This window comes from Sorex araneus, chromosome 1, assembly GCF_027595985.1.
Source record: "Sorex araneus isolate mSorAra2 chromosome 1, mSorAra2.pri, whole genome shotgun sequence".
NCBI lineage: Eukaryota > Metazoa > Chordata > Mammalia > Eulipotyphla > Soricidae > Sorex > Sorex araneus.
Window position 1 is genome coordinate 169,930,034 of NC_073302.1, and position 1,003,960 is coordinate 170,933,993.

The following is a 1,003,960-nucleotide window of genomic DNA, read 5'->3' on the forward strand; positions in this document are numbered from 1 at the left end:
GCATTCATTTATCTTTTCATCAAGGGTGGCTTATGTGGTCTTTACTGACTTTGGTTTCTCATCATCATCGCAGATCAGCATCTGCATTGTGTGCACTTGTAACAGGGATAATGGATCTCACTTACAATACCTACAAACTCAGCTGAGAGCCGTGCAAAGCAAATGGCCATAAATGCACCCATCCTGGCCCAAGTCCTGATGAATAAAAATGAAGATCTTGTCAAATAATAAAGTGACAGGTTAATTTACAGCATGGAATAGTGTGAACGGGGAAAGCACTGCTTTTTCAATCTGTATGAACGGTGCCACCTATCTGCAGATTAGCAGAAAGCTTCAGAAACACTAATTCAGAAATCAGGATAAATACATGTGATGTTGCTTAGTTTTGTAAATATCACAGGAATGGAATTGATGATAAAGGCAAATGTAAGATTAGACACACACAGTTGCTTTCGAACCAAAAAACAAGATTCTCAACAAAGGGTTGCTGTATCAAACAGTAATAAAGAGCCTCCAGCAGTTGTCTGTGCTCACGCCAGTTTTCATGCTTTAATTCAGCTGCCCTGTGCTTCTTAGCTTTGACATTGAGATCTGCACGGCCACCAGAGATAATTATTTCAACCTTCAGGCCATCAGGCGCTCATTTTTGATCATGGATATGTAAGAGATGTTTTCTGCTTTCTAAGTCTTCCAAGAGGATATCAATAGTAGGGTAAAATAAGGAAAAGCAGGAAGCATTTGAAAAGAACTTAAACACTCTGCATCACAGAAATGTGAATTGCTTTACTACTTGTATAAATGCTCCACTTAACCTGATAGGTATTTTAAAAGTATTTTTATTTGTTCAAATTTTAGAATTACTGCCACTAGTATTCTAGAAAATTCGATGAAATATTTACACTAAAATTCACACTTAGAATATTTTAATGGAAATATAAAGGTATTCTAGCACAAAATCATACACTATTAAGAACAACTTTTAAAGTTAAATAGGTGCATCACATAGTTCACTTTTATGCTAAACTGCACTAGGGAACATACATCAGTCACTAAGTAATCAAATTTGCATTCACAGATATCATTGAAGAAATAAATATAAGAAATCTCTAAAACATGAAGAGATTACATTTTTCCTATATAAGATATGAGGAAACAATAGCTCCTGCAAAATCTGGCATAAAGTTAAATGATCCTTTTGACAATAAAAGTTAAAGTACATAAATAACACAATTTTAAAAAGATATATTTTATTTTTATGTAAAATGAATAGCAGTATTTTAATAGATAAGAAATCTACAGCTCACAATAAATAAACTGAAATGAGAATCAAAATATTTTTCTCAAAATCTTTTAAGAAAAATGTTTAAATATTTTAAAATATGCCATAATATTAATTATTATTTAAAAAGAAATATATGTCTAAAAAATTTACTGATGAGTAGAGAAGACAAGATTATAGACAGTTACTCGAAAACTTGTTGAGCCTGTGTTTAAAAACAAACCCCACTGTCGTAATTCTGGAGATGAAAGAGAAGAGATACTACCAGATTAGATGCTTACAGATGGTCCAATAAAAATCATAGCACTTTCAGAATAAGGCAACTCACAGTTAGGGAAAGGGAAACAAAAAATAACTACGATTTCGAAGTTTAAAATTTAACATTTCCCTCAAATATTAATAAAACCTGTTAAGAATATTCCATTCAAAATGTAAAGAAAGCTCAGAAGGTAATACCATGATCAGGTTTATGCAAGTACTGTAATATACTCAAGACCCCATACCCTATTTGAGTTGAACAAACCAGCAAGTGGTAAAAAAAACTTCCTCAGGAAATAGAAACTTCCAAATTGTACAGAACACCAAAATTTCAAGACTGGTTCAGGGTATCTGATCTTCTAGAACATGGAACATGCATAATTTAAAGTCTTTTCTATTGGATCGTGTGTCCAGAAGTTATAAGGCTGAGTATAAATTAGCACATAAATAGTAGGATCAGATATGTAAAAAACTGTCACATAGCTCACTGAATTCACTTGATTTTTCCCAAAATATCAATACAGAAGTGTCCACAGTACTCTGAATTGAAGTCAAATAAATTTTTGATTTATTAAAAGAAAACTGACCTCTATGGTACTGGCAATCCAGTCTCCCCCAAAGAAAAAGCTACTTTTCTGCAATATAAATACTTGTTTATAAATAAAGGCTCTTTTGTTATTAATGTATCCTAAACCTTTTTATAAGCAAGAGATTGGTCTTTCTAAAGTGTTACCTCAGTATTATGTAACATGTAAAGTTTGTATGAGAAAAGATCTAAAAACAAATGAAAGCATAGAAAGTCTCTGAAAATGCCACAGATCATACTTTGGATTCTACCATTTTCGCCTTCTTCTCTCTAAAGACAAAAAGTGACACGGCCAATAAACAGAAAGACCAGAGGCAACAAACAGCCATTTTGTAAAGTCACTGTCACTGTGTCGTCCATTGTTCATTGATTTGCTCTAGCGGGCACCAGTAACATCTCCATTGTGAGACTTGATACTATTTTTGGCATATGGAATATGCCAGGGGGAGCTTGCCAGGCTCTGCCGTGTGGGCGGTATATCTGGATAGCTTGCCGGGCTCTCCGAGAGGCATGAGAAAATCAAACCTGGGTCGACCATGTGCAAGGCAAAAGCCCTACCCACTGTGCTATTGCTCCAGTCCATTTTGTAAGGTACATTTTTAAATTTATTTTTTAATTGAATCGCTGTGAGATACTGTTACAAAGTTGTTCATGATTAGGTTTTGGTCACTCAATATTCCATTGTATATAAAGTACATTTATGCTGCACAATTTTATATGTAAATTATGAAAATTTCCTGAGATGATGGCAAACTAGGGTAGAAGAAAAAATAAGAGCAATTACATATTATAATGGAATATTAGCTTCCTAGTTTATTCAAAGAGATCACCAATTCTATAGAGCTCCTTTATTGAATTATTGCCAGATTCTCATGCTAAAAATATTTGGGGCAGAGACACTTGCTTTCCTGCATATTCAACCATGTTTCAGATTTGCTTACTACCACTGGGGATTCAAAAAATCTTAATTATAGAGTCAAGAAAAGACAATACAGCTGAAATGCATAAAACATACGACTGGCCTAAAGGAGGTTCAGTGGGTTGCCAGGGATATTTGAGCTCTCCAACCTTATAACTGGAAAGTGAGAGAAATTTCTCCTTCATATCCTGATCCTTTCCTATACCATACTTCCAGGTCAAAGTTAATTTGCAAGTCTGGGGTCATGGTAGTAGTTCAGGATGATAAAGTAGCTCTGTTTTAAAGAAGCAGGACCCATGTTTCCTAATGCTTAATACCCACCTTCTTTTCCACTCCCCAGGAACTGTTTTTTCAAGTCAGAGCAGTAGTGCTTTACACTCAGCTGGCCGGAGTTCCATCCCCAGCACCCCATACAGTTCCCTGCACCCCGCCAAGAGTGATACCTGAGAGCAGAGCCAGGAGTAAGCCTTGAGCACCTCTTGGTGTGGCCCCAAGACAAAACAAACAAAAGAACTGTTTTATCCTTATTACAATAAGAAATAAGAGTTCTTATCTGAGTATCATCTTACAGATATTTCTGTTCCGTTGTTATATTCTATGAATGCTCTTCATAGATTTTCTTTCTTATCCTTTTGTCTGTGGAAATTATTGGTTAAAAAAGTCTCAAAGTAAAAAAAAAATATTAAAGGCAGAATAATAAACAGTACTAGTTCCCTTAAACGCAGCTTAAGTGATATATATTTATGGTACTTGCTATTCCTCACAATGCATTATCTTTCTGTACCATCTTTTGCTTTATGTACTGACACACACAGAGTAAGGAAAGCTCTTAACCAACCAAATGGCAAAGGAAGATTTTTATTTGGTGATTTTCCATCTAAAGTCAATACAGAAATATTTCTCAAGTAATTTCAACCACACACACGGAATAACAATTACATAGTTATTAGAAAGTCTAATACAGGGTTCAAAATGAAAAAATTACAAATAAAAGTAACAGGAACATTTATTGCATGATTTCTATGTGATATATACATTAGGTAGTTCACATGCAATGTACTCACTGAATCATTTCTAAAACCCTGTGAGGTAGAGATATTAATGGTACTCACAGCTTATAGCTGTGAACATAGCACAACATGTGGTATAATTGGGACCACAGTTCATTCTGACTGTAAAACCCACAGTTAACTGATATACCATATGATATTTATTACTGCTAGCTTATGATAAGTGCTGTTTGATTTTACTTAGGATCGTTTGCTGCTTTTGGATTCCCAGGTGACAAATATCATGATTTTCTATAGCACACATAGATTGATGATACTTCTGGTACTAATTTTGTAATGACCATATATCACCCCAAGGGGGCAGATACATTTTAAAAGATGAAATTAGAAATATAGGCCATCCATGAGTTTTTTTTTTTAAAAAAAAACCTAAACATTCAATATAGAAAAAATATTAACTATAAAATTGTCACTTGGTTAAAATGTTGGCTTAAGGTTCAGATGTATAAGGTGTTTTAGATATTCTTCTAACAATCCTAAAATAAGAAAAACTTTTGAAATTCTCTTTGGCTCTGATAATAAAGTTTCCCTAAATGCTCACAAAAGAATAAAAGAGCAAATTCAAGTTTCTGCAAAAAAATATTTTGGTAATTCTGGTCCTTGTTTTACCTAGGTTGAATTTTAAAGTGGCTTACCGTTAGAGGCAAAACAGGAACCTTTACCTTCGGCATGCATTAGAAAAAGAAAGATGATAGGAGTTGGGCAACAGAAGGAAGGAGGGCCTCTGACCAACTTTAGTGAACTCTATAAAGTTACCTAAGAAATCAGGCTGCTTTTACAGTTGCACAGTGGCAACATAAAGTAATCTGAGTCCATACTGATGGCTGATTAGGATACTTTAATTGCATCACCGTTATTAGGTTTAACGCAAAAGTTCAGTTAAGAATCACTTAGATGATTTCACCAGTGTTAATACAATTAAGATTAATTACATTAATATAATTATTAAGTGGTCCTTATTGGCACCTCATGGAGTTCTAGCAAACAACTATTTTTGGGAAAAAGTAAATATTAGCAAAAACATTTTACCATATTAAACAAATACTATTTACATATACTAATTGGCTCTAGGAAAGAAACCATTCAAGTGAGAATAGAAGTATTGACAAAAGCATAATGTCATTACTTTAATGAATGCTAGACAGTTGATGAAATATATTTAGCGATTTAAAATATATGCCAATACAAACACCTCTTCCAGGAATCCATAAATCAATTAAGCAGTTCCTGAATAGGGCCTATGTGTGGGACATTGAAGGAAGTAAGCTAGAGGGTAATACAGTAAGAATTACTTTATCAAAAGTATTATTTTGAAAAAACTTTGTTCAATTTTACTTAATTTGTACATAGCACTTTCCTCAGAAACTATCTAATTCAATTAGTTATTGATGTAAATAAAAAAAGCAAACAGAAAAAAAATCAAATCTAAAGATTAGAAGGTAATACAGGGTCCCACTGAAATTTAATTGAATAGTACCTAATGGTTTTGAAGATAGATCACAAATTATGTTAAAATTGAGAGTGAATTAATTCTAAGAATTGAAAATATAAAGTTTAATAAAGTATGAACAATATTTTCTAAGATAATCAGCCATAGGCATAAATCATTTAAAAACAGAAACTGAAACAGTATTCAGAATGAAATTAATGTCTTTAATAGTTGGTCTCAATGAAACTCTGGGGCTTGCTGTCTTACTTTGAAAAGAAATACCACACAGGAATGGAAGAATTAGTCACATGAGTTGAACCTGGTTAGGTCAAATGCGATTACTCAACTGGCCTGAGAAGTACTCTTGGCTTATTTCATATTCCAAAGTCTCTGGCATTTTTTTGTGATTAACTTTGAGCTTTAACCTAAGGCTTCAGTAACTTATATTTTTCTCTATTCCTTCTCTCACAAATTGCCAGAGTGGGGCCTGCTTACTGATGGATAAAGGTCTAATAATGTTAGCCACCTTCTACAAGTTTCTAACTGCATTTGAAAACAGTCATTATTCCCTTTGAATCAAGTTTGAGTTCAATAGCACAGCAGATAGGGCATTTGCCTTGCACACAACCAACCTGGATTCGATTCTTCCATCCCTTTCAGGGAGCCCAACAAGCTACCGAGAGTATCCCGCCTGCACGGCAGAGCCTGGCAAGGTACCTGTGGCGTATTCGATATGCCAAAAACAGTAGCAAGAAGTCTCACAATGGAGACATTACTGGTGCCTGCTCGAACAAATTGATGAACAACAGGGCGACAGTGCTAGAGTGCACAGTCAAAAAAAAAGCTGAATTTTTAGAAACTGAGGATGACACAAGAATAGCCTACAATGCTTCCTGAAAGTGCTAAGGTGTGATCTTTGGTAGTAAAACCAGTACAGGGTGAAACAAAAAGGAAACCTATGAAAATAAGTATAGAATCTAATAAAGTCAATATATTCGTGGTTGTTAAGATTTCCCTTATTACTAAAGGATGTATTGCATATTCACAAGAATTTGCTAACAACTACCCTATACAACTGCAAATGCTTTAAGAGGCTTATAAAAAGCTTCGAATTGTAATAATCTTTCAGAAGCTCAAATTCCATAAACAGAAAGTTTTGAGTTCCTTTGTTACAAATTCAAATGTAAATATATAAAAATACATGTTTCGATTTTTACTTAGTGTGATTCTGGTAATGATAGAGATTCAGAAATTCAATGTCCTACCACCATAGTATCAGCATCACTCCACTAATGTCTCAAGGGACCCTCCCAGTCCACTCCCACCACCTTGGCAGACGACTCTGCAGTCCAATTCTCAGGATTGGCTAACGTTAAGAATAACAGTCAAGTTGACAGGCAGGGATAGGTTGGGGTTGGGATGAGGACAAAATATGAGTACATTGGTGGAGGAAGTTGACATTGGTTTTGAAATATTATATACTATCAATAACTTTGTAAATCACAGTTCCTTAAAAAGTGGTGAAAAAGAAAAATAAAGAATTAAGACTGGGGGACTGGAGTGATACAGAGGGTAGGGCATTTGCCTTGCAAGAGGCTGACCTGGGGTTGATTCCCAGTATCCCATATAGTCCTCTCAGTATTGTCAAGATTCCTGGGTGCAGAAACAGGAGCAATTGCTAAGCATCGCTGGGCATGGTAAGAAAGAAAGAAAAGGAAGAAAGACAAGAAGAAAGAAAGAAAAAGAAATAAAGGAAGGAAAGAAAGAAAGAAAGAAAGAAAGAAAGAAAGAAAGAAAGAAAGAAAGAAAGAAAGAAAGAAAGAAAGAAAGAAAGAAAGAAAGAAGAAAAGGAAGGAAGGAAGGAAGGAAGGAAGGAAGGAAGGAAGGAAGGAAGGAAGGAAGGAAGGAAGGAAGGAAGGAAGGAAGGAAGGAAGGAAGGAAGGAAGGAAGAAGGAGGAATGAAGCAGAGAAAGAAAAAGGAAGGAAGGCAGGCAGGAAGGAAGGAGGGAAGGAAGGAAGGAAGGAAGGAAGGAAGGAAGGAAGGAAGGAAGGAAGGAAGGAAGGAAGGAAGGAAGGAAGGAAGGAAGGAAGGAAGGAAGGGGAAGATGGAAAAAAGGAAAGAAGAGTCAGTTATTACTCTGCAAGATGAGTATAAGTTATGTGTAATTCTAATGTGACTAACAGAATCATGAATTATCTTAGGACCTCGGGTGACCAAAGGTATATTTCTCTAAAAAGTTGTTTTTGCTTAATAGTTTTGAGGGAGTTAGGAGTTCTGATGCTTGGATCAACACTGGAATGAACTTATGAAAGTTCACAGCTCTTGAAAGTTAAAGCAATGCTTGAATTAACAAAGAACATGGGAAATTAGTAAGTTCAGTTAAGAGTGCTTTAACTTATAATTTGCGTCAACCTCAAACATTTGTAAAAGCAGTTAGTCTAGAATTATTTAATAGGAAAGAAAGAAAGGCAGTGTAATGAATTTTAAATGTAGAAGAGAATAAATGTAAGAGACATGTCTATTCAATATTGTGATAACACAGTTGTTCAATGAAATGGTATTTATTTGGTTAATGGGTATTTCTATTTCATAAAGATAAAATATATAAATAAAAATATTCCTATAAACCATACACATAATAATTATGATAAAATAAGGTCACTTTGAGTATTATTCATCTTTTAAATCCAAATAAAGTCAGACTAGTAACACTTGTCTGGCTAAAAATATTATCTTTGTCAAGGAACAATGTTTTAGTCATATTTCCTATTTAACTGGGAATTGGGGTGAGGGGAAGTGAATAGTAAGTATGTAGATTATTTGTTCTACTCTATAAAGGGTAAATAAAGCATCCAGGGCTTGAGATAGGGTACAAAGAACGTTTCCATGGTTACATGCTTTTCCATATCAAATTAGAGCAGAATTTGTGTACAAGAGGTTTGTTGACAGCCTACATAGGCCATAAAAAGAATAGAAGGCTAGGAGTCTGAAATCTAAATATATTCTGCAAAGTCTGTTGAGAGAAAGTTGGGTGAAGAAAGCAGCATCAGGAGACTAGCAGATTAGTTAAGAGTATCAGATGCCATTTTGTGAAAAAAAGATTATTTTTCTTTCGGATGTGACTCATAAAATTCACTTCAAATGTACGATTAGTTACTCTTTCCTTCCTTTCCACACAGATACCTGAAGCTAGTGTCCACACAAGCACTTAAGAAGAACCATTATTTGGCCTGCGAACAGACAGAAGCATCAACTCCACCACCTGCCCAGTCGTGCAGATGTCATGCCGCCATATTCAGTCTCAACCATGGGCCTTCAAACAGAGTTAAAGGACTGTTTACACACAAATGCTGACCAAGCTAGAGCTTTGCCATACACCCGCTCCTATTCTTGTAGGCCACTGAGTTGGAGTGAATTCTTTAGCACATGTTGAGAGTTTCAGTTGGCTACAAAGCATCTTATAAATTATAACATGGTCAAAACACTGTCCAATAATTTGGAAATAGAGGATCATTCTCACATGCTTAAATTTTTCTTTATATACCAGCAAAAGTATATGGAATATCTGAATCAATCCTTACTTTGTTAACTGATCTACAAAAATCAAATCATGGTATTTGTGCTTACTATATTTTTACTAATACATATATATAAATATATATGTAATATGCACATATATGGAGAGAGATCACTGGAGGTCAGATTATTAAGTGATTACTAGGTAAAGAAAATGTTGTAACTAAAATTACAAACATTACTTAGAACTCTTTTTTGTAGAGGATTTAAAAATATTTAAGTACCCCAGTAGTTTAAAAGAACTTAAGTCTTATATCTACAAAGAAACAAGTTTACACATGACAGAAAACCAAATGACATATTCTTTCAAATGCACACCCTACTAAAATTAGCTAACTTCTACTTTTTCTACTATGCATCATTCAGTAATATGGAGGAGACAGCATTTCAGCTACTGGTTTTATTATAAAAATAGTATCAACAGAATAAGGACAAATTATGGTATGCAGTACAAATGATTTGAAGAGTACAATATAAAAATGAGCAAACTGATTATGAATCATTAAACTGACACTTCTGTATTTCAGTGCATATAAACACCCAAATGTCAGAGTTTTGAAGGCAATCCCTTGGTGTGAGTTAGTATGAAATTCAGTATCTTTGGTTAGTTTAGTGATTTTAGATTAACAAAGTGAAAACAAAAAATACTGAAGAACACTATGTCTTCCTCAAACTCAACTTGCACCTAATTTGATCAGTTATTACTATTCTGGTTGCTATTTAGCAAATGTTTTTAGATCGGATGGTTGGAAATTTGGGAGGCACAGACTTAAATTATTTTTTAAAAATTCTAATTTATGGAAGAGAATAAAATATTTATAAGGAAGGAAAGGGAAAAAAAGCAAATGTCAAACTACTGTTCAATCTTATAAACTAAAGGGTATAGAAGTTGCTAAACTTCATAGGCATTCGTGTTGGGCCGACAGCTAGCGGAACTTGCAGAGTTCTAAATCTCTGCATCTCTACCATGTAAGAAACAACTACACTCCAAAAAATATGGCCTGAAAGGAAACACAGTTTCAGTTAATTACACTAAATAGCTTGAAAAGACAAATTTTAAGGATCCAGAATTTGATTTCAGAGAAGCTTAATTCTTTAGTTCTAATAAAATTTAAGAAAATGGTTTCTTTTTCCTCATTGACGTTCATTATTGTAAAAATCTGGGAAGTTCTGAGCAGTGTTTTAGAGTGATTCCCACTAATTCATGTGGAAAATATAGAGTTAAGAAATATTCTAAAATGCCTGAATTTTTGAGACTTGAAAATGATATTGCTTACATTAAAAATTTTATCCCTACATGACTAAAAGCCTTATTTTTTACTCATAAGTCTCAAAAAAAATCATGGATTCTATGTATAATGTATGCATTTACAAATATATTGCATACTGTAGACATTTACCAAAACGATTTCAGTGGACAAGAAAGCAATCTAATCTTCAAATTTATCTTTTATCTCAAGCGCATTTAGAAATAAGAAATTTGAGGTCATAAAATATAACAACTTTGTCTTAGATGACTTAAAAATAAAATTCAAAATTGCTGAATGCCAAGAGAATCATCTCATTTATTTTTATCTACATTAAAACACCGTACTTTTTATTTTTCGGATGTCCCCAAATCCCAACACATTTTATAGTAAAAATCCAAGTCTTAAATGAGTGAGGCTGGTATAAACTTGAACAAAACTTAAAAGAACTAAGTATACCCAGTAAAAGAATAAAGAATTTGTGAAACTAAACAGCTTTGACTCAAAGCAATTTAATGACATTTTGTACTTTTTGTTCTGAAATCTTCATATTATGTTCTACTGCTACTCTCTGTCCTAATTCTATGTAAGACAAACATCGTATGGGCAGTTTAAATCAAGTATTTATTTTGAAGTGAAAAGACATGAGAATATGGCAGAAAGCCTCTTTTACTTTTCAACTTTGTTGTATTATATGTGCCACAGGCTCTGTATGTACAAAATTCAGATAGGAATCAGAAGACAGCATGGAAAATGACTTAAGAGTTGAAAAAAGTACTATTAAGTAGGTAAATACATAAATTATTATGATTCCCAGCCTTCATTCAAGCGTTGTATTGTGAGTATAAAGACAAATTGACAAATATATTAACATTTCTTGCACTTCTTGCATAATAGAGATTGTCTAGAGACAATCTCTTATTAAATGCAAGTGAAAAGTGGAAAAAATGTGATAACTAAAAAGAATAACTCTTCTTTAAAAATCTAAATGCAATTTAAATAAAGTTCTTCTAGAGTACATACGTATGATATTTGAAGACTTAAGGATCATCAATTGAGCTGACTCAACTAGACCATAAAGTTTAGAGAAAGATATTTTAATAATCATGGGTTCTAGATCAGCTGATAATAGTACTAGGGATTATCTTCCATTCCTTCTCAAATTCAGTTACTGTGTTATATTTTAAATTTAAATCTCTTGAACTAATAGTACCTGAAATCAGTAACATTACCTCTTTAAGTTATCCTGATCATGCAACACTTCCTTTTAAATTTCTACAAAATCACTGGTTGTCTTCTTCAAAATCAAGATCAAATATACCACAGATACTCTTAAAAAGTATATATTAACACTTTTATTTTGCAAAACATTTCAGAGCAAAAATGTAGTTTTTTAATATTAAAATTTTGCCACATGCTGTACTTCTTGATTGTATATCAGTTCTTGCATTGAAAGTTTTTTTACAATAAAAATGTTTCAATATTACATTAGCTATATAAAAAGTAAATAATTCTAGGATAAGTTAATATGTAAGTTTTCTGTTTTACAGTTTACATATTCTGTATTAAATGACAGTTATGTCTGCTACTAGAACTACAAAGGCAGACTATAAAATCAAAGCTAAAACAAAGTATCTCTCTTGGCTTTCTATAAAAATTTTGTATTTCTTTTTCTCCGTCAGATTTTGAACCAACAAACCACCAATCACTTCTTTTAAATTATCAACATAGAGAAGAGAGAATACCAGAGAGTTGAAATGCATGAACAAAATTTGAACTTAGAGGATTTGGTTTCTACTTTTTTCTTGGCCTTTCACTTCTTGTGGTTTATGGGGCAAATTCCTTCGCTCTAGTCTACCCTCAATTTCCACATCTGCAAAATGGGAATAATGGCAAGCACTGCATTCTCTGTCTCACATAAAATTTTCAAATGCAGAAAAGCAATTCACAAAAATGTCAAATGCCATGAAAGACCTGATTTTATCCTATTAAAACGCAAAATTATAACAAAATGTTTTTTAGCATGCCACAATGCTAAGCTAAAAATAAATGCCTTAAAATTTTTACATCTTTAGTCTATTAAGGATTTAATTCTCTGAAGTTGAATGACTAAAAAGATGATCTAGTATCTGACTTTCTGGGCAACCCAGAAAGGCTCTGCTAAGTTTGTTTATTGGTGATATAAAGCATTTTTTAGCAAACTAGGAACCTTAACATACACCAGATATATTCAAGGAAAATGGATCTTCACTATACAAGCAACAGAGTTTAATGAGATCACCTACTCGTTATTTCAAACATTTGGCTAGATATATTTCCTTGGCTGCCTTTGTTAACTATTAGCAAATACTATTATTTTAGACCCCCTCCCCCAGCAGTGCGAGGGGTCAAGGGCTGCTCAACTGATTTGGAGCACTCATTTTTTAAATATCTTTATTAAGGTTAATGACAAATGTGAGTATACACACATACACACCCACACTTACACATACTGACATATCTAAGTGTAGTCCCAAAGTGTCTGCTTTGGAATGCTACTGTGTAGACTGAAGGCACAGAAATTTTCCTGGGAAAATTTAGTTAGTAATAAGTTAGTTAGTAAATAAGTAAATAAGTAGTTAGTTAGTAATTAATAAGTAGTTAGTAAAAATAAGTAGTTAGTTAGTAAAAATAGTAAATAAGTAAATAAGTTAGTTAGTAATAAGTTAGTTAGTTAGTAAAAAGTTAGTAATAAGGAGTAGGTGATCCTCAAGCCCCGGGAGATGCCTGCTGTGAAAGTGCTTTTAGTCCGATATACACCAGCCAATGACTGATTTTGATTCTGTCATATAGAATGTGGCAATAAAAGACAAGAAACTAAAGATTTTAAAAAGTCTTTTGAGCAAAGGAAAACAAAAACATCATTTTAATACAGTATGCTCAAGGATTCTTGTTTCCAGATGTGAATGTTTATTTTCAGAGCATCGTTTTCTTCCAGGATTCTCAAACCTTCCAGGCTACAGGCAGTAGTTATAATTTCTTAAAAGACTAATTTTATATTTTAAGACCATCACACCTGATAGGATAACAGTTACATCTGGGATTTGGAGTTCACAAAGATGAAGTTCAAACTTCTATAATTATAAATCTATATGAGTAAATTAACTAATATTCTCCAAATCAAAGACTGTTACTTACACAACAATATTATTTTTTGTTTGAACAACAAATTCCCAGTCACTTAAAAGTAAAAACTGCGTTATATAGTTAAGAAAAAAAATTCCTTTCCATTTTTTTTGCAAATAACATAACCCTAGCGATTGTATTGTAAGAAAAATATGTAATTTACTTTTTTCAACAATGTAAAATTTCTTCTGAATAAAATGCAAAAAATAAACATATCTGCTTGCTCTTAAATACATGCTGCAATGTGTTGTATTTCCATACTGTATTGAAAATTAAAACAAAACATTTTAAACATTACATCACTAGAAGAAACTGTTGAGTATTGAAAAATAAGAAACTGGCAGGTACTAATTTATCATACAAGTAAAGTAAATCATACCAATCTTCTAGCAATACTATATTTTGCCAGCACCTAAAAATTCGTCACTCATTTTTATATGAAGCAACTTTTAAGACTTATGTGGATTCTAAAAGAATTCTATTAATAGAATAAACATTCAAGAAATATATTTATAAATACAAATTAATAAAAAACTTAGAGAATTTAAATATTGTATAAGACAACAGATTGAGAATCAGATAACTGCCTGATTATTAGTCCCATTTTTATAGTTTTTCTAATAAGCATAATAAATTATAGTGTAAATAGGAGTAAATAACTTCAAATAAAATGTTAAATGATATGTATAAAATACACTGGGCTTATTAAAGGCGTGAAATATAAATCGCTGCTTAAGAAAATGCAACAGTTGATATCTTAATGTTCTCTGAAATATAAGAATTTTGTTCTCATTGACCCCTAAAGTGAATTAAACATTTTCTTACATTTACTACTTTGAGATGTCTCTTTAAAAATATCATTAAAATTATGACTGTGATACTATCTTACTACAAGTCATACTGCCAGAATTGAATTATAGAACCCTTAACATCAGTTTTATATGAAGTTCTAAACAGATATTTTCTATTCCACATGAAATAGGTGGATGTATATAACATAGTAAGTTCTGATTTGGCTGAGTTAGTAAAACTCCTAAACATCCTAAACAACATCTTTGTATCTATTAAAATAACGTTTCTGAGGACCAGGTCTTCTGTACAATCACAAAACTTAACTTCTTTACTTCCCCATGACCACCTCTGCCCCCTGCTGCCCACAAATTAGCTATAGCCTGGTCTAATATTTTTAAATCAATTGATTAAAAACTCTAGGAGGTAGAACACAAAAAGAATAAATTTACCATTTTCAAAGGTTTAAAATAACCCTACTAATTGAAGATATTTAAGGTTTCTTTTTCCTCCAAATATTTACTGCCTTTGCCCACTCCCCATCCTGCCTGAAATAAACAATTAAAATAGGACAGGGTGACTACGCCAATCAAATTAAATCAAAATTAAGAACAAAATTTTAAAATTAATTATTTTTTTTAACTAGACTGCAAAAAATGACATATGGAACATTTTTCAGCCCTAAGGTATTTAAATTTTTACATTTAGATTAAATTACAGTAACAAATGACTAAAGATTATCTATATAGATCTACCGTGATGAGAAATTGTAATATTTGAGAAATTGAGAGATATAACAATTTCTCATCATAGTAGATCTGCATAGATAATATTCTATAACAAGAATATTAGACATGTGAATGATCAGAAAATAGGACTTGATGCTTATAAATATTCAAATATTCATAACTACATTGGTAATCTGTTAGTAATATTTACACTTATTATATAATTTAAAATATTTATAGACTTTGTCCATTTATTAAATACTTATCTCCAATTGGATTAAAAAACAAACAAAATACAACAGCTTAAAAGGAACATGAGGCAGGAAAATGAATGGACATAATTGGGCTTATTACAGAAAAGTTATCCTATTATTCATTTTGCACTAAAATGTATTTTTCAGGGCTTGCAATCATGTAAAATATAGTATTTTATTGTCCTTAAAAATGCTTCTGATACAAATGATTATAAGGATAAAGCCAAGATGCTGCCAATAAAAGTACATATGAATCTTTTAATGACAAATATATGATCTTTACAATATGATTCTAAAAATGTTCCCACAAATTACTAATTAAGATGATAAAGCTAAAATATATAAAAATATGTTATTGGGCAGATTACTTAGTCAAAATTAAGCATTTTTCAAGGTTGTTTTTTAAAAAAGAGGACAAAAACTTAAAGCCACAAATGTTTTAAAAACAAAAGATCTTAACAATACATATTATCCTATTGTACTTTTTCACTAGACATATCTAATCTGATCAGAAATAGAACATTATAAAAACTGATCAGATATAATGTACTTGGTATTGTGACATATAACAAGTACAAAAGCTATTCTTTAATCAAGCAATCATAATTGTCAAGGCATATGCAAAGAATGAGACCTAAAATACAAGTTAACATTTTAAACTACAGGGAGAAAACACATTATTTCATATGCTATGCACTCAAGAAGACATTTCTAGTGCAATTTTCTTACTGCTATTGTGACAGGGGGAGAAATTCTAATAGCTTTAGAATCGTATGTATTCAGCTTTTTTTTTAACATCTATAAAACATAAAAACAGTTTAATGTTCATTTCCTACAAGAATCCACATTTAGAAGACAGTCATCAAAATTTACTACATGTGAGATAAGTAAAACTGACAGAGTTCTCTAGATTCACATTTCCTCTGAATCTTCTCATTGCTTGCCATTACTACCCAGTGGAAGAGCGCTTTTTTGTTGTTTTGTCTTAGTGTGCAGACTTACAGCAATGGTAAGTTCTCTGTAGCAATACAGAAAACTTCTCAAAGAAGTCTGATACACAGAATCTGCATTATGGAAATGAATAATCCACAGTAATAATGAAAGGTTCGGGAACTACCTAATTTGAAGGTAAGAAGACCCATAATACTACCAATTTAAATTCGACCCTTTCAAATCTTTTCTGTTGTAAGAATATATCTGAATACATTTTTAAAGAATTTCTTTAATCCAAAGGGGAAAAAAAAGAAAAAAAATCTACTATTATCTCGCTTGGATTATTCTCTTGAGATATTTGTATATGTTATTGTGGTATTGGCCTCATGGAAGAAAGAAACTGAACAACTAGAAAAAGAGCTTCAAAGAAAAGCTTCTTTGGAAGTCTTAAAGAACTACACAGAATTACTGACTTAAAGCAAAATGATCAATTGAATGCTTAATGCATCCTGAAACATTTATATGTATGAAGTAGATGAGACAAAACAGGTTGGAATAAGGAAAAGATCCACCTTTCTACAGTGATGCTGTATGCTGAATGAGTTGCCACACACAGAAATATACATTTCATTTCCATCTGAATCTGAGATCTGCGTTATTGTATGCAGCTCGTCTCTCTTTGATCTTCCTTAGCACTCAGCTCAGTGCTAACTGTCCTGGGTGGTCTCCCATCAGGGCTCAGTGAGCAGTATCCCTCTCTATTGGCTGCCTTGGAGGGATTCCTCTCCGCTGGATTCTTACATGCAAGTGACAACTTTATTAGCTCACTTGGATTGTGCTTCAGACCATCTACACAGCACACATACCCTTTCTCAAACAATCCCACTTTTGTAGTTGACTTAGAACAAATAATTATATGAACACTTCAGCTGTTATACTCAATAATAAAGTCGAAATGAAGAGAAATTTCACATTATGTATAAGTCAGAGCTTAGTGTTCATGTTCAGACTAAAAAAAATCAATTCCAGATTGATTTTTGTGTATATATCGTTATTGTCAGAGGATTAATTGATGAATTTTTCATTTGATGAGTCAGGTGGAATAGGCTTGAGGCACTTAGTGAGCAGAATTCTAATTTGCCCTGACTCTTCATACTCTGCAGTGAATCTTCAACTTTGATATTTCATCATATTTCACATTCATCATACCTGCTTCCAAAATGTTCAGAATAGGTCCCAAAGAGAAATTAAGGATATTTAGGTCTATAAATATACATTTTTGCTTATATATTATATGATTAACAGGACCTGGGTTTTGGGAAATGGATTTATACTTTTGAAAGATACCAAACTCCTATCTGATTTAATCTTTCCACTTTGACCTTTGACTTTTTATTTCAATCTCTATTATATAGCTAGCTCTAGTTGCCACCTTATCCCTAAAAATTCCACAAAACAAATACAGTAAGGCTAAAAAATACATCACTTTTAACTAGACTGTATGAAACTACAGATAAAAATTATGGAAGTTTTATTTTGGTTTGAAAAAGGCATATTCCTATGATAACCAAAAGGGCTAAAATCTGAAATGAAATATTTTACAGAAAAATGTGATGCCTCTATTCATCAAACATCACATTGCTTCTACATAATTATTTATATTTCATGATGAGCTCAAATGCTTCACAGAACAGGGAGAAAAAGAAAATTCTTCACTTTTCTCATTCAACACAACACACTGTAGACTCTAGCTATATCTTCCAAAGGTAATGTGTGTGTTTTTCATGTAAAACAAGGTCGTTTTTATTTCAGTTTTTGATTCTGGAACACAGCCTACTGTGCACAAGGGCTACTCCCCACCAAGTGCTCAGGTCACTCCCAGCAGCACTGGGGGGACAATGCAGTCCTAGGGAAGAAGTCTGGCCACGCAAAGCATCACTCAGCCTACTAAGTGATCTCTCCACCATGCAAGCAAGGCAGTTTTTAAAACAGAGACTTATATAAACACATTAGTTCTGAATATAGCCAAAGCCTCCTAACTAATGAAGTTCTTTCAAAGCTACCTTTCTTTTCCCTCTGGGTGTTTCTCCGTAACATCTTTTTACATTTATTATTTTCTCTATATATCCACTTACATCTCACCATACCCACGTGCCACACACACACACACACACACACACACACACACACACACACACACACACACACACACACACACACACACCCCTTCTTTTGTTCCTTAAAGCTAAGTCATTATTTAATTCCAAGGCTGGTAAGAACAAATGAGAGATACTGACTCCTCACTCTTCCTAAAAGAAGATGTAATAGATATAGCATCTATGGTCAAAAAGGCTGGAATAGCTCCTTTCCGAGTTTAAGCTCATCAATGTGATTTTCAGGCAGTCAGTAAGTTAGTTATGATGCTCTTAAGTCTCTCTGCACTGTGGACTGTCTTCATAGAGCTATCAGCATCAAGGATGGAGAGCAAGAGGTCATGTTCAACTAAGACTAATATAACCTCCTACTTATCTATTCTTGAAAGTTTCTCCTTTTCTACTTCGATGACCTTGTCACTTTCCTTCATTACTTTGTCCTTGGTTACTAGAGGCAATAATGAAAGCATCTGCACAAGAGATTGGCTTGGCACGTCAGCTGAATGAAACTGATTCCATTGCCAGTGGGGCTGTTTGACTGCAAAATTTTAAAAGGTTTACTGCATACCTCCATAGAAATGAATAAAAAAGAACCTGAATTATCTGGTACTCTTTGCTTTAGGGTCAACATGGTCTCTCAAAAATGGTCTTTCAGATATGCATATTAGTTACAGCACAAAGCTATGATAACATTTTCAGATAATACATCTTCTCTATTTATTCCAAACGAATTTTTGATGAACTCATTCATTTCTTAATATTCACTTTGGGGGAAGGGTAGTAGAGATCGAACCCAGAACCTCCTAGCTGTGGAGTATATTCTACTACTGAGCAACATAACATTCCAGTTAAGTGTACACAGCAAACTACAATTTATGGCTACCCATACAACCTCTACAAATATATCAAAGCCTAGTATGAGGGAGCAATATTCCTTAAAATGACTGAAATAAATGGATTATTACAACATTGAATGATTTTAGTCTATTAATTTAGAGAAAATCTATTTTAATTAATATTCTTTAACACTGCAAGAAGTTTTGGGTTTAGAGTTAGAATAAATACAAAACTACAGTCTCAAGAACAACTGACGTAAAATACCACCCTCTCTCTAAGCAAGACCATTCTTCCAAGTAGATTCATATTAGAACACTGATAATCTCACTTACAAAGACAACTCATATTACTTGTCCAACTGGAGATGTCAAAGGAATTTAAAGCAGATACACTAATATCTAATAAATCTGCTACCTCTTGCCAGTTGTGATTAAAGGTATAAATTGTTGTCTAAAATTTCAGAATCTGGGGTTATTACTTACTAGCTTCACTTTAATTTCCATTAGCATGGCTAATAAAGAACTATGAGAACTTGCCAAGAAAATAACATTGTGGAAGTTAGCAGAAGAACTAAAAAATAAGATGGTGATTTTATTCTGAAGTCATAATAATCTATGATACACTGAAAATAATTTTACGGTTTAACAGTGTTGAACAAACTAGGAATTCATATTTCCTCTTATTATGTGCAATTACATTTCTAATGTAGAAGAATTATCAATTATAGTTCCTTTAATCTCTGGAATGCTCGATTTATACACCCAGATCTTACATGAACAGAATTACCTATTTTTACTTAAAGTTATATATTAGACGAACTCATTGAAAGAGACACAATTCTAAATAACTGAAGGCTAACCTTTGGAATCCAAACTTTCATCTTAACTTGTGAATATGTTTCTAACTGTGATAACCTCCCTCCCCCATAGTAAATTAGATAATCTACTGCTGGTTCAATAACTGGGGTCATCATTGTGGACAGTATGTCATTAACTGTTATTTCTATTCTACAAACATGAATGATGTGAAATTAGGTGCCATGTGAAGGCAAAGGACATCTTAAAAAAATTGTCTTCTTGATATCTGCTACCTTCTCTTAAAAGTATAAAGTAGAAGAAAAGGGAAGAGATTATAATAAGCCATGCTAAATGTTTTTACTTAATCATCTAATGACTAACCAACTTTCTCTTCAGATGTTCTCTTGCCTTCAACAACACTGTCTTCCATATTTTATCAATGGCCATGAGCTTTTCTCTTGCTTCAGAAGCTTCCTTAAATATTGGAAACCAAGCAACCATGCTCTTCACTAGCTTATTTACCATTATGAAGTATTACTGCCATCTTGTGGGCTTAAAAATATTCCTGGTAAAGAACACCAAAGGCAAGTTGCATTTTCCTAACTACAGGCATAAACAGGTATTATTTCTGAGTATAATGTGGCTGGGGACTCTTGAGCAAGAAACATAAACAAGATTTTAGTTTACAATGAGCATAGAATTTTTACCTCATTGCAAAACTGACCTATTAATGATAAAGCTCTTGGTTGCATCAGGTAATTGAACATAAATTTATAATGTTTTAAAGAAGCTTTCTTGGTTTTATGAGGGTCATGAACAAATGAGAAAATAATCTGATGACTTTCATAGAAACTTGAAAAAATTCAAACATCTGAAAACTACCATTATATGTAACACACATCAGCTTTAAAATAAACCCTATTTTATGACTCATTTACTCCATCCACAGGTCCTCTTCTAATATGTGTAATGTGTACCAAATATGAATTTTAAAAAGAATGAGGTAACATTAAGGAAAAATGCTTTGAACTGGGTTGTAAGATCATGGTAGGATTGAATATGAGAAGCATCCCAGAGGGAAGATTTAGGAAGCAGTATGATGAAAATGAGTTCTACTGTGACTGAATTAGATTTTATTTGATATCTGTGCTATACATGTTGTTTTATTTTCAGCATTTGCAAAGTTCTTAAGTCAAGGAATATGCTGCATACTTCAAATGCCACAAAAAAGCTTGAGCAGAGCTGTTATACTTATTAACAGACAAGAAACTATTCAGCAGCCTTTACTGTAGGTAGTAAATATACTATTAAAATATGCTATTTTACTATTAAAATAATTTGGCATTAAATGTTGTATGACCACATTTTCCATCATTGAAGTTGGGAGAAAAACAGATACTGCTTATGCATACAAACCAGGCAGAAGCAGGCTTTTCCATTCTGCAGAATTATATTTTCTCCCCTCCCTCTTCCCCCATACCTGCACACCCCCTCACCTCCATGTTTATCAGTATTGTATAAGTAAATGTTTAAGAGTGTTTTATTTCACTAAGAAACAATCAAGCAGGGATCTTGAGTGGTAGTGCAATGGGTAAGATGTTTATCTTGCATGCAGTTGACCCTGGTTCAATCCCAGCACTCCAATGGTCCCCTGAACCTGCCAGGAATAATCCCTGAGTGTAGAGCCAAGATGATAACTGAGAAACAGAAACTAAGAAATACTCTCTAAATGCACTTTAGCATTTAGTTATATGTAAAATAAAAATCAAAGCTGACATCATCCAGTATAAATTTAAATCTAACAAGTATGAAATAAATATGTATAAGATATTATAACAGTGACTAATATATATTATCCATGCTCTACCAAATTTAATAAGGCAATTTTCAGCCAATGGCACCTGTGCTTTGAAAAAAAGAATATGGCTTGCTTCAAGTGTAGCAGAAGCAAAAATCAGAAACACACTGGGTTAATATTAAAAGTTACATTTTGCTCTGTTATAATTCCAAGAAACCATCTAGATTTCCCTGTTCTGTATGTCATATAGTCTGCAAAAATGAGGGATTTACACCCAAAGCCCCTTCACGGCTCTACATTCTTGCCTTCACTTAGCCATGCTAAGTAGATCCTTGAAAGGACATTAAATTCAAGGAATTTTTTTACTGACTCTTCTAAATACTCAAGGGAAATGTCTTGCAAAACATGTTGGTGGCACAAAAAGAAGCAGTGCAAGTATATGGAGTTTTACAAAGAAAATCATGGCAGGGTGGTGGAATATAGGAAGGTCAAAAGTAAAAGACAGTATTTGGACTATTGCTTTTCTGGCATGGAATGATCAGGTCATAACGAATGAACCATTTTCTTATTAAGTTCATTCTATCCATTCTTTCACCTAAGTATTTACTAAACTCAGTCCACATGCCAGAGTCGGGTATAGAGAGAAAGATTAGGGGTAATTGGTAGGTTAAGAGTCCATGTCCATACAGCACAGAAAGAAAGAAAGAAAGAAAGAAAGAAAGAAAGAAAGAAAGAAAGAAAGAAAGAAAGAAAGAAAGAAAGAAAGAAAGAAAGAAAGAAAGAAAGAAAGAAAGAAAGAAAGAAAGAAAGAAAAAGAAAGAAAGAAAAAGAAAGAAAGGAAGGAAGGAAGGAAGGAAGGAAGGAAGGAAGGAAGGAAGGAAGGAAGGAAGGAAGGAAGGAAGGAAGGAAGGAAGGAAGGAAGGAAGAAAGATGAGATGAACGTAACTGTAAAAACTGCTTCAAAGGAAAAATAAGCTTTCCACTAAAACATAAAACATGCCTTAACTTAGCGAGGGGGTAGTGGAAGGAAGAAGGGGATATTTCCCTACAGAAATGATATTTGAACTGAGACCTTAGGTTGGACAGATTATGAGAGGAGAAAGATAGTACAGCTTAAGAGAGGCATAAAGACTCTGGCAACCATTCCACATAAGAACAATAAATAAACAACTGAGGCTTAAAGGTGGAAAGTGACACGGTCAAACATACATGTTCAAAGATCATTCTGTTTACTGAGTGAAGCTGAAGTGAAAAGAAGTGAAAGTGGATGTGGGCGAATACAGCAATCCACATGAGATGGTGGTGACTTTGATTATGGTGTGAGAATAAAAATAGGAATTAAATAGTCATAGACATTCCATGTAGGATACAGTGAAAAAGATAGTTATAAATATTTAACACCAATCATATTACATTATATAAATGTATCAAAGTAACATTTATACCATGTCATACAGTTGAACATATCTAATCTAAAATATAAAAAGACACTTAAGAAGTGTAAATAAATTTAGTAACTTCACTAGGACGTAGGAAGTAGAATTTAGTAATAAGTGGGGAGTGAGCGACTAGAATATGCTTAGATTTCTGGCAGGGGCAGTGGCAGGGATGTTGAGCTACGTACAGAGAAAGGAGCATATGAGTCTATAAAGAAAGAGAACCGTGTGTTCACCCTCAGTTCTGTCAGTTAAAAGAAGCCAAGGGTGGATCAAAGGAGACACGTTGGATTTTGGGTTTATGGGTCTACAGTCCAGAAAAATTGGGGGTATAGATTCACATTTGAGATTTAGAGATCTCAAATTTAGAGAATCAATGATAACTGAAGCCCCAAACTGAAGGTCATTATGTTGAAGAGAACATGGAGGAAGGAAAAGATCTACAACCATACACTGAAAATGTCCAATGTTTTGAAAGCAAACAGAAGAGACTGAGAAAAGTGACAATTTGCTGTGAATCAGAACATTTTGTTGAAGGTGTCATATGTATGTCCAAAAAAGTTTCAGATATTAAGGAACTAGACACACATTATCATTAAAAAAGGGCAGAACAATAGAAAAATGGTATAAGCTACAGGTTTTTTTTATTAATGAATCACCATGGGGGTACAGATACAGGTTTACATATTCTCGTGCTTGTGTTTCAGTCATATACAGCTTGAGTATCTATCCCTCCACCAGTACCCGTTCTCCACTGATGACCCCATCATCCCTCCCACCCCTCCACCTCATTCCCCTCCCCACCCCGCCTTATTGGCAGAGCATTCTCCTCAGTTCCCTCTCTTCCTCTGGGCATTGTGGTTAGTAATGGAGGTCTTGGGTGGCCAATGTGTTCGGTCTATAGTCTGCTCTGAGGACGCCTCTTCCATCCCAGACGGGTCCTCCCACCACATTTTTGCTTGGTATTCCCTTCTCTATCTGAGCTGCCCTTTCCCCCAGCATGTGAGGCTGGTCTCCAAGCCATGGAGCAAATCTGGTACTTATTTCTGTTATTCTTGGGTGTTAGGCCTCCATTCTGTTGTTTTATATTCCACAGATGAGTGCAATTCTTCTATGTCTGTCTTTCTCTTTCTGACTCATTTCACTTAGCATGATACTTTCCATGTTGATCCACTTGTATGCAAAGTTCATGACTTCATCTTTTCTGACAGCTGCATAGTATTCCATTGTGTAGATGTACCAAAGTTTCTTTAGCCAGTCATCTGTTCTTGGGCATTCGGGTTTTTTCCAGATTTTGGCTATCGTAAATAGTGCTGCAATGAACATACATGTGCAGATGTCACTTTGGCTATATCTTTTTGCCTCTCCGGAGTATATTCCCAGAAGTGGTATTGCTGGGTCAATTGGGAAAAGCTACAGTTTTGAACTGTAAATTTTGAATGGCCATCTTAACATAAACTGAAATTGCTATATTATTACTGAATATATATCAGTGGACATCATTATATAGCAATTATTCGATAGTAAAACATGAATAACCCATAGTGGTTTGCGGCCACACCAAACACTTAAGGGTTACTCCTGGCTCTGAACTCAGGGATCACCGTTAGTGCTCAGGAGACCACATGGGGTGCTGGTGAACCTGGTCACTGTGTGCGAGGCAGGCGCTGTGCCCGTGTACTATCGATCTGGCCCTGTGTCATCCCTACTTTCTACTTGGAAGGGATGCTAAGCAACCTGCCCTAGGCCCAACAGCAAGGGGAAGTGAATTTGGGATTGGCCAGTTCCAACTTTGAACTCTCACACAGACTTCCCCACTACACTGCATGACAATTCTATAGCATGTTATAGTTTCACATGCATCACCTCATTTAATCTGCTGAACATCTCAGTGACAAAGCTCAATGCCTCTCTTACACACAAGGAAATGGAATGAGAAAGATTAAGTTATAAAAATTTATCTTGTTAGTAGGAGACAGAGGAAATGGAAAGTCAGATTATTTTGAATTCAGTGCTTCCCCCCGTGTCACTCCACACATAGGGTTGTGTTCTAAAAAGTAAACAAAAACACCCTATATTTTCTTGTTTCATGTACTAATTCAACAAATGTATGAAATTCTGTGTAGTAAATGATAAGTGTAAAATTTTTTTATCTAATTTTTGCTTTTTATTTTTGTCAAAATAAAACATACTTCCTTTTGTCATTTCACTTCTGTCTCAATTCCCTCCACTGACCCTGAAATGAATTCTCTCCTAAAGAACCAGCGTGCAGATGTCCGTTCTCCATCTTCTCTTTGCTGAATGTATGGTTCTTTCTAACTTGTTCATTTTTGAATCCCAATCAATCTGGATCAATTTTACAACTGAGCATGACTTCCTTATGCTTAAAGGCTTATAGGTAATCTCTTTTTAGGTTTTCTGTTTCCTCAAATTAAGTCAATCAACAACCAAACTTGTCAGTGTAGATTTAAGGCAATAAACTGCTTTTCAACGTATTGTCTTGCATGTAGCTGAGCTAGGATTGATCCCTGGCATCCCATATGGTCTTCTGAGCATAGCCAGAAGTGGATCCAAAACCAAAAAATAAATAAGTCAACAAATAGTAGGATGAGAGAAAGAAAAGAGTAGAGAGAAATTTTGTGTGTGCCTGTATGTAGAAAGGAGTGGAAATGGTATGTTTATCAGATGTGTGACATCAAGCAAGGCATTTAAATTTATACCCATGAAACGAGGACATTAACTTGCTTCCAAATGTAAAACTAAGCTTTTTATTTTCCCTCTGCTTCCGATATGCAGTCACTAAGCATTAGTTGTTTTTTTTTTTTTCTTTTGAAACTTCTCTGAATTCCTTCGTGATACTCAAAATCATTGGTTCCTTACACTGGTTGGAAATTGTCATCACCTAAGATGTTTTACAATACATTGATACCCAGTAACCATCCTTTCTCCTGGATTCTGATGTAATTACAATGCCATGTGGCTTGGGCTGAGGGCAACATTGCAAACTTTGCTACATAGTAAACCACCAGGAAAACATTGAACACTTAGAATTAAGTCACACTGTCTAGGGATGGCTATGGAGTGGTGGTATTTTTCTTTCTTTCTTATCAATGTATTTTAGGCACTAAGATTAAAGTGATGATAAATTTGTTTTGCCATACAAGATTACTGTAAGTACCCAAGAAGCTCCATCACTGTACATCACTTATACTCCCCCTCCTTGCCCTACTGCTTACTGATTTCAGTTCTGTGCTCAAAAGACAGGGTTTTGTTCAATTTGATGTCATTTATTCACTTGTTCTGGTTCCCCAGATATCACATATGAGTGACATCATCTGGTACCGGTCCTCTCTCTAACTTATTTCATTAATATAATGTCTTCCACTTCCACCCAAATTGCAGAGAACCACACGATTTCATCTGTTCTTATAGTAGTATATTTCATTGTGTATATCTGCCACTGGGTATTTGGGTTGTTTCCATATCCGGGCTGTAGAATTTGATGCTGCCATGAACAAGGGTGTGTATACATACTTTGTTTGATTAATATTTTTTGTTCCAGATGCAGATGTAAAGAAGTGGGCTCATGAGATTACATGGAAGCACTATTCTTAATGTTTTGAGAGTCTCTATACTGCTTCTCATAGAGGCTGAATTAAAGAACATTTCCATTGATAGTGAAGAGAGGTTCCTTTTACACTGTATCTTTACCAACATTCCAGTCTTCTATATATGCTATACTCAAATGTGTGAGGTACTAACTTATTGTTATTTTTATTTGCATTTCGCTGTTGATAATAAATATCAATGAACACTTTTTTATATGCCTATTAGCCATCTATCTGTTTTCATTAGATTGCATTCATTTGTTCATCTCTTCCCCCTATTTTTGATGGGTCTAATGTTTTTGCTGTTAAGCATGTGCAAATACTTTCTCCCATTCAGTGCAGGGCGTTTTTATATTAGCACAAGTTTATTTAGCCACAATATTAGTATTTTTCAAAAATTACCCAGGCAATTCAAAGTCAGCAAAGTATGAGAGAAAACAAAATCTGGAGAAGCAGTCAAGTTTGAAATATTATCTAAGAAGCTAGAGAAATAGTACAGCGGGGAAGGCACTTGCTTTGCAAGCACCACCTAATCTGGGTTCGATCCCTGTATCACATATGGTCTACCCAAGCTCATATAAGGAGTAATCCCTGAGGACAGGGATAGGAATAAGCCCAGAGCACCAAGTGAGGCCCCCAAAACTGAACAAATAACAATATTTAGTCTGAATAAGAATTTAATCTCACAAATGCATAGATTTTTGTAGAATGGGAACAGGATAGTTGAATTTAGGATTTCAAGGACTTTTAAACACTTACATAAGGATTTTAAAATTTTTCATTAAGAATATTATTATTATTAATTTTTTTGCCTTATCTGTAAATGACACTAAAAAATCTACTGGCTACTGGCAAATTTGTAGATGAGAGAAGACAGGCATCTTCAAAAATATTATTTAGTATATTTTGTAAAGATCGTTTATTATATGGTAAAGATTTTTCTTTAAGAATGATTTATAAAGGGGCTGGAGCAATAGTACAGTGGGTAGCACACTTGCTTTGCACACGGCCCACCAGGTTCGACCCCCCAGCAGCCCATATGGTCCCTTGAGCACTGCCAGGAATAATTCCTGAGTGAGAAACCAGGAATACCCCCTGTGTATCACCAGGTGTGACCCGAAGAGCCAAAAAATTTTTTTTAAAAAAAGAATGACTTATCAGGGCCTGGAAAAATAACCCAGAGGCTTAGCACATGCCTTGAAAATTCTTGAGTTCATATTGCTGAAAGGGGTCCTGCCAACTCTCCTGTAAGTATGGTGGCTATAACATCTGTGGTCCCAGCACTACAGTGATTTCTGCCACACAGCAATCTGCCACCCAGTATGTAAGCAGCACCAAGCAGGGTGTGATCCCCAGTGAGCACCACAACTGAAAATATGTACAAGTACCTTGGCAAGCAAGGGGGACCTCGGGAGAGCACTGTGGGAACAACTGCAGTGAGCCCTGGTGATCACCACAACTAGCATGTGTGTGTCTCAACTGAGAGTGTGCACCCTGGTGAGCATGTGTACGAGCCTAGAAATTAAGATGTGCAAACCTTGGCCAAATTCACTGAGGCCGAGGGTGCAAGGAGTGCCAGCTGCTGTGAGACTTCCGGTGAGCACCCCGCTCAGTCACATGCAAGCCCTGATGGATGCAACAACAGCGTGGGTGAGGAAGTGGAGAGGGGAAGGAATGATTATTTTTTATTCATCTTTTAAAATGTCCATTGATGTTATCATCTGTTTACAGTAGTAGAGGGTCTCCAGGGCTGGGCCTCACCTCTCAATGTGTGTATCATATCCAGCATATCTTTGACCAGAGTCGGTGTGCTCCCAGCATCAGACACACCACGGCCCAATTCCTCACAGCGCTCTCCTTCTGCTCGTCATCACAGCTGTCATCAGCCTACTTTTAGTTTGCATTTATTCCAGTTCCTTTGCTTTAGTTGTTCATATTCTACATTAATGAATGAAAGCACCTGACAATTGTTTATTTCTTTATTTCACCTCTATAATTCCCTTAAAAACTATTCATTTTGTCCTAAAAGGCAGGGCTTCATAATTTTCATGGCTGAGTAATATTCCTATTTTTGTGTGGCAATCTACCAAAAAATAAAGTAGATTCCATCTTCTGATTATCATGAATAAGCTACTATAAATATGAAGGTGAAAATATTGTTTTTCACATGAATTTCCATACCCTTTCTCAAAGAGGCTGTACATCAACAATGTATCGAGGTTCTTTTTTTTTCTCTAAATCTTTGCTAACACCTAATGTATGTATATATATATGTATATATATATATTTAAAATTGGAACATTCTCATCTGTATGAGAAGGGTCATCTTATTGGGATTTTGGTTTGTATTTACCTAATGATAAGTGACTGACAATATTTTCTCACATGTTTATATATATTTTTTTCATATTCCTGTGAACCGTCTGTCTTTTCTGAGACCACTTATTCAAATCTTCTGGCTTTTTCTTTTACTGTGTTGCTGAGTATTTTATGTATTTTGGTTATGAAACCTTTCTTGTAAGTTTATGTACAAAATCTCTTCTATAATTGCTAGGGTTACTTTTTTTTTTTTTTTTGGCTTCTTGGGTCACACCCAGTGATGCACAGGGGTTACGCCTGGCTCTGCACTCAGGAATTATACCTGGTGGTGCTCAGGGGACCATATGGGATGCTGGGAATCAAACCCGGGCCAGTCGCTTGCAAGGCAAACACCTTACCTGCTGTACTACCGCTCCAGCCCCCTTTATTTATTTATTTTTTTTTTGTTTTGATTTGCATCTCCCTGATGACCCCTTTATTTTTTTTATAATTTTATTAAGTCATCATTTAGTTACAGACATTCCACATTCTAACACCAATCTCACCACCATTGCAGCTAGAGTACTTTTATATTTCTGTGAAATTATTATTTCATTGTGAAAAGACTATTTAATTTGATGTCTCATTTGTCTATTCCTGCTTTTGCTTTCCTTGTCAAGGTAGTTAAATCTCCAAATGCACCTCTGATATTGAGATTCTCTAATGCATTACATATCTATTCTTCTATGTACTTTACAGTATCAGGTCAAATATCTAAATATTTATTTCATTTTGACTTACGTTTAATAGCTTATTCTTCCGATTATCACACTGTCTTGGGAAGCTTAATCAACTATGGATAAGTAACTGTCTGTCATCCCATCGTTCATCAATTTGCTTGAGCGGGCACCAGTAACGTCTCCATTGTGAGACTTGTTACTGTTTTTGACATATTGAATACACCACGGGTAGCTTGCCAGGCTCTGCCGTGTGGGCGGGGTACTCTTGGTAGCTTGCTGGGCTCTCTGAGAAGGACAAAGGAATTGAACCTGGGTCGTACATTAAAAAATTGAGCATGTCTTCATAGGGTATAGAATAAAAATATTCCAAGAAATTCTTCAGAAGTGAGGTGAAAAAACAAAAATGGCAGAAGAAGCTACTCAGAAACCCATGAAATGAAGAAATAAGTAAATGACAGTGAGTAGATTTATCAAACACTACAGTCTTCAAAGCTCTACTCTATCTAGAGATGAAGTTTGGGAGAAGAAAGATGAGGATGCTACACACTGAAATATTAAATCATACAGGCTTCTTGGAAGCCCTGTTTTGTTTTGTTTTTCCAGTCCATTTTAGTTTGCTGAGATAAATCACTTAATCTTCACACATGCACACAGTCTAGCCTATGTCTTCAAATAGTGTAAAATGAATGTAGGCCTTAGAAGTTGTCAAATGGAAAATGGGTCTGAATGTTTGTCCTAAATTTTTGTTTGTTTTGAGGCCATACCCGGCGATGCTTAGGGATTCTTCCTGGCAGTGTTCGGGGGACTGTATGGGATGCCAGGGACAGAACCTAGATTGGTCATGTGCAAGGCAAGAGCTATACCCGCTGTACTTTCTCTCCAGCCCCCATGTTTCTCCTCAGTCTTCAACTATCACTAGGTTAGGTGCTCAACCTTATGTTAGTAACTACTGAAAAAAAAAAGTCCAGTTTCCAAGAACTATAGCAATTTAAAATAAACAAATATGCTTCTATGGCATTTTTCTCCATAGAATAATAAATTTTAGGTGAAGCAATAGCACAGCAGATAGGCCCTTGCATGCGGCCAACCCGGGTTTGATTCCTCCGTGCCTCTCGGAGATCCCGGCAAGCTACTGAGAGTATCTCGCCCTCACAGCAGAGCCTGGCAAGCTACCTCTGGCATATTTGATATGCCAAAAACAGTAACAACAAGTCTCACAGGGAGATGTTACTGGTGCCCACTCGAGCAAACTGATGAGCAATGGGATGACAGTGATAGTGACAGAATAATAAATTTTAGGTTGCTATAAATTGTATGGTCTTCTTTATTTTGCACCTATAATTTACAAAGAATACAATTAGGCAACAAGCAGATATCTGATATTAAGAAGAAAACCAGCAATGACATAATGATCTGACACATTGATAGCATAAATACATAGGACTGTAGTGGACTGTTATGGCACAAAATATCTTTGAAATCCTGGTAAATAGAAAATTAATATTCTTATAGTTTCCAAATTGAAGATGCAATAAATAAAACATGTCAAAATGAATCATTAGCTTGGGCAAACAATGACCAGCATAGAAATCTTACAAAATGTGTACATGGTTATTCACACTCCTTACGACATGCTAACGCAGATTAGTTTGGGGCTCCTGGGCTCTCCTCAGTCGGGGCCATCTGTGCCATATTACAACTGACCACCAAACCTAAGATTCTAGTTCTCTCTTTAATCCAGACTGGCCTGGTCCTTCTACGGATTTGGCCAACAGAGAGTGTGATTAAAGTGAAACTAAGGAGCACCGTAAGTAAAACACAATGTTGTCCGTACGTACTACTGTAAACTATGAAATCTCAATTTTTAAAAACCAATTAAAATAAACAAACAGGGGGTGCAGAAAAAGTACAGTGGGTAGGGCCCTTGTTCAATCCCCAACATTTCATATGATCCCCAGAGCACTGCCAGGAGTGATTCTTGAGTGCAGAGTCAGGAGTAAGCCCTGAGCATTGCCAGGCGTGGCCCAAACTAAGTTAAAAAATAAATAAATTAAACAATACTAAGCCAGTTTCTGGCCTAACTTTTAAGAGAACCATAAGTTTCCGACCTGCCCGAGAAGAGGGGAGTACTGTCTCCACCCCGCTTGGAACTTCCTGGCTCAGCTAAGGTCCCTGAGAACTAAGAAAGAGGCCAGGCAGGTGAGACATCATGTCAGGGGTTTCTGGAGTAAACTCAGACACACCATTTGTGCTAGCCAGCGGGGAGGGAGCCCGGCCCCTCTCCACTCCAATTCACTCCAATTCACTCCAATTCACTTGGTGGTGGGGCCTTTCTCCATCTCTCCATAACACATCCTGTGTCAGAAGTTCCTGTGTCCTTGACATTGAGCCATAACTTAAGAAGTCTGAGTACTTAGATGCTGTCTTGCCTGAGATATTAAAACACCAGCATTATTACTTAGGTAACCCGTTTCCTGTTTATTAATTATGTCATACTTAAAGCATTTCTAGCTCTCATAACACTTTGGCACAATTAAAAGCTCCAGGTGAGCGGGAACGTTTGCCTAATCACTTACCTAGAATGGAGCCTCTTTGTTAAAGAATCTTTCTATTTTTTTTGTTTGTTTGTTTGTTTGCTTGTTTGTTTTTAACTTAGGCAGTGCTGATTTATAGAGCTCGTAACTGCAGGGTTTCAGTACACAGTGTCCCAATTCCACATCTACCAGTGCACTTCTTCATTCTCCCCCTGAACTCGCTCTCATCCTTGGCATCCTCGTGTCCGGAATCCAGAGCCAAGGGTTTGTCTACAGTTAACACTATCCATTCCTTTGTCATGTTACTCTCTAGGGCACAAAAAGAACATCTGGAACGTGTCCTCTTTTCCTCTGCCTTATTTTACTTAAAATGATTCTCTCTAGCTACATCTGAGTTGCAGCAAACTGCATGATTTCATCTTTTCTTGTGGCTGCATAGTATCCTATTATGTATACACACACCGCAACTTTGTAGCCACTCATGTGCCATTGAACATTTGTGAAATTTTACATGACCTCAGTTGTATAAGCATATAAAAGTTATGAAAATCAAACATTTAACTAATATGTCATAAAGAAATTTATTTAAAAATATTCATTTAAAATATTACCTTAAAAAATTACTCAAGCCCACGGTTGTTTCAGCTTCCAGTTTAGGCATCTGTGCTTATAACTAGATCAATGCCTCATATACAGTAATGCCATATCATATATATCAGATGTTCAATAATTATTGCTAAATGAATCAATATTTAGTTAGATATTCACTGTCACTGTCACTGTCATCCCGTTGCTCATTGATTTGCTCCAGCGGGCACCAATAACGTCTCCATGGTGAGACTTCTTGTTACTGCTTTTGGCATATCGAATACGACATGGGTATCTTCCCAGGCTCTGCCGTGCGGGTGAGAGTCTTGGTAGCTTGCCAGTTAGATATTTAAAAAATAAATAATGTACAATTGAACAAGCAAGCAGAAAAAAAGTGTCTCCAATACATTTGGCTGGAAAAACAACATCAAGTCAAGACAAAACAAACTTTGAAAGAAGCCCTTATACAGGAGCTAAGGCTCTTTTCTTGATTGCAGCTTGCAAGGGTCAACACCCTGCGGCCATGCTGATGGCCTCCACAGAGAGCCAGGGAAGCTTCTGAGCATGCTCAATGTGGCCCGAAAACAAAAAGAAAAGAAAGGATAAGAAGGAAAGCAGCCCTAATCTATTTTATCGGAGGGTAGTTCATTATTAAATCAGTTTTTCTGATTTTCCAAGTGTCTTTACCCCCCCACACACACCCCTTCTGTTATAGTTTCATGGTTACTTTCGTGGCAACATCAATATGCTGAATAAACACAGTTTATGGTCATAAATTTTAGATCACAGCAAACATACCAAATGTAATACACTGAATATACTTTCCATTTGCCAATCTATGACCCGATGGATAGTAAGCAAGAAGAAGAAAGACCAACATAGGATGATCTCACGTACCTGTGGTATACAGAATACAGGGTAACGAAATGTACTGTAGCAAAAGGGGAATACCTAGATTACCCTTGATTCCAGTGTTCAGAGAGGAGATGGACAGAGAGGAAAGAAACTGGGAAGCAATGGGTGAACGGGCCTCAGGGCTTCAGTTGTACCAGTGGTATGCGTGAGGGCTATAAACATCCAAAATACAGATTCAATGAAAACAAAACATGAGACCTAAGCACAACCACTGAAGCTTTTTACTGTGCCTTTCATGCTGATAGGCAGGGGAGGATCGGGGTTGAAGGGGGGAGGGAATCAGGGAACAAGGTAGAGGGACTGGTGCTGATACATTGTACGTCTAAAACAAACTATCAGTAACTCTCTAAATCATGGCTATTTAATGTAACTTTTGAAAATTTTAAATTTATTTTTTTTATTTTGGGGCCATACCTGGCGATGCTCAGGGGTTACTCCTGGCTCGGCACTCAAGAATTACTTCTGGTGGTGCTCGGAGGACCATGTGGGATGCCGGAGATTGAACCTGGGTCAGCCGTGTACAAGACAAACAGCCTCCCCACTGTACTACCACTCCGGCCTTAAATAAATATTATTTTAAAAGATTTTTTTCCTGCCTCAAAAACTCAATTCCCCTGATACTGAGATAGAATTTTAATATACTTATGCTCTGACAAATACTACATTTTAACTTTCATCCTAAAATAAATACATCTTTTTTTTTTCTCATTCTTGCATATTTATCTAGATGTCTTATATAGAAAAATCCTCTAAGTAAAGTTCACAGTGGTGCTACTGATTTTTCCAGATGGGCAAGGTGGTGAGATGAAATATAAGTTTCTTTCTCTTTTTTTAATTAATTAGTTAATTTATTTTTAGAAAAGTGTTTTTTTAATAAATCACCATGAGATACAGTTACAGACCTATAAACTTTCATGATTACATTTCAGTCATAATGATCAAGTACCCATCCCTCCACCAGTGCCCATTCTCCACCACCAATGTTCCCAGTATTCCTCCCGCCTCCCCATCCCCTCCCACCCCCTGCCTCTGTGGCAGGCACATTCCCTCTTATTTTCTCCCTTTGGGTGCTATAGTTTGCAATACAGGTACTAAGCGGCCATCATGTTTGGTTCATAGACCACTTTTCAGCAATCATCTCCCATTCCGAGCAAGTCCTCCAACCATCATTTACTTACTGGTCCCTTCTCTATCCTAGCTGACCTTCCCCCCATCATGTGAGACCATTCCAAGCCGTGGAGCGATCCTCCTGGCCCGTATCTCTACTATCCTTAGGTATTAGTCTCCTATTACATTACTTCATATTCCACAAATGAGTGCAGTCATTCTATGTCTGTCCCTCTCTTTCTGTCTCACTTCACTGAGCATGATACTCTCCGTGTCCATCCACTTATTTCATGATTTCATCTTTTCTAACAGCTGCATAGTATTCCATTGTGTAGATATACCAAAGTTTCTTCAGTGCTAATGATCTTTAAGAAAGAAGTTGGCTTTAGGTGGACCAAATAAAGATATTCACATATAGTTTGAATTTTTGAAAAATATAATAAGCTTGTGGGACAAATGAATTCATTTAGCCAAGGTAGGCATGTGTCAGGTCAGGGCAGCTGTACAACAGGATAAATATAAAAGTCCTCACCCTGCCCCATTCCTCAAAGAATCTGCATCCCCAAGAAACAGATAAATTTAAAGAAGAAGAAAGAAAATCATCATATGTTGACAGGAAGTAAAAATACATGGAAACAGAAAGGAGCAAAGAGTCCAGACTCATAAAAGAGACAATAAAACACGATTGTGCTCCCGGGCATATTTTGTAAGTGCTATTTTTCGGACAGGGTAGTGAGGGGATGTTTTGGACTGATACCTAAATTTTAGAGCAGGGCTTCACTATTTCAGAGAAGAAATTTTTACTTACTAACTTGACAAGGACTAACAATTCTCACTTTGCTTCCCCCCACCCCCACCATCCTGTCTGCCCCAGAACAGGGCAGGCCCCTGTGACTGGCGAACAGCTGCTGGAGCCTCTACCTCTTCCTCCCACCTGGGCTGCCAGCTGCCCACGGACACTGGCTTTCTTCCCGTCACTGAGGGTCATAGCTTCCCAGGGTGAGGCTGGAGGGGAAATTGGCAGAACTCCGTCCAGAAACCTATCAGCTCTCTAATTTGGCAAGTAGACCTAACCTATGTCTCCAATTTATTATTTTTTAAAATTTAGTTACTTTTAGTGTTTTATATTTCCAATCTATTAGTTATCAGTTCTGAAGATTATACATTGATCTCTAGATCTGATTCTTTTCCTCCCCACCAGTTAAAAATTTGGGTGATGAAAAAGACATCTAGTCTCAATTTTAAAAGTGTTAAACTATAAAGAAAACGTGCACTTTGGAATCGACACAATAGAGTAACTGATACTGTAGTATAATCACTTGTTAAGGAAGGAGAGGGAGGGGAAGAGAAGAAAGAGGAGGAAAGGAATGGAGACAAAGATCACCAATATTCAGCTGCCTTAGCCAACTACAAACTTGCTACACACACAAATCCTTAAAATCTCCAGACTCCAAAGTTCTGCCCTGAGTTATAATTCTGACATGGACAGTACTGATATCCTCCTTTTCCATAGAGTTATACAACTTTTAATCCAATAGGAACTGCACACAGCTGTGGCTATCTATTCACCTAGGTCTAGAGGACGGGGAAACTTGGTAAACTAACACCCGAAGTTATTTTTCTACAACTCTGGATGAACTGCTGAGATTGGTCTTTTGCATTGATCTCACTATAATGTTATTTATCCAAAATATGAATTTTTTAAATGAAAGAACTGTTTAAGGAAGAACAGAAGTGATTTTATAGTTTGATTTTCATACTGAGACTTCATTACTTTTATGTGTTTGCTATGAATACCCTGAATATACAATGAACCCTTCGAATTTTAAATTTACATTTATACATTAAAAAAAGGAGATTTAGATCTTTATTCCTATTATCAATTCTTACCTTCCTTATAATATGGTAGCTAAGAATTTTCCCACTAATAAGATACTGAATCTTATAACACTATTTATGTGTAAAGTGCTTTTCTGAAAAGCCTAATATATTTTACAAGTAAAATTATATTGACATAGTACAAATTATATGGCCATTAAACATAGACAAAGAGATCTACATGAATATATATTAATTTTTAACTTTTCGTTATAATAGCTAATTAGCTTAATTTTAATATTTTGTGCAATCATTATGTTAATATGAACATAAAGGACCGGGAAACTGGATTTAAAATAGTTATTTATGAACGCTTAAAATATAGATAAGGAAACTTTAAATTAGTTTTTTCAAAAAAGGCAGAACAGACAAAAAGTATTGATGAAACACATAAGAAAAATGCTGACATGTACTAGGATATATTACAGTTGAAATGATATAGAACCCATCTACCTATTTTCTGCATAAAAATAGGCATTTTATAAGTTCTTCAACACAAAGTCAACCAGTAGTCCTCAAAGTATAAAGAGAAATCTTTTTTGTAATAATCCTCAAGTAAAAAAATTACCTTGAAGTGACATAATTGTACTGTTAAAATTAATTTTTCTATTATTATATAAATATCTGTAATCAAGCTTCTAATCATGCTACAACTCTACAACTCCCAAACACTATGAAATAATTTTGTTCTTTTCATATCAATGCATTTTCATTTTCACTAGAACTAATTACCTTTAAATAAATGATTCGGAGATGTCAAAAGTGACTCTCAGGGAATGTTTCAAGGGGTCCCAGTTTCCTGAATTATAGCCTAGAACATCTGCTTAGCAATCTGGCAAGTAGTATGAAGCCAAAACAGAGCATCTCATATATAGTAGTTGTATCTGACCTCAAGAATCTGACAGCTGGCTATTTGCCTATAACCTTTTTACTGTAAAATCTAAAATTTTGTATTCAAGGGAGGCTAGTAAAATCAGAGTGCCAATACCAGAAGTATGAGTTTAAAAGGGAAATGAGTTGCTTTAGGAAAGTAGAATTGTTGTCGGCTTAATGTCAAAAGAAGTAGAAAAATATTGTTAAAAGAACTTTATATATTAAAAAGTGCATAATAATGAGACTTTTTCCCTTGAAACTTAGAAAAATAAAGTCAAATCCATATGTAAAGTCATACCTATTCTAAGAATGGGAAAACAATAAATTAAAATTTAAAGGCCTGAAAATAACTGTCTTGTATGCGGCCAATGCTGGCTCAATCCCTGGCTCTGCATATGGTCCCCTGAGTTCTGCCAGAAGTGATTCTTAAGCACAGACCAGGAGTAAGCCCCCCAAGCAAGCTGGGTGCTGCCCTTAATTAAAAAAACAAAAACTAAACAAAACAAAAAACCACTTAAATGAAAGCCAGAAATGAAGCAGAATTATCAGAAGCATTATAAGAAAGATTCAATTAACAAAGAAATGAGCTTACCAACTATATAAGTACAAATTGTTTCGAAATAGCAGACAGCACAAATGAGTCATTTAAAAGAAACTTCAACCCAAACATAAACATACTATTCAGAGGGGGTCCAGAAATCACCAAGATTGTGGCACTTCTATAACCAGACAGGAGATAACAAATGGTCCAGCACAATCTAGATTCAAATAGGTCTTGGGATTTTTAAAGTAGTCTTATTCTTTATTAGATCATAGCTCAATGACATGAGTAACATTTATTGTAAAAAAAAAATAAACAGAACCAGAATTATGCATTTATCTACAAAATCGTAGTGGAAAAGGAAGTTAGAACTTCCTGCTATCATATTTTCCACATACTTGATAATGTGTAGACAGATGACAAAGCATTTTATGAAAGCCAATACTGGATGGTTCCAATGAAGACAACAGAAATAACTGACAAAGTATAATATCTCTAAGTGTTATTTAAGGAAGTAGTAATAGCCTCAATAGTAATGTTACACTTTACTCTTATCCAGAAACCAGACTCAGAGCACTCTCAATCAGCTCTAATTCCTAACCCTCACCCCCTGCCACCAATGTCTAAAGCTGTTAACACAGATCTTCAAATTATACGATAAAAATCAGGAATACTGCTATTTACCACTAAGTGGAAGTGATTCTTACCTCAAACAATCCAAGAATGACTTACACAAGAATTTTATGAAAACCAAAAAAGTAAGAACTTAGAAAGGAGGCATCAGATAAAGGAAAAGTGAGAGCCCCGGTTATGTAACAAGTTCACAAATTGAATCAGTGTGCTTGCAGTGCTACAAGCACCGCGTGGGCAAGCACTAAGGACTGCATGGGGCAATCCACACCCGGAACAATTCTCTCTCCAAATGCCAACCTGAAGCTGAGAACACCTGCATAAACCTCAGTGATCCACACATTTGGCCTACTTCCCCTGGTCAAGGAGAAGAAACCATGAGTTTGGCATTTCTGCCCTCCAACCCTGCCATTAAGGCCTGGAAATCTACCTTCTTTAATGAACAAATGAATACAGGAGACTTAGTATGTCCCTCACCTGGATCATTCTGGTAAACAATTACCCCAGGGAGCAGCAGCATCCACTCTGGGAATCAGTGTCCTAACCAATTCCATGAAAAATACATATTCCTTGTTGTGGGGTGGGGGATGCAAGAAGCAAGTGAAAATGGAGTGTTCTAGGTCTGCATCGCTGTGCTGATAAATAACTCAATGCATATGCTATATGCTTAATTATGTTCAAGAAATCTGGATGAAGTCAAATAAAAAGCAACAATGCTACCAAAATAATCAAATATTATAATAGTTTACATCTCATTTGAGACAAATTCATTTAATTTTATATATAAAAAAAACCTAAAAGAATCTGAACTCAAAATTATTTTTTTACTTGAAAAAGTTTCGGGGGGCTGGAGAGACAGTACAGTGAATAAGGTGCTTGTCTTGCACAAAGTCCACCCAATTTCCATCCCGGCACCCCTCAGTCCCTCCCCCTCCCCAGAACTCTCAGAAATGATTCCTGAGCACAGAACTAGGAATAAGCCTTGAGCTCAGCTGGGTGGGACCCATCCCACCTCCCCCAAAACATTTTATGCTTTTAATTTTTCCTAAAAGCCTGCTTTCCATGGTACCCAGGGCTTAAGTTTTGGGCACATATACAAGGTTTGGCATTTCTGCCCTCCAACCCTGCCATTAAACTACAATGCCTCAAGTGCAGTTCCCAGGCCCCTGAGCATTGGCTGGGAGCATCCCTACCAAGCCAAATATATGCTTACAGGGCAAGAGAGATACTTAATGGGCCGAAGTCCCAGAGTCTGATCATTGCCTTACCCACCCCCAACCGCCCAACCCCCCACTTGCGTCCAACATGGCCAGGTATATAGCCCGGGAGTCCACAAGTACCACTGGGGTGGCTCTGAGCACTGCTGGGTGTGAACTGCACTACAACAGCCCCAAGCACTGAACACATGTGAGGTTCACACACACACAGGTCAAGCATTGATGAGAGTGGTCCCCAGATTAGGGCCCTGAGCACTGCTTAGGAAGCCAAAAACGGATTCATCTGAGGATTAAAATAAATCTTCAAATAAGCATATTCAAATAGTCAAGCGGCATCTCTGACAAACACATTAATTTAGTCCTAGCATACTAAACCCATCCTTTTTATGTGAAAGGGGAATTTTAGAACTTCAAAATCTCTTTAAGGGTAAAGGAGAACTTAGAGAAATGACTGAGTAAATATGCTTAATTTTAATAAAGCATTCCATATACTAAGATATATACTTTTTTCTTTTGCATTTCTTTTTTAAAATTGACCAAGGTTTCACTTATAAATGCACAGCTGTAAGTGCTTCCTACACAACCTTCTTTTTTTTCTTCTTCTAAAATGGACAGTAGCAAATTGCCTTGGATAAGGAATAATGAAAGAGTAACACTATTTATTAATTTTGTATAAGTTTTCCTCCAGCCCTGAGATTCCTTGGAGAGGAAGAGCAAGTGAAATTTTACAAACATCCAGTGCCACAGGCAGAAAGTGGGAGGAAGTAAACCAAAGCCTGGCGGGGGAGTGGGGGGAGAAAATGCCCGAGGCAGCAGATGACCTACTCCAAACCTCTCCTGCAGGCTCTGATGGGATCATTTGTTAATTTCTGGGAAAAAAGGACAATTACTTTTGATTGTTCTGATAGAAGAATTTAACTCGTTTAAGGTTTTGATCACAACACACAATGTTCAAAGAAGAGTACATTTTCTAACCATTAACAATTCTAAGTAAACAGGCATGAAAAGACCCTTCCTTACCACCAGAAAATGCAAATGAGGAGTACTTAAGGTTAACCTTAAAAAGTTTTAAAATGTTCTCACATGTGTGTCTCTGGGTAAATCTTCTGTAAAATATTTCCAAGACCACTTCATTGCAAAAAAAGGAAATTTATTAAAATATGCAGCTCACAGTATGAATAAGTAAGTACTCGCCTCCCAACAGAACCGACGAGCTTTCCAAATGATGTAGTTTTTTTCATATTTTTATTGGATTAGCAATTTTGGAATTTCAACACACACACAGATATTTCTAACATATGCAGATATGTGTTTACGTACATGGTATAATCAGGACTACATTCCAAAACATACCTATTTTTCATAAGAATTAAGAAATCCTTGTTAGTGATTTATTACAAAGCAGTTTATTTTTAATTTACGCTGTATCAAAATATTTAACTGTACACACATACTGAATTGCTTCCCTTAGTTTCAATCAAGTTTCCAAAGCTGAATGTGATAATAAGTAACAATCAATATGGGGGAGAACCCAGACAGGTGCCTTAATCCAAATACGGTATCTCCAGTCCCAATAATGAATGATCTGTGAGAATACTTTGAAGATTAGCATAAAGGTAAGTCAATAAAGATTTTAGATTCTTTAGTCATACTATTGAATGTGGGGAAACTGAAAATTATAGCCAAAGTGATGTTCTTTGTAATCAGCAGGAAAAGCAAACTAGGATTCCTTCCAGTAGTTCCCTAATTTAAACAATATGTTTCTCCCGCTCCATACAGTACAGATGGAAGTCCTTGCCCGCACAGGACTGATCCTGCCACAGCGCTGAAAACAGTCCCTGAGCACCACCAGTAGTGAGCACTGAGCAGAGCTGGGTATGGCCCAAAGCCCAAAATAAAATAAAGTTAAATGAAAAGCGATTTTCTTTGGGAAACATAATAATTATTGACCATAATCAGTATTAGAAAAATAAAAGGTCAAATTCTGGCAAATATTGAATTTTTCTGGTGAGGTAACTTTATTTTGTAACTTTCAATTTATAAAATAATTTTAAATAACTTATTTTTGTTCATAAATAAAGTATGCATGTTAACTGTAATTTTAAATGTAGGCAAGAACAAAAAATAGCAATATGCTATTTTAGCCATTTCTGCATGGCATCCTGAACCTAATGTGGCTTAAATCCCAGTGATTTTATAAAACCAAATGTGAATGACCCTAAAATTACATTCATCTTTATAAAAATTACAGGATGTATACTTAATAGACTACTACTTATATTTTAATTTTTTTTATTAATATTAGCTGGGTCATTCCCAGACCCAGGTTTCAAACTTCATGAGACATACCCTCTACCTTGACTTTATAAGCACAGTACCATCTTCTTTTCAATAGATTATAATCACAAAGCAATGACAAATATTCTAAGATGGTTGACATCTGAATGAAGGAGACTACTGATTATATTTACATTTGAAGTAAACTGACAATAGCTTAAAACACAATGCTGTGTGATTCTAACTATTCAGATTATTCCAAAGCACTTCATCTAACTTTTATATCTCAGTATAAATTTTTAAATAGTGGTTTATTTTATGTCTAGGTAAACAAGACTGGATATTATTTTGTTCTTGTTGGTTCTGGGGTCAATCTAACAGGGGCTTCTCCCTTCTGTGCTGGGGGTCAGTCCCCACCAGAACTCAGGGGAATAGAACCCAGGATTCTGCTCGGCAAAGCATAGACTCGGCCTATACAGTTTCCCCCTGGATCAGGACTATATGTTCTATGAAAAACTAGATTATATTATGGTCTATTCCCATCAAAATTACTCTTGAATCCACTCAATTTAAAGAAATTGTACTTTATACTACAAATAATTAATAGATGTCTTTCATGCTAATGCTAAATTTATAACATTTAAGCATTAAGTTAAAATTTCCAATATCATTTATTGAAATGGGCAATTTATCTAGAACTTAACACTTTAAAAACATCTTTTATTTATGTCATTTAAAAAGTTTGAGTAAAATCATCAGAAACATGAAATGCTACAAAAACATCAGAAGCATAAAATGCTACAAAACAACTCCCAAAGAGACTTATAAGTATTTATCCTGAAGTTAGCTTGTGTATATTATTTTCTTTAAACTATTTTATTTTTTTGATTGTGTAAATATATTTTATCTAAATCTACGTGACAAAGTGCAAACTACATGTTCATGAACAAATGACATACTTGTATAGTTCTTTGAAGTAAAAATGGAATTGTTTCCTATTACCAAGAGATAACACTTTATCTTATCTTCAAATTAAGAAACTAGGGGGATAAAGTGATGAATTCTGGAAATAATTTGTTTTAAACCATGCATGAAAGATAGGGCAGAAATGATAGTACAGCAGACAGGGCTTGTCTAGGATATGCTTGCGCTTCATGCGGCCCACATGGATTTGGTCTCTTCACGTAGAACCAGGAATAAGCCCCGAGCACTGCCAGGTGTGGCCCCAAAACAAAGGAAGTAAATAAATAAACAAAATAAAATTATAAAAGATAAAGTGAAAAAGGCTGAAAATAAAAAAAAACAAAAGTACAGTGAGATGTGCATAGCTGGTTTATTTATAACCTTATAACCTTTTGTTGTTAAATTAAGGCTATTCAATAATTTCCCACTAATTATTCCATTGTATTGATAGTTTTTCTCTAGGGAAGTTACTGTGTAAGTTAAATACAAAGCAAGTCATGGCTTTTCAAATCTCCGCATATATCAAGAGAACTAATTATAACTGCAGAAGTTACCTTCTACCCAGAGAACCTCATCCAGCATAATCTTACACATGTTCTCACTCCAAAATTCAGCTTTGATTCAACACATCAAACTGTTTCAGCTGACACTAAAGGAGGGACCACAGAAAAGGGGCCTGCAGTTGAAATGAAATAAGGCCAGAGAAATAGTAGAGCAGGTGAGGTGCTTGGGTTGTATGTGGCTGACTAGGGCTTGATCCAAAATAGATAAATAAAACCAGGAAAAGGGGATCTAGATTAGATACAGCAGCACTCAAGAGTAACGCAGATTTGACAAAGACACCAGAGTGACCCAGAAGAAAACATGACAGAAATTAACCAAGACTCGAATGTCTGCTGTCTGTGCACTAAGATTTACCTCAACGGCCAAAGAAAGTCTGATAAGATACAAAATCCAAGACGTTTGTCATACTTTCAAAAAGCCTGCACCTATTCTAAGTCTCTTAGCATTCATGTCCACGTCTTAGGTGAGCAAGAGGAAAAATAGTCCTCAAACTATGTATATAGTTGAGAAATAGACCAAAGCATAGCAAAATTATAAACAATATTTCAGTGCAAAAAGTGCTTATTTAAAAATCAAGTAAATTTTTTTCTCTTTCATTTCTGGAAAAAGTCTAAGGTTTACATTAAAAATTATTTGACGTCAACTATAGACACAGTTTTAAAAAACAGGCATTAGGGGCCAGGGATATAGCGCAAGGCACATGCCAGATGCAGGTTCAATCCTTGGCACCACCTGTCCAGCCACCAGCCACCACTCACCACATTGTTGGACACAGCATTCAACCATCTAGGAGGGTTGCCAGAGAACCAATGGGTGTAGCTCCTAGCTGCCCTGATCACAGGTTGGGGCAATAGAATACCACCATCAAGAAATAGGTACTAGGTGTAAGAAGATTTGTAATACATTTTATGGGATGATGCCAGAATATGTCCTATGCTATTATCGTTCTGTACTTGGCTATCAAAGAAACCTTAAATGTAAAGTTTAATCACTTTCTCTCTAAAGAACAATCTGGATACAAAGAGCTATCACACAATGCTTTGTTCACATCTCAGAACAATGGCCAAAATTCTAGAACAGTAATCAGATTTTCAAAACGGAGAGTATCCCACCCCCAATTCAGTCCTGACAGGGCCAGAGGTAATGGGATACCTGCTATGATGCGTCTAACAGACCTGTCTGCTGTCAGGGGCTGAAATCATAAGGGAATAAGCTGCCGTTAACAACCTCTCTCTTTTCATGTTAGGAGAACTGTCATTTTATTGTTTGGGTTTGTCTGTTTGTTTTTCTTTAGTTTATTTTGTTGCATGCTGGTCTCATATGTCTTGTCTCTTCAGTAATACCTAAGTCTTTAACCTTTCCTGGAACTCTCAACTTGAACAACTGCATTTAGTTGACAGTGTCATAGTTTTTTTGCTTAATTAATAGAATATCTCAAGGTTTACTTTTCAAATTTGGAATTAGAGCTCTTGGTTTCAATATATACTTTAGCAATCCACATTTCAAGTAAGAAAAAAAAGCAGCTGCATTCAGCTTAGAGAGGTTTGAAATACAAATATCAGAGGTCTAAATTAGTTACTAAGGACAAAAACCAACAATTATTTGAAGGAAGTACCGATTTTATTTTACACTCAAACATTTAAATTCGTAGAAATAATTAAATTAGTAACTACAATATTACCATCTATTTCATGAATATTTTATTTAATTTTTTTAATTTGAAATGTACCTTTTTTAAATTATAAAAGAAACACCTGCATCAGGTAAGAAAAGAATCAAATATAAAAACTAAAACTGAAAGGTTAAAAAAAAAAAACCTTATGGTTCCAGTCATAAAGTTCCAAGAACATTAATGTACATCCATGTATGTGTGCCTGTGAGTACATGGATATACATACATATATAAATGTACCATTTATTTTGGGTCCTTCACCACTGTATTTTTGTTACTTTTAGTCCACCTCTTTACTTCTCTGAACCGTCCCCCCCATAAAAGTGTACTTCTAAACAAACATCTTTCATGTGTTTTCATGTGATAAGTCTTAAGATGTATGAATGAACATAAACACAGATATACATATAAAACTTGTTCTAAATAATTGCATAGCTTCCCAAACATGAATATATGCTCATTTAATAAAAATACAGCTCACTGCTAGTGGATATTTAGGTGATGGTAGGTTTTGTTGCTTTTAAAACTGTCGTGATAAGCATTCTTATGTGTATACTTTATACACCACTCATGTGGAATAAAACAAATATTTTAGATGCTAATCAGGGATGATATTGTTGAGTCTGAAAATGGAAGCAGTTATTTATGTCAGCTGTGATTAAAACCAAACAGACCATGGACAATATAGTGGCTCCCAACCTCTACAAACTATGAACACCTTTTGTTAACTGCAATTTCAGAAAAAAAGTCCAGAAAATAAAGAAAGCAGAAAAAAAATCTGATTTAAAAGCAAGGATGAGGCAAATTCTTTCTCCTTGTTAGCATTCTTCAACCTGCTTCCAAAAATATCAATATTCCCCTCACCTTTCCTGACCCTCAGCACCCAGACACAGGCAGATCCCCCAAGAACTTCAGAGAAACCCCATCACCCCCACAGGACCCTACGGGGATTTGGATACCATCCGAATCCTTCAGATTCGGATGGTTCTTCAGAGAAAACCTACGAAAAGATTAAGGCTCAAATTATGCAACTGCATCATCCACATAAAAGAGATATTTCTATTTAAAATGTTCATCATGTAGAAAATTATCATGATATTCATTTTTTATAAAGAGAATAAAGTAAATGAACTAAAATCCTCAAAGTACCTCCATCCCTCTCGAAGAGCCCGGCAAATTACCGAGAGTATCTTATGCACACGGCAGAGCCTGGCAAGCTACCCATGGCGTAGTCGATATGCCAAAAACAGTAACAAGTCTCACAATGGAGACGTTACTGGTGCCTGCTCAAGCAAATTAATGAATAACCAGATGACAGTGTTACAGTGCTACACTACATAGTGACTACTAAAGATACTAAAGTACTTATAACATAGCTGCTTCTTTTCAAGGAACTTGAATTGCTATGAGTGAGAAAAACAGAAAAAAGTCAAGGCATTGAAGTATTATTATCTCCTGATGCTATTCCTACATTATAAGAACAAAATGACTGACTATTTTAATGTTACTGGCAAACTTCCTCCCTCCTGTTTGCGATATCAACAAACAGATTGTTCCGAGATGTTAAGCATGGCTTCCCACATACTCTTTCACCTCAAAAAATCTCACACAGAAATAGAATATTTAAGAATGGGAAAGGCTTAGTTAATCTAGTAACGGATACATTTTAATTACATAAAATATTTCACTCTGAGCACTCACATGTACAAATATCTGTTATTCTTTACTAAATTACATTCATTGAATTGTGGTCACAATTTGCATGTAATGCAAACTTTCAATGGCATCACCCAGATCTGTTCTAACCACAAACCCACACGCAGAAAGTTCATTTTCTTACTCATAATCTCAAATATGAAAGTTTAAATAATGCATTATTTTACATGAGCTACTTCCTTATAAACTTTCTTTTAGGTATTTCAAATGGACTACTAAGGTTAGCAGCTGGCCAGCGAAAATAACGCCTTTAAATTCTTTAGATAATTCATGAAGAGTGAAAAAAAGTACACAAGCTACAAATGTCTACTTACAGCATTTTACAAAGTCAACGAATAAAAATAATCGCAAAGAGCTGGCCTGACATTACCCTGTCAGGGTCAAGAGAACAGGGAACATATTCCATTTTAGTGAGGCAGTGCTCGGGGGATAGGGCCAGCTATGGACAAGGCAAGCGTCTTAACCTCTCCAGCCCCAGAAACATTATCTGTGGCCTTTGGAATCATTGGTGTGACTCTTTCAATTTTAATTACAAAAAAAATAAAATGTAGCATAAAGGATACACACACAAATATATTCCTGAATTTTATACAAGTTGCCACTTAATTTTTTTCTGAAGAAAAACTTTCTACTCATATGTGAAAGGAAACTGTACCTTGCCACCATTTCATTATTCATTATAGCACTTAAAATGATGGAACTGGAGCAATAATGCATAGGAGGTAAGGAGCTTGCCTGGCACGTAGCCAGCCCAGGTTTGATCCCCAAGTCCCTCTATGGTTCCGGAAGCCCTGCCAAGAGTGATCCCTGAGCACAAAGCCAGGAGTGATCTCTGAGCATTTTTGGGTGTCGACCCAAAACAAAACAAAACAAAATGAAACAGGAAAAAAAAGCAACCAAACATTCAGATGTCACAGGCTAAAAGAAAAAAACTATCTTATTAATGCAGGGAAGAAAACCTTGAACAGATTTCGGGGGTAAAGAGGGATACTGGAATGGAACTCGGGGCCTCATATATGGAAAGTATGTGCTTTTTTCACTCAGCTACATATCAGGCCTTGAAAACCGATTTACAATTTCAATTTATGAAAAGTTTGAATTCAAATGATAATTATATTGAAATCATTTTGTATGTCTGTCTTATGCATAAAGTATTTTGTAGTCTCTAAAGAGATTTTTGAAGAATAAGAAAAACAGTTATTTCCACTATTCTTTTAAGGAATAAGAGATTGGTTTAAGTATCAAATTTCCTTTAATGTATTATGTCACTAGATTAGCTAGACAAAGGTATACATACAATAACAGTCACGTTATTTTTTTTCTAAAATATTTTCAAGGACATTAGTCGTTGACACTTAAGTCAGCGGTAGGGAACCATTTTGCTGTCAAGAGCCATTTGGGTATTTATATCATGCATGGGCTGTGCAATAGTGGCAGATGGCCACAGGCAGTCAATGAGATGCATACCTGTCTGTCCCATCATGTACGAGGGCCAAACCACATGATTTCACAGGCTTCTCACAGCCTATGTCAAACATTCCCCATCTCTGCTCATTTTGTTTCTGGTCACACCCAGTAGTGCTCAGGGTCTACTTCAGGCTGTGCAGACCATAAGGGGTGCTGGGGATTGAATTTGGGTTGGCTGCATGCAAGGCAAGTGCCCTACCTGCTGTACTATCTCTCCTTATCCCCTCTTTGAAGGGATATTTCATTTAATGAAAAGCAAACATATTTTATTCTTTTTTGGGGGGGAGTGTGCTACACCCCGCAGTCTTTGGGACTTACTTCTGGTTAGGTGCTTAGGGATATCCTTTGGAAGTATTCTGAGGATAAACTGCAGTGCTAGGTATTGAACTGGGGTCAGTAGCATGCAAGTACTATATAACCATGTACTGAATAACCCCTCTCTGGTCCCAATCAAAAATATATGAAAAATATTTAAGGGATCTGGGAGTGTGTAGAGCAAATTCCTTGCATGCTGGAGGAATTTCATTTCAGAGCCATCTAATTTTTTGCTCACTTAAGATACCATTTTGTTCCTTGTTGAAAGTATAAAATAACGTATAAGTCTTTAATTTAAATAAATAATAATGAGAAAGTCACGATTATGGTAAGATTAGTTTAAGAACATACCTTTGAAATAACATGATAAAATAGTTTATAATATAGCTATAAAACACAATATAAAATAAGATATAAAAATTGAACTTACATCCATAGCTCTCTTAATAAAAGGTATCTGTGTGCCACTGTCCAGATCTTCATTTATAATGAGTCTTCTAGCCCACTGACCTGCCCTGACAACGCCACTACCATGAATTAGAACCATCAGTTTCTCTGGGTTTGTCAAAGCATCATCACTCATAAAGATGAAGCTCTTTGGTTCACTTTCAGTGGCATCCACCTGTATTAAAAAGAAAAATAGTAAAACTAAAAAAAACAATAATAGTGAATAACAGTTAAAAGAACAGTAAATGGTCTCATAAGATGTAGACACATGTGAAACAACTAGAGGTCAGTTTAAGTTAGAGAATGGCAATTAAGAAATAGAGTAGCTTAAAATTATTCATAAAGAGGCTAACATGTACATGGTGACTGAGCAAAGACTAGTAATTCAATAATAAGCACGTTCCCCTACACTAAACCCTAATTAACATTTTATTATTTCAGATAAGAATAACTAATTTAGTGCTAAGTCCCAGAGACTATGCTAAATTAAAAAAAAATCTCAATCACCATTCCACATTAGTATACTCATTTATAAATAATTGAGGGATACAGATTAAATAATTTTCCCAATATCAGCTATTAAGTCAATAATTTAGATCAGACGTAAACTCCACCTGTAATACAGAAAATAGAATAATACAATTGTAAAGGATAATTATTGAAAAATAATATTAGGAATATTACTAAATTTTTTTAAATGAGAAAATGATTTAAAAATTTATATGAGGGGCTGGAATGATAGTACAGTGGGTAGGGCATTTGCCTTGCACACGGACAACCTGGGTTCGACTCCCAGCATCCCATATGGTCCCCTGAGCACTTCCAGGAGTAATTCCTGAGTGCAGAGCCAGGAGTAACCCCTGTGCATCACCGGGTTTGACCCAAAAAGCAAAAGAAAAAAATCACGAATCACGAAATCCCGTTGATCATTGATTTCTCTTGCGGGCTCAGTAACCTCTCCATTTGTCCTATCCCTGAGATTTTAGAAGTCTCTCTCCACTCGGCCTTCCCAATGATGCCGCATTGGAGGCTCTTTCAGGGTCAGGGGAATGAGATCCAGCTTGTTAACTGGCTTTGGTATATGAATACACCATGGGAAGCTTGTGAGTCTCTCCCATATGGGCAGGAAACTCTCCGTAGCTTGCCAGTTTCTCCCAGAGGAAGAAGTAGGTTAAAAGATATAAAGATATAAAAATAAAGAAAGAAAGAAAATTTATATGAAATGCACAGCTACCTGAGCTACCTCACCTCACCACCACCAAAGTATCTAAGTCCCTACTCCCCTCCCCATCTCACCTCACCATCTCATTCACACACACCTGGGTACACAAAAATCACTAAAAACACATTACCTTAACTGCAATAATTTTTTTAAAATTTACACTGTCTGTATAAATAGAATTTAAAATTTCACTTGGTGTGTGAACACAGGATTCTACCATGATTATTTTAGGAAGCAATATTTATTCATGAACTCCAATAACCACAATTTACGCATTAGCTATTTAGCAGGGTAAAAATTTCATTTTAATTAATTTTGATTGTATATACATATATATTATATTTGTTTGATTTTTTTTTGTTTGTTTGGGGGCCAACTCGGCTGTGTTCAGGCTTACTCCTGGCTTTGCACTCGGGGCTCAGTCCTGACGGGCTTGGGAACTACATGGGTGCTGGGTCAGCTGAGTCCCCTGCCACTATACTATCATTCCGGGCACTGTATATTAGTTTTGAATGAAAAAAGTGTATAATTATATTTGGAAAATAAAACCACTTTTAGAAAAGGATAACTTTACAGTCTTTCATTACATAGGCCATGGCACACGGTGCTTCATATCGGCAGTGACCTGGGATTGGAAAGCTTTCAGTGACTTAAAGCTAATGTCTTGATGACTGGTAATTTACATATTGTCTAGTAATATAGAACACATGAAACAAATGTACACATACCACACAAACATGTATATGATGTCTAGACACACAAATATAAAAATAAGAAATATCCCTTTGTGAAATCTGAATGACAGTTGAGCAGAGTAAAGGACTTTAAGTTGAAGGTTTTCTTCATTAAGTATGTTAAATATTTTTACATTCCTTTTTTTCGGTGGGGGGTGGGGGGCACTCCCAGCAGTGCTCAGTAACTTCCAGCTATCACTTGTGATGGGACTAGGGGACCATGTGGGTTTCCAAGGAATCAAATCCAGGAAGGCTGCATACAAGGCACATGTCCTACCCCCTGTACCCCCACCTCCAGCCCATCCATTCCCTTCTTGCCTGCAGGGAGAAAGCTCTAGTAAATTTTATGCTGTGCCCTTTGTATTCGAGGTTTTGCTTCTCTCTTGTGGCTTTAAGTAATTATTTCTGTCTGTGTTTCTTGCCATTTTGAAGACAATGTGTCTTGGTGGTGGTGTTTATTTATTTCATTTTTTTCACACCTCGTGGACTACCTGGACTTGAGCACTTGCCTTCCCTCCAGTCAAATAAAGGATGAAGACATTTGTTGCATCAAATCCTACCCAGAGAAACACTGATTGGCCGCCTGTAAAATGCTACTATCCCAGACCAGAGGTCAAAGGTCAAAGGCACACACTCTACATGGAGCAGGCCAGAATTCAGTCACCTGCACAGGATGGCCCCTCAAGCACCACTGGGACAGACCCCAGAACACTATACTGGGAGCTGTCCCTAAGCAGCAACAGGAGTGATCCAAATGCAGCAAAGAAAAATTGCTTTCATCTCAGAGATCTATACTTCTTCAGCTTCTCCCCATTGTTTTCTGATATCAGGGAAGGCAGCAGTGTTTTCTCAAATGATGCTGCCATTTTGGTGGCTAGTGATGACGAACATGGACACAACCCATTTTACCATCAGATTACATCAGTACACCGTGATAAATATTTCTGTCTCATATAAGCTAAAAAAAATATTGTCAATATACACAAATAGGTATATATGAGTGAATATGACAGATGGGTATATTCATGCATATAAACAAACTGTTAAATCTGATGTTGGAATACATGAGACCATGCATAAAAAATTTAAATATAGTAAGCCTATTAAAACAGTAAAAGAGTAAAAAAGTAAGTACTATATTAATCTTTGGGTCCTAGACCTTACTCAATCACTTATTTATACAAGGTTATTTGGTACAATCTTAGTCTGAATATAAATACTTAGAGTTAGTGGCAATTTTAATTCTATCTTGGTGCCTTGTTTCTTAAATTAATGCATTGAGTATTGCTTTTATTATAATAGTTGGAATTTTTTTATTCATAGTTGCTTTTTGTCAGATTGAAGATTATTCATTCTTCATAAATTGTTAAGTTTGCAACCTTAGTTAAATCTTCTTAAAGGAGCTTTTTTTACAAGCTAAAATTATTCTATCAGGGATGAATGATGTGGACAGACACTTCACATTACTATAATAGGATCATTTTGTCTTGAGTTATACAGAGATAACAATGCAAACAAAGGTTTGCATTGCAAGTTCAAAAGCAGTAAGATATAATTTTCTCTTTTTATATTGTTTTTGTGATTTTTAAACTTACTAGTTCCATACTTTATACTGGCATCAAAAATAAATTACAGGGGCCAGACGGATAGTACAGTGGGTAGTGCATTTGCTTCACACACGGCCAACACGAGTTCAACCCCTGGCATCCCATATGGTCTCTAATGCACCACAAGGAGAAATTCCTAAGAGCAGAGCCAGGAGTAACCCCTGAGCATCACTGGGTGTGACCCAAAAAAGCAAAAATAAATATATAAATAAATAAATTATGATATACACAAAAGTGATTAAACACCCTCCCCCAAATATCCACCTGAAATGCATTGGATATAAAAATAAAAAATATCCTAGGATACTTTTAATGTTTTTTAGGTTTGGTACTTCTAAAAGAGTTAGTTTGCTGCAGTAATAAATGATTAACCATATTTTTAAGCAGCACAAAGGACAATCATTTTAGCAAGAGGAACACAGTAAAAAGGACTTGAGAGAAATCAGTATCTGCATGGAGAAGGTATTACTAATGACCCACCCCTCAAAATTAACTAATTCCTTTCTCTCCGTTTTTGTAATGACATAGTATATCTCAAAATCTAATTATATACTGTATGGTCTACTTTATATTGTTTGTATTTCTGTACAGTTACAGAAAAAGAAATATTTTACAGCTGTGCAAAATATATGATGAGAATTTAAGAAGATAAATTACTTTTTACTGTTTTTATTTTTCATTGATAAAACTAGAAACTCTTTATCAACCATAAAGGGACATGACATACAGGTCTCATAATAGAAAGCTCTTGTGTTTATTAGGCTTTATAACCTAAATTTTAATAAGATTGTTATAACACCTATAAAACAAAGTCCTCCTAATCTCCATCTCAGTGTTTCTAGAAAGAAGATTAATAAAACTTAATCACAGAGAATAACGTTTCTTAAACATTTTCCACCAGGGCCCCAATGCCCTTGTTTTCTTCCTGTGGGCTCGTCACTCATACTACAATGGCATCCTAATCTTGTCCCATGGTCCAAGAAACTCATTTTTGTGATTTTTCTTTAACCTGCAGCCCACTCAAATATCCTGAAGACATAGGTGATATGTCCCTCAATTAAGAAACACTGGTATAGAATCACCTATGGGGCCAATTAACTGTGGCTTATTTTGGAAATCCATAGGTTGAAGTGAGTTTAAAAGTTCTATGATCTAGAAGTACTAAAGATCATCGTAACAAAGACTTAATTCACAGCTCTTAAGAACCATGCTCTTTAAATAAAATTGGGGCCCAGAGGTAGGTGAGTAGGTAGGACGCTTGTTGTATGAAGCCTATTGTGTTCAACCCCTGACATCACATATGGCCCTGTGAGCCCTGCCCGGAATGATCCTGAGTTAGCCCTGAGTTCCTTCGAGGTGTGACCCCCTCAAATAAAAACAAAAGCTAAGTGGAATAAAATCAATGAAAAAGGTAACCAGACAAGTAAAAAAATTCTATCATGACTTTCCAGAGAATCAAATAAAATATTTAGAGAGTACACCTAAACCTAGTGTAGTGGTAGTCCTAAGACTAAAGTGATATAATCTAAAAAACTCAAAATATTCACTTCCCAAAAGATAACAAAATCTTGGTTTTCATGCATTTCTTGTAAAAAAACTTTCCAAATAAGTAAAAATCAGCTAGAGTTTCCAAATAAATCAAGGTTGACCTAGATGTTTTAGAAGAGCTGGAGTTCTCTAAAAGTTTTTAAGAATTCACAAGATAAGCAACACAGTCCTAGACTCTTGTACCTAGGAGACAACTGACTTACTGTTTTCATTTCTATACTTGTAATTGGTCTATTCAAACAAATTCTTCTTGGTTCTGTCTTAGAAAGTTATATGTACTCATTCTAGAAATAAGCCTCCTTTATTCGATGTTGTCCAATTTATATGCATGTGGATGTTTCCAGTAATTTCAGGATTCTTTCCATTTCTGCGGCATTAGTTGAATTTTATCCTTTTCATTTATCATTCTTTTTAATCAGAATTTTCTCTCATTTGTCCTTTGTGACCCTAGCAAGAAGTTGGTCAATTACACCGATTCTTGTCAAGCACCAGTTTTCAGTTTTACTGATCTTGGTTTCTATTTACTTCTACTTCATTTTGTATTATTTCCTCCCTTCACCTTCCTTTTATTCAGTTCCCTCCAGCGCAATGTTAGATCACTTGAGATTTTTTCTTCTTTCTGTGGTTCATATTGTAAGGAACTTCCCTTAGTACTGCATGGAACCTATCCTTGTCAAAGGTCTACATCATTAGAGAAACGTGTATATTTGCTTGGGGGGGGGTAAAAGTTTCCATACAAATCTATTTAGTCCATCTCATTGATTATTTCATTTAGCCTCAAGATTTCCTTCTAAATTTTCCACCTGCATTTTCTGTCCAGTTCTGTAAGTATTGATGTATATCTTGGATATTTATATATAAGTATATGTGGGTTTTGTATATAACCAATGTTTATTGACTAAAAATCATTTTGTATACTTGGATACTCCCATATGCTATGGGCATATGTTAATAGTAATGCTAAAGGTTAAAAATAAAAGCATCACTGTCTTTTATTAGCTTTTCTTTGGTTGAATGCCTACTGAATCAGCTATGGGAACCGCAATTCCTGTTCTTTTCTATGATTACTGGCTTGAGCACTTCATGCCTTCCATTCATTCGGATATCTGCTTTTACTACTCATGTGAGACTTCTTTAGGCACAGTTTAGAAGATTCTGCTTTCTGGCCATCTTGTCACTTTGTGTGAACTGGTGAGTTCGGAGCATTCACATCTATAGTGATATCAATATATGGGTTTAATTACTACTTAGCCATCTTTTGATTTTTTTTTATTTCTGTGCTATTTTGTCCATATTTATCTTTACTATCTTTTTTATGTAGATGGCTTACGATGGCTATTCTCTCCATTCCACCGTTTGTTGTTGCTGTTTTTTATTAAATATCTCTGCCCCAAACTGCTGTTTTGTGCTTACTATGAGGACTATACCAGTCTCTGTATCTGTTTTCTTTGAAGGGTGTGTGCTGATATTGGATGGTCATCTTTAGCTTAAACAGATTCCATCTGATCCTTCCTCCTCTTTGATGTTTTGCTGTTATCATCTTATTCTTGTTTATATTTCTGACTCTGTGTTACTCCTGTCACTATGCTTGAGGGTTGATGTTATTTTTCTTTCCCTGTGAAAGGATTCAACATTTTTTTTTTTAAGTGCAGATTTGGTGGTGAAAACTCTATTAGCTTTTGTTTATCTGGAAAAGCTTTTATTTCTCCTTTGTAACTGAATGTTAGTCCTTCAGGGTGAAGTTTTTTGGCTAGAAATTTGTATTTTTTGAACTGCAAATATGTTATTTTATTCTCTACTGTCCTGAGAGTTTCTGCCGAGAAATATGATAATGGCTTAGTACCATTTTTTTACAATTTTTTCCATGTTATTACCTTTTATTTATCATTAACTTTTTTATTCAGAAACTAGAATCTTTCCCCCTTCAGTTTTCTGATTAATCTTTTCCTTATATTTTTGATATTTTCAACTATCATTTATTTAAAAAGGCATTCTTCCTCTTCTTTCTTTTCACCTTATGTTATCCCAGTACTCTAATACTTCCTTTTCTAATGAGTTTATATATCTTGAAAGGTGACTTCAATTTTCTTAAATCATGTTTCTCCACTAATTAACTAGTGAATTTGTTTATTCTCTGTGTCAATGTGAATTTAATGTATAGCAGTGATGTTATTCATAACAATTATTTTAAGTTGTGTATAAGACTCCTAAGTTTTGTGATCCTGAAAATGATTTTGGAAGGATTCACACTGTCACTAGATTTAACATTTTGGGACATTTGTTTTGCTTTCCACTAGGAGGCACTACAGTTCTTGACTTGAAAATTTACTGCTTCCTTCTAAGATCAGCCAGATTCTGCTCATCAGGGCCTACACTACTGAGTTGAATTATGTAGTCTAGGTTTGGATGACTGCCAAGTCTTGCCAGAAGGGGCTTGGGAGAGAGGGCTCCTTTAGCAGACTAGGTCTACCCCAGCCAGCAGGCTCCGTGGCTGCACCAGCGCGTCTCTTCTTCAAGGAGTCTGCCAGTGCCTTGACAACACCTGCCCGACCTCAATGTCCAGGCACCTTCCCTGCTTTAAAAACCAACGGGTGGAAGGTCAGGGAGACTGATCTGAAGACCCCCCCTCTGCTGGAATCGAGTATGTAGAACAAGGGTCTAACCTGGCAGTTAGCACAAATGATGGGAGGAGTTGCTGCCGTACTGGGGGCTCTTTCAGTGTCAGGTGAATGAGGTCCATTGTTGTTACTTGACGACTGGAATGGGAAGGAATGGGAGTGAAGACAGACAGTTGGCAACTACACCACCTCCGCTTCACTGATGACATCGTTCCCATAACACCGAACATTAGCCAAGCAGCACAAATGCTGGCTGGAAAGGTCGTGGACTGCACCTGAACCTCAACAAGACGATGCTCAAAGAAAAACGAACTAGTCCCTGACACTCCATTTGCTCTCAATGGAATGAACATGTCCGAATGCAGCAGCTATGTGTACCTGGGTCAAAAAATCAACATGAAGAACGACTTGGCACCAGAACTGTGCAGGAGGAAGAGAGCAGTGGGGAACGCCTTCAGGAGCATTGAAGAAGTGGTTAAGAGGACGAAGGACCTACAACTCCGGGCACATCTTTTCGATTCCACCATTCTTCCTGCACTAGTGTACGCCTCAGAGACCTGGGCCCTACGCAAACAGGATGAGAACACTATTTGTGTATCCCAAAGAGGAATCAAAAGAGCTATGCTAGGAGTATCACATCTCACTCAAGTGAGAGAAGGAATCCCAAGTTCTGACCTCTGTCGATGATCAAGAATCAGAGACGCTGTCTTGTTTGCCAAGACATCAAAAATCAGATGGGTCGGACATGTAATGCGATTCAGAGATGACTGCTGGACTAGAGCTGTTACTGACTGGATTCCACGGGATGTCAAAAGACCGCGTAGCCGCCCACCAATGAGATGGTCAGACTTCTTTGTTGAAACCCTGAATGAACGGTTTGAGGCTCTTCCTGTTCCTGGAGCGAGCAGCTATCACAGGGCTACACTAGCATGCGACAGGGACAAATGGAGAGTTACTGGCGCCCGCTCGAGCAAATAGAAGATGAATGGGATGACAAGTGATACAAGTGATACAAGTGATGGGAGGAGTGGGCTTCTTCCTGCAACACTCTGTCACCCTAACCAGCCAGTCCCGGGCCAATCATGCAGACAGTACCAAATGGTGAAAGGAACCAGTGCCTCCCCAGGGCCCCAGTGTTGTTCTGGAACACTCGTGCCCTCCCAGCCCCACCCTGCCCTGCCTGGTTGGCCTGTGACTTCCACTGCCCAGGCAGCAGCACCAGCTCTGAAGCACTCGCCCCCACAGTCCGGACTAATGGACCTGAAGTACTTTGGTGATAAACTGGACAAATTACAGAAGACACATATTTGATCTCTAGATTTTATTTTTAAATGGATTTTCCCCCTACTGAAGTCTATGCCTCTATTTCTGTGTGTGTGATCAAAAATTCTCCCAGATTCAACATCTAATAAAATCAATCTGTCAATCACAGCCAATATAGTCTACTACCTTTTGACAAATGCTTCATTCAAAAACTTAACATTTCAAGGGATGGGTGTTCGAGCATTGTATAACTGAGACTTAAACATGAAAACTTTGTAACTTTCCACATGGTGACTCAATAAAAAAATTTAAAAAAAAACAACATTTCGACTTTTATATTACATACTAAGAAAGAGTATTGTTTGACAATTTGAGTAGAATAAGTCTCATATTTTTTAACTCAAAAACTAAAGTCAGAAAATTTTCAAAAATGTTTGCCCAAATGAGAAAGTGTTACAAAACAGTAAACATGAGAAAAATCTACGAATATATTGTTACAAACATTTTATTCAAAAAATAAAATATGCTAAATATACATGGTTTACAACCAAAAATATTTTTAAATAGCAATTAAATGAGAAAGGTTTACAACCAAAAATATTTTTAAATAGCAATTAAATGAGAAAGGATAGTTTTACTAACTACTATCACTTAATTTTCTTTTTAAAAACTGGAAATTAATATTTTCTTAACACTAATGAGTATTATATTTTAAGTACTACTATATGAAAGGAGATGGTAGATACTGATGGGTATTTAATTATCAATGTCAAAACAAGAAAAACACAATATTATATTTTTGTTTAAGTGACATTTCACCTAAGCAACATAAAATAAGTGTCGTAAATTATTTTGCTTAGAAATATAAATATTAAAAAAACTGGACTTACTGGAATGGAGATTTTTTTCAAATTACAATCCTTTTCCAAAAGCTCATAGACATATTTTGTGATGATCTAGGCAGGAAGGAAAACAAAACACATTAAGATACAATGTCACCTATTACTACGTTTCATGTAAATTATTAAGCAGTTGTTCTGAATTGGTATTTATCTTGAATTGCTTTGCTATTAAATTAAAAGATTCTTTATTAATTATCTATAATAGCTTACTGCTACTCTACGAATAACTGTGGACCTTCATTAAGAATTAATATTAAGAAACTCACAAATCTCGAAAGGGAGTAAAACGCTGCAGAGATATTCCCTTACCCCATGCCAGGCTGACTTCATCTGAGAGCCTTGAAGTGGGGCAGGTGTGACTCCGCCTGCCCCAAAGAATCCCAGCAGCTCAAACCTTCGGAACGCAATTGCTGCCATGCTCACAGTGGACCTTTAAAGGCTCGTCCTGAGCCCCCCACACATAAGAATGAATCCGATGAAAAACCCAAGTATGCTGGACTTGTGCTGAAACTTGTGCTGAAACCTACAGGATTCCTGGACCTGGGAATGAGCCCCCTCTTCCCATCTCCCTGTGCATCCTGGTCCCTGGCAGTCACACTCAAGAACTTCCTCTGGAGGAAGCTATGAATGAGGCCTAAACACATGCAGTTGTGCCCACCTCCCAGACCCTCCCAAAAAATAAACTCATTAACAACCACGTTTCAGAGACTCACAAATAAATCTCAGAAGAGAGCAACACACTCCAAAGATACCTCCAGACCTCAAAATCAACACCCAGTTAAAAATCTAACTCCACGCCTAGAACCTTGATTAAAATTTTAGAATTCCTGCTACTGATATACTGAGTAGCATACCACATTTGCTGGGGTGTAAGGTAGAAGGCAATCAATCTTAATTAAAATATTCATAACAAGCAATACAAAGTAAATGCCCCTTTGGGGCAGGCTTGAGTGGTGGTGAAAAAATTCGAAACAATGGTTATGGGAAGGTGAAATGGTGGTGGTGGGATTGGTGTTGAAATATTGAATGTAATAAATTATTGTGAACAACTTTATGAAAATAAAATTTAAACAAAAATATTAATATTAGTTAATGGAATTACACACACACACACACACACACACACACACACACACTTTGGTTTCTCAAAACAATGCTTTAAGGCACTTTTCCAAATTTCCAGAATTGTTTTCCCCTGATTTTGGAAGAAGTATTCTGGTACTGGCCATTGGAATATTTATTCACTCAGTCAAGAATAAAATGTCATGGGAACCAAAAATATGGCTCCCCAAAAAAATTCACATCATAATTCCTAAAACCTGTGAATACGTTACCTAGTATAAGCAATATAATTGCAGATATAACGGAGATTAAGGAACTGATCCAATCTAATCATAAAAATCTTTAGAAGCAGACTGTTATTAAAAAAAGATGAGATGTCCCCAAGATAATCAGGTCACCCTCCACAGCTTATAGTCAGTAAGAAGACCAAGGACCTACAATTGGAAATAAGTGAATTCTGCCAACAACTCAAGCAAGCAGTAAATGGGTCTTCTCTACAGCCTCAGTGCAAAGCTAGGATGAATAAGGCCTAAACATATCCAGTTGTGCCCCACCTCCCAGCCCCTCCCACAAAAAAGAATCAGATTAGGGATGGGTTTGGGTAATTTGCTGGAGGTACACTAAGACCATAAATGTCTCCACCATTACAAAAAAAATTCTTGGGTGTGGAGATTTATATTAGAATTGTTAGAAATCAGTTATGTCAAAAAAAAAGGGTAGAATGAAATGTTCAAAGTGTTAGGGAAAAAAACAAAAACACCTATCAATCTAGAGCTCTGTATCCAGTGAAATTATCCTTCCACACTGAAAGCCAAGAATGCTCCGAAAAATAAACATTGGATTTTTTTCCTCCACATAGGTCTGCTTTGAAGAAATTGTTAAAAGAAATTTATAGAGAAGTAAAATTATATAAGTGAAATATTTGTATAAATACTGTTTGTGGAGGGTAAAGAAATATTATGATTTTCTTAAATTTAATGGATCTAAGAATTAACATTTTGTGCAAAATAACAATAGCAATAAAGTACCAGGTAATTATATCTTAATGACAAATAACACAGATGACAGAAAAGTTTACAAACTAGGGGTAGGAGAAGCTGACAATACTCTAAAATACACTTACCCTTGAGGAAGTATAGCATTACTAAAAGCACTAGAAAAAGTTTAAAAAAAAAAGCTGTATCTGATAACTTTCTTGGATTTCTTTTGATTTTTAGCAGGCAATCGACATAGTAGCCATAATTAATATAAAATTAAATAAATCTATAAAGGAGGAGAAAGGAAGTAATTTGAGATAACAGACTCTTAAACTAGGTCCCTTGACTATTAATAGAAAGAAGCTCTCTAAGGAATTAAGAGTCTAACTAGATTTTTCCTATTTCAAGATTTTCTATGTAGGAATAAAAGAAAATTTTAAAATGAACCATAGAAAGAAGGAAAATAAAATCTGATATTTCTAGAATTTTCAAAACATAAGATGTTCACCCTGAAATGAACTGACTCATGACTTACTGAGTGCTTCCTCCATGCTTATAATATACTACACACATCTTAGCATTATTTCTGGTCTTCGAATTGAATAAAAAGTGAAGATGATAACTTTCTTTCTTTCTTTCTTTCTTTCTTTCTTTCTTTCTTTCTTTCTTTCTTTCTTTCTTTCTTTCTTTCTTTACTTAGTGAATCATCGTGAGGGTACAGTTACAGATTTATATATTTTTGTGCTCATGTTTCCCTCATACAAAGTTCACCAGTGCCCATTCTCCACCACCAGTAAACCCAGCATCCCTCCCCCCCCCATCTCCCCCCCACCCCACCCTGCCACTGTGGCAGGGCATTCCCTTTTGTTCTCTCTCTCTAATTAGGTGTTGTGGTTTGCAATAAAGGTGTTGTGGTTTGCAATAAAGGTGTTGAGTGGTCACTGTGTTCAGTCTCTAGTCTACATTCAGCCTGCATCACCCTTCCCCTGCATGGCTTTTGACTGCATTATACTTGATGATCCCTTCTCTGAGTTGCCCTCTCCCCAGAATGTGAGGCCAGCCTCCAAACCATGGAGTCAACCTCCTGGTAGTTATTTCTACTATTCTTCTATTCTTGGGAACACGGTAAGTTCTACCCTTACAAAGTTACTACATTTATATTAGAAGATCCTAATATAGAGGGGAGATTGTACATCCATATGGCAGGGGTGATGCTAAGAACCTTCCCAAGAGATATTTCGGGTCCTTTTGAGGCTGTATTTAAGAAACAAAGTGGGATAGAGGTCAAAGCGGTAGTAGAGGGGGTAGGGCGCTTGCCTTCCGGGTAGCAAACTTGGGTGGCATCCCCAGCACCACATCTGGTCCCCCAAGCACTATCAGGAATGATTCCTGATTACAGAGCCAGGAATAAGTCCTGGGCAAAGTCAGGTATGGCCTGAAAACAAACCAAAAATGCAGGTTCCTTTCTTGGCATCCACTAGTCACAAATCTGACTCAATAGACTACCTACTGAATTAGTAAAACATGAATTCTCCAACGTTTAAAAATAAATAACAATAAAAAGTTGGTCTAGTGAATTGTTACAGATATCTAGTTGTAATCTGACAGAATAAAATTAAAGGATGGGTAATTAGTAAAATATACTGCATTTTCTCTCAGTTTTCCTCTGCTTCGAACAATTATGAATATGATGTTTGTATTAACTAGATACATATAAAAGAGCTGAATAAACAGTTTCACTTTACCCAGATCTCTCATTCTAACATTATTCATATATTATGTAGGAAATTTAATATTTTGGGACACATTTGCTTTTAACACAATCTTTATTAAGATTATACTGGAGGGGATATGGGGGTAGAGATAGCTCAAGGAGCTGAGTGCTTGCATTGCATGCAGGTGGCCAGGGTTTGGCTGTAAGCACGGCCCCGGCCCCCAGCACAGTGGGGAGCAAGCCCCACCCAGCAGCCCCAGCCCCAGCAGGAAGCAGAGCAGCTCCTGAGCTTGACTAGACACGAAAGGAAAAAGTAAAAAAAAAAAAATCCTATCTACTTGGTGCTACTCAGTTCCACTTTGCTTAATGATAAAAATAGCATTTTAAAAACTCTGTGGCTTTTAAGAAATCAATCTTATTCATTTCATCTCTAAACAGGCAAAGTACAACTCACAGGAGATTTTTAGCTCAGAGCAATGAGTTGATTTTGAACATGTTTATCCCCAAAGCAGTATGTATGTTAGGAACATTCGCATAGTGCGATTTTTACCTTCAGGGCTGAGCAGTTTATGCTTCAACAAAACCATATTGAGCTCGATTCCAACAGGACACAACAATCCTGTAGTGTTTCTATGAGTATTAAAAGTCAGTAAATAAAACTAATTTTCACACTAATATTAAACTATGTTTTCACTTTCAGACATAATGGGGGAAATCTGAATTGTTATGTTTTAGTAAAACAATGGATACCGATGTACATCTATTAAACCAGTCTTGGAAATTATCTATTTTTAAAAATGTGTGTGCATAATTAGGTTTACCTTCTATTTTTCTCACTCATATTTTAGCAATTATTTCATAAATGACACATGAAATTTTTACTTTTTTACTATTTTCAATTCAGACTGATGCTCCACTAAAGGTCAATTTTTAACCTATTTAATGTGCTTAAATCTAAACTAAATTTAGATTTTGTATTCATTGTATTATGTATCTTTCCTTAGCCTGATTTTTCTGTTCTTGAGGATGGTCCCTAGTGATGTTCAAGAAATCATAGAGTGGCAGGTACTGAACCCTTTACACCAACTCTCCGACCTCTTTTCCTAAAGTTTCATAGACTAAGATTTTCTTTATTCCTGTCTTTCTAGTATACAATTCTATTTCTCTGGTGACCAAAAAATATTAGTAACTTTATGAAATTCAATATCAATACTCTTGATGTCATATATTGAGTAATTTCATATATGGATACTTCTGTATACAAAAATACATTACAGAAATCTAATCACAAGAATACAAATAACAGATTCAAATTAAGAATCATTCTACAAATGTCCTGTACTTAAAAAAAAAAAAAGCCAACTCCAAGAAAAACAAGCAAAAGCTAATGAGTAGTTTCGGATGAAAGGAGAATAGTGATAATTAAACTTGTAAACTTGGATCGGATCCTGGACTTGAGGATTATAAAGCTACTAAATACATTCGTAACATTGAACATGGCTTATAGATGTAAATTGTGTGTCAATACAGTATTTCTTAATTCTAATCACTGTACTGTAGCTATGAAATGCTTTTGTTCTTAGGCAATGCATAATATGTAACAACGGTAAGGAACGTGTTTTCAACTCACACTCAAATGGTTCAAGTGGCATGTAAATGACTCCCTAGAATCACTCAAGTTTTCTTTAAGTGTGAAATTACATCAAAGCAAAAGGGATTTTTCTCTCTCTTTTTACTGGGAAGACGTGCATTTGCTACCACAGGCTCTCTGTGTGGGGAGCCTGGGTTGGCAACAGACAAATCTTTCTCTCGAACCCAAACCTAAGTGAACAAGAATAGATGAATGGGTAAAGAAATAGATGAGTGCATCTGCACTCTAGCACTGTCATCTCGTTGTTCCATCGATTTGCTCGAGCTGGCACCAGTAATGTCTCAATTGCAAGACTTGTTGGTACTGCTTTTGGCATATCAAATATGCCACAGGTAGCTTGCCAGGCTCTGCCGTACAGGTGGGATACTCTCAGTTTGCCGGGCTCTCAGAGAGGGACGGAGGAATTGAACCCAGGTCAGCCGCATGCAAGGCAAACGCCCTACCGGCTGTGCTCTCACTCCAGCCCTATGCAGTGTAATAATATGCAGCTGTTAGAAAATAAAGTCATGATATTTGTCTCTACTTGGATGGACATGAGAGTATTATGCTGACAAAAATGGATCACAGGAAGAGGAACAGAGAGAATAACAGCACTCATATACAGTATATATATATATATATATATATATATATATATATATAAGTATGAGCATAATACCCAAAGACAATAGAAATGAGGGCCAGGAGGACTGGTTCATGGTAGGAAGCTTGCCCAAAAAAACAGTAAGAGGACAATTTTGAGTGCAGTTAGGATAGGGAAGGGGCCACTATGATGATAGTGAGAACTGATCATTCTGGATGAGATCTGGGTGCTGAACAAAGGTAAAGTGATAAACATGATAACCTTTCAGTACCTGTATTGCAAACTACCGTGCCTAAAAGGGGAAAAAAGTGTCCTTCATAGAGACAGGAAAGAGGGGGCGTGGGGTGGGGGCAGTAGGAAACTGGAGATATTGGTGGTGGGACATGTACACTGAGGAAGGGATGATGCTGGAATATCGTATGATTTAAACTCAGTCCTTAACTTTGTAGCTATGTGTCTCACAGTGGTTCCGTTTTTAAAAAATTCTAAACCATTTATATTCTAGTTCAGGTTCTACTAACAGTGCATGTATTTCCATAAATATTTCAATGGAAATGTGACAAATGACAAAGAGGGTGACAATAATATCCTTGCAACAAAGATATTAATTTTTTTAAACATTATACAAATCATAACTATACCTGAGGATAATTTTCAGTCATTCTTGCTTGTCAAAACTAAGATCGTGATTATATCTAATAGTTTACTGTTGCTGTCTATGTTCATTCTCCCAAATTCAACTTTAGCACTTCAGCTTACATTAAAGTTTAACTGAATTTGCTAGCAAACTCTAGGCCTTGTCTATTACACTTAGCATCCTGTCATGATCACCTCCCATCCTCACAAACCCCCTCAATGGGTAACTTAAAAATAAGCATATTCAACATGGTAACATCAATCATATAACATATGCACAATGAAAGAATAAAAAAAACTCAGTACTTACAAGTGTGACATTAAAAAAAAACTCTAAGTTTTACTAGAAGCAAAACTTTTAAAAGAAAAGCAGTATTGAAAAGGCTGATTTTCTTCAAGTTGGAAATAGACTTACAAAAGTTAAAAATGAAAACAATATAAGGATAATCACCACCATCCTTCTCCACTATATTCTTCCTCCTAATGTTCTCCACAGATAATCTTATCTATTATATTCTCCTGCATTCTCCTAGTGTTTCTTAGGATCAATAAAGCAAATAAATGTACATTCATTCTTTTTTCCAAAGTTAAACTATTAAAAAACTTGTAGTTTAGATAGCATGGTTACATACTACAGTAGCAATAGCATTTACGATTTTATGTAGGAAACAGTAACACTAGACACACAGGGCTGTACATTACAGCCTTTCTTCAGAGAACTAAATACAATGTGCTGTTTAGTATCTCAATACATATCCTCATGATCTGTTTTCTCAGTAATAGTTTCTCACTCATTTTTATTAGTCACAGAATTCTACTGTGTGGATATACCATGGTCTTGCCAATCATGAACGCATCTCAAATATATCCATTAAGATCAAGGGGTGGAAAGATAGTGTCTTGCACACAGCTGACCCTAGTTCCATTCCCACATGTTCCCCAAAGTGCTTCCAAGAGTGATCCCTGAGCATCACTGGATGTGACCCACCTCCCAATACAACCTTAAGCTTTTACAAATTAAATATAACAAATTACCATAAGACTGAGAAGCACTTAAAGATCCTGTAGTTACCTATGCTAAAATAAGATAGAGAACCACCTTTTCTACTTACTGCCCAGTTTACCTGGACTATATTCTATACTAATTCCTGCTGAGAAAGAGAGAAAAAAAAAGGAGAAGCAATAAGGTGAGGAAGGGACCAAAAGATAAAATCTCTTAATAACTAAAGTTTAATATTATTCAAAAAATGTCAGTTTGGCTAAACCTAAAACGACTCCTCTAGCATCTTAACAGTAAAGAGACTGATATGAATGGCAATGAGTTGTCTAATTAGAAGTAAAGCACATTTACCCTGGGTGCATGTCCTCTTAAGTCAGAATTACATCTTAGATTTCACTAAAATTATCCCCATCTCATCCCTATATTTTTCCCCTTAAAACTTTTTATACTTTATTCTCAGTAGGTACATGCTAGCTTTTAAAGTCTTTTGAAGTAACTGCTTTTTCAGCATATCTTTGAAATAAAATTCATTCCTCCAACTTTACATTAGCATTCCCTCGAGTACTACTCTCTATCTCTGGCTATCCTTCATTTAGATCCACTTCAGATCAGCTGTTGCCACATTTTCCTTCCACCCCGCTAGATGAGTCTTCCTCATTCTGTCATCCTTTCTTCTTGATATCATAAATGGAGCCAGGAAAAAGGGAGGGAATAGAAAATCAAGATGATCTGATTGGTTATTTTAAATCTCTCTTACCTGGTATGTAACCAATCAGCAGGAATTGCTAATGGTAGTGAGCACTAAGGAAATACAGAGAGACAAACAATAAGAACAGCAAGTAGTTGAACAGGGGACCTAAAAGCAGCCAGGAGTCAGCCAAGGGTGAGCAGCTGCTGGGGTCCACTGTCCCAGATGTGGAAGTTCCTGTTTCTGGGGTTGCTACAGTCCACAGAGCTGTTATCTACCTACACTGTTAAATAAAGTTAGTTGTAATACTATGGGGGCTGGAGCGTGGGTAGGGTGTTTGCCTTGCACTCGGCTGACCCGGGTTCAATTCCTCCGTCCCTCTCCCAGAGACCGGCAAGCTACTGAGAGTATCCTGCCCGCATGGCAGAACCTGGCAAGCTACCCGTGGCATATTCGATATGCCAGAAACAGTAACAACAAATCTCACAATGGAGTCATTACTGGTGCCAGCTCGAGCAAATTGACGAACAATGGGATGATAGTGCTACAGTGCAACAGTAATACTATGGAAGAGATCTGGTGGTTGGCACCTATTCTTTTACTGTTTTTTGGGCCACCCCCAGTAGTGCTCAGGGCTTCTTCCTGGCCTTGTGCTTGGGAATCAGCCCTGACAGGGGACCATATGGTATGTGGTGTAGGGATGGAACCTGGCTCAGATGGGAGCAAGGCAAGCACCTGCCCTCTGCACTACTTCTGACCGGGAGTGCTACTTCTCCAGGCTGACCCCAAAGACCATGGTTAACCTGCTCTACCCTGACTAGTAATGCTGCTTTATTTTTCTTTTAAACTTTTCCCTACTATATTTTTCTGGAAACATGATTTATAATAGTGTTAATGCTTATGCCAGAGGCATGAGTGTTACTGGATCACACTCACCACTGAAGTGCCAGACTGTCTTAAAGTTGCTTCCTGTCTGACCCTCCCTCGGAAAGCTCCATCCCTCTGCCACATGCCCTGCTTAGTAACCTCAGTTCTACTGTGAGGTTTGTTTCTAGTGGCCATTGTCTATTCCCTCACTTCCTTCCTATGTAACTCAGACTTCCACAGGAATAAATAAGTGATTACACTTCTCTCTACTTCTGGCCTATGGCATCCTCTAGTTCTAGCCATGCTGTAGAAAAACACAAAATAGCATCTGTCCTAAAGCCAAATAACACTCCCTTGTGTATATATCACAATTTTTTAACCACCACTTGTTCAATAACCAGACTCTTAACACTTAAAAGAGGAATATAACTACTGCTATATTCCAGTGATTCCTCAGACACCTCAAACTCTATACGCTCAAACTGAAACCACCTTTCCATGTCCAAACATTTTTCCTTTAATGTGTTTGCTGACTCCATAAATGGCATTACCAACCTAGTCAGAAGCCACCGTGTCTTAGTCTTTGCCTAAAACCTTAAAAATGCCCATCAAGATCAAGTTGATATAACACAACTTTGGCATATCTCCATCTGCTAGCAGTAATTGTAATAGAAAATAAATAATATAATTTAAATAAAATAATAACAAATACTGCAATAAATGCTATGTGATATTGGTGTCTCAAGATGTCTTACAATATAAAATATTTTTAGACCAGGTTAAACTGAAACCATGGAAAGTGAAACCTCAGATAAAAGGGAACAACTATACCATAAGTCAAGCATAAAAACAAAAGAGAATTTTTAAAGTGGTCTAGATTTCAGAGGTGGTGAAATATGAAGAGAAAATTTAATATCTTAAGCAAGGCATTCTTAGTTTGTGAGTCATATTTCTCCTGGCTGTGTAATAAAGCCAGTAGACTCTTTCTAAATAGTGAAAATCACTAATAAAATTTACAAGATAACAACAAAAACCCTATTATATAGGAGTAAAGTTGAAAAAATTTTTCGAAATACCAAATTTGTGAGATATTGGAATTTATGTTTTTCCTTAAATAAATGAAGTCATCTATCAGAAGCCCCCCTACAAAGACGGCTTAAGCCCCCATTTCAAGGCCTGTCAGGCCAAGACCCTCCTTGCTAAGAGAATCAGCTGTGCTAGGAGCCCCCCCCCCCCCACACACACACACACAATGCACCACCCTGCCCCACAGCTCCTAGAACGGGCCATGGCTCCTCTGCCTATCAATCTGGCCCACAGGACAGATAAGACACCCATCCTGTGCCTCTGGCCCCAATTCCTGGAACTGACTTCCTTCTCAGGATAGGCTTACAGTATTTATGCATATTTTATTACCTTTATATAAATAGCCCAGACCATTTCACGGTTGATCCAAATTACTATACGTATTTCTTATATTTTTATGTGACTGGCTTTGAATATTTTAGTCTACAATTTATATGCTCCCCTCAATTGGGTCCATGTCTCTCTTGCTTGCCCCCTTCTGGGACTAATCTATAGAAAACTTCAGTTTTCTATAGATTAGTATCACATAAAGTAGCCCAGAAATACACTATAAAAGTGTCCCCTTTTTTGGGGGGCTGGAGCAATAGCACAGCGGGTAGGGCGTTTGCCTTGCACGTGGCTGACCTGGGTTCGATTCCCAGCATCCCATATGGTCCCCTGAGCACCGCCAGGGGTAATTCCTGACTGCAGAGCCAGGAGTGTCCCCTGTGCATGGCCGGGTGTGACCCAAAAAGAAAAAAAAAAAAAAGTGTCCCCTTTTGTGGTGGGAAATGGACATTGGTGGGAGGATGAGAATTGGATCATTGTATGACTGAAACCTGATTATGAACAGCTTTGTAACTGTGTATCTCACGGTGACCCAATAAAAATAATAAATAATTTTAATAAATAAATAAATAAATAAAATTTTAAATGATTGAATAAACAAATAAATAAAGTGTTGTCCCCTAAGATTGCTAGATGGTCTCTTTCTCTGGAGGTCTCTGATCTGTCAATCTGACAGTGAACATGCTTCCAGAAAACTAACTTTGCTCCTGCCTAAGCTGTCTCACTTTCAACGTCAATTCTTGCCACCTGTCCAAGCACTAACAGGCCAGCACTGCTGGGCCCTATCCTCAACACAGATGAGCATGACCTTTAGAGGAAGAGAATCATGGAAAAAACAGACTACTCCGGACAAATAAAAATCAAGATATCAATTGCAGCAGATACAAGAGATATAATAATTCTTTATGCTAAAGAAAATTATTCGAGATGGAAGCCCAGTTATAGGGAAATATGCAAGTCGGTGTTATGTATGAGGCTCCAATTTAATGTGAGACATTACAATTTACCTGATGATAAATTGTGCAAATTAAAGATGCCTCTGTAAACCCTATGGTAATCATATTAGTAAATTAAAACAAAGAGGCATAGTTAGTAAGCCAGAAACCTGCCCTTACATCTACATCTATAAAATGGAAAACTAAAAACATATAGAATAAAGATAAATTTACTACTTTCAAGAAGATTTGCTTAATGGGTGAAACAATGAACTTCTACTTGAACTTGTAATATACATACTATTTGTCATTTTTTTGTTTGGGGGGACAAATATTAGTCACATGTCTTTCCAAGTTTAAAAACTATAGAATCTCATCATTTCTAGACAGACATTCTAAAAATTCAACAAGCACCATTGTACTAAAGAATTCCTATTTAGGTAAAATATAGATAAATCTTCATAAAGTTATAGGATAATTTTTATCAGATTGATCCGACAACATAAGAAAACCGAACTGACAAATAAATATCAAAAGAATGGGAAAACCCAAAATTTAATTAAGCTTCAGATTTAATTAAGCTTCAAATTTAATCTTTCTTCAGAGTGTAAAAACATAACCATCATTTCTAATACAATCAAGAGATTTTAGGAACTAAACTACATTCAAAAAAAACTTAATTTGTAAAGATGTTTATACTTCTGAAACCCAAACAAGAAACCTTTTCCAGTGATCTTATACAATTTCAAAAAGTAAATCCTCAAATCTTATGTATTAAATGATTACATGCTAAAGAGATTAGCCATCAATATAATACAAAACTTCTTTTAAAAAAGAACTATATTGAAGAATATTTGAGTATTTTTAGTATTAGGATTGATGAAAGCAAACTGAAAAAAAAACACCTTGAATACATAATACACAACTTCAATGTTATCTAAAAGCTATTTTATCATATAAAATATTTTGCTTTGGAGAGCTTCACCAGCTGGTACCATTTGCCCAGAGAGACAGACGTTTTTAAGATTCCCTATCTCACCACTGTGATTTTTTTTAGAATTTCCAACTGTCAATTCTAACAGTATGCAATCCCATAGTGACAGAATACTTTAAAAGAAATGGCTCATTAACTGTGAATCTATGAAGTCCATTCTCTTCAGTGAATTCAAATTAAACCCACAGATTCACTAGCACATGAGAGAATTCCCCACACATTTTTTTGTTGTTCTTTTGCACTGCAGACTCAAAGTAAAATATTCATGCCATCTACTAAAAAAATCTTCTGCAAAGTCCTGTAAATGCACTGACAAAAATGTTAAAAGAGTTCTTCAAAAATTATGAATCACAGAGCTATTTTAGCAAAATAGGGAGCTTTCTAATTCCCTTACAATGAAGCTAAATTCGCAAAAACTAATTTGGACAATCAAGTAGAAATGGAAAATGTACAACTGATTTTTTAAAAATTCCCAGTAACAATTCTAAGAGAATGGTTATGCAGAACTGTATGAATCAGGTGAAATAATGCACATAAAAAGCATCAAAAACAGAAATGTTTTTTAAGTGCAAAGTATTTTTCACTATCAGTATAAGTAAACACATCTTTACAAATTACTTGGAAAAAATAATAACAAAGTAAGCATGGGTCATCCAAGGTCCAAGAAATACATGTTGGACCTCAACCTATGAAGACCAAGATATATGAACAATATATGAACACCAAAATATATGAATATATGAACACAAACACCAAAAACATGTTGAATATATGAACACCAATTACTGGATAATAATCATAGCAATTTAAGAAATTAGAGACCTCATCTGCTAATGTATTTCACTTTATCACTGTTACTGTCATCAGTTGCTCATCGATTTGCTCGAGAGGGCACCAGTAATGTCTCTATTGTGAGACTTGTTGTTACTGTTTTTTTTGGCATATCGAATACACCAGGGGTACCTTGCCAGGTTCTGCCGCGCAGATCTATTAGCTTTCCGAGAGAGGGGCTAATGTATTTATGAGTAAATATTCAAAAGAATAAAATTCAGGCTCTTTGAGGTAGCTGTATGTTCACATTCGATGCACAATATTCACAATATTTAAGATACAGAAGTAACCCAATTGTCCCCAAGTGGACAAATGGATGGAGAAAATGTGGTTGATACATACAACGGAATTTTATTGAACCTACTGAAAGAAAATTCTCCATACACAACAGGGATAAACCTGAGTATATTATGCTAAGTGAACTAAGTCACTCATTAAAAAACAAATAGGACATAAACCTACTTATATGAGGTATCAAAAATAGTCAATCTCAGAAAAAGAGTGAAATGAAATTTGTCAGAGGCTTTATGTAAGGAAAAATAGGAAGTTGTTATTTAATAGGAATATACAGCTTGAGTTATGCAAGAATAATCAGTCCTAGAGATCTGCTATGCAACATCATACCCATGGTTATCAACACTCTGCATTTTAAAATCTGTTAAAAGGGTAATGATTATATTAAGTAGTCTCAGCAAGATTATATGTTAATATATGTATATATAAATTCTTCATCCTCTGTCATATTATCATAAATAAAACTGACATTGAAATAAGCTTTGTAAAAAGTACTATGCTGGTGGCTGGAGATACAATACAGCCTTGCACACAACCAACACTGGTTTGATGGCCACGCCACGTGAAGATCATCTCCTGAACATTACCAGGTGTGGTCCCGAAGCACAGAGCCACGAATAGGCCCTGAGCACAGAAAGGTGTGAACCCAAAATGAACCAAAAACGTAGCCCGTTGAACATGTGGTTCTTTGGATGCAAAATCATAGAAACTATGACTCCCTGATTTCTCGCAAATTCTTTTCTCTAAATAGAAGATCAGTACTTAAAGAATGATCACTGTGTGAGGGTTGATCTCTTCTTCAGGGGCTTCTCCTGACCTACTGCAGGCAATAGGAATTTTTCTTCCCAAGACTGTCAGTCTATATCACTTTTGAAATTATTCATAAATAATCATTAGTCAAAATTTTTAATCTAATGACAGGTTATCTCTTTCCCTACATCTCTAGCTACTTATCTATACAAGCACCTATACTGTATATGCATTATATAAGTGTCACTAGAAAAAAAAATCCTTTTTCACCATTATACATCACTTTTTAAAAATAATATAATGTGGGCAAATGTATTTATAAAATCATTAGCTCAATAAACTTTTTAAACTTCATAAGCAGTGCGCTGTTTAAGAGAATGCAGACAGCTAGTAGCAGCGGGTGGTCTTGCTCAAGGCACTCAGGTGTCCCAAATACACTCTCTTGGGTTGACTAATGAAGGTTAAACTCTCACACTGCCCCTACAATATCTCCCACAAAACCCATCTTCTGTTCTTACATGTGTATAAACTCTTCTGATCTCATGGATTTTTAGCAATACGCACATCAAGGCCCTGCAAAGAAAGGGCTCTGTGAGGCTGGGAGACAGGTCCACAGCTACAGGTCTCCAGCTGGGCCAGGCAGTGGCCCGTCACTGCTGGGTGCTGCTGGGCTGTTGCGGGACAGCCAGCACCGTAGCACCCAAGAGCTGTCTCTGGCTAAGGCCAGGATGATTGGCAGAGACTCCCGGTAGGACATTCGAGCCAAGTGAGAGCCACTTGGGCCAGGCCCCCATTCCTGTGCTCAAGTAAATCACTGTATCACTGTCATCCTGTTGTTCAACAATTTGCTTGAGCGGGCACCAGGAACGTCTCCATTCGTCCCTGTCACATGTTAGTGTAGACTGATGGCGTATTGGGGGCTCTTTCAGGATCAGGGGAATGAGGACCATCTTTGTTACTGATTTTGGCACACTGAGTATGCCATGGGTAGGTAGCTTGCCAGGCTCTGCCATGCAGGTGGGATACTCTCGGTAGCTTGCCGGGTTCTCCAAGAGGAAAGAGGGAGGGAGGTAGGGGGTGTTATATTCTTATCTGTTTCCATTCTGTAGACAGAGAGCAAGATGGTGAGTTCGGGTCATTTATCTGGCAGGTACCCCAAGAATCCAGAACGAAGAAGCTGGGAAAATTAGTAAAGCATTATCACAATCCTGCCAGGCTGGAAGCCTTTCTCTCCTCTTCAAACTGCACGCTCTTCCTAGCTGACCTAGCTGCATTTCTCCTGACTGAAGAAGCCCAACAGAGGAACTGCCAACAGGAGGTGGTGGAGCTAGAAAATAGAGAGGCACAAGCTCCTTCCTCTTGCTTCTAGTTGAGCTAAGGACTCCTGACATAAGGGACCCTGTCTTTATCCCTGCAGCCTGTCACCAGGAAGGGCACTCTTGTCCACTACCCCAAGGGTTGGGTGTAACCTATTAACAAGTACAGTCTATGAACAAACTGTTCAGTGCCCAGAATCACCACCCCCATCATGATCGTCCCCATAACCTCAAACCAACTGTTCCCCAGGACCATAAACCAGCTTAACCATATCTCACTAATTTTGCTTCTGTAACTGGCTTTGCTGGTCATGGCTCCACAGCACATAACCCACTGTACCCACTGTCTGACTAGGATGTGGATTTTTTGCCTTTATAAACTCCCCCTGACTGTCCTCAGGCTAGGAGTTCTTTGGGACCCAAGTCAGCTCAGGTCTCCTGCTTCTCTAATAGGCTCCGACTGGCCTCTCTGAGCAGCGCCCATCTAAAGGAAGGCTGAAGAAAATGATGAAATTTTGGCCCTAAAAGAAAATGCTTTCCTAAAATTAGATGGCTTCATTTCACAAATTTTTTTATTGTAGGCTGGGGAGTAGGGTTGGGGGGGAGGGTAGGAGCGGGGCTTTGAAGGGAGCAGAGGGCTATACCTGACAGTGCTTAGGGGCTTCTCCTGACCTACTCAGTAACTGCTCGTAGTGGTGCTTGGGGGATCATGTGGGATGCTGAGGATCAAATCCAGGCTGGCTGCTTACAAGGTTAATATTTTTATTCAAGCACTTGATGCCTATAAATGCCCCTCATCTACAACAGTACAAATTTGTAAACTCCTAAGAAACAATGGTGATCAGGGATAGTAAAACTCCTAAGAAACAATGATTATCAGGGATAGTAATAAAGCTAAAATTCAATAAAAATAAGTGTTTATTATAGTTTGCATTATAATGTTGCTTACAACAGCGCTGGCCTTTTTGGTCTTGGTGCATATAACGACCTTGCCTCACCACAACCAAAGAGCCCAAGAACTCCCAAACATGCACTCTGTCACCCCTAGTACTCAATACCTCCTCCAAATCTGGTGCTGACCTGTTTGTACTCCAGTACCGAGAGTTTGTCATAAATTGCTATTGTCTATCCTCTTAACAAAAATAATTCAGGACCTTTTACAGTACAAAACACATGGTATTACATAGTGTATGTTATGTCAGGCATTTTACTCTATCTGATACAGACCAGTCACTGGGCTAGGCACGAGGGACAAGGCAAGAAGGTTGGTATCCGCTTCAGGACAGGCAATAAAACATAAACAAATAAACTGAACAGTTCTTTATTACTTCATACGTTACGTTCTGATGGCACCTTTCACCTCTAGTTATGGCCTGCCCAGATGGATCTGCGAACCGTTTTCACTTTCCAATTGCAAATACCTATAGTATTTTCTTTAGCATGCCTACCAAATCAACTATCATTAAATATAAATTGTATCAACAACTTGTTGCCAGGCTGCAAAGAAGTAAAAAAAACAAACTGATTCTCATATACTAGTTATATCCCTCGGTTGATATAAACAGCAGCCCCAAAAATGAAGACAACCGCACTAAGAGGAGAAATTTTAATTAAAGTTAAAAAACTTTTAATCCTGCATCCAGCAAAACACTGGGAACTATAAGCAAGGCTAAAGCATATACATATTTCCACATAATGTCATCTATATACTTAGCAAATAAAACCTAATTAGAATCCGAAGAGGAAGAAGAAGGAGGAGGAAGAGAAGGGAGAAAGAAAAATTATAAAGGTCCTGAAGGGACATAATATAGTGGTAAGCTGCTTGCAACCAGCATTCAATCCCCAATATCCCCCAGCACAGCATCCCGATGGTTCCCTGGGCTCTCAGGAGCTATCCCTGAGCCCCACGTAAGTCCTGATCACTGATGCTATGCCCCACCCACCCCCTAAAAAAAAAAGAAAGAGAATGCTCTTAACATATATTACTTTTTAATCTCAAGATTTAATAACATCGCATAATCAACCTCTGTCTTAAAGACTATTCCACATGTGAAAATAAGGCAAACGAAACTTTCTGTACAGTATAACATTTAAAAACCACCTAGAAGTCAATGGCTTGGACTAGTATTCAATATCACTTTGAATGCTATTTGTATCTCTGCCAATAAACTGAATAAGTTACAGAATCCTAAATTCCTTTTTGCGCTACAAAATAAAACCCCTCTGATCTGATCAAACAGTTCACAAATGCCCCAAAGGAGATTCCTAATAGCATATCTGTGTAAACACACACACACACACACACACACACACACACACACACACACACCCCACGAATATCTGAGTATGGCCATGGGTAGTATGCCTATGATAATCCTCAAAGGAAAAGTGGTTTACGGAATAATTTGTGCAGTCTTAAAAAAAAAAGTCTGACAATTTCATGAAGAGAAATAAAACAGTGTAATGAGAAGTTCCATCTGCCTGTGACATAATAGCCAAGCATGATTTTTCAGAATTACTTCCCTTTAATTTAATAAAATGTTAAGATCTTAGGACCTATAGAATATTAAGGTGGCCTTGAGAGGTTATCAATTAGCATACACTTTGGAAGTCAAATCTAGTTCATTTTATTGGTGGCAGTAGTGTTTAGTCTATTTTCTGTTTCAATTATTTATAAAATCTTCATCAATCTTGAGGAAAAGTAAGAAAATATGTACATATGTCAAGTATATTCATCCTTTTTTGGCTCATGCAAGATATATTTGTAAAATATTTGTATGTAAAAACAAACTATATATATTGGAAACTACATATCCAGTAAAATATGCATTGCATTAAATATCTACCTGAATACAGATATTTTTCTCCAGAGCACAGAAAGATAAAGCTTTAGTACCAAAGGACATTGGCTCAGAACAACACACCAGATGAACATAAAAGGTTAATTTTAATAATCAAATTCATAATTCATCTAATCTAGAAAATGCCAAGAATAGTTTAAAGAGATATTCCATTTAACAGGAACTAATGCACCAACTGTCAGTAACAGTGAAGATGACTAAATGATTCTGAAATACAATATGCTTATGTTTAATGACATCAATAGACATGTAAGAAATTCACAATAGATTATTTGCTGTGATGTTTGTAAAACCCTTACTAAGCTACAAATCTTACTCTACTTTTAAAATTGCCCATGATCCAACAAAACAAAAAAAAATGACATAAACGTATTATTCTTAGACAGGTACATTTCAGTGAAAATACACTTTTAAGAATGTTATGCTTTTGCTTCTGGCACAGAAAAACATCTCTAAGCATTATTCATATTATTTCTTTCCCCTAAAGTTAACATACTTTAATGCCATATGGGCACAAATTTACTTCTGTTCATTTAAACTTGCAATTAAACTTTATAACATAGAAAACTGCTAAAGTAAAATAATCCCATTCCACTGAAAGGCTTTTTTTGCTTTTTTTTTTTTTTTCTAAAATAACATGGCTGATGTGCCAAATGGCTAGGATGGGAGCTCATTATACCTTCAGAGAGAATCCAAGTTTGAGGCTTATCTTGGGTTCTCACACATAGAGGCAAAACCTGTAAGTACTACTCTGGGTTAGCAAGGGAAGATCAAATGACTGAACTGAGTGACTACATTCAGAGAGCACTGGTTGTTCAAGTAATCTAATGAGGGGTGCATTAGTAATCTATTCATCAATGCATTTGGTTGAAACTTCATTAAATAAAAGTTCTTTGTATCTAAAATATTCAAACCATTTCACAGAAAGAAGCCCTTATACTGCCCAGAAAGTGTTCCTCTTTCATCTACATCAACTCTTAAACCATAAAATTCCATTTAGTGATTGAAAGAAATAACTCATAAAATTCCAATTTCTAGGGAATCAGTGAACTAATATACTCTTAAAGAAGTAAACAGCAGGATCTGGTCCAGCATATCATTAATCCTAAGTTCATAAAGTGAAGAGAGGAGAACACAGGCATAATTAGGGGCTACGCCTGCCATTCAGACATGAGAAGGAGAGTTTGATCCCTGGCAACAACACAGGTTGACTACAACCCTGGTGGCACCAGCATTTGTGATCTCTGGCAGCACAATAAAGCATGTGATCTCTGACGCACAGCAATCAAGTGTGTGTGCGTACTACACTTATAAAGCTGTGAGCTCCACGATCAAGTGTGTGTGCAGCTCAGTACAGTAATAATAATGACACAGGGACAGAGAGGGAACTAAAAAGACATACTCAATCATGATAGGAAGGCCAAAGACAGTTTCTATGAAACAAAGCAGTGCTCTGGGTGTGTGGGAAGGCTGAAGGACACCTGGACACATAAAGCGACATTCTCTATACAGTCTTTAGTGACAACAGTGGCCCCTTTCCACTTGTTTGGACGAGCTCACACATGAAAGAACCAATGAGGAACCCAGGTGTGCAGGACCCGGGGCTGAGATCTCCAAGCCTACTCCGATCGGGACTGGGCCTTTTCCACTCAGATCCCCCATTTTTCAGTAGCTAGGCAGTCACACCCAGAAACTGCCCCCCAGCCCGTGTAATCCCATCAATGGCCAATATCCAGAGACTATAAAAGCAAGCTCCCGAAAGTGACATCTTATAGCCTAGTTTTCCCTCTCATAGAACTGGGCAAGCTACCAAGAGTTTTCCTGCCCGCACAGGAGAGCCTGGCAAGCTCCCGGTGGCATATTTGTATGCCAAAACCAGTAACAATGATGGGTCCCATTCTCCTGACCCTGAAAGAGCCTCTAAGGAGGCACCATTGGGAAGGATGAGTAAAGAGAGGCTGCTAAAATTTCAGAGCTAGGACAAATGGAGACATTACCAGGCGTGCTCGAACAAATCGAGGATCAATGGGATAACGCGATAGTGGAAGTGATAGTGATGTATTTGAAAATGAGCTTGAAAAACATTGCTGGGAGTTATTGACATCACGTCAAATAAGCAAAAAAACAGGATCAACTTCAAAAATGAAAATAAAAACAATTTCCTAAAGTTGAAATGCAATTTTGTATATTTAATTGATAAAGAGAGTCTACAAAAAGCAATCACAACAACAAAATATAGCTAACTGGTAGTTTCTAAGGTTGGGAATAAGAAAATACTTCAACACTCAACTGAACACAGTGCAATAAAGTTATGGCAGCTGCAATTCAACAAAAAGACACAGAACGCATACAAATCAAGTAGAAAAAAATAAATTTGAGCCTTTAGTGTACAGAGAAAATCCCAAAGAGGCTCATCCCATCCAGGTATCGGTCCCTGTCAAGGCTCCTTGCTGGAGCCGTGATTCTAACCAGACCCCAGGGTGGCCGGTTATTATCCTTGATCTCTGGGGGACAGGAATTGAGGTACACCATGTGCGCACCCCAAGCTGCAACATTCTGGGCACCCTCTGTGCACCCCATCCAGGTATCGGCCTGTGTCAGGTCTCCTTCCTGGAGCCATGGCTGCTAACGTGGCCACAAGTTATTCTTACCCCTCCATATCCCATAGGAACCATAAGTTACCCTCTTAGTTGGAACTTTCACTAGGTTAGCTTAACCACCAGAAACACATTAGCCAATAATTTGTTAAGCCCACCTCAATTAATACTGCATCATAAGCAGAATAGTAATAGTGAGCATGAAAAGCTAAACCGCATAGGTCACAAGATAAAGGAACGCAGTACCCCACCAAGCTTATTTATTGAACAGGCTAGCCCAGAAGACCCCAACAGCAATGAAGTGCTAGATAATCTCTCTGACAAGGAATTTAGAAGGGAGCTACCGAGGATGGTTAGAGCTAAAAGAAACAATGGAAAGCAATGCCAATAAACTACAAGAGGATTTGAAGGTAGAAATGCGGAAAATGCAAACAAAATTACAAACGGAAATGTCATAACTGAAAAACCTGGTACGCCAATTAAAAAACTCAATGGAAGATCTCAGCAGCAGAGCAACAGCTGCTGAGGACAGAGTCAGTGAGCTCGAAGATGAAGTCCAGAGACTCTCTAGAAAAGAACAGAAGATGGAAAAGAGACTGACAATCCGGGAACAGATGGCAAGAGAAGATCATGATAAAGCCAAGAGCAATAATATAAGAATTATTGGCATCCCAGAGGGACAGGAAGAAAACCCTGATGAAGAAGACACAGTCAAAGACATCATTGCTATGATGTTCCCAGAGCTGAAGAAAATATGCGACCACATTCAGGAGGCCCGAAGGGTACCAGCTAGAAGAAAACCAAATAAAAATACCCCAAGACACATCCTGATCAAAATGACCAAAACCTTAGATAGAGACAAAATCCCGAAAGCAGCAAGATCAAAGAAAGAAATTGCCTATAAAGGAGCAAAATTCTTAAGATTCACAAAACAGCTGACTTGGCTGATGAAACCCTCAGTGGCCTGAAAACAGTGGTGGAATATACTGAAAAAAACTCAATGAAATAAATGCCTCACCAAAAATACTTTACCCGGTTAGACTCTCATTCATAACAGAAGAAACAACACACAGTTTCACAGATAAACAACAGTTCAGGAACTTCACAGACTCAAAACCATCGTTACAAGAATAACTGAGTGGATTACTTTAAGACAAGACAGACCCCTCAAATACAACAAATTTCAGAAGAAAAATGGGACACAATCCTATAACAATAATCTCTCTCAATGTCAATGGGCTAAAAGCACCAATTAAAAGACATAAGAGTGGCAGGGTGGATGAGAAAATTGAACCCAACATTCTGCTGCCTATAAGAAACACATCTCAACGATCAGAGCAAACACAGGCTCAAAGTCAAAGGCTGGAAAACAATCCTACAGGCAAAAAAACTCCCCTAAAAAAGCTGGGGTAGCCATTCTAGTATCTGACCACAGTGATTTCAGATGGGAGAAAGTGACAAGAGACAGTGAAGATCATTTCTTATTGGTAAAGAGATCTGTACAACAGGAAGAACTTACAATACTAGATGTATATGCATCTAATGAGGGACCAGCAAAGTACTTAAAACAAGTACTCATAGACTCAAAGAAAGACATCTATAGCAACACAATACTAGTTGGAGACTTCAACACTGCTTTATCTGGTTGATAGAACAACCAGACTCAAGCTTAGCAAGGACATACTTTATCTGAGGAAAGAAATGTAAGAAAGGGACTTAGTAGATATATACAGGACACTTCATCTGCAAAAAGCTGAATACACATTCTTATCAGGTGTGCATGGAAAATTCTCCAGGATGGACCACATGCTGAGCCACAAAAAATATTTCCATAAAATTAAGAAGATAGAGATTATATCAACGATCTTCTCAGACCATGATGCACTGAAATTAGAAATAAATGACACACACAAACAGAAAAATTAAATCAAACATCTGGAAATTAAAGAACTCACTATTGGACAATGGGTGGCTTAGAAAGGAAATCAAAGAGGAAATCAAAAGATTCCTGGAAACGAACGGAAATGAAGACACGAGTTACCAAAACTTATGGGACACAGCAAAAACTGTGTTAAGAGGAAAGTTTATAGCTCTACAAGCATACCTCAGGAAGGAGGAGCGAGTCCACATATCTAACCTCACCGCTGAAGAGCTTGGAAAATGACCAACAAAAGAAGCCCAATCAGAACAGGAGGAAGGAAATAATAAAACTCAGAGAAGAAATTAACGAGATGGAAACCCAAAATACAATTCGAAAGATCAATGAAACCAAGAGATGGTTCTTTGAGAAAATAAACAAGATCGATAAAGTTCTAGCAAGACTCACAAAAAAAGGGAAAGAGAAAACCCTAATAAACCAAATCACAAATGAAAAGGGGGACATTACAACAGAAACTACAGAAATTCAAAGGATCCTCAGAGATTACTCTAAGAATCTTTATGCCACAAAACACGAAAACCTCAAGGAAATGGATAAATTCCTAGATTCTTATAGCCTCCAAAGGCTAAACCAAGAACACCTGAAATACCTGAACAGACCTAATCACTATCAAGGAAATTGAAATGATAATAAAAAGTCTCCCCAAGCACAAAAGTCCTGGCCCAGATGGATTCACTAGTGAATCCTTCCAAACCTTTAAAGAGGACTTACTCCCAACCCTCTTTAAGCTTTTCCAGGAAATTGAAGTATCAAAAACACTTCCAACAGTTTCTATGAAGCAAATATCACCCTGATACCAAAAGCAGACAAAGATACCACAAAGAAAGAGAATTAAAGGCCGATATCCCTGATGAACACAGACGCAAAGATCCTCAACAAAATATTAGCAAATAGAATCCAACGACACATAAAATAGTTCATACAACATGACCAAGTAGGATTCATACCAGGGATGCAAGGATGGTTTAACGTTTGCAAGTAAATCAACAAAATTCATCATATCAATAAAAGAAATAATAAAAATCATATGATCTATCATTAGATGCAGAGAAAGCATTTGACAAGACCCAGCACCCATTTATGATGAAAACTCTTGGCAAAATGGGCATCGAAGGAACTTTTCTCAATATAGTCAAAGCCATCTACCAAAAGCCCATGGCAAGTATCATTCTCAATGGGGAAAAAATAAAAGCCTTCCCTCTAAGATCGGGCACAAGACAAGGTTGCCCCTTTCGCCACTCCTATTCAATATAGTACTGGAAATCCTGGCCATAGCAGTTAGACAAGAAAAAGAAATCAAGGGCATACAGATAGGAAAGGAAGAGGTCAAGTTATGACTATTTGCAGATGATATGATACTATACTTAGAAAACCCTAAGGACTCTACAGAAGAGTTCCTAGAAACAATAGGTCGATATAGTAAAGTAGCAGGATACAAAATTAACACCCAAAAAGTCCATGGCTTTCTTATATACAAACAATGAAAGAGAAGAAAGAGACATTAAAAAAAAATCCCGTTCACAATAGTACCTCACAAAATCAAGTACCTTGGAATCATCCTAACCAAAGAGGTGAAGGACCTATACAAGAAAAATTACAAAACACTACTTCAAGAAATAAAAAGAGGACACTAGGAAATGAAGACACATCCCCTGCTCATGGATAAGGAAAATTAACATTATCAAAATGGCAATACTGCCCAAAGCACTATACAAATTTAATGCGGTTTCTATCAGGATACCCATGACATTTTTCAAAGAAATAGACAAAACACTCCTGAAATTCATATGGAACAATCAACCCCCACAAATAGCTAAGCAATCCTTGGAAAAACGAAGATGGGTGGCATCACCTTCCTCATCTTCAAACTCTACCACAAAGCAGTAGTAATTAAAACAACATGGTATTAGACTAGAGACAGAGCTGCAGACCAATGGAACAGCACTGAATAACATGTCACAGACCCCCAAATATGGCCACTTAATCTTTGACAAAGGAGCAAGAAATGTGAAGTGGAACAAGAAAAGCCTCTTCAACAAGCGGTGCTGGGAAAACTGAATAGCTACCTGCAAAAAAATGAACTCTGACCTCTGTCTAATGCCAGGCACAAAAGTCAGATCAAAATGGATTAAAGACCTCAATATCAGACATGAATCTCTACAGTACATAAAGAAAAATGTAGGCAGAACTCTCCAAGACATTGAAGCTAAAAGCATCTTTAAGGATGAAACAGTACTGACCATGAAAGTGGAAGCAAACATAAACAAATGGGACTACATCAAACTAAGAAGCTTCTGCACTTCAAAAGAAACAGTGACCAAAATACAGAAAGAGCTCACAGAATGGGAAAGAATATTTACCCAATACCTATCTGATAAGGGATTAATATCCAGGATATACAAGACACTAGTAGAATTGTATAAGAAAAAAAACTCCAACCCCATCATAAATTGGAGAGAATAAATGAACAGAAGTTTCCTCAAAAAATATATATATATAAATGGCCAAAAGGCACATGAAAAAATGCTCCACATCACTAGTCATCAGGGAGATGCAAATCAAAACAACAATGAGATATCATGTCATACCACAGAGACTGGCACACATTCAAAAGAACAAAAGCAACCAGTGCTGGCGTGGATGTGGGGAAAAAGGGACACTCTTTCACTGTTGGTGGGAATTTCGACTGGTCCAGCCTTTTTGGAAACAATATGGACAGTCCTTCAAAAACTAGAAATCGAGCTTCCATATGACCCCGCAATACCCCTCCTGGGAATATATCCCAGGGATGCAAAAAAAAGTACAGTAGAAATGACAACTGTACCTATATGTACATTGCAGCACTGTTCACAATAGCCAAAATCTGGAAACAACCCAAGTGCCCTAGAACAGATCACTGGTTAAAGAAACTTTGGTACAGCTACACAATGAAATACTATGCAGTTGTTAGGAGAGATGAGGTCATGAAATTTGCTTATGAATGGATAGACATGGAGAGTATCATGCTAAGTGAAATGAGTCAGAAAGAGAGGGACAGACATAGAAGGACTGTACTCATTTGTAGAGTATAGAATAACATCACATGAGGCTGACACCCAAGGACAGTAGATACAAGGTTCCGGAGGATTGCCCCATAGCTGGAAGTTTACTTCTTGAGTGGAGGGGAGAAGGCAGATGGAATAGAAAAGGGATCATTAAGAAAATGATGGCTGGAGGAATCAGTAGGGATGGGAGATGTGTGCTGAAAGTGAATAACGGACCAAACATGATGACCTCTCAGTGTCTGTATTGCAAGCCATAATGCCCAAAAGTAGAGAGAGAGTATGGGGAATATTGTGTGCCATGGAGGCAGGGGTAGGGTGGGAAAGGGGGTGTATACCGGAGATATTGGTGGTGGGGAATGTGCACTGGTGGAGGGATGGGTGTTTGATCATTGTGTGATTGTAACCCAAACACAAAAGCTTGTAACTATCTCACAGTATTTCAATAAAATTTTAGAAAAAGGAAAGAAAAGAAAATTCCAAAGAATCAATTAGGAAAAAAGAAAAAAAAACTTCTAGAAAAATAAGTGAAAGAATTAAAGGATCCTGAATATAAGATAAACAAAGAATCCAAATAGAAAATGGTCAGAGGCATTTCTCTGAAGAAGATATACAGATATCAACTAAACACAAGAAAAGATATTCAAAATAATTAGCCAATAAGAAAATGCATATTAAAACCACATATCTTTGACAATAGCTAAAAAGTGAAAATAGCTAAAGTGAAAAATAGTGACCGTCACTGAATTTTGGAGAAGATGAAGAGGAACTGGATGATATATGCCTGGTGGCAACAACATGATACATACACTCTAGAAAAGTTTGGCTGTTTCTTCAACAACTGGAACAGTAATAACCACACATGCCACCAACTACTCCTGGGCATTTATCCCAGAGAAATATGTACTTTCCCTGACAGAAAACCATGCACACAATGTTTACAGCATAAGTGTTTACAGCAGCTTCATTCATAATAGTCCCAAACTCAAAATGACCCCAGTGGCTGTCAGCAGGGGAATGATCAAACAAATTGTGATATATCTACATGGTAGAATAATGTTCAGCAGAAAGATTTTTGGGTACCTGCAACAATCAAATTTAATTTCTAGAGAATTATGCTGTATGACAAGACAATCCCAACTCTGCAATTCTGTTTAAGTCAAATTAAAGTGACAAAATTACAGACATGAAGGAAAAACAATAACCAGTGGCTAAGAGGAAGGATGAGAAGCCAGGAAGATGTCTGAAACGGCTTAATATGTTATGCACAAAGGAGCTCCAGATTCAATTCCTGGTACCACACAAGAGGCTGAGCACCACTGTGTATGTGGTGAGGCTGATGCAGGAAGCTCTCATAACTTTAAAAAGAAAATACAAGATAAATTTATTGTGCTGGGTATGTCCTTTATCTTAACTATATTAATTTCATCATCATCATCATCATCATCATCATCATCATCATCATCATCATCATCATTCCATTAATCGTCAAATTTCTCGAGCAATCTCAGTAACGTCTCCATTCGTCCTAGCCCTGAGATTTTAGAAGCCTCTCTTTACTCGTCCTTCCCAACAATGCCACACTGGAGGCTCTTTCAGGGTCAGGGGAATGAGACCCATCATTGTTACTGGTTTTGGCATATGAACACACCATGGGGAGTTTGCAAGGCTCTCCCATGTGGGCAGGAAACTCTCGGTAGCTTGAAATATTCTAATTATAATAGTGTACTAATGTTCTGCAAAGGTTAGCATTGGAGGAGATGGGGTAAAGTCCTTCCAAATTTCTTTGAATATTTTTTAAAATTACATATGAATCTGTAATTATTTTGGAATTAACTGGATGTTCTACAACAGATGACTGGATTGTGAAGAAAGATGTGGTATATATATATATATATATATATATATATATATATATATATATATATAAAACAGAAACTATGCAATCGGAGGGAATGATGAAATCATGCAGTTTGATGCAACATGGATGCAACGGGAAGATATCATGTTAAATGAAGTAAACCAGAAAAAGAAGGACAGGCATAGGATGATATCACTTATATGTGGTAGTTAGAGTAACTGGATGAGGAAATGGCAATGTTTTGAAGAGGGGATTTGTAGAAAGGCCAGACAATAGAGTCCCACAAGAACTTAATCTGATGGTTTATTGTTTTTACTCAAAATTTTAATGTGTACATTAACCAGCTGTAAATAGTATTAAAATATGGGATTTGATTCAATGGGTCTGAACAGAGGATAGGAATTAGACATTTCTAATATGCTACCTTATCAGAAATACCTCAGAGATACTGCCCACTCTGCACTTTGATCAGCAGACTTAGCCGACTTCTACTGACTGTCAAACTACTATCTATGCAAAAACTGCAGTACACTACACTATAAATTTACTCAACAGATAAAATATTCCATCCAGAAAAAAAGATCATGTTACTTTTAGTATATTGCATTTAAGCTGCAGATAATAATAATTAATTTTTTTTTACTTTCCAGTAATGTCAATTCATCTGATTATATGTTCTATATCTCTGTGTGCTTTTCTACATACAAAAATATTTGGAGCATATTGGTCCTCAAGATTATCCTAATGTAGTACTAAATTATCTTCTGCTATATGATCTATGTATAAAGGTAGTATTGATTCCAACTTCAATTAACCAATTTAGCTCACAATGTGCTCTTCCTGCTGCTAGTATTAAGAATAAACCTAAATATATGATTCAATTCTTGGCACCTTTTAAAAGGTCTTTTGATAACATTTTAGCAATATGTAGGTTTCTGTACAAGTTCAGAGAATAAACTCAATTTTAACAGGGTTGTGAAAACTTACATGTTGAGAATAAACTAATTTGATTTTTGGAAAGAAATGTCAGGAACATGTATTAGTATTATGCCTCTCAAAATCTGATTTAAAAACCTGAAACCCAAGAAACACAATTCTTTTAGAGAATAATGACAAATACATTTAAAAAGTTACTACTACTTACCAATTAGTTATTAATAAGAAATAAGATTCATAATATATATAAAACAGTGTAATATTTACAAGTATGGTCACACAAAGGCGTTTATTTGAAAGAGATCCTTTCTGTTTTCACTGAATGGATTCATATCAAAAATACATCATCATCTTTATAAATTCTTTCTGTAATTTTGCTAACTCAAAACTAATCAACTTAAGAAAAATCTGCATAAAACTCTGAGAACTTATAAAATAAGAAACATCACACAATAATCAGACTTTCTATTAAAAGTGCAAAGAGCTAATAAACATATATGTGTGCATATATATCTACCTCAGTATGTGTGTATATCTATGATGTATATGTATATACATATACATATACATAGCCTGACAATAAAACTAATACAAAGCCATTCCGAAAATGATCTCCCTGATTTGGTCAAAATGCCTAGACTGAGAAGCTGAGAAACATTAAAACACCCAAGACAAGCAAGCAAATATTCCTTTTTGTTTTGCCTTCATATTTAATTTGCAGGAGTGGGTTTGGCCCTCCAAGCAGTGCTCTTGTGGGTTTGGGAGTGGCTGTTGGTGATTTGCTGATACTAAGTTAACCAGGATGGGTTGTTCCAAAACTGTTACCCAGGCCCTGCAGGGTCACATCCAGCTGTGCTCAGGGGGTCAAATGGTGCTGGAGTCCAGATTCTAATCTGGGACATGCAAAGCATGCACCGTGATGGCCAGACTCTCTTCCCAGGTACAACTTTCATAATTATACTAAAATCTTTTCTTGGGGGCTGTGGCCTTAAGGGGCATGCTCAGGCTTCAAACTCAAGGCTTCAAACACATTAGTTGGGGGCAGGAATGTGACTCCATGGTAAAGTGCCTGCCCTAGACGGATGAGGGTACAAGTCTAATCCCCAACAGCATTCCAGATCCAGAGCATGATCTGATTCTGGCAGCTCTGCCCTTTGGGCTCCCGAACATTGCAATGATATGTGCAATCCCCACTTAGCATCACAATTAAAACATGTGAGTACTGCACCCAACTCTGTGACTGCTGGTGAGTTACTGCAACTGAAAACAAAGTGCATGGGCATACAGCAAGTTTGCGGTCCCCATCATTAAAACAAAAACAAAGGCAAGAGAAGGGTGAATAAGATTTATTTATTGGACTGGGGGCCACATCCAGTGATATTCAGGGCTTCTTCCTGGGGGACTCAAGGAACAAAAGAATCTAACCCAGATCAAGGGAAGCACCCCACTGACTTCACTGTCTCTCTGGCGCCAGGGGAATAAGGTTTTTAGACAATACAACATCTTTTCTCATATTAAAAACCAGTGCCCACTTATAGAGGCTAGTATCTACATTAACAAAACCCAAATTTATTTACGTGGCCTTATAAATAAAAGCACTGCACTGTATCACTGTCATCCTGTTCATCGATTTGCTCAATCGGGCACCAGTAACATCTCCATTGTGAGACTTGTTGTTACTGTTTTTGGTATACTGAATACACAATGGGTAACTTGTCAGATATAATTCACTAATGCCCTGACATCTTGGGAGCCTGTTGTTTTCTCTGAGAAGGAAATGAGGGTGGGGTGGCAAACCAGGCAGTGCTCAGGGGTCACTCTCAGTTTAGTGTGTGTGTGGTGGGGGTGGTGCTAGGAGTGAACCAGACACTCCGCATGAAAAACATGTGTTCTAGCCCACTGACCTGTCTCTCCTGACAAGAATAAAAATTTTAACTACACAGAGATCTGGTAAATTTAACTAGAAAGATACATCAGAAATAGATAACCAATATACAGTATCTTTCTAACACTGTGTAGTTTTATTTAAAAGGATTTAGTCTATATCATCTAAGCTGCTGATTACCAGAAAATTATTCACATCATTTATTTCCACCCTTTTAACATCTGTACAACATATAATGACAACTAAAACTACTCGTTAGTCTTCTGATTAGGGCATTATCAACTTTACTGATAACATCAAAGAATGAGCTTTTATTTATTTATTTTTTGCTGCAACTGGCAGTGCTCAGGTATTACTCTTGGCTGCTCACTCCGGGATCCCTGCTGGCAGGGCTCAGGGGACCACATGTGGTGCCTGGGACTAAACCTGTATCACCATATGCAAGGCAAGAGCCCTGTCCACTGCACCTATCCAGCCCCCATGTTTTTATTTCTGTCTTTTGCATATTTATTTATTTTTGTCTTGAGCACCTGCTGGAGCTCAGGGCTTACTCCTGGTTTTTTGCTCAGGCGTAACACATATTCTGTGCTCAGAAGACCATATATGCTGTTGAGTAGTGAATCATGGTCAACCATATGCAAGGCAAACACTTTTTTGCTACAGTTACAATGCTTTCATGCTTTGAGTTTCAGTCATACAAAATACCCATCCCTCCACCAGTATACATTTTCCACCACCAATATCCCCAGTATCCCCTGACTCCATCCCATACTTTCCAGGCCTCTATGACAGACAATTTCCCCAATACTATCTCTCTTCTTTGGGGAATTATGCTGCCCAATACAGATACTGAGAGGCTATCATGTTTGGTCCTTTATCTACTTTCAGCACACACCTCCCATCCAGAACTATCCCTCCAACCATCACTGAGTGATCCCGTCTCTATTCCAGCTAAGGCAAACACCTGAGTCCCTATACGTGCTCTCAGGCTCCATTGCTACATTTAGTTTCTTTAAAGTATGTTTTATCGATAACATGGACTATTTTTATTTTTTATTGGGTACAATCATTTCCAATATTCTTTAATAATATATGCTTGAAATAATTATTAACATTACTAAATTTAAGTCTTACTGTTTCCTCATGTACTCATTGTTCCCTATTTGCTCTTTTCCAGTCCTCTTTTATAGTAGTTGTCAACCATATCATTTTCGTTCCCTTATTGGCTAAATCTTTCCTTTTCTTTTCTTTAAGGTAAACAGGGGCTAGTGTATATATTTTAAAGATATTTGAGTATACCTTTATGTTATTAAACTTCATATATAGAAGAAAATTATACTTCAATTTCTCCCTCCCTAGTCTTTGTGTTATTGTCAGATGTTTTATAAAAATATATAATTTTTAACTTATACAATATTGTTATTTTAAACTATCAATTATCTTTCACTACAAATTTTGAGACAAAAATCCATAGCAAAATCTACCATTTTTATTGTGCAATTCAGTCTTACTGTTATTGATTTTTATATCAAGAATTCTTTACATATTTGATAAAAGACCCTGGTCAGACTGATTTCTATGGTTTGCCTTTTTATTTTCTCAAGTGTCTTTCATGTAACTGAATTTTACATTTTCATTTTTCATTTCTGTAGCCTGTGTCCTAATAAAATTCTCTAGTCCATTTAGAAAAAGTGCAATCCACAGAACTGTGATCACTACTAAGTTAAGAACATTTTCATCAATTCTCAATGTCTATACTCAATCCCCAATATCCTCTGCAACTAAACTTCTCAATGACTACCCTACTTGGTTTCTACATTTGCCTATTCTATATTTCATACACGGAAACCATTCAATATGTGTCAATTTTTATTAGCTTCTTTCATTTGCACAATACTCTTAAGACTCACCTTGATCTAGCAGGTATCAATAATTTGTTATCTTTTATTGCCTAAAAATACTTGGCTATGTGGATATATTGCATTTTGTTTTTCTGTTCATAGCACATGCACTTTGGACTGTTATGAACAAAACTGTAATGAACACTTGAGTATGAGTTTTTGTGTGTACAGATTTTAATATCCTTAAATATATACTCAGGATTGCAATCTCTGGATCATATAGTAACTCGAAGCTCATAAGGTTTGACACATTGAGTAACATTGGCAAACAAATTTCCAATGTGGCTTTGACATTTCATAATCTCATTAACAATATATAAGGGATACGTTGTTTCCAGTATCTTTACCAACACTTACTACCTTTCTTTAAAGAACTTGGATAACCAGTTTGCATTTTCCTAATGGTCAATGATATTGAGCATATTTCCATGCTTATTGGTTGTTTGAAAACCTTCTATTAGAAATGACACTCTAGGGGCTGGAGCAATAGCACAGCAGGTAGGGCGTTTGCCTTGCACTCAGCCAACCCGGGTTTGATTCCCAGCATCCCATATGGTCCCCTGAGCACTGCCAGGAGTAATTCCTGAATGCAGAGCCTGGAGTAATCCTTGTGCATCACCAGGTGTGACCCAAAAAGCAAAAAAAAAAGAAAAAAAGAAATGGCACTATTTTTCCCACTTTCAATTGTGTTACCGTTTTATTAAAGAGAATTTCTTTTAAAAAATTACATTTTTTCAGACATTTAATACTTTCTATACTTATCCTTTTGTGTAGATCCAAACTTCCATCATTAGCATTTTTATTCTGCTAGGACATTATCATTTCAGTAGTATTAAATTATCTGATGCTGTCAGTTCAGCTTTTAAATGCCTGGGAAGTCCTTTACTTTTCCTTCAGTTTCCAACAATATTTTTTCTACGTTTAGAACTCATGGGTTGGCTTGTCCATTCTTGCAGAACTTTAAAGCTATCATTCTACTCTTTTCTGGTTTGTGTTATTTCTGATGAGAAACTGACTGTCATTATTCCTAGTCTAAATGTAAGATGTTTATTTTCTTCTATCTGTTTTTATTTGGTGTGGGGGGGAATTGGGGGGGATTAAAACCAGGGCCTCATACATGCTCTACCACTGAGCTACATCATGGGCTCCCCAACCTGCTTTTAAAAGTACCTCTTTGAAGTCAAAGATATACAAAACATTATCCACTGCCCCTGCCTTCCAGGATGATTATTTACATCACAGTGAAAACTGCCCCTCAGCTAGCATGAGAGCATATCTGCAAACCAAGCTGGCAAAAAACGGCAGCTGAGGGGCCATCAGGGCAGGGCAGCCCGGGAGCTGCCAGATTGAGATCCAGCCACAGGCCAGCAGGGTAGAAAGGTGTATGCCCTGCGGAATTTGGCACTCTCCACGGAGAAGAGGAAGGAAGGAGATGCTGGTGAAGGCACAGCATAGGGCTTAGTTTAACATGGTATGGAAGGGGGGGTGGGGATGGGAGGGCACAGAGGGCAAGAAAGAATGTGAGCAGAGCCCCGTGGCTGCCCTAGAGTCAAGAGTAAATACATGGTGTGTGTCCATGTGTGTCCGAAATGAACAAGAGCTCTCTTCCCTGTGTAAGGTTCTAAGAGAAAGCCTGAATGAATGTCCTAGAGGGAACACATCCTTGAGAGACTAAGACAGAGGCAGACAGAGAGGGGAGAGAAGATTCCTTCTATCTACAAGGCTTCGGATGAAATAATAAGGAACATTGCCTTACAACTCCCCAAATGCTGTAGGCCTGGTGATTCTGGCCAAAGGAAGCTTTAGCTAAAGTGCGAATAAAACATCATTAAGATGTCAAATGGGGGGCCGGAGCGATAGCACAGCGGGTAGGGCGTTTGCCTTGCACGCGGCCGACCCGGGTTCGATCCCCAGCATCCCATATGGTCCCCCAAGCACCGCCAGGAGTAATTCCTGAGTGCAGAGCCAGGAGTAACCCCTGAGCATCGCTGGGTGTGACCCAAAAAGAAAAAAAAAAGATGTCAAATGGGAGGGGGGGCTCGTTCTTAGTAACTTGTTTCAGGGTCACAGGCACTGGTGCACAGGGGAGTGTGTGGTGCTAGGAATAGAAGCCAGACTTCCCACTCGTGAAGCAGTCCACAAGCCCTTTGAGTCCCCACTTATTTTATTTTCTGTCTTCGTGTGATTTTCTTATTGTTCCCTCTATTTGCCATTCACTGAGCTTTTGAGTTCTGGTTTCATATTTTTATATAATAATTTCAGTAATAATTTCTTCAAATGTTTCTTGTCAGCTTTTAAGACTCCAGCTACAGGTATCAAAACCACTTCATATTGTCCTACAGCTGTTTTTCTTTTATTTGTTCCATTTCAGGTCACTTCCATTGCTATGCTTTAAATCCACATGTTTATTTGTTTTGCGGTGGCAAGACTGCAATTAATCCCATCCAGTGTACTTCTAAAAGCATGAACCGTTATTTTCAACATTAGGAGTTCAATCTAGATCTTCATCACATTTTCTGTTCTCCTCCCGGCCATGTGCATGTATTTATCTGCTTATACTAAAGTTAATTTATATTAGATATTTTGATGATCTTATCTATCAAGCCTATTCTATGCATCATTTCAGATTTGTTGCTATTAATTTTATTCTTTTTCCGGATTTCAGCAGATCACCCTTTTTGTGTACATGCTTGGTAATTTTTATGAGATGCCAGATACTGGAAATTTTATGTTAGTAGCTTGGCTTTACTCTAATTCCTTAAAGTATTCTCAGGCATTATTCTGGGATTTGGAATATAGTACGGACCCTGGAAGGATGATTTCAAGCTTTACTATAGCATTTCCTGAATAGCCTTTACTCCTGAGCTCATCTGATTCTAGCACTATGAAAAAGACTCTCCGTAGGAAAAGCCAGAGCATTTCACTCTCGCTGACGGAAACACAAACTATTCTCAGCCTCCTGAAAGTTCCAATAACTATTCTGCCTGCTCCTTCCCAGTGATGTACTATCTGACTTTTAAAGATTACTAAAGCTAAAACAAGCATTTTGGCACAATTACAAATATGTATTGATCCATGTACTGTCAGAAATTCAAGGTAACCTCCCCCCCCCCCCACACACACACACAAAGATATCAACAGCATTCTTTCTTTTTGTCGCTGTCTCTATCTTTTTTGCAGTATCTCTACTACCCCACAAATGTTGATCAAGCCTTGGCCTTCTCAAATTCTCAAATTCTGAATTATTTCTGTGAGTGGATTCTTTCTTCTTAATTGATTCTGTGATACCTCCCTGAACTGCAGCACGGAGCCTCACCACACACTCCTGTCACATGTATTTTTCTCTGCATTTTTTTCTTCCAAATTTATTTAAGACAGAGGACAAAGTTACCTCACCCCCTGTTGCCCTATATTTTAACTAAGTGTGGAAGACTAAAACACTTTTAAGAATATATTATTATTCATTCATTCATCAATCTCTCAGAGAAGCTAATCTTTAAAGTCTTATTAGACTGACTGGAATCCTGAAACGTTTTACTTTCTTACATATGTCATACCTATTTTTCACCATTTATGATATCTAGTTTACTTCCTTAAAAGTAAATTGAACATACTTAAAACCTTATAAAGTGGTAAGCAAAAATTCTATTTTTCTAGATTTTATATCTTCTAACAGAGATGTTAAGACCATTTCTTCCCTACCCAGTCTTTTATAGTTGCTACTTTCACATCTAATTTGACAGCAATTTCTTTCAGCACTTGGCTTTATCCAATATTTTCAAGTTATTCAACTGTAAAAATAAAGGTTGTTTTACTTTTCCCTTCACCTTCCTTCACTGGTTTTGCATATTATAGTAAAAAATATACCTGGAGTGGGGCTGGAGTGATAGCACAGCGGGTAGGGCGTTTGCCTTGCACGCGGCCGACCCGGGTTCGAATCCCAGCATCCCATATGGTCCCCTGAGCACCGCCAGGGGTGATTCCTGAGTGCATGAGCCAGGAGTGACCCCTGTGCATCGCCGGGTGTGACCCAAAAAGCAAAAAAAAAAAAAAAAAAAAAAACCTGGAGTAAAGAAATTTAGAAATAGACTCAGTCGAGGAAAAAGAAACAACTACTACAGATGTTGTCCTATTCAAGACTATGCTTTCAGTGTGAACTAATCATTCACTAAGTTAGTACAAACCCAGTTAGAAGTTTACCAATAGAGCTTCTACACATAACCAAGTTGTGACAGCTAATTTAGTATCTAAAAACTTTTAGTCAAGTACTTAGGAGAAAAAAAATCTGTTAAGCAAAGAAAGTTAAGTCTTATAATATGGAAAATAAAGAAATATAGACACCAGGGAGATTGTGTTAGGGAGTCTCATAACCTTTCCCATTACAAAAGTCATGTGTAACTAATAAATACACCCCTGACAGGAAATCTTAAAGAAAGGTACAACATGCAATTTGTGAGACAGGATAAGGAGCAAGCTCATGCAAAACATGGTATAGATAAATGTCTCAAATACCAATAAGCAATGATCACAGTGTGGCAAACAGCTTAAAGTGGCAGAGAGCATGTCAATAGATGAATTTATACCAACAAGTCCATTATTTTCACATAATAGAAGATGACATATTACCTGTATAATTTTAAAATGAAAAACCAGCTTTTAATAATAAATTATTAAAAATCGATAGAATTGCCAATTCCATAAAACCTAAATTATCCTTTAATAAGCTACAAAATGGATTTACTAAAAATTATAAAAAAAAATAGTGATGACCTTCCTGAATCCTCATCTTCTTAGAATTTACCATGTTCAAAATGTTGATTTTAGTATATTATAAAAAATAGGTTGGCTGAAATTATTTTAAAAATAAACTCTATAGAAAATAAAAATTGTACATAAGACTGTCACAATACTAGTGATAAGACACAAATTTCTCATAAATACACCATGGGTCAAATTTTCCAATATACCAGACTGCAAAGTAGTGTGAATGAGAACTAATAATAGGAATCTAATAATAACTCACTAAATGTGCTTATAATCATTTTACCTTTCGCTTGCTCATTTATTCATATCTGAAATTTGTACAGGAAACTTTAAAAGCCATGCTGGGCAGGATATATTCTGAAAGTAAATGAAGTATGATCAGTTCTTCAGAATATCAAAAGAGAAAGCAGTACTACCCTAAGGCTACAGCTAATTATTTCTTGAATTGGGTATCTTCAAAATTCATTGCTTACTTTGAAGGCTGTTCCATTGTTCATCAGTTCTCTTGGTGTATAAGCAAAGAACTCTTTTTTTTTTTTTTCTGAATCTCTGGCTTAAACTTTACTCTCCTTGGCTTTATTTATTTTATCTTATTTGAGATTCTCGAGGCCACATGCAGTGGGGCTCAGAGGGTACTCTAAGTTCTGTGCGTGTGAGTCAACCCAGTGGTGTGTAAAGGCCCGGGCTGAGCCAGGGATGCCAGGCCTCCTAAGCAGACACGCAGCTCTCTGAGCTCTCTCCTGCCCAACTTCCCTCAGCTTTACACAAATGCTGCTTTCTCACAATCTCTAAGGAATAAAATAATCATTTTCCTTAATTTATAATATTTCCTTGAAAGGATCTATGAACTATGATTATGTTCTCTGACATTTCAACTTTTCTAGTCTATACAAATGTAGAAATGTATACATTACACTTACCTCTCCATATCACATTCTTGAACTTGTGGATTTGTATATCAGATACATATTTGAGAAAAGTGAATTTATAAATACTTAATACATTAATGCCAAGACCTCCACATTTTCATAAACTATATATTCATATATAATATTTAAAATAAAGTAAAATATATATTAGTTATATATATATATACATCAGTAACCACAACAGAAAAAAAATGCTTCAAATTCCCTTAATTTTGAATAGAAATGTCAAATTGTCATCCTTTTTCAACATTAAATTTAAAAAATGTTATTGAGTACCAGTGCTACGTGAGGCTCTGTATAGCACCAAATGTGTTGTAATCCAAAGCAAAAAAGCCTCTGACTCCACTTATAGTTTACAGAAAAAGAGGTATCTAAGAGGTATCTAAGACAGACATTATATCAAGAAAACACAAAGTGTAAAATTAGTTATGATAAACACCGTAATCTTGACCAGAATTTTGAGACTCAAACTTTATCTTGAACCAGAGAAGTTTCAACTAGTGAAGGAAGTCCAAACTAAGGCTGTAAAATTTTAATAACAACTTCAAAAAATTCATGAGTTCATTATAACATGAATGTAGAAGATGACAAAGAAAATGAATTTACACAGGTCAGTTCGGACCTTGTCCACTATATGAAGTTGTTTGAAATTTATCATCAAGTTATTGAGAAGCAGAAAATAAGTAGTCAGGGAGATGAAACCAGGAAAGTCCCAAGCACAAAGCCTTCACTGATCTCTACATGCCTGAATCGCCAAATCATACTTCTCCATGATACATATTCTTTAGATGGTTTTAAGGAAATCAGAGTCCAGTCCAAGCTTTATCCTTCTTCAATGACATGTGATCTTTCCAAACCCCAATAATTATTCCCTTTCTGGGGTTTGGGGCCACACCCAACAATGCTCAGGGATTCCTCCTGGCTCTAAACTCAGTGATTACTCCTGGCAGTGCTAGGGATGCAGGGGGCTGGGCCTGGGTTGGACGCATGCAAGGCAAGCATCTTACCTGCAGTATTATAGCTCGAGCCCCTTCCCCACTTTCTTAATACTGTGATACTCCTCAACCCTCTGTATATGTCCCTCTTGTTATTCAACTCATCCTAACCCAGGGTTTTTATTTTTCTTTCCCCAAAGCACTATCATCAACTAAATACTGTATGTTTCCTTGTTTTATGACCTATTTCTCCCTGGCCCACAAGAAAACACTCTTCAAACATGTTAACCATGCTAGAATATTACTTGGCATAGAGTCAGCAGTCAGCAAATGCATGCTACATTAATGACTAACTGAATGAAAGAATATATAATGAATAAATATATTAAGCCTAGTATATGATGAACTAAAAATAAATGGAGGGTCAGAAAGATAGTATAGTGGATAGGGTGCTTGCCTTGCATAAGGCTAACTTGGGTTCAATCCTAGGTACCCCAGAAGGTCCTCCACACCCCACTTGGAGTGATCCCTGAATACAGAGTCAGAAATAAGTACTAAACATTGCCAGGTGTGACCCCCAAGTCAAAAAATAAATACATAAGTGGAGAATATCTGAAGAGCATTCATAAGCAAACCAGAAAGACTATTAAGGTCTACAAATTTAGAGAAAGGAGAAACTCAAGTCTAAATCTTCTATAATTGATCCTAGTGACCTAATACATTAGTGACGTAGATTATTAGTAACAACAGATGTTGGTAAATCTACTTCTGTATATCTCATATACCTCTGATATTATCTCTGCAATGTTTGACTCTAAGTAGTAAATAAAAAAGAAACTAAGCCAAAAAAATTTTATTTCCCACAGAAATATTCATATGCACATTATATATTATTTTAAAACCTATATTTCATTATGATTGTATATCTCTGTGACAATTAAACAAAAGCATTTAAACATACAAACAATATCTGCTCATCATTGCAGCTTTCAGTATCCAATATACACAGCCTTTTCCATCACATTTAGATGGAGCAACCTAAAAGGTATCAAAGGTCAGAGCAAACATAAGACTAATACTGACTTATACTTCTGCCTAGTATAGGTAAATGCTCACGCATGAAAGGTTAGCTCCTTAATATCTATGTATAAATAAAATTTTATATGTATGCTTTTCAAAGATAACTTTTAGTAACATGGGGGGAAATCACAGCCCAAATACAAAGCAAATTACAATGCACTGGAGCAATACACCATCAACTCATTTGTTCCCTTTTAAATATTCATGGAAAGTAGCAACTTGAGCCCTGCACTCTCACAAAGCACTTTCCTCTAGCAGGCGATCTTGAATCTCTGGGTGTGGAGGAGTGGCCGCCCACTTCGGTAGGCAGGGGCCTTGTGTCTCCAGTCTGTTGCTCTATGCCACACACATATGGCGTTAGTAGGAAGTGGTAACAGTTTGAGCAAACGTCTGCCACAGAATCAGTTACCTGTCACAGCCAAGCAGGGCTACGGCTACTAACCAAGATACCACCACAGGCTGGGCTGGGCCTCTCGACAACCATGCCAAAACACGGTGACTGCTTTATTTGAGAAGGGTTCTCGGGGGCCGGCGAGATAGCTCAACAGGCTGTGCACATACCTTGCATGCAAGAGGCTCCAAATCTATGTCCAGCACTAGAAGGAGATTCCCTGAACACCAAGCTGAGTGACTCCAAGGTCTAAGGCCAAAGTAACCAACAACTACCAAAGAGTGTGGGCCCCAAACAAAAAGGAAAGGAAGAAAGTTACTCTTTCACAAAGCTTTTAAACAATGTTTTCATTTGAGGGTAACAGCCAATAGTAGTTGGGGGCTACTCTTGGACACATTCAGGAGACTGCGGGGAATTAAGCCCATGACTCCCACATACAAAATATTGGTCAGTACACTGAGCTCTCTCAGCCCTAAATAATGAGTTTTATCAATCCTCACAAAAATCTTTCATTACATGATCATGATTACATATCTTTATTTTACAAAGTATATAAGAATATGTGTAAGGAGAGAGAGAGAGAGAGAGAGAGAGAGAGAGAGAGAGAGAGAGAGAGAGAGAGAGAATAGTTACCATCAGCTACTTGTATGGCCAATTTACTTACAAATTATCAACTTGTAATTAAATAAACTAACATTGTCATATTATTCTCACTGATCATTTAACAACTACTTTACTTTCCATCTTAGTTATTAAATGTTCTAGCATTTTGAGTTATTAATCTTATTTGCTCTATCAAACTAACCAGGATCATGAGAATATATATGTGTGTGTATGTATATATATTCTTATATTACCCTGTCTTTTACAAGTCAAAAAAGACATTATTCTATATATTCTTCAATGTTAAGTGCATCCCCTTTTAATCCTATCAACAAATTAAAAGAAATGAGATACAGGAATTAAATAAGATACAGGAATATACTTGGTTAATGCAGAAACCACAGTGACAACCAAACAGGAGGGAAGATTATAAATAAGCTTTATAAGTCATGATGGGTGATTAGGTAAGACTTATTCACTGTTTCTAAAACATTTTATTTTCATGTTAGAATTTAAAGAAATTAAGATAAAAGCATGAAAGCAATGTATAAATAGAAATGTTTATAAAAAGAATGTATAAAAAGAAATTAAGTGATGCAATTATGCCTCTTTTACCAGAACTTATTACTTAAATGGATATTTTATCTGATGGAAAACACATCATCTATCTGGTATTATAAAACAAAATATACTTACTTTTAACCTTCAATTTAAAAAAAAAAAACTTTTAACCTTCAATTTGTATTAACTGGATGTGCTAATAAATAGGTATCTATAGAATTGCCCTAATCTACACAAACTGAAACCATATAGTATATCAGCTGGACAAAAAGAGATCACAGCTTGAATCAGTGACAAGCTAGAAACTGAAGTACAGATATGACTAATTCACTGTGCAATAGAGCTGCGTGACATATAAAACAGTAGAAGGTGCTACAGAATGGTGGTTGGGAGATACAGATGGTCAGGGGGTGGGGTAAGTAAGGGAAGGCGACCAAAAGGTACAGAATGGTGAGTGGAGGAAACAATAATACTATATTGTGCATCAGGAGGTTGTGAAAAGAATTGATTTTAAGAGTTATCATTAAAAAAAATACTGCAATGCTGTACATCATGGATGGTACTTAAGCATACTGTGGTGATCACTTCATAACCTATACAATTATAAAATCGTTATGGCATTCCTCTTGAATGAAAGCAATGTTAAGCACTTTGATTTTTTTTTTAAAGTAGGTCAGCATGGTGAACAGGACTTTCACAAGGGTTGATCACACTAAATAGGAAGGGTACCAAAGGATGCTCCCCACAAGACATTTTTGTTGGTTTGTTTGTGAGGGGTCAGAGAAAGGGGGGCTTAAGGAGAATGCGGATATGATGACATGATTTTCCTCCATAGCAATATAAAGCTTGCTTCCTTCCTCATAAATGAGTTCCAGGGTCAGATTTGAACTACTGGTATTAGAAAAAGGGATAATCACGGAGTATCAAACTATAATTATAGTTTTATAATTCTGTGACTAAAGGCCTTGAGAGTCTGATGAGACAGATTATGCCTTCACTCCAGCTGGACAAACTCAAATTGACATCAATTGCAACTTCATTGCCTAGTGGCCCAACTATTCTACTAGCTTTATATTTGCATCACTCTGTGCATGTCATGTGAATGTGAATATACTGCAGGGGCACTTGCTAGACTCACAATGGAGCCAACAACTGGGCCATGACAGTAGATTAATCTGAGGTTCCTCCCAAAGGTGAAATGGTTTGGGTTAAAGTCAGTAACAGAAGGACTGGTAGCTGAAGGGAAGGGAATGAATGGGTAGGCAATTAAAGAAAAACATGGCACTAGTGCTTTTTAGACAGGCTCAAAGCAAGAGAATAATGTTGTGCCTTAGAACAACTATATCACATACCCAGAGGGTAAGGTCGTATGTCTGCCAAGACAGCCTCTGCTTTGGAACCCGACAAGGTCTAAACTGAGAAACATGTACTGGAGATATTTTGGTCATATGCCATCATGAGGAATAGGAACAATTTTGGATGAATGAATCAACCCTAGTAATACATCAATATCTTTTGTTTATTTTCTTTTTTTTTTCTCAGGTTACATCTATTACAAAGAATATCATGTGGGAAAGAATTTCCAGGAGCTGCTCCCTGCTGGAACATCAAATTGTGCAATATATAACTCTAGCACACCGATCACTATGTAACTGCAAACTTAATGACTGAAAGCTTAGAAACAGAAGGATCCTGGCTATAATACACAAAATAGAGCATCTGCGTGTCTTTTATGCCACAGAGTGCTATATACAACTTGCTTCTGTGGGTCAAAATTATTAAACAAGTCAGAAAGAAACAGTGGGGCTTCTGGCAAAAATAAAGATGCAGAATATCACGTGATGAGTCTATCCCCTCACTGGGAAGGCCTGAACTTGAAGGAAGGGTAGATGAGGATTTATGTCACAGTCAGAATAAGTTACAGATAGGTGTGATCGACTATCTGTGATAATAAGTTTATGTGTCAGCTACATCATGTGGTCACATATACGGTCAAACATATTAGCTGTTTCTGTGAGAATGTCTTCGGATGGGTTTGACATTAAAATACTAGATTCTGTGTAAAGCAGATTGACCTTCACAATATAGGAATTTTGGCCCATTTCCAGGGATTAAAAGGAATGAGGACTGATGTCCCTGTAAGCAAGAGGGAATTCTGACTGCAGACTGTCCTCACACTGCAGCTCTTCCGAAGTTCTCAAATCTCCAGTGCTCCCCCTCATAATTTGGACTTACAGCCTCCACAATCACATACTCCAACTTTTTGGAATAATTGGTATATACAACCTCGTATTTCTGTTTCTTGGGAGACTCCTGATTATCCAGTTGGCCTTACTTGAGCCCTTAGAGCTTATGATGAAGACTGAATTATATACTAAGCTGTCACTGTCACTGTCATCCCGTAGCTCATCGATTTGCTCAAGCGGGCACCAGTAACATCTCCATTGTGCAATTTGTTACTGTTTTTGGCATATTGAATACACCATGGGTAGCTTGCCAGGCTCTGCCATGTGGGCAAGATGCTCTCGGTGAGGGGCAGAGGAATCAAACCCGGGTCGGCCATGTGCAAGGCAAAGGCCCTACCACTGTGCTATCACTCCAGCCCATATATTAAACACTAAGTGAAATAATCTATTATACAGGATTATTAAAAGAATGATTTTAAAAACACAAAATGGAAGGGGTACAGTCTGCCATACATAAAACAGAGAAATCTTCCTAGAGGTTGATCTAAGCTTGAAAGATCCACAGACAGATACAGGGTAGGGAGTGAAGCTAAATTCCTAGAACAAATGATCCCAGCACTCGCAATATACAACAGCAGGGCACGTTAGATAACTGCAAGTAGGTTTATATAGCTCAAGTGGGAAGAGTAGGAGCTGGGGCAGAGAGACAGATGATAAAGCAAGAAAAATATAGAAGGGCCAACTCATGAAAGGTCTGGTATGACAGTCAAGCAATTTGTATTTCATCTTCTAGAGAAATATAAAAAGGTTCTAAAAACAGGAAAGCAATCACATTTTCCATTTTAAACAGATTCTCTGGGAGCTGTTGAGAATAGTCTTGATGGTGGAATAGTAAAAAGAGAGCAGAAATGAACAGATCCCAATGGAAGGAAATATCTTAGCCTGGTTGAGTTGCCGTAAGAAAGTGCTTTGGAAGGGCAGCTTCTGCAAGAGATGGGAATCTTGTGGGACCTCTTAAGAATAAAAGCTACCATGGATGTCAAATAATAATTTTTCTGTCTCATATGCTGTATTCTTCCTCAGCTACAAATAATTCATCACTAAAAGCTGTTTCCTTCCCTTTGATTGTGAGTTTACAGAAAATTTTTATCAGGTGATAAACTATCACCTACATTTCCTATCTTATATTGCCTATATGGACTGGAGCGATTGCACAGCGGGTAGGGCATTTGCCTTGCACGTGGCCGACCCGGGTTCGATTCCTCCATCCCTCTACCAAGAGTATCCTGCCCGCAAAGCAGAGCCTGGTAAGCTACCCGTGGCATATTCGATATGCCAAAAACAGTAACAGGTTTCACAATGGAGACGTTACTGGTGCCCGCTCGAGCAAACCGATAAGCAATGGGATGACAGTGCTATATTGCCTATATATGCTCTGGGTCATCCTCTGGGTCTCCTGGGGTAGTGCCTTCAATGCTTGGGAAACCACATGGTACTCTGAATCAAATCTTGATAATATGCATGCAAACATGTACCCAAATCCCTACACTATCTCCCTGGCCAATGGTACGCCATCACAAAAACATGAAATACTTAACCTGGTCCAAAATCAAAACTATACAAACTCCATGGGAGATTACACAATGCTTTCCCCTTTATCTCATTCTTCCACATTCACCACAAACAGTGTGAATTTTGAGTTAACCTTTCCATTGCTTTTTAAAAATGAAAATAAACAACACATATAATTCATTTCCATCTTTTTACCTATAAAAGAAAAAAACACACCTGTAATTTTGTAAAATACAGGAATGTCCCCCAAAAGAGATTGTACTGTTTTATATTTCCACCAGTAATGTATGAGAGAAATATTTCCTCCTGTCTCACATAATGAATATGCCATCAAGTGTATAGATAGCTATCAAACTGCAGGTGAGAAGCTGTAGGTCAGTGTCACTAACATCTCTTATTTTGAGTCTGGTCAAACATGTTTCAATGTTTATAGGTCCTTTTTTTTTTTTTCAGTTAACAGCTTACTTATGCCTATTACCGATTAGCAGATTTCTTGAGTGTGCACTATTTTTTGACCTTTTCATTTTTAAGTGCAAGAAAAATTAATAATCTTTGGCAATGCCTTTGTTATTATGACAAGGCTCATGTCATTTATTTTTTGATCCGGACTGAAATCAGACATTTCTCCACAAAACTCACAATGTTTTAATAGGAAGCATTAGCTCACAGTTCACATGTAGTGAGTTAGTATATCATGACTACAATCAGTGGTACTGGGCTCACAGGATTCTTTCACTGCTTGCACATGGATATCTGACCCTGGTGGAGTTTACTTTGGTATACACTGTGATGGATAGTCAGATTTTATATTCTTAGGGATAATTATCACATGCACGGTCATTTCCTTCCCAGGGATTAACAACGAGATATATCAGAAAGTATTTTTATGTGTATTTGGATTTCCGATGTATTTCTGAACTTTGTGTTCCGTTCACTTGGTTCTTGTGTCTATTAATAAAGTAATGTCACATTATTTTTAAGAGTAGTGCAGTTTTTTCTATTGGGTTTTCTAACATGAACCATAAAAAGAAAATATCATTTGATTTTCTTCAATTCTATGATGCCTCATCACTAATATCCTAGATACAGCATCTCACACTGTGGGAGTAGAGGTTAAAGAGAAATAGGTTAAAGTCACATGAGCCTGCTAACCAGCTCTATCTCTGATTTTACATATAGGCTAATGATTTTACCTCTCTATAAAAAACAAAATCCCATAACATTAGCCACTAGTCCAATGAAAGGGCTTGAGGGTACAGTGTTGCTTGGGTCCTACTGTACAAGGGATAACTTGAGGTACCCTGGTGGTGCTTGGAGGCCACTGGAGCCACAGCTAGTGGTTTTCAGGGGTCTCCAGGATTGTAAGACATAATGCTTGGGGAGAACCAGGTGGTATCAGGGATCAAACTGGGGTTGGCCACTTTTCAGGAATGTGTCTTAACCCCCATATTATTTAGCTGGCCCCAATTTTAATTTCCCAATAAAAGATATTCCCATTATGAGATTCAGGAATATATAATATATATATAAATAATGTGTGTATACACTTACAATCAGGATACATATATATTATTACTTACAAAAACAACTACTGTCACTGTCGTCCCGTTGTTCATCGATTTGCTCGAGCGGGCACCAGTAAAGTCTCCATTGTGAGACTTGTTGTCACTGTATATATATTCTTTTGTTACTGTAACAAAATATATCTTTTGTTACTGCAACAAAAACAACTAAGAATATATATACGTCTTTATATATATAAGCATCATATATACTAGTTGGATATACATATATCAACATATATGGATCTGTCACGTCACTGTCATTCCATTGCTTATCGATTTCCTCGAGTGGGCACCAGTAATGTCTCTCATTGTGAGACTTATTGTTACTGTTTTTGGCATATCCAACACACCACAGGTAGTTTGCCAGGCTCTGCCGTGCAGTCTCGATACTCTCGGTAGCTTGCCAGGCTCTCTGAGAGGGGCAGAGGAATCGAACACAGTCGGCCACGTGAAAGGCGAATGCCCTACTGCTGTGCTATCACTCCAGCCCTATACATATGGATATATATATATATATATATATATATATATATATATCCTTAGCTATTTTTCTAAGTGTAGTAATTGTTGATATTCTCCTATTAGGCAGATTCATAATGTTACTTCTTAATTAGGTAATCAAGATAAATATCAAAGGAAAAGATCCAGATAAGGTAAGAAAATAAAATCTCTCATCAATTCGGCTGGATTACAAATGCTCTATTTGATAATGACTCAATATTGACATGAAAAAGAAAGTTCAGGGGCTAGAGTGATAGTACAGCGGGTAGGGCATTTGCCTTGCACATGGCCAACCTGGGTTCCATTCTTGACATCCCATATGGTCCCTCAAGCACTGCCAGGCGTAATTCCTGAATGCAGAGCCAGGAGTAACCCTTAAGCATCGCTGGATGTGACCCAAAAAGCAAAAAAAATTAAAAACTTAAAAAAAAAAGAAAGTTCAAAAATTTCATGCTACATTCTGTATCTGCCATCTTATTAACTACTTAACATGTTTAGTGCATTTAGTCAATCTGATTGAGACTACCAAAACAGTCTTTGGCACTCAATTCATCTAGCTAGCTGGATAGATACACATACAACTTTCTATTCCTAAAATTACCTTTCACACCATTCTCTACTTTTTAAATTGATAGTATCTTTCTAAATTTAAAGAAATTATCCAAATTTATTAAGGCTATGTGTCTTTATCAACTAAAAACAATAAAATGTATATTATATTGACTATATGCTAGCAAAAGAACTTGTTTGACAATAAAATGCATCTATGTAAATACGGAGTATTCTTTTGTGTGGTTATGGCACTGCATTTTAAAATCAAACTGACAGCTCAGTTTATTTTACTTACACAATAAGTTTAATTTACATAGAAATGATAGAGCATTTCAAGAGCAAGTCTTAGGAACAATTTCTGCTGAATGACTGCTATAATAATCTCCTTAAGCCAGAAATAAACAAACTAAAACAGCAGTTGTGAAACATATACAGTACTTGCTGAAGACAAAACTCAATATTCAGTACAGAAATACTTAAAAAAAAGGGGGGGCTAGCTTAGATTGCTGACTGAATTAAATCTGTTTCCTTAAAACTTTAATCTTAGGCATATCAAGAAGTTAGTTATTAAGACAGGCTCCCAAACAACAAACTCAAATTTGTCCTATCTTTTGAATTACCATCTCTTTCAGTGCTTCATTGTCTGACACATGGTAAGATAAGTTTCAGAGGTTCTCATTTAATAGAATTAGGCATCTTATTGGTAATATGAACTACTTAATTGCTTCCAGAATTTAAATATGAAGGATTACTTGATTTGTAGAAATTGCAGCAGACCCTGGCAAGCTATCTGTGGTGTATTCAATATGCCAAAAACAGTAACAAGAAGTCTCACAATGGAGACGTTACTCGAGAAAATCAATGTGCCCAGTCGAGAAAATCAATGAGTAACGGGATGACAGTGATACAGTGATATAGTGATAGAAACTATAGACAGCTACATAAAATATATATTTGGGGTTTAGTGAAGTAGTTCTAAAGTTTGATTATGAGTTAAACATTTCTAAAAAAGGGCTAGAGATGTAGCTTACAATGGAGTAGTTGCCTGGCATATATGAGCCCTGGGTTTCATACCCAGTTTCATAACCAAATCCCCCCCCCCAAAAAAAAAAAACCAACTGCTTTTTTCCCCAAAGAAAATACAGTCTTTTTAACCAAACAATTTTAGTGACAATTTAATAGTTTGAAACTTTTGAATTTTAATGGAACAAAACCAGTCAAATGTTTAGTATTATAATCAGAAAAATTATCAACAGATCATTTATATTTTTGCCAATAAAGTATAACTTGATACTTAAATTCCTAACAGTAAAAGATACGTAAAATGCAGATATCCTGAATTTATACTAAAGTTTACATATTTATATCACACTCATCTATTATTCAAATTATTATAATACTAAAAATCATTGAGACACATTTTTTTAAATATGTGTAAAGATCTGCATTATCAACATGCTACACAGGGGACCAATGAGATGGTTACAGTTGCCTTGTATGTGGGCTAACTGAGATCCAATCCCCAGCGCCATATACAGTCTCCCAGTCCCCACCAGGAGTGATTCCTCAGCATTAAGTCAGGAATAAGTTCTGAGTGCTGGCAGGTGTGGACCTAAAACAAACAACCAAAACAAAAATGCTACACAGAGAGTGGTACCATAAAAGAAAGAAATAAAGCTACTCTGGGAAGTCGGGGACGGGAAAGATGAAAGAAAGCCAAGTCGTGCTTCGGTTTAGTTTACCAACTTAATTTTCTTTTTTAAATGCTCTTAATTATTTTTATTTCATTTTTAATCATGCTAAGTGGACCTAAAACAAACAAACACCATAAATGCTATATAGAGAGAAGTACCCTAACAAATACAGTTACTCAAAGAAGTGTGTGTGTGGGGAAGCCAACTCATTCTTGGTTACTTTACCAAATTAACTTTCTTCTTAAAATTATTTAATTATTTTTATTTCATTTTAGATCTTGCTAAGTGGAATTCATCTTTAAATCCACTTTAGTTGTTTTTGGAAGAAGGCAAGATAGAAAGAAAAATAGATAGAAAAAAACAAAGAAAGAAAAATAGGGTTTGAGAAAAGACTATCAAGGGGAGAAAAAAAGACTGAAGAAGAGGGAAGGAAAAAGAATGGGAAATTGATGAGCAAAGAGAGAAAATAGGAAGAGACAAAAATGTAAAATATTAATGAATAATAAACTGGCTAGGTCTAACTTTAAGGCATAGCTTCTTAACAAAAATTATGGAATATGCATGGATGAAAAGACAATCCACATGTGCATTAAGTTCCACTAAAATGAACCCCTAAAAATTCAATACACTAAAAATTATATCATCACTGGAATATAACTTAGGAGATGTACAATTCATTCCTAAGATGTAGGAAATAAAATTCAACATATAGTCAAGCTACAAAGGAAAAATTTTCAGTAAAAACAAGTATTCTGAATAAGACACGAGAAGCAGTCGTATGGGAAAAATTGCTAAAGCAGGTTTTCTGCCTCTAGCCTTTGGTTTTTTTTTTTTGTGCTATATTTTATACTAGAAAGTAATGTTTCATTTTTATCCTCATACCAGACATATTGAAGAATGAAAGGGATTGGTATTTAGGGCAGATAGGAAATGAGTCTAAATTTGAAGAAAACTGCATTAAAAGTAAAATTTTATCATTTGAAGAAGCCCTTTGGGGTAACTTGATGAAGAGCACAAATATAATAATACAGGATTTATCAGCTGGGCTATATGGCCTCCACTGTGGGGCCCCAGTAGATTCCAGAGGGACACAGGTGAAAATCACATAAGTGGGTGAACATGGAACAAGACTGAGACACCAACAGTTCGTATGGTCATCGGAACTCCACATATTTTGATTAATCTGCAAGGTCTACCAGAAACAAATTGGTAACCATCATTATCTCCAAAGAACTATGCAGAGGTCTGACAGGAGACATTTATACATAAAATTATCTAGTAAGATACATTAGCCATATTTTGATATATATTATGTTGGATATAAGTTTAAAGTAAAGAAGCTACCAAAAGGACAAGGCATGCTTAGAGAATAGGACCTGTCCAAATAAAAAAAGTACATGAGTCTCATGAAAAAAAAGTAAAAATGGAAGCCTTATCCAAAAATAAATAAACAATCCTGGTCCTTCCCTAATGCCACAGAGTATAAATAGTCTATAATTAAAATTTTATCACTTTAAAGCACATAATTAATTTAAGTAGAAATGGGCAAACTTTCCTTGTCAGCAGTAGAAATTATTCAGAGCATTATATATTCTTAAATTATAAATGTTGGAGCAAAATGTCAAAAACTGTGAAGGTCTAGAATTTTATTTTGCTCGCAAGCTAACAAGCTGTCCTGCTAGAGTTTCGTGCTGCCAGAAGACACTCAACTCCTGGATCAGAGACAAAAGTCTTTAACTGGGAATAGGACTTGTTAAACTTTTCCCACTTGTGCCTACTTTTTGCCAGAGAAACTTTTACACAAGCCCAGTAAACAGGTATATAGAAATAGATACAGAAGTAAAACATCTTCAGATAACATGTCATAATTATTTTATTCTTAAAAAGCTTTGTGACTCTTCTATGGGGTTGAAGCCTCCTAGTCTAAAACCCTAGTACTTAGAAAACAGTTGACAAGCTGAGTTTCATGTTTTCATCTTTCTCTCTCCTGCTGAAATCTCTGAGAGGCACTGGGGTGGGTAGGCTACGGGTAGAGGCTGGACACAGCAGGCCTATATCACAGTTGAGGAATGTCATGAAGCCCAAACTCTGGATGCTGCTAACAAATCTTTGTCACTTATGGCTGAAGAGAAGAATATTGTTCTTAGTACCTTGGACAGCAAATAAGTTTGCTTTCTGCCTTGAAGAAATAAGAATACAATCCTTATTTTCCAAAGATGACTCTGAGGCAAACATTCTGGAAAATCTAGTCCCTAACAAAAGCTGTCAATGCTTTTGTTCAGAGCCATGAAACTACACGACATCCAAGAAATATTGTCTCCCAGCAAACACAAACTATGTCTCATACATATTTCTTTGCTATTGTTGAATCAAGTCATTCATGTTGACTATTTCATTAAATACCAAAAAAGAATGTAGAAATGTCAGTTTTTATTTAAAGAAGTAAAGCAATTTTCTGCTTATCACACTAAACCAGCAGTATCATGTGAGATACCGAACGTTTGACTTTATCGAGTCAAAGCTAAGCAGTTTATATCTAATTGGCTAACTAAATACTAATTTCTTCAAACAGATAAGCACTTTAAAAAACTGGTAAAAAATAATTGGAAAAATATATATGTAAAGTTTGCAATATGATTATTTGATATACACTGCAAAATGAGTATCAAGATAATTAAACTATCCATCAATTACACAGTAAACACAGGTTAACCCTTCTTTTTTTATTTCTGGATAAGTACTAAAAAAGAACATTTATTTCTCCTGGATTAGCAGGGGATTAGTCTTTTTAGGACAGTTTTAAAAAATATTATTTGCCTTACATGTTTGAGGCCTTGGCTTTGGTCCCTGGCTTCCTTAGACATCATACCACTGCCGGGTGACAGCCTGGCCCCTAAACACTGCCAACAATTTTGACATGTTAAAAAATGAGTCATATGTGAAAACTCACTGTGAACTGTAAAGGTCACTGGAAGGATATGCTCATGTAAAAAACATACCTCTATTTATTGTAATTTATTTTTAAACTACAATGAATAGGTTTTACTGTAGGTTAGGTAATGTGGTAGCAACAGAATTACTGTTTAGGGATTGGAGCAACAGTACAGAAGGTAGGGTGCTTGCCCTGCGTGTGGCTGACCCAGGTTTTATGCCCAGCATCCCATATGGCCCCCCGACCCCATCAGGTGCGATCCCTGAATGCAGAGACAGGAGTAAATCCTGAGCCACAACAACGAAAGAATTCATGTTTAAGGTGTTGGAGTACCGAGTTACAGCACCTTCATCACTACCACAACACCCAAGGCCTTCTTGAGTCACCTTAGTCTTCCTCTCTGCTTCCCCCAATGATAAGTCCCTGGCGCCCGCTGCTCTGCAAACTCAGTCTGACACTCAAAGTCCAAGGTTTGTCATGAGTCAATACTCTAAAAGCATCAACTTCTAAGCTGATAATATGTTTCTGAATGTAGCCATTAAAAATAATCAAACAGGGGCTGAGGAGATGGCTGCAGGGCTGGAGAGCATCCCTGAGGTGCTCAGGGCTCTGAGTTCAATCCCTGACCGCTGCACTGTCTCCAAGCACCTGCAGATGCAGCCTGAGTGGCCTCCGAGCACTGCTGGTGGCGGCCCCGACAGCCCTAACACTGAGGGGCCCTGGGACCTGTATCACGTGTCGCAGTATTAAACCATCTGGCCAGAACAGAGGGGCTGCGCATTGCTGGGAATGGCCCACAAGGCTCTCTGAGCAATGCTTGTGAACCCCCTCCCCACAAACAATCAAATAGTGGCCTGGGGAACAGCATAAGATGCTGCAGTTCAGGCTTCACATGCCGCAGCCAATCCAAGAGGCCCCACAATACCAGGAGGGGCTTCCAAGCACAAAGCCCCACTGAAGCACCACTGGGTGCACCGCCCCCCCAAACCAAACCAAAGAACCAAATCAAAAATGAGAAATCCTTTTTTAAACCAATTATTTTAAAGAAGCTATGAACTATTTCAGATTCAAAACCTTTATTCTATTCAAAATTAGAAAATAAAGATGAAAGGAGAATAGATGACCGACCGTACCTCTCCCAGAGCTTCGTATCTTTTCTGGTTCCATCTGTGCAAGTCTTCCCGGTAGTTAAAAACAAAGGGCTCCCCAGTTTTTATGTGTCTTAACTGCCCCTCTAGAAAATAAAAACAATATTAGTATGATTGAGAAGACACAATAGAAAAAGAACAATATACAATGTGATCATAAATTTAAAATAACTTTCAGCCAATCGCCTCTTTCTTCAGTACTTATTTTTTTTATATAATAGCAATATGATACAAGCATAGGAACAGTATTTTTTTAAAAAAAAACTAACTCCTTAAATGCTATGCTTTCTATCCTAATTGCTCTACTATAAAGTAAATTAACACTATTTGAGCATCTATAATGACTAAGGATCTTTGCTACTTCTAGTCATAAACATGGTCCCAAACTCTTAAACTTAAAAGGCTACCTGTGAAGTAAAAGGCCCTGGAAAGTTGTTAAGCAACCTTTCAAGAAGTTAAGCAACTACGTGAACAATCTAAAACTGCCTCGGGCAATTCATGTAGAGAATAAAGTCTAAAGTGAGTTTGGAAACACAAGGCCAAAAAGGGCTAAGAAGTCATCAGTGAGGTTGCTGGAGCTGCTTAAATTCTGAGTCAGACTTTAGGTGGAAATTAAAGACCGTGAGCTAAGTCAAATTTGAACTGTCAAGTATAAATAACTCGATTTAAGAGGTTTTCCTGATGAAGAATAATCTGCTTAACAATTTCAAGGGCAGGGAGAAATGCAGATCCTCCCTCAGACCTTTCCTCTTAACGGACAACACTCCACAGACAGACTAGAATAAAGGTATTCTAGTTAGACAGACTAAGAATAAAGGTATCCCACACACATATAATATTACAAGTGTATAAGACTATACACATGTAGCTTTATTAGGAAATATGAAGGAGGAGAGAAACAGAGAGGCATTCAAGAGAGAACACAGGCATTTATAGGAGGGAGAGAACCAAAGTAATACCTCAAGTAAAAGTATGGCATTCCATCTCCCAAGACGATGTGCAACTGGACCAAGAATGAGGATGAGCCCACTGCTTTGATGTGCTATCCAGAGAACATGCCACACCCTTTCAGATTCTCACTATGATTGCCATCGCAATGCCAAAGCAGTCGCCCTGCCCAATGCATCCCACAGATAGACTCTCTTCATGCAAACAGTCTGTATTTATCAAAACAACAAACGAGCAGGGGTAGCATGAGAGGCCAATGGACCGAGTGGGTGCTCAGATGCCAGCAGGCCTGGATTCCATTCCCAGCACTGCCGTCTCCCTCACACCACTGGGGTGAGGAACAACAGTTTCAGCCAGGAATAGTCCCCCAAAATCACTGTAATCACTGTCATCCCATTGCTCATCGATTTGTTCAAGCAGGCACCAGTAACATCTCTCATTGAGAGACTTATTGTTACTGTTTTTGGCATATCCAATATGCACGGATAGCTTGCCAGGCTCTGCCGCTCGGGCTCGATACTCTCGGTAGCTTGCCGGGCTCTCCGAGAGGGGAGGAGGAATCGAACTCGGGTCGGCCGCGTGAAAGGCGAATGCCCAACCACTGTGCTATCACTCCAGCACAGTCCCCCAAAATAAGTAAGTTAAATTTAAACTGCAAAAATTAAGATGAATGATAGGAACCTATTTTTTTAATGTAAAGAATAAATAGCATATTTACTTGCAGAAGAAAAAAAAAATGGAACACCCATCTTTCTTCCCTGGGTAATTATTCCTTAGGTAATCAGGAGAGAGAATTAGACCATATACCAATGCTTTAACAGGCCCACACTTTGCAACATAAAACAGAATTATAAAACTTTTACAAAGTTGAAGTAACTGTTAACCCAATTTAACAACAATAAAAAAAGCTCACTAAGAGCCACCCTCTAAGACCCCTACACCAGGAGGTAGGACTTTCTTTAGTGACGTAGCCTGTAGGTGATCCTGGGAGGGGAGGTGTTCCCGGCGCGCCTTCCGCCCAGAGATGAACCAAGAGCCGCGGCACGAGAAGCAGAGCCTCCCGCCTACTGACTGTGATCCTGAGGTCTCCTAACCCATTTTGGCACCAGAGCAGATTCTTGCAGCCATCCATTTTGACTGTGAACTGAGCTAAAGTATTAGAAACCCAAAACCGCGCGGCCGCTATCGCGGCCGCGCGGGCTCAAAGTCTTCACTTTTACCAAGGAAGAGAAATTATTAGATGATGCTTATTCAGCAGGCCTGATTGTTGGGGAAAATTTCCAATCAACAATAGTGAGTTCTGTATGGAAATATGAAATGTACTCAATATATAGAGAGAATAATGGGAATATCATCAACTACTTAGATGGGGGTGGGGTGGGAGGGGGGTGTATTGGGGTTCTTGGTGGTGGAACGGGTGCACTGGTGAAGGGATGGTCGTTTAATCAGTATTTGACTGTGACTTAAACCTGAAAGCTTTGTATTTTTTTTTTGTTTTCACGGTGGTTCAATAAAATATTTCTTTAAAAAAAAAAAAAAAAAAGCTCACTAAGTCAAACAGTATAAACAAGAAACACTAAAATTAAGAAAAATGCTGAATTCTTTTTCAACTTAGGATAAACGCACAGTTATTCAGATATGCAACCTGAAGAAAGGATTTAGGGTCAGACGCAGAACATGACTGAAATAAATGGAATTAATATTTGATTCCTATCCAATATAGACAAGCAGAAGTGGAGAAAGAACTCAAAAGAAAATTGTGGCACTAAACATTAACCCAGAAAATATACTAATCAAATGAAACTTCACTACTTTTAAATAAATGTTATCACATATAAAATAGATGTTTTTAACATTAAAATAAGGGCTATTCTTCCTCAAGTGCCCAATACTCTCAACATAAAATTTCTTCTGGATTGCTGTAACATTTTTAAGTTTAGAGGAAGCCATATAAATTATAAGGTGCATCCCTATTTTTCTATCTAGGAAAAAGAAATTCCCATTTTAGATACCAGTACAAGTATAGTAAGAGCATCGGCAAATCTAATAGAAGTTTGACTAATGTAACTTTAAAGGCAGAAGACATATAACAACACTATGCAATATCACTATAGTTGAAATTTAAAATGTATTTTCTATAAGACCGTAGTGTGAAAGAAGATTGATTAAACTAGTGAGTTTAATTAAGCACTTGTATCTATATCCCGGGGGGGGAGGGGTGGTAGTGGTGGTGGTGGTGGGGTGTGTGTGTGTGTGTGTGTGTGTGTGTGTGCGTGTGTGTGTGTGTGTGTGTGTGTGTGTGTGTGTGTGTAGAGGGGTTTAGCTCTACTTTTCATTTTGAACATAAGAATTCTCTTTAACGGTTAGAGATTTTGTTTCCTTGGAGGAAAATTAACTCTTCCAAAACATTCAATTATTAGCACTAGAGTTATGAGTGAAAAAGAAAGTGAAACTTCTTATCTACATACAATACCTAATATTATAGCTGTATTTGAATATTTTGCATTTCTTTTCTTTGTGTTTTTTTTTTTTTAGTTTTGTTTTTAACACATATCTGGCTATGCTCAGGGGTTACTCCTGACTCTGCACTCAGGAATTACTTTCTGCAGTTCTCCGGGGATAATATGGAATTCCAGGGACCAAACCTAGGTTGGATGCTTGCAAGACAAATGCCCAACCCCCTGTAATGTCCAATTTTTCCAACATTATTTGCTGAAGAGGTATCATTTTTCCGCTTAAAACTTTTTCCTCCTCTATCATAGATAGTATGTCCATATACCTTAGGGTATGTCTTTGGATACATTGGCATTTTAAATACAAAGAATGGTTTAAAAGGCACAAGGAAATAACAAGGTTATCAGTTTAAATCAGGTAAAAAAAAAATCTCTTTGCGGGAAGGGAACTTGCCTTGCACACAGCTAACCTGGGTTCAATCCCCAGCATCTCCCATGTTCCCCAGGAGTAATTCCTGCGCACAGGGCCAGAAGTAACCTTGGTACATTCCTGGGAATAGCCCCAAAGCAAAAATCGATTCTTCATCTTTGCTGCAGAATTCTTTTCTCAGTGCAAATTTTGTATCTCTAATTTTGTACCCAACTTCAGAAAACATTAGCATTTTCTCCATTCTCCAATCAGGTAATGAAAAGTTTCTCTATAAAATTTTCCTAAGAGTTTTTGTCATTGTAAAACTGAAAAAGAAATTCTGAAGAGAGAAAATCAGAGTTGCCTTCCTAGGGTTTGCTATGGAGACTCAGATTCCTGCTTTCCAATCTTCACTTCTCTGAAATTCTCACCAATCCAGAATTAAAAGGTGAACTCTACAGTGCTGGAAATAACAGCCTTAGAAGTGACATTTTTTTTCTTGAAATAGCAGTATCGGGGCTGGAGTGATAGTACAGCGGGTAGAGCAGTTGCCTTGCACATGGCCAACCTGAATTCAATCCCCAGTATTCCCACCAAGTACCGCCAGGAGTAATACCTGAGTGCAGAGCCAGGAGTAACACATTGCTGGGTGTGACCCAAAACGCAAAAAAATAGAAAAAAAAAACAATATCTTTGTCTCATACTGCTAGTATGAATTTAATGAGGACAATGTCTAGTATGTTTCAAAAACAAGCGGTGCACAGGTATGGGGGTATTAAAAGTTGTGACCACAGATCACATGTTGCATGGAAGTATAAATGTGTGTCAAGAGTGTATGTGTATGTGGTATGTGCATGTTTGTGCATGTGTGTAGGCGTGTGTGCGCACGCACGCGTGTCTAAGAGAGAAATTGGCCAAGAAAGGGAGAGATTAAAAAAAAAGTGTGTGTCATGGACTGGAAGGAGGCAGAGAGCTAGAACAGTGGGCAAGGTACTTGCCTTATAAAATGATGACTTGAGGTCAATCCCCTGACACCCCATATGTTCTCCTGAGCACAACCAGGAGTGATCCCTGAGCGCAATGCAATGAGTAAGCCATGCATAGCCAAGTGTGGCCCCGAAAACAAAACAAAACTGTATGTGTGTGAGTATGATTATGTATGTGGTGAAGTACGAGGGTAAGAGAAAGAAAGAAAGAAAGAAAGAAAGAAAGAAAGAAAGAAAGAAAGAAAGAAAGAAAGAAAGAAAGAAAGAAAGAAAGAAGGAAGGAAGGAAGGAAGGAAGGAAGGAAGGAAGGAAGGAAGGAAGGAAGGAAGGAAGGAAGGAAGGGAGAGGAAAAGAGAGAAAGAGAGAGAGAGAAAGAGAGAGAGAGAGATTGAATAAGAAACAGAGAAATGAAAACTGCTTAACTAGGGGGCCAGAGCAATAGAACAGTGGGTAGGGTTCTTGTCTCTAATGCGGCCAACCTGGGTTTGATCCTTAACATCCCATGTTGACCCCTGAGCCTTCCCAGGAGTGACTCCTGAGCACAGAACCAGGAGTAAGCTCTGAGCACAGCCATGTATGTGCCCCCAAAACAAAATAAATAAATAAAAATATTTTACATTTTTAGTTTTACTCACTTTTTTTCTTTTTTTTTGGGGGGGGGTCACACCCGGAGATGCACAGGGGTTACTCATACTCTGCGCTCAGGAATCACTCCTGGTGGTGTTCAGGGGACCATATGGGATGCTGGGAATTGAACCTGGGTCAGCCGCGTGCAAGGCAAACACCCTACCCGCTGTGCTAGGGATGTGAGTTATTGTTAAACTGATTAACATTTATTCACTTTTTAAGAGGCAAAAACAGACTTCAAAGAAAAGAGATGTCCTATATCCAAAAAGCAAATGTACATTTATGATTTATCCACACTACTAACACACTCCCAGCTCTCTTCTGAAAGCAGCTAAGAATTATTCTAAATGGAACAAAAACAATGCCTCAGGATTAATTTAATTCTGTTCATTGAAACGTAAGAAAAATTTTAAATGACAAAATATTACTAGTCATTCAGATTTTACAAAAAAGAAACTATAAGAACTAAATCAGAAAAACAAGTAAAGTTCCTACTAACTTCTTTTTAAACTTAGATTTTAGTACATGGAGACTGTCATTAGTACTTACAATTAATATTGTACAGGAATATTATCTAATACAATGAGGATGATCACTAATTTTTTTATGCAGAGCAACAACTCAAATGTTACCTAATCTTTAAAATATTATCTTTCAATTATATTATTAATCCAGTGGCTCCTAATATTTTGCTCCAGAAAAATTATTACAAGCTATAGTATATTCATCCAAATCCCAAGTGCAAACTTTATTATATTCAGTTCTTAACCAGTAAATTTTAAAAGAGGGTCGTTGCTTAGAAGATTATGGAAAATTGAGTATTACACTATAAAATCCTGCCATAGATAATTATTGCCAGTCAGTTCCTTTTAAAAAACACATGAAACAGTTGCATATTTCTATATAATTTAATTGGGAGTTCTGATTTTATACCAGAGAATTAAATACTCAAGATTAATATATATGTATGTTTGCATATATATGTATACATACACACATACACACACACACACAACCAAATGAAATTCATGCCCATTAGTTTACGTGTCCTGAAAACTATGAAAAACTATAACGTGATTTTTTTACTTCCATGTAGAATTTCACCATGAAAGTCATTATATCTTAAAAACATTCTAGGGGCAAACACAAGTAGCAAACAATGTGTCTAATTTTTCTATTAGCTGTATTAAATAAATCTTGCAAGTGACATATGACTTACTTTCATTAAAAGCATATTCAAATCCTTCCAGGGTATCAGGAAAATCAAGAGGCGGTTCATCTTTTTTCATTAGTTCATCCAAATCTATCCTAGACAATAAATCTAGAAAAGAAACGATAGCAAATTTACTTATACTCATTTATAGAGAATAACAAAGATTTTATTTCAAATTATTGAGTTCTTCGGTTCTAATTTTTGTTGCCTTAACTTTTAAAGCTCTTAATATGTAAGTTCTCAAAATACTATTATACAATGATGATGTACAATATCAACATAAGCATTTTTAAGATCATTTCCTTAAAACAATCACAATTTCAACCCTATAATTAACTTCTTGACTTCAAAATACGCAGCTTATTAATGTTTCTCTATAAAGGCTTCAGACTGCCTTTATGGTGGCGCATGCAGGGGTAGGGGCCTTCCATGCGGCACTCAAAGGCCACGCCCACAACTCTTGCCGAATCAGGTTAAAAGCTGAATGCAAAGGTCTGAGGGTACAGAGCTGCCCCAACCGGCCCCAATATTAATGTCTTTTATAGCACAGCGGGTAGGGTGTTTGCCTTGTATGCTGCGGACCCGGGTTTCATTCCTCCATCCCTCCCGGAGAGCCTCGCAAGCTACCCAGAGTATCCCACCGGCACGGCAAGGCCTGGCAAGCTCCCCGTAGCATATTCAATATGCAAAAAAACAGTAACAACAAGTCTCACAATGGAGACGTTACTGGTGCCCGCTCGAGCAAATCGATGAACAACAGGATGACAGTGCTGTAACATGTTGTTAAATATAAATGATACTGCTGTTTGAGTAAAGGAACCTATTTCAGTGCTACTATAACATATAATTCCATTCTGGAGGGAACTGATGAATGAAAAGCAGTTCCCCCCCATCTGAGTCCATGTAATTAAAATTTTAAAAGTATTTTATATTATAATTTTATTTTGGAAACACTTTAGATTTACTGAGCAGTTGAACGGAATGTGGAATGTGAAAGGTAAAGTGTCTGTACACACTTTACCCAATTTCCTGTAACATTGACATCCTGCATTCATCCTGGTCACTGTCACTGTCACTGTCATCCCGTTGCTCATCGATTTGTTCGAGCAGGCACCAGTAACGTCTCTCATTGAGAGACTTATTGTTATTGTTTGTGGCATATCCAATACGCACGGGTAGCTTGCCAGGCTGGTAAACTTGCCAAAATGAAGAAAACTACATTGGTATACAACTGCTAATCAATTCGAGATATTTCTTTTTCCACTAGTGTCCATTTCTGTTTCAGAATACATCGGGCTACCACACTGCATACTCTCACCATATTTATCCATTGTCCTTTGGTTGAAGACAGTTTCCAGTCACCACTTCTTTTCTATGATCTTACTGCTGCAAGGAAGACTGGTCTTTTGTATTTTTCAGAATGCCCTAAATGTACATTTGTCTGGTACAGTTTTCTTTTGTTTGAATCAGAGCTACACATTTTTAGAATGATTACCTATAGAACACCTCCAGGAGAACACTGAGAATATTCACCTTCATAAGCTAGCTAAGAGAGCGTTGATCAGACTTTTCTATTTAAAAAAGCTACTTTCTATAATCTACTGTTTGCTACTGACCAAATCTAGTTCACTCTATCTCCTGGAACAGAAGACATATATTACTAATAATTCCCCTGGATTAAAGAGGTATTTCTTCCTTTATTTACATATGTATTCAATCACTTATGTATACTGCTATGAATGAATATTTATTTTATACTGTGGATTATAACCCAATGCTATATGATATATTTTATGTCTCAAATTGCTATAACTTTGAATATGACAATTTCTTTTAGCTGGCTCCTGTATCCCTTTGACATGTTCTCTTTGTATTTTGAGCATTTCCTAATTTCTGCTTCTTCAAGATGCCCATTTTCAGTCTCAGTCTTAGAATCAGTCTGTCAGCAAGTATTTAATAACGTATCATGAACTCACATTGGAGGATGAGACAAAGATTTCATTATGTGTCATCATAATCGTATCAAAACAGAAAACAAACTCCAAATGTATTTATCACCCCCTATAAAATGTAAATGCACTGTTGAGCAAGAAAAGAAAAATAGGTCTTAAGTATTTCATTCTAAATAAAGTTCCTAAAGAGAGATTCAAATTCCTGAAGACAAACCATTCTTATGAAATGCAACAAAGCAAACTAGCCCATCTGTAATACTTTGATATCTGTTTTGCAATTCCAGTGATATAATATATTCATCAGTATGGATCATATCTCTAATCTCTTTTTTAGCTCACAAAGATCACTGTTTCACTGTCACTGTCATCCCATTGCTCATCTATTTGATCAAGCAGGCACCAGTAACGTCTACATCGTGAGACTTGTTGGTACTGTGTTTGACATATCGAATATGCCATGGGTAGCTTGCCAGGCTCTGCCATGCGAGCAAGATACTCTGAGTTGCTTGCCGGGCTCTCCAAGAGGGACAGAAGAAACAAACCCGGGTCAGCCGTGTGCAAGGCAAACGCCCTACTCACTGTGCTATCGCTCTACGGTGCAATGAATAGCGCATTGAACTTCTAGTGATGAGAACTCACAAAGATAGCCAACCAAATTGTTCTTCAAAAGAAAACAAATCATCCCAAACATTGCAAGTTTGGGTGGCAGAGCAAATACCTAGCTTGCATAAGGCCCTGAGTTTGATCCGTGGTATCACATGGTCCCTTGAATACTTTGAGGTACAGCCTTTGTGGTCCCCAGGCACCATCAGGTTCAAGCAGTGACCCTCCATGACTAGACCTCTGGGCCTAGCATCACGGGAGGAGGCATCAGGCACTTCACCCCACTTTCACCCACCCCCTCCCATAGACAACACCTGTAGATGTGCCCCATTTAAAACAAGAACACTGTTTAGAAATCTTCAAACTGCTCCATCAATCCTCAATTCACATTTAAAAATATCATCTTCAAAACATGAAAAAAAATAGAATTGTAACAATTTTCAAACTCTCCAGTAAAACAGAAATATGACATAACAGGCATGTGGGGCAAGAAAGGGGCTTATGCTGACAAACCTGCAGCTCATTAGCAAAGTTCTGAAGACCATGAAAACCTTTGCAAAATAGAATTTTTTAATACTAAAAAGTGGCTTGATGTGTCTAGGAGATTCTCCTTTTCTCTTTCCAATGAATTGAAATTCTAGAGAAAACTGTGATACCTTTACTCACAGTCATTTTCTGTGGTTGAAAATTTAGAAACCTTTTAAATCAGACACACAGAAAGCATCCAATATGTACGCAGACATATTACGTCTAATAGCCATTTTCCCTATCACCTGAGTTAATAAAATGCCACTAACACCAACATATCAAGATAAAGATGTCACATACTCTGCCTTATTTGATCATTACAACCCTATGAAATAGTAGCAAGTATTATTATCTTCTCTGTCTTTCAGCAAGGAAATTAGCTTAGAAAAGTAAAATGGCTCGTCCAAAATTATACCTTAATAGTAAAGTGGGATTAATGAAATAAAAAGATTCCATATACCCAATTCAGTACTCTTTCAAAATCGCCATAGTTGCTCTATATGTCATATCTGTCCCTTTCCTTCACCTTGTAAAGAATAAACATTGATACAGAAATATGCTTTTGGTTTACACAGGACATTTCACTGACAAAATGATCAACGGAATAGAAATTTCTCAACCTTCTCTGTAAACTAGAGGCCTATAGTTTTTTTTTATCTCCTTAGCTTTGAAGAAATACGTAGAAAGACTCATTAGGAATTATTTTTCTGCTTTGTAAAAAGAAAACAAAACTATATGGTTGCATTTTACAAAGAGTTTTAAGGGCATCGGATTAACCAAAAATCAAATATAATCAAGTGTTTCCACTCTTTAATTACTGATAATTACAAACTGAATCCACATAACAAAATATGCATCAGATGTGACACAATTTTTTTTCCTCTAAAATCCACTTCTGGGAGGCTGGAGCAATAGCACAGCGGGTAGGGCATTTGCCTTGCACACGGCCGACCCGGGTTCAATTCCCAGCATCCCATATGGTCCCCTGAGCAACACCAGGAGTGGTTCCTGCATGCAGAGCCAGGAGTAGCCCCTGTGCATTGCCAAGTGGGACCTCCCCCCCCCCCAAAAAAAAAGCAAAAAAAATAATAATAATAAAATCCACCTCTGGTGACTAAATTAATTTGGCAAAAGAATTATGAACTTCAAATAACCAAACAGAGTCACTGTCACTGTCATCCCGTTGCTCATCGATTTGTTCGAGTGGGCACCAGTAACGTCTCTCATTGAGAAACTTATTGTTACTGTCTTTGGAATATCCAATATGCACGGATAGCTTGCCAGGCTCTGCTGTGTGGGCTCGATACTCTCGGTAGCTTGCCAGGCTCTCCGAGATGGGAAGAGGAATCGAACTCAGATCGGCCATGTGAAAGGCGAACGCCCAACCGTTATGCTATCGCTCCAGCCCTTCAATAGCTCAGCTGGTAGAGCGGAGGACTGTAGACTGTGTAGTCATACTAAACAGAGTAAATGTATAAAAATTTCTGAAACCCAAAATAATTAAAAAGAAATTCAAATGCATTCTTTAACTATTTATTACCCAAGGGCAGTAGCAATAAGGGTCAGGAGGATTGGTCCACAGTTGGAAGACTGCCATGAGTAGGGCAGGGGGGAGGTGAGGAGGGCAGTTGGGATAGAGAAGAAGGGACCACTAGGACAATGATAGTTGGAGATGATCATTGATCATTCTGGACAAGAACTGAGTGCTGAAAGGAGATAAAGGGACAAACATGATAACCTTTCAGTACCTGTACTGAAAACCATAATGCAAAGAGGGGGAGGGGGGAGGGAGGGAGAGAGAGAGAGAGAGAGCTACCTGCCATAGGGGCGAGCTGGGGGCAGAGGAGTGGTAGGGGGGAAACTGGGTCCGTGGTGGGAAATGTATACTGGTAAATAGACAGGTGTTGGAACGTTGCATGACTGAATCATAAACAACTGTGTATATCCCAGGAAGGAGAGAGAAAGCTCTTTATATGAACACCAAAGTTCTTCATAGCATGATTCTCAATAGCCAAAGCTGTTCTCCACCAGTGTTCATGCACAGAGGAATGCTGTCCTGGTTAACTTTGTGCATCAACCCAACAGGACTATGGTGTGCCCAGAAATATGAGTAAGCATTAACCAGAAAGAAAAATTCAGCTGGCTAAGAAGAAAGGCCCACACTCTGTCTTCGGGCTATAGCATCAGTCTTCTCCCACCTTCAGACTCAAACTTGACAAAAATTTATATCTTTGCTTCACCTTAGTCTTGAGCCTTCATACCTGAACTGGACTCTCCAAACTATTGGTCTTTCCAGGTTGCCAGTTACAAATCTCAAAGCTTCTCAACCACCACACAGAAGACAATTCCTCGAGAAACTTTCTAAATAAAGATCCTAAATTAATAAAAGCAGGTCTAGAGGAAGAGAATGTTAGCGATGGGTTTTCCTGATTAGCTCTTCGGACTCTGTTCTAATCATCTAGGTTCTCCTTGAACAAAGATACCAACGACTCCATATCTAGTACTAAGGAGAGCACTGACGGTCGTGGTGATACGCAACTACCTCCACCATATCTCCAGTAAACACATGTAAGAGAAGCATTGGGGAAGGCATCCATTTTGACTTTACGTGATAACTCACAAAAAATTGGAAAAGTAACAAACATAATGATTAGCTAGCTACTCTACATGCCCCGGAATGTGGTGAAAGAAATGAATAAACTTGAGGCTGGAGAGATAGTACAGCAGGTAGGAAGCTTGCTTTGTACAAAGTTGACCCAGGTTCGATCCCAGGCACCAGAAACCCAGGTTCGATCCCTGCCAACCAAGCCTGCCATGCATGATTCTGAAGCACAGAGCCAGTAGTAAGCTCTGAGCACCACTAGGTGTGGCACAAATAAAAAACAAAAGAAAAGGGGGGTGGGGGGGAGGATAAACTCAGGGAGCTTGAGCGATACTACAGCAGGTAGGGAACTTGCCTTGCATACAGCCAACCAGGTTCGTTTCCTGGCACTACATATGTGCCCCAAGCTCACTAGGCATGATCCCTGAGTAAAGAGCCGGGAGTGAGCTCTGAGCACTGCCAGGTGTGGCCCCCCAAAACAAAACAGATAAACTCAGTAATTAGGTCATTAATATTATCAAATCATCAAGTACAGCATTCATGACCTGAGGTTTCTAGATGCACCTGAAGGAGGCCCTTCTCTCCCACAGGGCTGAGATGGCTGAAAATAAAACAGTCTCATTTTGCATCTGGCTGAATTCAAGCTGATCTACCAGTCAACAGGTGTCTACTGTGAAGATATTGAATGGGCAAAAAAGGCTCGTTTTTTGTTTTTATTTTTTTTTGTTTGGGGGTCACACCCGGCAATGCTCAGGGGTTATTCCTGGCACTATACTCAGGAACTACTTCTGGCAGTACTGAGGGGACAATAGTAGGATGCCAGACATTGAACCCGGGATGGCCGCAGGCAAAGCATGCCCCTACCCACTGTACTATCTCACTAACCCCTTCTTTCACTCGAAATGGAGACACATGAGAAGTTTTTGATGAAGCCGGGGAGATAAGTTTCTAAGTTACAATGTTTCTTTGCCAGAGGGGAAACAAATCTCCCTATGTGGTGATAGCTCTCTACACTCTGGAAGGAAATGACTCCTGCACTACCTGAGAAAATCAAAGAAAAGACAAAGCTGACTCTCCTTCAACCCTTCTTTGCTTTTAGATTTCCACATAAATGTAAGCCCCAGCAGGTCTCTCAAGGTGAGGTATCAAGTGTGAGTTATGAGAACATGTACAACACGCATTCTAATTTATACACACGTTACCAGTACTATGCGTAGGAATCAATAGTAAAGGTGTGGGATAACAGTGTAAGGAGCAATCAGTCTCGTTTATTCAAACAGGCTCACTAGATGGAGATTCTGCAATTTTCACGAAGCTCAGAGCCAGGAAGAGCTCTGACAGTTTGCCTGGTGATACAGCTAAAATATAAAATACAAAAGGTGTCCCAGAGTGAGTAAATTCCAAATGCCAGTTCTGGGGAACAGAGTGCTGGGACAGGGGGTTAGGACACTTGCCTTGCATGGGGCCAACCAGGGTTTGATTCTCAATGTCTTGTACTGCCCCCCAAGCTCCTCCAGGAGTGACATTTGGGTACAGAGCCAAGAGTAAGACCTGATGACTGCCAGGTGTGGCCCCAAAACAAAACCAAGAAACAAATGGCAGATCCGCTTGGCTTCATATCTAATTAATACAGAAAAAAAGATTCCAAGGACTATGAAGAATGTACTGTTGGACTAGATTTGCCATTGAAAGCTAGTCCGCACAATGGAATAATCTAGAACATAGTACAACTATGATGAAAAACAATTTTTTAAGCAGAATGCTAACATCCATGAAGGGCTCTGTGACCACGTTTGTCTTATGCTAGACAATCCATTGGAAACCAAAGTCACTGAACTGTGATACCCAAATGCCTTAGGAATCATCAGACCCCACAGTGGTGGCAGTAGCGGAGAGGCAGCATTTGCATACCAAAGTCAAGGTGACTCTGGTCCCCATCAAAACTAGCAGAGAGAAAGGAGCCAAAGGAATAGTGTGACTCCCACAGACCTATGGCACTGGCTATAGCACAAACCTAAGCACTGACCATAGAGTTTGTAGAACTGAAATGAACATGACTAATTTCATACACGACATGTATAAGCAAGAAAGTATTAGGTCAAATGAACAAAAATCTGGCCTAAATAATTAAAAAGAGCCCAGTTCATCCCTAGATATAATCCTATTAACAGACCTGGAAATCCTTAGGAGACAGGAAGGCCAGCACTCTTCCCTTAAGGAAGAATCCTAGTATTAAGTCAAAAATTATGCAATTAATCTTTCTCCACTATCCCTGTACCGCCACCTCCCCCTCCCCACCAAAAGAAAAAAACAGCCTTTTACTAAGTTAACTGCATCCAGGAAAGTGAAATAATCAGATCTTTCAGGGAATCACAGTTGCTCTGAACTGACATTGATTGCAGGGAGCACCCAAAAGTCACTGTGGTTCATCAGAGCATGGGAGATCAGGTGATGAGTGGAGCTTTACTTGATACTCATCTCACCTGGGGCCACAGGGTTCCTGAGCTCATCCCATATAGTCTTCAGTTTTAGAGTGCATCAGTAGGAAAGACACGCCATAATTCCCACATTTGTTTCCTACCCTACAGAATGAAGACTATTATGGGAAAGACTGAGAGAAAGACACAAGAAGACTTGACCTTAGAATAATAATAATATAATAATAATAATAATAATAATACAGATCAAAGAGATAGCTCAGTGGGTATGATGCTTGCCTTGCATGGAGCTGACCTGGGTTCAATCCCCGGTACCACATATGGTCCCCTGAGCACCACCAGGGGTGATCTCTGAGCACAGAGCCTTGAGCACCACTGGGTATCACCTCCAAAGTGAAAAAGTATAAAACAAAAGTGAAAAACCCCATTCCTAGAAGTATTCATGATCAGGATCATGAAATTCCATTAATCACTGATTTCTCGGGTGGGCTCAGTAACATCTCATTTCGTCCTTTCCCTGAGATCTTAGAAGTTTACTCAGCCTGCCTAACGATGTTGCTCTGGGGGCTCTTCAGGGTCAGGGGAATGAGATCCAGCTTGTTACTGGATTTTGCATATGAATACACCATGGGAAGCTTGCAAGGATGTCCCATGTGGGCAGGAAACTCTCAGAAGATTGCCCATTTCTCCCAGAGGGAGAAGTAGACTAAAGATATCGCTTCTGAGAGCTTGCTTTTAAGTCTCTCTCTGGATGTTGGCCGTTGATGGGATTACACACACCTGGGTTCCTCTGCCGGTACCTTCATGCATGAGGCCTGTCTGAACGTGAGGAGAGGGGCCTCCAGCATGGCTGTAGCTAGGTTCCGATGGTCTTTGGCCGCCGGGAGCTCTGCTCGGGGTGGGGAGGGAAGCTGGAGCCCATCCCCTCCGAGGGGCCCTGGGAAAGACAGCCAGGCGTGCAGGCAAGAGACTCTCTAGAAGTATTACAAAGATTAATCAAAGGCCTAAAAGATGATCCCACCATTTCCATGCAGACTATTCAGAGACAGAACTTCAGAAAACGACAGTAGGTTACTGTTAAGCTGAACCAGGTGGTAACTTCAAATGCAACTGTTGTGCCAGATGTGTTTTCACTGTTTGAGCAAATTAATACATCCCCTGGTACCTGGATTACAACTACTGATCTACCAAATGCCTTTTCCTCCATCAATGTCATTAAAACGCACCAGAAGCAGTGGGTTCCAGTCGCTTTTATCTTCACTGCCCTACCTCAGAGGTAGTCCTTCACTCCAATCCTGTGTCATACTTTAGTCCACATGGTTCTTTCTCTTCATAAAGTATTACTCTGCCTACTATATTAATGACATTACACTGCTGGGACCTAGTGAGCCAGAAGCAAAAACTCCTCTAAACAGACTGGTAAGATAATTTGTGTCTTGGAAGGTGTGAAATAAATCTATTTATTTACTCGGTTACCTCAAAAGTTGCTGGTTTTGCTTGGTGCAAGAGTAAGAGAGGATTCTGCACCAGATCCAGGCTGCTGTGTAAGCTGTTCTTTGCTTTATAATAGTGGTTGTTGTTTGCTAAGGTAACATATTTTCAGTACTGTTAACATGTATAGTCTTGATGCAGTTAGCACACCTTCCACCACCAAATGCCGAGTTCTTTCTACCCCAGTACTCTCCACCAATACGCTTATACCACTAGTCCACCTCTTCGTTATCTCCTGCATTTCCTCCAGCTGGGAATTTCTGCTTTGTAATCTAGGGTCAAGGGTTTTTCATCACTTGAAACCATCTATTTAACTGTTTTATTTCTCCATAGATGAGTGAGATCATCTGGTATAAAACTTTTGCCTTCTGTCTCATGTCACTTAATGTGATACGTTCCAGATTCATCCATGTTGCACCGACCTTAGAATTTCATCCTTTCTTAAAGCTGCATAGTATTTTGTTGTGTATAGAAGCCACACTTTCTTCATCCATTCACTTCATTAGACATGTGTGCTGCGTCCACATCCTGACTACTGTACCATAAGCACAGCATTGAACACAGGTGTGTATACAACTTTCAGAATTAATGTTTCTTGGGCAAAGGACAAGAAATGGCATTGCTGAGTCATGTGGAAGCTGTCTTCTTAGTTTGTAAATAAGTCTCTATATTGTTTTTCATAAAGGCTGAACCAGACAATGTTCTCACCAATAGTGAAAAGGGGTTATTTTTATTTTAACTGAATCCCCACCAACACTGTTTCCAGTTTTTCTGCTTGGCATTTCCCTTATAAGAAGTGATGATGAACACGTTCTCATATGCCTACTGTCTATTCAAATGACTTCTTTGGGAAGTGCCCGTTCATCACCTCTCCCCACTTTTCTGATGGTGTCACTGGTTTTTAGCTGCTGAGCTTTGTGAGTGCCTTATGTATCCTAAATATCAGTCCTCTTGTCTATTGCATTGCATGCAAATATTTTCTCCCGCTAATTGAGTGCCTTTTTATTTTAGCCCATGTTTCTTTGGCCAAGATATTTAATGCAGTCTATTTATTTATTTATTTATCTCTGCCAATAAAACAAATCATTGAAGATACCTCTGAGGTCCATGTCCTAAAGAGTCCAGCCTGTTTCCCTCAGTGTCTTTTATGGATTCTGGCCTAATCTAGAGGTTATTAATATACTTTGAATTAGTTTTTGTGTACTGTGAGAGGTGTAGACTCAGTCTCTTTTTTTGTATGTACCTGTCAGTTTTCTCAACACTATTTGTTCAACATGCTTTCCTGGCTCCTCTTTCTATACCCACAACTTGTTCCTGGGTTGATGGCCCAGCACATCTAAAGACATCAGAAAGAACACTGTTTGGAATCTTTGGCAGATAGGTCCCTGAGTCAGAGTGCAAGACCTTATGATTTTGTAGCAAAGGCCAAACATCAATGGCAAATAACTACACTTTTTTTGAGAAACAACTTTGTCCTGCTACTGAACCTTAGTAGAAATTGAGGTTGAGGGGGCTGGAGCTGATAGCACAGCAGGTAGGGCATTTGCCTTGCACGCGGCCAACCCGGGTTCGAATCCCAGCATCCCATATGGTCCCCTGAGCACTGCTAAGTGTAATTCCTGAGTGCAGAGCCAGGAGTAACCCCTGTGCATTGCTGGGTATGACCCAAAAAGCAAAAAAAATTTTTTTTAATTAATTAAAAAAAAAGAAATTGAGGTTGAATCACGAACTAACAAGATTTTACGTCATCTGAGCAACCCATCATTAACTAGATGTAGGATAACATGGGATTGTGTTTCTAGCCTTGCTGCAGGGAATTTGGTTTACCTTAACTCAATGTTCTTTCTGTATGGACACAGGAAGACAGTTAATATGCTTTGTAACTTGGGAGCTGACTCCAATAATATTTACTCCTGGGCATCTGCTTTCTCAACTCAGTTGTCCTTAGTTCCTAGCACCCCAAAAGGAGGGTCCCAACGAGGGATGGAATGAACCCAGGGCAAGCTGTGAGCTACCCTGGCATCTACATGGGCAGGCCAAAGCGCCACAATACTCAACTATAAGTTGAGAGCATGGTCATAGACAAATGCTGTCATGATCCAAAAGTAACGACAAGACTAGGACCCTGCTGGGGTTAGGAAGACTAACCTGACCTGAGAACTGTGGTCTGGAATATATAGTGAATATCCTCAGGAAGAAGCAAACTTTAAGTCTGATATATTTCTTACTGTGCTCATACTGAATGACATTGCTAGAAATATTAGAAATAAATTTACTATAACTATTTAAGCGGATTACTAGCTGAGGAAGGAAGAAAGGGACACACCCTGACACACCCTTATTTGGACCCCACCCTTGACCGGATCTCCCAGTAATCTCCTTAGATGAGATATTGTTACTCTCCTAGAGAAATGGTCTTACTCTTCTTTGTTGATTTGTTACTATTCAACCCACTTTTGTGTTACCGCCCTATGTAATTGCTATATAAACTAAGACTGTAAGAGACAGGGGGAAGACACACCAAGAGAGGACATGGGAGAAGAACAGAGAAGACATAAAAGCAGGGCAGGAGACAGAAAAGAGACAGAAGAAGACACAGAAGAGGACACATGGGAAGACACGGAAGCAAAGGAGACAGCAGAGACAGAAGAAGACACAGCAAGGAGAGGACAGAGACAGAGCAGAGTTAGAGAGACAGACAGAAGAGAGCACTGCGGTACACATAGAAGCAGAGCACAAGAAGGAGCCATCCCAATCTGGTCCACACACGGCGGCTTGAGAACACTGAATGTGAGCGGCACATGTGAAGGAGAGAGAGAGAGAGAGAGAGAGAGAGAGAGAGAGAGAGAGAGAGAGAGAGAGAGAGAGAGAGCTGCCCCGAGAGCCTGGGGACAACAGAAAAACACTTATCTATTGTCTCCCCCTCTCGCATGCGCCACCTTTGTAATTTTTTACAACTGAATGTCATCTGATCTACAAGTCATAAGGGTGAGTATATACGTGAAATATGGCGACTGGACCAAACAGGCTCCAAAGCTGTAAGCTATGAGGACATGAACTACGGTCTCCATCCCTGCTACCCTGCCTTTAGTTTATCAGTCTGCACCTAAAAATCTCACAAGGAGCTTTTACAATCAGCTGCTAGAGAAAGAGATGGGTCTGGTATATAAATGGCTCTGGATAACATTCAGGCATTACCCCAGCTGGAAAACTGCAACCTTAGAGCCCCTTTCTCAGTCTTGACAATGATAGGCGGAAGTTAAAATAGCAGTCCTGGTTGCTGAGTCTGCTTGGTATGAAATATGAAAGAAATGTGGCCAGCAGGGTATGTGTATGTGCGTGTGTGTGTGTATGTGTGTATTTAAATTTTTTACTTAGGCACCATGGTTTATAATGGTGTTAATAACAGCACTTCTGGCATAGGATATTCTGATTCTGAATGCACCACAGCCCATGTCAATCAGTGTCAACCCAACAATAGCCCGAGATTTACTACCAACACCTACCCTTTCGCCTTAACTTTTTTTAAAAAATTTAACTACTATATCTTGGGACACATGTTTGCTACAGTATTCGTTTTTACTGTTTTGATGTATACAGTTACCTCACCTCTGGACCACTAAAGTGCCCAAGCCCCTAACCAATGTTCCTACGTTATCTCCAGTCTGCCTCTTCTTTTTCCCCTGCCCCACACCCCTTCTTCTTTGGCATTTTCTCATTTTTCTAATTCAGGGCCAAGGATTTGCCCACACTGATGCCTATTAATCCCTCGTCTTGCTACTACTTAAATGATTTTATGTATTTATACACAGGTTCTGGTATTTGCCCTTCTCTCTCTAGCGTACTTCATTTAACATGGCATCTGACAGATCCACCCAGTTGCAGTGAAATGTAGGATTTCATCCTTCTTTCTGGTTGCATTGTATTCCACTATGTGAAATACCATGACTTTATTATCTAGTAATTTGAAGTACAGCTAAACATATGGTTATGAAAGAATTTATGGTATTTGGTCAGTAGTTCAGCCAGAATGGTCAGGGACTTGGGAGGAACATGACTGGAAAATTAGTTAGAAGGAAATTGAGAGAAGTGTGTGGAGAGACAAATGAGAGGGCAAAATACGTGACTACATTTGTAGCCCAAGATAGTATGTATTAAAGTGTGACCTCAAGAGAGAAGAATTTTAATAATCAGGCAGATAAGGTGAGCTGTTCTATAGACATTTGTTAGACTATTTTTTTCCAGAGACCCCTTGTCGTTTCCCAACTATGACTACTGAACTATGAACAAACTGGTCATGGTGATGAGGATGAAGATTACACAGGGGCTCAGCCAAAAGGCCTTCACTCAACAACAGAGCCTAAATGGCTCCTGGCATTGCTGCCAGCAACCTCTCAGGGGAGCAGGCCCCCACTCTGCAATCAGTATGCCACCATAGCCCAGAGTCCCGCCAGCCTCCCACAGGCAGCTTGATTCCACCCACTCACTCCCATCACGAAAGGCACAGCACTTGGTTCCTATAGGAACAGACACTTCCCCAGGATATAGATTTGCCTTTCCTACATGCAATGCTTCTGCATAATATATACCACCTGTGGAGTTACACAACACTTTAATATTGCCATGGTGTATAATACAAGCGTAACTTCTCATTGTGAAACATTTCACAGCAAAAGAAATGTAGCAATGGGCCAGGGTCATATTATTCACTGATCTGGCCCTGTTCTCAGCAGCCCACAGCAGCCCATCTGACCGCATGGTGAATGCCCTTTTTATAGGCTCACGTACAGTGAGCTTGCAGATCAAGTAGCAGCTTGTTGGACGGGGCTAGATTTTTTTCAGATGTTCAGATGTACTATTACACTGGTGTCCAATGCACAGCACTGTTTCTCCCATAAATAGGATTCACAGATCGAAAATGAAGGGTAAAAATGACAATGACACCACTTCACTACTATCCATAGTTAAAAAATATATCTATTGGGATTTTTTATTTTAAATGTTTATATAGAAGAACTGGGCTGGAGCGATGGCACAGCAGTAGGGCGTTTGCCTTGCATGCAGCTGACCCGGGTTCAATTCCTCCACCCCTCTCAGTGAGTCCGGCAAGCTACCAAGAGTATCTCTCCCGCACAGCAGAGCCTGGCAAGCTCCCCACTGTGTACTCAATATGCCAAATATAGTAACAAATAAGTCTCACGATGGAGATATTACTGATGCCCGCTTGAGCAAATTGCTGAGCAACGGGATGACCGTGACAGTGACAGTTTTCACAAATATACAAGGCCGCACTCAGCAGTGAAGAATTCTGGCCAGAAGGTACACAACACCAGAGAATGTTCTGGACCCCAGACTGAGCCGATAACACCAGGGTACCCCAGATGGAGCAGGTGCAGTATCCCCACCTTCTCCAGATGGAATGCCAGTGACCATGAGTTTCTACAAACATCGCTCCAGTATGTGGGGACCAGGACTATTTCTCCTGATATACAAAAAAATGCTCAGGAATGGCTCTTCCGCCCCTGAGCGGCCATGATCCCAGAGGCACACAGACCAGTCTCGGAAATGCAGCAGGTGCTGGCAGAAATGCTCCTGGACTGTGAACTATGGTCCCGTGCTGCCCCAGGAGAGGAAGGGTTTTTGTCCTCGGCCTTTTCCCCTTTGTGGCAGCATGGCGACTGCCACCTTTCAGAGCCAAATGAACAGAGAGGTAGGAGCTTGCAGTGATGCGGCGTGTGGGAAATCTCTTGATGGGGGGGGGCACAGAACCGGCCCTGCTCCCCGCCCAGACGAGACACCAAGCAGCTGCCCACGAACGGCTCCTCCAATCCTGAATGGCCATGATCATAGAAGCACACAAACCAATCTCGAAACACAGTGGCTGCTGGCAGAAATACCTCTGGACTTAATTACTAAAATACCAAAATTCCAAAACCATGCAGCCGCTGTTGCAGCTGTGCGACATCATATGGTCTTCATTATCAGCAATAGAAAACAAATTATCTAATGATGCCTTTTCAGCAGGTCTGATTGTTGGGGGAAAATTCCAAATAATAATAGTGGGTTTTCTGTTGAAAACTGAATGGAATCAAAGAAAAGAGGGAGTAAAGTGAAATTATCTGTCACACAGGCAGAGTGGGGTTGGGAGGGGGGTTATACTGGGGTTCTCGGTGGTGGAACATGTGCACTGGTGAAGAGATGAGTGTTTGATCATTGTATGTGAGACTTAAACCTGAAAGCTTTGTAACTGTTTTCACAGTGGTTCAATAAAAAAAAAAAAGTTTATATACAAATGAACTGGAGCCATAGCACTTTGGGTAGGGTGTTTGCTTTGCATGTGTTGCATGCGGCCAAACCGGGTGATTCCTCTGTCCCTCTCGGAGAGCCTGGCAAGCTACCACGAGTATCCCAACCACACAGCAGAGCCTGGCTAGCTACCCATGGTGTATTCGATACGCCAAAACCAGTAACAACAAGTCTCACAATGGAGACATTACTGGTGCTTGAGCAAATCGACGAACAATGGGGCGATAATGCTACAGTACTATATATAAATAATATACATTTAAAAAATGTTTATTAGGCACTGTGGTGATGAGTGAGGTATGGTAACAATATATTCCTAAAACATATAAAAACTTCAACTTCTAGGAACCAATTTTATCTTAATAAAAAGAAATTTTACAAACAGTGATTATTTGACCTGATGAAAGTGTTAATAAGGATTAGGTTTATTCAACTCAACACATTATATATTTTAAATATAAACAATGCTACACATTAATTATAAATCAAAGCTTGAGGAAGGTAAAAATGTACATTATCATTTGAACATTTGACAATATCCACCGTTCTTTTTCGTTCGTTTTGTTTTGGGCAGAGTCTCTGGCCCGAGCGCCTGGCTGTCTTCCCCAGGGCCCCTCGGAGGGGGTGGGCTCCAGCTTCCCTCCCCACCCTGACCAGAGCTCCCGCAGCTGAAGACCTCTACATCCTTAGCCACAGACATGTTCAAGGCCCCTCTCCACACGTTCGGACGAGCCTCACACATGAAGGTACCGGCAGAGGAACCCACGTGTGTGGGACCCAGGGCTGAGACCTCCAAGCCTACTCGGATCAGGACTGGGCCTCTTCCGACCAATTTCCCATTTTCCAGTAGCTAGGTGGTCACACCCAGGGACTGCCCCCAGTGCCCTGCAATCCCATAAATGGCCAACATTCAGAGACTTAAAACCAAGCTCTCGGAAGCACTCAGCCTCAAAGTGACTGCGCAACATCTTATAGCCTATTTCTCCCTCTGGGAGAACCAGCAGGTTACCGAGAGTTTCCTGCCCACATGGGAGAGCCTTGCAAACTCCCCATGGCGTATTAATATGCCAAAACCAGTAACAATGCTGGGTCTCATTTCCCTGACCCTGAAAGAGCCTCCAATGCAGCATTGTTGGGAAGGATGAGTAACGAGAGACTTCTAAAATCTCAGGGCTAGGACGAATGGAGATGTTACTAAGACCACTCAAAAAATTCGATGATCGACAGGATAATGATGATGATGATGATGATGATGATGATGTTTTGGGCTACACCTGGTGATACTCAGGGGCTACTCTCTGCAGAGTCACTGCATAGAGCTCAAGGAACGAAGGATTGCTGGGGTCAACAATGGACTTCAGCCCTTCAAATTATCTTCCTGGTCCCATCTTCCACTGCTCAACATAGGTTTAGTCAGCACCAAAAAAGCAGTAAAGGGAAGAAGGCATACAGACTGGATAAGAAGAAATAAAACTTGTCATTGCAATCACATGAGGTGTAGACAGAATACTCCAAAGAATGTATCAAAAACCCTTGGAAATGAGCAATTTCAGCAAAGTCATAGGATAAAAATTCAATACACAAAATGTGATTACATCTCGATAAACTCAGTAAACAACCGCAACTGAAATTTAAAACATAGTATCATTTAAACACAATACTTAATAAGACTTAAGTATAAACCTAATAATAACTGAGTAAGATGAGTATAAATTATAAAATGCTGAAGAAACAAATCAAAGATCTAAATAAATGAGATATTATACCATATTCAATGACCAAAATACTCAATAAGGTTGTCAATTGTCACTATATTTATCTGTATATTTAAACACTAGTCTAAAAACTGATTTAAGTACTAACAGCTTAAATATAGGTCAAACTAAACAAATATACATTGCTACATAAATAGAAAAGGGTTAAGATAAAAGCAAACTTCTCTCAAAACAAAATTTAGATGGTGGCTGCAAAATAAAAATACAAAATGTTTAAAGGATTGCAAAAGCCAGTAGCAAATACCAACCAAAATTAAATTTGGAATACCTGTATTAATACCAGAAAGAGTCCACTTTAGAAAACAATAACTCATAGGAAAAGAGAGAAAATTCATAATGACAAGGAGGATTAAAAAATCCTAGTGTTTCTGCACCAAATAAAAATATTTTTAAAAACAGAAACAAAAACTGATAGAACTTCATAGAAATCCAAAATTATGGCTGAAGACTGACACTTTTCACAATAATTGACAGACTAAATGCAAAGACAATAATGACATAAATGACCTGAAAAGCTATCAACTCAACTAACAGTTATACAACATTCTACCAAACAGCAATTGTACACTGTTAAGGCACAAATGACCTTCACCAACATACTTTATTCTGAGCCTACAAACAAGACTTGCGTAAATTTAAAAGGATTGAAATTGCAAAAGTAAACACAAAAGAATTTATATAGAAGTAAATGAGAGTAGGTTCAAAAACTTTCCAAGAACCATTAAGCAAACTAACATCTTCCAAGGTAAACCTGCAAAGTAATATGGAAATATTTTCAGAAATGTAAGGACTTCCCTATAAGGCAGTTTACATGGTCATCTCCAAAAGATCTAATAAGTGCCTGGTACATAAAATGTTTTATTTTAGTGGAAACTCATAAGTGTATTCTTTACCAAATGTTATCACCATTATTATAAAAAGTTAGTTCAAACTATTTTTTTCAAAATGCACTTTATACCTATTCATCTTAAGTTTCATTTGCAGAATAGTTCAGTATTTTTCCAACCATTCATGCCATTTTAGTAATATAAAGCACATTTTTAAAGCACATTTCATTAATTAAAATTAAGTAATCTTCAAGTATGTGTATCTTGCAATGTATACCTAACACCCCCTATTGAAGAGGTGCAAGGAATAATCATTAGCTTATTATTTAGTGTATCATAATACAGTTCTGAAAAAAATAGAACTGCATTCTCATTTTAAAAATAGCTTATTTTGATTTTTCTATTTGTTCTAAAACTTATTAGACTCTATATTTGTCATTTCATTGTCTAAAATATTTTCTATTTGAATCAATCACCCATTAATCATTGTAAATTCATGTGTACTAAGCGTTCTTATTCCTTTGTAGTGATGAAAAAAGATCCAAATGTTCAATAACTTGTTCATGGTAAATGAAAAAGACAGTGTTCAAATACAGAGTGTTCTATCTTTAGACCCTATCCATATTTTTTTAACATCACAGCACTACTTCTAAATTCAAAGAAAATATAATCTGAACTCCTATATAGATTATTGAGTGTAAATATCAAACAAAAAATATTGGTAGGTCATTTTCATTTTATCAAGTAACTTTGAAGATTCAGACTCCATCTAGGAGAGCCAGGAAGTCTATTTATCTGCAAACTCACACATATGCCTTATCCTGTATCCTAAACTAGCCATTCTTCTGAGTGTGCTGGGCATCCCTACTAACAGCAAACAGACATGCAGTAACGTCTTCACAGGACTGCCTACAGCCACCTCTAATTCCTCTCTTCTTATTCTCTGCTGAGCTTCTCCAATCAGGTTTTCATTTCCATCAATTCATTGAGATTGCTCTTTCATCAATAAGTTCCACACCGTCAGATACAAAAGTAAAATCCCCAGTCCTTGTCTAACCTGATTCATTATCAGCATATGACTTAAATTAATCATTCTCATTTTTTTCATTTGATGTTCAATATTTCTCTCTTGCTCCTGGCACTCAGCCTATTTTACTAGAAATTCCATCTTAGTCATTTCACCACTTCCCTCTCACCTTCCTGACCATATAGTTAGTATACCCCAGAGCTCAGCCGGCAGACCTCTTTCACAAGTAGCCACACACACATCTCAGGTGATCCAACATAGTCAGTCTATGGTAAGGATTCCCAAAATACTTTTCTAGAATTTTTATTTTTGGGGGGGTCATACCTGGTGACAACCAGAAGACACTCCCAGCTCAATGCTCAGAGATTGCTCTGGAAATGCTTCAGCAATGTTAAGAAGACCATGTGACCAAACCTACACTTCGCACACATAGCATGTGCCTAATACATAGTTATTGTTCTAGAGTCCCTCCAATGCTCACCTTTAACCCAAATTCCTTCAATCTAATATGAATAAAATACATCTCTTATAAAATGACTACAACCCACTTTTTTTTCTTTGGTATTCTTATTCAAATTAAATGCCCCTATATAGAGACATTTAAGTAAAAACCTTCACAATTATGTTAGTTTCTTCTCTAATATCTCATGTCTAATCCAACAGCAAACCAGGTCATCTCTTCCTTCAAAACATATCCAGCATCTACATATTCTGTATACTCCTCTCTGTTACCACCTCAATCTAAGACATCAACATCTCTCATTTAGAAAACATCATTGTGGGAAATGTGCACTGGTGAAGGGAAGGGAGTTGGAATACCCTATGACTGAGATCTAATCATGAACAACCTGTAACTTTACCTCACTAGGATTCAATAAAAAAAATTAAGAAACAAATAAACAAACAAACAAAAAAAAAAACATGGTCTGGAAACCCTGAAGAAAACAATGTTCTTAGTCATTTTCCTTTTTGAAAAGTTTTATTTATTTTTATAATTCATTACATTTAATAATCAAACACCAATCCCACCATTGCTGCCTTCCGACCACCACATTTCGAATGTTTCCACCCCAAATCCCAAATTGTACCCCTCAAAGCTTGGTACATCAGTGATGTAGAGTATGAGATGTCGCTCCAGGAATTCTAAAATTTAGAGTAAGATTATACAGCATTTTCACTCATGGGTTCTTTTTTAAAAAAATTTTTTCCTCTGTGGGCCACGTGTGGTGGTGCCCAGGGGTTACTTCTTGTTCTGTGTTCAGGAATTATTCTTGGCGCTGCTCGGGGTACTATATAGGATGCTGGGGATCGAACCCAGATCGGCCACATGCAAGGCAAAGCTACCAGCTGTACAAGTGCTCCACCCCATCTTCCATTTTTATAGCCAAGGGCTGATTATTCCACCTCCTTGAGAGATCACTCCCTCTGAAAGAAGGAAAAAGGTGAGGCCCACTGAGATAAGAATGTAGCTGCTTTATCTTACATATGTATGCATTAGGCTTTCACAAAGAGATGAAAGATGTAGTTGTTTATGCAGTCTTTCTAATCCAGTCTGACATAACAGGGTAGGGAAGAAGGGATTCAAGATGCAATCTTACCTAAAACGGCACAGGTAGAGAGTACATCTCCTGAAAAGCACCTTGGAAACCTGATAGACACTACACTATGAATCAAGAAAAGGGAGTCCTGTAATCTGGCACCCAACAGTGAACCAATACAACATTTTTCCAGGGTCAGAAGAGTACAGCAGCTTAAAGTCCATGGTTTCAAGTGGCCAACCCCAGTTCAATCTCTGGTACTGCATACAGTTCCCGAGCACCACCAGCAATAATCCCTGAGCACAGCTGTGTATAGCCCAGCAAAACCTCCCCACCCTTCTCAAAAGGACACATTTCCAGCATCCAAGAAAGTCACCATGAGATCTTCACAGGTTACTCTCTTGTATAATCTGATCATGGACAAATCAATAGATTGAAATATGAGAATGAAGCTTAAGCTCAATAAAGGATACCGCTTTCAGAGTAAAATAATTCTTAGATAGCAGGTTTGTTTTACCTTAGACTCTTACCAGATGTCTGGAAGTCTGAGGCAGATTCCTCCTGAGGTATTAACATGGAGGGACTCTCATAAGTATGCCTTGTCCCAATGCTACACAGATAGAATCCAAGACTAAGTAGACTTATCCTAACCTTGGATGACATTCTAATCAACCAAAATATGGTAAGAGCACTAGTCCTGAGTCAAGAAACCTGTTACGTTAGTTTTGCCATTAATTGTAGGACCTTGAATAGGAAAAGCATTATGAATTCTTACAGCTATAAATTGCATGATTCTGTGATTTATTTACTGTGTACATACTATTTCTCAGTCACTGAGTTGCCGTGAGTTATATGAATAATTTTTAAAAGTTTATACACTGATACTTTAGAATTTAAATAAACAGAAGACAACCTAAATATTCCTACATCTTCATTAGTCACAGAGAAGATAGCCTGAAAAAGCAAATTAAGTATGTACCTTTCAGTGCTGTAGTCTTTTCTTTTTCATCTGGACCTCCCTGCTGGATGTGTGCCATGCTTTTCCAAATTGGCAACAAAATTAAAGAGTTCAAGGAAATAGACATCAATCTTCAGAAGACAGTCTAGAATGAATGAAAGCAATAAATTAAGCTCTACTCAATCCTACCTACTCCATGAGAACTTCCTAGATCCTCCCTGTTGGAATTAATCTCTCTGCCCTGATTTCCAACTGTACTTTGTTGATACTCCTATCACAGTACTTATCACAGCCTGCCTTGCATTATTGTTATTTATGTATTTGTCTGAGTCAGCTAACAGATTACAAGACCCAGGACAGAGGAATCAAGTTTTTGTCATCTTTATTTATGTCTTTCACATCAACAAACACAATATCTAATACATAAAGATACCTTATGTTGCTAAATTTAATTTTACGAAATGTACATTATTTAGGCTTTATTTTCTATTATTTCATGTTTCAAAACTCTCTCCAAGTGGTTTTAAAATCTTGATTTTTAAAAAAATTAACTGTAAGCTTTTGGTATTCATAAGGGTCCAATGTCTTTTTTTCCTGAACAAGCAATCAGAAGAAAAAAATATGCAAATATACAAATGGCTTTAAACTACCACTAGTATAATTTAAAATATAACTCTAAGAAAGAAATAAGACTTATAAAAATAAAACTATGCTCAATTTAGTGTCTATAAACCATACTCCATAAATGGCACTCATGTAGACAATCATAAAAGTGTAATTAAAATATAATTTTCGCTACTTGGGTCAAAGAGAGGTATTAAAAATATAGATGGTTCTTCCCAGGGTACCCACAAACAGGAAAAAATACCACTCCCAAAGCTTGAGAAAAAAATATGTGTGTGTATACATACACACACACACAAACACACACACACAGAGGAATAAACCAATTCTGACAATCCATAACTATTAATAAAATTATATATAAAAATTACATGCATGACAACAATAAGATTGACTATTCCTCTTATTGAGGAACTCAATTTGCTGCCCACAAAGAAACGCCTCTTTCCATTCAAAAGCACACTTGAAATATCCCTAAAAATCAAAGCATTTCATAGTAAAGAAAAATGTGCATAAAATACTTTCTAAAAATACAGGAAATAAATATTTTTAATTATAAATGTTTCAAATGGTTATAAATTAATGCTGCTCTTATCTCCACTCTCACTGTGGTTGGGAGGAGTCAGGAAGGGTCCTCTGGCCCTTGACAAAATATTAAACCTCACTGCATCATTTTCTACACTATAGAATGGAAAAGATAATCATGCTTTCCTTGTAACATTACAGTGAGTAGAACATTTAGCATAGTGTCTGATGTGTTATTGGGTGCTCAATATATACTGTCTTCTATATTTAACTGTAAATACAGCCTGGTTTCACCATTTTCACAACTGTGTGGCCACGAACAAGTCATTTATCATCCAAAATCTTCAGTTTACTCATTTATGAAATGCAGCTCAGATAACAGTGGTTGAGAATTAAATAGTACAGAAGGTATGAATAGTGGTTGCTGCTGTTACTAGGAGTATAACTGCTTTGCAGTTGTATGAGATTTCAGCATAAGACTAGAGGGGCCTACAAGGTAGGACAGGGGTAAGGTGCTGGCCCTGCATACTGCTGACCCTGGTTCAAGAGACCCAGCACCTTATGGTTTCCTAAGCACCACCACCAGCACTGAGTTAGGAGTGGTCCCTGAGCACTGTCCGGTATGGACCCAAAATAAAATAAAAGAATGATAAGAATGTGTGAGTACTTTTGATTGGGAAGTCATTTTCACATATTATGAAAAGTGGCTGTTACTTTTCTTCTATGAACTGGTAACTTAAAATCCTCTAAATTCTACTTATATTTGCCTATTTGAGTCTCTAGTCTTTAAGGAAGCATATGCTAGTCAATAGGGCAGTGAAGTGCAGGACACCTGGGATTAATTGTTGAGAAGCAGATACAGTCATTGTTCGTGTAAGGACTCACTCCTGCTATCAAAGCAAACTGCTACGCAGTCACAAATAAAATATATATGATCCAACTGAACATTATAATGCTGGTATACAATGTAGTCTTCAATGGCCAGAGCAATAATGCAGCAGACAGGGTGCTTGCCTTATACGTGGTTGACCTGAGTTTGATCCTGGCATCCCATACGGTCCCCCAAGCACTGCCAGGAATAATTCCCAAGTGCAGAGCCCAGAGTAACCCCTGAGCATGCTGGGTATGGTTCCCAAACAACAATAACAACAGAACACAGTCTTCATAAGGCTTATCTATTTATAACCAAGAATGAGTCTAATTTGTCCCACGTTTATGCACATTTCACCAGCAACTCCTTATTATACATCACACTGCCACAAAAATTGAGAAATGTTCATGAGAGATTCCATGCAGTTTGCAAACCACTCCACAACTCATTGAACTACCTACCTGCATTTTTAATCTAGCCCTCTTGCATTTTTAATCTATCCCTCTACTTCTTCAAAATGTCTTCGAAATTATGATTTCTAAAAATAGAGCAATTCATATGATCATTTTACTGTGACCTTAATAAAGATAAAATTACACACATTTTTGATGGTAAACCCTGGTTTCCGTTACTGGCCTGCATACACACACACACACACACACACACACAAAACTAGGATCTAACATAGTCTACAGTCCAGATGACAGTAAACAATACTGTATTATGTACTTGGAAAAGGCTGAAAGTAGAGCTTAAAAGTGTTCACCATACACACCTAAGTAACTACTTTCATGATATAAACACATATCAAATAATCACATTGTTCACCTTAAATTTATACACTCTCAGATGTCAATTATATCTCAATAAAATCGAGAGAGAAAAAAAAAAAACCTCTGAGTAATCTACATCTCTACTGTTTAAAAACTCACCCCCAAGGCCAGACATTGTGTCTACGCCTATCACTCTGACATGACTGGAATTCAACAGATATGAATAGAAGACAAAAGACATATGAATCATGTTTTAAAGAATAATTTTCAAGATTTTCAACATTAAATAATAATTAATAATCATTTTCATTTGATATGAGACAACCTAAAAATACATGCAGCAATTTACCAAAGGGATAATATGTAAGTAATGATGATATATATGAGACAACTAATTACTATCTGTGACTCTAAGCCTTACAGTAGCAGATGCAAAGCCAGTAAGCATAAAGCAAAAGCAATTTGTCTGTTGCTCTCTTATTCACTGAGTTAGATTTTTACCCTCTCAAGTTATTTTCCATGACTGTGGCACAGCTGGTGAAGGTAAATCAGGAACATTATAAATTCCCAATTTAGTTTCTCCTAATAAAAATTCAGAGTTATAACCTGCATGACCACAGATAAACACCACTGAAAATACAGCTAGCAAGCCATTTGGTACATTTGATATATATTAATATGTGCACTCGACATAGTTTATTTAGTATTATCTGATGGAGGTGAGGTTATAGGGAATAAAGTGGTAGAAGGTTTTACTGATGTGAACTGGGACACGGTTGACATGCTGTATACTTCATGATAACTACTGCTGTTTAAATATGGTTTCCGAGAAACGGTTACAGTATAAACTAGATTCAAAACATCTCAGTTTGCGATTTCATTCTGTGAACTACACAAAGCAATTATCATATCTTCTTCCCTTCTATGATTCTAACAGAGAATCCACTATGTATAAATAAGGCTATAAATAACTTGTCGTGTGCAATCTTTATCCAGTCAGCAGTAAAATATGAAACAGTAGTTGAACTGTTTGCTTAAAATATGGTATGAACACATAATTATACAGAAAATACAGGAAAATCTTAACTTTATGTTTTTAGACAGGTATCAAATAGAACTTTGTATCTATGATTCTGCATCAGATGCCTTTTCTACCTCACTGTCCGAATGCAAGGATAACAATACAAAATATATTAAATTTAAAACTGGATTAATTCTCTGGTACCCTTAAAACAAATCTGATCCCACGGAATCTATGTTCATTAATCCAACATATGAAAAGACACCTCAAAATTGCCCACTGGAAATCAGAAGTACAGTAAGCAAACTGGCACTAGATTTTCTAGAGATCCACCAAATTAGTTAGATGCTGCTAACCTGTAACCGTTGCTTATCTGTTCGGCTTACAGTTTTGAAGCACCAGACAAAAAAATTAAAAGAAGAATGAGGAAGTTGAAGCCCCAGGTTAAAATTTTAAATTACCATAGTAGTTAACAGTGGTTATTCATTTTATTCAACAAATAATACATACAATTCATGCCTTACAAAGTCAGCAAGGAATTTTTTAAAGCAGCAAAATTCTCTTATCCCAAAAACAATCATAAAGCTTTGAACTTCCAGGTCTCTACAAAATATTTTCCCTCACAACAGACAACCATCATTAAGCCACGCTATCAATTACAGAAAATAAACTGTGACCCTGAATTGGTCAGCACAGGACATTTTGTACACTGCAATAAGCCTCTTCTGGGTTAGGCCTAGGCCTAAGTAGAATATTCTAAAACTTTCTCCTTAACCATTGTCCACAGGGACATAAAAAGGTAGAGACTCTTCCTATGAGCAAGGGACTCAAAAACTTTACTTCTCAGGATCAGGAGACAGTACAGCACCTAGGGTGCTGTATGACTCAGACTCAGTCCCTGGCACCAGAAAGTACTCAAGCATTCCCAGGTGTGATTCTGGAGCACCCAGGTGATCCCTGCATCACAGGGAGTGAACTGCACATGCTCAAGCCCCAACATTGAACTGCCAGCCCAGCTGGCCCAAGATCCCTGGGAGGGGCCCCAGAGACTACTGCACACCAGTTGGGAGTGTTCCTTCCCTGTCACCCTGCAACGCGCACACCTCACCCCAACCCCTGTCCTTTTGTAACAAATTTTATTGGTAGAGCTCCTTTACTACAGTATAGTAAACTCACGGAGAAGCCCTTCTCTTGAAAATGAACTCAGAAAATAACATTAATCAGCATTTATCATCAGCCAAATTAATAAAAACGAAAGAAAATCAGGGTCAGAGAGAGAGCACAGAGGTTAAGGCGCTTGCCTTGCTCTGAGTCGTCTCCTGGCCTGACCCTGGCATGGCATACCAGGATACAGCAGGGTTAGCCCGGAGCACTGCCAGCAGCGATCTCTGAGCACCGCTCTGTGTGATGCAGCCTCCCACCCCACAGAAAGAAAGAAAATCAAAATAATCTAGTATCTGCAGAAACAGTATTTGATAAAATATTTTAAAAGAGAAAAGCCATCGCAAACTAGTAATAGAAAGAAATATCCTTAACAAGACAGACTGGTTCAAAAACAAAGTTCAAAGAGTCAAATTAGTTTTCATGGTAATATATTACAGTTTTCGTCAAGTTCAGGTGCCTGAAAGGAATGTTTATTATTACCACTTTACTATACTCACTTATATTGTCCAAGTTTTCCAAAGATGCTAGCAAATATGGGAAGATATGGAAAAATAGAATGTATAGGGATTCAAAATAGGAAAATAAAATTATCAATATTTGTATATAAAACAACAGTGACAAACAGTATTAAGAAACAATTTTATAGAATAAAAACAAAAGAAGAATCTAGTTATTAGGAGTAAAAAGAAAATTTCACAAGATGATTTGCTATAAAAATTATACAAAGTATATTTTGGGCTGGAACGACAGCACAGCGGGTAGGGCGTTTGCCTTGCACGAGGCCGACCTAGGTTCGATTCCCAGCATCCCATATGGTCCCCCAAGCACCGCCAAGAGTAATTCCTGAGTGCAGAGCTAGGAGTAACCCCTGAGCATCACTGGATGTGGCCCACACAAAGTATATTTACAAATATCAGGAAGAACAAACTTGAAGTTTAGTAAAGGCATTATCAAAATATAAAATTAAAATCAGTTGTAAAAATAAAAGCCTTGTGAATCCTACATATAGAAAAGAATATTATGAATTGACTATTACTAAATGAGATTAAGTAAAACTGCAATACATGGATATATAGAAAGAAGAGTCACTACTATGAAAATATCCACTGTCCTTTAACTGACTAATAGATTAAATTATATTTCATTCTAATCCGTAATGCTTCCTACAAAATTTAGAAATGTAACTTCAAAAGTCTATGGAAGGATAGATAATAGCTGAAACTCTCCAAAAAATAAAAATAAGCTAAGAAATTATCATCCCAGGTACCACACTAGTTAAGACAGTATTTTACTAGTATTGAAACAAATGCATTTAACCGATAGAATGGCTCTCCAAAATAGGTTGGCATAATACTCATGTGATACAAAGAACAGTGCCATAGCACGGGGAAAGGAAGGACTAGCCAGTATGAAAATTAATTTAAAAAGAAAAATGAAATTAAAGATCTGCCTCATGCTATTCACCAATTTTGAATAGATTATGGACCAAAAAAAGCACAATTTTAGATATTTAAAATTTTGATGTAGCAACGAGGAATATGCCCATGGTGAAATACTAATTGCACTAACTAGAAGAAATTAGAAAATCTAATTCCAAAGCTAAAAAGAATATGGTGGTGATTTTTATTCATAATCAACATACTGATTAGTATACTACTTTGGAAAAAAATACATGAAATTTCAAGTAAAATGTTCTCATCATATTCAATCCAGCAATCTCCTGTATGATCCATTAACTGGCGAGAAAACAGACATGACAAATTTCCCCAAATATTCACATCATCGAAAGAAACATTTCATTTATTATCTTTGGTTGCATAATAACCTCCAAATATAGTGCCCCTCCCACAAGCAAAGACCATTTACAATCTCCTACAGTTTCTATGGATCAAAACTTGGGATCAAGTCCAAAAGGAAGTTCTGGCTCAGGTTCATGAGGTTTCAATTAAGATATATTGGCAAGGTCTGTGGTCCTCTACTGGGGTTAGAAATGGCTTGCTCATACATATGAATAATTGGTTCTGGTTGTTGCTAGAATCCTAGGTACCCTCCCACACAAGCTTCTCCGACACAAGTCTGCTTGATTATCACCATAATACAGCTGCTTTCTTTCTCCACAGGGATGGCTCTAGGAGAGCAAGGGAAAACACCAAAAAATCTCACCATTGCTTCCTTGATAGGGCAACTGGCAGAGACAGCAACCTTCTCCAAGGTAGAAAATGTTCACACAAAGGCATGGCTATCAAGAAGCAAGGAGCAATGAGAGCATTTTTTTCTTTTAGTGAGTCACAGTGAGGGTACAGTTACAGATTCACACCTTTTCGTGATTGTTTTGCCCTCCCAGTATGAACCCAGATTCCCTCCCCCCCACCCCCCCATCCCATCCTCCCCACCCCACCCCGCCTCTGTGGCCAGGGCATTCCAATTTGTTCTCTCTCTCTCCTTTTGGGTGTTGTGGTTTGCAATAGGGGCATTGAGTGACCATCGTGTTCAGTCTCTAGTCTACTTTCAGCACGCATCTCCCTCCCTGCACAGGATCTCCAATCACATTTTACTTGGTGTTCCCTTCGCTATCTGGGATGACTTTCCACCAACATGTGAGGCCCGCTTCCAAGCTATGGAGCCAACCTCCTGGCATTATATACTACTATTCTTGGATGTAAGTCTCCTACTATGTTATTTTATATTCCATAGATGAGTGCAATCTTTCTATGCCTGTCACAATGGGAGCATTTTTAATCTGGCCAACTAGGAAGGAAAAATCTGTTCTCCAATTAATACTGTGTATAGTTCTTACATCACTAGCAGTCTAAGAACTGCAAGATTAGGTGATACTGGCACTGTACAGACACTACAGTATAACTAAAAAACAGCCTACACACAGCTTAGGCTGTCACACTTAGGGAACCTGCTAGACTACCATCATATGGGCAGCTCGTATCTGATGAACTGCATCATCTGAACAAAGAAGTAAGTGATGTTCGACTGTATTAATGGAGATAACAAATAAGAGATGGAAGTGAATAACCATAACTATACTGGAAAACATAGGTAAACTTTCCACTTTGTATAACTCTTAAAACAAAGCTAAAAGAAGCATTTATTTGGTATCATAATTTAGCTGATAAATCTGTAAAAACAAAAACTATATCAAGTGACAAAGGTTGTGGTGGGGTTGGTGATAAGAGTATAGCAGCCTCCCAAATTAAAAAGGGTTTAAATGGCCTGAGAAATTTGGAGTAAAATTAAAAAACACACCTTACTAAGAAAAATATTTGCATACTAAACATCAGATAAAGGGCTACAATCCAAAATAAATAAAGCACTAAAAAAGCTTAGCAACCACAATGACAACAAAATCAAAAAATAACCCCGTCAAAAAATGGTGAAGAGGATATGAAGAGACACTTTTCTGGAGAAAACAAGGGATGGCCAGTAGACATATGAAAATGTGTCCAGTATCACTTATTATCAGAGAAATGCAAATCAGAGACACAATGAGGTACCATCTCACACAAGGAAGAATGGCACACATCGCACACTGGAAACAGTATTGGAGGGATGGGGGATATGGTCAAAAGGAACCCCCATCTGGTTCAGTCTCTCCAGAAATCAGTGTGGCAATTCTTAAAAAAATAGTATTAGAACTTTCACATGACCAGCGATTCCACTGTTGGCATCTACCCCCAAAACACACAAAAAATAATTAATTCATATTCACCTCTATGTTCACTGAAGCACTAAATACTATAGCCAGTGAACATCAACAACCCCAAGAGCCCAATGACATAAAGTCATTTAGTTTAAGGGCTGGAGCGATAGCACAGCAGGTAGGGCATTTGCCTTGCATGCAGCCGAACCGGGTTCGATTCCTCCATCCTTCTCGGAAAGGGCAGCAAGCTACCGATAATATCCCGTCCGCACAGCAGAACCTGGCAAGCTACCCGTGGTATATTCGATATGCCAAAAACAGTAACAAGTCTCACAATGGAGACGTTACTGGTGCCCATGTGAGCAAATCGATGAACAACTGAGGACAGTGCTACAGACAGTGCATTGTCATTTATGAATAAAGACTGCAACTACACAGAGGAATCTTACGGTATGCTATTTGCTGCAATGTGAATGGAACTGAAGGGTATCAGGTTAAGTGAAGTAAGTCAAAGGGAGAAAGACAAACATCAGATGATCTCACTATCTGAGGTAGGAACAAAGCTATGAAAAAGACAATATCTAACAATGGCTATAAATCTCGGATTACTAAAATTAATGGGAGTAAAACAAAGAGGTGGACTAGAGGTAACAAGGTCATTGGTCCTGGGCACTTTGGCAGTTGTGAGGTATAGTAACTTTGTACATCAAAACCATAAACGTTACCTCTAATGCAACCATGTCACCTAAACAAAAAAGTAATACCAGTTTTTAATTAAAAAAAAAAAGACCATAATTCCTCACAGTAGCTCCTCTGGAAAAGAGAGAAAGGCAAGATGTGGGAAAAAATTAGATGCCAAGAAAATCACTAAGATTATTTTGAGGCTTGGAGTGGTAAACTTATTCATTATAATAGCTAATAACTTGTTTGAACATTTCATATACAGTACCACTTTCAAATCAGTATGCAACATTTATATAATCACAAAGTTGTGATGGTAAGCATATAAATTTTTTAACCAACAATGTATTTTAATGTAAGCAATAATGCTAGAACTAATCTTTAGTAGCACTTACATATTTTAATTTGTTATTTGGGGCATTTTTCTTCAAACATTGTGTTAAGAATTTAATCTTTATATTTAGTCAGAAATTTGGAAAAAGAGTAAAGAATAAACTTCAAAGCAGTGATATATCAAAAAATATTATATTACTATAACAGATTCTTTGCCTGGTTTGAAGTAAAACGAGTATTTTAAATGAGAATTCATGTTACCCCAAAAAGCTTTGAACCAACCATATTTTTAAAAATCCTAAGTATTTTTGAAACCTCTATTAAAGTAATATCCCAACTTTAAAGCGAAAATGTTATGAAATACAACTACAAATTTCTGAAAATGTCAATTGTCAGTTATGTTTTTGTTCTTTCTTGGAAGCATTGCAAGTCAAATCTGCCTTGGAGGATATACAAATGATTAAATATTTTAAATGCTGGCATCAGGGCAGCGTAAGCAATTTGAAAATGAAGGAGGACTAAGAATTCAATTCAGAATAATGGGTCCCCTCAGCTTCTAAAGGATGGGCTCATCTAGTCACAATTATAATATTTCCCACAGAGGATCATCTGCCAGTCTTTCAACATGACACAAAAATAGATTTTAATTCTGAGGGAAAAAAATAACTTTTCTTGTTTTTCCAAAATAAGGTATAAAAGGAAAATGCTGTAACAGCAGCCACTGGAGAGGGTGGGGGAGGCTTGATGTTAAAATGAGAGTAAAACAAGCATAAAACATATCTGCTGCGTTTTCTAAACATTAACATTTTCTTAAACGAATTTCTATTTGTTTAAAAGACAAATGCTGAAAACACTGCTTTTTTTTTTCTGCATGAGCTAAACTTCCCTTCATTGAAAAATGAATGTTGATGCAACTCCCTTCTATTGGTACAGGAATCAGCTCCCCGGAAATTATGAAGCTGCCTAGTCTAACAAAGAACTAGCACCAATGCCTAGTGACATATATATTTAAAGGTCTACACGGGGCTATAAATAACACCATATTCTGTTTGAAATATCTGTGGTAGGGCATTCCTGGCAGAGCTCTCGCCTGGCAGTGCTTAGGGACCCCTAGGATACACCCAGAAGTGTCTGGGGGATGGGGACTAGCATTATAAGAGATCTTAAAGGATCAAACTAAGGGTCTCACACATACATGCAAGGCATGTGTTCTCATTTCAGTCACACAACCAACCGGGAATGTCTTTTCATTGATATATTGTTTACATTATACATGTTGTTAAATGTTCAGGCTTAGACCTCTTCAAATGTCACTCAATTATACAAAAATTTAGCTACAGAACCTTAAGTGTTAATCTAGTCCCTAAGTAACTATTTGAAATGTGACTACAGATCTGGGGGCCAAAATCATATTCCAATAGGTAGGGCACTGGCCTTGCACACAGCTGAGCCAGGTTTGATCCCCATCATCCCATTTGGTCCCCAAAGCAACACCAGGAGTAATTCCTGAGTGCAGAGCCAGGAATAACAGGAGGAAGAGGAGGAGGAGGAAGAGGAGAAGGAGGAGGAAGAGAAGAGGATAAAGAGGTGTAGAAGAAGAAGAGGAAGAGGAGGGGGAGGAGGAATTAGATTTGGAGGTCTGGAGAGATAAAATGAGTAGGATATTTGCCTTGCACCAGATCAACCAAGTTCAATCTGTGGCATCCCACATGGTCCCTCTATATCACCGCCAGGAGTGATTCCTGAGCACAGAACCAAGAGTAAGCCCTGAGTGCTGCTAGGTTTGGCATTATATCAATACCTCTTAAATAATAGATATTAGGATTAAATGAAGTGAGGTATGTGCTTAGAGAAGAACTTTGTCACATAGAACGTTTGCTTCTCCTCATGCTGTTACAGTCTGAGAATGTAGTTGAGTGTGGCACTTCCTTCCATAAATAAAAATTTTAAGTCCTTGGGGCTGGAGAGATAGCACAGTGGGTAGGGCGTTTGCCTTGCACGCGGCCGACCCGGGTTCAAATCCCAGCATCCCATATGGTCCCCTGAGCATGGCCAGGGGTGATTCCTGAGTGCAGAGCCAGGAGTAACCCCTGTGCATTGCCAGGTGTGACCCAAAAAGCAAAAAAAAAAAAAAAAAAAAAAATTTAAGTCCTAAAAACTGAAGAACAGGATCAAGTGAGAAAGGACACTAAACTGCAAGAACTAAAAAGTAATGCTTAATGACATGTGAAAGGCATCATTTCCTTCTTTCCAATCTCTAACACAGTTTTCTGATCTTAAGTCCCCATGGATTTCCATTTTCTAACTAGACTATTAGAGCATCCTTGTAAACCTCTTAGAAAATTCTGGAGCCAGAGCAATAATATAGCAAGTAAGGTGCTTGGCTTGCATGTGGACAATCCAGGTTTGATCCCCAGCATCCCGTATGGTCCCCTGAGCTAGCCAGGAGTGATCCCTAAGTGCAGAGTGAGGAGTAGCCCTGAGCACTACTAGGTGTGCCCTTATCTTCCAAAACTTAATCCCTGAACCTCACGGTAACCATCCCTACCACCATCACCATCACTACTGCCTGTTCCTACTTCATATTCCTTCAGTATCATTTCACACTCTAGAATTTATTCCCACACATATTGCCATAAAGTCAGTAAATATAAAGGGATATAAAAAACCCTCTTCCTCCTTTAGATGTTTCCAAAGTTATTTGGCTTGCTGCCTCCTAAGAAAAATACAAAATAAAACAAAAACCTCAGTACCTCCTTGAAAAGTTACCTTAATTAAGTGAACAAACAAAAAAGTGACCCAAAGTGCACCCATGGCTACTAGCACCCCTTTGGGATCATTCAGTTCCCCCTCAACCACCAGGAGAGAGGTATCATCCAGGCTAGAAAACACTTTCTAAAAGCAATGGAAAAATAGACTAAAAAGAACTAGAGGAGGATCGGCAGTGTATGAAAAAATCGACTGAAAAGAGGCTGCTGATACTGGATACTGATTCTTTAAGTCAAGGAGACTTACCTCCTGTAGTAAGTTCAATGCAAGTTAGAGATTCAAGATTCATCAGAATTTGCCCGTATGTACCGATCGCAATTGTCGATTCTGCCCTCATGACTGCAAATTCAATAGCTCTATTATAATTCAGTTACACACCTAACCTGTTTTACAGATACCTTACGACTACAACTAGAGAAGACAAAATTTCTTTTTGGCTACAGACAGATGTAAATTTTATACCCAGAGTGCTGCTACACCAAAAATCCAAATTGTAAGAGTCATTTTGGAAGTGAGTGTGCCACTCTGAGGAAAGTTAGAGGAAAATAAAAATATCCTGAAGAACCTTATTAGTAGAAGCCCCCTCGACTTGAATAAGACTCCAGACTAGGATTGCAGGAAAGCACAGAGGCTGTTTTTGGAAACTTGAGGAAGGAATCACCTTTTATGCAATAGCATAAATTTTAGCAGCACTATTCCATGGAATTGGGCAGAAAGTTGAAAACGTCCCCAATAAAGTGGCTGTTGAAGCTAAGGAGATTTCCAATTAGAGTACAATGCTAAATGTGTCAGTTTGTTTATTTTGCTACTTAGAGTAAAAAGTGAGAAATGAGAGGTAAAATAATCAAAGGATTTGTTGAACAAAAATGAGCCAAGACTTGCTCTACAAAAGATACTGTCAAGAGAAAGACAAGCCACAGACTAAGAGAAAATATTTGCAAAGGACATATCTGATAAAGGTATTTTATCTAAAATATGCAAGGCATTCTTGAAACTCAGTAAGAAAATAACCCTGTGAAAAATGGGCAATAGATCTAGACAGCTCACGAAGAAGATACACAGATGGTAATAAGCTTATGAAAAGATGCTCAAAATCATGCCATTAGGCAATTATAAATTAAAACAAAAAATGGAATACAACTATATACATAATAGAATGTTCAAAATCCTAAACATAGACAGCACCAAACGCTAAAGAGGATATGGAGTAACACAAACTCTTACTCATTGTTGGTTAAGATGCAATATGGCATGGCCATGCTGGAAGATAATTTGGCAGCTTCTTACAAAATTAAACACATTCAAAGCAAACGATCCATGAATCACACTCCTAGGCATTTACCCAAATGAGCTGAAAACTTGTGTCCACATATACCTACACATGGAAACGTCACTGTCACTGTCACTGTCATCCCATTGCTCATCGATTTGCTCAAGCCGGCACCAGTAACGTCTCCATTGTGAGACTTTTTACTGTTTTTGGCATATCGAATACGCCACGGGTAGCTTGCCAGGCTCTGCCTTGCGGGCGGGATACTCTCAGTAGCTTGCCAGGCTCTCCAAGAGGGGCAGAGGAATCAAACCCAGGTTTGATATGTGCAAGGCAAATGCCCTACCCGCTGTGCTATCGCTCCAGTCCTGAAAATAATACAGTAGCTTTTTTCACTTCAGCCAAACCAAGATATTCTACAGTGGGCAAATAAATAAATAAAATGTCTAATACACACAATGAAGCATTATTTAGCCTACACATACATAAGAAAACTAATAAATCATGAATAGTTGGTAAGAAACATAAATATATATTTACAAATAAAAAAAGCTAACCTAGAAAGTCTATAAATTGTATAGTTCTAACTATATGTCATTCTAGAAGAGGAAAAACTTTAAAAACAGTGAAATTACCAGGGGTTGCCAGAGGTAGGGGAGAAGGAAGGATGAACAGTCAATGTAACTATTTTAGGGCAACAAAATGATTCTGTATGATATTATGATCATAGAAATCTGTCAGTATATATTTGTCCTAATAAAGAGAATGTTCAACACCAGGACTGAACCCAAACATGAGCTATGAACTCTGGGTAGTAATATCCCAATGTTATTTAACGAACTGTAACAATGTACCACTTCCATACATAACGTTGGGGGGTGAGAGTATTACATAAGTCTAGGATTCTATGGAAAAGCTTTGAACAGAACATTCTACTCAATTTTTTCTGTCAATCTACAGTTTTTTTTAATTCTCTCTAGAATGCAAATGATGTTAAAATTAAAATTTGTCTTCTGTATAAAGTTCACCCGAGCAGGAACCAGAGGCAGCTATAAGACTTGGGGTTCCGGCGAGTGCTTGCAACCATGTATGCGGACTGTGAACTAAGCTTTTGCCCCACGCCGGCTAACGGAGGAAATATCCTTCTCCCTTGGTCTCCTCTTCCCTCCCGGGGCAGAAGGCGTGGTGTCCGACATTTTATGGGTCCTTTGAGCAGGTATGAACTTTGTGGCTCGGAAAAAAAAAAAGTGTGCTTTGAACTTGAAACCGGAAGACCTGGGCAGGCTCGGGCCGGGGCCAGAGCTCGGGCTCCGGCCGAGATTCAACCCGGGTGGCCATGCCTCTGCACAGCTGCGGGAATGCCGAATGAGCAGGAACCAGAGGCAGCTATAAGACTTGGGGTTCCAGAGAGTGCTTGCAACCATGTATCCAGACTGTGAACTAAGCTTTTGCTCCATGCTGCTCCAGGAAGGGAAATGATTCAATTTCCAACTTTAATCTCCCTGGGTTTAATTACTAAAATACAGAAATTGTAAACGGCCGCACGACTTTTTTATCTCTTCACTCTCATCAGTGGAAAACTCAATATCAAATATTTCCTTGTCAATAGGGCTGTATTCTTGGGGGATAAATTCCAACAAAAATAGTGAGTCTGTGTTGAAACTCCAACAACAATAGTGAGTTTTGTGTTGAAATATGGAATGTAATCAAGGTAAAGAGAAGAGTGAAATTTATCAGTTACCCAGGCGGGAGTGGGGTGGAGGGGAGGCATACTGGGGTTTTTGGTGGTGGAATATGGGCACTAGTGAAGGGACGGGTGTTTGAACATTGTATAACTGAGACATAAGCCTGAGAACTTTGTAACTTTTCACATGTGATTCAATAAAATAAATTAAAAAAAAAAAAGTTCACCTCCTAACCCATGCTGGTAAAAATGTAAGCTGATCTAACCTCTATGGAAAACACTATGGAGTTTTCTGAAATACCACAACTAGACCACCATTTTATCCAGCAATTCCACTCCTAAGTTTCTATTCAAAGAATATAAAAACCCACAGCACATCTATGTTCATCAAAGCACTACTTCCAATAACCAATATCTGGAAACAACCAAGTACCCTGATGAGTGTACAAAGATATATCATATATAACATTATATATGATATTTATAGTATGTCTAGTTCTCCCTCTTGGAGAGCCCAGCAAGATACCGAGAGTATCCTGCCCACACGGCAGAGCTGGACAAACTTCCCATAGCGTATTTGATATGCCAAAAACAGTAACAATGATGGGTCTCATTCCCCTGACCCTGAAATAGCCTCCAATGCAGCACCATTGGGAAGGACAAGTAAAGAGAGGCTGCTAAAATCTCAGGCTAGGACAAATCGAGACATTACTGGTGCCCGCTCGAGCAAATTGATGAACAACGGGATGACAGTGATGATGACAGTGATATACACACACAATGGGATACTACTCAGAAGCAAAAAAAGAAATCTTGCCATTTACAAGAAGGATGGAAATGGCCTGGAGGAACATGCTGAGATAACTGAAATAAGTCAAAAGGAAGACGACAAATAACAGGTAATTTCACTGATCTGTGAGACATAAAGAAACAAATGAGGAAACTAAACCAAACAAGCTCTCAGACTCTGACAAAGGAGCTGAAGTTACCAGAGCTATGTGCTATGGAAGGTGCTAGAAAGGTCCTGGTGTGTGGCACTGTAGAGTATGGTCAAATATACTGTAAAAGGTGTGAACTTGCACTACTACAACATACGCAGTGCCGTAAGCCAATATGACCTACAAAAATAACTCAAAAAAGAAAATCAAAAAGAAAAGAAAAAACACATCGAAGGTGAAGCAGAAGGTAGAAAAATCTTTTGGTTAAAATAATTCAAACAGAGCTTGCAGCAACGGGATGCACGAGGGATCTCGTGACGGGAGTGGTACGGGCGCAGCTCTCCGCCGAGATGTGACCCGAGTGGCCGCACGTTGCTGGATGACCATGATTCCAGAGGCCAGCTAAATTATTTTTGGGACCAGCAGTTCCTTTGCAGAAATGTCTCTAGACTGTGAACTAAGCTGTGGCCTCATGCCGCCCCAGGAGGGGAAAGGTTTTTCTCTCTCCACTTGTCCTTTGAGGGGGGTGTAGGAGGGAAGGCCTGTTGACCGCCATCTTATAGGGACCACTAACGAGAGGTACAAGCTTGCAATGATGCAATTTCTGGCAGAAATTTCCCTGGACTTAGTTACTAAAATACTAAAATACAGAAACCCAAAACCTCATATCTCTTCATTTTCAGCAATGGAAAACAAATTATCAAATGCTTCCTTTTCAGCAGGTCTGATTTTGGGGGGGAAACTCCAAACAATAATAGTGAGTTTTTTGTCGAAAGATTGAATGTAATCAAAGTAAAGAGAAAGTAAAATGAAAATTATCAGCTACACAGGTGGGGGGTGGAAGGGGAGGTATACTGGGGTTCTTGGTGGTGGAATATGTGCAACTGGTGAAGGGATGGGTGTTCAACCATTGTATAACTGAAACTTAAGCCTGAATGCTTTGTAATTTTCCACATGGTGATTCAATAAAAAATAAAATAATTCAAACATAGGGCTAGAGCGAAAGTACAGGGGGTAGGGAGCACTCCTTGCATGCATCTGGTGGGGTTGGATCCCTGGCACCCCAAACGGTCCCTGGAGCACCACCAGGAGTCAGCTGAGAGCACTGAGAGCAGAGGATTCAGCCCTGAGCACTACCAGGAATGGCTCAAAACTGTAGCACTGTAGCACTGTCATCCCATTGTTCATCGATTTGCTTGAGCGGGAACCAGTAACATCTCCACTGTAAGACTTGTTGTTACTCCAACCACACCCACACCTGGGCTTAGATATGACAGAGAGGCGCAGTGAGACATTTGAGAGCTGTAGGAAACAGATAAATCATCAGGGGCTAAAGGACAGAGTGGTCACAGCTAATGTCCTACTTTGAGGTGTTCACATCTATTGGTTCTCCAGCCACACTGTACCCCGATTAATTAATACAATCAGTACTATGGTACTGTACTGGAGAGTATGTTAAGAGAGCCTCAGCTTCCCTCTGTGGTGCTCTCCTGCCCTCTTACTTTTTCTGATCTTTCTCTCTAGGGATGCCATGCCGTGAGCAGTCCTATGGAGAGGTCCAGGTAGTGAGGGAAGCTTCCTGCCATTAGTCCCATGAATGAGTTTACAAGTGGATCCTCCAGATCCAGACAAGCTACAGATAGCTGGAAGCCTGCGGATATTGTAACTGCAATCTCAGAAAGATGTTAAACCAGAAAGAACCTCCAAGCTAAACTCCTGGCCCTAATAAGCCTTGTCAGATAAACATTTTCATTCTCAGTTGCACATTAAGAAAATTGGTTGCACAGCAATATATTACTATGTATGTGTGTGTGTCTGTGTCTGTGTGTATACACATAGCACTGTGGCACTGTAGCACAGTTGCCCCATTGTTCATCAATTTGCTTCAGAGGGCACCAGTAACATCTCTATTGTGAGACTTGTTACTGTTTTTGGCATATCAAATATGCCACGGGTAGCTTGCCAGGCTCTCCTGTGCCGGCGGAATACTCTTGGTAGCTTGCCAGGCTCCCCGAGAGGGGTGGAGGAATCAAACCCGGATCAGCCGCGTGCAAGGCAAACGCCCTACCAGCTGTGTTACCGCTCCAGTCCACACAAATAAATTCCCAATGAACTAGTGGAGTTTAATAGCACAAGTTCCCAGATTCATTCACTGTCCTCATCACTGAACTGTCCCAATCCAACAAATTTTCACTTTCAATGTAAGAAAGGTGCTTCCTTTGAATGCAACAAAAACAAAGTGTTTTTTTTGTAACTGTTGTTGAATTTAAAAATACTGGAAAATTAGCCTACATAACTCAATATTTTCAGTATTTTAAAAGATGATCTGGCTTTTCTTTCTTCAACAAGAAAAAGAAAACCCTTACATTTTTAATTAGAACATTTTAAAAAACAAACACATATGCTTATTTGGATAAAATAGTTATACATGTTTCTTACTGTGGAAAAACATTCTGAAAAAATAAAGTTGTTTTAAATAGTTCATATTCAATAATAAAATAAAATATCTAGTAATACTCCCAATATAAATAAATTTTTCACCGTTAAAATCACACATAATTTTAAAACAAAATACTACCTAAAATAATAATAAAATATTTTATTCATAATTACCTGCCAAACACTTTAACACAATTAATTTTTCATATTAGTTGCCAAGAAAAAGTAGGCAAAGATGCTAAAGAAACAAAATACAAATCAAAATGCTTTGATGCTGGAGGGGAGAGATCCAAATGGTCTCCAGGGAAACCAACTTTGTCAGATCCTACAATCAAACCTAGAGCTTGTTTAAAATTTAGGCCAGAATCCAGCCTACAAAAATTTACTACTACCTTGACAGTGGCTTAAGGGAAATTACTGTGACACAATGTGCCCTCCCCCGGCCCCTTCCCACTATTTTAATCGATCTTAAAAATCACATAAACCTGACTCAGGTTCAATCCCCAGGATCCCATGTGGTCCCCTGAGCTACACCAGAAGTGATCCTGAGTGCAGAGCCAGGAGAAAGCGCTGAGCACTGCTGGATGTGGCCCCAAAACAAAAACAACAACAACAACAAAATCACAATTTCCTCAACTTCACTATTCTTTGAAACACTAGAGGAAAGTTAGGTTCTGAAAGCATATATACACTACCTGATCGTTAATTCCATTTTTTTTTCAGCTTTTTTGGGGTCATACCCGGAGATGCTCAGGGGTTACTCCTGGCTCTGCACTCAGGAATTACTCCCGGCAGTGCTCGGGGGACCACATGGGATGCTGGGAATCGAACCCGGGTCAGCCTTGTGCAATGCCCTAACCATTGTGCTATCGCTCCAACCCCTTAATTCCATTTTTTCCCTCCTCCCTTTCTTCTATTGTCATGTACCTTCTTGGTTTTTTTAATCAATTCAGATGATACATAATTCTACAAGTTCTCAATGAGTCATTTCTAATCATTTTCTTCTTTCAAGTATTTTCAGTTTCAGATGACTCATACAGAGGGTCCTGACAAACCGGGTTTATCAAACTAAATATCTCACTACTGAAGCAGGAAAAATCCAATCAATGCTTTAAAAAATAAAACATCAGCTAATAACTGGCATACTAATCTCGTCAGGCTGCCAATAATAAAGTGCCAAAGACCGGTGGCTTAAAAGGAAGTTTATTTTCTTGCCATTCCAGAGGCTGAAAATCCTAGTTCAAGGCTTGAGTTCTGGCGTGAACTCTCTCCCTAGCTTGCTGCTGCGTCTTCACAAGATGAAGAGAACGATCAAAAGAGATCTCTGGTATTGCTCCTTAAAATTACACTTGTCCTTTCAAATCGAGGTCCTACCCTTGAAACTTCATGAAACCTTAATGCCTTTCTTGGAAGTTAAGATTTTGACCTATGAATCTGACTATGGGAACACTGTCAATCCACAGTAATTAAAAGGGATTGTATCATTTTAAAGATCTCAGGCTATAATGTTCTTGAGACGCTAGAGAATATCCTCTAATCTTACAAGTTATTTTACCATCATCAGTTCAGGTGGTCCAGCTTTCAAAGGTTGGAAGGAGCAGAGAGGGATGAGAAAAGCTTTGAACTACAGAATTAGAGGGCACACAATCCATGCAAGGGATGACCCCCACTTTTAACCCCAATTTCAAGTTGAAAAGATAGAGTTCTTTAGTTTGCTAGACAGATGCATGAAATGCACTGAGAACTCATCCTCCTGGGCCAGCATTTTAGAGAGAAAGGATACAGATCAACTTAGGGAAGAAAGGAAGCACAAAGGGGCAGAGTTCGGCATGTAGACCGAACAGGGAGCTTCTGATGATCTAGACCATTCCTGTGGAGTCACACACATGCTGTTCGGTGCATCTATGTCTCATGACATGCACAGCTGATCCAGGAAACCTCAGAGGCGTGGTGGAGTTTTACTGGGGCCATAGAATAGCACGGCTAACTTATTGACTGACCTTCCAGTCTAGGCCAGTTTTCCAGTAAACTGATACCATGTGACCCAAAGTCTCTACCCCAAATCACGTGAGTCATTCTGGAAGCCCCACTCTGAGACTATCTGTGAGCAGCGAGCCCCCACTCTAAGTCGTACTATCAGAGAATGTAGAAGAGTGTCCCCCTAACAAAAAGCCACCCCCAAAGTCAGAATAGTTCCCTGACCAAAACAGAGGAGATCTTAGAATATAGACGCAAGTCTTGGACTATGCACAGGGGGCAAAAATGCACCCAGGAAAGACTAGAAAAAAAGAGTTTAGAGTCTTGTGGAGGTCTTACTTTACACATATAGTAAAGAGGGAAACAGGAAAACTAGAATAGGGAACTGTCATGACTTTGTATGTTAAGACTGCCAGCTGACTAACTATGTGAACTATCCCAGTCTCTACCCTGATATGCTACCGAACTGGATGTGCTTATCAACTGTCTTTAATGTCTCTGCCAACTTAAACAATAACTCACGTGCTGAGAACCAGTAAGGGAACAATATTTCAATGAATAAATGGCCAGCCTGTGTGCTCACTTATGACCGACTACTCAGGCAACCCTAAAGCTCAGACAATTCATGCATATGTCTCCTTATCTATTAGTCCCATTGTCTGTGACTGCATCCCTGGACTGAGATCAAAGGTGCCCATCTGACTGCCTTTAAACAGGAGACGGTGATCCAAGGCTCCTGGGCAAAACAGGTACTCGACACTGCCACCCAGAAGCAAGTGCACAGGCCAGAACCCCTGGGACAAGGCTCACCAGAAACCATTCAGACCTGACTACTGCTGACAGCCAGCACGGGTGCCTTGAGGAATACATATGCCTTCTCTCTCCCCATATCGTTTTTGCTTGTTTTACATTTTGGTGGTTTTGTTTTTGTTTTTGGCTCTTGGGCCACATCCAGCGATGCTTAGGGCTTACTCCTGGCTCTGAACTCAGGAATCAATTCTGCACTCGGGGAACCATATGGGGTCCTCGAAGGACCATACTGGGTGTCAGATCTTCCACACCCCGGTTGGCTGTGTCCAAGGCAAGCATCTTACCTACTTAATATCATTCCGGCTCCTCTTCCCATATCTCACACCAGCCTCCACCATTATGATATGACTCCTAACTCCTTCTCCAAATACACTTTTAATTATAAATTAAACTTCCTGCTTTTGCAATTCCAAAGTCCTTTCATTTTTAGAATTCTTTATTAACTCTACAATGCCTTTCCATTTTATTTCTAAGACTTGCCTTTAAGTTCTTAATTCAAGCATCATTTTCTTTTTCTATTTTTCGTTTTGCTTTTTGGGTCACACCCACTGATGCACAGGGGTTACTCCTGGCATTGTACTCAGGAATTACTCCTGGCAGTGCTCAAGGGACCACATGGGATGCTGGGAATCAAACCCAGATCGGCTGTGTGCAAGCAAATAAATGCCCTACCTACTGTGCTACCACTCCATCCCCACAAGCAACATTTTCTTCAGAAAACCCTAGGCAAGGAGTTGAGCCTCCCCCATAGCATCACATACAAATTTCTATCATTATCAGTATCTCTTTATAGAGGACACCCAAACAATATACAAAACCCTCAAATATGGGCTTTTCCCCAAACTGCACTGGAAGCTCTCTTTTCACAGATTTAAATAACTAAGACTCAGACTAACTCTTCCTCTTATTTGCTTCTTCACCCTTCATTTCATCTAGATCTTGGGCCTTTCTCTATTCCTTTGTTCCCTCATCATCATCATTTGAGACTAGAGTCCTTTCCCTATTTAGCTAATGCCTGTTTAAATACTCTCTATTAAAGGATGCTTAACCAAATGATTAATTTCTACATTGTCTAAGTTAGTACCAGAATCATTTTCACTAGTAAAGACAAGATGATATCCAGAATATGGTAATTCGAGTCAAGACAGCATCTCTCTTATACATTTATTCAAATTTTTCAAATGCCTCACCCTGACTTATAATCTGGGTCATAGCTGTAGCTTGTTCTGCATTCTAAATAAGACACATAAAAGTAATCTATGCTTTCCGAGATGAAAGGGCATCATTCACACTTCTGTACTACCTTAGTTACTCTGAACTTTTTAAAAAAAGATTTATTAAGTACATTAAGCTAAATATGATATATCTCACGCTGCTTATTTTAAATCCAAACACATATAGCAAAGTGGTTAGCTGGAGATAAGAACATTAGTCACACCCTATTATAGTTACATTGTTACTACATAGTTAATAGTCACACCCTTAGGGATTTATTGTGATCATTTCTGTAGATTAAAGGGTCTGAAAAGGGCCCATATCTACAATCTTAATTGGGAGGTTTTCTCCCTTGTGATACCAGGGATTAAACCTAGATCCTCTATAAGCTGTTGAGCTCACCTTTTTAGTCTTTTTTTTCTATTTTGTTTTTTGTTGTTGGTGGTGGTATTTTGTTTTGTTTTATTTTGGAGACATATCCAGTGGCACTCAGTGGCTCTATAATTAGGGGTCACTCTTGGTGGGATTCGGGGGAACATATGTAGTACCAGGGATAGAATCCAGGTTAGCCACATGCAAAGCAAATGCTCTAGCCACTGTCTTCACCTCAGCCCCAATCTTAGTCTTATGGATTCTCTAACCTCCAGCAAATCAACCTTAAGTTTGTTATCAACTTCCCTGTGCCTAAATTTAAATATGCAGTCTTCTTTAAACAGAGGGCACGTGCATGGGAACTACTGGCCCATTTGGGCAGCAACTGCCAGGATGGAACCAAAGGCCTCCTGAGCACTAGTTGGGAGACCCAAAATAAAAACATTAAATGAAATTTTAACAATGCTGAAAAGTCATAAATATTTTTACATTCATTACTCAATAAATTACATTTACAATAAGTTACATACACTCATTACTCATAAATCAACAAATTACACTCAATAAACCATATTACTCTTTGGGTAAAAATATGTTATATGATGTGAACAATTTAGTTAATTCCTATAAGAATATGCACTGCTTATCTCCCAACTCCTTGAAACAAACATATTGATGTACAGAAGTCCTTACTGAATTACTCAAGGCCTTCAGAGCTATCTGCCGAGATAATGGTAAGCAATTTGTGCTCTCTCCTTATCCCCCCATTCCATTCCTATCCACAAAGCTATATTGCTTTCATTTTGTCTCTGGGTACTCGCCTCTCTTCTCTGGTATCAGTTCTGGTGTTATCATCTATTGCTGTTTACTGATAGCCTTTGCCTCTTTGTCTAACCACATCCAACTGCTATACAGCTAGCCAACACTTGTGCTTAAATTTCTCTTCAGTTTTATCTCTTCTTTTTCCTGCTCTTCTCAGCTCCCAGACAAAAAGAAATATACTTCAGAGGTATAGTCTACCAATCAATATACTCCTTTCCTTCTAAATTAAAAAGAAAAAAAAAAAATCAAAGTGAATCGGGTTGATCTTTGGCTTCTCTAAACAGCTTTCATCACAAACTGAGACTCTAAGTTTCATTCACTGTTATTAAAGATACTTTATTGTATCTTTTAATTTCCAAGTCTTGCAGGTACTTAGTACACAAACAACTGGAGTTTTATAAGTATAGTATTTTAGGACCAAAAAAAGCAATAGATTACAAAAAAAATTAACTTGAGAGACATACGGCCAACTATGTTCACTGTAGCACTTTTTACAATAGTCAAGATCTAGAAACAGTCCAAATAGCCAATGATAGATAAATAGATAAAGAAGTTGTGGTGTATATGTACAGGATAGTATACTACTCAAAGTTATAAGAAAATATGAACTCTTGCCTTTTGCTACAACTTGGACAAAACTAGAGGGTGACATCTGAGTCAGAGGAAAAGGACAGATGATCTCACATATATATTTATTTATTTGGCTTTTGGGGTCACACCCAGCAATGCTCAGGGGTTACTCCTGACTCTGCACTCAAGAATTACTCCTGGCGGTATTCAAGGTACCATATGGGATATTGAGAATCAAACCTGGGTCCACCCCGTGCAAGGTGAATGTCCTACCCATTGTATCATCGCCTTAACCCCCAACATATATCTGATATACAAAGAAAGCAAACAAGCAAAGAATAGGGCAATATCCAGTGAAAACCATTCCTTGGACTTTGACCACAGAAATGAGGTTATCAAGTTTGGGGTGCTGGAACAAATCAAGTCTATAGAATGGGGAAGGATGTAGCAGACTAGAAGCAACTTAAGGACAGTGGTGGAAGGTCTTTGGCATTCTGGCGTGTGGAGAGTGGGGAGGAGGGGCAGGCAGCAACTTTGTACACCAAAATAATTAAGATTAACTCTACTATAACCATGCTATCTCAACAAAAATAAAATACTTTTAAACAAATAGAAGATGGTGGATGGCTTTCTTAGTTCCTAAAAGATTCACCAGAAAAAAACTTTTCTACTGGGGCTGGAGCAATAGCACAGTGGGTAGGGCATTTGCCTTGCACGCAGCCGACCCGGGTTCAATTCCCAGCATCCCATATGGTTCCCTGAGCACCGCCCAGGGAGTAATTTCTGAGTGCAGAGCCAGGAGTAACCCCTGTGCATCGCAGGGTGTGACCCAAAAAGCAAAAAAAAAAAAAAAATTTCTACTAAAATCAGATTTTTTTTTTAAAAAGTACTCCCAGGGCACTAAACTTATGATCTAGAAGCATGTGAAATGATATAAATGCGAATCATTAGCAAGAACTACAGAAGGTACTACTTCAGAGTGATTAAGATGGCTTTTATTTTTAAAATGTTATTAGGGAGGATATCAAGAAATGATGGAAAGGAGAAAGAAAGCTTAAGTCTCTGTGCATTATTTGCGGAGTGTGAAACAGCATAGCCACTGTGGATAAGAGTATGGTGATCCCCAAAGCTTTAAATAGAGAAACAGCAAAAATCTAGCCAGGCCATTTCTGGGTATACACCCAAAAGAAACAAATATGTTACTGCAACACCCACCACCCACCCCATACATCTGAAGAGACATTCTCAAATTTTATCCACATCTCTACTTAAAAGCCCCCTTTATTAGAGAGGCTGAGCTGGGGTACTCTGTCTAAATTAGCACACTGCATCATTTTCTCTCCCCTTAATAAGCGCTATATTTTCCTCTATAAAGAGCTCTTACCACGACAATAGTCCTTCACCCACTACAATGTAAACTTCAGAAGCCACAAGTACTTTGTCTATTTTGCTCACTACTGTATGCCCAGCACATCCAGGCTCAACAAACTGGGCAAATGAATATTTGTTGAATGAATGGTTATATATTCAATAGCTTCTCAGACCAAATTGTCCTCTAGACCATGGTACTATCCCATTTACTAGGGAAACAGCAGCAACTGCACTGAAGCTACCCAGAGTATCCCTAGCTAAGTGAAAAGATCATCTAGGCCAGACAGAGTACTCCTACTTCAATTATAAGTACCCTACATATGGCACAAATGGGGGATAAAGATGAGGTTTAATATGCCCAACATTGCTTTAAAAAAAAAAATACTAAGCATTGCTTAACACACCATCTGCCCTTAGGTTAAGGCAGCTGGAATAAGGAACAAATGCAGCAACACCGCTTGTCAATAAATATAGCCAAAGCAGCTGTTTATTTGGCGCCAAAGTAGCACAGGCTGATGCACTAGAAAAGTAAGTCAAAACCTCTAGATGAGAAAGACATGACTGTTTCCAACATTTACTTAACTTTGAAGCCATCCAGGTGGACATCCATTCAGTAAAAATGTCCCACCACCCTCCCTCATGCACCTTACAAGTTGTGAGACTCCAGTTTACAGTGTACATCGCTCCTGGCAAAGATCTGGCAGTAGATGACAATTTCTGTTTTTAAAAAATACAACGAAATAAAAGTTTTCCCAACCAGTGGAAAAACATACCTCCCCCCTCCGAAGGAAAGTAAGAGGGCCCATGATCGACTCCACAGTCTATGGGGCTCCCAGAACCCCGAGTCCTGACTAAGAGAGACGTGCCAGGGGCACATGTGTCCTGCCCCGCCTCGGAAGTGGACCTGGCAGGTGAAACCTGTCCCTCGCGGGTGCTGGACACGGGACAGAGCAGTCGGCAGCAGCCGCTGATGGCCCCGGGCGGTGTCTGGCCCCGCGGGAGACCAGGCCAGCCCCTTCCCCGGATTTTGGCCCGGGCCTGCCCCCCAGAGCTCACGTCCCCGCGACCGCAGGTCCTACCTGAGCTCTGCCCCCAGCTACAGGGCTGCGGGGGGAGGCGGGAGGAGGCGTGGCCGTCCAGCTCGCCCGGCGAACTCCCTCGTGCGGCGGTTCTGACTTTCCCTCTCGGGACGCGCGTCCCGACCAAGTTCGACTTGCACTTCCGGGGTCTGCGAGCGCCGTGACGTCACTGCGTACGCGACGGCGCTGGCGGCGACGATCCGGAAATGGGAGGGGCGTGGCCGTGGGGTTCCTGCGGCGCCGGCTGGGGCGCGGGGGACCGCGCGGATGCAGGGATGGGGATGCGTGCCCGGAGGGCCGTCTCATCTGGGCGCGGGGATTTACCCGACCTCCCAGGAGCTTGTCTATGCAGCTGATTGTCAGCTCTCCCACAGGACCTTGTCTATGCAGCTGATTGTCAACTCGCCCACAGGACCTTGTCGATGCAGCTGATTGTGAACTCTCCCACAGGACCTTGTCTATGCAGCTGGTTGTCAACTCTCCTACTCTTGACTTATCCGGTTTCAGGGTCCCTTCAACTCCATTCAAAAGCGGATTTGGAAAGTTTGTATTTAGAGAACTAAACGTAAATGATAACGTATGTAAAATAAATTGGACTCCCTGACTTAGCTCTTGCCTAGCCTCTGGATTCAAATAGGATAGGTTGTAAAGGGCTCTGAATAAGTATCACCTCCCTACCAGGGGCTTAGTTCGAAGCTTAGCTTCTATGGCAACAAAGAAAGTGATTTTATATATATATATATATATATATATATATATATATATATATCTCCATGAAAATGGCCCACAGCCTCCATAAGCAGAACGTTAACCATGAATGCTATATCTTTAATTCTTAAGCACACTTCAACATGTGACTTACAAGCTAGTTTAAAGATTAGAGTGAAATACCACAGAGACTGGCACACATCCAAAAGAACAAAAGCAAGTGCTGTTGCCATGGATGTGGGGAGAAACGGACTCTCCTACACTGCTGATGGGAATGTCAACTGGTTCAGCCCTTTTGGAAAACAGTATGGAAAATTCTCAAAAATTAGAAATTGAGCTCCCATTTGACCCAGCAATACCACTCCTGGGAATATATCCCAGAGAGGCAAAAAAGTACAGTCGATTGCTTGCTTGCTTGCTCGCTGGCAGCACTGTTTACAATAGCCAGAATCTGGAAAAAACCCGAATGCCCCAGAACGGATGACTGGTTGAGGAAACTTTGGTACATCTATACAATGGAATACTATGCAGCTTTTAGAAAAAAGGAGGTCAAGAATTTTGTAGTCAAGTGGATGGGCATGAAAAGTTTCATGCTGAGTGAAATGAGTCAGAAAGAGAGAGACAGACATAGAAAGATTGCACTCATCTATGGTATATAGAGTAACAGAGTGGGAGACTAACACCCAAGAACTGTAGAAATAAGTACCAGGAGGTTGACTCCATGGCTTCGAGGCTGGCCTCACGTTCCGGGGAAAGGTCAACTCAGAGAAGCGATCACCAACTACATTGTAGTCGAAGGCCATGTGGGGGAAGGGAGTTGCGGGCTGAATGAGGGCTAGAGACTGAGCACAGCGGCCACTCAACACCTTTATTGCAAACCACAACAGCTAATTAGAGAGAGAAAACAGAAGGGAATGCCTTGCCACAGTGGTAGGGTGGGGTGGGGGGGAGATGGGATTGGGGAGGGTGGGAGGGACACTGGGTTTACGGGTGGTGGAGAATGGGCACTGGTGAAGGGATGGGTTCCAAACTTTGTATGAGGGAAGTATAAGCACAAAAGTGTATAAATCTGTAACTGTACCCTCACGGTGATTCTCTAATTAAAAATAAATAAATTAAAAAAAATAAAAAGTACAGTCGAAATGACATCTGCACTCGAATGTTCATTGCAGCACTGTTTACAATAGCCAGAATCTAGAAAAAAACCAAGTGCACAAAAACTGATGAATGGTTAAAGAAACTTTGGTACATCTACACAATGGAATACTATGCTACTGTTAGAAAAGATGAAGTCATGACCTTTGCATATAAGTGGATCAACATGGAAAGTATCGTGCTAAGTGAAATGAGTCAAAAAGAGAGAGACAGATATAGAAGATTGCACTCATCTGTGGAATATATAGTAACAGGGTGGGAAACTAGCACCCAAGAATAGTAGAGATAAGTATCAGAGGTTGGCTCCACGGCTTGGAAGCTGGCCTCACATGCTGGAGGAAAAGGCAGCTCAGATAGAGAAGGGAACACCAGGTAAAGTGTGGTTCGAGGACCCGCTGGCGGTGGGAGATGCGCACTGAAAGTAGACTATAGACAAAACACGATGGCCACCCTATACCTCTATTGCAAACCACAACACCCAAAAGGAGAGAGAGAACAAAAGGGAATGCTCTGCCACAGAGGTGGGGAGGAATGGGGTGGGGGGGTAGGAGGAATACTGGGATCATTGGTGGTGGGGAATGGGCACTGGTGGAGGGATGGGTACTTGAGCATTGTATGACTGAAACACAAGCATGAAAAGTTGTAAGTGTAAAAAAAATAAAAACAAAAAACATTTAAAAAACCCATTAGAGTGAAAGAGTTTATATCATCTAAACACTCTTAATAAATCCAAAACTCTTTGGCTTCAGATTCTTCAACCATTAAGCAAGATTTGACAGTTGATCATATGTTCCTTAAAATTTGGAATATTTCATCCCACATCATGAAATGCCAGTGTTTCTTTGTTCTCTGTTGCTAGATTCCTGATTTCTAAATGCTGTGTGCCTCAGAACTCTTAACCTCTTTATAAACATTCTCCTTCCCTAAATTATATACGACCAACCTAAAGTATGAAAAACGAAACTTAGTAAACAACAACAACAACCAAATAAAAAACTAAAAATCAACTCTTCCCAGCAGGTAACTAAAGTCACAGGCAAAATTACTGACAAGCAAAACTGGAAGGACAGACAATAAAAGAAGGGCACAACTTACTGGGAGTAGAAACCTTGAAAGAGGCATGAAAGAGCACCTTCAATGTAACTGATGAATTGCTAGCAGTTTAGTATAAACTGATGTGAAGTTTAAACAAGCAAATTTGAAAGTGGGTGCAGAAAAGGTGACCACCATGTTTTTGTGAGTTTCACCTCCATTATCTCAAGTTCTCATTGTGAAAACTGGAATTTCCTCTTTTGGCAATGAAATCACTGCATCAGTGATGTCCAGTTGCTCCTTGATTTGCTCAAGAGTGGGCCAGTAACATCTCATTCATCCTTGTCATGTTCAGGGTCAGGGGAATGAAGTCCATTATTGTTACTGTTTTTGGCATATGGAATCAGCCACAGGTAGCTTGCCAGGCTCTTCCGTGTTGGCAATGAAAAAGAAAAATGAATATAAATATGTTTTAGCTTTCTTTTTTGTTTTTTTTGTTTTGTTTTGTTTTTTTACAAAGCCTGTCACTAAGGGAAACTACTTTCAGATCTTAAACAACGTGGGGAACGAACATACCCAACTTTAACCCAGGCTAGACTTTGAAGTTGTTTTTGGGGGGGAGGGGCAGTGTTAAAGAATGGCTATACAGGGTACGAATAGTAAGAACTGGAGGGTACTTTAAGCAGCTAAATGGCATTGAAGTAAACATTAGATTTGTAAAACACTAATAGAAGTGATAGAAATATTTTATACATTATTTTTCTGTTTGTAGTTCACACTCAGTGGTGCTAAGAGGTACTCTCAATTCATCCCAAATCTCTTCATGCTCCTACCCTTTGAGCTACCTTCCCCACGCAGTGAAGGGTTCTTTAAAAAACTAAACACAGCCAAGGAAAGAGTCTAGTTTGAGACTATGTTGATAAAAACTGAACCACAGAGATAGTACAGGAGTAAGGTACTTGCTTTGCATCTGGCCAACCCAGGTTCCAATTCCAGCTTCAGTACCTATTCTGTCTCCACACATGGTCTCCCTAGAGCCCCCAGAAATGATTTTTGAGAATCAGGAGGAGGGAGGAAGATTGGGAGGGAAGGAAGGAAGGAAGGAAGGAAGGAAGGAAGGAAGGAAGGAAGGAAGGAAGGAAGGAAGGAAGGAAGGAAGGAAGGAAGGAAGGAAGGAAGGAAGGAAGGAAGGAAGGAAGGAAGGAAGGAAGGATGGGAGGAAGGAAGGAAGGAGGGAGGGAGGGAGGGAGGGAGGGAGGGAGGACAGATGAAAATATTGAGATTTACAGAAAAACAGAAAATGATAAAAGGTGTGACATAATAGAAATACTACAAAGAGACCAGAGAAAGGAACAACAGAACCTTCTAAAATAATTATGACAGAAATTTCCAAAATTAATGATAGTCCAAAACTCACAGACTTAGGAAATCTACAGAAATTCAAGTTAGGATAAATGCTTAAAATATTTATACCTGGACATATACATTCAAACAGCAGAAAATGGACAGAGGAAAATCTTGAAGTTATAAAGAATTACTATGTTTGTCCATAAATTTTAAAGGATAAGATTACATTGCACTTCTCTGAAGCAATGAAAAATATAGTTAGACATTAAAAATCTTGAAAAAAAATAAACTTATGATTCTGTATCTGGTGAAATTATTCTCAAACCTAGAGGAAAAATATAACTACTCAGAAAAGCAAAAATGAGAGAAATTGTTGCCTATAGGAGCTTTTTTTTTTTTCACCTGCAAAGAACTTTAAAAGGAGTTCTTCAAAGAAAAGAAACTTCTCTTAGTTCAAGAACTTTGTTCTGACTTTTAAAAGGATTTTTGGGAAAGAGACAAATGATGTCAAAATAAAATAGTCTGAGCTGGAGTGATAGTAGAGAAGGTAGCACATCTCTCTGGCATCTCATATGGTCCCCCAAGCATTGCCAGGAGTAATTCCTAAGTGCAGAGCCAGGAGTAAACCCCAAGCATCACCAGGTGTGAACCCAAAAGAGTCCCCCCCAAAAAAGTTCAATTTGTTTGTACTCTAACAAGATGTAATAAATTGAAATAATAGAACTGTATTCTGTGCTCATAGCTTATGTAAAATTGAAACAAATAACAACAATATTGTTACATCAAGGAGGAATTGGGGATACATTGAATTTCACAACCTACAAACTGATATCATAAATTTACAGTAAAGAGTTTAGATACATTGGAAATGTATACTGCAGACCTGAAGACAATTATTTTTAAAAAAGCCAAATTGATATACTAAAAGAAGAGAAACTGAATATGAAAACCAGTGATGGGGAAAAGAACTAACAAATCACGTTTCTATTGCAGAAGTAAAATTAGAGTTTTGCTTACATGTACTCAAATAAATACTTCAATTCTATATATATATTAAATGTTACATACTTGTATACAGACAAATATACATACATGTATAACATAAATAATAAAGCTTAGCAATTATTTCAAATAATTATACAAAAATCATGCTTTCAAGTTTGGAATGGCACTTGGTTCTCATTGATCTGTTAGAGTTGAGGAGCTCTTCAATCCTGTACTTTTCCTCATTTATTAGCTTTCCCTGCTAAAATTTACATTCAGATATCAGCTTCTCTCTTCCAGTTCTCTTTAATTACCTCTATCACTTGTAGTCCCCTTGATCTTCTATTTGCTCGAGGGGGCGTCATTTGTCCCTGTCTCGAGCTAGTGCAGCCCAATGATACCTGCTTGCTCCAGGCACAGGAAGAGCCTCAAATGGTTCATTCAGAAATTTGACGAAGAAATCTGACCATCTAGTTGGTGGGCGGCCAAAAGGTCTTCTGACGTCCCGTGGAAACCAGTCTGTAACAGCTCTAGTCCTGCGGTCGTCTCTAAATCACATTACATGACTGGCCCATCTGATTTTTGATGCCTTGGCAAACGAGACAGCATCCCTGATTTTTGACCGTCGATGGAGGTTAGAACTCTGGATTCCTTCTCTCACTTGAGTGAGACATGATATTCCCAGCATAGCTTTTTCGATTCCTCTTTGGCATACCCTAATAGCATTCTCATCCTGTTTGCATAGGGCCCAGGTCTCTGAGGCATATGTTAGTGCAGGAAGAACGGTGGAATCGAAAAGATGTGCCCGGAGTCGAGGTTCTTCATTCTCTTAACCACTTCTTCGACGCTCTTGAATGCATTCCACGCTGCTCTCTTCCTACTGCGCAGTTCTGGCGCCAAGTCGTTCCTCATGTTGATTTCTCGACCCAGGTACACACAGCTGCTGCATTCAGAGATGTTCGTTCCATTGAGAGCAAATGGAGCTTCAGAGACCAGTTTGTTTTTCATGATCATCGTCTTGTTGAGATTCAGCTGCAATCCAACCTTTCCACACTCGTGGTCGAAGTCGGTCAGCATTTGTGCTGCTTGGCTAATGTTTGATGCTATGAGAACAATGTCATCAGCGAAGCGGAGGTGGTGTAATTGCCGACCGCCTATCTTCACTCCCATTCCTTCCCATTCCAATCGTCTCATGATGTTCTCAAGGGCTGCACTGAAGAGTTTCAGTGAAATGGTATCACCCTGTCGCACCTTTCTCTTTACATCAATGATCGCTTCCTTGTAGAATGGTGAGATCCTGGTGGTGAATCCACAATACAGCTCGAGGAGAATTTTGATATATTGCATTTGAACGCCCTGTTTGGCCAGGGCTTTGATGACCACCTCAGTCTCAACAGAATCGAAGGCTTTCTTTAAGTTGATGAACATTAGACAGAGCGGCATTTTGAACTCTCGAAAAACTTCAATGAGTTTGGTCACTGTGTGGATATGGTCTATCATGCTGAATCCCCTTCGGAACCCAGCTTTCTCACATGGTTGTCCTTCGTCTAGTGTTTTGCCTATTCTATTCAGGATGACACGAGTGAACACTTGTAGACAACAGACAGCAGGCAGATTGGGCGATAGTTGCCGATGTTGTGGATGTCTCCCTTCTTGTACAACAGAACGGTCCTACTGGTTTTCCACTGAGATGGAACCTTGCATTCAGACAGGTAGCATGTGAAGAGTTGGGCCAGTGTATTGATGAGTACTGGCAGCAGATTCTTCTGGTGTTCAGGTCTGACCTTGTCCAAACCAGGTGCTGTTCGTGTCTTTACCAGCGAAAAGGCTTGTCGGACTTCAGAAGGGAGAACGTTGGGAACGACATATCCATCCTGCAGAATTTGGTATGTGGGCAGGTGGACATGGCTGTCAAAGAGATCCAAGTAGAAGTCATGAATAATCCTCTCCATTGCCTTTTTGGAGGATGTGATAGATCCATCGGGACGTCGGAGGGCAGTCATCTTGGTCTTGTAGTTGGCGAAGGACAGGCGAGCATTGCGAATACTTTTACTGGCTTCTGCTGCACTGGCCAACACTGCTGATCTTCTCTCTTTGAGGTTCTCCTTTATCGCATCTTTGCACAGTTTTGTGAACTCGGACATTAGCTTGTGGTTGCCTGAGGCTCGTGCCAAACCACGTTGGCGAATGAGCTCGAGAGTTTCCGAAGACAGGTGTCTGTTTGTGGCTTTCTCACTCTCGGCATTCTTCGCACAGACATGGAGGTGCTGAACCAGTCGATCATATTCCTTGTCGATGTTGTCAAGGATGGCATCTTCCCATGTTGCTGTAATAGTGCCAAAGAGCTCCCAGTTGGTGGTCATTCTGGGAGTTGTCTTCTTAGACTTTAATTTTGCAGACTTTTCTCCCCGCTCTCTGAAGTAGATTTTTGCACGAAGGAGAAGGTGGTCTTATCCCATTTGGAATTCTGGGACAACAGTGACATCGGTAGGCAAAACCTTTGATTGAATATGATGTGGTCAATTTCACTGTGGAACTGTCCACCGGGAGACTCCCATGCCCAGCATTTAGATTCGGCCTTCTGGAACTGTGAGTTTCCATGGATGGTCTTGGTCGACATGATGAATTCAGACAGTCTCTCACCCTGATCGTTCCATTCTAGGCCATGTGTCCCAATGTGGAGTTCTTCGGGCAACCTTCTCGGACCTATCTTGGCATTAAAATCACCAACAATGATCTTGTAGAAGGTGTGGTCTTCTTTATAGAACTTCTCCAGTTCCATGTAGAACCTCTCAATTTCTTCTTCATTGTAGTTGGAAGTTGGTGCGTAGATGATGAAGATAGAAACTTCAGGCAGTGAGCCACATCTATTCAAGCGTAATTATCCAATTCGGGTTGTTAGGCATTTGAATGAATCGATGCTCATGGTCAAGTTCGTGTTGACAAGGATACCAATGCCATCAACGCCTCTGTTGTCGCATGTTCCGAGGAACAATTCTTCTCCAGTGTTGAAAATGGCATAATGTGATTGATGTCTCCTCATTTCAGTCAGACCAATGATGTCGTACTTGATCTTCTGCACTTGCACCATCAGGTCCTAAATGGATGCTTCTGATGCCAGTGTACGTGCATTGAAAGTACAGACAATCATTTTAGTCTTTCTTCGTTTTGGCAGTCTAGTTCGTCCCCCAAATTTTTTCAGCCTCTCTTTGCTCATCTTTCTTAATGCTCCCACATTGGGGGCTCTTTCGGTGACAGGTGAATGAAGCCAATTGTTGTTACTGTTCTTGGCATATCGAATACGAGACGGGTAGCTTGCTAGACTCTGCCGTGCGGGCGAGATTCTCTTGGTAGCTTGCCAGGCTCTCCGAGAGGGATGGAGGCTTTTAGGGCGGCCTCCAATCGCCCATAGAAATTACCTCTATAACCACTACATATACTTATTCATCTCGATTCTAGCCTCTTTTAAGTAAAGTATGTATATTGTGAGCAGTCTGCTTATTCTCAGATAGTCTGAGAAATATACTCTAGCCCTGGAATTTACTGAAACTAGATATTACTGTGTTGAATATGGCCAATCAGCTGTTTCATTCATAGCAGAAGGGCTCTAACACAGCACTCAGTCAGCCCAGGGATCACTCCCAGCACTACTCTACAAATTGGCAGAAATTTCATCAGAGCTGAGGACCAGCAATGCTCTACTCAGGCCCAGGCACTTAGAGCTCCATCTAATGCCAGGGTTGGAAGTTAATTCACAGGCACGCCAGACATGTACTCTGACCAGTGAACTATTTCACCAATCCAATCACTTAGCTTTTAAAATACATTGCTGCAAAAAACTAAAGCTCGCCGAGGGGTGTGAGCACTCGCAGGCTCTCCAGGCGGCTCTGTCTCACCACCCACGTTCGGTGCCCCGGAACCACTGTGTGTGCTGTCGGTCAAGGGCAGGCGACGGAAGGAAGAAGTCCAGACTGGTTGCTCGATCAGTTTATTTCATCCTCTCTCTCCGCTTCTCTCCCGCTCTCGGTCTCTCTCAGGATCTCTGGATCTGGCCCCCGTGGATCTCGCTCCCGTGGATCTGGCCCCTGTGAATCTGGCCCCCCAACCCACTCTTACAGCCTAGTTAAATCTCCACAGCATGAGGGGGTTGGGGCATACACATAGGTGTGGTCCCCATCAATGGGGTAAGGTTCCTTTCCCTTAGGGGATGCTTCTCCTAGGACTTAATTCTCTTTCAGCAGGAGTATCCACCCAAGGGCGGAGTCCCATGAATGTGTTTCTCTTCTCCTCAGCCAGCAAACATATAAGAATTCATAATATTAATTATTTTGTATGGACACAATAGAGATGCATTAAAGCTTATAGAATTGCTTTCCTGGGGCCATCTCAATCTCAGACTACAGTGCTCAGGCCAGATCAGTCTTTCCTATCTCTGGCAGGGTCCTAGTCTCATAATTACTATTGGATCATGACAGCATTTGTCTATGATCAAGCTCTTAACTTATAGTTAAGAATTAGGCACTTTGGCCAGGCCCATCTCGATGCCAGGGTAGCACATAACTCACCGATTGCCCTGGATCCTTCCTGTCCCACGTGGGGGACCCTGCTTTGGGGTGCTAGGAACTGAGGGCAACTGAGGCTTAAGTGGAGAAAGCAGATGCCCGGGAGGGAATAATATTTGAGGCCAATTAATTCCCAAGTTATAAAAACATAGTATTGTCTTCTTGTGTCTATACAAAACAGACATAGCTTTAAAGTAAATTATTCAAAAGGCACAAGAAGAGGAGAAAGGCAATATTAACTTATATAATATAAATTCAGTATCCTAGGAAGGTCTGACCTTGCAAATTAGCAGAGTCAGATTAAGGGAAAGCCTCGGATTAACTCTTTTGGGGAAGAGAGCATGGAGAAGTGATTATAGCTAAACAAAGGGATGGGAGAGATTCGGGAACACCTTGATGGGTGTGACTGGGGTAAGCCTAAACTCCGGGGAAAACCGGGACAAGCTACTTGTGGCAAGGAGGGAAAGGACAAAGTAATGTCATCCTACGCATTGCAATATCTCTACATTTGCATGCCGTAGCACTGTAGTACTCTCATAGCACTGTTGTCCCATTGTTCATTGATTTGCTCGAGCGGGCACCAGTAACGTCTCCATTATGAGATTGTTGTTACTGTTTTTGGCATATTGAATATGCCACAGGTAGCTTGCTAGGTTCTGCCGTGCAGGCAGGATACTCTTAGTAGCTTGCCAGTCTCCCTGAGAGGGGCGGAGGAATCAAACCCGGGTCAGCCGCGTGCAAGACAAAGGCCCTGCCTGCTGTGCTATCACTCCAGACATTGCCATGCTACATAGAATTAATGAATCTTAGCTATGGATACAACTGTATGAGTCCTGAGAATTCTTGCAGTTTATCTCTGAAACACTGTGCAGGATTGATCTCGGAGCATCCTTAATGCACTTACCTTGACTCAAGAAAAAAATATAACCAACAAATATCATCAGAAAATGACTCAATGCTGGAATCATCAAGCAGTACTTTAAAGAAAAGTAAATTTATAGTGAATAGAAATGTAGTAAATCTCAGCTAAGACATAAAGAATTGGAAAACTATAATACAACGTGAAAGACATAATAAGCCTAAGACAAATAGAAATTGTACTGCAGAAAAATAAAGTGTCTAGGGGCTGGAGTGATAGCACAGTGGGTAGAGTGTTTGCCTTGCACGCGGCTGACCTGGGTTCGATTCCCAGCATCCCATATGGTCCCCTGAGCATTGCCAAGGGTGATTCCTGAGAGCAGGGCCAGGAGTAACCCCTGTGCATCACTGGGTGTGACCCAAAAACAAAATAAATTTAAAAATTAATAAAGTGTCTAAATAAATTAAGTACAGTGAACGGCTTAACAGTGGAGTATAGATTGTTAAGAGAACGTGAACTCTGAGTTAAATAAACAACAGTGATGCACAATATAGTCAAACTGTTCAGAACCAACAGGAAGAAGGAAACCATGAAAGCAGCCAGAATCAAATGACACATTTGTGCAGGAAAACAATGATCACCATCTTCTCATCAGAGGCAATAGAGGCCAGAAGAATGATTTTGTGCTAAAAGAAAGAGGCAGTTAATTCACTATTCTATAGATGGTGAAATTTCCTTCAAGAATGGTGGAATAACATTTTCAGGTAAAAGCAAAATGAGAAGCTTCATCATGAGCACAGAATGAAAATATTGCCAGATGTTATTCATATAGCCAGGAAGAAACAGCCCTCAAACAGAAAATACATCAGTATATATAGCTAATTGTTTTTTCTTCTTTACTTTACTAAAGTACATATAACTGTTAATGAATATTGAAACATCACATGATGAAGTTTAGTTTATTTGGGAATGTATGCTGCATATGTTGATATAATATAATATGATATTATATATCCTATATATATTACATATGATGCTATATAGGGAGATATATGTGATATAATATGTGAGTAATCTGCCTACATGATATAACATATATGATAGTTGATATATATTGTGTTATATAGGGAGAATGATGTATTTTTTAGTATCAAGAGAAATTGCTAAAAAAAGAAAAGAAAGCCAATAGATAAAATTTAAGATGTTCACAGTCTTTTAAATTTTTTATTTAATTAAAGAACCTTTATTTACAAAGTTATTCATAGTTGATGTTTTAGATATACAATGTCCTAGCACCAATCCGTGGTAATTTCCTTCCACCAATGTTCCCAAGTCCCCCCCACTTCCCCACCCCCCCAGCCTGTCACCTTGACAGACACATTTATTTTTTCTTTTTGGATTACACCCAGCGATGCTCAGGGGTTACTCCTGGCTCTGCATTCAGGAATTACTCCTGGCAGTGCTTGGGGGACCATATGGGATGCTGGGAATCAAACCTCGGTTGGCTGCGTGCGAGGCAAATGCCCTACCCGCTGTACCCGCTGTGCTATCACTTCAGCCCCGACAGACACACTTTAAAGTTTGTTGGTTATAGTTAGAATCTCATGTTTTCAGTGTTGTTGAGCCTGTGGTTTGGATATAGAGCTCTACCATTCCCCCCCCCCCCATTACAGTACATTGATGTACTGAGGGCCCTGGCTTCTTCTGGGCCCATGTTATTTCCCTTTCTCATATTCTTCCTCCCTCCATTGATTTCTTTTCTTCTCTGTTCTATTCCCTATACTCTGGAATCAAGGGTGATCTAGGCATCTCCTCTTTACTGTACATAATTCTGTCATCAAGTTTTTCTATATTCCACACTTTCCTGTTTGTCCTTCTGATTTACTTCACACAACATGATATATCCCAGTTCCATCCAGATTGTTGCATGATTTTATCATCCCATGAAGATGCTGATACCAGTCTTATTCATAATTTCACAAACTATTAATATTCCAGCTGGCCTCAATATGTGGGCATAGAGGGTTGAAGCCTTGGAAATACTCATGTAATATAGCATGCTATTTAACAATTAAAGGGACAATCCATAGATAGATGTCACAGCATGAGAAAAAAATCACACTGTGCTAAGTGAACTCCCCCGCCACCTGGCAATACAGTCACACAAAAACATGTGCCATATAATTTCATTGATATAAGAACAGATCAAAACTAATCTCTGGTGGAAGTAACCAGAGCAAATGTATTAAGTTTTATATGTAGAACTGTCATCTCGTTCTTCATTGATTTGCTCGAGCTGACAACAGTAACTTATCCATTAAGAGACTTGTTGTTACTGTTTTTGGCATATTGAATAAGCCACGGGGAGATTGCCAAGCTCTGCAGTGAGGGTGGGCGGGATACTCTTGGTAGCTTGTCGGGCTCTCCAAGAGGGACGGAAGAATCTAACCTGGGTTGGCCACATGCAAGGCAAATGCCCTACCTGCTGTGCTATCGCTCCAGCCCAAGTTTCCTGGCAAGGGAGATACCATGATCACGCAGGTGGTTTTCCCAGGGCGAGGTTCATCCATTGCACTTGGAATGTGCTGGTCTCTGCGATTTCCCCAAATGTGGGAAACTTGATTACATAATTTGTGAAGTTTGATATGTACTTGAAATATTCTAAGTGGCCTCAAGAGACTGCTGAGCTACAGGGAAAAGAGCAAACAAGAATAGCATAAGAGGTTAAGATGGAGACTAGATTTGGTGGGCTGTTGTTAACATATTACTCTGATTAAAATAGAATCACTAACCTTTCAGTTCCTGTATTGCAAACAAAATGCACAAAAGGAAAGAGAAAGAGAACAAGAGAAAGAAGAAAAGTGCCTGACATATGGGGCTGGAGGGAGTTGAAGGAAGAAAACTAGGGACATTGGTGGTGGGAAATATACACTGATGAAGGAATGGGAGTTGGAACATTGTATGACTGAAACCCAATCATTAAATTTGTAACAGTGTATCTCACGATGATATAATTAAAGACAAAATTTAATAAGGAATTATTGGAGACCTTTGATTAGAGAATAAATACATTATGATTTTATAACATCCCTATGTTTCTCAAAGAGTTGATTGTAATGAATCAGTATAGAAGTAGGCAGACCACTCAGGAGCCTATTGTATTTATTCTGAATAGCAATGATAGTGGTTTGGGATTAGGAAGAATTTAGAAATACAGTAGTAAATAAGTTTTCACTACATTATTTAATAATTTTCAGATTCTAAATTTACAAGAAAAATTAAATGTGATTCTCATACCATACTTTTAATTTTTAAGAAATGTTTATTTTCATATTGCATGTTTTTCTTGTAATGGTGTTCTTTTATGTCTGCATTATCTTCAGGGAGCTTTCTTCTATTTTTTGCACTATCATTCTGTAATTTGGTTACTCCATTTATCATGACCATTTTCTTTAAAATTATTGGTTTATTTAAAGTGTCTGGTGATCTCCTATCTTGAGTTTTACAATAAAAATCCAAAAGCTCACAGGACTGCATTTGTGGCTGTGTGACATCTCAAAATCTACATCACTGATAAACCAGAAGTAGCACACCACTTTGGATGGGATGTAAAGTAGAAGTCAACCGATCATGATTAACAAAATATAACGTGTAAAGCTTAATCTATAACAACATTTTAGTAATCCCTTATGACAAGAGTTTAATGGCTTCATGGTGAGATACAACCTTAACACACTTTAAGAGAACATTTTTTTATCATTTTTCAGAAATTATTATTAACAATCAATATCACTTGTATCATTTGTCATCCCATTGATTTTCAATTTGCTCAAGCAGGTGTCAGTAAAATCTCCATTCATCCCTGTTGCATGGCAGTGTAGCCCAATGGTATCTGCTCGCTCCAGGAATATGAAAAATGTGCCCGGAGCTGGAGGTTCTTTGTCCTCTTAACAACTTCTTTGACACTCTTGAAGGTGTTCCATGCTGCTCTCTTTTTCCTGCACAGTTCTGGCGCCAAGTCGTTCCTCATGTTGACTTCTTGACCCAGCTACCTGGTCAATACGCATAGCTGCGGCATTCAGAGATGTTTGTTCCATTGAGAGCAAATGGAACATCAGGGACTAGTTCATTTTTCATGAACATTGTCTTGGTGAGATTCAGCTGCAGTCTGACCTTCCCACACTCATGGTGCCACCATTGTGCCACTTGACTAATGTTTGGTATTATTAGAATGATGTCATCAGCAAAGTGGAGGTGGTGTAGTTGCCAACCATCTATCTTCACTCCCATTCCTTCCCATTCCAGTCATCACATGACGTTCTCCAGGGTGGCACTGAAGAGTTTTGGTGAAATGGTATCACCCTGCCTAACCCCTATCTTTACATCAATGATTACTTTCTTGTAGAATGGTGAGATCCTGGTGGTGAATCCGTAATATAGATTGTGGAGGATCCTGATGTACTGAATTTGAACACCTTATTTGGCTAGGGCTTCGATTACTGCTTCAGTCTCAACAGAATGAAAGGCCTTCTTTAAATCGATGAACGTTAGATAGAGTGGCATCTTGAACTCTCGTGAAACCTCAATGAGCTTGGTCACTGTGTGGATATGGTCAATCGTGCTGAATCCTTTTCAGAACCTGGCTTGCTTGCACGGTTGTCCTTCGTCTAGTGTTTTGCCTATTCTACTCAGGATGACTCGAGTGAACAATTTGTAGACGATGGACAACAGGCAGATTGGGCGATAGTTGCCGATGTTGTGGATATCTCCCTTCTTGTACAACGGAACAGTCCTGCTGGTTTTCCATTGGGACGGAACCTTGCATTTGGACAGGTAGCATGTGAAGAGCCAAGCCAGTGTATCAACGAGTACTGGTGGCAGATTCTTCAGGTGTTCGGGTCTGACCTTCTCTGGACTGGATTTTGTACGCATCTTTACCGACAAAATGGTGTGTCAGATTTCAGAAGGGAGAACATTGGGAACGACATATTCATTCTTCGGAATTTGGTATGTGGGCAGGTGGACATGGCTATCAAAGAGATCCAAGTAGAAGTCATGAATAATCCTCTCTATTGCCCTTCTGGAAGATGTGATAGATCCATCAGGATGTCAGAGGGCAGTCATCTTGCTCTTGTAGCTGGCAAAGGACAGGCGAGCGTTGCAAATACTTTTACTGGCTTCTGCTGCACTGGCCAACACTGCTGCTCTTCTCTTTTTGAGGTCTCCCTTTATTGCTTCTCTGCACAGCTTTGCAAGTTTGGGCATTAGCTTGTGATTGCCTGAGGCTCGTGCCAAACCACGTTGGCGAATGAGCTTGAGAGTTTCCGAAGACAGGCATCTGTTTGTGGCTTTCCCACTCGGCATTGTTCATGCAGTCATGGAGGTGCTGAACCAGTCGATCATATTCCTCATTTTTGTCAATGATGGCATCTTCCCACGTTGCCAAAATAGTGCCCAAGAGCTCCCAGTGGTGGTCATTCTGGGAGTTCTCTTCTTAAACTTAAACTTTGAAGTCCTTTCTCCCTGCTCTGTGAAGTAGAATTTTGCATGAAAGAGACAGTGGTCTGATCCCGTTTGGAATTTTGGGACAATAGCGACACCGTCCAGGTGAAACCTTCAATTGAATATGATGTGGTCAATTTTGCTGTGGAACTGTCCATTGCCATGCTCCAGGCTGCTTTCCAGACACAGCATAGAACACTTAATACCCTGTCTGTTGATCGTCAAATTTCTCAAGTGGTTTCAGTAATGTCTCCATTCGTCCTAGCCCTGAGATGTTAGAAGCCTTTCTTTACTCTTCCTTCCCAACGATACCACATTGGAGGCTCTTTCAGGGTCAGGGGAATGAGAACCAGAATTCTTACTGGATTTGGCATATGAATACACCATGGAGAATTTGCAAAGCTCTCCCGTGTGGGAAACTCTCGTAGCTTGCCAGGTTCTCCCAGAGAAAGAACTAGGCTATAGGATGTCATGCAGCTGCTTTGTGGCCACGCACTTCCTGGAGCTTGATTTTATAGTCTCTAGATGTTGGCCGTTGGTGGAATTATATGGCGTCGGGGGCAGTCCCTGGGTGCGACTGCCTAGCTACTGGAAAATGGAAAATCTGGGCAGAAAAGGCCCAGTCCCAATCCGAGCAGGCTTGGAGGTCTCAGCCCTGGGTCCCACACACCTGGGTTCCTCTGCCGGTACCTTCATGTGTGAGGCTCATCCAAACATGTAGAGAGGGGCCTTGAGTATGGCTGTGGCTAGGCTCCAGAGATCTTCAGCCACAGGAGCTCTGCTCCTGGTGGGGAGGGAAGCTGGAGCCCAACCCCTCCGAGGAGCCCCTGGGGAAGACAGCCAGGCGCTCGGGCGAGAGACTCTTTGCTGGAGCAATAGTACAATGAGCAGGGCTGTGTTTGCCTTGCATGCAGCTGGCCCGGATCCAATTCCCAACATCCCATATGGTCCCCTGAGCACTTCCAGGAGTAATTTCTGAGTGCATGAGGCAGGAGTAACCCCTATGCATCGCCAGGTGTGACCCAAAAGAAAAAAAATACTTAAGGGCCGGAGCGATAGCACAACGGGTAGGGCGTTTGCCTTGCACGCGGCCGACCCGGGTTCGATCCCCGGCATCCCATATGGTCCCCCAAGCACCGCCAGGAGTAATTCCTGAGTGCAAAGCCAGGAGTAACCCTTGAGCATCGCTGGGTGTGACCCAAAAAAGCAAAAAAAAAAAAAATACTTAATACCCATTTTCCATAATTTTTGCACCATATTTGATGGGCTTCAAATATGGTATGAACCATGGGTATACCTATAAGGTCAGTTGGAGGCTGCACGAAAAGCCACCATCCCTCTTGGAGAGCCTGGCAAGCTACCAAGAGTCCCTGCCCTCACAGCAGAGCCTGGCAAGCTACCCGTGGTGTATATACAGATATACATGTATATATACATATATGTATATATGTAAGTTCATGAGCTATATATGCCTATTGCAAAAAAAATTCATAAGAGTACAGAAAGCTTAAAGAATAGTGCAATGATCATTATGAATTTTACAGATATTAAAGCAATAATAAAGATGCATTACAAGAATATTTGACCTTGACTTAAATTAACCTGAAATTTAACTTAGATGAAAAGTTATTTTGAAGCATGAGATCATAAAGCACAGCATTTTGGTCTTTTGGACATTTTAAGCTGGAGGAAGTTGATAAAACACTAGACCAAAGATCACTCTGTTCCCCCCACCCACTCCCACCCTTCTCCCAAGTGAAGGTCATAAACCCTCATGTGAAACATACCTTCCTTATAGTTGGAGAAAAATATAATCCTTATCTTTGAAAACAAAGATATACAAGGAAGAATCTGAACAGATTTTTTGAAATCTCTCCCAGTTTACTACACTTAACTCATTCTTCTATTTACTGCATAGACTTCATCAAAGCTAATATAAAACATATTCTCCATTCTGACTGTTTGGGGAGTCTGTAATTCCTTTGGGAGGTTATAGATTTTTCTCAATGATTTTCTAAGTGCAGTGGAGCAGCTTTAGGAATGTTTTAGGAGCATATATATATATATGTATATATATATATATGCTCAATCTTGATATCTATTTTACATGTTGGGTTTCTTTGAATAAGAGTTCACCTTAGAAAGCACTTCTCTCTGGAAGTTTGAAAGCTTTTTCACTTGCTTCTGCAGACAGCAAACACACTCTAGCTGGCAGCTGTCAGAATGACTCCGACCCTTTGTATGCACGACTAGGCCCACCAAGGCCTCAAGGGAGCAGTTCAACCGAAATGACCCATCAACTCCACTCCTGTTCTTATTCTTAAAACTTTCTGGCACAGCACCAGACACTTGCACAAAGGAAATTTTTCCTCAGATTTAATTATCTATTTGGCTTCAAAATAACTAATTCAAGCTTGTAAATTTTTATTGCCTGAGGTAAAGTATCTAAGGCACTTATCTATGCCAGTGACCATTGGATCCTAGCTAAATACAATTCAGATGTGTAGGAACTATTTTCTATAACTGACCTCATACTGTTCTATAACTCTCATTTATCCTAAGGTTGGTTTTTTATTTTTCAAATAAAACACACACCATTTCATTGGGGGGAAGGGGTGAGAATTAATTTTTTTAACTTCATTAAAGAACCATGATTTTCAAAATTATTGTTAGTTGAGTTTTTTTTTTTTTTTTTTTTTTTTTTGCTTTTTGGGTCACATGCTCAGGGGTGACTCCTGGCTCTGCACTCAGGATTTACCCCTGGTGATGCTCAGGGGACCATATGGGATGCTGGGAATCGAACCCGGGTTGGCCGTGTGCAAGGCAAACGCCCTACCCGCTGTGCTATTTCTCCAGCCCATGTTAGTTGAGATTTAGGCATACAATATTTCAACACCAATCACACCACCAGTGTCAACTTCCCTCCACCAATGCAGTGTTCTCATACTCCACCTTCTACCCTGCCTGCAAACTGGACAGGAACATCATTGAGTTCAGTGGTTACAGCTTAGATTTCATGGTTTTAGTGTTGCTGAGTCTGTGGTTTGGCTATACAACTCGCCCACATCCTCAGTATAACCAAAACCCCCAACTCTGCTCCTCATTACTTACTTTTCTCTTCCTTTCCCTTTGATTTCCTTCCTTCTCTGTCCTTATACTCTCTAAGCTCTGGGGTCACTGGTGATCTAGGAACACTCTCTTTTATACATTATGTTTCTTCATCCAGTTATTCTGTGTAGGATAACATTGATTTGTCCTTTCTGCCTTGCCACAGGGAGCTTAGGTTTATTGGGTTACTCCTATCACAGTGCTCCCATTCCTCTGTGTTTATTTGTAACGTCTTTCTTTGTGCTCTATTGACTTATAGATATTGTTTTTCTCTTCTCCTAACTCCTTGGCATAAGTTAATTCAGAGCAATGACCTTTTTGTATGGACACAAGAAGACAGCTAATGCTATGCTTTTGTAACTTGGGAGTTAATTGACTCTGAATGATATTTACCTCTGGGACATCTGTTCTCTCAACTTAAGCCTCAGTTGCCCTTACTTCCTAGCACCCCAAAATTAGGGTCCCGACAAGGGACTGGGTGGACCCAGAGCAAGTTGTGAGCTATGTGCTACCCTGGCATCGAAATGGGTTTGATCAAAGTGCCATAATACTTAACTATAAGTTAAGAGCATGGTAATGGACAAATTCTGTCATGATCCAAAAAGTAATAACTAGATTTGGACCCTGCTAGGGTTACGAAAGATTAATCCGGCCTGAGCACTGTAGTCTGAATCTCTGGCGAGATGTTCCCAGGACAGCCACCCTACAAGCTCAATCTATCTTCTACTGTGTCCATACAAAATAACTAATATTAAGAAGTAGAATTTAGATATTAATTAAGATGTTAATTAAGTTATTGGATTATGGAGAAGAGGAATACCTCTAGGTGGTGTTTCCACCCTTGAGCCTGATGGGCGGTTAGGAAGGGCTTTCTTATGTTGATTTTGCTACCAGACTGGGTGTAGTGTTTAGCCCCAGTGCTGGGGGGTTGGAGAGAGATGAGAGAGAGAGAGAAGGGCAGCAAGATGGAGTGCGGAGAGACTAGCAAGAGGAACAGACAGAAGAATGTAGAAGAATAATACAGGAGCAGACACATGGAGAGAGAGAGAGTCTAGGGCAGAGTGATGAGTGGGAGAGACAGGAGGAGATGGGAATGAGGGGCAGTGTGAAACTAGAATGGGGGGCTCAGAGAGACTGGTGCATGGGGAGAATGGAATAAACGGCAACTGATCAATCAACCGGCTTGGCCCTTGTTTTCTCCTTCCTCCGCCCCATGGCCTGGGTGGGGGAGTGGCCAGAGGCCACCGATGGGAAGACAGTGCTACAGTGCTACTTGAGAAGCATTTCTCTTTAGAATTTATCACATATTTTTTATACAATTATCTGTCAGTGAGCCCTTTGATTCCTTTCATATGTTAGCTGATATTAAAAATCTGCTGAAATCAATATTGAGACAGCAGCAATTCTTATGTTAATGTTTTTCTGTTCTTTAGGTAGATTCCCACAGTAGGATTCCTGGAGAATGTGAGGGTCTCTCTTTAATGTTTTTAGGAACTTCTATACTGTGTTCCAAAATGATTGTACCAATATGTATTCTCAATAGGGTTCTTTTTTTCACCACAATTTCTTGAGCACTTGTCATGGTTCCTTCTGATATAAATAATTTTCACACATGTAATGCAGTACCTTGTGGCTTCAACTTGAATTTATTTGGTAATTAACGATCATGAGTCAGTTAGTTTCTCTTAGAAAATTTCTTGGTTGTCTTCTTTCTTTGTTTTTGGTCTAGTAATACTAGACCAACTCTCAGGAAATAGTTCAAAAGGCTGGTGAATTTGCTTTGTATACAGGTGATCTGGGTTTGCTCCCTGGTACTACACGGTTCTCTGATCACTGTTGGGAGAAACCCCTGAGAAATACATAGGGAGAAGACCCTGAGCATTTCCTGTGAAGGGATCCAAAACCAAACAAAATTAAAACTCTGGGGAAAGTGGTGTATGTATTCTTATTAATCCTTTGTCAGATGAGTGATGTATAAATATCTTCTCCCATTCAGTAGGTTGTCTTTTTTCTGTTCTAAATATAATTTTTGCTGTGCCAAAGTGACTTTTGTTTCTACATTTTTCATTAGTTTACAACATTATGTAACTTCACAGGTATAGATAAATACCTCTGTATGTATGCAAGACTCACCGTGGCTACCCTTGCAGTTTCAGTGCAATTCAAACAGCAAAAACACCCTTAATCCATTCCTTTCAACCATCCACCTTTCACTTATGTAGCTGCCTTAATTTCATTGAGTCTGGAAATTAATTTTTTGTGTGTCTTCACAGTTATGTTGCATTAGTTATTTATATTCCATGACTGAAACATCTAGTAATTGTCTTTTGCTACTATTTAATGTGATCTAATTAGCTTAATTTTCATGCAATTTTGTTCCAAATGGCATGATTTCATCCTTTATAATTGCAGAAAATACTGTTGAATGTATGACATATGCATACGCATACTTATATATCAGATTCTTTATAAGGACACTTATCAATAGAAACATTGGTTAAACACATGCTTGGGCTTTTGTGAAAATGTTACTTAATTACCTAGTTTATTTTTGTGGTAATCTTTTATGATCTTTAATATCTTGTGCTTTCTATTGTTACATGTCCCCTTTATTTTCTGATCATTTTTTTTATTTTTTAAAAAAGTTTTATTAGTGAATCACGGTGAGGTACAGTTACAAACTTATGAACTTTTGTGTTTGCATTTCAGTCATACAATGATCACTTACCCATCCCTCCACCAGTGCCCATTCTCCTCCACCAATGTTCCCAGTATCGCTCCCATCACCCCCACCCCACCCCACCCCCCGCCACCCTGCCCTGCCTGAGGCAGGGCATTCCCTTTTGTTCTCTCTCCTTTCAATTTTATTTTAGAAATATTTTTTAAATTTTATTCGTGAATCACTGTGAGGTACAGTTACAGACTTACAAACTTTCGTGCTTGCATTTCAGTCACACAATGGTCGAGTGCCCATCCCTCCACCAGTGCCCATTTTCCACCACCAATGGTCCCACAATCCCTCCCACCAACCCCACCCCGTCCTCTCCTCACCCCACCCCAATTTTTTAAGTGGCGCATCTCTTTGTGAGTTTATCTAAGTGTTAATATTATCTAAGTGTCAATATTATTTATTCTTACAAAGACACCACTCTTGGTTTCATTATCTTTTGAATTATTTTTCTATTTCTATATTGCTGGCTTCTGTTCTAATTTTATTTTCATTCCTTCTACTTTGGCTTTATTTTTTCTTTTCTTTTTTTTTTTTTTTTTTGCTTTTTGGGTCACACTGGTGATGGACAGGGGTTACTCTTGGCTCGTGCACTCAGAAATTACTCCTGGCAGTGCTCAGGGGACCATATGGATGCTGGGAATCGAAGCTGAGTCAGCCGCATGCAAGGTAAATGCCCTACCTGCTGTTCTATCACTCCAGCCCCCTTACTAGTTTTGTAAGATGTGAAATTATGTCATTTTTGTATAGCTCAACCATTTTTTGTTTCATGGTGAAATTATATAGTTATAAACATGCCTCTTAGTATTGCTTTTGCTGTGCCCCATATGTTCAGGTAGCTTGTATCTCCATTCTTTGTCATTTACAAGAATTTGTTGTCTTATCCAACAATTTCCTTGTCTTATTCCTTTAGACCCACTGGTAGTTCAGTAGTATGTGTTTAATCTCATCAGTGTTTGAGTATTTCCAGGATTTCTCTTTCTGCTTGGTTTCTACCTTTCTAGCATTGTAGAATGAACAGAGATGTCCTTTTTTTTTCATTACTTGTTTTGGATAAGTGACCACTTGTTTTGTGTCTTAGCATTTAGTCTATCCTTGAAAATGCTGCAGATACAGTGAAAACAATTGTGTATTTGGCTTTTGTGTGTGTGGCATGGGGGGGGTGGTGGGAGTAAAGAGCTCTGTACATGTCTATTAATCTCAATTCTTTGGATTTTTATTAGGGCTGTTGTTTTCTTATTGATTTCCTACCTGGGTGACATGCGCGGCAATGAGATTAGCATCATACTACTATGAAAGTCTTCTGCCACTGTTGTGTTGCTACTATTAATGTGTCTCCTCAGGTCTTTAAACCTTTGTTCTGTATATGTTGATACAATTAAGTGCTCTTGATGTGTTAATCTCTCAATCAATATATAATGCCTATCAGTATTTCTTCCTAAATTATAACTTTGTTTTATCTGGTAGAAGTATGCATGCTTTTAAAACTGCCATTTGCCTTGATGTGTCAGCATATCCCTAGATCAGGCAGGTCAGTGCTATGTTCCGGAGAACACAATTTCAGATATCTCATAATGGTTGTGGTGTCCAGGTGCTCATCAGGCTGGGACTGTAACTGAAGTTCATGATCATGAGCACTCAATAGCAGGAGTAGCATGAAGCAGCCCTAGAATTAATATATTTGAGTTTGCTGGTGCCTGGCACTCCGCACTACCAGGCTCAAAGTAACCTGAGTCCCACCCTAAGGTTGACCAGATCTCGGATAAATATGAGCACAGCAGGAAAACATCATCTAGACAGGAGGCTGCTTATCCTTATGTAGTCTTTCATTCCATTGCTTACAATCTGATAGCTGGGGTGCTGGGTGAAGTGTTGGTTGGTTTATTCTGACTGGTGAAGGTTGATTTCTTTCATTCCACTATTCCACCCACCCTCATATTAAGATGGTAGAATCTGCCCTCAGGGTGATTCCTGTTCTGCGAGGGCTCAAGGCTCTCTGCTGGTTTGCAGGGCTACTGAGAGCACTCATATCATGCCTGCTTTAAATATTATCCCAAGCTTAAATTTCATAAGAGTGATTTTAATACTGGAGTACTGGTTTTTTCAGATCTTCTATCCTTTTTTCCCAGGACTAAGTTCTAATCTTTCATCCATCCCTTTCCCATACAGCTGCACTCTCCAGGTTTGAAATCAGCTCAACTCTATGCTCAACAGAAGAGAATCTACTGCACATGGCATTTGGATTCTTTAATGAGTTTTCTCAACTGTACTCCATGAAAGTTATTTTTATTTAATTTCATATGATGTGTTTTCTTTTTTACTATTGTAGGTATACTCTCAAATTGCTCCCATTTTTGTTTTCTTGGCACTATCTTCTCTAGTGTTTGGTCTATTAAAAACATAGTTATGCAGATTCCATGAGCAGACTATAATTGAAAAAATTAAGCAAACTCATTTTTATGTTGTTATAGTGATTTTTAATAGATAAGGTTAGGTGGAAAGTTCAATTCTCATGATTGTTCCATATACATATATTTATTTATTCTTATGATGGTTCAAATATATATATGTATGTATATGTATTTATTTATATATACACAGCTGGCAGTGGTCAGGGATTATTCTTAACTCTGTGTTCAGGGATCACTCCTGGAAGGGCTCAGGGAACCATATAGGGTGTCAGGGATCAAACTCTGCTCAGCAAGGCATGCAAGCACCCTAACACTACACTATCCTTCCAGCCCAGTTCCTTATGTTATAAAAAATAATATTCAGAGAAATTTTAGAAAATCCATACATTTATTAAAACACCCATTTTAAAAATTATACTGGATAACTAAAGCACATTTTTTAAAAATAAAAATAAAAATTGCTACTCGGCAAGGATATAGCTACGTGACCAAGAATATGCTTTTATTTTAAGAAATAACATAAGATATTTTCTAAGGTGTTCTCTTAAGTTTCTACTTTTTGAAAAATGCACTAGTCTTTTCCTTTGAAAATCATACAGTCTATAGATATTTTCCATAATCTATAAAATGTAGGGATAGTTGTCATGTGATAACAACAAAACCATTATTTGAGGCCGCAGGGTCTAAAATAGTTCATGATATAAAGCTTCTCCAAAATCCAATGTAGATTTTCAGTAGTCTTTAGTGTCTTTAATATCTTCTTTTTTGCCACCATTTGAAAACTACTGCTTAACTGCCCGTAGATGAATCTCTGTAGAAGGCTTTTGGGAGATTACTGCTATAAGGTAAACTTTATACTACAAGGCCTTCAAGGCCTTTATAACCTAATGCAAGGCATCGACAGAAAGATAGAGTAAATATAACTTTATTGTGCATAGAACATACTAGAACATGCTCCGTGTCTTAGTATGCATGTCTATTAACTTAATGGAAATAAAAGAAGTAAAAGAAATTATGGACAGGAATTTGTGGACTAGAAATTGTTGGAATTGTTAACATGAGCTCTGAGACATATGGTTTCTGGTTGGGAAAAAATGGCAAAGTTGTGACTTGAACCAAGAAGATGGTAAACAGTTGGTCAACATGAAGACATTGGACACAGGATCTGAAAGCATAGAAAGCAGATAAGAGAGCATGTACAAGAGCATATAAGTTTGAATTTGATATAAAAAATCTCTTAATAGAGATATAACTAGTCATTCATTGGAATATTTTTTATGGCAATGACTGGCAATAGTTGTTTCAAAATTAAATTTTTTTCAAATGACCCTCCAGGGAATATATGATTCTATCCAACATAACATCTAAGTGTTGTATTTTTAAAATCCCTGGAGAAAATATTTTTCAAACATTTTGTCTGTTGTCATAGATACTTCAAGACTAGATGAGAAAATCGGAAAGACTTTGAGACTTTCAAGACTGAGAGGGAAAAAATAATTCAAAGAGAACACGAGATGGCAGCAGTTATATCATATGAAGACAAAGATTAAGGAAAGAAAAACATTTGAAATTATTTTTAAGGTTAAAAGTATTTAGCTATTTTTTCTTTATGTGCTTTAAATTCCTTTTCAGTTCAGAGATTACTCAGTCATTGGCTTCAAGCTTCACAGCACATCTGAGATTCATTCTGAATGTAGTAAAAATCTTACTCCATTACATGCGATTATTTCCTAAAATAAATCTGTTACTGTTTTCTGCATATTACTGTGTCTCTGTGTTATCTGAAGCAGAAGAGTTTTGGATGGTGCAAATTTGTTTTAAATGTTCCAGCATTTCTTTTTCTTTCTCTTCTAGTCTTTCGTCCTTCAATTCCCACCTAAAATAAAAAATCACATCTTAGTATTTTTGTAGTTTCCAAACTATAGTCATCATTCAGTTACTCAAGGTTTGAATATATCTAGTCACTGGTTTACTGAGATATTTGTTTTGCTTTGTTCATTCTTTTCCTGATTGCCTTTTGGCAACACAATTCAACACAATTCACCTCTACAGAGACAGTCTGTAGAATGAGAGAGGAAAAGAAGAGTGCAGCACTTCAGGTTAGAGGTTTTTAAGTATTGTTTGAAATAAAGTTACTACATTTCTAGATTTTCAAATTGTATATGGCTTATCAAGGTATATATGCAAAGAAACAAAATCTATGATCAGTAATTAGAAGGTATTTTTTCATAACATTTTTACCTCACTGATCAACGTATCAATTTTTTTAAGCTTTTCAGAAAGACTTGGGGAGTAAAAGGACCACTACGCTAAATAAAATATACCTTAGAGGCAGGTGGGACTGGAGCAATAGCACAGCAGGTAGGACGTTTTCCTTGCACACAGCTGACCCGAGTTCAAATCCTCCACCCATCTCGGAGAGCCCGGCAAGCTACCAAGAGTATTCCGCCTGCACAGAAGAGCCTGGCAAGCTACCCATGGCGTATTCGATATGCCAAAAACAGTAACAACAAGTCTCACAACAGAGACGTTACTGGTGCCCCCTCGAGCAAATCGATGAGCAAGGGGATGCCAGTGATACTGTGATACAGAGGTAGGTTATCCTTTCCCAAGAAATAATATCAAGTTTGAAGTAACCAAGTTAAACTGCTTTTGGAAAAAATTCAGCAAAGTACTACAACTTTCTAGAGAGTATTTGCTTTAAAAATATGTGTTTGGAGGCTGGGTAAGTGGAAAAGAGAAATTAAAATCTGCATTTGTACTAATTGAGGGATAAAACTAAATGTTAGAATATAGATAATATTGCAAAGTACTTATCACAATAATCTGGACATAGTTAATCCTTCTTTCTCTTTCCCTCTCATATATTCAACCTTCCCAGGACTGCCAGGGCATGTAACACAAAACTCCCAACAAGGAATTTTCTGCATAGATTCTACCCCCAACCCCCACTAATTCTTATTTTACCATCCACCATGATCTGCTGTCATATAAAGATTTTAAAACTAAGGTTGATACATCTCAAAAGACATTCAGTTGATAGAAGTATCTCTGGGTTTCTAACAAAGAAGCAGCTGGTCTATTGATGGCTTCTGGAAGTCACCTACCACAAACACCAGGAAAGCACACTCAGAATGGAGTGGGATTTTTCTCAGTTTGAATAGTCAAAGGAAAGCAAGGGCATTACATGTTCCTTAGGTGCTTCCTAATACAATTCTTTTCCCATTCCGAAATTTTATTAGGAAGTACCTGTGGAATATAGGTGGATCCCTGGAACCCCTGTGGGGTTGCTGGGCTCAGAGTGCTTTGGGAGGTGAGAAAAGGGTAGAGGGAAAGAAAGGGGGAGTATAATCTAACAGATTAAATGTTCTTTAATTTATATCTTTTCTTCATCCTCTGCTTGGAATTCTCTCATCTCATAGCCCAAACTTTGGCTGGAAATAAACACTTCTATTTCTGGATGTCAGAGTTATGTCATTGGTTCTGTAGATTTTTTTTTCTTTTTGGGTCACACCTAGCGATGCACAGGGGTCACTCCTGGCTCTGCACTCAGGAGTTACCCCTGGCGATGCTCAGGGGACCATATGGGATGCTAGGAATTGAACCCGGGTTGGCCGCATGCAAGGCAAACACCCTACCCGCTCTGCTATCACTCCAGCCCCGGTTCTATAGATTTTAATAGTGAAAGATATCCCACCACTACACTGTTTAAAGTCAGTAGGGGGTAATTTTTCTAAAATCAGAATTTTGGGATTTCTAATTTATGCCAAAATATCACCTCGTACTGCTTTCATGGTATTTAAAGATAAAAACGATCACAATCCATTTTAGTATTATTTGGTTTGGGGGCCACACCCAGCTGTGCCTACAGCTTACTTTGGTTTTCTGTTAAGGGATAACATATGTGAAGGAATAAATTCTGGCAGAATTTGGGGGATCATATGTGGTGCTGGGGATTAAACTAGTTTCGGCCCTGTGCAAGCAAGTACCTTACCCACTGTACTACGGCTAAAGTTCCATTACAAAACCCATTTTATGTAGGTGAATTTGGGCACCATTATTTTCTAAGCAGAAAATATTTAACAAAAAATGATTTAGGTAGCACTAAGTATATGTTGGGCATTGTTTTATATACTTGACATATCACTCTAAATAGCATATGTAAAATGTTATTCCCATTCTACAGGAGTAAGCTAAAGCACAGAATGCTAAATGTCATTTACCCAAATATATTTGGATTAAACTCAAGGCATTAATCTTAAGACTCTATGCTTTTATGCTTACAAATTAAATCATAGTTTGAAAACCATTTAATAGTTATCATTAATTACCATTCAAAGCAGTTTAAATATTTTGCTTGCTGTATTTGAGCTAGATATATAAAGAACTATCTAAAATTATTGCAAAAAAAAGAAATCCTAAAGAAATCAAAACATAAAAATTAAATTTTTCATTTTTTCTTCCATGTAAAAGGTACTAATATTGTCTTATTTAAATGAATTATTTCATGAATATCAACAGAACAAAATATGTAATGTGCATATAAATATTTTGATCACTGTCTCCACTTGTGAAAACTGAAAGCACAATCTTTGCTTCATTAAAAATCTGTATAATTAATGTAATTTAAATGAATTGTATACATAATAGAATCCAAGATGAGAATTTCTGAAGCTTCATGACAATAGATTCCTCACAGTATGATTAAGCTGTTACTAATTAATGATATTAGGCATAGTTATTTACCTACCACAACCATCTTATATTTTCTCTGTGCCTTTTAGGAATAAATCATTTTGTGAGAGACTAAGAAATTATGACAATGATGGGAGAAAAACTGCTACACATCCCTAATAATTTTACTTTATTTAAGTAAAAGCATTAGGAATTGAAAATACACATTTTATTTACCACAATCATTATTATATCTCACTTCCATAGATTAGGTTACTGGGTTCTATTTTTGGGGAAGTGTCTATACACAGTGATGCTCAAGGGTCATGGCTTGTTGGCTCAGGGCACCATGTGGTACAGGGCCTTGAACCCAGCCCTCCTGCTCATTGAACTACTTCTCAGTCCATCATGTCTAAAAATTCTTAAGACAAGAAATATGTAACGCTATCCTCATTTTATGTTTTATTAATACAGCAAAATTGAGTCAATTCTATTAAAAAAGAAAAAGAAAAAGACTGGAAGAAAAAAACAATTTATAAATTTGCTGAACACCATTGAGTGGCAAATCTTTCCTTTCGGTGGGGAGGGGCAGTACACCCTGCAGTGCTCAGGCCTTACTCTTGGCTCTAAGCTGAGGGATCATTTCCTGAGGGCTCGGGGGGACCATGTAAGACGCATGAAATTGAACCTAGGTCAGTCATGTGTAAGGCAAATGCCCTACCAATCTGTTTAAAGGGTCAATCCCTAGTTTCCTATAAAATATTTAATTCCTGTAGTAGAGCATGTCTCTTTAAAAATCAAAAAATGTTCAAACCAATGTACTCTAATTTTCCTAAAAATGGTTAATGGAGTGATTATAGTTTTTGTTTTTCCTGACTAGGCAACCAAGTATTTTCAAGTATTTCTAAATCTCCCACCTTCACACTCTGAAAAAACAAAGCAAAACAAAACAAAAAACAGTCCAAACTCACCCCAAGTGTCTGGAGTAAGCCCTGAGATCTGCCAGGTGTGGCTTCAAAATCACACACACATAATAATAATAATAATAATAATAATAATAATAACAACAATAATTGTAATAATCATGATAGAGTTTGCTAAGGAGGTGGGTTAGGTAGAGCAAGAGAACTTGGGTGGAGGTGACATTGGTGGTGGCCTTGAAGTTCAAATATTGAATGCCCAAAAATATATTATGAACAGCTTTGTAAACCAGAAAAAAGGAAAGGGACACGGAAGAAGAAATAGGAAGAAAGAATTTCATCTTTCAAAAAACAAATTATGTCAGTGTTAAAAATAAGAAGGACTAGGTCTTTAAGAAAGCATGGTGAGCGGGAAATCCAAATCAAGATGGCAGTGAGATACCAACTCACACCAGTGAGAATGGCTGTCACTGTCACCCCATTGTTCATTGATTTGCTCGAGTGGGCACCAGTAACGTCTCCATTGTGAGACCTGTTACTGTCTTTGGAATATCGTATATGCCACGGGTAGCTTGCCAGGCTCTGCCATGTGGGTGATACTCTCGGTAGCTTGCCAGCTCTCCAAGAGGGACAGAAGAATCAAACCTGGGTTGGCCACGTGCAAGGCAAACGCCCTACCCACTGTGCCATCGCTCTGCCCAGGCATAGCAATTTTCTAAATTTCTGCTTAAAATCTCATGACGATTAAAAAAATCGTTGAATCACTGTGAATTACAAAGTTATTCCTGATTGGGTTGCAGATGTACAACACCAATCCCTTCACTAGTGACCACTTCCCTCCACCAATATTCCCTGTTTCCCTCCTGCCTCAATCTTCCTCTATGCAGGTACTTTTTCCTTTTTCCTTTCTCCAGTCTTTTAGGCACTGTGGTTTGCAATGCTGTTATGGACAGATATCTGTATATCAGTTTACTTCCTTTCAGCACCTAGTTTTTGTCCAAAGTGACCACTTCTCTCTATCATTATCAAAGTGTTCCCTTCCCTGACCCATCCCCCTTCCCCACAGTACTAAACTTCCTACTAAGAACCTATTAAAATCCTTTAAAGATCATGTAAAATCACTGGCACTGTTATCCTGTTGTTCATCAATTTGCTTGAGCAGGTGCCAGTAACATTTCAATTTGTTCTAGCCCTGAGATTTTAGCAGCCTCTCTACTTATTTTTCCCAACGGTGCTGTGTTGGAGGCTTTTTCAGGTCAGGGGAATGAGACCCATCACTGTTATTGTTTTTGGCATATAGAATACGCCATGGGGAGCTTGCTAAGCTCTGCCATGCTGGCAGGATACTCTTGGTAGCTTGCTGGGTTCTCCAAGAGGGAGAACTAGACAATAGGAAGTCGTGCTTCCAGGAGCTTTGTTTTATAGTCTCTGGATCTTGGCCATTGATGAGATTACACAGTGTGTGAGGGAGGGAGGAGGGCAGTTTGTGGGTGTGACTGCCTAGCTACTGGTAAATGGGGGATCTGGGTGAAGTGGACCCAGTCCCGATCCAAGAAGGCTCGGAGATCTCAGACCCGAGTCCCCCACACCTGGGTTCCTCTGCTGTTTTCTTCAGGTGTGAGTCTCTTCAGAGCATGTGGAGAGTGGCCTTGAGCATGACTGTTTCTAGGTTCTGGAGGTCTTTGGCTGCCCGGGGCTCTGCTCAGGGCAGGGAGGGAAACTCAACCTGCCCCCCTCCAAGGGGCCCCAGATGAAGACAGCCAGGCTTGGGGGCAGGAGACTCTGCCGTAGAGCAGGTAAAGCACTTATATACTGCTGATCTGGGTTCCATCCCAGGCATTTCATACCACCCCCAAACAGGAGTCAGCCCTGAGCACCTCCCAGTGTGGCAAAAAGAAAAGAAAAGAAATAAGTACTTTATATCAATGTAACTATTAAAACAGAATCAAAAATAGATAAAAAGTCCTGGATCAGAAGGCTTTTCTGAAAAATTTGACCAAATCTTCTAAGATGATCCCAGGTGCATCCTCATAAGACTCAAAAAGCTGGAAGGAATACTACACACATTTTGAGATTAACATTATACTGATACTAAAATCAGTCAAAGATATTACATGCAAAAAATAAAACTACAAACTAATATCCTTGATAAACACAAATGTAAAAATTCTCAATAAATTCTTGACAATGCATTAAAAAGATCAGATATATGGGTCCAGAGCAATAGAACAGTGGATACGTGTTTACCTTGCATGCAGCTGACCCAGATTCAATTCCTGGCACCTCAAACAGTCCTGCAAAACCTGCCAGGAGAGATCTCTGAGTGCAGAGCCAGGAGTAAGCCCTGAGCATCACTGGGTGTGGCCCTCTCCAAAATAAAAAAGATCAAATATAGGGCTTGAGAGACCATACAGTGTGTAGGGCACTTGCCTTGCACACAGACAATCCTGGTTCAATTTCCAGCATTCCATACGGTCCCCTGATCACAATCACCAGAAGCATCACCAGGTGTACCATGCCCCCCAAATCAAATGTCATCACCAAATGGGTTTTATTTGAGGCACACAAAGACAGTTCTAATAGATGTTAATGTAATACCATATTGTGGTGATCATGCTGTATCAATAAAAAGAAGAACTAAGGGGCCAGAGACACAGTACAGCAGATAAGTCCCTTGTCTTGCACGTGGCCAACCCAAGTGCGATCCCTGGCACTCCATATAGTGCCTTGAGTACTACCAGGAGTGATTTCTGAGGGCAGAGTCTGGAGTAACACCTGAGCATCGCCAGTGGGAACCAAAAACAACAACAAATCATATAATATCAAAGGGTGCTGGACTATTCTTTAAATTCATATAGGAAATAAATTCAAAATGGATTAAAGTCAGTATAAGATCAGAGAGATAAAGCAAAGGTTAAGGTGCTTGCCTGCGTGGCTAGCACACAGTCACTCAGGTTCCACCTCCAGCCCCACAGATGATCCCAGGGTCTCACCAGGGCATAAATCCAGGAGTTAAGCCCTGAGCACAGCTGGGTGTGGTGCCAAAACCAAATTTAAAAAATTTAAAATTAATATAAGTGAATTGTTCCATGATATTAGCATTAGGGACTCAATCCCAACAGCAAGGAAAATGAGAGTAAACATAAATAGGGAGTAAAGTCAATTAAAAAGCTTTGTAAAGGAAAAGATAACCAGGGAGAAAAGGCTCAATGAGCTGAGCTCACGCTTGGTATGCAGAAAGGTCTGGGTCCAGTTCCTGGGCCTCCAAGCACCACCAGGAGGGACCCCAAACACAGAGATGGGTACACACAGCACTAGGTACTCCCTCAAACAAATAATACAAAAGCAAAAAGTCTAATAAATGAGATAAGTTATTTTCATATCAAACTTCTGACACTGGTTACTACCAAGGGTACAGGGGCCAGAGTGAGAGTATAGTGGGTAGGGTGATTGTCTTACACTTGGTCAACCCAGGATTAATTCCTGTCAACACATATGGTCCCCCAACCCCCGTCAGCAGTAACCCCTGAGCATCACTGGGTGTGACCCAAAAACAAAAAATACTTAAGATATGGCCCCTGAGCATAACCAGGTATGGCCCAAAATCCAATACATAAATACATAAATAAATAAAACTTAGTGCTTAAATAAATAAAACCTTTTAAAAATATTTTATTTTATTTTAATTTATTTTTTGTGTCACACCTGGCAATGCACAGGGGATACTCCTGGCTCTGCATTCAGGAATTACTCTGGTGGTGCTCGGGGGACCATAGGGATGCTGGGTATCGAACCCAGGTTGGCCGCATGCCAGGCAAATGCCAAACCCACTGTGCTATCACTCCAGTCCCTAAAAGATATTTTAAGATGACTTTTTTGTTGTTCTTGAGCCACACCTGTAGGATATCATTGGTTTGTCCTTCCTCCCTTACCACAAAGAGTTTGGGCATATCTGGTAATAATCTCTAAACAATTCTAGACTACATTGGTATCTCCTGTGCCCCTTGCCACTAGGAGCTTAGGTATATCAGTCACGCCCATCAAGGTGCTCCCGAGTCACTCCCATTCCGTAATCACCTCTATACTCTCTTCCCCAACTAGTTAATCAGCCTTTCCCCTAATCAGACTCTGTTAATTTGTAAGGTCAGACCTTCTAGGACAGTGAACTTGTATCGTAAGTTAATATTGCCTTGCTCCTCTCCTTATGTCTTTTGAATAGTTTACTTTAAAGCAATGTCCTTTTTGTATGGACAAAGAAAGACAGTTGTTAATATGCTTTGGTAACGTGGGATTTCATTGGCTTCGAATATTATTCACTCCTGGGCATCTGCTTTCTTGACTTAAGCCTCAGCTGTCCTTACTTCCTAGCACCCCCAAAAACAGGGTCCCGACAAGGGACGGGACGGACCCAGGGCAAGTGGTGAGTTATGTGCTACCCTGGCATCGAGATGGGCCTGGCCAAAGCGCCTAATGCTTAACTATATGTTAAGAGCTTGGTCATGGACATGTCATGTCATGATCCAAAAGCAATGACAAGACCAGGACCCTGCTAGGGATAGGAAAGACTAATCTGGCCTAAGCACTGTAGTCTGAGATCGAGATGACCCCAGGAGAGCAATTCTATAAGCTTAATGCATCTCTTGCTATATCCATACAAAATGATTAATATTATGAATACTTATATTTTAGTTGGACAAGGAGAGGAGAAACACACCCATGGGATTCCACTCTTGGGTGGGTGTCCTGCTGAAAGAGTATCTGTCCTAGAAGAAGCATCCCCTGAGGGAAAGAACTTTACCCCTATTGATTGTGACCACACCTATGTGTAAGCCCCAACCCCTCATGCTTGGGGATTTAATTAGGCTGTAAGAGTGGGCTGGGGCCAGTCCCAGGGCCAGATCTGGAGAAGCTAGATCGAGATCCGGATCCAGAGTGAGAAGGAGAATGAAGTAGCATAGGGGAGGAAGAAGCAGGAGGAGAATCAGAGGAGAATGGAGATGGGAATGGAATAAACTGCAACTGAGACCAACCAGCCTGGTCTCGCTCCTTCCTTCGCCTGCCCCATCATCGCCATCAACCTCCCCAGGGTGGGGGAAGCAGCTGGAGACTACCGAACTCTGGCAGTGGGAGAAATAGAGCACTGTTGCCCTGTGCCCAGTGCGGTGCCCCTACACACACACCCAGTAGTGCTTAGGGCTTATTCCTGGCTCTGGGCTCAGGGATCACTCCCGGTAGGCTGAGGGACTGGCTGTATGTGTAGCTGGGGATTGAACCCGGTCTGCAGAGTGCCAGGCAAGCACCTTCCCTGCTGTACTGTATCTCTGGCCCCTCTGACAACTTGGGAAAGTTGTGCTAACATCACCCTTATGTTTCCTTGCCCCCTCGGCAGCAGAAACTTAGTTCTTGTTCACATTCTTTGCCAGTGGTTCTTTTCTGAATCTTGAACTCAGGGCCACCATTTGGGACTGCTATTCTCACACCCAGAGTTGCGGGAGCTCCAGGTCTTTCCACTTTCTCCTTTAAACAGGGGACTCCAGGACCATGACTCCAGGAGGTGGAGAGAGCTGCTTTGTCTCTTTGATGGGGAAGGGTTGAATCAGTACTTGAGGACAGTGCTTCACACACTGCGGCCCTGCTATTCTCGCCCCTACCCCCCACCCCTCAGTCAGGCCACTGGAGTCAGCTTCCATTCTTTTTCTCTGCTGGCTCTAGCTTTTTGATACTCTGGGATGACCATCATTATCTTGGTCCAGGTGCTGCTAACTGCCTCCAAATTCATCCTCCCTGGGTCTTCAGGTTCTCTGGCCAAGCAGGGAAGACCTATCTTGTCCCTTTTGTGTCAACACTGCCCGGACTGTCTGTCTGGAGACTTTGTTTTGTTTTCAGTCACACCCGTTCTCAGGTCTTACTCCAGGCTCTGTGCTTAGTGTTCTGAGGGAACCATGTGTGGTTCTGGAAATCGTACCCAGGTTGGCTGCATGTAATGCAAGCACCTTACATACTGTATGATCTCTCTAAACTTTAGTGACTTTTTTTGGGGGGGGGGGTGAAACAAGATCTTTTTTGTTTTGTTTAGGGGCCACACATGGTGGTGCTCAGGGCTTACTCCTGATCTGTGTACAGGGCTTACTTCTGCTGTGCTAACTGTGCTCAATGATCATTCCTGGAGGGTTCAAAGGACCCTATGGGAGGCCAGGGATAGACCCTGGGTTGAAGATGTGCAAGGCAATCCCTATGTAAGAATGCTCAGGGACCACTCCCGGAGGGGCTCGGGGACCATATAGTGTGCAGGGACCAAACCCAAGTCGGCTGCATGCAAGGCAAGCAGGCTACCTGCTGGACTATCTCTCCAGCCCCAGAGAAAGATCGTTTCATTGAAACTTACTTAGATGTGAGGGGAGAGAAAGGAAGTACTAATTCAAGGGCTTGAAGAGTGAGCCAGTAGACATGTTATTAGAGTATTGAGATGAGTAGAGATGGGTAGATTTGAGAAGGGCCATCCCAGAAAGTTTGGGCACATTCTTTGCCTCTTGTAATGGCTTCCAATTCCCATAGCCTGTCATCTTTTGCTTTTCTGAATATAAACTCACTTACTCCAATAGATCTACTTTGTTGTTGTTTTTTGATCTTTACTTTTTGCTTCCTGCAATGTTATTTAATTTTTGCATAGTTGACATACTCAGAGTCAGAAAGTTCAGAGGTGTGCTGTTTTCTGTCTAGTAGTCTGGTATGCTGCAGGCCCCCACCATATCTCTTTCTATAGACACTTGGTAACTGTGAGCAAAGGTATGTTCTTTTTTCTTACAGTGTTTTTGAGTTTATGCGCCCTGCTATTTTATAATAAATAGGGGTGTGGGTAGGCGGAGAGGATGGTAGAGCAGGGTGGGAACTTGCCTTGCACATCTTCAACCCAGGGTCTATCCCTGGCCCCCCATAGGATCCTTTGAACCCTCCAGGAGTGATCATTGAGCACAGCGCCAGGAATAGGCTCTGAGCACTGTTGGGTGCGGCCCCCAGACCAAAAGTTACAAAACCCTAAATGTTTAGGAACCTAAGGACATTTTATTTACCATTTTTAAAGTTAATTTTTATTTAAAACACTGATTTACTAAGTTGTCCATTATCAGTTGTTTCAAGCATTTAGTGTTCCAACGCCACCAGTGTGCTCTTCCCACCACCAATATTCCCAGTTTCCTCCCAGTCCCAATCTGCCCCCTTCGGCACATAACAAATGTAGTTTATATTACTTATTACAATAAAGCTTTAAGAAATGGCAAATAGAATGATGAGAAAATAAATCAGTAAGGACCAATTTGTGTTACTATATGATTTTGACCTGTGTAAATAAGAAAATTAAAAGCATTTAATACAATATAATAAAACACTTAATTTAGTTTTTTTTTTTTTTTTTTGACCACTCCAGCTGGTGCTCAGGCTACACTCTTGTCTGCTCTCAGGAATCACTACTGGTGGGTGGAGTTTGGAGCACTGTATGTGGTGCAGGGTATCAAGCCCCAATGGGCTGTGTGCAAGATAAGCACCCTACCCACTGGATTATCACTGGCCTGTCTCTCAGTTTTTAAATATTATAAAATATTTCAGTCTAAGCATGCAATGTAGCTGTTTATTAGGCACCCATGAATTTCTTTAGGCTTTATTTTAGTAGTTGTGACAAAGGTGTAATTCAAACATTTCTTTCTTTTTAAAAAAATTTGTGAAGGAAGTTGGTTTTTACTGAAACTTAAAAATATGTGAGAGGGAGGGCTGGAGAGATAGTGCAGTGGGTGGGGCACTTGCCTTGTGCACGGCTGATCTGGATTTGATCCCCAGCATCCCATATGGTCCTCTGAGCACCACAAGGAGTAATTCCTGAGTGCAGAACCAGGACTAACCCCTGAGCATTGGCAGTGTGAACAAAAAACCAAAATAATTAACTAACTAACTAAATAAATAAATAAAAGGAAAAGAAAAAGATAGAACAACTGGCCTCAGAGATGCCTCCAAACCATGCGCCAGGCTATCTCTTCCAGGGCAACCCAGAAAGGGGCGAATGAGTTTCCCTTTCCGCCCCAACAGAGCCTTGCAGTTGAAAAACTACAGAACTCAATTGCCGCCATACTCATGGCCATTCTCCACAGTCTCGGATGAGCCTCACCCATGAGTAAATCTGCTGTATAATTGTATTCTAAACTTTAGAATTCCTGGAGCAACATCTCATACTTTACACCACTACTGGTGAACCAAGAGTAGCACACAACATTTGATGGGGTTTAAAGTAGAAGGCAACCAATCTCATGGGGAAAAATATATGCATATTTTTAAGCTCCCCGTGGTTCATTCGATATGCCAAAAACAGTAACAACAAGTCTCACAATGGAGATGTTACTGGTGCCTGCTCAAGCAAATTGATGAACAACGGGATGACAGTGCTACAGTGTTATTTATATATAAATATAATTCATGTTTTATATTTATATATAAATAAATCATACAAGCCTCAACCTTTAATAAACATATTAGTAATCTCTTATACAAGGTTTAATGGCTCTAGGGTGAAACACAACAATCTTCACACACTTTCCTCTAAGGAAACTTTATTGAACCATTTTTCAGCGGATTATTCATAACAAGCAATAGAAAATTAAATGTTTCAGTTATTTGGGGTACAGTTTGGGATTTGGTGAAAACATTCGAAATATGGTGGTGGGAAGGTGCAATGGTGATGGCACTGGTGTTCAAATATTAAATGTCATGAATTATTGTGAACAACTTTATAAAAATTAAATTAAATTTAAAAAAAAGAAGAAAGAAAAAAATATGTAAGGGAATAGAGAGGAGCATTTATCGAAGAGAGAACAGGAGCTTCTCCAGAGTGAAATAAGCAAGCAGAGAGATAGAGGCAGGCAAGTGAGACGCATGTTCAAGGGAGAACAAGGGCTTGGAGTGGAAGCCCCAAATGACTCCAAGAGAAGAAGCATTTGTTTCTTGAACCATGAAGAAATCTGCTTAGGGAATAATTCATATCCTTCTCACTCACTGCAAAGGCATAATTAATGGCAGAGGCATACTTTTTAGAAGTAAGCCATTATCAAATCTTAAGGTAAATTGAAAAAACTATAGAATTTGATGCTCTACTTTTACAGACATTTCTATAAGAAGGTGATTCTGAATAGCACTTAGTCCCAAAGGACAAACTTTAGGGGAGTGAAAGAGAAGGCTATCATACATTAGAGAATAAATTCTTAAGTATTGTGATTCATGAATAGTTAGGGAAAATCTATTATGACTCAGAAAATAAGCTTTTCATGTGATCACCTTGAATATTAAAAAGCATCATTTTTTAGTAGCTCTTTGTTCCCATATAGAACCACAGGTTTAGAATTAGTCGCTTTCCTTGGAGACATGTCTTCACAATAATAAAGTTAACAGATGAGATCAACCCTTTTTCTACATGATACAAGTTCAAAACCACTTTCCTCATTTTAAGAAACAAAAACAGTTTCACTTCATCTCCTTTAGCATACATTTATTATTTATTTATTTTAATTTATCATCTTTTTCACTCACACAGATTATTTTTTTATTGTCTTAGGTCAGATCATTCTTGGAAAATCTGCAGTGTTTAATCCCAGAACAATGAATGTGTCACACAATCAACTTTGTATATAACCATTTTCACTTTGACAAATTTGCCATCTATTAGTTTCTATTAGTTTCTTAGTGGAAGTATTGCTCTTACATAACATGGATTATTTATTGCTTAGTTTAATCATCTCTAAAATAAAATATAATAGTTAAAACCTTTGGGGCTGGAGCAATAGCACAGTGGGTAGGGCATTTGCCTTGCACGCGACTGACCCAGGTTCAATTCCGAGCATCCCATATGGTCCCCTGAGCACCGCCAGGAGTAATTCCTGAGTGCAAAGACAGGAGTAACCCCTGTGCATCTCCAGGTGTGACCCAAAAAGAAAAAAAATCTTTTCTTATAGACTGTAAATTTTATTTATTTATTTCAGTTTTATTGAATCACAGTGAGATACATAGTTACAAAATTGTTCATGAGTGGGCTTCAGTCATACAATGTTTCAGCAATTCTCTCCTCACCAGTATACATTGTCCACCATCAGTGTCCCCACTTTCCCACCGCCACAACCTGGTCCCTCAAGTCTGCCTCCACAGCAGGTACTTTCAAAATTTAGTTGTAATTTTTCACACTTAAAAGTTTTAAAATTTTCCTTTGAACTTTGCATTGAATCTCCAGAGTAATGTAATACTAGAGGTCCCTCACAGAAGTTCCAGATTTATACTGTAATCTCAGATTTATACTTAATCCAGATTTATACTGTAATCTCACTTTATCAGGGTGAGACACCACCTACAAACTTATTTCTAGCTTAATTTAGTTAATCCCTCAAGCTAATTAGGGTGTGCTACTTTGAAAAGAACTCAATAGAAAAAAAATTAAATGTATAAAGGTCAAAAACTGTTAAGAATTTAATTGTAAGTTTTCTTCCAAATAAAAAGAGTGAAAATTTCCTTTTCAAATTATATATGATACATAATACATTAAGATGTGTAAACAAATAGACATAAAAATAGCTCTTATCTATATACTTCAATCTCAATAGTATTCAGTGCCATCATAAATTAACAGTTTGGTTGCTTGTGGCAGTCAAAAATTTATTACATGACTATGGTAACTAGGTATATATTAAGTTTATCCTGCTACTTATGCAAAAATTCAAATGATTATTCTTTGGTAAGACAGTTGATTTCTTTTACTACTACTAGTGCAATAAAAGGGATCTTCCTAAGATCAGACACAAGAAGCAAGCCCTTAATTTGAATTTATAGCCTTGAGAGACAATCTGCAAAATAACATAACTGCCCAAGCAATTTATTTTAATTAATATGATTTGTTATAAATATATGTGTGTGTATGTAGCGATGTTATATAGGAAAGGTGTCTTCCAACAAATGGCACAACTAAGAATGCTAACAGTAACATTTTAAATAGTTATGCCTCAGGGAAAACATAATGGAAGCATAGCCATCAGTAGTAATGGAAGCTGAACTTTTCCTTTATCAGTAAATCATCCATATCTCCATTGAGACTTCATTTCGCAAGTGCATTTTTAAAGATTATAAGATATTAGTTAGAAGGCTAAGGTCATGATATTTGACCAGCTTTTAGAGATAATGTAGAAGAAATGCTCTTTGCTAAGAGAAGTGTCGGTACTATATATACTATCAGAGTCACACTGCACATTTTCCCTGATAAATGTATAATTTAATGAATCCCACCAAATGTCTTTTTTCCTAGTCAAATGTGATAATATCTGTAGATTTTTGTGCTCTATAAATATGCTCTATAAACATATGATGTCTATGTCATTTAACTATTACATAAAAAGGTTCTTAGACTATGTCACACAATACTATTCTAAAAATGATAAAAAAAAAGAAAGTACTCTCATGGAGTTCATGCCCAATTCAATCAGCTTAATCAATGGCTGAATAAATAGCAATATTCCTACATTATTAAAAAAAAGAAAGTATCTCTCCATCAAGGACAGTTCTAAATTTTCCAAATATTGAGTGCGTTTTTACTGGCTTGTATGAAGCTGATGTAGCATAGGCATCACAGGTTATTTTGGCATAACAAACTGGCATAATGCTATTGGTTGCACAACTACATCTGGGATAAGTATCTTGAGAAAATCACTATTTAGATGAATGTGGACCATCACTGTTAATCAAATTAATAGTAACATATGTAATTTAAAAATATTTAAAATTTAGACCTGACTTAGATTTTTTTTACTTTTGTAAGAATTAAGAAAGTGAAATGGGGGCCCAGAGACAAATATAGTGGGTATGGCACTTGCCTTCCATGAGGTCAGCCAGGGTTCGATCTCAATATCCCATAAGGCCCACCAGGTGTAATCCTGAGCATAAAGCCCTGAGCACAAAGATGTAAGCCCTGAGCACTGCCAGACAAAACCCAACAAAAAGGAGAGATAAAGAGTGAGTGAAATGAATGAATGAAAAGGAATCCTACCAAACGAAGGTATTTGCTATACACACAAAATGGACACCCATAAGGATCGCACAATTTGAAAAAAAGGTTGAACAGGTATCTCAAAAGAGACAATATGTTATTCATAGAACTAATAAGTCAAGACTACATGCTATAAACTGTAATCTACTGAACAAAATATATAGCGGGGAGAATGGCAAACAAAGATACAAAAGGAACTTAAACTCTTCATCCAGTCTAGCAAATATAAGTTAAAACCAAACCACAAAAGCCATGCATTCATGTTAATAGAGCCAAAAATGTAAAACTGGTAACATCAAGTATCAAAGAAGGTAAGAACAACTATAACTCTCATACACCACTAGTAGGAATAAACATGCTACAACAACTTTGGAAGTAATTTTGACACTATCGTACAGCCACCACTGGTATACATAACGTATAATCTAAGAATTTCATTCCAAGATATAAACCCCACAGAATTACATATGTAAGTATGAATATAATATTCACTAAAATACAGGTACATAAAATTCACAGCAGCATTATCAGTAGCTTTAAGAAAAATTACTCAAGCAATATCCATGGTGGAGAAATTGATAGCTGTAGCATAGAAACACATCAAGATACTACCCAGCAAATTCATAACTTCAAACTCACAAATTCATTACTGCCAGGCATTCAAGAACTCATGCAAAATTTTCTTTAGAGATGACACGAATATTTTGTGCTAGATAGAAGTGGTAGTTGTGCAACAATGAGAATGTATTTATGCTACTGAGTTATACATTTAAAATGTAATGTTCGAGGGGCCAGAAAACTAGTACGAAGTTAAAACACTTGCCTTACACATGGCCTGCCCCAGTTGGATCGGAGGAACTGGATTTGGTCCCCTGAGCACCACCAAGAGAAACACCTGAGGACAGAGCCAAGAGTAAGCCCTGAGCACTACCAGGTGTGGCACAAAAACCGAAATTTAAAAAAAAAACATAGAAAGATCTATTTGTCTCTGGGCCCCCATTTCACTCTCTGAATAGGATGATTAGATGAAAGTTTCATGGGTTCTGCTGAAATCTAGTTTATCTTTTACTTTATTTGCTCTGCTTTTCTGGAGGGGGAGGGACAATCCTACCCTGCAGTGCTCAGGAATCATACCCAGGACCTGATATGGAACTAGGGGTAGAACCAGGGTCTGCGTTATGCAAGGCAAGTGCTTATCACTCTGCTATAAGTGCTATAACTCTGCTCTCTAGCTTGTTTTTTGTTTCATTTTATTTGGGGGGGACATACCTGATTGTGCTCAGTGCTTATCCTGTTTCTGCAATCAGGGATAACAACAGTGGGGCTTGGATATGGGGTGCTGCAGAGCAAAACCCGGTTGGCCTCACGCAAGCCAAACACCCTGCCTGCTGTACTATCTCTTTGACCTTAATTCTGTTAAGAAATCTTTTTGTGCCTCAAGATCATGAAGATATACTCATTTTCTTCTTGAAATTTTGTTTTGTGTGATTTCATATTTATATATAAAATATACTGACACTTAGTTTTTATAAGTGATATGATGTGTTAAGATGTTTTGGTTAATTTTTATCCTGTATGGATAGCCAGTTGACCGGCATTATATACTGAATGAAGTTTCTATTCTGCAATATACTTCAGTGAATCTTTTTTTTTTGAAATCTTTTAAAAAAATAAAACTTATTTTAATGTCCATACTATTCACATATTTAAAGAAATCCTGGCAATATTTCAGTGACATTTTTAACAAAATAAAACAGAAAAATAGTCAAAAATTTATATGGATTCATTTGCCCTATGAATAACCAGGTGATATGCAAGAAAGATAAACCAGGCTTGAAGTCTCATACACTTTTCTGAGTTAGAAATATGTTACAAAGACAGGGTAATGAAAACAGTATGGTACTGACATAAGAGTGTGTGTGTATATATATATATGTGTGTGTGTGTGTGTGTGTGTGTGTGTGTGTGTGTGTGTGTGTGTGTATACCAAAGGAATAGAATAATATACCTTGAATAAAATATATATGATTTTATATATATGAAATATATATTTCACACCCACAAACTGCCCCAGGTGCCGAGTAATCCCACCTATGGCCAATATCCAGAGACTATAAGACCAAGCTCCCTCTTGGAGAACCTGACAAGCTACCAAGAGTCTATTGCCCACACAGGAGAGCCTTGCAAGTTCCCCATGCCGTATTCATATCTCAAATACAGTAAAAGATATATACATACCTCTGAGAGAGCCCAGCAAGCTACCGAGAGTATCCCGCCCACACGCAGAGCCTGACAAGCTACCCATGGCGTATTCGATATGCCAAAAACAGTAATGATAGGTCTCATTCTCCTGACCCTGAAAGAGCCTCCAATCATTGGGAAAGATGAATAAGGAGAGGCTGTTAAAATCTCAGGGCTGTTAAGTGAAATGAGTCAGAAAGAGAGAGACAGACATAGAAAGATTGCACTCATCTGTGGAATATAGAATAATAGACTATAAGACTAACACCCAAGAATAGTAGAAATAAGTACCAGGAGATTGTTTCCATGGCTTGGAGGCTGGTCTCTCATTCTGGGTAACTCAGGGAAGGGACCACCAAGCAAAATGTGGTTGGAGGTCATGTGGGGGAAGGGTGAGGCGGGCGGAATACAGACTAGAGTCTGAACACAATGGCCACTCAACACCTCTTTTGCAAACCACAACACCTAATCAGAGAGAGAGAACAAAAGGGAATTCCCTGCCATAGTGGCAGGGTGGGGTGGGGGGAGACGGGTCTGGGGAGGGGGGGAGGGATGTTGGGTTTACGGGTGGTGGAGAATGGGCACTGGTGAAGGGATGGGTTATTGAACTTTGTATGGGGGAAGCATGAGCATAAAGATGTATGGATCTGTAACTGTACCCTCACGATGACTCTCTAATTAAAAATAAACTAATAAAATTAAAAAAAAAAATCTCAGGGCTGAGAGATTTTACTGGTGCCCGCGTGAGTAAATCAATAAACAATGGGATGACAGTGATACAGTGATATATTATATATATATATGCATATATATATATATCGAATACACCACGGGAGCTTGCCAGGCTTTGCTGTGCGGGCAGTGACAGATGTGTGTGTGTGTGTGTGTGTGTGTGTGTGTGTGTGTGTAGTTCAGTGATTTTTTTTATCACCATGAGATACACAGTTTCAAAGTTGCTCATGATTAAGTTTCAGTCTTACAATGTTCCAATTGCAGTCCCTTCCACGGGTGTATGCAGTATATCTTTGTCCACCTATCAAGCGGAAGCATTTTGTGGGTCTGTTTCTGAACTTTTCACTATTTAACACAGAAATGTTTGTCTTTTCTTACTCCATATCTCAGAACATAAAGATTTCTAAATACTGGTCTTCTATTGACTTTAGTGGTGGGGTCACATCTGGCAATTTACAGGGGTCATGAGATTAAGTGTGTGCTACTCAGAGAACAGCAGGTAGGGCGTTTGCCTTGCATGCGGCTGACCCAGATTCGATTCCTCTGTCCATCTCGGGGAGCACGGCAAGCTACTGAGTGTATCCTGCCTGCACGGCAGAGCCTAGCAAGCTACACGTGGCATATTTGATATGCCAAAAAACAGTAACAAGAGGTCTCACAATGGAGACATTACTGGTGCCCGCTCGAACAAATCGATGAACAATGGGATGACAGTGCTACAGTGCAAGAATTAAGAAAGACTAAGCCTGCCTAAAAACTGGAAGAAAATAGTGACACTACATGATTTATGGGGCACTACTTCTCACTGAGTTACTATATGTTCAAATTGACTTTGGTACCAATTTCTTTCATTCATTTAGTAATCAAAGTATTACTAAGTCCCTGCTATGTTTGGGGTAGGTACTAACAATCCTTATGTAGTAGTTTCAATGTTCTATGGACTGTTCTACTTGGCAATCTTGTCACATTTAGCCCTCACTGCAACTTTATGAGGATGGGTTAACCTGCTATTAATGTTAAAGACCAGAAGTTATTCAAAGTTATTCAACTGGTCAGTGGTAGAGTCAACCTATTCACTTGCATCCATGGCGTATGCTCTTAGGCACGATAGTACATCTACTACAACCTATGATTTTAGTGTCTCTCTGTGTAATAACAGTAAACACTAAATGAAATGTGATCTACTCTCTCTCTCTTTTTTTTTTTTTTTGCTTTTTGGGTCACACCCGGCAATGGACAGGGGTTACTCCTGGCTCTGAACTCAGAAATTACTCCTGGCAGTGCTCAGGGGACCATATGGGATGCTGGGAATCGAACCCAGGTCGGCTGCGTGCAAGGCAAATGCCCTACCCACTGTGCTATCGCTCCAGCCCTGATGATCTACTCTCTTGAAGCTCTTTCTGTGCATATTTCATGTGTCAGGCCAGGACTAGAGAAACTAGTCTATTTCAGAACCATACGAGTTGTGACACCCTCAGTTTGACAGCTGAGGCAGAATAGGAACCTCTCAAAGCCACTGTCATTGTCTCGTTTTTTTTTTGGGTCTGATGAGATCACTTCCTCCTTTCCTTCCTTCAGCTCTGGGGAGCTAGTAAGAAGTACTGCTTCCTTTAACTGTGCTGGCATCTCAGAGACACTAAGCTATTGAGAGGAATGATATCATATTTAAACTCATTGACCTTACAATGTGAAGGGGTAGTCAATGTTATTTCAAGAGAAAATTCTTTATGTTATGGTTCTTCAGTGAGCTATGGTACTCTCTTCAACAGCTGTAGAAAAAGACAAATACCACATCTGTTCAGACTTGGTTAGCCTTTCCAAGGTTCTTGACATGATCTCTTCTTGCCTTTTTGTAAAAACAGTATATTTGAATATAAATTCACCACTGCAATATGGGACTTATTGAGATTAATTTAACTTTTAATATTTTGTCATTTTAACCTTGAGAGTAGCTGTCCCTACATTAAAAAAAAAAAAGAAACCAAATAAGGCCAATACTTCTACAATGCAGGTCCAAGCTTCAGCAAAATGCATAAAAATAACACCAACGCTAAGACAAACTGAAACTCTAAGCACATTTTGCTTGTATTCCTGCATTCCTTCCTTGTTTCTAATTTAATAAATGTTTCCCAGAATGGAGTTTGCAAATCAAAGTAAATATATATATATGTACATATATATATTTAAAATGCTTACTTATTCCCTTTTGGGTTCTGTGTCAATTGTGTACATTTCATAAATATAAACATAAGACATATTTGCTAAGGAATTACATTTGTTGATGTGGCAGCCTCGTGGCTTAAAGCATAAAAAATTTATACCTTGTCAATTATGAATTGCATTTCCCCCATTTGTATACCATAGAATATGGAACTTGTTTGAGTACTAGCTAAGAGTGTACGTGATACTATTTCAGATGTGAGTATTGCTTAAGAAAATCAACCTCACCTGCCGTAAGAGGTCAAACAACACCTGAAAACCATACTCCCAATCCATAATAAAAATACCTGTGCTTTGCTCACTTCTTCAGCCTTTTTCTTACTATGTTCCATTACAAACCCTATCATTCGATTTCCTCTTATTTTTTAGTTCAATGAGTGTCATAATGGGAAGGCAGCATGAATATCCTTAGGTACTTATGAACTTTTCTCTTTCAAATCAGAACATCTTCCTTGCTAAGCAGAATTTATGCACTGACTAATTCCCACAGCTATCACTCCAGAATCTCTTTTCCTATTTCATTACCATTTTGTGGCTGAACACATCATTGGTGTGGTATTTATCTTGATAGATAGTGAAGGAAGTCTTGCCCCCAAAGCTCTGGCATGTTTATGAAGCATCTTTCAGCAGTACTCTCGCTGCAAAGATGCATGCATTAAATGTTGCCCCAACTCAGATTATTGATATTTTCCCCAAGTACAATCCTATCTATGCTGTCAGCTTAATTAGAAACTGGCCTTTTGCTCAATCTTCCCAATTATCTCACCCATTACTTCTCATACTCCTAAAATTGCATCATTGTTCAGAGAATAGGTTATTTCTCTAAACATCGTTGTCTCATTACTTCCAGATAAGTGCCTATTATGCTTTATTTACCTTCAACTGTGTTGGTTATTTTAACGTCTATCATCACAGTACAAAGTGTCATTATGTCTAATAATATTTTGCTATTGTAGTAGGTATATCACAGTCATCACCATATACAGAAAATTCTGATGGACATTTTCAGAGGTTTTAGACATCAGATTAAACAAAGTACTTAGTTTCTTTCCTCCATGGTTACCAGATAAAGGAAAATCCCATGACTAATCCATATCTTGAGAGAAACCCTTACCACGTAGAGACATTTCTTCCTTATCTTGATTTTCTTACAACACTGTCTTTTTTCTTTCTTATGAGTTAATCTTCCTATTTATGTTGAAAATACATCAGTTAGATGACATTAAAGTTAACTCCAAGGAATAACATACAGAAACTCCAAGTTCAGTTTTGATACTGTATGGTTCCCTGAGCACGTCTGGGTCCAGCTCTGATGAACTCTTGCATCTCTTGGCCTAAGCAACACCATATTATCAATCTGAGCATTTAGCCTTCATGCTTTCATAACTGGGCCAAAGACTGCCAGAGTGGTCCCTGGTCCCCTGGTCCCTGAGTATTATAGGTGCTGCTTTGGAGAGACCTGCCCCCAGCAGAGTTAATTCCAAAAGGAGTACACCTCATTGGTAAATTTCATCACTTTAATCTAACTTTACAAATACAAAGCTGAGTAACTATTTTAAGGAAAACTACTAGGAAACATTACAAGTATTTGATAGTCAGACAGTAAAAACAATAATTCACGGCTATTTTTGTATTTTCTCAGCTGTCCTATTCGCCATAATAATGACTCTATCCCAATTGCAGGAAATATTCAATTGTAGGTAGATGAACTTCAAAGGTTGTTGTTCTTATTGATGTCTACATTTTTGTTATATGTTCTTACCACTGTGTTAATGTGCTGATCTCCAGGACAAATTTATTAAATTTTCTTCACTGTTAAAGTCCATCACTAGTTCAGTAGTATGCAATGAAACCAATAATGGCTATTGATGTTTCATGCACCTAACTTTGTCTTTAAATTAGTATGAAAAACAAATCTTTTCCCACCCTTTTATTTAAGGATACTAGGTCATATTCAAAAGGAGATTATCAATTTAGAATTATCATTAAAAAATGTACAAAGCTTGGAATGAGCCAATTCTTTTTGTAAACATTAACTTGAAGATGAACTTTACCCAAAAAAGTACTTTGGGAATACAGTCCACTAATGACCTAATGGGATAAACATTTGATATCTGGAAAACAGAGTTTGAAAAATTGCTTTTACTTTACTTAACCTTGATTTATACAACATAAACAGATTCATTACTGTTGAAAAATGCTGAATATCCAATTTTATTTTCATAAAACTTCAACACACTTCCACAGAATCCAGATTAGTTCTCTCTATAAATAGTTATGACTATGAGAGTAGCATTATTAGTGTTCATAGGAGGTTCTTATTTAAAAGCATAACAGGGATATTATGACACAGTGCACCCACCACTATGAAACACATCAAAACAATATACATACATACCCGTATGTAGATATATTCCCATGTACAATAAAATGTGGATACATATATATAATAGGACTGGAGCGATAGCACAGTGGGTAGGGCGTCCCTTTCAGAGAGCCCACCAAGCCACCGAGAGTATCCCACCTGCATGGCAGAGCCTGGCAAGCTACCCATGGTGTATTTGATATGCCAAAAATAGTAACAACAAGTCTCACAATGGAGATGTTACTGGTGCTGCTCAAGCAAATCGATGAACAACCGGACGACAGTGCTATATATATGTGTATATATATATATATATATATCAGAAAATGCAATATTTTCAGCTGTGGTTTATATATTCAACTGTGGTTCATACAAATTTTGTCAAATAGTTATGATATAATTGAGTTAGTTTTTCTATTTTTATCATGACATTTTATCATGACATTATTCAATAGATTATTCAATAGATATTATAAAGGATAAAGCTTCCCAAGATGTTCGCTTTCTTAAATTATTTTTTTTTGTAGTCTCTTCCAAGATATTTCTGGTTTGGGAGAATACTGATGTTAAGCATGATATTCTTGACTTTCTGTACTTCAGAGTCAAAAAACAAAAGATGAATCAATAGTTTATGATTCAGAGAATAATTAAAGCAAGGGACTTAAAATTGCTTCATTAAAAAAAAATAGAAGTTAGATAGTGGCCCAAAAAACTAGTGAAGCCGATTGAAAATGAATATTTAAAAGCCTCTCTGATTTCATGTGCTCTTGTTTCCATTCCCTTTATTCTTTACAAAGACAAAGAGCCCTCTGTAAATATTGCTTTAAGGATTATCAGGCTTCAATTTTCAGATTCATCCAAAGGCCATAATTTAAACCACAATATTGGCTTTCAAATGTAAACAGTCATTGAGTCACTTTCCTTTAGCTAATAGAAATGCCAATGAAATTAGAGTCAATTAAATAATTTCTTTATTAGCCTAATGTATTATTGCTATAAGACTTTCTGTTGCTCATCTAGCCAAGGGGTTATCTAGAGGGGGATAAAACTACATCAAGATCAAGAGCCCAGAGATCAGCAGATTATGAAAACTTGATCCAAAGAGAAGATAAAATGCTTATTGGAAGTTTGATGCTTCAGCTTCTTAATAATTTAACTATGAATAAATATGGAAAAACTCTAAGAGATTTTAAATTTGAACATTTGATTCTGATGATAGTCGTGTGTGACAAATTATGCCTTTAGATTAGCTTTAACTTGATTTCTCTCATTGCTCTTCCTTCTGGACACCAGCTGCATGGAACTGCCCTCAGCTGTAGCCTTTACTTGCACCCCCTTTGGGTTTTGAGTCACATTCAGCAGTGGCCCATGAATAGCTCGGAGGCTATTCATATTTCTGTACTCAGAAGTGACCTGTAGTGGTGCTCAGGCGACCTTATTAGTACCAAATATCAAACTGGGGTGACTTGATGGAAGGCAAACATCTTTCCTCTGTATTTTCTCACCCTTTAGTTGCATCTCTTTAATAGCTCATCAGTGAGTCACCATTGCCAATGGATGCTTAAATTTTTATCAACTATACATATTCCATTACGATTTGATTCCTCTTCTTTTCTGATCCCTATCTCAGAAAGAGTATTGTTTTCTTGTTTTACATCATATGCCCTTTTCTATACTTATACCTTATATCTCCTGTCCCCTCACCTGGCTGTCTTCACTGGGGCCCCTCGGAGGGGGGCAGGTTGAGTTTCCCTCCCTGCTCCGAGCAGAGCCCTGGCAGCTGAAGACCTCAAGAACACAGCCACAGCCTTGCTGAAGGCTACTCTCCACACTCTCAGACAAGCCTCACGCATGAAGGAACTGGCAGAGGAACCCAGGGGTGTGGGACCCAGGGCTGAAACCTCCAAGCCTGCTCGGATCGGGACAGGGCCTCCTCCACCCAGATCCCCCTTTTTCCAGGGACTAGGCAGTCATACCCACAAACTGCCCCCGGCGCTACTTAATCCCATCACTGGTCAAGATCCAGAGACTATAAAACAAAGCTCCCAAAAGCGCGCAGCTCCCTCTTGGAGAATCCAGCAAGCTACCAAGAGTATCCTGCCCACACGGTAGTGTCTGGCAAGCTCCCCATGGCATTATTCAATATGCCAAAAACAGTAACAATGATGGGTCTCATTCTCCTGACCCTGAAAGAGCCTCCAATGTGGCACTGTTGGGAAGGACGAGTAAAGAGAGGCTGCTAAAATGTCAGGGCGAGGATGAATGGAGATGTTACTGGCACCCGCTTGAGAAAATCCATGAACAACGGGATGACAGTGACGATGATGATGACAGCAATACCTTAAACAAATGGTTTAATCGATTTTAGGAATATGTTACAAGAATTATGATTTAGGAATTCATCACTAGATGAATGGAAAAAGAAAATCTGGCATAGACACATAAACAACAATATATTTCATCCTTAAAAGGAGGAAATTCTGCCCCTTGAAATATGGATATACCTTGAGAGTATGATGGTAAGCAATAATTTCATCATATACTGAAGAAGTTTAGATGCTGCTTTAGTTCTCGAGTCTCTTGTGAAGGTAACAGCACTTCAGAACTTGAAAACAGACATTACATCTCTTGTTAACTAGTTTCATGTGTTTGTATACTTAAGATGAAACTACCTAATTTAGTAGTTTTTACTACTTGAGAAATCAAGTTAAAGCTAATCTAAAGGCATTTACTACCTAATTTGCTAACTGGCTCAAGAAAAGTTGGAGGAGTTTGTTTTTTAAGAATTAAATATATATAGGAAACAAAACAAGCATCTAACAGTTATATAGAGATTTTCTATGTCACAATCATTAATGTAGTAAAACTATCATCTGCATACTGATTTTTCTTAGTTCCAAAGTTTTAAATATGCTCAATTTTATTCATGATGATCATAATTAGTTCAGAAAATATAGTATCAAAGCTAAATTAATGTGTTAAGGAGACACCTTATGAAAAAATGAATGGAAACTAAAAAGAAGCAAATTAGTCATTTGTACAACCATGTAACCATATTGAAAAGGCAAGATTTTAGTTTAAATTTGCATTTACAATTTCTGTCTTTATAATACTTGATTTCTGTTAGTATTATTATCAGTTTCATAATAGATTGAGTAAATTGACCTCTAAGACTATGGAATTGAGTAAAAGGATTTAAGGTGGTGCAAAAAAAAGCAGAACAGTAAGAACAAACTTTTAATGATTCATAATGACAAAAACACTTCTGAAGCTCACATTTTTTCATTTTAAACATTTAATTTATTAAGGAATCATGATTTACAAAATAATTGATAGTTAAGTTTTAGACATATAATGTTATAGCACCAGTTCCACCACCAGTGTCAACTTCCCTTCACTGATGTTCCAGTTTCCTTCTGCACCCCCTTGACACTATTTTATAATTTTTAAAAATTTATTTATTTTTGGAGTTAATTTTATCAAACATTTATTATTTTTTAAATTTTAAAAGATTGAATCAATGATATACACATTTACAAAGTTGTTCATGATTGAAGTTCAGTTATATAATGTTCCAATATCTGTCCCTTCACTAGTGTACTTTTCCCACCAACATTGGTCCCATTTTCCCTTCTGCCCTCCCACCCCATCCCACTGCCTGCCACTATGGCAGGCACTTGTCATCGTCATGGTCTTCTTCTTCTTTTCTCCTCCTCCTCCTCCTCCTCCTTCTTCTCTCTCTCTCCCCCTCTCTCTTTCCCTCCCTCTCCCCCTCTCTCTCTCTCTCTCTCTCTCTCTCTCTCTCTCGTTCCTTTAGGACCTTATAGTTTGCAATACAGATAATAAAATGCTATCAGGTATATCACTTTAAGTGTCCTTCACTCCCCACAGACACATGAGACACATTCCCTGCACTATTTTTTTAAATAGAAGTTTTCATTTGGATAATAACCTGTTCTAAGCTTATTATTTTATATACACATATATATGTTTATGTATATGATGTCCAGGGTGAAAGAAAGTTTTGCCTAACCAAGCGAAGATTTCCTCTCCTAGGTCTCTTTTAGAAGTTCATTTAGTTTTTAACAAATGCCCTGGCCCAGGTGGATTCAATAATGAATTCTTCCAAACCTTTAAAAAGGACCTACTCCCAGTCCTGTTAAAGTTTTTTAAGAAAATTGAAAAAGCTGAAACACTTCCAAACAGTTTCTATGAAGCAAATATCACCCTCATACCAAAAGCAGAGAGAGACACCAGGAAAAAAGAGAACTACAGGCTGAAATCCCTGAAAAACACAGATGCAAAGATCCTCAACAAAATACTAGCAAATAGAATCTAACAATTCACCAAAAATATCATGCACCACAGCCACATAAAATTCATCCTGGGGATGAAAGGATGGTTTAACCCTTGCAAATCAATCAACATAATCACCATATCAATAAAAGGAAAGATAAAACCATATGAGCACATCAGTAGATGCAGAGAAGGCATTTGACAAGATCCAGCAATTATTTATGATAAAAAACAAACAAACAACAAAACGGGAGTCAAAGGAAGTTCCCTCAATATAGTCAAAGCCATCTACCAGGAGCCTACAGCAAGCATTATTCTCAATGAAATCAAAACTAGAGCCGTTTCTCTAAGAGCATGGACAAGACAAGGTTGCCCACTCTTACCACTTCTATTCACTATAATACTGGAAATACTTGCCATAGCAATAAGGCAAGAAAAAGATATCAAGGGCATCCAGATAAGAAAGAAGAAGTCAAGCAAGCACTATTTTTCAGATGACATGATACTAAGAAAATACTAAACACTCTACAAATAAGTTTCTAGAAATAATAGGTTGGTGTAGTAAAGTGGCAGGTTGTGAAATCAATGCCCAAAAGTCCATGGCTTTTCTATATATATATAATGAAAGAGAAGAAAGAGATGTTTAAAAAAAATACCATTCACAATAGTGTCTCAGAAAATCAAGTAGCTTATAATAACCTTAACTAAAGTGGTGAAGGACCTATAAAAAGAAAACTACAAAACACTACTTCAAGAAGTAAAAGAGGTCACTAGAAAACAGACACACCCCATGTTCTTAGATAGGAATGATTAAATTTGTCAAAATGACAATATTCCCCAAAGCATTATACAGATTCCATGTGGTCCTACAGAATGGTAAAAATTATTTACCAAATACCCATCAGTTAAGGGGTTAATATCCAGGATATACAAGACATTGGTAAAACTTTACATGAAATAAACCCTCCAACCCCATCCAAAAATGAAAAGGAGAAATGGACAGAAAATTTTTCAAAAAAGAAATACAAATGGCCAAAAGGCACATAAAAAATGCTCTACATTGCTAATCATCAGGGAAATGCAAATCAAAACAACAATGAAACTCGTACACATCAAAAAGAATAAGAACACCCAGCACTGGTGTGGATACTGTGGAAAAAGGGACTCTCATTCATTGTTAGTGGGAATGCTGGCTGATCTAGCCTTTTTTGGAAAACAATATGAATATTCCTCAAAAAAATAGAAATTGAGCTTCCATATGACCCAGTAATACAACTCCTGGGAATATATCCCAGAGGTGCAAAAAACAGTAGAAATGACATCTGCATTTGTATGTCTCTTGCAGCCTCATTCACAATAGCCAGAATCCGGAAACAACCTGAGGGCCTGGGGACAGATGACTGGTTAAAGAAATTTTGGTACATCTACCCAGTGGAATACTATGCAGCTATTAGATAATATTAGCTCATGAAATTTTCCTACAAGTGGTTGGACACAGAGAGTATCATGCTAAGTGAAATGAGTCAGAAAGAGAGGGACAGACATAGAATGAGTGCACTCATCTGTGGAATATAGCACTGTTGCACTGTCATTCCATTGTTCATCCATTTGCTAGAGCAGGCACCAGTAATGTCTCCATTGTGAGACTTGTAACTGTTTATGGCATATCAAATACACCACAGGTAGCTTGCCAGGCTCTGTAGTGTGGGTGGAATACTCTCGGTAGCTTGCTGGGCTTTTCGAGGGGGACACAGGAATAGAACCCGGGTCAGCTGCATGCAAGGCAAACACACTACCCGCTGTGCTATCGCTCTAGTCCAGATAACATAATATGAGACTAACACCCAAGGACAATAGAGACAAGGGTCAGGAAGATTGCTCTCCATGGTTGGAAGCCTGCCTCATGTGCTGCGGAAGAAGGCAGTTGGGATGGAGAAGGAACCACTAAGGAACCACTAAGTCAATGATGATTGGAGGGATCGCTCTGGATGGGAGATGTGTGCTAAAAGTAGAATCACGAATCATGAATCACGAAATTCTGTTGATTGTCAATTTCTTGAGCGGGGTCCTATCCCTGAGATTTTAGAAGCCTCTCTCCATTCGGTGATGCCGCATTGGAGGCTCTCTCAGGGTCAGGGGAATGAGATCCAGCTTGTTACTGGCTTTAGCATATGAATACACCATGGGAAGCTTGCAAGGCTGTCCCATGTGGGCAGAAAACTCTCAGTAGCTTGCTAGTTTCTCCCAGAGGGAGAAGTAGGTTATAAGATATCGCTTCTGGGAGCTTGCTTTTAAGTCTTTGGATGTTGGCCATTGATGGTATTACACATACCTGCGTTTCTCTGCTGGTACCTTCATGTGTGAGGTTTGTCCGAACCTGTGGAGAGGGGCCTTGACCATGGCTGTAGCTAGGTTCCGGTGGTCTTTGGCCACCAGGAACTCTGCTCAAGATGGGGAGGGAAGCTGGAGCCCATCCCCTCCGAGGGGCCCCAGGGAAGACAGCCAGGTGTTCAGGCAAGAGACTCTCGGCTACCCCTGCCTGTCGCTAAAAGTAGACTAGGGAGGAAACATGATGGTTTCTCAGTATCTGTTTTGCAAGCCCAAAGAGGGTAAAAAGGAAAATGCCTGCCACAGAGGCATGAGGTAGTATGGGGTGGGGATGGTGGGAGGGATACTGGGGATACTGTTGGTGGAAATGAGCACTGGTGGAGTGGTGGGTGTTTGATCATTGCATGACTGAAACTCAAACATGAAAGCTTTGTAAGTGTACCCCATGGTGATTGAATTTAAAAAAAATGTTCATTTAGCTTTTTAGAGTCTTATATTTAAATTTAAGATTAATTTAGAGTGAGCCTGTGTAGAAGGTAAGCATCACAGTCAATTCTTTTTCTATGTAGATATCGAGTTTTAGTTTTGTTTGTTGAAAAGACTATTTTTTTCTAGAATTAAATTGGTACTTTTTTTCAAAACTTAATTGATCATGTAAGTATAGATTTGTTTGGACTTTCCCTGTCCTTGTGCTAATTTTATTCTGTCTTGATTTGCAACTTTATAATATGTCTTCAAATCAGATATTGTAACTCCACCAATATGGTCTTTCTTTTTTAAAGAAAAGTTTGAGCTATTGTTTGATGTAAAATTTAAAATTGTTCTATCAATATTTTCAGAGAATATTATTGGATTTCAAATGGCATCACATGGAATTCATAGACCAGTTTGGAAAGGATTGTCATTTAAAATATACTGAGTCCATGAACATAGTATATTTCTTCATGTACTTAGTTCTCAACTTTCTCTTTGCAGTGTTTTGTGCAACTTTCTCTTGAAGTGTTTAGGTTTGGTTTATCTGAGTATTTTTAAATACAGGTTTAAAATTTTTTCATTGTCAATTGCTTGTTGATAGTTTACACATATGTTAGTTTTGACACTGACTTTAATTGAAAATATTCATTTCTAGCTGTTGACAATGGATTAAAAAGTTTATAACTCAGTATTATTTCATTTAAAAAGTATTCATTTGCCCCAAGGCACATCTTTCTGCAGAATTAACATTTGTTTTCCTAAATTTATTCATAGATTTTGCAGCTAATTTGTGAGTTCCTTCGGGTATTCTATTTCACAATTGTGTCATCTACAAGTCTAAATGTGGTCAACAAAAGATTTTACCTTTCCAGGAGTGGGAAAATAGTAGAGTAGGTAGAGTGTACCTTGCATGTGGCAGACAACTTGGTTTGATCCCTGGCATGCCATGTGGTTCCCTAAGCACCACCAGGAGTGATCCCTGAGTGCAGAGCCAGGAATAAGCCCTGAGTACTACAGAGTGTGGCACAAAACAAAAATAAAACAATAATGTTACCTTCCCCAGATGAATAGCTTTTGCTGTTTGGAAATAATTATCTTGAGAACTTTTGAGAAAGCTTGAGACTCTAGATATCTGTTTCACTAACTTAATGAAGGCAGAATCTCGCTCAGCAGAGTCTGGTAAGCGACAGGTGGCATATTTGATATGCCAAAACAGTAACAATAATCCCCTGACCCGGCACTCAACAGGGACAAATGAGACGTTACTGGTGCCTGCTCGAGCAAATCGATGAGCAACGGGACAACAGTGGTACAGTGATACAAGTAAACAGTTTCCATTCTCCCTTAACCATTTGTGAGCCTTTTATTTCACTTGATTACCTTATTGCACTGAGTAGGACCATTATTAAATGTTAAATAAAAGACAACTGAGTACAACGCTAGCTGTATATTTTTTAACAGAGGCTTAGTATCTTTGTTCTAATTTCTAGATTTCTGTAAGTTATTTTTATTTAATCACGAAATGGTTTCTTTGATGTTTTTCTCTCCTGATTTTTGATAAGAGCTTCCTCCAGCAGTGTTTGGTTGGGCTCAAGAGGCCATGTCCTGAGGCCAGGCAGTGTGTGTTTGAAGATTCAGTGCCCAGGCATGGTGATGTGGGTGCTCATGTTTATGGGACACCAAGTCCACCCATGCAATGTTTGATGTTTGGGGGCCACCAGGAACACACCCAGAAGTACTAAGAGGTTTATGCAGTAACTGGAATTGAACTCAGGTCCTTGCATGTGCAACACATGTGTTCCACTGCTTTGGCCCCTCCTATATTTATTTGTTTATTGACTTATTTAAAGCACTTGGGGCATACCCTGCAGTGTCCAGAGCTTTCTCCTGGCTCTGTATTCAGGAAGCACTTCTCAAATTGCACAGGAGACCATATGTATTACCAGGGCTCAAATCAATGTCAACCACATGAAAATGACACACCTTAAGTTCAGCCTATGTCTCTGGCCTTCTATAGTCTTTAGATGTATTAAACTGCACTGATTTCCAGGCATATGTACATAATTTGACCAAAGCTGAATGTAAATGATAAAACCTAGAAGGACAGAATTCAATATAGCATCATTAAAATAAGAAACAAAATGTATTGTAAGATTACTTGACATGCATATTTTAAAGCAGCGAAAAAATATCAGGTGTCATTTATTTGATTTAGTATATTTTGAAATGGGACATATTCAAAGGGGATAAAATAATACTTTTCCTATTTAAAAGTCTTCAAAAGTTTCTTTCTTTTCTTTCCTTTTTTTTTTTTTTACTTTGCTTTGCTTGTGGTTGACCTGGGTTTGATCCTTGGCACTCCACAGACCCACCAGGAGTGATCCTGAGTGCAGAGCCAGCAGTAAGCCTTGAGCACCACAGGTGTGCCCCCAAAACAAGCCAATTAAAAAAGGGATTTTGAAATAAAAATTTGACATCTTGGGGCTGGAGCAATAGCACAGCAGGTAGGGCATTTGCCTTGCACGCAGCCAACCCGGGTTCAAATCCCAGCATCCCATATGGTCCCCTGAGCACTGCCGGGAGTAATTTCTGAGTGCCTAGCCAGGAGTAACCCCTGTGCATCACGGGTGTGACCCAAAAAGCAAAAAATACATAAATAAAAATAATTTCACAACTCTATATGGTATTTTATCAAAAAGTTTCAAATCACTTGCCTATAAATGACATTTTTTCCCTTGTAAAGTTAGAGCTTATTTTTGCATAACTTACTTGTAACTGACTACTTTGGAAAATTAACCCTCCATTAAAAGTTTTAGCAGTGATTCCATCACTATAACACAAAGATATTTCTGTAATTACATTTAACTATAGCATTAGGCTACTGCCTGATGCTTTTGATTCCAAGAAAGTTTAACTTCATTCTGTAGAGAAAACATTTGGATGATTAGGGATTGGACTAACTACCCATCCACATGAAAACTGAGCATACAATGAAACAATTCATCATGCAAAAAATAGCCACCATAAAAAAAAAAGTTTCCTGAAAGGTAAATTATAAAAGTATGCATTTACCCAATCATTTTAAATACCATAATTATACAGGCTGCTCATCAAAAGACTTTTAAGACTCATTAAAATCATAAAACAATTCTAATTAAATCCATATTTAAATTAAGTTTCTACAACTAACCTACATGGTACTTTAAATCAAACCAAAAAACGTTGTATAAAAGATCCAATTAATTGTAAGTTTTTGTAAGAATTAAAGCCTAATTACTCTATGATTAAGTTTCCCCAAATGTAATCATCAATGGCTCTATTCAGAAGAATTAGCCTTCTGTACCCCAGATGCCAGCAGAGCACTGCAGCCTGTGCTTCACACCAGCAACCCTATTCATGGGAAATCAGCATGACTGTGGAAACTCTCCCCCCACCCACACTGGGGAGCCAAGTGGCAACATCCAACAAAGCTGCATATTTTAGACAGATAAATACCTTCCTATCTTGCGAAGAACCCTGTCAGATTTAATGGATCCCTGTTTATCAGCAAATCAAAAATTCCATTGTCAGAAGCAGGCTTTAGAAACAACAGTCATTTCCAAGATTCCCAAGTTGATGGGAAAAGATGCACAAGAAAAAAAAAAGATTTTCAGCAGCGGAGAAAGAGAACGCGGCCTTCTAATGGGACGGCGCTGAAGCATTTCCTTCCAACTCTATGCAACTCTTCTTTCTTACTTAGCTACTTGAAATGTTTTTCATTTTTATTAGCCCAACTTCCCACGGGAAAGAAAATAAAAAAGCTCTGTGACATCGCTGCCTCTTGTGTGTTCTCCAAAACTAATTAACCCTATAAAGTTATTAGGGCAGCATCAATTTTTTTTCTATGACATCACACAAGGTGAAGGTTACTTCTATAATATTCTTGGCTTCATTCATGTGGTGCCTACCTCACAAATATAATTTATTATAATTTCCCTAGTGCCCTGATAGCCGAGTGATTAGTTATTATGGTACATAAAGAGTTCAGACATATCACACATGATTTATAGCCTCTATTTCTGATAATCTAATTTTCTTTTATGGTAAAAATAAATTTGCTATTTATGTTTTATAGATTGTTATTTTGAGAAAAATGACTAAAGTATCTTCCTATGGGTGCTGGCAAAAAAAAAAAAACAACTGGAAGCTAAAAATTCAAAAGTTTGGGCTATAAGGTCAGATTTTTTGCCTAGTAGACAAGAAATTTTTCTAAGTTACCCTTGTTTGTGCGGGTGACCATTTAAACAAGGCTGGTGCTACCGGCCGAATCACCCTCAGATGTCACTATTAGAAATGGTGGTTCTCGACAGCTGGGACTGAGTTCAGGATTTAACAGCAAGACTTTCTTCTTCCAGTTCCATTGTCCCAGACATAAACAGTACCCAACACTAGCCAGAAAAAAAAAACTATTTTCAGACATTTTTGTTGTTGTTTTTTTGAACTGCAGGTTTGCTGACATGTGTTTGCTTTAAAGAAAAGGAAATGTTTAGTATAATAATTCTTAAATTCTTAAATTTCCTAACAAAGACACCATTTCCCTCTTCTCTTTATTATTTATTTTTACTATACTATCCAGTGGTACTCAAGACTTCCTCTGGGATTTGGGCTCAGGGATCACTCAAGCCAGGGCTAGGGGAATCATTTGGGTGCTGGGGATCGAACCTGATTCAGTCATGTGCACGGCAAGTGCCTTACCTGCAGTATTCTCTCTGGCCCCACTCTTCTCTTTATTAGCTTCCTTTTTATTCTGCTGATGTTATTTATGTGAATGATAAATTCAGGGGTTATATAGAAACAGTTTTTTTTTTCTGTTCATATATTTTATTATAACATTTTTTTTTAAATTTATTTATTTTTAATTAGAGAATCACCGTGAGGGTACAGTTACAGATTTATACACTTTTGTGCTTATACTTCCCTCATACAAAGTTTGGAACCCATCCCTTCACCAGTGCCCATTCTCCACCACCCGTAAACCCAGTGTCCCTCCCACCCTCCCCAATCCCATCTCTCCCCCACCCCACCCTGCCACTGTGGCAAGGCATTCCCTTCTGTTTTCTCTCTCTAATTAGCTGTTGTGGTTTGCAATAAAGGTGTTGAGTGGCCGCTGTGCTCAGTCTCTAGCCCTCATTCAGCCCGCAACTCCCTTCCCCCACATGGCCTTCGACTACAATGTAGTTGGTGATCGCTTCTCTGAGTTGACCTTTCCCCGGAACGTGAGGCCAGCCTCGAAGCCATGGAGTCAACCTCCTGGTACTTATTTCTACAGTTCTTGGGTGTTAGTCTCCCACTCTGTTATTCTATATACCATAGATGAGTGCAATCTTTCTATGTCTGTCTCTCTCTTTCTGACTCATTTCACTCAGCATGAAACTTTTCATGCCCATCCACTTGACTACAAAATTCTTGACCTCCTTTTTTCTAACAGCTGCATAGTATTCCATTGTATAGATGTACCAAAGTTTCCTCAACCAGTCATCCGTTCTGGGGCATTCGGGTTTTTTCCAGATTCTGGCTATTGTAAACAGTGCTGCGATGAACATACATGTGCAGATGTTGTTTCGATTGTACTTTTTTGCCTCTCTGGGATATATTCCCAGCAGTGGTATTGCTGGGTCAAATGGGAATTCAATATCTAATTTTTTGAGAGTCGTCCAAATTGTTTTCCAGAAGGGCTGAACCAGTCGGCATTCCCACCAGCAGTGAAGAAGGGTCCCTTTCTCCCCACATCCTCTCCAACAGCGGTTGCTTTTGTTCTTTTGGATGTGTGCTAGTCTCTGTGGTGTGAGGTGGTATCTCAAAGTTGTTTTGATCTGCATCTCTCTGATGATTAGTGATGCAGAGCACTTTTTCATGTGCCTTTTGGCCATTCGTATTTCTTCCTTGGTAAAGTTTCTGTTCATTTCTTCGCCCCATTTTTTGATGGGATTGGATGTTTTCTTCTTGTAGAGTTCAACCAGTGCTTTATATACCATTGATATCAACCCCTTATCTGATGGGTATTGTGTAAATATCCTTTCCCATTCTGTGGATAGTCTTTGTATTCTGGTCACTGTATCTCTTGCGGTGCAGAAGCTTTTTAGTTTAATGTAGTCCCATTTGTTGATCTCTGTTTTTACTAGATTGCTTAGTTCCGTGTCACCTTTGAAGATACCTTTATCTTCAATATCGTGGAGGGTTTCGCCGACCTTGTCTTCAATGTACCTTATGGTTTGTGGTCTAATGTTGAGGTCTTTAATCCATTTTGATCTGACTTTTGTGCATGGTGTCAGGTCAAGGTCTAAATCCATTTTTTTGCATGTGGTTGTCCAGTTGTGCCAGCACCATTTGTTAAAGAGGCTTTCCTTGCTCCACTTCACATCTCTTGCTCCCTTATCAAAGATTAGATGGTTATACATTTGGGGTTGTGTGTAGGGATATTCCACCCTGTTCCATTGGTCTACGGCTCTGCCTTTGTTCCAGTACCATGCTGTTTTAATTGTTACTGCTTTGTAGTAAAGTTTGAGGTTGGGGATGGTGATGCCTCCCATCATCTTTTTCCCAAGAATTGTTTTAGCTATCCTTGGACGTTTATTATTCCATATGAATTTTAGGATTGCTTGATCCATTTCTTTGAAGAATGTCATGGGTATACTTATAGGGATCGCATTGAATCTGTATAATGCTTTAGGGAGTATTGCCATTTTGACAACATTGATTCTCCCTATCCACGAGCAGGGTATATGTTTCCATTTCCTCATGTCCTCTTTTATTTCATGGAGTAGCGTTATGTAGTTTTCTTTGTAAAGGTCTTTTACTTCCTTGGTTAAGCTGATTCCGAGGTACCTGATTTTCTGGGGCACGATTGTGAATGGGATTGCTTTTTTCATGTCCCTTTCCTCTGCCTCATTGTTTGCATATATGAAGGTCATGGATTTTTGGGTATTGATTTTGTAGCCTGCAACTTTACTGTATAAGTCTATTGTTTCTAAGAGTTTCTTAGTAGAGGTTTTAGGCTTCTCTAGATATAGTATCATGTCGTCTGCAAATAGTGAGAGTTTGATTTCTTCCCTTCCTATCTGGATGCCCTTAATCTCTTTTTCTTGTCTAATAGCTATCGCAAGTACTTCCAGTACTATATTGAAGAGGAGTGGTGAGAGTGGGCATCCTTGTCTTGTGCCTGATCTCAGAGGAAAGGCCCTTAGTTTTTCCCCGTTGAGGATAATGCTTGCCGTAGGCTTGTGATAGATGGCTTCGACTATCTTGAGGAAAGTTCCTCCAAACCCCATTTTGGCGAGGGTTTTCATCATGAAAGGATGTTGGATCTTGTCAAATGCTTTCTCTGCATCTATTGATATGATCATATGGTTTTTATCTTTACTTTTGTTGATATGCTGGATTATGTTGATTGATTTCCGAATGTTAAACCATCCTTGCATCCCTGGGATGAATCCCACTTGGTCGTGATGTATGATCTTTTTGATGAGTTGTTGGATCCTATTTGCTAGTATTTTGTTGAGGATCTTCGCATCGGTGTTCATCAGGGAAATTGGTCTGTAATTTTCTTTCTTAGTGGTGTCTTTGTTTGCTTTTGGTATTAGGGAGATATGTGCTTCATAGAAACTGTTTGGGAGAGTTCCTGTTTTTTCAATTTCCTGGAAAAGTTTGAGGAAAACAGGCAATAGGTCTTCTTTAAATGTTTGGAAGAATTCGCCAGTGAAACCATCTGGGCCTGGGCTTTTGTTTTTGGGGAGGTTTTTGATTACCGTTTCAATTTCCTTAACATTGATGGGTCTATTCAGGTATTCCAGGTCTTCTTTCTTCAGTGTTGGGAGATTATAGGAATCAAGGAATCCATCCATTTCTTTTAGGTTCTCCTTTTTTGTGGCGTAAAGACTTTCAAAGTAGTCTCTAATGATCTTTTGAATCTCACTGGTTTCTGTTATGATGTCCCCCTTTTCATTTCTGATTCGATTTATTAGAGTTTTCTCTCTTTCTTTCTTTGTGAGACTTGCTAGCAGTTTATCAATCTTATTTATTTTCTCAAAGAACCAACTCTTTGTTTCATTGATCTTTCGGATTGTTTTTTTGGTTTCGATGTCATTAATTTCTGCTCTAATTTTTATTATTTCTTTCCTTCGGTCTGGTTTGGGGTCCTTTCTCTGGTCCTTTTCTAGGGTCTTGAGTCGTGAAGTCAAGCTATCTATGTGGATCCTTTCTTCCTTCCTGAGGAATGCTTGGAGAGCTATAAATTTTCCCCTTAACACGGCTTTAGCTGCGTCCCATAGGTTTTGGTAGCTCGTGTCTTCATTCTCATTTGTTTCTAAGTATCTTTTGATTTCTTCCTTGATTTCCTTCTTGACCCACTCATTGTTCAACATGGAATTGTTTAATTTCCAGGTGTTTGATTTGATTTTCCGTATTTGTGGGTGGTTAGCTTCTATCTTCAGCGCATCGTGGTCTGAAAAGATGGTTGATACAATTTCTATTTTTCCGATTCTATTGAGGTATGTTCTGGGGCCCAGTACATGGTCTATTTTTGAAAATGTTCCATGTGCACTGGAAAAGAATGTGTATTCTTTCTTTTTGGGGTGTAAGGCCCTGTATAGGTCTATTAGGCCTCTCTCTTCAATTTCTTCATTCAGAGTTAGTGTTTCCTTGTTGAGTTTTGTTCTTGTGGATCTATCTAGAGGTGATAAGGCCATATTGAAGTCTCCGACTACAATTGTGCTGTTAGTGATGTCCTCTTTGAAGTCTGTTAGGAGTCGTTTTAAATATTTAGCCGGTCGTTTGTTAGGAGCATATACGTTTAAGAGTGTGATTTCTTCCTGTTGTACATATCCCTTGATAAACAGAAAATGACCTTCGCTGTCCCTTTTGATCTTTTTCATCCTGAAATCTATGTTGTCGGATACCAGGATGGCCACTCCAGCTTTTTTAAGGGGGTTGTTTGCTTGGAGGATTGTTTTCCATCCTTTGACTTTGAGTCTATGTTTACTCTGTTTGTTCAGGTGTGTTTCTTGCAGGCAACAGAATGTTGGGTTTAATTTCCGGATCCATTTAGCCACTCTGTGTCTTTTGATAGGTGCATTTAGGCCATTGACATTGAGAGAGATTATTGTGATGTGGTTTTGTGTCATCTTTCTGTGGGATTTGTTGTTCTTATGGGGCTCCTCCTTGTCTTACAGTAGCCCCTTTAGACCTTCTTTCAAGATTGGTTTTGAGTCTATGAAGTTCCTGAGCTGTTGTTTATCCGAGAAATAGTGTATGGTTCCTTCGAGTTTGAGTGAGAGTTTAGCTGGATAAAGTATTCTTGGTGAGGCATTCATTTCGTTGAGTTTTTTCACTATGTCCCACCATTGTCTTCGGGCTCGGAGGGTTTCTTCTGACAGATCGGCCGTAAATCTGAGGGGTGCTCCTTTGTATGTGATTTCCCTCTTTGACCTTGCTACTTGTAGAATTGTGTCTCTATCTACAGCATCCGCCATTCTGACTATGATATGCCTTGGAGTCTTTTTATTTGGGTCTCTTTTTGCTGGCACTCTTCGGACTTCTTGTATCTGGACGCCTGCCTTCTCCAGCTCTGGGAATTTCTTAGTGATGATGTCTTTGACTATGTTTTTTTCATTGGGGTTACTTCCCTGTGGTTCTGGTACTCCAATGATTCTTATGTTGTTCCTCTTGAAATCATCCCCCAGGGCTCTGATTCGCTCTATAGCCATTTTGAGGTCTTTGGCCATTATTTGTTGCTGTCTGTAAGCTTTCTGCAGCTCATCCTCAAGCTCGCTGATTCTGTCTTCGGCTGTAGTCATTCTGCTGTTGAGGGCATCTAGTGAGATTTTTATTTCATCTACCGATTGCTTTATTTGTGAGACTTCGGTTCGAAGGTTTGAAATTTCTGCTCTCATTTCTGCTCTCATTTGTTCCTGTATTTTCTTGGTAGACCGTTCCAGCGCTTGATTCATCTCCTCCCTTAATTTATTGGATGTCTGTTCCATAGTTGCTTGGAGTAGGTCGACTCTCCTCCATATTTCCTCTCTGAATTGTTTATCTGAGAGGTCGTAGATGTTGGGAGACTCTTTTGAGGTTTCTAGTATCTTTTCTTCTCCCTCTCTTCGTGGAGGGGATTTTCGCTGTTTCTTCATATTGTCACGGAAGTGCAGAGTTGGAACCTTGTAGTTATTTATTCCTCTTCCTTTTTGTGGGAAGAAGGGGCTCCGATTGTGCTAAACTTCCCTTATTCACTGATAGCTTTTATACTGTCAGCCTAAGCTAATGGCTAATTTGCGTAAATGTTTGAGATCGCAAAAGTGAGTTTTCAAAGGAATACACAGTACGGATTGAGCTGAGGTAGCAAAGAATAACTGCGGCCGCGTTAGCGTTGGCCGCTCTGAGAGGAGGCCACGCCCACTTTAGACAACGCCCACTAAGACACAGATAGAATGAATTCTATCAATTGTGGCCAAAGGAGAAGGCATGGAATGGTAAAAAAAAAAATAACTGCGGCCGCGTTAGCGTTGGCCGCTCCGGAAAGAGGCCACGCCCACTTTTTAGGCCACGCCCCCTGAGATGAGGACACGCCCCTAAGCAGCAGAATGGGGATTGGTCAGGATCAGACGGCGGCGGCGGAAAGGTGCCAGGCAGGGGCTTCAGGAGAAGCCCCGAGCCGCGGCGGGCAGGGGGCGGGGAGGGGGCTTCTCCGCGCTGAGGCAGGCTCTCCAAGGGATTGCCTGTTTACCTGCAGGATGGAGATTGGTCAGGATCAGACGGCGGCGGCGGAAAGGTGCCAGGCAGGGGCTTCAGGAGAAGCCCCGAGCCGCGGCCTATAGAAACAGTTTTTACTCTAAGAGAAAACTTCACCAGTGAAGCTCATCTAATAACTGATGGCTATGGAAAAGTGTAGAACTCAGGAAGGCAGATCTTAAGAGGGTGAATGACAGAACATTCCATTAATCCAGCCCATGACTTGAGAGGTGAGGACATGAAAGAAGTGTATCTGGGAGGTCTCTCTTTTTCCGTATCAGATATAAAATATCCCTGCACAAGTGATCAGCTATACAACAGAACAGTGGCCTGATAAGCCATACAACACATAATAATGGTTCCTTGCCATTTAGGGCTGGAGCGATAGCACAGCGGTTGGGCGTTTGCCTTTCACGTGGCCGACCCGAGTTCGATTCCTCTGCCCCTCTCGGAGAGCCTGGCAAGCTACCCGTGCGTATTGGATATGCCAAAAACAGTAACAATAAGTCTCTCAAGGAGACACGTTACTGGTGCCCACTCGAACAAATCGATCAACAATGGGATGACAGTGCCATTCAGGGCTTTTGAATCTCTTTGTATCTATTGACTCTTTCAATCTTCACTATTATGAATTAATAATTCATGTAAATTACATGATTTCACATTTTATAGACTAAGAAACTGAGACCCAGAGTGGCTCAGTGATTTGCCCTAAGTCTCACAGCAGTAAAGCAGGACTGGGATTCTTTTTTGATTTTGGTTTGTTTAGTTTGTTGTTAGGTGCCAGGAAATCAATTCCAGAATTTCACACAGGCAAAGGCAAATGCCTGGCCACTGAGATACATCTGACATGTGTTTGTTCTTTATACCAAATGCATAACGCTCTTTCCCTCTTCTCTGTTCTGTATTTATTTAGGAGAGAATACTTAATCTCACATAAAAAATGGATCAGTAGTCATCTAAGAACTTTATATATCTTAATACATTTGGTTCTCACAACCACCCTATGAGATATGTACTATCACATGTTATTATTTCCATTTTTCAGATTACAAAGTCAAGGAATTGAAAATTTGCATAGCTTATAACTGTTATGAAACTTCTGAAGGGAGAAGTGAAATAGAAATGTGAATTGGAAATGAAGCAAGGTGAATCTGTTCCTGGATTTCCTGTTTCATACACCCTCCTTTTTTGATTCTTCTTCCATTTAACTAAGTGGTTGTGAAGGGGCTGGAGTGATAGCACAGCAGGTAGGGCATTTGCTTTGCACTCGGCCGACCCGGGTTCGATTCCCAGTATCCCATATGGTGCCCAAAGCACTGCCAGGAGTAATTCTTGAGTGCATGAGCCAGGAGTAACCCCTGTGCATTACCGGGTATGACCCAAAAAGCAAAAAAACAAAAAACCTAAGTGGATGTGGAGACCTTCCTAAACCTAGCCTACAGGGGCAAATGGCAAGTAATTAAAATCATATGGTATTAAAATAAAAATAGAAAAACTGATAAATGAAGCAAAATTGAAAGCCAAGGAATAAAAGAATGCATATATGGACAACTAATTTATGACAAAGGAACCAAGAGCCAACAATACGGTAAAGAAAGGCTCATCAACAAATTTGTTGCTTAGTAAAATTAGAATGAGCCATTATGGAACCATACTTTGGCTGACTTTCCTCTTCTGGATATATCAACTTTGCTGAGAGTCTGTCACTCTTGATGACTTCGTCTCACAGCCTTTTGTTTTAGATGGGCCCTTTAGTTCAGAGCACTAATGTAGAGCAGTGCTTTGCAGTATCATTTCTATGGTACAACTATGCTGTTTTCACTGATCAGTCCCCGTAGTAGCCCTCACTGAGCTAAGGCCCTAGCTTTAATGATGGCATTCATGTGCACACTAGAGAGAGACATGCAAAGAGTTCATTATTCCTAATGGAACTACAGAAACTTAGAGAAATAAAGTATTACCTGCTGTTTTCATGTTTAACACTTGCAATAGAGTGCATAAATGCTTCAGTTTACAGAAATAGCTAGACCTTCCCAAACCCTCCCGGTGATTAATTAGAAAGCCTGTCTTACAGATTTTTCTCTCAGGTGTAGTAACCTTGTAGCCCTTACCATTAAGAACTAATAAATAAATGCTTGGTTAAGCATAAACAGGGTGATAGGCAGTGAAAGAATGATGATCTTGGTTTTTATGCAATATGCTCACTTTGTCATTTTACCTTGGAGGACAAAATAATATACAAAACTGAAAGTTGGAAAAGCAACCATAGTGAGAAATTTGTTATCCAGTAAAAAAGTATTAACAGTTTTCAGTGTGAATGATCATTTTTGTAATTATATCATAATTAATATTAATATATAAAACTCATGAGTTTATGGATGCATTTCATTTCTACAGAGAAGTGAAGGACATATACTGAGTAAAGATATCCTGGAGGGACAAAGTTTAAATTTACTCTAGAAATAAAAATTATACCACAAAAAGCATATTCAGCTTCAAATGGAAGTAAGTCCACTTAAAATATACTTTAGGATATAATTTGTACAACTATTATAAATTTCCTATCATATTAAATACATTTCCTCATCTTCTTCCCATATATTTTTACGATAATAAACTTAGTAATTGCTGATTCTTTATATTATCCTATCTTTTAAAATAAGCATTAAGAAATAATACGTCAAGCTGGGAACTTTTATAATCATGCAGTGATATAATAATCTTCAAAATTTTAGCTCCTATCATGAACTGATAAAAGTAAATTTAGCTATGTAATCCCACAAACATGACAGCATTTTTTTTTTTTACAAAAGATCAAACTAGACGGTTGTCAACAAAACATTTGCTTAACTAGCCAAATCTGTGAACAATTGAACTGATATCAACTTAAAAGAATCTTTAGCATGACAAACTATTTTACAAAATCTAAGCCATAGTATGTGAGCCAAATCATTCACTTTCATTATTGGGTCAATGTGGATTACGCAAATATGAAAAATATTTACTTCTTTGATAATTGCCAATTCAGTAAATGATTTTCTTTAAGCCAAAATAGTGACTTGAGAAATAGACTACATCATATTCTTAGGATAATAATAAAAATTAATTTGAATCGACCCTTTCTCTTTAAAGCCACATTGGAGTAGCTCCAAAAGATGTCACTTTATTCCTTTAATAATTTAAAAATAAAAATTCACCAACTTACCTGGATAAGAGAGCTGTGAATTATGAGTGAGTACAGCATAAGAGATCTAAAAATATCACAGTTTGGTACCTTGCAAATCAATTTCTGGTTATACAAATTTACCATCATATTCACACTACAAAAAAAAAAAAACCCTTAAAAATATTTAGTTAAATTGGAAGCTTTTTATAAAAAAGTCACTTTTCTTTAGCTTCCTTTGTAATTCCTGAAGATTAACATTCTGCCACTGGGAATACACTGCAGAAATTAATTGAATGGTTCTTTACTTCACCAATTTTTTAGGAAGAAATGAAAAGGAGGTATCTATAAAAGTATCAGCACTCGTTTTCTGATGTATATTTTTTAATGTATATCTATTTTTTTGATATTTAAAATTATTCATTCACAGAGCTATTTATTGATATACTTGTATGCATGGAGGGCAGTTAATAATCACTCAAGATCCAACATCTAGCATGACTTCAATATTTGATAAATGTCTCTCTAGGTACCTATGTGCAAAGACAAAGAGATGAAAATCTTTTTTAAATTGAGTGTCTATAAAGCCAATTTTAATATCAAATAATAAATCAAAGGGAAAAATGAGTGGGAGAGAAAAATGGTTGGACTGCAGAAAAAATATTCTTCATTGGATTATAGAATTTCCTAAATTACTTTAAATTTAAGAAAACAGATAGCAAGAGAATATGACCAAAGTCCACAATTAAACTAGTCGATTATAAAGATATAGAGATGATTCTTCCTATCACTTGTATTTTCCTTCTTATTCTGAAGTTCATATACATGCAAGCACATGTATGTTTATAATCTTTACATATTCAAGATAGAGAACATTTAACCATACAATAGTTCCATGATTTTTTTTTTACATATTTTGCAGTGTTTAACTTTGATTCATCTTTTACTGCTAATTATTATGGGTGTTATAATATTTAAATTCTTACCTGTTTCAGAATGTTTTCTTTAAATTTGAAAGATAACTTGCTTGTGAAAGAAATACTTATATCATATTTTCTTGTCTTGTAACCTTATAGCCATAGCTGCATTGATCTCCATTATTAAGTTTACTTTGAAAAAGTTGAAGGCATAACTAATTCCCCTCTTTCACATGTCTGACTTTCCTGGCTAGAATGTACATATAATTTTATCCTCAAATATCAGAAATTATATTAGCATATGCTTTGCTTTTGGTTATTTTGTGTGTTACTCTTGGATTAAAAGTTTTCTTACAATAGAGATAAAAATCATTCTTTCTCCAATTTTCTTTTATACTCGATCACTTTTAATTCCATCTATTGTTATTTTTTCAAAACTAGTAATTTTGTGATTATTGGCTCTCCTTTGTCTGTTAGCCATAATCATTTTATTCTCTATAATGATTTCTACAATGTTCTTTTGTCCTAATTTTGTTTGTGAGATTTATCTTTTGTGTTTTATTTCTCACTGCTGACCTCCTTGACTTTGTTTTTCACATGTCTGTAGGCTAATTATCATTCACTCTAATGGGAATTTCATGTCTATAATCATTCCTAAATTTTATTTCATTTCTTTCTTGAGTTTTCCAAGGTCATATTCATAATGTATTATTTCATTGTTTTTTAATTTAAATTCCATTTTTTTCAAGAGATTTTGTCTTTAGTTTCATTAAGATTCTAGAACTTCTCTGGGCTATTCCTCTTCAACTATATACTTTATATCATTTTTGGACCTGTCCCCTCTGTTTTTCCAGGTTTTATGCTCTGATCATAGCTGGTTTCTATCTGCTCACGGAACAGGTAGGGTATCTTCTCAAGGACACACTGTTTTTGTTTAGTTGTGCTTTGTGGCTATTGAAAGTCTCCCTAAAATATTTACTCTTCTTATCTTGTTCAAGAGTTCTTGTAAGAGTGACATTACAAATATCATGAAGACCAGATTAAGGACATTTTGGTCCAATATTTATTATACATCAAAGGTTTCCTGAAACCCTAACCTTGAGTTGCTGCCTCTCATCTCCTTCCTGTATTCAGAGTTATTTATCACACAACTCAGGCTCCCTTATAAAGTCTCATCAAGTCTTCATCAACCACTCATGGACTACCTTTTACTCCAGTGTCTCCAAGTGAAATGTGATATACAGAAACAGTCTTAAGGAACCATATTCCTCTGGAATGAAGGTATTCACAGAAAATAAAACAGTTGCTGTTTTATTTTTTGCTTGGAAATATTCCACATTGCTGTTCTTTTTTGCTTGAAGAAGCAGAGGACAGAATCATTATTTATTTGAAATGGTTTCATATTTTTGTTTATAATCTGGGATTACTGTGTTCCTTTTACTCACCAATTCAAAAAATTGAATCAGCAATGTTCTCTGTCCTAATTAGGTTTAGGGGATCCCTTGGTGCCCATGGCCAAGAAATCCGCTATAAATAAAAATGATTTATCATCCTCTATTCTAGTATAATTACCAACGGGGTTGAATCAACACCCACTGAGATAGCCACAAACTGTGATAGAAACTTCATGAAAATATGTGGTCCCAGAAAACACTTTTCAAGCCAGTCCTAAAAAACCCAAGGTATCAGAAAGAGGTAAACTTACATATCACCTTCTTTTAAAAAGCAGACCTCTCAGACCTTCAAAATTTTCCCAAGCCGTTCTATCCTATCTCCAGTCTGCCCTAATTATCTTTGGCACTGAAGGAAAATAAAACACACCTCCTTAGTTTCTGCTTCTCATCTAGTACATTTGTAACTGAAGACTGGGGCAGATAATGGAGTATTCTTCTAAGTTTGGTTCAAATTTCCTTGAATTAGTTTGTTTCCTCAGGTGTATTATTGTACAGTAACTTGCAAACATTCTTTCCCTGTGATTCAGTGATACCGGTAGACAGAGCAATGACACAGATTAAAAGGGAATTGATTTTTTTTTATGTTTTGAGGTCACACCTGGCAGTGCTTAGGAGCTACTCCCTGCTCTGTGCTCAGAGGGTTCCACCTGGAAGTGCTCAGGGCACCATATGATGCTAGGGCTTGGACCCAGACTCCCTGCATGCAAAGATTCTTTCAGCTCACTAAGTTCTCTCTCCAGGCTGAGAGACCTTAAAAACACTTATCATATGAACTAGGGAGACATACTATTCTGACAATAATAGAACTAGTAACATTTGTATATTTCTCTTCCTTCTCTTTGGCATTTTTCTTCTAATATTTCTTGTACCACAATGTCAACATTAGGCAAAACATTTTGTTGCCTTACAATCAGGCTAAACATATTCCTTAGGGATATGTTTAAAAATTCAAAACATGGCTTCCCTGTTTTATGCTATTAAATGGCATACAATACTAGTGTTAAATAAAATTAGATGTGGTGAAACAATTGTAGCCATCAATTATTAATTACCATTCCAATATTTAAGACTATATGGTTTCTGATAAAAGTGAATATTTGAAATACTTACAGAATTGGCACACTATAATGCAATTCATTTCCTGGCATAATTAATATATTTTTATTTATCTTTTTCAGAACAGGGTTTATAGTATTACTAAGTATTATTTCAGGGATGATACCATTATGGCAAATGTAGAAAATCTGAAATAAAAGAGAAGAATATAGACAAGCTGAAGCTAAGTAAAACAGACAAAATAATAGGCCTTGTATATTTTTGCTTACGGGGCAAATCACTCCAAGATTCTAGTAAGAAACCTGAATACATCATGAAAGAGAATACTTATTTCTGTGAATAACTATAAAGTATGAATCTTGGGTTGGAACAAATTAACATCCATTATTCAACATTTCACTTCTACATAGATTTGCTGTACAGATGCCAAAAGTCAATGAGTTGGGAGGCAAGAGGCATAGAAATATGACATGACCTCTTATATAACCTCTTGAAGGGTGAACAAGCTTGTAACTAAGAGAAAAATGCATGTATACAGGCAACTTCAGCATGAGGCAGGAGATGCCAGGATCTCCACATCTAGTTGAAAGCAATAAAGAAGACTTCTTGTAGGAAGCAGGTATTGGAACTAAATCTCAGAGGATGAAAAACAAATTTAGGATGTATGAAGGGTATATAGCATGATCATAGTGGGATGATATTAAAGTAATTATGTTTGTGAACCAATTGAGCACAACTTTTATAAGGAGGAGATATGTTATTAATGGAAATAAGCAATTGTTTATAACTTGAAAATGGTTTGGGGCTTATTCATAAAGCAAAAAGTAATATTATAATCAGTGTACTTTCCGCATTACCCTGGGGATCCTGCGAACACTCCAGCTCCTACACCCACTGCAGAGACTTGTCCACAGTAGACTGGGGTCTGTTGATGGAAATACAGTTTTACTGAACATTCTAGACCTTTCTATTGTGTCTGGCCCCACTTGGTGGGTTTTAGAAATAACTCTTCAGGATTTAGATGGTTTGTCCAGGTGACAGAATCTTGGCATGTTTTGTAAAAACAATTTGGCAAAACAAAAACTCTCGTTGTTTAGATTTGTGTTGGGCATTAAGATTCCTTTTCATGTAAAAAACAGATGAGTTCTTAAAAGAATATTGATAAAATTTAATCACAGACAACACCCACAGATGTGTGAACAGTATTCCCTTCTGAATGCTAGAAATCTTTCTTCTGGCAAAAAGTGTTCAGAAAATAAGCCATGCAAGTCCAAGAATTTTTCAGTTTGAAGTGTCTGTATTCAGAAGCAGCATGAGACATCAAATGCTCTGCACATCAGTAGATTTGAGTAGAAAAGAAATTTAAATAAGAAATGAACTATACTGTAGGGAGGTAAGGAGAACTTATATGTAATCTGACCTGTCAGTGTTAACTTGAAAAGTGGAGAGCTTATGCTTATGTATATCTTTCTGCTATTTTTTTTACAAATTAATGAAAATTTTACACAAGCGTAATGCCTCTGTCTGTGTCTGTCCCTTTATAATTCATTTTCCTCTAAGTTATATTTTTTTCTTTAATAGTGGTTAGAATTCTGTAGTAGGAGTTACATTCTTGACTTTTTCTTTTCTTCTTTTTTTTTTTTTTTTTTTGACAGCATTGCCACAGCTTCATCCTTTTGGTGTTTCTTAATTTCAGACTCTGCATTTTGACAGCTCAACCTTGTTGATTAATGCCTTGTAGGAACCCCTATATGGCCTGCCTGTTAGCAATCTAATTTTGTGCTGGAATGCCTGGGCCGGTATGTTGAACCGATTCACCACCCAGGTGGCTACATTTGGACTAAATGAGCTGTGAAGGGTTTCATCTTTGCCCATCACAGTTTTCCTTAGTGGAGCCCCACAGTACGCAGCCCCTGCTTCAACGTGATTTGTCACAACCCATCAATAGAAAATAAATTATTGCCATTCTCACTTGTCAATGGGCTTGTCTTCACTTCAGCTGGCCTAATGATTGGAAGCTCAAAGGGAACATTTCCCATCTTTGTGGAGCATGATTATGACCGAATGCACGGTTCCCCTATGCATCTTGGCTAGTAAAAACACGTAGGGAAAGCAAATTAATTGGCTGTTTTGCGCCAGTGATTAGAACATTACACTTGAAGTCTGCAGAAACTGATATTAGGCAAGCAAGATTAGGTCGGTTCTGACTTTTATTTGCTTAGTGCAACATGATTAGCAACTGCTTCGTTCAAGGTTAGTGCACTTGCTGTGGCAGAAGAAAATCTTAATAACATAATGATGCTGTCTACCTTTAAGCTGATAAGCATGTTCTAGGCAGAAATCAAAAATCTCTTTGGGAAGGAAGCAAATGAGGGGATGTAGCAGAAAACTCGTCAAATGGCTTTGGAGTCATTCTTATGTCAGGCACTTTTGAAAATTATATTCCTAGAAAACCATGCTGCAAACTATATTTTCAGAATGTGGAGATGGTAATTGTATCAGCTCAAGAGACAAAGAATAAAAGGACCCAAGGAGCAATACCAAGCAGAAGGTGACACCTTTCAATGAACTAAAATGAGCTTATGATTAAAAATAAAAAAATGTATGCATGTATATATATGCACACACACACACACAAACTACAGAAAGAGCAAGAAGATAAAAAGCTACAATGACAGGATATCGAATAAGATCTCATAATTAAATTCAGAAATTAAGTAGATTAAAGAGGAAATTGTTTATTAAAAAAAATATCCGCCTGGGGTGTGGATTTGAACTTTCCTGTTAACAGTTTTGCTGGGTTATAATGACAGAAGGCTTCACTGAACAGACAAATAAACAGGGAAAAGAATGGGGAGCCCCTTAGTTACTTAAAACATGGTGTTAAAGGTTTGCTTTGCACTGCTGGGAGAGAGCACCAAGGAGAGCCAGTGTGAGCCCTGAGCACTGCTAAGGTGGGATCGCAACCTCCCTTCCCGTCCAATAAAATTATGATAGTGTTTTAGATTTTGACCATGACTCCCAGACTAAGCACCTAGTATTTCCACATCTGGTCTATCACTATCTAGGAGTAAGAAATAGAAAGGGGCTGTCAATAAAGATCAGACTCTGAGTCCCCAAATTCTACTCTCTGATCACCTTAGTGGATCTTTTCCATTCCAGTGGCTGAATTATAACCCAGAGTACAACTATATGGTTTAATGAAGTAGGGTACAGAAATACTGTTGGTACAATTTTATGTTTACTTTCTTTATCTTGGTTTTACCTGGGTTTTAAGGACACCAGACTACCTCTGCTTGGTACCAGTGATTCTGACACATGGAAGATTTTCTCCATTTCATAGATAGTTTCGTTTAGCTAAGTAAGTTCTGCTTTCTGGCATTGTTGATACAAGGTTCTTGGGGTCCGGGTCAGCTCTGCAGCCTCTGGATTAAGCGTCCATGTCATTGTGTAGATTGCACTCATGGTGGTAGTCTTCCAAGAAGTCTTGCCTTTCTCTCCACTCATAACTATACTTTCAGCTTCTTCTATTAAAGCACACGGAATCTTCTCCTCTTAGTCTATTTTTAATTTGGATTATTTCAATAAGATTTATGTTCTGCATATTTTGCCTGATATCTTGGATCCTATTTCCTGTTCTTGCTTTGCATTTTGTCTCTTAATCTTTTTTTTTTTTTTTTTAGGTTTCCAAGTACTGGGTCTCTCCAGCAGGAGAGCAATGCTTGAAGTGAACAATATTCTTTTAAACTCATAAATCGCATTTCTGTCTAGTCATACTACCCAGAAGATGCCAGATCTTTTTTTTGTTTTCTTTTTTTGGGTCACACCCGGCGATGCACAGGGGTTACTACTGGCTCATGCACTCAGGAATTACTCCTGGTGGTGCTCAGGGAACCATATGGGATGCTGGGAATTGAACCCGGGTTGGCCGCATGCAAGGCAAACATCCTACCCGCTGTGCTATCACCCCAGCCCCAAGATGCCAGATCTTGTTCAGAATGATCCTACTTATTTTTTATTTAAAAAAATAAAAAGCTCTTAGGGGCTGGAGCAATAGTACAGTGGGTAGGGCGTTTGCCTTGCACGCAGCTAACCCGGGTTCGATTCTCAGCACCCCATCTGATCCCCTGAGCACCGCCAGGGGTAATTCCTGAGTGCAGAGCCAGGAGTAACCCCTGTGCATTGCCAGGTGTGATCCAAAAAGAAAATAAATGAATAAATAAATAAATAAATAAATAAATAAAAAGCTCAAACCAGGAACTGGGGATGTGGCCCAGTGATGAGCACTTGGTTGCATGCCTGAGTTTCTAGACCTATCCAAGTATTGCATGATACCCAAGCCTGTTGAGAGCATTCTGAGATAACTAGGTGTTTTCTACACACACACACACACACACACACACACACACACACACACACACACATTGGTGTATCTTTAGAAATGATGTGTCACATAATCACATGTGGACAAACACATGGATGTGAGATAAGAGATGACCTTGTATGTAAATAACTTCCCAACTGTTATTATGCATTGTGAGTAGGTGGTGTTTGTCAGCTAATAACTGACTTGGTCTATGTAATCTTTTCAACAACTTATACAAACAATAAAAATATTTTGTATGATTTCTTTTATACTTGAGGTATTTAACATGTATATAATATGGATTTGTCCTCTATAGATGCATAACTGCAAGGAGAAAAATTAAGCACAAACAATTTGTGTTCTCAAACTTCCAAATGAGCCAAAGACGGAATTTCTCACAATTAAATTGAAACTTGTTATTATATATGTTTCTGTTTATATATTGTTATAATTACCATTATTGAACGTATCCAAATGTCAGGATTGGTAAACAGCATTTTACAAAACATCTGCATTCATACATCACACTATATAAGTTTATGCTTAAGAGACAACTTTATCCAGAAAAATTAAGTCTGAGATTTTCAGTTTCATGACAGAAGGCCAAAGACCTTAGTCATTCAAGCTACCTTGGGTAATACCAGTCTAGTGTATACGCTGGGTACCTTCAATGCTCAAGTCCCAGGGGGTGATGCAAAGTGGTCCACTCTTTTACACAAGACTGGGCTGAATAACCTCAAACTTAGGAAATCAAACCTTATAAAGAGATACTAGGAAGTCTGTCCAATGAGGAAGTCAATATCTTTACTATGCTGGTAAAGAATCAAATTTATTCTTTCCCTTGAAAGAATCACAAATTCTATATCCTTAGGCTGTTTATCCTTTTTTCTGGTCACACCTAGAAGTGCTCATGGCTTCTCCTGGCACTATGCTTGGGATCACTTCTGGCAGGACTCAGGGTGACCATATGGGATGTTAGGGCTTTAACCTGGGTTGGCCACATGCAAGGCAAGCATCCTACCTGCTGTACTATGTCTCCAGCCTCTTTAGTCTGTTTCTTATACAGAAATTCTTGAGGTGATACTCTGGGAAGAAAGCTAGCTATCACATGACTTAGAGACTTCAGTAGAAATGCAGTGAAAAATTACCACCAGGTTTTAAATGATATTTATTATTTAGATTTCATCTATGGTTCTGGGTAAGGAAGATTAGTATTTATATATGACAGCAGACTGGGGTATTGCTCTCTTCAATCCCCAAATTGAACCAAAAAGTGTCTATTTTATATATCATTTAATTATATCAATAGTTCTATGGAATAGTTAGTTTTCCTCAACTCACAGATAATAAAATTGAAATATACCAAGACAAAGTACTTAACTAAGTAGTTAATTTGCTATAATGTATAGTCAAAGCAGAGCCTTGACAGTTGAAGACCTCCAGAACCCAGCCACAGCCTTACTCAAGGCCACTCTCCACACGTTCGGACAAACCTCAAGCATGAAGGGACCAGCAGAGGAACCCAGGTGTGTGGGACCCAGGGCTGAGATCTCCAAGCCTGCTCGGATTGGGACTGGGCCTTCTTCACCCAGACCCCCCCATTTTCCAGTAGCCTGGCAGCCACACCCACAAACTGCCCCCGGTACAGTGTAATCCCACCAACGGCCAACATCCAGAGACTATAAGACCAAGCTCCCAGAAGCGAGTAGAGCGGCCACTCAACATCTAATAGCCTTGTTCTCTCTCTTGCAGAACCTGACAAGCTAGCAAGAGTCTATTGCCAACACAGGAGAGCCTTGCAAGCTCCCCATGGCATATTCATACCTCAAATACAGTAAAAAATATGTATACCTCTCAGAGAGCCCAGCAAGCTACCAAGAATATCCCACCTGCACGGCTGAGCCTGGCAAGCTATCTGTGGTGTATTCAATATGCCAAAGCAGTAACGATAGGTCTAATTCCCTTGACCCCGAAAGAGCCTCCAATGGTTGGGAAAGATGAGTAAGAAGAGGCTGCTAAGATCTCAGGGCTGAGTGTAATAGAGACCTTACTGGTGCCTGCTCTAGTAAATCAATGAACAAAAGGATGACAGTGATACAGTGATACATGGGAAAATATTCTCACAAAAAAATAAACAACTCAAAACCAGATTTTGATACGTACATTTCAGAAAGGCATAAAAATGACGCTTCTAAAGGATTATGAAAAGAAGTCTAGAGATAACTAGCTTTAACTGATGTTAATCACTTGTACTTTGCATTTTTCATGAGGTTTTATAGGTATTTTTTTCATGCATTCAGAAGTTATTATCTACCATAGACAAAGCATAATGCTGGGCTCTAATGGCCAGACATAATGTTAATGTCTTCATTGGATTTACAGTTTATCCAGGAAGACAGATACTAGCTGTTCAATTATAATTGTGCACTCTTTAAATATAGGAGTGATTATTTTCTTCCAAATTCAGTTGCCATTTTTATGCAATGAACTCCTAGAGCTCTAACTCTAGTTTCTGCCTGTGACCTTCATATTTTTTTATCTGAAATCTTATAAGGCATTGCAGGCATTTCACAGGTATTCTTCCTCTAAAGACCTTTTTCTCTGGTGTTCTCTCAATAAATTACACCACCTTTCATTTAGCGGCCAAATCAGATAACTAGATATTTGTGGTTTTCTTCTCTCTTTGGTCCAGCAAACTACCTACCTACTAAATAGTTCTTGAATTTATTCCCCTAATAATTTAGGACACTGGTATCTCTGGCTAACATTGCTACCATTGTGACTCAAAATTGGTAATACATCTTTTTTTTTTCCCATTCCTTTAATACTATCTCCACTTTTCAGCTAGAACCAACCTCTGTTAAGCAAATCCAGTTGAAGTTTTCCTACGCTACAACTTTTAAATGCATGTATGGGTTCAGGGACATAGCTCAAATGGTTTGAGGGCAAACTAGGCTCTAAACTTGATCCTGGATACTGCATGGCCCATGAGTGCTCCTGGAGTGGCTCTGGCAGCCCCTAGGATGACTGAGCCCAAGCAACACCATTATCACCAGCCCCAGCACTGAACCACTGGACCCACAGAGCTGGTCTATTAACAAGAATGGTCCCAGGGCCGTTGCACACTATTGAACAAAGCATAGCAGAGCGGGTAGGGTGGCTGACCCAGGTTCGACTCCTCCATCCCTCTCAGAGCCCGGCAAGCTACTGAGAGTATCCTGCCCGCATGGCAGAGCCTGGCAGAGCCATTCAATATGCCAAAAACAGTAAGAACAAGTCTAACAATGGAGACGTTACTAGTGCCCGCTCAATGAACATCAATGAACAACCAGACGACAGTACTGCAGAACATAGCGCTGAGCACTATTTGAGAAGATACTCCTGACAGAAATTAAAAAACTAAAAACCTTTCCATGATTTCCCCAAACTGCTAAGGATCGACATGAATCCTTATACCACACATGAAAAGACGTTATGATGGTGACCCAGACTCATCTTTAATATTCAACTCAGCTTCAACTCTGCTTCAGACTCTCCAAATCTGCTTTTCCATAATTGACATTGTTCACATGAGTGAAAGTTCAATGCTCTTTTTCGGCTTCATGATCAAGCACTGTACCCAAATTTCCAGACTTATGCCTGTTTGCCTTCTCTTACCTACTCAACTCCTATCCCTTAAGTTTTAAAATGTTATTGCTGCCATGGGTTGGAGCGATAGCACAGTGGGTAGGGCGTTTGCTTTGCATGAGGCCAACCCAGGTTCAATTCCTCCGCCCCTCTCGGAGAGCACGGCAAGCTACCAAGAGTATCCCGTCCACACGGCAGAGCCTGGCAAGCTACCCATGGCGTATTCTATATGCCAAAAACAGTAACAAGAAGTTTCACAATGGAGACATTACTGGTGCCCGCTCGAGTAAATCGATGAACAAAGGGATGACAGTGCTACACTGCTACACATACTGTGAATTCCAGGAGAAGCAAGAATGGGTTTGTCTTGTTTTCCATTCTACATCAAGTGCTGAAATACACTGATCACATCACAACTGTAAAGGAATATTCTTTAATGAATGAATGAGTATAGATAAATGAGTATATGGGCAAATAAACAAACCAAGAACTGAATAAATTAACTAACAAAATAATTAAACTATTTTCTCTGCATCTAAAGAGATATGAGTTCTATAAATGTTCAGTCCTTCCTCCCATTATCAGAAAAATATTTGAAGATTAATCTTCAAAATAAAAAGAAAATCCTTAAAAACACTGAGTCATTGAGGCAAATCTAGGATGTAAGAGAAGTTCATTTTTATTTTGACCTTGTCTCACTTCAGCATCCCTTCCTGATTAGCATCATGCTCCTTCCCCCTAATTAGATACCCAAGTCTTCCTGCTGAGCTTAGCTGCTTAGAGCCTTCCCTCCCAGTGGCCCCGGGGCGTGCACTCAGGGCAAATCCCCTGCTCCTGGGCCATCTTGACTTTTGACTTAATCAAACCTTGTTTTTTTTTTGCTTTCCTTTGCAAACATAACACTAGCTGATGTCCTAATGATTCCTAAATGACTTAAGGAAATCTTTTCCCATTCTAGGAGTTTAAATATCAAAATATATTGGAAAGATAGCACCAAGTTTCAATTCTAACAAGATACTGACATTCTTCAAATAATTTTCTTTAGGCAACCCAATTCTTTTCTCTATGTTTATATGGATCTGTAGGTTTTGCTTTCAAATATAGGACTTTAACTTTTCATTATTATCATGTTAACTGTTGTATAAGTTAACAACAGGCGATAGGGAAAAATTTTGGACTCATCTCTTTTCATAAGGAATATCAGTAATCAATTTTTAAGGAAAATTTAGTTCAGGTAGCCTGATTACAACAGTGTCAACATTTCTGGTTTTGCACCTTTACCACCATCAAAGCACTTGGGGTTGGGGGGGGGCATATCTGGTGCCAGGAATTTGAATTGTAAATTGTAGTAGCTTAAGGCAAGCACTTTAACCCCTGTGCTATCTCTCCAGAGCCTGAAGGAGGAACATTTGTGGAAAAGATAAGAGAAACTTATGGAAACAATTCTATTCAACTGAATTAGATCAATTTGATTTATTGTTTTCTTGCTTTTGACATTAGTGAAGAGGAATAACTTCAGATTTTTAGTAACAGGGGACAAAAGGAAGAGATAATCTGGTTCCGAAAGACTCTGGGCCAGGACACTCCTGGTTTTTTTGTTGTTGTTGTTGTTTAAAACATTTAGTGTAAGCAACTGTAACAAAGGTCATATTTGGAGGAGTGAACCATTTTTCTCCACTTTTTTACTTTCTTAATTCACATGGATTGTCTACAAGAACTTCTCATACCAGAATCTTAGGTTAGACAAACACAAGTGAATTGAAATTAGTTTAGTGATTTTTCTTTCATATGTATCTAATTCTCTTCTGTTGCTCTTCATTGGTGCATAGTTAAAAGTACTAAAACTTTAGAAACAGATTAGATTAAAATCCATATATTACTTCTAGTTGCCAAATTTTCATGAATCTATGTTAATTAAATAATTCAAATCCGCCATTCATTTACACATTTACTCCTTAATTATTGTGATTATCTTCACTTTTAAAACTCTGCATCAACTGGAAATGAGTCCCATAAAACAAAAAATATTGTGACATATTAATGTTGACATAAGAGAGAAATATGAACATTTCAAAGGCTTTTTCTGCTCTCTCACTCTTTATACATGGAGAAGTTGAATATGAGGTAATTATTCAAACATTTCAGAGCTCAAATATCTCGATAACTGAAGTAAACATTTCAAGAATAAATTATTCACATCTTTTTTAATTTTACATTTTGTTTGGTGAGTATAGACACAGTTTCAAATAATTTATATGTCATTTTTATTATCTTAAAATGAAAATGAAAAGCATAATCAAAGAAGTTAGCAAGTGAATTAAAGGCTTTCATCTTATAAGGGGCCTTCTCAGTGGTATCTGACTTTCTATCTTTTGCACATACAAGTACTTTCAATTATAGCTGAAGAGAGCTGCAGAAATGAGGAGTCAGGAAGACTAGCTTCAACGAAAGCTAGTACTGAGTCACACTTTGAGCTACAAATGCTATTTAGATTCTCAGGGCCATCATGGACTAAACCAGTATCCAATAAAGAGCATATTTGTGGTATGTAGCCAAACTGTAGATAGGTCTGTTTCAGGTGGAGGGGATATGGACTGCATCTGATGATGTTCAGGGTCTCTATCTGCCTCTGTGCTCAAAAGTGACCCCTGAGCCCATACATGGTATCAGGCTCTGTAACCAGTGTCACCCACATACAAAGCAGGCACCTTAACACCTGTACTATCTCTCCAATCCCCCAAAATCTATATTTTATGTTTAAAAATTATAGTCTTGATTTACATTTTCAGTTGATCATGAAACAACAGTGGCTTGAACTATACAGGATTCACTTATATGTAAGATTTTTGTAAATAGATTATTTAAATAGTATTAGCAGTATGATAAGTAGAGTACTATAAAAGCATTTTCTCTTCCCTTTGATTATTTTTTTTTTGGGTGGAGAGGGAGGGTGTCTTGGGCCACACCCAGTAGTGCTTCAGGGCTATTCCTGGATCTGTGCTCAAGAGTGAGCTCTGGTGGTGCTTGGAGGAACATCTGTGGTTCAAGGGATGAAACCAAGGTCAGCTAGATGCAAAGGAAGAGCCTTACCTCTTGTATTATCTCTCTGACCATCCTTATAATTTTCTTTAGAACAGCAGGTTTTTCTAGCTTACTTTGTATAAGAATACAGTAAATAGTATATGCAATATACAAAATATGTATTAATCAAATGTATGTTATTAGTAAGGCAAATGATTATCATCAGACTATTAATAGTTAAATTCTGGGGCATTAAAAGTTATAGATTTTCAACTGTGAGGGAATTAAGTTTAAGGCCCTTGGTTTTTTCATTGTCAAGCATCAATTGTATTTTTAAAAACATATTTCACAGATGGAGCAAGGTGGACAAGACACAACTATTGTGATGGTAGGACACCGGACACTTTTGTTCTCATATGTATGTGTGTGTGTGTCTGTCTGTCTGTTTGCATAAGTATATATACCATTAATAACATATATACCATTAATAACTCTGGAGTCTTTAGATTAAAAAAACGTGGGCCTACTGTGGAATCCATGGAATCAATTAAATGACCTATAACTTGGTTCTTCATTCCACCTACCCCCTATGGATTGAACGCCTTTGTTTCTTTTCTGTCTTTGTTTTGTTTTGACCTTCTCACGTAGACCAAATTCTAACCATCTTGTTTTTAGAAATCCTTTACTAATTCCACAGGTTATGCCGGGGGTTCTCTCCATAGAAGAAAATTCTGAGCCTATCTTCTAATACTTGAAAAGCCTGGTCACGCACTTCCAGAGTCAAGAGAGGGCAGGCTGCTCACCTGCCCCACTGGTCATGCAATACTGAATGTTTCAGAGCATGGATCCCAGGTGGAAAAGCCAGAGAGCTGTCTGGCCATATGGCTGTAGGGTGGTAAGTCCACCTCTCCTCCCCACTCATGTCCCTGCCTGTACTTGTAGCTATTGATATCTACTGCCATCCATGGAGAAATGGCTCCACCTAGGCAGGAGGGTGGAGAAGTCTGCACAGAAGCAGGGGACATACAGTCAGTGCAAATTCAGGTGCCATCAAGTCAGAGGGGGAGAGTCATCATTCAGCCCAGGACTGAGAAGCTGAGAGTTGCCTAACAACTGTAGATTTACAGGCAACACAACCAGCAACAGCTGCCTTCTTCTATTAACATCAGACAGTCAAGTACAAACTGTTCCTCATTGAACTATTGAATATTTGGCGAGGGACTAGACCCAGTCAGATGAGGGAATGTACAGTCGCAAGCCCTATCTAGCTTGTCTAGTACCCAAGCTGGGCACAGCAAAATGCAAGTACTCTGATGGTTTTAGAAGATTTAGTAAATCGAGACAGCAAACACCTAGTACCCCTTTTGCTGGGATTAATCAGTAAATGGGAACCATATGCTGCCATCGAGGTTTGCACAAAAATAAAGCCTCACCACTACCATCCACATAGCACAAGACAGAACGAAGAAGTGTAGAAATTTATTTGCATACGTAGACAATGAGAAAGTTTGGGAATATCCTAAGCAGACAAGAGATATCTAACCTCCCCTTATGAGGACTTAGAAACAACAATGGTTAGACTGTTCACTGAATTAAAGAAAACAATAGGCAAGAGTTCCATAGCCAACAGTATATTCAATGTGGAAAATCTGAATTACTTTATAATAACATCATACACAAAACAATGATATGTACTTCCACCACTAATATTACTGATACTATCGAAAGTCTTAGCCATAGCATTATGCAAGAAGGAAAAAATTAAAGGGATTCAAATTGGTAAAAAAGTCAAATTATCACTATTTAAACTCTATTTTCTGTATCTAGAAAACCCTGTAGATTCAACACAAAGTCTATATAAACAACAAATCTCCACAGTTAGCAGGTTAGAAAACTGATGTTCATATATACATAAAGAAAGGTAAACAACACTGCAGAACAGAAAGATGTTTTGAATTTTATTTATTATCATATTCCCCAAAACTCAAGTAGTTAGGAATCAACAAAGCAGGTTAATGATCTATTAAGTAAAAATGACAAATCACTTCTAAAAGAAATAAAGTACGTAGCAAAATGGCAAGTTTCCTTACTCATTAACTGGATGGATTAATATAATTAAAATGACCATTCTATTGAAAATAACTTATGGATTAAATGCAACTCCCATCAAAATTCCCATGGTATTCTTTAAATATTCAGAACAAAATTGTTTTTATTTTATTTTTTGTTTTTAATTAATTTATTCTTTTATTGAATCACCATGTGGAAAATTACAAAGCTTTCAGGTTTAAGTCTCAGTCATACAAAATTGGTTTTTAATGGCAGCACAAAACTTCCAGAACTGTCAAAGAAACTTGAGAAAAAAATGAAAGTCCTGACTAAACTATATCACAAAACCATAATAAGCAATATTGCAAGACAGAGAATTGGCAACATACTGTCATATCAATGGAATAGAACTGAGAACCCAGAGATAAATCATTGGATGTATTAACAGTAAAATTGCCAAAGAGAGTAGCTGCAATGAAGTAGAGCCAAAAAAAAACCTAAACCAAACCAAACCAAAACAAAACAAAACCAAACCCTTTTAAACAAATGGTCCTGGGAAAACTAGATACCATTTGCAAAAAATGAAATAAAATAAAATTTCCTCAAAGACATGACAATGGCAAAAAGACATATGAAAGTGTTTATTGTCGTGGCTTATCAGGGAAATGCAAATCAAAATAACAATAAGATCTTTCCTCACACTAGTGAGAATAATCTATCAAAAAGAACAGAAACAGTAAGTGTTGGCAGGGATGCAATGAAAAGGGTCCCTCACTCACTGTTGGTGTGACTGCTGTCTGGTTCAGCCTGTACGGAAAATGGGTAAAAACTCCTCTAAAAATAAAAACAGAAGTTCTATGTGATCTAGAAATTCTATTCCAGACCATCTGCTCAAAAAAAAAACCACTGAAATATTAATTTACATGGATATTCAACACCTATGTTAGTTGTAACATTATTTACAATAACTGAGATGTGTAAGCAACTCAAGTGCCCAACAATGGATATAAGGATAATGAAATTCTCTCTCTCTCTCTCTCTCTCTCTCTCTTTCTCTTTCTCTTTCTCTCTCTTTCTTTCTCTCTCACACACACATACACACATTGGAATATTAAGTAGCTATGACAAAGGGGGAAGCTATAAAATGGATGCAACTGGAGGGTATCATGCTAAGTGAAATGAATCAGAAGAGAAAAAGACAAATACAAGATAATCTTGCTAATATGTGGAGTATAAAGAAATCAAGGGACTAGACTATTCCCAATTTAAACAAACCTGTTACAGAGCCAACAGGACAGTGAACTGAGACTGCAAAGGCATACGTGTAAAAGAACAGACTTAGGAACAATGGTATGTTACTGATAGTCTGTCTGGTGGTGAGGGAGTGAAGTAGCACTACAAACAAAAAAAAAATAAGGAAACATATAAAGTACATTCCCTGTATCACTGTATCACTGTCATCACATGAAGTTTGGCCAAAATCAAAAAACAAAAAAATCAAACAAACAAAAAAACATGCAAGGCAAGGTGTCTTAAGCCCTCACTATTTCTTTGTCCCAACCACCATCATTTTAGTGATGATTTATGCACCCTTTTGAATTAAATTTTTCCACTCATTTTACAATGGAAAAGATTCAAATAAGGTTATTGGAAATATTACTCTTCATTTTTTCTCAATATTATTCTAGAGAAGAATGTTGGGCTAAATTCCACCAATGTTTATAATGGCTATAACAACTACTTTTCTACTAAATAAAATGTATTGCAGAGGGCCCACTCTTGAATGCAATTAACCTAGGGTGTGGATGGGAGATTGCCACGATTTCAGAATGAATTAGAGTGTACACTAAGTTTTCCATTTACTGACCTTTTAAGAATCAAAATCTACCTTTCACAGGCCTCCTCTATATGTCACCTTCTAACAAATTATTCCCATACAACTCACATATTTATTAAGGAAACAAAAATCACAAGGGCAACTGTTATGCCATGCACAAAATGACTGTTTTCTAAGTGAAATGAATAGTTAAGATCTGCACACAGTTTTGTAAGCATTCCTACAATGTACAAATATGCTGAGTCTAAGGTTGTTCTGATCAGAAAGTGCTATGAAAGGAACACATGAAGCTATATTTTCTCTCTTAGGAAACATTAAAGATGTCTTTTTTAATTATTACACTACAGATTATCTAACCAACAACATATGCTTGATAATAATTTTGTCTTGTAGAAATATGAATGTTTTCTAATGGGAGGCATTTAAAATGCCTTAGTTGAGGATTGATTCAAAGAAAAGCCTTCCTTTGGATTCATCTCAACATCTATCAGATGGCATTATTTTTCCAATAGTCTTTTACTCCATCCTTAGCATTGAAAAGAACTTATGTCCAACCTATAATTATTTCTTCTAATTAGAGTAATTCATGGTTAATTATTCAAAATGATTCCTCTTCAAAATCAAATCTATTTCTTGTCATGACATTAAAAGAGATACAAATAAAATATGATCTGAATGTAAATTTTTCAGAAGGGAACACTTTTAAAAATTTTTCTCTAAATACCATTAAAATTGTTGTCTGCCAGAAAGGCCTTATGATTCTCTATTAAATTGATGTGGCCTGATGAAGAGCAATTGAACTATAAAGAGATTCTTATTGATATTTCTGACAATTACTAAAATTAATGCTAGCTTGGGACTCTGAGATTCTGAAGATGTACTCTGCATGGACAGTGAGTCTCTGTGGACTGGTCTGAGCCCTGCCAGTGGCAAGTACTCCCATTCCTGGGATAACTTGGTCTAACTCCTTCCCCATATTGTTTCCTAGGGAGACCCTGGACTCCCTCTGGCCCGAAGATAGGATCATGTCTTGTTTGCATTCTGTCCCTTTCCCCACTCTGACCTCCCTCTCTTCTACTCTGACCTATGAGAATCAATGATTGTTCATTTGATCTAAAAGGAAAAGCTTCATCATTTAAACAATTAGCTGAACAGTATGCTATATTGTACCACATCTTCAATCATCTATCAATGGGCACTTCAGTAGTTTCCATATTTTAACTGTGAAGAATCACACTGTAATAAAACCTGAGATGAAAGTAAATTTTGTCTTTTAGCATTTTCTTGGGCCGGAGCGATAGCACAGCGGTTGGGCGTTCGCCTTTCACACGGCCAACCCGAGTTTGATTCCTCCGTCTCTCTCGGAGAGCCCAGCAAGCTACCGAGAGTATCGAGCCCTCGCGGCAGAGCCTGGCAAGCTACCCGTGTGTACTGGATATGCCAAAAGCAGTAACAATAAGTCTCTCAATGAGAGACGCTACTGGTGCTCGCTCAAACAAATTGATGAGCAACGGGATGACAGTGACAGTGACAACGTTTTCTTGTCCTTTAGACAGATACCCCGAAATGGGATTGCTAGATCATATGGTAACTCTATCTGTTGCTTAAAGAAGGTTCCAGGACCCTCTGCTCCTAAAGACTATGATCCAAGAGTTCTTCTAACCCATTTTGGCACCCAGAGCGACTTCTTACAGAAATGCATCTAGACTGTGAACTGAGCTAAAATATCAAAAATCCAAAACCACTCATAGAGTCTTCATTCTCAGCAATGAAAAGAAATTATTAAATAATGCCCTTTCAGCAGGCCTGATTGTTGGGGGAAAATTCCAGACAATAATAGTGAGTTCTCTATTGAAATATTGAATGTATTCAAAGTATAGAGAGAATAAAGTGAAGATAATTAGCTACTTAGGTGAGGGGTGTGTCGGAGGGGGCTATATTTGGGTTCTTGGTGATGGAATATGTGCACTGGTGAAGGGATGGGGGTTTAATCATTATATGACTGAGACTTAAACCTGAAAACTTTGTATTTTTTTCACGGTGATTCAATAAAATAAAAATAGAAAAAAAAGAAGGTTCCAGAGTGTTTTCTAAAATGTAGCAACAATTTATATAACCTTCAACAGTGCACCAGAGTTTCTTTTTACTCCATACTCCGGCCAATACTTGTTGTGTTCTTGCTGTTTTTGAGGTAAGCCATTCTTACAGGTGTGAGGAAGTGTCTCATTATAATCTAAATTTACATTCCTCTATGATCAGTGATGATGAGAATTTTTCATTTCGTTGTATGTATGTCCTTCTTGGAGAAGTGTCTACTCAAATCTTCTGCTTATTAATTAAGCGTTTTTTGTGCTCTAAGTTCCTTATATACCTTGGATATTAACCCTTTCTCAGCTATACAATCTGAAATTTATTCTCCATTTCAGTAGGCTGTCATTTTTCCTATTAATATATTTTCTTATACAAGATATTTTCAATTCAATATAGTCCCAATTGCTGTCATAAATTGTTATTATATATGAGACTAACACCCAAGGACAGTAGAGACAAGGGCCAGGACAATTGCTCCATGGATTGGAAGCCTGCCTCAGGTGCTGGGAGAGAAGGGACCACTAAGTCAATGATGGTTGGAGAGATTGCCTGGGAATGGAGATGTATGCTGAAAGTAGACTAAGGACCAAACATGGTGGCCTCTCAGTATCTGTATTGCAAACCACGATGCCCAAAAGTAGCGAGTAAGAAAGAAGGTGCCTGCCACAGAGGCATGGGGTGGGAAGGGGTGAGGGTGGCAGAAGGGATACGGGGGACATTGTGATGGAAAATGCAAACTGGTGGAGGGATGGGTGTTCGATCATTGTATGACTGAAACTCAATCATAAAAGCTTTGTAACTATATCCTACGGTGATTCAATTAAAAAATTTAAATTGTTATTATAGTCAAGTCCCTAAAAGCACCTCTAATGTAATATTATGTGATGTTTTACTTTAGTTCTAGGTCTTTAATCATTTTGAATTTATTTTTGTATTGGTGGTAGGGAATAATCTAGTTTTATTCTTTTGAATTGGGTTATACAGTTTCCCCAGCACCATTTGTTGAAAAGACATTCCTTTATCTATTGTCTGATCTGACATTCAAATTACACATTGATAAATGTTGGGTTTATTTATAGACTTTCAATTCTATCCTATTAACCTACAGGCTTATTTTTATTCCAATACCCGCTGGTTTTATATACCATTGCTCTGTTAAACCTTCATTATCTTACACTGTAATGATTTGTAGATAATTTGGTTCTGCAGAATATCCTAGCTTAATCAAATTCCACTAGTTCTATGCTTTTGACACACTTCAATGCTATAGTGTCTTTTTGGTCTGGTTCCTTTAATGACTTGAAATTTATTTTTTTTAAATTACCCCCCTTCTTCATTTAAACCCCAGAGTGAACAAAGTTGTTCATGATACATTTGTCACAGGCATTCAATATTCCAACACAATCCCACCACCAATGTCACCTTCCATCCACCATTGTCCACATTTTTCCAACTAGCCCCCAAACCTGCCCCTTAACAGGCACAAAATAATTTATATTATATTGCTTGTTGGGACTAAATGGCTAATGGAATTATAAAAAAATACTTCAGTAAATGAAAATTTGTGAAAATTGTTATATCTTACCGTGGGGTAATTAAGTCCTTGTCTGAGGGTTGACTAAGATGTTTGTTGCTAATTGAACCTTTTGTGTTATTGTTTTTGTTTATTGGCTGAGTAAGACAACTTAAAATTTATCAAAGTTGTGCATGCATGTAACTTTAAAGTGAACTTTTACATAATTCATTATTCACTCATAATAATTTCATTCTAAATAATACAGAATGGAAAACAGGTCATTTTTCACTTCCAAATCCCAAGCCCCAGAAGCAACATTATGCTCAGAGCTGTTTATACTGGCACATATCTGTGTCTAAATAGTACCCTGAGAATGCTATTTCTTGATTTACCAACTACATATTGACCATTGACTTCTTGTTACATGCGTGTCAGTCTGCTTCCTACCTCCACCCACTGTGGTGATGTATAATATTTTGTTGCAACAGCATTTATTTTCCACATTACTATGACCAAATAAATATTTTCACAGTTGATTCAGATAATATACAATGATTGTTTCCTTGTTTTGATATAAATTCTTTGTTCTGACATTAGTAAATTACTTTTTTTGTTTATTGACCAACTTTCTATGTATCTTTATAAGTTCAGATTAATTTGGCTATTAGTAGCAGGAATTCTGAAAACATAGGAGTTAATTTACTCAGACCTTTTTACTATGAAGTCAGTAACTTCCCATATTATTCAAAGATTAACTGTAACTGCTTTCCCGGGCTCTAAAATTATATGTTCATGTAACTTAGTAGTATCTACCATTAGAACAATGGAGTTTGGGAAAATGAGTATTTCTACTACCCAGTCTCTACACTAATGAACTCAAAGGAAAATGGGAGTTGTGGAGAGCTTTTAGGGACGCTGTGCCATGCCTACTACATTAACCATCATTATAACCATCATAACCAGAGAATTAACATTTTCTTATGCTCTTTTGAGCATGCCCTGACTCTGTACTCGGTGATCCCTCTTGGTAGGGATTGAACTGGGTTGGCTGTGTGCAAAACAAGTAACTTACTCGCTGTACTATTTCTATAAACCTGTTTTACTTTTTTTTTGAATTACTTTAGATTGCTGCTGGGCTGGAGTGATAGCACAGTGGTAGGGCATTCGCCTTTCATGCGGCCAACCCGTGTTCGATTCCTCCGCCCCTCTCGGAGAGCCCGGCAAGCTACCGAGAGTATCGCACCCGCACGCCAGAGCCTGGGAAGCTACCCATTGCGTATTGGACATGCCAAAAACAGTAACAATAAGTCTCTCACTGAGAGACATTACTGGTGCCCGCTCGAACAAATCGGTGAGCAACGGGATGACAGTGACTTTAGATTGCTACAAGTTCCAGACTGATATTGATACCACAAAGTCAGGTGTGTTAATTTATCTGATTTTCTAGATGCTTCAGGATATCAAAATTATCTTTTCTATAGGACAGTTTGCTTTGTCTTAAAAAGAATCTCTGGGGCTGGAGAGATAGCACAGCGGGTAGGGCGTTTGCCTTGCACGCGGCCGACCCGGGTTCAAATCCCAGCATCCCATATGGTCCCCTGAGCACGGCCAGGGGTAATTCCTGAGTGCAGAGCCAGGAGTAACCCCTGTGCATCGCCAGGTGTGACCCAAAAAGCAAAAAAAAAAAAAAAAAAAAAAAAAAAAGAATCTCTGACCTGGGCGTGGTAAATGACTGGTAGATGCCATGAAGATCAGGAAGGTGAGGCATTCACATCAGCTTTTCTCAGCTGTTTAGGTCACCTCTATCTTTAGAGGAAAAAACATGCATCTCTTATGAAAGACGGAACTGTGTACTCAGAACCATCTGGTTTCCACCATTATTATTCTCCTAAGATGCCCTATGCCCCTGAACCCTAGAGTTCTAGTGCGTGAATTACCGCTGTCAGAGAACACTCCTTTGCAGTCACCTACATTTTCACATCTAATCATTGATATCTTTTGAATTTTGAAAACTGCTGAAATCTATTCAACACTGCTGTCTTCTTTCTCATTTCTTATGTATTGATGGGCTTATATTAGGGGGAGGCAGGGGCTTACAAGGGTCCTGAAACACTAGGACTCAAACCTCACATAAGCAAGACAGTTGGTTCATGTGCTCTACACATCCTTGAATGGTGGACTTAAAATAAAAAACCAGCAAACAAACACCTTCACTCTCAATCTTGTGAGGATTTTGTTTGTTTTTCTATTGTTGTTTTGGGGCCACACCCGGTGATGCTCAGAACTTACTTATAGCTCTGTGCTCAGGGATCATTCCTGGTGGGCTCAGGGAAACTGGGTACTGGGGGATCGAATAAGCAAGACAAGCATCTTACCCCTAAACCATGTCTCCAGCGCTTCACTTCTGGCGAGGATTTAAAGATGGAATCTACCATGTCTTTTGGTCTACTACATGTAACAAACAGTTCTGGATGAACTTTTATTATTCAAATAAAGGCAAATATACATATGTATTCCCTAACATTTATTTTGAGGTCATGTAAATATACTGAGGTCAATAAAACATTTAGAAAACATTAAAAAGGGACAAGACTCTTATAAACAAACTATTCATCAAATCCTTTCTAATTTTTTTTTTATACAAACATAGAAAACAGCTGTGCTTTACTCTTGTTTTATTTTTTGTTTGTTCGGTTTTTGGGTTACAACTGGTTGTACTCAGGGCTTAGCCCTGACTCTCTACTCGGTGGTCCCTCTTGGTAGGGATTGAACTGGGTTGGCTGTGTGTAAAACAAGCAATATACTCGCTGTGCTATTTCTATAACTCTGTTTTGCTTTTTTTGAATTACTTTAGACTGCTACAAGTTCCAGACTGATAATTATACCACAAAGTCAGTAATATAGAAAGAAACAGAGATACAAAAAGGGCCAATGGAAACACACTGACAGTGTTTCTACAGGAATAAATTAGAAAATAAAGTTTCATTATACAACTTTTGTTTGTTTGGGGGCCACACTCCTGGAAGGCTTGGGGACCATCTGGGATGTTCAGGGAATTAATTTGGGTCAGTTATGTGAAAGGCATGTGCCCTATCTTCTGTACTCTATCTCTGCCCTGACCCTAAAATAATTTTTATATAATAATTTTTATTATGAAAAATTCTCAAAATTTTTCACTCAGGGTCTGGAGAACCTGATGTTAAGAAGAGAAGCTGCATATATAAAGTTTTACTGTCTTAAAAATATCTTTAAAATGTTTTAACATATTTGGGAGTTAGCATAAGAGAATACATAAAATTTACTAATAATATATTTCTTAAACTAACCAAACAATGTAACCAAACATTTTCTAAAAATGTTAATTTTCCCTCTGTTTATTGGATAAACAAGAAGCAGAAAGACTGAAGATAATAATAAGATATTTTAAAATATAATAATCTGCAAAATTGCTTTGCTATTTTACTCTTTGAAATATCTTATTGATCATTTATTTGGGGAAATTTTTACCTTTTGATATTAGTCTCCTGGTATATTTTTTTCTCACATTTCTTTTGTTTTACCCCCACCCAAAAAATTCATTTGAATCATGAATTTTTTGGTAACTATTTAATATGATAATGGTTTAAATTAACTTTCAGATAGAATGTTCTTTTATCCACTTCTGTTTTGTACGCACACCCACCAGGGCTCAGGGATCACTCCTGGCATTGCTCATGGGATCACATGTGGTGCCGTGGAACAAACTGAGATTGGCAAGGCAATCACCTTAACCCTGCACTATCTCTCTGGACCCAAGCGAAATATTTTAATACTCGGTAATAAGTTTAGAAATGTGAAGACTTGTAGCTGACATGCTAGAACTGTGTTTGTTTGGAAGTCTATGCTGCAGCTTGGTTGTAAAAATTTGAGCACATCCTTTGAATTTTGTGCACGCAAGCATGAGTATCTTTAGGGAAATATATCAGTAACTATCATGAAAAGAATACTTTAATAATTTGACAAAGAATATATTAATGATTTGTCAAGAAATAAAGGATAAAGACAAAAAATCAGTAGACTGCCAACTCTTGGAAGCTACATAGTGTTGTCCTCATTAACTTAAGGTACATTGGATAGGACAAATGGTGAAAGAAATATAGCACTAGAATGAAAATGAGAGGGCATCAATTGTCTAAAAGCAAAGATCTATTAAACTTGAGTGCAGTTATGTTTCATATATATCTTTTTGAGGCCATATTTTCTTAAGTATAACTCTACCTGGAATTTGTTTATGCTTTCTTTTGTTATTTTAAGGAAATTAGAGTCAGCTGATGTATTTTTCTTTTTCACACTTGAATCTGTAGATTCAAGTAGAACAATTCCCAGTGAAAGTTCATGCAGAACTTCATTTTAGTTGTATTTATAATAAAGTCTTATTTATATTAACTTCTGAGGCAGCATAGCATTCCCTATCTGATAAACTACTCGAGTTTACTTTTTTATGGAGAGATTTTAATTTAATACGATAGATTCGACTATTGTCTTTTAGGTTTTATATGCATGCCCGGAAGCCTTTTAATAACTTGTAATAACAAACAAAATGAATGTGACTTTTAGGGTAGGTACTCTTGCCATTGTTATTTTTACCAACACTAGGTGTTTATTTATTTTACCCCAAAGTAAAGATCATTCTTTTCATCCATGAGGAATAAAGAGTAATGGGTTTGTGATTTATTTAAAGATGTGAGATTCTGTAGTTTATAATGAAAAAGATTCATATGTATATACATATATGTATCTTTTTTCTTACTTTCGATATGATCTTATATTACTCACCAAAAGTAAAAGGTTTTTTTTTAATCTTAATAAATTCATTAGTCTTTCTGCTAATATTTGGGGAGGGGGCAGGTCACACCCAGAAGTGCTCAGGGTTTACTCCTGGCTCTCTGCTTAGGGGTCACTCCTGGCAGTGTTCTGGTGATCATAAATAGTACCTGGGATCAAACCAGGGTTGGCCATGTTCAAGAGAAGTGCCTTAGCCTTTGAACTATCTCTCCAGCCTACAATGAACTATTTTAAAAACAGTATCAGCAGTTCATAGGAAAGGTATGTTTGGATTTATATGTTGCAAAAGGAATTACATTATTTTAATTTTCAAAGTTACATTATTTCCAACTCTGAAGAATGGAATTTTTGACACAGAAATGACTGATAAATGACAGAATATTGCCCAAGTTCATGGTGAAGATAGAGCCAGGAATATAAATAGGGAATTTATAAATTAGGTGTTATGATAATCATTTTTATAGCATTTAAGTATATCTTTGCAAAGAACCAAAGTCCTGGCAGCTTAAACTTTTTTTTCTTCTGTACCCAAGTACCATGTACTATAATTCAAATTAACATGATTTCTGGAGAAATATTGAAAAATTCTTATGCAGTCATGAGGTGTATCTGAACAATGTTTTGGGGTGACAAACTAATAAAAATTTGAGATGGGAATGGCCTTTGCAAAGGGGTAGTTCACACCAATGAAAACACAAAACAGGGATTTAAGTTTGTCTCATTCCGTGAATTGAAGTTCTTCAAGTGTTTGTACATTAGTCAGCTTGACACCTCAAGGATTCCTAATTTTTATAAAGATGTCAGCAGGCAGGTAACATTTTTGAAAAGGCCATTAAAAAATCTCTGTATCTTACCTGTCCCAAAATTGGATATAATTTGTCATGATTGTTATAGGGCTGCTGTACCAAGAATGGTTTGTGGAAGGGATAAAACAGCGAAAAGGTGAAAAGACAAAATGAATTTTATAAGAAATTCAACAATGTGTGGCTATACCTCACTTTTCAAGAAACAAAAGCAATAGATTTATTAAGTTGCACTTAGTAGATTATTTTCTAAGGCGAGGCACATGGGGTGGCACTCAGGTTTTATTCCTGGCTCTGTGCTCAGGGATTATTCCTGGTCATCATGGATATCTGATGCTGGGAGCCGAACCAAGAGTCAGTCACATGTAAGGCAACTAGTTTAATCTCTGTATTCTCTGAACCCTAGGAATTTCTCAGTAAACTCAGTTTTTTTTTATATCTGAGGGCAATATACACCTCACAGACTACTATATGGATGAAATTATATAATAGACACAAAGGCACCAAATTATTCAAAAGTCTTTGAGATTTAAAACCCATAAATGTCATTTCATCAACTGAAGACCATTGAAAAGTCTTACAAAAGCTTTTAACCTGTAGATATACTCTTGATGTGGTGGACATAAATAGGGAAAAATGTATCACTACAAAGGAGGCAAGATTGAAGAAAGACTGCCTAATACAGATGTCCTCTGTGTCACGGGGTGTTTCTAAAAGTTCCATGCATTGCAAACCTATACCATCACAAGTGCTCTGACCCATTACAAGCTGTTGCCACAGTCAGTGATATTTCTTATCACAAATATTTTCAAATTCAGGTCTCAGAGTAAATAACTCACAAACAATAAAATATATATAGTTACTCGAATAGAAAAAAACAATTGATTTTTTTGGGGAGAGCCACAGCCAATGGTGCTCAGGACTTACTCAGGACTCTGTGCTTCAGAATCACTCCTGCCAGACTCAGAAACCATCTGAGGTGCTGGGGATCGAACTCAGCTTGGTGTATACAAATCAAATACCCCACCTCTGTACTATCACTCTGGCCCATGCAGTCTTTTTCTGATCTCATTTATTTAGTAAATTTACATAGATTATTTACGCATTTAGTATTCTTGTCGAAACATTTTGAGGCTTGTAAAATTTTTCTGCCTGTTTATAGTGCTAAAATAAACATATAATAATTCATTCCTCTCAGTCACCTATATATAAACGTGTGATCTATATTACAGGAAGAGTTTGTTACCAGTAATGGTCTCTTTCCCTTGCATTTCTTTCTATCCCTGTAGTTTCTAGCTTTATATCCTGATGTTTTCTTGGATTCTCATCTTTCTACCCACACATTTATGTACAATGTTTTATCCAGTATTATTTATGCTTCTCTACTCTTAACCACAAAGCCAACAATTCTGGGACCTGGCTACAATAATCAGACTAAAAATATACCAGTTGGGGCCATAGTGCAGAGGGTAAGGCACTTGCTTTGCATGCAGCAAACCCGGGTTCAATCCTTGGCATCCCATTTGATCCTCAAAGCCCACCAGGAATGATTCATAAACACAGAGACAGGACTCAGCCCTGAACACCACCAGGTGTCACCTGAAAACCAGAGGTGGCTGGGGGTGGGGGAGGGGGAGAAAGACAGTTAAGGTGGACTGGAGCGTGGGAGGGAATCTGCTTCCTCTGGGCCCATTTCAGCTGGAAAATGTTTGATATTAGTGGACAATTTAAGTTTTTAAAGGTGTCAATGAACATGAGAAATGGACTTAGAGCTGTGTGTAAACGACGAGGTTGCTTGCATTTTAAGGCAGTTGTACAGGAACATGTTGAGAGCTCTGGCATTCTTAAAAAATGAGCATATGTCATATCAATATTCCTAGTACAGAGTATTTTGTTACTGTTTCTGTGCTCTAAATAGCCCTTTGCAAAGGCGCATCATTGAACCAAAACATATGGAGGGGGCTATTCAGTTATGCTGAGCTATGCTGCAATATCAATTTGCTACTACCTTACTCACCTTTTTCTACACATTGGCCAGTGGAATTTTCTGCTCTAAAAATTATACTATAGCTAAGAAAGGGGTGTGTACATGAGGGCATAATCCATTTTTCAAGACATATCAATGTGAATCCATGCTATTGTCTGTTTCAGAGACTGCTGAATTACTAAAATATATGCACCTATGCCTTAAGGAGGCAGTAACTCTTTAAATTGCCCTTTATATTTACAATTACTTAATTACCTTATTTTGCCCAAAATAAAGGTCATTAAAATCATCTTGAAGCTTGACTTAAATTTCAAAACTAGCCTGCAAGTTGTGTAGTCTTTAACTATGTTCCATTTAACACATTTAATAGACGTAAAAGCTCACAAGTGATGATATAAAGGATAATTTACGCTTGCAATGCATTTTTGTCCAATTAATAGATTGCCTGTGTGTTGCATATTTTGCATGACAAAAGAGCAGAATATTAAACTGCCATTCATAATGAAAATGCACTTTGCAAATTAAAAGTGCCGAAACAGAAATTTTTCACCCTGTTTAGGAAATAAACAGTCCTTAACCAATTAAACTGCATTGTAATAATTCTATGATTTATTGCAAGTTGTTTAACTTTCAAAACTCGGCTAACCCATATTAAGGTCACAATCCATCATGTCTTGCTTGGAAAGCCAGCAAATAATGGCTGTTGTATTAGCTGCTTTTGATGATAGTATGAAAGAAGTATTAGCACTTGTCAACAAAACTGCTTACAACATAACATTAGCATGCATGGGCTGCTGTACCTATTTATTATTCTGGCAGCTTCACACATATTGTTACAAGCTTATAAAACATTTTGTCGGGTGGAAACCGAATGTACACTGTTTGGTTTTCTGATAGACTGGCAGCATAAATGTCTGGGCTGACTTAGTTTAGTTTAAGTGTAAATAGAGACACAAATTCTTCAACCTGTTCTCTTATTGATACTGAAAAGTGCTGAATTATTCAGCATCCAACTCTTCTGTTTGTGTCTATCACAGTTATCAATTACCCATCAGTCTTCTTGTCAAAACAGAATGGATTAATCTGGCTGAAAATAAGACAAATAAATGGATACTATAACAGGGTGTGGGGTTGCCAGACTGTCAAAGGGAAATCCAGGCAGTGACATTTGCCGTCAAAAATGGGATCTCTGGCTTAAGTGAGCAAATGATTCCCCTTTGCGAGCCAAGAATGCACTTAGCTCACCGTAAGTAAATTAATCTGCCTTCTTTGACTGCTAATGCATTAGCACTGAAGTAATGGTTCCATGGCTGAAATTCCTTTATTTTTAAATAATTCTGGTCATCCTTGTTATTGCTCACAGGAAATGCAGATACATTCAGATGCTTTATCGTGGCAAATAGAGGGTTGCCTGGTAAATAAATGGGCCCTGTTAACAACGAAGTGATTGCTGATAGTTTTGAGCCACTCCATTGATCTCAGCTGATGTGATACCAAGTAAGTCTTTGCACAGATGGCTGGTGGAACCCATCCAACATCTGCAAAGTCCATCCCTGTTTTCTTTCCCAAACATTTTATTTGGAAATCTTGTTTGGCAAACTTCCTGAGATTCTGCCTTGCTGTTCAAAGTACATATTTCCAATCTATCTCATTTGGCCCTTCTATAAAAAAGGAGCCAGTAAAATGCCTTCTTATTTGGCACAAAACTTGCAGCACAGACTGAAGTAAATTTTAGGTTCTTGGCCAAAATTTTCCAATAATTTTATCTTAGATGCTTCCATACTGGACTGTTTTACATAGTCATGATTAGCACTGGAAGCCTTCACAACATGACAGAATTAAAGTCCTGAAATCATATCAACAGATATATTAGCTTTGCTAAAAGTTCCACTTACTCTTATTTTCCTAGGCATTTGTAACTAACTAGTGTGGACACTCTACTTAGTTATATCATGGAATATGTAATTGTTTAAAGAGAGACACCTACCTACTAGAAAACGGTTTTATCTACTTGATAAATATACAGATTAACTTTAAATAGTCATTTCCCCTCCCAGCAGATTGTGTAAAGAATCTTAAGCACTTTCTTTTTTAAATCCAACAAAACTTTTCTACCTTTGGGGAGCTCTAAAAAGAACTAATAATTAGAGCTATAATGTCCACAATTTTTTTAAAGGCTTTAACAGACTGGAAATTTCAGTCATACATTCCCAGAACATGACCTCAAATTTCTCCTCAATGTAAATCAGTTTCCCAGAATCTCAACATTAAAAGGAAATGAACTAATTGGCTTGGTCGCAACTCATCTTTGCTAAATCTCATCCTACCGGTGAAAAACTGCAAGACTACTTCATGAAAGATGGCTGGCTACCTAAATGTGTAAAAACCCTTCTCTTCAAATGAAACCTTTTTTTTGTTACCACACTGTTTTACTTTGACTTTCTCTTTTAAGACAAATAGCTCATATATGGAAAGGTAATGTTGTATAAAACTTCATGACTGGACTGTTTGAATCATTTTGTTCTCTTTTGGTTTGGGGGGGTGGGAAGTAGGGACACACCAGGCAGTGCTCAGGTCTTACTCTTGGCTCTGTGTTCAGAGACCACATGCAGTGCTGGGGATTGAACCGGCCTGATCATGCCCAAGGCAAATGCCCTACCCACCGTTGTATTATTGCTCTGGACCCTGTTTTTATCACTATAATTAGTTTTTCTAAAATAATTCTTAGTCGGGGCCGGAGTGATAGCACAGCGGGTAGGGCGTTTGCCTTGCACGCGGCCGACCCAGGTTCGATCCCCGGCATCCCATATGGTCCCCTGAGCACCGCCAGGAGTGATTCCTGAGTGCAAAGCCAGGAGTAACCCCTGAGCATCGCTGGGTGTGACCCAAAAAGCAAATAAAATAAAATAAAATAAAATAATTCTTAGTCATACTAGAAATTAATTGACATTTATAAATAATGAACTTTAAAAAATTACCAGATGTTTGTCCGTACTTTAAGGTACATTTCACTGTATATCCCTACCATTTCAAATCTCATTTATCCAACTTTTTGCATTCTCACCCACTGGTTATTTTTTTGCCATAATCCTAACAAATTGTTAAATACTACAGAACCTGACTTTACAATGTCCCTTCTGTTATTCTCCTTCCAATTATGATTGTCATCATGCTTTTGGAACTCCCAATAATTCATTCATACATTTGTGTAGGCACCGGTTCATTTAGTCAATAACTTTCTGAGTAGCCCAACACGAGTGGTTGCTACTTCTCATCTTCTTAGCATCCCTCCCACTCTGGCCCTCTGCCCACAGCTTAAAATTCCCCCTGGCAACCTATCCATCTTTTAGATTTCTGTTCAATTGCAGCCTCATAGTACATTGTTCTATTCCTTTACCCACATGTCATCTCTTACTTCTTTATACCTCCTGAGCGTTTTCCACTTTCCTTATTACAATGTGACAGAAATCCTATCTGTTGCTTACCAGCAGCAAGATTGTTGGCAAGCAATATAACCAGTTGCTGTCTCATTTTCTCCTCTAAAATCAGGGATACTGTTCCTCCTTATTAAAAGGTTAAATATGGTAAAGGGTTAAATAACATGATGCATATCAAGTAACTTAGCTTTCTGCCAGTGAACACTGTACAAAACCTTACAAATATGTTTTAACATTTGAATTTTTAAGAGACTATGAGAGACTGGAGGGGGGGAGAGAGAAAGAAAGAGAAAGAGAGAGAAAGGAGAACATAGTTCTAATAAATTGAAATATTAGATGTAGTAGAGTACCTATAACTTGAAATTATGAGTTCCGAAAATTTTCTGAAATAGTGTCACATCCTTCTTAAGGCTTTATGACTAACATTTTCTCCAGCATCAGTCTACCTTGTTATCTCCTGTACTGCCTAAGCACTAAGAAATAATGTTTTCCTTCATTACTCCCCAAGGAAGATAAGAAGTGGGAGGCTCTACATTCTTCATTTACCAGAAGATATCAAACCCTTTTCCCAACTCTCAGATTGGTTCCTACTTATATCCCCTCCCCTGAAAGATTTTATCTTATTTTGTCCTAAAATATGCCATTTCCCACTAACACTTCAATTATAGTCCTTTGGGGTCTACAACGCTCTCAGAGTCCATGCCATCTTCCTTGGCCCAGTATCTTCCCTCATCTTGATCACTTCTTCCCTGCCACACAAATCATGGAATTACTCATGCATGCCATCTTTCTTCAGTCTAAGAGGCTGACCTGTGATCAACTAACTTTGCCTGCAAAGATCTGTCAACCAGGCAGGAGAGAGACTACAGTGGTTAAGGCACTTGCCTTGCATGTGGCTGACCCAGGTTTGATCTCCTGAGCATTTTCAGAAGTGATTCCTTTGCATAGCCAGATGTAAGTCCCCCCCAAACAAAAAAAATCTTTCATTCATTCAAAGTTTGAAGCATTTAGAGGTTTTATTACACAATTGAGCTATTCATTACAAATGGTCTTGAACCATTAGCTTTTTGCTTGTCTCTTCAGAGATTATTTCATTTTCTTTTTGGCACCTTCTCTCTTCTCTCTTATGCTCTCCTACCCTGCCCCATGCCTTCCAGCCCCACCTCATTCAAGCTGCAGAGTCTATGAATTACCAACCTTCCTTATTTGGCACTGTGATCAGGCCACCTGTCCACCAGGTCTTAGTATTGATCACAACTGTTTTGGTACATGAGGAAGAATTTTCCTTCCAGCCTGCATTTCTGTCACTTTTTCAAGCACACAGTATCTTTACAGGACAGCCTCACCTATCTGATTGACACAGCACTATATGGTGTGGCGGAAGCTTGAATTAGAATTACAATTAAAATAGTAAGCATTAGAATTATGAACTTCAATATTGTTTTTTCCCTTATTATGTGACCTTAAATTGAATTACTTTTCTGAAACTCCATTTTTATATTTTCCAAAATGCTAATTTATATTTTCCAATGCTAGTATCTAGTTCAAAGGACAGATATTAAAATGATAGGAGATAAGTACCACAGAGAGCCTTACAGATTAGAGGGAGTACAATTTAGGAATTTTACCCTTCAATTAATGTAAAATCATGTTAAAAATACAGTCTATGCTCATTTTATTTACACAGCAGTATAGTCATGATTATTCTACCTATGGATTTATGTTTGAGTATTTATGGATCCATAAATGTCCTTCATCAAATAATCAATGCTTTACAAGTAGTGTATATACCTGTATGTTCATTGCAGCACTGTTCATAATAGCCAGAATCTGGAAACAATCTGAGTATCCAAGAACAGACGACTGGTTAAAAAAACTTTGCTACATCTACACAATGGAATACTATGCAACTGTTAGAAAGAGGAAGTCATGAAATTTGCTTATAAGTGGATGGTCATGGAGAGTATCATGCTAAGTGAAATGAGTCAGCAAAAGAAAAAGACATAAAATGACTGCATCATTGTGGAATATAAAATATCATAATATGAGACTAATAGCCAAGGACAGTAGAGACAAGGGCCAGGAACATTGCTCCAAGTTGGAATCCTGCCTTGTGAGCTGGGAAAGGCAGCTGGGATAGAGAAGGGATCACTAAGTCAAGGATCCCTCGGGATGAAAGATGTGTGCTGAAAGTAGATAAAGGACCAAACATGATTGCCTCTCACTATCTGTATTGCAAACCACAATACCCATAAGTAGAGAGAGGGAGAGAGTAAGAGGGAAATTGTCTGCCACAGTGGCTCGGGGAAGGATGGGACAGGAGGAAGGAGGGATTCTGGGGACATTGGTGGTGGAAAATGTAAACTGGTGGAGGGACAGGTATTTATCATTGTATAACTGAAACTCAAACATGAAAGTTTTGCAAAAAAAAAAAAAAAAACAAAAAAGCTTTAACTGTGACCAATCATAAAATTTGAAAAAAAAAACACATTACTTTCAAATTACATAATTAAAATGGTTAATTTTGATTACTACTAAAAAAAAAGAGTAGTGCATATTCTAATCTTAGTATTTGTAAACCTAACTGCTTTACCATGAAATCTGTAAAGCCACAATTTACTATTCAGGGCTGATTATCATTGAAAATTATCTTTCAAATGATTAGCTGCACTCTTTTCTTATCCACATTTGATGAAATTCAATGCCATAATGCCATAGTCTAAAATCTCCCTCAGTTAAAGATGAATTCCAAACTTGAAACTACCATGCACAAGTCCTGTATTACAGGTTTTGAAATCTAGAAATGTATTTCAAGGTAGTGAGAGAGTTTTCATATTTTATAACATATATAATAAAAATTTATTCAAGAATAGTCATAATCCACGACAGGAAATATGAATAAAGAATAAAAATGAGGGGGCAGGGAGATAATACAGGGTTTTAAGATACTTGCCTCGCATGCAGCTAATACTAGTTCAATCCCTGTTATCATATATTGTCTCTTGAGCACTGCCAGGAAATACACCTGATCAGAGAGTTAAGAGTAAGCCCAGAACATTCCTGGGTGTACCCAACATCCTCCCGACAAATTGAACCATTTAAGTTTGAGTTAGACCAAAACATAGTTGGCAAGCTATTGATGCCAACTGAGCATGTGCCCTGAGCACCTGAGCATGGCAAGTGGTATACTCAGCTACATACGGACATGTCATGTTCACCTCCATAAAGAAAGGAAATGAAGCAGGCCCACAGAGGAAAAAAATGAAATTTAAATTCAACAATCCCTGCTTGACTAGCTCTTCACATACGTTGCATATTGTGGCACCACTCAGAAGTTGACTGACTCACAACCTAATCTGCATCACCAATCTTAGAGAGAATATCCTGCCCATTGTCAGTGCAGCAGCCTGCTCATGCCCCCCCAACAGACAGCACAATTCAAATACATCTTGTGTCCTTATTTTCTGGGCTGCAGCATGAAGCACTTAAGGTCCTAAGACCTCATTTTTGTTTCAGCTGGAACTTTTGGTTCCTTGTTTAATGTTATCAGTTCCAAATGAATTTCATAACTGAAATTACTTGTGCTTTTATTAAAAATATTTTAAAATATCCTTCAATACACTCTTCTCTGGTTGGGCATATCCAGACTTTGGCTGAGAAAACATCGGTTATGTGTTCCAAATAGAGAGACCTGAGCTCCAGATCCCCAGCTCCAGATATCAGAGCTCCACGAGGAGTGATCCCTGAGCAGAGTCAGGAGGCAGCCCTGAGCACAGTCAGGTGTGATGCAAAAACAAAGAAAAACAAAACAAAACAAAACAAAACAAAACAAAACAGAGAAGTGTTTTAAGTAGAGACCTCACAATAAAATAATAAAGTTAAAACAAGAGGCCAATTTGAACTTTGCTTCTTCTGAGGACAGTGTAGAGTGTATTCCTGGATGAACTGATTTACTGATGAGTTTGCTTCTAGCTACAAATATCTTTATTTTCCCAGGGAACAATCCAACCTTCTGAGACAGAGTTAGCATGTAAGGACTATTGCTTCTGTAGGGCAGAATGCAGAGACAGGAAATGCAATTAATATGACGAATATAGGACTGTCATGACAGTCTATCTCATTTGCTGGTCAAAGCAGTTACTACCCTCAAGGAGTTTTCTTTTGAGTAAAAAAGGATGTTGAGAAGCCACATTTTCTCAGGGGCTATTCCAGGATTTGTGCTCGGGAACAACCCCTGGTGATGCTCTAGGGACTGAACTATGGTGGCAGGATGCAAGGCAAAATCTTTAATCCCTAGACTATCTCTTCAAGGTGCAACCACAATTGTCACTCTTGTCTTAAGGGAGAAACAGGAGGGTGGAGTATTTTACTTATTCTTGTCTAAATTCTTATTAGAAGACTACTGAGAAGTTCTGACTCAGCTGTTTTTAAATTACGCAATCATTTTAAAAGTTTTAAATGTGACCTCAACTCTGCACAACACAAATTCATAATCATCCTTCTGTTTGAAAAGCCTAAGTTTTCAGAGTAAACAATGTGATCATAATGAGATTTTCTCATATATATGTATATACATCTATGTATATATATATATATACTCAGAATAATTTTCAGGAGCAGTTTATTGTTTTGAAGAGACAATAAAATATGAGGCTATCATATTAGCAACGAGTTCCTTTTCTCCTTCTGGCAGGTAAACGTACAGCAAAATACTTCCTAAGTGGCAAAATGTACAGGAGCTTCTCTCTGTGCTGTGTAGAGTATCTAGTTGTAAAATTGGCATTCTTCGAACAGAAGTTTCCACAACATGTAATGAAAGAGGCTAAAAATAATGTTTTGTGAATAGAATGGTACTGACCAGCTTAATATAGGGCAAAGTGTCTTCTACCCCCTCTCTTGGGTCTCTCTAAAATATCACATCTCAATAGGATTTGGTGAAGGAGGGTTGCACAAGGTAGGGTGGTATAAACTAAATAAGCAAATGAGACTCTAAAGGAATTCTCTTGCCATGAGAACTATTCCATAATTATTATTTTCACCATCAATGTCCCAATGATTCCTACATTTGCATGATCATACACAAATGGTTCTAGTACAGCACTGTCATTATGATGCTTACCTCATTATAACATATACACATGGAATATGGCAATTATGGCATGTGTTTTATATAATACCTTTTGTTCTGAAGTACTAATGTTTTTATATTTTAATTAAACTGAGATTCAGAGGGGTTAAATGATTTGGCCCAGGTGAACAAGTAACAGAACCAAGTTTCAAACTCAAAACTTGATAACATCATAGACCAAGTTCCTTTCACACCATGTCAGAGGCTTTCAGTTGGAATTATGTCACTTATTCTTAGGTGGCAGAAGAACTGTGCTGAGGGTGTCTGACAATTTCCTCTTGTTCATATTCCTGCTTCCTTCCTATTCCTCTTTATTGTCATCATCACTATTTCCCCCCATTTTCAGAACAAAACAAGAACAGCACTTAAAGTAGAAGATGAGAGCAAACGTGGGGTTTCCTACTAACTGAAATATGGGGAAGTGTTCATCTGCCATGGCTACTAGGATTCCCACTGTTTGAGAGTTAGTTCCTTGAGATATACTTTGTCTCTAAAAGTTTTCTTTGAACAGAGCAGTTTACCATGCTGTCTACAACTTTTCTCAATATATATGTACCCTCTTAATCACAAAAGAAGAATTCCTTTTTTTATTTTTTATTTTTTGGCAATACCCAGAAATGCTCAGGGGTAACTTCTGGCTCTTCACTCAAGAATTTCTCCTGGCAGTGGTTGGGGAACCATATGGGATTCCAGGGATTTAACCCGGGTCAGCCATGTGCAAGGCAATCACCCTATCCACTGTACTATCTCTCCGGCCTATAAAACAAGGATTCTTATTTTTTTAAAAAAAGACAGCATGAAACATCCAAACACGTTCTTAATAGCGAAAGCAGACCAAGTTTTGGAAAAGGGTGCTTGAAGCCAGGAAAGGTCATAGTACTCTGTGAAAAGTAATTATAAAGCACAGAAGCCTTTATTCAGTACTGCATGAATACAGGGGCAAATGCGGCATGGATTAGATTTTTTCTTATTTCAGTTTAGCTGATAGAAAGTCTTCTCAGGCTCCCCCAAACCAGGTTATGAATTCCTACTATTCATATTTGAATGTACTTGTATTTCCCTTGACCAAAAGTACATCTTACTTTGCTATCAATCCGTCTAATTCTTTCACCAGAACATATACTGGGAAGAGTATAATTCCCTTAACATGTTGAATAGGTAACAGGCCACCCTTCAGTAGATTATCAGGAACTGTAAGGGCTATATATACATATGTGCATATATATATATGTATAATGTAGAGAGTTAATACACTTAAGAAATAGTTTTGAGAAAATAAAACTTCTTATGGACTTTTCTTTTGTGAGAGATTATCAAAAACATACTTCATAATCTTACTCCTGACTCAAAAAAGGTACATAGATTATAAAAGGTGATCAAACTATAGTTCAAAGTATGGGAGAAACCTAAAAAAATAAGAAAAGGCAAAAATGGAAGTTCCAAGTAAGAGAACCATACACTAGTAGATTTCAGTATTTGCCAGGTAAGAAGTTACTTGATGGTGATTATTTATTATAAATAATTCATGCAAAAGAAAATTTAAAAGGCAAATGACAAAGGCCCCTTATACAAAATATAGTTTTGAGAACTGACAGATAATTATCTTGCTTGAAGTATATTAAATTAAATAATAAAATCTCTGTCTTGACCAGCGAAATCCTGATATGACATAAAACCCTGCTGGATAGATTCTTACACATGACTTCATAATGTCACTATACTTAGTAGTCACTGGGTAAATCATCATGGCCATCAACAAATGGAAACAGATTTGCCTAAAGGAAAGGTCACCAGTGAATAATGGTATGGATCAAGCCCTGTAGCCTGTTGTAACTCGAAACTATGGACAGCCTGAACTTGAGTCACTGGCATAGAAATTCCTGGCAATTTACCACTCACTGTAACAGAGTATAGTAGAAAGTACCCATCAGTCTATACACTCCAATATTGGGGGTGGAGGATGGTTGCCAGCTGACATAAAGGCCTTGATGTGACATGGGTTTTGCTCTAAGGGGTCTGCCCACACTGCTCAGCGTGTAGACTAATAGATAGCCCCGTGCTTGCTTCTTTCTGAACTGTTAACTTGACTTTGGAGGTGTTGCAAACCTGCTTATAAGATTTCTATTTTACGTTCTTAGATAAACTTGCGGACTGGAGTGACAGCATAATGGGTAGGGCATTTACTGGGTTCAATTCCTCCATCCCTCTTGGAGAGTACGGCAAGCTACCAAGAGTATACCACCCGCAAGGCAAAGCCTGGCAAAGTACCCGTGGCATATTGGATATGTCAAAAAAGGTAACAAGTCTCACAATGGAGACATTTACTGGTGCCTTGCTCGAGCAAATTGATGAACAACAGGACAACAGTGCTATAACGACATAAACCTGCAGTTTCAATATGCTATGAACGCTTGAAATCACCATTTTTCTTTGGTCAAAAAAAATGGTTGACTATTGGCAAATTCAACATATTTTTTTACCTGTTAAATGGTCACATACATCTGGTACTAAAGTTGAGTGTGGGAAGAAAGAAAACAAGAATTCAGAGGTGAACACTAAATGCCTTCATCTTTTTTTCCAAGGAGGCCCTATAGGGTTAAAAGAGAATGCAAATTCCTTTTAGCTGCAATTAGTGTTTGTGGAATATCTAATCACACAGTGCTGTGAAGTGTACACAATACACAGAAGAGACCAATACTACCCTTGAGGAATTCATCATCTGTATGTGAGAATTTTAACTAAATATAGAACAAAAACAGTGCTTCCATTCCTACGCGGAGGAGAAAACGGACTATATTACACAGCGTAGCTGATCTTCCACAACTACACTGATGCCGGGACCCAACATATCCAGAAATATCATTTTCTAAACTTGCTTTTGTATAAACCCACCCTCTCCAAAACACATGTGTGCCCATAACACGCAGAAATAATGTGAGTTTTTTGTTTAAAACGTATTAATTTCAAGCTGGCACTAAGAAAGCATCATGCTCGGCCCCTTGGAAATGTGGACTCCTATGAGCACGAGGATGGAGGCCAGGAAGCCAGTCCTTTCTGCTTCTCTTATCTGCCTGGTTTATTCTGCCACAGGTTATTGGCACTTGCTATATTGTCTTTACATGTTCCTTTATTTATTTTTGGTTTGGGTGCTATACTTGGCTATGACCAGGACTTACTCTCAGTTCTGTGCTTAGGGATCACTCCTGGCAGGCTTAGGGAACAAAATGTGGTGCCAGGGATTGTACCCAGATCAGCTGTATACAGCTACTCACTGTACTACCTCTCCACTCTCTCCCAAGTGCCTTCCTTTTTAATTAGATTACTTATTTTACATTGACTGAGGTTCTGTGATTTACAGTCACTGTCACTGTCATCCCGTTGCTCATTGATTTGTTCGAGTGGGCACCAGTAACGTCGTCTCTCATTGTGAGACTTATTGTTATTGTTTTTGGCATATCCAATATGCCACGGGTAGCTTGCCAGGCTCTGCCTTGTGGGCGGGATACTCTCAGTAGCTTGCCGGGCTCTCCGAGAGGGGCTAAGGAATCGAACAGGGGTCGGCCACATGAAAGGCGAATGCCCTACTGCTGTGCTATCACTCCAGCCCGTGATTTACAGTACTGTAAATAATGGCTTCCCATGTGCATAATTTCAACACCACACCCATCATCAGCATACCCACCTCCTTTCCACATGGTCCCCAATGACCCTCCCTTTCAACCCACACTTCCTCCATCCCCCTACCACCTTGTTGCTACCTTGCTTTGTATCTTTAAGTCCCACATATGAGAAGGATCACTCTGTATCTAGCCTTTTTATTTCACTCAGCATGATATCCTCTGGTTCTAGTCATGTCACAAGCAAATTGCATAATTTTCTTCTTAGATCTGCACAGTATTCCACTATATGTAAATGCCACAACTTCTTGATCCACTCATCAATTGTTGGGATTTGGGTTGTTTCCATATCGTGGCTACTATACTAAGCACTAATTAGGATATAGGTGGCTTGCAACGTTTTTGTGACTAAGCAGAGTTTCCCAAACTTATCTTCCCTGCTTCCTATTTTCAGAAAAGAAATTTACCTAACACCTCCTCTGGAAACCTTTGCTAGGTGAACAAACATAAAGTGTGCCCTGACCATTAAGGCAGAGAGGTCACTATCACCCTTAGGGGAGCACTGAGTAAAAACCTCAGCAAACCTCCCCCAAATCTTTCTTCTTCCTTTGTAGCCATGTCTAAAGATACTCTTTTTTAGGGGGTTACTCTCTGCTCTCTGGATACTGTTTTATTTTCTTTATAACACTTTACTCTGTTATCTTATCCATAATTTATTAGTCATTTTTTCTCTTTCTCTTCACAGTATTACAAAGTCCAAATCATAAGTGATTTTTTCTCATTTAAGTTCTCATTTGCAAATAGCAAATGCTCCTAAACAGTATTTATTTTTATACATAACAGGCATCCACTAAATAAGTTGCATTTTTCTATGGTTGGGGAGAGGTGTTGCACCACTACATCTAGTTATGCTCAGGGATAATTCCTGGCAGTACTTAGGATACCACATAGGGCCCTAGGGATCAAACCTGGGCAGGAAACATACAAGGCCTTACCCACTGTAATCCTCTCTCTCTGACTATACTAAGTTTTTGATGAATAAATTAATAAGATAGCATATTTACAAACCACTTAAAGTATATGTGCTGCCACATCGAGTACTATAATACACTTCTAAATAATAAAAATTAAATATCTGCATTGGTCTTTGGGGTTTGGAGTACAGGGTTGTGTGGGTGGAGAGGGTGTGACTCCCAAGTGGTATTCAGAGGGTCTATTCCACTGTGCCATATCTAGTAATATTTGGCCAATTTGGGCCAGGGACCCAAATGCTAGGGCCTAGAAAGCGGTGCTGCTAGAGCCCCGTAGTGCTGGAGACCACCAGAGCCACCTCACAGTATTCACGGAGCTTCTGAGCTACATGGGTGATACCTAAGAGGAATTGTGGTGCTGGGGATTGACCCGGGCCAGACTCATGCTATCTCCAGGCACCTCTACACTGATCTTGACATTTCTGTGTGTTGCAACCAACTTAGCTGACACACACGAATGTATCCAAACATACAAATGAACCAATGGATGGAATTCAAAACTTCAGCCAGTGCCATACATCAGAAGTAAAACGTTCATTCAACTGTGATTACTAAATGGTTTGTCTCCAGTAATTGTACTGCTTTCTAAAGGTCAACTAGTTTTTAAGAGTTAATTCTGCTATGATGCCAAAAACTTAAAAAATTTAAAGCAAAAGTTGATATATATTAAAATACTGACAGAAAATATCTCATAAAAAAATCCCAAAGAAAGCATAGTAATTTTATTGCAATTGTGCCTACTAAAAATATATTATAATTAAGACACAAAGCACTCTGAAAACTGGATGCAACTACAACTTTTTCATAAAGCTAATATTCGCTTACGGTTAAATTTTCAAAGTCAAATTAATTATAGAGTTGGACTTTGACACCTTGCAAGTATTTCTAGCATGAAAATAACTTTTGTTGAATTAATCTGAAGCTTATGTGAGACTACAAAGCCTTCTCAATATACTTACTTAAGTCTTTAGAATTTGAGTCAGAAATAATGGTCCCCTAAGTCTTGACTTTGCTTTTTACATCCCAGTTGGTTCAGGTTAGAGAGTGGATACTGCATGCAAATCATACATTTTGGTGATTTCATCGAGTATAGCTACAACTAGAAATTAACAAAACAAGTTCCAAGCACTGACTGTTAGAGATATTTCTACACATCTAACGAGATATGCGATGCAAACTAAATAGGAGAACATTTGCAATTTAAAATATAATTTTCCATAATGAAAATGTAAAGCAGTAGTTCTGTTTTATTCAGCATGGCAGGTTAAGAATCCCTGTGAAGCTACATTGAAGCAAAGAGTAGATTAATAATTTAATTTGGTTTAGAACTATGCAATGGGGCACCACAACCTTTTATTCTCTAACCAGCTGCTGACCCTAATATGGATGAACCAATTAGACATCTCTATTTAATTGTTGGGTGACCCATCTAAAACTCGCTAGGAATTTTCATCTTAAACAACACTCAATGGTCTGAAAGAATCCTAGTTATCCCCCTGGTGGATGTGGTTGATTTGATAGAAGCACACAAAGGAGTTCACCAAAGGGGGGGGGGGCTGCAAGATCATTTTAGACTGTGTTCTGTAAAAGAACATCTTAATATAATGAGCTTTTTTCAGTCTCCCTTGGCGAAACATCAGCCCTCTAAGATAACCCCACACAAAGCAAATACCATTCGTCTGAAGTTACATTTGCTCCTTGTTATCACAACTTATGCCACTTAATTCATTATTCAACGAATTCACTTTCTTGTTTATTAGATGCAAGGTAGCCGCTTATCCCTAAAGGCCATGTATGCAAAAGACTGCTTGTAATCCTGTCACTTCAAACCTCTCTAGGCTTTTACATTGCTTCAGGAATTAGAAGGAAAGAAGCAAACAATTTAGATTTATTCCTGATGATATTAAATCTGTACATGATGAAAGAAATAAGAAAGAAATGCTAAGCTGAAATTTTTTTGATTGGGAGAATGCCTTCAGATGCTATCTTTACCTGTAAAAGTTAGAATGTGCTATGTACATTCATTTGATTTCCATAATAAACACAGGGAATTATTCTTCCTGCATTAAAGAGGAATAAATTAAATGCATTTCCTTTATCCCACAGGTTGTTTACAAAAAAAGGTATGATATCTCATCAACTGCATTTCAAAGATGCAGGCCAACGTGACAATTTAAGTCTGAAAACAGATATTAAACACATATTAAAAATTGATATCTGATGTGTTAATGCTTTGGGGCACCATTTTTAATATTTTATGCTGAAATAATAAATGCATAAAATGTTTTTTAATTTATCCATTATAAGTATTTCAGAATTCTTTCTGGTGTCAACAATAAGATTTTACAAATATATTTTAGAATAATATAACATAATGTAACTATTTGAACTTTTCACACGACATATAGCATAATGGTCAGAGATATTTCAACTTGATTGGGTAATATTATGCTATTAAAATCATTAAAATGTAAATGAACTGCTGAATCAAACAACTTTCACTGCACTCTTAGCACAATTAATATTGTATAAAATTATCAGCATAATTATACACAGTATGTTTACACAAAACATCCAGGAAAAAGCTACAGATCAGAGGCTGAGTATAAAACATTTTAAACTGTACTAGAGTCTTCTAAATATGGATATATGAGTAGCTGCTTTAGTATTGTTACTTCCTGTAACTACTGACAATCCCAAATTTCAGGCTTAACTGTATTAAATGCTAAATACTATATTTAAAAATAAAAATCATATACAGGAAATGTTTTAAATGTATGTATTATTCACAAAATGAAGAGGCATTAATTTTTTTCAATTAACTTATATTACGAGCAAAGTATTTGAGATTCAGCATTAGTTCATTAACAAAAGCTTTAGAGAACATTTTAATGCAGCATAACATATACAGATATGCCTAGGACAAAAGACTTGACATCTTGAGAAAATAGTAACCATTTAGAGGGAACATCAATTTTTGACTAGAGTTGTGACTAATAAAACAATGTGTACAGAATTAAGTGCAACTATTCTAAGGAAGGATATACATTTGAAAACTTACATTGCTAGTAACTGTGGGTATTGTAATTGTTGCCATTCTTTCAAAGCATCACTCATGTTAATACAGTGATGAACAAATTGATTCACCTAAACAATTAACCTTTACTATAGCATAACTACCTTAGGTACAGATTAATGTTTTCTATTCAGAGTAAGACACAAACCTACCAGAGAAATCACACTCATTAAAAAGGCTGAAAAAAATCAATTGTTTCCTGCCGGTATGAGGAACTAAAACTAACAATTAAGTTGTGTCGTATTTTTAAAAGCTCATATTGTTCTATTGGTGTCAATGGAATAAAAAACTGCAAAATAGGGCAAAATGAAATTAACAAAGAGTGCTAATAAAAACACAACTTTTCTGTTGATATCTTAGACATATAACTTTATTCATTTATTGTACAACTCTTGGTTTTTTACATGTGGGAGATTTAAAAAGTCACCCAGTGATTTTTATAGTGCAACCGTATGCTAGATAAAGATATTTAAGCTGTCAGTATAAACTGCTTCTGTTTTCATTTTGCATTTAATTTCAATGCCAGACTCAAGGCATAAATTTTTCATCACCTGCAATGCTATGAATAAAAGATTAAAAAAAGAACTGAGAAGAAATTCTAACACATGCAGCGCATGCACTGCATTGTGCAGACGCAGTGTTCATAACTAGATGTTTAATTTCCATCCTTTCTTTTTACGTCAGGAACATTATTATTTGAGTTAATACATCATGGAGTTAATTTTCAGTAATTCAGCTGGGTGAAACTCAGGCTTACATAGTTTTGGCCAAATAAGCCATTCATACATACCACTTCAAATCTGAAGTATATGCCCTCAGATTTACATGCTACTTTGTTCGCACTGCAGGGTTCTATTACTCTCATATTTCTTGAAAGGGAATATTTCAACATCATATAGTTTTGTTTCATTCCATGAAATAGCAGGCACATTAACCTTGCCTCAAAGTTCAAAAAACTAAGAATTACACAAATGATGCCACCTAATATCAGTTCCTCATTAAGTCTTGCTTCATGTTCTCAGCTGAGAGATACGATAATAAATCCCAATGAGTACAACGTGGATGCATTTCTCAGTGTGTCGGACTGTTTTCTTCAGTACAGTGTATCTTCACTCTCACTTTATTAATGCGCACAGGACTTACAGAGCAGAACAATTCTAATTCTTAACAATAACCTCCTAGTGAGCAAGAGATACACAAGAGCTCTTTCGACTCACCTTAACGTGCCTTAGGTTACTAGCCTTGTTATTCTTAAACTGTATCACTGTATCACTGTCATCCTGTTGTTTGTCTATTTATTTGAGTGGGCACCAGTAATGTCTCAAATATAGTTTATTTTTAAACTATGCTTTTTATTTGTTTGTTTGTTTCCTGTTTCCTTTTGGACCATACCCAATGATGCTCAGAGGTTACTGCTGACTCTGCACTCAGAAATAGTCCTGGCTGGCTCTGAGGTCCATATAGGATGCCAGGGATCAAAACCAGGTCACCACGTGTAAGGCAAGCCTCCTACCCGCTGTACATTCACTCCAGTCCCATACACTTTCTGAGGACAGTCTAGGGGTAGCTTTGGGGAAAAAATCCAAAACATTTTCTGATATATTATTATCAATGTGAAGTGGCTTAGCAGATAGTACTAATGAGACCTAGGCCATTGGTTCAACTCCAACTTCATTTTGTGATTACAGATGGATACCTCATTTTAAATAGCAAATGAAGGAATAGAAACATAATCAGCACAAATCCATCCCTATATTTTGGCTCTAGGCGGCACTGATATCATCTTATGCTAGCAATACAAAAATTAGTATTTTCATATAAAATCTTTTTTTGGCTATTGTTTTTGACTGTAAAACAAGCATATTTTATCTTCAAAACATATAGTAGCTTTTAATTAGCCAGATTTCATAACATCTCTATGATGCTGGCAAGTTTAATTAAGCTTACTTTACAGATGACAAAGCTCAGAAGTGAGGGGCTAAGTCTCTTGTCAGAGGTCACATGAAATGTGACGGGCACTTCTCAGAATAGAATTCTTGTCTTCTATATCTCATTCCATCGCGGTGCCCATGAGACTGCTGCCTCTATGGAAACAGCCTGAAGTCACAGTAATATGTCACTATATTATCACATTATTTTTCATTATGCTAGAAGACACAAGCTTAGTGAAAAGGCAGAGTGAGTAAGGATTATAGATGTACATCCCTTTAAGCAGCATAAACGTATGGAAATTTAGATCTTTTGAAGAGATAAATTAGGGGATGTTATATATCATTTAGTCTATGTTACCTCATGCTGTTATTAATCACGCTTTTTACATGCCCTAACTTCCAAACAATACAGCATGCACAGGAAGTAAACCATGTCTTTTATCACTTTGAATCTATAGTATTTTATTAATAAATATTCATGGTAATAGCATTTGATTGGAGGAAAATGGAATATAAGGCTTTATGCCCTATGGGAATGAAAAACCTAGGGATGAGGAAAGCATAATAGTAGGCAGGAGTAAGTTTCTATCGAGAAACAATTCTTGTTTCGTGTTATGTAAATGTTTTATTAGAATATATAACAGGACACCATGAACTAAGAGGACCTAAAGAGATTATATGCACTGAAGGAAGAATTTCACAGAGTAAGACTCAAACAGTAAGGTAGAAGAGGCAATTGGTGTAGCTATAGAAAGTGGAGATGTGGCTGTTTAACACAATAGCACCTGTCAACCGGGAAATGGTGTTGTCCAGTATTAGAGAAGAAACATAATGGCAAGGTGAGAGAAGATAAGTAAGCATTTTTCATTTTGTAAATGATTTGTCATATTTTTAAGCTGTGTGCTTTTCTTGTGCCTACATCAATCGTATTCATAATAAAATTGATCGAGCTAAAATGTTTCAGAAATGTGACAATTTTATGTCCATAACGATTGTTATTTTTGGTTAATTGGATTGAATTTAATTCTCTTAGTAAATGATCAAGTGAAAAACTATTGGGATTGCTTTGTTAAAGAGAAGAGCTGTTTTGGAAACAGAGCTTAACTCTTTGTGATCCAGAAAGGAAAATGGCAGAATCAGCAGCAAATTCAGGTATGATGTGGAAACTTCCCAGAAAGAAGCCAACCCAAGTTTTCACATTTCAGTTCAGTCATTTCCTCCCTTTTCATGTATCTTCACCTTAAATCCCTGGGTATTTGGATGTTTCAAAGGTAATTTTCTGAAATCGAGGAAAATTAGGCCTTATCGCCCTTATAATGGTGAAGGATAACCGTTTTTATTTTTATATATAAGAATATTCTCTATAGAATTATTAGAAATATAAAATTTGTTGTTTAACTTTGACAAAATTATAAGCAATTAAAATTATGAGGCCGGAGTTACAGTATAGGTGGTAGGTGCTTGCCTTACATGTGGCTGACCTGGGTTTAATCTCTGGTGCCCTACTAGGAGTGATTCCTGAGCAGAGCTAGATGTGGCCCAAATACCAAAACACAAAACCAAAATAAAACATTAAACACTGAGGATTTGTGCTCAAAGATTACTCCGGTGGTGTTTGAGGAACCAAAGAAGATGTTGGGGATCCAACCTATACCAGCCTCGTACAAGGCAAATGCTGTACTACTGTACACTGTACTACTGCTATAACCCCCAATGCTGTTATTCTAGGTGAAATACAGAAACTATTTTCAAGCTACACAGATTTATAGTATAATTACATGGCCAATATAGTTCTATTTTCATCTTTTAATTTTTAAAATAAAATAATGAGTCAGTACTTCATATGGGCTGGAGTGATAGCACAGTGGATGGGCGTTTGCCTTGCATGTGGCCGACAGGGCTTGATTCCTCTGTCCTCTCAGAGAGCCCGGCAAGCTATTGAGAGTATCCTGTCCACACAGCAGAGCCTGGCAAGCTACCCATGGCGTATTTGATATGCCCAAAACAGTAACAATAAGTCTCACTTGGAGATATTACTGGTGCCCGCTTGAGCAAATCGATGAACAACTGGACAGCAGTGCTACAGTGCTATCATTTAAGCATAGATGCTATTTTGCCTTCTTAAATATATAAGAAAATATACCAAAAAAATCACTATTTCAGAAATGTCTTATTTCCCCCAGATTACTGTTTATTAATCTAGGAAGCTTCCAGAATCAATTAATCTAATAAAAGCTATGCAGATTTCAAAAGTACATGCTTGTTTGAAGATACATGTTGCATGGTTCTTGGCAGAGGGTTTTTCTTAGCACATCGAGGAAGATCCCATTTCCAAAAAAGTGGATATAAGCCACTACTCTGGGTCATCAGCTTGCAAAGTCTTATAAGAAATTAGCATTTATATTTATGAATTAAAGTTATATGTGTGTATACATATTCAGCTTAATTATTTTATGCATGAGTAGGATGCTCAAGTGAAAAATTGCTGTATCATGGTTCTAATAAGGGAAAAGGAAAGACACAATTGAAACAAAAAATCTATATACTAATTATCTATATATGTATAGAGAGAGATTGAGAAGAGTGGTTAAAGAAGTAGAAATTTTCTTGAACACCTTTGTTTTCCTTTATATTTGAGGTAACAATGAAGCCTCTCTCTAAGAGATATTAGGCGTGAATCCTAGGGAACACTTCGCTAGATTCTTATAATCTCTTTACTGTGTCCATTTATGTCATGTAAAATAACCTATTTTTGGAGGAGGGACCGCACTGCTCTAGGCTTACTTCTGACTTTGCACTCCAGGATCACTCTCTGTGGATTCAGAATACCATATGGGATGTCAAGTTTCAAATCTATGTTGGCCTCATGCAAGGCCCTATCTGCTGTATTATTGCGCCGGCCCCTAAAATAACTTTTTATCCACTGTTGGACACAGCACTTCAGAAACATACCATGCTCTGCTATCATGTCTTTTAAAAATGAATCCTGTTTTGTGCCAAACTAACCCAATTGCACACAGAGACAGAAGGATGAGAGGATGCAGAATAGCATTCTGTTACAGCCCGCTAGCAAGTCACTAAGCACAGTGATCTTGTCTCAAACCCTTGAAGTACACTTTCTAATCCCAATTACTCCAAATGGCTTAAATGTAAGAGAGGTTGCCTTTTTAAAAATGCAAATGTTTTTCAACATGCTTAAAATAATAATAAAATGACAAATTTTCATTCCAATCAGAGGTTTCTGAAGGGAACTGCTCTAAAAGGGCCATAGGAAATGTATAGTATAATAAGGGATCTGAGAGACTCATGATCAGTGAAGTTGGTGAAATCAGGAAGGATATATATATATATACATATATATACATCTATGTATCTATGTATGTATCTATGTATCAATCTATGTATCTATGTATGTATGTATGTATGTATGTATGTATGTATCTATCTATCTATCTATCTATCTATCTATCTATCTATCTATCTATCTATCTATCTATCTATCTTCCTCTCGAAGAACCAAGCAAGCTACCGAGAGTATCTCGCCACACGGAAGAGCCTGGCAAGCTCCCCATGGCATATTCGATATGCCAAAACCAGTAACAATAACAGGTCTCATTCCTCTGACCCTGAAAGATCCACCAATCATCGGGAAAGACAAGTAAGGAGAAGGTGCTAAAATCTCAGGGCTGGGACAAATGGAAACATTACTGGCGCCTGCTCGAGTAAATCGATGAACAATGGAATGACAGTGATACAGTGATATATATGTTGAGGGCACACCTGGAAATGCTCAGGGATTGTACCTGACTCTGCACTCAGGAATTATTCCTGGCTGTGCTCAGGGGACCACGTGGAATGCTGGGGAACAAACTCAAGTTGGTCATGTGCAAGGAAAATGCTCTACCTGTTGTGCTATCTCTCTGATCCAGAGGAAGAATATAATATTCTTAGTCCCCTAAGAATTTTTCGATTTGGGGTCATTGGTATGTGCTTCTTTTCTTCTGAATATTCAACACATTATAGAAATCTCTCAAACAAACTTTACTTGAAGGCTGGAAAGAACTTTTCCAAATATGTAATGAGTTGGTAAGTAAGCAACATAGCATTCAAAGAGTTAATTAAAAATTCTAGTGTCAGAAATACATGATGCAATAGAAACATGTGTGTGATATTAAAAATAAAAGCTTTTCTATCCTTTAAAAATCAGCACATATTTCAAAAGGCATAGATAAGCACAGGGTCAGCATAATTTTTCAGTTATACTCTTGAGAAAACATTTATTTAATATGATCTTGTAGACAATTGGTTCTATTTGAATCTCACAAAGAAAGCTTTTAATTCAAAAGGAGAAGGGCAGGGCATGGGCAGAAAATTGTAAATGGTTTATGAGGGAATTTTTATGAACAAAATTGAGAACCAAGATACCTTCTGTTTCTAATCACGTTTCTATAAAGTTGAATTTTTTTTCCTACCTGAAAGTGTGGAGTGAAATCTTATACTTTGTACTATGGCAACGTTTGCCATTATAATAATGCAATCACATCTGGCTCCTTAGAGAACAGAGCTATGATCAAAAAATTAACAAGGGCATTTTTACTTAGGCTCTGCTAAGGTTTTTCCCAACTTTATAATACAGCAAATTTTACATAACATAGCCTATATGTAAAGAAATAAAATAGAGATGTAGTAGATAATGACAGTTCATTGACAAATACCAGTGTTTTCCAATCAGTAATCTGAGATATTGGATTTACATCACTGAAAAGTGATTGCAACTGAGCTACAGCAATATCAAAAATTTGAACAGTGCCAACACTGAGAAGATGACTACTGATATTTCTGGAAGTTCATTTTAACAATACTAATAATGTATTTATAAATGTCTCTAGGTTAGAAATGATACATAATGGTTGTTATTGCTTAACATGCTGTTGCAGTATAAATAGGTCATATAGTCCTTTGTGGTATAATCTCTCACTACTCAACTGGTAGCTCCATGCTTATCTGTGTAATTTGGTTCAATGGATATAATTTGAGTAAATGTTGAATTGCTAATATAAACTCACTTGTCCCTTTCTGTAAAGTATGCAGATTTACTCTTTCTATTTGGTGGAATACCCAAAATAACTAAAATTTTGTTTGGTAGTTAAATGATTTTCACTTGGAGAATACGTAAACATCTTTTGTTTGTTTCTTGGCCACATCAGAGATCTCAGTAAGATCTCAGGACTTACTCCTGCCTCTCCGTGCAGAGATCACTGCTGGCAGGACGCAGGGCACTATATGAAGTCTTAGGGGTAGAACCCAGGTCCTCCATGTGCAAAGCAAATGCCCACCCACTGTATGATATCTCCAGTCCCTATGTGCACATTTATTTTTAGAGAATTCCTACAGGTATAGAATTATAACATGAAGTTTCTTCTATGTCAGCTTATTTAAACGATTAAGAACAACTTTTATCTAAAACATGTATGCTTGGCTCTACTATTTCCTCACAATAATTTTGTTACATCCTAAATTCAAAAAGCATACTTTTATTGAAACAAGCACCTCAGTTAATTTTTGTAAGTATTAGTAAGGTAAATTATGTAATTTCCTTTGTAAGAATGCAAAGCCACTCATTGAATACATAGCATATTTTGTAACATTATTATTAAAAAATCACTAAAGTTTCAAAACAGTCTAAAGTGTTTTTCCATGTGCTCTTTATTAATTTCTAGTAGTATTTCCATCTATGATATATTTGCATACTGCTGACTCAATGTATTACATTACTGAAAAAGAATTTTTAAGTTTCTATATCATAAAATATTTCTATTATGTCATAAGCATACTTTCAGGTAATGTGTTTATTTAAATGTCCCCTAAAACTATATGAAAGATTAAATTAAGGAAAAGTTTTATATCAGTTTCATTTTCAATAGTTTTCTGGTATCTTTCTTCTATTAGTGATATAACTTACATTATATTTAAAATATATCATATAAATATATTACTGCAAATAATTATTCTAAAGCATTAGCATTACTATTAGTTTTTATTTATATTTGTTCCCTTTAAGTCAATTATATGCTATTAATGGGCCATACAGTTAGATATGATATGCTAATTTGTTCTTGTAACTTATAATTGGTTTAAACAGAAGTTCAGTACAAAGCATTTTGAAGTTTATAAAAATTATTTTGTGTTACATGCCTGTCCATAGATATATAATTCAAAGATTTTCTTTCTTTCATAATATACTATAATATGGTTACAAGTGCATTGAAATTCATCTTGTTAGAATGGTAGTAATATATCCCACCAGGACTACTGTTCCTAGTAGCAATTTAAAATAATTATTGTGAGACTTGATGCTAGACATCAGGTTTGCAATAGAATTACAATGAGGGAAGTGTATTAGAGACAAAACATTGCTGGAAGAAAACTTCATAATGGCGCAATTTGGAACTAAGCCTCAATTTTACAGTAATAGATTCTCTTTATGATGGCACAAAGGAGTGAATGCACTTAGCAAATTTAAATCTATTATTAGTCACACTTTGTGGATTGCAGTGCAAAAAGGAGAAAAGAAATTAGCTTTTTAAGTATCTTCTTATATAAAACAGGTTCTAGTAAGAGCAGCCTTATCTAAAATTCTGCTTGTTATAGTTCAGAAGCACCTTCGTCCATCTTTGCAATAGTAGGGATTTGTCCAGGTTTAAAAGTCCTTCCAAAATAGTTCTGGAGATTTCTAATTCAAATTATAAGTTTCTAAAGTCAGGATATATTTAATATCAGTACATTTCTTATTTACGGAAAAATGGTATGGAACAGAAAGACAATTAATTCAGTCTCTGCTGCAGACTGTGACCCCACTCCTTGAATGAAGATGTGTTTGTAGCTCACATCGGTACTATACCTGCCTTTAATGTGGTTCTACTACAATGAAAGAGCCCAACAGCATTAAGCTGGTGTGATTTGGCTCTCATATGTGTAAAAGGAGTTTCACTGGCAACTTTGCAAAGGATACCACAGTAAGAATTCAGTAGCCATTTTTAGTATAAAGTCAAAACAGTAAAAATTCAAGTTTCCATTTTAAGTGAAGTAAAGTATATTTCACTTTAATTGTGGTTCCCTTTTTTCTACCATCATATTGATTATAATACTTGATAATGGAAAAACTTAGTTATAAACTAATATAACATTTCCATAATGCTATTGACTAGATACATACGGAAGCAACTGTAATTCTTTTTTAAAAAATTAAATTAAGTTCTTATCTCAGGAGTTTCATCTAAATATTTCTGAAAAGAAGTGGAATTGCCTACTTGAATTGGGAAAAGTTAACTATAGGTACAAAAAGTGTTGATAAATCGAAGTGATAAGGAAGCAGGGGCAGAGAATTGTCACCTGTAAAATAAAATTCCATGCAGCCTAAACAGGACAGATAAAATAGTCTAAGGGGATTATTTTTTAAAAATCATTTTTTCTTATGGTATCCATATACACTGCTCCTATTAACACTTCATACTGCTTTCATATGACTTTTTGTTGCTTCTCTAGGTGCCTTTTAAAAATACTTTGGGTAGGTTTTTATCCTGTTGGGTTCAGCTTAGCAGTTCAGGCCAGCTCTGCCACCATGCAATACATATCAAAGATACTAATTTCCCTTCACTACAAAGACATTTTTCTCTTCCATTTTTTCCTCCCATTTCTCAAGTTTTAGTGAGTGATAAGATCTCTGCAGTATGGTTTCTTTTTCCATGGAAAGAATTCTTCCTCATTCAATTATTCTCATTCATTTTCATGGTTTTAGTAAGTATCTATGTACGGATGACTCAAGGCTGTCTCACTGTTAAACTTCAGACCTAGAGAACCAACTACTTTTCATCTATCCCTCAGACACTCCAATTATCTCAAATTTAGTATGTCCCAAACTGAATTTGACTTCCTCTTTCTCCTAATACTAAAAATACTTTTCCAGATGTTCTCCATCTTTGTGAACCTTCCCTGAATCATATAGCTTCCTTTCTCCATGTCTAACCAACTTCCAAGTTAAGATTCCCTTAATCGATATTCAGGCGTTTGCCTTGCACGTGGTCGACCCAGGTTCCATTCCTCCGCCCCTCTTGGAGAGCCTTGCAAGCTACCGAGAGTATCTCACCCGCACAGCAGAGCCTGGCAAGCTACCCGTGGAGTATTCGATATGCCAAAAACCATAACAACAAGTCTCACAAAGGAGATGTTACTGGTGCCCGCTCGAGCAAACCAATGAGCAACGGGATGACAGTGATATTTCACAAACATTTGTCTCTATTTCCCCCACCACTGATCTAATTCAGGACACATCATTTTGTTAGAATACTCCTTTCATTAGTTTTCTGATTGGTTTTTATTAATCCACAAATATGATAAATTAACAAAGGAAGATTCCACAAAATAATTTTTTTAAAAATGAGAAAAGATTGATAAATAAGAATATACAAATTTAAACAGGCATCATCCTAAAAAGAAATCCCAATAAAATGAAGAGATAAATTATAAACTGGGGAAAAAATATCGGCAATATCTGTAGCAAAGTTGCCAATCAAAAAAGAATACATGAATTAGTATCTAAAATAAATGCAGGGTTGGGAGATGGACCAAATGACTAGACTGCATGCTTTGCATGTAGGAGACCTGGGTTTGAGCCGAGACACCCCCAAAACCATCCTGGTCTTCCTGACAGCACTGCTGGGAGCAATTCCTGAACACTGAGCCAGGTAGCCCCTGAGCACTGCACAGTGTGAACAAAAGCAAAATATATGTGAACAAAAACAAAATATATGACTACAAATAAAAGAAATATAGGCAAGAGATATAACCAGTTTACACCAAAATAAAGAGGTTTGAAAAATCTGAAAAGATGCAGTACTTACTAATTTTAAAGGGAATAGAAACTAAAATTGAGAAAAATAAAAAAACTTGGGTATGGGAGGAAAATTAACCCTATCCAAGACTATCACTGAATATGTAAATTAATATATTCCTACAAATGGAAATTTAAAATTATATTTTAAAATTTCAGTGTTTCTTTTTAGTAAAAATTTTAATATTTTTACCTTTAATCAGACTTTTCTATTAGATACACATCTTTTACAAATATAGCTTATCTACATAAAGATAAACATATGCTTACTGAGGCAATATTTTGCATCAAGAATTGGAGATAATGTAAAGCTTAATCAATTGGGATTTTAATAATTTATGAAAATGATATCATGCAATGTTAGGCTATATTTTATTATTTTTAAATTTTTTAAAAATTTTATTGAATCACCATGAGATAGTTACAAGCTTTCATGTTGGGTTACAATCTCACAATGATCAAACACCCATCCCTCCACCAGTGCACATTCCCCACTACCAATATCCTAGGTAAACTTCCCCTTTCCCACCCTCCCCCTGCCTCTATGGCAGACAATATTCCCCATACTCTCTATTTTTGGCCATTATGGCTTGCAACACAGACACTGAGAGGTCATCATGTTTGGTCAATTATCTACTTTCAGCATGCATCTCCCATCCCAACTGGTTCCTCCAGCCATCATTTTTTTTAGTGATCCCTTCTCTATTCAATCTGCCTTCTCCCCTCCCCTCATGAAGCAGTCTTCCAGCTATGGGGCAATCCCCCTGGCCATTGTATCTACCATCCTTGGGTGTCAGCCTCATGTGATGCTATGAGTGCAGTCCTTCTATGTCTATCCCTTCTTTCTGACTCTTTTCACTTAGCATGATACTCTCCATGTTTATCCATTTATAGGCAAATTTCATGACTTCATCTCTCCTAACAGCTGCATAGTATTCCATTGTGTAGATGTACCAAAGTTTCTTTAACCAGTCATCTGTTTTAGGGCACTCGGGTTGTTTCCATATTTTTGCTATTGTGAACAGTGCTGCAATGAATATATAGGTACAGATGTCATTTCTACTGTGCTTTTTTGCATCCTTGGGATATATTCCCAGAAGTGGTATTGTGGGATCATATGGAAGCTCAATTTCTAGTTTTTGAAGGACTGTCCATATTGTTTTCCAGAAAGGTTGGACTAGTCGGCATTCCCACCAACAGTGAAGGAGTGTCCCTTTTTTCCCACATCCACACCAACACTGGTTGCTTTTGTTCCTTTGAATGTGTGCCAGTCTCTGTGGTGTGAGATGATATCTCATTGTTGTTTTGATTTGCACCTCCCTGGTGACTAGCGATGTAGAGCAATTTTCATGTGCCTTTTGGCCATTTGTATTTCTTTTTTGAGGAAACTTCTGTTCATTTCTTCTCCCCATTTTTTGATGGGGTTGGAGGTTTTTTTCTTATACAATTCTACTAGTGGCTTGTATATTTAGGCTATATTTTTAAAAAAGAATGTAATAGTTCTTTGTAAGATAATATGGAAAAATCTTCCTGTTGTATTAGCAAGTGGAAACAGTAAGATACAGAGCAGTTTTCACAATATTTTCTTATCTGTGTAAACACTAATAAACATTTCATATATGCATGTATATGCATTTATAAAATTTTTCAGAATTTTCATGAAAAAAGTATATCATAAATGTTTGAGCCCATTTATACTGGGACACATTCCACTTTTCAATAAATACAGCTAGCTATGAGAATTATAAATGATACCATGCCATTTTCACCTCTAAAAACCATCAATGACTTTTCATTATAATGTCACTAATTCTACTAGTACACATTGAATTTTTCACAGCCATGAACTTGAATTTGGGGAGGGTATACTAGGAAGTGCTCACAGAACTCCAGGGCCAAGTAGGCTGGTAATGGGCCTGAGAAATAGTACAGAGAGTAGGGCACTTGCCTTGTATATTGCTGATCTAGGTCTGATCCCCGGTACCCCCTGAGCCCTGCCAGGAATGAGCCCTAAGTGAATAGGTAGGTGTAAACCATGAACACTGCCAGGTGTGTCCCCAAAAGCAAGTGGACAGGTGGTTTCAATCGAAGGCCCAGGATGCAGTACCGCTTGAGCCCTGCAGGGTATGATGGCCAACATCACCGCTGAACAAACTGTGCTGCTGCATGCACAGTGCATGCTTAACCACTGTACAATCTTTTTATCCCTTGAAAGTGCATTGAAAAAAACTAGGTATGACTCAGGATTGCCTAAATTTATCATCATAATCATCGTCATCATCGTCATCATCATCATTTTGCTTTGGGGTCCACACCTGGTGATGCTCAAGGCTCACTACTGGCTCTGCACTCAAAAGTTACTCCTTGAAGTGCTCAGTGGAGTATATGGGATGCTGGAGATTCAACCCGGGTCAGCTGGTTCCGGCAAGAGCTCTACCTGCTGTACTATCACTTTAATTCCTCAGGGATGTCTTCAATAAAAATAATTATACTAAATTTTTACCTTTAAATAAATTTTAAATATCTGAGATTAAGGTAATAATAATCTCCCTGCCAAAGAAGCCCAGAGAGCTATTACATCAGGTGAAGAACTTGGTGCCGTTGAGATAGTACAGCAGACAAGGTGCTTGCTTGCATGCCAGGTTCATTGCCTGGTATCCCATATGGTCCCTGGGTCCACCAGGAGTGATTCCTGAGTGCAGAGTCAGGAGTAAGCTCTGTGCCCAGCTCCCATTGGTCTCCCTGGCACCACATAGGATCCCTGAGCCCTGCCAGCAGTGACTCCTGAGTGTAGAGCCAGGAGTAAGCCTTAACATTAAACTGTTCCAGGTGCCCAATTCCCCATCCCACCCCCAAAAGCAAAAAAAGTAATGGTAAGGACTTCCACTGAACACTAAAGCATGCGTGTGGCTAAAGTGTTGGTTAAACTAGCCACTCTTGGCACAGAATGCCATTTTTTATTTGAAAGAACAACTAACTAGCTTCATAATAACGATTGTTCCGATTACAGCAGTAGTATAATTAATAATGATAATGTTTTGATATTACCTAATATGATGTATCAACAGTCAAAGATTTATATTACTCAGTGAGCCAATATTTCTCAACTGGATAATGCATAAAATTGCTGTTACATGGTAAATGATCCACTTGAAGATAGGGTTTCAGATTCCACACCGCAATTAACCTGTAAGAAGCTTTTTACGCAGCTTTAAAGTATACTGATAATTATCTAAGTGGTAATAGGGATAATCTTATACATCTGTGTGAGGTGATACTTTTTCCTATGTATTTCAAGTAAGGCTGCATATAAAAAGATTTAATGCAGAAGAAACTTTCTTAAGATAGACATTGAAGAGATTTGTGAATGGAAATCAATGCAACTCATCACTAATTTCTTTTGTTGTGGAAAAGAATTATTTTTCTTAAATTGTTTTAGTATGTAATTTTCGTACTGTTTTAAAAAACACTTCAAATTTCTCATTTAAATTTTCTGATAAATATCAATAGAAATGATACACACAAGCAGATGTCTTGGGGGTCCTCAATAACTTTTAAAAGTATAAAATGCTCTTGAGACCAAAAAGTCTGGGAAACAGGGCAGCGGATGCTCAATGCATATAAATCGGTGAATAAATGATACAATACAAGGAAAGAGGAGGGCCGGATTATAATAAATCTACTTAAGTAATTGAGGGCTCACTTTTGTGGGCTGCCTTAAACATTTGGCTGTAAACATCCCCATCATCATATTGAGAATTGAAGAAGGAGTAAATCCTACTGAGTTTCAGAAAGACGTGAGACACCATTAGAGACAACACCAACTGAGGCTCAGTTTTAAAGGAGAAAGGGGCCCGAGAGATAGCACAGTGGGTAAGGTCCACTTTACATGCACTGCCAGGAGTAACTCCTGAGCACGAGAGAGAGAGAGAGAGAGAGAGAGAGAGAGAGAGAGAGAGAGAGAGAGAGAGAGAGAGGAGAGAGGAGAGAGAGATACACACTCACACACAGATTGAAAGAGTGAGAGAGAGAGAAAGAGAGAGACAGACAGACAGCCTTCCTCACCTTGTACTGGTTCCAAGTATCAGACAAGATTTTTTAAGAACAACGCTCGGGCTTCCCTCAAATTGCTTTAGAAAATGTGAGTTAGGACGACTACTACACAGTATGTTTCCCGGGATGCTGGATCACCAACTGCACAATGCTGGCGAGTAGCCAGCCCACCAGCCTCGAAGCCCTACTGTCACAACACAACTTCTCTGGGCAGGACGGGTGTGGGGAAGGGATGGCAGCTGAGTACTCGAGCAGCTGCCGCCTGGGGAAGTGAAGTGGGGCAACCACAAGGGGAGGGGGCAGGGACGACACTTCAAAGGAGCATTGAATCACAATGTCAGAAACATGTGGCAAAGTTGTTGACTGCTGAGAACCCACAGCAGCACACAAACTGGTCTACTTGGCCATAAATAGAAATGGGGGAGCTCTTTCTGAGCTAAGGCAGTGGGCCAAGTGAGACTAAGAGGGAAGAGCAGCTGCAGCCCCATATCAAAGGAGAATCTTGATAATATATTCTATGGGAAAAGAACTCTTGGTCATGCTCTGCCTATGGATTCGTCCACACCTGCACAGAAAGAAACTAGGAGCCAGTCTTTAAGAACGGGCCTCTCTGCCTCCCTCCCCCCAACTTTCTTTTCACCCTTTATTAATATTTCATATGGCATACATTTTTTCAGCCTAGCATTTTAGTAAAACTGGACATTGTTGATTCTTTCATATCTAATGTAAATTTAGTGATGACCACTCTTTTACCCTCCCCAAATCCATAGTACGCTGGTGTGTATACTTCATGGACTGGAGCGATAGCGCAGTGGGAAGGGCATTTGCTTTGCATGTGACCGACCCGAGTTCAATTCCTCCATCCCTCTCAGGGAGCCTGGCAAGCTACCAAGAGTATCTTGCCCACTTGGCAGACCCTGGCAAGCTCCCCGTAGCGTATTCTATATGCCAAAAACAGTGACAAGTCTCACAATGAAGACGTTACTGGTACCCGCTCAAGCAAATCGATGAGCAATGGGATGACAGTGCTACAGTGTGTACTTCGTAGGTGCTCAATAGATATTCGTTGAATAAATAACATCAAACTTAGCAAAACAGCCACATTGATATGAGAATGGACCCCAGGGGGATAGCTGAAAGGGTGGGGAGCACATGTCTTGCATATAGAGGACCTATCCCTCACACCATCTGCCCCTCGTCCTGCACCACCAGGTGTGGTCTGATAGCACCCAAGTGACAGCAGTTGTGGGCCTGATGGTACTGCCAAGTTTAAGTGCACCATGTCTTTGGGTAGAGCGAATCATCGGGCCCACATGGCTGGAAGGAGTGTCACTGGGACTGACCCCTGGGTTTCTGACCAGTGCTCAGGGTACTTAAAATAAATTGGGCATCTGGCGGCGGCAGCAACATCACGTGGTGAGAGCCACCCTCTAAGACTCCCAACCCAGAGGTATGAATTTTGCAGTTTTGTGGCTCATAGGCGATCATGGGAAGCAGGAGTTACTGGCACGCCCTCAGCCCAGATAAGATCTGGAGCTGCCGAATGCAAAACGGACCCTCTGCTCCTAAAGACTATGATTCCAGAGGTCTTCTAACCCATTTTGGCATCCAGAGCGGCTTCTTACAGAAATGCATCTAGACTGTGAACTGAGCTAAAATATCAGAAATCCAAAACACAGGGCCGTGACAGAGTTCATAGAGTCTTCATTTTCAGCAATGAAAAGAAATTATTAAATGATGCCTTATCAGCAGGCCTGATTGTTGGGGGAAAATTCCAAAAAATAATAGTGAGTTCTCTATTGAAATATTAAATGTATTCAAAGTATAGAGAGAATAAAGTGAAGATCATTAGCTACTTAGGTGGGGGTGGGTGGGAGGGGGTATTTTGGGGTTCTTGGTGGTGGAACATGTGCACTAGTGAAGGGATGGGGGTTCAATCATTATATGACTGAGACTTAAACCTGAAAGCTTTGTATTTTTTTCACGGTGATTCAATAAAATAAAAACTTTTTAAAAAATGGGCATAAAATGTCAAAATTTAAAAGACTTATTATCACATACTGATTTATCTTCTTGCTCATCCAACATTTATTGAGCCCCTATCACATGTACTGAATATGCTGTGATACTGGTTTTTTTAAGGTGAAAGTACACATTGTAGCAGAGAGATGGCACTGCTCGTAAGGCACCTGGCCTCTGACACTGCATGTGGTCTCCTGAGTGCCTGGAAGTGCCCTCTGAGCACAGAGCTAGGAGTAAGCCCTGAGCACACCTGGGTGTGCACTCCCTGCACCCCGCAAAGAAATACATAAATAATTCTCCCAAAGACTGCATTGTTCAAGAACCTAGAGTAGTCTTTTTACTGACTAAATAAGAACATGAAAAAACTTTTTTTGGGGAGGTGGGGAACTAATCTTTATTATTAGCACCTAAGGGAAATGAAGAAAAAAATTTTTTAAAGGATCAAATTCATCCAAGGTATATGAAAGGAGGGAGGAAAAAACGAGGCTGGCTTTGCCAAACTGAAAGGATAACTAAGATGTTTTCCTGAAGTAATCACAATGGGAAAAGCATGAAAATTGATATTCCTTGCTGTAACTCAATAATCTACTAATTGATCTTCAATTAAATCAATCAGGTTGAAAACGAGCCTGACTTGGGAGCAAAATGTTGAACTCCACTTTAATGTACAGTCTTACCAAGCTCACAAATAACCTGTTGCCTGAATTAGGTTATATGAACAATATTTGCTTGTATTGCTTATGTGGACAAGCACTATATCTTGGAGTTGTACTGTTTTGGGGTCAAACCATGTTTCCATAATTTACCAGCCTAGGCTTTAGTTATGTAACATCCCTGATTTAGTTTCTGCATCTGTATAATGGAGGAAATAACCAACTTGTCTCACACATTTGTCATAAGTATTTACATTGTTTGGGCTCTAGGATCTAACTTTCCCTCCCCACTTCCAGGAAAGAATTCCAAGAGGAGATGTACAGTGAAGTAAAACATGGTTGCGTGGGAAATAATGGGAGAGAAAGAGAAAGATATGAGCCCAAAAGATAACAGAGACTTCTCTAGACTTCACCTACACCCTAAATTCTTATGTGGGATGCAATTCCATATGGGACTGTGTAGCTGAATGTGGTGGAAAAGGGTTATAAAAATCATTTTAAAATACATGAATGATGAATCATCAGTATGATTTGTAATTTTATATAACTTTTATATACCTAGGATTGTGTGACTATTTCCCAGGTGAAAAGGGTTTGTGAGTGGAAAAATATTTGGAAGTCTGTCTAAGGACTAACAAAGAGGTATATTAGAATATAACGTGTAATATAATGTCTTTTGCTCACTGCAGCTTATATAGAACAAAGTACCTAATTTAGGATAAACACCTATAGCATATTTGTTAAATAACACACATAGAATTAATTTATGATGCAAATCATTAAATATTCTCCTATATGGACAAGTAATATGTATTGGAGTTGTACTGTTTTGGGGTCAAATCATGGCTCCATAATTACCAGCCTTGCCTTCGGTTATTTAATTTCTCTGCTTTAGTTTCTGCATCTGTATGATGAAGGTAATAATAGCACTTGTCTTACACATTTGTCATAAGTATTAAATGAGCTAATACTCATAAGTTCTTATTACTGTTGCACATAATGCCTTCACATAGTAAGGGCTCAACTTTATTACATATATTTGTGTGAGTATGTTTATGGAGAAATGTTTGTTATTATTAACCTATATCAACTGAGGAATATAAAATATTAAGCATACTTCTGGATGGTATGTAACATGTAAAATATTTAAATATCTATCAAAACCATAAACCCTTTGTGTTTCTATGTGTCCTATAGCTTAGCAAATTACTTAAAAGTTATCAGTATTAAAATTCCTTATTCATCTTTTTATTCTGAAAATTAAGATAGAATCATTTATTCATTATTGTGAGGATTTACATCACTAGAAACTAAAACATGTTCCTCAAGTGTTAATTATTATTTAAATCACAAGCTTCACCATTATGAAAAATAGTGATAGGAAAAAATTATAATTAAATTCACAAAACACATATACAAGGGGAAAAAAGTTAGACTTACTTTGCCATAACTATAAGGATTTATAGGATAGTTTGTTTCCATGGAACAAAAAATGATGTGCCAGAGAAACAGTTTGCCCATTTGTTGGGCAATTTGTGTTCATACCTAGAAGCAATATAACTCAACAGAACAAAAGCTTATTATGAAATTGAAAAGAATTCACAATCTTTACATGCCAATTTATAGGTAGTAAAAGTACTTGACACTGGCATACATAAAAGGAACTTGTGGAATTTACCTCTCAAGGTTTTTAAAGAATGAGTCTGATTATCAGAATAAGATGGTTGAACTAATTCTCTCATCCTGTGAAACTGTTGGACAGTCTTTCAGTACCCTTTCAATTACAAAAATTGGTGAAAAAGAAAGCCAAAGGGTCACTACGAGCACTCAGCACACTGTGTCAATTCAATCAGTCTTAAGTATGATGCCCCTAAAATTAAGTTTTTGTATTGTGACATGATCACCCGGATTTATAATTGCTCTTTCATTTCAACAAAATGAGTATTCAGTGCACCTTTTTTCCAGACACTGTACCAGTCAAAATGTCACTAGATAAAGAGGCAATATCAACATCCTTAAGAGAGATTATAGAATAGGGAATGTCCACATAAACAAATGATTCCAGCATTAAATGACAATTATAATGAGGATTGCTAGGTATAGATGGTTCTTTTGCATAAGAAAATAGGAAGTCCAACTCAAACCATTTAAGTAGAGATTATTGGCTAAGATAAAAAGAGAAGTAGTAGAATCTTGAAGAATAGTTTTTTATTTCCTTTTAGCTAGTTTTGGTTCCATTTTTAAAAGACTATTATCACCTTGTAGAAGAAAAGAACTAATCATGTCTTGCATTATTTTATGTACAACAACAGAGAAAATTTTAGACTTATCCTTGACCCTGATTGGGCTGGAGTAGATCATATGTATATGTTGAAACCAGTCACAGAAGCAAGGGGGTGGGAAGTGGCTCACTCTCAAGCTCATTCACCTTTACCTTAATCACATTGAAATGATTCTCCAGACCATAGACAGGGTATTGCCCCCAAAAGAGAAAACATTGTTAGTCTATTACAGCTATCATGGTCCACTTCTAATGAATATACAAGTTTGATAATATATTCAGGAAATTGTCTTTGAGGACAATCTATAGCTGATGCCCTGGCTTACACATTTTTAAAGATTAAAAGACATTGACAAGAAGATAGACTTATGATGGATAATACTGAGCAGCATATTGTCAAAGTATAACATGATAAGCCTAAAACCAAGATGATGCTACAGACCAACGTTACTTGAATAAAAAGACTTTTTTGTTTGTTTGTGGGGTGATACCCAATGGTGCTCAAGTATCACTCCTGGTGCTTGAGGGACCATGAGGAGTTCCAGGAACTGAACCCAGGTCAACCCATTGTGTAAGGCAAGCACCATGCCTGCAGTACTATCCCTCCAGCTCCTTGGATATATTTTTTAAGATGTTGGTAAAAGGTTTATAATAGAAAGGATGGAGAGGGAGATAAAATGCAGATCTGCTTTCTACTTTGGAGAGTGGTTAGATTAGGGTTCATTCCCCGCTGTTAAAAGCAGGAAAGCTTTCCAGAAATAGATCTGCCCACTTGCCCTAATACAATCACGTCCTGACCTAAATAAAAAAATGTGTCCTGCTTTGGGATATGACCTTTAAATATACTTCATAATCTGCTCCTATAGCTCCTAGAAGCCGCAGACATCTCCAATTGCTGTAATTGGCAGGTAGACGATGCCATTAATAAACTCGCCTGCTTTAAACTCAACCTGGTACATGGCTGCAACTCAAAATATCTTGGTTGAATGAGTGGATGGATGAATGTCTGAATGAACAGAAACGATGGAAACATGTTATTGGGTAGATGAGATTCCTGTGGTCATATAATGTCAATTTAAAAGACATCACTAAACCTTGTCTATGACATGTTATTTCTCTCTGGGTTCACATGGAGACACCTTGCTCCCTTAGGTATCCTTCTGAGGCCCATCAGTAGCATCATTTACACAGCTCGCATTGTGTGTAATGAAATCCAACCTGGCATCTACCACACCTTCAGTCTTTCAGCATAAAACAAAGTGCAGCTTCCCCCACAGAGCATCCTGATTAAACAAATTAACTATGGCGCTGCCTGCAAATATACACACTGGAGTGCAGGAAATGAACAGATACAATGGCCAAGTCTGTATTTAATTTTAATTAAATTTCATTCTGTAGCTCAATTAATCCACATCTCCAAATGTCAGCAGGACTTAGGCAAATGGAATGGCATCTGTTGCACCGCACAGGACTATAAAACCTTCACTGCATGCAGGGTCTCTGGAAGCACACCAGGAAAAATGAAATATCTTTATTAAGTGTGTAGCAATGTATAGAAGTTTAACTCCAAGTCTAATGAAAGGACATAAAGTAGGAAAAATTAGACTAACAATATGAGTGGCTATAGGCACAGCAAATATGGTTCAATATCCTGCCTTGTGTTATTTATTGTTTTAAAGTGGCATTTGGCTTTATAGCAGTTTTCTTTAATATTTACCTAGTGGGATTTCCAAGTGCCCAGGTTGCTTTTCTTTTTTCCCCCTCTTTTATCTGACGTAGGTTTCTTTGCTGAGAAAATAGAATTGCTAGAGATGATCTTTCAAGGTAGATTATGAAGAGGTCACATTTGCTCTGTAAGGCCATTTATTATAGGAACCAGAGAGAGAGGGTGGCATTTGACAAGAACCAGATTAAAAATTTTGGTTTGCCACTTAAAATACAAGACTAGATGGTTTAAAAATATCAAACAAAACACCAATAACTGAGACATTATTAATTAGTGAGACTGTTCTCAGTTCAACAATGACTGATTTGGGGAAATGTATGTGTAATGTGCTTAGAAGATCTCAATGTGATCATTATTATTAGATAAGAAATAGATGAATCTTTAAAAAATCAATTTGCTTAAATGATGTGGCAGATACTTGTTAGATCTGAACACAATAAGATCTGGTCCCATCTCAGGATAAGGGAGAGGTCCTAGCAAAGAATACTCAGTAAAATGTGATAAATACTTATCAAAGAGAAATGCCAAAGTAATTACGGAAGAGCTTGAGAAAAGGTCATCACCTGGGATGGACATTTGTCTTCTTGGAATAGTTCTGAAGGTGAAGGATACAGCAGAAAAATAGCACAGACGTGAAAATGTAAAGAAAGTATAGGGAAACGTATCTTGCCTCCCCCACCTCTACCCCCAGTTTGAGAGGAGAGTTCCAAGCCTTGAAGGGAAGGTAAGCTAGGATATGAAAAAAGAAAGTTCATTTGGGGTCAGACTGACTAGCACTGCATGTACTCTAAAGCCTAGCTTCTTACACTGTGGGGTCACAGAACTCGATGTGGGGGGTTATGAAAGGTTCATTCAAAATTAACCATGTAATAAATATGGAGTATTTCTGACAGCACTTTCGTCAGGGGAAAAGACAAGAGGGGGTCTCCAGAAGAAAAGGTTAAAGAAGCTCTGCTCTATGTCCTGGGGGTATCATCCTGGACAATGAGGGACCTCTGAGGCCTTTGTGGGAGAGGGTGGCCAGATCTTCGGTGGACAGGGAAATGGGAAATATGTATTGGAGGGTGAAGGGTGCCAGAATCTAATACCTTCAAATGATGTCACTATGGCAGGAGTATAGACAGCCAGATTGGCAGGTACAGAAGGGCCTGAGCAGGACCACATCCCTGAACCCCAACACGGCAGTTGAACCCATTGTCCTTGGGACCCCTGAGCACATCTTGGGAGTCACTCCTTTAAGTCAATGCTAAAGACAGGATGATCATGAATAAAATAGAAAAAGATTTTTGGTCATTGTATGTAAACATTAGAGGGGCCATGTATTGTTATACATCATGTTCCTCTCCAATGTTCTTTTCTATTTCTCATAAATCCATCTCCTTTGTGGAGGCACTGAGTTGGAGCCACACCCCACAGTGCTCAGGGTTTTCTCTGGGAAGCTCTGCACTCGGAGATCACTCCTGGGACCATATGTGGTGTCAGAAATAGAACCCAGGTTGGCAACATACAATGCACGTGCCCTACTCACAGAACTAGTACTGAATTAGTACTCTAACCTCAGTCTTCTTTTATGTCTATCTAAAATTTTAATGATTTTCTAGTATTAGTCATTGATTTAAATCAGATGCCTACCCCAAATCATATAGTGCATTAGAAATGATCCAGCTATCTAATAAAATAGAAGGTATATTGAGTTAAATGGCTAAACTTTATTTATTATTAAAATTTTATAGATAACAAAATTACAAAACCTGATTCTGGAAAATTCAAGATAAAATTCTAGTTCTCCTAAGTTATAATATCAAATTTTAAAACCAACATATGAGGTGACACTGGAATTGTGTCTAATAAAAATGTACATGAAGTAACAATTAGCTTCTGACTATCTCATGATTCTTTCTAGTGAGACGCTGAATTGACATGTGGTTCCTAGCATATTAATGAATTTGAAACAAGAATCAATAATGCACCACTAATTTAACAAGGGTTAAGACCGGCTTTACTCCTGACAGAAAGACAATGAGACATATGTAAAAATGAAGAATTAAAGTTATTAAAAAGCCCAATTTTTTCAAATTGAGCTAACGAGCTAAATTGTCCCTGACACCAATCTAATAAATAATAAGAATTAAGTACATGTAAGTCTTTCTGGATGTAACATTTCATTGTTTGTAGTGAGTTATAAGGACTCCAAATAAACTGGAACTTAAAAACCCAGGTACTACTGAGTGATTCTTACATCTGTTCAATAACCAAGAAAAGATGATAGTATGAAGCTGTGATTCTACCAAGGATTTTATAAAAACTGATGTATACTAATAGCACTTTTATTTTTTTATTTTTTGGTTTTGGGTCACACCCGGCGATGCTCAGGGGTTACTCCTAGCTCATGCACTCAGGAATTACTCCTGGCGGTGCTCGGGGGACCATATGGGATGCTGGGATTCGAACCCGGGTCGGCCGCGCACAAGGCAAACGTCCTACCTGTTGTGCTATCACTCCAGCCACATTAACAGCACTTTTAGTTAAATTTTTTCTTAACTCAAGGATCCTGAGTTTAGTACACTATCCATACTACTTCTAGAATACCTTTGTAACTGATTACCGTATGGTGATTAAATTGCATCGCACTACACTGTAGCACTGTCATCCTATTGTTCATCAATTTGCTCGAGCAGGCATCAGTAATGTCTCCATTGTGAGATTTGTTGTTACTGTTTTTGGCATATCGAATATGCCACAGGTAGCTTGCCGGGCTCTACCATGCAGGCGGGATACTCTCGGTAGCTTGCCAGGCTCTCTGAGGGATGGAAGAATGGAACCCAGGTCGGTGATTAAATTAAAAAAAAAACACCACTACTTACAGCACTGAGGGTAGCAAGGTAGGTAAGCTACACTTAGGATGGTTTACCATTGATTCTCTTTTGAGCATTGTTTCTTTAATCAACTTTGTGATTGTAAATGAAGTTAAACTGTACTTTTTCAGTTACTGAACATCAGATATGCATAGTCAGATGATAATTCCAGTTCCCTTCTATTCTTTGAAGAATTTTGTCAATTTTAAATTTGATCACACGTATGTGAATCACTAAATGGGAAGTCATTTATATAAATTATAAATGTGCCTATATCTTACCCTTAAATTTTATTTTATACAACAATGTCCACATAACATATATCAGTTATTTCAGTATAATTTTCTTATTCATATAAAAATAAAGTTCTGTCCTGTCACAATTTTACATATTAATCAAGTCTGATGAAGTATAAATTTTATAAAGTATTTATATTACAAATAATAAATCATCATAAAAATTAGCTAGTAAAAGATTTGAAAAAAGTTGTCAAATTTCTTAGAAACTTGTATTCCTAACTATCAGTTATACATTAATGGTATAATATCTGTCAACTACTTAGAAGATATCAAGAGACTAATATAACTATAAAATCTCAATATAGGGGACTGGAGAAATAATACTGTGGGTAATGTGCTTGCCTTACATGCAGCCAACATGGTTTTAATATCCAGCACCCCATATATTTCCTGAGTCTCTCCAGGTGTGATCTCTGAGTGTAGAGCTAGGAGTAAGCCCTATGCACAACCTGGTGTGACCCAAAAACCAAAATTAATAATAATAATAATACATTTTTAAAAATCTCAAAATAAGATGATCAACATTTAGTGAGAAAAGCAAAATTTAGACAGGTTTAGAAGTGTACTTCTTGGTCTTAATTTTGGCCTTCCTATTAGAGACTCACTCAAATCCACATAATAGTGTAAAGGTGAATATGGCATCATTTTGAAAATAGCATGGAAAGTGTACTATAATGGTACAGTCACAGGCATTTAAAATGGGATAGAGCTTAGAAATCATCACTAACTATATTAATCCATCATCACAACCCAACTCCTTTCCGTCCCGCTTTTCTTATTCTAGTCTACTTATCTCTCCTTACTTTATCATGTCATTTTCCTTCTTTAATTTCTTATATTTCTCCTTCATTTCTATATTGTTTCATACTGAATGTCCTATCTTTTATTTATTTTTAAAATTCAATTATAGTATAGGACACATATTTACAAGAGCATTAATACTTATGGTTTTGATATATAGTTATCACACCTGCCACCACCAAAATGTAAGACCCTTCACCAGTTATGGTATATTCTCATCTGTATCCCAGGGCAAAGGATTTGTTCTCATTTGATACTGTCTGTTCCTTTATGCTGTTTCATTATATTCCATAGATGAGTGAGATCATGTAGCATTTGCCCTCTCCCTCAGGCTTATTTTGCTTAACATGATACCACCCGGTTCCATCCAAGTTGCAGCAAACCGCGTGATTTCATTTTTTCCTTATGGCTATATAGTAACTGAATGCCAATTCTTTGCTAGGCTTCATGATAGTACCTAATTATGATCTGTTGTATGTCTTCAAAGAGCGCATCACCACCTTTATACAAGGCTCAGGTTTCTAAACAAAACAGTCACTCAGCATAATAATTGATGTGAAGGGACTGTCTTAGGGAGAACATGTAAAAGCAGCTGGTTACCAGATAAGGTGAACCCTAAATTGCATTTTAAAGTAATTAAGGACTACTAGAGAAAAAAAAAATGAATGGAGGCACAGCGTTCAGGCAGAAAGAACAATGTAAGGGAAACCCAGTAAAGAGAGGCTCAGATGGCATCTATGCAAGAATCTTAATCTAATCATCTACTTTTGGTCTCAGTGACAGAGTCAGTTTTACATTTTAGAAGTTTCACACTGTACAATCTTAATACTGCTACAGAATTAAAGGTAGATTCATGAGTAACACAACTAGAGTTTAGAAGATCTGTTGGATGCAATTTTTCCTGGATTCCAAGTGAGAGATGATTAATGCCTGGTGAACATTAAATAAAGTACTAAAATCATGCCAGAATCAATTTCCAGGTTTTTCTAGTTCAAGTCCACAACATGGATAGAAGTCTTTTCTGGATATAGTCTTTTCATGTATGGTATCTCAGGATGGGTTTTTCCGATACCCAAATATCTGCTTCATCAGACCTACCCACTACTAGTGGCCCTACAGCATTTCAGGTAGTGAGGTAAGGGGCACATGAGAGGATCTTATGTACCAGGAAGAGAAAAATTAATTTTCAGTGCTAAAAAGATGAGACTGCTGGTACAGACGGTGACTAGCCACCACCAGCTGCTCCATAGATTTGGAATTTGGAAAAGAGAGCCCATTTCAAAATCAATAACATAACTTTAGGACATGAGAAACCAAATTGCTTCAGCGTTTTGAGCAAGGGGAAATTGTCCAAATCAGATTAAATAGCTGGATAATTTGAAAAAAGTACTGATAATTCAGTTTGTACTCACATTAGACTTCGAAATATCTCAACATAGAAAATCAAAAGTGACAAAATATGGTGTCAGTTTAATAGGATCATAGACTGAAAATATGCATCTATGGGATTTATTTGCAAGTTTTATATCTCAAAATATTTTCCTGTATTTTGTGTGCTTAATTTATTTGTGTTTTTTTTGTTGTTGTTCTGGGTCACACCCGGAAGTGCTCAGGGTTTACTCCTAGTTCTGTGCTCAGGATCATTCATGGAGGTGCCTGGTGTTGAAATAGGGTTGGCTACATGTAAGGCAAATGTTTTAAACCCTTGTAATATCTCTCCAGTCCCACTTGTATTATTTAAACCAGACATGATTTTAAAAAAACTGACAGAAATGAGGAATATAAAAATACTCTTTAAATCTAATTTTCTCTCCTTCTTAGCTTCATGAATCAGAGTAGCAGTGCTCAATATATTGGCTGCACAATGGAATCATTCGGGATGCTTTAGAACAGCTGATTCTCAAGGCCCTAATCTGGATCAATGAAGTCAGAATGTTAAGGGATAAATTCTGACTTCATTGGTAGTTTTTCAAATTTCCCAGGTGATTCCATGCACTGGTAGTTTTTTAACTTTCCCAGGTGATCCTAATGAGTATCTGGGGTTAAAAGTCATTTATTCTGCTGGATTTTTTAAATCTTGGCAATATTGACATTTTAGGCCAGATAAGCCTTTATTGTGGCAGCTGGCTTGTGTACTGCAGAATACTTAGCAGTTTTACAGACCTTAATTCACAGTATGCTAATAGCAGCCTCTCCTTTCCCAGTTGTGACAGGCAAAAATGTCTCCAAACATTGACAATCATTTCCTGGAATGGAGTGGAGAGAGAAAAATTGGCCCTTTTTAAGAACCACTGTTTTGATGGGAATAGTGTGTGGGTAATTACCATTATTCCTTTCCTGACTGACTCCCGGCAGTTGCTGTGGGGAGCTTACCATGGTCTCCACAACTTGTCATTTTGCGAAACTGCTTAACTGCTTACCCATGTTCCATCTTCCAAACCAGACCTAACTGCGTATTAACCCAAGAAAGCTTCACCAATGAACCCAAGCATCCTGGCTTTCTGTTCTTTACATCACTTCAGTGTGCCTGCCACCAGAATGTCAGCAGTTTGCTTCACAAATATTCTTTTCTCTTTTATTGCAAGATGTTTTATTAGACTATAGTCACACTGAAAGAATGAAAATGTTATCTCTTGCTTATTTCAGAATCAGTGTTTTCATAGAAATGGTTTAAAATATTATTTTATTGCACTTCTTTATTTTATGATGCAATGTGTAACATGATGTCATATGTTGCTGCATATAATATCAGTGCTCTCCATTAAAATTCCAATTTGGACATTTTTGACTTTAATTCATTTATTTTTTTAAATCGGAAATTTTTATTGAGAAACTATGACTTACAGTTGTTCATAATAGTTGTTTCAAAATACAACATTCCCACACCAATCCCACCACCAATGTCCCCTTCCCTCCACCAATACCCCCAGGCCCCCTCTCAACCCCCAGTCTAACCCCTTAGCAGGTATATAACAAATTTGTTTCATATTGCTTGATTCAATAAAACATAAAAGAATGGCAAAGAGAATTATCAGAAAATAAATCAATAAAAGTCAATTTGTGATGATGAATTGCTATACGTTTTAACCTTTTGTAGTTTAGTAGAGGATAGCCATATGCATCATTAGTGAATACCATACTCAATGCCACATGATGGAACATTTCTCCTGTTCTTTTTTTTTCTTTTTAATTAGAGAGTCATCGTGAGGGTACAGTTACAGATTTATACATTTTTGTGCTCATGTTTCCCCCATACAAAGTTCGATAACCCATCCCTTCACCAGTGCCCATTCTCCACCACCAGTAAACCCAACATCCCTACCCCCCTCCCCAGTCCCGTCTCCCCCCACCCCACACTGCCACTATGGCAGGGTATTCCCTTTTGTTCTCTCTCTCTGATTAGGTGTTGTGGTTTGCAATAAAGGTGTTGAGTGGCCATTGTGTTCAGTCTCTAGTCTGTATTCGGCCCGCATCACCCTTCCCCCTCATGACCTCCGACCACATTTTACTTGGTGGTCCCTTCCCTGAGTTACCCAGAATGAGAGACCAGCCTCCAAGCCATGGAGACAACCTCCTGGTACTTATTTCTACTATTCTTGGGCGTTAGTCTTATAGTCTATTATTCTATATTCCACAGATGAGTGCAATCTTTCTATGTCTGTCTCTCTCTTTCTGACTCATTTCACTTATCATGATACTTTCCATGCTGATCCACTTATATGCAAACGTCATGACCTCATTTTTTCTAACAGCTGCATAGTATTCCATTGTATAGATGTACCAGAGTTTCTTCAACCAGTCATCTGTTCTAGGGCACTCGGGTTTTTTCCAGATTCTGGCTATTGTAAACAGTGCTGCGGTGAACATATAAGTGCATATGTCACTTCGACTATACTTTTTGGCTTTTCTGGGATATATTCCCAGCAGTGGTATTGCTGGGTCAAATGGGAGCTCAACCTCTAGTTTTTTGAGAATCGTCCATATTGTTTTCCAAAAGGGCTGAACTAGCTGGCATTCCCACCAGCAGTGTAGAAGGGTCCCTTTCTCCCCACATCCTCTCCAACAGCGGTTGCTTTTGTTCTTTTGGATTTGTGCTAGTCTCTGTGGTGTGAGGTGGTATCTCGTGGTTGTTTTGATCTGCATCTCTCTGATGATTAGTGATGTAGAGCACTTTTTCATGTGCCTTTTGGCCATTCGTATCTCTTCCTTGGTAAAGTTTCTGTTCATTTCTTCGCCCCATTTTTTGATGGGGTTGGATGTTTTCTTCTTGTAGAGTTCAACCAGTACTTTATATACCATTGATATTAACCCCTTATCTGATGGGTATTGTGTAAATATCCTTTCCCATTCTGTAGATAGTCTTTGTATTCTGGTCACTGTATCTTTTGCGGTGCAGAAGCTTTTTAGTTTAATGTAGTCCCATTTGTTGATCTCTGTTTTTACTAGATTGCTTAGTTCCATGTCATCTTTGAAGATACCTTTATCTTCAATATCGTGGAGGGTTTTGCCGACCTTGTCTTCAATGTACCTTATGGTTTGTGGTCTGATGTTGAGGTCTTTAATCCATTTTGATCTGACTTTTGTGCATGGTGTCAGGTCGAGTTCTAAGCCCATTTTTTTGCATGTGGTTTAGTTGTGCCAGCACCATTTGTTAAAGAGGCTTTCCTTGCTCCACTTCACATCTCTTGCTCCTTTATCAAAGATTAGATGATCATACATTTGTGGTTGTGTGTGGGGATATTCCACTCTGTTCCATTGGTCTGCAGCTCTGCCTTTGTTCCAGTACCATGCTGTTTTAATTGTTACCGCTTTGTAGTAGAGTTTAAGGTTGGGTTTTCCCAAGAATTGTTTTAGCTATCCGTGGGCGTTTATTGTTCCATATAAATTTCAGGATTGCTTGCTCCGTTTCTTTGAAGAATGCCATGGGTATCCCTATAGGGATCGCGTTAAATCTGTATAATGCTTTTGGGAGTATTGCCATTTTGACAATGTTTATTCTCCCTATCCATGAGCAGGGGATATGTTTCCATTTCCTCATGTCCTCTTTTATTTCATGGAGTAGCGTTTTATAGTTTTCTTTGTAGAGGTCCTTTACTTCTTTAGTTAAGCTGATTCCAAGGTATTTGATTTTCTGGGGCACAATTGTGAATGGGATTGCTTTTTTCATGTCCCTTTCCTCTGTCTCATTGTTTGCATATAGGAAGGCCATGGATTTTTGGGTATTGATTTTATAGCCTGCGACTTTACTGTATAGGTCAATTGTTTCTAAGAGTTTCTTACTAGAGCTTTTAGGTTTCTCTAGGTATAGCATCATATTGTCTGCGAATAGTGAGAGCTTGATTTCTTCCTTTCCGATCTGAATCCCCTTAATATCTTTCTCTTGCCTAATGGCTATTGATAATACGTCCAATACTATATTAAAGAGAAGTGGTGAAAGTGGGCATCCTTGTCTTTTCCCCGATCTTAGAGGAAAAGCCCTTAGTTTTTCTCCATTGATGATAATGCTTGCCATAGGTTCGTGGTAGATGGCTTTGACTATCTTGAGAAAAGTTCCTCCAAAACCCATTTTGGTGAGAGTTTTTATCATGAATGGGTGTTGGATTTTGTCAAATGCTTTCTCTGCATCTATTGATATGATCATATGGTTTTTATCTTTACTTTTGTTGATGTGATGGATTATGTTGATTGATTTCCGAATGTTAAACCATCCTTGCATCCCCGGGATGAATCCTACTTGGTCATGGTGTATGATCTTTTTGATGAGTTGTTGGATTCTATTTGCTAGTATTTTGTTGAAGATCTTTGCATCGGTGTTCATCAAGGATATTGGTCTATAGTTTTCTTTGTTAATGGTTTCTTTGTTTGCTTTTGGTATTAGGGAGATATGTGCCTTGTAGAAACTGTTTGGAAGGGTTCCTGTCTTTTCAATTTCCTGGAAAAGTTTGAGGAGAACTGGCAACAAGTCTTCTTTAAATGTTTGGAAGAATTCGCCAGTGAATCTGTCTGGACCTGGGCTTTTGTTTTTGGGGAGACTTTTGATTACAGTTTCAATTTCCTTGATATTTATGGGCCTATTGAGGTATTTCACATCTTCTTGGCTCAGTCTTGGGAGATTGTAGGAGTCAAGGAATTCGTCCATTTCTTTTAGGTTCTCTTGTTTCGTGCCATACAGACTTTCAAAGTAGTCTCTGATGATCCTCGGAAAGGTGCCAGGCGGGGGCTTCAGGACAAGCCCCAATCCGAGGCGGGCAGGAGGCGGGGAGGGGGCTTCTCCCTCTCCTGTTATTTAAAGGAGCATTTATAGCTCTTTTATTTTTCTGAGGGGGGTGCAGGGAGAGGGGCTTTTGGCCATACCTCACAGTACTCATGCTTACTCCTGGATTTTCATTCAGGGATCATTCCTGGCAGTTTTAGGGGACCGTATAGGGTACTGGGTATCACACCTGGTTCTGCCACATGCAAGGGAAATGCCCTACTTGCTGTACTATCTCTCTGGCTCCAAAAAGAGCTCGTCTAATGCTTCTTGAAAAACTAGTTTCAAAGCTATGCATTCCCAAAGCTGTTGCCTGTTCATGGGCTCTGTATCAGTCTTTCAAATCTGAATGATAAATCTTGGTCAGGTGTTCATTTTGTTGAGTTTTTGTACTGTATCATCCATATTCTTCTGGCTCATCGAGTCTCATTTCTTAGATCTGCTGTACATCTAGTGGTATATATCTATATATAAGCTTTCTTTGTATATAAGTTTCTTTTTTGATCATGCTGCATTCAATTTTCTGGATTTACCTTTGGATTTGGCCATTTTGAGTATAATATTCTTGGACTTTTCCTAATTGGTTCTATTTTTACTAGAACCTTTCAAGTCTTTGGATCTTAATGTAATCTTCAACTCTGGGATTTTTTTTTTTTTGCTTTTTGGGTCACACCTGGCGATGCACAGGGGTTACTCCTGGCTCTGCACTCAGGAATTACTCCTGGCGGTGCTCAGGGGACCATATGGGATGCTGGGATTTGAACTCGGGTCGGCCGCGTGCAAGGCAAACGCCCTACCCGCTATGCTATCACTCCAGCCCCAACTCTGGGATTTTCTTACTGAAGATTTCTTTAACTAATGCTTATTCAAAACATTTGCCTACCTGTTCTTCAGGGACTTCAGTGATTTTTATATTGTTCCATTTGAACTCACCCCTTTGCTCTCATATTTCTTTTCAGACTATTTTCTACCTTTTGTTGTTTCCTGGTGGTTCCCTTCTCATCTTGGAGCTCCATGATCCTTCGCTTAGCTTCTTTTATTCTGCTGTTCAGGCCTTTCATTGACCTTTTTATATAACCTATCATGTTCTTCATTTTCATCATTTCTGATTGCAGTAGGTCTTTTTTTTTTCATTTTGACTCTCATGCTTTCTTGTGTTATGCTGACTACACATGCTATCGGTTCTTTGAACTCACTGAACATCCTCATCACTGTGTCACTAAAGTCACCAGCTGAGGATTTACTGGCATTGTTGTCTTTAGTGATATTGTATTTGCTCATTGAGCTTAGTGGGCTTCCACATGTTTTCCCCATTGGTTTTCTAGTGTTCTTCCTGCCCTGCTGCTGTAGTCATAAACTGTCTCTCCCCCATCCCCCTCACTTGAAAGATACTGAGGGATTCAACTGGAGATTGCTCTCTGTCTTCTCTACGTGTCCTCACAGGATGACAGGAAGAATAACTGTGAGCAGCATGTAATTTGTTAAGTAAAGCTGTCCACTTCAGGACTTGTCATGTGGGCCCTTGATATGGTGTAGGTTGGGTGCAGAGGCCGCTGGGACCCACCCAGTAGGGAGGGGCTCTGCCTTTCACTCTGTTATAAGCCTTGTGACATCAGCCTTATGTAGGACAGTGGAGCAGGAAGCAGGAGTTCAGTCCAATTAGACTTTTTAGGGGATCAATATTACTTTAAAAGTCATGTGGAAGTATATAGTCAGATATCATTATACCTTTATAAAGAAGGACTTGCCCTGCCAGGCATTTATATATATAATAATGCCATAAAATAAAAGACTGAAATGACACAGGACAGAAAAACTGATGAATGGAACAAAACAGAAAACTTAGAGACAGGCCCATGAATCTATATGAGTTTAATAAATGAGTAAAGTAGCAACACAAATCAATTTTTAGGAATATGATCAACTATGAAAACATGTATGCTAATGTTTTTGAGATGAAATATTGAAACTCCCAGTATTTTTATTTTTTCATATAATTTTAACTCTTAATTTTTGTTCTGTCAGTTTCATCCTCCAAACCAAGTTGCTTTTTTGATGGTTGCTTAACAACTTATAACCTGCCTCTCTAATGTAAGAAATGTCTGTGGGAATGTGTAGTGACAAGCAAATAACTTTGCTTTAATTTCCAAATGGGTGGAACATCAATTTCAAGATAAACCAACTGCTACAATAGTAAATTATTGTCCATATAGATGCAAGTAAGATTATGGGAACATTTTCAAAAGAAAATATAAGAAGTACAAAGCGGGGCCGAAGCAATAGTACAGCTGGTAGAGTGCTTGCCTTGAATACCATGAAGCTGGGTTTGATCCCTGGTACCCCACAAAGCCCCCTGAGCCAATGCACCACCAGATGTGGACTGCCTCCCCACCCCAATACCTTTAAATTGAAAAAAAATTTTCAAAGTGGAGAAGAGACACAGGTATGTAAGTTTGGAGGTGGAGAGGGGTGCAAAAAGATGAAGAAAGCATTTATAACAGAAGCTAAGGGAAGCTACAAAATAAAGTGAATCTTAACACAGCAGAAGAATGTGATAATTACTTCGGGAGGTTTGAGGCTTGAATGAAATAATATAAACATTCAAAACTAAAAGGCAGGAATAGGAAGGAAATCTAACTTCAGAGATTCTATTTTGAAAGCTGAGCAGAAAGCTGAATGATTCCTACATTTTTTGTTTTGGTTTTGGTGCCACACCCATAGTCCCTGGACTTACTCCAGCTCTGAAATTCTGGTGAGCTAGTGGGTGGTGGGGCTGGGGTGGGGGTGGGGGTTGGGCAAGCCACAAATGGGATGCTGGAGATTGAACTCAGGTGAGCTATGTATATGACAGGCACTCTACCTGCTGAACTATTGCTCTGAGCCCCTGGTTCCTATATTGTGTATATATATATTTATTTTTAAAATCTATTGTTACATTTTGGATATGTAATACTCCTACTATTGATTCATTAAACATCTGCATGCCAGTATTTCAAAGTGCTTTGCAAATGTCTTATATGTTTCTTTTTAATAGATAGAGAATTGAAGTTATGTAAAGCTTAAATGACGTGTTCGTTGTTGCCGTTAATCGGTGGTAATATTGAAAAAGGAATTCGAAGCTCTCTGCTATTTAGGGCAGGGACTATTTGCTGCCTCTTATTCAATGACCCATAGTTGACTTACTACAGAAATAAAGTAGTTCATTAGGAAATAATTATGAAAGTCATACCTTGGTCAAGAGTCATGCTTATGGGCCAGGGTGATATAGTACAGTGTGTAGGGCACTTGTTTTGGATGTGGTCAACCCAACATTCAATCCCTGGCATTTCACAGGATCTTCCGAGCTACACCAGAAGTGATTCCTGAGCACAGAGTGAGGAGAAAGCCCTGAGCACAGCTGAGTGTGGCTCAAAAATAAAAAACAAAAAATTTAGAAATAAATTTAAAAAGATTCTTGTTGTATCAGTAATAAAAGTGTAAAAAGTACTCAAATACATCACTATTACTTGGAGGGAAAAAGTACCTCATTTGAATAAGACAAGTATATAGACAAAGCAGTATTTCAATAGCAAACAGAAAGCTAGGGAGGTAATTTTTAACTTTAAAAAGTAATTTATGGGTGGGGGACTGGAGAGATGGTACAAAAGTGAGGTGCTTGCTTAGTATGCAGCTGTGGCAGCGTCAATGGTTTGGATCCTGGCACTGCATATGGTTCCTGAAGCATCACTAGGTTTGGCCCTTGAGCACAGTGTGGTCCCAGTGCACCACTGGGTGTGGCTTCAAAACCAAAAACAATAGAAAACAACAAAAGCAAAAAACAATGTAATCTGCAGGGCTGGTGAGAGAGTACCGGGACTCAGATACTTGCTTTGCATGCAGCTGACTCTGGTTCAATTCCTGGTTCTGTATATGGACCCCTAAGCCTAACTAGGGTTGATCCCTAAACACAAAGGCAGGAGTAAGCCCTAAACACTGCCGAGTGTGCCCCCCACCCTAAAAATGTAACCTCTCTGCCATTTCCTGGTATTTAACTGACTTCTAACTGGGTATTAACTGGCTCAATGATCATTTTATGTACAGTTTATGAACTTTGAAGCTCACCATATCTATTCCATATTAAGTACCTATATAAGAGTTTGGTTATGAATTAAACACAGACAGGTTTGCTGAATATTTATATTGGCACCATTGATATAGTCTACTGACTTTCTAAGAGTTTTGATATATTTTAAAGTGAGGAATAGAAGTCATTTGATTATTTGCTGAGTACATATAAATGATCATTTATTGATTGTACAATCTAGTTGTGCTTAATTCATGAATTCTGATAACATCAACAGAAAATAGTGACGTTTAAAATGCCTTCTTCCAGACAAATTTACATTATAAATTTATACAAAAATTCTATATTTAGGCAGAATTCCACAGCTCTGATGAATGAATACAGCATGAATCACCAGTTATTTTCCCACTTGATAATTTTCTTTCCTCAGACTTTTTCACTCTGCTTCCCAATATTTAATTATAACTTCTGTTTTCCCTTTCAAAATAAAGGTGTCACCTTGACAGAATTATGTCCTAGAAGTATTGGAAGAAGCTGACATTCTTGAGAAAGTCCACAGACAACCGTGCCTGTGTCATATGTCATCTTACTGTGAATTGGTCCAAATAATACTTAATTATACCTAAAGATGGGATGCAGGAAAGCTGCCATGGAATAATTCTTTGTGTTCTAAGTGCCACAGCATGTTGTTTTAGCCCAGACCAATCGTCATGCAGACAACATATTAGTTTAACCCTTCAGACACATTATACTTAAAACCATTTCTACAGCAAGGTTCATTAGTGCTCTTCCCCGTCTCCACTCAGCCCATTTTTTCTAGTGAGGAAGGTATCTGGACCTTGTCATTCAATTCTCTCCATAATATGAAATTTAAAAAAAAACAACACTTTCCAGTACTAATGTGTCACTGAAGTTGTGCTATTTTGCAATTCTTTAAATACATCTTGGCCTTTTTTCTTTACCTTTTGCTAACAAAACTGTCTGCCATTAATTAACCTTATCCTAAAACAGTCCACGTTAAATGTTACTTTTTCTGTGCTTCATCTTTTGATAATCCCATTCATCTCTGTAGCTTATCAATTTCCCTTAGTTTCTTAATTTAGCAGACAGAATGACTTTTGCCAAATCACGTATTAATTTCCCCATGGGTCTTTTTGCGCAGGTCTGTTTTTCTTACTGAATTATACGCTTCCTGATGGTGGCCCTCCATCCTACATATTTGCTGGTATTTCACACCAGTATTTGCTCAGTACATATTTTTTTTAAATAAATATAGACAATAAAATAATTAGAGGCATTATGTAAGACTGCCAAATTGGCAAAATAAAACCCAAAGTTGTATGTATTGCTATTAATTTGAGGGGACCTTCCTTGCAGTACTTGGGGGGCTCAGAGTGCTGTTCCTGGTGATGCTCAGCCTTATAGAACTAGAGTAACCCCGGCAGAGATGCTGGACTGCTCTAGCTCTGCTGTGCCAGGGGTCCTTAGGGCCACATCCAACATGCTGGGCGTGGGGTAAGGAGGGATCAAACTCAGAGCCTCACACATGCAAGGCTTCTGTTTTAGCCCTCTGTACTATCTCCCTGGTCCTGAAATCTACATATTTAAATTACACATACTTACAGTCTGTCCTGGGTATTGAAATAGTTACTTAATTCTCCTAGGAGAAGATGCCTCTAGAATATAAATTATCTGAAGCAAAAATTTTTAAAATTTGTCTTTTTTTTCAATGATGTATTCAAAGCACTTAAAACAGCATCAGGCACATAGTAAGCATTTAATAAATATTCATCGAATTAAATTAATAGCAAAGTTTTAAATATGCTCTTTTTTTAAATGTTCTTAGATTTTTTTTAATAGGCCTATAATTTCCTAGCATCCCAGTTAAAGAACCCCAGTCCAATATTATTCTCTTTAATATACCTGGCTATGTGTAGAAAGAATTTTTTTAAAATTCCAGGCATTATTATTTATAATATTGTTAATGATAGAGTTGCATGCATACAATATTCCAATACCATACCCCACTGCAGAGTTGTTCCCCTTCAAATGACATCCCCCATCCTCAACCCTGATTCTGTGGACCAGATCTCGGGCTCTAAACATAGATATTTAGAAAAATACAAAACTACCCACACCAAACACAAGTTTTGCACACCAAAAGGCTTCACTACAGAGAGAGGCCATTGAACTTTCTGGAATAGATCATATATTTTCAGGTTGTCAGTGATGCAGAGTACAATTATTCACATATAACCCTTATGAAGGGATTTAACTCAAGTTTTTCAGCAGTTTTTAACTTATCTAGTCACTGCCCAAGTTTGCCTAGGCTGAGAAAGTTCTGAAGACTGAAGAGTCCATTAGGTAATGACTAGGCACGCCAGAGTTGATGGTATCACTTTGATCTATTCCTCACAGCTCTTAGATAAAACAACCCTATAATCATAGGCTTAGTTTTAAACACAGCACACAGAGCTACGATCAGAAAGAGGGAAGAAACCCAGACTCTGGCACTGAGGTGGGGGTTAGCACATCCCACTCATTCTCAGGGAAACTTTTCCAGATCAAAAACTGCAAAGGTCATATAGCATCCAATGCCAGAGAAAACCCACAGCAATTCAGAAAGCAAAGATGAAAACTATAATCAAATTCTGCTACCTGAGCAGCACATTGCCTAATGCACTGCTAACAAAACAGAAACCCCTAATCAAGAAGTCAGCATGTCTTCTGGGACAAGAGTAGATCAAACATAGTGTCAACATGACTTCAAAGTCAAACCAAGTGACATATCAAGTGCTGAAAACCTTCTCTTATTTCTTGTCTTTCTTATTAGTTGACTCGGATGAGTTGGCATCATGAAGGGTATGCACATATGTATTTATATGTATGTGTACACTATTTGATGTGCCTGCATTTAACAACAGTAAGATAAGATCAATTAATTACTGATTGCCGTTTCCACTTCATACATAGCTCTGATTCTTGACATGCTTATAATGACCAAATGCCATAAAGAATTAAGATTTGTTGATGTGTTAGTCTTCCCCTTGGTCTATAGGCTCTGTGAAGGTGGAAACCTCTGATATTTATCTGTGTAGCCTATATAGAGGCATCGTCTGTACCCAGACAATGCTTTGTTGAAAGTCTAGCTTCCTTTGGTAGTTTCATGCTATGGTCATGATTCAGGGAGATCACCGCTTAACCATCTGTGACACTTCTCTGTTAGGTTTAAACCTCAGCACTAGTAGGCCAGTGCCTTTTCTCTGATCTTCAGTTTCCCATATGTTTAATGGGAATAACAACACATATCAAATGACTGTCAAGAGATGATGTGAGATAATCTACATAGTAAGTACTGAACAAAGGGAAGCTATCATTAAACCACCTCTCAAACATGCCTCTAGCTCTGAATAATATGTGGACTGATCTTCATGTATCACTTGTCATCGATTTGCTGGAGCGGGCACCAGTAATGTCTCCATTCGTTCCTGTTGTGTGCTAGTGTAGCCCAATGGCGTCTGCTTACTCCAGGAGCACAAAGAGCCTCAAACCATTCGTTCAGGGTCTTTACGAAGTAGTCTGACCATCTCGTAGGTGGGTGGTCACACGTTCTCTTGATGTCCTGTGGAATCTAGTTGGTAACAGCTCTAGTCCAGTGGTTGTCTGTCTCTGAATCGCATTACGTGTCCGGCCCATCTGATTTTTGATGGCTTGGCAAACGAGACAGCGTCCCTGATCCTCGATCATTGATGGAGGTTGGAACTCCAGATTCCTTCTCTCACTTGAGTGAAATGTGATATTCCAAATATAGCTCTTTTGATTCCTCTTTGGGAGACCCAAATAAAGTTCTCATCCTGTTTTCATAGGGCCCAGGTCTCTGAGGCGTATGTTAGTGCAGGAAGAATGGTGGAGTTGAAAAGATGTGCAACTATTTGCTGGAATTGCAATATACATTAGCCCCTGTAGAAAGATCTTAACTCAAATCTTCAATGTTATCTTGAATTATAAGAAAATCAACGCTTTACTAAGGTGCTTTAAAGCAAGCAAGCATTCTTTCCTGAATCCAAATACATGCCAGATTTTGTACCTTCATTCATTATCAATTTATGAATAAAAATGGGCAAGAAATTCAAATACTGTGTCTTCCTTCTGTTTGGAAAACAGCATAATTTTTCTGAGACACTGAGATATAGTCTAGACTGCTATTTGTCAAATCAGTAGTTTAAAACCATTATAACATTCATACAAGAATCCTTTATATTGCTCATGTTAAAATTCCAAATGCCTGAGAAGTGATGAACTAAAATAAGTTCCCTTTCTCTTAAAAAATATATTTAGAAACAAAGGACAACTTCACTCGGAGCATCTTTAAAATAAATGGGGAGTATCATTTTCCCATTCACTGAATTTTTAGAGGTGTGTGTTAAATTGAACACTCTGTAGTCATTACTAAACTGAATTGCTAAAATATTCTCACTGGTGATATCAGGCTACATCATGAGGTCAAATGGTAACTCAGCCTGTCATCCTTATCCCTGGAGGTACTGCTACAGAAATCCATCAGTCATCAGTTAAGATACACTGGACACTGCAAGAAGTCTCCTGAGAACAAAGCTAGTTTCTCATAAGGTGAAGCCCCTCTCAATTTGAACCAAGATCATGGAGAAGAAGGCTTAAAGGGCATGACTAGGCCTAGTTCTCCTTCAACCTCATAAAGGGTGTCTTTTAGGGGGAAAATGACTCAAAGGCCCTTCAGTTACCCCAATATTGCTTTCAACCAATGTTTTCAACATTTCAACCATCATCACCTAAAATCATGAAAACTGATGGAGCTACAAGAAGGAAATGAATTGATGAGCACTGAGCTGGGTGAGTTTATCTCCCAGTCATGCTTCCCTTAATGATGCTTCAGTCAAAGATGCACTGCATTTGTTATGGTGGTACGTGATACCACATAGCTCAGCTATGTGAGATAGTGAGACTATCCCGTCTAAGTTTAAGTGTACTTTATGATGTTTCTAGCATTTCTTACAATATATCCCTGCAACATTCCTCTAAGTCATTAATTGCTGAGCATTTTAAGAACACAAAACATCAACCTGGTTGTTTTTTCTCCCTACTTGAACATATCCTAATAAAAGATAGACATGTAAAAAAATAGGATTAGGGCTGTTTCCTAGGGAAATAAATCTATGAAATAGAAATTAAACTCTTAACAAGTTCAACTTCAAATAGAGATTCAGACGTACTCACAGCATGAGTGTAATAAAGGGATCAGAGTGAAGAATATAGATACTGGAAGAAAATTTCAAGTGCAGGAATCAGGAGGTCCATTTAGCTAATCTGAACAGAAATCATATTTGTAACTCTTATTGTGAGATGCCTTAACACACACCTCTTTGGGTAAAAATTTAGCATAAAACCTGGGATGCTTTCCTATTTTCATTTTAATTTTATCTGTCCATAAACAAACACACATACGTTTGAAATGTGAAAAAAAATAAAAATTCTGTAGCAGCTTTTGCAAAAATAGTGGAACCTTTTGTAAAAACAGCTTTAAACACCCTGTTTGCCAAGTTAAACAATGTGCCAATTCTGTGAAAGCTGCCACAGGTTTTGTACTTGTCGAGAGTTGTGGAACCTGGACTGTTCTGACAGTCACCAGAGATTATTTAAATATAAGAATAATTACAATTTACATCAGCGACTTCTGATAGACTAAAGTCTCTGAACGAAGGGCCTAACACAAATGTGAGCTGCATGTGGAAACTGAACATACTTACAGTGTGCACTGCCCCCCCCTCTAATTATGGGTATGAGGCTGACCAAGCCTTCTTTCTTGACTTAAATAGGGAACTTTACTGTTGCAGATGGACTTGAAGGGTATGCCCCTCTCCTTTTTTTTTTTTTATTTTTCAATTACCCATTTAGGGTAAGTATGTCCGAAAAAGGCCATCAGACAGAATTACTCATAGCAGAGTTATTTTCTGTAACTAGCCTGTCTTCTGTAGCAAGCAACTTCAAGTTTCTCTAACTACATAGTTTCTGCCCATCTTTACAGACACTCTTTCAGTGGATACATACAATACTATAGAAGGGAGAATAATTTTCATTAGACAACCCTAATAATGTAAATGTGCTTTGAGGAAGGAAGAAAAAAAATCAGTGTTTTTACATGTGATGATATTCCTAACACTTATGAGTAAGTAATAAATAAAACAAAATCCAAAACCATTTAAATATCTGTTGAAATATACAAATATACAAAAAACTAGTTACATTATATTCATAAGTAGTCAACAGAATATTGGAACTTAATGCTGTACAGAGAAATAAAAGCCATCATTCTACTTGACTTTGTCATTTTATTGATTTAAAACAACAAAATAAGGGCAAGGGTGCATGCCCAAGTGGCAGGTTGCAAGCCTAGCATGCAAGAGGCTCTGAGTCTGATCTTAAATACCACCAGATCTAGCCCAGTGACCAATGAGCACCACCTGGCGGAAGAGTATTCCAACAGTGACTCAGAGTGCTGCAATGCCTGGCCAAAAATCAGCAAGAGTGGCCCCGGTTCCCCCAAGTTCTGCTTGGGATGGCCCTTATTGAAAACTGAAAAGAAGATAGAAGTAGGTAGATAAACTAAAAAAATATTCTATATGAAAGAATGAACTAGGATGGTCGTAGTGAATTCAATGTATAGGCAAATGTTGATTTATGATGAGTTATACCTGAAATTTACATTCTGTTACAATGCAGTTGGGAAAGGAGATGAACAGACACTTCTACAAAAAGGACATTTGGATAGTCGAAAAGCATATGAAAGAAAGAACGTTAGTTGTCACTTATTAAGAAGGAAATCAAAATCTAAATGATAATGAAGGATCATTACACCAGTGAAAATGGCATATATTAGTAACACAAGGTAGCAAAGAGTGCTCTTTCAATCCCTCTCACTCATTCAATGTTATCTGGGTCAACCCTAATGGAAAACAGTGTTGGGATTCCTCAAAAAGCAAAGTATATATTTTATTAATGGAATTACTGGGTCCCTGTGAACCAATGATTCTACTTTTTTTCTTTTTTGTTTGTTTTAGGGCCAAACACAGTGATGCTCAAGGGTTACTCCTGGCTCTGCACTCAGGAATCACTCCGGGTAATTACTCCATATGTTCAGGGGACCCTAAGGGATGCCATTGATTGAACTGGGTCAGCTGCATTCAAGGCAAGTGCCTTACCCACTATACTATTGCTCCACCCCAGAGATTCCACTTCTTAGTATATACTTCCCAAACACAAAAACACTCATCAAAAAATTAAGCACATTGCAGCACTTTGTACAATAGCCAGGACATGGAAACAATGCAAATGTTCAATGGCAGACAAATGGATAAATGAATTCATCATCATCATCATCATCATCCTGTTGATCGTTGAATTTCTCGAGCAGTCTCAGTAACGTCTCCATTTGTCCTAGCCCAGAGACTTTAGAAGCCTCACTTTACTCGTCCTTCCAAATGGTGCCGCATTGGAGGCTCTTTCAGGGTCAGGGGAATGAGACCCAGCATTGTTACTGTTTTTGGCATATGAATACGCCATGGAGAGTTTGCAAGGCTCTCCCATGTGGGCAGGAAACTCTCGGTAGCTTGCCAGGTTCTCCCAGAGGGAGAACTAGGCCATAAGATGTCACACGGCCGTGAAGCAGCCACGCTCTTCCGGGAGCATGGTTTTAAGTCTCTGGGTGTTGACCATTGGTGGGATTACATGGCACTTGGGGCAGTCCCTGGTGTGACTGCCAAGCTACTGAAAATGGGAAATCTGGGCAGAAGAGGCCCAGTCCCGATCCGAGCAAGCTTGGAAGTCTCAGCCCCGGGTCTCACACACCTGGATTCCTCTGCCAGTACCTTCATGCATGAGGCTCGTCCAAATGTGTGGAGAGGGGCCTTGAGCATGGCTGTGGCTAGGCTCCGGAGGGCTTTGGCCTCAGGTGCTCTGCTCAGGGCGGGGAGGGAAGCTGGAGCCCATCCCTTCCGAGGGGCCCCAGGGAAGACAGCCAGGTGTGCAGGGAAGAGACTCTCTACTGGAGAACTTTCACAACTATGACTCTCTTAAGGATAAATGAATTATGTTATGTAAATAATGGAGTACTATGAAGCTACAAAAATATGAAATCATAGTTTGCTACAACTTGATTGGAATTGGAGGACCTCATGCTAAGCAAAATAAGCCAGAGAGATTATTTCATTTGTCTGAGGTGTATAGGGAAACAAAACATGGGAATAGATAATACTGACTGATAACAAACTCTGGATTCTGGAGCAAGGAATAAGAGAAGCATATTAGGGGAGAAGTGGGCTGAAGGTGACAAGGGCATGAGTGGAGTATTGTGGGTATTCTGATGATGGTGGGTTGAGCTAGGTGTGCACACCAAGACAAAGAATGTCAACATTATTGTCAACAAATAACCTCAACTATAGTTTTAAAAAAAGTTTTAAGAGTCAGAGGGACGAAGAAGAGGCAGATGGAGAGTAACACGGGGCAGAGGTCAGGGCTTTGGGTAAATCAATGATTTAGAGGAGTTGTATAGCTATATCCAGACCACAGGGTAAACAACACTGGAAGCAGGAGATCTAAACTACAACCACCAAACTAAAAATGTTTCTGTCAAGTAGGCAGGCTGAGGGCTGGGGCAGGGGAGGGGTGAAGAAAGGGGAGCTGGGGGACACTGTGGGAATAAAGTTGACACTGGTGGTGGGATTGGTGCTAGAACAATGTGTGCCTGAAACTCAAGCATGAATAACCATAAGTATAAATCACGGTGCCTTAATAATTTTTAAAAAGAAGTACTGGCTTATAGGTCACAGACCAACCAAGATGACAAGTTCCAGCCTCTCTAATCTCAATGGTATCATTTTCTCTCCATCCCAATTTCCAGGTCAGGGTTTTGATTGGCTTTTGTTGTTGTCAGTTTAATCCTACTTGCTGCACAACTTGGCAACTTTTTCATCCTATTTCTCATCTGCAAAATGGGGATCCTAACTGACTTGTGAATATTTGGTGAGTCTGTGCAAAACTCTTAAGGCAATATTAGCAGATAGAAAGACTTGGTTTCTGTGATTTGTCATTGTCCACGTCACTGTTACCTCTCATGTTTCTCTCCCTTCTTTGGAAATTCTGCTACTTTCTGTTGCCCCTACCCTTCTCTCCTCTTTCATCCAGAGATGGTTTTCAACCACTAAAACACTTGCCTTCCTAATCTTTATTTAGTTCCATTGATTTTGTTCTCTTATTCTCTAGAAATATTTGAAAATAAAATGTAATTCAAAAATAGAAACCCATGACTGGGGGGAAAAACACCCACAAATCAATGGCACACCAAAAAAAAAAGAAAAACGTTGACCTCAAGATAAGACAATAATGTGACTTTTGGGGGACTAGAGAGATAATACAGTGGGCAGGGCATTTGCCTTGCACATGGCCATCCTGGGTTTAATCCCCAACTTGGGAAACCATATACTGACCTTCTGAGCCCTGAGCCAGTAGTAAGTGATCCTTGAGCACAGAGCCAGTTGTAAGTCCTAAACACCACTGCATATGGCTCAAAGAGCAAAACAACACAGCAAAGTAACAACTAAAAGATGATAGTGTTTCAGTAGAGAATTTACAAACAGTAATAATACTCACAAAAGTGTGGGTTTTGTTTTTGTTTATGTTGTTTATTATCACCAGGTAATGGCAATTCTAAATAATAGTAATACAAAATCATTTCCTTAAAAAATTTTCTCAGTCTAAGTTCTAAATAGCTGCTGTGGTAAAGTTAATTTTAATATTCTATGCAACTGTCAAAACAGCATACTATTATTAGTGTCATTTTTTAAGAATGATGTTATTCTACATGGAAATTCGGAGGGCTTAGTATTAGATTGTTGATTTAGACACATGGAAACTCAGTTCAAAGTGGTCATTGCAAAGTAAGAACCAAAAGTAAGATTTTAATTACTCTGAATTGTTCAACCTGGCTTCAAGCGCTACTAGAAGCACTCAGTACTCTCTGAGTCCTATACCATGACTTATTCCTATGTTTAAGTAGTAGAGTTAAAATAACTGATAAAAAACATAAAATAACTGATAATGGCACACCAAGATAAAGAAATCAAATTTCAGCTTCTTCAAACTGTCCTATATGATGACCTGAAGTTCTTATTTGCTGTGAAAATTTTTTAATGTAAGGATTCCCCCTGCTCCAAAAGATATCAATGTAATTATTAATCAGTTGCATTTTCCTTTTTCTTACATTAAAATATTTACCTTTTGCTTCATCGCTTCTATTAACATTTCTATATGGTCAGAGTTCGTTTTTTTTTAAATTTCCCCCTCCCCCAGACTTCAATCCAGTTATTATTTGCTTTGCTTTATGATTATTGATGAAAATCATTTTATTGAATAGAATGAGGGTGTGTTAAGAATGATGTGCTGCAGGTATCAATGTGCTCAGTATGCCACTGGCTTAAATCAGAGCTTTGTGTAATGTACTGATGTCATTAGTTTTTTTTTTTCTTCCATGATAGTTATGATAAAAAGGCACAAAATAAGACTGGTGGAAATTGCTGCTCTCCTCAAGTTACCATCAACGCAGAGGAAACCAAGATAAAGAATGCCTAGAATACTGAAGGTAATACTGAACTGTGTGGAATTCAAAAATTCTTTAATTTGGAACTGAAAGAATTCACTTGAATTACCATGGGGAATTTTTAATTTTATTGTTGGGATTACAAATTGTTTGATTTACACCCTTTGTTACTGCTTATTTCTTTCCTCCTCTTTTCTTCCATGCCACATCTATTGTGCCTTACACAACAGAAGGAAGTTAGAAGGTAAACTACAGAGATTTGGGGGTTGGAGAGATAGCACAACAGGTAGGGCATTTGCCTTGTACGCGATAGACCGGGTTCGATTCCCAGCATCCCATATGGTCCCATGAGCACCGCCAGGAATAATTCCTGAGTGCAGAGCGAGGAGTAACCCCTGTGCATCTCGGGGTATTACCCAAACCCCCACCCCAAAAAAAAATACAGAGATGCCCAAATCAGACCCTTTTGAGTCTTTTAGTTTTTGAACGAGTGATATGCCTCCTTCTAGAAAATGTCAGCAGTAAAGCAGTAATATTCCTTTAAATATGTTCATCTTGTATTTAAACAGCTGGAGAATCAGCTGACAAGGTAATAAGTGCGTTGTAAAGATATAAAAATGTCCCACCACATAGAAAAATCTGAACTGACCCAAGCTCTCCTTTTTTATTATCTGTGCAGAGACATAACAGGATAAGGTAGTCCCCAAATCACACCACATGAATGAGCAATAAGCAAGTAACTCAGTTGAATAAAGGAATGACTTTTTCTTTAGCATATTACACATCACCTACAAAGCAAAAGCTTTTATTTTTGATTCTGTTCAAGAGTGTTGTCCTTTATTTCCTATGTAATTGATTCAATTCCATATATGCTAAATATAACATTTTCTAAGGATTGGACACAGGCTGGAAAAATCTGAACTCAATTTTATGCATAATGTGGATATGTGTACATCTTGCTTGTTTCAGGGTTGTATTTAGCAGAACTCAATTTCACATCTATTAAACTAAGGTGAGTTCTACTTTCCTTCATAATTTGGAATTTCTAATGTGAGTTTTATTTTAACAGTTTAATTTTGAAGGCAGAGGTATGGTGTTAATAATAATTATGAAGTTTAAATGGCTTTGGGGAGCTTAAGTAAAGGAAATAATCTATTTTTGAAATTTATTAGAACAAGGAACAGGATGTCAGCAATCATGAGTTCCATAATCAGAGCCATTAACTATTTCAGTTTGTCTTGGCAAAAATTATTAACATTTGTATCTGTTTCTCACCTGGAAAATGATGGCATGTATGTAAAACAGCACTTAATTTTTTTTAAATGGACAATTGGCCTAGAAAAAATGTTTTTAAAAATCTAGACTGTCTAATTTATATACTTCCCTTAAGATTCCTTATTATATTTTGCTAAAGAAAAAGACACATTATTAGAAATGTGACAATGTTGGCTTCATAATATGATATATATATGATTTTGCCATGTATATGTAGGATAACACCATGTAAAATATTTTAACCAGCTACTTATATTGGGAATACATCAGAATACTTAGTATACATACATAATACTTAGTATGATTATTTCAAATTACTTAAGAGTTAAGATAAAATATTTTGTAAACTAAGGTTGCATAAACTCTGCCTTTCTTCTCAAAATTAAATCCCAATCACTTTGTAAACGTTTACATACTCAACCTTTGTTTAAAGTATGTTAGAAACATGAAAAAATCTATAGCTGCTCATTTTTATATTACAAGAAATATACTAATAAATAAAAATCAGCTGCAATGTATATATATTTTAAGTTATATTTGATCTAATTGAATTGTCCTATTTCTAATATACATTTAAATTTATATTTATTGAATATCAAAGTTTTTAGAAAATTCAGCAAGACATGCAAAAAAGTTGCAAATCAATTACCAAAGACGTCAGCCGATGTTTGTTATTTTTTAAAGGCAATGGACACACATATACTTCTGTTAAACCTATACTACTCTAATAATTTTTTGGTTGTTCTTTGCTTGCAGAGACAGGGATTGAACTCAGGGCCTTAAACATTCATAGACTAAAACTACTCTAAATAGGACAGAGCAACAGTTTGTCATAAATTCACACAAATAAAAATTATATAATTTTCCAAAATATGAAAAGAATGAGAAAGATCTTTTTACATTTGCTATTATAAAAAATGAAGCTCAGAGATGATGGCTAAGCAAAATTATGACTATATTTTTTAAGAGAACCTTTAAATTTCCTAAATGTTCTTCCCAAACATTTTTGCCTTACATGGCAAGAAAAGGAGCAATTTTCCTTTATAACTAAGAAAGAAAACAATAGTCTCAAGGCAGCTCAGTCTAGCAAAGGGAGGAAGAAGAACAGAAGAAGACAGGATAAAGAGTGTGAGGCATCACTACTTCCTACGCTGATGGATTGGGTTCATGCAACTCAGCTGCCATGGACTGTGTTGAAATTTACTGATCTTCTACCCAGATAGGTTTTTACTTTTTATGGAGGATTAATAGGCAGATAGGAAATGCATAGGAACCATAGCATGGCTAGACCTAATACTGAATTTCAGAGTTTTTCTGACTCCATCAACAACAATTTCGCACAGTCTATTCCACTTCTGAACCACTCCCTTAGGACTTTGAGTTTGAGTTAATGCTACTTCCTGCTGAATTTCCAATAAGTAGGGAAGAGGATTTATGGATATGAAGGAGTGTAAATTCTATATATGTATTAGTGGAAACCGTTCATATTCAGTTTTATCCCAAGCTTTGCAGCCATGTGCAGCTGAGTTTCCATGTGTCTGAGTTGACATATAATATCAAGTTCTCTGTATTAATTTCCATGTAGAATAAAATGTTTATTGTCAAACATTTAATAGGTTTTGCAAAACTAGTAAGCACAATGTTGGTTGATTAGCTAAAAAGAGATGAGTGTGAGGATGTGAAAGTATTACACATATATCTACTTTCAGACTCAAATTGTTTACTCAGCTAACACTGCTGAGTGCCTTTTATACAGGTGGTTTTTCCTAGCACTTCAGTCAATACACAAAATGAACCTAAGATTTATGGTCTTCACAGACTGGATTAGATAATAGTTTACATATATGACAAAACAGACAGAACTACAGAACAAAGAACAGTTATAGGGCTACACACTCATTTTGAGAAGTACTTTGTGAAGGGAGTGATTTCTTCCAGCAGAAGTTATCAAGATAAATTTCAAGAAAAGTAACATGTGCGTGGGTTAAAGCCCACTTAGCTTCTAATATACAAAAATCATAAGGATTTTAGTGAAATAGTCAAATAACATCAAATATTACAAAACACATTATGACCAAATCACGCTGATTGCATTTAATAGGTTTTCACAAGAAATGCCGAATAAAAAACAGGTTTAGATGCTTATCTTCCTTTAAAAACTGAGCTTTAAAATGAGCTGGTCTCATTTTAGATCTTAATTATGAGAACACTACTCAAACTTTGTAACATGAATGACATTTGTGAACCTTAACTCTGAACACTGTATTTCATGGAATGCATCTGCAACTGTAAGGCATAAAAGGTGATTGTTCATTTTATCTTATTAGAAGCTTCCCTGGCCTCCATAGCAGTGCTCAACTGGCCCCCACTTCATGCTCGAGTCATGCAGATTGGAGTTGACTCTCAATTACACCAAGTCTTTCTCCAAAGATGACAGTCCAAATACAGTAGAGATAAAATACATCAAGGTTTAAAATAGGCCCGTTCAGCCCCAGTGCCGCTTCATCATGAAATGATATAATTCACTGATGCTGCTGCCTAGCCTAACATATGTTCTATTCACAGCTCGCGTCACTCTTCATTTGTAATTATTTCCCTTTTTTCCCCCCTTACCCCATCTTGTAATACTTTGCTTGGTTGAAGACAAATACTGAAAGGCAAAGAGTATTATCGTATGATGACCTGTTCCAGGGTGTTAAACCCCTGTCAAGGTTTGATTTTAACATGGGGTCTTGATGACAGTACATCAATTCAGGCATCATGTCCTGAATTAGACTATATTAATTATCACTTGAGTGCAATATGCATGAAAATGCTGTTTCATTGACTAAAAGGATCTGACTGAATAAAAATCCATTTCTCATCTGGTTGCTTATGGATAAAGACATTTTTTTCTCTTTGCCTTGGATTGTTTTTTATTAAATATGATTTTTATGTGATTGTATGAATAAATTGTCTTACTCAACAACAAAACTGGATAGTTTTAAACAAAGGAAATTTAATGGGTTGTCTACTTTTGGCACATCTCTAACGACATATTTACAGTTAATAATTTAGGCAGATTATTTATAACAATATTGCCCCCAAAGTTCTTATTTTCTGCATTGATGAGGAAAAGATATTTCAAACGGTTGCTGCCTTCATTTCAAAGAAATTGTTAGAACATAATTATTTTCAGATGATGAAAGATCAGAAGAGCAAGAAGCTCTGTCAGGAAACAACTATAGCTTAAAAGAAAAACTAACGTTATTCTTCACTTCTGAAAAGACAACATTTACATGTAGTGTTTCAGTAGTGGAAAAAGTTAAAATTACTCCTAACTTCAACTAACCCTAATTGTAAGGGTGCATATATGCTGGAGAGACAACCTGATAATGGCAAGGAAAAAAAGGATAAAAACTGAAAACTAATTTTTATCAAACATCTCTAGGTGCCTTCATTTTATATTTAGATTTAAAAGATGTAACATGTTTGAGGCCAGAGTGATAGTACAGTGAATCTGACACTTGCTTTACATACAGCTGCCCAAGTTTAATCCCTAGCACCTGATATGGCCCCCCGAGGCTGCCAGATGTGATCCCTGAGAGCCAGGAGCAAGCTCTAAGCACTGCCAGGTGTGCTATTCTCCTGTCCCCAACAAGGGGGGGGAGTGAAAGAAATAACATGTTGTCTAAAAAATAGGAATTTTCTAGGGCCAGAGAGATAGTACATGGGGTAAGTAGCTTGCCTTGCCTGCAATGACTTCTTAGCATTACTTCTTTAAGTAATAAATACTTTGAATACTGCAACCAAAATTAGATCAAGACCAGAAAACAGGGCCCAAATGATGCAGATCTGTTTGAACTATATGACACTCAATACCTCAACTTCACTTTAAGTTAAAAATTACTTGCACTCATTTGTGGAATATAAAATAACATAATATGAAACTGACACTCAAGGATAGTAGACACAAGAACAAGAAATATTGCCCTGTAGTTGGAAGCCTGTCTGACAAGCTGGAGGAGAAGGCAGCTGGAAAAGAAAAGGGATCACTAAGTCAATGATGGTTGGAGGAATCGAATCGTTCGGGATGGGAGATGTGTGCTGAAAGTAGATAAAGGACCAAACTTGATAACCTCTCAGTATCTATATTGCAAACCATAATGCCCAAAAGTAGAGAGAGAGTATGGGCAAGTTGTCTGCCATAGAGGCAGAGGGAGAGTTGGAAAGGGGAGGGAGGTTGCACTAGGGACATTGGTGGTGGAGAATGTGCACTGGTGGAGGGATGGATATTCGATCATTTCATGACTGAATCTCGAACATGAAAGCTTTGCAACTGTATCTCACGGTTATTCAATAAATTTTTAAGAAATTAAGACTCCATAAAAATCTATAGTGTGGAAAGAAATCTGAATATATCTATGGGGCAAATACATCATGTGAAAATTACTTTTTATAAGCCATGGCATGGTTCTACTTCTTACAAGTTACCTGAACCAAGACAAGCTATAAAAAGTAAGGCCCACCTTCCAGTAGATAAACTGATTATAAGCGAAGGGACCATGAGGGGAAGACATTACCTGTTGCAGCAGGATCCTGGTCTTGTAAGAGAAGGAAGCACATTAGATATGAAACATGTCAGCTAGAGAAGAAATAACTAGAAAATACTGACCTAATTGGCCAACGTATTTATTTTTACTTATTTACTTATTTATTTTTGTTTTGGGGGTCCCAAGTGGTTGTTCTCAGGACTTACTCCTGGCTCTGTGCTCAAGGATCACTCCTGGAAGCTCTCAGGGACCCAATGATGTGGTGCTGGGGAAAAAACCCAGGTCAGCTACATGGAAGGCAAGTGTCTATTTGCTGTACTGTCTCTCTAGCCCATGACTGATGTCTTTAATAAAAATGTTCATCAGCCTATAAAACCTGCTGGATCTCATTTAACTATGTTATTATTATATATCTATAATAATTGTAAACCAGAGTTTACAATTTCCACTTTTGCCTTCTTTGTGTTTTGGATCAGATAGTAATACAGTTAGCCAGGTTATGAACTCTCTGACAACAGCACACACACACACACACACACACACACACACACACCTGCATATGTACACATGTCCCACAAAAGTTATATTTTTAAACTTTTCAAAATGGAAAATACTCTACTCAACATTTATCATTTTTCTGAATTCATCATTCTACATTATCACCTGAATTTATGTTACTCTTTTTTACCATAAGTCACCGAACTATTACCTTTAATAACCAATCTTACCTGATTCATATACACAAATCAAAAGAATTCATTTCTTCTTTTTCTCTGTATCCATATCTGTCTGTCTCTGTCTCTCTCATACGTACACACACACACACACACACATCTTTTCTTTAGAATTATAAAAAAACTTCAAGCCCAGCTACTGAAACGGCCTATCATATGACTATGATACCATCAAAATGCAGTGTTTCACAGACACCACAATGTAGAATTGACATATGACATTTATAAAATGTCAGAATCCCTCCCCCGAATTTTATAGCCTATTCCCCAGTTAGGTTTCATGATGTAAAATGAACTAAAGGCAACAGTGTGCTCATTAGAGGTGCCACTTCTAATGGCATTACATCGATTGACAATGAACCACTGTGATATGAAAGTGAAGGTGTAAAAAATAATAAGGCAACTGCTTGTGTAACAAAATCTCACTAAATGAGAATGTGTAATAAATATGCAAGGAGGCTATTATTTTCCTCATTGAAAATGTGGCATGGTACATCAAATATAAACATGAGAAAGGTTTTGACATGCCAAGCTCACTTCAAAGTTGTTTTTATGACTATCAACAGACTTGGTAACTTATATATGAATGTACAAGGGAATTATGTAAGTACCAATGATACTAAAAGATCCACATAGTCCTGGGGGGATGGAGTGATAGCACAGTGAGTAGGGCGTGGCCAACCTGGGTTCGATTCCCAGCATCCCATATGACCCCTTGAGCACTGCCAGGGGTAATTCCTGAGTGCAGAGCCAGGAGTAACCCCCTGTGCATCGCTGGGTATGACCCAAAAAGCAAAAAAAAAAAATCCACGTAGTCCTGGAAGTAGAACTAACTTATAACACTGAAATCAGCTCCTATAAGTGATAGAAAATGGTCATAATGAAAATTATTTTAGTATACATAAAACCTGCTTTAGACGCCTCCTAACAGAAAAAGATATAGATGAATAGCTCCCCATGAATCATTATCTACCTTCCCAAAGGTCCCAGAATCTTAATGCTTTAAAAAAAATACCCTGGCAGTAGGCCAAAGAGAAAGTACAGTAGGTTAGGCACTTGTTTTACATGTGGCTGATCTAAGTTTAATCTTGAGTATGAAGTATGGTCCCTGAGCACCACAAGGAGTGATCCATGATCATAGAGACAGGCGCAAGTCCTGAATATAGCTGGGTATGGCCCCAAACAAAACAATAAAACCCTTAAAGGATCCAGAATGAGAGTACAGCATCTAAGGTACTTGCCTGACACGTGGTTATCTCACATTTGATTCCCAGGCATCCCTAGCATCTTCCAAACCCTTCCAGAAGTGATCCCTGAGCACAGAGCTAGGAGTAAGACTTGAGCACCATTGGGTGTAATCATAAAACAATAACAAAAACCTAAACATGAAAATTTTAAATACTTAATGGGACAAAATAGTATGAGTAATTTTGATAGTGTATATAGTATCTAAATCACTATTTGATTAATTTTAGAGATAAAACACAGAAATGCCAGATTCAATTGAGTTTCATTTCTTATTACATGTATAACATATGCTTATATGTTCAATGATACTGCGAATTAGTTATATCACATAATATATAATTATGGATTTTTTCCCAAATACTGCATGGCTTCTAACAAGTTGTCTGGTTTTTACAGTTGTAACTACTGAATTCAGAAAATGATAGCACTGTAGCACTGTCCTTCCGTTTTCATCGATTTGCTTGAGCGGGCACCAGTAACATCTCCATTGTGAAACTTGTTGTTACTGATTTTGGCATATGGAATATGCCATGGGTAGCTTGCCAGGCTCTGCCACGCAGGTGGATACTCTCAGTAGCTTGCCAGGCTCTCCAAGAGAGACAGAGGAATCGAACCCGGGTCAGCCATGTGCAAGTAAAATGCCCTACCTGCTGTGCCATTGCTCCAGTCCAGAAAATGATAAATATATTAGAAAAGAGTTTATTTAGTTTTGATGTACATATATCATCTAAAGAGTTTAAAAATGATGCCATGTAAAAAAAAGTTTGTAAAAAAAAATCTTCTAAAGAAGTATAACAAGAGAATAATAATTGGCCAAAAGCAACAGAACCTGAGAATCAATCTACAGAACTGAGATAGGATGGTGGGGTGGGGGTGGGGGTGTAGGAGCTTAAATGGCAACCCTGAGACAATGGTGGAGGGAAACGGACACTGGTGAGATGTGGAGGTGTAGAGTTGGAACATGGTAACCATGAAAGCCTATCCTTGACAGGACTGTGAATCACTATTTAAAATAAAATTGGAAAAAATAATGAAATTCCAGAACTGTACTTAAAAGTTATAAGCACTGTAGCTCTGTCATCAGGTTGTTCATCAATTCACTCAAGCGGGCACCAGTAATGTCTACATTGTGAGACTTGTTGTTACTGTTTTTGGCATATCAAATACGCCATGGGGGAGCTTGCCAGGCTCTGCCGTGCGGGCAGGATACTCTTGGTAGCTTTGCTGGGCTCTCTGGGAGGGATGGAGGAATCAAACCCAGGTCCGCTGCGTGCAAGGCAAATGCCCTACCTGCTGTGCTATAGCTCCAGTCCAAATGTTATTAAATGAGATATATTATTTTCCTCTTTAATAGCTATGAGGGAAATGGCGATGAAGACTTTAATAAACATGAACTTTTTTTTTTAATCTTTCACAGGATTCTAAACACCCTGGCCAGATAGGACAGTTTACCACTAAAGTATATCAGGTACTAGGTAGAACCTTAATTCTTCTGTTTCTTCTGAGTAATTGTCATGGATCATTTTGAGAAAATACAAGAATTTAAGGGGAATTAGCAAGGACATTGTTAGTAAGACTTACATCAATAATCTTTTTTCTTATTTAATAGCAGCCACTCCCAGCAATGATTGGGGGACCCAGAAACCACACCAATTCTCAGCAGTGCTAGAATCATTCACCCCCTATTCTAGGGTTCTAACCCTAGAATCTTTAGGTTCTAGTACTAGTGAACTTTTAGGGTTCAGTGGAGTTGGGGTTGAGGAGAAATGGTACCACAGAGAAGATAGGCTTGGTACATTCTAGGCATGTCTTTACCACTGAGCTCTCTTCCTGACAGCCTGATCCCAATCTTTAATTACAGATATTGTAGTCATCACTTCTTAATCATGAGAAGTGTGGGGGGGGGGAAAGCACAATAGAAATAACGCTGTTTTGTTTTGTTTGGGGGCCACACCTGGCTTTGCTCAGGACTCACTGCAGGCTCTGAACTCAGGATCACTCGAGGCAAGGTTCAGGGGACCATGGGGGTGGAGGAGATGGGAATTAAACCTGGGTCAACTTTTGCAAGACCAAAAGTCTTATTCACTGTCCTCAAAATATTATTTACTCAGTGACTATCCCGTAAGCCCAAAGAATCAAAGGGATATTCCTTGCTGTGAAAGATAAAGCCACACTATGTCCAGGTTACATACAATCTTCCCAACACAGCTTCCTTCTACACATCAAGTGATTTGCTCATGAAAATGCCTCACGTGTTTCAGTCTTTGGTTCTTCATATCATTTAGTTTTTGCTAATGATCATTTCTGTAAATCTTCACATATCTGAGCTAGATTTTATCTTCCAGCTCCAGATTAAATTCCAGTTCTTCCTAAACTACAACTACTCATTCCAGATGTGAGAGAGAGAGAGAGAAAGAGAGAGAGAGACTACTTTCCTCTGAAACCTCATAGAATCTTCAACCATTTGGGAGTTAATACAGAATATATCATATTTCCATTACCTTAAGTCTTCTTTTTCTGACCAGTATGGTTGTATTAAAAGCAAAATCCTGGGTAGTTTGAGAAGGAGGACATTGAAAAAATGGGAAAGAAGAGGGACTAGTGAAGTTTGTGGGTTGGAACATTGTATGCATAAAATTCTATTTCTAATAGTCATGAAAATCACAGTGCATAAAATAAAAGAAAAATATATAAAATTAGACCCCCATACATACTTTAAATTTTCATTAAGTTCTATTTGAAAAACAACAAGTGCTGAGTCATTTCTTTTACAAGATGCAAAATAATCACATTCTGTAGGTAGACACAAAGTCAAAGGACCATAAAATGAAAGATCAAAGAGCACCATTTTAATCCACTGAAGATAAACATAGCTTTAATAGTTGTAGCAAAGTGAAAGGATATTTTAAAGGATTTTTCTACACTGAATCTTTCAGAATCACTGCAACACAGAAAAATTCAGGTGTTATACAAGGGTAAGTAAAATTAAACTTAGTAAACATTTATCAAGTGACTGTGCAAGGCAGTTTGACCACGGGCACCCTGGGGTCAGTCATTCCATGACCCCTCTAAATATGGCAGTGATTTCTATCTACTACATTCAAAATTTATTTTCTATTCTAAAACTAATGTAAGTGCCTGTGAAAGAGAAAACAATTAGGTACAGGTTCTCTCTGAGAGCTTTGAATCTGCTATTGGTTTAAAAGATCAAGCGGTAACTTCATTACTGAGTTTAAGGTAAAGGACAGTCATTAAAAGTCAAAGGAAAAAATAGTATCTTAAGCATAACACTATGTATATTCGTACAGAGAAACAAATACAGTTGAACAGTCTAGATTTTCTACAAACAAAGCAAAAATTTCTATGCCAAATATATATTATATATACGTATATATATATACATATATATATAACCCTGTTGTTTTACAGTGGGATTATTTTGATTTGTTTAGTCCATAAATATCTGAATGAGTACCTGTATTTACCTATTGTTTCTTTCATTCACCAAATAAATCAGCTCTGGCTTCACACAAAATGTTTTCTTCCATTTGACCCGAGACAGGCCTGAAGCTTAAGCAGTCTTCCTGCTGTTCCTTCTATTGGAGTGATGCTATCAGATAAAAATCCTTTCTATTCCATCTCTACTCTTATTCTGAGAGAGAAGAGGCTTTGCCTTGGATCATGCCATTAAAACTGGATTTAAAGGCAACACACACCAATTACTGAGTTTCCAAATGATAGCTTGAAACTGACTCTCTCCATTCTTAGACACAATTCACTCTCCTCCAGTCATGTTCTTGCATCATTTACATTCATTACTGTCTAGCCCACTGTACTTTATATTAATTTTTTACTTAAACAGTGATACTTTATATTGTATCATCCTTGGAAATCAGCATAGCACTTAGTATCAAGATTTTCAATTAAAGTTAATTATGCTACTAAAAAACTTAGTTGAAAAACATGGTTCTAAGTACAGTTCTTGTGACAATGATTGTCTCAGATATACTGAAAACATACTTACATTTCTTAGGATTTACATTCTAGATGATTTTTCAATAACTAATACTCAAAGAACTCATGCTCATTATAATTCAAACAAATAAAGAAGTCGTAAGAATCATAGGACTGGTACAACAGAGGTGCTATGAGTTTTCAGAGGAGAAATGATGACTTAGATCTGTTCAGTTTGAGTGCTCTGCCCAGGACAGAATTTAAGACAGAAGACACAAAACTTACTGCAATTGCATTTGCAAAGTCACAATGAGCTGAAACAAAATACACAGTTTGTAGTTAAAAAAAAAAAAAAAAAGGATTCTCCTCTCTGAAACTCAGAACTAGGGAGTCAGTGATACACTGTTTGTGAAAGAGTTATATATGTGCAAAAGTGTTTGGGAAAGGTTTCAAGGAGACAGACAACTTGGAGCCTTCAACAGTGGGTGGAATGACCAGATTAAAGGGGGTTATTTTAAGACAGAGGATGTAACACTATTGAGGCTTTAGAAGGCAAAACGTGGAGTTGTCACATGGTGGTTTCTCTTGGTAACAACCGACATTGAAGTGTGGCTCATCAATTCCCTCCAACAACTTCTATATAGTGAAAGGTGCGCTGTTGAAAACCCATGCTTCAGCCATAGCAGAGAGGCACTGAGTGGATCTGGAGTGGACAGGTATTCCTGGAGCTTTAGGCTTTGTCTCAGGAACATGATGGTGTGCCCTCTGCAACCTCAACATTACTACTTCATATGAATCTGTTCAAGCTCCCTTCTGTGTTTCAATTCACTCCTGACCTCTCGCCCTTATGCCAGATAATTGACATATTTATTATATTAAATATTTATGAAACTGGATAGAAGTATCCTTTTAATGAACAATTAAAACATGGCATAAAATTGTGAAAAAGAAAATTGGCTAAATACCTAAGATAATATACATTAGGAAATATTTATATTCTGATCTCAGCTTAAGGACTTCTTGATAAAACAAATTTTTCCCCTCTAAAATCTTCATTCTCTGCTTGTTATAGCTCCCACAGATGAACCCTGACATTTTTGGAACACTCTTTGTACTGAAATGGAATCAGACACTTATCCATCTATCTTGAGCTCCTGTGTTGATTGTCTTCTAAGTACAGGCTAAACGTTTTTATCCCGTCATAATTTTATGTTTTGTCATTGATATATTGCAAAATGAGAGCTCTTATTGAGTTTAGTAATTTTGTACATACAGTTCTTACTTATATGTACTTCTTTTAAAGTGATACAATTTATAGTAAAGCCACTTCTTATGTTTATCTTGAGTGACATCAGACATTAAAGCAATGTGGTGAAAAAATAGTAAAACATTGTCAGTTACTAAGCATTCTACAACAAATTATGTGAAAAAAATCATACCAACCATAGTATTAATAGAGTAAAGTTATCCCCCCAAAAAGATATGGTAAAAAAAATCTTTCTTGAATTAAGACATGCATAAGAACTCTACTCTAGAATTCTGGTTTAAACAATTGGAAGACTTTTCTAAATCTACTATGTATAACATGGTGATGGCTTCTAGCTTCATTTTGAAATGCTTGTCATTTGATTATTTCATCAGAAAAATCAGACAACCATAGATTTTATAATGGATTGATTAATTGCACTTAAGATGACTAACTATACTTGAAAGACACATAATACCCATGTATTTATATCAAAATATCATGAAAAGTGTGGTGAATTTTAAAAGTATGCAAGATCTACTTTTGTTTTGTAAAATCGTAGAAAATTTGTAAATAGCAAGGGTGACCTCCAGTGTGCAATAGGTTTATTCCAATGCATTTTTGCAGTAACAGAGACTGTGCATTGGTCTACTGCAATTCTCAGAGTGCTAAAGATAAGGAGAAGGGAAATATTCCGCGTCAAAATGAGTCTGCAAGTTCAAAGCAATTGTATTGTTTTCTTTGAAGCTTATGATACGTGTGTGGAACCTAAAAACACAAAAGCACTAAACCATGGGAAAAGGATCTGTAACTAGCAAAAGTTAGAAAATTATTTTTCTTATGTGATCTGATTAGTACTTACTAAAGCTTTGAAGAATAAACCGAATCTACCTTTTTTTTCAAATTAACATTCAAAAGGAGTATTCGTTAAATGTGACATACTGACATGCAAACAGTGAAAATACCTATACTGATACTGACACTTACACCAAATAAAAAAACTAAAACCACCAAAATCAAACTTAAAAGACTTATTTTAGAGAGTCATCAAGATCAAAAGCTTTTCACTAGAGATAAAATTTCTTTTTATGAGAAGCTAATGGCTTGCCACATTGTATAATATAATTTCTATTTGTCTCTAATCTCAACACAATAAAAACTATTCACATGAAAAGAAAAAAGCATGATGCTGTCTTACAAGCCAATCCAACATCCCTCATTTCATCTCTTACATGGCAGATAATACAAATCATCTAAACTATTAGGGAATTTTTCTTTGCAGATTGCATTATTGCATTTTCATTTCTTCACTTGGTAAACCTAAACTTTGGGGAAATGAGGTTTCTTTCCAAAGGATTTTGTTAGTGAAACATCAAGTCCTGCCTTAGCTAACCAGACCACACAAAAGATCTAATTATATGGGTGCCCACCAGAGCTCCTGCCTGTCACAGTGTCACTCAAACACTGTCACTCTTTCCATTAGGCATATCTACTTTCAAAGGTCTAGGCCGTGGACGTTCAAATTTTGCTCCAGGCTGACTCTTGGCATAAAAGGTGTAAGACTGAGAATGAATTGCTTTTTATGAATATTCATAATGATAGTTGTGAACTTTTTTGAGTTCCTAGGCAGATTAAGGTATAAATAACTGCATATTACTGGCTTTCTTTATGCAATTTATAGCATACTGGTATATATATGTGGTATACTTGCATAAAGTATTTATTAGTACTAATGGAATAAGATTAGTGAATTGTTTTAAATTCGTACTAGTAATAATATGCTCTCATTTTAGTAAACTACAATATTCCCAAGTATGGTAAAATTTAAAAAACAACAATTATTTCTTGAAATTTGTCATGCTCTATTATGTCATAAGCAAGCATGTTACCTGCTAAGAAACGCTTGAGTAAGCCCTGACAAGTTGGACTCTAATAGTCCTTTAGACCATTATTATCTATTGTGTCAATATTTTGCATGCTCAAGAGGAATGAGAAGGTTTAAACCAAACTTTTGTATATCAGACAGTAATGATGACTCAATCTATTATGTCAATAATAGGAATTAAAAAGTCATTCTCTTGAATGTTTCCAGTTACATTTTTAGGCATGTATGTCAATGATCTGCTTATGTTATGCTATGTTATGTTATTAGAAAAAGCATCTTTCAAATGCTACTGGAATTACTTCTTTTTTAATTCTAAAAATTTGGTTTTGAATATTATTTTAAATGTGGCAAATTAATACAAAAAAATGTCTGGGTAAAAAATTAAGTTCAGCCGAGAAAATTATCTTTATAAATTCTTCTGAAGTCAAGTTACAGCCTACCAGTTAGATTCCTATCAAAACATATTAGATAACTTTGTCAATAAAGGAGATAACTTTCATATTTCTTCATAAAATGAGGTGTATAAAAATTACCAAATGCAGCTTTGTTTTTACTTCACAGCAATATATCAATACTATAAGGGACTTGGCACTTAAAATATGTAAGTACCCATTATATTCTATACTTTCTAATTAGAAGTAAAAATAATGGTCATTTATCTGAGACTAAGCTCACTTTGAAATAAATAAATTATTTTACATTTGGAATAAATCCTTTATTTAAATGTATTAGGATTCTATTTTATTTGAGTTGTCAATTTTGGGATGTTGATTGTATCTTTAAGGAGTGACTTTTATGTCTTGCTTAAAAATATAGACTCTGTAAAATAATATGTAAGCAGGAAAAAGCATAGTGTAGAAAATGAAAGTACAATCTAACTTCTTTTCAAATTATGTTTTAAAACAATAGAGAAGAAACTTTGATAGGTTCATATTAATCAATAAACATATTATTGATAAGTTTATAACTTACTTATTTAATATGCACAACTGGTTAGGCACCAGGTATATTAATACACCAAGTTGAAAAGCAAAAGGTGTCTAATTCTTTACAATTAAAATAGGAATTCTAGCACAAAGTGTCCTTTTGGAATTTGATAACCATGGATTGAGTATCATAAAAAAGCAGATCCAGTGCTTTTGTGTATTGATTTTTAAGAAATTCTTTTTCAGGTGTGTCAGACATGCCTAGATTTTTGAGAAAGAAAGGTTTTTTTTCTTTTTTTAATCTTGACTCTGTTCTTATAAAGCAATGTTTTGGCAAAGTCGGCAAGTCCTTAAATGAAGATCTCCCCCCCACCCCCCCGGGTATCAGGAGACCATTTTAATTCACTCACCAGCTAAATTCTCAAAGGGACTGGTATATATGGTAACATAGGAGCCAATATCCTAGCTATCAGTTTTCATACAGCCTCACTGGACCTTTGCATTACGGCTGCCCCACATTTATTGTTCCTTCATTGCATCTGTCAGCATTTCCTGACAGCGCATTATGGAGCACATGGCTACAAAGTCAGTATCAATCAGCCCACGATCATGCAGATATAAGTAGCAGACTATTGATAATGGGCCTTAAATCAGATCATCATGGTTTAAGCATAAGATTCTTAAAAGGCAGCAATCTCATGGGATCTTCCACTTGCCTGCACCTGTTACAAACCCTGTGAGCTTGTTTCTACTTCTTACACCTACAACTTCTCTGAAGGAGAAAAAAATCTATTAAACACTCTTAAACACACGTAGGCCATAATATACTTCATCATGCAAAGTGCACATGAAAGCAAAGGTGGCAATTAACACAACTTCTGTTCAGCTCTTTAAAACACACAGAGTAATTTACAATATTTCTTTTTATAGCCCTGAGCCCCCAGCCTCCCAGGCCCACATACACCTCACATTGATACGACAGCAGTTTTGTTGTGTTTTGGAAATGTCTTACTTCAAAGCATTTCAAGTTGCTGTGGACATTGAATAAGAACAGTGAGAGAATTCAGAGTTTCGAGGTATGCTACCCCAAACTTAAGACTCCACGTTCAAAACAAAGGCATCTAATTTTTCCAGACATAAATAATAAAACATAACAAGAGTTGCATGCAAATTTAGTAACATAAAATTTAAGGTGATAAACAGAATGGAGGCTGGCTTCTTGTTTAGTATTCCTTAGTTATCACCATAATTGCTGCGTGTCTGTCATCACTAGCAAAAGAAAAAAAGTGTCTTTCTCAGCTGCTCCCCTGCTTGTTTTGTTCGCTGTATTCTTGTAAAGTGGGAGAAAATAAGTGTCATTTAATGAATAGTGCTATTCTTTGTCTGACAGCTTCATATCTGTTAGGTGTAGGAGGCCTAGTACTTTCTTTTTCTGATAATGTTTTTGACAGTGTGCTAAATTCCTCCCCCCAAAGGCCGGCATGTATATTCTGCTAAAAGGGGCTTCATCTATCCTGAATGGGTGCCCTCTTTTAACCCCCTTCAGCTTCTGTTCTTACATTAATTGAGCTGATCAGATTGAGCATATGAATTTGTCTTTGATGTATTCGTATGTTTAGTTGACGTTGCTCTCTCTCTCACTGGCAGCGGACAGAGCTCTCAGACAAATAGGACTGTTGCCATGGTAACAGTAGCAATAGCTAGGGATCTCTTGAAAAATATTTTTATTTCAAAATTCAAACTGGAAAATTCTCACTGGATATGGTTCTCAGTTCTAAACGTGTCATATCTAATGATGAATGCAATTAGGAATCCCACCAGTGCTTTAAATAATAAATTAGCCTAATTTTCTAGGCCTGGCATGATGACATACAAATACTAAAAAGGCGTCTTCTTTTTTAAAATCCATGACAAAGGACTTATTAATGACTTTTGTTCTTAGGATTTCAAATTAAAACGGATGGTAGGCTAATGATAGTGCTTTCTATCTGCTGAGAACCAAAGGCCTAGAGGTAAACTTACTATATTTTTTTCGAAAACACTTCAAGCTGCTCTGATATTTGGTTATTTTATATATAAAAAAAGCAGGTGTAGAAATCCTTCTATAAATGTTGAAAGCTATAGCAGTTGGTAAATCTCAACGGATAAAAAATGCCCATAGCCATTTTTAATTACTGAGCAAGAAAAAGGGGAGGGATAGTAAACATAAGTTTTATAGATCGCTATCATCTTACAATGGTGGCATTTTCGAAGTCTTCCTACTTGATTTAAAATACAAAGAAAATAGAAAAAATACTTTAATACAAGATGCACATTGCAGTTATTGTTCAAACTTAATTTATTCATAATTATGCAATTCCAGTTATATTAATTATTGTTTCCCTTAATGTGAGGCTTTGAGAACAATGAAAATCATGGTATAGTTGGATGGTTTTGACGATCTGACATAATGTGTAATCACAATATAAAGAGAGCTATAAAAAAAGTTTTCTCTTCCTTAAATTCTATATTTTAGCACTGTTCAATTCTTTGTTGTATTTATTTACCACATTATGTGTCAAAATGTAGGATAAGGTTTTTCTTTTTAATTTTAGTTATCGATAGTACTTCTTCCCTTTAGATTTGCTTTAAAATAGTCAATATAAGAATATGAAGAACACCTATGTGCACTTTGGGTTTTTCTGAAGGAAAAATATTTGCTCAAACTTTAGAACATTAGTGCAAAAAAATGGCAAAGAGGTTAAGTTAAATTCAAGTGGTAATAAGTATCTGTGACATACAAGTCTTTCCAAATGTCTGACTTCACATCTTTACACAAAGAAAAAGCAAAAAACAGAAAACACTGACCCAAGATAGATAGTTTTTACTTATTAATTTCTACATAATAATTGTGCTATAATGGGCTATTATATTATTATTATATTATATTATGTCACCAAAATAACACATGACAATTAGAAGTGTTAGGCTAGGTGCTACAATTAAACCACTCTGAAAATTTTTTTTCAAAAATAGAAGTATCTAACTTTTAAAAATATCAGAACAAGACAATTCACTATATGGAAAGCTTCAAGTGACCCACAAAGGACAGCTCGCTTTCTACTGGAGTGCAAACATTTCTTCCTCTATCTGATGTTTCTTTCTTTAAAAAATCTGTTAAATACAATACATTCAAATCAACTTCAGAGTTCACATGCATCTCTCCTGCCTCCAGAAGCTGTCCTGGAGGGTAAGCATATTTCTGGGTGGGCCAAGTATGCACTTTATCCCTGGCTGGCCTGAGGGTCACCAGAAATCAGTGTACTCAGGGGGAAAGGTGACACTAATTCTCCTTCAACAAGGCTTGATTTTGTTTTTTAAGTTGGAAGGTATGCCTTTGCCCTCTCTCAGGATGATTTCAAGTTATTAATAAATTTCCTGTATTGTTTCTTAAATTACAAAGGTATTTCAGAAATTCAGATTAGCGAACCAAAGTAACACACACACAGAAAGAGAGAGAGAGAGAGAGAGAGAGAGAGAGAGAGAGAGAGACAGACAGACAGACAGACCCCTTGAAAGTTCTCTTAATCCTGAAAGCTAACCACTCCACCTCAGAAAGAATCCCCACCCTAAAGTCAATTAGTTATCCATCTTTCAGACCTCTTTATTTTAAACTTTTTTTGAAAGTCCTGTGATTCCTTCACCCTCTACCTTATGACACATGACAGGAAGAGGAATAAAAAAGGGAAAAGAGAGCAAGAGAGTTTTTGTTTCTTTTTTCACCAGCTAAATGGTACACTAAAAGGCAGTTTCCAAGCCTACAGAGATAGGATAGTGGATAAGGTGCTTGCCTTGCAGGTAGGCAGGCAACTTGGGTCTAATCCCCAGCAGCGCTAGAGCAAGCCCTGGGAACAGCCAGATGTGGCCCCAAAATAAACAGAAAGTAAAGCAGTTTCCTTTCCTAGTGATCCAACAGCCATAATCCTGGAGGGGGATGTGAAGTCAGTTGCATTCCATTCTCAACACTGTGAAACCCCTGTAAGATCCTGGAAGCCACAATCTCAAATACCATTGCAGACTTCCATGGTCTGTGAGCCACTCCCTTGATGTGACTATCTATAAGTGATAGCACATACTCATCCAAGTGCCATATTGCGGTATTGGGTTGCAAACAGAAAGTTCCACCTTTGAGTGTTTCAATATTTTGAAAATACAAAGGATGATGATGCCAGCTTCTATTGCTCAGCAATGCACAGATCCCATCCAACTACCTAGTAGCTCATTGACTTTGGCGTTCAAGATGTAAATGAGCTTCCTAGGCATCCAGCAAACCTAAATGAAAGCTGAACATGATGTTACTGAAACCTGTGCTGCATCCTACAGTTCCAGGAGTAGAACTCAAAGACAATTTACCCCCAAAATGTAAGGCAGCAAAGAGCAGTAGAAAGACACTTAGATTTGGAATCAGAACTATAAGGTCAGGCATTTCATTTCTCTCTGACACTCAGACTTCCCAAGCCCTAAGTCTTCATCTATAAAGTAGGGATCATGATATCAACCCTCCTCCTATGGTTATTGTGCAGTGGAAATGGAGTAACACATAAAAATGTCTTTTTAAAAAAGAGTGATTGCAATGAAGTCCAATATTCCCTATGTTTTAAAATCAGATTCAAGCATATTGACCTTGTTATGTAAGCTGCATTTCTCTATTAGTTTTAACATGCACAATAATTAAATAACTAATTCCATCTTTTAATGCACACATCAAAATAAAAAACTTTAATATTTAAAATATTGCCTTCTTATTTAAAATGATGTTTCATAAAATGTCATTAAAGTGTCTAATTTTTCTACAACATTTTTTCTGTAAAGGTAAAAGCTTTTACTTCATTGAGTAGAAAGAAATTAAACAGACCCTGTCAAAGGCAAAAAATAAAATGTTTTATGATGCAATACATTTTAATTAAAAGTAAAAGCAGCAAGGTTTATGTTGATACCAAATTTCTAGTTTGCATATTTCAAAAATTGTAGGCTCAACATGAGTAATTATGCCTCATAGATGATACACAAAAATGTATGATATACCTATGTTATATAAAAGATAGAGAATTAGGAAAGATGGCTATGCAAACATAAAATATTCTCCCACTCGAAACAGATTATATTATGGGGGCTTATTAGTAAGTCACTTATTACACACTTAGATATATTTTCTTGAGGATGATTACTCCAGGAAGTTCATATAAAATTGACTTGACACATAGAGATACATAGACATAAAAAAGAATCTACTGCCAAAATCACATACCTGCTCTTTCTGGTGACCAATGTTTTTTCACCAATTACTGAGGAGTGGAAAGGGGGGGATGACACACAAACTGAGCTGTGAGAGTAGGGAAAACATTTATAAATGGATTCACTTTCAGAAGGAAAATCAGACTCAGAAAATCCAGCAGTGCAATAAAGAGTGGAGTCAGTGACTATGCTATTTGAGACACCATTCTGTCCCAAAAGGGTTAATAATTATTAGCCATAATAAAACTGAAGAACTTAGCAAACAGGATCTGTAGGAAGTAAGAAGTGATTGTGGAATTAGCACAAAATGGGAATGCTGGCACAGAACAGTAGCTGCTGGGGAAAAGGGAGGAAAACTTTAAGAGGAATGTTTTCTTTCTAATACTAATTAATACACTTTGCTTGTTCCCACAAACTTTTCCCTGGTGTAGTCTTAAAGTAACCTAAGATGAATGTGAGGAGTAGTAACACAAGAAAACTTAGAGAGAAAAAGTATGTTTCTGAATCACCACTAGAATGGAAGAAGAGAACCAAGCTCAACTTGTGGCGATTAAAAAGGAGACAGACATCCAACACTCTGGGGTTATCTATAAACATTTGTGATCTGACTGACCAAAGTGATTCGAGAAAGACGGATTCCTCTTCTGAGGACCTCACCTCATCCTTAGTATACCACCCCCTCCTACTTTTTGCACCTCTTCATTTCAGACCTACTCCAGAGGTTGTTCATTCTCACTCTCTCCATTGGGTCTTCCTTTTCCCAGATATTAGAATACCCTGGGTTTCATATTCCAACTATTCTGTACTAAATAAATTCCATCATGGCACAAAAATATAGCTGAACTCTGACCATTGACATGGCTCCAGTCTCTCCTGGTCGTGACATATTACTGTGTTGGCTTTTGACTATTCCTCGGTACCTTCAAGCCATGAGAAGTATAATATGTCCAAAATAGAATTCCTGATTTTCCTTTTTATCTAACTCCATGCATTCCCAGGTTTCCTCATCTCTATAAATCACTATAACTCACATCTTCATTTCCTCAGTTGCTCAGGTCCATAGCATAAGAGACTCCTTGATGTTGATATTTTGGCCACACCTCACATTAACTGCATCAGCAATGTGTTTCAATTCAGTTTCATCATGACAGAATCTAAGCCCAATCATTTATCTCCAACTGCATCAATCCAGTTTTTACCTGGACCCTGTTGTTGCTGCCTTCTCTCTTGACTTCCACTCTTTTTACCTTAGTTCATTCTCTTCATAGCAGTCTGAACTATGCTTTAAGGGCAAGAGTCAGATTATATTCCTTTCAAGATTAATACCCCATAAAAACTTAGCATGTGAAAATCAAAGTCTGACTGCAATCTGACCACAGGTCATCTCTTTGAATTCCTTCTCTTCTTTTCCCTCATTCATTTTGTTCCAGTTGAGTTGGGATTCATATCCTTCCTGAATTATGCGCTGCTTTTTGTCTCTGTAGAGAATGACTGGATGTTCTTCCACAGAAATCACAAGCATTTGGGTTAGAAAGATAGTATATTCGGTAGGAAATTTGTTTTGCATGGGATTAACACAAGTTCAATCCCTAGCACAACAAATGGTCCCCTTGAGCACCACCTGGAGTGATCCCTCAAAGCAGAGTCAGGAGCCACCCCAAGTATCACCAGGTTTGGTCCCCACACAAACAAAAACAGAAACAAAAAAAGAAATCATCTGAGTTTACTCCCTCACATCACACAAATGTTACATATTTCTTTCCTGGTTATACTTTCTACCCCAAAAGCCACCTATCCTGCCACTCTTTCATGCTTAATTTTATATCATAATCTGCACTACTACCTGGCATTGATCTGTGATCTGTGATCCCATTGCTCGATTTGCCGAGTGGGCACCAATAATGTCTCTCATTGTGAGACTTCTTGTTACTGTTTTTGGCATATCCAATATGCCATGGGTAGCTTGCCAGGCTCTGCCACGGGGGCGTGATACTCTCGGTAGCTTGGCCCGGCTCCCCGAGAGGGGCGGAGGAATCAAACACAGGTCGGCCGTGTAAAAGGCAAACGCCCTACCCCTGTACTATCACGCCAGCCCTGTTACATAATTATTTCAAAGTTTATTGTAGTGTCTATTAATAGAGTGTAAATGTATGATGGCGAATACTTTGTCCGAATAACCATCCTGCCCCTCCCCCAACTGACCCAGGATCTTTTCGGCATGTGTGTATTTGGCATATGTATGTTAACTCCTCATGCTGATGCCCCAAATCTTTTGTTTTACAATGGAAAAATATCACTAACTCATATTGACACAGGAAAACAGTGGTTTTCAGAGGAAAATGTTTTGTAACATAGTCCTTAATCCATTTTCTGGAAAATAATTTTCAAGATTTATGTAGTGATTTTCAAAACCAGTTGGATTTTTGAAAAGCAGTTAAGACTTTTAAAAAATACTTTCCAGAATTACACTGAGGGAGAGAAAAAAATGAGAAGGCTGACAAATTCTTTACTCATATTTTTTCAAATATGCTCAAACGTTTAAGGAGTAGTTATGTAACTCTTCCTACTGAGATTTTGTTAAATAATTTATTATTTGACAGTTTGTGTCACACTTTTCCCCACTATATTTGGAGTTATGAATGAAACTAAAAATGGCCTTCTACTATACCTAAAAGTAGACACTCCAAGGGTAAGAAAAAGTAGAAATCCCAAAAGTATATAATTTATTTTTAATGAGTTAAATACTGTAAAGTTATTGACAGCCTGAAATATTTCAAGCACCTGCTAGAACCTTTCAACAGTTTAAAATTCTTACATCCTATTTACTTATTACATGTACCAAAAGTTAGAGGAATGAGTGTTACTATTTAAAATAACTAACACTTGTAAAAGGCTTATTTTTTCAGTGTACTACGTGTAGTCTTATTGAATAAATTCACCTAGTGCTTGAAATGACTTTAAAAAGTGGCTCCATTTTACAGGTGAAAACTGAAAGCATTCAAAATTGGGCTGAATTCACATAGTGAGAAGGTGGTAGAGCTGAGATTTGAACCTAAACAATTTGGCTCAAGAGTCCATAAACTTAACTGCCATGAAATTACACCACATGCAGTTTGTTTTATTATTCTTCCAGCTAAATGTATTGAATTTGTAAAATGATTTTATATGTAAGAAATTATAAATTATGGGAAATTATTTACTTACACTTGCTTATAAATTAACCTATTTTTCTCTGAAAGTGTTGGTGAAAATAAACATTTTACTAACTTTGCACATCTTATATTTGTCTTCATTCCTTTGAACATATTTAAATCATGGTTAACAGAAACTTTTAGTCAAGAATAGGTAAGTCCTAGTAAAAAGTTCTAAATGATTATATTACAAATAATTTCTAACAAACTTTAATCATTAAACTAATTTCCTACTTTATAGTCCAAACAAATTGTGCAGCTTACCAACACTCATATTATTTTTAGTTAACGTATCATTTGTACAGGTCAAAGATCACACAAGAAATTCAAGAGGAATGCTAATGATAAATCTTACTTTTCTTAAGAAACTATAATTGTTTACTTTCCCCGCTGTTTTCTAATGATGTTAAGATTATTCTCCTCAGAGAGGCAAACCCACAGATAAATAAATATTATGTCTGGATAGCTTTCAACCTAAAATATGTATCAGGTCACAATACATATCTATTTTTCAACCACTTGTTTTTAGTGTCTTAAATTTCTGTGCCATTAATACTCTCTCCTTTAAGAAAATAGATAACTGAAAAATTTTCCCCAAATAATAAGTTGCAATAATTTAAAGGGTATCCAATTTACCAGAGCTAATCAAGGTTACCCGGATTCAACCACTTGTCAAATAAGAATATCTGCTGTCATTCATTATATCTGAGCTAAGAACTTTAAAAATCACTAAAACTTCCTATAAGTTGGATTGTTCAACACTCCGCATTCTACAGGCAGGCTTTGCTCTCCAGCTGTAGCAGTAAAATTACTGAAACTGTAATTCTCTTAATATTTAAATAATATATTAAAATTTAATTTTCAGCACCTGGAAGAATCTGTTTGCGTGCCAGCAAATGAGGTAGCTGGGCCTGGAGCTCCTATACATATGGGACTCAAAAACAACCTATCACAAATAATTACTAAGCTAGAGCAGCTGTAGTCACCACGGCAGTCATTTAAAAATCAGGTCAAAGTTGCTTGAATTCTTTTCCATTTTCAAGACACCATGTGCATACATTCTGCAACGTTTCCCTTTTTTATTTTCCACATTTTGTAAATTATTTATCTCCACTGATACTTGTAGATTGGGAAGGAAAGGGGATTTAGGGGATGTTCCAGGGTTTTTGTTTCTTTTTAACTTGGGCAGATTAAAAAAAAAAAAACTCCTGGTTTTTCCATTCTTTAAATGGTTTGCATGTATGTGTTGATCCCAAAGCATATGGATTTGTTAAATTTGTTTGCAAAAGTATGATATAGTCTGTGAATAAACAAAAACCTAAAGGATATTTACTGCTGTGTACACGGCTTTCCACAGAGTGTGTATGAGTCTAAATATAGTTACACACATACGTCACTAATAAGATATTCTTCATGTATCCTATTTCTTCAAATCATGATGCCATCTGGTACATGCACTAAACAAAAAAAAATTTTTTAAGTTTTTCACTTATTATTTTTAAACAACTTATGGGAAGGGGACGAGTAAATTAAAGAATATATTTTATATGCTCTTATTGAGACTGAAGAAGACAAAAATGCCCTTAAAAATGTCTTAGACACAATTCCTCAGTTCACAGAGGTATTCGGAATTAGGTGTCACATCTCCCCTTTGACTTGCTTCTCTCTGCACTCCTCATGTACTAAGGAAAGCAGAATAGAGGGCTTTTATTCCCCATCCCTTGGTAGATTCACATTGCTAGCAAAAGCCTAGATGAAAAGAAAAGAAAATTTAATAGTATACTTAAAGGATGGCAATGTCAATAAAGTCCTGTAAAATAAAAATTTTAATTGTTCTGAGGTATTTTTAGATTTGCAGTCAGATTCCTGGATCTAGGGGAAAAAAGACTAAATGTCTGAAGTATTGAGTGACAACTACACCTGATATTTAGAAAGAAAATAAAGATTTGTTTTTTGGTAAAAGGGGAAAAATAGGGATTAGGAGGTAAGAAAAATGTACCAAGAATTTATACACTATTACCTTCAATCATTTTGATGCAAGTCATTCATACCACCACCATGCTAATAAGACATCCAATTTACTAAACAATGAATACTGAAAATACATTTAAAAGGTACAAATGACTGTCCAAAGAATGACACTGAAAAATATTAAGTAACAGCTCTACCTCAAGATAAGCCTCACCATTAAAGAGTTTTAATGAAGAGAGCCTTCAAAGGCCAAATCAGGAGGCATTGATTAGATTGCCTCTAACTTTGTGTTTTGACACCTTCGTCTTTCGTGGCATTATATTGTCTCTGTGCATCTTACAAAGGAAGCATTTTACTAGGCCCACACAAGAACAGGAGACAGCAATGCTTATAAAAGAGACTGTCAAGGGTGTGAGCCAAAATGGGTCTCATTTGGATTTCAAGTGAAGAAAACTCCTAATGCATTTCATTACAATGTATGCGAACCTCTGAAAAGAAGGATGGATTGGGATTCTCATCCCTATTAATTTATTGAAATGGATTCAGTTTTTTTTCTTGTATATCAAGAGAGACCATGTGTTTCAAGCAAGGTAACAATATTATAGTCCCAATAACCAAATATGCTATGATTCAGTATGCCTTTCTGCGAGATAAAGGGATGCAATTTTCTTGATAATTGGGATTTGAGTTTAAAAATAGATCCTACAATAGCTTGGCAACAAATAAATATTCTTTGTTACTATCAGTTTTAAAGATATGATCAAGCTGCTATACAACACAGGGATTGATTCGGTCTTTGTTACCGAAGCAGGCTTTTTACCATTTGAAATCCCATTTTTCTCTTTATTCCTGTCATTCACATATTGACTTTTTATTTCATTGAGGAATTGTGTGCATGATGTAATTAGGATAACACCAATAAAAGTCATATTTTATTAAAAGATAGTGAAAAGAGAGTAAGACAAAGTAACAGCATTTTTGCCGTTATTGTATTACAGTCTATATATAATTCTCTTCATAAGACTATTTTAGTTTATCAAGGTGCCTATTAGTTAATTCAGCATGGATTATACTTATATTTAAAACACTCATATTTGGCCGATTGCCCATCGATTAGAATAATACCCTCAGTTCAGAACTATTTAATCCCTAATCACAGAGAAATGCCACAATCTAATGCTCTTAGACAACCTAAATGATTTCATGAATCCACAGGATTACAAATATAAGACATATGCTCTCATTGCTCCTTAACACCATTAACATTTAGAGATGATTGATTATGTTATACCAATAACATTCAGTGAATTCAAAGCTGATCTATTTTTTATGTAAATCATACAACCTGCTAGTCAAATTAAAGGTTAAATATACATAAAGTCTTAGAATAAAATACAGATAATCTTTCACATAGAACATGGACTCAAGATCTACCTCTTTAAATATAGTAACAACCACTGATTCACAGGTTGCTTACTAATTAAATCCAGAAAAACAGTGGGAGCAGGTCCTCCTTATGCTGTAATACATTTCATCCCAAATGGAAATAATACATCTACATCTAAGTAAAATTACAAAATATCACTAGAAAACACAATTGGAAATAAAGACACATTTACAAAGTTGGAAAAAAAATTATCATCCATCACTTAAAATGTTCCATGGTTGTGCTTAGAAATAGGTGTGGTAGGGGTCCCTATAAACCAAATATTTAGCACCTCTACACACATGCCTGATTTGTGTGTACATGTATAGATTCTTTAAGCAATAGAAAATCACATCTAAAAACTAAATATAATGGCAAATCTCAATCAACTCTAGTGTATGGATATTTTGATAAGCGCATACACATATCTTCCTGTAATACCTACAGTAGAGGAATTTTTGATAAATTATAATTAAATTAGGATGATGCATGTTTCTTATTTTAATCTTGACAGTTCTAGTATTCTCAAGCAGAGCCTATTACACACAAATATACAGCAGGTTACTTGTTGAATAATGTATTTCAACTACTTGAAATTACCGGGGAGTTGCCTAAAATCTACCTTGTGAATACATATTTGGCTTTAATTCCCATCATTGCGTTTTTTCAACTGAATATATTTTATAATCTACTTACAAAGCAGTTAATATCAGAGTTGGTTTTTTTTCAGGATTTAACAAAGGTAATAATACCATCTTTGTAATATAAACTTTATGACATTCTGAATAAAACTGACAAGTATAAAATTTGATCCATAAAATATGTGATATACTTATGTTAATTCACCTTTTAAAAGATATTGTGTGTTGCTACACTTTTTTTGACAAGGCTTCCATTCATACTGGAGACATGTTGAAAAACACTATATTTTCTCTCAATAAGGAAAATCACTTTACCCACTATCATGCTTGTTCTGTCTCAATAAAAAATCAATCATCAAATGCTTGCTTCCAAGTTTTGCTTGTTAAACTGCCAATTTATGCATACAGTTTGGCTCAGCAGAATTTCACTCAGCACCATTTCTTTCATTATTATAATTTTGTACATCTCATAAAATGCTTGAAACCTAGAGGGCAGGAGAAATTCCATAATCTTCTATGTGCCTCTATGTAACATTTAAGAGTATAGTTAAAAGTGATAGGATATAGTTCCAAACCATCATTTTTAAAGAAAAAGAACAACTATATATCTCTCTCTGTGGTTTTTCAAAGTAATAAAGGCCTGATTGATCCCACTGACTAAGGCAATTGAATCGGTTGTCTAAATGGTGGTAACGTCAATGTCAGATATGTGGTTATCTTTTCATCTGGGCCCATTCTTGAATGTAAAAATCAGATGTTTGAAGGACATTTCACTGACCTGCTATGGCCTCTATGACTCTCAAACACAATACTAAGTATTCCTTATATAAGTGCCACATTTTGGATAAAAACTGTTTCATCAATGATGCCTTTGCGACATCTGGCGGTCCTTAGGATATATAAAAATTACTTTTTGTTTTTCCAAATCTATCAGTACTTGAAATTCCAGTCCAAAAGCCTTTGATACCCCCTAGCGGGGGCACAAAAGCACTCTGGCCTGTAAGCCAGGAAGTGGACTACCATGAATCCATATGGTGCAAAAGGTCACAAATCTTGAGATGTGGTGACATCATGACAATAGGACACTTTCTAGACAGAAGCTGACCCATTTTGAATATAAAAAGGACCCCGATCACATGTTCCCACACATTTAGAAGTATAGAGAAAAAGGGAAAATGCTAAGCACAGAAACTGAACACTGGTGTTTGAGGGTACCTAGAATTCTCACACTCAAGGAATAACTATCCGGGTTTGATTGCCAGCAAGATCGCTTTACAAGATACGAGAGTGCTGTATTTTTATGTTACTAGTTGATGCACAACACATGATAATGTGGGATTGGGAGTGCAGAGAAGTGGTTTAATCACTTATTTTTAAAAGGAACCAAAGGGTGCATATTTCTATGTCCTCTCTGGTTCCTTTTAAAATTATTAACTTGGCTACACTGAAGTTTCTGCATACTTCTGCTTTTATGTGTATTTCCAGCAAAGCACAGAATTTGGCTATAGATTTATGTAGAAGAAAAAACTGCACTTTAGATTTTTATTCTTCTTGTAAAGCTAAATTCTGTAAGAGGACGGGGGAATTAACAATTTCTATCCCTTCGTAAAACTCTCTCCAGGTATACTTGTTATTCGCGTTGTAAAGTCATGTCTTTGCAACTTCACTCAGTAGGAGAAGCTTACATGTAACATACAGTTGGTATTTCATTCTGAGTCTTGGTGAAGTTTTATAATTGACAGTAATATTGTGTTCCATATTATGTTGATTTCTCTGTTTTGGAGATTTTTAAGTCTTTGTCTGAAAAATCTATATTATATTATATTGGAAACCAGTACATCAGAAACCAATGCATTCAAGATATTTTTCCAGAGAAAAGTCAATATACTTTCCAGATTTTCTTTTATGATCAATATTTAACAAATATCTCATTCTGATTTAAGTGGTTAATAGTTTATACAGAGCCTCTGTAACAGATGAGCAGATTCACTTCTCCTGATATAGTACTAAAATTTTGAGCATATATTACTGAGCTACAGCTAAATATTTTTCTTATAACTAAATTGATGCATTTTGTTATAAATAATATATACAAAGTACCCCTCCTGAAATAAGATTAACTTTGTAAATAGTTGCAAAAATGTTCATATAAATTTAAAAATTCTCAGGTGCCTTCTTTAAGTTACATACTGCTCTTAGGGCAATGAATTCCTTTGGTAGTTGTAGATTAAAATCTTAAATAGATATATTTCTTTGAAAATTATTCCATATTCTCTAATAATGTAGCATCATATAAAACAAAAAGTGATTGATATCACATTATCTTGTCACAGTTAAAATGATCTTTCTTAGTTCAGTAAAGGTATTATATGAAAATTTTCAATGTAAATTATTTTTAGAAATGACAATGAAGAAGGAAATATCACTATTATCGGCTGACATTTTAGACGGCAACAGATGGTTTGATAAAGTAAAAACTATAATGATTTCTATTAAGTAAAATACTGTCATTTAATAAACAGTACTCATTACTCCAAATGTACTTTTTATAATATAATCAATACCATATGAAAGCTAGAAAAAGTGGATATAGTTATACCTTTTAATAAGGCAAATCTTTTTCACTATTAAAGCAATAATTATGATCTAGATTAATACCAAAGGTATAATCTTCTAATATTTAATTACTTTCATAGCAAAACAGGTATAACTATAAAAGGAGGAAAGTCAAATTCTAAACTAAATCTTATTGCTTTCTGGAGTCCGCATTTTGATTTTAGTATATGTGCTGCCGAAGCGAGCACTGGAGTCCGCATTTTGAAAATAGATTTGTAAGATAATGTAGAGAAATTTCACTCTGTAATTTTCAGGGATTACATGAAGAACTGTCAAAATATATCTTAACAAAAACTATCAATATAATAATCAATAAAATATGTCTTGTGAATCTCATATTGGAAGTAGCAGAAAGTAAAAGATAAAGATTAAGAAAACTAAAAAAAAATAAAATGGGAATGAAGATAAAAGATGTTAGCTATAAAGGCATTGGGGTAGATACAACATAAGGATAAATTGTGTACCAACAGACAAGTGCTAAACAAATAAAATTAAAAAAAAAACCTATCTGAAGGTATAATTTAAGAAAATCCAGAAATAAAGTAGAATTTGAATTTACAAATTGAAAGGAAACATTTCCTTGGGAAAACTGACACCAAATGATAAACATCAAGTAAGAGATGCTGGTAAGAGAACTGATCTTCAAGGATAAAGAAATAGCTTGAGTACCACCTTGAGTGGACCAGGGCCCCTGAGATGAGCAGGGTATGGCAACCACAACAATTGGTATTGACAACAACAATAACAAAATAACTTACTAAAGGAAAAACAATAGCAGGCTCCAAAGCTATCTAAAGAAATGGTGGAATTTTGGAGATAGAAAGCATTACTCCATTAAGTATGTGCCCAAACTGTCACTCAAGAACAAAGACAACAGATAAAAATGACTTATATTTGTAATACTCAAGAGTGACTATTGTGACTAAGCCACTAAGACTGAACTTCAGCAAACTAAATGAGTGGAGAAACTGTAAGAAATTGACAAAGAGGACTGAATCCACTTGAGTATACAACTAAGATGGGAAGGGACAGAATTACTGGTAAGGTACAGAAGAGAAATTCTAAGTTCTGGGACCATTAACATCACACAATTTATAAATAAGATCAGAAAAATAGGAAAATAATATCAGAAAAGCAAGAACTGAGGGGAAAACTATCACATGGTGGATACATTAATTTCTTTATCTCATATGAATTGTCTTTGTGATAAGACAGTTGTCAACCATCGAGAATCAGGGACGCTGTCTGATTACAGACCGGATCAGCTGTTACCGACTGGATTCCATGGGATGTCAAAAGAACGCCTGGCCACCCACCTACAAGATGGTCAGATTTCTTCGTCAAGACCCTGAACAAAGGGTTTGAGGCTCTTGGTGTTCCTGGAGCAAGCAGACGCCTTTGGGCTACACTAGCACTCAACAGGGATGAGTGGAGACATTACTGGTGCCCGCTCCAGCAAATTGATGAGCAACAGGATGACAAGTGATACAAGTGATACAGGTGATTTCATATGAATGTGTGAAAGTATCCCTCTGATAAACAGTTTCTGATGCTGGGATAAATGAAAGAAGTACACTTGGCAGCCAGTCTCATAAAGTGATCACAGGAAATACTAGGCAATTAGGGAGAAAAATTAAAACTTGACTAAAGACCACTGTACTGTAAGTAAGTTTCCTATGCATTTTTGCCCATTCTTTGACCTTAAACTTGACTGAATCCATAACTCTGTAGCAGTAGCAATCAGCAAAAGCTCCTACACTAGTCATCCTTCGCACCAGAGAATTGGAGGGAAAGGTTCGTTGGGTTCTTTCCCTCCAAGAGTTGATTATATTCCTGCTTTTTAAAGTTCTCTCTTTTTTTTTTCTGCACTCAGCTAGAGTTGTAGCATGAGTACCTGGAAGATCTGGAAGGAAAAAAAACCTTTTTTTTTTTTTTCCTGTATAGAGGAGACGGGAAGAGATGTCTACCCTTGCAAGGGAGTTCCTGCTCTTCTCAGTCTTGCCACTTCAGCTCCAGGCTGAGAACGGCTAATGAATTGCTTTTAGGGAATCTCAACTTTTCCGGCCTATTTACAAGCAAAAGTGGTCCCTGGAGGCTAGAGACTATGGAGGTCACTGAATCCCAGAAAGCAAACAATAGGAATAGGAGATTTCTAGTTTTAGAAAAGAATTATTATAAATCTTAGGTCAATCAACAAACTGCTCCTAAACAAAGAAGCAGAACAGCAACCTCTACATCTGAACTACAACAGAAACAAGAACAAACCTAAGAGCAACTCCTGAATGACTCTTAGAAGGACAGAACTGAAAACAGAATTGACAAGGCAACTAACACTCACGCAAGGTGAGACAACTTGAGGCAAGAAACTAAGTGGGCTGATTACTTGTAAAAACAAACCAAAAAACACATTAGCATTTTTACGATCCTTTCAAGAATGTTAATTTATTTGATTTTTGCAAGTAATCAAAAGAATTTCTGGTCTCACCATAACATTAAAGTCCAAAATACAAATAGAATATTTCTCAAAAAAAAAAAAGGGCCAGGAAAACCTGACCAAATCATAACGACAACAAACACAGATGCCAAATCTTAGATGATTCATAATTAGCAATACTTTAAAGTGACTATCAAAATAATATCTCATGAAGTATAAACTACTATTGAAATAATTGAAAAAAATTAAAATTTCCTATAAATAAAAATTCTGCAGGAATGGCTCAATATTGTAATATCAATATTGTAATATTGAAAAGCAAAAGAAGAAATTAATAGATATGAAGGCAACTAGAGCAGGCTGAATAATGGTCTCAAAATGTAGGTCATGACCTTAGACCAGAACCTTGAGTGTCACTATGCATGACAAGAGAGACTGTGGATTTAGATTAAGCCAAGGAGTCTGAGGTAAAGTGGTTACTGGATTATGGTAAAGTGGATTATTGGAGGTGGGATGCAACAGCAGCAGCTCATCACAGGGGATGCAGAGCCAGGGAAGGAGCTGAAAGAGGCAAAGCGCAAGCCTGGCGGGTAGGAGGCCCTGAGTTTGATCCCTAGCACTGCATGGAGCCTGAAGTCACCCCCAGGATGGCCCTGCTGACCCGCCCAGCACTCCACACTAAGGATCACTAAACTTCTAGGCCAACCCATCTGGCGTACACTGCTAGGCCAAGCATTTGGTAGTGCTCCCAGACGCTCCCAGCACCACTGAATAAGTCACTGGTTAAAAAAAAAATTGGGTGTGTATGATAGGAGAGATAACTGTAGCACTGTTGCACTGTCCTTTCATTGTTCATCGATTTGCTTGAGCGGGCACCAGTAACATCTCCATTGTGAGACTTGTTGTTACGATTTTTGGCATATCCAATATGCCATGGGGAGCTTGCCAGGCTCTACCGTGCAGGTGGGATACTCTCAGTAGCTTGCCAGGTTCTCTGAGAGGGACGTAGGAATTGAACCCCGTTGGCCGCATGCAAGGCAAATGCCCTACCCGCTGTGCTATCACTCCAGTCCATGAGAGATAGCCTGATACTGAAAGAGGAAGCCTTGTCCCCCTTGGCCAGCTTCTGTAAGCAGCTCCATTTCAATCTCTGCAAAATAGTGGGGTCTTCTGGGAAAAAGGAGTTAGCAATTTCCTAAGGCCCTAAATTCTGCCCCAGAGTTTAGGCTCATCTGAGACTAAGAGATAATGGACAAACCTAAGGCAAAATGATTAGACAGATAACCCAGAAAGTCCTATACCAGCCACAACACCCTATATGTTCTTTGCATTTTCTGCAACATTCTTGTCATTTGACAAGTAACACAAAGACCCAGTTTTCCCATAAAATTCCCACACAATGAGCCATAGTTAATCCTATACTAAATTCTTCCTAGCATGAGGAGTTTCTCTGAGAAAATCATATCTTTCCAAGAAACTTTTCTATTTTCTAAGTCTGAGATCTTTTTTACTCAATATTTTCATTCATTAATCAAGACTTTTGTTCTTGAAAATACTGAAGAACCTCAGAACCATGGACCAACACAGAAACCTGTGGCCTCCAGGTTCTGCATCAAGAAGATACAAAGATTGGAGTTGTATGCTTTTAAGATGAAAGAATGGGCTACAAAGGGTCAAAGTAACAAGGTCATTCCCCCAGAAAAAAAGAAACACTGTAAATATAAATATTCCTAACAACTTAAACTCCTAAGAACCAAAATTCTTAAGGAAAAATATGGCAGAATTAAAAGGAAAAATATAGAATAAGTAATCAATATCAGCAACAATCTAGAAAATTTGAAAAATATCAACCAACATGAACTAAGTCTCATTTCTACTCAATATACTTATTATTATTGACAACGTAAGATGATTTTAAAGTTTAATAAAATTGATAAAATACTTTGACTCCCTGCTTCCACTGAGAAAGAAGAGAGAATACTGCTGTGTGAAAAATTAAAAGGAAAATATTACTACATACTCTGAAAGTATGAAAAGCATAATAAAAATATTACAAAAACCTGTATGCATGTCAATTCAATCATTTAGAGAAAGGAGATCAGCATTACCTTGATTATAATAACAAAGATGTCACTAAAATTACAAAAAATTAGAGTTTGAGAGATAGAATAAATACTTCTTAATTTTTATTAGACCATAAAAATCCCAGACCAGTTAAAGAAACCCTAAGAATAAAAAGGATGGGAGGCGTTGCATTTCCTGACTTTAAACTATACTATAAAATTACAGTAATGAAAACTGCATGGTGTAGGGCTAAAGACAGGTCCATGGGATAGAACTAGAGCCCCAACCTGCTGTTGTCTTAGATGAAAAGTTTAATACTATTTTTTTTTCAGATTTTGCACTAATGCTTCCCTTTTGTTAGTCTGTTGACATAGTCTTCCTTTTTTTCTCTCTCCCTAAATTTACTAGTAGAACCCAGAGGAAGTAGAATGACATTTAAAGCGCAGTGCTTACAGACCATCATTAGTCAATAATTCTATACACAGGAGAACTTCCCTTCAAAAACAAATGCTACACAGAGATTTCTAAATAAAGACATGCGATTTATTGTCAACATGCCTGTCTAAGAGTATATCCTAAGTGAGTCAATTGAGTTCCTAAAGGTTAAATGATTAATAGGAAATAGTCTGCAGGAGACATAGGGGTGCAGAAAAATGTAAACAGACAAATGAAAAACATAGAAAGACTGAGTGTGTAACCTTACTATTCTTTAATTTCTGTCTTCTTCAAGTTCTTTTCCCACCTTTTTCTTGGTTTGGAGCCACACCCAGCAGTGCTCAGGGCTTACTCCTGGTTCTGCACTCAGAGATCACTCCTAGTGAGTCTGGAGGGACCATATTTGGTGCCTGGGGATGAACCTGGTTCAGCCACATGCAAGTTCAGTGCTCTATCCAGTGTACTATTACTCTCATCCTTCTCTCTCTTTTTTTTAAAGGCATAATTTATAAAACGATAATTAAAACTATAGTCTTGAATCAATGACAGATTTTTTAAATGTATGGCAATGATTACACCAAAGAGGGAAAAAATGTAGTAAAGACAAAATTTCTGTATGATGCAAAATTAAGTTAGTACTAATCTTTGTATACTGTATAAAGGTATATATTCAATATCAAGGGCCTCCACTAAGAAAATAACAAAAAATATATAGTGAATTAAGTGAAGGGTTAAAATGTTATAGAACAAGTCTTGTTATATAGTATAATGGACTATAACAACTCTGCTTATTAGATTAAATATTGTTTTTTAATATAAAATTTATTCGCACACACAAAAGATGTCCTTTCAATTCTTTTTTTTTGGGGGTCACAGCCAGTGATGCTCAGGGGTTACTCTTGGCTTTGCACTCAGGAATTACTCCTGGCGGTGCTTGGGGGACCATATGGATGCCGGGAATCGAACCTGGGTTGGCCGCGTGCAACGCCCTACCCGCTGTGCTATTGCTCCGGCCCCTGTCCTTTCAATTCTTGAAAACTCTATTTGCTCTTGTCAGCTTTAGAGTCTGCACATGTGCTATATATATGACACTGAAAAATATTGTTGAGGTTTTCTTTCAAACTGTAAGGTAAATATGTGTAGAATTAAGATGTCGCACATTATAGTCTATACTTCAATAGTCATTTTATCAGAGTTGTTTATATAAAATGAGTAAAGATAAAGTTATTTTGGTTCACATTTAAAAATAATATGAACATTAATATTGTAGGAACACTTATATGTATTTTATATTTTAGTAGCTCAGGGTACCCAAGTATCTTTTCCTTAAGTTATTTTAAGTTTATGGAAACAGAAAATGATGAAAAAGTCTAAATGACTGAGTTATAATTTAATGTGGTAGAGTTGCAATAAAATAATACACTAACTTATTTGACATTTGGCTAAAAAAGTTTACAGTGGATAAGTATTACTAATTTTTAACTAGTCTAGTGCATTGAGCTATATCAGCCTAACATGGAATGTCAAACATAATTAAGCAGTTAAGCAACTACTTAGATTATAATAGAAAAAAAATAGTGCAATTGTATTTTTAAAATTTAAACTGTACAATTATTCACCAGTACAATGTATTATGTAATGCCAGTAGAATTTTTCGATTTATCAAGACAGGAAGGAGCAGTCAACATGTTTCTACATATTTACCTTCCCTTCTATTCTACTTTCCAAGCACATATGATCATATTGGTGTGATATTCATGTTACCAAAAATGTTTCTTTATATTGGTGAGGAAAAATCTTGTTAATGCTAGTGTACAATAGTAAGTTTTAAACAGAAAATGATAATACTTGTTTATAATAAAATGGAAAATGCCATTTTAATGACCAGATACAAATAGTGGTAATGGGGTGGGAGAACTTTGTTCATTAAACCTTAAAAACTAGGGACCAGAACACTAGTACAGTGAATGGGGCACTTACCTTGCGTAGGCAGATCCTTGATACCACCTAGGGTACCTTGAGCCCTGCCAAGAGAGATTCCCTGAGTGCAGAGTCAGAAATAAACCCTGAGCACAGCTGCGGAATGCCCCCGCCGCCACACACACACAAATACAAAAAAACCTAAACCCACATAAATGTTAAAACTATCAAACCATGTTACTTTAAATTATAATTTACTCAGATAAATTATAAATAAATAAACAGCTTGAAAAAAATTACACGAGAATGCATTATAGTGTTATTTGCTGGGATAATATTTGAGTGAGCTTAAAAAATAATATGAGAAAAGATCTGTGCAACTTAACCTTAGTTTAATGCTTCTCAAATGCATGTTTCTTTAATGTTCACATGAAGCAGTCAAAAATTTAAGCAACCAAATACTCATTCAGTTGCTCTCGTGTGGAAGTCAAAAGTTTTCTAATTTCTAATACCTCCTTCATGGAAAAAGTTTATAGTCGAGACCCCAAGGAATCCATGCAAATTATAATTGCTGTTAAATCTATTGCTCCTGTTCCACAAGTGCCAATTCAATGTTTATTTTAAAGTTAATAAATGAAACTTCAGTGAGAAAAAAACCCCAAATTATTTAGTGCTATATGTTAAGTTCCCTTTGTACAAAATAAGAAAAAAATTAAGCTGCGATAGGAGTTACAGAATAGATCTGAGAATGTCAGTCTTATTTAAAGCCATCATGTATATTTCATTGAATTTTATAGAAATCCCCATTCTAAACATATACACATATATGTATATAACATGTGCATAATGTATGTGCATATATAAATATATCTATTCATTTGAAAACTCACTCTCATTTTAAGACTCAACAAAACCATACATTGAACTTAAGGTTTAACTTCACTGCTTTAGTGATGAACTGATTTTTAAAAAACAAAGTAAAATAAAATCACAGTCATATTCTTAGGGAGAAAAAAGAGAAATTTTTTAAAAGTCAAGATGCTAACTTGTAGTATTTTATTTTTAAAAGGGAAGTTTACACAGCACTTCTGTTAAAACATATCTACGATGACTATGAATGAAGCTGAATGGCATAACTTCAGTAGTCATGCATGTTAAAAAGTGTATTTTTACGTTGATAAAGCTTTGACGCTGGTAAATTTCATCCTCTGTCCTTGTATGTACTAGGAGAGAAGAGCATCTTAAATAAAAGGAAGCACAAAAAAGCACTGGAATAAATAGAAACACACACATTTTTATGAAAGAAGAGAATGCCAGACTGGAGTCTTTCAATAAACTTGAACGTTATGAAATAAAACAAACAATGTTTCATAGAAAGCTCAGAGGAAATGCTAATCTCGCACATCACAGCTTTAAGACAAAAGAGGTGGAATTTTGCTGTGTTAAAATGTTTATGGATGGGTCTAGTTTGACAATTGAGCCTGTAAGATGTGACTTTCACAGTCTGTTGGCAGTTTGTAGGCAAGCCATCACACCTGTGACTCTGCAGTTGATTAATGAGTCTCTCAGCTCATTGCTACCATCTGAGAAAGGGCTCTGGCCTTTCTGAGCTTCATTGGTTTACACGCCCTAAACTGCCGTCCTGCTGAGGTATCTTCCATAAGAAAATCACACCTGGTTAAGGCTAATGAAAACCTCAATATGTCACTTTCTAGACAAGTCAAAAACATGTAAAACTAGACAAAAGATGTATTCAAGTAACACGAATGGAGTTTTGTCATAACCTGCCAATCCACAGAGTAACACACACACACAAAAAGCTTCCCTCAATGACATATTTCAGTGTCAACTCTTAGAGTGATAATTTCTGAATTCTCAGTGCTTTAACAGGACTTCTACAATGTCAGCTCTTCTGCAACATACAATATCTATTTTCACCAAAATTTGGATGATGAGCTAACCAATTAGTTTGGATTAACTATAAATGATGTGTCCAACGGAGAAAACTTTAGGCCTTGCTTCAAGTTTCCCTCCTTTCATTGGGCAGCCTGAAATAGATTCGCATTACTTTCTCCCAGGGTCATGGGGCAATTACTTTTTACTTTAGTTCTGCCTTTCAAAACAAAAATGCATTATTCCCTCTGTATCTTTTAAAAATAGAATGTGTAGTAGAGGAGGAGGGAAGGGGGAGAAAGGAAAAATGTTTGGGTGGAGGAGGAGGTAAGTGGAGAACAGAGTAGATAATGGGGTTCACATGGTATTAGGCAAAGTTGTGCGTAACTAAGGAACATGAATAAGAACATTTTTCCCTCTCAGACTTCATACTAGAGCACCATTTTAAAGTAGTATAAATTTCTAAAACATTAGTAATATTTTTTAACACTAAAATTAATCTTAAGGCATTTTTTTAGTTTTTTTTATCCTAGACCAATGTCTGGAATATGTCTATATATATGTAAATTTTAATATATATTTTATATAAATATATAGGGATTTTTAGTTCTCTTACTCTGGTTTATAAAAATAGACAACCATGAATCAGAAAAACTGAATTTGAGTCATTGCTCAGTTACCTAGTAACTAACACTTTCAGTAAAGTGTCTCAAGATAAAGACTTTCAACAACTATTAAAATGAGAAAAGTAAAGGGTCAAAGTAATAGTACAGTGGGTAAAACCTGGGTGAGCCTTGCATACAGCTGATCCAGGTTCTATCCTCAGTATCTCATATGCTCTTTCACTCTCTGCTGAGCCCCATTCAGAGTGATCCCTGAGCACAAAGTCAAGAGTCAACCCTGAGCACTGCTAGGTGTAGCCCCATATCAAACAAAAAAAGGATAAAATCAAGATATTTTTCCAACTTTCAAAGCATGTTCTCAAATAATTTTCAAGATAATATGTAAGATATCCTTCTTAAATGCTAGGCAGAGATCTTCGTTGATGTCTACTAAAGGTAGGACTCAGGTGAGGATATGTATCACTCCCAAGGGTGAACTACCTTTGCTCTGTCAAGCCATTGGATATTTATGAAATCATTCATGGACAACACAACATAGGCAGATATATGCCACAGGAAGCTCACAAGAAACTTAGAAGTTTGGCACATGTGCGGCCCCTCCGTTGCTGAATGCCCATGATTCCGGAGGCCATCTATCAACCTTCAGCACCAGCAGCTTTTTGTAGAAATGCCTCCAGACTGTGAACTGAGCCATGGCCCCATGCCACTCCAGGAGGGGAAAGGTTTTTCTCTCTTGGCTTTTCCTTTCTGTCGGGACAGCATGGCGACCACCATCTTATAAGGCTCACTAAACAGATACTAGCTTGCAATGATGAAACTTGTGGCAGAAATTTCCCTGGACTTAGCTACTAAAATACAGAAATCCATTTTAGTGGGGTGGGAGATATACTGGGGTTCTTGGTGGTGGAACATGGGCACTGGTGAAGGGATGGATGTTTGAGCATTGTATCACTGAGACTTAAGTCTGAAACCTTTGCAACTTTTCACATGGTGATTCGATAAAAAATTAAAAAAAAAACTTAGAAGTTTGTGCTATTATGTAGCAGAACCAGAATCAGACCACATGGTTTTGCTGGTCTTATACAGCCTCTGAGGTAATAATCAATTGCTATTATTGATAGTGCACGGCTAGGGTGATAGTGCAGCACTTGCCTTACAAGAGGCAGATATGGGTTTGACCCCAGACACCCCATCTGATACCCTCCATGAGTGATCCCTTGGAGCAGGACCAGGAGTAAGCCCTGAGCATGCTAGGTGTGCCCCCAAACAAAACCAAACAAAAAATCAATTGCTACTGGGTCAAAGCACTACAGAAGAAACCACTACTTCCCAGAAGCTTGTGCTCAAGATAGCCCGTTTTCTCTTTAGTAGTTGACCACTTAGTCATCATTGAAGGAGTTTAGGATAAAGTCCTCTAATGTCTACTGCTTTGCAGTTTCTCCCCAGGGCCTCTACTGTCATCAAATTCCTCTTGAAAAGTTTGATAGAGAAGGAGACTCTGGTTTTATTTTTTATTTAGGCACCACTGGTGGTTGACAATACTGTTCAAGGTAGCATTTTATGCATCAAACTGGTTAGGTAGTTTACAATGCCTGTTTAGGCACCACTGGTGGGCTTACAAGACTATTAATGGTGGGCTTTCATGCATAAAATATTCCAGCAGCAAGCCCCACCAGAGGGTCCACTTCCCGCCACTTTGTTCCAGGGCGTTCCCTCCCGCCAGCTTAACTCCCATTCAGGGTTAAACTTCAGCTTCCACCTTGGGTGGAGGACAGTTGGCAATCTCTGCTGTCTTTGGGCATCAAAACACTGCTTTTCCTCACAAAAAAGAGAATGACAGGCAACACCGCACCCAAGATAATTTGTCACTAAGTACCATACCTCCCATCTACTCAAAAACTGTGTTTATCTTTTTAAAAATTCATTTCCTCTTCTCTAAGTGACCTACATTCCTTGTTCCCATCCTCCCTTTAGATAAATTCCACTGTTTGGAAGATTTTCACATTTTTCCTCCTATAGTATCTTTGGGGCTAGAGAGATAGTACAGCGGGTAGTATCTTTGAGTATGTAATATTAAAACTGGTACACTTGTATAACTTTTTTGATATAGGGGACAAGAGCAAAATGGGCTGGGTGAAGTGACAAAGAATGGCTCTAAAGAAAGATTATAGGTAAGAATGTCCAAAGGATGGGCCCATCCTCATCTCACTTCCGTCTGACCACCTTACTTACCTTACACCCAACCCAAATGTTCACCCATGCTCCTAATTAAGAAGAGATAAAAGGAGAAGACTGCTTTTTTTCCACCTATACTGATAATCTTGTTTAAGGAGACTCACCTCATACCTCAAGAATTTTCTGGTCATTGGGGCCGGAGCGATAGCACAGCGGGTAGGGCGTTTGCCTTGCACGCGGCCGACCTGGGTTCGATTCCCGGCATCCCATATGGTCCCCCAAGCACCACCAGGAGTAATTCCTGAGTGCAAAGCCAGGAGTAACCCCTGAGCACTGCTGGGTGTGACCCAAAAAGCAAAAAAAAAAAAAAAGAATTTTCTGGTCATCTTCATTCTCTGAAATAAAATATCTTCTGAGCTTGGGCCTTTCCTCTCCAGTCTCTTACTTTCCATTTTACTTGCTGGAGTTTGCACACCCTGTCACATTTTCTCCTGTCAATCAGCCTGTTGTCACTTTATTTGGAGAGCAGAGGAAAGTGTTTCCTCGCCTATACTACTTAGAGGGACGATGTCACAGAAAAGTCATAAGGGGGCTGAAAGTGTCCAGAAAAAGTAAAAACTGCTTCTACGGTTCAGAAGCAATAACCCCAGGACGGACAGGTGGACGAGAGTCTAAGGACATGGAGGAGACGGGTGTATTCTCCTACTTGACAAACAAACCTCAGGTCATCTCTGAGTTCTGGCGTATTCATCTCAAGGGGGACATTGAGCAGACAGGCTTAAGTTGTATTTTTTACTATAAATTTGTTAAGTGGGGTTTTAACTTTGCAACAGTCTCTTGTAAGTCTGGTCACTTTTTTTCTATCTATATTTTCCTATATAAAATTCCCAAAGCCAGACCTTTAAAGCTGAAAACCCAGATCCTAAAACTTGGGTGGAAAAACCCACGAAATCATGTTCTGTCCAAGAGCTCATCCTCTAGCATTGTGGCACTCAGTGACGAGAAAAACTCACAAACAGAATTGAACTAATGCAAGCATATTCTCTCTCTTTAAAAAAACTGAATCACCATGAGATACATTACAAAGCTTTCATGCTTGAGTTTTAGTCCTACATAGATCGAACATGCATCCTTCCACCAGTGTATATTTTCCACCAACAACCAATGTCCCCATCAAGCATATACTTGATTAGCCATTTTCTTTTCTGAACTAAGAAAAATGAAGCTAAAAAAATGCCCAAACCCTACTGTTCTTCTAGTTCTCTACATGTTGAAAAATAACTTAGATAAATGTAGCAATAGTGCAGCCTTTTTGTATTAAAAATAGTTTCCACAAATGCAGCAATGGTGCAATTTGAGTAAGAGAGCCAATGCGTTTTGCGGGCAGGAGCCCCCTCTCACCCAGTCTCCCATACCATCACTCAGGAGAAATCCTGCAGCAAAAGACAGACTAGTCACACCATCTGCTGCCTCCAGGGAGATAAGTTGCACATTTCAAAGTATGGCAGCATTCCACTATAGCATAATGAAGAAAATGAAAAACATATTAGCAAACTGAACACTTTGGGGAAATTTCATTTTCAAATTGTATGCTGTTTTGCTTTTAAAGAAGTAAAATTATTAAATAAAATGTGTGAGAGGAAGCAAATATTCTTCCTCGTAGCAAAATTACAAATGCTTTTACTTTGCGAAAAATAACATAATTTCCAACGAGTGCAATAAAATCACACACATAATCCACATCCTCAGAGCAGTTGTGAACAAACATAGAGCTGACATGTATGTACTTCTGCTGGAATAAAATTTCAGTCCTAAAATTCCCCTTGGAGTGTTTGTTTCACTAGAACAAACAAACAATGAATCAAGAAATGGTTCCACTTAGTGTCTGCCCCTTGGTGGAACTGTAGGTTTGTAGATTGGGTCTGAGGCCAAGCCACATAAGCCGGGTCCGAGCTTCCCACCTGTACATTGACCTGGAAACACCACCATCTCTTACCCCTTGCTGGCATTCCTCCCTCTTGCTCTTGGCTACCTCTGGCTGTCCAAGGAGAGATGGACGCACTGGAAAACAAGCTACAGTACATTCAAGATTAAGGGCAAGACAAACCAGATGCACAGCTCATATTTGACCAAGGCCAGTGTGAAACCAGCACTTCTTGTCTGAAGAGCTATCAATCACCCGCCCACAATGCCCTCTGATGGTACAGCCCAGCTGAGCTGTATAAATATAAGGCAGACAGAATGTTAGTGACACTCTACAAGGCCATCTGATCTATGAATTTTACAAGCCCTGCAATTGCTCATGCATGCTAGGAAGCCTTCAGAGTCAGATGAGGCCAAAGAATCAGAAGAAAGAATCTACACTACTTTTCATGTTCTCCAGTTAGAGGCCTAAATAGCACAGCTGTTGCCTTTTCTGCACCCTCCCCCAACTATCTTGCACTAAATTTCAGCACCTGATTTGGTCCTAAGCAGCAGAATATTTTCTGTGCTCATATGGTATAGATAGAACTAATATTAAAGTGAAATAAATGTGGGTCCAGAAGACTAGCATGGAGACAAATTCCCACTTCACAAGAAACGGTCATGAGTTTAAACCCTCAGGGTCACCACATGTACTTAGCCCAAACCATTCTGCTGTTTGAACCTTGCATTATTGCTCTCTGTGATGCCCCCCACACAACACCACTACCAACAACAACTATTTTTGGATGTATGACAGGCACATGTGTGTAAGTACCACAAAGTGTGATCCTGGGGAGCAACACAGCTCAAAACGTGCACATATCCAGAGAGGCACGACCCCTGACAAATACTACAACCGTGACTCCTGGCCCTCAATCAAAAACGTGCAGACCCTTGTGAGCATGAACACCACAGCTAAAAATTGTCAACAACAGGAAGGGGGAGAGAAGTGGGGACAAAAGAACAAGGGAGTAAATGCAAAGGCAGAAAAGAAAACAAGAAGCCTTTCAAACATATCTTTAAGGAGGAAAATGCAGTGCAGAAAATATAACTGTAACCAAAGTAGCCTTGCTGTGACATGCTGTGTTACATTAAAACCTATGGCTAAACACCTCTCACCTTGGCTACCTGACTAACTCGTGTCCAACCATCAGCACACAGTAACAGGCTCCCTGGGTTTGTTTTGTGTTGTCTCTGTGACCTGCCACTGAGTACACTGTTCTTTAACGGTAGCTTACAGAAAACCTCTATTTTAGCTATAACCACTGATTTTGGGGGTCTGTCTCCTCCACTAGATCCCGAGTTTCCTGACAGCAGGAGCTCTGTCTGGCTCATTTCTTCATCTGCTGTGCCTAGTGACTGTTTGCAGGAAAGATGAATGAACAAACAGTTACAGATAAATTTACTTAACGTCTTGCTGTTCTGAATAATAGAAAAGAAGTATCCTCATAATGGACATCATGTGTTTGGTGGGTTATGTTATACTTGAAAAGTATTCCCCATATAGTATAAAATAAGAATCTGGATAGTCCATTTTACAATGTTATCTACTTCCAAGGAGTCCTAGTTCTCCTTAAATTTTGTAAGCATCCTGACTTGATGAAATGGACACATAGATATTCATCCAGGGCTCTCGGCTGACAGTTAGCCAAATATGGTGAAGATATATAAGCCTAAAAAGCTGTTGGCCATGTGAGACAGGCAAACCCCCAAACATTAATCAGGTTACTAGCAGCTTTCTATATCTAGCTAGCCAACACAAACGATTTTGTTTGGGACTCTATAATAGATTTCAACTCATTAACCTAAAATTATCAATTATTTAATAACAGAAGACCCGCCAGCTTTATTTTTTCAATTTTATTTTTAAATTTAACATTTTAAAGTTGCTCATAATAATGTATTACATTTAATATTTCAACACCAATCCTACCACCATTACAACTTCCCGCCACCATTATTTCAAATTTTCCCACCACCACCCCAGCCTGCCTCCAAAGCAGGTCCTAAATAATTTATTTTGTATTGCTTGTTATGAATACCCATGAAAAATGATCCAAAAAAGTTTCCTTAGAGAAAGTATGTGAAGATTGTTGCATCTCACCCTGGAGCCATTAAGCCCTTGTATGACCTCTTATACAGGTTGAGACTTTGTGTGCACACACACACACACACACACACATTTTGATAGGTAAGAGATGGTTGCCTGCTACTTTACACCCCATCAAATTTTGTGTGCTATTCTTGGTACATCAGGACTGGAGCAATAGCACAGAGGGTAGGGTGTTTGCATTGCACGCAGTCGACCTGGGTTTGATTCCACCGTCCCTCTCAGAGAGCCCTGCAAGCTACTGAGAGTATCCTGCCCGCATGACAGAGCCTGGCAAGCAACCCATGGCATTTTTGATATGTCAAAAACAGTAACAATAAGTATCTCAGCAGAGACGTTACTGGTGCCGGTTCCAGCAAATCGATTAACAATGGGATGACAGTGCTACAGTGCATTCTTGGTACATCAATGGTGCAGAGTATGAGATGTTGTGCTCCATATCATCTCTATCACCCTATTTAAAATTTTAAATAGGGTAGTACAGCTAAAGTTAAATTTTTTTTAATTTTATTTTTTTAAAAACTTTTTATTAAATCACCATGTGGAAAGTTACATAGTTCTCAGGTTTATATGTCAGTTATACAATATTCAAACACCCATCCCTTCACCAGTGCCCATATTCCACCACCAGAAACCCCAGTATACCCCCCGCCCCCACCCCCTACCCCCTATTGTATAACTAATGAATTTCACTTCATTTTTTCTTTACCTTGATTACATTCCATAATTCAACACAAAACTCACTATAGTTGTTGGCGTTTCCAACCAAGAGAGACAGACCTACTACATTTGATAATTAGTTTTTCATTGCTGGAAATGGAGAGATATGTAGCCCCACTGCTACAAGTACATAACTCTCTCTCTCTCTCTCTTTTTTTTTTCCTTTTTCCTTTTCCCTTTTTTTTTTCTTTTTCCCCCTCATCCCCCTTCCTGCGCCTCATAGTATGGTGTACGCCACGCCGCGTTGGCCAGCGTGGGGCTTTTGCTTAGTTCACAGTCCAGAGAGGTGGCTGCTACATTAAAAACCTTCAATATTTCAACAAAAACTTACTGTTATTATTTGGAGTCTCCCCCCCAAGTCAGACCTGTTCAAATGGAACCGTTTCACATTGCTGACAATTATAAATGTTAAGTCGCGCAGACGCGGCAGCGTCCGCGCGGTTTTGGATTTCTGTATAAAGTCCAGGGAAAATTCTGCCAGAAATTACATCGCCCAGCTCACAGTCCCAGTGCATTGCTGTAAGAAGTCTCTGAATTCAAAGTCTTTAGGCGCAGAGTGTCCGATTCGCGCTCAGCGGCTCCAGATTTATCTTTAATTTTTTAACTCTTTAAATTTTTAACTTGGATGACGGCTTTGGGGTCAGAGTCATCTCTGCAGCTTGTGGCTCTCTTCTGAGATTTTTTTGTGAGTCTATGGATCATGGTAATTGATGAGCTTATAGGGCTTCAGACGCAGTTTGTAGGCATGACTGCCAGGCCCCCAGGAGAACAGGGAGATGCTGGGGGGTGGGGGCAATGGGGGAAAGTTCACCAGCTTTAAAATGAACTACTAAAAAGCATATGTCTGTGGCTTTAGAAAACTTCTTTTTCTAGAAAATTTGAATGTTGTTTTTCTACCCATTATTTTTCTAAATCACATTTATCCTGTTAACTTTTTCTTTTCAAATTTATTGGTGACCAGAGAGATAAGACAGCAGGTAAGGTGCTTGCCTTGCACATGACTGAACCATATTTTATCTCTTGTACCACATGTAGGCTCCCCAGCACCACTAGGAATAATCCTTGAGCACAGAGCCAGGAGTAAACTGCTAGGTGTGTCCACCCCCCACAAATACACACACATACACACACTCACACAACTGAGAATGATGAAAGGATATTTCAGGGTTTAAGTGTATGGGTTGTCCTGTTGTGTAGCCTTAGGCCCTTCGTTGCTGCCTTGCTGTGTATCTTTAAGTGCCACATATGAGAGATCACTCTGTATCTACCCATTTCCTTCTGACTGACTTCATTCAGCAAGATATCCTCAAGTTCCATTCACACAGCAGAAAATTGAATGATTCTTTTCTTTCTTAGAGTATCAGTATTTAAAAATTAGAATCTGAGAGATGGGAGATAGTAAAATGGTTAGAGCTCAAGACAACATATGCCCAAGCCAGGCTTAGTCCCCAGAACTCCTAAGCATCATTGGGTATAGCCTTGGGTGCTTCTGAACATCATTGGATTTGGCCCCAGATGCCCCCAGCATAGTCAAAGTGGGCTGAGTCTCCCTGGTACCTCAGGGTCTGAGCAGTACCATATCTTCATATCATATCCTTGTATTGAGCCATGGATAGGGAACCACTGGCCTCCTGGGTACCACTTGGGAAATACCCTCCCAATAGAATCTGGAATCCAGGTGTGCACTCTCCACTCCTTTTTGTGTTGTATCTTGCCTTCATATACTTATATCATTCCAATCTCTGAAGAAATTTGACTTTGAAACCCAGGACAGTCTTCAAACCACAAAATTGAATTAATGGAAGTCCCAAAGAGAGGCAAAATGGATATAATATAGCAAGAAAGGGAGGAGTGAGAAGAAGGCTTCAGAAATATCCAAGGAAAGAATAAATTAGAGTATCTATCTTATAGAGGCAGATATAATTGGGAATGGGAGAGGCCATAGGGAATAATTGATTATGGGGGGGGCAGATATTGGATCATAGAAAAAAATCACAAGATCTCTGTGTCAAAAGAAACCAAAGACACAGCCTCTAAAAAAAAGGAAGTCATGATATTTGCTTATAAGTGGATGAGCATAGAGAATATAATGCTGAGGAAAATGAGTCAGAAGGAGAAGGACAGACATACAATAATTGCACTCATTTGTGGGATATGTGATATATAACATAGTATAAGCCTAATACCCGAGGACAGTGAAACGAGGGCCAGAAGGGCTGTTCCGTGGCTGGAAGCTGGCCTGAGTGGTGGGTGAGAGGATGGCAGTTAGACAGAAAAGGAACCAGTATGACAAGACAGTTGGAAATGATCAGTCTGGATAAGAACCGAGTGCTGAAGGAGGTAAAAGGATACACATAATAAATACACAGTAACCATTCCATACTATATTGCAAACCATAGTGCCCGAAAGGAATGAGAGAGAGAGAGAGGAGAGAGAGAGAAGGGAAAAAGAAAGAGAAGTCCCTGTCATACAGAGACAGGGGTGGGGAGGTTAAACTGGGGAGATTGGTGGTGGGAAATGTACACTGGTGATGGAACAGGTGCTGGAACATTGTGTGACTGAAACCCAGTCATGAATGACTTTGTAACTGTGTATCTCGTGGTGATTCCATTTTAAAAAGAAAGAAATCAAAGACTCACGGGGTCACCATCTCAATTTTTGAATGACTACGGTAGAAAGAAAATCATAGTGACTTACATAGTACAGGTCAAAAGCAATAGTTCTTTATAAAGTCAAACATACATACATGTGTCATTCAACACAGAAATCCACTCTTAGGTATTATCCCAGTGAAGCAAAAACCCGTGCTTAAGGATTAAAGACAGTAAAGGAGTTAAGTGCTTGCCTTATGTATTGCTGACCTCATTTTGTCCCCTGTACTACTTACAGTCCCCCAAGTGCACCCAGGAGTGAACCATGAGGATATAGAGCCAGGAGTAGCCCCTGAGCACCATAAGGTGACCCATGACCCATAAAAAAAAAGACCCATACTTATGTAACAATGTAAACAAATTTATTAGCACTGTTGTTCATCGATTTGCTCGAGCGGGCACCAGTAACATCTCCATGTGAGATTTGTTACTGTTTTTGGCATATGGAATATGCCATGGGTAGCTTGCCAGGCTCTGCTGTGCGGGCAAGATACTCTCGGTAGTTTGCTAGGCTCTCTGAGAGGGACAGAGCCGCATGCAAGGCAAATGCCCTACCCGCTGTGCTATGGCTCCAGTCCACCCAAAAAGCAAAAAAAAAAAAAAAAGATAGTACAGGGATTTAGGGGCATGCCTTGCATGTCACCAACCCTCATTAGATCCCTGGCACCACATATTGTCTCCCTAGAGTCACCAGGATGAACCCTGAGTGCAGTCAGGAGTATGCCCTGAGACAAGTGCACACCTCCCACCCACCAAAAAAGAAAAAAGTGGAGGCATTATTAGTAAAGAAATGTTTTAAGTTGGAAACATATCTAATCTAATCAGCACAGACTCAAACCCAGGAGTGTACACATGAAAGGAATAGGGTTCTAGCTTTATATCTGGCAGTGATGTCAGGTGAGGGTGATGTCATGGTTTATACATATTCAATGGTTTTGCAGGAAAATTCAAGCATATTTGTTAAGGTAATGGTGGTCATGCATGACTGAGGAATATACATGCAATGGACAAGCATCACATGCATAGGAAAATGGTTGAGAAACTTCATTAGTTGGTGTGGTTTTCAGTATGACCACGAGGAAAAGGGTGAATGTAGACTGGGGGGCCCATTGTGCAGTCCCTGCTGAGTACTGTCCAGTTGTAGTTCCTGGAGTCTTACTAGTACAAAAATAATCTTAGTGCTCTGTCTTGTCTCCCAACCAGATCCAAAAGAATGTAACAAGACAGCTTCTCCCAGGGAGAGGTCAACACACCACCCAAATGACAAGCCTCAGGTGTTTTACAGCTATCTTTATTGTGTGTATCTGGGGAGGAGGGGAGGGAGGTGGGGGCAGTGCTGGGACTCAAACCCAGGACCGCACACATGCAAGGCATGTGTTCTACTGCTGGGTCACACACTTGGTGTGTTACTGTGGTGGGGGTGGGGAGCATGCGCCACACCTGGTGGTGCTCAGGTGATCATATGTGGATCAAACCTGGATCAGCTATGTGCTACAGCTTTAATTTCAGAAAATCCTTCTACGTTTTTGAGGGGGAAAAAAGGAGAAAAAGCTCATATAGTTTTGTTTGTTCAATTATAAGAATCATTTGTGCATCTGATTCATTAAATTCGACATTTCAAGATGCCAGACAGCACAACTGTAAGCAAGGCCAGTCATATCTTCCCTCAGAGCTTTTAGTTGCTGGAAAAAGTAAACTTTTATGAATATAAGAATTACAAAATCAGGGGCTGGAGCGATAGTATAGCGGCTAAGGCATTTGCCTTGCATGTGGCCGACCTTGGTTCGATCCCCAGAATCCCATATGGTCCCCCAAGCACTGCCAGGAGTAATTCCAGAGTGCAAAGCCAAGAGTAGCCCCTGACCATTGTCGGGTTTGACCCAAAAAAGAAAAAAAAGAAAAAAAAAAGAATTCCAAAATCAAGGAAGCAAGGAACAAGAGCAATAGTACAGTGGGGTACAAGCATCACATGGCCAATCCGGATTTAATCCTCAGCACCCCATATGGTCACCCTACCCCATCAGGAGTGATCGCTGAGCACAGAGCCAGGAATAGGCTCTGAACACCGCCCAGGTGTGACCCAAAACTTTTAAAATAATTTTTTTTAAAAAATTGCAAATTCAGGGCTGGAGAGATAGTTCAAATGGTGGAACTCTAAGTTTAATTTCCAGCAGCTATATAGTTCATAAGCACTAGCAGTAATCCTAGTGGTCCCTGAGCACAGCTAGGGAGGTTTCCATTAAAAAAAAAAAAACACGAGTTGTAGGTGCCTAAGAATTAAAGGGGCTGAGTGCATATTTTGTAAACGCAAAGCCACGTTTAATCCCTGACACCACAGACCACTACAGGCACCACTGGAGCAAACTCTGAGCGAGAGGGTGTAGCTCCTGCATACCACCAGATGTAGAAGAAAAGAAAAAAAGAAAAGAAAAACATTGATTGTAGGGTGAGAGAGAAACCTCAACAGGCCCCAGCTGAATGCATGCTTTGGGTACAAGAAGACTAGATTCAATTCCTGGCACTCATGGACCTCTTAGATTATCCACCCATTTCTGTGTTTCTTATATTTGGTCTTTAAATTTATTATAGGGCTTTATTCACCAAATACTGGAAACAATCCAAATACCCTAATTTAGCAAGTGAATAGATCAACTAATAGGCTCCCGCACACAATAGACTACTTATAATACAGTAGGGATAAATAGGTAGAGGCATTTCAAAGACTTTATGCTGAGTAAAAACAACAGATTGAAGAGGTGATGCGTGATATAATTTTAGAGTGACGATATTCTTGAGAAAAGACAACTATGAGACAGAGACGAGATCAGGGCTGCCCGGGGTTGTGGTGGGAGGGAGAATGGACCACAAAGTGCTAACACACGGGACTGTTTTTTGAGTGATGGAATGTCAATTTCATTATTTCATTATTAAACAACATTATGCATTTGTCATAACTCTGGACTGTATAACAAGTATGAAGTTTGCTACATGTAAAGTTAAAATAAAATAGAAAAAAAACCTTCACAAACTGATTTAAAAATAGATGCTATCACATACCACCTAAAGGTGATCAATAAAAACTAAATTATAAATGTAAAAAAATCAGAGCCTTAGGAATAGAGGAAGAAGGAAGTGGTGTGTTAATTCTGCTATTTTTCATCGCAAAAACCTAGGTTTTAATTTTACTGTCTTCAGTTGATAAATTAAAAAAAATAGTGGTTAGCATAACCCTTTGATTCAAAATAATTCAAAAATATTTTCAAAAATGAGTTTACTTGGTATGTGTGGTGTTTAGATACTGTAACTATTCAACAGTTTCAGTTCCATTTAAAATTTGCTTTTAAATGCTGTTTCCACCAAGTAAAAGATTTTTTATAAAATCATTCAAGTGGCTACAACTAGTGTGTGACTGTGGATTAAGAACAGGGAAGAGAAAGTTTTGTAATTCACATCTTCACGTGCCATTTGAAATAACATGTATGCTATTACTTACAGCTAACTCAAACTAATTTTGAAGGTTTATTAACATAAATATTCTGGACATAAAAACATCTTGGCTTTTTCTCACTAGGTCTCATATGATGGGAGGTAAAGAACCAGAAACAGCTATACCCATAAGATGCATAAAGGAAAAAAGTACAATCAGTCTCTTAACTAATTTAATATACATCACAAAGGTACTATAGTAATAGCAAATACTAATATATAAAGTAAATAACATTAGTTGTCCAATTCATTATATTTAACAGGCATTAAAATTCCTCTATAATTATGTTGTGGTAAAAGTGTCTTTCTCTGTTCTGATATAGAAGCAAACATGATATGCAATGATGCCCAGCAAGGCTGACAATAGTCTATTCTCTTTCTACCTTCAGCCTACTCAAATCAATGTGCCTAGAACAGTACAAAGGACTTTCTACTACAATTCTTTGTAGAAAAACATCACAGAGATTTTGGAATCTGAACAGCATTTGACAACGAAAAGACTTAAAGAATAGTTATTGCAAAAAAGAATGTACTCTATACAAGCAAGTTTTTAATAACTTTGATCCACCGCGAGAACCCCAAAGTGCCAGTATGTGAATACTTAATTAGGTAGGAGAAAACTCATTACAAAGTAAATTTTGGTCCAATTTGACAAGCAAAAAATTCCCCATTGCTGCTTTTGAGAAAATTATTATACCTTCCTTTCATCAAAAATGTTGCTAATTCTGCTTTTCTGTCAATAGTATTTAACATATTTATTTAGCTTGTTGGACTTTTACCTCACTAATGTAATAGAGACCTCTATTTAAATCACATCACTATTAATTTATAACACATACACACAGTCTTTCAATGCAGAAGAAATTTGTTCTTTCCACCTCTACTTGTGGTAATCATGGAAAATGCACAGCTCACATCTCCTGTGCTGATTGGCATATGTAACTAATGGTCATCCCTGGTCATTCTTCATATGTGCCAATATGGCAATGATCTTCAGGTCACATTTCTCCCAGGCTGATCCCATGATAGAGAAATTAGTGCCCACCCTGATATGTAGAACATGAGAATGGGTGTGTAACTCACATTTAAATAGTCTCTATTAGCCTTGCCAAAACTCTGCTACTCTCTGAAACCCTTCATACCAGGACTCTGCCCCCCTTCTCCTTTTGCAAGTGTTAGATCAGCAACATGGTCTGAGTTCACCCACAACTCCTCTTTATTCTTCCACTACGGTCCCCTGAGCCTGCAGGAGTGATGCTTGAGCGGAGAGCTGGGAGTAAGCCCTGAACACAGCCTGTTGTGGCCACCCCAATCACAAATAAGTATATTAAATAAGAGATAATAATAACATGAAGTTATGGAAGGATTTTGGTAATATTTAACCATATGTTGATATATTTATATATCACGTTATATGATATTTATGTGTATATCAATTCAACATATTGCATGTTTTAAATTTATGCAATATAATGTATGATACCTCAGCAAATCTGAGGGCACAGGAGAGAAGTTTGCGAAGAAACACTGTGGTACACAAAGTACCAGCTACTGAGTTAGAACCTTCACTTTGAATCCCAGATGCTATTTGGTATTTATGATTTGGGGCATATTGTTCATTTTGCAACCTCACTAGTACAGTCTCATATGGCATAGTTATAGTGAGAATCTGGGTGAACATACTCTACAGAATAGAAAGAATGACACAGAGAAGTCACAAAATGAGAAAAAGAAGACATGTATATACGTCTTTACTTGGTACATGTATCAAAGCCCTAGCCCATAGGTACTCAGAACATCTTAATTACACTATAATTTAGATCATCTTGGCAGCATCAAGAGGTGGCTATGGGGGTGAAGTTTGGGAGAGGACTCAGCTCCTATAAAAACAGTGATTGAAGCCAGGAAAATAGCAAAAAGGTTAAGGTGCTTGCTTACATTCCAGTAACCCTGGTTCAGTCCTAGGCATAACATATGGTTCCCTGAGCACTGCCAAGGGTTACTCCTAGGCCCAGAATCAGGTATAGTCACTTAGTCCTGCCAGGGATGACCCCGCCCCCCCATCCAAAATAAAATTAAAAAAACCTAAAACAAAATAAGGAGCTTCAGAAGGGCTTCAGAAGTACAAGGACTCTTGATGGAGTTAGGAAAAAAAGGTTTTCTAGGGGACCATAACCTGGAGGTGAGGGAGGGAAACTAAACCTGAATTTGAATGCCAAGGCAAATGTAATGTATGTAAATGGCTCAGAGGTGTGTGCTCATAAACTCAGCATCCCCTTTTCTTAAATCCACTTCTCCATAACCAGGCAGCCTGCTGCTGTGTCGAGAATTTACTGCTGTGAACAACTATAAACATTGTGCTAATGGCAGCCCTGCCTGAGAATGGTCATTGGAGAGTGTAGTGTGCGCAGTTAAAGGCCAGAGAGGATATTTTCTACAGTCTAAACCCCATAGGGCACACACACTATAATCTGAAACAGCATAAAGATACCTTAATAATTATTATTAATAAAAGCAAACAATCAACTCTACAGATCCAAGGCTCTTTGAAAACATGCTCTCTAGTCTGTGTTTCCTCTCAGATGTATGGTTATTGTCCACCTGGAAAGGCCCCAAAGTGATAGCCAGAAATCTGCCACCACCACCCCTTCTGCTGTTCCTGCCATCATATTTAATTGTGTTTGCTCAACTCGAAGCCAAACTCATATACAATATATTTAGATGGTTAAAATGGCATAGCATTCCACTGGATTCACAGATTACTGTCAACATCACAATTCTCAGGAATTAATCTGAATAAATAAGGTAAAAAAGAAAAGAAGCGACATAAATTTGTTCCAGAGACAAAGAAAACAGTATCAAAATGGCAATCTGGAGATTGGCCATGAACGAGGGAATCGAGTGTTCCTTCAGTGAACCCCCTGCAAAAGCAGTGACTGTTCACTCCCTCGTCAGTGTTTATTTTAAATGAGAAAGAAAACAGGCAAGAAATAGTAAGAAACAGGGAAAAAACACTTTTGTAATTTCAAAAGATCAATGTGCCATCACCCCACTTATTCTTAAATACTAAAAGGAAAAACGTATAGAACTGATCTATACGGTGATTTTCTGACCCTCTGAGGAATCTTTCTTTCCATTAGATTCTTTCTCATAGAAACTTTCTATGTTGAAAACCACGTATCATTAATGTGTTTTCAGACTCCCTTTTATGGGGGCTCCTCTACAAGATGTCTCTTCAAATGCCTTGTTAAAAGTCACATATAAATTATTTTACAAAGGCTAAGTTTGGATACTTTCCCTCATCTTGCACTTTCATTGTCATTTAGCAAATGCAAATTCTGTCACCCCCTGTTAACAGACTTTTGAACTGTTGAGTTAAAAAAAATGGCTTTGCTGATAAAGAGAACCTGAATTGGTTCAATTAGCTAAAAATAAAGACCAGTGTTTCATGGTTTTAATCTGAGACAAACCACATACTGATAAAAACAGGGCATTTTAACTACATAGAGATTAGTTATCCTGGGGCTGGAACAATAGCACAGCGGGTAGGGCATTTGCCTTGCAGCAGACGACCCAGGTTCGATTCCCAGCATCCTATACAGTCCCCCAAGCACTGTCAGGAGTAATTCCTGAGTGCATGAGCCAGGAGTAACCCCTGTGCATTGCTGGGTGTGACCCAAAAAGCAAAAAAAAAAAAAAAAAAAAAAAGAGAGAGAGAGAGATTAGTTATCCTGGGGCTGGAGAGATAGCACAGTGGGTAGGGCATTTGCCTTGCATGCGGCCGACCCAAGTTTGATTCCCAGCATCCCATATGGTCCCCTCAGCACCGCCAGGAGTAATTCCTGAGTTAAAAGCCAGGAGTAACCCCTGTGCATCAATAGGTGTGACCCAAAAAAGAAAAAAAAAGAGATTAGTTATCCTGATTTGAGATGAAAACGAATATCCGTGTAATTTCTACTGAAAATTTCCAAGTTATGTCTCTTATGTCAATATGGCTATTGATCAAATACTGCCTTTAGAGAGGTCTATTCCATGCTCATCTATTAGGAGTTGACTTTTCCCTGCATTCTCACTTCTTGGTTAAGAAAATTGTTGTTGTTGTTTTGGGGCCACACCTAATGGTGCTTCGGGCTTACTTCTGGCTCTGCTCTCAGGGATCACTCTGGGCATGGGGGAACCATGCTGGGAATCAAACCCAGGTCAGCCGCATGCAAGTCAAGTGCCCTGCCTGCTATACTCTGCCTCCAGTCTTATTCCTCACTTTTCTATTAATTCAATATACATCAGTAAATGACAGCTATGTATCCAGGGATATTGTGGGCACCAAAGACAATATTGGAATAAGGAAGCCAAGGTGCGTTCTCACAATTTCTGTTCCATGGTGGTGGTGGTAGTCAGGTAGGATTAAGAGTCAGCTAACAGAAACTACAATTTCTACTAGTGGTAATGCATTGAAAACATCTTAGAGCTTGTTAAAAGATTTTTGAACTGTTGAGTTTTGAAATGGCTTTGCTGCTAGAGAACCTGAATTGGTTCAATTAGAGCTCTTGGGTGATTTGGATGAGGGTCACTTCAAAGGAATGTTAAGGAAAGGCCTCTCTATCTAAGGAGGTAAATGTGTGGCCCAGATGGAACAAAGGTAGCAGCCATATGAATACAATGCCAAATAATTTTGATAACTTTCCTTAAGGTAAACAATAACGGAAAGGCCTGAAAGCTCAGGAATCCTATTTTCTCATCGCCATTGTGTTTGTGGGTATGAGGGAAGTATGGTTTAGGCCAGGCATTTGCATCTACGTCCACAGACTATGTATTATACTGAATTTGAATATCAGATATAAAAGACTTTGGGAGGTAAATAGAGAGGATTCTCATCTATTGAAATTTTCTCCGGGTATATTTGTGTTCACTCTTCTTCAATAGTTTATCTACTAAAGTTGAATTTATATCACTGTATCACTGTCATCCTGTTGTTCATCAATTTACTCAAGAGGGCATCACTAATGTCTCCATTTGTCCCAGCCATGAGATTTTAGCAGCCTGAATTTATATATATATATATTTTTATATATACATGTATGTATATAATACTATGCCAAAGTGTAAAATTAGTTTATACCAATTAAGTATCAATTAAATAATAATCATCATCTCTTAGCAATTAAAGAGAGAAAAGAGGGAGCAAGTGGTAAGCTGAGAAAAAAACAGCATACTTAACTGTTCAAAATTTTCTTCTCAGAGTCACTAAAACAGATCACAGTTTTAGTGGGAAGTTTCATGTTGCACATGGTGGATGTCACATGTCATTCTCATTCTAAAAACTCAATAGTCTATGGGCTCATATTGAGGCATGTATTTCAGATAACCATGTTGCAAATATTCAATGTACTATTTATTTTTTTAATCAATATTCTATGAAAAGCCAAAAGGAACTTTCCTGGAGAAAATAACAGAAACCACCTCTTTCCTTGTTCACAAGTAATCCAGTCTCATAAATAACATTCTTAAAATAATTGGAAATGTGCTGAAAGATTAAAAGTATCGTTCATACTTTCATACTTCTAAGGTATCTCAGTTAGGTTCATTATAGCTTGTGGTATGGGGTAGTTTGAATAGGATACCTTTGTTCCATTCCTTAAAAATCTAAGTTTCTTATTAAGATGAGATTCTTGCTGTTAATATTAAAAATTCATGATCCTTTTCCAAGAGAACTGTTTGACCTGTTATTTCGAGCTAAATTTGTGAGAGCTCTTTTATCCTATTTATTCCTGCAGATAATATCAAAGAAATAGACTATAATCACTACTGAACTAATTGAAGTACATATAATGCTGTTAAACAAAAATAACACTATTTAATTTTGGTTAAAACACAAATTTACTTAAAAGTGAATACTGTACAGAGCAAATGTAGTTAAGTTATGAAAGATATGTTCCCTCTAGAGTATTACTTAGTGAATTGGATGCAGCAATATTCAGCAAAGAAAAACGTATAGATAGATATAGAGAGATCAACTAAGCTATATAAAATAAACTCTAAACTTTCCAAATAGCAGGTGGGGGGGAAGAACTAGATTTTCTATTTTCTAATTTGCTTGCAGACAGACATTTAATAAAAAAACAGTGTGTACTCATAGGTGCCACAGAAAAATTGTCCTCTCTGCCAATTAATTCTACCTTCCTTCTCTCTAAAACATTTGACAAGGGAAGAGTGCCTCCTTGAACTTCTGCAACACGCAGTATATATTGTGCACAGCTGCCTGCAAAGGGGTACACGGACTGAGAGAAGGCTCTGCCCTGAATGGGAAAGCTTCTGGATTGCTTATTATGGTGCGTGAGCTTCATTCAGGGGCCATGCACTAGTAATACCAGTGTAGCCACAAACCTGAGCAAAAACTCCTACTAGCAGTAAAGAAGCTTAAAAACAAACAAATAAACTCTTTTGGGAAATGCTGTAATTTCTCCAGATTTCTTGTACATACCCAGATTTTTCAAGGTTGTTTTGACAATTCAACTATGTAATTGTTACTGCCTTTCATGAAAAATGATATTCAATATTTTGTAAATAGAAATATATTCTACAAGACAAAGATTACACAAAGATCAACTCTGGAGAAATATGACACTTGAACAATAAAAGAAGTATATTTCACATATACATCTTATGTGAAAATGTAGTAAGTGGCAGAGAAATCCAATTTTTTAAATGTATGTCTTACAGTTTTCACTGAAAACTTTAAAAAGAATTTTTAGAAACAATATTAATAATCCAAACTATAAAGAAAATGTTTATACTTTTGTGCAAAATAAACTATATCTCTATGTTCCTAGGCTGATAATACATGATCATTTTACTGAGTTGTTCTACGGTTTACGTATGTGTTTACAATTAATATACAATAAAGGCTAGGGCAAGACAGCTGAAGTAGCTGGTTAAAGCAAGAACTTCAGTCCTGACAGTTTTACTTATATGTGTTCCTTGGATTAGGTCAGTTGTTTGGTCTTGACATTCTGCATATGTTTCCTTACTTACTATAATACTTATAATACACAAAATCCAAACTATTTAAGGTTCAGACTAAGACCAGAGAGGTTAAGCTACCTTCTTATGGAGGCAGCCACACTAGTTTTAAATCCCAGCACCACATAAAATCAACTTAGCACAGATCCAGGTGTGGTACCTGGGCACAAAGTCAGCAGTGGCCCCTGTGTACCACCAGTGTGGTCCCAAAAATAAAATAAAATTCAGAGTAAGGCCAACTATTTTCATGCCAGGAAAATAAATTATCACCTTTGGCAAAGCCATACTATGAAAAAAATTAGAAAGTATATGCTTTATAAGATTTCAAATGCATATTTTTTCAAATACATATATTTTATCTAAAAAGAAATATATAAAGGTCTACAACAATTCCCCCCAGTATCATTACCTGTTTTTGAACAATACACTGAAGGTCATCTTATCCACTCCCAGATAATTTGGCAACAAGTTTGACCAATTCCAGTTCCATTTTGTGGTGGCTGACTGTTGATAAATGAGAAGACGCTATTGTTAGTTATTAATCAGAGTTAATATGATCAGTAAATTAAAGCTCCAGCTGTGATAGACTAACTAAGAAGGAGGGGGGTCCAGAACAAGGACTGAGACAGATAACATCAATCATGTCTATAGAAGAAGGTTTTTATTCCAATAAGACAGCAATTAATTTATAAATCCATTTGGGAATGTAGTCATTATTTATAAAAATATAAATCAATTTCTTGAGTCGTTATTCTTCCAAGTGTTAATGGCATTTGCCCAACAAGTTTCTCTGAGAGGGTGACTCTTTGAAAAGTAAACTAAAATCACTGGCAACTTTTCTCTGTCACAAATTTGTCAGCACCCAGAAGCCTGATTTAAAAAACAAACTGGAAAGTTGACTCAACTATAAAATATAGCTTAACACTAGTGTGATATTCATACTATTGTGTTTGTTAAGAAAAGACTCTAAAGGGGAGATTATGAGAAACTATAAAATAAATAATACTGCAAAATAAATAAACGATACTTTTATCTCATTTAATAGATAATTTTACAACAGTTTAATGAGAAAAAAATGGCTATGAAAGATAATCTCGTAATTTGGAACAAAATAAAGCATGCTGTTTATTGATGTGAAGTGAGGATAATTTAACAGCCACAGTGATTATTTATGGTCCGGAGCAATCTAACACAACACAGGAAAGCAACCAGTAAACTCAACCTCAGGCCATGTATTTGGTTTAAAAGTACTATAGAAGCTTATATTCTTTGCAATAAAGTAGTTTGGATAATAAGAGTCCAGGCTGATGTTTAAAATCCAACCAGAACTATGCCCTGTCACCTGCTGATTAATGGAGCCCTACAATGCCGTCATAGAGCAGGGGAGCGCTGCCCTGGGTTGTCAGCATTTGAAGGTCTTATTCTACTACAGTATTGATGAATGCAGACTGGAGCCAGAGCAGGCATGGTAAAAATATTATCTGCATCCCGAATTAGGCCATTGTTTTAATTCTTCCTTTTGTTAGAGCTCTAGGTCAAGCAATTCTTCTCTTCTGCCCTGTTAGTTCAAATACTCTGTCAAGAGGCTTCTGGGCAAAGCCCCTGAAAGAATGAACCCGGCAAAAGCAACTTTAGACTCCAAGTACTTTGGCATAAAGATGATCTTTTAAATGTAACTACTGAAATATGCAACTGAAACAATGGCATAATCTGACATTAAAAAATGTGTGGTATTTATCACGTTGACTTTGCTGCAAAAATCCTGACTTTAGTATCCGAGGCAAATTCATTTGAAATTCCAGAATGTGTGTAGGGTTACAAAGAGGCAGATTTACTCCATGTCATTTAAAATAGAAGTTCCATGTTATATCTACAATTAATCTTAAACTAGTTTATAATTTATCTGATAATTGGATCAAGCCATAAACATTGCAAGGTGTTTGGTGAGTTTAGAGATTGGGGGGTGGGAGTGACAGAAATTCCTGGTTGGGAAATGCTTCAGGCCTTCTGTAGACACAGTCCAACAGATGTTCCTTCTGCCCACGGTGAACTGACCTGGTCAAAAGTTAAGTTTTACAGACCAAACATATGAATCAATTTGACAAATAGAATGAAGGTAAAATAACTTTTTCAAAGTCAATTTGTGCAAAGCATGCAAGAACAAGGTCTTTTGCTTCCTTGCTACAAAACTGACAAATAAATATTCAAACACAAAGCATTAGTTTCTTCCTTGTGTAAGGGAAACCACACATCCAAATTAAATTTACCATTTAATTTCCACATACCTGGTCCAGCATGTTTTCACTAAACACCCTGTTCACATGAAAAGGGTTAAAGGCAGAAGGCTGATCGTCTCTGCTCCTCAAGGTTGTATTTAAAGGGCGAATGGGTAATGGCTTTTCCTCTGAACCATTCATAGAAAACAGCTGTTCTTTTAAATATTCCTTTAAGGAAAAAAAATTACAAGTCATGATGGTGGGAAGCATATATTCTCTTTAAAAATAAGCTGATCAATATCAAAACCTACCCTTTCAGCACATTTGCTACATTACAGTGTATTACTTGCCTTGGGATAGAATACATTTTCAGAAGAAACACAGCAGACTATTGCAATCAGCATTGCAATAAAGCCATCAAAAACAGGTTATCCTAATATATAGGATAGATTAGAAAACCATTTAATGAATCCTTACGTGGTTAATATATGCTTGACATATCAAAATCCTTTTAATAGGCATTATCTTGCCATGGGCTCATGTGCATGGTTACCAAAACTTAACTCAAGAGAATGATTACTCATGGTACGAGATTGCTCATTCATTAAGTAGAGTTGCTATGTACTCCACGCTCAGCAGAGCACTACACAGTTTTGCATTTCACTCTAAACAGTCTCACTTTGTGTAAAATTAATTATAACAGAAGTGTCTGAACTCTTTCTATCCTGTTAACAGAAAAATATCAAGGTTCAAACAAAGCTCAAAATATGTAACTCTAGTTCTCCAAATGCCGGTGGCAGCCTGAGCCAAAAAATAAAGTCATTTTCCATCTATAAATAAACAAGGAGAATGTTCCAAATCTTTTCAAAAGTTGCTTTCTGGAAGACAACAGTTAGAAATGACAAATTTTTCCCACAAACTATCAAATGCTCATTTATCAACTTAGCAAATTATTTTTTTCAAGCCAAATATAAATATCCCTCTGCCTTTTAGTATGTCACAATATAATATTTTCTTTAAGGTGAGGGTTAGGACTAAGATTAGAATATTAGAACTCAAAAGCACTTCAAAAGGGCTCTCTAGAAAGGCCTTACTTTAAACTCCATCAAATCAGAATCTGCGTGTTAAGAAAATTTCTCCCATACTCTTCCTAGGCCCTTAAACTCTTTCCACACATGACCCCTTTTCAATGGAGAAATTTTCACAGCCCTGGATACATAGGGTTGTAAAATAAGTAAACAAATAAAACACTTACTGATAATAAATCATTAAAAAATTAAAGATTTTAAGCTACATGGTCCAATCTGGTGTTGGAATCCACAGTTTAAAAAGCTAGATATTATTAGTCTCATACTATGTTTTTTTATGTCCCACAAATGAGAGCAGTCATTCTACTGGTCCCTCTCCTTCTGACTCATCTCAGTCAGCATGATACTCTCTATGTGCACCCATTTATAAGCAAATTTCATAACTTCATTTTTCCTAATAGCTGTGTAGTATTTCATTGTGTAGATTTACCATCAATCACTCTGGATAAGAATTTTATGCTGTTCTACCTCCAACCCCATCAAAAAATGGGAAGAAGAAATGAACAGAAGCTTCCTCTAAAAAAAAACACAAATGGCCAAAAGGCACATAAAAAATGCTTCACATCGCTAATCATCAGGGAGATGAAAATACAGGGGACATCGGCGATGGAGAATGTGCACTGGTGGAGGGATGGGTGTTTGATCATTGTATGACTGAAAATCAAGCATGAAAGCTTTGTAACTGAATCTCATGGTGATTCAATTTTTTAAAAAAGAATTGTATGCTGTTCTTCATCATTAATCATCAGGGAGATGCAAATCAAAACAACAATGAGATATCATCTCATACCACAGAGACTGGCACACATCCAAAAGAACAAGAGCAACCAATGCTGACTCGGGTGTGGGGAGAAAGGGACTCTCCTTCATTGTTGGTGGGAATGCCGACTGTTCCAGCTTTTTCGGAAAACAATATGGGCATTCCTCAAAAAACTAGCAATTGAGCTCCCCTTTGACCCCGCAATACCACTTTTGGGCCCACCCACTTTTCGGCCCCAAAACACACAGCAGAAATACCATCTGCACCCGTAATGTTCACTGCAGCACTATTCACCATAGTCAGAATCTGGAAACAACCCGAGTGCCCAAGAAGAGATGAATGGATAAAGAAACTATGGCACATCTACACAATGAAATACTATGCAGCTGTTGGGCAAAATGAAGTCATGAAATTTGCCTATGAATGGATGGAAATGGAGGGTATCATGCTGAGTGAAGTGAATCAGTAGGAGAGGGACAGATATAGAATGACCACATTCATTTGTGGTATATAAAAAATATTAGAAGACTAATATCCATGACCAGAGAAAACAGCAGCTAGGAAGACTGGCTAATGGTTGGAATCAACCACAAGTATTGACGGGGTGGGGGGGCAGGAGGGGTGGCGCAGAGGGTAGGTAAGATAGAGAAGGGACCAATATGACAATATTATCTGGGAATGACCATGCTGGACAAGAACTGAGTGTTCAAAGAAGGTAAAGGGATATTCCTGATGACCTTTCGGTATGAACATTGCAAACCACAATCCCAAAAGGAGAAAGGAGGTGGGGGAGAGAGAGAGAGAGTGAGAGAGAGAGAGAGAGAGAGAGAGAGAAAGAGAGAGAGAGAGAGAGAGAGCATGTGTTCAAGAGAAAAAGTGCCTGCCATAGAAGTAGAGGCAAGGTGGGGGGTGGCAGGAGGGAAACAACTTGGGGCACTGGTGGAGTGATAGGTGTTAGAACATTGTGTGACTGAAACCAGATCATGACTAGCTTTGTAACTATATTTATTGTATCTCATGGTGATTCAATAGAAATAAGGAAAAGAAAGAAAGAAAGAAAGAAAGAAAGAAAGAAAGAAAGAAAGAAAGAAAGAAAGAAAGAAAGAAAGAAAGAAAGAAAGAAAGAAAGAAAGGAAGGAAGGAAGGAAAGAGAAAGAGAAGGAAGAAAGGAAGGAAGGAAGGAAGGAAGGAAGGAAGGAAGGAAGGAAGGAAGGAAGGAAGGAAGGAACGAAGGAAGGAAGGAAGGAAGGGAGGGAGGGAGGGAGGAAAAGGAAGGAAGCCTAAATTTTAGGCTCATTGTGGCCTATGATTTAGAAACAGTATAAGACAAACCTTTGCAAAGTTTAATTCTGCAGCATCTGAGAGATGCATCTACACACACATACACACACACACACACTCACACACACCACCACCACCACCACCACCACCACCTCCTCAATACTTCTAGATTATGATAAAGCCATCAGAAAATAATCCATGCCTATATTTAGAGTTTTGAATAGAAAAACCCTTCTTCCCTTCCTTCCTTCCTTCCTTCCTTCCTTCCTTCCTTCCTTCCTTCCTTCCTTCCTTCCTTCCTTCCTTCCTTCCTTCCTTCCTTCCTTCCTTCCTTCTTCCCTTCCTTCCTTCCTTCCTTCCTTCCTTCCTTCCTCCCTCCCTCCCTCCCTGCCTGCCTCCCTCCCTCCCTCCCTCCTTTCCTTCCTTCCTTCCTTGTTTCCTTTCTTCTTTCCTCCCTCCCTCCCTCCCCACTTGGCAGTGCTCTGGGCTTTGTCACGGCTCTGCACTCTTAGATCACTCCTGGAGGTGCTAGGGATGGCACCTGGGTCCAACACAAACAAGGCAAATGACCTACCTGCTATACTATTGCTTTGTTCTCTGTATATCATGTTTTATTATAACTGCAATCTTTCTTACCAATTTCCCTTTATGTGGTGTTTTGTGTGTGTGTGTTATTGTTATTAGTTTATTTTCCACAATTCCACAGAGAAAGTGCCCCATTACAAGTTGTAAAACAGCAATATTTTATCCCTGGTTAAGAGAATTCTGACTGCTCCACTATACACTCACTACTTTCTTAAAACCTCATCTTTTCTGATATTGCTTTATCGGATTTGGAACTTAACTCCTATCTCGTACATTTCCTCAGAAGAAATAAATTCTTCCTTGAGCACTCTCCTCATGTAACTATCTCAAAACATGTTTCTTGCCCACTGTTTCTCTGTTTCTCTCCACTGCAGAGCGCTCCGCCTCTGCCCCATCCTGTGACCTCACCCACCACGTTTGCTGAGACCTGGACACTACAGTTCTTCCTCCCTCAACTTTATTCATCTGCCAGTTTACTCACTACCAGGTGAGTTTCTAGCTTTGGGCTTCTTTTATTCTTTCTCAAACACTTTAAAGTTCATTTTCTTTCATAACTTTTTTGTCTCTCAATTATATGCCATTACTTCACTCACCCACACCTGTACCCATAAGCACTTCTTTATGTATATTAAGTTTTCTTTTTTCTTTAGATTTCCGTGCCATACCAAGCGGTGCTCCGAGGTTGCTCCTGGCAATGTGCTCAGGAATAGGTCCTAGAGGAACTCAGGGGATGATATGGGGACCTGGGGGTTGAACCCAGGATGGATACACGCAAGGCAAATGCTGTACCTGCTATACTATCGCTTCCTGGGTCATTATTTTATATTTGCTCCTTGTGGCCCATAATTTGGAAATAGTAAAAGACAAACCTTTGCAAAGTTTAATTCTGTATGCAAGGCAAATGCTTTACCTGCTATACTATCACTCCAGCCCATCTACCAACTTTTGAAATAAGATAATTGACCTTAGAACAACTTGGGAGGTAGAAACATTTACCATTCACACAATTGAAAATTCACCTAAAATTTAAAATCAGATCTCCCTGTCTTCTAGTTCCAAAGTCAAACTTCAATCAACTAACTTTAAGGGATTGAATGAGTAAATGAGGAATTGGAGAGAGAAAATCATTTACATGCAAGTTGTCTGTCCTTATATATATAGAGTCAAATATTAGTTAGCTGCACACCAAAAGCACTAAAGACTTCATACTGGCACCAGAGCAACAGTACAGTGGGCAGGGTGCTAGCCTTGCATGAGACTGACCCAGGTCTGATCCCTGGCTCTCCATACTAGTCCCCTGAATCCTGACAGATGTGGTTAAAAAAAAAAAAGGCTTCACACTAGTCATCAGTTGAACCAATATAACAATACAATTCTATGATATCTTATAGCAAAAAAAATGTTGCTATAACTAGTATTAGTATTAAAAACAAAATTATTCTTTAATTGTCTGTGTTATTTTATAAGTCACAAGGGAAAGGTCCTTTTTTAAAATTTTTTTAAATTGTATTGAATCACCGTGAAATCATTACAAGCTTTCATGTTTGGGTTACAATCTCACAATGATCAAACACCCATCCCAACACCAGTGCACATTCCCCACCACCAATATGCCGGGTATACCCCCCTTTCCCACCCTCCCCATGCCTCTATGGCAGACAACATTCCCCATACTCTCTCTCTACTTTTGGGCAATATAGCTTGCAACACAGACACTGAGAGGTCATCATGTTTGGTCCATTATCTACTTTCGGCATGCATCTCCCATCCCAACTGGTTCCTCCAGCCATAATTTTCTTAGTGATCCCTTCTCTATTCCATCTGCCTTCTCCCCTCCCCTCATGAAGCAGTCTTCCAGCTATGGGCAATACCCCTGGCCCTTGTATCTACTGTCGTTGGGTGTCAGCCTCAGGTGATGCTACCCTACACTCCTACACTCCACACATGAGGGCAGTCACAAGGGAAAGGTCTTGCAGCTTATTTTGGTTGTAGCTTCATCTTCATTATCTCTCTTAATTTGAAATACTATGTGTCACTCAGTGCTCTCTCTCTCTCTCTCTCTCTCTCACACACACACACACACACACACCCCACAATGCGCGTGTGTGCACACACACACACACAACCCAAATTCTTAGCTAGACAGCTCTGCCTTCATGGTAAGTATATTTATTTCTCATGAAATAAATAAAAATCTTAGCTTTGAGTTTAAATGATCAAAATGCAGTGATACTCCAGTACAGGCTTGTCTGCATCTCAGGGCAGTGTTTAGAGCCATGGTTTCAGCATTTCACCAGTTCTACAAAGGAAAAAGAGGCACTGGATTTCCTGAATATAACAGGTAGATGAGAACCAGTAAATTGCCAATTTGTATTTGTTGATGTTGCTGTTGGTGATGATTAATCATATTTGTTTATGGACCTTTGAGAAGGAGGGCTCATCTATTACTTTAGCAATCTGTATCGGCCATTACTGTCCTCAGAAACATCCTAATACCATCCTACTGCAACATATCAGCTCCTCACTAATAATATTGGTGATTTCAACCAATTTAACATTGTGACCATGTTGACAAATCAGTGAATACCATAACTTTCCAGTGGAAATCTCTCCCTTCACCATGGTCATAAATTCCTACAAAGAATTCCTCCCTAAAGTGACTACAAAGGATCATCAGCAAGAGTGAGTGGGTTATGTTACTGTAACACATTTCTCACGGTTAAAATTTCTTACATCTTTCACAAGTTATCATTAAATAGTCTTATATAATCTGTTTATTAATTAGTTGACTAGCTCTATAAAATCCCAAAAACAACGATTTACTTGAGGTAACTTTAATTTTTCTTCTGGTATTTTTTGGGTCATGCCAGGGATTGAACCCAGGGCCTCACTCAAGCATGGCAAGTGTGCTGCAAGCAGAGGATCTATACTCCAGCCAATTGAGACAACTTTCCTATAAACAACTGTGAGGAAAAACATTTCTATAACTGAGCTATCAAATGCTATGCTAGAATGCTTTCCTTTTGAAGATATGGTCTTTAAGTTCTTTGAGGTAAAATACCACATATTCATATGATTGATACTATACAATTTTTACTACTCAAAAAAATGCATTCCTATATTTGCAAATATAAGTGTAGTACTAATTCACATTAGATGTCACATTTTATTTCTGATATTTATGATCAAATAAAATCCAGACTAATTTAGAAAACTTGCATTGTTTCCAGTAGGCAATTCATATGATCTGCTCATTACATTTTTGCTAAACTGCCTGAAAGGTCAAAGGCTGAACCCAGCAGGAAGGACAACATTGGTCCTACCCACTATCCATGCATTAGTTCATTTTCTTGTATTAATCTAGTGGCTCCCAAATGTCTTCCTAGATTCTTCTCAAGTTTTTCACTGTGTAAGAATCCCTGGCTTCATCAGCACAAATATGACATCCCTAGGAGAAGCGCCCACATCACCTGCAGAAAATTCTTCACTTCACAAACACCTGATTTTAACATCAACTTAATGGTCACAAACACACAATCCCCAAACTAAACCTTTCGTCTCTACAATTCAGAATGGATCTGAGTTTATGAGCCATATTATTGTTTAAACCATATAAATAAAACCGACATTGTTTTCAGCGAAGCTTTTGCTGTACAAATGCAGAACAGCCGGGGCTGAATAGATTCTATTAATAATGTGATATTGAGTTTGGTATTGACTTTAAGAAGTATTATCACCTCCTTGACTAACCCTTAGCTGCCAGCAGACGCTGCCTCAGGCCAGTACACACCTAATTGCTCGGTAAAAAGGCCTTTTCCCTACCTCATTGAGCCGCATGATGTGATAAATTTGCCTCAGGTACTCGCTGCCACCTGGTTTGTGGCAGATATCCAGGACCATCATGTTTATTTTCTGCTCAGTCAGTTCAAAAGCAATATTTCCTTCTTCTGAGGCTGTGCCTCTCTCTATTGTCATAAATGCACTAAATACAAAGAAAGCACATAAGTATCAGTGGTGAAGAATTGTCAAGATGGAAAATAATCAAAGAGATTGAGGTACTGAGTAGATGTAAATCTCATATTCAAAGCATCCATAAAGACTTTGCTCAAATAGGTAAGCCTTCCCAAACCACTGCTCCGTACATAAACAGCACCTTCGAATGAAGCACCTAAAAGCATTTCTAAAAATTGAATCACCTCTTTGAAAACATTTCTTTATTACATTTATACTCCCATCTATAAAACATTTCCCATCACTGCAATTGTTGAAATTGCTATAATCAAGGGATGAAAACAAAACACTCCTTTTTAAGAACCTGGAAGAAGTAATTTGTATTTTCTCTTTGAGGATAAAAAGTATCTTTGATGCTAGAAGTAGCTTTGGTTTTGAGTCTTTGGTAGATGCCTCTTCACAACTGTCTTAGAAGAAAATAAAAGTGAATTCAAATGTCAAGAGGGGACACCTATGCTGAGCACAGGGCAGGTGCCCTCTAAGGGTCTGTATACCATTGGATATTGTATACTGGCATTTTTTGGTTGGGCATATCCAGTGGTGGTCAGAGGTCACTCCTCAAGGTGCGTGGGGGATCATATGTGGGGCTAGGGATAGAACTGGTGCTGTTTGGATGCAAGACAAGTGCCTCAATTCCTGTACTAGCACTCTGACCCCTAAATGTGGCATTTTAACACTTGCTGCCTTTTTAAAGTATGCACCCTGTTTCATGTTTCTTTTCCTAAAAAACAGTAATTAATGAAAGTCACCACCCTGATTATTCTAGGGAAAATGTCTATTATCACATCAGGACTATGCAAGTTATATTTGTGGAACATTTCTCTCATGAGAACTCATGTTTATTTTTAAACATGATTTACATAGTAATAGTAGATAATGTAACTTTTTATAAATCTTAACTTATATCAGTGTATAAGAGAACTATGATATTCAACTTATATTTTATATATAAATATGTATTCCACAATAATTGTCTTATTGTAATTGCTATTAGGATAATGTCAGGCTTTGCAATCTAAGTATTAAGAAAAAGCATGGTTTTTCACCATTTCCCAGACTAAATGAAATTTACTGTGGTATAATCAGCTATCTACTGCACTTCATTACTGAGATTTTGCCATGATTATAAAATTAGTTCTGCTAAGAATCGGTGCCATTGACCTGAAGGCTGAACCAAATGATATCCAGCTGCTGGACATTAACTTTTATATTGCTTCCACATGTAACTTCAAAACATCCTAAAAAAAAGGAAAAAAAAAGAAAGACAGAAACTTATGGTCATATAAGTCTTGCTAGAAAAATAAAACAAATTCCACTCCTAGAGATATTATCAGCTGGATAATTTTTTTTAAAACACACAAAAAAAACTTGTTGCAAAATAAAAGGAAGTTTGCAAATATTTTTGGGAAGCTGCATACAGGTTGCAAAAATTTCATGTCAAGTTTTGTAGAGGCTGGCATTGAAAAAGTTGAGGCCCTCTGACAAAAGAGTATCTCAGTGTCAGCCCCTGAATTGTATCCTTTCCTGTCCATCACTGTGCAGGTGAAGCAAATGATTGGATTCAGTCAATGCTATGATTAATGAGTTCCTCTCTGGATTTGGGACTGCCTATCAATCATGTCATTAGGGAGAATGTGCCCTGAAAGAGGCAGACCTTAGCCAAGGAATAACTGCATTAATCTTAATCTGTATATGCACCCAGCCAGCCAAGCCAGGGTCACCATGATGAAAAACAATAATCTTCAACTCGACAAATTACTTTGCAAAGACAGACATTTCTTTACTTTTGGGGGGTTGTGTGTTCTCCAGAATCTAAGTTGACTGTTTACAGCTTGAGTGTTACTACAAAGTGAAGGTTATTTTAATGAATAGTAATGTTTTCAGGCAGAATGCAAGACAAGCAATGCTTACAGCTGCCACCTTTCCACTGCAGTTATTTTCACAATTTCCATAAAATCAAAGTTAAATCTGGATGCAAGTGAAAGAAATCCAGCTAAATGACATTGTGCAGTTCCCAGAGAATCTTCATGAGGAATTAAGATTTCATTTATCTTAACAGAAGAAATAGTTTAGCTTAAATACTTACATTCTCACACTTTAAAAAAAATTATGGCAAAGCCAAGGCAATCCTTCATCTATATACAGACGTTATAGTTTGAAATACATTTTAGCTCTATGAACAAAATTATCATAAATTTGTTAGAAATCTGGGTTGACGCTCACTTGCAAAAGCTAACTCATTTTGAAATTTAAGGCAAATACAAGTAGTCTTATCATGACCAAATTTTAAAAGGGACTGATTACTTAAAGTGAGTGAACAGGTCAGATTTAACCCTTTTTCAAATACATGCAATAACTTTTAAGTCTGCATTGTTGAATAACAGTATTATTTTAGAAATTGAGAAAGGCATGTGGCATGGTGCCAGTTAAAAAAAATTACATGGTATATATTTAGAGTCTTTGCATGTTTTAAAGCATTTCTATAATCAGCAATTCTTTATTTTGCATGCATGTTGTAACTGATAGCTAATCAGCCAATATTAGCAAAACAACTCCCCACTCTAGGAGATACCAGGTGTTGTAGTGTAGTTCGCAAAAGAAACTAAAATCAACTTCTAAGGAAACATTTCTTACCTAAGAATTCTTGTATGTGGCTCAAGGTATGATACTATGACATTGCTGAAACCATCCCCATTGATAGAGGAATTCCTAAATCAGCAGTATCATTAAATTTAAATTTGTGACTAGAATCAGATCCACTATTGTCACTCTTTTTTTCTTTTATAACCACTGCCATGGATAATGACATCTGGCTTTAATCTTTTAGTCATTGGATCTAAGTCAGTAAATTGGTATTGAATGCAAATGCAAAGATTAAGAAGGTCACTGTCAATGTTACTGAGCATTTGCCTGATTGTTATTGTAATTCATACCCAGGGGACCCCCAGAAGTAAGTATAACAAGACCGGGAAAATCATAATCACCTAATTCTTCCCACTTGGATTACCATTAGGTCTTATATTTTAATATAAGCCAACACAAAGCATTTATTACCATGACACTATACAGTGTATGCAACGTATTTTAATAGTTAATAAACAAAAAGTGTACTAGCTCTAAACTTAATGCTAAGAACTTTATGAATGTTATTTCATTGTTCAGCTTTATATCATCTCGAGAAACAAGGCTTTGAGAGATTCCATAATATGCACAAGACAGCTCATTTACAAGGGATTTGTATTTGTCTATCTGATTCCAAAGCATGAGCTCTTTATCACTACCATGAGCAGAAAAATTAACAACTTTTAGCTTTTTCAGACAGAGGGTTATAATGGTATCTGCTGGCAATATGAATATATTTTAAAAGAATGGGGAACAGTATACATGAGTGGTGTAGTAGGGCGGTGGGGCTGACAGGGGTCTGCAGACCATCTGAACTGCAATTTTTTTTATCAATATCTTACACTTTTATGCTGAAGACTATTTTAAGACAAAAGCACTCTATATACATATTTAAATTCATCAGGGACTCCTAAAAGTCTTTGCAGTACCACAAATCACCCAGCTCTTGGTGACAAACCTCTGAGAAGGTTGACATTTTCGTACAGAAACAGCTGGGTGTGTTTATAGCTTTAGTGTGATATGCCCCAGTTGCCCTCTGGGATTCTTACATTACCAGATGAAAAATGTGTACCTTTTTGACAATCAGGTACACAGAAAGCAATAAAAAGCCTTTTTATACCCATTAATTCCTTCTTAATTTAATCTCCATGCCCAATCCATTTCCAAAATGCTCCAGGCTAGCTACTAGATACCTGTTTTCACATCGAAAAGGAGTGAAACCAAATTCTCCTGGGTCTAATTACCACCCTTTTAATCAGAAACCTTAAGATGTTGACCAAACAAGTATAGCTTTCCAGTATATCAGCAGGGTTCAAGTTTTCATAAGACAAGGAAAGTCTAACAATCCATTTTTAATGGAACATTTATCCTTCTCTGTATTCATCCAAGTCTCCATTAGCATTGTAAGTTCGCACAAATGACCACGGCTGCCACCTAGACAATAGTTTGTTTATTGTTTATTGTTGACTTTGTTATTGTGACTATTTGATGAAAGAAAAACATTACCATTCCGTGCTTAGTTTCCTTGCTTGCAACAATTGGCATTCAATCCATTTGGGCTTTTGCTGCTCAATGCTCTGTATGACCTTTCGGGTCATTTGATTAGGGCTACTTGTCTGCACTCCCATGATGCTTTCCAAACACACACAGATTAAACCGAGTTTCTCTTTACTCCATCTGTCAAGGGAGGCACCTGTTAAGAATTCCACTGTGTTTCCATCCTCAAATATCCGACATATAATTACAATCAAGTTCCAGACAAGCAGGCCAGCTTTCTTCAATTCAACAAAGTTTTCTGACATTTTTCTCTCAGACAGAAAAAAGAAGTATTTAATTGGGGGAGGCAAACATGCAATCACCGTAGGTAACTTGCTGATTACAATAGAAACTGCCTGAGCAGCAAGCCTTGTGAAGCCTGGGAAAGAAAAGAGAGAAAAGGTATGATTAATATTAGCATTTGCGTTCCATCACTGTGTTGTTTGGAGTGTTGTGTGGGGATGTCTAATTTTTTGTAGAGAAAATTGTTGAGGAGAGCAAGTGCTTGACATATTCCAACAGAACTCCACTGAGGTCCCTAACAGTTCTGCTTCAAATCCTCCAAATCCCAAGCTTAATTTTTCTCTCACAATTAGAAAATTCAGAATTATATGTATATATATATATATGCATATATATATATAGTAATCTGCAGCCTTCAAGGGCCCAGATGTCCTTCTAATTAACAAATGCAAAAGGCGTCCTGCAGGACCTCTTCACCCCTTTGATACTTCTGATTCTCCCTTAGGACTTGTCTCTTCCTCCCTTGAAATTCATGAATCATCTCAACCCTTGTCAGAATGGATGCTCTTCTTTTAGTTCTACATGAAGTTCCTCCTCCCAGAACCTTTCTTACTATCCCTTCCAGATGTCCGTCACAGACTCTCTCGCATCAATAGAACCAGCTCGATGCCTTTATTATAGCACTTGCCAGCACACAACAATTATCTCCTCAATTTACTCTTTATCTATAACTCTTAATTAAACTGTAAGTTCTCCATATATCTTTGAACTTCAGATGAAATGGTCATTTGATAAATATTTGTTGCACGAATGAGTCAACAAGCAGATTCACAGGCATCTCTGTTACTTGCTTGTTTGGGTCCCATGTTAGTTCCATTTTCTACTAAGGCCTCTTAACTAAGGAAATTTATGGAAATGTCTTTAACCCATCACTCACAATTCCATATATTCTCCCTTACTAGGTGTTAATTCTCTGAACAACTTATTTATCTTTGTTTTCTCCATCAGGGCTTCTCAACTTTGCCACTCCTGACATCTTGGAATGAATACATTTTTTTGTGTAGTGAGGTGCTGCTCTTGCTTAGTCTGATGAGGATGAGCCTTGAGGATGAGCACTGTCGCTGATGCCAGTAATATCCCTTTCAGCTGGGACAACAAAAATGTTTAGAAGTACTGCTAAATGTCCCCATGTACAAAATCTTCCCTGGTTGAACCCTGTTGTTTTACATCTGGGCTTTTAATGTTTTCCAATTTGAGAACCACTTTTGCCCAGTAAATGCAGCAAGCGTGAATGTTGCTAGGAACATGTGGTAATTGGTTTAAATTAATTTTTGCTCATGGTGAATTCAGAACATTTTATTGCCACCAATTGCTTTGCTGCCCTCCACATTTAGTTACATTACCTTTGATATATAAGAAGCAACACTGTAGATCATAGGTTCATAGGTAGGTTGTTTAACCTACTGCCCTTTTTTTCAGAAAAAGAAAAATCACTCAGTGCCCCCCAAAAAACTACCATCTTTAAGTGAAAAAGGGGGACCCAGTGCACCTTGCTTACTACTCCCCCCACATCATTCCAAAATCCCCCTCCAGAAGGTGGTACTGTTGACTTTGTGAAACACTGTTCCGAATGATTACAAAGTCTTCATACTTGGTCTTTCTCTAAGGTAGCAATTCAACAATTTGAGTTCCTAATTAGGTATGTTTATTCACTATTAACTCAATAAACTGAAATTCATTTCATATGAAACTGGCTTTGCCTCCTTCCTCCATCTGTCCCTCCCTCCCACCCTTCTCTCCTCTTTTCCTCCTTCCCTTCTTTCCTCCCTTCCCTCTTGTGAAATGTTTTTGTCAGTTCTTCATCCCAAACCAAAAACCAAGTCCGTAAATCCTTCTGTTCCCTCATCTCATACTCCATATATGGATAATGACCACCAACATATTCAAGCCAACCCTCAAACCTGGAAGCTGGACAAAACACTGAATAAAACAATTAAATAATTGAATCAACGAGGAAATCAGGGAAAAGTTAAAAAAAGATACCTTGAAACTAATGATAATGAAGGTACAAGCTACTAGAATCAGTGGAATACAGCAAAAGCTGTTACTATGGGGGAAATTCATAGCAATGCAGGCTTACATTAAGAAAGAAGAAAAAAAACAAATCAAAAACTTAAACACACATTTCAAAAGTTGGGAGAAGAACAACAAACAGATACAAAAAGTAACAGGAAAGAAGTAACAGAAATTAGAGCAGAAATTAACAACATACAAATCAAGAAAGCAATTAAAAGAATCAATGAGACCAGGAGTTGGTCCTTTGAAAAAGATAAATAAGATAGATAGATAAACCTCTAGCTAGTCTCACAAGGGGGGAAAAAAGAAAAAATCTACATCATATCAGAGCTGAAAGGGGAGAAATTACAACAGATTTGTAAGAGATTCAAAATATAATTAAAGGCTATTATAAACAATTTTATGTTTTTTTAATTTATTCTTTCATTGAATCACCATGTGGAAAGTTACAAAGCTTTCAGGTTTAAGTCCCAGTTATACAACAATTTTATGTTCTTAAGCTGGAGAACCTAGATGAAATGGACATATTCTGAGTCATGTCATATCCCAAAGCTCAATGAGGCAGAAGCATAAAGCCTAAATAGGCCAATTACAGGAAGTAAATTAAAATAGTACTTAAGAATCTCCCCATGAACAAAAGTCCCAGTCCAGATAGGTTCACTGGTGAGTTCTATTAACCATTCAAAGAAGATTTATTGCCTATACTCCTTAAGCTGGAAGGGAAGGAATGGAAGTGAAGATAGACGGTCGACAACTACACCACCTCCGCTTCGATGATGACATTGTTCTCATAACACCAAACATTAGTCAAGCAGCACAAATGCTGCCCAACTTCAACCTCGAGTGTGGAAAGGTCGGACTGCAGCTGAACCTCAACAAGACAATGCTCATTAAAAACAAACTAGTCCCTGATGCTCCTTTTGCTCTCAATGGAATGAACATCTCCGAATGCAGCAGCTATGTGTACCTGGGTCGAGAAATCAACATGAGGAACAACTTGGCGCCAGAACTATGCAGGAGGAAGAGAGCAGCGTGGAACGCCTTCAAGAGCATCGAAGAAGTGGTTAAGAGGACAAAGGACCTCTGACTCCAGGCACATCTTTTTGATTCCACCATTCTTCCTGCACTAACGTATGCCTCAGAGACCTGAACCCTACGCAAATAGTATGAGAACACTATTTGGGTATCCCAAAGAGGAATCGAAAGAGCTATGCTAGGAGTATCACATCTCACTCAAGTGAGAGAAGGAATACGGAGTTCAGACCTCTGTCGACAATCAAGAATCAGGGATTCGTTTACCAAGACATCAAAAATCAGATGGGCCGGACATGTAATTCGATTCAGAGACGACCACTGGACTAGAGCTGTTACCGACTGGATTTCACAGGACATCAAAAGACCGCTTGCCTGCCCACCAACTAGATGGTCAGACTTCTTCATCAAAACCCTGAATTGGCTCTTCATGTTCCTGGAGCAAGCAATATCATTGGGCTTCCCTAGCACGCGGCAGGGACAAATGGAGACAATTACTGGCGCCCGCTCGAGCAAATCGAAGATCAACAGGAAGACAAGTGATACAAGAAGTGATACTCCTTAAGCTGGTGGGAATGCTGTCTGGTACAGCCTCTGTGGACAACAGTACAGCGAGTTCTCAGGAAACTTAGAATTGAACTGCCATATGACCCAGCAATTCCACTTTTGGGCATCTGTCCCAGGACATAACAACACTCTTTCAAAAGGACATATGCACACCATTGTTCATTGCTGCAGGCAGTACAATAGCAAAGATATGGAACCATCCTATGTGTCCAGTGACAGATGAATGGATTATGAAGATTTGGTATATATACACAATGGAATACTATGTGGCTGCAAGGAATGATGTCACTGTCACTGTCACTGTCATCCCATTGCTCATCAATTTACTCGAGCAGGCACCAGTAACGTCTCTATTGTGAGACTTGTTGTTACTGTTTTTGGCATATTGAATACTCCACAGGTAGCATGCCAGGCTCTGCCGTGGGGGCGGGATACTCTCAGTAGCTTTCTAGGCTCTCCGAGAGGGGCAGAAGAATAGAAACTGGATCGGCTGCATGTAAGGCAAACATCCTACCCATTGTGCTATCACTCCAGTCCAAGGAATGATGAAATCATGCAATTTGCTGCAACATGGCTGGAGCTGGAAGATACCATGCTGAGTGAAGTAAGTCAGAAGACAAACACAGGATGATCTCACTTATCTGTGAAGTATGGGCTCTTAGATAAGAAAATGTATTATAGTAAAAGGGGGAAGCTTAGATCATTCTTGATTCCCATGTTTAGAGAGGAGACAGACAGAGAAGGAAAGAAATCAAGGGGGGCAAGAAGAAAAGAAGCAATGGGTTAACAGGCATTGGGGCTTCAGTTTTACCAGCAGGGAGGGTTATAGCCGTATACTCAAAATACAGATTCAACAGAACTGAAAACATGAGATCTAAGCAGCAAATACTGGAACTTTGTAATGTGTTTGTCAAGCTAATAGGCGAGGTAAAGTGGGGTTGGGATGGGAAGGGAATCTGGGAACACTGGTAGAGGGATTGGTGTTGAATTATTGCATGCCTAAAATGCAACTACCAGTAACTTTATAATCATGGCTCTTTAATAGAAAATTTTAATGTATTTGTATTGTATTTCAAATATATACAGTAAAACTATAAAAATAAACAAAAAGTAAAAGAAATCATTCTGCTCAGAAGGAACACAAACTCCTAGAAAACATGTCTCTAATCTACAGATTCTTCAGAAATTCATCATAATTTAAGAACCATCTTCAAAATTAACTAGAATAGTTTTTGTAAGTTTTGTAATTAATGTATCCAGGGTATAATTGAATTACATCATAAGACTATTGTATTCGGACCAGAAAGAGTGAATGCATAGAGGAAAGGCACTTGACTTGCATACAGCCTACTCTCAGCCCTGCATGTTGTTCCCTGGGCACTGCCAGGAGCATGGAGCTACAGTGAACTGCTGTGTGTGTCCCCAAGCCCCCACCTTGCCCCCCTAAATAATAACAAAGGTAAAAGCACCTAGTTCAGTCCTTAGCTTAAAATGATTATTTAGGGGCCAAAGAGATAGTTTAGGAGATAGTTTGCAGACACCTCAGGAGTTTCTCAGAACAACATGGTCCCCCAAACACCACCAAGTGTAGTCCTGGAATTTTCTGAGCAGCCAAACGATGGCCCATGTAATTATGGTACCTCGGGGTTGGAGCGTGCTTTATTCTCAGGCCTTGAGTTGTACTGACAGTCCAGCTGGTCAAGAATCACAATGATTCTTGATTGCCGGTGCCCCACACACACCCTGCTCAAAAATATATATATTCTCTTTTCTTTTTTTTTATTTAATTTATTTATTTTTAATTAGTGAATCACCGTGAGGGTACAGTTACAGATTTATACACTTTTGTGCTTATACTTCACTCATACAAAGTTCGGGAACCCATCCCTTCACCAGTGCCCATTCTCCACCACCAGTAAACCCAGCATCCCTCCCACCCTCCCCAATCCCATCTCCCCCCACCCCACCCTGCCACTGTGGCAGGGCATTCCCTTCTGTTCTCTCTCTCTATTTAGCTGCTATGGCCCGCAATAAAGGTGTTGAGTGGCCACTGTGCTCAGTCTCTAGCCCTCATTCAGCCCGAAACTCCCTTCCCCAGCATGGCCTTTGACTACATTATAGTTGGTGATCCCTTCTCTGAGTTGCCCTTTCCCCAGAATGTGAGGCCAGCCTCCAAGCCATGGAGTCAACCTCCTGGTACTTATTTCTACAATTCTTGGGTGTTAGTCTCCCACTCTGTTATTCTATATACCATAGATGAGTGCAATCTTTCTATGTCTGTCTCTCTCTTTCTGACTCATTTCACTCAGCATGAAACTTTTCATGCCAATCCACTTAAATACAAAATTCATGACCTCCTTTTTTCTATTCTCTTTTTCTTGACTGGGGATTAGTTCAGTGGTAAAACATTTGCTTTACATGTGTAAGTAAGACCCTGGGTGCTTGCCCAGCACACACGCGTGCGCGCGCACACACACACACACATATACAAACACACATACATATTCTTAGCTATTTTATTTTTTCCTAATGAATATTTAGATAAGCTTAAAATATAAATAGTATAAATTCTAATACTCTTTTTTGATCATTCTTTGTGTTCTAAAGTTTTTTCAAATGCTTTACATCTTTGTAACACAGGCTTTTTAATTTACTCTTTGGTCTTTGACTCAAAAGATTGTACTCTAGGCTTGCAGGTGATTTAACTGCAGAGACTGAGTAAACATTTAACAATCTAAGTAGGTATTAGGTAAAGATTACCAATTCTTCTCACAACTGCGTTTCTTCTGGTATTAAATAAAATGTGAGGACTTCAACTACTGAAATTCCCAAATACTTCTTTAAAGCTTAAAGTAAATTCCAATCAGAACATTTAAGCTGATGGCAAAGTAATAAATCCATTCCAGTAAGCACTGAGGTCTGACTGTGATGATATTAACCAGACACCAGGGAATGATCTTTTAAGAATGTCACTCAGGGTCAGGAAGGTAGCTCAAAGAACTAGAACTCATTCTTTGCATGCCAGAGGCCTAGTTTGATCCTCACTGCTAGGAGTGAGGATCAAGCATGAGCTGGCAATTGTCCCCTGAGCATCACTGAAAGTGCTCCCTTAAATGAAGAATGTCACTCATTGACTATGTTGACATCTATCTAAGCCATATGTGTATATACATATGTTAATAATGTCCACTCAGGTATTCATATTTTCAATGAAAATAATTAATTCAATTTTCTCTGAAAGCATTCTTGATCAACCACGATAGCAATCGAATGCAGGAACCCAAGGGTGATGTGCTGCTTGGGCGATAGTACTGGGAATTACCAAGGCCACCCACGCAGTGCTGAGGGGCCCTGGGGGCCACACCCAGTCATGTACCTTAACCTTGGTGCCCTGTCCTCTCTCTGTCCCTGTACATCTATTCTTAGTTATGAGCACGTGAAGAAGATTAATAAGAAAAACCACAAGAAATGGTATCAATATTTTTTATAAATAAGCATTTTTTGGAACCAAGGTCCAAATGTTTTGAAATGTTTTTTGAAAGACTTCCCAAATTTTTTTTGGGGGGGGCTTGGGGGAGGCCACACCTGGCCATGCTCAGGGGTTATACCTGGTTCTGCACTCAGGACTTTGTCCTGATGGTGCTCAGGGGACATAGGAGATGCTGATGATGAACCCTGGTCAGTCATGTGCAAGGCAAGCATCTGACCTGCTGTACTATCACTCCAGCCTCCAAAATATTTTTGAAAGAAAATCTGTTCATGAATTGAAAGCCACCAGCCAAATAGTGCCATTCATATAACATGCTATGTTAACTATAGTTCATGCTCCTGAATTGCACAGAATTTCTGAAATATCCGAAAACTAAAATGAAAAAGTAATGGTAACAACTCAGACAGGAAGAACTTAAGTAATGAAAAGCTGACATTTTCCAATTTCAATTAAATGGCTTTACTAGAATCAAAGGCAGTTTAATAGGGCTTGGACAGAATTAAAGCATTACTATGAAAGGTCACAGATAGATAATTGATTTGAGTATGTAGCATAAGGTCGGCGGATAAGAGCCACATTATTTAGGAACTTCATGGAGAAGAATGAAAGAAAGGCTAGTTCCTTCAACTGACTTTAGTGGGTTCAGATGGAGTATTTTCTCGTTGAAATTTTCCTTAGAATTTAGTGAAAAAATATTCCTCTTCAAGGATGAATAAGAAGGAAATTGTTCTACTTCAAAAATCCCAAAGAAGATTCATGAAGACAGATGTGTAATATACATTCAAAGGAATCATGAAATTCTTAGAAAGTAGAAACATCTAAGCAGAAGAAAGGAATTGAAAAGAAGAGACTTAGTGTATAAAATAAATGAATAATATAAATAACAAATGATTCTTATTGCACTAATTAGATGCTATGTTCTGAATATGAACAAAGAACTTGAATTTAGAGCAATAGGTATAAGGGGGAAATACTCTGTCAGAAAAGTAAGTGTAGTTACTAAAGGGTGCTATTTTTGACCTAAAAATTACACATGTAGATGTGTTAACAAGAGAAAAAAGAGTAATAATTGGCAATTGCAGGGGGGGGGGGAACTTCAAGGAAGGTATAATTAAACTGAATATGAGAGCAATTTTCTTGAGAGTATGAAATTTAGATTACTCAATAGATCTGAAGGAAATTAGTCAAAGCATGGAAATAATAAGTGAATACTAACATGAACACAAAATATCTGAGAAAATTCCAAATAGATAATTAAGCCAAAAGGATGTCAGTTTGCCAGGGATGTGGGGCATATACCTCACATGTTTGATGTGTTTGATGCCCTAGTTCCTGAGGCATGGGGTCAGACTACTGAAGTCATTTCATTTATAGTTTGCTTGATTAAAAGTCTCCTATGAAAGAAAATTACAGGTCTAAAATATATGTGGTGAAAATTAGGCTAATATAGTTTATGAATCTTATGTTTAGAATTTTACTTGAGCTCAAATTTTATTGGATTCTTCAAAGTTGAATATATTTATATATCTCTACCTATGTTGGTTTCTGGGTCACACCCAGTGGTGCTCAGGGCTTACTCCTGGCTCTACACTCAGGGGTCACCGCTGGCAATGCATAGGAGACCATATGGGGTGCTGAGGATCAAACCCAGGTTGGCTTCAGGTAAGGCAAGCACCCTACCCACTCTACTATTGCTCCAGTCCCCAGAGATATTTATTTTTTATTATTATTTATTTTATTTTATTGAATCATCGTGAGTTCATTACAAGCTTCTATGTTTGGGTTACAATCACACAATGATCAAACACCCATCCCTCCACCAGTGCACATTCCCCACCACCAATATCCCCAGTATACCCCCTGTTTCCCACCCTCCCCCTGCCTCCATGTCGTACAATATCCCCCATACTTTCTCTCTACTTTTGGGCATTATGGTTTTGCAATACAGATACTGAGAGTCTATCATGTTTGGTCCATTATCTACTTTCAGCACACCTCTCCCATCCTGATCGATTCCTCCAGCCATCATTTTCTTAGAGATATTTCTTAAAAACAAACATACCTTTGCTTGAGTCTTTCCTTCTGGTTTCTTTTGGAGTATAATTCCATTCTTTTGGAATGCTCTCATGCACATGTTCAGGAATATGGTGCTTGTTTATGTTTCTTTCACAGTTCTTCCTAGAGTCCATCACCAAGATGATGTCCTGAACAATACCCTTGACAGCATCGGTCAGTGCCAATCTCAAGCAGCGGATAATCTCCGGCTCAGATCCCAGGCACTCTGAAACTTTAAAATAAGATAATGCGCTTGGCAAGTTGACAGGAGAGGATAGGGTGGAAGTTGGGATGGGGAGGGAATCTGAGGACACTGGTGAAGGGAAGTTGACACTGTTGATGAGATTGGTGTTGAAATATTATATGCCTAAAACTCAACCATCAATAGCTTTGTAAATCACAGTTCTTTAATTCAATAAATGAAAAATAATTTTAAAATAAAAATAACATAAGCATATTATAGGTAGCACAATCTGTTATTATTTTTGCACTGTTTAGAAGTTAATAATTGTTTTAAAGTCATAGAAAGGAGAGCTGGAGCATCTCCAGGTGTGGCTTTGAGGGTCCCCAGCTCTGTTGGGCCTAGGCACATTGCATCTTCAAGTTCTCATATGGAGTGATCCGGTCCTGTTTGCCAAGTGTTGCAGGGAGTGATCCTGGGACCCTGAGTGTTCCTTGGGACACCCTCCACAAAGAATAGTACATTTTTTAAAAAAACACTTGACTAGTAGTTTGACCATCTTTTTTTGAAAAAATGCATCCAAGTACCACAAACTAGTTTTTCAAATCTTACTAAATGATCAAAACATAATCTAGCAAAAATTAAATTTGTTTTTGAGTGATCACATCCTTCTAATTTTTTCCATTGGCATTACATAATTTTTCCCTCAACCTCCCCTCTCCTTGGTCCAAGTCTACTAAATTTGGACAGGAACAAGTTGCTAACGGTTTTCCAGAGATGTCTACAAACTGAAATATATATCAGCTGAGCCCCTACAGATGACAGATTCTGTGAAACTGCCTCAAATAAAGCTCTAGAAACCATATTTAAAGACATATCTTAGACTCTATAAAGTACTTTATTTGCAAGCAGTGAATTTTTTATACCTGGAATTTTGCATAAAGACTCCCACAGTTGTTCTTCTTCTATGTAGCTCACAAAAACATCTCCAAATGTTTGCGGAGAGAAATTGCAGTGGCACAACACTTTAAAGATGGCTTCCACCAAGCTGAATCCTTGGTTCGGGGGTTTTTCTTTATCAGAACTTTGTTCATAAAAGGTACATTCTTAAAAAGAGTAATAATAATTTAACAATGTAGGTATCAGTGAATGTTAGTAAATTCATTTCACTTACCCTAGATTGATATTCTAAGGGTGTATTTGATCGTTATTTACATAGTTACAGAAATGCCACATTCTTTAATATCATTGGTCTTTCAGCCTGATATTGTTTCTGAAGTACTCTTTCGGGAAAGTGTACGTTTGTGTGTGTGTGTGTGTGTGTGTGTGTGTGTGTGTGTGTGTGTGTGTGGTGTGCAGAATTATGAAAAGGACCTCAATGATACCACTTTAAAGGAACAATGCTGGTTTCCCTTTATGCATAGTCTTTATTTCTTATAAAAAATTTGTTTACTTATTTTCATTTAAAAGTAATATATGTTGGGCTGGAGAGATAGCACAGTGGGTAGGGCGTTTGCTTTGCACACGGCCGACCCGGGTTCGATTCCCAGCATCCCATATAGTTCCCTGAGCACTGCCAGGATTTAATTCCTGAGTACATGAGCCAGGAGTAACCCCTGTGCATCACCAGGTGTGACCCAGAAAGTAAAAAAAAAAAACAACTAATATATGTTAATTCTAAAAATTATAAAAATAATCCAGACTACCAACTGGTTATATAGCAGACTGTCATCACTATGTTTAATGCAGTCTTTCATTTACTTTAAATACATACATAAGTTAATATATGTATGTCTGACTTGAACACCAAACAAATATTCTATACACATTCTTCCCCCGCAAGCACCACAGTCTCGTGAGTACCATAACCAGACATGTGACCCTTGGTGAGCACCACAACAGCCAGCAAAAACAAACAACAGAGGAAAAGAAAGGAGGCAGTCAGAAACTTATACTTAAAAACAACAACAACAACTGGAAAAAAATTAAAATCCTTAAACAAATAGATTAGGAGAGCTTTGTATTTGGTGAACAAGTTCACACACTAGTAAGGCAGCAGCTCAGAGAAGACATGGAAACATGGAAGATCTCTCTCTCTCTCTGTCTCTCTCTTTGTCTCTCTCTCACACACACACACACACATACACACACACACACACACACACACACACACACACACACACACACACACACACCCCTACTTTTCCACTTGGCTGTCCCTGGATTGAGAAACAGTAAAAATAGATACTCGGGGCTGGAGCAATAGCACAGCGGGTAGGGCGTTTGCCTTGCATGCGGCTGACCCGAGTTTGATTCCCAGCATCCCATATGGTCCCCTGAGCACCGCCAGGAGTAATTCCTGAGTGCAGAGCCAGGAGTAAGCCCTGTTCATCGCCAGGTGTGACCCAAAGAGCAATAATAATAATAATAATAATAATAATAATTATAAAATTAAAAGATACTCATTTCTTGTTTCTTAAATTGGAGTAAGTGTGCCATAGTTGCTATTGTGTTATTGTGTATTGAAGAATAAAGAATAATGGAAATAAACTATTGAATACATACATATATATAATCTATTTAAAATTTGTCCAATCTTTCTCTCTTTGGGATTTTGTGTTCTGAAAATTAGTGTACCTTTATTTGGAATACTAATTTCATCAAAAATGTACAGAGTATATTTAGAAATTTAAAAGTTTTAAAATACTTTTAGAAATAAGCTATCAACTCAACAAACAAATTTGCAAATGTGGATCTTTCACAAGAGAATAAAAAGATTTACCAACTGGTTTCTCAATACAACTACATAAGGAACTCCCACAAAGACAGAAACATTGAATTACCCTTTTCAACCCACATTTGGGTCCATTTTTGTGTTCTCTAAAATCTATAACCAGATGTTCCTATGTTCATATATCATAGATTGACAGAAAGATAATCATTTCTATTTTATCTGGATAATTAGGACAATGTACTCTGTCATGTATGAAAATTATTTTTTGAATTAAAGATGATGATCCAATGTGCTATATCCTATTTTAAATACTTTGAGTAAATACAGCAGATTATTTTGGAATGAGTCATTTCTTCTTTTCTATACTTTCAGTGTGACTGATGTGGGTCGATGGAGGATGAAGGCAGTCACAGTGGCATAAATAAGCTAAAGTCCCAGGAATCATACAATCACAGAACAAAGAATGTGGGGTGTGTGGAATAGTTAATAACAAAAAATTATAATAATTATTATTACTCCTATTATTGGGCAGGAGCGATAGCACAGCAGCTAGGGCCTTTGCCTTGCACATGGTCGATCCAGGTTTAATTTCTCCGTCCCTCTCAGAGAGCCTGGCAAGCTACCGAGAGTATCCTGCCTGCACAGCAAAGCCTGGAAAGCTCCCCGTGGCATATTCGATATGCCAAAACCAGTAACAACAAGTCTCACGTTGGAGACATTACTGGTGCCCGCTCGAGCAAATCGAGGAACAACTGGACTACTATGACAGTACTACAATGCTACTCCTATTATTATCACACAAATGTGTCAGGTTTCTTTAATGTGTATTACTTTGATTTTATCTCTTTTTTTTCTCCTGCCCTGGAGTAAAATTGTGTACATTTTCACTTGCCTTAGGCATTTTTGCTACTTAGAAAGCACAAACAGGTGAAGTCATTTGTTTTCCTAGACTTTCAAAGAGGAAGAGAAGCTAAACCTCGTGTAGTTTATTAGTGCTACGTAGAAAGTCATTTTTGTATGACAGAAGAGGTCAAAAGTTGGGCAAGGAAGACAGATGAAAGGAGTGGAGTGCATGGGGCAGCCCAAAGTTCAATGCCGGGCACCAGGTGGCCTGTCCTCAAGCTCAGCCTAGAGTGAGTCTTCCCCGGGAGCACCTGTTCCCTGCTTACTGCTAGTGCTCAGGGAAGTCTGAGTGAGGCACTGACAGAAGCTGGGCCTGCAACCCAAACTCTTGATTCCATCCCAGGCTTCGGGCCTCACCCGGCTACGTTTGGGAAGACAGTCTGGCAAGGAAAAAGGCTCTCTCTGCTGTAACTAGGACAACCACAGAATTGACAAGGAATGCTCATGCTTCCAAGGGCCCTCTGTGCCAGGCGGAGGGCTGAGGGTGAGGCTCTGAGAATCACTGTTGCTTCAACGTTCTGCCAGCCAGTAGGCTGCACGCATGCAGCTCAGAATTTATACAGAATTGATTTGGAGACAGGAAGTGATTTTGACATTTCTTGCATAGCTGAGTTTCGAATTGAGATTTTTACCAGCTCCATAACAATCTGGTGACAATTCAGAAAGAATTGTCAGGCATCACGGGGCAACTTTACATTTCATTTCACCTACTGAAAACTGGTATGAGAGTCGCTTCAGTTTTATAGACAAACAACATAAAATTGAACAAAATTAGGGAGTGTGGCCCCAAATCACAAAATTAGTGCAAATTTGCCTGTATGGCTGACATTAGAATCTCAAATTTCCTTTAGGCTGCTTTGCCATAATTGGCAACTGTTACTGACAGCCTCTGGATGCAAACCTCTCAGTCCAAAGCAAGTACTTAGCAGGTGTTATTATGACCTTAACGCAAAAACACCTTTATTTCACCACCATTCTACTCTGCCACATCCATTATCTTTTTATTTTTATTTTTATTTTTTTTTTATTAGTTTATTTTTAATTAGAGAGTCATCGTGAGGGTACAGTTACAGATCCATACATTTTTGTGCTAATGCTTCCCCCATACAAAGTTCAATAACCCATCCCTTCACCAGTGCCCATTCTCCACCACTCGTAAACCCAACATCCCTCCCCCCCTCCCCAGACCCGTCTCCCCCCACCCCACCCTGCCACTATGGCAGGGAATTCCCTTTTGTTTTCTCTCTCTGATTAGGTGTTGTGGTTTGCAATAGAGGTGTTGAGTGCCACATCCATTATCTGAAACATCTCCAGCACAGTTTGATTCTGGGACTTCCTATGGATCTGTATCTCGTAATTAGATATTTTCCAGCAATCAACCAGTGTTACTGATTTAATGAATTGAAGAAGGAAGAAAGGAATGGAGAGAGGTGTAGATTTCCTGAGGGTGGCCCAGGCTATACTATGCTATTGAGGCCCAGGCTTATTGATCCTTTCCTCAAAGTCCTATCAGGCACCTGTTGGATTCCCTTAGGTCTACCATGAATATAACCATCACCATTTCTTTCTCTTATTTTTTTTATGCTTTTGGGGTCACATCCATAGATGATTAGGAGTTACTCCTGGCTCTGCACTCAGGAATTACTCCTGATGGTGCTGGCGGGAACATATGGAATGCTGAGGATAAAATCCAGGTTGGCCATGTGCAAGATAAACACCCTACCCACTGTACTATCGTTCTGGCCCTAACTGCTACTGTTTCATTTACAGTGACAGTCCTACTTATATATCCACCAGTCTTAGTTCTCTTCATGTATATCAGTCCTGCCTCCCTCCCCAGTGGTACACATGAATGATCCAACAGGCCATCCCTGACATTTAAGAATAACCCTTATCTATTTCTCACTGAGCTCCCCAAGACAGTTTTTCTGTTTCAGTGCACCTTTTGGGAAAATATCAAAACTAAGTTGTCTCCTTCCAACACCTAAATATTTATTTTTTTGTTGTTCTAACATTCAAAGATTTTCTCCCAAGTGTCATCCCCCCACGTGACCACTATGTCCTTTGTTTTTCACATACTCCTGGGAAGCTCCTTCTCTTGATTTCCCGGGGGCCATGTTTAGATTTAGGTGGCCTCACTGACGCTATCTTTTCAGCAGCTCTTCCTCCTTAATGACTTAGAATTAGAGGTAGAACACTTTGATTTTGTTTTGGACCATGCCTGGTTGTGCTCAGGGGACCAAACAGGGGCAGCAGGGTGCAAGACAGATATCTTACTTTCTCCCCAGCCGAGCTAACTTTTTTAGAAGGAACCAGATAATAAATACTTCAAATTTTGTAAGTCCTTTTGTCTCTGTATAAACTACTAAATTCTGCTCCAGAATCTTGGTGAAAACCAAAACCAATACCAGGTACTCATCTACAGATTTTTTTCTTTTCTTTTTTTTTTTTTTACAGATTTTTTTCTTAATGTCTAAGTTCTTATATTACTTGTGTGCCCTTAGGATTCCCTTTTAATACTTGGCTAGTTTTTATTATTTCAACCTAGCTCCTGCCCTTTCCTCCCACAAAAAAATCGAGCCCTTCCCCTTCTTTCCTTTTCCCTTCTGTACCAAACATTTGCTTAATTAGTCTAAAAATCTTTGATATTATTATTATGTAATATTATTAGTAAGACTTAAAAATATAACACAATACTAAATTTTAGATCTTCCTAAAGTACACAACAAAAGTCTCATGTTTTCAAACCGACATTACTCACTTTACGCTATTTTCCTGAATCAATAATTTTACCTAAGATGCATTTTCTAGTCAGACCTATATCTACCCCAGGCCCAGGCTCTGACTGGCCACCATTTAAACACGAGTGATATTTCTGCCCCTCCCCAACTATCATTCTAAAGAATTAGAGCGGAGGAACTCTCCTGAGTGGGCAGGCTGGGGGGAGGGACACAGAAATAGCCGCTGCTTGCTCAGCTGTAGCTCATTCAATCTCTGCTCAGTGTTGCATTTTGACTTGCTCTCTCCACTCTCCCATTTGTACATATTTTGTTGTTGTTTGGGGGGCCACACCTGGCAATGCTCAAGGGGTTACTCCTGGCTCTGTGCTCAGGACTTACCCCTGGTGGTGCTTGGGTTACCATATGGGATGCCCAGGATAGAATCCGATCGGCTGTGTGCAAGGCAAGCACCCTACCTGCTGTACTACTGCTCCAGCCCCCATTTCTGTCTATTAAGAAATACTATGTCCCTGCAAAAATTCCAGGGTTTTCAATTTTATAGGTGGTTCAGGGGAGAGGTGGAGGCTAAGGGGCTGGTAGGCTGAAGGGAACTGCTCCGTTCTGGAGAGTAGTATTGTCAAGATGCATGTTTCAAGGCAGTCTCTGACCCAGGTTTTACCAATAATAAAGCTGCTACTTGGGATTCCATCTGCCTAATCTTTTATCTATCAAAAGGTTTATACACAATATAAACAAATACAAGATTGGGAGGCAGATTGTCTTTTTAATCACACGCACGGGCCGTTTCTTACTACAGACACTATTTGAAACTCCCCTTGAGAGTTGAACTTGTTAGTGCTTCAAAGGAAGGGTGGTGTCAGGCAAGGCGGAGACCACCGACCCGCCAGGAAACTGTTGAGTGCTGGCAAAGATTCGCCCGTACACGGTGCACGGGTGCTGTGCTTTCCAAGGCTGCTTGAGTTTTACTTTCCACAAGAATGTTGTTAATGACAAGCTCCTGCTGAGTCACTAAAATGGATTTGGCAGCAATATTGTGGAAGAGTTGCCAGCAGCTCAGGGATGCTGAATTAACCAGGCTCTAATGGGCATCCCTAACCAAAGGGAGGAGGCTCAAAGACTCATTTTAGACATAGGTACTAGAAAATGCAAGAACAGAAAATGTGGCATTTAAATCAAGGACTCAACACCTAAAACAGGGGCTGGACTGGTAGTACAGTCGGGAGGTAGTACAATCTCTGCACTCAGCCGTCCTAGGTTCAAACTCTGGCACTTCATATAGTCCCCTGTTGTTCATGGATTTGCTCGAGTGGGCACCAGTAATGTCTCCATTGTGAGACTTGTCGTTTCTGTTTTTGGCATATCGAATAAGCCACGGGTACCTTGTCAGGATCTGCCGTGTGGGCGGGATACTCTCGGTAGCTTGCCAGGCTCTCCAAGACAGACGGAGGAATCAAACCCAGGTTGCCCATGTGCAAGGCAAACACCCTTCCCACTGTGCTATCCCTCCAGTCAAGGCCAAAAAAAGCATAAAAGACCTAAAGCACTTGGCCAATAAATTCACACACCAAGTAGGAATTGGGACTAGCATATAAAAATAGTTTTAGGAGTAACTAAATTTGAATATTACAGCCTAACTCAACATGAAATTAACAACAATAAATTGAAACCAGACTTAAAAATGTGTTTGGAAACTGTAGTAGTTTATTCATTCATTCATTCATTCATTTATGCACAAAGGGCTAGTAATAGAGAGGCCTGCCATGTATTTATAAGCTTTTTATTAAATATCACTTCACTTAATTTTTGTACTGTGCATTATTTTCATTTTGGCAAAATATGAAACTTTTAGCAGGTAGTCATGTGAAATAGAACTCATGTATACTAAGAAAAAAAATTCTTTGTTTTTAGGAATCCCCTTTAGGGAAAAAGCTTTTATCTGGGGAATTATTTTCTTGTTTTATGTTATAAAATGCTAGTATAAAATTGAACTTCAGAGATAACAATTTGTTCTATGTTGTTTTTCATTATACTCAAGTAAATACCAAACATCAGATTTATACCACTTTTAAATACAGTTACAAAATTCAGGACCATAATCATGGTGATATGGGGCAAAAGGTTGAGTTATCAGCAATATGGCAGATACTGTGCTAAGTATTTTACATACATTTTCCTGTTCATGATCCTCACAAGAAATTCTATGAATTGGATACTGTCTCTGCAGTTTTCTTAAATAAAAAAATTAAGTCTATAAGAGACTGTTATCTGATGAATAAGCAGAACAATACTCTATGATTCATTAAGAAAACAGCTAGTCAATAAATATTTATAATTGGGCAACTGATTTCAATTTCTTAAAAGCTGATCACCTGAAGGTTGGGCCAGAGCAATAGTAAAGCAGATAGGGCCCTTGTCTTGAACACGGCTGACCTGGGTTCAATTCCTGATACCCCATATTGTTCCCCAGGCACTGTCATGAGCAGTTCTTGAGTTCAGAGCCAGGACTAACCCCTGAGTATCACTGAGTGTGGCCCAAAAACAAACAATAAAAGCTTATCACCTGTAAAGGCAATTACGTTCGTTCAAAACTTATTTTGATTTATCTAAATATTTGTAAATTCCAAAAGGCAAACTTGTTTAAGATAGCTTTGATTGTATCTACCTATATGTACTAGGATTGTTCCTCGTGTTTCATATAAGGTAAAGATTTTCTACAGTTGATTTCATGAGATGTTAATGAGTAGCACATATGTTCTGCAACTGCTGGTTTTAACAATATTAAACACTTATGTTTTCTGCAGGATTTCTCAGAGCCTTCAATTATTCATGAGCCTTGTAATTCTCAAAAAATTTTTTTAGTATATAGTGTTTCTATGCCTTTTTTTTGTCCATGAAACCCCTCCCTAGTATTATATCCAGCAAGATTATTATTCCACAAAACTAAACCTAGACATCATGGCATCCATGCATCTAACATTTTAAAATAGACTCTTAAATTCACTCCAAGCTATTTAGGTTTTGCAAACGAAAGTGAGAAGTTTCAATTTAAAAGGAAGCAATATACCAGCAAAACAGACTTTTGTGCATTCAGAGATTGTTAACTGGGAAAGTTATGACTGTTAGAGACCAAAAATTGAGCTTAATTTTAATCTATCTGACCAAGGAGGGAGTTTTGCATCAGCATTAGGAAATGGGACAAATAACTAGCCAAAATAGGTCTTGAGTCCTAAATCACAGATTTATTCCAAGTGCTCTCTCTGGTTAAGAAACACTATGAGATATATGGCAATCATCCCTCTTACATGAAGGTCAGTAAATATCTGTCAAACAAATGAAAAAAATGAACTGTTGATAGGATGAATAAGAATTCTGGAGGCACAGATGACTGGTTAAAACTATGGCACACCTACGCAATGGAATACTATGCAGCTGTTAGGAAAGATGAAGTCATGAAATTTGCTTATAAGTAGATGGACATGGAGAGTATCATGCTAAGTGAAATGAGTCAGAAAGAGAAGAACAGACATAGAGGGATTTCACTCATTTGTGAAATATGAAATAACATAAGACTAATACCTAAGAACAGTAGAAACAAGGGCAGAAAGATTGCTCTCCATGGTTGGAAGCCTGCCTCATGAGCTCAGGGAGAAGGCAGCTGGGATAGAGAAGGGATCACTAAGTCAATGATGGTTGGACACATTGCATGGAATGGGAGATGTGTGCTGCAAGTAGATAAAGGACTATACATGATGGTCCCTCAATACCTGTACTGCGAACCATAATGCCCCAAAGTAGAGAAAGAAGAAAATTGTCTGCCATAGAGGCAGGGGGTGGGGTAGGGTGTTTGGCGGGAGGGATACTGGGGACATTGGAGGTGGAAAATGTACACTGGTGGAGGGATGGGTGATGGATCATTTTATGACTGAAATTCAATCATGAAAGCTTTGTAACTGTATCTCACAGTGATTCAATTAAAAAAAAAGAAAGAAAACAGAAATAATTCTGGAGGCATTTGAGTCAACAGTGATCTCTCCTTTTTTGACCACTTTCATTATTGGGTTATGCACTACCAGTCATGGCAGCCAGATCCTAGGACAGCTGTAGTTACCAACCAATTTTGCACTGAGAAGAAAAGATGACCATGTTATCAGACACCTAGGACTTGTTTCTTTACTAGATAAAGAAAAGAAAGAAATGGAAACAACTACAAATAATATAAAAGGCAAGAATCCAGGCTATGTGACTGACCCACTGTCATCCAAAATCCATCTCTTTCTAACTTTTATTTGTAGAATTGGGTCTCTCCTCTCTCCTCTCCTCCCTTCTCCTCCTCCCTCTCATCTCCTCTCACCTCCTCTCCTCTCTCCCCTCCTCTCCTTTCTCCCCTCCTCTTTCCTCCCTCCCCTTCCCTCCTCTTTCCCTTACTCTCTCCTCACTTCTCCCCTTCCCTACTCTCCCCTATGACTTTCCTTGCCCTCCGCTTTCTCTTTCCCTTCCTCCCTCCCTCCCTCCCTCCCTCCCTCCCTTTCCCTCCCTTCCTCCCTCCCTTCCTTCCTTCCTTCCTTCCTTCCTTCCTTCCTTCCTTCCTTCCTTCCTTCCTTCCTTCCTTCCTTCCTTCCTCCCTCCCTCCCTTTTCCTTCCTTCCTTCCTTCCTTCCTTCCTTCCTTCCTTCCTTCCTTCCTTCCTTCCTTCCTTCCTTCCTTCCTTCCTTCCTTCCCTCCCTCCTTCCTCCCTCCCTTTTCCTTCCTTCCTTCCTTCCTTCCCTCCCTCCCTTCCTTCCTTCCTTCCTTCCCTCCCTCCCTCCCTCCCTCCCTCCCTCGCTCCTTCCTTCCTTCCTTCCTTCCTTCCTTCCTTCCTTCCTTCCTTCCTTCCTTCCTTCCTTCCTTCCTTCCTTCCTTCCTTCCTTCCCTTTCTCCTTTCTTTTCTTTCTGATTTAAGATATTTGAAAAGAGTAATCATGCCTTCTCAGGCCTTTCTTCACCAAAGTAGATATATCTAGGTTACTTCAGGAAGGTGTAGCCTGGTTTCTACTTAACATTTTGGAGGGTCTTTTGTAAACAGAATTGGGGAAGGAGACAGAGACCATTCTATGATATTCAGTCAGCTAGCAGAACAATTCAATTCTGATCTCTGGGGGTGTGGCTGTGCTTGGACTATAAAATGCCCAGGACCACCAGGGCCATCCTAACAGTGCTAGGAGGTCTCCAGGGCCATGGCTGGTGTTCTGATTGGAGAAGGAAGGGACTGTGTAATGGCAGGGCTTGAACTCACTGATTAATGTCTCCTTTATTCAATATTCTATTACTTTTTCTCTGTGTTGACTCATAAATGGGCAGTATCCCTTTGAACAGACTAGGGGGGCCAGATATGGTCATGTTTGAGTGTTAGATAAACTAACTGCTCCTAATTCTGCAGCTGGCAGCCCTTGGAAGTTGGACATGTTTTGAGTTCCTGCTGTGTTTCCCAATCAACACAGTCCTTGGATGTCCATATAATCGGCAACTAACTTAAGGCTATTTCAGTGGGAATTTCTTCTGATACTTCTGATAATAGGAAGATACTCATCCTATCTCTCCAGTGGAAATGCCTAATCAGATCTTGGGAGAAAAGCTACAAGTGGTATGTTTTATGTGGTCTCCTCTGCAAGTGGCCACTATGCAGGAAATCATGGGAGTGTAGTTACCATACAATATTCTAGAAAAAACTGCCCAGGGGACAAATCCAGGCTGCAACCCTCTTTTGTAAAATCCTCATGAAGGAACTGTTTCTATATTTTTGTTTGTTTTTAGGTAACCCCAATGATGTTCAGGGGTAACTCCTGTCTCTGAACTCAGGAATTACTCCTGTTGGTGCTGAGGGAGACCATATGGGATGCCGGGGATTGAACCCAGTTCAGTCAAATGCAAGGCAAATGCCACTGTACTATCTCCTTAGCCAAAGTTTCTACATTTTTTAAAAGAGTGGTACTTGGGAGGCCAGCAGGCAATTCTCTGTGATATTCAGCTTGTAGTGTAGAGAGGACAATCTATGTTTGACCTACTGACACAATCTTGCTCAGAGTTTGTGGTTCTGGGGACAACCAGAGACAGATCAGGTGGTGTTGGCATGAGGACAAACAGTGTCAGGGATGGGAATCAGGAGCTTGTGTAAGTAAGGCATATGCTTCATCTTTTGAATGATCTCTGTGGCTGTGTTTGGACGTCTTTAAATGGTTGGAGAATGATACAAGTAGACTCTGTTTTGTACTTTCAAACAGGATGAGAAATTCATGGGGAATTTCCTCAAAATGTTCATGTCCCTGAACTTTCATAAGAATACTGGGGATAAGGTTCAGGATGTTCTACCCCATATATGGCACCTTGGCTTATTCAAGATTTTCAGCTAAAGAAGTCTGAGAAAACAGGAGGATGAAAGTAGTTCCCCACCACCCACCTCAGCAGTCTCTCTGGGAACAGGTGAGAAAGACCCCGTGGGAGAGATGCCCGGCCTCTGTGCAGGAGGAAGATACCCTTACCTCTGAAGTCAATGGGTCTGGTAGAACTCCACACAGGATCTCCTACTGCCCCCTAACTTTCTGCACAACTGCCTTTCTTCATGTGTGTGCAGCAGAGCAGAGCTCAGGCCATGACGCTAGCTCACCAGAATGCATCCAGCAGACTGGGTGGGTCTCTGTGGTGGCTGGAACTGAACTTAGGAACTTGTACATAGGCAGGTGCTCGATCTTTGAGCTGTCTCCCCAGCCCTAATGTATATTTTTTGCTTGGCTAACTTTTTCTTTGGGTATTCACCTGAAATCTGTCCTTATCAGTTTAATTTTTATACCCAGTTTAATTTTCATACCCAATTTAATTTTCATACTTGGAGAGTGGTGGAAAAAGTTTTCCTTCTCTGTGAGTTTCAAAAGAAAGGCATGGGCATGCTGTGGACTTGAGCAATCAATGGCCAAGAGCTGTCTCCCCAGGCTGGATGATGGGCGATGGATGGACGAAGGACCAGGATGGACCAAAAATCAGAACAAACTTGGCCTGGGCCCCAGACTGCTCATAGATGGTTTATTTCTCTCTCATCCTCAGCATAGTCCTATCTCTCCCCTTACGGCGCAATCAAAGTCATAGTTGGTCATAGTCCCAATCATCATAGTTCCATCTTTGTAGACCTCATAGTATTCTTCCTCATTATATCGTCTTCCTCATCTCATCATAGTCTCATAGTCCTCTACTTTCAGCCATCGTTGTCATCTAGTCCTCTTTTTGTCCCAAAGTCTCAAAGTCTCAGTTCTTATCCTCCTTCTATTCATTGACTTTCTAGTCCCCTTACAGTACAGTTATATAGAAATCATGAATGATGGGGATACACAAAGGTGGGATTGAACATTATCATAAAAACAAACAGAAAAAGCCAATCCTTTAGGACATTAACTCAAGGACAATGTCTCATCTGAGGGTTCAGCACTCTACCTTACTAGGAGATCCACTCAAGGGCGGGATTTCATCTAGGGTGTATTGCTTTATCTTCGCCTCAGCTAGTAACCTGTTTAACCAATCATAGTAAATTTACTTCATGTAATATTTCTAGCAATGTCATTTTGTATGAACACAGTAAGAGATATATTAGGTTGGCTCTTTCTGGGGACATCCCGCTATATATTCCAGACCACAGTCCTCAAGCAGATTAGTCTTCCTTAATACCAGCAGGGTCCTTATTCATTGCTTCTTTTTGGGTCATGACAGAGTTTGTTCTATGACCATGCTCTTAACTTATACTTACGGCACTTAGCTTCCCTCCTTTCAATGCCAGGGTAGCTTACAGCTTTCCCTGTGTCCATCCAGTCCCTTTTTCAGGACCCTGCTTTAGGGGTGCTAGGAAGCAAAGGCAACTGAGGTTTAAGTCAGGTAAATATGATGGATGCCCTGGAGTAAATATTATTTTGCAGTCAATAAACTCCCATGTTATTAAGCATAGCATGAACTTTCTTCCTGTGTCTCTAGAAAATGAACATTGCTAAACCATGCAAGTGACATAAAGGAAAAAAAAAGCGATATAGGATTATTAGAACTTGATGAAATTGGGTGTGCCTCAGGGGCACTGTTGTGGGAGTAGCTCAATAAACTTAAGCTCCCTGCCAGAGGAGCAAGGACCACCCAATGTTATCAAACACTCCTATACAGACCTATTTATTTACTCATGCAGAGTACTTTGGCTACTTATGATGATAGAATTCAGGGTCTGAATGATACAAACATCCTAAAGCATTGATTGTCTGGCCCTCAATAAAAAAATGAATGCTGACCCTTATCTGGAATGTTGAAAGTAAGCGTAGATATATTTTCAATATTCAATAGTACAGAAGGCCATCTTCCCTCTACCTCCAAATAACTTGTGGGTAAAAGTAGGTCTCAGTGCTTCATAATGGCTTCTCTTCAGTACGAAAAAAAAATCTGTTGATCCCTATATGTAACTGTTGTCCTTTTAAATTATTTTTCTGTGCTTTTGTTCTGTTTTAGTCACTTTGTATTCTCAATACCTGAACCAGTGCTTTGGACAAAGTAGTATCTTACAGACAGCAGCTGAAGCTGTAGACTGCAGAATTCTGAATGGGTGCAGGTGAGGAGGAAGGGAAAGAGAGAGTTGATTACTCGTGTGTTTAACCAATTTCTGTCTGTCTAGAATCTTTTCTCTCAGACAATCCAAGCAATCCTTCATTGCTTGCTGTGTCCCGAGACAATGAGAGGCGGCAAGAGGCACTCTTTTTAGAAAAGCACTTTGTAATACTTATTCCCAGGTGAACCTATCTAAATTTTGTATAATTTTACTTTATAAGATCTGTCCACCAAAAGAATGTTATATGATTATAATTGCATCCAGTTTATGTATGGATCTATTGTTAATATATACCCCATTGTACTGAGAGCAATGTCTTGTATCAAAGTAGATGCCTAATAAATAGTTGGCATAGGAAATATATTTCTGTTGATAACATATAATATCAAGTAACCGACATTTTTTAAATTTGATTCAGAACAGCATTTCTTAGTTCTAAGATAATCATTGACACAAGTCATGTGTTTTTATTTTAGAATTCATTGAAAAATAATAGATAAAGTTGTAGGAAGTGATGGTTCCTTTTTCTTCTCACAAAGACCACTTAAACATCAAGAGGGCAATTTATGCAATTTCTTTGCAATCTAAGTTTCTCATTTTCAAAATAGTCTTAATAATCCATGGATCACAAATGAAATAATATGTTAAATTATGTTGAACTGTTGGGGGAAAACCGCCACATAAATCCCTGATAAGAGTATCACTTGTAATCTAATGCCCAATTACCCTACATACTAACTCTAGAAGCACACTAACGACTAAATGTCTAACTATGTTAGACATTTTCTAGATGCCGGGAAGAGATAAAATAAAGGCTCTCAAGGGATATTCTAACACAGATAATTTATTTGAGAGTATTTATTTGATTTGATTCTAGTCTTCACATGCACGATAACATCTATGACAATATCTTCCCAGGCAAATGTGTGTTCAAGGGGAAACCTCACTTTCAACAACACATTAGATATATCCTTGGTTAAATGGGAGAGTTATAAAGCAGAAGAGGCAGAAACCTCTGCATGGAGAGCATAAGATGAGTCATCAGAGGAGAAATTACGCCAGGCATTTTCTTTAGGCATTCGTTCTCAAAGAAGGAAAGAATCTAATACAAACCACAAAGTGCCAACTGTCTTGTTTTTACTATTTACTTTTAGAACCTCAAAATAAGGACTGGAGCAAAATATAGTGGGTAGGTCATTTGCTTTGAATGTGGTTGACCTGGGTTTGATTCCTGCATCCTATGTGGTCCCCTGAGCACGTCCAGGAGTAATTCCCATGTGCAGAACCATTACTGACCCCTGAGCATCTCCAGGTATGCACCAACCCCTGCTAAAAAAACCCCTCCACCACCAAAAAAGAAAAACACCTCAAAATAAAGACAGTTTGGTCAAATTAGTATACTTATTTTTTTTATAAATGAGGACTGTATAGAGACCACAAAGCTAATAAAAAAAAGAACAGTTGTTATGAAAATTTAATTGGCCTCCACTCATGCATTCAATAAATGCTTTTGAAACACATTCTATGCTCTCCATCAGTCTGAAGTTTTGAAAATGGTGTCAAATATTGGGGATACAACACTGAACTGTCTTTTACTCCTGGCTCTGTGCTCAGGCTTCATTTCTGGTGAGGCTCGGGCTTCAGGGGATTGAAACTGGGTTGCAGTATACAAGGCAAGTATCCTACTGCTGTACTATCACTTAAGCCTAGAATAGCAAACTATCTTTGCGCTAAGAGAAATTTCATTGGGACAGACATTAAATATATGTCTCTCAACTTTTTACTTAAAATCATGACAAGTGTTACAAGAGGAATTCTTGTGGAACCTTATGGTCCAATCAATGATGAATTCCTAGGAAATAATATTCAAGTTGAAAAATAGCTAGCAGAATCCAGGAAAATAGAGAAGATTCTACACACACAAATGTACCCAAGTTTCTTTTGCAGGAAAAACTTGGCACATACGACAACTGAAAGATCATAGGTAGGAAAATCAATATCTCTCTCCTCAAGACACTTCTACATGTACTTTGCTGGTATAAGCATACCAATCTAGGATATACAGAAGAGTCCAGAAGACAGAGGAGTCTGTGTGGAGCATGCAAAACTTCAGAAAGAAGATGCTTAGATAAGTCTGTCATAGCCTGTTTTGGGCATTGTTCATCTCAAGGATCAGGGTCTTTATGCTGGATAATTAGCAAGTAGCCACCAACAGTTTTTGGCAGGGAAATAACATAATCCGAGCTGTCTCTAAATAAGAAGCTGTTTTCTGCCTGCTGGGAACTTCGTGCAAAAGTGGTTTAAACTTAATAAATATGTCTCTTGAAAACTGAAAACTAGATTCATTCTCAATTTCCTACAACAACAGGTCTTGTTGAGGCAAGAGATGAGCCTCAACAGATGCAGAAAGAGCAGCATCATTTTAGGTCTTGTTAAAAACACATAACCTCAGACCTCATCCAAGATCTAGTTAATCAGAATTTGCAGTTTGAAAATGATTCCAGTTGCATTTTCACGTCAAGAAGCATCATTTTAATAATTGTGCCCCATAAGCACCCCATATTCATGAAATGCAGCAGATCTTAGATGACAACTCTTTCTGAGTCTGTAATGACCCTGTGGAGCCCCCGTCTAGGCTCCTCTCTCATCCTTCTCAGATAAAATCCAGCCATTATTAGCAAAAACAGCCTGTGGCATTAGTATTAAGTGATCTAAGGGTATCAAGGATGCATTTTTCACTTTAGATCACCTCCTTTAATACAATGATAAAATGCCACTTTGGTCATACCATAAGATGAAACCACACACACACACACACACACACACACACCATTGCATAAAAAATCATCTACCTAGCTTCTGCCACAATATGCCTCTCATTACCCAAAAAGATCAGGAATACATTAACTGCAAAATAAGAGCTGGAAATAACTTGTTAGTTTAAAGTCAACCTCCCCACGGCAGTGGTCACAGCCTTTTAACTAGAATTTTCTGGAGAATGGAGCAATCCCAGTTCCTAGGAGCTCTCCTGCCTAGATGCTATATGGTATGATGAGGGAAAGCACAGTCTCTGCAGCCCAGAGTCTGGACCAAATCTTGCTTTGCGTTTATGAGATGTGTGAGCAGGACAAGTGACTTAATTTCTATTATGTCTTAATTTCCTCTGTTTGTAAAATAGAGCTGATAATGGTGCCTATCTCACAGTTGTTACAAAAATTCAGTGAGTGAATACATTTAAAACACTGAAAAATAATGTCTGGAACATGTTTAATATTATGTATTTGCCAATGTGTTGTTGTTATGCTATTACAAGTACATGTCACCAGGAGCCAAAAAGTTTCACTGGGAATCATTCTTGGGGCAATGGGCAAAGGAAAGAATGTTAGTCACACTTCATTCAAATGTCAGGAGCTGGAAAAGGCCACCTGCTAACAATTGGGAAATGGCCAGATATTGGCTTCTTTGAAACTGGTGGTCTCGACGAGCAAATGACCAGAACAATGGCCTGAGGGTTGAAATTTCAATCCAAACTACTGTCTTAAAATTTTTAACTCTTCTGCAGTATTTGTGGTATTTTTCTTTATAGTTCAAATGATTTAATTAAAAAGATAATAAAGAAATGGTACCATTTCAGTCAACAGAAATATACAAAAAGGTTTTAGCAATCACTCCCTTAACGTACTACATTTTTGTGTTTTGTTTTGGAGCACCCAGTGGTGCTCAAGTCTTACCCCTGGCTCTGTGCTCAGGGTTCTCTCCTGATGAGACTTAGCGGATCAGACGAAGTGACAAAGACCAAACCAGGGTCTGCCACGAGCAAGGCAAGTGGCCTGCCTTCTGAACAGTCACTCCAGCCTCCTAAAATACTACATATTTTTATGCCAGCGGAATTATTCATTGGTGACAAAAACATAGTTTCACTTCCTAGAAGTCTGTAGCCTTTTCAAGCTTTATACATCAATTTTTTTATTATCATATATTACATTTTATTATAGTTTGGCTGTCAGCCAAGTTGCATCTCATATCACAAAATGTTATTTTTATCTGTTCTCTGCTGATTCTTTTAAAAATGAATGGAAATTCTGCTATATCATTTTCATAGAACAAATTAAAAAATCGACAGATAACACTTAAACTATAGCTAAACTTATGTTTTAATCTTTATAGTAGTTGGTGGTCTATCAAGAAAAATTTTCTGCCAGCAGAACATAATCATTGCTTATTACAGAACTTTAATAAACTTTATTTTTAAAGTCTGTAGTAAGACTCAGTGGTAGAGAGCATTCTTCACATATATATGAGCCTGGGTTTGATTCCCAGCATCAAAAACCAAGTTAAATGTAAAACGCATAAAAAAAATGCACATAATGTTTTTTTATTCTTATTCCTGAACCAATTTTACATAAAGTCAAATTTTATCAATTTGGTGAAAAATACTGATAAAAACCTATAACTATATTACACAAAACACGTAACTAATCATATGCATGTATACATGTTTATATGTATATGTATGTATTTTAAGCTTATTTCATTCTTGAGGTTGGAGAGGTAGCACAGCAGGTAGGGTGCTTGCCTTGCCTGTGGCTGACTGGTATGCAATTCCCAGCACCTAAGATGGTCCTTTGAGCACCAACCGGAGTGGTTCTTGAGCACAGAGTCAGGGGTAAGCTCTGAGCATAGCAGGGTATGACCCCAAAACAAAAAATAAAATCATTTCACTCTATAATTTTGCTTTCCTGATCAAACAACCAAATTATCAAATGTTTTTCAGAAATACTCTGCAACTTCTAAGCAAATAAAAAAAGCTCTGCAAAAATAATTAAAATATTTCGTGTATATATTAATTTCCATGCTAGTTTAGTTAATGAGATTCAGTGGGTATACTGTTTTTAAATTAAAGTGACAAGACATCTACTGGAACTTAATAAGTTGGTCAATCAATTGATTAGTAAATTCTGCCACTTCATCTTTCCAGTGTTTGAAGTAGGTCATAAAATTCAATACAAGACAATACAAAGCAGCTATTATAATCTCATTCAAACAGTTAACAGCCCTTGATAAAAGTGATAGGTGTTTAAGCAGGTGGGATATATTTATTTCTGTACCCCATAATAACTGAAGGTAATAAAATGTATACATACATACCAGAAGGTATATGCAATATTTAGCTAAGTAAAATCAGGATGAAGTTGTAAGAACATGGTTAAACATAAGTACTCTTCCAGTACTCAATGGATATATCAGTAAAGACAAATCATTTGATCTCATTGATTTTCCAGGCTGTTCTACATAACTCTATTGATGAGGCCATTTCTCTTAGGAACTATGTCTATGGGTTTCAATGATTATATTAGACTAACTCCAGCTGTGTGAGCAACTATTCATGGCATGTGGCCACTGGACTGAAAGCTCAAGCAACAAAGTTTTGGGAAGCTCTGCATTTGAATCTCCTAACTGATCATGAGTGAACAATAATTGAACATATTTTTTAAAAAAATGTAGAAAGCACCTGTGTTAGCTTGAGTAGGAATAAATAAATCCATGATCAGGGGCTGGAGCAATAGCATAGCGGGTAGGACGTTTGCCTTGCACGCAGCAGACCTGGGTTTGATTCCCAGTGTCCCATTGGTCCCCTGAGCACCACCAGGAGTAATTCCTGAGTGTATGAGCCAGGAGTAACCCCTGTGCATTGCCAGGTGTGACCCAAAAAGCAAAAAGCGGAAAAAAAAAAAGAAATCTATGATCAGCTCTAACCACATAGCTGTGAAATTTCTCAGAAATGAGTAAATCTCTCCCCTATGTGTGTTCATCAGGATGCCATTCTTATTCTAACCTGAGTCAAATTACAGTTTTCACAGTCACCCTTGGCAGGATTAATCTATACTAGTATCTGTCACTGTCACTGTCATTCCGTTGTTTGTTGATTTACTTGAGCGGGCACCAGTGACATCTCTATTCCACCCAGCCCTGAGATTTTAGCAGTTTCTCCTTACTCGTCTTTCCCAATGATTGGAGACTCTCTCAGAGTCAGGGGAATGAGATTTTTCATTACATCACTTTTTTTGGTATATCCAATACGCCAACGGGTAGCTTGCCAGGCTCTGCCCGTGAGGACGGGACACTCTTCGTAGCTTGCCGGGCTCTCTGAGAGATATGTATGTATATATGTTACTCTCTATGAATTATTGCCTACTGTCTGAACTTCATCAAATATGGTGTGGTAATTATGGAAAATGGGTATGAAGTATCTTATAATATGTTGCACGGCCGCTGCGTGGCCTTGAGAGAGAGTGGCAGTGGTTGGGTAGTGGTTGGGCAGGGGAGGTCAGCTGCCGGGGCTCGGACAAAAGACAGAAAACTTGTGCTGGGATCAGAATCTGAGTCTAACCCACCATTTTTCAGTATGGGAAATAATATGTTAAATTTCAGTGTCATATATTCTAAAATGAGATTAACACTATACAACTTATAAGGTTGTAAGACTCAAATTCGATAATAGATGGGAAGTAACTGATATCTAGAAGTAAACAGTAAGTGCTACTCCTTGAGGAGTGCAGTCTTCAGTGCTAGAGTTGCCCCATTTGAGAGTGGAATTAAAATAAAAAAACTAAAAAAAAAATACTTTTAGGTGAGTGAACTGAGTATCCAACAGCACTGTTTGGTGGGGCAGAGGGGAGCTTGAAGTCAGATTCGGGAGCCGGGAGAGGGGTAATCTTGAACTTGCACTTGATGTTCCAGTTAGGCATGGAAAACTATAGTACTTTCTGGTACCACAAGGTTTTATGAATTTGAAAGTGCCAAGGGAGGAGCAATATTCTCTCAAGGAGCTCAGCAATAAGGAAGCAATGCAATGACCTTGGGCAAGGAAACATTGAGGTGAATGGGAGAAATGAATATGGGGAATTAAGAACTGATAGGAGAAACCAAAGGTTCTGAGAAATGATGACAGATTTTGAGAGGGGAATACTACGAAACTCCATTGAGCCTGGTGATACGTGCATCATTATTAAACAAAATATCAATATAAGCGAGGATGCTAAAGATAAATAACAAAACCCTCAACTACTGTGAAGTTCAAGTGAGGCAAAGATAAGTTTAAGCTCGATCTGGAAAATCAACTGGAACTCGCTGGCTGGTAGAAGTTGAGGTGGCTATGAAGGGCTTTTGAAGGAGGAAAAATGGGAACTGGGAAAATAGCTTGTAGACCCTGCCTGGCGGATGGATGCCTGAGGTTTCTGGTACCTCATGGTACCTCATGGTCCCCCCAGCACTGAGAGGGTGGCCTTCTGGGTCTGAGCAGCACCAGGGCTGACCAAATATCAACTGTGATACAATTATTAGGACTCCTGGAACCTTGAATATTGCTTGGGGGTACCCCAGGCCCCAAAAGAGGAGGAGGAAAAATGAATGAGGTGAGATACACAATCGACATAAAATTTGGGGTGCAATGACTGAAGTGAGGGAGTATTTGCAAGGAACTAGTAGGGACAAACGGTTAGAAATGAATCTGGAGTCATATTTAAGTAATTGGAGGACATGGATTTGCCCCTGTAGGGGATGGCACACCTGAGAAAAAGATTTTGATTCTGAAATACTTGTAGTGGTTGATCAAATTAAACTGGTTTCATAAGTACATCAAAGTAATGTGTACATGGTTAAAAAAATTCATAGATGATTCAAAATATAGTGGAATATAATATTAGATCAGCATAGTGTTACCACTAGCTATAGTGTTTGTGTGTGTGTGTGTGTGTGTGTGTGTGTGTGTGAGAGAGAGAGAGAGAGAGAGAGAGAGAGAGAGAGAGAGAGAGAGAGAGAGAGAGAGAGAGAGAGAGAGAGAGAGAGAGAGAAAACTTCTAGGGTAAAAATAAAAGAAAAAATCTAATTTAAAAAAAATATACTCTTGGGGCTGGAGAGGCAGCTCAAAGAACTGGAGAAGGCCCCAACTTTGATATTTGGAAACACACAGCTCCCCAGGCACTGCTGAATATGGTCCAGGGAGTCTCCCACAATGACGCTCTGAGCCTCCCTTCCATCACAGCCAGGCTGGGTATTCGGGGGAATGAATCTGGGCCCCTGAGCTCTGCTGGGGATGCCACCACAAAAAAAAAAAACAACCAAGAGAAACTCATAAGAAAATTTACATTCACAATTTTTTCATGGTTTCAAGTGTGGATTATTAGACACAAATTTTTTTGTCTAAATTATATAAATTCTCCCCATGACTTAGTGACATCTATGCTCTCTGTCTCTGTCCATCTCTCTCTCCCCACCCACACTCCATGACTTCCTATGTAGATAGAGAAATGTGTGCTCAATCATTTGTCAGGCATTTCAAAGCCTGCATATTCTATACATAATGAATGGTAGCTATAACAGAAGAGTGTAGAATGAAAAGGTTGTTTTCTCTCACTCACATTCCCTGAAAAAATAATTTCCAGTAGGTTTATATAGTGATTGAAAATTTTGTCCACTGCTGATGGTACTGACTATTGAGGCATGCAGTAGATTTCTACTCCTCTGCCACCATGCAAGTCATGGAAAAATTCCATTCAACCCAAGCAACGACTAAGTATTTTGAGGACATTCTTCAAACTACAAATACTCACTTGAGCTCTTCAGCATTATTCTCAGTAAAAGGGCATCATGATACAGCAGGGTTTCCAGAAGCAAGTTCCAGTTACAACCTGGCTGGGCTAAGAGCAGTTTCAATTGACCCCCAGGTGTCAGTCGTCCAGCTGATGGAGTCCTTTAAAAAAGCAAGATAAAGATGGGGTAATGAAGCTAGTTTATCTATGAAATTAATAGCCTTAAAGTACAGAAGTAATGCTAACTCCTTTAAATGTCAATTCCTCTCAGATTACCCTGAAAATGCTTTCATGCTTACTTACTTTAACTTGCTCAGAGAAGGAATTACATTCAATCTTACCTAGCTTGGAGTAAATTAACATTTGGTAGTCTGCCAATTTAAAACTGATACAAAATAACCATGCTTATATTTCTTAGAACTATGCTAATTTCACAGAGCAAATAGAAATAGCTTGTATACTTGTTTTGAATGCATATTTTCACTAACCAAATATATGAGTTCCAACTACTAGCTATTAATTCTTCTTTATTGATGGAAGAAAGTTACAGTGACTTTTGGTTATTTAGTAATTGGCCATTTACTGTGACTGCTGATAAAACTAAATGAAGTCAAATCTTCTGTCAAGGGTCAACAGTAATCTAATTTTTAACATGTAAAGCCTGAAACCAACATGCAATTATGAGAACTAAAACAGTCTAAAGTTAGTCACTTACTTGGTTAATCATCTCCTCAAAGAAAAATAATTCCAAGGCAAATAATCTCCTTGGACAATCATTAGTGTTTAACCAAAAATTAAAGTAAGGTCTCCTACATCACTCACCACATTAATTTACCAGTGAGTTAGCAAGAGATGAGAAGGTAGAAAATGAAAACTGATAACTCTTTCCTTGCAAAAATCTTCAAATTTAGATCAGCTACAGATCATAACATCTGACATCAGTTTGTTACTACACACACACACACACACACACACACACACACACACACACACACATACACACCAGACAGGAAGGGATCAAACTTGATTTGGTTGCAACCCTGAGGATTGTGTGAATAGGATGGCATAGGGAAGAAAAGATGTGATTGAATAATCTAAAGGTGTGAATGAGAGGACCATATGCCTCAGTATGGGGAGAAAAAAAAAATCACAGAGCAAAAGGTACTCACTGCCAAGAGAGAGAATTCACAGTGTCATTTCCAGATGAGATTTACTAAGTGGTGAACCATTATTCAGTTATCTATATAATATAGACTAGCAGTTTTTAAAACTAGGATTCAGAACCATCATACAACCATCATCACTCAGAACCAGCAGAATCATCACCTGAGAATATGTTAAAAATGCAAGCACCGGACTTCATTCCATCACAAATTCCTGGAGTGGGCCCCAGAAATCTGTTTTAACAAGCCCTCCTTGAGTGATTCTGATGCATGAGTCAGCTGGGGGAGGCAGGGCTTTCTGGAGAATAGGTAGGAAGGAAAGGATACGTCAGCTCCATCTTCCTGCCTCTGTGGTTTTGTATGCAGCCTACAGTTCGCCTCAACCACCACCATGCAATGGGGTTCCCATAACTCTTGCCTATCTTAATGCAACCTACCCTTCAACTTGCAGCAAAATATCACTCTCTCTGCAGAATCTTTATCAAACATTTCTCTCCATGGTGGTCTCTTTCACTCTGGATTAAAATATTTGTGGCCTGGTGAAGGGATGGGTGTTGGAACACTGTATGACTGAAACCTAACCATGAAGTTCTGTAAGGGTCTATCTCATAGTGATTCCAAATATAAAAAAATCTTTTAAAAAAGCCATTTGTGGAAAGTATAAATTAAACGCCTTCAAGTGAACTAAGCACATTTAAGAACTCAGCAAATGTTATCTCATTGACTCATATGCTCTTTAATAGGTGGGAAAACTTAAAAAGGAAAAAAAGAGGACATTTTGCCAATAGTCTGCTCTAAATAAAAGTGAGCAAATTCAAAGATTTTTTTTTTAAATGATGTTTCAAAGCACCTCCGTTTTGGCTTGGTTTGGCATTTGGAACATCTCACAGCTACATCATGCACAAAATCATTCAACCTGCACCAAAAGTTTAGATCAATTCAGGATTCCCATGTGAAGTTTTGACAACATAATTTGAAACAGAAACCGTTTGGACGATTAGTGGGACAGTGTCAGCTAGAAAAACTCTCATGTTGTTTGAAGGGAAAACTGGTGAGTTGTTTATCTGTCTGGTTAGAATAATCAAGTCAGCTAGCTCAGGAGGCCTGAATTGCTTTGGATATTCCCGGATGGATCTGGTTCTTGTAAGGAGTTCCAACTATGGGGCCAAAGAAAGAATCCACTACATGATCCCTTTAGGTTGATACCCAAAGGCATATCCTCACAATCACTGTCCCTATATCCATCCTAACCCTCAGATCTGACTAGTGGAAGTTAGCTTGAGATTCAGCAGGTGAAAGAACAGATCCCTGCTAGGAAATTGTGTAGTGAAATTGACTCAGTGTTTGAACATTGTATCTCTACATGTTTTGCTGAAGTTGAGGGCTGATTTAAGGATACATTTAATGGACTGAGAGATTCAGTTCAGTATGGCATATAGGTAAAAGGGGATCTTTGAAAGCCTATCTGAAGGAAGAGATAAGTCTGAACACGGAGGACCATATTGGCTAAGGTGGGATTTTGGAGTTTTTGAGAATTAAAGGCACGGCATGTACTGATCGGGCTGCAGCCTAGAGAATGGTCAGAGGGACTCCGTGTTTTTGTTCACCTCTTTAGACGTAAAAAAAAACAGAAAAATCTGAGTATCATTTCAGGTTAAATGTCAAACTGCTGTATCTGAATACCTGGGCATAAAGAAAATCTCTTATTTAGCAGGTGGGAAGCTGTTTTCCCAAAATTTGCCTCAATTTTTTTAGACCTTCAGTTTATCACAGGTTTTGAAATGTACAGTAGAATGACTTACTATGAAGAAAAAAATAATTTGTTACAAGCATTCTTCAATCATGGAGCTCTGAGTAAGAAACACGTTGAGGAGTCTGTGCTGGGCATATGGAGAAGCATATGTTCCCTCCTCCATTGAGCTGGGGGAGCTGTGAAAGTGAGATCAGCTTCACAAAAATGACAGAAAGGGAAATTTATATATACATATATATCGCAAATATGTACATGTTGAATTCTACTATAATACAAAGAAGAGGACAAAATGCTATAAATCTACTGGAACTCTGAAACTTTGTGCTAGGAAACATGGTAACTTTATGGTTGGGTTGCATTAGGCTTTTACTCTGATGGGTGCTACATTTCCATTTCTGGGGCATTGAATTGGCTCAAACAAATGTTCAGATACAGAGGGTGAAAAGTGATGTAATAGTGTAGTTCAGTATTATAGGTTTATAGAATACATTAATGACTTTGTTTGCGATTTTGGGCCCAACAGTGCTCAGGAGTTATTCCTGCCTCCACACTCAGGGATCACTCTGTTTTTTGTTTTTTGCTTTTTGCTTTTCGATGCACAGGGGTTACTCCTGGCTCTACACTCAGGAATTACTCTTGGTGGTGCTGGGGGACCATATGGGATGCTGGGAATTGAACTCGGGTCGGCTGTGTGCAAGGCAAACTCCCTACCCACTGTGCTATCACTCCAGCCCCACTCAGGGATCACTCTGGGTGGTGCTCAGGGAACCATATGGGTACCGGGGAATCGAACTCAGATCTACATATGCAAGTGCCTTGCCTGCTGTACTATCTCTTTGGCACACCCTAATGATTTTAATAGGCTCATTGTTTAAAATAGTAGCTGTATATGGGTTACGTTATGAAACTCAAGTTGTTCACTTGTAAGTGATGCAGTTTTTTTAAGTATGCTTAAATGCAATTGAATTTTACAAAATCTTAGCTATATTAGTAAACACTGGAACTGAATTCTAACTTTGATTGTGTGTGGGGTTCAGTGTAACAGAAGGCTATCTGGGAGGTTTGAGCTGCAACATGAGTAGCTTATCATTCAAGTACTGTGACCATGGGGTTCACTGGTCCTAACAAGTGTGAATCATGCAGAAACTATTAGACAAGTAGATCATTAGAATCAACTCTGAAATCACAACTGGAGACTAATGTTGGGACCCTGTACTTCAATACTTGATATTTATTTTGAACAAATAACTGTTTGGTGATACTGAGCTACAAACTACCTGGGTTCTTAGTAAATTTTGTCTTTAACAATCTTAGGATATCTGCTATTCATCACACCTAATCATTGCTTAATACAAGGTCATTTAGCTAATAAATATGAATGTGGGACTCTAAAGACAAATCTTTCTAGCTTCAAAACCCACGCTCAGACCACTACTCCATGTTTCTTTCCTCTTAAGCTGGTTGGTGCTTGGTGGGTAAGTTGGATTTTCCAACATTAGGATGTTTGCCTCAACTTTCTGATTGAGGATACCATGTTTTTGACCTAAAATCAAGTTTGTGGTCTCAAGGTTGATTCCCAAATTGAAGCCATGTTATTCAAGGTATCTGGGGACTGATTCCAACCAGATGGTTTCTGTCATGGATTACCAGGCCAAATTTATACCAGAGCCCATAAGTTACATGATTCAGAGAACAAAGGCAATGGCAAAACTAAAGAAAAGCTGAGAATAAAAGCAATAATGTGGGAAATGAAAGCAGAGAAGTCTCCATATTACTATATGATTCTTGGCTTTCCAAAACTGATTTTTAAAATCTTTAAAGGAATGTAAGTAAAGATAAACATTTAAAGAGATTTGTCTGCTTTTTGTGCCAAAGGAAAAAAGTTGAGGGGAAAAAATGTTATCACTTTAACAAATAGTAAACAATACATAGTTAAACCATGAAAATTTTGTTATCTATTTTAATCTTCATAATATGATAGTAAAATCTCTGTTGTCTTTAAAATTAAAGATGATTCAAAATAAGAAGTCACACAGGGTTCACCTATGTATTTATATACATACATTATTTGTTTTTATTCTTCTTTTTTTTTTTTTTTGCTTTTTGGGTCACACCTGGCAATGCACAGGGGTTACCTCCTGGCTTTGCACTCGGGCGTTACTCCTGACGGTGCTCAGGAGACCATATGGGATGCTGGGAATGGAACCCGGGTTGGCCGCGTGCAAGGCAAATGCCCTACCTGCTGTGCTATTGCTCCAGCCCCTGTTTTAATTCTTAATAATTTTTTTATTAGGATAGTTTAACATGCTTAAGGAAACTCATTTTTATTTTTAAAATTACTTTATTTTTAAATTTTTTTTATCACACCTGGTGCTCAGAAGTTACCCTTTGCCTCTGCACTCAGGAATTACTACTAGTAGGCTCAGGGAACCATATGAAATGCCAGGTATTGAACCTATGTTATCTACATGCAAGAGAGGTGCCCTACCAGCTAAACTATCACTCTGGCTCAGGAATCTATTTTTTTTAATGGTGATAACTACCCTAAGGTATAAATAGATACAACTTAAAGTTAGAAGTGAGTTTTCATCTATGAGGAAACCACCCAAAAATGTTAAAGCCCCAAATTTATGGAACTAGTTCCATACATCAGTTACATCAGTTATTACAGCTCATTTCTAAAAATACATATATGTCTCATTTTAATTTTTAAAATATTAACACATTTCCAGGTGTTTGAACATTGCATGACTGAAATCCAGTCATAAACAACTTTGTAACTGTGTATCTCAGAGTAATTCAATAAAATAATAATTTTTAGCGCATATATTATATTAGTTAATATTATTATTCTTTGCGCTAAATGTATTAGCATATTTCAGTCAGAAGTTTTGGACTCTCTGTAGTGTTAATCTACAGAGAGTAAACCCAAATCACCAGACACTACTGAATTTTAATTATACTTTTTGAGAATCAGAAGTTATCTCTTGGGGGCATTAATTATTATAGGTACCTGTCTACCCAATAGTAAAAGCCAGTCATATGGATCAAGAAAGATCTCTTGGCATCACAGGTGTGATAAGTGCAAAGACCCAACAAAAAGTATAATCAATATTGTTTCCACTTTATCATACTTGTAGGTCCTTGTAAAATTTTTAGATAATTAATAACATTAATGTACAACCTAATGCTTGTAGGTCCTTTTAATATGTTTAGATAATTGCCACTTTTGAAATGTGTTTACTAAAATTGAAGTGTTGAATGGCTGTGTGGAGAAATTGCATGTGAATTAAACATACACAAGTCAGTAAACTTCATCCTCATGACCACCATAAAAGGAACTCAGAAATTAAGAGATGTTTTAAGGAGTGGTCCCCAAACACTGAACCGAAGCAGTCATTGAGCAACATCAGGTGTGACCTCAAAGCAAAACAAACAAAGATGGAGGAGGAAATCAATGAAAAATAACAAACAAAAAATCCCCCAAAATATGGAATAGGTATAATCTGCTGTTTTCAAATAGATCCTTAAGATTTTACTACTTTGATGTTTCAACTTCCTTACCAAAATGTAAATTATTTTATATTCTGAAAACAGTGGTTTATATAGGTGAAATAACTAAAAACTACATAAGCCTACAAACTATGTTGGTCTAATATGTAGACCTATAGTTGTCTTCTGTCATCCCATTGCTAGTGCTATTGTTATATTTTTATTTATATCTTATTTTTGTTTGGGAACCATATCCAGCAGTGCTCAGGGCTTACTTCTGACTCTGAGCTCAGGGGTCACTCCTGACAGGGCTCAGAAGACCATATGGGGTACAGGAATTGAATTTGGGTTGGTCAAATACAACTCAAGCATGCTGCCTCCTGTATTATCACCCTGGCTCCAAAATTGCCTTCTTTCATTTTGTTTTGTTCTGGGTCACAAATGCCAGCACTCAGGGATCACTCCTGATGAGGCCTTGGGGACCAGATACAGTGCCATGGATTGAGCCTGGGTCAGCTGTGTGCAAGACAAGCCCCCACTCACTGTACTAATCACCCCAGCCCCCATTCCCCTTTGTTTGAAAAATGAATGATTACTGGGAATATTATTAAATATTCAATGCCTATTGTGAGGCCTTACTCATTAGCTTCTCCAAAGTGATCAAACTCAAAATATTAGCATAAAATACCAAGTTTTAAAATGAACTCCAAAACTGGTATAGAGAGCCTCTGAGACTCAGTATTTGGCTACTTAGACACAAGATGTAGTAAAGTTACCGGTTCCACTGAGCACAATATACAAATTAATTGTTGCATGAGGATAAAGAAAATTTTGCCATAAATTTAAAGTACTTCTAGTTTACAAAGAATTATCTGTAACTCTGTAAATCTTACTACAATTAAATTTGAACTTGGTGACTATTCTAAGCATCCTACTTACAAAACTAGCCCTTGCTCTTTGTTATGACTTTATTTTTTAATCCTCATTTTACTTGGAGAGGGCATACTCAGCTGTGTCCAGGGTTTACTCCTAGTTATGTGCTCAGGGGTCACTCTTGGGAGACAATATCAGTCTCAGGGATCAAACACAGGTCAGTCATGTGCAAGGCAAACACCTTATGCACTATACTATTTCTCAGGATTTGTTATGACTGTTTAATGACCATCGTGGAACTATTTAAATGACTCTTTAATAACTGTCAGTTGCCACTTTTAGTCAGAGGCAGATGAAAAGAGACGAGGCAAGTGCCCTACCTGCTGTACTATCACTGTGACCCCTATATCTCACCAATAAACCACAGTAGAGAAGAAAAATTACACCAAGCACCCCTGAGAGTTGCACCCTACCACCCATAAATACATGAAATAAATTTTTAAAAAGAAGTAACAGATGATATAAAGTTATAAATTATAAGATATCTAGGTGTATCAGATATGTTCATTCAACATTTTCACTTCTTTTAATAACCGCTCCATAGACATGTGACCATAGAAATGTTCAAAGATCCAGTTGCTTACAATCACTTTGTGTTCTAATGTTTAAAAAAATCCCACTACTCTCTCTTGGCTATTGGCTCCATATTAAAGGCTGGTACCTCATCAGAGAATTCGCTTTCTAAATATCCTTTTCTCAGTTGTGCAGAGCTGCCTGTTTGCAACAGTTGGGAGCTGAAAACTCTTTCTCTCCAATGTTTCTCCTAAGAATAACAAGCGCTTTCTCAGCAAGACCATGCTTCCCATACCTCACCTTTTCGACTTGGATGAACTGATTGAAATCATCTAAATGTACTATTAAATATAGCAAGATCTGATATAACACTACTTCAATTTTTCATTCATTTAATCCTTAATTAATATTTGTTGATTATTTTTTACTTATAGAGGTCATACTCAGTGGCCAACAGTGGCCACAGGGGGGCCAGGGTAGCCTGGACACTAAGGAGACACTTGGCAGTGCCGAGAGCCACCAGGACTACACAGGCTCATGCTTCGTGGAGGGCAAAGCAGTGTGGGGACTGAACTCACTTGACACATCTTCCCAGGAGTGGCTGATCTCTATGTGTGAGGACACAGAGACACAACAGTAAGCAAAAGACCCTTATGGAACCGAGTAGAAAACATAAACCTAGCTTAGATGATAGTAAGAATTGAGATAAAGTTAACTATGAAAACTCATTGAGGAAAAAAGCAAATAATATGGTGATTTAATAAAGTAAAATTTTTATTTAAAAAAAAGTAAATAATGGATTAATGGGAAATGCACTAGTGTTTGGGGGTTGAGGAACAGTTTTCCTACACAAGTCACATACTGACCGACATAGAAATATAACTTGGCATTAATTGATAGAAGGAGGAAGAGGACATTTCAGAGAAAGAAAAAGTTATGTACAAAGATTCTGTGGCATAAAGTAGCACACCAGGGTAAGGAAATATAAACAAAAGAATGTGTGGAAAGCAAATAACAGGACAGAGTGATATCAAAGTGGATGCAGAAATAAATAAATTACATCTGTATAGATTTTATAAATAATGCTAATTTTTATGTTTATATTTAGAAACAAAAGTTATGGAGAATTTTAACATGATAAAATTTGATTACAAGAAAGTTTTTATTATTATATAAAGTTAAAATAATATTTTGTGTCAACTTTATATCAATAAAATTTATACTCTCATTTCCAATTCCCTCATAATGGACTTAGGTTTAGGAAATTTCAGTTTGGAGAACACTGGAAATAGATTTCAATATACATATGGTATATACTGTAGGACACTGTAGAGGACAGTAAAGATATTTATAGAGGTTTGGAATAAGGCTAAGTTGGTGATTCAAAAAGCTGATATTAGGAATTAATGAGAGTAATATATCGTATATGATAGGAGAAATAGAGGGAGGTAATCAGTTTATGTTCTTGGTTTCTGGTTTGTACAATTTGATAGAGGTACTATTATTTTCTATAGGTTATAACAAAAGAGAATCAGTTTAGAGGGGACTATGCTAAGTTCAATTTTATCATGTTAATTTTGAGAAGTCTTTGTGATATCCAGGTATAAAGTTCAAGATGGCATTCCTGTTTGGTTGATGCCCAGGAGCCTACAAGTCCTGGCAGATATTATCTTGATAATACAATTTGGGGGATATATTGGAAGTACAAGAAGTCATAGGAAGAAATAATTTCACCAGGTCATGTTCTATGATAGAGTGCTCAAGATACTGGATATTTAATGGCCCAGTCAATGTGTATACTAGCAAAGGACACAAAAAATCAACGATAAGAAATAAAGGAGAAAATAAGAAAAACATCACAGAAGAAAATCTGGAGTATCAAAGTGAAAAGAAAACAGGGTATTACATGTCGTTCTCAAGAAGATCACTAATTAAGACTATATTTCTCATCAACATGTCACTGTTTTGATAGAGGACTTCATCTTAAATTTCATTATATTTATCTTCCTCTTGCTTTAACAACTACCACAATGCCTTACTTGAAATAAAGTTTGAAAAATGCCTTTATTCTATCCAAGGCATTTTTATATGATTATATAAACTAAATCATGGTAGGAACAAAAGCAGAGCAAAAAAAGAAATATTGACAGCTTAGAATGGACTAACCACAAATTAAAACATCATGTTGTTATCACAAAAGAAAATGCGCAGTAAAATTGGATGAACTGTTGACTCACACCAATTATGCTACTTGGATTTAGTATGATCTGCTCAGCTAAGGAAGACCTTAGAAATATTTGGAAATATTTTTCTGAGCTCCCATTTTATCCAGCAATATCACTCCTGGGAATATATCCCGGAGAAGCAAAAAATTATAGTCGAAATGACATCTGCACTTACATGTTCATCACAGCACTGTTTACAATAGCCAGAATCTGGAAAAATCCCGAGTGCCCAAGAACAGATGACTAGTTAAAGAAACTTTGGTACATCTATACAATGGAATACTATGCAGCTGTTTAAAAAGATGAAGTCATGAACTTTGCATATAAGTGGATCAACATGGAAAGCATGATGCTAAGTGAAATGAGTCAGAAAGAGAGAGATAGACATAGAAAGATTGCACTCATCTGTGGAATATAAAATAACAGAGTAGGAGACTAACACCCAAGAATAGTAGAAATAAGTACCAGGAGGTTGGCTCCATGGCTTGGAAGCTGGCCTCACATGCTGGGGGAAAAAGCAGCTCAGATAGAGAAGGGAACACCAAGTAAAATGTGGATGGAGATCCCGCTTGGGAAGGGAGATGCATGCTGAAAGTAGACTAGAGACTGAACACGATGGCCACTCAATACCCCTATTGCAAACCACAGCACCCAAAAGGAGAGAGAGAACAAAAGGGAATGCCCTACCACAGCGGGTAGGGGTGGGATGAGATTGGGGGGTGGGAGGGATACTGGGTTCACTGGTGGTGGAGAATGGACACTGGTGGAGGGATGGGTGCTTGAACATTGTATGAGGGAAACACAAGCATAAAAATGTGTAAATCTGTAACTGTACCCTCATGGTGATTCACTAATTTAAAAATTAATTAATTAAAAAAAATAAAATTTAAATAGAAATAAAGAAATATTCGGAAATATTTTAAAGAACATAAGAAGATGAAAGTTTTGGGAAACAATAAAAAGCATTACATTGCAACTTACTATAATTAACAGAGATTGTATTATTTCTCAAACATTTATATGAAAGAACAATATGGTGTCATAACCTTGAGCTTAATCTTCTCCACCTGCCTCAGTTTAATCAAGTATAAGACCTTTACAATCAATTCATATTGCTAGTCTATTTTACTACTAGAAACAACAAATAGAGCAGTACAGCACACTGTACTTACTGCTTTGAAAATATATTTATTTTATCTAAAACAAACTCTTCTAAATTCTATTACATGTGTTCTAGAAGAAGATGAAAATTTCTGTTTTTTCTAACAGATATTTCACAATTTTTCTAGTAATCCTATAGACAAATGTATGGTGTTTCCACTGTTCATGCATTTATAACATTTTTTTTGGGGGGGAGGACTAGGGGCACACTCATCAGTGCTCAGATGGCTCTGTCCTCAGGAATCACCTCTAGAGGGGCTCAAGAGAACATATGTGGTTCTGGGGAGCAAAACTGGTTTAGCCATAAGCAAGACAAGCACTATCTGTTGTACTATCTCTCCAGCCCCCACATCTGTAACTCAGTATCTCTCCTCACTCTGCCTCTTCCATTCCACCACTCTCAGTTAAATCTTAATGTGTTTAATACTATTAGAGTTCATGCAATTTTTTTAAACAACAAACAGGTACAGGCAGATAAACAGATGAATAAACTCCCATAATCTTCCTTAATATTAAATATCTCGGTCACCATCTCTCGATCTCAAAAGAAAAGCGTAATTCAATTTTTCTTGTCATAAGTCAGTTCATGAATTTCACTAAACAGTTCATTTTAGTTGCATTAAGTGAGGACTAAACTTTTAAAGGATAATTAATAAATGGGTGAAAGATACAACATTAGTTTATATTTGTGAATCAAATGTATGAGAAAGTGAAGACTTTTAAGATTATTTTATGGGGCTCTATGAAGCATTCTTATAATCATTTACAAAAATCACTAATTGGAACTATTTTGAAATTACTTTTTTTCTCGGGGTTCAATTGTCTCAAGCATGTTGGAGCACATCCTTGGATCAATTGAATATGTTGATCATATTTTTTCAAGCATATATGTGCATCTGTTTAGACTACTCATCAAAAGCTGGGCACTAAGTGTAGGGAGGGATTAATACAATACCTTGTATATAGACTTAGGCAAAGAAAAACCAAAGGCATTCCAGGAGAGAACACTACATGAATCAGACCCAAAGCTGAGAATAAGCAATAAATAACAGAAAACAGAAAAAATTCAGGGAATAACTATGTGTTAAGTATAAGTGAGGACTCTTACCACTTCTATTCAACATAGTACTGGAAGTACTTGCTATAGCAATTAGGCAAGAAAATATATCAAGGGCATCCAGATAAGAAAGGAAGAAGTAAAGTATGAATTGCAGGTGGCATATCATGTTTAGAAAATCCTAAAGACTCTACAGAAAATCTCCTAGAAACAATAAATTTACTTAGTAAAGTGGCACACTACAAAATTAATATGTAAAAGTCCATGCTTTTCCTATAAGCAAATGAAAAAGAAGAGAGATATTAAAAATAATAACAATTACATTCACAATGTAGGTACCTTGTGTATGTACTCACAGAAAAGCAGGTACCTTGGAATCAGCTTAACTAAAGAGATGAAAGTTCTATACAGTGAAAACTGCAATAAACTACTTCAAAGAATAAAAGAAAACATAGGGAAATAGGAACTTATCCCCTGCTCACGGATTGAGAGGGTTAATATCATTAAAATGTGTATACTCCCAAAAGCACTGTACAGATTCAATGTAGTCCGTATAAAAATATTGATGACATTTTCCAAAGAAATAGATCAAACACACCTGAAATTTCTAAGAAGCAATTATACTGCCCCACCCCCCAACCCACAGAATAACTAAAGCATCTTTGGGGAAAAGAAGATGGGAAGCTTTACTTTCCCCAACTTCAAACTGTACTACAAAGCAGTAGTAGTTAAAATATCATGGTACTAGAATAAAGATAGGCCCTCAAGTTAATGGAATAGAGTTGAATATTCTATCAGACCCTCATGCATATGATCAGTTAATCTTTGATAAAGAAGCAAAATATATGAAGTGGAGCAAGTAAACAATCTTGGACAAGTGGTACTTGGAAATGTGGTCAGCTATATGCAAAAAAAAAAAATGAACTTAGACCTCTTTCTAATGGCACACTCAAAAGTCAAGTCAAACCATTTTAACATAAAGACCTCAATATCAGACCTGAATCCATAAGGTACATAAGAGAAAATGTAGGCATAACTTTCTGTGACATTGAAGCAAAAGGCATCTTCAAGGATAAAACACTGCTGACCAATAAAGTGGAAGTAAAGATAAACAAATGGGATGATATCAAACTTAAAACTTCTGCACCTCAAAGGAAGTGATGACCCAAAATATAAAGACAGTCCATGGAAAGGGCGAAATTATTTTCTCAAAAACCATTTGATATGGAGTTAATATCAAAGGTATAAGGCACTGGCAAAATTTTACCCAAAAAAAATCCAGCTCAATCAAAAAATGGAGAGAAGAAAAGAACAGAAACTTCCTTAAGGAAGAAATCCAAATGGCTGAAAGGCACATGAAAAAAATCCAAACAATAATAAGATATCATCTCACACCACAGATACTGGCACACATCCAAAAGAACAAGAACTACCAGTGCTGATGGGATGTGGGGAGAAAGGAACACTCAGTAACTGATAATGGAAATGTTGACTGGTCTAGCTTTTCTGAAAACGATATGGACATTTCTAAGAAATCTAGGAATTGAACTTCCATTTGACCCAGCAACTCCACTTCTTGGAATATACCCCCACGGGCCCTAAAACAAAATAGAGAAAAGACATATGCACCCCTGTGTTCTTTGGAGCAGTAACCACAAGAGCCAAAACCTGAAAACAATCCAGGTGTCCAATAATAGATGACTCGATATAGAAACTATGGCAAATACACACAATGGAATACTACTCAGCCACAAGAAAAGATAAAGTGGTGTAATTTGCTGCTACACACAGGGACCTGAACAGGATCAGAGGGAGAGAGATCAACACAGAATGATCTCTCATATGCGGGCTATAAAGAAACATAATTGTGGAATAATTAATACACAAAGACAGTGGAAACCAAGAACGTAGAACTGGTATTCAGTAGGAAACATGTCACTTAAGGGGAGAGGAGGATAGGACAGGGAGGGACAATGTCCATTGTGGAAGGAAGTGTGCAACTGGCAGTAGGACATGGTGCTGAAAGGTGGTAAAGTGTTGTGTATGAAACCCTATCAGCAACAATACTGTAAACCACAAAACGTGTGTGTGTGTGTGTGTGTGTGTGTGTGTGTGTGTGGTGTATATAAGAAACTCTCATAGAAGCAGATAGGTGGGTTGGAGGAAATTGGGACTGTGGGGACAGTGGTAAAGGGAAGTGGACACTGATGAAGGGAGCAGTGTTGAAACAGTGTGTGCCTGAAACCAGATCATGAATAACTTTGTAATTTCATGATAGCTAAATAAAAAAATAAATAAAATAAACACAAGTGAGGAGAGTGACTACTGAAGCAGACAAGACTACCAGCTACATCAGAAATAAGTCAGGATAGACTGTGTGGGTGAAGGAAAATGAACATGAGAAAATACTAGGAACAGGTAAAGCAGCAGCTCAGCACTGAAATGATCATCAAAATCCTACTCGGGAAGTGTTCAAGAATGATGGCACTGCTAACAGAAAACACGTACCCAAGACAAGGAAAGAAGGCCCAGTTAGGCCCTCATACTAGGTTTCTAGTACTTTTGGCAGTTATTCAAGAAATATGAGCAGCTGGACATATGTAATACTGGGGTAAAGACAAGTGCTCAGAGTTAGAAGTTAAATCATATTACATAGAGGATACAAGGGAAGTCATGTGAACAAAAGATCAGTTTTTAATTGTGTCTTTTAAAATTAAAAAAAATCAAAAAAAAATTAAAAAAAAATTAAATTAAATTTAAAAAAATCTAATAAAGTAAAATTGTTTTCAATACATGAAATTTGGAAAATATAGGAAGCTTTATAGGGATTTTTATCATTTCAGATAAAAATTAAAAATACTTGTAGGCTGAAGAGGTAACATAGAAGAAAGGGTCTTGCCTTGCATGTCGCTAACCTGGTTCAAATCCCTGGCAATGCATATGGGCTCTTCAGACCACCAAGAATGACCTTTGAGTACAGAGACAGAAGTAAGCCCTGAGCACAGCCAGATGTGACTCTCCTAAATAAATAAATAAAATTGCTTGCAATGTTACAATATAAAGATAATAAATATATACTCATTGGATATATCTTTTTAATACACTTTCTTATACACACCTTTTAAATTTTTGTGTATGTGTGTACATTTTTTAAAAATGTTTGTTGTACCAGGAGTGGAACACTTGTCTTGTATGTGTAAGACTCTGGGTTTGACCCCAAGCACTGTAGAAAATAAGTACACAACTAAATAAATAAAATAAAAATAAATAAAACAAAACAAAAAAATATTTGTTGTAATCTAGGTAACATGGCTTTAATAGTGCTAATATTCATATTTCTGATGTATAAAGAGACTGCCAGTTCACCAAAACGAAGTGCCAAGGACTCTCCATCACTGTCCTTGTCACTTCTAGCCTGTCTCTTCCTCCTTTCCACCCGACTTCTTCCCACTGCTTCGTAATCTTAGGGGTTTGTTTAGGAAGGGAGGTGGTGTTGGGTCACACCTGGATGTACTCAGGTTTTACTCCTGCCTCTGTGCTCAGGGATCATTCCTAGCGGGGCTCAGGGATCCATAGGTAATTCCAGGGATCAAACTAGAGTCAGCTGTATGTAAAAAATACTGCCTTAACCCCTGTACAACCTCAGTTTTTTAATCAAAAGACAAGGGTTGATATATACTTTTTTTGATTCTCTGTATATAGTAGTTTGAATTATAGCTCACTTTCCATTAACTTGGGATCATACAGCAAGTTTGGGAAAAGCTACAGTAACGTGCCTTCCCAGAAGACACACCTTACTATGTATTATATTATACAATATCATAGAGGAATTCTCACAAGGCTGCAGTATAAAATGACTTTGCATAATGAATTATGGGTATGTTAGACTTTTCATGCACAAGTATCAGAGGGAGATACCATTATCCTGAACTGCTTTTCCTGTGAAAGGTGGGGGTGTAGTTGTCATGAGCTTGAGCTATGGAAAAGGGTGAGCCTGGCTTCAATGTCTGTTGGTCAGCTTTACTCTACTCTTGGGAAATTGCTACCTACATGTCATTTTACTCCATGAAAGAAACAAATGAATACTTACCTTAGAGATTGGTGCAAGGCTTCAGAGGCACACCAAGTACTCTGAATTTCCTCAGCACTCTACAAACTCAGCTAGCATTTACAATGTCATAATTACAAGTCTGTGTTTTCCCTCAACTACAAATCATAATTTTTTTTTGTCATTTAGTATGCCTCAAAATCAACTCTTTTATTTATTTATCTCTTTGTTTGTGCCACACCTAGCAGTGCTCAGGGCTTACTCCTGGTTCTGAGCTCAGAGATCACTCCTGGTGGGGTAAGTCCACAGTACTCTATTAGATGTCTCTGATTGTTTACTTCAAATCTGTGAGATTTTATTTCCTTTCTTTTCAAAAAATTTTACAAATAGGCTTCAATGAATATCTTACATATAAAACTGTTTTAAACAGCTCTGATTAATTCCTTAGGACTGCATCTCAGAGATATAATTGCTGGGTAAAAGGGACAAAAATATTTTTAAGAGTTTTTGATATATTTGAAATGGCCTTCCAGAGAACTTATACCAAATTGTATTTCCACTCTAGACTGCATAGTTAAATCCAGGTGATTTTCATGTTAAGATATTACAGAGAAAAAAAAGAAAAGTATTATGTGCTTGCTTTAGGTATAGAAGAGAAAGAACATAAATAGAAAAAATAGCTACCAGAAAAATAACTCTTTTCCACGGGGACTTTCCAAGTCTTTAGCTGGGCCGAACTAAGCCAGCCTGGAGAAGTAAAGTCTTATTTATAGAGCTTCACTGAAGTAGGAATAAGCCCACTAGATACCAAGTAAGATTAAAACTGGGTTAACAAAGGGGCCAGAAAAATAGTTCTGAGATAAGCACATGTTTGCAAACAGGAGGTCAGGGTTGGATCTCTGGCTCTGGTGGGGAATCCAACCCTAGCCCATGTTCTCCTGAGCAGCACCAGGAGCAGCACCTGAGCACTGAGCCAGGAGTACCATGACCACCTGGTCAGCACACCTGGCCCCCAGACCAAATCTAAACGACCACCACTAACAACAAAAAAAAGCCAAAGTAATAAAGCAGATCGAAGTGAATAATAATGACACAGAGAACAAATACTAGAAGTTTGGGAACTCATCAGAGTGACAGTCTAGATAACTCACACTGTAAAAAACCCCATTGTTCAACATGTTATTTTTATAATAGTGTTCATTAAAGACGTGCCTTTAAAGCTCTTCAATGACACAATAGCATTTATAAGCAAGCTAACAGGGTCTTATGATGACAAGTATTGAGAATAGTCTATCTCAAGAAATCAATTATAAGGAATGAATCACGGATACAGAAAAGTTTTATATACAAATGAACAAACTACACAAAGGTACTGACAGCAGGTACTATGCCTTATGATCTTAAATTCCCCATTAACTCTATGGGGAGGGGCACATATTTGGAAACATTAACTATTTGATGTGTCTATAGATACTGGCTTTTGTGGGCAGAATTGCTGTTCTTCAAGACTGATGCAGTAAGTCTATTTAGATGTTAAGTCACTGACTGTGCATTTCCAAGATGCATTAGGAAAGTATGAGGATTAACAAATCTCTACCAACTACATGTGATGTATCTATTCACAGAAAACAAGGGGAGTTATGTTCCAACGATATATTCAGCAAAGGATCAGACTGACATTCCACATAATGCCACAAAATGTCATCAGATTACTCTGAAAGTACATTTCATACTTTAAATGGTTTTTCTTATATTGAAATTCTGTTAATTAAATAATAAAAGTGAAAGACCCTGTTCATAATTTTAAAAGTTATTCCACGCTCTACTTTTACCTAAGGCTCCGAGTTAGTTACATGAATTATCCAGTTGGGCTATTTCTTTTGATAATTAATTGGAGAGCTGTCAAACCCCCAGTCATAGATCAATCTTTTAAATAGCTAGGCAATTAACTAAAATAAAACGGAACTTGACAAATTTACATTTATTCATTACATCTCTAAAGCTATGTTATTAGAATGATTATGAGGCATGTACCTTGAAATCTTCAGCTAAAAGTTAAAAAACAACAACAAAAAAGAAGAAAAATAATACTCTGTGCTTGCTTCTTGCCTGTGTTTTATAAAAAGCACTAGCTTCGTATAAGATATACTCAGCTTCATCTATAATAGTTTCTATAGGTGTTTGAGAAAAGTCTTATATTTATAGAGAGTATAGCATTTGAGAGTTCTCACCTGAGTAAAGAAGGGTAGAATCGTGAAAGGCATGAAAGCCAATGTAATGGTTGTTTGAAACATGGTTTTAAAGAATGTGAAGCAGAATTATCCAGGCCGTGCTGAAAAATCCTAAGGAAAATAAGGACAATGATTTTAAATATACAGAATGACCATCAAAACTTTTAACTTTTACTTAGTCTTTAAAGCTAACGGTTTTACAAAAAACGGTATGGTAGAATGGTGAATAAACTCACATCCACTTGAGATTCATGGTTAATAGGTGACTCGAAGGCCTCTCTATGCTAACTCTTACTCACTGGAAGAACTGAAAAAACCATTAGTACTTCATTTTTTAAAAAACTTATATTGGGTGCTGGAGATAGCTCCGAGGCTGGGGTCCATGCCCAAATGCCCTAGGTCTTACATTCTGTCCCTAGCACCACATGTCCCTACCCTGCTGTGTAAGGTGTAGCACTAGTACAGCACCATGAGTCTAAGCAACATCTCATCATATGGCCCAAGAAATAAGGGCTGCACATTGGGAGAGTTGCTGGGAGTGATTCATCGGTCCCCATAAGCACTTCTTGGGAAACAGGCAAAAAACAAAACAAAACAAAATCTACATACTGGTCTTAAAAAACTAAAGCTTGCCGTGGACAGCCGGTGAAGAATGAAGGACGAGGACCCAGCTGGTTGATGATTTGTTACTGTTTATTCAATCTTTAAACTTCTCCCTTACTCCCAGTTCCAGCCTCTGTTCCAGATCTACTCTACTCTTCCTCTAGTCTCTCCTTCTCCTTCCCCATGTCTCTCTCTCTCCCTCCCTCCCTCCCTCTCTCTTTCTCTCTCTCTCTCTCTCTTTCTCTCTCTCTTTCTCTCTCTCTCTCTCTCTCTTTCTCTCTCTCTCTCTCTCTCTCTCTCTCCCCCTTTTTGCTCATGGCGCAATACATTGACACCTTACAGGAAGAACACTGAGGCAAAATTATTCTCTTATATCTGCAGGCCAATAATTTAGGCCTCCAGAAAGAAGATACAAAACCAAAACCGAAGCCTTCCTTGGGCTGAAAACTGAAAAGCACTCGGATTTACATACCAAAGACTGGGCAGGGCTGCCACATGAAATCTACTTTGTCAATTACAAACTAGGCAGCATCTGAAATCTACATCCCAAACACTAGGCTGGGCCAGAGCCTGGAATCTACAATGTAACAATTCAAGCTTAAAAGGTTCAATAACAATAGCAGAACCCCTATTCTCTAGGACAAATACTTTTTCAGCAGAACCCATCAATGATGAAATCCCATGATTGTGTTTCTCCTCTCCTTGTCCAACAAACATATGAGCATTCATAATATGAATTGTTTCGTATGGGCATAGCAAGAGATGCATTAAACTTTTAGAATTGCTCTCCTGGGGCCATCTCAATCTCAGACTACAGTGCCTGGGCCAGATTAGTCTTTCCCATCCCTAGCAGGGTCCTAGTCTCCTCATTACTTTAAGATGCATGACAGCACTTGTCCATGATCAGACTCTTAACTTACAGTTAAGAATGAGGCACTTTGGCCAGGCCCATCTCTATGCCAGGGTAGCACATAACTTACCGCTTGCCCTGGGTCCGTCTCGTCCCCCAATGGGACCCTGTCTTTTAGAGGGCTAGGAACTGAGGGCAACCAAGGCTACAGTCAAGAAAGCAGATGCCCGGGAATTAATAATATTGAAAGCCAATTAAATCCCAATTGCAAAGGCATATTAATAAATGTCTTTCTTTGTCCATACAAAAAGGACTTGCTCTGAATAAACTATGCAAAGGACTCAAGGAGAAGAGAAAAACATTATTTACAAGTCAACAGAACACTAAGAAAGAAGCTACAAATAAACACAGGAATGGGAGCACTGTGACGGGAGCAACCCAATAAACCTAAACTACCTGAAGCTATGTAATCCTACACTGGTCCAAAATAACTGTAAAGTAATAGTACAGTAAATATTACCAATGGCTCCTTCTTCAATCTTGATTCAATACATGTCAATCTTTTATCATATTTACCTCATTTTAATGCAAATGTTAGCATAAAGGTAACCTCTTCCTTTCACTCTTTAAAGAGATTTACAAATTAGATTTACATGATTAGTAAGAATTTATAATTCAGTCTGTTTGGTCCTAAGAGACAATGGGAAGCTTTTAAAGAAGTTTCCTGTAGGTATAGGATTATTATTTCAAGTTTGGGACAATTTGTCAGAAAACTCAGATCTGCAACTACCACTGAAGAAGTGACTGCAACATTTTTCTAGGTTGGCCCAAGTTTAATATAACTTGAGGCAGACAAAAGGATTTGCTAGATTAAGTCTCTAATAACTATCTTAACTAACAAAAATTATATAGAAGCAGTGGACTTGCATGCATTTTTTATAGAGAGTTAGAAGTGACAATTGGGAACATTTTGGAAATGCAATGGAAATAGTACTATTTTCCTTCATACCCAGTACAAGGAAAATTTGTTCGAGTGGGCACCAGTAACATCTCTCATTGAGAGACTTACTGTTTCTGTTTTTGGCATATCCAATATGCACAGGTAGCTTGCCAGGCTCTGCCATGCGGGCTCCATACTCTCAGTAGCTTGCCAGGCTCTCTGAGAGGGGTGGAGGAATCGAACACGGGTTGGCCAAGTGAAAGGCGGAAGCCCAACCGCTGTGCTATCACTCCAGCCCACAAGGAAAATAGCATCTTTTAAATAATATGTTTGAAAGAAGAAATTTTACTTTGAACACTGTTCCGTCTTCATTCCACATCCTTCCCATACCTTCACATCTATTAAATTTGATTTGTCTCTGTTTGTATTATTGAATAGACCTTCTACTCATTAAATATGTCCAGACATTTTCCAGGCTATTAATATATCATATTCTGTTTGGAAACCATTTTTCTCACTAAGCTTCTGAATAAAACAATAGCTAGGATAACCAGATCTACTTTTCTAAGGATCCTGAACTTTGTACCAGCAATGAGGAACTACTTTACAGCATGGGAATAACATATCAGCAAATTTAGATTTATATATGGATATAACATCAGTAAATTTAGCACTGTAGCACTTTCATCCCATTGTTTGCTCCAGCGGGCACCAGTAACGTCTCCATTGTGAGACTTGTTGTTACTGCTTTTGGCATATCGAATACGCCAGGGGTAGCTTGCCAGGCTCTGCCCTGTGGGCGGGATACTCTTGCTAGCTTGCCAGGCTCTCCGAGAGGGACAGAGGAATCAAACCCAGGTCGGCTGCATGCAAGGCAAACGCCCTACCCACTGTGCTATCTCTCCAATAAATTTGGATTTTAGAAAGAAGAACTAGAGCACCAATAAGGATAGTAAATTAAAGAGTATCAAGACTGGAGAGATGAAACTGGATTGAAACCCACTAGCAGAAGAAAACAATGTATTAAGGTCAAAACCAGAGGAAATAGTAAAGAACACATATTTTTAAATTAATTAACTTAATAGTACTCATATTCAAACATCTCTAACCTCAAATGACATGAAGTTAGAGATCTTATGACGGGAAGAGTGAGAAGAGAGATGGGTTAAAGAAAAAGAAGTCAGGATGACACAAAAGTTTTTACTTAGTTTTCTATGTGCATATGTGTGTGTGTCTCTATTAAACTCAACATACGCATATAAAGGGAGCTGCAACTATTTGAAATACTTGCAAGGAAAAGCATCCAATAAAGATTTGGGTTTACTGAAGCTGGAGAGAGTACAGAGTACAGCACATAAGTCTCTTCCTTTGCATGCAGCTGACCTGGGTTCAATCCCTGGCATCCCATATATTCCTCTGATCTTCATCAGGAATAATCCCTAAGCATAGGGGCAGGAGTTATTCCTGAACACTGCTTAATGTGGCCCCAAAACAAAATAAAAATTTGGATTTACTGATCTAGCATGTGCAAGAGACATTTTGGTTGAAAATATTGATTTGGAAATCATTAGAACAACGGTGTATTAATAGGAATGGGTTAATTTCCTTTCATCCTCCAAATTTAAGCTGACAAGAGGATCAAGGAGAGAACTCTAGAACACTCATATAATAAAGATGAGGTGAGAAAAAAGAAGTGAATTAAGTCAGGAAAGAACAATCAAAAGTAAGCAAAGCGTTAGGAAAAAAAGTAACATTAGGGAAGCCAAGGACAGAGAAGTTGTCAATAGTGCCAAAAGTTGCAGTGCAAGTGAGTGGAGTGACAAAAATTATAATTATGGATTGGCTATGCAAGAATGACCTAATCCCTAATGTTTAGCTTGATGAAGCAGCAGCAGAGTATTGAGTGAATGGTAGGTATAAAGATGGAGGCAATGGGCACAGTTTATGCTTTAGGAGAGAAGTACAATAGTAAGGAAAAATTTTCATTTAATGTAGATGAGACAAGGATAGAATCCAAAGCAATAAAAAAAATATTTAAAAAACCGGAGTTGGAGCGATAGCACAGCGTGTAGGGCATTTGCCTTGCACGCGGCCGACCCGGGTTCGATTCCCAGCATTCCATATGGTCCCCTGAGCCCTGCCAGGGGTAATTCCTGAGTGAAGAACCAGGAGTGATCCCTGTGCATCACCAGGTGTGACCCAAAAAGAAAAAAAAATTAAAAAACCAAAGTCACAGAGTAAGAGGTAAATGTTATCAAGAGCTCAGATGAAAGATTTGCTTTGCCTGTGAAAAGATACAGTGACTACCAATAAAAATGTAGGGGTGACTAGGGATTAAAACAATTCTTGGAGGGAGGTGGAGTTTGGGCCACACCTGAAGGTGCCTTCTCAAACTATTCCTGGCTCTGTGCTCAGGAGTGGCCCCTAGTGATGCTCACGGGACCTGACCTGGTGCCAGGGATTGAACAGAGATTGGCAGCATGCAAGACAAGCACTTTATTTCCTGTACTATCTTCCCAGCCCTGGAACCAAGATAATTATTGAGAATGGAATGCGGGAAATGGAGCTCAAGGACCTGATATGTCAAAGAAAAAAAAAAAGAAAGGAAGAATGGAAGGAAGGAAGGAAGGAAGGAAGGAAGGAAGGAAGGAAGGGAGGGAGGGAGGGAGGGAGGGAGGGAGGGAGGAAGGAAGGGAGGGAGGGAGGGAGGGAGGGAGGGAGGGAGGGAGGAAGGAAGGAAGGGAGGGAGGGAGGGAGGGAGGGAGGGAGGAAGGAAGGAAGGGAGGGAGGGAGGGAGGGAGGAAGGAAGGAAGGAAGGGAGGGAGGGAGGGAGGGAGGGAGGGAGAGAGGGAAGGAAGGGAGGAAAAGAAAAATATTATTTAAAGTAAAGGGATGAGAAATGCATTCATGATAGTCAAGGGTTTTTACAGAGAATAATGGGCACAGAGGTTTGCTGACAAATAATGGGATAAAATGGAGGCTTGCACAATATGGAAAAAACCAGAGTGCCCGAAAACAGATGATTGGCTAAAGAAACTCTGGTATATTTACACAATGGAATACTACGTAGCTGTCAGAAAACATGAAGTCATGAAATTAGCATATAAGTGGATCAACATGGAAAGTATCATGCTGAGTGAAATGAGTCAGAAAGAAAGAGACAGACATAGAAAGATCACACTCATATGTGGAATATAAAGTAGCTGAGAGGTACAAGCTTACAATGTTGCGATTCCTGGCAGACATTTCTCTGGACTTAGTTACTAAAATACTAAAATACAGAAATCCAAAACTATGCTGCTGCTAGTGCAGCCTCCTGACCTCATATCTCTTCATTCTCAGCAATGGAAAACAAATTACCAAATGCTTTCTTTTCAGCAGATCGACTTTAGGAGGGAGAAACTCCAAATCAATAATAGTGATTTTTTTTTGTTTAAATATTGAATGTAATCAAAGTAAAGTGAAAGTAAAGTGAAATTTACCAGTTACACATGCGGAGTGGGGGGCTGGGGAGGTGGGGGGAAGGGGGGAGGTATATCGTGATTCTTGGTGGTGGAATATGTGCACTGGTGAAGGGATGGGTGTTTGAGCATTGTATAACTGAGACTTTAACCTGAACGCTTTGTAACTTTCCACATGGTGAATTAATAAAAGAATTTAAAAAAAAAAAGTGTTAGCTGGAATCAAAGGTGAATGAAAATCATTATCAACAGGCCTTCCCCTGACTATGTATCTTCAACACTTTCTTTGATAAAAATAAGGTGTCATTCCTTGCAAGTCTACAGAGGACAAACAGGCAAGACTGTGAGAGGTTAAAAAAAAAAAAAATGGAGGCTTGGCCTGAGTGGAAAAGGATAAAAGGGAGTTGTCCAGAAAACTGGAAAGTCAGAGGAAGCTGTATGAGCTTCTCCAAGAGTTTCCTGAGTCTAAGTAGAGAGACTAGAGGAGTAATTATGCCATGCAATAGGAAGCAAGCCAGGCAGAGGAAAAGGTGTTTAATATGAGGATACAGTAAGAATAATAGAGAAAGGCAATCTTAGAGGAAGTGAAAGACTTGGGGAGAAAGGATGGAACAATAGATGAAATCCTTTTTGTAAGGGGCATTGGGTTTGGAGGCCACAGCTGGTACTGCTCAGGGGCTACTCCTGACTCTTTGCTCAACAGTGACCCCTGGAGGTGCTTGGGCACCTATATGCAGTGCAAGAGATTGAACCAGGAAGGACCACATGCAAGGTGTCTTATCATCTGTACAAATAGATCCTTTGGCCCGAAGTTGTATGAACGTAGGTATGACTGCAGGCTGTTTTTCATTAACTAGAATCACTTTTCCACCTACTGCTTTTAGTTCTTTGCATGAATCCCTATTCAATCACTTCTGTGCAGCAACTTATTTCTCCAAGAATGAAAACTCTCTTTATAACAGAATGTCTTTGTCAAATTCAACTAGCTCCATCAACGGATGAATCTTACAACCTCCTCTAAAAGCCTTTATCTGACCACTCTGTCTAAAGTATGCTTCTTCTCATCACCTCATTTCTCTCTATTCTGCTTTAATTCTCCTCAGGACTTAAGTCTACCTTCCAACCCTTTTGCAATCTTGCTTATTTGCTGTCTGGTCCATGGCCCAAGGGGGAATCACTGAAAATCACTTATAGGCAGTAGTTCTGAAGCCAGGCAGGCTTGGTTTTTCTCTTATGTGTGCTTTTCATTTGATGTGTAATGTTCCCTGGCAATAAATCTAGCTTTATCTATTTTCATTTGTAAAATGGGATGATAATTATAATCACTGGAGTCAGACAGTATAGGAGACAAGGCATTTGCATTATATGCCACTATATCAACTGTGACCTGGTTTGAATCCCTGGCACCATATATGGTCCCCTGAGGACTACAAGGGGTCACTCAAATACTGAGTACAGAATAACCCCTGAGAGCAAGTGTGACACAAACCTCTACCTCCAAAGAATCAATAATAATAATAATAATAATAATAATAATAATAATAATAATAATAATAATAATAATAGGGGCTGGAGAGATAGCACAGCGGGTAGGGCGTTTGCCTTGCATGCGGCCGACCCAGGTTCAAATCCCAGCATCCCATATGGTCCCCTGAGCACGGCCAGGGGTAATTCCTGAGTGCAGAGCCAGGAGTAACCCCTGTGCATCGCCAGGTGTGACCCAAAAAGCAAAAATAATAATAATAATAATAATAATAATAATAATAATAATAATCACTTCACAAGGGCAGGGTATGGTTGAGATAATGTAGCCAAAGGACTTAATAGTATGCAAGGCATTAAAAATATAACAATGGCAAACACTTGTCTTAAATTCAAAACCAACATGGAATCTCTAATATTCTAAATGGTTGCCTAGTTTCAGTTTAATCCCCAATATTTGGAAAAAGTAATAGAGGATCTAATAATAACAAAATGTGCTTTCTTTCTTAGAGTACAAATTTCTTAGAGTACAAATCAATGGCAACACAACACTTCCCAGAACACTTCTGTGTGTACCTACATTCCCTCTCTCCACAGGCACTGATGCTGGTAATAGTAAGGTTATTTGGCTATAAGAAATGTTATGGCAGATGTTTATGGTCTCAGAGGGTGTGGGATCTGTACGAGCATTTAATTCCACAGCAAGATCCCAAATTAGTTTCATTATTCTGGAGAGTTTAACAGGGTGAAAATTGGCCCACAAACCTCAAAAGGGGAATGGAATGATGAGCTAGCTATTAGATAACCTCTAATGATGTTTTGATATACAGTTAAAAAAGAGGACACTCTAAATAATTCATTGGAGAGTGTAAAATACAATTCTAAGAGCCACAGAATTATATTTTCAAAATAATTTTGATATAGTGCATTTAAATAATCCTTTAAAAACAATTTCTTATAGATTGAAATAATATACTTCTTAATTCTCCAAAATTAGCAGACAGAAATAAAATGAGTCTGCTAAAGGAAAAAAAATGGTGAAATTTCTTGCCTTACTCAACATTAATTCATTCATACTCCTGTCCACATTCCCTACACTGATATTTAACTCTAGGTGGGGTCTCTATTGGTTCCTTATCTATAATCATGCTGCTCTCCTTTTTATCCATATCCAAATGAAAACAACTCAAATGTTAACAAGCGTCAACTAGGCCTTAGGCTTCTCCTGTGCCCTGTGCTTTAGACTGTCATCCCAGAGAAACCAAGTCCCAAAATAAGATGTGACTCATATAAACCTACATAATGGACTCAGGACAGACAACTCAAGGTCTAAGTTCCATGGTGATAGAGAAGTCAGGTCAGATGTCTTGTATCATCTATGCCTGTCATAGTGTCTGAGACATTGTAGGTGCTCAATGAGTAAAATACCAAGACAAGAACGATTTGGGAAAAAACTAGAATTAATTTGAAACTGAATGATTGAAATAACACTTGAGATAAGTCCCTTAAGTGGAATATTTACAAGAGCTGGCTAGATAGTACAGAATAAAAGGCAAGCATTTGCCTTATACTTGGAACATTTAATCCCCAGCACCACATAGGGTCATGGAGTGCCCTGGGACTGATCCCTGAGTACAGCGCCCGGAGTAAGCTCTGAATATTATTGGTTATGGCCTTAAACCTAAACCAAAACAAATGTTTACATTAAAGAAACAAAGGGAATAATTTATTTGGTTGGTTTGGTTTGGGAGTCACACTTTGGCTGTACTAAGTAGCTACTCCTGGCAATGCTTGGAGTACTGTGATATGTCAGAACTCAAACCCAGGGCCTTACACATAGAAGGATGAATGACATCTGCAGCCCTCATATAGGAAGTCATTTAATTTAAAAGAAATACCAAGACAAGTAGCTTCACTTTCTGGATAATTTGCTAGATACTCATTTCTCTTACATTTTAAATACTTATTCTCCTACAGTCTGATCATTGGTGGGAGGGGCGGGGGTAGGGCACCATCCAGTCATGTTCAGGGCTTGCTTCTGGTTCCGTGCAGAGGGATCAATGGATCGTATGCAGTGCCCAGTATCAAACTGGGGTCAGCAGTGTGCAAGGTAAGTGCCTCAATTCTGTACTACCTTTCTGGCCTCTCTTCATTTTTATAATAGCTTTACTGATATAATTCACAAATCATAAAATGTATCCATTTTCAAGTATGTAACCAGTTTCTACTACACTCAAACTTGTGTAAATACTATGCAATTTGAGACCATTTTCATAACCTCAAATGTTACCCATTAGCAGTACTGCCTAATTTTGCCTCTCTCATCCCCTGTAAATCACAATCTATTTTTTGTTTATATGGATTTGCCTATTCTGGACATTGCTAATAAAATCATGTCATGTGTGCTCTTCTATCTGTTTTTTTTTTTCGTTTAGCGTGATATTTTTGATATTTATCCCTGTTGTAACAACTATCAGTACTAATATTCCATTTTTACTGGTATCTAAATTTTACTATATAAGCATACATAACATTTTGTTTCTTTATTCATCAGCTGATAGAAATTTAGACTCTTTTTACTTTTGTGCTATTACGAAAAATGCTGCTTGTGGACATTTGTGCACATATTTTCACAAAGACGTGTGGTTTATTTGGGGCAGGAGGCCTTAGACCTGACAGTAAAATGGCTGCATCATTTGATCATATGTTTAAGACTTCACATAGAAGCAGTTTCTATGCTTAACATCTTAAGGAACTACCTTACTGTTTGTTTCCCAAAGTGCCAGACATTCTTTTTTTTTTTTTCTTTTTGGGTCACAACCCAGCGATGCTCGGGGGTTACTCCTGGCTTTACACTCAGGAATTACTCCTGGCGGTGCTTGGGGGACCATATGGGATGCCGGGGATCGAACCCGGTTCGGCCCCGTGCAAGGCAAACGCCCACCCGCTGTGCTATCGCTCCGGCCCCATTGCCAGACATTCTTGAGGTATGAAAGCAAAGTTTTAGTCTAAAATGTTGAGTTTATAAGGAGCAATGAAATCACTTTAAATTTAGAAAGCAAAACCACAACAGTCTATGAGAGAAACTTCAAAAGACGTCCAAGTAGTTTGCAACTGAATGACAGACACAGCAAGGAAATCCCTTGTAATGTTGTGATTCAAAAGTCATATCTGAGTGACACCAGGAAAACCCTAAGAAATATCTGCTTTTCTTGGTGTACTGACCAACATTCTCTTCTACTTCTGATGACTGCACCTCTCCCTGTAGTGTCAGCATTTGTAATGAAATTCCTTCCTCCATGTTGTTAAATGCTGTGAAAATGGAAACAGGGACAGCATTTCAAAAAGCACCTATGTCTAGGAGGCTTTATACGACCTCATAGCATTTTATCAGACGTTCTTCTAGTACTTGAGAAGAGATTTTTCATCTCACTGACGGCTATTTCCATTGTGTTTTCTTATACAGTATAGGTATGCACCATTTGCTGGAGTGAAACAAACTGCATTTACCTAAAATTCTATGAATTAATTTTTTACTTCTTTATGAGCAAATTAAAGCCAACACATCTATGCTAGTAAAATACAACTTTGAATTCATTGTGTGTGTGTGTGTGTGTGTGTGTGTGTATACATGTGTTGAGTCAGCATTGGAACATGCAGCTTAACCTCCTTTATGAAAGAAGTATAAGCTATAACCATTTTGAAAAATACACGGTGAATATTTTATGTGCCCGCAGAACTCTCCCTGGAGGACAAACCAAAAGTACCGCGTTTACAACATTCTAGCAGACATTTACAAAGAAGTTTTGGGGGTTTTTGCAAACTGGTTTCATTCTTCCTGAAAAGATTTTAAGATCATGTACTCCTGCCTTGGGATTTAGTGGTCCTTTGCTAAGCTTAAAAGAAAAATAGCTTCAGTTTATCTGTCAGAACTACCTGGAAAAAAAGGCAGTTAGCCTCTATAAAGGCATAACATATGGAGTGACAAATATCAGGTTTATTTGATAAAAAATCCAAAGCTACCAATAGCTGATTGTTACTGTTTAACCATTCCTTAAACACTCAGTTGAATTTTTTTTAAATGTGAGATAAACATACCCCTTCCTCTTTTTATTACTACTAATATAGCAACTCTTGTGAAATGAAGCTAAATATTCTGGGTGTGATCAGAAGCTAAATAAGTCAATAGTGTTCTTGCCACACCAAATGTTTATATTTTGCTTTTTTGATGTTTTTAACTCCCTAGTTGGAGAAGAGCACTGTCCTGTAGCACGGGTGGATATTTGTAAACATTTTAAAAAGCCTAGGAATATTTTTAAAGAATGAAAGTACAGAGGCTGGAGAGAGAGAGTATAGCAGGCAAGGTGCTTACTCTATGCAGCCAACCTGGGTTTAATCCCCTGAACACCATATTATCCCAAGCACAGCGAGGAGGGATCCCCGAGTACAGAGCCAGAGCACTGCCAGGTGTGAAAAAAAGGAAACAAAGCAAGTGTATCTAGATTTTTGTTCATGCTTCAAAGCAAGATAACAACTGTGTTTTATTGTGAAAAATAACAGGCAGTGTTAGTATAAAATATCTTCTGCAAATGCTGGTTGAAATTAGCAGTTTAAATTTGTTGAATGAGGTTACAGAGCAACATCTAAGTGCACAAATCACAGAAAGTTGAGTGTTTACATAGTTGTTAAAAACGTATCAAAAGGGCAGAGGTTAATAATAATGAATGTATGTTACATTATTATTATTTAAATATGCAAACTTTGATAATTATTTATTTTACAAATGCATTGGGGGGTTAAAATTTTTCTATTCATCTGTGACAAACCATGAAATTCAATATTGCTCACCATGACCAATCCATGAAATTTGTCAACTTTGTTCTTGATTTTCACAGGGCCTTCCTCTTAGATGAAATGACCCACTGAACTAAGAGCATAGCAAGATTTTTCATCTATGGTAAATCAGTTTAGTTTACTAGGATTTATTAAGGGCTTCAGACCTTGAGTTTTTTATGATTATGAACCATTGTGCATATAATCTCAAACTTATGGCAATTTTCTCTGTTTCATCCCCTTTCTGAAAGAATTCTCCATTTCTAAAATTAGTCTTCAACATAGGGTTGCCAGAAGGAATAACCTGTAAACAATGGATCTGTTTAAAGTCAAAAAGTGGGTGAAAATTATAGGGAAATTGCAAAGTTGTTAACTACTCTTAGAATTTCTAACACAAAGATCTCAAAATTTGCTGATAATCATGATTTATACATTGTCTTTTCAAGAATATTATAGGAAAAATACTTAACCTAATTTATCCTAAAAAAGAGAAATATATGCATATGTATATATGTATATAATTTGATATATATGTATATAATTTATACTACCCAAGAAACTATAAATGTGCCTAGTCTTTCAAGATGAAATTACTATTTTAGTGGAGAATTTTTTTATTTTTTATTTTTTTAATTGAATCACCATGAGATGCATAGTTACAAAGCTGTTTATGATCAGGTCTTAGTCATACAATGATCCAACACCATACTTGGTAGAGAATTTTTTTTAATTGTATTGTTTCATTCTAAAATCTATTCCAACCCCTTCTATAACAGTGATTAGAATCAAACATACCAGAAATAAACCAGAAAAAAATGGCCAAAAATGCTGAATTTGCCAAAATCTTATTTATTTAGATAAGTAAAATAATTTAATATTTAAAAATGTAATTGCTTATTCATATTTCCACTTATCTTTACTAGCTGAGATTTTAAAACCTAGAAGTGCAACTCTAGAGCAAATTAACAGTAAGAAAACCACTAGATCTCATCCAGTTTTGGACATATTTTAGTTTAGTTTCAATTTTAGTTTGTGTTAGAAGAATCACATTATATAAAATTTAGAACTAAAAGAAATTAAAGAGCAAAGAATCAGTAGGTATAATTTACTTTTTCATAGTTTCAAGCTAAGTCTGAAATAACAGATCCATTAGTGTAATTTGATCAATTTAGCACAAATAATAAAATATTCTTAATTTTCTTAGTACCTTAACTAAATAGGAGTAAGCAATAGGGAAGATATGACTTAGAATTTAATTGCTTTTGTTTGTTTGTTTTGTTTTGTTTCTTTTTTTTTGCTTTTTGGGTCACACCGGACGATGTTCAGGGGTTACTCCTGGCACTGCACTCAGGAAATATTCCTGGTGGTGCTCAGGGGACCGTTCGGGATGCCAGAGATCTAACCCGGGTAAGCCGCATGCACGGCAAATGCTATAGCAGTTGTACTATCGCTTGGGATGCAGTGTTTTATTTTTTATTTTTATTTTTTTTATGGCTCAACTTGTATTAAAATGCACTTGAAAAAAATTTAAATTTCTGCTTCTCACAATCCAGTAAGTGATATGAAAATAACTTTTAAAAATCACATTATTTCATGTCATAGTAACTGAAAAAGAAAAGATAGTTGGTACTTACTGATACAATTCAGTTAATGGTGAAGTTAAAATGACCAATGTGGTAGACAGATTATTACAATGGGTATGAATTTTAAAAATTTTATCATCTATGTACTCATGAGGATTCAAAAGTTTCTGTACAGATGTGCAAATTGACCATAACATATTCTCCGTGCAAATTAAAATAGTTGTGATATCAAGTCTATTAAAAAAAAAAAGGAAAACCATATTAAAACAAGTTTTTCTGCTTGCTACATACATCATCATCTATATTTCTTAGAATGAGCATATTAAAAAAAACAACTAGAAATCTCAGACCAGATACCAGAGCTAGGGAGCTAGAGTGCATCAAAAATAGATTTGTGCTTTCCAGATTTTAAATGACCCACACTACTATTGTCTTTAGGAATGAAGAAGGACTATAATAGTGAAACAAATTTTAAAAGAGTTGCATTAAAATACTGTTTATGAGCTCAAAACTTTCCTTGAAATTGCTTTCAGCAAAAGAAAAGTCAAATTATAAAAAAGTTTTGACATATATATGATAGGTGAAAAACTAATAGCAGAACAATTTTCATCCAGGTTATTAAAAAGAATAGTATGGTGGTGTTGTACCCCTAAGATATATGCACATTTTCCACCCTTACAGTCCAGTGTTACCATAATTTAAAAAGTTAAATTAAGAAAGCTACAAGATTTCTCAGTAAAATGAGAAAAAAAGTGCTACCAAAAGTACAGAAACTTAGAGTGTCCAATATTTTCAATATTAAATAAACTTGTGGAAAACAAGCTATATTACTTATCCTTAAAATAGTGTTTCCTTTTTATTTGGTATACAAATAATTCATAATTTGATTAATCTTTTGGTTGTTTCTTCTAAATTCAATGTTGAAAAAATAGAGGATAGAAACTGATGAGATAAGGAATCGAATAAATTTAAGTATCTTTACAAATGATATCTGTATATATAATGGATTTTATATACAATAATATGTATAACTTCTATGTGTACTTCATTATATGACAGTTGGATCTGCCACAGAATTAGTAATAACCTTTAACAAGTTTAATTGTTATTTGTATTCATTTACACTAAACAACTACAGATCTAAGGCATATGGATTCATAAACAAAACATACATGCACACTCATAATTTTATTTCCACAACACCAGTGATTAAGCATTAATCATTAAAATTAAAATATTTATTTACATAAAAAAACAAGAAATAATTTAAACTTTGCACAATGTTTTCATTTTGATGTGACTATATAAAAAATGAAAACTTGGTTTGTCAATGAATTAAATAAATTATGTACAGTCAATTAATTAAATATAATTTCTATTTCATGACAAATAGTAAAACTGATTTCCTAAACATCTCATAATAACTTGCCACCTCATCATCAAAAGTGATTTGCATCATTTAAGAAAAAGACTGAAGGTATCTTTTGCTCTCAAAACAAATTTTCCATCCATTGTTCAGGATATTTTTTTTAATGCTTGGTCAGTAATTCAAAACAGCCTGTTCAAAATGCCATGTTTATGAAACACTGAAGCAGGACCCAAATGCCCTTCAAATTCAACGTGTTTTACATGAACATGATCAGGAAATGACTCCTACTGCACCTCCCTGACCCACACACACAAGCCTCTGCTCTCTGTAGCCTCCTCCAAAAAGATACCTGAATGTGTATACCTAAAATTCTTCTGCATATCAGACAAAAGTTATTAAATTAATGCCTTCACCAATTATTGTCATGTAAAACACATTTTCTTTGTAGTTTCCAATTACCTCGATAGCTCACAGAATTGAACTAATATAAATAAGTATTTGAATTATAGTTTGGATATAGCCAGAGAGTGTTGGTCTTCATTTTCTGTGATTTCACATTTTGTTGAACTGGCTTTTAGTAAAACATAATGGAAGAAAAAAAAAGAGGAAAGAAGTAATTAGATTGTATATAAAGGAGAAAAAATGATTATACAAAGGAGTTTTTTTAATGAAGATTAATCACAGTATTTAAATGCTTAAAAAAAAAATCTGAACTAAATGCTATTGTTTGTTTGCCTGGACTCTCAAAGTCAAATGGACAAACTCATCATAGCACGGCTGATGCTTCTTCCACTGATAGAACTTCAATTTCATTTTGTGTCTTTGTGTCTCCATCTCATTAGCCCTTGTAAGCAGAGATATTATTAACATGTATATCACATATACACATATATTTCCTAAATTGTATTATATCTTGACTCTAAAAAGAAAAACAGTGGAATCTATATACAGTTTTTAAAAGAAATAAAAGCAAAGTTATTTTGATTCAAGTTTCAATATTGCCACTTAGATACCTCAGGAGAAATGAATGTGATTTCCTTTCAGATCACACACTGTGCAAGGAGTTATGTCATGAGGTTCAGAATGACATTCTGGTTTAAGCCAAGGAGTGAAAAAATTTCTTGAAAAGCAATGGTCTCTACTATTTGAATTACCTGATCTGAGGAGTTCTCTCACACCTGGGCTGGGCCCGAGTGTATCTGGAGGCGAGGAAACCCAAGGTCTTCTCCAGCACTTCTGCTAGAATCTCTTGGGCTAACTTAGGGGGCACAATTGTCCAGAGATCGTGACGAAGAGCGGAGAGGAAATAATGCCACATCTGGAGCGAGAAGGAGCATCGTTCCCCCTGGCAAAACCACCACACATTAAACAACGGAATCACATCTTCCAAAATGTCAGTTTATTTCCTAATTAGTTCATGCTGAAAGGAAATAACTGGCAAGTTTGACACACTAGATGACCAAGAAGGATTTCTGACAAGAAGTAACACATCCTTATGACAACAGAACATATGTCTTATTTCAATTAGGAGACAAGATATTTTTGTGCAAAAATAAGACCACAAGCATTTAAACAAGTAGATCTTCCATTTACCTATTCCTGGCTAGGATTCAAAATGAACTTTAAAAAAAAATGAACTTTTAAGCAATCAACTTTAGAGTTATGAAACTAGTAATGGATATGTGATTCCTATAAAATCAAGACTCAATGATTTAAATGAAGTATATATTTTTTTCTGAAATATGAAGAATATATATTTTCTGAAATAGCATCATTGAGACTATTTATACATGTTCCAAATGTCACATTATAATGAAATGACAGGAGCAAAAATAAACTTGAAGACTGTATGCTTATCAGCATGCACAGAACCAGTGGGGGGTGGGGGAACTATTTAAGATCACGACACTGACATACTTTATCCAGAGTGTTTTAATAACAATAGAAACAGATACTACCATAGCATGATTCCACGAGATTTTGTAAAGCCTAGGAAGATATTATCATCGTTGTTTCACTATCTCTACAGCACTTTGTACTTCCTATGGGCCAGATTCTCATTCCTTTCCATCTACTACAGATCTTCCTCTGTGCCAGATTCCCTGAGCTGAGACCATGGAGAGCCCAGACAGCAGCCAAGGCTAAGGGGAGCAGGCAAAATGAGAAGTAGCCTCAAGTGATTTACAAGCATTAATTAGTTAACATGCTTTGGGGGTGAGGGTGGGGTAATGATAGTACTTTGACCTCATTTTCTTCAAACCAGACCAAAGATGATTTGAAACAGGAAGAGTCGAATGTACTCTTCACACACTGTCCTGATAGTGTTGCTGTATTAGTAAAGCGTTAGTGTTAGTAAAGCGTTCCTTTTTATCTCTTTCACTGAAAATTGCTTACCCACTGTTTCTATTTCTGTAACAAATGTTAGATAAAGAAATAACTGCTGTTCTTTTTTACCAAACACTGTTGTTTCCAATGCAGATATTCCTGTTGATAGCTTCCCTACAAATGATTTTTTTTCTGGCAATTAAAAAATTTTGATTACCAATGGCCACTCAACACCTTTATTGCAAACCACAACACCTAATCAGAGAGAGAGATCAAAAGGGAATACCCTGCCATAGTGGCAGTGTGAGGTGAGGGGGTGATGGGACTGGGGAGGGTGGGAGAGATGCTGGGTTTACTGGTGGTAGAGAATGGGCACTGGTGAAGGGATGGGTTCTTGAACTTTGTATGGGGGAAACATGAGCACAATAATGTATAATTCATTTCAATTCTTAATGTAATTTTATTAGATCAATAAAGTCCAGATGAAAAAAATTTTTTTGATTACTAAATTCCTTGCCAGTGCCTGTAATAATAAAATTGTAATTATTATTTAGTAACTTTTGAATTGAGTTTGCAAATGAGTAGAACTGTTATACTTGTAGATGAAATTTAGGTGCCAAGTTGTTAAAGTTCACAGTGGGGGGTCCGAGATTGACCACTGATTTCTGTTTTCTGATGCACACCAAATGTGCATCAAAACTGCATAAGAAAAAAATTACAAAGTTTTAATGTGGAAGCAGCAAAATTGTCTTCCTCCACATTTGTTGGTTGTGTATTCTGTGGTTTAAAAACAAAACCTTTCATATAGTCAAAAAAGAAATTTTAAAGCTTTCCTCCTACTTTCTGTGCTGGATTAAAGCAAAACTGTCCCAGCTGACTAAATGACTTGACTGAATGGTCACACTAACTTTCTCCATGGCAACAGATAGATGCTTACAATAACAGGGTCAATGTGATTTCTTGTATTCTTCAAAAATGTTAAAAAAAATCCTTTTATGGTTAAATTTTTGACAATAAATGAGGAAATAAAATTGTTAAACACTTCTTAAGCGTTAGTGTGTTAAACGAATGTTTGCTCTAAAACATTTCAAACTGGTTATTATTCTCATAATTCTCTTCAAAATGTGCATAACCTCATTGTATGCAAGGGTTTTCATTAAACTAAATCTGATTCATTTATTTCCCTGACCTGTTTCCCCATTTGTTGTCATTTCAAAAGTATTCGGCTAGTAAACATCTGTTATTTTTGTAGGCCCACTATAATGTAAACAGATGTGAGCTTTTATTTAGATTATATATCAGGAAACAAGCAGCTGGGCTTTATTATATGAGCCACTCAATATTATCTTTGAACAGACAATTCTTTATTCTTTGACTATTGGAAAACATAAGTTGCTAAAAATTGAGCAGATGTCAACTACACTAAAATCTTAATTCTACACATATAATCTGAACACCCATTGTACCATCTGACCAGCACCACGCTGGAGAGATATCAAACTTTGAGTCTTGCAAGCTGACAGTTTAAGGAAAAGGAAATGATGTGTCTAGGGCTCGGCTGATATCATGCAACTCGAGCAAAGCTCCCATATCCTGCAACTCCTTCCCCGTTTCTTTTCCTCTTTCCGCACATGGAGATAGGTTCCCCTGAGATCTCCAGCCTCGGTGTTGCCTAAAGTCAGACAGATTGCATCTTTTCTCTCTCCAAACAGCCCGGTTAACTCCATGCTAGCCCTGTTTCACAAATCAGTGAGGACAATGGGGAGGGAGAGGAAGAGAAAGGGGCACAGTAAATGGGAGAAAACCGTGTCAGGTATCCCAGCTGTCAAAACAGTTTAAAATTTTTGCTATTTTTAGAGGAATCTTATTTTGGGTAACTAGAAAAGCAGTATCACTTTATTTTTTCTGAGCATAAATAACCACCACTAACTCTGCAATTAAATTGTAACTACTGACCATGTAAGTATATGGAAGCTACAGTACCGTGTAATCACAGGGTAACTATCTCGTTATTTCTGTCTTTGTAGCTAAAGCCTTGTCATAAGATCTAAGAGCTGTGTGTTACATGGTAATTTGTTGTGTCTGTGTGTGTATGTGTGTGTTTATGTGCATGTGTGTGATTGCGTGTGTTTAAATATCCAGTAACTTCAATAACAGGGTCTCAATGCATCCACTTATTATTTATACAGTACAATTTTTCTAGTTCCCAGTTTTCATATGAGGAACTAAAATACCTTGTTATCATACAGTGAGATGATACCTGTTTTTCAAGGAAAATATATTTTAAATTGCTCATTAGTACACTGACATATTGAAATAGTTTGAAATGTGAGATGGACTCATTTTCAAGCTCTCTGTTTACCTCAAGGCAAATAAGGAAGCTGTGAGGCTGCCAAGAGAGGCAAGACCAATACTTCCCTGCTTATCTCATGCTACCAGCTGCAACATCCCACCTTCTCCTCATTTTGCCCTTTGCAGCTTGAAGTATGTCAGGTTTGGGAACTCTTACTTGAATGCGCTTGCAGAAAAGAAAGAAAAAACTCACGAGGAAGGGCCTCTAAAAGCAAGATGAAATGACCTTAGAATCGTGGATCCTTTCTATGTGGTTATATTTGTAATGATAATAATTTAGGTATAAATGGAGCTACAGGAACACAGCCTCAGTGGCAGGAAGGTGACAAGAGTGACCCAGTTGAATAAAACTCCATTCTGCTTCGCTCACAGTTCCTTTGGTCACAGTTCCATTAAGACAAACAAGGAAAATGAAATGATAAACATCAGTCTGAAGGAAAGGGAAAATTGAAACCACTAGTGAAACTAGGCGGGTACGATTGATGAGCTTTTTATTTTTAAATTTTTGTTTTGTTTCGTTTTTGAACCACACCCTGTGATGCTCTGGGGTTACGCCTGGCTATGCACTCAGGAATTACTCCTGTAATTTGGTGGGCCATATAATATGCGAAGGATCAAATTTGGGTCAGTAGCGTGCAAGACAAGCACCCTACCAACTGTACTATCCCTCCAGCCCCTGATGTGCTTTTTAAACCCCTGGTTATTTTTAGTAAATATATTACAAATGTTGTGCCAGAGAGCTAGTGCAGGGGTAAGTCACTTCCGTTGCATATGATCAACCTCGGTTACATTCCCCAACACCACCTGCAGTCATTCCTTAGCACAAAGCCAGGACTAGTCCTTGAGCACCACCAGGTAATCCCAAAACAAAACAAAGAATATGTGTATGTATTTATATATATAATGTACATTATATATGAGCAAATATGTTTCCTTTAACAAAGTTATCATGTCCCACAAACCCTCTTTTTATCTTAAAAATTGTAGCTTTGTAGATGTCAGTTATATCATAAACTTTTAAAATAATCTAGAGAGATGAAATGATTTCTGGCACATTTTGTTTATAAATTCAAGGTTCACTCTGCCTTGAAATCAACTTCAGAACACATTTCAAATATTGTGTTTCATGCTGATCAATCTAGAATAAGAAAGATTTATATAGGTCAATGATGAATATTTTTAATTGATCTGGATTTGGTTACACTGGGATTTATTAGGCTTTAATTCAATAGAAATTTTGGGTTTCAAATTATAGGCTAAATGAAAATAGGTACGCTATAAATGATCACCTGGGTTTTATAGTGAATACATAAGAAAACCACCATCAGAAGGAAAAGCATAAAAATAGAGACTTAAAAGTTATCAAACAGATGTAAACATCACCCCCCAAAATACAAGGATACCTAAAATGGGTCCCTTTGGAAAGAATATGAAGTAGTAGCATATTTCATTGTTATTTCCTTGGGTTTTCATTGTATCCCACTATATTCCAATTACTATATAGCACAAGTACGACAACACTGCAGCTCAAATTGTTATTTTTTGCTTTTTAGCAGAAGGAGAATTCTGATGTCTAATTATTTTCATTTTTTAAAAAACAGTGTTTTTTCCTGAGTACAAATTCAATATTTAAAAAATATTATCCTAACAGCCTTCGTGTGTTAGTAACGCCAAGCTCATGTTTCTAATTAGCCAGAAAGCAGGTAGGCAGTAAAACATATTTGTGTAAAAAGGAGGGATAGTAAACTGAACTTCACACCTCATAAAAAGCTTTGTAGTCATCCCAGTGGTGGCTCTCAGCATCCTGTAAAATACTTGTAGCACAAACTCTGACGCAGTAGTCCGTAACCTGAAACTGGAGAGTGTTGATGAATTCCTGATATTGTTGGACAGGCACCAGGAATACGGGTCTGTTCAGAGGGAATGATCAAAGAAACAGATTTAAAGCCTGTGCAGTAGGAGGTAACAATCTCCAGTACTACAAATGGTTTTGATTATTAGATATCAATCATTCATTTCCTCCTAATACTGAAGTCTGCATCCACATTCACTTTCCAAAATGAAAAAAAAAAAAAGAAGGGCTGGTCTTTGTTTTACAAGTCCTTTGAAAACGTACATCTGCTGCTCTACAAATATGCACTTCAAGTGGAGACAAACTGCACTGTCAATACATCATTCAAAAATACTCTTTGTAAACCTATTATTAGAGATCAGTGCATTACTTAGGCATTTATTTAGGCATTAGTTTACCGCTATTATTGAGAACAACATGAATTTGTCAGAACAAACTTTTATGAAGCTATCACATGTCCCATGAACATTATTTTTATCTTAAAAATTATAATTTTGTAGATGTCAATTATCTCATAAACTTTTTAAAATAATCTATGGAGATGAAGTGATTTCTGGCATATTTTGTTTATAAATGCAAGTATGAATCACAAAATCTGACTAAGAATTAAAGAAATATAGTTATATCTATATCGAGCCATATTCTTATACCTTTATTTTTAGCTCCTTATGTGATGCTTTGTCTCATAACTGAGGGAGAGCACAGGCCGAGTGAGGAATATAGACTAGATCCCCGGGTTCAAACTGGATTATAAGGAATCATACTGTCTTCTGGAATGTAGATACTATGCACTGATACCTATGATTATTTTCTTCTCTATCTAATATAATATATAGCCAATTATATTCCTAGTTCATAAGAACTGACTTTCATACTCTTCAAGTATTATGGATAGCACAACGGGTAGGGTGTTTGCCTTACATGTGGCTGACCTGGATTTGATTCCTCTGACCCTCTCGGAGAGCCCGGCAAGCTACCAAGAGTATCCCGCCCGCACAGCAGAGCCTGGCAAGCTACCCATGGTGTATTTGATATGCCCAAAACAGTAACAAGTCTCACAATGGAGATGTTACTGGTGCCTGCTCAAGCAAAATCGATGAAGAATGGTTGTTCCAAAATGTGCTTACACTGGGGGCTAAAGCAATAGTACAGTGGGTAGGGCATTTGCCTTGCACGTGGTCGAACTGGGCTCGATTCCCAACATCCCATATGGTCCTCTGAGCATTGCCAGGGGTGATTCCTGAGTGCAGAGCCAGGAATAACCCCTGTGCATTGCCAGATGTGACCCAAAAAGCAAAACAAAAAACAAAAAAAAATTTGCTTACATTGGTTATTAGACTAAGAAACATTTATTCTCTATGTCAGTATTTAATAGTCTATATAGCTTGAGAACAAAAGAGTTGTATATCTCACAACTATGTGTATGTGGGGACAAAAACAGTCTTACAGGGGTTAGAGATGGGGTGAGATACTTTCACATGTCTGACTTGGATTCAATTCCCGGGACCGTATCTGGAGCCCCTAAGCACCACAAGGAATGATCCCTGAGCAGAGTCAAAGCCTGAAGAGCCTGGAGACTGCCAGGTGTGCCCCTCAAAACAAAACACCCCTTCCCCCCCACACACACAAGAAGCTCATTTTTGTCCCCAACATGACAATAAAGTGTGCCTTATAAAATAAAATGAGTTTGTTCAGTGTTGTTATAATGGCATAAAAAATAGTTGCTGCAGATTTTATTTCTTTTACAGGGGGTATTTATTAAACTAAATGCAGTTCATTAAGTTTTCTGAAGTGTTTCCTCATTTGTTAAGGGAAACATCTGGCAGTGCTTGGAGGGTCTGTGCTCAGGCCTTCACTTCATGTGCTCCCAGGGATGGAAATGGGGTTGGCCACAGCAAGACACGCACCTTACCTTTTACCTTGTACTCACTCTCTAACCACGAGTTGCTGTAGATTAAAGTAGAGAAAATGAATTTCAAGAGAAAACTCTTGAGTGAGACCTCAAAGGGAATTGCTGTCTTACTATCTATGTATCTGATTTTTTACCCCACGCCTCAGTGTCTTGATATTTCCCAGTCAAGACAAATAAAATGCATTTATCATATTTGTTATCATTTTCTTTTAGGTATCATCATAAAATTTCACTCCTGTGATATCGAAAGATTACATGTTACTTTGAGTATGACTGTTAATTTCAACAACACTCACTTCTTAGTAGTTTCTTTCATCAAATCATCATATTTTGTAAAATGCTGGAAGACATATACCGCTGTGGAGAGCAGAGTATGCAAGTTTTTCAGGGGTGCTTTTGAAGGAACCTCCTTGCCTCTCTCCTGTAGTCTCGCCAAGACAGCTGTTGCCACTTTACAACAGGCCTCCACAAAGTTTGCTCTAATTTCCTGAAAAGAATCATCTCTGCATGCCAGAGCCAGTGGAAGCATTGTGTCAAGTTTTTCCATGATGTCAGAGCAAAACTAGGGAGAAATAAATGTAGCACCGAGTTATTTGTATTCTGACAGCACCATGTAATTTATGAAAAAGGAGCCAAATTCCTAAATAATAAATCTGCCATTAGAGAGCTCTATAATGGCATTAACTTTATAATAATCAACTTATCAGATGTGGAAAGTGAAATGCTTTTTATTTAAATAAGGAAATAATAAAATGTTGCTTCTCTCTATATAGTCTTCAAACTTTGTGCTTAACAGTTAGACATTAAAAAAGTATATACTAGCTTTACTTTGACAATATTTTTATGTGTGGTTAATGGGACTGAGAAAATATGGCCTTGATATGAACATAACTATCATTGTAGAACCTGCTTTAATTTTCATTTGCTAAAATTTCATAAAAGGTTATTTAATCACCTCATTAGAATAAAGTAATATCTTTTTAACTGAAATAGTCCAGAACATTACAAATCTTAAGTAACATATTACTGATAAGGAGTAAGTAGCATCCAAAAATGTGTGTCTTTCAAATAGTTTTTCACTATTTGTTATGAGTCTTCTCCTCCTTAATGGCAAAGGAGATATTATAATGAGAAGACAAAATTTGCCTTCACTCCAAATCATCCCAAGGAGTTTCTGTGGAATATTCTGGAGCTGTGGTGTATAGACAGCATCCCCCACCCCTCCACCCCCCACCCCCGCCAAAAAAAAAAGGACAGCTTTAAGAAATTTCTTTTAAAAACATTTCAATCATAGATTCCTGAACATATTGCGGATTTAATACTAAGCAACTGTATTTGTCTATTTCCATAATTACTTCCTATTTTCTCGGTATGTTTTGTATTCGCAAACACACATAAAAATTTAAGACTGACACTAATGAAATAGAACACTCATTAAGGTGTGAATAAAGATTTAAAATTAGATGAACAATTCAGGGATTCCAAGAGAGTTGCTGGATAAAACGGAAGCCATCCGGCAAAGTTGGGGTTTCAGATAAATAATGGATAATTGTTTTAGACTATGTTGGGGGCTAAGCCGCATGTTCCAAAACTTCAAAGTTTAAAACCCTAAACCTAGAGACACAGCAGTGAATCCTGGAAGACAGCAGCTCGCCGGAGATCACGCCAGACCCTGTATGGAGCCAATCCACAGTGGCACCTCAGATGGAGCGGGCGCGCCCCACTCCACCCACCCCAGATGAAACCCTGGTGGCCACCAGCTTCTGGAAGCAAAACCCAGGTATTCGGGCTCAAGGACTAAGACTCCAGGCCACATGGTGGCACTGGAGACAAGCCTGCCATTCCCGTCTCCTCACCCACTGTGCACTCCTGGCCGTCAGGCCCACGAACTTCCTCCGGTGCTGAGATCAACAGCCTTGATCCAGAGACTCCCAAATTAATCTCAAAATGGATTAGCTTCCAACAGAGATGTCTCTGGAGCCCAACCATTTAAAATTTTAGAATTCCAGAAGCCGTGCGGCCTCTCATGATATTCGGAATAGCACTGTAGCACTGTCCTCCCGTTGTTCACGGATTTGCTCGATTGGGCACCAGTAACGTCTCCATCGTGAGACTTGTAAGGAATAGAAAATAAATAAATGATCTAGCATCTGACCCTGGCAGGCAGGCTTGAATAGCGGTGGGAAATTTTGAAATAACGGGGATGGGAAGGTGTAATGGTGGTGGGATTGGTGTTGAAATATCGAATGTATTCAATTAATGTGTACAACCTTATGAAAATAAAATTTTTTAAAAAAACATACTCTAAATGTCAGTACTTTCTCATGCGACTATTGAAGTATATGGCTAATAAAAAATATTAGTGTAAAGGAGATCTTATGGGTGGGCTGACTGGACTGGTAAGAACTGATAAGGAGAGGAAGTTTGGTCACAGACATATACACAGGAGGAAAGGCTGCAGAAGAAACCAACAAACCAACATCTTGTCTCAAATATCCAACTCCAGAACTACAAGAATGGACTTCTGTTGTTTGATCCCCTATGCCACCAAAAAAAAGTTTCACAAACTGATGAAATACTGTAACACTTTCAGTCTCCTCAGTTTCTCTTGCAGTCAGTCAGAGCTATAATTCAAACAAGTAATTCTCCCAATTCCCCAGGAATCACAGACACCCTCTTTCTCGTGGGCTCGTGGACTAACACTAACACTTAAATGCTGGAAGCAGGTTTAAGTGCTCGTCACCAGTAGTGGCCCAAGTGTTTGCAAGGAGACCGCCATATTTGACTGCTTTTTTTATAGGTTCCCTGTGCAATGACTTATATTTAAAAACCAAAACAAAATGAATTATGCCCATCCACAAACTGAAAGGATTTCACTGGTATTTGCCTTTGCAATTTTCTTTGGCTCATCCAAGTGGCTGTCTTGCCAAACTTGCTGGACGTTTTCAAGATGCATAATATAGCTCACAGGCAACGATCTCTCATTCTGTTCCTGTTGAAGAATTTTTGTGGAAAAGTCTTCAATCGCTGTTGTTATGGAATGTGCCATGGGAAGAGACACTTCTTTAAATGCACTTCTCCAGCCAAAATCTGGCAAGATAGCCTAAAATAAAAATTTATATTAACTGATATTAATCTTAGCTCAGCAACAAGTGCTTGTTTTGTTATAGAAAAAGTTATTACTTTCATTCAGGAGGTTCAATATAGGTACTCTTTGATAAACTGTAAAAGCCGTTCTTATAACTTGAAAAATATTACCTAGTGAATAAAGCAATATACAAAAAACATGTGCATTCTTTACACACAGTAAATACTGACATTTAATTTTAATTCATCAGTAGATTTAATCAAAAACTTTTTCAAAATGTAATTTCTTAAATATAGTTCAATAAAACCATCTTTATGAGAGCTGAGCATTACACTTACTATTTATCACATAAAGCAACCTTTGAATTCGATATATTTAATAAAGTCTAAATTAGATTTTTATAGTCTTTTTTATGGTTTATTGTTAACAAGTACTGCAACACAAAACAGCATTTAATATTCAATCTTTTATTTCTTTTTCATTCTCAGAAATAAGATAGGCCCCCAAAAAATAGCAATAAAAAGTAAATTTCTCAGAGAAAAATACACCACTACACCTTTCTAGATTTTTACTTGCTTAGAGTTTCATTTAATTTCTTCAACCACAAAGTGGTAAGCAACACTATTTTGGTTGCAGAAAATGAGGAATCAAAATAGTTTGCATTGTTCTGTGTGAGCGCATAGGAAAAGTTGGAATGAAGACAAAATAAAATAAAATAAAGTTGGAGCTTTATTTTTTTTAACTAGCATTTTGGCCAGTAGCTCATATAGCAATTTATTTATGAATGTAAACTTACCCCAGTTCTCTAATGTTCTCTAAAGCAGACTGAAATTATGCATATAATTAATTCCTGCTTTAATGTAATCTTATTTACAATAATAATTCACCTTTTCCAACTTCAGAAGACCCTACGTGCTCAATATCTCTGCCTGAACTAATATCTTTGCCTGAACTACTGTTTTTCTGGCTCATCTGTTTTTCTTGTTAGAAAAAATAACTTGGGGGCTGGAGAGATAATACAGTGGGTAAGGATCTTGCCTTACATGTGGCAGACCTGGGTTTGATCCCTGAGCACCTCCAGAAATGATTTCTGAGTGTAGAGCCAGGAGTATACTCTATGTATTGCCAAGATTAATATTCTATGATTATAATGCCGATATTCTATGATACTATAGTTACATATTATATAATATATAGAATATTTAAAATCTGAAATTATGATTATATTTTATGATTCTATGACTCCCATATCAGTAAAAGTGGCTTTCATTTTCTATTTTCATTGAGCTTATAATTAAACTTTCCTTTCTAAAATTTACTTAAACCTTTAGTATCAAAGGGCTGAGAAATACAATACCCATCTCATAGTTTGAAAGTAATCAATAACTGAATATACTCAGTTCATCTAAAAATCTTCTTTCTTTTAAGTAAAACTTCAGAAATATTTCCTTGGGGCATACTTAGGATAGAAATATAAAGACAAAACTAGCTTCATGAAAATTAAAAAGAACAACAACAACAACTATTACTACTACTACTACTATTTGTTCTTTCCATCAGGAGAATGTTTATTAATTAAAACCATTCATTCATTCACCACAGAAATATGTTCTGTGAAGACTGTCATTAATTGACATTGCTACAGTGACCATTAGAACATGTGTGTTTATGTGCAATAATGATTATCTTTGTGCTTGGTAACTTATACAATTATGTTATAATTGTATGTTATCTAATCAAATTTCTTTTAAAAATGCAGAAAGCCTAGCACATTAGTATCTCATCTAAAAAAAGAAAACTGTAATCTTTACTATCACCAGAGAAAAAGAACAGGAGGTAAGGTCATTGATTGCCTTGCACACGGCCAACCCTCATTCAATTCCTGGCACTGCATCTCATCTTTCTCTGAGAGCCCGGAGAAAGCCCTGAGCAACACCAGATGTAGCACAAAACAAAACAAAAGTCTACTCGTTCGCATGAAAAACCTTTCGCTTATTTCTACTCTCCTTTCTGATGTTTGGCATTATACATAGTCTAGGTAAACCAGAGAATACTTACTCTCTGATTCAGGGAGAGACTATCTTTTTGGTTCTTATCTCATATAGCAATTTATTTATGAATATATATTCACCCAAGTCCTCTACAAAAGCATTAAAACATTATGGTTTGCGGGCCAAAACTATACTTAGAATTAATTCCTGTTTTAATGTAATCTTGTTTACAATAATAATTCACCCCCTCCAACTTCAGAAGATCCTACGAGCTCCACAGAAGAAACACTGTGGCTTTCTGCTCTGCAACACAAAGTACATACCAATTCATTCTTTTTCCTTTTCTTTCTTTCTTTTTTTTTTTTTGTGTGAGAGGAACACGCCAGGTGTGTTCAGGTCTTACTCCTGGTTGTGTGCTCAGGGATCACTCAGGGATATCTTTTGGTCAAAGTATAATGTAGGCATTTTCTTTTTACTGGCTTTCTCTGTGAAAGCTTAGTTATCACACCCTGGTACGGTGTGACACTGGAGTCAGCCCAGGGCCTCACACATGACACATGCACTTTACCAATGAGACACATTCTTTACCCCAAAGCATTCTGTTGTGTGCCTTTAATTTTTTTTTACCTACTACATCAGTTAAGATTCACTGAAAAACAAAAAAAAAAACAAAAACCACTCCAGAGATTTCCAAAGGAAAAATTTCAGTGTAGATTGTTAGATACAAAGGTGATGGGGATCTGATGAGCCAACATGGGTTATAAAGCAGGACAGACAGTAGTTAGCGGGAAGCCGTTTCCACTCACAAGGCTGGGGAAATGCAGGGAAGGGAGCATGAGAGTTTAGTTCTTGGGGCCACCAAGGCAGACCTGTCAAATGGAAGCATGGGAGGAGGAACCTGTGCTGGGAGCAGTGCCCAGGCCTCAGCGAGGTACAGCTACCACTACATATGTTCCCTAAAACAGCAGGGTTAGATATACTTTAGTTTCTGTCCAACATCTCCTCTCCAGTCTTCCATCAGTGCATTTCACTGACCAAACCACTCCAGAATTCAGAAAGCAGAGAAGTCGGAAGACAAAACTCTCAAGAATATAGTGCAGAATAGGCGCATATGCTGCCTGAGCCCATGTGCTGCTTGTGCCCACGTGGCCGAGCACATGTGTCGCCCGCATCTCCCCTTTTGAGATGTGTACTTTCATGCTTTCATACTTTTGTGTCTAAAGCTCGGTTATGTGTAGGGGCTTCCTCCAGCCTTGGAGAAGCCCGCATTCTCTCTTGAACGCATTACTCTTATCTATCTCTCCCTTTCTTATCCCTTCCTCCTATCCTCAAAAGACTCTAAATAAAATCTGTTTACTTCAAAAAAAAAAAAAGAATATAGTGCAGAATAGGGGACGGATTCTAATGTACCTGAGCAAAAACACGTGCATGATGCACACTCTAAAAAATAAGATGCCAGTTCATAATGTTTCCTGTGGCTGGATAGTATAGGAAGTACTGCACTTGCATTATATCTGGCTCACCCAGATTTGATCCACATATGTTCCCCTGAGCACAGAGCAGCAGTAGACCCTAAACAGCACAGGGTGTGGTCCATATTCTTAAATTACAGACTCTAAGTTAGAATGAAAACAAATAATTCTTTATTCCTTGGGGCGGGGCGGGGGGGTGGGAGAGGTGGGGCATATCCAGCAGTACTTAGGGCTTATTCATGGCTCTCGCTTCAGGAATCACTTCTGCTGGGCTCAGGGAACCATCTGGAGAGCCTGGGATCAATCCCAGCTGGGCCACTTGCAAGGCAAGTGCCCTACTCACTGTGCATTGCTCCGGTCAGAAAACAAACAACTCTTGGCTCTCAGGTCCCTCCCCTTCCTGTAGTAGAGGTTGTGTGGAGAGCAGTGTCCCTACTAAATGAGTTTTCTGTCAAAAACACAAGTCAGTTTTCAAGCATTATTCTTCAGCAGCAAAAGGTAGTATTTTAATTCATAATGTGCTCACAGACATATGCTGATGCAACTAAGTAAATGAATAACCACCCTTTCTCCTTCACTTACCTCTTTTATGGGTAGCAGTTGCTCTGAAAAAATACTGGTTTTATTTTCTCTAAATTTCTCTGTTACAACTTCCCTATTGAATGTCCCCAAAATTCCTATGCAGAGGAAAAAGAAAACATGAACAAATTAAGAAAACAAACCATGCTAGATGTGATTAATAGGTTCAAGTTAAAATGATGTAAAACACCTCTATCCATCGTGTGTACACACCTATGCCAGGAAACAGAGACCACACTCAGTAAGATGTAGGGTGTTGGGGCTTTTTCCCATCATAATCAGGAAAAACTTAGAAAAGTCTTTTCTACATGTACAAATCAATAAAATCAAAGTCACTCATATTCCTATCTGATGTAATATATTTATGAACTCCAGATCCTTTTGTCATCAGCTTACTTCATATTGGTAGTTAGCATGTTAAGAAAGTAAACATTACCTTAATTTTTCATTTAAAAAGTTAAACTCTAAGGTACTATACTTATAAACAGAGATGTTCCTTAGCACGTTATTTCTTTTTAAAAACAAGAAAAAACAAAAGTACATAGATAGTCATGAACATATCAGAAAAAATATTGTACTCCTAATAAGTATATCAATAATTCATTGGAAAAGCACACTAACGTAATGTCTAGCTCTTGATAGAACTATATCCTCAAGTTTTTATTCATTAATTTTTCTAATTAAAGAACTCTTGATGATAGATGGAGAAACCTAAAAATATAATGAATAAATATGCCAAAAATAAATCTTTCTACTTTTTGAAAACAAAAGTTCTATTACTGATAATTTAATTTGATATGAATGATTTAGTATTTCTCTCTCCTTTTTATTTTTTTCTTAGGCTTGATGTGATAATGAATTATGTATGACATGCATTTTTGCTTTAAGTATGATAATGCAATTTTTCTTTCTATTTTAAGACTTTTAGGGGCTATTTTCTCCTTATGCCCTGGGAAGAGAAAAATTTCAAAATCTCATTAATTCTTCTCAGTAGGGTTCATTAACCTAATATGAGGTTTTAAATGTAGTTCTATGTGCTTAGTTATGAATGATGCCTAAGAACAAAATGCTATTTTGTTCTGATGTTAAAGTTAATTTCAAAATTCTAAATGAAATGTAAGTATCCAGTGAGGGACATAACCCATTTTGTAGGTGATGACAACATTCTTTTGGGACATTTTTGTTGTTTTTTGAGTTAACACCCAGCAGTGTCCAGGGCTTACTCCTGGCTCTGGCTCAGAGATGGCTCTTGGTGGTGCTCAGGGACAGTGCCAGGGATTGAACTGGGGTTGCCCACATGCAAGGCAATTGCTTAAACCTCTGCACTATCTCTCTGGCTCCCTTTTGGGAATATCATAATTTGTCTATTCTGTGGAAAAATTTTCCTCAATTGTGTTGCTGTTTTTGTTTTGTGAATAGTTCTGAGAACTTGATTAAAACAATAGGCCATCCATCCCAAATGTACAATGTGACAATGACAGCACATAGGTGCATGTGCAAACAATCTCCACATTCTCCTCCTTTGGTAAAAACTGTCCGTGAATTTCAAGACCCACAAAATGAAGCTTAACAATATAGCTTTAATTCTGAATATACATCACGATATAGAGTAGATTTTAGACTTCACATTCTACCACCTAACCCAAAATACTTTCTCATGTTTTGCATTTCATTATGCATTTTTAAGAAAGTGTCATAAATTAGTGTGTTTCATAAACTGAGATAAAAATTCAGTTTAATCAAAGAGTTTTAATAAAGAAAAATGAAACATAAGGAATTAAAAGAAAATAAATAATAATTTTCAAAAGGTCCGTTCTTTACTTTTCAGTAGGACACAAAATTTGGAAGACAAAACGATTCTGCAAAACAAAATATTGCTAACAGCCAAAATAAAGATGACAAATTGACTCAGTACTTCCTCATATTTTTTTGTATGTCCATTTTTTTGAAGTTAAATCAGCTTTAGTTTTTAGAATAATTTTTGGTAAGGAAAATTAAGCAGAAAACATAGAGAGGAGCCATATATTCCTCCCCTTTCCCTCAGTTTCCCCTATTGTTAACTCCTTGCATTTCTGAAATATAAAACTAATGATTCAATATTGAGATAGTTTTTAACTAAAGTCCCTTGTTTATATTTAAATTCATTCTTTGTGTTGTGCAGTTTGACTTAGCCAAATGTATAATGTCTCATATCCAGCATTACTGTAGTTTACAGAAAATTTTTAAAATCTCCTGTGCTTTACTTATTTCTCTTCTCCCCTTCACACACCTGGAAACTACTAATCTTTGTTACTAACTCTACTTTTTCTATTATTTTGTTTATTCCAGAATATCATTTAGATGGTATTATACAGTATATACTTTTGTAAATTGGCTTCTTTCACTTGCAATATGCATTTAATATATGCAATGTTTCTCTGTCTTTTCATGACTTGATATCTCATTTCATATTCTCATCAAATAATATACCACCACATTTATTGACATAACATAGTTTATTCTACCTACTGAAGGACTTCTTAGTTGTTTCCACATTATAATAAGGGTATTATAAACATTTGTGTGAAGCAGTTTACTGAAGTATAAGGGTTTCTTAACTTTTAAAAATTATTTATAAAACATGAACATGTTTTCCATTCATTTCATTAAAACATTTTTGGGAGAATAATTACTGGGGCCTATAAGACTATGCTTAGTTTTGTAAGATATTGTCAAACCATCTACCAAAAAGTCAATACTATCATGTATTCCAATAAGCATGTTCCATATGCTTGCCAGAATTTGGTGTTATTAACAGCTGTTTTAGACTGTAGCCACTCTAATCGATGTGTTGTTGTATCTCGTTTATTGGTTTGCATTTTTTTCCTGATGATGTATGAGCTTGAGTTAATTGAGCATATTTTTCCAGGCTCATTGAATATCTTCTCTTAGGCTTTACCATCTGTGTATCTGCTTTTGGTAAGGTGTCTTTCCAGGTTCTTTGTCCATTCTGAAAATTGCCTTTTTTCCTCTTGTTGTATTTGAAGTTTTTGTATATTTCAAAGACAAATATTTTATCAGATAACAGTTTTGCCAATACTTTTCCCTAGCCCATGGCTTTTCTTTGGATTTTCTTAATGATCATATCTCTTTGCTTGGCAATTCCACTTTTAAATTTTACTTCCTAGATGTACATAGAAGATCCAGCTCAAGGAAATTTGCTCTGCCATTTTTTTGTGTGTTTGGTCTTCTGTGTTTTTGTGGTGACAAACAAAGAGGGATAAAAGAACCTTAAGCACCCTTCAATACACAACTTGCTAAATGATGGGACATGTACCAAAGGAGAGTTATTTAGCAGTTATAAAGAATGAGGTAGCTCTACATGATTATTAGTGAAAATGAAGTCTACATAGGAATACAAGGTACATTGTGCTATTTTAACATGGATAAGTTTATATGAAAGTAGTCACCTATAGAAAGGAAAATTAGACAAAGGAAGTGGAAAAGACAATCTTCACCATACAACTTTTTTTCCTATCTCTCTCTCTCTCTCTCTCTCTCTCTCTCTCTCTATATATATATATATATATATATATATATATATATATATATTTCCTAAACGTTTTGCTTGTGATCAGTCCTATGGTAAAGCAAATTATTAAGCAAATGTAAAAATCTTCAAAATATAATCTTCCCTCAAATTTAAAGATTAAAAAGTATCTTGGACCTAAAAGAAAATTTACGGGATCATTTTTTAAGCAGATTAGAAAGAGAGTCTAGGCTATTAATTTTCATGGTTTTAATAAATGGTGGAATTTTTATATTTGTCCGTATGGTCAGTTTCAAATTTAGATGCTGTAAAAGTGTAAGCTCTGTTAACACTTTACACGTTATTTCACTTTTTAAAAATATATTAAAACTGTCGATAATTATTAGCATTATCTAGAGCAGATGGTCTCTTAGGCCCATCCCACTAAAAATGTAGTTACTGAGATGATGTCTCTTTAACCGTACACCCAGATGAAGGACCTAGGTAGAGTGCAAAGGGTCACAGTAATGCCAGCTGCCGAGCAGCCTCCCACTACAGAGCTCGCTGTGGTTCATTTTTCGCTTCTGGTTAGCTTCAACACTGCGGCTTTCTTTCATAGAGAGAGAGTAGAGGTTGGCAGTACTTCCCTGTGACATCCACTTTCACACCCAAATTGGTCTTCATAGGCTCCCATTGTGCGCACTACAAAGCAACTTGCCTTGTTGGCAGCTCTAAGTGGGAACTACAAGTCTTTCTTTTCTTCACTGCTCTGTACTGGCTCACAAGCAACCTCCCACCAAAAGCCGAATCTGTAGAAGAGACTACATCCAAGAGATAATACTATGAAAAAGTATGAAGAGAAGCCCAGGTGGCCACCTTGCAAATTTCCGATGTGGAAGCCTTCGACCTCTCTGCCCAAGAAACAGCTAAAGTCCTAGTGTAATGAGCTTTACAAACCCTAGGAGCCTCTTTACCTTAACTACATACGCCTCCCTAATACAATCCCTTAACCATCCAGCTAAGGAACTCTTAGAAGCCATTTGACCCCTCTTAAGACCCCCTAAGAGTACAAACAATCTTTCAGAAGATCTGAAATCTTTGATTCTTCTGAGACAAACCCTAAGTGTTCTTACATCCAATTGAAACAGCCATTGCTCTTTGTCATTGCTGGGGCTAAAGAAAAATGATGGCCAAGAAGCCTCTTGGTTTAGATAAATCTCAGATGCCACCTTTGGAAAGATTGAGGAACTGCCCCAAACAACTTTATTCTCAAGGTGTATTAGAAATGGCCCGTAAATCAAACCCAAGGGTCATCCATAAGATGTGATGACCTCAAACAAATACAGTAAGTCACTGCACCAGTCAAATAATGCCCTATCAATTTATGAAATAACCAAAATAGAAAACCATCAAATCACGGTCACACAATAACAAATAAAAATAATGAGCAAATTTTTTTTTCTCAAAAAAATTATTGTGTCTCTACAAAATCTGTTGGGTCACATTCAGATTTCTAAGAGCATAGCCAATTTGGCAAGCCTACAGTATAGGAGGTAAATATCAAAGGAAAAAGTGAAATATTTGGTTAATCATCCTCATTTTTTCTCTATGTGATGTTATGCACCTGGATATTTTTTTTTAAACATCTGGGCAATGGAAAAAAATCACTTTTTGTCACATTGTTTTGGTTACATAGACAGAGTAGGAAAATCCTTCCAAGATCTTTATTAGCAAAATGTGCCCTCAATCAAAAAAATACACAAGAAACCAAATGGTTTCCTCTATTTTCCCCATTCTCAGCCACAAAATGTTTCTAAGCAAAACGTTAACTATCTGGATAACTTACAATTAATTTGGTTTCTTTAATCATCCATTTCAAGGAAACTTTTCCTTCCTGCTTTAAGAAACCAATGCTTTTGATAAGAATGGATTGGCTTGGCTACACTAAATAAGACATTTAAGATTTTCTTGACAATTTCCCTCAACATCATTCTTTTCAGGGAGCCATTTACATAAAGTTATGTCAGATTAAATCAGTCTCGGCTTTGTTGCCAAAAAGTGAATTTCAGCAATGAAGAACACAAATATCACATGGGGATATTCTAGTTCTCAGACATTCTAAACCTGTCCTTCAAAGTGTCTTCGCATGCTATGTCTGATAATTCACAAAGACATTTCTATAAAACACTGTGATTAACGTGATGTTGAAGTTGGTTTTATCTGTCATGTTACTTATATAATAACAAATTTGGGACCTATTATATCAAAATTATGTGCTTTATCTGTAGATTTTATTCAATAACAGTAAATATTGCTCTCAAATATTTCAAATATATAGTCTACAAGACTCATGCTTGATCGTAATGTTAAAGAACTGTGTCTGCTTTTTTTTCTCCTTTCTTTCTGAAATCAGTGTGAAAACTTTGTTTCAAATCTTGATCATTTCATTTTTATACCTTTTACTATGTCTTTCTGACATAATTCTAATTTTGAACTCATGCTTTCTTTGGGTAGTGTAGAATTATTAGAATTGACCTAGTTTATCAAGAGCCAGGTCTAGGACAAATATAAGATGAATCCAAAGTGCAGGAATCTTCAGATTTGAAATTAGTCTGTGTCTTTATCTACTCCTCAAAAAAAGGGGTTTGAGTGAGAATGCCAAGTCTCAGCAATTACTAACATCAAATGTTAATTGCTCAATCAATGATTAGGATTCCATATTTCTCTATTCAGACCTCTCTTTGACCTAGTCATTCTATCTATAAGATCCTTCCAGGGCTCATGTCATCTGCTAATCTGATAATTAATTAAATCTACCTTTTCAATCTACTTTGTGGGTAGTAGAGGTAAATCGGACAAACCACAGGGGCTAGCCCTGCCTCTATGCTCAGTAGTGAACCCTGGTGGTGCTCAGGTAATATATGTGGTACCAGGGATTGGTGTCAGCATCATGCAAGACAAATTCCTTACTCCCTGTACTATCTTTTATGTCCCCATCTTCCCTTTAAATTTATAGGCATATTATGTTACATAATTTTTCTAGTATCATTAATTTTTATCAGCTTTACAATCTATATCCCACATTTTCTTCAAATTATTTTCAAATTTGGAAAAGTCATTCAAACATTTATTTTATAATTTAATGGCGCTATTAATACTTAATCTGAAATGTAGACTGATGAAGCATGCTTAACATAAAACCAACTCCAAGCTTATAATTTTCTAATTTTTTTACTGAAGAAAAATAAATAAATACATTAGTAAGCATATTAAACTAAATAAGAAATCCATTTGTGGGGTTAATTATTCTAATTTATTTTTAATCACTTTTTTCACTCACTTTGCTTAGCAAATGCAACTGTTATCATTAATAAAAAATAATATATGGCTATTTTCCCAAACAAACTCTCAACATATATGTGTGTGTATAAAATACGCATTCCTATATAGAGTACTATATGAGAGAACTCTGAATAGTTGGAAGTCATCTTAGATATGACATATAAAGCATATCTTAATCACAATGTCTTTGATTCTACCTTTAAATTTAGAAACATTTAATTATACATGATTTTGTTAAGATCAACTAAATGTAAACCATATTAAATATAGTTATTATTCTAACAGCTCATGTTTATTTTTGTTTCTGATGTTAGACATTTTCTTAAATGATTCCACTAAAGCATTTCACTCTTATAACCCTATACAAAAGAATTATAAAGTGTTGAATGTATTATGTAAAATTGTTTTGTTTTGTTTCAGAGCCATGCCGACAGTGCTCAGGGCTTTCTTCTGGCTCTGTGTTACAGGGATCAGCTCTGGGAATCAGTCCTGGGGGTATAGGAATGCACAGCGGTGCTGAGGTTTATAGGGAGCAGCCATGTAAGAAGCAAGCACCTAAGAAGCAAGCATTTATTTTTAAAAACTTTATATTTGGTTTTTTTTTTTATGAGGGAACTGCACCCAGCAGTTCCAGGGTGTACTCCTCTTTCTGCACTCAGCTATCACTCCTGGTATTACTGGTAGACCACTTGTAGGGCCAGGAATCAAACCTATGTTAGTTGCAGGCAGGCAAGGCAATGAAACTACTACAGTACTATCTCTCCAGCCCCACACCATATTTTCAAGATGAGAAAACTGAGGTCTAGAAAAATGACATTTTCTCAAATTTATCAGGCTACTATTGGAAGAAGAGAAGCTAACAGATCTTCCAGTTTTTCAGTTTTTTCCATATATGAGACTATTTCATTGATTTTAAAATAAACTGATCTGACATCAAGGAAAATGATGTAGAATTGATTTAACATGCTTGTAAATTAAAACGACTATGAAATTTTCCACATATAAGAAATAAAAATTGTCATTCCCTGGTGCACATATTTACTTCTTATTTAAATAATCACATCACATTTTAAAATAATAATAGTATAATAGCAGAAAGGAAGACCAGAAAGAATGCTTAGATTTATATTCACACACACACACATTTAAACATTTTTTTTGTTTTTGTTATGGGGTCACAACCAGTACTATTGAGGTTTATTCCTGGTGGTGATAGGGGAAAATATGTAGTGCTGGGGACTGAATCCCACTCAGCCATAGCAACGCATGATCCAAGTGCCTAACCACTGTTTTATCCCCTCTTGCTCCAATACATACAAACATATTACCTGAAGTATTCCTGGCTATCTTGAGTGAGAAAGATATTTCATCAAACAATTCTTGAACATCTTTTTCCATCTTCAAAAGGATTTTTATAAGATTCAATAAAAATTTTAGTTCATCTAAAGAGAGGAAGAAGTTTCTTTCTTTCTGTAGGCATTCAGGAATAACTGCGAAAAGAGAAGATGTACACTTCATTTTTTTTCTTAACCAGTATCAGAACAATCTATGTGATTCCATTACTAATATTCAACAAAGTGCTGAAAGTCCTAGCAACAGGAATTAAATTTAAAAAAAACACTAAATTGGAAAGGATATGGTAAAATCATCACTGTTTGAAGATGATATAATAATATGTAGAGAGTTTGCTCCCTCCGGCAGGTCAGTGAACCGGACCCGGGCCACCATTTCTCCTGTACCTGCACTCCTGTCTTCCCTTCGGATCCCGAGCTCCCACCCTGCCCAGGCACCACCACATCAGCCCCTTCATCACCCTCCAGCGCAGCACCGGGTTTGCTCCCTCCAGCAGGTCAGTGAACCTGACCGGGCTGCCTTCCCCCACACACCTCCCTCCACCCCCTCCTCACAAGGCACCCCACCCATATCGCTGTAGTGGCTGTGGCCTTGGCTTCTGCAGAAGTGGGCGTGGCCTATTTCGGTCGCAGTTATTTTCTCGGAAACAAGCAATCTGTTGTTACACCTCAGTCTTCATCACCAATGTCCCTGAGTAACATCCTAGCTATCCCCAAAGCAATAGGCTAATAGGCCACTAGTCTATTCCAATTTCACCAAAATACCAATGAATACAAGCAGCTGTACAAGCCGAATGTAAAGGAACATATTCACCGAAAAGCATCACTTGAGGCCACTTGTAAGGAATAGAGGAACATCTGAGACAAAGGACATGTTCTAGAGGGGGAAAATAAAAAGGTGACCGCCATTGACCGAGCCCAATCAGAATCCTTTTTCACAAGAGGGAACAGGAATAGTGAACTTAAAGGTCACTCCTCCATACCACCAAAACAATATGAAGAAACAGCGCAAATCCCTACCACAAGGAGAGGAAGAGGAATGCAGTCCATAAGCATCAACAGGCATTTCCCACAAAACTGAGTTTTCCGATAAAGAATTCAGAGATGAAATTCTGAAGATGTTCAATGATCTCAAAGTAAAGGTGGAACAGGTATCCATTAAATTAAAGAAGGACCTGAAAGAAACAGTGGAACAGACAGCCCAGAAATTACAGGAAGAAATGAGAGCAGAAATTTTAAAAAGCTACAAAAAGAAATATCACAAATAAAGGATTCAATAAATGAAATAAAAACCTCAACAATAGAACGGCTACAGCAGAAGACAGAATCAGTGAGCTTGAAGATGAGCTGCAGGAAGCCTACAGGCAACAACAAATAATGGGGAGAGACCTCAAAATGGCTCTAGGGTGAATCAGAGTCCTAGGAGATGATATCAAGAGGAACGTTAGAATCATCAGAGTACCAGAAGGACAGGGAAGCAACCCCAATGAAAAAGCCACAGTCAAAGAAATCATTGCTGAAAAGTTCCCAGAGCTGGAGAACACAGGCATCCAGATTCAAGGGCCTGAAGGGTGCCAGCTAAAAGAGACCCTAACAAAAAAACTCCAATAAATATCATAGTTAGAAAAATGGACGTGTCACAGATAGAGACAGAATACTGCAAGCAACAAAGTCAAAGAAGGAAATCACATAGAAAAGAGCACCCCTTAGATTCATGGCAGACCTATCAGAGGAAACCCTCCAAGTCCAAAGTCAATGGTGGGATATAGTGAAAAAACTCAATAAAATGAACGCTTCACCAAGAATACTTTATCTGGCTAAACTTTCATTCAAACTCAAAGGAACAAAATACACTATTTTGTGGAAAAACAAGAGCTTAGGAACTTCATAGACTCAAAAGCAAACCTAAAAGAAGGACTAAAGGGGCTATTGTAAGACAAGAAAAACCCCTACAAACACAAAAAACCCTTACAGAAAGATGGCACAAAACCCCATCACAATAATCTCTCTCAATGTCAATGGTCTAAATTGACCAATTAAGAGACACAGAGTGGCAAAATGGATTCAGAGACTGAACCCAACATTCTTCTGCCTACAACAAATACATCTGAACTGTCAGAATAAACACAGACTCAAAGTCAAAGGATGGAAAACAATCCTTCAAGCAAACAACTCCCTCAAAAAAGTTGGGGTGGCCTTACTTGTATTGGACAACATAGACTTCAGGTTAAAAAAGATTAGAAGGGACAGTGAAGCCCACTTTTTTTAAATCAGGAGATATGTACAGGAGGAAGAAATCACACTCCTAAACGTGTACACACCCAAGGCGGGGCTAGCTAAATACCTACAGTAACTGCTAACAGACCTTAAGAAGGGCATTGCGAGCAACACAGTGTAGTTGGAGACTTCAACACTGCCCTATCACCTCTGGATAGATCAAGAAGTTTAAAACTCAGCAAGGAAATATTGGTTTTCAAGGAAGAACTAGAAGAGGTCTAATAGATCTACAAAGGACTTTATATCCTCCCCTGCTCCCCACAAAAGTATACACATTCTTTTCCAGTGCACATGTAACATTTTCCAGAATAGACCATGTGCTGGGCCACACAACATACCTCAACAGAATCAGGAAGATAGACATTTTACCAGCTATCTTTTCAGACCATGATGCACTGAAGATAGAAGTTCATCATGTACAGAATCAGAAAACCAAATCAAACACCTGGAAATTAAACAACTCAATGTTGAACAATGAGTGGGTCAGGAGGAAATCAAGGAAGAAATCAAAAGGTACCTGGAAACTAATGAGAATGAAAAACGAGCTACCAGAACCTGTGGGATGCATCTAAAGCCGTGTTAAGGGGAAAATTTATAGCCCTCCAAGCATTTCTCAGGAAGGAAGAAAGGGCTCATATAAATAACTTGACGTCACAGCTCAATAACTGCTTTTAGAAAAGGACCAACTAAAGGAGCCCAAACCAGGCAGAAGGAAAGAGATAATAAAACTTAGAGCAGAAATCAACGACATGAAACCCAAAGACAATCCGAAAGATCAATGAAACCAAGAGCTGGTTCTTTGAGAAAATAAACAAGATTGATAAACCACTAGCAAGACTCACAAAGAAAGATATAGAGAGAACCCTAATAAACCAAATCAGAAATAAAAGGGGGACATCACAACAGAAACCAAAGGAATTCAAAAGATTATCAGAGACTACTTTGAAACTCTGTATGCTATGAAACAAGAGAACTTAAAAGAAATGAATAAATTCCTGGATTCCTATAATCTCCCAAGGCTGAATCAAGAAGACCTGGGATACCTGAATAGTCCTATTAATATCAAGGAAATTGAAACTGTAATCAAAAGTCTTCCCAAAAACAAAAGCCCAGGTCCAGATGGACTCATTAGCGAATTCTTCCAAACACTAAAAGAGAACCTATTGCCAGTTCTTCTCAAGCTTTTCCAGGAAATTGAAGAAACAGAAACTCTCCCAAACAGTTTTTATGAGGCACATATCTCCCTAATGCCAAAAGCAAATGAAGACAACACACAAAAAAAAGAAAACAACAGGCCGATATCCCTGATGAACATGGATGCAAAGATTCTCAAGAAAATATTAGTAAATAGAATTCAACAACTCATCAAAAAGATCATACACCACGACCAAGTGGGATTCATCCCAGGGATAGAAGGATGGTTTTACATTTGGAAATCAATCAACATAATCCATCATATCAATGAAAGAAAAGATAAAAACCATATGATCATATCAATAGATGCAGAGACAGCATTTGACAAGATCCAGCACCCATTTATGATGAAAACTCTCGCCAAAATGGGTATAGAAGGGACTTTCCTCAATATAGTCAAAGCCATATACTACAAACCTATGGCAAGCATCATCCTCAATAGGGAAAAACTAATGGCCTTCCCTCTAAGATCAGGGATGAGAGAAGAATGCCCATTCGCAGCACTTCTGTTCAATATAGTACTGGAAGTACTTGCAATAGCGGTTAGGCAAGAAAAAGGTATTAAGAACATTCAAGTAGGAAAGGAAGAAATCAAGCTCTCACTATTCACAGATGATATGATACTATACTTAAAGAACCCTAAAACCTCTACCAAGAAACTCCTAGAAACAATAGACTCACATAGTAAAGTTGCAGGCTATAAAATCAATACCCAAAAGTCCATGGCTTTCCTGTACGCAAATAATGAGAGAGAAGAAAGTGACATGAAAAAAGTAATCCCGTTCACAATCATGCCTCAGAAAATCAATTACCTGGAATCAGCTTAACTTAGGAGGTAAAGGACTTGTACAAAGAAAACTACAAAACGCTACTTCAAGAAATAAGAGGACAGAAGGAAATGAAAAGATATCCCCTGCTCATGGATTGGAAGAATTAATATTGTCAAAATGGCAATACTCCCCAAAGCATTGTACAAATTCAATATGACCCCAATACCCATGACATTCTTCAAAGACATGGAGCAAACACTCCTGAAATTCATATGGAACAATAAGTCCTCAGGAATAGCTAAAGCAATTCTTCAGAAAAAGAAGATGGGAGGAATCACCCTCCCCAACCTCAATCTCTACTACAAAGTGGTAATAATTAAAACAGCATGATACTGGAGCAAAGGCAGAGCCACAGACCAATCGAACAGGGTTGAATATCCTGACACACATCCTCAAACATATGATCATCTAATCTTTGATACAGAAGCAAGAAATGTCAAGTGGAGTAGGGAAAGCCTCTTTAACAAATGGTGCTGACAAAACTGGACAACTACATGCAAAACAAAAAAATGGGCTCAGATCTCTACCTAACACCATGTACAAAAGTCAGGTCAAAGTGAATTAAAGATCTCAACATCAGACCAGAATCTATAAGGTGCATGGAAGACAAGTTCGGCAAAACCCTCCACGACTTTGAAACTAAAGGTATTTTCAAAGATGACATACCACTGGCCTACCAAGTGAAAGAAGATGGAACTATCTTAAATGGGAACAAATGGGACTATATTAAACTAAGAAGCTTCTGCACCTCACAAGAAACAGTGACCAAAATACAATGACAGTCTATAGAATGCAAAAGGATATTCACCTAATACCTATCTGATAAGGAGTTGATATCAAGGATATACAAGACACTGGTCGAAGGCTACAAGAAGAAAACATCAAACCCCATTCAAAAAACGGGGGGGTGGAAATGAACAGAAACTTTCTCAAAGAAGAAATCCAAATGGGTAAAAGACACATGAGAAAATGCTCTACATCACTAATCATCAGGGAGATGTAGATTAAAACAACAATGAGATTTGGTGTTTTACACATTTCACACCACAGAGATTGGCCCACATTAAAAAGAACAAAAGCAACCGGTGTTGGCACGGATGTGGGGGAAAGGGACTCTCCTTCACTGCTGGTTGGAATGCCGAATGGTTCAGCCTTTTGGGAAAACAATATGGATGATTCTCAAAAAAATTAGAAATTGAGGTCCCATTTGATCCCACAATACCACTCCTGGGAATATATCCTGGAGAGGCAAAAAAGGTATAGTAGAAATGGCATCTGCATTTGTATGTTCATTGAATTTACAATAGCCAAAAAACCGGAGTACCCCAAAACAGATGAATGGTTAAAGAAACTTTGGTACATCTACACAATAAAATACTATGCAGCTGTTAGAAAAGATGAAGTCATGAAATTTCCGTATAAGTGTATCAACATGGAAAGTATCATGTTAAGTGAAATGAGTCAGAGAGAGACAGACACAGAAAGATCGCACTCATTTGTGGAATATAAAGTAACAGAATGGGAGACTAACACCAACAGTAGAAGAGATAAGGACTAGGAGGTCTGCCCCACAGCTTAGAAACTGACCTCACATGTAGGGGAAAAGGCAGATGAGATAGAGAAGGGAACACCAAGTAGAGGATGTTGAGAGGACCCATTCAGTTTGAAAGATGCATGCCGAAAGTAGACGATAGTCTAACATGATGGGCACTCAATATCACTGTTGCAAACTACAACACCCAAAAAGAGAGAGAGAACAAAAGGGAATGCCCTGCCGCAGAGGCAAGGTGGGCTGGTGGGAGATGGGGTGGGGGTGGTGGGAGGGATACTGGGAACATTGGTGGAGGAGAATGGGCACTGGTGGAGGGATGTAATCGATCACTGTATGACTGAAATGTAAACATGAAAGTTCATAAGTTTGTAACTGTACCTCACAGTGATTCACTAATAAAAATTTTAAAAAAATGTTTATAAACAAAATAGTAGCAGTGTAGCACAGCTGTCCTGCAGTTCATTGATTTGCTTGAGCGGGCACCAGAAACGTCTTCATTCTGAGAGTTGTTGTTATTGTTTTTGCATATAGAATACTCCACGGGTAGCTTGCCAGGCTCTGCCGTGCAGGTGGGATACTCTCGGTAGCCTGCCAGGCTCTTCGAGAGGGACAAAGGAATCGAACCCAGGTTGACTACATGCAAGGTAAACGCCCTACCTGCTGTGCTACTGATCCAGTCCATAAACAAGATACTCAAACAATTTAAGAATACCTTCTATTCTGTATTTTTAAAGGCCACTCTGTAGAGTTTGGCTTAAAATTAAACATTTAGGAAGGTTTCAGTAGTTTAATCATAAATCAGAGATAATGTACAAGGATATGGCTCAAGTGTTACATGCACTGCATGTTGCTAAACACTGGTTTTATCCCTGGCATAACCACCCCCTTCTCGGCTTAGCCACACCTCCACCCCCCGTTTCTGGCTGTCTAATAGGATCTCTACAATAATGAAAATAAACCAGCAAATTGGAAGTACTATAAGTGTTTTTAAAATAAGCAAGAAATACACTACCCCATTTCTAAAACATTGTGACCTTCAGAGTAGTGCTATTTGTTCAAAACCCATCTAGGGGCCTAAAGAGGCTATATGAAGCATCTTATTCTACCCCTCTGGATTGAGAGAGAACTCCCTTTCCAGAAGTAAAACAGTATTAAAAGGCAAATCATTTCAAATTAATGAATCTCTACAGTTTATTTAAGAAAGAGAACAGAATAATATGCATTACTCAAATATCATTTTTTGTCCCAAAGAAGTCATGGTTAAGGTAGAGGTCTATTAATTAGTAGTCCTATACCTATCACTATCATCTCAGTGTTATCCAAGGGGTATTGCCTCAGTTCTTAACTTATGAGGGAAACAATCCAGTGATAATTTAAATTTGTTAAAATCCAGTGGAAGAGGCAGGAGATACAGCACAGTGGTTATGATGCTTGCCATGTATTGGGCTTGCCAGGGTTGGTCCTGGGTACCACTAGGAGTGATTACTGGACACAGTCGGGAGTGAGCACTATGCACTGCCAAGGGTGGCCCCCAAACACACCAGCTAAAGAAAAATTAAACACAAAAGATAAAATAGCATTTTCTGAGTTTATTTATTTTATTTCCCCACAATATTTTACAACTATCTAAGAATCATACTTCTTATTTCTATTTACCTGAGAATATGTATTCTTCGGTCCTATAGACACTTCACTGGTAAGCAAATTATTAAGAATTCCCTTTAATTTTTATCTTAGTCAAATTAATATCTCTTTTCTTCTTCTCTTTTGTTTTGAAAAGAGATTTTGTTTGTTTCTTTTTCCCCAAGTTATTTCTCCAGAAAAACCTTACATGGAAATAATCCATCTGTGGTTTCCTTTCTCTACCAAAGTCAACCTCATCTTGATCTACTTAACTTTAATTACTATGAATTTTTTGCTTCAAAAAATTTCAGACATACAGCTTTACATGCATTTATATGTAATTGCCATCAAATTTTAAAGTGATCTTTTATCTGAAATAAATATTACTGAAATTGCTATCTGAAATAAATATTACTATATAATTTAGGATAAGCTCTGATTTCTAGGATATAAAAATTCTCTTTAGTCCCCAAATATTATAAAATAAAAAAATTGAATTTCCAGTCTAGATAAACTAATATCAACAAGCAATAAATCCATGTAGATATTAACTACATAATAGAGGATTTTTTCCTCTGAGTATAGTTTCAATAACATTTTTCTAAAATACGACATATAATTCTCAACTTTCCTATTATTAGAGTATTTAGAACACAAAATTTTTCTTCATGAGTTATGACATTTATTTTTATGTTACACCGAGGAACTGTCTCTCTGTTAAAATTCATTTCTTAAGTTGATGAATCATTTGAAAAGGATTCTATGAACAAATAGGTGTGGGAATTACTACACACTAAACACTCCTTAAAGTGTCTCATAATGCAAATCAGTACTTCAATATCTCTATTTGCCTTCATGTTAATATATACACATTTTAAACTTAGTTTCTCAAGATTTTTGACCAATAAATATTTAACAACATATCTATTAGCTTCTTGTATTTTCTGAAAAGTAATTGTCTAGGTTAAGCAAATTGCAAACCTATGGATTGCAATGATACTTGAGTATTTGTGCTGCTTAATCTTTCCTATCACTCAAGACCATTCACTGTTTGTTCTTATTGCTCTCTGTGAGACTGATTTACCAGTTCTCTCTCTCCCTCTCCCTCCCTCCCTCCCTCCCTCCTTCTTTCTTCCCCTCTTTTTTTATTTCTAAATCAATTTTTGCAAAAGCATCATGTTACCGCCAGGGTTAATTCCTGAGTGCAGAGCCAGGAGTGACCCCTGTGCATCGCCAGGTGTGACCCAAAAAGCAAATAATAATAATAATAATAATAATAATAATAATAATAATAATAATTTGGTTTTTTGGTTTTGTTTTGGGCCACACCCAGTGGTGCTCAGGGATCATTCCTTGTGGGCTTAGGGAACCATACCGAGTGCCAGGGATCAAACCAGGATTGGCAATGTGTAAAGCCTTACCCATTGTACTATCTCCCCAGTCCCCAAATAAAATATTTTTACATTTAAAAAAAAAAAAGCATCATGTTATCCTACAGACCACATTTGAGAAACTAATGATGGACTCCTACATCTTGATTTTCAACTGCTGAACTGGTGCCAATCCTAAGAGTAAAGTGGTTGGAAATAACTGCCCTACATACAACCTAGTAGATCCTCTTGTTGAAAGTAATCATGGAGTTATAATTTTAAGTACCTGGAGTACCTGAAGTATGTCCAGAGCACTTTAGTCGAGGACCTTTTAGTGTTCATAAAAGTGCAAATTCCTGGGTCATCCCCAGATCCTGTTAATTGAGTTTTCTGAGACTTTTCTGCACACTGGAACTTGAGACCATCCTAAGTGGTCCATAAGCTCTAGTTAAACCTCTTATCAAAAATTACACTCAAAGCAAGAGAAAACCTTAATTTTGGTCTTAGTAAGCCAACTAAAGAAGTACTAGTGTGTAAAATACCATAGCAAAATAATAATAATATATATACATATATATAGCTTCTAAATTTATTATTTTTCTTGTATGCCTGGAAGAAATATGGAACACCTGCAGGAAATTTCTAAGAGCATATCCATACATTTTCTCTATTTAAAAAAAAGCAGGGGGAGAGAGAACTGCTCCTAGAAAAGCACCTAAAATATAGTTGGAACTCTTCTGGTACATCCATCACAAATGTAAAAATTATTTCCATGAGTCCACAAACTATGCACTGTTTAGTCACCATAGTATCTTAGAACCCAGAATAACCCCTTAACCAAAATAGACACTAAAATATACAAAAATAAATACATAAAATCTAGGACCCTAAAAGTAGCAAGATTTAATCCAAAATAAAGAAAGGCTTTATGTCTTATCCTAAAATGTATTCTTCAAAAGATACTCATGCATTAAAGTTGATAAATGAATACAGAATTATATACTTAGTCTTTTTAGCATTTTTTTCTGATGAAATAGATTTAAAGTTCTTTTCTAATATGAAAATGTCTGCGAGGAAAATAAATATAAGATGATCTGGGAAGTTGACAGAGCATTTGATACAACTGACTCTAAAACATTTTTTGATAAAAAATAAAATTATACTTAAAAGAATTTTACCATGAAAGAATATGCACAGATACTCATTAAATACTTGCATTTAAATAAAAGTATTCCCTTCTTCATAAACACATATTTAAATCTATTTACATATAAAATTCATATTTAATACATGTAATGCATATCTAAAGAGATAATTCATAAAAAATAGATTATATACTTTGCAGGGTTTTTCACCTGATGACTCATGACTTATAGTTAAAATATTAGCTCCAATTTCTTGTACCAAATTAAGCACATTGAAAATAAATCTAGATGGACATTACTAGCTTCTCACATTCATCCACAACAAAGCAACACTTGGAATATATATCAAAGTCTAGCTAAATCAGACAAAACATAAAAATACAAGTAGTGGCTGAAAGTACATGTATTATTTTTCAAAACCATTAGCAACAGAATTCTTGTCAGTAATAGCATTAAGATACAGGAGAAAATGAGAAGCTAGAGAATCAGATAATCTCAAGCTTGTGGATCAGTATAATAGGATAAAAGGTGCACATTTTAGTTTTCCCAAGTAAAATGAACACTAGCCACCTATTATTGACTGTAAATGGATCCATTTTCAGTGAGGAAGTAATTCTCAGTGCCACCAGACAAGTGTGGTTTAAAAAAAAGAAAGAGGTGACACACAAAAGCTACTGAAAGTCTCATTATTTCAGATGAAATTCATGACATAATCCAAATGGAATATATTTGTTCAAGTAAAGAAAACTTTTTAACAGTACTACAATAAGAAGTCAGCAGGCACTGCATAGGAACCAATAATTAGTAGTTTTCTCAGTACCCAAGTCAGTTCCTGAGAACACGTGGGAAAGTGGATTGTGTCTTCCAGTGACCTAAAGATTCTCTGGGTCTTCAAACTCCAGCGACAAGGGAGCCACAGAACAAGAAAAGGAACGGCAAGATGCAGATACTGTGTTGGTAAGGAACCTCTCTGGCAGCTAAACCTGTAAAGTAGCTGGAAAATCCTGGAAGTCAGCGGGCTTTGTTTTTTGTCCTATATATTAAGACTTAGAATAAAAACTTATTTAAGAAAAACATTGAAACACACCTTATCCCTTATCTCTGTCTTTTGGTAACTTTTACTAATTTTTCAAATGTATATGACAAGAAGAGGTAAAAGGAAAACCACCTTGTTTTCAAAACTTATTATTTCTTATCTCTGTCGAAGAAGTCTCCATAGATGCCACCAATACAGACGGGTAAGGCTGTTATTCAAATAAGATGAGAAAATGAAGGCGAATATGCATCAACAATTAAAGGAGAAAACGATATTCTTTGACTGAGTGAAAATGCAAGTAAACACAAGCTGCAATACGTGAAAATTGAGATGTCCACGATTAGTATCAAAATACCTTTACAGAACAGCAAGAATGAATGAACAAGACACTAGAAGGAAATGCATCTGAATGTGAATTCAGGAAACATTTCATTCTTGATGTCTGGAATGTAACCCTGTCCTTACCCTTTCTACACTTCTTCCTGCGACAAAATTTCATCATGTGGCTTTCTGGTATCCTTCCATTGACAGTTATCACGGCCTGAAACAGTGATAGTCTGAGAGTGGAGCGAACTCATAAGATGATGAGCCAGAGAGTCAAGGATCAAATCCTAATACTAAGCCCCACTAATTGTGTGACTTGGGACAATTATTCTATGTCTCAGTGGTATCTGAGGTTCAAATGAGCTAATATATCAGAACTGGACCTGAGAGTAAGACTCTGTAAATATATTTCAATATTTTATGCATCTCTTCTGAGCAGTCTGCCCTCAGCCCAAGCCTGGTGTCCTATTCTTCACATTCTTCCCAATTCTGTCTCTCATATGCCTTTGTTTCAGCACTGTGTCACTTCATAATGGGTAGTTTGGGAGTTGTCAGCTGAAACCTGAATTTTTACCAAAGCAGAGATCTCCCGACATACACCCATTATTGCGTTTTTATAACTCATCATGATATCCATGTAAATGGATGACTTAAAAATGGTCCGTATTGCTTAGTGTCAGCTACAAGCCAACTACTTTCAACTAAATTTATTTGCTTTTTCTCTCTGTCACAAATATTTTTGGTAAAATATGCTAATACTAAGTGAGCTTAACTTGAATTACTGTATGTTCATTGTAACAAGACATATTTGGGGGGAGGGAGAAACAATTCTAAGAGATCTTTTTCACTGCAAGCTATTCTTCTTATCTAATGACTGTTAAATCTCCAAGCTTAAATATTCATGAAATTGAATGGAAATTACACCCTAGAAACTTTTACTGCTGTATTGCTGTATCAACATTTCAAAAATATTGCTTGTCTGTGTGGTCATCATAATTCTTAGCCTGATGTAGTAATGGCATCTATATTTACACAACAGTGGCCTGCAATCAATTATAGAGTGTTCACAGGTCCACTTTGGTCTTAGGATTCTATTAATTTTCTGGTGCGGTGCTTTGTCCTGGCTTACTTTTAGAGAAGTATGTCTTACTATCCAATATTAGACCTGGGGCTTTTATAAGTTTCTGCTTCTATTTGCAAGAAGAATATAACTCATCTAGCTTCTACCACAAAATTCCCTTTACAATTTTCTTTTTTGGCAGTATGTGGGGGCAGGGTGTATTGGTCATATACAGTGATACTTAGGAGCTATTCCTGGCTTGGTGCCCAAAAATAACCCCTAGCAAGGGCCAGAGCAATAGTACAGCATGTAGGACACTTGTCTTGCACATAGCCAACCCAGGTCTTATCTCTGGTACCCCATATGGTCCCCAGAGCCTGCTGAAGTTATACTAGAGCACACCTCAATTAGTAAGCCCTGAGGTCTGGCAGGTGTGGCCCAAAGAGGAGGGCGGGGTGAAGAATAACCCCTAGCTGTGCTCAGGGGTAGTTCTGGGGATCAATTGAGAGTCATGCCCCAAGCAGCTTTGCAAGGCCAGAAATTTACTTCCTATACCATCTCTCCAACTCCCCTGCTTCTACTGTCAGGTGATGAAATAAAAATTCTCATTGTTTATACAGAAAACTTTCTTGTATAACAAAACATATGCTTTGGGTAAGAAGAGGGGAAAAGTGAGGAATAATTAATGCCCCACGCTTATAAGAGACTTAGAGAAGGGACAGAGATGTAGCTCAGCAATAGAGCACTTGCTTTGCATGTGCGAGACCATGAATTCTCTCCCAGCACTGCATGAAGAGGGTAACATCAGCCATAGATTAAGGAAAAAAATAAATAAATATATCACACACACACACACATATATATATATGTACATATATATATATATATATATATATATATATATATATATATATATATATATGGCTTTTGGGTCATACCTGGCGATGCTCAGGGTTATTCCTGGCTCTTCACTCAGGAATTACTCCTGACAGTGGTCAGGGGACCATATGAAATACCAGGGAGAGAACCTGTGTTGGCCATGGGTAAGTCAAATGCCCTATCCGCTGTACTATGGCGCCGGCCCCAAATTAAGCATATAGGTTAATGCTAAACTGCCACTGCTCTGATAGTTGTAGATAAATGACAACTGGAAACTTCTACTAGCAAAAACTAAACTGGATTTGACTATGCTATATCTCCTTTTTTCTAATCTTCCTTCTTTGGTGGGTCTAGGTCAAGAAAGTGGTTATATATATTTTTTCCTTCCTTAAAAACAAAACAATCAGCACTTGTGATCTAATGACAGGTAGCCACATGGACAGAGAAGCAGTGGGTATGGAATAAATCTCACAGCCACGAAAGCCCCCACAGGAGAGGAGGCTTGCTTCTCCATCCTGAGAGGCCCACACCACAGGCATCTCTCGCTCCACATACCAGAGGGGGAAGATGGTCACTTTAAAGCTATTCTTCTGGGTCAATGAAAAAAGCAGAAAAGAAATTGCTTCTCTTCTTTCCTTTTTATGATTCCCAGGCCAAGCCTGGCTCCACTGGATGTTACCTAAACTTACTGCACAATGATAACAAAATTTTCCCACACTCAACTCCAGCTGCCCAGGTCAGAGCTGTCAGTATTACATTCACAAGGGATCAGACTTCTTGTTCATTTGCCAAGGGTACAATATTCACGTTCCTCTCTTGACTTTGTCTTTCTTATTTAGTTTTTTTGACTGAGAACCTGAGAGGGAAGAATCTGATTCCCACAGTGGTTACTGCTTATTAAAGATGATCATCAAATAATAGTTTATATCTCTCAAAACAGAGAAGCAGACCCAGGGAAAATTTCTGAATATTTTTTCAGCTGCCTTTTCTTTTGTTTTATGCTGACTTAACTTCTAGTTACAGTTAGGTATTACTGACCCTTTCAGTAAAATACATCTCTGATGTAATAAAATTGGTCTTAAATTCTAAGTACTATATGGAACGTTATTAAAGAAATATCTTTCTAATACCTCTTTCTTATCTCAAATTTTCCAGAGTTCAGTTATCTACAGCTCTTACCAGATGTGTTACTTGCTATTATCATGATTAAAAAATCAAACTGTAGGGAAAAAAAAACTTAAACTAAGTTAGCGATTCATTTTTACTATAGACTAGGGTTCTTTCTGAGTCTTGATTATTTCATTTCTCAAAGGAATACACCATGACAAAGATGCTACATTATAAGTTTTTAATATAATGTGCTAAAATTAGTTAAAAAACTTGTATCACTAACAAAAAAATGGTATCATCAAAAAAGTTGATATATGTTAAAATGCCTGCTGAGTAGCTTCCTAATGTACTATCTAATTGAATCATAACCTTTCAAAAGAGATTGAACATTTTTCCTCTTTTATACTAAAAAATAATGAGTAAGATTCCCTTTATACTTTTTATCATGTAGACAAAGTATAATGCCTGCCTCTGAATGTTTATTAAAATTAATATGAAAAGATATAACCATGGTGATAATAGCAATCTCCTTTACCCGACCGAAAAGTTGCTCATTATTTTAACCAAGAACAGGGTGGGCATTAAACATCGACAGGTCATCTGCTAGGTGTGATGGCACCTCATAGAGTAAATCTTTTACTTCATTTTACTGTTTTTCAGCTTTTCTCACTTAATAAAATCATTATTTGACCTTAAAAGAAGTTATATTTCCATCAAATGCCAAATACACCTTGGAAGAATTGTGAAAGCAGATGGTTTCTTATAACCCAGAATACCTAGATTCTGTGAATAGCATCGAGTTCGTTTCACTTGCTCATCCAGTGAAGATTTGCTTGTGCCTACAATGCACCAGGCACCAAATGATACACATCACTGTGATAATCGACATCCAGAAGGGAAAAGGAACAGAGTTCTTGTGACTTGACAGCAAGAGTGAAGGGGGTGAGTACAACATTAGAGCAAAATTCAGAGCTAATCAATGGTCCAGGGGTCAAAAAGCAAATTGAAGAAAATAACTGGAGTTGCTCATCATCCTATTTTGATATATATAAACAATGCTGAGCTCTGTTGCTCTGCTATGATTTATTTCACAGAAATATCTTTCTGAATTAGAAAAAGAAAACAGAAAATCTATGAAAATTAAACCACTGGACTTAGATTTTTAACTATATAAAATATAGGCACTTGACTTCATAGCAGAATGAAAATATATTTTTGGCAGACTTCTAGTGGTGCTTTGGCTCTGAACCCAGATCCACACTCAGAACCACTGTGTCCTGTCTATTACCTCTTTGTTCAGACAATTCTGATTAAAACTCACAGTAGAGGGTCAGGAAGAAAGCTCAAGAGGTTTGAGCATATGCTTTGCCTGTAGAAACCCTGTATTTGATCCTGTCATGGCACAGTACCCAAGCACCATGGGAATGGCCCCTGCCCCACAACAAAACAAAACAAAAAGGAAAAAGCAAAAATTTGAAAAATCTGCAGGAAGAAATAGTTTATTTCTAAATTTCATAGTATCCTTCCCCTAGTGAGGTAATCTTACATATATCATACAAGTCTTAGATTCTTTTCTTCTCCTCTCCTCTCCTTTCCTTCTTTTCTCGGGGGTGGGGGTGGGGTGGGGAGAGGGGCACATCCAGCAGTGCTCAGAGCTTACTCCTGGCTCTGTGCTCAGAGATTATTCCTGACTAGGTCCCTGATGCGATGCCAGGGGATCTAACTGAGGTTGGCTGCATGCAAGACAAACACCCTACCTGCTATACCTCCAGCCCGACAGGTCCTATTTCGTAAACCCTTCTTTAGTGTTACTTTCAGAGACTAGAGAGATTGTAGAGGGGTTAAGGCACTTGCCTGCCATGCCACCAACAGGTGCACTGGGCACGGCATATGGCATGAACACCCCATGGTTCCCCAGGATCAACCCCCTGAGCAGAGAACTAGGCATGGACTCCAATTGCTGCCAGGTGTGACTCCCTCTCCAACCCCCCCCCCACCACCACCACCAGCCCAACCAAAGTCTTTAATGGTAAGCATGTATAATTTAAACATCTAAAGACTGGTTTTTCAAACCTAACACAATCTGCATTCAGTCATCTATTCATCACAAAGCTAGTTTTTGTCTGCCCGGAAGAGAGAACTTTTTCTCCTTTTTTGGTCAATCAGCCTTCTATAAGCTTTCTGATCTAAGGTACCAGACACTGCTAGAAAGTGAGCAGGAAGCTGCCAGGGGCCACATACCAAAATGAGTAGAGAACTGCTCTGAGACCAAGGGCATTGCCCAGGGAGAAACTGAAACAGCAAATAAGAAATGTGGCTGGCAGCTAAGTTCCAGGTGTGGTCTCCTGAAATCTTTCCCTTCCTATTCTTGGGAGGTCTAACCTACTGTTTGAATTACCACATTCATCCTCACTGAATGTGAAGACCTGCTCCGCCCTCCTTTGCATAAGAAGCAAAGAAGGGGAAAGGAAAAGCAAAGGTGCCACTCGCAAGTTCAAAGTAGAGGCTCATGCCTTGGCTGAATGTATCTAGAAAAGCCCTGAAGGCCAATCATTCGCTACTTTCCAACAAGCCAGCCAATCTTCCCTGGACTGTGTGGAAGCTCTCTCATTCCCCTGCTAAGCAAGTTCTTCTCATCCTTTAACTCCAAAGTCAAGTCCAAATTCCTCATGAGGTCTTTCTAGCTTGCTCTTCCTTACTGGTTAAACCTTTCTTCCTTGAATTCCTAATAAACTTCAAGAATCTGGGGCCATAGCGATAGTGCAGCAGATAGGGCGCTGGCTTTGCAAGCAGCTGACCTGGGTTCCATCCCCAGCATCCCGTATGGTCCCCTAAGTAATGCCAGGAGTAATTCCTGGGTGCAGAGCCGGAAGTAACCCCTGAGCATTGCCAGATGTACCGTGCCCCACCCCCTCGAAAATATAAAAAGAATCTTATGCAAAGAACTTGGTAATTAATAATGATTTAGGGGAATGGGGGCTTGGCCACACCCAACAGTGCCTGTTCCTGCCTCTGTAATGGAACTACATGTGGTTCGGGGAACTGAGGTAGGGAGCACGAAAAGCCTTACCCCCTGGACTATCCAAACCGTGGTCATTAATTTTAAATGGTATTATCTGCATCTTCCACTCTCACATTACTTTGAAGTTCTCATTTTAACTTCTAGATTGGAAAGTACAGAAAACACCAGGTAAAATTACAGTTCAAAGTGATTGACTTCAGAAAACATTAAAGAGGGAAATAGCTGTTCTTGAAATATTATTAGTTGCTTCTGAGTTGAGAGAGTGGGACTAAGCTACAGAGTAAGCATCTTTATGGGAGAGTCTCTGCAAGAGACAAGCATCTTGCAGCAACTTTCAGGAGTGATGAAATGGCAGGAAGTGAGAGGGAGATGGCTGAAGGAATGCAGTGCGCACTTGGGTTTGATTCCTGGCATCCTATCGACTACTGATAGGATGTAACCCTTGATCTTCATCAGGCTTGGCCCCCTAAATCTTCATTAATCAATTTATTAATAAGTGATGAAATGGAAAAGGCCAGAAGACAAGGGAGATAAGTCTTAGATTTTTTTCCAATGTTCTTTCAAACAAACCAGCTAAATAATTACATAAAAAATATTTAATTGTAGCACTGTAGCACTGTCATCCCATTGTTCATAGATTTGCTTGAGTGGGTACCAGTAACGTCTCTATTCTGAGACTTGTTGTTACTGTTTCTGGCACATCGAATACACAACTGGTAGTTTGCCAGGCTCTGCAGTGTGGGTGAGATACTCTTGGTAGCTTGCCGGGCTCTGCGAGAAAGACGGAGGAACCTAACCTGGGTTGGTCACATGCAAGGCAAATGCTATCACTATCACTGTGCTATCATTTCAGTCCTAAAAATATTTAATTATTTAAAATATTTGAATTAATTTCTCACTGAAAAGTTCACTTTATCTTTAAAATGTTTTATGTGGGGCTGAAAAGAGAGTACAGTGTGAAGGATGCTTGCCCGGCACTCAGCTGACCCGGGCTCAAGCCCTGGCACAACCTATGATCCTCCCAAGGCTGCCAAGAGTGATCCACGGGTGCAGAGTCAAGAGTAAGCCTTGGCTACTTTCCCTTCACTTCCCTGTTGTAGGAAAGTGTTAGAAATTGAAAATTGTTGGGGCTGGAGTGATAGCACAGCGGGTAGGGCGTTTGCCTTGCACGCGGCCGACCCGGGTTCGAATCCCAGCATCCCATATGGCCCCCTGAGCACCGCCAGGGGTAATTCCTGAGTGCATGAGCCAGGAATGACCCCTGTGCCTCGCTGGGTGTGACCCAAAAAGCAAAAAAAAAAAAAATAAATTGAAAATTGTTGTTCCGCTCATCCTGTTTTCTGCTACTCCAGGTCCGTTCTCCCTGCAACCAACACAGTTCCCTTTCATCTTGATTACCCTGGAAAGCACAGAATCATTTGCTAAGAAGTCTGCAACTAACCGCTAGGCTGTATAACTCTCCGCAACTTTTCATATATTCTTATTTTAGTCCTTGATACGGAGAAGTAAGGATGTCACACTTTTGGGGATCTTCATTAATCTTAGCACTGTATTTTTAAAATACAGACACAGGAGAAATAAGGATATGATACTTTGGTGAAGCCCTAGTAATCTTAAAACTAATTTTTTTTTAAAATAGTAAAGACTCAATAATTGGATTTGTTGTCTTGTATGTTATACCTTCCAGATAATGATTTGTTTCAAGAAAACAATTCCATTAAAAAGCTCATTGCATGTCCATTGTATTTTAGGCAGTGGATTTGGGTAATGCGGAAATAAACAATACTTGCCCTTGAGGTGCTTAGAGTCCTTATGGGGAGGCAGACCACTAATGAAGTATTTTAATAGAATATGCTAAGAGCCTTGAGAAAGACACATGGATATGCTGTGGGAGCAGAGACCAGGAAGTCTGGCTCAAAGGAAGTTTCCTCGAAAATGTGACACATGGAGCTGCCATAAAGGAGAAAAAAAGGCATTAGCGCTTTTGGACCCGGCTGTGGAAGGAGCATGATGGAGGGGCCCGAGGGAGCGCCCTCGGACTCCAAGCAGCCCACTGAACTAATTCCGGCATGGGACCAGAGACCCCACGGCGTGCTGAAGCTGTGGGACCCGGGCATCCCCCAATTCTTTTAACCTGTCTCTCTCTCAACTCCTCCCTCCTGAGCACAGCGCAGGGGCCGCGGTTTTCCTGAGCGCAAAACGGAGACGCCGAGCCTCTCTCTAGGTTTCTCCATCTTATGAGCACCATAAAAGGGTAAAAGTTTGTAGTGATGTTATTTCTGGTTGTACTTTCCCTGGACTTTATACAGAAACCCAAAACCGCGCGGCCGCGGCAGCAGCCGCGCGACTTAATGTCATCTTAGTATGAGCAATATGTAATGGTTCCTTTCTAATGGGGCGGACTTTTGTGGGAGATCCTAATAGTAAGTCTGTTGCCGAAATATTGAAGGCAATCAAAGTGGTAGCCATCTCACTAGACTGAACTAAGCTATATCCCCACGCCGGCTGAGAAGAAATTTTCTTCTTTCTCGGGAAGAAACGCGGTGTGTCATCAACTACAGTGTGATGTCCATTAAGCAAACAGACCTGGTGGCGTGGGAATGGGATATAAGGGGAAAAATTATGTACAAGGAACAGCGGGACGCTGGTGGAATCTCGAGCCGGAGCCGATACCAGCGCAAGACCTTCGGTTCCAGAGACTGCTTGCAGATACTCTACAAGTCTATCAACTAAGCCAGAGCCCCACGCCTGCTGATGACGGGAAATAACCATCCTTTTCGGTTTTTTTTTCCCTTGTCAGGCAGCGTGGCGATTACTAAAACAGGCGTGAACTCGGTGGCGCGGGGCAAGGGGGAAAAAGAAAAACTATGTAACAAACAGCGGGACTTAATATCTCTATATTCTTAGCAATGGAGAACTATCAAATGCCTCCTTGGCAATAGGACTGCTTTTCTTTTTTGGGGGAAACCCCAACAACGGTAGTGAGTTGTGTGTTGAAACATGGAATGTAATCGAAATAAGGCGTAAACGAAGTGAAACATATCATGTGCAAGGGTTGGGACTGGGGAGGTGGGAGGGGGCGGCGGGTATACTGGGGGGGTTGGTGATGGAAGATGGGCACTGGTGAGGTGAAGGGTGTTTGAGAACTGTGTAACCGACATAATCCTGAGAACTATGTAGCCCTCCACATGGTGATTCAATAAAATTTAAAAAAAAAAAAAAAAAAAGGCATTAGCTCTAAAAATGAGAAACTTCAAAGTTTGGGGGACCAGTGCTTAAGCTCCATCAGGCATCAGGCATTCACATGATTGGTTATGAGAACAAACCAAAGTGATGCCTGGGTACATGTATTACTTTATTTTTTTTTTTTTTTGGATCACACCCGGCGATGCACAGGGCTTACTCCTGGCTCTTTACTCAGGAATTACCCCCTTAGTGCTCAGGGGAATATGGGATGCTGGGATTAGAACCCGGGTCGGCCGCATGCAAGGCAAACGCCCTACCCACTGTGCTATCGCTCCAGCCCCACATGTATTACTTTAATGTAATCTTATTTCTATTGTTTTTTTTTTAATGGAAAAAGTTATTACCACCAAAAACATTACATAAAGCATTTTACTTTATTATTATTTGGGGACCACACCTGGTGGTGCTCAGAGCTTCCTCCTGGTTCTGCACTCAGGGACCATTTCTAGAGGCCTTGGGGGATGCTGATATGTTGTGCCAGGAATTGAACCCAGGTCAGCCGAGAACAAGGCAAGTGCCCTATGCATCGCACATCTCTCAAACCTCAAAAGATACACTTTAAATATAAAATGAAGTCTTCAGTGAGAATTTGATTTAAAAACAAGAAATATGCAGCACCTTATCATAAAATATGAGAGCAAGTCACCTTATTAGTTTAACAATGTATGCTCAAGTATCACTATGTCACTGTCACTGTCATCCAGTTGCTCTTCGATTTGCTCGAGTGAGCACCAGTAACTTCTCCATTGTGAAACTTGCTGTTACTGTTTTTGGCATATTAAATACACCACAGGTAGCTTGCCAGGCTCTGCTGTGTGGGCAAGATACTCTCCGTAGTTTGCTAGGCTCTCCGAGAGAGGCAGAAGAATTGAACCCGGGTTGGCGGCATACAAGGCAAATGCCCTACCTGCTGTGCTATGGCTCCAGCCCATGCTCAAGTATATCACTGTAAATAATAACCAAGTGCTTAATTTGTGCCAGAACTGATCTATTTTAACACTTGAACAATTTTGCTATTATTATCTATAGCTTATCAGAGTTAAAAACCTGAACCTGGTACTCACATGAGATAAGCAACCTACTCAAGACCACAAAGCTGGAATGCAAATGACAACTGGCTCCAAAGTTTCTAACATAAAGCATTAAACTATAAGACACTCAGGGGCTGGAGTGATAGCACAGCGGTTAGGGTGTTTGCCTTGCATGCAAAGGACCTGGGTTCTATTTCCAACGTCCCATATGGTCCCCCAAACACCAACAGGAGTAATTTCTGAGCATAGAGCCAGGAGTAATCCCTGTGCATCGCCGGGTGTGACCCAAAAAGCAAAAAGAAAAAGAAAAAAGTATAAGACATTCAGCATTAAGTGCCCCCTTCTCAACCTGACACCTTTGCCCAGCCAGGTCTGTTTTATGTGACATGAAGACACAGTGGACAAAAAGCAATAGCTTTGATAACCCAGAGGGAGGCAGGTGAGCACAAGAATTTGAATATTTAAAAAAAAATAAAAGAATTAATGAATTAATGTTGAAATGAGTGCTACATCAATCCAGATAGTCATGTCTCTGAGTATTTGTAGTTAAAAACTCTGTGAAGATACTGTCTCTTGGAGAGCAATTTGCATTTACACATCAAAATTTAAATTGCCTACTCTTTAGCCCAGAAATCGGTCTTTTAGAAAGAAATTTCTCTTCTTAGAATAAAAGCTATTCACATGAATATCCAACATGAAGAATATAGGGAAGTCCTAATTATTGGCGCTGGACTGAGCTATCAGGGCGAGCCCATGTATACTGTACCGTACTACGGACAGGACCCATGAAAATGGGTGAGATTTCTCCTGTGTCATGACTGGTTTGGATGAAGCTGAACATTTTCCCCCTTCAAGCTGCCTTTAGAAAAATAATTTCAGTATATTGAAAAGAGCAGTTTTCCTTCTCTCACAGAAGCCTGGCTGGTCTTTGACATGCAGATGGTGTTAGCCAGGCCTGACCTCAGATATTGTAAATTGTAGGCTCTGGCCCAGCCTAGTCTTTGGGATGTAAATTTCAGGTGCAGGCCCAGTTTTGTCTTTGGGATGTAAATCCAAGTGCTTTTAGTCCAAGAAAGGTTTCAGTTTTGGTTTTGTATCTTACTGGCCTGCAGATGCAAGGAACTAATGCATATTCTACTGCCTCACTGTTCTTCCTGTAACTTCTTTTGATAACTTTGGTGACGTCACTGTATTGCACCCTTTAGAGGTACCATGATCAATAAAAGGAGATCACGGGGCTCTCTACCTTTGTCTAAGAGTCAGAGAGAACCTAGACCCTCCAAGAACATATTTCTTCCACGTTCCTTATCTCAGCGCCTCCGACCACAGGAACGTTCACGCAAGACCTAATATCAATCAATAGATTAGATGAAAAATGACAAAAATCACACAACAGATTGCAGCCTGAAAACACAAATAAGTGCACATCATTTAGATAGATAGATAGATAGATAGATAGATAGATAGATATTAACAAAATAGGTCCATGATATATGAGTAAATTAAAAATAAACGACAGAGGAATTTGTAGCAGTTTGTTTTTTGTATTTATCTATCCAGTACTGGCACATGTATACGTGCAGATGTGCTGGGCACTAGGTAACCCCAAATCACTAGCAGGAATCTCTTCAAAGTGGGTAGGATTAAGGGAAGAGAAGGTAAAAAAGACTTGACATTTTTCATTTTGTACACTTCAAATATAGAAATATACACATAGAGGTAAATACATATGTCATTTTATGTAACATCGGGCATGTATCGCTTTAGGGGAAAATTGTGATTTTTCTGAGCCCAATGTATAACAATCTGATGTTTCATTTAAATTTAGCCCATGCAAATAACTCAGGATACACTTATATTATAGAGTATCAGGCTGCTGCTCGGACCATGTCAAGCAGACTACATGGGCAGGGAAGGGCATAAAATATTAACAGAAGAAAGCACACTTCCGGGGCTCAGGAGATAGTACAGTGGGCTAGACGCTTGCCTTGCATGCAGCTGGCCTGGGTTCAATTCCCTGTATTGTCTCCTGAGCCCTGCCAAAAGAATTCCTTTGAGTGCCAGGAGTAAAGCCTGAGCAGCATTGGATATGGCCAAAAAACCAAAAAAAAAAACCAAAACCATCCTGCTACAGAACAGTATACTTAGCTTGATCCCATTTAAAATATATAATTATGCATATTCATTTTCTATGTGTGTAAGAAAACACCTAGAATCCAAAATGTGAATAACAATGGTAATCCTGGGAATCAGAACTCTAGAATGAGGAAAGGAAGTTGGATATTTGCCCTTAATATTTGATACTTTATTTTTTCTAATAAATATTACTCTGTTCTTTTTTCAAGTCATAAAAATGTTCCCTAACAAAATGCAGTTTATGCAGTAGCTCATTTTCTATCAGATCTTAAGTATTTGCTATCACAAAATTCTACGAATACATTGTAGGAAAAAATTCACATTCATTAGGTTTATAAAATAGAAAAATTTAGTACAACATTACAAAAAAGCAAAAGCTTTCTATTTTCAAGATGTTCTCCTCTTCCTTCCCATTCATTCCTATAGGGAACACCTAGGCCCTCCTCTCAGAACCTCCCGAGTCAGGAGTGCTCATTCCCTAACACTTGCACAGACAGTCACAACCCTCTCAGTGTCCTCATTTCTTTCCCTTGGCTAATATGAGCAAACAGATAAAGCTTTCATAAAGCTTTCATTTTCATAAATTTACCTCATTTCTAGAACAAATCAAAACAAACTCGAGTCCCAGACGTGCTTCTGGTGTTCACTGTGGCAGAGTAACCGCCTCAGCTCAGCTTCCTTCTTTTGTGCTACCTTGGGCGAGAATATCTGGGAGGTGCAATATCCCCCCAACTCACTACACCTCTCCCAAAACCAAAGTTAATGTTTAGAACTATGCACACATAATTTTAAAAAATTAATCTTGACCTTCAATCCTTTATGTTATGGAGATATCAACACAATATCTTAATGCCAACTTCTCAAATCAAATAGATATTATGACATAATGACAAATAAACCATATCATTATTCACCAAATAAATCACTAATTGTTTCTGAAACTGTTAAAACATGGCTAGCCAATTTTTTTAAATTATGAAAGCTAATTTTGTTCATATTCTTAAAAGGTCACATCTATTTATTTTTAAAATACATATTTAAAAAGATGAGAAAATAGGGGCTGGAGCTATAGGTGCAAAAGCATTAAGATTATCTCTACAGGGGCTGGAGTGATAGCAAAGTGGGTAGGGCATTTGCCTTGCACGTGGCTGACCCAGGTTCGATTCCCAGCACCCTATATGGTCCCCTGAGACACCACCAGGGGTAATTCCTGAGTGCAGAGCCAGGAGTGACCCCTGTGCATCACCGGGCGTGACCCAAAAAGCAAAAAAAAAAGAAAAGAAAAGAAAAGAAAAGAATAAATACGGGAAAATAATTGAATAGAAACCTTCAGTTATTTCTTTTCTTTCTTGTTTTTTATTTTGGGGCCCTACCTAATGGTGCTAAGAGTTAACTCCTTGATCAATGCTCAGGGGAAATTCCTGCGGTGCTTGGGAGACCAAATGGGTTACCATGGATTAAACCAAGGTCTGCCACATCCAAGGCAGTCACTTTAACTCTAATATTATTTCTCTGTCTCTAGAGACCTTCAATTCTTAAATAAAAGGGTCTATTTAATAAAATAAGCACATATGGTATAAATTCTAAAATATAAATTGACAGAATATTTGAAGTTGATTAAAACTTTTATTTTATTTAGTATTGAAACTTTCTATGATGTTGAGTAACTTTATGTCACTTAACATTACTTTGAAAAGTTTGAAAAGAGGTGAGTTCCCCTCCCTGCCCCAACGGAGCCCTGACAGCCAAAAACCTCCAAAACTCAACAGCCTCCATGCTGATGGCCTATCTCCACAGGTTCAACAAGCCTCATCCATGAGTGAATCTGCTGAAAAAAACAAACAAACAAACAAACAAAAAACAACAGCTATGCAGAACTTACAACTGAAATTTCCAGGCTCACATAAACTCGACCTTACCCCAATCTCCCTGTGCTTCTGGGAGCCTGGGAGTCACGCCCATGAACTGTCTCTGGCTCCATATAAGCTCAGTAATGGCCACGATCCAGAGACTCATAAATAAATCTCTTAGAAGAGAGAGACAGAGTGATAGGCCATAGAGATGCTTCTGGACCCCAAAATCATCATCCAGTTTTAAAAAAAATTAATTAACCTCAGCTACATCATCGTATTTAAAATTTTAGAATTTCTGGAGGGACATCTCATATCATACTGTACATCACTGATGCACCAAGAGTTACATACCACATTTGATGAGGTGCAAAGTAGAAGGCAACTGGTCTCGGAATAGAGGGAATATATATATATATTATAAATTATATATTATAAATTAGCTGATGATCCATAGATAATACCCACCCCCATATGAGTGTCTTACATATTCCATGAGAATTAAATATATATACATATATATACATATATATATATATAAATACACAAAAGCTGAACATTTAACACAGTAATAATAATTATTTATACAAAGTTTTAATGGCTCCAGGGTGACATACAACAATTCACACACTTTAAGAAAAAATTTTTGGATCACTTTTAGAGAGTTATTCGTAACAAGCAATACAAAATAAATTATTTAGGTCCTGCTTTGGGAGCAGGGTTTGGGGGTCAGATGAAAACATACAAAATATGGTGGTGGGAAGGTGTGATGGTGGTGGTATTATTTTTGGAATATTAAATGAAATAAAATATTGTGAACAACTTTAAAAAATCAAATTCAAAAAAGTTTGAAAAACTTTTGAATTCATTGAATCTACTGTTCTTCAACATTAACTACAGAGGAAGAGGGAGGTATTATATATGCTCTAACTACTATTCCACACCCCTTAACCTGCTAATTAGCCCTAATTTTCCATTTGCTGAAAGAATAATGACCACTGCTTTCAATAATAAATTTTAAATTAGCTGATGATCCATAGATAATACCCATCCCCATATGAGTGTCTTACATATTCCGAGAATTAAATAGCTATAACAATTTAAGTTGAATTTTAATAGACATGCAGGACAATCACTTTATTTTAGGAACAATAGAGCTTTGGGTATTTTGGCCTTTACTATGAAAATTCCTCACCACTAGCCAGTGGGTAGGGCGTCTGCCTTGCACACGGCTGACTGGGGTTCGACTCTTCCATCCGCTTGGAGAGGCTGGCAAGCTACCGAGAGTAACCCGCCTGCATGGCAGAGCCTGGCAAGCTACCCATGGCGAATTCAATATGCCAAAAATAGTCACAACAAGTCTCACAATGGAGACGTTACTGGTGCTGCTCAAGCAAATCGATGAGCAACTTGTCAACAGTGCTACAGTGCTATGAAAATTCAAATCAAAAGTTTTAAATTGTTATGTTGTTCTACACTCCACAAATGAGTGCAGTCTGTCTCTCTGACTCATTTCACTCAGCATGATACTCTCCATGTTTATCCATTTATAAGCAAATTTCATGACTTCTGTCTCTACTAATGGCTGCATAGTATTCCACTGTGTAGATATACCAAAGTTTCTTTAACCGGTCATCTGTTCTAGGCCACTTCTTGTTGCATGGAGGCAGGAGCAGGGTGGGAAAGGTGGGGGTATACCGGGGATATTGGTGGTGGGGAATGTGCATTGGTGAAGGGATGGGCATTTGATCATTGTATCATTGTAATCCAAACATGAAAGCTTGTAACTATCTCACGGAGATTCAATAAAATTTTTAAAAAGTTTTAAATTGTTAAATTGTTAAAACATGACTAGCTAGGCAATTTTTGAGAATAATGCTAAGTAATTCCTGAGTGTAAAGTCAGGCCCGGTGACCATTTTCCTACAGGCAAAAGAAACAATTACGAAAAAATGAAAATTGACTTCAAAATTTTGTCTATGATTCTAAAGTGAAGATTCAAATCTGGAGATAAAACCTCCTATTAAATGTTTTTTCTCTGTAATTATAGATCATGGCACATAATAGTGTCAAATGTCATTGCAATTTGACTAAGCATGCAAATACCATAATGTAGGTTCTCTAAAAATATAAAGTATACCGAGTAAAAGCAATTCTGGGGAACAAAAAAAATTTAAAAGGAAAAGGCAGCTCTCCTCAGGTTTCTAACCCTAAAGCCACTCTATAAGTGCATATTTATGAAATTTGGATTGTGATTCAGATGATGGAGAGAACACCAAAACCAAGGTATTCTATGTGATAACAACAAATTCACAATGAACTTGAAATTCACATGTATATTTCCATGTACGCAGTCCGGAAAACAAGTCAAAGGATTTCCTGATTTCAAGAAAAATATTAATATACAAATTTCCAAATAATTATTTCTAACAAAATGTATATAATAAAAACCAGATAAACTATCAAAAAATATGTTGGCCAAGATAATTTAGGTGAAACAGCAAGATGAGTGTTGAGTTGGTGAAAATTGGAAAATTTACCCAATCACTTGATCAAGATATATGAAAGACAAAAAGACAAGAGAATGTAAATCTTCACTAAGTGACACAAATTTTATTTATGGTTTACCATAATCCAGTGAAGTTTCCAAGAAGTTACACATTTGAGAAAAGTTAATGAAAAGATCTTGATTTAATGCTTATTTAGTAAGTAAAAACAGAAAAATTAGATTTGGGTTAAATCAGATATGAAGTAGTTTAATAAAGTGGAAACAAGGCAACTTAGTGATTGTGTATGGGGAAATTTTAAGGAGCAAATTTTCCAAGTAGAGCATAGGGATATGCATGCATAAATCCCATTAGTAATAATTCGTTCCTCTGATCTTGTGATATTCACTTTTAAGTATGCCATAACTATTGTAACATCCTGCGTATACGACAGCATTCATCTACTTGGTCCCTGAAGACGGAGAACTTAAAGTAGAGTTATTCTTACTTTTGCATTTACTAATGATATATTTCGTTTTATAAGCACTAGTCACAGATTGACCCTTTATGCCTCACCGTGGTGTATAATTTTTTTAATAACTGTATGTTTAAAATAATTAGTACTGCTGGATATAATCACTAATTTCCTAAAACTGCAAAAGGCAACTTAATATTTCTGCATAGCAGCTGTAATACACAATATTGTACAGAACTAAATTATTACAAACAGTGCCAGCAGTTTTCTATACACAGTACTTAAGATAATTATAAAAAATCATCTTCATTACTGCTTGCTAGCATTTTTTTAACAGTTTAATTTGGATAGGTTACAAAATACATTCAAATCACATAGATATAATTACTGTAAACCCAAGAAGCTATAAAATGTTCCCAACTAAATCCCTTTGACCCTGTTAATGTCTGTTCCTTGTTAATCTAAGGCAAACATTGTTTGTAGTGTGCATTTGTTATAGAATATAAAAAAAAGAGGGGGTGTGAGGAAATCCCTTAACAGTTGTTATTGATTCCAGCATTTACCGACTGAGAGTTAAGTGCTGTTTACAAAACAGAACAGATGCAGATGCTGACAAAAAGGTAAACAATTGTTGCATGGCTTCCTGCCAGATTCTGAACTGATATATTAAACTCCAAGTGAAGCACATTTCCCCTATGGATTGCACTTATTGCCACTTCATTTCCGATGTGCTCCATCTCTCCGCTGCTGTGCCTGGCACTAAGCTATTTCCAGTTCTCTGCTGACCCCTGAGGCCTGGTGCTACCACACACAGCCATTAGAGAAGGGAATTGCATGTGTCTGACACGGCCTGAAACCAATTATTTGATATTTTCTTCCGAATGATGCCCAACTCTGTTGGGAATGAGCAATCATGAAATAATTTACCTCCTGATTTAATTTTTTCCTGCACAAATTAGTTGTAGACCGAGCTGGCTATACACAGATGCCTGTGACATAGCTGTCTTATCAAGATGATACTTGAAACGGAGCAGGGAGGGTTTGACTTGAATAGGTTGGGGAATCCTGCTTTAAAGAGGCATTGACAAGTTTATCAGATATACTGATCACATGGAACTCTCTGTTGATTGAAAATGACAGAACCTTAAAGAACTATCAGGAAGGCAGAAAAAAACCACAAGGATGGCAACCTTATCGGGGTATTTAATATTTTTAAACATCTGTCTGACTTTGGTTTACTTTCTGTGGCCCAGAAGTCTTGGACCACAATTCAAATTAACCAAAATAAAATGCAAATAACTTACATGGGTTTGTGACTGCCACTGCCACTGAATATTAAATCATATAAACCAAGAAAAGATATATTTTCCTGTAACTCAAATCTCCAGGATTGTCTTTCACAAAAATACAAAGAACATGAGGTCTGTAGTTTGTTGTCTTTATGTCACGGCAAAATTACAAGATTATCACTTATCTATAAGCATTGAAGCTTGAATAATAATAATAATATCACATTTAATTAAATAATGAGATATTCAAGCCAAACATTAGAGAGATAGTGATAGTACAGGGTTTAAGGTGCTTGCTTGCCCTAGTCAATCCAAGTTTGATCCACGGTACCATATATGGTTCCCAATACACCACTAGAAGTGATTTCTGAGTATAGAACCAGCTCTGGGTCTGTACCAAAACACATACACACACACACACACACACACACACACACACACTAAAATAAACGTACCACAACTCTCTTTAGAGGGACTTACTGAACATAAACTGGGCATCGTTTCCCAACCAAAGCTGGGCAGCAGTATCCTTTTAAAAAAAATTTTTAATATGAGGGGAGAAAAAAAGAAATGTGTACTCAAGAGCTTGAGTAGTAGAGGTATGCCTGGCACGTGTGAGGCACTGCCTAAGATTGTTTTTTAAATTTTCATTATTTTATTGAATCACCATGGGCTACAGTTACAAAATTTTCATGTTTGAGTTTCAGTCATACAGTAATCCAACACCCATCCCTCCACCAGTGTATATTTTTCACCACCAATGTCCTCAGTATCCCTCCCCACCCCGCCTCCCCCGTCGCACCCCTCCCCCTATCTCCCTGGCAGACAACTTCCCTCTTACTCTCTCTCTACTTATGGGTATTATGGTTTGCAATACAGGTATTGACGGGCCATCATGTTTGATCCTCTATGTACTTCTGCACCCATCTCCCATCCCGAGTGATCCCTCCAACCATCATTGACTTACTGATCCTTTCTCTATCCCAGCTGCCTTCTTCTCCAGCTCATGAGGCAGGCTTCCAACCGTGGAGCAATCTTCCCGGCCCTTGTCTCTAACTGTCCTTAGGTGTTAGTCTCACATTATGTTATTTTATATTCCACAAATGAGTGCAGTCATGCCATGTCTGTCCCTCTCTTTCTGACCCATTTCACTTAGCATGATACTCTCCATGTCCATCCACTTATAAGCAAATTTCATGACTTCATCTTTCAGGCAGCAATGTCTTATCTACCAAGTCATGCGAGGATTTGTCTCACTTTTACATACTTATTCCCCATTAAATCTTATACAGGTTTTCGTTTTTGTATCTTCCTAGTTCTCTCCAGAATCTGCTAACTATACTAATAAGAATGGCCATGGGCTGAATCGATAACACAGCGGGGAAGGCGTTTGCCTTGCACGCAGTCGACCCGGGTTCAATTCCCTGCATCCCATATGGTCCCCCAAGCACCACCAGGAGTAATTCCTGAGGGCAGAGCCAGGAGTAACCCCTGAGCATCACCAGGTGTGACCCCGAAAAGAAAAAATAAGAACAGCCATAATTAATAAAAATTATAAGGAAAAAATGTCCATCAAAAGTATACCTTCTATATATAGATTAGAAACATCTTTTATGTGTCACAAAAAGAAAGTTAATAATAACAGTTATAAGCTGCTATAGCATAATTACAGACTGGAGTGATAGCACGGCAGGTAGGGCGTTTTCCTTGCATGCGGGTCAACCTGGAGTTCAATCCCCAGAAACTCATATGGGTCTCCTGAGCCCTCCAGGGGTGATCCCTAAGTATGGAGCCAAAAATAAGCCCTGAGCACAACCCACAAAAAAAATTACAGTATTACTTTATATGACAATAATCATCATAAAATTTGGAAACAATTTATCTTTTTCTCAGGACAGATTATTTGGCAAATCTGGGTGTCTACCCCAATGTCTACAATAAAGATGCTGTATATTTTTTGATAACAGAAATGCTAATGATAAATTTTCTTTAATTTTTTAATATATTTATTTATTTTGGTTTAGGGACCACACCTGGTGATGCTCAGAGGTTACTCCTGGCAGTGTCCAGGGGCCCATATGGGACAGCAGGGATCAAGCCCAGGTTGGCAGGGTAGGTGCAAGGCAAGTGCCTTCCCTGCTTTACTATCTCTCTGGTCCCTAACAATGAATTTTAAACTTAATCTTTTTTCCTGGAAGATAAACACAATGTGAATTGTTCTAAAGTTGACGAGCATGATCATGTTATAGAATTGTAGAATATCAAAACCTCAAATTACTCTTTTATATTTCATTGGCATAATTCCAAAGATCTTATTACAGTCTCATCTCTCAACTAGCACTTGCCTGCTAACTTTGTAGTTCCTATTATTCTATTAAGAACAGATTAATCTAGTAGTAGGATAAACTACACTTTTCTAAATAATAGACAAGGGTTTTCTGCTTTCACTCGATGCTGAAAAGAGGTTGAAAAAACAAGCATGCGTAGGCTTTTGCTTTTGATTGAAGAAATATACCACATCCTATTTCAAATAACTTTTCATTTTCTTACATGTGCAATTTTAACTCTCCATCTTGATAGTGCACCCACTGAAATTCTTACAAAAGTCTGGGAAGCAGGTAAATACATATTATATACAGATCTATTATATACTTATGTTAATATAAAATGTATAAATTATATTTATGTATAAATAACAAGGAATAGGAATTCAATTTTTAGCACTGAAAATAGAATTAATTTTTCAATTTTTTAATTTTTAAAATTTTTTTAATTTTTATTTTTTTATTGAGTCACCATGTGGAAAGTTACAAAGTTTTCAGGTTTAAGTCTCAGTTATACAATGCTCAAACACCCATCCCTTCACCAGTAAACATATTCCACCACCAAGAATCACAGTATACCTCCCCCCAACCCCCCACACCCTTAGCCCCCCCACCCCTAGCCCCCCAAGGAATTCAATTTTAAGAGTGACAGAGGCAAAATACAATAATTTCTGGTTGGAAATTAAGGATAAGTTTAAAACATTTTACCTAAAACTAAAGGTTACATTCTCACTCCCACATCTAGGGGACTAATTGGTTTAATAATCAAAGCCATTAGCAGTTTCTCCTATAAAAAGCCTCATGCAAAAATGTATCCATACTCAAAAAGCTACTTGTGACATAATAGTAAGAGTACCAGATACAAAAGACCAAAACACTTGGTGGAAATGTTTTAAAAAAAAAAAAAGAACTATTTTAAGGCAGAAAAATTTCATTATTTTGCTGTGGTTGTTGCTGTTTTAGGATGCAGAAAACTTTAATACCAAGTGTCTGACTTCTTAGTTGTAGCACTGAAAGTCACATAACATATTTTCATGTTCATATATACAGTGACAATGAAATAGTGCTATATCACAGAGCACATTTTCCAGGTTTATTTTCATAATAAGGAATACTGTGGTGCAAAGTCAACAAGAGTGTCCATCTCCTGGCTTGGAGCAGCAGGTAGAGCACTTGCCTTGCATGCAGCTGACCTGGATTCAATCCCTTACACCACAAAATGGTCCCCTGAGCCCTGCCAGGAATGATCCCTGAGTGCAAAGCCAGGAGGAAGCCCTAGGCAGGCACTGTTGGATGTAACCAAACTTAAACAAAAAACTCTTGATCTTATAAAAAAAAAAAGACTGAATTAAAAAAATGTTTTAATGGAACAGTAGGGGTGGTTTGAATAACAAATCGGAGGTGCTTGGTCTCTTCTTGAACCCTGGCAGAAACTGGGAAATCAAATGTAGTGCTAGATATTTGAACTGGGGTTGGCTTCATGCAAGGCAAGTGTCTCACCATTTTCACTCTTACCATCTCTGTAGTCGTGTCTCTAGGGCCTGCAAAATTCAAGTTTTAAAGGAAACTTGAATTGCTTGCTTATTAAAAGTTCCTTCTTGAATATTTATTTACAAAAATAAATATGGTGAGTACTAATAACTAATAGCATAATAACCCAAACTTACATATTACATTTTTGTAAACCTTGTTTACAAAATTATTTAATTATTTTGTAAATAATTAAACAATATTCAACATTTATAATAGTCCTTGGGAAATGACCATATGCTAAATAAGAACTTAGGGAGTAATGACCTATAAAGCTAAAAACCTGTAAATGTTATTATTAAGCAAGTGAGCTAATTATGCACATTTTTTATTAAGTTCATGAATCAAGATCTAGAATAACTAAATATTTTAGCAGGAAAAAAGCAGAAGTCAGAAATCAAGAACTGAAATTGCTATGCTGCCTCATTTCTCAGTGATGTAGCAAAGATAAGTCAAATTTAAAACATAAAATGTGGGAACATTTTGACAAAATACTTACTAATGGCATTGTTATTAATTGTAGGAAAGAATCTCAACCTTTTTAGTAATTACTTCAACCATTTCATTTAGTTACTTTTAGCTTAACTCTGACTCCTTAAAAATCCTAAATGTGGGGCTGGAACAATAGCACAGCAGGTAGGGAGTTCGCCTTGCACGTGGCCAACCTGGGTTCGATTCCCAGCATCCCATATGGTCCCCTGAGCATTGCCAGTAGGTAATTCCTGAGTGCAGACCCAGGAGTAACCCCTGTATATCAATGGGTGTGACCCAAAAAGAAAAAAAAAATCCTAAATGTAATCAGCTTACTTGCATTTAGAAATAAAATGAGATTCTTTACTTTAAAAAATATTAAGTAAAAATATCATTTTAATTTACATGTATTAATATTTAAAGCCTTAGTTTTTCTTTTCAAACCTTTTGCAAACAGAAAATCTAGTGATATAATATTGTATTGTATTACTATAATAGTTCTTTCCAAAATTCATTACATTTTAAATTTATAGACATAGAGACATGAATCTTACAACCGTGCTACACAAAAGTCTATGACTAAAATGGGGATTATTCTTCTATTATAAAAGTTTTTCTTTTAATATTACAACTGAATTTATTTAGCAATGGACAGCAAATCACAGTAATTATGACAATAGACTTGGTTACTGTATGCAAAAGTGGGTCTAAATCCTAGCCAATGTGTTGTCTAGGCAGTAAACTTTGGGCAAGATATAGTTACAAACAGTTTTGTATCTATAAAATAGGAAGGAAATTTAACTTTTCAGAAATTTTATAAGCATCAAAAGATAAGAATTGATTATTCATTTAATATAAGAATTACAGCAGGGGCTGGAGTGATAGCACAGCGGGTAGGGCGTTTGCCTTGCAGGCAGCCGACCCAGTTTCGAATCCTAGCATTCCATATGGTCCCCTGAGCACCGCCAGGAGTAATTCCTGAGTGCAGAGCCAGGAGTAACCCCTGTGCATGGCCGAGTGTGACCCAAAAACAAACAAACAAAAAAAAGAATTACAGCAAACAGTACACACAGAGGTTTGTAGGAACACACTAAAAATAATACACCTAGGAAACAGTATTATACAATTGACTATATATTTGCAAATAGATAGCAAAAATGATACAGCAGAAAAATATAAATAAAAAATAATATTGAATTAATGTTCTGCATAGCATTCTTTACAAAATGAATATTGAAGAATTCTCTGCAAAAATCCTGAGTAACTTGTGTCATTATCAAACCTTAAGAGCCAGAACAGCGCTGGGTCCCAAAGGCTTCCACATCAGACCATCTCTGTCATTTTCTCAGCAGACCCACTTCACATCTCCTGAGCCTTGGGTCAGCAGCTTTATCCACTACACCTCGCGCAGTTCACACTTATAACTCCCGTTACTGGTGGAAACAGAAGGAAAAGAACACCTAGCCCAACCCCTCAGAGGCTGGAAGCAGGGTTGATTACAAAGATTCACCCTCAGCACAGCAGAGGCATGTCAAATACAATAGGTAGATCCTTAGAATACCACTAAGGTTGATGAATGAAAATAACAAGGCAGCTCTACCAGTACCACTGTAGCACTGTAGCACTGTAGTAGCATTGTCATCTCGTCCCAATTTGCTCCAGTTGGCACCAGTAATGTCTCCATTGTGGGACTTGTTACTGTTTTTGGCATATAAAATACACCACGAGTAGCTTGCCAGGCTCTGCTGTGCAGGCGGGATATTCTCGGCAGCTTGATGGACTCTCTGAGAGGGACAGAGGAATCGAACCTGGGTAGGCCGCATGCAAGGCAAATGCCCTACCCGCTGTGCTATCGCTCCAGACCAATCTGCTCAATAATGCTGAGAATGACTTTAGTGACACCATGTCAAAGATGTTTAAAGAGCTCAAAGGAATGATGGCCCAAGTAGTCAGCAAAATATAAGGAAGTTTGAGAGTAGAAATGGAAAGCTACATTTATAAGTGACAGAAATGATAGGCATGGTAGATGATATATAAAAAACAAATAAACAACAGAAAATGGGAAAATTTTGAAAGGACAAAATAGCACATCAAAGAACTATGGAATGAGATGAAGAGGAAATTTGTAAGAACTGTCCAACTCCCAGAAGAATAATAAGGTAAATATGATGAATAACCTCTAAAGAAAGCATAGCTAAGAATTTCTAAGAGTTGAGTGCAGGAACTCAAATCCAAGAGAACTGAAATAATCCCAGAAAAAATAGATCCAAATGTAAAAACTCTAAGAGGGGCTGGAGAGTTAGTAAGTGAGTAGGGCATTTGCTTTGCATGAGGCCAACCAGGTAAGATCCCTGACATCCTTTATGTTCCCTCAAGCACTGCCAAAGAGTAATTCCTGAATGCAGAGCCAGGGGCAACCCCTCAGCATTGCTGGGTATGACCCAAAGACAAAAACAAAAACCCTAACATGCATAATCATAATGACAAAAATCAAAGACAAAGACAGAATATTGAAAGCAGCAAGATCAGAAAAGGAACTCACATACAAAGGAAAGCTCATAAGATTCACAGCAGATCTATCAAATGAGACTCTATCAGCCTGGAGAGAATGGAGGAATATAGTAAAAGACAAAACAAAACAAAAATAAAACTCAATGACATGAATACCTCACCAAGGATATTCTATTCTGTTAAATTAATATTCAGATTTGAAGGAATGAAAACAGCAACATTAGGGAATTCATAACCTTGAAACCAGTTTTGCTTTAAGAAGCCTTAAAAGAGCTTCCTTAAAAGGCTAGATGAAGTTCTTAGCACTTTGCCATTGATTATGGCATTCACTCAGGCACTCATGGATGTCCTCTATAAGGTTAAGAAAGGTGTGTTTATTCCTGGCTTGCTAAGAGGTCTTATGCTTTTTCCAATAATGAATTAATGTTTTATTAATATTGAATGTTCTGTCTATGAAATTGTTTTGCATCTAAAGAGATTTTTATTATAATCTTTTACTTAATAATGCAGATACTTAAGCATTATCTGTAATATATTTTTTACCATAAAGCCTAAATTCCACTTTATATAAAACACTTTATATTTTTATAGGCCTATTCAGATTTTCATTCTCTTCTTCTCACTCTTGCTAAACAGTGTAGCTGTACAATTTATTTATTTCATGTTAATTTAAAAATATATTAGCGGGGCTGGAGCGATAGCACAGCGGGTAGGGCGTTTGCCTTGCACGCGGCTGACCCGGGTTCAAATCCCAGCATCCCATATGGTCCCCTGAGCACGGCCAGGGGTAATTCCTGAGTGCAGAGCCAGGAGTAAACCCTGTGCATCGCCAGGTGTGACCCAAAAAGCAAAAAAAAATATATATATATATATATATTAGCATAGAATTATTCATGTTATTAATTTTTTAAATGTATATACTTACAAAAGACAGTTTTTGAAAAAAATCTGTATCAACTTACCAATTTACAATTTTGAGACATGTCAGGAGTTTAGTTTTAATCATCTATGTGTGTGTTTGTAAGTCTCTTACCCCCGCGCCTGGCTGTCTTAACTGGGGCTCCTTGGAGCAGGGCGGGTTGAGTTTGCCTCCTGACTCTGAGCAGAGCCCCGGCAGCTGAAGACCTCCGGAACCCAGCCACAGCCATGCTCAAGACCCCTCTCCACATGTTTGGATGAACCTCACGCATGAAGGAAATGGCAGAGGAACCCAGATGTGCAGGACCTGGAGCTGAGATCTCCAAGCCTGCTGGATGGGGACTGGGCCTCCTCCACCCAGACCCCCCATTTTCCAGTAGCTTGGCAGCCACACTCACAAACTGCCCCCAGGGCCATGTAATCCCATCAGTTACCAAGATCCAGAGACTATAAAACAACGCTCTCGGAAGAGAGCGGCAGCATTTGCAGCAACACGACCTCTTCTAGCCTAGTTTTCCCTCTCAGAGAACATGGCAAGATACAGAGAGCATCCTGCCCCACGGCAGAGCCTGGCAGCTCTCCATGGAATATTCAATATGCCAAATACAGTAACAATGACGGGTCTCGTTCCCCTTACCCTGACAAGAGCCTCCAATACAGCACTGCTGGGAAGAACAAGTAAAGAGAGGCTGCAACAATCTCAGGGCTAGAATGAATGGAGACATTACTGGTGCCTTCTTGCGCAAATCGTTGATCAATGGGATGAAAGTGATCATGATGAAAGTATGTATGTGTGTGTGACCATTTCCACGCTATTTTTTTTAAATGTCCCTCACATATGCAATATGAAGAAACACAATGAGAAAACAACAAATGGCTGAAGACGTTGGAACTGGAAGTTTTGTCTACAGAATTGAGCTTGCATGGAGAGGGTGGCTGAGAGGCACCCTGGGGACATTAGTGGAGGGAAGCAGAATGGTTGGGGTGGTGGAAGAATGAAGAGTATCAACAGAAATTCCGGCCCCTCAATACAAGTGGTAGAAAGAAAATCAGAATACTTAGAAATGCTTCTTAACACAGAAAACACAATCTTAAACAGAATGAAATATTTGTTCTATCTGCTTCCTATGTAAAGGATGTGCTAAAAAGGGAATCTGGGGAAAGCAGAAAGGCAGTGCAGTGGTTAATGCACATGCCTAGTGTGCTACAAACCCCAGTTTGATCTTAGGCACCACTGAAAAATTACTGTGTCTAGACAGGGAGAGTGCCCAGCACAACCCAGCACCAAAAGGTGAAGGCCCCAGCACCAGAGGGGGCCAGAAGGTGCCTAGCACCATGTGAAGGACTGGCCCAGGAATTCCAGGACAGGCCACAGGAATCTATTTAGCTTTCTTAAGATTCTTTTTTGCAGGAACCTGCACTGTAAAATAACTTGTCTATCTGTCCTTGAGCAAAGAATTTGGAACCAGGCATCCTGGGTTGCAAAAAGGGTGGTGGTCAGACCAGATAACCAGATGCATATCACAAGGCCCATATCACAAGATCCATGTCACAAGACTGCCCTCAGAACTGGGACATTCCTGAATATTGGCGCGGATACTGATCTCTAAAACCATAGGCTAAGGGGTGATGTCCTTTTAAATGCATTGGTTAAGAAAGTTTGCAATATTACAAATCTATTGGCTATGAAATGCGTGGGCTCTGCTGTAATGGCCGGGGAAGGCCTATATAAGATCTCCTTTGGAGAATATCGGGGTCTTGCCCAACCTGCTGGACCTGCGTGTCCACGTAGGCGGCTGGACCCTGGCCAGCCAGGTTTGCCATAAACCCTGCTTGCTGTTTGCAGTCTCTGGACTCTTTGTCGGTAAGGGAGATTTTGATCCGCGCCCTAACACACCACAGTCTGGATCAGCACACAGAGAATGTCTGGAGGGACCCTGATCCTCTGAGCACTGGTAGGGAGCCCCCTCCTCAAATCATTCTGGCTGTACCCTTAGCCTTAAGCATCACATTTTGCATTTGGTACAAAGAGAGTCAGAACATAGAAGAATCAAATACCACAGTCTAAGTCCTCCTGATTCGGATGGCGGGAAGACAAGTCCCCTTCTCTCTCTCTGATGCAAGGTTAGCAAGCTGGCATATTTTAGAAGCTTCATGGAGGCACAGAACATGGCTAGTAATAGAACTTGAGGAGGAAAGGCATTTGGATTAATTACGTCAAAACCAAAATCATTGGTTTGGTTTTCCATAGGTGTTGAAAAAACAGATCATAATTGTCTATAGAGGGTTAACATGTATGATTGTTTCTTTTCATTATGGCTCTTGAAATTCTTATCTACAGGAGTGTGAGTACAAGATCACTCCCATGCCTACTGTCTGAAATAAACTGGTTCTTCTCTGAGAAAAATAAAAAACAACCACATCATTATTAAATCCCTGCCTTGTCTGCATTAAAGACATCCCAGAAAAAAAGGCCATATGGATTTCTTTTCAATCAACTACACTGGGTAATAATTGCATTTCCAGCTCTTGCCTGTGATCTTAATTTCCAATTATCTGATTAAAAATGAACCTGAAAATAAATAATTAAAAATTGAAAGTAAAAGTAAAGCAAAACAAAAACACTTGGGGGAACCAAAGGGGATGCCCTGCCAAAGAATTACTAATACCTTCAGATGTATGCTTAGAAGGAAAGATATTTCCTGTAATTGCTTGATTATCCTCTTCCCTCTTTATCCTACTATCCTTATGAAAAATGCAACTACAGAAGGTGATCAGTTTTCATACAGTTGTTCTCAAACATTTTACTTAGAGAAGAAAAATCACAGATAAAGGTCTGCAGTGGTCTTTTGTATCAGTTAACGTGGCATGCAGTCACACATTTAGTCAGTTAATACAGATGGACTATCAATAAAGAAAACAAATATGGCATTTTCCACTAACAAATTGTCCATATAAACTCTGGTCTAGAATAATTCCTGTGTCACATAATGTCAGAAAAAAGTTTAGAATTAAAGGGCACCTTAGACTATTTATATAATGACTCATGTTTTCTCAATTACAAAAAGAAGATCATGAAAGTTAAATGATTCATCTAAAGTTATAAAACTGGGAAATGAAAATTTCAGACTCTCCACCCTGGCCTTCCAATATGTACACTTTTCGCTGTGAGGAAAATAATTGCAAAGAACGTAAAGCTTTTGTTTAAATATAGAAGTTACGATATAGCCATGGGCAATAGTAATGGGGAGTAACAGTTGTTTATCAAATACTAGTATTTACAACAATGCTTCAGACAAACACATGAAACTTTATCACTAATTTAAAGAAATCTGTGGGCAGAGAGACACTGCAGAGGGTAAGGCACTTGTCTTGCACGCAGTCGATCTGGGTTTGATCCCAGTACCACATATGATCTCGTGAGCACTGCCAGGAGTGATCCCGGAATAAGAGTCAAGAGTAAATTCTGGGCACAGCTGGGGTGCCCCCGACCCAAACCAAAATTTAAAAAAATGAGTGAATCTGTGACAACTGTCTTTTATAAGCTAGTCCCCTCCCCCCCGCCATATGCTATTTTACATTATTTGAAATTCCAGCTTCTGTGCCTAGGTGCACCCCTGGAAACCTTTCCTTCTACCTCAGGAGCACAGTACTATACAGAGACACTTCGGAGTCCTAGGAAGTTAAGTCTCTCCTAGTTTTTGTAGGTTTTAATTTTAGGGTTACACGAGCAATATGGTTGGGGGTCACTTTGGAGAACTTGGGGGACAGGCACGAGCTGTAGGGGCTCTGCTCCGGTCATTTAAACTACTCTCCTGCCCTTTTAGTCTCCTTTGTAACTACCCTCAGAATTAGTTAGCCATAAACAATCCTTTTCCAAGCACTGACAGAAGTAACCATGCCATTACTTAAATAAAAAAGAAAATAGTTCTAAAAATAATTTCATTGTAGCCACTTCAAACTATACCTAGAAAAAAATATTGTAAGAAAGACACTCTTCTAAAATGTAAATGACATCTGTACATACATAAATATGGGTCTTACTTCCCAAATAATGAAACTCAGGCTATCATCAAAATGCTAAACACAAATTTCAAGCTTTTGGAAAGCCATTTATTTTCACCTTATGGCATTATTAGTAAATAAAAAAAAGAAAAAGAAAATATCGTATTTGAAACTTTTATAGAATAACTGAAAATTACCTTCAGATTGTTAGAAAAACTATAATACCGGTTAACAAAATAAAAGTATTGGTTCTTACATCATTTTTAAAACTGTAAAAGAGTTTATTCCTATTCTTCTCAAGGATAAATCACCAAATCACAAAAATTCTATACCTATATTATTATGATTCCATTATTATCTTCAACTAACAGAACATACAAGGCATATACTTTTAAACATACTACGTATTAAACCAAGCATGCAGTCAAGAAAATTAAACACTCAAAATCATATAAACATTAAGAAGAAATGATACCACAGAGTGACAAAAAATAGAAATGAAGCCAAGAATAAAACTATTTATTAAGTGTCTGGTACTTTATTGCAGGAAAATAGAGAGGTAGTGACTAAATTTTAAGTATTTGTACAAGAAAGCCTGAATGAAACCCAGCTACATGGTGTTGGTGGAATTTTTTTAGGGAAGCCAGGTGATCATCACCAGACATGTCAGCTAGTAAAATAAAATGAAAAAGCATGAAAAATTGCTTCTAGTCAGTTTCTGAGTAAATAAACAAATACTGAGTCAGTAGTGCATGAATCTATGTCGATGAAAAGGAAAACCAAAACACTGACTGAGAGCAGAAGGTAGAAATGTTGAGATAAGAAAAGCAAAGGATAAGCCAGGGGTGTGGTATATGTGCAACTTTGGGTTCAGTTCCCAGCACTCATGGTTCCCTGAGCACTGTATTGTCTCCTGAGTGCTGCTGGGCATGTCCTCTAAAAAAAAAGCAAAGCAAAACAGAACCCAAAATATGAATGCTCCTGATAAATCATTTTGATACTAATATCAGATTTTTTCATGGGGTTCAGTGGCACAAGATAACATACCAAATAAATGCAAACACAAGAATCTATTTTCTATGGGTCAATACAAGTATTATAAGTGTGATCTTGTAATACTTCCCTCTATAAGTCTCAGTATTCTCATATTTAGAATATTGACATTCAAAAAGCTTGCTCAAAAAATAAAGTTTGTTCAGATTAAGTAGCACTGTCTTCTCGTTGTTCATCGATTTGCTGGATCGGGCAGCAGTAATGTCTCCATTGTGAGACTTGTTACTGTTTTTAGCATATAGAATATGCCACAGGTAGCCTGCCAGGCTCTGCCATGAGGGCAGGATACTCTCAGTAGCTTGCCGGGCTCTCCAAGAGGGATGGAGAAATCAAACCCAGGTCAGCCACATACAAGGCAAATGCCCTACCTGCTGTGCTATGGCTCACAAATATAAATCTTTATAGTTAATAAGCAATAATTGCTGCTTTTGATGCTAAATGTACTCTATTATGAATATAGATATAAGTATACATATGCTTGGATGCATATATTGATCATTTATAGATTATTCAGAGATGAACAATTCTCAATTAAAAAATAAAAAACAATATAAAAGATTTAATAGGGGCTGGAGCGATAGCACAGCGGGTAGGGCGTTTGCCTTGCACACAGCCGACCCAGGTTCAGTTCCCAGCATCCCATATGGTCCCCTGAGCACTGCCAGGAGTAATTCCTGAGTGCAGAGCCAGGAGTAACCCCTATGCATCGCCAGGTGTGACCCAAAAAGCAAAAAAAAAAAAAAAAAGATTTAATAGATCAACAGTGTCTTAGATAAACAAAACACTATGAGTATATACCTTAATAATCAGGACTCATCAAGACCAACAAGCAAGGGGCAGGAGGGATTGTACAGTAGGTAAGGCACTTGCTTGCATGTGATCCCACCCTAGTTGGGATCTCTGGAGCTTCGAATGGCCCCCAAGCACTATTAGGCATTACTCCTGGACACAGAGCCAAGAATAACCCCTAAGTATGGCTAGTTATAGCCCCAAACCTGCCTCCCCTGGAGGAAAAAAAAACACTTAAAAATTAAAAGGTATGCTTTGAAGGAAGAAAAATAGAAAATATTAACAAACTCATTTCAATACCACAATCATGTACCACAATCAAATAAAATTTATATCTGAGATGTAGGGAAGGATCAACACACAAGTCAATAAATGTGACATATAACAATAATTAACTGAAATATAAAATATTATCAAGGAAGTTATATAATCTCTATAGATGCAGGAAACACAATCTGTAAATTTGACATTGTTTCATGATAAAGAAAAACTCAACAAAATGTGTATAGAAGATACTACTCCAATATAAGTCATACATGTAAAAACATGGAAGAAAACTAAGTGCTTATGGATAAATAGATAAAGATGTAAGATCTAGTTCTATGTGTCTATATATCTATGTAAGCACCAGCATACATGCCTACCTGCCACCAACCTATGCATCTATCTACTGAATGTAAACTTCACAAGTGTATTAGAGATAATAATGATTTCTAGTTTACAGTGGTAAGAAAAGTTAAATGAAATAACGTATGTATCATACACTAAATGTGTGTTATTGTTTCCTAAGGAATTACAATAGTTTTTAAACAAAATATCAGACTTGATGTGCATAAAAACATAAATATATACTCAATATAACATATTATATAACCCATTAAAGTCAACCTACATTTTACTCAAGTAGTAACATAATTATAATTGTTACTCGCAATAATGACAATTTTGCTCATCTGTATTTCCTTACTAAATAAGATTTGGTCGTTAAGATTGAAAAATATGACTGATCCATATTAAAATATATTTCGCAGTTCTGTGGTAGGGCGTTTGCTTTGCACGCAGCTGACCCGGGTTCGATTCCTCTGCCCCTCTCGGAAAGCCCAACAAGCTACCAAGAGTATCTCGCCCAAACAGCAAAGCCTGGCAAGCTACCTGTGGCATATTCGACATGCCAAAAACAGTAACCACAAGTTTCACAATGGAGTCTTTATTGGTGCCCGCTCGAGCAAATCGATGAGCAATGGGATGACAGTGACAGTGACATATAATATTAGTAGCAGTTATTGTCTCTAGCTCAAAATGGTATCTGCTAAATATACCATTTATATACCACCTTGACTATTATAGGTGCCTAAAAAGCTGAACTGAATTGTTTTTCAGGCAGCCCACTGCACAGTGCTGTGTGAAATGTCTTTCCTTTACAGTTTCCAGTCGTGCACTTTGAGACTAGTGAACAGCATGGTGGTCGAGAACACAGTTTTTGGGAACCTAAAGACCTACACAAGAATTCTGACAATATGATCCAAGACAAGTTAAATTTCTTTCTTTGTTTAAGAAATTGGGATAATAATAGGAATGGGATGTACTTGGCACAGAGGTTAGCACATGAAAAACATCCATTTATGAAGTGATTTATACCAATGTTCTCATGTTGTCCCATGGGTGCAAAAAGGGAAGGAATGATGATTTAAATCAATAATGTAGTTCACATAAAGAAGTTTGAGAAAGACTAGTACATCTAGACTTGTAGACAATGTTTCAAATTTTGGTACTAAAGCTTGCACTGAGAGTTCTGTTCCATGAATGAAAAAAAATACCTCGGTAGTAACCCTTTAAGTCTCCATATCAACTTGTAAGAAGAAGGAAAATCTATTTGATTTGCACAAAACTGTAATGATCTTAGATTAACTGACTTTGTATTCTGTCATAAGCTAAACTTGACTGATCTATTTCTATTCTGCAATGTGATACAGCTTCCAGAGGAAAATCATTTTAAAGAAGCATTAAATCATTTGAAAATCATATTCAGAGTACTTTGTTATTCTGGTACTTGTTAAAAAGTAAGTAAAAATATAGTGAGCTATGGAAATTTTTATAAAGATATCATAAATTCAAAAATAGCAGTTCACCAACTAATTTTCAAATATTAAAATTATAGTCCATAAACTATATATACTCCAGAGTTTTATGAAAAAGCAAAACTAATCATAATTTTTAAAATAATTATTTTACCTTGAATTATTTTCCAACTGGTAGAAATGAAAGTGACATAAAAATTATTACATCACAGTCATTTATTTCCTTTTGAATAAAACAAGAAATTTCAAAATCATTTCTTATTTCAATATATTCCAGTAGAAATAAGCAGAACTCTGAAAATCATAAATCAGAACTCTGAAAAATCTGAAAATCAAAATTGTGAGGGGCCAAAGAGATAATACAGCAGCTAAGGTGCTTGCCTTACACGTGGCTGACTCAATCCTGGAAATATATATGGTCCCTTAAAACTCACCAAAAATGATCCCTGGCCACAGAACCAGGGATAAACCCTGGGACTTCTGGGTAGGCCCCCAAACAAACAAAATTCAGATATTGTAAAATTGTTCTGCATCACAACAAATTATATCATAAAATTTTATAATTCATACTTATCAGCATTAATAATATAATTTAACAAATATAATTTTACTAATTATATGTATATATACAGACATGCTTGACTATTATTTGAGCCAAGAGTATTCTTGGCTCTGTGCTTAAGAGTCACCATTGGTGGTGCTCCACTGGGTATTATGTGGTACCAGGGATAAAACTAAGATTGGCACATGTGTCCTAAAAAGGCAAGGTAAGCACCTTAACCTCTGTGCTATCTCTGTGCAGAGCACAGTACACTAAAATAGTACTCTAAAATAGACCCGTAAAATACTACACTTTGAAATTTCCAATTTAAGTTACTAAAAACTTTAACAAATTTCTAGCAACATTTTTAAAAATCTAATAATACTTGGCTTCAGAAGATATAATGTGTGAAAATTTATACTGCTATACTTTATGTACATATGTATAATTGGATATATATCAATATATATTTGTTTTATATATATAGTTGTTTGGATAAAAGTATATAATCAGATGAGATTATGATATATAGAAGTATACATATAAATTATGTCATATAATTTCACCAAAGCTTTGTGCAACAACAAGAAAAGCAACCCTTACTAGTAAATCTTCCAATTAAAATCTTTAAAATTTTAAATTCTAAGTGCTTTACTTTTGTCCTTACAGAAAAAAAATGCATAGAAGGAATATGTGCTGCAAAATTTCATATTTATTTTCAAGTTTGAAATGGGTTAAACCAAGGAGAAAAGTGTTGAAAAATTAAAGATATCAAAATGTGTAAGTTAAAGCAGAGAGAAATTTTGAAAATCACTAACCCAAAGCATGCACTGCTCCTCTCTGCCTGCTGCTGCTCTTGCTTGTTTTAATCACAGGGACAGCACTTTCTTTGAACCGCAGCTCACAGAAATTTGCAAGGAATTTTGCCATTTCTTCTGTAGCTGTATCCAGGTAAGTTTCCTCAATGAATTTCACTGTGGAGGCCGGAGCTAATATTTCACTCAGTATGGTAAAATCCTCTTTTATCATCGAATATAACTTACACATTGTTCTTTGGTATCCGTGGACCATTGTGTCTAAATTTGATTCCCTGCTGTAAGAAGGAAGGCAGTCTTGCAGAAGCTTAGCTAACAGTTTATTCTGTATGTTTTGGTACTTGATTATAACTTCTGATACTGGATAAAGAAACAAAAGCTGTTGCAGGCACTGAGTCTTCAACAATTTTTTTTGTTGTGAATAGTCTATTTCATTATGGCTTTGTAATTTGCTCACTAGAAAGCGTCGCAGATGGAGTCTTATATCGTCCCATATGGACTTCACATCCACGGAGGAATGATCTTCAACAGAATGAAGAGAGGTTCTAGAGAGGACATGGAAAGATGCTTCACTTAAGGTGGATGGGAATGAAATGCTGCTCTGGCAGGAGAGGTCCCAAAGTAAATCCAGCACCATTTCTTCTTGATGCTGTTCATTCTTCAATAGATTTTGCTAATAAAAAGTAAATCATAACATTAAAATTATGATTGCCAGAGTAACATAAAAAGTTCTTTTTCATAATACTTCACTGAAACTCAAAATTAATAGTTGGATGCTCTATTTTTGTTTCCTGCATTTGAAATTTAATTAAGTCATTTTGCGAGTTTAACTCTGGAGTCTATTAAATTTTGTAAAGTTCAGCTGATGAACTGTTTTTCATTACATTTCTACACATAAAGCTTTTAGCCCTCATTGTTACCAATCTCTGATACAAACTGAGCTATATGGAGCTGCTGCTTAAAAATTCTAAATAAAAACCTACAGTAAAACATCAATGAAAATGGATTTTTAAGACAAAATAAATTCCAGATCATGTCCCTAATTAATTCTGGGTAGATAATTTTCATGCCTGAATAAGTATACTTATTATTATAAACCCCAAATGGAGACCTTTAAATATAGTATGTGCCTTGGGGTTACTAATAGCTGCCATACTGAGAAATAAAACTGAATACATTAAAAGATTTTAACTTTCATTTAAATGAGTTTTTGAGGATGATGTTGAGAAAGGTTTTACTTGGAAATTAATCAGAATACTTCAGTTTTCTTTAAAGAAATAACTATCAAAAAATGATGGTGGGGGAAATTCTCTCAAATCAGTTCCAAAGGTGATATGAAATTATTTCTTTTTACTTTCTATAAAAGAAAACAGTGGTAGGTATAATAATGAGCCGTGAAAGGACAAAAAAATAATTTCCTTTTGGGCTTTGAATTACCTACACACATTCTTCTGACTTTCATAATTATGTCTACTTCAAGTAATGCTGAAATGAGTGCATATTTTCTGATGCAACAAGCTGATTATAAGAGAAATGGAGGAATCCAGAGGTAGCAGAAGGGGTAAAATGCTGGCATTGCAAACCAATGACCTTGTTTAGATTCCCAGCACCACCTAGGGTCCCCCAATTACTGCCAGGAATGATCTCTGAGCACAGAGCCAAGAGTGAGCTCAGAGAACCATGAGGTGTGGCCCTGAAACCCAAACCCTCCCTCACAAAGAGAGAGAGAGAGAGAGAGACAGACAGACAGACAGACAGACAGACAAACAGACAGACAGACAAACAGAGATAGAGACAGAGAGACAGAGAAAGAGAGGGTCAGAGAGACAGAAGCAGAGACAGAGAGAAATGAAATTGCGGTTCAAGTGTCAAAAAACCAAGCTGCTTTAAATATTTTATTGAAAGATACCACGGGTATTACATGTTACTCAGAATTATGAACATCTCTTAGTTTCCAGAAATTCTCTCTCAGTCATTCCAAGCACAGTAAGTCTGAGTTAATGTTCAATCTCTCATAAATTGTAATGCCATTATCTACATGATGTCTTATACAAAAAGCAGTTTCCAATATAGTCTCTGGCTTACTCATCAAGGAAACCCTGTGATACACAGCTAAAAACCCAACTAGGGATAAGGCCACTAAAGTGCAGCAACATGTTCAGAACAAAGCTTCATTCATAACCCAGAAATAGTGCCTTTGACTTCATTCTCTTCTACTACGTTCATTCTAGAGAGCCACACCGTGCATGGATCTTTCTGAAGCTTTACTCTTTTGCCTCTCCTCTATTTAGATCTTTTGATCTTCTGGAAAAGAAATATCCTCAGAGAGTCCAGAATGTCAGCATTACAGCAAATTTCATAACACAAATTTTATAAATCTTATAAAGTCACATTAGAGCCTCCAACTTGGGTTTCTTTCAATCACTCAGTAATGGTCAATAATTAAGTGGCAAATAATAGATCATAGAGATATAAAATGTGCTCAGTATGATTGTTTCAATTTTGAAAATACGTTCAAAATAACTGCCATGAGAGTTTCTATTTCATATTTCAACCGCTAGATCATTAATGAATAATTTTCTATCGAAAAATAGATGTATAAAAAATGCTGTCGACATCGACACTTTTAACATGTGAAAACTTGATAATAAGGCTGTTTGATGTGGGCTGTTTAATAATGTGGTTCTTTCCCCTACAATAATATGATCAATTATGTTGAAAAAAAACCCTAGGTCTGGAAAAAGCCTATCAGTCTAATGAATTTGAGCAAAACTAAGGCACCCTTTGCCCTGCAGTGAATAGAGAATGACTTATGTGTGACAGATTAAAAGATAATTAAAAGCTTTTGCTTTTAATTAAATGAGAAAGCATTATTACATCAATATTAATGAAATTCAATACACATGGCTCTTAATAGAAATTAAAGGAATAACTATATCCATATTCTTCAAGACTCCACCTTCAGGAGATAATGGGCGAGAGGATTTTCTTTAAATAATAAGGCTTCAGGGCATAAAGTCCTCCTTTCTCTTTTTATTACTTTGTAAACATTAAAGAGACATCTGCAATAATAACAACAGCCAAAAACTATTTTCATCTGATTCTGTCATCCTAAGCCATCTACAACCTCAAGATATTTTCCACATCTGCCTTAGTCAATGTTTGATGTTTTGACAAAAACAGTGCCATTTTTTTCCTCCAAATTAAAACCATAGCTACAGAAATACTGCTTTCTAACAATTGCATTGTTTCTCTGAGAAATTGTTTTTGTAAATTAACAAATTTGGGAGATATAGGTGTAATAAAGGAGCCAACTTTTTCTCTCTTTTATTTCTTCTTGGTTTGGGGGCTACACTAGGCATCGCTTGCAGGACCATGTGGTGACAGGAACTGTACTCCTTCACTCTAGCCCTTTAAGCTAGACCTCATAATAACTTCTTACTGAAGGCTATGAAAACTTCTCTAATCTAGAGGGTGGTGAGGAGATATCATATAAGTATCAGTCAGAATCATGAATTCCCTGGCAAGGAAACCCCTTAAAAGCCTGGAATACAGGCTCTGTAGGAATTCCAATTTGACCCCAGGTACCTCATGGTTTGCTGGGAGGAAACCCTCAAGTACTGGACTGGTAGTAGTAGGCCCTGAGCACTGTGCAGGGTGATCTCATTACAGTGAACACCCCCCAAAACTAGTCTTTACCCATCAACGGTGCTCTACATTGTTGCCATGACTAAAAATAACTGAATGTGTGGGGAATGGTGAAAAAATCCTTATGAGATACAATGTTATTATGCTCAATAATGAGCACAGAGAAAATAACCATTGTAAAGGAACACAAAGTGCAATAAATACAAACTTATGTCATACACAATTGTGGTAAACACCAATACACTCTGTGGTTTTGATATGCTACAGATCACACTACAAATCACCCAGGAACTATAATGTTTAATCTCCATTTATTTTTTTTAAACCTTCATTTTATTGATTAAAAATCGTGGTAAAAAATAAAAGTTGGCCAGAGACTAGTACAGCTGATACAGTTTTTGCCTTGCATGCAGCTGACTCAAGTTTGGTCCCCCACACGGCACAGGGTCCCCCAAGCTCTGCCAACAGTACCCACTGAGCACAGCTGCATGTGGTCCAAAGACAAAACAAAAGAAGCAAATGTCTCACTGCATTCTGCTGGGAATATAGAAACAAAATAAAACATAAACACAGAGATATGGTTGGCTAAGGATGATTTATAAAATTATCATTAACATTTAGAAGTGGAATTAATTATATTCCTTAGTTACCCACCCCATCCCACACAATAAAGGTTTTTTTCTTTTTACCAGTGTTTTGAGAAATTTTCTCAAATCTCCATGGGGGACAGAATGTGACTTTGTTGAATCATATTCATAGTGATTTAGCCATTCAATGCAGTCAGTTGTTGATTGCAGCTGCACATCTGGACATTGTTTGTTAACTTCGGACTGTATTTCTTTAATACAGTGTTCTATGCTATAAACAAAAAAGAGAATTATTTTTGTAGGAAAGAGAGAGTCCATTTTATACTAACACATGTCCTAGATGCTTAAAGTGGTACAATTTATGTTGAACACAACTCACAAATTTAAAAATCATAAATGACATAAAATAACTACAAAATGTATCTACCGACATAATTGAAAATTGGAAATTCAGGTTTTCCTAACACTTTCATTTCAAAGGCCATAGAGGAAATAGAAGGTACTACCTACTTGGGAATGAATAGAAATCATTTGTGGTACAACAAAAACCAAGCATAGATACAAGAGAAATAATAATCCTCTTAATAGGCAATTCATGGAAAATGGAGAAAATATTCAACATTATTCAAGGTCAGAAACACACTCAGTGACTATATAATATTATGAAAAGTTTGGTGGAATGCTGAGAAGTCACAGAGAAGTTACAAAGTTTGTGTAGTATTAAAAGTTGTGGGTCATAGTGGGGTTAGGTAATAGTATAAGGGTAAGATGCTTGGCCTTGCACATGGTGGACCCTGATTAGATCCCCAGCACCATGAATAGGCCTCCAGCTCTGGGTACCTGGAAGGGATCACTGAGTACTGAGTAAGAAGTAGCCTGAGCACTGCCGGTGTGGCCGCCCAGACAAAATGAAGTCATAAAAGATACAAGTTGTATATATAGTGTCACTGCTGCTAAATCCACTGAACTAACTCCAAAAGATTAAAACTAAAAAATGCATATGAAATATAGACAAATTAAAACAAAAGATTGGCAGTAAGTATTTATGTATGGTGAAATTATTTTAAATTTGCTTTCCCAACTTTTCTAGATTTTAGAAGCTATAATATGAAACCTTTCACTTACAATTAAATAAAAACATAAACTAAGGGCAGAGAAAACAAGCTCAATTGAAATTTATAATATACACCTGTTTTTAACATCCATTCAAAATTTTTAGCTTTAGCACTAAGCAGATATACTGTTACTTCGATTTTTATTTAAAGATCTGTTCATTTATGATAGGTGAGTCTCCGTGGGGTAAATGAGTGACCTTAAGCCGAATGTCATCTTTGGAGCCTCATGGATATGACATATTACTACCACCTGATGGCAGCATATTTAAACTGCAAGAAAGCCTAGAAATAGGAAAGATCTTTTGGGGCTGAATTCCCTTGTCCAACATGGAATTTTGTGTTTGTCTTTTCATAGTACTAGGGAATAGAATTCAGTGAAATGGTTGCTACCATTTTGAAAATATCATTGCATTATTTATTCAGCCCATGAAACAGAACAAAGCAGACCTTGGAAATCACCCTCTGACTATTGAAAATGATGCCATGACAGACTTCAAAATGCATCAGGTGTAAGTTGTCTATAAAACATATATTGCATGAGTCTAAAGAAGACTTTTTTGTGAAACTAAATTCATGCTGAATTCAAAGCCTAACTAAATTCAAACTAAATTACCTTGAAACAATACATGCTGAGAACTAAAGAGTCTTTTCATGAAAACAAAGAATTTCAAAAGGAAAAAAAAAATTCCTCTTCAGGGCACAGGCCACTCAAATTCCTGATAAAACAGCCTTGTCCAAGAATGCTTGTTTTAAAGTTTTTGTGACTATCATGTATTTTCTTTTTTTTTAAATTAATTAATTTATTTTTAATTAGTGAATCACCGTGAGGGCACATTTACAGATTTATACACTTTTGTGCTTATGCTTCCCTCATACAAAGTTCGGGAACCCATCCCTTCACCAGTGCCCATTCTCCACCACCAGTAAACCCAGCATCCCTCCCACCCTCCCCGATCCCATCTCCCCCCACCCCGCCCTGCCACTGTGGCAGGGTATTCCCTTCTGTTCTCTCTCTCTAATTAGCTGTTGTGGTTTGCAATAAAGGTGTTGAGTGGCCACTGTGCTCAGTCTCTAGCCCTCATTCAGCCCGCAACTCCCTTCCCCCACATGGCCTTCGACTACAATGTAGTTGGTGATCCCTTCTCTGAGTTGCCCTTTCCCCAGAATGTGAGGCCAGCCTCCAAGCCATGGAGTCAGCCTCCTACTACTTATTTCTACAATTCTTGGGTGTTAGTCTCCCACTCTGTTATTCTATATACCCTAGATGAGTGCAATCTTTCTATGTCTGTCTCTCTCTTTCTGACTCATTTCACTCAGCATGAAACTTTTCATGCCCATCCACTTAAATACAAAATTCACTATCATGTATTTTCTTAACTTACACAAGCACACCTATGCAATGAGAAACAAGGTATCCTAAGCAAACACCTTGTATCTAGAGACCCTTTTTTAAAGGAATTTTTTAAATTATAGCATCTTCACTAGATATGCCAAAAACAGTAACAACAAGTCTCACAATGGAGACGTTATTGGTGCCCGCTCGAGCAAATCGATGAACAATGGGACGACAGTGTTACAGAGCTACAGCATCTTCATATGTTTCCTTCAATGAAACCTAATAGATTGCAGCAATGTGAAGTGGAAAAGCCTCAGCAGTTAGTCTACTTAAATCTGTTTCAGTCAGGACTCAGCTTTCAGACTAATCTACAACATCTGAATCTGGGTAGAGGCTAATAACTACAACTTTTTAAACAGGATAAAGCCTTGAGGGGTCAGATATTTTAGTAATTTGTACGAACACTGATAAAGGGGTCGAGCAGTTGTATTTCAGATGACCTCCCTCACTGATACAAACTAAGACAGTTGCTTTTAAAATCACTTTGCCACATTTTTTAAATGCCAAAATTCATTATCTGCACATTACTATTGTATTTTGACTACTTTGTATGTTAATTCATCCTACTGTCTGTGGTGGGGGGAAGGTGGTCTATTTCCTTATATTTATATGATGCAAACTATAATCAAGGCTTTCAATAACATGGTACTTGGCCTTTGTTTTGATATGTGTTTCTGTAGCTTGTTTCAAAGTTCTTTAGAAATATGTCAGGAGCCAGGTAGACAGAACAGTGAGTAGGCTGCTTGCCTTACACGCTGTCCACCTGGATTTGGCTCAAAGCACCCCACAGGATCCCCTGAATACCACAGGAGTAAGACTTGAGCAGCACATGGTGTGTCCCAACCAACCTCTACCCGCCCCTCAAAGAAGAATAAAGTCATGAATAAAATAGCCAAGGTCACCCAGCAAACTGAATATCAATGAATACATTATTAGATTTCAAGCATTACATCAAAATGTAGAGAGCCTAAAACTAGATGTTCTTCTTTAAAACAGTTAAAATTTTACACTATTAGTTGTCCAAGCAAGAACTTTTACAGCTATCTTCTTAGCTTTGTGAAGCATCTTAATATTATTAAAAGCACCGAAAACATCCTGCATGTTCATCAATAAGAACATAGTTAAATAACATTTATTCAGTGGACTAGATCAGTGAAATTAAACAAAGCAGAAATGCAAATATCCGTATGGATAAACCTAACAAATAAAATGTGAGGTAAAGGGGAAAAAGTACATATAAAGCACACAGTATGACATTTTACACATAATAGTTAAAAAAATTACACAATACTGCATGTTATTTAGGATTACAGAGGTCGTGCAAGAATAAGGAAATGTGCTGAAACGAGCAACACCATAATAAAGCCGGGCAGAGAGTCTGAGCAGGATGAGAGCAGGAAGAGGTGTCCAGAGAGCTTTAGCTGTACTGGTCAGGTTTTATTCCTCAAACATGATGATAGCACATGAATGTTGATCATAGTCCTCTTATTTCTCATTAGTTGTCACTCCATTTCTTTCATCTGTTTGTTTTTGGGGCTGCTCCTGGCTCTGTGCTCAGGGCCTCTCCTGTGGTGCTGGAAATTGAACCTGGGTAGGTTGAATGCAAGGCAAACAGCTTACCTGTTGTACTATCTTTCTGACCCCGTCATGACATTTCTTAACAAATTTGAAGTTCAATGCATTTTAATAATAATGACAAGTATCCAAGTTAGTGATGTCTGCAAATTGATACATTACTAAGTGGTTGAGTATAAATCAATTTGTAACTTTTAAAATGCAATATGCAGTTTGCTTTTATAATGAATATCTGTGGTAACTTTCTCATACAAAATCCACCCCAAGTTGCCCTGAGTATAAAAATCACTTATTGGAGAGAGTAAAAGGGAATGCCCTGCCACAGAGGCAGGGAGTGGGGAGGATGAGGTGGGGGTGGCGGGAGGGATACTGGTGGTGGAGAATGGGCACTGGTGGAGGGATGGTACTCAATCATTGTATGACTGAAATGTAAGCACAAAAATTTGTAAGTCTGTAACTGTATCTCACAATTCATTTAAAATATTAAAATAAATAAATAAAATTTTAAAAATAAATATCACTTATTGAAGAAGGCATTACAATACTAGAAATACATTAGACAAAATCTGATCGTAGGGTAGACGCTGTGACACACATACTAAGGATCAGAACACAATTAAGACATGGTACTACACCTAAAAGTATTTCTGTCCCATGAGAAAGACATGAAATAACTAACAACAACCCAATAAGACCTGATTACAGGTGTGAACAACTTGCCAAGAGAGTACACAGGCAAGCCACGAAATTTGTCTATGAGAGGAACAGAAAAACCTTCTTATATACAAGATGATTACATCAAGAAGATTGATGCTTACAGCTTCACCGCACTTCAATCCCTGAGAACTCAGTGCTAATCATCTAATAACACTTCCATCCTACCTTAAAATACATATTTACTTTGATAATTTAAAATAAAATTTTATTTGCATGGCCACACTATATTTATTGAAGCACATAGGTGTATATGTGCACTCTATTACTTCTAAATGAATTGAGATGTAATCCAGTTAAACAGCATCCAATAAAAAACAGTCGCTCAAGTGCTGATTAATATCAGGGTGTAGTATGTTAAAGAGAAGGAGTAAATGGAGAAAAGAAGTAATTATAATGTCAAATCTTGAAATGCAAGCTTATTGTAAAAGCACTTAGTCTTTATTATAAGGAAAAACACAGTTCAAAGGGGGGTAAAAGGTAGAGTCCACTAGAAATACTTATGAAAATTTATTTGATATGAAACGTACGTATGTTTTCAATAAAGATTAGATTTTTTTAAGTTTTGAAAATCAGGATAGGTCACAGGACAGAGTTTAAAGTGCGGGCAATTTGAATATTCAGGTTTTTTAAATCCTTTATCTTTTTGATGCTCTTGTTTATACTTTTTGCCAACAGCACAAGATTATTCTAAGCAAAAGTCTTTTCTATTTTCTTTTTCTTTTTGGGTCACATCCAGCAGTGCACAGGGGTTACTCCTGGTTCTGCACTCAGGAATTACTCCTGGCTGTGCTCAGGGGACCATATGGGATGCTGGGATTTGAACCCGGGTTGGCTGCGTGAAAGGCAAACGCCCTACCCACTGTGCTATTGCTCCAGCCCCAAAGCAAAAAGTCTTTTCAATTAGCACTTAGAATTACGAGAGAATTAATAGGAAGAGAGCTGATGAACCAACACTGGTATGTATTCAAACTAAAAATCAGCCACAAAATAAACATTGATTTCCCTGATACACACATTTTTAGATATTTTGATAATATTATATCAACATTAACTCAGTTATATAAACATATAGTTAAATTAATATATTAAAAAGGATTCTTAAAACAGCAATTTCAATTCTTAAGGAAGTATAATAAATAAAATATTTATACTAAACTGTTTTCTATTTCCTACTTTTGATCATTACTATATCACTGTCATCCCATTTTTCATCAATTTACTCAAGCGGGCACCAGTAATGTCTATATCACTCAGCCCTGAGTTATTAGCAACCTCTCCTTACTCGTCTTTCCCAACGATTGGAGGCTTTTTCAGGGTCAGGGGAATGAGACCTATTGTTACTGTTTTTGGCATATCCAATATGCCATGGGCAGCTTGCCAGGCTCCGCCGTGTGGGCGGGATACTCTCGGTAGCTTGCCGGGCTCTCCAAGAGGTATGTATATATCTGTTACTGTATTTGGGATATGAATACATCATAGAGAGCTTGCCAGGCTCTCCTGAGCGGGAAATAGACTCTAGGTAGCTTGTAAGGTTCTCCAAAAGGGAGAACTAGGCTATTAGATGTCACGCAGCTGCATCGAGGCCATGCACTTCTGGGAGCTTGGTTTTATAGTCTTTGGATGTTGGCCATTGATGGGATTATATGGCACCGGGGGCAGTCTCTGGGTGTGACCGCCTAGCTAGTGGAAAATGGGGATCTGGGTGGAAGAAGCCCAGTCTCAATCATAGCACCCTTGGAGATCTCACACCCGGTCCCACACACCTGGGTTCCTCGATCGGCTTCCCCATGCGTGACACTCGTCCGAATGTGTGGAGAGTGGCCCTGACCATGGCCATGGCTGGGTTCCGGAGGTTCTCAACTGTAGAGGATCTGCTTGGGGCCGGGAGGGAAATGCAACCCATCCCCTCTGAGGGTATCTATCAACCGGAAATAGAGATCTCTCAAACGCTCTCAGTTGCCCTCTGCCCACTGACCACCAGGCTAACCAGTGCTCTGCATTATCTTATTTTAAAATGACCAGTCAATGTTTCTGAAATTATAGGCATCTCCCCTCCAGCTGAGAACATTGCCCTCGCTTGAGTTCCATTTTCACAAAGAAATAGTTTGCTTCCCAAGATGGTTTATGCCTGTTGTGCTTCCTGTAATTATAAAATCCAAGGAAATCATGTAGAAATCAAAAATGCATGAGTACCAAAAGACAGCATTTTCTATGAGGACTGTGTTAATTTTACTATAAAAATTAAGTCACTTGAATATGGCTATTGAGATCATATCAAAAAATTTATTCATTCAGGAAAAAGTATCCCCAATATCAAATTCTATTAACATTATTTCTTTGTATTTCTCAAATGCATCTTCCCATTTCCATTATTATCAAGATGTAATGCACTTCAGTTCTTATCATCTTTCTTCTGGACCATAGGAACTGCTGCTCCTCCAACTCCCCCAAGATTCTTATATAGATTCTTATATAGATCTAATGTATCTCTGAGGAACTTTCTTTCAAGGTATGTTGTTTTGGTTTTAAGGCCATAGGAATGGTGCTTAGGGCTGACTCCTAGCTGTGTACTCAGGGATCACTACTGACTGTGCTCAGAGGACCCTATAGGTGTCAGAGATGGAACCTGGGCTGGCTTCAAGCAAGGCAAGTACCCTACCCGCTGTACTATCTCTCCAGTACTGTGGAAGAACTCTCTTAATTCCAAAGACAATAAGCATACTGGAAAGAGGCCAGAAAGTGAGAAACTTCAAAGTGGCTGTAAGGGCCTTTTTCTGGACACTAGAATAAATGGGGAAGGCTTTCGGGTTCTCTCCACATGGCCTGATTTGATTCAGCAGGATAGATGAGATGGGCATTCTGTTCCCATGAAGAAACACAAACCTTAAGTACAAACACAGAAAATTTTAAAAGATATTAATTCACAACTTCTTATTATTCATAAAATAATATGTGAAAGTGAGTAATTTTGTTAAAATGGTTCAATTGATGATGTTGGATGCTGATAAACCATGTATCAAATATTCTGCCACCATATAAAGTTGATGTCCCCCTCACCTTTGCAGCTTGTGGATTAAGACATATTATTCATGATAGCACTTCCTGATCTGTCTTTAGGTTAGAAGAAAAAAAGGGGGTGGGGGGATTCTGCACCAGCACCAGGGAAGCTTATGCCCCGAGGTATGTGAAAATTGCTTATGATGTGAAAAGAGAAAGGTAAAATTAAGCTTACTGATACAGTATCAATACAACTGAACAGTCAGAGCAGAAAAATCATTCCGTGTCATATCGTGAGACCAATAGAGCTGTGATACCTTGATAGCCTTGTTAAATAAGTTCATTCAGCTCAAAAGCATACTGTGGTGCAAAACGTTGTTCTCATAGGCAGAACTGATCTTGTGAGCACCACATTCCTAGTATTCCTTGTTGGCAGGTTATTTACCCTCTTGTTAGCACCAATCTTGATATGTGTTAAAAGTAAATGATTCACCAACCATCACAGATTTCCACTGCCAGACCTATGAGTCACCTCTCACTGACTTGAATGGAAACGAGGATGTGAACGTGAAAATGGTCTGAGAGAATGACAGCCTCTCTTGAAGGGCAGGTGAAGGTTCAGTAACCTCTGGGCGCTCCAGTCTATTCTGGGGAATCACTGCTTGGGGGAAGCAAAAGACCCCTTGCCTCATAAAATCTGATGATATTAAGAAGAGAGAAGGAATTCATACATAGACGCCAGGTCACAGCTAGAAATACAACTTCTAAAATTCAGGGTGAGGAAAAATACCATATTTAAAAAATAAAATACTAATGTTTTATTTCTTTTTAACCATTAGGAAAACCTATATCATACAGATGTTGGTTACTTATTCAACGTACACTGTTGGGAGATAAATAGAACAGTTAGAATACAAAAATGCCAAGGGTAATTCAACTACTGCAGTGTAAGTGTGGCATAACTGATTCGTCATGACACACAATTTTCTAAAAGCTATTCTGTTAGAAGGCAATAAATGAGTGCATAAATGATTTACACTCTTCTGAACCATGGTTATTATTCAGTATTTTATTTTTAAAAATATATACACCCTATACTATTATGTTTATTCTCCAGAGTATAATAAAAACATAATTGAATTTGATGAAAAATAGACTTGATTCTAAATGTAGCATGCAGCACATATAGCTACTCCCTTATTTTATCCCTTGTGAAGATCAATGGTCACTTGAGGTGCTTCTGTTCTAGGTTCGTTTTAATATATGGGCAATAAAATATTTTTAATTTAAAAATGATGTCCTTATATCTTATATCATATTTTCTTTTTAAGACTGACAGCTGAGTTTTGACCTAAATAACAATTTATGAATACAGAACACAATATTTTAATCACTGTTTTACTTCTATAGATGATTTCTTATTTACCAGGTAGTAGAGCTGAAAATTATGTTCAGATGGCATAGCATATAAAATGAATTAGTCCATAACAAAAGCATCAGAATTCAGTGACTTGTTTTGATAGAGCCTAAGTGGCCCGATGAAAGCTACCTTTTAAAAAATATTTAAAATTATCCACTGCTGGAACTGAGCTAAGTGACACATTAATCTGTCTATCGCAGAGCTGAGGGGTTAGTCTTGGCTCTGTGCTCGGGGGCTACTCCCTGTGGTGCTCAGGGGTCCAGGTTGTGCTGAATACTGAACATGGGCCAGCTGCATGCAAGGCAAGCTCCTTGACTCCTATGCTAGCTCTCTAGTCACATTATCCTTTAAAACAAGTTTTATTTACTTTGTTTCTTTGTGGGGGTGATATCTGGGCCACATCTGGCTGTACTTAGGAGCGTTTCAGGCTCTGAGCTCAGTGAACCATATGTGGCCGTGGGGATTTAAACCAGGCCAGCGTGGTGCTAAGCAAGCTCCTTCACCCCTGGACTGTCCTTCTACACAAACCCCCAATATTTGTACTTAAGTTCCTTTGGGTTAGAAACAGTCATGCATAATACATGTGTGTATGACACAGAATTTATATAAATATAGTACACTAAATTTGAATAGCTATTTCAAATGACAAATGATGACAATTCTCTCTATAGCACATTCATATGTATATGCTAATCTGCTATATTTCAATTATATACTTTATATTATATAATATTTTTAGTTCATAGAATATTAAGATACAGAGCTTCTCCAGAATGAGTTTTCTACTCTTAATGTTCTTTTAAATATACATATGACAAGGGCTAATAAAAATGAAAATGTTTAATTTTTTTTCGGCAGAGCCTGGCAAGTTACCCGTGACATATTCAATATGCCAAAACCAGTAACAATGGACCTCATTCCCCTGATCCAATGGGGCAACGTTGGGAAGGACAAGTAAGGAAAGGCTGCTAAAATCTCAGGCTCTTCGTCTTCCTGTAGTGAGCAGACGCCATTGGGCTACACTAGCACAGGACAGGGATGAATGGAGACGTTACTGGTGCCCAGTCGAGCAAATTGATGAACGTGATGACAGTATACAGTGATACAGAATTCTTTTTGGTGAAAGTAAGAGGAGGGGATGGAGACATAGTATTGTGGTGTATACAGCTGACCCAGGGTTTGAATTCCTGCACGCCATATGGTCCTACCCACTGCAGCATCACCAGGAGGGATCCCTGGGCACAGAGCCAGGAGTGAGCAAAGCAGGTGTGGCCCGAGAACAAAAAAAAAAAAAAAAGGAAAACAAAACAAAAACGTGGGTGAAAGGATTTCTCTCTTTATCTTAAAGCATTTGCCTTAGAAACATAATTTTAAGTAATTTAGCGCCTTTGAAATACATCCCTTGAAAGAGTAGAGATAGGCCTTTTGCTAGTGTCCTCAGCTATGACCTTCCAACTCAAGAAGCATCTTTTAAAAATGCAAAAACCAGAGGATGGCTCTACCAACTCCAAGTTCCAGTGGAAGAACTAGAATTGAATTTCAGGGAGGATTTTGCATCCATTTGCAAAACCAACTCCTGTTTCTTCTCAGGACAAAGACAATGGAATATTATGATGCACGCTATGTGGTGGAAAGTGCTCAGAAGCCCTCTATTTAAAGCTCAGTTGTTGTTTATCTTAGAAAGAGGCATTTGGTTGTTTGTGGGCTACATAAAGTGTGAGATTCCTCTCCTTCTTCGCAAACTTAGCAGACTGTCCATGCTGTTCATGGATTCTGAAATTTACAGTGTTGAATAATAAAAGTGTTTTCTTTCTCCCTGCCTTTCTGGAAAGGATTTCTGAGATAAGAGATCTTGTTTTCAGTTATCATTTCCCATCAGTATGTTATATTTTTAATAAGTCATTTATGCTGACTTTTATGACGATGAAAATTACCTGTATTCTAATATAAAATACGATGGAAGAAAAAACATAGAAACAATATACTTGATTCCATTTCTTTAATAATTTAATGAAGCAATACCTTACTTTTAAAGAAGCAACTGCTATGTACTCATTAAATAACAGAAATTTTTATTGCAGTTTGCACATTTGTCATCCGCAAGAGATAAATTATTAGAACATTTATTAACCAAAAGGATTTAGGTATGTGTATTTAACTTAGAGTCAACACTATATATAGCACTATAGCACTGTCATCCCTTTGTTCATCGATTTGCTTGAGCAGGCACCAGTAACGTCTCCATTGTGAGACTTGTTATTACTGTTTTTGGCATATTGAATATGCACAGGTAGCTTGCCAGGCTCTGCCGTGAGGGCGGGATACTCTTGGTAGCGTGCCAGGATCTCCAAGAGGGGCGGAAGAATCGAAACGGGGTCAGCTGCATGCAAGGCAAATGCCCTACCTGCTGTGCTATTGCTCCAGCCCCCAATATATATGAATACAAAATACTTTTATCAAAGAACATGAAATTAGTGGGAAACTGCTTAGTTGTTTCTATTTCCCACCCTATTTGGTAACAATTACTTTTGGGTAGGTGATAATGAGGACTAATCTGGTAGATTGATTCTCTATGAAAATTCCAAGGAAGAGGACATGAAATTTGCAAATAACATTGCAAATGCTTTTGTTCACTTCTGATTTATTCATCAAACAAGAATGCTTACCTCTAAATTAAATTAATAAAAATCAAGCATCAGTATTGGAAAACTTCGAGAAATAATAGCAATTTGATAAGCTATCTATTTGAAGGCATTGCCTATATTTTTCAACCTAATCAAATAGTGACAATCATGCTGAATTCTGAAGGGAGGAATTCAATTAAATATTTTTTCTGAAGAGGTAAGAATAAAAACCAAATTCTAAGAGTAGGAAAAACTAAGACTAGACTAGATAAATGCTGTGAATATAAACCATAACACAAACTTACTTGAAATAATTATCAATATTTACCTTGCAGCATTTTGCTCTATCTTTTCATCAATGTCGCTGAGGATCTGCTTAAATTCCAACTCTCCAGGAAATGAATTCAACAAACAATGTAGGTCAAAAGAATTATGGGAATATTCATCTCCCAAATCCATTCTGTGGAACAAGAATAAAAAAATATATCAGAGCCCTCATGAAATAAAGAAGTGGGGAGAAAAAATCCCAACTCAAGTTGTGATACAAAACAAAAGACAGTGATTCCCAGCTACCGGCAAAATGAAATACAGCCCTAGGAGAATGAAAGTATCATTAAACCAGGTATAATGTTCCGTTATTTAAATTCCATGAGGTATGGCCTAATTTTCACACCTCTCCATGGTTTGAAAGCTGAACAAAACAGCACCCCTCAGAGAGTACTTTGGCATCTTCTCCCTGAAACCACGAGCTACAGAGGAAATCACAAACCCTCATAGACCACTGTGACCAAGGGCGGTCTTTGCAAGAATCAACACCTTCCCTCAGCTCCTGTCAACTAACTGGCCAGGAAATTATAGCTTGAAACCTATTTATGTGAAAGCAAGCTTCTTAAATTTCTCTAAATCCCGACAGCCTAAGTACTGATAACTACAGCTTAAATATTCTACTCCTATGAGAGATAAATGTATTTTCTCACTATCTATAAAAGCTTCGATTTTTAACCCAATGGATTCTTATATATTTATTAAATGTTTGGCACATAAAAAGCTCTGCTGTAAAAAACTGCAACGATTCATGGAGTTTTTATTCATGGAGTTTTTATTCTGTTGAAGAAAAAATGTTTTAAAAAACAGAGAGGTAGAGTGATAGAACAGTTGGTGGGGAGCTTGCCTTGTATGCAGTCGACCCTGGCTCAATCCCTGGCATTCTATATGGTCCCCCAAGGACCACCATGAGTAATTCTTGAGTTCAGAGCCAGGAGTAATCCCTGAGCATTACTGGGTGTGGTCCCCCAACCAAAAACCAACAAACCAAACAAAAAACACACAGATACATGTTTAAAAGATTACATCATAAAAATGTTATAAGGCTTAATAATAAAGCAGGACAATGAGATAAAATAAGAACGATGGAGCTGGGCACAGTATAAATGATTATATTAAGGGAGGTCAGAGAGGTGTCTTTTTATTTAATTATATTTGTTTGTGGGCCACACCTGGAGGTGTTCAGAACTTATTCCTGGCTCTATATTTAGAGTTCATTCCTGGAGGTGCTCTGGGTACCATAGGGGGTGCCAGGGAATCAAACCCAGGTCAGCTGTACGCAACATAAGCATACCTGCCGTGCTATTGGTTCAGCCCCAGAAAAGGTGTCTTATGAGTAGAAGGAAGAAAGTAAGCTAAGGTGAAATGATGGAAAAGATAAATTTGCTTCCTAATTACTTTAGTCAAAAAACTACTCTTATCATAAATGAAATTATTTGCCATATTTAAAAAACTTTGCATTCTCTTCATGTTTTATCATTATAAAAATTAGGGGGGGAGCTAAAATAATTATTTCTGCTTTTGGTAGATTTCTCATCTTTCATTTTATTATTTTCTATGTCTTCATTTGAAACAACTGGCAGCCTTAATATTTCTGCCAATCTATCAATAATTTCTTTCAACTTAAAATTTCAAATATAATCCACAAATGTTTCTTGACTATGAATGTACTTCATCCGATTTTTTTTTGTTTGTTTGTTTGCTTTTTGGTTCACACCCGGCAATGCACAGGGGTTACTCCTGGCTCTGCACTCAGGAATCAGGTCCCTAGCAGTGCTCAGGGACCATATGGGATGCTGGGAATCAAACCCAGGTCGGCCTCATGCAAGGCAAACGCCCTACCCGCTGTGCTATCTATCACTCCAGCCCCTCCATCAGACTTTTTGCAATACTTTGTGGTAACTGCGTGTTTTGGTGCTGCTAAGAATATCTGTTGTTTTATATTACAATGATACTGAATGTATCAAAGTTAATTCTTCATTAAAATCAGTTTGGGAATAAAAAATGCTGGACTGGAAAATGTTGACAATTCCAATGCATTTGGTGACAATGATTTTGAAGAATTTCTGGTTAATATAGTTGTATAATTTTTTTCTATGAAACTTCCATATGGATTCAATTGGTAAATATAATTTTTATGATAATCTTTCACTGATTAGAGCAGATACTGAAGCATAGTCTATATGATAATATTCTCTAGCATAAAGTCAATATCCCCTCTTAGGATAAAACATACTTTTATAGATCTATTCAGATTTCCCCTCAAAATCTTTCAAATTCTCCTCAACTCACTCTTACTAAATTGTATATTTGTAGGATTTATCTACTTCATAAAAATTAAAAATTTATGAGCTCCCATTTGACCCAGCAATACCACTGCTGGGAATATATCCCAGAGAGGCAAAAAAGTATAATCGAAATGGCATCTGCACATGTATGTTCATCGCAGCACTGTTTACAATAGCCAGAATCTGGAAAAAACCCGAATGCCCTAGAACGGATGACTGGTTGAGGAAACTTTGGTACATCTATACAATGGAATACTATGCAGCTGTTAGAAAAAAGGAGGTCACAAATTTTTATTTAAGTGGATCGGCATGAAAAGTTTCATGCTAAGTGAAATGAGTCAGAAAGAGAGAGACAGACATAGAAAGATTGCACTCATCTATGACATATAGAATAACAGAGTGGGAGACTAACACCCAAGAATTGTAGAAACAACTACCAGGAGGTTGACTCCATGGCTAGGAGGCTGGCCTCACATTCTGGGGAAAGGGCAACTCAGAGAAGGGATCACCAACTATAATGTAGTCGAAGGCCATGTGGGAGAAGGGAGTTGCGGGCTGAATGAGGGCTAGAGACTGAGCACAGTGGCCACTCAACACCTTTATTGCAAACCACAATAGCTAATTAGAGGGAGAGAGCAGAAGGGAATGCCCTGCCACAGTGACAGGGTGGGGTGGGGGGGAGATGGGATTGGGGAGGATGGGAGGGATGCTGAGTTTACTGGTGGTGGAATATGGGCACTGGTGAAGGGATGGGTTCCCGAACTTTGTATGGGGGAAGCATAAGCACAGATGTGTATAAATCCGTAACTGTACCCTCATGGTGATTCATTAATTAAAAATAAATAAATTTATTTTTAAAAAAAAATAAAAAAATAAAAAAAATAAAAAAAGAAAGAATTCACAGGATACTGAACAAGACAAAACCAAAATAAATCTGCTGCATAACAAAGTGGAAATACAAAATGACTTAAATGTCTATACACCATGTAGAATTCTTTTCCTGAAATAAAGTTTTCACTAAGTTAAAAAAAAAATTAAAAATTTATTAGCACAAAAGTATGTATTTTATTACTTTTAAATGTACATACCTGTTAAAAATAATTTGTTTGTTTGTTCATTTTGCTTTTTGGCTTTCTGGGTTACACCTGGCAATACTTCTGGCTCTGCACTACTGGTGCAGGAATTACTCCTGGTGGTGCTCAGACAACTATATGGGATACCAGGGATTGAACCCAGGATGTCTGTATGTGGGCAAACACCCTCCCTGCTGTACTATCACTTTGGCCCAAGACACAGTTTTCAAATAAAAAAAATATATCAACTTATCATTGATTTATAATTTTGAGGAATTTTAGAGGTTTAGTTTTGTTCATCTACATATGTGTAGGTGTCACTACCTCCACAATACATTTTTTTTTAAAAAGTAAAATCTCTCATAAGTGGAATATAAAGAAACATAGTAAGGGAGAAACAAATGACCCCAATCATCAGAAGTGAAGATTCTGTCAAGATAAATGAGCTTATGTGGAGAAGAGTGGCAGGGAGGGGCTCCCAAGGTACTGGTGGAGGGGGAAGGGTACTCTGGTGACGGTGTAGTATTGAAATGATATATGCAGGAAAGGTATAATTAGCAGTACTATAAATCCAAGTATGCTAATAAAAACAGCGAAGATTTTTAAAAAGAAAGTCAATCAATACAAAGAAGGCATTAAAGGACTGCCATTTGATGATGGTGATGATGATGGTATTAATAATAATGTGCAGTTTCCATGTGACCTGCATAGATCTCTGATGCTTCATGCCCATGATATGGGTTCAAGATGAATCAAGATGAGAAACAAGAGTCACCTTTATATTCAAAAGGCTACAAGTATGATCCATGACAGATAAGAAAAATGTGACCTCCCACAACCACTGCCATGTGAACTCATCCACCTACCCTGCTCTTCAGATTCACAGCCTAAATCTCAGAGGAGGTGGCAGCCAAGCAGCTAATATTATGGACATCATGGTCGACACCCACCACTCCCTCTGCTGAAACTCTGGGGTGCGCATGGGAGGGGGTCAGCTATGTCCTCGCGCTGCTGAAGCATTGGCAGCTGCACTCACACACACTCCTACATCAACAGCCTGTGGCCTAACTTCACAGCTTCACTCAGAATCTCTGCAGACCCACCCCAGTTCTACAGATCCTGAAGTTTCTGGACTGCGTGACACCTCCAAAACCCACAGGACTGTAATTCCAGTAGGAACACACCAAATTTGATGAGAAAGTTATGTTGAAGCCAACTCAACAAACAATAACAGTAAGACAGGAAGCTTAATTAGGAAAGAACAGCTCAGTACATCCTCAAAGACTTAACAATCTATGGTGAGATACAATATTTTTTACAATTTTTCTTTTACCGAAGTGTTTTTGATCATTCCTTTTGCCATTTGGTTGTAACAAGTAATATGGGACAAATTATTGTGTGCCTGCTAAAAGGGCAGGCTTGGGAAAACGGGGACAAAGGTGGAGGGGAGGTGGAGGGATTGGTGTTGGAACATCAGAAGTCCATAACAATTATAACTCTGTAAACCATGGCATTTAAATAAAGTAAAAATAAAATGTTTTAAAAAGAAAAAAACAGAATAAAAAGGTCAAGAAACCTAATCCAAGTGAATACAGGAAACATGAAAAATAAAAGGGGGAGTGTAAGTAGTAGGCTATGATAGCACTGTTGTACTGCTTGAGCAGGCACCAGGTCTCCATTGTGAGACTCGCTGGAACTGTTTTCAGCATAAAGAATATTCAACAGGTAGCTTGCCAGGCTCTGCCCTGCGGGCGGGATTCTCTCAGTAGCTTGCTGGACTCTCTGAGAGGGGCAGAGGAATTGAACCCAGGTGGGTCGCATGCAAGGCAAACGCCCTACATGCTGTGCTATCACTCCAGTCCACTAGACTAGTAGGTGATATTAAAGTTTAGATTTGTCACTTGTCACTTGTCATGCCATTGATCTTCGATTTGCTCGAGCGGGCACCAGTAATGTCTCCATTCGTCCCTGTCACGAGCTAGTGTAGCCCAATGATACCTGCTCGCTCCAGGAACAGGAAGAGCCTCAAACCGTTCATTCAGAGTTTTGACGAAGTCTGACCATCAAACCCAGATGACCCCCCTACTGGAGCCAGATAAATACCTCACCAGCAGACCTCCACTGCCTCCACTACCCAGCCGCTGCCATGCTCCAGGCCACTTTCCGGTCATTTGGGCTGAACGTTACGCATGAGTGAAGCCCCACAGACCCAGGTAAAGCAGAACTTTGCATACTTGGACTCCAGGCTCAACAAGACCTGGAAAAAACATCCTTTGTCTGCCTCCTCCAATCTCCGGTGCCCCACCCCAGAGATCAAATCCAGAACACCCACCCTACTGGAGTCTGATAAATACCTCACCGGCAGACCTCCACTGCCTCCACTACCCAGCCACCACCACGCTCCAGGCCGCTTTCCGGATACTTAGCATAGGACACTAAATACTCATTTTTCATAATTTTTGTACCATATTTTATGGGCTTCAAATACGGTGTGAACCATGGGAACACCTGTAAGGGCGATTGGAGGGTGCCCTAAAAGCCTCTATCCCTCTCGGAGAGCCCAGCAAGCTACTGAGAGTACCCCGCCCGCACGGCAGAGCCTGGCAAGCTACCCATGGAGTATTCGATATGTCAAAAACAGTAACAACAATGGGCCTCATTTGCCTGACACCAAAAGAGCCCCCAGTTAGGCAGCATTAAGAAAAAAAAAGTTTAGATTTAGTTTTCTTATTAGGAGAGTAGCAATCCCTGAAGGATTGTTATGAGAAAGGAATGGGCAGTAATTGGTGAGAGCATGGACATACACCAAGGGAGGGCTAAGGGTCTATAGTGGTGTGTGTGTGTGTGTGTGTGTGTGTGAGAGAAAGAGAGAGAGAGAGAGAGAGAGAGGAGACAGAGACAGAAAGAGTCAGATGAGGGAGTAGGCAGCAGAGAGGCAGGAGCAAAAATGGTCTCTTCTCTCAAAGCACAGACACAAGAAGAGGAATAACATCACCTAGAGGGGGCAATGGAAGGACTACTGTTGGAAAAGACAAGTAAATTCCTGGGGTCCAATTTAGTTCGAAATACTTCAGTGGTGTTCAGAAAGGCAGTACTACCTTTAAACATTTTAGGGGGAAAATAAAGAGGTTGTAATGCTGTGGAACATGGCACAGCTTTAAATTATGTTAATGTTCCTATAGTGTGACAATATGTTCCAGCTACTGTCATCAGGGAGATGATAATTTGACAAAATGAATAAAGCCTTAACAATACATGGTCAATAAAAAAAGTAAGATAACTTTTAGGAGTACAGTAACTGTTTTTAAAATTGTTTCAAAAATTGTCATTCCATGATACTGTTTTAAAATGTTTATTGCAATGTTTCTGAAAATTGTTGTATATGATTTTAAGTGTTATAATATCATAAATGAGTACTAACAACCAATCTAATTTGTTATTGCCTTTTAAATATAATCTATGTTTAAAATTCTCATCTAAGTCAAACATCAGTAGATCAAGTTTCAGCTGTAGGCACTTATAACAGTTATAAATTCCTTAGAACAGTGACTATAATAAAATATGAACATATTAAAAGCAGTTCCAGGAAACATTCCAATAAAGCAATAAAAAAAATCATACCTTATGTGATCAAAAGAAAGTCCACATAAATAATTTTGAATTGTCACTCATCCTTTAACATATTTTAAAACGATAACACTCGACTCCATGATACATCTTTTCCTTCTTTTGAACACATACAATGACTAAAGCCCTATCTTTTTTCTCTTTCTTCAATAATAAAAACTCAAAAAGCCATTCTTTTTATGGCCAATATATGCTTAAAAAGGAGTTAAAGATGACAGAAAAACCAACCACTGGGCGGAAATCTACATGGAAACTGAGCTAGTATATGGAAAACATTAGATCTATGTGATTTGTCCTATGTGGAAAAGTCCAGTGAGGAGAATCACACACCTGTTTAAATTTATGAACTGAACGGAATTTGTATGTCTACCAACAAATGACCTTCTTCTGTTGTTTGAAAAAGAACAGAAAAAAAGGGACAAGGAAGTTGTGGTATACATATACACAATAGAACATGATGCAATTATATGAAAAGATGAGATCTAATGGATAGACTTGGAGAGTATCATGCTGAGTGAAATGAGTCAAAGGAGGGGAATAGACATAGAATGACTGCATTCACCTGTAGGATGTTAAAAAAAAAAAAAAACTATGAAACTAATATTGAAGGCCAGGGAAAATAGGCCAGGAGAATTGGCCAATCGTTGGTCAATAGTGTGGGATATGGAGGGTAGTTAAGATAAAGGAGGGTCCATTGTGACATGGGTCACTGTCATCCCGTTGCTCATCGATTTGTTCAAGCGGGCACCAGTAACGTCTCTCATTGAGAGACTTATTGTTACTGTTTTTGGCATATCCAATACGCACGGGTAGCTTGCCAGGCTCTGCCTCACGGGCTCGATACTCTTGGTAGCTTGCCGTGCTCTCGAGAGGGGCGAAGGAATCGAACTCTGGTCGGCCGCGTGAAAGGCGAACACCCAACTGCTGTGCAACCCATTGTGACAATACTAGTTGGACATGATCACTCTGAACAAGAACTGAGTGATGAAAGCAGGTAAAGGGATATTCATGATAACCTTTCAGTATCTATATCACAAACCGTAATGCCTAAAATGAGAGAAAGAGAAAGAGAGCGCGAGAAGAGAGGTGCCTACCATAAAGGCACGCTGTAGGGAAACTGGGGACACCGATGCAGAGAAATTACACTGGTGGAGGGATGGGTGTTGGAATACTGTATGAGAAATGCAATAATGAACAATTTTGCAATGCTTTACTTCATGGTGGTTCAATAAAAAAGACAAATAAATAAAACCTGGACTTCTCATTTAAAAAAAAAAATTAAGATGAGATCTTGCAGTTTGCTATGATCTGGTTGGAGCTGGAAGACATCATGTTAAGTGAAACGACTCAGACCGAATGACATGCCAGATGACCTCCCTCATCTGTGATATAAAAAGAAAACAAAATAAGGGAATGAACCATATCAAACACATTCTTGGCCTGTGGTTACAAAGCTGAGATTGCCAAGCAATGGGGACAGTGGGTGACAGGGAGAAAGGAGAGCTAGAAGTGGCAGGAGGACACTAGCGCAGGCTCACAGGCATTTGTGTGTGAGGGAAGTGCATAACTGTGTATCAAAACCACAAACATCAACACTATCATAACCATGTTACCTAAACTACATTAAAAAAACTATTAACTTATTCCTTTTTTTTTCTTTTGGTGTTTGAGCCACACCTGGCAGTATTCAGGGTTTACTTCTGGCTCTCCACTGAGAGATAATTGCTGGTGGGACTCATATGGGCTGGTGGGGATGCAAAGCAGGTGGGCTGTATGACTGCACTATCTCTCTAACCCCAACCTGCTCAAATAAAAGCATTAATAGAACATATTTAACTCTTAAGCATCATTAAAACAAAAATCAATGAAGTTGAGTTCATATTCTGGTTCTACTAATGTCCGTGTGACTGGGTAAATCACTCAATCTCTCAAGAGGAACGGAGTGCACATTCCTCATTTATAAAATGAGGTGAAAAGATTCCTTTTGTTTTACATTTCTTCTAGCTATACATTTGTTATATCCCCTAAGGTATGGTAGGAGAAGGACATACGTCCAAAGCTCCAGAATATAGCTTCCAATGAGCTATTTCATTTATCAATACTATTATTTCCCTGATAGTGTGGACTCTCAGAGTCAGTTCTAACTTTCCTTTCCTCAAGAGGGGTCAGCCTTGACATATGAGTAGTGTCTGCTTTGCATGCTGCCAACCCAGGTTCAATTCCTGTCCCTGCATATGGTCCCGTGAGTCCCACCAGGAGTGATCCCTGAGCATAATAAAGCCAGGGATAAGCTGTGAACACAGCCATGTGTAGCCCAGAAACAAAATTTTTAAGACAATTATATGAGGGGCCAGAGAGATAGCACAGCAGATAAAAAGATTGCCTTGCATGAAGCTGACAAAAGTTCAACCTCTGGCACTCCATATGTATCCCAAAGTCCCAACAACAGTGGAATAATATAGCATTTGTATGGTATAAATGCATTTTTTTTGAAGAACTTTATATATAAGCTCATTTGCTTTTCTTTCTTTTTTTTGAGGGGGTGGGATGTCTTCAGGGCTATGAGCTCAGGGATCACTCCTGGTGGTGCTCGGGAAACCATAAGGGGATGGAACCCAGGTATGATGCATACAAGGCAAGAACCCTGCCCACTGTACTGTCTCTCTGGTGACTCACTTGCTTCTTAACATAACCCTGTAGAAGGGCATTATTATAACCTTCAGAGTAAAGGAAAGAAAACTGAGGCTTTGCATGATTCATGACTTGTTCAAGATCAACAACACAGAAAGTGGCAAAGCTGGAATTCAGAAAGCTTTAAAGGGCACCACTAATCACAATGCTATAAATAGTCTCTGTTTAGACTTAAAATTAAAAAAATAACACCTTATATTTGTCTGTATACTGCCATAGATAATATAATAGTTTTCCCAAGAATACTATCATTTTTTTCATTAAGAAAACTATATAATTTCAAAGAATATTTATATTTTTTAAGGCTAACTCTCTTCCCCTGTGATATTTTAGAGTTGCCATAAATTTATGTCTCTATGTCAACTGCTGAGGATTGGAACTTTAATGTTTGAGTCTCCCCCAAAGACGAAGAAAGAAATGAAATGGATCTCAATTTGTTGACAGACATTTAAAATATCCTACATATTAAAGTCTGATATTAGGAAAAAAAGAACTTGTTAATTTATTCCATTTATTTTCTCAACTCATACATATATTTGGTTTCCCCTCATAGACTGCTATGCTTTGTACTAATAATTGTTAAGTTCTGATTATTTCATAGGCTAGAAAAATCAATATATAATGCTAAAGCTCAATAAGCATACAAATTAACATATTCCAGGTATTAAAATCTCCTGTGACAAAATATAAAACACTTCAGTGTAACTCCTCTATTAGTAATTTATATATGTGAATGTATGAAGCAGGAATTGACAGTGTCAGCCAGAATACAGCACTGTAGCTTGACAAGAAAACAGAATTAATTGTCATATGTTTTACTTACCATAACTGACACTGCTTGCTTTATTTTTCAATGCACTTCTCTTTCTAGAAAATATTTTCATTTCATTAACTCTTTATAAAATCAATATGCAATCCTTGTCATATCTTGCACTAATACATTAAAACCAAGATAATTTGAAAGTGAATTTAACCTTTTATAGACTGTCACTTATATTTCCTATGATTTAAAAGTCATAGATTTAGATTTTGAATTAGAACTAAATAATGTCACATACCATTGGGGTTAATGATTAACAAATATTCAAATTCAGTGAAAGCTTAATTTGGAGAGTAGTGCATTTATGATAATAAAAATTCAACTTATGGAACACTTTCAAATTTTTTTATGAACTATGTGTTAACAGGGAATAATCAGTTTAGGAGGTATTAATTACATCTAGTAATTATATAAGAATGCTTGAACTTAGCATGACATTTTAAATTTTATTTATTTATTTATTTATTTATTTATTTATTTATTTATTTATTTATTGAGCATACAGGACTACACACAGTTGTATTGAGCGGGGGGTCTTCAGGATGGCACCTGGGAATACTCAGGGGTCCATTTGGTACCAAGGATGAAATGAGAATCTGCCACACGCAAGTAATGTGCCTTATTCCCTGATACAACCTTTCTGGCTTCAGCATGATCTTTGTAGTAAACAAGTGATACTAAAGGACTACTTTTTCCCTTCCCTTTCCTTTTTCTTTCTTTTATTTTTATTTTTTAATTATTATTATTTTTTTTTTAGTGCAGTGGGATGGAGAGGTACTTGCACCACACCCAGCAGTGCTGAGACTCTTGCTCTATGCTCAGGAGTGGCCCCTGGTGGTACTCAGGAGAACACAGCTCATCCTCAGGTGACAGGATCTAACTGCGAGGGGAATCACCTGCAAGGCAAGTTCCTTAACCCTAACATTACCTCTCTAGCAATATTTTTTGGCCACACTCAGCTGTGCTCAGGGACTACTCCTGACTCTGAGCTTAAAGGTCAATCCCAGCAGTGCTTGGGGAAATATAGGGGGCGCAGGGGACTGAATCAGGGTCCGCAGCATGCTATGATGCTAGGCTAGCACAACCCCTATGCTAGCTCTCTGCCCTGGGATTTGGAGTAGTTAAAATTCCTCCTTAAGGCTGGAAACATAGCTCATAGTGTTGGAACACGTATCTTGCATACACAAGGCCCCTAGTTCGATCTTCAGCAGTGCATTCTGCCATAGCATAGTGGGTAGGGCGTTTGCCTTGCATGCGGCCCACCTGGGTTCAATTCCTCCGTCCCTCTCGGAGAGCCCGGCAAGCTACCAAGAGTATCCCGCCCTCATGGCAGAGCCTGGCAAGATCCGTGGTGTATTCAATATGCCAAAAACAGTAACAAGTCTCACAATGGAGATGTTACTAGTCAAGCAAATCGATGAACAGTGCGACAGTGCTACAGTATGGGTCCCATTCAGCAATGTTCAGGGTTACTCCTGGCTCTGCACTCAGGAATTACTCTGGGTGGTGCTTGGGGACCATATGGGGTGCCAGAGACTAAACACAGAGTGGGTCACATGCAAGGCAAGTCCCCTACCTGCTGTGTTATCTCTCCAGCCCTGAACTATCTTTTGTTGTTGCTGTTCGATTTTGTGCCATACCTGACAGTGCTCAGGGCTTACTTCTGTTGCTGTATTCAGTGACCATCCCTCAAGAGACTACATGAGGTATCTGGAAGTCAACTGATTATTGTTTTCAAGGTAAGAGCTTTAGCCTTGTATGATCTCCACAGCTCCTATTTAAAAAATTTATTTTAAAAACCTACTACTCCATTTTTAAGAATATTGTGGAAAGTTAAGAAAACACATTTAGAGTTAGAAATTAGAATTTAACATGTAAGTTATCAAGTAAAATTTAATGTGATCACTTAAAACTCTAGCTCCTATCTACAAAAATGGTATTTAAAATAAAAATGGCCATTTAGAACCCATCTCAATTCTTTTAATTTAATCATGTGGTCTATTTCATTGATATTTAATCTTGTGATATTGTCATTGCTGTATACTTTTGCATTCCAGAGTTTAAATAACAGGATAATTTGCTGTTGGTTAAAACAAATTCACATGAAATGATCTGAAAAATCTATTTAAAAAGCAATCAGTGAAAGTAAATATTGGGTTTCTTCAAGTTAAATCTGAAAATCCATCACTATACTTGCCTCTTACTTTATTTGCTGCTTAACATATCTCAACAGTAAGTGTATCATATCAACATAGTCATCATGATCCAAGCTGCAAATAATAGAGAGTGTCAGTGTCAATTTTGCTTTCTCACACTTGCTTCCCTTCACTTCATCTGATTTTAATAATCCCTGTCAAACCACAAACAGTCCAAATTACCTTCATGACACAGAAGCTTTCAAGGAGCAGACAGAATCTCAACTTTCATTTAGCAACTACAAAAGAAAGCTGTCCAGCTGGACAAATATTATTTCCATACTTGACAATCTCCACGGTTGAGCATGCATTATAATTTTAACTCAACCTGCCAGGAGTTTGATATGAGCTTCTTGTTTTGTGTAGATTGACTCACAGGATTATCAGACCAATGACCGTAATTGTGATGAAAGAAGCCAGTATTTTCCTATTAGAAGACAAATCATAGACCAAAACTGAGGAATTAAGTGTACATACAAGAGAAAACATGGAGGCATAAATTAGAGAAGGAAAACCACCTGAGGCAGGTGCTCTAATTACTAACTTAAGTCAAAACATAAAGACTACATTCTTGATGGAAGTTAAAAAAGCAACAGCTAAGAAGAAAAAGTAAGGCTATAGAGTATAGACCAAACAAGATGGCCACGTAGTGCCTCTGTTGCAAACGACAACACCCAAAAGGAGAGAGAGAAGAAAAGGGAATGCCCTGCCACAGAGGTGGGGTGGGGTGGGGGGGATGCGGAGGGAGGGTGGGAGGGATACTGGGAACATTGGTGGAGGGGACTGGGCACTGGTGGTAGGATATAAACAATATGCAAACATGAAAGTTCATAAGTTTGTAACTTTAACTCACGGTGATTCACTAATAAAAAAATAATAAATAAAAAACACCAAAAAATTAAAATAAAATATTTGAAGCAGAAATGCAAAGAGAAGGAGAGACAAAATTACAAAAAAGAAAAAGAAAAACTAAGGCTTAAAACTGTATGTAGAGAGGGGCGGGGAGAGATAGATCAGGGTTTAAGGTGTGTGACTTGCGTGTGACTAATTTGATCACACATGATCCCTCAAGCACTGCCAGAAGCCATCCTTTAGCACAGAACCCAGGAGTCAGCTTTGAGCACAGTTGTGTGTGGGCCACCCAAAAAACACAAAAATTGTTTATTAATCTAGAGATACCACTGAGAAATAAGTTGAATGTAATCCAGAGCATTTTCAATTACTTTGGATCGGTTCAACTTTAAGGTCAAACAGTTCTTTGTGTCAAAATATAACTGATGTTCTTGACAAGATATTAATAAGTACACTCTACACTAATCAATGTAACCTTCATTTACATTGTGAAGCTTCAAAATCATCAAAGTGAAAATGAACAATGATAATAAGCTTCTAAATTACTGTTAGAATAAAAGCTACAGAGGAAAATGTTGGAGTTCAACATAAATTTAAAAGTTTTAAAAGACAGTATTTCTGGGAACACATATCTTTAAAACTAAGCCTGAAGATAGTTATTACAAAGATGCTACTGCAAATGTCAGAATTCTTCCCGCCAGCCTGCTACACTGTAAAGCAACCCCAAGCTTCTCCGTCAAGGACCATGTACTGGCAATATAGAGCACTGCTCCTTCTTCAACTATAGTTTGGATACCATGACTCAGTTGTCCTTACCTGTGCATTTCCTATCTCTTTCCCTTGGTCCTCCAGAGAATTTTATCCACACCCATGACTTCCTCGGCCACCTGGGCGCTGGAGCTCCTATTCTGACTATTCACCTCATGCTGCGTTATCTACCTGCATGTCCCACACAAGCCTCACACTCAGCAGGACCCCAAACAATCTACTACCTTCTCACAAAACGCCTTACTTCTCTTTAGTTCCCTGGGAGAGTAAAGAGCACCTTTGTCAAACTGAGTACTAATGTCAGAAATGAGAGAGTCTTCCAGCACATTCCAGCATTCTCTTAGCCCAACTGCAACCCAGTGATCAGTCTGTCCTTACATTTGCACAGGAGCCTTCTGTCTCCTCTTGTCGCTTTTGTGTAGGTTCAAACTCCATCATATGAATTGGTGCAGCAGTAAATGAGATAATACCCTAATACCAGAAAGACATTTATAAAACAGAAAGAAATCTGTGCCATTCTTGGTGGTGGAACATGTGCACTGGTGAAGGGATGGGCGTTTGATCATTGTATGACTGAGACTTAAGCCTGAAAGCTTTGTAACTTTTCATATGGTGATTCAATAAAAAATTTTAAAAAAAATATGTGCCAATAAAAAACATTTTAAGTCTAAGTGACAAGAGAAAAATATTAATTAAGAGAAAAGAAAGAATAATCACAAGAGGGGGTCAGTTTAAGAAGTTAGTTTATAAGGACAAATAATGCATTTGAAGTATAGAATTATAGTTATGCATGAGTCTAGTATAATTCATTGGAGGAGAGAAATGGAATTTGGGAAGGGTAGGATAAAGGATGATTAATTTATCATACAATCCAAGATGTTCTGAATCAGAGTAAAAGACTAATGAAAGTAATTCCAATTTTTGAAATGTAAATCTGCAAACTATAAAGAGATATTATTTTATCTGTGTGCCTAAATAACAATTATATTTAAAAGCTACTTTCAAAAATATTCTTTAAAAAATTATATCTGTGCTCAACATAGTAAAACCTTTATATTACTTGGGTACTAAAAGTATATAAACTTGATTCTTGACACATTTTAAAATTATTCATTAATTTTCTCAGTTGAACCAATGTTCATGGATTTTCCTGAAGAATGTATTTTTCAGATATGATTGTGCTATTTTTTTCAAACTGGGTGTAAATAAAATTTAAATTGCTGACATTTTCATTTGACTCTCCTATATACTCTTCCTTAGCTGGTAATCTATCTGGTAACCTTAGTATATAGCATATTCTTCTAGTAGACAACATTTTCAAGTAGAATTGTAAACAATAAATTACATAAATGTTTTTGCACAAAAATCTTCACGTTTTTTGCTCAAGAATTTTAAACAAAAAATCTCTTTAAATTAACATTATTATTTAGAGCACTGCATTAAATTTTGATACTGCAAAGTTACTTTCCTAGTATAACTTCCTGACCACCATATAAATGTATCCATTAAAAAAGAAGTTGCCTCCACAAAACTCATCAGATAAGGGGTTGATATCAATGGTATATAAAGCACTGGTTGAACTCTACAAGAAGAAAACATCCAACCCCATCAGAAAATGGGGTGAAGAAATGAACAGAAACTTTACCAAGGAAGAGATACGAATGGTCAAAAGGCACATGAAAAAGTGCTCTGCATCACTAATCATCAGGGAGATGCAGATCAAAACAACCATGAGATACCACCTCACACCGCAGAGACTAGCACACATCCAAAAGAACAAAAGCAACCGCTGTTGGAGAGGATGTGGGGAGAAAGGGACCCTTCTACACTGCTGGTGGGAATGCCGACTGGTTCAGCCCTTTTGGAAAACAATATGGACTATTCTCAAAAAATTAGATATTGAGCTCCCATTTGACCCAGCAATACCACTGCTGGGAATATATCCCAGAGAAGCAAAAAAGTATAGTCGAAATAACATCTGCACTTACATGTTCATTGCAGCACTGTTTACAATAGCCAGAATCTGGAAAAAACCTGAGTGCCCTAGAACAGATGACTGGTTGAAGAAACTTTGATACATCTATACAATGGAATACTATGCAGCTGTTAGAAAAAAGGAGGTCATCAAATTTGCGTATAAGTGGTTCGGCATGGAAAGTATCATGCTAAGTGAAATGAGTCAGAAAGAGAAAGACAGACATAGAAAGATTGTACTCATCTGTGGAATATAGAATAACAGAGTAGGAGACTAACACCCAAGAATAGAAGAATAGTAGAAATAAGTACCAGGAGGTTGACTGCATGGCTTGGAAGCTGGCCTCACATTCTGGGGAGATGGCAACTCAGAGAAGGGATCACCAAGTATAATGAGGTTGGAGGCCATGCGGGGGAAGGGTGATGCAGTCTGAATGTGGTCTAGAGACTGAACACAGTGGTCACTCAACACCTCTATTGCGAACCACAACACCTAATGAGAGAGAGAGAACAAAAGGAAATGCCCTGCCACAGTGGCAGGGTGGGGTGAGGGGGAGACGGGATTGGGGAGGGCAGGAGGGATGTTGGGTGTACCGGTGGTGGAGAATGGGCACTGGTGAAGGGATGGGTTCTCAAACTTTGTATGGGGGTAACATGAGCACAAAAATGTATAAATCTGTAACTGTACCCTCATGGTGATCCACTAATTAAAAATAAATAAATTTTAAAAAAATTAAAAAAGAGTTGCCTCAAGAGATTTTCCCTGAAATCCAGATGACTAAAAAAAAAAAAAAAAAAAAAAAGGAATATCACAGTTCAAATATATACATGTGAGATCTCCTTATTTAACTTATTGTTTCCTTTCTGATATCACATGGATACACTTCAATGTCTTACTATCCATAAGCTTTGTTTTGGATCATTGAAATTCCCTCAAAGCTATTTGTCTTCCAATTGTTGAACACTTTTGTTGGTGTTGTTTTGTTCTTGGGCCATACCCTGCCATGCTCAGGGCTTACTCCTGGCTCTGTGCTCAGGGTTTACTCCTGGCTCTGTGCTCAGGGCTTACTCCTGGCTTTGTGCTCAGGGCTTACTCCTGGCTCTGTGATCAGGGATTAGTCCTGGTTATGTGCTCAGGAATCACTCCTTTTTTTGTGCTCAGGGAATCACTCCCGGGAGACCATACTCTGCTCCTGGGATGGAACAACTGCTGGTTGCAAACGAAACATATGTCTTAACCCCTATACTTTGAATAAAGACAAAGATAGATTTTAAAAAATTGCCACATTGTCAGATTTAAAGAAAAGTTAGAGGACATTTTGACATGAATATTTAGTACAATGGGAGGGCATTTATGTCAACTTGCAAGGTAAATCCTCAGCCTCAAACTTTAAGAGTACTTTTTCATTAAGTCATTGTGATGTACATAGCTATTCATAGTTGAGTTTAAGGCACAAAATGTTCCAGCACCAATCCCACCACCAGTGTCAGCTTCCCGCCACCAGTGTCTCCAGGCTTCCTCCTACCTCCCAGCCTGCCTCCTTAACAGGCACATTTTTAAGCTTGGTGGTTGTAGTTTGGGTCTCCTGCTTTCAGTGTAGGCGATTTGATTCTGTGGTTTGGATATAGAGCATCTCTCTACACCAATGATATATTCAAGGCCCTGGACACCTCTGCCCCATGATTTCCTCCTGGTCACCTCTTCTCATGACTCCCCTGGACTTCTTTCCTTCCCTGTCCTTTTCCTTAGATGCTCAAACACTTTTAAAATCCAAAAGAAAAAGCATATGCTACTATGTTTAAGTCAGTTTGGCTTACTAAGTATCAGTCTAATCATAAAATTATGGATTACTTATTGTGTAGACATAAAACAAATTTTTACTTTTGGAAACTTCATCTCCTATTTAGATTAGAAGAATTTGCATATACTTTGGATACAAATATAAATCACCATATATATCACAAAATATTCTAAAGGTTCTAAATTTATTAAAAATGTTTATGATCTTACATTCCACAACACTTCCTTTCTTCCCTTCCTTTCCCTCCCCTCCCCTCCCCTCCCCTTTCCTTCCCTTCCCTCACCTCCCCACCCCTCCACTCCCCTCCCCTCCACTCTCCTCCCCTCCCCTCTCCTCTCCTCTCTTTTCTCTCTTTTCCTTTCCTTTTTTTGAGACAAGCAGGGCTCCCTAGTAATGTGAACTTGACAGTGCAGAGTCAGGCCCGGCAATTCAGGAACACAGGAGCAATGCTTGGGGTACTAATACCAAATGATTTTACCACTAATGTTGAAATTTGTAACTCCATCTACAATTATATTCACAACAACGTCAAATGTTCTATGGAATGAACTTCTAAATGCTTTATTTTGAGTTAATGAATTAGATAGGAAACTTTTGGAATTGTTTTTTAAAATTATTGATTATAATTATCAATTGATCAATTGTTAGAATTAATTTTTTATAGTTATTCAATGATGCTTAGGAAAAATCTTCACTGTTTTGCTATTGAAGTGCTTCTAATGGAGCCAACATATATCTCAGCTATTATTTCACCTTTCATACATGCATAAGAATACCTGAAACTGAAAATGAGAAATTAAGTGAAAAGTCTTGCTTTACACATTGGTATGTACTAAGTAATAAAATGTAATATTTTCGGGCACTGTGCATTAATGTGTTAATTACATACTACTGCTAATATTCATTGATGCATTGTTGCTTTTTAAAAATCACTGCCCACAAAAAGCTATTACAGAATAAAAAACTGTCTCAACAAAATAGTAAATAAGCAGTTGTTGATTTACACATGGCAAAACACTTGAATCCATATAATCCAGACTATATTCACCTGACAGCAAATTTAATAAAGGTTGGAAAACAGGTTGGAGCCACAGTGCAGTGGGGAAGGCGCTTGCCTTGCACATGGCCAACCTGGGTTGGATTCCTCGGCATTCCATATGGTGCCCAAATATCTCCAGGGGTAATTCTTGAGCGCAGAGCCAGGAGGAAGCCTTGAGCATCGCCAGGTGTGGCCCCAAACCAAAAACAAAAACAATACAATGTTTTTAAAAAAGGTTGGGAAACATTGTGCAATGTGTGGGCAGAACCTGGGCCTGGCACAATGGGCTGGAATAGCAAGTGGTCAGCAGAGGTCCAGCACTGGATTCTGCTGACCCCACAGTCTCCAATGCCTACACACATTAGCTGTACCTAACTGCTCATGCCAGAGTACATTATCAGCAAGCACCTTGATACATGTGCTGTGCATTCATGCTTTCCTTGAAAAAGATGTGTTAGTTTGTATTACTTCTGGAAAAGAGAAATGGGTAACCGCCAATTTAACCATATGCTAAAGTGAGAATTCTGTTCACTACAACTGGCATCTCACATAGCAGATAATGTCAAAATGTAGAAGTACAAATTGTAGGTCTACCTAAAGCTTCTGGTTTATTTATGTAAATAATTATTGAATTATATGACTTAATATTAAATGACTTAAATCCTATTAAGTCATCATTCAAAAATGAAAATTCTGAGACAAACTATACATAAATTACTACAATGAGCATATCTCAATACTAATAAGATAAAGGACATAAACTGGGACTATCCTGGGAAAAATGGACATATGATATGATGCTATTTAAGTGGTAACTTAAATAATGATACATAGGGCCAGAGATACATCATGGGGTTATGGTACTTGCCTTGCATGTGGCTAAAACCAAAACAGTGGTTTGCATTCTGGCACAACACTGGCTCCTCAAGCACTGATGAGAGTTGACCTCACAACATATATATGTATATGACATGATTTTCTATAAAAATTATAATCTAGTTCTTTATGGTATAACATGTAAATATTTCTAAAATATTCTTGTTTAATTTTAAAGAGTTAAGCTGTAGAGTATATTAACCTTTGTTACCTTTGGAAAAAAACAAACTCAAACCAACCATCCCCAAACTGAGGAATGATAAGCAGCAAATTATTAAAAGTGTCAACCTATGGGTGATAGAAAAGAAACAGGATAGGAAAAGGGAACTTATGCTGTTACAATCTTCTGTTTTTGTTTGAACTCATCATAATCGAACAAGCTCTATTATTCATGCATAGCCAAAATAAAACATCTCTTTATTTAAGTAGTATAAGGTATTAGCTAATTGAATATTACTGGAGAGCAGTGGACAACTAACTACTGGACTCGCCCTTCGGCTTTCTACTGCTTGAGTTATACAATAGGTCACAGCAGAAAATAAGACTCTGGGGAAGTTTATGCAGTAAGAGCAAAATTATTACAAAAGAAATTTTAATCTGAATGACAATTTATGAAAATATTTTTAACATTAGAAATTGAGCTTCCGTTTGATCCAGCAATACCACTTCTGGGAATATATCCCAGAGAGGCAAAAAAGTATAGTCCAAATGACATCTGCACTTGTATGTTCATCGCAGCACTGTTTACAATAGCCAGAATCTGGAAAAAACCCGAATGCCTGAGAACAGATAATTGGATAAAGAAACTTTGGTACATATACACAATGGAATACTATGCAGTTGTTAGAAAAGATGAAGTCACAAACTTTGCATATAAGTGGATCAACACGGAAAGTATCATGCTAAGTGAAATGAGCCAGAAAGAGAGACAGGCATAAAAAGATTGCACTCATCTGTGGAATATAAAATAACAGAATGGAGACTAACACCCAAGAATAGTAGAAATCAGTACTAGGAGGTTTGTTCCACGGCTTGAAAGCTGGCCTCACCCTGGGGGAAAAGGAAGCTCAGATAGAGAAGGGAACACCAAGTAAAGTGTGGTTGGAGGACCTGCTCAGGATGGGAGATATGTGCTGAAAGTAGATTGTAGATCGAACACGAAGGCCACTCAATACCCCAATTGCAAACCACAACACCCAAAAGGAGAGAGAGAACAAAAGGGAATGCCCTGCCACAGAGGCAGGGTAGGGTGGAGTGGGGGATGGGATGGGGGGATGGGAGGGATACTGGGATCATCTGAGGTGAAGAAAGGGCTGGTGGAGCGATGGGTACTCGAGCATTGTATGACTGAAACACAAGCATGAAAAAATGTAAATCTGTAACTGTACCCTCACGGTGATTCATTAATAAAGAAATAATAAATTAAAAAATAGTAAAATAGTAAAAAAAATGTTCTATTTGGTGGAGGAGTTTCTTAGAACAGATGTCTTCAAAACTTCGTATTTCCTGTCAGTGCATTTTGAAATACTCAAAAATGTTTATAGGAGATCTTATACTTAAGAATTAAAGACTTTGGGGCTGGAGTGATAGCACATTGGATAGGGCATTTGCCTGGCATGCGGTCGACCCAGGTTAGATTCCCAATATCCCATATGGTCCCCTGAGCACTACCAGGAGTAATTCCTGAGTGTAAAGCCAGGAGTAACCTTTGTACATTGCCAGGTGTGACCCAAAAAGAAAAAAATAATTAAAGACTTTAAAATATTTGTAAAATTAAAAAACAAAAAGAAAAATGATAGGAAGGAGGTAGGGCAAATTTTGTTTTAGACATTATGATTTTGAATGATTATACCCAAAAAAGTCCGGAAGAAATTGTGAATATATATAAGGGGAGTATGTGAAGACATATTTACATATAGTGTTATTTATACAGATCAGGATGCTAAAATTTTGGATCTTTTTCACTTTTTAGACTATTAATTCACAGTAGAAAGAAATGCTTCACATCAAATGTGTATGTGTGTATACAAAAGTGTCATGAAACATCGTCTACCTAACAAGGAGTTTTAAATGTTCTATCTATTCTAAACAATTCCTGTTCCTTTTCTTCTTTATTTTTTTGAAAGTTTTCCACAGCTTACAAATTGACTTGCATTTTGACTTACAGATTTCAGATTTAAAAAGAGATTTTTGTGTATCACTGTATCACTATCACTGTCATCCCGTTCATCGATTTACTTGAGCAGGTGCCAATAACGTCTCCATTCATCCCAGCCCTGAGATTTTAGCAGCCTCTCCTTAGTCGTCTTTACCAATGATTGGACGCTCTTTCAGGGTGAGGGGAATGATAATTGTTATTGTTACTGGTTTTGGCATATCGAATATGCCACGGGGTGCTTGCCAGGCTCTGCTGTGCAGGCAGGATACTCTCGGTAGCTTGCCAGGCTCTCCAATATATATCCCTCTATGATGATGTGTCATGTGGCTGCTTTGAAGCCTCACATTCCAGGAATATGCTCACTCACGTGTGAGGCTCGGCCTGAGTGTGTGGAAAGTGGCATGGAGCGTGGCGGCAGTTGGGTAGTGGAGGCCGGCTGCCAGGGCTGGGCCCCTTAGGGCAGAAAGGGCTCTCATTCAACCCCCTCTGGGGTGCCCTGAATGGAAACAACCTGGCGCAGAGTCCGGTGGCAATGTTATGGGACATGGTTATGGGACATGGTTAGTTGCGAGTATAGTTTGTGAGCAACTATAATTGATAAACCACAAGAAAGGTCTATGAGAAAGGGTCAGAAAGGGAAAAAGGCTGAAAATTAAGGACTTACTGGGAGACCAGGAAGATGAAGTAACTGGAAGGAGAAGACAGAAAAATAATGTCAAAGAGGACAATTTTGCAAAAAAAGGAATGAGTAGACAACAAAAGCTTTCAAATTCAAGTCTTAGCCTCCATTACTGTATTTCTCAAATTGTAACACAAGACGAATTCAGGCAGAATTTAATAGAATTTTGTTAAAAACTCAAACATCTGGCCTTATTCCAGACTTAGCAAATGAAACTCAGTTGGTGTGGGCCCTGGAACTAGCAATTTAAAAATTTCTCAGGGCATTCTTTTCACCAAGTATTTTTTATCTCAGTGCCTTTCACATATCAGCTTTAAAATGGTACTTTCCAGGAACATGCAATCTCACTTCACACATTAGCTGTATCCTTGAATAGTTGTTAAATAAGTACTTGCACACCAAACTTTAATTCCCTAAAGACTACTGTGATTAATTTCAGAATTATGTTCACCCAGAAGGAAAGAAACCTACTTCTGGGACACTTAATCTTTAAACAAACATTCTTTACCCATGTAATTTTTCTATATTATTTATGAAGCTAGTTGGTAAACAGGCTTACAATTCTCATTATCTTTATTCAGTTTTAAATCACATATATTTAAAAATTCAATATACTGTTATTACTTTTCCTTTTGACTTTGATCTGACCAATTGAACTTAACTTGTTAAGTGCCACAATCAGGTGACATGTGGTAGAACTCACAAATAAAAAATATAACAGGGAGATAGATCGTTCTTAGAAAATTTTTAAAAAGTGATTTATGATTTCACTAACAGGAAGGACAGCCTTCTATGCATTGAGCTCTGCTAACAAAACGTGGCAAATTATTGCTAATTTATAAACAAGAACTATGAGATAGGACTCTATTTTTTAAATGCTTCCTGACTGATATTCACTATATGATGAGGATATTTTTTCTTGCTATTTTTACTGCTGCATTATCATTATCTACAACTGATAATGATAGCTTAAGCATATATAACTCATATGAATCTATATTTTTCAAGATGGTAATCATAGCTAACAGCAACAACTGTAGTAGACTGTAGCACTGTCATCCCGTTGTTCATCAATTTGCTCGAGCAGGCACCAGTAACGTCTCCATTGTGAGACTTGTTGTTACTGTTTTGGGCATATCATATACACTTGCCAGGCTCTGCCATGTGGGTGGGATACTCTCGGTAGCTTGCTGGGCTCTCCAAGACAGACTGAGGAATTGACCCGGGTAGGCCACGTGCAAGGCCTACCCACTGTGCTATCATTCCAGTCCAAAAACCATAGTAGGTAACATTAATTCACCTGCTTCATATCAGGACCTGCTCTAAATCCCTTGCATCAATTAAGTCCTTTCATACTCATAACAATCCTGCAAAGTGCCATTTGGGGGAACCGAACCTGGCTGAGCTGGGATGAAGGGGAACAAGAGGTACTTGGCCCTGGAGAATCATACCTAGCCTATGCTCAAACTCTTTGAGCCTTCTCCAAGGCCCTGACATATCACTTCAGTTCTTATTTACCAGAAGATGAAGCAGAGGCACAGAGAGGTGAATAATTTTCCTGAGCTCCAATGGCTAGAAATAAGAGCCTATGATTCAAATCCAGACAGCAGCCTCTAGAGGTTGTACCTGAAGGCAACCTCCTATGTACTGTAGTAGTAACAGTTTCAGATGCTTAAGTAGTTGGTGCTGCTATAGAAAGATCTGTTGTTAAAGTCATTTTTTAGATAGATATGGTTTCAATATAATTTGGGTCTACATTGTATCTCTCATCATTTTCAGTTTTATACTTTATTATAATTGTTTAATATTAGCCCTGTTTTAGGCTTCATCAGTGAACTGCCCCTTTTCCTTCCCCCAGAGACAGTGCTCTTACAAGCACTCCTAATCCCCTGAGTTTATCTTAAACCTTTCCTTTGTGCTTTACCTCTCCTTCTGTTACCTAGTAATTTCCCCAAGTCAGACTTGGTTACTTACAAAGTCAAACCTTCTGTGACTCTGGACTTCGTATCTGCAGTGAATTATTTGCTTTTCTCTTTCCCTTTTAACCTTTTCATATCTTACTATAGAGCAATGTCCTTTACTTCAACACAGAGCAAAGTTCTTTGCTTAAGGACACAAGAGCACAGCATATCGTGTGCCCAGCTCCTGGTGCTGCTGGCTGGGGTTTTCTCTCCTCCGCTTCTTGAGGCTGAGTAGGCAGGCGGGGGTGGGGGAGGGCAAGTCAGGGTGGTGGGAGCATTGCTGCAAGGGGGATTCAGTGCTGAGGCCCTCTGGATGTGAAGAAAAACTTTGAGCCATGGAGTTGGTGTTTACAAGAACTTTTCTGAGCACATATCTATGCTCTGCTTCTAATATTTGGGAGTTAATTCACTCAAATATACCTATTCCTGGGCATGCATCATAATTACTTGACTCGGACTTCAGTGGCTATAGTTCCTAAAACCACAAAAGGTGGGTCTCAAAGTGGGTCTCGCCAAGGGAGGGACTTGGATGGACCCAGAGCAACCAGCAAAGCTACCACGATATCAATGGGACAGATGAGGTCTTGATGCAAACCTGTGTGACTTAAGAGACATGACCCCATGGGGTAGAAAAACTAGTCTGAGATTTATGATAAAAGCCTAGCTGGCTTTTAACCCTTGCTTGCACTCGGAACCCAGAGAATCAAGTTTTGGAATCTGTATCTCTTACTGTGTTTATCCAAATAACTGCAAGTATTAATGAGACGTAAACTTAATTGTTAAATGCGTACTAACAGCAAGGGAAAGAGAAAAGCAATATAGATGCCCCTGGGAGACAGAGAATCTCCTTGAGTTAATCTCCCCATGAGAATCGCCTCCATTGAAATGCTTCAGCTCTGTAAACGATCAATCACACTTACTCGTAGTACTGTACCTGGAACCCCCTCAGATTGTCTTTATAAGTTACTGAGCTCTGGAATTAAATGGGCCATTTTGGTCATCTATCTGTGAGTTCCCATCTCTTTGTTCCTCTGCTGGGGAGGCCTAGAAAGGCAGTTCTCGGCCACCGAGAGTGTCGCACACTGAATTCACAATAATGATAGAAATATCCCAAAAAACAGTACGATGGAGATTAAATATCACATCAGACACAGAAAAAGAAATCTAGCTAACAGATAATAAATCTAGATAATTTAATTTGGCACACAAGGGCAGAATAGCATAGCAGCTTAGATCTCTGTTTCTTAAATGTTAATGAATACCAATAACTGGGAGTCTTGCTTAAAAATGCAGATTTTTAGTAGGCAGAGCCTGAGATTCTGCATCGCTAACCACTTCATAGGTTATAGTAATACTGTTACCGGACAAGGGGGCACATTTTGAGTACTGAGAGCTTAGTGTGAGCTCTGAAGTCAAATGCTAGTATTTGATCCCAGCTTCATGCCTATACTAGTTGCATAACTTTCAAGTATGCTCTACCATATCTATAAAATAGTGCGATCATTAGAGGGTTGTTATGAGGATTACATGACATAATCCATGGATAGTACTTTGAACAGTTGCTGGCATCTAGGAAGCACTCAATAAATACTATCTCTTAATATCACAGAAACTATTAAAAGCATATATTGTACCCCATTAGAAAGCCATTTATAGAACTGACTGATGGAAAAGAGCATCACTGTACATTGAAGGACATTAAATACGTAAGTTAGATCCACTAGCCAGCTTTATTAAATTCATAAATCTGAAGTGCTATACATGAATTTGCATAAAGCTGGGTTGGCCTATAATATTGAAAAATAATATTCTGTCTCACTACAAAAAATGTTTTATACTTTAAGTATCTGAGTTCTAATTAATTTACATAGCTGACTCTGAATTTAGAAATAGTTTTGAGTAAAAATTTTCATTTTTATTAAATACAAATCAGAACTAGTATTAATATGAGCCATAATAATGATAAAAATATCTGTTCAAACAAGGGCACTAGTGCAGTTTAAGTAAATTTGGAGGATTTCCCCAAAAGTTTCACAGATATTTCCAAACTACTACATAATACTGCATAAATTCCCACTTGTTGTTGAGCACTGGAACATAGAAAAAATATTAGTTGTAGGAACTGCAATGTTTTAATGATGATGCCATGAAGGAATGAGTAGAAAGGTAGTTAGAGCAAGGAAAGATAAGAAATCACTCCAAGTGCTACATGCTCTGCATGCAGGAGGTCTGGGTTCAATAGCTGCCTCCACCTGGATGTCTGAGGGATGGTGAAAGCAATCCATGAACACTGTGCAGGATGTAGCCCTTGGGAACCACCAATGAGGCCCCATAACCAAAAAAGCAGAAACAGAACCAGGAATGAAGATGAAATTTTATAACATCTTACTTTCAAAATAAAAGTTATTATTGATCATGTTCAACATGTGGTTTGGGGAGGCAGCTAAATGGCAGAGCACTTGCCTCGGTTGTTTAAGGAACTGGAATGGATTCTGAGCAGCACAAAACAAAAATTCAACATTGCTTGAAAAAAGAGTTAGAGTACACTCACTGTATCACTGTATCACTGTCATCAATTTGCTGGATCAGGCACCAGTAACATCTCCATTGTGAGACTTGTTGTTGCTGTTTTTGGCATATCAAATATGGCATGGGGAGCATGCCAGGCTCTGCTGTGCAGGCAATATACTCTTGACATCTTGCCAGGTTCTCTGAGAGGGATGGAGGAATAGACCCGGGTCGGCAGCATGTAAGGCAAACGCCCTACCCGAAAGAAAGATCATTGTTCTTCCAGTCACTGATACAAGGATGTTTAGTGGTTCAATCAAGAAGGAGATGAGAGCTACCAGTGCTTATTAATGGCTAGCTAGAGGATTAGTAGTTATGAATCACCAAAAATAAAAAGATCAAAAAATTGTTTGCCCTTTTTCTCACTTTTATCTCTACTCAACACAGGGGATGGGAAAGATAACTGTTAGTAGATTTTAACATGTTTATTTTTATATATTAAAACTAGACTCAGCATAGACAATATAAACATACCTTATGAGATCATGACAGAAAAAATATACAGAAGTATATATATATCATGTCCTTTCATATTATTGATTTCACATTCTTCAGATAGATACCTAGGAGTAAAATTTCTGGATTGTATGGTGAGTCTATTTTTAGCATCTTGAGAAACCTCCTTAATGATTTCCAAAGAAGCTGGGTTAGTTTGCAGTCCCGCCAATAATGTATGAAGGTTTTTGTTTATCTCTGCAAGATTGTCAAGACTTGTATTTAGTCTATCCCATTCTACAGGAGCCTTTCCTTGAAACTGATGATGAGCTTTTCCCCCACCATCTGTCTATTGGCTATTAATATTCAGTCCCTAAGTCCATAATACTAGAAGAATAGGTAAAGAATATGTGTTCTATATACACAATGAAACACTATTCAGTTACAGGATGGAATGTTGCCACTTGTTAAAAAAATAAGTGAGAGGCCAGAGCAATAGTACAGAGGGTAGGGAATTTGCCTTGCATGTAGCCAACTCATGTTTGATCTCTGGCAATCCTATATGGTACCTCCAAGCACATCAGGAATAATTCCTGAGCACAGAGTAAGGTAGGATAGGTCCTGGGCACTTCTAAATATGACCTCACCCCAAACAATTGAAGACAAAGGGTGTAATGCTATGTGAAATAAGTCAGAAAGAGAAAGACAAATATCTCTCTCTCATATGTGATATTATAAAGAAACAAAGCAAGGGGACAGACAAAACTCTCAGTGGATTCAGACTTCAGGACTGAAGCTGAGAGGGGGTGGGGGAGGGGTCACAAAAGTGAAAGAGGTGCAATAGATGCAGTAATTTCTGCATTTTGGAAGCAAGCCTGGTGTGACAAATTATACCTGGGAGAAGGGAGGAGGATTTGGGTAATATCCAGTGGTACACAGGAGCTATTCCTAGCTCTGTGCTCAGTGGTCACTCCTAAAGGTGCTCTGTGCACAATATTCAATTCTGGGAATGAAACCAGGTTGGCATGCAAATGTGCCTTAACCTCCATGCTATTTCTCCAGCCCAAATTTCTTTTGAACTATGAAAAGGCACTCCTTGAACATACACTAATGTAAATCAACATTGGTGTAAATCAATTAAAAATTTTAAAATAAAAACAAACAAGGAAAATGAAGAAATTCAAGTGAGCAAATTATTTTTCTTCTCGGCCATTTTTTTCTTTCTGTGCAGATCTAGATAAGCAATGCTTCTGGCTGATCCCTTAATATGTAATATGATAATATAATTTTTATTACAACAAATTGAACTCATTTTACATTGTGCTTTGTATAATAAGTGTTACTTTAAAGGAGAGGTGGGGGGGCTGGAGTGATAGAACAGTGGGTGGGGCGTTTGCCTTGCACGCAGGAGACCCAGGTTTGACTCCCAACATCCCATATGGTCCTCTGAGCACCACCAGGAGTAATTCCTGAGTGCAGAGCCAGGAGTAACCCCTGTGCATCGCTGGGTGTGACCCAAAAAGCAAAAAACTATAAATAAGTAAGTAAATAAATAAATAAATGGGAGGTGGGGATTTTACTCCCCCACCACCAAGCCTGCATTAAAAATGCATAAAAGATAGGCATGTGGGAGATTTTAGTGCAATTTTTACCTATATTCACAGTAAATAAAAGTTTTTCATTGAGATCACTGTCAGATTTTTAACATGTACTTACGAGGAAAACAACCGTAGAAAATGTGAGAATTGTGATTTTACCCTCTAAGAAAGATAAAATGATCAATTCATTAGGAATATATATATAAAGATACATATATGTATATATATAATAAAGAGTGTGAACATAACATAATTATATCAACATCACACCTCATTCTTTGGGTTTACATTGGTCTAAATCAATTTCCTTATTTAACAAGAATTTATCAAAATGACTGTGCTTTCTTTTTCAATGTAAATAGCAAGGATTAGCTGTCTTTGAACCCCAAAAAAGACAAATTCCACTTCAGGTGTGACCGATTTATGCCTCTGAGATGTTTCTTATGCATTGTTTAATGACCCCAACAAACAGAAATGTAGAAACCTACTCGAAAAGTTGTTATTAAGGTTGTGCCACCAATCAAACCAACAAGACAATTTAAAGTCAAATTGACACACAACCCCAGAGCAGTCTGTTCCATTCTAAATTAAAAAAAGAGATCGAGAGATACAAGGTGAAATAGTGATGGTATGTCAGCATCCCCTTTGAAACTCCTGAATTTTGTCACTTGGTATTTGTGTCACAACCTTAATATTATTTAAATATAGGTTTATATCTATTATTTAAAAATATCTTGAATTGGAGGCTCTTTTACGCTTTGAAGAAGCCAGTCTCAAAGCTCTGCAGTCCTAGTTTGCCACTTTTATTAGAAGTGCTGCATAAAACATTGGCTGTTGACAAATCTAACTCATTAAAAGGTGAGATGGATGCATTTTAAAATAACTGCTGTGCATCATTATCCACAGCACCTTTTATAAATTATTCGTCTTTTTCCTTTTGACTGAACTTGTCACAGTTTCCTTTCAGAGTCTGAGTGTTATGCCTTAGAGTCAATGCTTTCAACATGTTTAGACAAGTCATAAGTTAAACAAGCAGTGGTGCTTTATTTTCCAGAAATGAGAAAGGGTAGCAGAAAAACTTAGATTATTTCATACAATTCATTGATTTTTAACTAAAGACAAGGAAAGTCAGTTAGCAGTGATTTCAACTTACACAAAGGATTTAAAAATAAAGCTATACCGTTCGGGTAGCAGGGAGAATTCCAGAGAAAGGAACATAAAGAGAGATGTTGGCAGCTCCGCTGAACTGTTGTGCAAGAGATTTAGTTTAAAATTGAATTGTGCTTCCCCTGACAGGTGAGATCAGGTGTATCATAAGGCTGACAGCTGGCTGGCACACATACTTCCCAAAGAAAAACGCTAACCGTCTTTCTCTGAGAGGCCAAAGGAATAGAATTATAGAAGCATTCAAGGAAACTGAGTAGGCAGAGTACAAATTATTCAAAGTATGAAGGAAAAACATTTCTTACCTAATTTTGTTTCGGAAGACTTAGAATGAGCTGGTGCTTGAATCCTACATAGGTGGAAAATCTTTTCCTTAGAAGGTATGTTGCCGGCAGAACTGTCCCTTTCTTTATTATTTTCAGCAGTCTCTGAAACATACCTGTAACATAATTAATTAGACATAGTTTTAAGACTGCTATGAAGCAGTGAGTTGGGTATATTTACCACGTGAGGTGATTCTACTGGTAGTAATAATACTACTGTCATTAACAGGCTGAGCCAAAAGATGAGGGAAATTCATAAAGGCATCCTTTATCAATGCTGAAACACTGAAGAAAAGAATAGTAAAAGGAGGAAACTGGGGCCAGAGCTATAATAGCTCAGCCGCAAAGCACGTGGCTTACGTGTGTGAGGTCCAGGGTTCCTTCCCCAGCTCGCAAAGCAAAGAGAAAACTAGCAGGAAGGTTCATATTAGAGGCACAGTGAGGACAGAGGGACTTCAGAAACTTATACTCAAAATACTTCTTTCACATTCACTTTTATTTTTCAAATGTTCCTTAAAGATAGATTATACAGAATAAAGGCTAGTTGAATTATGAAAACAAAAAAATGCCTTTTAACACAATTGCCTTTTTTTCCCCTGTGAGTGGAATTGTCTAAAACTGTTTATTGATGCCATTTCCCCCTTCTTTTGAGCTATCGTGTTAAAGATTTGGGTTCGAATGATCAGGAGCAGGGGCCTGAGATGGTCTATTTCTAGCAAGCTTCCGAGCCGTGCCACTTCCAAGCAGTGATGAGCAATCCTTTCACTCACAAAGTTCTGCCACCTACTGGCTTTTCCTTTTGCCAGAGGACACTGCCGTCCTGCACTTTGTCTTTCCACACAGCATCTGGCAGAGTAGGCAGGGGTCTCCTGAACTGTGCTCGGGGGCTGGTGGGCCACGCTGGAAACATTCAGCCAGGCTGTGTGGGCCTGACGCGTGCTTGGAGTGGCGGTGCCACCGGCAGAGGGACAGCAGAGCCACCGCTCGAGGTGCTCAGGAGCCACTGGTGCTCCCATGGTACGCACTGCAGTCCTTGCGGGAACTCCTATTAAGTAAAACTTACTAGCTAACCTCTTTTTCTTTTAGCTAGCCAAAAATAAAGAAATTAAAAAGTAGAGTTGGGGAATGAAAGACATGACAAAAGGGGTTCTCCCTGTGTTCATGAGTGATTCCCGCCGGTGCTGGGGAAGTCATGCTCGTGTTGTCAGGGGTCTGAACTGGGGTCTATGGGATGCAAGGGAAACACTTAAAACATGTTCTAGCTCTCTGGCCCAGAAAAACCAACATTTTTTTACACTTTGTTTTTAATTGAATCACAGTGACAGACCATTACAAAGCTGTTCATAATTGGATTTCAGTCATACAGTATTCCAACAGCCATCCCTCCACCAGTGTACATTTCCCAGCACCAATGTCCCCAGGTTCCCTCCCATCACCCTCCACCCCCCACCCCCACCCCTTGCCTAACTCTGTGGCTGGTGGAAAAGCCAACATTTGAAAGAAGTCCAGTTTGCCCAAAGCAATAGAAAAGATCATTATGTTAGGTTATCAGTCAACTGATCTCTTGGTTACATGTAAGTTAACTTGAAAATTGATAGTAAAGAAGCATCCAAATGTTTCTCTAGTTATTTACTGAATATGCTCACACATCAGGTCTTTTTGGTGTGGCTGGTGTATGAGTGTTCCCAGGTAACTATTACGGCAGGAGTGAAGGGCTGAGGCTGCCCAGTAAACTAGTTCATTCCAGTGGTCATTTTAAATCTTACCCATAGAAAACATGTTCAGTCCAAAACAGATAATAGGATAGCTGGAGGTGGGAAATGGGCATGAAGGGAACCCCCAGCTAGACAATTCCTTCTTTGACCCCTACACTTGCACCTGAGCAGGCTGAAGTGCTGCAGGATGCTGGCGTTGGCTGACGAACAGAGAAAAGCTGAGGGCATGGGGAGCCCCTGGCCATGGGAAGAGAGGAAGACCATGCAGCACCAGCGACACTCTACAGAGCGCCCGTGACAGAACAGTGAGACCAGCATAGACTTGGAGGGACGAAATAACACCGCAGGTAGCAGCATAGAACCAGCATGAACCAGAATGACACCAGGACATAGAACACAGGGAATCCAAAGCAGCCTTCTTACATTGTTAAAGAACTGTAACTGCATAAGTACATGGAGTTCTATATGCAAATATTTCAATTAGTCAGGAATAAATCCTCTTTTATGGTGACATTAAAAACATGAAAGTGTTTAACTATCTCACAGTGATTCAACAAAATTTTAAAAAATAATAACGATAGCACAGCGGGTAGGGTGTTTGCCTTGCACTCGGCCCACCCGGGTTCGATTCTTCCATCCCTCTCTGAAAGCCCAGAAAGCTACCAAGAGTATCCCGCCCACACAGCAGAGCATGGCAAGCTACCTGTGTTGTACTCAATATGCCAAAAACAGTAACAACTAGTCTCACAATGGAGACATTACTGGTGCCTGCTCAAGCAAATCGATGAGCAACGGGATGACAGTGATACAGTGATGGTGACATTGCTAACATCCTGAGTTCCAGCTAATAATTCACCAGAAGCAGACAAAAACCCCCCATGAATGGACAACCTGGAGATTGGGTTCAAACAGTGAAAACGTAGGAATTAGGCTGAGGGAAATGGTTCAGTCCCTTCAAAGAGCTAAAGGAGAGATACAAAATCTAGGAAGCTATTACAGAGAAATGTCACCAGAGCTGAAGTCAGAAGATTCTTTAGACAATCCCTAAATAACTGGAATTGTTTTCTTATTGGCAATTCAGCTGGCTGCAGGACGAAGGGACCTTACTGATAACATTCAGTCGAGTGTTTGACTAAAGGAAAACTCTTAAGACTCACTATTAATGTTGTTAACATTAAATGCCTGAATAACAGCAGATATGCTTGATGGTGGAGTACAGGAAAGGGTAAAGAAAAGGGAGGCAGTAACTAAAATTATCACTGTACCACTGTCATCCCGTTGCTAATCGATTTGCTCGAGCGGACACCAGTGCCATCTCCATTGAGTGACTTGTTGTTACTGTTTTTGGCATATCGAATACGCCATGGATAGTTCCAGCCCAACTAAAATTATAAACACTATTGCCATCAAATTCCTTTGAAAATGTGTTCATGATATACTATAACCGCAATTATGAAGGAAGGTATGTAGAAAATTACTAAAAGAGGTAAAAATGGAATAAAAGAGAACATGTATATATCACGGTGCAACTATTTAAAACCATGAGCACAGACTTTAATAAAGAAGCTCACTGAGGGGCTGGAGCAATAGCACAGCGGGTACGGCATTTGCCTTGCACGCGGCCGACCCGGGTTCGATTCCCAGCATCCCATATCGTCCCCCGAGCACGGCCAGGAGTAATTCCTGAGTGTAGAGCCAGGAGTAACCCCTGTGCATAGCCAGGTGTGACCCAAAAAGAAAAAAAAAAAAGAAGCTCACTGAGCATTCCCCGCCTTTCCAGATACTCTTTTAATAAGGTGAAAAGTTGTGAATGCTGTTGCCAAAGGGTACTGACCTGAGCTTGAGTAGTGACTGATGCTTAAGTCACAAAGATCTTAAAGTAGGTAAGCAGAGAAAGCCAACTGCTCTATTAGTCCAAAGTCATGATTCTAGAGACCAGAGAGGAACAAAGCTAGCCACACCTTCCTGGTCCATCTTGAGGTTGAACCAACACTTGTACAGAGATATCATCACTTACATATGACATTGGAAGAATATCATAAATAAAAAGACAACCAGATTTGTGGTTACAGAGGTGTGCATTGTGAGGGTGATTAGATAAAAGAAGTCAAAGGTTCAAATTGCAAGTGATAAGAGAAACAAATATGAGCAATGTAATATAGAACATGGAAACTGTACTTAACACTACTGTGTGGTATGTTTGAAAGTTGTTGTTAAGAGCATAAGTCCTAAGAATTCTCATTGAAAAGGAAAATACTTTTTCTTTTCTTTTGGTTGTATCTATGTGAATTGATGGATGTTAAATAAACGTGTTGTGGTAGTTAAGCCACAAAGTATGTGATTCACATCATTAAGCTGTGTACCTAAAGCATAATTCAGGCTCAATGAGACCCAGAAACAAAGATCCTCTGCCTGCTAACACCAATCTCCGGTGACCCAGGGGTCACACCCATAAGACCCACCCTGCTGGTGCCAGATAAATTCCTCATCAGCCGAACTCTACTACCCAACTGCCTCCACGATCCAGGGCACCTTCTGGACTCCAACTCAAGGCCGCACTTTTTTGCATCAATACTGCACCATATTTGGTGGGGTTCAAATATGGTGTGAAGCATCAGAACATTTATAATGGTGCCTAAAGGCCGCCCTAAAAGCCTCCATCCCTCTCGGAGAGCCTGGCAAGCTACCGAGAGTATCCTGCCCACACGGCAGAGCCTTGAAAGCTACCCATGGCATATTCGATATGCCAAAAACAGTAACAACAATGGACCTCATTCCCCTGACCCTGGAAGATCCCCCAATATGGCAGTATTATGAAGGACGAACAAGGAGAGGCTAATAAAATTTCAGGGACAAACTAGGCTGCCAAACAAAGGACTAAAATGACTGTTCACGCTTTTAACACATGTATGCTGGCATTGGAAGCATCCATGGAGGACCTAATGGTGCAAATGCAGAAAACCAAGTATGACGTCATTGGATGGATGGAGAGGAGGTATTGAACAGATCACGCCATTTTCTATACTGAAGAACTGTTTGTTGGAACATGCGACAGTAGAGGCACTGGTGGTGTCAGTGTCCTTGTCAACATGAACTTGGCCATGAGCATTGATTCGTTTGCATTCCTAACAACTCGAATCGGATGTTTACGTTTGAATAGATGTAGCTCATTGCCGGCAGTTCCTATCTATCTTCGTTGTCTGTGCACCAACATCCAACTATGAAAAGAAGAAATTGAGAAATTCTACATAGAGCAGGACTGGAGAAATTCTATAAAGAAGACCACACCTTCTACAAGGTTATTGTCGGTGATTTTAATGCCAAGATACGACCTAGAAGGTCACCCGAAGAACTCCATATCGGGACCCACCACCTAGAATGGAATGAACAGGATGAGAGACTGTCTGAGTTCATCATGTCAACCAAGACCATCCATGCTAACTCACAGTTCCAGAAGGCCGAATCTGAATGTTGGACATGGGAGACTCCCAGTGGACACCTCCACAACAAAATTGACCACATTATATCCAATTGATGGTTTTGCCTGACCAATGTTGCTGTTGTCCCAAAATTCCAAACGAGATCAGACACCATCTCCTTCATAGCGCTGCAAAGTTGAAGAAGAGAACTCCAATAATGACCACCAACTGGAAGCTCTTCAGCACTACTGCAGCAATATGGGAAGATGCTATTGTTGACCACATCCATGAGGAATATGATTGGCTGATTCAGCACCTCCATGATTGTGTGAGGAATGCAGAGAGAGAGAAAGCCACAAAAAGTCACCTGTCTTCGGAAACTCTCGAGCTCATTTGCCAACATGGTCTGGCACGAGCCTCGGGAAATCACAAGCTAAATTCCGCTCTCACAAAGGTGTGCAGAGAAGCAATAAAGGAAGACCTCAAAGAAAGAAGAGTAGCAGTGTTTGCCGATGAGGCAGAAGCTTAAAAAAGTGTTCAAAACACCCGCCTGTCCTTCAACAACTATAAGACCAAGATGATTGCCCTCCAATGTCCTGATGGATCTATCACATCTTCCAGAAGGGCAATGGAAAAGGTTATCCATAACTTCTATTCAGATCTCTTTGATAGCCACATCCACCTGCCCACATACCAAATTCTGAAGGAAGGATATGTCGTTCCCAGCGTTTTCCCTTCCAAAATCTGACACACCATTTCATTGGTAAAGAAGCGTACAGCACCTAGTCCAGACAAGGTCAGACCTGAAAACCTAAAGAATCTGCCGCCAGTACTCATCAATACACTGGCTCGGCTCTTCACACGCTACCTGTCAGAATGCAAGTTTCTGTCCCAATGGAAAACCAGCAGGATCGTCCTGTTGTACAAGAAGGGAGACATCCACAACACAGGCAACTATCTCCCAATCTGCCAGTTGTCCATCTTCTACAAGTTATTCACTCAAGTCTTCCTGAATTGGATTGACAGAACACTAGACGAAGGACAACCATGCGAGCAAGCCAGGTTCTGAGAAGGACTCAGCATGGTTGATCATATCCACACATTGAACAAGCTCACTGAGGTCTCACAAGAGTTGAAGATGCCACTCTGTCTAATGTTCATTGATTTAAAGAAGGCCTTTAAATGGGTTTAGACCTTGACCTGACACCATGCACAAAAGTCAGATCAAAATGGATTAAAGACCTCAACATTAGACCACAAACCATAAGGTACATTGAAGACAAGGTCGGCGAAACCCTCCACGATATTGAAGATAAGGGTATCTTCAAAGGTGACACGGAACTAAGCAATCTAGTAAAAACAGAGATCAACAAATGGGACTACATTAAACTAAAAAGCTTCTGCACCGCAAGAGATACAGTGACCAGAGTACAAAGACTATCCACAGAATGGGAAAGGATATTTACACAATACCCATCAGATAAGGGGTTGATATCAATGGTATATAAAGCACTGGTTGAGCTCTACAAGAAGAAAACATCCAACCCCATCAAAAAATGGGGCAAAGAAATGAACAGAAACTTTACCAAGGAAGAAATACGAATGGCCAAAAGGCACATGAAAAAGTGCTCTACATCACTAATCATCAGAGAGATGCAGATCAAAACAACCATGAGATACCACCTCACACCACAGAGACTAGCACACATCCAAAAGAACAAAAGCAACCGCTGTTGGAGAGGATGTGGGGAGAAAGGGACCCTTCTTCACTGCTGGTGGGAATGCCGACTGGTTCAGCCCTTCTGGAAAACAATTTGGACGACTCTCAAAAAATTAGATATTGAATTCCCATTTGACCCAGCAATACCACTGCTGGGAATATATCCCAGAGAATCAAAAAAGTACAATCGAAACAACATCTGCACATGTATGTTCATCGCAGCACTGTTTACAATAGCCAGAATCTGGAAAAAACCCGAATGCCCCAGAACGGATGACTGGTTGAGGAAACTTTGGTACATCTATACAATGGAATACTATGCAGCTGTTAGAAAAAAGGAGGTCAAGAACTTTGTAGTTAAGTGGATGGGCATGAAAAGTTTCATGCTGAGTGAAATGAGTCAGAAAGAGAGAGACAGACATAGAAAGATTGCACTCATCTATGGTATATAGAATAACAGAGTGGGAGACTAACACCCAAGAACTGTAGAAATAAGTACCAGGAGGTTGACTCCATGGCTTCGAGGCTGGCCTCACGTTCCGGGGAAAGGTCAACTCAGAGAAGCGATCATCAACTACATTGCAGTCGAAGGCCATGTGGGGGAAGGGAGTTGCGGGCTGAATGAGGGCTACAGACTGAGCACAGCGGCCACTCAACACCTTTGTTGCAAACCACAACAGCTAATTAGAGAGAGAAAGCAGAAGGGAATGCCTTGCCACAGTGGCAGGGTGGGGTGGGGGGGAGATGGGATTGGGGAGGGTGGGAGGGACACTGGGTTTACGGGTGGTGGAGAATGGGCACTGGTGAAGGGATGGGTTCCCAAACTTTGTATGAGGGAAGTGTGAGCACAGAAGTGTATAAATCTGTAACTGTACCCTCACGGTGATTCTCTAATTAAAAATAAATAAATTAAAAAAAAATAAAAAAAAATAAATAAATAAAGAAGGCCTTTGATTCTGTTGAGACTGAGGCAGTCATCGAAATCTCGGCCAAACAGGGTGTTCAACCCAGCACATCAATATCCTCTGCAAGCTATACTGCGGATTCACCACTAGGATCTCACCATTCTACAAAGTGTTCATCGACATAAAGAGAGGGGTTCATCAGGACGACACCATTTCACGGAAACTCTTCAGTGCCACCCTAGAGAACATCATGCAATGACAGGAATGGGAAGGACTGGGAGTAAAGATAGACAGTCAGCAACTACACCACCTCTGCTTCGCTGATGACATCATTCTAATAAGACCAAACATTGGCCAAGCAGCACAAATGCTGGCCAACTTCGACCGAGAGTGTGGAAAGGTCAGACTGCAGCTGAGTTTTGTTTTTTTTTTTTTTTTGCTTTTTGGGTCATACCCAGCGACGCTCAGGGGTCACTCCAGGCTCTACACTCAGGAATTACTCCTGGCCGTGCTCAGGGGACCATATGGGATGCTGGGAATTGAACCCGGGTAGGCCATGTGCAAGGCAAACGCCCTATCCGCTGTGCTATCACTCCAGTCCCAGACTGCAGCTGAATTTCACCAAGACAATGTTCACGAAAAACAAACTAGTCCCTGACATTCCATTTGCTCTCAACGGAACAAACATCTCTGAATGCAGCAGCTATGTGTACCTGGGTCGAGAACTCAACATGAGGAAAGACTTGGCGCCAGAACTGCACAGGAGGAAGAGAGCAGCATGGGACGCCTTCAAAGGCATCAAAGAAGTTGTTAAGAGGAGGAAGAACCTCCGACTCCAGGCACATCTTTTCGACTCCACCATTCTTCCTGCACTAACATATGCCTCAGAGACCTGGGCCCTACGAAAACAGGATGCTATTTGGGTATCCCAAAGAGGACTCGAAAGAGCTATGCTAGGAGTGTCACGTCTCACTCAGGTGAGAGAAGGAATCCTGAGTTCTGACCTCTGTCAATGATTAAGAATCAGGGATGCTGTCTCGTTTGCCAGGACATCAAAAATCAGACGGGCCGGACATGTAATGCGATTCCGAGATGACCGCTGGACTAGAGCTGTTACCTACTGGATTCCACGGAAGGTCAAAAGACACGTGCCTGCCCACCTACAAAATGGTCAGACTTCTTCACCAAGACCCTAAATAAATGGTTTGAGGCTCTTTGTGGTGTTCCTGGAGTGAGCAGATGCCATTGTGCCACACTAGCATGCAATAGGGACAAATGGAGATGTTACTGGCACCCGCTCGAGCAAATCAATAAATAATGGGATGACAAGTGATGCAAATGATACCTAAACTATATATCATATTGAATTTTAATTGTAGCTCAGTAAGTCTGGAGGAAATAAAAAGCCAACGAAAAAATTTGGAGTCAAAGTATAATAAATCAAAGGAAAATTTGGGGCTGGAGCAATACCACTGCGGGTAGAGCGTTTGCCTTGCACGCGGCCGACCCGGGTTCAATTCCCAGCATCCCATATGGTCCCCTGAGCACCGCCAGGGGTAATTCCTGAGTGCAGAGCCAGGAGTAACCCCTGTGCATCGCCAGGTGTGATCCAAAGAGAAAAAAAAAAAATCAAAGGAAAATTCACTAGGCAGACTTGACAGAAGATTCAAGATGACTTAGAGAAATAATTAGTGATTTAAGATCGCACAATCTGTGAAACCAAGGAGTTTTTTTTTAAGTAACTGAAATTCAGAGAGCCATATCAGACAATCATTCCCATATCCAAACATATGCAATGCTTCCCAGAAGGAATGGAAATAAAGAAATAGGAAGAACAGTAGGGCTGGAGCAACAATACAATAGGTCAGGCATTTGCCTTGTATGCATCTGACTTGGTTTTAATCTCCTGCAGCAAATATGGTCCTCACTACATGGTATGGCCCCAAAACAAACAAAAGAAATACAAAAAACATATTAAGAAATAAAGGTCCTTGGAGGGTGGGTGGGAGGGGGTTATATTGGGGTTCTTGGTGGTGGAACATGTGCACTGGTGAAGGGATGGGGGTTTAATCAGTATATGACTGAGACTTAAACCTGAAAGCTTTGTAATTTTTATCACAGTGATTCAATAAAACAAAAAGTTAAAAAAAAGAAATAAGGGTCCAAAAATATACCAATTTTGATTAAACATATTAAAAACACTCAAAGAATCTCAACAGATCCCAAGTGCAAAAGCAATTAAAAAAACAAAACTTTCGAGCCACATCCAGCTGTGTTCAGGGCTTACTCCTGCCTATGCACTCAGGGATCAGTTATTCCTGGCAGTGCTTCAGAGACCATATGCAGTGCCAGGGAAGAAATTTGGGATGGTGGAATGTAAAGTAAGTGTCTTACCTGCTATAGTGTCTCTGGCCCCAAAAGAAAATCCTAAAAGCAACAAAAGAAATCTCATCACATGTAGGTAAGTATCAATGATAGAGCAGTTAGGTAGAATGAGAAATTCAAAGTACTGAAAGGAATAAAACTATCCATCAAATATTCTATAGTAGAAAAAAACTATAAATTAAAGGGAAAATAAAGTTAACCTCAGTTAAACCTGAGGTTGAAGTAAAAATTGAAAATTTGTTGTTAGTAAGCCTGTCTTAAGAGAATACCAAAGTTTTTAGGATGAAAGAATGACACTGCATGATAACATTAATTCAGAGAAAGAAATAAAGAGCTCCAAAAATAGTAAATATGTGGATTAATATAAAAGACTTTATAAAATGTTACTTTTGTTAATTTTTAAATATATAGGTAGCATAAAGAAATAACGATAAGAATGTTTTAAAATGTATTCTAACTTACAGTATGTAGATTTAATAAATGACAATAATGGCAGGAGGGAATAAAAGGAATAGAACAATGTTGAACAGCCTGTATATTTTATTAAAATTAAGTTGGTATTAACTTAAGTTGGTATAAGTTGTTAGTGGTAAACTAAGATACAAATTGTATTCTTAGAGGAAATGCTAAGGAATAAAAACTTCTTGAAGTGTAAGGTTAGCAGCTGGAGACACAGTTTAGGGCTGAAGGCACTTGCCTTCCATGCAGCTGTTTGAATCCCAGCATCATAGGGTCTCCCAAGCATTTCCATGGGCAGCCCAGGGAGCTCCTGGCTCTGCTGGGTTGCCCTGGGTAATCCCTCTCCCTCTCCTAGCAACAAGGCATCTTGGGTCCTGGCAATGAACCACTAGCATGGTAGACCAAGAATAGCTGGGAAGGTGTCTGGACCTCCTAAGCCGAGTTTGGGAGACCAACCCCACTCCTCCCCCCAAAGAGTAAGGTTACACTAGAAATGAAAATACACCTCTATTAAAAATATGCATTTAACACAAAGAATGAAGCCAAGGAACAACAACAAAAATACAAGTCAATAAAAAAAAGTTTGGGGAAATAGTTCAGGAGGTAAGGTGCTTGCCTAGCATGCAGCTGAACCAGTTCAAACCCTGATACCAAATATGGTCCCCCAAGCACTGTCACTCCTGAATACAAAATCAGAAATAGCTTCTGAACACTGCCAGGTGTAGTGCAATAGATAAGACAATATAAGTGAATGATCTAAAAACTAGAGAGTAAAGGGATTATGGTGCTTGTGCTGCATATGGCTGACCCCAGTTGGACCCCTCACCCCAAATATGATCCCCTGAGCACTTGCAGGAGTGATCTCTGAGTCAAGTGTAAGTCCTGAGCTTGGATACTTGTGGCCCAAAAACTTAAAAAGAAAAAAAAAGGAACAATTTCTATACCTCAAGCAAATTGTCACTGTCACTGTCATCCCGTTGCTCATCGATTTGCTTGAGCAGGTACCAGTAACGTCTCTTTTTTCTTTTTGAGACTTGTTACTGTTTTTGACATATTGAATACACCATGGGTAGCTTGCCAGGCTCTGCCTTGTGGGAGAAATACTCTCGGTAGCCTGCCGGGCTCTTGGAGAGGGGTGGAGGAATGGAACCCGGGTGGGCCATGTGCAAGACTAACGCCCTACCACTGTGCTATTGCTCCAGCCCCAATCAAATTGATAGATTAAAATAACAAGATACAATCATCAACCATGTGCCATTAAAAATAACCCACCCTACCTATAGTCAAAGATGAAAAAATAGGTTAGGGCTGGGAATGTAGCTCAATGGTAGAGTTTGCCTTGTGTGTGAAGTCCTGAGTTCAATCCCAGCAAACACACACACACACACACACACACACACACACACACACACACACACACACACAATCACTATTCTTCGAGGGCCAGAAAAATAATGCAGAAGATGTTAAGGCTCTTGCATAGCATGCACCCAACTGCAGTTCAATCCCCCTAGCACTGCACAGAATACGCCCCCAAGCACAGAGCCAGGACTAGTCCCTGAACACTATTTACAGGGTAGGGAGAGGGAGCCCAAAATAGAGCTGATATCAAGCAAAAAATGGGGTACTCAAAATGGTAAAAGGGCCAACACCTAAGAAAGATATAAAATTTGTAAACATATATGCACCTACATAAAGCATCAAAATAATGGATAAAAAATGAGAAGTGAAAAAGATTTAGATCCCTTTTTATCATTGATATTTTAATATTACACTATCATAATTAATGTAATAGAAAGTCAAACTATAGAAAATTTGAATACTGTCAACCAGTTAAACTTAACATATATATATATATAGATAGATAGATGTGTGTGTATATATACATATATATGTAGACTATTCCACTCAATAATGGCAGAATATTCTTTTTTAATGTCAAAAACATTTTACTGGGGCCGGAGCGATAGCACAGCGGGTAGGGCGTTTGCCTTGCACTCGGCCAACCCGGGTTCGATCCCCGGCATCCCATATGGTCCCCCAAGCACCGCCAGGAGTAATTCCTGAGTGCAAAGCCAGGAGTAACCCCTGAGCATCGCTGGGTGTGACCCAAAAAGCAAAAAAAAAAAAAAAACATTTTACCAAACAAACTATATTCTAGGTCACAAAAGAAATGTTGATACATTGAAAAAAAAAGAAATGTTGATATATTTAAAAACATCATTAAAAGTATATTCTATAAATACAACAGAATGAGAAATCAATACCAGAAAAAAATATGGGAAGCACTCAATATTTAGAAATTTAAAAACACATTTCTAAAGCAATTAAGTAAAAAAAGAAATCACAAGGGAGATCAAAAAAATTTTACATGCTATGTTTAGTGAAAACACAACATGTCACATTTAATGGGATGCAGAAAAAGCCATGTTTAGAAGGACATTTATCATTCTAAAAACATCAGAAAGTGAGAGGCCAGGAAGATAGTACAGCAGATAGGGAGCTTGCCTCGTATGCAGCCAACATGGGCTTGATCCCTAGCATTCCTATGGTTTCCCTGAGCGCCACCAGGAGTAATTCCTGATTTCAGAGCCAGGAGTAACCTCTGAGCATCATCAGGTATGCCCCCCAGCTCAAAAAAAAAAAAAAAAAAGAAAAAAAGAAAAGTATCAATTTAATAGCATAAGATCTGATCTTAGAACATGCAAAAATGATAACAACTCTCTAGCAAAATGTCAGTTAACACAAACGATTATAGCAGAAATAAATGCTGAGAGAAAAGCAAAGCAAAGGAGAACACAAAAATCATTTTTTTTCTTTTAAAACTGTACCAAAAATCACAAACTTTAGCTAGACTGATGAGGAAAAATGATATAAAATACAAAATAAAATTTAAAAGATATAACTACTGGTCATACTGAAATTGAAAGGATTATAAAACAACCAACAACTTATGCCAATGAATTATATACACAGGTGAAATGGGTAGACTCTTAGATATAATGATCAGTCCTGACTCAAAAAAAGTATGAAAACAAGAAAATAGTAATTTAATGACTTTCCAATAGAGAAAGCAACACACCAAAGTCTTCATTGGTGAATTCTATTAAAAAAATAAAAAGAAGTGGACCCAGAAAGATACAGTGAGTAAGGTACTTGATTTGTATATGGCTGACTAGGTTCAATATCTGGCACCCCATGTGGTCCCCAAAGTCCCACAAGAGAGATCCTGTAGGATAACATAGCCTCAGGTAGTTTAGGTTTATTGGGTTACTCCCATCACTGTGCTCCCTTTCCTCAATGTTTATTTGTAACTTCTTTCTTTGTGCTCTGCTGACTTGTAAATATTATTTTTCTCTTCTCCTTGAGTCCTTTACATAGTTTATTCACAGCAATGTCCTTTTGTATGGGCACAAGAAGATAGTAGTAAATGCTATGCTTTTGTAACTTGGGAGTCATTTGACTCTATAAGTTATTTTCCTCCTGGGCATCTGTTCTCTAGACCTAAGGCTCAGCTGCCTTTACTTCCTAACAACCCCAAAGGCAGGGTCCTGACAAGGGATGGGATGGACCCAGGGCAAGTGGTGAGTTATGTGCTACCCTGGCATCGAGATGGGCCTGGCCAAAGAGCCTAATGCTTAACTATAAGTTAGAGTTGGTCGTGGACAGATGTTGTCATGATCCAAAAAGGAATAACTAGATTCAGACCCTACTAGGGTTAGGAACGATTAATCTGGCCTGAGCGCTGTAGTCTGAGTCTGTGGCAAGATGTTTCCAGGAGAGCTGCCCTACAAGCTTCAATGTATCTCTTACAGTGTCCATACAAAAATAATTCGTATTAAGATATTGAGTTTTTGGACTAAGGAAATGAGAAAAACACCTTGAGAGGTACTTTGCCTGCGGCAGTCAGAAAGGGCTTTGGAATATCTGTAGGTGGTGTTTCCTTTGAACCTGGTGGGCCCTCAGGAAGAGCTTTCTTACCTTGATTTTGCTACCAGACTGTGTGTAGCCCAGAGAACAAGCTGGAGAGAGACAAGTAATGGGGAGAGACTAGGGAAGGAAAGGAGCAGAATCAAGAGAGCTGGGATCTCAGAATGAGGAGCTAGGAAGGAAGAGTGCTGGGGGAGAGAGATGAAAGAAGCTATCAGAGTCAGAATCCAGAGGTCAGAGTCGGAAGCAGAATCCAGAGAGATGAGAGAGAGCCCAGGCTGCTCGGAGTGTGGAGAGATGAGCGGGAGAGACAGGAGGAGAGGGGAATGAGGGGCAGTGTGAGACTAGAATGCGGAGCTCAGAGACTGGAACAGGTGTGTAGAGAGAATGGAAGAAACGGGAACTGATCAATCAACCGGCTTGGCCCTCATTTCCTCTTCCATCTGCCCCATGACCTGGGCCGCCCTGGTTGGGCGAATGGCCCTGGACCGACCCCCTGAACCCATCCCCCTGCCCCCCCCACAGATATTTTCTACAAGATCCCTGAGTGCAAGCCAGGAGATCCTTCCAGGTGTGGCTCCAAAACCCAAAATAGAAAATAAAATTATAAGGGCTAGAGAGGTAATAAAGAAATGAAGGCATGTGACCAACCCCTGTTGCATCTCTCATACTGTATATGGTCCCCCACCCACTGCTGGGAGTGATCCCTTAGCACAGAGCCAAGAGTGAGCCCTGAGTACTGCTGGGTATGGTACCAAAACAAACAAAAACCCTTATGTCCACGTCAGTGGATGCAAAGAAGTCTTTTGACAAGATTCAACACACATTTATGACAAAAAAAAAAAACTCAACAAAGTGGGAAAGAAGAACTTGCCACAATATAATAAAGGCCCTATGTAATAAACTCAAAGTTGACATCATACAGTCAATAAGGAAAATCTCAAAAGCCTTGTTGATGATCAGACACAAGACAAAAATGTACATTATCAATTATGTGACATAATATTGAAAAACTTAGCCACAGCAACCAGGCAAGGAAAATAAATTGCAAGAATACAAATTTGAAAAGAAGTAGAACAATCACTATCTGTAAATGACAGTATCATACATAGAAAATACAAAGAAACGATGGAAATTTCTACATAGGTCAAAAAGATAGTACAGGGGTTAAGGTACATGCTGACCTACTTCGATTCTAGCACTGTATGGTTCCCTGAGCATCCCCGGGCCCAGCCCTGGAGTCTCCTAGCATTACCAGATGTGGCCCTGGTCATGACCTTCCCCTCACCATCACCAGGTTGGCCCAGATAATTGCTGGCACCACAGCCCAGACAAAGTTACTTCCTCTGGTACTGGCATTGAAATGCTGGTTCAGTTGACGAAGAATCACAAAGAGGAGTCCCAATCACCAATGCAGCGGTTGGGAGTGACAAAAACTTTTAGAAATTATCACTGTATCACTGTCACCATCATCCTGTTGCTCATCGATTTGCTTGAGCGGGCACCAGTAGCGTCTCCACTGTGAGACTTGTTGTTACTGTTTCTGGCATATTGAATACGCCACGGGTAGCTTGCCAGGCTCTGCCGTGCAGGCGAGATACTCTCGGTAGTTGCCGGGCTCTCTGAGAGGGGTGGAAGAATCGAATTCGGGGTTTAGAAGTGATAAATCTATAAAATAAGTACAAAAATCCACAAAGATCTGTTGCATTTCTTATATACACACAATGAAGTAAAACAAAATGAAAACAATTTTTTCATTTATAACTACATTAAAAGTAAACAAGAACAGAAAGCTAAATACATAGGAACCAACTTAGTAAAGTAGGTCAAAGAGTCATACATGAAAATCTGGAAGCCACTATTAAAAGGAATAGAAGATGGGATGCGGCTTGGTGGTAAATTGCCTTCCTTGCATGCATAAAGTCTTAGATTTAATTAATTCCTAGTACCACAAAAAATTCAAAAAATAATAAAAGAACATTAAAAATTGGAACATTGGGGCTGGAGCAATAGCACAGCAGGGAGGGCGTTTGTCTTGCACTCGGCCTACCCGGGTTCGATTCTCAGCATCCTATATGGTCCCCCCGAGCACCGCCAGGAGTAATTACTGAGTGCATGAGCCAGGAGTCACTCCTGTGCATTGCAGGGTGTGACCCAAAAAGCAAAAAAAAAAAAAAAAAATTGGAACATTATAGAACTGAAACCCAATCACAAACTTGTAACTGTGCATCTCACTATGATTCAGTAATAATAATAATAAAAGAAATTGAAACTACAAAAAAATTAAAAAATATCCCCATGCTAATGAATCAGAAGTAATAACACTGTTAAAACAACCACCCCTACCCAAAACAATATTCATATTCAATGCAATCCCGATCAAATTCCTATGACATCTTTCAAGGACATAAAACAAATACTACAAACATTTGTATAGAAACATGAAGATTCTAAAATAGTCAAAGCATTGCTGAGAAAAGCAAAACATATCAGATGCACTGAATTCTGTCTGTATTTTACTTCACTTTTAAATTTGAACATTAATACATGTAAGTAATCATTAAAATCTTTTGGATGAAGCAGAGGCTGCAACAGCTGCCCTCTTGGGCATAGATCCCCATGCTGGACCTGTGGCATACAATTTTTATGGTCACTTTGTTAGACAGACCTGGGTGCTATTTTAATTCCTTGTCTTTAAACGGGAGTATAAAGTTTTAGTATTCAAAATAATGTTGTGCTGGAGTAAAGGCAGACTATCAGACCAATGGAACAGGATTAAGAGCCCAGAATAAAGCCATCAAATATAAGAAGTTGATATAATAATAAAGAAGATGCATGAAGTGAGGGCAGAAAGCCTTGTCAACAGTGTGGGAAAAACTGGTTAGTCATGTGTGCAAAAAGAATGGAAGTGGCGGGGGGAAGGAAAATGGAATTGGACTCCTACCCTACAGCATTGAGAAAACAATCCATATAGTACATCAAGCAAAAACATAGGCAAAGCTCTCCTTAATATATATGTCAGAGATATCCTCACTGATGTGACTCTATTGTCAAAGAAAGTAAGAACCAAAAACCAAAACAAAACATAAGGGACTGAGTTTACAAAGGGGGACCTTGGGAGTGGGAGGGAAGAGTATAAACTCGAGGACTTTGGACAGGGTGGAGGGACCTTGGCACTTCAGTGGTAGATGCATTGTAGTTAACATTGCATTTGAAGATATAAATGTGACTGCACTGGAAACCATGCTACCCTCTCCCCAGTTCTTAAAATCCACCTTGGATTTTCACTGGAATTAGAGTGGATTTATACATTTAGACTATATAATAAATCTTGCTATCAAAGGAAAATTTAAAAAGTGTCTTGGAGCCAGAGTGATAGTATAGTGGGTAGGACATTTGCCTTATACGTGGTCTACTTGGGTTCAACCTCTGGCATCTCCTATGTTCCTCTGAGCACTCAGTGATTCCTGAGGAGCCCCTGAGCACTGCCGGGTGTGGCCCAAAACCTTAAAAAGAAATAGGAGCATCTTTCTTCCTTACTTTATTTATTTGGCGTTTTGGGTCACACCCGGCATTGCACAAAGGTTACTCCTGGCTCTGCACTCAGGAATTACGCATGGTCATGTTCAGGGGACCATATAGGATGGTCATGTGCAAAACAAATCCCCTCCCCACTATACTATCACTCCAGCCCCCTTCCTTACTTTTACATAAGGATAGCTAGCCTCATGATGGACACATAGAAGGTACAAAAACAATTAAAGAATAAATATGAGTTGCTAAAAGTATTGTAGGAGATTACTATTACCACAGTACTAGAAATATTCTGACAGAGGGTTCGTAAGGTCAAAAGTACTTTCAAAATAAGAAATTCTATGTCGTTTGATTAAATTAACATTTGTAGAAAGACCAGTAATGATGATGGCCTATTGCAAATAACACTAGTATTTTTATTTAAAAAATACTATTTTTATAAAAGCAGGGTTGCTTTTCTCTCTCTAAAGTCTCTATGGAGATTTGTTTCTTCCATTTTCAGTTTTCAAGTTTGTGCTCATGGTTCATTGACCATTTGTTGGGGATGTGAGTTGAGTCCTTTTTACACTGTATCATACTGAATTCCTATTCTACTAGCCTACTTATACTTCTGAGAACCATTGTGATCATACTGGTTAATCCCAGTTCAATTTATATTTCTTTAATTTTTATTTTTATTGCCATGTCACTACATCATAATTTATAAGTTTCAGTTCTGTATCTTTAAAAACCAACATTGCATATGCTCACTTACTTCACAACAAAAGTATAATTCAATTCTTTCCTTCATGATTTAATTGTCTCCTTTATTTATTTATCTACCGTGGCAAAATAACAGTGCTTGTCTTTCTCCTCTGGCTTATTCACTAAGCATAATAGATTGTAGGTTCACTTTTGTTGATACAAATGGCAGAATTTATTTTTCATATTTATATTTAGAAAAATGATATCCTACTGTATATATCTATCACACCTTCTTTATCCAATTCACATATGGATGAAAATTCTTCACACTGAGGTTTGCTAGGGAAAACAAAACAAAAAAATAAAAATGAAAAACTTATAAAGATATTCCCATCAAAATTCCAGCAGATTTCTCAACAGAAACTCTATAGGTTAGGAAAAAATCAAATGATATATTCAAAATACTCAAAGATTAATACTGCCAGGCAATATTTTATCCTACAAGGCTCTCTTTCACATATGAAGGAGAAGTAAAGGCCTTTGCAAATAAATGGGAAAGGTGTTTACCAACCCTACTTTTATTCTTTTATATGTTTATAGGCCACAGATTCTCCTTTAAATTAAAAAATGTTTTCCTTTCCTCCACTTATTACTTATATATTTATAAAATTTATCTATTTTATATCAATTTTAAATGTATTAGGATACTCATACTATTAATATTTTAATTCATATACCTAGAAAAAAAGCAGTCTTTGAAAAAATATTCCTCAGCTTAGCTAATAGACTGTAGGTTCACTTTTGTTGATTTATAAATTTTTTTGAATTTCAGTTTAACTTTACTACATGTATGTAGGTGTTGCCACTGCCAAAATAATAAATGATAACTCATATGTGGGATATAGAAATATAGTAGGGGAATAAATGGTCCACGGCATCCAAATTGAAGATTTTGTCTAGAAAATTCTGAGCTTATCTGGGAAGACTGGGGGCAGGGGTAGGTGGGAGGGGTCCTTGTACATTGGTGGAGGGAAGAGAGCACTCTGGTAGTGGGTAGGGGGTTTGGAATAATGTATGCATGGCTACATTATTCATCATTACATGGCTACATCATTACATCATTAACTCCTGGCTCTGTGTGCAGGAATCATTTCTTGCTTCTTAAGGAACCTCTTGGGTACCAGGGATTGGGTCTGCCAGGTGCAACCCTACTCACTGTAGTATCATCACTCCAGCCCTGAGGCACTGAGTTTTATTATGATATCAAAGTAAAAATAATTATAATTTTAAAAATTCATCTTTTGAATAATTATACACATTCTCAAAATAGTAACATTATCTGTCTGAGGAAAAATAAGTATAATTTACTAATGATAAAATGTGAACTTTCAAAGCAAAGATGAAAATTTTGGAAAATTTATTCTCCGATGGACAGTATCAGGACATTTTAAGATTTTTTTTTTTTCTGGTGAGATGAGAAAATGGGATTTTTAGATACTGTAAAATAAAATGTATTAACATTTAGATCAGCATAGCGCAATGATTTTTAGTTGTAACAAAAGAATGTGTTCATAAAAGACTCATTCATAGTGCAAGATAGGCCAAGAGATTTTAAAATGAGAGGGTACAAAAAGATATTTCATTTTATTTTATTTTTTTACTTAGTTACCATGAATTACAAAACTATTCATGATTAGGTTTCAGGCATACAGTGTTGTAACACCAATCTCTTCACCAGAGGCCACTCCAAAAAGATCGTTAGTATGGTTTTAGGGTCAACACTATGATTAAGCTTTAAGAAACTCCTACTCGCTGGTTTTTGGCGTGGGATCAAAGGAAAAGACCAATTATCTGAAAAGACCATTATTTTCTTGTACACCTACATATAATATTTAGGTTTGTTCACTCCAAACAAAAACAAATGTTGAAGCACAATTGACAACTAAGCTCTCTTCTAAAAGCCAAACATTAAGGAGAGTCACAAAAATATAAAACACTATTCTTTCAATAACATTTCTTGTTTAGAAAGTATTTTAATGTAATTTATGTTAACATATAATGGCTTTATTATTGAATGAATTTATTTTTGCTCAATTTAAATTTATATTAGAAAAAATATTAATAGCATAAAAACTACTTTAAGTCAGTAAAAATTTTTGAGTATAAGATTCTAAACCAAACATTTGAGAATTGCAGCAAAGACTGAGAAAGCCTTCAGGGCACAGAGGAAATCATCCCTTTTGCTTCTTTAAGAGACTGGTAAGTGACGGAACAACATGAGGCCAATTGACAGAGATAATGTGAAAAAATAGTTTATTAACAATATGTATATCTTCTGTATTCATGGAAGAGACCCAACAAAGTGGAGTATCTCATATAGTTTCAGACATTAACTTAAAATTTTTAACTAACAGACATCACATATAGCACCCAAGCCAACCCCACCAGGAGTGATCCCTGACCACAGAGGTGGGAGTAAGCCTGAGCATAGAAGTCATCTTGTTTCCAAAACCAAGCAAGCAAGCAAGCAACCAACCAATCAACAACAAAGCCAAGTTCAATCCGGCATCCCATATGGTGTCCCCAAGCATGGTCAGGAGTGATACCTGAGCAAAGAGCCAGGAGAATGCCCTGAGTTCCATAGCTGGGTGTGACTCAAAAACTTTAAAAAGAAACAAAAAATATTTAGGGGTGGAGGGGGGGAAGGGGGGAAGTTGACCCTTACGAAGAGTTTACATGTTAAATTATCTGATTGTTTGGGGCTCCACTTGGCAGAGCCCAGGCATCATTTTTGGTGGTGCTCAAGACCATGAGGTGAGTGGAGCTGGGATTGAATGTAGGCTTCCAACATGCAAAGCACACACACTAGCCCTCTGAATGATCTAGCAGGCCAACAAGTAAATACTTAGTCAAAGGCAATCTCTGTTCTGTCTTCCAGGCCTCTTCTGATGAAATTAGCCTTTAGCCAAACGCGTATTTTGAGGAGGCAGATATTTTTGCTCTTCTAAAAAGCTCAGGCACAAAAGGACCAAACAAAAGAATGAGCACAGGCTGACTCAAGTATTCCTGAGTAAAGAAGGCAACAGAGAAATAGAGCCCCAAGGCCTCCTTTTACAAAAGCCTCATTCCCAAAAAATAAAGACCAATGGCCCCATTCCAAAACTCTTTCCCATTTCAAATTCAAACAGGGGCCCGAGCTCACCACTTTGACCTAATAGGACAACCGAGAAGCTTGATTACCTATAAGAATTTTCTGGGCAAGTATAGAGGCAGATCAACTTAAAATGATAGATTTAGGCTGGTTTCCCAATCATGCAAAAGGAAAGGTGAACTAGAGAGGTAATTTAACTCAGGACTTTCTACCTTTTTAAAATATTGTTTGGTTTGGTCTGGTTTGGTTTGGGGGCCACACTCAGTGGTACTCAGGCGTTAGTCCTGGCTTTGCAACTCAGGAATCACTTCTGGTGGCTTTGGGGGACCATAAAGGATAACACAGATAGAACCCGGGTCGGCCTCATGCAAGGCAAGGCCTTACCCATTGTACTATCACTCAGGGACCCAGGATTTTTTTCTTAATGTCTTTCTTGGGGATCTGACTCAACAGGGTAAAGAAACATGCTTTGGGTTCAATCTCCAGCACCACTTGGAGAATGAAATTGTTGTTGTTGTTGTTGTTTGAACACCTAGCAGTGCTCAGTGCTTACTCCTGGCTCTGCACTCAGGGATCACTCCGGACAGTGCTCAGGAGATCACATGATGCCAGGGATCAAACCCCAATTGGCCGCATGCAAGGCAAACACCCTACCCTCAATACTATTGCTCCTCCCTGAGAATGAACATTTTTTTAATTGTAAAGGAATACATTATCATGTAGTTAAACACAAGCTTGCATTTTAAAAATAAATAGTACTTGATGAGCTAAAGGCTATAAAAGCAAGTAAGGATGGGTAAAGATATCATCATCACAATAATGGAAAATATTCATGGTATTTTAAAAATGAAGACATTAGAGGTCTGAAATAGTACAGCCGGTCAGCACTTGCCTTGCATATGGCTAACCTGGGTTCAATTCCCAGTATCCCATATGACCCTTGTAGCACCACCATCAGTGATTCCTGAGCATAGAGCTAGGAATAACCCTGAGGGTTGCCAGGTGTGGACAAAAACAAGAAAAAAAAAATGGAGGACATTATTAAGATGCTCCTCAAAATAAAATACGTAAACTCCAAACTCATGTATTAGCTATGTTCTCCAAACGAGAAAATGTGCAATAAATTCAGTTGAGGCAGCTAGAAACAGTTGCAGTTCTATTTTCAGTAAATCCCAGCAAACAAATAATAAAAGGGACAGAAAAGGTTGATCATATTATCAACTAGAAAACAGAGTAATTGTGTGTCCTAAAAACATTAAGTCTTTTCCTGGAGTACAAAAACAAGAATCCTACATTTGGTTCTTTAAGTACAGTGTAGCTTCTGGTTCAAGTCACAGGTCTCCTGATGTAGCTGGGCAAGTTAAAGCACCTTTGAGTCCTTCTTTCCTCATGTAACATGTTATTTTAAATACGTAATTTTCAAAATGAACTAAAATTTATGTCATGTCCAAATCTCTAGTTAACACATATTTGGAAAAAAATCAAAATATATAATTGTTTATTAAAAACAAACTGAAATTTCTGGCAGGGGCACACAGGGTGGTAGGTTACTCTTGCCCAGGGGTCAAGTTCTACAGTGTTCACTAGCCATTCCCTACAGTGCACAAAGAAGTGTCAAGAGACTGAACTGGAACTTTTGCATGCAAAACACAAGCTCCAGCCTGTTAACAATCCCTGGTCCCAATGTTATCTTTAGCCTTTTGACCATAAGCATATCTTTGGTTAAAAGGGAAATGGATTTTAAGTTTCAGTTAATATTCAAACTATGGATACTATCATCAGTTAACTATTTATATTGGTTCAATGTTTTGACTAACTGAATTTAGAAATTCATACCTCTATATAGATCTCTATTTAAATAGATCACTCCAAAAGTCTGTCTCCAATAATCAGTATCTCCAATATTAGCACTTGAGGTTGGGAAGCATTATTTTCTTCTCACTGAAGCTTTTAAATCTAAATAAGTTGATTTCTGCCTTTCTCTCCTGACCAGCTTCAGTTTACTTCATCACTCAAAAACTTCCCTTGGCCAATCATTGGCTGAGGTGAGTCAGAATTATCACTTTCAATGACCAAACCAGAGAGAAGAAACAGCCTAGCAGCAGTAAGCATTAGATTGCGAGAGGGAAAGATATTGAACAGTCTGGAAGCAAAGCAGCACAGTATGGTATGAAAACACTAGCAGGTGGAATCTTTTTGTTGTTTTGGGAGTGGTCAGGACTTACTCCAGACTCTGCGTTCAAGGATCACTCCTGATGGACTCAGAGGACTATCTGGGTGCTGGAGGTCGAACCCAGATCAGATGCCTGTAGGGCAAGTGCCCAACCCACTGCCCTATCACTCTAGCCCCAGGGGTAATCTGGTTTGTATTATTTTTTGATAGAGAAGCATACAGGAAAAATCAAAACAAAAAAGTATGATCTTGAAGGACCTAGAGGCATGTAGTTCAGAAGGGGAGACACGCCTGGGGCTGGTCTCACCGCCGGGAAAGGGTTCCATACTGTACACCTGGAGAATGCTAGAGCTTTGCCCAGTCTGTCACTTCAGCTGAGGAAACCTGCTCAGAGTTGCAGAAGTGGTTCCACAATATCACAGATGCCAGACGGGCCAGAAGCAATGGGGAAAAGCAAGAACAGGAGAAAGAGCTCATGGTTCCATTGCCCTGGAGAAACTGCTGCTATGAACAGTGCTCTCATAGCTGGTGCCCTCCAGAAAGAGTGCTCACAAACCAGCTCCCTGTGACTTCATCAATCCTCAAGGTGCTAAACAGTCCTAGGAGCCGTGCTTCTGGGCTGGTCTGAGCCCCAGAAACAGCAATAGTAGGGTTTAGGAGATGAATAGGGGGTGCTCATCCACCAGGAAAGAACTAAGCTTGGAAAATGGGGGTCAGTACACAGGTTCTTAACTTTTTTGTTAGTTCTTGTAAAAAATAGGTAGTTTCATGGCAAGGAAAAGAAATGCCAACTGGTTCTACCTTCTATCCCATCCCAGGTACTACAAGTCATTGCTTACAGTAGATCTTTTATTTTGTTTTGTTTGGGGGCCACATCCGGAGGTGCTCAGGGTTTACTCCTAATTTTGCTCTCCTGAATCACTCCTGGCAAGCTCGGGGACCATATGAGATGCCAGGGATTGAACCATGTCAGTCATGTGCAAGGCAAGCACGCTGCCCATTGTACTATCTCTCCAGCTCCAACAGATCCTTTTTAAAGATAGTTGTCATTTATTTTATTTGGGGATGAGGCTTCCCAAGTGATGCTCAGGTGGACTAGGATCACTCCGGGGAATACTTGATCTAACTGTGCAGGTCTGAAGTAATTAGCTGAGCAATGCGATGCAACCAGGGTCTGACGGTGCTGGACGTCTCTAGGCCTACACCAGGCTGCATGGTACTGCGGAATGGAACATGGGGTTTCTGCAGGCAAGACAAGGACTCCATCTTCGAAGCACATAAAGCAAGTCCTTGAGTAATATTGTTTCAAACAACAATGTTTGGAGATAACATTGATGAGAGAAAGAAAATCAGTTGATGTTGAACAAACTGATTTGCTTTCATTACATTTTGACTTTGTTTTGTTTCTGGGCCATGCTCAGTGGTACACAGAGATTATGTGTTGAGATCAAAGTCAAGGTTTAGCAAGGTCCTTTAAAACCACCAAATAAAGACTTACTGAAAACCCTAACATTTTTTACATTGCTTTCAGCTTGCTAATGTCTTCATATCTCATTGTTCTGTTGTAAGGTACCACGTTGTCTTTTTTTTTTTTTTTGCTTTTTTTTGGGTAACACCCAACAATGCACAGGGGTCACTCCTGGCTCATGCACTCAAGAATTACTCTTGACGGTGCTCGGGGGACCGTACGGGATGCTGGGAATCGAAAATTGGGTGGGCTGAGTATGAGGAAAACGCCGTACCTAGTGTGCTATCGCTCCAGCCCCACCACATTGTTTTTTATTGGTGAATGTGTGTATATGCAGGAGCAGGTAGGAACGCATTACATTTCAGGGTCAAAGGAGGAGGAACATTACATTTCAAGGTCAAAGTAAGTACTGATTACTATGTGTACACACATTTATGTGCTAGTTCCAGTTTTAAAACAACACAATTACTCATCTGTGGATAATTAATTTGAAACAGGAATCATGATTTCAATCTTTCAGTAAATGTTTATTGAGCCCCTACTATATGCCAGGCACATGCACAGTAATATATGTGTATGTACATGTTTGTATGAAAAAGCAGAGAGCTGATACTCTGTAACAGTCACTAAGGTACGATATACTGATAATATCTAGATAGCTTTGAGTTCAGATAATAAAACTGGCCAAGGATTAATGCAAAATAGATTAATTCATGTCCAAATTAATTTATGGTAGCTCAAAAAATCTCAAACACAGAAGACAACTTTCTTAATTCATCATATAGTAATATAAGTAGCTAATTCCTTAACACAGTCCTTAAATTCATTTTGCTACTTTTGACTTCTGAATGTGATGCACTGTCCAATTTTACCTGTGTGAACGGAATACTTCTGATTATTTATGAAATTCAAAACACAGTGGCAGAAAAAAAGAGAAAAGCTTAGACTCAAGTAGACTGAAGCCAAATCTCAATGATGCATTAGTACTGTACCACTGTCCCCACTGTTCATCAATTTGCTCGAGCAGGCACCAGTACTGTCTCCATTGTGAAACTTGTTGTTACTGTTTTTGGCATATCGAATATGCCATGGGTAGTTTGCCAGGCTCTGCCGTGCGGGCGGGATACTCTCAGAAACTTGCCGGGCTCTTTGAGAGGGACAGAGGAATTGAACCCAGGTCGGCTGCGTGCAAGGCAAACACCCTACCCATTGTGCTACCATTCCAGCCCAACTGGCTACATTAATTTGTGGGACCATCTTTGAGTGCTAATCATGATATCTTTGAGTCTTAGTAGATAATTTTGTGAAACAGGGATGATATTGTTTTTGTAGAAAAAGTTGAAATAAAATAGTGAATAAAAAGTGCCAGGCAAACACTAGCCCTTGGTGATCAGTATTAGTGGCCGACTAATGACAAAGAATTTTAAAAAGTCATAGACTGTCTAAACAATAGTTGTTATACATACACATATATATGCATATAGTGCATATATACATATACATAGATATCCTGATTTTTTAGTAACTGCTACAACTGGAAATTTTAAAAACACATGCTTTCATAAAAATTGGGGGCAAGGATGTTTAAATGTTTGTTGAATTATCAACATGGAGAAAACAAAATCAAATGCACTAAGCATTCTCAAAAGGTACCTGGGGCAGAGAGAGAATTGAACACCGGCTGAAGCACATGCTTTGCATGCAAGGAGGTAGGATCCTCCTGATTTTCCAGCACAGTCAGAAACACCAATGAGTGTGTCCACTCACTTCCACCTTCCCACACCCCATCCTACACCTAACAGGTACCAAGTTACTTTCCTGATGAATCAGGAGCCTTGAATTGAATAGAATGCATTTTTGTTATCTCTAGTTATCTCTAGCAGTCCCCTTGGAACTGGTTGCTTTAAAAAAAAAAAAAAGCAATCTGTTGCCTTTTGTTGGGGGAGAGGAGTGTGATTTAAATACAAGGTGGTGAGTGAAAACTACTTGATTCAAGGAATCATATTCTTAAAAGGGAGAAGTAGTTAACTTTCCTTACACCCCATCTTTCAAATTGTGAACTGCACATGCATCTTTTTGCATATTTCTTCATTTCTCTTTCTGTTGTTCTCTTTATTCTACCTTAGATACTCATACAGAATTTGCCTATGTTATAAGCACTGAAGGGAGCAAGCAAGCTTTTCTAACGGCACACCTGCTTACCTAGCACTGGTTTCCACAGGAAACGTTCCTCTAAAGCCCCAGCAGTCAACACACTGAAAGCAGAAGATCCAAAGAGCAACAACCAGACTTTAAAAGGTTCCTGTAGATGGGACAAAGTGACAGTAGGGGGCGGGGCCCTTGCCTTGCATGCGACCCACCCTTGAGTTGAGTTCCATCCTTGGCATCCCATAAGGTCCTCTGAACACCAAGAGGAGCCAGAAATAATCCCCAGCATCGCCGGGTGTGGCCCAAAAACAAACCCCCAAAATGGTGTGTGTAGAGGCGGCCAACTGGGAGGTGAGGTGGAGGTGGAAGGAACCTGGGGACACTGGTGGAGAGAAGCTGACACTGGTGATGGGGCTGTTGCTGGAACCGAGTATGCCTAAAACTCAAGTATGAATTACTTTGGAAATCATGGTGTCTTCGTTTTTTTTAAAAAAAACTTTTTTTTAAACCCACAGAAGCTCAGGTCTCATTTGCTCTTACCAGCCAGGAAGAGAAGTTCTTCTTAACTCTTTCGCTCAGGGCAGTTAGGAAAATAAAGAGCTAAATTCAAAACTGCAGCGCCAACACTGACTTGATTCTAAAGCCCGAACGACCCGCTCTTCCTGCTTCCAAATATTCACTTCTGCCGGCTGGCTGCCGCTCGGGGCACGGACTAAACCTCAAGGCCAGGGGGCCGGTTTGCAGGAAAAGGCTGGGAAAGCAGTTCTGGAGAACGCAGCGTGCCCAAACCTTGTGAGGCGAGACCAGGGACGCTCCGGAAGGTTAGCGGAGCACAAGGAATCGGGGGGGAATCGCGGTACTAGGTGTCATGAACCGCATCGGAGGACACTCGGGGGCGCGACTGGGTTTCAAACGGGAAACAGGTCATGCAAGTGCAGTGAAAAGGCTAAGCGGGGTCCCAGGGCCTTCTCCGGTTGCACCGGGGGCCGAGCGCCGCGGCGTTGCTGCGAGGGGACGGCGGGCTCACCCCTCTCCGCCGACGCCTACGGTCCACCCAGAGGCTGCGGGAGCTGCAGCCCGCCGGAAAGAGGCGCGGGACGCAATCCCGGAAAGTCACTTACCGATCTCCCACCTCCGGGGCTGTGGGCCCGCCCGCCAGAACTGAACCCGGCCACTGCTCAGCCCACCCTGACGACGGCCGGAGAGCGTCACTGGCAACCACCCGGAAGTGGAACCTTCGCTTCCGGGGTCGCCGAGCGCGCGGCGGGAAATTATTTCCCAGCTCCCGGACTAGTGAGGCGGCGAGTGCGGCCGCGGCTGCCGTCTTCCCCTGCCACCGCCGCCACCCGACGGAAGCAGCCCAGACTCTCCGGCCGGGAAGGTAAAGGGCTTCAGCTCAGAAGACACAGTAGACCCTGACTCGGGGGATTGGTGGCTTCCGGCCCCCCGGAGTTTGTGCCGCTGGCCGCCGTGAGGCTGCGAAGGGGCCGGGGCGGGCGGGCGGCGCCGCTGCCTGTCCTCCTCTCGCGCTTTCCGAGGCCGCCGCTCGCCCCCACTCGCGTCCTGGCCGCGCCGGGCGCCCGCGTCGGTGGGCTGCAGCCGCACGCCTCGGCCCGGCCCGCCCGGCCCGGCCCGGCCCAGCCCAGCCCAGCCCAGCCCGGCCCGGCCGCCGACCTCAGCTCCGCAGGCAGCTCGGGCGCTAGGCCACCCGCGTCTGCCGTTGCCATAGGACCCACGGGGACGCCTCTCCCTGGCCAGTCCCAGGTTCTTGGCTGCTTTCCGTCGTGTAATGTCAGTTGCAGGTGACCGCGACCCCCGCCCCCCCAGCCCACCTTCCCGCGTCACTGTCCCCCTCTCCGGAGTGGGATTTCTCCCCAGACATGCCCAGTGGTCACGGTCAGATGGCCGCAGCGCCCCAAGGCCTTCACGCTCACACTCGCGTCCACGCACACGCACTGTCCCCAGAGTGCGGGGATCGGAACCAAACCGGGTCCCACGGGTAGCGCGAGATTTCTTCCCCTCCCGAGGTCTCTGATTGAATATTGACCGACCGGAGATCAGCCCCCAGGAACCCCCTTCCGATTAGGCTTGATTTGATCCCGAAATTAGATGGACCTGGATTTGGAAAGTGCCAAGCTGTCCAAATTATTTTATTTTTAACAAAAAGGAAAAAAGGGAAAGCTACTTGGTTGAGACAAGAAGCAGTAAAATTGTAAGCAATCTAATAATGTAGGTGCCCCGGTGCACACACTGTCTCGTGACCTTTTGCGTTCTGTGATTACGTTCTGCCTCAGTTCCTCCCAGTCTTGCTCTGCACGTTGTTCCCTTTTCAGGAAAGTTTGATTAACCTGTGTTGCAGGTATTTGGGACTTAAATTAGGATTTTTATTTATTTTTTTAGCATGGGAGTTATTTTATGTCTCAGTTAACACAAGAGTATTCATAAATGAACTACAATGCTCAAAGTCTTGAATAGTATAAAAAAGATGGATTAGCCTGCAGCAATACTAATAAGCACTAGCAAGGTCTGTTTTTATCAATCCATAATATTCTGTTACCTTTAGACTTAAGTGAAGATCATTTATGTATTTTGATATAGCAGAAAGCTTGAATCATGTGGCACGGCTTTTGCAAGATTGGTTAGTCTTCATGATCAAAATGAAACATAAAGCATGTCATGAAATTAGGATTTTATGATAGGTAGTCACAATTTTCATTAACATCCAGAATGTTGTTACTTTTTAAAAAAACAGCCATACTTACAGCTTTTTTCCTGGTTAGTTATTTTGAAATAGCATTGTGTCTATTTAAAACATTTTACAGTGAAATAAACAATTCTTTATTGGCTTTGAAAAATAAAGCTGAACAAGTGAAGGACACTCTGCTCTTGTAACTGAGTCTTTACATCTCCTAATTGGAAATAAATGCTCTAAACTGAACTATGTATTGTTTCTTATCTTCTAAAGACATTATTGCTTAAAAAGTGAACTTTTAAGAAGTTTGCTTAGTTTTTACTTTTAAAATATCAACATGATTTTGAAATATGAAATAGTTTTTTGTTATTTTTGAAGCAAAGTTTATATAAATTAGTTTTATGACTAATGCCAAATCTGCTTTGAAAAGAAATCCGCGAAATTTTCTCCTTTTCATGAGAAAAAAAATAATTCACAGCTTTGTAATGGTCTATGTCAAGGATATTAAATAAAAAAAATTTAAAAATGTAACATTGAGTTCATCCCCACTTCAGTCAACTTCTCAGTGGCTGAAAAATTAGCAGTATTTCTACATTAAGAAAAAGAAAGAAAATAGTTTGCTTCTGTTTATTTCTCGAAATGTTTGTCACTTTGTTACTTCTAACATATCCCCCCCCCCCTTTGAATCTTTTCAGTGGTATTGCAGGTCAGCATCCCTGCTCATTGCTTTTCATGAAATGTAATTTCTTCAGCACTACCAGAAACAGACTTTTTTAAAATAGAAAGTAATTAAGAGTGTAAGAAAGTGCCAAGGTGAGAGCTCAAGTGATAGAACCCAGGTCTAGCATGCTTGAGACTGAACTTGTTCCTCTGCCCCCACGGGCACTGGAGATCCTGAAGGCCCAGGCTGCTGGGCCCAGTATGCAGGCAGCGACCCTGCATCCCCACTACCTAGGACAACCCCGAGCATTTAGACACAGTTTTGAAATCTTCATCAAAGGGGATTGTCAAAAAGATGTCAGTTTTAGAGGCAAAAAGCTTTGTACCTGATTTTACCATTTCCTAACTAAGTGACCCTGGTCATTTCATACTCTCAGAGCCTGTCTTGCCCTCATCTTTAAAAGAAGGGTAAACAGTACTTAATATGCCAATAAAGGACGCTAGAGAACCCAGGAAATGTATAGGTAGTAGCTCCTCAAGTCTCAGTAAAAATAAAACTGTTAAACCTTAGACCTTTGTGCTCCTACTAATTAGTACAGTTATTAGGATACAAAAGTAGGATTGACTTCATTTCCCTTGATCAACTGTACAGCTCTTTTGCCCCCTGAACACCCTGAATCTGCTCCTGCCTGCCCACTGTGCTCATCCTTTATCCCCGAAAACTGGCATTATCAGTCCAGTCTGGGCCTTCGCATTGGACATCTTTAGGACTTCACTTAGGCTCTTCTTTCTTCCTCACAACAGTTTGTCCAATTTTGTCTTCTGCTATATTGATTTAAGAGACTGATTGGAACTGTTCCTTTCCACCAAAATGCCACTGAAGTAAGAATTAAGAACATAACTCATTTTACATTGGAGACCTTCATTGATGATCAATTTGCATGCATACATACACCCCTTTGAAGAACACAGCAAGAAATATCCATTTTTTCAAAAGCATCTTAAAAGTAATATTCAGTTCTCCAAGAGAAAGAAAAAAAGATTATCAAGGTAGAATTAAAATTGCCTACATTCTTTTGAGTATGTTCAAGGACAGGCTCAAAATAATCTAGTATAAAGTGATTCAAGGAAAGAAACCCAAAGATAAAAATAGTACATTTTTTTTCTTAGCTATTCTTTCCTTTGTTTTGTTTTTGAGCCACACTTGAAACTTGGCCATGTCCAGGGCTTACTCCTGGCACTTTGGGGTATCAGGGATTGAACCTAGATTGACTCCTTGCAAAGCAAGCACCTACCTGCTATACAGTCCATTTCTCCAGTCCCTTTTTCTGCTATTCTAATATGATTCATTTAAAATTTTGTGTGTAATCTTCACATTGTACCTTAAAAATTCAAAAATTAGTTGTATAAAAATAAGTCAAAGGTCTAATCTAATTTGGTTTGTAGTCCAAGGGTGAATAGAACTCTTAAGCTACAATTAATGTTACATTATTCAGAGTCACTCCCACAAGTATGAGTATTGTAGTTCCTGTCTGCCTTCTGCAATGTCAGTTTAAATGGATATCCAATTAAGGACTACTTGCAATTTTAGCACTAGTTTACTTCTTGGGTTAAATCTTGAGTTGGTGGTCACTGTCACTGTCATCCTTTTGCTCATCGATTTGTTCGAATGGGCACCAGTAACGTCTCATTGAGAGGCATATTGTTACTGTTTTTGGCATATCCAATACGCACGGGTAGCTTGCCAGGCTCTGCCATGCGGGCTTGATACTCTCGGTAGCTTGCCGGACTCTCCAAGAGGGGCGGAGGAATCAAACACGGGTCGGCCACGTGAAAGGCGAATGCCCAACCGCTGTGCTATCGCTCCAGCACAATCTTGGGTTATTTTTCAGGTTTTTTTCTGGTCTTTTTTTTAAATTAGAGAACTTTGATTTGCAAAGTTATTGATAGTTGAGTTTTAAGCATATATATATTTAAACACCAGTCCTACCCCCAGTGTCCGTTTGCCTCCAGTGTTCCCAGATTCCCTCCACACCCAAACCCTACCCCTTCTTTGCCTGTCAACATAACGGGCACATTACAAAGTTACAGTGGTTGCTGCTTCAACTGAGGTTTTTAGTTTTGTCGAGTTTTGGATATATGGCTATACCATTCACCATATCACCAATATTACTGAAGCTCTAATGCCTGGACACCCATTACTTCTTCTATTCTTTCCCCCTTGAGTTATTTCCTTCTCTGTTCTTCTGTCTAAACACTGGGGTGATCGAGGCATCCCCCTTTTGCTGCAGTACGATTCATCCTCCACTTTCAACCATGTTTCAACCACATTGCATATAATCTTCCAATTTCAACCATGATGCAGCAAATTGCATGATTTCATTGTTCCTTGCAGCTGCATAATATTCTGTTGTGTATATACACCACATCTTCATGATCCATTCATCTGTCATTGGACATGTAGGTTGATTCCATATCTTGGATATTGTACTGAGTGCAGCAGTGAATGATGATGTGCATATGTCCTTTCAGGAATGTTTTTATGTCCTTTGATAGATGCCCAAAAGTAGTTTGCTGGGTCAGATCGCACGCACTTCAATTCTAAGTTTACTGAGAACTCTCTGTACTGTTTTCCAACAGGGGATGGAACCTGACAACATTTGTGAACTAAATGTTTTAGAGAAGAGAAATATAAATGTTTCAAACTCTTTAATTCAAAGCCGTAATACAGAAGTCATAATTGTATTAAAAAGTTTTCCAAAAGATGAAAGTTTTTTAAGGTGGTTTTCCATAATATGGCTTAACCAAAATAATTCTGGGGGGGCTCACAGCCGGCGATGCACAGGTGTTACTGCTGGCTCATGCACTCAGGAATCATCCCTGGCAGTGCTCAGGGGACCATATGGGATGCCGGAAATCGAACCCGGGTCGGCTGCATGCAAGGCAAATGCCCTACCCACTGTGTTATCACTCCAGCCCCATTAACCAAAAAAATTTTTTTATTAGCGAATCACCATGAGTTACAGTTACAAAGTTAAGAACTTTCATGTTTGCATTTTGTTTATATCCCTCCACCAGTGCCCAGTCACCTCCACCAGTGTTCCCAGTATCCTTCCCACCTCTGTGGCAAAGCATTCCGTTTACTTCTCTCTCTCCTTTTGGGTGTTGTGGTTTGCAACAGAGGCACTGCGTGGCCATTGTGTTTGGTCTGTATTCTATTATCAGCGCGCATCTCCCATCCCATGTGGGTCCTCAAACCACACTTTACCTGGTGTTCCCTTCTCTATGCAAGCTGCCCCTTCCAAGCCATGTGTGGGGCCAGCTTCCAAGCCATGGAGCCAACCTCCTGGTACTTCTACTATTCTTGGGTGTTAGTCTCCTATTCTGTTATTTTATATTCCACAAATGAGTGCAATCTTTCTATGTCTCTCTCTTTCTGACTCATTTCACTTAGCATGATACTTTCCATGTTGATCCACTTATATGCAAAGGTTATGACTTCATCTTTTCTAACAGCAGCATAGTATTCCATTGTGTAGATGTACCAAAGTTTCTTTAACCAGTCATCTGTTCTCGGGCACTCGGGTTTTTTCCAGATTCTGGCTATTGTAAACAGTGTTGCAATGAAAGTTCGAGTGCAGATGTCATTTTGACTGTACATTTTTGCCTCTCTAGATATTCCCAGGAATGGTATTGCTGGGTCAAATGGGAGCTCAATTTCTAATTTTTTGAGAAGCAACCATACTGTTTTCCATAAGGGCTGAACCAGTCGGCATTCCCACCAGCAGTGTAGGCGAGTCCCTTTCTCCCCAAATCCACGCCAACAGTGGTTGCTTTTGTTATTTTGGATATTAGCCAAAATATTTTTAATAATGAAAACAACCTTCAAACTACATGGGACCAGGCAGGTGGTTCAAAAAGCTGTAGTTTTGCATATAGGAGCGTCAGATTTGATTCCTAACATCACATGTTTCCTAAACACTGCTGGGGATAGAATTCTCCTTCCTTCACCCACCCAGTACCTCACCATAAATGGCCCTTGAGTACTAATAACACCCAATTAAAATTTTTTTAATTTTATTTATTTTTTTGCTTTTAGGGCCATACCCAGCAATGCTCAGGGGTTACTCCTGGCTCTGCACTCAGGAATTATTCCTGGCAGTGCTTGGGGGACTATATGGGATGCCAGGGATTGAACCCAGGTCGGCCGTGTGCAAGGCAAACACCCTACCCACTGTGCTATCACTCCAGCACCCCCCTTAAAATTTTTAAAAGGCTTGTTTTCCTTGTGACCATGAAATAATGAAGAATACTCAATGGCATGAAAAAGTAACAGAATTTAGCATAAAAGTTAGTACATAGAACAATAATGCCTGCATTTATATATATGTATACAGGTTTATATGCGTACATGTATTATAGAACTTTTGACACACATAACACATAAAATATTCAGGTCAACCATCCCACAAAATGTTGACAAAGTTGTGAAAGGGTGACAGAATTAGAGATGATTTAAATCTTTCCACTACTACTTTGTTGAATTTTTAAAATGTTCCATAATGAGCACATCAGCTACAATTAAAAGACATCAGTAACTAAAAGTTTTGGTGAAATTTGTAGTTTTTAAATGAAAAAACATTTAACTTTTTAATTATTTTTGGGTTTGGGGGCCATACTGTTAATACAGTGTGTAGGGCTTACTCCTAACTCTGCACTCAGGGCTGACTGCTGGTGGGCCACAGGGGGATCTTACGAGTCAGGAATCAAACCTGGGCTGCCCATGTGTCCTTCCCACTTCCCACTCTGTTATCATTTCATCCCAAGTTTAACTTTTTAATGAAGTCCTTATTTCAGTTAATAACATACAACTTCTGAGGTATATTCTCAAATTTCTCAAATACATTCCATGATTGATTGTAAATTGTAATGCAGATAAGAAAGATTTATTCTTTTTTATTATTATTACTTATTTCTTAAATTTTTTTGAAACTTTTTTTTTAAATTAGCAAATCACCATGAGTTAATTACAGACTTACAAACTTGCTCGTGTTTCAGTCATACAATGATCGAGCACCCATCCCTCCACCAGTGCCCTTTTTCCACCACCCATGGTCCCAGCATCCCTCCAACCACCCCACCCCGCCTCTGTGGCATGGCATTCCCTCTTGCTCTCTCTCCTTTTGGGTGTGTGGTTTGCAATAGTGGCCCTCCTGTTAGGTCTATAGTCTACTTTAGCATGCATCTCCCATCTGGAGCAGGCCCTCCTGGCTAGCACCCTTTACTTGGTGGCTTCCCCCAGCATGTGAGACAGGCTTTTAAGCTGTGGAGTAATCCTCCTGGTATACATCTCTACTGTTCTTGGGTATTAGTCTCCCATTCTGTTACTTTATATTCCACAGGAAAGGTTTATTCTTATTTATTTGTTTATTTGTTTATTTATTGCTTTTTGGGTCACACCTGTCAATGCACAGGGGTTACTCCTGGCTCTGAACTCAGGAATTACTCCTGGCTGTGCTCAGGGGACCATATAGGATGCTGGGAATTGAACCCGGGTCAGCTACCTGCAAGGCAAACACCCTATCTGCTGTTTTACCGCTCTAGCCCCAAAAGGTTTATTCTTAAAGAGAATAAACTTTAAACTTTAGACTTTAAACTTTCCTGCTTCTGTTCTTTGAGTCACTTTCATTTTACCCACCTATTATACCCTGCACTTTCATCCTCCCACAAACGGACCTTTGTGTTCATATTTATATTCCTGCCTGCCTCTTTTTCAATATATTCTAGCTATGTGTTCTTCAAATATAGTCTAGCTATGTATCTTACAAATTGTGAAGAAGTCAAAGGACTCAAAAAGCTAGTTCATAATGAATTCTTAGTTTTGATGAAGAGTGCTCTAGGTCTAACTTGCATTCTAACTGGCACCAACTGCAAAAGAATTTCAGGCATCAGGGATAGGCCCAAGTGGGAGATATTTTGGGAAAGTCCACACCACAGAGACAGTTGCTTGCTCTGGATAAATACAAGCTCAGTTCACAATCATTAGCTCCTTAGTTGTGTATATTGTGTGGTTCAAGGTAAGTAGTTGTTTTTTTTTAATTACTACATATGCTTGTGAAATTACTTCAGAATGATTTTCTTAGTATTAAGAATCTAATATTTAATCTTTGACTCTAAATATAAAGCATTGAACTATTAAATAAGTGCTTTTTTTAGTTTGTTTTTATCTTCCTTTTGTGGGGATAGTAACTTCTGTATAAAGCTTGAAGAGTCATACAACTTAAGTTTTAGGGGGAAAAATTTTCTAAATCCTCTATGAAAACCATTAGAACAGTTACATTGCAATATATTTGATTTCTTTCTTATACTGAAAGGCTTCTAGAAGTTAGCTCTTGATCCTTCTTACTCCAGATATTCCAGACAACCTACTCTACTTTTAAAGATTTCGAATTATTGATAAGTATTGCACTAATGTTTACAGATCTGTCTTTGAGCTGACTGACCTATCAGGCTGCAGTTAATAGTTTTTTTTTATTCCTTCAGGATTAAAAATTACTTTGGCACACACAAAGTATATGCCATTTAACAATTTTACACATAGAAGTAAACATTTATAATCAATTATTGCTTATATCCTTAAATAATTTCCCTGGGTAGTTACAGGAATTAGACTATCAATTTGTCATATGATTTGGTATTAATAATTGTTGCCAAATGTGTTATTTCAAGTAGATTTATTGTATCAAACTATTAAACTAAGGTAATAGGAGTTACTGTTTTCATAGCTGTGCTAGTTATATTGTATGCCATCATTGGTATTCACAATGTTTTGCAAAGTGTAGCAAATTGTTTGCCATCATTTGTATTCATAATTTTGAGCGAAGTGTAACTAGTAATCAAGTTGGCCTGTGTTCTGACTTATTTTTTGACCTTCATATTTGGCTAGTGTTTGAAATAGGACATGCTATTTTTTTCATGTTACTTACCTTTCTTTTTTTTCTTTTTAATTTTAGTCTTATTTTCAGAGGGAAAAAAATGCCTTTAAAATTTAAGTCCTTACTGCTTTTTACTTGTTGCACAGTTCATCCAGTATTAATTCTTAGGAACAGGACAATAAAATTTAAGGGAGAAAATATAAGTAGTGGGAAAAGTATATGGGGTTAAAACACTTGTATTACATATCTTTCAAGAAGTTAAAACAGTCATACTACCTTTTCCATTAGAATTCTGAAATAATACAGATATGTTGAATTTCATTTACCTAGTATTTCTGAAAATTGCTTAAAATTTTTTAAAGAAAATTTGTTTGAGTGATTCATTTTAAAGGTTTCCCTAGAATTAAGGAAAACTTTCTCCAGTGTTATGATCATATGCCTTATCTGCACAATTTTGGTGCATATGTGTTAATATGTTTTCTGCATCAGATTAAATTATTTCCAGCAGTAGCATATTCTTTGCTCCAGCGGGCACTGGTATTTTTAAATACTAATACCATTCTTTACTAATGGGTATTATCATTCAAGAACTATTCATATGTAATCTATATAAGGGTGTTTTTTTTTAATTTTCATGATTGATGCAATGAAGAGCACCTTATATAAAAGCTGAATTTTTTTCATTGATAATAGATATGATTTTTGTTAAGACACCAAGCCCTATATAATTTTGGACTGACCAGATGCTTGTAACTTTAGTGAAGAACCTTATATTGTACATACCCTTTGTTTTTTATATCTTGAATTTTTGAAAGTTTATTTCCCTCTTTTGGTGATTGCAAGGGTGGGGATGGGAAGTTGGCTGCTGTGCTCAGGGCTTATTCCTGGCTTTGTACTCAGGGATCATTCCTGGCAGCCTTGGAGAATTCTGAGATGCTGGGGATAGAACCCTGGTCAGCCATGTGAAAGGCAAGCACCCTACTCACTATATTCTTGCTCTGGCCCTCAGAATTTTTATTGAAAAAAAAATTTTTTTTATTACATAAGTTTCATTTGTATAGCCTTACAAATCAGCAGCATTATATGTTATATTAAATTATAAATTTGAAATTTGCTTGTAATTATCTTGAAAGAAGCTAGCTGCTCTTCCTCTGCCTATGCCATAAGTCCTAATCTAGAGCTGAGGTGATTAAACTGTTAGAGAAACAAAAAAATAATATAATTTTTTTAATTTATCTATAAAAGACATGGGACTTTTCTCTAAGAGGCTATATAGTTCTAAAGTCTTCCGCTCTTGTAAACAAGGAAAAGTAAGTAGTCTAAGTATAAATGTTATTTTACCCCTTTCTTAATTCAAATACAGAGTATTTGTAAGGTATGTTTAAATAAGGATTAAGGAATCTACCAAAATAAGTGTATAAAAAGTCACTATAAAAAGTTTTTATAGATAATTAAAATAATATATATCAGAATTAAAAAATGCTGACTGGAAGTGGGTTCCAGATTATTGTATGTACCTGCTTTGTTGAATTATTTAGTATAAATGTTAGGATCATGAGTTGTTTTAAATTTAGTCTAGGGACGTGTATTTGTCCTTCATCTGTACAGACACACTTCAGGTTTAAAATCTGGTTAAGTTTCATCATCCACAAGTAGTCTTTTTTGCAAAAACTCATAGCAAAACTATTTTTAAAAGAAAACTGGTGTTATTATGCTAATGTTTATAAAGCAGCTGTCCTTTTCTGAAGTATTATTATTCAAATCATTGCTTTACTGACAGATAACTTTGCAGATTCTCAGTATTCAGACAGGCCTCCTGCCCCCAATTCAGAAGATCATACTTTGAGAAAATTAGAAAATATTTTCTAGAGTAAGTGAAGTAATATTGGTGAATACAGCTAAGGCTTTTGTGTTAAATTTGTATATTTAACTTAATAGGTTTAGTTTTTATTTTTAGCGATCATAGTTAAGAAAAAAAAATAGCATCAATCATGTGAATAGTTATCTTTAGCATGTTATTCTCTTTGTTTGTTGTATATGATAGATGGAAGATGGTGCCCCAAAGCATATCATCCAGATGACAGGATTTAAAATGGAAGAGAAGGAAGCTCTTGGCAAATTGCTTTTAAAACTAGATTGTACTTTTATTAAGAGTGAGGTGAGTACAAAAACTTATTCATCAAATTTTACAGTGTAATTTTAAATTACTAAAATTAAAATATAGTCCCTGATACATAGTATTTTCCCTTAATGATTTCTCACCCCACTTAATGGTAATATAGAAGCAATACATATTCAGTAAAATCCAGATTTAAGTTTTTTGTGGTTCCAGTGGCCAAATCCATGGCTTCACACAACTAAACGAGTGCTTAGTTATTGAGCCGTATCTCTGGCCCTCGTATTTTGATTTGGGGGAAGGAGGTTTTTGGCCACGTCTGGAATGCTCAGGGGACCCTATGCAGTCTCAGGAATCAAACTGGGCAAGCACTTTGTCCTATTTCTTCTGCTCCCATAGTTTTCATTTCGATAACCTCTGCACCTGCTTAAAAGTAGCTGAGTGGCTGGAGTCAGCTGTGTGATCATGAGAGTAAATAACTTACATTCAAGACTTTTTCATTTAGTGCAATGTCTAATAATAATATGAACTACTCAAATACATTGTTATAAAATAGTCTTTGTATTAGGATTTCGACTCACTGTAGGTTTTCTGAGAGTTTAGGTTAGCTAAGCTATGATTTTTAGTAGATTAGGTACTTAAATGATTTTTTCTAATGATAGTATTTTTGACTTACATCGGCTTAGGGTTCTAGAACTCTCTTAAATTGAGAAATAACCTGTTCTGGACTAAGAATTATTGCTATTTAAAAAGAATTTAAATAAATATAGATAAGAATGTAAAAGAATTTAAAAGTGTGTTAGAAAGGAAATACTACCCTGGTAAAGTTTTTTAATGTGTCTGGATTTTTCTTCTAGAAATACAAAAATTGTACACATCTTATAGCTGAACGCCTATGTAAGAGTGAAAAATTCTTAGCTGCTTGTGCAGCAGGTAAGTTATGTGCCTCCTGCCTAGCTTTGAAAAGTAACCTCTAAATTAAAGAATAATTTCCTCTGATTCCTAATTGTAGATTTATTATATTAGGAATAAATTACTTTTCTGAAAAATATTTGTGTGAGACCTTTCAATTATTTTTGACTACAGTTTTGTTGCACATGCAGATTTTAGTAGGTGGATATGTTACACACTTTATCAAAAGAATTAATAAGGAACAAAAAACAAAAATCCCAAAATTTTCTTGAAGCCTTAGCTATACCTAGTTTTCTTTAAGCTGCCATCTGAGCTAGTCAACTTTGATTTTGTTTATTTGCTTTGGCTACGACTGGTAGTGCTCAGGGCTTATTCCTGGCTCTGTGCTCAGGGGAACATACTGGATGCTGGAGATCCTTTTATAGTTTTTAAAGTTGTGGTTGGTCTAGGTTATCATTAGTCCACTGATTGCAATTTAAAAAATCGTGTTTCACTCACGTTAATTCACCAGATCATTTTTCAGAAAAACACTTGGATTTTTTTATTACTTAAACAAGTGGTATACGTACATTGCTTTTTGCTACTTAAAAGGATCATTGCTATCTAGATAAAGAACTACAGAATACAATACCAGAATTTGCTAACTCAAATTTCTTTTGTAAAATGCGACAATATTACTGAAAACATTTTTGTTTAGGGAGAATTTAAATTCAGGTACATAATAATAACAGTTTTCACAATCTGTAAGTTATACCACCTTATTTTTTAGATTTTAAAACCTTAGACTTGGGGCTGGAGTGATAGTACAGTGGATAGGTTGTTTGTCTTGCACTCAGCTGACCCAGGTTCGATCTCCAGCATCCCATATGGTCCCCTGAGCACCACCAGGAGTAGTTCCTGATTGCAGAGCCAGGAGTAAACCCTGTGTGTCGCCAGGTGTTACCCCCCCCAAAAAAAATAGCCAAAATAAAATATAATTAAACCTTAGACTTGTAACTTCTAGTAACATTTACAGTGTTCAGTGATTTCATCAAAATATTTAAGAAGACATTTCAAAGAGAACATTGGTAATGTAGCTTAAGAGTCTCACTTCGAAAAGATTCAATTTTTGTGATATTTGGCCTTTATTTACATGTGTCAGCTGAAATTCTTTTGTAACTCTCAGTTCATTTGCTTTCTAGGAAAATGGGTACTAACTAAGGACTACATAATTCATAGTGCCAAAAGTGGCAGATGGCTTGATGAGACAACTTATGAATGGGGATATAAAATTGAAAAAGACTCCCATTATTCACCTCAAATGCAATCTGCACCTAAAAGATGGCGGGAAGAGCTGAAACGCACCGGTGCTCCAGGAGCCTTCCACAGATGGAAAGTTGTTCTCCTTGTTAGAGCTGATAAAAGAAGTGATTCTCTTGTAAGGTAATGGATCTCATAAAAGCTAAAGCAATGGGTGTGTAAAACAATTTTGGTTTGCTTCAATACCTTTTTCTGTTTCTTTGCGTTTACTAATTCAGCCTAAAGAAGTCATGATTATTTGCTGTTTGATCTCCTACCTAAGCCATTCTGCACATTTAAGTTTATGTGTCTGGTGAAACAAAATCTGCTTTACAGTATTACATGAGACTGTCTTGTAATCTCTATTTTGCTTTTCAGGCTATTTCTTTGTGTCAATTGCAGCAAAAGAAAAACTTAGATTTTTGTGTTTCAAGTAAAGTACAGCAAATTCTCAAATAATGCCTTTCGCTTCATTATGATATGGATGTGAGAAAAAAAAATCCACCTGGGTCCACTATGTGGAGTTTTCACATTCTCCTCATGCATCTGTAGGGTTTTTCTGGTTCTCTGGTTTCCTCCCTGTCCACAAAACATGCACATTAGCGTGTGCGTTTGGGTGAACTGGCATGCGAGTTGCTACTGTTTGAGTCAGTGTGGGGTGTGAGGTTATGTGAGCGTGCCCTCTGAAGGAATGATGTTTTATCCAGGTTTGGTTGGCTGTTTACTGAGCTGCCAATCTAGGCTGTTACCAATGACCCTGAACTTGCTTGGTATTCATTTTGAAGTTGTACCCAGCAGTAATGGGAACTACTGTCATGTCCAAGCACGGGGGTTATTCCTGGTATGCTCTGAGATCTATAGTGCCAAGGATTGAACACGGGCCACAATATGCAGAAATCATGTACTTTCTCTAGTCCTGGGACTCTGAACTTGAATAAGCAGGAGGGAGAATGAGTGATTATAAATTATTGTTTGATATTATGGGTGCTTGAATCTTTAGAAGTTTGTTGACATTTTGTGAGTGAAAATATGCAAAAAAACTGATATCAGCTATCTTGTGGACAAATTGGTTTCCTTATATGTCATTTTGCTTAAAGTTCAAGTTTCTAGAAACCTCTCCATGACAGTGTTAAATGCAGGATTTAACTGTATTACATTAACATGAACACCTTTATTCTGGGTTTATATAATGCTTTTTTGTTGGGACGTGGTGGGTGTCATAGGGGATGGGTGGGAATGGGTGGTGTCGCACCTAACTGCGCTCAGGGATCATATGGGATGCCAGGGATGGAATCTGGGTTTGCCTCATGCAAGGAAAACATGCTACCCATTGTACTATCTCTTTGGCCCCTACCTAATGCTGTCTTAGTTTCATACAATTTTTATCATAATTTAATTTGTTTTCTTTACATCATACTGTTAAAAATCTTACTAAATTAGAATCTAAGAACTTTTTGCTTTACTAATATGTAGTTTATAAACAGTATAAACTTTTTTATTTTAGTGCACATTTTGATGAATTCTGGAAAATCAGTATACCTATTTACACCACAATAATAAAAATCTACATTGACATCATTTTATGTCCAAGCACATTTAATTCTACATCAACAATATCAGGCAACCACTGATTTACTTTTTATTGGTCTAGATTAAATAAATCATTTCTAGAGGTTTGTATAAATTGTATTTTGCTATATTTATCACCACAATCTAGCTTTGTTTGCTTAACTCATTAGCTTTGAGTTTCATCCACATTGTTACGTGTTGCTACATCAACAGTTTATTCATTTTGTTGTAAAGTATTTTATTTTATGGAAATGCCACAATGGTTTATCTGCTTATTAAAAGGACATTTGGGATTTTTTTTGTTATTAAATGGGAAACGGTTGTCCAGAAGTGCTAGAACCATTTTACATCTGCACCTGCAATTACCTGAAATAAATATATGAGAATTGTAATTGTTTTGCAATTGTTATATTTTTTAGGAGTAGGGGGTGGGTGTTGTTGAAAATCAACTGATCGTATTTGTGTGAGAATTTATACAGAATCTTGTAGTATAATCAGGTAGTAGTGTGAGTGCTCCAACTTTCAAAATTGTTTTGGTGAATACTGAAGAGTTAGTACATGGCTTAAGGTGTTTGCCATGCATTCAACTGATCCTGATTTCATCCCTGTACCAAATTGCTTCCTGCTGCTGCTTGAGTGACCCACGCACAAAACCTTAAGTAACCCCCACTCCCCATAGTACAACAGGGTGTAGTCCAAAAGAATAAATTGTTTTTGGTGAATTTTTTTTTTTTTTTCTATTTGGATCACACCTGGCAATGCTCCTGCCTCTGCACTCAGAAATTACTCCTGGTACTACCTGCTCCAACCTCTGTTTTGGTGATTCTTATTCTTTATAGTTCCATATGTGTTGTAGGATAATTTCTCAATTTCTAAACAAAAAAAATGGTATTCTGATTGTCATTGAATTGAATCTTATCTGTCAAAATATAGGATAGTCGAGATTCTAACAATATTTAGTCATTAAAATCAATGGACTACCTTTTCAGACATTCTTTAATTCCTGCCATTAATGTTTTATAGCTGTTACTATAGAAACCTTGCTGTTATTTTGTTCAGCCCAGCCCTAGGTAATTCATGTTTGAGGTTGATTTTGTAAGTGGATTGCTTTGAAATTTTTTATTGGCATTCATTTAGATAATTGACTTTCTCTGTTTCTGTATTCTCATTTAATATGAAAACTTACTCCAAACAGTTCTGGATTGCTTTACCAAACTTTTGTTTCTGAAATAAACTTACTTTGTCATAGTTTATTACCATTTTTAGTAATAACTGATTCTCTGTGTAAATATTTAAAGGATTTTTATATTTTCTTCATAATTGGGAACAAGGTTACTCTCTGTGACCATTTTTTTACTAAAGGTACTCATTTTACTAAAGTATAAGAAGACAAAGGAAATAAGTTAGAAAGAAAAATAATTGTTTTTGAAAATGTGGTTATATTCTAAATTATATCAAAAAGTGTTAGGCTGGAGATTTGTCTCTGGAGTTTACATTGGAGCGAGGACTGGGAGGGACCCTTGAGATACTGGTGGAGGCAAGCTGACTGGTGATGGGTGTGGTGTGGGGATGATGGAAGTTATACATGCATGAAAAAGATGATTAACAGCATTGTGAATCCAATGTTCGAATGATGTATGCATGAAAAGTATGATTAACAGTATTGTAAAGTTCAGTACTTCAGTAAAACTTTCTCCCATTCTACAAATTGTCTCTTTACTTTTGCCTTTGAGACAAAAGTTTTAGCTTTTAATCAAGTCCAGTTAATTTTTTCCTCTTTTTTGACTGTGCTGTTGGTCATATTTACTTTTCTTTTCTCCTCAGACATATGATTTTAGTTTTTACAGTTTAGGGTTTTCACATAGAGCTAGTTATCAGGTGTAGTATCTGGTGAGGCAACCAGTGCCACTTTTTTGAAATTAGATGTCCAGTAGTACCAGTACTTCTGTAGAGGAAAATTTTTCCCCATTAATGGTTAAAACCATCATGGCACCCTATGGGAAATCAGTGTGTCATAGATGTAGGTGTTTTGTTTCTGGAATCACAGGTTTATTCCGTTGACAAATTGTCCATTCGTAAGCTAGTACACCTTGTTTTGATTACTGTACATTTCTAGATTAAATGAGCCCTTCATCTCTTTTTCAAAATGACTTGGTCCCTTGTGAACTTCAGGATTAGATTTTCCAGTCCTACAAAAAATGTGGACTGGAGAGATAGCACAGCAGGTAGGACGTTTGCCTTGCACACGGCCAACCTGGGTTCGATTCCTCCGTCCCTCTCAGAGAGCCCATCGGGCTACCGAGAGTATCTCACCCGCATGGCAGAGCCTCCTGACAAGCTACCCGGTGGTGTATTCGATATGCCAAAAACAGTAACATTAAGTCTCAAAATGGAGACATTACTGGTGCCCGCTCGAGCAAATCGATGAACAACGGGAAGACAGTGCTACAGTGCTATATAAAATTTTGTTTCATATGGTGGCACGGTCGGCAGCTACACCACCTCTGCTTCGCTGATGACATCGTTCTAATAACACCAAACATTAGCCACACAGCATTAATGCTGGCCGACTGACCACGAGTGTGGAAAGGTCTGATTGCCCCTGAATCTCACCAAGACAATGTTCATGAAAAACGAACTAGTTCCTGATGTTCGATTTGCTCTCAACCGAACGAACATCTCCGAATGCAGCAGCTATGTATACCTGGGTTGAGAACTCAACATGAGGAACAACTTGGCACCAGAACTTCCCAGGAGGAAGAGAGCAGTGGGGAACACCTTCAAGAGCATCAAAGAGGGGCTGGAGCAATAGCACAGCAGGTAGGGCATTTGCCTTGCACGCAGCCAACCCGAGTTTGATTCCCAGTATCCCATATAGTCCCCCAAGCACTGCCAGGAGTAATTCCTGAGCACAGAGCCAGGAGTAACCCCTGCATTGCCGGGTGTGACCCAAAAAACAATAAAATAAAATAAAAAATGTTAAATTGTCTTTAAAAAAAAAGAGCATCGAAGAAGTTGTTAAGAGGACGAAGAACCTCCAGCTCCGGGCACATCTTTTCGACTCCACCATTCTTCCTGCACTAACATACGCCTCTGAGATCTGGGCCCTACGAAAACAGGATGAGAACATGAGAACGCTATTTGAATATCCCAAAGAGGAACCGAAAAAGCTATGTTTGGAGTATAACATTTAACTCAAGTGAGAGACGGAATCCGGAGTTCTGATCTCAAGAATCACTCCTGCTATGGCTCAGGGCACCGTATTTGATAGTGAGCATCAAACTAAGGTTTGCCATGTGTAAGGGCCTTATTATATACTAGATATGTCGTCTTTTTCAAAATATTGAAAAATTAGTTTTGATTTATTTTTTTATTTGTTTGTTTTTGTTTTGGGGCCAAACCCAGCAATGCTCAGGGGTTACTCCTGGCTCTGCACTCAGAAGTTAATCCTGGTGGTGCTTTGGGGACCATGTGGGATTCTTGGGATTGAACCCGGGTCGATCACATGCGTGGCAAGCGCCTGTAGTACTATCACTCCATCCCCATCTTTTTATTTATTTTTGACTCTGGTCAAAAAATTCAAGGGTTTTTTTTTTTTCTTAATTTATGGACATAAAGTGATGGTGCACTTTTTTGTATCAGAGACTGTTATAAAATGTCCAGTTTAGCACTCCTTTATCCCTTTTAGAAATCTAATCTGTATTATAACCACTTTTCTGCCCTGGCAAAAGTGAAATCGTTTGAATTCTCAATCATTATCATTCTTCAGATAATTAAATTTTGGGGTTGAGTTTTTACTTGGTTGATAGTTCTCGGATGGGCTTGTGAAAAGTTTTGATTTTATGATTATTTGACTTTTTCATTAGGTGGTAAGTGTCTTTATGACATATTCTAAATTCTGAGCAGGAAACCTTTCATAAAACTTTTGGGATATGTGTTCCTATGTATCTTCTGTGAATCTAAATGTTAGATGTATTATTTTTTAGAAGGTGTGGGAAGGTTTGGAGCCAAACCCAGCAGTTAGCCCCTAATTTAGGGGCTTATTCCTGGCTCTACCCAGTGATCACTCCTGGTTGGTTCTCTCAGAAACATATTTGGTGCTAGGGATTTGGACCAGGGTTGACCATGTGCAAGGCAAATAAGTACCTTAACCCTTGTAATACTTTTCACTAAAATGTATTTCTTAATGTAGATGTAAGATAAATATTTTTACGAGAAAGGTTGGGAACAAAGTCCAGAATGATTTCCTTAGAGCTATGTTGTTTTTTGAATAATGACTTTAGTTTTTTTTATTGCTCTCTTTGCTTACTGAGATCACTTTTCCTTGGGTAATACGTTTCATATTTTTGAGAAATCAAAGAAATAAAAGAAACATAACATAGAAAGGTGAGCATAATTTCTTAAACATCTGCTCTTGCCAACTTAAAATTTTAGAAGTCACTGCATTGCTTATGATTAAAGTCACTCAGATAGCCTAAAACAATTACGTCCTTGCTGAAATTTCTAGCAAATAATTGATTTGTATAAGTTTAGTAACTAAATTTTAATATTTTTATTATTGTTCATATTTTTATTTAGAGTTTTGGAGGCTGGAAAAGCAAATGTTATTTTACCAAAAGGTTCACCTAGTGGAATAACTCATGTGATTGGCAGTAATGCAAGAATCAAAGCTGAACAAGAAAGAGATAACTTTAAGGCTCCATTTTTTCCAATTCAGTATTTAGGAGATTTTCTTTTAGAGGTAAGTAATGGTTGAAAATATCAATAGAAAGATATAGATGTTTCAATTTTTAATGGTGTAATAATTTAAAGTAATGAAAATGTTTAATTTTAAGGTAGTTGATCTCAATTCTTTGGTGAAGGAGGGGGAACATCACACCCAGGGCTTATTCCTGGCTCTGTGCTCAAGGCTCACTCCTGGCAGAACTCAGGGGACCTAAATGGGTACTGAGGATAGAAGCTGGGTCAGCTATACACAAGGCAAATGCCTATGACTTCCGCCCTGACGCAGTCTCAGTTTTTTTATTTCTTCTGGTTTGGGCTTTTAGGCACATCCAATGATGCTCAGAAGTTAGTCTTGGCTCTGTACTCAGAAATTACTTCTGGTGGTACTCAGGGGAGGATATGGGGATTGAACCAGCATCAGCTGCCACAGTTTTTTTTTTTTAATAATAAATTTATTTATTTTTAATTAATGAATCACCATGAGGGTACAGTTACGGATTTATACACATCTGTGCTTATGCTTCCCCCATACAAAGTTCGGGAACCCATCCCTTCACCAGTGCCACAGTTTTTTTTATGTTGGAGAATACTTCCTGATCTTAAAGAAGCTTCATTAAATTATTTGTGCCTTGCTCTTGTTTTTAGTACCTTAGTGATATTACCACAAAACAATTTTGGGCATTTTTATTTATTTATTTATTTGTTTGTTTGTTTGTTTGTTTTTTGGGTCACACCCAGCGATGATGCACAGGGGTTACTCCTGGCTCTTCACTCAGGAATTACCCCTGGCGGTGCTCAGGGGACCATATGGGTTGCTGGGATTAGAACCCAGGTCGGCCGCGTGCAAGGCAAATGCCCTACCGCTGTGCTATTGCTCCAGCCCCCAATTTTAGGCATTTTTAGACAAATAACACTATAAACAAAATTCTAGCAGATACAGTATGTCATAGTGTTCTGACAGTTACCACCACCTCTGGATTCTTGTGGATGGTGTATAAGATTAGCACACTAACTACCACTGGTCTTGTATGCTACACCTCTTTTATTTAATAACTTTTTAACAGCTCATCTAGGGATGCCTCTATAGGCTTTGGGTGGGGGCATTGTCTGTTGCTATTTTTGTATTTGGGCCACACCTAGCTATACACAGGGCTCTTTGTTCAGGATTATTCGTGGCAGGGTTCAGGGCTGCTAGAGATTGAACTGAGGTCAGTGACATGTAAGGTAAATACTGCTTTACTGCCACTCCAGCTCCAAAATTATGATTGGTAGATCATTTTTTAAATTTAGTTTGATTTCCTGGTAAGAAAAATGAAACATTTTAGACTAAAGTTGGTGAAGATACTTAAATCTAGTAAATTCTTTGAGGGGAAAATCATTCATTCTTTCCCTTAGAGAATTTACTTATGTTCAATAAACTTTGATTTAAGAGTGCATTTTACTTATAACCTGACTGTCAAGGTAGTTCTTAATTATAGCTAGTTAAATATCATAAATGGGTTATATTTCATTGATTGCCTAATCTGTTTTTATCCATATACAGAAAGAGATTCCGAAGGATGAAGATTCCCATTCTAGATCTTTTTGGAATAAGCTTAGCAATCAAGAAAAACACAGAAGTTTCAGGAAAGATGCAAGATTTGTTGAAATGAAAGGTGCCTTAAGGGAGACCAGATGTAGAATTCAGGTAAAACTTAAAAACTGAATAATTTATGTTTCTGGATTTCTTAGATAATTGTTTGAGAGTCTATGTGATGGGAATAATCTGAATTTTAGGATCACAGAGTTGGTATTGATGTTTTATAGTCTGTGATTTAGAAATAATAGAAATTTTCTCTGTTCATTTTTTGAGCTACATGAAATAAAATGTATAGATGCATGTCAGAAAATACACCACCAATACATGTTGTGTTCTCAACATCTCTAAATACTAAAATTTATCTGAATGTGTTAATTGTAATGTGTATCTTACAATGTATTCTTACCTTTAAACAATATGTATATTCTAACTTACAGTTTTATTCAAATATTTTATTCCACATAGAAACAAGGGTTTTTTTTTTTAAATAAATACGTTCCATTTTGATTAAATGTGTAAAGGAAAAATACACGTGGTGCTAAGTATCAAGCCCAGGCTTCCTGTATGCTTCAGAGATAGCCTGCACTCTTTCTCCAGCCAAAAACAGTAATTTTACACTAAAATAAGGAATCTGCTTACAGAAAGGAATATAAAAAAAATTAATAGCTCTATTAGCTTTAGTTTTACTATGGGAAAATCCTGCTTTTATCAAATATGAAAATTATTAAAATATATCTGCATACATTTTGAATGCCTTTTGTAATTTAAGAGGAGATACACTATCTAGGTAGACATATTTTTCCCCCTTTTTTCGGGGATGGGCTGCAGCCAGCAATGCTGGAGCTACTCCTGGCGCTGGGTGTCCCTCCTGGCAGTGCTCGGGCACCATGTGGTACTTGTAATTGAACCCTGACCACTTCCATGCAGAGCGTGTATGCCAATTCATTATTCGATCACTCGGGTCTCCCATTTTTTAAAAGGAGATTTGTATGATGAATGAGCAACATATTTTGTGTAGTATGCCTTTTTCTAGTTAATATTATATCCTACAAAAAAGATTTCTAAGATTTTATTTGATCTACAACTTAGTTTTTTAAAATTTGAAAAAATTAATATAAAGAAGTTGTTCTGTTTAATCATATCTCAAATGAAGAGACTTAAAATACCAAAATTGTATGTTAACATATTTGGTAAGCCAAAAATTCCATTTTTGCTTTATTTTAGTATAGATAAGATTCACATTCACAAAGCTTCTTAATTATATTTAATGCCTTTGAAATGTTTTGTAAAACCTAAAGTGGGTTTTTTCTTTTTGAATTCTACTGGTTACATTGAGGTTATTGCTAGTTGACAGTATTTTTTTAAACATGCAGAAAGAATTGCACCATCATGTTGAAGAATGTAACGTCAGTTCTGTTTTGATTGACCATCACAAAAAAGACAAGCTTAGAGAGTCCAGCAAAGATTTGAAATTTATAAAAATGAGAAATGCCTTAGGAAGACACACATATGGAATTAAGGTAAAACATCTCCTTTTTAAAAAACTTTATTTATTTTTAGTTTTTTATTATAACACCATGATTTACCAAGTTCTTAATACAGTTGTTTCAGGCATTCAGTGTCCCCTCACCATTCCCACCACCAGTGTGACCTTCCCTCCACCAATGTACCCAGATTTCACCCACCACTCAGGCCTTGCAGGCACAGATTTGCATCATATGGTTTGTTATAACAGAAAGACAAATGAAATTTTCAAAACTTAGGTAAATAAGGGTCAACTTGTGAATAATTTTTATGTCTCAGGGTGATGTTATAAAAGGCGTTGTCTGAGAATCTGCTGAGCTGGTTTGTGCTGGTTGAGCCTTCTGCTTTGGTGTTTAGGCCCGTTGAGCTTGGTGGGTGTGGGCTTCTGTGCAGCTTTCCCATCAGATTTGCTGTGACACTACTGGGCTGACAGTACTGTGAAATTTGGAGGTTTCACTCAGCCTACTATGTGGCTCAGGACTACAGATCTGGAATAATTTGGTGGCTTGGCAATTTGGTAAGGTTCATTTGTGGTGCTTTTCTGTGTTGGAATCTATTTGGTTTAGCTACAGGCCTTTAGGCAGAAAGGGAAATCTGCGAATCTGCCCTACCAGCCCTTCCTTCCCCACCCCCTAAAGCCCCAAAGCCCCAAAATTCTCAGACTGGACCATTCTACCAGAGAAGATCTGGTGGTGTCATGTTCTTTTGGAGATGTGGTGCTGGACTGTTTCTCTGCTTGACAAGATGATGGGTGTGGGTGGGAGCTGCCAATATTTTCTTTTTAAACTAAGTGAGTCATTTATAACTATAATAATAAATAAAAATAAATTAGTATTTGTATATAGCTCTTAGAACATTCTAAGATTGAGTGCTTTGTACCCAATTAAGAAATAAAGCATACGCATTTTAGTAAAAAATTCTGCAATAGATTATATTCAAAATACTTCCGTTTTTAGCTATAAAAACCCATCTTTGAATTAGCGTGAATTTTTTTCATTTTTTATTACAATTTTGCCAGCTATATATGCTTCCTAACAATATGTTGCTTTATTTTGCCAGTTATTTTTGTAGCTCACGGTACTAGAATCATTCAATGATTTTCTTGATAATATTTATGTTTTATTATTTCACTATTGTATCTTTTATTTAGAATTTATGTTTCTTTTTATTTTGCATTTGGTTCTTTTGACACTAATAAGTTACTGTAAATGGTGCCAACATATTCTCCAGTGAGCCTTCGTATTCTTATCCAATAGTCTCTCTAGCTTAGGAATTGATGAGCCATAGTGACTCAGATGTTTAGTGCTGCCACTTAATGCCCAATTGTCTTGCAAAATGTCTTTTTTACTAATAGATACCTACTCTTTAAAATAGGCATGGGGGCTGGAGAGATAGCACAGCAAAGCAGGTAGGGCATTTGCCTTGCACGCCGCCAACCCGGGTTTGATTCCCAGCATCCTATTTGGTCCCCAGAGCACTGCCAGGAGTAATTCCTGAGTCCATGAACCAGGAGTAACCACTGTGCAATGCCGGATGTGACCCAAAAAGCAAAGACAAACAAAAAAAAAGGCATGATTTTTATTTTTTTTTAAATGTGTCATACTTGAGTTATAAGTCAGTTTCTTAATGAGATTTTTTTTAATCATTGTCTAAATATATGTAGAAGGAAATTAAGAAAAAAGATGAAGATATTCAAAGAAGTTATACTCTGAGGAAAAAATATAAAAAAGAAAAAGAAAGAAGCTACAGAAAGGACATGGAACATCACAAAATTAAAAGTACCTTAAGAAAGCACATATATAAAGAGCAGGTAAAAGTTTGTGAGCTTAATTTCTCTTCATATTTTCTGACTCTTCCTTAATAAAATGATCTAGACATAAAATAGGGTTTTTTAGTTGACTTGCTATGTTAAATATATGTAGTCTGGTGTTCTCATGAAAAAAAAATCTTTGGTTGATTTGGTATAATTTAGTTACGATTTCATATCAAAATGAAGGTATTTTATATGCATTCACAATGAGATTTGAGTTAATGGGGATGTTAAATATATTTTTGTGACTTATTATGAAGAAAAACTACATGAAAAAAAGCTACAATTTTTGAAATAAAAATTATTGTATGAGTACATACGTATATAAGGTTGGGGAAGTCTGACTTCTGATCTATTTCTTTCATGATCCAGTTTATTTAACATGAGATAGCTAGTTTTCAAAATGGGATCTTTCCCCTTTTTTGAGAAGAATCCTCCCATGCAGTATTTGAGTGTCCTGGAAACCATCCCTGTAAACCTTGTGGTTGTTTCTGATTCTTTCTGGCATTTCAGTAGTTCGATCCAAGGGCATAGGATGTAATGTAGCTTGGACACTGCAGTGCAGGGATTACCCAGACCACCCACCCAGATGTGCTTGAGGGCATCCAGGGCTACACCAGTTGATACTCAGGGGATCATATAATATGGAAATTGAACCACTACATGCAAGACATACACCCTAAGCTCTATCATAGTCTGTAGACTTCTATAAAGATTCCCAGAAACATTTGAAAGATTAAAATATAAAGTACCTGGGGCCATAGCCCCAGTACAATGGGTCAGTCACTTGCCTTGCATGAGACCAACATGGGGTCTCTCCCTGGCACTTCATATGGTACCCAGAGCTCACCAGAAACAATCTCCAAGCGCAGAGCAGTGCCAGGAGTAGCCCTGAGCACCACCAGGTATGGTCTCAGAACATTTTTTATATATATAAAGTGCCTAAGAAATTACATATATGTCAGACTAGAGAGATAACTCGAAGGACTAGAACTCATTTTGCATGCAGGAAAACTGGGTTCCATCCCGGGCACCACATGTGGTCTCTTGAGCACCTCTAGAGTAACCCCTGAAGCCATTTGGTACAAATTCCCTTGGTGTCTGATTTCCAGTAGTCAGTTTTCTCATACTAGTTTGCATTTGACAGCTGGAATTTTTGTTTTTGTGGTGCTGGTAGCCACACTTAGGGCCACACGTGCAGAACAAGAGCACTGTCACTGAGCTATGTCTCCTGCTCCTAGTTTATTTGACAAGCTGGGTGTGACCTAAAAACCTGCCCCCTCCCCCCCCACCCCACCCCAAAAAAGAGAGAGACAGAAAGTTCTTATATCAATATCAGGTAAGAAATTTTGTTCTGTTACAAATTTCATTGTTATTGCAGAACCTTTATTTTGTGGGGACTTTTGCTGTGGTTAGCACTGAAGATAAATGCATTTTAGTATATTGTCTATTGGGATGTTTATAATTTGTTGACAGTGTCTGTAATATGTTATCTAAAATATTTTTATACATATGCAGAAAGAAATGAAGAGCTCTGTTTTTGCTGGTCATGCCAAAGTATCAAAAACCAAGGACGTTCGGATGGATGTGGATATTGTTGAAATAAAAAATGCCTTACGGAAGCATATATATAGAGCTCAGGTAGATCTTAGCATTATTAAAATGTGTAGTTTCCTGTCGTTCTCTAGTGTTAACAAAAATATAATTCTAGTAGTCTTTGATACCCTTTATTATGTCTGTCTTCAAATATTTTTTCTCATTAACATTTGTTTTGAAATTACACGTGGCTGTGTTCAGGACTTCATCCACGCTTTGTGATCAGGGGATCATATATAGTGCCAGGGATCAAATCTCTTATCAGCCACATGCAGAAAGCACCTTATCTGCTATAAAATCTCTCCAGCCCATTCTTATTTGTATTTTGTTACTAATAAAGTATTTGGACACTTAGTAAGAATGCTAATTTCCCTGCTGTTTATATCTCAGTAATGACACAGTTAAGTTATATGTTTACTGGCTGTTAGAATTTATTGCTGGATACTTGGTAAGATGATACTGGAGAGCGGCCAGAGCGATAGCACAGCAGGTAGGGCATTTGCCTTGCACGTGGCCGACCTGGGTTCAATCCCCGGCATCCCATATGGTCTCCCCAGCACCGCCAGGAGTAATTCCTGAGTGCGTGAGTCAGGAGTAACCCCTTTACATTGCCGGGTGTGACTCAAAAAGCAAAAAAAAAAAAAAAAAAAAAAAAAGATGATATTGGAGGGTAGGTACTGGAAGATACCTATTTCTTTTCAGCCTCAATCTAAACAGGTTTTAAAAAGGACCCTGAATTTGGGGGTTGTGGTTCTTTCAGTCCTTACCTTGCCATCAGTGGTAGGGGTTGCTAAGAATCTGAGACCATGTTTTTTTTTCCTGTCCTTTCTCAGGGATAAAGGTTATCTCTTCCTCCTCCTTCTCCTCTTCCTCTTCTTCCTCCATCTTCTTCCTCTTCCTCCTCCTCCTTCTTCCTTCTTTCTTCCTCTCTTCCTTCTTCTTCCTCTTCCTCCTCCTCCTTCTTTCTTCCTTCTTCTTCTTCCTCCTCTTCCTTTCTTCCTCTTCTTCCTCCTCTTCTTCTTCCTTCTCATCCTCATCCTCCCTCCCTCCTTCCTCTTTCCTCTTTCCTCCCTTCTTCTTCTTTCTTCCTCCTCCATTTCCTTACTACCCTAGAGGGGTGTGAGTTTTTCTCTTCAGTCCTTAGGGAAACAGGGTCTCTGCTTTTCTTGCAGTAGCAACTTCTCCCACCTGTGCTCCCATCCTGAGGAAGAGAGGCTGGTTTCCAGTCTCCTGTTTTTTCTCCCGTTTGCATAAGCATCTGATAAGGTTCACGGAGATGCCATTGGGTACAAATTCCCTTGGTGTCTAATTTCCAGTGGTCGGTTTTCTCATACTAGATTGCATTTAACTGCTGGAATTTTTGTTTGTTTTTGTGGTGCTGGCAGCCGAACTTAGGGCCACACGTTCAGGACATGAGCACTGTCGCTGAGCTATATCTCCCGCTCCTAGTTTAAATTCCCTTACTCTCTCTTTAAGTCACTAGCTTTGCATTTTGTATTCTTACTCTCTAGCATTACTGGTGCCCACTCGAGTAAATCCGTGAGCAACAGGATGACAGTGACAGTGACTCTCTCCCAGCTTCATTTTTATTTAAAAACTTTTCTTTTCTCTCTCTTTTTTTTTGGCTTTTTTTTTTTTTTTTCGGTTTTTGGGTCATACCTGGCAGTGTTCAGGAGTTACTCCTGGCAGTGATCAGGGAACCATATGTGAGGCTGGGTCATCCATGTGCAAGGCAAATGCCCTATCCTCCATGCTATCACTCCGGCCCCTGACAGCTTCTTCTTTTTTCTTTTTAATTGAATCACTATGAGCTACAGTTACAAAACTTTCATGTTTGCATTTCGGTCATCCAATGATCGAACACCCATCCCTCCACCATTGTACATTTTCCACCACCAACATCCCCAGTGTTCCTCCCCTCCCCCCCACAGCTCATCCTCCCCCTGCCTCTATTGCAGACAATTTCCCTCTTTCTCTCTACTTATGGGCATGATGGTTTGCAATACAGATCGTGAGAGGACAGCTTCATATTTAATAGTGCTCCACTTTATTAAGTGGTATTAAACTAAAGTGTAATATGAAATTGTGACGACAGTAACCATTTCTGTTAGTACAGTTGTGACAACTAAAAATGAGTCATTGATGGTATATGCTATACATGCAACATCCAAGTGTGAGCATGGTATGGTGGTTTGTACCAGTGTCAGTGTGTTAAGGAAGGCTTCCTTCTACTAGGCTCTCATTCTGAGGGAAATCAGTTTTCATGCCCCCTGTTTTTGGTGGCTCTGATCTGTCTCTGTATAGCAGAATAATTGGTTGCATTAAAATGTGGCTCTCTGATGATTTTCAAGAAAAATTATGAGGTAGTCACCTTGCAGCCTTTTCTTACCTTTTCACCTGAGGGGAAGCTGGAGCAGTATCATTATTTTAATTTTAATTTGCATTTCTTCAGTTAGTTGCAAGTTTGGGCATATATTATACCTTTATTGTGTTTACATATTTTTTCCACTGCCAATTGTTTATCATACTGTAGTTTAATCTTTAGTTTAATCTTTACAATGAGTTTTTAAAAATCATTGTCTTTAGCACTTTAAGTATGATCAGGATATTTTCTCATGTTTGTTACAATTTTCCCCAGTGTAATTCTTGGCAGAAAATTTATAGATATCTTCAAAAAACACAGGAAGATTGTTGTGTGATACTGGAGATAGAAAGCACAACATTTTTTCTTGTATAGTTCTTATATAACATGTTCTCTCTGATGTTTGTAATTATTAAAATAGTAAGGAGGGTTGAGCAGTAGAGCTCTAGTCTTACATGATTTTTTGAAAGTCATTCAGATTTAGAAGGAAAATAATGGAGAATGGTTCCTCATGAGTTCCAGCACCTCAAAGCCACTGCTTTGAGCGAACATGAACATGCAGTTAGTTATAGCTGTTTGGGAGTTATATTAATAGGGGTTTGCAACTGGGATCATACCTGGTGGTTCATGGGAGTGTTTTCAGCTCCCTACTCGGGTCACTCCCTGCAGTCTTTATGTAACCAGGAGATGACAGGGGTTCAGCGTGGCCCCTAATGACTTTTTCTTCTTTCAAATTTCCCAAGCAGTTCTTGGTGCCTAGGCACCACTCCTAAACCCAGGGATATCTGGGCACTACTAAATCCAGGGATATGTGGGCCCAGCAGTCTCAGCGGCCACCAGGGCCTCACTGTGCTGCTCACAGGACTGTGCAGTGCCGGAAATTAAGCCTAGAGCCTCCACCTGCTGGCCTTATCTCCCTGGCCCTCTTAATGTGTTCTTCAAACTCTTTGTAAGTTTGGGGCAAGGCGTTATGCTCTGTAAGTAGAATAGTGCTTTTTGACTTAAAAATATTTTAATTCTGTTGTTGCTGTTTTATAGGCTATCAGGTACAACTGCATTCGAATAGATAAACAGCCAGTCTACAGTGTGGAGGTAAGGCGTGTGATTGGAGTCAAGTGGTAATAAAAGCAAAAAAAAAAAAAAAAAAAAAAACGGTTCTGTTTGGTTATTTTCAGTAATTTTGATATAAAGGAATATATTGGCTGCATAAAAAAAGCTTCCCATCAAACTGAAATGTAATTTCTCGAATTAGAAACTTAAAAGAAAACTCAGTACTCCACAAATAAAAATTCTATGCAGTAATGAAAACTTATGAGAATCTACAGTACCATGTGATCATCAGCAAAGAGTTTGGTGTTGCTATTCTCTGTATCAGAGCAGCCTTCAGAATGACTATTTCCAGGTCAAAATTTTTATACAATATTACAATATATTATTTTTATTCCTTCTGAAACATTGTTTTTGTTTTGGGGCTATTCTAGGTTGTGCTCAGGGCTTCAAGGCCCTCTGGGAGAACCTGGCAAGCTACCGAGAGTTTCCTGCCCACATGGGAGAGCCTGGAAAACTCCTCATAGTATATTCATACGCCAAAACCAGTAACAGTGATGGGTCTCATTCCCCTGTCCCTGAAAGAACCTCCAAAGCGGCAATGTGGCTCGGATTACCAGGATCGCTCCTGGCAGAACTTTGGAGAGCCATATTAGGTGCGCCTGGGTCTGCCATGTGCAAGACAAAAGGTCTACCTGCTAGACTATCGTTCCGACCCATATTCAGAATTGTTTTATTTTGGGTCAGAGCGATAATACGGTGGGTAGGATGCTTGCCTTGCCTATGGTCAACGCAGGTTCAGTCTAGCACCCCTTGTGGTCCCCTGAACTCACTAGGGCTGATTCCCTGAGTGCAGAGCCGAGAGTAAGCCCTGAGCACAGCTGGCGTGGCCCCAAACAAAAACAAATTGTTTATTTCATGTAGTCTTTCAGATTATTTTTGATTCTTGGCTAGTTCAAAGATTTAAATTGTTGAAATTATTTTGACTGAAGGGAACATGTTTTTGAAGACACCTAAGAATTCAGTAATGTGCATCCTAAAAATTTTATAATACTATAGGATTTCTCACTTTTTGAGATCACTGTCAATGTCATCCCATTGCTCATCAATTTGCTCGAGCGAGTACCAGTAACATCTCTCATTCTGAGACTTATTGTTACTGTTTTTGGCATATCCAATACACCACAGGTAGCTTTCCAGGCTCTGCCATGCGGGCGCGATACTCTCGGTAGCTTACCAGGCTCTCTGAGAGGGGCGGAGGAATCGAACACGGGTCAGCCGGGTAGATTTTAATACCTGTGAACTGCTTTAAACATAACAAAAAGTAATTTTGTACCTAAAGATCGATTGTATAATCTCTAACCAAGAGCTTAGGATCAGTCACACTTAGCAAATGCCTTTAAAGTTTACTTTTTTAACACTTGCCAAAATAACTCAGTTGGGGTGTTATATTGTACTTTTAGAGGTAGTATTTCATCATGCTATTTAAAGCAACAAAATAATAAATGCAGGAATTTATTTTGCAGTAGTTTTGAGTTATAAAATAGTCATCTAATGTTATTTTTTAATTGCATAGCTACTGTGTGAAGTAATGAGGGTAAGAATTGTGTTTATAAATAAAGAAACCTAGGTTCTTTGTATTTCAAACTTTGGTCGCAAATTTTGCTTTTCTTTGAGTCAAAATCCTTTTATGTTTTTAAGGTTAAAAATGCTGAGTTTCCCAGAGGTGTGTTAAATTTAATTGAAAGCCTCATAGAAGGACAGTTTTTTAAGGAAGCAATTGAGGAACTTTCCTCTTTGCAAGCACATTATATTCCCCCTGTATGCCTTCTTCGTGCTCTTCTAGAGAACATTCTACAGGTAAGAGCAGTCTTTCATTTATTTTTTTTTATTTATTCTTTTATTGAATTGCCATGTGGAAAGTTACAAAGCTTTCAGGTTTAAGTCCCAGTTATACAATGCTCGAACACCCATCCCTTCACCAGTGCACATATTCCACTACCAAGAATCACAGTATATCTCCCCCCACCCCCCACCTCCCCAGCCCCCCACCCTGCCTATGTAACTGATAAATTTCACTTTACTTTCATTTTACTTTGATTACATTCAATATTTCAACAAAAAAAAACACTATTACTATTTGGAGTTTCTCCCCCCTAAAGTCAGACCTGCTGAAAAGGAAGCATTTGATAATTTGTTTTCCATTGCTGAGAATGAAGAGATATGAGGTCAAGAGGCCGCATTAGCAGCCGCACGGTATTTTAGTATTTTAGTAACTAAGTCCAGAGAAATGTCTGCCAGAAATTGCATCATTGCAAGTTTGTACCTCTCAGCTACTTTATATTCCACATATGAGTGCAGTCTTTCTATGTCTGTCTCTTTCTTTCTCACTCGTTTCACTCAACATGACACTCTCCGTGTTGATCCACTTATATGCAAATTTCATGACTTCAAGTTTTCTGACAGCTACATAGTATACCATTGCGTAGATATATCAGGGTTTCTTTAACTAGTCATCTGTTTTTGGGCACTATGGTTTTTTCCAGATTGTGGCTATTGTAAACAGTGCTGCAATGAACATAGAAATGCAGATGTCATTTCTACTGTACCTTTTTGCCTCTCCACGGTATATTCCCAGGAGTGGTATTGCTGGGTCAAATGGAAGCTCAATTTCTAACTTTTTGAGGATCATCCATATTGCTTTCCAAAAGGGCTGAACATGTCGGCATTCCCACCAGCAGTGAGGGAGGGTCCCTTTTTCCCCATATCCACGCCAACAGCGGTTAAGAGCAGTCTTTTAAAGGATGTATTTACCTGGACATTATTAATACCTTTTTGTGGGTGCATTTTTTTTTCTGTTTATGGTATTTTTCCCCTCATCTATTCAGAAATGGCAGTACCCATTGATTCCTTTTACTTTATTCCTAAAGTAAAACAATCTAGAATTTCCAAGTTTGTATTCTCTTCAGTATATGATTTGAAATTGTATTATAATTTGTTTTTGTACTAAAATTAAGACAGATTGCAGTAAACTGAATATCATGTTGTTATTTAATACATTATGAATCATTTTTGTTCATGATAAACATAGATGGTTAATATACTTAAAGTGAAAAATCAGTAGCAAATAGCTTTTTATAAAGGTAGTTTAATACTATTTATTTGTTCTGTTTTTGTTTCGGGGCCATACCAGGCAGTGCTCAGGACTGAGTCCTTACTCTGCACTCAGTGATCACTCCTGCTGCTACTTGGGACCACATGGGCTGCCGGGGGTTGAATCCTGGTTGATCACGTGCAAAGCAAGTGCCCTACCTACTGTGATATCTCTTTGGCTCCAAATATTAATATTTTTAATAAAGGTGCCAATTTGAATATAATATGTTCTATCTATTATAAAATAGATATATTTTTGTCAGTGTTAGAGTTGATTAAGAATAATGAATGAGAAGTTTCTTTATATCAGGATACATTTTGAAATTCAGTCTGATTTGAATCATAAAAAGTAAAATGGACATTTCACGTAAGTCACAATAACTAGCATTATCTATTACATGTACACATATTTAGAAGTTGCCTCTCCTGAGATTGAACTATTAGCTAGACATGATATTCCATCTGTCTTTTGTGCACGTATCTAAAAACTCATGTATTTACTAAGAAATTTAGGTCAGATTTATTAGAATTTTAGACTGAATTAGCTCAATTTTGCTATAGTTTTTTGTTATTTGTTTCTTTTTAAATAACAGGATAACATAGATACATTTTCTGGTCGATACTTTCACATATTGTCAGCTCTTCTTCACTTGCATCCTCCTTGGAAGTCCCCAGCCATGTCACGATACTACTTAGAATTGTTTCAGTGTCCAACTTGTATGAAAGGAGCGTGGTCTTTATTTGAAGTGCTGATCAGGTAAGAAATTTCATGTCTGAGGATGTTCGATTTCATCTAGCAGTTCTGTTTATATACACACACGCACATACACACAGATTTTGCACATAGAATTTTTTTAAAAATTGTATGCTTATGGGGCTGGAGAGATAATGCTGCAGATAAGACACTTGTCTTGCATGTGTCCAAGACAGGTTTGATCCCTGATCCCCCATATCGTCGTCCCCTGATCCCTCCACAAATGACCACTGAGCACAGAGCCAGGAGTAAACCCTGAGCACAGCCGGGTGTGGCCCAAAATCAAACAAAAATATTTCACTTTTTTATTTTTCCTTTTTGGGTCACACCCAGTGATGCTCAGGGGTTACTCCTGGCTCTGCACTCAGAATTACTTCTGGCGGTGCTTGGGGGACCATATGGGTTGCTGGGAATCGAACCCAGGTTGGCCTCGTGCAAGGTAAACACCCTGCCCGCTGTGCTATCGCTCCAGCCCTCTGTTTTCAAATTTTACTCTGCAGAAATCCTTCCTTTTTTCTTTCACCATAGCATAAATAATTATCCCCAACCCCCCCTTTTTTTTCCTAGTATTTGCTCCTTGTAGATGTCTCTTTTATTCAAGTGTTCATTTTTAGAAGGTCTATAATAGTAGTGAAGGAAAAGGACAGCCTGACTAAATCAGAAAAAAATCTAAACCATTGGTCAACTCTGATCATACAGATTTGTGTACCATCTCAGTTGTGTTATGCATTTGGAACAATCAGTGGTTTAGCTTAAGTCCTGAGCCTTGTAAAAATGTTCTTTCAGTAAATGTTTATTGTTTAAGTACACATTTTATCTTAAGTACTGTAGCACTGTCATCCCTTTGTTCATTGATTTGCTCAAGTGGGAACCAGTAACATCTCCATTGTGAGACTTGTTACTGTTTTTGACATATTGAATACGCCACAGTAGCTTGCCAGGCTCTGCCATGTGGACGGGATATTCTCAGTAGCTTGCCGGGCTTTCCGAGAGGGAGAGAGAAATCGAACCCGGGTCGGCTGTGTGCAAGGCAAATGCCCACTGTGCTATCGCTCTAGTCCACATTCTTTTAACAAATGTTTATTGTTTATTCCATACATACAGACAGTGTGGTACATTTCATAAATTAAACGATAACATATTTTTTCTTTCTTTTTTAAAAAAATGTCTGACTTAGTCTTTTTCACTACACCTCACTGTGCTCAGGGCTTGCTCTCCTCTTTGCGATTTGCAGCCAACCAGGCCAGCAGTTCAGCTCTAGGCCCCTAAGATGCAGTGATGCTCAGGGAACCAGATGTGAATGGTCTGACCACATTGCCACAAGCATGACCGGAGTCATAACCTCTTTGCCTCTTTGGTCAAAGATAACTTTTTCCACATAATTGAAGTTGACAGATAAGGATCTGATACAGGAATCCTAACCCATAGGTTCTTGTATGAGTAAGAGTAAGTTAGTTTGGCTAATATCCTTTCTAATTTTCAAATATAATTCATTTACTGTCATAGTCTTTATTTATATGCCCTTCAGTCTTTTAGGTAAATTATTATAATATCGTTATTGATCTCAAATATACTGTCTCCCCTTTATTTTCTAAAGTACTCTAGTTTGGTTTTTTCTAAGTGATCCTTTATTTCCCAGATAAACAATGTCAGTTAATAATGCACACTTTCCCTGTAAAATTTTAAACTTCTCAGCAAAACACGTAAGAAACACCCTGCATATTTTAGCCTCTATTGACATTAGTATTATCATATCTGTGGCCAGTCTTAAATATCTCCGCCCATAGGTTCTTTTTGTTTGTTTGTTTGTTTTGCTTTTTGGGTCACACATGGTGATGCACATGGGTTACTCCTGGCTCTGTACTCAGGAATTACCCCTGGCCGTGCTCAGGGGACCATATGGGATGCTGGGAATCGAACCCGGGTCGGCCCTACCCGCTGTGCTATCACTCCAGCCCCTATTATGAACGCTCTTAACCTGAGACTGTGGTATTCTGAAAGAAAGTAGAAATGAAAAAGGTAGAGATGGAATTACAAGAATTACTTTGTTCATAAAATTAATAATAAAGTTGAGAGATTATAATTAGCTTTGCTGCCTAGATTCTCTTAAATCTTCGTCCCTATCTCTCAGTAACCATACATTCTCCTTTTAAAATTTTACTGTGTTGTTCAATCCAGTAACGCTAGCCACATTTAAGGATACTTAGTTATTTTTTTACTTTTTTTGGTTTTTGCTCAGAGCTTACTCCTGCCTCTATGCTTAGGAATTACTCCTGATAGTACTTAGGGGATCATACTTGGTGCTGGGGCTCAGACCACAGTTGTCTACATGTAAAGCAAGTACTTTACCTATTGTACTATCTCTCCAGCCTAGAAACACACATATATGGTTAAGATCAAATAAATTAAAAATCCAGGTTCTTAGTCACATTGGTCCCATTTCAAGTGTTCATTAGGACATATTCATCATTGCAAAAAGTTCTATAAAAAATAGGAAGAAAGGGGGCTGGAGCAATAGCACAGCGGGTAGGGCGTTTGCCTTGCACGTGGCCGACCCGGGTTCAAATCCCAGCATCCCATATGGTCCCCTGAGCACGGCCAGGGGTAATTCCTGAGTGCAAAGCCAGGAGTAACCCCTGTGCATCGCCAGGTGTGACCCCCCCCAAAAAAAAAAATACCCCTAAATGAATTTTAGTTATTTAAGTAATGTAAAAGAAAATAATTGAGTAAGAGCAATACAAATATAAATTAGAGTAAGCTGGTTGTTTGACTCAAAAGGTTTATTATATTCCTAATTTTTTTGTTCTTTATCTGATGAAATTGAGAGTAAAGGGATAATACCAGGTAGTTGTTAAATATTATAGTCCATTTGAAAATTGAGAAATTAAAGCTGTAGCATTCAGAATTATGTGCTGTGTGGTTTTTGACATGATGTACTATAGAAACGTAATATATTGTTATCAAATTTTGTTAAATGAGTCTATTTTGTCCAAGCATAGAGTCCATTAAGCTTTTAACTTTGCCCTAACAAAAGACGTACTTTGAGGACTGCAATGATAGTACAGTGGGTAGGGTGCTTGCCTAGCAACCCGGGTTTCATTCCCTGCATCCCATATGGTCCCTTGAGCACTGCCAGGAGTAGTTTCTGAATGCAGAGCCAGGAGTAATCCCTGACCATTGCCAGGTGTGGCACCAAAACCAAAAAGGAAAAGAGCAAAAAAGACATGCTTTGTTTACAAATTACTTAATGAATTGCTTGTGTTTTAGATTGTTGACTTTATGTTTTTCAGATCTTGCCTTTTCAATGAGAGCTTTTGTCACCAGCTTTCAGAAAGTACCATTGAGTCTAAGGTGCTCCACCTGACACTACTCAAATTTTTCTTTAATTTAGTTGAAAGTGAAGTGAGACATCTGAGTCAAAGGTAAGTTTCAATAATAAAAAAAATGACATTTTGATATGTTGTTTTATTTATCAGTTTTATAATAATTTTATACATATTTCTAAAAACCTTCCCTTGTTCTCTAGCTTGATAGAGATTTGTTTTAATAACATACATCCTCTGTATTCAGTTGCCATGAAAGTTTATACACTCTAATTTCTCCATTCAATTTTAGATTTTATCATCTATCATTTAGAGTATATTACTTTTCAGGATTTCTGAATTTTTTTTGGTACGTGTGGGGTGGGTTGGCCACACCTGGCTGTGTGCTCAGGGGTCACTCCTAGCAAGTTTGTGAGACCAGTGATTGAACCCATATAACCTCTTGCAAGGCAAAAGCCCTGCATGCTGTATTTTTGCTATGGCCCAGGATTTCTACAATTTTTTATGCTTAGTAATGTATAACTTAAAAGCTTTACTTTTGAGTTAAAAGCTATACTGAATACATAATGTCTACAGTATTTTTTTTAATGCTCTAAAGCTTGTACTTAGTACTATGTGAACTTTATGTTTATTTGAACTGAACCCTTTTTTAAAATATTTATTCTTAATTATAATCATATTTTATAGATATTATAAATTACGACCTTTGTTCATTCAGAGCTTGTTAGCTTATATTGTTTTTGGAAAAGAACAAGACTACCTAATAGCTATAGTAATCAAATGGCAAAAAAATGATAAATATTTTGTTCATCTTGTCATTAGGTTGTGCGACTGGTCAGATTCTCAGAGTCTGAAAATAACAGGAAAGGCAATTCTTCTTGAAATTTTTTGGTCAGGGAGTGAGACCTCTGGACTTTTGACCAAACCACTAAATATGCTTTTGGAGTGGACTATATATTCTCACAAGGAAAAAAGCAAGTCTAATGATGTAAGTATGGTTGATATCCAGATGAACAAGATGGACTATGAAAAATGTCTCTTAGAATTTATGCATATTTCTCTTTCTTTATTCAGATGAATGGGGAGAAGGTAAGATATACCTAGATGCATCATATCTTCTACTTAATTTATTTAGTTTTGAGGTAAATAGATCTTGGAAGACTGGTTTCATCATCTCAGAATAGTGTCTAGGGAGTTATTTGATCATTACTGCTAAGAAATCTATTTAAATCTAACATTTTTTAATTTTTTATTTTATTTTTATAAAGCTATTTACAATAATTTATTACATTCAATATTCCAACACCAATCCCACCACCATTACATCTTCTCACCACCAATATTTCAAATGTCCTCAACCACCACCCAAGCCTGTCTCAGTATCAGGCACTAAACAATTTATTTTGTATTACGTGTTATGAATAATCTGCTAAAAAAGATCAGAAAACGTTTCCTTAGCAGAAAGCGTATGAAGATTGTTGTATCTCAGCCTGGAGCCATTAAGCCCAGCCATTAATTAAGCCCTTATATAAGAGATTCATTAACGTGCTGTTACAGGTTGAGCCTTGTGTGCTTTTATATACACACACACACATACACACACACATTTATATTTGAAAATTTTTAATTGAGATCAGTTGCCTTCTACTTTACAACCCCATCCAATGTGGTGTGCTACTCCTGGTATAGAGTATGATGATACTTTAGGAATTCTAAAATTTTAAATAGATTGATACAGCTGGAGTTAAGTTTTCAACTGGGTGGTGACTTTGGGATCTGGGGGCATCTCTTCATCTTGTTGCTCTCTTCCGAGATTTATTTGTGAGTCTCTGGATCATGGCTGTTAACGCACTTACGTGGAACCAGAAGCAGTTCATGGGCGTGTTTGGCAGGCTCTTGTAAGAACAGGAATATATGGGGAGGTTGCTCATCTCCGACTTTCTTAGAGCCTGGAGATTTTGGTCACAAAACCCACAAACCTGAGTTTTTTAGCAGATTTACTCATGGATGAGGCTCGCCCAACCTGTGGAGACAGGCCGTGTGCATGGTGGCGATTAAGTTCCGGAGGTTTTCGGCTGTTGGGGCTCTGTTGAGGTGGGTGAGTCCCACTACCCTGCCCCCTCTAAGCTGTCCCAGACAATGAGGTTCAGTCTGGGCAGGATCCAGGGGCATTTCTCTTTTTGTAGCTTCTTGACATTTCACTTTTGTTTGGGAAGTGGGGAAGGAAGGCTGAATAGTGCTCTGGAAGTTCAGGAGTCCGCCAGTGACTTATAGTCGACCCCTCGGCTGTTGAGTTCAGGGCCCTGAGGATGCTGGCATAGGGGACTTGCAGAGCCACACCCAAGATTGCTCCAGAGGACCACCTTGTGCCAGCCATTGTACTCACACTGGATGATAACTGTTGTACTTTCTCCAGACCCCAACATTTTGCTTCTTAAAGAACCTGTGATTTGAAAAAGCAAGTGAACTTTTTTGTGTCATAAGAATAAAAAAAATTGGTAGCTGTAAATACTATCTAGGTGTCTTGCTACTTCCTGAACTACTTATTTGTAAATAGATTTTCCTAGCACTAAAAATTTAACATCCAGTGACTTTAGTGTATTCTCTAAAGTAAAGTTGGGTGTTTGCATAGAGAATTTAAATCATTGTAGATACTTTTGAAATCCTCTTCCCTGAGAATTCTGCCTATGTTTTTCCTCAATGTATTTTATGGATTCTGGTCTAGTCCTTAGGTCTTTAACCCACTTCGAGTTAGCTTTTGTGAATGGTGTGAGACACAGTCTCACTTTTTCACATGTGGCTGTTCAGTTTTCCAATTATCTGTTTGTTAAAGAGACTTTCCTTGTTCTTATTGTACCTAATACATTTGTTGTAGATTGTCCCCTGAGCACCACCAGTATTATTTCCTGAGTGCATAGCCAGGAGTACCCCCTGGGCATCATCGGATATGACCCTGAAGCAAAACAACAAATAAACCCAAGACATTTGTTGTAAATTAACTTTAAATGTCTTTTGACTACTTGGAAAACTTTTTTGTTAGTTTTTGTGTCACACCCAGCTGTGCTTACTCCTAGCTCTGAACTCAAAGATTATTCCTTCTGGTGATTAGGGGACCATACATATGGGCTGTTGGGATTGAACTGGGTTGTATGCATACAAGGCAAGTGCCTTGCACACTGTAAAATTATCTGAGCCCTCCATACAGAATTTAGTAGAATTTATCTTAAGTCCTTGAAAACATCTTTAGAATTTTAATTGTAATTATATTGAATTTGTATAATGCTTTGGGTACAAATAGGATTGCTTCAAATCAAAAGGTTCTTGCTTGGCAAAACAAAAAACAAAAACCTCAAGGTAAAGTAAAAAGAATGGGAGAAAATATTTGCACATCACACAGCAGATAAAAGGCTAATTTCCAAGGTTTATGAAGCACTTATAAAACTCCAGCAGAAAATCCAATAGCTCCTTCCAGAAAATGGGTGAGGAGATAAATACATTTAAGTCCCCTAATGAAATACATTAGTGTTGTACTGTTGGCTATTAGGCATATGAAGAAATGCTCATCATCATATTAGGGAAATGCAAATCAAAACAAGGTGAGATACTGTCTCACACCAGTGAGACGTGTGTCAAAAAGCCTGGAAACAACCAATATTGGCATGGATGCAGTGAGAAAGGAACCCCCTTACTTACTGTTAGTGGAAACATCACCTAATTCATTCTCTATAGAAAACAATATGGAGGTTTCTCAAAAAGGTAGAAAAAAACTCCCATACAGCCCTGCTACTCCACTTCTTAAAATCTATTCCAATACACAGGAACATTAATTTGAAAGGGTATATGCATACCACTGTTTACTGCAGTGCTCACTTAGCATAATATTTAAGATAGGACGTGACCTAAATGTCATACAACAGATGACTCAATCAAGAAACTGTGGTACATATATACAGTAGAATAATGCATAGCACTAAGGGTAAAATCGTGCAGATTATTGCAGTGTGGATGAAATTGAAGGGTATCATGAAATAAGTCAGCAGGAGAATAACAACTAGATGTTCTCACATAACTGGAATCTAGAGAGAGAACAAGAGAACAGGCAGTACTAAAAATGCCACGCCTTTAGAATACAAAACCAACTTCCAAACTGGTGGGGACATATGGGGGTGAAAGATGCACAGGCCAAGGACAGTGGCAGACGGTTGTAGTCACTTTGGTATTGGGTGCAGTAATTTTTTATATTGATAACGTTAACTTTATTTTTTTTATTTAGTCATTTTTATTTATTTTTTAAATTTATTTATTAGTGAGTCACAGTGAGGGTATAGATAACGTTAACTTTAATGCTGTTGTAACTACCTAAACTACTATAGATAAAAGAATTTTTAAAATAAAAATGGGACGTTTCTATCCAAAAGTAAGATTTTGTTGGGAAAATTAAATGCCATAAAATAGTGTGGAGCAATATGCTTAAGTAGCATTACATTTTAACAGTTGCAGCATTATAAATCAGCCTGTATATATAGAATGTATATACAGTCATTACTAAAATTCTGCCCTTCGCCATACAATCAGGCTTAATCATGTCTATTCCACATTTCTTTGAGCCATTCAATTTATCTTATAATTTGTACATTTTTATATATTCAGTCATTTTTTCTTTATTGGCTATATATGAATGAAATCATAGTCTTGGCTCTTCTCCATTTACCTATCCCAATAAACATAATGCCCTCTTGGTCCTTCCATACATATTATTACAGTGGCAGGATTTCATCTTTTATAAGCTGAATAGTATTTTATCTACATGCCAAATTTCCTTTATGGAATTATCTCTGAGTACTTTGGTTTCAAATCCTTATGTATTGTAAATAAAGCTGCATTGAACATGAATAGGGAAGAACAAACAGCTCTTCAAATTAGTGATGTTGTCTTCAAGTCAATATACAGAAATAGGTAACTAGTCTTTTGGGGATGATCCTCTGAGGAATCTTCATGCTCTGGGGCTGAGCTATTATATTCTACAGACTGGCCTTGCCAGCTTACATTCTCACTAACAGTAGACAAGGCTTCCCCCTCTCCACGTCTTCTCCAACACTCGTCCCTGTCTTTGGGATGTGAGGTAATACCTTTTTGTCATCTTCGTTTCATTTCTACCCACTGGACATCTGAACTTCTTATAAAAATATTCAGGTCCTCTGCCCATCTAGTCTTTAAAACCATTTTTATTGAGGTTTCAAGATTTACAATACTGTAATCACACTTTCTGTGCATACATCATTGCAACCCCAGCCCCATTACCGGAGACCCCATTTTTCCTCATTGGGATTGCAAGGACCCCAACCTACCCCCTCCCATGCATAGTAACTCAGTTCAATAGACAAAATCTTCAGTTCCCATAACTTTTGACACTGAATCATCTATTCAGTCATTACTTTTGATGCCAAATCCTTATTGGCTATTTCTACTTTTTTATTCTTGTTTTTTTTTGTATTTCTATGAGCAATTGTTTATTTGCCATGAATTACATTTAACATTTTTTTAAATTTTTTTAATTTTATTGAATCACCATGTGGAAAGTTACAAAGTTCTCAGGTTTATGTCTCAGTTATACTATATTCAAACACCCATCCCTTCACCAGTGCCCATATTCCACCACCAAAAACCGAAGTCTACCTCCCACCCCCGCCCTCCCACCCCCAACTGTGTAACTGATGAATTTCACTTCATTTTCTCTTTACCTTGATTACATTCCATATTTCAACACAAAACTCACTATTGTTGTTAGAGTTTCCCCCAAGAAAGACAGCCCTATTACCAAGTAAGCTTTTGATAATTAGTTTTCCATTGCTTAGAATGAAGAGATGTAGTTCCACTGCTCCAAGTACATAACTCTTTTTTTTTCTTTTCCTTTTTTTTTTCTTTCTCATCCCCCTTCCCGCGCCTCATAATATGGTGCACGCCACGCCACGTTTTTCCCCAAAAATGGGAAACAACCGGGAAAGAGGGATATTTCTTCTTCTCGGCTGGACGTGGGGCTATGGCTTAATTCACAGTCTAGAGAAATGTCTGCTACTTCGATTACCTTCAATATTTCAAAAAAGAACTCACTGTTATTGTTTGGAGTTTCCCCCCAAAGTCAGACCTGCTAAAAAGGAACCATTTCACATTGCTGACAATTAAGAGATGTTTTGGACTTCTGTATAAAGTCCAGGGAAAATTCTGCCAGAAATTGCATAGCCCAGCTCACAGTCCCAGTACATTGCTGTAAGAAGCTGCTTTGGGTGCCAAAATGGGTTAGAAGACCTCTGGAATCAAAGTCTTTAGGAGCAGAGGGTCCGTTTCTCGCTTGGCAGCTCCGGATTTATCTCCATTTAACATTTTTGTTCCTTAGAAACAATTTGTGGTAAAGATCCAGAACATTTGCTTTCAGAGTGCTTGTGCCAGGTGTCCTACTAGTTCAGGACTCCTAACCCAGTGCTCCAGGGAGGGTTCCTAATCATCTATGTGAAGTACAGGTAAAAATGCATGTAGTTTTTGCTTCTGATTCGCTCTTTTTCTGAGAGTAAAGTACTTTGGGGTCTCAGCTTAGTGGTGTTAGGTTCGAGATTATGACTTTTATAATCTTTTGGGCTGCAAAAAATACACAAAATTTTATATTGAAATCTTCTCTAAGTTTAGCAAATGTCCTTAGAGCAAGGTCAACTAGTTTTAAGTGACTGGACTTTCATCATCTCAGTATTGACATAGCAGTTCCTCCATAAGTGTTCAGAAGACATTTTGCATTTTTTATTCCATATGTCTGCAGGGATTCTGGAAGAGGTTTTATCTGAATTGCACAGGCCTCCATTATTAGGAAGAAAAAGAAAATAACTTTTTTAAATAATTCTATTTATTTTGATCTGCATCTCCCTGATAATTTGTGATGAAGAGCATTTTTTCATGTGCCTTTTGGCCATTTGAATTTCTTCTTTCATCTCACACCAAACTTGCACACATCCGAAAGAACAAAAGCAATCAGTGTTGGCATGAATTTGGGTGAAAGGAATTCTCCATTGTTGGTGGGAATGCCGACTAGTCCAGCCTTTTTGGAAAACAATACGGTCATTTCTTAAAAAACTAGAAATTGAGCTCCCATTTGACCCAGCAATGCCACTTCTGTGAATATGCCCTGGGTTACCAAAAACACACAGCAGAAATACCATCTGCACCCCTGTGTTCATTACGGCACTATTCGCTATAGCCAGAATTTGGAAACAACCTGAGTGCCCAGGAACAAACAGATGGATAAAGAAACTAAGACACATTTACACAATGGGGAGGGAAGAGGAGAGAGAGGAAAAGCACCTGCCATTGTGCCAGGCAGGGGGTAGGGGGTGATGGGAGGGAACCTGGGGACACTGGTGCTGGGAAATGTACACTGGTGGAGGGATGGGAGTTGGAATACTGTATGACTGAAATCCGATTATGAACAGTTATTCATAACAAGGGTCTGTCTCACAGTGATTTAATAACAATTTTTTTTAATTCTATTTAAAATGTTTCTGAAGCATACATTTAAAAGGAAAGTTCTTGGGACCTGGGACCAGGGGTATGGTACAGTAGGTAATGGGCTGGCCTTGCATGCAGCCTACCTGGGTTTGATCCCTGGCACCACAAATAAATCCCTGAGTCCTCAGAGTGATCCCTGAGGACATGGGGTATGGGCCAAAAAAACAACACAAAATTACTGTGAAGGCCTTAATTTTTTTTTTATATATTACTGTTAAAATGCTTAAATTATTTCTTGGTATAATTAGCCTTTTATAATCCAGTAATCCTTTTGTGTGGCAAAATCCACATATGCAGGCACATTCTTATATATGTGTCTGGTTTTAAAGTAAATAAGATTCTACAAAAGTGTATGTAAATTGAAAATACTAACAGAAAGAGAACTCTGAGTTTCATTTCCAGGTAAGTCTAGGACTCTTAAGCTAAAACTGATAACATCCATTAATAATTTATATCTGTCTTTTTATGCACATTTCAGGACTAGAATCGTTAAAAATAGAAAAATATTTGTCTATTATGAACATTTATTAGTTTGATTATATAAATGAAATTGCTCATTTATAACTGAAAGCGGTAATAAAATTGACATTTTTACAGTTTTATTAAAACAGGAAAGGACTATCACAGAAGTGTTTCCTCAAGAAACACTGATGTAAATAGAAACAGATTTATTCATATTTAACTTGGAGGCTTTTATTCAAATTTATAAATAAATGTAATGTTTGTGAAGCAATCCACAACAAATTGTAGCATCAGTTTATAAAATGAGAACTGGTTTTAAACTTTATAAATTAGTATTTTATTTAACATTTGAATTGCTTAAATTTATATAAAGTTTTTTATTGTTACCTTATCTGTTAGAATACAGTATTGTACTTTTTAGGCAGTTTTCAATTTCAGAAATTCCAAGCATGTTCACAGACATCATTTTCTGTACTCTAAAGCATTTGTTTCTTGATTTGCTGAGTTGAAGCATTCAATTTAAGTCATTAGCTAAACAGAAGTCCTCGATTTATGCTAATATTGTTTTGTCATGATGTCAATCAGTAAGTATTGCAGAGTGACACAATGGCAATGAATTTCATTGTCATCAATCTGAGGAAGCTTTGGGCTTTCCTTGGCAAAGAGCAGAGGTGAGCGATGTCAAGGTTATGGAGGAGGTACAAATGTTATGAGGTTGGTAGTTATGTCTACTTGTCTTTGTGATGGCCTTAGTGCTGTTTCGCTCTAACCCTCTAATTACAGGTAGAAATGGATGGTGAGTAGTATTTAAAGATAAGGAAATTGAGGCTAAGGTGTCACTGTGTGTAGGGAAAAGCTTTGACTGAAGGCCTAGTCTATTGCAGCATAGCAGGCATGGTATGTAAATTGTATTCGCATCTCTGTAATAGAGGTGCTAGGGGAGCAGCAGTTTGTCATCAGGTGCATTGGGATATTGTGGAAAATCCTAACTTTGCAAAAAAGGTCAAGATTCTGGTTTGTTCTATAATATTTTTCCTAGACACTTTTTGAAAGATTGCCAAGTTAAAAATGGAAATTAACTGATCTGGCAAATAGAGCTATATTGAAAGAATATCTGGTGATAGACCTTATATTAGAAAGAAATACTAAGGTAAACATGTCTCTGTGCACATCATGTCTGTCTTTCTCTGTTAATTCTTAGGATATAACAAGTCTTAAGAAGTCTTCTTCTGTTCATTTACCTTTATCAGTTTTCCAAGAAAGCTTTTCTCTCTCTCTCTTGTGATTTATTTGTTGTTGGGTACCCTTATTCCCCCCCACACATACACACTAATTCACTTTAAAATAAATCCTATATGCTAGAATTAAAATTGTTTACTACACTGTTGCAGTGAGTAATACATAGGACAGTAGTATCTTTGCTTTGTGGTAATGGTGTCTGTGTTATAGATTCAGTGTGTCTTGTTATGTAAAAATTTACTACTGTGGATATGTGGTAGTATGTATGATTAATAATACAGATACGAATGGTTTTGGTAGTTTCTTTCATAGGATAAAGAAACTACAAATATTTTTATCTTTTTTAAATTTTTTTTTAATTGAGTCACCAAACTACAGATATTTTTTGAAGGAATTACAGAATTTACTCACCTTGTAACTGATTAATAATAGTAATAATAAGGTAATTTAAACAATATTGATATTTGTGGTGTCAGGAATAAATGCATATCTGTATTTTTAGGGGAAGACAAAATATCAGTTGTTAATCTTTATGGAGTTTTGTTTGGTTTGGGTGTTTTGTTTTGGTTTTCGGACCATACCCTGCAGTGCTCAGGGCTTACTCCTGGCTCTGATCAGGGATCACACCTGGCAGAGCTTAGGGGATCTTATGGGGTGCCAGAATCGAACCCAGGTTGACTACATGCAAAGAAAATGCCCTACCCACTGTACTATCTGCAATCCCTCTGTTATTTTTTAAAAAACTTTTATTTTTTTGTTCTGGTTTTGGAGGCCACACCAAGCAATTTTTAGGGTCTCCTCCTGGTTCTATGCTCAGAGTTAGCTCCTGGCAGGCTTGTAGGACCATATGGGGTGTCCAGGAATTGAGTCCAGTTTAATGCATCCAGGGCAAGCACCTTACCTGCTGTACTGTCATTCAGGTCCCCCTTTATGTTGGGATTAGTGGTTCTCTCTGAGGCTGAGATCAGTGAAATCATTTACTATTTCCTGTTCGCTGTTCAGAATCTCAGGGGAAAGAATCTGAAGTGATCCTGATACACCCATGAAATGGGAATTATTTTGAGAAATCAAAATTTACCAGACTTGGGACCAGAGAGAGAGAGTAGGGGTTAAAGCACTTGCCTTTTATTCGCTAGATCTCACTTCAACATGGTACCACAAAACGGTTCCCTGAACACAACGCCAGGAGTGAGTCTTGAGCACAATAGGATATGACCCCTACCACCACCAAAAAAAAGTTTACTTTCCTGAGTAGTATCATTCCTTAATTTCAGATGTGTGTTATATTAGAAGTGCTATTTTGTGCATGGATTTTGACATGACCAGTTTGCTAGTTTAAGTAGTTTTTGCTATCCTTTTGCATGTTCTCCAGGTAGCTTAAGTCATAGAAAGTGTGCTAACTTACCCAGAGTGATTCTCTCTCACATTTACTTTATGAACAACATAGACTTGACTTCTTGCAGGGTTCTTTGTAAACTAAGACCCAGTATTTTAGGAAATCAATTCTGGTCAACTCTAATTGGATCCTTTCTTAGCAGGAGATGTATTGGTACTTCTCCAGCTGGGCAGTATGGCCAGTTCCTGCAAACGAAAGCAACTACAAGCTCTCTGAGCAAGCTAGATTGGCAGTGATGCCGACACCAATAGACAAACACTGACATGCCAGAAAAGCTTTAGTCAAGATTCTGGTTTTGGATTCCCAGTCATATCAGGAAAAATAGTGGTTCCCTCATCATTCCATTTATCGTCAGCCTCCTGCGCTATAATGTCCCACCCTGCCAGAATGTCATCCTGCTATAGATCCTGAGTCTGGTTTCCTCCCCAAAACTCTTCTTTCACATGCCTGATGTATATAGTTTGACTTTTTTGCCCTTTTGACAACAAACCAGAAATAAACTGAATAAATAAACAATACACAGGTTTTAAAATTTAACTAGTAGTATTTTACAAGGATAGATGCCCTAATGAAGTACTGCATGTCTTGTCTTTATGGCAAAAGAAATCTTCCAGTGAGAAGATTTAAACTGCTAAGAGATTTCTCCACCAATTAGGTATAGTATGTGACAGAACATAGCAACCAGTCTACTTGGTTACCATAAAACCTTTCCATATGCCTTCTACCGAACTCTTGATTTAATGATTATTTTCATGCATCAAACATGCCTAGATAGCAAATACCAAAAATATAGGAATTTCATTTAGTTTTACTGTCGTTGTGAAAATATTTTTATACTTAAACCAAAGGTGTTTAAAAATATTATCTCCACACCTCTTTATATAGTTTACATTTTAGGATGGTAATTTTAATCATATATAAGGGTAAAACATTCTTAAGATTTATATGCTTTATATATTTCTTTTTTTTTTTTTTGGATACCCAGCAGTGCTCCGAGCTTACTCCTGGCTCTGTGCTCAGTAATCTTTCCTGGTGGGCCTTGGGTGACCATAATGATCTGCCCTGGGTTAACTGTGTGCAAGCCAAGTGCTGTACTGTCTCTTTGGCTCCATTTTACTTATGTTTATTATAGAAGAAAATTTAAATATATTCATGCTCTTAAAAACTTAAATGTAGGTACGGCAAAGTTAGTGATGCTTTTTAGAATTTAATCATTGTTATTTAAAGCATTCATGTGTGTGTGTGTGTGTTTACACAACTCAAACTCTACCACTGAGTCCCATTCCTTGCCCAAATAAGTCCATTTCTTTTTAATAAAGAATAATCATTCTTGCTAAAAAATGATAGTAGTAGCTCTTACATGATAGGCATAAATTTATGGTAATAGAATACCACAGAAGCCAGGTATTTCTTATTTTTATGAAATTATTTGCTTTAGTGACTGTTTTGTCATGTAAATTTAGGTGTAGAGAAAGGAGAAACAGTTTGCTAGTATTATTAAGGAGACCTTTGAGCATGGCGTGCACTGTAATGTCTTTCACTTTGGGAAATGTTTAGGTGTTTGGGCCATACCTGGATGTGGGACTTACTCCAGCTCTGGGCCCAAAGATCCCTTCTGGGGTTTCTCAGGAACCCTCTGTATGGTGCTAGGGTGTGAACCCAGATAGACTGCATGTAAGGCAGGTGCCTTGCCTCCTGTATAATTCTCTGGCCTCCTTTTATTGTATTTTTAATTAGCTAGGTTTTGTCCCAACAAGTATGCAAAAGAAATACTGACAGAAATTATATTTATGTATTTTAGTATAATATGTTTTCTGATGTCAGGTCTTCAAACATGAACTAGCTTACCTGTTGACTGGCATCCTTGGAGCGGCAATAGATTATTGGATCTTCCTGGGTCTAAAGATGGGTAGGAATGTTATGCGGCACATGTCTGACGACTTAGGCAGTTATGTTTCCCTCTCATGTGACGGTAAGTCTGTTATGTTGCTACGCTATTTAATATTCATTGTAGAAATTAATTTAGTGTCCTTTAGCATATTTTCCAGATGACCAAGGATTTACCTCAGGGTAGAGCATTTTTCCTGCCTGTGTGAAGTCCTGGGTTCAACCCCTGGCACCACAAAAAATATAAACTTTAATTTAAAAATTCCCGAAAACTATAGTTTTCACACAAAGAACTTCTGTTAAATATCTTCATTTCTTTGTATTTCAAAGTATTTTGATATAAATTTCATGCTTTGTATTATTTTAAATCCTTAACTTTTCCTCTAAACTGTGTATGGGCTTTTCTACAAATACATTGCATCTTATTTACAATATTATTTTGATGATTTCATAGAAATTGAAGGGAATGAAAAATGACCAGTGATAATAAACTGAGAGTCATCCTGGAAAACTGAGTTGGCTAAGTGGGAAGGGTGATGGGGTGTGGTGTAGCAACATTTTATGCCTGAAACATTACTAATAACTATTGTAAATAATGTGCCTTAGAAAAATACTAAATACTACCTAGAAATAAATTACTATATGCTTATGTACAATATTAACATGTTCCTGGGTCCTACAAGTAACATTTATGTTGAGAACAATTCTGTGCAAGAACAGATATCAAAATTGGGTTTTACTCTTTTAATTGAAGAGAGGTTTGCTTTTTATGTTTTATAATCTCACATGGCAATAAATATTTTCCATACCTTTTTTAAAAGATGAAATCAATTTATTAAATATCAGGTCAAGAAATCAGAAAAGTAATAGTTCTAGTCATAGAGACATGAACCATTCCATAAAAGTACAAGACCAAAAGGATATAACAAGTTTCAAGATGTACGAAGTATAAATTGATAAATCAGAGAAGATAAATTTTGAAAATCAACTATTAGGATATTTTACATTCTTCTTTAAGATAAAACATGATTAAATTTAGTAAAGATACAAAAACCTTTGTACTTCTAATCATTCAAGTTGAATAGAAACCATTGTCTATTGCTAATCTTACCTATGCCATATGAATAGTTTCTAGACCTCTCCTTATATGAATATTTAATGGTATTAGCGAGAGAGTGCAGTGGGTAAAGCCTTCCAAACATCTGGCTTGGCTTCCATCCCTCGTACCACATACGGTTTCCAAGCACCCTCAGGAGTAATTCCTGAGTGCAGAGCCCCAGGAGTAAGCCCTGAGCACCACTGAGTATGGCCCAAAAACAAACTTGAAGGAAATTGAATCAAAATACTTACAATGTCCTTTGCGCTATTTGGATTGTATCACTGGTTAAAATCTTCACCATAAACTTGATGCCTATTCTTTTTATTTATATATCCTGACTTCTTTAACTGAACATTACGTGAATTTTTATTTTGTGGCCTTCTAATATAAGATGATATTTGTATGCTTTAAAAATATTTTAGACTTTTTTTCGTACTACTAAGCACCATACCCACTGTTCTATCTCTCAGGTCCAGGAAAAAATCTTGTTAGCTTTTAATTGTTTGTTGAAAATTAAGGCGGAAAATGTTTTAGGAGATAAGGAAAATATTTTAGGAGATACGTAAGTATTGTTTTGTTATATGCATTTTAATGCATCTTGTTTTTATATAAAAGGTTCTCAAATATGTTGCAAATCACTTTAATACTTAGAAAGATTCTAGAATAGGAATCCAGGTTATAACTGGATTCAGGATTTATTCCATGATGCCCTCTGCAAAAAAAGAGGTCTCTCTTCATGCTACTAAAGTTAGAAGATTTTTATCTAAAGCATTTTATCGCCTTTCTTTTTTCCCTCTTTTCTTTTTCATTGAGCTGAGGCATGATTGCTGTTCCTTTTGTGCAGTCGCTGTCCTTTGTTGCATGACTTTTTAACATTTCTTAGCTCAAATTCAATCTTCCTTCAGAACCTTATCATTTCTTTCCCACCAGTTCTACTAAGTAGGGTTTTTTTCCCCCCTTCCATTTTAGAAACAATTCTGACATTATTTGGTAGCATAAGAACTAAACACTCAGCCAAAAGGATTCCCTGTTTTCATTCCATAATGAAGCCTCTTCAGTTTGGGGGCCCAGGATAGGATTAACAGTGGCATTGGAGACTTTGTTATGTGTGTTTCCCATTCGAGTTGGTCACCTGGAGAGAATTATACCTTAAGTATAGCCAGTTGCATGAAATACTGAGCCTTGTATTACCAGAATTCTGTATATCCGTTTCATTGCTTTCTTAACTCATAATTTGAATTGCTCGTTATTTTAGAGCAGACCATTATTCAGAGTTATTTCTAGTTTCACGTGAAAATTTAAGCCCAATAAGTTTGAGCATGACTTAAAACTAGACTGTATGTTTCCGTATCATTCTGTCAATAGACTGAGTACTATCTATGTTCCTTAGGTTCTATGCTTAAGCACTAATATTTAAATCTCTAGTTGATACTTAAATTATATAAGCCATAAGCCATATCCCTATTTGAAAATTTGACACTTACACTTCTAAAGATATACACAGCACAGTAGTGCAACTAGGCTACAGATAGCCAGTTTTTAAAAACTTTATATTTTATTAAACATGATTCAAATTATCTTTTTTTTTTCTAATACCACAGTTTTATTAATCTTTATCAGGAGGCAGAAACCCAGCTAACAGTTGACCCTTAAAAGATGGTGGCTTTTCTACAGCTGCTAGCAAAATAATATATGTGCGTGGTAATACACTATTGCCAGATGTTTTAGTAGTGTGGTTTTTGTCAGTATTTTGATAGTTTCTGAAAAAACATTTCTTTTTCCCTGGGTAGTGCCTCCTTAAATATCCTTAAATATTTTTTAAAATACTTATTTATACTTATAACTTAGTTGGTTCTTTATTCTTTTCCTACATTATTAGTGCAGATATTATTGTTTGATTATACATACTTTCTAGTTGATGATCCGTAAGTGGTCTACTGGGTATCTGGGCATTTCATTTTTCCTAGTCCAAAAGTGTAAGATTCATTCTGATGAAGATAGGATTTTTTGTTGTTGTTTGGGGGCCACACCCTGTAATACTCAGAGGTTACTCCTGACTCTGCACGCAGGAATTACTATTGGTGTTTCACAGGGGACTGAAGATTGAACCTGGGTCAGCAGCGTGCAAGGCAGATGGCAGATACCCTACCTGCTATATTATCTCTCCAGCCCTGCAGATAAAATTTTAGCATAGAAAACTTTGCCCTTTCTTTTTTTTTTTTTTCTTCCCCTTTGGGCCATATTTGGCTGTGCTTATAACTTCCTGGCCTATGTGTGGGATCACTCATGGTGGTGCTGGGGATTGAGCCTGGGTCAGCTGCATGCCAGAAAAGTGCCATACCCACTGTTCTGTCTCTCCAGCCCAGAAAAAGACTTTCAAGCTTTTAAGTTCTACATAGGTGTCATTCTCTTAGATTTCTGAACATCTTAAACAGAAAGTTTACTAATTTCCCTTTATGTGATACATTTAAGATCAAGTGATCTGAAATTTCTTTTAATGACTAATTAAAGTTCTTTGTGTTTGTTTTGCTTTTTGGGTCATATCCGGTCATGCACAGGAGTTACTCCTGGCTCTGCACTCAGGAATTACTCCTGGCAGTGGTCCGGGGACCATATGGAATGCTGGGAATCGAACCCAGGTTGGCCTTGTGCAAGGCAAATGCCCTACCCACTGTGCTGTATCACTCTAGCCCCTGCTAAATTAAAGTTCTTACTATGTTGTTTAAACTAGTTGTTGGCTAACACTGTGAAGTACCAGATAGTTCATTTCTTTGACTTTTTACCAAGTAGTAAATTTCTTCAACTTTTAAGCTCTACAGACTTGCTTACTATCTAGTAAGAAAGCAGCCATGCACTACATAAATGAACATGGGTGTGTTTCCCAAAAGTTTGTTCATGACGTAAACAGTAAGACTTAGTTTCCCAACATCTTAAACTCATTTCTAATGTTTTCAAGACCTTTATTTACTCTTTCATGCCTCCTTCTTAGGGACTATTTCTAGCACAAATTTCTCTTTCAGTCCCTCTCCATGCTTCACAGCTCTTTTGTAAATGTTTATAAGTCTACCAGTTGTCAGAGAAAAGTAGTTTTATTTTCTTCCCTTATTCAATAATTTTTTAATTGGCTCAGCCAGCTTCAACACCATTAGACAGTAGAGAATGGAAGTAAAACATGGTCCTGGATTTTTTTTTTTTTTTGAAATGGGAAAGACTGTATTGCAGTCATATAAATCTAATATTTTAAAAGGCAAGCATTTAAAAGACAAACTAGATGAGATGTTGAGATGGATGAGTTTGCTGTATATTGAGTAGTTGTGAAAAACAGAACTTGAGGATATGCAGTTTGGCAATCTGACAAGACTGGAAAGATAATACAGGAGGTAAGATACTTAGGCTTATATGTGGCTAACCCCAGTTTGATCCCTGACACCTCAGAAGGGTTCCCGGGCACCTCCAGGAGTCACTCCTGAGCATAGAGCCTGGGATAGCCCCTGAGCATCTCCCTCCCCGCTCTGCTACCCTCCCCACCAAATAATGAAAAGTGCCCAAATATTCTTCATTTATTCATCATCATCATCATCATCATCATCTCTTTGATCGTCGAATTTCTCAGTAACGTCTCCATTCGTCCTAGCCCTGAGATTTTAGAAGCCTCTCTTTACTCGTCCTTCCCAATGATGCCACATTGGAGGCTCTTTCAGGGTCAGGGGAATGAGACCCAGCATTGTTACTTTTTTTAGCATATGAATACACCATGGGGAGATTTTGAGGTTCTCGAGAACCATGTGGGCAGGAAACTCTCAGTAGCTTGCCAGGTCCTCCCAGAGGGAGAACTAGGCTAAAAGATGTCCAGGAGCTTGGTTTTGAGTCTCTGGATATTGTCCATTGGTGGGATTACATGGCACCAGGGGCAGTTCCTGGGTGTGACCGCCTAGCTACTGGAAAATGGGAAATCTGGGCAGAAGAGGCTCAGTCCCGATCCGAGCAGGTTTGGAGGTCTCAGTTCTGTGTCCCGTTTATTTTTTATCATTTATTAATGAAGAATAAACCAAAGAGGGAGAGAGAGGTATTTGAATAGACACTTGTAAACTATGTAGAAGCATTTTTAAAATATATTACTATTTTGTTTTGTTTTTGAGCCATGTCTGGCAATGCTCAGGGGTTACTCCTGGCTCTGCACTCAGGAATTGCTCCTGGCGGTGCTCAGGGGACCATATGGGATGCTGGGAATCGAACCCGGGTCAGCCACGTTTAAGGCAAACGCCCTACCCACTGTACTACCGCTCCAGCCCCCCTGAATCGTTTTAATAAGAGAATGGAGTGTCCTGATTTGTTTAGTTTTTTTAAATTTTAAGTTCTGGTTTGGTTTGCTCGAGCTATTGCTACTTACCAAGTCATTCATTTGTTTATTTCTCTATCAAATGCCAAGTATTTACTCTGTATAAATTAGTAGTTTCATAATCTTGAGAACTACCAAAGTGATTCTGCCCTTAATGTTCTTAGAGTCAGGAACAAAGTTATTTGTGTTTTTATGACTCCATCCATTATAGTTTGTATTTTGTATTTTGTATTTATTAAAACTTACTAAATGCTCTTTCTAGACATATAAATCTACCCAGAAATTCCAAATCATATAACTACTGGTCATTACAAATAAACCAAAATTGTGCTCATTTAAAATTCCAAGTATAGGGGCTGGAGCAATAGCACAGCGGGTAGGGCGTTTGCCTTGCACTCGGCCGACTCAGGTTCAATTCCCAGCACCCCATATGGTCCCCTGAGCACAGCCAGGAGTAATTCCTGAGTGCAGAGCCAGGAGTAACCCCTGTGCATTGCCGGGTGTGACCCAAAAAGGGAAAAAAAAATAAAATTCCAAGTATAGGGCCAGAGAGCTCGTACAAAGGTGAAGGTACTTGCGGCCGAGCCTGGGGCTAACCCCGCACATTGTCCCTCAAGCACTGGCAGAAGTCGTCCCCAAGCACAGAGCCGGAAGTAAGTCCTGAGTACCACTGGGTGTGGCCAACTCCCCTCTCACTAAGACTCCAAGAACGAGGAGAAAGTGGTAGAGCACCATTTGGTTCCCAGCCTGCGCTGTCTCTTGGGCGTCTCAGAGCACAGCCAAGTGACCCTGGTGGGCCATGTGGGCCATTTGGACCTGTCACACACCAGTAGGATAGAGTTTTTTTTTTTTAATCACAAGCAGTCACTTTTATACAGTGCTAAAATCCCATATGTATCTATTCATACATCATTCATCACTTTTAGTTAAAATAATTTTGTAAACAGTGATTGATTAATTGGAGCATAAATAAGTTTCTCTCAAAAGGCAAGATAGGAATAGTATGTGGCTGTTATGGCCTAAAAGTATGTGGGTAAATCTTAGTGATAAAGGAATCATCATTTGAATGATTAAGACTCGCAGAATAGACTAGAGAAGGACAATTTATATGGCATAGCAGTTACAATATTTCCTCCTCTTATTTTTTATAGACTTTTCTTCACAGGAATTGGAGGTGTTCATTTGTTCCTTTTCCTCCTCCTGGCTTCAGATGTTTGTTGCTGAGGCAATCTTTAAAAAGTTGTGTTTGCAGAGCTCCATCAGTATTTCTTCTGAACCACTATCTCTTCATAAAATGGTAAGCACTAACCACTTTTTTCTAATCTTTATAATTTCTAAGGAAGAGTTCATAAATTTAATAAAAGTGTTCCCTAATTATTTCTAATAATTGAGTACAAGCTCAAATTAATCCATAAATCTTTCCATGTGAGCGGGCATTTTTCTGCCTGAGAAATGGGGTTAGCATAAAAATTTTAATTACTTGAAAGTAAATAAAGGTTGATAATGGAGAAATAATGCAAAGATCCTTTTTCTCCATAGATAGTACACTAGGTAGAGTCTTTGCCTTGTACATAGCCAGTCCAGATTCGATCCTGGCACCCCATACGCTTTCCCAGCATCACCAGGAGTAATTTCTGAGTGCAGAGCCAGGAGTAACCCTTGAATATCATCAGGTGCAGCCCCAAAACAAAACAAAGCAAAAAATTTTTTCTTTTGCACACAGATTTCATGATACATACGACCATTATTTTGGCAAGACCTAGATTTTTAAAAACTCACAGTATTTTATTACATTTTAAAAGTGAATACTATAAATAATGCCACAGTATTCCCATTCCCTTTTGTCTTATGTTACACACATGTAGTTTTTATTCGATCTAGAATTTTTATATTTACATACTTGCTTTCTTTATACCAGTATTAATATCTATTGTTTTCATTGGTTTTCTTAACAAATAAGAAATTTACTTGTTAATTAGCCAGGTTGGACAAATCCTATTTTATGACAATCTTTGTCTTGAATGATGCCAGCACTTTTTAATTCCACTTATTTCAGACTTGCTCTATGTTGAGGAAAAGTATTACTTAAAACAAAACAAAATGGAAATGACACTAGTTTTTATATGTATAATAAATATTAAAAGTATGCATATGGTTATAAAAAGTTGGGTATAAAGCTGATCAAAATAACTTCCCTGAGTATCAAAATTGAATTTGAAAAAAGTTAGTTTCAAGAAGACATTTTTTTCCTTGCATGCATCCTAATAACTTAATGAAACTGAACTTAGCAACTTTGCTATTATTTTTGTTTAGCATGTTCAGATGAAATAGGGTGGCAGCCAATGTCAGGAAACTTAAGAGAATAAAACTACTTTGAATGGTCAAATGAGTCAAGTCATTTTTTTCTCTGCTTTGTAAGTTTTAAAATTTGTGAAATAAAGTACTATTTTCCAATAGGTATATTCCTATTTACCAGCTTTGGGGAAAACTGGTGTGCATGGGTCTGGAAAGATGCAGGTACCAAAAAAAACAGGACAGCGGCCTTGCCTTGAGTCTCCACGGGCTTTACTAATGTTGAATGGTGCTAAACAGAAACCAGGTGAAGGAGTGCCAGAGTTACCGTAAGTGACTTTTGTGTACCAATGATGCTTTGTTCTAAAGCATCACTGTTTCTCAAGCGTTGGTCTTAGCATTGTGGTTATCTGTGATTTGGGATTCATACACATCAGCAGAATTCTTCTGTTGTATACGTGATCAGTACTTTCATTTGTGTGTGTGTGTGAGTGAACATTTTAATGAACATCTTGACTTTCTTTAGTCATGGTATATGATTTTTGTGTGTGTGTGAAAATTAAATGCTTTCTGAGAGAAAGAAAATGTCCTAAAATTACTTTTTCACACAATTTTTACTCATATGATTTAAATCACAAATGGATTTCAGGGGCCCGAGCGGTAGTCTAGCAGGTGAGTACTTGCCTTGCACGCAGCCAACGTGGGTTTTATCACTGTTACCCTATATGGTCTCCCAAGCCTGTCAGTAGTGATCCCTGAACACAGAGCAGGATTAATCTCTGAGCACCTCTAGGTGTGGCCCAACCCCTCAACCCCCCCCAAAGAAATGAATTTCAAAATATATGGTCATATGAGATCATCTGAATTGTTAGAATAGCTTTTCCCAACAGAGCTACCGCCTGTAAAGCTACATAAAATCAGAAGATCTGAAATAGAGAGAGACAGATAGTAGAGTGACTAAAGTACTTGCCTTGCATGTAGCTGAGCCCAGTTTGATCTCTGGCCACGGATATGGCCCCACCCTGGCATCACCAAGAGTTATGGCTGAGCAGAGTCAGAAGGAAGACCTGAGCAGCTCAGTGTGGTCCCAAACTGAGCAAAAGGGAAAGGAAACATGACATGTTTTTAGAAAGAATAAAATCAAAGTATCTTACCTTTAGCATTTTATTTTATTCTGTCGGCCAAAAATAGTTTACTTGGTCTTTTTCTCTTTTGCTATTGTACTATATTTATAGACTTTTCAGTTGGCAGACTTAATTAATGAAAATTGGTGTATTAAAGTATATTTCTACATAATGGGAATAAATATAAAAATAAGCAGTGAATATTTGAATGAATAGAGGAATAAATTTAAAAAGGCCTTTTTTGTTTGCTTTTCATTTCCTTAATGCTCACCATCTAATTCCTTGCCTTGGTGAAAAAATAAGCTTTCTTTATTTCTTATGTCTTTTCAGAGAGCTGAGCCTTGCTAAATGTTCCTCATCATTAAAAAGACTGAAAAAGAAATCAGAAGGAGAGTTGTCATGTTCCAAGGAGAATTGCCCCTCTTTAGTTACAAAGATGAATTTTCACAAGACTAATCTAAAAGGTATTCCAAGTGTCTAAACTGGTGCTAGGACCTTTTTTGTGGCTTTTCGCATATTTTACACACTGATCCTTTGAACTTAAATAATGAACTAAATTCAGGAACCCCCTTCCTGGCTAGCATGTTATTTTTCTGAACTTTCATTTATACCAAAATGTGTTTGTTTCATACCCAGTACAATAGAATATTCCTCCTGTGGAGTCCCCTCTGTCTTTCTAGACATGATGGTGCATGGTTTGCACTGAGCTCATTCTAGACTTACCTGCCCTACTTTTCTACTCGACCTCAACCTGTGTTGCTGAGGGTCAGTGTCTTCTGATTTGAAAGTAAAATTCAGTCCTCATCTCTCATCCAGACATTTTGTGAACAAAGAATGAGGAGTAGGCTATGTTACATAGCTGTGTTAACCATATGGACCCTTTTCTTCCAGGCATTGAGCCCAGACTATGAAATGTGTTTGGCTTTTGGTTCTAACTATACTGGAACCTAAGTACCTAAAGGATGGAGTACTAGAATTATAATAATTCACTCTAGCACGTTTTTAGATATCTCCTAACTCACAAATATAAATGACCTTCCAAGATTCTATATCTGGCCAAATTGTGGAATTTCTTGCTTATGAGCTATATCATGTTTATAATACAAATTTTATTATGTCACCAGTGTAAACAGTACATTAGCTTTGAAGCTTTCATTAATCTTTCAACATAAGTTCATAATTGCGTAGCACAGATTCAAAATAATTGCCCATTTGGTTCAAACTGTGAAAATATATTAAACGAGATACCAATTTCACAAACCTTGTTCTTTTTCTTTGTTTATTGTTTCAGAAAGTAAAATGAATGTGAATAACTTTAGGCTGAACAGCAGAAGGAAATATGAGGAAAAAAGTAAATTAGGAGATACAGAAAACTTCAATAGCTATTCAATGTATATAAAAGAAATATTTTGACAGAAGTTACAGGCAGAATCTATAAAACTGAATACTAAAAGTTTGTTACATTGTAAAGAAAAAACTATTTATTTTATAAGCAGTGGCTTTTTTTAAATTTCCCTTACATCAGTTTAGACTCGATATCTTATTAATCTTGGTTACATCGAGATTGGCATAGAAATTTTAACCAACTTACTAAGTATTCCTTTTAGAAAAAACTTTACCATTCTGTTTGTCATTCTTATTCAGCTTTAAATGGTACTAGAGATTTTTCTCATGTGTGTGTGTATGTTTTTATATTAAGAATCCCCCCATTTCTCCTTCTCTGTGCTGCTGTAGCCAAGCCAGACAGCCTATTGAGAAGCAGCAAACCATCTGTTAATGGATTTGAAGTTCTGAATTATACTTGAGTGTGTAGAGGCACTCGTGCTTAGCCAGAAACATTCATTTGAATTAAGCTATAAATGCTGTATAAAAAAGAGCCATACATTTAACGTAGGATCATGAATAAATTTAAGCGAGGGCAATTGCACTCTAAACTTTTATTACCAGAAAATCCAGTATTTTTAGGTGTTCTGTGATCATTTAGGGGTTTTATAGTGGGACTGAAGCTTTAAACCTTGAACTAGGGGGAGACAATACCCGTGTTAAACCTTTTGCAGTAGAATTTCATTGCTGAATTCCTGATAGAACAGAGGCTCTGTGGATTGGTGGGGTTCCCTCCCCCCTCTTTTTTTTTTTTTTCAGTAAGAAAGATGCTTAAACCAGTCAAAAGGAGAACTCAATAAATAATTTTCTGGCATGGGGCCAGATCTCCTAGTTCATGCCCTTTGATTATTTTCTGTAGTTGATATCTTGTCTTTCTCTGGAATAATCTATTAAATTTTTATGGCAGGAGAAACAGCCCTCCATAGAGCTTGCATAAATAACCAAGTGGAGAAACTGATTGTTCTTCTCTCTCTGCCAGGAATAGACATCAATGTTAAAGGTAAGTTCTGTTATCTCGGTAGTCTAATCCAGTGTCTTAGTACTTGTGATATTAAGTTGTTTGATGTCACTGTTTTTTAAAAATCACTCAAATTTGCTCATCTTTTATGTCTTTAAATTATTGCCAGAAGTAAATCATCTATTGATTTTTAGTAGTGGTACAGACACATTTTTTTGTTTTCTGTGTTTTATTACATCCCAATATCAATGTTTTAATTCTTTTTAAATTGCAATTAGAACTACAGTTCTACCCCAGGCATTTTTATCTGGTTGCCTCACACACAAGCATCTTGCTTGTGTGTGAGTAACCTAAAGGACATATTGATATGGAAGGTAGATTATCAATAATACCTCACTAACCAAAGTCCTAATTTTGCTGTTTTCAAACTTGCCTTGATTTCTAATTTAGACAATGCTGGCTGGACGCCTTTGCATGAAGCCTGTAACTATGGAAACACAGTGTGTGTCCAGGAAATTTTGCAGCGTTGTCCAGAGGTAGATCTGCTCACTCAAGTGGACGGGGTGACTCCTTTGCATGATGCACTGTCAAACGGACATGTAGAAATTGGCAAGCTGCTACTTCAGCATGGGGGTGAGTGCATTTATGCTAAGCAGGTTTTGATAAAATTTTCCAGCATTTTTGATGAATCCCTCAGATGTAGAAAGTGTTTTGTATTTAAGATCTGTAAGGAAAAATGTCTTTATTTCATATTAATGAAAAGGTAATGATAAAGTTCTCAAATGTAGTAAGCACCTTTTATGTAGTAGGGACAAAGCCTTTTCATAACATTCATTTATTAGTAAGTAGATTTGCATAGATTTTGAATTATATGTGTTGGTTTTTAGTGCTAAATGTCTTTTACTTAAAGTACGTAATGTCTTTGTGAACCAGCCATTTCTGGATGCTTACTAACATATGCAAGTATTTAGTTGTGATTAACTGGGTTTTTAATGCTTATTTCAGTTCCTGTATAAAATTGCTAATACATTAATCTTTTTTGAGTCATTTCTTTGTAGATTATAAAAAGGTTGAAAATACCATTTTTTTATTATTCCCATTTTGCTGTCAAGTACATTCAAGTAGGAAAATTGAAAATTCTCAAAAAGGGGATAACAGTTGTGCATGGTTTCTTTTTTTATGAACATAACTTAAGCTTAATATTCATCTGCTTTTTGCATAGGTTTTCAAAATCTTTGCTGCAGAAAATACCACCACTTTCAGTGATATTGTTCTTATATTTGAATAATATCAATTTTACATTAGTATATTAAAACTCTTGTATCTTAAAAAAAGAGGAAACCTGATGTCTAGCTTATAATGTAGAAATGAAGATTTATATAAATTCTGTTTTTATTTGTACTAATTTTATCTTAGGGCTTGAAGTGATTTTTCTCCTATAGTTAAACTGTTAGATTCTCATGATCAGAAAAATTATATTTTCTATATATGGTTTTTTACTATAACTATTTATAGTCTATTTAATATATTTATAGTTATAAAATCAGACTATAGAGCATGAGTTTTTAAGACATTTGGTTATTTATAGTCTTCTCCTGCCCCCTAAAGGCTTCAGCGTGTCTGTTTTTAGCAATTCAATTTCTTAGTCACAATAATTTTCCGTTCTACTTCTTTACATGTTATATATTTACTAATGTATAATGCTGTCTCCTAAGTGTTTTATTTTGCTACTTAACCATAAATCTGACTTTCCAAGTCAAAATTTGCTTCTCATACCTCAATGATGAGAGAGCTGTTAGTTATTACCTCTAGCACTCTTAAGTATATAGAACTCTTTACTAGAGAAAATTCACAGCCTTTGTAAATTTTTCTAGGGCTCTTTGTAAAGAATGTAAATGTGTGAGTTCCTTGTCCTAAGGAGGAGGTCTACTTGTACCTATTTTTAAGTACTTTGGCAGTCATAGACTTAGATTTACCTTAATCTTATTCTGGCTTTCACATATCAAATGATTGGACAACACACACCATTATTGTAGTAACTGAATTATCTCTTTTGTTGTAAGTTGCTCAGTCTTGAGAAAAATAATTTTTAAAATATCATTCCTGAGTGCAAAGCCAGGAGTAACCCCTGTGCATTGCCAGGTGTGACCCAAAAAGCAAAAAAAAAAAAAAAAAAAAATCTGTCTATATCCAAAACTTTAGTGTATTTTTGTTACACTATGTGTCATTTTGTTCTGCTCTTTAAAAAATAATGACATAATAGAGAATGTTTTCTGAGATATAATGAAATCTAATTTCAAATTAGCATTCCCTCCACCCCTATAAATTGTACCCTAATCGTGTCATCAGTGGCTGGATTTTTTTGTTAAATTTACTTTATATCTCAGACACTACACATGTCTGATCAGATTAATCATGAATTTTTCCATGTTTAATTCTCTCTCTGTCTCTGACAATATGATCTGTGCTGTACGATAGTACTGCTATTCCTGACCCTTTTGTAAAATAAACCTTTAATAACTTTTCTATGGAAAAATACATATATAATTATCGAAATTGGCTGACAGAGGTACAAAATATTCCCATATTTTGCTCTGTGAGCAGATATCAAGTCTGTCTTTGGCTCCTCCTCTATCTTCCTTTACTAGTTAGGGATAAAGTACATTAAGCACTAAATCAATGGGTAGATCGGCTTAAGTAGGGAAAGTGGATAAAATCTGAGTTCACTGTGGCACAGTTAACACTTAATACTTCTTGAGTTACTGTACTGAAGATGGAACATAAGATCGTGAATGGAAAACATTTCTTCTGTGCAAGGTTCTGGTCTTTCCTCAGCTCGTTGTAAACAGAAGGGGGCACTTCTCCACCTGGCGATGCCATGTGACGCCTCTCACGCTCTTATACTGAGTTTACGGTTGATGGATTTTGTTATTTTCTCTGGGAACACAGAAATTCTTATTAATATGATAATTTATGAAGTTTCATGAGTTTTTATTCATAAAAAGTTATTTATTAAGCTAAGTCAGTTCTTTCAGGCAGACCTCTTTAGGTAATTGAATAGTTTGGATTTTATTAAAAGCACTGTCATAGTTTTATTTGTAGCCAGTTAACTGTGTCAGCAGGAGTCACTACAAATGTGACAGAAATAGAACCCTACATGCTTTGGGCTGGGGGAATCCAGAAACTGCTGCCCAGCTGCCAAAGTAAAAAATTGTTTTATTCTTAACATTTTCTTTTTATTTTCTCCCAATAGGCCCTGTGCTTTTACAGCAGAGAAATGCTAAGGGGGAATTGCCCTTGGATTATGTGTTATCATCGCAGGTCAAAGAAGAACTATTTGCTGTTACAAAAATAGAAGACACAGTGGAAAACTTCCACGCACAAGCAGAAAAACATTTCCACCACCAACAACTTGAATTTGGCTCATTTTTACTTAGTAGGATGTTGCTGAACTTTTGTTCAATTTTTGATTTATCTTCAGAGTTCCTTTTAGCTTTCAAAGGGTTAACACATCTAAATGAGCTGCTGGTGGCTTGTAAAAATTATAAGCAAGCTACCAGTGCTCATACTGATTGGTTACTGGATCTTTATGCTAGAAATATAAAGACATTGCAGAAGCTCCCAAATATCCTTAAGGAACTGCCTGAGAACTTACAAGTGTGTCCTGGAGTACACACTGAGGCCTTACTGGTGACATTGGAAATGATGTGTCGGTCAGTCACAGAGTTTTCTTGATGATGCCAGAAAAATGAGTCAACCATTCTAAACCCTCTCCACTTGCTGTGTTATTTACTATGGACTCCTTAAGTTATTAACAAATATTAATGTAATTTATTTATTGGTAGAATTTTTAGTCTTGCTAAATTTTAAAAGCACTTAAAGAACTTCGGCAAAACTCTAGGATAGGCTTCTTATATTAGTATAGTAGAATTTGACTCAAAAGTGAAAAGTAGTTTTGTTTGATATACACTGCTTTCATTAACCTTTATTATTACATGTTGTTTTAAGAGTGATTATTTATTTATATTGTATGTGTAAGATTTTTTATTTAAATATTTTTCCAAATCAAACTGTAATGTTCTGATTCTTGGTGTTCCAGGTCTTAGAATCATGGCAAGGGCTTCCATGCTAATGTGTTCTCCATTTCTTCTTCTCTTAAGCAGATAGACCGAAATGCCTGCTTTAATTTTGTGTATTTCTAAATACATGTTTCTAAAATTTGCAGTAATCATCTTGGTTTTTAAGTGCATTAAATTGAATATGCAAAGTTTGACAATGACGATCTCTTGATCTATTTTATTTTAGGCGTTTATGTTGAAAGTGTATTTCTATTTCGTGTAACCAGTGTTCTGTAACTGATAACATTCTGATTCATAATGTTTTATTTCAAATTAAGATTACAAACGGCAACCAAAAATAGATTTCAGATTATCTCAAATCTTAATGCACCGTATGAATTTACAGAGCCTTAGCATTTCAACCTGCAATTTTTTCCTAATAGTAGTTTATAGTAAAACTAACAAAAGGGTGTGGATAATAACCACTTGTGAAATTGAAGTTGCTTCACTAGAGGAATAAGTTACATTGTGATACAGCTGGAAAAGAAACATTAAAACTTCCATTTAGCTTTTATGTAACTAAAGTGATAATCTCATAGCAATTAATCTGCTAAGGAAGCACACTTTAGTTTTATCTTAGAAATAGATCTTTTAACAAGAACCAATTGCCCAGTATTTTATTACAGGATTCTTACTCTGAACTGAAAATTGCTTTATTAATATATCAGCTGTTAATAAAAATTAAGTTTTTTCCCCATATATTTCAAATAAGTACTTTTCTAGATATATACTATTAAAAAATGCGAATCATAACTATCTAGCCTTCAAATGTGTAACATCATACAGATTTCTTCCTATTTATGCAACCTGTCAGCATTTCAGACAAAACATTGTGTAGCAGAGATTAAGTAATTCTAAAATACCAAGATTGAAGTACTTTTGCTATGAGTTAAAACATTTTTATTCATCTACTAGCCACTTTATCTCACTTGTGAAGTGCATTTGGGATAGTTTGCTTAGTAAACTTACACGTTTAATTAGAGACTTAGACATCAGACAGATATCATTTCAAAGTCTTTTCTGATTTCTAGGTTACCAATTAATTACAAGACAAGTTCCTTTTTAAGTTTTTATTTTCTAACCTGTCAAATGGATATAGCACCAGGAGGGGTTTTTGTTTTTGTTTGTTTTGCTGTGATAGGATTAAGCTGCCCTATACTTTATGTGGCATTAATAAATGTTACTTCCATTCTAGTGCCCTTTTTTGTTAGTTGTTGGAGTCGCACCCAGTGGTGCTCAGGGATGTGTGAGCAAGACGTGGCCTCTTCCTGTTGAGCCTTAACTTCAGAGTTTCTTTCTAAATCTCTTAACCCTTTGTTACAATCAATTAAGTAAAAAAGTAGTAACTGCTTAAGCTGGTAATTATTTGAAGGAATAAAATAACAAGTTATATGTTTTTACGGTTAAAAAGTTTTCTAGTCAAATGTTAAGTATCTATGGAGTTGCATTTAGTAGTAAAATATTTCATAGCTGTTCTCTATCATCTTCGACGAACCATGGACCTGTGAGTATTTATTAAGCCCTCTGAAACCGTTGAGTTCTGTGTCTCTAAGAAAGTGTCATTGCAATTTTATTCTTATTCAAAATTAAAACTTAGGCCTGGCAATGTGGCTCAATGGTGGAGCATATGCCTTGACTGTGTGAAGCCCTGGTGGGTTCTGTTCTTCGTATCACACACAGGCACAAAAAATATAACTTAGTTAATAATTCAGTAAATGTAAATGATTTTTAACTTGCAATGACAAATTTTATCTCCAATATTATTTTAGTCAGCCTAACAATTCCATTGCTTTCTATCACTTCCTCTCCACCCCATCCTCTTCCCTTCCTTCTATAGTTGTGATGGCTAAAGGTCACACACATAATTGGTGGTGGGGCTCACACATTTGCTGAAGGTTGCATATCTGGTTGTTGCTCATGGTGATCACTGTGACTGGCACACATTTAATCGCAGTGCGTGCCAAGGGTCACATTTCTGGCCGTGAGACTTGCACATCTTTAGTTGTGCCTCCTCCACACACCTGACTGGGCTCACTGTTTCACCACCTGGGATCCCTGTTGCAACTGCTCTTGGCATAGGTGATTAGCACCAGCAGTCCCACTCTCGTGGAAGGCAGGCGCTGCCAGTCTCCTAACCATTGCTTTAAGTCTTTGAGATAGAAGAAGTAAAAATTCCAAGTGCTAGCTTTCCAGTTATAGATGGCTCAAAGTTGCAGCTGCTGAAAACCAGTCTGAGTAATCCTGTTCATTTGTTCTTCACCAGATTTCATATCATAAGTCAATGGAATTGTTAGCAAAAAATAAAGTCTATCGAAGCCTATGACAGTGTGAATAAAGCCTGAAGGTGATTTCTGAGCTGTTAATATTTAGTTTTCCCTCTGCACAGTTCCCACAATATAGGGAATATAAACTTTTTTTAGAATGTTCGATGACAGTTCTTGAGAAAAAGTCTCTGGAAAGTTAGAGTTTTCTAGTTTGCTAGTTCTTAATTTTACTGTGTAAAATAGAGAAGTTCAAGAATATAAATTTTCTCATGTCACTAGCTCTATGATAAACAGAGGAACATCCCCTAACGAGTCCGTTGCATAAGTTAAGTTACTAGTGTTTTAACTTCATTTCTCAAACACCAACTATGTATGAAATATTTTGCCTAACTGAACTCACAAAAGTCTGTGGTAAACTTGACATATTTTATTATCTTTTAAATAAGCTGCTGAAAAATAGTTTGCTTAGTCATTTGTATTCCTTATTAGTCTTTAAATGAATATTCAAGGGACTGATAAATTCTTTGATCAGTATGATTTTAACAGTGGATAAAATGTGAACATGCTTTTGCAATCTTAGTGAAATAAACATTGGAACTTTTTTATATAAATGCCAGGAAATATTTGCCATTTTTGTTATGCTGTTGTCACACATTAACTTAATGAATACCTTCACATGCGAAAATTGTTGGTGGAAAGTGCAATCTATATGCATGCGTTTATACACTTCCCCAGTGAAGTGATGAACTTGATGAGAGCCTGTCACTGTTGCTCCTTAATCAGTAGGACCAGGTCATCTTTGAGTGACATGTGGCTCTCTTCCCCTCAGGCATTCATCATCAGGCTTTTTTGCCAATTGCACCTCCTGCTGACGTGAAGCTCGAAAAACTGAGAATGATAATTGTTTTTATAACAAATGTGGATTGAGTTAAAAAGGTCAATGATGGCATTATTGGAATTAGGCTTTGCCTGGTGATGTCAGAATTGGAGACATGAAATAGTTACTACTTCTTGTAAATCAAATTGTTTTTAAAAATTTACCTTGTAGATGAAAATGGAATGTGATGGAAGAATATTCTTTTGTGGTCAGTTGCTTTGATCTAGAATTAAACATTGGGCTGTAACCTAATTATAAAAGTTTCTGATCCTTTGTTTTGAAATTTGTTTCCAAGCATACATTTTCAAGCTACTACAACTTTTACTTTAAAAATACCTCCACGAAAGAAAAACATTTTTAATGTCTTCTGAGCATTAGAAATTTTTAAGAGTTTTCTGTGCTAATATTTAAGACGCAAATATATTGGATACATGCTTCCCAGCTTACAGAGGCACCAGCATGAAGAGCCAGACAGATCTGAGACTTAGTTTCACGGGCACATCTGAACTATTAAAAGAGAAATTTTCTATTAAGTTATTTGAAAGAAGAGTTGTTGATAACCAGGCACAAGCCCTAGTAATCAGTTTTTTATCAAAGACAAATCTGCTTTATGGGAGTTAGTTTGTGTTTTAAGATCTGTTCGATATTATGTGTATTTTAATTCATTACTATAGTTTCTTAGGATAGCATAGCTTTAATTATAAATATACTCAAATTATGATTTTTGGTACTTAAAAGATAACCTTTAGAAATAAAAACAAGTGATTGCTTTTTCTTTTACAGTTATGTTATAAATATGAACACAATTTTTTTACATGTGTTCATGTTCATGTTTATATTTTTATAGAAGTATGTGTGAGATATATGCACACAGCCAGTGCATCTCACCATCACCCTTGTCCAAGACCCCCTACCACTGCCTTTGTTTCTTTTACTATCTCTTGAATAACTTTTTAAATGTTTCGTGCCAGTTTTATACTTTGTCTTTTTTAAAACAAATGTGGGCAATTCTTGTCTGGAATTTTAAACTATTTGCTGAATTAAATCAGCAAAATGACCTGTGATTAATAGTCATAAAAGCATATTCCTTATATACACATATTATTTTTGCATATGAGCTTATTTATGTAGTGGTGCCCTTTAAAAAAGACCAAAAGTAAGTGAAAGTGCTTGAGGTAATCACTTATGAAATAGCTGTCTGATTTCATGGCACCCATATCTTAGAATGTTCAGCTCAGTTTTGATTAATCCCTTTCCTTTCAAAAGTATCTAAATTGGATCAAGTTAACATTAATATATAATGGGTGTTAAACATTTATAGAGAATAGGAAACTACTTTATAACATTTGATGTACTTCAACTGAAGAGTGGAAGCTTTATGTAAATATGCCTAGCACTGTTTTATACAAATAGGTGAATTGCGCTGAACTGAAAATCTAGAGCTCAGCTTTGAATTTACACCTATCACACTCTAATTTATCTTGATAGTAGACGGACTAAATTTTTTAGTGAGTCGCCATCCTTCTGCCCTCAAATGAAATAGTCCTGTTGAAAAAAATCATTAATCTTAAAGTGGTGACAGATAAAAAGAACTTAGTTGGTTGTCAGTATTTCTCAGCTCAAAGGTTAGGTCAGAGATGGTTTATATCATGACACTGATAAATTTTTCTAATGACCAGAATGGTTTGATTTATAGTAATTTTGTTTTTATTTTAAGAAATATGTATCTTGGGTATCTACTTTCTAAAGCTGCATTTTTCTACTTTGCAGTCTGTTTTGCAATAGAGGTGAAATTACAGAGCATTAGGTAAAATTTAGTAAAATTAAAATACATGTCTAGATCTCTGTGAAAACTTAAAGGCAGAATAATAAAGGTAAAAGGCAAAGAGATGGAAAAAATAGGAAAATGAGGATGCTGTTTGATATGTTGATGAAATTAATGAAGGTGTAAAACTATGCATTTAGTCTTACCTCAGGAATAGACTGACTTTGAAAATGGTAATAATGTTGAAGAAATTAAGAGCCCAGTTCACTTAGTTGAAATTGAGTTCATTTAGTTGAAAATCAAAGTAGAGACCAAAATATCATTTTAAGTCAACTAAAATAGGTAAGATTAACTAATATCAAGTCTTTATCTCAATATTAGACAAATATCAATTTCTCCTATTTTGTTTTTCAGTCACTTTGGTTCTTTTCACTTTGGTTCTTTTGTTCTTTTCAAAATACTTTTCAATCCTGCTTATTCACATTAACAGAGAAAGTAGACTTAGGAGGGGTTGAAAGTCATTTATAAACTGGCTAAGGTAATGCCCTAAAACATTTTCCTTGACTATTTTTAGGTGTTTTTCAAGAAATAGAATATCAAAATTTCATTAAAAAAATTTTTTTGAGTCTGTAGAGAAAATGATTTGCAAGCAAATAGATTGTTAAAAGTAGTGGTGCTGAAAGAATTTTGAATGTTTTTCACTTCATGTTTCTTTGAATTGTATCTTGTCTTTGTAATACCATTAACCAATTTATTTTACAGAAGTAATGATCCTGGTAAAAGAACTAGTCTAACATTTTTTTCCCTTAGGTTTTCTTACATAAACTGTCTTTTACAAGGTTTTTTGAAATGCAAAAGGCACTTGGGCTAGAGCTAGGGTACAGTATATAGGGCTCTTGCCTTGCACACAGCTGAACTTGGTTCTAGCACCCCATTTGGTCAGCCAAACCCCACCAGGAATTGATCCCTGAGCATATTCCTGTGAGCCAGGGGTAACCTCTGAGCACTATTTATTGGGTGTGACCTCAAAACAAATGCATACATACACATGTATATATAGCACTTAAAACATCAGACAAGGTCAAATTACAGTTTCATTCGGTGCAGATCCCAAATATCCACCGTTCTTTTGATGGGGGTCTCCTTCAAATATGATTTACCATTTTACTGTATGGTTCTCCAGTCTTTATTTTATTTTCTCTTATTTGCGGTTGAGCACCACATCCACTGGTGCTCAAGGCCTACTCCTGGCTCTGGACTCAGGGATCACTCCTGGATCCTGGGTCTCTGTGCAAGGTCAGTGTTTGGGCTGCTGTGCTCTCTCCAACCCCTCCCTCCTGTCTTCATCTTTTGCCCTTTCAAGGTAGAGCTTCAAGTGTTGAATAGGGTCATTACTCTTTAGTAGAATTCTTAATTGCAAAAGATTAAAATTATTCATGCAGAAACCTTGAGGAATCATGATAATATACCTTCACTGTCAAACTTCTGATTTTAAAAGTAAAGTCTTTAACCCTCATTTGGTTCTTGAAAGTTCCACTTTAAACCAAATGGCAAGTAGCCAAAGTAGGTCCTTGAATCTGCTGTAAGACTGGATTTTTTTTTTAATTCATTGTAACAAAATGAGAAAAGAACTTTATTTACTTCATTTGTTGTTCAGCTATATTTAGAACCTGCAGAATTCTCAGATTTATTTTTCAGATTAAACTCTGAAAAGCTGGGTGAAACTGGAAAAAAATGATAAAATGATGAAATTACAGTTATCAAAGACAAATTAATTACTGTATAATTAAATTTTAAAAATTTTTCTTCTGAGGCACCACCAGATGCATAAACTGAAGTACCACCCAGAGAAAGGTGAAGCCGGCAGGAAAGGAGAAGCTAAAGGAAACAATAGAGGTTGTGATAAGCATATGGAAGAACCTAGACATTCCCTGTTACAACTGCCATATTGGCTTTTAGGTATGCAGAGAAAGGCAGACCAAGGCATTTTGAAGAAAGTGTATCTAACCTCCTAAAGCCATTTTTTCAACAAGACAATATTGCTTCACGAAGGAGGGAGGGAGTCTGTCTTCAGGGCCAGAGTGATAGCACTGTGTAGGGCATTTGCCTTGACCGAGGTTTGATTCCTAGGGCGTTTGCCTTGCATACAGCTGGCCCGGGTTCGATTCCCAGCATTCCATCTGGTCCTCCATGCCCCGCCAATTGTAGGTCCTGAGTGCTGAGCCAGGAGTAACCCCTGAGCATCATTGAGTGTGACTCAAAAAGAAAAAAAAAAGTCACCTTGATGCAGATTTTATCTTTTGAACTTTCATACAGAAGCAGTCATTTGAGCTGAAGCACGTGGGTGTGCTTTGCATTAGCATCAGAATGCAGTAAGAAGCAGCTGAGGAACTGGTTCTCCACTCCACAAAAGTTTGTCTGATTCTTGGTTAAATTATCAAGTGGAAGGTAACTTGTGCTCTTCCCCCGAGAAAGGACTTCTGGATTCCTCATTTCTTTTGTGGCATGGGCATGGGTTGGAGGTGGGGAGTGGGCAGGCAGGGCTTCACAGAGGTGCTCAGCCTGACGGGTGGTTCCAGCTCTGCGTTTGATAATAGAGACCCCACTCAAACCTTGCACATGTAAAACATGTGTCCCAGCCCTTTGAGCTATCTCCCTGGCCTCCATCTTTTCCCTTATTTGTGAAAGTACATTTTTCTTAACCGGCAGAGAAATTGAAGAGTAGTGTGCAATATGTGTAATCAAATAAAGTGAGGCATCACTTGAGTTTATTTAAAGACTGCATCATTAAATTGATTTAATATTATTTTCTAGGTGGATTATTTCTGAAACACATATATGTCTATATGATTTGCCAGTTCTGTTAATGGAATCTGAAGTAAGATTTCTTAGACAAAAATATAGAAGCAAATTGTTGTACCATTATATAAAGTCGTTTCAAGTGAGCTGCTTTTGTGACTAATATCAGATCACCAATCTTGGACCTCTCTGCCTAATATTTAACAACATACAAAAATTTCTGATTGTTTTTAAGAGCTTATTAATATTTATTTTGTTGTTATTTGGGGGGGACAACACCTGACAGTACTCAGTGTTTTTACTCCTGGATCTGTGCTCAGGGGACCAAATGGGGTGCCAGGGATCAAACCAGGTCAGCTGGGCAAGATAGGTGCCTACCTCTTACACTCTCACCAGCCCAAGATTTTATTCTTGACTGTAATATATTGTTTTCTGTTATTTCAGTATTCAATCATACACAACATTTTGCCTTGTGGTGGTAGTAATCACTACTTATATTGTTTTATGAGAGCAATGTAGAGTTTAGTTTAAAACTATTCTTTGGAGTATCAAAAAATAGCTGAAGACCTCCAGAACCCAGCCACAGCTATGCTCAAGGACCCTCTCCACATGTCCGGATGAGCCTCATGCATGAAGGAACCAGCAGAGGAACCCAGGTGTGTGGGACCTGGGGCTGAGATCTCCAATCCTGCTCGGATCAGGACTGGGATTCTTCGCCCAGATCCCCCATTTTCCAGTAGCTAGGCAATCACAACCCAAAACTGCCCCCCTCCCTCCCTACACACACACACACACACACACACACACCTTGCCGCGTAATCCCATCAACGGCCAACATCCAAAGACTATAAAACCAAGTTCCCGGAAGCGACATTTTATAGCCTAATTCTCCCCTTTGGAGAACCTGGCAAGCTACGGAGTTTTCCTGCCCACATGGGAGAGCCTGGCAAGCTCCCTGTGGTGTATTCATATGCCAAACACAGTAACAGTGATGGGTCTCATTCTCCTGGCCCTGAAAGAGCCTCTAATGTGTCACTGTTGGGAAGGATGAGTAAAGAGAGGCTGCTAAAATCTCAGGGCTAGGATGAAGGGAGACGTTACTGGGCCCGCTCAAGCAAATCGACGATCAATGAGGTGATCGTGATAGTGATCAAAAAACATTGAATCTTAAAAACTCATTCTAAGCCACCTCAAGACAAATACTGGAATTTCTTTTCTCACCATTATTCTATTGTCCAGCTATCTCTGATTCTTTTTTTCCCCCAATTTTAATTTTTTTGAGTCATCGTTAAATACATAGTTACAAAGCTGTCCATGATCCAGTCGCAGTCACACAATGATCCAACACCCATCCCTCCACTGGTGTCCATTTCCACCAGCAATGGCCCCATTTCCCTCCCACCCCAGCATAGTTCTGTGGCAGGCACTTTCCTTCTCTCCCCTTCTATGTCCCCCACCCCTTTCTGGGCATTAGGGTCTGCAGAACAGATCTCTATGATTCTTAACTGCTCTCTCACTCTCCTTAGTGAGAGACCTTGATCATGTTCCTACACACTTTTCTTTGCAGTTAGCATCTTCCCTAAACTTATTAACCACAAGTCAAGGACCTTGACCTTGTTGATTCATGTCATTTTGGAGTTGATCTTGAGTGGGAAAATGGCACTGAATCTCCCTGTCCTGTCACCTTGCATCACTCCTAGCAGCAACTGTATGCAGCCACTTCGCCAGCTCCTAGACGCTTTCCTCCCTGGGCCGTTGGACTCTGCTGTTCGCTCCTCTTCTCTTTTGAAAGAACATTGTTGCAATTTTGATTTTAACTCCCAACTGAAAAAAACTTTGGCACCACTGTATTTAGGGAACTATTTTTGTTTTCCTTTAATACAGATAAAACTTTCTGTTTATTAGAGCAGCCATGTTAATAACTAAAACAACTAGCAGTTGCCATTTGGTAACTTTTTTTTTTAATGGACTTAAAATATTTCACTGGCTTATGAACACTAAATAGCCTGATACAAATAAAAAGCATGTCTACAAAAATATTACTAGTACATGCAATAGAACATTTTTTGTTCTTGAATGTTTTTGTTGTTTTAGAATGAAAGAAGATCCCAATCACATATTTGTTAAAACTTTGGCGTTTGGTTCTTAACTCAGATCTTTTTGGAAAAATAGGCAAATCATTGAATTCCACCAAATTTTTTAACAATGTTCTTGTTTTCTTCATCATGTAGCTACTTTAGACACTTGATTTTTACTTTCACATTACTATTTAGATAATGAGAGACCTTTCTAGGGTTTTTTAAATCCCAAAGACCCCACTGGATCATGGGTCCTCCCACATTCCTCCATGGAAGGCAACCCTTTCCTTTGGTGACTTTGGTTGTTACTTGAACCAGGACATTACACACTTTTGGGTGCAGTCCTTGCATACTTGCATACAAAGGAATGTCAAGAGTCTTAAGAATTAACTATATTATCATTTAATGTGACTTTAACTCATACTTAACAGAAATGGCTTATCCTAGATACTCAAACTAGTAGCTATATATCTGCGCTCTCTCCTCTCTCTCTCTCTCTCTGTCTCTCTCGATATTCAAATGTTGAATATACACATTCAACATTTGAAGTTCCAGAATTCAAGTAAGCATTAATTTAAATTTAATGATACATGACACTTTTGTAAGAAGCGCAACGATGATTTTCTTCATTTAGATTTCTGGACTAGCAGCAATATTGTTCTCTCTCTTTATATATGTATATATATTTAATTTTTATTGTGAATCTAATTTATAATACTATTTGTAACAGTCTCTTGCACACTTCCAACATCACACCCATCACTTAGATTTTTTAATAAGTGAATACAAAATGAAGAAATATTATAAACATTTAGGAACACTTAACGAGTGTTAACTGAAATAATTATAACATCTCTAGTTTTGAGTGTGAATGTGAATTTTATTTAATAGAGATGAAAGCAAAGAAGATTGCTGAAAATCACTAGGTTTTTTTGTTTTTGCCACACCCAACTGTACTCAAGGGCCACTTGAGTCTCTGTGCTCAGGGAACCATATGTGGTGCCAATAATTTAAACCATTGTTGTCACAGCTGCATGCTACCTCAGTGCCTTAACTTTTGTACTCTTTGGCCCCCTTTAATATCACTTTCAGGACTCTAAATATTCTCAGTCTATCAGCTTTCGTGAGATTCACCCCTATGAAGGCATTAAGTTTAATCCAATAGTCAGGAAATCCTTGTTTATCCAACCCAAACCTGGATTTCTCAAGTGAAGTATCATTTATAAAAAATAGTCACAGAATCATCACTCAACCCTCAGTTGCCAAAGGGGGAAAAAAGAGCAGGATCATACATAGAAAAGATTTTTTATTTAATGCAGTGAGTGTATAGTCAACATTACCATTGAACTAAACATCTGAAATTTGATAGAATGAAACAGAAATTAGTCATCTGTTAATGGTTACTATCCACTAGGTACATCTGAAGTTGTAGAGTATCAGGCCTGCCCATAGACATTTGAGTAGACAATGTCGGCACAGAACATAAATCTCACACAAGGTATAATCAAAATTTATGTCAGACCAATTATCCCATCAGTAAACTTTCTGTAGTAACATCAACTTCATGGAATATTATGTTTTCGCAACAAACAGTGATCGTATGGAGATGTGAGCATGTCGTTATAAACATGATACGCTAAATACAGCATTTTTTTGAGGTCAAGCCTTTCTGTAGAAAGGGAATTTAATTGACATTCTTTCAGGCATAGTATATAAACATCAAAATATTTCTATCATAAGAAATAGTATTTAACAACATAGCTTTTAAATAAAAATACTTTAAAAATCAGCTTTGATGAGATTAAATTTATTTTTAAAGAATATTTTTTAAAGAACCTTCCTTTATAGTGAAATATATATTACTTGCTCCTCAGGCTATTTTACATTTTTTTTTTCAGCAATAAACCTCCACCTTCCCTAGTCTATTATTAATAAAGTAGTGCAAAACATTGTCTGCAACGATTTTAAACAAGCTAAGTCCCCTACCAACTCAGGAAAGTAAGATATCCTCACCAATGCTCCCTCCAGAGGTATATTCCCTTGATATAACAGGGAGTTAGATACAAAAACTACCATAAGGAAATGCAATTTTTAAGTATAGATTCTATAGTAAGTAGTGAAACTTTTTGAAGGCAAATTCCCCCTCCTCATAAGCAGTTTATTATACAAAATAGGTTTTCATGCATTCATATTATCAAGAATGATATTTTTCCAGAAATGAATGTAACACTGGCATATCACATAGCACACTGCATTCTCCTCTACATTAAAATTCACACTAATAACAGAAATCATAGTATGTATTAAAGCATTTCAATAACCTAATGAGAAAGCAGATATTTTTTTTCTCTGCTAGAACACTCGAGTAATAACTTTTTTAGATGCACAGAGGAATAATCTGACACCAAAAGTCACACAGATTTAGTTTGCTAGTATTTTTGTCAACTGAACTGGGGTACTAGAATTTGCTCACATGGTATAAAGGAGTGGCATATATAAAAAGTCAGATAGGCAATCATTTATAAATCTGGCAGTATTTATGTGTAGACCTGTTGAAATGTTAAGGTTTTTAATGGAATGATAGAAGGTTTGAAAGTTTTCTGTAGGATTGCAGAGTGTGAAAATTTCTCGTGAGAGGTGAGTGTACCTTCACTCATTAGCTTCAGATCACACAAGTTATACCCAAAGAATTTGCACAGGAATGAATGTCAGGATTTGAAGACAGAATCTTTGTTAAATTGAAATGCATCTGTTTCATTTTTCAGGTTTTCGGGATCCCCCTTCCTCTTTTAAAATGTATAAAACATAGAAACTGTAATAGATTGTTTTCAGATTAAAAAAAAAGTTACATAAAAAAACTTAAATGGACATTTACATTTCATGTCGATTTAATCAGCACAGCTGAGCATCTAATCTAATATTCTGGTTCTTTCACTTGTAATTAGAGACGTCTGGAGCTTCTAATATCACCATTCTTACATTTCTTGACCCCCTGTGTTATAGTATGATCCACAGCTAACAAATCTTTCACGCAACAGTAGCTAAACCTTTATCAAATTGATTCTGTACAATGGAAGTATATTTTCAAAGACATATGCCTTTGTACACTATTTACAAATTCTCTCGATCATGATTTTTTTAAAAAAAAAAAAGTCAAAATAAATAAAAAGTAGAAAGAAAGGAAATGCTGCTGAGGCGGAGGCTTTTTCTTTTATCTTTCCAAACAGATGCGGGTCTCCTCAGTGCTGGGAGTTGGCTAGCCCAGATTGTTTTTCTTCCTTTTACATGGGCTATGAGAAGGATCTGGTTTCAGTTCTTGGTATTGCACCTGTTTAAACAGAGTTCAGAGAAAGACTGGTCAGGTGGCCACTCTGGCAAAGGAAGGAAAGCAAAGGAATGAGAGACTATGCTTGGGGGGAAAAAACCATTCACTCTGGAAGCTGAGATCTGCAGCTGGGATGCAGAAAACAATGGAATGATAGAGCAGGAGTCAGAAGGGAAATCCTGCCAGCGTCTACATGAGGGCCCTGATGGGAACGTTGGTAACGGGCTGGGGTCTCCACTGTACAGAACATGTGGCATTAAAAACCAAATCATCCCCATCTAGTTTGAAGGGGTATTTTACGATCTCAAGGTATTTTGCAGTTTATCTTTTGTTTCTTTAGTATATACTTAATTCCCATTCAGCCCAATCTCTGATATCAAAGACTCAACTAAAGGAAGACGTATCCCTGCAGTCCAGCTTCAAGATTTCACAGAATCCTTTCTTATTTTACTCTGAAACAGTCAATGGTCGATAAACATCATCTTAAAGCATTTTCAAGGAGTAAACTGTGCCCATGTCATCACAAAGCAACCACTCTTCCTTCATTCACTTAATTTGTGCAAATTATGTAAAGAAGCTTTACCTCTCAAATGTCCAGTAGCACATTATGTTTTGATCATCTAATATACTGCTTCGTCCTGCCCAGGTAATGATGGCTTCCCTTCAGAAAGAATTGTGCCTGACTGCCTTGGTAGGTTGTGGTGCAACCCCACACACACATTTCCTTCCCCAGTCTCCATAAGTTCTTCTTGGATAACACCCCAACTGTGCTAAATTCCTATATGACCACATCTGCTACAGGCTTGATTAACTTCACCTGGTTCTTCTAAAACCTTTTAAAATTAAAAGGATATAAAAGTTAAAACTTAATACCATACTGCACTAAAGGAATAATAATGAAATCTACATACCACTTGTACATCTGAAGGAACTCTGGAAAGGAAGTCAAGTAGTTCGTTGTTATCAATTGCATAAGGACTTCGAAGTTTTTTTGTAAATTTATTGATACCTGAAAAAGTGAAAGATCAAACATTATTGAAATTTTCAAAGTTTAGAGTTACAGAAAACATATTTCCGGCAAAAGTGTTGCAGTGATTTGAAGACAGATGGAGCTGCCTTTTAACCTGGACTGAGTGAACCAATAAAACCAGTTTTCTCCTTCCCTCCTTTCCTTCTTCATCTCCTCTTTCCTTCTTTCTGTTTCCCTCCTTCCCAACTCAATGGCTATTGTATATTCTACCTCATTGACTTTTTCCCAACAGGAAAAAAATTTCTACAAACATACCTATCAAAACATTTCTTGCCCTTTCCTCAGTGTCACAGGACTCAGAAGTTGTGCTTGTATTTTTTTTTTTTTTAGCACATGGGGAAGTTTGGGTTTGGAGAGGTATAACCGACATCCAGTATTGGGCCCACTCCTGGATAGGAGGCAGAGCCCCTCCCTTCTGGCGAAGTCCCAGCAGCATCTGCACCCAACCTGCACCATATTACAGCCCCACACCACAGCTCCTGAAGTGCACAGTTGCTTATGAGGCCATGTGACAGATCTGCTCAACAGACTACAGTCTGCTCACAGTTATATTTTTTATCACTCAGTGAAGATGGGCAAAAAGAAAGCCAGTAACCCCCAGCCTAATCCTTCAGCATCTTCCAGGATGTCTAACTACAAAGACTCAACCCCAGCACAGCAAGAACACTAGACAACCAAACATGTAGCAGTCAACTAAGCTCCGTGAGCAAAAACGGTATCACTGAAGACATAAACACCACCAACCAGTTCAGTAAATCCTCAGACAATAACTTTAGTGACACCATGATGAGGATGTTCAGTGAGTTCAAATAAATGAAGGCATTGGTAGAAAAACACAAGAAAGTATGAGTCAGAAGAAAAGAATCTATTATCAGAGATGAGAAAAATGAAGAGCATGGTAAGTTATATAAAAAAATCAATAGAAGCTCTGAATAGCAGAATATGGGCAGCTGAACAAAAGATCAAGGAGCTCCAAAGGAGGAGGCCTTTGTGGAAAACATCATAAGGTGGGAAATTTGGACTCAACTAGGAAATCTCCAAGACACGTGGTACTCAAAATGACAAAATCTAAAGATACAGAGTATTGAAAGCAGCAAAACCAGAAAAGGAACTTACAAAGAAGAGTCCATAAGATTTACTGCAGATCTATTAAATGAGATTCTATGAGTCAGAAGAGAGTGGAGAGATATAGTACAAAAACACACCAAAATGAACACCTCACCAAGGATACCCAGCTAGATTTTCTTTCCTATTTGAAGACATGATACAGAACTTCATGGACAGGCAACAGCTTAGGCAATTCATGACCTTGAAACCAGTTTTGGAAGAAGTGTTAAAAGAACACCTTTAAAGGACAGGAGAAACTTCTCATCATATGGCATTAGGTATGGCACTCACTATTGGTGCATATAGTTACCTTCTACTAGCTTAGCTATGTTTGCTAAGGGGGGAGAGCCTGGCAAGCTCCCTGTGGCGTATTCATATGCCAAATATAGTAACAATGATGGGTCTCATTCCCCTGACCCTGAAGAGCCTCTAATGTGACACCATTGGGAAGGATGAGTAAAGAGAGGTTGCTAAAATCTCAGGGCTAGGATGAATGGAGACGTTACTAGGCCCGCTGGAGCAAATCGATGATCAACGGGATGACAGTGATACAGTGACAGTGACAGATTGCTAAGGGATTTTATATATTTTCAATAATGAATTAATGTCACATTTATATTGATGGTTATATATCTGATCTTTTTTTAATCCAGAGATATTTTATTATCATCTTTTACTTATTAATGCAGCAGTATCCATAGTATATTTTCTGATATAAAACAATATACCTTAAAATAAAATACTCTGTACTATTATAGACCTTTTCATACTTCCCATTTAAATTTTTTTAATCCTCTTAACTCTTGCTAAATTTTACATGTGAAGGTTTAGCCTATATCATGGAAACTCTAAAATATGTTAGCACAGAATTTTTTTCTTTTTAAGTCACACCCAGCAATGCTCAGGGGTTACTCCTGGCTCTGCACTCAGGAATCACCCCTGGCAGTGCTCAGGGGACCATATGGGATGCTGGGAATCGAACCCAGGTTGGCCGCGTGCAAGGCAAATGCCCAACCCGCTGTGCTATCGCTCCAGCCCCCAGCACAGAATTTTTTTTAAAACTTTATTTATGACAGGGAAAACATCATAATCACCACAGTAAGGTTTGAATACAAAATAAAACTTTTTTTTCTTTTTGGGTCACACCCGGCAATGCTCAGGGGTTACTCCTGGCTCTGCACTCAGGAATTACTCCTGGCGGTGCTCAGGGGGACCATATGGGATGCTGGGAAGCCAACCTGGGTTGGCCGAGTGCAAGGCAAACACCCTACCCGCTGTGCTATCGTTCCAGCCCCACAAAATAAAACTTAATGCAATATATTTTAAATGTCAGAGTTGAAAACTTAGTTATGTAAATGAGAATAAACAGTATATTATATTAAATGATTTGAATTCCTCTGTTTACATAGGTTAGAATCATACAGCAATCAAACATCACATATTGACTTTTACTGATTTATTTTCTGATAATTCCATTTCCCATTTCCTTAAGTTTTATTGGGGCAAGTAATATGAAAAAAATTGTTATATGCCTGCCAAGGGGATAGGCTGGGAAGTGTGAGGGAACCTGGGAATATTGATGGAGGAAAGAGAACATGGGTAGTGGGGTTGTTGTTTGGAACAGTGTGCTGAAAACAGATGTATTATGAGCAACTCTGTAAATAAGAGTGCCTTAAAAAAATAAAAGAAAAAGTACAAAACTAGGGCTACTAAGCAGTGAGGGGGCAGGGGACACACAGAGAGAACTTACACAGGATAGTGGTAGTCATGGGTGCTTTGGTGGTGGTGAGGGTGCTGCTTCTGTACACCAAAAGCATAAACATTATCATGCCTGTAACCTGTTCTCAACTGCTCTTTGAAAAGAGGGACCAGAGCCAGTAGTGTGCTTATTTTGCACACTACCAGCCTAAATTCAAGCCTTAGCACCTTGTACGGTCCCCTAGCACAACCAGGAGTGATCTCTGAGCACTTCCGCGTGTGGCTCAAAAATGTTTTTCATAGTTCCCTGTAATGGCCTCTTAGTCCCTTTAAATATACATGTTGGTTTTTACTACAAGACACTTTAGGAACCAGTACAGTTCCCAAGGGTTGAAGTAGCCAATGGAGGTGGGGTACGTGTTAGATACCCGCTAACCCCAAGTGGATTTGTATCAAATTTAGCTCTAGATTTTGGTGTGTTCGGTGAAGGAGGTGAGTTCAGTGTTACCATCTTCAAAACTATTTAATTATTTACTTAAAAACTGGCAGTCTTTTGTTATTTCAGGTAATGTTGGAAAAAATGTCAAGATTGTATGTCTACTAAACCTTACCTAAAAGCAACTCACCTCCATCCCACTTAAAAAAAAAGCATTAAAAAAATGCTTTCTAAAAGGGAAACTAGTAAAGATGGCACTATAGGAACACCCAGAACTTAACCTCCCTAATATCTCCCTCTATGTGGAACCCCACTGAGAAAGAACTAATAATTGACCAGCAACTCTACGATGTCTGTGTGTCACACAACAATGTTATATAACTCTACAATCAGGGACAAAAACAAGTTACACTGCAACGGGTAGAAAAGGGTTCTTATAGGTCCTAAGCTTTTGTCCCTAGGGATCAGCATGGCCGAGTGGATCACAAGCTGCCAGACTTCATGTGAGATATAATTATTTGTCCTTGACTCTAAGCCCAGAGATACATACCTACTTTGGAACACACTCGTGGGTCCTCTGTGGGGCTCTCTGGAGACCAAGGCTGGCAGGTATTATCTTTGTGTTCTGCCTTGTTCTAGTTGCTGCCTTTTCCTTTTTTGCCTCTAAATCTCAGCAAGTGTCATATTTATACTCGCTGCCATAATTCTCCCCCACCACACACCATAGTGCCCTTGTCTTCTGGAGAGGAGTTTCACAGATACCTGGGACCACACACACACACACACACACACACACACACACACACACACACACACACACACACACACACACACACACACCCCAGCACGGCTAAGCCCCCTGTAAACTACAACAACCTTAAGGATATAAAAAGAGACAACAGACCCAGGAACTCAAGTGGGAAGATACCAATTAGCTTATTATCCCAACTGCAGCCTGAGGAGAGAACTTCTAATTAGATACCTACCTTTGAGCTCACCATTATCCTTTGTAGAGATTTCAGCTATTTTTGGAGTTCATGGGTGTCATGGGAGCACAGGTATCTCCCTGAATGGTGCTCTGGCACATATCTGGTGCACTGTTTTGTTTTTTTTTAATTCTGGTGCCCTAGTCTTTGTATTCCCATCCTGGTAGATAACTGTCTACTGGCTTTGGTATATAGGAGAATTTGTATGCTAAATCACATGGGATGATAAAAATAGAAGAGAGGCTGGAAAGATAGTATAGTAAGGCACTTGCCTTGCATGAAGCCAACCCTGATGTCTCATATACATGGTCCTCTGAGCCTTGCCAGGCATGATCCCTAAGCACAGAGCCAGGAGTATGCTGGTTGTAAACAGCTGGCTCTGGAGCACAGCCAGGTGTGGACCCAAAAAAAATAAAAAATAGTTCTTGGTAGGCTCCTAGAGATACCAAGTAAAAATACATTCAACATCTTCTGCAAAAGAGATGTACTTGCTTATCCATGCTCAAAGCTCGGCCCACACATAGGGAACTACAGGTGTGCCTCAGGAAAAGAAACCTGTGCATGCCATCTCTGTGTTCTCCTTTTGCCTCATTCAAGTATCTCCTAGACAGCAATGTATACATTCATGTAAAGCTTCAACTTTTTGCAGCTGCCTGTGTTAGATCACCTGGGACCAAGTGCCAGCAAGGTTTACACTTTAAGTCCCATAAGTGTATATATACATATATATAGACAGATTCATGTTTATTCCTGCTGCTTCTGACTGAGGACCTGACTTCCACTCAGCCTGAAACTTGGTGCTGGCGGAGTTACTTCTCTGTGGGACAGTGACAAATCTTGTCACACCTTCAAGTATTGAAAACCATTTACAATCAAGAGTGTGCTGAGGAAATCACAAAGATACACCTCAAGCTAAGGTAGTTGATAGGTTATCTTATGCTCAAGTTCACGCCGTAAAGCCCAAACAGAGAAAGATGTTTTTTAGATCCAGCACTTAAAAATCAACACAGTAAAACAAAGAAAAAATGGGAATGGAAATTAAAGAATAAATGTGCGGAGGGAAAACTTGAATCTAATGTAGATATATGATTTGGGTTCTATTCCTCCGCCCCTCTCAGAGAGCCCCTCTACTGAGAGCATCTTGCCCCCACAACAGAGCCTGGCAAGCGACCCGTAGCCAAAAACAGTAACAAGTCTCACAATGAAGATGTTACTGGTGCCCGCTTGAGCAAACCGATGAGCAATGAGATGACAGTGATACGGTGACAGATATATGACTTACTTGGTAAAAAGTCTAGTGATTATAGAGACACCTGTCCATTCTGGAGAAGAATGGATCAACTCAGTAAGAACATCAAGAAAGAAAAAATATAATAAAGTACCCAACAGAAGACAAAGGGTTGAAGAATACAATAACTGAACTTAAGAATACACTACAAGGATTCAGTAGACGACTAGATGAAGCTAAAAAAATAAAAACCAAATTAGCAATGCAGACTGTAAAGTAGTCTAACTCCAACAGTAGTAGAAAGAAATAAAGGAGAAGTGAAGATACCTCAAGGAACTCACAAGACAATATAAAGTGGACTAATATGCAAATTATAGGCTTCTTCCAGAAAGTTGTTCCTTGCAAATGAAAATCAAAAGAAATCTAGGATAGTTATACATCATATAAAGTAGACTTTAACACAAACACTGTAGGAAGAGATGAAGAAGAACATTACACAATGGGGTCACTCCAGCAATCTTGTATACTCAACAGAGAGCAGTGGCGCACTACTGGTGAAAGTGTAAATTAATAGAGTCACAGTAGAAAATGGTATCAAAGTCCTTCAAAATATTGAACAACCAGGGCTGAAAAGATAGGGCAGGGCCAGCTCTAGTTGATCTCCAGCACCAAACATGGTCTCCTGAGCACCAGAGGGATCACCCCTGAGCAGAGTCAGGAGTACACTAAATACCACCAAGTGTATCTCCCCCCCATACATACAAAAAGGTACCATATGATGTAGTGATGTTGCAATTCTACTATTTATCAAAAAATAAAAACAACCAAATTTGAAAATATATATGACCCTCCATATTTAACTGCAGCATTATTTACAGTATCTAAGACATGGAAAAAGGTCAAAGTCTCCTTCCATGAATAAAGAAAATATGATCTCTGTAAATATTTATGAAAGAATATTACTCAGCCATAAAAGGAAGACAATCCTAATATTTGTGACACTATAATATTATGTTAAGGGAAATAATGTAGAAAAAAACAAACACTAAGTGATCTCATGTGGAATGTAAAAACTACAAGACCAAACCATAGACGCAGAGAACTGACTGGTTGTGATATGGCAGTGGCGAGCAATGGGAGAGTGGGGAAGGAGAGTGAAGGCGGGAAAAAGGTACACAGTCCTTTTAGAAAATACATTATTAGGATGTAATATACAGCATGGTAACTAATATGCACTTGAGAGTTGCTAAGACAGAAGATTTTAGACATCATAACAACAAAATTTTCCATTCCAACATTTTGATATCAGTTTTTTTAAGTCCAGTTTTCCTTTTAAATTTCAAGAAATTCCAACCTAATTCTTATAAAAATATATTCATAAAAGATGTCTTGATTAACTTAATTTCCTCTGGGTTCGAATGGTCAAAACACTGGCAGTTGAGCCATATCTACCTATAGAAAAAAATTACTCAGCAGTTAAATCCTCTTTACTACTAGAAGAAAAATACGCATGAAGGGCAAGTGCAAATGAAAGTGAAATATACAAACAAAAAAGATAAAAGAAATGTCAAAATAATACCTATACTACTGCGTAGTGGTTTGGGCTTGCCTGTTTTGGTTTGGGGGGTATGCCTGGCAGTGCTCAAGACTTTCTCCCTACTCTGTGCTCAGGGATCACTTCTGGCGGGGCTCAGGGGCCCATATGCAGTGCCGGGGGAGCGCACCGTAGACGTTGCCTGCAGTGACTGTCTCTCCCACTGTACTCTCTCTCTGGCCTCTAAGCACACTACAAATATACCCCCTGAAACTTACAGTTCACTGATATTACCAATCATATACACCATGTGTTAAAAAATAAAACCCAGGCTTTATTGGTTTATCAACAGGCTGCTGAAAGCAGGGTCATAAACTAGAAAATTTTCGTTGTTTTTCAGGGAATTTAGCAGAATATGATTTTGGTCTCTGTCTCCTCATATGAGGCCCAGGTCTAAAAATTTTTATTACTATTTCAGCAATCACCTATCACTAAAGGAATATTGTTTTTGTTTCATTTCATTGATGAAACAAGATTCTCAAACAAACACATTCTCTAAAAATTACACTGAAGAGAGCGAGCCAAGAAGGCCACCCCAGGTTACAGAACCAGATGTCTTCCAGAGACTCCAGTTGCTGAGAACCTGGAGAAGCAAAACCAAAGCTTCACCTGTCACAACTGAGCTGGCAGGCCTGACCCTGGGCAGGTTAGAGGTAATAAGCCGCCACACCTAGCATCCTTCCCTCGTCTCTGCAATAAAACAGCATCTGTTTTAAATATCAGAGGAAGGAATGAAAGAAGAGGGCTTGAACTTACAATGTGGAGCAAGAATATGACTTAAATGCCTCTTCTTTTGGATAGTGAAAGTAGTCTCCTCATTGAAGAAGCACTTTCTAATTATTGGGGAGTGCTCTGGGCTTAGTCCTGGATCTGTGCTCAAGGATCACTCCTGATGGTACTCAGGACCTGATATGGAACCTGATATCAGGCAAGCACCCTACCCTCTTCTACTATCTCTCCAGGCCCTGGAACACTCTTTTTATGGTACAGAAATTAGTTTTTTTTTTTTTAAAAAAGAGGGGGTGAGGAGTGGGGGCTGGTGCATAGTACAGCTGTTTGGGCTCTTGTTTTGCACATGGCTGACCCGAGTTTAATTCCTGGCACCCTATATGGTCCTCCCAGCACCACCAGGAATAATTCTTGAACGCAGAGCCAGGAGTAACCGCTGAGCACCACCAGGTGTAGTCCAGAAAGGAAAAAAAAAAACAAAGAAAAGGTAAAAGAGCCAGGAGGGTCTGGATTCGATTTACCCATACCATATGCCCCACATTATGGACAGTGCTGCCCTGGTGATGCCTCTGACCATCACTGTCAGCCCTGAGTACTCAGAACTCTGAGTTCTATAAGGAGTAGGTAGTAGAGATAAAATTTTTAAAAGGAGAGAAAAATCATTTTGTACGCTCCATTCCCAATGCAAAATAGAAAAGTAATATTAGTGATAACGGTTAGAGGACTTGCTTAAGATGGCATAAGACAGCCTAAAAGAATAGGGAAGTAGGAATCTTAAAGCTTTAGGGTTCGGAAGCATCAGACTTCCTACTCAGTTTATTACAGCATATTTCTTTTAAAAATTTTAAAAGAATCGGGTTGGAGCGATAGCGCAGTGTGTAGGTCATCTGCCTTGCACGCAGCCGACCTGGGTTTGATTTCCAGCATCCCATATGGTTCCCTGAGTACTGCTAGGAGTTATTCCTGAATGCAGACCCAGGAGTAACCCCTGTGCATCGCAGGGTGTGACCCAAAAAGAAAAAAAAAAATTTTAAAGAATAAAACATTCTTGGGGCTGGAGTGATAGCACAGCGGGTAGGGCATTTGCCTTGCATGCGGCCGACCCGGGTTCAAATCCCAGCATCCCATATGGTCCCCTGAGCACCGCCAGGGGTGATTCCTGAGTGCATGAGCCAGACGCCTGTGCATTGCTGGGTGTGACCCAAAAAGCAAAAAAAAAAAAAAGAATAAAACATTCTTTTTTTATCTTTGGGGCTAGGGAGGGTGTTGGGTCATACCCAGTGGCGTCCAGGAGCTTGTCCTAGTATGCATGGGAAGCTCCTTAATCCATCTCTGCTCCACTCTTAGATCATGTGGTTTTCAGAGTTAAGACTTATTTTGGTTATCTTTCTCCATCTTAGGTGTATACATAAGCAAGGGGCAATAAGAAAATTCTATTTCTCCCCCATCCGTTTTTGCAAACTTAATGTAGTCTATATATATATTTATTTATACTGGTTTATTTTTTGAGCCACACCCAGCTTTGCTAGGCTTATCTTGGCTCTGCACAAAAGGATTACTGCTGGTGGTGCTCAGGGGGTGCGGAGCATTGAACCCAGTCAACCCAGTCGGCCTCGTGCAAGGTAGACACCCTACCTGCTGGATTATCATTCAGGTACCTCCCCACTGCTTTTTCTATATATCACGAGTGACCATTTTATCTTGTTGATCTTGAGAGTGAAAACTGAGTTTTTCAAATTGTAAATTTAGTACAAGGGGGCAGGGAGAGAAAACCAAAACTATGAAGAATGCTGAAACCAACAATCACCTGAGTAGAGTCTAGGTTCAAAGAAACTGATGGCATGTAGAGTTAATGAATGAAAATTCAGGACCCAAATAGAACACTCTGTTTTGTTTTGGGTATTTGGTCCACATCTGGCTGGACTCAGGGTTTACTTCTGGCTCTGTACTCAGGAATCACTCCGGGAAGTCCCCGGGGGTGATGACAGGGATTAAACCAGGATTGGCAATGTGCAAGGCAAGTACCTTACCTGCCATACTATCTCTCTGGCCCTAATAATAACATTTTAAAAGTGAGCCTGCTGAAGACTTCTTTGTGCAACACACATAAAGCAGATTTTTTATTTCTAAGCAGCCTGTCAATACCAAGGACCCCTTTCCTGCATCCTAAAGGTGACCTCGTAAACGGGGGGCCATATATAGTAAGTACCCTGTTTGCTGACACTTCCACAAGATAAAGTACCACAGCACAAAAGCACATTGTTCTAAATGCACCATATGGATCAAAATGCCTCTGTTTACGTATAAGTGGTGAAAATAAATCAGAGTGATATCTAGACAAAGCTACACTTTGATATATGAAGAATCTGCACAACTGCATGTTTATAGTATGATGGAGCCTATGATGCCAGATAAGAAAAATGCATTTTGCAGGTCGACCTAAATCTTTATCCTGTTGTGATTTTTAACTGACCCGTCTCTTTTCATCATAGAGTAGCTTCATGATCATAAATATAGGGAACCACTGACAGTATAACTCATTCCTTAAAAATAGTTTGTTCTTAGCAGCTAAGACAGTTTCAAAAAAAAAAAAAAAGACTTTACTTACCCCAGACAAGGACAATGTATCTCAGTGGAATGAAGTACAGGATCACTGTGAATACACACAGGGCCACAATCGCCAGCCAGCTCAGGAACGGGACAGTCCAGTTGAATGTACTGAATGAGAAATCAACACAGCAGGATGTGAGCGTGTCACACTGTTCTCGAACAGAGTTCAGAATTAATGTGGTTCTAACTCCAAATCCAGACAAGGGATTTAATAAGACTGCATTTCTCTCCAGAAGAGCGGCTCTCTGCAGCAGGCTACCAGGAGACAGTCCAGGCACAAAATCTTACCACCAACCCCTCTAAACTTTTATCAGATGAATTCGGGATCTCATGGTTTGCACTCCCTGGGTAACTCCCATTAGTTTAAAGGATTAAAAAAAGGAAATCTTTGTTTTCCTACTTCTAAAACTAATACTCAATTTTCTCCGGATTTTCCTAGAAGAAATAACCCTGGGTCTGTCATTCTTTATTTCTAGTGTTGTGACTCAAAAACTGGACTAGACAGTAATAGTACTTCTAAACCTTACACTATTGTGTGAAGCTTCTGAACTTTAGAATTCCTCAGATGAAAATTCCCTTTCCATTTCAGCTACGTTTCAAATGGAGTTAGGAGTCAGGAAAGAGGGAACGTTGCTATTAACCTTGTCCAAATTCAACAGTTGCCACTGGCCATTCATAAATACATAGGTAATTAAGAAAAAGTAGTGCTTACTCTCCTTCCTATAGTATCTCTGGCAAAGAAGAGCATGACACATGGTAGATTTGTTGGAAAGACTGAAAAGCGGGTTAGAAGCTGGAAAAGTGTGGTTTCTAACAGGGCTGGCTGACAATCTACCCTGTTCCCATACGGCTGGTGATTGATAATGTGGTTGATCAGGAAAGGCTACTAAGCTAACAGATCTTGAGTTACTTTCAATCAAGGTTTAATGCAAAGAGCCAAGACGGTGGCAGATCTGTGTTCAAAACCTAGATTGTGCCATGTGACTTCGGAGGAGTCCGCCTCTCTCTGCTGTAGCTTTCACTGAGTGGAGGCAACATGCTTATTTGAGTCAAAGTGATATCATTATTGCTAATCATCTCCAGGAGTAGGATTTCCCCCTTTCCTAAGTCTGAGAGAAAACAAAATGACCTTTCAGAAAAATGTGAAATTGCACAGGATGTGATAAAGATTGGTGTTCTTTTTTTAATTTTTTTTTAATGCTTTCTCACTCTGTGTCTTATATGTAGTCACTTGGGGTAGCATTTGTCTGGCACCCGTTTCTGATTCAATAATGAATGGGATCAAGAAGAAGATTCTCTTTCTATACCATACCTCAGCATAGCATGAAGTTTTTCCTTAGCTTTGTGATGTATGGCTTGTTTTCTGCATCTCTCTGGGTCAACTATTTCCTAAAAACTGGTTCTTTTAGTAAAAGAGTCAGTTAGGTGTGTCTGGTTGTCATGTTCTGAGTAACCTAGGATCTGGTTTTCCTTTATTCTGTTTTCTTCCCAGGGCCAGAGCAGCCTATAACTGTCAGCAGGAAAGGAACATCCCCCGCCCCCTTATGGACACATGTGATGCCCTGGTTAATGCCTGATTATGGAGAGAACAGAAGGCGGAGGGCCTGCTTGCCTCCTCGTGGCTCAGCTCAGAGCTATCCATCACACCGCTCCATGACTGAGGGCACTGGCTCTGCACTCAGATCCGCTGGGCTGCCTCACTGAAAGACTCCCTGTGCTCTCCTTACTCCTCTTGGAATAATGAATGATAATAAATGGCCAAAGATCCTTCCTAGTGGAGCAAGTTTTAGAAAGAGAGAAAGTGCCCTCGCTCTATATACTTTATAGAATCTGAATCTAGAATGTGATCTTCTCCTCCAAAAGGCAAAATTTAAGAAAGTTCTGGAATGAGTCTTGAGTAATAAGATGTGGTAATTATAGAAGCGTTTCACTTGGTACTTAGAGAGAGCATCTGAATCTGCTTTCTGGGCAGGTGCACTATATTCCATATGACTCCATGGGAATTTCTCTTTCTTGGTATTTAAAAGATTGTTGTGTGGGTAAGATGCCCCAACAAGATTCACTACCCATATATCTATACCTAAATTTATCTGCAACTACAAATGCCTATACCTAAATATAAAACTGTACTTATACTTTAAAAACTTATTTTTTTCCTCCACCTTGCTTATGGAAAATTCTACAGAACACTTTTTGCCCAAGGCTTGTCAACAACCAGAAGTATATCCTTCAGTTGATCGTATTTTCAAGCCAAGCCTCTGTTCTACCAACCAGCATGACAAAGGATGCCTCTCTCTTTAGGCACCTCAGAGTAAATCCAGGGTCTTTTTATGTAAACGAGATGCTTTTGTCAGCTATCAACACAGAGTACCTCAGAGAAAGGACAACACTCAATACAATAGTGCCCCATTATGCTTCAGTAGATAGGATTTGGAAGACAAGGAAACACAACTAAAAACGTAACCACACAGGAAAAAAGAACAAGACATGGGAATCTGTTTTCAGAAACCTAAGAGTTTACTTAGATGCACATTTGGGACTGGAAAGGAGGCTGTTCTGTCTAATATGATAGAGGAAAATGGAAACTCAGCACCTATGTATATGTGAAAATGTATTAAACAAGAAATTATACAAAATAAAATGCATTATCCCTTGAACATGAAAGGAACCGGATGAATGACTCACACCTTTAGTTTAAATAACTTACTTCTCTCAACTTCTGCATATGCCCAAGGATCCAAATCTGCAGAGCACTTTTGGTTATGAATAATAAACAATGAATAGATACATGAAACTAGAAAAAAATAGGCTTATCTATATTTACAGCACCCCTTCTTGAATAGATCATTTGGCAATCATTATGTAGGCCATATTTTACATAATTTACTAGCAGGATAATTTAGTATACTTTTGCTGATAATCAACTACAAATTTACCTTATTTTTGTAATTAATGTTAAGTGCATTAGTAAGGCATGAGTAATATAAAATTAAGAATGTAAGTTTCCTCAAGCTGGCAATGTACCCAGTGGTAGAACATATGTTGTGCATGTGTGAGACTCAGGGTTCAATACCCAGTATCAGAGAAAAACAAGGAAAAAAAAAGAAAAGAAAAGAATTTGTCTTACTTTTCCATTAACTTTCCCTTAGTTAAAAAAATTCAGAAAAAAAATATTTTTTAATTGTAAAAATTCTGTTTTCCAAATGATAAAAATGGGTTTATTTCATCTACAATTTCATCTCAGCTATTCAAAGACACAAACATAAAATAACATGTTTCAGGGTGATATAAAAAATACAATTTTTTAATTTAGAGCAATAGTGAAAATATAAGTGGACAGGTAATAAACCAGGTGTGTGACCCAAAATCCTCCTTCAGTTTGGCTTATTGTTTTTTCTATCACAATTTCATATATCATTCAAGAACAAAGTCTTCCACTGTGAAACGTGCTAAAATTTAGGACAGTGTTATTTCTTCAACTACAAGTATGATTTCTTTCCAACCAATATGTTCTAAAATTTAGAAAAGAGCTTGACAGAACTTTCATAAAACCAAAGACTGGCAGCAAAAAAAGTAAATAATGATGAAACGGAGCAGTAAATCACCCAGAAGAAATGTCCCCTGCCAAAAAGAATGTGGCATTTCACCCTCCAAGAAACAAATGGACACAGTGTCCCACAGAAGGCCAGGGCTCATGTGTCAGCATCACTCACTTCTTTATCCTCTCGCCAAAGGAAGCCACTTCATCAAGGATGTTCTGGACACTGATACACACCTCCTGGATGGCATAGATCTTATTTATAAATCCTTTTTTTTCACCATCCTAAAACATAATTGAGAGAGAGAGGGAGAGAGAGAGAGAGAGAGGTGAGTGAATATAGGCATTAGGTACTTGACTTTTTGAATTACCCCTCTCTTGCAGTTTTTAAACATACATTTTACCTCTGAATGTACCTGGAATCATGGAAGTTCAGGCTATACAGAAAAAGGGAGGAGGAAAGGTCGCCCACATCTTGGACCTGTATGTTATAAAGGTGACTCCAGAGCAAAAACATGGATTCTATTGCTCTTGCCATGAAGCACAAACAAATCTCAAGCAGGGGAGAGGAAGTTATAAAGGTTAAGTATTAGAATTTGTAATAACCAAATCTGGACTCTGTACTGACCCTGTACTACACCCTAAGTCACTACTTGGAGACCCAGATTTTCCTATTTTTGCTTTAACCCCACCATCTATAGACCGTAGTTGTTCAAATGAGAAGACCTAGGGTTGGAGATATAGTACAAGGATTAAGGCACTTGCCTTACATACAGTCAACCCTGGTTCAATCCTTGTTCCACAGATGGTCCATTATGCACCTTCAGAAGTGATTCCTTGAGTACAGAGCCTAGAATAAACCCTGAGCATTGCCAGGTAAGACCCTCACCCTCAAACAAAAAGACAAAAACCAAAAATAAATGAAAAGATCTGTGAGCAATTAAAAAATTACAAAACAAAAACCAAAAACAAACCCAACCCCCAGACCAGGGAGCAGAGTAAGAGTAGGGTAAAGCAGAGCCAGTAGGGTCAAGTTTTCCTTGCATGGAGCAGACCAGGTTCAATTAATCAGCAGTGCAATGGCCCCTGAGCCCTACCCGGGGGCAGGAGTGGAGTTTAGGGGAGATCCCTGAGCACAAAGCCAGGAGTAAGGCCTAAGCATTGCCGAGTATAGGCCCCCGCCCCCCAAAATAAGGTTGACCAAATCCATTCAGTGATGGCATCCCAAATAGTAGTTTAGACAGTAATTTAAGGGCTGGGGCCCTCGTAACCCTCCTAAGGATAATAACCATCTACTCGTCATATGTTCTAGTAGGCTGTATTTGTACATTTCTCCCCTCTTTGTGTTTACTTCTTTTTTTTTTTTTTTTTGCTTTTTGGGTCACACCTGGCGATGCACAGGGGTTACTCCTGGTTCTGCACTCAGGAATCACCCCTGGCCGTGCTCAGGGGACCATATGGGATGCTGGGATTCGAACCCGGGTCGGCCGCGTGCAAGGCAAACGCCCTACCCGCTGTGCTATCGCTCCAGCCCCTGTGTTTACTTCTTAATTCTAAAACTTGTGCTGGATTTCAGCAAAGCTGGTGTGTCCTGGGAAACGGGTAGGTGGACCTCAACACACATCACCCGGAGTGGTGCGAGCCTGGGGGAAGTGTGCACATTTTGTCATTTTAGACTCAGAGGAAGAAATAGTGGTGGCCTTTCACGATGGAAAAATTCTGCTTAGTAGCCTGGCATCACAGGCATTTGCCTCGGCTGTTTGGTGGAGACCATCCAACCCTGATTCCATGACTCCATTCTTCCATGCCAGCTTGAATATCTATGGAAATGCGGCTCCAATTTCATTACTTTAACTTCTTGGAACACTTGCATTCTGTGCCAGAACACTTGAGACCTCATGTGGCAGTCAGTGCTTGCTAAAAGCAGCCAGGAAGCTAGAATAATAATGTCGTCATGTTGCACATTTACATACTGACTTTGATTTCGGGAGAGTCTGAAGCACTTTGCACTGTGAACACTTGGCTGAGGCTGGCGTGCAGCCACCTTAGACACAGAGGGGAAGTGAGTGACAGGTGTGTGCTTGCAGTCTCCAAGGACAACAGGGTACAATGGGACTGAGCACATGGGGGCCAGCTTAAAACCTGATCCCAGGGTCCCAGGTCCCTAGCGCCTTCATTTTCATTCCCGTAGGAAGTGCAGTCTCCATAATTCATCTTGCTTAAGTCAAAGTGAACTATCTCACAATGAGATTGATGAGATGTGTAAGACACAAAGTTCAGGAACCAAGTAAATACTTCTCTGGGTCCCCACTATCTTTCCAAAATGCCTTCACCTCATTACAGACACGCTTACATCAATTTCTTGTATTTTCAGCCATCCTGTATTAAAAGCACCTTAATTTCACCTATGCAAGTACACATTTTAGAGTAAAATGGATAACTGGTAGCTGCTTCGAGTTTTATAGCTGTAAAGTTGGTCTGCTCTAATAATCTCTACGGCCTTCATTGCTTTCTCTCAAGAACCAAGCAATGGTGTACATTTATGTCTATGATATATAAATATTTTTCTACATACAGAATAAATCAAGCTAAAACTGAAAGATGCTTATTATACAATGAAAGTTCATTGAAAATAATGTCTTACCATTTAAAATTATGATGTGAAAAACATTTCTTTCATACTAGCTGTAATACTTTGGCAGAATTGTACAGAATCTGTATCAAGAAAATAGATACAATTTTCTGCATTTGTACACTGAGTATTAAAAGAATGTAATTCTTTCCAGTTCAACATATAGATTTAATCATGCAAATCATACATATTTAGAGTAGAGTGAAATGGGGAGAGTTTTTGTTTTTAAGAGCTTTAATTTTGTTGGGAAGAATAAATGTATAACAATCACCTATAAACTTTTGCAAACAATAATAATAAGCAGATATTTATTATATCAGTTATTTATGTAATTAACATATGAAAGATGAGCATTAAGAGACTGTCAGAAATTTACTACAGTAAAGGAAGTTTACTGAGTAATTTTATTAACTCTTGGGGGAAAATTATGTCAAACCCTACTTTCCTCAGTCCTCCAGTCTGTTTGAGATAGTCCAAATCTACTTCAGTATTTACCTCAAAGTAGAGAGCTCCAAATACGTTCTTAACAAATTGAAAAAAAAAAAAAACCCAAAAGCTAAAAGTTAATTATAAAAAAAAAACCCAGAAGAAAACTTAAGTTATTATTTCCTGACCTTGGAATTGGAAGGAATTTTCTGAACACACAGGGGTAAGGAAAGCACTTGAGGAGGCCCAGAGGAATAGCGTGGTATCTGGAGCGCCTGCCTTGCGAGCGTATGTTCATGAGTTCAGATCTCCAGTGTCCCACATGTACTGAGCATGAGCCTGGCAGCTCTGCTGCTTGAGCCTGGCAGCTCTGCTCTCTGCCATCGCTGGTGCCATAGGCAATTTTTGACAGCACCAAAGCCAGGTGTGTGTAAGCGTCACATATATGGGTAAGATCCCTGTCGAGTACCAGGTTAGAAAGATGTGTGAGCTCCACAGCTGGGAAGCACGGCCTCTGATGAGAACATGTATGAGTACTTCCATGATGATAGACAAGCACCACATCTGCAGATTGTGCCTCAACTAAGATGGGATCCCTATGCAAGCAGCACAGCTAAAGAAGTGTCAACTGTCATGGTGAGCAGTCAACACAGCCTGATGCGTCACTCCCAGTCAGTGCCTGGCTAGTAATGTACCATCACCACAGTCAAGAGTGACCGGGGGTCACTGAGACAACCACATCAAGAGCAGGGAGGAGAAGGTAGATACAGGCAGGGGATAAAGAAAATTGAATCACAAAGGAAAGTGATAGCAAAAGTTAGATAGAATTAAAAATGCACTAGGACCAGAGCAATAGTACAGAAGATAAGGTGCTTGCCTTGCACATAGCCTACTGGGATTGGATCCCAGGCACTGCATATGGTCCCTAAAGCCCCACCAGGAGTAATTCCTGAGTGCAGAGCCAGGAAGTAAGACCTGAGAATTACCAGGTGTGGCCCAAAACAAATAAAATTAAAATCAAACAAAATCAATATAAACTAAAAAATTTACTACATCAAAAGCACATTTTTTTTATTGGAATTTACTACATCAAAAGTCACAATACATTAGAAAGCTATGTTGTAGGTACCATAATTAGCCTTGCTTGAGCTCATCCTATAGTTAAAATCTTTAGCAAAATATGAAATTCATGAACTTGACTTGAAGTTGGGACTAACAGATGTGTTAATGCCACCAGATTTAATAAGAAGTGTTATAGATTGTTAATAGCATAGTGTTCAAATATTAAGTGTAGGAGTGTCATTAAAAAGAAGTGTCATTGGGACCAGAGCAATTATTACAGCAGGTGGGGTGTTTGCCTTGCATGTGGTGGACCCAGGTTCAATCCCCAGCATCACATATGGTCCCTTGAGTACCACCAGAAGTAATTCCTGAGTGCAGAGCCAGGGGTAACCCCTGAGAATTGCCAGATAGGACCCAAAAGGCCAGAAAAAAAAGTTGTGCCTTTTGGGACAGGAAAGATAGTGCCAGGATTAAGGTGCATGCCTTGCATACAGCTGAACCCTGTTCAATTTCCAGCACCATATATCAGCCCCCAAGCATGACCAGGAATAATACCTGAGCACAGTGCTGGGTATGTCCCCTCACCCTGTCCTGCCATGTGCTATTTAAAGGCTGATGATGAGAGTCAAAGTAGCATAGTTTATGTCTTGCCCATATAAAATCCTTGCTTGATTCCCATCCTGTCACGAGGAAAACAAGACCCGTATAATTAAGGATATGTCATTTAAGAAGTTTTCAGTAGATAATTTAAAATTCAAATGTTGATTAACTATTATAGTCTTTACATGTATACATGTATAATTAAGAGTATTGGCTAAAGATTTTTACCATCTGCTCATTCTTAATTTTATTTGTTTCTTTTGCATTCGCACAGCACTCTGAGCCCCTTTTTCTCAACTACCAAAAAACAAAATGTCTGGGGGCTAGAAAGATAATATGGTGGCTAAGGTGTCTGTCTTGCATGCTGCCTACCAGGATTCAATCAGAGGGACCTCCAAAATGTCCCCAGAGATCACAGGGACTAATGCCTAAGCACAGAGCCAGGGAGATGTCAATAGCATAGTGTTGACATCTATACTAACACAAAACAAAAAAATTAAGATGGTCTCGAATATTGGCAAAGTTTTGAAAAGCAAATACTTTGGGATAAATTTTTTATTTAAAAATCTCTTTTCATCAAATTCTATATTCCTCCACTCTATATTACTCCAACCAATGGAGTAATTACTCTTTATATACAGTATATGACCCAAAATTGCATTGGGTAATGGAATTGCTCTGTCTTGCATTCCAATATTTCACACTTTTCACTAATGTTCAATACTTTATTAGTAGAGAATAAATTGGTACATTTCTTTTATTGTCGTTTTTGCTTTCCTTTATAAACCACATGGATGAAAGAAATATCGCAGGGTAGTTAATCATTCAAAGGCTTAATAATGACACTGTTCCCCACCCCATCCCCAGTGCATTATTAAGGTTTCTTTTGAAGATGTAAAAATAATTACCCATAAAACAGCTATAACTATAAATCTGAGAACATGTGAGATTTTTATTATACAACTTTTCCTAGTGATTCTATACAATTTTTAAAGAATCTTATTTTAAACAGTGCACAAAACATCAATAACTGCAAAATCTGAAACATGGTTATTCTTTCCTGCTCACCTATTTTACTGTCCTGTATCCCAACAGAAAGCTAACTACTGATTCTTCCCAAATAAGCATCTACTTCCTAGATTGGAGATATTTAGGAATGTCTAAGAATCTAATGAATCACTAAAATACCTTAAATATTTGAGAAATACTTTTCCTGGATTTTCAAACTAAAATGATCAAAGCCCCATGGACTGATTGTGTCCTGTAGTACAAGAAGCCAAAGGAACAGGCATCAAGGGATCTTAATGTGGTAGCTGATTCCCCTCGGCATCCTACATCCTGCATCCTGCATCCTGCCCCATCCTTGCTGCTCTCTACAAAGCGGTCATTGTCAGCCCCGCTGACATTGATAATGAATCCATTCAATACCTGTGCTATGCTGACCGTAGAAAGTGTGCAAATATATTAATTTCAAAAGGTAATGTAATAAAAATTAGAGTGACCTCACTTTCTAGGACGAGAATAACTTCTTTTTTTTTTTTAATTTTATTTTATTGAATCACCATGTGGAAAATTACAATGCTTTCAGGCTTAAGTCTTAGTCATACAATGCTGAAAAAACCATCCCTTCACCAGTGCCCATATCCCACCACCGAAGAAAAAAAAACCCCACAGTACACCTCCCATCCCACCCACCCTTGTACCCCCCGCCTTGTAACTGATAAATTTCACTTTACTTTCTATTTACTTTGGTTACATTCAATATTTCAACACAAACCTCACCATTATTATTAGGAGCACCCCACTAGAGTCAGACCTGTTGTGAAAAGAAATGAGGCCGCGAAGTTTTGTATATCTGTACTTTAACAACTAAGTCCAGGGAGATTTCTTCCGGATATTCGATCATTGCAAGCTTGTAAACCCCATCTGTGGTCATCATAATATGGCGTTCCCCACGCCCTTCATCCCCGGGAAGGGACAGGCGAGAGAGAGAAATATCTTTCCCCTCCCGGGCGGGCATGGGGTCACAGCTTAGTTCTCTGGCTGGAAGCAATCTGCTAGGAGCAGTCCATGTTGTAGTTGGTTCAGCTGGGTCTGGATTCACGCGGGTGCAGCTGCGGAGGAGCCGCACACGCGTGCGGCCCCCGGGGTCACATCTCGGCAGCGGTGGGAGGGGCCGGTGCCAGGACGAGAATAACTTCTTAAAGAGTATAGGGTGTTTTGCCAGAACAATTGGTATTATGCCAGAACAATTAGCATAAAATAGAATCATTCCAGAAAACCAGGAGAATGGTCGCTTATTATTTCCTAAGGAAGCATTTAGATTTCTTTCTTTCTTTCTTTCTTTTTTTTTGTTTGTTGGGTCACATCCAGAAATGCTCAGGGATCACTCCTGACTCTGCACTCAGGAATTACCCCTGGCCATGCTCAGGGGACCATATGGGATGCTGGGAATCGAACCCGGGTCGGCCGCGTGCAAGACAAATGCCCTACCCGCTGTGCTATCACTCCAGCCCCGCATTTAGATTTCTAACACAGAGAATTAATCATAGCTTTGCCTCTTCATTAAAATCTTCATGTAACCTCTGGCAAAAAGACTGACAACATTCATATTAGCTATAATAACACAAATATGTGTTATAATTTATTAGTGATCAGTTCTTCTGTGAGCAAATACAGTTTTATAAAACATAACTTGTACAGTAGTTTTGGGGGATATGTTAATTTCATGATTTGTTTTTATGCTAAAAAATGTTTAAATGAACAACTTCCTTAGCCCAGTCAGCAAAAACACTGCAAAAAGGACTTCCTGTCATAGCTATACTTCTGATCTGTAAATTATCTGAGATGAAATTCAGAGGAAAGAAAAAAACACGAAGAAGCAATGACTTATTTCCTTTTTGCCACTATTCCTTCTTTTTTCAGATATAGAAAAAACTCTATTTCAGTCGGATTTCCAGAGTATTGCAATTTTCACAGAGCAGTGTGGCAAGTCACAGAGACCTTGGCTACTGAATCTTGTTTGAGTGTATTGTACTCAGTTCTTGTTCTAGAAGATCTTATCCATGTTTTTCATGCCTGGGCTCCTTTCCTGATATTACCCTTAAAAATAGTACCCTCCACGGAAACACTGAGGAGTCTGTGATACAGTTAAGGTTAAGAGATCAAACGGGTACTATTTAAGATAGAATATTCTTTTCTTAAGAAATCAAACTGCTGTCAAAAACATCCACATTTCAAGGTTATAAAGAAGACTAAGGTACATCAAATAATTCATGCAGAACAATTAGCACAGTAACTGCTACGTGTAGTCTATTATTTGTGATACTACTACTAATAAAATCATAGATCAATTCCTTATTACTTTGAATTCTCTTTCTCTACTTGTAATTATATTTTTTAAAATGTTAAAGTATTAGAGACAATTAGCAAGTATATGAAAGCTCAGTGCATGTTTTGTTTTACTCCAGATAACTTAGTGCTAACTTGTCAGATTTCATTTTACAAAATGATGATAAATTCTTTATAATGTTACATCGAGAATACTCCCCTTGTTTTTCTCTCTTGCTGACTCTGCACATGCTTTGGTTTATTTATTTTTTTATTTTTTGCAGAATGAGCATTTACCTGAGCAAATTCTTTGCTCTCGATTGCACAGCAGCTCCTGCTTCTCAGTACTCATTTCCTAACAGGTAACATTTAGTCATATTTAGTTGTGCTTTCTAGTGTATATTTCTACTGTATATCAAAAGTGATTGTAAAGTAACCAATTTGGGAGAGAACAATTCCCCAGGCTAGGCAATGTAAACAGGCACTTTTTAAAAGAGCAGCTGGTACTTGCCAGAGGTGAGAAAAGAAGCCAAGAAAGAAAAAAGAGAAGAGGGAGAAGAGACTGAATAAAGCAAAGGGGAAAAGGGCATGCCCTTCGGGAAGAGAATAACTTGCAGGAGAGAGAACTCCAAGAAAGCCACAGAGGAAGAGAAGACAGATTGTGGATGAGAACTGGAAAGGGAGGGAAAACAAGCACCCTGGATCCCAAACAAAAAGCTTGAGATTAAAAGTCAAGGCTACTACCAAAATTAACCACACTAACTTCTTTTTTTTTCCTTTTTGGGTCACACCCAGCAATGCTCAGGGGTTACTCCTGGCTTTGCACTCAGGAATTACTCCTGGCAATGCTTGGGGGACCATATGGGATGCTGGGGATCGAACCTGGGTCGGCTGCATGCAAGGAAAATGCCCTACCCACTGTGCTATCGCTCCGGCCCCCACACTAACTTCTAATTCAGCAAAAATAGCCATGTTGGAAGGTCCTTAAAGTGTTTCATTTCCATGAAGTGTAAGGGTAAACATTTCAGAAGGCACCCAGGAATGCCGGCTTGTCAGGAGGAGGGTGACAGGAGGTAAGTTTCGGCAATGAAACAGAGTTGAATACCCTGTCATAGACCCCCAAATATGTGGCCACTTAATCTTTGACAAAGGAGCAAGAAATGTGAAGTGGAACAAGGAAAGCCTCTTCAACAAGTGGTGCTGGGAAAACTTGATAGCTGCATGCAAAAAAATGAACTCTGACCTCTGTCTAATGCCAGGCACAAAAGTCAGATCAAAGTGGATTAAAGACCTCAATATCAGACATGAATCTATTAGGTACATAGAGGAAAATGTAGGCAGAACTCTCCATGACATTGAGGCTAAAAGCATCTTCAAGGACGAAACAGCACTGACCATGCAAATGGAAACAAAGATAAACAAATGGGACTACATCAAACTAAGAAGCTTCTGCACTTCAAAAGAAACAGTGACCAAAATACAGAGAGCCCACAGAATGGGAAAGAATATTTACCCAATACTCATCTGATAAGGGATGAATATCCAGGATATACAAGACACTAGTAGAATTGTATAAGAAAAAAACCTCCAACCCCATCAAAAAATGGAGAGAAGAAATGAACAGAAATTTCCTCAAAAAAAGAAATACAAATGGCCAAAAGGCAAGATGAAACAATGCTCCAAATCTCCAAATCGCTAGTTATCAGGGAGATGCAAATCAAAACAGCAATGAGATATTATCTCACATCACAGAGACTGGCACACATTCAAAAGAACAAAAGCAACCAGTGCTGGCATGGATGTGGGGAAAAAAGGAGGCTCTTTCACTGTTGGTGGGAATGCCGACTGGTCCAGCTTTTCTGGAAAACAATATGGACAGTCCTTCAAAAAATGGAAATAGAGCTTCTATATGACCCTGCAATACCACTTCTGGGAATATATCTCCAGCATGCTAAGAAGCACAGTAGAAATGGCATCTGTATCTATATGTTCATCACAGCACTGTTCACAATAGCCAAAATCTGGAAACAACCCAAGTGCCCTAGAACAGATGACTGGTTAAAGAAACTTTGGTACATCTCCACAATGGAATACTATGCAGCTATTAGGAGAGATGAAGTCATGAAATTTGCTTATAAATGGATAGACATGGAGAATATCATGCTATGTGAAATGCGTCAGAAAGAGGGACAGACATAGAAGGACTGCACTCAATTGTGGAGAATAACATCATATGGGGCTGACACCCAAGGACTAGATACAAGGGCTAGGAGGATTGCCACACAGCTGGAAACTTGCTTCATGAGTGGAGGGGTGAAGGCCGATGGAATAGAGAAGGGATCACTAAGAAAATGATGGCTGGAAGAATCCGTCGGGATGGAAGATGTGTGCCGAAAGTAGGTAATGAACCAAACATGATGACCTCTCAGTGTCTGTGTTGCAAGGCATAATTCCCAAAAGTAGAGAGAGAGTATAGGGAATATTGTCTGCCATGAAGGCAGGGGGAGGGTGGGAATGGGGAGGTGTATGAGGGATATTGGTGGTGGGGAATGTGCACTGGTGGAGGGATGGGTGTTTGATCATGTATGATTGTAACCCAAAGATCAAAGCTTGTAACTTTCACAGTGATTCAATAAAATTTTAAAAAATAAATTTAAAAAAAATGGAACATTTCAGAAGGCACCAAGAGATGCTGGAGTCCAGTACTCATTTCTTACTACTCAGAACTCTTCATCATGGAGGCCCCAGGGGACGCACAAATCTCCCCATCCTAATGATTTAAGAAAACTCCTTATAACTGTCCTGCTAGTACTTGAAAGCTCTTAAAAGATTAGGGCTATATATCAATATCAAAACCTTTGGCTTAATCTCCTTGCCAGCGGGCAGGAAGTGCACTTTCCAGAGAAGGCTTTATGGATTATCACAGGCTTTTGTCCCAGAGAAGTTCTGCCTTCCATGGCCTCCAAGTAAAAGGGCCAAGAGAGCACAGCCCCACGCAGGCCTCGAGAGAAGCTCAGCAGGAGCTCCAGGCTGCAGTCCCCAAGAAACCAGAGGGGCCAACAGGTGACAAAAGGCACTTTCACCCTCAACCGTTCAAGCACTGGGCTACGAATTTGTGTGTAGAGTCAAAATGAACAAAAGGTGGAAAGATTTTGAAAAAATATGAAAGCACAGTCAGGATTGTGCTGACTCAGGTTAAGTCACTGCTCTACCTTAGGCTTCATTTGGGAAAATTAAAAAGAAAATTTAAAGTTATATAAGGTTTGACCCAAAATCCCTTCTGGTTAGAACCAGGCATTTTGCAGAGAAGAGCACAAGGTATGTGGAATAGTTTTTGCCCTCTGAGCAATCTGAATGCTTATCTTTCAAGAGAACATGGCAGGGGAATGGAATTTCTTCTGTCTTTTATTGGGGACCAGTAATGGAAACTTGAGCAGAGAAAACAGGACAAAAGTATTGGACAAGTCAAATTCAGATCAGGACTTGCTTCTGAATCCAAAGAGCATATGCAAGGCTAGTATGTCTTCATCCTGACAAGGTGTGTGTGTGTGTGTGCATGAACCTCTTTTGAAATCACTCATTTTGCTTTCAAATGTGTGTTTAATAAAATTCAGAGTTAAAATAGAGAGCTGAGAAGGCAACTGAAAGTTTAGAGAAGGCTGTGTGGCCACTGTTATTCTGATGATCACAGTGTTATTTAGAAGATGACAAGATTTCTGAATAATGGGTCAGAATTTTTTTTCTAAGCATCATTTGAATCCTGTGTCCATCATTTCCTTAGCTATATTTTCTTGAACAATTGACTTAGCTCCACCTGTAAAAGGGGATGGGGTTGTATGAATGCGATCTCCCTTTGTGATAGCTGTGAAATTAAATAAGTTTGATCTACTTAAAGCATTTATCACAAATGTCTGGACCCAGCAGATGCTCAATATATATTAATCGTGAATATGAACTATTTGAAGAGTCTGAGAAAGGAAATGGAAAGCTTTTCAATGTTACATCTTATTAAATCTTAAGAGGACAATGTTTATCCCCTCTTACTTATGTATACAATATCTCAAGAATAATATACTTGCATATACAGTCATCATCATTATCATCATCTCGTTGATCGTCAATTTTCTTGAGTGATCTCAGTAACGTCTCCATTCATCCTAGTCCTGAGATTTTAGCAGTCTCTCTTTACTCGTTCTACCCAATGGTGCAGCATTGGAGGCTCTTTCAGGGTCAGGGGAATAAGACCCATCACTGTTACTGGTTTTGGCATATGAATATACCACGGGGAGCTTGCCAGGCTCTCCCATGCAGGCAGGAAATTCTCAGTAGCTTGCCAGGTTCTCCGAGAGGGAGAACTAGGCTATAAGATGTCGATTCCGGGAGCTTGATTTTATAGTCATATATATATATGCATATATATATGTATATCCTGTTGCTCATCGATTTGTTCAAGCAGGCACCAGTAACGTCTCATTGAGAGACTTATTGTTACTGTTTTTGGCATATCCAATATGTATATATATGTATATACAGTATCTCAGGGAAGGTATATTTGTATAACTGATTTCCTATAAATTATTACATGATCCTTAACAAGAGTGACAGTATTACTATTCTTATTATCTACTTGTGAAACTGAAAACCAGTTGCCTAAATCTCAGCAAACTTATACTCCCATGGATGCTCTCTCACCTTTGGCCCTGCCAGTCTTATTTGTTCTAATCTAAGATATAGCATTTTAAATGTGATATTTAGAGCAGAGAATTTGTTTACTGTATTCACCCCTGGCTATAAGTTACACATTCTCCATAGGCCAAAGTTTGTGATACTCAACACACATATCCCTTTATATGTACTTTCATCTGTTGCTAATGCAGGTAAAACTTTCCAATAGAATCATTAATTTGTTCTTCAATAAGCCTTGAGGCTGCACCAGGAATAGAATTTGCTCTGTGTTTGTGTTTGTGTGTGTGTGTGTATATACATATATATATATATATATATATATATAATACTGTATTAAGTATATGGTGTGGAACCATCAGATTTCCCCCCTAGGATTTTTTATAAAAATAATGTTACCTTTGTAGATGACTCTGGCTTGTAAGGCATTTTTAATTGATTTACTACTTGAATAGTAGAGCAGGTGGTTCCCGCAGTTACAAAAGAGGAAACTGAGATTTGGAGAAGTTAAAATTTCATTACCAGCAGAAATGAGTGCCTGGGACTCTAGCCCGTGCCTTGTAACTTAAATAAGGCCCCTTTCAGGTTACTGTCAAAGATCCATCAAGTCACATATGGTATTTCTTCACTACATTGTTTTAGATATATAAACCTGGCTCTTCCCAAAAACGAACCTGGAGTTATAATCAAATTGTGTGAGAAAAGAATCATATTAGTATTATGAAAACAATGCTCTTTGTGACATCTCCAAAACCAAGTAAGGGTTACTTTGTGAAATCCGGAGGCTATTTTTCTTTACAAATATTTTACAAGACAAACTTGTACCTATCTTAAAAAGCACATCTGTTGTAAATTACTCCCTTCCATAAAGAGAAAGAATCACCATCCTTTCTTCCCATCTGAGCTTAAAAGAGATTTGTTGACATATTCTAAGGCCGGCATAGACAAAACAGCACAGGAAGGAGGAGGCGGTCAGCAGGAGCACGGCGCAGTTTTGCTTAAACTAATTCCACATGCCCCATGAACCATTAGCTGTTTTTTATTTCCTGCTCTAAAGATCTGTAGTGAAAATAATCTGGGGTAGGGAAAAGCTGTGCTTATTATTTTTTTCCCCAACAAGATGCTGTGTTAGCAAATAGAACATATGAGCCACCTTCAGCAAACCAAGGTCTTTAAGAATCCATTTTTCAAACACTACTGGCATTTCCTTTATGAACAAAGATGGACTGGGACTGGAATCAATCTCATCATTTGTATGGTTACAATTGCCAAGTTTCTGGAAATAATCGCCATTTAAATACTGAAGAATATTTTTTATATGAAGCCAACAACAGTTTTATTGCTATTTAATTTTCATGATTTGTTTGTTTGCTTAAGTTTTCAGTGTTCTGAGAAGAGCATGATGTTGGGGATAGGGAACATTCTTAAGAATGAATCAGGAAAAAAATAATGTCAAAGCCGAGTTAATAGCCTGACTTGAATCTACTAAACGAGGGAACTCAGCCCTAGGAAATAGGAAATTTGCTTGACCATTGAGGGGTTTTCTCCCTCAACTTCCCTACAAGCTGTAGCATGTGACATCACCCATATTTTCAGAGCTTGGCATGATGTAGGAAACCACAGACAGGATTGAGAATTTATTGTCCCTCTCAAGAAGACAGACAAAGACAGACAATAGGGTTAATCAATGCAATTCTATAAAACAAGAGTGTGATACCTGTAGAAATAAAGGGGCTGGTGAACTTAGAGAAGCGACACCATCTCTCTATTGATGCCATATGTAGCACATACCTGAATAACAACTTCATGCTCTCAGGGATGTTGCTGATATATGGGGTGGACCTAGTCCCTAAACCCCTTCCTTATGACAGACTGAATCACTAAAACGGGCTCATTCTGAGGTCAACCTGGAAGAAAATGCCAAAGGCCCTTTATTGAGCTGAGGGTGTTTTGTTATTTGTTTTGTTATTTACTTAGTTGTGTGGATCACATCTGAGCTTCCAGTTTATTTGGGGAGGGAATGTAGGAAAGGGCATGAAAAACTTAGAAATCAATTTGAGAAAGTATCTCAAGTTCTTATACTAGGGATGGGCCATTCCTTTCCTCAGACAAAAATTAACCCTTCAGAATTAGAAGTTTGTGCTTGAAGATGCTGCATTTCAAACAGAAGTGGATAGGCACGGACTGAGACAATGTACTCCCTGGGCTTGTCCTAACTAGACAGAAAAATGTTGTCTGATTGGATCCTGTTGTACATTTTATAGCTGTGTGACCTTGTATATGTTAATCTATAGATGGCCTATATCTCATCAGTAAGATGGAGATCATAAGCAACTGATACATGTGTCGATATGAAATAATTTTCTTCTCCCACTCTTATTTTTCTTTCCCAAAGGAGAAAGTTTTTTTTTAATCTTTTTTCCTCCCCAATTGCTTTCTCTTATTTTCCTTTCTTTTTCTTGGAGCTTGTATTTAGAAAACTGAATATCACTTATTTCGTTCCATCCAACCCCCAACGTTTTGTTTCGTGGGGGATTATGTTTTATGCTTCTGGACCACACCTGGATATACTAAGGGCTTACTCCTGGCTCAGTGCTTAGGGGTAATTCCTGGCGGGGCTCAGGGGACTGGATGTGGGGGTCAAGATGAGCCATGCACAAGGTAAGTCCTTTACTATCTCTTCAGTCCCAATACCTCGCCTTTTAAATAGTATTCTGTTCAGTCAAATTTCAGCCCACTCTTTTTATTCATTTATTCAACAAATATGTCTTGAATGTCAATGACATATGAGGACCTGAGGATAGAGTAATAAACATACAGCACCAAACATATACTTGGAAGAAAAATTGCAGGGAGTGAAAAGTGCTGTAAAGTGAGAATGAAGAGATTGTGGAAAGGTTTTGAACACATGCGAACACACTAGGGATTACAGTGGACTGATGCAAATCACTCTTTGTCTGTCTATTTGGCGGTCTGTCTGTGGATGTCATTGAAGAGATTAAAAAATAAGGCTTAGAGGTGCACACACTGAACAGTGAGTAGGTGTTGGAGGGGTAGCCAAGGATGCACTTCATCAGAGCTGTTGGGTCAGGAGAGCAGAAACTCAGTACTTCAAAACAAGCAAGACAGCACAGAAAAGTGGCTGCATAGTGATGGAAGGACTGAGAATTAAACGAGTGTCAGACATTAGCCATACAGGAAGCCTGTAGCAGAGGGAGATGGCAAGATTGGACCCCAGATGCCAGAGCCCAGAGACTGACCCTGACAGGAGCCAGAACAGTGTTCCAACACCCATCCCTTCAGCAGTACTTTTCCCACCACCAAAGTCCCCAGTTTCCTTCCCGCCACCCCCTACTCCTAGCCTGCCTCTATTCTTCTTTCCTCCTCCTCCTCCTCCTCTTACCCCTCCCCTCCCCCCCGCTTTCTCTCTGTTTCTCTTTCCTTTTGGGAAGTATGGTTTGCAGTACAGTTATCCCTTTATTCCTTTCAGCACCCAGTTCTTATCCAGAGTGATCATTTTCAACTATCATGGTCATAGTGGTTCCTTCTCTATCCTAATACATGTCCTATATACATTTCAAACTGGCTGGGTTCATTCAAGTCAAGAAAATCAGAGGAGGGGCTGGAGCAATAGCACAGTGGGTAGGGCCTTTGCCTTGCATGCGGGCAACCCGGCTTCCATTCCCAGCATCCAATATGGTCTCCCGAGCACTGCCAGGAGTAATTCCTGAGTGCATGAGCCAGGAGTAACCCCTGTGCATCTGCTGGGTGTGACCCAAAAAGAAAAAAATAATAAATAAAAAATAAAATGTTCTCTGGGGCTTGAGCAATAGCACAGCAGGTAAGGCGTTTGCCTTGCACGCAGCAGACCCGGGTTCAATTCCCAGCATCCCATATGGTCCTCTGAGCACCGCCGGGAGTAATTCCTGAGTGCAGAGCCAGGAGTAACCCCTGTGTGTCCCCAGGTGTGACCCAAAAAGCAAAAAAAAAAGAGTGGTTCAGAAGTAGACTCAAGGTGGGTCTAATCACCTCAGCTTTCTCAGTGATGCAAGAGGCAAACTCAGTAGTGGGCAGAGCAGGAGTGGGGGCACGGAGACAGGCGGCAAGGGTCTTTCCACTGGGCAATGTATTACTTGCAGAACTGTTCTCTGGCCCTAGGAGGTGATTCATACCAGCTCTGTGGGTCCATCTTGCTATTGATTTTGCATTTCACTTTTTCACTGCCTACATAAAATGAATTTTATCCATCTTGCCTAGCTAGTCTTTTACTAACACCCTTTTATAAAGCTTAAAAGGACACCCTATTACCTTACTGTCAAAGATTCCAAACCATGATTTGCTCCTAGCCAGAGAAAATTTTAAAAAGATCCTTCTGGATAGAATTAAACTTTTTGATTTATAATGATGTACTCCAGAAACTTATGCAATGTTATAGAACAATGGTATTTCAACAGTATTTTTTTTTTCTAAAAGACCTTTCTTTGGATCAGGACTATCTTCCCAGGTTCTTCTTCAACAGAACTGAGGATCCAGTTTGCATTCGAGCAAAACCCACACCTCATAGCCAGAAGATAGGGCTCCTTTCCTCTCTCCTCATCAATTCCTGCTTCCTATTCCTGATTCTAAGAATAGTTGGGGCTTTTTGGTTTTATTTTTATTTTTTCACAAACTGGATAGTCAATCTAGAACTTGGCCAGGATGTATCTAATCTGAGGCTGTTTCAATACATCGGCACGGAGGAAGAAAATCAGGCTCTACAGTCTATAAGCACCACTATAAGCCGCTCTGTTTTTAGGAAAACACTCTCTTAATAACCCTGCAAAGTGAATATTCTGCGTAGGCTTTCCCCCAGCCCTGTTGGTGCTGGAGATACCAGGCTCAAAGAAGGGGGAAAGGAATTGCTTTCGGTGTAAGCCAGAAAGAAGGCCCTGCACACACATAAGAGGCAAATTTCATAGTCACGCTCTGTAAGGAAAGTTCACTGGATGGAAGCAGGCCGAGGAGCCCTGGGAGCTGCGACCTGTCCCCTCTCACAGCGTGCACTCTGCTAATTGTCCATTTGCAAATACTTAGAGGGGAATTAGAAATAGATGTATATAATCATTAGGAGCCCCTGTCATGAAACCCAAACTCCTTTGAGCTCTGGACCACACAGTTCCTATTGGCAATCCAACCCAGTGGAACACACACCATGTGCACTGACGCACATTTCAGGACAACTTTGCCAGTTTGATCATTTTATAGGCGTACTGGACCTAAGTGAGAGGAAACTGGGAAGCAGGGCCACTGTGTAACGGTGTGCAAAAGGCAAAAAAGAAATCCCCCAAAATGAGAGAACTGGGAAACAAGGTCACTGGCAAAGGGAATGATCTGAACAATCACTGAAGAAGGACCAAAAACGTTACTTTTGGTATATAGTTAACCTTAATGCCTCCAGTTGAAAATCCAAGTTGAAATCTATGATTCCCACAAAACTTAACTACAGTTGCCCCTTGGTATCCTGATGGGCTTGGCCTCCCCACTTATATCAAAACTTGAGGATATCCAAGTTATTGATAGTGAGCCACATCTGTGGGCTACACAGCTGCAATTTAAATCACTGATTCTGTGAGTGAACCCACAAAAAGTAAAAATGATTTTTTTCTTTTTGCTTTTTGAGCCACACCCAGTGATGCTCAGGGGTTACCGGTTCTGCACTCAGGAATTACTCCTGGCAGTGCTTGGGGGACCATATGGGATGCTGGGGATCGAACCCGGGTCAGCTGTGTGCAAGGCGTAAATGCCCCCCCCACACACTGTACTATCACTCCAGCTCCTAAAAATAATTCTTAACTTTCTAGTTTGTGTGACTTTTTGGCACATCTGCCAGTATTATTAATGAGATATGCTATGTGAACCAAAGTGCTACTACAAATACAAATAGAAGTATCATCCACTGAGGGACAGTTGGGGGAGACAAAGATAACATAATTAGTTGACACTTATAAAAAAAAGGACTATTCACTTTATTATTTTAAATGACAACAATTTTCTTCTCATTTCAACATTCTTTTCTTCTGAGAATAATTCAAACACATTAAAAAAAAAAGATGAAGAAGAAGAAGAAGAAGTAGTAAATAGGCATTAGAAGCTCCACTGAGACTAGCAAAAATAATTGACAAGAGCAATTGTAAGGTCAGGTGTGGAAAAAGCACCTGGTGGCAAATGTCTCTGAGTCTCATTAGCAGAGGAAGAAATTAGTCTTTAATGACAATGTTTAAGAAAAATAGGCTTTGGGGTCAGGAGACATAGGATAGCAGAAAAGGTGCTCACTTTGCATGTGGTCAACCTGGTTCAATCCTTGGTACCCCATATAGTCCCTCAAGCACAGGAAAGAAGGAAGAAAGGAAGGAAGGAAGGAAGGAAGGAAGGAAGGAAGGAAGGAAGGAAGGAAGGAAGGAAGGAAGGAAGGAAAGAAGGAAGTTAAAAGACAAACGACAGTATTAAAGGACAGTATCAACTCATTACCAAAAATAAATAAATAAAGACCAACAGCCAGTGTTTCTTTTTGTTTTTGGGCCACTCTTGGCAGTTAACCACCTATCTCTTCAGCCCCAGACAATTTTTTCTTAACATTGTTGATAAGACAATTTTCTGCTAGGATAAAATTTTCATCCAGCTTAAATTTGTATTTCTTTCCAGCATCCTATTAGTTTGATTAGGCAAGTGAATTCTTGTAGTTGCCTAAAAGTTAAGCCAACTCAGCTAGGTATCATTTATAAAGCTGTTATTTTGATATTCCAACTTTATACTTATAATGTATAAAGTTGAATTTTTCATAATAACTTATACATTGGCTTTATCTTTCCCAAAGATGACACATTTGACTTCTTGTTCACTTTATTATTTAAGTAACCTCAGAGTGTGCAACAATGTTAAACATTATTTGGAACAGACACTGGAAAATCATTTTGTGAATCTGTATTAATATTTTTAATTTAATGCAATTGAAGTCAGTGAGCAAGAAGAAGCTGAGAATTTTCCATTAAAAGTCCTGCTTTATCTTATTTTCAAGAATTATATGAGTGATGTGTAATTTCTCAGGGCTAGGTGGACATCAAAAGGTTTGTGGCTTTAGGCAAACGTCCAAAACCCATAGTAATGTAATCAGTTCTCCAGCATCCGCAGGCAGAGCAATACAATCGATAGAGAATTTACATCTTCTTAGAACAAAAATCTGGAGGTCACAGAAGGGTCTGTGTATATTTTGTTTCTGTGTGTCACAGATGCTAGTCACTGGGGACTTGGCTGGTCACAACTCCCCAAGCAATACTCTCTCCCTACAGCACTAAGAGTGGAAAAATTCTATCCTAAAGAGGATGTGTTGAATGAAATAAAATAATTGATTAAAAAATTAACCTTCCCCCTTTGTTAATTTCTTTCCAACTTCAGTTTAGTTAACATGGTTACAATAGTGAAACTTTCATGACTTTAAGGTACAAAATTACTGCATCTTAGTCATCCAAAGTGTCCAAGGCTGTATGGTTTGGCCACCTCGCCGTTAGTCACTCCACCTTTCCAACCCATCTTAGTTTCTTCACCTCCTGGACACAGTGAATGAAGTGAGGGAAGCAGAAAGGGCCAGGAAGTCTCCTGAGAGATGTTCACCTGCAGGTACTAGACTAAACAACTTGCCTTGGAAACGCACTCACGAGCCATCCCACAAAGTTCTAGTATTGGCCTACTTTTGCAGATGGAGAAATATTTTCATAGGAAGGTCACAGAGTATGTTAAGTAGAGGAGTAGGTGCCAGAACCAAGATATGTCAGCGGTGAAAATAACAGGGGGTTGGGGGGGGGGGGTGGAAATCAAATCTAATTTACAGAAAAGATCGCAATTGTATAGATAACTGTTTAATCAAATAATTCCAATCCTAGTTCTGTGATCCCTCCTAAGTGCTGAGTGATATTGTAATTAGCATTCAAATTATCCCCTCATGTACCTCCAATACTCTCTAAATGTACCAGCTGCCACTTACATATCCCTACCAGCCTTTCCAGAATTTCGGTAAGCACTACTGATCAAATTCACTAGCACTCATTAAAATAGCTAGCTGTTCATTCCTCTATAGATAGATATGGCATAAAAAATACAAATTTTTATTATGCGGTTTATGACACTTATTGTACTTCCAATCCTAAAAAAAAATAGATGTTAATTTTGAAAAGCTTGGGAAATTAGAAACAAACATAGGATAAGATTTCTGATAAGTATTATTAACATTTTATGTATATCCTTCCAGTCTCTTTTCCTCTTTATTACTTCTACTATAATTTTAATCATATGATTAGTGTGAAAGCATTGTCAGATGCTGTGCATTTAATGAACAAGAGAGGCTTGATCTAGAATACTTGATGCTGCATATTTAAATCTGTCATATATTACAAAACAGATACATATATGAAATGTACATATTTATTGCTTTAAATCTTGAATGTTGAATATTTTATTTTTTCATATTTTCCTCTTTCTCATTATAAATAATGATGCAAAGAACATCTTTGTACATGAGTCCTTGGTAGATCTTTTATAATATCCGAAGCTAAAGTCCTAAAATTTGAAATGTAGGACTGAAGGCTATACAGGTTTTTTTTAATTATTTTAAAATTAAAAGTAAGCTTCTTTTTAAACATAGACAATACATGTACAATACACTCTACAAAAAGAATCTTCCTTTTGTTTCCTAGCTTCTAACTAATTTTTTCCTTCCCTGAAAGCAACCAATATCACTAATATTTATATATTATTTCAGAAGCATTACTATGCAGAGTTAAGCAAAAATGCAGAGTCATGTGTCTATCATATTCTTAAGGCACAAAAAAGTAGCACATGATAAATATTTCCATGCACACTTCTTAAGTAGATACACAGGTATGGCCCCTATCCCTGCAAAATCCTTAGAGTTGTGTTTATAGTATGTAGTATACATAGATATACTGTAATTTATTTAAGCATCTTCCCCTTATTGGATATTTAGGTTACTTACCAATATTTTGCTATTACAATAATTAGCAGCAAAGAGAACATTGTACATTATTTGTTGATTTCATGCATGTTTTAGTATAGAATAAACTTCTGGAAGTGGAACTGTTTGGCCACCACATTTGTGGTTTTGAAATCTGGATCGTTTTTATCAAAGCACCTTCCAAGAGAGATTGTACAGTTTCCACCCCTGCATGGAAGACATGGAGTTTCCTCATCTGGTGCCAGACTGTGTGAGAGGCGTGCCTCTTCTCTGCAAGAGCATTTGTTTTCAAGACTATTTGCACACCCAGATTAGCAGCTGCGGGCTTACTGGTGTCAACATTTAAACTTGTAACCAAGTATTTGTCTACATCATGTTTGGAATTAAATGAATATCACTGGGGCTTACAGAATGATTGTATATTAGACCAGAGGACAGTTTCAGTCTGGCAATAAAAATTACCAAAAACAATAACAATTGAATATTTTAAGGCATAAGAGAGTTATGAATAAATTCTAAACCACTAGTAAGCTAAGTAGTTTTTTTTTTGCTTAAGGAAATTTCTACCCCTAATTGCCATATTGAAAGCAATTTTTAACATGATTTACATATTGTGTCTGAATTATCAAAACCCATAGGTATGTTTGAATAAATGTTTCTTATTTGCTTTGGATGAGTTTTCAAGCAGAAAAATTCAACACAGTGGTAGTTTTTAAAAGATTAAAAACCTCTTGAATAGATGATTTGATTAAGTATGTCTGACATACCCCAACACTCTGAGTCAGGACCCTGGTTTGTTAGCCAGGTGGGTTTTGTGTATTTAACATACTCTACCTGCCATATAATAAGGACATAAATGACTTAAATGAAAAGACACCACCACAACTGCTACTAGATGGGTAATAAATATGAAGAATAATTCTCTGAATCAAATTTATTACTTTATAAAATTTTTCTCTGTTCATACAGATAAATATAAACAATATAAATATGTTAAGCCTGAGACTTTAGCATAACCCAAATCGTAATGTTATTGCATTAAAAAAGATGGACACCAAAGCGTTAGGCCCCCCTGCCCTTTTTGGTAGAGAGCTCTCAAGCAGTGTTCAGGAAGTCAAGTCTGGTGCCACCCCTGGTTCCGCTCAGCTAACTGGGTAGCATTCACTGGGCCTGAAGATGCACTGCCACTGTGTCTAGGATTTCCTGGGCGACCCAGACAGCACTCAGGGCTCTCAGGGCTATACTTGGAGCACCCTGGAGTGCCAAGGAAACAGCTCAGACTGGCTCCATGCTGGCAAGCACGTTAACCCCATGTAAGGAGCCCCTAGCTTCTTAATACACACACACACACACGCGCATATATTTTCTATGAAATTTTACTGTTTAACTATGTAAATTCTGGGAGTACAGCTTCACATCCTCTCCCGTGTGTGTATATATATACATATACACACATATACATATATACATACATACACGCATACACACATGTGTGTATGTATATATGTATATTACTTAGTGCACACTTGTTTGTGACTGTTTTAAATGAAACACTTCAAGAAACAATACAAAAAAGATCTTTGTGAATTTCGGCATCAGTGTCAGAAGGTGATACAGGCAAGCTCTGGCTACTACATATATAAGCTGCAGTTGTACCTGAGTAATAGAGCAGGTGGGAAGAGACCTGCCACGGATTTTCAGAACTGTGGAGAAAATGAATTCACTGAGTTCTGCTTTGTTCCTGACACCATTACAGGCACTGAGAGTCGCAGAAGCACAGTCTGATAAAGGGATTGTCAAACACCTTGGTGTTTCCAAATCTCCAAGCACCAAAGTATTCTGATGTCATTTGCTACTAAGGACACTCAACTAAGACAAAGTTATTTGAGAAGCAAATAAGTTTCTTTTTTTTTTCTTTTTTTTTGCTTTTTGGGTCACACCTGGCTCTGCACAGGGGTTACTCCTGGCTCTGCACTCAGCAATTATCCCTGGCGGTGCTCAGGGGATGCTGGGAATCGAACCCGGGTCGGCCACGTGCAAGGCAAACGCCCTACCCACTGTGCTATCGCTGTGCTGTCGCTCCAGCCCCGCAAATAAGTTTCCTAAGTGAGTATCGAACTGAGAGGAAAAATTTGCCAGCAAGTGGATAGTTCTGTAGAAACTATATTTAGGTAGCCTGAATTTGTACACAGGCTCTCATATGTTTGCTAGATAAAGAAACAACTGTAGCACTTCCGTTTCCTAAGTGGACTAATAACTAGCTACAGAAACTAGAAAGTCACATTTAAATAACAGAAAATCAAATTTGATTTAGTGTTTAAATCCCCTAATTTTGGTAAATCCCTTTCATCAGAGACACAAACTACTATAGCCACAAATAATACACGTTTACCACCTAGCGGCCTGTTTAGCAAACTGCAGGTATGTTAACTTCATACTGTATATTCTGCTAATTTAGCTCATAGATAACATCAGAAAATTTACAGACAGCTCTCCTTTGATAAAACATTTACATGAATGAGGTTTCCAGCCCTGGTAATTTAGTAGAACAACCTAACTTCCCTCTTCCTCAATTCCCGCTGCACTGTGTAGAACAAAACATCTTTGTAACAGTTTCCAGGGAAAAGATCCTCTAACTCCTCCTCAGCACCTCTTCTGACTCATTGTTCTGCTTGAAATATGCAAAATAAGTTCCTCTGGAACACCTCCAGCAGAAGCACTTAAAGAGCGCCTGAAGCAAAGCAGCAGAGCTTGCTCCAAAGTCAGAGGTTCCAGTGTAACCTCTCGGTGACCACACCTGGCACTCCGCAGCCTGTTTGCTGCTGCGCGGAGGGGACTCCTACCCGTGATCTGAGTCTCAGCTCAGAGAGCACTGTGTGCAGAAAGTCTAGACAGCCATTGCCCATCCATCTCTCCATGCGAATTCTAAGATTGGAGGCAGAGATTTACCCTTAACTTGTTTTTGCTGCCTTCATGGAGTGTATATTATGCTTGTGGACTAGAAACATAAAGCTCAAAAACTACTAAAGGGCTCCACGCATCCATCCTTAACAGCATTTCATTATTCTAATCCTTTTGTCTGCAAAAGCCATAACTCCCAGGTGTGGCTCCTGATTGCCCTGTCATCCAAGTTAAAACCCGGGATCTTTTCAGCTGCAACAATAGCTCGGATCTCCATATCTGCATATTCAGGGTAGGGCACTGGCCTGATGTTTCCAAGTAATTGAGACCCAAGAGACCAGATCTTCTTTGATTACCCGTGTGTTTAAAGTAAAAGTTCGGGTTCATATTGGCAAAGATTTGTCTCATTCATTTGTTTCACTTTGTATTTGCAGGTCAGTTGTAAGTGATTTATGAATAACTCCCAAAGGTCACTATCCATCTTTAAAATACATCAATCTTAAGTAGCAACCTTTCACTTTGAAGAAAAGAAACTTACTGTTTCATAAACATGTTGGACAAGAATGTGGTCTGATCAACAGGACTCAGGATTCGTGGAATCAGCACTTAGTCACATGACCTCACCTGAGGCAGCCTTCTGGTTCTGATTAAAAACTACCAAAAGCACAAAGGATGGGTCGAGGGCCATACTCTGTTCTTAAATTCATTTAAATATATCCTGGAATAATGAAAGGGGTTGAACTTTGCCACATGGGCCTGTGTGGCATTCTAATCGGAGAAGGCACTGGTCTTAATAAAATAGAGGCCATCTTCCCTCCCATCTAAGCTTGCAGTGATAAGCACACGGCAGGAGTTTAATGTTCGTTCATTTGGAATCGGGTTTAAGACAGTTTTAAATACATTTTTATAAGGCTCAAATCTCTTCATCACATAAAGTGCTATAGCAATTACTTGCCAGACACAATATTTTCTTGAATCATACACATATTGAAAATATATGTATATATACATTACAAAAATAAAATTCATGTTGACTTATCATTCTTAAAATAACTTTCTCTACTCATATCCACTTATCTCTAGACAAACAGTCATTGAAAATATGATTTTCCAGGGATTTGAATTTTTGTATCTACAGGCTGCATATTCTTACAATCAGAAAGTAGAAAAATCGACTTGCCTGCCTTCAGTTATCTTTGTTGAATTTGATTTTTTAGATATAAATAACCAAGCTCTCTCAATGTAGACCTGACACTGATAATGAATATGTTTTGGATGGCAATGGGAAAACATACTACTGATGCAATGAAATGCAAATGTTTTGAGAGCATGCAGTATTAAACTTGAGTTTAAACCACTGAATGAGGAAATTCAGAATCTAAGTGGTTCAAAAGAAATCGTTTAAGCCTGCTGAGTCAGGCTTTCCCAGTGAACAAGCTGCCCCTTGGGAGTAAATCTAGTGTAGTTGTAAGCAGTGGAAACTGTTGAATTTCACAAGTTTAATGTGCAGACACAATTCCCGATTCCTTAGCAAGTTTTATGCAAAGTACACAGAGGCTTCATTCTGCCTCAGTTTCTCTTGAGTGCCTGGATCAAACCCAGGGCCTCATCCATTCAAATCATGGGTTGTGACATGCCTGTTTATTTAGTCAATCCATAATTCATCAGTGCCTACTATGAACAGAATACCTTAAACTGGGTATGTAAAGAAATTCTTGGTTCATGTGCTCAAATGGAGTGGAACAGTCCCTATATGAAGATGCTTCAAGTACTTGAGAATCTTCAGTTCTCCAGCACAGGGTGAACCCTGAGCAAGATAAGGATTAATTCTGTAAGTTAATTCATTTATTCCATGGGTTTAATCAAAGAAGACTTCTTGGAGGAGGTGAGAACACACAGTAACTCATCAGTTACTGTATGAGAATGAGCAGTCAAAAAATCCACATTAAGGAGAACTGAGGATAGAGGAAGCTGGTAGGAAAGTACCAAGAGCCTGGATAATTCAGGGTACTTGTTTAGTTATCCTGGCACCATTCCTTCCTCCCTGAAGTATGCATTGCCCATTGTTAATCTTTAGTCTATGTGCAAACTGAGAATGCCCTGATTAAAAAACCAAACTCTCAGTTCAACTTTGTTGTTTTTGTTTTGAGGTATGCTCAGGGCTTTCTCCTGTCTCTATGCTCAGGGAGCATATGTGATGTTGAGGATTGAAACTTGGTCAGCTATGTGCAAGGTAAGCAGCTTATCTGCTGTACTCTATCTGTGGCCCTGTATCTTAAATTTATAAGAGCAAACAATGCTCCATTATAATAGAAGTTTAAAAACAGAACTCTGGTTATACATTTCTAATCATGCTTTCCTTTCTAAGTCAAAATATATACTATATAAGAGAAAAAAAAGAGAAAGCATTAAAAGATTTTTTTCTAAAGGTTTGTGTACTGAAAATTTACAATGTTCAAATATCTGTACCACTTTTAGTAAATTCTGTTACTTTACCTCACTCCTTTACTAATTATTTTTGTGCTAAATTCAAGATGGAGCTAGATTCAAGAACAATCCTGGATGATAAAAGAGAAAACAAATACAAGTTCAGGAAATAACCCACAGCTACCGTGGGAAGTTTTACTAATATGACTATGTGCATTATTTTGAAATGAATTGAATTTGTTACTTTATTTCTCTTCAATAGTAATTGACTAATAGCATCTCAGGCTACCAGGTTAGAAATGCTCTTAGTTACTAGAATAAGGAATTTCTGCAAAATGGCTCATGTAGTCAGAATGGTAGCTAGTAAAAGGCAAATGCATTCATGGTTTGGTTTGGAATTCCACTCTAATTTACTGTCTTTGACTTTCTCTGAATTCCTTAACCTCACTATATCTCAATTTCCTCATATCTGGGTTAATAGCAATACCCATTTCTTAGGGCTGTAATAAGTATCAAATGTAATGATTCAACTAAAATGCTTATTCTGGTGCTCAGCCCACAGCAATCTTCCACTAATTTTAGCCCCTACTTTAACTTCCAGACATCACATACATTGTGCAGTGTAAGGCAAACTCTTGAATGTTATTGAGACAATATAATATCATGGTGAAATTCCTAGAAAGTAAAAAAAAAGATATGAAAAAAATCACTCTAATACTGTTACTGTAGTTTAATAGCAAAGAGAAAAAGAAAAGGGCATGTTTTTCTGTCTTTTCTCGTTTTAAGTATTTCTACTGTTTTTTAATTTCTTGGGTTACTAAGCAAACAGCTCCATGGATGTTTTGGATAGTGAAGGAAGAGTTGAAGAACTGTGATTTTTAAAAAATGTTTTTAATTGAATCATCGTGAGATAGTTACAGAGCTTGCATGATTGAGTTTCAGTCATGCAATAATTGAACAACCATCCCTCCACCATGTATATTAATGTCCCCAGTATCCCTCCAGCCACTCCCCTTCCTCCTCTCCCCTTGCCTCTATGGCAGGTACTTCTTACTCTCTACTTTTGGGCATTATGATTTGCAGTACAGATACTGAGAGGCCATCATATTTGGTCCTTTATCTACTTTTAGCACACATCTCCCATCCAGAGTGATCCCTCCAATCATCATTGACTTGGTGGTCCTTTCTCTATCCCAACTGCCTTCTCTCCCAGCTCATGAGGCTGGCCTCCAACCATGCAGCAATACTTCTGGTCTTTGTCTCTACTGTCCTTGGCTGTTAGTATCATACTATGTTATTTTACATTCCACAAATGAGTGCAGTCATTCTATGTCTGTCCTTCTCTTTCTGACTCATTTCACTTAGCATGATTATTTTTTGTTCCTATCAAATTCCTAAGCCCTTTGCTGGGTCTTAATTTCTCTACACCACCCTCCCTTCTCCCAGGCTGTGGTATAGAAAATCAAGGGACCCAATTACTATCTATTTAATCCATTTTCAAAGGAAAAAGAAGGAAGAACTGAAGACTCTTGGTTTTGTGAAATACTTGAAAACAAAATATTACTCTGGTTTAAGAATTTATGTTGTGTGGCATGTATGTATATCAGGGTGTGCTGTGTTACTCCTAAAACTTATATGGTATTTATTATAAACCAATGTACCTCAATTTTTAAAAAAAGAATGCTGAAATTTTAACTGGAAGTATAAGAAAATGCTGTACTGAAATATCAATACCATTGATTACCTTGATGAAGCACTATGTGCCTTATAGCATACTAAAGAAATTTTGATTTAGGGCACTTTGGGGTCTACAATGCATACACTACAACCATCAACACTGTATTAAACACTTGTTAGCCACCAGGCTGTCAGTTCAAATGTTACAGAGATGAATAATACTCATTTCTGAGTATCATTCCAGGCTAGTAAACAAAACCTTAGGACACTACAAAGAGAAGAGATGAATAACTAGTAAGGGAAACAAATGATCAATAAAAAATATTAAAAACAAATCAGTAAAAATCATCTAATGATTATCTAAAAACAACATAAATTATAGTATACACTAATATAAGATCTGAACAGGAATTATTCACTTATGTGTCACTTCTACTGTTGTTCTGCAATTGAATCTAAGTCAGATCTGGTAATATTGAAATTAACCCATAATGTATTTGGAGAAGGATTAAATGTTGGCTTATTAGCAATCCTGCAAACTTACTTATACTCAATTCAACAAAAGATAATTGAGGGTCTACAATATGCCATGTAGTGATTTTCTGCTAGGAAGGGAGACAGAGAAGAGAAGACAGAAATAAAGGAGAGCGTTTATAGCCTCAGGAAGGCAAAATGAGATAAGGGAGAATTTGAAAAATGCTTTATGACAGGTGCCAACAAGTGGCTGTCAGAGACACAAACACAATGCCTGCATTGGCCAGGATGGGTGAGAACACAGCCCACAAGATGGGGCATCTGTGACCCAGATCCCTGGATCCTGGCCACGAGGGAAACCAGAACCAATGCTGCCAGAACTTCCCATTTTTCAGAGAAGCCCCAAATCAAGATTTGTCTTTGAGATTACTCCTGACTTGTGAAAATTGTTTGAAATCCTGTCTACAGTTGAATCCAACTCCTTGGTGACCAATTTGCAGCTTCTATGGTTCCAAAATTGCTAAAAAGTGGGAAATGTGACACTGGAGAACAAGATTAGGGACCGGGACTTCAATGCTGGACTCAAATCCCATTCTACTTGTGCCAAGTGAACCTGAGCCTGAAAGTGGCTCTGAGTTTTGGTTTCATTTTATCTTTAAAGCGGGGATCAACAGATCTGTCTCACAGGGGGTTGAGCCACACACACACACACACACACACACACACACACACACACACACACACACACACACACAAAGCAAGAACTAGCATATAGGAAATGTCTCCCAAACAGCAGGTTTACATCTATAGGAAAAGTCTTCATCTAGGAAGAAGAATCTGAGCTGGTTCTCAAGAGAGAGAGAGTGGGGATTAAGTTGAACTGGTAACAATAATCTGGAAGGCTTTCGAGGCTTCTGGTAAAAGGGAACTAAGGTGTGGAGGAGGTAGAAGATCCTGTTCCTTTGGGTGGAGGTAAAAGATCCTGTTCTGGAAATAAAGTGTCCCCTGGTTTGGTTGAAACAGAGTACCAGATGTAGGGGAAATGGATGAGCACTGGGTGAGCTTTATATAAAGGAAACTATGAAACTCCTGGAGGGCCACCCCGGAAAGTCTCTATTCTATTGTCAAGGAAATGAAGAACAATAAGGATTTTGAATAAAGAATCAAAATCAGATCGGGATTGTTCTTTCAGATGCATTCCACCAATTGATATTGAGGTACAATTTAATGTATACTAGCATTTTACTTGATCTTGGGGATAGAATGGCAAATAAGACAAACAAGGTCTCTGCTTCATGGAACTTAACTGCTAGAAGCAACTGAAAAAAGCTGGGGGTTGAATTTCAGGGGCCTAGAGTTGAGAAGACTAGCTGGTAGACCACTGCTAGGTCCAGCAAGGGGTCAGGTGGTCCGATTTAAAGAAAGTATATGATAAAGAAGGTCATAAGTCAAGAGAAGGCTGGGAGAAAGACAGAGAGACAGAGAGAGAGAGAGAGAGAGAGAGAGAGAGAGAGAGAGAGAGAGAGAGAGAGAGAGAGGGAAGAAACAAGAAACTTCTTGTCAGGAATCGTCCTTCTGAGGACAGTTATGATGGCATTAGTAGAGACAAGAAGGCAAAGGGATATGCCAATTTGCTGTCAAAAATAGGAGGTTGAGCTCACCTCTCACAGCTGCCACCATGTCACGTGATGCACAACCCTTGCTTTAGTCAATTCATTACTGAAACTTTGAGCATATGAAGCGAAGCGGCAAAAATTCAGGATAGACTCGTCTTCCAGCAGAAAAATCTGGGGCACCCTTGGGAGGTGGGTGGGCTGAGTCCTCCAAATTCCACAATACTGAAATTTCAGTAGCAGCACACCACATAGGTGGGAAACCAACTAAACTCAACAAAAAGTATAACACAGAAGGCTCAACTGGTGACAAACAGCTTAGTAGACCCTCAGACTTAACAACCCTCAGACTTAACAACCCTATGGTGATATAATTTTCACAAATTTTCTCTTACTAAAGTCTTTTTGATAATTCCATTAGTCATTTGGTTGTAAAAAGCAACATAAAATAAATTATTGTGTGCCTGCTAAGGGGAAAGGCTTAGGAGGTGGCTGGGAAAACGCGAACAATGGTGGAAGGAAGGTTACTCTGGTGGAGGGGTTGGTGATGGAACATTGAAAGCCCACAACTGCATTATGAGCAAACCTGTAAACGGTGTTTAAATAAAGAATTTTTTTATTTTTTTATTTTTATTTTTTTAGATTTGATGTAATTTATTATAGAATATATAAAATGCCAATAATAGTCTATTCCAATCCATATCAAATTCTTCACCATTAGTGCTTATTTTAGACCTCAAGCTGACAACCAGCAAGCTCAACTGTCTGATGTCCCAAAATAAAATATTATATATAGTGGGAGATACTATACCCCCAGATTTTGATGTATGTTTAGAAACAAGTTGCACTAGATCTTAAATAAAGAATTTTTTTAAATGTTAAAATAAAAGGTTGAATTTATCCTAGAACAGTTGGATTTTCATCTAAAATTAGGTAATTTTCAACTGGACTGCACTAAGACTTGATTCCAATACTAAAGCTATGGTCAGCTTATTTCTCAAAATATAGTGTCAACGAGAGTATATAAACCTAAATGATTTCTTATCAGATTATTACTTGCTTTAAAGATGGGTAAGGGCAAGAGTATTGCTGTATTATAGTTCCATGTGTATAGAATAAAAATGTGTGCCAGTCATTCACACAATTCTATGCTTGTGAATTTCTTTCCACATAAGGTCTGAGGTCAGCAAAGTTCAAAGGGGGACTTCAATTTGAGAACTTGCTTAATGATCACCTCTCTAGGGCTGAAGTGATAGTACAGTTGGGCAATATGGCAGACCGGGATTCAACCCCCAGCATCTCATATGGTCCCCCACACCACCAGGAGTTATGTCTGAGCACAGAGCCAGGAGTAAGCCCTGAGCATTGCTGGGTGTGGCCATCAAACTAATCAACCAACCAAAAATAAACCAACGCCCCCAAACCAAAAAAATATTATCACTTTCCTGTTTGGAGGCAATATTCAAACAAAGAACTTAACCATTCCCTCAGATGGATCAATTATAATCCCTATCAGATTTCCTGGCTCCCTTAGTTCCCATGGTGTTCTTATGGCTAGAAATAAGATGAGGGAGGGGGTTGTACTGACCTTTCTTGATCTTTTTTTTCAAAAGTGGTCATTTCTTTCTATTTCTTGAGGGAAAAATGGGGAGAATGTGTAATATATTTAAAAATATATTAGATTCTATCAAAATGATAATTTTCTCCTTGTCCTCTTGGTTTTTTTCAGGGGGAAAGACAGAGGGCATCTGGAGTAAAATAGAAGATAGACATGGAGAGAAAAGAAATTGTTCTCCAATGAATGTCCTCAAAAATATCTTACAAAATTCTTCCAGAGTGAAGTCAGATCAGAATATTCCTAGCACCTAGCACAATGTTTGACACATTGTGGGTCTTAAAATTTATTGAAGAAATAAAGCTATTGAAGAAGTAAATATTTGTAGAAGAAATGGAATCAAAAGAATCATGTTTTCTCATTAATTCTTTTAGTATACAGCAGTTCAAATCACATTTCAGGCAAGAGAATTACTTTTCCTCACATAATAGGAAGTTCCATTCAAAGTTGGGAAATGCAATATGTCCCATCTTCTTTTTTATTTTCCTGATTATTTGTTTGGCTATTCGGGGAGTTTTGTGATTCCATAGAAATTTTAACAAAGTTTGAGTCAAGCCTTTGAAAAACATCATTGAAATTTTAATGGGTACTGCATTGAAACTGTACAATACTTTGGGTAGAATGGTCCTTGTGACCATTTATGGCAAGGAATGTCTTTCCTTTTCTATTTCTCTTAGTAGTAATTTATAGTCTTCATTCTATAAGCCTTTCATCTCCCATATTAAGTTGATTCTTAACATGGTATTCTTAACATGCTACCTGATGTATTTAGACACTATTTTGAAAAGGATAATGTTTTTAATTTTGTTTTCTTCTACTCCATTATGTACATGTAGGGAAATAATGGATTTTCATATTAATTTTTGTATCAATCTTGTAACCTGTTCCTTACTACATTGGTTATTATTTCTAAGAGTTTCTGGTTAAATCTTTAGGGTTTTAATGTACAGCATCATGTCATCGACAAATAGTGATAGTCTCATATGTTTTCAATTTGGGATCCCTTTCATATTTTTCTTGACTGATTGCTGTGGCAAGGATTTCAAAAACTATGTTGAAAAACAGTGGTGCCTTGTGCCTAATCTCTGACCAATAGGCATGTTAAAAGTGTTTCTTGGCACTCATAATTAGGGAAATGCAAACCAAAACATACTAAGGTATCATCTTATGCCAATAAAAATGGCACATATAAAAAAGTCTATGTGGTGAGAAAGGTATCCTTATCCAGTGTTGGTGGGAATATCGTCTGGTTAAGCCTCTATGTAAAGCAATATGGAGATTCACAAAGAAATAGGAGCAGAATTCCCAAACAACCCAGCAATACAACATATTTATTTGTATCTACCTCCCAAACAAAAACATTAATTTGAAAGGAAATATAATGTACATATTTATGTCAACTATAATATGTATATATATATGCATATATACACCCAGATCCCCCTTTTTCCAGTAACTAGGCAGTCACACCCACAAATTGTGCCTCCTGGTGCCATGTAACCCCATCAACAGCCTAGATCAGAGACTATAAAACAAAGCTCCCAAAACAGTCTCCTGCCCCTGCACCTGTCTGTCTTAAGCGGAGCCCCTCAGAGTGGGGTGGGTTGAGTTTCCCTCCTTACCCCGAGCAGAACCCCTGCAGCCGAAGACCTCTGGAATCCAGCCACAGCCATGCTCAAGGCCACTCTCCCAGACAAGCCTCACGCATGAAGGAACTGGCAGAGGAACCCAGGTGTGCGGGACCCGGGGCTGAAATCTCTAAGCCTGTTTGGATAGGGAGTGGGCCTCCTCCACCCAGATCCCCCGTTTTGCAGTAGCTAGGCAGTCACACCCACAAACTGCCTCAGGCACCATGTAATCCCATCAATGACCAAAATCTAGAGACTATAAAACAAAGCTCCTGTAAGTGCATGGCTGTGAGACCTCTTATTGTCTAGTTCTCCCTCTCAAAGAACCCGGCAAGCTACCAAGAGTATCCTGCCCACACAGCAGAGCCTGGCAAGCTCCCTGTGGTGTATTCGATATGACAAAAACAGTAACAATGATGGGTCTCATTCCCCTGACCCTGAAAGAGCCTCCAATGGTGCACCGTTGGGAAGGATGAGTAAAGAGAGGCTGCTAAAAATCTCAGGACTAGGGTGAATGGAGACATTACTGGCACCTGCTTGAGCAAATCAATGAACAACAGAATTACAGTGATACAGTGTTACAGTGATGCATACACACACACACACACACACACACACATACCCATGTTTACTGTATAATAGCCAAGGTATGGAAACAACCCAAATGCCTAACTATGGATGAATAGATCAAGAACTTGTGGTATATATATCTTGATCCATATATATGAATACTATGCAGCTCTAAGAAACAACAAAATCATGCAATTTTCCAGGATATAAATGAAACTGGAGGATATCATGTTGAATGAAGACAGAAGGAAGTGGATAGAACTGAATGATCTCTCTCATATGCAGGACTTGAAGATAAACAACCAGGTATCAACAAAGGGCCAAGGGCAACTCGAAGAAAGAACTGATCCACAAAACTGACTCTGTATTGGTGGAGGGTTGAGAGGGGCATTGGGGAACCTTGGGGGAGGGAGGTGGGTACATTGGTTATGGATGGGCTTTAGGGGAATATGTATATGGAAATCATCATTAACAGTATTGTAGATCAAAGTAGGTCCATCAATAAAAGTTCAAGTTAACAAAACATAATAAGAAGTTCAAAACTAGGTGGTCAGAAAAATTGTTTCAGATGTTCAAGCGGAAAAATGGAGCTGTGTGAACATTTTTACATTTTCGGCATCCTCCTGTTTATCACAGTCCTATGCAAGACTGGATGAGAAGAATAAAGGATGGAAAAATAATACCTGTTCTTTCTCAACAAGAAAAATAAGAAGTTTTCTAGGCACTTCCCTTTACCGGGCCAAAAAAATCTTCTTCCAGGATCTTTTAGGTCTTTAGTAAATGGTCTTTCAGAGTCCTAATGAACTCAGAAAAAGAGTAGTAATACATTCTTTGCCATTGTGTATAAAATCCATCTTATATCAGCAAAGAAAAGGAGGAAATGGATATTGGGCAGGCAACTAACAATTTCTAACCCATTTTGTAACTCTTGCTTCCTTCCACTCCTGAATATTTGAATTCTTATGGCCTTGCATTCATTTATTTTTGCCATTCATTCCTCTCACCACAGTTTGATATTATTTACTCATTTCCTTCTACATTTAAACAGGACTTCAATAAGTGTTGCTCATAAGTTGAAATATTATAAATGTATTTTCAGGTACATGTAAAATGATGCTTTTTAAAAAGCTATAAAAAACATTAATTCATTTTCACATTTGTGCATTAGCTGCTACTCCATTTTAAACACACTAGACAGAGTAGACTTAAGTGAAGATTTAGAAAAAGAGATAAGGAGAAATATAAACAACAAATATAAAAGTATCATAATTGTAACAACAATGCAGGCAAAACTGAAATTTATCTTTCCAAAATGAAACTAATTTCCTGTTCCTTTGTCCTCTAATGCATTCTGTACTATAAATTATTCCATAAGTACTATTACATTCAGAAATTTGCAGTAGATATGAAAGTCCATAAAAAATACTTTTAATATATTTATAACTACTTCAGTGCTCAAACTCTACACTGAACCCCAAGAAACTTTTCTAGCTCCATCATTTGCAACTTTATATTAGACTGTTTTGTTATTCACTGACCCTTAATATACCTGGCATTCTACTTCACTTAGCCTTGGACAGCTTCAATTCAGCTCTCAGTTTGTTCGAATTTGACTTGGTTTTCAAAGCTTTGTTCAAGTTGAAAATGATAGAATGTACATTTCCAGCATTCGTAACACTGGAAATACAATTTCCTTATGGTGTATCTTTCCCTGGGATGCCTAGGATTTACATGAGTAAAATGTCTGCTTCCTTTCCATTCAATAATTAGAAGAATCCCACAATCGCATTTCTTCTGTAATGGGAAATGTCTAGAATTCGGATAGTGATTATGTTCTTCATTTATATAATCATACATTAGCTAACATTTACTACATAGAATTATATTTAGAATTGTCATGTGATTCTTAAATTCTTATGAGGTGCTATTTTTATTCCCACTTTGCTGATGAGGAACAAAGGAAATTTATCTTTATAGCTACTAACCTAGAAGTCAGTATTTTTTTTTTAAAGAGCTAGGTAGCAAATAGTTTAGATTGTATAGGCCATAGAGTCTCTGTTGCAATGACTTAACTCTGCTTTTGTAGTATAAAAGCAGCTATAAACACTAGGTAAATAAATGCATGTAGTTAGTCATCTTCTCATAAAACTTTGTGTATAAAAATAGTCAGTTTTTGGTCCATGGATTAGACTTTGTTAACTTCTGCTGTAGTTCAAATTTAGAGAGGTCTAAAGAGTGTCACTTGCTTGAGAATGTCCCAGACATAGCTGAGTTGTGTTTTAATAATAAAAAAGCTTTGAAACTATAGGACAGAGCTGAATCAATTGCTAATTTAGATCATGAGGAACTTGGTGACTAGACTCATATAATTTGGTGGGAGTTTTATTCTATTTTCTGGGTATTCCAAAGATGAATGGTCTTGAAAGTTTGTTTGCCTATTTATCTTGCAGACAAAATTATTTTCTACAGGATAAATATACCACAACAGCATGCATATTAGAACTTAGAACTTCTTAAAGAATAATGGGGTTGTTTTTGGGAAACTCAAATATTGCTGGGATGGTATTCCTTGAGATTATTCCTTGGATTTGTTCTGCAAACAGATGGATCTCTGCCAACTTTCTAATTGGTTTAATATGTTAGTAGGGGCTATTCCAAAGGGGTAGGATGATCTTTTGTGTCTATAGTAGAAAAATCCATGGTCACCTGACTTCGTTATCCTCATGTTTTAAAAATCTAGTTCTGCACTGTTGATTCAAATCTTTGACAGGAAATAAATTTCTGTGGAGCAAGCTGTTATTCTATGACCTTTGTTCCTCCTATTAATAGCCTTATAAGGTTACAGAAAACATAACTAACATTTCCTTGTGTGTATACACTTTTTAGTTGTTATGTTTTATTGGACTACACCTAATGATGCTCCGGGTTTACTCTTGGCTCTGTGCTCACTCCTGGTCATCCTCAGGGAACCATACAGGGTGCTGGGATTGAACCCAGGTTGGCTGCATGTGCCTTACCTGCTGAACTTCTTAAAGAAAAATGGGGTTGTTTTGCGGAAACTCAAATATTTCTGGGATGGTATTCTTGAGCTCTGTTAGCAGTATTATATTTCTGAATTATTTTTTTAAACTCTATGGTGGTACTAATAGCTTTAAGAAGAATTTCTTGGATTTAGATGTGCTATCACACAGTAAATCAGGTCTTCTGCTAGGACTTCAGACTAAGAAGAAACAAAAGAAGTAAATTATACTTTGCTCTCCTGGGTAATGATAAGAGGCTATTCCCTTAACAGCCCACAGTGGGCTAACATTAATAGACTGTCTGGCTTATTCAAAAGTCCTCAACACAATCAGAATGCTGGCATGTGAATTGATTTTAGAAGGTCAAGAAAAGAATTATCCTCATGCTTCTGCTGTAATTATGGCCCCACAGCATTTATGTCCTTGACTCAGGCCATGACCTGGGGTTATATTTTGCTTTTGAGCATCCATGTCTTATTAGGTTATGCGCATTATATTTAAATACTTAGATCAACCTTGAAAATACTCACCAGCCTAAATAATTTTTGCTAGTCTAGTGGATCATCAAGAAAACTAGAGAGGAAAACGTTTCTTTGAGTATAGAGCAGTTTGCTGTGATGACTGTGCAAAAGTCACCCACCTAGGTTACCTACCATCCTATGCCCTGAAACCTACCTTAGAGGAATGGAAAATATTAAAGAATATTTGTGAAACAATGTAAAAGGGACTAGTTTCTCCAAATTACACAATCTATAAAATTGTGGGCATACAAAAGAACAGTGTATGTGATATCATGCTAGAGACTGTTTATGAAGCCTAGGGCCAAGAGTTATACTTGGTTTTATTTTTTTTTTCCCTTCCAAGAACTGTGAAATAAATCCTATTAGTGTCTCTTTTAGGTAGACAAGGAAACTGAAGTCATAAACAAGTCAAGCAATTAATCTAAGTTATTTAGCCACTAACTGATGGAGCTGGGATCTCAATTGAAGAAAGTCTGATTTCAGAGTTTGAAGGAATGATTAATCTGTACAATCAACTGGTAATAGCCACATCCTTCAGAGGAGACTTGGAGACTGGCTCTGTGTGTGTGTGTTTGTGTGTGTGTGTGTGTGTGTGTGTGAGAGAGAGAGAGAGAGAGAGAGAGAGAGAGAGAGAGAGAGAGCACAATTAACATATTCTAGTCCACTGCTCTGTTGACATATTACAGAGTATATCCTGTTTTGTATCACAATTGGAAGCAACAGCCACCAAGAACTTTATCAGATCCCTACACTGCTACTTCTCAACAGTGATGAAAATCTGCACCTTGGGGGAAGCATTATTATTTTTACAGTTTAACTGATATATATTTTTTTCTTTTTGGGTCACACCCCGCGATGCACAGGGGTTACTCCTGGCTCTGCACTCAGGAATTACTCCTGGCGGTGATCAGGGGACCATATGGGATGCTGGGAACCAAACCCGGGTTGGCCGCATACAAGGCAAATGCCCTACCCACTGTGCTATTGCTCCAGCCCCTTAACTGATATATTTTTGATAAATAAAACTTGGTATAGTCACTTTCTCCTTTCATTATTATAGACTTTTCATTTGCTTCAGTTTTTTTTAAACTTTATTTAAACACCATGTTTTACAAAGTTGTTCATAATGTTATTTCAGATATTCTACATTCCAACACTAGTCCTACCACCAATGTGCCCTTCCCTCCACCAATGTCCCTAGTCTAATCCCCCATCCCCACCCCAGGCTGCTTCCCTAGCAGGCACAAATTTACTTGATATTGTTGATTACAGCATTTATCTTTTTTTAAACAAAGCTTTCAGGTTTAAGTCTCAGTTATACAATGATCAAACACCCATCCCTTCACCAGTACACATGTTCCACCACCATGAACCCCAGTAAATCTCCCAATTCACCCCACCCCCTGCCTATGTGGCTGATGATTTTCACTTTAATCTCTCTTTACTTTGATTACATTCAATACTTCAACAAAAACCTCGCTATTATTATTTGGAATTTTCCCAAAAAAATCAAACCTGCTGAAAAGGCATCATTTGATAATATAGTTCCCATTGTTGAGAATGAAGAGCATATGCGGTCAAGTGGCCGCTATTGCGGCCACATGGTTTTGTACTTCTAGTATTTAGTAATTAATTCTGCCAGAAGTTGCATCACTGCAAGCTCGTACCTCTGCTTAGTGGGTTCTAAAAGATGGCAGTCGCCATGCTGCTGCTGAAAGGAAAGGCTAAGAGAGAGAAACCTTTCCCCTCCCAGGGCAGCACGGGGCCGTAACTTAGTTCACAGTCTTAGAGGCATTTCTGCAATAAGCCATTGGGTGCCGAAAGTAGTTAGTGGGCTTCCAGGATATTGGTCACTCAGGAACAGAGGAGCCCTCATTATTATAGACTCTTGAGCTTACTAACAGCCCACTGTAGTGCCCACAAAGGCTGCACAAAAATTTCTGGCTCTCTCCTCTGGAGTCCATGGCAGGATTACTCTGCTCCAGCCAATAAAGTGATGCGCTTCGGTCAATGAATAGTGAGCAGATGTGGGTCTGTCTTGCTCCCAGAGGAGTCAGTGCATGCTCTTCCACATCTCTCCTTCTTACTTGGTAACAGGTAATTCTAAATAGTGGTTTTTCTGTCAGCCTAGGGCCCAAGGTGAGGGCAGCAATGAAGGTGTGGTGCAAAGGCCCCTCTCCACCCCTAATGGGCACGTAATAGAAACAAGGAAGAAAATATTGTGCCCTTTTTTAATTTGATTTTTATCTGACAGTGCTCAGGGCTTATTCTTGGCTCTGTGCTCAGGAATCACTTCTGGCAGGGTTCAGAGACCATATGGGATGCTGGGGATCAAACCTGGATTGAACACGTCCAAAGCAAACCTAGATTGGCCATGTGCAAAACAAGCGACCTATCCACTGCACTGTTGGTCTGGCCCCAGAATATTGCGTTTAAAAAATACTTTAAAAGAAACTTTAAAAGTTCCCATGGTTTGGAGCCATTAGAGCACCAAATCTAGTCTAGCCTGACGCGCCCAATTTCTTAGAAAGCACTGCTTTGAGATTCAAAATATCAACAGAGAAAATGTGGCAGAAGAGATAAAAGTCTTGTGTGGGAAGCTCATCCACCCTACCTAGTTTGGAAATGATCCACACATTTCCAAACTGCCTGGACATATCAGTATGGAAAGGGAAACTCCTCACTCCCCAGGACTGCGACGTGGCTAGCACTGTCTGGAATTGCTGTTCCTATAGTTGACCCCCAAAGATCAGGGAGCACCCAGGAAGCGCATACCTTTCCCACATGTGTCTAGGCACATATAGGCATGCAGAATGGACCATGGAGTTTTTAACTAAAAATTGGTCAGGCTGAAGTAATCCCGCAGAAGCTCACTGTCTCAACTTTCCTGACAGATCCGATCAGTCAATAGAGCAACTGAGGGCTTTTCTCTCTCCTTTTTCTCCTTTCAGTTCTAATCGAAAAAGAGTGATGCTGTGAGTTAGGGGTTTAAACAGAAAGAAATTGAAATCCGTGACAGTGATGACTTAATAATATTGCAAATTACAGTTTTTAGTTCAGGTAATTTAGCATACCAAATCACAGTTTAATTTCCTTCTACAGAGCCCAGGCATGCGAGATAGTGAATGAGAGAAGGGGCAAGATGAGGTGGAGGGATGGCTGGGGAAGAGGGAACCGAGGAAAACACTCTGAGACCAAACGCAGTGCCTTTGAGAGCCTGATAAGAAAAATGACCCAGAGCATGTAAATGACAGTTTGTTAATATGTGTAAGGCCCACAGCCTGATCTTTGGGAGGCTGAGAGCCTTCGCTTCGTTTTGTTCAGGTGCCTGCTCGACCGTCCTGTCTGGTGGAATGTGGGGATCAAGTGCCCGGAAGGAATGCATACAGCACGCAGAGTCCTGACAGCTCTGAAAGGAGAGAATGACTTTGAGAGTGTCAGCAAAGCGGAGCCTTCTCTGAGTGGCATGTGTCCTTGATGGCACACAGCACAATGCAGTGTGAAATCGGGGTGGGGAGTGGAGGCGGCGGGTGGGGTGTGGAATCACTCAGTGATTTCTCTTTTGTTCTAGGATCAACCTTCTCGAAATTGGATACCACACTTCTATCCTTGCTTACCACTCACCTTGCAAAGTATTCAAAACAGCTTCCTGTGACACAGAGATGAAGGTACTGCTTAGCTGGGGGAACTGGGAAGAAATCTGCTGATCACTTTATATCCAAAATAAGGAGTCCCAGGCAAGGTGCTTGCCTTGCATGCAGCCAACCAGGTTTCAATTTCTGATACCACATATGGTCCCCCATCACTGCCATAAGTAATCTCTGAGAACAGAGTCAAGAGTAACCCTTGAGCATGGTCAGGTGTGGCAAAATATATATATATATATATATATATGTATATATGTATATATATATATAATTTGATTTGTTAGAGTAAACAATATGAAGTAAATTTTTTTGTGCCTGCTAACAGAGCAGGCTAGGGGATGGAAAGAGATTATTAGGGACATTGGTGGAGGGAAGGTCACAGTGGTGGAGGGATTGGTATTGTAACATTGTATGCTTGAAACAACTCATTATGAACAACTTTGTAAATCAAGGTGTTTTAATAAATTTTTTGAAAGAATATTATTTAAAAGAGGATTTAAATGCACAAATATGCATGTGTTTTTAAAATATTTTTTAATTAAGATAATAGGTAAATCTGTAAAGAGACTAAAATCAAACATATGCCAAAAAAAAAAACAAGAGAAACAAACAAGAGAAACTGGGGACACTGGTGGAGGGAAATATACACTGGTGGAGGGATGAGTGTTGGAACACTGTATGACTGAAACTTAACATGAACAGCTTTGTAAGGGTCTATCTCACAGTTGTTCAATTAAAAACTTAAAAACATGGAAAAAATAAAATAATTTCATGCACACCTGGCTGTCTTCCCTGGGGCCCCTCAGAGGGGATGGGCTCCAGCTTCCCTCCCCACCCCGAGCAGAGCTCCCGATGGCCGAAGACCACCGGAACCTAGCTGCAGCTATGCTGGAGGCCCCTCTCCACACGTTCAGACAGGCCTCATGCATGCAGGTACCGGCAGAGGAACCCAGGTGTGTGTAATCCCATCAACGGCCAACATCCAGAGAGACTTAAAAGCAAGCTCTCAGATATCTTTAGCCTACTTCTCCCTCTAGGAGAAACTGGCAATCCTCTGAGAGTTTCCTGCCCACATGGGACAGCCTTGCAAGCTTCCCATGGTGTATTCATATGCAAAATCCAGTAACAAGCTGGATCTCATTCCCCTGACCCTGAAGAGCCCCCAGTGCAACATCTTTAGGAGGGCCGAGTCGAGATGGACTTCTAAGATCTCAGGGAAAGGACGAAATGAGATGTTACTGAGCCCGCCCGAGAAATCGGTGATTAACGGGATATCATGATTGTGAATTTTATGTAGAGAGACAGTGTCAGTTATTGCTTAAACTAAGATATTTCTGAAAACAAAATGTGAAGGTACCGAGAATTACTGTCAAGTATCAGCCCCCTCTATTTAGCAAAACATGATTCTTGATTACCTGAGATTTAGGGCTGCTCTGGGCAGGGAAGTTGATTATAATTTAATTTTGTATGAGTGCTCAACGGAAGCACTCATACAAAACTGAAGCTTCGCAGTCACCTAAATTATAGGGGGTGGAGTTTATAAACCCCAGTGCTAGAGGCCTCACACTGACTTGAACAGAGCAAGACAAATTCTCAGGGGCCTAGCTTCGTGGAGATTAGTAAGACCTTTGAACAGGGGAGAGTACCTCTGAATTATGTCACTAGTACACAGAACCTTCAGAATTCAGTCTCGTGAAATCTAAAGGATTGGTCCACAGCAGTAGAGAAGAGGTGAAAATCAATGTATTCTAGTCCTTGAACTCATTTTATAAGTTCTAGTCAGGCTCTTCCCCTCAGATAAAAATAAAAAGTTTTATTTTCACATGGTTTGAACAAACTAACTAATGGTCATCTGAACGTATGGAGAGGGGTCTTGAGCATGGCTGTAGCTGGGCTCTGGAGGTCTTCGGCTGTGGGGGCTGCTTGGGGTGGGAAGGGAAACTGAAACCCACCTCCTCCGAGGGGGCCCAGTGAAGACAGCCAGGCGCGGGGGCAAGTGACTCTCTACTCACCCAGGGACTGCCCCCGGTGCCATGTAATCCCACCAACAGCCAACATCCAGAGACTATAAAACCAAACTCCCGAAAGAGAGCGACGCAGAGAGTCTCTTGCCCCTGCACCTGGCTGTCTTCACTGGGGCCCCTCAGAGTGGCTGGGTTTCAGTTTCTCTCCCCGCCCAGAGCAGAGTCCCCGCAGTCGAAGACCTCCAGAGCCCAGCCACAGCCATGCTCAAGGCCCCTCTCCTACATGTTCAGATGGACCTCATGCAGGAAGGAGCCAGCAAGGAACCCAGGTGTGTGGGACCCGGGGCTGAGATCTCCAAGGCTGCTCAGAGCGGGACTGTGCCTCTTCTGCCCAGATACCCCATTTTCCAGTAGCTAGGCGGTGACATCCACAAACTGCCCCAGGCGCCGTGTAATCCCACCAATGGCTAACATCCAGAGACTATAAAACCAAGCTCCCTGAGGCCTATAGGAGGCCTAGTTCTAGAACTTTAGCCTAGTTCTCCCTCTGGGAGAACCTGGCAAGCTACCGAGAGTTTCCTGTCCTCACAGGAGAGCTTCGCAAACTCCCCATGTCATTTTCACATGCCAAAACCAGTAACAATGATGGGTCTCATTCCCCTGACCCTGAAAGAGCGTCCAATGAGGCACCATTGGAAAGGATGTGTAAAGAGAGGCTTCTAAAATCTCAGGGCTAGGATGAACGGAGATGTTACTGAGACCACTCAAGAAATTCAACAATCAATGGGATGATGATGATGATGATGATGATGATGAAGATGATGAACTAATGGTCATTGGATTTCCTCCTGCTTCCTTCTTGAGGTGGGGGGAAGAACTACTGCAATATATTTGTAGGTCAAAGAAGAATATTTTGTGTATTTTAATTACTCGAAGTATGTGAAGAAATCCATGCATGGAAGATATTCTAGTAGGGCAAAGTAGCTCAATGAGAAACTATGTACTTCTAGGAAATTACATTTAATTCTTTGGTTTTAATAATGATTATGGTATAAAAAAGTTGCTTCTGCAAATAAGTAGACTGATGATATTGCCTATTCACTACTGTTGTAAATATGTTGTCTATTTAATTATATATTTCCTGGAGAACAAACATCTATTCTTAGCTCTAATGTGAAATCACCTCAAAATAAAAAAGATCAAAGAAAGGTAGTGCAGAAGAATCTTGATCTTTACAAATTCTAAAAATTTACATATGGTATATTATGTCTCTCCTTTGGAGGTGGCGGCACACACAGCAGTGCTTATGGCTTACTTCTGGCTTTGCATGCAAGTATTATTCCTAGAGGTGCTCAGGGACCATATGGAAGGCTGGGGATCAAACCCTGGTCAGCTGTATGCAAGGCAAGTGTCCAACCCACTATATTATTACTCTGGTTCCAGATTGTCTCTTCTGTGTATGGTTTCAGTACATGGAATGGAAGGAAGGCATCGCTGGTATGCTGGCCCCAAGAGAAAACAGTATCTGAGGAAAAATAGAAATAATTACTAAATACGTGTATAAAAGAGGTATGCTAATTATTACTGAAAAAGAGAAAGAGAAAGAAAGGAGGAAAGAAATCATTCTTAGATGACTGTAATGTACATTTTATTTACCTGAGAGAGTTAAAGTATATTGGCAATGCTTTTAAAAAACTGATCTTAATTACCCTTGAGACCAGAATTCCATATCAGGTAAATATGTTTTTAGATAGTTTCCTAAAATATGTGTAATTTACTCAAGGTAAAAAGGACTGTGTCCTCTGGAGTCAATCTAGCCTCATAGGTAAATACAAATTTAAGTAGATTCCCAAGAAGTATATTATGTACAGTGGTTGATGGAGAGGGATGTCTATGAAGAAGCCAGGAAGGTCTGTCAGTTAAGTACATAATAAAAAGCTATTGGAAAAATATATCATTTTTTCAGTGGAGTATAATTGGCTATGAATAGTAAAGAAGTCTTATTTTAAAAAAATGTGTTCTGTATCCATAGAGTTTTAAATCTCAATAACTGCATTATTTAAAAACTCAGAATGCTGAGCAATAGCAGTGAGAGTGACAGATGAACTGCATGATGGATGTCATCCTACAATTCACAACGCACTTTGACGTCTTTCTTTTCTTTCTTTAAAGCAGACTTCATCTAAAGCCATAGGTGAAAATTAAAGATAGATGGGTAACAAAATTCAACTTCAATAATACATGGTATGGTTGATGCTTTTATAAGTGTCAAATGATAGTTGACTTAGGAATACCCTCTTTCATTATCCAACTATGAGTTTTCTATTATTAAAAGAAAGGAAGGAAAAATGAAAGGAAAAAACAAAGGCAAAAAAAGAAGAATTTTAAATGTTTAGAATAGGACTATGATTGTTGACTCAGTGATAGAGCAAATGCCTTACACATGTGAGTTCCTGGGTTTAATGCCTAGCACGGAAAAAAAGAAGTGAGAGTAACAGAACGGTTTAATTCTGTAATTTACAACTTCTTTTGGTGGGAAGGCCTCTCTCATCCTACTAATAAAGCTCCCTTCTTCTTCACTGTTCTCCGGCATATTCACTAGGTTTGGGCTGATTTTCTCCTTCTCTTGCAACCTATATGAACTTCATTGCACTTCTTATATGCCCTTTCTTATTTTCCTCTTTCTATATATTTAAGATTTTGCACTGTGGACTGCTCTGCTTTTTTTTTTTTATTGAATCACCGTGAGATAGTTACAAGCTTTCATGTTTGGGTTACATTCTCACAATGATCAAACACCCATCCCTCCACCAGTGCACATTCTCCACCACCGATATCCCAGGTATACCCCCCCTTTTCCCACCCTCCCCCTGCCTCCATGGCAGACAATATTCCCCATACTCTCTCTCTACTTTTGGGCATTATGGCTTGCAACACAGACACCGAGAAGTCATCATGTTTGTTCTATTATCTACCTTCAACATGAATCTCCCATCCCAATTGGTTCCTCCAGCCATCATTTTCCTAGTGATTCCTTCTCTATTCCATCTGTCTTCTCCCCTCCGCTCATGAAACAGTCTTCTAGCTATGGGGCAATCCCCCTGGCCCTTGCATCTACCGTCCTTGGGTGTCAGCCTCATGTGATGTTATTCTATACTCCACAAATGAGTGGACTGCTCTGCTTTGGATGTGGCTTATCACTTTCTGTTCTGTCCTGAACAGTTTCTGTTCAGTCACCTTTTCTGTTGAGTGACCATCATCTTCCTCCTAAATACTCCTTCAGTCCTATCTCTTTTCTCCTAAGGCTTCCATGCCAATTTTCGACTCACAACAGAAACGGTCACCACATCCCTCACTTGTAAGAGCACTGAGGTCCCATGCTCTCCCAATCCCCAGACTTTCACCCAGAATTTTCCCATTTAACTTTTTTTTTCTGTGCTCTTCCTTTAACAAACCAGTCTCTTCTAAGAATATAATCCTCTACTCTTCTAACTCTAAAATTTGACTTTCTCCACTAACTCCTTGTAGAGTTTTCCATTAATAAACCAAACTCCAAGTTCTCACTAACTCTCTGTTCCTGTTCTCCCTCCTATTAACCTTTTCAGAGTCAAATCTTGCTTAAGGGCATCTCTGATTTTCCCTCTGCTTTCTGATCTCACTACTATGAGAATCAAGGTTATTATAACTAACAACCAATTCTCACCATTTCATAATTTGTTCTCATTGTCCATAAGCAGTTACCATGTTTAATTCTTGTGATGATGTTTCTTAAAACTCTTGGTGTCTATGACACGGATTCTTCTGATCCCGTTTCCTACCGCTGATGATTGCTCTCAGCTATATGCTCTCTTCTTCCTCCTTTGCCCCTTAAATAGAGGCATTCTCCAAAGAAACATTTTTAACCCACTTCCCTTCACTCCCAACTTTCTCTGACTCTATATATACTTTTTTTGGTCTCTATTTGTGTGTTTCTAATGGTCAAATTGAAAACTCTGACCATAACTTGTTTAAATTCCTTATTTCTCTTTCTAGTAGTGACAGTATACCCAATGTAATGACCTGGTGATATTTCAAACTCAACTTGTTAGAAATAAAATTTTCTTCTCTAAAATCTGTCCCTTTTTATACTGTCTATTCCATTTAATAGCATGGCAATCTTTTTGACGGACCTATGACTGATAATGATAATATCACACAATATTACAAATGATATTGACACATGAAATTCTCACTGTTCTAAGCTTTATACATAATTATGCATTTAATCCTCATAACAACTCTATGAGGCAGCCAACTATAATTAACCTCATTTTATAGATGAGGAAATTGAGGGATAGAGGTTAGGCACCAACCAACCATCATAATAGCCTGGTTCCAAAGTCAACATCAAATCACTATGCTATCAAGGCTTCAAGAAATCTTCAGTAATTGTTGGAAGCATTTTTATTACATGTTTAGCTTAGAGTGGTTGGAAGATGGCTCATTTGAGGCTTGGGGACATGAAGTTAAGTGCTAGTTATGGGAACGGTAAGAAGAATCACTTATGTAGATGCACTGGGCTCTTGTATGATCGGAACTACCCTCAACTATGATTGATTGCACCACGGGTAGTAGCTGCTTTGTCGACACTGATGAATGGGGATAGTAATGAATGAAAAACACAGGGAGTAGAGAGCTACCCCCCCCAACCCCACCCTATCACACTGCAGATTACACACAGGCATATTTTGTAATCCTTCTTTTCTTATAGAAGATAGAGGCGTCACAGAGATTAGAAAGATAATGTCATAATAAGATGTTTTTTTAGTTACTTACCTTTTGCTTGAAAATAAGATATATAATATGGCAAGGTTGAGTGGTTATGGAACTGCCATGTCTGAAGTTCTGTTTTTCATTAATTTATACATTCCTATTGGGCTATTTATTGGAAATTTAACCAAAGGGTGATTGTTTGCATGCCGCTATATATGAAATACACTGAAACACTCAGATACACTTAACGGGAATGCATATTTTGTGTACATAAGACATGTTAAAATGATATACTATGAATTAAATAATGTGTAAATTTCCTAAACGAATGGGGCAAAATGGCTTAAACTTTGGATATTATAGTTTAGATAGAATTAAATTCTAATATCAGTTTTTGTTCCTCAAAGATGCCTCTTCATCCAGCAGAGTCTTATTTTCTCATCTGCAAACTGCAGACAGTATAACCTATATATTAGAGTTGCGAAGAAGTAATGAGATAGTACATGTGAAGCAGTCAGTCACACAGTGCCTGGGACATAGTTCCAAAAGAAAGGGAGAGCTAAAATAAATTCATATCAACTGAGAGGAACCAAAGCTCTATTGCATGTAATGAACAGGAACATACTATTGACATTTAACAGGCAGGCTTGAGGTGGGTCGAATTCCAGTTGGGTCTTTTAAGAGGTTGGTCTTAAATAACTAGAAAGTGTATTTCACATAGAGAACAAAGCAGAATAACTAAATCAATGAATTGAGAAGGAAGGACGACTGTGAGATATTACAACAGCAACATTTATGGAATATTGATTATGTCTTAGAGAAAAAAACACTTTGGATGATTTGAGTTGTTGAAACTTCAAGAGTAAAATGATTGTGCTGATGGTAAAAATCCATTAGTCATGGAGGAAGCTATTTTCAGGGAAAGAATACAAGTTTTGGTTGAAATATATTGCTTCGGGGGCTAGATGGAACAACATTCAGAGTCCAGAAAGCACAAAGAGACAGCTCTTTTTCTAAGACAAAAGGCATAACTAAAGTTTTTAGCTTTTTGAGGAGAGGAATTAGGTCTCATTTCTCTCTGCATCCCTCACAGCGGCTGGCACCGTGATAGTGCTTTGAACAGTAAAAGTACTCAGTAAATGTTGCATGGATGAATAATAAAAGAAAACATTTCTGAATTATTTTCACTTTGGTGATGGTTAAATTTGTGGCTATACTTTTTTTTTTTTTTTTAGGAAGACTAAATTTGAGAGGTACCCAAGCACTGGAGACAAAAGAAGAAAACTGACGTGTTTGAGTAAAAAAAAAAAATGAGTACAGAAAGAGACAGAAGCAGATATTAAATGGTGATGCTGAGGGCACTGGGATAAATGCATTGGAAAGGTGTAAGACCGAGTAAGGTTAATAATGTGTCAGGGGACAATTAAAGCACTACAGATGAAAGCCACGAAAGAAACAACACAGAGTGAACAAAAGTGTGAGTAAATGGAGGCAGCAAGTATAAAGAATGTCTGAGCATGAATGAAGAGAAAACTCAAGCCACACTTGAAATGCGTTAGTTTATTATGCACAAAATAAACATTTGCCTCTGCTACTCAACTATCATAAGTATATGAATTAAAATAGATGCAAAAGTAGTTTTAGATGACAAAATTGATCATTACTCGTGGGATAAAAACTGATGCCTTTGTCATATACTACCCTTTCCTTGTCACAGGCTTAGGCAGCTGCACATATCACTTAAATTTAGATTGTGGGAAGAGCAATGTTGATGAATTAATACAAGGAATTTTCATTTTTGTGTCAATTGTTTGGGTATAAGCTACAACCCCCTCTAAGAGGCTCCCATCTGTATAGTTTCTTTTATTAAAACTAATTATGTTGCATGTTTGGAAAATGTATGATTTTATCATCATGGAGAAAAGTCTGCACAATATCACTGTAACATAAAAAGAAAACATGACTTATGGAAACAGAAAAAACACCTGAAATCAATAAGTAGATTTGCTTTTCCTTATATAAATTAGAAACAGATATGAGGAAAATATTTTAGCTATACGTTTGCCTTTTTTTTTAATGCTATGAAATTCATGCTGAGTGGAGAAAAACTCGTGCTTGATACATTCAATTTATAGAACATTTTCAAGGTGAATTACTAAATCCTCAAAACCTGACCTTCTAATGAAGCCACTGATGCAAACACGGAGTTGGTGAAGAAAGCCACAAAGATATAAAAATGCATAGATATATGATCAACTAGGGACAAATTTTGATGGAATTATCACCAGATCTCTACAGACACGGCATATCTATCAAACATGCCTACCATAAGCTTTGATTCCATTAATTCCCAGAGAAAAGACATCAGGTAAAGTTCTGGATACCAGGTGTGTAAACACTAAGAGATTCTGATATTACGATATCTTTCACGTAGAAACCCGAACATAACCCAACCAGATGCAGAAGCAGATTTCCTCTGGGAATGCTACCTACCCTTTTACTACCGGTATCATTATTTAAACGCTTAATGTAGGAGAAACTGAAGGCCAGGGAAGAACATGCCTGCATTTAATTTCGAGTGACAGCTAATACAGTGCATTAAAAGTGTAATACTATACACATGGTAGTTAAATATAAATAGTAACATTAAAAGGGGTTACAACATCCCTAAGACATCCTAAGTCTAAAACACTTAAAAAGCACATTTGCAGTACAACTTATCTTAAATTATTTTAATTGGTTTCAAGAAGACTTCAGATTAGTGATGGGCTTTGACTTTTTCTGATTATAAAAGAGAAACACAGATGAATGCTTTTAAGGCAGTCTAATATCATTCCCAGGTAGGTTGCCTCATAACTTGTGTTATTTAAATGCCATTAACGATCAGCGATGCTATTTTCATGCAAGTGTTTTATGTAATTTTATTTTCCTAACATTGTTAGTTTTTTAAATATATAGCTAATGTAAAATGTCTTTTTGTTTTTGTTGTCTTTCCCCCCACCATCTCTTGCATTCAGTATCTAACTACTTTTTCAAAGAGATGGGAGTGAAGGCAGGTTGGCAGAGCTAATACTTAGCAACCACTTTACTGTTGAGGGTTTTAAAAATAGCATAAAAAATAATCTAGTTACATTCTTTAGCTCAACAACTTACAAATAACTTATCTGAAAAAAGTCAAGCAAATCTACCAGTAGTAGAAGTTTATTTTTCCATATGTTATCTAGAGATAAGACAGTCTGTACTATCAGATTTCCACTAACATAATTGTGCATGAGTTCTGATCTGATTTGGAGTTACATAGTGCAAAAAGTGACACCTTTTCTCTAATATATTCCATTAAAAAGGAAATAAATAGCAAGATATGAAATTTGAGGATGCTGATTCAGAAACTATGCACATTTGAGCTCCTCTCAGTGGGAAAACAAACAATATCCCCGCCCCCTCCCCGAAAAAATCCGGAAACTTGTTCAACTACTCCAGGCACTTATACATGTGATAAGAAAACCTGATATTTCAGATAGGAACTCTGTTGGATAATCAATAAAAGCTTACGTTATCAGACTGCAGCAGCTATATTTTTCCATGTTGTCTCATGTCTCAAAATTGTTCAATTGTAATCATAGACAATATGGACGCTTTCCCTATTTCGATTACTTGTCTAAGATACCAGTACTCAAAATGTACTTATGTGAATCATGTGCTAGGTATTGATTTTAGCACACATATAATGTTACCTTACCATATAGTACAGAAACATTAGCTTTAAGCTCTCCGAAGAGAGTCCTGACCAGGCTACTTAAGTTCCTACAACAGAATTTAAAGATATCCATGATCTTTTAAATCCTATGAGAAATGTCCTTGAACAAATTACTACAATATCAGATATGAACCATTAGAAACTGCTAAATACATTTTCTACAGTGTAGGAACTTTTACATTTTAAGAAGGAAATGTTCAGCAGCCTCCTGCCCTCACTTGACTATTTTTGGCAGCCAGTCAGAGCCAGTGAGCAGGAGCCCAGGACACTGGGTTTTTGTCCTCCAGCAGGAGGGGACAATGGATGCCCATTATTATTTAAACGAATGTTAAAAGAATTCTTTGCAACCCTTTCCACCCCCTGAGATTAGCTCTATTCACCTATGTGTACTGTCACCACCTCCACAACACAAAAAAAAAAAAGAAGAAGAAGAAGAAAAGAAAAGAAAGATCTATCCCCAAATAACAAAAGACACACTGGAAGTGAACAACAAATGGTCCAAGTCAGCAGGAGTGAAGATTTTGTTACAGAACTGAGTTTACATGGGGAAGGAGTTAAGAAGGGTCCTGGAGACTTTGGTGAGGGAAGCTGGCCCTGGGGATGGGTGTGGTGTTGGAATGATGTATGTGTGTGTGTGTGTATATATATATATATATATATATATATATATATATACATACATATACATACATATATACACACATATATATGTGTGTGTGTATATATATACACACACACACATATAGCACAGCAGGTAAGACACTTGCCTTGCACGAGGCCAACCTGGGTTCAATTCCTCCATCCCTCTCGGAGAGCCCGACAAGCTACCGAGAGTATCCCACCCGCAAGGCAGAGCCTGGCAAGCTCCCTGTCTCACAATGGAGATGTTACTGGTGCCTGCTCAAACAAATCGATGAACAACGGGACAACAGTGCTATAATATAATACTATTAAGTATACTTAACAATATTACAAAACCTGTTATCTCAATAAAAATGGTTTAAAAAAATAAAAATCCAGTATAAAAAAGCCTCCTTTTCCATTGATAGTTCTTGTTTCCATATTGTATCCAGGCCTGCTTATTGAAAGCACGCAGAATAGATAGAAGGCAAGGTGTGTGGATCTGATGTAGGCAGGTAGATAGGAAAAGGCCCTTGGCAATGAAAATTGAGATTTAACAGTCTCTGGGAAGGAGACTCTTAAGATGTGCAGATTCAAGAAAACAAAAGACCCGGAAGAAACCATCAGCAGACCCTGAGGATAATGGACCCCTCCCCAGGAGGTTCCCCAAAGAAGGCCATCACCACTCCCAACCTCCCTGGTAACCTTAGCAATGAACTTTTACCTGGAAAGAAACCCCATGTGGGTGGGGGCAGGTTGAAGAGACCCTATAAAAGACACCTTGAACAAAGGAAGGGCGCGCATATGCTGCCTGAGCCCATGTGCTGCTTGTGCCATGTGGCCAAGCACATGTGTCGCCCGCATCTCCCCCCTTGAGATGTGTACTTTCATGTTCTCGTGCCCAGTGCTAGGATGTGTGTAGAGCTTCCTCCACCCTTGGAGAAGCCCGCGTTCTCTCTTGAGAGCGTTATTCTTACTATTCTCTCTCCCACTTATCCCTTCCTCCCTTCCTCAGAAACTGCTGAATAAAATCTATTTACTTCACTGCTTGTCTACTCCTGAAATTCTTTTCCGAGAGCGAGACAAGAACCCAGTAACCCTGGGTCCCGGGTGTTTGAGGCGGAGAGAAAGTGACCGTCTTTCTCCTCCCTGCTTCACGTAAGTCACCCGTGGGGCCCACCAACATCAGATCTATGGTATTCATTTTTCAAAAGCTTTCAAGACCTAGAAGCAGGAAAAAAGTGATCTGTCTGGGTAGTATGGCACACTTTCTCCCTCTCTATGAACAGAACAAGGCTAGGGGTAAAAAATTGGTTCCAGTGGCCACCTCATCATCTCGAGGTATGTCCACAGATGTCCACAAAGTAATACACTTTGCTACAATCTGTGTTCAAAGGAAATTGAGGTTTATTTTTTGACGTTGTTAGGGCCAGCTCAGCCGAAGTACCGCCGTGACAGGCTCTGTGGCCTTCTGAGTGACCTAGGCTTCTCCCAGGAACAAGAAAAGCAGAAAAAACAGATGTCTTTGTCGGAGATTACATTCCCAGAATAAGATTAGGCCGTCTCTGGAATGTAACTGTCAGGGGGTGGGCTGGATGTTGTGGGCCAAAGCAACAACAACAAATAGGTATGTGTACTCTGCAGGTAAGAGAAATTTACTGAGTAACGCTGACTTACCAAAATGAAAGTATAAGAACTTACTGAACCTAGTGCTCGGGGTCCTGTTGAAGCTGGCTGCGTCGCATGGACACTTGGATGGACCCCAGCTACCCAGCTAGCTGGAGTAATAAACCTCGCTGTGTGATTTGCAGTATGGGCTCTGTTCTCTGTCCTTGAGGGGTGGTCGACTCGCACTCTCACAACGTCCCTTACCTAACTTCTGGACTTAGTTTCTTTTCGGCCCATTTACCAGGATCAGTATATTTCTAATTTTTTTTTTTTTTTTGCTTTTTGGGTCAGACCTAGCAATGCACAGGGGTCACTCCTGGCTCATGCACTCAGGAATCACCCCTGGTGGTGCTCAGGGGACCATATGGGATGCTGGGATTTGAACCCAGGTTGGCTGCGTGCAAGGCAAACACCCTACCCACTGTGCTATCTCACTCCAGCCCCAGATCAGTATATTTCTAATCTTATCTACTTAGCCACCAAATCTTCCTGATAGGGAAGCACAGGAATGACATTGACAGGCCAGTACACAAAGGTGCTGTAATCATTAACTATGGTAAGGGAGGGTAAGTTCTTTGAAACGTTAAAATCTTATGTGAGCAAATATAAGACTATCTCATCATCCTAAGCCTTAATTTTACTTGCCTTGGTGGTGGTAAAACATACATATAAGATAAAACATATATATATATAATCTCTATGTCATTTATACATATATATATTTTACACACACACAAACACACACACATACACACATATCAGAGCCAACAACACTGCAAGGAGACCCAACCTCAACAAACTAATAAACATGCCCACCAATGAGGCGGGCTGAGATGCAGGAGAGAGCCTGGGAATCTAAATGGTAGGAAGGTCACACTGGTATGGATGTTGGAACATTGTGTACCTGAAACCTTATTATGAACACGTTTTTTAATCATGGTGCTTTAAAATTTTGAAAACTTTAAAGTTCAACTTAGGGGCTGGAGCGCAGCGGGGAGGGCGTTTGCCTTGCATGCAGCCGACCCGGGTTCGATTCCCAGCATCCCATATGGTTCCCCTGAGCACCGCCAGTGGTAATTCCTGAGTGCAGAGCCAGGAGTCACCCCTGTGCATCGCCAGGTGTGACCCAAAAAGCAAAAAAAAAAGTTCAACTTGGTGCTACTGTCATATTTCCCTGCTTTAAAGTCTCACTTCTTTCTTACCCTGTCCTGTTGCTAAAATTCTCTTCATTAAAAATTATATGTAGCCACATAGTTTTATTATTTTCTAATTGATTGTTCACAACATAGATATTAGATGTGATATGTGTTCCTCTACATTTGAAAATATCATTATAATTCAAAGTGCTCATTTTCTATTCATATATATTAAATATGTACTATGATCTGTTAGTATTTTAATTGAGATGCAACTGACACATAATGTCTGTTTTCATTTTGGGTGTGTGATATGATTTGATTCATATCGCAAAAATTATTAACACTAAGTTTAGTTAAAATCTATCGCCACACACAGATTTTGCTTTTCTGTAATAAAAACTCTTAAGACTACTTTCTTAGCAACTTTCAAATACATAATACAGAATTGACAAAGTTGCCTTTTCTCTTGTCTGTGAGCAACCACTGAATTTAAAGAAAGATACATTGTTTTTCCTGTGCAAAGAATCACTGAGATTGGGATTGTCAGAATCTCTTCGCACATTCAGTGGTACAGGGATTGCGGATTCACTGCCTCACCCTTGCCAGGCTCCAGTATCATATTCTTAATGTCACAATATATCATTTTATTTATTTTTATTTAAAAAAATTTTTATTAGTGAATCACTGTGAGGTACAGTTAGACTTACAAACTTTTGTGCTTGTATTTCAGTCATACAATGATCGAGTACCCATCTGTCCAACAGTGCCCATTTTCTACCACCAATGGTCCCAGCATCCTTCCCACCACCCCAACCCCGTCCCCTCCACCCCACCCCACCTCTGTAGCAGGGCATTCCCTTTTCCTCTCTCTCTTCTTTTGGGTGTTGTGGTTTGCAATAGAGGTATTAAGTGGCCATCATGTTCGGTCTATAGTCTACTTTCAGCCGCATCTCCCATTCTGAGCAGGCCCTCCTAGCACCCTTTACTTGGTGTTCCCTTCTCTATCTGACCTGCCTTTTCCCCCAGCATGTGAGGCTGGCTTCTAAGCTGTGGAGTAAATATCCTGGTACTTATCTTTATTATTCTTGTGTGTTAGTCTCCCATTCTGTCATTTTATATTCCATATATTTGTGCAATCATTCTATGTCTGTTCCTCTCTTTCTAACTCATTTCACTTAATATGATACTTTCCATGTTGATCCACCTATATGCAAATTTTATGACTTCATCTTTTCTATCAGCTGCATAGTATTCCAACACAATATGTCATTTTAAGAATTACATCAAATAGTGAGTATATTTAATCATACTCAGCTCATATTAGTAAATGGGCTCAAATAATAATTCACAAATGGTAGAGAAAGTTTATTGAACTGTCAACAGAGGAAGTTGGTTGAATGAAGGGGGAACTTTCCCTTGTAAGAATTAGAACCCCATGGGGCTGGAGCGATAGCACAGTGGGTAGGGCATTTGCCTTGCACTCGGCCGACCCGGGTTCGATTCCCAGCATCCCATATGGTGAGAACAGCCAGGGGTAATTCCTGAGTGCAGAGCCAGGAGTGACCCCTGAGTATCGCTGGGTGTGACCCAAAAATCAAAAAAAAGAATTAGAACCCCGGGCTGGAGAGAGTACAGTGGGTAAGTGTCTGCCTTGCCCTGGACTGATCTGGGTTTTATCCCTGAGCACAAATCCAGGAGTAATCCCTAAGCACCACAAGGTCTGGCTCAACTTCCTCATCCCCCCAGAGAATTAGAATCCAAGAACTGCATAATTATCTGCACAACATTGTTTATATGACTAGAAAAGTACATCACGGGAACACCAAAGATCTTCAGGATTCTCTGCATAAGGTACAGAACAATGACTATAATGTAGCACTGCAAGATGCTGAGTGCTGGGCTAAGTCATCCACCTCCATTCCTGTACAAACATGTATGGGTCAGGGTTCAAATCCTGGATCCTGGATCCTTAAGTCTCTTGATACTTTTGCACCGATTTCTAATTTTAGTCATGGCAGAGTGAACTATAAAAAGGATATCCTTGGCACACAGTCTGTCTGCATCATTGAGTACATCATTGTTGCACTAGGTTCAGATAGGCCTTAATGGAAGTTGATGAAGTTGGTATCAACTAGAATGTGGTAAAGTGGGTTCAGGTACATTTTATATTGGAATAAAAGGCAAGGAGGGTGTTGGCTGACTTCTCTGTGCTTGAGAGTAGAGGATTTTTTTTCCTCTAATTTTTTTCTTTTGTATTTTAGGTTTTAATCTACTCATTTCCTTAAGCTTCTGATTTCTGAGACAGCATTCACTTCATGATCTCATACATCTTTGCTTTATTTTGCTTCTTCATATTTGCGCTGCATGCACTCTCATTTCTTTGGGAATTAAAGATCTCTTCTTTTTTTTTTCTTTTGGGGTCACACCTGGCGATGCACAGGGGTCACTCCTGGCTCTGCACTCAGGAATTACTCCTGGCGGTGCTCAGGGGACCATATGGGATGTTGAGAATCGAACTCGGGTTGGCCGCATGCAAGGCAAACGCCCTACCCGCTGTGCTATCGATCCAGCCCCTAAAGATCTCTTCTTAGAGATAAAATTTCACCATGATAATTTTGTTCTTTATTTCTGCCTTTAATTCCTCATTTCTGGGAGACCATAAGTCAGATTTCCCAGGTTACAGTCAAAGTATTTACAACTTTAATTTTACCTTTCCAGTGTTACTCACCTCCACTTCTGCATTTTATTCTACTACATTATATACTCCTTGGTTTCCATACCACACCTCCCTTTTACCCTTTCATTCATCCTTCACAACTCAAACGAACTGTTATTTCTCCTTCTTTAAATTTTCTGGCTAGTTTCAATAATCACCCTTCTGTTTCTCCCCATCTTGTAACTGTTCATATCTTTATTGTATCATTTTCCCACTGCATTATAATTATTTGTTCATCAAAGTCAGTCTGAAAAGGCTCACATTAAGTCAGACTTATCTTTCTATCAGAAAAGCCTGGCAAGCTCCCCGTGGCGTATTTCATGTGTCAAATACAGTAACAATAACAGATCTCATTCCCCTGACCCTGAAAAGAGCCTCCAATTGTTGGGAAAAACGAGTAAGGAGAGGCTGCTAAAATCTCAGGGTTGGGGGGCTGGAGTGATAGCACAGTGGGTAGGGCGTTTGCCTTGCACTCGGCCGACCCAGGTTTGATTCCCAGCATCCCATACGGTCCCTTGAGCACCGCCACGAGTAATTCCTGAGTGCAGAGCCAGGAATAACACCTGTGCATTGCCAGGTGTGACCCAAAAAGAAAAAAAAAATCTCAGGGCTGGGACGAATGGAGACGTTACTGGTGCCTGCTCGAGTAAATCGCTGAACAATAGGATGACAGTGATACAGTGATACAGTGATCTTTCTATATTCAGTGGATGTTTGGGGGATCATTTCACAATGAAAGACACACAACAGAAAATCCTGTATTTGAGATTAGGATTCAAGGGATGGGGTAGATTGGTGAATTAAGGAAGAATAAATATTGAAAACTTTGTTTATGAATATTTCAATTACTTGTGTTAAAATTTTGTTTTATGTGAAATTATGGTATGAGGACATTAATGCACACAAGTAGCATGGGATACTGTACCCATCAGCCTAAGCTAAATTATTGTGAAATTAATATCATAGAGGCCTATGCATAGATTTTGTTGTTGCTGTGCTGATGGGGGCCATGCTCAATGGTGCTTGGTCAGTGGGAGCAGGGGTGGGGGGTGGGTGGTCAGGCAGGAAGTCCTGAGGATTCAAACTCAGCAAACTCAGGGCCTAGATATATGACTCCATAGAATCTTTAGTCCAAAACTCTGGCTTCAGGAGGTCCAATGTAGGCAGTTCCAGCTACAGTGCACAAGTGGATGAGTGGTGGCAGAGCCAAAGATGACCTATGAACATCTTGTTGAAAAATGATCTGATCAGTCAAAGCCTGAGGTCAGTAGTCAGGGAAGTGCATTTTATTTATTTATTTATGGGTGGGGCTGGAGAGATAGCACAGCGGGTAGGGCGTTTGCCTTGCACGCGGCCGACCCGGGTTCAAATCCCAGCATCCCATATGGTCCCCTGAGCACCGCCAGGGGTAATTCCTGAGTGCAGAGCCAGGAGTAACCCCTGTGCATCGCCAGGTGTGACCCAAAAAGCAAAAAAAAAAAAAACCATATTTATTTATGGGTTTATAAACTTAAAATGAAACTTTTTTCTTTCTGTTTTTTTTTTTTCAGTTATACCTAGCAATGCTCAGGGGTTATTCCTAGTTCTGCACTCATAAATCACTCCTGGTAGTTCTCAGAGGACCGTATGGGATGCCAGGAATTGAATCCAGACTGCAGTCTGCACAGCAAGTGCCTTACCCATTTACCTCTCCAGTCCTAGGGAAGTGTATTTTAAACAGAATGCAACTGGTCATTGCTGTTATTGAAAGTAAATAGGTGACATTGCCCCTACCATGTTAAAACATCTAGAACAGTTTACTATTTATAGAAATCTAAGAAAGTTCATCCCACGAATAGAATTATGATGGTACATCTTTATTTACTTTGAGTATAGCTTAAATTGGAATTTTTCAATACTGGTATTTTCATATATTGATTTTATATTAATTATGGATAAAACCAAAATGTTCATTGTTTTGTGGCAAATTTATGGCCAATAGAAGAATGAAAAAAAATTAAAGTAGTACCTTAGACTAAAAGTAGCTAGTATTAAATCTATTAGACACAGTGGATCTTATTACTTATATGAAAATGCCTTGATTTTCACTTTTTGTTTGTATGTTTGCTTTGAGACCACATGCTGATCATGCTCAAGGCTTACTCCTGATTCTGTGCTCAGGAATCTCTCCTGGTGGTGCTCAGGGATTTGTGGTGTCAAGGATCAAACCAGGGTTGACTGCATGTAAGGCAAGTACCTTACCCATCTATTTTTTCCTTGGCCCTAAAGTATCTTGGTTTTTAAAGATTACGGTTTTATCTGGCTTTGGATTTTTCCTAAGGAAAAGACACATTTGTGTTAAAATATTTTTGAGTTCATCTCACCAAGATGAACTCAAGATAAACTCAAGATGAAACTTTTTGTTTTTATTTTTGAGTTATACCCAGCTGTGCTCAGGACTCACTCCTGGCTCTGTACTTGAGGATCACTCTTGAGAGGGCTTGGGGGACCATATGTGGTGCTGCGGATCAAAAAACAGGTCAGCTGCATGCAAGACAAGTGCTCTACCCACTGTACTATCACTTTGGTTCCTCATCAAGAAAAATAACTAACATGTTACTGAAATATTTTGGTAAAGCTACATATTTCTGAAGTTATATTTTCATCAAATGATGTCAACACAACAAAACTTGTAAAATTTCTTTAATATTTCCATTTTGCATGCAAGTTAATGAAAATAGATACCTCTATTTGCACAGCCAACTCCTGTTGGCAAGTTCTTTCAATCAAGGAAGAATTCCTACTTTGTGAACTCTTTTTAGAATCTGCAGAGTCAATGCCTTTAACATGGTGAGGAATTTCTTTGCCAAACAAACTTTCAGGCAGAATAAAAATCTTGGCACTCTGGGCTCAGATGAAGCATCTGTGATGCTTGGCAACACATCTGGTTCTGCTGCTTTGGTGAAATAACATGCTCCTCATCTCAACATGCAGTGGTGTCAGCCGGTGTCAACGACTCTGCCAACAATCCTGAAAAAATCGTGTCTATTCCTACAAATGTTGTCAACCCTCTTGAGAGCCAGGGCTGACACACTGCTATTTCAAGAGGTTTTGTCAAGAAGAGGAATAGAAGAGGAAGTTCATTGAAGCAATACAGAAGTTAGCTAGCTTTCCAGAAGATCTGTCTTGAAACATTCCTTGACCTTCAGGTGATAGTTATGTGAAGTTTTTATTTTGGAGGCAAAGGAAATCAATGATTATAATAATCCAACAGGAAAGAATCCAGTTATAGCTTATTCTATTTGATGAATAGTCTTGCCAATATATCTAGGTAAATCTTTCTATTTAAAAGCTTTTAGCTCAACCACCACTCTGGATGGGCTCTTCGGAGGTAGATATTGTGCTAAACACTCGAAGTTGGAGAGTTGCTTCTGCACACTGAAGTGAGGGGTGACAAAGCCTGTCAACATGTGTATGGGTAGAAATCCAGAGACTGCTGAAGCCAACTCTGAAAGCAAAGTCTGCCTTAGCTTCAATATGGAAAGTTGAATATTAAGCCCTCTTCTTTTAAGTGACAAATCATTTATATTTCAGACTTTTCAAAAGATCTCATTGACATAAGACGACTCGAAAAAATGGTGCAGAACTATGGGAGTCTAACTGTGTCTGCAGTGGTTTTCAACCACTGGTGCCCATCTGCAGGAAGATGATGGTAAAAACCACTGTCTATGACTCTCATTATGCCAAGCCCTTATTGAATAAAGGCTTCTGCAACTTCTTATTGTGTTTGTCATTGTTTTCTCTTGCCAACTGTCTCTTAATCTCTTATGGTCATGAAACATAAAATCCCATTGCTCTGCCAATACTACTCCATAATTCCAGTGTCAAAGCCAAATACCAATCTTCTTGTTGAGGTTTACTTCTGAACTGAATTCAATTTTACCATTAATGAAAAATTCATATTTGTCTCAGGTGTTTCAGGAAAACAGACCTGAATATCAAGAAGGTGGTGAGCATAGCAGAGATATAATTCTTAATAATTGCAATAAAATCAATTAAATTTCATAGTGAAAAAGAAAGGCATGAAAAAGTTTTTTGTTTCTGTTTTTTCTTCTGAGAGAAAGATTCCTCAGATACCTAAAGAATCTGAGACCCGAATTCAGTAACTACCCATTGCCCTAGCACTTCACTTTTCTTTACTCTTTTACTTAAGATCATCTATCTTATAGGAGCCATTCCCAGGAACAACCAGGCCTGGGTGTGCAGGCATCAGAATGGAACGCCAGGGCACACCTGGCCAGCTCTACAGGCTATGCTGTGCAGGCAACCGAGCAAAGGGCATTCTCTCTGCTTTACCACTTGGGATCTCTCTTGGGTGCCTGACACTTTGCAGAGTCAAACATGTGAAGGAATGAAATGATTACTGTAAGGAAATAAAATTCTTCTGTTGAGAAATTAAGCAGGGAGAGAGAGAATATAGAGGTTGAGGTATATTTCTTGTATATGATCTATTGCATTTGGTCCCGAATCACCTGGATAATCCTTGATACTGCAGGGACCAAACAGATCATGGCACTCTTAGGCCCTTAAACTAAACCATGGGTCTATAACTAGGAGGGGGTCACTGGTTTCGGTCTTCTGAGAATTGCTGAGAAGCTCCTCTCCCAAAAAGAAAAAAAAATCAACTATGCCTCAATGTTCCACATGCGGATGATTATAATAAGAACTTCTAACCTCTATTGCAAACCATATGCACAAAAGGAAAAGGATAGAGAGAGCAAGAAGGAAAGTGCCTCCCGTAAAGAAAGGTTGGGGGAGGGGGTGGGGTTTTGGGGGATGGTGGTAGGGAAACAGGGGACACTGGTGGTGGGAAACGTACACTGGTGGAGGGATGGGTGCTGGATCACTGTATGACTAAAACACAATTATGAACAGCTTTGTAATGATCTATCTCACGGATATTCAATTAAAATTTTTTTAAAAAAGTAATGTGGAGTTCATGCCCAATTCAATCTGCTAAATCAATGGCTAAATAAATAGCAGTACTCCTACAAGCGAAAGGAAAGTGCTTCTAAAAAGAAGACATCAGCTGCATTGTAAGTGGTCATTTATTTCTTCCCATTTGAAGAGGCTTCTCTGATATAAAAACTAAGGCAACTTGGGCACAAAGATTTACTTTTTCTGTAGATAGTTTTCAACTTCCACACTGAATAAAGAACCACATAGCAATAAGCATGTTGAAGAGCATGGTTAAGTTTATAAGGAAAAATTAGGTGTGCAGATCTGATGTCTTTTAATTGGGGGGAGGAGTATAGAAAATGTAGTTGGAGAACACCAGAATAGTTCATGTAGTGTCTATCATAATCCTACAGGCTTATACAACATAACTCTATTTTTGAGTGGGTAGGGGTTAAATAAAATAAGCCTTTAAGCCTTCTATTTATATTTTAGATTAATTATTAATTGATTTTCCATTGGTTTGCAATTCTATCTAAACTTTGGAGTACAGCTTCATACCACCGTATGTATATAGGCTTCACTGCACCCACCAGAAAGAACAGTGCCATTATCTGATCACAGTGACCCCAGTGACTCTCTACCCATTTCTCCCACCCCCACCCTGCCCAAATCAGTAACACCATATTTTTACAGTCTAAGAGTTATTTGGGGGGAATGAAGAGATACTTCAATGAGCTGTGTCACACTTGGGAGACCCAGGTTCAATTCCTAGTACTGCGTGATCCTGTCAGCAATGCCAGGACTGCCCTATGAGCACTGACCCAGGAATAGCCCCTGAGCATCACCAGGTATGATCCCAAACCAAAAAGTAGGTCTTTTTGTTGTGATTGTCTCCATTCATTTGCTTTGGTCATTTATTGCCTACATATGAGAGTTAGTTACTATAACTACCTCATTTGTTGGCTTATTTTGCTTAGCATAACACCATCAATACTGTGAAAAGAGGCAAGATTTCTTTAAAACAAAATTGAGTAGCATGGCACTGAGCATAGAAACCTTGACTTCCTTAATTTCTTTAATCTGCCAATGAGCATTTAGGGTGCTTGTTTGACTGTTGTAGAAAATGCCACTGAGAACATAGAACTGGTTGACATATCTTTTGGAGTTAGTGTTTTCCCATTATTTGGATGAAGACCCAGGAGTGGTATTGCTGGATATATGGTAGTTCTGTTTTTAGTTTTTTTAATGACTGCTATACTGATTTCCATTTGGCCTGCACTAATTTACATTCCCACCAATGGTGGACCAGAACTTCTTTTTCTCCACATCCTTCCCAACACATGTTGTTTCCAGTCTTTCTGAAACAGACTGAATTCACACGTGTGATGCGATATCTCACTGTGCTTTTGATTTGCATTTCTCTAGTAATAAGTGAAGTTGAACATCTCTTTAAGTGACTGTTGGCCATCTGTATGTCTTCTATGGAAAAACATCCATTCATTTCTTCTGCCCATTTTCTTAAAAATTAAGGTCTTTGTTTTTAGTTTTGTTGTTGCTGAGCTGAATACATTCTTTTCCATATATTTTGGATATTAACTTAAACCCTGTCTGATGTCTTATATATAAATGCCTTCTCCAAGTCAGTAAGTTGCCTTTTTGTGGTTTGTTTTTTTGTGATCACATATATATATATATATATAAAACTGATTATATATACATATATAAAATCCCATTTACTTATTTTTGCTTTTGTTTCCTTTGTTGTTGGAGTTGTGTCTACAAGGTTATCTCTGTAGCTCATATCTAGATATGAATTTTATTTTTTTAAATTTTATTCTTATTTCATTCTTCTGTGTATTTTATTTTTTCAGATCTCAAATCTAATCTTATATCTAATTTTGAATAACTTTAATGTATGGTGCTACTTATCTAGTTTCTTTGTTTTAAACTGATCTCCAAACACCATTTACTAAAAAAAAAAAAAAAAATCCCTTTCTTCGTTGTATTGTCCGGCTCCTTTTTTTTTTAATTTTATTGATTCACTGTGAGATCTAGTTACACACTTTCATGTCTGAGTTACAATCTCACAATGAGCAAACACCCATCCCTCCACCAGTGCACATTCCCCACCACCAATATCCCTAGTATACCCCCATCTTTCCCAACCTCCCATTGCCTCCATGGCAGACAGTATTCCCCACACTCTCTCTCTACTTTTGGGCATTATGGTTTGTAATGCAGATACTGAGAGGTTATCATGTTTGGTCCTTTATCTACTTTCAGCACTCATCTCCCATCCCAACCAATTTCTCCAACCATCATTTTCTTAGTGATCCCTTCTCTATTCCAGATGCCCTCTCTCCGCTTGCTTGTGAGGCAGGCTCCCAATGATGGAACAATCGTCCTGAGTCTTGTATCTACTGTCCTTGGATGTCTGTCTCATGTTATGTTATTTTATACTCCACAAATGAGTGCAGACCTTCTATATCCGTCCCTCTCTTTCTGACCCATTTCACATAGCATGATACTCTCCATGTCTATCCACTTATAAGCAAATTTCATGACTTCATCTCTCCTAACAGCTGCATAGTATTCCATTGTGGAGATGTACCAAAGTTTCTTTAACCAGTCGTCTGTTCTTGGGTACTTGGGTTGTTTCCAGATCTTGACTATTGTAAATAGTGCTCCAATGAACATATAGGTAAAGATGTCATTTCTACTACATTTTTTGTAGCCTTGGGATATATTCCCAGAAATGGTATCGCAGGGTCATATCAAGCTCAATTTCTAGTTTTTGAAGGATTGTCCATATTGTTTCCCAGAAAGGCTGGACCATTTGGCATTTCCACCAACAGTGAAAGATCCTCCCTGTTCCCCACATCCACACCAGCACTGGTTGCTTTTGTTCTTTTGAATGTGTGTGTCTCTGTGGTGGGAGATGATATTTCATTGTTGTTTTGATTTGCATCTCCCTGATGACTAGTGATGTGGAGCATTTTTTCATATGCCTTTTGGCCATTTGTATTTCTTTTTTGAGGAAGCTTTTGTTCATTTCTTCCTCTCATTTTTTGATGGGGTTGAAAGACTTTTTATTGTACAATTCTACTAGTGCTTTGTATATTAATCAATATATTATTAATCAAGATATGCCCTGGATATTAATCCCTTATCAGATGGGATTGGGTAAATATTCTTTCCCATTCTGTAGGCTCTTTCTGTATTTTGGTCACTGTTTATTTTGAAGTGCAGAAGCTTCTGAGTTTGATGTAGTCCCATTTGTTTATGTTTGTTACCACTTGCTTGGTCAGTGGTGTTTCATCCTTAAAGATGCCTTTAGCTTCAATGTCATGGAGAGTTCTGCCTACATTTTCCTCTATGTACCTTATGGATTCATGTCTGATATTGAGGTCTTTAATCCACTTTGATCTGACTTTTGTGCCTGGCACTAGACAGAGGTAAAAGTTCATTTTTTTGCAGGTAACTATACAGTCTTCCCAGAACCACTTGTTGAAGAGGCTTTCCTTGTTCCACTTCACTTTTCTTGTTCCTTTGTCAAAGATTAAGTGGCCACATATTTGGGGGTCTGTGACAGAATATTCAACTCTGTTCCATTAGTCTGTGATTCCTTTTCTAGCCCAATACCATGCTGTTTTAATTACTACTGCTTTGTAGTTGAGTTTGAAGTTGGGGAAGGTGATGCCACCCATCTTCTTTTTCCCAAGGATTGCTTTTGTGAGGAACTGGCCCAGAACAGACCAGAGGAACCAATTTAGCTTTCTCAAGACTCTTTTTACAGGAGCCCGCATGGCAGAATAACTTCATTTTCTGCCCCTGAGCAAGGAATTCGGATACAGGCATCCCGGGTCGCAAGAAGGGTGGTGGTCAGACCAGATAACCAGACCATTATCACAAGACCCATATCACAAGATCCATTATCACAAGACCCAGGACTGCCTCCAGAACTGGGACATTCCCGAATAGTGGCGTGAATACTGATCTCTAAAACCACAGGCTAAGGAGTGATGTCCTTTTATATGGCTAAGAAAGTTTGTAATATTACAAATCTATTGGCTATGAAATGTGCGGGCTCTGCTGTAACGGCCGGGAAGGCCTATGTAAGATCTCCTTTGGGTCATACCTGGCGATGCACAGATGTTACTCCTGGCTCTGCACTCAGGAATTACCCTTGGCGGTGCTCAGGGGACCATATGAGGTGCTGGAAATCGAACCCGGGTTGGCCGCATGCAAGGCAAATGACCCTCCAGGAATCTTTTGATTTCCTTTCTAAGCCACTCATTGTTCAATAGTGAGCTGTTTAATTTCCAGGTGTTTGATTTAGTTTTCTGTTTGTGTGTGTGATTTACTTTTAATTTCCGCACATCACGGTCTGATTCTATCTTCTTAATTTTATGGAGGTATGTTTTGTGGCTCAGTATGTGGTCTATCTCAGAGAATGTTCCATGCACACCTGAGAAGAATGTGTATTTAGCTTTTTTTTTTTTTTTTTTTGATTTTTGGGTCACACCTGGCGATGCTCAGGGGCTACTCCTGGCTTTGCACTCAGGAATCACTCCTGGCGGTGCTCAGGGGACCATATGGGATGCTGGGAATTGAACCCGGGTCGGCCGCATGCAAGGCAAACGCCCTACCCGCTGTGCTATCTCTCCAGCCCCAGAATGTGTATTTAGCTTTTTGAGGATGAAGTGTCCTGTATATATCTACTAAGCCCCTTTCTTCCATTTCTTCCCTCAGATGAAGTTATGTCCTTGCTAAGCTTGAGTCTGTTTGATCTATCGAGAGTTGATAAAGTGGTGTTGAAGTCTCCCACTAGTATTTTGTTGCTACTGTCTTTCTTTAAGTCTATGAGTAGTTGTTTTAAGTACTTTGCTGGTCCCGAGTTAGGTGCATATACATTTAGTATTGTAAGTTCTTCCTATTGTACAGATCCTTGATCAATAAGAAATGACCTTCACTGTCTCTTGTGACCTTCTTCAGTCTGAAATCAATGTGGTCTGATACCAGGATGGCTACTCCAGCTTTTTTATGGGAGTTGTTCGCCTGTGGGATTGTTTTCCAGTCTTTGGCTTTGAGTCTATGTTTGCTCTCACTGTGGAGATGTGTTTCTTGCAGGCAGCAGAATGTTGGGTTCAATTTTCTGATCCATCCTGCCACTCTGTGTCTTTAAACTGGTGCACTTAGTGCATTGATGTTTGAGAGATTATTGTTACAAGTTTTTGTCCCATCTTTCTGCTGAAATTTGGTGTATTTGTGGGGCTTGTCTTGTCTTGTCTTGTCTTAAAGCAGACCATTTAGTTCTTGTAACCATGGCTTTGAGTCCATGAAGTTACTGAGTTGTTGTTTATCTGTGAAACTGTGTGCTGTTCCTTCTGTTATTAATGAGAGTCTAGCTGGGTAAAGTATTCTTGGTGAGGCATTTATTTCAATTTTTTCTCTATATTCCACCACAGTTTTTGAGCCGTGAGGGTTTCATCAGGTTGTGAATCTTAAGAATGCTCCTTTATAGACAATTTCTTTCTTTGATCTTGCTGCCTTCAGAATTTTGTCTCTGTCTAAGATTTTGGTCATTTTGATCAGGATGTATCTTAGGGCATTTTTATTTGGATTTCTTCTAGCTAGTACCCTTTTGGGCCTCATGAATGTGGTTGCATGTTTTCTTCAGCTCTGGGAATGTCGTAGCAATGATGTCTTTGACAGTTTCTTCTTCATCAGGGTTTTCTTCTTGTCCTTCTGGGACTCCAATAATTCTTATGTTACTCCTTTTAGCTTCATCCCAATCTTCTCTTGACATCTGTCCCTGGATTGTAGTTTCTTTTTCCATTTTCTGCTCTTTTCTGGAGAGTCTCTGCACTTCATCTTCAAACTTGCTGATTCTGTCCTCAGCAGTTATTACTCTGCTGTTGAGACCTTCCACTGAGTTTTTCAATTTGCCTACTAGGTTTTTCAGTTATGACATCACCGTTTGTAATTTTGTTTGCATTATCCTCATTTCTACTTTCAAAGCCTCTTGTATCTTATTGGCGGTGCTTTCCATTGATTGGTTTAACTCCCTATGCATCCTCAGTAGGTCCCTTCAAAATTCCTTGTCAGAGAGATTGTTTAGCACTTCATTAATGTTGAGGTCTTCTGGGCTAGCCTCTTCAATAAGTAAGCTTGGTGGGCTTCTATGTTGTTTTACCATTGTGACCTGTGTGGTTTAGGCCTTCATGCTTACTGTTACTATTCTGCTTTTGGTGCAGTATTAATTGAGGTGGGCTTAATGAATTATTTGCTAATGTATTTCTGGTGGTTAAGCTAACCTAGTGAAAGTTCCACCTAAGAGGCTAACTTATGGTTCTTATGGGATATGGAGGGGGAGAATAACTTGAGGCCGTGTTCGGCGACTTTGTTTTAAATTAACTGTCAATATAGCCATGAATTTATTTCTAGGATTTCAAATATATTTCATTTGTCTACGTGCTTGTTTTTGTTCCAATACCTATAATTTTGATTATTATCATTTTAGAGTGTATTCCAAAGTCAGAGAATAAGATACCCTGTTTTTCTTCTTTTATCTCAGGATTTCCTTGGCTATTTGAGGTTTTTAAATTTGGTTCCATACCAATAAATGCTTGTTATATTTTCTTAGGAAAAAAGTCTTTGATAAGGATTTTGACGAGGATTACATTGAATCTGAAATTACATGAGCCACAATGATCATTTTAACAATGTTTATTTTTTTCTAATATAAGATCATGGGCTATCTTTCCATTTCCTTGTGTCCTACTCTTTTAACAATATCTCACATTTTTCAGCACATAAATCTTACACCTCCTTTGTTAAGATTTTTCAAATTTTTGATGAGATTATAAATTGTATTTTATATGATATTTTATACTTTATCTCTTTCATTAGACTAGAAATAGAATTGCATTCACTTCTATTTCAATAACTCATTACATATATGGATGCAAGAAACTTCTGTGCATTCACTTAAAATCCTCTGACTTGACTGTATTCATATATTATTTCTAGTAATATTTTGGTGGAGTTTTTTTAGAATTATCTATGCAATCTGCAAACATAATAGCTTAACTTCTCTTCCAGTCTTTTTTCCTTTCACATACTTTTCTTGCCTAATTTTTCTGGCTAGAACTTTCAAAAACTATCCTGAGCAGTAAGAGTGAGAGTGAACATCCTTGTCTCATTGTGATTTAGGTAGAAAAGTTTCCAGTTTTTCAGAATTTAGCATGATGCTGGGTGTGGTTTTGCTGCACTTGACCTTCACTATGTTGAGGTATGTTCCCTCTATTTCTGATATGCTGAATCCTGTAAAAGTACTTTACAGCATATATTAATATGATCCTTTTATTTACATCTGTCCTACAGTTAATGTGTTGCATTAATTGATTTGTTTATGCTGAATAAACCATTCTTGAATCCCTGGAATAAATTCCTCTTCATCATGAAGAATGATTTTCCTAATGTGTTGTATTTGATTTGCTGGGATTTTGTTGGAATATTTGCATCCATATTTATCAGAGATATTGGACTTTAGTTTTGTGTATGTGTTGCTATCTTAGAATTAGGGTAATGTTAGGTTTATAAAATATGATTGGTAATATTAGATCCTCATTTTAATTTTTGGGAAGATTTCATCTTCTTTGGAAGTTTTTTAGAAAGTACTGGTGAAGGCATCTTTGTCTAGAGTTATTCTTTGTCTTTGACTTCTGATTATTGTTTTTATTTCTGTACTTGTGATTTGTCTAGTCATATATTTCTTAAGTCAGCTTTGAAAGTTGTAAGAGTTTAAAATTTTGTCTAATTCTTCTAAATATTTCATTTCTTTTTGCATATAGATGTCCAGAGTTGTCTTCTATAATGTTTTCTCTTTTTTGGTTTTTTCTTAGTAACTCAGTCAAGGGTTTATCAATTTTTAATCCTTTCAAAAATCAGCCCTTATTTTTTCTGACTTTTTGCATAATTGTTTTCATTTTTATTGCAAGTCTATCTTATAGTTTTATTTCAGAAGTTGAAAGTGGGTATCTCACTTGTTAAAAGTCAGGATGTGGACAAGATTACATGCCTTCCTGTGGGACTCTACAGGAGACTCCATTCTCATGCTCTTTCTACCCTCCAAGGTTTCTTAGCTTGTAGCCCCCGTTTTCCTCCTAGTCACAATAGGTAATAACTAGCAAAGTGGCTTCTCACTGCCAGATTTTATTTAATTAATGATAATCATCTGGCCCTACTGGATACCCCTTCATCGGGTATTATACAGCTATTCCTTCCATTGCCATTTCTTCCATGGCTGGTTCCTGTTTCCTTCCATTACTGTTTCTCATTTTATCCTCAATCTTACCAAACTTGTGATGTATGGGACACTTTCCAATGTCACAGATTGAGAGGTTTGTACTTCTTTTTTTTTTTTTTTTGGTTTTTGGGTCACACCCGGCGATGCACAGGGTTATTCCTGGCTCTTCACTCAGGAATTACCCCTGGCAGTGCTCAGGGGACCATATGGGATGCTGGGATTAGAACCCGGGTCGGCTGCATGCAAGGCAAACGCCCTACCCGCTGTGCTAACGCTCCAGCCGCCTGTACTTCTTGTCTTTATAAAACTTCTCAATGTTCTGAGTCTGCTTGATGATGGTGAGAATAAGGATGATGAACTTGGAAAGCTCAGATATTTGAACATTTTGGATGCCCTAGGTCACCTGTCATTTTGGTGAATCACAGGAGGGAAAGTTTTACCTTTGTGTTGTCCAGATGTTTTGCCAGCTTGTCCTTTTTCCAGGAAGGTCCTAAGTGTTGCTTCTGACCATAACAAACAACTTTCCAGCTGCTATACCATCTGAAGCTCCTTCCACTTTAGGACACAGAATTATACTGGTCCCACTTAGAAAATAAAGAGTTATCTCCCTATTTCAAAGTCAGTTGATTAGTAAACCTTATCCCATCTACTATATTACTTATTCTCGCAAGGTACTGTAATACATCCAAAGAATCCAGAAATTAAAAAGAGAACAGGGGGCTGGAGTGATAGCACAGCGGGTAGAGTGTTGGCCTTTCACGCGGCTGACCTGAGTTTGATTCCCAGCATCCCATATGGTCCCCTGAGCACCACCAGGGGACTAACTCTGCACTAACTCCTGAGTGCAGAGCCAGGAGTGACCCCTGTGCATCGCCGGGTGTGACCCAAAAAAGAAAAAAAATAGAGAGAGAGAACAGGACTTTTAGGACTGGAGGACGAGGGAAGGTTATTCTGACTATCACACATAACAATGGGCTGGAGGAAATGTCCCCACTGGTGCTATCAAAATATTTAAACATGCTTGAAATAATCAGCATCTGTGTTTTAATTTTTTTTGAAAATATAGTCTTTGGGAAGAATAAAGATGCTAATCTTGGAAGGCCTGAATGTTAGTTTGGCTATTCCACCTATTTTTCCCTTTTGGCAGTCATTTAAGTATGACGAATGCACAGCTTTCGGAGGTGGAGAGATAAAACAGTGGGTATGCTGCTTGTCTTGCATGCAGCTGACCCGAGTTCAATCCCTGGCTCCCCTGAAGGGCTCCCAAACCTGCCAGGAATGATCCTAGAGCACAGAGGGTGTGGGTCAAAAACCAAAATAATAATAATAATAATAATAATAATAATAATGAAAATAAAGCACAGCTTTCTCATTTAATATCTGTTTGCTAGGGACCACATCTAGAGGTTCTCAAGGCTGACACCTGGCTCCGCACTCAGGGATCACTACTGGCTGTGCTGGGGCTGGGAAGACACCACAAATAGTTTGGGGTATTGAACTGGGGTAAGCCTCCAGCAAGGCATGCATCTTACCTCCTGTACTACATCTCCAGCCCCACTAATGTTATTTTTTTAAATAATAATAATAAAATTTTATTATTGCATTCAGAAAACATACTGAAACACACCAGTCTCCTTAAACATTATCAAATCTTAGTACACTTTAAGCTAACAGTGAATTAGTTTGCTTTTCTAAATTTGTGGCAAGTGAAATCTTGCCAATAATTAAAATATGTTACTAAGAGGGGTCATTCGCTGTAGGTAGGTTCACGGAATGACCAAAATTTTCAATAATTAGCCCTGCACAAAACTCATTGTGCAAGAAATACCAGGTGTTAGACTTTTTGAGCTTGTCACAAACCTTTAACTTTGTTAAAGGTTAATCCACTAATGTTATTCTTATATGTTCTTTTTTGCAACAGATAAGATGAAGAAACAGCCCATGGAGTCCTCTGTCTGAACAAGCACACAGCACCCCAGAGAAGAATGAGACAATAAACAAGTGGTTCATATTACATTACAATTGTAAAATATTCTTCTGCTATAGAAAGTTTCCAATAATCTTTGAAAGGACTGTATCACTGTATCACTGTCATCCTATTGTTCATCAATTTGCTATAGCAGGTGCCAGTAACGTCTCCATTCATCCTAGCCTTGAGATTTTAGCAGCCTCTCTTTACTCATTCTTCCCAATGGTGCCGCATTGGAGGCTCTTTTCAGGGTCAGGGGAATGAGACTCATCATTGTTACTGTTTTTGGCATATAGAATACACGACGGGGAGCGCACCAGGTTCTTCCTGTGTGGGCAGGATACTCTCAGTAGCTTGCTGGGTTCTTTAAAAGGGAGAACTAGGCAATAAGCGGTCCGGGAACTTTGAACATGTCTAGGCAAACAGAGCTTCCTATTCAAAGAAGACAATGACTGCTTTGGTTTTGTTTTAGAGAAAGGCTGATTCTAGATGGTTGTAGTAGGCAAAATTATACCTCTTAGTGTACAGTTGCTTCAAAATGCCCTACTTTGGGGCTGGAGTGATAGCACAGTGGGTAGGGCGTTTGCCTTGCATGCGGCCGACCCGGGTTCGAATCCCAGCATCCCATATGGTCCCCTGAGCACCGCCAAGGGTAATTCCTGAGTGCATGAGCCAGGAATGACCCCTGTGCATTGCTGGGTGTGACCCAAAAAGAAAAAATAATTAAAAATGCCCTACTTTTTTGTGGGGGGAAGTGTTTAGAGCTTACTCCTGGATCTCACTCCTGGTGGAACTCAAGGGCCCATATATTTAGTCAGAGATGAGCTGGTACAAGGCAAGCATCCTACTTGTTTTGCTCTACCTCTCGTTCAAATGTCCTACTCGTGTCTATGAGGGGGATTTAGGAATCTGGTGCGATAATCGTCCCCATAATTAGATTACACTACATCGCACAATAGACTTTAGGAAAGAGAGATCACTTTTGGAAGGACTGGCCTAATCAGATGATCCATTAAAGGGACTGGGCTATTCCTAAAGAAATATTTAAGAACTGAGCGAGATTTAACATGAGGAAGTTCTGCATTGATGAATAAGGAGATAGAAGAGGGTCATAGTAACTTGCCATTAGGAAATTCCGTAAAAGTATGTTTAGACCAGATGGCTCAGCTTAACTAATATCTTGAATATGAGACTTTTGAGTGGAGAATCTAGTGCGTGGAATTCTGATTGATCTGAGATAATAAGTGTGTATGGTTTTAAGCCTCTAAGTTTGTGATAATTTGTCATGCAGTAACAGAAAACTAATTGACTAATATTAAGGTATTTCTAGTTAAACATGAGAGGGCTTTTTGAAGAACACTTTCTCCTGCTTCCTCCATGTAAATGCCATTCACCAAATTTGATTCCCTACCCACTCCACCACCACCCCCACCAACACCATGTGGTTATTTCATTGCATGTAACTGAACACACCATTTTGTCAGATTCAAATCTTCTTTCATATCACATATCAGAGTTATCTCCCTTTTCCCCCTTAAGGTTGATTGAGATGCAGAGATGTATGCATGTTTGGTATATTATATACATTTTTTAAGGCTGAAGAATCAAACCAGAAAACAGAGATTTCAAGAATTAAAGCAAGCAGTCTGTGTTTTGAAATAATTCAGCTATGTTCATTCATTGCATCTAGTTATCTTGAAACACAGTAACCTTGACATACTGGTTGAAGAAAACAGAGAAGCAATGTAAGCATAAATGCCTGAACATTTTAATATCTTTTATCAATAAACATTACTAGAATTCCATGCATTTGAATCCAGACTTTTCCTGAGGAAAACCTGCATTCTATCTTCTGCTTCCTGATAGTGCAGCTGGATCTTATTACAAGGCTAGGGTACACCATGGGAAGCGTGCCTAAACTTTTAAAGCTACAAAACGCAAGCTGATCTTCATTAATTTGATGTCTAGATTATGCAGATTGACCACAGTACTATTATACATAACATGGTGAAAAACATCATTTTATGGCTTGTTGAGAGCCCCACCTACACAATTTAGCTGAGCTTTATTTACTAAGATATTCCATTAACCACAAAGGCAGGATTTGGTGTCAGGTCAAAAATCAGATCAAACTGTGACTTAGTGGCTGATGACAGAGAATGCTCTACAACAAAGAGAACTGAGGACACAGTGTGATGTCTTTCTAACATTTAATTCAGGAAAAATTTAATCCCTGCCACAGTTTAATATAGTACTGCTACATACATAATGCATACAAGTGAAAATATTAAAACTCAATGATTCATAACTAATACTCACCACTTAAAATCCTTACTTGCTGCCTTTGTGAAAACTATGGAGCTGGATTAAGAGAGAAGCCACCCAATTTCAGATTTAAGTAAATGTGGAAGGTACATTTTAGAATGATGGATAAGATGAAGGATCATTAGCCTTCACCTGAATGATGATTTTCTATCGCAATTAAAACAAGGGAAACACATTTGGAAAGAAAATCTCCTCTCTCCACCCCCAAATGATTCAGGAATCCAGATAAATAGTGAATCAGTTTCAACCAGCTTTAACCCAAGTTTTCCCAGGTGCTAAAATCATCACTAAAGAACAACTATCACAAAACAATGATATCAATAAATTATAACCTATGTTGATTTAGTTTTATATACCAGTGTCTTGGCCATTTCTATAATTATGCCGAAGGAAGGCACTCCAAGCTGAAATGAAATAAATGACTTCAGTTTATGCCCACACGGACCCTGTCAAGTAGCCAATGACTTGCCCTTTCATTGTGAGTGACTAATATCAATGCTGGCTCTAAAGAAAGACACTTTTCATAATCGCCCAACAATCTGCTAAGTGAAAACATATGGATAGGCTTAGGCAAAGCCTGCCAGGGGTCTTTGCTGAATGGAAAACAGGTGCTCTCATTCTGTGCCACGTAATACCCCATTTACCCCCAAGTCCAAAGGTTAGAGGACTAATAGCTGCCTTGTGGTAATCAGGGAAAGCCAAGACACTAGCCCTGCGAAACATCTGGGACATATTTTACATACTTGCAACATATGCTTCAGGTTCAATTAAAGTGAGGCTTTGGCACATTTATTAATCTTTTTTACTTTTATCTTATAAGAGGACCCACTGACCTGACCCTACTATTAGACCATATGAGAAAACAGAAATAATGAGAGCTAGAGGTCAGTACCTGCTCGCACGGCAAAAGACACATTTGTTTTCTCATGAAATTCCATTATGCATGACTCTATACACAAACTAAATAGAGGAACCAATGCATTTTTTTTAAAGTAGGAAATCATCCTTTTCCCATTTGGATGCACTGATAACCAAGACTTGCAATACAGACTATTTTGAGAGTCAAGCAAGAAGAAAGTGGAAACATGGAACTTGCCGAACCTTTCACATGTCCATTTCTTATAGTAAAACTCTGTATTTCGAAAAGTGCATTCTAGGGATTCTTCCCTCTGTTGAGTGAGTCACCACAAGTCTATTGTAAAGTGCTGCATTTGAGATTTTTAACATTTTTAGATTTTTTTGCCATTAATTACATCACAAGGAAAAAAAAAACTCTTTTTAGACAATATCATACAAATGGCTGAATTTATAAAAAAAAAATCAGTTGTCCATATTTTCCTATGAAAAGCACAGTGTCCACAGCTTATAGTAAAGACTATTCTTGAATCCACATGGTAATTTGAGCACTCATGTCCAATCAACTTTGGTAACTAGATCCAAAATTGTACTAAAACCAGGTGCTATTTTCAGACAACCAAATACTAGATTACAATAGATGCCATTTGGAAATTTGGCATACCACCCTGGCATTTTCTACTACATTTTCTACCTTCAAAACATTAGTGTTTTGGTGAGCTGGTGAAACCTGGTGTGCTATTTGTTTTACAGTCTTGATATTTTCTCTATTAAAAAATGACTAGAAATGGGAAATTAGTAGCATAACAACAAAAGTCAAAACAATACAGGTTGACCTCAGCAGGGGCACTGAAGTACTAGACTTCACTAAAGGTTTCCATTTATTAACATTCCTGAGAAAATGCCTGATGCTAGAAAGAATCTTTATGATGGCTTTAATAATAAAGCAGCAACAAGGAAAGGAAAATGGCCATAAATGGATGGCAGCTCAGTGTTTATCAGCAGAGAAATGATGATTCAGAGCTGGCATGTTGAGTTAAAATACAAGCTCTCTACAGCTCCACAACTGACCTTAACAATAAATCATACCATTTACTTCCAGAAGTCTATGCTCATGTTATTTAACATTAAAAACAAGTACATATGTGTTTTTGCAGGACGGAGATTTTGTTAGCTTCTGTTTGATGATGTTGCTAATGACTAAATGATGTACAGAGTAAAAATTTCACATAAAAGCTCTATCAATTTAAAAATGTTTGAAATAGCAATTGAAGGATGTGTGCATGCATGTGCGTATGTGTGGATGTGGATGTGTTTCCATTTTCCTTCAAGCACTGAATATTAGGGACAATCACTTGAGAAGATAAACTAATCACTGTAAATTTTTTTGACATTTCCAGTGCTTGCTTCCTGCACACAGATTCTGACACTGGTATATAACTGTACATCTCCAGTGGAATCAAAGGCCAAAGGCATAAATTAAGATACACTATTTTCCTCCTTTCTTCAAAAAGTTTCACTGCTTTATTATCACAGAAGTTAGAGAGATTTCAATGAAGGTCAAAATCTGGTTTGAAATGCTAAACAATATGTTAATATTAAACGATATTCTCTCTCCCACCTCTCAAGCTCACTCTAGGAATTTTTTAGATTTTTAGGTCTAGAAATGCCCCAAATGATGATAAACTACCTGTCTTGCATAGAAAGCTGTTCTTCCTACTTCAACCACTTCTAAAGTGGTACAAGGTCATTCTAATTCCTTTCCCCAGTTGTCCCATCTCCCCGGGGGACAACCAATCCAAGCAGTCCCAGAAACTAATTGTTATTTACTGTGGTTTCCATCTCCAAACCAACTCGCAGTCGAAATCTGAGCCTCCCTTTTTGTGATTTTCTGAGGAAGGAGTCAGGGCCATTCCTAGACTGGGCAAAGGCAGTGAGTGTTGACCTCATTTTAATGTCCTTGGTCACCTTCTGCACTGGTCTTCCTCCCGAATTACAGATGACAATATCCACGTTCAACTCATGCATGCTATTTTCTCACTTTTCTCTTCTCCCAAGTGTAGCCTGATTTGTAATACTCAAGATAGGACAAATTTTTGCCCTTCAAAAACAGTTGTCACTGCCGTTATCTTCATGAAAGCTATCAAGTTCCAGACAAGCTGATTTTTTTCCCCGTTGTTCCTGGCAGAAAAATATTTGACCCAGCTCTGGACAAAAGCGAAGAGGATTTATAGCCCTCTCTCCCTCTTTGCAACATGCAGTGGCATTGTTACGATGATAAACAGCACTGTCCAATTTTCTGGACTCAAAACACTTCAACTCCTTTTTTAACTGTCTGTGAAAACAGTGTCATGTCTACATTTCTTCATCCCCAGGTACCCAAGTGCTGGGAAAGATAATTACCTTGTCATCTTTGTCATCTTCTTCTTCCTCGTCCTCTAACATGTCCTCCAGTACCTACAGACAGAAACAGAAGTCATTTCCAGGCTCCTAAAAGAGAGAATTTTGTTCTGTCATTTTGAACATTTAGGAAATGAGAACTTTATTAACATTTGAAACAGATGCACTGAGAAGGGATAGTTGGTCTGCAGAGAGGGATTAGGAAAAACCTATATCATTAATTGGTTAAAACAATGGAACTGAATCTTAGTCAGGGAAACTGTAGTGGCATGAAATATTCTGCAATAACTTGAAGAATCTGAAATATGCAAAAGTAAATGAACATTCATTTTAGGGATGCTGTAAATCAAGATGTTTCCCTTTTACCTGCCCTACAGTCTATATTAATCAGGCAAGAGCTAGATAACTAAGCAGAAAACAGCTCTGCTATTTGAATTACGTTTCACCGAACTCTAAGATAAAAATCTGCCTGTTCATTGATTCAGGCTGGTGGTCTACAACATACAGATAACAATATCTCTCTTGGTTCAAATTTTAATTCTTACATCCAAAAATCAAATTTTGAAGGTATTATCTTTAGCTTTTCAATTTTGTGGATTTCCTGAAACTTCAACGTTGACTTCTCTGTGATTTTATATAAAGATAACATTATGAGAACAAGACATTATGAGGATAAGAACAAGTCTGAAAGAGAATTAGTGTGTATGAAAAATCCAGGTAGGTGCAAGTGTATATATCTTTAATGGCTCCTATTTACCTACTTAAGCAGAATGGGCTCATTAGTTTGGGTTTTCCAAATATTTTTTCTTTGTCTCAATCAGTATATATCTAGAGGTATTTTGAGTGGAACTTTATATTGTTTTAGGTATTTTACTATGGTTTTATATGTCATACAGACACAAAGATACACATATACACTCCATGGAAACCAAATATTTTTTAATAGTTTGGGAGAGATTGTTATACAAATAAAGAGCAGCTTATGGTTTTATTGATGATATTTGATACAATGTCTTATGGCACTTTTAACTTTCTATCCAATTTGTTGTGCTTCATCTCTGAATAAACTTGATATAATGCCAAAAAGGCATGCCAAAAAGCATGCCTACAGGTTTTTTTTGAGGGGTGAGGGGTGTTGAGCCACACTCAATAGTATTCAGGGCTTACTCCTTGTCAAAGGCACACTGCATGGTACTGTGGGAATACAAATATGGGTAACTGAAACACATATAATTCACCAATATTCATACTAGTCTTCAAGAGGCTGTATAATCAAGGGGTTGGAATTATAGTACAACAGGTAGGCATTTGCTTTGCACCTGCTAATCGAGGTTCTATCCCTGGCATCCCATATGCTCCCTGGAGCTCGCCTTCAGTAATTCCTAAGCACAGAGCTATGTGCAACCCCTGAGCATTACCAATACTTAATAAAGAAAATAGAGGCTATAATTCAGTGGAATTTAAATAGAGTCTATCAGAAAACCCTTCCCATTAACTGAATCTCCTCAAACTTGAGGTATTCGCATCATCAACATACAGATAACATTGGTAATGATATATAATTGAGGTTATATGCCACTATTTCAAATTGTGCTTATTGCAATGGAGGTTTAGATAGGCAATTAGGCATGACATTTCAGTACATTATGCTGCATCAAAAGAATTCACCTGGTGCATTGTGTACAGAGGTTACTTTTTGTAGATGAGTTTTGGAGGTTGGTTGCACAACAATGTAAAACTTTAATTAGAATTTTTAAGTTAAGTTTAAACTTAATATTGTCAAAGTATACTTATAAAAATGATTAAAACAATTATCTCAGATAATTCACTTACTCCTTAAAACCTACATTCTTTAATTTTATATTTATAAGAAAATAAATATAAATTATTATATCATTTATAACTGGTGTTACTGGTACCCACTCGAGTAAATCGATGAACAACGGATGACAGTGCTACAGTGCAGTGCTAAGAAAATAATTCTTAAGTTTTAATACTTAGACCAAGCAATTATAAAGGGTGGTCATTTTTTAAGGGTGGACATTTTATATACACATACTTATATATGTATATATTTTATATATTATATATGTAGATATATAATATACATCCCTATATATAATTATATGTATATAATTTCCCCCTCTATTGCTGAGGATTAAACCTAGGATCTTATGCATGCAAGACAAGTGTTCTACAGCTGAGCTTTACCACGGCCCTATATTTGATCTTAAAAATTATATATATTAAAGTATGTAATGTTCAGATATATATTTGAATGTTTTTGCTAAAATTACTTAAACAGATTTGCCTATTATGTCAAAAGGAAAAAATGAATACTTCACTTGTACTTCCATGCACAAACAAAACTGTTTTAGGTAGTTATCACTAGAGAAGTGCTATATGTCACCCACTCTTCAGAACCTACCATTGTACTAAAGATGCTAGCAAGGTAGGATTGTGCCAAGACAGTGTCTAGCAGACTGCAAGGGTAATAATTGTGCTCACGAATTAGATCCTGGGGTCAGAGACAGCTCAGTGGTTAAGGTGCTTGTCTTACATCTGGCCAGTCCCCAGCATTACATATGATCCCCTGAGCACTGCCAGGAATGATCTCAGCACTGCCCTGAGTACAGAGTCAGGAGTAATTTCTGAGCACAGCCAGCTGTTGCCAAACATCCTGGCAAAATAAATAAAATAAAATATTAAATAAATTAAAGAAAAGAAATAGATGCTGACAGAACAGATTAATCTATTCTCTACTTTTAAGAATGCCACCTATTAAAGTTCCTACCATTTATATATCTTATAAAACTGAACTAATTTATCTGGAAAAGCACCAGGAAGCAGATTAATAAAGGTAAACAATCAAAAATGATTTCCCACATTTGTTTGGAAAGAGAAATCCTGAATAGTTAGCCTTTGCGTTAAGATATGAAGGTCTCCACTCTCCTCGAGTTAATTTTTGAAAACTAAAAATATTATTAAACCATAAAACAAAAGCTTAGTTCACACATTTTACAAATCAGCTGTGGATCTTACGATCAAGAATGTCTTAAAAAGGTTTAGAGGCTCTTCATTTCCAAAAGTCAAACCGTTCTCACCCTGCACAAGTGGGTGATTGGCTATGCACAATCGCTCCACAAATGTGCACTCAGAATCACCAATACAACCATTTGCTTTTACATTTGGCAGAAAAGTGGTTTGCTAGTGAGAGGTCTCTGTGTTGTATTTTAAAAGCTCTATGAGGGCTTTTCCCTCCTCCAGTGCTGTTTTAATACTACATCATAAAAATCTACAAGTGAGGATTTATAATACAGACGGTTTCCTATTGAAACCTTGCAGCTGCTTTAGAATGTATCTACTATTGCATTTTTGCTCAGGTGAAGATTAAGGAAACTTGGAAAATGGAGATAATAACACCAATCCCACAGTCTTGATTAAGAACTCAATGAGATCATGCATTTAAAGTTCTTAGAATAGAACCTATGCTGAAGAAATACTAAAAATGTTAGCTATTAAAAAAAGCAACAATTTAATGACATCTTGAGCATTAATCTTGTCAATTTAATTATGTATTTTCCCCTGGGCAAATTATTCAGTATTCTTAATAATATACAAAATTTTGATTCATGCTTCACTGATACTAAGAAACACTTAAAAAGCACAGGTAGAGAGGCATGGATATAGATTTCCAGTGAAAAAAGATGATGATTTCACAATTAATTTTTTGGCTTTAAGGTCCAATTTGGAGACTTTGAAAACAAGAGTTTCTCAGAAACAGGGCTATGCTTTAAGACAGGAGTCCTAGCCAAATGCAATTACTATCAAAACTGTAAACTGAGCTTTTAAAAACAAACTGTATATATATCACTGAAGAGCATTTAAAGATGGCACAAAATTGCAACCTTTCCCAGAAAATTCAAGTAACACCTACTATTTAGAAAGAGAGTTTAACGCTTAACCAAAGAAAACAAATACAGGAGTCCTAGTCTCAAATTCAGCTGCTTCTTCCTCAAATAAAACCAAACAAGTACTATATAGTTTTGTGTGCAAGTACACAAAGTCCAGTTACCTCAACATTTGTCAGCAGTAATTCAACAATAACAAATATGCAGGACTTTTTCAGAGGGACAAAAATGAAGAGTGACAGAAAAAAATGCATATGTTAGAAAAGACACAAAGTTGAGTTCTTTCCTTTCTTTTTCTTGAGGGGGAATATCTCAGATCCACTCCAGAATTCTCCTTCCAAATTATGCTTTCTGATACCTTGCTTGAAAGCAAGTAGTATTAATCAAACAAAGGAAGGGCACTGGGGAAATCAGAAAGATGTAATGCAAGCAGTTAAAAGTGACATGACCTTCTGTAATGTCGCTCGTCACAGACTTATATGCCGCACACTGGAGGAAGGTCTTGAAAGAAAGTGATTCTTGGTACTATTGCTTGAATGTAATACTAATAAAGATGACATTTCAAAAAAACACACGTAGACAGCCCCAAATGCAGCATGCCAGCTACATTCCAGCCAAAACCTAGGCACGTAACATTTTTAAAGCATAATATTTCTTCTTTTTATTCAATATTTGCTGAACATTTGTCATTAACATATAAAATTTAATATGTGTATGTACATTTTAAAAATCTATTCTCAAAGTGAAGTAAAATCACATCTATAGGACCTACATATTTTATATAGTTGAATAGGAGTGTTTCGATACTACATGCGTTTCAGTGTTAATTAAACAGTAAACACCTTATGAACTCCAAGAAAGTAAGATTTCATTTGGCTGAAAATGTTCATCGTGGCATTGGTAATCTGAATAAAAATATGAAGACATTCTTAGAATTATTTCGCCCAGGCTGTTTGAGGGAGACAACTTGAAAAATGCAGAAAGGAAGACCCATAGAGTGAAGGCTGGGGAAAAGAGGGTCAGGTCCATTTCATTATTAAAGTCGCCATGAAACAGTGGGTACTCTTTATTGCTTTTAGAGTCAACTTGGGTTGAAAAATTGAAGTTAAAAAAAGAGATTAAAAGAATATATGAGTAATTCTTAAAAAACAACAACTTTGTTTTATGATGTTCCTAGGGCTTCCCACGTATTAACATCCCTTTAAATAAAAAGGGAACAAAGAAATCTTAGTTATTACCCTTTTAAGTATTGAGTATCACAAAGCTCAAAACCCTCAAAAGCCCAAACTGACATAAAGCCCCGTTTCTTTTGTATGTTTACTTTTTCCCCTTTGGAAATCATCTTTGAATTAAATGGATGTTTTGCTATGCTCGGAATGAATAGTTGCACAATTCAAATTGGTTCACTCAAACATGGTCTATAAAAAAAGCAACACATTTAAATTAAAGAAGAAATCACTGCTGGCCAGATGTGCAATGGCAATGTTAAAAAAAATTAAAGAAAGAAAATTGTCACAAAAGGAAGAAGTTTCGTATTTAATTCCATATTCATAGATCATCCAAATGTGTACAGATGCTAAAATTTGGACACATTACAAACTAAATGCCTATTTCTACCCTAGAGATATGGAGGAATTTGGGGAGAGTAGTGGTCGCCAACACGGTCTGGAGTTCATTTATACAATTTGTGTGTGTGCAAAACCCAAATCGAGCATGCATTTATGCCTCATTTGGGTGTATAACATGTACAAGTAAATACAAAATCAGCGAAAACCTATGGCTCAAGAAGATACAGAGAGCCACTCAGCTTACTTCAGATCACTGGAAAGTACTGAGGTTGGGATGAAGATTTCTGTGGTCAATAACATCATTATAGGTGTTTTTGTGTTGTCAGTTGTCAGAAAGCATCTATCTGTTCCTCCCAAGATTCTAAAGGAACTTTCGCAAAATGAATGGCACAATTAAACTGCACATATAATTTACGCTTCATTTGTAGAAAAATAAAGACTCATCAACGGGTCTGAGATATACGGTTTCCTCTAGTATATCTCAAAAGCAACTGTATGTATGATGGCTGCTTAGTTTGATTCGTGCTATTAAGGATTTGACCTTGGAGTATTTCAGCTACAGTAGTCATCAAGATAACTGAACCACTAGATGTAATAATAATTAGTGTGATAGACTTGCCAGCAAGGCTGAATATATTGCAATACAAAAGAAGGCAGACTAAAAAGAAAAGCATTATTACTTACTGCTAAAAGACTTCCTGATTTTTACAGACACTCAAATACAATTATTTCTTCTTGCAGAATGCATTTCCTTGGCTCATTCTGGGAAGTGCCATGTTGTAATTTAGTCTGATTCTTAATAGGAAATGTGGCTTTAATGTGGCTATCAGAAGACTTTTGATGCATGCCACTGATTACATAAAGTCTGTATTCTGCATCATCCACAACAGCATTATTTTCGGTATAATATGCTTTGCAGTAAGGTGCAAGGGCAGTAAATCTACTTTGCTGGCCATGAGCATGTAACTTTAAAACAATTTTTTTAAGTGTCAGCTTAATATACATAAAAAATCTTTCACTGAGAAAAGAGAAACAATATCTAAAATAAATTATATAATCAGTATAAGCATCTTAATAAATTTCTTTTACATTTCTTTCTCAGTATTCTTATATGTTCGTTTTTATACCTACACAAAGCACTGTGAATGCAATGCTAGTGTTTATTTGAACTATGTCTCCATCTAAAGGCTTCACCTTGTATTGTATCTTTTGCTAGCCAGGAAAACACTAATTTTGAGTTTTTAGAATACTGCATACTAATTCAATGCAAAAGAGAAAAATAAGACAACTATTAATAATCTACAATGTGTCTTTTACTAATTTTAAATAAAGAACTATCATTCATTATTCCTAAAAATTATACAAGAAACCAAAAAATCAAGATGTTTGATGAGCTTTGCAAATAAAATTAAAAGGTAACTAGATTTATCACTAACTTATATTAATTAAGTTCAATATTTTTGAAGACATTTTTATATGACTAATATCCAGATTTTAAATAAAAAGAAAATCATTTATGCAGTTAATGCCAAATTTCATTCCAGAATCACAAATGTCCTACAAAAAAAGCACAATTCAGAATGATTTAGATTTTATAAACAACCTTAAGAATTTGTATCAAGTATCTGATTAAGTCTATATTAGCTACTTAAAATATTTTCTGCAATAGTGTGAAAAGGAATTTTCTAGGATCTATAAGAGATCTCTGTTCTCTAATCTCTAATTTTGCTTAATCAGAGCAAAAAAATGCATTTTGCTCTAACCCCCTGAGATCTGTTTGGGTGCATTAAAATTGCAAAAACAAGAAGTCCTTTTTTCAGGCAAAAGTATAGTTCACTACACATAATATAAGTAAATGCCACCCTTTTAGAACATTAGGGAGCTCTAAAGAACAGAATTTGAAAAGAAAAACTCACTTATCTTGGAAATTAATGCGAGCAAACTTTTGGACACTCGTACTCTGCTAGGCTTGATTCACGCTGTACCAAACGTCACAGCTCTTTCTTATTCTAACCAATATGCCGGGGACATGAGTTGGTGTGAGTGAAATAGGTAGACATTTGTTGAAAACCTACTCTGACATGAGTTAATTTTTCTTCCCCCCCTTTTGCTTAGAATAGTTTGAGACCCGAGAACATGATGTCAGAAGATTATAAAATGAAGCATGTTTTCAATGGCAAAAAAAAAACCCCACGTAATCAGAAAGCTTCATGGTTTTTTTTCTCATATGTCTTTTCTACAAATCATAATTATTTTTTAGATTTTTAGGGGGTAAAGAATAATCACCACGCTCAAGAAAATCCATGTGTGGTTACCCCTACGCTTGAACTATGGTAAATGATGAATTATAGCAGAAAAACTTGACTGAAAAAATGTGAACCAAACCGTACACAAAACCTCCACAGCAGTTTTACCATGTACTTCCTACAATACCTCACAAGAGCTTTCTATCTTAGGAAAAGCCTGCTGTGTCCACTTATTCTGCTTTATGTAGTGTACTGTGTGATTGCTAAATTAGTGCATAATGCATTTATAATATTTATAGTACCAACATTTAGTTAAATAACCTTTACATAAGATTTATGTTGATTTTTTTTATTTCCCATTTAATGGCAAATTGCGAAGAGCATGTTTCATAAAGATAATTCCCATTTAAATTCATCAGTCCATTAAATATTAAAATTATGTTTCTGATGCAATCGAGAACAAATTTGTCCAGCTTCAGCGATTATTTGCACTCATAAAAATTAGGCTTGATTAATAAAATTTAAATGCTTGATTAAGTTGACATTTTCATGTTCTATTCTGATTTATTAAAATTAGTCCCTATGCCCAGACCTGGTTCGCCAGGTTTCTTTCTCCTTCTTTTAGTGGACACCAAGACAGAGCCTTTTAGGAAGGGGCAGTCTGCTTTTGGACTCCATGACGGGAAATGCCCATTTAGTTCCTAGGGTGCTTGGGCTTTGTCTTTGAACAGTGGGCTCGGTGGAGATTTGCATTACAATAATCAAGAAAAATACCTCTTTCAAATATAAATGGATAGAATCTGTTAGATAGGACATGCAAAAGCATTTCTGTAAACCTTGTTTGTCACAGAACTTCATTTTGCAAACGAGTGCTTAAAAATTTTCAACTGAGTTTTTGTTGACAAAAATATAATTTTTATTTGGGGGCTTCCATGTCCATGGGGGTGGGGATGGTGATTGACACAGGAAATTGCACTGTGGCTTGCTGCTGTCTTTGTCTCAAGCTCAAAATCAACAAGGCATATTGGCGACTTAAAAAAAAATCCTTTTCAATAGGACTTAGAAGGGAGCTCTTCAACAGGTAGTGACTTTTATACAATGCTTGAAACCCCATCAAAACAGTTTGTCCTATTTAATAGCCGGTCAGGGATGTCACTGTCATTTGCACTCACTATTTACTTCACACAACGTGTTGTCTCCTGTATTCCCACAAAGATGTATCAAGCAACAATCCCATTTTATTGATGAGGAAACAGAGGCAAAGGGGAATGAATACATTCAGAGAGCTAATAAATCAATCTCTGAATTTGGAAGCCTGAATTTATAATCTGAACTAAGAACAAGGTGACAGCAGCAGCAAGCATTTTTGTTTGTTTTTGTTCTTGGTCTCCCTAGCAGTGCTCCAGAGATCTGAGCTTCGTAGACCTAATGTTTAAGTGCATGGGGGCTACCAGGGCTGCACCTGGCAGTACTGGGGGACATGCAGTACTGGGGACTGAGCAGAGAACCCGAGCATGAAAGGTACACTCTGCAGCCCTCATGCTATAAACCTTCTCCTTTCTTAGACACTGATGCTATTGCCCATGGGAGTAGAACTCCCACTTAGGGACTTTGTTTTGGTGGAGTAACTTTCTTTCAGTTAAGCAGGGCATCAAAATATCTAGAATTTTCTTTGGCTCTGTTTTGCTTTGCTTCATTGTGCCAGGGATCAAATCTAGATTCTCATACAGGCAAGGCAGGCACTCTGCCCCTGAGCTTTTGTTGACAAAAATATAATGCGTCCCTGGCTCCAGTATTATCATTTTTGAAGTAACTGATATGGTAGTGTAATTAGATAATTACTTTCTTTTTCTTGTATGATAAAGTAAGCTCAGTAACAAATGATATAAAATGCCCTTGGAAGCATATTATAGTTTGGTCACTTTGCATGGACTATTCTGGTTCTATGCCTTAGGTTGTTAGAATGATTTTAAATTTGCATGCTCTTGACGAATGTATCTCATGCAATGCTAAAAAAATCATGAATATAAAACTCTCAGGGTTATTGGTCCAATAATAGACTGATTTACAAACATTTTCCTCAAGCAGATAAAGACATATCATTTTGTTTCTACTTTTAGTATCTTAATTGAGGTCTTGCAATTTCTTGCCACCTTTCTGAACCAGAGACAATAAGTCTCCACAAATATCATTTATAACCCTCTGCCAACACCACCCACCACACAGGGCATGATGATCAAGACTAATAGTGCAAACTAGTCACAGGGTCATGAGTCAGCCAGAGGTGTTTCTGTTGGCCCTACATCCTACATGCCTCACTACGACTTATCACAGAGTTTTAGATAATCGTAAAGAGCAGAGTACAAAACCATTTTGAAAAAACAAATAGGACATCATTCTTAACAGGAAAAATACAATATTCACCCAGAGAATTGAGACCCAAACTGTTGAGATCTCTTGCTTTCTTCTCTGTCTCTCCCCTCAACTACATGAATGACAAACTATGGGAGTAGTCTTTCTTTGAAGGAACAGCATGGTGATTAAGATTGTTTGGTTGACAGATGGGTAGATATTTGGGAGCAGCACTTTGGAGACCATCTAGATGATAAATTTCTTAAATTCATGAGAGGCTTTGCGGGGGAGTTAGGAAGTGGGTTTTTCAATGTTTCCTGTGGTTCCAGAGGCCAAATACGGCTCAAATAAGATGAGATTATCAATTAAAAGGTAGACATATTTGTATTTCCTTCAAGATTCCCAGGATAATGATAGTACAGATAACAGTAGTACAGTGGAAGTGTTTGCCTTGCATGAAGTTGACCTGGGTTTGATTCATAACTCCCCAGATAGTCCCCTGAACCCTGCCAAAAGTGGTTCCTGAGTGCAGAGCCAAGAGTATAACCTGAGCACTGCCAGGCATGACCCAGAAACAAACAAAACGATTGTCAAGATAATTAATTTGTTCTAAAAGCAGTGCTCTCTCCGCTGTTGCACGACCAGGGCCCCGGAGGCCAGCTAAACTACTTTAGGCACCAGCAGCTTCTTGCATTTCTGCTAGAAGAAGCTCAGTTCTTCTAGACTGTGAACTGAGCCCTGGCCGCCATCTTATGACGACCACAAAAGGGAGGTACGAGCCTGCAGCAACGGGACGTGTGGGTGACCTCGGGACGGGGGTGTTACCGGCACTGCCCTCCATTGAATATAACCCCGGCTGCTGCACAACCATGGCCCCAGAGGCCAGCTAAACTACTTTGGGCACCAGCAGCTCCTTGCAGAAATGTCTCTAGACTGTGAACTGAGCTATGGCCGCCATCTTATAATGACCACAAAAGGAAGGTACGAGCTTGCAGTGATAAAAATTTCTGGCAGAAATTTCCCTGGACTTAGTTACTAAAATACTAAAATACAGAAATCCAAGACCTCATATCTCTTCATTGTCAGCAATGGAAAACAAATTACCAAATGCTTCCTTTTCAACAGGTCTGACTTTGGGGGTGGAAACTCCAAACAATAATAGTGAGGTTTTTGTTGAAATATTGAATGTAATCAAAGTAAAGAGAAAAGTAAAGTGAAATTTATCAGCTACACAGGTGGGGATTTGGGGGTGGGGTGGGGGGTATCCTGGGGTTTCTGGTGGTGAAATATGTGCACTGATGAAGGGATGGGTGTTTGAGCATTATATAACTGAGACTTAACCCTGAAAGCTTTGTTACTTTCCACATGGTGGTTCAATAAAAAATTTTTTTTTAAAAAAGCAGTGCTATTTCAGGGCAGATATCCTCCAAAAAAATGAAGAATAGGACAAGGGAAAAGTTAAAAATACTGGAATATAAGGTCTCCACCCCCAAAAGTGTCCCCTAATTTTTGTCAGCCATTACTAACAAAGAATAAGGGTGGGAAAACTGTAGAGTACACGCTTAGCCTATGCAGGGTCCTGAGTATGATCTCTGGTACTGCACTGCTTGCTGAGCACTGAAAGATGAGCCCTTATTTCTAAAAGGCTGACAAACTACGGCTGAATATTTAGCTCAGTGACAGAATGCAAACTTTGCATGCACGAGTCTCAGATTTGATCTCCAGCACCAAAACCAAAGAAACAAAACCAATAAAATAGCTGACCAAGCAAGATAAGTTTTGTGGCCAAAAAAGAAAAAGAAAGAGAGAAGGAAAAGGAATAGGCATTGTCTCTTTATATTTTTACATTCCCTGATGCATCTTTGGAGGATCTGAACATGGAGAATGGTGGGAGACATTCAGGAAGATGATGAAGAGCTAATTAAGTGAGTAACTGTTAAGTGTCCTCAGGCCACTACCACCAGCTTTAAATCCCAAGTCTTTCTCCCCAATCTTTATAGAAAAAGCAAGAAATTTGCCTTCCAGTAAAGAAGATCTATAGGAAATGGCCTTATAAACACAGAAGTGCTTTCACTTAGGTCTTTTTCTACATGAACTGACTGGTTACGTACAGGTAACACTCATCTTTCCACCATTTTACATTTTTATCTTTCCAATTGGAAGTTTTGTTGCAGTTTGAGAATAGAGTAAAAGGATAACTAATAAAGTATGACAAGCAAACAAGGAGCAACTGAAATAAGAAGTGCGGTTATACAGTTACACATACGGGTGGGGAACTGGGGAGGTGGGGGGGAGGGGGGAGGTATACCGTAATTCTTGGTGGTGGAATATGTGCACTGGTGAAGGGATGGGTGTTTGAGCATTGTATAACTGAGACTTAAGCCTGAAAGCTTTGTAACTTTCCACATGGTGATTCAATAAAAGAATAAAAAAAAAAAGTGCGGTTATAACAGAGAAACCCTTTTTCTTTCCACATGCAGGATATCTGCTAACTATATATACATCAGACCTTCCCCACAAGCCCATTATATCAAATATTCAATTCAGTTTCTTTCTCTCACTAGACCACAAACAGTCCATACAATAATAAAGTGTTAATTATCGCCCTTTTTTGTTCATTTGTTTTTGGACCATACCCATTGATGCTCAGGGATTATTCCTGGCTCTGAAGTCAGAAATTACTCCTGGCAGTGCTTGGGGGATCTCTGGGGATAGAACCCACATGCAAGGTAAGTGCTCTACCTGCTGTGCTATCGCTCTGGCTCAGTACAGAACAACAGCTGGTACAGGGCCTGGTTCAATAACTTTTAATTGAATAGAAATAATTGTGCATGAAATGTAGACACACTTTTATCTGGAAAGATCAGACAAAATATTCATTTATTAAACATTTTTTGAGTAACCATTATACTATTATGTGGGAAGAAACTTTCTCTGTACTGTGATTAGAGACAAGATGGAAGGAATAATTAGAACCACTGCTGGCAGGTGAGGACAACCTATAGTGACAGAATCATTACAATGGACTGTGGCTGGACATGGGAACTTAGAGGAATGAAATCACCTGACCTCTTTGAGTGGAAGTTGGTAAACGTGGACTGGGGGCCAGAGTAGAAGGTATATCAAAGGAAGTTTTCCAGAAGAAAAAATAATTAGCACTTATTCAGTGACTATGTAGAAACTAATAAAACTCTAATAGTTTCAAGTAATGGTTTCAGTATTACTATTAACTAAAAAATTTAATAATCCATCTGTTCTAAACACAACATTCTTCTTCCAAGATTTTGCTAAGGGACATTACTAGAAGGTCACCCAATGATTTGTTTAGGATTTTCTTTAAAATACACCTAATGTGGCACAACCGTTGAAAGAAAACAACTTGTGTCACATTACTAAAGTGAGTAAGTAAAAATAGTGTTATTCATAAGTCAAAAATCAGGCCGTCATTAAAAATGAAGTGGATTTCCAGTCATTTGAGGAATGCTTTTAGCATGTTGCTGAAGGTAAAAAGCAGTGAACTAATGTTGACTCCATTTCTGTTACTAAGAAATGCGTGATAAGCAAGAAATACACATTTATGTGGTAAATATATGATTTATTTAGGGTTTTCAGCTACACCTAGTGGTGTTCAGGATTTACTCTTAGCTCTATGCTCAGGAGCCATCCCTGGTGATGGCCAGGGTCAAACCTCGGTTGGCTCCATGCAAGACAAACACCCCACTGGCTACATTATTGCTCTGCTCCCAGATATTACTGTGCCACTCCTACAGGCAGTGCTCCCTACCTCTGTCTTCTCTGGGGGTCATAGAGTCCCCAACTCCCTCAAGACAACCTGTTCCCCTGGGAGAAGGCCCCTCCTTCTCTCTGGTGTGGTTCAGGGAGACCCAGGGCTGCCCCAGAGAAGCCCCAGGAGCCTTGCACATGCCTGTGAGTGCTCTCTGATTTTTGGCAGCTCTCTGCAGTGGATGCACCCTACGGTATCTGAATCCCAAATCTATAATGCATGGCTCCTGGAATAAGTACTTGAAAGGCTCCACCCCCTGCAACATCATCCTGTCACATACAACACTAGCGCTGGCTCAATGTACACCAGTCTCGGGTGCCTGGAACAGCCCAGAGCTGGAACAGCACTTGCATCACCACTAGCTGGGGACTGCCACCTGTGCTGCCCCTCAGGCCTGTGGACTTTGAAGGGCACTTTGAAGGCAAAACTCCAGATCCGAGAGTCACCTTGAACACTGAAAGTCACCTTTCAGCTCTGCTGTGTGAGTCTTTTCTCATGGCATAACCTCTCTGAACTTTGGTTTGCTGCTCTGCTGAGTCATGAACAGTTGTTGTTTTTCTTACCCATTAAAAAAAAAAGACAAAAGAGCCCTGACAGGTTTTAGTGAATTTTTTCCCCCTGTTTGGTGCCAGGAATAGAACAGAGGACTTCGTACATGCAAAGTACCTACTCCGCTACTGAACTACATCCCTGGTCTGGGTTATTTCTATTAGCTCTAGAGTCTTCTATTTACTGCTCCCTGGTCTTTGCTTAATTAAGGTTACACTCTCAAAAACAAGAAACATACATCAAAACTAAGCTGCTGGGACACAGGTGAGAGAACACTGATGTTAGGGTTTGGATGGTACCAGTATAGGAGTCATCTTCTATCTGCCCCAGGCTGGAAGATGTAGAAATGCCAAGTATAGAGCACAATTATCAGAATTTTCAAATCAGTCACCTGTCTACAGATCTTGAGGCAAAAATAAAGGGCATGACGCTGACATTTGGGGTGATGCCGACAAAATACAGAGCCTTCAGTGAAAGTGAAATTTCAAATAAACAATCAATATTATGTTAGTACAATATTATACACTGAATAGTATAATATTTACATACTGAACTGAGCATCTGTATTTGGATTTGCTAAATCTCCCCAAGTTGGGGGTGAATTCAGAGGCCCCTAGGAACTGGAGATTGAGGCAACTCTGCAGGGACAAAGGCCCGATTACCTACAGAGATGTGGAGAGGGAGCTGGTAGTGTTGGCGGTGGGAGGGGCATGTTTGAGAAGAGTGGCAAGATGTTGATGTCCATAGGATGTCTGGTAGGTCCATGTCTAGAGCTCGGCAAGATCATGCAGGTTGAGAGTTACTGGTGTGGGTGACAACAGTCTATGCAGTGACTGATTACCTAGCAAAGCTAAGCAGGTGGTGAGCATCTTTGAGAGGGATGATGAGAAGAGCTTTTCTACTAACATCTGATTGGCTTCTGGTTTCTACTTCTTGAGGCTAGTGATTGTGTTAGAAAACTAAAGGTCTGGTTCTTTTCATGGTCCTCCTCAGATTTTTGCAAGCTGGTGACCTTCTGAAAAAATTGAGAAAATTGCCGTTGAAATAAGCAGGAAGAAGAAAAGAGTGATCATCCATTTTTAGATGTGTTTACAGGCTGCATGACTCAGTGCTGCTTCTGTTAAGAGCAAGTGTGCGGTCGTTTTTAGTACTGAGAGAAAAACACAGGAGGCTGTGATCGATGTTGCTTTCTGTGAATGATAAGGCCCTTCCTGACTCAGAGGGTCGAACTGTACGTGCAAAGTGCCTGGCACACAGATTTCTCTCTCCTTAGCTCAGCCTCAGCCTGTCTCCTCAGGGATCTCATAGGGATATTTCACTTCATGTTCTACTTATTTAAATGTTTCAACACAGGCTTCTTATTTGGGGGCGGTGGGCGGGTTGGGATGGCAGGGAGGGTTGCCACACCAAGTGGTGCTCAGAGTTGACTTGTGATTCCGTGCTTAGTGATGACTTTTAGGGAACTCCTGTGCTTGCCCTTCCACCCCATCACAGAATTCTTGGGAGCAAGAGAAGTGGTAGAAAAAATAATAAAAATAACAAATGTGGGACATTTAAGCACAGAGCCATGTGGGGACGCTCCTTTGCGGCCCCGCGCGAGATCGACCCCGGAGGCAACTGAACCACTTTGGACACGAGCGGCGCCCCCAAAATGCCTCCAAACTGTGTGCTGGGAGCTTCTGGCCCAGGCGCTGCCAGCAGGGTATGCTCTTTTCTCTCTCAACTCTTTCTTTTTGAACGCAGCGAGGCTATAGCTGGTTTTTAGACTCTACAGGAAGCCCGGGAAAGCCGATGGGCGGGACTTCCGGATCCGCCCTGTGCCGGCCGACATTTAAGCACAAAGCCATGTGGGGGACGCTCCTTTGCGGCCCCGCGTGAGATCGACCCCGGAGGCAACTGAACCACTTTGGACACGAGCGGCGCCCCCAAAATGCCTCCAAACTGTGTGCTCGGAGCTTCTGGCCCAGGCGCTGCCAGCGAGTGATGCAATTATCAAAAGAATTTTCCCTGGACTTCATATAGAAATCCAAAACCGCGTGGCTGCGATAGCAGCCGCACGACCTAATATCTCTTGATTGTCAGCAACGTGTAAATGTTCCTTTTTGGCAGGGCTTAACGTGGGGGGAAACTCCAAACAATAGTACTAAGTTTTTTGTTAAAGGGTAAAAGATTGTAGCGATAGAATTTTAGGCAGAATTTTCCCTGGACTTTATATAGAAACCCAAAACCGCGCGGCCGCGGCAGCCTAATGTCATCTAATCATCAGCAATATGAAATGGTTCCTTTGTAATGGGTTGGACTTTGGGGGGACCATAATAGGGTTAAAGTTTGTAGCGACGTGTAATTTCTGGCTGTACTTTCCCTGGACTTTATACAGAAATTCAAAGCCGCGAGGCTGCTGCCATGGCCGCGCAACCTATTGTCATTTAATCATCACCAATATGAAATGGTTCCCTTTTAACGGGTCGAACTTTGGTGGGAAATCCTAACAAGAATAGTAAGTCTTTTGCTGAAATATTGAAGGCCACCAAAGTGGTAGCCATTTCTATAGACTGAACTAAGCCATATCCCCACGCCGGCTGAGAAGAAATATCCTTCTTTCTCGGGAAGAAACGCGGCGTGGCGTTAACCATAGTATGATGTCCATTAAGCTGACACGGACCTGGTGGCATGGGAATGGGATACAAGGGAATAAATTATTATGTACTTGGAACAGCGGGACGCTGGTGGAATCTTGAGCCGGGGCTGATACCAGCGTATTACTTTTGGTTCCAGAAACTGCTTGCAGACATTCTACCAGACTATCAACTAAGCCAGAGCCCCATGCCGGCTGATGACGGGAAATAACCATCTCTTTTGGTTTGTTTTCCCTTTGTCAGGCAGCGTGGTGATTACTAAACAGGCGTGATCTCGGTGGCGCGGGACGAGGGGGGAAAAAAATAGAAAAGTTATGTAACAAACAGCGGGACTTAATATCTCTACATTCTCAGCAATGGAGAGCCATCAAATGCCTCCTTGACAGTGGGACTGTCTTCTCTTTTTTGGGGGGAAACCCTAGCAACAATAGTGAATTATGTGTTGAAACATGGACTGTAATCAAGATAAAGCGTAAACGAAGTGAAACTTATCACTTACAAGGGCGGGGACTGGGGGGGCGGGAGGGGGCGGGAGGTATAATGGGGTGGTTGGTGATGGAATATGGGCACGGGTGAAGGGAAGGGTGTTTGAGTACTGTATAACTGACATAATCCTGAGAACTTTGTAACCCTCCACATGGTGATTCAATAAAATTTAAATTAAAAAAAAATAACAAATGTGGAGCTGGAGCAATAGCACAGCGGGTATGGCATTTGCCTTGCACGTGGCCAACAGGGGTTCGATTCCCAACATCCCATATGGTCACCTGAGCACTGCCAGGAGTATTTCCTGAGTGCAGAGCTAGGAGTAACCCCTGTGCATCGTCAGGTGTGACAGAAAAAGAAAATAAATAAATAAACAAATAAATAAATAAATAACAAATGTGTGCGATGTACAGACACTCGGATTGAGTATCAGATGTTCTTGGGTTGCATCTATTTGGTGGATCATCCCAAACTCTTTATTCAACCACATTTTTAGCAGCAAAAATGTTTCTTCTCACAGGTTTTATCCCCCTCTGGAAAGAGGTTCTTTTGGTCTAACTGAAACAGCACCAACAAGAAACAAGATACAACACTACTTTAAGTGGGGTGTGGGGTGGGGAACACATAAAGAACTTTGCCATCTGAGGGAACCAACAAAGCATTTCAGTATTTATACTATTTTAGCAAGACAGCCGTTGTCCCGGTTTATGTTACAGTCAGATCATGAATCAGAGAATGATTTCATTGATTCACACAACTTTCAGTCTTTTAATGCCTCCATTGATTAGGTAACCAAGATTGCTATGTGGGAGGAATATCATGACAGTAAAATGATTGTTCTTTTAAAGTGTAATTAAAAAAATGAGGCTTGAAGAATTTTCATATGTCAAAGAGATTCAAAGACTTTCTTACCAAGCTTTGATTTATTCCTCACCTACTCGCCTGGGTGGAGTTTGATTTCCAGGCCACGAGTGTTTGTGAAATTAATGGGGTTACCTGGGAACAAATAACTGGCTCTGATCCTGAGGAAGTCACTGGACTCCTCACAGAAGGAACTTGGGGATACTGGAAGCCAAATAAAGCCCTGGACTCTTAGAAAGTGAGCATGCACAAAGCATGTACAATGGAAGTAATCTGTTCTGTCCCTTCAGGACAGGGGCGAGCTGCATTCACGTATTCTATGGATTTCAGTTCTCACCCCCTAATTTTGAATTTCCTCATTTGTGAGGATAAGACCACAGTAGAAATATTTATTTGATATTATTAATGCAAAGAATTAATAGAGAGAATGAGTCGAAGTGGTTAACTGATAGCTGATATGCAGATATTCCTTACCACCTGCTCTATTTCCCTGACTGAGAGGAAGGAAGGACATGTAAAAGAGGAGGGGAAAATGAGTGTTTTCCATCAGTCTGCTTAAACTTGGAGTTACTGCAGCTGGCTCTTCTGAAACTTAAAGACAAAAATTGTCCTAAAGGTGTCCATGGAGAGCTGGGATGTAGCAAACATAGCCCCAAGAGAAAATGAGACTGATGCCACAGAGCACAGACTTCAGAGAGATTGACATGTTTTCCAACACCCTCTGGACCAATTTCTCATTGTGCCTTTTGAATGTTATTTAATTCCTCTGCCTTGTTTCTATGCATCTATTGCATCCTGTTGGCAACAGAGCCCTGGCTCACGTGACCATTCATTTCTGAGCATCCTTCCCCCTTCCCAAGGAAGAGCTCAGCAGTCATGCTTCTCCCACATCAGGCCGTGCTCCTTGGCTCACAGAGATGACAGAGGATGATGGTCCCCAGATTTAGAAGCAGCCCCTTGACTGAGCTTCTCTTTGCTGGGAAAGGGATAAGCGACATTATGCAGAAAGTGTTTAGCCAAGCCCTAGAGGGAAAGGAGGATTCAGAAATTTTTAAATCTCAAATAAAAGACCTACCCTGGCATCTGCTCTCCATGTACATAATTTCCATCCTTAGTAATTGTAATATGGATAGTTTCATACAAACATCATAAGCAATAGGGTTCGGTGGAGCAACTCTCTCCAGATTTTTGATGAACAGGTCATCCTGTGACAACCATGCCAATCCTATATCAATATTTCCTTCACAACAGAGACATGACTGAATGAAACGTATTAAATGGCTGCTTTAGAAAGCCTAATGATTCTTACACTGGAAATTTTAATGTTATGATCCCAATAAAGGGACACCAAAAAGAAGCAAATCCAGTATTGCTCCTTTTTTTAACAAGTCTGACTGGGGAACAGAGCAGGTGAAATATCATTTCTGACCTCATCCATTTCTCCGGGGAATCTAATTCTGAGTCTGTAAGAAGAGCCACACGAATGACTATTTCCTCATGTCATCTTCAATGGGTTCATCTAAAGAAATTCAGTCAACTACTGCAGATACCTTAAGTTTTTACACATGCTGAAAGATAACATCCCATTTTTTTAGATTAAATTAGTGTATGCACTATAGTTCGAAAATTCAGGGGTGGGTAAAATTCAGGAGGTCATTAATTCCTGTGATCTAAAGTTACCAAGAAAAGAATGTTCTCCTTTATAAACATAAGTACACAGAGAAATTCTCTCCTATTTCAGTATTAATCTCAGCTATCAAACAATATGCAGAAAATAGGACTTTTAACCACTTACTAATGTTTCATGTTTTACAGTGTCTACTTTCTCAAATCTTTCAACTTAAGTCATGAAAGTTTTGTTTCATTTTCTCTTTGGAAGGTAATTTTAATTTGCTTTACTTCTAAATCTTTATGCAAATTTAATTTTCTCAACTGAAAACACTGGCTTTTTTTTTTTATAAGAGAAAAATGTCTTCTCTCACATATAACAAAAAGTATCCTGGTTTGGAATCAGTCAACACTGTGATTAAAGTCTCAAATAATACATAAAGTTTTCACACGTGCTGACAGACTCTAAATTTCTTTTGGTATATCAATAAAGACTTGGGACAAGATATTATTTTTTGCAATATGTGTAAGACTGATTTAGATACTGCATGGAAGCCTCTATACTTTTGTTAATTTACACAGATACACATATGTATGTGAACATTTATATATGTATGTGTGTATGTGTGTGTAACCACAAAGCACAACCCAGGTTTCTTTTCAAAAGGAGCAACCAGTTCAAATGCACAGCTGGATATGGCTGAAAACACATAATTAGACAAATTGGATTTAAGAGCTATGTAAGGTCTCAACTGCACCAGTAAATAAGAAGCTGAATGAAACATTGTGATTGCTGCTCTGGTGCCCGGAAAGAACAGAATATGTGAATATGTGTGTTTTGGGCAAATAAAAGGCAATTACTGGGAGTTATGGCTTGTAGTTGGCATTCCATGAAAGTAAGACTGTAGAATGCTTCACAGTGAGCTGTGCTAGGGAATAAAATATTGTCCATGGCTAAAAGGGGAGGTGTCTGTTAGAGAGGTGCCTAAAAGGAAAAGATTTGGTAAGTAATTTTTTGAGTTATATTTCAGGAGAAAATAAGGTAGCAGAGAAATTGAAATAATTTATACCTGCTCAATAGGTTTGTGACAATTTGTAGAGACTATTAAGTATTTAAGGATTTGGTAATATATTTTTTCTTCTAATAGTAAAACTTTACAGCCCAGGCAGCTATATTCTAGAAAAGATACTAAGTCTATAATTTCTGAATTTTTCACTAAGAATTCTCAAACTAATAAATAAATATTGAAGGCAAGTACCTCATATGATTTAGAAGCAAGGAAATTATAATTTTTCTTCTATTTCAAATAAACTTATTTGCACACTTATCTCACGGCAACTGAATGAAAACTGGACATTCCCTCTCAATAATACCCTAAAATAAAAGGGACAGAAAAGTAATTGTCCAAGATAGTCCTTTCTTAATGAAACTATTCTGAATTAATTGACAAAAGAACCTATTTTTCCCCATGTCACCAGGTGCTTGTGGCATCTGGGGCTTGCTCTTAATGTGCAATTTCAATATATACATATAAAATCCTTGCCAGTAATAATAACTTCTTGTCTACTGATGCTACATAACCATTAAAATCTCCATTTCTGATCTTGTGTTTGCAAGGCAAATATGACAAAAAATGTTTTAAATACTTCTATTTCACAAAACGTGTAAGAGACAGTAGCAAGTATGAATAAGATGTGGAGTAAAAGCCCTTTTCTTCAATTTTCTAAGTCAGAGAGACAGAGAAATAGCATATGTAATTTATAGAAATGATATTGTGAAATAAACATAGTGTGTTGTTTTTAACTTTGTTTATCAGGAATTTTACTTTTTGATTTTGCACTACATTATTTTGAAGAAGTTTATATTTAGCTGTGTTACCATTTGAAATATACTTTGTGTTATTTAATCGGAAAGTTCTCATACATCATAGAATGTTTGTACAACCATTATTACATAATAAGTAAATATTGTAATAAAATATTATATGCTATTGTTAAACTGATGATCAAATAACTGCTTTATACATCCTTATGGACACAATAGTTGATAAAAATCAAGTGTAAGCCCTTAATGTAAAATTTTAAAATCTATATAAGCTGTAGAGAACATAAAGCTGTCAAATAGATTTTCACCTTTGACAAATCTTTATATTATTTTCCCAATTCCCATTTAATGAATTATGAAGTTCTGTAAGTTTTATTTGGAGAAGACACACACCTTTTCATTTATGTATGGAAAAACTAAACTCATTTCTCCCAATGATTAGTTTAGTGAGTGAGATAACTTAAAAGGAATAAGGGTTGACAGGAAAATAATGAATATGTTTATCATGTGGCCAGCTTCTGTTTCTCAGTCTACATCTTCTTTATAGACTGAATTTTGTCTCACATATTCAAAAACCTTCCCAAAAACCTTAGAGAGGACAGGTGAGTTCTGTTTAAAATTTCTTAGATTGAATGAAAATGCTTTGTCCTTGAGTTCCTTGAACCAGTATCTTAATACATCCTCAACAAAGAGAAGGCAATTTTCTGTTGTTCAATAAAGAGTTCACCGAATTAGATATTTTATGTACTCTACGAGGCCAACAATCATCCGTCATTCCATCCAATACTGACAGAGAAATAAACTGAATTGAATAAGATACATTGGTTTTGTCTGACCACTAATCATGTTGTAATATTGGTATTAATCCAGGATACATTAAGATGTAGAACAATGCAGGGAATCAAAGAAAAAAATTACTTGGAATAACTCATTCAGAACTAAAATCACAGCTCATTAGTTGGTACACTCTCGACTCTAGTTCTTACCAAGGTCCATAATGTTAAGAATACAGAATAGTTTCATGGATTTTGACCAAAGAGTCATTAGTTGTGAACTGATAAAACTTTTCTCCAAATCTGAGTTTTTGTAGAAAGAATTTCTGGTTTGTAAAACCAAGTTCAAAGATGATCTTATCAGAGGGACCAGGAATAAGAACAAAAACACGTACAAGTAAGAAAGTAGAGACTTACTGTATCACGTTGCCTGTTATCTTTCCCAGATATTATCAAGAAGTAGTTCCATGTCAACAGTGACAACAAAACCAGTGGTATCATGTAGAGCTCAAAGTTCCAGACAACAAAGAGAAAGAGCTGGAGAAGAAAGAAGAGAGATAAAAAGATGAGTCAACACTGAATTTCATTAGATGAACTGTTTTCCCTCCTCCACTTCAAAAACACATAACTAAGTGCTTCAGAACAGGAAGATTTATCTTGAAAACAAAGCCTTGGGAACTAGTTAGACATTCTTCTAAAAGCACAACTGACCCCTAGGAAGTCACTGTTAAGATTTTTACTTTGTTTCATTTTTAAATAGAAAAAAGGCTATCGTTATATTGTCAATGAGACAATCTTAATTTTTTTTTCTTCCAGTGAAATTATTGTTAGGCTGGACAAAATAAAATGAAAATAAAAAAGCCACAAAATGAGCTTCACTAGGTTGTCGAAATAGCTGATAATTTGACTTAATGACAAAGAATGAATAACTATTTAATATCAGAGACTTACAAAACAATCTCACTTGGACAACACAATGTAACAAGTACAATAGGCTGATGAAAATACCAGTCTACACCATAGAGTCCCAAAGATTTCACATTATGAATAAAAGCTGCTACCAACAAGTATTTTTTAAAAGGGTTCTGTTAACATTTAGCATTACCATAGAAATCAAACAGCTATCAAAATAACGTTGTTAAAGAAAATAATTTAAATTATCAATTTCTATTATCTTTTAAAATGAACTACATTAAGCGTATAAACGATATTTTTTCCATTGTAGGACAAATGTTATATTTAGAACTCACCTAAGCTGGCAGGTAGGAATCATTCTAAAAGCATCTACATTGTGAACAATCAGTACTGGATGTAAAGTCTGAGTCCCCCACTGAACCCCACCAGACTTTCATAATCCTGGGCAGGTGATCTAAAATTTGTGAATCTGAGACTCCTGCTCTCAAATTAAGATGATGTAAATTAGATGTTAGTTCAAAGTTGGACTCTACTCCAGATGCTAAGTAACCCAATTAATTACCTCTCTGCAATTATATATCATTCCCTTTCAGTGCTTCTTTCTGTAAATGGGGATTTAAGCTCAGAAGTCATACAAATTATAGTTTAAATGTAGTAAGAATTGGGCACATTTCTTGATATCCAGTAAGTATTTAAAAAAAAAAGGGAAAAATATCAATTCCTCACAAAATTCTCACAGAAAACCAGCTAGCCAGTAAGGGCTTGGATAGTGCATATTCTAATACCAAACACTAGAAAGTCACCATCCAGCTAAGATTTTATCAAGCCCTAATAAAATTGAGAATCCAAGTTGGCCGGTTGGAGGCAACAAACTGCACTTTAGGTGGAAGGGGTTGGAGAAGAGGCTGCAGTAGACGTTGCCCAGGCACCACGTCATGGACCATTTGCAGTCTTGTGGATCAGTGCTTCCCAACTTTTTCCTAACTGTGGCCCCCTTCCTGACTTACCTTTCCTCCTGCATCCTGTGATAAGTTGGCCTTCCAGTCTCATGACATGCACCTCATCCCCATTTATGTGATTTTCATCTGTGGTCCTTTCGGAATATGTTGGGGACCCAAAAGGGTCATATGACCCCTAGTCCAGAAGCAGCGTTCTAAGTCAAGCCCAGCCACACCTACAACTTATCCAAATGCAGGGGGAAAACAAAAACTGTAGGGATTGGCTCTGACTCCTCTGGTTCAAGGACTAGAAGCCAGGTTCTGGGCTTTTGAAAGTCACTCACTTGTCTCAGTATTTTCATTTCAAAACAGATATACAGACCTGATCAGTCCCAAACCTTTTCTCTAAATTTGAAAATGACTCGGGGCATTGCCAAACCATTTGTGCATTTCACTATGATAACAAATTTTGAAAACTGTATATTTGACTGAATTCTTTGATATTCACAACCCAGATGGACACCAGAAAGCATCAATAATGGCTTAGCAACCTAAGAAGTAAATTTGGACAGAATTACATGGTAAGTATATTTTCAAGTTCTTGAATTAAAAAAAATCTCAAATATGTCAATGCATGAAATATAAGCACATCTTTCCTTTTACCAGACTTCAAGTAAGTGAAAGTATTTCCACTTAATTTTGGAAATTTATACTATATTAACCTTATGGATATGGATCATAAAAGATGCTTATGATTATTCTATTAAATGTATTTTTAAACTAGACTTCTTTGTTCAGGATTAAGAATTTTGTTGTTGTCCTTGGTATTGAGCCACACCCAGCTACACTAAAGCTAGGTTCTGGCTCTGCAGTCAGGAATCATTCCTAGAAGGGAAAAGAGGACCATGTGAAGTGCCAAGGATGGCCCAGGAATAAATTCATTTTCCAGGGAATCAAGGCAAATTTGATAGATGAATAATGTAAAGGGAAAATTATTTTTGACTAGATTTTATTTGTTAGATTACGGGTAGTAATGAGAATATAACCTCTTTGAGAGTAGGGACTTTATGTTCCATGCGCTAGCCTAGACTAATACTTGAGTCATAGGAAGTGCTTAGTATATAAGTATATTCTGAATTAATACATAAGCAAACAATGAATTTGTGTGTTATTAACATAAGCCTGCTAGTTATTTTTATTAGTAAACATTTCATTGAGCTACTGTATCAAACCAAGTGGTGTCAAGAAAATGTATTAAAGGTCACAATTTAGGTTACACTAACAAAATCTAAGATGTCTTTCTCTTCTGCTTATGCAGACATGAACTGTCTCAGATTTATGACCTGACCAAAGGTTTTCCTTGTATGGTAGCCTTTTTCTAGGACATTTGCTTGACTCTATATTCTGGTCTCATGGATGAGACTCATATTATTCTAATATTAAAGACCATCAACCTAAAATATTTTTTGAGGGGAGGAGAGTTTGAGCCACAAATCAATGAATGAGTTGGCACACATAACAAAGAAAAAAAAACAGTTTTAGGTGATTATGGAGAAAACAGACCATTGTTAACTGCCAGTAGGAATGTTGACTGGACTAGGTGTTTTAGGAAAAATAAATATGGACTTTTCTAAAAAAAAAAGAAATTAAGTTTTCACATGACCTCGCAGTCCACTTCTTGGCATCCACCTCAAGGGCCCAAAAACTCTATTTATTGCATTCCTATGTTCATTTCAGCATTATTCACAATGCTAAAAAATGGGGAAAACACAAGTATCCAAAAACAAATGACTAGAAAAGAAAATATGGTACACATACCCAGTGGAATTCTAGTTGATTTTTCAAGAAAAGATGAAATTAAGCAATTTGCTGCTACATGGATGGATCTGGAGATTATCCTGCTGAGTGAAGTTAGTCCAAAGGATAGAAAAACATAGAATGATCTCTCCCACACGCAGGATATAAAGAAACATATTAGGGAAACAAAAATGCCCAAAGGCAACAGAAACTGATAATTGGTCTTCCACGGAAAGCTTACCATATGGGCAGGGGGCAGAAAGGGGGAATGGAGGATAGGATGAGTGGGACACTGGGACAATGATGGAGGCACGCAGATGTTGGAATTTTTTTATGCATGAGAACCTGTCATTGATGGTTTTGTAAACCACAAGGCCTAAAATGATAACAAATAGCAAAAGGTTGGGGTTAGAAGAATAAAGTAGCTCAGAAAAATGCAAAAGAAAAAACAAATACAATAAAGGATCTGTCCTTGGTCCTGATTACTTCTCTATGTGAGGTGGTGAACAAGATAAAATGGGTTGAATGGTGTGAAAAATAAATCAAGGAACTAGGACAATTATTGAAACATACACAGAGTATAAATATAGCCACAAAATTGATAGCATTTATTCTGACCATCCTTCCAGAATCTCTTATTGTGTTACTTGGAGAGAAGACCTGAAGATTCTAGAATTCTTTGGTGTTCAACTGGGTTGAACTCACACATTTTCAGTGTTTCATCTCAGTTGATTCCATCACTATGTCATTATTTCCTTAGTTATCCTTTTTGTGACAATCTTTCCAACTTTCCTCCTCTTCCCTTGTATTTTTAACAAGCTAAGGCTACCTAGAGTTTATTCTCATGGAGTTCTTATCTTCATTTCAAACAAAAGTTCTAGTCATACATCAGTTCCTCTTCATTAGAGATCCTGACTATTTAAAAAAATTGATAATTTTTTAAAAAGTCATTAGATGACTGTTGTGATTTGCAATTGCAATTATATAGAAGAAAATATGTATGTAATATTAGTTTTATGGTAATAAGTATACAGAATTTTCTTAGTCCTCTTTTCCTGGGTGTGAGAAACTGTATCAATCTGCCAGAACAATTCTGTCAGCAATGACTACCGAATTTCTCAAGGGACTGTGACTAGGGGATACAATACAAGAAGCACAGGAGCTTGAATCAGGCTCTTTTAGCATTCTAGCTTTTTAGACACTAACTACGAGGTGATCTTGAGAAAGTTGCCAGATTTCTCTTAGTTTTATCATCTGAAAAATAGGAATTATACTATTACTTTTCAGATTTGAGATGGACTTTATTTAGTGCCCAATACCTAGAAGTTTCACAACATACATTAGGTATTATTAGAAGCAGAAAATATTGGCTCATATGATGTATAATTTTTGGCCTTTCTTATAGCTTACCACTTTTCTTATACCACTCTAGAATCCATAGCTAATGGTGGTTTCAAGCATTAGGGCTAAGTCAAAGAAACCATACCAATTATAGTAGAAGGATATGATGAAATGAGTGCCATTTTCAGTAGTTTTATATTTTGCTTGTGGGGATTGCATGTAGTAATGACCCTAATTTGCTCACATCTTTTTGTATCCAAGCCTTTTATAATATCTTCCTACAGTGACAACTGCGGTTGGATCTCTGATTTGCTTTGGTTAAGGGGAAAGTATGACGCACACATAGATTGTATGATAATCACAGAAGCTTAAACAGTACTTGTCAGTTGGGCTTGCCTTCTGCCTTAGAACTATAAACTACCATGGCAGCAAGGCCATATTAGAGCTCTGGATGACAAGAGCCACTTGGGGCAGTTTCTGCCATCTTCCCAGCCAAAAGTCAGGTGGTATCCTGATTTAGATCTGTCTATGTGAGCAGAAGCTAACTAGATATACCTTAGTGAGAACAGCAGAAAACAGGAACAATACTCAGCTGTTCCAAATTGCTGACCCACAGAATTATCACTAAACAAATGGTAGCTGCTTTAAGCTACTAATTATGGAGTGGTTTATTATATAGCAAAAGATAGCTGATAAATATTCTTCCTCTAAGAAAACAATGTGTTATGGTAAAAAATGGCTTAGGCCAAAAGCTAAAGATGAGATTTTAGTTCCATTTCAGCTAAATATTAATCACAGGACCTTGGGCAGACCTGGTATTCACTTTTATTTTAGTCTATTATCTGTAATATAGGAATGAGAACACTTGCCTACTTTATAAGTTAGCTGTGGAAAACAAGTGTTAGAACATATGTGAAAATGCCTTACCATGAAGTACTCTATAAACACAAATATTATTAATTAATGCATTTCATATTAAACATTGTATCAAAAGCACTAGAGACATTATAAATTAATAGTCCAATATAAATGCTCTGGACTGTAGAGATAATACAGCACATAGGGCAGTTGCCTCGCAGGTGATTGACATGGGTTCGGTTCCCAGCACCCCATATGGTCACCTGAACCCTACCAGGAGTGATCATTGAGCACAGAGCCAGGGACACTGGCATGTATTTCCTCTAAACAAAAAATAAATTGTATAACATGTGCTCTTTGAGCAATTATAGAAGAGAAAGCTGTTTCTTGGAGGATTCATGAAGGGTGGAGCATAGGAAGGATATTTTGAAAGGGAAGTCAGTAATGTCAGAGATATTTCACTTAAAATTTTCCTAGTAAATGAAACAAGAAAAATCTTAATTTTTATAGAAGTTCATTTCTAGTGAATGACGTTAACATACATTGAGACATTAAAAGAATAATATTTTAAATATTAACAATTTTGACAATTTTATGCCCCAAAGAGAAAAGAATGAGTTTACTATTAAATAAACTTAATTTTATTATATTTATTTATAGATAAAATAAATATATAATAAATAAGTATAACTTTTAATTTATTGAACTTACTATTCAAAAAATTTAATTTTATTAAATTAATTTTAATTTTAAATAAAGTTAACTTTCCAAAATTAAATTTATTCAGTTTAATGGATTTCAATTCCAATCCATATTTAAAAAAAAATTTAAATCCAAGCACCTCTTATCTAAACAAGTTGCCCGGCTTGTGATATTAGCAGCAACATTTCAAAATGCTACTCGTGAGTCTAGGGCTGGAGAGATAGTACTGCAAGTAGGATGCTTGTCTTACACATAGACAACCAGGTTTGATCCTCAGCATCCTGTACAGTCCCCCAAGCCCCACTAGGAGTGATCCCTGAACACAGAGACAGGAGTAAGTCCTGAGCAAGCTGGGTATGCCCTCCCAAAATATTTTTTAAAAATCCCACAACCCCAAATGCGATTCTTTTCTATTTGAGCAAGCAAAAGCAATATAAAATGTTAATTATGTATTGAAAAAGACTCTTCCACACATCTATGATTTACTGCCAGGCAAATAACATGATTGGTTTCACCAACTTTCTTATAGCACATTGCAGGAATCGACTTTGGTGATAAAGTCCTGAGAAGAGCTGGGCAGGCAGACAGTAATATTTTCACTTTACAAGTGAGGAGGCTGATGTTCAGTTTGAACTCAACAAAAGTTCAAACTGGAAAGATACCCTTCACTAAGTGGCAGAGCCAAGCTCAGATTTCCAACCCCATGTACTTTCAAAACATTTAAGAAATATTTCAAGGTAACAGTGGTTTACAAGAGCAAGTAATAAAATTCCTTCATAGGTGTCTATAATTAGAGGTACAATGTGACCACGAGACTGCAAATATCCTTCCACTGCTGTCCTTAGCATACTTGATTTTCTTCCACATTCCCTACTTGGTAACCTTAGTTGTGTTGTCTTTGTCAAAGGCTTTGTTTTCATTGGACGTTATCTACTAACTATAGTTCTTTGCTTCGTTTCTTTATGGTATATCAAAAACAAATGAGACTATTTGATATTTGACTTTGATATTTTGATTTCTCTTGAATCACATAACATCTTCTAGTTCCATCCAGGTTGTAGCAAAATGCAGGATTTCAGAGGCTGGAGAGATAGTACAGTGGGTAAGGTATTTGCCTAGCAACCCTGCACCATATATGGATCCCCAAACGCTACTAGCAGAGTCAAAAATAAGCCCTGAGCAAAGCTGAGTGTGCTTCCCCTCCAAATGCAAGATTTTATCTTTCTCATAGCTGAGTAATATTCCAGCTATGTGTGTATATAATATGATTTTTTTTTTGGTTTTGGGCACACCCAGAGTTGCTCAAGGTATGACTCTGTGATCAGGGATCACTCCTAGCAGTGCTGAGAGACCATAGAAGGTTCTGAGGATTCAAACCAGGATTGTGGGATGCAAGCAAGTGCCTGAAGCCCTGTACTATCTCACCAGCCCAGCACAGTTTTTCTATCCGATCCTCTGTTGTCAGTTACTTGCGTGGTTTCCAGATCTCAGCCACTATAAATAGCACTGCAATAAACATAGGTGTGCAAATACCTTTTGCTTTTTTGTATTTCTGGGATGGATACTAAGGAGTGGAATGGCTAGGCCAATTATAGCTCTGTTCCTAATTTCTGTATAAATTGCTAGACCAAAAGTTTTTCTTAGAGGCTGAACCAACGGTGAGGAAAGCACTGGTAGTTTCTGGCCTTTCTCATGCCAGCCATTTTCGGTAGTGGAAGGTGTTATCTTCTCGTGGTTTTGATTTGAAATGCAGTGTGCTTTTCTCAAACGTTCTACTACCTCAAAGAATTGCATCTTGAACACTGATGCTCTGAAGGTATCCATTATGAGGGACTGATTATTCAACTCATGGATTTCCTACATATCTGTTTCTTGTCCTTTCTTTCGCTATGCGATAACTGCTTCTGCCCAAATGCAGAGAAATGGAATCCCACACCTTAGGTGCTTCAGTAAAGGCCTGGATAGCAAAAAGGTCAAAAACTAAGGGTCAAAAAGAGGTTTGTGGAGCCAATTTCATTCTGCCTTCCTCTCACTATCTGGAATGGCTCTGAATAATCAAAAGTTGACTATCCACCAGGTCTCTACTTAATGAATTTTTGTCTGTCAAGAATGTTTAGAAGAGGTTAAGAAGGTGACTATAAAGGCAAAGATTTGAAAATGAATGAGCCAATTACATTTACTGAGAAAAATAAGCATTAAAAACATGAAGATTAAACAAATAAAAACCCCTTTTCACTAGGAAGAAAAGTGAAGGTGGAGTGGAGGTGTTTCTACATATTTAAACAAGGCAAATTACATAGAGTGAATGATTCAAAATGTTAAATTCTGTAGCAACACCTCTTCTTAAGAGGTGCAAGATATACATGATTTTCATGATTTTTCTTCTTCCTTTGAATCTGAGTTGCCAGAGTCCTAGGCAGGACTGGGCCATTCATATGATCCCATCAACGGTGCTGTCATTGAAGTACAGGGGAAGATGCTGTGTTCAGTGATCATTCAGCACGACACACGGCACTATCCCCAGGGAAGCGCACTTCAAAAAAATCATTTAAGTTGGAATATTGAATATCCTATTCTTTTGCAAACTACAGTATATTTTAAAAAGAAATCTCATCCAAAATGATTAACACTGCCTACTGTTCAGGAAAAAAAGCCTGCCCTTTCAGACTAACAGCTGTGCATCATTAGCTCTCCAGTGATGAGATGTGTTTGATGAGTATTTTTCTTTCTAATTAAGAGATGAGATTCTCTATTTGACTGTCTCTTCAGAAAAAAAGTGAAGAAAAAAATTCTCTGCCTACATGGAAAGGCCATCTCCTACAAAACAATTAATTATTTCATGGCCCTTATAGAAAATCCTTCTCCTTCTTAATTTCAATTCATTTTTTTAACACATGTATACTTAGGCGTTCATAGCATTAACCCCTTTTTCACCCATCATCCAGCCTCTGATGTCTTCCTGCTTGTTTTATCATCTATTTCAGACTAATCATATGAGGAATATGAGGAAATGTATCAAAGGCACATCTATGCTTACCCTAACAGGAAGCATTTAGGATAAAAATATTTATTCTCTAGTATGAAAGCCCAAAAGTAGAAATATAAGAAATATATAGGAACTTTCCTTTTCAGGAACTAAGCAATGCTTAAAAACACCTTCAAGGTGCTTAGAAATATACAAAAAGTGGTGCTGGCTTTAAATTAATGGCTTAAAGCAAAAAATTAATGCTTAAAAGGAAATCATTTTACCTCTGCTGGCAGGACTGCCTTAATAAAGAAAGCTAGGGTTTGTAAAATGAGACTTAAAATATTTGGCTTTTCTTTTTGAAAGGTCATCATCAAGGTTGTAAAATTCCTGAATTGAGAACATGATTGAGAGAATAGCAAGAAGCAAAGCACTGCATATGAATTAATCCTATCAACTGTGTCCTTAAGTCCTTTTTGCATGAGGAAAGAAAGGAGAGAAATAAGATGGTGCCCTTTGAAGCCTGTTGGTGTAGCATTTATGTAAGTGTGTATGTACATGGCAGAGTCTCTTGCTCCTGTGCCTGGCTGTCTTCACTGGGGCCCCTTGGAGGGGGTAGGTTGAGTTTCCCTCCCTGCCCTAAGCACAGGCCCTGCAGCCGAAGACCTCCAGAACCCAGCCACAGTCATGCTCAAGGCCCCTCTCCACATGTCCCGATGAGCCTCATGCATGAAGGAACCGGCAGAGAAACCCAGGTATGTGGGACCCAGGGCTGAGATCTCCAAGTCTGCTTGGATCAGGACTGGACCTCTTTCCCCAGATCCCCCATTTTCCATTAGCTAGGGGTCACACCCAGAAACTGCCCCTGGCACTGTGTAAATCCCATCAACGGCCAACATCCAGAGACTATAAAACCAAGCTCTTGGACATCTTATAGCTTAGTTCTCCCTCTCGGAGAACCTGGCAAGCTACCAAGTTTTCTGCCTGCATGGGAGAGCCTGCCAAGCTCCCCATGGCATATTTATATGACAAAATCAGTAACAATGATGGGTCTCATTCCCCTCATGCTGAAAGAGCCTCCAATGCGGCACTGTTGGGAAAGACGAGTAAAGAGAGGCTTCTAAAATCTCAGGGTAGGATGAATGGAGACATTACTGAGATCACTCAAGAGAATCAATGATCAACGGGATGATGATGATGATGATGATGATGATGATGATGATGATGTTGATGATGATATGTATGTACACATACCCCTATACTGTAGCATACAGAAGGAAGCTAGGTACATATCCTATATGATAACATGAACTATCACTTAAAGATTTAGGGTACACACATGGCGACTGCCATCTTCTAGAACCCACTACCCAGAGGTATGAGTTTGCAGTGACGTGGTGCGCAGGAGATCTTGGGATGGGGGTGTTACCAGCACGCTCTCTGCCCAGACAAGATCCAGAGCAGCCGCACACGAAATGGCTCCTCTGCTCCTTAAAGACTATGATCCTGGAGGGCTACTAATCACTTTGGGCACCCAGCGGCTTCCTGTAGAAATGCATCTAGAATGTGAACTGAGCTACAACCCCATGCTGCCCCAGGAGGGGAAAGGTTTCTTTTGGTGGCGTTGGTGGCAGCCACGGCAGTGGCACCCATGTGGCGACTGCCATCTTCTGGAACCCACTACCCAGAAGTGGGTTCTGGGTTTGCAGTGACATGGCGCACAGGAGATCTTGGGATGGGAATGTTACCGGCATGCTCTCTGCCCAGACGAGATCCGGAGCAACCGCACACTAAACTGTGAATTGAGCTAAAATATCAGAGATCCAAAACTGCGCGGCCGCATATTCTTCATTCTCATCAATGGAAAACAAATTATCTAATGATACCTTTTCAGCAGGTTTGATTGTTGGGGGAAAATTCTAAATAATAATAGTATTCTGTTGAAATATTAAAAAAAAGATTTAGGGTACAACAGGAACTCAGAGAGTAATTGTACCCACACTCAGCATTTGCGCTAGATTCTTTGTTTTTAAAATTTTACTATATTTGGTGAGAAATGCCTAAATAACTAAAACTGAATGCACCCTGCCCATTTTTTCTTCTTTGCATTAAATCAGACTCTATACACCATCAATCTTCAGAATTTCTAGGAAGAGGGTGGCTTCACCTTCATTTAAATAGCCAGATGGGATTATTGCATTTTCTAAGATCTTTATTTCTAGTTAGCTCCACTAAAACCTTTTGTACTCCCTCTATTTATCAGGGAAAGTGAAGGCATGTTAAGTAAATCTGGTTAATTCCTAGCATACTGATAACATTTCAAAGTGGTTTTAGAACATGGCAAGATATTCTTTTTAAGAGACACTCTGCTTTGGTCAAATTTCAAAACAAATATCAGAAAATTGGTGAGAACCTTAGATCCACAAAATGACTCCAACTTATTTTGCTGTTTCCTGTGGTCATGCCAAAATGATATACAGGAAGCCATATCAATTCCTACACTTCTCTTTGGCCAGGCTTCTGTCCTGTCTCAATTAGAATAAGAACGGAGATGATCCTGTCTACTCCTTTCTCTTTGAGTTCTTTGTCAGATACCTAAATGTCAATGTCACTGTCATCCCATTGCTCATCGATTTGCTCAAGTGGGCACCAGTAATGTCTCCATTGTGAGACTTGTTGTTACTATTTTTGGCATATTGACTATGTCACGGACAGCTTGCCAGGCTCTGCTGCATGGTCAAGATACTCTCGGTAGCTTGCCGGGCTCTCTGAGTGGGGTGGAGGAATTGAACCTGGGTCGGCCACGTGCAAGGCAAATGTACTACCATGTGCTATTGCTCTAGCACCCCACCTAAATGACAAGATTAATTTTATTGTGTTTTGGCGTGTGTGTGTGTGTGTGTGTGTGTGTGTGTGTCTGTCTGTCTGTATGTATGTATGTATGTGTTTTTTGTGTTCAGGAGAAAAAAATTAAACTGCACTCAACCAAATGATTCCTTACGTTGATTAGGCAAAACATGTCCAGAGAACCGCTTACATGTCCTGCTGACAGGACAGTATATAATTTGTTGTAGGAGCATAAGAACTTGGCCAACTTATTGGTAAAGTTTTGTATAACTTAGTTAATTTACTGATAATATTGAAAATGCATACTTTACCCATTTTATATAAAACTATCTATCAGAAACTATTTTTAAAAATACATCCTGGATGTTTAGAACTACTATCTGAAACTTAAAACCCACAATCATAGTGTATCCATGCATTTTCAAAAAAACACAGCTGGACTCCACCTATTCAAGAAGCAAGTGTGGCAAGCAGATAGGGGCCTCATTTGAAGATATTCACATACAACCCAGAAAACACCAACTGTGGAATCTCCATAATAACATAAACCAAAACAACATCCAAGACAGTGTTATCAACTCATTTTACTGTAGTGCACAGTATTTCCATTGACAGAGATATTATATCAATAGAACTCGCCAGTCAGAGGGCTTGAGAAGTTAATTTATTTATTTAGTTTATTTTTTCTTTTCTAGTTTACAAGTTGCACTGATATTTTGGGTCATTTTTATCAAAGTCAGAGATATAAGGCTCTGGTTTGGCTTTGAGAATATTGACAACTACAAAATGTAAAACTTCTAGGATGTCCAACTTTAGTATATCAACTATACATGAACAACTGATAAGAAATCCCTACTATGTTGTGAACTTATTATTAGTATAAGTTTGAATGTAGAATAAAACAGTAGCTCTAAATGTTTATAGATGCCAGGAGACTCTTTAAGATCACTATAAATTAGCATTTTATCTCATTTTTTAAATGTCTCTATCTCATTTTGTTTGTAATTATTACCCTTGTACCAAACACAGATATATATTTATTTATTTTAATTAATTTTAATTAATTAATTTAATTTAATTAAAATCATTCACTAAAGTCATACTCAGTCTAAATGCAAAGTCATATTTAAAATTTGATTTAAACCATTATATATTTATTGTAAAATAATAAAATATGGATAATTAAGAGGAATTGTATTTATGGCCCACAAGGAGGTTGCTGACAACAAAAATTCTAAAAAATACATAAGGACTCCATCAAAGAAATATGTAACTTGAGTTAAATTTTCCCTATAGGTTCACTGAAAGTAGTCTTTCATTAGTGTTCTATTTCCGGTTCTGGAAGGACCATGGCTGTCTCATTCGAGTAAGCAAGGAACATTACATGCTTTATTTTCTAAGAAAAGTAAAAAGGATTCTGATAATAGTTCTTGATACCTTTTTACTTATTTCTTTAGTGCCAATAAAAAATGCATCCCTTTAATCATGAGATTAAAGTTGTTATATAGAATTCTGACATCCCTTCCTGTCTTCCACTTTCTTAGAAATTATTATTTAACACACATGTTAAATTAAATGTGATTTTAAAGAAATACTGTCATACAAATATGCAATTTCTATCTACATATTTTTATGACTTTAGAAGTGCTTGCAAAGATTGGTTAAAACTTACTAAATTTAGTTAGCTTTCACATTTTCCAAAAAATAAGTTGTTTTCTATTGCTGTTTCTGAAAGAGGTCCTCTATCAACTCAATTCTCAGTCTGTATAAATGCTACATCTAGACACACAAATTTTATACCAATGTTTGCTGATGTACAAAATGCAAAATTTTCCCTTAGCTTGAAATCTGGCTTTAAAGCTAACTGCATCATGAACAGGTACCAATATTTAGGGCAACAGCTGGCACTTCAATTGCTCATAGGGGAAACTCCCTCTGTTCTAAACACTGTGCCAACGAATAGGGTACCAGCTATCTAACAAGCCAAACACATGTTAGTGAAGTCTGTGCTACAAATTACTTTAAAAATTAGTCCTGTCATCTTTATAATCCCTTGTAGAACAAGAGCACCCTTTAAGTACATACCAGTTTTTGTGACCTTTTTTTTTTTTAACAGAGTAGCTGATGTGCAGAGGGTTGTGTCAGAGCTGCCAAGTTCATGGACATTTGGTACTATTCTGATTCATTTCCGTTCAAATGATCTCAGTCAGACTTTCCAACTTATCAAAATTATCTTCTTAGGCTACTGATATCTATCTTTCTTTTTGATCTTTCACAAAATAACCTGGCAGTTACGGTTAATTATTCCTTATCCAGATATAATGCCATCTTTTTTAATCTTAAAAATCATAGAATTGACGTCAGAAAACATGCTTTTAGATTTTCACCCTCATACATAGATATAAGACCTAATAATATCATATATTTCAGTTCTCTTACCGGATTCTAAAACTTCATCTCCCATTCTGTCTTATAATTTTCTAATTTTCTCCTTCACTGGTCTCATTCCCCCCAATCCCTCTGTTCTGGAAAAACTTCAAGAGTTATGTTTAGCAGCTCTAGCTATGTCTGAACATTTCTCTTTGCAATTCAAATAATCATCTTAGGCTGATTTTAACAGCCTCCTTTACTCCACTCCATCTTTTATCCTTGCTGTGTAATGTTTACTGATGAATGTCTTTCTCCCATTTTCTAACAGAGCTAAGTGGTCTAGTTTCTGCACGGGAAACCTAGAGAATTGAACAGTAAGCATACTTTTCTCTTGGCTATTTTCCACACCTCTAAATATTCCCTTAAATGCAACAGGGCTTGTGTTTCAATGGTAACAGAAGTTATCAGAGAACACTAGTTTAGACAGCAAGCAAGCCGAACTCCAACTGTTCAAACAGCCTGACTTTTACAGTAAACGGAAAGGCCCTGGGCCAAGACCACTGAGATGAGCAGGTATTTTTAGTTCACTTGTAGGCCAGCTCTAATGTAATTCTGAAATGTTTTCTTCAAACCAAACCAACTTTTTCAGGGCTGTCCAAATCTGTTTTCTTTTATAGCAAGTACAAATTCTTGGAGCAAGGGAAGCATGCGTATCATTTGCAATGCTGCTGCGTGTCTATGGTGTTGATGCCCGATGGCTCAAATTAGTCCACAAAACAGATGAGCGCATTGTAATTAGCTCTTGTCAAACTGTTAGAAATACAAAAACCATTTCCACTGTAATAAAAATGATGAAAAAGAAAAATCTTTCATATCATTCTCAGCCAAAATAGTTCCTGAAATGTCTGGTGGTTTAGGATTCCAGAGTTCTAAAAGAAGGCCATTTCATTTTCAGAAAAGCTTTCACTTTATTGACATGGGGCGGCTGAGGCATACTATCTTTTCAGGCATTTTGGTTACATTTGATTGCCCATGAAACCTCATTTGTAAAATGATGACCTGCCACGAGTTGCCACATTTTGTTGAGCCACACAGTACAGATGCCTGAGTCTCCACAAACATTTGTACCTCTTTCGGCACCTTTTATCAGTGAAATTTTCTAGACTCTTGATCAGTGTGTCATGGTTATAAGCCTTCTTGGATAAATATTGCCTCCAGTTGGACAGAAAGGGACATTAAAGAAGTGTACTCATGGTTTCAGAATAAAGTTTCATATCAAAATACCTTTGGTTATTCAATAATAAATATCTTACTGGTAGTTAACTTGGATTTTCCTTGTTGGGACAGTGACTCAAAGGACTGCTTTGTTCAACATGCAAATTGTTCACAAGCTTCTGGAAGATTCTGGAACTTTCAGAAATTTAATGTCTTTTCAACATGAAATATTGAAAATATTAATGAGACTGCTCCAAAATGTAAATTTAAATACTAGCCGAAAGGTGATGCAGTTAGAGATTAGATATACCAAAATATTTATCCATTCTACAATACCAAAGGCCTGATAAATATATTAAAAATTAGACTTAGAAAAAAAATTAGACTTAGAATGTCTGTGTTTAAAGTTACCACTAAGAAAGTAAAAAGATGCATTCTGAAGAAAATAATTGGAAATAATGTATCATATTCTTTAAAAAACTTGTATTCTTAATAGATAAATAACCCTTAAAACTCATTGTCCCATAGAGACAGAATAGGAGTAAGTTATATGTAGCCAACCCCAGTTAAATCCCTGGCACTGCAAATGGTACCCCAACACCAACAGGCATGATCCCTGAGCACAGAGCCAGGAGTAAGCCCTGAGCACAAGGAGGTGTGGCCCTTGAAACAAAATCAATTTTTCAAAGGTTTATTAACACAAACACACAAAACAGTTTTAAAATGGATGATATGTTTTTACAGACAGTTCACAAAAGGTATATGAATTGCTAATAATTAGAGAAAAATGAAACTAGTATCATTAGTATCAGGGAAATATACACAAAAGAGACATTGCTTCACAATCCTTTGGAATGACTAGAAGCAAAAAAAGTAACAAATGGTGAAAATATAAACTATTTTACATTACAGATGAGGCTGTTAAAGGATGCAGTCATTCTGAGTCTTAAAAGTTTCTTAAAAAAGGTAAACATAAAATGAACATATATACCAACAATCTCACTTGTACTTTCCTAACCAAGAAAAATGAGAAAATACCCAGAGAAGTCTAAGAGGGGCCCTGGGAGACGGCCCAAGGACTGGAAAACGTGCTCTACATGTAGGAGGCCAAGGCTTGAACCCTTGCTTCTATATGGCTCCTCCCCACCACCCACACAAGTAGGAGTGGTTGCTCCCTCTATTCAGTACTGAAAAAATCATTTTATAAAAATGCTCAGTCATAGCATTTTTATTTGTGACACTTTCCAAATGGAAACAACCCCATTATATACCAACTGGTGTATGTGCAATCAAAATGTGCTCTAGCCATACAATGGAAGATGACCACAATGAAAAAGAAGACACTCAGAAGCATGATGCTAAGTAAAAGAAGGCAGATGCAAGGTATTCAACGGTTTCATTCTATGCAAAATTCTAGCACAGATAAATCATGAGATGGAAAAGAGATTAGTAATTGCTAGGGGATAGAGGTGGGAACAGAAGGTAACCATAATTGGCACGGGAATATTTTCAAGGTAATGGCAGAACACAGCAAATTGACTACAAATCAGTAAATTATACATTTAAGATGGGTAATTTCATGGTATATAAATTATACTTTAGTAACTTGCTTTAAAATAAAAGGTGATAACTTCTATGGAGGTAACATCTAATCTAAATTACCATGAGTAAAAAGGCCTATGAAATGGATGATTATAGATATTGGATGTTATTTGTCAACACTCTCAAAATATTTAATATGCTGGTTGGTGACACCATCCACACAACGATTCTTTACAGAAGCTGCAGGGCCTCCAGGTATAGGGAAGTTCCCAAAAGAGTATTTAGAAATAGCTAAAGTAATGAATACATCAAACTGTAGGATAACATTGCTTTGTCCTTTCCCCCTTGCCACAAGGAGCTTAGGTTTATCGGGTCACACCCATCACAGTGCTCCCGAGTTACTCCCATTCCTTCGTTTATCTGTAACCACTTCTCTATGCTCTCTTCCTCAACCAGTTAATCAGTTTTCCCCCCTAATCAGACTCTGTTAATTTGCAAGGTCAGATCTTTCTAGGACACTGAACTTGTATTGTAAGTTAATATTGCCTTTCTCCTCTCCTTATGTCTTTTGAATAGTTTACTTTAAAGCAATGTCTTTTTTGTATGGACAAAGGAAGACAGTTAATATTATGCTTTTGTAACTTGGGATTTAATTGGCTTTGAATATTATTTATTCCTGGGCATCTGCTTTCTCGACTTAAGCCTCAATTGCCCTTAGTTCCTAGCACTCCAAAAGCAGGGTCTGAAGGGACCCAGGGCAAGCTGTGAGCTACCCTGGCATTGATATGGACCAGGCCAAAGCACCACTATTCTTAACTACAAGAGCTTGATCATGGACAAATGCTGTCATGATCCAAAAGCAACAATGAGACTAGGACCCTGCTAGGGATAGGAAAGACTAATCTGGCTTGAACACTGTAGTCTGAGATCGAGATGACCCCAGGAGAGCAATTCTATATGCTTAATGCATCTCTTACTGTGTCCATACAAAACAATTAATATTATGAATGCTTATATGTCAGTTGGACAAGGAGAGGAGAAACACACCCATGGGATTCTGCTCTTGGGTGGGTCGTCCTGCTGAAAGAGAATTTGCATCCCCTGAGGGAAAGAACTTCAGCCTCTTTATTGTGAACCACACCTATGTGTAAGACCCAATCCCTCATGCTTTGGGATTTAACTAGGCTATAAGAGTGGGCTGGGGGGGATCCAGATCCAGATCCAGAGTGAGAAGGAGAATGAAGTCGCAATGAGGGAGGTAGAAGCAGGAGGAGAATCAAAGGAGAATGGAGATGGGAATGGAATAAACTGCAACTGAGACCAACCAGTCTGGCCCTCATTCCTTCCTTCGCCTGCTCATCGCCATCCATCTCCCTGGCGTGGGGGAAGAGGCATGAGACTACCGAACACGGGCAGCGGGAGAGATAGAGCACTGCTGCCCCTTTTTTGTGATTACACAGCAGACTAAACAATTTTTATATTGAAAGAACACAAAAACTCAAATAAAAACACACTCTAGCTAGAGAGATAGTAGGGGAGATAAGGCACTTGTTTGGCACATGGCTGTGACCCTGATTCAAATCCCTAACACTGCATACAGTACCCTGAGCACCACAAGGGGTCACTCCAGGGCACAAAATGAGCAATAGCCTTTGAGCAACACCAGGTATGACCCAAAACACTGCCCCCCTCAAAAAAAAAAATTCATCTGAAAGGGAGAAAATATTTCCACATGACACATCTGGCAAAGGATTAGTATCTAAGATTTTTATAGAACCCACAGAAACTTAGCAACAACAACAAATACAAATCACTCCATCAAAAAATGTGGAGAAGATCTGAACAGACTCTTCCTCAAAGAAGACATACAGAAGGCCAACAGGCACATTAAAAAGTGCACTTACCGTCAAGAAAATGCAAATCAAAACAATTAGGCGATACTACTTCACTACAGTGAGAATGGCAAAAGCCAAAAAGACGGGGAATGTGGTGAAAAAGGAACCGTTAGCCATTATTTGTGGGAATGTCGCCTGGTTCAGCCTTTATGGAAAGCAATTAAGAAGAGAGCGTCCAATGATTCAGTGATTCTACTTTAGGACATCTACCCCTAGAGCAAAAAGCATTGATTCAGCCAAAGATAGTGTACTAGTCCAATTCCCAACAACCTACAGTACCTTAACATGTGCCAGGAACAGCCCTGGAAGATATGAGTACCACTGGGGTGGTCAGTATAATTCCCAGCAATGAAGGACTTGGTCAGCACCTCATTCTCAGACCCCTAAATTGAACTAATCATCAGGTTGACTGAGAATCACTTGCAGCACTTGATTCAAATTATTGTTTGAGAATCCTAAGCCCCACTTTGGAATTTGGAACCCCCCTACCCAATTCCAAAACACATTAATTTGAAAAAAGATGTTCTCATTACTGTTTATTCTTTTTTTTTTTTTTCTTTTTGGGTCACAACCGGCGATGCACAGGGGTTACTCTCATGCACTCAGGAATCACTCCTGGCGGTGCTCAGGGGACCATATGGGAGGCTGGGAATCGAACCCGGGTCGGCCTCGTGCAAGGCAAACGCCCTACCCGCTGTGCTATTACTCCAGCTCCTACTGTTTATCCTTATTGAGACTGATATTCACAATATCCAATATTCCAGTTGACATCTGGAAACAATTCAAGTGCCCAAGAACAGATGATTGGATGAAGAAATCATGGCATACACACGCGTGCGCGTGTGTGTGCGCACACACACACACACACACACTAGAATAGGTACTCTAGTGTGTACCTATTCTAGTGTGTGTGTGTGTATAGCTATAGAAAAAGATGAAATCATGTAGGTTGCTTCAACTTAGGTGGAACTGGTAGGTATGTTATGTTAAGTGAATCAAAAGGAGAAAGACAAATACCAAGTTATCTCACTTTGGTAAGAGATAAACTATGGCCAATGAGAACAGGGCCTGAAAGTCTCCCTACACAACCAAGTTTGCTAAGTGGTGAGATGAGAAGGAACCTCAGACAGTGGTGTAGGGGTGCCGGTGTGCCAGTAGCAGCAACATTGTTACTGCAAAGCAAAGTGCTAAATACAAATAAACACATGAAGAAAATTATTTACAATTCCAAAATTGTTGAATTGACTAGACAGTTTATCGAGAGATAGCTACAAAAAATGGCTATGGACTATCACTTTGCTATTTAAAAAGATGAAATTGTGCTTGAAGTAATTATGTTGAGTGAAATAAGTAAGGAAGTTAAAAACAATTATCTGGTGAATTCATGCCTATGCAGAATATGAATAAGAGAAAACAATAAAGCTCTTAGGCTTGATGAAAAGTATGGAGATTACCAGAGGGAATGGGGAAGTGGGATGGAAAAAATAGGTAGAGGAATCATGGCTGTTTTAGTGAGATGACACTAGATCTTGTGAGCCTCATACACATAAACGAGGTGGAGCCATACCCCTGAAATTGTATAGTATTGTAAGTCAATAACAAACAAATATTTAAAGAGGCAAATAAAGAAATAACTAAAGAAAACATTAAAATCAATAATTTATAAGTGAAAAATCAAGATCCTAAAGGCAGGTGATGAAAAATAGTATTAAATGCTATTACATCAAGGTGAGGCAGTTATGCAATTAGCTCTAAATTTCAATGAAAAAGATGACCGATTTTGAAGAAAATGTTAAATTCCTTACTCTCTGAATAAGAGTGAGCTGAAAAGATTTTTTTAAATGCTAAGAAAAACTTTGGGAAGATATGGGAGATAAAAGGATGAAGCAAAACTTAGAGAAGTAGACAAAAAAATAAAAGTAAAATAAATGCAAGCAAATCTTAGCACAGGAGTAGGTAAAGCGTGCAAGCTCATCTTTACTCCCCAGAAGAAAGCACAAGTAGATAAATATGACAATGATGTCTTATTTTGCAGTCATGCTGGGCAACTCTTTTAATTTGGGCCTAGAATCTGAGGTTTTCGTCTGAATTCTTCAGTGAGTTCTATTACCATGTTATCTTTAGTACCACCTATCGGGAAATAAAACTTCTCCCCTCTACAGCTACCCACAAAAATAGCAGGAAAACATTAGGAGAGATTTGTTTTATTTTTCTGGTCAGCAACAGTCAGCAGCTTCCTTTGGTTGGTTGAGTTTGTTTTTCTCAGTATATTACATCAAGACAGTAGAAATGAAAACTGCTGAACACAGCAGGAAGAGTGAAATAAATCTGAAAACCACTTCCAACTGTTTTTATTCCCGCACTTCTAAAACTCTAAGATAATCCTGTCTTCCTATACTGCGGCTAAGAACTGCATACATCTCTTACATTTTTGATCATGATATAGCCTTAATACATGTGTTTGCAAGTTAACTAAATTATTTTAACTTAAAAAGCAGGTGAGCCCAGGCAAATATCCCTTTTCCTTCACTGCCACTTTTCTTTATCAATTGCAGCAATCTAGGTTCTGCTGTCAAAGCATCAAGGCCACTCTGGACCCTAGGGCGACAGGTGTGGCTTTGTGCTCTGGGCAGAGTCCAGTTCCCCTTCCAGAATTACACTGTTGGGGCAACACTGAATTGCTTTCTTTTACTTACATCCCTGCCTTTCCTATGTCTTTGACCACACTTCTATCCAGAAGCCTTGGTCACATTTCTTGTTCTAAAACGGCTATTGATAATGTTAATTCTCCCTATCCATGAGCAGATGTGTCTCCATTTCCCAGTGTCCTCTTTTATTTCTTGAAATAGTGTTTTGTAATTTTCCTTGTATAGGTCCTTCACCTCTTTAGTTAAGCTGATTCTGAGGTACTTGATTTTCTGAGATACTATTGTGAACAGAATTGTTTTTTTAATGTCTCTTTTTTTCTCTTTCATTATTTGTATATAAGAAAGCCATGGACTTCTGGGTGTTGATTTTATAGCCTGCCACTTTACTATACTGACCTATTGTTTCTAGGAGCATTTCTGTAAACTCTTTAGGGTTTTCTAAGTATAGTATCACATCGTCTGCAAATGGTGATAGCTTGACCTCTTCCTTTTCTATCTGTATGCCCTTGATATCTTTTTCTTGCCTAACTGCTATGGCCTTGGCCTAGCACAGTGGGTAGGGCATTTGCCTTGCAGGCGGCCGACCCAGGTTTGATTCTCTGTCCCTCTTGGAGAGCCCGGCAAGCTACTGAGAACATCCTCCCCGCATGGCAGAGCCTGGCAAGTTATCCAAGGTATATTCTATATGCCATAAACGGTAACAACAGGTCTCACAATGGAGAAGTCACTGGTGCCCGCTTGAGCAAACTGATGAACAACGGGATGACAGTGCTACAGTGCTATAACTGCGATGACCAGGATCTCTGTCCAAAACACTATAAAAATTTAATGCGGTCCCTATCAGGATACCAGTGACATTTTTCAAAGAAATAGACAAAACACTCCTGAAACTCATGTAAAACAGTAAACCCCCATGAATAGCTAAAGCAATCCTTGGGAAAAAGAAGATGGGTGGTGTCACCTTCCCTAACTTCAAACTCTACTACAAAGCAGTAGTAATTAAAACAGCATGGTACTGGGCCAGAAACAGACCTGCAGGCCAATGAAACAGAGTTGAATATTCTGTCATAGACCCCCAAATATATGACCACTTAATCTTTGACAAAGGAGCAAGAAATGTAAAGTGGAACAAGGAAAGCCTCTTCATCAAGTGGTGCTGGGAAAACTGGATAGCTACATGCAAAAAAAAATAAATGAACTCTGACCTCTGTCTAATGCCAGCACAAAAGTCAGATCAAAGGGGATTAAAGACCTCAATATCAGACATAAATCTATGAGGTACATAAAGAAAAATGTAGGCAGAACTCGCCATGACATTGAGCTAAAAGCATCTTTAAGGATGAAACAGCACTGACCATGCAAGTGGAAGCAAACATAAACAAATGGAACTTCATCAAACTAAGAAACTTCTGCACTTCAAAAGAAACAGTGACCAAGATAGAGAAAGAGCCCACAGAATGGGAAAGAATATTTACCCAATACCCATCTGATAAGGGATTAATATCCAGGATATACAAGACAATAGTAGAATTGTATAAGAAAAAAACCTCCAACCCCATCAAAAAATGGGGAGAGGAAATGAACAGATGTTTCCTCAAAAAAGAAATACAAATGGCCAAAAGCACATGAAAAATGCTCCACATCGATAGTCATCATGGAGATGCAGATCAAAACAACAATGTGATATCATCTCACACCACAGAGACTGGCACACATTCAAAAGAACAGAAGCAACCAGTGTTGGGGTGGATGTGGAGAAAAAGGAACACTCTTTCACCATTGGTAGGAATGCTGACTGGTCCAGCCTTTCTGGAAAACGATATGGACTGTCCTTCAAAAACTAGAAATTGAACTTTATATGACCCTGCAATACCACTTCTGGGAATATATCCCGATGATGCAAAAAAGCACAGTAGAAATGACATCTGTACCTATATATTCATTGCAGCACTGTTCACAACAGCCAAAATCTGGGAACAACCCAAGTGCCCTAGAACAGATGACTGGTTAAAGAAACTTCAGTACATCTATTACTATCACTATCATCCCGTTGATCCTCGATTTGCTCAAGCGGGCCCAGTAATGTCTCCATTCGTACTAGCCCTGAGATTTTAGCAGCCTCTCTTTACTCATCCTTCCCAATGGTGCCACATTAGAGGCTCTTTCAGGGTCAGGAGAATGAGACCCATCATTGCTACTGTATCTGTCATATGAATATGCCACAGACTGCTTGCCAGGCTCTCCCATGCAGGCAGGAAAACTCTCGGTAGCTTTCCAGGTTCTCTGAGAGGGAGAACTAAGCTATAATATGTTGCAATGGAATACTATGCAGCTGTTAGGAGAGATGAAGTCATGAAATTTGCCTAGATGTGGATAGACATGGAGAATATCATGCTAAATGAAATGAGTCAGAAAGAGAAAGACAGATATAGAAGGACTGCACTCATTTGTGAGTATATAATAACATCACATGAGGCTGACACCCACGGACAGTTGATACATAAGTCAGGAGGATTGTCCCATAGCTGGAAGCCTGTCTCATGAGCTTGGGGAGAAGGCAGCTGGAATAGAGAAGTGATCACTAAGAAAATTATGGCTGGAGGAACCAGTTGGGATGGGAGATGCATGCCGAAAGTAGATAATGGACCAAACCCCTCAGTATCTGTATTGCAAACCATAATGCCCAAAAGTAGAGAGAGAGTATGGGGAATATTGTCTGCCATGGAGTCAGGGGGAGGTTGGGAAAGGAGGGTATACTGGGGAGATTGGTGGTGGGGGATGTGCACTAGTGGAAGGATGGGTGTTTGATCATTGTGAGATTGTAACCCAAACATGAAAGTTTGTAACTATCTCACAGTGATTCAATAAAATTTAAAAAAAATAGCCATTGACTCAATGGCTTCTCTAGGTTGTGTGTTTACTCATGGGATGAGGAGGTAGCAGCACAGTTCCCATTTTCTAGTATAATCTAGGTGCTGAAAAATCATGGCTTCTAAATACCTGTTAGAAGAGGCAATTTGTAATTGTTACCTCTTTGTAAATAAAAACTAATGTTAATAGACTGATGTTTATGTCAAAGAGATGGCAATAGAGTTCCCAAAATAATATCCCTATCATATCATTTAATTCTCTATATGTCTTTGTTTCTGTCTCCTTTATGACTATTGCATGTAAGAAAAAAAAATAGAAAAAGAACTGGCACACAGTCAGCAATTGGTTCTGGGAAATAAAATGTGATTATAGATATAACATATATTTGATATAAACTTATATTTGTATTGGACCTACTGAGTTTTATTTACTAATCCCACAGGAAGTATATTTCCATAAATATTAAGTAATTATTTATGGACCATTTTCTTCTTCAACTATAGATTGGAAACACCAATTTAATTATAGTGTGAAAGTTCATTAAATGCAATTAATGATATAGTTTATCTCACTTTTAGAAAATAATTTACATGGGATTAATATAGTACTGTTAATATATTAAGGAGTTTTATTACTTTTAAATCTCAATAAGAATTAAAAATGAAGCCAGCTTTAAAATATTTTTAATTAAATAAAATTATTACCATAGAGGAATAATTATGTTTCAGCACTTCTATTCCCCAAAGGGCCATTTAACTTTTCATCTTCATTATTTTTATTTTTATTCCCATAACGCAGATAGGAAAATTGAGTTTAGGACAAAGCAAATATTTTCTAACAAGTATGAGCACTGTAGTTTTCAATCTCTACTTCATGAAATTGTTTCCAGAAAAAATTGGTAAAACGTGGCAGGATTTTAAACAATTTTTGTGATCTCATTTCAAGATTATATGAAAAGATCCTAAATATATGTATTTTTAAAGCTTGTTAAATGTAAAAGAACATTCTTATACTATGTGACTTAGAGGTATCATTTTATTCATCTGCTCTAGGAATTTCTCCTTCCACATTTAAGATTCATTTTAGAGACTGTTAAAGATAAAAGGTGTCAAGATAAGAAATGCTCTTGATAACTGGTTCTGAAAACCTGTATCAGAGAAATTCTAAACCTTGCTGAGAAACTCTTATCTACACACTTTCACAACTCACCCAATGCCTAGCACAACTAAAACATGCCTTACTTATATAGAAATAGATGAAATTTATTCCATTATAACCTTTCAATTATACCACCTATTTTTTGACAGTTGGAGGAGTCTTATTAGTCCCCTGATGCACTGATTATCTACAAAATATAATACTGGGTTTTTTCCCTTTCATGTTGCTTTCATTGTTCCTTGTGTCATACTGCAGTTCTACCTAAGTTCTAGCAGTATGAATCTAACTTTAACTTCAATTAAAAAAAGGAGGGGAGGGTATCATTTCTCTCCAAAAATACCTGCTAAAGTGTTTGTTTATTTTTGGTTTGGGGGCCTGGCAGGGCTAAGTTCTTAAATCCTGGCTCTTAGTTCAGGATCATTCCTGGCAGTGCTCAGGGGACTCTATGTGGTACCAAGGATGGAACCTAGGTCAGCCAATGCAAGGCAAGTGCTTATGCACAGTACTCTCCTTCTGACCCTAAGTTTTTATTTTAAGTGCATGCTAGTTCCTCTTAAAATTGAGAGCTTAAGTATTTGATTACTGCATTTATTAGGAACTTTACTGGTCCATCTACTTTAGCTTTGTGGTGGATAACTTGTTTCTTTTTTTATAAATATTAATTTTCTATTTTATTGGATCACCATGAGATAGAGCATTACACAGGATTTAATTAACAGGTTTCAGTCATACAATATTCAACACCCACCTTTCCACCAGTGAAGGGAACACCACCAAAGTCTCCAGTTTCCCTCCCACCCCCACAAACCAGCCCTCATCCCAGCCTGCCTCTATGGCAGGCACCTCTCTTCTTTCTTTCTCATTTTTGGGAATTATAGTTTGCAATACAGATGCTGAAAGATTATTATGTACATTCTTTTACCCACTTTCAACATTCGCTCTTGTCCAGAGTGATCATTCCCACTAATGTTGTCATAACGGATCCTCCTCTAGCTTACCTACCCTTCACCCCCCACAACCTTGTGGTAATTTCTAATCATTGACTAATCCTCCTGGCCCATTTTCCCTGGCCTTGGATATTAGTTTCATACTATTTTTAAAATAATGAATGAATGAATGCAATCATTCTATTATCTGTCCCTCTCCTGACTCATTTCACTCAGCCATGATAATCTCCAAATCTATTTATTTATAGGCAAGTTTCATGACCTCATTTTCCTAACAGCTGTGCAGTATTCCATTGGGTAGATGTACCATAGTTTCTTTATCCATTCATCTGTTCCCAAACACTCAGGTTGTTTGCCGATTCTGGCTAGTGTGAATAGCGCTGCAATGAACATAGAAGTGCAGACGGTGTTTCTGCTGTGTGTTTTTGGGTCTCCAGGGCATATTCCCAGAAGTGGTATTGTTGGATCAAATGGGCGCTCAATTTCTAATTTTTTGAGGAATGTCCATATTGCTTTCCAAAAAGGCTGAATCAGCCGGCATTCCCACCAACAATGAAAGAGGATCCCTTTCTCCCCACACCCATGCCAGTCCTGGTTGTTCTTGTTCATTTGGCTGTGTGCCAGTCTCTGTGGTGTGAGATGATATCTTACTGTTGCGTTTATTTGCACTTCCCTACTGATTAGTCATGAAGAGCATTTTTTCAGGTGTCTTTTGGCCATTTAAATTTCTACTTCAAAGAAGTTTCTGTTCATTTCTTCTACTTATGTTTGGATGGGGTTGAATTTTTTTTTTGTAAAGTTCTACCAGTGCTTTGTATATCTTTGATATTAACCCCTTATCAATAAGATGGGTAATGACACACCTTGTCTCTTTCTTTATTCAATACCCTGAATCACCTTGTGGAAATGCTCTGTGCTCTGGTTAACAGTTTCAGGCAGGGCTGATTCTATCTTTGGGGGTGGAGGGATGGACATTGGAGCCTGATGCTGTGAGAACGGCACCTGCGCCTAGTCATGGTCCTCGGCTCAAGAAGAAGCCAATCAGAACAAGTGAGATTACATTCAAGGTCTTTGGACCTACTGAAAAAAGAGAATCTTTATTCTCACTCTCAATCTCACTCTTTTCTTGACAAAAAGCTAGAAGAACCTAAGACCCACTGGATGTAAGAATGTAAGGATGTTGTTGCCACTTAGGGGAAATCCTGCCTGGAACTAATGTGAAGACAGATGGATCCAAGACTAGAAATGACAAGAAACTGAGTTTTGACTGAATCACTAGAGCTCCCATATCCAGACATGTTTAAAAGCATAATTTTGTCTTCCACACATACACATACCAAAGAAGATTTAAAAAATCAAACATTTCAATGTACTTAAATCTTTGAAAAGTTTTAGAATTTTTCCACGACCAGTCTGACTTAATTAGAATCTCTGGCAGTGAGATCCTGGAATCTGTATCTTCAATTATTGCTTTAGTACTTATAGAGATCAGCTAGTTTAGAGAACCACTTTAGGTATTCATCTTTTCCCCACAACATCATAAGATGGGTGTAAATGGTTCATTGACTGACATTTTATACAACAAGTGTTAAAAAAAATGGGCAAAATTACTCCCAATTATACATTATGGGCTAGTTTTTCCCCATAAAAATTCATATCTTTTCTTAAATTTTTTCTAAGAAACATGACAATTCCAAGCATAGTAATGTTTTAACCACAGAGAAGGTCCCATTTTAGGAAATTAGGCAGAGTTGCTTTCAGATAATTCATACTTGAAACTTTCAACTTGGGCAGGATTAGATCATGGACCAGCTACCCGAGGTCCTGTTGGTCTCCAAGAACCAATAATGCTTTAGAACCGGCCTCTCTGCATCCACTTCTGTTGAGTTTTATAGAAAATTTAACTTGATGCATAGAAAATTTTCACCAAGATGAAGAGGATCTGTACAACCTTCCTTTGCAACAACCCACACCGTTTATATTTGTCTCTTTAGAACTTGTCAGTTTTGACTGAGGTGATACAGAGCAAGAAGAGAAGATAAAGCATTTTCTGATATTCTCATGTCATGACTTTGTCATAAAATAGAATTGAGCTTAAAAAAAAGCCTACTATTCAAGCTGTTGGAAAAGAATAGCTCCAAGATTATTCATCCTCAAGCCCAAATAATTATTTTTTAATATGTGCGGGTAGGGCATTTGCCTTGCAGGCGGCCAACCCAGGTTTGATTCCTCTGTCCCTCTCAGAGAGCCCGGCAAGCTACAGAGAGTATCCCGCCCACACAGCAGAGCCTGGCAAGCTCCCCATGGCATATTCGATAAGCCAAAACAGCAACAGCAAGCCTCACAATGGAGATGTTACTGATACCTGCTCTAGCAAATCGATGAACAATGGGACGACAATGCTACAGTGCTACAGTGCTTTTTAACAATGTTGCCCCCAACTAGCACCTTTGATCAGAGTTTGCATCACCTAAAAGCAGCAAGTTTTGATGGAGGAGCCACAGGAAGTTATAATGTCAGCTCTTCCCTGTGTGAGCTAATGGGCATTCTTCTGCCTATGGCAGTGAGAGTTTCATAACACTTTTTAACATTTTTGCAGGCTAAAATAATCACAGTCGTGCTCTTTGGCATAGAATATTGAGGTTTGTGAGAAAAATCCTGTCCCATTCTCAGCCCGTGTCCATGTGGAGGCGAGGTGGCATTTTGCAGACGTATGTTTTGGTTAGGCTTCTCAACTTTTAAAAGAGTTGTCAACTATATTCCATCTCAGCTGAGGCTTAAAGCATGGTCTGTCCCTAATTGGCAACAGAATATTTGCACTCCAAGTACTTGTCAAAAGAGGATAAACGCTGAATACTTGCTGCCCAGGGCCTATCAAAAAATCAGTCATGAGAAATCGTATTTATGGAAGGTTGCCTGAAGGACATACAATTCCTTTCTAGAGCTTCTCAATTTTATTTTTGGAACTAGCCAAGGCCTTTTGGAGTAACATACTTAAGCCTCATGGTTAGACCATCTCAATAACAGTTATCAGGTCTGGTCATGTGCCACCACTGAGTTAGGAGTTCTTGGCACATGAGTGACAATCTTTAAAATAATTATGCAAAGTTGGGGTTAATATCTGCTTTCCAGATGAGGAAACAAGCCTAACACTGTCAAATCAAATGTGGAAAACCACCCAGAAAATAAACGTCAGAGTTACAATGCAAACCAAAATCTCACTTCAAATTTCATGCTCTGCATACAAAGTGATAGTTAATTCAACGAACTGGATTTTAATGTTGCAGCAGCCTCTATTGAGATAAACTAGAAGAAATAATTCTATAAAACATAGCACTGTATTTAACTTTGAAGATAGTATTTATGTTATGAAGTCAAGTTTATGGAGGCTCATGAATAAGAATTTGTGAAGTACTGGAAACAGTTGGGCTTACATTGCACCTAGTAGATTCAAGACAATAATAATGACAATGATAATAATTATATTAATATGTGAATCACATAACTGATACCATTTCCCCCCACTTTTTGGGAAATCCAGATCTCAAGTTTCCACCTTCTTCTATCTGGCATTTGAGCTCTGCATTTTAATGTCCCACCTTTACCATTAGCATCACCTTGTTCATGCTCTCACTCTCTGGTCATTAGTGTGATGGCTGTAGTTACATATTTACTCATTACACCAGTGCATTTCTGTAGTTCATTTCCAATTTTTGGAGTTAGAAAATGAGCTCTACACTAATTAAGCAATTCATTTGAGGAACTGTGCTAGATGGCATCACAGACTATTTTTAAATTCTTTTTTTTTTTTTTTGCTTTTTGGGTTATACCCGGCATTTCACAGGTGTTACTCCTGGCTCTGCACTCAGGAGTTACTCCTGGTGGTAGTCAGGGGACCATATGGGATGCTGGGAATCGAACCCTGGTCGGCCGTGTGCAAGGCAAACGCTCTACCCGCTGTGCTATTGCTCCAGCCCCTAGTTTTGAAATGCTTAAAAGTATTTTATTTTATCTTTTTTATTATTTCCTTCCATCCCCTTTCCTTTAATTGTTGCTGTTTCTATAGCCAAGATGACCCAGTGCTGCTCATACACACACTTTAGCAGTGGTGCTTGCCCGGAGCCACACAACAGCTTTCAGGGCTCACCCACTTGTGAGTTCGTGGTGTTGGTGCACGTGCTCGATGGGTCACACTCTTAGTTGAGGTATAGAGTTATGGCTTTGGTGCTTTCTGGTCATGGGAGTGTGGAGGTGTCATCATGGTGCTTACTCACATGCTTGCTTCCTTGCTGGAGTTTGTACATGCTTTTAATTGTGCTTGCTAAGGGTGTATCTCTCTGTTGTGATGCTTAGACACATCTGGCTTAGGTGTGGCTGGAAATTGCTTATGATCCTCCAGATCACAGAAAACAGATTCTGCTTCATGCTGAACATAGGAAGGATACTGGGGATTTGAACTCACTACCACATACTTGTAAGGCAGGTGCTCGAAGCCAACTACTTCATTCCTCCAGTTCCTATTTTTTTTTCACCCTTATAGTAATGATAAGACATCACAATGAGGAAAATGGGATTCACAAAGGGCAAGAGGTGTGCCCGAGGTTATGCAGCAGAGTCATGTTTCTGGTGAACTTCAGTAGACTGCTAGCCAGTGTATAACTCTTTAGCTCCACATCATAGCTATTCATGGCAACAATGGATATGATAGCATTTGAATAAAGAGAAGATGGAAAGAAAAAAAGAGAAGAAAACATGGGCAAAAGATTCCCTGAAGCAGTGTATTCCCTAACGATTCCCCAAAGGAGGGGTTGGGCCACACCCAACTCATTTTACTCCTGGGTCTGTGGGTGGGAGGAGAGGGGTTCACTCCTGGTGGTGTTTGGGGAAGCTTTGAGGATTAAACCCAGTTGTCTGCATGGAAGGCAGCTTTACCCTCTGGAAATCTCTCAAGCTCCAAGTCTATGCTCTTTTCTAATGTTGCTTATCTTGCTTTGTGGATTTTTTTGTGTGTGTGGGAGGGAGCCACACCTGGCTGTGCTCAGGGCTTACTCCAGATCACTCATGTTGATCACTCCTGGTGGGGTCTGGGGGACCATATAGGGTGCCGAGGTTAGCCGGGGATCAAATCTAGATTGGCCCTGCAAGGCAAGCACCCTACCAGCTCTACTATGGCTCTACTATCTCCCCAGCCTTCTTGGATTGTCAAAGTAACTAGATTCGTCATTCTTTTTTTTTTTTTTGGGTCATACCCGGTGATGCTCAGGGGTTAGTCCTGGCTCTGCACTCAGGAATTACTCTTGGTCACTCCCATATATGAAGCCGTGGATTGAACCTGGTTCTGCAAGGCAGACTCCTACACTGTATTATTGTACCCACCCCAGTAGATTTTTCCTCTTGATGCAAATAGGGAACATACTCTTTAAGATATCATAAAAGCCAAGGCACCAATCAAGGCTTCATGATGCAAATAGCAAGTGATAATGTTAGCTTCCCAGAATTTTTTTCTCTCCAAATCCTTCTCTGTTACCATCTACAAAGGTCAACAAAAGGGAGATTCAACTATAAGAGTCAAAGAACAAACAAAACTAAAACAAAAACAAACTTTGTTTTCCTACCCCAGGTCAAGACATCACTCATAGTGTCTTTTCATGCTGCAGAACAATAAGGTGTTCTTACTTCTCATGAGAAAACTGCTCTTGAGAAGTACCACTTATATACAAAAATATGTTATCTTTGCAACATACATTTATAATGAACTTTAAAAGGACTTTAAGCAGCCCTTGATAGTCTAGAAAAGTTTACCTGCCTTTACTCTTACACCTAAGGTTTTTGAAACAAAAGAAGCTTTCCACACTTAATGTTAAACAACCATCTATAGGGGTTTTTTGTTGTTCTAAGGAATGGCATGTATTTTAAATTTTCACACTGGCTGTAGCTGTGAAATTATCAACTGGAAATATCTTTGAGCTTCAACAGAATTAATATCTATCACATGTAACACACTGATAAATCTTTGAAAAACTCAACTTACGCAATTGCTGATTTTTCCATGTTCTATTTGGACCTGAAATTCCAAATAAGAATTTGTCTTTAGAATTTAACACCCTGGATCCAGAGCAAAAGAGCACAGCAAGCAGAACGCTGGTCTTGCACACAGCCAATCAGGGTTCCATCCCTTCCACCACCAGAAGCAATCCTGAGCACAGAACCAGGAATAAGCTCTGAGTTCAGCTTTGTTTGACCCCACAAAACCAAACAAACAAAATATTATTTAGCACCCTCTGGCATTAGCCAGGAGCTATTCCTGGCTCTGTGCTCAGAAGACCCCGGGGGTTTGGGGGGTGGGTGACCCTTGGGGGTAGATATAAAATGCCGGGAACCCAAGTTGTAATGTTTCAATCTAATCTAGTTTCTGATGAAGTTGGTACCTCAGAAAGAAAATATACATTTGGGAGGTGAAAATTCATGTTTCACACGGAAACACCTTACTTTCACACTCAGAGCATCTCTCCATGGTCTTTCCTCTTCTTCAAGGGAGATATTTCTAAAGACAGATAATTTAGTCATATCTTAAATTTCACTGACTCCTCTTAATGAATCAAGAAGAATGTAAAATGGGTCAATAAATACTGAGTGTCCTCTGAGGTTTAGCTCCAACCCTACCAACCCTGAGGTGAGTCACTTTGGACAACAGTGATCCAATCAATTATACAAGATTATTCTAAAGATAAAGCCTACGAACATGCTTTGTAAATAGTAAAACATCAACTTAAAGATCACTAGATCCATTTCAGCTCTATATCTAGATATAAGCAGACTCTAAATTCTGCTGCCTATTAGACAAAAATTGAGAGTTGTTAGAATCCAGAACACATGGAGCAAACTCTATCATTTATAGCATCAGATACTTAAGTGCGAGGCCATATTAAGTACTCAACACCAACACTAGAAAAACAGCATTGCCAATAAAGTGGAGACTGAGAATTAAGTTGTTAAGTGGAAATGCTAAGGAAAATTCTACCATATGAATTTAGGCTTATAGATGTTGATAACATTAAATCAAGGATGCTCCTCTAAATAGGAACTAATGAGTCCATGGATTGTGCTCTAAATCATTCTATTTTCCATCACTAATGTGTCCACAAAGCACCGCCAAACCACTGCTAAATACTTCCAACTTATAATACATACACAGCAAAAAGTTCCTTTTTTCTAACCATACACAAATATTTATGAAAACTTTTCATAAGACACTTGCGAATATTTTTTTTTTTTGCTTTTTTTGGGTCACACCCGCCGATGCACAGGGGTTACTCTTGGCTCTGCACTCAGGAATCACCCCTGGCGGTGCTCAGGGGACCATATGGGATGCTGGGATTTGAACCCGGGTCGGCCGCGTGCAAGGCAAACACCCTACCCGCTGTGCTATCTCTCCAGCCCCGCGAATATTTTTTAAGTCCTAAATTTAATGCGTGAGATCGTCCCTGAATGTCCTGAGTGCACACACTGCAAATTTCCTTCTCACACTTAACAGACACCTGACATTTTAGCTATTAAACACGATATTGTATCTTGTCTACAGACTCCATTTTTAGGAGTCAAAGGTGCTTAAATAAGAATCCTTTGTGCAATGTAATTAACCTAAGATCTAATGACTTTTCTTTTAACTGCTCTTTACAAATTAAACTCGAGTTAGGATGTTTAAGAGTGCAATGTCTACAAGGACTTCATAGAATAGATATAGACATTTTCTGTTGGCAAATATTTAGATACCCGGTTCTTTCAAATAATAAAAAGATGAGAAGAAGTTTGTTAGTGCCAATAATATTCAGACAGGAGAGAAAGGAAAGTTCAAAGGAAAAAAACCATGTATGAAATCTTTGCCATTCAAATAGCTACTTTAATGAAACTGCTGATGTTTGATTAGAGTACTAAAAGATCTCTGAAAATGGGGACAATCCTATGGGTTTTGTCATTTCTGTGATAGCCTTAATTAATTCTACTTTGAGTTCATTATTCCACAACTGCTTTAGGAAAATAAAAGGTCTCGGTCGTTCTGCATAAATATTGGGAATTATTTTAGAATGCATTTTCTCCTTATACAAACTATATGTTATAAATTAGACTAAAAGAAGATGCAAGAAGAAGCTATTTACATTGTCAGAGGAGCAAAAAGGTTGCCCAGTTCTATTTGAACATCTCAGTAGGGAGAGAAAGTTTGCAAGTAATCAGTACACCTTGCTATGAAGAAGTCATTCCTCCCAAGCTTTCAAAGCTTCACTTCTACCTACGGAGGTATTTCCTAGGGAAATATGCCAGTGATTTTCTGATCAATTTAAACATTCATACCACTCTATAAATTGCTTTGAAAGACTGCATTTGGTTGCTTTGACTTAAGAGTCCATGATTCATTCTTTAACTTCTACCCTCTGTCATTTCAACACAAATTCTATTCTCTTGCTTTGGGCCATGTGAACTAACACTAGCACATACAATCCCTTCTGAATGAGTCAGAATGAGTGGTCTGATTGTGAATACCACCTTAAATTTTAGCCTCCCTGTTGGCTCCTGTATTTATAAAGTCTGAATTTATTGTGGGCCCTTATAGAGCAATTTTTGACACATCATTAAGCTCTTTTTTCATTGGGAGCCTAAGGCCATATTCAGCCTCACTGGGAAGAGCTGGCCTAAATAACGGTTAAAACACGTGTCATGAGCTGCAAGGGGCTTGTTCATCAGCAGGGCAAACAGTTCACTGCAGCTCAAGCAATACCCGACAACAGAATGGGTAGAGATAATGAGATAACCACACACCACAAGTGAGTTGTTCGTCTTTGTCTTTGAGCATCTAAGAACACAGTTATCTCAGTAGGATGATGCACCCTGGAGAGTTATAAATATCTCTCAGAGGTAAAGAAAAACAGTCGAAGAAAACACATCGAGAAATATGAGCAAAAGAAGAGTTGTGAGAAAAATTTTAAAGCAAAATTTCAGCTACATGAGAACTTACTTAATCAGGCAGATAAGTTCTCTGTTGCCTTTTTTGGCAATATGGTTTATTTTAATTGTATGCAGATTTATTCTAATGTTATGATGCTAATCAACCTGTGTAGCTATAATAAAATAAAGGCAATGTCAACACCTCATCAACTAATCACGCTGCTTCTTTCATTCTAGACACTGTATCCTCCCTACACCATACCAAAGTACTATAAAATTCTTTATACAAATAAACTATTATCTAAAGACTGAAAAGGCATAATAAATTATGCGCAATATGGCCCAATTATGTGGTAATTTCTTTGTTTTAATTATTTGTATAGCTTTAATGAAAGGGCTGCTAGGAGGTGCAGCCATTTTTATATTTAATGGAAAAAAACAAATTTGTTTTTAAGAATGAAAACAAAGATAATTAGCTCTTAAATTAGAGGCATACTAATATATGCGTGTTCCTAAATTATTACCAGCATTATTACTTTGTTTGTGCTATCAAAACTTTTCTCTCTGGAGCTCAGATGTTGGCTATTCAAGTTATTTCCCCCATTTCTGTTAAATGTATTAATATCTTGCTGTTCATCAAGTGCCAAAATAAAGGTTAAAAAAGTTCCCAAGATTATCTACAGAAGAAAAATTGGGGTGGGTGATGACAACTATGATCTTTCAAGATGCAGTTTACGAATGCATAATAACTTAAGAAAGTGAGAAAAAAAATAGATTTATCAAGAAAAGAGAGAACTATCCTAAATTCAACACAGCAAATCAGCAAATTTCTTCAGGGAAAGACATCAAATTTGAAAGGCATCAATACTTTTCTGCTGTCACCAAACTGTTATTTATGCTCATGTGCCAGCTGGATTTGTGTATGTGCGTGCATAATCTTTTTCTCACCACTGATGTCATCATTAAAGCTGTGCAAGAATTTTGAATTTCGCTTTGCACAATCTTCAGGAGAGACTTGGACATTATGGTGAAAGTTTGTGACAAGTTTGTAAAAGTAAGAAATGCAGGTTTTCAGGCAGTGAAATTTCACTATTGCAAAACCAAGTGAGCTGTGTTTTATTTTGCCTGAACAGTCCGCACTGAAGAAGTTACACAGCACAGTGGCAGAGAAAGAGGTGGTTTGCCATCTGGGGAAAGGAAGGAATATTTAGTATTGCCCATGAAACACTCTCCAGAACTAGTTGTCCCCCATGCATCTTCAAGCATATTTTAGAATTCCTTCAACATTTCCCCCCCACAATGTAGAGAAAGAGACTGACCACTGGACATCTGTTTCACAAAGCAGAGACTCGGCTGCTTTTTGTTGTTAATGCATGCCTTACTTAGGAGGCTCGGGAAGGCTTCAGGATACTCAGACTTTTTGGAATTTTCCTTTATGAAATCTCAAAGCTGCCATGAATTAATTTTCAAAGTAGGAGACACCAGCCAGGGACAAAGAGATCATATGGCGACTCTGAGACGGTGCATTCAAAAGTTGGAGATCTCAGGTTAAAGAGGAAGGACCCTCCCCACATCAGTGACGTGGCTCCACTCAGTGGCTATTTCTGACTAGAACAGCAATTTTCCTTATGACAGGAAGCCCATCCTTCTAACTCTTCCCGTGATTTTTCAGGTTTTTTTTTTTTAATTTTCAGAAATAGTCTAACTCCAAAATAACCTATCCCCTCAGCCCCAACCACTTCACTGAAAGAACTCTCTGGTCTAGACAGCCCATTCTCTTCCTTCATGAAATTGGCAGATATGAAGGCACAGGCTTGAGAAGCTGGGCATAGAAGGGGACTTTGAAAGCGAAGATAAATTGGTTTTCTTCAAGGGTCACCTATGGGAATGGCTCAGGAATGGATGCCTTTCTCACACTTTCTTGTTTCATTCTCCTGGAATCTGACATGGAAGCTATGAGTTTCTCATTGACAAGGTAACTGAAGGTCAGATAGGTTTGCATCAGTTCCAGGTGGGAAAGAGAAGAGAAAGAACTATACTGGTGTGAATGAAAACTGTGGCTGCTTCTGTCTGTGCCAATAGGCAAGAGACTTAACATCTCTGAACTCCTTTGTCCTCTCTGCAGGGTTTCTTTTGAAAAGTGCAGGGAGGTGCTTATATACAGCATGAGCCCTCATATAGATCTACTGAAAAGGTTGTGTCTGCCAATGACACAATGTCGTCATTCTTTCTTCCTAGTCTGAATTTGCATTCAGACTTCTGACTTCACACCACTTGGCCTTTCCTCAATATGGGAAGAAATGAAGATAGATTGAAGAATCTATCTATAGGTCTAAATTATAACATAGGTGCCAAAGGTGTACAGAATGCTAACTGGTTCTCAAAGACCTCAGCTCCAGCCAGAGAGAGAAGCACAGACATAGGACATATATAATACATAAAACATAATACTGAGTTGGCAAGCAGCAGAATGTACAGTAAGACAGAAAGCACCTTAGTCATTGAGAAGCTTTTATTTCTATATTGTTTCACCTTCTCCTGTGCTATTCTAGTTACCATGGTGGCTGGAATCAACTCACATTCTTTATAAAGATATTCAGGGTTGAGATTTAATGCTGGAAAGATTATATGGCAAAATTCCCTTTCTCTAGTGATTTTATGATTTTACAGTCTGAGCCTTTGTCTCTGGAAAAGATTTTAAAAACCCACCTGATTGCCTATAGTTTTGTCCTGAGCAGCAACTTTAGTTTCTTGTATAAACTAGAGCTGAAAAAAAATTGCAATTTCCTATTTATAACATCTTTCCTTCTTTCAGACAAAAGGACAAGATAAGCAAAGTAATTATTGGCTCTTGCTTTGCAGTTGAAAAATCACGGACTTAAAAATTATGGGGCCATTTTTCTCCTAGGCAGCAAAGAGGTTTTGATTGGGTCCATGCTCAGCTGTATATAGGACTATAAGCAATTCCAATCTTAGTATGCCTTATTTCCCCCCCTTAAAAGCAAATCTTGTTAAAAAACCTTACCTTTTTTTGAGGAGGGAGTCACAACCAGCAATGCCTCGGGATTAGTCCTGGCTCTGCACTCAGGAATTACTCCTGGAAGTGCCCGGGGTACCATATGCAATGCCAGGGATTGTAGCCAGGGTCAGCTGCTACACTGTACAATCTCTTCAACTCCTGGAAACCTAACTTTTAATCTCTTTCTGGAAGAGTCTGTGGTTCTGACAAAATGCAAAAATGAATCACACTGTCAATGGAAAGATGACAGAGCATAGTGTGTAGGAATAGAGCTGAAAGCTGGTTTGTTTGGGAATGAGATCAATGACTCCGCAACTACAGGTCCTTGGGAAAATTACTTCACGTCTTGGTCCATTGTTATCTTTATCTCAATGAAAGATAAGGATAATAGAGGTAATAAATCTATATGATTGTTATTAGAGTTGAACAAGTTATAATTCGTAAAGTCCTTAGAAACAGTATGGCACATGGTAAGCACAACTTTTAGCACAAAGTACATGAATTAAAGAAGGTTGAACTTGCTGTCATTTTTCTTAAGTAATTTTTCTTTAAGCATCTTGCTGATTAGATGGATAAGAAAAAAAATGTCTGAAATCTGAAATTTGGCTTTGGGGACTGTTTAATTGCTCTCAGCATAGACTAAGTCTTAAGAAGGGCTCCTAGATCAGATTACTCTGCATGCAGACATAAGGATAAAATATTAATCTGTATATTTTTATGTTACTTTATGCTGCAAGGAGTCAGAGAGGCATCTCTTGAACATTGAGGCAAAGATGTTTAAAAATGTTTAAATCAAATAGTGGTTTGTACGTTTCTATACAAACCACTTTTTGATTTAACGCAATGATTTGTTAACTGGGTCATCTGTAACACATATCCCTTCATTTTTTTCCCCCAAATACACCTGTTTCTGGGATTTGATTTGGCTCCTAATTCAAACAGAACTCCAAGTGCTCTGAAACAAAATCAACCTAAAATTATACACTTATCTAGAGTTACATTCAGGCCATATGGTTTAAGTTGCCCAAATGTCACAGAAGTAACAGCAGCAGCCATCATCATACTTTACACTTAGCCAGCATCTTTCCTGCCAGAGTATTATGTAAATTATAAAAATCTCATTAAGACAGAGGTGCTAACCCTAATTCCAAAAGGACAGTCACTTCATTGCTCTTTCACTTTGGCCCTTTCGTAGTGAATTGCTACTAAAGAGTTTAACAAAATCCTTAATAGTCTCATGATAGTATGATTATAACTGATGACATCTAAGCTGTGAAGTCCTACAATGATGAAGTTATAGGAGGGGGATGGGAGGAATAGAGGGTCAAGTCTTTCTCTTGGATCTCTAAGACTTGAGGAAATCATTAGATCATTACTTTGGATACAAAGAACAATGCTCATATATTACTTCCAGAAATTCCTAGAAGGTACACTGGGGAAGATTTGCCATCTTAAGTCACATCATCTGAACTTGAAATTCTTTTTTTTTTTTTTACTTTGGGGCCATACCCAGAGGTTCTCAGGGCTTACCCCACGTTCTGCATTCAAGAATCACTCCTGGCTGGGTTCGGTGGAGCATATGGGGTGCTGGGTAGTGAACCATGTTAGCTGCATGCAAAGGCCCCTACCCACTGTACTATCATTCCAACCCTGAACTTGAAATATTTTTCTGCTTCTTTAGTGTCCAGCGCCATGCAAAGATACTTGATAAATAAAAGTTGGGTTGACAAATAACTGCATTAGCAACAGCAATGATAACAGCCAGAGGATTTTTAGGATTTCAGAATAGGTACATGGAAATAATCAAAGAAACAGTAGTAAAATGATGCTGAGCAAGGAAGAAGACAGGACTGGCAGTGTAACACAGAGATTGGTTGAACTGAAGGGATCTGGAGATCTGCTGAGGTCAAACTCACTTAGTCTAGAATGACTTAAGACAATATTCCATCACTTTGCTTTAGCTAGTTCTATAGTTTTGACTCCTTTGGAATTTCCTAGATTAGAATCCCATGAGGAACTATGCTGTGTATTAACTAACAAATGGACAAAGAGATGACTGCTCTTTTCAGATGTTAAGCCTGTGCCCAGCAAGTTCACAGTGGCACAGAATAACTTGAAGTGAAATTTGTAGCAGGTTTCACTTTTTGCCCAAGACCAGGTCTTGGCTCTCATGCCCAACTTGAAATTATCATATCTGAATATCCATAAAGTTTAATAATCAGCTGTAACCATACCTTTGAGAAGGTTTCCCATTGTTACTCATTCTGTTTTAACTGTTTACCCACTGAGTCTTCTTATTTTCTCCTGCAGTAGAGTTTTCATATTAGAATTTAAAAATCTTGGGGCTAGAGCGATAGCATAGCGGGTAGGGCGTTTGCCTTGCACGCGGCTGAACCAGGTTCAATACCTAGCATCCCATATGGTTCCCCAAGAACCACCAGGAGTAACTCCTGAGTGCATGAGCCAGGAGTAACTTCTGTGCATCGCCGGGTGTGATCCAGAATATTTAAAAATTTTCAGAGTTAATAGAAGTTTGCTAAGGGCAATGAGAGCTAAATCTAGACATTTTTCTATAGTTGTCTGTAATGTTAAGGTGTAATGTAAAATAAAGATGAAATGTTTCAGAGGAGAGTATAAAGCCATATTTGTTTAAAAATAATATGAGACTTCAAAAATGCTTTGAAACCGGCCGGAGATTCCTTGGGACTGGGGGAGACACTGCTCTGTTAATGAATGGGCAGTACTGAGATCCAAATCCAAACAGTCAGCTAGAAAATCTGGTTCTACTAATTTCTAATTATGACCTCAGACAAATTTCTTTCAAACCTCTGATTTCCTCTTCCATGAAATGCTAAAGTACCAGCATCTACCTCTGAAGATGATAATAAAGATCACATGATGACACACACTTGCACCCTGCCAGACATAATATATTCTCAATAAATATTCATTCTTCTTAATTGAAAGAAACTAATTCAGACATCAAATTTTAGGACTTTCTATAGCCTCAATTCAGTATTTAATTATGTCCTCTGGTAAAAATTAGAGATCTGGAGTGATAACCCCAGGCAATGCACTAGAACTGTGGCTGCATCTAACTACCACAGAGGATACAAAGCCAAGTTCTTTGACTCAACCTTGAATCCTCGTAAATGAATTCCATATGTTAAAACTGGGTTGTGTTCAAAGGGACACCCATCTTAAACTCAAATAACTCAGGTGAGGCAAATCTCTCTGTCCTGAACTCTCAGGGAGGTTTCTGGAGCCATCAAAGTCAGGGAGAAGACAGGAGAAATAAGAACACGTGGACTTCCTTGAACAATGCAAAGTGGTATTGTACAGACAATAAGGAAAAATTATGTCATATTTTTCCCTTGCTGTTTACTTGCTTTTCCCCTTTTTATCGGTCCCTTTCACCTATTTGTTTCCTCCACCATTACATAACAGCCATCATTTTGATCTCTGGTTTCTGTATAAATAATTTTTTTTAATCCCACATATCAGAAAGATCAGGGGGGTTCATTCTTTCTGTCTGACTTAATTTACTTAGTGTAATATCCTTGAGGTCCATCTATGCTGTTGTAAATGACAAGTTTTCCTTTTTATGGAAGAATAATATTCCATTGTGTAATACATCAATTTATATATTTGTGTATCTATCTCTACAACACATTTTCTTTATCAATTTATCTACTGATGTACACTTAGGACATTTCTTGGCTACTGCCATGAACAAGAGGGTACATTAGGTTTTAGTTTTCTGTGAATTCATAAGGTAGTATTTTTTTTAAAGTTCTAAGGAACTTTTATACTGTTTTTATGTTCCTGGACCAATGTGCAATCCCACAACAGGTAAAATAGGCAAAAAAAAAAAAATCCAAGAGCTTGGCATATGAGAGATTTCAATAGTATTCTCTAGTATTCTCTTTTCTTTCTCATTTCTTAGTTGCAACATATGGGACCTACAAATGTGGATATGGGAGATCTCCTTGGATCTCCCAGGAGAAAGACACATGAAACGAGAAAGGTTCTTTTCCTTTTAGTGCTTTTTGGGGGCCATCCTAGAGGTGCTTAAGACTTACTCCACTGTGCTCAGGGATCACCTCAGGAAGTGCTGGGAAACCATATGCAGAGCCAGGGAGTGAATCAGAGCTGGCCACAGACACGGAAGATACCTTAACACCTGTACTAATTCCCCAGTAAGCAGTGGTTTTGATCCCAACAGGACTACCTGATTGGGACTTTCAGTTTCCGGGGATGCTCCAAATATTTTATGATGTTCATCCTTTCCCAATAAGTCCTTAGTTTCCCTTTTATTTCTTATTTAGGGTTGAAAGAGGAAAAATACATCATACTTAACAATCAAACATTTGGGTTGATCAGGGCTTTCAAACCAGATGTTACTGAGAAATGATTAAACTTGGAGCCTAGATTTTCACTCCTGAAATGGAAGCACTATTTCAATTTGAAAAAAGTTTAATATTAACAGTATAATCTAGACCAATGGTTCTCAAGCACTACACACTGCAGATTGGCACTGGTCATAGAGCCGGTCCATGGACATACGGTAGAAACTCTGATCTAGACCAGAGCTTCTTAAGCTTTCCCACCTGCAGCACTTTTCCACTTGAGTAATTTTTATGCAGCCCTAAGTATGTAGTTATAAAAAGTAGGCATACAAATAAAGATAATATTGAAAAAACATGAATAAATTTATTTTAAAACTTTTTTCCATGAACCCCACAGTGACGCCACCCCACATCGACTCTACAGTTGAAACTTTGATCTAGACAATGCTGCTTCCTAATTTCTAAAAGGCCGTGCTCTCCAAAAGGTCATTTTATTTGTTTTGAAGTTGCATTTGAATATAAAGCAAGCTTTTTTCACTGAACATCTATGTCAATTTGAGGTGGAATTTTTGTTGCTGGGGAGTACCTCAGGCTGGTTTGTGCAGTTCAAATAGAATACCTAAGATAACATAGAGTAGGTGCTTTATATGAGAGGCATCTTTGACATTGCCACTGGAAAGAGAAACGCATACAACTAGCGGTCTGACCTACATCCTAGGTTCAGAGGAGAGACATACATAGATGCTTCATCTTTTGTTCCTCGAGGTTGCCACTTACTTCACATTCAAATGAAGATAGCAATTCTACGACTTACCCCTAGCTGGAATGTTCCTATTGAAAATAAAATATGGTGCCAAAAAGAATGTACTAAAGAGCTGGTTAATATCAGAGATAGTTATGATGAAAGGTAACAAATCACTAAAGCAATGGTCAATCACAAAGATTGGCATTCAGGTTGAAAATTCTCTTAGGATATAACATTTCCGTTAAAAACAGCCAGAAAACAAAGGTGAATTTCTATGCGGTTGCTACTCACCATTTCACAGTGGCATGACTCCCACCCCAAATGTTGTAGAATTATATGCAGTATAGATTGCTTATCAACTTTTCTACCCTATCTATTTTTCAGCAACTGATTAGTCTCCCTGGGATGTAGATGCATCTCTGATCAAGAGCTGCTGGACTTTTTTCCATCTCCACACCTGCATTCCAATATCTACATTACTTATAATAAATGTGCTGGTATGTACATATATAAACACATTTGTACGCATATATGTTCCCAATACGATCTTCAAAGATACTTTCTGAATGGAGGTATACATGCATTCATATACATATAGGAATTCAACTGGATTCCCAGAGGGAAATGTGGAACACATTGTTAAAATGTCTGTCATCCATGTAAGAGAAACAGAAATGAGCTGGGCATTAAATTTGCATACAGCCCCGAGCACTGAGGTTCCTGTATTTGCACTGTTCTCCTGTTCTTGATGATGGGCATATCTGACAGAAAGATTCTGTCAGGATTAGCTCAGGAAAAACACCCCCAAGGAGATAATTTGAAGACGTACTGAGAGTTTGCCTCAATCCATGAAAATAAACACGGAATCCTCAGCACTCTCTGCACATTGGGAACTTCTCACCAACACCCCTCTGCACACCGGGGGATAATCCACTGGAGCTAATTAACACAAAGTCATACACAAAGTCGTCAGAAGTGCTTGCCACTTAGGAGTGATTTAGTTGCCGCTCTGCTTAACGGAGACTTGAGAAGGTTTTTCTGTGTGTGTAAGTGAGGAAAGAAGAGGAAATAAAAGTGCAAAAACAGCTGCAAAATGAAAAAGGGCTAAGGCATTTATTCATTTATTCTCCTTAATAACATTGGGAAACTTACCATGAAGCTATTAGCATTCCAGAAAAAAAAAAAGCTTTTTACTTCATTAATACTTTTCTCCCATATCAAAATTACACAAACTTCATGCAGACATAGATTGTGGCTACTAGAAAGGGTATGTTTTATTTTAAAAGCTGTAAGCTCTTCATTGGACAGTAAGATATGAATTGTGTCATCTGAGAAAAAAAAAACACCCCTTTTCCCTTTTTCTCTCTATATCTACTTCTGACTACTTGATCTTTCTGGTTTATGTCAACTCTCAGCAAAGTTATTAATTGACAATGTTGGGGAGGGGAAATAAAGGAAAAGGGGTCACATTCAATTCCTTTTTATTAAATTATCTTGGGCATATGATGAGGGTAGAACAAATCAAACTACTTTAAAATGTACTTCCTTAAAGTGAATGTTATATAGCTATCTTATGAATAAATAATTTCTATAATAATCATGACAATGAAATATCAAAACTGAGAAAATAAAGAGGTATTAGCAACCTCCTTTTTACTACCAAAACATCATATTTTCTATGATGTTTCTATGAACATTCATAGAAAATATGATGTTTCAGTACCACTAAAGTAAACTCCATTAAGCAAGGCTTTGTGTAAATTTAGAAAGTTACATTTAATTATTTTTGCCCTAGTAAAAGAATTTACTAACAAAAAATACAGCATCATAAAAAGAATTTTAGTTGATAGTGTTTATTTTAGATTTAAGAATCTTTTATTTTTAGTGGTCCTGTTTCCAAAATAGCTAGAAATCATTCTGACTCTAGTAATTCTTTTCATTTCTATTAGTTGATTTACTGCTTATTAAGAATTAAACCTACAGATAAAATTCAATAAAATATTTTTCTAACAAATTAGAATAGCTTACAAAATAAAGTTCAACATGTGCTGGCACTGAGAATCAGCTCTACCACATCCTGAATACAATGGAGAAACAAATGCAACTTCTCTATTTTTACTAGAGTCAAATTCAGGAGGGAAGGCAGAGAGATCTAAAAAGAATTAAAGAACTGAGAATCAACTTAATTGGTGGTGGCTCTCATGTGTTTTGCTGAGCTCTGATTCCTCTGCTGGGTGTATGTTCATGTTTCCTCAATGTAATATTGCATGCTGTGATCAATTTATAAGTTCTGCTAAGAGAAAGGGTGTCAGAATTCATAGGGTGTAGGCACAATAGGTTTGTCAACCTTGGCCTAGAAGTCAGAATATAAGGGTAAGATGGAAAAATTAGAATGGCTAATGGTTGTTTATTTAAAATATATTTTTAAAAAGTAATCAAAGTAAATATAGTTTGAGGACTATTCATTGTGCCTTCTCATATACATTTTAGAGTGGTTTACGTAGAAGATAAGAGCACGAACACATTTTTTGATACTAAAGCTGAAGATTACAAAAGCTCAGAAGGGTTATGTAAGGGCAAGCCAGAGATCGCTTAAAACAAGACTTCACAACAGAGGAAATATTGGGTTTAGGGAATTTGCAGTGAGGCACCAGAGTATTTGAATGAGGCAAATAGGATAATTATTAGGCTGAAAGAAAGGTATATTCTCACAAAAATAGGATGCTTTTGCTATGCCTTCAAATGTTAAACAAAAAGAGGAACTGAAAGCAGTGACAATTTATCTATTCCAAACAGAACAGATACCAAGTACCAAAAGTGACTATGAAACATTATCTTCCTCCTAAAATGCTGCTTCTTTGTCATTCTCCTATTGACACTGTCATCCAGTGATGTTAAGAACTGACAAGGCTCTCTGTTTTGCACTCTTGAGAAGGAGTTAGTGACATAAGAAAAATTGTTTCTTAAATATTTCAGTGACCATTCTCTCAGCTACACTGCTCTACTCTGAGAAGCCCATGGAAGCCACATCACGAGTGTGCCTCTGTCTGGGGCAAGGAGACAGAGCAACATGTAGAAGGCATAGAAAGATAAAAATGGGCTGAATGTAAGGGTGTGAGTCTCAATAGCAGCCCCCAACTGTCAGTTGTAAAAACAATTTTCTGAACCTTACTCACTCACAAGGTTTACTTTATACTGATAGTTTAAAAAATCGGATCTTAACTATTATTTCTCCTTCTTCCTCCAGCAAGTTCTTCTTTTGCCAGTCCTTTGGAACTACCGACCTTCTTGGTTCTCTGATTCTTCCATGCAATGCATCCTTTCTTCAAAGGGACTATGTTGGCATTTTTGTCCTGATCTTGCAGGAATCTACTGGTGATTGTTGAATTTTGCTCACCATAGCTGGGGCTTCTGCATATTTGTGAGTGCATATGTGCACATATGTGTTGCTCACATGTAGGCGTGTGTGCATTCATTCTCCTAATGCACCCAGAGGTGATTCTAATCAGTATACCCTCAAGTGAACTGCAGTATAGCAGTAGAGCTTAAGGTGTGACCCCTCACCCACCATCTTCATCTTCAGTTGTGAGATTATTTAAAATACAAATACTGGGGCCACAGTGATTATACAGTGGGTAGAGCATTTGCCTTGCATGTGGCAAATCTGGGTTTGATCCTTGGCATCCCATATGGTCCCCCAAGCACCACCTTGAGTATTTCCTGAGTGCAGAGTCAGATGAAAGCCCTGAGCATTGCCAAGTGTTGCCCCCAAACCAAAAATAAATAAATAAATAAATACAAATATAATACTTGAATTTCACCTCCACCTCACTACATCAGAAAGTTGGGGTCTAGATGTTAGTGCTTTGAGAGCCTTCCAGATGATTCTGAAACAACTTAAAACTTGAAACCTTATGCATTAGATAACTGACCTTTTCATTGTTTAGTTAAGACCTTTAACAAAGTCTTGTTTAAATGTGGTTCCTGACACATATCAGGATTTTTCACATGCTTTGCCTTGGATGACTGTGGTTTTTCCACCTGTGATGAACAAGATCCCAGGTAATATGCATGCATATCAAAAGCTTGAAAGCACCTCTAGGACATTATACAAAGTTCTATGATCTCTGTTAAGTTGTTACGTTCTTACTAATAAATTCAACAATAACCTATTTCTCAGAAAAGTGGGTCCCATTTATGATTTAGCTATTAAAAGAAAAAGTGTTTTTACTCTATGGTGCTGGTTCTCAGTCTTTGTAACGACTTACAATACCTGAAAAAAAAAAAAGAAACCAAAGGCCCAATTCCTGTTGCTTTGCAGAGCCAGGCTGAGAGGTAACCATCTCATTCCTCTGGAAATGAGATCTCTGCGGTTTGACAAAGAGTACTCCCTTCCAGAAGGGATGGCTGCAGTTTTATTTAAAAAAAAAAAAAACAACCCTCCATTGACTGTATTCTGGGGTAGCAATGTATGTATTTGTATATATACTCAGGAGGTGGGTAAATTAGAAAAAGAAGGAAACGCCATCCCTACCAAGGTCAAGTCCATCACCCCTTCAGGTCAAGCCTCATCCCGATATGAGAATGTTTCAGTTTTTTTCAGTAACAGAGGGGGCTCTGTTGCCTCTTGTGGTTATTCAAAAACTATGAGAAGCAGTGTAATGGCAAAAGATCACAAACCCACCTGGCCAACCACCTGTTTTCCCACTCTCTGTTTGCATCTGCAATGTCAGTCTCATTTAGCTCAGATAAGACTGATCCCTTGAAACTGCTGGTCCTTCACCTGTCCGGTATCCTAGCCTAAGCCTGACTTGGGAGGGCTGGTGAGCAGCTGGAGAGAATGACTGTTGGATGATCCACTTTTATGGCAAATAAAAAGAACATTTCTGAGTTGAAAAGTGCACACTGCCATATTCTCCTTTTAACACGTATCTCATTTGCTTGTCTCTGTGTCTGCTTATTTCTACTGTGGAAAAGCCAGTGTTCTTTCTTGGACATGTACTTTCTTTCTCTCCCCTCACATCTTTCTAAGTAAGTTTTAATAAAAATTATTTTGCTTCATTAAAAGTGCAAACAAACAAATAATGATTTAAATCTCTCTCTGAATATGATTAAAATCAACATGCAACTCAACTAGACTTAATAAATGTGATAAGTGAAGATTTCATTTTACTCCTGCCTAAAATAATTTTCCATGTTAAAAAGTAAATCATTCAGAAACAATTTATTCAAGCATCCCTGATATAAATCTAGTTCCAGTATCCAAAATTCAAGGAGCCCCTTGAGAACAAAGGAGTATACATATGATAAAGTTTTATGGTTTTTTGAATTCCACAAAAACATCAGATATAGATATTTATAGGTGTGACTTCTTACCTCAAAGTAAAATACACTGATGAGATTTTAATATCATTAAAATTTGTTCTCTTTTAGTAGGATATTTTTTAAGGGGGCCCACACCTCACTGTGCTAAGGGCTTACACCTGGCTCTGAATTCAGGGGATCACTCCTGGTGGTGGTCAGGGGAGCCCTCTTCCTGCTGTACTATCACTTTGGCCCCTAAGTAGAATAGTTTCATAAAAGAATGCTTTTTAGGACCTAACCATTGGGAATCTCCATCTAGAACAGTCTGGACACTTAGTGGGCACTCAGCCAGTGAGAAGAAGGAAGGGAGGAGTGAAGAATGAAAGCACATCAGAGTCATGCATATGGCCTTGTTAACAAGAGTATTAACTTTCTGCAATAAATCAAAAGTTATAGTTCTAAAATCATCATGTACTATTTCCACCTATGAATTAGAAATAAAGGTACGTGTGGTATGGAACATATGCTCTGCAACTGCTTGAATTAATACGCTGCTGTCAATTATTCCAAAAAAATAACCAAGAAGAAAGGAAAGAAATGATCTTCCTTGCCATTTAGAAAACAGAAACGTAATAGCACTTGGGATTTGTGTAAGAGTAACAAGTCACAATAGTGCCAGACCTTTGGGCTCGGAGCTCTTCCGAGTAGAAACAAAATTAAACAGCTTTAAATTGGTAAGGATTCTGAGATGCTAACAGCAAATGACAAAATGTGAGACTGGGTGACTTCATCAGAAGTCTTTGTGCTTGTGGGTTTTTAAAATTTTTATTTCTTAATACTCTGAGTCATAAGTACTAAACTATCATGTGTGTGTGTGTGTGTGTGTGTGTGTGTGTGTGTGTGTGTGTGTGTGTATTGGTTTTGGGGCCATATCTGGCTGTGCTCAGGTCTTACACCTGACTTTGCACTCAGGAATCACTCCTGGAGGGCTCAGGGTACCTTACTGGGTGCCAGGGATTGGAGCCAAGTAGGCACCTGCAAGGCAAACACCCTACCTGCTATAAATCCTCTCCAGCCCCTTATATTACATTCTTGTTTCTTTATTATTATTATTATTATTATTATTATTATTATTATTATTATTATTATTACTTGAAGGACTGTAAGAGAAACGAAACATTATATTTCAGACAAGAGGCCTCATGATTTCTAAGACTCCAGGTTATGTACCCTACTATTCAGCTGTCACCCACCTACAGGGGGTCAAGATGCAAAGTAAAGTCACCTCTGAGCTAAACTGTGAACTTAAGACCAAACAACTGCATAAATCAGCAATAGGCCACAGACCATCAGCTAAGCCTGGAATTTATGCAAATAACACTGCTTACATTGAGTAGATCATGGTGTAAGCGCTTCCAGCCTAATAAGTGAATAATTGGAAAACTTTTATGGTACAAGATTGCTACCTACAGGCCAAACTGCAGAATGACACACAAGTCAATTAGGGTGGAGGAGGAAAGACAGTTGGTAAACAACCTAGTGTCCAGTCAATAAACCCAGATGTGGGTGAGGACTGCGTCCTATACATTAGGATCAGTATGCAGTGTTTTGTTTAAGATAATCTGGTTTTAGAGTTATCTATCAGTTCCCACTTTTTTCTTTTGGTAGTTTCTTTCCTTTTTTTTTTTTTTTCAAAAAAGGTACACTGCTTTTTTGATGAGAAAAATGTTCTTTTCAATAAGGTATCTTAATAGCTCCAAATGTATATTGATTCTTTCTATAGATCGTACATAGAAGCTGTGTCAATAATTTTTTGTAAACAAATCAGTCACAGAATTTGACATTAGTTTCCACGTTTGGGGCAAATCTCATGAGGAAGAGGGGGTAATTGCTTTTTCATACTCCTAGACTCTTCATGGTTTTGTTCAAATAATAGTTTGTCTTGCAATAGAATAATTTTATTTTCAATGGCTAAGTATATAAAACTGATGTAGACACCTCTGTAATTTATATAAAAGTAATATTTTCTGAAATATAAAAAGTGGTTCAAAAAATACAAATCTTTAAAACCTGTAAGATAAGTTATTAGAAATGCATTTTCCCTTTAACTATAAAGAAATTCTGACTCTAAGAGAGTAGATTTCAAAACTGAATAATATATTATGGTTAAAACACATCAACAATCTGTCACACCATATGTACAAATAAACATATCCCACTATAGCTGCACATGCCACAAATGAGGCCAATGAAACATCTGAAAGGTAAAGCGAATACTTCTCTCTTACTGATGTAAATAACATTGTCAACATTTTTTAAGACATGCACAAATGAAGGTTATTTTTCTTTACTATAGCAATTTATATAGTTCATACATTCTCTTCATCCATTTGATGAAAATGTTGCTCATATCCTTAATTTAAACTCAATTTAGAACATATTCCAGGTTTGTAAGGAAAGAACATTGTTCTTCATCATTGGTTTTGAATAAAAAGTGTTGAATAATGAAATGTTGAATAATAAAATTTAAGTAATAAAATTCATGTTTGAATATTACAACTTTTTAATTAATACAGACCTTTGAAATATTTAGAAGTAATAATCTAAGGCAAAATTCAATTAAAAAGAGTTCAAATAATACAAAATTATTAAATAAAAGTCAAGGTATTATTAATAAATATACTTGTTTATTCTGATTTACAGGTAACTTTATGTTTGGTATTTTTGCCCAGAAATATGAATTTTAAGCTAATAAGTGTTGCAATTTAGGTGTATAGTAGAATTTCTGACTTTAAAAGTGGAAGTGATGTCTCATCTATGGCATATAGAATAACAGAGTGGGAGACTAACACCCAAGAATTGTAGAAATAAGTACCAGGAGGTTGACTCCATGGCTTGGAGCTGACCTCACATTCTGGGGAAAGGGCAACTCAGAGAAGGGATCACCAACTATAATGTAGTCGAAGGCCATGTGGGGGTAGGGTGTTGTGGGCTGAATGAGGGCTAGAGACTGAGCACAGTGGCCACTCAACACCTTTATTGCATACCTCAACAGCTAATTAGAGAGAGAGAACAGAAGGGAATGCCCTGCAACAGTGGCAGGGTGGGGTGGGGGGAGATGGGATTGGGGAGGGTGGGAGGGTTTACTGGTGGTGGAGAATGGGCACTGGTGAAGGGATGGGTTCCCGAACTTTGTATGAGGGAAGCATAAGCACAAAAGTTTATAAATCTGTAACTGTACCCTCACGGTGGTTCACTATTTAAAAATAAAATTTAAATATATATATATATATTAAAAAAAAAGTGGAAGTGATGAAAACATTTACCTACTGATGTTATTTTTCCTACTAGTTGGATCCCAAATAGCAAATGCTTTATGTATGATATTTCCATGTCATTTGTAAATGACAAATGTCATTTTTCATGGCATTTATATATTTTTATTTTACTATAGGGAAGATAAAAAGAGCAGGTTGGTCACAACTCACAACCAAAGCAAACCCTAAAAACCAGCCCCCTTCACCCATCAGACTGACCCTATGCTATGGGCAGAGTTATTCACATGAAGAATAATCCTGTTTCCTAAACTGGGGATTAGTTTCAGTTCACCAGTGCATTGCACCAAACATACATATTTGTTTATATATGTATATAGTTGTATATAGTAATAATATAATTCTGCAATCAATTTTATAACTTCAATTGTATTTAATTAAGTAGGCAATATATTTTTTAAATACTTTTCTGATTCAATTATTAAGAGAAATTTTCATAGACTGAGGACAAACCACATGTTTTTAGAAGCAGATTCACAGCAAATTCTCTGTGAAATTTATATTTTATTCACCCTACAATATTTTTCTTCTCACACAGTTCTCAGTAAATTAGGGGTTTTTTCCCCAACAGATTCATACTTCGTTGGTCAGTTATAGTATAAGCAGAATTAATGAAAATGCTCAGGATGGGTAAAAGCATTATTAATTAAAGAGAAGAAAAAGTTTTAAAGTTTTTCCTCTTAGGCAAAACACTTTATAAAGGACTTATTGTTAATTACCTAAGATATAGCTCTGATTGTACCATAATAAATTATAAATTATAATAGAGTAAGAATTTTCCTGTTTCATTTAAAAAGCCCTTGCGAAGGAAACAGAAACCAAATAATAACAATTGCATTACAGTTGGTGGATACTTAACCCAAGGCAGTCTGTCAAAGCTAACTAAAATTATGGATTGTAAGAAAGTGTCATTATTTTGTTGGAGTAATTGTGATGTTCCTGGAGAGGGAGTCACCGCATTTGTATGTTGTATTAACATGAATTATGTATTGGGAAAATACCCAACTAGGTAACAAAATAATTATTTCTTAGCTTGCAGAAATATATTTGATATTCTTCTTGCTTATGTATTGTTATTGTTATAATGATAAACATGAATGAATTCTAAATTTACATTATAAATGAATTCTAGACCCGTCAGGTCTTTTTTATAGCAAAGGATGTTACTTTTGTCTTTGTTACATTTCTACAAAACTTATTGGTAACATACTTCCAGAAAATGCCAGCCAATAAAGTACACTAAAATAATTTTCTTCATAAAAGCACGGTGATCTTTGGCATCATTCACTATTTTCAAAGCCATAAAAGAACAGATAACAAATATATGACTCACAAATTATCAATTATGAAAAGTAATCTGGTTCAGAAAGCTGCACTAATGTAAAAAGATGGATCACTTGTCACAAACCAATAAAGGCTATTGTTTGTGAATCCAATATTTGATTTTATCATTTATGTTAGCCAACTTTAAATGATTTTTAAACCACATTATTTTTTGAAAAAAAATTGTTATAAAGGTGAACACAGGGGTTGGGGAAAGAAGAAACCAGATGTGTAATCTGTCATCCCTGAAACAATTTATATTCTTACCATTGAATCCAGTCTACAAATTTAAATCGCAAAGGCCCAGTCTTTAGAGATGGATGCACTAGAACGGATTCTACCACGTTCCAAAGAATGGACAGTAAGCAGGGACATCAGCATGATTACGATTCTATCCAGTCTTGTGCCTTAAGAAGGATGAAGATGTGTAGCTATGAGGTTTCAGGGAGTTTGAACCCTGCAGGTTTTTTCAACTTGTTTTTGTTTTGGGGTCACACCCATGGATACTCAGGGGTTACTCCTGACTCTTCATTCAGAAATCACTCCTGGTAGGACTCTGAGGACCATTATGGGATGCTGAAGATCCAAACCAGGTCAGGAAGACAAGAGCCCTTCTCAATGTATTATCTCTCTGACCCTCAAACCTCATGTGCTTTATTTTTTAAATACCCAAGCTTTATTACATTTATTCTAAGGGTAACTGCTTTTGCTGATCTTATAACACACAGTAAAGTGAACAACGATGCTATCAAACTCAGAAAAGCTTTAATTTATTCCATAATGTTTTCTTTTTATGATTTCAACTGTATACTCACCAACTTAGAACTTCCTCTGAGTTGCTTAGCCAGAAAGTTCCAGCAGGATTTTATCTGGAGGTTACTCTTGTGCTCTGAGATGCTAGTGTAATCCTTTACACCTGCTTATAATTAAGAACTTGGATGTCTAAGAAACTAGACTTTATCTACAAGGGCAGCGACAAAATGTGCCTATGTTATATGGAGGTGGCCTTATTCCCATCCTAGAAACAGATTTGATGATCAGATGATAAAGGGTTCAGGAGAGTTTCAATTTGGCAGAAAATGGCAATGACCACAACAGAGAGAATGAGGTGTTACCCTGGAATAATGAGGTTCCCATATGAATTTCTACTGGAACATGATGAAAGAAGAGACCATGGACTTAAGAGCAGAGAGGGCTACTCACATCTTAAACGTAGAGAACAGTGGACTACTTCTTTCTCTTATTCAGAGAAGAAACACTAGAATTTTCTAAAATAAACAGAAAAGTGGAGATCCCAAAAGCTTAAATATATATGGTAAGAAAAATTAAAGCATTAAATCCTTTCTGCTCCATAACCTCTAATGGTTTGTTTGAAGTTAGGTTGTGAATTTTGCTTGAAATAAAACATGTATATGTTCTTGGGCATATTCTTCCTTAGAATCTGAGGATGAAACAGAGGTTGGAGAATGGAGATAATTGAGTAACTATTCGATCATAGCAATTGCAAGCTAATAAAGGCCTATTGCAGCTAAGTTTTTAATAGAAAATGTGCTAATTGACCAGTTTGGAGCTCAGAACAAGTATGTGGCTAAGATGTTTGATTGCCTTGTCTGGTGATCAACTCTCACACTGTAAAATCAGAGTTTCTATGACAACTACTGAGCTTGCTGATTAAGGAATGGGTGGCAAATTTGAGGGGAGAGTTTCTCCAAATATCACACATTCCATTAGCCCTCACACTGAGTGGCTAGCAGGCTCAAAGGCTAAGTATGCCTTTTCTTCTCCCTTATTCAAAACATTCATTTGCCTCAGTCTTAACAAAGCTTGAATCCAACTACTGTATAAACATTGTGTAGGACTTACTTTTAATTGGGAAGAACATACAAAGCTATGGCTATAATATTCTTATGAAAGTGAGATGTCAACATACCCGGATGAGCATTCAACTTCATGAAGAAAAATAATACTTTCTGAAGTTTCTGGATGGTGCTAGTTTCTAAGTCAAAGACAACCTGTTCACAGCAACTTTCTTTCAAAGATGGGTATTTCATCATCCACAATTTAAGACAAAAATCCTTTTTTATGTCAATGTCATTCTAAGCCAAAAGTCAAAACAGGTGTTAGATGCTAAGGCTGTAACCAAAATATTCCCCCTTATAACCTGCAACCCCGATAAGACTTCCCTCGGAAATATAATGGTTACATAGCCCTTGTATGGCTTTAACAAACCCCTATTTTCTCCTTTCTGCTCCATACAATGTGCAGTCTATTTGTACCCATTCAGGACTAAATTACAGATAAAGTTACAGCAAATTTGTTTTCTCAAAAAAGCAGTCAGCCTTAATATCCCTTGAGTAATAAAAGCCTTGTCTTTCATTCAGAACTAGAACTGGCATAATTTTCTCCAAGAAACAAACTCTACTTCCTGCGACAATGGACCTCTTCTTAAAATTCTGAATGGGATACAGCTCAATTTGCAGGTGTTCAGGTATAAAGGTAAAAGGGCATTTGACCCCCCAACTGGCAATTGTTGCTGTGGTAGGTAACTTCAGTCTCCTAGTTATATCATTCTATTAGATAAGATGCCAGAGTTTTCAGCTCTGAATTACAGAGGTAGGCTCAAGTGAATCAATAATTTATACAGATATATCTCATTCATTCTGATGGTATAAAGATACATACCAACAGCCTGCTGCAGTCACAGGACAAAGCCAGAAAGACATTATTTTAAAAGATAGATAAAGTAAAACCCATTTATCTATGCAAGCAAAAACATTACATAATAATGACCTAATGGATTATTAATTTGATTTTTCAACTGTTTTAACAAATTCTGTGATGAGGTAAATGAGCTTCTTGTGAATCTCAATAGTATTGCTCTGGCAAATGTTAAGCTAACATTTAAAACTTTCAGATTGATTTTAAGATAGAAAAGCAGTATAATAATACAAATCATTAGAGAAGATTCATGCACCTGAGAAGTTTACATTAACTAGCTTAACTAAATCCCTCAAATATTTCATTACTGAATTTTAGCCTAAAATTAGTTTCCAAAATATGAAGATCAAATACATTTAAGAACTGTACACTAAGAATATTGTTAATATAGCCTCATGCTTTTAATCATTACCTGGGGAAAATTATATAGGGTTTTATTCACTAATATTATGACATTTTTATTAACTCATAATCCCTCTGCTAACAGTGGTGCATTAAACAAGTTATAATTAAGAGAGCAGCAAATATTAAAAATGCCTACTTTAAAATTCTTCAATCATGTTCAATGGAATCCTCTAATGCACATGTTCCTCTAAAGGAAAGTTGAACCCAAAGCAGCATGGTTACAATGCAAACTAATTATCACTATCCTGAATGACTAAATGATGCTTCCATAAATTCCTCCAGTCTTATTCTTAAAATGAAGAAAAGTCATAATCTAAACAGATTACAAAAATATCCCCGAGCAATTTTGATTATGAATAGTGACTGCCCCTTTATAGACCTAAAATTTTATTTGAGGATAAAAAGAACTAAACATTGGTCTCTTGATCATTTTACCTTTCAGTTCAAGGTTTGACATTGAGTTCAAACTTGGTTTAGGATGACTGCAAAATTAATTAGGGCAATAGATCCAAGGAGAAGGAAGATACTGAGTCGAGGATGTACTTGGGCACTCTATTTTCCTTTACCTGTAGAAATTATCTCTTCTCTTTTCCCCCAGTGAAACCCCTGGGGAAAATGCGGCAGATGATACAAGTCCGAAAGAAAATAAAAGAGCAGGCATGGGGGCTGATGTGGGGCAGGGGTAATGGCGTGAGGAAAAAAGACAGTGAGAGCAAGAGAAAACTGACACTGTGGTCCAAGTTAAAGTTCCAAGTTTTTCTATGTGATACTCTGGGGCTTCCTGCAGTAACCAGTTAACAGGTCTGCCTTCCAAGAAAATATAACTAGTCCCTTAAAAGTAGAGAGAGAAAGGAGAAATAATGGAGAACCTTGTTCCTGACAGGCAAGAGGGAAAGGAGAGAAATGTTTCCACACTGATCTCATTAAGATGACGAGAATAATGAGTGGGAATCTTATGTATGAATCTCATAGAAGATAGAGGAGGGCATAAATGTAGCCTACATTCATCCTTTTATGATGTCTGATATACTACATTTATGCTCAGCTTCATCTGATACTACTGTTGGGGGTTTCTGTTACAATATTACAGCTTTAACTTCAAGTTTTGCCACTGGAGTCAGCTGAGTCAGTCATTGAACACAGCTTTATTGAGTGTGCAAGAAAACGGGGAAGATCTGTTAATGGCATTTCAATGCATCTCAAGCAGAACAGCGTGAATTTATTTCTTGTCACTGGTTCCAGTAATGGATTAAAAATACTGACAAATGGTATTTTTTAGTTTACAATCTATTTTATTTCCTAGTTCCTTAAACTTAGGTTAAACATTCCAGTCAATTAGAAATAAAACCCAGGTTCAATTATATGTGTCTCTAGCATATTTTTGGAGAAAGAGTCATGCATTTTCAGCAAACACGGATAAAACATTTTTCTTTGTGACATATATGTCTTTTGTAAGTTCAATACAGAATGTTTTCAAAATAATTTTAAGTTGAATTATTTTTCAATATTTTGAAAGCCTACAAAGCTCAAAGAAAGACAAGTCTGTGTTGTTGTGACTGTGAACATTATTTAAATCTAAATGCCCTTCTACAGAAGGACTTCAAAGCCTATAATATGGATGACTAAATTTAGCTTTCTTCATTACAACAACTCCAGTAGCAATAATTTGTTATACCAAATTTATTATTGGTATACCTCAAATTTATAAAATGAAGCAGGCAACATCCTGCAAATTGTAACAGCATGTCAAAGTATGATCCTGTTTGTCTCAGAACTTGGACTTCTTTGTAAAAATACATGTTATTCTATTATATTGATTACTGTAAGCTAGAAAATTAATTTATATAATTTAAAGGAAATTTAGGGTGAGAGCAATATAATGAATTTGTATTACCGGTTTTTTTTTTTCAAAATAATCCTGAAGATCCACATTCCTCCACCAACCAAGCTTATTTAGTATAGGCCATGGCTAGATTCATTTTAGCTACCATTACATTAATATGGATCAATATGGATCAATAGAGAGGGTTTAAACTGTTTAAGCAAGTCAGTGAAAAAAATTTTTAACCTGGGAAATATATTGTTAACATGTCTACAATTAACTATGGGAAATAAGTAATTTATACTACTTAGAGATTAAATGATATTTCATTACTTCTTAAAAACGTACCTCACTTAAACACACAACAATTCTTACGGGTCCTTTATCAGGGGCCAAGGAAATAGTTTAAAGAACTGGGGCACATGCTTTTCATGGAAGAGTCGGTGGTTTGACCACTAGCACTGAGTAGTCCTCCAAACACTAAAGCGACTCCTATGCAGAGTCAGGAATAGCCTCTAAATACCACCAGGTGTTGTGTCCAAAACAAAGCAAAAATTCCTAAAACAAAAATAAGTTCTTTAGTATACACACACAATATCTACATGTATTGTTTTGGGAGCTATACTGTGATATGGCCTCAACTAAACAAAAAAGCTCATCAAAATGGACGTTCTTATTACTTAAACTGCAGAGATAATACTAAGCAGATTTTTTATCTGAAGCTATTTCAGTCTTCCCAGATCAAAACATCCCTTAGCAGGATATACTAAGGATCAGAGCTCCAAGTGTAAACACTCAGAACACTAAAGGATAATGCCAGACACTAGATTTTCCTTAATTAAGGTCAATTTGATTTACAATCTTCAGAGATAGAGACAGATTTATCTCTGCCTTTCAGTCTCTGTCTGTCTCTCTGTTATTTTTAGCTCTCAATGCTGCTATGTTGGAAGCATCCATTATATGTTACTGGGGAGGAGAATTAGCCTCTCAGTGAATTCGTAGCCCATTAATTGCCTCTAAGGTAAAATGATCTCTAAGCTCACTTCCAATTTTAACACTCAATAGCTTTATCTCCATTCTTCAAAGCCCAGTCTACCTACCTTTGTAGACCTCTTTCCTGTGTCTTAGGAAGGGGCTATATTCTCAAGCCAAGGTGAGATAAATGTGTTTCTGGAATTCTGAGCAACAAGACTTGAATATATTATATTATATATGTGTATACACATATATCATATATTCCATATAATATATTTATAAATGCATAATGTCTATGTGAATATGCGCTCACATGTGTGACATCTTCCATTGTACGGCTAGACTTTTGGAGTCTATAGGTTTTGTGAGGCTTTTTTGGTTTTTCTTCTTTTGATTTTCTATAGCATGTATCCCAAAATCTAAGCAGTGGTCTTACAAACTAGGTATCTTTTTTGGAAATTGGGAACTCAGATGAAAAGTTTTAGTCTAAATTAACTGCACAGAAGCAGATATTTAGGATTGAGAAAGGAGTTCCTAGTCTGAAACTGAAAAAAATAATGAATAGAAAACATGCACATGGCAGCTCTCACCTAGGCTGAGGTTTCAAATTATAGTTACTGGCCTGGAACTACACTGAGACAAGCAATACAACGGGTTCTTGCAACACAAGACCCAAATTCCATACAAAATACAAATAAGTTTTCTGCATTGCTGCCTAATTAGGGAAAAAAAGCATCTCAACTATCTTTTTTTTTTTGTTTTGGGGTCACACCCTGCGATGCTTAGGGGTTACTCCTGACTCCGCACTCAGGAATCACTCCCGGTGGTGCTTGGGGTGCCGCTGGCTGTGTGCAAGGCAAGCTTCCTACCTGCTGTACTATCTCTCTGGCCCCAGAATTCAGCTATCTTAATTTTCTATTGCTAATTAATTTTCTGAGTAGTAGACATCACTTTACAAATACTTAAATTTATATACTGCCAGTATATAAATTACGAATAATTAATAGACAACTTTTAGTCTTGGTAATCTATTATTTCAAATTAAATCTAAAAGATTTATGTAATTGACTGAGGGAAATATTGTTCAATTCACCAGCGTTCTATAACCTAAAACAGTATGCTATATTCTTGTTTCAAACATGTAAATAGTGCCTGACATGTGCTTGGCAGGAACTTATGTATTAATGCTAACGATAAAAATGCCACAGAAGAAGCAGTTCTATGTAGGTAAGTGGTCTATAAAACTTATATTCACATACTATTGGCAAACTGGAATTATTTTGACAATTTAACCAGGAAGAGCTAGATAAACTTCTATGCAGAATAGAAAATAAGATAAGCATTCTTCACTGTTTTCAATGACTTGCCTACTTCACAACCTTTTATTTTGCTTTTCCAGTGACATCTAATAAGTAACCAGCTTAATGATGTATGCTTAACAATGTTCTCTTATATATCTCTGACACAATAATATTAATTTATGTATGCGAATACTATCTATTGCCATAAATATGGTGCAATGTGTGGACAAGTCCTCATAATGAGAGGTCAGAATTAACATTCACCTGCTTTTCCATTTTGGTAAAGTACTACAGTTTTGGGCATCAGTGTAGAGAAGAAAAGTCTCCCTGGGATTTTTATAAGTGAAAATTCAATTTAAATATCTATAAAAACAAATAAAATATTTCCTTTAATTGGTCTCCAATATAATAAACAATTTTCATTGAAAAAACACAATTGCTTTCTCTTTGCACTGTATACAAACTACTGAGCATCCAGACGAGACTTTACCACCAAGAGCATGAAAGCAAACACAGCTAAATTCACGTCTATTTGTATGCATTTTCAAAGGGAGGATATGGCACCCCTGGGAGCAAAAATTGACTTGTGGGGAGGAAAAGAAAAATCTTCGGTATTGTAATTATTTGTAGTCCACCCAAAGCTCACCCTTCCTTACATCTTCTTCCCTGGTATGTCAATTGTCCATTAAATTAAGTGGCAGTTTTTTTCTTTAGAGGAATAACACTGGGAACATTGAGAAGCTCTAATTTAATAAAAATTAAAAGCCACCTTTAAGCTTTGAAATATTTTATTCCATCTTAAAAATGAGGGCTGGCCCTAATTTTATCTAGGTCTCTGTTTATACTTCTATATAATTTCGGGCTTGTCTTACTTTTTAGTTTTTCTCTGATCTCTTACTTGCTTCTCTTTGAGTCAATACCTAATGACTGTTTCGAACACAAGAAATGGTCTACTCTTTCATCTTCACTCTGTGACTCATCTCTAGTGTTACTAACACCTGCTGAGATTTGGACCTCTGTCATCACAGCAAAGAAATCAACAGCAAATAGAGAGTCATAATTCACAGACCAAATGTAACTGACTGCTGCCTCTATACTCAATTCTAAATTCAAAATGTGGTAATATGACAAGCTGGGAAGGGTTCATGAAAAACAAATAACTGTGTATCAGGCTAGCATATCATTTGAGAAATTAACTCCAACTAATACCTAATCCAAAGATTTGCCTTCATAACTGGTCAAAACAGAAAAAAGGGGACAATAAAAAACACTTGAGTCTATTTCTCGATGGGAACTGTCAAAAAGGGGGCATGAATATTTGTGGAGAGTGAACCTACTGACTAAAGTATACAAATCACTACATTTCTGTTACAATTTACAATGTTTCAGAAGTTACTGATCTTTACAAAATTTTACTAAAATCCACTTCCATAATTTCATTTAAACTTTTGAAATTGTAAAACATTTCCTTTGCAAAATATTTGGCAATGACATATGGCTTATCATTTTGTTCAGAATGCATATCCCAACAATTTAAACTGAAGTTGGGAGGTAGCTGGCATAGAAATCTTGGGACAGATAGTGAAATATCTTTAATTTCATAATTTTGATCTGTAATTAATGGTGACAGAAAAATAAGGACCACAAAAAAAATTTTAAAGAATTTTATAATGATGTCGAGACTGAAATAGTTTCAGAATATCACACTGAAGAACAGGCCGAAAGAGTCTGAAGAAAAGAAGGTGGCCTGAGGTGAGAAGGGATAGCAACAGTACATCGAGGTGACAACACTGAGGCAGGGTGTTCCCCAAGGACTCTGATGTCACTCAACCCCAACTTTCACTGCATGAACCAGTAAGGTTCCCAGGAAGCCTAATTCCTGAGTCAATACAGTACCAGAGTTACGTTTGTGATATTTATGGCTTATGTTTGATTGTAATGTAGCACAACAGCAGTGTATCTTACCAAAAACGTACATAATTTTATTTTCCCTGTGGAAATAAAAAAGGAAAAAAAATAGTAGCCTACTACTCTGAGTAGAGACAATACAAAAACTGTGTAAGATGTGCTCTAAGGGTGATATTCTTCTTATTGTAAATACAAATTAAAACTTAGGGGACATAAGTTTTCCAGAGAGCAATAGACTCTGTGGCTCATGTGATTATCTCACTTCAGAGAGCAGTAGACCCTTTTGCTGACATGAATTAAAATAAACATAATAGGGCCTTGTCACTCTATAAAGAGAACTAAGAACTGATGTGAAGAAGGGCTACATTTAGATACTATAATGACTTACAAAAACAAAACCAAAAAAGTCGATACATTAAAAATAGGCCTACAATCTAGAACATCACACCTTGGGAAGGATGAAAGGGATTTAGTCAAAATGTTGTGATCCACTGATATCTGATTTGCTACATTTCTCAGGATTCAGGGCTGATTTTAGCTAATTGTGATCAGTCTGAAAACTCACTTCTAAATTGTGACCTGGATTTTATGCAATTGCAAGAATTTACATGCAATGCTCTATGAAGAGAACCACTGAAGAAAATCTAATGTTTTCATTGATCAATGTTTGAAAATGTTTTCTTTCTTGGATCGCAAATAAATCTGGAGGAAAATATATGTTTTAAGTGTCAAATCGAAGTGCCAGTATGAGCATATAAGTAAAGCACGTGATTTACTGAAAATAAATTTATAGCAGTAGAATTTTTTAAGTGTCAACATTCTCTGATTTTGTAAAAGTAATTTAGGCAACTCGGCAGGTTTCTTCTAAATTGGTGATATTCTATATAGCTATTTGTGAAGAGAATGTTTTATATACTTTTAAAACATATGGGTCGATTAAATTGAAAGGATTGTTTAGTAAACTTAGTGTTTATGCCAGAAGAAAGCATAAAAGGGTGAAAAATGGGCCTAAAAGTTTAAATTTTCACAATATTAGGAAGATTTAAGAACAAAGAATAGTACCATTCATTATAGATCTGTCTGTCTTAACACTTCTTTCTTTGATTTTAGGAATTCCTTATGAAGAATTTTGTGGGCAAAGGAACAAAAATTACACCTGGAAAACTTATAAGCTTTGTGTAGGCACAACAAAACAAAACAAATAACACACAAAAAAACAAGATTTGATAAAAATCATTTGAAAATTGCCATAGAGTTGAAGCATAATTTTATTGTGTGATACTATTAGACATTTCTTTAAGTTTTAAAATAGAAGCTTCTGCTAGAAACTGGAATTTAAATTCCATATGTCCAGTACAATTACTCGATATTGTTCAGTCATATGAATGCTGGCTTGAATCACAGTTGACATAGACCAGCCTTTGTCTCATGTTGAAATTTCTTCTTAAGCAACACTCCCTTTTGAGTCCTTGAACATGAAGGCCATTTAAAAATGTCCTTTTTGTTGGTAAAAAAAAACGCTTCGAAAAATCCATATGTTTTTTAATAGCTGCAGGCTTTCTACACAGGAAGTACTTGATAAGGCACCTTCCAGTGCCCATTGTCCTCAGGTCTTTGTATTCTATTCCCTTCTCTAAGTTCAGTTCCTCTTCCCCGGCTGGTGCTTCCTCCATCCCCCACTCCCCCCCATCATTTGACTACACAGAGCTGCCTCATGTCACTCTTTGCATACATCATCTGTTTTTTTCTCTTTTCCTGCATAATGGCTCAGCTTTTCTGGGTGTAGCTGTTGTCCCATGTGATCCTTTACTAAAATGGCAACCGAATAAAGGTGGAGCACAAATTATCTTGGAAGCAAAGGAAACCAAGCATTTGAAAAAGACTCAGAAAGGGATGAGGAATGAACCAGAGTGGCCTGGGTGCGTTGCTGTAGAGGGAATTCTCAGTTCTTACACAAAACGAACACATGGGTACCAAGGCAAACCTGAGGGCAGACTCTCATAGCAAGCCAGGCTCGCAGACTGGCCAGTACAGAAGTTCAAAGCCAACAGTCTTCCAAATACGAACAGAAACAAATGGGTTTTATGAGTGAAAGTTTAGCATTCAAACATGCCATTCTGGAGCCCAAGGTACTTTGAGAAGTTGACATTCCTTCATAATTTATGTTCATTGTTCCTCTAAGTAAAATATGTGTCTCCCTCTGCTTATTCTGTTAGGAATTATACTTTAAAGGCGGAGGACATTTTTGATAATGCACATCTTAAACTTTTCATTAAACTACCAAATTTAAATTCTACCTTTTTGTGCACTCTGACATTTTTGTCTGGCATTTTCATTAATTTTGCGACATACATAAATGTAGCTGAAATGTTAGCTGATCAATACTTTGTCTCTCTCATGTAGCACTAGCGCTCTGTTCCCTAAGGACCACACAGCAGAACAGAAATTAAATGTGTAAAATATCAAATGTTAATGTTAAACACAGCGGCACTTACTGTATAACGACAGAAAAGGCTAAAACAATTCCAAATGGACAGATGGCACCACAAATTATCTACAATCACATTTAAAGATTAAAGTTTGTCCTATAAAATAATTCTTTGATGCACACTGAAATGTGTCCTTTTACTGATAGCTCAGTTGTCCAATTATTTTTTTGTGCTCATTACAGTGAGAAATGACAGTACTGGAAAGAAAGAGAAAATGTACACTCTCTTTTTTTTCTCTATGTTGCACCCAGTGACATCCACATGAACACAATGTCTGGTCAAGAGCTGGATGAAAATTGGGCCCAATTTATAAGACATTTCCATGTCTCCAACACATGACTCCAAAAGACAAGGATGGCCTTATGTACCACGCATGTCTATACTCACTTTTAGGCATGTGATATTCACAGTAAAATCTAAAAACCTAATTCAAAGCACACGAACAAGGACATTCTCAGGATTGTGATTGCTTCTATTTGATCCATCACCTTCCAGACCAATTTCAGCTTCTAATATCATCAACCAGGTTTGAATTCCCCACTGCACACTGGCCATGCTACAAGGGCTGGGAGAGCGCTAACCCTGAGTTTCTTGTGCTCTCCACTTTAATTGACACTGGAAAAATGTATTGTTTTTTTGCTCTGATTTGATTATGCCGCATTTAATTTTGGAGAGGAAATTAGGAAAGAAAAATCAAATGGAATAGAAAGAAGGCACTTCAACATTATAAAGTTTACTGATCTGGGCCTAAAACCAAGCCACATAATGGTACAAATGCATGTGCTCCATGAGGCAGCTGCATTTATGAAAAAGTGGGCCAAGTGGAACCAATATTATAATAATAGACCCGTTATCCATCAACAGGGAATGATGGGAACAATATGTTTGTAACAATGGGGTGCTGCGCATGCTCTTAGCCTAACAGAAAGCAGTTCTTTTCAATACACTGGCCTAAAAAGGTTCTGGTTATACAATGAGATCTTTGAAACATTTCAATTAAATACATGATTTAATATCTGAAAAATAGATACAAATCTAGCCATCACTTTTCTGAATTATTATGATACACAGATTACAAGGTAGATATTCAAAAAGCTCTCAGAAATAAAATGTTATCCACAGTGTGTCTTTGAACATACTATTTAGCTATCCTGTGCCTCAGTTCCTCCCTCAGCATATTGAAGAAGTAGCATTATCTACCTCATAAGGTTGTTGGGAAAAACAAATTTATTAATACAAGGAAAGAACCTTTATGAATTAATGCCTTAAAAATCCCTTAAGTGATTGATAAGCTAGTGTCACATAAGAATATTTTTGTATTAGAATTTAATCTGAGGTAAAAATAGTTATTGATAAAAGATTGAGAAATGGTTTAGAACTTGAAAGGAATTTAAATAGATATCTAGGAAAAATTGTTCCAATAACATGAAGTTATGCCTATCATCATTTAATCACTACCTTAATTTAACTACCTTAATTAGAACTAGCCCTTATTTAGCTAGTATCAGTGAAGAGGGTTTTGCCAACTAAGAAAAAAATTTCAGAGTGATTGGTTCACAGATTGGAGAATTTCCTTAGACCATCCTATTCTATCAGAAGCCTACCAAGAGTAAGATGTTTCAGAGGACTCTGCAGAGCATAAAGACAAAAAAAAAAAAATAGAGTCTGGGTTTTCTTTCTCAAGGAATAGCAAGTTCAAGTCAAATAAATAAATGAAGTTTGGTTTTATTATTCATTGTTTTAATTACATTTAAAAAGAATGAAAGCCAGCTTTTTTTTTAAAGCTTTTTTTTTTTTTAACAGAACAGTTATTATATATTATTGTTCCTTGGGTCCTAGAAATAGAACAGGAGTTAAGGTGCTTGCCTGATAAGCATCAACCATGGTTTGACAACCAAACACATATGGTTTCTTGGTCACTACCAGGAGCGATCACTGAGGACCGAGTCAGGCGTAAGTCCTGAGCACTGCCCGGTGTGGGACAGCTGCTCTACCCACAAAGTATTGTTCCTTCTGACGTGCATTCATATTGTAGGTGCGCGCTCTCTCTTTTTCACCATAAGTCTAAGCCATCCCTATTTATATCTCTCTTGTTCCCTTTATTTCATGTATGGTGCGCTCTGCTTGTTTCATAAGAATAAATCTACTAGAAAGTAACCATTAGCTGAGAGATATTATTACCTCTCTTCTCCTCTGAACTTTCACTCCCTTAACAGTAAAATCACTCAAGCATTATCAGGTACATGCACATAAGTTCCTTTGAATTTCGGTGCCTGATTTTTTTAATCAAAAAGAAACTGTGAAAAACAAAATCTGCCATCTTGAATTCATTTTGCATGAGTGACCTCTAGAAGCCAGATGAAGTTTATAAAGACTTACACAACACATTGTAATACCGAAGCATTCAAAATGAACGTTCCTGAACAAATGATATAATTATATTGTGTGTTCTATTTTCAAATTTTACAAACAGCTGTGGGGAAGAATTTAGGAGGAGCGAATCAAAGATGGTGGCAAGACCTTTTTCATGGAATATTATTGTGTCTGTTAAACAAGGCCCCGTGGAACCTGAAAGTTGTGGTATAAAACATTGATAGAAACTCAATATCACTTTTCCCCCTTCTCATTAACATCAAAGTGCTTCTATGCTAGTGGAAAATCATAATAAAATTTGCCTAACAGCAACTCGAATTTATTATGTGACAGAGCCAAATAAAAGACTATCGAGAGAGGCAGATTTTCTTTTCTAAAATGTCATGACGATGACAATCGCTTTTCTCAAGGAGACAACAACGTGTCTATGGGAAGCAGGCTGCCTAACTTTCTGGTAACTTACAACACAAAAGAACATGCACACTCTTTGTTTCATGTGCTCAGACATTAGTGAAAGTCCCGTCCAAGGCCCAAGAGGAGGACAGGGCTCAAAGCTCTAAACAGACGTGCATACAATAATTTGAATAGTAATACTAAAACGTTGATTTGTTACTATAATTAAGGTTCTTTTTCCAAGTCCCCCATAACAAAGTCATAGTCTGCTAAACTGGCAATTCTAAGGAAGTATAAAATAGTTATGTTGTAACAAAATATGACAATAACATAAAGAATTTGAAAAGAAGAACTCCACTTAAACTTCAAACCAAAATCCTGAATAAGCAAAAATAATGTGTGAGCAGAAAAATCCCAGCTAAAGCTTAGAGGAAAGTACTTCTTTGGATTTTCTGGCTCTGCAAGTTGGTCTCTTCAGCAGTTTTTAAATAACCAAAGCAAACGGCTACAAGATGAATACTGTTGGGGGCCTATTTGGATCTATCAAAGTCTCCCAGTGCCTTTTAAAAACTGAAAATCTCAGAAAAAAATAGTCTCTAAAATAGGTCACATTCTCTTCAATGGATTCATATACTAAAGTATTATCAACTAGCATTCATTCTACTGTCAATGCATTGCATATTTTGAAAAAGAGTCTAGAGGATGAATAAAATTAAATTGAGGATGGTCAAGACTATTAATTTTTTAACACTAAGGACTTTTCTTGGCTCCACTATTGGGATTTGGAATTATGCAATATGTAAAATTTTACATTTTAACTGTCACAGAAAATTATACATAGGCTAAGATGTCTTGCGTTCTGGAAATCGGAGGGGGTATATATTCTTGGACTCAGACCTTGAGCAATCCATCAGGTTTCTACCCACGGCAAATCTGTCCAGTTAAGACTTAAAATAGGAGTTTTTAAATGGCCACATCAACATAACTGTTACTATAGCCACAGAAACATGCAGCTATGATGACTGCATTTAATGAATAACAATGTAAGTAATACAGTATGATCATACCACAAAAGCAGCAAGGCTCCTTGGGGGCGAATCCCAATCAAAGCAACTATTAACGTAGTACGCAGCATTTACAAGCACCATGACACAATGCTTCGTTCTGATAAAGTTTCTTAGTAGCAGCTGGGAGAAAGATGAAAATGTTATTAGACTTTGCAAGACAAAACCCCTCAGATATGCTATAAAATTCTTCAAGCTTATTGTGATTTAGAAAGGCAAGTTAATAAAGTTATAAGACTACATCAAACAGTTTTGGCTCACAAGTTAAAGAGAAAAGAAGTATCTCTGGAGAAAATAGAATGAACTGTTATAAGAGTGATTTCTTAGCTAATATTCTCTCCTTGGTTGGACTGCATTTGTTCAAAAGAAAAAAAATCTCCAGTGGATTAAAAACATTTCTTGCTACTTACATAGTCTTGAACCATAGGTATAATTTCTTAACTCTTAAATATTATTGCAGTTTTAAAGTCTTTTAAATGCTTTTGATTTCATCATATATCAAAGTTCAATGAGTTACTTGGAATGCTTTTATATAGGGTATTAAATAAACCTGTCAAATACTGTTTATGATAAAAACAAACAAAATTTTCTTTTTTACTATTTTAGTAGGGCTCTCTTTCTTATTATATTCTCAGTTTTTAATCTTTATCTCCTTTTCTTTCTCTTTCCCACAATAAATACATTAAATAGTAGCCATATTTTATAATTTCTTTTTCAAAAATTTTAAGTTACAATAAAATTACTGTAAGCAATTTCCTTAAAAAATATTTTATTTGAAAGGGTATGTGAAATTGATTAATTCAATTCCTAAATTTAAGCCAAGGTACGACTACAAGTGTAGGAAGGATAGCCCATAAACTGGATGATAGCTCAAAAATTTCTTACTGCGATGTTAATAATTAGAATAACAGATCTTCAGGCTAACATTTTGCTGCTTCCAAATATACTTCCAGGCTGCTCTGGTATTTTAAATAAGTAGTTATATAAAGTTTATTGAGGACATATGAAAAAATTATGTGTGTATGTGTAAATACAGATTTATGTACTTGCATATAAGTTTTAACAAGTTGCTAAAACTGAAATTCTTTTCAGACAAAGTAAAGTCTTCCTATTTTTTTTTCCTGGTCCCCATTTACCTCCCTTTAAGAGTTACTTTAATCTGTAATTGCAGGAAAATGTAATTTGTGTTTCTATTTACATAGACATTGCATTGGTAACTCATGCATAATGTTTAAACAAGAGAAGATCCCACTGTTTATAGTAAATTACTTGGATTAAAAGCAAAAAATATTTTTAGTCTTCTAATAGCACAGAAAATTATTAAATATTTTAACACACAAATGAGTTCTATAAACTTCACAACCGTAATGAATACATTTTAGTTTAGCTGTGTTAATTGGAAGCAAACATTTTTAAACAGGGAAAGCTCTGTACTCTTCCCTTAAATTGTTATCAAACCTCTTTCAAAACTACAAGCCTAATTATAAGATATCAAGCCTAATTTCAAATTCTTTTCTGATCCAAAAATCAGAGTTCCTGACTTCCTATTGTCTTCACTAAAAATGCCAATAAAAGTTCACTTGGAAAAGATCATAGTCAAAATCTAATTAACAGGAAGGTTTTCCTTAAAAGATAGAGCCCCCTCTCTAGTGGATTAGAGGGAAGAGCTTTCTTGCTGGGCTCGCTTTACACACACCTGCATTATTACCTGTGGGTGGTCTGAACATATATTTGAACCTCAACTTCTGGTGTTCTCATTTACACATTCCATGGCCATCAAATTGCATTTTATGTCCAAAATGATCATTTCTCTGCTAATGCATGAATACGTCGCCATTCTCTGCCGTGCCTGACCATATTCCCTTCCCTCTCTGACCACCCCCGTTCAATTTATTAGTTTGGTATTGTCCTTGTTTGATCTTTAAAGAAAAGGAAGGGAAGAGAGGAAGAGAAAAGGGGGGTGGGGGAAAGGGAAGAAAGCCATTTCGCACAAGCAGACGACCCCAAACCCCCTCGTCTCCCCCCAATCCACACCTCCAAAGTTTATTGGAATTGACTAAGATGCTTCACAGATACAATCAGGTCTTCCCAGAGGGATTAATCTTTCCTTGCCTTTTTTTTTTTTTTTTTTACCTGTTTAGAGAGTCTGTTTTCCTCTTCAATGTACTTCTGTTCTTTGGGTATTAATGTTCGTAAGCTGGCTTTCACCTACACATCAACACATGTGTCTGTTATGAATTCATAGATTACCATTGTTTACAAGCTCTTTTTTTTTCACGCGGTTCAATTTGCAATCATTTCTAAAGTTTCAAAGTGCTGGCTGCCGTGCTCATGAAATATCAATGCCCGCGGTGGCCCCCGCACGCGCGCCCGCGCCTCGCGCCGGCCGGCAGCGGCGGCGGCGGCACCTCGCGGCGGCGGCGGCGGGTGTGTGCCGGGCAGGGGCCGCGCCGAGCCTCCCGGAGACATCAAGGGGGAGAGAAAATGAGGAATGACAGAAATTCTCTACAAATCAGGAACAAAAGCTTTCATGAAACTGAACTCTTTAGCGGTACAAAAAAGCCAAAGTTAAGACTTACAGCATTAAAAATCACATCTATTTCAAGATAGATGACCCCCTTTGTTGGCCCTGTCAGCTGCTTGTTTTTCAAGACGTAGGCTTTCTGTTCACCATTTTGAATCTGCGGGAAAAGGACATGACAGCCGTCTGTCTCGCGGTCTCCGCTGAATACACTCCCCCGCCGACCCCTGACCCCCAGCTGCTGAAACTGACAGAGAACCCAAAACAACTGTGGCAATTCTGACAAGTACCTGTTCATTACCAGGATCAAGTCTGTCAGGAAAAATTAACTATCATGGGACTCAACATGGCCGTGAATTGAGTATGTTAAAATTTTTAGTGTTCCTTATTACAGACCTGGGTTGGAGAAATGACAGATAGAGAGCGGAGCGTGGGCTTTTTTTTTCTTTCCTATCTCTCTCTCTCTCTCTCTCCCCCTTCCTTGAGCAAAAGCAACACAGAGCCAAGTGTCAGGTGAATAAAACTTACAGACAGCAATGGAATAGCAACTTTGCCCAGGAAGTCAGCACTTCGGTCCCGATCTTCATCATACACGGTCACTTCAAGAACCGAATGGATATCTTTAATGTTGCTGCATAATAAATATACACCAGAAGAAAAGGCTCCATCAGTGGTGAACAAGAACCAGAAAAAAAATGCTTTTGAAACTTTAGGTAGCTCCAGCTGATTGTGTGTGTGTGTGTGTGTGAGTTGTGTGTGTGTTTAATGTCTGTTATTTACATAGACAAGATACCTTGCTGTCTGACAGAATTTCCCATAATACACCTTAGTAGACCTTCAGTGATGGTTCTATTATCTGGGACTCTGAATACCATTGTAATTTCAAGTTACAACTTTCTAAAGAAACATGATTCTGGATTCACACAGAATAAGACACCACATAGGAATCACACAAATAATAAGTGGCACTGATGTTTTTAGACTATTTTTCCACTTCTCACTATCCTACTAATTACTATCTTTCTAATATACTACTATAAGGATCAATATCAGCAAGATTCACATTGCATTCTTATATGGTTTTTCTTTTTTTTAATCTTAGGGTATCTCCTTTTTTTGTTTATAGCTCTCACCGAAACTGGGACTTATATTTGTTAGGTTTACATTCAAAATTAACCAACACTGCAAACAGAATGGAGAAATGTAACACTGATAGCTAGTTGTACCACCCTCGGATTTAGAAATTACATAGTGTTCCATTATGTTCCAAAGAGAATGTAAGTTAATAAACAACTGTGTGAGCTCTTCATATTTTTGTTTCTGGTAAATAAGCCACAATTGTTGACAGCATTGATTCTTTGATCAAACCGTTTACCAAGAAAACATGAATTAAGAGAAAATAAAACATGAATAAATTCATTACTAAAAGACCACAACCATATGTGAGAAAAGGCTTTATCAGGGCACAATCAATTAATGGTTTTGATAATAATCAAACCTATTCATTCAATTATGCATCCCAGAAAAAATAATAACACTCTCCTCAGTAGTCTAAGGCATGTAAGTTCGTGATCAGTCTTTCATCTCTTATAAAAATGTGGAATTCCTTTAAGATAAATTGGCCAGATAATTGAAGTTGATTGGTTACTGGCTCTTATGCAGGGGAATTTTTAAGAAATTCATGAGGAATCTAGCAGTTTTTCATATTAAAAAAATAAAAACTGTGTTAGAAACTTTTAAGAAGCACTTCTGTCTGGAGAGTTTTTCTTTGTTCAGAGTTCATTTCTGTAGCCCATTTGGGGAAGAAAAAAAAAAACGTTTAGGAAATAAATACTTTACTGTAGCATAGTCAGCTTTGACAGTGCATGATCCAAAAGGCTGACAAACTTTTTAAAACAAAAGAAAAATTAACTCAAAGAGTGTTTTTGGTAACTAGGACAATACTTAATATTCTTATTGTGCTAAAATGCAACAAACCCAAACTAAAGCATCTGCTGAATTTGAGACGGGATTGTTTGCTGATTTGAGCAATGGAACAAACAGAGCTTTGTCCTCCTTCATGTCAATGCAATTGGAGAGGATTTCAATAGAAAGTATAAAAGGAAGAAGCAGTATGGGCATTCAGTTAATCCTTACTCAGTCAACTCATATGAAAAGCAAAGTTTTTGGGGAAAAATATGAGAACAGGGTGGTGAGGGGGAAATAGCATACTCTTATCCCAGGTTTCACTACCAGGAAGCTAATATGATTATCAAATTCATTGTTGGTATCAAAGGCAGGCCAGATGAATTGAGCAGTTAACCAATTAAGAATTAATACACATACAAATTCTCAAAAAAATAAATACCATTTAATGCCTCTTGCTATAAGTGAGTTCGAAACAATGGCTACTTACAACGTGAAGACTTTGTTCCACTCAGGATTGAGATTTTTGTAGACAGTATGTGTTAGTAGCCTATCATTGTTCAGTTCAACTACACAAAATGGGTCACTTTTACCTGAGAAGAGATTAGGGGGCACATTTTTAGTATAAATAGAATCTAGAGGTTACCATGTCAGGATTCTAATCTACACCATTTCTAAAAATATCATACCAAAAACAAAGAGAAAAGCACACTTCAAAAAAATTAAGAACAACAATAGTTGGAACAAAAGACTAGTTGATGTTAACAACAGTGATTCATAGTAAATTATAACCTGCAAGAAGCAAAAGGGAGGAAATTGTATAGCTGACATAAAAATTTATAATTATTTTTACAAAAGTTATTTTTCCGCCAATTATGAGTGATGTTTGTCCAGCACAAATCCACTTTATTTAATTCTTCAGTGACCATTTGAAAGGTCATTCTATGCAGATATTTGTCCAAACCAACTGACTCACTAGCAACTTGTAATAGAAAATTATATGCAAGTTTATTTTGGACAAACTATTATACTACAGAATTTTAACATTGTAATGGGATTTAATATTGTCTTCTGAAATATCTACAGTATCACCAAAAGGTAAGTTAAATTTGGAACAGGAAAAAATTCTGCCATTTGGAAATTAAGTTCAACAACATATCTGCATGTTAAAGAGCAGTATTTTGGGTACACTAAGAGTAACAAATTATCATCTGTTTACAGTGATTTAATTCTGCCACAGTCAAAGCTTCTCCATTCAGCACTTTAGGAATATCCTCAATATTTTTGTAATGTTATGTCCTGAGTTATAAGAAACCATAAAGTCAGATGCTCTTTGGGGGCAGCATTAATGATATTAGTGCAGCATGTAATTTGTTTGATACCTTATACAAATGACAATGAAATCAATATTTAGACAAAGCTGTCCAGAGGTCATATCTTTTAAACTATAATATTGATTTATACTACATAAGAGGTTAATGTGCATATGATTAACTTTAGTGATAAAGAATAATTGTTTAAATGCATTGTGAATTGTAATCACAATAGTTTATACTTCTTTGAAAGCTAAAATATCATTTAAAATTTTTAATTAAATTTTAATAGGAAGGAATCATTAGCTACTAGTGACAGATGAGCTATGCATTCCCATACAGAGTATTTACTTTCCATATTGTAATTCTTAACATGAACTATATCAACTTTGAGTCACTTTTAATTGAATCCATTATTTTTATATTAAAAAGATTTTTTTTTTTTGCTTTTTGGGTCACACCCAGCGATGCTCAGGGGTTACTCCTGGCTTTGCACTCAGGAATTGCTCCTGGCAGTGCTTGGGGGACCATATGGGATGCCGGGGATCGAACCCAGGTCGGCCGCATATAAGGCAAACGCCCTACCCGCTGTGCTATCGCTCCGGCCCCTATATTAAAAAGATTTTATATATGTGTTAATTCAGGAACCTCACATATCACAGGACAATTGCTTAATTTAACATTAATGTAGTAGTCTCAATTTTTGATTTTGCAAATTGTTTTCAAGGAAAATACAGGAGTGAAAATCTTCAAGATGTGGTGAAAATTATACTTGTGACTCAGCATCTACATGATCTTTCCCTGATCATCTTTTTATTTCTCTTGCCCTGCCTGCAAACACACTCATTTACAACTCAGACACACCATGAAATATACTATTCAAAACAGAATTATATTTTTTATTAAAACACATAGCCATGGATTTTACCAACAATGTATTTCTTTCTCCTAAAATTCATATGCAAGCATAAAAAGTAGATTAAAACAATCTTCAAAACACCATTTATTCTTTTTTTTTTTTTTTTTTTTTTTTTTTTTTTTTTTTTATAGTTTATTTTTAATTAGTGAGTCAACGTGAGGGTACAGTTACAGATTTATACATTTTTGTGCTCATGTTTCTCCCTTACAAAGTTTGATAACCCATCCCTTCACCAGTGCCCATTCTCCACCACCAGTAAACCCAACATCCCACCCCCCCTTCCCAGTCCCGTCTCCCCCCACCCCACACTGCCACTATGGCAGGGTATTCCCTTTTGTTCTCTCTCTCTGATTAGGTGTTGTGGTTTGCAATAAAGGTGTTGAGTGGCCATTGCGTTCAGTCTCTAGTCTATATTTGGCCCGCATCATCTTTCCCCCATATGACCAACAACCACATTTTACTTGCTGTTCCCTTCTCTGAGTTGCCCAGGATGAGAGAACAGCCTCCAAGCCATGGTGACAACCTCCTGGTACTTATTTCTACTATTCTTGGGAAAACACCATTTATTCTTAATATTTATATCATATATCTTCTTTCCATCTTAGTTTTGTGTTGTATAACAATGTCTAAGTACAAGAGCAGAGGACATAAGTTACAATATCCAATAGTTTAGAAAAGAACTGGAGAAATAAAATATATACCTGTAACAATGAGAGTGAAAACTAAAGATATATTTATGACATTTATTTTATGTCAAAAGATAACAATTTTATTTTCACTTTAGATAGAACTTTAGCTTAAATGACTAGGTTTGGGAACATTAACTCAAAGAGAATGCATAATTCTCACATTCTTCCTGGGTCTTCCTCTTAATACAGCACTTTTGGTATTTTGTTCTCTGACTTTCATTTTCTTTATTTCAATTGCTATTCTATTTCAATTGATTCAGCTTAACTTGCCTTTGAATGATCAACAACAAATAATAGAGTATGTTAAAATTATACTGCTTCTCTAATAGCAAAACACAAAGATAAACTCCTGAGATCAGTGTCAATGGGAGAAAATGTATTTGAAACTTACACAAGCAAGGATGAAAGTATTTTCTTAATTTTTCTTTTTCAACAGGAATTACAGTAAGTCACATAAAAGGCTTCCGATAGTTTTAATCGACCCCATGGAAAGTCTCCCAAGTCACCACTTTCTTTGTTACTATATCTTTATTTGCTGACAAAGAAGATCTGAAGTCCGTGATTGGCTAAAAGATCTTAAAGAACAAAATCTGTTCATCTTGATCACTCTAACTTAAGTTATGAACACGAGGCAGTGGGCTATCCTTATTTTTTCACAGTTTCGCTATTTTCCCAGACCATTCAGAGGGAGCAGCAATATATTTGTCATCAATCACATCAATTTACTCTCTCATTCACTTCTTTGCATTAAAAGTGTTAAGGCACTAGAAACATTTCTGCACCATAGGCAGTTTGAGCACCTTCTGAAGTCACTTCTCAATCATTTTACTATTCTAAAATTCCAGTGGTGTACCATCATGGGCAAAAACTACTATTTAACACGGCTTTCATTTATACTGATTTTTCTCTAGCTGAAATCTATTATTCTTGCTGAGTTTACAGTCATCTTTAATAGTAAACTGTGCTCACTGACAAGAACTAATCAATATATATTCTGTCATTTTACCCTTTTTCAAAAACTTATCCTCAAATTTAGTACTTTTGAACTCATCCCATGCCTATAGATGAGAACTCATCCCATCTGTACCATATGGCCTGGAATATGGTTATATAGTCTCATTTCCCATCCCAGACCCTTTAAGCCCCTTACTCTATCACACTGTATGAATTCTCAAATACGTCATGAACTTCCAGAGCTCTGTAGAAGGCAATAAAGCTCAAAGCCAAGCCTTAGTTGGGAGAAAGGACCTAAAATGTGAAGACAAGTAAGATGGCATTGAAATTCACATGGTGACCCCAATCCTTCATTATGCCTGTAACAGTGACAATAATGGTTCCTACCAGAGGTAATAGAAGGGACTAGTAAAATATATAGCATGCTAGCAAGGCATTGTAATAAATAAAAGATTTAAGTAATGCTTTTCAAACAAAAAATTTAAAATACTGAAATGAACTTTAAACCACAAACATAGCCAGAAACAAGTCCCAAACCTAATGTTCTGGTCCTAAGAGTAAGCATATATAAAATATTTACACAAAAATATAGTAACAAAGGGTAATATTGGTGCTGATTATTATGACTGCAAACACTAAGTTTTTAGTTTATAAGACAAATTTGATGACTATTCTAAGGAAAGGTACTTTTGCTACTTCAATTTTGTAGATGAGGGAACCGAGACTGGGCGATTATACAACTCACCAGATCATCTAGGCTGTGAGCACTAGAGGTATTACTTAAAACTCAGGTCCAGCTGACCTTTCTGGTCCTTAATATTCCCCTAAAATGTCTGCTCCCTTTACATAAATAATATTTAAATGTGAGCCTCGAGGCAAAACCTTTTCCAATAACTATGCCATATCAGTGGGTCACACTCGAGACTGATTGGGTAATGCTCTGAGTACAGCTTCTTCCACCTTGTCAAGTAGCAGGCAGTGTTCTATGTGTTGAGGAAACAAATTTGCGTAAAACAGCTTTGTACGCTAATCTTTGTTCACTGAAGTTTTGACTTTTGAAATTATCTTTACAATTTGTCAAAAAGTTTTTATTATCTCAGGGAATAGGATCTTTCATGGTGTGCATATTAGCATCCACAGAATGGGAAGAAACCACACACAATTTGTATCTGTTTGACCATACTGACTGGGAACTCATGACTTTTTAGGGATTGGTATTCCTTTTTATTTTTAATTTTTAAAACATATTTTTAAGACATCATGATTTACAAGTTCCTCATAGGTGAGTTTTAGACATACAATAGTTCAGCACCAGTCCCACCACCAATGTTAACTTCATTTCACCAGTGTCTCCAGATTCCCTCCCATCCCCCAGGCCTTCAGCCTATCACTTTGACAACACATTTTTATGTTGATTCTTATGCTTTGGATGTCCTGTTTCTGGTGTTTTTGACTCCATGGTTTGGGTATACATCCATAGTTACATATCTATACCGTTCCTCTACATTACTTATGTACCCTCGGCCTCAGGATGTCACACCCCATCCCCACATCCACTCTTTATTTCCCACCCACTTTTTTAAAAATCCTGATGTAAGGAAATAGATTTTTGAGGTGAAACATGACAAAAAAGAACATTTCATAGCATTTTAGAAATGGAAAATGCTGAAGGGAAAAAATAGAAAGTAAATCTAGTTGCAATTTTAATTTGTTTATTTTGGGGGAGATCTACCCACAGATACTTATAGGGATTTTAACCAGGCTTGTAGATTCAGTTGCACACAAGGCAAATGCCTCACCTCCTATGACATCTCCCCAGCCCATATTTATAAAGGGAGTGCCAGAAAAGTTCTCAGAGAGAAAGTGACATGTAGGCAAAGAAATGAGTCCAAAGAGTGGGCCTTGCGTTGACTATAGCAACAGATCATGGAAAGGTCAGGTAAGTGGCTGTGTATGATGTATCTAGGAATGTCCGTGTAGCCAGAGTGACTGGAGGAATGCTCAGGAATAAAGGGAAAAGGGATGGATAATGGCAAGGCACAGGAAAGGTAGCAGGTCTTTTTAGGATTGATTTGAATTCTAAATGCTCAGGAATTTGGAAGGGTTTAAGCTAAGGCAGAACATTGTCGGATCACTACTATTTGGATATAAGTTAGAGAGAGTAATGGAGGTGAAAGGGAGAAAATTAAGGGTCTGGACATGGAAAATAAATAATTGAACTTAGCCAAGTGAGGCATGTCTTCCCTCAACATTCTCCCCGCCCCCACCCCATCTCTACCCCCACCAAGAATAAGAAATGTCCAACAAAATGTGCATGGGATGTTTAGAAACAGATGAGAGAAATTAACGTAAGAAGAAAATCAGGCAATTTTCTGTATAAGGTCGTCTTTTCCTTTCAAAAATGATCTATTTTAAAGTTATCATTGGATGCCAACATCAGGTCTTTACGTGGTTATTTTTGACTAATTTAGAAAGTATCCTTCCGCCACTGTATGATTCAAATGTAATTAAAAATTAACAGAATTTCTACTAAAATAATAGTAAATACACAATATTAAATTCTATAAACTTACCACTAAAAAGCACACACCATGGCTTTATTTTTTAAAAGTGGCTATACATAGATAATGTGCTTATCTGCTTTGCTAATGATGCTTTAAACGACTGGCTTTTCAGTTCCTAAATTTTGCAGCCTTGATTATGTGCCACTTAAACAAATGAAAACAATCACAGAAAAACCAGTGATGGACCTAACCATTAATTATCTCCGCAATTATTCCTTCTTTTCATCCTTTTTATCATCCGAGTTAGATACTGGTGATATGCCGCTTAGCTTGCTGACAGGATCTGAGGAACAGGGTCGACTCCAGGATGGCGTGTGGCTCTCGGTAGGCACACGAGACCGTGACATGCTGCAGCGTGGGGTGCTGTCACCCTCGAGAATGATTCTCTCCTGTACCGTATGGCCAGAAGTGCAAGGCATGAAGGCAGCATCCAAAATTAAAGTGTATTTTTGGTGTCATAATTTTTAATTACTTACAAAGCCTAAAATGTATAGGAACACAAAACTGTACAATCTGTTATCTCCTTACTCACTCCTGTCATAAGGCTAAATAAAGTAGACCTGGGCGCTCTCCCTTTACTTCCTTTACCATTTTGGCAAAAAAAGGAAAGTGCCTTTCTCTTCCTTTCATAAAGCAAGAAATTAGAGATCTTGGTCTGTCTGGAAGACAGAAATTGTATCAGAGCTGAGTGGGGAGTGGAGGTCTGGGGGCAGTGGGGTTGATTGCATTCCCCACCATGACAGCTAAAAGAGAGCTTAGCTTTGCTTGAGAACATGGAAATTTTCCAAGTTGACAATTTCCCAAAGGGAGAGATAGGAAAACCTTTTGATACATTTGTTATTTATTGAGTGTGTGCTCTTCTCACCCCAGAATTAGGAATATAATTAAGTTCGAGTCTGCTCTCCAAGTAGGCACAATTTAGCGGGCATGATGGACAAAGAAATACACATTTATAATGCAGGGTTGTGAGTGCTATAATAAAGGTATGCAAAGGTTGCAATAAATGCAATGAGAAGGAAGACATCTTACTATAAACCTAGAACAAGAAGGGAAGGAGGCAAACATTTAGCCCCAGTGGACTTGATCCTGGTGATCGATGGTCCTTCTCTCTTGGTCACCAACAATTCTAGAACTGAAGGGTAATTGTATGAAAAGAAGACGAACAATTTCTGATAAGGAATCTTTAACATCTATATTCTTTTAATAGCGTCTTTAAACACAAAACATATCTATCTATCCAAGACAATATTGCTCCACTCTAGGGTCTTAGTAGTCACAATTGACACTTTTACCCAAATTATAGTGAATACTAAGTATTAATTTTCCCTATATATTTTTATGGGAAAAGAATATATCCCAAGTGCATTAAAATTTGGAAGAGATTCATTTTACCCTAGCTCATAAAATGAAATCTATAACACATTTTAGAGCATAGACTCTATTCAATTTTTCTTATGGTGAAAAGCCATTTCTGTAACAATAAAAACAAACCTCAGATTTGTTGCCAATGGGCATCTTTTGTGACAATCTTCCAAACAGCACTGAGGATTTAATGGCACACGCTCACTGCTAATTCTCCCTCACTCTTCACCCTTGCTCTTGAGGTCATAACATCGACATACTGAGAAAGAACTGTGGGGAAGTCTTGCCCCACCCTGCCTTGCTTGCTCTCTGTTTAACGGACCAGTGGACAACTTCAGATTGTGCAAACTATTGGTGTGAGCATGAAGGCCACTCAAAAGACACTGAATGATATGGTTGCTCTCAGAATACGGAGTCAATCCTGATCCATCAGTAGTAGGCTTTACCCAGGGTCATTCTGTTGCTGAAAAGGAGCACCATTTTCAGAATGTGATGTGTTATAAAAATGTGTGCATGTGTGTCTGTGGTGGGGGAGGGAAGGGCACCAAGAACTCAGTAACTTCCTCTTTGTTGCCAGATCTCTGAAGAGGTGGAGGCTTTCAGGAGCACAGAATACAATTCATACCCCTGGGGGCCTTTTATTTGGGGTCTAACTTGCACAAATTAAGCTCTTTGGTTTAATTTTCTCAGTTGCCAGTTTGAAATGACTATACTTTAATCTTTTTTTTTTTAAATTACAATCAAGGTGGCCATCTGTTCTTCCTACCAACCAGAATTTTAATCGTAACATATAACAATGTTATAGTTGGGGGAATTCCATAGGGTCCACCAGAACAAAGAGCAATGTATGTTGGAGACATCTTCTAATCCTCCCGTTATCACTGGAGATGGGGCTTTGACCTTAATCTTTTTCATCGACTGACCTAAACATATTTTAAACATCTGATTGGTAGAATTACATTAACTGACACTCGTCACTAGGTCCCCACTGGGTCTGATTCTGGGACTGAGTAATAATGATAGGGTTTTTCTTTTCTCATGAAGTCACGAAGCAGGTTTCAGTGTGGCAGGGAAATTGACCCCTTAGAGTTGTGGTTCTTGACTCACTAGGTCTAATACATATTTTATCTTAATAGTTAAAATAGAGTTTACAACACCTTTCTGACTATTCTGACAAAAAAATTGATCACACATGATCTCAAAATTTAATATAATGCCTTAGTCCTATTATAAAAGAGAAATAAAGAGAAATTGTTTGTAATAAAATGACATCTTGAATTGTTTAACAAATAATTACTAATGGTCTACTACTACGTACCTAGTCATATTACAAATAGAGAAATGAGTCTACTTTGTTCCTTTCTATTCCTTTCCTTTCCTTCTCCCCCCTCCTATTTTCCTTTGTTTTTTTGGGCCACACCAGGCTGTGTTTAGGGGTTTACTCCCAGTTCTGTGCTCAGGGATCATTCCTGGAGGGCTTAAGGGTGGGGACTCTGCTTTCTTGGATTTCACTTACATTGAGGAGGGAAAGGAAAAATAACAAACACTGAACATAATAAATCAGTTTATTTCATTCTATGTTAGATAGTGATATATGTCCATGGAAAATAGTGCAGAATAAGAGGTCAGAGAAGTGTCAGGGAGCAGCAGAGTTTATTCATTTAACTGAAGTGGCCAGAGTAAGACTCATGGAGAAGATGAAGGCTGGGAAAGGAAATGAATAAAGTTGGGGCCATTTAGAGGGTAGAGCATTTGCCTTGCACGTGACCGATCCCCAACATTCCACATGGCCCTCTAAACATGAGTGATCCTTGAGTGCAGAGCCAGGAATTAGCCTTAATGCAGCCAGTTGTGATTCCGCACCCTACAAGAAAAGAAATGAAGGCGAAGGACAAGTGTATATCTATAGAAAAGTTGTTCCGGACAAAGAAGAGTTTGGTCAAAAAGTTGGTGTGTTCATAATCCCTGTTTGTAAGGCAGAATAAGTATAGAAGGATTAATGGAATAAATCAGAGAAATATTGAGAATGAAGTATCTTGGAGGCAAACCTGAAGTCTTTGACATTTATTGTGTAAATGGCAGCCACTTGCAAACTTAGAACTTGCTCAGATAATTATCAATTAGATTTTTAAATCTAAACTTATAACTGTGTCTAATCACTCAGGATATAGGAAACTTTTCACTATTTAAGATTGTATAATTTTTTTTTTTGCTTTTTGGGTCATGCCTGGCAATGCACAGGGTTTACTCCTGGCTTTGCACTCAGGAATTACCCCTGGCAGTGCTCAGGGGACCATATGGGATGCTGGGATTCGAACCCGGGTCGGCCGAGTGCAAGGCAAACGCCCTACCCGCTGTGCTATTGGCCCAGCCCCGATTGTATAATATTTTTAAAGTAATTTAGTATATTTGATTCTCAGCCCCTAAATACCACTTTAGTATTCCAAAATTATTTTGGCACCTAAAGTTCTTCTTTAGTATCCAATCCCCCCCTTCCCTATAGAGGGGTAACAGAGTTCCTCCTCTCACTTACAATCTCTGATCTATACCACAGTCCCTAATCATTTTTGATTTCAAGAATTCTTTAAAATTATTGAGGATCTCAAAGAGTTTTTGCTATCAAGAGAATAGGGCTCTCAAAATTTTAGAAATTAAGAATGAGCATATGCAAAACTAGCTGTGCATTCCAAAAAGCAATAAATTCATGACATATTATTACATTAGAGTGACTAAAGGTTTTGCAGCCTTTAAAAGGCATTTTTCACTCATGAGGAAATGAAAAAAGTAGGCAAAATGAAATAAGGATCATATGAAAATAGTTTTGACATCACAGATCCTTAAAAGGGTCCTGTGGGATCCCCACAAGTTCCTGGGCCACATTTTATGAAGCATAACTAAGTGCGGTGGTAATAGCATCCATGGTGAATTTCAAACTCATTTTCTTTGGGATTAAGAACTGGATGCAAAAAGCATTCATCTATAGTACTTTGTATATTCCAGAGTCCTAGAATTCATGCACCTTTTGTATGTTGTACATAATAGGAAGCACAAGTTTTCTGACAGAATAATAGGAAGTAAAATGAAAAAAATCAATAGAATAGAAAAGGAGAGAGGGGAAACTATGGGGCACCTATAAAGTGATTAGAGACTATGAATTAATTGTGTCTAAATACTTAAGAATTTAAGTTATGGTAAAATGTTAAACATGTAGGGGCTGGAGCGATAGCACAGCGAGTAGGGTGTTTGCCTTGCACGCGGCCGACCTGGGTTCGATTCCCAGCATCCCATATGGTCCCCTGAGCACCGCCAGGGGTGATTCCTGAGTGCAGAGCTAGGAGTGACCCCTGTGCATCGCCAGGTGTGATCCAAAAAGAAAAAAAATGTTAAACATGTATTACTTATTATAGGAACTACATACAAAGGATTTATTACAAGATTCGAGACAGAAAAGCAATCTACTCGAATTAGTATAAAATAGAAGCATTTTTGGATTGTTTTGATTTGGGGGCCATCCTATCAAGCTAGGGGACCATGCCCAGCCTCAGTACTCACAGGTGACTCCCAGTGATGCTGGAGATTGAGTCTGGGACCTCATGCTAGCACAGAAAGTACTCCAGCTCTGAGTACTATCATTCTTAAACTTAGCAAATCCTTCTAGATACTTAGTATCTGCAATAAATATGTATTCAATTAGACTTTATGAAAAAGGAAATCATGAGGTTTTAGATAATCTCCCTGAGAAATAAGAAATGGAATGGAACAGTCTTTAGACTTAAAAATTAAGCAATATGGGGCTGGAGCGATAGCACAGTGAGTAAGGCCTTTGCCTTGCTTGCAGCAGACCTGGGTTCGAACTCCCAGGATCCTGTATGGTCCCCTGCACACCGCCAGGAGTAATCCCTGAGTGCACAAGCCAGGAGTATCCCCTGTGCATAGCTGGCTGTGACCCAAAAAGAAAAAAAATTAGCAGTATATTAGGTCATTAAATCTTTTTTATACTTTTAGTCAATAAAGTTGAAAATTATCATCTGTTAAGCCTTTGTCTTTAGAATGATACATCTGTCTTTTTATTTTTTGTCTACAAAATATTTAATTCTTTGGGAATCTGATTTTTTGGTACTTATTGCAGATGTCCAGATTCTGAGGGCTGGGGATCAGGCAGCAGAAAGCAAAGTCTAGGGCTTGCAGGGGGCTTGGGTTCCCCCTGAAGCAGGGATTCAGAAAGCACTGCCTCCACAGAAATGTTCTCATCTAGTTCTGGGAATTATAAATCAGGGGAAATGTTACTGTATGTAGCATACAAGTTTGTGTCTCAGTAGTTTAATATTCTCAGTGATTTGTACTCTGCAGTATTTTGTTTATTGTTGTGAGGCAGGGCTTGGCAGTCACCAGGTTACACAAGGTAGTGTTTGGACGGTCAGGTGAGGCTGAGGTTTCAATAGTTACTATTATGGTTAAGAAATAATGAGTATAAAGTAAAGGCATAGCAGTTGAGGACAGGATTAATATGTTTCTTTCCCACTTTGGTCAGTACAAATGCTAAGTACCTATTCTAACTACCTTCTATTTCTCTTTCTGAATTACAGAAAGGTCAAGGTGATATTTCTAGACTGAAACATCTGAATTACTTGTCAAGGTGATGTTTCTAGACTCTCTTGCAGCTAGCACTACAGATGCACTGGGGATGCATCAGTCCACCAGTCTAACATGTGGTATAAGAATTCAGTGAACCGAGTTTGTGGAGTCCATTTGCTGCTGCAGAATGCAAGCTGGAGCAATGTACACAGCTGTAGGTGTCTTTCCAACACACGGCAGGAGGAGCAGGAACAATTCTTCAGTCCTCCCACTTTAGTATTAATCTCTGGAGACAGAACTTCAAGTATGTGTTCTAAGGCCTTTCCAAAGATTCTGTAATCCATCTCATTAAATTTTACAAAAGGAAACGTTCTCTGCATGCACACTGTGGCCTGGCTCTTTGCTAGCTCCTAGAACATGTCCCACCAAACAGGCCTTGGGATAATAGACAAAAATCTCTCTGGGAAAATCTCTAAGCTGGGCAGGCCAGCTCCTGCCCAAACAGAGCCCCAGAAGCTGCTGCAACACCCCAAAGCTGCCACCATGCCTCCAGACCTATTGCCTCAGGATGGAGCTCCACAGAGAACCGAATCTGCCCAAAACTTCAGGTACACGGCTCCTTGTGGCTGAAAACTCCAGGCCCTCTCACAGTTGGGAAGGGTGACATGCCACGCCTCTCCGTACTTCTGGAAGACCCAGAAGTCATGCCCACATCCAACTACCACCACCATGTAAGCTCATCTACCGGCCTTGTTCCAGAGACTCATAAAGAAATCTTGAACAACTAGCTACAAAAATTTCTCAGATACCCAGTCCTAGCTGAGACCCTGGGGCAATCTCGGAGTGGGTGGGCCAGCTCCCACCCTAACAAAGCCCTAGCAGCCGCTCCCACACTGCAGAGTCGCCACTATGCCTCTGACTGAACTGCCCACTTAACTCTTCTATAGTTTTTGAAGCATATGGCTCCATCCATAACTGTGCAACAACATCCCCAAACTCTACAACACTGCCATCCCAATGGTAGTACACCAGATCAGATGGGATGTAACATGGAAGACAGCCAATCTTCACTAACCAAAACATTAACACAGAAGGCTTAACTTGCAACAACAGCTTAGCAAACCCTCAGACAAGGACTTAGTGTCCCCATAATTATATATGACAATTTTCACAAATTTCTATCTATGGAAATCTTTGGTTTTTTTTTTTATCATTTTGTTAATCACTTTGTGGTAATATGCAATATAAAATGAATTACTGTGGGCCAACTACAGGGACAGGCTTAAGGGGTGGTTGGGAACATTGAGACAGTGGTGGAGGGAAGGTGACAGCGGTTGTGGGATTGGTGTTGGAATATTGAATGCCTGTAACAAAGAACACCTTTGTAAACCATGGTGTTTAAATAAAGTGGGGAAAAATCCTGTCTCCTTTAACATCTTCCTTACTATGGTGCAAATCGTGGCTTTAGTGAACACACCTGAATCAACATCCCTACATTGGAATTGAACTGGGCTGAATGTGTGTGTATGTGTGTGTGTGTGTGTGTGTGTGCGCGAGTGCACATGTGCATATGTGTGTGTCCTCAATGATCTTTGGTAGTATCTTTGGTAAAATATTTCTGCTCTTTTTAGTTTAAAATGTCAGGATGACAATGCCTAATTAGGTTGTTGTGAGATTGTTATAATCTGTCACACTAAGCTCTGGGTAGTAGCTGATATATTATAAAGATTCAACGAATGCTAGTTTCCACTTTTATTGTTAGTATTATCATTTTTAACATTTTTCTTAACATCAGTAGGCTTATTTTTTAAACACCAGATATACAGATGCAGACTATTATAATTAATCTATCAATGTTCTTCATTTTTACCAACAGGCTTGCTTTTAAGCACCAAATATACAGATACAGACTGTTCTGATTAACTTATCAATTTCTTCATTAATGAGTGGCTTCAAATATTGAATTCACATCCCAGTATGTCTAGGGAGTCCAGAAGAGAATAATATTCATAACATTTACCTCGTATTTAATGTAACAAAACTGAAGCAAGTGAAGTTCACTCTCATGGATCTTACACTCAGTTCAAACCCTGGTCCTTTTTGCATTTTATATAGTTAAAGCAAAGCCTGACTGTTTTGCACCCAGGTAAAACTTTTGATCTGTCCTTTTAATATTTACCTTGTTAAACTAAGCATATTATTTCAGTCTATTGACATGCATATGCATGTATACATACATATACATAAAGCTGTATAACACATACTCAAATTATATACCTATGTTGATCTCTTATAAAATTAATTATCTCTATAAGTGAGTTTAATAAGGAAGCAATTATTACTTCAGAGTCATTAGTAAATAGATTAAATTGGTCAGACGAGGAATAGAATCTTGTATTTTTCTACCTAGCATCACCACTAACATCAATTCTTCAATATAATTACTCTTTGTGCTTGACCTTTGCGCCATAGTAATGAGTCTACTATGCTCTCAAATAGCCCATATATGCCTCAGTATTTTTAAAGTCTAGTTAAATTCCAATCCTCTCATTTTATAGCATCTCCCTAATCCATTGTTCTAGGAAAGGCAGTGCATATTTATATAACTATGTTGCATACAAAAAATATATTTATAGTTTACTTTTAAATGTTTCACTTTAACATTATTTCTCCATTTTATTTTAGCATTTCTTCAAGCATTGAGTAAAATCCTGGAGCAAGCCCTCTAAGCGAAATGAGCAATTCTCCATTTCTTTACTCAAAGGATCATTTTGTAATCTTAGTTCCACAGAACGCAATTAATTATTTTATAGTATTTCTCTTCCCCCTCATTTCCCATCGACAGTGGGACCACCATTTTCTCTGCCCATAGTCCTTCACCTTCAGAGCATATCAAACCCAATTATTAATCTCTTTTGTCATCCCACCTATTGCTCCGAAGCAGTATCTTCTACCCATGTGACCTGCATATGAATCACCCATGATTTTGTAATTCTCAGTAAAGCACAAATTTAGACTCAAATCTCTACAGCCATTGTGTAAAAGTGCCATTTTAATCCTCCTTCTCATAAACATTTGATATTGACTGTTTTAAGAACAGCTTTGCATTTCAATAATTAGAATACAATTTAATATTTAAAAAAATGAAATTACTAAGAGCAAGCAACTTTTACATCTCTGTGACACAAAAGAAGGAAGGGCAGTAATTTGCTTTCTTTCCTTGCTCTTAAGGGAAAAGTGTAGATAGTATTAAGAAACTTAACGTGAAAGGGTATAATATTATTTTCTAAACTAGGAATATGACAATGATAAGAATGCTATGATGGGTATCTTTGACTTATAAATGAGATAACATGATTTATCCATGTGTGCTATCTGTTCATAAAGTCTTCCATAAGCTTGCTTATGAAAAAGCAAAGAGGGTAACACTAGACTATTTCACAGAAATAAGCTTGTTTGGCTAGAGAAGTTAAAAAATTAAAAATGATATGCGCATATAATTTTTATTTGTTAAATTATTTTAACTTTGTAACTCACAAACATGGAGGATTCCACTCAATTCTATATATGCATTCATATATAATATTTTGGTTATTTGCCCTCCATACATAATGTATTTATAGCCATAGATATTCATACAGAATACTTCATGTATAGTATTTTATATAGAATACTTTTAATAAAACTATGGAACTTCAAAAGGCTCTATATTTTTCTTCTGCCAGCATGTTTTAAGTAATGATCATAAAACCTAAGCTGTATTATTCAATAACTAACATTAGTGTTGTTAAATGTGATGATGGCAATTAAAGGTCCTTGCTATTAAAAATTTCAACTGCCACAATTTCACAAAAGAAGCAAAATATAACAACTGTTATATTTTGAGGTCTACATTAAGCAACAATTACATAACATATATTATGAAATTTGCTTGACTAACCCAGAGAAAGTTAATTTTTGAAAAAGGACAATATCTCATCCATGTTGTATATGTACTTGGCATTTCTCCAACTCTATGTAAAACTTCCAAAGAACAGATTTGCCTTTCCCCATACAGTTACCTTTTCTTTTTCTTTCTCTGAGCAGACCTATAATGTGAGGGGAAATACCAAGAATAATAAATCCAAATCTCTGTATAAAATACACCTTCATGACACACTCAAGCTGGAAATCATAGGAGCCAATAAAAAAGCAGGCGGCTTACTGATAATGAGGTCAGAAATACAAATAAATTTACTTTTAATGAAGACGGGAGGCACAGTAATCAAAGTGTTAAAATTCATTTCATGCATATCTCATTTGCTGCTTAGCTGATATTTACCACGCAGTTCTGTGAGAAAGTAGAGGCCTAAGATGCTCCAGATAAATGGCTCAATTAATTGTACAGAGGTAGACCTCTTTGAGCTGAGCCAGAGCCCTGAGCTCTTTATTAAAAGCACTATTCTGTAGCCCATAACCTTGTTCCTTGACTCCTCTCTGGTTTCCAATTTAAACAAGTCCCCATGCGGCCTGCTCTAAAGGGCTTTGTCTCCCTGTCATTGTTAAGAGAGCTGAGGCATCCTGGAAGTGTGAAATCAGACCTCATGAGTTGAGCGGTTCCCCAGGGAACGCCGGACTGCGCAGAAGGTCAAAGTCATGGGCCGGACCATCTGAAAGTGTCTGTTCGCCAGTCTGTGACACAGCAAGTTGGGGGGCTGGGGGGTGGGGCGCTAGACTAAAGAGGACTGAAATTGAACACATCTTAATTAAAGCCCACAGACAGCAAAACAAAATGTTTTCTAGGCAGCCTGTCAACTGGGGCTTAAATTTAGCTCTGCTAATGAATCTGAGTCGCTAACTGTTATTTCTTAAGATAATAAGACTCTCCCGGAAGCTGATAAAAAACTGTAGCATGTCTTTTTTCTGCTGTTTTGTTACTTAAATATTTTCCAACAATGAAGACGCTTTTCCTCAAGAAAAACACGAGGAAAGTCTAGGCAAATAAAAGGTAGTAAACAATCCCTTCAAACCCGGGAGTCTGTGGGCCGTGTTGAGTGGCAAAGCCCTGTACGCCTCGCCTTGTTTCAGAAGATCTGCTCATTTAATGGAACTGGTTCAGTGACAGATTATGTTAATTCTAAAATTCTCTCCCTCTCTTCCTTTTTTTTTTTCTTTTTCCCTCTATTGTTTCCTAAAAGAGATGGTGCATTAATTTGAGAGATCAATTCACCTGGGGTGGAGAAGTTTTATATTAGTGTACCTTTTATTAGAGCGAAGAGGTAGGGCATCTTCTGAAACGGTTTCACAGTTCTCCGGGATCACTGTTTCTGAAATTGAGTGGCTGGGATCCCAGGGGAGGCTGCGACCTCTTCCACGGGAACTCAAAAAAACAACCCAGGGGAAAACGAAGGGGAGGGGCAGAGCCCAGGAACCCTTTTCTCTTTCTTCTTTTAGAACTTGAAAGAACCAATAGGCCAGGTCTAAACACTCCACAAAGCCTCCCGCCACACAGAAGACTTTAAATGTTCTGTTGAAAGCAGAAATTGGGCCCCGTTCAAGAAAAAGAATAATTAGAAGCTAGAAAAGACAAATTCTATCATGAATTGTTTCCCACCACCAAAAAAGAATTTTCTCCCCCTCCTTGGCCTTTCTCTCTGCACAATCTGTCCAGTTTGAACGCACTCTTGATTTAGCTGTAGCGAACCCTCCCTAGTGAATGCAGGCCAGGCGGACTAGACTGGGCTTTGAGGGTGCAAAGAGACATTAACCTTTTCAGTGGTTGGTTGAAAGGTAAGTAAGTTGTAGTGAGTAGTATTTTTCAGTTAATCAAACTTTTCCTTCCTGAAGAATTTAGCTGACCAACTTTTAAAATCGGAGCGCCACATTCTCAGGCTGTGAAAGGCTGCCCACAATTTGACTGAAATTTCAATCCACTCTTGTGCCTTGCTCAATGCATGTGTATGTGTGGGAGTTGTAAATTGAGGCCTTAACCACCAGAGTTAATCTCTTTTTTAAATCTGTATTAACCTTAATGATTTGAAGTGCACTGTCCAACACTGGGCTATTGAGACCAAAGAAAAAACTACCCTCGACTATCAACAGTTTATTAGGGGCTTAAGTGAAGTGACCTACTGTAGGAGTGTTCAGCTGAACGAGGCTATAGGCTTTTTGTGGAAAGGGAAAGAATTGAGGGTTTCATTAAAAAGTAATTTGTGCTTTATACTCACTCATTCAAAGGGAGTCTCAATTGCTCTTTATTCACACAGAGTTAATACAGTATCACAATGTTTCTCAATGAATGTGTTGTAACAAAAGAAAAATTTTACATTTTGAAAGGAAAAAATTCTTTGTAACTGCAGTAAGATTGATGGCTATTTAAAAGATTATAGAATCTTTCTTCCTTGTGTTCGCGCTAAAGGATGGAATATAATTTCGCCCCCTATTTTTGGTTGAAACTATGGAAAGTAATGTTATGATCACGAAAATATTCTTAAAAGAGCAAAGTTGGTCGAATTTGTTTGTTGTTTAGACTTATCTGAAAACAGAGTATTCTGAAGACAAGCAAACATCTTAGAGCAATAGTCTCATTTATGGAAAACATTCTTAGCACCATTTTCAGTGATTAAAACTCTTCCTTCTTTACTCTCAACTCACTCCTTAATGGGAGTTAATCAAGACAGCACTATCCCACCCCCCCAACCCCCCTCTTTCTGTGTTGCTTAATTTCTTGTAGAAGTTGACTATGATAACACGCATAGAGGTACAACACATTTTTAAAGATCTTCCTTGAACAAAGAAAAAAGAAAGCATGTAAAAAGCTCATTTGTGTCCCAGGTTTAATGATCAGGATGAGGAAGACTGGGATATGCACATACACATCACATATATGTGTATGTATATATTCCTTAATCTCTGCCGCCATCAAAAATATCATAAAGATCACAAAAGACCCAGGAATGATCAGGGTCAAGGACTAAATTATCCTCTGGCTCCTGCATAGTTCAACATCACTGCCATTCAATTCAGAGCACATTAGATTATAAGGTCAGTGTGGAATGAAGAATCATTAGATTTATATCCCTACAACTGGAGGGATAAAAATAGAGAATCCGTTATTTAGTATTCCCCAAATTAATGTTCTTTTGTCAAATCGAAATTATGTCTCATTGAATCCCTAGGGAAAAGCTTATTGTTATTCACGTTAATTTACATAGACCGTTAGGAAAGAAACATATCTGTTTTTTCCAACTTTGAGAGAACATGTCCTTTACCTTCCATAGTGGCATGTAGGCCGAGTGGGTTAATATAGTTTGCATATTCATGAAATTTTAAAAGCAATGACAGCTTCTCTCCAAGAGTCACAAGCTTATACAATAGCACTCAACTTGTGTAATGGGCAGGTATCTGAGCTTAGAAACTAAGGGGACTTGAATTTTTCTATAAAAAATTTTGTGTACCATTATAAATGTCCAGTGATGTTTTTCAGCATTTAGATGCTCCCTGAATACTGATTATTTTAGACTTTTCTTTCTATTTTCATGTTTTTAGCCCAGTGCTCCCTCCTTTACAGAAAACCTTGGGACAGCAGGGGTGCTGGGGAAAGGAAAGGTTTTCCATGTTGTTGAATGTTACTGCTGTGAATTTCTGAATCTGTAGGCTGCTTGGACACAGAGGTCAGGCGTAACTTCTGTAAAAGCAAGAGCGAGTCCTTATTCCTATCTTTAAGGCAATATCCAAATGGGAAAAAAATGAAGAGTGATTAGTCATTTATTATTGACTGTTGCTTCAAATAATAAGTGTGGCATAATAAGAGGAAATTATTGTGCCAGATTAATTTGATTATATCCACACCAAAACTAAAAAAGAAAATTGCTATACTTAGCATCCATTCATTATTTAGTAAAGGAGTGAACTCAGCACATATGCAAAAATATTACAAATGACTCTCTCCTTCACTATTTTCAGGTATGACTATTTTGAAAGAATGTTTGACAGTTGTTATTATCTTCTTGGTTACAAATGAGTTGATAATTACCTCTAAAGAAACTGTAAACTCCCAACATTTAATTTATTGTCACTTAATGCTATGCAAATTTAAAAAATTTAAAAATATTTCCACTTGGAAGCAAACATCTGCTATTTTAGTTTTAAGGCATGTGATCTTTCCATTTGTTTTTTACTCTGTTGAATGAATTAAAAAGGGCTCCAATCTCTTATAATAGATTTACAAATGCTAAGTCTAATAGTACATTCTTTCCCTTCAAAAATGTCAGGTACTTCTTAGGGTCAATTTGCTGAAAAGTCATGTGGGTAAGCTTACTTCCACAAATAGTATATCCTTTTATTCCAGTTACATTAAAATATATACAGAAATGAGTCATCACTCCTATTATTATCCATTTGAAATGAAGAATTTCATAGTATGAAGATTCCTAAAATGCTCCTGAATTAAACAATAAATAAGTAGTCATATAACTGCCAACTCAAACCAGTGATTTAATTCTAGGAAATGAAGAAACAACTACCATAAATTTTTAATAAATACGTCATAGAAACAACGTCCATATCAGAAGACTTTAAGAGACAAGCTAATTTTTGGCATTTTACAGGTCTGTTTCTTTGGTTCAGAAAATTCAGACCAGGAGTCAGGGAGAGAGTGTATGTCCAGTATATTTGAGGTTTTAAGTTCAAAGCCAGCACACAACATGGCACCTCTCCCCAAACCAACATTGCTGTGTGTGACCCTGGTTTCTCTCAGCCCCAACATCACTGGGCTCAAGCATCTAATCATCAGTCTCCCATGACCAGGTAATTCCCCTACTGACCTCCTCAAATGAATGAGGTAGCTCTTCTAAAAAAAATCAGAAAAATCTAGCTGCTAAATTTAGGTCCAGAATTATCTCTGGGATATGCCTAGAAACAACTAATAAGAGTTCATACCAAGTAATTGAGTATTATGCATTGAGAATTTTCCGTTTTCAGATTATCTGCTACAGAGTTGCTATTCTCTTATCATCTGAGGGAAAACAATACTGTCTGGGAGAAGACAGAGCAGGGTCCCCAAATGTCAAAGTGATGAAACCTAGAAGAAGCATTCTTGTTCTGTTGATTATATCTTAGAGAAGGCAAGAGTTTAAACATTCTTTTGCCGTTTATTGTTTAATTTTTAGACATTATCAAGTTTTCAGAAAGAGAAGATACAAAAATTAGGTGATTGGCAAATCTCTGCCACACCAATTCTGAGCCTCAATATTTATGCTATTTGCTATGATTTATTGAGGAGAATTGTATAGAGATGATGCATCAGTTCTTACCTGTAACATCAGCAGCCATTAAACCTTCTGCTCTTATTACTTTCACCTGGAGAAATCCCACGTCTTTCAGGTTATGAAATATCCTCAATGGGCTCTGAAAGACCCCAATATCAGTATTAGAAAAGGTGCCAATGAGTTTCAAAGGCTATGGTGAGAAATAATAAAAGGAGTAAGTAATCAATACAGATGAACCTTCCACCATCATAAATGTGTGTATCCCTGTATATACATTCAATTATTTATGCAGACCGTTGTTACTATAAATAGGTATTATGAAAGAAATTTCCTTCCTAAACATGACTATTTTATTGGCAAACAATAAATTATAGGATATGACTGCTTTCTTTCTTCATTCTGTGTACTATGCATCCCAAGAAATCTTTCATCCATAGGTAAGATGGTTTGGAGATTTATGATTCCTTACACTTATCTTAAATTGCTTGCTTTATAACACTACAGACATGGCAATAAGGCCATTAATGTTAAATCAAAGACCTTTTTTTTCTTATGACTATTTTCTCCTCAGTGACTTTTGTAACTTGGGTGTACTAGGTGAGGAATAAATTATTAAAATGTTATGTTAAGATATTTTATTGAAAATACTTATGTAGACCTATAAATCTTTCCATTAAAAACTTTTAAAAATGTTTTTTGGGCCATACCTGGCAGTGTTCAGGGCTTACTCTGGCTCTGTGCTCAGGAATCACTCCTGAAAGTGCTCAGAGAACCACATGTGGCAACGGCGACAAAACCTGGTCAGCTGCTTACAAGGTAAGAGCCTTACCTCCTATACTATCTCTTGGCGCATGAATTTTTAAAATGATCTCTTTCCTATTATTTTCTAAGATAAAAATAAATTCAACACTGGTGAAGGGATGGGTTATCAAACTTTGTAAGGGAGAAACATGAGCACAAAAATGTATAAATCTGTAACTGTACCCTCACGTTGACTCACTAATTAAAAATAAACTATTAAATTAAAAAAATAAATAAATAAATTCAAGTGATGAGAATTTTTTCCCTAAATTTAAAATTTCATCTCATTCTAGGAGGTAAAGAAGTAAAAATATAGGAAAGTCAGAAGAATTAGATCAAAATTATAAATCTACTGTTTTGTATTATTTTAGTACTTGTATAACTATTTTATTTAATATGTTAATAGCAGAAAACTTTTAAGAAGTGTAATGCCTGAAGAAATTAAGAGAATATACCAGAACCCTAATTCAGAAACCTAATTGAAGGCACAAAATCTGGGAGAGCAAAACAAATCTGTGGGACACAGATATGCATTGATGTATTTATGTCAGAGCATTGTTCTCATGACTTGACTGGCAGTTCTACTCAGTAAATCAATGATACTTCTTTACCATAAACTTTAAAATGGCTTAAAATTAGTGAGCATCACATACTTTTGCATAATATAGTTGCCCAATAAAATGTCACTAGAGGGACTGGAGCCATAGCACAGCGGGTAGGGCGTTTGCCTTGCACGCGGTCAACCCGGGTTCGAATCCCAGCATCCCATATGGTCCCCCGAGCACCGCCAGGAGTAATTCCTGAGTGCATGAGCCAGGAGTGACCCCTGTGCATCGCCGGGTGTGACCCAAAAACCAAAAAATAAAATAAAATAAAATAAAATAAAATGAAATGTCACTAGAGTGGTAAACATTCCCAACCTTGTATTGAGAATGAGAATACTGCCAAGCAAAAGCTTAGTGTTATATTAGTTTTATCAATCGCCTATGACTTGTCATTATTTTTATCAAACCTATGGCACTGGTATACTGAGAGGATGGAGTGCGTATATGTATATAATCTTATGGCCCAAATTATGAAAAAAGAGTGTTTAGCACAACGACTACCTCTTAATCTTTTAATTTTTTTTTAACAGTTGTTTATCATCAAAAACTAAAAAACTGGGTGTCTAAACTACCGAGATGACAGGGTTCAGTGAAAATGCACTTCTCTCTCAGCTGGAATGCCTGTAAATTAAAGGCTGTATTAATGGGCGGAGCTTTAAAAAGCAGTTTATGTATCAGAGATTTCTGGGCATATGGTGGTCTTTCCAATGCAGTTTCTCCTTTTCTTGCAAGTGCTTACCTAGTCTTATAAATTAGGTATGTCTCCTAACCTAGAATGAGGAAATGATGGCAAAACCCCTTTTATCACTTTTGATAAAAGTTCCTGTTCTATAATTTCCAAAAGCATCCCCTTTGTTTTTTCTGGCCGCTCTGGCATTGCTCAGAGTACTCCTGGCTCTGGGTTTAGGGGTCCATCCGGGCAGTGCTCGGGGGGGAGGCAGGTGTGCCGGGATTAAACCCGGGCACACTGGACTCAGAGCACACATACTCAGCCTTTGGAGGTCTCTCCAGGGATTTTAAGGAGCAATTTAAACCAAGTTTCATTTTGAAACCAAGTATCATCCACGCTCATGTCTGAGAGCCATTTCATTCTGGCTACGTCACGGCACACAGACAGTTCTGGAACATCCGCCCTCACATTCGCTTTGGAGGAATAATTATTATTTGAAGGTTTCATTTCCTCTAGTTAGCTGACATCCAGTAATTCATCACAAATTTCAACTGGTTAAGCCAGTGACACATCAGTTATAATAAGCCCAAACCTTACACTTACCAGTTTAAAAATTTAACTTTAAGTAGTACTTCATCAAGACGTATTTCTGCCTTGTTATTTATGGTTATTTTAGCAGGCCTCAAAACCTGGATGGCTTGTGAAGCCAGAAATTTCCATAGCAGAGGAATCTATGATTTGCTGTGAATCCTTTCAGCCCTCAATAGATGGGAAAAGATTGAAATGCTCTGGAGAGGAGTCCTCTTTATTTTTTTAATGAAAGGCTGTATAATATATTTTCTCTATGGCTGCAGCAGCTGTCAGAGAGAGCAGCTCAGTTCAGCTCTATTACGGGAGAGGCAATACCCCATCCTATAGCATCGAGATGCTCTGAGGGGCCAGAGCTGATTGACAGCTTGTCACCGTGACGTCTTATTCCATCTCTGTTATGGAGAAAATTAATGTCACACCACCAGCCTTATGACTCGCTGTCATCTTAGAACCGCTCACCTTTTATCAATGCTCTAAATAACATTTCAAGCCCATCGTCTCACGGTGGACAATCCGGTCAAGGGACATTAAATCAGATGACTGTGAAATGTCATAATAAAAATGGAATGCTAACAACTTCTTCTCTAAACTAGCTCCTCTGGTTTTTAAACTGTGACAAGGGGGAGCAAGGGTTCAGCATACCCGTTCTGAAAAGGTCATACAATCGCTCTTGGTCTACTACCCATTACTCGTCGCCCCCGATTGACCTTCCCTGCGTTCCTCCCCCGATGCCCCACCCCCCAAGAAGAAAAAGAGAAAAATGGAATTAGCCATCTTTTCAGAATGTGGTGATCAAATAATGGCTCACACAGTACGGGCTGTTTAATTTGTGGGGCTTCAATGCCGCGCAATGAGCAGCTGAACAAGAGCAATGCAGAGCGTTTTCAGGGCAGCTTCATGAGAGCGAGGCCAAATCATTCACTTTCCTCACTCCAATCAGCACCAAATCAAATTCCCAAGTTTAACTTGAATCTAAAAAAAAAAAAAAAAAAACCAACCGAACAAACACATGTGCTTACAGGGAAATATAGAAAGAATTTTCCAAATCATCTCCTTGATATGTTTCTCTCAAAACAAAAGGTATTTCATACATGAGACAGTAAACGTTCATTTCATCATCTGTATAATAAAAACAAGGAAACACAAGGAAGTCCACAATCCAATCTTTGTCCTTGTATTTCCAGAAGCAATTATAACACACGCACTATATTGCATACAGCAGTGTCTTCTCTAGAGGGAGATGCAGGCCTATGCTTGAAATTCAAAACTAAATAAAGCAAATTTAAACCAATTTTTTTGGTTATTTCCAGCAGACTAGGAGAAGTGGACAACACAGAGAATTGTGTGTTTTTACAGAGGGAAATAACATCTGAAAGAAGATATAAAAACAAATATTCAAGTCTTGAATGGAACTGGCTGATTTAAGGAAACCCATCCAGCAAAAAAAGAAAAAAAAGAATTAATAATAGTTGGATTATTTCTAATTACCTTGCCTACAGAACCATTCTAATATATGGGATCATGTCAAAATATTAATCCATTGAATGTAGTGTTATAATACCCAGAATAAGTTTTATATTAGCACTCCAATTAATTCCTTTAAAATGGTTTTAATTTATCAGGTTCACTCTGGCAACAGGAGAATAAGTTTTGGAAGGGACAAAACTATGAAATAATCTTCCTCAGGTGCAAACACAGAGCTGAAGATGCCGCCCAATACCTGAAGCTCAAGGTGGGTTAAAAATATATACAATTTAGCCTTGCGAAGTCACCTCTATTAAAATGTTTATGATAACACCATTGGTGGATGAGTTGTACAAGCATTAGCAGACAGCTGATTCAGGAGAGATAGCCAGAATAAATTTGCTGAAGCGCACATCCCGCTAATCTGTTTGAAGAATATTGTAGAGCATTAGTACCAGCACTTCATGTTATCTGCACAGCCTGATAAGGTACATCTTTATTAAATTCAGTTATTGAAAGGATGTCAGTCAGCAAATAGGAATATGTTTAAATCTGGGGGAAAAAATTAAGCAGTTCTTTGTTAGTCAGAGTTTGGTTTCATGGCTGAGTGTCTAGAGGGGTTTTCTAAACACCTGGCAGCGTTGTACAATACAAGCTTTGTAATTTTAAGTGGAAAAGCATTTTTTCCCCTTAGCTTCATGGGTACTGAGGCATTGACTTTTTCAAGCCGCCACTGAGGGAGAATGATGGAGTAAGAGCTCCCCTCTCTGCTGATCCAAGGAACTACAGCCTGGGCAGCGCTTGGGGGAGGCTGGGAAACACGTTGATACTGTGAATCTTTTAGAGAAATTTAAGGGGAGTCATTTTAATGATTCATTATTCTATCCTCTCATTCTACAATTATTAGAAGGGAAGAAGGCTTCTCGTTTTGCAAGTTCCACATTCAATTTTCCCCAAATTATTGAGATGAGGTAAGGCTTTTCCAAGAGGAAGTAAGCCCATAAAAAAAGAAGTACCAAACTATCAATTATTACGTCACTGCTCCATTTCAAATTGGGAAGACAAATCTTAGCCACATTCACAAATAGTTGTTGAATTAATTTTTAAAGTATACTACATAGGGGCTGGAGCGATAACACAGTGGGTAGGGCATTTGCCTTGCACAAGGCCGACCCAGGTTCGATTCCCAGCATCCCATATGGTCCCCCAGCACTGCCAGAAGTAATTCCTGAGTGCAGAGCCAGGAGTAACCCCTGTGCACTGCTGGGTGTGATCCCCAAAAAAAAGCAAAAATAAAAAAATTAAAAAAAAAATAAAGTATACTACATAAAGCTCCTTCACTGGGAGTTTCTTTGTTGTTGTTTTTGGTTTTTGTTTTGGGGGGGCCACACCTGGCAGTGCTCTGGAGCTACTCCTGGCTCTGCACTTCAGGAATCACTCCTGACGATGCTCAGGGAACATACGTGTCTCCAGGGATAGAACCCAAAGTCTGTCTGCAAGGCAAGCACCTCCCTGCTGTATGCTCGCTCCAGTCCTGCATGGGGATTTTCTCTGAATGATTATTTGGCTGCAAGATCAAATGACATTGTGGAATCTTAGAAATTCAGCCTTTGCTCTGGAAGACTTGAGGGGACCAGGCCAGCTTTGCAGTTCGCTTTTTTTTTTTTTTAAAGTCACAGCCAGCAATGCTCAGGGGTTATTTCAGGCTCTGCACTCAGGAATTACTCCTGGAAGTGCTCCTGGAACATATGGGATGCTGGAGGGTAGAAACTGGGTCGGCTGTGTGCAAGGCAAACAACCTCTCTGCTGTGCTACTGGCTTGCTGGGCCCACTATGCAGGTCTTAAATAGTAACACAATTTTGCAAAAGTGTGTGGTACTTGCGTTTGCCCGGCTTTCCCTGTCTGCTGACTCATCTGTCAGGTGACATTTCAGAAGCACTTCAGTCACAAGAGGCAAATGCTTTACAACCTTATCTTGTCCCAAATGACCCAAAAGGTGGAAGGCTATATACGTACATATCTCTTTAATATCTCCTCTCTTTCTTTCTGGTCCTCCAGGGAGTTGACAGAGAGATCAGAGATACTGACTGTGGCCGAAGCTGTGAGGGTGACCAGCAGCACCAAGTGTCCTTCCCCCTCTTCCAGCCGCAACTCCAACTTGTGTGTCTGTTCCCTGCTGAGAAGCGACAGGTCGACCTGGCACCTAGGAACAAATGCGTTGATTTAGCCAGGGCTTTTGTCTTAGTGGGCACGTTGAAAAGTGGAAGCTCAGATTGCTCAGAACTGAGAGAGAAATGAATCCGAAAGGATACTATTGGGACCGCTTGACGGATACGTTTTCTATATCTGCTGATGTTTCCCACACAGTCCAGACTCCGCTGTGCTAAGGTCTAATCAGTCACTTAGGCTCCTCTGTAAGATAGCGAAATAGGTGCTTACCTGATTTGATTATTGCCCATTGTCATTAGATTTTTAAATTGGCAGGGACTTCTTATCCCCTGATAACGTGGGTTAGCGGAGCTTTGCTTACCAAAAGACTAATGTGAGCTGTGTAGAAAAGCTGTGTCTGATGTTACTTCTCAAATACTGAGCATTTTATCTCAGTCATAAATTTTATTAAGCAGTGAGAAGATCACCTTCTAGGATGATGCTGTAAGTATTTACATTTAGGGGCCAGTGATGTAGGTCAAGTGATAGAGGCTGTGATTCCAGGCACAGGATAATTTCCAGTGCGGCCCCAGACACGCTTAGTACCACCAGCACCACCGCACTCCCACGAGTGGCCTCTCACAAGAAGAATAAATTTTATTAAAAATTTTTTTTACATTTTAAAAACATGTCAACTTATTCATATAACACTGCTTAAATCAAAGAAAAAACGTATTCCCTGAAAACACTGTAGCCTCAGTGTCATTAACAGAGTTGACCTAAGAGAGGTTTCTCAAGCTCAGATGCCCTGCATGTCAATTAATTTGAAAGAGAAAGATAATGTGGGCTGGAGCGATAGCGTAGCAGGTAGGGCGTTTGCCTTGCACATGGCTGACCCGGTACGATTTCCAGCATTCCATAGCTCAGTCCCCCGAGCACTGCCAGGAGTAATTCCTGAGTGCAAAGCCAGGAGTAACCCCTGTGTATTGCATTGCCAGGTGTGACTCAAAAAGGAAAAAAAAATCCTTCATGAATGGTATTAGTGCTTTTAGAAGAGAGGCCTTGAGAAGTCCTCAAGGACTAGAGAAAAGATGACCAGGAAATGGGGTTCTCACCAAAGACCTAAACTGCTGGCACCTAGTTCTTGGACAATGCCAGCCCTAAACTGAGAGAAATAAATTTCTGTTGTTTTTTAAGTCACCATGCCTATAGTATTCCGTTAGAGCAACCTAAACAGACTGATCAGCTGGTAGGCTTGCATCCGACTCACCTGTATGGTTATGTCTGGACCAAAGGAAGGATTTCTAACCTTAAAATATAGAAGTACTAGCTGATCATACTGGTGAGTACTTTATTTGTTTTAAATTTGATATATTTTTCTGTTTTAATTTGGAGTCACTCAGTGCTAACTCCTGGATTGGTGCTCAAGGATCACTCTGACAGTCCTCAGGAGACCATATGTGGTGCCGGGGATTGAACCAAGGCTGGCCTCATGCGAGGCAACTGCCTCACTCTCTGTACTATCACTCTGATGTTATGTTAAAGCACTTACCCCCTGTCATTAACTACCTGACTCTCTTTTTAAAAATTAGGTACTGTGAATGACAATATTGTCATTAATAGAGTTTCAAGCATATAATGATCCACCTCTGAACCCACCACTAGTGTTGGGGATACTCCACCAATCACCTATTCTCTACCCTCTCACTGGCCCCTTATAAAAAGTGTTATCTTTGTTTAATTCTTAGCGCTCGGGACGCATGTTTATGATAGTGTAGGTTCTTACAATTTCACTTCTCCTCTATACCTCCCAAGTGCCCCAGGACTCCAGCCAATACTGCTATGCCTCTGCTAGTCCGCTTCCTCCTGCTCTCATTTCTCTCTGACTTTGACATTCTCACTGTTGTAATCCAGGGCCAAGAATCTGTCCACATGAAACCTTCCATTCCTTTCCCTCTGGAATTTTCTCAGCTGGGCAACTGTGCTCTCCACAACTTCCATCAGTTTCTCTGTTACTTGCTAATTCAGTGACTGCTTCCAAGCTGTATAATTCTCTTATAATTCTCCCATCATTGATGCCAGGGCTCACGTGAGTTTTCTTTTCTCTTTTTCCCTTCTTTTATTTCTGAGCCACACATGGCAGTGCTCAGGGATTACCCTTGCTCTGTAACAGGGGGTTGCTCCTGGCAGTGACGGGGGCTGACCCAGGCTTCAAGCGTGTAAAGCATGTGGGTGCAGTGTGCAACTGTCTCTTTGGGCTGCACCGGGTTTGGACAAGGCATCTGCTCTGCCTCAGGTGATGTATCTAGTCATCTTTGCCTGACCATTAATTCTTATTTAAATAACCTGCAGTTATATTTATCTTTCTATAACCTGAAACACCTGGATGGCAGAAACCTTGCACAAGACCCAGAAAATAATTGGCGCTCCTGAAGTACCACCTATGGGGATTCAGAGGAAAAATAATAGCTCTGGTAATAATGGCAGAATTTAGACATAATGTGTTTGTTGCATCTCACCTATATTGTCTTTCTAGAAAGTGATTTGTTTAACACTCTTATCCATTCATTTGTCTGCTTATTCATGAATACTTTGTGTGTCAAGCCTGAGGATTTCAAAGACTCAGTTTTCTTCATTTTTCTTTTCTATTTTTCTCTTTGGTCATACCCATTGATGCTCAGGGGTTACTCCTGGCTCTACACTAAAGAATCACTCCTGGTGGTGCTTAGGGGACCATGTGGGATGCCAGGGATCAAACCCTGGTCAGTCACATGTGAGGCAAATGTCCTTCCCGCTATACTATGGCTCTGGCCCAGTTTTTTAATTTTTTTGCCTCATCTTTTGAGCTACCACACACTTGTGTTGCTTTGAAAAACTTCCTTGGTTTCAGAGTCAATGGCTAGGGATTCATTGCATCAAAGTTTGGATCAAATTCAGTTGTTCGTTGCAGTTGTATTATTGAGAAAATCACTTAAACTTATGGTACACATTAACTTTCCTCAATTGCCGACACATTTTGCAAAGAAAAATGTTGCTGTTGCATAATATCACAAGAATATAGATGAAAAAGCACTGTGAAAACTTGAAAGTGCTATATAAATATAGTATGTAGCTTTATTGTCAAATGCATTAGTTTAATACTAGAACATTTTTCAAACTAAAAATAAGAAAAAGTATCTATACCGATTCAGCCATTTGTCAATCTGAAGAGAGAGTTTTCAGAGTCATTTACTCTTATTCCACAGTGGGGAAATCCAGGCTCAGAGTAATTAAGTGATGGCAAGAAACTGAACCAGCGTTTATGAATTCCATATCAAAACTAGAATTCTGTGATTTCATAGATAGGGGTCACACCTAGTGGTGCATGACGTAGGGGCCACTCCTGAAGTTTCCTAGGGCGGGGTTGGGGCGTGTTCAGCCATGATCAGGACTAGACATGTGCAATGCTGCCAAGGTCTCTCCAGGATTTCTGGAAACAGGGTACTGTAGTCTGGGATCACATGTGCTAGGGACACTCTCTACTTTAGGATATTCCTATGACCTTTCTTTGTTAGAGACTATGTATGTTTTAGTTATTTGACAACTTGAAAAGGAGAAAAATAATTTATTTGGTGACTCTGCTCCTAAGAACTTTTCAGTATCCCTAGCACCTTTTTTTCTTCTGCCCTTGCATTTTCCCTCCCAGACTGAAAGCCACATTGCCATTAGCACCCAGGGTATTTTATGTGTAATCCCATTGGGGAGCAGTAAGTATGAGGACTATTTGGAAATTTTCTATTTTTGTTTTTTTTGTTTGGGGAGGCACGGCCCCCAGCAGTGCTCGGAGCTTACTCCTGGTTCTGTGCTCCGGGATCATTCCTGGTAAGGCTTGGAGGCTCATATCCAGATTAGCTGAGTGCAAGGCAAATGCCCTAGTTTCTGTACTATCTCTCTAGCCCAATTTTGAGACTCCTTAAATTAAAGACAGAATTCAAGTTTTTGAGACAGAGACAGTGGCCCAGATATCAGGTATGCCACAAGTGGTTTGCAAGAGTGCTGAGGGAAGGGTAGCTGTCTAGCAAAGAGGGGGTGATTGTGGTCCCCTTACATGCTAAGCTGCCTTTCCTGGAGTCATTTATCTATAGCTCGTAAGTGGCTTTATAGATTTTATAATCTCATTTTAATTGCACAATATCACAACATGGACAACTGGCCTTAAAAGACCCAGTAAAGAAACTATGGGCTGAAGATATCACTAATTGAACAAACGCAAGTGAACAGAACAACAAGCAAGTGATAGAGTGCTGACACTTCTATTTCTAGTGCAGTTCGTTTCCACATTCCCATTTATAGACCATGAGTGGTATAATCCAACCTAGCAAGAATTCAGCCTAAACAATATGAAATGATTATGAAGAATGTTTACAGTGTAGGAACTGGGGCTAGAACTCCAAAGGCTGGAGCGGATACTGGGTATGCACAGGGTCTTGGGTCTGATCCTCAGCACCCACATGGCAGTCTGAGCACCCTTGGGCATAGCCTCAAAGACTTCCACACTGTGGGAGAGAACCCCACCCAAAAGTTGGGGGTGTCTATTTGAAAGGGAGGGGCCTTGGGATCACTGGGGGAGAGGTCAGTGTGCTGGTAATAGGTGTAATGTTGGAATTATGTGCATGGCAAACCATCATTAACAGTATTATAAATTATACAACATTAATTAGTAAAAATGGTTTCTAAATAAATAAATTAATTAAAGCATTTGTTTTCACCCAAAACTTACCCATCTGAAATAAGATTTATTTACATATATTGCTAATAAAAATTTTTGTTTGTGATAGCCTGGTTTTCTTATTTCCCCCACTCTGCTTTTATTTTGAGCCATGCCTTGCAGTGCTTAGGCACTCCTGGTTCTGTGCTCAGGGCTCACTCCAGGTTCATAGGTGCCTCGCATTGAAATATGGTTGACTGCATACAAAGCAAATGCCTTACTACCTGTAGTATCTCTTCAGCCTCGAGAACCTGCCTGCTACCAAGTTTATATCTGCAGCACTTTTTTGGCATGGGCAGTACCAATGCCTGAGCTCTGATAGTAGGGGAATGAATAATGTCAGTGGAAATTCATCAACATAAGATATATGTACCCTAAATCAACGCCACTCTAAAGATAAACACACATTTTGTACACTAATAAATAATGCAATAAATCTTGCATTATTGGATTGCAAATAACTAACTGAATAAAATTGCACGACACAGGATTTACTTATTCTGCACGTTCATAAAAACAACTTGTTCTCTGACAGCACTCATTCTTGGCAATTTACAGCAGCTGTCAGCAGCCAATTTGTTCAGATTACTGCTCTGCATAAAAGTGTAACAATCATGAGGATTTATTAGCTGATTATTGTAAAGGTAGCAGCCCGCCTTGCTTGCCCAAATGCAAGTGATCAGAAAGTTAAATAATTACATGCAGATTAATGTGATTTCACCTTCACTTGAGATTTGTAGTTCAGCAACAGGTAAACGATGTTCAAATTTTCAGTATAGTGCACACTTCCTAAACTAGATACTAACTTCCCAATATTTTATTGAGTACTTAACAGATTCAGGACATAGTAAATTCCAGACCAAGGAAAAATAATCATTGGCTTGAGAGGCAAGAGTCAGCACTGGGTTTGATTTTGACATCAATCACCTCTGCTTCACTGTTTCATACTAACTGTGCAAACTTAACCTTCTTCCACCTCACTTTCTTTCAACTGCAAAATTGATAGTATGAGTTATTCTTTTTTTTCCCTAATGACAAACAAGTATATGGAACTGTGCTCTATAAGTTGTAAAATTATGAAACAATTAGCATCATTTCTTTCATCTATGGCAAACTTATTTTTGTGTGGCATTAGCTGCCTACATATCATAATGATGACAATGTTGTGATACGTAAATGTATAGACAGGATAAATGTATGTATAGGCTAAATGTATAGATTACTTTTTCTTAAAACACAAATGCCAAGATACTTAGCATTTTAAACAAAAATAATAGTTGTATGCTTTTATACTTTATCAGTAATGCTACTCTTTTAAATGATACACAAGTATTTTTTCTCATTTACTTTGTAACTTGGTGCCTCCCACGAGTCCATATTATTCTAATTGCCTTTGCATTAGTACCTCATGTCAATTCTTTATTTAGAGATGGAAAGCCATTACTTCAACATTAAGTAAATTTTCAGATATTTAATTTTAAATCTGAAAAATATTCAGTAGACACCCAGTGCGTGCCAGATACAATGTTTTTGCCACTACTGTTGTATGGCCACTCCTTATGGCCACTCAGAGCCATGGGGTCTACATCCTCCAGTGCTGGGTGGGAAACGCAGGCCAAGGATTGAACCTCGGGTGTTACATATGCAGACATGTGCCTTCCTACTTGAGTCACATCTCTGGTATATGCACCAGTTATCTCTATAGGCTGTACATATGCCACAATGATTAAAACATCATTTAATTTTTTAAATCATTAACTAAAAAATCCCTGCCCTCATTGAACTTTCTATAGTGATGGAAATTAAATTTGAACAGAAGTACACGAGGACTGGAATGATGACTCAAGGGGTAGAGCACATACCTACCCATGTTGCAAGGTCCTGAGTTTGGGGATCGAGTTTGGGGGCAACTCTCTGGCCACCAAACACTGATGAATCTGAGCATCAAAGGGTCAGGTCCACATTTCTGAGCTTGAGCATATCAGGGGATAGCCCTGCATAACTTCCTCCCAGCACTAAGAGGTGTCACTTCTAAAAATAAAAACTAAAAACCACTAAGGGATGTAAGATACATAGTAGCTAATGATGATCATTTAAATGGAAAAAAAAAAACAGGATAAGAGAATAGGAATACCAAGGAAAGAGAACTTTCGTTTCAAATAGGGTTGGCACACACACTTCCTTAAATCAGGGCATAAGACCTGAAGATGATAGAAAGCAAAGTAAGTAGATACTCATGGAAAAGATGGAGGAGAAGACTGAGGCAGAAGCGAGTCCAGTGTGCTGGAAGAACATCAAAGCAGAGGTAGGGTGCAGGGCAGCTCTGGTAGAGAGGAAACAGGAGCAGAGTGCGAGGAGCATTGCAAGGAATTTGTTCTTCACCCACTTCAGATGGGAAACAATGGGAGGGTCTGGGACAGAGGAGCTACATGATTCTATTTAGGTTATGGGAAAGGAAGAATGGGCGACTATGGCTACCATTTACATGAACACAGGGGCTTCATTAAGATTGGATTTGAGATAATGAGAGGAATAAATTCTGAATATATTTTAGAGCAAAAGTTAGCAGGGTGGAGATGAATGATGTGTTGAAAGTGACAGATGGAATGGCATGAAAAAAAACGACCCTGAGATATTTGGTGTTAGCAAGAAACAAGAGAGAATGCAGAAGGAAGAGCTATTTATTTATTTATTTATTTATGTTAATTTTCAATGATATGGAAAACACAAGAACGGCTGAAAACACGGAGCAGGTTGAGATATAGAGAAGGTGCTTAAGAGGTAGGCTCCAACCTTCTGCAGACCTAAAATAAGAGGGAGGCTCTAAAATAAAAAAAATATGAAGAATTGTGATGGAGTGAGATTTTTCCTCCTGTTATTTGTTTGCTTTTGTGTGTTTGGTTATGGGCCACACCTGGCTGAATTCAGGGCTTATTCTAGGCTCTGTGCTCAGGGGTCACTCCTGAGGTGCCAGGGATCGAACCCAGGTCAGCCGCATGCAAGGCAAATGCCCGATCTACTTATTGCATTATCTCTCTGATTCAGTGTTTTAGGAGCAATGTTTTACGAGAAAACTTAAATCCAGCATCCTGAAAGCCAAGTGGAAATTGTGGCTTAAGCGAATACTAACTTGGCAGTCACAAGTCAACTTGACAAGTGCATTTTTTGGTGTGTGTGTGTGTGTGTGTGTGTGTATTGTTAGGGCTAAAGGCCTGACTCCATGGGTTTAAATGAGAATGGGGGTGGGTAATGTAGGTTAAAATTAATCTCATTTGTATTGACATTCAGATTTGCATGTAGCTCTTTCATCGATAGGGAGCACATCTGAGTATGTACTGATACAATGTATTTGTTTTGTTTTGTTTTGTTTTGTTTTGAGGGCACACCTGTTTGTACTCAGAGTTAACTCCTGGCTAACTTCTATTATCTCAGAGGATTATATGTGGTGCCAGGAATCAAACACTGATAGCCACATAAAAGGCAAGCACCTTATTGCCGTATTTTCTCTGGTCACAATTACCATTGTGCTAAATTAGACAATAAACTAGAAACTAAGAAAACTATAATGTAGTAGTCTATATAGAAAATCTATTTTATTCTTGGGCCACATCTTGTGGTGTCCTAGCTCAGAAATTTGCTACTGGTGGTGAGTGTGGGGCCAATTGTGGTGCCAGGGATCAAAAACGAACTTTCTGCATGAAAGCTTGCACTCAGTCTGAGGGCTGGAGAGACAGCACGGTGGGCTTGGGCAGGGTGCTTGCTTTATACACGGCCCACCAGGTTTGACCCCTGGGACTCCTCATGTTCCCCTGCTCCCCATCAGGAGTAAGCCCTGAGCACTGCAGGATGTGATCCCCAAAAAACTAATCTCAAAAATGATTGACTTGGGGTCAGATAGATAGTATGGGGGCTTAAGGTGCTTATCTTGTACACAGCCTACCTCAGTAGGACGAGCAACACTGCATATGATCCCCTGGTACCCACAGGAGAGATCCCTAAGCACAGAGTCAGGAGTAAGCTCTGAACATCTCCAGATGTGACCACAAGCCCTAAATGAATATATCAGTAAATAAAATCGTCTCAAATTGCTTTCCTAGACAATTGTGTCTTGAAAATTACCAACAATAGTTGAAATAAATATTTGTTATTGTAGTTGATATCAGAGAGATTTTATTATAGTTAGAAAAAATATAATGGGAAATAAAAGCCATTCACAATGAATAAGTTTAAAAAAAAGAAAAAGAAATAAATTAAAAAAAAAGTCTTTATAGTTCCTTCATAGTAACATTTGGATCCACCACCCAAGGCAGTTTTAACCCATTCAGATTCTGAGAAACACAGCATGCCGCTGAGCCCCTGAAGCATTGAGGGCAAGGGGTCCCAGGTCTCATGGGCTTTGCCTGCTGGTTCGCTGATGCAATAGTCATGAGCATAAAGAACTCTGCCAGCCATCCTGGCCAAGTGCAAACCAGAAACCATACGAAGGTGGTTTCTTTGTACAGCTTCTTTGAAACAACTCCAAAAGCTAGAGCAGGAATGAAGAGAGATTGCCAACTAGATTGCCAATTTATTATAAAAAGATATAACACAGGAATGGGCAGATGGAAGAGATGCCAAGGGCAAGCTATGTGGGAAGTGGGGTGGAGCTTCCAACTCTCCTGTTACTGCCACAAGTCTAGCACCAACATGTGTTCACAATGCAGACGTCCCCAAAATAGACTTCTTCTCTCCGAAACTCTAAGATTTTTGTTTTTTGCTCCCACAGTATTTAGAGCAATCCTTAAATCTTCTAATCTTCTATCCAGACATTTTCCAAGATTTTCTGTCAAGATTTTCATACAAACGGTAAAATCAAGGTGAAAGGAGATAAATAGGTTCTCCTCTTTTTCAACCATATCTTTAATATAATAACACATCCCCTTCCCCCACGAATCCCCATTCCCACTTCTTTCGTTTTTTTTTTTTTTGGCTGGTGATGGTGCCCAGGGCTTTCTCCTGACTCGAATCAGGGATAACCTTGGTGCTGCTCAGGGGCCCATTTTGGGTGCTGGGGATCAAACCTGAGTCCACTCCCTTATCCACTGTCCTATCTCTTCAACTCGTAGCAACACATTCCCTTGAAAATTTTATGAAATTACCAAATGAGGAAAAGGGACACTCAATACCAAATGAGCTTAGACATTTTTTTTATATCTTTCAAATTTGATAATTCTTTTCTAAGGAAAAATAATACAATGAAAGGATATCTGCTGCTATGGAACAAAAGAATAGAAAATACATTAACAGGGACTTTGGAAATCAGAAAATTTTGCCAATTATTTTGCCAATATAAAAATTTTGAAAAAGTTGGGGTTGGAGATGTAATACAGTGGGTAGGGCAATTGCCTCACATGCAGCCAACCTATGTTCAATCCCCAGCATCCCATATGGTCCCCTGAGCTCTACCAGGAGGAATTCCTGAGTGTTGAGCCAAGAGTAAGCCCTGAGCATTCCAATGTGTGGCCCCCAAACCAAAATAAATAAATAAAATTAAAATAAATTAAAAAACTAAAAACAAGGCAGTACTATTGAGGTTAGACATGATAGTCTTCCCAAATAAGTTATGGACACCCAAATATAGCTGTTACCATAACTTATGAAAATTAATTATCCAAGGTAGATAGCATCTATTTGAGTTAGTTCTTAATTTAATAATAGAGACAGATACCTAAGCTTAAAATGAAATATGTTCCATGTGTAAATTGTATACTGATATATAAGCCAGTGACTTATCTTAAAGATAACTTGGAGAAAACTATACAACAGTGGTTTACTATAGAAAAAAATTGCAACGAAGCCCTATTCTTTTATTTTATTTTTAATTTATTCATTGTTTTGATTTTTGGGTCACACTCAGCAATGCTCAGGGGTTACTCCTGGCTTTCATTTAGGAATTACTCCTGGCGGTGCTCGGAGGACCATATGGGATGCTGAGAATCGAGCCCGGGATCAACCGCGTGCAAGGCAAACGCCCTACTCACTGTGCTATCACTCCAGCCCTGAAACCCTATTCTTTTAAAAGAGTAGAATTTTCCCAAAGATCATATTCTATTTTAAAATTCTTTTTTATTGGTAAGATAATAGAAGTTAACTGAAATTAATCTTTGATTCCTTGATTTATAAAAATAAATGCTTAAAACATAGCATACTAACAGCAGCACTCAAAGAGATACATAGGCGGGGTTGGATTATTCTTAGTTTTCTTGTTAGTATGTATAGATTTCTTCAACTTCTGTGTTTAGAGACAGAAAACTCATGTGAATTACAATGAAGAAAAATTTTCCTTTTCTTCTTTTCTGAGGTTTCGTTTTTTGGGGCCGGCCACACCGAGCAGTGCACAGGGGCGCCTCCTGGTGGTGCCATGGGCACCCTGCGCAATGCTGGGGATTGAAATGAGGGAGACTGACACAAGACAAGTGTGCACTATCTCTCTGCCCCCCAAAACAAATTTTCTAAACTATTTTTTCCTGTACACCATCATGTTTTACATCAATGTAATAAAGTTTAAATGTCTTTTGCTACAAAGATATATAAACTTAAAAATATAAGAAATAATCTTTTAAGCAAAAAAGAAAACCAATTCACATGGTTCAAGCAGTCATGCAAAATGACAGTGACTTTGTGGAGCAATGTCATGTAAACCTCAGAATATTCCTTTACTCAATGTATTACCCAATTAACAGGGGCCTGCCCTTCCACGTTCCCTTCACTAAAACTTGGAAATGCTACAGATTTATGAAGTTCTAGGAATTTATTAAGAGTCTCCACTTTGTGATAAAAAATAACTATTTTTTTTTCTTTTTGGATCACACCCAGCGATGCACAGGGCTTACTCCTGGCTTTGCACTCAGGAATTACTCCTGGTGTTGCTTGGGGGACCATATGGGATGCTGGGAATCCAACCCGTGTCGGCCACGTGCAAGAGAAATGCCCCCCTACCCACTGCACTATCACTCCAGCATCCCCTCTCAAATAGCACATTTTATGTTCACAATATCCTTTATGAAAGAAATATTATCTCAGATCATTTTACATACTCTGAATATAATCTTTTAGAAGATTTTTTATAGCAAATAATAATTCGGTTCACAACTGCCAAATTGTTTTTTTACATCTGGAGAAAGTTTCTGGATATCGAATGCCAAGTCTATCCATCAGCTGGTCAAAACTGCCACCTACTGGTCAGTTTTCAAATTTATTTCTCAGTTCAACCTAGCATAATTCCATTACAACAGATGAATGATGGTAACAGAATCCAAGCAAATATTCTTCTCACTAAATTCATCGCTTCAAGGATAAATAAAAAATAACATTGCACAAACCTGCCAATAAAATCATCCCTTTTCCCAGCATCTTTGTCCCATGCAGTGATATCAATGATTCCTCCTCTCTCCTCATAGAGATGAAAATCAAATTGTTCCCTCCACTGAGGATTCAAGGTTTTTGGCATAATCTGGAAGACCAAAACCAAATATCAATATTTATTTCATCAATATTTGTCTTAAATAATTAACTTGAGACACAAAATCAAACTTTGTATATTTTATAGAAAAACATGCAAATATAAAATTATAAATATAAAATATAAAAGCTTCTGACATCGTGGAAATGAGTTATTAGATCACTTGTAACTTTGCTGAAATTTACTGCGTAACAACTTATTTTCTTCTTTTTGTTTTGGTGTTGAGGTGACAGGGGTTCAAATCTAGAGCCTTACTGTATAAGCCTTACTGTATACCATCTAAAAAGATCTTAAAGGCTGTTTTTCATTTGGGGTGGTGGTAGTGGAGGGGCACACCTGGGGATGCTCAAGGATTACTTGAGTTCCTGGCTCTGCACTCAGGAACTACTCCTGGCAGTACTTGGGATATATATGGGATGCTGGGAATTGAACCTGGGTCAGCTGTGTGCAAGGCAAGTACTCTATCCCCTATATTATCTCCCTGGCTCCTTAAAAAGCTGTCTCTAAAAACAAAAGACAGTTTATCATCATCTTAAATAATAGAAGAGATATGAATTACCTAGAAAAGGAAAACCAACAATCTAAAAAGGATATATTTCACTCTGATGATAGCATTTATTTTACAGCACAAGTTATAAACAGCATAAATAACTTTCCATCTCATTGTTTTAAAAAGATGAAAATTTTCAGACTCTTTCTTTCCTTATCCCCACACATAGGCAAATTCTGAGCTGAATACATAAAAAAACAGACAATAAATTTCTGCGGTCCAAAAAGAAAAACATAAAAGTTTCAGCTGGTCTTCATTTTACATGGGATAAATCAAGATGTGTAAGGTTTTTGTGATTTTGTGTCTAGACTAACCCAAGTCTTTGATTGGGTGTCTTTTCCCCAAAACAACAGGCCAAAATGCCATGAATTAACATAATATATAATACATGTATGTATAATACATGTATAGCTCACATACTAAAGAAAGATATGTGCAGTGAAATTTTTTAACTTTAAGTACTCAGAGGAGATAACTGATGAATCAATGAATAAAATGAGCCATATTAAATAGTTTTTTAAAAATTCATGCTTGTTTCTCTATACTTTCTTTATAGCAGGAAAGTATAAAGTGGCTTTTCTCTTTACATGTATAAAAGACAGCTCTTCAGATGTAAAGATTTTGAAAGCAATGAAGTATGTTATGAGCAAAGGCAATGCAAATTAATCACAATTTTTAAAGTTCATAATCTGAAATTAATCAGCAGTAGATCACGGAAAGAAAGAGCAAAGAGAGACACATGTCCGTAGCAGGGTTTCATATTTCACATCTAAAGAGCAGAACCATAAAAATAAGTCATGTTTTAAGACTACTAGAACATGAAAATGATGTTAATTGATAAAGGACGACATAGAAGCGCTCTCAGGTAACCTATTTTTGGAATCATTAGTTTCTGTAAAATAGGTTATTAAGCCAGGGCAGGAAAAGAGGGATTGGATGGATTCTATGATAATTCAAAAGTCTCATAATTGGACTCAGAGGAACTCTTACTATATTTGGGGGGAGTGGTTGTCTTACCTACCTACAATATTTTGGGGGAGTGGTTGTCTTACCTATTTGGTCATAAAGAGAATAGCTTTTCAATTTTCCTTTCTAGGATTATCTTCCCTGTATGATTTCCTCCAGGTCAGAAATGATACCTTCCCTCTTCACATAGGGACTTAATAATGCAACTAATTAGCCTACAGTCAGTTCTTTCTACCTGCCGAGGAATCAGCTCTGTGATATTTCTAACTTGACACTGATAAAAACTCACTGGGCCAGAAGAAAGCTAGACCCAGTTGAATAAAAATCCACAAAAACGATGGTACTAAGGTGAAGATAGTTCTATCAAGGGAAAATATAATTTTAAGTACAAGAAGGATGTGACCAGTTGTCTCCATTCATCAGTGAATCAGCTTTACAAGCTGATTAAAGAGGTTGTATTTGGTTAGGACACAGAGCAGTTAGGCGTGTCCCTGATATCCAGCTGCTGGCAATACTATGACCTTTACAAATTACTACTTCCACCACCAACATGGCAGTACTAATATGTGTTAAGAAAAATACTACTATCCCCCATTTCTCCGCGCCCGCACCCCCAGAATGACTGACGAAGAGGACGGAGCTGCTTGGGACACCGGCAGCCCACCAGCAACCTGCAGTATGTGACTTGAGAGTTTCCGCCAGGTCCCCCGAGCGGGGGCCTGGCGTTTCTCCTTTTTTTTTTTCTTTAATCTATCTCTCTTCCCCTCAACCTCTGGGCACAGCACAGCATCTATCCCACTTCTGAGCACAAAATGGAGAGACGCACCCAAGTGCGCGGCGCGGCTGGCGGGGGATCGAGGGCGGGGAAGTACCGGTCTCCGCCCACATCGGACACTTAAAGAGAGTGCAGCCACGTGGGCTTTCCCATTTCTCCGCGCCCGCACCCCCAGAATGACTGACGAAGAGGACGGAGCTGCTTGGGACACCGGCAGCCCACCAGCAACCTGCAGTATGTGACTTGAGAGTTTCCGCCAGGTCCCCCGTGCGGAAATCTCTCTCTCTCTCTCCTTCAACTTTCTCCCTGGACTTTAGACAGAAACCCAAAACCGCGCGGCCGCTGCCGCGGCCGCGCGACTTAATGTCATCTTAGTATCAGCAGTATGTAATGGTTCCTTCTTAATGGGTCGGACTTTTGTGGGTGTTCCTAACAAGAATAGTAAGTATTTTGTTGAAATATTGAAGGCAATCAAAATGGTAGCCATCTCTCTAGACTGAACTAAGCTATATCCCCACGCCGGCTGAGAAGAAATATCCTTCTTTCTCGGGAAGAAACGTGGCGTGGTGTCAAACATAGTGTGATGTCCATTAAGCAAACAGACCTGGTGGCGTGGGAATGGGAAATAAGGGGAAAAATTAGGTACATGGACCAGCGGGACGCTGGTGGTATCTCGAGCCGGAGCCGATACCAGCGCAAGAGCTTTGGTTCCAGAAACTGCTTGCAGACACTCTACTAGACTATCAACTAAGCAGAGCCCCACGCCGGCTGATGACGGGAAATAACCATCCTCTTCGGTTTTTTTTCCCTTTGTCAGACAGCGTGGCGATTACTAAACAGGCGTGAACTCGGTGGCGCGGGGCAAGGGGGAAAAAGAAAAGTTATGTAACAAACAGCAGGACTTAATATCTCTATATGCTTAGTAATGGAGAATTATCAAATGCCTCATTGGCAATAGGACTGTCTTTTTCTTTTTGGGGGGAAACCCCAGCAACGGTAGTGAGTTGTGTGTTGAAACATGGAATGTAATCGAGATAAGCGCAAATGAAGTGAAACCTATCACGTATAAGGGTGGGGACTAGGGAGGTGGGAGGGGGCGGCAGATAGACTGGGGGGGTTGGGAATGTAAGATGGGCACTGGTGAAGGAAGGGGTATTTGAATATTGTATAACTGACATAATCCTGAGAACTTTGTAACCCTCCACTTGGTGATTCAATTAAAAAAAAAAAAAAAAGAAAAATACTACTATAAAGTAATTGTTCCTACTTAATGTACTTATAACTACTATTGTTCCTGTTCCTTTATGGATTTATTGAGTACTTAGTTGGGTCCACCCAGTATTCCAAGTTTGTTATGTGTATAACACATATTCACTTAATCTTAAAGCTTTATTGCAGTATTTTAATTCTCATTTCTCAGATGGAGAAACAAGGGGATGGGAAGGTAAAGCTGTACTATGGCACACCGCTAGCAGTGACAGCAAGAACTTGACCCTTTTTTTCTAAATACATTTAGAAGTTAGTTTGAAACAAATAGTTCAGAGTAATATACAAAGATCATTTGCACATAAAATAATGCCTCTTGTAGTACTGTTAGCTGTCATAATAATAATAATAATAATAATAATAATAACCAATATACCAGAAGAAATCAACATAGTCCAGACCTTTTTCTTTTTCTTCCCCCCCCCTTTTTTTTGGGGGGTGGGTAAGATGGGGGAAGGAGGCACACCCAATGGTGTTTAGGGCTTAATGCTGACTGGGCTTGATGGATCCATCATGAATGGTACCAGGGATCTTGGCCAGCACAGGGCAAGTGCCTTAATCCCTGAACTATCTCTCTGACCCTATCCAGGATTTTTCTCTCCGATTTTTTTGTTTTTGTTTTTAGGTCACACCCAGCAGTGCTCAGGGCTTACTCTTGGCTCTGCACTCAGAGGTGCCAGGGATCAAACCCAGTCAGCTGTGTGGAAAGCAAATGCCTTACCTACTGAGTATATTTTTTAAGAGATGGTTATTACTATCATTGTGGTGTCACAGATGGAGAAATTGAGATGCTGAAAAGTAGTTTGCCCAAAGTCATATAGCATATAAAATAAGAAATTTAATATGTCTATCAATATTGTTTTCTAAAATGTCCTTCGAAAGAAGTTCTGTTAACATTTCAAAAAGTATCTTCCACATCATAGCTGTTAACTGGTTGGTTAACCAGTGTCTCACAAGTACTAGCAGGAACATGAAGAGAGACAGTCACCTTGCTTTTGTACTTCTGATGTCCAAGCCGGAACTTCACGTAGGGGTCACTCAACCCATTGGAGTCCATCGCCTTGAGGTCTCGCCCCTCAATCAGTGTGATGCTGACTATTCCTCTCCACAGGTGTGACTTTCTGTGCAGTTCTGACAGACGTAAACTTTGGGTCTGAAACTTTTGCAAAGGAAAATGGAGTCAGTTTATTATGTTTGTTTTCTTTCATCGTGGGGGGTCATATTTGGCAGTGCTGGGGGGCCTGCAGTGCCAGGGACAGGGCCCACGTCTCTCCCTTAAAGATGTATGCTCGACCTCTCGAGCTACATCCCGGTCCCAGTATTTTCGTGTTTTAAACGAAAACACTTCATCTGGCATTACTCATTTCCCAGCGGTTATACTTTTTCAAAAACAAAAAAACGTTGTATTATAAAAAGTTAGTAATTATTGGTGTTAATAAATTCTAAGATTATGATTCCAGTCTAATTATTCCTATTTTTAAATGACAAGATTTAGATACTTGAAGATATCAGAGAATACTTACTATGTATCAAATGTAGCTGTGAAAATATGTATAAAATAAATCTAAATATCAAAAGCCTCATTCATACTATTATTTTAAAGTTTTACTTACTTTTTTATCATAATTTATTTGGTTTCATGTCACAAATAGATTTTACACGTCATTTTTAGTTGTAAGATGACTTGCATGTTCTATTTAGATAATTGTGAATTTTCTTTATTACCACATTAAGGAGATAATTGAATTTCAACTTACTTAAGTACTATTTAAGATTTACAAAACAGAAAACAAGACCAATATGTCCACACAAGATGTTTTCCTTATGCATGAAACTTGAATCACAAATATTTAAATGTTCTTTTAAAATTACACATGTGATTTATATTGGCAGATCTGTTTCTGGCTTTCTCTTTCTAATAATTGAACATTTCCTTTAATGATTATTACTATGCTCAGTTCTAAATCACAACATTTAAGATAGTAAACAAAATTGGAATTTTCTAAAAGTAGCAATTATATTACAAATGACCATATAATCTGCATTGAATAGCACAAAAAGTAACTGAAATGTTAAAGCCCTTTACAGTTATATTGTATTTAGACTCAACATTAACCAGTCATATAAAATAGTTGCTTCCCTCATATTTGCCAAGCATGTTATTTCACGGAGAAATTCAACAGTCCCCACAATCTCAATATAGTTTCACTCTAAACTATGGATTAGCTTTACATTGACATTTTAAAGCCTAACTCGTATGACTTCCCTTTCCCATTTTGAATTCCTAGTTTTTTCTGTAGCACAATAATGCCATGCCCACTTATATTTGTCATCATTAAAAGCCATATATTTCAGGGTGCTGTTATTAGGAAAATGAAAACTATGGCAGTCAAAAGAATACACATAGGCTGGCTGCCGTGGCGCAGAGTTTCCGCGCCTGAGCCTGGAGACGCAGCATGCTCCGGCTAGAGGAGGAAGGCGTTGCCAGCGTTTCCTGGTGTGTCACATTGCACAGTTCTTGGCGGACTCTGCGGTGCCCAGGATCACACTGGGGTTCTCCATATGCCTGGCATACACTCCACCTTTTAAAACTATCTCCCTGGCCCCCAAGAACAACACATGCTTACATTTGAACCTTTCGATGGAAACCTTCTAAATTATATTGCATGGTTCCCTGTGTTAATGAAGAGCAAGTTCAAACTTAATGCCGACACATTCTTCACCTGCACCTGCAACTTTCACAGGACGCCCAAGAATCCCTTTACTCCTGTCGTTATACTCATTAGATTTCCACAGCAGATTTTGTTTGAAAGAGGGATTCTCAGATTAAAATAATCCATTAAAAATTTATTATACCAATTAACATTCCATACCTTTTAAATGCTAAGATTTCCCATGCTAGTGACTTTATAATTCAGGAATAGATTTTGGTATCAATCGATTACGTCAATCACTTATGCTGCTGTTTGAGATTGTCTCTAGTTACAGATTCTAGAAAAACGGGTTCTAATCTTTGCATTTGAAATGTGTGTTAAGAGATGTAAGTGGAAGAGAATGAAAGAAGAAAAAAATTGTAACAAGAAAGAAGAAAAATTGTCTTAGAGAAGAATATGGAGTTAATAACTACTTATTTAAATATAACTAAATTTATAACTAAATATAACTAGTTTCAATATAACTAAGTATAACTTTGCTAATGGGCACTTTTCAGTTGATCATGTTTGACTTGCAGTATGATTTCCCTATGGGACTAATACATGAAACCTTCTACTTTCCATTATGTAAATACATGTATTTTTATTTACAAAACTCCAGCCTGCTGATGAACACACAGTGGAGGTTTGCCGAACTCTCTTCTTTAAGTCCAGCAAGAGTTGGAAACAATCAAGGTTACACAGTATCTTCAATTAGCCAAGCTCATTCAGGGCTTTTTGCTCGGTTTTTGCTTTTTTTGGTGGGGTGGGGGGCGAGACTCGGGCATACCTGGCAGTGTTCAGTGTCCTTTCTCGTTGCTGCTAGCAGTAGCAGAGGAACAAACATTGCTAGGGACCGAACCCAGGCATTCTAAATGCTAAGGATGCGCTCCGGCCTGTTGAACTAGCTCCCAGCCCTTTTTTGTTAACAGCAGCGTTTCTGCAACCCTTACTTGCTTTCTCTTCCTGCTATTTTTCATATGAGAACAATAACTTTATTTAGTGAAGAGGAGGAGGAATTAGAAACTTAGGCATTCACAGGAACAAAGTGAACTTAATGAACTTATTGCCATTTGTTGCTGTAAAATTCTTCAGGATCTGGAGACAAACACAGTGGCAGGGCAGTTGTCTTGCATGAAGCCAACCCAGGTTTAATCCCTGGCATTGCCAGAAGTGATTCCTGAGTGCAGAATCAAGAGTGACCTCCTGAGTATTACTGGATGTGACCAAACAAACAAACAAAAAACCCCTCTCACAAATGCTCTTTATTCTTTTTGCTTTTTTTTGTTGTTGTTGGGAGGCAATGCTCAGGGTATAATGCTAGGTCAGTACTTGGGGGTGACTCCCAGTGGTGCTTAGGGGAGCATGGAACTCTGGGAATAGAAGACAGGACTCCTGCATGCAAAGCCTCCACTCATCCTGTTGAATTCTCTCTCCAGCTCCAAAACTCTTCTCTAAAACCTGGAAGAACATTTCCATAAAGACATGGGAAGCTAACAGGGTAGTTAAAAGAATGAGATTCCTCCAAAACAGGCAGGGTTAATGAATTGAGAATTAAAATAATTTTCGTGAAAGGCTAAGAGAAAATCAAGGGGTCCCAAGGCATACTCAATATAATTTCCTAACTTTATATTTCTTCCAAATTTTTTTTTTTTGCTTTTTGGGTCACACCCAGCATTGCTCAGGGATTACTCCTGGCTTTGCACTCAGGAATTACTCCTGGCAGTGCATATAGGATGCTGGGGATTGAACCCAGGTCGGCCGTGTGCAAAGCAAATGCCCTACCCGCTGTGCTATTACTCCGCCCCCCCCCCCCAAATTTTTTTATTTGGCTAAAAATGATGCTTGTCTGTTCACGATAGCCAGAATCTGGAAACAACCCAAGTGCCCGAGAACAGATGACTAGTTAAAGAAACTTTAGTACATCTACACAATGGAATACTATGCAGCTGTTAGGAAAGATAAAGTCATGAAATTTGCTTATAAGCGGATGGTCATGGAGTGTATCATGCTAAGTGAGATGTCAGAAAGAGAACAGAATTATTGCACTCATTTGTGGAATATAAAATAACATAATATGAGACTGACACCCAAGGACAGTAGACACAAGGGCCAGGAATATTGCTCCATAGTTGGCAGCCTGCCTTTTGAGCTTGGGGAGAAGGCAGCTGAAATAGAGAAGGGATCACTAAGTCAGTGATGGTTGGAGGGAGCATTTGGGAGGGGAGATGTGTGCTGAAAGTAGATAAAGGACCAAACGTGATGGCCTCTCAGTATCTGTATTGCAAACCAAAATGCCCAAAAGTAGAGAGAGCATGTGGGGGGAATTGCCTGCCATAGAGGCAGGGAGAGGGGTGGGAAGGAGGAGAATACTGGGGACATTGGTCGTGGAAAATGTATTTTGATAGAGGGATAGGTGTTTGATTATTGTATGACTGAAACTCAAACATGAAAGCTTTGTAACTGTATCTCACGGTGATTCAATAAAAATTAAAATTAAAAAATGGTGCTTTTCTGTTGAGGAGATAGCAAAAAGGACTGAGTTCATTTTTTGCATGTAGGAGGTCCATGTAGGTTCAAGCCATAATCCACATAGTTTCTTGACACTGCTGGACTCTGACCCCCAAGCACAGAGCTGTTTGTAGCCCTTCCCCCTACCCTCAAAGGAAAAAAATGGAATTTTCTGTTAAAAATCTTTTATGGCTACATATTGGATTAGTTGCATATTCAAGAAGTATATTGAAATCCATGTGTGAAGTAGTAACTTGAAATAAAATAATAAGATAAAGGGGAAAGATACTGTCTAAGATACTAAGCTATCAATATTAGAAAAAGTAATTGCTGAGTATATGTACCCACTCGCTTCTTTCTAGAAATTTCTGGGTCTGTGCTTGGGATATATTGCTCTTGATGGGCCTCAAGTATCTTAGCTTTGGTTTTCCAGGTGGTATTCTAGAGTCCTATGTGTACGCATGTGTGTAGTGATAGAGGGTTAAGTGTCAGTGTTTTGTTGAGGAACTTGTAAAGAAAATATTATACTCTATAAAACAGGAAAACTAACCTCTGTAAGCTAGTCATTTATTACCTTTATATATTAAGACAAAGTCCTGGGGAGTCCATTGAAAAATAACAAATTGAATCATACAACTCTGAAAAATGCAGAAAACCACTAACTTTGATGCTTTGCATAGTACCTTCTTAATCACCTGCTGCCTGCAGCCTAGTGGTATCAATGAGTTCTGGGAAGAAATTCCTTGGAATTTCTTGAAGAAATTCTGATTCTTCAGTCTCATCTCAGACTAAAAGGGTCAGAAATTTTGAAAATGGGCCCAGAACTTTGGTTTAGCAGCCCTTGCTCCACATAGATTTGAGACAAGTCTGAGTGTGAGGGCACTCACTTTACAAGTTCTAGGATGTAAGTACACTGGTGTTTCCCTCTGCTTTCACAGCTATTCTTGATTACTATAGTTATAAACATGTCTTCTCTCTGGCATGGATATCATATATACCAATAAACTCCTTTAGTCCTGCTTCTAAAATTATTAAGTAGGAAATGAGACTGGTCTAGATTTTTGGTATATTTCAATAGAGAAGAACCTTGTAATAAAACTACATGAAATTTATTATTAGCTTCTTTGTTAGCATTATCAGGGGATATATCTAAATGATATATATTTAGTGAAGCATTATTTAGTTGAAGTGACATCAACCAAAAGTTACTTACTGGACTTCTATGGGACAAGGAGTATTAAAGAAAGAGAAGATATTCCACAGTCCAATGGGCTGACTAGAGCTACACCGGGTTTTCTAAGGCAATGTTTCCAATTGTATTCTTTACAGAATCAATTTCTATTTGAGGAAAGAAAGAAAAATGGAGGAAATAATAAAAGGGAGAACCTACTCATCTTCAAGTCAATTCCACAAAAGGAAGAAATGATCTTCCAATGTTTAAGTGGTACTCAAAATTTAGTACATTTCCCTGTTGAAATATGAGTCTATGAGACTGATTACTGTGGATATGGTTCTGCAAAGCAAAGCCTCAGGAGTATTTTCCACAGACACCCATATGATTGTTACATACACCAAAGTTTGATATCCACATATGTAAGAATATGCATGAAAATTCAGATTTAATGGAAAAAACTCAAGACACCAGATAAAAAGTATGAGCAATCAGAGAATGACATATAACATCATAAGGAGTTTTGAACTAGTCAGCTAATATTTTAACTAGAATATTAATTTATTTATCTGTCCTTGGAAAGGTGTTTGAGATTTCAATGACTCTTCCAAGTGTCTAGATATTAGAATGGGAATGAGTTTTTAGAAGTTAGTTGGTCTAGTGCTCAGAGTTCACAATGCATGCAACCTCGACATAAATAAATCAAAGGGTGTAACTTACTTGTGCATTTTGGTAAAAAGCACTCTGAAGCTCTGCTCTGTAGAAGCCCTGGGCAGGAAATACAGGCCTGCTGCACGTCTGGATGGAAATGAATGATCAGAGCAATTCTGGAAAGCTATATTACTCTCAGCACCTTGTCTCAATCAGACTTTAGCATTACTCTTAAAAAATATTTGCAAACTATGTCTTTACTTCTTAAGTCACTTTGACCACATTTTTTCTAGCACTGTGAAGTAGATGCCGATGTCATGGGTAGTTCACAACCACCATTTGATTTAGTGACATTGTACTGACTTGAGACAATACAAAGTCAAGAGATTATGAACTGGGCTTGAGAGACCTCAAGTTTATGTTAATAGATGTAGCAAAGGAAAGAAACATAGCAAGAGGAATCAGAGAAAGAATACCTTTCCCAGGTGTACAGCTTGAAAATGTTTTAGAAATAGTTTCCAATGTTAAAGTCATGAAGGACTTCTTAAGAATAAATGTTACATGAACAGGCAATAATTATGATTGTATTAACTGTATCCCAGAGTGAATTCTTTATGACAGAGATAGGTCTATAGTAACAGATCTTATACTACAGAATACTTCCAGCTGTTGTGTACAAAAAGGCAAACCAATGCTCCTTTTACTGCTATGACCAAGAGCAGCAAGCAATGAATTAAGACTCAGTGGAGCATGAAATATCAGTAGAAAATCAATATGGTGGGGTTGTAATTTTGTATTAAATGTCCTTTAAGAGCAGCTACACAGCTAGGATTATGCTGAGACATCATCCTTAAGCAGAGAAGGAAGATTAGATTAAGTCAGTAGGAAAAAAGGCCAGTTCAAAAAGAAACACTTATTGAGCTGATAGTTGATGCTTATTGATGCTATAACATAAGTTTCATACTCAAGTATCTTTGAAGACAAGCATTTTTCAAGCAAAAAAGCAACAACTGAGGCACAGAGTAGATAGATACTTCACTCAAAGTCAAATGGTTAGAAATTCACAGAGTTGAGATTGGAATCTGGTTGGTGGTATGTGATTAATAATTTTTCCTTACTGTATCATATTTTTTTAAAAAGCACAAAGAATTCAAATACATAAGTAAATAAACTGATCAATACAGGCATTGCCAAAGTACTCTATATTATTATGATGCGCTACATAAACTGTACCCTTAGGTAGAGATTATTGAGAAAAGCTAATCAGGGAAGTAAGTAACAGCAGGTTATAATAACTCTAGCATAGATTACTCAGTAAAATGTACTGAATATTCTATGTAAATTACTGTACTCACAATAAATGAGTCAAATATATATTAATATGGACTGAAGTTGGAGAATCTTGCATATAAATTGAGAATGCTTCCATATTCCTAGTAAACAAAATTCTATACTGTATACCTAACAATAAAAGATGCATTATTATAGATACAATTAAAAAGAGATCAAAACCAAAAATAACTCTGACATCCAAAATATGTCTAAAGAAATCCTCAGCTATACAATCCTCTCCCTGCTGTGTACAAATAATCTCTGGCTGTTATTATTCTCAATTTTATTACCTGTGTAAAAGCTAATCCTTCCAAATGAGACCCACACACTAAAACTGGAGTGAGGACATTGTGTCTTTACAACAGCTTTGTAAGGAGGCAGTCTTTTCTCTATTTTCACACCACAAAGGTGCATGTGCTTTTATTTAATCAAATGATCCTCCAAGACACTCAAAAAAGTAAAAAGGGAGAGAGAGCGAGAGAGAATGCAGGTCTAGAATGACTGTTTTGTGCTGTAAAGCCTGAAGTGTAGAGCAATTATTATCTCAATCCCAAGTCCAGCCATGTTACATCTTTTCCTTTTCCTGTGAAGTGTATTCTAGTGAATTGTACCTGGAAGATGAAGCCCAACAAGTACATTTTTTCCCCTACAGTCTAGCCACCTTCTTAAAGCAAGATTGCTTTTACAGAAAACTCTCCCAGCGCTTTGTCTGACCTAGTGTGAAGTGTCTCATCTAATAATAAAGCTTTGATCCTCTTTTTCTTAGAAGATGATTCACTGGCACTATAATCCTTAAATAAATTCCTTGGTTTTTATCCCTAAACTTTCTTTCCTATATCTAATGCTTCTCGATATACTTTATAGTGCCAGGAAGGTTTTTTTGTTTGTTTGTAAAATGCTGTCTCATCTTAATAGTGGCTAAACAAGAAAAGTTCTTAAGCTTATAGTTGCTCAAAATATAAAGCTAATAGAAAATCACATATAATCTTATTGGTTTGCTAAAATAATTTACAAACTTTCATTGATAATATGAAAAGATAATATGAAAACATAAAAGGTAATATGAAAAGAAATAATGAGACTACAAGCACTTCAATGCTAGATGCATTCTTGTTTTCAAAGGCAACTCTTGACCTTCTTTGAAGGCAATTCTTGTTCCTCTTCTTGGTCAGCAAGATTTTCTTTCAACTGCATTTTTGTTTGACACCACTTATAAAGAGGTGCATTCACATCACGTGAAAGTGTTTTGTGTTTCTGCTCTTCTTTGCCCATTTCATATGATGATCTATTTCTTTATACCTTAAAATATAGTTAAGCCATCTCCATTTAAATAATAATAAAATTTGTTCTTTCATTGACTAAAATGTTCTCATCTCAGAAGAAGGTTTGTTCAATAAACTCATTCACAAGAATCTAAATGTCCAGTTAACAGAGATAATTTGAAAAATACTTAAATGAGCTAAGCCTTTGAAAGATCATCACTAAACTGACATCTTTTTAGGGGAAGTTATACTCTTTAATAAAATCCAATTTACTTTGCATAATTATTACTGTCATGAGTACCTTAGTAATCACCATACCCATTGCTTACTATTTTACATTATGCTTTGATAAATCACATTGTTGTACTTTTGGAAAATTATTATCACCTCAGTCTTTTCTCTCCAGTATTTTTTTTTCTCTTAGGAAAACTGAGAGATACAAAGGACTGACAACTACTGAGCTTTCCTTCAGGGGGATTCAGTTTCACTCAGTGTAATTCCGTTGCTAACTTGGGCACGTGATTTGATCCTTATAAAGTAGTCAAAATAATTTTCATTCAAATAACATCCTATTTAAGCAACAAAGCTGACACACCTTCTTCATGTAAGGGAATTTTTTTTCTATGTAAACTTTCTTTTCATGTGTGTCTCTAAAAGTCTATCAGAATTCAAAGATTGTTTAGGCCAAGGACAATGAAGTTAATTTTCTATCAGAGTGACCTTTGAGAGAAAAGTATTGAATAACATATTCATCCAAAGTAGACTTGGTCACTGATTATCTGGTTTTATCAAACTGAGTATCATACTCAGTAACATCAAGCCCTTGAATACACTAATCAACTGTCAGCTCACAGATCAGTAGAGAAGTGTCATATAAAGCAAGAAGAATTTCAAAGGGCATCTGTATAGACAAACTACAGGGCAGCACAATTTATATGTTGATATCTCTATTAAACATCAATCTGAAAAGGAACTCTGATGCTTTAAGTCCCCCAACTCCCAAGTACACATTCATTTTTACCACAGTAAGAGAAATATTAGGTCTGATCATAGCACACAGGTATTTTAGGATGATGGCGTCTTGTCTCTGGCCTTAGTTTCCTTATCAGTAAAGTAAATTACTTGAATGTCCCATCTTTATGAAGTAATCTGTAACTTAGGATAGACTCAGAAAAAAAAAACACAAGACATCGATGAAGCTCATATTTTTTAGAATAGTAATTTAAAATGAGAATGTTTGTTATTTAGAAGCTGATGGCTTAAGAGATTAAGAAAGGTTAATAAAGAATATTTAAGGATGAATACAATAGCAAACACCAATGAGTGGAAGACTAACTTGGAAGGAGTGGAAAGAAGATACTGAAAGAATCACTTGAAAGGGAAACCATTGAAGAGTATTTTTGATGGAGTTGATTCTGGTAGCATGTTTTCAGCCCACAATAATCAGACAACTGACTTGCTACATAAAGAAAAAAATTGAACACAGAATTTAAGTCCCCTAAATTCTATTCTCTTGGTGAATGTGTGTGATATATAAATTCACAATACTTGTGGGTCTTAAATAACAAAGAAAGATTGTTGCAAGAAAAGTTTTTTGCAAGAAGCCATTTTATGTTTAAGATAATATGGCAATTTGAAAATATGTATTATTTTAGCAAATATGCAGACTAATCTTAGTGAAGAAGCCACCAGCAGACCAAAAAAGAAACAAAACGGCTATCACTGCAATATGCTTACAATAAAGGGCTGACAAAATGAAGTTTGCAAACGGTGGCCATAGGGACAAACAGATATGGTTTACCCCACTTTTCTCTTCGAGCAAATGTATTACTTAGTCTGGTACCTGAAACTTTGCTTCAGAGATACTACAACAAATCTAAACATTTCAAAGAAGAAAGAGTTTTTAGTTAGTTTAAGAGCCAACAAAAGAAAATGGCAAAGCCCTATAAGAGTAGCATTTCTATTTCAATATCTATTGCTGGCTAACCATGCTCTAAGTTAGAATTGTCTGAATTGTCAAAGAAAGAAGGAAACTGTTGAAAGCAAAGTAGGAAGTGAATTAGTAATAAATCATGCAGAGCACAGTGAAGTTATAGCAGACAAAAAGGAATGACAGAGCTCATTATCTTTGTCATGAAATAATAAACATTAAATTGCAATGGTGTTTAAAACAAAAATTTCCATTTTGTTAAAATCTAAATCAAAAGCAGAGTTTCTAAATCATAAGAATTTTCTTTTTAAGATAGAACACTGAATATTATGTTCTAGCATAAGATCACTGTAATAGAAGCAAATTTGTCTCAAACAGAAATGACCTAGAAAATAATCCCATTTTATAAGAAAGAAAAAGGGAAACTTAATTGGACCTTTTAGAGACAATGCTAGCGTAAGCTTGGAAAGTCTCTTGACCTTGAGTTATTCAGAATTTGAGATACATTTCTATCATAAGTCACTGGTATCATAAGGAACTTAAACAATATAAGAAGTTTTTAATTTTAACGAATAATCAGTCACCTGAAGATTCCAGGTTAAAGATTAGTAGAAGACAAATGAATATGTTTCTCTGACAGCCTTTTTTAAAAAGTGATTTTTTTAATTCACATCCAGCTTTGAACATGACCGTTCAGATTAAAAAACCAAGACCATTAATATAAAGGATTTAGACATTACCCTCCAAAAGAAAGACTTCACTGAGAAATAAGATCCAATCACTTCATTTTCTGAGAGTTCCTAAAAACAAACAAATGTTAGCTAAACTTTGAGGTGTTTTAATTAATCCAACAAAATCAACCCCTTCCTTCAAAAATTTATATCCTAAACATACTTTGGACTTTCGCATACTATACATTTTCTTCTCTGGAAGAAATACAAATCTTACTCATATATAATATCAATGGTAATACAATTATTGTTTTTGTAAATTTTAAGAGTTTACTTACCTTGTTATTCTTAATTGTTGATGAACAGATCTCAGAACCCAACACTTATTATAGAAAACATAACAAAACTATTTAAACATATCTCAACATATATTATGATTTTGAATCATTATATCTGCTCCTTTTAACAAAACAATTCAACACCTCAGGCTTTGAGGCTCAATATATTTATTTTTTATTCATTTTTGTTTTGGTTCTAGGTTTGAAGCCACACCTGACTGTACTTGGGTATTACTTCTTGTTCTGTGTTAGAGTCACTCCTGGTAGTGCTCAGGGGATGGTATCTATTGCCAGGGATAGAACAGAGGGCAGCTGCATGCAAGACAAAGACCTTATACTATCTCTCCAGTCCTTCAGAGTTTTTTTAACAAATGATGGCCGAAATTTTATTATTAGACATGCATCTAGACAAATTTGCCTTATTAACAAAAATATCCTGGTTTTAGGATATAATGTAAATAATATACTCATAAAAACCAGTTAATTATACCTTCTTTAAGATAATTATAAGAAGCAATGAATACTATACTGAAAGGTGGCTATTGTATTGGAAATGAAGCAATGGATTGATATTAGATATTTTACTACTTACTTTTCAAACTTTGATAAAGATAAATCATTTTGACTTTCAAAAATGAAAAAAGTTACTATTAAACAGCACATTTAAATTACATTCGTGGGTTAGACATTGTTCTTTTCATTCTGTCTGGGTATTGCATAAAATTATGGGAAATTTGTAATAATTAAGTGGAAGTATATCAACATTTGACATTACAATAGAGAAGAAGCAGTTTTTCAGCTTTGCTTATTCCATAATTTTGCATTGGCAACTCAAATCACAGTGGCCCAGCATCTCATGTGATTCCTATCACATAGCAGGTGCTCAATAAAAAATTGGTGATTGACTGTTTCTTGGAGTTTCATTTATGTAAATTTCATTACTTCCAAACATGACATAAAAATTCACATTAGTGAAAAATAATTAACTAAATAATTTAGGGCCTAGCTTCTTAGGGTGATGTAACTGAACGTGGAGATCACAAAAACTTTGGCAAAGGTAAAAGATTTCTGAATACACAGAGATCAAAAATTAACTCAAAATGAAATGCATCATGAATCTGAGTTGTCTCTGGCAGTGCGAGGCTAAGATGGAAAGTAGTCAGAGTGGAAAAGTTTAAGAGGTACAGCTTTAGGGGTTGCAATAATTTAAATAATTTTAGGTTTAGACTGAAATTTAGTAGAGGTGATTTATTCAATATATCCATGCTTTCAGATTAAATGACTTTCTTTCTGTGTTTGGGGGTGGGGTCACCCTAAATGGTGCTCTGAAGGCTCAGGGGCCAGACCCGACTATGTTCTTTCCACTTTACTGGCAGTTCATTTCCAAGGCATGAGGATGGGGTGCTTGCAACTTTGGTGGTGCTTGAAAAAAATTTTTCTTTTCTTTTGTTTTTTTAGGGTCAGGCCTAGTAGTGCTCAGGACTTATTCCTGACTCTGGCTCAGAAATCATTCCTGGCAGTTTTGGGGGCTTCATGTACGGTGCCAGAGACTGAACCAAGGTTGGAAGCACGCAAGCACAGTACCTGACCCACTGTACTATGTCTCTGGCTCCGAAAACTAATTTCATATTTTTATTACTTCTACGGTGTGGCTGGGAAGCATGACTGTCCGAGATCATTGTTGTCGAGTTTTAAACATTGTTTTAACAACACTACAGTGATAATTCAGTTACAATCATACTTTTAATCTATGACAATTATCAAATTGTCACATTTCTAACATAAAAACAAAACAAGACCCTAAAAAAACCACATTTTTATTGGTAGAGGTTCTGTGATTTACTATACTGCTAAAGATGGCTTCCTATATACATTTAATTCAATATCATACCCATCACCAGTGTCTTCACCTTCCCTGAGAACCCCAAAGTCCCTCCCTAATCCTCCCACTCTACGCCCCCACCCCCAACTCAGTTGTGTGGATCAGTTCATTTCATTTGTTGCCTTTGACTCTTTGTCCCTACTTCATTGCGTATCTTGGGGGAGGGGATGGAGAGTGGGGTAGGGGCCATATACATTCAGTGATGCTCAGGTCTTACTCCTCTCCACTCAGGAATTACTCATGGATGGCTTGGGTGATCTTATGGGATGCTGGGGATTGAACCCAGATCGGCCATGTGCAATGCAAGCATTCTGTCTATTGTACTATTGTGTATCTTTAAGTTCTGCTGTACTGCTGCGTATCTTTAAATTCCATATATGAGAGAGATCACCCTGACTGACTTCACTAGGCATGCTGTCCTCCAGTTCTACCCACATTACAGCAAACTACATGATTTTGAAAAAGAAACCCTTTAAAACACACTACATTGGAAACTTTGCGCACGCACCTTAGATTGGCAGTCTTAGTTTTTACATTTTGTTTTTTGTATTCTTCAGACTAAGAATTTACTCTTGGCTTTGTGCTCAGGGGTCACTCCTGGAAGTAGACCACATGCAGCATGGGGCACTGAGCCTGGGTTGGCCATATGCAGGGCAGGCCCTTCATCCCTGTATTGCATCTCCTGCCCCAAGTTTAACTTTTTTTAAATGTTATACTACTATTGCATAACTCAAAGAAACTTACTCTCACTGTAGAAAAGACACGTTGTCTTTTATATTTCCAATGCTCTTCTTCATTTAATTCCCAGTTATTTTTCAAGTAACAAGCGTGTTTAGCAATATGTGGAAAAAATTTTAAAGTACCTTATTATAAAGTCACTGCTAAAAGTTTCCTTACATGAACCATTTCCCAAAATCAATAAAAATAAGGGATACTACATAGTGAGTTTCATCTTAATACAAAGTGTATTAAGGCAACAAAAACAGACATCACAGTCTTGCTTGAGACTAAAGATAAATTATAAAAAATAAGATAACATTTAGCATTCAAAAGTACTGTTGATGTAAAGTTCAGATGGTCTAAGATCGAAAGTGTGCCATCTCTGTACTTGACAATGTTCAGATGAACACAGACAGTTACTGACCTAAAGATTCAAATTGTTTGAAAAGAGCAAGTAAGAGAGAATCTTTGAAGGATAACTTTAATGATCAAGATTGATAGTGTAGGTTTTGCTCTTGAAATCTGAGTTCATATTCCCAGGAAATGGGAGACTCTAAACTCAATCCCCAGCATCTGAAAGAGAGCGAGCATTGCTGGGTACAGCCAGCACCACTGGGCTAGTGCCTATGAAAAATCAGGAAGCACAATTATTAGCTATAGCGGGGACTACTTAAGTTCCTACTGCTTTTTTTACCATATTTAATTATTGCTGTCAATATTCATCAAATAAAATTTTATTTTACAACCTACATTCTCATGTACACTTAGTGCTTTATTTCAAATGAAACAATGTAATTTTCCTGTGGATCTTTATGTCATTCATTTGATTACCCAACACCTTCCTTCTTCTACAGTATCTATAGATATCAGTAGCAGGAGTGATAGTGTTAATGATAATAGTAACAACAACAATAATAAAATTCCTGGCATTATAAGAATGAATTCAACACAAAGTGGTGACATTTTTAAAAATTGAAGACAAGAAAAAAAAAGAATAAATTACATAAATTCCAGAGATTTTTTTTTTTGGTTGGGGGCATACCTGGTGATGGTCAATGGCTGTACTTGGCTCAGGAATGATCCTGGGTGGTGCTCGGTTGGGTTATATGTGATGCTGGGGTTTTAAACCAGTCACAAGAAAGGGACCCATATGCAAGGCAAATGCCTTACTTCCTGGACTTTCTCTCTATCCTCCCAGGGATTCATCTTAAATTTTAATGTAGATATTTAGTTACACTCAGTCTCTATGAAGAGAATAGTGAAGGAAAGTGTCCCTTTTAAAGCTAAATTGGGGGATGGAGAGATGATACAGCGGGTAAGGTGCTTAATGTTGGTTTGAGTGTGTGTGTACTTGCAAGTGTGTGTGTGTGTAAATACATGCATAGACACACTGTCAAACAGAGCTTCAAAAACAAGGGTCCTCACAAAAACATGGTTTATGATGAGCATTTGGGAGGCTTGAAAACAGTAAATCTCCCAGTAATGTTAATTTCACATATGTGAGTAGGGTGTTTACCTTGCACACGGGCAACTAGGGTTTGATTCCTCCATCCCTCTCAGAAAGCCCGGCAAGCTGCCGAGAGTATCTCGCCTGCATGGAAGAGCCTGGCAAGCTACCCTTGGTGTATTCGATATGCCAAAACCAGTAACAACAAATCTCACAATGGAGAAGTTACTGGTACCCGCTCAAGCAAATCGATGAGCAACGGGATGACAGTGACAGTGACAGATATTATATCATATTATATAATATTACAATATTATATAATACATCTATATATCTTTGCATTAAAGCCTTGTGAATCAACTCTTAGCTCCGTTACCCTGGAGTCAAGCCATTTTAATGTATTCCCTTTGATCATTTCAGATAGGGTCTTGAGAAACCATGAGCTCATTTAATAACACTCATCAGAAATGTGAAGGCTCACTGGTGAACTTTTTAGACCTAGCACACCGGCACCACAGAATCCATCCTCTGCCTGAGATTACATTTTGTCCTTTTGCTTTGTGCCAACTCATCCAGATTTGCTCCCTGAAGAACTCACAACGTTTTAAAAATTCAACAAGGGCGGTCAAATAATTGTAATGCTATTGCTATAGCAAATCCCTATAGTTATGAATTATAATACATTAAAATGTATGTTATACCTATGGGAAATTTTGTCAAAACAGCAAAAATACCACCTCAATATAAAATTTAATTATGACTTCATGTATTTTGTGAAGATTATCAAATATTTACCGGTGTTATGATAAAATCTCTATTTGAAAAACTTAATACCAATTTTAGGAGTTCAGTTAATCAAGTCAAAGTGAGATTCTCAATAAGAGAAATGTTCATGTTAGTCATCCTTTGTTCATTCCTGCATTTTGAAAGCAGAATTTTGAAGTCTGACCAAGACCTTTGGATGTCTCACTTATGAATCTGAAGTTCTACAGTTTCTAAATAATACAGATTTGGGAATTTACAAAGTCAGGGCTTTTAAACATAATTTACATTTCCTTAAAGAACATGTAAGCATTCTTTTATTCCCCTAAAACACGTATGCTGAATAATGCAAAGTGAGACACCAAAGAACATTTTGGTCACTCAAGGTTGGAAAAGTCTGTGACCAATGACTTTTTTTTATTTTTTAATAATCTCCTATTGATTATCAGGATATGAGATCTTTGTAGAAACGACCAGATAATTGTTTAATAATGACTTTTCCCCCACTAAATCTGACTGACTGTGAGAGATTTAAAAATGTGTTAATCTGTTTCTCTACCATTTCTGAAATGAAAGCACTTAGAGGTTTTCACTGATGCATTTTTAACATGTCATCCAAGGCGTCAGGTTTAACTACGCCCTGCAGACTTACAGAGTTGAAAGTGTTCTCCAGTTTAAATGAACAATATCCATGCCAAAAGTCTTATTAAAAATGCTTCATTCAAGCAGTGAATTAAGTGTTTTATAGTTCATTAAAATTATGCTAAGTGATTATAATAAAATCTTTATAAAAAAGATGTATTATTAAAAAATAAGCCATCAAGTAACGGAAGATATGCTAATTAGACATCATCACATAGTCTATATTATATTATTCAAAGGATGAACTCTCTTAAAACAATTCTAAAATGTTATTTTTGAGAAGGTGAATTTCACTGTGTATATCTTATTATTACAATGGTTATTTCTCATATAATTGAAGCATTTATTTAAAGCACACAAGTATGTTATTATCTTGCCCATTGATAAACTCATTCTTTACAATAAAACACACACACACACACACACACACACCCCAAATGACTTGACACAATGTAGTGTAAAAGGCATTATTGCTTACAATATGATAGAAGCAATTACATTCATTATTATATTTTCCTTTTTTGGTTTGACCCCATAAGATTTATTCACAAAGTAGATACACCTTTCTTTTCTGGGTTCATAAAACTTGTGGAATAATTTAACCTTAGAATAAATTATCAATGATAAGCTTCTTCTAAGGAATAAAATAATAAAATAACTTATTTTAATTTTTTTGTCAAAATCCATTTTGTATTACAAGTATAACTCTTTTTGAAAATTATATACTTGCTTAAGTTTAGACATTGATCCCCTTCTTGAAATAAAATTTTTCTATGGCAGCTGAATCTGGAGGAAAATTTAAAATATACACCATGTGCATATGAAAAGCCAGAGAGTATTTTTAATAGATGCTATCATTCTCAGATGAAGAGATACTATGGAGCTCATAATTTTGACTTGATACTTGGGGATTGTTCCCAGCAATGATTGGGACCAACGGGTGCCTGGACTTGAACCTGGACTCCTGCATGCAACTTAAGTATACTAGTCCTTTAAGCCAGCCTCCAGAACTTAGGGGTACTTTTTTGTACTGTAATCAAAGTTAGCACATTTAATCCAAGTCATGTATGCCATTCTAAGCAGTAATTACAATACCCTCGTCCTTAAGTTGACTATATTTGATTTCAAAACATTATATGAGTACCACAGATAATTTTTTTCATGGGCAGAATCTATTTTGACAAGATGAAATGATGCATAGGTATTTAAGTAACGGGAAGTTTTACAAAGTGATTCCTTGTATACAGGAGATCCTTGTATTCTTTATATATGTACATAATATAAAAATCCCCCCCACCCCATGCCAAAACTTTTTGATTATATCACTTTTGAAGACAAAAAAAAAAGGAAAAAGATCTCTATTCTGAAGGTATATAACCAGCTTTATCTACTATATTAAAGTCTCTTCCATAAAGACTATAATAATTCTCAGATTTTATATTAACCATTAATGTTGAGAGACAGACAGCCTTCCAAAGCTCTGCTATAAAGAAGAGAACTCACTCCTACATAACAAAACTCTGAAGATTTGCTTTTAACTTTGAGCATTGTTACAGCAAATATAAGGCATCTGTATTTAACATCATATAGATAAACTGTATTTCCCCCAAAGCACAAGTCCATAGCATTACAAACCAATAACAAATCAATGAAGAAAATGGTTTAAAAAAATGGAGAACATTTTCTTCCTCACTGAAGAGTCTAAATAGGAAGATTGAAATGATTCAAAAGATGAATCTACAAAAAATAGGTAACCAGATAAAATGAATCTAACTACATAGTATAGTTATTCCTCCTTTAGTTTCACAGGAAGCACAATTTATTTGACATTATTTTTTCTCTTTAATCCCTGGATGAAAGCGCTGGGGGAGTTTTAAGCATGCTAGCTCATGCGTGTGCACGTGTGCGTGTGCGTGTGTGTGCGCGCGCGCATGTGTGTGTGTATGTGTGTGAAGGATGTTTGACTAGATGATAATTTAAATTTTAAACTTCCCCTGGATTTATATTTAACATGCTGCTCTTATAACAATGATGTGAATAAATATGGCAAACATTTTAGGGGACAGTGGAAATTTGAGGGAATTATGTGTGTTCAGTATTTCTTATATAAACACAAACAGGAGTGTACAACTTGTCTTTATTCACTATTAAATAATCTTACTAAATTTTATAAAACTTAAGTCCCTCAAGATAAAACCCCTAATGTCATACTATTGTATGCACTAAAAATAATCTCTCAGATACAATGAATCTGGTATTAGACACAGTGTCCAAACTGTGATAGTATGAATGTACAAATCTATTACTAATCATGAAAGTACAAACATTGCAGAGATGAAAACAATGTAGAATACATGTTCTATAATATTTTTAATTTTTTGTAAATTAAACGAAATATGTAGTTTCATGTTCACTTAAGTTATTGTTAAAATTAAATACTAATAAAATATTTAAGGAATTATTTTTATAATTTTCTTTATTATGCAATAAATGGATCATGTCCACTAATTAACAATAATATGATATAGTATTCTGTTCTATCTAAACCACCTCTGAAGAGAGGATACAGCTACATATTGGTGGGCTGCAGTTTTTATACAACAGACCATAAAACAGACACAAAATAAGGAAAGTCAAACTATGTTAAATTTAAGAAAATGTGAAAATAATTTATAATATTATTTTTGAAATTCAATTACAAGGGAAAGAGTAATGCAAATATGAACAGTGCAAATGTTTCTTTAAAATTTTTTGAAATAATTTTGTCTGTAAAAGTGATGGTGAACACTAAGTCAAAAAGTATGCAGCAGCTTCTCAAAAATGTCTTTCATTTTACTGTGATGATAAAGGTGATTATTAATATGACTCATCTTTTGTGAGCCAAGTGATCTTTCAATCATTAATTCTGTAGAATTAGGAAAACACTGTATAGTAAGAAGGAGTTGTTAAAGCACATAAAGAAATTACCATATATACAAAAACATTTTTACACAAATAATTTTTTAACTCACAATAATAACAATGATGATGTTAAAGAAAAACTCTGTAAAAGCATGATATAATCAGAATGGAAGAAAAGAGCTTGTCCTGCTCCAGGGTCTAAAAAAGTTAGTCGCTGTTAAAAGGAATGCTGACATTGAAAATAGAAATCTGAGCAAGCAAGGTATTTACTAATAGGGTCCCTTTGATTTGTTTCATATAAAAGCTCAGTTTCATCTTGATTTTTTGGTGTGTGTCTGAGTGTGGTACCACCACTGAACACATTAGTAGCTTCGTTCACATCTTACATGTTTTGCAAATTATTATCAGACTCAGAGCTTAGTAAGTTACAAGAACCATAAACTCCTCTCACTGCCAGGAGTCATTTATTTCTTGAGGTGAAAAGAGTCAATGAGGGAAATTATTTTCATTATACTCTTCACTCAAAAGATGCAGTATTTTTTTAAATCAGAAAACCTCAAATTCATATTTTAGTGAATAATAGCCAGAAGTTGCAAGGATATTCTATCCCTCAGGAGTTATTTCTGTTCTAGCCTCATCGATTTATTTCAGATCTGGTGCAAAGACATTTTCTAGACCCTGTGGTACGAGAGCAGACACTATGAATGATGCCGAGAAGTGACAAGAGAGGATGATTTGGGTGCAATTGATCAGTGTGATTTCTACTGAATTAAAAAGAATCACATGATTTGCTTAAGGTTAATGGGAAGAGAATAACAATGGAAGAGAGATGAAATCCCGCTGTAGAGTTTGAAGAGGTACGAAAAAATTGGGGGAAAGCAGCTGACAGGTCTTCTCAACAAGAAAAGCTGGAAGATGTCATGCTAAGCATTACCTTACTTGATCTTTTCCAACTCTTCCTCATTAGCATTGTCTGCAAATGAAATAAAGCATTTCATTATGTTATCACTCGAGTCAAAACAGGGCAGCAACTTCTTTTCTAGGGGAAACACAACATTTAAACTGGGAACAGTAACACTGCACAAGTACTGTTTTCCACATAGGCAAAGTTAAGAAGAAGCATCTTTGACATTTAAGCATTCTTTCTGGTGAGAGTTCAATTGCTTTATTCTTTTGAACAAAGACATGGGATAGTGCATTGGAAACAGACTAGAATTTTGTAATATCTTAACTGTTAATCTAAAAAGAACACAGCAGGACCCTTGGGACGGGCAAGATTTCCTCTTGGTGCTTGCAGTTGCGGATATACCTTGACCTTACCAGGTCTAGACAATTTTTCTCTCCAAACACAACCAAAGTCTGTTTGTTTGGGTGATTTTGAGTGAACGTTTAATTACCTCAGAATCTGCAAATACTTTTAAATGGAAAAAAAAAAGCTCCATATCATGAGACTATCAGTCTCATAATTGGTGGATCCACTCGTGTCCTTTAAAAATGTATGATAGAATGAGAGAGAGAGAGAGAAAGAGAGAGCGAGCAAGGGTGAAATATAAAGACAGAGAGAAGGAGAAAGGCAGGGAGAGACAGAGAGAATGGTCACAGGTTTTAATTAAAGTTGTGGAGATTTGTGTGAGTGCTCAGCTCATTTGTGTCTTGTGTAAAGTAAGTCATAAAAGTCAAAAGATTCTTTTTATCTCCTCCCCAGTTTTAAACCTCTTTTCATGAAAAGGAGTATTAACTTCCTAATTCACTTCTATATCCTCTCTTAGTCATATCATCATGTTTAAGGCAGATGTACTAAATAATAGGGAATATTTGGAGCAAATAATATAGCTTATAAAAATGCTTGCCATATCTGTATATCAAGGAAATGCATCAGTGTCATAAATTTTTAAAAAAATTAATTTTAAACTAATTTATTTAGAAGGTAACCTTTAGCCTAAATCAAGACAATGGAACTATGTGTAGGATCTAGGAAAGGAAAGGAAAACAATTAGATTAAATAAGAGAATAATACTCTTCTCTTTTCTGCAAATAGAAGCGTTATAGATATTTTCTCTACATAGTCTGTTAAGTATTGTCCAAAACCTGGAAGAGTGATTAATTTCCCAGGTTATAATAATTTCATGTTTTTTCAAATGAAGTCAGAAAATTGCAAAACATTATTACATGTTGTTAAAGAAACATGTTGTATGTTTTCTAACTTCTAAGCCCAGGTCATTTTGAAATGACAAAATCCACTATTGGTTTGTGGAGGCGAACATCTAACAGATATTATCACGGCTGTTCGCTGTTGCTGCTAAGAGTTTACTGTCAGCCACAGCAGCTTCACCATGTTCTCCATCATCACTGAAAGGCAAATGTACACCAAATTCCTCTGGATATTATAGAAAATGTGCTATGAGGATTCAGATAATGGAAGTACAACTATGTCAAAGAACAGAATTTCAACATGCTAAAAAAATGGTAACTCCCAGGGGCTGGAGCAATAGCACAGCGGATAGGGTGTTTGCCTTGCACGTGGTCGACCCAGGTTCGATTCCCAGCATCGCATGTGGTCTCCTGAGCACTGCCAGGGGTAATTCCTGAGTGCAGAGCCAGGAGTAACCCCTGTGCATTGTCAGGTGTAACCCAAAGAAGCAAAAAATAAGTAAAAATTTTTTAAAAATGGTAACTCCCAAAGATCATACTTATAGTCCAATCAAATGAGAACAATTAAGTCAATTAAGGAAGGGGGGAAAATCTTTTCAAGCTTTGTAGTTTATCATCATCATCTAAAATCTAGGAATAGTATAAAATTTTAATATGAGAAATTGTATCTTTGTAACTAAATCGCACAATGCTTCAATTAAAAAAAAGAACTATTTTAAAAGTAATGGTCTAAGCACATGAGGATGAGCAGAATTAGGGCAATGTGGTCAATATTATATAGTTTCATTGCTGGTCGAGGAAATCCTCACATTCAATTAACTTTCCATTTATATAGCAAACTACTGGGTTAGTACATTTTCTGTCTCTCAAGGTTAGCTTCCCAAATAAATTGGATAGTATTCATTTTCAGTCTGAGAAAGTGAAATAAACAAGAAGTCAGAAATTTTTGTAAGTACAAATATGAAATATTTGGGAGTATTGGGGACTGATTCCTTACTTTTCTGATTCAGTATCTAGAATTTTGTTATTTTCAGTGGCTTTCAAAACAGTCCTAGATTTATAACAAAATTTCTGCTTCCTGAACCAAATTAACTGGCTAATCAGTGGTCTACGAATCTCATTCTCAGTCTTTTTCTTTTTAGAATGCAGTGTTAAGGTACATTCCATAAAATAGAAGATAGTTGAAAATTTAAAAACCTAAATTTAACAGATATACTATTAACAGGTCTGGAGCGATAGCACAGCAGGTAGGGTGTTTTCCTTGCAGGAGGCCAACCCGGGTTCGATTCCTTGGAGAGCCCGGCAAGCTACCGAGAGTATTCCACCTGCATGGCAGAGCCTGACAAGCTACTCGTGGCATGTTCTATATGCCAAAAACAGTAACAAGAAGTCTCACAGAGGAGATGTTACTGGTGCCCGTTCAAGCAAATCGATGCAAAAAACGGGAAAGACAGTGCTACAGTGCTACTATTAACATTGTTACCTTTGCTATCAGTGAGATATGTTATAAAAGAATAGCTTTTGGAGGTCCAGAGAGATAGTTACACTGTGTAGGGAGATTGTCTTGCATGTGGCCAACCGAGGTTTGATCCCTGGCACTCCATAAGGCCCCCTGAACACCATCAGGAGTGATCTGGGAACACAGAGTCAGAAGGAAGCGGGGCTGGAGCAATAGCACAGCGGGTAGGGCGTTTGCCTTGCACGCGGCAGACCCGGGTTCTATTCCCAGCATCCCATATGGTTCCCTGAGCACCGCCAGGGGTAATTCCTGAGTGCAGAGCCAGGAGCAACCCCTGTGCATCGCCGGGTGTGACCCAAAAAAGCAAAAAAAAAAAAAAAAAAAAAAACCAAGAAGGAAGCTTTTAGCACTGCTGGCTGTGGCTCAAAAACAAAAGCAAAAGAACAAAGAATAACTTTGGGGGAAACGTTAAAGATAGGAGATGAAGCCAGTTACAGAAAATCAAAATTAGTTTTTGCTTTATAATCTTAAGTGTAGTTGAGAAAATGGATTTTTGAAATTATTAATATGCTGTCATACAATTTAGAGTCTTTATCAGTAGTAATTTTTTCTTGATGTCAATTATAGAAATGAAATAATATAAGAAAGTAACCTGCGATGTTGCTGCCCAACTGATTTTTTTAAATAATATTTTATGATTTAGTCAACTTTTTGCTTTATCTTCTGATGCAGTGATAACATGGCTACCATAGGGGCCGGAGCAATAGTACAGTGGGTAGGATGTTTGCCTTACACACCGCCAACCAGGGTTCAATTTCTAGCATCCCATATGGACCTCCATGCACCACCAGGAGTAATTCCTGAGTGCAGAGTCAGGAGTAACCCTTGAGAATCACTGGGTATGACCCAAAAAGGGAAAACAAAAAAAGGCTACTATAGCAGAAAATAATCACAGAACACTACATACTGTAATACATATATATATATTTCTGAGATATATATATCTCAGAAAGCACAGATAATAATTTTTGTAGGTGAAAATTTTTAAATTATGGAATAGTTTAGAAAAATATTAAAAAATAAATGAACATAAATGTCCTGAAAATCTAGGGTCAACTCATAGGTTTCTTAGAATTTTTTACTTTTTTAGTTTTAGCAAAGCACTCTTTTTTGGTTTAGGCTATCAAAGAAGTGTGTAATACAAATTAACTCACTTTTATTTCACAAATTCTCCAATGAAGAAAGCTGTGGATTGAACTCTGCTAGAAAAAGAGCCAGAAAGAACTCAAACACACGATTATACCAAAATACCATATAAAGGACATACATATATGCACTGCATACTTATCTGGGTTCAAAAATAGGACATGCATGTAATACAGAGATGACAGATGTGCCATGCAACTCATCAGCATGCCCCCAATGAGATTTTGGACTCTTGTACAATGCTGAAAATTTAAAGATATATTGTATATATGTATAATAAGATACTGTTGCAATTATGGCTCATATTCTAATTACTCTGTTGAAATTCAATATTGCATGTTTTAGTAGATTCAGCAAACTGATAGATTTTTCAGTTTAATCTTTAATTTTACTGATTTCCAGAACTGAGAATACACACAATGAGACATTATCCTAACTACACTATTTATGGAGCATATTGCCAATATTAATAGCACCTCACAAGTAAACTGATGTAAAAATCTTAGTACTTAACATTAATCTCCTATATCTTATTTGATCATTAGGATTAGTTGTTAATGTTTTTTAATTTTTTTATTTTTGGTTTGGGGAAACACCTGGCAGTACTCAGGGCTTACACCTGGTTCTGCAATCAGGATCATTCTTTGACACTCTTGGATGGCTATGTGGGATGCTGGGGATGAAATCTAGGTCAGCTGCATGCAAGGCAAGTGTCCTACCTGCAATACTATCTCTCTGACCCTATTACTCATTCTTAAGATTCATGTTTTTCTTCATCTTAACATACTTGAAACATTTAGCAAAATTCTTTAAGCACAGGCTTTAGAATAAAAGTGGTTCTTTAACTTAAATTCCAAAGGTTTTTTAATAGAATGTTTGTGAGATTATAATCAAGAGAACAGAATACTTAAAATTTTGCTGTGTCATAGTAAGTATAAAATCAAGTTCTATTCCTTTGTTATATACCACTCTGGATAATGGAATTTTGAAACATTTATTTACTGATTTCTGATTTGATGAATTTTAAGTCATACTTTCTCTAAATAAGATTTGTTTCTGGATAATTTGTGCAAGTCCAGCATGACATTTCTCTGAAGCAATATATTCTGCATTTTAGATATATAAAATTTTAATTTGAAGACATAATGGATCTTTGTTTTAAGCTAAAAATTTTCAAATGTATTCCAAGAAGAATATTCAGTCATACAGGACATATTACAGAATAGAGAAAATACAATCATGGGTTTTTAATTCATTGTCACCATTAGAAATCTTGAGAAAGTAACACAGCTTGATTTTAAGAAGATGATCATTAGTATACTAATTTTAAGAACTAACAAATGTAAATTAGATCATCATTTATGATAACTTGGACAACTTTATGGATTTGAATACTGAAGTATGAAAAAATACTTAAAATACCTTCCCCTGACTACTGAGCATCCTTTGAAATCCTCATAGAGATTACAATCACTAAGTACAGAAAGTTGGGCAAGGTTTTGAGAGGAGTCTTGTAAAAGAAAGGTAACAGAAGCAGCAGTCATATACATATACATATACAAATACCTTTTTTTCAAAGCAGGAGTGATAGAGCATGGGAAGGAAGTGAAGTGAAGAATAGGCATGTGTTAGGACAAATGACCAAAGAAATGGAGCACTTGAGAGAAGGTGAACTATGAAAGAGTTTCCATGATTCAGTAAGGTTATAAGTAAGGGAACATATGATGCTTGTTGGAGAATTTTCAAGTTCCCCATCAGGAGTTTCTTTATTTAAGTAGACAACCATAGACCAGTGAATACTTAAAAGAATAAAGAGGGGGTGACAGAACTTAGCATAATGATTAGTAGATAATTAATAAGTCTATTTTGGTTTGGTTTGGGTTTGGGGCCACACTTGGTGGAGTTTAGGGATAATTCTTGGCTTTGTGCTCAGAGATCACACTCAGAAGAGCTCAGGGGACATTATGTGATGACAGATATGAAAGTGGGGTCAACTGCTTGCAAGGCTTAACCCCTATACTATCTCTCTGGCCCAGTAAGTTTATTTTTAAATTACATACCTAAAAATGGTTCCTTTTAGATTCTAAACCTTACACCTAATGTTGCTCAACACATCAGAGTAACTATTATTGCCATATTTTCTTTATCTGCAATAATAATGGCATTTTGGATGATTCGGACACATATAAACTTCAGGAAATTAGACATTTTAAAAATAAAGCTTCCACCATTTATTACATAGGCAAAACAACCATAAACAAAAATAGTCAACCACCAAGCTTAAAATCAGTTAAGATTTTAACTCAGATAAGTCTGCCAACATTTCTTCATCTCTGCTTTATGTAGTTCTAACTCAAGCTTCCATAATATTCCACAATGGTATTTTGTGATAATCTCCCAATTGTGTCCAAGCATTCACATTTACCGTTCTAGAAAGTTTTCCATAGTACAGTTAGAAGACTATTTTCAAAGACCAGTAGGATTGTGCCATTTCCTCTCTATGCATCTTTCTATCCCCACCTCCCTCACTTTATGGGGCAGAGACCACACCCCTGACAACCACAGTTTCTCAGTCTGGAACGGCCTGTTCTCTGACACTCTCAGGCTCTACAACCCTCTACATTCCTTTTCCTTCCATCTTTTAAAGTTGGTTCCAGTTCATTTCAATTCTTAGAAAGCAGTGTAGTTTCTTCAGCCACGAGGTCCTTGCACACACTGCTTTCCTTAGCATGAAGGTTTCCTTTCTTCATGGTCTTGCCTTATTAACTCATATTCATACTTCAGATCCCAGCTCTGACTTGCCTCCTTCAGAGACTCTCTGTTCCCCTGACTAGAACACACTCTATTCTATTTGCTGTTATGCCCACATATACCTCTTCTTTTTTTTAAAAAAAAGTCTCTATTTTAAGACACTTAAAATCGCTTTCATTTAATATTTTCTTTAGTAATTATTTGATTCCTGCATCCTTGAGGATATAAAGGTGATGTAATCCTAAGAGTTTAACACAGAACCAGCTCACAGTCTGCTGTTGGTGAGTACCAAGATCAATAAGTTAACAATCAAAATTTATTCCAGTGATTGAACTAACCAGCTAGGATATAATTCTTGACTGATGCTGGATAAGATAATGTCTTCTAAACTGGTGACTTTAAATAAGTGTTTTCCATTTCTAAGTACCTTCTGTGAAGTCATTTCTTCACTCACCCTTCCATCTGTGTACAAGAGTCTGTGCATACACACATACACACAAACACATTTTTTAGCATTCTAAATTCTCACAGAATTTACTATTTCTTAATGCTAACTAGAAAATAGAAATTCCTTCCTAATTAGAATAAACATACTTAAATCATACTTCATAATGGTTATATATATGTAGACATTGTTAATTATTTTGTGAGGCAAAACAGGTTTTATTGAAAGAAACTTAGAGAGGACAACATGAGGGGAGAGAAAGAGAGGAATACTTTCATTCAAGAGAAAACACAGGCTACTCCAGAGTGGGAAAAGCTATTCAATTTTTTTAAATATGGAGAACAATACTAGTTGAAAAAAGCAAAACTTGAGTGAGTTTGAAACTTCCAAATTTGGAGTTGCATTTCATTATTTCTACTTGTAATCTAGGGGGAAATAACACTAATATATTTCCAACAGAGAATATAACCAACTCTATTCCTACATTATTTTATGACAACAAAATCATGTTGCTGAAATTTAGTACTTGAACTTGCCCTAAAAAATCAGTTCCACTCCTAAAATGTGTTACAATCAGAATGAGTGAGAGTAATTTCTGTTGCTCAGACGCACATAAAGTCCAATAAATAATCTCTGAGATACTGCAACAGAATGTGCACTGGAAAGAAAACAGATGCAGGTAAAACCTGATGACTTTAATGTCATTTCAGCAGTCCTGGAGTAATTAGCTTCTCTGTGTCCTGTGTCAGTTTCTCAAAGCAGCATATGGTGCAAGGAAGTACAAAGAGTCAGTGTTGAGTAACGCTGATATGGAAACCAATCCACCGAAAATTGCTCACTCATCAGTTAGCAAGTACCAGAAAGCAGAAACTGTTAGAACGGTACCTAAGTTTCTTTCTGATGGTAAACCAGACAATACTACTATCAAACTACTCCTACTTTGATCTAGATAGATCAGTGTAGAATTCCAAATAGTCAATTCACTACTAAATATATTCCCTGAATTAATATCAACATTCAGTAACAGTACAGCACCTGAAATTAGGAAATAAAATGATAATAAAAGATGCAAATGTGTCCCTTATTTATAACAAGAGGATCTGATATGGAAAGAGAATAGGAAACTGGAAGTTCGAAAGATATAAAATGCAGGGCCCAGTGACACTAGGATACTTACAGTAGCAAAGAACAGTTCAGGTGTTCACACTTACTGCTCTTTGTTATTACTTCTGGGTTCAAAGAAGGCTCATCAAATTCAAACAAATGAGATTGAGAAAGCACTCCAGGGGCGCGGGGAGACTTACCACATCCCTGTGTTCTCCTTCTTTGGGGGTAAGAACAACCGAGAGCAAAATGGTTCCAAGATCATGGTCAGGATAATGAGGGTCTTTAAGTGTTAAAGTCACATCTGTGGGCCTGTGACATAAAATATTAAGTCTGTGAATATTCATTTAGTGCATAAGGCCAAAATTAAATTTTATACCAGCAATTTTTTGCAATGTTTTGAATCCCTAGTTGCCAAAAGCCCCAGATTAAATAAATGTGTGTGTTAGATTTGGTTACATTTTCTATAATGATGATGTACCAAAAAAACAGATTAAACATTTCCTATAATGATTACTTGATAGATATTCAAAAATATCTGTTATTACTTTATGATGCTTACATATTGCTTTCTTTCAAAGTGGTACTTTTGCCTTATATAGAGTAGCACGAATATAATATGATCATTGTTATTATTCAAATTCTGTACACAAAAACTACTGACTTACATGTGGAATATACACATGGAATACTATGCAGCAGTTAGGAAAATTGAATTCATGTAATTTGCTTCTATGTGGATGGACGTGGAGAGATCATGCTGAGTGAAATGAATCAGAGGGAGAGGAACAGACACAGAATGATCACACTCATTGGCAGGATATAAAAAATATAGTATGAGACTAATACTCAAAGACAATAGAAAAGAGGTCAGGATGACTGGTCGATGGTAGGAAGCAGGCCACAAGGGCAGGGAGATTGGGGGAAAGTTCAGTTAGGACAAAAGGGACCACTATGACAATGATAGTTGGAAATGTTCACTCTGAACAAGAACTGAGTGCTGAAAGGAGGTAGAAAGATAAACATACATATATATGTATCTATATATATACATAGATACATATATATGTGTGTATATATGTGTGTGGATATATATATATCCATCTCATATATATATGAGATACCCTTTCAGTAACAGTATTGCAAACAGTGCCAAAAACGGTGGGGAGGAGAAGAGACAGAGACAGAGACAGAGTGAGTCTACCATAGAGGCAGGCTGGAGGGGGGTGGTGGTAACTGGGGACATTGGTGGCAAACAATGTACATTGATGAAGGGATGGGTGTTGGTTGTATGACTGAAACTCAAACATGAACAACTTTGTAACTGTATGTCGTGGCAATTTAATTAAAAAAAAAAAGACATACACAAAAATGTGTTTTTCAAAGTAGCAATTTGGTGTGTACATGGTTCAGAATATGTATAAAGTGGTAACATATGCTTATGCACTTTTTTATTTTCTTATAATTATCTACTTTTTCCACTTAGAACCAATAATCTCGTAAAGAAATTTATGTTCTATGATTGTGTATAATAACTTTCATATCTTTCTGTAGAAGTCCACAGAAATAAATGAATCATGATCTGTTACTGTAGACTGGCAGTCTATCTCAATGAGAGCTCAGTTTTCATGATAACAAGCTATATTACCCACAACACTGCCTAGAAACTTCTGTCCACTGTCATGGGGTGGAAAGAGGCAACCATCTGCCTTCTATTGTTAGGTCAAGCCTACACTGAGCTCTTGGTTGGAATGAAAAATAGGGAGGGGCTGGAGCACAGCAGGGTGGGTATTTGCCTTGTATGCAGCTGATCTTGGTTCAATCCCTCACACCACATACGTTCCTAGACATGTGTGCATATGCATGCGTGTGTACATAGATATAAATACTGATATATAAAGAGAGATACAAAGAGAAACAGAGAGAGAGAGAGAAACAGAATGAATTTTTTTGCCACTCACAAAACAGGGGTTCTATTAGTTTTTTCTACTCAACTACATTTATAGAAGTAAAAAGTAGTCATCTAAGCCATTACTTTGCTTTTCTGTTTATTCTATTACTATTGCATAGTGAACCATGATAGTATAAAATATAAGAAAATCTTTTTCCTAAAAATCATCAGTGAATATTCTATTGTTTCCTTTCTAGCCCATCTCAACACTGCTTGATGTTTTATGAAAAACCATTTTTTCTTATGCAGTATTAATTAATAAATCTTACATTGAGAAGCATTATAATTTTATAATTAATAACTAGAAATAATTAAAATTAATATTATTTATGTAGCATTAAAAATAGCTGAGTAATTATAACTTAATGTAGCACTGTCTGTCACTGTCTTCCTGTTGCTCATTGATTTGCTCGAGCGGGCACCAGTAACGTCTCCATTGTGAGACCTGTTGTTACTGTTTTTGGCATATCGAATACGCCATGGGTAGCTTGCCAGGCTGTGCTATGAGGGCGAGATACTCTCAGTTGCTTGCTGGGCTCTCTGAGAGGGACGGACGAATTGAACCCGGGTCGGCCAAGTGCAAGGCAAACGCCCTACCCGCTGTGCTATTGTTCCAGTCCGTAACTTAATGTAACAAGGCAAAAAACAGTCAATTGACTTTCACTTCAGAGATATTCTATGATAACCAAGGATTATGATGATTATAGATTAGTTAAAGTGACAATAAAGTTTTTGCTTTAAAAGAAGAGTGTAGAGGTAGGAGAGATAGTGCAGCAGATAGGGCACCTTCAAGCAAGTGCCCATTCTTGGTTTGTTCCCTGGCACCCTGTATGGTCCCCTGGGCACCGCAGGACTAATTCCTGAGTGCAGAGCCAAGAGAATTCCTGAGAATCACCAGGTGTGATCCCTACACCCCACCCCAACAAAAAAGAAAAGTGTAGGACCAGAGAGAAAACTCAACAGGCTAAATGCATACTTTGACATAGGGGCCTAAGTTTGTTTCTGTTCTTTTTAATTATTTAAAAAAATTATTTTTATAATGTCGTTCATGATTTATTACATTCAATATTCCAACACCAACCCCACCACCATTGTACCTTCCCACCACCATTATTTCCAATTTCCCCAACCACCCCTCAAGCCTACCCCTAGAGCAAGAAGGCCTGAATTTGATTCCTGGCACTGTGTGGTTCTGAGCACTGCCAGAAATGGCCTCCTTGAACACAGAGTTTGGAGAAGCTCTGAGCACTACCAGAAGCATCTGCGAAACAACACACCCAAGAGTGTTCCTATTTTGTTTCCTATATCATGGTCTGATTCTTTAACATTTATGACTGACGTGAGTATTCTTTATACCTCACTATCACTAAACCCAAATAAGTGACCTGAGGGAAAAAAAAAGGAATACATCTTTTTTTTTTTTTTAATCTCTCTATTCCTGGTGGTTCCCACAGTATTGGGAGACAAAGCAGGTATCTAAGAATTTTTCTGTTGAAGAGTGATTGTTAAGGAAGATACTATTAGTTCTCCTGGGAAGATGAGAAAGATATCTTTTTTTTTTCTTTTTTGGGTCATACCCGAAGATGCACAGGGGACACTCCTGGCTCTGCACTCAGGAATTACCCCTGGCGGTGCTCAGGGGACCATATGGGATGCTGGAAATCAAATCCGGGTCGGCTGCGTGCAAGACAAATGCCCTACCCTCTGTGCTATCACCCCAGCCCCGAGAAAGATATCCTTGAGAAAAGCTGCCTACCGCAAGACTCACAACTGTAAAAGACAGTGGAGTAACTAGAAGCAGGTTTGCCATAATTTCCTGCCATAGGCCTGCTTCATAACAGGCTACAATGACAGGAAAACAGTTCCAAGTTACCTGTTTAACTCCAGTTGTGTGAGATCAAGAAAGGCTGAACCCATAAAGTCATCCTGTAGTCCAAAATCATAATCAAATACCTAAGAAGTCAGAGAGATAAGCATTATTATAAATAATTCCAATATCAACATAACTTAAAATGTCTTTATTATAAATTGGTGAGTAACTATGTTACCAAAACAATAAAACGTCTTAGGAATTAAAAATTGCATTTGTTTTGGTTCTTTAAAATATTTGGTTCTCACAAAATATTCAAAGGAAACTTTAAAATTTTAAAATATTATTGATTTGAGGCAAATACAATTCTTAAATTTTTAGTTTTGAGATCCTACGGTTTATAATACCATTAATAATGGTTTCTCATGCACATTATTCCAATACTACACCCATCACCAGTTTACCTAGGCCCCTCTCCCAAAAGCCCAAACAGCTCGCGCTCTCTCATCCCTCCACTTCCCAATTAACTGTGTGGATCAATTCTCCATTTTGTTGTCTTCAGATCCTTGTTGCTCCCTGCATGGATCTTTAAGTCTCATTTATAAGAGAGAAAATTCCGCATCTATCCCTTTCCTTCCGACTTCACTCAGAGCAAACAGGATTTTAAAGAAGGCAAATGAGAAAAAATTAAATAAAATACAGTAAATCAACAAAAATATGAGAAACACAGGCTTAGGACATTTTCCCATATTAAGGAAGGAGCATTGACATTATTTGGAGGAAAAATAAGTCGGTATGAAATTCAACAAATATATCTTCCACACCAGACCCTGGGTGATGAGAATTTTTGTTTTTAATTTTTAAAAAACATTTATTGAATCACATGAGATAGTTACAAGCTTTCATGTTTGGGTTACAATCTCACAATGATCAAACACCAATCCCTCCACCAGTGAACATTCCCCACCACCAATATCCCTGGTATACACCCCCTTTTCCACCCTCCCCCTGCCTCTATGGCAGACAATATTCCCCATACTCTCTCTCTACTTTTGGGCATTATGGCTTGCAACACAGACACTGAGAGGTCATCTCAGTGTTTGGTCCATTATCTACTTTCGGCATGCATATCCCATCCCAACTGGTTCCTCCAGCCATCATTTTCTTATTGTGGGTGATGAGAATCTGACCCTGATTTTTTTCAGATTTTCAGGTCATTGAAGATAAATTCTCTGATGTTATAAGACAATCTCATTTGGAATATCCAGATAAGGAAACATCAAAGTATTATCATTATAATTATTTTGGTTTAGGGGTCACATCCAGCTGTGCTCAGGGCTTTGAGCACAGGGATCACTCCTGGTGGGGTGTGGGGGACCATCTGGGATGCTAGGGATTCAGCCCAGGTTTTTACATGCAAGGCAATAATCCTACTGCTTTACCATCGGTCTGGCCCTAAGGTAAGATATTATTAAAGCAATTTGTAAAGTTATAGCACATTTTAAAAAATTGTCTAAAGCAATGACTATGGGCTGTCTGTAGCACTGTCCTACTGTTGTTCATCTACTTGTTGTCTGTTCTTGGCATATCAAACACTCCACAGGTAGCTTGCCAGGCTCTGCCGTGTGGGCAGGATATTCTCGGTAGCTTGCCGGGCTCTCTGAGAGGGACGGAGGAATCGAACCCAGGTTGGCCGCGTGCAAGGCAAACGCCCTACCCACTGTGCTTTCGCTCCAGGGGGGGAAAGTTAAGTCTGGATATCTTTCTCATCCACCTTAGTCCCAAATTCTTTATACAAGACTATGGGCTAGTATAACTAACTAACAACAGCAAAGGCGGGGGGAGTGAGGAAAAAAGAGAAGGATGAGGCCCCCCTCTCCCACTGGAGGAGCAGGGTTTTTTGGGTGGCTTATGTAAAGTGGGGAGATGAGAGAAAGAAATCAACGGCTTTTCTCTTTACCCACCTCAGTCACCCAGGGAAGTCCCCGGATCTAGGGCTAATGAGAGTTGGTCGATGAAGCCCTGCAAAGCCCAGAACTCAAGTTTCACCAGCCCCACGAGGCAGCTGCCCACTTGTTTTGTATAGTGTGGGCAAAGATCGTGCCCCTGATTTCTTGGGAAGTCATGGACTTAGGCTGGAACAAGGAATTGCTTTTTGCAGGAAAGGAAAATCATCATAAATCTTACCCAGGCTTTTTTGTACCCATTGCCTTTCCCTCACAAAAGAGTTTCAGGAGGAGATAAATAGTGAAGCCATAAAGGTTTCTGGGGAAAACAGTGGGAGGGAAAGAGAGAAGTAGATACTTGGAAGAGCCCCAAGTAGCATTTGGGGGGAGGTTAAGTCTGGTTATCTTCCTTATCCACCTTAGTCCCAAGTTCCTTACACAATTAAGAGTTAATGGGATGAACATATAAGTGCAGATGTCATTTCGACTATACTTTTTTGTTTCTCCAGGATATATTCCCAGAAGTGGTATTGCTGGGTAAAATGGGAGCTCAATTTCTAATTTTTTGAGAAGCGTTCATATTGTTTTCCAAAAGGGCTGAACCAGTCGGCATTCCCACCAGCAGTGTAGAAGGGTCCCTTTCTCCCCACATCCTCTCCAACAGTGATTGCTTTTGTTCTTTTGGATGTGTGCCATTCTCTGTGGTGTGAGGTGGTATCTCATGGTTGTTTTGATCTGCATCTCCCTGATCATTAGTGATGCAGAGCATTTTTTCATGTGCCTTTTGGCCATTCATATCTCTTCCTTAGAAAAGTTTCTGTTCATTTCTTTGCCCCATTTTCTGATGGGGTTGGATGTTTTCTTCTTGTAGAGTTCAGCCACTGCTTTATATACCCTTGATATCAGCCCCTTATCGGATGGTATTGGGTGCATATCCTTTCCCATTCTGTAGATTGTCTTTGTATTTTGGTCACTGTATCTTTTGCGGTGCAGAAGCTTCTTAGTTTAATATGGTCCCATTTGTTTATCTCTGTTTCCACTTGGTTGGTCAGTTGCGTGTCATCTTTGAAGATACCTGTAGCTTCAATATCATGGAGGTTCTCGAACATTGTATGAGGGAAACACAAGCACGAAGATGGGTAAATTTGTAACTGTACCCTCACGGTGACTCACTTATTAAAAAATAAATAAATAATTAAAAAACAGTTAATGGGGCTGGGACTAGAGCAACAATACAGGCAGGTAGGTTAGATACCCGGCATCCCATACTCCTGGCACTGCCAGGAGTAATTCCTGAGTGCAGAGCCAGGAGTAACCTCCATGCATCGCCTGGTGTGATCCAAAAAGAAGAAAAAAAAAGTTAATGGGACCTTTCCTGAGGAAAAGCACCGAACTTCAGGTAGGCCATTCTAGAGTTCCTGTCGCAGCCTTTGTTTCTGCATTCCTGATCTCTCAGGGATTCAACTCTAGCTGCAATTCTGCATCTCAATGGGCTTCTGAGCTCCTGAGATGTATCAGTTTTGTTTTGTTTTGTTTTTATGAAGGAGGCCTCCAGGCCTTGGGGCGGGCTTAGGTTTCACAAGCTGTTTTCCACCAGCAAACATTACCAGAGCCCCTTTCCCCATCTCCCTGCCTGCAAGAACAGTTGCCAGGGATGAGATGGGAATGGTCCCCAAACTCTTGCACTTGTTATTTAGGAGGTGAAATGTTCATAGTAAACTGCGCAGATACATGTAGTTTCATGATGAGCACTGTATGTCTTGACACCTAAAGGGGTTGGAGAGCTGCTATTTTTTCTAGGGAGTCTAGAAAGGTCTTTCTGAGGAAGTATACCTGCTTAGAGATCTGAATGGTAAGAAGGATTAACCTATACTAAAAAGAAAGAATCCGCCAGGTCAAGGGAGCAGCCGGCTATTCAGTTTTAGGAGTCCTCAAGAAGCCTGCTCCTGTGAGGTCAGCTGAGAAAGATGGAGATTTGGAAGGAGGCTGGAGAGATAGCTTAAAGCAACATCAATTAGGACTATCTAAAAAACAAACGAACAAACTTCAGTCAGTGGGAATTGAATAAATTCTACCTTTTTATAATTTTATTATTTCTTTCCTCAACAAATATTAGGTACTTTGTTATAGGCCAGACACTGGGCCAGGGATTGAGGAAACAGTTGTGAGCAAACTTGATGCTTACAGAACAGTGAGGAAGACAACTATTAAACAAGGAAGTGTCCAGGAGATAAGTAATTACACATTTTGATAAGTGTAAAGATGCAGGTCTGAAAAGAAAACAGTGAAAGTCAAGATCAAAGAAAGCTTTCAAGAGGAAAGAAAAAAAATGTTACTGATAAAATTTAGAGCTATGCATCTTGACCTTTTTAAATAGAAAGTCTTTGTATTGTGTATTGGAGTTAATGAGCATCAACAGGTAAGTTTGGTTCTTGAATTGAAAACACAGTTCATTAGACTTTCCAGGAGGTGAGAATCCATTAGGTTGAGATAATCAATAGCACAGCACCCTGTGCCTAATTTGTGGTAGACTAGCCAGAAAGCTGGAAAGGAAAGAACAGGAATAATATATACAGCAGCCCTAATCAGTTATCGTTCTTCTCCCTAGTAAAGTACACTTCAATTTAAGCAAACTCAATATGTTAAAAAAAAAAAGATACTTAAATCAAGAGATAAATACTTTGCAGTACAAAAAAGGATTCTTGAATTTGAAGAGTCACATGGGATTGGTGGATTTATTTAAGTAATAAGCTTCTCTAATGCCTTTTAAATTATTCAATTTACTGTCATTTGATTTACATACAACCTTTCAAGAGTACATTTGTTGTAGAAAGCACAGCACTCCTGTAATAAATATTCCCCTTTATCAATTATACTTCTGAGCTTTATTCATTTGCCAGTGGTGAATAACTAAAATGATATGCTGCTCTGTGACATATCACATAAATTTACTACTTATGTCTTATGTAACTGATACCTCAAAATTTACAAGTGACCACTGTAGTATATTTTGCACTATAAAATTTACTTCAAAAATCAGAATTTCTCTTATGCAGTTTAGTCTGATTATAAACCCCATAGCTTAAAATCTTGGGCGAACAATATAGTGACAGATGATCATGAGAATGCCTGGAACACACACACACACACACACACACACACACACACACACACACACACGTGGGGACAGAGCTATGATTTCTGTGAAATGACTGCCATAGTGACGCAACTGGGGGATTCAACATTCTAAAGCTCTTCACTCTCACTGTGAGTCTTTTTTATTGTTCTAATGCCAGATACTAAGTCCAGCCTTCAATTAACCAGCAAAGACATAAACATGGCTGCGAATGGAAACATCAGAATTCATTCATTATTGACATTATTAGCTATGCTACTTAATTTAAGCTTCAGAAATTAAATTACCCGTCAGAGGAAGCATTGCTCCGGGGGTTTCAGCGATATGATGTATAGAAAGGAGACTCGAGTAAGAGGAAAATGTGCTTTCACTGCAATAAGGGCAATTAATGCTGAATAATGTTTGTCTAATGTTTAGGTTAGGCATTGGGCTAAATACATTATATAAATTTTAAAATTCAACTCTTACATAAACTCAGTGAACAAGATACTTCTTTTCACATAAAGAATTCAAGCTTAAAATGTTATTGCTACTTCAGCCCAGTTCCAGGACTAAGAAGTCAGATAGAGATTTTGTTGGATTTCAGAAAGAAAATACATCTAAATTCAACAAATGTAACTTGGACACCCATTTTGGATAAATGACTTGGAACTCAACTGTGAACAATGCACAGGGGCTTATTGTTCTCCTGGCCCCTCTCTTCTACAAGATAACAAACACTAGGTAAGTGAGAAGGTGCTTGGGAAGCACCTTTCTTCACTGTTTTATGGCCTTAAAACAACTAGTGTTTTATTCTAATCAACATATTTATTTAGCATCATTGGCCCATTGATTACTATGAACATCTGCACTTGGGTGTGCATCAATTAAATTACTTTCAAGATTAAGTATAGAAAATTCAACTACTAGGGTTTCAACATCCAGGGCGATTTGTTAGCTCAAGTGATTGAAGTGTCCACAGGAAATTATGACTTCAGGGGAGACCAGATTTGACAGTTCATAGAATTAATATACTGCTTCCAGCCATTTATTTTAAAAAATACTTAGTGAATAGTAAATTATGTGTCAAATACTGTTCAACGTGCTGGAACTAAAGTAGTTAAGAAAAAAAAGCCTTTGTGGGGCCAGAGAGATAGTGCAGTGAGTAGGGTGCTTGCCTTGCATGCAGCTGACTCAAGTTCCATCCCCAGCACCCCATAGGGCCCCCCAAGCACCTTCAGAAGTGATCTCTAAGCACAGAGCCAGGAGTAAGCCCTGAGAACAGTCAAGTGTGACCACCCACACACCTTGGCATTGATTGTATGGGATTTAAATATGGAGGAGATACAGACAGAAACAAACACATGCCAGGTAGTAATAAGTGCCATGGGAAAAACATCACAGGGGATGGAGTGATGCTACTTACATAATAGATGAATAAAAGAACAATGACAGAAGGGATACTTGAATGGCATGAGTAGATAGAATGGGAATAGGAATAGGAAAAGTTCACAGATCATATAGAATGACCCAGAAAATAGGGTTTTTTCTGAACCCTTTTTCTGAATTCAGAAAATAGGATTCTTCTCAGCAAATATTTCCATGACTTATTTTCATTCCCAGAGAGCTTCAAAATAACCATTTTCACTATAAAAGAATAATTAAACTCCAGTCTAAGTCAAAACTGACACTGTAAACAACAAATAAAACAAGACAAAATCTCACTAGGACCATAGTAATTAGTCATTTTTAGTGGAAAATATAAGCTATGTTACCTAATTGTTGGGTGGACATATGTTATCTAATTGCTGCATGGACATAAAGAAACCCTTAATCTCTGAGTCTCATTCTCCTATAAAATGGAGTTGTGGATGATTACTCATAGGGTTGTAAGGATTACATGAGATAAAGTGGGTACTTAGCATTGTGCTCAATAAATGTCAGCTATTACAATGATGAAGGTGTGAACGCAGAGTCATCTACCCAACACTCAATCACTTCACATATTCTTCTCCCATAAACCAAAAGCAAGCAACCATGCATCATGCTTTACTGTGTTTTATTTTGCTACTGATTTGTGTGTGTGTGTTTAAAATGGTTGAGATTTTTTCCCCTTAGTGTTATTTTATTGTTGAAAATGCAATACAATATGATTATTTGGGGTGCTGAAGAGAGTACAGGGTTAGGACACTTGTCTTGCATGTGGTCGACCTGGATTTGATGCTTAGCATTACATATGGTTCCCCAAGCACTGCTGGGAGTAATTACTGAGTAAGCCATGAGCATCACCAGTAGCGGCTCAAAAACCCATATATATATACATATATATACATATACATATATATAACCCATATATATGGGTTATATATATGTATATATATACACACATACATATATAAGTGTGTATATATATGTATCAGAAAAAGTTGTAAGGGGTAAATTGATTCAAACATTTGCACTTTTGGGAACCATGTGTTTAGCCTCTGACACCTTCAGCACCCAAAGGGAAAGCTTATAAGAAAAAACATTTAATACAAACACCTTGTAACATTGGAATAATTTTCTTTGCATGCTATGTGGTTTGAGACTTCAAACATACTCCTATTCCAAATATTCAGTTCCTTCCATTTTAACGTCTAGAATACTGGCTCTCTAAATACACCACAATTGTTATTGAGTTTGAAAAATCTGGATATTTGGACTCTGCCTTTGGGGTCTTGAGAGACTTGGCAGCAAGATGTTTTAAAACTTTGGGGGATAATTCTGCTTTATAGCTGGGGGTAAGGATAAATGGAGTAAGGCATTATTTTAGGAACCTTAAAATCACTGAAAATTTAAAACAAACAGCAACATAGGCCTTAAATTAAATTGGGCTAAAAGGACATCTTAAATATTAAACCTGAAGCTTGGACAGATATGAGTTACTTGAGGAAGTGTCTATTTTTTTTTAAAGATCATTTTAGAAGCAGTAATATGGGCCCAGAAGAGTTTTCTTTCTATAATTTCTTTCTTTCTATTTCTTTCTGTTATTTAGCAAGCACTTCAACTTAGTAGCTAAATTTCTAACTCATTAAGAGGCCAATCAAGCAATAAATTACAGAAATACTTCCCCCCTTTATGTCACTTCTATCTCTTCTTCTATAATTCTGGGTGTTGGCTATGTTTCCTGAACAACAGTGTGAGATAAATGACAATGGGGAATTGATATTCAACTTAATTGAAATGAGTGCTGACCTTATTCTATTATTTAAGGCTTATGTCAGAACATTGCTATGGAGACCGGCTAGACTGCAGTGAGTCTTGTCTCAATTAGAGGTTCTACATTTTCACTCTCAGTTCCTACTGCTACCTTATTATAAATATTTTCCAAACCAAACCTGCATTCTTGTTTTCACCTGCCCATACTGTGAAGCCTACAGAGGTGAAGAAGTATTTGCTTCACTAAAATTAATATCTGTGTGAATCCTAACCATCTAAAAAATATATTGTTTTGTTTTGTGGTGGCCATATTCAGCTGTGCTCAGGGCTTCTACTGGTTCTGTGCTCAGGGATCACTTACTGAGGGATGAGATGTGGTGCTGAGGATTGAACTGGAGTTGGCTTTTGCACTGCAAATATTGTAACCTCTGTACTATCTCTCTAGCCACTGAAATATTCTTTTTGAAATATGCATTTTGATTTTTGATGAACACTCGTTTCGGGGGAGGGGTCTCACCCAGCGGTGCTCAGGACTTACTCTTGGAGGGGCATGGAGGACCATATAGAATGCCAGATATCAAACCTGGGTCATCAAGTGCAAAGCAAGTGCCCTACCTGCTGTACTATCACTCTTGCCCTGATGACATTCATTCTTGAGCACAGAAAACAGTAAAGAAACTGAACCAACATCCAGTGGGATCTTGTAACCCTTTGAAAGAGAGAGTCACATGGTTCCATCATGGGTAATATCCAATTGAAGGAAAAAATGCAAAGCAGAAATAATTTAAATTAAGTAATTTAAAATAAATTTAAATTAAAATAAGCCTCTTTCTTTTCATCATCTCTCCTACAAGGGCCTTTAAATGCTTTTTTTCCCCGCTTTTTCGAGTCACAACTGGCTATGCTTAGGGGTTACTCCTGGCTCTGTACTCAGGAATTACTCCTGAAGCTGCTCAGGGGACCATATGGGATCCTGGGGATCGAACATGGGTTGCTTTCCTGCAAAGCAAGCGCCCTACCCATTGTGCTATCACTCTGGGCCCTAAGGGCTATCTTTATTGAGATCTACTTCCCATTCCTGTCAATTCTCTAGTTATTCTAGATCATCTCTTCTAAACCTTTTTAGAAGGAACCTTCTCTTTACATTCTACCTCCTTTCCCTAGATCCCTACTTGACCCTCTCAGATTTCTTACAATGAAGGTACTTTTCTCTCTCTATTTCATATTTTTTTCTCTACAGAGGTGAGATGCAGGGAGAGACAAATTATGATGTTTCTTTGATGGGAAGATGGCTGGCCACAATTGTTTCACATAAATAACTCTTCTGCCGACACATATTATATATAAGAATTGTGCTCCTTAGTTTTATTTCATTGTTTACTTTAGCCAATGTTTCAGGAGACAATTTCTGTTGCAGGTAGGAACCTATTCTCTCATATAAACTTGCTGAAACTTATCAACTATAAACTATGGTGATTTTCTTTTCATCAACATTTTAAATTTCCCTGCTAAAATTAAAATAAAAATTTGATTTTTAATTTTTTTTCATGGAGAGAGAAAACATTAGAAGCAACCCAAATAAATATTTTAGAGGAAAGAAGTGCCCAAAGATTGCTAGAAAGGGGATTATATGAGATATTTTTATTTGCTTTGATTTGGGGGGTTTGGGGCTATACCTAGCAATTCTCATGGGATACTCCTGGCTCTGCACTCAGGAAATACTCCTGGTAGGCTTCAAGACCATATGGATGTTGAGGATCAAACCCAGGTTAGCCGTGTGCAAGACAAACACTCTCCCCACTGTACCATCTCTCCAGCTCTGGATTATATGAGATTTTAAGCTTATGTGCTAGTTGCAGGGAGAAGAATTAAGTCCATGATGTGATAAAAGTAGGAAAAGTTTTGGTCATTGAATAGAACGTCAAAACAGAGGAGACAACAAGATAATATAATCTACCTATGATCAAGAGGTACAAATGAAAGGGAACTCAGATGCAAACATAAGACAAGGAAACAAAGAACATGAGAACTGGTATTCAGTAGAAAATGTGCCGCTCGAGGGCCTGGGGAAAGGCAGCACCTAGGTGGAGGGAAGGGGTCAACTGGGAGGAGGACGTAGGACATGTTGTTGAAAGGTGGCAAAGTGTGATGTAAGAAACCCTATCAGCAACAGTTACATACAAATGTGTGTGTGTGTGGTGTGTATGTGTGTAGTGCCTGTTGTAGAAATAGACTGGTAGGTAGGAAGCAAAAGCGGGGTGGGGGGCATTGGTAGAGGGAACTGGACACTGATAAAGGGATTTGTGTTGAAATATTAGATGCCTGATACTACATCATGAATGACTTTGCAATTTCACAGTAACTATATTAATAAATTTTAAAAAACCAAGAAATTAAGGTTATAATTCTTCCCTTAAATTCTTTTTATCTATTGTTTACATTTTTTCTTTGTTGGTTGGTGCAGACCCAGTGGCATCTGGGGGCTACTTCCAGCTCAGAGCTCAGGCGTCTCTCTCATCGGGTGACAACGGAGATCAAAGCTTGAGCCACCAGCATGCAAAGCATGCACTCCACTCCACTGAACTGTCTCCTTAGGGAAGGAGTTCTTCTTTTTCGCTTTTGCTTTTTGGGTCACACCTGGCGATGCACAGGGGTCACTCCTGGCTCTGCACTCAGGAATTATACCTTGTGGTTCTCAGGGGATCATATGGGATTCTGGGAATCGAAACTGGTCGGCTGTGTGCAAGGCTAACGCCCTACCCGCTGTGCTATCGCTCCAGCCCCAGAAGCTCTTCTTTTTAAAAATAAAACTACATAAAAATGAGAAGACTTGTTTTCCCTCCTTTACTGAAATAAAAAGGATTTTCACCTCTTAGTACTTTATTACCTCTATTCTTTTTTTATTTTTAGACAAGAAAGATATTTTATTTGCAAACAGAATGGTAAATCACTTGATACAATTTTTTTTTTATTATTAGTTTTTGGGTCACACCTGGTGATGCTCAGGGGTTACTCCTGGCACTGTGCTCAGGCTCAGGGTTCACTCCCAGCAGTACTTGGGGGAGTATATGGGATTTGGGATTCTGGAACCAAACCTGGGTCAGCTGTGTGGAAAGCAAGAGCCCTATACCCTGTACTATCTCTTCAGCCCCAAATGCCTAATAAAATTCTTGAACAGAAAGGTTTAATTCTATGTAAGCTTTGCTTCTTGCTGGATCACATAGAGGGTTGTTTTCACATGTTCCCCATGTACACAGCATTGGTTATCTGGACTAAGCAGGAGCTAGACTTCATCACCCTCCTATGGGACTAGCAGTAGGACCTTTTGAAGGAAAAAGCTCTCACTGACTCAACACCCCTCATTTCTGTCATAGTATCTATCTCCTTATATAAAGTAAAAAAAAAACAAGAAATTAAGGGTAGAGTTGTGCACAGAATATTCTCTGGCGAAACGTCTCATCAGACAGAGAGATGTAATAATAAATACTAAGCAGGAATTTCTGTGTCATATTGTATTACAGAGAAATAGATAAATGGCTTACCTTGACGTACAATGGCTCCCTAAGATGATCAACAAAGATGCACGTTTTCTCCTCCCACACGGGATTAAGATTCTTATGTATTATTTTACTTCTGAAAACTTCCTTTCTTCCAATTTTAAACTTCACGTATGGATCACTTGTCCCTGTTAAAGAGGCACATATTGATCCACGTTAATCATTCCTTTCCACGGAAGCCTAGAATCAGTGACACCACACAATATTATTAATAAAGAAGAGGTAATAAGATGTTTAAAAAGAGTGAAGAAAAGTTAAGATATTTAATGGGCGATCACAAGAGGGACAACTTGTGAATCTTAGAAATTCCCAAAGGAGGGTAAAAAGAGTAAGGGAATAAAGACTGCTGGAAGAGGCGCTAAGTGGAAACTTCCACAGTCTGAGAGATAACTGGGTGCTGATGCACCAAGAAAACCTAACTAGAACACCCAAACACATTGTAATCAAAATGCAAAGAACCAAAGTGATAGACTCCTTAAACTGGCAAGAGAAAAACAAAGACTCAAATACCAAGGAAACAACACAATATCTAAATCATCTCTCAAATTAAACTCCACAAACAATAAAAAAATGGAGAGTTCTGAATTAAAAGAACCTGCAAGCATAAATCCTATACATTGCAGGTTATCACTCAGAGTTGAAAAATGATAGAAGCGTTCTTAGGCAAACAACAGCAAATGGGATAGGCTGCATCTAAACTAGCTCTGCAAGGAATATTGAGAGAACTCCTTAGAAAAAAAAGTTTAATGGCAATCAGCTAAAGTTCTGATAGAAAAATGCTAACAAATATCTTCATATCAAGAATTCCTGTAAATATCAGTCGAACTGTCCTCTCAAAAGGCAGAGAGGCCGGATGGATCAAGAAACAAAGTCCCACAGGTTGTTTTTTTTTTTTTTCGCCTACAAGGACACATCTGAACTCTCATGTTAAACTCCAACTCAGAATGAAGATTGGAAAACAATCACACAAGTTAATGGTAAACTAAAAGTGAAGGATTGACCATAACTGTATCAGAGAAAATAACATTCAAGCCAAAGAAAATAAAAAGAGATTAGGATAGACATTACATACTGATTAAAGGAATCAATAAATCAAGAGGGGTTTAAATCTCTTATTAATATGTATGCACTTAATGAACGGTCAGTAAAGCATATTAAGTAACTTCTAATAGACCTGATATGACACATTAACAGAACATAATAGTAGTGGGAGATTTTAACACTACTGTCATTGGACAGATCAATCAGATCATCAATAAAGGAACAAGAGCCTTCAGTGAGGAACTGGAAGAATTGGGACTAATTGAAATGTATAGGGCCTGCCCTATACATTTTGTATACAATTGAAATGTATACAATCCTGCCCCCAAATGAAGACAGATTTTTATTGACTGCACCTGGACAATTCATCAGAATAGGTTACATGCTAAAACACAATATGAGTTTCATAAAGTTACAAATATAGAAATTATATTAAGTATCCATTCAGATGACAATTTTATAAAGGTAGAAATTATCATGTAGAGAAAATGGAAAAATGTTCAACATTTGGAAACTGAACAACATGCTGTTAAGTGACCACTTAATCAAAGAGGGAATAAAAAAGAAGAAATAAAAATAGTTCTTGAAATTAGCAAGAATGAGAGGCAAATGAACAGAACCTCTGGGACAGAGCAAAAGCTGTACTTAGTGGGAAGTTCATAGCAACACAGGCTAAAATTAGGAAAGAAGAAAAAGCTCAAATCCATAACCAACCTCAAACTTGATAAACTAGAAAAAGTAGAATAAATGAATCACGAAGAAGAAAAAAAGAAAATAATAAAAATCAGAGTAGAAATCAATGATACAGAAGTTTAAAATAAATAAAGGGAAAAGGTCATGAAACCAGAAATTATCCTTTACAGTATAAAATAAAAATACTGACTAACCCTTTGCTACACTCACACAATAAATAGAAATAAATTGGATAAGATATGAGATACACTGTAACAGATATTTCAAAAATGCTAAAGACCATTACATATTACTGTGAACAATTCTGTCTCAGAGTTGGAGAATCCAAAAGAAACGGATAAAAATTTAAAAATCATACAACCTCCAATGAGTCAAGAGGAAGAAGAAAACATGAACAGACCAACCACAAGCAAGGAAATAAAACAATAAATTAAAATATCCCAATAAACAAAAGTCCTGGTCCAGATCAGTACACTACTGAGTTCTATCAAATTGTCATAGAAGACCTTACAATTTTTTTGGGGGGGTCACACCCAGAGATGCACAGGGGTTTCTCCTGGCTCTGCACTCAGAAATTACTCCTGGCGGTACTCGGGAGACTATATGGGATGCTGGGAATCGAACCCAGGTTGGCTGCGTGCAAGGTAAATGCCCTACCTGCTGTATTATTACACCAGCGTCAAAGATCTTACAATTTAGGCTGTACCCTCACCACCATCAAAGTGCCCAAGACCCTCCATTTCTAGTTCTTTTTAGGGAGGGAAGTACAGGCTGTGATACTCAGGGGCTTTACTCCTGGTTCTATGCTCAGTGATCACTCTTGGTGGCCTTAAGGAACCATATGGGGTATCAGGGATCAAACCCAGGACAGCCACGTGTGTCTTACCCACTGTACTATCTCCCCAGCCCCTCATCTTTTATTTCTCTCTTTATTTTATTTTTAGGGCTATACTTGGTGGTGCTTAGAACTTATTCCTGCTCTGCTCAGGGGTCACTCCTATGGGGTTTGGGGGACCCGTAGGCAGTGCTGGGGATCAAACAGGTCAATTCATACAAGGCAAGTGCTTTGAGCTCTGTACTATCTCCCCAGTTCCTCTTGCTTTCTTTCTCTTTTTAAAATTTATTTTTGGGTCAAACCTGGTGGTGCTCAGGTGTTACTTCTGACTCTGCATTTAAGAATCACTTTTGGCGGTGTTTGGGGGAACCTTATGGGATGCCAGGAATTGAACTCAGACTGGCCGCACGCAAGGCAAGCACCTTATTCCCTGTACAATCTCATTCTAGTTCTTATGGCACTTTTAGCCCAGCTTTACCTTAAGCCTCCTCCCCCTGCAATACTTGATGATTTCAGTTGTGTAATCAGAGGCCAAGAGTTTGTCATAGTTTGGTACTGTCGATTTCCCTGTTTTGTTTCTCTTTAAACCAGATGCATGAGATCATCTGGCATTTGTTGTTTTTCCCCTGACTTATTTTGCCAACCTCCAGTTCCATCCACATTGGAGTCAACTCTAAGATGTCAACATTCCTTACAGTTACATAGTGTCTCGTTGTGTATACTTTATTCATTCATCTATCATTGAACATTTGGGTTGTTTCCTTATCCTGACTATTCTACTTGATGCTGTATGTATCTTTAATGTTTCTGTATTTATGGGGAATATGCTAAGAAGTGGAATCTCTGAATCACATGGGGCTACATGTTTACCTTTTTGAGACATTTCCCTACTGTTTCCTATAGTGACTGAAACAGATACCAGTAGTGAATGAGGATTCCTATTTCACCACATGCCTACCAGCACTGTCAAACCCACTTTCTTATCTGCTTGATGACCACCTCTGTCAGTCCCTATTGTCTTCATTTTACAGATGAGGTTGGGAACACTTCACTGGCTGGTTCTAGGTCAGGCTAGGACTCAATTCCTTAGAGTGAACCAGTTTGTGATTTTTTTCCCTCGCATTTCTGACCACAAGACCCATTTCAAGGCATAGCAGCTCTCTATTTGTCTCAAGAAAAATAAGAGTAAATCCGATCATTGTATAACTGAAATGCAAGCACAAAAGTTTGTAAGTCTAAAACTGTACCACATGGTGTTTCACTAATAAAAAATTAAAAAATAATTTAAGATGGAAAAAAATAAATTTAAAAAAAATTAAAAAAAGAAAAATAAGAGTAAGTCTTTGACAAGAAATGATTTCAAGAAACTAGGCATCCTGTTTGTAAATAGTACTTCATACTATTTCTTCACCTAAACAGCCTAGCCATTATTAGGTTAGGCTCGTAATGGCTAACCATTACTAGTTATGGTTAACCATTACTAGTTAAAAGTATTAACTAGTAATACTTTTCTAGTAATTTAGTGTGGGCTTGCTCATCAAACCTGTGTTCTTCCTTGAATATGAATCTCGCTTGTCTCTGTATTTCTTTGTTTTCTTATTTCCACTCTGAAAAATACTGTGTTCTCTCAAACTTTTTGTGCTTCTCCCTTTCTCTTTCCTCACATTTTTCTAAATTTAAGTTTCAATAAAACTACCTTGCTTCACCAAAATAATAATAATAACACTACAGAAGCTAAGCTTTTATTTATTTATTTATTTATTTATTTAATTTGCTTTTTGGGTTACACCAGTGATGCACAGAGGTTACTCCTGGCTCATGTACTCAGGAATTACTCCTGGAGGTGCTCAGGGAACTAACTATATGGGATGCTGGGTTAGCTGCGTGCAAGGAGAATGCCCTACCTACAGAATTTAAGAGTTTTTGAGAGGACATGCATTTCTAAGTTCTTCCCAGAAACATTTTCTTCCATCAGTGTATAGGTGAATTTTACAGGTCAAAATCCTTATAGAGTGAAGTCAAACTGGTTCTGAGTATGCAACTGGCTAATCTAGTTGATCTTAATGGTAGAGTTTGAGTTATTATAAAAGAACCTATGCCACTAAAATTTTACTCAACACAGTGCGTCAGATATAGTACCATCATGCAATTTGGTGTCTTATATAAAAAATATGACTTAGATACAAGTTCTATAGTTCCTATAATTTTACAGCTGAAGAAACTACAGTATAAAACAGGTCAGTATATCCCTCGGTCAGACAGCTGGGATGCTGAGTTTTCAATGCTACATGAGTCCTCCTCCAAAGAGATTTCATGTTTGCTGTTAAATTGGAATGCCATCAAAGGCGTTAAATATCTTGAAGAAAATAATGACCACAAGTGTTGATCTAAGGGTAAGATTAGGGTTAAAAGAAAAGAGTTTTCAGTCTACAGGACAAAAATATCAGGACATGGTGAAGAGACATGAGAGAAAGAATGTTTTTAGATACATTGAAAACATGTTACAGGGTAAAATACTTCATAAGCAGGGTGACCTGGATCGGAGATATCAATATGCTAGCAAATTTTCAAGCCAGGAATGACAGGAAAGACAGATTCAGATATACATACATGGTGAGTCAATAATCAGAGTCATCATTCTCAGACATTTTCACTCCACAGGATAAAACTGGCTACAGGCTACACTGTCCCCCTGCCCCCACTTCCCCTTTTTTTTGTTTTTGTTTTTCCTTTGGGGCCACATCTGGTAGTGCTCAGTGCTTATTCTTGGCTCTACATTCAGGGATAACTTTTGGCAAGCTTGAGGGACCATATGGGATCAGGGATCAAACACAGGTTGGCTGTGTGCAAGTAAAGCACTATACTCACTGTACTATCTCTCCATCCCCAACACTGCTCTCCATCCCCAACACTGCTTTCTTTCTAACCATTGTTTAGAACCTCCTGGATGCTCCAAATTAATATATATATGCATATATATATATATATATAAAATTTTGTTTGTACTCAAAGCCCTGGACCAAGCCCAGGTCCTCATGCTTGCAAAGCAAATTTTCTACTATTGATATACACATATACATACCCAGCTCTCCACACACATGTAGTATGTATATATACAAACTATACACACATACATATATATATACATGTATATGTTAATAGCCTCTTCTGCCCAGATCCCCCATTTTCCAGTAGCTAGGCGGTCACACCCAGAAACTTCCCCCGGCGCCGTGTAATCCCACCAACGGCCAACATCCAGAGACTATATGACCAAGCTCCCAGAAGAGAGCGATGCAGAGTTTCTTGCCCCTGCGCCTGGCTGTCTTCACCAGAGCCCCTCAGAGGGGGTGGGTTGAGTTTCCCTTCCCACCCTAAGCAGAGCCCCCCATGATCGATGACCTCCAGAACCCAGCCACAGCCATGCTCAAGGCCCCTCTTCACATCTTCGAATGAGCCTCACACATGAAGGAACCAGCAGAGGAACACAGGTGTGTGGGACCCGGGGCCAAGATCTCCAAGCCTCCTCGGATTGGGACTCGGCCTCTTCCGTTCAGATCCCCCATTTTCCAGTAGCTAGGCGGTCACATCCAGAAACTGCCCCCAGCGCCGTGTAATCCCACCAATGGCCAACATCCAGAGACTATAAAACCAAGCTCCCGGATGCGACATCTTATAGCCTACTTCTCCCCTTTGGAGAACCTGGCAAGCTATCGAGAGTTTCCTGCCCATATGGGAGAGCCTGGCAAGCTTCCTGTGGTGTATTCATATGCCAAAACCAGTAACAATGATGGTTCTCATTCCCTGATCCTGAAAGAGCCTCCATGCCGCACCGTTGGGAAATACAAGTAAAAAGAGGCTTCTAAAATCTCAGGGCTAGGATGAATGCAGATGGTACTGAGACTGCTCGAGAAAATCGACAATCAATGAGATGATGATGATGTTAATAGTGTGTGTATATAGCATAAAATATATGCTTTGGGGCCATATGCATCAGTGCTCAAGATCTATTCCTAACTCTGTGCTCAGGAATAACCCCTAGAGATGCTCAGGCGGGTGTAGAGAGTGCTGAGTATTAAATGGAGTCTTCCAATGACTAAAGCTTCCCTCCTACCCTCACTCCCCCCTAGGCAAACCTAAAAGAAATTAATTACAATAGGTTGGGTATCATGTTTACAATAGTGTCTGCTAAACGCTTCAAGTGTCCAAGAACGTCAAACAAAATCCTTTCATTCCCTTCAATCTGCCTCCTCATTACTTCCTTACATACTGGCATTGACATTCTCAGCCCCCTAATGCTGGGCAGGGGGCAGCGTTGGGGGAAGAGGTCGCCATCATTTGATACCTTCTATTTCTTTGTCTTGTTTCTTAAGATACCATAGTTCAATGAGAAGCAATATTTTTCTTCTCCCTCTGACTGAATTTGCTTAAGTTGCTAGCCTCCAGTTCCATCCAAGTTGCAGCAAACTACACGGTTTTATGCTTTCTTATGGTGGCACAGTCCACCATTTTGTATACATGCCACAACTTTATCTATTCATCTATCATCAAAAATTTGTGTTGTTTCCATAACCTAAGTAGAGGCACCAAGCAGCAGAATCACTAGGTCGCAAGGAAGCTCCATTCTTTTTTTTTTTTTTTTAAATTTTTATTAAATCACCATGTGGAAAGTTACAAAGTTCTCAGGTTTATATGTCAGTTATACAATATTCAAACACCCATCCCTTCACCAGTGCCCAAATTCCACCACCAGAAACCCCAGTTTACCCCCCACCCCCACCCCCTACCCCCTACTGTATAACTAATGAATTTCACTTCATTTTTTCTTTACGCGTCCGCACGACTTAACATTTATAATTGTCATCAATGTGAAAGGGTTCCATTTGAACAGGTCAGACTTGGGGGGGAAACTCCAAATAATAACAGTAAGTTTTTGTTGAAATATTGAAGGTTCTTAATGTAACAGCCACCTCTGGACTATGAGCTAAGCAAAAGCCCCACGCTGGCCAACGTGGCGTGGAGTACACCATACTATGAGGCGCAGGAAGGGGGATGAGGGGGAAAACTTTAAAAAAAAAAATGGAAAAGGAAAAAGGGAAGCTCCATTCTTTGTTGAGAAATCTCCAAACTGCTCTCTGCCCGCCCTCTGTTTCTGCAGCGGGCCTACAATTCTTAGGTGCATCCTGCAGCGATAATGATCTTGACCTCTCTTTGGGAAGTTCTACCTTTATTTTCATAGCTACAGAGATTTCATATGATTTGGAGGGTCTTATATTGTAACAGACTTTCCAGTGAACTCAATTCCTTTTATCATAATGAAACCTCAAGCAAATCTGAGCCTCTAACACACTATTTATATGCAGTAAATTTTAAGAATTGTGAAATCAATGATATATGATACAATGTATAAGGATATTATTTATTTTTTTAAAGTTAGATTATTGTTTCAAAAATAAAACTAAAAAAATATATGTGCCTATTCTGTTTTGTTGCCATATTTAATACAACCACAAGATGGCACTAACTCTTATCAAATAAATTGTGGTTCCATAGTTTCAGTCATTTTCTATCAATTGGGCTTTGTTATTCGCTAGACCATAACCATCCTTAAAACACTTTAGAATGGCTATAACTATATAAAATGGGAAAATAAATACAAAAGGAATAAAGATGAAGGAAATAAAAGTTTAAGAATGCCATTAAAATCATTTTCATACTTAACATTACTTATAATCTACTTAAAATTATTATTTTATTTTGCTATCATAATTTTATGCCTCAAAATTTATAGAGTATCCTAGACTGGGAGTAACAATTGTTTATTTCTGAATCACAGAATCAAGCTATTTTCAAAAGATGATTTTGTAATATGTTTGCGTGTAGTACAGGAATGTATGTCTTCAATATTTGATTTTATTCTGTCATCCTTATTTACTTTTTGGTACTAAGCTGAGGGGCATTTCAATGTTGTGTGTGCTGGTTTGAGTTTAATTTACACTTAAGTTCTAAATATTACCAAACTCTGAATGGGCTGCCTTTTGTGTAGCAATAAACAAAGTAGACACAAGAGGGCAGCCTCTTTCCTGAAACTAGTATTAAGGCTCTAACAATACTCATCTAGATTTTAGTCTCAAGCTAAATGATCCTGATTTAAACAAATTCAAATACATTTTACATTTTAGTTGGTGGACACCCACCAACTAGATGGTCAGATTCCTTCGTCAAATCCCCGAATGAACGATTTGGGGCTCTTCCTATTCCTGGAGCAAGCAGATATCATTGGGCTGCACTAGCATGAGACAGGGACAAATGGCGACGTTACTGGCACTCGCTCGAGCAAATCGAAGATCAACGGGATGACAGGTGATGACAAGTGACATTTTACTCCAAACTTAGATAATAAAACAGTAAGGCTACTCTTGCTTTGGGGACCCCCAAATCCCATTTTTTAAAAATGCTAAATTTAAAATTTTTCTCTGTATTAGGAGATGGAGGAGGTAGAGAAGAAAAAGAGGAAAAAAGAAACTAGAAAATAAAAAAGAGGGAGGAGTGAATGCAAACATTAAGTGTGAGCAGTTCAAACGAATTGAAATTTGTGGTGATGGGTTTTGTCACCGTGAATGATTCTCAGAAGAGGCACTGTCTTTGAAGATCTGCATCACAAAAGTCAAAAAAACCCCAAACTCTTTCAATGTTTCTGATCTTTTTGGCATTTATTTTATATCTACTACAAATATTCAGTCATTTGAATTCTCATATCTATAGCTTTTGAAATTTTCAAAATAAGTAGATTTCCCCAGTCAAGGATTTCTGTTATGGGGCTGGAGAGATAGGATCCCATATGGTCCCCTGAGCACCACCAGGAACATTTCCTGAGTGCAGAGCCAAGAGTAACCCCTGTGCACCCCCGAGTGTGACCCCAAAAAGCCCCCCCAAGAGGATTTCTATTATCATTATTGTTGTTAATATTGTTATTTTGTGTCTTCGAGGGTTGCATCCAGGTCAGCTGTGTGCAAGGGAAATAAATGCCCTACCTGCTGTACTATCTTTCCAACCCCAGAGTCAAGGGTTTCTAATAAAATTTCACACTCATACTTTTCACAAAGAGGGAACTTCCACATAAGTGAATCTCCAAGGAAACAGATGTTTGCCATGCCAACCACCAAGATTGTTATTAAATGTGAGAAAATATTCCCCTGTCTTTTGCATTTGTGGGCAAACAACAATGTAGTTCTAATGACACAGAATTCTTTGTGACTACATGTGACTGGGAAAATAGTATCAAGGTTCTAGGAAGAAAAAATGAAATCATTTGTAGAAAAAAGGTGAAACTGGAGTAGGACTATTTTTAATTTCTTTAACTTCCAGCCAAATGCTACTACTAAAGGTCAGAAGATGTTTCTTTAATCACAGAGATTTTCTCCTGTGGGCATTTCTTTAAGTTGTTTATTCTACATATTCTTTTTGTGTTCTGCTTCATTCTTTTCCACTTGGAGTTGGTATAAACTCAACAACAGTATTATTTATATTATACACATGCAGTGAGTAGAATCGTAAAAATCACTTCAGCTGCAAGGAACCCAAGTTTTCTAATTGGTACAGAGGAGAGCAATTTACCCCAGAAGCAACTGCCTTGGGCTTGTTATGTGGGTGAAAAAGAAACTATTATATTTGAGCCATTGCATGCTTTAAGATCTATTTATAACTGATAGAAAATCCTAAATGTTAGGATTCTTGTCATTAAAATTCTACTTGCAATAGCAGTTTAGCTTAAGCTAGGTACTTCATAATTGTTCTTAAGTCCCTCATTTTAATTCTTAAAATAGCTCTGAAACTGTTCCCTTTTCCTGCTCATTCAGGATAGAGCTGATTATTCTAAGAATCTTCCTTTAGCCTGGCCTCCCAGTTTTCCTTCAAAGCTATCTTTCAGAATTCTCTCTGTCCTATCAGGTGACTTGATTTCCCATAGTTTATTTGTCTTCCTTTCTTCCTTCCTTCCTTCCTTCCTTCCTTCCTTCCTTCCTTCCTTCCTTCCTTCCTTCCTTCCTTCCTTCCTTCCTTCCTTCCTTTCTTTCTTTCTTTCTTTCTTTCTTTCTTTCTTTCTTTCTTTCTTTCTTTAAATTTACTCATTGAATCACTGTGAGAACAATTACAGAGCTTTTGTGTTTGAGCCTCGGTCATACAATGATCAAACACCCCTCCATTCACCAGTGCACATTTTCCACCACCAAAAACCCTAGTATACCCTCCATCCCACTCCTATCCCTACCTGTGTGGCAGATAATTTCTACATTACTCTCTCTCTACTTTGATTACATTCAATATTTTGACACCAGTCCTACCATTATTATTTGGAATTTTCCCCGAACACGCAGACCTGCCAAAAAAGCAACATTAGACAACTTGTTTCCTATTACTAGTTCAGAATAGCATATGATGTTGCACGGCCACTCTGTGAGATCTTGGAATTCTAAAATTTTAATAATTAGGTCTGGAGAGACTTCTACCAAGAGCCGCTTGGGTCCAATATTTGTTTGTGTGGGGAGCGTTCATGGGCGGCATGTCGGGTCCCGTTGAGGCGGGGGAGAAGGACCCGCTCCACCCCTATCCTGAGAGGCCCAGTGTGTGTCCTCACTGCTGGCCCATACCTGGATTATCCAATGAGATCTGGAAGATGGTGGCCACTGGGCTTCCCAGGGTATGGGCGGAGGGATGACACCTTTTCCCATCTGAGGTGGCCCAGCGAAGGAGGCCTAATGCAAAGTCCAGAGGCATTTCTGGACTCTCAAGTACTGGTCTAGGAAGAACCCAGATCTGAGATCACTGACTATGGATCAGTATTCAAAACTTCTCCTGGCTCAGGAGACTTTGCCCAACTGTGAGTGCATTTTTATCATCTTATTTCTCTCCAGGGAAACTTTGGATCTTAATCTGGCTTCTTAAATATAGGGGACTCCAACACCTACTGCTTTTTTCTTTTTCTTTTTTTTTTTTTTTTGCTTTTTGGGTCACACCTGGCAATGCACAGGGGTCATTCCTAGCTCATGCACTCAGGAATTACCCCTGGTGGTGCTCAGGGGACCATATGGGATGCTGGGATTCGAACCCGGGTCGGCCGCGTGCAAGGGAAACGCCCTACCTGCCATGCTATCACTCCAGCCCCACCTACTACTTTTTTCTTTGTTGTTTTAGTGCCATGGCCTCTGAATGTAGCAGGACATGTGATCTCTTTAGTAGAGAATTTCTCATTTTCCAAGTAACAAGTGTCACCTGTGGTCACATCCTGTTTTAGGGGAAGTGGCTGGCACTCCCAAGGTTCTTAGGGATTACTCCTGGCTCTGTGCTTAGGGATAACTCCTGCCAATGCTGGTATGGATGCCAGGAGTCAAACCTGCCATGTGCAAGGCATGGCAGCCATGTGCAAGGCAAGCGCTCTACCTGCAGTCTGATCTCTCTATCCTTGATACCACATCCTTGCCGTTGAAGTTGAAATGACATCTACTACTTCTGCATCTTCAGATGAAAAGCTTCCCACCAGAGAAGGGAGCCTCTGTTGGCAGGTAAGAGCTGCTTGACCCACCTCAGCTCTCTCATGTCTGGACAGAACGTGGGAGAAAAACATGTTTTAAAAACCATCCAATCCATGCATTTCTTGTTAGCAGAAACTAAATATGCACAATAATGCAACCTTCCAGATACAGTATGGTTTTTTACTGGAATAATTATTCGACTTTCATATCCAATTAATTGTGCCTGTGAATTCCATTCAGTTTCACAAGAGTAGGTGGCATGAATAAGCTTTTCCTGTAGCGTGGCTATTCCCAGGCCCTAAATATTTGACAGAATGAAAGCTATAATTCATTAGAGGGAAAAAATGAGTTCAAGGGAGAAGGAGCACAACTTTCTGAATACTTACTATGTGCCTGGGGCTTTTGATGCAATATTTTATTTAGTTATAACTATAACCCTGTGAAGTGTGTTGAAATAGGAGGCATTTGACTGATATTAGTGAGTAAATATACACTATGAGCACTTTACAGACAAGTAATCTGGTTCAGGGAAGTCAGGTGCCTGTCTCCACAGGCACTTTTCTTCTTTCTGTCTCTGTCTCTGTCTCTCTTTCTCTCTCTCTCCTTTGGGGCATTGTGGTTTGCAATACAGTACTGAGAATTATCGTGTTTGTTCCTTTATCTGTTTTCAGCACACAGTTCTTATCCAGAGTGATCATTTCCAACTATCTTTGTCATTTAATTGATTCTTTATTCTGAATTTACTCCAATATACCATGATGGTTAAGCTTCTTAATCAACTGACCTGTGCTATTTACTTCAAACTATCTTTATTTTTAGTTTGGCTTTTCCAAAAAATATCCCCACCCCAGAGACTGGGGTATTTATTAGGAGACCACACATCTCACTGAAGTTGACAGTTAATAATGCTGAACAGTTATCATGGTAGAGTGGCAGTTGAAATGGCTGAGTAATTTTAATTTTATTATGGAGAGATTGTCTTTTATTGCAGCAGACCAAAAAATCTCAGAAAAAAAAATCTCAGAAAGCAGCTACTCAACTACTCAATCAATATAGATTTGCTTGCATAATAATATAAATTGTTATTACCATATATTAATTTTGTTAAGTTGGGCACTTATTTAAATGCCCACAACTGGAATTCTCTGAAAAAAAGAGTAAAACTGGGGCTGGAGCAATAGCACAGCAGGTAGGGTATTTGCCTAGCATGCAGCCGACCTGGGTTTGATTCCCGGCATCCCATATGGTCCCCTGAGCACCGCCAGGGGTGATTCCTGAGTGCAGAGCCAGGAGAAATCCCTGTGCATCGCCAGGTGTGACCCAAAAAGAAAAAAAAAGGAAAAAAAAGAGTAAAATTGTTCAATGGTGCTCTAAAAGAAAAGTATTAAATAGTATAATATTTAATCAGACAACTTTCACTGTATCACTGTATCATTGTCATCCCATTACTCATTGATTTGCTTGAGCGGGCACCAGTAATATTTCCATTGTGAGACTTGTTGTTACTGTTTTTGGCATATCAAATATGCCACGGGTAGCTTGCCAGGCTCTGCTGTGTGGGTGGGATACTCTCGGTAGCTTGCCGGGCTCTCCAAGAGGGATGGAGGAATCAAACCCGAGTCGGCTGCATGCAAGGCAAATGCCCTATTCACTGTGCTATTGCTCCAGAATTGAAGGAAATAAAGGCCATTATTACTCTATGCATAACAGAGGGGGATTGATGCCATTTAGAATAGTGGTTAAGAACTTCATCTAGTGGGGCAAGAGAGATAGTACAATGGGTAGAATGCTTGCCTTGCATGCAGTTGACATGAGTTCAATTTCTAGCATCCCATATGGAGGCACCATCAGAAATGATCCTTGAGAATCTGAGTATGGCTCATTGAACTGCTGCTGAGCCTGTTGGCTGAGTGAGGTTGGGGTTCACCCAGACATGCAGTGTATCACCCACTAGTTGTATGAAGTTGTATAAGTGACTTAGCCTATAAGAAAATGGAAATGGTCATAGTACTTAATTTAGTCATTGTGAAGGTTTTATTATGTAATTCATCTAAAGTACTAACTAGTGACCTTAGAGATACTATAATGGGTAGCATGCTTGCCGCACACACATTAGACCTGGATTCAATCTCTGGCACCTCATACGGCACCCTGGGAACCACCAGGACTAAGCCTTGATCACACTTGAGTGTGTTCCTAACACTAAAATCAATAAAGTACTAACGAAACCCAGTCCTTAATACAAATTAAACATCAATAACTATTTGCAGCCATTCTTAATCTTATTCAACGAGACAAATTAATATAATTACATATAAATATGAAAATCTGAATCAGTATAATTGAAATATTTATAAGCTCATCAAATGGGTATCAGCGTTATGATTTCACATGTTGAGCAGTTTTAGCTGAGCTACTTCCTTAATCATTTAAGAATGTAGCACTGTAGCACTGTCATCCTGTTGTTCATCAATTTGCTTGAGACACCAGTAATGTCTCCATTGTGAGATTTGTTACTGTTTTTGGCATATTGAATACACCACAGGTAGCTTGCCAGGCTCTGCTGTGTGGGCGGGGTACTCTTGGTACCTTGCCAGGTTCTCCAAGAAGGACAGAGGAATCGAACCCAGGTCAGCCACATGCAAGGCAAATGCCCTACTCACTCAGTCTCATTCATTAACATTTAAGAACATAAAAATAGAAAATAGAAAAGTAATGATTACTATTTCTAAACAAAAGGACTGAGGAGTCCCCTGAAAATAACTGCTCTAGGTAGGATGATCATTTTCACAGTGTTAATTCTTCTAATCTATGAATGTAGAATACTTTTTGTTGGGGCTGGACTGAGCTATCAGGGCGAACCCATGTATACTGTACCGTACTACGGACAGGAACATAAGGACCCATGAAAATGGGCGAGATTTCTCATGTATCCTGACTGGTTTGGATGAAGCTGAACATTTTCACCCTTCAAGCTGCCTTCAGAAAAATAATTTCAGTATATTGAAAAGAGCAGTTTTCCTTCTCTCACAGAAGCCTGGCTGGTCTTTGACATGCAGATGGTGTTAGCCAGGCCTGACCTTTGATATTGTAAATTGTAGGCTCTGGCCCAGCCTACTCTTTGGGATGTAGATTTCAGGTGCTTTTAACCCAAGGAAGGTTTTGGTTTTGGTTTTGCATCTTCTTTTCTGAGGCCTAGATTACTGGCCTGCAGATACAAGGAAATAATGTTGCCTCAATGTTCTTCCTGTAACATCTTTTGATGCCTTTGGTGATGTCACTGTATTGCGCCCTTTAGAGCTACCGTGATCAGTAAAAAGAGGTCCACAAGGCCCTCTGCCTTTGCTAAGTGCCAGAGAGAGCCTTAGTCCTCCAATCAAGACATTTCTTCTGCATGCCTTATCTCAGCGCCTCCGACCACACGAATATTCACACAACAACCTTTCCATTTCTTGGTTCCCTCTTCGATTTCTTTCAACAGGGACTCACATACTGATACATATATCATACTGATACATATATCAGTATGTACATATACATATATCATACTGATACATATATCAGTATGTGTATCAGTATGTCATTGATATATGATATATGTCATGACATACTGATATATGACATTCACATCCTTGTTAAGTCAATTCCTAGATATTTGATGTTTTCAGACATTTGGAAATCTACCATTTTTGAGAGAAAGAACCAAGCTGGTTGAGATTCCTGATCTTTCATGAGCAACAAGTGAGCTATAAAAGGATTACAATTCCCAAGGACAGCAGTTGTAAGGGTAATGCAGATAAAGAAGAATGTACTCTGTTGCCATACAGAACAATGAAGAAGAAAATTCTCTCCAGATAGAATTCTGATTAAGAAATTTCTCTGTCTCTTCTGTAAGAGGCATTCATCAAGCATGCCCATGGGGTTTCTCTGCTAAGTAAACTTGCTATGGAAAAGTGAATGCTTTCATGATTTTTTTCCCCATTATATATTACATGTTTGTGAAAGTAGTAAGTAGATATTACAGATTTTATTTATTTATTTTATAAATAACATAGGCATTATTTATAGATTGTGAGGAACTGGCCCAGGACAGACCACAGGAATCTATTTAGCTTTCTTAAGACTCTTTTACAGGAGCCCACATTGTAGAATAACTTGTCTATCTGTCCCTGAGCAAGGAATTTGGATACAGGCACCCTGGGTCGCAAGAAGGGTGGTGGTCAGACCAGATAACAAGACCCATATCACAAAAGCCATATCACAGGACCCAGGACTGCCCCCAGAACCGGGACATTCCTGAATATTGGCGCGAGTACTGATCTCTAAAACCATAGGCTAAGGAGTGATGTCCTTTGAAATGGATTGGTTAAGAGAGTTTGTAATATTACAAATCTATTGGCTATGAAATGCACGGGCTCTGCTGTAACGGCCGGGGAAGGCCTATATAAGATCTCCTTTGAAGAAGCTCAGGGTCTTTTGCCCAACCTGCTGGACCTGCATGTCCACGTAGGCGGCTGGACCCTGGCTAGCCAGTCTTACAATAAACCCTGCTTCTGTTTGCAGTCTCTGGAGTCTCTTTGTCGTTATAGGGAGACCTCGATCCACGCCCTAACATAGATAATAAGTATACAAGAGACCACATAGGAACTAATGAAGAATTTCTTTTTTATAAATGAAAAATGAAATTTATTTATATGTATTCACAGTCTAAAACTAAAAGGAACTGCAACATTATTCATGACTCTCCTAATTGATAAAAATTAAGAATACAACAAATATATGAAAATGCTTCATAGAAGAGTAAAAATTAAATATACTTATTAAGAAATTGACACTAGTGATGGAATTTGTATTGACATATTATATGCCTAAAACTCAACTATCAATAACTTTGTAAATCACAATTCTTTAATTAAAAAATAAAAAAGAACATAATAAAACATTTTATTTTTAAAATTTATTTTTAAAATTTTATTTAATTTAATTTTTTTATCAATGAATCACCGTGAGGGTACAGTTACAGATTTACATATTTTTGTGCTTGTCTTTCAGTCATACAATGCTTGATTACCCTTCCCTCCACCAGTGCCCATTCTCCTCCACCAATGACCCCAGTATGCCTCCCACCCTCCCATCCCATCCCCCCTTGCCCCCCCTCGCCCCCCGCCTCTGTGGCAGGGCATTCCCTTTTGTTCTCTTTCTCTTTTTGGGTGTTCTGGTTTGCAATAGAGGTATTGGGTGGCCATCGTGTTCAATCTATAGTCAACTTTCAGCATGCATCTCCCATCCCGAGCAAGCCCTCCAACCATGCTTTTTCCCCCAGCATGTGAGGCTGGCTTCTAAGCCATGGAACAAACCTCATGGTACTTATTTCTACTATTCTTGGGTGTTAGTCTCCCATTTTGTTGTTTTATATTCCGCAGATGAGTGCAATCTTTTTATGTCTGTCTCTCTCTTTCTGACTCATTTCACTTAGCATGATACTTTCCATGATGATCCACTTATATGCAAAGATCATGACTTCATCTTTTCTAACAGCTGCATAGTATTTCATTGTGTAGATGTACCAGAGATTTTTTAACCAGTCATCTGTTCTTAGGCACTTGGGTTTTTCCCAAATTCTGGCTATTGTAAACAGTGCTGCGATGAACAATCAAGTGCTGTTGTCATTTCGACTATACTTTTTTGCCTCTCTGGCATATATTCCCAGAAGTGGTATTGCTGGGTCAAATGGGAGTTCAATTTATAATTTTTTGAGAAGCGATCACATTGTTTTCAAAAAGGGCTGAACCAGTCAGCATTCACACCAGCAGTGTAGGAGGGTCCCTTTCTCCCCACATCTACACTAACACCGGTTGCTTTTGTTCTTTTGGATGTGTGCCAGTCTCTGTGGTGTGAGGTGGTATCCATAGTTGTTTTGATCTGCATTTCTCTGATGATTAGTGATGAAGAGCATTTTTCATGTGCCTTTTGGCCATTCATATTTCTTCTTCGAGAAAGTTTCTATCATCTTTGAAGATTCCTTTAGCTTCAATATTGTGGAAGGTTTTACCGACCTTATCTTCAATGTACCTTATGGATTGTGGTCTGATGTTGATCTTTAATCCATTTTGATCTGACTTTTGTGCATGGTGTTAGGTTGGGGTCTAAGCCCATTCTTTAGCATGTGGTTGTCCAGTTATGCCAGCACCATTTGTTAAAGAGTCTTTCCTTGCTCCACTTCACATCTCTTGCTCCCTTATCAAAGATTAGATGACCATACATTTGGGGTTGTGTGTAGGGATATTCCACCCTGTTCCAATGGTCTGCAGCTCTGCCTTTGTTCCAGTACCATGCTGTTTTAATTGTTACCGCTTTGTAGTAGAGTTTAAGGTTGGGGAGGGTGATGCCTCCCTTTGTCTTTTTCCCAAGAATTGCTTTAGCTACTCATGGGCATTTGTTGTTCCATATGAATTTCATGATTGCTTGATCTACTTCTTTGAAGAATTTTATGGGTGTCCTTATAGGGATTGCATTGAATCTGTATAATGCTTTGGGGAGTATTTCCATTTTGACAATGTTGATACTCCCTATTCGTGAGCAGGGGATATGTTTCCATTTCCTCATGCCCTCTTTTATTTCGTGGAGTAGTGTTTTATAGTTTTCTTTGTAGAGGTCCTTTACTTCCTCAGTTAAGCTGATTCTGAGGTACTTGATTGTCTGGGGCATGATTGTGAGCAGGATTTCTTTTTTCATGCCGCTTTCCTCTTTCTCATTATTTGTGTATAGGAAGACCATGGACTTTTGGGTATTGATTTTATAGCCCGTGACTTTACTGTACAAGTCTATGTTTCTAAGAGTTTCTTGGTAGAGGCTTTAGGATTCTCTAAATATAGTATCATATCATCTGCAAATAGTGAGAGTTTGATTTCTTCCTTTCCTATCTGGACACTTAATATCTTTTTCTTGCCTAACCGCTATTGCATGTACTTCCAGTACTATATTGAACAGAAAGTGTTGAGAGTGGGCATCCTTTTCTTGTCCCTGATCTTAGTGGTAAAGCCCTTAGATTTTCCCATTGAGGATGATGCTTGCCATGGGTTTGTGGTAGATGGCTTTGACTATCTTGAGAAAAGTTCCTTCAAAACCCATTTTGGTGAGAGTTTTCATCATAAACAGGTGTTGGATCTTGTTAAATGCTTTCTCTGCATCTATTGATATGACCATATGGTTTTTATCTTTACTTTTGTTGATATGATGAATTATATTGATTGATTTCCAAATGCTAAACCATCCTTGCATCCCCGGGATGAATTCCATTGGTATTCATGTATGATCTTTTTGATGAGTTGTTGGATCCTATTTGCTAATATTTTGTTGAGGATCTTCCCATCAGTGTTCATCAGGGACATTGGTCTATAGTTTTCTTTGTTAGTGGGGTCTTTGTTTGCTTTTGGTATTAGGGAGATATGTGCCTCACAGAAACTGTTTGGGAAAGTTCCTGTGTCTTCAATTTCCTGGGAAAGCTTGAGAAGAATTGGCAACACATCCTCTTTAAGTGTTTGGAAGAATTTGCTAGTGAATCCATCTGGACCTGGGCTTTTGTTTTTTGGGAAGACTTTTGATTACAGTTTCAATTTCCTTGATATTAATGGGTCTATTCAGGTATTCCAAGTCTTCTTGGTTCAGTCTTGGGAGATTGTAGAAATCCAGGAATTTATCCATTTCTTCTAGGTTCTGTTGTTTCGTGGCATACAGACTTTCAAAGTAGTCTCTGATGATCTTTTGAATTTCATTGGTTTCTATTGTGATGACCCCTTTTCATTTCTGATTCAGTTTATTAGGATTCTCTCTCTCTTTCTTTGTGAGTCTTGCTAGTGGTTTATCAATCTTGTTTATTTTCTCAAAGAACCAGCTCTTGGTTTCATTGACCTTTCGGATTGTTTTCTGGGTTTCCATGTCGTTAATTTCTGCTCTAAGTTTTATTATTTCTTTCCTTCGGTCTGGTTTGGGTTCCTTTTACTGATCCTTTTCTAAGATCTTGAGCTGTGAAGTCAAGCTATCTATGTAGGCCCTTTCTTTCATCCTGAGGAATGCTTGCAGAGCTATAAAATTTTGCCTTAACGCAGCTTTAGCTGCATCCCATAGGTTCTGGTAGCTTGTGTTTCATTCTCATTTGTTTCGAGGCATGTTTTGATTTCTTCCTTGATTTCCTTCCTGACCCACTCATTGTTCAACAATGAGTTGTTTAATTTCCATGTGTTTGATTTGGTGCTCTGCATCTGTGTGTTATTAGCTTCTATCTTCAGCGTATCATGGTCTGAAAAGATAGTTGATACAATTCCTATCTTCCTCATTCTATTGAGGTATGTTTTGTGATCCAGCAAGTGGTCTATTTTGGAAACTGTTCCGTGTGCACTGGAAAAGAATGTGTATTCTTTCATTTTGGGGTGTAAAGCCCTTTATAGGTCTATTAGCCCTCTCTCTTCCATTTCTTCCTTCAGAGCCATTGTTTCCTTGCTGAGTTTTTTTCTTATAGATCTATCCAGAGGTGATAAAGCGGTATTGAAGTCTAACTGCTATTGTGCTGCTGCTATTGTGAGGCGATGTCCTTCTTAAAGTCTGTTAGCAGTTGTTTTAAGTTTTTAGCTAGTTGCTCATTACGTGTGTATACGTTTAAGAGTGTGATTTCTTCCTGTTGTACATATCCCTTGAAAAATAGAAAATGACATCTGCTGTCCCTTCTAATTTTTTTCAACCTGAAATCTATGTTGTCAGATACTAGTATCGCCATCCCAGCTTTTTTGAGGGAGTTGTTTCCTTGGAGGACTGTTTTCCATCCTTTGACTTTGAGCCTGTGTTTGTTCTGACTGCTCAGGTGTTTCCTGTAGGCAGCAGAAAGTTGGGTTTATTTTCCGAATCCATTTTGCCACTCTGTGTCTCTTGATTGGTGCATTTAGACCATTGACATTGAGGGAAATTATTGTCATGGGATTTTGTGCCATCTTTCTGTGGGGATTGTTGTTCTTATAGGATTTGTCCTTGTCTTACAGTAGCCCCTTTAGTCCTTCTTTTAAGTTTGGTTTTGCGTCTATGAAGTTCCTGAGCTGTTTTTTATCTGTGAAATAGTGTATGGTTCCTTCAAGTTTGAGTGAGAGTTTAGCCGGATAAAGTATTCTTGGTGAGGCGTTTGTTTCATTGAGCTTTTTCACTATATCCCAGGACTGTCTTCAGGCTTGGAGGGTTTCCTCTGACAGGTCTGCTGTAAATCTAAGGGGTGCTTCTTTGTATGTGATTTCCTTCTTTGACCTTGCTGCTTGCAGAATTGTGTCTCAATCCACAACATCCGTCATTCTGACTATCATATGTCATGGAGTCTTTTTATTCGGGTTTCTTTTTGCTGGTACTCTTGGGGCTCCTTGGATGCCTACCTTCTCCAGCTCTTGGAATTTCTTAGCAATGGTGTCTTTAAATGTGTTTTTTTTTCATTGGGGTTATTTCCCTGTGCTTCTGGTACTCCAATGATTCTTATGTTGTTCCTCTTGAAGTCATCCTCGAGGACTTTTGATTCTCCCTATAGCCATTTTGGGTTTTTGCCATTATTGTTGTCTATAAGCTCTCTGCAGCTCATCTTCAAGCTCACTGATTTTGTCTTCGGCTGTAACCATTCTACTTTGAGGGCACCTACTGAGTTTTTAATTTCATCTGACGATTCCCTTATTAGTGTCACTTCTGTTTGTAGCTTTGAAATTTCTTCTCATTTATTCCTGTATTTTCTTGGTGGACCATTCCTATGCGTTCACATCCTTCCTTAATTTATTTGATGTCTTTTCCATGGTTGCTTTGAGTTTGTTGACCATATTCAAAATTTCCTCTCTGAATTCTTTATCTGTGAGGTCATATTTGTGAGTAACCCCTGTTGAGGCTTCTGAAATCTTTTCTTCATCCCCTCCTCGTGGTGGGGATTTTCGCTCTTTCTTCAAGTTGTTATGGGACTATAGAGATGGAACCTTCCAGTTCTCTATCCCTATTCCCTCTTGCTGCAAGAGGAGATTCTGGATGAGCTAAGTTGATAATGGTAACCTTTTCCCCCTTCTAGAATACTTCCTTACTCTCAGGCACTCTTCCTGGTTTATATGGGGCCTCTAGTGAAGACTTGAGGCTATGATCTCTTTATGAAGGGCTTGTGCAGCTTCTTGTGTTCACTTACAGTTTTTGTGAAATTAGAATAGGCTAACGGACTATCGGCATATAGTGATTGAGATGGCCAGGGTGTTCTTCAAAGAATTAGGTTATACAGCTTGTGACCTAAGTCAACAGAGAAGGGAATAGGAGAAAATACCTGTGGGCACGTTAGTGGCCAGCATCACAGAAGGCCGTGCCCCCTTCGAGGCCACGCCCCCTGACATAGCGGACACGCCCCCATCAACCTATTGGGGAAATAAGGCTGGAATCCGGGGGGCGCTGCACACCTGGTCTCACACACCTGGTTGGGGAAGGGCAGAGTTAGGGCGGCGAGCAGTGAAGCTTGGCGGCGGGAAATAGGGGTGCTGCCTGAAGAATTTATTTGTAGATCATTTTTCAAGGATCCTTGATTTACAACTGGATATAGTAGCAATATGGAATTTTGGGCTGAGTTTTTTTTGAAATTATGAATGCCCTCTATGCAACAGAAGTTTAAAACATATTTGTTTACCAGAACGGTGAAATGACAATATACATGCTTTCTTCTGCCTGTGTATATGACTGAATGATAGCTCTTAGTTCCCTCTGAAATTAAGAGAGGTTGGCTGGAGCAATAGTACAGTGGGTAGGGCACATGCTAACATGAGTTCAATCCCTGGCACCCTTTTTTGTCCCCTGATTCCTCCAAGAGTGATCCCTGGATGCAAAGCCAGGAGTATTCCCTGAACACAGTCAGGTATGGATCCAGAAAAAAAAATTATTAATGGCTACGTTACTGTGTTCTGGTCTATTAAATATATATCCAGAAAAAGTTATGTGTCAATTCTAAGTCTGTCTCATGAAGCCTCCCCTGTGTGACTCTTACTCTATTTTATAGGCTAAAGAGACAAGACTCTGAGGGCCAAAAAGGAAGGTGGTAACACTAGATGGGAAAAAAACGTCATATTTCTTTATGACAGTGTGGAGCAGAATTGAGGCCCAACTCTCTGTCACCAATATGATGCTATACTATGATAAGAGCAAGATATAGATTCTATTATGCTGTCATTATTATATGGAGTTCATCTGTTTTTAGTTAATTGCTTTAATACATACCAAAAATCACAGCAATTATAATTTTAGGTGGAAATGATTTTTTAAAATCAAGACTTAAGGGCTTTAAAGACAAGATTTTTATTGCTACCTATTAAACACATTAAAAAATTCAATTTTCAAAATACCTTACAGAGATTTTTAGTTTATTCAAATAATGATTCTTTATGAAGACTTAATTTGCAAAGTCTTAATATTATGATATAATTTAAATAACAGAATTACAGGCTGGAGCGATAGCACGCAGCCGACCCGAGTTTGATTCCTCTGCCCCTCTCGTAGAGCCCGGCAAGCTACCGAGAGTATGGAGCCCATGCAGCAGAGCCTGGCAAGCTACCCGTGCGTATTGGATATGCCAAAAAAGTAACAATAAGTCTCTCAATGAGAGACGTTACTGGTGCCCGCTTGAACAGAATTATATACTACCTCTGTATTTTATTAAAATGTGGTGACCTTAAAAATAATATTCACATTTTTAACAGTTTATTTATTCCTTTAGTTGATTAAACTACTTTAATCAAGAGCAATAAAGTAAAAAGAGTCCTGTGATGAATACTGGTCATCATTCCCTTAGGGAATATCATTCCCTTAGGGAATATTGTGTCTTCAAAACTAGGTGATGAGTGAAAAGTCTTATAGGAATATAAGTCTTAGAGTTGGAAAAGATTCTATCCAATCTTTCATTGAATGTAAGAATCCTAGTAACCAGAATGATAAAATAACAGATGGTCAGTATCAAGAGAGCCTGAAAGCTTCCAACCGAGCACTTAAAAATTAAATTCCATTATTTGTTGAACATGTGCATTGTGTGATATGGTATATTTTTATAAATATTTGGGCTGGAGCGATAGCACAGCAGGTAGGGCATTTGCCTTGCATGCAGCCGACCTGGGTTCGATTCCTCTGTCCCTCTTAGAGAGCCCGGCAAGCTACCGAGAGTATCCCGCCCATATGGCAGAGCCTGGCAAGCTACCCATGGTGTATTCGATATACCAAAAACAGTAGCAACAAGTCTCACAATGAGACATTACTGGTGCCTGCTCGAGCAAATTGATGAACAATGAGATGACAGTGCTTATATATTTTGGACAGATCTGCTATAAAATGTACATTACAGCTATAACATTTCCTCTATCCAAAGCACAGATTCAACAACACTGAAAACATGAGATCCAAACTACAACCTTCAAATTTTGCAATGTCCCTCACAAAAAGGGCACCTGGGGACACTGGTGGAGGGAAGTTGACACCGGTGCTGGGATTGGTACTAAGTATGCAAGGCTTAAAACTCAACTATTAATAACTTTGTAAACGACAGTTTGTTAAATAATTTTAAAATGTATACTATAGACCTAATGTGCTGCTTCTGCATCATTGTAAGGAAAATAAAAGATATTTGAATGATACTGTTTCAAGCATGTGCAGTCCTAAATATATTTGCCATCTCATAATGATTTTATATACACACACACACACAAATATGTGATTGGAACAGTTCTATATGTGAGATCATTAAAAGACACAGTAGGGGCCATAGATGTAGCTCATGCAGTGAATTGTGTGTCTGCACGCAGAGGCCCAAAGTTCCTCAGACTCTATGTTTCCAAAGTACTGGTGGGTGTAGCCATAGGGCTCCAGAACTACTGGATCCAGGCAGCAGCACATCACTGAGTCCCAACAACGAATGATTAGGTCCACGATATAGGGCAGAGTATGTCTATGAGTGTTTTCAGCTCCCCCACCAAAGGTTCTCACAGAAAATAAAGAGGTATAAACAGATCTCATTGACTATTTTCAACAGGAAAACGTTTAAAGGATATGCTTCCAAAAATTAGCAAATATATTTTTTAACTTTTTGAAATACAAGCTTAAATGGTGCGATTAAAATTACCCCAGATCATTAGTTTATTAATTAAAAATTTCTATTTTTAATTTTTTGCATTTTTCAATGATCAATTTTTGATAGTCAATGGTTATATAAGTTTTATAAGCAAGTAAAAAGATAAGCAAAGCAAAATGTTAACACCTACAATGTAACTAAAATACTTGAAGAACAATGAAAAAAACCTTCGCCCTTTATGCTAAAAACAGTTAATAAGTGTGTAATGTGACAAGTGACTTCAAAACTTGCAATTATCCTGCTAAAGCATGTCGTCACCGATAAAGGAAAAGACAGCAGATCGAGGGTAGTAGTAGGTGTTGTGAGCCCTTGTTCCCATCTTCAACAAAGTATTTCCTTCA

The 1,003,960-nt window shown here is 37.9% G+C and overlaps 4 protein-coding genes and 1 non-coding gene across 9 annotated transcripts in view; 2 read left to right on the forward strand and 3 right to left on the reverse strand.

The window, feature by feature from the left end:
* The window catches only part of FAM172A (family with sequence similarity 172 member A), a 452,093-nt gene extending 282,666 nt beyond the window's left edge, over window positions 1–169,427 (reverse strand). For 2 of the 4 annotated variants that reach the window (XM_055119959.1, XM_055120017.1), the window contains exons 1-6: window positions 169,286–169,424; window positions 142,347–142,470; window positions 120,287–120,388; window positions 113,630–113,730; window positions 59,488–59,553; window positions 49,589–49,780 (exon numbers count right to left, since the gene is read on the reverse strand). In XM_055119959.1, coding sequence (XP_054975934.1) covers window positions 49,589–49,780; window positions 59,488–59,553; window positions 113,630–113,730; window positions 120,287–120,388; window positions 142,347–142,452 — 567 coding nt within the window. In that variant the 5' untranslated portion in view covers window positions 142,453–142,470; window positions 169,286–169,424. Of the gene's footprint in view, window positions 1–49,588; window positions 49,781–59,487; window positions 59,554–113,629; window positions 113,731–120,286; window positions 120,389–142,346; window positions 142,471–169,285 lie in introns of all 4 variants that reach the window. The other 2 variants (XM_055120157.1, XM_055120093.1) reach the window with 2 other exon arrangements.
* Window positions 169,428–182,436: 13,009 nt separating this feature from the next.
* On the forward strand, window positions 182,437–182,597 carry LOC129400889 (U1 spliceosomal RNA). The gene has a single exon (XR_008627953.1). It is a non-coding gene; the product is annotated as a U1 spliceosomal RNA (small nuclear RNA).
* Window positions 182,598–194,590: 11,993 nt separating this feature from the next.
* KIAA0825 (KIAA0825 ortholog) lies at window positions 194,591–620,575 on the reverse strand. 2 transcript variants are annotated; one of them, XM_055133956.1, is made up of 22 exons: window positions 620,485–620,514; window positions 619,418–619,470; window positions 591,655–591,788; window positions 560,786–560,917; window positions 548,716–548,884; window positions 544,382–545,051; window positions 497,386–497,547; window positions 489,211–489,305; window positions 484,965–485,180; window positions 482,374–482,639; window positions 480,073–480,223; window positions 474,791–474,981; window positions 472,319–472,501; window positions 458,516–458,626; window positions 439,961–440,100; window positions 417,296–417,475; window positions 416,196–416,420; window positions 406,696–407,104; window positions 402,379–402,538; window positions 394,912–395,070; window positions 393,036–393,130; window positions 194,591–195,557 (listed from the first exon to the last, which is right to left on the reverse strand). In XM_055133956.1, exons 4-22 carry the CDS (start codon window positions 560,914–560,916, stop codon window positions 195,443–195,445), a joined length of 3,828 nt encoding a protein of 1,275 aa, XP_054989931.1. In that variant the 5' UTR covers window position 560,917; window positions 591,655–591,788; window positions 619,418–619,470; window positions 620,485–620,514; the 3' UTR covers window positions 194,591–195,442. The 2 variants fall into 2 exon arrangements, with proteins under 2 accessions (XP_054989931.1, XP_054989940.1); XM_055133965.1 differs by lacking the exon at window positions 619,418–619,470 and having other exon boundaries at window positions 620,485–620,575.
* A 31-nt stretch (window positions 620,576–620,606) lies between these two features.
* Window positions 620,607–688,630, forward strand: SLF1 (SMC5-SMC6 complex localization factor 1). Its single transcript, XM_055133973.1, has 21 exons — window positions 620,607–620,744; window positions 631,695–631,808; window positions 632,624–632,699; window positions 633,860–634,100; window positions 640,104–640,266; window positions 641,794–641,937; window positions 643,203–643,349; window positions 645,017–645,163; window positions 646,682–646,804; window positions 650,160–650,213; window positions 651,870–652,028; window positions 653,915–654,078; window positions 657,366–657,497; window positions 658,221–658,386; window positions 669,871–670,018; window positions 676,523–676,668; window positions 677,829–677,992; window positions 679,118–679,251; window positions 681,078–681,170; window positions 681,579–681,761; window positions 684,382–688,630. Exons 2-21 carry the CDS (start codon window positions 631,695–631,697, stop codon window positions 684,861–684,863), a joined length of 3,180 nt encoding a protein of 1,059 aa, XP_054989948.1. The 5' UTR covers window positions 620,607–620,744; the 3' UTR covers window positions 684,864–688,630.
* Window positions 688,631–696,318: 7,688 nt separating this feature from the next.
* MCTP1 (multiple C2 and transmembrane domain containing 1) overlaps window positions 696,319–1,003,960 on the reverse strand; it is a 670,427-nt gene continuing 362,785 nt past the window's right edge. Inside the window, exons 3-21 of the mRNA XM_055131251.1 lie at window positions 978,353–978,495; window positions 966,615–966,694; window positions 962,991–963,102; window positions 954,609–954,647; window positions 933,750–933,920; window positions 929,065–929,195; window positions 916,825–917,011; window positions 910,722–910,815; window positions 889,543–889,645; window positions 887,676–887,778; window positions 887,206–887,307; window positions 886,760–886,834; window positions 884,630–884,749; window positions 815,572–815,691; window positions 792,559–792,612; window positions 713,486–713,595; window positions 709,771–709,880; window positions 699,266–699,363; window positions 696,319–698,357 (exon numbers count right to left, since the gene is read on the reverse strand). Coding sequence (XP_054987226.1) covers window positions 698,286–698,357; window positions 699,266–699,363; window positions 709,771–709,880; window positions 713,486–713,595; window positions 792,559–792,612; window positions 815,572–815,691; window positions 884,630–884,749; window positions 886,760–886,834; window positions 887,206–887,307; window positions 887,676–887,778; window positions 889,543–889,645; window positions 910,722–910,815; window positions 916,825–917,011; window positions 929,065–929,195; window positions 933,750–933,920; window positions 954,609–954,647; window positions 962,991–963,102; window positions 966,615–966,694; window positions 978,353–978,495 — 2,024 coding nt within the window. The 3' untranslated portion in view covers window positions 696,319–698,285. The remainder of the gene's footprint in view (window positions 698,358–699,265; window positions 699,364–709,770; window positions 709,881–713,485; window positions 713,596–792,558; window positions 792,613–815,571; window positions 815,692–884,629; window positions 884,750–886,759; window positions 886,835–887,205; window positions 887,308–887,675; window positions 887,779–889,542; window positions 889,646–910,721; window positions 910,816–916,824; window positions 917,012–929,064; window positions 929,196–933,749; window positions 933,921–954,608; window positions 954,648–962,990; window positions 963,103–966,614; window positions 966,695–978,352; window positions 978,496–1,003,960) is intronic.

What these genes read in the sequence shown, in the direction of transcription:
- SLF1 (XM_055133973.1), top strand. Translation starts at nt 631,695, where the DNA reads ATGGAAGATGGTGCCCCAAAGCATATCATCCAGATGACAGGATTTAAA. An exon ending in CTTAGCTGCTTGTGCAGCAG is followed by an intron (nt 632,700 to 633,859) that starts GTAAGTTATGTG and finishes TTTGCTTTCTAG; the next exon opens with GAAAATGGGTACTAACTAAG. An exon ending in GCTGCTACTTCAGCATGGGG is followed by an intron (nt 681,762 to 684,381) that starts GTGAGTGCATTT and finishes TTCTCCCAATAG; the next exon opens with GCCCTGTGCTTTTACAGCAG.
- KIAA0825 (XM_055133965.1), bottom strand. Translation starts at nt 560,916, where the DNA reads ATGGATTTGGGAGATGAATATTCCCATAATTCTTTTGACCTACATTGT. An exon ending in AGGAGCAGTGCATGCTTTGG is followed by an intron (nt 497,548 to 544,381) that starts GTTAGTGATTTT and finishes CTCTTTTCGCAG; the next exon opens with TTATTCCTGAATGCCTACAG. An exon ending in AACTGCTACCCATAAAAGAG is followed by an intron (nt 485,181 to 489,210) that starts GTAAGTGAAGGA and finishes TTTTTATTTTAG; the next exon opens with GCTATCTTGCCAGATTTTGG.